Here is a 1,153,433-nt window from a genome sequence, read left to right on the forward strand (position 1 = left end):
GGGTCTTCCCTGGGGGTCTTGCGTGTGGAGATGCTTCTCATAACAGCCAGCATGCCTGGGTCCACCAGTCTCTAAAATCCGTTGCCGGCTCACAGAACCCCTCCGGTGGTGGTATGGAGGCCCATGGTGCCAGTGAGCAGAGCTGCCCAGTAAAACTCAAGGGAGGATTAAAGGTGCTGCCTCCCTCCTTTTATTCTAGTGAAACACTATTCACAACTGATGAGTGCAGGCATGCCGGCTTTTCGTGACCAGGAATACTCACTATATTGTGAGGGCTAACAGAAGGAGTGGCTCCCTTCAAGTCTGAGCCCGCCTGACAATCTTAGAAAATCTTCTCACTAGCAGTTTCGGGAGCCCTGGAACCTATCAACAATCAACTCCTGTTACTAGTGGCCAGACTCCCAGAACCCTTAACCCCTTCACTGCCAGACATTCTGATGCCTCCCCACCCCTGCCCCTACCATGCTTTTTTTGAGCTATTTAGGGTAGTTCCTGCTTAGGCCCCCATAACGTTTTGACTACATAAGATATCCATGTAAAATTTCTGTCCTTTTCTTTCAACATCCTGAGGATTCTAAGGGTACCCATGGTTTGTGGATTCCCGTGGAGGGCACCGAGAAATTAGCCAAATTACAGCTAACTTTCGTTGTTTTGCAGAAAAATGGGGGAAAGTGCTGCAGAAGACAGCGTCTATGTTTTTCCCTGCGAATGGTATCATTGGAGGTTTTATGGTGCTAAAATTACCATCTTCCCAGCTTTCAGGAACAGGCAGCCTTTTGTCAGAAAACTAAAATTTACTGCACAGTTTTGACATTTTACTGGGGCATTGCCTACTTTTGCTATTTTTTGTGCTTTCAACCTCCTTCCAGTTAATGGTACAAATGGGTATATAACAAATAATGGATCCCGGAAAGCTATAGATTTCTGAGAAGAAGACAGAATGCTGAATTCTACATGGGGTAATTTGTAGAGATCCTGCAAGGTTTTCCTATAGAAAATAACAATTGAAACAAATAAATTGAAATGGAGTTTAAAAAAAACCCAGCCATTTGTACCTTCATTTTCACCTGTACCTTCTTCGAACTATGCTAGATTTTTTTAAGCAATATACCCTCACATCTGCGGGACCTTTCTGGTTGCAGAGATATATCAGGCTTGTAGGTTCACCAAGATCCCAAGGTATCCAGAGCCAATAACTGCGCTGCATCTTGCAAAGGCTTTTCATTGTGTTCCGGGTATACAGCAATGTATTTGCTAAATATAAAGAGTGAAAAAAAAGTATCAATGAAACCTATGTATTTCCAAAATGGGAACAAGATATGGAGTTTAGAAGCAGTGGTTTGCACATCTCTGAATATGTGGATACCCATACCAGCATGTGACTTAGCGGGCATTTTTCAAAATGACTTATTTTTTACACACTGTCTTACATTTGGAAGGCAAACATGCATAGAAAAACAGCTGGTGAGAACACTTGTTCTAATATTCTGTGTTCCCCCGAGTCTCCCGATAAAAACGGTACCTCACTTGTGCTAGTGTCCACCGCAGAAAACGGCCCAAATCGCAACGTGGACCCACCACATTTTTACAGTGAAAATACCCTTATTTCTGCAAAGTGCCTAGCTGTGGATTTTGAACCCTAGCTCTGCCGGCACCTAGGGAAACTTAGCTAACCTGTACATTTGTGAAAACTAGACGCCCAGGGGAATCCAGGGTGGGGTGACTTGTATCGCTCTCACCAGGTTCTGTTATCCAGAATCCCTTGCAAACCTCAAACCTTATTCTTTTTTAAACACATTTTCCTCACATTTCTGTGATGGAAAGTTCTGGAATCTGTGGGGAGCCACAAACATCCACCCATCCAGCATTGTCCCAAGGACTCTCGAAAAAAGTGGTACCTCACTTGTGTGGATAGGCCCAGTGCCCATAACAGGAAATTGCCCAAAGACTGTGGAGACTCGAAAATTATCGATCACAAAAAGACCTGGTCTTGAGAGGGAGTTACCTGTGTTTTTGGTCCTGGGCTTGGCGGCCATGTAGGGAAACCTACCAAACCCAGATATTTCTAAAAACTAGACACCCGGGGGAGTCCAAGGGCGTGTGGTTTGCGTAGATTCCCCTCACATTTTCTTACCCACATTTTCTTACCCAGAATCTCCTGAAAACCTTAAATTGTTGGGCTTCCCTAGGTGGTTTGGCACGATTGTGAGTGAGGGTTCAGAGCATCAAATTATATTAATAAGAGATTTCGCAGAAAGGAAATGCCCTATGCCGAAGCATGACATCCTCCTGGGGATGTGTGAGGGAAACATGAGACAGTCTTGCTGACTGCCCCCGTGTTCTTGCTCCAGTCTCATATAACCCGCCTGTATATTCTCTCCCTCTCCAGGAATAGTAGCCCTTATTTTTTTGTGTGATCTTTCAATCTAGCCACATCCTCCACCACTGCTTCTCTAGGAACTTCTGCCTGTTCCACATTAACACAAGGTTGTCTATCAGAGACTGCTGAAACTGAACAAATGTCATCTTAGACTCTGGAGGACAATCCTTAAATACAACAAAGGCATTGTAGCTTGCTAAATAGATAGCCAACTTCTTGTACCAAACGTACGCCTTCCAAAAGCAGTGTAAGGTTCCAACCGCTGATCTTCTCAAACTACACCACCCATGTGCTCATTTAAGTCTAAAATGCACACAGGTTTGCGCACTTCAGCAACCCGACCCCAAACAGTCACAGTTGAAAGACTTTCATCATGGATGGCAGTCAGCATATAGACATCTCTCCTGTCTAGAAGTTCATCACTACGCAAGGCACTGTATTGTCCCTTCTCAAGTCGGTTTTAAAAACCGGCTCTTTTGGGTATCCTTTACGGTTAGGGCGGATTGTGCCACAAGTAACAGTGTCCACTTTGAACCATTCCCTAAACAATGGTACAAAAGTATTAACGTCATCTACATATAAATGTTGACCTTTGTTAAAAAGTCCTCTACCAAGTTCTCACACAATTTTATCTGTAACTCCAAAAGTGGACGGACAACCAGGGGGGTCAATAGTGGAATCCCTACCAGTGTAGACCCGGAAATTATAGACATATCCCGTACTACTCTCAGACAGCATATGTAGGAAAGTAGGATCTGCTTCTATGGTCACCCCCACTTTTTGCCGGGTGCTAAGTTGTATTTTGACTAGTCTGACTGGGATCCTGCTAATCATGACCCCATTCTATCTGCTTTCTTCCCTAAATAATTGTGTTGAGTACTTAGGTACCCTCCAGATTGGATACTGGGGTACCCTGATCAGTCCCTAGTATATGGTACTAAGGTAACCAGGGCATAGGTACCGCAGACGTCTCCCATGGGCTGAAGCATGCTTTATGCCACCCGGGGAGACCATTCAAAATGGAACTACAGGCCTGCTTAGATATAGTTATACTATATCTACGGGTCACTACACTTAAAACCTATATGTCACCCCTATAGCAGGCCTTTACAATCCTGAGGGCAGGGTGCCTGGTTCTAATGGAGAGGGTGCCACTGCATGAGCAGGACACCCCTGCAGCCTACGGAGTCCATTCTCCTGGGTTGTCATTGAAGCAGCCATATACTATATAGAGGGGCACTGTATAATTATGCGATGACCATCTCGAAAACGGCTGCAACGAATCCTATCATGTTTGGTATCAAACATGTTGGAATCATACCCCCATACCGTAAACAATGTGGGAGGTATGATTCCAAGCACTGGAAGAGCCCTCCGTCAGGCTCTCAGCGTTTCCGGTACCAGTCTTCTAGACCCAGACAGCACATAATGGTTGCTGCCGACCAGAGACAAATTTCTGCCCTCCTGCTGCAGGAAGGTGGAACAATAGACATCCTGTCACAGGGAGGTGTGACCACCTCCCAGACAGGATTTAGTGTATTGGGACTGGGTGGCTGCGCTTGCCAGCGCCAGAAAGTCTGCATGAGTGGCACACTTTTGCCCCTGTGCATAGTCCTGTTCAAACCAGTTCTGGGAGCCATTGGCCCCTGCTCTGACGCGAAACTGGACAAAGGACATGGGAGTAACCTCCCCCCTGTCCAGACCCTCCCCTGGGAGGGTCTCCTGAATCTTCACAACCCTTTCCCTAGGGTACTTAAGGGCTTACCTGGGTGTAGGTCCCTAGATTCATCATGGGATAAGATTCAGATCAGACACCACTGCACTTCTACCGTCTGGGCACTCTGGACTTCGCTGGACTTCGTTTGGGCCTGACTTCATCTCCCTTCCAGTCTGCTGCATCGGCTGTGCCTGTGCATCATACAGGAACCTTCCAAGGCCTGTGAAGACACCTATAGAAATCTCCCTTGGAGTGAAGGAGTCACTCCCCTGCATTTGCAGGCACTGCAACTAAGTCGACCAGTCTGCAGATCATAAACTCTTCCAGACTCCATGGGCTCAAGAACACAGGTGGTGGTTTTCCAGAGGTTGCAATAGCCAAACCTCTTTGCACCGCATCCAACTTGCAGTTGTAAAGGCGTGTTGGCTTCTTTACAAGAAGATCTTTGGGCTCCAAGTAGCCCCAACCTCAAGCACCTTCAGTGACCAGAATCTTCAGCTACTCCGCATCGTGTGCATCGTGGCCTGCATCTTGTGGTGAGCTGCTTGAGGTCCTCTTGCAACTCCAGTGCATCCGGCCTTTAGGTCTACTTGAGGGTCACACTTGTTATAGAGTTGTGCGGAGCACGCGGTCGTGTTTCCACACTGCACACACTCTCCGTGGGGTCCCTATCTACTCACCTTGTATAGTTGCTTGGGGTCCCAGCACTTCAACATCTGCTCAACACTTTCTTGACTCGAGTTGTGGTTCTTATACCACTTTCTTAGTATATGGTTTGGTCCCCCCTGGCGCCACTGTGTATTTCTTGCTATTTACTATGCTTCTAATGGATAGCCACGCTTGACCTGAAGGACATCTACCTAACTGCTCCCATCTTCTAGCTACACAGGAGATTTCTTCAATTCTGGTGGAGGGGCCAGGTGTACCTATTTCAAGCACTGCCGTTCCAACTATCCTAAGCCCCCCGGTGCTTTACCATGCTGCTACGCCCTGTAGTGCAGTACTTGCAGACAAGAGGCATCAGACTGATCATATACCTGGAGGACCTCTATCTGATGGACGAATGGTGACAGCAACTGTCATCCAGTCTGAACATTATGATTGCTTTGTTGCAGGCCCTGGAGTTCACCATAAACAGAGAGAAATCGAAACTGTTCCTGGGGTCATCATAAATTCAGTGACTACCACCCGTGATCTACTGAAGAAGATGATTAAAGCAATAAGGAAGGAATTTTAAGGCATCATTTGAAGGGGCAGGGTGTCGCTTAGATAACTGGCCAGAATCTTAGGTCTATTGTTAAGGTCCATTCAGGGCATCTTCGGCCACAGTTACTACAGAGCTCTTCAGAGGATGAAGGTGAACTGCCTCCGTAGAGATGTACATTTCTTGCAGCTCATATAGCTATCCTCAGAAACCAGAATGGAGATCCAGTAATGGATGGACCATGTGGAATGGGAGAGTGATCTTCGGGGCCTTCCCGGACATGGCTGTAGATTCGGATGCCAGCCGATGGGGCTGTGGAGCCAGGTGTGGAGACATCTCCATGGACGGAAGATGGATGGAAGAGGAACTGAAATTCCACATAATTTGTCTTTCATTTCTGGTGGGCTTGTTCACTATCAAATCCATCACGAAGAACAAAGTGTCTTGTTGCGTACTCCTGACAATGGACAACGTCAGCATTGAGATACATCAACCAGCTAGGGGCACAAAATCTAAAAACCTGGCATCATTTGAGAAATACTTCTGCCGCTTTTACCTGGAAAGACAAAGGTCAGTGGCTGCGGAATACTTACTGGAAAAGCAAAACAAAGAGGTGGACAGGAATTTGAGATTCAGATGGCAATCTAGTGATAGAAACTGAAACACCAAGTCTTAGAGTGCTTACGGCCGGAGCATCATTGCAAGAACAGACCTTTTTGCATACAGGATCAACAATCAACTTCGGATTACTTCACCTTGAAGGCAGATTCAGAGGCGACAGCGGTGGACACCTTTCTGCAAGGCTGGTTTGGCAACCGGAATTATGAAATTACACCTTTTGCCATGATTGTCAGGGTCTCAGCTCAATTGAGATGACAGACAGCAGTTCTGATTCTGGTGGTTCCAATTTGTAGATCACAAGCATGGTTCCCAAGTCTACAAGAACTATCTTGGGAGTCCCCAGTAGTACTACTAAACATCCCGGCAAGTCTGCCGGATTGCATGGGGTCAACCTCACCCTCTAGTGGCACAGGGCAATCTCAATTGATGATGGGAGGGATTTCAGGAGACACTGGATTGACCAAGGAATTTCAGAAGCTGCTGCAGACTTTATACACAAGATCTGATGATGGGACTAAGGCGGTCTAAAGATAAGGTTTCTTAATAATGTGTTAGCCGGACAAGAGGAAAATTTCTTTTATAGAAAAGAGTTATCAGCAAAATGTGCTATGCTATTATGCCTAGTGTTGTGGCTATGGTGTCTGACATCAGAGCACTAGACATTTCAAGGTGTACGTTTATATTTGATGGGGTCATCTTCACTGTCGCTAGTTGTACTAAGACTTGCACCGAAGCCATATCATACCCAGCCTTTGTAGACAAACTGAAGCTGTGTGTGTGGTACGCTGTGTGAATGCTTACGCAAATTTGACAGGGGACCTCAGGCGGCTTGAAGAGACAACTTCTGATTGCACAATTGAGGCCCTTTAAAGCAGTTGCATCTCCATTCATCGCCAGGTGGGTAAGGTGGATTATGCAAGAAGCAGGTATAGATGTGGCCCGTTTATGAGAACAGAGGCTGTGGCCTCCAAAGCTGTCACGGTGTGAGGAGAATTGGAGGATATTATGAATGTGACAGGCTGGTCTTCGGAGCTGACCTTTAAGAAGTTCTACTTCAAGTCTATTTGGTGGTTAAGTAGGCTTTGAATATTCATGTTCCCCGCTTCTAGTCTTGATATAGAATGTCAAATTTCTTAGCTATCTAGAAGCAAAGTTTCAATTCTTTCAAGGACATCGAAGCAAGGATTATCCCACCTACAAATCTTCAGGGAAAGATTCTCCTTTCCTGTGAGTTTCTTTCTTAAGAGTAAGTAAAATGATTTCAATTTACTGATGGTATTGCTGCAATGTAACATATGTCCATGAATAAAGTGATGTTGCTTTAGGCTGTTAAATGTCACTTAGAGCAAAAGCTAGTTTGGGATACGTATGAGGTGATGGCTCTGGATGAGTTAAACTGGAAATGTACTGGTTATTTGATTCATGAAAGATTTGGATAATGGTTTTGCATTATCTTCCAGGGAGTGGAACAGAAGAACATAGACTTAAAAGAGGTTGTAATTCTGCACAAAAAAAGAAGAATTGGACATGGGACGCTATGATGGACGGATATTGGTGGGTGATGCTGCAGCGGGAAATGTAGTTCTTTGGATATTAAAGAAATGCTATTTATAACAACTGCTGTTTTATGCATTTTTATAGTGTCAGCATTATCCCAAAAGGGCTAGAGTGCTTTCAAGAAGACATATGCTGTTACTTGGAAATTACAGAGAGTTCAAAATTACTAGATATTATAAAAAATTGTTAGATACAGGCGAGAATTACAAAATGGGAAATCATTACTGAAAAACAAAGTGTACATGAAGTATATACAGCAGTAAAAAGTTTGTAAGTGCCTAATGAAATGGAGGTAGTGTAGATGCCTGTGCCAAGATTAGCTGCTGTGTCTTAGCTAAAATACCGTTCATTGAAGGAGGAGGGGCTTTGGATCAGTTTTGAAAGTTGCCAGAGAGGTGGTTGTGTGTAGGTTTGAAGAGACATGCATAATCCTCGCCTCCCGTGTTCTGAATAGAATTGAAACATTCCTTCTTGATTGCATCAGAGATATGGATGGTGTTTGCACCACGCATAGTTGGCAAAAACTCAAATCTCTGCTATATCCAATGAGATGTACATTTATCGCAAACTGGAGCTAAAATCATAAATTCTGCAATTTATCACTGACAGTGAAGCAGAATTTACCCCACAAGAATGACAGTGAAAAGTACCTCCAAACCATAAAGGTTTATCAACAAATAAGTAAGGTTACAATCTCTAATCAAAAATCAATAATCACCTGAATACAGCTTGAATGACTATAGTACACGCAAGTCAAGGGAGAGAAAGTGATGCCCACCTGCAAGTATGAACAGAGACAAGTCTGACTAACTGAAGACACATCCACACAGGTAAGACATGAAATGTCATCTAATTGATACATTGCACAAGTTTTTGCCAAATAAGAACCTATCAACATTTAACACCCATGGTAAGTTCAGTATTGGCTTCTTCACATGGATAGTCCAAGCCAGATTCATATATCATCGCGGCTTTCACAATATCTCACAAAGATGTATTCACCCCCACTGCCTCCCACACCATGCAGGTGCTGAGAAGCATCATCAAACCAATGGTTTGCACCAGCATGCCCTACACACAGCAGACATTGAAAAAGAATGGCATTTAATGAGAACACACTGACTCTGAGGCCTGGCAGGGAAAGAGAGGTATGCACAGCATGCAGAAAGGCAATGTTTTACCTTCAATATGAAATCCTGTGTAGCCTCATGTCAATTTTAAGATGGTCATATCCTAGCTATAGTTAATCGAAAACATATAAACCACTCATTTTACAAAATTTAAAATAACGTGCACACATATACGAATAACGGTTATGCATGTTTCAGGTTAATGTCTCATTAGGTGTAAATAAATGATAGTGACAGCGCGCCTCCATTCTTGATAGCTAGGACATTTGACATAATATCTACTTCTTTTCAGGCCCCTTCTTCAGTAGATCGCACTCATTGATGTTTGGCTAGTTGTGCCTGAACTCATAGCCAGATTTTCAGTGCGCTCTCTAGCCCAAAGCCAACCAAAAAGTAGCCCAAATATAGACCAATGGCTTTACTCCCAAGAACGGCTTGGGCACTGTCATGCAGGCAGTTCATAAAGGTTTATAGCTGGACCATCCTACAGAGATGGTGTGCACTGAATATCTGACCCTGCTAACTTTCTTCTTGTGTCTCTAGTGAGTGCTTATAACAGGCCTGTCAATGTTCCCATGTTCATGCGTGATGTGGTGCTCCTGTCAACGTTTTTTCATTGAATTCTGAGACATGTAGTTTTTAGTCCATGATCAAATATGACTACTAGTCCCAGAATTCACAGAAAAAACCTGGACTGGAGCAGCACATCACACATGGGATTGGGTAACGTGGCAGCAAAATTCTAGAGAGGGCCAGGTACAATGGAGCACTACCCAGTAGCATACGTAGGATCCATAGGCCATGGTATAAGCAAGGAAAAGGCCATCGTATAAGTAAGGATAATTACCCCTTTCACTATTGGGGTAGTACAATACAGCAATTATCAGGCATCAATGGGCCCTACAGGGCTGTGGGTTCTGGTGTCACAGCACCTACTCCACCAATCTTACTAAGTCCTTGCAGCACTTCCTTTCTTATATGCACAGGCTTAGTCACGATCAGGTGGGCAACAGGCCATCCCCCATTCCTAGAAATAGCTCTTCACCTTCAGTTTTAATATTCGCCAGAAGTGTGAGTAGACTTGCATTTGGAGGCACTGGTTATGGCACATAAATTGGCTGCTTGAGAAATGCCTGACTAACCACATGTTTAGGTAGCTTGGAGAGAGACTCCAAATTTCTAATCTCAGTAAGGCAGATTATGTCAATATATGTATTTTAAGCAAACTGGACAAACACCATTTGAAATGGAACAAGCTGATATTAATTTACATGGGCTCGGTCTTGTGCACTCTACTCTCACCTGTGAAATTTTCTAACAAAGGGAATGACGCACAGCCCGGTGAGCAAGCGACACAAGTCATGGGTTCCAGTGCTCTTTACCAACTGGGGGTGAGAGTCTGAAAAGTTTCAGCGCTCCGTCCATCATCTCCTTGTGTTTGCTTTGTTGGCCCAGACGTGGGTCCCGTGCTCACTTTGCCACGGGATTCAAGCTAGCCAGGCTGATGAGGGGTTTTAACCTGAAACCGGTCCCAGGATGATTGGTTCCGGTCCAGGGAAGACCTGGCTTGGCAGTTCGGGCTGGACTGTTCCAATGACGCACAGGGTCAAGACTGATTTGCATATAGCTGGAGCTCAACTGGCGTGGCAGAGTGAGCTAAAGAACTGTTCCAGCGCAGACCCAAAATTTTGACAGGGACGAACATTCAATTATTTCATTTACTTTGGCCCATACACATACACCCAAAGTCCCTGTTACGCTGGTGTCAAGTTTGCGAATTAAATAGCAGTTCATGCTCAGTTGTTTAATAATTAGACACTTCACAATTTTCTCAATAAACCCTTTCATTCAAATTTCCATCTTCTTGGTCGATGGACTAATTAGTTGAAAAATTGAAGGCAACAGTTACTCAAAACATTGACAGACTAAAATAACTACAGAAACTTTGTTTGCAAATTGCTAAATTTTATCTAACTCAAATGCATTAATGAAAAGAAATACCTCATGAGAGAAAATACACCCTAAACCATCAGCAAATAATCCATCTCAAGAAACATATGTTGCCTGGAGGGGCTAGATAAAGAGACATCAGACATGTGCATAAATCAATTCTCAATTCGGAAGGATAGATGAAGAGACAAAAAAACAAGGATAATAACTTCTAGTCATCAAAGATACCAACCCGGGGGTGTGGCAGGCTGCTGAACGTAATGGCCGCCGTCTTCTAGAGCTCCGAGCCCTCAGGGGGGGGAAAAACAACGTCAATCCGCCACATTGATCCGCACCTACCTCAAAAATGATCTGCTGAGGTGCCGGAACTTTGCCAGCACCTGGACAACACCTCGCCTGACTCCTGATGTCGTCGCTGCAGCCTGTGACCGCTTGAAACCCCTTGCGGCCTGCACTCACAAACAGACCGGGGACTACCGCTGGGACGTAACCGGACGTAGCTGTGTGGCAGAAGAGGATCCGACGAAACTTCGCCGACACCCAGGGAGCGCGCTGTGTGGATCCTGGCGCTTTAATTGCAGTGTGCGGTGGTGCGGGACCCCCTTGAGGCCCGACATCGTGTGGCGAGCAGAGGACGGCGCGAGGGAGAAGTCCAGCGCCACCGGGGGCAGTGGTGGACCCGCTGACGCTCCCAGTTGCAGCGCACACATAACTTTTCTCCGGCATAGCCGGTTCTCAGCTGGGGCCTGCCGTAGACACAGCCATATATCCAGACCCCCGTGGTGTGGAGGACGGGGAGGAAACATCGGCAGCTAGTCTCCTGCTGGAGTGAAGACTGCCCCAGCTCCGCACTTTATTTCAGGTACTGCCTGTACCGGCCCGGTGGGTCGTTCGGCCGGGTCCTGGGGCTAAGTTTGAAGAAAGTGGTTGGTTTGTCAGAAAACACCAGAAACAGTTAGAGGGTTGGTTAAAGAAGGGCTGCTTCTTTTGTTTTATTTCTTTGCCTTTCTCAGGTGCTGGGTAAAAGTACACAGGTGGTTTGTAAAGGGGAAGAAGGGTAGAACACCAGGAGGTAGTCGTCCCGTGTGGGGGCCAGAGTCTTCTTCTGTTCTTGTGAAGTCCGTCGGCTGTTTTCTGTCTCGCCTCTCGGGGAGGGTTCCGGACCTCAGCGACATGCAAAACAACAAAGGCACGAGGTTACTGAATTGCTCCTACGCTAGGAAGTTTGTGTGCAACCGTCACCAGGGATTTGTGTTTTTTTTCTCGTGCGTTTTAACGTGACTATCAAGGGGAACTGGTTTGGGTGGGACGGGGTGCTGTTAGGTCAAGAAAAGGTCAGTGGCGACACAGGCTTCACTTCCAACACTCTTGTGCCCCTTCTCACAGCCCCATGCAGCCCTGCCCAGCCCACCACCACAGCGAACCCCGGGTTGTCACTTGCCTGGAGCCACGACCCAGAAACTGGGCCGCGGCACTGGGACCTTGAGCGTCCTCGGCCGTATCTTTGCTCCCGGACCCTCCGGTCTTCGGTTCTCCCGTCTTCTTCTTCTCTGGGTCACCGCTGGGCTCCTCTCGCTCTGGTGTCTCGGCGGATTCTCGGTTCCTTCCGGACTCGTTCTCTTTTTCTCTCTCGTCGTTCTCCTTCTCGCTGGTAGTCTCTTCCAGTCGGCAGACAACGCTTCCTTCATTCCCCGCCTCTTTTCTTTCCTGGACTTCCCCTGTCTCCGCCTTCTTTTGGTCGTTGCACCAATCCCCTGTCCACGATGCTGGTGACGCAGGGAGGTGTGTCTGAAGTGTTTGGGCCACTAGACCACTCCGTGCTCCCGGAGGTGAGTCGTCGTCCCCCTCGCCTGAGTTCCGGGTTCCTGACTCATCGGAGCCCTCACACTGCCATTCCTCTATACCGCTTTAGCGCCATAACAGACACTGCCTGCATGCCGCATTAGGCTCCACGCGGGGATTATCCCTCGCCGCTGGTGTGAAGACTGAGAGCCCAACTCAGGACTTATTTCCTGGATGCACCTGCACTGTTGCTCCTACGAATATCGCACAGTGCTTCAAAACTGAGACCTTCATAGTTCCTCCATCCTCTATTGTTGTTGATTGTAGGAGGCAGAGATCCTGTGCTGAGATTCAACAGGGCCCTGGCCTACTTGCTTTACCCTGAACTCTCCGAGCCACTGCCGTCTAAACGCAAACCGTATGCTGGTCTAGACCTAGACATCTGGTGTACGAACTTGCGGATCATACCAGAAGTGCCATACATTGCACCCAGTGCCTGCCCACATCCCCGTTTTGTGTCTCGTCTCCACTCCTGACCCTATACTTCATCACACCAAACAGCAGGAAAGTCGACAGGCCGCGTGCACCATTGGGTGGCACAGTCAGGCGGTGGCGATAACTGCCCTCAGTCAATTGGTACCTGTGAAGGTGGCCGCAGAAGCGGGGCCAGATGGGTGGCCGGGGCCAGCGAGTGACTCAACAGAACAAGATGAAAAAATACGCCTACACCAAGTCTGACAAAGAGGTACACGACCGAACCGAGACTGGCGCACCACCTGTCAACGAGGCCACTCCGGAGAAAGAAATCACATTGCATGGTATCATGTCCACTCTGAATAAAGTTCACACCTCTTTAGAATCTCGGATTGACACAGTCGCCACTGAACTCACACTTATCCGAGCGGAATTTCGGAAATTGAGTAACAGAAGTTGAGTCCATAACAGCGAATGTAAATGCAGACACAACCGCATTGAAAAGGCAAATGCAACGCTTGGAACTTGACAACAAAACCATGGCAGTGAAACTGGAAGATCATGACGGCCGCTCCCTCCGCAATAACATGCGCCTTGATGGGGGTGCCGGAGGACGCAGGGGGCCCGGCACTGGACCTATTCGTAGAAGATATCGTACAAAATCATCTGCAGCCCAGAGGTCTCTCCAATTACTTCTCGGTCGAGCGGGCCCATCGGGCCTCCGGGGGTAAACCACGACCTGGGGTGCCCCCGCGACCTATACTCGCTCAGATTTTTAATTTTCGCGACCGGGACGTTATCCTCCAGGCAGCAAGAGCGGGCCCGCCACTTCGATTCCAGCAGAGTACAATTTCCTTTTTTCCGGATTATACTGCATTAGTCGCCAAACAACGGCGGAATTTCCTGGCAGTAAAGCAAGAACTCAGAAGCCTTGAAATTAAATACTCGATGCTTTTTCCAGCAAAGTTGAGGGTGGAGGCAGATGGGAAGGCTTGGTTCTTCACTACCCCAGAAGAGGCACAGGAATGGCTTGAGGGCTGGCGCCCGGTCCAGCATCTGGGGTGACCAGGTTGGAACAATGAGCAGAATCATTCCACGCAGCACTCCATGACTCAGATGACCGATTCTCTGGCTGCTGAACGATGGTCAGAGGAGAACTGACTCACTCCTGTTAAGCTCTCACACTAGGGCGGGTTCTACATAACTCCCTATCTGTGATGGATATTCGCTGTCGACAACATTTAAGGCCACAAGAGCATGAAAAGGGAACATTGTCGCTAGCAACAAACACCGATCCATCGCCTTGGTGAGCCGCCGATGAAGGACATTAAAGATGGGCAAGTGACGGCTGATCTTCTGTTAAGACTTTCTGTATGCTATAGAATAATGTCCTCTATATATTTACTTGCATGCTAGTTGTAAAGATCACTAATCCAGTGTTTGACCCCCTCCCACAGGGAAGCGCGAAGGGCTCTATCCCCCCTTACATAGGAAATTGGTTATGGGTCTTAGGCACTCTGCAAAGTTGGGGTGGCGGGAAATTCAACAACTGTCTTGCAGGGAAGCAGGGTGGGGGGAGGGTTTTGAGATATTTTGGGACAGTTCATTTTTCTTTATTGTTTTTGTTTCTATATGTTCTTGGGCACATGACCCGACTATGTTTAATACTCCGACAATGTCTGAACGCAATCAGCCAACACCTGTACATGCGACACAAAGACCTCATGCCGCAGTCATGTGAACCTATACTCCCCATGACATCCTCCAGACAGTATTTACTGCTCATCTCCTGGAATGTTAAGGGTCTCCAGGATAAACTAAAGAGGGGGCTAGTCCTACAATATTTGAAACGTAAGGCGCCTGCAATAACCCTACTCCAAGACACCCACTTGACGGGGACAGTATGTAAGGCCTTAGACAGATGGGGTTTTAAGCTAGCTGTCCATTCAGAATTCACATCTGGTTCACGGGGGGTAGGAAGTCTCCTGAAGAAGCAATACCCCATCATCATTAAGCACACATACAAGGATGACCAAGGCCGATTTGCGGCAATCTCGTGTCAATGGGAAGGTCGTATAATCAATGTGGTCTCGGTCTACACTCCGGCAGCGCTCCACTCCTCAGCTTTTGCAGCACTCAGTGATTTCCTCCTACGCCTCCCACGTGGCTCTTTAATAACAGGTGGTGATTTCAATGTCACTTTGAATGACATTTTAGATCGTACACCCCCATGACAGCAATACCGCTCACACTCGGCACTGACAGATTTCCTGGACGCAATGGGGATGATGGATGTTTGGCGTGCCCTGTTCCCCTCCCTGAAACAATATACTTATCACTCGGGGGCCCACAATAGCCTCTATAGAATCTACTATTTAGTGGCACCTGCAACCGACTTGGGGAATTTTCACACAGTAACTCACTTAGCAAGAGGTATCTCTGACCATTCCCCGATTAGTACTCTCTATACTTGGTACTCTACAGCACAGAGATGCATATTCCCTATATATCCCAGGTATTTTAAGTCTCCGGCAATAGGGAAGGGGCTAGCTCACACCACTAAGCACTATTTCACTGAAAATGTATCCTCCGTTTCTACCCCAGCCATCCTCTGGGAAGCCTACAAAACAGTGCTCCGTGGGCAGGCCACTTCACTAATCACACATCACAGAAGGGAAAAAGCAAAAACTATAGAAACATTAGAAAAGGAAGTAGAGGAGTTGGAAAGCTCCCACAGTCGGGACCCATCAGACTCTATTGCCCATCTCCTCCAGTTAAAGAAACAAGAGTACAGGGAATTTCTCTGGGAAGCAGCGAAAGCGCGTCTCACCAAAACCCAACATACCAGATACGAGGCTGGGGAGAAGGCCGGAAAACTCCTGGCCTGGCTCGACAAAAAAGAAAAGGCAGACAGATGGGTGGGTGGCGGAACTCCGGCTCCCCAGGGTTGGTTTGACTCAAGATCGCGAGTGTATAGTGGACCTATTAGCGGACCATTTCGAACAGGTTTATGCCTCCACAATCACAGATACGCAAGCTGACGCGGAGGAGTTCCTCCAAGATATCAAACTTCCTCAACTGGAAGACGTAGAGGACCAGACCCTGGAAGGTGAACTCTCCGCTGACGAACTTGCGCAGGCAATCAACGACTTACATTTAGACCAAAGGGTATCCCCATCGAGTGGTACAAGCGTCATGAGACAACACTCACACCATACATGGCGGCAATGTACAAAGACTGTTTCGAAAAAGGGGAGCCAGCCCGTGATCAGAGAACTGCGACAATAGTGGCCATCCATAAGCCCGGAAAACCAGCAGAGGACTGTTCCTCCTACAGGCCTATATCCCTGATCAACGCTGAGGCCTTAGATCACGGTTACTCATAGTATGGCCTTCCTTGGCAGCCCGCGGACCTTGCACACATCCTACCTGTGTTTTAAAAAAAAAAAGAAATTAAATAGTGTTAGCAAACACTGCCGGGTGCAGCAGCCCGGACTCTGAGACTCTGCTCTGTGGGGGCGGCGGATTCCAGTGATTGTCAAAGTGGAGATGCAGGGGCCTAAGAGGTGAAATACAAAGCTTTATTAACATGTAAACTCGGGTGCGGCTGTGCGCGCGCTGGGAAGCTGTCTCAGTGCGGCTGTGTGTGGGCGCTGGGAAGCTGTCTCAGCCCGGGCTGAGGGCTGACACACACATGGGGTGAGAAGACAGAGGGTGACGGAGGGAGGGAGTGGGAGACAGAGGGAGAGGGAGGGAGACAGAGGGTGACAGAGAGAGGGAGACAGAGAGGAGCAGTCTGGGGGAGACAGAGGGAGGGAGACAGAGGGAGAGGGAGGGAGGCAGAGGGAGGGAGAATAAGGGAGACAGAGAGAGACAGAGAGAGGGAGGCAGAGAGGCAGACAGAGGGAGGGAGACGGAGGGAGGGAGACGGAGGGTGACAGAGGGAGGGAGGGAGTGAGAGGGAGACAGAGAAAGAGAGACAGAGGGAGCGAGACAGAGGGAGGGAGCGAGACAGGGAGCGAGACAGGGAAAGAGACAGGGAGAGAGACAGGGAGAGAGACAGAGGGAGGGAGACAGAGGGAGGGAGACAGAGGGAGGGAGACAGAGGGAGGGAGAGAGACAGGGAGAGAGATAGGGAGAGAGATAGGGAGAGACGGAGGGAGAGAGACGGAGGGAGGGAGACAGAGGGAGACGGAGGGAGACAGAGGGAGGGAGGGAGATGGAGAGAGACGGAGGGAGAGAGACAGAGGGAGAGGGAGGGTGACAGAGGGAGGGAGAGGGAGGGAGAGAGACAGAGGGAGAGGGAGAGGGAGGGAGAGAGACAGGGAGAGATAGACGGAGGGAGACAGAGGGAGACAGAGGGAGAGGGAGGGAGAGGGAGGGAGAGAGACAGAGGGAGAGGGAGGGAGAGGGAGGGAGAGGGTGGGGTAGGGTGGGAGAGGGAGGGAGATGGAAGGGAGAGGGAGGGAGAGAGACAGGGAGAGAAATAGGGAGAGAGATAGGGAGAGACGGAGGGAGGGAGACAGAGGGAGGGAGGGAGACGGAGGGAGACAGAGGGAGGGAGGGAGATGGAGAGAGACGGAGGGAGAGAGACAGGGGGAGAGGGAGGGTGACAGAGGGAGGGTGGGAGGGAGAGAGACAGAGGAGGAGGGAGGGAGAGAGACAGGGAGAGATAGAGGGAGGGAGACAGAGAGAGACGGAGGGAGGGAGATGGAGGGAGAGGGAGGGAGAGGGAGGGAGAGAGACAGAGGGAGGGAGAGGGAGGGAGAGAGACAGAGGGAGAGGGAGGGAGAGGGAGGGAGAGAGACAGAGGGAGAGGGAGGGAGACCGAGGGAGACAGGGAGGGAGACAGAGGGAGGGAGACAGAGGGAGGGACACAGAGGGAGGAAGACAGAGGGAGACAGAGGGAGACGGAGGGAGAGGGAGGGAGAAGGAGGGAGAGGGAGGGAGGGAGAGGGAGGGAGAGAGACAGAGGGAGAGGGAGGGAGAGGAAGGGAGAGAGACAGAGGGAGAGGGAGGGAGAGAGACGGAGGGAAAGGGAGGGAGACGGAGGGAGAGGGAGACAGGGAGGGAGACAGAGGGAGGGAGACAGAGGGAGGGAGACAGAGGGAGAGGGAGGGAGACAGAGAGACAGGGAGAGAGACAGGGAGAGATAGGGGGAGGGTGACAGAGGGAGGGAGACAGGGAGGGAGAAAGAGGGAGGGAGACAGAGGGAGGGAGACAGAGGGAGGGAGAGGGAGGGAGGGAGACGGAGGGAGGGAGAGGGAGGGAGACAGAGGGAGGGAGGGAGACGGAGGGAGGGAGACGGAGGGAGGGAGACAGAGGGAGGGAGACAGAGGGAGGGAGACAGAGGGAGGAAGACAAAGAGGGTGACAGGGCGACAGAGGGAGGAGGGCGGCAGAGGGAGGGCGACAGAGAGAGGGCGACAGAGGGGGAGACAGAGAGGGAGGAGGGAGACAGAGGGAGGAGGGAGACAGAGGGAGGAGGGAGACGGAGGGAGGATGGCGACGGAGGGAGGATGGCGACGGAGGGAGGAGGGCGACGGAGGGAGGGTGACGGAGGGAGGGTGATGGAGGGAGGGTGACGGAGGGAGAGAGACAGGGAGAGAGAGACAGGGGGAGAGAGACAGGGGGAGAAAGACAGGGGGAGAGAGACAGGGGGAGAGAGACAGGGAGAGAGAGACGGGGAGAGACAGGGGGGAGAGACAGGGGGGAGAGACAGGGGGAGAGAGAGTGGGAGGGAGGGAGGGGGAGGGAGGGAGTGAGGGAGGGGGGGAGGGGGAGAGAGGGAGAGGGAGGGAGAGGGAGGGAGGGAGAGGGAGAGGGAGAGAGGGAGAGAGAGAGATGTGTGTATGCCGGGTCTGGTGGCTCAGTGGACAAAGACGTCTGCTGCAGGGACCTGTGTTCAACCTCATGGTCACAATTGTTTTTTGCTTTAGGCCCGCCCCTCCCCCTCTGACCCCGCCCCCACCGGTGCGGCCCTTGGCCACAAACCACACTGTAAATTTGGCTCCTGAGATAAAGTTTGTGAGTACCCATGCCATAGATATTGGCTGAAGCCTTGATTTGATTTGATTTATGATCTTGTATTGCGCTGAATCACCCTGAGGGGTATCTCTGCGCTTGTAACGGCCCTACTGCATCGGTGCGCTGACGAGAAGAGGTAGGTTTTAAGGAGTTTTCTGAAATGAGAGATGGTCATACAATCACGGAGATGTTGTGGTAATAGACTCACGCCACACCTAGCAAACTTGATACATCCAGATCAATCCGGGTTTATGCACAGCAGAAATACAGCATTAAACCTTCGACGCCTACATAATGTGCTTGGACGTAGTCATATTATTCAGGAAGAGGGCGTGGTGCTATCTCTAGATGCCCGCATGGCCTTCGATACAGTCAAGTGGCCATTCCTCTTTGCTGTCCTCCGGAACCTGGGCTTCGGACCGAAATTCTGCTCCTGGGTCCGCTTACTATACACTGACCCTGTGGCCCAAATAGTAGCCAATGGGCGTAGGTCGAGAGAGATTTCGTTGCACTGCGGCACGTGACAGGGGTGCCCACTATCACCTCTTCTCTTTGCTTTAGTTCTAGAGCCTCTGGCGACCTGGGTTCGTCAAGACCTAGTTATCCCGGGACTTAAATGGACTGAAGACCTGGAAGACCGCATTTCATTAAATGCGGATGATATCCTCTTGTATATGGCCTTCCCGTGACGTTCACTATCTTGTCTTCTAGATATTTGTAGCTCTTACGGCCGCTACTCAGGGTATACGTTCAACTGGGCAAAATCGGTCCTGTACGTCCTGAAGGGACCTCCCCCACTTCAGCCACTTGGCTGCGCAGTAAAAGTAGTAGACGATACTTTCAAGTACCTAGGGATCCACATCACTCGAGATCCGGAATTATTTATGACCTTGAATCTCCAAGCTCCTCTAAAACACCTTCAAAAAGACACTAAACATTGGCAATCACTACCATTGTCACTGCTAGGGAAAGCGGCCCTCTTTAAAATGATGGCTAACCCCCGGGTTCTTTACGCCCTCCAAAACACGCCCTTACCAGTCCCGCAAACATACTTCCGGGCCATCGAGGCAGAAGTAACTAAACTCTTATGGGACCACAAGCCAGCCCGCATAGCTATGGTCAAACTGTATCACTCCTGGTATGATGGTGGCATCGCACTCCCTAATATACAATGTTACAATTGGGCCTCCCAATTAACAGTCGTGAACCAATGGATTCATGTCCCTTACACGGACCCTGCCTATGCCCTTCACAGACTACAGCTAGGACCGACTGGACTGCACCGAGAACTCTATAATAAGACCCGTCCACTGCTAGGTCCGACGCACCACACACTCCAAACATGGAAATTAGTGCATAAAAAACTAGGGTGGCACGAAACGCTCACACAAGCGACGCCCCTATGGGTTACAGACAAGCAGTGGAGACAAGAAAAAAAGCAAAGTCTTTCACAACTGGGCCCTCATTGGGATATCGAGGGTTGGAGATCTCTGGGTGAAGGGAAAAATGACCACGTTCACACAGCTCCAAACAAGATACAAGCTGGCACCAACCAAATATTTTCACTATAGACAGATTAAACATGCCCTTGAGGCAATACTCCCCCCAAACACCACCCTGCCAGAAGCGTCCCCATTAGAGGACAGATTATTGACAGATTACTTAGATAAATGAGCAATCTCCTTAACATACAAAAAAATTATTAATAATATGTCAGACCCGGTGGAAAAGCTCAGAAATAAGTGACAGGAGGAAGTGGGCGAAATGGATGACACAGAATGGCAGGAGGCGCTCTCTACCCCCAGAGAGGTAGCGATTACCTCTAAACTACGACTAATACAATTTAAAATTCTTCATAGAATTTACTATACTAGAACTACCCTCTGCAAAATTGGTAAAATCGAAAGCCCGTTATGTCTGCGAGGTTGTGGGGAGATTGGCACATTCTTCCATACAATCTGGGATTGCCCCGTGGTGATGGGGTACTGGGAGGCAGTCATGTCACTGATCAGAAGGGTGAGTGGATATTCAGTACCAAGGGAGCCCAAATGTTGTTTATTTAATATTTGGGACGCAACAGACCTAAACTTAATACAATAGACATGGGCTACTCTGGTTATCATGAAAGCAAAAAGCAACATTGCCCGCAACTGGGGTGGGGCGGCTTACCCTACTCCAGCAATTTGGTGTAAAGACATGGACACAGTGGTGGTCGCGGAAAACAATGGTGTACATACACAGAGGATGCCTCAAAAAATGGATCATAAAATGGGGAAAGTAGAATACCTATAGGGGAGGTATTGGCGAATTACCATCAATTATTCGGGAAGAATACTCAATGGAGGGAGGCAATAATGGTGAAGGTAATGATGTCTAATATACACATTGAACAAACTGATTGTATGTACTGTGTATATAAGATTGCAAACGTTACATGTACGTAAATGGAATGGATCATGAGAATATAACAAGTACAGTGATAATTTGATTGTGCCCTTTATTTCTTTAAATAAAAAAATAAAAAAAATAAAAAATACCAATCCAAGGAATACGAACAAGGAAAACCACCACCCAGGCCTAGGTAGCGGCAGGGGACCCCCAGACAAAGAGTCAGGAGTCAAAGACTCTAAGATCAGGACAAGTATAAGACTGGAACAGCTAGGCCTCTCTGCAACCCAACAATCAGCAGCGCACCCTCTCTCTCCTCACGCCTAATACAGCAGCCGCATCTGCCGCCCTCACTTCTCTGACCCCACACCTAAATCACCTATTCTTTATACCCTCCCCATACATGTCCATCCCACTAATGTTGCTAAAATCACTCATTCTAGCTGCAGGATTGGTTAAAACGAGGGGTGGATGGTCACCCTATCATTAAGTCATACTTCTTTGACTACCTCATTGTTAGGCTTTCGTTCCCATTTATTCAGTATACATCCCTGTTCTCTCCTGAGGTGAAAGTAACAAATTAAGGACAAATATTTATACATTCAACATTTTGTGATTTTTTTCACACAGAGTCACTGGAGTTGGCTGCACGTCAAGCATCATATCCTTCACCGTGCCATGCTCTTTCAGCTTGTTCAGCATTCCAGCCACAAAATGGAGACTCGTCCATTTACTAAAAGAACAGAAAGCAGACATTTATTAATAATGTGGTAATTATATTTTCCACTGTTAACATTGGCTAGAGAAAAGGTGGGTGGTTAACAGTTAGCCTAGCATAGCAAAAGCAGGAAAACTGCATTAATTATTATGACAAAACAACACGTCATGCTTTTTACTACATATACATGCAATGTGCCATGCAAAACATTCTTTAGTGGGCAAAAGAACGATGGATTTAACCCAGATCTCTTGACTGGGGGAGAATGTCTGCATTGTCAGCATTCCGTCCATCATTTGTTTGTTGTAACGCTTTTCGCCCTAAGTGGGATGGGTATTCCCAGACGTGGGACCCGTGCTCACGGCGCCACTGGAGTCAAGCTATCCTGGCTGATGACGGCTGATAGCCAGAAACCGGTCCTAGGATGCTTGATTCTGGTCCAGGGAAGACATGGCTTGGCAGTTCGGGCTGGACTGTTCCCATGAGGCACAGGGTCAAGACTGATTTGCATATGGCCATGTCTAAACTGGGGTGGTGTAGTGGGCAAAAGAACGATGGATTTAACCCAGATCTCTTGACTGGGGGAGAATGTCTGCATTGTCAGCATTCCGTCCATCAATTGTTTGTTGTAACGCTTTTCGCCCTAAGTGGGATGGGTATTCCCAGACGAGGGACCCGTGCTCACTACGCCACTGGAGTCAAGCTATCCTGGCTGATGACGGCTGATAGCCAGAAACCGGTCCTAGGATGCTTGATTCCAGTCCAGGGAAGACATGGCTTGGCAGTTCGGGCTGGACTGTTCCCATGAGGCACAGGGTCAAGACTGATTTGCATATGGCCATGTCTAAACTGGGGTGGTGTAGTGGGCAAAAGAACGATGGATTTAACCCAGATCTCTTGACTGGGGGAGAATGTCTGCATTGTCAGCATTCCATCCATCATTTGTTTGTTGTAACGCTTTTCGCCCTAAGTGGGATGGGTATTCCCAGACGTGGGACCCGTGCTCACTACGCCACTGGAGTCAAGCTATCCTGGCTGATGACGGCTGATAGCCAGAAACCGGTCCTAGGATGCTTGATTCCAGTCCAGGGAAGACATGGCTTGGCAGTTCGGGCTGGACTGTTCCCATGAGGCACAGGGTCAAGACTGATTTGCATATGGCCATGTCTAAACTGGGGTGGTGTAGTGGGCAAAAGAACGATGGATTTAGCCCAGATCTCTTGACTGGGGGAGAATGTCTGCATTGTCAGCATTCCGTCCATCATTTGTTTGTTGTAATGCAAAACATTCATAACACGTTCTACACACATTATTATTACACATTTGGTTATTTACGTATTGTTATGATTAACTCCATGCATATTGCAAAACAAATTCCCCATGTGTGGTGTGTAATTGCATGTTAATACTATTTACTACTTAAAATTAGTACGTATTACAGGGGTTCTCAATACAAGCGGGTTTCTTTTTGCGAATCCCTGCTCCGTCAATTCCCCCCTCTGATGGCATTTGAAGCCATCATAAATACTCACCATACCGAGTGCCACCTATTATTTTATGTAGAGTTTAGTATCTTTCTCTCCTTTCGTTGCACTCGTATTTAGTCTTTTCATCATATCAAAATACTCTTCATTTATCTATTAAAGTTTTATTTCATCTCTTTTTCTCTTTACTCCTCTCTTTTTATTCTTTTTATCTGATAGAATTTTTCTTCCTTTCATGCACTTACAACATTTAAACGCTGTTATTACTAAAATTGTTATTGCTATCTTTCCCAAAAGACTTTTCCAAAATGTTCAAAACCAATTTCTGACAGCTGTAATACTCTTACTAACTCTCTCCCAAACACCGTCAACCTCCAGTTGAGTTAAATCTTTATGCAATTTGGTAATATTTCTAATGTATCCTTCTATCCCATTACTTTTATTAGGGATATAGGTACAACAGTGTTGAATTTTTAACGTTCCACAGACTCCACCCTCGTTTGCCAAAATAATGTCAAGGGCAAGTCTATTTTGCAAAACCATTGATCTAATTGCCACCATTTCGGTATCAATCATTAAAACTCCACCAGCAGTATCTGTTGATAAACGATCAACCACTGTAGACAGTTTTAGAATTTTATGTGAATTTAGGACTACCCCAACTGAGGGTATTAGTGCAGAAAATAAATCACCTACTATTTCAGAAAAACTTGCTCCCTTTCTACGTGTTAATCCTTGCTTTATTTCATTGACACTATGATCTCTTTGGCCTATATGATAGACTTTTGGAAAGACAATCACAAAGTAACAACTCCCATACCAGTGGGCAAGTAACCTGTAATAGGCTTTCCTACCACACACATAATATATCCCAGGGAAAACAGGATCAGTTCCACCATTTAATCCCCAACCTCCAGTAATTTGGAAAGTATGCTCACATTCACTAGTGCCAATAAAATAATTGTTTTAGTAAGTCTTTGCACTCAACAAACATGACTTTCTTTCTGTGACCAGTCCAGGGACATTGCAGCATAAGTTTCACTCTTTTCATATTTGCCCTCTCTAAATGCCCAAGCTGGTTCTTGTGTTTTTTGCTTAGCAGCTTTCTTCAGGAAACTTTCTCTTCCATGTTCTACCATGTCCAAAAACAGTCTTTCTTCATATTGCAATCCACAAGTCAAATTATTATTATAAGCATATTATAGATCTAATAGTTTAGTAATATGGAAAAATTCACCCATATAACATGCATGTATTACACTTTCTACCTTGTTTAGTTTTCTTATAATTGGGACTTTACAAAATACTAAGTCAACATCTGTTTATTGATACTGCAACTTACCTTCCTGGTAGAATAGACTACTAAAGACACTTCATGAAACAGCATATTTTAAAGCCAGATGATGGTAGGTTATACCTTCATAGACAGATGATAGTAATTTCATGCAGACATAGCAATCGCTCACATTCATGGTGTTAGTATACTCATTCAACAGTTTGGTAAACACATTTAAAGAAGAGTCATTAGTTGATTCATCATGATGAAAAATACTTCCATCTAATTGTTTTCTATTAGTTTTCGTTAGCTGTTTAGCAACATCTTTCATTCTTTCCTAGAGACATCATTAGTGTTATTTCCGTTGTTATTTACATTACAAATTGGCACGACAACAATTAATAGAATACACAAAAATGTTATAGAAAACATTACATAGGCGACATTTGACACATCTACATTTTAGTGTAGATTTTGGTTGTCCAGTCACTTCATTTTCTGCCATTTTAGTGCTCTACAAAAATAGAAAATTCTAACAATTACTGTATGTTAGGGCCTAAGCAAAATTTAAATGAACTCTTATCTACTAAAAATATATATACATATATACATACATACATATATATATACATTTTTTTTTTTCAAAAAGTTGCTCAGAGCTGGAGCCGCACTCCGTGTTCAGGTAGGTAACAACCTTTATTTAAAGAAACAAACTGCTTCCCATTCCGTAATTGTCCCTTGGCCTTACGCGTTTCAGGGAAAACATTCCCTTTCCTCAGAGGCCAAACACGAGCAGCTTCATTATGTGCGCCTGCACTGTTCCCTGCATGTTGCTTCAGTGATGATTATTGGCCTCCGGTGTGCCACTTGATTTATTCACTCTCCCGCTGCATGCCGGAACCTGCAGTTCAAATCAGCACTTTGCTTCCCTCCAGTGGGTTAGTTGCTCATGTTTCAATGAAGGGACCGGTAGTGCAGCTCCATGTTGAGCCTCCGAATGAGACTCAGTTTGTTTAAAATGAATTTCCTGTCCACGGAATGGGAAGCAGTTTGTTTCTTTAAATAAAGGTTGTTACCTACCTGAACACGGAGTGCGCCTCCATCTCTGAGCAACTTTTTGAAAAAATGGACACACGGCGGCTCCAGGCCGTGGGAGCGACGCACCGCCCTCGGATTAATCTTGGTTTACCTGGGGGATAAGATTTCCCTTACGATCGGCGTGGACAGGAAATTCATTTCAAACAAACTGAGTCTCATTCGGAGGCTCAACATGGAGCTGCACTACCGGTCCCTTCATTGAAACATGAGCAACTAACCCACTGGAGGGAAGGAAAGTGCTGATTTGAACTGCAGGTTCCGGCATGCAGCGGGAGAGTGAATAAATCAAGTGGCACACCGGAGGCCAATAATCATCACTGAAGCAACATGCAGGGAACAGTGCAGGCGCACATAATGAAGCTGCTCGTGTTTGGCCTCTGAGGAAAGGGAATGTTTTCCCTGAAACGCGTAAGGCCAAGGGACAATTACGGAATGGGAAGCAGTTTGTTTCTTTAAATAAAGGTTGTTACCTACCTGAACACGGAGTGCGGCTCCATCTCTGAGCAACTTTTTGAAAAAAAAAAAAAAATATATATATATATATATTCACTTAAAAAACCATAGGTTTCACACATGTTATAGTTAGCTGGACATTTCACTCGTGAAAAACCATTGAAATTCCCCCGTTATAGTTAGTGCAGGCAACTATAACTCACGCGACCGCAATCCTCTGCTGATGACGTCAGATATTACACCACTGTATTTAGACACTTATTTACCCATGTCTTCTTCCATTAATTTTTAGCTATACATATATTACAAATATTTTTTTTTCAGAAAGACACATATGTCATCAGTGATGTAATATCTGACGTCATCACCAGAGGATTGTGGTCGCGTGAGTTATAGTTGCCTGCACTAACTATAACTGGGGAATTTCAATGGTTTTTCACAAGTGAAATGTCCAGCTAACTATAACATGTGTGAAACCTATGGTTTTTTAAGTGAATTTGCAAGGTTTTTTAAATGCTAATTCCTAACTATAACGTGTGTGAAACCTATGGTTTTTTCAGTGAATTTGTACGGTTTTTTAAATGCTGTTATGTATTTTTTATTTTTTTTAAGGTTTTTCACCGTGCGCGCTCCGTGCACGCACGGTGCGCTTCGCACATCGTGCGCGCGCTGTGGGCGCTCCGTGCGCTTCACACACCGAGCGCCCACGTAACGCAACTCGCGGAATTTTTCCGTTTATACCGTACGCGCACGCTACGCGTACTCCGCGATTTTTCGTAAAAAAATTAAAATACATTTTGGCCCTTAGGGGTCATTCTGGGACCCCCTGACAAAGGCTAGGGGGTCAGGAACTGTCCACCCTGCCCCCTTTTCACGTTCTCCACCTTTGCTTTTTATCCCCTCACACTGCGAGAGACAAAATGGCGGCCGACACTTCCTGGTTTCGACCGATTCGAATGTTTACTAAGATCTAACAACCAATCAGAATCGCGCTCACGCACGGCAGCGTGCGCGTACGGTAAGTTTTACCGTACGCACACGGAGCGCGCCTATAGATATATATATGCTTTTAAATGCTATTTTCTCAGGAAATACCGAACAGATTTACACCAGACCTGCAAAAGGCACATCCCTGACCTGAGGACTACCTCTCTGCCAAATGTGAAGAAATTCTGTTCAGCCGTTCGGGCTGTAGCTTGGACTAAAGGTCCTATGGAAAAATGCATCGGGAAAACGCGTTTTGGGACCCCCCCTTTTTCTCAGCCACCGCTTGACGAATCACCCCGAGACTTTCAGGGAAGGAGCGGAGCGCCCCACCTATTTTGAAAATTTCGCGAGGATTCGTCAATCAGCGCCAAAGTTATTCCAAATAGAATGTTGCGGATTTCCTATGGAAACACGGTCCTAACTATAACTATCTACTGGCGACCGCCGGTAGATAATATATTATATATATATATATATATATATATATATATATATATATATATATGCGACAACCCAAGTTGCAGGCACTACGCGTCACTCCTGACCGAGAGGGCGTCCCGCTACACCAGCAACCTGCACGCTGGTACAACATCAAGCCAATACTCCCTCTCACTAAGAAAGGGTGCGGGACAGCTCCGGAGTGCAGAAAAAGTGGCTTTATTTGTTAAAAAGCGCTGGCATTGCGAGTCCATGAAACGCTGGCAGACGCGTTTCAGCCTTCAATAGCTTTCCTCAGTGCCCGTTTCCATGTTCTCCTTCCATCTCTGGGGGTCAGCTACTACGATCTTTAAATGGCGACCACATCCAGTCAGCTGATCACTTGCCCCTCCTTCCGCCTCTATGACACGGCGGCACCACGCGCAGCTCTTCCCAGTCTACTGCATGCTGGTAGGTGGAGTCCTCAGAGCAATCCCATACAGTGATGGGGTATTGCACAACACCATGTGATGTCCCACTGTGTGGCTGCTGACCCTCACTCCACCGCAGTTGTCCGGAAAGCTCAAGCCATTCTTGGCACCCCTTATCAGGCGGATCAATCTCGCCTCCTCTCTCCCCAGGTAACGATAACGTCCAATTGGAAATCCACCATACCAGGGGGGGTGGCGCGTTGCAGTTTCATGCGACAACCCAAGTTGCAGGCACTACGCGTCACTCCTGACCGAGAGGGCGTCCCGCTACACCAGCAACCTGCACGCTGGTACAACATCAAGCCAATACTCCCTCTCACTAAGAAAGAGTGCGGGACAGCTCCGGAGTGCAGAAAAAGTGGCTTTATTTGTTAAAAAGCGCTGGCATTGCGAGTCCATGAAACGCTGGCAGACGCGTTTCAGCCTTCAATAGCTTTCCTCAGTGCCCGTTTCCATGTTCTCCTTCCATCTCTGGGGGTCAGCTACTACGATCTTTAAATGGCGACCACATCCAGTCAGCTGATCACTTGCCCCTCCTTCCGCCTCTATGACACGGCGGCACCACGCGCAGCTCTTCCCAGTCTACTGCATGCTGGTAGGTGGAGTCCTCAGAGCAATCCCATACAGTGATGGGGTATTGCACAACACCATGTGATGTCCCACTGTGTGGCTGCTGACCCTCACTCCACCGCAGTTGTCCGGAAAGCTCAAGCCATTCTTGGCACCCCTTATCAGGCGGATCAATCTCGCCTCCTCTCTCCCCAGGTAACGATAACGTCCAATTGGAAATCCACCATACCAGGGGGGGTGGCGCGTTGCAGTTTCATTCGACAACCCAAGTTGCAGGCACTACGCGTCACTCCTGACCGAGAGGGCGTCCCGCTACACCAGCAACCTGCACGCTGGTACAACATCAAGCCAATACTCCCTCTCACTAAGAAAGAGTGCGGGACAGCTCCGGAGTGCAGAAAAAGTGGCTTTATTTGTTAAAAAGCGCTGGCATTGCGAGTCCATGAAACGCTGGCAGACGCGTTTCAGCCTTCAATAGCTTTCCTCAGTGCCCGTTTCCATGTTCTCCTTCCATCTCTGGGGGTCAGCTACTACGATCTTTAAATGGCGACCACATCCAGTCAGCTGATCACTTGCCCCTCCTTCCGCCTCTATGACACGGCGGCACCACGCGCAGCTCTTCCCAGTCTACTGCATGCTGGTAGGTGGAGTCCTCAGAGCAATCCCATACAGTGATGGGGTATTGCACAACACCATGTGATGTCCCACTGTGTGGCTGCTGACCCTCACTCCACCGCAGTTGTCCGGAAAGCTCAAGCCATTCTTGGCACCCCTTACCGATCGGTCAGGAGTGACGCGTAGTGCCTGCAACTTGGGTTGTCGCATGAAACTGCAACGCGCCACCCCCCTGGTATGGTGGATTTCCAATTGGACGTTATCGTTACCTGGGGAGAGAGGAGGCGAGATTGATCCGCCTGATAAGGGGTGCCAAGAATGGCTTGAGCTTTCCGGACAACTGCGGTGGAGTGAGAGTCAGCAGCCACACAGTGGGACATCACATGGTGTTGTGCAATACCCCATCACTGTATGGGATTGCTCTGAGGACTCCACCTACCAGCATGCAGTAGACTGGGAAGAGCTGCGCGTGGTGCCGCCGTGTCATAGAGGCGGAAGGAGGGGCAAGTGATCAGCTGACTGGATGTGGTCGCCATTTAAAGATCGTAGTAGCTGACCCCCAGAGATGGAAGGAGAACATGGAAACGGGCACTGAGGAAAGCTATTGAAGGCTGAAACGCGTCTGCCAGCGTTTCATGGACTCGCAATGCCAGCGCTTTTTAACAAATAAAGCCACTTTTTCTGCACTCCGGAGCTGTCCCGCACTCTTTCTTAGTGAGAGGGAGTATTGGCTTGATGTTGTACCAGCGTGCAGGTTGCTGGTGTAGCGGGACGCCCTCTCGGTCAGGAGTGACGCGTAGTGCCTGCAACTTGGGTTGTCGCATGAAACTGCAACGCGCCACCCCCCCTGGTATGGTGGATTTCCAATTGGACGTTATCGTTACCTGGGGAGAGAGGAGGCGAGATTGATCCGCCTGATAAGGGGTGCCAAGAATGGCTTGAGCTTTCCGGACAACTGCGGTGGAGTGAGGGTCAGCAGCCACACAGTGGGACATCACATGGTGTTGTGCAATACCCCATCACTGTATGGGATTGCTCTGAGGACTCCACCTACCAGCATGCAGTAGACTGGGAAGAGCTGCGCGTGGTGCCGCCGTGTCATAGAGGCGGAAGGAGGGGCAAGTGATCAGCTGACTGGATGTGGTCGCCATTTAAAGATCGTAGTAGCTGACCCCCAGAGATGGAAGGAGAACATGGAAACGGGCACTGAGGAAAGCTATTGAAGGCTGAAACGCGTCTGCCAGCGTTTCATGGACTCGCAATGCCAGCGCTTTTTAACAAATAAAGCCACTTTTTCTGCACTCCGGAGCTGTCCCGCACTCTTTCTTAGTGAGAGGGAGTATTGGCTTGATATATATATATATATATACATATACACACATATATATATATATATATATATATATATATATATATATATATATATATATATATACACACATATATATTCACTGAAAAAACCATAGGTTTCACACATGTTATAGTTAGCTGGACATTTCACTCGTAAAAAAACATTGAAATTCCCCCGTTATAGTTAGTTCAGGTAACTATAACTCGCGCGACCGCAATCCACTGCTGATGACGTCACATATTACATCACTGTATTCACTAAGATACTGTTAATAAGTCAGTTATACAATTAATTTTACAAAAAAACCATCCATTTAGACACTTATTTACCCGTTTTTTCTTCCATTAACCTTCAGATATACATATATAAAAAATATTTATTTTACAGAAAGACACATAGTCACTGGATGATGTCATCAGTGATGTAATATGTGACGTCATCAGCAGGCAGCATTTTGAAAAAGTTTTTTAATAAAACGAAACGCGTCATGCACTAATGCCGGAATAAATGGATTTTAGCAGCTTCTCTTGAGTCCCGGGGTGTTCTTCTTGAAACCTTGAGGAGATTGGTGCTTATGTTTATGGGTGCTGCCACGAACGCCCCTTGGAACAACCACCCCACAAGGAGTCCTGCGCGCTTTGGTGGCAATCTTTGGAGACACTGCAGAACTCTGCGGTAACGTCAGGACACGCCGCTTGCCCGTAATTTTGCCTGGCCACGATTGGTGGACTACGACTACGTGGGAGAGGTGCTGTTAACTTTGGCAACACACTTGGGCTTTATTTGCGAGTTCTGGCGGCGGAGTGAGGGATACGCTAAGTTGCTTAACCGCCCTACCGTAAGAACTTGGTGAGCATTGAATTGACAGAAGCAGGCACCGCCCACTTGGGAAAGTACTTACGTTCAGGTGTGCCTGCTCCGCGAGAATCCACTTTTGGTTTTTTGCTTCCCCAATGCTGTAGTCACCTGTGCTGCCTTGTCCAATCATGGCAAGGTACCTGCCTTTAAAAGGAGAGAGGGAGAACTATTGGTGTTCGAATCCAGGCAGCATTTGAAAATGTTTTTTAATAAAACGAAACTCGTCATGCACTAATGCCGGAATAAATGGATTTTAGCAGCTTCTCTGGAGTCCCGTGGTGTTCTTCTCCTTGAAACCTTGAGGAGATTGTTCCCATAGGAAATCTGAAAATTCTATTTTGAATAACTTTGGCGCCGGTTGACTTATCTTCGTGAAATTTTCAAAACTAATGGGGCGCTCTGCTCAGCTCCTACCCTGAAAGTCTCGGGGTGATTCGTCAAGCAGGGGCTGAGAAAAAAGGGGGGTCCCAAAACACATTTTCCCCATGCATTTTCCCATAGGACCTTTAGTCGAAGGTACAGCCCAAACGGCTGAACAGAATTACTTGAAATTTGGCAAAGAGGTAGTCCTCAGGTCAGGCATGTGCCTTTTGGATATATGGTGTCAATCTGTTCAGTAGCTCCTGAGAAAATCAAAAGTAAAATCACATACATATCTGGGCGGAGCCTAACTACACATCTCATCGTGAGATCTGATTGGCTGTCAGCACTTCATCCAAGAAGTGTTGGTGGTGCAGATCGGAGCTTCCGAATCCCCTCTACTTCCACGGACGGAGTGATTTCACAGTTACACGCACACACACACACACACATCACACGCTGGTGGGGCCCATAACACCAACATTCATCCTACCACTCTATCCGTGCCGTGTATAAAGGGAAACACTTTTCAATATCTAACCAATCTGCATGTACCCTGAGGTCAATGGCATCAACTAGTTGCTATAGATTTGGTGAAACATCTTATTTCTCTAAATATTCAATAAACATGACAATTAAATAACCACCCGACACAATAATTCAAACAGAATATTGTTTTATCTAAAATTGTAAGAAAAGCCAATTAAATGCAAGATCATTTCTCTCATATTTACCTATTCTGGCTAAAAGTCGTTTTCTAAGTCAGAACTGGTCCTCAGCAAATAGTCAAAGTTTCTAGCCGTCATGTAGAGTCACCGTCCTCTCCGTCAGCATCGGGACCTCTGATCATTGGTTCGGGAAGAAGTGGCACTAGACCTCTCTAGTCTACTAATATTTATACCAAAATTTACATTTCTAAATGTTGCAAACATAACTTTCAAACATCCGTTTGGCAGAAAAGATGTCGTCTTGATACATTAAGAAATTTTCCCATGTATTGATAATTTCAAATTCTGAATAGAAATTGGAAGTCCATAGCTAATTCGTTACTTCGACGGATGTCTCCTCAGGATAAAATGTATCTCATCTATGGGACCATTATAAGTTCATCAGGTCGAATTATAGAATTGCAACTTTTCTTCACTTTCAGGGGCATCTCGCATCACTCCCAGATTTGTCGTCATGTACATGGCTTTTTGGTTCATTCAGAGGACAGGGTCGCAGTCAGCGCAATAACTCTTTTCATATTTTCATCTACTCGAATGCAGGCTGCGGGTGGTAGCCATTTTATAGCAGGCCACAATGGTCAACTTAAGTAAAGGAAACACAAAACATAATTACCACATAGAAATGATTGTACAGTGTTATTCCCCCGCTAATACCCTTATGTGTATGTATTTATCTAGCCATTTGTGACATCAAAAGCCATTAATGCATATTAATTATAAGCGCAAAACATAATAACATCACATAAGCAACATCTTTACTGTCAATTCGCTCACCAACTTAGTTCACTTAATTATTTTAGCCATGCAATTGCATTCCCACATGTAATTCTTCTGTTAATAAGGTTGGTTAGACAAGACTCGACAAATCTTTAGTAATTACTAATTAATCAGTAGTATTTTTAATAATGACATACAGGTATTTGGGTTTATATTGAAAACCCTGCTCCATCATTGGCAGCCATCTTGGGACCAATATACATGATAGCACCTCATTAAAAAGCATTACAGTTAATAGAATGTTTTAAGACTTTAGTTACATTATAAATCATTTGTTGATGGTACCATACTCATTTTAGGTATTGTGGTGTGTTCTAAGGTAATTTTACCATGTGAAAAAGCCTTCTGCTGTGATATCATGAATCATGTTTGAGAGAAAACTATTTTCTCATGCTTTTCCCACAGAGGTTTGGAAGGTGATCTATAAGCTAAACTGAGAACATATTTTCTGTAAATTCACATTATCTTTCTCAGTCACGTGAGAATGAAGTCTGATATTCTCAATAAAACATGTACATCCAACAAGGGCAGAGACTGTCATTTGATTCCTTTGTATTCTACTGCAGCATCCCAGAGTGTTCTAAAGAACAACTAGAGCGCTAACAGTTCTACTTATGACAAACGTATGGCACAACTGAAGCCATCTTGGTTGGAATAAAGTGGTAACTCTTAAAACATTTAATTAAAAAAAAAACGAACAAAATGAGGGGGTTCATTTTGCCATAGAAAGTATGATTAGTGCTGCAGAAAGAAAAATGAGGGCACATTTTGAGTGACTTCTCAAATCCTCTTCTATTTCATTAAAAAATTCTGACATGCAGACTGAGACATGCACTTTCATTACCAGTAGCAGACTTCCCTAGTGAGCAGTAGCTTTACTACAGTGATCTAATAAGCAACTAGTGTGCTAACATTCTGAATTTATGGCAAATGTGTGACACATCTGAATGCCTTCTTAATGGAATCAAAGAAAAAAAATGAAAGTTTTTCCTACTGAGGAGACTGTAGTAAATGAGGAAATTAGGAAACATCATAACAAATAAGTCTCCCAAAATGGCCACCAGAGACAAAAGAGCCCAAATGTAGCCCAAATATCACCAAGATGTAGCCCAAGTATAGCCCAATGACAGAATATCCCAGAGTGTTCTAACGAACAACTAGAGCGCTAACAGTCCTACTTATGACAAAAGTATGGCACACCTGAAGCCATCTTGATTGGAATAAAGTGGTAACACTTAAAACATTTAATTTACAAAGGAACAAAATGAGGGGGTTCATTTTGCCATAGAAATTATGATTAGTGCTGCAGAAAGAAAAATTAGGGCACATTTTGACTTCTCAAATCCTCTTCTATTTCATAAAAAAATTCTGACATGCAGACTGAAACATTCACTTTGAATACCAGCAGCAGACTTCCCTGGTGAGCAGTAGCTTTACTACAGTGATCTAATGAGCAACTAGAGTGCTAACATTCAGAATTTATGGCAAATGTGTGACACATCTGAATGCCTTCTTGATGGAACCAAAGTAAAAAACTGAAAGTATTTCCTACTGAGGAGACTGCAGTAAATGAGGAAATTAGGAAACTTCATAACAAATAAATCTCCCAAGATGGCCACCAGAGACAAAAGAGCCCAAATGTAGCTCAAATATCACCCAGATGTAGCCCAAGTATAGTCCAATGACAGAATGTCCCAGAGTGTTCTAACGAACAACTAGAGTGCTAACAGTCTTACTTATGACAAAAGTATGGAGCACCTGAAGCCATCTTGATTGTAATAAAGTGGTAACACTTAAAACTTCATAACAAAGAAATCTCCCAAGATGGCCACCAGAGACAAAAGAGCCCAAATGCAGCACAAATATCACCCAGATGTAGCCCACATGTAGCCCAATGACAGAAGTGTGCAAAACACTTATTTTTTGTGTATTTGCAGTTTTATATAGTGCAGACTTGTCAGGTATTTGGAGTGCTTTACATGAGCATTGGTTACATCACACAAGATCAAATTCATTTTGGTTGTAGACATGGGGAGATCAAGTGATTTGACCAGAATCACAGAATGTTGAGCTGAAGCAGAAACTCCAACCTGGTTCCCCAGTTGCAAAGTCTGCAGCTCTGGAAGTAACACCACATCCTCTCCCCTAGGTGCAACATTTAATCAAGTGGTCAACTGGATAAAAAAACATAAAGATTACAAATAATTTTAAAGTTCTTTGTCGCTATTTGAAAAATCAGAAAATATGTCCTCATTTTAGTTTTTTAGAGCACTAATCATAATTTTGATGCAAATAAGACCCTCTCATATATGTAATTTCTAAAGGAAATACTCTAGGTATTACAGTTTTGATTACATCAAGATGACGTCAGGCGTTCCACACTTTTGTAATAAATATAGAATGTTAGCAATCTAGTTGTTCATTGGGATACTGTTGAGAGGCAGAGGCCAGGGGCACGGACTCTGAAAATTGAAGGCAGGTAGGAGAGTGCAGAGGCAACAATTTTACCACACTGGGCAGGCAGGAAGGGCAGTGGCAGCACAACAGACTATGGAGGGCAGTGGAAAGGGGGGAAGGGGCAACAAACCAACAATACAGGACTGGCAAGAGAGGCTGTGGCAATATAATAGACCATTGTGGGCAGAAGGAAGAGGCAGTGGTAGCACAACCATACATGCCAACAGACCCGTTTCAGCCAGGAAACGTCCAATGTTTTTAAGCTCAAATAGGCTTTATTTAATCTGTCTCCTGTCTACAATCTCCTCTTTTTCAATGTAACTCAAAGGAGAAAATCATTACCCGTTTTTTTCAAAATCTCCCTCTTACCAAGTTCAAAATGTTCACAAGTATGGTACATTGGATCATGGTAGGCAGGAGGAGTTGGGGTAGGGACATGGACTCGGATAACAGAGGACAGGAGGGACATGGAGAGGTGCACCAAACTGACCCTACAGGGCAGGCATCAGGGTTTGCAGCAGCACAATACACCACACAGCGCATGCGGGACGGGAGTGCAGCACAACAATCCATAGAAAGCAATAGGGAGGGGACAGGACCATGCACATGGACAACAGAGAACAGAGGGGAAAGAGGCAATGGTAGCTAGCTGACCATAATGGACAGACAGGAGAGAAAGCTGCAGCATAACAGACCATAAATGGCGGAGGGACGGATCAGGGGCATTACAATGGAACTGACAAGCCAGGAGGGAGGGAATAGGGGTCTGCACATGGAAACAGAGGGCTGGGGGCAAGGGGGCAGGGCAGGAGCAGCAAGATGACCATGGAGGTCAGGCAGGATGGGCACTAGAACCAAGACACAACATGGAGAGCAACAATGAGACTATGATGGCATACACACAGACCATGGAGGGAAGGTGGGAGGGGGTCAGGGGCAGCTAGCTGACCACACAGGGAAGGTGGGAGGGGCCATGGCAGCACAGAAGACCATGCATGGCAAGCGGGAGGGTTAGTGGCAGCACAATGGTTATGATGGGCAGGAAGGAGGGTGCAGGGGCATGCACAAAGGACCATGGAGGATAGAAGGGAGGGTCAGGACCTGTCACAGACAAGAGAGTTCAGGGGAAGGGGCTTCTCAACAGACCGCGCAGGGCAGGCAGGAGGAGCAGTTGCAGCACAACAGACCAGGGAGGGCAGTAGGGTGTGGCAGTAAAATGGACCTTGGAGGACAGGAGGAAGGGGATAGGGGCATGGCATGTGGACAGGCAGGGTGGAGGTGGCAGGGACAAGTTACAGTCATCTGACAATGCTAGGCAGGTGGGAGGGGAGTGGCAGCTCAACAAAACACTCAGAGTAGATAGGAGTGGCAGGTCCATGGTACATGGTGGGCAAAAAGGATGGAGCAGGGGCATGCACAAAGACATCGGAGGGCAGGGGGAAGGACAATAGGGGCGGCAAGCTATGCACAGAGGCTAAGCAGGAGGTCAATGATGGGCCATAGAATTGGGCAATGGAGGGCAGGTGGAGTGGACTGGTACATCATGCTAAATGGAGGGCAGTGGCAGCACATCAGACCATGCATGGCAGGAGGGAGGAGGCTAGTCCATGGATTCAGACAACAGAGGATAGGGAGGAGGTGGATGGGGCAGCAAGCTAACTGTTCAGAGAAGGTGGGTATTAGGAACTTTGTTTTTAAAATGTGTGTCTGTGCGAACTACTTAAAATATGAACAAGTATGCAGCATAATCTCACTTTTATTCAGGAAGAAGAGGACGTTTGTGACTGTGACTCTGGGCTCACTTGGCAGAAACACACCCTGACCCTCCACCCCCCATCGCAAAATGTAATGCCCGTGAAAAGGGTAGGTGGACGCAGTGTTATATAGAACATAGTCCTGAGAGCATGATTGAAAATGAAAACTAGATATAGTGTATGGTATAAACTATGCACCAAAAAGTGTGATATAAGGTGAACCAGGGCTTGAAATATAATATGCAATACATTGTGCGCAATGCCAGATTCATTGGAGAGCGCGAGATAGCACAGGCACTAGCGTGTGCTATGCAATATGCGCCTTGGAGTGTAATATGCACAGGGCAGTGTTGTGTAACCTAACTAGTCTCTAAAGTTGTAATATAAAATATGTGCTGGGGAGTGTAATGTTGCATATGCACTGTGACAAAGATATGGATCCCAGATTGTAATATGTATGGCATAGCGCTGTGCGTTATAACATAGGCATCGAGGAAGGCACGTTAGATGGGGCAATATAACCTGTGCGAAGGCAAGTGTGGCATGACATATTCATGGGGTGGTGTTACAGTGCACATGGGCTAGAGAGTGTCATAGCATACGCACTAGCTGGTGGAATACAACACAGAGGTGTGAGGCACACGGCCGGCACTGGTGGGTGTAACACAGCATTGGGCTCAGCCCGGAGCATGCTGTGACTCTCAAGTGAGATTCATCTCCTTTCCAGAGAGTAAAATAAAAAGTATTACACATCCGGTAGTGAATGTGTATTTTATTAACCGTGAGGGGGGGTTACTTGCAAAGTTTGGTCGAATTTTTGTTGAATCCCCTTTGAATGGCTTGGTGTGCGTGTATATTAAATGTGCCCGTCAATAGCTATCCATGTTTGTATAAATAAACGACAAGGGTGTCTACTTGGAGAGTACCCACTGGCGGGGTCGCCGGGATTAGGCACGGTGGGTCGTCAGACACGTCAGAGCTTCTCTAGCGGTGTAAATACATTCCACGTGGATTCATTCTATGCATAGTCGCCTTTTAATGAATATCACGCAAATCGTCCTGGTGATAAGTACATACGGTTTGACCAGCATGTCCTAGGTGTTTCTATAAATATATATTTTTTTTAAATAATAAAAAACAAAGGCCGGCCCCGGGGGATGGGGTCTCCGGGGCCATAAGTGGCTTGAGGAGGGGGGGCCACGCAGCCCCCTCCTAAGGAATAATAAAAAAAAAAAAAGGGCGTGACCCGGGGTTTGGGGTCCCCCGGGCCGATTAAGACCTTGGGAGGGCCAAAGAAATTTTTTTCAACAAAAAATATTAGGGTGTAGACCCTGGGGGATGGGGTCCCCAGGGCCAGTAAATTAGAAAAAGAAGGGGGGCCACACAGCCCTCCTTCTTAAAAAATAAAATAAATAAAAGACCGGCATCGCGCCGGAGGCCACGCCCCCTCCTTGCAGCACTCTGCAAACACGCCCCCTGGCCAGTTGTAAGTTGGGGAATTAATTCCCCTTCAATACTGAGGGTCCCTGAGGGCCAACTAGCCCAACAGGTATCTCCAGTATGCGCCAGGGAGCTGCGTTGCAGACAGGTGTTCTGAGACCACGCCCCTTTTTACACCTCTATGCAACGCAGCTCTGTGGCGCTTACTGGAGGTACCTAGTGGTCTAGTTGGACCCTAGGGACCCTCAGGATTCAAGGGGACTTAATCTCCCAACTTAAAACAGCCACCGGGCGTGTTTACACAGTGGGGAAGTGAGGGGACGGGCCTGAGGTGACGTGTGCAAACACGCCCTGTGGTGCATTTTAAAAGGTAGTTTTAATCCCCTGCCCTATTATATACTCGGGCTTACAGAGGAGGTCATGCTGATCACACGGTGATCCCAACGCATAGTGTTCCGTAGTGTATGTAGGTGGTTTCACTGTATTCGGAGTGTCTTTTAACATAGCACTGGCTCTAGGACTGGTTAGTCAGACTCAGTTACCACCAGTATCCGTCTGAAAAAGTTGAGGGTACAGGATGATTTTGCAACAAGGCTTCTTTCTGCTCTTCTGTTTGTTCTTTCTGCACGTTATCCTTCTTCCTGCACTTTTCTTCGTCTTTGAGGACTTCTGTTGCTTCTTTCTGCATTAATTTTTTTTCTTTCTGTGCATTTTTTCTTCTTTCTTAAAAAACCTTAGAAATTCACTGAAAGCACCAGAGGTTTCAGGGGCGTTATAGTTAGCTGGACTTTTCACTCGTACAAAACCATTGAAATTCACCCTTTATAGTTAGTTCAGCTAACTATAACTCGCGCGCCCGCAATGCACTGCTGATGACGTCACATATTACATCACTCATGACATGGTCAGTGACATCACTCATGACATCACTGGTGACATCTCAAATGACATCACTGATGACATCATCCAGTGAATGTGTGTTTTTCTGAAAATTACATATGTTTTATATATGTATATCTCAAGGTCGATGGAAGAATAAATGGGTATATAAGTGTCTAAATGGATGATTTGTTTTTGAAAAATTGATTGTATAACTGACTGATTAAGTGTAGCTTAGTGAATACATGGCTTAGTGAGTAATGTTTAAATATGTAACTATCTGTATCAGTCTCTCACTTTGTGTATAAGTGGCTGCATGGGTTGGTGAGTAGCTACATGAGTGTCTATATTAGTTGGTTTTTTGAGTATCAGTATGAGTGTCTGAGTGTCTGTATGGTTCGGTGGGGGGTATTACGTAGTGCATAGGTGTATGAATGAGTGACTCACTGTTTTTATGTGTTGAAGACAGCATGTGTGCAGGACTGTATGGGTGGATGAGTGTGTGCATGGGTGTGTTAGTGAGTGAATGACTGTCTCAATAGTGTCTTTATGAGTAACTACATATGTTTTAAACTAGTATATGTGACTATTGGTGTATATAAGTGAGTATATGTGAGAGTGAGAGATTGAAAGAGTTCCTGTATGAATAAGTATGTGTTTCTATAAGTGATTGTTTAAAAGACTAAGTATGTGTAAGTTTCTGTAGAAGTAAGTGTGGTGGTGTGTGTATAACTGTATATGCAAGTAAATGGATGTTTGATTCTTTATTAGCATGAGTGACTATGTGTGTGAGTAACTTTATGGATGAGTGGTGTTGTGTAACAGGATGTATAGGTGTATGAGTACATATGATGAGTGAGTACATGTAAGAGTGACTTATAGGACTGTTGGTGAATGAGTGGATGTGTATGTGGATCTTAGAATTACTGAATAGGTTGTTGTAACTGATATTGGTATGTCAATTGTTTTGAAAATTTTTGTTTCTATTTTTGAATGTGTGTATCAAAGGTTATATTAGGGGGAGAGGAGGTCTGCCACACTATCACAAGGATGATGTCATCAGTGATGTCATTTGAGATGTCATGAGTGATGTCATGAGTGATGTCACTGACCATGTCATGAGTGATGTAATATGTGACGTCATCAGCAGTGCATTGCGGGCGCGCGAGTTATAGTTAGCTGAACTAACTATAACGGGGGAATTTCAATGGTTTTGTACGAGTGAAAAGTCCAGCTAACTATAACGCCCCTGAAACCTATGGTTTTTTCAGTGAATTTCTACCTTGCAAATTCACTTAAAAAACCATAGGTTTCACACATGTTATAGTTAGCTGGACATTTCCCTCGTACAAAACCAATGAAATTCCCCCGTTATAGTTAGTGCAGGCAACTATAACTCACGCGACCGCAATCCTCTGCTGATGACGTCCGGCCCCTCCCACTGTGGTCTCTCTGGGCCGCCGAGGGACTGGTTAGAGAATACCAACCCCTCGGACCCCCAGCCGCGCGCGCCGGACACTTACCGGCCTCCCTCCGACTCTTTTTAGAGAGCAGTCGTTTGTGGGACGGGCCGTGGTTCATTCCTTGATTAACATCTCGTTGGAATCAAGCACGGTACCCGCCAGCTGGAAGCGGGCAGTGGTTTCTCCCATATTGAAGAAGCCGTCCCTGGATCCAGATAAACCTGAAAACTACCGGCCCATCTCCTTACTTCCGTGGCCGACCAAAGTGTTGGAGGCCCATGTCAACAAAGTTCTTTCTGCTCACCTTATCCATGCTAACATCTTGGATCCCACCCAGAATGGCTTCCGTGCTGGACACAGCACGGAGACCGCCCTCCTCTCCATGGCTGAACATCTTCGCACGGTGATGGATGCGGGACAGACAGCAGCGCTCGTCTTATTGGACTTGAGCGCCGCGTTTGATACTGTTTCGCATTCCATCCTGTTGCATCGCCTGGAGGAGATTGGGCTGGGTGGACCTGCCCTCCAGTGGTTCCGGTCTTTTCTAGACGATCGTTTCTTTAGCGTCGCAGTCCCACCGTTCCAGTCCCAATTCCATCCTTTGAAACAGGGGGTGCCGCAAGGATCCTCGCTGAGTCCCACGTTGTTTAATCTCTACGTGAGACCGCTGGCTGAGGTCGTCAAGCAATGGGGCATGTCTATGGTCTCATATGCTGACGACACTCAGCTAGCGGTTACGATCAGCGGGGATGCGGACCGGGATGCCCCCAGGTTTCAGAGCGGACTTAGGGCGGTGGCGAGCTGGATGAAGAACAACTGTCTCCAGCTCAACGCCAAGAAAACAGAGATCATGATCGTAGGCAAGAGATCGGAGCTATGGGGGGACAGGTGGTGGCCTATGGAGCTGGGGCCGGCCCCCCTTCCGGTCACGGAATTAAAGAACTTAGGAGTATGGATGGATCCCTCCCTCAGCTACGTTGGCCACACGAAGAAAATCGCGGCCTGTTGCTTTGGTGTGTTACGGTCGCTTCGCCCTGTTTTGAAGTTCTTTGACCATCGCACCAGGCAGCTGATAGTCCAGGCTACAGTGTTATCTCGCCTGGACTATGCCAGCTCTCTTCTGGTAGGGTCCAATGTGGCTGAGGTTACCCGCCTCCAACGTGTTCAGAACGCTGCGGCGAGAGCTATTGTTGGCCTACCCCGTACTTGTTCTGCCTCCAGCACATTGAGATCACTGCACTGGCTGCCTATCAGGGCCAGAATTCAGTTTAAAGTGCTGTGTATGGCGTTCAAGATCCTGAGGGGGGTAGGTCCCTCTATTCTTACGGACCTTTTGTCCTGGTATGTGCCTACTCGGCCCCTGAGATCCATGGGTCAGGCACTTACCGTGATTCCCCGATACAGGCTGTGTCGGGTCGGGGGCCGTTCTTTCCGGGTCAGAGCAGCCGAGCTCTGGAACTCCCTTCCTGTAGAGTTGCGTCTGCTAGATGACCTTTTAGTCTTTCGTAAAGCCTTGAAAACTTTTCTGTTTTAATACTTTTATTTTCCTCCTTCTGTTGTGTTTCCTGTGGTGTTGCATTTTTTACCTGCCATGCGCCTGGACGCCCCTTAGCTGGGGCAGCAGTGCGCATTACAAATGTATGTAACATAACATAACATAACATGACGTCAGATATTACATCACTGTATTTAGACACCTATTTACCCATGTCTTCTTCCATTACTCTTTAGCTATACATATATTACAAATATTTATTTTTCAGAAAGACACATATGTAATCAGTGATGTAATATCTGACGTCATCAGCAGAGGATTGCGGTCGCGTGAGTTATAGTTGCCTGCACTAACTATAACGGGGGAATTTCATTGGTTTTTTACGAGGGAAATGTCCAGCTAACTATAACATGTGTGAAACCTATGGTTTTTTAAGTGAATTTGCAAGGTTTTTTAAATGCTAATTCCTAACTATAACGTGTGTGAAACCTATGGTTTTTTTAAGTGAATTTGTACGGTTTTTTAAATGCTAAGATATGTATTTATTAAATTTTTTTTTTTTCAGGTTTTTCACCGTGCGCGCACCATGCTTACCGTACGGGCACGGTGCGCGCTTATAGATATATATGTACTTTTAACTGAAATATTCTCTGGAACTACTGAACAGATTGACTCCAGATATGCAAAAGGCACATCCCTGAACGGAGGACTACCTCTTTGCCAAATTTAAAGTAATTCTGTTCAGCCGTTTGGGCTGTACCTTGGAATAAAGGTCCCTATGGAAAAATGCATGGGAAAAACGCGTTTTGGGACCCCCCTTTTTTCTCAGCCCCCGCTTGACGAATCCCCCTGACACTTTCAGGGTAGGAGCGGAGCGGAGCGCCCCACCTATTTTGAAAAATTCGCGAGGATTCGTCAACCGGCGCCAAAGTTATTCAAAATAGAATTTTCAGATTTCCTATGGAAACACGGTCCTAACTATAACTATCTACTGGCGACCGCCAGTAGATATATATATATATATATATATATATAGTAATCCTACACCCAATGACGTTCGTCATCACCTTCCTTGGTAATTTCCGATTCAATAGATGACTTGATCTGACAAAATGTCCTCCACTTTTAATTTGTATCAGTTCTTATTAAGGTGGTCTTAATTTGTTCTCATCTTCTTTTTCAGTATCACTACTCTTGTGTTCCTCACTTAGGCCTAAAGTTTCAAACTCCTCGAGGATCACGTAGGTCCATTCAGGGGCTTTGTATTCTCTACAGGGAATTCTTGTTCTTTTCGATCTTCTTCTTTTGTTTTCCTCTGAATCTGCCTGTTCTACCTGACTTGAAATCTTGCTGCTTTGTTCTGGTCTTCTTTTCATTCTTCTTCTTACTATTCTGTATTTCAATCTTCTTATCCCACTTGGCCAACAGTCTCCCTTTCTAGGTTTCTTTGCCTGAACTATCTTATCACCTTCTGTGTTCTGTTCACCATTTCTCTTATTCTGTCTTACTTCTATCTGTTTTTCTTGTCTTTCTTGGTTTTCAGTCTCTGTAGGTTCAGTGCTTGATTCTCTCTCACTAGCTATTTCTCCCTCTCCTAATTCTTTTGAGAGCTAATTTTCTTCTGGAATGGTCTTTGGAACCTCAGCTGTTTCTTCTTCTGTCTCAACAACTGTTTCACCTTTTCCTGGTTTAATAGCAGCCTCAGCTTCTTCTGACTCAACAGCGGTCTCTTCTGTCCCAGTATCCGGTGCCCATTCTACTCGACTTGTGCTTGGTTGATCATTGTCAAAATGTTCATCAGAATCTGTCACTCCAGACTCTTCAGCTTCACACACTTCAGCTACTGGTTGTAGATTTCTGTTTCTCAGTTGCTGCTCTTCAAGTCTTTCGATTGGACTTGGGAATAGACGGGTATGGCTTGCATGTATCCAATTTGGCAAACTAAAACACTTCACTGCTGTGGTCGTCACCAATATGATCTAGTAAGGGCCGCTCCAACGGGGTTCTAGACACGTCTTCCTCATGTGCTTCTTCACTTCGGACCCACCCTCCAGGATTCAGATAGTGTGCTTGGTCTCGCTGAGTCAGTGTGGCATCTCCTCCAACCTGGCGAGACACTAAATGTACCAGGTCAGCCATTCCTCTACAATAGTCCAGCACACGATCATCAGATAGGTTCATCAATTTATTTGCAGGTATGTATGCTTGTCTCATTGCTCTTCCCATCAGCACCTCGTGGGGACTTAATCCAGTCTTTGTCAGGTACACTTCTGAGACTCATCAATACCAGGGGCAAAGCATCAGGCCATTTTAGTGTTGTGGATGCACACACCTTCCCTAATCTGGACTTTATCGTGCCATTAATTTGTTCCACAATACCAGATGCCTCTGGTCTGTAGGCACAATGCAATTTCTATTCAATTTGTGAAGCAGCACAGATAATTCGAATTATTTCATTATTAAAATGCAATTCTCTATCTGATTCCAAAGTGACTGGAAAACCAAATCTTGGGATCAATTCTCTCGACAATTTTGCTACAGTAAGACTGTAATTCCTTCTCGTTGACTTCCACCCAGCGAGAAAACAAACAAACAAAGACATACTTAAGTCCATTACATGGTGTTAGTTCGATAAAATCAATTTGCAGTCGGGTGAAAGGTCCTCCTGCTCTCCCAATTACACCTCAACTAACAACTGTCTATTTTCCTTGGTTTTGTTTCTGGCAAGTAACACACCTATGGCACAGACTTTCAGCGATCAACCTAAACTTGGGATTGTACCAGGACTGCTTGAACATTGTTACTATAGTGTCTCGTTCAATGGGCGCATGTCCATGGTACATCCTGGCCATGTGAGAAAGCAATGAATCTGGCAATACTGGTCTTTCATCATAGTATACCCATATCTCTTCATCATTTGTCCTGCAACCTTCTCTCTTCCATTCTTCCTTCTCTTTGTCACTAACTTCTTCCTGCATTTGTCTCACCTCGTCCCAAGTCTCAAATGTGGTGGTGAACATAAGGTGGCATTCGGTATTTCCTCTTTCTATTGATCTATTTATTGCCAGGGTATTTTGAGTATAGTAACGCTCTAATTGATCCACGTATCTATTACCCATTGTTACATTATCATCTCCTGATTGATGTGCAGCACATTTTACAACTGCAATTCTTTTAGGTAACTGCAAAGCTTCCAATAATTCCTTTATAGTTTTCCCATTCCGAATCGGAGAGCCAGAGGAAGTCATAAATCCTCTTTGCATCCATAACTGACCAAAGTCATGTACGACTCCAAATTCGTACTGACTGTCGGTAAAATTCGTTACTTTTAGACCTTTTGCCAATTTACAAGCTCTGGTAAGAGCGACCAGTTCTACAACTTGGGCAGAATTTATGCCTTTTAGACATGATGCTTCCAGGGCTCCAGTTAATGTACAGACAGCATAACCAGCACACAATTCACCTTTTGCTTTCCTCATACATGATCCAATTCACAATCAGATTCTTCCAACGGTTCATCTGCAATGTCTGGGCGGGGTTTGGTGCAAAGCTCTGTCACTTCCAAACAATCATGTTCTGCTTCTTCTCTTACTTCTAAACATCTTGGATTTGGTAGTAATGTGGCAGGGTTCACAGTAGTGCATCTTACCACTGTCAAATTTTCAGCACCTAGGAAATCTCTCTCGTACTTAGTCAGCCGACTATTTGTCATATGTTTAGCCTGTGTACCAGGTAAAAGTATCTCAACAGAGTGAGGCACATAGACCTTCACTGGGTAACCCATCACAATTGATTCACTCTGTTCCAAGCTCACACAAGTGGCAGCTACTGCTTCTAAGCAACTAGGTAATGCGGCAACTACAGAGTCCAAAGTAGCGGAAAAATAAGCTACTGGACGTCATGCCATTCCATGTTTCTGAGTTAAGAACGCAAGCGCACATCCATCTCTCTCACAACAGTACAATGCAAATTCTTTAGAATAATCTGGCATTCCCAAAGCAGGTGCTTGACAAAGACTGTTTCGCAATCGATTGAACGACTCCATACTTTCTTCATCCAGTACAATCGGATCCTTCACATCTTTCATGTCAACCTTTGCAGAGGTTTTGCAATCAACGAGAAGCCACATAGCCACTGTCTGCATTAACCAACCATTCCCAAAAACATCCTCACTTCCTTCTGATTTCAGGGTGGATACATTTTCTTGATTATACTGATTCTCTCCGGGGTCACTTTCCTTAATCCCTGTTCAATCTTATGACCTAAGTACTGAACTTCTTGTCTACAGTGCTGTAACTTTGATGGTGAAACCTTGTGTCCTCCTTAAGCTAAATGGTTTAGTAAAGCAATGGAGTCTGTTACACATGTCAAGCCCAGCTTCGCAGGATCCGGTTGCAGCAGAAAATGGTCCACCTCCAGATATGACCCACACCCAACCACTAAAGGGAACTGGGTGTGCGAAAGATCAGGCGGGGGAAAGGAAAGGAAGGGACAGCAGTGGATAAAAGGATCTGAAACAACAAAACAGACAGGGATAACATACAATACCACACTACTCTCAATAAGGTCTCACTAGGAAAGGAGGTATACCTGTCTTAACACAAAGTCTCCACACCTTATACCAGCCGGCTCTCATAACGCCCTCTTGGGACCTGAATAGTTCGAGCGTATGGGTGACCCTCCTGATATGCCTCTCAGGGCTCACCACTTGTCCTGCTCAAAAGTCACAAACATAAGATCCACTGGAGATGAATAAGCTCTCCCTCGCTGCACCCCCCTATTGTCTTTCCCTGATTCTTATTTCCCCAGGTCGGCCCTTTTCCAGCCTGGACCTGTGTCTCCAAACGTTCCACCCTAGGCGCCCTGTTCCCCGTAGGCCAATGTCTCGTACCTGGTCTATGACAGACGGATTGCAAAGCACACTCGGTTAACTCACCCAGGCTGCAATCCTATATGGTTCTAGCGCCGGCTTTCTGGGTAAGAGGGCACCCAACCGCGGTTTCTCTCTCACCTGGCGGCCGATGCCGTTGCCTCTGCCGAGACGCTGTCTCTCCCTAGTGCGTGCCTCTCAAGGAGACGCCCTCGACCAGTTAGGGCATGCCTCCGGGGCTGCTCGCACCAACGGTCTGCTCTGTTCAATGGCGGTTCACGTCTTCCGCTAGCGCCCTCCTCATAGGCTTCGTCCTGCTCCGCGCCGTGACTCCAACGGCGATCCGCGTTCTCCCTCCTCCGCTCGCCGCCGAGGAAGAGAACAATCCCGAGTCCCAAAATTACGCGCAACTTCCTGTGCGCCCGCGCTTCCTATATCCTGTGAGCCCCCGAGGCTCATGGGTATTGTAGTTCTTGGGTGGCGCGGCACGGTCGGATCCTGACAACACATGCCTCTCGTGTTTTTGATGCCAACAGTAGGTCATCGATGTATTGGACCAAGACAGAGTTTCCAGGCAGTTTTAGAGTTTCCAAATATTTTTTAAAGATCTTATTAAAGATTGATGGACTTTGAATATACCCTTGAGGAACTCAGCACCATACCAAAACATGATTTCCATACCGGAAAGCAAATAAATATTGGCTATCCGATGCAAGGGAATGGAAAAGAATGCCTGACACAAATCAATAACTGTATACCATTCAGCATCTCATAGAATCTGGTATAAAATTACAGCAGTGTTTGGTACTACTGGGCAACATGGCACAACAATTTTATCCACCTTTCTCAAATCCTGTACTATTCTATATTTTCCGTTAAGCTTTTTGATACCAATAATGGGCGAATTACATGGACTGCTCAATATTTCTTTTAAAATTCCTTGTTCAATCATCTGATCAATCACAGGTGTGACTCCAGCAATTACTTCTGGACTCATTTTATACTGTGGAGTACTGGGATACACTGCTCCATCCTTCACTATCACCTGAATGGGGTCCACATTTCGCATTAATCCACTCTCTTCGTGTGAAATCACATACATCTGTTCTCACTGTACTTTTTAACTCTTCTGACAAATCTTCTTCTGTCAGTAGAGAATACAATTCACTTACTTCTGACTCATCATTATTTTGTATTCAACATCCCCATCCGGTGTCATTATTGCAACACCATCTGGTGTACAATAAATAGTGCTATTCATTTTGCACAACAAATCTCTGCCCAAGAGATTTACTGGACTGGTATCACATACCACAAACCGATGAATGTCTTCAAAATTTCCAATGTAAACTTCTATTGGGGTTGTGACAGGAGTTCGAACGTGTTTGTTTGCAACGCCTACAACTTGGATAGTTTCTCCCGAGAGTGATAGGTTTGGGATTTCCGCTGCTCTCACAGTGGAACTGGTAGCACCAGTGTCCAATAAAAAGGTGATGTATTTTCCTTCTACTTTTCCATCAATAAATGGACCTGACTGATCTACTGCTAAAGATGCTCCAAGTACGCATTCTTCCACCCCCCTCAGGCACCGTGACTGTGTCGTATCCAACTCACGCTCACTACAACGCACCACATACTGCGTAACTAATGGATTCTTACCAAACTGCTCTTCTCCTTGAAATCCCGAACTTGTACTGTACATCTGTATGTGAGCATTCACGGTGGGAGGTATAGGCGGTTGTGGCACTTGTAACTGGGGCGTAACTACCTGTTGCTGCTGCTGCCTATTCATATCATTCTGCACCTGTGGATTCAAATTTTATTTTACTCCGTTACCCTTTTGTACAGATCTACACTCGTCCTTCCAATGTCCCAACTTCCTGCAAACAGGACAAGGATATTTCTTCTTTACCTCTTCCTTACTCATCTTAAAGTTCCCTCGAATTTCACTGTTTGCCTGTCCATCCTGACTCTGTTTTTGTGTAACATAATTAGTTTCCTGTTGCTGTTCTGCCAATTTCACTTGTGCCATATCATTTTCTCTTTTAACTTTTTAAGACGAGATTCAATGTCGTCGCTACAATATTTGGCATATCTTAGAATCTCGTCGATTGATTTACTTTGCCAGCACAGCATATGCTGCTGTATCATGGCACTAATTTCGGGTCTTAATCCATATACAAATCGACAGAAGACATGTCCCATATCCTTATCTCCAATATTCTCAAATCCACTATACTGTTTAATCACCTGTAACAGCCTCTCATACTAGGCATGAACCGACTCTTTAGGCTCTTGGGTTGTTCTGTCAATTTTAACCCAATCTGTTTCCTTTGGACTGATTTTTCCCTTTAAAAAGGTAATGACTTGATGATACATTTTCATCACCTCCTCTGATTTTTTTTTAAACAATTTTTATTAGTTTTTCCCAACGTAGAACAACATGAAGTCCACATTACATTCAGTATTCCTGTGAAGGATAACCAGGCCATTGGGAACAATATCAAAGACAATAAGCTCGCAACAAAACCAGTCTAAACCCCCCACCCCACTCCCTCTCTACCCCCACCCCCCCTTGCCAGTGTGCCCGCCACGGGTTCTCCATCCAGTGGGGTGTAAGGTACCCCAAGCAACTAGGGAGCTAAACGCGGAATCAGAGGGCGAACCCCACCCACGTTTCCAAAAGTACCAAAGGCTGTACTCTACCCCTCACATGCATACCACCCCGAAGCCGGACCACCGTGCACAACATGATAAATTTGCACAAATAGCGATAGCCCCCGTGGAATATTCAGGCAGTCCCCTCCTGGGCAGTCTCCCCGGGAGTCCCAGCAGGTCCCTCCACACTCCTCCCAGGCCGGGCCGCGCCCGCCTGGCCCTCACCCCCCTCCTCTCGGTCCCCCAGGCGGCGAAGCTCCTCCACCAGCGCCCCCCACGCCCCGGCAGCCTCTTGCGCTTTGTCATTGGAAGTACGTCTAGCCAGCTGTAGGCGAAGCGTCCCTTCAGTCCCCGCCCAGGCCAGGAAGCTCACCCTCCACCTCCGAACACTCGGCCCCGTTCTTGCCTTCCAGTGCATGGTAAGCTCCCTCTTCGCCATTATCAGCCCCAGATCGATAAATTTGCTCGTGATTTTTGTACAGGGGGTATGTGGGAACCAAAGCAGAAGGCAAGTTCCCATGTCCACTGTCAACACTCGGTCAGTCACGCGATTCAGGCACGCCACCACATCCGTCCAGTAAGAGCCCAACCCCGGGCAGGACCAGAACATATGGCCGAAATCAGCCCCCTCCGCGTGGCACCGGGGGCAGCCCGACGAGGAGCCCCCAAAATATTGCAGAATCTTCACCGGGGTTAAGTAGGCCCTGTGAAGAGTATAGAATTGAACCAATTGAAATCTAGCGTTGCGCGTGCCCTTCCAAGGTCGTTGCAGCAACTGCGACCACGTCGTCTCCGAGATAGGCCTGGCAAGGTCTCCCTCCCACCGCTCCCGCAGGGTCGTCAGGGGCGCGAGCCTATCACCTCCTCTGATGGGGCACCTGTTTTTGCATCCGTAGAATATTTATCCTTTGGCTAATCAACAGTAATCTTACATTCTGTCCACAAATCAGCAGGAACCACTATCTCAAAAAGGCCATCTAAATCTTTCAGCAATACCTTTGAATCTTTTACAAATCGGTCCACTTGCTTATACCACTCAACTGGTTTCTCTCGTAATCTGGGAAAATCATTGGTAAATGACAATATATCTGGTTTAGTACACGGTACATGGACGCATCCTCCACCTGGAATTTCTCTCATGGGACAAACTCTTTCCACGTGCCCCGTTTCCTTTAATGGAAACATGGATGTTCCCTTTCCATTGGCTTCCACCTTCTTTTTCATCCATTTACTACTCCATTTTTCTATTGTTCCCCATTTTTTCACGATATTAATCAATTCTTTTATCTGCAATCTCCTCCCTGGCGTATTTAAACTCTCCAAATCTTTGTCAGTAAAAGCCATGCGGTACATCTTCTGTAACACCTTTGATTTTTCAATAACGAAACCAAATTCACTAGCCACTTCTGACAGTTTCTCATGGAAGTTTTTTGCTCTCCAAGTAATACTCTTGCACAAAAACAATAACTCTTTGTCATTATAAGTCCCCAATCCATCTGGACTTTTCGTTCCAATAATCATTTCTTCTAAATCTACTTTTAAGTGACTCACATTCACAATTTTAGGCTGTACATCACTTTTAGTTAACTCTTTTACCCAATTACTGAGCTCTTCTGGGGAGGGATCCGTCGAACTCCCAGCTATTGGGGTGATTATTTGACCTAATTTCCTTGGCTCTGATTGAGTATTTCTCCTTGGGGTTTCAGTAATTAGATCCAACAAGGTATTATTTTGTCCACCTTGACTCTCATTATTCACTATGTTACTCCTCACATTACTTCTTGGGACTGCTAAGGTAGGTATTTTCTGTAAATTTAAATTCTCCACAAATAGTGGGATCACAGGACCAATGGTCACTGGTACTGTCAGGGCTTCTGCATTCAAGTTTAATTGATTTAATTTCTGTACTTGTTCCATTCTAGCCTTATTTAACAGACTTACTTCATTCTTTTGTTTCGCTAAGTCAGTGACTTGTGGAGTTAATGGGGTTACGTTTACTGTTTGCGGAGCACTTGGAAGCAACCCCCTTGAAATTTCTTCATAAGGCGGAGGTCTTTTTATCATCATTTCTTCTAATAATTCATCATCACTTTCATCCAAACCCTCTCTAGACGCTTCCCGATTTTTTAATTTTTTCCCATACATTTAGCTCCTGTTTGACTATCTACTGTCAAAACTGGGTAGCACCCTGCAGCAGTTACTACAGCTTTTCTCCATCTCTTCATTTGATCCTCTCGCCTGTCAAATGGGTAACCTGCGAAAAATCTTCTACTCCTTCTTCCGCCTTGATCCTTCTCTCTCTCAGAATCTTCTGCTTCCCACTGTTCTAATGCTTCATATTGAGTGAGTCTAGGATTTGTCTCCAAGGAATCGAAATTTGCCTAGCATAGTAACGGTAAGTTTCAATTCTATTAAGGATACGGAGGCGAGGATTATGCTAATTCCTTCTTCGCTTTATTAACATATTTTCTCCACAGCAGCCAAAAATAGAAACCAACAATATTTCTATCCTCAACAAGGAAAACGAACTGGAGAGAGTCACCATGAGCACCACCAAAGTTCGCAAGACTACAGTTCCCATCAGTCTCAGTCTCATTCCACTGTAGTCCTTCCTTAGTGTTAGCTTCCAGAAGAAGGTCTGCCACATCCGTTGTCCCTCCTCTTTCTTCGCGCGAACGCCTCCACGTTATTGGTCTTGTTTGGAACCATCATTCCCTAAAGGCAAAGCACAAGGCGTAAGAACCTGAAACCGCATAATGTAGCACCACAGCATCGTGAAACAATGAGCAAACATGACATCATCCTGAAGAGTAACAAAACATCTTACTTACTGCCATACGGGAGGGTTCGCACAGATTGTGCTAAGGGAGGGATAATCCTCGCCTCCGTGTCCATAATAGAATTGAAACTTACCGTTACTATGCTAGGCAAATTTTGATTCTATGGCAGGACCGGAGGCTCCGATTATGCTAGTTTAAAGCTTACTTACCACCAAATGTGCTAAATCCACCACCGGTTTAAAATAAAACCGTTTAAAAGTCGAATACGAAGACCAGTCCGCAGCACGCATTAAATCCTCCAAGCGAGCCCCCAGGGTGAATGCTTTCGACGCCATTGCTCCTCTGGCAGAATGAGCTCCAAACTGCTTTGTGTCTATCCCCGCTTCTTGCATGACCCACCGCACCCACCGAGCAATGGTGGGTGAGGAGACTGCCTTGTGCGGTTTTCGTAATGCAATGAGAAGTTGTCTTTCGCCCGGAGGGCGTAACTCAGAGGTTGCATCCTCATAAGCTTTCAAACAGTTCACGACACAAAGTTTGGGCATTTCCGGAAAGGCCGGATACGATATTGACCTTGAAGCCGACTTCGTTCGGCGACCAATGGTAAAAGTCACGCCATCCGGAGAGAACACTCGCGCCGAAATGTCCAGCGCACGCACATCCGAGACTCTACGACAAGAGACTAGACACAGTAGCATGGCTAGCTTCGCCGAGATCTCCTTCAAGGAAAGGTACCGATTCGACTGCCAAGATAAGAACAAGTTAAGAACCACATTGACATCCCATAAGACGGAATAACGAGGTTCCGGGGGCAAAGACAAACGAATTCCCCTCAAAAGACGACAAACAAAAGGGTGTTCCCCCCCGGCACACCCTCTACAAGACAATGGGCCGCTGAGATAGCCGAGCGCATTGCGTTAATGGTTCGATATGCCAGGCCGTCCGACGCCATTTCAGCTAAGAAATTCAGGATGGGAACAATGCCCGCGACCACGGGATCCAAACCCCGTCGAAGACACCAACGAAACCACTTCGTCCAGGCGGACCGATAGCGCTTGGAGGTACTTGCGGCCCAGGCCTGTGACAAGAGGGTCTCAGCCGATCCCGAAAGGCCTGGGAGCGACCAGCGTCGCCGGAAAGCCGCCATGCCATCAGGAGGAGAGAACCCTGAGCGATCAGGTGGTGTTGTTCCCAGTTCGGATTCAGAAGAAGATGAGGAAACAGGGGGAGTGGGATTGGAAAATCCCAAGAAAGTTCCAGAAGAACTGGAAACCAAACTTGGTACCTCCAAAAAGGCGTTATCACGACCATCTCCGCTGTCTGCCGGCGAGCCCGTGCCGCCAACCGCACAATCATGGAGAACGGAGGAAACTCATAACTCTGTTCCTGGCTCCAGTCCTGCAGAAAAGCATCTGTTGCCTGCGCCAGAGGGTCCGGCCTCCAACTGAAAAACCTCGGAAGCTGGTGGTCCAGACGGGACGCAAACAGATCCACCGAGAACGGGCCCCAAAGGGTGGCTAACCACTGAAAAACCTGAACGTTCAGCTTCCATTGACTGGAATCCCGTAAATGCCGGGAATGCCAGTCTGCCACCTGATTGGCCCGACCCGGAAGGTACTCCGCCGTCACAGATATGTGATGATCCAGACAAAATCCCCAAAAGTCTTTCGCTAGGTTTGCCAGAGCCTGTGACCGAGGGCCCCCCAGGCGGTTGATGTAACGAACCGCTGAGATATTGTCCATTCTCAAGAGGACGCAGGAGCGAACCCTGTCTCTGGTCCAACACTGGATCGCGAACGACCCCGCCAGAAGCTCCAGACGATTGATATGGAGCCCCTGCTCGTCTAATGACCAAGCGCCGCCAGTAGAGAAGTCGCCGCAGCGAGCTCCCCACCCCGACCTGCTGGCGTCGGACTCTATCACCATGTCGGGAGCGGCTCCGAAAATGGCTCTGCCATTCCAGGCATCCATGTGGGCGAGCCACCAGGACATTTCGTCTTTGACCTCCTCTGACAGGGTCACCCTCTGGTCGTACGACACGCCCCTCCGAAGATGATGTGCTTTCAGGCGCTGCAGTGCACGATAGTGCAGGGGACCCGGAAAGATTGCCTGGATGGATGAGGAGAGCAGACCCACCACCCGGGCAATCTGACGGAGGGAGGTGTGGGACTTGGAGATAGTCTGTCGTAACAGGTGCCGAATCTTGGCCAACTTCCTCTGGGGAAGGCTCAAAGACGCGTGAACCGAATCTATCACGAACCCCAGAAAGACTATAGTCTGAGTCGGGTGTAAAATCGACTTGTACCCATTGATGATGAAGCCCAAGCTTTGCAAGAGCGACACCGCCAGACGCAGATGAGAAAGTAACCGCTGCGGGCATTGCGCCATGAGAAGGATGTCGTCCAGATATACGATTATCCGCACCCCTTGGCTTCGCAGAAATTCAACCACCGGATGGAGTACCTTCGTGAAGCACCAGGGTGCCGAGGACAGCCCGAACGGAAGGACGGTAAACTTGTACACGTGCTGTCTCCACTGAAACTGCAGAAAACGGCGATGAGGAGGGTGGATCGGAACAACCAGATACGCGTCTTTCAAATCCAAGTGTGCCATCCATTCCCCCTGAAGGAGCACATCCCGAAGGAGGTGGATCCCCTCCATCTTGAAATGGCGATATATCAGCCAGCCATTGAACTCCTTCAGATTGATGACTGGTCTGCGCCCCCCATCCGTCTTCTCCACAAGGAAGATATTGCTCAAGAAGCCCTGGGGATGCAGAGTCGAACGACAGATTGCCCCTTTGCGGAGCAGCGCGGAGACTTCCTCGTCTATCAGACTGGCATCGTCCGCGGAAAAACTTATAGGCTGCGGAAAACCTGCCTGGCGGGGTGAATCGTAAAACTCTATGTGGAACCCTCGAATGGTCTGCAGAACCCAAGCATCGCTCGTAATGGCCCCCCAGTGCTCCCTGAAGTGCGCCAGCCAGCCCCCAATTTGAACTTGGGAAGGGGAAATGAGACTTACCGCCACCTGCGGGTCCTCCAGTGGTGTTCTTGTAGCCTCCACGACCCCGGAATTTCTGCCCTCTGGTCGGGTAGAAATTGGTAAAGTTGGCGGAGGTGTTATACTGACCTCGTCCGGAGCCTTGTCCCCTACCAGGGTTCTGCTGAGCGCCACGGCCGGTCGCGCGGCCCCTGCCACGACCGGCCCCGCCGGAAAAACGAGACTGAAAGACCCGTTTAATATCAGACTGGGCCTTGTTCAAACTCGTGAAGGTGGCCACAAACTTGCCCAATTCCTTCACAAAGGGCTCGCCAAAAAGCCTACCTTCTGCGACCGCCCCTGCCTCGGACGAAGCCAAGTCGCCTAGCTTGGGGTCCAATTTAATCAGGAACGAACGCCGACGTTCCGTCGAAAGGGCACAATTGGCGTTGCCCAGAAAGACCACCGCCCGCTGCGCCCAGTTCGAAAGAACTTCGGGAGAGATGGAGGAACCTGTTGCCTTGGCTTCCTCGGCCATATCCAAAATCTTCGTCAAAGGCCCTATCACGTCGAGGAGCTTATCCTGACAGGAGCGCCAGGAACGGTCTATGCCCTTACGGGGATCCTTCATACACTTGGCCAAGAAAGTAGCCATCTTGGAATCCAATTCCGGCGTAAGGGTCACCTTCCCGTCCAAGGACGGCCTAGGGCACTCCGCCCGTAGACAACCTCTAGCTTCTTTCTCTAAGGGCTTCCGGAGACGACTCGCCACAAACTTTGCCACCTTGTCACCGGGTGCCCAGGCCGCCGACCGCGGATGAATGATGTCATCCGGGTTCAGCATACCTGAGGCATCCTGCGGCAACTCCGCGACAGAGCCAGTAGGGCGCCAAGACCGCGAAGACCCTTCCTCCTCGTCCGAATCCGCCGGCGAACCTGCGTCCGGGGACGTGGAATCCGGAACTACGGACGCTGTAGGAGTTGGGACCGGGGATGGCGCCGGGGGCGACAGGGGCGCCTTTGCTAGAAACGCACGCTTTAGACGGTCAAACGCGTCCCTGTCTACCCCCCGCGGCTCCCCGGAGCCTCCCTCCGAGCGACCCTTTTTAGGTACAGGCGGCCCCTCCCCCGGGGAAGGGGTAGAAGCGGAACCCTGGGAAAAAGCCAATTTTGCGCACTCCGCAATAATTCGGTTAGAGAGGCGCTCTTCCATAGGCCCCAGCACATCATTTACACATCTATAAATGGAGTCATCTACAGCCTCAAAAAACTGGTCGTCTAGGGGCAAGTATTGCACCTGCTCCTCCTCCACAAACTCCGAGTGGCTCATTGTAGCTAGGCAGCACCACTTCGCAGACACCAATAGCGCCAAGCGCTCACCAACCTGGCGGCAATCCCCTCACGGGAAAACAGGGCCAAGCCTCCCCTTGGAATATCAAGGGGGTCAAATAATGGGGCAGGAACCCCTCAGTGGTATATGTGCAGCTGGGATAAACTGCAAAAAGATGTGGGCAGTGTAAAACACCGCAATAGAGGCCGCACCCGCCTCACGCGCGCAGCCCCCACTTAGTGACGGGGCCCAACCGCCACCCAGCGCGCCAAAAGCTCTGACGAGCGAAGTGCGAATGAGGTAAATGCCCGCAGGCAATCAGCGCGGCACTGCCGCTGTACAGACCCCCGCCGGGGCGTCACAGTATGTATGCGGGAAAATACGGACCCCCACCGGGGCGTTCAGGTGTGGCGGCGCGGGGGACAAGGCTCATCGGACCGCCGGTCTCGCTTCGCGCTCCGACAATCAAGGAGACGCGGAGCGGGACCAACGAGACGCGCGAGCCCCCCCTGGTGGCGGTAATTATTAACTGCAGAGTTGGAGAGTCCGCGAAAGGAGCGAAAGCGCTCCCGCGGCACTGGGGAATCTGGAAAAATGCACAGAAGAAACCCCAACAAGGAGCCTGTTAACCGCTTAGAAAAAACGGCCCCGAAAATACCCAGCAAACATATGAAATACACCAAAACAAGGCGAGAACAGGAAAGTGACTTATCTGTTGCTGCGGAGCAGCGAAGAAAGAGAGGAGGGACAACGGATGTGGCAGACCTTCTTCTGGAGGCTAACACTAAGGAAGGACTACGGTGGAATGAGACTGAGACTGATGGGAACTGTAGTCTTGCGAACTTTGGTGGTGCTCATGGTGACTCTCTCCAGTTCGTTTTCCTTGTTGAGGATAGAAATATTGTTGGTTTCTATTTTTGGCTGCTGTGGAGAAAATATGTTAATAAAGCGAAGAAGGAATTAGCATAATCGGAGCCTCCGGTCCTGCCATAGAATTCATTTTGTCTCTCAAATTTTGTAGGATCCTTACGTTAAATGTACCAAACTCAGGAAAGGCTAACGCTCCATCATCCTTTGTATATTTCATCCAGTTTTCTAACCATACTCCAGTATGATACCCTCGCTCCATCATCATATAGGATGCAGGCGTTTTCGGGGGCGGAATAGGAATTCCCTCCCTTGTTACAATCGGCCTGTCCTTATTAAAAATATTCTTTAGTTTCTTCCACAAACCCATCTTCAGACTATTCTATTAGCAACTTTCTACCCGATCAAAACACCAAAACCTGTCCGTATTTTCCTTTTCCGAGTCGTCAACTTTTATCCTATCCCAGTGCGTCTACACCAACTATCCAATCTCAATAAACTACGTTTTTTCAGTCTTATCCAATGTCATCACGTCTCATACTAGTCACCCAATCATCACTCCGCTCACCTCCGCTGCCTGACCAATGCCAGCGCGGCTCTTTGTGACGTCAGTATCTCTCCTGCTACTGACCCTCCCTTTACAATCTGCTTTTTGATACACACCCTCTGTATTCTCCAATACCAGCGTGGCACCTTGTGATGTCAGTATCACTCCTGCTACTGACCCTTCCTGTACAAAGGTTTACGGCAATATTTTTCTGAATCAAAATTCTGTTAGTAACTACATAGAATGACAATGCTACTTTTTCTGTTCCACTAAATAAAGTGATAGTCTTCACTCTTCAAAAGATATTTTCATACACTGCAAGCAATAATAATGACCAGCGTTATCTTACTTCTCTGTCAAGCTCCGGCATAACCTATCTACTCCTCTCAAGATCGCACAAGGTATCACAAGAGGGCCTCTTGACGTACAAAGAGGGTTGTCCTGTTACTGTTCTCTGCTTCCCTTACCGGAGTTTCAAAAACGGTGACCCTTCACTATTACAAACTTTCCTCTTTCACAGGGACATTTCCCAAAACATAATACCGACAGCCCTACCTAGCTTTTCAGTATTATCACAGCAGACAAAGTACTTCTGCAGTGTGATTTCTTTACCACACTCTTTCAATTCCTTCCCTGGATTCCTCAGGCACCTCTTGTACCTGTACTTCTGGACAACATATAAACCAAAACACTAACTCTTTAGGTATATACATATAGTGAATATTCAATAACCATTATCCAATTAATCAATAATTAAACCAAAACTCTGCTACCAAGAAACTGATACAGCGCAGACCCAATAATTTTGACAGGGACGAACATTCAATTATTGCATTTACTTTGGCCCATACACATACACCCAAAGTCCCTGTTACGCTTGTGTCAAGTTTGCTAATTTAATACCAGTTCATGCTCAGTTGTTTAATAATTAGACAGTTCTCAATTTTCTCAATAAACCCTTTCATTCAAATTTCCATCTTCTTGGTTGATGGACCTATTTAAGGCAACAGTTACTCAAAACATTGACAGACTAAAATAACCACAGAAACTTTTTTGCAAATTGTTACATTTTATCTCACTCAAATGCATTAATGAAAAGAAATACCTCATGAGAGAAAATACACTCTAAACCATCAGCAAATAATACATCTCAAGAAACATATGTTACATGGATGGGATAGATAAATAGACATCAGATATGTGCATAAATCAATTCGGAAGGACAGATGAAGAGACAAAAGAACAAGGATAATAACTTTGAGTTATCAAAGATACCAACCCAAGGAATAACAACGAGGAAAACCCTCACCCACCCAGGCCTAGGTAACGGCAGGGGAAACCCAGACAGAGAGTCAGGAGTCAAAGACTCTAAGATCAGGACAAGGATAAGACTGGAACAGCTAGGCCTCTCTGCAACCCGACAATTAGCAGCGCACCCTCTCTCTCCTCACGCCTAAAACAGCAGCCTCATCTACCGCCCTCACTTCTCTGACCCCACACCTAAATCTGTGAATGAATTTATTAACTGTACAATTAATTAAAATCATTACAGTATAAGCAATCGACCTATTAAAAGCTAAAACAGTGATAAAAACTTAAATTTATGGTAACATTTTGATAAATAAAATTTACCGACCCTCCCCAGTTCCAACATGATGAGCCTTCCCCATTGTTTCTAATCTTGGATGTGTAGCCTTATTCACAATCCAGAGTCCCACATGTTCCATGAGAATGGGTTGCATTACAAAGCTGTGACACGTTCCCCTTAACCTCTAGTTAGTCATCCTATAGGGCACGATCCTAGAGGGGGTACTGGAAGTGCGAGATGGCGTCAGTGCTCAATGAAGCCCCCCTCAGCTATCTTCCACTGGAGTTACAGTGCTCTTCACCGGAGTTTTATTACATTCATTAGTAGCTTTTAAGGCAGTCCTGATGTAATGGATAAATTTCCCCAGTCTTGCTAGGGTTGTCGTGTTAGAAGTAGAAAATCACATGGCTGACGCTTCACTGCAGGATTTTATTCCGTTGGTAGTACAAATCTGGCGCAGTAGTCGCCGACGTTCGTTCAGATTGGGGCAATAGCATAGGAGGTGCAGCCACGATTCCCTCTAATAGGGGCAGTTTGTGGCTTCTCCCCTTCGGGCCCATGCAGGGTTGAAATCCGCAATTCCTAGAGTGATTAATCTCATAGACAGAATTTTACTTCGGGCCAATGGAGTGAGTGCCTCGCTTAGGTATGGCTGAGCTTTACCTGCTGTATAAAAGCTGTTCAGCAGATCTAAATGTGAACTTGAGCGGAGGGATTTGCGGTCGAGATCGAATGAGGTTTCAAATACTTGTTTGTTTGTTTATGGCTCTTTTCCAAGCATTCAGGGGGATTTCCGGCTGCGGTATGCTCTCTTCCACAATCTTCAGTGTTTTATCGCTTTTTCTAGGCTGGTGTGCCAGGTCGTACGTGGCTCTTAAAAAATGGATCTCAGTTGGTGATTTGGTGTGTTAGCTGGGGCCCTTAATATCCTAGGATAGAGCTTTATGAAATCCCCCTGGCACGTCAAGTCCAGCCTCACCACGCCTAGTTCCAGCCTTAGCCATGCTTTCCTTGCTGACCTCGGAATATGGAGCACTGTTTTGTATGCTTTAGTTTGGGCTGAGTTGAGGAAGGCGTGCTGTGACCAGTGGAAGGCCAGGTGGTCATAGCTTATTGCTGGTAGAAGATTCGCTTTTAACACTTTCAGTATTGGGCCCGCAGTTGGACTGATCAGGTGGTGGCTTAATTGCTTTAGTAGGTGTGTGACCTTATTGGCCTTGGTGCTCTGATGTTTCAAGTGGGCATTCGCTTTAGCCAGTTCCATCAGCCAAACCCCTAGGATTGTATAAAGCCGCCGTCTTAATTTGCAAATTGCCCATTTGCCATTGTGCTTTCTTTTTTCGGGTGGTAAGTCCAGAAAATAACGACCTAAGTCTTTCCTTGATGTACTGTCAAATTGTTGATGTTATGGAAGCGATTTAGTGCATTTAGGGCTCTTTGTAGGCCCTCATTCGTGTGGTCCATTATGGCTGTATCATCGGCGTATTGTAGCACCGGCAGCCTCATGCTTCCTAGTCTTGGTGCTACTAGACAGGCTCCTTTAAGGGCATCCCCCAGATCTGCCGTGTATAGGTTAAAAAGTATGGGTGCGAGCACACATCCTTGCTTCAGACCATTCTTATTTTAGGGAACACTATGAGGGCGCTGGTTTTAACCCGTACCCAAGTGTCTTCATATAGCGATCTAATTGCCTTCAGTAGATTTGGTGGAATACCCCAGTTTTCTAACTTCCACCATAGTCTTCTACGAACAACTTTATCGAAGGGTGTGCTATAATCCACGAAGCAGCAGCAAAGTGGAGGGTGGTTCTTCAGGTTTCCCTGGCTACATTGTCCATGGACGATGACTGTGACCTGAAGCCAGTCTAGTAGAAAGGTATGATGCTGTTCTCTTCCATCCACATCTCCAAGTCCTTTAGTAGCATGCGGGCATAGGCCTTGGCTTCGAGGTCAAGTAGAGCGATGAGCCTGTAATTTGATGGCTTTGAACGGTCTCCTTGTGTGAAAATAGGGACCAAGACGGAACCCCTCCAAGAATCGGGGGTTATGGCTGTCAGGAAAGTGTGGTTGTATAGTGGAGTTAGCATTGCTGCCCAGAAGTCGGTGGCCTTTTTGAAGACCGGTGCTGGAATCCCATTGGGCCCAAGGGCCCCATCGTTCTTCATGTTCTTGACGGTATTGATGATAATTTGGGGGTTTATCTGGGCTGGTGGTATACAGTATGTTTCCGCCAGAGTTGTTACCCATGGGCAGGTTGCCTTGGCTAGCGATCGTATCTCCTGGCTTTGTGTTTGATTGCCACTCTCGGCCCACCCCACCACTGGTCCCTTCTGTGCTATCTTTGTATGGGGGGGCAATTGCGTAGAGCTGCTTGACATGGATCAGCCAATCTTTTTCTGCTACTCCGTTTTCTCTAAAGAGTCCTCTGCTGCTCAGCTGGTTGATATGTCTCCACATCTGCGTTGGGTTTTTCTGCTTAATCAGGGAGAAGACTTTGAGCCATTCCCTTTCCATGGTGGCATTTTTATGTTCCCATATTTGCTTCCTAAGGGCTGCCCTCAACGATGCAACCGACGGTCCCTCTGATGGTCCGCCCCATTCTCTTCTTTTTTGCGAGGGCCTTACGCAGGAGCCGTTTGCATTCTTCTATGTCTTTGTTTGGTCCTGTACTGCCACCTCTTAGTTGCCCTTTGGACCTCGATGGTTGTAGCTGGGAATTCCTGAGCTTTACTTGTAGATCCTCCACAGTATCTTCCCAGTCCTTTATGGGTGAGAGCGACGAAGAAAGACTGCCTTCTTGTTTCTGATCTAGCCAAGTTTGGAGCGTGTTGCCTATCTTGTCTGACCATTTGATCCTCCTCAAGAGACTATGTTTTTCATCCCCTCTTGACACACCGATGGTTTGATGGCAGATGGCTGACGGAACTATCAACTGAAAGCTCTTAGTGGCCTGTGATCACTTGCCGTCCTATCTTCAACTTCAAAGTCATCCAATCTGTCCGCCATCGCTTCGCTGGCCATGATGTAGTCAATTCTTGAGATGTCCCTGAAGACAGGGAGAGGATGCCATGAGTTCGAGTTGGCTTTTTTCAGTACGTGAGTTGAGATCAGTTTATGGTTGTAAAGGAAGTTGGAAAAGAGTGCTATCCTGTGTGAGAAGGTGGCCTGATATATGCTTTCCACTAGTTCTAGTGGGCACCTTGTATCAGTCCAAACAACCCCCTTTGGTGATAGGTTAAAGATAACCTTTATTGAAAGCTATCCTAGTGGTAGCTATGGAGAGCAGCCTTAAGGCTAAGTCTTGAAGGAATGTAAAGCAGCTTGTTTTACCAGTCTATAATCTCTTGAATGATCAAATGAAAAGACAACCACACCAGGTATATATTCGAAATATATGTATTTAAGATAAAACACACCCCTCTAGTCTCTTTATGAGACTGGAGTTCAAAGTACTTAGTTTACTAGTCAGCAATTATCAGTAATATCACAAATACACGTTTGGGCCCTAGTGGCGTACCAAACCATATACCAAAAAAGTGGTATAAGAACCACGACTGGAATAGACACTAGGCCTATAGCATCGCTGGGACCCCAAGGAACCACCCAAGGTAGTGACACAGGGGACCCACGGGGACTGTATGCAGTTTGTAAACACAACCACGGGTTCCCGTTATCTTCTATGGGCAATGTCGCGGTTGGAAATTTAAAGATTAGGGACACTTCTAATTGAGTCAGGACCAAACCCTTTTGGACTTAAGAAGTTCTAGGGCTAGCACCCACGGGAGCACCGGAGTACTCGAGTTACCTCACCCAGGGAAGCCGGGTGCATAGGTGTCTTTTGGTGTTGGGTCGCGTCGTCGATTTCAGTGGGAGCCTGCAAAGAACTGCTGCTGCCGTGAAGAGGAGAAGTGTCTGGAGAGATCCAAGCCTGGATCTAGGATATAAGGAACCTGAAAGCAGAGGGGACAGAGTCTGGGTCACTAGCCAGTGACCAAGGGCAGGATGGACCAATGCCCACAGATGTCGGGTGCTTCAGGGGAGTGGATGGGCGTCTTGACTCTTCAGCCATGAGGTCCAGGAGGCGTCGACGAAGTCCACGACCCGGATTCGAGCTGTCCCACGAAGTCTGTCCAGTGCTGCGATGTCGGCGACCAGAATGGAACCAACAAGCCTTGCCAACGGCAAGTCACTGGAATTAAGAGAAAGGACTGCGGTGCAGACCAGCAAGGTCTGAGGGACTCACCCAGCGAGGGTAAGTAGGGGCACGTCTGGAGCAACCAGGAAAGCCCAAACAGAAAAGGAGTTGCCTCCTGCTAGGCAACGGGCTGGTGATCGCGTAGGAGCCTCGGGCGGTCGCACTTGGAGCTGGCCCACGGGTCACTCGTGGAGTGGAGGCCAACAATCTTCGGTGCAGGAGGTGCTCAAGGCTGGGGCTACTCGGAGCCCAAAGCACAACTTCGAGGAGGACCAGGAAGATAGTGTTGCTGCAAAAGTTCACGGTGTCCAGGAGTCACGGTTCCACGTCACCCACGATAGCCACAGGCCTCAGCTTTGCCGTGGACTCAGGGTAGCCTCGAGAAAGTCTGGAAATCCACCTCTGGTGATGCAAAGACTTCGGCGTCCGGCGGGAGCTTCAGCGATGCAGACCGGTCAGTTGCTTCTTTGGTGCCTGCCAAGCAGGGGAGTCACTCCTTGACCCCAAGGGAGATTTCTTCAGTCTTGTAGTTAAAGTAGAACGTCGAAGGTCCAGGATATATGTTGCAGAGTTTCGTCCAGGGTAATCTAAAGTCGTAGGGACTGGATTCCTATACTTATAGTAAGTTTAGGGGATGGACTAACTCTAAGGCCCCACCTATGGGTGGGCTTGGAAAGAGGAGTGGTTACACCCATTTCCTTTGTCCAGTTTCTCGCTAGAGCAGGGGCAGGTAACCCCTGCAACCGGTTTGGACTGGGCTATGCACAGGGACAGCAAACGTGCCCCCAGTGCAGGACTTCAAAGCACCAGAGAGTGCTCCCGCCCAGCCCCAATACACATCTGCCTGTCTGGGGAGGTGGTCACACCTCCCTTCGACAAGAAACCTAGTGTCCAGGCCTCCCCAATCCAGAGTTTCGGTCAGCGGCAGGAGGCCAGACCCGTGTCTGTGGCAGATGCATCCATTTTGTGATGCCAGGGCTCAGGAAAGTCCTACCGGGTTTAGCCAGTGTGAACATGTCTATCCCTCAAGAAGGGTGGAATGCTACCCCCGCCGCCAGAACTGGCGGGGGGGTAGTATTCCAAAGCGTTTGACACCAAACACGACATGTTTTGATGCAGCCATTCTAAAGTTAGCATTTACCGCAAGGTTATAATGCACTTAGAGTATATGATATGGCTGTATCACAGTACAGCCATAAGGAAGTATTTCCGAAAGATGCAGAGGGGCTCAGCTCATGCTTGGGCACCATCTCACATAAAACCAAGCACTCTGCCTTCAGGATTGTCAAGGCCTGCCATAGGAGTGGCTTATAGGTTTATATGTGTCTGTATATATGTGTGGATATAGGTAGCCTATACCACAGTAAGGGATGAAAGCACACCCTTACCCAGGCTGCAGTAGCAGACCTGTGGTGCCTTTTTGGAGTGCTTCCCAGGGGTGGCATAATACATGCTGCAGCCCCTGGTAGGCCTCTGAGGTACCTATGCCCTAGGTACATAGTATATCATATACTAGGGGCTTATAAGGCACTCCAGAATCCATTTAGATATGTACCTAATGTACATGGAAACCATTTTAGAGAGGAAGCAGCTAGGCTGTGGTCCTGATTAGCAGGGCCACAGCCAGACAAAGGTTGAAAAACAGTGAAACACCAGCAAAAAGTGGGAGTACCCATGTGAAGCAGATCCTACTCTCCTACACCCTGCCTGATCCCAGGGGAGGGGGTTTAGTTGTAGAGAGATCCTTCAGGTTAAAATCCCCAGCTAGGATAACCTGGTGAGATTTGTATTTGCATAAGAGGTCTTCTAGTTTCCCTAACAGCCCCTCCAGCTTCTCTTTCATGGTGAACTGCGCCAGATTGATGTAAAAGTTAATTATTAGAAGGAGCATTGGATGTGAGTTAAAGTTCAGGCCTCTGATGTGTAAAGCTTGCAATCCGGGTTAGTTTAAATTGATATCTATAGCTTCGAGGGCACTTTCGTGTTTTATAAAGACTGATAGACCGCCGGCCGGTCGGCCAAATAGGCTCTTTTTTGTAGCTGAAATAAAGTGTTCGTAGTACCCTGCCAGTAGACTGCTGGCCAAGGCCAGGGTCTCTTAGAGAAAAGTATGTCGCCAGTTTCCAGAAACTGCTACATGTTTTCATTTCCACTGATTTTACTAATCCCTGCTATATTCCTGGAAATTAATTGCTGTTTGTGTAATACTGTTCGCCTGGCTGCTCCCCTGGCAGGCTAGGTTTCGCCGCAGTTAGGAATACTGGTGCCCCCCATTTGAGATTCTGGATGAGTTCGAAGCAAAGAGGCCTGCACAAATGTCCCGATGGTTATTTTGGCATGAGATCCTGATGCCCATTGGGACCCTGGAGACTATCCGAGTTCTGCCCAGGAAGCCCAAACTGTTTGTCCCATGCAGGATCGACCAAGGGGCCTTTCCCCTGTTATCCGGTATCAAAACATGTGGGTATTTTGGATGTGGCAGCATCTGGACGTCAATGCCCCACGCGGCAAATTGTGTAGAGTTGTTCACAATGGCTTGTTGTATTTTTATATGATTCAGGCCCATCACTTTTGAGTCGCCGTGTGTGTCCCCCTTCATGCTCAGGAATTTGACCCATTCTATGTCACCCGTTAGTATCTGTTCTATGGTGGCCAGATGTTTAAAGAGGCAGCGTATGTTACTCCTGTTCAAGATCTCGTGCTGTCTCGGAAGGAGATACCTTGGGGTGAAGATTACCTCCTGGACCACTGTTGATGAGCCCGGGGTTTGGGCCGCTTTGCCCCTATGTGGGGCGGGCACTGCCAAGATTGATCCTGAGCTTTGGCTTCCTTGTTTAGTTGTAGAGTATCCTGCTTGGGGCCGCTTATTGTGGCCTTGGGTGCCCCCAGCAGCAGACTGTTGTCCAGGTTCTGGTTTTAGTGGGGCTAGATCCATCGGTTGCAGCGCTATTGTAGACGCCGCTGATTGGGGGCTTGGTTCACGAGATGCCAAGCATATTCCGGCTATTGAAACATTGCCAATAGGCTGGTCTGGCCTTGCTGAAGGGTTTTGGTCCTTCGCGGATGAGGTGCTCGGTGAAATTGTTTGTATTTGCTCTTCGGCCGGAGACAGCGCAGCCGGGGGGGTGATTGGAGGGGGGGGTGGCCCTTTTGCCCCAGTTTCTCGCAATGAAGATTGGGTAGGGCTGAGATGGGTTGGTGGATGGTTGCTCTTTATCATCTGCAATTGTCTCCCTCTTGTCTTTTTTTTTTTTTCAATAGTTTCTTCAACTTCTTTTTTGCTCGCTTTGAGAGAGCAGGGTTTTGTGCGGCCATTGTGCTGAGGGTATGTTCTTGCAAGTCTGGTGCCGTCCCCCGCTGCACCCATAGTTTATGCTAGGTGAGCCTTGAGCTGTTTTAGAGCTGCACTGTTCGGCTGAAATCTTCGGTTCCGATCCCAGTCGTGGTCTTATTGGCTGTCTTGCCTCCTGGCGATGGCGGTTAGGTAACGCCCTGCCATCTGTCAGGTTCGTGATAGGGTTACGTGATCTGCCCTCTTTGCACGGAAGCGCACAGGGGCAAGAAAACTACATTTCCCGGCATGCCGCGCGGTTCACGTCACACAGACGTTGTAGCCGGATAGAATAAAGACGGCAGCCACCTGAAGACGCTGCCGATTATTCTTCCGGTGTAGCGGTATTCAGACTCCTTTGGATGTTCCTGGGATCACCAAGTATTAACCCCTTCAGCGCGGCGCGGATTTCCGCGCCACGCTGAAGGTTCTGAGTGCGGGCGGGGCCATGACGGAACGGTTCCGTCATAAGCACAGCCCAACCGACGTGCATGACGGAACCGTTCCGTCATGCGCATTGAAGGGGTTAAGGGTGCTCCTGAGGTCCTCGTTGTTTCTTTTGTTCTGGAACAACGCGGTGACAAGCTCACCGTGTTTCCCTCCGTGCCCTCCCCTGTTGGTTGAGACGCGCAGGACTTGCGGTCTCGTGCAGTGGAGCTTTAGTGAGCGCTCTCACTCCGATCAGCCTCTCAACACCTACAGCAACAACTCGGCAGTGAGTACACCGCCCTCTTCGCCGGACTCCCCTGTTGGAGGAAACACACGGAACTGTTGTTTCTTGCAGGGGAGTGTAGGTGCCTTAAATGGCGCTTGGGTTGCTTTTTCCCTTGTTGGAGAGACCACACAGCTTCCTCGGTCTCATGCAGGGGAAGAAAACGCACCCGCGAAATACTTCCGCTAGCACCCCACCAACGTGGAAGTAAGTGACGCCTTTGTATATATTTAAGTGGATTTTTCCATATATTCGGACTTCATGCAGGACATAAACAAGGTTTGATTGTTTGGTGTTCGAACTTTCTTTAATGAACATTATATGTGGAAACATTATCTTTATGCCGTATTGATCCTGTGGTGCAGAATAACACCTTGATTTTGTTGCTGTTTGGTTATTCTTTCTTTAGCGTCCTTTAGAAGAGAGATTCTTCGGTGAGGGTTAATCTTGGCAAATCAAGAACCCAGACAGAAAACCTGGGTAGGTGTAGGGTCTGGCACTTTATTTAAAGGTTCATAAGAACGATACAAAGAGGGGAGGGGAAGCAGAACACGATGGCATCCCTAAATGTTGTATTCTCTGTTGTCTTCTCATTTGCCTAGAAGGTGTTCTGAACTTGCCATCGCCCTCTGCTCTCTACTGACGCTACCACCCCTTTTATACTTTATTTCAGATAGGAGGTGTTATAGGGAAGAAACAGGCTGTGTAGATAGGTTGTTGGGATGTACTGAGCTAGGAGGTCTGATGCTGTTTTCTTGTCTCCTTCGCAGGTCTCCCTCCCCGCAGTTCCTACCCTATCCTTCCCCCACTCAATTACCTCAATAGTGTGTGTGAACATTGCTTGTCCAGACTTGGGGTAATTCAGAGGTGGGCCCCCTTTGAGCATCAGCACGACCCCGAGGAACCTTCTGTGTTGTTTGTACTCAATGCCTCCCTGCGTCCTTTGGCTATCTCTACTATGTCCGTTAGGAGCTCGGGGAGAGAGGCCCATTACTCCATGATGATTGAGCAGCAACAAGATCAGTCCCCCAGGTTGGAGACAAAGTACTGAGAGAACCTGTTGTCTAATTCTTCCACCCTGGAGCTTATGTTGACTAGGCGGGCTGCAATGGCTTGTGAGAGGTCTATTTGAACTTCCATTTTAGATGATTGCCACAAAAGAGCTTTATTATTAGTGCAGTTTGTCTCGGTCGGGGGAGTTTTCTCCAAATCCGCATCTGTACTGACATTGTAGAGTTGGTGGTCTACTTTTAAATTGGTTCCCCATGGGGGTGTTGATGGCAGCAACAGATTTGGGGTTGATTCTAAAGTTATTTCAATCTTTTGGCCAAGATTATGGAGGAATGAAGCTGTGAGGTCCCCTCCCGCAGGGGATTCCAGTCCCTCGGTAACTTTTGGGTTTTTCTTCGATCTCCGTGCTCTGAGTGTCTGAACCGTGGGCTTTAAAATGATGAATTTACGCCTTTGTCACTGTGGTTGAAACATCCTTGGTCAAAGCCGTTTCGTGGGTCTTGGTGGTTGTGGCGTCCCGTCCCATGTCTAAGATTTGATGAGGGGTTTGACACATGGCTGGACCATTAAGCTGCATTGGGTAGGGTTGTCCATGGACTGCCACGGACTGCCCCCGCTATTTCCGTCTGTTTCCGGGACTCCTCGCAAGGGGGTAGACCCTCCCTGCATATACGGGTGTGCTCGGGGGGGGAAGTATGCCAAGCCCTTTGGGACTGCTGCCCTGGGTTGTCCCATGGTCGATGTTGGGGGGTATCATTTTTCCTAAAAAAGTGTCTCATCGAGCCCCTTTGTACGGCGTCTTGCGAAGTTTCCTTTGGGCAGTCTGTGAGTGATTTGCTCCTTGTAATCCTTGTGATCCCTTTGTTGGGGGGAGTGACTTTTGAGAGTTTCCTCCGGGGTCGTGTGCGCTCTGCCTTTTCTTTGGTGCCCATTTGCTAGGTAAAACAGTGAGGGTGCTCCTCCTGCTGCTTGCTCCAAGTAGTTCACTTGCAGCTCTTACCGCTCTGTGCTACTAAGAATGCTGCGGGGCAAATGTTCCTTTCGTTGATGCTGGAGTGTTGGATGAGCGGGGTCTTTAGAAGTGCCTTAACATGGCTGTGGTTATGCGCAATGATCCCCCAGTAAGTCGCTGTCCTCTCCCAGGTGTTGTGCGGGCAGGGAGCAGATGGAGCAGTGGGGCAGCGGGTCTAATGGAAGGCAAGCAGTGCTCGCAGGATGGGCCACAACTGCACATGACTCCGTGGGCCACCGGGGTACCCTTCATTGTGGCCTTGTGGCGACCTCACTCACCTGTACCTTGCCAAGCACCCTGCCAAACACTACCGCTGGTATGGTTGAGATTAGTGCGACACGATTTTCAGAGACTCAGCTGCTCATTTACCCATGACTGGGCCGGCGCTGTGTGGGACCGCCCTTCTGTGAGGTGGGGGGGGGGGGGGGGGGGGGGTCGACCGGGGAGCGAATCCAAGTTGCTGGGCCAGAGTCTTGGAGGACGGGCGAAGAGCTGAGGAAAGTTCATCGATTGGGCGTCCTTCTCCCTCGCTGTCTGCGAACAACTGCTGGCAGCGTCAGCGTGAAACTGCGGCCTGGATCTGGGTTACGCCTCCACTAAATCACCTATTCTTTATACCCTCATCATACATATCCATCCCATTAAAGTTGCTAAAATCACTCATTCTTGCTACAGGATTGGTTAAAACGAGGGGAGGATGGTCACCCTATCATTAAGTCATACTTCTTTGACAACCCCATTGTTAGGCTTTAGTTCCCACATATTCAGTATACATAACTGTTCTCTCATGAGGTGAAAGTAACAAATTAAGGAAAAATGTTTATACATTTAACATTTTGTGATTTTTTCACACGGAGTCACTGGAGTTGGCTGCACGTCAAGCGTCATGTCCTTCACCGTGCCATGCTTGTTCAGCATTCCAGCCACTCAGTTACATGGGTTGTACGTGCTGCAAGTTTAATTCATTACAGTTCGGCTAACTTAAGCAAAATGGAGACTGTCCATTTGCTAAAAGAACAGAAAGCAGACATTTATTAATAATGTGGTAATGATATATTCCACTGTTAACCACCATCCTTTTCTCTAGCCAGTGTTAACAGTTAGCCTAGCAAAGCAAAAGCATGAAAACGGCATTAATTATTATGACAAAGCAACACGTCATGCTTCTACATACATTATTATTACACATTTGGTTATTTACGTATTGTTAGGATTAACTACATGCATGTTGCAAAGCAAATTCCCCATGTGTGGTGCGTAATTGCATGTTAATAATATTTACTACTTAAAATTAGTACGTAATACAGGGGTTCTCAATACAAGTGGAATTCTTTTTGTGAATCCCCGCTCCAATAGAAGGATGATGGATTCAACCCAGATCTGTGACAGGGGTGTGAGTGTCTGAAAAGTTTCAGTGCTCTGTCCATCATCTCCTTGTGTTTGCTTTGTTCGCCCTAAGTTGGCAGGGTATGCCTAGACGTGTGTCCCTTGCTCACTTTGCCACGGGATTCAAGCTAGCCTGACTGATGAGGGGTATTACCCGTAACCGGTCTCAGAATGCTTGTTTCTGGTTCAGGAAAGACCTGGTTTGGCAGTTCGGACTGGACTGTTCCCATGAGGCACAGGGTCTCGACTGATTTGCATATGGATGGGTCTGAACTGGGGTGGCGAAGTGAGCTAAAGAATGATGATGGATTCAACCCAGGTCTGTGACTGGGGGTGAGTGTCTGAAAAGTTTCAGCGTTCCGTCCATTGTCTCCTTGTGTTTGCTTTGTTCGCCCTAAGTTGGCAGGGTATGCCCAGACGTTGGTCCCTTGCTCACTTTGCCACTAAATTTATGCCAGCCTGGCTGATGAGGGCTGTTAGCCTTAAACCGTTCCCAGGATGCTTGTTTCTGGTCCAGGAAAGACATGGCTTGGCAGTTCGGGCTGGACGGTTCCCATGAGGTACAGGGTCAAGACTGATTTGCATATAACTGTGTCTGAACTGAGGTGGCGAAGTGAGCTAAAAGAACAGTGATGGATACAACCCAGATCTGTGACTGGGGTTGAGTGTCTGAAAGGTTTCATGACTCCCTCCATCATCTCCTGGTGTTTGCTTTACCAAAAGTTTAACACAATTATATTTGTAATACTCATAAAAGCCTCTGGAAATGCAGATGAACAAGGGAGGAGGGTTAATTGAGCAGTGTCTGCTGAAGGTGCCTGACAAAATTGCTGCTGTAAGAGCTTCAGTCACACTTCTTGGAGGGCCGCTCCCAGCTCTTGGCCTGCGCACAGAGCTGCAGAAAAGACGGAGACTCTTACCAACACAAATGTCTAGCCCAGTATGCTAAAAACAGACAAAGTTCACTTTTAAAATAGCTCAGTATTTTAGCAACCCGCACAAATCGATATGTACTCGTTCAACCTGGAAAACGTGAGCCCAGTTGTGCGCGATCTCGCACCATCCGACAACTCTTGGCACCAGGCAGAGAGCTCGGGTTCGATGCTCTCGGTATCTTGTGTTCGAAGTGCGAACCGGTCGTTCGGCGTTCGTCTTTATAGGTCTCGCTCGATGCTTTCTGCGCTCTCCGTGGAACCTTGTAGGCCCCGCTTCCTGGTTTGCGCACGCGTACTTGGCTTCTCAGGAGCGGCCATGTTAGTGTCAGGCAACGCCTATGTGACGGGAATAACCCTGTCCCCTGTCTTGAAAGAGAAGCAGCCGAAGAAGCGCCTGGCCTTAACTTGGTGCCGTTTTAGGCGCATGCGCAGAGCCAGCAGCTCGCGAAGCCTGCGATTTCAGCCGTTCCTCGGCGCTCCCTCGATGCTGTCGGCGCTCCAATCGATGCTATCGGTGCTCCGGGGCTCACGGGTCCAGGAAAGAGGCGGCCATAGAGTGCTCGCAGCAGCCCCACCCCCCAGAGCGGGAGAGGCGTAGGTAAGACCCCCCCAGACTCCCAAGAACACTCTCAGCCCTGGGTACCTGCGGAGCCCCCTGCAGTCCAAGCCCCTTCCCCAGAACAAGCGAAGCTCTGTGCCCCCGACTAGCGCCCCTTCTCGCTTGGTGTGTAGGTGTCTGCCCCCTGCCTGTTGACCCCCCGCCCTCCCCCAGCTTCGAGGACCTGCGCCCTCACCTGCCCTTCGAGGCCTGCAGTGTCAGCAGACAAGCCTGCTCCCCGGTCAGATGTCTGCTGGCCAGTGGCAGGAGCCATGGCCAGCAAGAGGGGCCAGCAAGAGGGGCCAGCACAGACATGTGCTATGCCTGGGGAGCAGCCAGAGCTACACCCCATGCCCCCCAGCAAGCAGCATATGCTCTCTCCATAGGCAGAGGCATGGACCCTGCTCTCTGGGGGGATTGTGCCCTCCACGCCAAGCAGAGGCCTGACAACCCCAGCAAGTAAGCCCTCCCTTCTTGACTGGCATGCAAGAGCCAGGGTCCTTTCCAGCCACCAAGAAGGGACATGGTGTCTCCCCAGCATTCACAGAGAGATGGGCCTGTCCCTCTTACACGCCAGCCAGATGTCTACGTCCACATCTGGAACCAAAAACATGAGCCATAGCCAGCAAGAGAGGCCAGTGCCCTCCACAGCAAACACAGATGCGTGGCATCCCTGGGGAGCAGCCAGAGTCACAGTCCCAGCATATGCTCTCTACATAGGCAGAGGCCTGGACCCTGCACTCTGGCGGGTATTGTGCCTCCCCAGCAAGCAGAGGATCTTCAAACCCCATCAAGTAAGCCCTCTTTGTTATCAGGCACGGGTCCTATCCAGCAACCAAGTAAGGACATAGTGTCTCCTCAGCATTCAGAGAGAGGTTTGCCCCTCCCACTCAGAACCAGATGTCTTGTGTCTACACCAAGCATCAGTCGCACAAAGTACTACCCTGCAAGCAGAGCCCGTGACCTTCCCCAGTGTGCCAAGCCTGTGCTCTCCACCGCAAGCAGCTAGAGGCCAGTGCGTTCTGGTGCAAACAGTGCCACGGGCCCTCTTCAGTAAACAAATTGGGGTAATTGGGGTTTGCATCAGCAGGCAAGCTGTTGCTTGTACCCTTCACCAAGCAGAGTTTTGTCTTCACCCTAGCTATCATGATGTTGCCCCCTCCGACAACTAACGACTTTTTCATCCATGACTGGCTTCTTTTATATATTGTATTAAATCTATTATGACATGGTCTGAAACTAAATGCCAAGTCATGTTTATCGTCATTTGTAAAGCACATTGCTTCCAGTTGTGTGATCCTGTGTTGCATTGAGTAGTCTATATTTCAGTGGCGTACGAGCTTTTCAAAACTGAGGACTCACGGAAAATCACCCAGGATTAATAAAAATTAGTCCCTGAACAATATAGTATTGAAATCCGTTTTACACTAGTAGCCAACCCATTCAGGACATCAGTAACACATTTAATTTCCCAAAGATTAATTTATTCTCAAAGAAACATAATTTTTGCATTGAAAATACCCATTTTCATGTGTAGTAAATAAACAGTCCCCGTTTATCAGCTTGTCACTTTCATCAATTACTCAGTTGCACAAATGCCTCACACATGGGTAGATTCTGCTTCAATTGCCAAGGTATTAAAGTCACATCACATGGATAATCATCCTGATGCCAAATAAGCATATATGTAAATAATGCCCACCACTATACTACACTATTTTGCCAAGCATGTGTAGCGTAATGGGCAAGATTCCCACAATATGTCACTCATGGCCAATATGAAGCAAATGCAGCCACTGTTATGTGAGGGATGGCCAAAATTAGGTCAGTCATGGTCACACTATGATAAGGATTGCTAGACAAAGAATGCCCAAAATACATCAGAGATTATCAATATTGTATCAGGATGATTAAAGTGTTTCCTTCGATGAACCCGGTATGATGATGAGCAACATATCCCTTTGTTGGTACTTGACACCATGCATAGTTTTTAGGGAGAAACAATTTAAGGTAGAAAGACCATGTAAGACAAATGGTCACGTATAAATGTATACATCTACGTACACACAGGTTAAGCAAATACATGTACATGCTACAACCATCTCTCTCAAATTAGTGAGGCTCCTAATTGTCCTTGGGTCTGGATTGAGCTTTTGATCTTCTCAGCTATTTGGGTGATTGTGTGCCCAACTCACACTCTTTCTCTCAGACTCCTGCAGCCCCTCGCTGCAGTGACTCATCGTTGAATCCTGCTCTGGCCACTGCTGACACTTTTCTTTCCTGTGCCACTTTTGACACGCACAGTGGTAGGCAGAGCTGTCTGATATCCTTGTGACTTTTGCTAGATCTGGAAGTGGGGGCAGATGGTCATGTTCAGACCCTGTATTTCAAGACCGTGTGTGTTTGTTAGCATGAGGCCCTGTCATTGGTTTAAATGGCTGTCACTTAGGGTTTAAGTGGAGTAATGGTGTTGTCTTTAATGAGCACAGACACTCTGACTGATGTACTGGCTTAACTTCGCCTCTGAGAATACTTCTAGGGTATGGAGCTAGTCATTGGAAACCTCTGACTGATTTGAGAAATAAATATTTGTTCAATGGATTGTTTCAAACATGTCTTAGCAGTGGATGTAGCAACGCTGTATGTGTGAAGCGTTGCTCAAGAGATGTGAGAAATAGTTTTGTAGGCAATGTTTACAGTCGTGTGTCATTTGATGTCATGTGTCATTTTTGGAGAGCCCAGGTCTTTTTCGCTGATCTGAATGCTGGCGCTGTCGCACCCCTAATTCTATATGGGTGTGTTCCCAAGTTTGCATGACGTTGCCCAAAGGGCTGTGGTTGAAGTCCAACCTGTGGAGGCACTCTTGAATCACCAGTAACCACTACATGATGTTTACCAGAAGAAATAGGAGACCCAATCCATGCAATGGCAGGTTTGCTAAACCACAAGTAAGCCCATTAGGAGGCAGTGACTATGGAGGCCCTGTTAAATTGCCAGTGATCCACTGTATCATGTCCACCCTGGAACACTAGAAACCTAACCTCCGGGGGCACAGTTAGACCACCACTAACCACTTTGTGGCATCCACCCAGGCGTGATAGAAGCCCGTCCACTGGAGGCACAGTTGGACCACAAGTTATTATAGAGTCTACCCAGAAGCAGTTTCTATAGAGTTTTCCTTCATCGCTCTAAGGACACATTGCACTCTCCATCTGGTGGAGTTAGTGGTTACATATTCTCCCAGTGAAAGGATGAGATGCGGTAAGTTTCGCATTGTCAGAGGCAGAGAGTAATTTTCGTTTCCCCTTGTTGCTCTTTTCTAGAGAAAGAGCTAATGTTCCTCAATGAGAAACCGATAAAAGCATTATAACGCCAGATGTAAACTTTTCAATCCAGAAGCTCTGTTAAATATTGCATAATTTGTATAAAACGGTTAAAGAAAAGATTGAAGATAAAGCTGGCTGTAGCTATGGTTATTAGGACTTTGTAGCTGACTTGCTAATGGTTCGTACTTCTGTAACGTATACATCTTCATTTTACATATATAGTACACAAAATGTAAAACATTCATCTTTTTTGTTGTGTTTTGTTTAAAACATATAGTACGTTAGGCGTTAAAGCCTAGTACATCTGAAACAACAGCAGGTCCAGCAATTAGTATGATTAACTAAGTTGTAACTTTCCCTAGTTATTACTTCCTGATTTGTAGCCGCAGTTACTTTAAGATGACAACCCCAGCCAGAGGTTCAGCTACTGACTGCAGATCAGATTCAATACATTGGAATTTTTTTTACGGATAAGCTTCCTGGTGCTGTTCCCTCAGAACACAGTTTCTGCATTCCAAGGTCTCATCCACGCTCTGTTTGTGCTTGCATATTCCAGCAGTGTGTGATGCCTTGACCCACTCTTCGTCACCAAAGGATATGAATGTTTCCAATATAGACCATAAAAGATGCCTCAGTCAGTTTGGTTCAAGAAGGCCTCCATGTTGAGTAATGTGTTCAGTAGCAAGAAGACTTGCACACCTATCAAGACAGATTGCTGAGTGTGCGCTTTCTCTTGTTATACTTTGATTTCTTAGCTCCTGAGAAGTAAATGTTAGAGTGAGGTCTCCTTCACCTGCAATGCAATTAGGTTGATTGAGAGTGAGGTTAGTGTTCTGAACTTAACAAATGATTTATCCTCCCAGGGCAGCGTCGGCTGCCCAGTTCTGTAGTATACAAATCGAGTACACTTTTGGCTCTGAATCTTATGGCTTTTGCTCCTGGGGATTCAGCTTGGGAGTGCACTGTAAGGTTAAAATATAGTTTGTGGTCTCCTGTCACAAGTAGTCTGAGGTGAAGACCAGCATGGTAATATTTGCACAATAAGTGTGGAAAGTGCTGTTGGGTATAGTGTTACCCTAGGACAAAAGGCTGTATTACCCTTAGATATCAAACGCCAAATGGTTGATTCATTTGTTTTGCCTGCAATAATCAGCTCAGTCCAAACGTTACATTCCCAGTTCTTTCTAGCCTGAATTAGTAGCCTCTTGTAACAGATCCCTTTTTCCCTTAGGGTTGCTATAGCTTTGACCTTTGTTGCCTTGATCAAATCTTTTTTTGCATCACAGCATTCTTTTTTATACCATGGGTTCTCTAATGTGGCTATATCAGAAATTCCTTTTTTGGATTTCTTAGGAGCCTTACTTAGTATTGGTCCTAATTCTTCCATCAGTCGGTCATGCATCTCCATAATTGGAATCTCTGCTATTGGTAAGTTTACATATGGGGAAACTATTTCTACATAAATATCATAGATCTTTTTAATAGTAATTTCAATTCTCATTACCAAGGGCCATCTAAGTGGTCTACGATTATTCGTTAATATTGGCTCAATTGGACTAGAAATGAAATCACTTTTCTTTGGAGAGCTCAGCTGAAAGAGGGAGGCTTCAAGTGTCAGACATAATGGATAGTGATCGCTCTCTATTCTAGCTTCAATTACTAGGTCACATCCCATGGGCCAGAAGGGGATAGATACCAATATGTAGTCTATACAGCTTTTAAAGCTACCCCGTATGAATGTGGGTAAATTTGGGCTGTCAGAAGGCAATCGCCCATTACAGGCACGTAGACCGTGGCCTAAGACCAGCCTTAACAACTGCGCAACTGCACATGTGCACGATACTACTGGGCTACTGTCCAGTTGTGGGATGTTATTGGCCGAGTCCTCATCCTCAAAAATATTTTCAAATCCAACCACAGGTTCAAATTTGCGGTTGAAATCACCCCCCACAATTATCAAAGCACTCTGGTTAACCGTGGTTAAATGTTGATCCAGGTGTTCAATAACTTCATATTCCCTGCTTGCTACATTCGGTCTACTATATATGTTAAAAATATAGACTTCCCTTTTATCAGGTGCTAAAAACTTTATTCCCAAAATATCTTGGCAAGGGGAGTCAATTTGCTTAATATCAACACCTAGAGTAGTTTTTATCCAAATAACAAGACCTCCCGAGGGCCTTCCTCTTCTTGAGGGAATAGTAGCTATACTAAAGGTTTTATAACCTACCTTGTGAGGGCTTTCCAAGTTTCTTGGAATAGGACTATTTCACTGTGTCCAATATAGTCCTGCCATATTGCATCTCCTAGGTTTCTCCTAATCCCTGCAGTGTTCCATGATATCTGTTTTATCTCGGTTTTACATTCTTCCATATTTTGATCACAGTTTATTCCCTCAGCTTCATTTTCTGGTCTTGGGACTTCCTCGCAGTCATTAACAAAGTTACAAATAAAGTTACCATTTATGACATCCTCCTCGCTACACTGAGCTATTAGGTCTGTCTCAGCATGCACAATATTTGTATCTGCCATGCATTTTAATTTTCCTTCAGGGTTCCTACACTCTGTGTCATTCGGACTATTATTAAGGTTGCTTATCTGATCCCTTTGGCAGATATTCATGCTTTGTTTTTCTGGCTCTCTCTTAAGAATACTAGTGAGAGTTCCTACAGCCGCCTTGTCAGTAATTATAGGTCCCAGAACACTAGGGGCAGTTACAATACTGGTGTGAGTTCCTACAGCTACCTTATCAGTAACTGTGGGTCCCAAATCTTTGGGGACAGTTAACAGTATCCTTCCCTGCTGGACTTTATGTAATTGTCTGTCCTGGAAATCCAAATCTGACAATGCTTGAAACCTATTAGATGCCGTGATCAGTGGAAATCTAAGAACTTTGTCGCCATCTTGCGGTTTATAAAAATATCCTAGAGGGAGTACGTTGATCCCAATGTTAGGGGAAGAAGTTCCATCACGGTGATGTAAAAAATAATGAACCATCTTTGGCCTACGGAAGTTAACCACAATGCAATCACCCCTTATGCTCTTAGTAGATTGCCCTATCCACCGTACCCTACGAACCATTAAAATCTCATCAATGTCCGAAGGATGAAAGTTCTTATGTTTCGTCAGCCAGTCTACAGTTTTATTCCTTAAGTCATTCCAATTCTCTTTCTGCCCAACCCTTAGTGTGGGAACCCCAGCCAAAATCAAAACATAAGGACACGAAGCCGTAGACGTAGTATCTCCATATAAGGAACCGAGGAGCCGCTGGGTTCCTCGTCTCTCAGGCTCCCAACAGGGGCACTCACACCTTCTCCCCCGACTTGAGATGTTACACTTCCACTTTGAGGACCCTGCAAACCTGACGCATTCAATCCTTCAGATGATACCCCCATTTAAAAACAAACAAAAAAATTCCCCCCATTATTAAAAATGGGGTTATTCACATAATTTTTTGTCAATTTTCCCATCATGCATAAGCGATGGGCAACTACCCACCATTAACCTTGTATCGTCCCTTTCCAATCTAGGCAGTTGGAAACCCACATTAGTGGAGCTCAAGGTTTTTATTGCAGACTCCAGAAGGCAAATTTTTTCCAAAAGTAAAGCAACATTTTTTCCAACCAAGTCACAAAAACAAGCTAGAGCTGCTCCCAGCCCGGAGTCATTTAGCCCTGCATATAACTCGGTCATGACTCTCTTGGTATTAATATCGCTCGCTGCTAGTAAGGGCAGGATCATCTCAGTTTGTGTACCAACTGAAGTGGTTTTCACAGGGGAAGGAGTACCATTATGGTTACAATTAGCGCAGGCATTACCTTGATCGACCTTACCACCATTACAACCCTTCCCCTAAGTTTTTCTTATCCCAACCCCCCGCTTTCCTTTATCTAACAGTGCCTCGGTTTTTCCAGTCCCCACATTTTTTGAGGCCGTAGTAGCTCTGCTCGATACTGCCGGATAGTTTAAGGCCGCTTCCAAGGAAGGTGGCGAGGAGGTAAATGGAACACTTGTAACAGTGTTGGACACACTCTCTTGGCCAGTAGCCCCCAGTACAGGTGAAGGAGTACTGATTATTATATGTCTCTGCAATGTAGACGGGTCCAAGGAAAGACGTCGCTCAGTCATTTGAATTTCATGGGTTAGAAGTGACTCTGCCCTAACCAAGAAAGCGTCTAAAGTACCAGCAACCCCCTTACGTTTTTCCATTCTAACACTACATAATAAATTTACCAAACCAGGTTTTCTCTATATGTGTTCTCTATATGTTAGCACAGTACCTTGGGTCTTCAATACGTTGCAGAGTTTTGCGAAGACGTAAAATAGGATCCACGCTTTTCAGGGGGATGGCCCAACCCAGACTCTTCCTGTCTCTTGACGGGTTTGGACGGGCCCTATGCCCCTTTTGAGCACCTCCTGGCGCACTTGTAACAATACACGGCGTGGAGGTTTGCTGGGAAATTTATTTTCCAGCCTCTGGCAGCCCGTACAGCAACAGGCTTCCCCGGCTCCTCCAGGTCTTTCGCGGTGACAGTGGTAGCAGGCAGGCAGGCAGGTTGGAGATACAAAGATACTGGGCTCCCATGTGGAAAATGGAATCTCAGCAGCATCAGAATCTCCCCAGGCGAGTGACAGATCAGGCAGGGGCAGGCACGTTGCAGAAGGGGATGACCCAGTGGCGCAACCGCCCCCTGCACCCAAGGAGTCATCGTCACTCAGGCAGACCACAGCGCGACGCGATCGCTCACCTCGAGGGCCGGTCTCCGGCAGCAATCCGGGCAGAGGCGGGCTGTATAGATGCGAGGCAGTTCCAGGTGCCGGCCTCGGCGCACGGGCTGATGTCTTCACCACGATATTCCCATGCTGCGTTGGCCTCGATGCGGTCCGGACCCCGCTGCGCTCAGTACACTCAAGGGCCAACCCTATTGTACCAAGAACATCAGGAAATAAAACTGCAACAACACCGCTCCTGTACCTAGCGGTGCCACAGGGACATTCAGCCGTTACCTGTTAGCCCCTCCAGCAACAGTGACAAGAAATAATAAAATGCGTCACAGCCTGAGGTCCTTCAGTCCACGGCCTCACAGGAGGCGTCCAAGTGTAAAGCGCGCCTCCCACTGGCACACGGATCTTACCGCCGTATTTATGCAGGCCTCGAGCAGCAGGCCAACTCCGGGGATCCACTAAGCCGCTGGTCACCGCCCAGGCTCTGGATGCCGGCAGACGTTGCAGGACCTCGCGTAGACCCTCCGATAATCACTCCTCACTGCAGGACCCGATTGCTGCACTCCCCATGGGGTTCCTCACCAAGTTGAATCGCCGTCCCTCCGTGAATCTCAGAGGTGAAACCGGGTGGGCTGCAGGTGATGCTAATGAGGTTACACTACTACCTGTAAGGCTGTATTGTTATGTACCATGTCTGGTAATCACTTTTATTTCTTTTGTAGGAATTGCTGCATAAAAAACTCTGTTCTTATATCTTGAGATGTTTGTGATTCTGTAGTTCGCAGAGTCTTTGGCATGCCTATAAACCCACGCCTAATATTGTAACCTTTTGTCTTAAATTATCTGGAGTTTCTAATTCTTAGCAATGTATCTGTGAAAACATGCACTTATCAAATGTCTGTTCATATCGAGGATTTACATTTGTTTATATTAATAACACCTCAAATTTCAAATTCACATATTTGTGATTTTCATTCTTTTATTTTTTGACCATTTAGTGTTCTTATTTAAGGCCTTCAGCGGTCACAAGTTCGCTTTGTCCGCTGTTGTCTCCTTCAGTCTGGCGGGCTGCTATATCTAAGATTGTGTGTTCTGTAGCTGGGTAGTGTGTATAGTGGTCTCTCTTCGGGGGCCCACATAGGTCTAGAGAGTCTCACAAGTCACTGTATTCTTTTAGTCTCTACTGATAGCATTGACATGGTAGTGCTTTGCAAACGATGGGCCCCACGGGGCTATATAGTAACTGGTGTCTTCATGTAGGCGAATAGCTCCTTTTTTTTGAATGACCATATTCATATCATTCTCGAACATCATATTTCATGTAGCCCCTACGTTTTGGTGTTGGCAGGGTATATGCGTTGCCCGTATGGGTACCTAGATTGTCTAATTGGAGGTGTAAAGCTCCATGCTTGTGCTGTAGTTCCATGATATTAGGGTTTAAGAGCATCCAATTCCAAATAGTACTGAGTTCTAGCACCTAATGTGGTATGATTTATTTCTAGCTTTTTATGACCTTAATGTTCACCACCATTTGCGGTAGCGCTACAATACGCATGGTCCGGCTGCGTTGATTTGGCTGAACATTTGTTCCCAAACTCTTTGTAGAATATTTTTTCTTATTTCCTAAATCATAATTAAAATATTTTACATTAAAGAAAAAAGCTCTTGCTGGTCTGTACAGAGCTGTTTGTACTGTTTTCCTTAGTTCACGAAGCACTGAGCTAACCCACCCTGCTGCAGGTAGGCAGCATTACTTATAATTTCATTGAAAACTGGACCAGTTACTTAATGGATTACATTTGCTGTACTTGGGCATTTTTTAAACCATCCAGCTTGTCCCATCACTGGACTGTCCTTGGTTCTGTATCAAACATTGAAAGCATTAGCAAAATCAAGGTGTGCTCCTACATTTCTGTGGCTGCCCAGCCATCCCTCTCTGTGCTTTGGTTGGCTCTAGCTTGTTTTTCCTTCAGACAGCAAGGGTAGCCTCTGTGCCTTTGACAATTTCATCTGAACTGTGGAAATGGTAGATACTTTGGAATTGTGGTTACAATGTAAGATGTCTGCCGAGGGTGCAAATTACTTTAGTATATGAGTTGTGACATTGACTCTCTGCTGCCAGCGGAAATTCAAGGCATGCAATGCCTCGTACTGCATTGAGACCTCTTATCCACCCGTAGTTCCTCTAAGATGCCAAGTTCTGCTGTCGTGTGCGTGCCATGGGCCGTCTTTGAATGTGTTCCCTTCCAATCGCAATGAAACCTGTGCATAACAATTTTAATTAGTTTTTCCACATTCATCTTAATACAAACTAAGTGAAAACTTTAGCAAATAGTGTAAAAGCGTTGTTTACAAAATCAGAGCAGTGTCTGACGACAAATAAAAGCAGGTTATTAGTAAGTTAAAAAACTTGTGTGAGTTCTAGGAGTGGCTGGAAGTGTTCTCTTATAAGCGGTCTTGGGTTGAGTTGATAGCAACAGTGTTACTAAATAAGCCTCATCCTCTCACATGAGTACACCGGATCATGGAATCAAACTGATGTTGTCCGTCCCGGACATCCCTATCCAGGTCACTGCAGCCTTCTTCTTAGCTAATAAGATTGTTGGAGCGGGGTATATGCGGATCGGGCTATATGTCTCCTTCACACATAAATAAGCAGGGATGAGGCTAGCCTCTGACCAATCACGACGGCCATCTTCCACAAACGTTGCCTTCTAGTAGGACAGCATATAGGCCAGACTCAGAGTGGCAGCTTCTCTAGCATGGTGTACAGGTTTAAGCCAAAGGCTTCATGATATCATTTAGCCTGTTAGCACAATTCGATAGAGTTGGGAAACTAAATGGTAATAATCTGGTGAGCCTACTAAGGGAATAGGAGTGACACCCAGCAATGAAGCCAAGTACCTTTAAATAGAGAAAATGTAATAAGCCAAAGCATTACCACGCATCTTGAATTGGGCCAGCAATAGAAATTGCCTGTCAGAAAAGCTGTCGCTCGTATACACCAACCACAGCTCGCCAGCTGTTAAGAGGCTTACTATTAAAAGGAAAGCAACATCCCAAACGCCATTGTGGTGGTATTCACATTCAGATTGACCAGTGTCCTATGTCAGTGGGAACATTTCTGATCATGTCAAATTAATCTGAAGCCCAGACACTAGTCTGAATCGAATAATCTTGCAGAGAGTGGGTGACAAGTTGTCGTGGAGTTCTTTGGTAAACAAAAGGATGTCACCTTGTAGAGTGTCAACAGAAATTGCCAACCTCGAATCTTTACCTCCCTAAACAACTGACACTGCTGTAGTGTGTAGGCCAGCGTCCTAAGATCTTTCACAAAGATTAATGCAGCGAGGACAGCTCTAGTGGGCACTATGAGAAACTATAATTGGGCTGGAAACGGAGCTATAGATTGTGTGTGGGCACAGAATATAATAGTGATTCTATCTGAAGAAGCCCCTCCCCCCAACCTAGCCTTACCCACTGTAACTAACCAATCAAGAAGTACCAGTCCGTCAAGGCAAAGACTTCTTCTGTATCAAGGCAAGCTTTGGCTGTGCTAAGATTCTGGTGCAATTAATGCGGTATTAGAAATGTGTGTGAGTTGAATGACGATTGAGCAGGGACAGATCCCTCCAGGTCCAATCGAACTTAGCAAGACAGAAAAGTAAACAGATGATTAGCCATTATTTTGACAATAATTTTATTATTCGAGAGAACAGTCTATCCGATGCACTATTAGAGGTTCTTTTATCTGGCTTAAGTTGAGTAACAATTATTGCCTCATTGAGCCTTGGGCATAGCATTTTTGAAGCTAGTGCTTCATACATGAAAAGTGACGACGTACCAGCAAGTTAGCATATGTTGTATAGTCTTCCTATCCAGGGACCCCTAGACACACTGCAAATAACCAGTTTTACCTCTGCCACGGATACAAGCTAAGCCAGTGTGCCCAAAGCTACATTTTCAAATTAGAGTGTGGCCTCATCAGTTAACCCATGATATCTGTATCTGATCCCCAGGAGCGCGATGCGTACAACTCTGGATAGAAGTTGGTACCCTAATCCTACTATATCTTACCGCATCTCTCCCTCCCTGTCCTGTTCTCTCCCTCCCTGTCTGCTAAGAAAGCCGAGAATGTAGCTCATGGAGTATGGCCTATTGGGATCTTGCTTCAGTCTCCCATGGGTAGAGCCTGTAAGGATAGACCTTTGCCTGGCTGCCTCATCTGGTGCAGAGGCTATTCTAGTGCGTGTAAAACCTGCAGCTCTGTATTTCTTTTTTCGTTGGTCTTTGTCCTCCGTTTGCTGTCTCCAGTGCATAATGGCCTTGATGATCCGCAATGTCTTCTCCAACTTCAATGCCAGATGCCCTTTGGGAGTACTGTACGCAGCAAACACCTTCTGAAGGAGGATACAGGACACTGGTTGTTCAATCCAGGCTTCCTAATAAAGGATATCAAATGGAATCATTGATGGCTGTGTAGTCTTTGTGGTTATAAAGAATTTCCTTTTTTATCTCTCCGGGATATAATTTATTTGCTGCGTGTTCCTCTTCTAGTCGTTCCTGCTCTTTGGGTGCTTTCCTTGCACACAGTGAACTCCTCCAATTCATTTCCTTGTGCTAAACTGACCATAAGACTGCACGGCGTGTTTTGCAGCGTTGGCAGACCACCTTTACTCTACCCTTCTCTCCCGAGTTGGCAGCAAAGCCTAGCAGATCGTGACAGGGTCACACAAGTAAACCGCACACCGAGCCCTCTTCACTGCAAACTCTTAAGGTTGCAGAATAAAAAACATTGCTTGGACAGGGCTGTAGAAATCTATAAAATATCAACTTGTAAAAGCAACAGTTTGCTTTAGAAATCTACTTGTCTTGTAAACAAATCCACTTGTCCCGTTGGTGGCGCATGGTCATTATATAGGAGCTCGGATAATAGCCTCTCTGATGATGCCACAGCTCATACCATAGTAGGGTTTGAATACCAGCAGGTCACTTATTTGGCCACCTTTTCGCAGACCTACATACCGAGTCTGGAAGTAACGGTAAGCATTAGTTCCAGGGTTGGAATGCCCTTTTGAGTCTATGCAAACATACTAATTTGCGTTTTAATGGGGTTTTCACCCCTGTTCTCTAATCTTTTTCCATACTGATAATTGGAGGATAAGTGAACGTGTAAACACTTAGCAGGTTTTCGAATGAACAAATCTACACATGTATATTTGCTTGTGCTAAAATGCAGTACTCCAATATTTCTTAGGAGTACCATTTCATAGCTCACTTCTGTAAATTCATGAAAGCCATAATTCTGCACTAATGCTAGGACATTTTCAATTGGGTGTACTTTCGTGATTATCTTTAAGAATTGGGCCTCTAATTAGGTCTAGAGTTAACCAAGACCTTTTTTTGAAAATTAAAATTCTATCTCTCTCTTTCTATAGATCGCCTGACCTCAGTTCAGTGTAAGTGACAGCATTCTGTTCTTTCACAAGGCTATCGGCACACAAAGTAGTTTTGTTTTGTGCAGGCGACTACAGTGGCAATGTGTGCTTTTAGAGACCAGAAAATATTTTTGCTTTTTGACAATATTTTTTGTAATGGTGAGGGCCTGGCAGCACCCAAAACAACAAAGTTTCACAAAAACCATGTCAAAACAAGAAACACATTAACAAAACTGAAATGCTGTCCAACAATGGTAGAACTGTTGGCCTTACTAATGCTTATTTGTTTTCATGTTTCCCATAATCCTTTTTTAAACCAGTTACACCGATTTTGAATATTTTTGGAAATATTAGCATGCATTAACACATCATACTAAATAATGCTTCAAAGAAATGGTACCCAAAATGTCACAGTAGTTCAGCAAACGTTTTTTCCTAGTTGCATTTTTCTGCGAACATTTTATTTTGAAAATAATCATCAATCTTGTTTTCAAGCTTCTGCAAATATTGGCATCGAATCAGAGAGCATTCTGGGAGCTTTATACATAGCCTCATATTGTCAAACTTTGCAAACATGTGTACACATTTTTATACTGGAACCACTGTCCGCAGTGCAGTCTGAGCTTGCAACCTTCCATAGAGCGCTCACACTAATAATAAAGGCTACGCATTAATGAACCATAAATACAAGTTAGAAACGCATTAACTTATGGACACCTATATTACCTTAACTGCAGACATTGCCCTCCCCGATTCATGATGTGGTTCTGTAAACTGGCAGCCAAAGGGGGTTCGGCTTACTTATCCCAAAGACAAAATGCACATGAAAACTTGTCCTTGACTCCAAACAATATGTCTTGGGCATAGGGCTGCTTGCATGAGCTTCAGGGTGGCCTCACCAGGTGGTAGGAGGGGATATTGAACTGGTAGCCCCTTGCGTGGCTTGGCAGCAGCGTGAACCAATAGGTGCCCAAGCTTGTTAGTAAGTGGTGGATCTTTAGGGTACTTAGGCAGTGAGCTTTGGCACTAGCTCTGCTGCATTCAGCTTGCAGAAGGCAGTGCTAGAACTACTGTGCCATTCACATTGTACTCTGGTCTTCAGACCGCTGAATGTACTGGGATTGTAGTATAGCGACCTGATTTAGTTGTGCAGTGCTGGCGTGCGGCTCCAGAGTTACTGCTGGAGTTTGTTTATTCTTTACAGGACACCAAATCCTAACAGTTGTTCCCAGTCGGAATTTAATTTCCTCCCAGAAAACAGGGTGTCTTGAAGACCCTGAAGTGCTCTCGGCTTCATTTCAGGTCCTCTCCAACAGCCTTTAGTTCCAACTTTTTTAGGGGTCTTTGAACAAAACATTGTACTTGTTATCAGCTCCTCACACTGCCACTGTCAAACAAAAGCTTACACCCGTTGTCCTAGGGATTCCTGCTTTAGCGAAGTTGTACTTACTGTACGTTTTCAATCACTGTCATGCCAATCTGACGTCCCGCAGATGATTTAAAACATCTTTTTCTTTCCAAACGAGGGTGCCAATCTCCCTGCTGTGACAAATGCTTTCCAGGTGAGGTTTCTTGAAAAAGAAGTCTGTTTAGCATTCCAAAACATATCCCCAATGAACTTATCCTCAGTGGCAATTTGCAAAGTGACTCATCCCTTGCTCCTATCCTAGTGAGAAAGAGTTTTCTGAGAGGCGCTGTGAACATGCGTGTTAAGTAGGGAGTGTTCTTGGAGATGACGGTGGATTAAAGAAGCTGTAGAGATGTTTAGAAGGTTCAGTATCTAGCGGTTGGGTTTTCCCTTCGAACTACATAAGTCTTTATAACTGCCTCTACAAGTGTGATGTGAGAGGACTCTTGTTGTAGTCGTCAGCATTATATTGGATTCATCTCTTGGTGACAGCGAGAAGCCTTCTCTCACCTGATACAGGCTGACTTTCATTGCAGTCTATGACAACAATCACAACCTTGTTGCAGACGAGTAACCTTTCAAAGGTCAGTGCTGGCTTGTTGTCCTCTCGAACACCAATGCCCTGCATTGATAAACATACGCTGGTGACTGGGTCAAGAAACTTCCTAATTCTGAACTTTTTATGATTAAAATCGTAATGGATGTCTTCGTGGCAGGTGCTTCCCAATGTCTATAGAAGGATCAGCTGTGACAGTGATTGTCTTGCTCACTCTTTGTTTTTTCCCTGGGTTAGGTGTAAATGTTGACAACATCTCAAGGCCTGGATGTGACCAATAGGCTCTGGCCTGCAGCTGTCCTCTTGCTGGATCGTGAGGTTGAGGTGGTACCAGAGCCATGAAGATTGTTCGTGAGAAGAACGCCGTCCGGATCCTGTCTGGGAGGGAGCGTGGGATCCAGGCCATGGGAGCTCAGAGACTTCTACAAGCCCTGGTAGAGGACAAAACCCGCTGGATGAAATGGGAGGGCAAGGTAAAGTGGTCTGCCTCCATTCTCGACCCAGATGAGTTTTTTTTAATGAATCATTCAATTTCATGTAAACAATGAGTATTGATCTCCTTACGAGGCTATATAATAGTTTGAGCAGTTTCCAGAATTTATCAAGTATCAACATGATAAATAATGAAAATCAATCCTTGTTAGTCATATGAATAGGACATTCCCGCTTTAATAAACAGTTTACATCAGCCAATTGTAGAGACTTAGTGCATATTGTAGAATTTTTTTTATTTCACTGTTATAATGGCGAGGTTTGTTGGGTGCTGTAGATATGGTGCTCAAAGGAAACATCATGTAATAATCACAGGGGTCTCTACCATGTTAGGACTGTCTGTACAGTGCCATTTATTGTGTCTGAAATCAGAGTTGCTTCCATAGAATAGTGGTGCAAAGTTTGCAACAGCTGTTGTCCTGCTGTCCCTCATGCCTTGCAACATCTGATGTTTTGATACCTGCTGTTTCCCTCTCTAGCAATTGTGATTCCTGTGAAGCAATGGTGGGTATTTATAGGCAAAGCCAGTCCATCAAGTCCATTGCTTGAAGTGCCATATCTACATCCTTAAACTTGACCTCTCACCGAGACATTAACCCCAACAGGCACATCTTCGACTGCTAATTGATCTGCCATGACTTTCCAGAATATTAGAGTTGTGGACATGCCTGAACAGTATGAAGTAACATGGCTTCTACAGCCCTACATGTGTGACAAGTATGTTTGACACTAGGGACTATCTTGTGGAGTGCAGGCATCTCGGAGTTAGGAAAGTTTCATGTATGTTGTTAAGTTGTATAAGCTGAAAACTAGCGTTTTTAGATCTCGCCTTGCATAGGCTGCGCACATGCGCAGTCTCGCTGGCGAGATTTAATGATTTTGGGTATTTTGTGTAAAGGGCATTAATCCCCGCCCCTCTTTTCCATTGGCTGGCGTCACTGTTTATGCTAAACGGTGGCCAGCCATTGGAAAAGAGTTGGTAGTGACGTTTTTGTTCGGCTTTTAGAGCCGTCCCATTTGGACGGGCTCGTCTGCCTTCCTTGCGTCGTAAAAGTTTTCTTATCTTTATGGGGCCATGTGTTTCAACCGCCTGGCCCCATAAAGACAAGACATCGTTTTGCGACGCGGACCGTGCTTGTTCTCCAGGGCCACCGCGCGAACAGACGTGATACAGAACGATAGAGGACAGAGACGCTTACTGGAAGTCAGCGTTTGAGACCCGTGGTTTCGGAATTGGTTTTGAAAGTGTACAAAATGGGCGTATTGCGGCCATTCAGCTTACTGAAGCATGTCTCTGTTTTTCTTGAGTAACATATTTTTAATTATATGTATATTGGTCGTTTCCCATTCCATCATGGCCGTCTTGTCAGGCTTAATTAGTCTCCGTCTTTACGGTAGGCGGAATACGAAACTGAAGCTGTCTGCGCAAGTATCACCTACTTTAGCGCATGCGCTTAGATTTTATTTGTCAGAACCTGTACACAAGGGAATGTTCCTGATAATTGGCGCTGCGAGCTGTTCTGTATCCGGCTGACAACGAACGGGGTTACCAGGGGCTCCCTAGACGAAGATGTGAGTCTTCTGAGTTCAGGATTACTTTTTAGCAAGTGGTCTCTTTTGTGGCAAGAGATCACCGTCGGGAGCTTCATCGGGTCGGCGAGTCTACGGGACGTTGGGGTCGTCGTCTTTTGCAAGCAGCAGTCATCGTGTAGGAGCCTCGCAGCAATACTGGGCAGCGGAGATGCTGAACAGCTGGAGTGCAGGGATTTAGCTGTGGTGTACTTGCGGAAGTCGTGGTGCACGGAGGTAAAGGGGGGGCTTTGGTTGTGGCACTGGGCAATGGTGGGGGAGGCTTTGCAAGTGTTTTTGTAGTTAAATGGGGGGGGGGAGGGCTGGATCAGGTGACTCCTCTAGCCGCTGGTTCCTGCGGCTGCCCGGTGCGCATAATTAAAGACGTGCGTGGTGTCCCTGTTTTTGCTGGGAAATGGCGTACTTCATTGCCATAGTGTGTACACAGAAAGTACTACTGTTCCTGCCATCCAAAGTACTTCCCCTCAGCGCCACAAGAGAGAGTCTGTTAACACTTAAATTGGGAGTCAGTCCCAGAAATAAACCCCTGAGTCACACCTGCTACCCAAAAGTCCAATTTCAAACGAAACAATTTCTATCATGCTTGCGTGGCCGCTGTACTTCTGTGTTTCCCTAAATACTGCCTCTTTTGGTCCTGGCACTATACAACCCCTTGTGCCACAGTGCAGCCGTTATCACCACTGTCCTGCCCCCTCCTACTGCCATAAACAATGCCTACTCGGGTACCCTTTCACTTTCTTTTCCGGCAGCCGGCCGGGCTGTGAGAACCTTCTCCCAATCACTCCACCCAACTTGTTACCTGGCACATCCCGCCACCAATCAGAGCTTTGACCTCCTACTAATTGTTGGCTGAGCTGGGATAATCGTCACCAATAGCCACACTGCCTGCAACACGTTCCACCAATAAACCTTCGACAGAGAAACGAGGCGTGGCGCAATTTTCATAGAGAACTTCGGAGAGACAAGCGAAGGTAGCGGGGACCTACAGAAGAGGTAGTCCTAAATATCTTTTTGGAGTGGTTTTAGGTAGGGTGCGCGTTGGAAAAGGACTATGGAAAGCTTTTCCTTCGAGGGGGAGCAGTGAAGGAAGGGGACCTGTGAAAGGTGAAACAAGTTCATCTTCTTAAAGAGACAGCACCCTGATTTCAGTGAGTGGGATTACACAAGAGACCAGGCCACAGGCGTAGGCCACGTGTCATATGTGCATAATTGGCCAGTCGTGGAGGTTGATGGCCCTTGCCCTGTAAAGTTTATGTGATTGTGTATGTCAAAATTGTTTTGTTTATCAAACTGTCGACATCCCCAAATCCATTCTTAGACCAGTGTGGTTTTAACCTCCAAACTATTGTGTGCTAGCTATAATTGTTTTACAGTGCCTAGACCTTGCTGTTGCATCCTACCGCTATGGTGAATTGCCTCTCACAATATTTCGTATATAACAACTTTAAATCAACAAAGACCTGACGAGTTTTTTTTCTTATCTCACTGTTCTTTCGTTAAAAAACTTCCCTACTCAGTCTTTAACTGAGTTTGTACCAAAGTTAGCTAGCAAATTGAAAGGAGGGGTAACTATTTGTCATTGGAAGATTCTGGATGAAAAAAATGTATCTGCCGTACCCATATAAATATTTTTGAACCGAACCGGCAAGTAAAACTTTGTTCGGGCATGCTGTACAAAAGCACACGGAAGTGGTACATGGGACAAAGCAGGTTGGGTGATAGGCTTGCTGTTACAGAAAAGATAACCGCATGGACAAACATAGCTCTTGCTACAAAACAAGCTAGGCATGCAACACGTGTATGGCTTCATTTCCATATTCACATATTTACTCTGCTTGATTAGCTAATTATTCGCCACCAGCTTCCTGTGGCCCAGATCCTTGTCCCTGATCAATTTTCATGTCCGATAACATAAGAAAGATCTCGAGCATTTTAAAGGTGCATGTATCTGTAGGAGACTAAGAAACCAAGCTCATGGAGCCCGCCGCAGCCCCAGTTTCCATCATCTTCACTTGATGGCAATATTAACAAAGGAAGTAAAACTGGGTCCTGGTCATGTGGGCAGTGGCGTTTCTTTGTGTCTAGGTAATCTCAGATACCCTTGAGGTCTGTTTACCCTCTAGCTGTCTATTTTGTGTTGTTATAACAATCTTTGGTTTGGTAGACCAGCCCAAAGTGATTGCACCATATGAAGTACATGAAAAGCGTGCAGCAGTAGATGCACCCTCACCTTTCCTCCTAGATTTCTAGGTCCTATTGCTTGGTACTGAGCAGATTGTTTTGGTCTGCTGAACGCCTGTCATCTGTGCTGATAAGGAACTCTTATTGATTAAATACATAAAAGATGCAATGAAAACTTAAATAAAAGTAAACCTAAATGAAAAATAAATAATTTCAATACATCAGTTATAAACCCAACATTAGTAGTATTCATAGCCGCTATTTATTAAACAATTTACAAATCAGTTACTGGGATTCGTATACGTACAGCAAGAACAGAGATCAAAGGAGAACCTTAACCTTAGTAAGACCCGCAACACAATTGAAATGTTGCTACAGTGGGCACCGGATAACTGAATTGAGGCGAAGGGTCAGGAGCATCTTACATCAATAATATACTAGACAACATTATGTATAGAAGTATATTAGGCACAGGGTGATGATAATTTTCGAGAATCAAACCATTTTTGTGGGGCAAAAGGTGAAGTTCCGGTCATAACCCCAGTGTCTAGATTGCAAAGTCCGGTTTTTAGGCATTAAATTAAATTTTTCCCCAATGTGCAATAATTTACCATGGAGAAGTTGGGCTGTGCCCCCATACAGAAGGGAACGGTCTCTAAAAAATCTCAACTGCATTTCTTAATATTTGTTCCATGTATTTTATTTTTATAAAGTTATCAGAACATCTTTTGTTTAAGAACAACTCATCTAAACAATGTCCACTGTTTACAATTGTTTTACATCTCAAAATCAATTTCTTAAAACGCAATGCAGTTAAGTCTCTGCATCTCAATTTTTATACAGGGACAGTCTATTAATTATTCAGAATCAATTATTACACATTGATGGTACTGTTAGGAATAGTCAATCCTTTTCATTCCAGGGTTCTACCATTTTTTCTGGGCCCTACAGTTCCACAAGTGTGTATATCTTCATATAACATGATTGTCATATATATATATAATATATATATATATATATATATGGAATTCTCACTTGACTTTCAGAAATATAAGATTGCTATCTATGTGACTGGAATAGCCTTTATATGCTGTTGTAGCAACAGATTAGTTATGTATGGATATTTTGATGCATTTCTAAATTACTTTGTTTTGGACCCTGGCCCATTTCTGCTACCTATTTAAATAGTAAAACGTCTCAAGTCTGTGTAGTAACTTCAGTGCAGTGTAAGCGTAGGTGGAGGAATGAGGGAGAAGGGGATTTAAAGTTAACCTAGTTGATTATATAGCTCAAAACTGGAGCTAAACGTTTGGTCTGTCTCTGCCTGCTGAGTTTCTGTAGTTCCTTTCAGTTGAGCTCAGAGCTGTGTGGAATGGTGTCATTTTTCCAAATTAAGCTGGGCCTTTGTAATGTGCTTTAGTACTGTCTTCCTCGAACAGACGAAGAATCTGAATGAGGAATATAGTCATAGAAAATTACCCTTTTCTGGACAGCGATTTGGGGCATCGTCACTCTAACTGTCCTCAAAAACTACCCTTAGCATCCCTCCTTAAGGATTTATCTTTAATGCTCATTTGTTTAAAAACTCGAGTTTTCTAGTTTTGGGTGTACTCGCTGAGAGTTGGCCTAGTTAAACAAGCATTAAAAATGCAATAGGTCTCGCCTTTTATTAAGTCATTTGCTTTGCTATACAATACCATTAGCAAAGCAAATGGCTTTAACTTAACCAAAGGCGCTACCTGTTGCATTTTCAATGCTTGTTTAAAACTTTAACTGTGTAGCCCAGCACTGCCAACCATTCCTGTTTGATAACTCCTCATCTAGATCCGTGCCCATTTCACCTGTAGCCTCTTAAGTGGTGTCTAGTTGTTTCCCTTATGTCTCAGTTTGTGTGTAACCCGTTTCTTGGTACCTCCAGGGACAAACAATGTAGTACCCAATAGTTGATGGGTTCGGTCATCTCACATCCCTCCACTTGATTTAGCCACCTTTTTTAAGGATGCATATGTGAGAATCGGGGCAGTGCTTAATTTGTGCTGGTGGTGCCCAACAATACTTATTTTTGTAGGAACTGGAACATTTTATTATTATAGGGTGGGTGCCGTTGCTTATTTTCACAATTAAATTAGTATTGGCAAAGCCAATAGGGGCCCACTTTGAATCCGATCTGCCTTGCCAGTGCCTTTTAAACTTGCTATACAGCATAGTCAAAAGTCAAAGTAGCTTAAAAGCCCTTTTAAGACATGTAGGCTAGCTGAAATGTGCTGCCTAGTCCTCAGCATAAAAGAAAATAAAGGGCTGGAGGTTGCAGCACTCGAGGGAGCTGCACACGAGCAAGAAAGCAATGTAGAGGAGAAAAGCACACGAGTGTGAGCTCAAAGCGTAGAATGCAGGCTAGAAGTAAATAGGCGAGTGTTGAGTGAGGTGGCGGCGAAGAGAAAAGTACAGAAGGAATTCAGCTGTAAAACGCATGCAATCTCATGGAGTATCTAACCAAAAAAAAGAAGAGCCTGAAAAGTAAGCTAAGAAATAAAAAGCATGCAGGTGAGAGTGACCATGAAGCCAATAAATGGTAAGCAATGAGTGGGCTCTAAGCCTGAGAGTGACAATGAAGCCAACCAATGGTAAGCAATGAGTGGGCTCTAAGCCGACGGAAAGCCTTTTTACAAACAAGACCGTAACAAGACCTAAAATAGGACAACGCCCTGTTGTGGATTTCAGGGGAGTGGCAAAGATGACGATTCCCCCCTTTGCACCAGCTTTCTCCGCCTTTCTTCTCATATCCCTTCATCTGCCCACATTGCCCGCCTGTGAACATTGTTGTAAAACAAAACCATTGCCATCGACTGGTGTGGCTCATAACGGAGAGTCTGTTCTGTTGCTCTCGAGTGTAGCCAGAGCGCTCTCCTCATCTGATAGTGAAGGTCGAATGAGTACACAAAGGCGGCGTAGCCTGGCGAGCATCTTCACAGGGCCTACACACTGCAATTTAAGTTGTTCCCTTGATTAGTAAGGGTTCTTCTGGAGCACAGTATGCCTATAGGCAAGTCCCGACTCAGGCTGATTCCGAGACAGAGTTGTTATATCCAGGGTAAAATTGTTCTTTGTAAGTGTAATATATTTATTTACTTACCTATTTTACACAATAAGCACTGCCACTGGAATTCCAATTTATTCACTAATGTCAGTGAAATCCCTAAATATACCGGAACCCTCATCAGTTCACTTTAGTCATTCCGCAGAGCAGGTCATTGTGTTTGTGAAACAACTATCTGTTGAAATGTAGTGAGGCACCTTAGTGGCAACTGAGGAATATTAGCCCCTGCAAGACCTATAGAAGCTGTGCAACAAGGTAATGAGTCTCAAAATCAATGTACTGAGCCCAGGCGTATCTATTGGCAGTGGCAGCTTGTTCAGCGCACTTTACACTTGCCCCCCTCCTTCCTAAAAACCGGTCAGCTTGCACCATGCCAAATTATTTGAAGACCTGATGACGAGTGCACCTTCTGGAGGGATCTGTGTTTGGTACTATGGTGTTGGGTTCAAATCTGGGCTTTCATGTTCTAATACCTGGATACCCTCTCAGGTGTTAAGCTGCGCCATATAAATCTACGCAACATAGCACAACAATTTAAGGAGAATTGTGGAGTTGGGTAACAATAAATATCTGTTATGCAGCATCAAGAAAGCCTCAGATGAATATAAAAAGAACTGTTGATGGACAGAATGCAGAACAATGTCATACATTCACCCCAGTACAGAGATCTGGGCCTAAATCCATCATTTTTTTTGCTCACCATGCCATTCCAGTTTGGACCCAGCCATATGCAAATCAGTCTTGACCCTGTGCCCCATGGGAACAGTCCAGCCCGAACTGCCAGGTCCTCCCTGGACTGGAAACCAGCATCCTAGGAGCGGTTTCGGGGTTTCACCCCTCTTCAGCCAGGATAGCTTGATTCCAGTGGCATGGATAGCACGGGACTCACGTCTGAGCATACCCGTCCCACTCGGGGTGACAAATGCAAAAAGAACTGGCACAGGGTCAAGACTGATTTGCATATGGCCATGTCTGAACTGGGGTGGCGTGGTGAGCAAAATAACGATGGATTAAACCCAGATCTGTGACTGGGGGTGAATGTTTTGCCAATGTGCAACATTCCGTCCATCATCTTGTGTGTTTTGATGTTCGCCCTATGTGGGAAGGGTATGCCCAGACGTGTGTCCCGTGCTCACTACGCCACTGGAGTCAAACTATCCTGGCTGAAGAGGGGTGAAACCCCGAAACCGGTCCTAGGATGCTTGTTTCCGGTCCAGGGAAGGCATGGCTTGGCAGTTCGTGCTGGACTGTTCCCATGAGGCACAGGGTCAAGACTGATTTGCATATGGCCATGTCTGAACTGGGGTGGTGTGGTGAGAAAAATAACAATGGATTAAACCCACATCCGTCACTGGGGGTGAATGTTTTGCCAATGTGCAACATTTTGTCCATCATCCTGTGTGTACAGATGAATATAGACATATTATGAACAGAGAAACATGATCTGGCATGGGAGGGAGCAGGTGTTGGTGCATAATTCCTCAGGCATGCCATTTCATTGAGCCGTGCGAAGAGGGTAGGAGCACGTGGGCGGGATGCCAAGAGTTTGGGTCTAAATGTGGAGATAGTGGCTGAGCATTGGGATGGAGGTGGAATAAGAAAGTGGACAGTATGCACAGAGTAAGATTGCTAGGAAGGAAATGTGGTCGTAGAGACTTTAAAGATCAGTGAATGAAGATTTGGCTAATATAGCTGTAAGACAGTTTTTTTCTGGAGTGAGAGGGTGAATGATGTGTAGGAAAAGATTTGTGTATTGTCACAGTGAAGACGATGGGCGGGGACGGTAATCTCACAGGCAGAGCAGGGTGACAGGGACTGGTAGGTGAGGAGTTTGAAGATGAATAGGAGACAGACATAGGCGGCTTGTGATAGGAAGATTACCAATCTAGTGATGTGGTAGTGATACCTAGGGAAGTGGACCTATCTTCTGTTTACGAAACCCTGTTGCAATAAAACCTTCAACCATTAACTGAATAATAGCCCTGCAGTGCTCAATATTTTTATTGCCTCAACATGATCTTTCATATGATCCCGCTGAACACACCAAGCACATCTCTGTGCACAGCCCCTTGCCTGGATCCTGTCGTTTTTCCTTCATCGTACCTGCTGGTATTGAAGATCGACTAACACAGTTATCCGTGAGTTTGGGAATCTCTGTCTGGCTAGGCTTATTAGGGATTATAGGAAGCTGTTTATGAGGGCAATAGCCCAGCTCAGTTCCTTGGTTGAACAGTGGGGTTAAAGCAGGTAGATATGTAACAGCTGAAGCCATGCTGGCCGTAGCACAGTAAGGATTCGTGTCTAGCTTGAAGCACCTATTTAAGGGAGCGCTCTGTAGAAATATGCAAGTGTGTCTACAGCACAGAGCCTGCTCTTTATTACAAACACTGTCTACATATGCTGACCCTCTGAGATTATCTGCAGAGCAGGTAAGGATGGCACTACACTGCTTGAATTGTCTTTGTTTAAATAAGATGGTATTAACATTGATGGTCAGCACTCTTGACAGGGGAAATGTTTGAGGTAGTGGAATAGGTTATCCCATCTCCTCTTGTGGAGCTTCTCTTGTTCACTGGGACAGGTCATGTTGGCGTCTCCATAATATTATAAGAGTAATATGAGTATATGCTGTGCCACTGGACTTGGTTGTGGTGTTCTTTGTCAAAGCTGTTGTGGTGGGATCGAAATAAAACTAGACTCCAACATGTGCTTTTTTTCTTAACTTTATATTTTACAGAAGGTGGAGCTTCCCGACAGTCCGCGGTCCACATTCCTCCTGGCCTTCAGCCCCGACAGGTAAAACGCTACTGCGATGCTCGATGTGCATGTGCTCTAATGTGTAGTAGAAAACATCTTACTTTTTTTTCTTCTTTTATGGTAGCCTTGTTTTCATATTCTAATCTTTCTTAGTCTTCCGCTTGGCCTGTCAGGCTTTCATATTCTCTTTATTTCCTATCAGATTGATAGTTTTTTTGAGCTTTCTTTTTGACTCGTCTGTTTTATGAGTCTTTCATGTTCGTCCGTAATTTGCTTCTTTGACTCCTTCATGAGTCTCGTTTGTTATATTTACATCCAGGCAGGTGTCAAACCTCTTCGGAGGATGGCAAGTATCCACTTTATATTCTCCATCTCACACAGGAAGAATATAGAATCCATCCAAACCTCATGAAGCAATACATTGATCAGTGTTATCAGTTGGCTGAGCTCAAATGAGTCAAAGATTTCCTACTCCTGTCATCCACCTACATGGTCTGAAGCATTAGATCACTTTACCAACAGATGCTTAATGTTGAAAACCTTGGAAATGTGCTTGAGATGGGAATGGTCCTGGTAATCCATTGTGATTGGACCAAGGTTTGCGGTGAGTCTGCCCTGTGCAGTTGAATTGATTGGGCACTGTTGGACCCGGCCTCGTGGCGTGGTCCCGAAACCTCTTACCAGACCTAACGGGGGCAACCCCAACCCTTCGGGGCCCCCCGAGCTTGTATCCCGCTCCCCGCACCAGCCTTCGCGACGCGGCCCGCCCGGGCCTCGGTCCCTGCGAAGCCCCAACATCAAGGCGCCAAGACCCGACCCAAGGGGGTCGAGTGGCCACTCAACAGATCCCGGAGGAGGGGAGTTTCGATGGGGCCTCCCGCCGGCCCCCGACACCTGGGCCCGAACGCCCTCCGGCCTCCCTGGGCGATGGCTCCACCCCCCGCTGGGTGTCTGGACGCTCTCATCCCGGCCCCTCCGGCCCCCCAGGCGCGAGGGTCCGGACATCAAAGGGCTCCAGCCATATATCTGGGGCAGCCCACAACCAGGACGGTAGTTGTATCCTGGAGTCCAGAGCCCTGCTGATCGGATCGCGGCTGACCCTACGGAGAAAGACTCATTGCCTGGAACTGAGAACTCCAGCCCTGCTGACTGCGTCGCGGCTCCCTCTTGCTGAGAAGAAGACCCTCACGGAACATCGGAGCCCTGCTGACCTCGTCGCGGCTCGACCTCGCTGAAGCAACCACCGGAGCCCTGCTGACCTCGTCGCGGCTCGACCTCACCGAAGCGACCCCTCGAACCCTGCGGACTACGTCCCGGGCTGACACTGAGACTGTCCCGCTACCCCCGTTCCTAACCAAACCCTGAGACTCTTTTGGATCCCTTGATCTACCTGTAAATATTGCCTACGGAGACCGATTCTTAATTCTGATAAACGACTTGTGAGCATCGATAACCTGGTTGTGTCCCTTTGTGGTGGGAGGGGATTACTTGGCTGTACAATCCTAGGAGAAGGCCCTCGCCAGGAGGCCTCTCAGCGGCGCTCGGCTGCATCCTTACGGAACGGTGCCTCCCGGGGCGGTCAGTCCGACACCATCTGACGCTCCGGAGGTCGCCATTCTAACAGGCACTAATTGTCAAAGTGGTGATTAATTCCAAATAGTGGGACTGCAGATAAATAGTTTCATAAGCTCAAATATTCTTGCATATTTCGGAGAAAACATGTCCGAACTCGCAAAGGTTGCATTAATTTTGCTAGTCTCCACTGATTGGAAAGCCATGTACCTCCAAGCCGCTGGTATTTGCTAGGGCAGAAACCTGCTGGTGAGAAGTTGTCCTTTCTTCATTTTGCAAAGTCGCCTGTTGACTCCTTCCGTACTCTCAAGCTGCTGTTGTGTTTAGGGTATTGACCAAAACCTCCTTGCTCTGAACTTTGTCATCATGATGTACAGTATTGATGTACAGTATTCAGTACATATAAACTATACCTGGGTTTAGTGAAATGTTTCAGAAACTTACGCTTACTTGTCCCTTGTAACTGAAAAATCAACAAGCCATTCTCAGTTGGCTAATTGTATGACTCTGACTCTCTATATACTGAGAGCGTACAGCGAGTCTCAGATTGGTAGACAGAGGCAAAAGTCGATAATACTAATGCTCTATTTTGTGGCAGCGTGGAAGAGCAGTCAGGCACATCAGAGGGCAGTGCTAAGCATTTGTGGTACTCACAGAGGCAATAAATGAGACACACAATTTTCAAAGTTCGCTAAATGAATTATTTTTGCGTGCAATTACTCGCCATTGAAACCAATGGGAGAAAATGGAAAAATGCATATAAAATCACACAGTTGGATCTCAAGGTTTACCTTCAGGGTTTAAGTAACTAGCAATGCCAGGACCAAAGTTCCACCAGAAGATTCTCAGGAGCGTCCCGGATTCGGCCGAGAGCAGGGTGCTGAGGTCGTTGGTAGCTGTTGCGCTAGGAAGAAGGGGGCCACTTCAAAACACACTGCAAAGAGGGACTTAAAGGTAAGTTCAAGAGGTCCCACTTGAGGGAGCAGGTCACAAGGGGCTCAGTACCACAGAAGCACAGCTGAATCATCATTACCAAGACCAGTTGGGCCGGGTGCAGAGCTGATAGGTCAGCCGGGCAGCGTACCTTGAGTTGTCCTCACAGTCCGGAGCAGACAGTTTGGAGAGGCGATTCCGGGACAGCTGGGCCTCTCACAACGTGGGCCTCAGGGGTCTCTACGTACCTTGATGCATGCTTGCGTCCTGGGCAGTTGGAGTCCAGACTGGACTCTTCGTCTTGGTGAATGCTGAAGGGGGTCCCGTACCCCAGGTGTTGGTGAGGCACGGCTCCGGTAGATTCTGGTGTCTCCAAACTTGGTGGCGAGACAGATTTGATCCTCAGGAGCTGGTGTACCACTTAAGGTTAGGGTGCTGTGTTGGAGTCACTGGGGAGCAGCAAGTCGACAACCCAAACTTTGCGGATTCGGTGCTTGCGGTCTGCAGGGGATTAGTACCTCTACTCCAAGGGAGTTCTTTGGTGATTTGTAGAAGGCTGGAGGAGCTACGGGGATCCAGGAGATCTCACAGATGCAGGACGAGACAGCACACTACGGTTGTGGAGTCCTTAAGGTAGCATGCAAGGTTTGGCACCAGGTTTGTGTAGCGGGATTTCAGTCTTCGGGTCTGCAGCTTTTCTTTGTCCTTTTCTTCTCTGTGTTCTTTGAATCTAAGTTCAGGGTCCAGGGATGCCACCTAAATACTAAATTTAGGGACTTTACAGGGGGAGATGGTTATTAGCCAATGGGCTATCTACCTTTAGGGTGTCTACACCCTCTAACTGACCAGTTCCTCTGGCAAGGGGCTTTACCCTGATCCTAATTTGCTATTTCCCTCACAAACCAAGATGGAGAGAAATAAATAGTGGGGTCCACGCCGCCTGTCCCACATTATGGGTGGTGTTGGCTAGCTGGAGACCCACCTCCTAATTTAACTAATTTTCTTGCCTCTCCTCCTGCCAGATGTGGAACAGGAAAGGGGGAGTTGGCATCCTCCACTATCTGGAATTGCCTGGATCGCATTTCAAGAGTCATCACCTTTCAAGCTCCCCGCCCTCGAAGGCAATCCTGGTCTGAAGGAGGTGTGAAGCACTTCTACCAGAGCAGGTTTTGTTCCTGGCCTCTGAGAGCGCTGTCCCTCACCCCATGAGGTCAGAAACATGTCTGGTGGTGGCAGGCTAAGACTAGTCCGAGACCACACCAGTGCTTGGTAGGTTTTCAGGGGACTCTGTAAAGGGTCTCCTGTGTGCATTTATTAATTAATGCAACACTGGCATCAGTGAGGATTTATTTAGATGAAATGTTTGGTACCAAACATCTTGGGGTACAGTGAAGCCACCACAGAGCTAGGAAACTTGAAATGACAGGTGTTCAGCCCATGTACTCTATGGGTTCCCTGTGCACTTACAATATCTAAGAATGGACTTGATATGACCCTGCAAAATCTGCTCATGCAGATATGTCCACACATGGAATATAGTGCACCCTGTCATAAGGCTATAAGGCCTTCAGTAGGGGTGACTTACCTAAGCCTCATGCAATGTCTATGGGGCATGTCACACAGGGCTGTGTGCCATGTCGACTCTTCAGTTTTCTCTGCACCAAGACACACAGCCTGCAATGGCAGTGTGTGCATGGTGATCGGTCTGTGGTTTGCCACAATTTGTGCTGCAGCCCTAGAGGACACCCTTGAGTACCAGTGCCCTAGGGCCCAAGGGTACCATTTGCTAGGGACTTATAGGGGTTGCTGAAGTTGTGCCAATCGTGGTACAGTTTTAGGAAAGTGATCTGACACTGGAAAACCTGGTTGATAGGGGCCCAGTGCACTTTCAATTCGAAATCAAATCATACATCAGGCAAAAAGTGGTGGCTAACCATGTCAAAAGAGGCCCTGTCCTACACTAATGGAACACGTGAGTGGTTCATCTTACATACCGGGCTGCCTAGTAACGATGAAAGGTCCTAACTCTTTCAGTGCCCTGGGAAATGGCCATGGTTCAGTCATGTGAATGATATAATTCTATACGTTTCCCTGCATTGCTTTTCATGTGCACTCAGATTTATCCTTGCGCTCTTCGTACACCGGTCCCTTCTTTCTTCTCCTGCAGTGCTTTCATGGTACTGATGGATTAACCACTAGTAATAAGGGGGTACCCCTAGATTGATTGAGCTAGAGCAAAAGGGGAAAGAAAACCAATAAGACAAGAAGGTGCTCCACTTATCTGAGTTCTATAAACGCTAATAAGTCGTTAAGTCAAAGAAATCCTTCAGGCTAGATCAAATATGCAAAAAGAAGCAAATGGGCTAACAAATTATGACATTTTTTTTTTTTTGTTGATATTCATAACAAAAAATGATTTGGTGTCAGAATTCCTAATTATTATATAATAAAATATGTACAACAAAAATGGCCCCAACAAGTTAACAATTTAAATGGACAGCCGAACAACCCTCATTCATACAACTCAAACATTCAAAGTCCCATTCGCAGCCTGATTTAATACTCCGCACTTATCGCTAAAACATTCAATCTGTATCAAAAGAAATATTCCGACCAAAAGATGATATGGATCATTTGGGTCAGTTCAGAGAACAAAGAACAAGAAAAACACGCCAATGCGTGATTCGGTGCTGTCACCCTTTCTCATGGGTGTCACCATCAGGGCATGAACAGTGTACGTTTCAGGGGTCTAGGGGGCCTGTAGGGTGATAAAAAAGATGTCCAAAATATACATATTGTTTGTTGATTAGAACTAAGTAAGCAATCTATTAACAGATACATATGTGGCAGTAATATTAATTAACCGCCACACGAAACATAAATGGCCTGGCCTGAGGACAACAACATTCAATGCATGATAAACTAGCCCAAATTGGAGACTTCACAAAATCAATTGACTGCACACAAAAACAACTAATATTCAAAAGGTATAAATAGGGTAAGACAAGAGAAAAGCTGAATAAATGAAAATATGATAAAAACACCAAACATTCAAGAGAATACAAAAAAGGAGGAAAAAGGATTTTATTTCTTGAAAAAAGATGAGAAGACAAAGGAAAACAAAACAGACAAAGACAGCAAAATAAGGTAGGTGAAAAATAGGGAAAAAAGGGGAAGTCAGGACAGTGTAGACTAGAAACAGGATTCAAAAGATAATTCTTTATGGTTGCTCGACAGGAAGGGATTGGACCGAGAAAGGTTTTGACGTTAATGAAAAACTCACCTAAGCGTGAGAGAATTGTAGAGGAAGTAAAAGTAATCCCAATGAAAGTATTGAGTGATGAATCTGATGTATCTGTAAAATAAATATAATATAGAAAAAATGTAGAAAAAATATCGCAGGGCTCGATATGAAAAGACCGTAAACGACATACCAATAAAGGATACCTAACATAGAAGAGCAACAAATAAACTTGCCTGAGAGTTCGATGAAGTAAAGGCCACGGTATTGGCAAAAATTCATGGAAACACGCTGAAAATAGAAAGGGTTTCACACAATGGGTTTGTTCGCTCTGGACTGTCGTCTATCTAAAAGAAACAGAGGAAACGATACAAACGATTACCAGGACACATTACATTGTATCGATTGCAGGATACTAGTGTAAATATTTAAAAAAAGTTAATTTAGAAAACAAAAACCGGTCACACAGGGTAATAATGCAGATGAAAATAACCCTACAGATCGCCGCTGACTCTAAAAGGACTGGCGATCTAGTGCAATGGTAGAAGTTGGGATAAGTAAGACAGTGCTCAGTTATGCAAAAAGAGCAGTGTAGATGTTTGCGGATCTACAGATAGAGCAGATTAGCGCATAAAACATATGGACCTAGTGAGATAATAATCACGTTAGGACAGACACGCTGCAATATAAGCAGCAGATAACTGTGGTGTAAATCGATTATACTCTAAACGGTAAATTAGGGTTTAACATGAGGGTGGTAACGGTACTGAGAATTAAACCACTACACACTAGAAAGCCGTGGGCTGAGATTTAAAAAACTATCGTTTTTTAAAAAGTGCAAATAAGGATATAGGTGGAAGTTTGTAAAGATAACCCATATTGGGATTGAAATCGCAATAGGAACACATATTATAATATATGTATACAAAAAGATAGACATATCATGAAAAACATGTATACATAGCGAGGAAAGTATCCTAAATCATAATCACCCCGTAGAGGGTACCTTTAATCTGCCGAGCAGTCGCGTGTAGATGAAATAAACACGCTTGTTCCGAAAGATTCTATCCGCTGAATGGAAGTGATTTTAGTAATCCATTTTCAACTCCTAAAATGATAATAAACAGGAGCTAAGAAAAAACATAAAAGATTAAAGGCTAACTAGAGCGGAATATAAAATAAATGAGAATAATCGAATTAGGAGATCTCACCTGACAAGTAACTGCTTGAAGATAAAAGGAGATGGCCACTCGATAATGTCATGGAAGCAACACTCTGCCGATAACAGTTGTAAAACACTCGGGAAAACGCGCGGGATTTAAATAATGCCGAGGGGACGGACTGATTCAAAAAAGCCCGGAAGAAGAACCTCGGAAACACGTGATAGTGGCCAGAATTTAAACAGACAGGAACCCAAAAACAGAATACTATTGTAAAACATGGACAGATGATTTCAAAATATACATGCAAAACGATCCATATGAGGAATTGAAAAACAAAGGGATCCCTATAGGACAAGCGGTCTATAAATGCCATAAGGAACAAACCAAAATAATATCAATAAGGAAACAAAGTAACAAAATAAGTGGCAGACAAGTTCGAAAAGTTAAATAATCAATAATAAAAAATCAAGATACAAAAAATTTAGAAAGATCCTGCCCATAGGTCATCGTAATGGAAAACAGTTATTCTGAAGCAGGAATTTACAGGATAACAGAGGCCCGAGAATGTTTAACGGAGAATAAACGGGGATTGAGGACGCATAATCAGGGCCGTTTCTACCATTAGGCAAGACTAGGCGGCTGCCTAGGGCGGCAAAACGGGGAAGGCGGTAAAAAACATGAGTCTGGGAATATCAAATGCATCAATTCTTCTGGCCTGGATGACAGGGGGAGAGAGTGATTGTAGTAAAAGGGAGGGTGCTGCATTTTTCAATTCTCGCCTAGGGCGGCAAAACACCTAGAAACGGCCCTGCGCTTAATAAAATGTACTACTGGTTAGAATGAAAACCAGGAAAAGTCTGAATTGAAAGAATAATTAACTGCTATTTATATAATAGGATTTTCCCATTTAGGCCGTTATTTTTGGCGACCAGAAGAAAAATCCAGAATACCTCCCGTTTTTTCCGAATATTTTTACCATCATTGCCTTTGTGGCAAAGTATTTTTTCCAAGATGGTATAGCGTAGGTCATTTTCATTGTGTTTGGCCTCTTTCCAATGAGACACCACAGGGGCTAAAAGGTTCACACGTCTAATATTAGACTTGTGTTCTCCTATGCAAACTTTACATTCCCTGGCTGTTTCTCCAACATAGGGAAGTTCACAAGGGCACAGGAAAACATAGACGCAATTGGAAGTTCTACAGTTGGTCATTTCACGTAGCTTGATAGTGGGGGTGCGGATTTTGATTTTGTCGTTTACAATAGCATTGGGACATGCATGGCATGTTCCACACCTATGATGACCTTGGATAGATGACAATAGCGCCAGGACACCTTCGGGTAGCAGTGCGCTCTATAAATGTCATTAACATTAACATCAGCCCTATGTAGGCAGCAACCATAAAATTACATAACATTATTTGACCTTACAAGCGATGGAGAGTGGGAAAGATGAATTTAAAGAGCAGTACTTGGTGTGATGAAGGTGATAAAGATACTTTATGGGTTCCGTAGTAACGTGCTACTCGCCCAAAAAAAAAGAGCTTCAACACCCCATCAGGGGTAACAAGTTCTATATAAATGCAAAACTTGTTCCCACTTCTATCCCTCTGCTATCCTTCTGAATCCAAATAACTGACTAACCCAGTGGTTACCAGACTTCTTCGACTTGCGGCTCCCTTGATCTATTGCCCATTGGCCACTGCTCCCCATTATCTCCCTTTCTTTTGGCGGGTGGGAGGATGCAAGCCAAGCCTCTGTAGTACTTCCATTTCTCTCCCTGAAAATAATTGGGATGAAGCCGATGAAGGTATAATAATATTCATAGACGTGGGACTCCTTCCTGGGACCCAAATGGAGGGGGAGATGGGCAGGCGTCAAAATAAATAATTATCATTGGCATCTTTCTCAAGATCTCTAGGTGTAAGAGTGCAGCTATTGTGTGTTTAAAAATTTGTGGCGGTAAAGCACAATTGATATGTGTAGAATGAAGAGACACATGGCTGCACTTTACCAAACAAGGGGCACTCGGATCATGCAGAGGGCAGGGCAAAGCAACCCTTATGTTCGAGGCATATGAGTTGCAGATCACACACTAGCATAGTAGATCGCCATCTGGTGTTAAGCTCGGATGCTTGCACGTTGTTGTTGTCTTGGAAGAAGTCTTTGTGGTCACGAGATAGGTTACTCCTCCCTTGGACGACAGTGCACATGGGCATCAACTCCATAGTTAGATAGTTTTTTCCGCCATTGGGTTCAGATGCAACTTTCCGATCCGGTTGGAATTCTCAATTCCAAGCTTCTCGAAGCGCAAAAATGACAGAAAAACCATCGACTCCCCCTCATCTTTGACATCAATTTCTTCGGCTCGATTCCGGACGTCGACGCGGGCCGCTGGGCCTATCCACTACGTAAGGCCTACGGCTCATGGAAAGGACGCCTTTCAAGAAATGCCCCCAGTGTGGAGCAAAATTTCCACACAGTGACCATCACAAGGTCTGCAACCTGTGCCTATTACCTGAAAACGATGAGTCCAGCTGTCCAGCCTGTGCATCCTTTCGCTCCAAAAAGACCATTCGAGATCGAAGAGCTAGAAGACACATCATGGCACAGAGACCAGCTCCGGAACCAGAGGACATCTTTGATGAAGGCCCCGATGTCCCAGAAGAAGATTCCGAGGATCTCGAAATCATCTCCGAGGCAGAGGACTCAGACGACCTTATCACTCTTGGGCAACGTGTGAGTACTACTGCCACTGGCCCAACCCCTCCAAAACCAAAGGCAGTGGTCAAGACTTCGCCTGTTGGCCCTAGTCGAGACCGAAAACATCCTTCAGAAGCCCCGCCTCCGGGCTCGGCTCCGAAGAAACGCAAGCCTTCCGGTAGTTCAGGACCGAAGCCAAAAGAACACTCTGCGCCGAAATCGGCTCCGACGCCTTCCACCTCCAAATCGGCCCCGAAAACGCCAAGGCCAATAGATAGGCTGGTGTCGAAGGTTCCCAAGCCTAAAGATCCATCTTCGGCTCCGAAACTAACATCGTCGGCACCGAAACAAATGGCTAAGGACTCTGATACACCTCCTAAAGCCAAAACATACACGGATCAACCACAACCTCGATCGGAACCGAAAAAATCGGCACTGAAAACCGTTTCCGAGGAACAAGAAATTTTTCACCCAGATCCCATCGATCCAAGGCAGAAAAAGATTTATATTAACCCAAAAACTGGACATGTCACGGCTGTGCCATGTAAGAAACGAAAAGTGGACGCACCATCTGCTCCAGTTCCTATACACAAGAAGGACTCTGCAACATCGCCTATGCCCCCTTCTTCTCCTATACTGCCTTCTAACCCAGCACCTCTGCCTACACCACCCTTACCTGTAACTTCTCCACCACATACACCACATACACCACCTCCCAGATGATGATGATGATGATGACCTAGGGGGTGGGGGTGATCCTAATGACCCGTTCACAGATCCAGATACCTCACCACTTGATGACTGGGCATTCCCTATCCCAACAGACCTGCCAGACCCACAGCCATATCCCTCAAAACCATCTCCCCCAGATGATCACCTGGGGTTTGGCCAAGTAATAAATAGAGCGGCACTTTACCATGGCGTTACAATGCACTCCGACGCAACAGAGGAAGATTTCCTTTTAGATACTTTTGAACAATCTCAAAAGTCAGTTCAAATGCTACCTATGATCAAAGGAGTCGTTAAGCATACCCCTGAAGTATTTAAAGACCCCGTCCGTGCCAGGGTTCTTTTTTTTTTTTTTTTTTTTGAAAAACCTTTATTAGCATTTCAACCAATAACAAGTATGGGCCTACAACCCCCCGGGGCCGGCCGCTAAGCAGTCAAAGCAACAGAGATCCAATGTTGACACAGGCAGAACCTCGGGGAGCAGAATCTCCGTGCTAATATATTCTCGGCCAGTGAATGGCGCAAGTAGGACACCAGGATTAAGAAGGCTTTCATTTTATAATAGGGAAAGACGAAAGGATTAGGTGCCAAACAATTTCCCAGCAGCGAAAAATGGCAGGCAGAATAACAAACGTAAACAATAAACGGCAATCTATCGAGTCAATGGCGCTAAACAGGAAGTGCAGGATGTAGAGAAGTATCATGACCAGTTGCGCCTGCAGTCCCATGCCCTAAAGCCCAGAAAACACCCCGGAAATTGTGGCACACATGAAAAAGCAGTGATTCACAACCAAGCAGTTGTACCACGCTGATCCCAGAAAAGAAAAACAAAGAAGAATCAGAGAAGAAAAAGGAGGCCATGGAAAAAAAGGGTAAAGACTAAAGAATCCCCTTCCCCTTCCCCAACCCCCCACCCTGCACCTCTGCAGATGAGTACGGCCCCCCCCCCCCAGCAGTGTGCCTGTCGCCCTGGAACCAGACCCGAAATATAGAAGAACAGAGAAAAGGGAGTAAGAAAAGAACCCCACCAGACGGGGGGGTAGAGAGAGTATTAATAAACTGGAGGAGGGCCTTCAAAACATGCCCCCGGCTTCTCCCTCCCGCACGGTAAGTTTTCCCCAAGGCAAACAGTAAGCAGCACAAAATCGACCATGTCAAAGAAAGATGGGGAGCATTATGCACCAATTATACTAATAGCTATGCCATGAGAGCACGCAACCCCTGAGCCCGCCCGTCTACTAGATGACCACCCCTGAAGGATCAGCCTTATCCTTGACCACTCTTTGCAAATCTGCCCATGCATACCCCTCGACCCAGCGCCATGTCCAATGTTACAAGGTAAAGGAGTGTCCAAAAACGACCGGGAAGCGACGCACACAGGTGGGGTGGAAGTCTCTGAGTACCAACACAGTCCGCATCATGGAGGGACGTCTTTCCCAGTGTTGCCCCAGGATCTGCACTGCACACAAGGTCCAGGAAGGCGGAATCAGCCAAAGTAGACAACTGTTGCTTGAATTTTCCCTGGGTCGCCGGAGGCCGTGCACGGGACGAGGCCACCACCTCCCACTCAGGTCCAATACCTCCGGAACAGATCAGACCCACAGCCAGCCGATCACACGGAAGCATACTGTCCGGAGTTTCCAGCTGTTCACTAATCTCAGGGGTGGCCGCGACATTATCCTCCTGTGTGCAGTGTGGGAAGTCCCTGTGTACCTGAGGACAGGCAGGCCGCAACTGTCCCGACGCTGATGCCACACCATCGAGCTTACTCCCCAAGACCCCGATGCCATGAACCAAGGTGGAATGAAGGGCACCGAGAGCCTCGAGGAGGTCGCCGTACCCCAGCACAGCTCTCTGCGATCGCTCCGCCACACTCCCAAAAGTCACACACTCCCAATCCTGCTGTGACCCGGTGGACAGGATGGTAGGCTTCATCATACCAAGATGGCCGCCGGGTAGGCCCGACCCGTATTGGGACCGGGACCCAGGGACAAGCGCCTCAAGGTCCACGTCGCTGGAAACAGGGTTCCGGGGGCAGGCAAAAATTATCCGTTGTGTGGTCACGGGCAACAGTCGTCCCCACCACGGACCAGCGCCCGCGAAAATCCGGGAGCAGCCCGCAAGAATCAGGGCGAGTTACGGGCAGCGTCCGGGCAGCTCACCGTCAAAGGCAGGGGCAATCACCGGAGAATCTCAGAATTGCCACCCCGGGCATGCACTCGGTCCGCTACGCTTAGCGGTAGGAACGGCCGCGGCGAAATGTAGGCCTAGGTGTGCACCGCTCCGGTGGTCCGACTCCACCCAGTCACCACAGGCCGCTGTTGTTGAACTGCCACCCGGCCAAGGCGTCCACTCGAGGTCCTGGCTCCAGGGCTGCACGGGCCGCAAATTTCAAAGGCACATTTCTCCGGCGGTACCGCCGCCAGAAACTTCGGAGGCACACGGTCGGTTGCCACTCTCATTCACAAATACGAGCGCGTAGCGCAGGCTGAGGATCTCATGCAGGATATCCGTGCGGGATGCGGAGGTTCACGGAGCTGGGAGTCTACGCTGCCGTCCCGGTCGCCATCTTGGCTCCTCCCCCCCCGTGCCAGGGTTCTTAACCCTAGAATAGAAAAGAAATATAGGCCTGCCCCTGAAGATCCTACTTACATCAAAGGACAGTTGCCTTTGGATTCTCTGGTTGTTTCCAATGCTAGGAAACACGCCAACTCCGAGACCTCTGGAGATGCGCCACCCCCGGACAAAGAATCCAAATTGCTAGAAGCATCTGGCAAAAGAGTAGCAACACATGCCGCTAATCACTGGCGTATTGCCAACACCCAAGCACTACTGGCACGTTATGACAGGGCACACTACGACCAGTAAGAAAATCTCTTACATCTGCCTGACCAGTATAAAACCCAGGCAAATGACCTTATCCAAGAGGGCAAGCTCATTTCAAATGCGTCAATTAAATGTGCACTTGACGCAGCAGACACTGCCTCTAGAGCAATTAACACCAGTGTGCTCCTTAGACGACATGCCTGGCTACGCATTTCAGGCTTTAAGCCAGAGGTACAAACTACCATACTCAGTCAGCCATTCAACCAAGAACAGCTATTTGGGCGGGCTGTAGACACTGCCCTTGAAAAAATGAAAAAGGACACAGAGACTGCTAAGTCCATGGGAGCATTAAAGTCTCCACAAACACGTGGCTCTTTTCGGCGCTCCTTCTATAGAGGAGCCTCCAAAAATATGGACGCAGACACCTCATCTACACTCAAAGCCACTACACAAACATCCACCAGTAGAGGATATTTTAGAGGAGGATACAGAGGGAACAACAACAAGGGACGAGGTCGAGGTAGTAACAACACTCACACCTCCCCTGCCACAAAATAGTGACTTTCCTCCGCTCCCCCCAGACCATTCCACTCCAGTTGGGGCAGACTAACACAGTTCCTACCTGTCTGGAACTCCATAACAACAGACAAGTGGGTAAGACAAATTATCCAGTATGGTTACTGCCTGGAACTTACAGCTACCCCCCACTCATACCACCCAAACAGCGTCCAATGTCCCCAGACCATCTTACGCTCCTCAAACAAGAGGTTCTCTCACTGCTTCAAAAGCACGCAATAGAGCCAGTTCCCTTACAGCATCAAGGAACAGGGGTCTACTCGCTGTACTTCCTAATACCCAAAAAGGACGGGACTCTGAGACCAATACTCGACCTCAGACCCCTAAATCTGTATATACACTCAGATCATTTCCATATGATAATTCTTCAATAAGTGCTCCCACTGCTGCAACAAGGCGATTTCCTTGCCACACTAGAAATCAAGGACACCTACTTCCACATTCCAATACATCCTGCTCACAGGAAGTACCTAAGGTTTGTGGTGGACGGACAACACTACCAGTTCACAGTCCTTCTGTTAGACCTCTCAGCCCTAGGGTGGTCTTTCCCTCTGTTTTTGCCCTTGCCTCATTTTTTCCACCCTCTTTTTCATTGACCTTAGGTCTCCGAGCGCCTTTCCATTGCTAATCAGTGTTAAGGTGCAGGTGCTCTCTTCCCCCAATATGGCTGCCACAAGCCCCTGCTACTGCGGAGTGTCCTTTTTAGTAGCACCCTAGTTGCCAGGAGCTGGCTGGGACCCTACAACATTGTTGCGACACCAGCCCGCCTTTTTGTCCTATAGCTAGAGTGGGGAAGCTCCTGGAACTTGCTGGAACCTTCTAGAAGAAGGGTGGGCTTTACTTTTGCCGCCTTAGAGGGTGGTCACCTGACCTAGGGATACTTAAGGAAAGGAGGGAACATTTTTAGTCAGTTGGGGCGCAGGAGTTTTAGGCGGTAGGGCCTAGTCAGGGACCTATGCCACTGAAAGTGACAGGGCTGAGGTGCTGCCTTTTAAGTTGAGTGAGGGATCCTGAACTAGCCCACTGATCTGGCCCAGCGTGAGGGGAACCCAGGGACAACCTACCAAGCCTGACTGAGAACTCCCTTCAGTCACCAACTCAACCTACCCCCTCCCCCCAAGGAACCAAACTACTAAGGGCGCCAGATCCAACCAGCGCCAAGAAACTTACCAAAGAACTTACCAAAGAAACTTACCACAGAACTTACCAACTGAACTTACCACAGAAACTTACCACAGAACTGCTGGGGGATCGACCAGGTACCTGCGCTGTGCCACTCCTGCGCTCCATGACTTAACCTGGACCCCTTCCCTAGCTGGTTCTGCCACTGGCGTGTGGCCTGCCACCTCCCAGCCTACCTGCCCTGAGCTGGGGCGTCTCTGGGGGGAAAACGGGGCGCTGGGCGCCAAACCCATCGCCACCCCCCAAGCTGCAGGCCACCTCTTAATTTCTCCCACCCCCGTCGGGGATCATGAAAAGGGAACACTCACCGCTGAGGCCAGGGCGACGATCCCCGTTATCTCCGGGACCCGCGGGGAAGACCGGGGCCCCGTCGCTGTTGTCGCCGACCTTGCGACGCGGCCCTCCGCAAGGAGAGGGCCGCTAGAATCCCCTGGAAGGCCTCGTGAGGCCGAGCCATCCGATCGAGGCCGCGTAGGCCTGAAGCCGAGGCCTGCATCACCTGACGGGGGCGGACTGCCAAACGCCGCCCCCGCCGCTGTGCTATTCGTCGAGTGGGCCGCGCCCCCGCAAGCCGCGCTGTCATTGGCGGCTGCGGGCCTCTGAAGCCTTCAGGGAAATCCCCGAGTCCCCCGGAACCAGAGGAGGACCCGGAGCCGTCTCCGATCACCACGGAGCTCCCCGGCCACGTCTGGAACGGCCGGGAGCCCCGCGCCATCCCCCTCGGCCCGGACATTGCCTGGAGATCTACGCGGCTGGCGGGAGGGGCTCCGTGGAGAGTGAGCCCCCGCCCGTCCGCGGAGTTGCAAGGCTGAAGCTTCAAGTAAACCCCGGGGAGGAGGGCGGGAGGCCCTAGAGAGGCCCGGAGCACACCCCTCCCCCGGGGAATTCGACCGTTGGGCCCGCTTGGCCCCCCAACTACCCCGGAGTGGGGAATAGGTCGGCCCATGGCCCCCTTGACTCGTGCCCGGTGAAGGGCTAAGTGTTGGCCCAAGAAACAGGATATTGTGGAGACTGGCCAACCCTACCGGATAGGAGGTTCTACTCCTGCTGGACTGTGTATCGCTGTAGTGGTAGGCCATGTTTAAGGCTCTGCAGATACTCCATGTTTAGGGCTATACCTAAATGCCATGTTTTGAAGCGCTATTGAATGGCTATGTGCAGCGCTATGTTTATATGCCATGTTTGAAGCGCTGATGAATTGCTATGTGCAGCGCTAGGTTTATATGCCATGTTTGAAGCGCTAGTGAATGGCTATGTGCAGCGCTATGTTTATATGCCATGTTTGAAGCGCTAGTGAATTGCTATGTGCAGCGCTAGGTTTATATGCCATGTTTGAAGCGCTAATGAGTTGCTATGTGCAGCGCTATGTTTATATGCCATGTTTTGAAGCGCTAGTGAGTTGCTATGTGCAGCGCTATCCTTGAATGCCATGTTTGAATCGCTGATGAATTGCCCTGTGCCGCGTTCTGCATAGAGGCTGTGTTTGACGCTTTCCAGGATCGCCAGGTGCCGCGCTTTGATTCCATGCCAGGTTGATGTGTTAATGAACTGCCCAATCTATTCCTGGTGAAATGCTTTTGATCCCAATGTTGATCTAAATAAAACTGATTGGTTTTATTCTACCTACTGTTGTGGTGTCAATTATTGCGTGCGTTTCCTGTCTCAGTGGATGGGTGTGCTGTATGGTCACTTTACGCGTAAGCCTTTGGATGCCTACCTGCTCGCGCCACGCTACCCCCATAGGGCCTGGTGACCCCCGGTCCTACACCTTCCATTCGGGGTAACAACCACGCCCAGAGTATTCACAAAATGTGTTGGAGTAGTAGCAGCACATCTCAGAAGACAACAAATTAATGTCTTCCCGTATCTAGACGACTGGCTAATAAAAGCTAACTCCTTAGAACAATGTGTTCTACACACTCCCCAAACCATCCAACTATTACACAACTTGGGGTTCACTATCAACTACCCCAAGTCTCATCTCCAACCCTCTCATATACACCAATATCTAGGAGCTACCATATACACCTCCACAGCCCTAGCATATCCCAGTCCAGCCAGGATAGCCAGTATACAAGCTCTTATCACAAAATTTCCAAAACCCAACACACTCTTCCAGCCAGAGTGCTCATGCAGCTCATAGGCATGATGGCATCTTGCATCTTCATTGTGCCTTATGCAAGACTTCAAATGCGTCCCTTACAGGAATGTCTAGCACGTCAGTGGAACCAGGCTCACGGACAACTCACAGATCTGGTGTTGGTGGACAGACGCTCACATCGCTCTCTACCGTGGTGGAACATAACAAACTTGTCCAAAGGGCGGCCGTTCCTAGAGCCTCTTCCACAAATAGTGCTGACAACAGACGCATCACTCACAGGATGGGGAGCCCATCTCCTCGGACATACCACTCAGGGCAAATGGACCACTCAACAGAAAGTGCTCCATATCAATTACCTAGAACTACTAGCAGTATTCCTAGCACTAAAATCCTTCCAACTACATGTATAGAACAAGGCTGTCCTCATCCGGACGGACATGACAGCCATGTATTACAAACAAAAACAAGGAGGCACACATTCTCTGCAGCTGTCCCAGCTTGCACAGAACATTTGGAGATGGGCCATTCCTCATAACATATACCTACTTGCAGAACACCTTCCAGGGGTTCACAATCAGATTGCCGACCTGTTAAGTCGGCAGACACAACAGATCCACGAATGGGAACTACATCCCCAAGTTCTACAGCCCTTTTTCCAAAAATGGGGCCAACCAGACATAGATCTGTTCGCCACACACGAAAACGCAAAATGCCCAACCTTCGCCGCCAGGTTTCCCCACCCGGAGTCGAAGGGCAATGCGATATGGATGAACTGGTCAGGCAGATTTGCATATGCTTTTCCGCCTCTCCCACTCATTCCACTAGTAGTACGCAAGCTCAGGCAGCAGTCTCTCAAACTGATCCTAGTAGCTCCCACATGGCACACCAGCCCTGGTTCACAACACTACTGGAACTCTCTCTAGTTCCACACCAAAAACTGCATCTCTCCCCGTCCTTAATAACCCAGAACTATGGGGAGATCAGACATCCAGATCCAGGTCAACTGAATCTGGCGATCTGGCTTCTGAAGTCCTAGAGTTCGGTTACCTTAACCTGCCACCAGACTGCATGAACATTATAAAAGAAGCCAGAAGAGCTACCACTAGAGCTTGCTATGCTGCAAAATGGAAAAGGTTTGCCATTTACTGCACTAACAATAATATACACCCACTGGATGCATCCATCCAGAACATTGTTTGCTACTTACTACACTTGCAAAGATGTTATTTAGCATACTCATCCATACGTCTCCACCTAGCAGCATTAGCAGCCTACTTACAAAATCGACAGCACTTGTCACTCTTTAGAGTCCCTGCGATCAAAGCCTTCATGGAAGGACTTAAAAGAATTATTCCTCCCAGATTACCACCCTCTCCAGTGTGGAATCTAAACATTGTTCTTACTAGGCTCATGGGACCCCCATTTGAAGCTCTGCATAAATGCAAACTACAGTTCCTCACATGGAAAGTAGCTTTCCTTATCGCAATCACATCCCTCAGAAGGGCAAGTGAAATCCAGGCTTTAACCATTCAAGAACCATTCTTACAGTTACACCGTAACGAAGTGGTTCTTAGGACAAATCCAAAATTCCTGCCAAAAGTCATATCTCCTTTTCATCTTAACTAATCAGTAGAGTTACCAGTGTTCTTTCCAAACCCAGACTCTGTAGAGGAAAGAGCTCTTCATACCGTGGATGTTAAAAGAGCCCTTCTTTACTACATTGACAGAACCTAATCATTCCGCAAAACAATTGTTTGTGGCTTTCTCTCCACCACATAAGGGCAACCCATCTCCAAATCTGGGATTGCTAGGTGGATAGTTAAATGTATCCAAATATGCTACCAGAAAGCTAAACGCACACTAACAGTTCCCCCTAGACCGCATTCCACACGCAAAATAGGGGCTTCCATGGCATTCTTAGGGAACACTCCCTTAGAAGACATTTGTAAGGCAGCCACATGGTCTACAACACACACCTTCACTAAACACTATTGTGTTGACGTGCAAGCAAAGCAACAAGCTTCTGTGGGCCAAGCTGTCCTTAAAACTTTATTTCAAACTGCTGCAACCGATACAGGTGACCACCGCTAGGGGAGATACTGCTATATACTCTATGCTAGTGTGTGATCTGCAGCTCATATGCCTCGAACGGAATATGCTACATACCAGTATGCATCTGTTCTTGGCGTGTGGAGCTGCAGATCCACACACGCCCACCCACCTCCCCGGGACCTGTATCTGTTCCAGCATTATCTTACTTAGATATCACACATGGACATCTCTCTCTCGTCTACTAACTCCATCATGGCAAAAAACAATCTAACGATGGAGTTGATGCCCATGCGCACTATCGTCCAAGGCAGGAGTCGCCGATCTCGTGACCACAAAGACTTCTTCCAAGACAACAACAAAGTGCAAGCATCCGCGCCCAACACCAGATGGCGATCTACTATGCTAGTGTGTGGATCTGCAGCTCTACATGCCAAGAACAGATGCATACTGGTAAGTAGCATATTCCATTCCTTGGATGATCTGGAAGAACTGAAATGCACACAAAGGGCTCTTTGGCATGCATTGGCTCTGATAGTACTATGATTGGCACTGCCATCCCAGAAATGTATACTGGAAGCCCTGTGAAATGTATTGGTAGATCTGGAATGTGCATTAGCAGCATTGTGGTGTGGAATCTAGAGCAGGCTTCTCCCTGCTGCCATAGTACTTAAAGTTTTGCTGTTCTGATTATTACGGCGATCCTGTCCTGCTATCAGTGTCCCACCATGCCCTGTTTGCTACACTACACAATAAGCATTGCTAAATCATTTCCACTGAGAATACAGAGCAGGCAGCTTAAGAGACTCGAAGATCGACTTGGAAATTCATGTGAGCACAGTGCTGCCTGCATCAAGGCCAACTCAGGACCAACAGCTGCATGATTGGAGAGGCTGATTTCAATGCTGCAAACTATCTTATGATTCAATAAGTAAACTGCACTGTATTAATTAATGTACATTTCAATTTACGATGCTTCAGCAGTCCATTTGTTGTGCATCAATCTAGACCGGGGCACACACAAAACCTGGCTTGTTCAAACAGGACATTCAAAGCAGTGACATATTTAACAAAAACATATCCATGGACTATTGGGGTGACACTGTGCAAACTCTAACAAGAGGTTTGGTTCAAATCAATCTGTGGCGCACATCAGGAGGGAAGTGCTGGATGTGTCGGAGTGCCCAGGACCAGATAGAAGACTGAAAAGCAATCCCTGTGCTTGCACAGCCCCGTTGTGTTTAAAATTTGTCAAATAGAAAATTAGGAAGAATAAGACAAAGTTCAGCAGTCACGGGCATGTCCGGAAATGGAGATCAGTGAGTGGGTGGTGGGGCCTATACCCAGAGGGGAGCACACACTACTTGGTCTGTGCAAGGAGGACATGAATAAAACAAATAGCAAATGTCATGTTAATGACTAATAGCAGCAGACATAGGCAAGTATTGCGCTTAAACCATAAATTAGGGAAGCAAATGTACACCATTTTCATTTTAATCCAGGGTTAGTCTTTCCAAAATCTCTCTAACCCACAGGTTTTACAAAGCTCTTAGCAGCAGGTACGTTAACCTACTGAGATATTTTCCCATAATATGTGTAATTTGAAGAACGCGCGGCTATTAGCCATGAGTTTTCACCTGTCCACTTGTGCCAGCAGCGCTGAACCAGAGGTGGCTCCCAGGCTCTATAAATCATTATCAAGGGGCCACTGTGTGTAAAATCAGGCTGTCTGCAAATGTTTACTTTTACTTTCATTGCTGCAGGATGTTTTATTTCCTTTTCAGTATCTCTTCCGAGTCTCATTCCAGGCATACTGACCTAAATCCCCGCAGCCCCGTCTACCTGCCTGCTTATCTTGTGTTTCCCACTCAGTTCCCCGTCCTCCTCCCCAGAACGGCACTGGCTGAACTGCTAATGAAGGTGCTGCAGTGCTTGCCCTTTTCCGGCATCTGGAATTCCAGCTTTTGAACTGAAAGAATAAAGCTGCCACTGATTAGAAATCCCTGTCTGCAGCATGATGCCCTCCACCCCTTGGTATTTTATTATTGTGTATCAGTCAGTAGTTTCCAAACTCTGTGCTTGGGGCACATCTTTTCGTGGCGCCATTACTACTTTTATTGGCGCACTGGGGTGCCGTGGCGCACGGATTGGGAACCACTGGACTAACCTTTCCACCACTCGAATTACTTTCATACTTCACTATACCAATTCAAAACTAATACTCTTTCGCCGAAAAAAGCGCTTCGACGCCTCGTCAGGGGTAGTAAGCGCTATATAAATGCAATTACAATACAATAAAGATGGGGGATGTTTTTGACATAAGTAGAGGGCCAGCGGAGTAAAGAAACAAGCTATTGAAGCGAGCCACAAGGAGAAATCTGAATGAGAAGAAATGGGAGGAATCAGGGAGCCTTTGACTGACCTAGAAAACTGGTTGACGGACTGGGAAGTGCCTGACTGCTGGAGGCTGGGGGTTGGGAGAGGAAAACCATGAGAACAAGAGATCAATTCTGAGGTGGATGACCGAAGAGAAGTCTTTCCAGTCACGAGGTAGGTGACTCCTCCTTTTGGTGATGCGCATGGGCATCGACTCCACTGTTGGATTGTGTTTTTTCTGCCATCGGGTTCGGACGTGAATTGCGGCGCTCCAGTCTGACAACGTTTCTCGGGTTCCCCTCAGTGCGCAATCCACTACCCTCGACGGTATTGTTATTCTATTGCGTTTCCCATTCTCTGCGTATCATATTGACTCAGAACACTTTGATCAGAAACTTCGTGGAAGGCTGTTGGGCCTAGCCGCGTCAGGTCAGCTTGGAGTAGATGGAACGGACTCCATTTAAATTCTGTCCTAGGTGCTGTGCCAAGTATCCGCGCACCGACTTGCTCGGTGTGCAACTTGTCTGTCCCGGAACACAACAAACAGGATTGCGACGTGTGCTGATCTTTTCGATTCAAGAAGACGCTCTGTGACTGTCAGGCTGGGCGTCACGAAATGCACCAGCAATATAGCGGCTCCACCTCTAGATCTCTTTGGAGAAGATTCTGGCCACAAAGTCTTTGACCCACTAAGACCGGTATCCGGTATTGCACGGTGGATATTTAAATGTATTCAAACATGCTATGCAAAAGCAGTTCCCCCTAGAGCGCATTCTACCCGCAAACTAGGGGCTTCTATGGCATTCTTTTAAACATCCCTATAGCTGACATCGGTAAAGCTGCAACATTGTCTACACCACACTCATTTACAAAACACTATTGTGTAGATGTGTTAGCCAGACAACAAGCTAATGTAGGCCAGGCAGTTCTCCATACACTTTTTCAAACAACTGCAACAGCTACAGATTACTGCTGTATAGTCTATGCAAAGCATGTGATATCCAGCTCACATGGCTCGAACGAAGATACTACTTACCCAGTAAGCATCTGTTCTTGGCATGTTAGAGCTCTAGATTCACATGCGCCCTCCCACCTCCCCGGGTACCTGTACCTGGTCCAGTAATATATTACTTAGATACATACACATGGACATCTCTATTCTACTCTTACTAACTCCATTCTCAACCTCTTTGGGAAAACAATTTAACAATGGAATCGATGCCCATGCTCACCATCACCGAAAGGAGGAGTCACCTGCCTCGTGACTGGAAAAGACTTCTTCGAAGAAAAACAACTTGCAAACATCCAGACCCAACACTAGATGGCAGGATTATGCAAAGCATGCGAATCTACAGCTCTACATGCCAAGAACAGATGCTTACTGGGTAAGTAGCATTTTCCTTCAAGGGTGTGTGAGAGTAATTACTCATTGCTGTAATAAGATATATTCCTAATACTAAAGACGCTGTGTGGCATTTCAGTCCCAAGATGTGCAGTCTCTTTCAGTTGCACCAATCAGAATCTGCTTATGTTGAGCTGCAAAATATTTGCCAAAAATATTGTGATCTCTGAATCTCAATGGTGCGCAAAGTCTGTAAGCCTGTACTTATGTGGTTCTTTATATTTCTCTTGACGTATGCCATTGTGGACAATGTGACTCCATAAACTTCATTACCTTTATTCTTGACATACCTTAAGTTGAACATGTTGTGTGCTATAATAGCCATCTGTGTGCATCCAGTGTTGGACAAGTGGATTCCACATCATACTGTTAGTCTCTGAGCGATCTGGTCACTAAAGCCTCTCCCTCTTTTTCACACTGTTCACAGTAGCTTCCCGTAATGTAAACATACATTTTCTGACCAATGTAAGCTACTTGGTAGGGAAAAGGTTTGATTATTCATTTGACTATGAAGTAGTGGAATTGCGGTCTTACCAGAGCGCTCACCACATCTGTAACCTAATCCCACATCATCTTCTTGTCTGTCCATTAATGTCCATTGTTTTCCTCTTTCCCTCCTCAGGACACTGATGGCTTCCACTCATGTCAACCACAACATTTACATCACAGAGGTGAAGACTGGCAGGTGCATTCATTCCCTTGTCGGGCACAGACGAACACCATGGTGTGTGACCTTTCACCCCACAATCCCAGGTCTCATTGCCTCCGGGTGTTTGGATGGCGAAGTGCGCATCTGGGATTTGCATGTGAGTTTCTTGGACATCATTCCTTTGCTTATATTGTGATGCTTAGTGTGAGTTTCATGTTTCAGTGCAGTTTGATTGTTTGATGGCTGTGGTACCGGCTCTGTGTGTTGGTGCCTCATTCACACAGTAAAATTAGACCTAGGACTTGCTCAGGTAATCCCTAGGAGCTTGTACAAGCAATAGAAACACAGTGGCATTAGCTCGCTGGGAACAATCTGGATGATTTCATTGGAAGCACTGGTAGAAAATGTGACCGGAGTGGCGCATGCATGCTTGGAAGACAATTGGTGAGTTTATGGTCATCCCCATGCTTGGTATGATGTTTAGTATGTGTAGCTTTTCTGTTCTCTGCTGTCCTGAAGGGACCTTCCTGAAACACCAGGGATGTTGCTTTTGAGGCATGAGCATCTCTGTATCAGTTTATGTATTTAAGGATGCCTGTCATCTACTGTTCCTAGGGTGGTAGTGAGAGCTGGTTTACTGACAGTAACAATGCCATTGCTTCCCTGGCATTCCACCCTACGGCTCAACTTCTGCTGATCGCCACTGCCAACGAAATCCACTTCTGGGATTGGAGCCGCCGGGAGCCATTTGCTGTGGTAAAGACTTCCAGCGAGATGGAACGTGTCCGGTAAGTTCAATCTTTTGTCAGTCTAATATAGAAGCAATGGGCATAGGAATGTTTCCTCTTGTGACGATCTTGATAACTCCTGCTTAAATGGGGAACTTGTAAAGAGTGCAGTTCTATGGCAGTGATCATTTCTCACTTCTGCTTTGCTGCTAAAGAGATGGCATGCCTTTTTATTTTCTCATAGTATGTTTTATAGTTTTAAGCAACTAGTACAGCATGCAAGGACTCAACAGTAGGATACTGTGTCTCAGCTTTCATATTGATGCTTGTGATTCTGCTATGCATTCACTGTATTCCTACTTAGCAAATGAGCAGTTTAAACAAAACTAGACAAGCTAAGATGGAAGGCCTTCTTGAATTGCATTACTTCCCATTTAAATTCTCACTAAAAGCATTTCAGTTTGGAAGCCTATACCCTCGCGTACCAGTGAAGAAGAGGAACTGATGTTGCTGCAACGTTTTCACTTATTGTGGCCAGGCAACCAATTTCAGACAGGTCCTTTGCATTTCAGATAAGTATTTTTTCATAACAAGTTTGGCACAGGGCCCCTGGTTGTTATGTTCTATTAGCCAGATTTGTAGAGTGTACTACCACCCGAGAGAGTGTCTCCTGGCGCTGAGTGGGTGTGAGGCTAGAACACCTACAGCCTAGTGGCACTCCTCAGAAAGCCAAGGCTTCAGCTTCTCGCTGAATTCAGCATAGGAGGACGAGGCTCTTGTATGTAGGGGATGTCTTTGCCATGCTTCAGGAGTGATGTAGGAGAATCCCTAACCACCAGATCTGGTTTTCCGCATGCATGAGATTTGTGCAAGTAGGAGTCCGGACGAGCAGAGGCTATGCTAGGCCAGTATTATGTAATGCCTTGAAAGTGTGGGTGAGGAGTTTGAATTATGCTTGTTTGTGACAGGGGAACCAGTACTGCTCCTTGAGGTGTGGTGTCATGGGAGTGTGGTGTGGGAGGTTGTGAGAAATTTTGGCCGCCGAGTTCTGAATGGTCTGCAGCCTTCTGATGAGTTTATTTGTCCCAACATAGAGGGTGTTAGTGTAGTTCAGCTTGCTTGTGGCCAGGGCGTGCGTGGTGGTTTTCCAGGTGCTGATTGGAGCCATTTGAAAAGCTATGTCCACACAGACTTCAAACCAACCAGATCGCAGTCGCAAGAATCTCCCTCGACCTCCTGTACTGTGCCCACATCACACCGCACCTCAAGGAACGTCACTGGCTCCCTATCCACAGGCACAGCCAATTCAAACTCCTCACACACACACATACAAAGCCCTACGCAACACTGGATCGGCATACCTAAACAGCCACATATACTTTCACCAGCCTGTCCGACATCTACCTTCTGCCTCACTCTCGCACACATTCCTTGCTTCTTCAAAAACAGAACAGGAGGCTGCTCATTCCCGTACATCGACCAGAAGCATGGAACCACCTACCTCGTCACATTAAAGCCTCTTCATCACTTCTTGAGTTCTGGAAGAGGCTGAAGACCGGTCTCTTCGAGTGACCCCACAGGGACCTCACGCTTGCAGACTTGCTCAGGCGTCTGGATAACCTCTCAGGAAACTAGTACGCTATACAAATCGTCATGAGATAACTTCTCTAATAATTCGCTCATCATCCTCAAATATAAGAAAGTTCGTGACAGCATGGCATCCAGGTTGCCACCATGTGTGAACTCAGTGAAAGACTGGATAACTGCTATTCACCATAAGCTGAGGTTGGATAAAGCTGTAATCCTTAGATATGGAAACTGACCACAACAAAAAGAGACCACAGCCTTGATACATTTCTAGATTTTTCTAGAAATTCAGAGGTCTGTTTTGTAAACCCCTGACACCAAGGACTTAGTCAGGTTGCTAGCCCGAATCGGAAAACCAGTTATACTGCAACAATTCCACAACCCACTGAGCAATATTTCAATGAGATGCGTTTCAGTTAACCATCGATACCATGAGACATCGCAGGGGATGGTTAGTGGAATCTTAAACCCCTTTTCATTAAAGAATTACATACTTAAGAACACTAGAAGCCGAGAAATGCAATTTTAAATATTTATTTAAAATCATAAATCCAAGTCTAGTGCACATGATATGAATTGTAACCACAATAAAGACAAATAAAACGGTAATAGCGTTGTTCACCAAAAGCAGAAAAAAGAGGAAGCATTCACATTGTTGTGTTGGGAGCAGCATCTCAAGAGGGATCATAGGCTCAAGGATGTTTGAGGTAAGCTGAGGGCACCAGACCCAGGTTACACATTTTTCTTCATATGCCCATAAGAAATTTGAAAGATTGGATTATATTCTGATTTCAGCTGGGTTAATTTGTGAAGCCTGCATCGAGAGGCGTCCAATGGTATTTTAAGATCATAATCCCCTGTTTTTTGCGCTTTAAAGGTAGTTGGGGCTGCAGAACAGACTTAAATAACGTTTTCCTGGCAAAGGCGGCAGGGAAACATCAAATTTGCAGGGAGGAGAGCTACTAATATAGCAAAAGCGAAGGCAGGCATCAGGCATTTCACGTGCGGCAGAAGGAGGCACACAGTAGCATCCATACAATAAAGAATAAGGGAGGGTAAGAGGTTAGCTCCCTGGAATCCATTTTGAATGCATTCAAGGAGTTCTACAAAGACCTGTCTCGGGCAGAGGAGCCAGCCACTCCAGTAGACATCGAACAGTATCTATATTTAGTCTAGGTGGAGGACTTAGTGCGCCGGAGAGGGTCACTCACCATGCCCCAATCATGGTGAAGTAAATCAAATTTGCACTTATCTTTTTAGCACTGGGAAAGGCCCCAAGACTACATAGGGTACCATTGGAATTTTACAGACCCTCGCTATATTGGAGAGTGTTGGAAATGGCCCTTTTTGCAGGATTATCCCCAAACATTTTGCTTCTTCCTCCTATTTTTTTCCTGACCTGTTTGTGTTGGTTTTAGGGCGCTGGGCACTTCTGCTATTCAGTGTTAAAGTGCATATGCTCTCTGTGTAAATTGTGTTATGGATTGGTGTTTCCATGATTGGCATATTTGATTTACTTGTCAGTCCCTAGTAAAGTGCACTGAGTGGCCAGGGCCTATAAAACAAATGCTACTTACTAGTGGGCTTGCAGCACTGGTTGTGCCATCCACAGAAGTAGCCCTGAAATGTAACTCTGGCCTGCCATTGCAGAACCTGTGTGCAGTCTGGGACTGCCATGTCGACTAGGCAAGTGCACCCACTTGCCAGGCCCTAACCATCCTTTTTTAGGTCTCGTACCTAGCGTTGCAGTGCATAGCACTGCTCGAGCAGCGAGAGACCTCTTGTGGAGGATTTTAAAACGGACCTAGGAATCGCACATGCTCGTGCGTGTGCTTTTACTTTTGGCCCACGCTATTGCCCTTTGCGTGTGTCTTTTTATAAAAGACAGCACGTAATTGGCCTAAGGCGGGCGCATTGCTCCGGCCATGGCCTATTGGTGTCTATTATGCGCACCGCTGCCATGTGGTTTCAATTATCGCGCCCAGACACAGGCGCGATAAATGAAACCACATGGCTCGCTGTGGAGCGCGTGCGCGCGCACCACTCGCAAGCTTCTTCTTTTTTGGATCCATTTCACAGGGAAGCAACTAAGTGAAAGAAGGAAAGAGAGGTGGGCTGCTAGCGCGCACCACTCGTTTCCTTCGGCTGTTGCTAGTTATATGTATATTGTCTATGCACTTTTGTACTGCAATTTTTATGAGACAATGCGTACATTGTATGCAATGGCAATGAATTGAGTGACGCCTGATTACTCGACTTCCCCTGCGTTCCGGCACGCTTCTGACCTCGCGGCGCTTCGACGCTTCCATAGAAACGACCATCCATTGCATTTTTTTCGCCCTTTGAAGCGCCAGAATCTACTTTAACTTAATATCATTTCGTTTCCTTCTGCCATCGCCCCTGTTCTCTCTCATCTAAGTAATTGTATTGTTACCAATGTATTTGTTATCAGAAAACCGAACAAGGTAATACGGGTGTACACCGGATATGTAACTTGAATGACTATATAAGTAGAGGTAATGAATTGGAAAATACAATTAAAGTCGACTAATTGCACCCCCCCGCGCTTCGATTTGCCTATAGTTGTGAGTAAGTGCTATGCCAGCAGCGTGAAACACCACACACCCTTCCCTCTTAATCCCCCTACCCCCCATTAGCACTTTGAAACAGCCTTATAATAGCACAGGCAATAAACAAGTGATCACTTGCAATAAGACATTCTGGACCAGGTAGCTCCGCCCTCTTTTCCATCATTGAGCCTAGTGAGTGCGTAGGAGGGGCCGACGTGCAGTTCACCAGGAGTAAGCTGGTTCTCTCTGTCTTGACAGATAACATTTACGCAGACGTGATTGATTACCCCCGGCAGCTTGTGCGACATGGAAACAGCACGGCACACAGACCATGCCAGTACCCAAAAATATTTTTGGCTGGTAGTGTTTATCTAGAGGCGTGGTTTATGAAACATGAGTGCTGTTTTGTAAACCCGCTGCTAATCAGAAGAGGCAGTTCCCGCAAACTCTCCTTCCTTATAGAAGCGAAGGCCCTCTTTCGAATGCCCGCATTAACGTGATTTCTGCAGTTGTGTAGTATTCTTACAAAGTAGCGCGTATTCCTGCATCTCGGTGGTGGTGTGCAAACCTGTTCACAAAGCGTCTTATTTATTTGGTTTTGTAACGTTGCGCCGCCTGGGTGATAATTTCCTTTGCCATCTCTCGCAGAGAAGCGCAAACATTACGTTTGATAGCACATAGCGACCACCGCTCCTCTCTGTCATGCCTGGGTTTTCACTCTGCCTACAATGTCTCCAGCACTGCTTCACCCACTCTTGTTATTCCGGTTTTTGTGTAGATTATGACTTTATTTTTTCCGGCATGGAGGTTGTTTCACGGGTTAATTTATCAGCGCAAATAAATAGTTAAGCTATTACACTTGTAATAAACAGCTGTTTCGTGTGGGAGGTAGTAGTGTGAAAAGTTTTGAGCTTCTGGTGCAGTGTGTTTATGGTGCTGTGTTCCGCCAAGTATGTGATTATGTTTGGGTACTCTCGGAGCGAGTTGTTGGGCAACGGGTGGGATTTGTAGTCTGATGTTTGGATGAGAACTTTAGGCTCGTTTTATTTATGCACGGACATAAGGCTTCTCCAGGAGTCTTCCCTCAGATCCCGGTACCTGACAACAATCTCCACAGCTAATGAAAAAGCAGTGACGACAGACTGGAGATCTGAAGGAAGTATGGAGGCGGTTTCTATTTCTCCCAACTAGTCTCTAAACTGCCTTCCCAGAAAATTGTGTGACTTGTGGTTCACAAGCAACAACACGTTATACAGGAGCTTTGAGTGCGAATTACAATCCCCAGGATGCAAAATGGCTCACTAGCTATAGCGTTTCTGCAGGTGCTGCCACAATGTGCAAGGGGCGGGTCTAAAACCATTTCTATTGCAGGTTTAGGTGGGCGGCTGCGAATTGGATGATCTTTGTACAGTGAAATCATGAACGGTAAATGTCTCCCCAGTGTTTTAAAAACGGGATTATAACGTTTGTTTTCTTGCCATGAGAAGACAGCGGCAGAGTGGCACCACACTGTTTTGGAGATTACTTAGAAGAATCATTGTTTGGTGTGCTTTGCCCTGAAGGGTCGCTGTGGAGGCGTAGGTCATTTCTTTAATTACCTGACAAAGGACAAAAGGACTTAAGAAGAGGTTGTGATAGAAACATGTTTTTACCCTTTTTGAGCATTCAGATATCAGATCTGTCTTCTCGCATTGGGCTTATAACACAGATGGAAACTCCTGTGTCTTCGGTTCGGATTCCCGATCGTTCCGAACTGCACCACCACTACCCATTCAGCAAGAGAGGCACCAGCAGTAGAAGTAGGGGCTAAAACAATATTATTCACCCCTTGTGTTTGTTTCAATGTTTTCGCAATATAGAATGTATTTTAAACCTAGGGCGTCGTTTGACGTTTGGAATCACGTCCTTCACAAGTACAGCTGCGCACGCCCACACAAATACAACATGCCAACTCTGGATGTGTAAGGGACAGTATCGGCTCCAGGCATTTTATAGATTTGCTGTCCTCAACTTGCGCTGTATTTGCTGCTGTCGCTCATCCCGAGAGAAAGGGATTACTTTTGATATGTTCCAATCACAAGCATTGCTCTTTTCTGTGACTTTCCTAATGTCAGCAGATTGAATTATGTCCAGCTGGATGCAAATGCTGACATTTGAATAAATGCACATATATCTCTCAATTATAGTGTGTTCAGACCTGTGTTGTAACAGGGACTTGAAGCATGACATTTAAACTGGCATTGCTTGTGAAGCAATTCTAAACTAAGTAATTGAGATATAGAGTAACATGTTACACCCAGTACCCTATCCAATAACCACAGATCACAGAACAGCTCAAACATAATATACTAGACCCTTAAAGTGAGGTCTTCTTAAATGTATTTTTGTATCCCAAAAGTTACTTTACATCTGACACGTAAAACGTATTACACTTCAGTGCAAGTTGATATCCAATCAACCTACGGCACAGTACAAATAATATACATCCACTATACACCATACACATCCACTACACTACAAACAAACTCAGACATAAAACATATTGTCATTTACAGCGTTAATAGCTCTTACTTTAAGAAATGCTAGACCTATTGCATTGAAACTGCTTGTCTTACATGTTAGGCACCCCTAAGGTAGGCCCAAGGTACCCCTGTGGGCAGGGTGCAGTGTATATGAAAAGTAGGCCATGCCCTGGTGTGTGGGCATGTTCTGATAGTGAATTAGTGCCAATTTCGTTTTTCATTATTGCAAGGCTATCTGTCCCCCATAGGACAGAATGGGGAGTTGGTTTATAACATCTTATAAACATAACTGACCCTGGGATCTAGGTAGGAAAATAAAGTTTATTATGCCTGAACTCAGAATCTAAAGATGCATCTTTTAGTGAAGGTGATTTTTACATCCTGGGTTTGAAAATACCACTTTTAGAAAGTAGGTATTTTTTGCCTCTGCTGGGTTTGTGGATTGACTGTCTGGGTTTTGGATGACTGAGGCTGGGGAGCAGCAGTTGCTCCGGATAGTCTAGGTGGGTCAGGAAAGGGCTGAATAGACCTGGGCTGCATTTAGAATAGGGGGAGGAGATTTCCTTCCACCTGAATGGGCCTGGTCTGCCTCTGACAATGCCGTCTCCACTTCCTGCCAGGAAGCCACATCATAGAAGGCAGAACTGGTTCTGGCTGGGCCCAGACACTCTGTCTGAGAGGACGAAGGATTTTGGGCTATAAAAAATGGAGCCCAAACCCCTGAACTTTAGAACTCTTTTGGACCAAGAACACTGCCAGGAAGAAGAGCTGGAGAAGCTGTGAGGAGGAACTACCACTTTGCTGTGTGCTTTGCTATGTTGGCCTGCAGTGGCTGCTTCTGTCTTGAGCAGTGAAAGGACTAGACTTTTGCAAGTTATTCTTTTGAGTTTCTCCAAGGGCTTGAGGTAGAGTTTACCCCCTGTTCAAGAAGTCTCAGGAACAGCAAACACTTCAAGTTCTTCTGCCCTCAGCACTGGGGACTGTGTTTTGTGCTGCAACAGAAGAAAAAGCAACCCGATGCCGTCTACGACGCCGCTACCGACTCAGTGTCCTTAAGGCACTGCAGTGGGCATCGCCGCACCGCAACCATGGTCTCACCGACGACTCCTGCTGACGCCACCACAGAGCTGCGCCTCGCACCGCGACCTGTGGGCACCGCACTCTGCATCGCCTTGCTTCACAAAGCCGCCTTGGTATCTCCAACGACACTGCTCCACACCGAAATAGACGGCGCTGCATGCACCGTGGTACAAGGGTACCGCTCGTAAAGTTACACAACGCACCGCCCTCATCCTGCACCGCAGCCTTGGCTTACCGACTCCAGTTCGTCCGCCAACGACAGCGCCACAGCAAATACGCCGCCGCCACTGCATGCACAGTGACCTGCCAGCACTGCGACAAGCACAGCATCACTGGTCTCACCGACTACGCCATCTGACGCTGCCACTAATTTCTGCCAAAGTTTTATTAGCTGTTAAGTAATGTTGCAGACACTACTGCTAGGAATGCACATTGTCGGGGTATGCCAGTTGAATGCAATTTGGGGTCCGACACGTGCTTTTGTATAAATGGTGGGGGGTGGTGGGGGGTGGTGGGGGGGTGGGGGGTGTGGTGTGGGGGGGAGGTGGGGGTGGGGGGGTGTGGGGGGGTGGTGTGGTGTGGTGGGTGGTGGGTGGTGGGTGGTGTGGTGGGTGGTTGGTGGTGTGGTGGTGTGGTGGTGTGGTGGGTGGTGTGGTGGGTGGTGTGGTGGGTGGTGCTAGTCAGCAGCCACCAACCAAGGCGCCCCTGCCTCCCATAGGATAACATTGGGCCTAACTCACTCTGCACCCGGCTGCCCCTGTGCCGCTGAGGGTGTAACAACTGTACCTATCTGACCCTGGGAGACCCCGGAGTCTGTGCCCAGAACCTTAACTCTGCCAGTCGAGTACTTACCCAAAAGCCGATAACCCAATTGTCCTCCATAGGGTAACATTGACTGGTTTCTTCTGAAATCTCTTCTAAGTGTGGAGTTTCTAAAACTTCAAATATTCCACAAAAATCAACCGAGTAACGGAAACGAAAATACTCACCTGCTATTAGGAGAGATCTCAGTGCTGGATCATGGTGCCCAGCACTGACCCTGAAAAATATTCACAACCGTACTTACCAGTAACCCAATTTTCTTCCATAGGAAATCATTGACTGTTTTCTGTGAAATTTCTTCTAAGTGTCGATTTTTGCAAACTTCAAATATTCTTTAAAAATCGTATCAATAGTGAAAACGTAATTACTTACCTGTTTTAGATAGAGGTCCCAGTACTGAGTCTAGGAGCCCAGTACTGGATTACAAAAGTAACGATAAAATACTATAACTGCAACTTGAATTTTCTCCCATAGGGAATCATTGACTGTTTTCTATGAAATTTATTCTGTCAAATATTGCCTAAAAATCACAACAGTAACTAAGTCGACTTTTCTCACTTGTTTCTAAGAACTGTCCCAGGACTGAATCTAGGATCCAGTCCTGGAGGTACAAAAGTAATCCTGAAAGTAATCTTTTGCAAATAACTTAAAACTTCCATTGAGCTCAATGAATTATTATGTTTGAAATTGCGTTGCCTATTGCAACGACCTGTAACCAGTATTTACAAAAGTCAATTGCATATTGCAAAAGTATTTACCTAAAGCATCTCATTCGGAGAAAGTATATTTTAATACCTATTGTTGGTTCTAAAATAAAACACATATTTTTTTATATAAATCATTGGCCTAGAGTTCAGTTTTTGAGTGTGTTAGACCATTTGCTGACTGATTGTGTACGAGAAATGCTTTACACTGCCCTCTGATACTGCCTTACTGCTCGAACCAGCTACCGCTTTAGAGAGTAAGGTTATATCTAACTTTAGCCTCTGCCAAACCTCTGGGGACTGTGAACTCTGTACACACTATACCTATTCGGGAACAGTATATACAGAGCCACGTTCTCACAAAATGTACCTGTAAATGGCTCTTAGTGTTGGGCAGCTCAGGTAGTACTATACGTTTACAATGAATTTAGAAGTGTTGGAGGTATATTTATAAGCCTTATCAATGAATGTATAATTTATCTAATGATATGATTGTTCTAAATGATTGTTGTTTGATGCGCCCAAAGAAAAAGAAAGGGAAAAAAATAAAATAGAACCAACTCTTGAGTTTTACAAATGGTACCCGCATTACAAACCTGCATGCCTGTTTGAACTATAGATCTTATGTTCAGTTTAGTCACAAGATCTGCTATTCTTGTTTCACAAAGCCAGTTGCACTGATAAGTCCGTAAGCAAAGGATAAGGGACTTATGTCCCTGTAAACGTCAGTTGGCACCAGGGATCTGATTCTATACTGCCTGTTGCGCTCTCACCTGGTGTTCAGATTCTGTTCTTTCTCCTACTCTATGTGCTTCACTTATATAACATTTGCAGCTAGTTTTTTTTAAGGCCACTACTGCCCCAAGGTGTCTGTCTTTGGACTGATTTAGTCTGATCCAATGTCACCTAGGATATCACATGTTGGCATCAATGGAGGAAAGACCACTGAGGGCACCTGAGGGAATGCGTTCCTGGTGTAGTGTATATCTAATCAGTCATGACCTCCCTATGGCCATGTCCCATCGAAGGGATGTGGACCTCACCCTTTCCGACCAGCAACCCAGTGTCAGGTCCTCGGCTCGGTGTGCTATAATGATGCATGAGTGGTTGCAGCAATAGGTATACTGACTGCTCCATTCTGCAGCCTCCACTGTCATTGCAAGAGAGACTGAATTCAAGCATATGAAGTTCTTGTAATCGAATATCGTCAGCACTGAACCTCAAGCTCCAGGACTGTGCATGGAAACCTCAGTTACTTTGACTGAGCTCCATTTTGTGAAACTCCACCCTCAATCATAATGCAGCTTTTTGGGTCTTGAATCGGCAACCAGGAGGATACTTGTGTTTTATTTGTGTTGTGAAGGAACATGGACTGAATAATATGTTATTTTAATTTATTCAGCGCACAGCTACTCGGAAGTGTCCCGGCGCTATAGACCGCTGGGGAACCCGTCCTGGCTATCCCTGTGAGATGGTCCCTTTCTGGGTATCTCCAAGGTGAAACCAGGCATCCCCGGCGTCTGTGGGGGGCCGTTGTAGAGATGAGGCAAGCTTAATGCCCAGAGTTGCCGAGTGTGTTCCTGGTTAGAGTAGGTACCGAGGCGAGAATTATCGAGTCCGTTTTGACCCTGGTCCACGACCCTGCCGCGTCGGGAATTGAACCCTGGTCCCTGGCCGATTCTCTGCTTACGGATAATAATTGGTTGGAGCTCTTGCACTGAACCTTAATGCCGGTGTCTTACAATCAGAACCTCTTGTTTTGTAGTGTTTCGTTTTTAAGCTGGTCTTGTCCATCATGTTTCTGTGTTCTTTGTGCACAATTAGAGGTTTCCTGGCTTGATTTACAACTGAACTTCAATATTCTCTCTTCATGTGTGTTTAGTGGGGGCAGTTGAACCTCACTGAGTGATGATACATATCAGAATTGGATCTAAGGTGACTACTGCGAGCAGTGGGGCTCGACTTGAAAGTGGTTAACTGGGAAATACTCCTTTGTTAATAGCTGTCCATGCTTGGAGTGTGGACTGTTCAGTGGTGTCCAAGGCAGCAGAGGGACCTTGTAGTATCTGCACCCATCTGCTCTGGCATCCGCTTCATGTCTCAGCTCTTGGAGTCTAACAGTCTGGATTGTGAACCTACAGTCTGCCTGTACATAGTCTAACAAGTGCTTGTTCTACCTGTACGATTGCACTGGGATATCGGCTTTATCCATAAATGTAGGCTGCTTAATATTTTAGACTCTGATTATAGTTCTTCAGCCTGTAAAATCTGTGCAGTCACGTAAAGAGGTATTGAATGCTACCTCAATGCATTTGGAGGTATGGAAGCCAATGTTGTAGTATTGGAGGGGCATAGGTGTTGCATGGTGAATAGTAGCATTTACTTAAATATTTTAATTATCACCTGATCGAACAGAATGAGGCAAAGCAGGCTTAGGTTGCTTGGGTCCGCTGCAGGTATTAATGAAGTTATTCTCTCTATTGCTACAAGAATTGGCTTAATTTGTGCTCCGAGTGAAATATTTCTCTTTTTTCAGAAAACTGTGTCTTGGTTTTTAGGGCTCACCCCTAGCGATGCAGTGCGCTGCATTTCTCGCGCAGGCGAGAGCCCTTTTGTGGAGGGTTCCAAAACGGACCCTGTAATCGCACACGCTCGTGCGTGTGCGATTCCTTTTGGTCCACGGTATTGGCATTTGCGGTCGTCTTTATTAGACAGACAGCACGCAATAGGCCAAAGGCGGTCGCGTCACTCGGCCCATTGGTGTCTGTTACCCGCACGCCGACATCTTATTTCAATTATCGTGCCATACACAGGCACGATAATTGAAAACAGATCGCTTGCTGTGGTGTGCGCACACCACTCGTGGGACCAAAGGGGATGATAGACGGAGCGTTTGAGCAAATCAAACACTCGCCCCCAGTCAACTGTTCTGGGTTTAATCCATCATCATTCTTTAGCTCACTCCACCACCCCAGTTCAGAAATGGCCATTTGCAAATCAGTCTGACCTTGTGCCTCATGGGAACAGTCCAGCCCGAAATGCCAAGCCATGTCTTTCCTGGACCGGAAACCAGCATCCTGGGACCGGTTTCGGGTTCATAACCCTCATCAGCCAGGCTATCTTGAATCCAGTGGCAAAGTGAGCAAGGGACCCACGTCTGGGCATACCCTGCCAACTTAGGGCGAACAAAGAGCCAGCCAGAGTGGTTGCTTGTTTTATCTGAATACATCACTTAAAAAATAATTCTCCCACTTCAATATGTTGTTCTGGGATTCTTCTAGTTGTTCTGGGATTATATCTAGACGACGGCCGCTAGGCAATGGGGTGTTACTTGTAGGGTACTTCGTTTCCGTTTTAGATCTGACAATCACTACTTCCGCCACGAGCGATAGAGAGATTTTTAAAGATTACACAACTTAACTCATTTGGCGGGAAACATTTGAGTTTAGGTTTCTAAGTCTCGATCACACATTAGACCGTCCTAGAATGAAACAATGCGAAACATAAAGTGAGGATGTGGTCTTACGGCCAGAGCCTAATAAACACTGAAATTGGGGAACCAGGTTTGGGCCTTAGCATCGACACATCATTCTGTGATTACTTACAAATCACGTAATCACCCGGGCATAGCAATTATGAACGTGATCTTATATAATGTAACTGGTACTAACTCTTGTAACGCGCTAGTTTTTTCAATTCCAGTTCGCACTGTATAAAAACAAACAAAGTAGAAGTCCTCCTTACCTTGTACTCCCCGGTACTTTCCTCCACGGGCACAACGGTGTGCGCCCGGTTTTCCCAGGACTCTCGGCACACCAGGCAGAGGGCCCGCTAGTCCTGTTGGCAGTGGAGCCGCAGCGGTTCGTGGTGCTGTGAGCAGCGGCCAGCCTGCACCTGCACCAGCTGCTCTACAAGCTCGGACATGTTAGCGAGGTGTCAGTTAGGCCGCAGTTTCTTCCAGCGGGACACCCTGCGGCACTTACGGGAAGTTGCACTGCAGGCCCCGCCAGGTCTGGTTGATGCAGGACTGGCAGAAGCTGTGGCCGCACTCCACCGACACCGGGTCCCCGAAGGGGTCCAGGCAGACTGGGCAAGAAGCCTCCTCCTGCAGGCTGAGCAAGGGGTCCGGAGTGGCGGCGGCAGCCATGGCAAACAGAGCTCCTCCTCTGTCAGCTCAAAAGAAACTGTGAGCCAGGCTCACTCGAGTGTAAACAAGAACACGAGCGAGAACCTCAGCTGCAGCACGCAGACCGCCCACTAATCCACAACCAACGTGGTGGCCATCTTAGAATTCCTAAAGTGAATGTTTATAGAAAAGGAATCTGAAGAACACCTCCGCTATGAGCCTGCTACCTTTGTAGTACAGAAAAGAAAGAGAATAATCTATGGCATGTAAATAAGAAGCGATTCAGTTAAAATATGCATCGTGAATATTGTTACATACACGTCTGGTCTGAAGTAATTACTATGAGAAAAGTATTACAATGAGAAAACACTAGTAGAATTTAGAAAACATTTAATTATTTTTCGATCAGTAAAACAACAAGCATTTGCAATGCAATAGGTCTCGCAATTTCGAGATATTGAGCTATTGGCATTGTAAATGACACTGCCTTTCATTTATGTTTAAAAAACCTGCAGTAATAAAAGGCATTGTCGTTTACAATACCAATAGGTTAAAGTTTCGAAAATGCGAGACCTATTGCATTGCAAATGCTTGTTTCATAGTAGCCGTGTTTCTTCAAGAACTGGGGCTTCTTAAATTGTTTAAGACCAACACTTTTAGTTCTGTGTATTAAGGTTTCCCTTATCCATTCCATGCACGGTTATCCATCCCCCCGCTCCAGTATCTACTTGTACACATTTAACTAATCTATTGATTCACACACACTAACTCACCCGTCTGCTATTTACACACTTAATCATGTATCTATCCACCCAGTGAGTTGTTGACATGAACCCATCCACTCATTTACCCAACCATTCACCCTCATCCATTTAAACATGTTTTCTTTCGCTTTTTCTTGCTCTCATTTCTTCCAAACCGTTTACTCTCTCTCTCTCTCTCATCTCCACACTCTTCTTTCTTGTTTTCTCTTTCTTTAATTTTTCTTTCTACTTCTGTTTCCGTTCACATTTATTTCTTGTTACTTCCTTTATTGCCTGTTCTCAAGCTCTTTATTATTTGCTGTCTCATTTTCATGTTTCGATCATTGTTTCCCACTTTTCTCACCCTTTTTTCTTTCAATCGCTTGCCCTTTTTCACTCTCCCTTTTTTGTTCCCTAATTGTTTGCCTTGTTTTTATCATGCTCTCCTTTACTTCTCACTTTCTTTCATTTTTCTTTTTCCCTTTACTCATCTCCCTCTTGAGTTTCCCTTCTTTTAGCACTCTTGTTCTCTTCTGTTGCTTTTTTACCTCTTTTTTTCTTTTCTTCTAATTCGTCATTCTCTGCCCATTTCTCCTTCTGTCTGTTTTCTTTGCTGACCCGTCCCCATGAATAAACCAAGTTTCCTACAACCCTGCTGCTTCTCATACTGGCGTTACATAGGGGAGGGGGAGATGCTGTACCACGTATTCAGACATAATCCATTCATACCTCAGTACCAAGCCAATAACTGCAGTTGCAATAGTTCATTTTTCAGTTCCTAACCAAGAAGCAGAAGGTTGAGAAGCACAGAAACCTTCCAATGACACATATTTTAGCAGACGTTTACAGGGTAATAATATGGGCTGTTCTGCATATATTTTGCTAGCATTGCTTACTGGAAGCTTAATCCTGGGCCTCCTTCACAACAGAATAAATAGCCAGCCAGCCAGCCCTTCAGTGCATACATTGAGACGGCTACTCGTGGAGCTCTACAAAAATGTTAGTGACTGCGTTCTTGTACAGCCAGAGAAGTGTTTCTGGACCTGACTGTGCAAGGCGGACAGCTCCTGAGCAGCTGTGCAGGAGGAAGAGCCAGCGTTAGTCGCTTTAAAATCTCCAGAAAGCTAATATTATCTTCTTCAGAGGTCCCAGATCTGAACCCTGTGCATTCTTCTTCTATTAAAATGAACTGTGGAATAGTGCGCTCTTGTCTACGCTGACCTAGAGTGGCCCTGGATCTCTGCTTTGCATTAATAACAGATGGCAAATTACTAATTTGTGCTTCCAGCATCCCAGGGTAATCCCCCTCGTTGGAGCTCTTCTGTGCAGTAAAAACAGATGGCTGAGTACCACTTTCTTACTCAATGTCCTTGTGTGAACTTCCTCTTCTGTGCTGAGTCTCCAGTGCTTTGCTCAGCTAGTGTTAAGCCAACAGCTACTAGCGAAATGAATACTTAAGTCCCTGCAGTGCTATGAAATAATTCAAATTGCAGCTAATCTAGCTGTTAGGTGGAAAATAAAGTGGACAGGTGCTGATGGTTGCATGAAACGGCAGGTGGAGTGAGAGCGCCATGCCATTGACTGCCCCAGAATAACCTGCCTTCAAGCAGTCTTACAGTTCCGGGATTGTCTATGGAAGTATTTCACGTCTATAACTATCTATTTCTTGCAGATCTTGTCCATCTCAATATGTGGGTGGAATATGAATCATAAATGTGCACATCAGTAAAAGCTCCTTGCTTCTGTTTGGATTCTATTCTCTAGATGCCATTGGTCCTGCAGTAAGTCTGATTCTCCGATAACACACCTCAACCGCACCAACAAACACAGAGGCGGTATTGCCATCATCCACAAGTAAATATTCACTGCACCATTGCAGCAGACCACACCACCCTGATCATGGAACACCTCAACTTCTAACTACACACTGACTGCATAACCACCATTAGAGACAACCTCACCTACAGACCCCGGACCTTGCCCCAGCTTCTGCGAAGCCGTACCTTATTTCATCGCCCCGCTTGTCATTGACTCCAAACACTAATCTGCCTCAGAAACCTCAACTTCCACCTCAATGACCTGATGACATAAACACCGCCAACCTCCTTGACAGCAGGAACACCCTTTGCCTTGCACAACTAGTCACCAACCCCACTCACATCGCAGGAAACACACTTGATCCAATCTTCACGACCAGCGACAGAATCAAGTACAGCCATGTCACTAAGCTCATCTGGACAGACCACTCCATCCTCCACTTCACCATTTGAAGTTTCCCCTGCATCGCCACCAAACTGCCCTGACCGACGCTAGAACAAAGTATCATAGAGCCAATGGACTAATACCCTCAACCCCTCCGACTCAGACACCTCAACTAACCTAGAAGAGACTGTTGAGAACCTCTCCACCTGGATCACTGACAGTGCCTATAGTTGCCCCCATCAAACTTAAGAGACTCTCCGAACAGGCCAGCTGGTACACCACAGAACTCAGAGCAACAAATGCAACTGCAAACAACACAAAAGACCCCATGTGGCAGCAAGAATGCTGAACCATCTCACCACAGCAGATCATCACTTCCCAACTCCCGCATTCCAGAACCACATACACCACATTCCACCAAAGCACGCGATCATGGGAGGAAAAGTGGAAGATAATGTAATGTGACCTAACAAATGCCACAGACCTAACCTCTTCCAAAACGTCGCTCAGCCAATACCACCAACTCCTGAAAATTACTAAAAAGAGCACGCTTTCCAACTGCATCGAAGCAAGTTCCAGCTGCAGTAAAGAACTATTCAGCATCGTCAGATAGTTCTCCCACCCCTCCACCTCCAAAAACATCATCACCCCCTCCCAGGAACTCTGCAACACCCTGGATGATGGCTCCCACAACAACATCTCCACCATGTACTAAAACTTTGAACCCCAACCCACCGCCGACACCCTCAGCCTCATTGCGCCCACAGTTGCAAACCCTGACCATCTGCTTACCACCTTAAACCAGCTTAATTGATGAATGAGAAGCACCCTGAAGTAAGAACTTCAGTCTCATCTCTCTGCACCCCTTTCCTGCCACGGTCCTAGAGAAAGCCATTAACCGGCAACTCAGGGAACATCTGGAGAACAACCTTCTGGACATCTCCTAAGTCAGGATTCTGCATCTAACCACATCATGAAACCGACCTCATTGCCACTGCCAGTGACCTCAGAGCCCTTCTTGACCGAGGAAAGACAGCTGCCCTGATCATCCTCAAACTCTCAGTGGCATTTGACACCATATCCCACCACACCCTGATCAAGAGGCTTCACCACATCGGCTTCTTTACTTGTTTGTCTTGTGACATGCCAGGTATTGCATTGTAGCAGAGTAGAGAGCTGGTGGTCTGTGCCATGTATATGAGACAGATGTTTGGGGGTGATGTGGGCCTGGATTTTTAGGTCTCGCCTAGCGCTGCAGCGCTAAGCGCTGCTCGCTATCGGCGAGATCTATTGTTGCAGACTTGGCTTCGATGCGAGTCAGGACCTGTGCACGTGTACGGCAATGCCCGTACAGGAGAAGTGCACACGTATGGTGCGAGCAGGAGTTGTAATAACGCCGCAAGCCATACGTGTGCACATCAACTGTCTGTGCCGAAGCTTAACAGACAGGAGATGTGCACGCATACGGGTCGCTGCGTTATCACAACTCCTACTCGCACCATACGCGTGCATATCTCCTGTTCAGGCACGGCATGCTTACCACATTCAGCATGCCTCACCCCACTCACCGGCTCTTGTGGGGACTCTGCGCTGCTCCCCGGCTGGTCTCGCGTCTTCAGCCGGTCACTGCAGCAACACACGGGGCTCTGTCTTGCTCACAGGAGCCCCGTCTGAAATCTTGCTTTGGCCGCACTATGTTGCATTCACGAAGGCGGGGTGGGCTCCCGCCGGACTTCCTGTACTGCTTGTTCTTCCTTTCCTCGAGCCTCTCGGACACTCCTTTCTTCAGACTCCCCCAGTCCCTTATGTCCCCCCAAAGCCGTCTGTCCTCTGCTCCCTCCACCACCTAAGTGTCTCCACTAAATCTGCGAGACCACAATCCCATCGCCCATCCTATCCCCCGGCTCACGCAGACCCCAATCCCACCCTATCCCTGGCTCGCGCGCAGCCCCTCTGGCTGCTGCTGTCTCCCCCCGCGGGTGCGCCCCCAAGTCATGTGACGGTCATGTGACGGTTTCCTCCCGTGAATGGGAACCAGTAGTTCCTGTTAGTGGAGGCAGGAAAGAGGCTGTGCCGGGGTCCGTCGCAGGAGAAGGGGCTCTTCCTCCATCAGGGCCAGCCACGGACAAACTCGCTCTGCCCCTGAGGCTGCCATGGCGAAGCACGGCACCTCCTCCTTCGCAGGTAAGACGGAGTTTACTGCGGGCACGCACTGGCCCTTTAAGGACGCATTGTGGGCCATGGAGTGTTTCAGTCTGAGGCAGGAGGTTTTGTTTGCACTTTGCTGTTGATGAGGCTTAACTGTCAGCTGATAATAGACCGTGAGAGTTGCGTTTACACAGCCCCATTTATATAGTCCGCTGCACAGTTAATGCGGCTGCGGGAACGTGCAGTTCTGCGTTCTCCGAACTCCTGTGTTCTGTCATGCAATGTGATATTGTTTAAAAAAGAGATGACCCTCGTGCCGTTCTTTAGAGGCGTGGGTTGCCCCTGAATAGTTTTTACTGGCACCCTTTGGTGTTCTCGGAGCATGTGCACGTTGTAAGAGCAGTGAAACGGAGAGAACAGTGCAGGCTGTTGGCATTCTTCTTGTTCAGTGACTATTTACATAACACTTGTACGGCCCGTGTTAGGAGTGAGATTATCACCTCGCCTTCGCTTTTCATTTGAAATCTGGTACATGTAGTGCATATTCATTCACAGGTGTTGAACTGCAAGTACCAGAATGCAATGCACCTATGAGCTATTTGGGGCTGCATCATTTTTTGCCAGCTACGCCACCAAGGAAAGGGTTTCACACACCAGACCAGGAACATCTTCAGATCACTTCTGTAACCAGTAAGTCATAGTAAACACTAGAGGCAATAGAGGCAGCGCTTGTGCATTTCTGACTGTACAACATTGCTAGAACCCCAATGTTAAACTCATTTTATGTTATTGGAAATGTGGTACCAATTGGAGATCCGAGTTGTTATGAATCCGGTGTTGATGCCACACCACATTTTGGTATGAACTTTTCAGTAATTGTCGTTTGGCTTTTCCCCAGTAAGAATGATTAAAAAGAACAACACACTTTGGCTAAGCCAAAACATTTGTCTTGCATTTCTAGTCCTGACTAAAAGTGAAACAAATGCATGCTGTACAAATGCATCTATGATATAAATAATGTAATATATGATGATTCAGGATACTTTTGAGGTTTAAAATGTTCTTCCATGCATTGCAACAAAAGCATCTCATAGGAGGTGCCATGGTGCACCAAACAGTCACTGGCAGGAGGTGGGAAAGAAATGCTCCTCTGGGTGACAAGACTGGCCCGGTTACTTACTGGTGATGATCCGATCACTTCCTGGTAATGTTTATTGCTTCAACTCTTGGTTGTCCCAGTTATAACCACTAGAAGTAATTCTTACCTCAGGAGACAGGAAAAACCAGGAATGATAAAAGAAACCCTGTACACCACGAGTAGGTGCTACATAAACATAACATTCCGTAGCACTCCCGAATCAGGGAGGGCGGGTACATTGTAATGACTGGAATGAGGAGGAATTGGACTAGGAGTAATGAAGATTACTGATAAGCAATCGATTAATTCCCTCTGCATCTCTCGTCATACCCATTAGAGTCTATGAAAGCTCCACAGAGCCTTGGCCTGACACTTTATGTGATCAGTAAATGCAATCCCTGTGCATATTAATTGCATAAAAAGAAATCAGCAAAAAACTACTGAATATAAAGCAGCTGCACCAAAAGTTCCCTCTTCATGAAGCACATGCTATAAACAATGATAACCTATAAATGAATGATCTGAAGTCCAAGTCCTAGCTCTGCAAATTTCGCGCAGAGGGACACCTTGAACTTCTGACCAGCAAGCGGATAAACCTCCAGTTGGATGTGTTCTGGCACAGTTTTTTCACTCTCCGTATAAAAAAGCAGAATCATTTCTTCTATCCAGCTACTTAAAATAATCTTTGACGCTTTCTTACGTTTAAGGGAAAACCCAATGGTAACAAATCAACTGTTAGACTTCCTGTAGTCCCTGGATCTGTTGAGGTCAAGGGATATTGCACGTTTAACATACAGTGAGTGCAAACATTCTTCTTCTTCAGACTTGGGAGAAGGAAAGAAAAAAGGAAGAATAAGTTGCTGAGATACATGAAAAACACAGTTCACCAAAGGAACAAAAGCAGAGTCAGGCCTAATGCTACTGTTAAAAATTGGGTTGTTGGTTGACTGGGGTGTGAGCCTTTGTTCAACCAATAGCCACAATCCCTTGCAGGATGAACCACAAAAGTCACTCAATTAACCTGTGCTTAACCCTGGGGAGTTTGGCACAAAAAGCAGTTAGGCTTAACTTGGAGACAATGTGTAAGGTATTTCTGCAGCTCATAAAACAGTAATAACGTGAAAAATAACTCAAGAAAAATACCAAACCAATTTAGAACAAGCGTTTGCAATGCAAAAGGTCTCGCATTTACGCAATTTTGAGCTATTGACATTGCAAATAACAATGCCTTTTATATTGGTTTTAGTTTTTTTTAAAACCTAAATTAAAGGCATTGTCATTTACAATGCCAATAGCTTTAACTCGTATAACTGCGAGACCTATTAAATTGCAAATGCTTTTTTATTTTGTAGTTAAAGAAGGCTTTTCCTGCATATGACGTTAAAGTAGCTTATTTCTTCATTGACATAAGCTCATATGTAGTGAGGCCAGGCACAGTCAACAGCTGAACTGACCGATTCAAATTCACTGATTACATTAATGCCATAATCAGGGCGGCTGCTGATTTTGAAAGTGGTGGGGTGTACATTTTCAGCCCAAGTATAAAATGATTCAACACAGCGAGCAAGCTCGACCAGAGAAAGGGTGGTTCTGGGGGTTGGGGGTCACTGGGCACACTCCTAGATTTTATTTTCACCAGTTACATGACATAAGGTCACATTTATTTTGTAGGCATTGCCAGTTTGCTCAGAATTGGAGGCTGTTCAGCCGACGCTGAGACTCGGAGCTTGGTTCCTCAGTTCCAAACTTGGCAGCTCTGGTTGTAATGCCGCATCCTCTCCCCAAGAACAGACCTCAGTGCCTTGGATACCTAACGTCCTTGTAACTGCTCTTGCACATTGCAGGTTGCTTAATGTGGAGGGAAGCTGGGACATGCCTTTCAGCCTACTAATAGAATTGTCATCACGACAGGGCAGGAATGTTTCTCAGTCCACTTTAAAAAAAAAAACCTCTCACTTTGAATAATCCAATGCACTAAGGTGACAGCATCTGAGTGTTCAGGGAATATACTGATTTTCATTTCCAAGTCACCAAATCTGGAATCAATCCTGGCATCCCAGTCTGACCAAGTTGTGTGGTCCTAGACAAATACTGTATTTCATCAGGCCTCCTCTTACTGCAAAGATGAGGCTGGCAGGGCTAATGTGCAGTCAGTCACATATCAGGCACCCTTATGACTGATTCTGCCAAAACATCACCAGCCTGACTACTGAATGGTATGGATGAAATGTGGCTCAAAAAAGCCTACATTGAGTCAGAACAAACCCTGTCTCTCCCGAGACCCAGAAGCAGCTTCATCAGAATAGCATAATTGGATTACTGCAGCAATACAAGCCACTGTTGCCCAGAGAGCAGGGAAACTTATCAGGACAGCACCCACCGAACCATGGTTCTCAGAGGAACTAAGGCTATCAAGGAGACTTTGTCGCAGACAAGAAAAGTGCTGGTGACAACATTATGATCCTATGGAGAAAGAAATATACAAGACAAAATTGGCACAATACAAAGAACTAATTCAGAAAACTAAAATCAGTTAATTTTCAGAAAAATAGGAGCAAAGAATAATTCCAAAGAGCTATTTGCGACGGTGCTGAAACTTAGCCATTTGCCGGAGACTAAACAAAATACAATAGACCAAGCTTTTTGTAATAGTCTAGCTTCTTCCTTTTGCAATAAAGTTTCTACTATCTACAATACCTTTGTCTTACGCTCGGTAAACAGAGTTCACAGGCTCCTTTGGTAGACGCTGTAAATTCATCTTCAGCAATGCCCAACGTATACCTAGAACCCGATCCGTCCCAATTTCTAAATTTTACAACGGTTTCTTATGAACAAACCTCAAAACTTCTTTTAGTCACTAAATCAGGATCTCCGCTGGATCCATGCCCTCCCAGAGGAATTCATATGATAGTGGAGACAGTTGCTCGCCCACTTATGGAGGTACTTAATAATGCTATTGAAATGGGGATTTTTCCCAAGATGTGGAAAAAAACATCTATTTTACCTGTGTTAAAAAAGTCAAACTTAGATAAAACAGACCCAGAGAACTATCGCCCTATCTCCCGTTTACCTTTTTTTTTTTTAAATGTATTTATTGACTGCAAACAAGGAACAGTAATATACATATCCGAGTGCCATCAACCTGAGGTCCGCCATCTTGTCTCATCTCGCAATCAATTATATCGGCTATCCCACATCCCGGAGGCCGGGCATCACCGTGCTAAACTGAGTAAATACCTAATACTTCCCAAGTGTCCCTCCAGTTCAGCGCTTGTGTGCGGGGCAGACCCCCTGTCTGCGGTCAGGCTCTAACGCGCTCCTTCCCCCAAAGCTTAGGGGACAGTCACTCTTTTTATAGCCATAAACTCCAAACCCCCTCCCTCCCCTCACGCTTCCCCCAACTCCCCTAACCCACCCTCCCCAACCAAACCATTGAGGTCCTAAGTCAGTCGCAATATCGCGCGCATCCCGCACTCAGCCGCCACTCATCTTCACCTAGCGTCACCCGCACGAACACCTCCTACGGGAGCTTCCTCTTCTGCAACCTCCGTGTCAGGGCCCCCATCCGGGCTCCCCGCTGCGGCCCCCCTCCCGCTCAGGTAGTCCTCATACAATTCCCAGAAGTTTTTAGGCCTGCTACGCGGCGGCAGCAACTCGCTGAACCTCTCCGCTTGGGTGCAGCAGTACAGCACATCGCGCTTCCATTGCTCCACCGTGGGCACGGGACCACGCATCCAGCTCATCGCCACTCGTCGTTTCGCCACTAGCATCCCCATATCCACCAGGCGTCTGGCCGCCTTCGGTACACCTCTTGAATGCCCCAATAGCGCCACCGCCGGGTCCGGAGCCAACTCCACCCCCGTCACCCCCACTATCTGGCGGTAGACCGCCACCCAATAGTCGTATATGCCCGGGCATTGCCACGCTAGGTGAAGGAAGCCAGCCGTCGGGTGCCTGCAACGTTCGCATACGGAGTCTTCACGCAGCCCATATCTATGTAAGCGCTCCGGCGTGTAGTAGTACCTGTTGAGGAATTTGAAATGGACAAGCCGGTGTCTGCCATGCAGAGAGATGCGTCTAATCCCCGTGCAGCAGTACGCCCACATAGCATCGTCAATGGTAATCCCTAAGTCTCTTTGCCAGTCCAGTCTGCATTTTGCGAACTCGTGCACCCTATGAGATTGCGCCATTCTGTACAGCTTAGAAATCAACCCGCGGGGGTTGTCATTCTTAATTATGTATGTCAGTTCCTGAACCTCCGCCGGCTCCTCCATTTCACACCCCAACAACTGCCTCCAGGCCTGCCTGACTCTGTAATACTGAAAACGCTGCAATTGTGTGCCCTCCACGCCCGAGGCTGCCACCGCCTCCCACGTCTTGACTCGACCGTCAGCAAACATGTCACCCATGGTGTGTACTCCCATCTCCTTAAGCGCTCGCCGCACTCCCTCCTCCTTGCAGGGGGCCAGCCACACCGCCCAGGCAGTGGGCATTGCCGGCGAATACAGCTGCGCCCCAGAGTCGCGCTGTAGTATACAGTTCCAGGCATGCCTAGTGGAGTTCAAGGAATCAAGAAATCCCGTGCGGCGGTCCGGATGCTCAAAAATGACCGCTGGGAGCGGCAACGGCGCCGCAAACAATGTCTCCAGTCTGAGATACGGGACAGCCTCGCCCCCGTGTATCCAACTATGCGCCTGAGCCCCCTGTGCCACCCGATAGTACAGCTCCATGTCGGGTGCCCCAAGGCCACCCATCTGGTAAGGTAGCGTCAGTACTCTCCAGCTGGTCCGCGCCTGCTTGCCAGCCCACGCCAGCCTTAGCATTGACGCCTGTAGCCGCGCGAAGAAAGCACGCGAGAGCACCATGGGGATGTTCGTAAATCTCCCGTTTACCTTTGCCATCAAAAATCTTGGAGAAACATATGAACCAAGAATTAGCTAACTTTATTGAGAATAACCACGTTTTGGACTTCACCCAGTATGGCTTCAGAATTAAGAACAGTACTGAACTGGCCTTAAACACCGCAACAGAGTAAATCAGACATGCGGTTGATAATGGAGGCTCGGCAGCTCTGATATTGCTAGATGTGTCAGCTGCCTTCGATAAGGTAGATCAAAGTATTCTAATAAATTGGCTTAAAAAAGTAGGGATAGCAGGCAAAGCCCTTGCACTCCTCAGATCTTTTCTGTTAAATTGTGAACAATTTGTTGAAGTAGAAGGCTTTAAATCACAGTGCTTCAAGCTTCCATGTGGGGTGCCACAGGGCTCATCTCTGAGCCCTACCCTATTTAATATATATGTTACACCTCTGGCCCGTCTGATTAAAGCCCACGGCTTTGAGTTCTTATCATATGCAGATGATACTCAGATTATTGTATCTATCTCGAGCAAAAATCACAACACAGCCCACAACTTTAGGAGTGCATGAGATGTGTAAGCGACTGGATTGCTGAGAATTGCCTCAAACTGAACTCAAATAAAACAGAAGTTCTACGCTTTGGTAGAGACACATTGTTCTGTTCCTCAGAATGGTGACCAGCAGAGTTGGGGACTCTTCCCACCCCAGTCACCAAGGCCAAAAATCTTGGAGTCATTATTGACACCACTCTATCTTTCTCCCATCATGTAAAGATGTTTACTGCATCAATTTACTTTACCTTGAAAATTCTGAGGAAAATCCTACCATTTATACCAGCAGAACTACAGAAAACAGTGTTGGCAGCTCTAGATCTGTCTAAACTCGATTATTGTAACAGGCTTCTGGTTGGAGTAAACAAAACAGTGGTGGCAAAATTGCAGGTACTCCCAAAATTCTACAGCTAGATTGCTCTTTGGCCTAGCCTAATATTCATAAGCCAAACATGCCCTCAACACCCTACATTGGCTACCTGTAGAGAAGCAAATCAATTTTAAGGCATTATGCATCGCCTTTAAGGCGCTACACAACCTAGGCCCCGCCTACTTGTCAGATCGCTTCTAGAACGTACACTTCGGTCGGTCTCTTTGAAGTTGATGAAAGAACCAAATTTCCGACTTCATCGATGGGGTGGAAAAAGCTTCACAAGTATCACAACCATATGGTGGAATAAGTTACCAATAAAATTAAACAAGCATTTGCAATGCAATAGGACTCGCATTTACAGAGGTTTGAACTATTGACATTGTAAATGACAATGCCTTTTACTTTTGTTTTCGTTTTTAAAACATAAATAAAAAGGCATTGTCATTTGCAATGCCAATAGCTTATACTCGCGTAGATGCGAGACCTATTGCATTGCAAATGCTTTTTATTTTAACCCGCCCGCTTCCATCCGCCTGGAATTGTCCTCACTTAAGTACAAGTTAATGCAGAAAATACAATCCCATGATTTATTTTTGCAAATATCCCTCTTCCCCCTTTCAAAGGTTGGCATGCAGGACCCCCTCATCCCCTACTCGGAGCACGTCTGAGCTGCGCCCTTGCTAAGTGTGTCAGAGGTCTGTGCCTAGCTAGGACGGGATGCATACTGCTAATGCAAATGTCAGGCAGATCAGAGACAGAAACCCCCAAAACCAGCTATAGATAAGAATGCCGATGTAGCCTGCAGCGCCCCCCAGTGGGGGATATTGCAATAAGTTGCCCCTCTCGTCTCCACTTTGCAGTTTGGGTGTATTCGCGGCGCGAAAGGCAAACAACCCTCCCCGTCCCCTCCACATCTTGTGGCGGCCTCGTTGGTCCCAGAAATCTACTGGTGCTCCTGCTAATCGTCCAGCACTCAAAGGCACCAGCACTGAAAGAGTCTCACTAGCCTGGTACGCTAGCCAGGCTGTTATTTTGGCATTCAAAACCAGGGGCATGCTGGCCCCGCCCACATCCGTCCAACCTCACTTCCTTCTCCAGTTAAAAAAAAAAATCCGCGGCTCGGCCGCGAGGCATAGGAATGCTCTTTCATAGAAGTTGCAGAAGCTGCAGGAGTCGGGCTGCCGTTTGTGCTGTTGTTGCCATGAAGCTGCACGGGGCTGCCCTGTCCTCTCTTTGCCTGCTGCAGACCTTTACACTGTTCCTCCTGCCCTGCATGCACCCTGCAGCCGCCTCCTCCAGCAGAGAGTCGCTCGGGAGGGTTAAGCAAGGCTTTTTACTTGTGTATTTGTTTACCGTCCGCGCGCATGCTAAAATGCACGGCTGCCAGCATGGTGTCACGCAAATGAAGGCAATTGTGGAGGAATTGTTAAATGTATTCAGCATCATTTCCCAAGTACAGTTTAGTCAGAATAATATAATGTTAAGGGGGTATCAAGAAATGTCATCATATAGAAGTAGGTTTCGTAGGAGGCCGAGTCTACTGCCTCTTGAACTTGCAGGGTGCCCAATGGCAGTGTCTTCAGAGGAGCGCGTCGTGAGGGACACAGCAAGGCCACTCGGGGCTGAGCTAAGCACTTCAGCAGTCCAGACCCAGGGAGCCGCCGGCTGTGGGGGAGGGTGCGGAAGGAAGGAGTGGGCCGGCGGGAAGGGGTGGGCCGGCAGGAAGCACGTGCTTGTGTTAAGCAGTCATTTGTAAAATGAAAGCGAAAGTAGGTTTCGTAGGAGGCCGGGTCTACTGCCCTTGAACTTGCAGGGTTCCCAATGGCAGTGTCTGTAGAGGAGCGCATCGTGATGGACACTGCAAGGCCACTCGGGGCTGAGCTAAGCACTGCAGCAGTCCAGAGCCAGGGAGCCCTCGACTGATCGGGGGGGGGGGTTGCGAGGCAGAAGGTGGGTGCGGTAGGAAGCATGCCCTTGTGTTATGCAGTCACTTGTAAAATGAAAGCTAGGAATGCAGCTGCAGCGGGACGCGAGTGGTGTGCGCTCGCACTAGTGTGAAATCTGACTCAAAACAGATGGCACACTGCGCGACGCTGCTCGTAACCGTAAGCTGTAGGCCGGAAGTCCAGAGCGATTCCAAGAGGTCGTTTACCTAGAGCAGCGCATGTGCGCTGCGCTAGGCTCGACTTAAAAACTCTCCAGATCTACTTTCCTTTAGGAAAGGACTCAAAACCTGCCTATATACCTTGTAACCTCTCTTCAAGTACTAGAGACAAAACATCTCTCTGTTGCTCTGTGTGTTGGGCTGCAAGTGCCTAGACACCTTCGGGTAGTAGTGCGCTATATAAATAATGATAATAATAATAACAACTGTGGCAGAGGGGCGTCAAAGGCTGTTGGAGCATAATCAGTAGTGGCCGCTCTACTTGCGCCCTTCTCCCCAGAACTCGTCTGTGTCCAGGCCCCCCGCTAAACTCGGAAGATAACATCTATGCTAGCACAACCGCACACAGACTTGCTGACTCTTCCGACCTGGCAGATTCAACTGCTTCCAACTGTTTTCTTCACACGGGCACTCCCGAGTCTGGCTTTTTTTTTTTGCATTTTGACATAGCGCAAACTCAACCTAAAGGTATTGAAGCGCTTTACATGAGCACCGGTTACATTAGATCAGAGGTCTTCTAACTGCGGGGCGTGCCCCCTGGGGGTCCGTGGCGGCAGTCCCGGGGAGGGGGGTGCGCAAATGCCTCTTTAAGTATTTAAGAATGAAGATGGCTTGGAAGAGCAACTTTGTTTGTTTTTCGCGTTTACAGGCTGTCTTCATTTACATGACAGTTGAAGTGTCAAGAAAAGTAAGGCAGCTGTGATCCTGAACCTTTGGGGTCGCAAAGACCATTATCTGAAATTACATTCTTAGGAATTCCCTCCCGACGAAATAAATCTTTTAATAAGTCAATTACAGCTAAAGTGGAGGGTTGGGGAAGAAATTTGCACTCTACCCATTTTGAAAAATAATCGACAACAACTAAAGCATATCTTAAATTGGAATCAATATTGTACATGGGACCAATGAAATCAATGCCTTACTTTTCCCATGGACCATCCGGGAAGTCAACAGGGTGAAGAGGTGTGTTCCGTACTTTTAAGGACTTGTCAGACATAGAACAACTATTACAATGACCAACAAAATTTTCTACCTCCACATCCATCTCAGGCCACCAATAAAATAGTCTTAAACGTTTTTTGGTACCTGTCATACCCAGATGACCCTGGTGAGCAAAATTGATTAACCTGAGTCTTAATTTAGCAGGAGGAACTAGAAGATTCCCTCTCAAAACAATATCACCTTCTATGGTGAGATCCTCTCTGATTTTAGGAAAATGTCTTAAACCTTCACATAACATTCTTTCCTGTGGCCAACCATTCACAATGAATTTCTTAATTAAACACTGCAAATTGTCTGAAACGGAGCATTGGATCCATTCAGAATGAGTAATGGCCCCTTCCAATACCACTAACCCATCAATTAAGCGTACTACACACTCATTTTCATCAATCAAATTGAATGAAGATTCCTCAGACCAAGGACACCTAGAGAGGAAATCAGCACGTGTATTTTTCCCTCCAGGAATGTGCTTAATTAAAAAATTGAATTCAAACATTTTTGAGAGTAATTTGAATTTGAATTTTGAATTTTTAAAAACTTCTAAAGCGCACGTTCACAACGCAGTTTCATGGCGCTAGAGGAGTTCCTGGGCATGAGAGCGAAGAGGGCTATAGAGTGAAGGCCTGCTTGAACAAGAAAGTCTTGAGGACCTTACGAAACTCCAGATAGGAGGAAGAAAGTCTAATATGGAGAGGGAGGGTATTCCAGAAAGTGGGCGCAAGCACCGCAAATTTCAGGCCTCCAGATCTTTGTTTCTTAAAGCGAGGGATGACTAATTGAGATTTGGCGGATGAACGAAGGACTCTGGAAGGGCAGTAATTGGTAATAGCAGAATTTATGAAGGCAGGGGCGGTGCCCGTCCGGGCTTGAAAGGTGAGGCAACCAAGCTTAAAAAGGGCCACTACCCATTCAGCAAGAGAGGCACCAGCAGTAGAAGTAGGGGCTAAAACAATATTATTCACCCCTTGTGTTTGTTTCAATGTTTTCGCAATATAGAATGTATTTTAAACCTAGGGCGTCGTTTGACGTTTGGAATCACGTCCTTCACAAGTACAGCTGCGCACGCCCACACAAATACAACATGCCAACTCTGGATGTGTAAGGGACAGTATCGGCTCCAGGCATTTTATAGATTTGCTGTCCTCAACTTGCGCTGTATTTGCTGCTGTCGCTCATCCCGAGAGAAAGGGATTACTTTTGATATGTTCCAATCACAAGCATTGCTCTTTTCTGTGACTTTCCTAATGTCAGCAGATTGAATTATGTCCAGCTGGATGCAAATGCTGACATTTGAATAAATGCACATATATCTCTCAATTATAGTGTGTTCAGACCTGTGTTGTAACAGGGACTTGAAGCATGACATTTAAACTGGCATTGCTTGTGAAGCAATTCTAAACTAAGTAATTGAGATATAGAGTAACATGTTACACCCAGTACCCTATCCAATAACCACAGATCACAGAACAGCTCAAACATAATATACTAGACCCTTAAAGTGAGGTCTTCTTAAATGTATTTTTGTATCCCAAAAGTTACTTTACATCTGACACGTAAAACGTATTACACTTCAGTGCAAGTTGATATCCAATCAACCTACGGCACAGTACAAATAATATACATCCACTATACACCATACACATCCACTACACTACAAACAAACTCAGACATAAAACATATTGTCATTTACAGCGTTAATAGCTCTTACTTTAAGAAATGCTAGACCTATTGCATTGAAACTGCTTGTCTTACATGTTAGGCACCCCTAAGGTAGGCCCAAGGTACCCCTGTGGGCAGGGTGCAGTGTATATGAAAAGTAGGCCATGCCCTGGTGTGTGGGCATGTTCTGATAGTGAATTAGTGCCAATTTCGTTTTTCATTATTGCAAGGCTATCTGTCCCCCATAGGACAGAATGGGGAGTTGGTTTATAACATCTTATAAACATAACTGACCCTGGGATCTAGGTAGGAAAATAAAGTTTATTATGCCTGAACTCAGAATCTAAAGATGCATCTTTTAGTGAAGGTGATTTTTACATCCTGGGTTTGAAAATACCACTTTTAGAAAGTAGGTATTTTTTGCCTCTGCTGGGTTTGTGGATTGACTGTCTGGGTTTTGGATGACTGAGGCTGGGGAGCAGCAGTTGCTCCGGATAGTCTAGGTGGGTCAGGAAAGGGCTGAATAGACCTGGGCTGCATTTAGAATAGGGGGAGGAGATTTCCTTCCACCTGAATGGGCCTGGTCTGCCTCTGACAATGCCGTCTCCACTTCCTGCCAGGAAGCCACATCATAGAAGGCAGAACTGGTTCTGGCTGGGCCCAGACACTCTGTCTGAGAGGACGAAGGATTTTGGGCTATAAAAAATGGAGCCCAAACCCCTGAACTTTAGAACTCTTTTGGACCAAGAACACTGCCAGGAAGAAGAGCTGGAGAAGCTGTGAGGAGGAACTACCACTTTGCTGTGTGCTTTGCTATGTTGGCCTGCAGTGGCTGCTTCTGTCTTGAGCAGTGAAAGGACTAGACTTTTGCAAGTTATTCTTTTGAGTTTCTCCAAGGGCTTGAGGTAGAGTTTACCCCCTGTTCAAGAAGTCTCAGGAACAGCAAACACTTCAAGTTCTTCTGCCCTCAGCACTGGGGACTGTGTTTTGTGCTGCAACAGAAGAAAAAGCAACCCGATGCCGTCTACGACGCCGCTACCGACTCAGTGTCCTTAAGGCACTGCAGTGGGCATCGCCGCACCGCAACCATGGTCTCACCGACGACTCCTGCTGACGCCACCACAGAGCTGCGCCTCGCACCGCGACCTGTGGGCACCGCACTCTGCATCGCCTTGCTTCACAAAGCCGCCTTGGTATCTCCAACGACACTGCTCCACACCGAAATAGACGGCGCTGCATGCACCGTGGTACAAGGGTACCGCTCGTAAAGTTACACAACGCACCGCCCTCATCCTGCACCGCAGCCTTGGCTTACCGACTCCAGTTCGTCCGCCAACGACAGCGCCACAGCAAATACGCCGCCGCCACTGCATGCACAGTGACCTGCCAGCACTGCGACAAGCACAGCATCACTGGTCTCACCGACTACGCCATCTGACGCTGCCACTAATTTCTGCCAAAGTTTTATTAGCTGTTAAGTAATGTTGCAGACACTACTGCTAGGAATGCACATTGTCGGGGTATGCCAGTTGAATGCAATTTGGGGTCCGACACGTGCTTTTGTATAAATGGTGGGGGGTGGTGGGGGGTGGTGGGGGGGTGGGGGGTGTGGTGTGGGGGGGAGGTGGGGGTGGGGGGGTGTGGGGGGGTGGTGTGGTGTGGTGGGTGGTGGGTGGTGGGTGGTGTGGTGGGTGGTTGGTGGTGTGGTGGTGTGGTGGTGTGGTGGGTGGTGTGGTGGGTGGTGTGGTGGGTGGTGCTAGTCAGCAGCCACCAACCAAGGCGCCCCTGCCTCCCATAGGATAACATTGGGCCTAACTCACTCTGCACCCGGCTGCCCCTGTGCCGCTGAGGGTGTAACAACTGTACCTATCTGACCCTGGGAGACCCCGGAGTCTGTGCCCAGAACCTTAACTCTGCCAGTCGAGTACTTACCCAAAAGCCGATAACCCAATTGTCCTCCATAGGGTAACATTGACTGGTTTCTTCTGAAATCTCTTCTAAGTGTGGAGTTTCTAAAACTTCAAATATTCCACAAAAATCAACCGAGTAACGGAAACGAAAATACTCACCTGCTATTAGGAGAGATCTCAGTGCTGGATCATGGTGCCCAGCACTGACCCTGAAAAATATTCACAACCGTACTTACCAGTAACCCAATTTTCTTCCATAGGAAATCATTGACTGTTTTCTGTGAAATTTCTTCTAAGTGTCGATTTTTGCAAACTTCAAATATTCTTTAAAAATCGTATCAATAGTGAAAACGTAATTACTTACCTGTTTTAGATAGAGGTCCCAGTACTGAGTCTAGGAGCCCAGTACTGGATTACAAAAGTAACGATAAAATACTATAACTGCAACTTGAATTTTCTCCCATAGGGAATCATTGACTGTTTTCTATGAAATTTATTCTGTCAAATATTGCCTAAAAATCACAACAGTAACTAAGTCGACTTTTCTCACTTGTTTCTAAGAACTGTCCCAGGACTGAATCTAGGATCCAGTCCTGGAGGTACAAAAGTAATCCTGAAAGTAATCTTTTGCAAATAACTTAAAACTTCCATTGAGCTCAATGAATTATTATGTTTGAAATTGCGTTGCCTATTGCAACGACCTGTAACCAGTATTTACAAAAGTCAATTGCATATTGCAAAAGTATTTACCTAAAGCATCTCATTCGGAGAAAGTATATTTTAATACCTATTGTTGGTTCTAAAATAAAACACATATTTTTTTATATAAATCATTGGCCTAGAGTTCAGTTTTTGAGTGTGTTAGACCATTTGCTGACTGATTGTGTACGAGAAATGCTTTACACTGCCCTCTGATACTGCCTTACTGCTCGAACCAGCTACCGCTTTAGAGAGTAAGGTTATATCTAACTTTAGCCTCTGCCAAACCTCTGGGGACTGTGAACTCTGTACACACTATACCTATTCGGGAACAGTATATACAGAGCCACGTTCTCACAAAATGTACCTGTAAATGGCTCTTAGTGTTGGGCAGCTCAGGTAGTACTATACGTTTACAATGAATTTAGAAGTGTTGGAGGTATATTTATAAGCCTTATCAATGAATGTATAATTTATCTAATGATATGATTGTTCTAAATGATTGTTGTTTGATGCGCCCAAAGAAAAAGAAAGGGAAAAAAATAAAATAGAACCAACTCTTGAGTTTTACAAATGGTACCCGCATTACAAACCTGCATGCCTGTTTGAACTATAGATCTTATGTTCAGTTTAGTCACAAGATCTGCTATTCTTGTTTCACAAAGCCAGTTGCACTGATAAGTCCGTAAGCAAAGGATAAGGGACTTATGTCCCTGTAAACGTCAGTTGGCACCAGGGATCTGATTCTATACTGCCTGTTGCGCTCTCACCTGGTGTTCAGATTCTGTTCTTTCTCCTACTCTATGTGCTTCACTTATATAACATTTGCAGCTAGTTTTTTTTAAGGCCACTACTGCCCCAAGGTGTCTGTCTTTGGACTGATTTAGTCTGATCCAATGTCACCTAGGATATCACATGTTGGCATCAATGGAGGAAAGACCACTGAGGGCACCTGAGGGAATGCGTTCCTGGTGTAGTGTATATCTAATCAGTCATGACCTCCCTATGGCCATGTCCCATCGAAGGGATGTGGACCTCACCCTTTCCGACCAGCAACCCAGTGTCAGGTCCTCGGCTCGGTGTGCTATAATGATGCATGAGTGGTTGCAGCAATAGGTATACTGACTGCTCCATTCTGCAGCCTCCACTGTCATTGCAAGAGAGACTGAATTCAAGCATATGAAGTTCTTGTAATCGAATATCGTCAGCACTGAACCTCAAGCTCCAGGACTGTGCATGGAAACCTCAGTTACTTTGACTGAGCTCCATTTTGTGAAACTCCACCCTCAATCATAATGCAGCTTTTTGGGTCTTGAATCGGCAACCAGGAGGATACTTGTGTTTTATTTGTGTTGTGAAGGAACATGGACTGAATAATATGTTATTTTAATTTATTCAGCGCACAGCTACTCGGAAGTGTCCCGGCGCTATAGACCGCTGGGGAACCCGTCCTGGCTATCCCTGTGAGATGGTCCCTTTCTGGGTATCTCCAAGGTGAAACCAGGCATCCCCGGCGTCTGTGGGGGGCCGTTGTAGAGATGAGGCAAGCTTAATGCCCAGAGTTGCCGAGTGTGTTCCTGGTTAGAGTAGGTACCGAGGCGAGAATTATCGAGTCCGTTTTGACCCTGGTCCACGACCCTGCCGCGTCGGGAATTGAACCCTGGTCCCTGGCCGATTCTCTGCTTACGGATAATAATTGGTTGGAGCTCTTGCACTGAACCTTAATGCCGGTGTCTTACAATCAGAACCTCTTGTTTTGTAGTGTTTCGTTTTTAAGCTGGTCTTGTCCATCATGTTTCTGTGTTCTTTGTGCACAATTAGAGGTTTCCTGGCTTGATTTACAACTGAACTTCAATATTCTCTCTTCATGTGTGTTTAGTGGGGGCAGTTGAACCTCACTGAGTGATGATACATATCAGAATTGGATCTAAGGTGACTACTGCGAGCAGTGGGGCTCGACTTGAAAGTGGTTAACTGGGAAATACTCCTTTGTTAATAGCTGTCCATGCTTGGAGTGTGGACTGTTCAGTGGTGTCCAAGGCAGCAGAGGGACCTTGTAGTATCTGCACCCATCTGCTCTGGCATCCGCTTCATGTCTCAGCTCTTGGAGTCTAACAGTCTGGATTGTGAACCTACAGTCTGCCTGTACATAGTCTAACAAGTGCTTGTTCTACCTGTACGATTGCACTGGGATATCGGCTTTATCCATAAATGTAGGCTGCTTAATATTTTAGACTCTGATTATAGTTCTTCAGCCTGTAAAATCTGTGCAGTCACGTAAAGAGGTATTGAATGCTACCTCAATGCATTTGGAGGTATGGAAGCCAATGTTGTAGTATTGGAGGGGCATAGGTGTTGCATGGTGAATAGTAGCATTTACTTAAATATTTTAATTATCACCTGATCGAACAGAATGAGGCAAAGCAGGCTTAGGTTGCTTGGGTCCGCTGCAGGTATTAATGAAGTTATTCTCTCTATTGCTACAAGAATTGGCTTAATTTGTGCTCCGAGTGAAATATTTCTCTTTTTTCAGAAAACTGTGTCTTGGTTTTTAGGGCTCACCCCTAGCGATGCAGTGCGCTGCATTTCTCGCGCAGGCGAGAGCCCTTTTGTGGAGGGTTCCAAAACGGACCCTGTAATCGCACACGCTCGTGCGTGTGCGATTCCTTTTGGTCCACGGTATTGGCATTTGCGGTCGTCTTTATTAGACAGACAGCACGCAATAGGCCAAAGGCGGTCGCGTCACTCGGCCCATTGGTGTCTGTTACCCGCACGCCGACATCTTATTTCAATTATCGTGCCATACACAGGCACGATAATTGAAAACAGATCGCTTGCTGTGGTGTGCGCACACCACTCGTGGGACCAAAGGGGATGATAGACGGAGCGTTTGAGCAAATCAAACACTCGCCCCCAGTCAACTGTTCTGGGTTTAATCCATCATCATTCTTTAGCTCACTCCACCACCCCAGTTCAGAAATGGCCATTTGCAAATCAGTCTGACCTTGTGCCTCATGGGAACAGTCCAGCCCGAAATGCCAAGCCATGTCTTTCCTGGACCGGAAACCAGCATCCTGGGACCGGTTTCGGGTTCATAACCCTCATCAGCCAGGCTATCTTGAATCCAGTGGCAAAGTGAGCAAGGGACCCACGTCTGGGCATACCCTGCCAACTTAGGGCGAACAAAGAGCCAGCCAGAGTGGTTGCTTGTTTTATCTGAATACATCACTTAAAAAATAATTCTCCCACTTCAATATGTTGTTCTGGGATTCTTCTAGTTGTTCTGGGATTATATCTAGACGACGGCCGCTAGGCAATGGGGTGTTACTTGTAGGGTACTTCGTTTCCGTTTTAGATCTGACAATCACTACTTCCGCCACGAGCGATAGAGAGATTTTTAAAGATTACACAACTTAACTCATTTGGCGGGAAACATTTGAGTTTAGGTTTCTAAGTCTCGATCACACATTAGACCGTCCTAGAATGAAACAATGCGAAACATAAAGTGAGGATGTGGTCTTACGGCCAGAGCCTAATAAACACTGAAATTGGGGAACCAGGTTTGGGCCTTAGCATCGACACATCATTCTGTGATTACTTACAAATCACGTAATCACCCGGGCATAGCAATTATGAACGTGATCTTATATAATGTAACTGGTACTAACTCTTGTAACGCGCTAGTTTTTTCAATTCCAGTTCGCACTGTATAAAAACAAACAAAGTAGAAGTCCTCCTTACCTTGTACTCCCCGGTACTTTCCTCCACGGGCACAACGGTGTGCGCCCGGTTTTCCCAGGACTCTCGGCACACCAGGCAGAGGGCCCGCTAGTCCTGTTGGCAGTGGAGCCGCAGCGGTTCGTGGTGCTGTGAGCAGCGGCCAGCCTGCACCTGCACCAGCTGCTCTACAAGCTCGGACATGTTAGCGAGGTGTCAGTTAGGCCGCAGTTTCTTCCAGCGGGACACCCTGCGGCACTTACGGGAAGTTGCACTGCAGGCCCCGCCAGGTCTGGTTGATGCAGGACTGGCAGAAGCTGTGGCCGCACTCCACCGACACCGGGTCCCCGAAGGGGTCCAGGCAGACTGGGCAAGAAGCCTCCTCCTGCAGGCTGAGCAAGGGGTCCGGAGTGGCGGCGGCAGCCATGGCAAACAGAGCTCCTCCTCTGTCAGCTCAAAAGAAACTGTGAGCCAGGCTCACTCGAGTGTAAACAAGAACACGAGCGAGAACCTCAGCTGCAGCACGCAGACCGCCCACTAATCCACAACCAACGTGGTGGCCATCTTAGAATTCCTAAAGTGAATGTTTATAGAAAAGGAATCTGAAGAACACCTCCGCTATGAGCCTGCTACCTTTGTAGTACAGAAAAGAAAGAGAATAATCTATGGCATGTAAATAAGAAGCGATTCAGTTAAAATATGCATCGTGAATATTGTTACATACACGTCTGGTCTGAAGTAATTACTATGAGAAAAGTATTACAATGAGAAAACACTAGTAGAATTTAGAAAACATTTAATTATTTTTCGATCAGTAAAACAACAAGCATTTGCAATGCAATAGGTCTCGCAATTTCGAGATATTGAGCTATTGGCATTGTAAATGACACTGCCTTTCATTTATGTTTAAAAAACCTGCAGTAATAAAAGGCATTGTCGTTTACAATACCAATAGGTTAAAGTTTCGAAAATGCGAGACCTATTGCATTGCAAATGCTTGTTTCATAGTAGCCGTGTTTCTTCAAGAACTGGGGCTTCTTAAATTGTTTAAGACCAACACTTTTAGTTCTGTGTATTAAGGTTTCCCTTATCCATTCCATGCACGGTTATCCATCCCCCCGCTCCAGTATCTACTTGTACACATTTAACTAATCTATTGATTCACACACACTAACTCACCCGTCTGCTATTTACACACTTAATCATGTATCTATCCACCCAGTGAGTTGTTGACATGAACCCATCCACTCATTTACCCAACCATTCACCCTCATCCATTTAAACATGTTTTCTTTCGCTTTTTCTTGCTCTCATTTCTTCCAAACCGTTTACTCTCTCTCTCTCTCTCATCTCCACACTCTTCTTTCTTGTTTTCTCTTTCTTTAATTTTTCTTTCTACTTCTGTTTCCGTTCACATTTATTTCTTGTTACTTCCTTTATTGCCTGTTCTCAAGCTCTTTATTATTTGCTGTCTCATTTTCATGTTTCGATCATTGTTTCCCACTTTTCTCACCCTTTTTTCTTTCAATCGCTTGCTCTTTTTCACTCTCCCTTTTTTGTTCCCTAATTGTTTGCCTTGTTTTTATCATGCTCTCCTTTACTTCTCACTTTCTTTCATTTTTCTTTTTCCCTTTACTCATCTCCCTCTTGAGTTTCCCTTCTTTTAGCACTCTTGTTCTCTTCTGTTGCTTTTTTACCTCTTTTTTTCTTTTCTTCTAATTCGTCATTCTCTGCCCATTTCTCCTTCTGTCTGTTTTCTTTGCTGACCCGTCCCCATGAATAAACCAAGTTTCCTACAACCCTGCTGCTTCTCATACTGGCGTTACATAGGGGAGGGGGAGATGCTGTACCACGTATTCAGACATAATCCATTCATACCTCAGTACCAAGCCAATAACTGCAGTTGCAATAGTTCATTTTTCAGTTCCTAACCAAGAAGCAGAAGGTTGAGAAGCACAGAAACCTTCCAATGACACATATTTTAGCAGACGTTTACAGGGTAATAATATGGGCTGTTCTGCATATATTTTGCTAGCATTGCTTACTGGAAGCTTAATCCTGGGCCTCCTTCACAACAGAATAAATAGCCAGCCAGCCAGCCCTTCAGTGCATACATTGAGACGGCTACTCGTGGAGCTCTACAAAAATGTTAGTGACTGCGTTCTTGTACAGCCAGAGAAGTGTTTCTGGACCTGACTGTGCAAGGCGGACAGCTCCTGAGCAGCTGTGCAGGAGGAAGAGCCAGCGTTAGTCGCTTTAAAATCTCCAGAAAGCTAATATTATCTTCTTCAGAGGTCCCAGATCTGAACCCTGTGCATTCTTCTTCTATTAAAATGAACTGTGGAATAGTGCGCTCTTGTCTACGCTGACCTAGAGTGGCCCTGGATCTCTGCTTTGCATTAATAACAGATGGCAAATTACTAATTTGTGCTTCCAGCATCCCAGGGTAATCCCCCTCGTTGGAGCTCTTCTGTGCAGTAAAAACAGATGGCTGAGTACCACTTTCTTACTCAATGTCCTTGTGTGAACTTCCTCTTCTGTGCTGAGTCTCCAGTGCTTTGCTCAGCTAGTGTTAAGCCAACAGCTACTAGCGAAATGAATACTTAAGTCCCTGCAGTGCTATGAAATAATTCAAATTGCAGCTAATCTAGCTGTTAGGTGGAAAATAAAGTGGACAGGTGCTGATGGTTGCATGAAACGGCAGGTGGAGTGAGAGCGCCATGCCATTGACTGCCCCAGAATAACCTGCCTTCAAGCAGTCTTACAGTTCCGGGATTGTCTATGGAAGTATTTCACGTCTATAACTATCTATTTCTTGCAGATCTTGTCCATCTCAATATGTGGGTGGAATATGAATCATAAATGTGCACATCAGTAAAAGCTCCTTGCTTCTGTTTGGATTCTATTCTCTAGATGCCATTGGTCCTGCAGTAAGTCTGATTCTCCGATAACACACCTCAACCGCACCAACAAACACAGAGGCGGTATTGCCATCATCCACAAGTAAATATTCACTGCACCATTGCAGCAGACCACACCACCCTGATCATGGAACACCTCAACTTCTAACTACACACTGACTGCATAACCACCATTAGAGACAACCTCACCTACAGACCCCGGACCTTGCCCCAGCTTCTGCGAAGCCGTACCTTATTTCATCGCCCCGCTTGTCATTGACTCCAAACACTAATCTGCCTCAGAAACCTCAACTTCCACCTCAATGACCTGATGACATAAACACCGCCAACCTCCTTGACAGCAGGAACACCCTTTGCCTTGCACAACTAGTCACCAACCCCACTCACATCGCAGGAAACACACTTGATCCAATCTTCACGACCAGCGACAGAATCAAGTACAGCCATGTCACTAAGCTCATCTGGACAGACCACTCCATCCTCCACTTCACCATTTGAAGTTTCCCCTGCATCGCCACCAAACTGCCCTGACCGACGCTAGAACAAAGTATCATAGAGCCAATGGACTAATACCCTCAACCCCTCCGACTCAGACACCTCAACTAACCTAGAAGAGACTGTTGAGAACCTCTCCACCTGGATCACTGACAGTGCCTATAGTTGCCCCCATCAAACTTAAGAGACTCTCCGAACAGGCCAGCTGGTACACCACAGAACTCAGAGCAACAAATGCAACTGCAAACAACACAAAAGACCCCATGTGGCAGCAAGAATGCTGAACCATCTCACCACAGCAGATCATCACTTCCCAACTCCCGCATTCCAGAACCACATACACCACATTCCACCAAAGCACGCGATCATGGGAGGAAAAGTGGAAGATAATGTAATGTGACCTAACAAATGCCACAGACCTAACCTCTTCCAAAACGTCGCTCAGCCAATACCACCAACTCCTGAAAATTACTAAAAAGAGCACGCTTTCCAACTGCATCGAAGCAAGTTCCAGCTGCAGTAAAGAACTATTCAGCATCGTCAGATAGTTCTCCCACCCCTCCACCTCCAAAAACATCATCACCCCCTCCCAGGAACTCTGCAACACCCTGGATGATGGCTCCCACAACAACATCTCCACCATGTACTAAAACTTTGAACCCCAACCCACCGCCGACACCCTCAGCCTCATTGCGCCCACAGTTGCAAACCCTGACCATCTGCTTACCACCTTAAACCAGCTTAATTGATGAATGAGAAGCACCCTGAAGTAAGAACTTCAGTCTCATCTCTCTGCACCCCTTTCCTGCCACGGTCCTAGAGAAAGCCATTAACCGGCAACTCAGGGAACATCTGGAGAACAACCTTCTGGACATCTCCTAAGTCAGGATTCTGCATCTAACCACATCATGAAACCGACCTCATTGCCACTGCCAGTGACCTCAGAGCCCTTCTTGACCGAGGAAAGACAGCTGCCCTGATCATCCTCAAACTCTCAGTGGCATTTGACACCATATCCCACCACACCCTGATCAAGAGGCTTCACCACATCGGCTTCTTTACTTGTTTGTCTTGTGACATGCCAGGTATTGCATTGTAGCAGAGTAGAGAGCTGGTGGTCTGTGCCATGTATATGAGACAGATGTTTGGGGGTGATGTGGGCCTGGATTTTTAGGTCTCGCCTAGCGCTGCAGCGCTAAGCGCTGCTCGCTATCGGCGAGATCTATTGTTGCAGACTTGGCTTCGATGCGAGTCAGGACCTGTGCACGTGTACGGCAATGCCCGTACAGGAGAAGTGCACACGTATGGTGCGAGCAGGAGTTGTAATAACGCCGCAAGCCATACGTGTGCACATCAACTGTCTGTGCCGAAGCTTAACAGACAGGAGATGTGCACGCATACGGGTCGCTGCGTTATCACAACTCCTACTCGCACCATACGCGTGCATATCTCCTGTTCAGGCGCGGCATGCTTACCACATTCAGCATGCCTCACCCCACTCACCGGCTCTTGTGGGGACTCTGCGCTGCTCCCCGGCTGGTCTCGCGTCTTCAGCCGGTCACTGCAGCAACACACGGGGCTCTGTCTTGCTCACAGGAGCCCCGTCTGAAATCTTGCTTTGGCCGCACTATGTTGCATTCACGAAGGCGGGGTGGGCTCCCGCCGGACTTCCTGTACTGCTTGTTCTTCCTTTCCTCGAGCCTCTCGGACACTCCTTTCTTCAGACTCCCCCAGTCCCTTATGTCCCCCCAAAGCCGTCTGTCCTCTGCTCCCTCCACCACCTAAGTGTCTCCACTAAATCTGCGAGACCACAATCCCATCGCCCATCCTATCCCCCGGCTCACGCAGACCCCAATCCCACCCTATCCCTGGCTCGCGCGCAGCCCCTCTGGCTGCTGCTGTCTCCCCCCGCGGGTGCGCCCCCAAGTCATGTGACGGTCATGTGACGGTTTCCTCCCGTGAATGGGAACCAGTAGTTCCTGTTAGTGGAGGCAGGAAAGAGGCTGTGCCGGGGTCCGTCGCAGGAGAAGGGGCTCTTCCTCCATCAGGGCCAGCCACGGACAAACTCGCTCTGCCCCTGAGGCTGCCATGGCGAAGCACGGCACCTCCTCCTTCGCAGGTAAGACGGAGTTTACTGCGGGCACGCACTGGCCCTTTAAGGACGCATTGTGGGCCATGGAGTGTTTCAGTCTGAGGCAGGAGGTTTTGTTTGCACTTTGCTGTTGATGAGGCTTAACTGTCAGCTGATAATAGACCGTGAGAGTTGCGTTTACACAGCCCCATTTATATAGTCCGCTGCACAGTTAATGCGGCTGCGGGAACGTGCAGTTCTGCGTTCTCCGAACTCCTGTGTTCTGTCATGCAATGTGATATTGTTTAAAAAAGAGATGACCCTCGTGCCGTTCTTTAGAGGCGTGGGTTGCCCCTGAATAGTTTTTACTGGCACCCTTTGGTGTTCTCGGAGCATGTGCACGTTGTAAGAGCAGTGAAACGGAGAGAACAGTGCAGGCTGTTGGCATTCTTCTTGTTCAGTGACTATTTACATAACACTTGTACGGCCCGTGTTAGGAGTGAGATTATCACCTCGCCTTCGCTTTTCATTTGAAATCTGGTACATGTAGTGCATATTCATTCACAGGTGTTGAACTGCAAGTACCAGAATGCAATGCACCTATGAGCTATTTGGGGCTGCATCATTTTTTGCCAGCTACGCCACCAAGGAAAGGGTTTCACACACCAGACCAGGAACATCTTCAGATCACTTCTGTAACCAGTAAGTCATAGTAAACACTAGAGGCAATAGAGGCAGCGCTTGTGCATTTCTGACTGTACAACATTGCTAGAACCCCAATGTTAAACTCATTTTATGTTATTGGAAATGTGGTACCAATTGGAGATCCGAGTTGTTATGAATCCGGTGTTGATGCCACACCACATTTTGGTATGAACTTTTCAGTAATTGTCGTTTGGCTTTTCCCCAGTAAGAATGATTAAAAAGAACAACACACTTTGGCTAAGCCAAAACATTTGTCTTGCATTTCTAGTCCTGACTAAAAGTGAAACAAATGCATGCTGTACAAATGCATCTATGATATAAATAATGTAATATATGATGATTCAGGATACTTTTGAGGTTTAAAATGTTCTTCCATGCATTGCAACAAAAGCATCTCATAGGAGGTGCCATGGTGCACCAAACAGTCACTGGCAGGAGGTGGGAAAGAAATGCTCCTCTGGGTGACAAGACTGGCCCGGTTACTTACTGGTGATGATCCGATCACTTCCTGGTAATGTTTATTGCTTCAACTCTTGGTTGTCCCAGTTATAACCACTAGAAGTAATTCTTACCTCAGGAGACAGGAAAAACCAGGAATGATAAAAGAAACCCTGTACACCACGAGTAGGTGCTACATAAACATAACATTCCGTAGCACTCCCGAATCAGGGAGGGCGGGTACATTGTAATGACTGGAATGAGGAGGAATTGGACTAGGAGTAATGAAGATTACTGATAAGCAATCGATTAATTCCCTCTGCATCTCTCGTCATACCCATTAGAGTCTATGAAAGCTCCACAGAGCCTTGGCCTGACACTTTATGTGATCAGTAAATGCAATCCCTGTGCATATTAATTGCATAAAAAGAAATCAGCAAAAAACTACTGAATATAAAGCAGCTGCACCAAAAGTTCCCTCTTCATGAAGCACATGCTATAAACAATGATAACCTATAAATGAATGATCTGAAGTCCAAGTCCTAGCTCTGCAAATTTCGCGCAGAGGGACACCTTGAACTTCTGACCAGCAAGCGGATAAACCTCCAGTTGGATGTGTTCTGGCACAGTTTTTTCACTCTCCGTATAAAAAAGCAGAATCATTTCTTCTATCCAGCTACTTAAAATAATCTTTGACGCTTTCTTACGTTTAAGGGAAAACCCAATGGTAACAAATCAACTGTTAGACTTCCTGTAGTCCCTGGATCTGTTGAGGTCAAGGGATATTGCACGTTTAACATACAGTGAGTGCAAACATTCTTCTTCTTCAGACTTGGGAGAAGGAAAGAAAAAAGGAAGAATAAGTTGCTGAGATACATGAAAAACACAGTTCACCAAAGGAACAAAAGCAGAGTCAGGCCTAATGCTACTGTTAAAAATTGGGTTGTTGGTTGACTGGGGTGTGAGCCTTTGTTCAACCAATAGCCACAATCCCTTGCAGGATGAACCACAAAAGTCACTCAATTAACCTGTGCTTAACCCTGGGGAGTTTGGCACAAAAAGCAGTTAGGCTTAACTTGGAGACAATGTGTAAGGTATTTCTGCAGCTCATAAAACAGTAATAACGTGAAAAATAACTCAAGAAAAATACCAAACCAATTTAGAACAAGCGTTTGCAATGCAAAAGGTCTCGCATTTACGCAATTTTGAGCTATTGACATTGCAAATAACAATGCCTTTTATATTGGTTTTAGTTTTTTTTAAAACATAAATTAAAGGCATTGTCATTTACAATGCCAATAGCTTTAACTCGTATAACTGCGAGACCTATTAAATTGCAAATGCTTTTTTATTTTGTAGTTAAAGAAGGCTTTTCCTGCATATGACGTTAAAGTAGCTTATTTCTTCATTGACATAAGCTCATATGTAGTGAGGCCAGGCACAGTCAACAGCTGAACTGACCGATTCAAATTCACTGATTACATTAATGCCATAATCAGGGCGGCTGCTGATTTTGAAAGTGGTGGGGTGTACATTTTCAGCCCAAGTATAAAATGATTCAACACAGCGAGCAAGCTCGACCAGAGAAAGGGTGGTTCTGGGGGTTGGGGGTCACTGGGCACACTCCTAGATTTTATTTTCACCAGTTACATGACATAAGGTCACATTTATTTTGTAGGCATTGCCAGTTTGCTCAGAATTGGAGGCTGTTCAGCCGACGCTGAGACTCGGAGCTTGGTTCCTCAGTTCCAAACTTGGCAGCTCTGGTTGTAATGCCGCATCCTCTCCCCAAGAACAGACCTCAGTGCCTTGGATACCTAACGTCCTTGTAACTGCTCTTGCACATTGCAGGTTGCTTAATGTGGAGGGAAGCTGGGACATGCCTTTCAGCCTACTAATAGAATTGTCATCACGACAGGGCAGGAATGTTTCTCAGTCCACTTTAAAAAAAAAAACCTCTCACTTTGAATAATCCAATGCACTAAGGTGACAGCATCTGAGTGTTCAGGGAATATACTGATTTTCATTTCCAAGTCACCAAATCTGGAATCAATCCTGGCATCCCAGTCTGACCAAGTTGTGTGGTCCTAGACAAATACTGTATTTCATCAGGCCTCCTCTTACTGCAAAGATGAGGCTGGCAGGGCTAATGTGCAGTCAGTCACATATCAGGCACCCTTATGACTGATTCTGCCAAAACATCACCAGCCTGACTACTGAATGGTATGGATGAAATGTGGCTCAAAAAAGCCTACATTGAGTCAGAACAAACCCTGTCTCTCCCGAGACCCAGAAGCAGCTTCATCAGAATAGCATAATTGGATTACTGCAGCAATACAAGCCACTGTTGCCCAGAGAGCAGGGAAACTTATCAGGACAGCACCCACCGAACCATGGTTCTCAGAGGAACTAAGGCTATCAAGGAGACTTTGTCGCAGACAAGAAAAGTGCTGGTGACAACATTGTGATCCTATGGAGAAAGAAATATACAAGACAAAATTGGCACAATACAAAGAACTAATTCAGAAAACTAAAATCAGTTAATTTTCAGAAAAATAGGAGCAAAGAATAATTCCAAAGAGCTATTTGCGACGGTGCTGAAACTTAGCCATTTGCCGGAGACTAAACAAAATACAATAGACCAAGCTTTTTGTAATAGTCTAGCTTCTTCCTTTTGCAATAAAGTTTCTACTATCTACAATACCTTTGTCTTACGCTCGGTAAACAGAGTTCACAGGCTCCTTTGGTAGACGCTGTAAATTCATCTTCAGCAATGCCCAACGTATACCTAGAACCCGATCCGTCCCAATTTCTAAATTTTACAACGGTTTCTTATGAACAAACCTCAAAACTTCTTTTAGTCACTAAATCAGGATCTCCGCTGGATCCATGCCCTCCCAGAGGAATTCATATGATAGTGGAGACAGTTGCTCGCCCACTTATGGAGGTACTTAATAATGCTATTGAAATGGGGATTTTTCCCAAGATGTGGAAAAAAACATCTATTTTACCTGTGTTAAAAAAGTCAAACTTAGATAAAACAGACCCAGAGAACTATCGCCCTATCTCCCGTTTACCTTTTTTTTTTTTAAATGTATTTATTGACTGCAAACAAGGAACAGTAATATACATATCCGAGTGCCATCAACCTGAGGTCCGCCATCTTGTCTCATCTCGCAATCAATTATATCGGCTATCCCACATCCCGGAGGCCGGGCATCACCGTGCTAAACTGAGTAAATACCTAATACTTCCCAAGTGTCCCTCCAGTTCAGCGCTTGTGTGCGGGGCAGACCCCCTGTCTGCGGTCAGGCTCTAACGCGCTCCTTCCCCCAAAGCTTAGGGGACAGTCACTCTTTTTATAGCCATAAACTCCAAACCCCCTCCCTCCCCTCACGCTTCCCCCAACTCCCCTAACCCACCCTCCCCAACCAAACCATTGAGGTCCTAAGTCAGTCGCAATATCGCGCGCATCCCGCACTCAGCCGCCACTCATCTTCACCTAGCGTCACCCGCACGAACACCTCCTACGGGAGCTTCCTCTTCTGCAACCTCCGTGTCAGGGCCCCCATCCGGGCTCCCCGCTGCGGCCCCCCTCCCGCTCAGGTAGTCCTCATACAATTCCCAGAAGTTTTTAGGCCTGCTACGCGGCGGCAGCAACTCGCTGAACCTCTCCGCTTGGGTGCAGCAGTACAGCACATCGCGCTTCCATTGCTCCACCGTGGGCACGGGACCACGCATCCAGCTCATCGCCACTCGTCGTTTCGCCACTAGCATCCCCATATCCACCAGGCGTCTGGCCGCCTTCGGTACACCTCTTGAATGCCCCAATAGCGCCACCGCCGGGTCCGGAGCCAACTCCACCCCCGTCACCCCCACTATCTGGCGGTAGACCGCCACCCAATAGTCGTATATGCCCGGGCATTGCCACGCTAGGTGAAGGAAGCCAGCCGTCGGGTGCCTGCAACGTTCGCATACGGAGTCTTCACGCAGCCCATATCTATGTAAGCGCTCCGGCGTGTAGTAGTACCTGTTGAGGAATTTGAAATGGACAAGCCGGTGTCTGCCATGCAGAGAGATGCGTCTAATCCCCGTGCAGCAGTACGCCCACATAGCATCGTCAATGGTAATCCCTAAGTCTCTTTGCCAGTCCAGTCTGCATTTTGCGAACTCGTGCACCCTATGAGATTGCGCCATTCTGTACAGCTTAGAAATCAACCCGCGGGGGTTGTCATTCTTAATTATGTATGTCAGTTCCTGAACCTCCGCCGGCTCCTCCATTTCACACCCCAACAACTGCCTCCAGGCCTGCCTGACTCTGTAATACTGAAAACGCTGCAATTGTGTGCCCTCCACTCCCGAGGCTGCCACCGCCTCCCACGTCTTGACTCGACCGTCAGCAAACATGTCACCCATGGTGTGTACTCCCATCTCCTTAAGCGCTCGCCGCACTCCCTCCTCCTTGCAGGGGGCCAGCCACACCGCCCAGGCAGTGGGCATTGCCGGCGAATACAGCTGCGCCCCAGAGTCGCGCTGTAGTATACAGTTCCAGGCATGCCTAGTGGAGTTCAAGGAATCAAGAAATCCCGTGCGGCGGTCCGGATGCTCAAAAATGACCGCTGGGAGCGGCAACGGCGCCGCAAACAATGTCTCCAGTCTGAGATACGGGACAGCCTCGCCCCCGTGTATCCAACTATGCGCCTGAGCCCCCTGTGCCACCCGATAGTACAGCTCCATGTCGGGTGCCCCAAGGCCACCCATCTGGTAAGGTAGCGTCAGTACTCTCCAGCTGGTCCGCGCCTGCTTGCCAGCCCACGCCAGCCTTAGCATTGACGCCTGTAGCCGCGCGAAGAAAGCACGCGAGAGCACCATGGGGATGTTCGTAAATCTCCCGTTTACCTTTGCCATCAAAAATCTTGGAGAAACATATGAACCAAGAATTAGCTAACTTTATTGAGAATAACCACGTTTTGGACTTCACCCAGTATGGCTTCAGAATTAAGAACAGTACTGAACTGGCCTTAAACACCGCAACAGAGTAAATCAGACATGCGGTTGATAATGGAGGCTCGGCAGCTCTGATATTGCTAGATGTGTCAGCTGCCTTCGATAAGGTAGATCAAAGTATTCTAATAAATTGGCTTAAAAAAGTAGGGATAGCAGGCAAAGCCCTTGCACTCCTCAGATCTTTTCTGTTAAATTGTGAACAATTTGTTGAAGTAGAAGGCTTTAAATCACAGTGCTTCAAGCTTCCATGTGGGGTGCCACAGGGCTCATCTCTGAGCCCTACCCTATTTAATATATATGTTACACCTCTGGCCCGTCTGATTAAAGCCCACGGCTTTGAGTTCTTATCATATGCAGATGATACTCAGATTATTGTATCTATCTCGAGCAAAAATCACAACACAGCCCACAACTTTAGGAGTGCATGAGATGTGTAAGCGACTGGATTGCTGAGAATTGCCTCAAACTGAACTCAAATAAAACAGAAGTTCTACGCTTTGGTAGAGACACATTGTTCTGTTCCTCAGAATGGTGACCAGCAGAGTTGGGGACTCTTCCCACCCCAGTCACCAAGGCCAAAAATCTTGGAGTCATTATTGACACCACTCTATCTTTCTCCCATCATGTAAAGATGTTTACTGCATCAATTTACTTTACCTTGAAAATTCTGAGGAAAATCCTACCATTTATACCAGCAGAACTACAGAAAACAGTGTTGGCAGCTCTAGATCTGTCTAAACTCGATTATTGTAACAGGCTTCTGGTTGGAGTAAACAAAACAGTGGTGGCAAAATTGCAGGTACTCCCAAAATTCTACAGCTAGATTGCTCTTTGGCCTAGCCTAATATTCATAAGCCAAACATGCCCTCAACACCCTACATTGGCTACCTGTAGAGAAGCAAATCAATTTTAAGGCATTATGCATCGCCTTTAAGGCGCTACACAACCTAGGCCCTGCCTACTTGTCAGATCGCTTCTAGAACGTACACTTCGGTCGGTCTCTTTGAAGTTGATGAAAGAACCAAATTTCCGACTTCATCGATGGGGTGGAAAAAGCTTCACAAGTATCACAACCATATGGTGGAATAAGTTACCAATAAAATTAAACAAGCATTTGCAATGCAATAGGACTCGCATTTACAGAGGTTTGAACTATTGACATTGTAAATGACAATGCCTTTTACTTTTGTTTTCGTTTTTAAAACATAAATAAAAAGGCATTGTCATTTGCAATGCCAATAGCTTATACTCGCGTAGATGCGAGACCTATTGCATTGCAAATGCTTTTTATTTTAACCCGCCCGCTTCCATCCGCCTGGAATTGTCCTCACTTAAGTACAAGTTAATGCAGAAAATACAATCCCATGATTTATTTTTGCAAATATCCCTCTTCCCCCTTTCAAAGGTTGGCATGCAGGACCCCCTCATCCCCTACTCGGAGCACGTCTGAGCTGCGCCCTTGCTAAGTGTGTCAGAGGTCTGTGCCTAGCTAGGACGGGATGCATACTGCTAATGCAAATGTCAGGCAGATCAGAGACAGAAACCCCCAAAACCAGCTATAGATAAGAATGCCGATGTAGCCTGCAGCGCCCCCCAGTGGGGGATATTGCAATAAGTTGCCCCTCTCGTCTCCACTTTGCAGTTTGGGTGTATTCGCGGCGCGAAAGGCAAACAACCCTCCCCGTCCCCTCCACATCTTGTGGCGGCCTCGTTGGTCCCAGAAATCTACTGGTGCTCCTGCTAATCGTCCAGCACTCAAAGGCACCAGCACTGAAAGAGTCTCACTAGCCTGGTACGCTAGCCAGGCTGTTATTTTGGCATTCAAAACCAGGGGCATGCTGGCCCCGCCCACATCCGTCCAACCTCACTTCCTTCTCCAGTTAAAAAAAAAAATCCGCGGCTCGGCCGCGAGGCATAGGAATGCTCTTTCATAGAAGTTGCAGAAGCTGCAGGAGTCGGGCTGCCGTTTGTGCTGTTGTTGCCATGAAGCTGCACGGGGCTGCCCTGTCCTCTCTTTGCCTGCTGCAGACCTTTACACTGTTCCTCCTGCCCTGCATGCACCCTGCAGCCGCCTCCTCCAGCAGAGAGTCGCTCGGGAGGGTTAAGCAAGGCTTTTTACTTGTGTATTTGTTTACCGTCCGCGCGCATGCTAAAATGCACGGCTGCCAGCATGGTGTCACGCAAATGAAGGCAATTGTGGAGGAATTGTTAAATGTATTCAGCATCATTTCCCAAGTACAGTTTAGTCAGAATAATATAATGTTAAGGGGGTATCAAGAAATGTCATCATATAGAAGTAGGTTTCGTAGGAGGCCGAGTCTACTGCCTCTTGAACTTGCAGGGTGCCCAATGGCAGTGTCTTCAGAGGAGCGCGTCGTGAGGGACACAGCAAGGCCACTCGGGGCTGAGCTAAGCACTTCAGCAGTCCAGACCCAGGGAGCCGCCGGCTGTGGGGGAGGGTGCGGAAGGAAGGAGTGGGCCGGCGGGAAGGGGTGGGCCGGCAGGAAGCACGTGCTTGTGTTAAGCAGTCATTTGTAAAATGAAAGCGAAAGTAGGTTTCGTAGGAGGCCGGGTCTACTGCCCTTGAACTTGCAGGGTTCCCAATGGCAGTGTCTGTAGAGGAGCGCATCGTGATGGACACTGCAAGGCCACTCGGGGCTGAGCTAAGCACTGCAGCAGTCCAGAGCCAGGGAGCCCTCGACTGATCGGGGGGGGGGGTTGCGAGGCAGAAGGTGGGTGCGGTAGGAAGCATGCCCTTGTGTTATGCAGTCACTTGTAAAATGAAAGCTAGGAATGCAGCTGCAGCGGGACGCGAGTGGTGTGCGCTCGCACTAGTGTGAAATCTGACTCAAAACAGATGGCACACTGCGCGACGCTGCTCGTAACCGTAAGCTGTAGGCCGGAAGTCCAGAGCGATTCCAAGAGGTCGTTTACCTAGAGCAGCGCATGTGCGCTGCGCTAGGCTCGACTTAAAAACTCTCCAGATCTACTTTCCTTTAGGAAAGGACTCAAAACCTGCCTATATACCTTGTAACCTCTCTTCAAGTACTAGAGACAAAACATCTCTCTGTTGCTCTGTGTGTTGGGCTGCAAGTGCCTAGACACCTTCGGGTAGTAGTGCGCTATATAAATAATGATAATAATAATAACAACTGTGGCAGAGGGGCGTCAAAGGCTGTTGGAGCATAATCAGTAGTGGCCGCTCTACTTGCGCCCTTCTCCCCAGAACTCGTCTGTGTCCAGGCCCCCCGCTAAACTCGGAAGATAACATCTATGCTAGCACAACCGCACACAGACTTGCTGACTCTTCCGACCTGGCAGATTCAACTGCTTCCAACTGTTTTCTTCACACGGGCACTCCCGAGTCTGGCTTTTTTTTTTTGCATTTTGACATAGCGCAAACTCAACCTAAAGGTATTGAAGCGCTTTACATGAGCACCGGTTACATTAGATCAGAGGTCTTCTAACTGCGGGGCGTGCCCCCTGGGGGTCCGTGGCGGCAGTCCCGGGGAGGGGGGTGCGCAAATGCCTCTTTAAGTATTTAAGAATGAAGATGGCTTGGAAGAGCAACTTTGTTTGTTTTTCGCGTTTACAGGCTGTCTTCATTTACATGACAGTTGAAGTGTCAAGAAAAGTAAGGCAGCTGTGATCCTGAACCTTTGGGGTCGCAAAGACCATTATCTGAAATTACATTCTTAGGAATTCCCTCCCGACGAAATAAATCTTTTAATAAGTCAATTACAGCTAAAGTGGAGGGTTGGGGAAGAAATTTGCACTCTACCCATTTTGAAAAATAATCGACAACAACTAAAGCATATCTTAAATTGGAATCAATATTGTACATGGGACCAATGAAATCAATGCCTTACTTTTCCCATGGACCATCCGGGAAGTCAACAGGGTGAAGAGGTGTGTTCCGTACTTTTAAGGACTTGTCAGACATAGAACAACTATTACAATGACCAACAAAATTTTCTACCTCCACATCCATCTCAGGCCACCAATAAAATAGTCTTAAACGTTTTTTGGTACCTGTCATACCCAGATGACCCTGGTGAGCAAAATTGATTAACCTGAGTCTTAATTTAGCAGGAGGAACTAGAAGATTCCCTCTCAAAACAATATCACCTTCTATGGTGAGATCCTCTCTGATTTTAGGAAAATGTCTTAAACCTTCACATAACATTCTTTCCTGTGGCCAACCATTCACAATGAATTTCTTAATTAAACACTGCAAATTGTCTGAAACGGAGCATTGGATCCATTCAGAATGAGTAATGGCCCCTTCCAATACCACTAACCCATCAATTAAGCGTACTACACACTCATTTTCATCAATCAAATTGAATGAAGATTCCTCAGACCAAGGACACCTAGAGAGGAAATCAGCACGTGTATTTTTCCCTCCAGGAATGTGCTTAATTAAAAAATTGAATTCAAACATTTTTGAGAGTAATTTGAATTTGAATTTTGAATTTTTAAAAACTTCTAAAGCGCACGTTCACAACGCAGTTTCATGGCGCTAGAGGAGTTCCTGGGCATGAGAGCGAAGAGGGCTATAGAGTGAAGGCCTGCTTGAACAAGAAAGTCTTGAGGACCTTACGAAACTCCAGATAGGAGGAAGAAAGTCTAATATGGAGAGGGAGGGTATTCCAGAAAGTGGGCGCAAGCACCGCAAATTTCAGGCCTCCAGATCTTTGTTTCTTAAAGCGAGGGATGACTAATTGAGATTTGGCGGATGAACGAAGGACTCTGGAAGGGCAGTAATTGGTAATAGCAGAATTTATGAAGGCAGGGGCGGTGCCCGTCCGGGCTTGAAAGGTGAGGCAACCAAGCTTAAAAAGGGCCCGTTGCTTAGTGGGGAGCCAATGAAGAGCAATGAGAAGAGGTGATGAATGATGAAATTTAGGTAAACCATATACCAGACGAGCTGCCTGGTTCTGCACCATCTGAAGGCGTTGGAGTGCATGACCAGGGGCACCATTATAAATGATGGTTCCGTAGTCAATCTTAGATAAAACCATGGCCATTACAATCAGCTTATGTGCAGAGAGAGAAAAGAAGCGAGAAACTTTCCTAATGGTGCGCAAAGTAAAGAAACAAGAAGAAACAACCGAACTAATGTGGGAGTGAAGGGTCAAATGATGGTTACGTGTGATACCAAGGGTCTTAACTGAATAAGAGGGCGTAGGAGGGGAGCCGAGGGGAGAGGGCCAAAAGGAAGGGGACCAAGGGTTGCCACTGCCACCTGTCAAAATCAGCTCAGTTTTATCCGGGTTAAGTTTGAGGTGGTTCGCATTTATCCATTCCCGGATAAACAGCATGACAGACTGGAAGGCAGTGGCGGCTGGAGAGGGAGAGGAAAAATTGAAAATGAGTTGTAGGTCATCAGCATAGTTATAGACTGTGACCTCAATTTGTTGTAGTGCAAAGATAAGAGGGACGATGTAAAGATTAAATAGTAAGGGGGAAAGAGAGGAGCCCTGAGGGACACCGCATTGGACCCTGCGAGGAGGGGCGGAGAACTCTGCCAAATGAACGGCCTGAGTGCGGTCGGCCAGAAATGAGCCTATCCAGGCCAGTGCATGTCCTCCTATGCCCGCCGCCTCGACACGGGACAAGAGAATGGAATGGAAAGTAATCTAACCAACCTGGGACTAAGTTTATCATGATCACTTTTAGACAAAAGAAAAACCACAGGTTTATGATCAGTGATCAAAAGGAACCTCCTCCCCCAAAGAAATGTTTCAAAATGTCTGACAGCCCACACGCAAGCTAACGTTTCTGTCTCAATAGCACTGTAGTTGCGTTCAGATTGAGAAAGATCTTGAAGCGAAACCTATCGTATATTCCACGCCCTCCACCAATTGAGTGAGCACAGCACTCAAACCAACACCACTTGCATCCACTGTGAGAATGGATTGAATGTCATCCCTAAAAGAATGAAGAGCTGGGGCTTTCACAATTAGTTTTTTTAAGTTGGAAAAAGCCACAGCCTGGGTTTCATTCCAAATGAATTCTACATCTTTCTTGAGTAATCTCCTTAAAGGCTCAGTTTGCAAAGAAAAACTGTCTATAAAACGCGAATAATATTCGCAGAGTCCAAGAAAGGATCGAAGCTGATCCTTATTAATTGGAGTGGGACTATCCATGACTGCTTTAACTAAATCAGATTTAGATTGGATACCTATGTCTGAGATATGGTGACCTAAATAATCAATGTTGTTAAGAAGAAACCTACACTTTTCTTTTTTTACTGTAAACCCATTACTTTCAAGAGTGCACAAAACATCACTCAAAATTTCAATATGCTTGTCAATAGTTTTGGAGAAGATGAGAATATCATCTTGATATGCCAACACATTCTTTGAGTCCCCAAATAGATTGAACATCAATTTTTGAAAAACCGAAGCAAGGCCGAAAGGCATTCTCAAAAATTGAAAAGCCCCAAATGGGGTGTTAAAAGCAGTAAGGGAACGTGATTCCATTGCAAGTTCAACTTGATGGTATGCTGATCTAAGATCTATGCAAGAAAAGAAGTTAGCATCACCCAAACGAGCTAACATTTCGTGGATCTTTGGCAGAGGAAAACAATCAACTAAAATATTCTTATTTAATGATCTCAAATCAATGCAGAGTCTGATGTCATTGGTATCCTTTTTCTTGGCCACGACAATCGGAGAAATCCACTCCGAAGAATCTATTGGTTCAATAACTTTCTCCGAGACTAGCTTTTCCAGGTGTAGTTTAAGTTGATCTCGAGAGGGGCACATTTCGTACTTTGTGAATTACAGGTATTGCATTCTTCTTCAATACAATTTTGTGTTCAAAGTTATGGACCGAACCCAGTCTATCTTGAAAAAGGGATTTATGAAGAGACAGAAGCTGTTGAAGATCGTTGTCCGGATTAGGAATGTCAACCAATGAAATAGGGCAGGAAGTGCCTGGTCTGAGAACCATCCCAAATTTCCCTTGATCTCTCCAACCTAGTATATTATATCCTTTCTTTGCCACGTAGATTTTAGTGAAAATAGATCTGTCTTTGAATTTGATATTGTCAGAGAAGAACCCTAACATATCAATATTATGTCCCCCAAAAGCAATGGTGTGAATATCTGGAGGATTTAGATGTAAATGACTCCAATGTTTGAAGAAAAGAACATCTGTAATGAAGGTAACCGGCGAACCAGAATCCACAGTCACCTGTAAATCAACATTATTTATGGAAATGTCGCATGACGGACCACCTTCAGAAGGCTCAGCATCAACTGCTAAAACAATTTTCTTCGTACATTTGATGGAACAAAATTTAGAATCAGGTACTCTTACTACATTTTCAACAGTTTCAATAGTAGCAACCTTACGTGGTACTTTACACATTTTTGAAAAGTGTCGAACTTTGTTGCAATTGACACAAAGTTTACCCAAAGCTGGACAATTTTTAGCATTGGCCCAATGAGAAGAAGAGCCACATCTATAACAAACATTTTGTTTTTTTGGATCTTGAATTTTATTAAAATTATGACCTTTGGATTTGGCACCAATAGCCATCACAGGTTCAATAGGGGTTTCATTTTTATTTAACTCTTTCTGTGCAACTACTGATCTCTCAATCCCTCTAGCTAATTCTAAAGTTTCTTCTAACGAGGGATTCCTGCAGCAGAGGAGTCTTTCTTGTACCTTTTTATTAAAGCAGTTGACCACTAATTGATCTCGCAAATAAGAATCAATACTACCATCAAACTCGCATGTGGCTATTAAGACTCTTAGTTCAGTTAAGAAAGTGTCAATAGTCTCAAATTCAAGTTGGCGTCTAGTATAAAACTTATGCCTTTCAACTATAACACTAGTTTCATCTTTAAAATGATTAGAGAGTCTGCATACTGCCTCTTTATAAACATCCCAATCACTCTCACTAGTTTGAGTGATAACAGGTAAGTGATCAAATATGCGTTTGCCTTCAGAACCTAAATTATTATATAATAGAGCCAACTTCCTGACAGGATCGAATTTTGTGCCATCTGAAGCTATTATATAGCTAGCAAAACCCTTGAACCACTGTTTCCATTTTATTTTGATTAAACCAGGTTCCGCTAAAAATGAGGAGGACAAGAAATATTTTGCATTGTGGCCATCTGTAGACCTATAAATACCTGACATGAAAATTATAGTTTTTTAAGTAACAAATACTTTTAGAATGAGAAACAAACTTGAAATATACACCAAGTTCTAGTTAAAATTTTATCTGTAAATTTTCAGGTGTGCGCATCACCGAAGGTGCAGAATCTTCAATGCGCTGCTTATAAGTCTTTAAATAAGAGGTGTGCGCGTCACCGTGCTGATTGTTGCTTAAATTAACCTCGTTTACAGTGCGCTCCACTGCGATAGGACCCAGCGTGAATAATTGCTCAAAAATGGAGGCACGTAAGGTTACGTACGTGACCTCCCCGATGACGCTGACGTCGGATTAGCAGAGTTCGAGAGTAGAGCGTGTGAAAGGAGCGCACGTATGAATGTGCTCGCGCTAACGCTCGAGAGAGGGCAGTTGCTGATCAAAGTAACGTGCAGCCACAAAATAGAGAGAAAAATACGACCTGTCACCAGGATCAAGGTATCTTCCGGTCGTTTTTCCTCTTGTTTCAATTTCAATTGTTCCTAAATTTCAAATACTTGTGTCCACCAAAACGTAGACTGGATGCTGCACGGGTGGTTAACGAAATCCCGATCGTCGCCAAATGTTAAATCCAATCTGTCCATGTAAATCACCACGAGGAGATCATGGATGGGTAGGATGAGTGGGTCTTTATTCGCCAATCACGCAGCCTCAGGAAACCGTGGTGATCAGGTCCGGAGATCCCAGTGCAACTGTCGACCTCCGAACCCGAACACCAGAACCTGGAGCACAGAACGCCAGAGTATTCTGACAGAGAATACAACAACGGGAGCAGGCTCTGAAGGGACGGGAGCAGGCTCTGAAGGGACGGGAGCAGGCTCTGAAGGGACGGGAGCAGGCTCTGAAGGGACGGGAGCAGGCTCTGAAGGGACGGGAGCAGGCTCTGAAGGGACGGGAGCAGGCTCTGAAGGGACGGGAGCAGGCTCTGAAGGGACGGGAGCAGGCTCTGAAGGGACGGGAGCAGGCTCTGAAGGGACGGGAGCAGGCTCTGAAGGGACGGGAGCAGGCTCTGAAGGAACAGGAGCAGGCACTGAAGGAGCTGGCTCTGAAGGGACGGGAGCAGGCTCTGAAGGGACAGGCTCTGAAGGGACGGGAGCAGGCTCTAGAGGAGCAGGCTCTGAAGGGACGGGAGCAGGCTCTAGAGGAGCAGGCTCTGAAGGAGCAGGCTCTGAAGGGACGGGAGCAGGCTCTGAAGGGACGGGAGCAGGCTCTGAAGGGACGGGAGCAGGCTCTGAAGGGACGGGAGCAGGCTCTGAAGGGACGGGAGCAGGCTCTGAAGGGACGGGAGCAGGCTCTGAAGGGACGGGAGCAGGCTCTGAAGGGACGGGAGCAGGCTCTGAAGGGACGGGAGCAGGCTCTGAAGGGACGAGAGCAGGCTCTGAAGGGACGAGAGCAGGCTCTGAAGGGACAGGCTCTGAAGGGACAGGGAGCAGGCTCTGAAGGGACAGAGGGAGCAGGCTCTGAAGGAGCAGGCTCGAGCAGGCTCTGAAGGGACGGGAGCAGGCTCTGAAGGGACGGGAGCAGGCTCTGAAGGGACGGGAGCAGGCTCTGAAGGGACGGGAGCAGGCTCTGAAGGGACGGGAGCAGGCTCTGAAGGGACGGGAGCAGGCTCTGAAGGGACGGGAGCAGGCTCTGAAGGGACGGGCTCTGAAGAGACAAGAGCAGGCGCTGAAGGATCAGGCTCTGAAGGAGCAGGAGCAGGCTCTGAAGGGACAGGAGCAGGCTCTGAAGGGACGGGAGCAGGCTCTGAAGGGACAGGCTCTGAAGGGACAAGAGCAGGCTCTGAAGGAGCAGGCTCTGAAGGAGCAGGAGCAGACTCTGAAGGAGCAGGAGCAGACTCTGAAGGAGCAGGAGCAGACTCTGAAGGAGCAGGAGCAGACTCTGAAGGGACGGGAGCAGGCTCTGAAGGGACGGGAGCAGGCTCTGAAGGGACGGGAGCAGGCTCTGAAGGAAGCAGGCTCTGAAGGGACGGGAGCAGGCTCTGAAGGGACGGGAGCAGGCTCTGAAGGGACGGGAGCAGGCTCTGAAGGGACGGGAGCAGGCTCTGAAGGGACGGGAGCAGGCTCTGAAGGGACGGGAGCAGGCTCTGAAGGGACGGGAGCAGGCTCTGAAGGGACGGGAGCAGGCTCTGAAGGGACGGGAGCAGGCTCTGAAGGGACGGGAGCAGGCTCTGAAGGGACGGGAGCAGGCTCTGAAGGGACGGGAGCAGGCTCTGAAGGGACGGGAGCAGGCTCTGAAGGGACGGGAGCAGGCTCTGAAGGGACGGGAGCAGGCTCTGAAGGGACGGGAGCAGGCTCTGAAGGGACGGGAGCAGGCTCTGAAGGGACGGGAGCAGGCTCTGAAGGGACGGGAGCAGGCTCTGAAGGGACGGGAGCAGGCTCTGAAGGAGCAGGCTCTGAAGGAGCGGGAGCAGGCTCTGAAGGGGCGGGAGCAGGCTCTGAAGGGACGGGAGCAGGCTCTGAAGGGACGGGAGCAGGCTCTGAAGGGACGGGAGCAGGCTCTGAAGGGACGGGAGCAGGCTCTGAAGGGACGGGAGCAGGCTCTGAAGGGACGGGAGCAGGCTCTGAAGGGACGGGAGCAGGCTCTGAAGGGACGGGAGCAGGCTCTGAAGGGACAGGCTCTGAAGGGACAAGAGCAGGCTCTGAAGGAGCAGGCTCTGAAGGAGCGGGAGCAGGCTCTGAAGGGACGGGAGCAGGCTCTGAAGGGACGGGAGCAGGCTCTGAAGGGACGGGAGCAGGCTCTGAAGGGACGGGAGCAGGCTCTGAAGGGACGGGAGCAGGCTCTGAAGGGACGGGAGCAGGCTCTGAAGGGACAGGAGCAGGCTCTGAAGGGACAGGAGCAGGCTCTGAAGGGACAGGAGCAGGCTCTGAAGGGACAGGAGCAGGCTCTGAAGGAACAGGAGCAGGAACAGGAGCAGGCTCTGAAGGAACGGGAGCAGGCTCTGTAGGGACGGGAGCAGGCTCTGTAGGGACGGGAGCAGGCTCTGAAGGGACGGGAGCAGGCTCTGAAGGGACGGGAGCAGGCTCTGAAGGGACGGGAGCAGGCTCTGAAGGGACGGGAGCAGGCTCTGAAGGGACGGGAGCAGGCTCTGAAGGGACGGGAGCAGGCTCTGAAGGGACGGGAGCAGGCTCTGAAGGGACGGGAGCAGGCTCTGAAGGGACGGGAGCAGGCTCTGAAGGGACGGGAGCAGGCTCTGAAGGGGCAGGCTCTGAAGGGACGGGAGCAGGCTCTGAAGGGACGGGAGCAGGCTCTGAAGGGACGGGAGCAGGCTCTGAAGGGACGGGAGCAGGCTCTGAAGGGACGGGAGCAGGCTCTGAAGGGACGGGAGCAGGCTCTGAAGGGACAGGCTCTGAAGAGACAAGAGCAGGCGCTGAAGGAGCAGGCGCTGAAGGAGCAGGCTCTGAAGAAACAACCTCGGGCTCAGCTCCATAATGTTTTACTTTCAAAGTGAAACCAAATGCAGTACTGAACGTGCTACTGCAAGGAGAGGAGCCCCCTGCACCCCCCTGCCTCTCTGTGATGATCAACAAATTATTGCCACCCACTACCACCTTGTCCTCATGGGCCTGCCCCACCCACTGCTATTGAAGTGAATGAAGTTTTGCTAACTCCCCTCAGGGCCACTGTATCTGCGCCCCAAAAGCACCCGGATCAATTGCATTCTAATTCAACACTGCTTCTCTTATAATGTCACTGGTGTAGCTTGTGCCTGCAGGTCGAGACAACCTCGCCCGGCTGGCACGTGCGCAGTAGGACATCTGCAAAGTTCATTACAATTCACCCAAGAGAATCAGAGCAGTCATTTCTTTTGCGCTGCTCCGTGTGTGTTTTACCCTGTACCTGCCTCTCCCCGTAGGTGGCAGCGGAACTCCCCTTGCGCCCATTAACATTAGTTGCCCCTGGTCTTCCTAGAAAGTTGCTATGTCATGAGAACAATCACAGCCTCCGCACAGCCAATGCTGCTTAAGTACAATATAACAGTCGCTAGTGCAGGTCCTTCAGGACAACGCGTAGTTGTACATCTTAGGATTTTGTGTCAAGTGTGCTTGTGCAAGTCACCGGTCTGCAGAGAAAGAACAAAGGAAAAGATAGGAGCATGGACATCTTTTTTAACTTAGTTTGATGCTAAGATTTGCCCATAACTGTGTACAGCACTCCGCGGCCTTTGGATAGGTTTGCGCTATAGGAATGCCCAATATATAAATGCTTGCATTCTGAGGAGTATGAACTATTCTGTATCGTAAGAAGACCTGGTATCAACTTAGAATTTTTATGGCAGCATGAGACTCGCATCTAAGACATATTATTGACTTGCTGGACCGCTTTCAGCAGCGTGAAGTGCAATTGATAAAGTGATGATCTTGCAGCGTTGGAGCTTGAAGCCCTACTCCCTCGAACGGAAGAGCCTGTCCGTATCCGGGCTTGTCTGTCACGTGTACAGGCACGTTGAGGTCTGCTCAGTTTCTGTGGTGAATGTTCTTGATTGTAAACCACACTCAGACAAAAGTGATTTTCCTAGTAAAAGTGATAAACAAATCAAGACTCTGTTAAAGACACAGAGGGGAGCATTATAAGCATTTTCCTAGTATTGGCTCTCATTTAGCAGCAAAGCAAATTATCCTGAGATATTCAGAAACAATTATGATGTTATGTAGTAAAATTCTTATGAAGCACGTTGTCACCCGAAGGGTCTCCTAGAACTAGGTAGGGATTACAAAATCCTGCACCAGGCCTATAGGTCATGTCGAAGTTGAAAAGAATTTATATAGCGCTCTATCACCAAACGGTTTCTTGGCGCTGTAGACAGGAGACTAAAACCTGAGAGAGAAGAGGGGAAGAGAGAGATTAGGAGGGGTAAGCTAGGGAGAACAAATGAGTTTTAAGTTTGGCTCGAAAATCTAAGTAAGAAGGGGTGGAACGGATCACAAGAGGAAGTGAGTTCCAAAAGAGAGGGGCAAGGGTAGAAAATCTGGTGCCACCAAATTTCTTCTTACGGAAACGGGGCACCTCAAGAAGGGACAGAGTGGAAGAACGAAGATCTCTGCAGGGGACATATGCAGTTATTTTAGATCTAACAAACGCAGGAGCAGTACCAGTAAGAGACATGAAAGTCAAACAGCCTATCTTGAAAAGTGAGCGTTCCCTGATGGGAAGCCAGTGATGAATACAGGCCCCAGCTAGGCCCGCAAGGCACAAGGGTTCGCTCTCCTGTAACGGAATCTATAAGGAAGTTGGCACGGAAACTGCAAAGTACAAAAACAACGTTTATTAACCCTTAAGGGTGGTCCTACAATCCACACAACACTCTTCAGTATTGCATGGAGTAGCACAAAGAACATTCGTACACAGTCCCCTTTTATACACAACAGAGGGGCTCATGAGTGGGTGGATACAACATGAGGTCGAAGAACATTACCATTTATGGTCATTCTCAATACTGAATCAATACATGGGCGGAGCCAACACACTCCTTGAGCCCGCGAAAGGACATGGTCAAGCAAGGCTAATTATAACAGATGTGGTCAAGTCTGAGCATGCGCCAGATGGACAAGAGAGAGCTATTTATAAACTGTTGCTAGGCAGATTACAAGAGCAACTAACACAGAGGTCGGACTCTCCTCGTGGTGAACACATGGCAGCATGCCAATACAAAATGGAGTCCGGACTTCGGTCAACATAACGAAGAAAACATGATCGCAAGGGAAAGCATTAATGTTTTCAGTAAATGCTTAATCACATTCTGCCTTAATTTACAACAGACGACCCTTTCAGCATTTACTGAAGACATCCGGCTTCCAAGAATAATCATCATATATGTCAATTATCATCATTCCTTTAACCTCTTTAGCTAGACCCTTTTGGTGAGCAACATCGGCAACAGCTTTCTTATCTGGAATGCAGAATGAAATGCATACAGAACAGCACAATGGTCCACATTGAATACACATACAGAAAAGGAACAGAATTGCTATAATAATACAGAGACCAGTTAAGACCTTCCATCCCCAGGCAGTAACCAACGCCCAAAACCATCCAGAAAAGGACCAAGTGCCGTTTTCTGTGTGGATTTCAGCTGCTATTTTATGCAGCTTGTTAATGGCGTTATAAACGGATGGCGTATGATCAGGGATGAACACACAGCAGCTACTTCCAATAATTTTACAGGCTCCACCTCGATCAGCTAGCATTACATCTAATACCATACGATTCTGCAATGCAACAATCCTAGTTATTTGTAACTCTTCCGTAAGATTCCCAAGAGCAGCAGCAGTCTGATTGGTCACAGCTTCTACCACTCTTGTTAATCTTCGGATCTTCCTACTATTCAAAGCGGCTCCAACAAAGAAAAACAGTCCTAAGTTGAAATCAATATACTGTTGCAAGCTGGTATCGGTCTGATCCACATCATCAATTGATAGAGTACGTTTATACCTATTTACAGTCACATTATTCAAAAGTTTCAAATCCTTATGATATGACGCGGGTGCTAGGAATACAGGAGGTAATAGGAATGATACATAGCATACCCCAGACCACCCAGCCGGCAAACGGTAATAACCTTTATTTCCACACACAAAGTAGGTATTATGGGACGCTAGGAAGGTACTGTTATTCAACCCGTCAATGTTCAATACGGTTATGCAATCACTGACACCAACAGGGATAAAACCCACACTCTGGACACACAAGTCCGCTTGAGCTTGTGCTACTTGGATTACGAATTTGTCCTTCCCCACAGTGTCTCTGGTGTTCGTGAAGATATAGGGAATGGATTCATTGTCCGGTCGGTACTCTTCCCATTCCCAAATGGTCCCATTCGCTTGTGGATACCCATTCTTGTCCTGATGGCATTCTTTATTAAGTCTAAAAAGCAATCGTCCCACTGTCGGTTTCCGAGTGGCAAAAAGCAAAGTGTACCATGCTCTACAAGAGCCATTATGAGAGAAAGGAAGTGGTATGAATGGCGTACCACCTTTCTTCTGATGGGCCGGCATCATCCCACATATCCAACAGTTCGTAGCGTTCGTAGCAACGTGGGTATGATGCAGCATCTGGATGAAAGTGTTGTTCAAGTAAGATTGTCGATGCTTCAACTCTTGATACGGTAATGTATAAAAGTAGTGCTCCTCAGGCACCGGAGTTGTCAACACAAGTGTTTTCCGAGCAGGAGTTACCTCCTCCACAAACCATGTGGTTATCCCAACAATAGCTACTGTTAGCATGAACCCCAACGCACAAAGGATTTTCTTCTTCTCCATGTCAAAAGAAACAATACCCTGGTATCTTCCTGAAACTAAAAAGTCTGTCAGAACTCTTCCCCTTGGGCAGTGGTTGATTTCTTCACCAGCGGGCCAAGACGGGTGTCGCTACACTAATGCAGGGCTGATCCCCCCCCCCCTTGCCTCATCGGCTCTCCGTTTCACTAACCCAAGGGCCGTTCTGACAGTATGTCCCGGTACTGGAAACCTTACTTCCTTGGTCGAAGATGATATCGCCTTCCTCCAGAAGTCGTGTGGTCCGGAAAGAGCTCCTCAGTGTCTCGTGGCTCAGCAGCACGGCCTGTCTCTGCTGCTAGGATTTCTCGTTGATCGGTCAGCACGGCAGACTCCACCAATCCGGGCGGTACCTTTCGACAGTGCAAGGAATGGATCCAATTCTTTCGGTTCGAGACTCGCACAGCCGTCCTCGTTGCAAGGAGGACTTGTTCAGGTCCTACCCATCTCGGCTCCAAACTGTTCGTTCTGTCGAAGACCTTCACCATAACATGATCTCCAGGCCGGAGACCATGTCCTTCGCCGGTAGACCGATCAGGGAGCGCCTCTCGGACCTGTTGATGAATAGAAACCAAGTTATCCGTTAACTGTGCCAGATAATCGCTCATCATTACACAAGGTACATCATACACAGCCTTAGGCCTTGGTGGACCCCAAATGTTCATTGGGCGTCCGAATACTATTTCGTATGGCGTAAGGCCGGTTCGAGAGTGTGGCACTGACCTAATTGACAATAACGCCAGTGGCAGGGCGTCTGGCCAAGTCAAAGACGTTGAAGCTTGGATTTTGGCGATCTTAAGCTTCAGTGTACCATTATATTTCTCGACTAGTCCTGCAGACTGAGGGTGGAACACGGCGTGGAACTTCTGGGTGATGCCTAGGCCCTTCAAGACATACTTTATAACATCCGCTACAAAGTGAGGGCCATTATCACTCCACAGAAGTCTACAGACGCCGTATCGAGGGAAAAACTCTTTTAGCAGTAGCTTCGCCGTGGTCATTGCAGTATTGTCTTTCGTAGGGTACGCCTCAACCCATTTGCTGAAAGCGCAAACCACTACTAGAACATACTTCAAATTGTTACAGCGCTCAAGCTGGATGTAATCCATCTGCAGAACCTCAAAGGGTGCAGTGGGTGTCGCAAATCCTCCTGCTGGAGTTCGAGTGCCTTTCCCTGGATTATACTTCAGACAGATCATACAGGTCTGCACCACCCTCTTTGCCGTGCTAGCAATCTCTGGATGCTCCCAGACTTGGGTAAGCAATTTCACAATTGCGGAAGCTCCAACATGTGCTAGCCCATGTGCCATCTGAACCATAGGTTGTACGAAAGCCGTGGGTAACTTCCATCTATCCATCTGTTTATTTCTCCAACAACCCTCGTCATCCAGTTCTCCTTCGCTAGCCCATTTCTCCCGCTCTTCATCAGAAGCGGTCCGTTGCATTTCTCGCACTTCCTCCTTCGCATCACGCCATCTCTCCACCTGTGATTTTACTACATACATGGCAGTAGCGCCGGGCTGCATCGCAGTCTCTCGTGCTACTCGGTCTGCTAACGCATTCCCTTTCCCAACTTTATCAACTATTTTCCTATGGGCGCTACACTTAACAATGGCAATTTTCTTTGGGTATGTCAATGCAGTTAAAAGATTATGAACTAACTCTCCATGCATTATCTGTACTCCATGTGACGTTAAAAACCCTCTCTCCTTCCAGAGTAGGCCGAAGTCATGCGCTACTCCGAAGGCATAGCGGCTATCTGTATAAACATTCACACATAATCCTGTACTGAGCTCACATGCTCGTGTTAATGCTATCAGTTCCGCTGCTTGAGCTGATTTCTGTGGTATGCGTGCTGTCTCCACTATCGTGTGTAATGTGGTAATTGCATACGCTGCTGAAGTCGTACCATCTGGTAGCTTCAGGCATGATCCGTCTACCCACAACTCTCCATCTACATCTGAAAAGGGCGTATCCTGGAGATCAATACGACCCTTTGTTTGTTCCTCAGTCACAAGAATACAATCATGCGCTTTCTGCGCCTCAGGCTGGGTCTCGGGGTATGGCAACAATGTGGCCGGGTTTAATGTCACGCACCTTTTCAACGTAATATGAGGAGCCAAAAGCGTCAGCTCATATCCCGTTAAGCGGGCGCTGGTCAAATGCTGCGTCTTTGTTTGATTAAGCAGGGCATCCACAGCATGGGGAACTAACACCAACAATTTATGGGACAACACAATTCCTTCACTTTGGCGTATTGACACAGCTGTCGCCGCTACCGAGCGAAAACACCCTGGTAATGCTCGGGCGACAGGATCAAGCACAGCCGAAAAGTATGCACAAGGGCGCTGCTTGTCGCCGTGCATCTGCACTAAAACTGACAATGCACATCCATCTTTCTCATGCACATACAACGAAAAGGGTTTTGCATAATCAGGGGTCCCTAACACTGGTGCTGAACAAAGGGCCTGTCGCAGTTGCTGAAAAGCAGCATCACACTCATCTGACCAAGGGATTGGGATAGGCGTGTCTTTTGTCAAAAGGGCTAACAATGGCTTAGCTATGTGTGAAAACCCCAATATCCACTGTCTACAAAAAGAAACAAGGCCCCAAAATGCACGCACATCCTTCTGCGTGGATGGTCTCGGTGTGTCCAAAATTACTTGGATACGATCTGGTGTGAGTGCACGCCCCTCCTTAGACAAAAGGTGACCTAAATAAGTCACCTTTGGTCTACAGAATTGCAATTTCTTCCTAGATACTTTATGATTGTGGGATGCTAAAAAGGAAAGTAGGGATAACGTGCTCTTTTCACACAACTCCAGGGTGTCAGCCGCCAACAAGATGTCGTCGACATATTGAATGAGGGCGACCCCCTCGAGTAAAACAAAGGAATCCAACTGTCGTTTCAAAGCCTGACTGTAAATACTAGGGCTTTCTGTATAGCCTTGGGGAATTCTACAAAAACGATAAGATCTATTGTTTAATGTGAACCCAAAAAGAAATCGGCTATCAGGGTGAATGGGAATGGAAAAGAAGGCATTCTTCAAATCAATCACTGAAAACATGGTCGCCGTAGGCGGGACCAAGGTAAGCAACGTCGTGATATCGGAAACCACCGGGTACTGAGGTATCACGATCTTGTTTACCTCCCTCAAATCAATTATGAACCGATAGACCTTTGCATCCGTGTCCTTTTTCAAAATTGGGAGAATCGGACTGTTACAGATATTATAGGGAACTTCTTCCACTACCCCTACTGCGATCAAGTCTTGCACAATCTGTATGAGAGCCTCCTCGCCCTCCTGGGAAATACGATACTGCGGGAGGCGTGGTAACACCGCCCCCTCCTGGACGCTAATGTGGACCGGAGGAATCACCATTTGTCCCACATCTGTGTCCGAAGTCGCCCATAAAGCTCGGGGGAGGGTAGCCAACAACGCATCCTCTGATATCGTACACATCCGCCCAGACCGGGGGTAGTTGTCATTTAATATCACCCTCACACCCTCAGGGGAGCAGCGGATTGTAGCCCTAAAATACTTTAACATATCAAGGCCCATAATGTTATCCGGTGTATACGGAGCAAGCAGAAACGGACAGGGCGCAGAAAAAGAATCAACCTTAAATGTAAGGGGCTGTGAAAGAGGGCTTCGGGAGAGTGTACCGTCAAACCCTACCGATGTAACCACTGAGCCGGATGGGGGAGCCCCCGGAACCAAGTACCTAGACAATGCACTACGTGTCGCTCCTGTATCTACTAGGAACTGATCAGTAGAACCTAAAACCTCAGCCGATACATAAGGACCCGTCTGATCGACCGGCACCTCAACTGATTCGGACCCCCATCCAACGCATTCCTATGCATGCTGAGAATCGTGATATCCCGATCGATCGATGTCCGATACATGATACTGGTGCTGGCGATCGAAAACATTTGAGCTATCTCGGTGCTGCCCAGCAGTATCGAAACGGGCATTGTCATTAGAATTCCCTCTAAAGTTCGAGGAACCCCCTCTACCTCTCGGGCCACCCGGAGTATGCCCCTGACGTGAAGCACGCAACACTGGGCAATCCCTGGCCCAATGGCCCAATTGCTTGCAATACGCACACTGGTTCCTATTCAAATCAGATCGGCCCGAAGGGGGACCATAAGGTCCGCCCCTTCCTCTATTATTACCCCGTCGGGGCGGGCCATATACTTGTGCTAACATCACCTTAGTCTTGAGGTCTTTCGATTTCTTCTCTTCCTGGCCCTTCGCCTCGTGCTCCTGACGCTCATAATACTGAGCGATAGTCAGAAGGGCCGTCGGCGTCGCGGAGGACCAGGAACTCTCGCTCGCTTTTAACCGGGCTGCAACTGCCGGTAGCAGATTAGCCACATATTTGTCCGCGAAAAGGTGGCGGCCCGTGTCGTCAGTAAGCGACTGGCCACTAAAATCATGAAACGTCTCCTCAAAGCGCGTAAAGAAGTCCGCAACTGACTCGTCAACTTTCTGCTTACATGCAGCTAACATATTCCAGTCAATCTTTTTAGGGGGGATAATCGTCTTCAACTTAGTCACAATAGCAGCGGGGAGATCTAAAATATTCTGGGGTGGTTTCTGTGCAGGCTTCCGTTCCCTATCCTCATCCTCAAGGTCAGACCACCGGGCCTTGAAGGCAACCGCATCATCTACCTTTCGGACAGAGCGCCACGTATCCGGCGGTAGGATAAGGCCAAAGAACAGGTCTATATCCGCTAAGGTCATAATGCAAGAATTCAAGGCCCCCTCGACTTCTTCATAGAAGGCCGCTGGATTCTTGCGGGGGTCAGGCAACGCATTCTTTAGTGCCATAACATCGGCCCTATGCCATGGAGTGTAAACCCAATTATATACAAAATATCCCCTTGCATCGGCGGAGTTAATATCCGAGCTAGTCCCTGCTCCCTTAGGAGGAACATACAAAGGCGCCGCCTCTCGCATTGGTTTAGCATGCACTATGTCATCCTTATCTGACTGGGAGGCGGATGGGTGGCCCCCTGCTGCAGACGAATCCGACTGCTTCTCCTCCTCCGTTTGTTGGCGTGCTTTCTCTCTAAGGGCCAGCACCTCGTCCCGTAAAGCGAACAGCCGCCGAGCCGCCTCAGGAGCCTTAGGGGGAGAAAAAACACCATTACGTAATGCTCCGGCATCCGAAGACACTTCGTCAGGCTCAAGGACACTAGAATATTTTCGGAAAGCAGCAATTACTTCATCTGCGAAATGAGACAGAAAATACACCCTCTCTCTATCTTGCCACGACCCCCAAGTATGGAACAACTCCTCCTTAGACATCTTGCCCTTAAGTGCACGGAGGGAAAGTTTCCGAAGCTCAGCCATATGCTCGGCCGATAACATGGACCGTGTGTCGACCTTACCCGGAGCCGGGCCAGAATCTTGCGGCCGCGGAGCAGATGCGCCAACATAAGGGGGCGGAGAGCGATCTAGTAAATAAAAATCATCATCAGGATTATTAAGGACAGGATAAAGTGGCTGACGAACAACATATTGACCCGAGACCTGTAGCCTACGCTCTTTCTCTTGTCTGTCCGTTTGCTCTTTGTCCTCCCGACGCTTCGCTTCCTGCGCTCGCACATGATCATTCTTTCGTTGCTCCTTATCAAACAGCGCTTTCTCACGTTTCTCTCGCTCACGCACTTCCTTCACCCATAATCGCACACACTCAAACATATCCTGACGAGCACGTCGCTTACACATACACTGTTCCACATACTCAATCTTACGTATATCAAACGATCCATACAAAGGCCATCGCAACTCAGGATCCTTCTTCGTGTATTTCCTCCATAGCGTGCTGTACATTATGGAAGAAAGACCATGCTTCACATACATATCCCTACTAGGAGTCCCCTCTGGGGGAGCTGGAGCAGATTCCTCGAGGTTCAACCGGTTACCAAAACAACAGCACCACTTACGGAGTGCGCTAAAAGCAGGCATGCTCGGAATAATGCAAAATATGCAATATTATAAGGAAAAATGGCACTTAATCGTTGCGCCGTTCAAAGTTTACACAGCTCCGGAGAAATCTCTCCACATTACCTGCCTATATGTGTTGCAACGCATATATTTTCACAAAGACAAATTCAAAATATGACTAGTCATCATCAATCAAACTCAAATAGCCAACCCAGGCTTCAAAACTCGGAGCAAGTACCGTACAACGGTTCTTACCAATCAAGAGTCCAGGTTCCAACTGCCAAGCTCCACAATCGCCCAAACGGCTCTCACGGCAGGACCGACAGAAGAGGTCTCAGTCGATGACCGGCGCCACCCAGACGGTCAGCTCGGAAGGGAAGGAAGAAAAACCTCGGGATGCCAGGGCTAAGACGCCGCTGGCAGTGATCACGTCCCCGGCCAAACTCCTCACCTTCGTCGCGACCAGTCCTTCGAGCATCCGAGTCGCCGATGAGCCCCACGTGACGGGCGCCAATTTGATGAATACAGGCCCCAGCTAGGCCCGCAAGGCACAAGGGTTCGCTCTCCTGTAACGGAATCTATAAGGAAGTTGGCACGGAAACTGCAAAGTACAAAAACAACGTTTATTAACCCTTAAGGGTGGTCCTACAATCCACACAACACTCTTCAGTATTGCATGGAGTAGCACAAAGAACATTCGTACACAGTCCCCTTTTATACACAACAGAGGGGCTCATGAGTGGGTGGATACAACATGAGGTCGAAGAACATTACCATTTATGGTCATTCTCAATACTGAATCAATACATGGGCGGAGCCAACACACTCCTTGAGCCCGCGAAAGGACATGGTCAAGCAAGGCTAATTATAACAGATGTGGTCAAGTCTGAGCATGCGCCAGATGGACAAGAGAGAGCTATTTATAAACTGTTGCTAGGCAGATTACAAGAGCAACTAACACAGAGGTCGGACTCTCCTCGTGGTGAACACATGGCAGCATGCCAATACAAAATGGAGTCCGGACTTCGGTCAACATAACGAAGAAAACATGATCGCAAGGGAAAGCATTAATGTTTTCAGTAAATGCTTAATCACATTCTGCCTTAATTTACAACAGCCAGTGCAGAGTCCGTAAAACAGGAGTAATGTGACTAGATTTAGGAAGCCTGTAGATAAGGCGAGCAGCTTGATTCTGGATGAGCTGTAGGCGGCGACATTCATAAGCGGGAATGCCGACGTAAAGGGCATTGCCGTAATCCAGGCGAGACGAGATAAGTGCTAAAATGATGAGTTTAAGAGCTTCAACTGAAAAATATCGTGAAATTTTACGAATGGTTCTGAGGGCCAAGAAACATGAGGAAACTATGGAGCTAATCTGAGGGCGCATGGAGAGGTCATGACTAACTTTAATGCCCAAAGTTTTCACGGAGGCTGAAGGTAAAGGAGGGGAGCCAAGGGTGGGGGGCCAAAAAGCAGAAGACCAGGGGTTAGAGGGGCCCCCGAAGAGAACCAACTCGGTCTTATCAGGGTTCAAATTCAATTGATTGGAATTCATCCAGTTGAAAATAAACGTGAGCGTGGAATGCATCTTGAGAATGGAATCAGGGGAGTGAGAGAGATTGAAGATGAGCTGGAGGTCATCGGCGTAATTAAACGCCGTGACCTCCATATCCTGTAAAGCAGCAATAAGGGGGTGAATGTAAAGATTAAACAGAAGGGGAGATAGTAAAGAGCCCTGGGGTACTCCACAGGTGACGGGGTTGAAAGGAGCAAGAAAGCCCTCCAGGCGAACAGCCTGAGTGCGGCCGGTTAAAAAGGAGGTGAGCCAGGCCAGGGCCGAACCCCGCAGGCCGGCGCCTCCGACACGGTCGAGAAGAATGGAATGATCGACCGCGTCGAAGGCGGCAGAGAGATCGAGAAGGACTAGGGCCTGGGGGGAGTTGGTATCGGCGCTGCGCCTGAGCTCATCTACTACAGAGAGGACAACGGATTCCGTTGAATGAGCCGGCCGGAAGCCGGCCTGATTGGTTGCTAGAAGGTGATGAGTTTCAATGTGGTTGGAGAGTGAAGTGGTGATATGACTCCAAAATTTTGCTTAAGAGTGGCAACAATGAGATGAGTTTTAAGGAACGGCGGGATCGGCACCGGGCTTTTTGAGGATGTGTATAATAGTGGCAGATTTGAAGGAGTCAGGTACAGAACTGAGGGTAATGGAGGTGTTAAGAAGGGTGATAGGGGGGGCTGGACAACGGAAGAAAATATCTCTTAAGATGTGTGCCGGGCAAAGATCAGCAGGGGAACCCGAAGTGACTTTTCCCAGGAGGGTGCGAAAGGAATCTTCGGAGATCAAAGGAAATTGATCAATGATGAAGGATGGCAAGGGTCGTGGGGGACAAGTAAAAGAGGCAGGGGCCAAGGGGATGTTCTGTTTTATGATGGCAATCTTCTCAGCGAAGAAATTATTGAGGGCATTACACAGAGTTTGAGAAGGGATGGGCCTAGAAGTGGCTCTATCAGAGGCAGAAAGTTTGTGCACAATTATAAAGATCTCCTTAGGTTTATTAATTGCCAGATGAATTTTCTGAGAGAAATATTCCTGCTTGGCGGAGAGAATGGACTTTTTGTACGCCTGCAACAGAGTCAAATAGTGAAGCTTGGAGTCGGGACAGTATTTGCGGCGCCAGTGGCGCTCCGCCTGACGGAGTGTGAGTTTCTGAGATTTAAGGGTATTCGAGAACCATCTATTGGCATCGTGAGGGCGACGAATTCTGACACGTCTGAGAGGAGCAATCTGATTGCAGGCTTAAGAGAGCCAGGTATTGATAAGGGCTACCTGCTTATTTAGAGGGGAATCAGTCACAGTAGGAGCTGAAGAGGCTAATGAAAGACCTAGAGTGACCATATCTACTTTATTCCAGTTTCGAGCATAGATGTTTTTTGGGCAAGGGGGTAGGTTAACCTCTGCCAGAGGAGCAGAGAAAGTGATCAAAAAATATTCAGACCAGACACAAGGGGATATGTTAGGTATGGAGATGGGAAGATTAACAGTCCAGACTTGGTCAAGAGTGTGACCGTGGATGTGAGTGGGAGCAAGAATGTGAGGGATAAAATTAATACTATGGAGGGTGTCAGAAAAATCTTTAGACATAGTGTCTTCACGTGGGTCCCCTGGCCAAAAATTAAAATCACCCAATAACAGGAGAGAGGAGTTGTTGACGACCAGGATAGCTAGAAGATCCTGTATGGCTGGGATAAAGTGGGACATGGATTGAGTGGGACGATAGAGCAACACAACAGTGAGAGGGATCACGAGATTGGTAGAACGTACCACCAAAAGATCAACCGATGGAATAGAGGGGTAAGGAAGATGTTGAAATAAGAGGTTAGAACGAACAATCATAGCCACACCACCACCCGACTTACCCTCTGAGCGATCAGTGCGGAGGATATAGTAGGAGTCTGGGAGAGAAGTGAGAACGTCAGGTAGGGAATCAGCTGTGTACCAGGTTTCAGTTAGACACAGAATCTCAGGACTGGAAGTGTTAAAGTCAAAAAGCTCCTGTTGGTGCTTGACAGCAGAACGAGTATTGAGAAGGGAAACAGAGGCTGAATGAGGAGGGCAAACCGATGATTTAGAAAAGGAAGAGGTAAGACATGAGAGCATGGCATGGGGCGTAGGTATGGGGTTGGAGGGATCCATATTGGCAGGACGTGCAATATCTAATAAATTGATCTTAGCCAGGGTGGATGGACTAATGGGCCAGGCATCGTTACAGGCCAATAGTTGAATAGATGAATATGTAAGGGGACAGCCAGAGTGCAGGGCCCAAGGGCCCGGCCTGGCGCGGACGGGCGCAGACGGGCTTGCCTTTAGTGCGCCTTCGGCACGCTGGCGGCGCGTCCGCTGAGCGACCGGGACAGGCACATCGATGAAATAGGGCCGGAGGGGGTGTGGCCTAGCGATAGTGGGCGTGTCCTCGGCCCAGGGATTCCCCCACAATGGCGGCGATCCCAACTCGAGTCCCGCGGCAGCGCCTAGATCGGCTGCGCGGTCCAGGAGGCAGGCACTGAGTGAGCGCAGAGTAAAAGTTACACAGGTAAGGCAAAAAAACAACTTTTAAAAAAAACAATGACTAACGCTCCCGGCTTCCGCCTCAGGAGTTAGTTCCAGGCTAATACGAAGCGTTCCTTCGTGAGGTTGTGCATATGGAGAATGACTGACCTCCACATTTTCGTTTCCAAAAATATGGAACCTTTAAAAGCAGCTTATTGGAAGAACAATGTTGTCTTAAAGATATTTATCTTTTCAATGAGGCTAAAATAAATGTTACATATATAAACCGATGGATAATAAATAGAAGCCAGGAAGAAGTTTGTGTGAGATGCATCAACCAGGTTGTCCTGCTCAAAGGTTTTACCTTCTGACTTAAGTCCTTTGAGTCCCAACCCATCACTAGAGTACACTCCTTAAGTGTGCCAGGCTCACAGGGAAGTCACTTAGAGACTCAACAGGGTGTCAGGCAGAGGCCAACAGCACGGTCCCGTCCAGGTACAATTGCCACTGGTCAGCTGGGCAGTTGCAGGAAAAGACCTCTTGTAGCTTGTTGTGTCCCTGTAGCTTTAACACTTTTGGAGTCTACTACTTTGTCCCGGGTACAAGAGGGAGAGGGTTCAGTCCTTCAGTGCTGCTCTCAGGTCATAGGTTGCAGGTCCAGTCCTCCTCCATTATTCCTCAGGTCCAGAAGTGTTCTCAGTTGGGTGCCTGGAGATGCCCCATGTATAAAAGAAACAATTAATGGATGGAATGCTGGACAATGCAAACATTCACCTCCAGTCAAAAATCTTGGTTTCATCCATCATTATTTTGCTCACCACACCACCCCAGTTTGGACCCAGCCATATGCAAATCAGTGTTGACCCTTTACCTCATGGGAACAGTTCAGCCCGAACTGCCAAGCCATGTCCTCCCTGGACCAGAAACCATCATCCTGGGACCGGTTAAGGGGCATCACCCCTCATCAGCCAGACTAGCTTGAATCCAGTGACGCAGTAAGCACGGGACCCACTTCTGGGCATACCTTCCCACTTAAGGCGACAAATGCAAAAAGAATAATTGATGGACCGAATGTTGAACTATGCCATACATTCACTCCAGTACAGAGAACTGGGCCTAAATCCCTTGTTTTGTTTTCTCCCCATGACATTCCAGTTTAAACCCAGCCATACACAAATTAGTCTTGACCCTCTTCCTCATGGGAACAGACCAGCCCGAACTGCCAGGCCAGGTCCTCCATGGACCAGAAACAAGCATCCTTAGACCGGTTTCTGGACATCACCCCATATCAGCCAAGCTGGCTTGAATCCAGACCAATTTATGCCTGTCATGAGCTAGTGGGTAAAGGGTCCCTGGGCCAATCCTATCCATTTTGGGCATTTTCAAGATGGTGAAAGTCTACGCCCATACTAAACTTTATCATTAGCTCTAAGTGGATCCACATCCAGTCCCTTCAGTTCCAAAAATATCTGGAACTCCTGTCAATCGCTGCGTTCGAGGGACCTGGAGAGAAGCTGCGCTCGGCAAATGTTGTGGATTGTCCAGAAGTGGTATAAATTATTCTCTACCATCACTGAGCTTGTAGATGTAATACACCACACTCAAGAGAACTGAACAGCGAGCTGTTAGAAATGGGGGTCTCTAGTTGGCAATGGCTGGCGCCAATGTCCAAATAGGGACCCTTCTTCCTAAGTCAGGGCAAGTGGGCTACCCCCTTGGACAACCCCTGCTCAACCCTGTGGTATCGTAGCACGAGCAGTTAGGTCTATCTCAGAGGCAGTGTATGAAGCATTTATGACCATGCACAATAAGGCAGTAACAACACCACAAATGGACACAACTCAAGTAGGTATAGAAAAAGAATATCTTTATCTAAGGTTTAACTCAAGACTCTCAAAGTGTTTTAACAAGCTACAATGCGCGTAAACCAGTAGGGACTCAAAAAGGCAATAACCTATTCACCAGGATGTGACACTGACTGAGTTCAAGGCCGGGGCCTACGCGACCCGTTGTACACCAGATACCTGCTGTTGAAAGGGGACACAGCACGCAGCTTCTCGAAGAAGCGGAGACTGTGACAGGTGGACTCCCAGCGACCACAAGTCTTGGCTGTAGGGTTCCGCAGCGTGCACCCACAATGATTCGGGCACTCGGGGACAGGCGGGCTCTCAGCGGCAGCAGCGGCCCGGGCTGGTGGTGGCGATGACTCTCGTCTTGCAGCTCCGTGGTGGGCTCACAGCGGCAGCTGCTCTCTTAGCTGTGGCGGCCCACGAGACGATCGCGACAATCCTCGACAATGGTATACAAGATGCGGGCACACAGCGGCGGCAGCTCTCCCTTAGCTGCGATGGCCCACAGGACAAATCACGATGAGGCAACGTTGGCAAAGGTACGGATGCTCCGCGGCAGCACCTCTCTTAGCTGCGGTGGCCCACAGGACAGATCCCAATGATGCAAAGGTGGCAAAAGTGTGGGCACTCAGCGGCAGCAGCTCTCTTAGCTGCGGCGGCCCACAGGACGAAGGATGGTCACGACCAGGCTGGCACAATGGTGGGCACTCAGCGGCCACAGCTCTCTCTTAGCTGCAGCGCCCCACACAGATTCAGCGAAGGTTCCGGAGGTCCAAAATCAGGCGGGCTCTCAGCGGCGACAGCTCTCTTAGCTGCAGCAGCCCACACAGATTCAGCGAAGGTTCCGGAGGTTCAAATTCAGGCGGGCTCTCAGCGGCGACAGCTCTCTTAGCTTTGGCGGACAACACAGATTCAGCGAAGGTTCCCCGTTCGCTTTCCTCACAGTAGAACTAGAGGCTCCGGATTACTCGACAGAGGCCTCCCCTGCAAGCAGAATTCCTCGCACAGGAATTCCGACGGCTGACAGGGTGAAGTCTAATGTCCCTGAGACTTCGGCAAGAGGCACTCTCGATTCAGGCCCTCGGGTTGTTTCTTCAGCAAGCTTGGTGAAAGTTTCAAAAGTCCTTTCCTATGTTCACTCGGACAGTTTCATCTTGACATCCAGAAGGAACACACCCGGACAAGGTTCCAGCGCAGTGTTTTATACCTAAAAAGTCTTTGTTCTCTAAAACCACAAATCACTAAATCCAGTCAGAACCAGTTTGGTGGGATCGGGGAGCACTTGGTTTACGAGGTGACATCCTGCCCTTTCAGAATGCGGGGGTCTGCTAACTGACGCCCAGTGGGGGGGGCGGAGCCATCATTCACCTTGCCAGGCATGGCCTGGCTGAGATCAAAGAGTCACCCCTCCCCATACCCTGAATACCGATCTCTCTCTCCAGCCAGGTCTGACCCAGCTGGCCCTGCTGCTCCAAAACCAGACGGCCGATACACATACTAGCAAAGCCTACAGGAAACTCAGGCAAGCAAATACCGCGTTTCCAGTAGAGGCATTTTCGAACATGGGATATATAAATGGTTCTTACTAAAAGGTGTATCTCAATGTCCTGAGCATAAACATATCGAACTCGAAGTTCCCATCAGGTTCTGGGGGTCAGATAGAATTATGGAAGGTAATCCTCAAACCTGCCCCTTCTGGCCTATGAGAACAGATAGCTTCACAATAGTAACAGTGAAATGGAGGGTAACTCGCTATTACAACATGCTACACAGACCTAGGCATTATGGTTATCCTAATTCATACAGTTATCTTTACACGGGGAGCATTTGCGCTGTGGCACTGATTAGCAGTGGCACAGCTCCCAGAGCGTCTAAATCCAGCCAACATAAAAGATAGGAAGCGAAGAGAGGAAGGGAGACCCACGCCAATTATGCCAGGTTTAACACGAGCCAAGCTCCTTGTCCGATTCTTCATGGTAAAGGAGATTTCTAGATGTTGCAGTCCTTTGTACTAGGACCTCTCTGTTGTCAACTCCCTGCTGGATGGCAACCAATAACTTCTTTCTCCCAAATCTATTGGCTTGTGTGGAACTCCAACATAGAGTGTCGAAGGTTGTCATATTGTTTCACCATTGTAGGTCTTTGCATTTTTTAAGAAGATTCTTCCCGGAGTTGAAGTCGAAGGATATTTTTAGTAATGAGGCCCTGGGAACGGGGGGTAGAAGAGGAGAGGATGTCAAACGATTAGTTATATTTGCAAGGCAAACTATGACTAAACTAGGGGTTGTCCTGCATTCTCTTGCAAATTCTCTAAATTGCACACAATTTGGTTTGCTGGTTTCTTGATTGAAAGTAACAATTTGCTGAAATACCTCACCTAACAGTCAATCAAGATACTGTGTTAGCAGAAAATTAAATGTCTTACTAGAGGTGCATTTTTTGCACTAACTATTTTTTGGCATCCAAAAATTCTTTTTGGAAATTTGGAAACTTCTTTTTAATGCGAAATGTGTGAATTTTATTGCATAATTTCTGCCTGGTCCTGGGGTAATCCTGACACTTCAATGGGCGTGGAATTGGTCTTCCCTATGTTGTCTTTTCTTAGAGAAAGAGCTATTGAGATTTGATAATGTTAAATGCCATAAAATCCAACTTAAGCAGGGGTATTAATACCGGCTTTTCAGAGTTAATTGCAAAAAGGAACTTTGCAGGAGATGCTTTCACTTCTAGCCCTTCAAGACCCTAATGGGAATGTGGTTTAAATGGAGGATCAGACACATTTTCTCTGTCCTCAAGAAAACAGCCTGTGCCTCCGAATATTGGGACTGGTAGGAAACTGATTGAGAATATTACATTGGTGTTGTGTTCAGAGAAGCACATGCTCTAGAAAAATGTTGGTTTATCAGCAGCTTTACAGGAAAAATACAGGGAGAAATGAGGCTACTCTGCTGCACCGTGTGTCATTTGAACAGTGTGTGTGGACAACTTTCTTTTAATAAAGTAATTTGTGTGCTTGCCAAGAGTTCAGCACCATGCAGCGTGGCCTAAAGCAAACGATTGGCAGCTGCTTGTGTAATTAGAAGGAACTTTGCTCAGGACTAGAAAGTTTCTACCAATATTCAATTAGGAATATCCCTTTTTAATTTCCTTTTTACACAAACGTCACTGGAAAATGAAATATCCACGGTAATCCACCGTGTCGTATTAATTGCCCAGTGTAGTACGGATAGTCCTTGCAGAGTACTTCTGTGCCAAGCTGCTTTACACGGTTTTGGCCCCGGAATAATAAGTATTGATGTTCTTTATGCTCAGAAGCTGCCTTTCACCTCTCTTCTTTTAAAGTTAGCAGCTATTCTTCGATTTAGCACTCTATAATGTTTTTTATAACATTTTTTCGCTCAATTAGTATAATTTCTGCATGCAAGAAGCAAATCTCTTATTGATTTTACGTAGACTTTCTGCAGATAATGATCCTATTAGCAGCTTTTATCAATTCTCTGTGATTTAAGTTCCCTTCAATAACAGGGCTGTGTCCCAATGGGCTTGGAGAAGAAGCTAAAAAAAAAGTAACGAAGAATTAGAGCCCAAAACATTTCTGTGTGCAACCTGACATGTGGCTTCTGCTCACAACCTAAATAGGATATTAACTCAGCATTTGTCTGTTTATTTTAAATAGAGAACTTGTAACCCTACATTATTGTGTACCTGGTAAGGCAGATGAGTCACACAAAGATAACATTTTCTGAAACATATGGTGCTCACAAAAACTATGCTCGTACCCCTTGTCTTCAACCAAATAAGATACCATCCTCTGCCATTGTTTCCCTCGCCCCCTAGTAAATGCACCTGCTTTTCCATCCCCCCGTTCTGGAATGAGAATGTCTGTCTTCTGCTTTTACCTGCTATTTCTCCTTGTTGGTCCCATCCTTGAAGGACCATACTTTGACTTGTATATAAAAGTCAAATTTTTGCTGTGGGTAACTTTTTGCCCTCACTGTGAAGCTTGAATTTGTAATTACAAGTGTGTCATCCTGACAACTTTGAAGTATGCCTCTTCGGCTCTTGGCCACTGGCCCAAAGCTCAGGGGAATGTCTAGCCTATTGTCTTTGTGAAATGTGACGTAATGTGTGGTCAACCTCTCTTGTAGAAGTCCTCCATTGCAGCCTTGAAAATCTTTTCGTACAGTGATGACAGTGGGTTCAAGGCAGCCAGCTCTATGGGTTGACTGCTCATGTGGCATCTTCTTTCACTGCGGTATGTCTTTGGTCATCAAGACCATCCCCAAACTGTCCTCCTGACCTGTCAGCTTTGTGTCCATCTGAGAAGGTCTCTGTCCGGCTAACAGTCCACTGCACTCATGGGTTAACTAAGCGAAGCAGACACTTGTGCACTCACATTGGAATCTAGGGTTATTCACCTCCTCCAGTGCCTCATTCCTTGAGGTCCAAGGGACCTTTTGTTGTAGGCTCCTAGGGGTCGAAAAATCTTCTTTGATGGTGGAATCTACTTTTTCTTCCAATCCAAAAGCAGGCAGGCAAAGTAGACTTTGTGAAGTGAAGAAACATGCGTCATAGAAAATTGAGACTTAATTGGCTTAATTGAAAGTGGTGAAAGACATTAAGACTTTATGTTGCATAGAAAAATCTGTATTTTTCACTAATAAATGACACAGTGCTTACTGGCCACTGGGAGCAAGAGGCCGGCTGTTTGTAAAGAGACATTTTGAAATGGGAGAATATTAAAATGAAGAGTTGACTTATGATTAAGGTAACTTCTCATTTTCATTTTCTCACGTTTAAAAGTAATCTGAAGCATCATTTTGTTCTCGCGCGCCAATGTTGATTTAACAAGTAGTTTTATATATATATATATATATAGTTAAATACCTCAGTGCGCCAATTCTTATTGGGCCCTGTTATCTGCAGCCTGATGACAATGATGCAAAATAAACACAGCCATCCCTCAACTTTAAAAGGAAAATGTGAACTTGTGCTTATTTAAACATGAACTCAAGGCTGCAAGCTACTCTGAAGGTGTCAGAGAGCTACTGTTAGCTTTCGAAACACACATAGATGAGGAATTGAGGATCGTGCATTTTTACTGTCCTCTATATACTTATCTTCACAACACTTTTGTAACTTTAATTTAGATCATCATATTTTGGTATATTATCTTTGTAGCACGTGTGGCTGTAGAGAAATATGCTCTGCATACTTCAGCTATCTAGTGTTAGGCTCAGGCATTGCAATTATTTTATTTTTATTTGAAGAAGTCTTTAGGAGTCACAAGGTACCGTGTTACTTCTCCCTTGGTTGGTAATGTGCATGGGCACCGACTCCATTTTAAGATGTTTTTCTCCGCTATCAGCATTGGACGTGTATCAATGGAGTTGCCGGATTATATGCTTTTGAGTCCGTGCTTCGGGTCCTCATAGTTGTTCCTTCCATTCCCACCTCCCAGAAAGACAATCAACATATCTGTTCGGATATTGGTTTCCTCTACTCTACTGAACCTTGGAGTCCATCGCATATCATCTGAAAGAGACAGTTCTAGATTCCTTGCCTACGAACTACCCACTGGAAAATAAAATCTCTGCATAACCCCTGCGCGTCGGTAGGTGGTGTCGGTCGACTCTGCGTCTGTTGTCGGTGTCGTGGTCACCGGGATGATGTTGCAATGCCTACTTTGACGCGCCTCTGCGCGCTGACGTCAGCTCTTTCTTTTTCTGCTCCAGCCTTACGTAGAGCTACTCATAGTCACTTTTTAACTAACTTTTTCAACGTTTCGTCGACTACTTTTTGAGGCTGTCAACTCCTCATGCACGAGCGATGTCCCAACGCCAGACCCGGTTCAAGCCTTTTGGCGCCTGCCACAAACCGATGTCTGTGGCGGATCTGCACCTCGTGTGCCTTTGGTGTCAGGAGCATGACTTACCCGAAGTCATGCTCCGACTGCCAGGCCATGAATCCAAAGTCTTTGCGGGAGCGGTCCCGAAAGCTATTGGAGGCTCAGCGGTCGGCTCCTTGTCGTTCCTGTTCCTGGTCTAGTTCGAGAGGAAGATTTTGAGACCGCTTGCGGAGCCACCACACCCCGTTGCACTCAGTCTTCGAGGCCTTCGGGTAAGTCGAAGAAGAAGAAGGCGAAGAAGCATTGGTGCTCTTCTCATTCCCCAGTCAGTTGGCTGATGCGATGCGGGACAAGGAGCGTTGTTGCTCTAACGCTCCGTCTCCGGTGCCTGATTCAGGGACGACTACGCACCTCCCCCAGTTTCTGGGAGCCAGAACATCCCCAGCCCAGCTTTGTACATTTTACGAAGCCCTCCATCGTATTTTTGGCCAGCTCTACTCCGCCGGCGCGCCTTCGGGTCCCGTGGAGTCAGTCGGTGATCCCGGGCCTTTGATGCCGGCGCCTTGGCCCTGGCGCCGGAGGCCCCCTGTGGATCTTATTCAAATTTCCATGGTGCCGATCCCGATGTCTATGCTCCCGCCGCTGGCCGTGCCAGCGATTGGCGCCATCCCCGTCCTCACCCCTGAGATGAACCCATAACCGAACCGACGTCGGATCGGATGCTGAAGGCTACTTTAGTTCCCCTGTTCATCTCTGGTGTTCCCTATCATCCAGATGGTGGTGATGAGGACTGGAAGGGGTCGCTGGACCCTTTAGCAGACCAGCTTGAAGAGCCAGACTGGAGAGAGGACCTGGATGACGCCAGTGGTCTGGACGTTTCTCCAGACCTTGGCATGCTTCCCTCCCACCTACCGTGGCTACGGAGGAGAGAGCATCCGATGCTGTGGTGGTGCGAAGGGCAGTTGAGGCCTTGGAGCTTCCTTCAGTGGCGGTCAGGACTAATCTCCTGACAGAGGTGCTTTAGCCTGCGGCAACCTCCTCTGGACACAACAAAGCACTCCTTGACATCCTTCTGGGCATCTGGTTTAAGCCCAGCACAACGGAATGGACGATTGCCCGCCGCCAGCTCCAGGCTACCCAGTTTTCCTTACCAAACACCTTTCTCCCGAGAGCTTGGTGGTCCATGCCTCTTCATCCAAGGGCGCAGTCCTTTCTTCTCCCCCAGACAGGGAATCCAAGAAGCTGGATCATCTTGAGAAGCACGTTTTCTTCCTCCAGCTTGGCATTGCGGTCCGTGAATACAGTGTGCCTCTTGGGCCGATACTCCTATACTGTCTGGGATATGGTCGCGCAAGTGCTGACTTAGTGCCCGGAGGAGGCCCAGGCCGTTTTTTCCCCAAGCAGTGGAAGATGGGAGAGAGACAGCAAAATTCACAATTCGATGTGGACTGGATACCACCGACTCACTAGGAAGAACGATTGCCACATCAGTAGCCCATAGGCGCTACACCTAGGTGAGGACGTCTGGCTTTTTGGGAGGTGTCCAGTCAACTTTGCTGAAAATTTCCTTCGATGGCTGTCGCCTTTTTGATGACAAAGCACACTCTGCGCTGAAGCACTTTAAGGATTTTCGGGCTACGGCCAGATCCTTGGGCCTCGCTGTGTGTTCCCGGCCACCTTAGTCTGCTTTTCGCCCCTTACGTATCTATAGAAGGGGCCACCCACCACGTCCGGCCCTGTCTAGCCACCGGTTCATGCAAACTGCCCAGCCTCTGCGTTGCTGCAGATATGGGAGCCAGCGACCACGCAGGTCTGGGAGCCTGTGGCAGTCTCCAAACCCTCCTAATCCTAATCTTCAGGGCCATAAGTGGCCAGTGGGTGGCAGGATTCTCCATCACCTCCCCCACTGGCATCCAAATTGTCTCAAGGGGCTACTCCCTCCCCTTAGAGGTACCCCTCCCACATGCCACTGTCTTTTGATCGCATGTCGGAGGATTATTTGGCGCTTCTCTGCCAAGAAGTTTACACTCTCTTGGCCAGGGAAGCTATCAAAAGTGTCCCTGTGCCAGAAGTAGGTTGTGGTTGCTATTCCCGCTACTTTCTGGTGCCCAAAAAGGACAAAGGCCTGCGTTCTATTTTAGACCTCAAGGCCCTCAACCGCTTCCTCCCGAAGAAGTTCAAAATGCTCACGTTGGCTCAGGTCCTGTCTGCCCTCGACCCAGGAGACTGGATGGTGGTGTTGAACTTGCAGGACTCCTATTTCCATATTGCCGTCCTTCCAGCCCACAGGAGCTATCTACGGTTCACGGTAGGCCACAATCATTTTGGGTGTTCACGAAGTCCAGACTCCGTTGGACCTCAAGGCGATCCGCCTGGCACTGAAGGCATTCCTTGCCTCCCTCAAGGGGAAAGTTGTGCGGTGTTCACAGACCACACCACCGCCATGTGGTACTGCAACAAACAGGGTGGGGTGGGGTCGTGGACCCTATGTCAAGAGGCTCTTCACCTTTTGGACATGGCTGGAACATAAGGGCATGACCCTGATGGTTCAACACCCGGCAGGTTCTGTGGACGCCAGGGCGGGCGAACTCAGCCGTCGGTACCTGGTAGATCACGAGTGGCGTCTTCACTCAGAGGTGGTGCAGGGCCTCTTTGAGCTGTGGGGTGAGCCTTGGTTAGATCTGTTCGCCACAGAAGAGAATCCGCAATGTCAGCAGTTTTACACATCGGAATTTGCAAGGCGGCACTAGCTCGGCGACGCTTTTCGTTGTGAGTGGAACTGCAGCCTCCTGTACGTCTTTACGCCTGTACCACTTCTGCCCCAAGTGCTGAAGAAGATAAAGCGCGACCAGGCCCAACCCATTCTTGTGGCTCCGGGCAGAGCACGAAGAGTCTGGTACCCCGAGCACCTGAGCATGGCCATCAGTCCGTCGATCAGGCTGCCCCTTCGGGAGGATCTTCTGTCGCAGCAACAGGGGACGGTGCTCCACCTGAACCTGTCAAGCCTTCACCTCCTTGCTTGGAGACTGAGTGGCGACAGTTGACAGCTTTTGGCCTTCCTCCCGAAGTCTGTAACGTCATCTTGGCAGCCAGGTGTCCCTACACTAAAGCGCCATACGTCTATCAATGGAATACACTTGTAGCATGGTGCACCCCAAAGGATGTGGATCCCCTCTTTCTGAGGTTCTCTTTTTCATCCTTTCTTTGGTCCAGCAGGGCTCTGCTCTTGGTACTCTAAAAGGCTATCTTGCAGCTATTCTGCTTTCCTTCGGCTAACGGATCAGCCCTCCTTATTCAAGTCCCCTATTGTAAACAGATTATTTAAGGGCCTTATTCATCTTTTTCCTCCATCTCTTGTCATAATGCCCAGTGGGACTTGAATCTTGTTGTAACTTATCTTATGTGCGCTCCATGCAAGCCTCTTCACAACTGTCCTCTCAGGCTCCTCACCTTGAAAACTGCTTTTCTTGTTGTCCTCACCTCTGCTCGCAGGGTTAGCTTCAGGCTCTATCCTCTAAGCCCTCTTCTCTGTGCATCCGAACAAAGTCGTGCTTAGGACGAGACCCTTGTTCCTTCCTAAAGTGGTTACACCATTACATAGGACATACTATCACTTTGCCCACCTCCACACTTTTCCAATGAGGAGGAGAGACTCCACTGTCTGGACCCAAAACGTACACTGTCCTCCTACCTTGAGCGCACAAAAGATTTCCGGGTGGATGATCAACTCTTTGTTGGCTATGTGGGTGCCAAGAAAGGTCGGGCTGTCCAAAAGCACACCATCTCCTGATAGTTTGTCCTTTGTATTAAAATCTGTAACGCTTTAGCGAAAAAGGATCCTCCAGTGGGGCTGCGTGCTCATTCCACTTGGGCTTCGGCAGCAATTACTGGATTGTCACGTAGAGTCCCACTTCTTGACATCTGCCAGGCGGCAACGTGGGCATCTATACACAAGTTCACCGGACATTACAGCCTGGACAGCCAAGTCCAAAGGGACGACTATTTTGCCCGTTCTGTCATTCAGGATTTTCTGATGTGAACTGAGTTCGCAGACCCTCCTCCGGGGTTGGTATTGCTGGGTTATCTATTCTAAGGTAAGGAATCTATAACTGTCTCATTCAAATGAACAAGTTACTTAGCTTCGGTAACCATGAATCTGTAAGACACAAGGGTTAGTTATAGATTCCTTACCGCCCAGCCATCCTCCTCGCTATGACAACTGACTTCTAGGGATAGGGACTCGGTTACAAGGCCCTGGTTGTGGCACACCAGTGGTAAGTGTCTTTCATGGCTCTGCGCTTCTGGCATGGAAAGTCGTGTCAGAACTGACAGCACGCAGGGACGGTGTCTAGGTAGGTACCGCAATGTCATCCCGGAGACCGCGACCCCGACGACGGACGTGGAGTAGACCAACACCACCTACCGACACGCAGGGGTACTGCTGAGAAAACATTCTCAGGATCCAGTCTGACGCCTGGGGGTAATTTTAAGGTAAGGAATCTATAACTAACCTTTGTCTCTTACAGGTCCATCACTACCGAAGGTAAGTAACTTGTTCTTCTGTCCCAGCCCTCTTTGGAGCCCCATGCTGTCAAACTACAGTCTTCAACAACAGAGAATACCCACACGTGATAGGTGATCGAACAAATCCTTTTTTCGTAAATGTCCTTGTTGCCACGCTAAATACCCTTGGGCGACCTCCATAGCGCTTTTACCTGTGCCTCTCCCCACAGGATAGTTATGCTGAGTGTCCGTCCTGTCTTTTATGTTTCAGTGCAAAAAGACCCTTGGCTACCACTGATACAGATGTTTGGCCCATATTAGAATGCAGAGCCAAGTGGCCAAAGAAGCTCCCGGCATCTTCTGGGGAGCAGACTCTCTTCCGTCGTGGAGGAAGAAGATCTTGAAATATCTGCTATTAACACTCATTTACCGAGCCCTTGACTCCAATGTGAGTGATATCGAGCAAGACGAAGGCCAGGCAACCCTATCCACTTATGTGGCATTAAGGTCGACAGTTAAAACCATGACCAGGACAGCGAGTGCTGTCAAAGCCCAAAAACACCAAAGTCTCACAAGAGGCAACACTCTTTGCCGGAGCACTACTTAAAAGGGAGTCTGGCTTTTGGCCTCATGAATAAGAAAAAGCCACTCCATACCCTCCACAGCCCTGGGGCTCAACTCGCTACACAGAGAAGGCATCTGAGTCGAGACCGAATCCCCCAAAACCCATTGATCCTCCTCAGCCTTCAAATTAGCAGACACTCATCAGTGCCGAAAAACATTTACACCAGTTGAAGGCAAAGCCATCGGCTACCCCTGCACTTGCTTTGGTGTTAAAAACATTGCCTGCATCAAGAACCCAGCTGTTTTCCATGAAATCGAGGCCAATTCATGAGAAACTCCAAGAACACCTTGATTTAAAAAAAAAAAAAAAAAAACTGTTAATTCAGCCTCAAAGAGGTAAGATTATGCCGAAGCTCCCCCACCAGAGACTGTGGGCACCTTAGCAAGCTAAAGAAGACTAGGCTTTGAGAAATACTTCCTTCGGAGACCCTACAAGCTCCAGAGAGGTTCAATGACATGACAACGAGCCCGTCTTTTTTTTCTTCCCCACCACCTCCTTTCGCCACCCACTTTTCCTCTTATTTCACCTCTGTTACTGCCTTCACCACCTCCTCCCCCTTCATATCCACTACGTATGCTTTGGGGCCACCACACTCGCTTTGAGAGTCCGTAAAACTTTTTGCAGGATTAGGAGGACACATTTCACCCTCTCCCGAGGAATAACCTAGGGGAGGATTAAGACGTTGACTGGCGGATCCAGAATTGGAACATGTCCCTATTAAGGTTTCTTCCCCTGACGATACTATCCCATTTCATGGGCCTGTACAGCAAGCAGTTGCCTATCATAAGGTTAGCATGCACACACTCGTCGTAAACAGGCCTCTGAGCAAGACGGAGATTACTCTTCACCACTAGTCGATTCCCAGCTCCGCCAGCCTCCATGCACGATACAACAGGTTCAGCGAAATGAGGTGGCGGAGCTCATCCAACATCTTCTAGAACAGATTAGAAAGAGTGAACTGGAACTTGTGAGGGAAGGGAAAACTATTTCCAACACCACGATCTGTTGCGCACTTGATTCTGCGGACACTGCTGCAAGGGACGTAAACACCTAAATAATACTATGTTGCCGCTCTTAGCTTCTCATATCTGACTGGAAACCAGAAGTCCATCAGCATATTATCAACTTGCCATTCGGCCAGCGGCAGCAGCACACCTACATTCAACAAGGGGGTATGACCTATCTGCAAGGGTCCATCAGGGTCAATAATTCCACCAAGGGCAAGGGTAGGAGAAGCCTCACTAAGGGAGCGTTTACATCCAAGCACGGAATTGCCCCGCATCTCCTCCCCCGTAACACATCTCCTGTCGGGGAGAGGGGGAGAAAATCTCCCCAGACAGATAGGTCCTTGCAGTAGTAGAACACGGGTTTTGCCTGGCGCTCATCTCAACACCCACCACGTCCATGCACCCTAACTCTTGGAATACCTCCACCTTCTTCACAGTGGGTGTCAAGAACTCCTCAGAAGAGCCATACAGGTAGTGCCTCTACAATACTGAGGCACAGTGGTATACTTCCTGTTCTGTTTTCTTCCCAGGAAGGACGGCTCACTCAGGCAATCCTCAATCTCGGCCCCAGAACAGGTACATCCTGATAGAGCAATTCCATATGACGACCCTCCAGAATGTTATCTTGCTTCTGTGGCAAGCCGACTTCATGACCACTCATGATCTGAGGGACGCCTGCTTCCACCTCCTAGTTCACCCAGCTCATCGGTGATACCTCCACTTTCTGTTAAGTGGGCAACACTACCAATTCAAGGTACCATGTTTTGAGGTTCCTTGCCTCAGGAGTATTCAGGGAATATCTAGTGGTCATGGCTGCCCACCTCAAAAGGGGAGGCATAATGTCTTCCCCTAGCTAGACAATTTCCTCATAAAGAGCTGAAGCAGAGAACAGTGCCTCGCACACACTCTGACTGCCATCTCCTTACTTCACAGCTCGGGGTTTGCGATGACCTCCACCAAGTCTCCCTACAGGCCAAACAAAGTCAACCTTTGCTATTATGATTCTCAGTTCCATCACAGGCAGGGCATATCCCAACCTACAGAGGGTGCAGGTTTTTCAGCAGCTTTTGCCACTTTTTCGGCTAGATTGTCATTTTCCAGAGAGAACATTTGTGCATCTTTTAGTGGTGGTGGCCTTGTGCAGTGCTATAGTTCTCTATGCCTTACTCCATATGTGCCTACAACAGAAGTATCTTTCAGCAAGCAGAGGTTCATCTTCAAGATCTATAGTTGGCGAGGCCCTGCACTCATCGCGCTCTGCTGTGGTGGAACAGCAGCACCTGTTGCAGGGCAGGCCCTTCATGTCTCCATTCTGCAGGTACCCCTCACCCTGGTCTGGACTCATCCCTGGTGGCTGGGTGGCGCATCTACATAACAAGGCAGTCCAGGGACTTTAGTAATCTAAGAAGTAGGATTGCCACATCAACTATCCGAAACTCCTTGCCATTCATGTAGCCCTAAAGGCCTTTCTTTCTGAACATCAGGGCAAGGTGTTATTATAAAAGCAGACAACATGACCGTCATGTACTCTCCAGAAACAAGACTGCACCCTATTGCAGAAATTATCAGCACTAACGCAGCAGATTTGGGGTTGGGCGGTTCATCATAAGATACACTTCTTACCCGGATTGGACAACTTTTTCGGACAGATCAGCAGGGGCCATTAGCAAGTCCATGAGTGGGAACTCCATCCTTAAGTCCTACTTCCAACATTGGCGGTTTGCACAAGTAGACCCCTTCCTCACTAATGAAAAAACAAAATGCCCAAACTTTACCTCCACGTTCCCACACCCTCAGTCCAGGGGCAGTGCTCTATGGATGAACTGGTCAGAGATATTTGCCTACACTTTTTCTCCTCTCCCACTTCTTCAATATGTGGTGAGCAAACTGCAACAAGCTTCACTCACTGTTATCCTAGTGGCTCCCGCATGGGCCAGACAGCCATGTTCTTCCACGTTCCTCAAAATATCTTTTGCTCCTCATCTGTCCGGACCTTTTCATGCAGGAACGCAGGAAATGTTTGCTGCTCTTTAGGAGAGGCTCCTCAACTGGCCGGACCTTCTCAAGCAGCAATGCAGGAAACGTTTGCTGCTCTTTAGAAAAGGCTCCCCAACAGGTCGTATCTTCTCGTGCAGTAACACCGCAGAATCAAACACCCAGACCCCAGGTAACTCAACCTAGCAGTTTGGCACCGGAAGTCTTAGAATTCGGTTGCATAAGACTTGCACAAGAGTGTATGGACCTTCTTTATGAAGCTTGCAAACACACTACCAGAGCTTGCTATGCTGCGAAGTGGAAAAGATTTGTCCACTACTGCATTTCTAAGTACCTTGACCCCCTTACACCAGCGGTTCAAGATATTGTGTTATTTACTTCACCTACAAAAATCAAGGTTAGCATATATTACCTTACATTTACAGCTTGCGGTTATCGCCACATGCATGAAAACTAGGAAACATTCATCTCTGGGAAGGCCTTAAAGGGTTACTTCACCAAGAGTCCACCTGCCCCGCTTTGGAGTCTTAATATAGTACTCACAAGACGCATAAGTCCTCCATTTAAACCAATGAATTCTTCGACCATCCAGTTTCTCTCCAGGAAAGTATCTTTCCTCATAGCTACTACCTCACTGAGGCGTATAGGTGAGCTACAGTACCTCGCTTTACTAGAACCTTTTGTGCAAGTTTATGCAGACCCTCCCTAAATTTCTCACAAATACCAAACTATCGAGTTGCCAGTCTTTTTCCCTCACTCAGACTCAGTCGCAGAAAGGGCCCTTGGTGCACTAGATGTCAAAAGGGCTCTAATTTACTTTATTGATGGAACTATATTTTCTAGCAAAACCAGCAACTTTTTATCTCTTTTGCAAAACCTCTCGTAAGGCACCCAATATCAAAAGCCGGCATATCTAGATGGATAGTAAAGTGTGTCCAAATATGCTACCTTAAAGCTAAACTGGTTCTCCTTAGACATCACACTACTAGGAAGAAAAGAGCAACCATAGCTTTCTTGGGTATAATCATTGTAGCTGACACTTGTAAAGCAGCTACGTGGTCAACCCCATACACATTTACTAAACACTATTATGAGGATATTCTTGCCCGTCAACAGGCTAGAGTAGGCCAATATTATTGATAACTTTGCTTCAGACATCTGCAACATTTGCGGACTAGGCACTGCTTAGGGGAGCACGGATTTACAGTCTGTGTAGAGCAGTATCTACTGCCATGCATGCTACGAACCGCATAGTTTGCTTACACTGTAAACATCTGTTCATAGCTTATAGTGCTGTAGATTCACGTGTGCCTGCCCGACTCGAATGGTTGCTCTTCTCTAAGATTACCAGTTGTTAGCATTATATACTATTTGCATGGCCACCAGGTTTCTCACTAATACTCCACACTTATGCTCACCGGCTATGCGAAAAACAATCTTAACAATGACGATGATGCACATTTCCAACTAAGGGAGGAGGCACTATACCGTGTGACTTGAAAAGACGCATTCAGACAAAAACAACCCACAACGTGTGTGCCCAACGCAAAATGGCATGTAGAGGATATAAATCTACAGAACCTCAAGATACAAGAAGATATTGTAAAGCTAAGTAAAACATTACTTTTCCCCCTCATAGTGTCGACATACATCCTTTTTGGATGTCGAGCCAGTTTGTTAAAACGTCAGTGCAATTGAAATATTCTTTGTTTCATGCTGGTCTGTCTGTCTGCATCTAAAATTCTTCCCCAGTTCCTCATCCTTTATAATTTTCTGTACTCAAAATCTCCTTGGTAAGAGTATTGTTATTTACTCTTTTGGCCGCAAACATTATCACTGTCTATTTTTTGTTCTATTCCTGCTCATTGTCCCCTAACTTTTGTTGCCCTTTGGCAGTTTCATTCTCGCTGTTGTCCTCCTAATCTTCAGCGTTACCATGCTGTGCCTGTGGCCAGCTATGTTGCTGCTGCACTCCTCATCCACTTCCAACAGCATTCTGTTGTTGGTCTGTTCTTACTTTTTTCTTTATTTTTACTGATGTCTTTCTATATTTTATGCCATTGTTTAATCAACTGAAGTTAGTGGAACCGCCTTTGTGAATTTAATTAAATAATTTATTCTAGATGAAACATTGCAGCTGGATTGCAGAGCTCTGAAATATTCCAGGTCCGTGTTTTAATCTCTCACCCGGAAGACGATTTTGCTCTTCATTCTTGAACTTGTAGTTCTTTTTTTTATTCCACTATAGAATAGATTAATTCCCAGAATGCAGAGCAAAAAACATGGAGTAGGTGACTTATGCATGGATCTATAAAACTTTAGAGCTTTCTTGCACACATTTAAGGCTCAGCAGACATCCCCGTTTATAGCTCTTGAGAATAAAGGCCGCTAAATATCTCAACGGGGTTAGGGAGAGGGTGGTTATCATTTGTGGCTGGAGTGCTTTTTTCCTTATATGGTGTTTTTAGTTATGGAGTGTGCCGATGTAACGATTTGTCTACTTTCTTTGCAGGCTGGTGAGATTCGATCCCCTTGGACACTCGCTGCTCACTGCCATTGTTAACCCTTCAAACCAGCAGGTACAGTGATTTACAGGCCTACGAGTGGTTCATGTTTTGTGACAACAGGCAATATTGTAATCCCTCATCAGTGACTAATTGTTCGAACAACCAGAGAGGCTAGGCCCAGGGGTTGTCTTCAGCCAGTTCATAAAGTTGTAGGCATTTAATGTGTTACTTGTTTAGTACTGTGTGTACTGTCTATCATACTGCCTGATTCTATTGCGTAGATTCTGAACTCATTACCTTACAGTGAGTGCCTTTTAGCTGCAGTTGTATCAAGGAACAAGAGCCGAGCCATAGTTGGATGCTCCCGTGTATTGAACCAATGAAAGCAGCCCCAAACTGCAACAGGTGTTCCTTCCCTCTAGGTTTTCCTTCCTTTTGATGATCGTCCACAGGTGCTAGATTTATATAATGTATGTAGGGCAAGGGTGTGGAATTTTATTAAACTCCTACTACCCAAGTGACTAGATGTTTCAAACATCATCATGCCCCTTAAAAAAAATATGCTTGGCCTATTTGCGCCATGTAATACAGTGACATATTTGTGAGTATGCCTAGGCTCTGATTATGATGGGCTTTGTTTAGGCAGGCTTTGTGATCATGGACGGGCTACGAAAATGCCAGGACGTTAATTATGATGCACTTGCGATTCGAGCAGATTTCAGGAATTATCAGTTTTTCACTTTGTTACTTTAGCTTCTGAGAGACCATATTGTAAATTGCTCTAGCAAATTTGTTCTCGATCATTAACTCAATTTCACAAAATGTTACTGTAAATAAACATGGATGCTGCTTGTGGCACGAGGCCTTGGTTGCCTCCCGACGATCAAGGAGCTTGCCTCCAGTTCAACATACTTCATTTCACTCCATTGTGTAATTGTTGGTCAGATCTCTTCATTTAGTTTTGCCACAGTTCTTCTTTGCCCGCTTTGGAGCCATAATATAGTGCTCACAAGTCGTCCATTTGAACCATTGCATTCCTGCCCCTTCCAGTTCCTCCTGGAGAGTATCTTTCCTCATAGCAATTTGCTCACTGTGGCGTATAAGTGACCTACAGTCCCTCACTTTACAAGAATCTTTCATGCAAGTTCATGCAGATAGAATTGTACTCCAGACTGACCTAAATTTCTCCTGAAAGTGTTTCACTCTTTTACCTAAATCAAACAATTGAGTTACCAGTCTTTTTCCACTACACAGAATTAGTTGCATACTAAGTGCTTGGATGTTTACATTTCACTGCTAGATAAACTCTGTAGAGCCTTGTTACAGTTAAAATTTTATGGGATATCTACGCATGTGTTTCTGGCTTTCATTCGCAGTAATTGATTTTTCATTCTAAATTATCCATTAAAGTTTTCATGTGAGCAGATCTACTCACAGGGGCTTGAAGTAGACTGGGAGGGGCCATTTCAGGGCTGGGATTCCTTGTCAGTTTGTGGACAGTTTAAAATTTGCAAGTTTAAAGGTAGTTTTGCAGTGTGAATCTTTCTGGATTCACTATGCTGTACATTATCCCGCCATCTAGTGTTTGGGTCCGGAATCGTAGTATTTTTTTTCTTTTTTTCTCCCTTCTTTTTTTTTTCGTGGCCGTCGACATCCCACCATTTAGTGTCCTTCGTGACGTTGATAAGCTTCTGGCGGAAGCTCCCACCTTTAGTCGCCATCTTCAGATTCTTTTTTCCGCCGTTGGGTCTGGATTGTCACAAAAGAGTTCCAGAAACTTTTGAAGAAGGAATCAACGAAAACCGCCAAAAACAAGGGAAAATTGGTGAATTCAGCACCGACTGCAGGCCGGACAACCGGGGCGACGAAGAAGAGAGGAAAAAAACCAAGAACTTCGACGTCCATGGACATAATTCCATTTAAATTCTGCGACAATTGCCACCACAAGTACGTGTAGAAGGACCAGCATCCGATTTGCAACCTCTGCCTGCTGCTCGACCATTGAAGCGAAGACTGCAACGCCTGCTCAGCGTTCACACCGAAGACCATCAGAGTTTAGGAGAGGCAGCAAAGGGCGAACTACAACATGCAGGGGCAAGGCTAACAAAGAATGAATGTATGTTCTAATGTAACGTAACTGGTGCTATGTAAAGCGCTCTGATACCTGATTGGATTCGGGTCAAGTTCGCGCTATATAAAACTCTGCAAAAAAAAAAAAAAGGACCTCCCCCATTGCTCCAAGACTTCGACCTCTCCAGTGAGGAACAACATCGCGGAGGGACCAGAAGACTGCACGGTCGTCGACCGATAAGATATTGGCGAAGGAGGTAAGAGTCTCGTCGACCCAAAGACCCCCGCCCGACGCTCGAAAGAGTGATACAAAGTCCTCGAAAGGGGCGCTGCCGTTGAAACCCTCGACACCTGCAGCTGCACCCAAAGACAAACAGCCCTGAGGATCCTTCGAAAAGGACTCCAGCCGGCGAAAACTCTGGAGAAACCTAGGTCGTCGAAGCCCAGTCTTGAAAAGGACTGCGCGGCGCAGAGGGAAAAAGAGTTAAAGGCGACTTCTAGGCCGACGGCCACAAAGCGAAGCGCCGGAGCTCTCGACGCCGAACAGGCGGCTGAGATGGAGAAAAAGAGGAGAAGGCTCGAGGCCGGAATGGCAAACATCCTCCAGTGAAAGAAGGTTTTTGACGACCGGATGAGCCAATACACCATCCCTTAGAGGCCCGCAGTCGAAGCAGAGCTCGAAGAGGGAGTCGAGGACCCATAGCCGCCGAAATCGCTGGAATCTGCCGAAGAACAGGACGAAGAGAGCCTAGGTTACTATGAGGCAGAAGGTGAAGAGGATCAACAGACCTACCAGGACTCGGACATCCTCTGAGGCGCAAGACCTGGAGTGGCATGATCTCGATGCCAAAAACCCAGAAGAGGGTGTAGAGTCATATCCGCCGAGGCCTTCGCCGCCGGACGACATTGGCATATACAATATGGTCATAAAGAATGCTCCAGCCACTTATGGAGTGAAACTAGAGGAGGAAAAGCCCAAAGCTTGTTTTCTCCTGGAAACTCTGCTCCCTACACAGACCAGGAGCCAATTTCTACCCATGCTCCCAAGTGTGCTGGACCAGGGCAGGGAGGCCTTCAAGGAACCAGCGATATGTAAGTCAGTGACTCCCAAGGACAGAGAAGAAATATAAACATTCCTCACAAGACCCAGTATATATTCAGGGATCAGTACCTGCTGACTCGATAATAGCATCAAAAGCTAGGAAGAGGGCCAACGTGCCCACAAACTCTGGACCACCTCCAGACAAGGAGAGCAGGAGGATGGACCTTACAGGAAGGAAGACGGAGGAGTGCGGCGATTCAATGGCTTATCGCCAACTCAAATGCCTTGATTAACAGACATGCCTACCAGCATTGGGAGGAAGTCTACCAACTGCTCATACATCTCCCGGAGCAGTGTCAACAGAGGGCACACCACCTCGTGGAAGAGGGCAAGAACATGGCCAACACATGCCTAAAATCAGCCCTGGACGCAGCATACACATCCAGTAGGCAGATGATGATTGGGGTTACGGAGAGAAAACATACCTGGCTGAGGATCTCTGGGTTCAAACCTGAGGTCCAAAATAACAATCTGAACACACTCTTCAACGGAGAACAACTATTCGGCACTCCGGTTGACGAAAAACGTACACAGCTAAAAAAGGACAATGAAACCGCAAGGTACATGGGAGCGCTGCAGTTCAGGGGGATGAGAAGGGGCACCGCCTCACTGAGACCGGCAGGCAGAAGAAACAGCCAGTCTGGAACATCACACCAAGCCTTCCAACAGGGTTGCCAAGGCGGCAACCAGACACAGCAACTGGGACAGCAACGGCTAAGCTTGCAGTACCAGCCACGGGCCAATCCTTTCGAGGGCGCTCGAACGGACGAGGTCAGACCATAAGAGGAGGGCAGCAACCCACCTCAAAGTAACTCAACTGTAAGAAGGACGTCCACACACAATACACCTCGAGGGGGGCGACAATATAGGGAAAAAGACAAACTATTAGTACCACAAGACAAACAGTTCCTCGAGCACAGAACACCTGTAGGAGGCAGAATCAGACACTTCTTCCAGCAGTTGAAGACGGTCACAACCGACAAGTGGATACTGAACATAATACAACACAGCTACTGCATAGAACTATAAAAGCCACCTACAAACAGGAAGCCAAACTACAAGGCACACTCTCCAGCATAACTATCACTCTTGCTGCTAGAGGCACAGGAGCTCCTAAAGAAGGAGTCAATAGAGACAGTGCAGCACAACGAAAGAAACAAGGGTGTCTACTCCAACTACTTCCTCGTACCAAAGGTAGACAAAACGTTAAGACCTATCCTGGACCTATGGTTCTTAAACAAATTCGTAAAGACTCAGAGTTTCAAGATGACATCTCTGCAAGAAGTAATACCCCAGATACAGGAAGGGGATTACATGGCAACTATAGACCTAAAGGATGCTTACCTACACATCCCCGTGAACAAAAGAGACAAACGCTTACTAAGATTTGTGATCAAGGAAACACACTACCAGTTCACAGTCCTAGCATTTGGCCTAACATCCGCACCACGAGTGTTCACCAAATGCATAGCTGCGGTAGCAGCACATCTACGGAGGCAGGGGATACACGTATACCCATACCTCGACGACTGGCTGGTAAAGGCAAACTCATACAGCCAATGCAAACAACACATTCAGCAAGTTACCCAAACGCTAATGCAACTGGGGTTCTCAATACATTGGGGAAAGTCCTCAATAGAACCAGAACAAATAAAGATATTCCTAGGGGCAGAGATCGACACCTTACAGGGAACGGTGTTCCCTAGCACGAGGAGAACACAGGCACTACTGAAGGAGACACTTCGCTACCACAAGGGGCAAGCTCGGACGGTGAGCCAGCTCATGGGAATGATGGCGTCATGCATACACCTAGTGCCACATATTCGACTCCACATGAGACCATTCCAGGAATTGCTCCAACAGCAATGGTCACAGGCAACAGGGAGTTGGAAAGATCTAGTGGTTGTCACGCACGCAGTGTAGCAGGAAATAGCATGGTAGAACAAGGAAAACATAGCACAGGGGAAACCATTCACACCACCAACTCCAACGGTGACCATCACAACAGATGCCTCCCACCTGGGGTGGGGAGCGCACATGAACCAACTCAAAGTGAGGAGGTTATGGACACAGAAGGAAGCGGTGAAACACATCAACTGCCTAGAGCTGAAGACAGTGTTCCTAGCCTTAAAAACATTTCAGAGGGAGCTGTACGGGAACAGGGTGTTGATCCAAACAGACAACACCACGACCATGTTCTACATCAACAAGCAAGGGGGAACACACTCAGTTGCGCTATCAAAGCTAGCACAGGAGATATGGACATGGGCCATTCCACTGAGAATAGATCTACTAGCAATACACCTACCAGGGAAGGACAATGTGGAAGCAGACCGACTCAGCTGACAGACGTCAGCATCCCACAAATGGGAAATCAAGCAGCAGGAATTGGAGAAAATCTTCCAAAGGTGGGCAACACCGCAAATAAACCTATTTGCCACACACCAGAATGCAAAATGCCAACACTTCGCATCCAGACAACCAAACCACCGGTCTCCAGGGAATGCACTATGGATAAGTTGATCAAAGACATTTGCATACGCTTTTCCCCCCCGATACCACTGATACACAGGGTACTCAACAAATGCAGGATCAGCAGCATGACGCTAATTCTGATAGCACCTCCGTGGACCAGACAGTCCTGGTTCTCACAGATAGTAGAAATAGCACAAGAACCACCACACAGGTTCCCAAGAAGAAGAGACCTGTTAACAATGCAGAACGGGAGAGTACTGCACCCAGAGCCAGAGAGCCTCAGCCTAGCAGCAGGGCTCCTGAAGACCTAGAACAGAGAGGCCCAGCCTAGCAGCAGGGCTCCTGAAGACCTAGAACAGAGAGGCCCAGCCTAGCAGCAGGGCTCCTGAAGACCTAGAACAGAGAGGCCCAGCCTAGCAGCAGGGCTCCTGAAGACCTAGAACAGAGAGGCCCAGCCTAGCAGCAGTGCTCCTGAAGACCTAGAACAGAGAGGCCCAGCCTAGCAGCAGGGCTCCTGAAGACCTAGAATTTGCACACCTCAAACTACCAGAAAGTACCATGGCAGTACTCAGAGAAGCGAGGAGACCGACAACAAGGAAGTGCTACATAGCAAAATGGAAAAGGTTCCCCCCAAGGTGCATCAAGGAGAAACTACAACGGAAAATCACAAGGGAATCCACAGTACTAAAATACTTAATGCACCTGCTGCAAAGCAAGCTAAGCTACACATCCCTGAGGGTGCACTTAGCGGCAATAGTGGCTTACACGAGGGGAGAAACAGGGATGAGTTTCTTCACCTCCCAAGTTATGAAGAGATTTCTGGCAGGAGCTAAAAGAATCGTACCCCCCAAAAGTATGCCAGCACCAACATGGAACCTCAACGTAGTGCTAACTCAATTGATGAAGGCACCTATTCACAAGGCAACACCGCACATGCTCACACTTAAGACAGCCTTCTTAGTGGCTATCACGTCGCTATGAAGAGTGAGTGAATTGCAAGCGCTAACACTCCAAGAGCCCTACCTACAAATACACAGCGACCGGATTGTAATGAGAACGGACCCACACTTCATGCCAAAGGTGGTGTCTCGGTTCCACATTAACCAAACAATCCAGATACCTAGTTTTTCCAAAAAACCTACTAAAAGCACAGAAAGGGCTCTGCACCCACTGGACGCCAGAAGGGCTGTCATGCACTATATAGAAAGGACAAAAGAGTGCAGGAAAACAAAACAATTTTTTGTATCCTTTGCCATCAGTTTTTTTGGGACGGCCAGTCACCAAAAACACCATTGCATGATGGATTGCACAGGCATTCCAAATTCCAAATCAGCCACAAGCGGACAGGACAAGAGTTACAAGGAGGAGCTCAAGCTCACTCTACTAGGAAGAAGGGAGCAACAATTGCGTTTCTAGAAAACACACCTATCCAAGACATTTGCCAAGCTGCAACATGTTTTTCAGTGCACACGTTCACTAAGCACTACTGCGTAGATATCCAAATGAACAAGGAAGAGCAAGTGGGACAGAAGGTCTTACAACACATTTTCAGTAACCAGTGCTCATATTCACCCCAACAACCACAATAAGGACAAACCGCTACTAAGTCAGCATAGTGAATCCAGAAAGATTCACGCTGCACAACGGATAGTCTCTTACCTGTCGGTGTAGTTTTGCAGCTTGAAGACTTTCTGGATTCACTAGCGATCCCACCCTCCTCCACCAGAAAGATGAGACAGGAGGAAAGGAGAATTAAATTGCAATCATAACTAAAGGCATCATCAAAGGAAGATAAGAAAAAACAAAGAAAAAAGAATCCGAAGATGGCGACCAAAGGTGAGAGCTTCTGCCGGAAGCGTGTCGACGTCACGAAAGACACCAAATAGTGGGATGTCGACGCCCACCTGGGCCACGAAAAAAAACAAGCATTTGCAATGCAATAGGTCTCGCAGTTACGCAAGTTTAAGCTATTGCCATTGTAAATGACAATACCTTTTATTTATGTTTTCAAAACGAAAACAAATATAAAAGGCATTATTATTTGCAATGTCAATAGCTCAAACTCGCGTAACATGCGAGACCTATTGCATTGCAAATGCTTGTTACTTTTGCTTTCAACATTTTGAGGGAGTGGATGTTTCTTCTTGCCCCTCCCCCCCTCATATCATATCACCCCATGCTCTCTCTGTGTTGCTTTCCATTTTCTTCTTTTTTGCTGATGCTGTTCAGCATTGCCACAATGCATTGGTAAAGCCAAAAGGTTGACTAGCGTCATTCTAAGTGGAGACTTATTGGCTTTGCCAATAGTTGCTTGTTTTTCAAAGCCGTTCATTAAACAATTCAGAAAAAAGTACAATATTCACAGCAAAAAATGTAATACGTGGGTGTAGGAGAGTAGGATCTGCTTCTTATAGGTACCCCCACTTTTTGCTGGTGTTTCACTGTTTTTCGACCTTAGTCTGGCTGTGACCCTGCTAATCAGGACCCCAACCTAGCTGCTTCCTCTCAAATGGTTTCCATGTACATTAGGTACATCTCTAATTGGATTCTGGAGTGCCTTATAAGCCCCTAGTATATGGTATACTATGTACCTAGGGCATAGGTACCTCAGAGGCCTACCAGGGGCTGAAGCATGTATTCTGCCACCCCTGGGAAGCCTTCCAAAATGACACCACAGGACTGCTACTGCTGCCTGGATAAGGTGGTGCATGCACCCCTTACTGTGGCATGGGCTACCTATATCACTACCATTGCACACACATATAAAACCTATAAGTCACTCCTATGGCAGGCCTTGACAATCCTGAAGGCCGAGTGCTTGGTTTTTACGTGAGAGGGTGCCCCTGCATGAGCAGAGCCCCACTGCAGCGTTCGGAGTACCTCCTCTGATGCTGTTTGTGGTGCAGCCTGACCATATATTCTTAAGTGCATTAGAACCTCACGGTAAATACTAACTTTGGGATGGCTGCACGGAAACATGTCATGATTGGTGTAACGCTTTGGAATGCTACTTCCCCTGCTAGTTCTGGCAGCGGGGGTAGCATTCCACCCTTCTAGAGGGAGAGACATGTTCACACTGGTCTACCCGGTAAAGACTTTCTAAAGCCCTGGCATCACAAAATCGATGCCACAGGCACGGGTCTGGCCTCCTGCTGCTGACCGAAACTCTGGCAGGGGAGGCCTGGACAATAGGTTTCCTGTCCCAGGGAGGTGTAACCACCTCCCCAGACAGGCAGATGTGTATTGGGGCTGGGCGTGAGCACTCTCTGGTGCTTTGAAGTCCTGCACTGGGGGCACACTTGGTGTCCCTGTGCATAGTCCAGTTCAAACCGGTTGCAGGGGCTACCTGCTCTGGCGCGAAACTGTACAAAGGAAAAGGGTGGGTCCCTAGAGTATGTCCAACCCCCAAACTTAGTATAAGTATGTGAACCCAGTCCTTGAGACTTTAGATTACCCTGGACGAAACTCTGCAACATATATCCTGGACCTTCGACTTTATATTTTCGCTAGAAGACTGAAGAAATCTCTCCTGAGGTCAAGGAGTGACTCCCCTGCTTGGCAGGCACCAAAGAAGCAACTGTCCAGTCTGCAACTCTGAAGCTCCCGCCGGACGCCGAAATCTTTGCATCACCAGAGGTGGATTTCCAGACTTCCCCGAGGCTACCCTGAGTACACAGCGAAGCTGAGGCCCGTGGCTATCGTGGGTGACGTGGAACTGTGACCCCTGGACACCGTGATCTTTTGCCGATCCATCATCTTCCTGGTCTTCCTAGAAGTTGTGCTTTGGGCTCCGAGTAGCCCCAGCCTTGAGCACCTCCTGCACCGAAGATCTCTGGCCTCCACGAGTGACCCGTGGGCCACTTTCAAGTGCAACCGCTCGAGGCTGCTTCACGATCGCTAGCCCATTGGCTAGTGGGTCCCCACGAAGGCAACTCCTTTTCTGCTTGGGCTTTCTTGGTTGCCTCAGACGTGCCCTGAGTTAGCCTCGCTGGGTGAGTCCCCCAGACCTTGCTGGTCTGCATCGTCTTTCTTCTCTTTCCACTTGACTTGCCGTTGCCAAGGCTTGTTGGGTCCATTCTGTTCGCCGACACCGCAGCACTCGACAGACATCGTGGGACAGCTCGAAACCAGCTCCTGGTTGTCGTCGACGCCTCCTGGACATCGTGGCTGAAGAGTCAAGACACCCGTCAACTCACCTGAAACACCCGACATCGGTGGGCATTGGACAATCGTGCCCCTAGTCACTGGTAAGTGACCCAGACTCTGTCCCCTCTGCTTTCAGGTTCCTTCCATCATTGATCCAGGCTTGGATCTCTTCTGACACTTCTCCTCTTCACAGCAGCAGCACTTCTTTGCTAGCTTCCATTGAAAACGACGCTGCCACCTGACACCATTTGACACCTATGCCCCCGGCTTCCCTGGGTGAGGTAACTCGAGTACTCCAGTGCTCCCGTGGATGTTGGCCCTAGACACCTTTAAGTCCAAAAGGGTTTGCTTGTAGTTGTCCTCTAAGTGTCCTTAAACTCTTAATTTTCAACCGCGACTTTCCCCATAGAAGTTAACGGCGAGTCGCGGCTGTGTTCTCACACTGCACGCGGCCCCCGTGGGTCCCCTGTGTCACTGTCTTGGGTGGTTCCCTGTGGTCCAAGCACTTCTACAGGCTCTAGGCCTTGTGTCTAGTTCATTCGTGGTTCTTATACCACTTTATTGGTATATGGTTTGGTATGCCCCCAGGGCCCAAACGTGTATTTGTGCTTTTACTGTTGAATACTGACTTGTAACTTAAGTACTTCGAACTCTAGCCTAATAAAGAGACTAGAGGGGTGTGTTTTATCTTAAATACATATGTTTTAAATATATACCGGGTGTGGTTGTCCGTTCATTTGGTCATTCCTTCAAGACTTAGCCTGAAGGCTGCTTTCCATAGCTACCTCTAGGATAGCTTTCAATAAAGGTTGTCTTTAACCTATAACCATATGGGGTTGTTTGGACTGATTCAGGGTGCCCACTATAACTAGTGGACTGCATATATGAGGCCAACTTTTTACAGTGGGTATCAGAAAGAGCTTTTAAAGAAACAATGAGAACAGGTGCTCCGAGGTGACGCCTTTGGACAGCACCATGTTTAATGAGACCTGGGGGTGGGGTGGTCTGCTTCTCAGCAGGACAGCGCCCTCTCTCTTTGGCTTCTGAGTTATTCCGCAGGATTTAAATTCCACACGCGCCTCTGTCAGAGCAGTACTTACAGCCTCTTTTAAAGTAAAAAGCGCCATGATGCAGAGAATGTGAAATAATAACTGAAGGAACATGTGGAGACTCAAGTGTGAAACCGGAGGGAGAAACGGCTCCGAGGACAGAGAGGCGGCCAGGGGCGGCACACAAGATGAACCACATTGAACTTGTCCTGTCAGTGAGTTTTCAGTTAATGCAGATAAAAACTGCCCAGTAAAACCTTATCTTTTCGACTTTTCCTGCACTCAAACTGTGTGCCCAGCCGGAGGCAGATAGAATCTAGGCTGAATTTCAGTTTATCCCGAGCCCACGAGTGTCATGTCAGTTAAAAACACTCACAACTGATTAAAATCTGCCAGCCTCCTTTCACACTCCAATGCAAAACTAACGAACAAGAATGGCCAGTATATTGGGCTCAAGTTGTTTTCACTAATAAAAGGTGCCTGTTTATTGATTGCCTGAGTGGTTGCCTTTGGTGGGTGGTTGTGACACGAATGGGAGCAGATGTGGCCAAAGTTGCCGACTTTGAAACTGTGGAACCAAGTTCGAGTCAAGCCATCAGCGCAACATCCAGTGGGCACATTACTTAACTCCACTATGCCTAAAAATTAATGTGCTGCTCCCTGCGCCTAAAAAACATGCATGTGACCTTGCGCAATGCACCTGATGATCATGTAAAGCGCTCAGTAACTTCAGCTCAAGTTAGCTTTATATAAAACTGCACACACAAAAAACAAGAATAAAAACAGAACTATTAGTTCAGAGATTTGTGTAGTGAAAATGTTTTTTCTCTTTACACACAGCAGTAACAAGCTCACAAAACCCAAAATATGAGCATGCATTACAGGAACAACATCATTGTATTGCAATAGATGAAAATGTAAATAACATCACATTCTTAAAAGACCGGATGATATGTGCGGACTTAGAAGTGTGCACTATGCTGTGGAGTTTACATTGCACAGCAGTGCCGTTGTTACCAGGAAGATTCCAGGCCAACTGTGGGATGAGCCAATTATGTTAACACCAGCCTGTTGATGTACAGCTTGTCAAGCGCGCGGTGGGAGCGTGTAAGGGCTCCTATCACTACAAAGGAGATGCCAGAGAGGATACGCCATGCGCGTGCACATCGCCTGCAGATACCCTCAACAGGGGGAAGGGGGAATGCCCTGTCCATGCGATGGTCAGGGATTTGTGCTTACGCTTTTCCCCCGATATCTCTAATCCCGAGAGTCCTACGCAAGATGAAGGTGGAGGGCTGCTGTCTCATCCTGATTGCATCCAGATGGCCACGCCAGTACTGGTTTCAAGAGCTTCTGTTATTATCCCAGGACTAGCCGATCCGTCGTCTTCCGACACCCACAATGCTGTCTAGGAACATAGGTCAGGTGCTCCACCCGGACCCTCAGTCTCTACATTTACACGCATGGCTCTTGATTTCTTAGAATTCAGAGACCTGGACATCCCTCAGGACTGTCGGGATCATATTGACAAAATCACAAGCTCACAGCACGATTAAAACTTACCGTCTAAAATGGAGACGTTTTTGCTGTTGGTGCGAAGCTAACCACGTTCACCCGATGGAAGCTCCTGCGGAACAGATCCTTCCTTATTTGTTGCATCTGGCAAGATCTGGACTCTCTTTTTCTTCAGTCAAAGTCCATTTAGCTGCACTTTCCAGATTCAGAAAGGGTGCTCATCTTCCTTCTCTGTGTTCGTCCTCTTTAATCAAGCAATTCATGAAAGGACTTTTCCGGGAGTTTCCTCCGATCAGGCTTCCTCCACCGGAGTGGGAACTCAACACTGTCTTAATGCAATTAATGAAACATCCATTTGAGCCTATCCACAAGGCTGAACTCAAATTCCTCACCTGGAAGGTTGCCGTACTTCTGGCTCTAACGTCCGCTAGAAGAGTGAGTGAAATTCAGGCCTTCACTATAAAGGAACCATTTCTACACTTCACTCAAGACTACGTGCACCTCCGAACTAATCCGACATTCATACCTAAAGTACCGTCACAGTTTCATCTCAATGAACCTGTAAAATTAAGGACTTTCTTTCCAAATCCATCTACTCCAGTGGAACGAGCCTTACATTCTCTTGATATATAAGAGATGTTTAAAATTCTATCTTCAAAAAACAAAGAGCCTTAGAAAGTCTGACCAGTTGTTTGTGGCTTATGGCCAAACTACTCTGGGGAATGCAGTTACAAAAACCACTATTGCCAGATAGATAGCATCAACAATCCATTTCTGCCATGACAAAGCTCACAGGCCATTGTTAAGGAAAGCCAATGCCCATTCAACAAGAACAGTAGCAGCGTCTACAGCATTGTTTGCTGGGGTGACTCTTGAAAATATCTGTCTTGCTGCGACATGGAAGAATGTCCACATGTTCACGAGACATTACTGCCTTCAATCTACGCATCAAGACGATGCAGCAGTCGGACAAGCTGTCCTACGACATCTTTTTCTTTGAGACCCATTTCAGGTACCTTTCCTGTTTTTCAAATGCTATATGTGTATATATATTTTCTCTTGACAATGACGTTTCTACGATAATGACATGTTTGACTTAGAATGTTGTTACACTGCATGTTGCATTTCCCTGTGTATGTTGCATGTTTTGAATTTTAAGGTTGGTTTTTCTTATACCTCTTGTTAACAAGTTGTGGATGCAATTGGGAGTGTATCAGCACTAGTCTCCCACCATCCGCAAATGACTTTATACTTGGTATACTGCTTGCTACTCCGATTCAGGCATGTGAATCTATGAAAGATACCCCAATACTGGATAAGAAAACAAGTTACTTACCTGTAACTACAGTTATCCAGTATTGGTATCTTTCATAGATTCACATGCACCCACCCTCCTCCCCGTAGAGTCAGTTCTCTATGTTTTGCGACATTTACTTCCCACTTGTGCTCGGAAAATCTGAGGAGAACTGGCTCTGCTGAGAGGGTTCTAGAAGGGTGCTGATGGCTGATTGGTTGGTACCAATTCTTTTGTTCTTTTTGCATAATGATGTAGATAGGCTGCTAAGATCTAGGCCTTAGGCCTTTTCTTTGGGGCCTACTACTACTACCACCACTTTTGGCACTACTTTTTTATTTACCGTGGGACTCCCGCCTCGGCGACGGGGAATAATTCAGCCATGTGAATCTATGAAAGATACCAATACTGGATAACTGTAGTTACAGGTAAGTAACTTGTTTTCTTCCCCTGCCTGAATCAATGTAAGTATATGTTTTTAGGTCACAGCCTATGCTAAAGACATTGTGAACATTCTGAATGTTGACCTAGGAATGCATTCTGCCCGTTGCTTACCATTGACTTTGTGGTTTGTATCTCACATTTTCTGGCTTTGTTTGCTGGCTTTATTTGTTTTCGGCTGTCCAGCTCAAGTTCGTCCCTCCCGTTAACCAAACCTGATGCACTGTATACTTCTACAAACTCGCTTTCTGTAATCCGGCCTATAAATCTTCTTATCGTGTCACATTTGCTGTGCATTGAAAGACCGGGTCAAATGCAAGGCTGTGTCTTCCTGCTTGGGGTTCATTTTGCTATCATGCTGGCGGTGGGGGTCTCCTTGAGGAAGGCTGTACACAGCTAAGTTTAAATGTCTGTAAACGAACTGTGCTGACGATCAAATCAATACAGTGGGTATTGACATTTCCACACGTTATTGTTTGTGCACTGTATACTTTTATCAGTAAAACTGTATGTGAGTGCAAGTGTAATGGCCATTTCAATTCAAGATGTGTTGTTTGTTATGGCAGTTTGCTACCATACCCTGCATACTTCACGTTACCCCACTCTGTATCACTCCACACCACTGAACTCTACTCTGCTTCACAGGGCATCACGGCACTCGTCTCTGCACCACTCCATGCCTCTCTACTCTACACTACTCCATGCCTCTCTACCCTATACCACTCCATGCCTCTCTACTCTACACTACTCCATGCCTCTCTACCCTATACCACTCCATGCCTCTCTACTCTACACTACTCCATGCCTCTCTACCCTATACCACTCCATGCCTCTCTACTCTACACTACTCCATGCCTCTCTACCCTATACCACTCCACGCCTCTCTACTCCACACCACTACACTCTGCTAATGCACCTTTTCCCACACTTCTCTACTATGCACCACTGCACTCTTCACCACTTGGTGCCAATCCACTCTGCCACTCCACCACCCTACTCTGCAACACTGCACTCTATTCCACCTCACTCTATGCCAATGCACTCTACGCCACTCTACTCTACCCCAATCTGTTCTCCTCTGCTTCACTGCACTCTACGCCAATCTGTTCTACTCTGCACCACGGATATCTACACCATTCTACTGTGCCCCACTGCACTCCTCTGCTTCACTACACTCAACCCCATTCTGTTCTACTCTGCACCACTGCTCTCTATGCTACTGCTTTCTACACCACTCTACTCATAACCAATGCACTCTACACCTCTATACTCTATGCCACTGCACTCTGCTCCAATCTGTTCTACTCTGCTTCACTGCACTCCATGCCACTCTATTCTACTCTGCACCACTTCCCACCACACCACTCTACTCTGCACCACTGCTCTCTATGCCGCTGCTCTCTACACCACTCTAATGTGCACCACTGTCCTCTACTCTGCTCCACTGCACTCTACTATACCCCTTTCCACGACAGTATACTCTGCAGCACTGCATTCTCTGTCACTGTACTTTACGCCACTCTAGGCCAGTAAACTTTAAGCCTCTGAACTCTACGCCAATCTACTCTAAGCAAATGTATTCTACTCTGTACTCTACGACACTCTACCACTGCATTCTACGACACTTCTCTCTACTCTGAAATAATCTTCTCTGCCTCTGCAGTCTACGCTACTCTATTGCCCTCTATGCCACTTTGCTCTGCACCACTGTACGCCACTGCACTTTACACCAATGCAGGACTGCGCTCTGCACCACAGCAACTCTGCTCCACTCTACCATGTCACTGCATTCTACGCCACTTCATGCCTACTATGCATCACTGTACTGTATGCCAGTGCACTCTGCTATGTGCAACTGCACTCTTCGCCACTGCACTCCATACCACTCAACCCGGCATGACTCCACTCTACACCACTTCACTTTACTCTGAACAATCTTCTCTGCGGCACTGCACTCTGCACTGCTGCGCTCTACGCTCCTGCCCTCTGCGCCGCTGCCCTCTGCGCCGCTGCCCTCTGCGCCGCTGCCCTCTGCGCCGCTGCCCTCTGCGCCGCTGCCCTCTGCGCCGCTGCCCTCTGCGCCGCTGCCCTCTGCGCCGCTGCCCTCTGCGCCGCTGCCCTCTGCGCCGCTGCCCTCTGTGCCGCTGCCCTCTGTGCCGCTGCCCTCTGTGCCGCTGCCCTCTGTGTCGCTGCCCTCTGTGTCGCTGCCCTCTGTGCCGCTGCCCTCTGTGCCGCTGCCCTCTGTGCCGCTGCCCTCTGTGCCGCTGCCCTCTGTGCCGCTGCCCTCTGTGCCGCTGCCCTCTGTGCCGCTGCCCTCTGTGCCGCTCCCCTTTGCGCCGCTCCCCTTTGCGCCGCTCCCCTTTGCGCCGCTCCCCTCTGCGCCGCTCCCCTCTGTGCCGCTCCCCTCTGTGCCGCTCCCCTCTGCGCCGCTCCCCTCTGCGCCGCTCCCCTCTGCGCCGCTCCCCTCTGCGCCGCTCCCCTCTGCGCCGCTCCCCTCTGCGCCGCTCCCCTCTGGGCCGCTCCCCATCTGGGCCGCTGCACTCTGGGCCGCTCCCCGCTGCACTCTGGGCCGCTCCCCGCTGCACTCTGGGCCGCTCCCCGCTGCCCTCTGGGCCGCTCCCCGCTGCCCTCTGGGCCGCTCCCCGCTGCCCTCTGGGCCGCTCCCCGCTGCCCTCTGGGCCGCTCCCCGCTGCCCTCTGGGCCGCTCCCCGCTGCCCTCTGGGCCGCTCCCCGCTGCCCTCTGGGCCGCTCCCCGCTGCCCTCTGGGCCGCTCCCCGCTGGGCCGCTCCACTCTGGGCCGCTCCACTCTGGGCCGCTCCACTCTGGGCCGCTCCACTCTGGGCCGCTCCACTCTGGGCCGCTCCACTCTGGGCCGCTCCCCGCTGGGCTGCTCCACTCTGGGCCGCTCCCCGCTCCACTCTGGGCCGCTCCCCGCTCCACTCTGGGCCGCTCCCCGCTCCACTCTGGGCCGCTCCACTCCAATCAGTGTTGTCAATCCACTGTACACAACTCTACGCCACTGCTTTCTTCCCTTCACCAATATACTCTTCCCTGCATGCACCACTCCACTCTACAGTAAAACAATCTACTGTATGCCACTGCCCTCTACGCCACTGCAGTCTCCCCCCTCCACCACTTGGTCCAACTTCCACAGCTTCACAACGAGTATCGCCGACTGGATGAACACCAACTGCCTGAAGCTCAACACGGACAAGACGGAAATGCTGAATTTTGGGAACACCTCCTCGCCGTGCAACGACATGTGGTGTCCTTCCGATCACCGACCCACACTGAAGGACCACACCCACAAACTTGGCAACATCCTGGGGAGCCAACTCACCGTGAAGTGCCAGATCAACACAGTCTCCTCCCCTGCTTCCACACACACTGCATGCTCCGAAAGATCTTCAGATGGCTTCCTGTCAACACCAGAAAAAACACGTCATTCAAGCCCTAGTCACTAACCGGCTGGACCACGGCAATGCCCTCTATGCAGGAATCACCACCCAAATCCTGAAGAGTCTCTAGGCGATACAAAATTCATCTGAAAGATTCATCCTCGATCTCCCTAAACGGACCCACATCACCCCCACCTCAGGAACCTCTACTGGCTTCCCGTCCAGAAAGATGCCATTCACACCTTCAAGGCCCTCCAGGACTTAGGACCCAGCATACATCAATCAACGACTGAGCTTCCACCAACCCTCCAGACACCTGTGCTCCTCCTCCTCTCTCGCACACACTTCCCGCATCTGCCGAAGACACAGTGTTCCTACTCTTACCTCGAAGCCAAGTCCTGGATTGACCTTACTCGTCACCTCTGAGCACCATCCTCGCTCCTGGAATTCAGAAAGGGACTCAAGATCTGGCTTTTTCGACTGATCCCAGCAAGAACCTAGTGCCTGGATACCCTCGCGGTTGATTAGCCGCGCTCTACGAATCCAAATTATTTGATTGAGTAAACGCTATGCCACTGTCGCACTCTATACCGGCACTTTATTCGAACCCAATGCACCCTAAGCTACTGCACCTACACCAACCACTGTACTTGACGCCGCTATATTCTACACCATCCTACGCCACTGCATGCTACATCACTCTACACCGTTGTATTCTTCACTGTGCTCTACGCCACTCTATTCTACTCTGCACCACTGTACTCTACGTCACTGCACTACTTGCTCTGCTCCACTCTACGACCCTGCACTCTGCTATGCGTGACTGCACTCAATACCACTGCACTCTACTCTGCACCACTATGCTTTACTGCATTCTACCCTGCGCCACGCTGCTCCATTGTCATCTAAGCCACTGCAATCTACTCTGCAGCGCTCTACTCTCTGCCACTGCACTCTACATAACCCTCCATCACTACACTCTTCGCCAATTCACACTACACCACTTTACTCAGAACCATGGCACTCTACAGCGCTGCAGTCTGTACCAGTCTACTCTGCACCACTGTACTTTAGGCCACTTCACTCTACGATACTCTGACACTCCACTCTACTCTATGATGCTCTACGACACTTCTCTCTACTCTGATGCTCTATGACACTCTACTCTAGAATACTCTACGACACTCCACTTCACTCTAGAATACTCTACAACACTCCACTTCACTCTAGAATACTCTACGACACTCCACTTCACTCTAGGATACTCTACGACACTCCACTTCACTCTAGAATACTCTACGACACTCCACTTCACTCTAGGATACTCTACGACACTCCACTTCACTCTGGGGATACTCTACGACACTCCACTTCACTCTAGAATACTCTACGACACTCCACTTCACTGTAGGATACCCTACGACACTCCACTTCACTCTAGAATACTCTACGACACTCCACTTCACTCTAGAATACTCTACGACACTCCACTTCACTCTAGGATACTCTACGACACTCCACTTCACTCTAGAATACTCTGCTCCATTAGACTCTGCCCCACTGACAATCTACTCCACTCTCTGCCATTCCACAGCACTCTACTCCATTCTATGACACTACTCCACTCCGACAACCTACACCGCTGAACACCACTCTACTTTACAACACTACACCACGACAATGTGCCACTACACTGATTCACTACTCAATGTGCTAAACTCTATGCAACTCAACCCTACAATACTCTACTCCCTGTAAGACGCGCTAGAACAATAAACGCTACTCCATGACACTCCACTTCATTCCTTTCTCTGCCACGCCACTCAACTCTACTGTGAGCGACTCCAGAACACTCAACTCTACTCCACATAACACTCGACTACTCTCCACGCCACTCAACTTTATTGTAGATCACTCCAGTCTACGCCACACCAAAACTCACCTCTCCACTTTGGCACCTCACTCTCCTTTACCCTTCTAACTTTTAGCCATGCTGAACAGCTGCCACTCTGGCGTACAACATTGCTAAAGCATATTGGCATTGTCAATCGCTCTTACATAGGTGAGACCTATTGGCTTTGCCAATGCATGCTAACATAGTCCCAAGTGTCCCACACATAAGCATATCAAATGCTCCTAAGTTAATTTACCTATCCCACGCAGTTTACGTAATTCATCTCTGGCCGCCACAGACCACGTCTCCCATTAATATATCAATGTGATGAATAGACAGTATCTGGATTGATTTATTTGTTATTTAGTTATAGATTTATACATATGCCATTAAGCCCTCAATTACGAGTAAATTATAAGCAATCTTCTGAAAAAGTCCTCCTTAAACCTACGTAGACTGATTCTAGAATGCACTAATCTTTGAACATTACCTAGGTCATCTGTGCCTCTGACCACACCACTGTTGTTCTGCGTTGTACATTCACAGTTACATCAGCAAAGATCCTCTTGCCATGAATGTACTTAACAACAAGTCCATTTGTTTGCAGAGATTCTAACTAATTCAAGCGTTATAACGGACTGCGGAGTGTTGCGTCTAATACCAAAGGAATGATTACAAATTACTTAGATCGTAATTAATTATACTTGTCAATACATTTTAAGATGTAAAATGGTGTTTAAGTGGCCTTGTAAGTGCTTTTCAACTTTTAAATCTGTTATTTTCTAAAGGTTTTTTATTTTGGAATCCTAGGCTAGTGCAGATTCAATATCTACTCCATGGTAATTGCTCTCCTTTGCCAATTCCATTCTATGGCCATCAACAAACCAAATAACATAAATGTTGTTGTATTGATAATTATGTGTAAATTATTCAACTTCATATTTACTTTGTATGTTCCACCAAGGAATTCTGCAAGACTATAGGCGGGCTGTATGTTAGCACAAGATCATCTTCTGAAGCTAATTAGAGAACCTGCCTAACTTAGGTGGAAAGACTTCACTGAGGTACAAATGATGATAATACAGAAATATACAAGTTTAGGGAATATATAAGCCATGGGGGGAGTGGGGAATAGGTGACTGAAGGAGGTTAGGGAAGCTTGCAGTGTGGGGGCAGGAGAAGGAAGCTTTCAATGTGGGGCAGGTTAGGTAGGGTTGCAGTGTGGGGGCAGGTTAAGGAGGCTTGCAGTGTGGGGCAGGTTAAGGAGGCTTGCAGTGTGGGGGCAGGTTAAGGAGGCTTGCAGTGTGGGGGCAGGTTAAGGAGGCTTGCAGTGTGGGGGCAGGTTAAGGAGGCTTGCAGTTTGGGGGCAGGTTTAGGAGGCTTGCAGTGTTGGTGCAGGTTTAGGAGGCTTGCAGTGTTGGTGCAGGTTTAGGAGGCTTGCAGTGTGGGGGTAGGTTAAGGAGGCTTGCAGAATGGGGACAGGTTAAGGAGGCTTGCTGTGTGGGGGCGGGGGCAGGTTAAGGAGGTTTGCAATGTGGTATGGGGCAGGTAAAGGTGTCCTGCGGTGGGGACAGGCTAAAGAACCAGAACTATAAAAAGACAGGCCTATAGTGAATGCAGTTTAGGGTGGCCTGCAGTAGTGGTAGGTTATGGAGGCATGCAGCAAGAGGAAGATAGGAAAGGCCTGCAGTAGGGGGCAGGTTATCAAGGCATGCAGTTTGAAGGCAGGGCAGGTTAGGAGGACGGCTGCAACAGTGGCAGGTTAGGAGGACGGCTGCAGCAGTGGCAGGTTAGGAGGACGGCTGCAGCAGTGACAGGTTAGAGGGAAGCCTGCATGAGGGTCACCTCGGGGGCCTTGCAGTGTAGCAGATTACTGGGGCCTATATTGCGTGACATTATGGGGACTGCAGCAGGGTTGGAGTTTAGAGGTTCTACAGCGCGAAAAAGAGTGTGAGCTTACTGAGGCTGCAATTTATGGAATGATTTATGTCAGATAGTGAAGGAGACTTCAGTCACATGAGATCTTCTCAGCAGCCGTCAGTGTGTTACGAAACCGTATATGGTGTTGCTTTCTTTTTGCAGCGTTCACTGTTCTGTGGATCTGGGACTTGTTTTAAAAGCACTGGCTGTGTTCGGTTACTTTTTCATTCTCCTTTCTTCTTTCTCATTTTAGAGCGATGAAGAATCTGAGGCCCCTCTGGACAGCACAGAGATTCCCCATTACCGCCACAGATCCATGCTGCAATCCCAGCCCGTACGCCGCACTCCACTCCTACACAATTTCCTGCACATGTTGTCCTCTCGGTCCTCAAGCACCCAGGCTGGGGAACAAAGTCAAGTCCAGCACACTGCCACACCCCCCCCACCGCCGCCGCCTCCTCCCCCTCCTCCACCACCACCACCACCACCACCACCACCACCACCACCACCACCACCACCACCTCCTCCTCCTCCTCCCTCCCAGTCTGCAACAAGTGAGAGCAATCCACGACTGGTGTACAGCCGTATCCGAGACCGCTCCAGTTATCCTCTGCCCTGCTGCCAGCCTTTGGGCCTGCTGTGTCTTTGCAGCCGATGCTCTGGCAGCGGAATGCCATCTGCTCTCTTTCCTCACCCGGAGGGAACACCTTCTACTTCCTCAGGAGCAACACCCACGTCCTTCTCTTCAGTGCAGACGGAGCCCCCGCATCAGACCTCTACCCCACCGGACCCAATGCTCCTAACTCGCCCCTCTGCCTTCAGTACAGTTGGCAGCACTGCCGGCAACTCTCTTCGCTATGTCAACTTGGGGCCCACTCGCAGGTCACTTTCCACCCATTCACCCCGGTATCCGCAATCTGAGGACTTGACAGGGTCAGAGTGGACTAGGACTGTGCTGCACTTAGGGTCCCGGTCAGAACTGGAGGCAATGCCCCCACCCAGAACTAGCGCATCATCTGTGAGTTTACTATCCGTACTCAGGCAGCGGGAAGGTGGCTCCCAGTCATCTGTGTACACTTCTGCCACAGAAGGTCGTAGTTTTCCGGGCCTAGGGCTAGGCCTTGAGCAGGAAAATGGAAGCAACAGTGATGGCAGTGGCCAGAGCATCCCTTCCATCAGGAATGAGTTGCAGTGTGACCTCAGGAGGTTTTTTCTGGAATATGACCGTCTGCAGGAGCTAGGCCGGGGCATGCGCACTGGGGCTAGCCAATCGCAGCAGGCCCAGGAGCTACTCAACAACAACATGGAGCCTGAGCGTCCCGGCCCGTCACACCAACCACCGCCTCACAGCAGTGAGAACAACTCCAACCTGTCCCGCGGACACCTGAACCGCTGCCGGGCTTGCCACAACCTGCTAACTTTCAACAATGATACATTACGCTGGGAGCGCACACCACCTGCCTACCCTGTGGCAGAAAGCCAAGAGGGGCCCTCCTGGCAGCTTCCCAACACCTTTGACGGGCTCCCTCCTGTTAGTGAACCGCTGCCCCCTCCTGCTGATAGACCAGAGGACAATACAGCAGTCCCAGGCAGCTCTGGCACCCAGGAGGAAAGGACCGTGGGAGTAGTGTTTAACCAAGAAACAGGGCACTGGGAGCGAGTCTACAGCCAGCCCACTGCAGGAAGACCAGGGAATGTATCACAGGAGGCCTTAAACCAGGATATGCCTGATGAGAACGCCGAGGAGGACTCTTTGAGAAGGTAGGAGACGAGGACCATCATATATGTTTTATGTATTAATTAAGAGTGCTTGGTGGTGACAATAATCTGCTTAGAATACTTTCAGGAGGCAAAGGTTACACTTCAGAATGCTTCTGTATATTTGGAACAGTTGAAGGAGCATGAGGTGAGGTACATATTTGGCTGCTTGCATCAGTGAAACGTTTGACTTGACTGGCCCTCAGAGTATTGGACTTTGCACTGGGTTCATGTGGAAGCTATACCACCTCAGTGAAGCAGACTCCAGCACAGCGTGTACAGGTATTGGCTGTAATGCTCCATTATTTTTCGATGGAGGATACCTTTTCAAAATGGTTTCCTCTCTTTTTCAAGCAGTTTGTAGACAAGCTTGGTCAACTATTCTTTTTTGTTGTTGATTGATATGTGCATTCTTGTACTTGGTGACACTTCTGTAGTTGTATCAAAACTGTCATCTCTGGGTTTGATGACATGATGGATTTCCTGTCTGCCAAACTCATGTCCGCTCGGTTTAGTGTTGGGAGAACTGCCTATTTCTGACAATGGAATCTACGCTAGCTTCGTTTACGCTAGCAATTGATCAACAACCTGTTTTAAATTGGGTCGTGTGTAGTAGTACCTCAGGTACTGCTCTACTTGGGGTGGACGTAACAACAAAGATGGGCCTGTTCGGGACTGCAGGAAAATGACCACTACATGCTCGGAGAAAGCATCTTATGATCAGTTCTTTTTTGTTTTTGAATTACAAAATCCATCTTTGAAAATGAAAAGCTTTCCTATGCGGGCGTAGTCTGCTCAGAGAAGGTTTTGTGCTTTTGTTGCAGCGCGGAAACCTGGGTAACGGGAATCAGAACATAACCCCGTACCAAATCCTCCCTTCGTCACAGACCAAATACCACACTTACACATTCACTCATACATTCATTGGTGGGGCCCATAACACCAACACTCACGCTTCACTTCTCACTGGTCTGCACTTACAGGAGAGATGAATGTTCCAAGCGCTGACATGAAAGGAATACCTTATAACCTATAAAGAGAAAAGTATTTACATATCTACACACTAATATCCTTATCTCTACACATCTTAAACTTAAACATTAAGATACTCCTCCCACGTGATCAATGGATCATTTAGTTGGATTGGAATGATGATTTAGTCCCACTATAACGCACTCACAGATCCTGATCTATCCCCTCTCAATAAACCACCAAACACATTTTCTGTTGCTTATCTATTTAATGCAAGAATTTAATTCCATCTAGTAAATTTATTAATCATTACGCAAAACACCATATTTACCTAATCTGGCTATCGGTCGTCCTCCAAGTCATCAAATGTAGTCGTCAATCAGTCAGAATTCGAAAGTTCTTCATGCAGCACGCTACAGTCCCAAAGATGGGGTCAAGGACCAGAGACGTGCAAGCATCGATCAGTGCCCATACATTTTAGGAAGTCCTTAGTTCATCAAAAAATTGGGCAGCATTCAGTCTGTCAAGGATTCAGGAACGCAGCAATCGCGTAGCGTCTCCGTCAGCGAAGAAATACGCAATCTAGTAGCAGCTTTTTTCCCCTCTCTATTCTACCGTCTTTTATAATAAAAGTAAGGTCTAAAAGATACATTTTAAAAGATTTGGGCATCGTTCATTGGTCGGTTAAGATCATCCGGTGAGGTTTCCGACAGTTCAGGAGGTTATGTCATTAGACATGATCCATCTGGTTCCTTGCATTAGTCCTTTGTTAGAGTACTTGAGTTTCCACTGACGCTTTGTTTAATCTGTGGGCGGATCACAGAAGAAATCGTCTCCGTTGCAGAAAGAATACTTTAATGAACTCAGAGTGCAAACGAAGTCGTTAACGGTTGCTCGGACTCGTCGAACAAAAGAAAGAGACGCACCCACAGATTAAACAAAGCATCAGTGGAAACTCAGCCCACCAAAGGTGTCCTTACGATACGATACGCACAGTGAGGAGGGTTCAAGCAAGATAATAAACACAACCACAATTTAACCACGAGACGACACACATAAAGTCCAAAGACTTCTCTGGACGTTCTGTTCCCCTTTGAATAAAGCTTTTAGGTCCTGATGAAATCCCAAGAATAGACGGGGCTTGAAACGCGTCGACCATAGCTCATTGGCCATAAGATTTTCTAATAATTTCTTAAAAACCTGTATCTGTGTATTATCCTGGTAAAAAATGATTCTATGGCCTTGCTGAAAATATTTCTTGATTGAAAATATTTCTTGATTGAATTGAAAATAGTTTCTGATTGAATTGATCTTTTGATGTGATTTGATGTGCGGTAATATGTTTGTTTGGATCTGCGCAGTATGGTATGCGAATGAATGTAAGATATGAAAGATTTGTGATAAATCGCGTGTGTCAGGAATGAAAAAGTTTTAGGTGTTCACAGCTACATTTTCTGTGATATGTGTTTGAAATTCATTTTCTGGAGTCACTAAAAATTAAAGTGCTTTATGAAATAATTGATGAAACAAATTGATTAAATAGACGGAAAAAGTGGTCTTGAGGTTCATGTTTCTATTCAATATGGTCCCCCGCTAAATAACGCGGATAGTAAATTGAGGCTCAGTATTGGTAATTTTGGTGTTATTTATATTCTTTTCGGTATGTATCGTGGCACTCACTATTCCCTACAAAGTAATTATCATATGCATTTTGATTCCTTCTAATACACAATTTTCCCTTCTGAGGCCAATCTAAAGCCATAGTTGGACTAGCTTCTCCTTTCAAGTGTTTTTCCATTTCTACATCCCAGACTGTCTTTTCCACCTTTCCTTCAGATGCCTTCCTTTGCATTTTCAATCTCCTTTCTTCAACCATATCTAAAAATGTATTTTCTTCTTTCTTTAACCCCTTGTGTGCCCCGCCCTTTCCCCGCCCTGTGCCGGGCATTGAATTAGCGGGCGGGGTTCATGACGAGATAGTCTCGTCATGGGCACAGCGCAACCGCGGCCCATGACGAGACCATCTCGTCATGGGCACTCAAGGGGTTAAACTGCAAGTCAAATTATTTCTAAAAATATATTCTAATGTTAGTTCTTTAGTCTCCAAGAAAAATTCACCTAATACTTTAGCAGGTTTTACCTTATTCAGCTTGTTAATTGATGGTACTTGTGAAAATATGTTATCTACATCTGAAAAATAATTCTCTTAAATTCCCTGTTTGGTAAAATAAACTAGCTATTACACTACATGTTATTCCATAAGTTACTGGAAGGTGGTAATAGGTCACTCCCTCCGATACAGATGCAGGTAACTGCATACAAACGTAGCAGTCCCTTACGTCCTTTGTCTTTACATATTCATACAATAATTTCGAAAATACTTTGTTAGAAAAATCAGTTAAAGACCTGTCTTTATGCAAATAATTTCTATCTATTTTAGTTGGAACTACCTTTTGAATCTTTTCTATGTTAGTTTTGTTTTCACTATGTCCTTCTATTGTATCTATAGTAACTTTAAATGAGATCATCAGAGCAAGTATTCTCCATAGAAGCATTAGTAATCCTGTACAACAACAACACATTTTACACCATCTCTTCAAAAGTATACATCTACTTTTTCTACTATCTGTGTTTGCCATTTTTGTAAAAAATGAACAGTGTCTTTTGACTTAGCCTCTTCTACTACACAACTAGTTTGTCTAATCCAAGGCTCTAAGCACCTACTTGGTTCTACCAGTTTTTGTCTTTTTCTCGTATTTTATTGTCTTTCCATTAGCAGCTTCCTTGTCTCATTCAGTTTGGCATTTCATCATCCTTCACCTTTCCTCCGTGATCTGAAAGCAGAATGTCCTGAACATCCGCTTCTTGTCCAATATCAACAAGATAACTCTCAGGATTTCCGATTCTCCAGTATTTGGGGTGTCTTTCATAGATTCACATGCTTGAATATTCCCCGTCGTCGAAGTGGGAGTCCCACGGTATATATAAAAAGCAATAAGTATCATGTATATATACATATACACATACCTAACCACATAAGAGTATATACATACCCAAATAAACATATATATATAGTTCAAATAACCTATCAAGTTAAAAATACCATAGGATAGCATTGAGACATAGGAAAGCATAGAGAAAAAGAATCACTTTGCTAACATATCACTGTCACTTTATAGTCCAAACTCCAGCCAATCAGGCGCTAGCACCCTCTAGAACCTTCTCCTCAGAGGCTCAGGCCCTCAGATTTTCTACCGCACGTCGTGTGAAGGGAGTCTCCCTGAGCTCTGCTCAGTTCTTCATCTGGTTTGAGGTTTTTTATCTCTCATCATGTCTGCAAGTAAGAAATCTCTTTTCCGTCCTTGTTCATCTTGCGGAAAGTCAAGACTTTTCTCTGAGGATCCCCATGAGAAATGTATTTATTGTCTGTATCCTGATCATAAGGTGGCTAATTGTAAGATCTGCAGAACTTTCTCTCACAAAACTTTGAAAGATAGAGAAGGTCGCCTTTTTATATGGCTTCAAAAACTAAAGGACACAGACAACCCACTTTCTGAGGTGGAAAGTGTAGCCTCTGTCAAAACAGGAGTCTCCTCAAAGCGTGGAAGTGTCCAGGACTTGCCATCTCCTTTTCTGAAAAAGAAGAGACTTCACCTTGAGGAAGTGTCTACAGGCAAAGTCTCTGTCTCCACGTCTGCGCCCCCGAGACGTAGCTCTCAGGCGTCTGTGACTCCATCAGCACATGTTTCCAGTCAGAAACTTTCAAAACAGTCGACTGGCCCGTCGACGGCCCCTCCGTCGACGAGATCGGCTACTTCATCAGCCTCGTCGACGACGGTATCGAGTAGATATCCTTCGTCGACGACACTGACTTCGTCGACGTCTTCTCCGTCGACGATAGTATGTGTGTCTCTTAGAACTGTCTCGTCAACGATATCACTCACTTCTTCGTCGACGACTGGGAAGCTGGCGCTTCCGTCGACGTCCACAACTCCGTCGACGATGGGTAAAAAGAAGAAGAGGAAATCTTCCTCGTCGACGACAGCCTCGTCGACGACAGCCACACCGTCGACGACAGCCATTCCGTCGACGGCAGCCACCCCGTCGACGGCAGCCACCCCGTCGACGGCAGCCACCCCGTCGACGGCAGCCACCCCGTCGACGACAGTCCCGTCGACGGCAACAACCTCGTCGACGGCAGCTCCGTCGACGATTGCTTCGTCGACGGCCGCCTCGACGACGGTAGGGTCAAATTTTGCGACAATGCCATTGGTGCCAATGTCAACACCAGCACCGGGGTCTGTGGACAGCTCCTTAATGCTTCGTCGTAAGGCCATGCTAGACCCAGTCATGTTACCACCTGGACCACGGCCACCTCGTCAACTATTTCCCTCAGGGGATGAGGACGATTCGGATGAAGGCGATCAGTCTCTTTTTCGGGATGCTCATAGTCCTTCGGAGCTCCATATAAAATGCCAAGAGTCTGAGGAGGATGAATTTTATGAACAGGAAGAAGAGCAAAATACCTCTGCTCCGGTTCCTATGATGCAGCTTCCTGTGCAGCTTGTTTCCAACCTCCAGTATATGTTGGAAGACTATAATCGTCGTTTTCCAGCATCCCCTCAAAATACTCCACGTGAAGCGCCATCTGAGGTTCCACCTCCTATATTGCCAACGATACCCACGCCCTCCACACCTGCACTGCCTTTCAATGCAGAGGATGATAATATGGACAATCCGGATACGGAAGAGGGCGAGCTCCCAGAGGACGACACTATGGCGGACTGGGATGATTACCAAATCAATTCGCCCGCATCACCGCCAAGGTCACCAGTCAACTCGCCACCTGTCGACATAACAGGGTTCCATCAGCTGATGGAGAGAGCAGCACAACGCTTTCACCTTCCCATGGTGGTTAGGGAAGAGGACTGTTTCTTATATGACTTCAAGTCCCAGCCTCAGAAACAAGTACGAGCTGTGCCAATCATAGACTTCATATGGAATGAAGGCCTAAAATTAATGAAGACACCTAATTCTATTCCGGCGGTGCTCCCACGCCTGGAGAAAAAATATAAAGCTCCGGATTCTTCCCCAGCCTGCTTGGTGTCTCAACCTAAGCCGGACTCAGTGATCACACAAGCGGCACAGCGCCGCTCCAAGAATCCATCATCTCCAATGTCGGCGCCTCCGGACCGCGACGGCCGTCGCCTGGATGCTATAGGCAAGAAGTTTTCAACCATGGCGTCAACAACGGTCCGGGCTGCGAATTCCTTGGCTATCCTCGGCCGTTATGATAGACAGATGTGGTCGGACATGGCTGCATTGGTCAAACTTATACCGGAGGATTCAAGAGCGGAAGCTCAGAAAATCCTGCAAGAGGGAGAAAGGGCGTCATCCGAGATCATTGACTGCTCTGTTGACATCGCATCCACCGGTTTTCGCCATTTGGCGGGAGCAGCCGTCCTAAGAAGACAGGGCTGGCTTCGGTCAACCTCTTTTCGGCAAGAGGTCCAGGCTAAGATTTTGGACATGCCATATGACGGGGAGTCATTATTCGGCCAGCATGTAGAAGATGCCTTGCAAACCATTAAAAAGGATACGGATACGGCTCGTTCCCTCGGCACTCTACAGTTTAAGAAGCAGCCCTTTCGAGGTGCGCGCGGCCGCGGCACCTCCTCATCATCATCCTTTCGTGGCTCCTCGTCCCAATACCGCTCGTACAATCAGGGGCAACAGCGGTACTATTCACAACCGCAGCAGTCCTACAGACAGCAAACTAGCAAGTCATACAGAGGAAAGTCGAATTACAGAGGAAATTCAACCAAGAAGCAGTGACTCTGTACGGAAAGAACTTCCTTTTCCCAGTTGTCCTCTAGTTCTTGTTGGAGGAAAAATCTCCCAGTTCTTTTCAACCTGGTCCTTAATCACTTCGGACCGCTGGGTCCTGGATATAATTTCAAGGGGCCACGCCCTAGAGTTTGTGAAGGTTCCTCCACGCACACCCCCATCCGGGCCACCACCCGCCCATCTCAGAGAACTTTTCAAACAAATCCAAATAATGTTAAACAAGGGTGCCATCGAAGTGGTTCCGAAATATCAAAGAGGGTTGGGTTTCTATTCCCGTTTTTTCCTCATACTAAAGAAATCAGGGGAATGGCGTCCGATCCTCGATCTCAGATTGCTCAACAAATTTCTCAAGACTCAGTCCTTTCGGATGCTCACATTGAAGGACATCCTCCAATTCTTTTCTCAGGAGGATTACATGACAACGATCGATCTGCAGGACGCATATTTCCATGTGCCCATTCTACCGCGCCACAGGAAATACCTACGGTTTCGAGTGGGCCACAGGGACTACCAATTCAAAGTCCTACCCTTCGGACTCTGCTCAGCTCCGCGGGTCTTTACAAAATTCCTAGCCCCGGTGGTGGCTCACTTACGACAAGAGGGTATTCAGATATACCCCTACCTGGACGATTGCCTCATCAAAGCTCAATCCTCTCACCAGGCGGCCCTCGATACCCAGCGCTGTCTCGATCTGTTTCAGTCCCTGGGGTTGTCGATCAATGTACAAAAATCTCAACTCACGCCGACTACGTGCAAGACTTTTTTTCTCGGCGCTTGTATCAATACGAGCACAACCATGGCCTTCGCTTCAGCAGAACGTCAGGAACGGATTCAACAGCTTGCGAGCTCCATCGCAGCAAAGCAGTCAGTTTCAGTCCGCATATTAAAATCCTTTCTGGGAATGGCGTCCTCATGCATCGCTTTGATCCCTCTCTGCAGACTAAAAAGTCGCATCATCCAAGAGGAGTTAGACAAGCAGTGGCGCCAGGTTTCCGGTTCCTTCAACGATCAGGTCGTGGTGTCACCCCGCATGGCTCAAGCGCTGCATTGGTGGACTTGTCCTGCCAACATCGCAGCAGGAACATCCTTTCTGTCGTCAACCCCAGAACTCGTCCTTACCACGGACGCATCCATGGAGGGTTGGGGCGCACATTTTCAAGATCTATCCGTCAAGGGCCTATGGTCAGCGGCTCAGCGTTGCTGGCACATCAACAGACTGGAACTGATGGCCATTTTCTTGGCGTTGAAATCCTTCCGCCTGCAATTCCAAGGGAAGTCAGTCCTCATTCAGACGGACAACACCACGTGCATGCACTACCTGAACAAACAGGGCGGGACAAGATCTCCACTGCTCTCCCGTCTGGCGCAGAGGATTTGGAGTTGGGCCATACTCCATCAGATGACGTTACAAGCAATTCATCTGCCCGGCATTTCCAATACTCTGGCGGATGCACTCAGTCGGTCAGCATCATCAACCCACGAGTGGGAGTTACATCAACCGACGCTGGAATTCGTCTTCAACCTTTGGGGTCACCCGACAATCGACCTCTTCGCAACCCCGCAGAATGCAAAATGCCAGTCCTACGCAAGCTGGTTTCCCCACGAAGGGTCGTGCGGAAATGCCCTTTCGATCAATTGGTACGGGATATTTGCGTACGCTTTTCCGCCGATTCCGTTGATTCCACGAGTGCTGCGGAAGATGAGACAACAACCGTGCCATGTACTTCTAATAGCTCCACGGTGGCCTCGGCAGGCATGGTTTTCGGAGTTGCTTCTCCTATCCCAACGCGAGCCCATCCTTCTCCACCTGAAGCCGGATCTGCTCACAATGAACGATGGTCGGATATGCCATCCGAATCCCAGATCTCTCAGCTTGTCGGCTTGGAACCTGAGCACCTTGAATTTGCTCATTTGAACATTCCTCCAGCCTGCAGGGAAGTGTTAGCTAAGGCAAGCGCTCCATCCACAGTGAAAACGTATAAGCTCAAATGGAAGCGATTTTGTCATTGGTGTGCTTCTGCCCACATTCATCCTGTGCACGCTCCTCCAGAACACATTCTGCCGTTCTTCCTACAACTAGCGCAGTCTGGATTATCGCACTCTACCTTAAAGGTCTTTCTAGCGGCAATATTTCGCTTCCGACAAGATGGCTCGTCCTCTCTCTATTCATCCAGAGTCATACAACAATTTTTCAAGGGTCTCTTCCGCATGTTCCCGCCCATTCGGCGTCCTCCACCCACGTGGCGCCTGAACATCGTGCTGGCTCAGCTTATGAAGGCGCCCTTCGAACCTATCCACTCAGCGGATGTCAAATTTTTAACTTGGAAAGTGGCCCTCCTCCTTGCTCTGACCTCTTCCCGCAGAGTCAGTGACATTCACGCTTTTACAATAAAGCCTCCGTTCCTTCAATTCAGATCGGATTGTGTCATCCTCCGCACTAATCCGGTTTTTATACCTAAAGTGCCATCCGATTTCCATCTTAACGAACCAGTGCTTTTAAAGACTTTTTTCCCGCATCCACAAACCCCGGCGGAGCAAAGCTTACACTCTCTGGACTTGAAGAGATGTCTAAAATTCTACATTAGCAGGACTCAATCCTTTCGCAAATCTGACCAGTTGTTTGTGGCCTACGGGCGTGCTTGCAAAGGACAATCTGTCACCAAACCTACTATTGCCCGTTGGGTTTCATCAGCAATCTCTTTTTGCCATCAAAAGGCTGGTAAGCCTCTGTCTTCGGGAGTGAGAGCCCATTCAACGAGGGCTATGTCATCTTCCACTGCCCTGTTCGCTGGTGTGCCCATCCATCAAATATGCCGGGCAGCTACGTGGTCCAGCAGGCACACGTTTACGAAGCACTACTGTCTGGAATCCATTAACGAAGCAGACACGGCTGTGGGACAGGCAGTTCTACGAAATCTGTTTAAATAAGGTGAGCCTCTGCTACTTCCCTCCTCCTGGGGTATTATTATTATTATTATTGCGCTTTAAATACATTGTTTGTATTACATGCAATATCAATACGGCTTGGTCAGCCGAATACTGTTTACTGCTTACTATTCTATTCAAGCATGTGAATCTATGAAAGACACCCCAAATACTGGAGAAGAACAAATGTTACTTACCTGTAAACTGTGGTTCTCCAGTATTGGTGTCTTTCATAGATTCACATGCGACCCACCCTCCTCCCCTCAGAGGCTCTCTTCTCCTCTTTCGGCTCTATGGTCACTCTCGTGCTCGAAAATCTGAGGGCCTGAGCCTCTGAGGAGAAGGTTCTAGAGGGTGCTAGCGCCTGATTGGCTGCAGTTTGGACTATAAAGTGACAGTGATATGTTAGCAAAGTGATTCTTTTTCTCTATGCTTTCCTATGTCTCAATGCTATCCTATGGTATTTTTAACTTGATAGGTTATTTGAACTATATATATATGTTTATTTGGGTATGTATATACTCTTATGTGGTTAGGTATGTGTATATGTATATATACATGATACTTATTGCTTTTTATATATACCGTGGGACTCCCACTTCGACGACGGGGAATATTCAAGCATGTGAATCTATGAAAGACACCAATACTGGAGAACCACAGTTTACAGGTAAGTAACATTTGTTCTTCCTCGTCTTCCTCAACCACTTCTGGTACAGTCACCTCTGGGTTTCCTTGGCTATCCGCCTCTTCTTTTATTTCAGGTAGGGCCACATATGTCCATTCCGACGACTTATACTTCTGGTTAGGTTTCCTAGTTCTTTTGCTTTCTCCAAGTATAACTATTTCTTCGTCTTTTGATTTCGCTTGACTTGTTACTTCATTCACCTGTTCAGCTCTTGGTGAATTTACTCGTGTCAGTCGATATCTCAGCCTTTTTATTTTATTAAACTTCGCCTTTTGCTGCTCTTTTCAGTTTACTTCTTTTATCATTCTTTTCAGTTCTCCAAGCTCTCTTTCTTAGAACTCGACCTTCTGGTACTTTGTCTTCGCTTTCCTCGGACTCTGTTTCAACTTACTTTTTACTTTCAACAGCCTTTCTTTCCATCACTTCTTTTGATTTCCCTACTTCTGTCCCTCCTCGAATCTCCGGCACGCAATCTTCCTGCTGACTACTTGTCCCTTCTCCTAACTGGATGTTGGAGTTCCCTACACCTCCTCGGGGGTCTTCCGCAGAAATCTTTCCCTCTCTCTCTCTGTATCTGGCACCTGTTCATCTAAATTTGTTATTGCAGGTGGAATTTCTCTCAATTTTTCATTTGGAACTTCTCTCTCAGCAATTTCTTTGATTGTCTTTTCACTGTCTTTTCCTTTTCTCGAACGTAGAGTTCCTTGTTCAGTCTCTGAATCTGAGCTGGTATCAGAAATCTGTAGCTTTCTCCTCAAGGAAATACTTCTGGGAACAGAATTTAGATTCGACTCGGATTCCCCCCTTTCAGGGTTTTCTTTTGTTGTCGTCTCCTCATCATCTGATTCAGTACTAGATTCTGATTCATCAAAATATTCTTTTTCTGTGCTATCCCCTGGATTTGGAATTCTCAATGTGTGGCTTGCATGTATCCAGTTCTTCAGTCCAGCACACTTCACAGCTGTTGTCGTGGTCAAAATCACTTGTCGTGGTTTTTCCCACCTTGGAACCAAACAGTTTCTTCTTCTGTGTACTTTGATTCTTACTCAGTCCCCTGGCTTCAGATCATGAACTTGCTTTTTTTCAAGGGTGGTGGCATCCGCTCCAACCTGATGAAACATAGAATGAACTGAGTCAGCCAGGCTTTTACAGTAATTCAACACCATGTCATCCGTTATAGGCAACAGCTTGTTGACTGGTATGAACACGACGCATTGCTTTACCCATGAGAATTTCATGGGGGCTCAACCCTGTAGTTCTGTCGGGAATTGATCTAATAGTCATGAGTACCAGAGGCAAGACATCAGGCCATTTCATACCTGTGGCTAAACACATTTTTCCTATCCTGTTTTTGATAGTACCATTCATTTGCTCCACCACACCAGAAGCCTCTGGGCGATAGGCACAATGTAGTTTTTGTCGTACATTTAATGCTTCACAAATCAATTTTATGATCTCATTATGAAAATGTCTTCCTCGATCTGATTCAATTGTTACTGGGAACCCGAATCTGGGAATGAATTCCCTCAAAAGCAATTTTGCCACTGTGATTCCATAATTTCTCCTTGTTGGGTATGCCTCTACCCATCTTGAAAACAAACAGACCATAACTAGAACATATCTCAACCTGTTACAAGGAGGCATTTCAATGAAATCTACTTGCATTCTGGTAAAAGGCCCTCCTTCTCGACCTATTGTTCCTAGACTCACCACTGTCTTTCTTCCACGGTTGTATTGCTGACATATAAGGCATCTCTGACAAAGACTCTCTGCTACAAGCCTAAATTTTGCATTGAACCAGGTCTGCTTAAATGACCTGATCATGGCATCTTTCCCTATGTGTCCCTGACCATGATACATCTGTGCCATGGCAGACATTATGCTATCCGGCATAACTGGTCTTCCATCCCGATAGACCCACACGTGATCCTTTTCCCTTGGTGCACATCCTGCTTTTACCCACTGCTTCATTTCCTCATCTCCTGTTTCTTCCTGCAATTGCCTCACTTCCTCCCAGGTACCCACAATGTTAGTAAACATTAAGGTGCAAGAAGTCACTTCCTTCTCCTTCGCTCTATTGATTGCATTCTGGTTTTGTGCACAATATTGGGCCATATCATTGGCATATTTGTTGCCGATGGCGATGTAATCGTCAGACTGACTGTGTGCAGCACACTTCACCACGGCCAATTGCCTAGGCAGCTGTATCGCCTCAAGCAATTTTCCAACCACTTCAGCATTCCTAATGGGAGTTCCACTTGATGTCAAAAATTCTCTGTGTTGCCATATTTGGCCGAAATCCGTACTGTCTGTTAGTTATCACAGTCACCCTCACACTCTTCCCAATCTTACATGCTCTAGTTAAAGCAACACGTTCAGCTACTTGGGCTGATTTTACTCCTTTCAGGTAGGATGCTTCCATTACTGCTGCAACCGTGCATACTGCATATGCTGCACTCAGCATTTCATCATCTGTTCTTAAGCATGACCCATCTACGTGTTAGCGTGTCACGCGCGGCTTGCCATCACTGGGCGTTCTGGGCACACTCCAGCATTTTTCAAAGTGAGGGAGCTGTGCTCGAGTCACCTTCTTGTGATGGCACTTTACAGGCATTCTTCTCCTCTTCACTGTCCACGTCAATACGTGCACATGCGCCACAGACGCTCACAACGTCACAACACAAGCATTCATTGGCTGCTATTGTTCGGCCATTTTGGATTGGGCTATCAACGTGATTCGACGCACAAGTTCCCTTTAACATTGAGGTCATATTTAATTGTGAATCATCGTATTTTACCTCAGTGACCTGTTTTCTGCTGTCATCGGCCACAATGACAATAATTTCGGGTATCAATTTGGCTACCGAAGAGAAATGGGAACATTCTTGGGTACTTTTAATTCTCACTTTAATTTAATCGCAGAACAGCTCTAAAGGTAGTTCAAGTTTCTATTCAATTTGAACAGTTATGGGCATACTATGTTTGTCATCTTAATCATGTGGTGCACATTTCATCAAGAGCACTGATTTTAACCTGATCATTTTTATAGAGCATATTTATATTCAACCTGATAATTTTAATCGTAATGTCCATATTTCATGGAGTGCACGGATTGTAACACTTCGTCGTTTAACCTTGTGATTTTAAGTTTATTCAAGTACCTAATAGATACAACGTTTTGCTACACTACACGTTCATTTTCTGATGGATTGCTGAAATGCAAAATGTTAGTACTCCACTGTTCTTTCTGTCTTCTGCAGGTGAACCCACTTTACTGTGGGCCAAATGAAAGAAGGCTTTTACTCACTATTTAAGAGTTTGTGGCAATCCATTAAGTGCTGAGAGGAAAAACCCGGCTTTTAATGCATTGTTGAGGACTGGAAAGACGAGCTTTTGGAGCACTTAGCAGAATTGTCCAATAAAGACCTCATGGCTTGATCAAATTTAGATTTGCATTAAAAAAAATAGACATTTGGTATCTTCCCAAAGTGAGTACCGTTTCTGAATGATACCATTTTGTGAAGAGAATGTAAAGGCTAAAGGAATCAATTGAGGAGTATATAACTTGCGTAACCTTGCATCTACATGCAACTATGGGGCATCTTCTGAAGTGTCTTTGTGATCGGTTTATGCTTGGTTGTTCCATTATGAAAGTTAAAGAATATATGTGGAAAAAAGATAATGCTTCTCTAAAATAATTTCTAAGTATAGCTAAAGCTTGAGTGTACTCTAGCTTGTGTAGAAACAATTCAAAAGGATAAATTGGTCACGGAGAGGGGTGATGGTGACAAAAATTGCCCTGTCAAAGCTGGGAGTTTGAAGAAGTGTGATTATAAGACTCCAAAGAAATGAACAATACAATGCTTTCATTGTGGCAGCACTGACCGTATAGCAAATTTTAAAGAATGTCTTGGATGGAAATCTTGGTGAAAGAAATGTGAAAGAAGGGAATTCCCAATTTGTTGTAAATCAACTAAAGTTAAGCAGAACGTAAAAGCAATAGAAATACTGTCTGAAGATGAGTGTGAGGAAGTAGTGTTACAAATCAACATAAATCAAATCAAATCAAACAAATTTATAAAGCGCATGGCTGCCCTAGCTAGTGCGTCCCAGCGCTGCGACAAGGACAAGAACCCGGAAATAGACAGCGAGGAAAGAAAACAGCACAGGGATAGAGAGGTCAAACAGAGTAGTCAGATGGGAAGAGCCACGTTTTGAGCTTTTTCCGGAAAGCAAACTCTGACGATTCCAACCGGAGCTCTGTAGGAAGCATATTCCAGTGGGTGGCTGCTAGAAAGCGAAAAGACTGTCCGACCATCCTGGCTCTCCTAATTCTTGGGATGCTGACCAGACCCATCCCACTGGATCTTAGGTCCTGTGTGGGAGCATATGGAATAAGGAGGTCATGCAGATAGGAGGGTCCCTTCTTCTGTATAATACGATGGCTAATACACATGGCTTTGAACAAAACCCGCTCCCTCACCGGGAGCCAATGCAGGGAGGCCAGGGCCATGCTAGATGATGCTCTTCTTGGGAGCATTAGTACGAGGCGTGCAGCCGCATTCTGGATGTGCTGGAGTCTCTGAACACATTTAATGTTAGCACCCAAGTACAGAACATTACCGTAATCAAGACGGGATGTCACAAGGGCGTGAACCATCGTTTTTCTGGCTGACACGGGAAGTATATCCAATGTCTTCCGAAGGGTGCGCAGGACCCCAACACACATTCCTGTCACTCGCCTGGTGTGAGTCTCAAAGGACAATGTGGTATCCAGCCACATCCCCAGGTTCTTTACCTGATCCTTGGGAGATGGAGTCGGGCGCAAGGTTTGGGGCCACCAGGCAGAGGACCAGATCGAGGGGGCCCTACCCACCACTAAAACCTCAGTTTTGCTGCAATTCAATTTAAAGCAATTTAAGGCCATCTTTTAGGGACAACTCCTGATGAGAAAGAGAGCTCAAGAAGATGTCTAACGTAGGGCTCTATAACATCTAAACTCTCACAGAGAAACTTAGGGGAGGCTGGATCACTAGGTGAGCCGGACTTAATACCGTGGATTATTTAGTTAAGTATTTCCCTACTGGGGACTCCAAGGTCACAGAGGCAGTCCGCCTCAGGAACCCGGCAGACCCCGTTACTGTTTATACCACCCTGTTGAGCAGAAACTGGGATGGCAGCATAAATCTTTCCCACCTTCTCTGCAAAAAAATCCGCTATCCTATCACAGAAGTCAGCAGAAGTGACATCAGGAGCAGTTACTCTTGCTAAAGATGTGATCTCTTTGAAAATAGTAGAGAGCTCTTTTGAGGAGTTTGCGGCTGTCTCAATCCTCATACTATAATAGGTGGCCCGCGCTTTTTTAATCATGGCATGGTATTTTTGTAGGCTAAATTTATAATCCGTTTTAGCAGATTCATCATAGTTTCTCCTACAGGCGCTTACAAGCTGATTTAGCAGTTCTGAGTTCATTGCTAAACCAGGGAGTGGTTTTACGCTGCCTACCTGGTGCTTTCAGTGACCAAGGAGTCGTGCTATCCAGTGCCATCAGGATGCGTTTATCAAGTGCCTCACATGCAGATTCAACATTAGTACCCCCAGGTGGCCCACCCCTTGATAGGGCCGTATTGAAGCCGGGTGTAGAGAATTTAGCCCAATTCCTCACCAGTTTGGGGGGACCCTTATTATTCAACACAATGGATTGTGGCAACATGACTCCCAAAAGGGACCAAAAAGTGGTCAGACCATGTAACTGGGATCGGGTTTTGAATTTGCAAGGCATCCCAGTTGGCGAAGATCGGATCCAATAAGTGGCCAAGTTGGTGAGTGGGAAGATTGGATCCGAGTGTCAAATGGAGGTCAGCCAGTGCCTGGCAGACCTCCTGCGCACCATTGTTAGATGGGTCATCAAAATGCAGATTCAAATCCCCCACCAGTAGCAACTTGGCATATCGTAGAGCAGGCTGCATTATTTGCTCCTTCAGGCTGGGCGCAAAGCATGTGTACGGCCCAGGAGGGCGATATATCAGGAACCCCTTAATACAACAATTTAAGGGTACCGTGATAGAAAAGTGCCCAGCTTCACACTCCTCTATCTCTGTTCGCTCCGGGGTGTATTGGATAGCTAGCCTATAAATAATGGCGATTCCTCCACCTCTATTGGGCATGCGATCAATTCTAGTAATGCCATAATCCTGAGGGAGGGCTTCCAGTATATCAGGAGCCGAGTCCTCATTTAACCAGGTTTCCGTAAGGAATAATACGTCTGGCTGGGCATCTCTCAAATAATCACATATGTCATGTTTGTGTTTCCATAGGGACCTACAATTGATCAAAGAGCAGTTAAGAGCTTGGTTGCTATCTCTGGTTCTGAGGCTAGTCGCAGACATAAAGGGGCAATAGCTGCACTTATGCCATTTGTTCCCAGCCGGGATACTATGTTTACACTGCTCCAAGATGGGGAGGCGTAAGGCCATAAGTTGCTCAGAGGTATACCTACAGGTGGCTCTCAGACGGGCAGGGGTTCTGGCCCCGGCTCCCGGCCGGGCGCAGACGGGCTTGCCTCTGGCGCGCCCGCTGCGCGCGTCCGCCTAGGCATGCGCAATATATATCTCTGTAACCAAGCCCCCCCGGAAGTGGAAGTGCTGCTCAAGCCTAACCCGCCCTCCGCGCAACGGCACTAATTGCCACGTCGGACCGGGGCGGGAAGGCAGAGACGACAGAGCAAGCACCCGCAGGTAAGAGCAGCAAAGAATGGTGACCCACAATGTTAAAAACATATAAAAGATTAAAAGCAATAAAAATCAGAGGCAAATGAAAGAAGTGCCGTGCTAGGAGTAAGGTACAAAACGAGAGTGACCGCCTCTCTCACAGGCCGTCCTTGTCATAACATAAATTAATGTGATGGTCTGTATGATGAAGTCTTGGTTCAAGATAAACTGGTGAAATAAATATATATATATATATATATCACCATTTTTAAAAATTTTTTTTTTTAATTAATTCTTTTAAAAATTAAAAAATATTATGTTCGAGGCATATGAGCTGCAGATTGTACACTTAGCATAGATCGCCATCTGGTGTTGGGCCCGGATGTTTGCAGTTTGTTTTTCTTCTTGGACAGTCTTTGGAAGTCACGAGTTTGGTGACTCCTCCTTCGGTCCGTACTGCGCATGGGCTTCGGCTCCATCCTCAGATTGTTTTTTTCCGCCATCGGGCTCGGATGTGATACTTCGTGCTCCGGCTTCGAACTTCTACGGTTCCAGCCTCGACGGAAAATCCTCGTATCTTCGAGTTTCTTCATCATCATCTTCATCTCTCGAAGCGGCACTTTTCTCCATCCCGTACATCGGCACCGGCCTTCGGGCCCTCCTCGACTCCGGTCCCGGCCGATGGAAAGGACTCCGTTCAAAAAGTGCCCAAAATGTGGGTCTAAATTTCCCCACACCGACCTCCATCAGGTGTGTAATCTTTGCCTCTCTCCAGAACACGAGGCCAGAGACTGCCCCGCCTGTAAGTCTTTTCGATCGAAGAAAACCATCCGGGATCGAAAAGCTCGACGCACCATGGCGCACTCATCGTCTGCAGCTCCACCGGACATCTTCGGAGACGGCGCCGAAGCTTCGGGGCAAACACACACCGAGCAGGAAGAAGACGTCGTCAGCGCTTCCGAAGCCGACGACTCCGACGTGGAGGACATCACACCGGCGCAGCGGGCCGTGAGTACTGTGCCCCCTCCCACCCCCGCGCCCAAAACCAAAGAGACTCAGGTTACTCCCTCGCCTGCCGGCCTGGGCAAAACCAAGACCAAAGCTTCGATCACCCCACCTTCGGGCTCGGTGTCGAAGCATCCAAAGTCTCACGGCAGCTCGGGATCGAGCCAGCCGACGCCCGGTGCCGAAAAACAGCATCCGGCACCGAAGAAAGCAATATCCAGTTCGACTCCGAAGCCACCGGTGCCGAAGCCTGGGCTCTCGGTGCCGACCAAACACAAACATAAATCCGTCGGCACCGACGCTCCGACGCCGAAAACTCCTTCGACGCCGAAAAAACAGGAGGCCCCAAAAAAGCATGGCGCACACAAACCTTCGAAGCCCTCGGCTCCGAAATCACCGGTGCCGACGGACGATTCGACGCCACTGGCTCTGTTTACACCAGACCCTCTACAAAAGACTCTGTCCAAAGATCCAAAGACTGGACTATTGACTTTAATTATCAAGAAAAGACGCCTTGATACTCCGGCTCCTCCTCCACCACCCAAAAGGAAGGACTCTGCTACTTCACCCCTCAGAGTGCCCTCCCCACTACCGCCTCCACTACCTCCTCCACCACCTCCACCCCCTCCCCCTCCCAGGTCTCCGCCACCTCCACCTCACTACGATCCGGCCCCATCCCCAGATCCGGATGACGGGGACCCGGACAATTACCCGGCGGACGCCCCAATGGATCCCACTCCACCAGGGACCCCAGACCCATGGGAGGATTACAATAACCCTGATATACCAGATATACCTCAGGACGACCTATACCCATCCAGGCCCTCTCCTCCAGAGGACTCCTTAGGGTTTCATCATTTAGTGCAGAGAGCAGCACACTACCATGGGGTGGACATGCACAGTGAACCAGTGGAAGAAGACTTCCTACTGGATACATTTGACATACAAGACAAATCCACTTCTATTTTACCCATGCTTAAGGGTGTCACCAAGCACGCTACAGAGGTGTCCAAAGACCCTGTCAGGGCCAGAGTACTGAACCCTAGAATAGAGAAGAAGTACAAAGCGGCACCCACAGACCCTGCATACATTAAGGGCCCTGCTCCCCTAGATTCCCTAGTTGTCTCCACAGCTAGAAAGCGGGCTAACTCCCAATCCTCAGGAGAAGCCCCACCGCCAGACAAGGAATCTAAACTTCTGGACGCGTCTGGTAAACGCACCGCCTCCCAAGCTGCAAACATGTGGCGCATTGCAAACACACAAGCACTGCTTGCGCGATATGACAGAGCACACTATGACGAACTAGAGGCTCTTATGCAGCACCTTCCAGAAAAACACAAGCGCAAGGCTCATGACCTAATGCAGGAGGGTAAACTAATTACAAACCCCTCCATTAAGTGTGCCCTCGATGCAGCCGACACTGCTTCTAGAGCCATAAATACAAGTGTCCTGCTTCGTCGCCATGCCTGGCTCAGGATCTCAGGGTTCAAGCCTGAAGTCCAGGCGTCCATACTCAATCACCCCTTTGACCAGCAAACTCTCTTTGGGCCAAAGGTAGACGAAGCGTTGGAAAAGATGAAAAAGGACACAGACACAGCAAAGTCTATGGGGGCACTCCAAACACAAGCCTCTAAACGTTCCTTTCGACGCTCGTCCTTTCGTGGCACAGGCAGAGGCTCCTCCACCGATAACGCCTCTACCTCCTACAAGTCCCCTCCTCAAAATACCTTTTCAAAGGGCAATCAAAGGGGCGGTTACAGAGGCAACAACAATAAGTGCAGGGGCAAAACCAACAACACCCGTTCTGCCACCCCACCCGCACAATGACTCCCCTCCGCTCCCCCCAGACCATCCCACTCCGGTCGGGGGCAGACTACAAGACTTTATCCACACATGGGAGTCCATAACATCGGACAAATGGGTGACCCAAATCATTCGGTCAGGGTACTGTCTCGAACTAACATCTACCCCACCCAATATCCCACCAAGGCACCGTCCAATGTCTCAAGAACATTCCACACTGCTCAAACAAGAGGTACTCTCACTCCTCCAAAAACACGCTATAGAGCAGGTCCCCGTCAATCAACAAAATCTAGGGGTCTACTCCCTATATTTCTTAATACCAAAGAAAGACGGGACCCTCAGACCCATTCTCGACCTCCGGCCTCTAAATGCCTACATACATTCAGACCATTTTCACATGGTCACCCTACAGCAAGTCCTCCCACTCCTCTGCCAGGGAGACTTCCTCACAACCTTGGATCTGAAAGACGCATACTTTCACATTCCAATACACCCCTCTCACAGGAAATACCTCAGGTTCGTGGTGGACGGGCAACATTACCAATTCACGGTTCTCCCCTTCGGGGTCACCACCGCACCACGGGTGTTTACCAAATGCCTAGCAGTAGTAGCAGCACACCTCAGACGTCAACATATTCACGTCTTCCCTTACCTAGACGACTGGCTGATAAAAGCCGCGTCCTACGACCAATGTGTGCAACATACAAACAGCACCATCCAACTGCTCCACCAGCTAGGCTTCACGGTGAACTACCAAAAGTCCCACCTCATACCATCTCACACAAAGCAATATCTCGGGGCCACTATAGACACCTCCAAAGGTATTGCCTATCCAAACTCAGCCAGAATCACAAGCATTCAAGCCTTACGCAAAACATTCCTTCCTCAACACTCTCTTCCAGCAAGAGTGTTTATGAAGCTCATAGGGATGATGGCCTCTTGCATCTTCATAGTGCCCCATGCAAGACTCCACATGCGTCCACTTCAAGAGTGCCTAGCACAACAGTGGAACCAGGCCCAGGGGCAGCTGACGGATCTGGTGTTGGTGGACGGCCGCACACATCACTCTCTGCAGTGGTGGAACACCACAAACCTTTCCAAAGGGCGGCCGTTCCTGGACCCGGTTCCTCAGGTGACTCTAACAGCGGACGCATCGCTCTCTGGCTGGGGAGCGCACCTTCTACACCTCACCATGCAAGGTCTATGGACGCCACAGCAAAAATCGCTCCACATCAACCATCTGGAGCTCTTGGCGATCTTTCTAGCCCTAAAATCTTTCCAAAAACAGATTTCGGGCAAAGCAGTCCTCATTCGCACAGACAATATGACTGCAATGTATTATATCCAAAAACAGGGGGGGACACACTCTCCCCAGCTCTCCCGCTTAGCCCAGAGCATATGGAGATGGGCAATTCCTCAAAACATCTTTCTCCTGACACAGCACGTTCCAGGCGTACAAAACACCATGGCAGATCTGCTCAGCAGACAAACGCAACAACTACACGAATGGGAACTGCATCCACAAGTTCTTCACCCATTCTTCCAACAGTGGGGGCATCCTCAGATAGACCTCTTCGCCACCCACGAAAACAAAAAATGCCCAAGCTTCGCCGCCAGATACCCACACCCATTGTCCAAGGGCAATGCGATATGGATGAACTGGTCAGGCAGATTTGCATACGCCTTTCCACCTCTCCCACTAATTCCATTAGTGGTCAGGAAGCTACAACAGCACTCCCTCACACTCATTCTGGTAGCTCCGACGTGGGCCAGGCAGCCGTGGTACACCACGCTACTACAACTGTCAGTGGTACCACATCAAAAACTGCATCTATCCCCATGCCTCCTAACCCAGAACCATGGAGAAATCAGGCACCCGGACCCAGCTCAGCTCAACCTGGCGATCTGGCTCCTGAAATCCTAGAATTCGGATACCTTAACCTTCCCCCTGATTGCATGAACATCATCATGGAAGCCAGACGTCCTACCACTAGAGCATGCTATGCCGCAAAGTGGAAAAGATTTGTAATTTACTGCCGTAACAATACAATCAACCCTCTAGATGCATCCATACAGCACATCATATGCTATCTGCTCCATCTTCACAGGTGTAACCTGGCATATTCATCCATACGCCTACACCTAGCAGCGATCGCTGCTTATCTACAAAACAGACAGCATTTATCACCCTTCAGAGTGCCCGCTATTAAAGCCTTCATGGAAGGCCTTAAACACGTAATTCCTCCCAGGGCACCACCTTCCCCTGTATGGAATCTAAATTTAGTTCTTACACGACTAATGGGTCCGCCCTTCGAACCAATGCACAAATGTGAGCTACAGTTTCTCACCTGGAAAACAGCTTTCCTTGTAGCTATCACTTCCCTTAGAAGGGTTGGTGAAATACAAGCGTTCACCATACAGGAACCCTACATACAAATGCATCACAGCAAGGTCATACTTCGCACAAATCCGAAGTTTCTGCCCAAAGTCATTTCCCCCTTCCACCTCAATCAATCAGTGGAATTACCTGTCTTCTTTTCGCAACCCCAATCTGTTGCAGAAAGGGCCTTACACACACACTTGATGTGAAAAGGGCGTTGCTATACTACATACAAAGAACGCAACCCTTCAGGAAGACTAAACAATTGTTCGTTTCCTTCTCTCCACCACATAAAGGCAACCCCATTTCTAAATCGGGGATAGCTAGGTGGATTGTAAAATGCATACAAATTTGCTATCAAAAGGCAAAGAGAACATTATCTGTTCCTCCTAAAGCCCACTCTACAAGAAAGTTAGGGGCTTCTATGGCTTTTCTAGGGAATATACCCTTAGATGACATCTGCAAAGCAGCCACATGGTCTACACCGCACACCTTCACAAAACACTACTGTGTAGATGTGCATTCCAAGCAGCAAGCTAGGGTGGGCCAGGCTGTACTAAAGACACTTTTTCAAACAGCTGCAACGGATACCGGTGGTCGCCGCTAAGGTTGGGTACTGCTATATAATCTATGCTAAGTGTACAATCTGCAGCTCATATGCCTCGAACGGAATATGCTACTTACCAGTATGCATCTGTTCTTGGCATGTAGAGCTGCAGAGTTGTACACGCCCACCCGCCTCCCCGGCTACCTGTATCCGTTCCAGTACATCTTATTTAGATACAACACATGGGTTTCTCACTGTTATTACTACGCTCCATCATTTCCCTGTTGGCGAAAAACAATCTGAGGATGGAGCCGAAGCCCATGCGCAGTACGGACCGAAGGAGGAGTCACCAAACTCGTGACTTCCAAAGACTGTCCAAGAAGAAAAACAAACTGCAAACATCCGGGCCCAACACCAGATGGCGATCTATGCTAAGTGTACAACTCTGCAGCTCTACATGCCAAGAACAGATGCATACTGGTAAGTAGCATATTCCTTGTTTTTATTGGGGTTTTCAAACATATTTTTTTATATTTTTAAAAATATTTCTTTAACTATATGTTCAAAACGTTATTTTATATATTTTTTTCCCATGTTTTTGGATCTGCGCACCCTATGCGCACCGTTCTCGATCCCTACGCGTTAGCATCCGCGCATGGTATGCGTTGGGTACGTGTTTAGTGCGCGATCGCAATGCGACAGGTACGCGACTCCCAGCCTATACGCGACACGTTCGATGTACGTAACGCGACGTTTACGCGCTTCCGCGATGCGTCATCTGCGTCTGACGCGGTAGGTGCGCGGATCCCGCAAAAGATTTAACATTTCAAAAACCATATATATATGTATTTCATGTGAATATTAATTGAAGCCAAACTCTAAACTAGTCTTAAAACTAATATATTTTTACATCTAATCCTATAATTTTTTTTATTCAATTTCGCGGATGCGCGCTGGGTGCGTGCTGCGTAAGCGCAGGGTGCGTGGATCCCATGTGACCTGCAAAAAAAGATATTTGATTGGTTCATTACACTTCCTCTTCTAACTATTGAAAGACCCCACCCAATTCAATCATTCTTCTTTGACCTTCTTTGGAGGAGCATCTCTTTGCAGAGAAGAAGATTTTTTTAGACTAAGTTTACACTTAGCTCTAACTTTTTTCAACTAAAAATGGCTTCAGGGCAGCAGGCTTCACCTGCATCTCCTCATACATCTGAGGATGAATTTTTGAAGGAGGCACCACGCAAAGAACGTTTTTCTTCAGTGGTGTGGACATTTTTTACTTTTCCCGAGGGGCAGAATAAGACCAATGCCACCTTGGTCACATGCAAGATTTGCAAAAGAGTCCTGTCGCGAGGGGATCCTAACAAGGAAAACTCGTGCGGCACGGCTAGTATGATGAAGCACTTAAGGACCCTTCATCCAAACAATCTTGTACGATGTAAGTGCAAACGGATGAGAAACGCTCCTGCGCCTTCCACCTCATCGCAGCCGAGCACTTCAAGAGTGCATCCATCAGCCCAAAATTTGGACATCTGTCCACAATTTCAATTTTTAAAAGTGCTCTGCACTAAGTGCAATGCGGCTTTGTGCTATGGTGAGCAGTCGATCGAACTGATCTGCAGCCGGCAAGAAAGTCACATTTGCTAGTTTTTTTTTTTTTTTTTTTTATTGTTCTCTAAAGTTAATTGTTAAGTTCCTCCTGTATTTTTTTTTTTTTTTTTTTGCAGAAAGCCCCCTAAAAATTAAAAATTGTTCAGAAACCCCCCCCCCCAAAAAAAAACAAAAAAGAAAAAAAAAAGTTCTTGTAAGTACTAACTTTCCTGGTTTAAAAAAAGAGCTAAATTTCTTTGTTAGTGTGTGAAAGTTTAGATGAATGTATGTGTAGTATGTAATTGACTGAATTGATGCATTAGTAGCGTATGGTGAATGTATAAGTGCAGAACATTGAGGAAGTGCTGCAGCATCAGTAACCTCTTTAACTGCAGTGTGCTGTAGTACTTCCGAAGCACAGGGATGGAACATATGTACATAAAAATGTTGCAAATCTATGCTTCTCTCTACATGGCTGCTTAAACTGCAGCCATGTGGTGACACAGGCACCCTTGCACCATAGTGCAAGGATATCTGTGTCATGTGCGGTTTGTTTTTGTGCAGGAAGACACACCTTCCTGCACAAAAACAATACAATCAGTAAAGGCATTTTTCTCTTTCAATGTATGCTGAGCATTGTGAAATGAAAACAATTCTCCTTGTTGTGCTTTCCTACACCAATTTTAGAATGGTGCAGTATCGAGATTTATGATTTCTGATAAATCTAGACATGTGTCTTGTTCTAGGAGTATTCAGTGCAATCATGCACAACAACACTTATAGAACACCCTTTCAACGCAAACTGGTGTGCATAATGAGGTTGTATTTACATGGAGTATAAAAAGTGCACAGAGTGCCTTTTCCTCTCTTTGTAAATATGAAAGAGTGTCTTGCACAATAACTATGTTACAAAAAGTTACATATTTCCGGTTTTAAAATTCCTTGCGAATGATAGAAGGTAAGCACAGAGTTTTGTCTGCAAAGATGTTCAAAGAAGAATGATTGAAATGATTGTGGTCCTTCAATAGGTACAATGGGAAATATTATGAACCCCTCAAATCTCTTTTTTTGCAGGTCACATGATATCTGATTATGGTCAGATTTCAAAACTACATAGGTATAAACAGAGTGTTTTTAGAAACGTGTTTTAACTTTGTAGCTTCTTGCAGACCTCCTCATTCTGCATATTGAGACTTAGTTAAACTTACCTTCACAGTAATAGGAATAAAAAATTGTATACATTTTTTTCAGATTTTCATTGCAATCTAAATTCATATAAATTGCTTATTTTAAAATTTGGATCTGTGAAAGAAAAGGAAAAAAAAATTATAACATGTAATAATACATTTTTTACAACACAGCATAATTTCCACAAAGTAATTTGTTTGCCTTTTTTGCTGTTCTCAGAATATATTGAATTTCACTAAAAATAGTGATTTCAATCGTACTCATCACTTAACAGCGGGCAAAACAAAAACAATCAGAAAGATTGTTAAAAAAAAACCAACATGCTATTCTCAGCAAAATACCACAAGATACAAATCACAGATATATAAAATGCTTACGGCTAACAACATTTTATAAGTTTAACTTACAAAAACTATAAATGTTGCCGCTTTAAAATATTCACCGAATCTGAGGATACATTTTTGGAGAAGGCACCATGCCCACAATGTTTTTCTTCAGTGGTGTGGACATTTTTTACTTTTCCAGAGGGGCAAACAGAGACCAATGCCACCTTGGTCACGTGCAAGATTTGCAAAAGAGTTCTGTCGAGAGGGGATCCTAATAAATACTCGTACGGCCCGGCAAGTATGATGAAACACCTAAGGACCCTTAATCCAAACAATCTTGCACGAGAAGAGTGCAAACGGATGAGAAACACTCCTGCTCCTGCACCTTTCTGAGTTTCTTTTCTTTTTCTTTTTTTTCTGAAATGATTTCTCTATTTTTACGTTGAAAAACAGTATCTGTAAAAAAGAAAAACAAATAAATGTATATTAATAACTTTCAAATGTATACTATTCCATTACTGTACAAACACATGTTATATAAAAACTGACTAAGAAACTATAGCCCTGAACCACAAGTGTGACGATGTTTAAAACACTACATGCATAGTGCATACTACTTTGAAGCAGTTCATGCCCTAAAGCCTACCTCATTAAAAGACTACATGCTAACTGACTAAATGATTACAGTACTATAAGGAGACACACTGGGTGAGTGACAGGGTGTTTGCTAGAAGTGTATAAATACTGATTGGGGGATTGAAGGTGTGAAAGACAACTGTGTAGGTGATTAGAGGACTGCATCCATAGTGAATAGGCATTTGAAGCAGTCTATGTGCTAAGTCTTGGCTCACTGCATGAGTACTCGGGTACTGAAGGGATGATTACAGCAAGGAGAGTGCCTGGGTGAATTTATAAGTGTTTGGCTTTTGACACAGTGAATGGCTCACTAGAGGAGTGCAAAGGGAGTGACAGGATGTTTGCTGGACTGTATGGATACTGACTAGGGAATTGAAGGTGTGAAAGACAAGTGTTTAGTATGTTAGAAGACTGCATAGACATTTGAAGCAGTCTATGTGGTAATGTATGGTTTACAACATGAGTACTTGGAAACTGACTAAATCATCAGACTACTTCTAGGACAGTGCCTGGGTAAAACTTTTAAATTTTCAGTTCTGTCACAGTGAAGAGAATAGTACATGGTACTGCACTTTAGTGTCAAACCCTGACTCATTTTATCAATGCATAAGCAAAGAATAGCTTCTAAAGCTACTAAAACTTGACAACATGACCGGTTTTAAAACAGTTATCTGTCAGCAAATACACAATGTTACCAAATGCTTCTATCACAATCCTTACCCAAATGCACACAGACTCACAGTGTGATTTTAGACAAGCAACACTATCCTAGGAGTTTACCAAAACTCATTCACTAGTCTAGAAGAGGTAAGGGTACTGCACACAATCTACATATTTAAGTACAGCACATTAGTGTCAAAGCATGACTCATTTAATCAACGCATAAGCAAAGACTGGCTTCTAATGCTACTAAAACTTGACAACATGACAGGTTTTAAAAGAGTTATCTGCCAGAAAATACACGATGTTACCAAATGCTTCTCTCACAGTGGTTCCCCAATGCACACAGACTCACAGTGTGATTCTAGACAACAACCACTATACCTAGGAGTTTACCAAAAATCATTCACTACTGTGGAAGTGGTAAGGGAACTACACACAATCTACATATTTCAGGACTGCACTTTTGTGTCAAAGCCTGACTCATTTAATCAAAGCATAAACAAAAACTGCCTTCTAATGCTACTAAAACTTGACAACAAGACAGGTTTTAAAACGGTTATCTGTCAGCAAATACACAATGTTACAAAATACTTCTCTCACGGTGGTTCCCAAATGCACACAGACTCAGTGTGATTCTAGACAAGCAACACTATCCCTAGCAGCTTACAAAAACTCATTCACTACTGTGCAAGGGGTAAGGAGACTACACACAATCTACATATTAAAGTACAGCACATTAGTGTCAAAGCATGACTTATTTTATCAATGCATAAGCAAAGACTGGCTTCTAATGCTACTAAAACTTGACAACATGACCGGTTATAAAACAGTTATCTGTCAGCAAATACACGATGTTGCCAAATGCTTCTCTCACAGTGGTTCCCAAATGCACATATACTCACTGTGTGATTCTAGACAAACAACAATAAGCCGTGCACTATACCAAAACACATTTCTTCATCTAGAAGGAGTACTACATTTTAGTATAGAAACATAACTAATTTCACAAATTCATAAACAATGACTGGTTTCCAATTCTACCAAAATATAAAAACCGCACAGTTATCTGTCTGCAAACACTTGAAAAACACAAATGCTTATCACAGAATGGTTTCTACATGCACACACACGGTCAATAAGATTGTATAGAAAAAAAGTACTCCCTACACTTTAGCAGGAGAAATACATTAGTCTGATTAAAATCAAAATAGTCTACATACATCCCCTCACAATTAAAAAACTCACCTTTCAAGTTGTTTTGTAGATTAAGAAGTATATCAGTCACACACCAGATATCAGTCACACACCAGATTTTCTTATACAGAATCTCTGCACTGTGCACCTCTCAGCAAAAACAAAGAATGGCAAAGTTTCCCTTTCATTTTCCACACATATACATGTAAACATCAAATGACAATCCTTGACACATAAATTCAAAAGCAAACACACATTTCTATTGGTTAAACATTTAAACCCTTTCCAAATGAAATACATTTCAACCCTTCCCCCAATCTGCCTTCTGCCTGTTATCATAGAAACGGGTCATGGAACACTGCACTGAGCACACAGGTCACAAGTTCAGCACACAATGTTGCTAAACAAGACAGCAAGTGTGCTTGACTTTTCAACATATCAGCTTATCATATATAATGTTCCTTACAATCAGTTTTTGTTAACCAATAAGAATCATGCATTTAAAAAACAGAAATATACACCCTACCTTTCAGTGTAGAAAGTTGTCATACAACCAAAGATTTCTTGTCTTTTTTCAAAAATATTTCCCTTGGATCCGCGCACCCAACGCGAGAGGATCCGTGCACCAAACGCTATAGGATGCGCGCACCCTGCGCACATTTCGCTGTTTTTTTAAAAAAAAATAAAGGGGGCCCTGCACCTCTAGAGGGTGAGAGTATTTCCACTCTGCCCCCTTTATATGTTTTACACACTTATTCCCCTTGCTTATTCAGCCTCGCTTCTACCGAGGCAGAAAATGGCCTCCAACAGTTCCTGGTTTTGAATGTAGACAGACACTTGACAGCCAATTAGCATTCAGCGCGCGATCGGGAGGGTACGCGCTCGATTCGGGGAGGGTGCGCTTATGGTGCTGGTAGGGTCCGCTGATCTTCCCTGGCCATAGATATCACTAACATATTTACCCTAATTTTCTCAGGAACTAATGAACAGATTCACACCATTTATGCAAAAGGCACGAGTCTGAACTGAGGACTACCTCTTTGCCAACTTTGGTGTCATTCCGTTCAGCGGTTCGGGCTGTAGCTGCGACAACAGATCCTATGTGAAATTACAGGGGGAAAACGCGTTATGGGACCCCCCTTTTTTCTCGGCCTCCAGCTTGACGGATCACCGCGAAACTTTCAGGGTCGGAGCGGAGCTGGGCAAAAGCTTGGAAAATTTCGCGAGGATTCATCAACCGGCGCCAGACTTATTGGGAATAGAATGTTGCGGATTTCCTATGGAAAATAGGTCCTATCTATAACTATCTACTGGCGACCGCCAGTAGATGATATATATATTATCTACTGGCGGTCGCCAGTAGATAGTTATAGTTAGGACCATGTTTCCATAGGAAATCCGCAACATTCTATTTGGAATAACTTTGGCGCCGGTCGACGAATCCTCGCGAAATTTTCAAAACTAATGGGGCGCTACGCTCCGCTCCTTCCCATGCATTTTTCCATAGGACCTTTAGACACAGCTACAGCCCGAACGGCTGAACAGAGTTACTTGAAATTTGGCAGAGAGGTAGTCTACAGGTCAAGGAAGTGCCTTTTGTAGGTCTGGTGTAAATCTGTTCAGTAGTTCCTGAGAAAATAGCATTTAAATCAATATATATATCTGTGGCAGCGCTCCGTGCGCTTACCGTGCGCGAGCGCGATTCTGATTGGCTGTTAGATCTTAGTAAACATTCGAATCGGTCGAAACCAGGAAGTGTCGGCCGCCATTTTCTCTCTCGCACTCTGAGGGGGGGGAGGAAAAACAAAGTCTGATAACATGAAAAGGGGCAGGCTAGACAGCTCCTAACCACCTAGCCTTGGTTAGGGTGTCCCAAAAGAACCCCCAAGGCCAAAAATGCAATTTTTTTTTTTTTATTAAAAAACGCCGAATGCGTACGGTCAAAAAAAAAAAAAAAAAAAATATCCACATTCCCCCCCCGCGTGCAAAAGGTGCCCGTAATGTACCTTTTGTGCATGGCATATCATAGTATTGAACATTTAATAGATAACGTTTCACAACGATGCGCATAATATGTCCTCCGTGTGCGGACGGTGCGCGAAGCGCATCGTGCGTACATGGCCCATCCAGCGTAACGTGGGCACACAGTGCGCGTAGCGCACCGCGTGCCCACCGTGCGTGCACGGCACTAACTGCGTAAAGTGGGCGCGTGGTGCGCAAAGCGCACTGCGTGCTCATTGTGCGCGCACCGTGCGCGCTCGGAACGAACTGCATGAAGTGGGTGCGCACGCCACGAACGGCGTAAAGTAACTTAGCATTTAAAAAACCGTACAAATTCACTGAAAAAACCATAGGTTTCACACACGTTATAGTTAGGAATTAGCATTTAAAAAATCTTGCAAATTCACTGAAAAAACCATAGGTTTCACACATGTTATAGTTAGCTGGACATTTCACTCGTGAAAAACCATTGAAATTCCCCCGTTATAGTTAGTGCAGGCAACTATAACTCACGCGACCGCAATCCTCTGCTGATGACATATGTGTCTTTATGAAAAAAAAATATTTGTAATATATGTATAGCTAAAATTTAATGGAAGAAGACATGGGCAAATAAGTGTCTAAATACAGTATTAGCATCAGCAGAGGATTGCGGTCGCGTGAGTTATAGTTGCCTGCACTAACTATAACGGGGGAATTTCAATGGTTTTTCACGAGTGAAATGTCCAGCTAACTATAACGTGTGAAACCTATGGTTTTTTCAGTGAATTTGCAAGGTTTTTTAAATGCTAATTCCTAACTATAACGTGTGTGAAACCTATGGTTTTTTCAGTGAATATATATATATATATATATATATATATATATCTCTATATATATATCCCCACCCAAAGGGTATGGTGGGTATCTCATAAAACTATTGGGATATTTTAATGGCTTTCTAAAACTTGCTGGCACATTTCCTGTAGGTAAGATCTGTCTTTATCAAAGGACATTCCATAATCAGTTGGAATACATCAAAGAGATCTGATGGTTTACTTGGATCCAAATGAATCTCATTCTGTGAGATTGAAAGACGTCATAAATGAAACCAATTAAATTGTATGCATGAGAAGCAATCAGTCATCTGCTGAAAAATACGCCAACATCTTCCCGAGTGTTTTACGCAGAGATCTTGGGTGTTTGAAAAATTATGTACATCTAATAAGACTGAAACCCAATTCAATTTGTAAAGTATGTAAAGCCAGAAATGTACCTTTGATGCCTTAAAAATGAAATGGCAAAGGAAATTGAAAAATGGAAAGGTAATTGCATAATCAAAGAGGTTAAGGCATCTGAATGGCTAGCTCCAGTAGTGATGACTGATAAAGCAAAAGGAGTGGCCAGATTATTTGTTGACTTCAGGGAATTAAATACATTTTTACTGTAGGTCGTTATCCACTACTTAATATAAATGAAATTTGTTCTATAGATCAGGCAAAATATTTCTCCTCACTCAATCCTACCATGGCATACCATCAAATCAAACTACATCCCTTATGCAAGGATTGAACATCATTCATTACTCCCTTTGAGACTTTTAAATATGTAAAAGTGCCATTTGGATTGATTTTGGCTTCTGCTTTTCAAAGGGCAATGGAGGAAGTATTGAAAGGAATGCGGGGTATATAAATTTACCAGGACAATGTTTTGAAATATGGGGCCACTCCTGAGGAACATGATGAAAGTGTGTGTGAAGTCTTAAGAAGGGTTGAATCTAATGACTTGACACTTAAACTTTAAAGATGTAAATTTAGTGTTCCCAGCATTGAGTATTTGGGTCACATTATCTTGGCTAAGGGCATACAACCCAAGCCCAATCTATTGTAAACTATGAATGACCTACCAAGTCCTGGCAACAAAGAAGAACTCCTGAAATCTCTCAGCATGGCCGAGTATTATAGCAAATTTATTTTAGACTTTGCTGAATAGAGTAAAGGGTGGAGAGATTATTAAAGAAAGGCAGAGAATTTGTGTGGGACAAAGAAATCCAGGAATAATTTGTTAGTTTGAAAGTTGGTTTGAAAGAAGCTCTATGTCTTAGTAGTTCAAACTTGGTCAAATGACCATTATAAAGAGTAATGCTAGCTCCAGGGCACTTGGGGCAGTGCTTCTACAGGAACTGGAAGGCCAAGAGAAATCAGTATTCTTTGTCTCTAGAGCTCTGAGAGGGGCGGAGTTGCTCAGCAAATTGAGAAAGATGCGCTAGCTATACTTTGGGCAGTGAAGAAAGTTCTTGTGGAGAATAAGACTGACCACAAGCCTCTTAAATACATTTTACCACACAAGGTATTGATTGTGTCTCTACCAGGACTTGTAAGTGGGTTGTGACTTATCAAGAGTTTGATTTTAAAATGGTGTATGTTCCAGGTATTAAAAATTCCATTGCGGACTGTTTCTCAACTATATAATGATGAAATGAAAAACAATGAGGTAGATATTTCTGACAACGAAGTTGATGAGTGTATATAGAAAGTTTGTTAAGTTACAAGTTCCATTGTTCAGGAAGAGGATTGGTTCACAATCTGATCATACATTGCATTATGTAACACCCATGGTATGAAAGGAATGGTGCGCCAAAGGTGAATATGATCTTGATGTAAAGTCATTTTGGGATCTTTAGAATGATGTTTGATACAAGGATGGCTTGCTATTATGAGGTAGTAGGTTAATTCCTCTCACAACGTTGAGGGAAAATCATCAATTAGGCACATGAAAGTCACATAGGAATTTCCAAGACCAAAAAACGAATCTGTGAAGGCATTGAAGTGCGTTCCTGTATGCCACTCCGCTCAGTGCCACTCCACATATTCACTGCACACCTCACAATGCCACTGCAAGCCACACTATGCCACTCCACGCCACCCAGTGCCACTGCGCGCACACTGCCACTTCACGCGACACAGTGTCACTCCACGTCAAAGTGCCCCCAAGGCAAAATGTACCACACCAAAAATTGAATGTCCTGGTAATTACCAGGCCTTTTCCCTCTGGTAAATTCCACCAGGCTTAACCTACTGAAATGAATTGGAAGACTTCGAACGCCATGAAATTAGCTGATGGAATAAAACCCTACAGCGTGGAATCCCGACCAAGTCATAACAGGCCCCCTGTTGTATTAAAAGCAAGGCTTGGCAGTTCTAGCTCAGCAGTCGTAGTGCACACAGCAACCCACCACCCACCTGGCTTACTCTTACATCTTAAAAGCATAGTACTGGAAGTGCATTACAACACAACCCCTTCTGTACATTAGAAACATGTGTCTGCTTGCAGTACATAGATCCAATTGGAGTGAAATCTATTGAAATGGAAAGAGCTGTGGCCTCTTTCTTTGCATGGAGTCTGTTCAAGTTGCTGTGAGTGGCTTCACTGCAGTCTCTGAGGCTGTGTAGATACCAATGAAACACATGGTATCCTTTGGGAAACACTGCTGCTCTAAGTCAGCGAATGCAGGATTTCAACCTAAGCAGACGTACTACTCTTACGTCACACTTACTCTGCTCATGTTAACCTTAAGATCAAAAACCTCTACGACAACTTCAACAACCATGCACCTGACTCCTCAACCACCCCTTCATCCGGCAACACCAGCCAGCCCACCATCTCCCCCTGGACACCGTTCTCTAACGAAGACACCGCCTCGACCATGAAAGGCGTCCACTCGGGGGACGCAACAGATCCCTGCTACCACACATCTACCACAGAGCCGCCACCGCCATAGCACCAGAATTACGGTGCACCATCAACGCCACCTTCAAGACCGGCACTTTCCCTAACGACTGGAACTGCCCAGATGTTTGGCCCCTACTCAGGAAGCCCTCAGCTTATCCAACAGACCTCAAAAAGTGCTGGCCCATCTTGCTCCTCCCCTTTGCTGCGAAAGTCGCGGAGAAGACCGTCAACACAGAACTGACAAAGTTAATCAAGGACAAAGCCATCCTCGACCGTCCCAATTCGGATTCCTCAGCAACCACAGGACCGAGACCGTTCTACTCGCCGTCACAGACGACATCCGCACCCTCCTGGACTAAGGCCACACCGCAGCCCTGATCCTACTCGACCTATCAGCAGCTTTCAATACTGTCTCCAGACTACACAACGCCAGCATATAAGGTACCGTCCTCAACTGGATCTGATCGTTCCTCACCGGCATAAGCCAAAGGATCAGACTGCCACCTTTTCTCATCAAACCCACAGAAAACAACTGTGGAGTGCCCCAGGGATCATCGCTCAGCCCAACCTCCTTCAACATCTACATGGCTCCCCTTGCCTCCGTCGTCCGACAGCATGGCCTCAACATAGTATCCCACGACGACGACACCCAGCTCATCCTCTCCCACCACCACCAGATTCAACTTCCAGGAAGTAATGCATGAGGTAGCAACCTAGATGAGCAACAGCTGTCTGAAACTCAACTCTGAGAAGATAGAAGTCCTCGTCCTTGGAAGCATCCCATCGGCATGGAACAACACCTGGTGGCCCACTTCCCTCGGCACCTCCCCCGACCCCACGGATTACTCCAGAAACCTTGACTCGTCCCTCCATGAACCGACAGGTCAACACCGTCGCCTCCAGCTGCTTCAACACCCTCCGCATCCTCCGTAAGACTTTCAAATGGATCTCCCACAAGTCAAGTAAGACAGTCACCCACGCTTAACCAGCAGACTGGACTACGGAAATGCCCTGTACGCCGGCATAAACAAGTCCCTACTCCCCAAGCTCCAGACGATTCGGAACACCGCCGCCAGACTCGTCCTTGCCATCCCTCGACACGAACATATCAGCCAACATCTATGGAATCTCCACTGGCTCCCTATCGAAGAGTCAATTTTTCAAGATACTCACCCACGCCTACAAATGCTTACACAACACCGGACCCCAATACCGCAACCACAGAATCACCTTCCACGCACCAAAAAGGAACCTCCGATCTGCCTACCTTGCCGAAACACCATGCATCCGCAGAGTCAAAACAGGGGAAAGAGGCTTCTCCTATATCGTGGCCAAGACCTGGAACGAGATCCCGATCGACATCAGATGCGCCCCCTCCCTGAACACCTTCAGGAAGGCTCTCAAGACCTGGCTTTTTCGACTGAACGGAACTGCTGACGGCCCTCCCCCGCGCCTTGAGACCCTCACAGGTGAGTAGCGCGCTTACAATTCCCCTGATTGAATGATTGAACCTCCGTCGTGCTGTGTACACCTACATATGCAGTTAAATCCACAAGATCATTCCCTCTTGTCTCCCACCTTCTATGCTTCCCTCTGTCCCAACGAGCGCCATCCTAAACTTACACCACAGATCCTTAGTTCAGCCGTACGGTCTGACTCCACCTTGGGCTTGTACCCCACATCCATCTTTTTATACTTGCTCTGCTTATCTCATGCTTCGTGTTTCTGCTCTACACTCTCACACACCACCTCGTTGTCTGCAGTCACCCCTCACGTATCACCCACCCACGCACCACTTTGTTGTCTACAGTCACCTTGCGCATCACCCATGCACCACCTCGTTGTATGCAGACACCCCCCATAAATCACCCACACACCACCTCATTGTCTACAGTCACCCTGTGACTTGTTGCCAATGCATGGATTTTACACCATGTGAGAATCCTCGACCCTTTCATCGGGCTCTTCATTTCTTCTCCACACACCTGCACTCTGTCGTTGGACCCCCCTGTCCAGCAGTCTGTTGAGCCTTCTTCATGATCCCTTCACTCCCAGACAATCTCCAGTGGGGGCTTGCGCTCATCTTGGGGTTTCCTCTGGTTTTTATTGCCCTTTTCTTTTTCCATCACACTGCCATATAGCTTCTCTTAAGCCTTGGCATTCACACACATACATGACCGGTGGTATGTCGCCATGAGTGGAAGTTTCATACGGAGCCGCTCAAGAGGACCACAGTGTAGCAGCTACACGTTGTGAGCCTGAGGGTGTGGGTGTTGGGTGTTGGGTGTTGCGTGCATGCTGACGTGGGCACACGCATGATTGCCTTGTGCATAGGACCCTAATGATTGGCAAATTCGCTGCCCTCTACATCAGGGGAGTAGGCAGGTCATTGAGTGAATCACTCTTTATTGTTCAGTTAATTAAAACTTACAATTAAAACGCAAATTGAAACGGAAGACACAAAAATCCTGTTCTTTGAATTTTACAATTCAAGTCTGGCAGAAGACACGTGTCTCCGAAATCTTGATATGCTAAATAAAAGTGCTTAATAGAATTGAAAACGCAAGTTAAAGACACAGAAAACGTTGTTGTTTGAAATTGGTGTAAGAGACCAGCTCCAACAATTGCGGTCATTGGGTTTAGGAAAACAAATGTCAAAAACTGCTAGACGAATGTGGAATCCTCGCTCTTGCGGGATATGCGGTGAATTCCGAGTCTTAGTGGTTGCAGGTTAAAATAAATAAATCATTATTTATATATTTCTTGGTGGCAGTTGCACTAAGCAGATTTGGTCACCTGATTTTTGGAGTTGCTCGTTGACTTATTTGTACTTCCTAAATAATTCTGCAGTAGCGATGAAGACGACGGCAGAACTGCCCTTTATGTAACCAGCTTTTCTGAATCGGTGAAATAATTGTGTCTAGTCCCTTGCTTTTCCCCTCCTCGTGTCAGAATCATTTTTAGGTCTCGGGACCATCCGGTCGGCAGACCGGAAGTCCGGAGATTTAATGTCTTTGAGAAGAGGGGCTTGCACCCGCCCCTCTTCTTCCCTGTTCTCCATTGGCTGGCCTAGTAAATGCTGGCCAGCCATTGGAGAAGAGGTCCCGTCACTCCAATCATGCCCCGTCCTTTTCGGATCGGGGGGCGTGTTTTTTAAAGAAAGTCTCATTCTCTCCTCCAGCCAATGGCTGGAGGAGAGAAAAGACAAACACGCCCCCCCGAATCCGAAAAGGACGCTGTTTCTCCGAGGCATTTTTGCTCTGCCTCGGAGAAAGGCGGCGGTGTTCCTGGCGTCCTCTCCCCCTGCTGTATACACAAAAACAAAAATAGTAATGAAAGTAAACATATTTAGTTTGCATCGTGAAAACAGCAGCTCGACAGCTAAGTGCGCGTGGAATGTCCGCCTTTTACAAGACAAAGCAGCTCTGGGCTTCAGCAAGATCTAGTTGGCAGGCGGACAGTGCCAAGACACGATGACGTTATTAAATTAGTATTCCAAGCTTGTGACATAAATGATATTCGCTGGGTAGAAAAAATACACAAACAACATACAGACAGCACGTGACGGCACACGTAGGATCCGCATTTCCTCTCTAGGATGTAAACGGGCGTCCACGTTAGGATCAGGCAAGCACAGCGGTAAAACAAAGCTGCGGCACGAAATGGAAAGGAAGGGGGAAGGAAATGTGTGGCAGCTGATGCGACGTATTGAGTCATTTGAAAAAGAAAAAGTATGCGGTTCCTCAGAAAAGAGAAGTGAAGGGAAAGGAGAGACCGTGAGAAAGAGGAATTCCTCTATTCGGAACTAGGGTCCTCACACACCCAGCAAGCTAGGTGTCATGCTTCATCATATGGACCTGCTCCTCGTCGGGCCGGCGCTGCAATGCCCGACGGGCACCCTAAAAAGGGGCTCTTTGGCGGAGATCTTCAGTTCCTGGCCGTATGATGCAGTGTGTGTGAGAGGGACCTAGCAGTGTAGATGTGAGTGCAGGGAAGTGAATTAAAACAAGTTAGAGGGTCCAAAAATTTTTTTTATTGGGAGTGGCTCTCTACCTGAATAAAAATGTGAAAACAGAATGGCAGCTAGCTGATGTTATGATTCAGCTTGGCTAGGCTCATCTGTGCTGGTCGACATGTTTCTTGCCAAGTGGTCCTAGTGATCCGTGGCAATTCCTCAGGACCTAAAAAAGCTGTCAAGAATCTACACCAGGCAGTACGTACAATAGTTACTTACTACCTGTTCAATGGGAACGGTCTCACCATATGCCTAGGGAAACCCAAGATGGTGTAGTACCATGCTCCTATCCGTGGCCGTGGCGCCACCTGGACACCAAGATTCTAGTGTTTCGGAGGTTGTTGCCAGTAGGGGGTATAAACCTACCCATGCGCCGCTCGACCCGGGAATACTTGTTTTAATTCACTTCCCTACACCATCTTGGGTTTCCCTAGGCATATGGTGAGACCGTTCCCATTGAACAGGTAGTAAGTAACTATTGTACGTACTGCCTGGTGTAGATTCTTGACAGCTTTTTTAGGTCCTGAGGAATTGCCACGGATCACTAGGACCACTTGGCAAGAAACATGTCGACCAGCACAGATGAGCCTAGCCAAGCTGAATCATAACATCAGCTAGCTGCCATTCTGTTTTCACATTTTTATTCAGGTAGAGAGCCACTCCCAATAAAATTATTTTTTGGACCCTCTAACTTGTTTTAATTCACTTCCCTGCACTCACATCTACACTGCTAGGTCCCTCTCACACACACTGCATCATACGGCCAGGAACTGAAGATCTCCGCCAAAGAGCCCCTTTTTAGGGTGCCCGTCGGGCATTGCAGCGCCGGCCCGACGAGGAGCAGGTCCATATGATGAAGCATGACACCTAGCTTGCTGGGTGTGTGAGGACCCTAGTTCCGAATAGAGGAATTCCTCTTTCTCACGGTCTCTCCTTTCCCTTCACTTCTCTTTTCTGAGGAACCGCATACTTTTTCTTTTTCAAATGACTGACTGGGCATGTATGCTGGACCTCCTTGAATAAAAGCCCTCTTGTCCCCCCTTTGTCTATATAGCGACGTATTGAGTCACATGCGCAGCATCAGACCTTGGATTTTAGGCGTCCAGTGCCTCGGTTACAGGGAGGGTGACTTCATTGAGCTACCAATGAGCTTCGTCGCTTTTCTCCGACCCTTCTTGTCTCCTGTTTCGCTGTGGATGATTAAAAAACAGAACCGTGGAGACAGAGCGGGAGAGGGACGGCTCTCCGGCTCAGAGATAAGTGGGAAGACAAAATGATCCAAGCCACACAAGCCCTGCCTCGTTCTATCTCTCCCCCCGTCTTTCCTATTTAACCCTCTCCTTTTCTCGACCCACCTCTTTCTGTGTGTTCTCTTTCTCGCCGCATCTATAGGCCGCTCTCGCCCTGTTTCCAAGCTTTTAGCTAGCTTTCTTTCCCTTCTATATATCTCTTCCGCTCATCTGGTTCCTTTTCTTTCTCATTCCTTATCTCATTCACTCTCCCTCTGCCTTCCAGTCACATTTACTTCCCCATCCCTCTGTCTCAATGTCTTTCCCACCACTGTGGTTGACAATTTATCTCTCTCGCCTCTGTGCCTGTTTTTTCTCTCTGCATACCCAGTCGCTCGTTTCCTAAACCTACCTACCTACCTACCTACCTATTAGCTATTTCGTGCTCTCTCTGCCTTGGCCTTTCTCTCCTCTCTCCTCTCTCTCTCCGAACCTTCGCTTCCCATGCGGGCCATTTGCTTCGTTCATTCTTTTTATCCTTCCTTTTCACATAACCTCAGCTCCCCCCCCCCCCCCCCCCCCCTCACTCTGGAAGGTTGCCCAAAAATCAGGAAGTGGCCATATCGATTATGCACTGAATACTGTCTTGGGAAAACAGAACTCGTCGTCTCCTCCACGTATACTTCAAGGCAATCTTTATATAGACATACATACAGGTTTCTGTGTATTCAGGTGCATTGACATATAGCTATATAATGTATATGTAAATGCGTGCATATATACTGTATTTACAAAGGCTTCCTACACACATTCAAGAAAACACTGACGCGCCTGCAGCACGCGCATAATATGTGCCGATCTATCAATATTTAGCGTCTATAAACATTCACAAGTCGGTGGATCATTAGGCACCACTGCAAATCTCTCACAAAGGAACCTTTTATATATTTACAAATCTTTAAAAATTAAGCTTTGCATGTTATTGTTGCTAACAAGCCCTCTAGGTGAAGTTTTCATCCTTCCTTGAAGGATTTCGCTGTTGTAAAGTAAAATGTAGTGGAAGTGCGAAATTAGCATACTTTGTTTTTGCATAATTTCAGGCAAAATATTCTGTGTGATTACTGAAACACAAACCCTGCGTAGCATAAAACGCGACATCGCATCCGTTTTAGACGTGACAAGGATATTTCGCGCGCAAAAATAAATACAAAATAAATACAACTGCTCCAAACAGCAGGCGCGTGCATTCTGATTGTCCACGTTGTTCCTGTGCAATCTCGCTAAATATGCGATGTGGCATATAGAGTAATTTCGAGGATGTTACATAACAAGCGTAACACAGAATTACGCAGCAAACAGGAAATGTCACTTGGGCCTCGTAAAATGATAGTGTATGCCTATACTATATACCGCCTGCTGCACTACTAAAGTCCAGTTCTGGGTGGAAAGATGGAAAATATTCTGTTTTTAATTAATATCTCATTCCAGGTAAGTTATTTACTCAGAAGAGCTGATTCGTGTGAAAACTGGTTACCAACTCATGTGGACGCTGACTGGGTATTCTTAGCCATGCATTTTGTTGTTCTTATTGCACAGGCTTAGTTGTTTCTTTTTTCCATCAGTTCCCCCGGTAGGCCACCTACAGTCTGCCTGATCCCCTAGCTGCCAACATGCCTCCCTACCCGTCTACCTGCCTCTGTGTACATATCCATCTACCTGACTGCCCACTTGCAGACCTCCCTGCCTGTCTCCCCATAGAATCCTGCAGGCATCACTATCTGCCTACGTATACACCTACCTCTACCTACCTAGTGCCCTGCCTGCCAGCCTCCCCCTTTCTATCTACCCACCTGCCTGCCCGCCCGCACTAGCTGTTTATGTCTTCACCTACCTACCTTCCCATCAGTATGTGCCTCCCTACCAGCCACCCTGCCTACCCATCTACCCACCTACCGGCCTGACTGCCTTTCTGACCAAGTCTCATCTACCTTCCTGTCGTCATCTCTAGCTACCAGCCTGCATATCTGCCCACTTACCTTCAGAGTAGTGTACAATGCATATATGTATACTTATTGTATACAATCTAACGCCTACAGACACAGACACGTAGCTTTACGTCAGCGTGTGTGAGCACGCACACACACACAGCAGCAATATAATCATGTCCACGCGCGCGGACATGCAGGGTATGGACGCACGCATACCTGCACTTACAAATGCATATATTTATGTGTGCGTTCATTTATTTTATTCCACACTCTGGAGCTAAGACCTGAGCCTGCATCTCAGAGCTGGTGTCAGGCTTCCCAAGTGTGGGATTTACTTCTCTGCTGATGTTGGGGGACGGAGGGGAGGGTGTAGAGGAGGGGTGGGGGGAGAGGGATGCGGGAGGGAGGCAGGGGGAGGGCTGTGTGCGTGTGTGAGCCAGGATTCCGCTCGGCTTTCCCCTCTCTGCAAACTCACCGGATCCGTCAGCTGGAGGAACAAGCATTTACAATGCAATGGTCTCGGCATTGGTAAAATTAGAGCTATTGGCATTGCTCATGACATTATTTTTGTTTATGTTTTTGAGTTTAAAACATTTAAAGAAACGGCATTGTCATGAGCAATGCCAATAGCTCTAACTTTAACAATGCCGAGACCGTTGCATTGTAAATGCTTGTTATGGTCTGGCATGACAGCAACGCTGTCGCCAGGCAATTAAGAGAACCAGCGGGACAGGGGCTCCCCCAAGCTAGTGCAGCCCAGCCCTCTCGCTGGTAGACTTCATAAAGAGACTCCAGGCCTGGCTCTTCCACGGAGGCATAGCGCTCAGATACCCCTGGAGGGACAGCGTTGCGCCTACAAATGCAGCTTGATAGACTGATTCCTATGTGCCCATAAGTCCATCCTTCTGAGACAGCAGGTCGGGCCGCGTTTCCTTGTTTGCATCTCTTGCAGTTCCTGTCTCTGCCTGCAGGTGTCTTCCTTGCTACACAGAAGTGCTCTCTGCTCTGTTCCTGAGACTCCAGCTCTGGAAACATGCTTTTCTCAGTGCACGATACAAATGCTCTGTGGTTCCTCGTGTTCTTGCAATGTAGTCTGTGCGCCACCAGAGGACACCAGTGCACGAGTATGTAGGATAAGTTATATTTTGATAACCACAAATCTTATTTCAAGGAACGTACCCTAGAACATACCACGAGGTTCACTGTCGTGCGCATAACTTCCAGAGCCCCAGAACAATTCACACGAGCCACCCCCTCCACCCCTGATTTAAACCAGCATTGGCATAGCCAATAGGTCTCTCCTTCGACACCTTATAAGTGGTTTGCCAGAGCTATTGGCTTTGTTAATGTGTTAAAGCTATGTTGTAGAGCACTTGTGACTGCCTGTTTAGTAGTAAAAGATTGCAATAGTCGGTGGTTAGAGGGGCTCCTAGAGCTTTGGGTCCCAGTGTCACTACACCTGCTGCATCATCTAAATAAAGCATCTTTCATCTGTCAGGTAACTGCAATTTGACTGCCCGTTTAGTAGTAAAATATAGCAATATTAGGTGTTTAGCGGAGTTCTGACAACTTTTTGACCCGGTGCCATTGCACCTGCTGCACCATTCAAATGTATATAAAAACAAGTGTGATTATTACCCTGTTTAACAGTGCACAATTTATTAACCTGAGAAAGATGAAAGGTGGAGATGGCCCACCAGATTTTAAACTTGCTTTCTGAATGAGTAAGAGGGAGAAAGAGGAAGGGACATGCCATTGAAAGAGAGGTAGAGTAAAACTGAAGTATGCTTCACTAGAGAATTCTAGAATTTACATGAATTAGTAATAATCAGCAGAGGCAAAAGACAACAAAATAAGATTCTGAAGTACAAACTTGATCTTGACAATCACTCAACTTTTCATTGCTCAGGATCCCTTTCAGGGCCTATGAATACATGATTGCTGAAAACATATTTGAATCAAGGATGCCCCGCATTTCTATACTTATGTGGAGGATCGCATTACGCTCACAATGATTTAGCAGTCACTGTAGGCGCACCGGAGGAATTGCAAACTTGGCGCTGAGTGATTACAGTCCGCAACACACTGTGCTTAGCAGTCTACGCAGAACTCGTCTGATTTTAGCCGCGTGTGGTCAATTGCAAACGCTTTGTTTTTCTTCTACAAAACGAGTAAGGGCTGCTGCGGCAGCCGACACAAAGAATGCTCGCACAGCAGGCAAAGATGTCTGGATGATATTACATTGATGGGTGTAGACAGGACTTTGGACTGCACTGGCTTGTATTTTATTTTGTCCTTTGTCGTCCAAATTCCCTCTTATGAGCATAATAAAAGTGGCAGCCGGTAATGTGCCACCGCACTAGTGTAACCTACCTCCTTTACAACTCGTCGTATCGCCGAGGCTTGGTAAAGGTTTGCACAACACGCAAAGACAAATAACATACTGCAACGGAGCTTGAAGTGGAGCGACTGAAAGAAACAAGCATGGCACGAAAGTGAATGCGACCGCAAAACAGACAAATGTAAACAAGCACGGCCACGCTAATAAGAGACAGATGACCCCTGCGCGCCGCTGCTCGCTCCCACAAGGTGGATGCCGTGGGAGTCAACATTTTGAGAAAAAGATTGGACATGTGCCAGCTCTAGGCCAATTGCGTGCTTTCTTTTCTGAAAGACAAACGCTAAGGCCAATACAATTACTGCAAAAAAAGAAAAAAGCCACATGCACGAGTTTCAGAAAAGTGCAGACCGATTCCAAGAGGTCATCTCCTAGAGCATCTCCTAGAGCAGTGCATGCGTGCTGCGCTAGGCTCGACCTAAAGAAGCCTTGTGTGTCATGAACATCGGGGCCTGCTGCTCTGTAAGCGATGCATAACTTCCTCAGGAGGGATGCCTTTTAAAGCGCTGAGAAGCAGCGCAGCGCTTGGCAGATTACATGTGTTACAGAATGCGGCAGTCTAGAAGCCAGAGAGACTGGACGTGCATGTCGGGTTAAGCAAGCGGTGATGACGCGCTGCAGACGTGGAACAGGACCTTACAAAGGTGGGACGCACTTTATCATCCGTCTCACCTGCACGAAGCGACAGGGTGAACTTCGGATCGTGTGTGTCACGAAGGAGACAAGTTAGGAGACTCTGCCCCAAGGGAGATTCCTCTGAAGAGTTTTCTGCATTTGATGCTGTAGGTCACGCGTCTTGATTTAAGATGCTTCGTGTCCCCTCGCTGCCAGCCTCAGGACCTTTGTATGCTCTGTGCAGCCACTGGTAGGATCAGCCCTTGTGGGCGCTGTCCAACCTACACTTCAATCTCTAGAATTTGTTTGGGACCAAGAACTGCCTATTTGCTGAAATCTACTTTTCTTTTGTGCCTTTGAAGGTTCAGCCTTTACCTCCCATGGGTTTCATGCTAAAGCTAAACTACTTCCGGGTCAGAACTGGACGTCTGCGTTCGTTTTCGAGCTCTGCTGGCTTGACATTGACTCCTTATTCGGAAGAGTACTTTTTTAAGTGTGTGTTTAGTTCATAAATCCTACTGTGGCTGACAGCTCACAGGAGTCCTAGACCTCTACATGTGGTACCTTTTGTTTTCATTTACCTCTCTCCCTCGCAGTGGGTGATGTTATGCAGATGTGTGAAGTGCACGGTCACCTGAGCAGGTGTGAGTCTAGGCACACCTAGGGCCTAGTGAGGCTGCTTGGAAAGCCAGGTCTGAAGCGCCTTGTGAAATTCAAGAAGTGAGAAGGAGGCTCTTATGTGTAGCGGCAGGTCCTCCCCTACCCCCGGAGGAGCGATGTAGGAGAAAGCCCAACCTCTGGATCTGGGATGTGTACAAGTAAGAGCCCTGAGAAGCAGAGGTGTCTGGAAAGTTTGTAAAAGCAGACATGATTTGTGAGGTATGCAGGGCAAGTGTTATGCAGTGCCGTGAAAGTTGGGTGAGGAGTTTGAATTGTGCTGGTTTGCACTCGGCGAGCCAGTGGAGCTCCTTCAGGTGTGGTGTGATGTGAGTGTGGTGTGGGAGGTGGAGAGTGAATGGGGAGCCAGTGGAGCTCCTTCAGGTGTGGTGTGATGTGAGTGTGGTGTGGGAGGTGGAGAGAGTGAATGGCAAGCCAGTGGAGCTCCTTCAGGTGTGGTGTGATGTGAGTGCGGTGTGGGAGGTGGAGAGAGTGAATGGGGAGCCAGTGGAGCTCCTTCAGGTGTGGTGTGGTGTGATGCGAGTGTGGTGTGGGAGGTTGAGAGTGTGAATGTGGAGGCAGTGGAGCTCCTTCAGGTGTGGTGTGATGCGATTGCAGTGTGGGAGGCGGAGAGTGTGAATGTGGAGCCAGTGGAGCTCCTTCAGGTGTGGTGTGATGCGAGTGCGGTTTGTGGGAGGTGGAGAGTGTGAATGAGGAGCCAGTGGAGCTCCTTCAGGTGTGGTGCGATGTGAGTGCGGTGTGGGAGGTTGAGAGTTAGCCTGGCCGCCAAGTTCTGAATGGGCAGCAACCTTCTGGTGAGTTCTTTTGCTTACCCCGGCATAGAGGGCCAACATCTTAATCTTCAGGGTCTGGAAGCCTGAGGCTCTGCCGGCGTTGACTTGGGCAGTGATGTCTGGCGTGAGTGGCCGGTGTCAGTCCCTTTCTTGGCCACCAGCTGGAGTCCCACAGCATAGCACTCCTACCGAAGATATTTATTTCAGTCTTGAGGGTTGCAGGTGCCTCCCTTAGCTCATGGTACAGCTGCAGCATATAGAAATAATCCAACGTTCAGGGAAACCCTGGCACTATTTGTCCTGCAAATGTTTCTTTAGATTGCACTCTTGCTCACCGTTTCTGGAAGGCCTTCAGCACCAAGAACCAACTTTTTGCTCAACACAGAAGTTAATAAATATCAAATTCAATCATGGTTTCAAAAGATGATCAGCAAAAGCCACACACTCTGTTGGTTAAACCTCTGAGATGGCAGAACAAGTTCTACATCTAAGATATGTTACTCTACGACGCATTTTGCCATGCCCGTTACTTTCTGGGCTTCAGACTTTACTCATAATATGGCCTCACTATGATCCAGGCCTGGTGCCCTTTTGTGGTGTATGCATAAAATCTTGCGAATATTTGCAATAAGTGCGCCTCCCAAGGTCCTCTGGCACAGTGAGACCACCTCCTCCATTGTGCGTGCTGGCACAGTGAGACCACCTCCTCCCTACTTTATACACCCAGGTTATGTCAACAAAGCATTACTGTCACTGTCGGGCGTAAACTCCTGAGGCTTGAGCCGGGAGACAGTCGCTGCAGCGTTATCGAGTATTGCGTGAGGTTGGAGGGACACGAAGAGTGGTTTTTAATCAGGTAGCTTTTAAACCTGTTTTAAACCTGATTTTATTCTTGTGACCTGTGTTTTAAAAAAAGCATTCTTTAATTATTGTCACGGTCTTTTACCGGCACTCACCTCCTGTGCAGCCTTAGCTCCTCGCTCCCCAGTACTTTGTCACCCGCCCGGCCGCCATCTTAGTAGTAGCGTAGGGAGCAGTCTAGTGTCTGCTCCCCTCACGCTACAAAAGAGGGGCATGGTGCGAGCGCGCAGCGGACGCGCGCAGCGGGAACGCCGGCGGCGCGCCAAAGGCAAGCCCGTCTGTGCACGTCCGCGGCCGACCGGGGCACGGGGCCAGGAACCCTGCTCCTTTTTCTTCCACTATACGGAGGTATAGCTCCCAGGCCCTCTTCTCACTTAGGGGGAAGGTCTCTCCTCTGTGTGCTCCCTTCTGCAATCCCATAGATCAAGGAGTGACCTGCTCCCACTGTGGTTTTCAACTCCCTGGGGTTCCTACGGGCCAAACTATTCCAGTCCGTATGTACCTACTGAATTGCAGATCTCTCCCAAAACATAGTACTGAGATCTCATTGCTCCTAGAGGAAATCGAACCGGATGCCTTATTTCTGACGGAAACCTGGCTCCACTCTGAATCTGACCCTGATATTATTAATGCCCTTCCTAAGGGCTATTTGATTTTATGGGTAGATCGCCCCACTAGGAGAGGAGGTGGTTTGGCCATTATCTATAAGGAAGGATACAATTGTCGGAGCTCATTCAACTCCATACCTGATTGTGAAAGCCTATCCTTCGCTTTAGACTTCTCTGCCACCTACACCTTCTCTGGGACACTTATTTATCGTGCACCGGGACCTATGGGGCAATTTCTCCATGGCCTCCCTCCCCTACTAGCCGACTCAGTGTGTAGCTCGGCCAACTACTCTCTGTTAGGAGATTTCAACATTCACTTTGACAACTCCGATCACCATAATGCCTTTGATCTGTCCGAAAACCTTGCTGCATTACAACTGCTACAGTTAGTCACTAAACCCACTCACTGTAAGGGTCATTTGTTAGATCCTATCTTTAGCAATTGCTCTGACCTTCTGGTGGAAAACCCTGTTCCACTTCCCTGGACAGATCACCTTCTGATCCCGTTCAAGCTGCTTATTGTACACAGCCCCGCTCCTCCGCCTACTGCTATTCGGGCAGAGCGGAACTGGTCTAAACTTTCCCGAGCGGACTGGACCTTGGCCCTCGAATCATCAAGACCACCCCCTATATCGGACCCTACCCTGGCCAACCTTAATTTCAACAACTGGATTCTGAACTCTCTAGATGTAATACTTCCTTTACAAAGTAGTAAACCTAAACGTGCCACAAAAACTGCCCCTTGGTATTCCCAAGACTTGCGAGAAAGCAAGCGATACTGTAAAAAACTAGAGAGGAAATGGCGGCTAGATTTCTCACCCTCTAGGAAAAGGGCCTATAGAGCTGCTATAAAAACCTATAAGCAAAAAATCATAACAGCACAAGCTGCTTTCTACGAAACAAAAATTAATGCAGCTGCCTCTAAGCCTAAAGAGATCTACAACATCGCCAAAACTCTTCTCAAACTCCCAGAAAAAACTCCCAACTCTTCGGACGCCCAACGTCGTAACGATTTGGCAGAGTTCTTTCATAGTAAGATCCAAGCGATCTACTCCACCTTCCCAAATACCCAGCCTTCTTTAACATCGACTAAAGATGCCGGGTCGGAGGGACTGTCCCGGGCCACTCTGGAAAAGCTTCCTCTATTGAATCTGGCCACCCTACAGGCTTTGATGTCCCAGGTTAAGTCTGGCTCGCCTAATGACCCCGCGCCCCCACGCTCTTTGATCTCGGTCAGCCCGCTCATTATGCCGATTATCAGGGATCTGCTTAATGCTTCTCTGACCACCGGCATAGTCCCGCTACCTTGGAAACATGCTATGGTAAAGGCTCTTTTGAAAAAACCTAACTTAGATAGTAACAACCCGTGTAACTATCGTCCAATCTCTCTTACCTTGGTTGAGCAAGATTCTCTAGAAACATGTCAACAAGGCATTGACGGAGTTTCTCGAAACCAACCATTTGTTAGATCCCTCCCAAACCGGGTTCCGGCCCCTGCATGGCACTGAGACCGCCTTGGTTGCAGTGACGGAAGAGGCTAGGAAGATTATTGATCAAGGAGGGATGTGGCCATCCTCCTCCTTGATCTAAGTGCTGCATTTGATACTGTTAATCACAGCATCCTTCTTCAGAGACTCTCTAACCTGGGAGTCTCCACCCAGGTTCTCCACTGGTTTAAGTCCTTTCTGTCCAACCGCTCTTTTCAGGTCTTCGAGAATGAGGCTATCTCCCCTCGAAAACCCCTAGGGAGTGGAGTACCGCAGGGCTCTTCTTTACGTCCAACACTTTTTAATATCTATATGACCCCGCTAGCTGCAATCGTCCGTCCTTTTGGGATAAAAATTGTAACCTATGCAGACGACACGCAGCTAGTAGTTGCTCTTGATCAAACCCTGACACAGACTACTAGTAACCTGAGGGACTGCCTAGAAGCAGTCGCTTCTTGGATGAACTCCTCTTGTCTTAAATTAAATGGAGATAAGACAGAGATGATGCTCTTGGGCAACCCCTCAAACGTCATCAATAACTTCCGCTGGCCATCTTGCCTTGGCCCCACTCCTAGTCCCAAGGATTCAATTAAGAGCTTAGGATTCTGGTTGGATAAGACCCTTAACTTCTCTCACCAGGCGGCTAAGCTTTCAGCCACCTGTGTCGGTATGCTCAGGCTTATCAAAAAAATTCTCTCCAGACTCCCCTTTAAAGCCAGACAGATCATGACACAAGGACTGGTACTTTCTCGTCTGGATTATGGCAATGCCCTCTATCTAGGGGCACCCCAGTCCACCATCAATAAACTGCAGGTCATCCAAAACTGTGCAGCACGAATGCTCCTGCAAGCCCCCCGTCTTGTCTCTATAAAACCTGGCCTAAGGAAATTGCACTGGCTCCCAATTAGGGAAAGAATTGCTTTTAAAAGCTTATGTATCGCCCATCGCGCCTTCTGGAAGACTGGCGCCACCATTAACCATCCTCTGATCTCTCCTTATCTCCCAACCAGGCATCTTAGGTCGGCGTCTTTGTTTTTGACCTTAGTGCCAAAAATTAAGAGATCTAGAGCGGGCGGACGATTGTTTTCCTATAATTCCTCAAGACTCTGGAACTCCCTCCCTCTCCATCTGCGTTCAGAGCCCAACCATCTCTCCTTCCGCAAGGGGTTAAAAACGCTGCTGTTTATCACCACTGACTAGGTCCCTCCTCCCACTCATGTATACTCAGTTCGCTAGCGCTGGGACGCCTCAGGGTAGCCATCGCGCTTTATAAAAACTCCTTTCATTCATTTCATTTCATTCATTCTGTTCGTGGGTATCACTTGATAATGAGGGGGTCACCTCATCGGGGAAAGCTCTATGGATACTTCCGGATCTGATGTTTGCGTGAAACCTGTTATCGAGCCACAAGCAGACTACTGGGGGTGATAAACCTTTGTCATTTCGGTCGCTTCGTCATTCAAGGTGATAGGACATCCTGATCACCCGGCCCATGGATAGAAGACCCCTGCTTCTTATCAGTACTCCCCAGGCCCCCTTGTGGGCATTTCACCTTAAGCCTCTCTAACTCTTTCCGCAAGGGAGCCCCATTTTTCAGAAGACCGACCTATATGTTTAGGTCTCCTGTTCAGTTCCTCTGGAGCTGGTTTCAGCTCAGCTTTCCCAGGCGCCTGCAGCCTCTGCTGCATTGTTTTTTGCGCCTTGAAGGTGTGACCCACATCTGGGGTCGTCCACCAAAACACGCGTCGGCACTGGTGCCCACTGATCGACATGTCTCCTTCAATATTATCATCTTTTTGTCTCTCCCTAAGGTTTACATGAAGCTTCAAAGAATATGTAATATTTATTCATTTGATACACTTCTAAACTGTGGCCATTCGGCATGGTGGAATAATTATGAAGCAACCTGTGTTTAATCTTATGTATAATACCTTCAACTATCACCTGTGGAGATGATTGAGTCTTATCCAGAGGATCGCCATTGAGCAATGTGTTGTGTGAATGAGTAAGTATGCTTCTGTTGATAGTACGTGTTGGTAAGTTGTATGTTTGTCACGCTTGGGCAACACGAATATGTGTTGATGTTGTATTATATTTAGTGGAGTATTTATTAAATGTTTATTATATGTATATTTGATATTTTGATATACCGAGAATGGGTAAAATACATTTTAGATATCTGCCCTAAAACAATGTTTTCATGACGTTAGCTGTTTAGCGTCTTACCGACTTTACTGTTGCACACTGATTTTTGCCTCTTGGGGACTGGATTATGTAGTTCTCTTTTTCTTTATCCTTGACGTGCAGCTTTTTTTTATAAATTACTTACAGGCAGTGGGTTTGTTCTTTTTTTTTTTTTTTTTTTTTTTTTTAAAAAAACCTTTATTTGTGCATATTAAAAGAACAAATACGGGCCTACAACCATCAGGCCGGCCACAAAACGGTTAAGCACTGAGACAAACATTACATCCCCTGTGCATCAATGGTCAAGATTAGCAACGATTCAGGAGTTATACACTGGAGAGATCCTTGACACCAGGGGAAGGAGAAGTAAAGGTTAATTTTAAGGTTTTCAAAATAATTTTATCGAGGAAAAAAGTCAGTAGAGGATAGAACCAAGGAGATTCGAGTCCGCTAGATGGCTTCATCACACAGGAGAGCAGCAGCATCATTAGAAACAGCCATAGAAAATCTCAGACAGTGAGGCGTTGCAGTTATATAGCAGGATAGTCACATGAGTAAATACGCACCCCTCCAAAGCCGCCCCCACTCAATCCACCCCACACCCGGACCCCGAATCGGAAACAAGGATAGCGCAGAGACATAGAAGAAAAAGGCCCATAGAACTAAAAAGAAACAGTTAATTACCCCCCCACCCTACACCAATGCGGAGGCTACGGCCTGCCCCCCCCCCAGCATAGTGCCTGTCGCCCAATGAACCCGAAATATAGACAAGAGCGAAAGTAGGAATAAAGGAAAGAAAATAAGAAAACAAAGAAGAAAGCGGGGAGGAGCCCACGTAACCTCGGAGCGCCCGAAACCACCGGCCAACTACGTCTCCACACACTGAGAACCCACTACACCCAAAGGCGGTCGTGTGAAGATAACGTGTCACAACAATATAAGGAAGGCAGACAAATCGCGACGAGTGCGCACAACCTATGCAGACAGTTCCAGTCCCAGTCCAGCCCATCCGTGAAACCATGGTGATAGAAAGCAATCTAGCCCTGGCCCGATCGCGGGCGTAAGATTAGACTGGCCCCCACATGAAGGCCCCGCAGCCCGTGCAAACAAAGACAATATGGCCGCTTGGGAGAAGATGGAGAAGTAGAGTCACAAAATGGCCGCCGATCATCTATTGAGGTCCCCTTGTGCACCATATAAAATCCAGACCTGGCCTGTAAAGTACAGGAGTTCCACATAAAAGAAGCCGTAGGCCACCGTGAACAGTTCCTCGAGGACGTCAGGTGTCGCTCAGCTGGATACTCTTGCGGGCGCGGTGAGGCAGGCAACAACAAAGCAGGCAGCAATGAACGGGGAAACAAAGTGTCCACAATTGAGCAGGAGATCGATTGATCCTGGGTGCCGGGAAAGCCAGATGCAGACACCAGTGCAGCACGGTTATACCCAGTCGTTGCGTCCCCGCAAGAGGACAGAAGCACTGGCAGACCCGCGTCTTGTTGAGAACAAACGGGGCGCTCACGACCCGCAGCCGACAGTATGGAGTCGAACCGCTCACTCAGCGTTTGCAAGCCAACACACAATTGCAGACGAAAGTCCCGCAGGGCAGCCAGAACGGAGCCGCATGTCAGCGGAAGCTGCGCCCCCACATCGGCAGCAATCCGGGACGGCACTGTGGAGCTGGAGTCTGGTAGAGGGAGGGCGAAGCAGGCAGCGGGCGAGACCGGAGCATCACCCCCCAGCAGCGAGCAGGCAATCAACGCCATGTTTTACCGCAGAACGGTACAGTGGCCAGGGGGGGGGGTCGTAACAAGGAGGCAATTCCCCGCAGGTCTGCGCCGCAACAGGTGAAAGCCAACAGTCGCTTCCCCTCTCTCGGACTCTCTTTGCAGCCGACTAGGCAATAGAAGAAGGGGGTCTGCAGCCTTCCACAGCGCGGGCCACAGAGCGGGGCAGGAGACCCGCCACACCGGGGCTTACCCTATAGCTCCAGCCCGTCAGGTGAAAGGTGAAGGAGGTGTCCGGGCGTCTCTCCCCCGGCTCGTCTGGCGACAGTCCGTGGTGTGAGGCGGGATCGGGGCCGCGGGGCTCTGATTTGCGCCGGGGGTCCAGTGACTGCGGAGCTTCCAGGGGGCCGACCAAGGCCACAATGGAGCAGGGGTCCAGCGCGGAGAACAAAGGCACCAAGAGCTCCGGCATCCGGGCGGGCTCAGACTCCGGGAAAGCGGCGGCGCGGTCAGCGCGTCGTCGCGCACGTTGCACCTCGAAAATCGGCGAGGATAGGAATCAGGATGATAGTCCGAGGCCAAGGGCCGGCGGAGCCGGGCGCTCAAGCGTCTGCTCCGGTCGCCATCTTGGCTCCTCCCCTTGAGTGGGTTTGTTCTTGGTTGATAATGAGGGTGTCTTCTTCTCTCTGCCTGTAGGTCTCACCCTTGGGCCCTAGATGTGCAAACGCTTGCGAGCTACATGCAGGGTCTCAGTGCTCTCTGTTTAGAGCGCAGTCCTGTGCCAGAATGCTCTGTTCTGGCAAGTGCAGTCTCTTGAGTTCCATCCCGGGGAGAATGCATTACAGTGCCTACACCAGAGGTGCACCTCAGGTGGTTGTGGAGTGCAGAACACCCCCCAATATTTATGATCGGACAGATGATGTCCCAGGTAACTGATAGGTTGGGTCTCCCACTTTCTAATCTGTTCCTCCGGCAGGCTGCGGAGTATGACATTGTGAGTCCCCTGCCACAATCACCCCAGTGAAACCATGCAATGCAGCTCAAGCAGCAATCGTCAGTCACTCGCAAGTCATCCATCCGTGTGTGGTCAGGGCTGCTCGCTCGGTCACTTCTCCCTCTTCTGCACGCAGCCGGCATCCTTGGACCATGGGGATTCAGCCTCTTGACAGAAGCCTCTTGCAAGGAGAATGAATCCCTCTACTTGCAGTGGGCTGCTCCACCTGCAGCTGCCATCCTTGGATCATAGGTGTGCACTCACAGTTCGAATGGGGACTCATACTTGTACTGAACTTCCCTTCCTCTGCCCGGCAGTGAGCAGACTCTGGTGACCAGCAGATCGGAGGCCAAATGCTCCTCTCGCTCCGCCTGAATCCTCCTGCATTACCTTCGTAATCCTGCAGGTGTCCTGAGATCACAGTCTTGGGTAAGCAGCAGCTTGGAGCCTGAGCCTTGTGCAGTACCCTCTTCTGCCTGCAGGTGTCCGCCTAAGACAACAGACGCACATCCTCGGGTGAGCAGCAGCTTGGAGACAGGATGCTCATCTCTGCCTGAGCCGCCTGCAGTACCTTCGTCTGCCTGCAGGTGTCCTCCTGAGACCATAGCAAGAGGGTGGTGACAAATAGTTCACGGAAGCAGGGTGAGGGCTGGAGGTGGCCGACAGGCTGTGTTGATCTGGGAACGTGGTTCATGTCAGATAGTCCTCCGTACACAGTATGTATGTGCATCACACAAGCATGGTGTCTGAGCCACAGTCTCCAGTCTCTAATACGGACAAGGGAGATAGCTGTAGAGACCTCGTCTGCCTGCAGTATCTCCAACATGGAAGCGCAGAGTGGTGGCTGAGTGAGGGTCTGCTGTCTAGAACATGCTCAAGAGGGGCACACTGTGTCCCCAAGCATCAGCAAGGAGTGATGTGTGAGCCTAGGTCTAAGGTCTCTTCTCCAGAACGCGCACAAGAGGAACACACCCCATCATGGATCCCCAATCACCAGCGAAGAGTGATGCATGAGCCAGGGTCTCCTGTCTAGAATACACACCAGAGAGGGACACACCCCATCATGGATCCCCAATCATCCGCAAAGAGTGATGGGTGAGCCAGGGCCGCCTGTCTAGAATACACACCAGAGAGGGATACACCCCATCATGGATCCCCAATCCTCAGCGAAGAGTGATGGGTGAGCCAGGGCCTCCTGTCTAGAATACACACCAGAGAGGGACACACCCCAGCATGGATCCCCAATCATCAGCAAAGAGTGATGCGTGAGCCAGGGTCTCCTTTCTGGAATACACACCAGAGAGGGAGACACCCCAGCATGGATCCCCAATCATCAGCGAAGAGTGATGTGTGAGCCAGGGTCTCCTGTCTGGAATACACACCAGAGAGGGAGACACCCCAGCCTGGATCCCCAATCATCAGCGAAGAGTGATGCGTGAGCCAGGGTCTCCTGTCTGGAATACACACCAGAGAGGGATACAACCTAGCATGGATCACCAATCATCAGCGAAGAGTGATGCGTGAGCCAGGGTCTCCTGTCTGGAATACACACCAGAGAGGGAGACACCCCAGCATGGATCCCCAATCATCAGCGAAGAGTGATAGGTGAGCCAGGGCCTCCTGTCTAGAATACACACGAGGGACACACCCCAGTATGGCTCCCCAAACATGAAAACGAGAAGTGATGTGTGATCCAGGGTCTCCTCTCTAGAATACACACAAGAGGGACATGCCCCAGAATGAGTCTCCAAGCATTAAAGTGAGGAGTGTTTTATGAGCCCGGGTCTAGGTTTCCTGTCTAGAACACGCACAAGAGGGACACACCCCAGCAAGGGTCCCCAAACATCAGTGAGGAGTGATGTGTGAGCCAGGGTCTCCTATCTAGAACACGCACAAGAGGGACACACCCCAGCATGGGTCCCCAAGCAGCAGTGAGGAGTGATGTGTGAGCCAGGGTCTAGGGTCTCCTGTCTAGAACACGCACGAGAGGGACACACCCATAGACTGCATCCACAAGCAGCAGCGAGGAGTGATGTATGAGCCAGGGTCTCCTGTCTAGAACACGCACAAGAGGGACATATCTCAGTATGGGTCCCCAAGCAGCAGCAAGGAGTGATGTGTGAGCCAGGGTCTCCTGTCTAGAATACACACAAGGGACACACACCCCAGGATAGGTCTCCAGGCACCAGTGAGGAGCGGTGTGTGAGCCAAGGTCTAGGATCTCCTGTCTAGAATACGCACAAGGGGGACACACCCCAGCCTAGGTCCCCAAGCAGCAGCGAGGAGTGATGTGTGAGCCAGCGTTTATGGTCTCCTGTCTAGAACACGCACAAGAGGGACACACATCAGCATCAATCAATCAATCAGGGGTTGTAAAGCGCGCTACTCACCCGTGAGGGTCTCAAGGTGCTTGGGGAGGGTGGGGGATCAGTCAAAGAGCCAGGTCTTGAGGTCCTTCCTGAACGTGTGTAGGGTCGGGGAGCGTCTGATGTTTACAGGGAGCTCGTTCCAGGTGTTGGCTGCGAGGTAGGAGAAGGATCTCCCACCGGTTCTGTTTCTGCGGATGCGGGGGACCTCTGCAAGGGCAAGGGCGAGGTCGGCGAGGCGAAAGTTCCTCTTGGGTACTTGTAAGGATACTCTGTCGTTGAGGTATTTGGGTCCGATGTTGTTGAGGGATTTGTAGGCGTGGGTGAAGAGTTTGAAGGTGATCCTCTTCTCGACGGAGAGCCAGTGGAGGCCTCGTGGGTGTTTGGTCATGTGCTTGTGACGCGGTGTCCCAAGGACGAGTCTGGCTGCGGCGTTCTGGATGATTTGGAGTTTGTGTAGAAGAGTTCAGTTGATTCCGCCGTTGAGGGCGTTGCTGTAATCGTCTGCTGGTTGTAAGTGCGTCGGTAACAGTCTTTATGCATTAAGGGGGGGGGGGATCCATTTGAAGGTCTTAAGGAGGATGCGAAGGTAGTTGAAACTGGTGGAGGTGACAGCATTGATCTGGCAGTTCATGGAGAGGGAGGAGTCTAGGATGGTTCCGAGCGTGGTCTGTCGGGGATGGTGGGCTGCAGAGGGCCACCAGGTGTTGTCCCAGGCGGAGGTGCAGGGTCCGAGGATGAGGACCTCTTGTCTTCTCTGAGTTGAGCTTCAAGCAGCTGTCCTTCATCCAGGCTGCCACGTTCTTCATTCCTTCCTGGAAGGAGAGTCTGGTGTCTTCGGGTTTCTTCGTGAGTGAGAGGATGAGCTGGGAGTCGTCTGCGTAGGATACGATGCTGAGCCCATGCTGTCTGACGATGGTAGCGAGGGGAGCCATGTAGATGTTGAAGAGCGTCGGGCTGAGCGATGATCCTTGGGGTACTCCGTAGTTGATGTCAGTGGGTTCGGAGAGGAAGGGAGGGAGTCTGATCCTCTGGGTTCTGCCGGAGAGGAAGGATTGGATCCAGTCGAGGGCCGCTTCTGACTCTCCAAGCATGAAAGCGAGGAGTGTTGTGTGAGCCAGGGTCTAGGGTCTCCCATCTAGAGCACGCACAAGGGAGGGGGGTCACACCCCAGCATGGGTTCCCAAGCATCAGCGAGGAGTGATGTGTGAGCCAGGGTCTAGGGTCTCCTGTCTAGAATACACACAAGAGGGACACACCCCTGCATGAGTCTCCAAGCACAAGTGCGGAGTGGTGTGTGAGCCTGGTCCCACAGTCCCCTATCTAGAGAGTTTTACAGTTGGGCTGCAGGGTCCAGCTGAATTCTCCTTTTTAACGTTGTATCTCCCTTAATATTAAGTAATAACCGTTAATTGACAATATAGCGCACAGTGGGGCCTCTTTCCAGAATTATAGTGCCATGTGTACCGGGTGCTGCTCTATAGTGCTTAGTATGCATGAAGAGGTGCTGAGTTCATTGGTGGACAGGTGGGAGCGTGATCTGAGAGAGTGATGTGGATCAAAGAGCATATCTGGAAGTATTTTTATGTTAACCTTACTAGCAAGGAGTGGGAGACGGTGCGCTTTAGTATTCCAAGTCCTTGTACGACTGGCGAGTGCAGTGTGGTTCGTGGTAAGTATGCCAAGACTGTGGAAGCACATTGGTGCCCAATGCTGTGCCCGCTGCCTCCGTGTGTGGGTGAGCACCTACCACACTTAAAACCCCATAGAATGAAGGGAGGTAGCAGACCTTGGGGGCAGTCATCCATCGACTGGTGTGTACTGCAGATTCAAACCCAGGCACGGTAGGAAGCAACCATCATGCCATTTATTTTATTTATTGTATTAGCCTCTGAAGTATGAAGGGCAGAGTCTGCCTGCAGAGGGCTTTGGACCGTTGACCTGCAAGTTGCAGTATGCCCTTAACTCCCTGAGCTAACTCATCAGCTGTAAACACTATGCGGTGTGATTCAGCAGCCTGTACTACTGACTACCGCCACCTTCCTACACCTGCTGGCACAGTGAGAACGCCTCCTTCCTATTCCTGCTGGCACAGTGAGACCGCTTCCCCACTAATCCTGCTGGCACAGTAAGACCGCCTCTCCACTAATCCTGCTGGCACAGTGAGACCGCCTCCCCACTAATCCTGCTGGCACAGTGAGACTGCCTCTTCCCTATGCCTGCTGGCACGGTGAGTCCACTGCTTCCCAACGTCTGCTAACATAGTGAGACCACCTCGTCCCTGTGACAGCTTGCACAATGAAACAACCACATCCCTATTCCTGCTGGCACAGTGAGACCACCTCCTCCCTACGCTTGCTGGCACAGTGAGACCATCTCCTCCCTGTAGCAGCTAGCACAGTGAAACCACCTTCTCCCTACGCCTGCTGGCACAGTGAGACCACCTCCTCCCTACCCCTACTGGCACAGTGAAACCACCTCCTCCCTACGCCTGCTGTCACAGTGAAACCACCTTCTCCCTGCGTCTGATGGCTCAGTGAGACCACCCCCTCCCTGCGTCTGATGGCTCAGTGAGATCACCTCCGCCCTGTACCTGCTGGCTCAGTAAAACTCTTCTCTGTACTGCTCTTTAATGCATAAACTACTTAATGGGCAGTAGTTCCCAAATGTTGCTGTGCACATGTGTGTTAAAAAACAGATATGATGTGCGATGGGGCATGTCAGATCACCCAAAGCAAATGGGAAGCAAGGATGAACTGTGGCTGTGATCATCTGTTGTCGACTCTGCCTGTATGCTTCCCTCAGTGCATCTCCCTGTGCTGTGTATTCTGTCTTTCATGTCTTCCTCCACTGTTGCTGTCGTCTGCTCCGCCTGTTGCCACTTCTACAGTCATTTGCTTGAAGCCATCTGATCTGCCTGTTGCTGTGTGTTCTGCCTACTGCCATCTGCCTTCTTACACTTACTTTTGCCAGCTGCTCTGCCGCTTTGCTGCAGGTCGATATGCCCATATGTGGCGTGTCTTGTCTGACCTGTTTGTACTACATGCTGTTGTCTGCCTTGCTCCCTGTTGTGCCAGCGCTGAGTGATGCTGCCTGCCTTTGATGTTTGCTGCCATTTTTTCACCCTTGGATCACCTGCTGTTGTCTGCCTTGCTGCCTGTTGTCAGTGCTGAGTGATGCTGCTGTGTTACTGCCTTTTCTGCCAGTGCTGAGTCACAGGCATATTGGGTGAGTGCTTCCATATAAATCTCTGGATTTCACCCCTAGCCTAGTGGCTCCGTTCAACACCACTGCAGCTGCCTACCCTACCAGGCTTCACCCCCTGTCTTCATGAAGGGTGGTTTGGTAACCAATGAAGTTCCTGATTGTAATCGAATGCCAGTCTTGAAGATTGCACATTTGCTTAAAGTCATCTTTTCGGTTCCCCCCTCAATTCGCAAATGATTCTCGAGGTCCAGCATTTGGTGAGTAAGATCTGGGTTAGTCCTCATGGCTGTAGGGCCCTTACTGTCTCCAAAGATTCACCCCATTGTGGAAGGACCTTTCTCTGGCGTGAATTGAGGCGAGTTCTAGGTAGACAGTTCGTACTCACCAGTCCAGCCTCTAGTTTATCTGGTGGGCCTCTCATGGGTGACTGGAGAGCTGTATTGGTCAGTACTTTGAAGGCATATCCTGCTTGGGTCTAAGCCTAGGTCGGGTCTTCCCTTTAGGGACTTGTTCCCCTCATGGCCTTCCAGCCGAGTTACTGCTCCAATGTGGTAGTTGCGTCATCACATGTAAGCTGGGTTATCTAGAGGTTTTCTATTGATGGATCACCCGTGTTCATTGGCTTTTCATTAATGGACAGCGAGGTATTGAAGTAGCTTTGGCTCCGTCATCTAAGAGAGAGCCTCAAGCATGTTGGTTTCCAGGCTAATAGTCCTGCTCAAAGACTCTAAGGTGCTTTCCTACCATAGACCGAGACTCCCCTTAGTTGTAGCTGACGAAGGTGGATCTACCAATTATCCCTTTTCTTCCTCCAATGTTTTACTATAAACTGGCTTGCAGCTGCCTGTGCTTTTCTGTCTGCTTGTCTTTCACAGAACTGAAGACTGTATAGATGATCCATGCTATTAAAATGAAGTCAATCCAAATTCATGAATAAATGCCATTTATTGCAGCACAGTGAGAGATGGTCATATACATGCAAGCTCCAGGTATAAACTGAGCCCAACAGTGGAATACAGCATTTCTCAAACAGTTAGAACAATGGAACACTATTGAAAGAAAACATGTCGCATGCAGGAGCATGCGACCAAATGACATATGAATTTAAAGTGAACATACGCATAATAAGAAACATAGAATGTAACATATCTCCCTTTTTAACAAAAGAAGACGGGGACAAAGAAAATGAAAATATTTACATGAAATCATTATATCTTTTTTGAACTTGTATAATAAGTCTTGAATTTTTGACCCTGCGAGCAACAGAATCATTATTGTCAAGATTGACATCTGCATCAGAATTTCCTTTAAATGAAGAATTAAAACTAAGACATTTAGCCAACATTTTGACATTCCAAATTTTGCCATCTTGTGTCATTGCACTATTAGTGAAGATTTGTTTTAACTGGCTGGCTTTGCCAAACTTATTGGCACCTTTGTTTACAAAACCATTTAACCAATCTCCTATTTGGAAAGAGTGTGACTTTGTCCTCCATTTGTTATCATACCAACTCTTGGTTTTTAATTGTTAAATTTCCACTCGTTTGGCAACATCACTTATACACTCTTTTCCAAAACTAAAATTATGTGATTTCTCTCTTAACCACCACGGAAAAATTTTGGATGCAGGATTCCTGCCTTTGAAAAGTTTAAATGGACTCACCTCAGTGGTGGTGTTAGGTGTGATGCGGTATATCTATAACGTTCTCTCAGAGCACTCCCCCCAATTTGACCCTAATTTAAGAGAATCCACAACAAAACTTTTGAGTACGCGGTTAAAACGTTCCACCTGACCATTTTCATTTGGTTTATAGTGTGACGTGAACGTGTGAATATTACACTCTTTGAGGAATTCTGCCATCTCAGAAGAAGTTCATTGAACACCATTATCTGTAATCAACACAGATGGACAACCTTCTCGAGTGAAAATTTCTTTTAAAAAATTGATCACTGCACATGTGGTAGTCTTAGCAACAAATTTGACTTCCTGCCACTTTGAGTGATAATCAATAATTACTAAAGCATATCGTGAAGACTCTGCGTTCTTTCACTTGAAACATAATCAGAACATTCTCTAACTACCCTATCAATAAATGTGTCCATACCGGGCCACCAAAAATAGCTTCTGACTAAACGTTTCATCGAAGATGATACCTGAATGGGTTTTGTGTGCAATTTGTAATATAACTTCATACATACCTTCTGGAGGAATGCCTTTGCCGACTTAAAGATGAAATCACCTTCTATTTCTAACTCTTCCGAAACATTGAAGAAGGGCAAAAGATCAGACCTTAACACATTCTTTTTAGGCCAACCATGCATGATGCATTCTTTTAACTCACACCCTTTACCATCTTTTTGTTCACATTCACGCCAAAATTCTTCAGTTATATCTTGAAATCTATCTTGAAGTAGGTCTTCAATGGTCAGCACAAACTCATGCTCTTTAACAACATTGACTTTGTATTGATCACACGGTAAGCGTGATAGGAAATCAGCTGTTACCTTTTTTTTCTTCAGGAACGTATACTGTATTAAAATTATATTCCTGTAATTTCGAAGTCAATCTGGCAATTCTGGCTGTGGAATTCCAACCCCCTCCAGCTGACAAGATGTTGATAAGTGGCTCATGGTCTGTTCTAAGAGTAAATTTTGTACCCCACACATACAATCTATAGTGTTCTATAGCCCAAACACAGGCTAGAAGTTCCCTTTCTATTAATGCATACTTGTGTTCACACTCATTTAGCGTTCTGGAAGCAAAAGCCACATTCCACTCTTCCTTTCCCTCTTTCTGTGAGATAACATGTCACATGCAGGAGCATGCGACCAAATGAGACATGAATTTAAAGTGAACATACACATAATAAGAAACATAGAATGTAACACATGCCAGTTCCAGTGACCCCAGCGTGCTGTGGCCGCAGCCAGTACAAGTGCCCTGGACTATATATGAGTAGACATCCACACTACACATGACCCAGCTTGTGTTCCCACATGGCACCAGCTGGCACTTTAACAAGGCATCCCTTTCGAGTTTTGGTCCTCCCTTCTTTTCAGCAACAATGAAGTTTGACTCTGCATTCTGGCCCCTTCATGGGCCCTAGATGCCTCCAAGATTTCGCCTCCTTCACTTCACATCTGTCTCCTCCCACTAGTCTACCTGCATATCAACCCTCAAAATACATGAAGTTAAATATACGACACCCACCTTCGCAGGACATTGCATCAAAGCTGCATAATGAGCAAGGGTTCCCCAACATTGGTGTCACTGAAGTGAAGCAATGGACATCTACACCCCGTAAAACAAATAGTTTTGGTTAAATAAATATAGAATTATACACGTTCCAGCTTAATTTTTTCACAAAAACCCAAATAATTATGGCTAAATACAGATATTAGCAAAACATAAATATGGATAAATGCAGAAGGAAATGTAAAAAACAAAAAAAAATAATAATAAATTACCATAAACCCAGAGCCCTTAATCTAATACATACTTACATTGTGGTGCTGAGTCAGCTCTCTATCCATTGGTCTGTTCAATTGTCCTTCACATTTTGCTTCTGCCTACCACTGCATACAACTATGGCAATTATTTTTCCTTTCCATTTTTAATCTTCAGTTTTTTAAATCATCCTTCTGTTAAACTATGTTTTCAGATTACAGTAATTGATGGCAGATAGTACCATTGCCTGTGATGAGCATTACAACTGAAAAGAGTTTCTATTTATGTTCTCTATACACCTACCTGCTAGGAAGCCCTCATCCAATTCTTTTAAAATGATATGCCACTGTTGTTTTTTTATTTAAAGACACTGTTAACGAAAATGGCTTGGAGCCTGTCTGTTGCTTACCATTTTTTGGCTTGCGTGGCACTCTTCTTTACAGCCTCGTAATTTGTCAAGGCAGACCTAACATCATTTCTGTTCCTCTCTGTGGAGCAGGGACCAAGCACTGATTCATCCAACTTAATCTGTGCCCTTCCCGCAGCTCCTGGTCATTGGGGTACTATTTTGTGCTGTTTAACTCTTAGTGCCCTGCAAACAGAAAGTGACTGGCAATAACGTGCCTAGCAGGACAAACAAAGTTGCAAACATTTATTTTTGATACTTTACTTTCTTTTATTTTGCCAAGTCTTTTTTTTCACTTTGTACTTGTGTTTTCTTTAGTTTTTGGCCGTGGGCGCTGTTCTCAAAAGATGAGGACTTCTTATTGTAAAGCAACATTTTTTTTTTGTGTGTAATTTTTAAAATAATGCTTTAACACATGATTGTGCAGAACACCCCGATCCACATCATTATAATACGCCCCACACCAGTCCACCCCAATTCGCCCCATCTCACCCCACACCAGTCTACCCCACTCCATGCACTCCACTCAATCCACTCCAGACCAATACATCCACCCCACCGCACTTCAATCCAAATCACTCACCACATTCCAATCCGCTCGAATCCACCACACTCCAATCCTCCCAACCCACCCACTCCAATCTGCCCCACACCTATTAACATTATCACACTATAGGGATTCTTTTTAGGAGGAATTGTTACCATCCACAGTACCACTCCACAAAACTAGACTCGCAAAGAAGGTAACCGGATGGTCTATCTACTAAACTCACAGCAATGTGTTATATATGTAGGGGAACTGACAACTGTGTTAGCTAAGACGAGAACCCTCACTCACCCTAACGTGACATGCTTCATCATTGGGTTCCCTCTTACACACTGCGTCCACAGGGCTACAACTCTCCCTCAGGAGAGGAGCGCGAGGTGTTTTACGTCATCTAATGTAGTTAAAAGTGAGGGGCAGAGTGCAAAATATATTCAAACAGTGAGTTAAAACTATCTCCTGGATAGCCAAAGATAACTTTTAATAGTGTCCCCAGTGGATAGATCTAAAATCAACGAAGTGAAAAATAGGGATATGGATGTTCCCTATTAAACTGAGATCAACATGTTTCTGCCTGTTAGACCATCTGGTTCTTGGCATTTTTCAGGACCAAACTAGTAGTCACTGCTATTATCGTAAAAAAATATATATACAAAAAATACCATACTTCAATTATATGGCAATGACTCATGGTACCAGCTGCAGTTCGGTCCACTGTCAATATAGGGCTACTTGTCTACCTCCTCCTTCATGGAAATCCTTTAATAGCAGATTTCTGCATCTAATTTTGTGTATCCTGCCTCTTTCATAAAGGCCAATTAACCAAACTCCAATTCAAATCAACCTGCCCGACCCCAATCCCATACAATCTGCCCGACTCCAATCCCATACAATCTGCCCGACTCCACAACAGTCTGCCCCACGCCAGCCCAAAACAATCCTCCCCACTCCAATTTTTCCCACTCCAATCCAAAACAATCTGTCCTACTCAAATCCAAAACAGCTTGCCCCACTCCAAAAGAGTCTGCCCATCTCCAGTCCAAAGCAATCTGCCTCACTCCATTGCAAAACAATCTGCCCCACTCCAGCCCAAAACAATCCACCCCACTCCAATCTGCCCCACGCCAATACAAAAAAAACTGCCCCATTCCAATACAAAACAACCTGCACCACTCCAATCTAAAACAATCTGCCCAACTCCAAAACAGTCTCTGCCCCACGCCAGCCCAAAAACTCTGACTTTGTAAAATAATGTGAGGATGGTTCTATCTTCTACAGATTTACACTGCAGGTTTTACTAGTTGAGTCTTTACGGAAAGGTGACCTGAGCATGCTTTGGAGCACTGGGGACTTGGAACCGCCTAAGCCTTTTTAGCTGCTGTAGCTGAAGTGAGCTTGTCCCATCTGACTGGTGGGTTTGGTGAGCCTACTGTTATGGTTGGTTTAATGAAATCAACACTTTGTTTTGCCTTGTAATATTTGTGTGTTGGGCTCCTAGAGTTCACAGTTAAAGCTTCTTGGCACTCAAATTGATCTTCAGTTTCTATGTTGAATAGCTTCTTCGCTTAGTGCTTGGAGAATATATGTGGAAGTGAATTTCATCCCATTTTGTGATGCCCCCTGTCTCAGATCGTGGCTTGTGAATGAGTGAAACATTCGGATAATCCAGAGCTAGAAGGTAGGGAAGCATGGTCTACCGTGGGATTCACTTGGGTTCGAAGAAGTGGTCTTGTTGATTGCATGGATATGATGCCTTTATCTGGGGGTGTTTTCTCACTTAGCTTCACTCCTGATAAAGAGTTTGTAATTTTAGTGTGCTGGCAGCTCCTGAAATCGTTAATTCATTCCAGACTAACGTCTGTTGGTCTTGCAGCCAGGTCACATCCTCCACATATGAGGAAATTCATCTTGCTCTCATCTGTTCCTGACTTATTTGTCCCTCCTTCTCCTGTTTCGTTGATTTATAGAGGCAGGCTGGTGAAAACTGGGGCAGTGACTGCTGGGAGGTCACTTGTCTGTCCTATAATTCACAGGAAGTGGGGCAGGTGAGAGCGGGAAAGGAGGTGCTTCCAGGCAGGGGAGACGAGCTCTAGGGAGAGGTGCACTTCAGGGAGTCCAATATTGTGAAACATGTGCATGGCTATTTCATGTCCTCCACGGAGTAGTCTTTCCATATTCACTTTGACCCATCTCAGTCATCCGCTATCTACTCTGTAAGAATGTCTCACGGCGGGGAGCGGCCAAAGAATCATCCGTTTTCTTGAGAGAAACAGAGCAGGATTGTTAGTTACTATGGAGACAGTTCACCACACCAGCCCATTTTTCTCCCAGAGGGATGTCGTTTATGTACTGTTGCTGGCTGAAGTGTACAGTCTGGTCTCTCATATACCCACTGTTGAAATAGTGCATTCACACAGTTACCCATCATACCCTGATGGAGAGACCACGTTCAAACGTCTCATTTCCCCCAGGGATATTGTACGTTCACAGGGGCTGTCTCAGGAGCATGTTCCAGGAATTAAACCTGTGTCCTGCACGAAGTAACAATTTCACCACAATAGAAGCATCTTTGAGAGCACAGACGGCAATGCTTGTCAGGTGCCTCTCATGCATGAAGGTGAACCCCTCTGACTTTAACTGGTCCCAAGATGGGTCCCCCTTTCTGCGCTCTTTTCTTCCCATTATGACCCATCGGGGTTGGAAGAGCCTATTCTCTCAGCAGATTTTACTTCAGGGGTTTATTGTCTGGCAGGGCCTCCCTCTGGCATCCTTCCACAGCTATGTTGTGTTGTAGCCGTCCTCCACACAGTGTCGAGACTTTTGCTCATCGATGGTCAGCTGTGACCAAAGAGGCACCCACCCCCCACCAAAATGACGTAAGGAACTGCCTCGTCGATCATTGTCAGCAGGACATGCTTGACAAAGAAGGTATCTTATTTTTCGACAAGGCCTTTAGTAGAGACTGCACCTCTCTCTTGGCCTTGGACCAGGGTCTTGGAAGCTAGGAAGATAATTGAGCCTGTAAATTAAGAAGAATGGCTTCGGGTTAAGACTAGCGATTGATGGACTCATGGAGGGGATAGTGGAACCTCATAAAAAAGGTTCGGTCCATCACATGCCAGGAAAAAATTGAATTACAGCCTGCTCTGGCAACCTCTCTAGTACCGCATACATCTCGTAATACCTTGTGATGAAGAGGAAGAATGAGCCAGTGCTGACAGTAAGGCGTACACTTTTATAACTGCCCTGAATCCTCAGGATGAAGAGACGGATCATGGCAATGTGTACAGGGAGTCAGACGTTTCTGTAATAGATGTGAAAGAATATGGCAATGTTTACAGTGAGGCATCGGAGAGACCCTAGATTCTCGGGTTGATGAGGAGGAGGAGTATGGCAATGTGTACAGTGAGGAAACGGAGAGACTCTAGATTCTCAGGATGAGAAGTATGGTAATTGTACAGTGAGGCATCGGAGAGACTCTAGATTCTCAGGATGAGGAGGAGGAGTATGGCAATGTGTACAGTGAGGCATCGGCGAGACTAGATTCTCAGGATGATGAGGAGGAGGAGTATGGCAATGTGTACAGTGAGGCATCGGCGAGACTAGATTCTCAGGATGATGAGGAGGAGGAGTATGGCAATGTGTACAGTAAGGCATCGGAGAGACTCTAGATTCTCAGGATGAGGAGGACGAGTATGGCAATGTGTACAGTGAGGCATCGGAGAGACTCTAGATTCTCAGGATGAGGAAGAGGAGTATGGCAATGTGTACAGTGAGGCATCGGAGAGACTCTAGATTCTCAGGATGAGAAGGAGGAGTATGGCAATGTGTATAGTGAGGCATCGGAGAGACTCTAGATTCTCAGGATGATGAGGAGGAGGATGGCAATGTGTACAGTGAGGCATCGGAGAGACTCTAGATTCTCAGGATGAGGAGGAGGAGTATGGCAATGTTTTTCAGTGAGGCAGATGCTTCTATAATGGAAGTACCCTATATCCTTAGGAGGAGGCGAAAGAACATGGCAATGCTTACAGTGAGGCAGACGTATTTAGCGTAGAGACCGTAGATTCCGGGATGATGAGAAAGACCATGGCAATGTGTAAATGAGGTGGACGCTTGTATAGTGGACAAATCCTAGATCCTCAGGAGGAGAAGGAGGAGCATGGCAATGTGCACAGTGAAGAGGGCGCTTATATAGTGGAGGGACCCTAGATTCGCTGGATGAGGAACTTGAGCAGGGCACTGTGCACAGTGAGGTAAACACAGCCACATCGGGCATGTCTAGTGTACCTTCTCATAAGATTACCTTCTTAGAATCTTGACGTTGGTGAAGATCTTAGCAAAGTTTTTCCCATATCATTTTGTAAAAACAAAAAGGCCAATGCTTTTATCGTGGAAGTGAAAATAAATGTAATCAGCAGCGTTCAGTATGCTTTGTTTGTGAGTGTGTATCTGCGGAAAATGCCACAAGAGATGTGTCAAAGTCCCTATGGCCCCATACCCTCTCCAGCGTGCTGGAGCTCTCCACCACTTCAACTGTGCAGTGCATTCAGGAATATAGTACCAGCAATGTACCAGGTGAAGCAGTGCCTCCCCTACCAACAACACTAGTTGTGGAGGGCTGTTTTTGCAAGCTGCTCTGCCGGTGGGGTTTTTGGTGGCACGCCATCGTTTCTCCAGTTGGTGGAAGTTGTGCTTGGTGGTCCTGAGTTCTGGGGTGTACATGCTGGCATGTTTGGGGCTTTTGTTGGTTTTTGTGGATTTCAGCGGGGTAACTGTCAATGCAGTCGATGATCCAGGTGGCGAAAGTCTGGACAGGCTGGTCGAGCTCTGTTGAGGCCTCGGCCTCCTGGTCAAACATTCAAGAAGGTATACATGACCCACAGACACACTCCATCCATCATCCCCTTTGGTTTTGCTTTGTTTGCCCTAAGTTGGCAGGGTATGCCCAGACGTGGGTCCCTTGCTCACTTTGCCACTGGATTCAAGCTAGCCTGACTGATGACGGCTGATTAGCCAGAAACCGGTCCCAGGATGCTTGTTTCCGGTCCAGGGAAGACATGGCTTGGCAGTTCGGGCTTGACTGTTCCCATGAGGCACAGGGTCAGACTGATTTGCATATGGCCTTGTCTGAACTGGGGTGGGGGAGTGAGCTAAAGAATGATGATGGATTAAACCCAGAACAGTTGAGTGGGGGTGAGTGCTCGCAATGTTCAACACTCCGTCCATCATCCCCTATGGTTTTGCTTTGACCCACAGACACTCACTCACTCACACTACACTCACGCTCACTTTCTCTCTCTCTCCCATTCTCATGGTTGCACGCACAAGAAGGTATAGATGACCCACAGACACTGGCAGTCTGTCACACATACAAATACAATATTACTTGCTGTAGTTGCTTAGATTCTCCGTGACCTTCGTTTGGATGGCTTATCTACTGGTCCTTGACTGTTGATGAAATGATATGCTGTCTTGCATCGGACTCTGGTGTTGGAAAGTTCGTGATTTTCTGATGATTGTTTTGGGTCCAAGGGAATTGTGGTTATTTTTGGACCCGATTGGTGGTGTTTCTTTTTCTTCATCGTTCTAGTTATGGGTGTGGTTGAGTTGTCCTTGTTTGACTGCTGCATTGGGATTTGGCTGAGTTAGGATTGTTCCTTCCCTGTTGCTATGTTGTGGATTCAGTTATCTGTGGTTGTTAACAAGTAAAATGTAGGTGCAGGGAAGCCCCCTATATGGCTTGCTGTAGTGTGGCCCGTTCCCTAACTTCCCTTCCCGGTTAGTCTGTGTATTTTTAGGTCGAGGACTACCGGTCTGCCGAAGGCAGAACCGGAAGTCGGAAGATTTAATGTTTTCTAGAGTGGCTATTTAGCCCGCCTCTCTTTTAGCTTCTCCTCCATTGGCTGGCTTCCTAAACGGAGGCCAGCTATTGGAGGAGAGAGCCGTCCCTCCAAATAGGCTCCGTCTTTTTCAGATTCGGGGGCGTGTTCCTTGCTGTTCTTTCCACTTTTTAGCCACGCCCTTTTGAACAGCAGGAACACGCCCCCGAATCCGAAAAAGTTTCGAAGCTTCCATCCGCCATTTTTTTTTCTTAGCAGTACTGTGCAAGATCCCACGTCTTAGTTCTGTGCTAGACCCCCGTAACTTTACCTCGTTGCAAGTCTCCTCAATCCTGCGCTGGATCACCCTTCTCAATCCTGTGTTCTGTGCTAGACCCCCGTAACTTTACCTCGTTGCAAGTCTCCTCAATCCTGCGCTGGATCACCCTTCTCAATCCTGTGCTGGATCCGGATTCCAATATTGTTGCAAGTTTCCAGCGGACAAGACCTAATCAGTCCTATCAAATGTATGTGCCAGAAGAAAAGGAAATTCTCCTTTGTCGGGAATTCTGCTCCTTAAAATAGGTCGTGTCAGGTTCATTACAGCTTCGGATACATTTGTATTATGATCAAATAATGAGTCGTTCTGCTCAGAGAAGTTATCTTTTACATCTGCATCCCATTCGTCTCTGCATTTCATCTATTTCTAGCCCCTCTGTAAACCCATAGGCGCCGGAGCGCTTGTTTTAGGTTTCATTTATATTCCGTATTGTGTGACATAATCTATTTATTATAGCGCTTGAATGTCCAGTTCCAGTAGGGACACCCGAACCCGCAGCAGTTCCTCCGATGAAGCGGGACGTCAGCAGAAACGCTCGGTGCAAACACAGCATTTTTGCAGCCTGCACATCATCTGCTATTTATTCTCTTTGTTGTAGCTTCCAAGCCTATTAGGTAATATATGTTTGCACGCTATCGATTTGCTGTTACCGAATTCCAGAAGCATTTAGTGTTGTAGTGTACATGTTCCACAGACAAATGCATTGGTAAGTGCAGCTTTTCTTTCATTTTCAAAGCTTGCTGTTTTTAATGGGTGGCCGGGGCTCTGCTCTCATTCAGAGGTTTGGCAGTTCATAAGTGGTTGTTCATTTCGCACCCACCAATCACGTGATCCTTATACAAACAAATTAGACTAGTCTTTCCTCCCCATATGCGGAAATCAGCAACATACTCTAGGCACATATCCGAAACGTTGGCTCTGAATTCTAGGCCAGGACAGATAAGATCATGTAGGCCGTAGTAGACGGACACCCACAGAAACCAACGTAAACACGTGCGACAGGGTTTTTACCAAATACGTGTTGGCAAGGCAAGCACGGCGAAATAACCAGGGTGAAAGCCTAGTAAAAGATGGCAGTAACCTCGGGCTGCAGGCATCCGAGGAGCTGGCCCACAATAGAACCAGTGAACACAGAATGGAACACTGATGATTAAAAGAGGTCAGCGATGAAAAACATTTAAATAATTTTAAAAAGTGAAGGGAGAGTGGTTCGCCTTCTACTAAGTTAACTGCAACCCTACTGGTTAAACTAGCAAGTCTATGTAAGAGTTGCTTAGCTCCGGAAACGTTTTTTTCTTATAAAAACTTGATATTCCTGCAGATTCCCAATTTTCAAAATCTCCAAAAGTATTTCATTGTTTCTGAAAAAAGTAGTGGTAAATATGACTAGAGAGACCCTACAACCATGTACCACAAATGACCTTCTTAAAAGTGCATACATGGCTGCCTTTCCTTGCTAGTAAACGACCCAATGCCTACAGGTAGTTTCTTCTTTGCCAGCTCATAACAGAGCTTTATGCACAGGACTCCCCATCTAGAAACTGTTTTTTCACAGCTTCCCCTTGTTTGACCCAAAGAAACCAGAGAAAAGAAGCTTATTTGTTCGATACTACGGAGGTAATTGTGCTAAATTTGTACGGAGGGCAGAAGATATGTGCCAGGCGCTGTAAAGGATGACATAAAAATCTGTTACAGACATGTGGAGAAATCATTCAGAAAAGAGGTATGTTGTTATTGAATTGCTAGCGAGTGAGAGCTTGTCAGCCCTGTGTGGATAGGGAGTGAATTCCACACTTTAGCCGAGAGGTAGCTAAGGGAGCCTCCGGCAATAATTGCGGACAGGCAACATACAGAAGGTTGGGGTGTGGAAGATCTGAGCGCCTTTCCTTATTACTGAGCGAGATGCAGCCAAAGTCAACTGAAAACTCAGACAACCCTAGGTATGGGCACACCCTCCCTAGCGCCTTCACTGAAAGGGAAGCTTTACATAGTTAAATAGACTAAAGCGTCTGCAACTGCCCATGATTTGGCTGTGGATACTGACCCCCAAAAAAGGACTGTTTCCAAGACAAATACTTCAAAGACCATAAAGGTAAAAACTCATAAGTCAACATTAATTTAAAGAAAATACCTGCCAGGGAAATATAAGCGATCCCAAGCTTGTGATTATTCATCCTAAAAGAGGTGATCGTATGCAACTGGGGCCTTCTCAATTTCAGTTCACCCTTTAAATAAAATCTATTTTTAGGTCGAAGGCAGAACCGGAAGTCGGAGATTTAATGTTTTCTAGAGTGGCTATTTAGCCCGCCTCTCTTTTAGCTTCTCCTCCATTGGCTGGCTTCCTAAACGGAGGCCTGCCGTTGGAGGAGAGAGCCGTCCCTCCAAATAGGCTCCGTCTTTTTCAGATTCGGGGGCGTGTTCCTTGCTGTTCTTTCCACTTTTTAGCCACGCCCTTTTGAACAGCAGGAACACGCCCCCGAATCCGAAAAAGTTTCGAAGCTTCCATCCGCCATTTTTTTTTCTTAGCAGTACTGTGCAAGATCCCACGTCTTAGTTCTGTGCTAGACCCCCGTAACTTTACCTCGTTGCAAGTCTCCTCAATCCTGCGCTGGATCACCCTTCTCAATCCTGTGTTCTGTGCTAGACCCCCGTAACTTTACCTCGTTGCAAGTCTCCTCAATCCTGCACTGGATCACCCTTCTCAATCCTGTGCTGGATCCGGATTCCAATATCGTTGCAAGTCTCCTCAATCCTGCGCTGGATCACCCTTCTCAATCCCGTGCGAGATCCGGCTTCCAATATACCAATAACGGAAAACTTGATTCGACTTGAGTGATCCAGATTATTGTTTAGGTTTGATGTGGTTTTGTGGGTGTGGTCTTATTTGATTTTTTAAAACACTAGATGTGCTCTTTGACATGTGTTGGAGCTTCCTTTCAGCAAATTATGGCAACAGTAAACAGTGCGTGTTCAAGCCATCAACGTTTTAAATGTAAACTTCTCCTGGTGGTTCCGGATACGCATGCGCCTTGCCGTTGGCTGACGAGGGTAGAGTTTTCGGTAGATGTACACCAATCAGGGCGCCCCGTGTCGATGTGTTTACGGTGATATTCCGGAAACACGTAAAAGCTGTCGGGATATTTATTGCGCTATTTTATATTCTCTTAACTCCACAGCTGTCGGGGTACAGTCGTTGACCGTCTGTGGATCCGAGATCATGGCGGAGGGAGATAACCGTAGCAGCAACCTGCTGGTAAGCAAGGAATGGGAGGGCATTCGTTCACTGATCCTATACGTAGATTGCCATAAGGGCTCAGCAACTGTAAGGGTGAGTAAGTTGTTTTCTGGGCTGGTACTTTAGGTACTTACCGTGCCACGATAGCGGAGACGGGGCTTCGTGATAGGAGACTAAGGACTCATGGCCGGGGTTCTTTGAAGAAAGGGGCGTGTTTGACTGCGAGGGTTGGCTCGCTACGTATATGCAACCTGTTCTCAAGTATGCAAAGTAACCGACAAAAAATTGTCACTGTGCATACTTACGAGCAGGGCTCAGTATCAAACGATTGAATTGGTTTGCTTCAAGCACAATGTAGGGGGCGGACAGTCACGTGGTTTTTTTTTGTTGCTGGTTATGTTGCACTCAAAACTCCGAATTGTTAACAAGCAGATGTTGAATTGATTGTATCTCTGGGGTTAAACACCTTTTGTAAGTAGTGCCCGAAAGCGATTTAGAGAATGTGTGCTTTCTTTGGAAAGTTTGTTTGCCCACAGATGGCCACGAGGGGGTTGCATCGGCAGCCGGGTGATGGGCCCGTATAGTGTGGTTTCCTTTTGTGCAGAGTTGTTGTACAGCGCACAGTGGTCAGGCCTGAGGAAGCTTCTGCCTCCCATCTCCGTTACCTCAAGGCCCGTGGGTCTCCAGCCCCTGTTTATTTGAAGATGCCCGCTGCCTTCAAGTACAACATGCAAGCATGCAAGTCCAGAACTAAAACCCAGCCAGTTTCGATGTTTTATTAAACTTTATATAGCCCAGTTGGAAAATAATTGATCGGTCCCCCAATAAAGCCATGGCATGTAAATTGGCTGTGGCTCTTATTTTAAAGCCCAGATTGCCCGTTTACAACATTTGCCTTTGTTCTGCAACAGGGGGGAAGCTTTGATCTTAAGTATTTCCAGGCTCGCAGTAGATGGAGGGGGCGGTGCTCTCAGCAAGGTCTGGCCCGCGAGCGCAGAGCGCGCCCCTGCTGTAGGTCAGAGGTCACGCTATGAGCTCGCACTTGTAAACAGTTGATGGATTGCACCAGCAGAAACACTTCCATCGTTGGCGCAACTTTTCTTTTTTTCTCATCTCCTATGCTCTGCGCTCTCCTTATCAGTTCCTCTCTGCCCCTCCAGTCCTGCTGTGTCACTTCCTCCCTCTGTGTCACTCCCTCCCTCCTTCCTTGTGACCCCTCACTTACTCCTGCTGTCCTTCACCTCACACGTTTCTCTTCCACCACCCAGCTATCTCCTCTTTCTTCCTTTGGGTCACTTTTTCCCTCAAACTCCCTCCTATCTTTCACGTGCGCTTCCTCTTCTTTCGTGCCTGCCCCCCCTCCCGCCCCCAGCAGTTAGACTTCCCTCACCAATCTCTCTCTTTATCTTACTTTCTCTTATCCTCTCTTCTCATACCCTTTCCTCGCACCCCGCCTCCGTCTCCCTTTCTGCGTCTCGTTCTCTCCCTGCTCTTATCTCGTTTTACCACCCTCTGCCCCCTCCACTACCGCTCCTCTTTCTCTCTCGGGACCCACTCTTTTAACTTCCAGCGGTGTCGGCTCTCCCCCGCCTTCCCCACCCCCACAGAGAAGGTATGTATCACTACCTCACAACATCCCTCTCCCTCACTCTCTCTATCTCACTACCTCTATCTCACTACCTCTATCTCACTACCTCTATCTCACTACCTCACTCTCTATCTACCTCACTCTCTCTCACTACCTCACTCTCTCTCACTACCTCACTCTCTCTCACTACCTCACTCTATCTCACTACCTCACTCTCTCTCACTACCTCACTCTCTCTCACTACCTCACTCTCTCTCACTACCTCACTCTCTCTGTATCTCACTACCTCACTCTCTCTCTGCTAATGCAATAGGTGTCACATATGCAAAAAAAAAAGCGAATGCCAATAGAAATGACAATGCCATTTTGTTTACGGATACAAAAATAATAAAAAAATAATGAGCAATACCAATAGCTCTACCTATAATATTGCCGAGACCATTGCATTGTAAATGCTTGTTTATTTTTCTCCACCGTGTAATCACCTAGGGCCTGTAGCGAGATGGATTGAGTCCTAGAGTGCGTGTCTGTCGCCTAGAAGGTCAACGCTCTATGCTCCCCTCTGGCAGTGACTACTGTCCTCACATTGGAATGAGAAGAGCTTTGATTGGTGCCAGCAAAAGCTTGTAGCATTAAGAACAGGCCCTTTTGTCTGTTCCCTTCTGTGGGAGAGTTGTTTTGAGGGGGCAGGTCTTGCTCTGCTGGTTCTTTTTAAGCTCCCAGCTTTGATTCACTTGTCGCCTGCTCTTCTCACTGGCTCGGGTGACAGAAAATGAATTTCTGCAACATGAGCTCTTGTTGTTAATGGAATTAAGTGACTGCTAAGCAGTGAAGTGACTTGCTGAGGTGGCAGCAGCTTCTTCATGCAGATAGGTTTTGTAAATCCGATAAATGTATATATATATCCATTGCATAAGGGTTTGCTGTCTCGTGCCTTTCCTTCATTTTTAGGTCTCGGCCTGATGTAGGCAGCGCATGCGCTCATGCGCTGCCTCGTCATACGAGGCTTTTTGGAATCAATACGATTTCAAAAGCCTCGTCCCAGCTCCGCCTTACGTTTTCATTCGTGCGCCTCGTTGTGCGTCACTAATAATGCCAAAGCCAGTGCAATGATTGCACTGTAGGCATGCCACTCGCTGCTTGTTGCCACCCTGTCTACTTTTTATCCACACCCTGCGGGATTGGATCTCTTACCGGCGGCAGTACACACAGTCCTTCATTAGGCGGTGGGCACTTTTTTCATCACTTTTTTGCGCTAACAAGCCCCGGAGCACTGAAGCAGCTTTGTCCCCAAGCATCGTGCCTTACTATTTTCAAGTTTCTTTATTGAGTGCTTCAGGAACCACCGACATACAGACCCCCCCAACCGCTCCCCTTAGCTTTGCCGGCGGCCAGCGCTCCCAGATAAGGCGGCGGAGGAAGCTGTGGGGGAACACAGGCTCCTCGCTCTCTTCTGTTCCTGAGGAATTCCACCAGCATTTCATGCGTGTGTGCAGGCGCTAGTTGAAGTATGGTGTCCTGTTGAGGATGTACGGTGCGCTTGCTCTACAAGTTTCTTTACCGAGTGCTTCAGGAACCACCTACCTACAGACCCCCCCTCCCACCCCTTCAGCTTTGCCGGCGGCCAGCGCTCCCAGATAAGGCAGCGGAGGAAGCTGTGGGGGAACACAGGCTCCTCGCTCTCTTCTGTGCCCGAGAAATTCCGGCAGCATTTCATGCGTGTGTGCAGGCGCTAGTTGAAGTATGGTGTCCTGTTGAGGATGTACGGTACGCTTGCTCTTCACCGGGCTAACTCCGTGGTGTAGCATGGCTGTTGACCTTTATTGTATTTTTGTGTAATTGGTGTGTGTTATTCTGTTGTGCGATGCTGATTACTTCTTCTGCCCGTTTCTCATCTCTTCCATCTACGTAATCAGGGGCTCTGAGTTCTGCAGCTACCATAAACCGAATATTTGCATAATACTACGTATGGGTTCTGAAAGTCTTTCTTTTATTGTCGGCTACTTTCTTCTCTGGTTTTCTTTTCACATTAGTACTCTGGTGTTTACCTCCGGCCTTCTCTCACAAACCCCTTCTTAACGGTCTTTAGGGGAGGGACTGCCTGAATGAACTCTGCCTCCCTTGTAAACACTCGCTGCCTTTTAAACGCCGTCCCTGCCAGCCCGGAGGCTGCTGTTTGCGCACAGCACCGGGGGAGGCGGGCCCGCTTGTAGTCACTCCCACATCTAGGGGAAAATAATTGGCCACAGGTGTTGTTACCGTGACAGGCTGAGGGCTGCAGCGAGCCCTTTAACCATGGGATTCAATGCGTAACTAACCTAGGCCCTGCAACAATCCAAGGCGAGCACCCGCGGTGTGTGACTGGAAGAAAAACGGACTTAGCAGGACACTCTAAGCACATGCCCTCACGAGATCACCTAATATATACAGACGGATACCAGCTAACTTCATGCCACCTGGACCGCCCTTGGGGTTTCCATCTACAAAGAACTGTAACGGCGAACTTCGGTGCAGTTTGATTAATTGAAGTGCATTAGGACTACAACCCCAGAAGTCACTAGGTTGTTGATGCAAGGTCTGCTTTGTGGTATCTCAGTGAGATGGATGGAGCAAATGAAAATCTATTATACCATAGAACTAACAACTATTTCTGTGCCAGTCTTAGACACACATTCACCTCATGCCCGCCATCCATTGCAGAACCCAGCTGCTTGCACAGCAGCAAACCTTCAATCCTGGGACTGCTTGATGCCTGCATAAGATCATTCCTCCAACTTCTGATCAAATCTCGGTCTCACACTTACTGAACAAACACATAGCTAACCAGGCACCGAATCACCTAATCATTGCTACCTCTCCCCTGTGGCACCCAATATGTTAGGTATATATAACGGACAAGGGCACCCAAAGGAAATCGGTCAGGGACCTTGGGAACTAATTTGTTACAAGAGACAGGGGTCCCTGAAAAATTAGAGAGTATTAATGCAATCAATATAGCCTCAATCAGTGCTATATTTATGCCAATATCCAGCCAGACAAAGTCACATTTAATATATACATTATTTCAACAATGGTACATAAAATGCAAGTCAAATGACAGTGGGATACAAGCCTGTATCCGAGGACTTACATATCATACAAACAGTGAAGTACAAAAGGCTCAGGCAGTTTCGTGGTTGTTTCAGTCAGTAAATATTTAAATGGTGAAACAACTAATGTGCAAGAGGTCACCTTCACACTAAATTATGTACAATAAATACTGTGTGTAAGGCTGACAACCGTGTCGACGGTGTTTCGATCCTTATCAAGAGGATATCGGATCATCATCAGGACTAACATGTAAAAATGCCCGTGAACAATTGCCTAAGATTACAGTATATAGAGTGCAACATAGATGCAAAAGGGAAATAAGGAGGGGGGAGAGAAGAAAGCCATAATTATGGAATTAGTTGATGAGTAAGAAATATAAAGGAACAGTACAATGTGACTGATTGAATTGAAACACAAATAGGCGTCAGATACGCGTGTACTAAAACGGAACGACAAAATGTAAAAATTACAGGTGATATAAAAAGCTGGATGTTGATGAAAACTTTGCACGAAGGTCATGCATTATTAAATCAATGGCTGTCCTTAAGGACTATGTGAAGGTAAAGGCAGGGTAATAGTAAAAATAGCGAGAGGCAGACTTAGAGTGAACACGAAAGTCGTGCAAGGATATTCCGTGATTGTGCGGGAAGATCAGGCATCCGAACTTAGGGTGGATGTGGAGATGTAAACGGGGTGAGCGGGGGGCAAGAGCAAACAAAGTAGTCACCTTGGATGGCGCGATGTTCGTGTACTTAACGGGAAAGCTCACAATGACGGAAGGGGGGGCGTTTAACCTGGGGAGGAAGGATCAAAGAAATGCTAGATTAGTTGAAAGCGGGAGGGAGAGAAACTTGCTGAAGCTTACCCAATGGATTGATCTCCCTCTCTGCGGGCGGTTGCAGCCCAATTCCACGGTAATCTGCCCATCGTTTCCAGATCTTAAAGTGTTTGCGTGGGCTCCCCCTGGCCTCGAAAACGGGCCGCTCCAGCCCCATACAGAAGTCCAGGCCGTTCTTCCATCTCAACATGGAGGGTGCTCGCGCCGCCTTCCACTCCCTTGCAATATCCCGCTTGGCCAGAGTGAGTCCCAGCAACAAGAGATGACGTTTGTATATATTACCCCCTATATCCTCCATGACATGGAGTAGAGCCAGCCGCGGCGAGCGGGGGAGCTCCCACCAAACCCAACATTTTTTTTACACGGTTTTAGCATTTTTCTGGGACATAGCCTATTTTTGCTATTTTTTGTGCCTTTGACCTCCTTCCAGTTAATGGTAGAAATGGGTACAAAAGTAATAATGGATCCTGGAAAGCTATACATTTTAGAGAAGTAGACAAAATTCTGAATTCAGCAAGGGGTCATTTGTGTAGATCCATCAAGGTTTCTTTATAGAAACTAACAGTTAAATATAGGATAAATTGAAAATTAGTTGAAAAAATAGCCTTTTGTGTCAACGTTTTCACCTGTAACTTCTAATTATGACTGTTCTTTGAAAGCAATATACCATTACATCCGCTGGACATTACTGGTTGTGGGGATATATAGGACTTGTAGGTTCACCAAAAACCCGACGAACCCAGAGCCAAAAACTGAGCAGCAACTTGCAATGGTTTTTTATTATGTACCGGGTATATAGTAATTATTCTGTAAAAATGTGTACATGGAAAAATCGGTATGAAAGACACCTATGTATTTCTGAAATGGGAACAAAATATAGAGTTTAGAAACAGTAGATATTTGCACATTTCTGAAATTGGGAATACTCATACTAGCATGAGAATTATCAGTCATTTTTTAGAATGACTTCTTTTTTACACAATATCTTTCATTTTGAAGGCAGAAATGCATCGAAAGTCAAAAGATAATAACAGTTCCTTTACAAATCTGAATTACCCTAAGTCTCCCGATAAAAATGGTACCTCACTTGTGTGGGTAGGCATAGTGCCCGCGACAGGAAACGGCGCAAAACCCAACGTGGTCACAACTCAATATCGCAGTGAAAAATTACCCTTTTTTGGCAACGTGGTTACATCTCAATTTCGCAGTGAAAAATGACCCTTTTTTGGCAAAATGTCTAGCTGTAGTTTTTGAACCCTAGCTCTGCGGGCACCTTGGGAAACTTAGCAAACCTATACATTTCTGAAAACTAGACACCCAGGGGAATCCAGGATGGGGTGACTTGACTGCCTCCCACCAGGGTCTGTTACCCAGAATCCCTTGCAAACCTAAAAAATTGTCAAAAAAACCACATTTTCGCCACATTTCTGTGGTGGAAAGTTCCGGAATCTGCGTGGAACCACAAATTTCCACCCACCCCGCGTTCCCCAAAGTCTTACGAGAAAAACGGTACCTCACTTGTGTGGGTCGGCCTAGTGCCCCCGACAGGAAATGGCGCAAACGCAACGTGGTCACACCTCAATTTAGCAGTGAAAAATGACCCTTTTTTGGCAAAATGTCTAGCTGTAGTTTTTGAACCCTAGCTCTGCGGGCACCTTGGGAAACCTAGCAAAGCCATACATTTCTGAAAACTAGACACTCAAGGGCTTCCAGGGAGGTATGGCTTGCGTGGATCCCCCAACGTTTCCTTACCCAGAATCCCCTGCAGACCTCAATTTTAGCTGAAAAAAATCATATTTTTCACACATTTTTGTGTGGGAAAGTTGTGGCATCACCGGGCTCACTCAAATTTCCCACCACCCAGCGTTCCCCCGGTGAAAATGGTGCCTCACTTGTGTGGGAGGCCCAAGTACCCGCGACAGGCAAGGGCCCAAAACGCAGTGAGGCGACATCAAAATTGCCTATCTCAAAACCACCTGGTTTTGCAAGGGGGGTCACTTGGGTTTTTGGCCCGGTGCTCGGCGGCCATCTAGGGAAACCTACCAAACCCATACATTTCTGAAAACTAGACACCCAGGGGCTTCCAGGGAGGTATGGCTTGCGTGGATCCCCCAACGTTTCCTTACCCAGAATCCCCTCCAAACCTCAATTTTAGCTGAATAAATCACATTTTTCACTCATTTTTGTGTGGGAAAGTTGTGGCATCACTGGGCTCACTCAAATTTCCCACCACCCAGCGTTTCCCCGGGTCTCCGGTAAAAATGGTGCCTCACTTGTGTGGGAGGCCGAAGTACCCGCGACAAGCAAGGGCCCAAAACGCAGTGAGGCGACATCAAAATAGCCTATCCAAAAAATGTTTGGGGCCCTTGCCTGTCGCGGCAAGGGCCCCAAACCAGGACCAGCAGCAAGTCACTACTCACACACAGGCAGCCGAGCGCCAGTCCACGCACACCGCTAGCCGAGCGCCAGTCCACGCACACCGCTAGCCAAACACCAGTCCACGCATATCGCCAGCCAATCGCCAGTCCAGGCACACCGCCAGCCAATCGCCAGTCCAGGCACACCGCCAGCCAATCGCCAGTCCAGGCACACCGGCAGCCAATCGCCAATCCACGCACATCGCCAGCCAAGCGCCAGTCCACGCACACCACCAGCCAAGCGCCAGTCCACGCACACCGCCAGTCCACGCACACCGCCAGCCAAGTACCAGTCCACGCACACCGCCAGCCAAGCACCATTCCACGCACACCGCCAACCAAGTGCCAGTCCACACACACCGCCAACACATTTAGGATTTTTTTAGACAAAAATAAAAACACAAATAAATCGCAAATAGATACAAATCTACAAACACAAAATCAGAAACTAAATACATTGCACTAACGCCATCCTTGAAACAGAATCAAATTTTTCAAAGAATACAGACCAGGCAGTTCACTTTACCACTCATGAATGCTCCCAAAAATTATTTTGCGTGTGGTAAGCTCTAAAACGAGCAGGAACACACAGCCCAGGTTTAGAAGGACAGTCGGGGCAGTACATACGAATCTCGTTCCGCGTACCTCTTCGCCAACAGACTCTGCATCGCCTAGTGGGAAAAACTTTTAACGGTGTGGGAGGGATGAAATCAGGAAAGTGGCGATCTTTCAATCGAACCACATCCTCCACCACTCCAAATCTAGGAACACTTGCCTGTTCCACAACAACAAGGCTAGCTATCACAGAGTGCTGAAACTGAAGAAATGTCAACTTTGACGCAGGAGAACACTCCTTGAACACAATAAAAGCATTGAAAATTGCTAATTCGAAGAAATGGATGGCCAACTGCTTATACCAAACATAAACCTTCCGAATAGCAGAGTAAGGTTCCAACCTCTGATCTACTCTGTCAACACCACCCATGTGCTTATTGTAGTCTAGAATGCACACAGGTTTGCGCACTTCAGCAACCTGACCCCAAACAGCCACAGGTGAAGTACTCTCATCATGAATGGTAGTCAACATGTACACATCCCTCCTGTCCACAAATTTTACAGCTAGTAGTTCATCACTACGCAAGGAACTGCACTGCCCCCTCTGACGTTTTTTGCAAACAAGCTCTTTCGGATAACCTTTACGGTTAGAGCGGATTGTGCCACATGCAAAAGTGTCCACATTATACAATTCCTTAAATAATTGCACAGCAGTATAGAAGTTATCAAGGTACAAATGGTGGCCTCTGTTAAACAGTCTTCTAGCAAGATCCCACACAATTTTCTCTGAAACTCCAAAAGTGGACGGACAACCTTGGGGGTCAATAGTAGAATCGCTACCAGTGTACACACGAAAATTAAAAACATATACTGTCCTACTCTCAGACAACATATACAGCTTAATTCCATAGCGTGCCCTCTTGCTAGGGATGTACTGCCTAAAAACCAAACGGCCCTTGAACAAGACCAAAGACTCATCAATAGATATTTCTTTCCCTGGAGTATAGATCTCAGAAAATCGATCTAGAAAGTGATCAAGAACGGGCCGAATCTTAAAAAGACGGTCACAGTCAGGGTGATCTCGTGGCAACGCCATAGAATTATCAACAAAATGCAGCATACGTAGCAAAAGTAAATACCGATTACGAGTCATAACTGCAGGAAATATGGCAGTTGCCAACAAGGGGCTAGTAGACCAATATGAAGCCAAGGTTGGCTTCCTTACCACACCCATCAATAAAGTCAAACTCAAAAACTTCTTAATCTCTTCCAGATATGTGGGAGTCCACCGGGTAGCTCTAGACTGGGGCCTAAGTTTGTCACTGTTGTCCCTCAAAAACTGTTCAGCATAAAAATTCGTCTGCTCAACAATCTCACCCAAAAATACATCATCCATAAACAACTGAAAAAACTGTATAGGCAAAAAGGGTTCACAATCCACTCTACACCCTGCATCACCGCTAAAGGCAGGCAACACCGGCTGCGCCATGTTTGGATCAACCCAAAGTCCAGCACTTCCAGTAGAAAGCCTAGCAGCCTCAGACTGCAATCCAGATGCCTCTTGCACCATCGGCACAGCAGTTTCCTCCTCTAAGACAGGCACTTCATCCGCACTGAGAGTTGCTTCATCCACACCAAGAGTACCTTCATCTGCACTGAGAGTACCTTCATCATCCGATGATTCCATGTGGAGAGAAAACTCACTGCCAGAATCTTCACCTCCCTCCTCTCCCTCAGACGCACTGTCAGTCTCATAATCATGCTCAGAGGAAGATTCAAGAAGCATACCAACCACCTGCTGAGCAGTCATTCTACGGCTAGCCATACTGCTTACTAATAACAGTAACTTGTCAAATAAGTCAACAACAACAAACACTTTGTAAAATAAGTAATAAACAAAAAGCACCTTTATCAAAAACACATATATACTCCAAAACAATACCACTCACTTGCCAGAGGCAGCTAAACTACTCACCACCACCTACTCTGCACAGACACAGTATGGATCAACAATATTCCACTAAAAGAGAAAAGAAATTACACATAAGACTATGCAAAACACATCGCAAAGAATTTCATGCTCAAACTACTAACTAAATATGCTGCCATTATGACATCACTTACAAAAAAATCATTAAAATATTACAATATTACTCATTTGGAGTAAATACAACAACCAAAAAATTCTTACCAAAACAATGCAACTGCACAAAACTGCAGAACAACCACTGTCGAAACCGGAAACAGGAATCAAAAGCTTTAGACTAGAATAAAAAGGAGAAAAAAACATTAATGTCACATATGCATATAATGCTCTAGACCATCACGTACTGCGGAAAATGTATTGCTTGAACCTCCCACTTTCAAGAAGGAAAGATCAATGCTACCTTTCCAGGAGTCAACCCTTCCACTAGACAAAACTCCATATCTCTCTAGGAAGAACATTAATCAGCAAAGTTATCATGACATTTTTATTGTTTCTGAAAATTGCTGGAGGCCAGGAAGGAGGCAGCAAGTTTTTTTCAAACCATAATATACTTGCAAACACTACGCACCCACCCAAAATAGGTACCCAGTGAGGTCACACAGTTCGCATCACCCTAATCTGCTCAAGGTTCATGTGACCTCAGTGACAGAGTCACAGCGACTGGATCACTGTTGCTCTAGGGTGTGCTGCTTCGTAGGCCTGCCCGCAAGACTGGAGATGGATTGTGGTGGACAGGCCTTCAAGGTTAACCCACAATAGACACCACTAGGGTACACCTCCTTGTGCTAAGACATCAAGCCTTCTAAGGTCTAGTGGGGCCTTCTACGGTCTAGCATGGGAATGTGCTCCCTCAGTAGAGTGGTCTGGTGGACTGGTCATGAAGGCTGTACCCGGTTCCCCAGTTCCAAATTTGACAGCTCTGGCCATAGTGCCACATCCTATCCCCCACTGAACACCATACTTTCCCACTGAGAGAAACTCGCACTGCCTTCAGCTACAACCTAATTGTGCCCGCTATAATCACTTGGGTGTGGCTCAAAACAAATTATGCTCTTGATAAGAGTAATATGCTGCCTAAAAAAAAGTAAAGGCAAACACTCATAGGGAATGCTAGATTAAGTAAAGCATGTGAAATGTAAGCAGAAACAACATGGTTACCTTAACGATCTCTCACTCACTATTCAGAAATCAGCGAGTGGTTTTACCTGAAAAGTTATGGACATGACTAGAGGGCCCTGAAGGGAACCGTTTCAATGTCCATTGCTTATATCCTTACAAAAAAGTAAGCAGTATGGTATAAAAAGACCACATCCATAAACACAGAGCCATGGTACACATTGTGTTTTCCAATCCACCCATCAACCACCTGGGAACAACAATGCTGTTCAAAGAAAGACGAGAAACGAAAGTAGCGCTTCACTGGCAAACTGTAACGTGATGCTGATGTATTTGGATGTAAATAAAAAACAATCTGGCCACTTTTCAACCCCTCTGTCTTGCTTTATTTAGTTATGTATTTATTTACCTTCTATTTCTCTCCATCCTGCTGCACTTTGGCATTTATATAAGGTGCACAGTCAAAGAGTGCACACGAATGTGTAATGTAAATACGGTGCTATGTAAAGCGCTCCAATACCTTAGGGTCGAGTTCGCGCTATATAAACATGCAACCAAAAATACATTCACAGCTATTGCATTCCGAGTCCCCGGGCTTAGTTACTGGGACTGTCCAAGGTATTGAAAGCAGTGAATAGTTCATTTGGGCTGCGGCAGGTATGTGATCATATCTCCGGCAGTGAAGGGGTTATAGACTTCCACATTTTTCAAGTAAGGAAATGTTTACTGAAAGCAGGAAGGTGAAGGACAGTGAAATATGCCAACTTTAAGTCAGAAGGTGTAGTTTTAGAAAGATTTGTAAAGCATGCTTTGTCTGCACCCCTGATTTTGAAAGGTGCTCTAGGCACACTGTGTTTGTGTATTGTCTTTAGACTTGTGACCCAGTGACGTCATAGGTAGATCACTCACGCACTTCAGTCTGTGAAAAGTGAACCTTGATTTGCGTTCAAGAAGGTAACAGCAAAGCACCCCATTGACGCATTGCGATGCCAGCTAAATATTGGCCTGGAATGTTAGATTTCATCCATTTCAGTTTAGCATTTCTTTTGGAGAGATTTGTTGTGCTTTATAAAAGTTTACTAAATACACAAATGATGCAGTTTTATCTTGTGTGTATTTGGCTGCATCTTGTACAACAGATACGTGCACAGGGTAATGAATCCTTTGTGCTAACTGCAGGTCAGGAACCAGAAGTTCATATCAAGCAGGTGACTAACCGTAGGTAATAAGACTTACTACTACTTCAAGAGACATTTGAGGGGTGCGCTATATTCACTACAACTATATCACCTGCGTGAAAATGATTAACACTAAATAAAAAAAGTCCAAAGAGAATGGTCAAAGTGGGGCAGAACACACGCACGCCTGCAACCACGCGCCAGGTTGGTCTAAAAATAAGAAGTGTTCTGCAGCCCACGAGCGAGACTAATGGCTGTGCCAGTGCCTGGTAATCAATATCTAAATAAATGCAGATTGTAAAAGAGGAGATTGTGTATTGGATGTGCAAGCCGAGGCCATAACGAGAGACTCGTCGCCATTTATAGTGGAAGCAATAATAATAATTTTTAAAAAAGTACTGAAATAAAAAGAAAAGCTTGGCAACATCAAATAAATGCACCTCTTTAACCCCTTCGCCGCGGCAGGAATTCTGCCGCGGCGCTGGGGGGGGTTTGGGGGCAGCGCGGTGGCGCGGTGCTCGCGACGGAACCGCTCTGTCACGAGCCACGGTTGAGCTGTGCTCATGACGGAGTGGTTCCGTCTCGTCTCCGCCCACTGCGCTAATCGCCCGCACAGGCGGGGAATTAGCGCCGCGTGGGCAGAGCGGCCGCCAACGGCCGTAGCATGACGGAACCACTTCGTCATGAGCACAGCGCAACCGTGGCTCATGACGGAGTGGTTCCGTCATGAGCGGGGAAGGGGTTAAACTGTTTTGCACAGTCTCAACTGTAGAAGGAAAATTAGAGAAATTGTATCACCATTGGACGAGTGATGGGCAAATGAGAGAAAATATAGTGGCAGGTTTAATAAACTGTTGCAGACAAATGCCTAACCATGCACGCAACTAATTGATTGACACTGTTTTGGGGTGAGGTGGAAAATAAGTCACATGCTATAGTAAAATATTTCAATTAAAACGCAAAAAAACCCTCCCCAGCCCCAAAACTCACCTTTCTTCTCCGTGGCGCAGGAAGCAAATGGCTTCCTGCGCCACGGAGAACAAAGGGGAAACCTCCATGACGTCAGCGCGGCTTGCGCGTTGACGTCATTGATGACGCGGGGGTGGGGGGGGGGGGGAGGCAGGGGAAGGTCTTCCCCTGCCTTCCCAGTAAAAAAAAAAAGATCGACCACTCACGGGGGGAGCGCCAGCGCTTCCCCCGTGGGTGGGTGTCATGACGAGCTGGACTCGTCATGGGCACAGCTCGACTGTGCTCCATGACGAGTCCAGCTCTTCATGGGCACAGAAGGGGTTAAGTATTTACTGAATGAAACAACCACGAAACTGCCTCTGCCTTTTGTACTTCACTGTTTGTATGATATGTAAGTCCTCGGATACAGGCTTGTATCCCACTGTCATTTGACTTGCATTTTATGTACCATTGTTGAAATAAAGTATATATTAAATGTGCCTTTGTCCGGCTGGATATTGGCATAAATATAGCACTGATTGAGGCTATATTCATTGCATTAATACTCTCTAATTTTTCAGGGACCCCTGTCTCTTGTAACAAACCCAATATGTTAGGAGCGCAATGATTGGGTGTAGGTGACCAGTAAATATGGCATGTCCCGCTACTACACCTAGTAATCCATTGAATATTACTGGTAGATCTGGAGAATGTTTAAAACCTCTTCAAAAGTGTCTGCGGCGGGGCAACCTTTACTAGGAAGAAAGTGCATCGCTTCTGAGGGTGCACTTTAAAAGCAAGTGGACAGGGAATCCGTCAGATATTCATATTAGGAGGCCTGTGGGCCAGATAGGTGAGGGAATAACAGGAAAGTTCACAATATTTATATATTGAAAAGACGAGTCCTTTAATACCCTCATTTCAATATGAAATTGGAGCATGCAGTGGCAGAAGCATAATGTACAAAGGTTTTAATCCAGGCAAAGCAGCTAAAAACAGCAATATATATCGAACACTTTTAATACAGTGTTATTTTAGTGGTGCACTATTCTCTAAAGAAAGAGATACATTTAGTTTTCAGTTTCTAATATAACCAATTTTGTACGTTAGGGACTTAACAAGCCCCGGAGCACTGAAGTAGCTCTGTCCCCAAGCATCGTGCCTTACTTTTTCCAAGTTTGTTTTCCGAGCGCTTCAGGAACCACCGACCTACAGACCCCCACCCACCCCCTACCCTTAGCTTTGCCGGCGGCCAGCGCTCCCAGATAAGGCGGCGGAGGAAGCTGCGGGGGAACGCAGGCTCCTCGCCGTCTTCTGTGCCCGAGGAATTCCACTTTTAAACGACACTCGCTGGTGTGCCTGAGAACCCGGGGAAGCCACCAACCACCCCTAGAAATGTAAACACAACATAGTCAGAAGTTGTAAAAAGGCCAGATACTTCAGGTTGTGAATTTAGATAGAGCATATGTTATAGCTAAGTAACAAACTGCACACAATATGAAGATATGATGTAGACAACATTTGTCCTGAGTATTAAAGCCAATATATAAATATATATTTCAATAAAACTATGTATGTATATATATATATATATATATATATATATATATATATATATATGTATATATAGAGCCATAGTTATATAAATAAATATATATGGACAATTTTTGATGCAAATAAATATATATATGTATACAATATATGCATATAAACATAAACACGTGCATGTACACAAATATATATATATGTATCTATATGTATAGATTTATGTTTAAACATAGGCATATGTATGGATTTATACATGCGTATGTATACATTTATTTATAACTACATTTATGTAAATATGCTAATGTGTGTATATATATATAGATTTATATATATATATATACATATAAATATATACATACACAAATATGCGTATATAAATAATGCATGCATACATATACATATATTTATACATATGCATATTATATACAGGAAAGTTTGCAAAAAACAGTAATAAAAGCTCAACTACAAACCCACCAAATTACAAACAATATTGCTTTAACTTTGACGAGGACGAGACCTATTGCATTTTCAATGCTTGTTTTTTTTGTAAACAGATTTGTATTGGTTTTTCAAGGTGACATCAGAAAAACAGCCCAGAGGGCACAACAGATGATCAAACGGTGCAATTAAAGTCCAGTGCAGTTAGCCCTCCCGCCCATTGTCATAAGGTCCGCCTTCCCCTTTCAGTATCAATCCTCCCATCAGGTAGACAACAGGTACGCCCCCCGCCAGTCCACTTCCCCTCCCCATGCATAGCTTTATGTAAATATCACAGAGCACCTCCTCATAATGGACATCCCAGCAGGATTCCTCATGTGAATGCCACCCTCCGCCCCGCCTCCTCCCCTCTCCCACAACTCCCTAAGAAACTCCCGTACCCTCAGGCATGCCGCTGTCTCATTAAAATGTCAGTTCGTAGCCACCTAACGCATCCACCGCGTTCCATGTCCCCTACATCCCGAACCCCAGGGGTCAATATCGTGGAGAGAGTGGAAGGAAGCCCTCAACTAGTCCTTCCCAGGCCCCGCACTGGCCTTGAACCTGCGAGGAACCTCTGGATTCAGTCGCCCGGTGCTGCGCCCACCTCCCCCAGTATGCCACCCATGCATGCACCATTGCCATCGGCTTTTCCCAGTGAGCGTAGCCATTCGCAGTCTGTAGGTCCCCTCACTCTCCGCCCATTTCACTAGTTCCATATTCCATCTCAGCAGGTTGGGGGCATTCTTTGACTTCCAGTGAATAGCAAGCTCCCTCTTTGCCAATACGAACCCCAAGTCGATGAATTTACTAGTAACTTTTGTCTTAGCAGTATGCGGGAATCAATGCAGCAGGCAACAACCAGGCGTCAGTGCTGCCTCCCTCTCCGTCACTGTGGCCAGTCCAGCCGTCACCCCTCTGCATTAGTCTCCCAAGTGTGGGCATTCCCAAAACATGTACAGGAACCCTGCCCCCTCCAGGTTGCACCTTGGACAGGTGGACGACACCCCAAATTACTCGTTAGTTTTCCCCGGTGTTAGGTAGGCCCTATGCAATACATAGAAGTCAATTAATTGAAAGCCCACGTTCCTAGTGCCCTTCCAAGCTCGTTCTAGGATCTCTCCCCATGGTTTCTTCCCGATGACCTCCCCCAAGTCCTCTTCCCATTTAAGACGTAAGCTACCAGAGGCTGTCTCAAGTCATGCGTGATCCACTTATAGAGACATGTAACCGCCTTAAAAGTCCCCGCTGCACGTACTGACATGCCAGGAACGTCTTGGGTTCCTCCAACCCCTCTTGACAGTGCTTTCTAATGGCAGCTGCCAAAGCCGCATGGAGGAGAAAGTCCCCGCGTGGGAGATTATGGCGCTCCGAGAGGTCATCGAAGGGGAGGAGGTTACCATCCTCAAACAAGTCTCCAATAGTGATGACCCCTGCGTCTTCCCACTGGAGTAACTTGCTCCAATCGCCCCCATGAGGCAGTGCTTCACACACCCGTAGCGGAATTTCAGGTGCGTATGGGATTTGTATCCACACCCTTCTAGCCAGGCAATTCCAACACTGTCTCACTGTTCGCAAATCAGGGGGAATCAGTCTATCTCTCACAGGCAACCGTAACAGCACCCGAGAAAGCTGGGTCAAACTTGGGTCCTGGCCCCCTAAATCCTCAGCATCCCGGATTCTCCTTGCCGCCCACTTCGTAAACCATTGAAGCTGCGCTGCGTGATAGTAGGCCTCAAGGTGTCCGGTAGAGCAAAACCCCCCTTCGCCCTGGGCGCTGCAAGTGATAAGTGCCACTCTCCGCCTCCCGCTGCCCCACAAAAACCCAGTGATCAAGATGTTGAGCTGCACAAAGATCATATGCGGGATCCAGATGGGGAGCGTCCCGAAGAGATAAAGAAGCCTGGGTAAGGTAACCATCTTCACAAGTGCGGCCCTACCTGCCACAGACAGCGGGAGTGTTCCCCAGAATTCGAAGCAGCTCTTAACGCTGCGCACTGCCCTCCCTATATTACCCTCCAGGAGCTCCGCAGGGTCGTGGTAGATCCGAGTCCCCAGATACGGCAAGCAGCTGACCCACCATGGAAACCTCTCCACACACTGCATACTGACTCTGCCAGAGAACAGGCACGATTTAGTCCAGTTGACGCGGAGCCCCGCAATCCTCCCCAATGTGCCTAACAATTCCTTAGCTCCTCGAAGCGCGTCACCCGAGTTGGCTAGAAACAAAAGTAGGTCGTCTACATAAAGCGCTATATGCTGCACCTGTCCTTCCACTAGTAGCCCCTGATAGTGTCTACCCGTCCTGGCATGGACGGCCATGGGTTCCATTGCAGGGCAAGTAACAGAGGGGACAGCGGACACCCTTGTCTTGTTCCCCTGCCCACTTTACAGGTAGCAGAAATCAGTCCTCCCGTCCTGACCCTTGCAGTGGAGTTATTGTACAAGATCGCCGTCCACTCCACAAATCAGTGCCCCATTCAGAACACCCTCAGAACATTAAAAAGGTATGGCCATTCTAGGCTATCAAAAGCCTTCTCAATGTCGACCGAGAAAATACAGGCATCCTCCCTGCAATAAGTATCTGCCCCTAGAATGTGCAGGAGTTTCCGAATGTTCATCGCTGTGTTCCGAGACGGAATAAATCCAGCTTGGTCCACGGGAATTAGGGTCGGCATATGAGTCAGCAATCTACTAGCCAACACACGACTCCATATCTTGTAGTCCAAGTTAAGCATGGCCAGGGGCCCATAGGAGGTCCGATCCCAGGCCGGTTTCAGAAGGGGGACAATTATTGCCTCTCGCGTAGAGGCCAGGAGGGAATCCTCCTGTCTCGCGCTATTATACAGGGCTACCAAGCGCGGGCCAGGGCGTCTACGTATGCAGAATAAAATTCCACTGGAAGCCCATCTGTCCCCGGCGTCTTGTTCCTAGCCATGTGCTTGATGACTCTACGCACTCCCCCACCTCAATATCCCTGCCAAGTTGGCACACTGAGTATACACTATGTCACCACCTTGGTCCCTCAACTCCAATATCGACATCCCCCTCCTCGCTGGATTGGCTAGCCATGCCAGTAGTGCTCCAGATTTGTCCTGGTCGGCATGCGCCCGAGCAGTGTAGATCTTATAGTCAAAGCATCGCAATCGTTCTGTTTGTACCGCCAGGGCTTTTGCGAGCCGCAAGGAGATCGTCCTGCTTATTAAGTCGTTCCACTCTCTTTCTTTACATCCCTAAGGTTATGCTCAGCGTGTTGGACATCCTGCAACAGCACCCTCCACACTCCCACCACTTCCCCTATGCAGTGCCCCCTGACCACCGCCTTAAAGGCGTCCCATTCCATGAGTGGACTCGCCGCTGACCCAGTATTGTCCTGGAAATAATCTTCTATCTCTGTGCCTATTGTGTCCTGGAACACTGGATCTTCCAATGCTTCTGGCCTTAGCCTCCAAGTGGGAATAGTGGGGCGACCCCGCAACCAATTCAGCGATACCAACAGCGGATTGTGATCCAATATCGTTCTAGCTAAGTATTCACTGTTGACGATCCCCCCATGTAGTCTGGCGAGCAGAGGATCGAATCCAGGCGCACATGTAAGTCATGCAATGAAGAGAAATAAGAGTAGTCCCTATCCCCTGGATGAGAAGCTCTCCAAGTGTCCGTCAGTCCCCACTGCTGCTTCCATGCCCGTCTCACCACGGCCAGCCTGGTTGCTAGGGCATCCGCAAGAGGAGGATGCGAACGGTCCAGGTCAACGTCGTGCCTTTCCTTCATGACATGCTTTATGGAGCAGACCCGCTGATCACCCTATTTCACGAGTGCATTGGGTGGTGGTCCCTGCTCTGACCCTCACCGCCTCTCGTGTGGAGATTATGTGAGACATTACAGTGTGTTAAGGGGGCAGTCCCTGCTCTGACCCTCACAGCCTCCCTCGTGGAGATCTTGTTAGATATTACACAGTGTGTTAAGGGGCTGTCCCTGCTCTGACCTGCACAGCCTATCTCGTGGAGATGATGTCAGACATTACACAGTGTGTTAAGGGGGCGGTCCCTGCTCTAACCCTCACCGCCTCACTTGTGGAGATCTTGTTAGATATTACACAGTGCATTAGGTCATGGTCCGTGGTCTGACCCTCAAGGCCTCTCTCGTGGAGATGATGTGAGACAGTACACAGTGTGTTAAGGGGGAGGTCCCTGCTCTGACCTGCACAGCCTCTCTCGTGGTGATGTGAGACATTACACAGTGCATTGGGTGGTGGTCCCTGCTCTGACCTGCACAGCCTCTCTCATGGCGATGATGTGAGACAGTACACAGTGTGTTAAGGGGGAGGTCCCTGCTCTGACCTGCACAGCCTCTCTCGTGGAGATGTGAGACATTACACTGTGCATTGGGTGGTGGTCCCTGCTCTGACCTGCACAGCTTCTGTCGTGGAGATGATGTGAGACATTACACGGTGTTTTAAGGGGGTGGTCCCTGTTCTGACCTGCACAGCCTCTCCCGTGGTTGTGAGACATTACACAGTGTGTTAAGGGGGCGGTCCCTGCTCTGACCCTCACCGCCTCTCGCTTGGAGATGATGTGAGACATTACCCAGTGAGTTAAGGGGGTGGTCCCTGCTCTGACCCTCACAGCCTCTCGTGTGGAGATCTTGTTAGATATTACACAGTGTGTTATGGGGCGGTCCCTGCTCTGACCCTCACAGCCTCTCTCATGGAGATCTTGTTAGATATTACAAAGTGTGTTAAGGGGTGGTCCCTGCTCTGGACCCTCACAGCCTCTCTCGTGGAGATGATGAGACATTACACAGTGTGTTAAGGGGGCGGTCCCTGCTCTGACCCTCACAGCTTCTTTTGGAGATTATGTGAGACATTACTGAGTGCATTGGCTGGTGGTCCCTACTCTGACCTGCACAGCCTCTCTTTTGGAAATGTTATGTTACAGAATGAGTTTGTCGAGGTGATGGAAATTGTGCAGATTAGGGTTGGTGTGCTCGCTTGTATCGGTCTAGTGACATATACCTAATTGCAGGGATTGTCAAACAAGCATCACCAAAGTAGTGTGATGTTTCTGTAGGCAGCGGTCTTCGTAAGCGGCAATAGCCACACAGGACAGGTAAGGAAGTAGCTGGCAGCACTGCAAGCTTCCCTCACACATGGAATGAGGTCAATGTGGCTGGGAGACGAGCTTCTCTTACATACAGTTGTGGAAGCACAGTCTCTCTCCTCCTTGTCAGCTTTCAGTGAGAGGCTTCTTTACATTGGACAGGCATAGATCCAGCAGCACTGGTGTGTGCCTTGCAGCATCCCCTCTCATACGGAAGTCGTCTCCTTTCCCTGGGACCCCCCTTTTCCTTGGACCCCCCTTTCCCTGGACGCCCCCCCTTTCCCTGGACGCCCCCCCTTTCCCTGGACGCCCCCCCTTTCCCTGGACGCCCCCCCTTTCCCTGGACGCCCCCCCTTTCCCTGGACGCCCCCCCTTTCCCTGGACGCCCCCCCTTTCCCTGGACGCCCCCCCTTTCCCTGGACGCCCCCCCTTTCCCTGGACGCCCCCCCCTTTCCCTGGACATCCCCCATGTTACCTTGGGCGCCCCCCTTTTCCCTTGGACGCCCCCCTTTTCCCTTGGACGCCCCCCTTTTCCCTTGGACGCCCCCCCTTTTCCCTTGGACGCCCCCCCTTTTCCCTTGGACGCCCCCCCTTTTCCCTTGGACGCCCCCCCCCTTTTCTCTTGGAGGACCCCTCCTCTTCCTTGGCGCCTCTACCCTCCTGCTGCCTCCACCCCCCTCTCCGGTAGCTTTACCCCCCGGTACTTCCAAACCCCTCCCCCAGGTACTTTCACCCTCCCCTGGTACCTCCACCCCTCTGAAACCCTCCCTCCCCTGGTGCCCCCCCTCCCCTGTTACCCTCACTCCTCCATTCGGGCTACATTTATCCCCTGTATTCTGAGACCCTAAACTAGATGCTCGCTGCACTCTATTGGAAGGACCAAGCGTGCCCCCAACTTTCAACACCCTTTTTTTAACGTTGAAGAGTCGCTGAAAGCGTTAGTACTAGCCGTGTATCCTCATCAGTTACTGGGGACTGGGGTCCAAGGCCCCGGCACCACAGTTCATATGGTGCCAACCTGTGCATTAAAACACTGCTTTACAGCTCCACACTTTGTTTTTTCAAAGTAATGTTTATAAATGGTGCATGAAGTAGCAGCTTTATGTGGTTTTTTAAATCTAGTTGCTTGTCGAGAAGCATGGTAGAATGGCCACCAAGCAGGGCTTTTTCGGCCAAGTCCCTGCAAGCCAATGAGTGGTGACACACCACAGCTCTTACTACTCAGCGGGGCACCACAGGTCCCGGTATGAGAGGACCTTATCATATGTAGGATCCTGCTGCAGGAGTCTACGAAGGCGGGATCAACTGAGCACAGCCACAGGAGGAAGAGCTGCTCAGTGTCTGATCTTAAGTGGTGTCAGTTTGAATCTAGCTTACCCAGAGGCTGTCATAGATTGTAGGGGGGGAGAATTGCAGGAGGGTGTTCTCCCCTCCTCTGCTAGGTGCTGTAACTGTAGTGTTAAAATGACAAATGGATTGGAACAGGCAGCCTGTTGCTGGATTAACCGTCTCGGAAACACACAGACCCTCTGAAGTTGGATGGGGATTGTGTGTGGCTGGATAACTACTGAGATCAGACTGGAACACAACTGGTAGTATTTAAAAAAAAAAAAAGATTTTATTTTGGTTTTCAAACAAACAAATGGCGCACAGCATGCGGAGATAACACCATATGCAATCCTGAGAAATCCTCAGAAAACATTTTGCCAGTACAACACCTCCATCTCTGACACTGGGCATTCCAATACCCAGTCTGTTACAAGGGATCTTATACCAGCTAGAGTGAAATAGATATGAATCATTCCTGTGGGGACCCATTTCCTCCATCTGTCATAACCACTTAATAGTATGTGCTCCAGGCACCCCTGATTTTGGTGTATTTCCTTGGGCAACCTCTGACTTTATTCGTAACCTTTTCTCTTTTCACATAGAGGTCCATTCCCCTCCTCCATTCCCCCAGGGTAGGCTGCTCCAGTGCCCCCCAGTGTTTGGCAATGCCCCTTTTTGTCACCTCCGAATTGTATTAACCTTAATCGTGACTTGATCGCCACCTCCTGTGGATGCAGTAGAGCTGCCTCCCAATCCATAGTTTACGTTTTTCCCTGATCTCTTTCCCATTTCTCTTAGTCTTTTTAGATTGCCTGGTATATTATTGTGTATTGCCTTAAATGTGCAGGTGATAGCCTTCTCTCAAATCTCCCCTTGGAGCAGACTCTTTTCTGGGACTTCTGTCACGTGTATTCTCTCAGCTTGCCATGCATGTGTCAGTTAAATATATTTATAGTACTGTGTGGCGTTAAGCTAATAGTTACGCTGGAGGGAGTCATAAGGGACTAAGTCCTCATTTTCTAGACGGTCCCCCCGTCTTGAAATCCCAATAAGGTCCTAAGTCTTAAAGCCTTATTTCTTCCCTTTTTCCCTTAGTCTCTTCCCTATCCATGAAGGTGTTTCTGTTGAGCATTTCTTCACCCCTCCCAGGCATCTCTGAGTCTGGTGCCACTCTTTGATGGTCAGTTGTGTCGTCGGTTGCAGCCCACAGCGGGAAGTTTAAGGAGACAGACCCATGGAAGTTTGCATGGTGGAAGACTTGGAAGTGGACCATGTCTGCTTCTAAGGTGGGTGGGGGTGTGACACACCCCGATCAATAGTTGTGTGTTTTATTCTACAACAGGTTCAGTGCCAAGACTGATCCCCTGGTTGGCTCAATGGGATGATCATTAAGGAGCACACATGGACTCCTCTTTTGAAGTAGACCAATTGTAACTGGTCTTGCACTGGACTTGGTGAAGATTTCTTTTTGGAACTGGGAAGTGTGAGACAAAGCTACTTTGCGCTTATTGAGGACTGGTAAAAAGAGGACTCTCCAGAGGACCTCGCAATCAACACTAATGACTGAGCTGAGGAGGCAATACTGTCTACTTCTGGCTTCGACAGACTGGGAAAGACCAGAGAAAGTCACATGCCAGAGACACCGCTGAAGCTGCGAACTGTCTTCCTTCATAAAGTGACTGACGCTCTTCCATCCTTTGAAGGTAGGATGCAGTCTGCAGCTGGGAGTCACACAAAGTGACTGGAGGTAAAAGAAGCCGCCAGTGACCACTTGCACAGACACCTTCATGGACTGTCCATGCAGACTAGAGGAGCCATGTGCAATAGAACTGTCACTTTAGCAAGCTATAGCTTCCCAGCGACTGATACAATTTTGTGGTTGTGGCCTTATTTTAATCATTAATAACTTTTTTGCTTTCACTAATATGGTCTAGGATCCTCACTGAGTGGTTTCTTGATGCAAGTACTGTGATGATACTGTAAACCCTTAACACGCATTTTCAGAAGTTGCCTTCCGTCCCAGTTCTACGCTGATAAGGGGGTAGATGAGGCTGACTTGCAGAAACAGTTTTTGCCTAATTAAGACCTAGTTTTGCACAGTGGTGGTAGCATTTGGCTCCCTCTTCATCCCATCAAAACCTTTGCATAAAAAGCACTTCATTCATCAACCATCAGTGCAGCATCACAGTCTCCATCTCAACTTAACCCTCTGCGTAAATCCAACTTCATTCAGCAGTCTCCGTCCCATCTAACCCTTTACCTAAAGCCAGCTTCATTTATTATCCGTCAGTGCACCATCGCGGTCTTCATCCCATCCAAATCTTTATCTAATGCCAGGTTCATTTAGTATCAGTCAGTGCACCGTCCCGGTCTTCATCCCATCTAACCCTTAATGTAAACCCAGGTTCATTTAGTATCAGTCAGTGCACCATCGCAGTCTTCATCCCATCTAACCCTTTATGTAAAACCAACTTTATTTAGTAGTAGCCGTCAGTGCATCATCGCACTCTTCATCCCATCTAACCCTTTATGTAAAACCAACTTCATTTAGTATCCATCAGTGCACCAACGCAGTCTTCATCCCATCTAACCCTTTACCTAAAGCCAGCTTCATTTATTATCCGTCAGTGCACCATCGCGGTCTTCATCCCATCCAAATCTTTATCTAATGCCAGGTTAATTTAGTATCAGTCAGTGCACCGTCCCGGTCTTCATCCCATCTAACCCTTTATGTAAACCCAGGTTCATTTAGTATCCATCAGTGCACCAACGCAGTCTTCATCCCATCTAACCCTTTATGTAAACCCAGGTTCATTTAGTATCCGTCAGTGCACCATCGCAGTCTTCATCCCATCTAACCCTTTATGTAAAACCAACTTCATTTAGTATCCGTCAGTGCACCAACGCAGTCTTCATCCCATCTAACCCTTTATGTAAACCCAGGTTCATTTAGTATCCGTCAGTGCACCATCGCAGTCTTCATCCCATCTAACCCTTTATGTAAAACCAACTTCATTTAGTATCAGTCAGTGCACCATCGCGGTCTTCATCCCATCTAACCCTTTATGTAAACCCAGGTTCATTTAGTATCAGTCAGTGCACCATCGCGGTCTTCATCCCATCCAAATCTTTATCTAATGCCAGGTTAATTTAGTATCAGTCAGTGCACCTTCCCGGTCTTCATCCCATCTAACCCTTTATGTAAACCCAGGTTCATTTAGTATCAGTCAGTGCACCATCGCGGTCTTCATCCCATCTAACCCTTTATGTAAAACCAACTTTATTTAGTAGCCGTCAGTGCATCATCGCACTCTTCATCCCATCTAACCCTTTATGTAAAACCAACTTCATTTAGTATCCATCAGTGCACCAACGCAGTCTTCATCCCATCTAACCCTTTATGTAAACCCAGGTTCATTTAGTATCAGTCAGTGCACCATCGCGGTCTTCATCCCATCTAACCCATTATGTAAACCCAAGTTCATTTAGTATCAGTCAGTACGCCATCGCGGTCTTCATCCCATCTAACCCTTTATGTAAACCCAGGTTCATTTAGTATCAGTCAGTGCACCATCGCGGTCTTCATCCCATCTAACCCTTTATGTAAAACCAACTTCATTTAGTATCCGTCAGTGCACCAACGCAGTCTTCATCCCATCTAACCCTTTATGTAATCCCAGGTTCATTTAGTATCCGTCAGTGCACCATCGCAGTCTTCATCCCATCTAACCCTTTATGTAAAACCAACTTCATTTAGTATCCGTCAGTGCACCAACGCAGTCTTCATCCCATCTAACCCTTTATGTAAACCCAGGTTCATTTAGTATCAGTCAGTGCACCATCGCGGTCTTCATCCCATCTAACCCTTTATGTAAACCCAGGTTCATTTAGTATCAGTCAGTGCACCATCGCGATCTTCATCCCATCTAACCCTTTATGTAAAGCCCACTTCATTTAGTATCCGTCAGTGCACCAACGCAGTCTTCATCCCATCTAACCCTTTATGTAAACCCAGGTTCATTTAGTATCAGTCAGTGCGCCATCGCCGTCTTCATCCCATCTAACCCTTTATGTAAACCCAGTTTCATTTAGTATCAGTCAGTGCACCATCGCGGTCTTCATCCCATCTAACCCTTTATGTAAAACCAACTTCATTTATAGTATCCGTCAGTGCACCATCGCGGTCTTCATCCCATCTAACCCTTTATGTAAACCCAGGTTCATTTAGTATCAGTCAGTGCACCATCGCGGTCTTCATCCCATCTAACCCTTTATGTAAACCCAGGTTCATTTAGTATCAGTCAGTGCACCATCGCGGTCTTCATCCCATCTAACCCTTTATGTAAGCCCAGGTTCATTTAGTATGTCAGTGCACCATCGCGGTCTTCATCCCATCTAACCCTTTATGTAAACCCAGGTTCATTTAGTATCAGTCAGTGCACCATCGCGGTCTTCATCCCATCTAACCCTTTATGTAAACCCAGGTTCATTTAGTATCAGTCAGTGCACTATCGCGGTCTTCATCCCATCTAACCCTTTATGTAAACCCAGGTTCATTTAGTATCAGTCAGTGCACTATCGCGGTCTTCATCCCATCTAACCCTTCATGTAAACCCAGGTTCATTTAGTATCAGTCAGTGCACCATCGCGGTCTTCATCCCATCTAACCCTTTATGTAAAGCCAACTTCATTTAGTATCCGTCAGTGGACTGTCGCAGTTCTCATCTCATCTAACCCTTTATGTAAACCCAGGTTCATTTAGTATCCATCAGTGCATCATCGCAGTCTTCCTCCCTCTAACCCTTTACGTAAACCCAGCTTCATTTAGTATCCGTCAGTTGATCATCACAGTTTGTGCCCACTTAAGTCTTTCAATAAAGCTAGCTCTATTCAGTATCTATCAGTGTATCATCACAGTCCCCATCCCATTTAACACATGGCGTAAAGCCGGCTCCACTCAGCATCCGTCAGCAGACCATCAGTCTCCTTCCCATCTAGCTTTTTGCATAAAGCCAGCTTTGTTCGGCATACATCAGTGCACCATTACAGTCTCCATCCCAATACAACCCTTTGCCACAAGCCACCTTTGTTCAGTATGCACCAGTGCACCATTGCAGTGTCTGTCCTGTCTAACCCTTTATGTAAAGCTAGCTTCATTTAGAATCAGTCAGTGGACCATCATAGTTTCCGCCCATCTAACCCTTTGCAACAAGTCACCTTCGTTCAACATGCATCAGTGCACAATTGCATTGTCCATCTTATCTTGCTGTTTGCATAAAGCCAGCCTGGGTCAGTGCACCATTGCAGTCTCCGTCCCATCTAACCGTTTATGAAAGCTAACTTCATTTAGTATCGTGTCAGTGGACTATCACAGTTTTTGTCCATCTAAGCATTTGCATAAGACCTGCTTCGTTCAGCGTGCGTCAGTGCACCATTACAGTCTTCTTCCCATCTAGCTGTTTGCAACAAGCCGCCTCCTTAAAACATGAGTCAGTGCACCATCACAGTCTCCATCCAATCTGGCGCTGTGTGCAAAGTTGGCTCCATTTAGCATCCGTCATTGCGCCATCTCAGTCTTGTTCCCGTTTAACCCTTTACATAAAGCCAGCTTTATTCAGCCCAGGTCAGTGAACTATCGCAGTCTCCACCCAATCTAACCCTCTGCAACAAGCTACCTTCGTTCAGTATGCGTCAGTGCACCATCGCAGTCTTTGTCCCGTTTAACCCTTTATATTAAGCCAGCTTTATTCAGCACAGGTCTGTGCACTATTTCAGTCTCCACCCCATGTAACTCTTTGGGTAAAGCCAGCTCCATTCAGCTATCCTCAGTGGACCATCTCACCCTCTTGCCTATCTATCCCATTGCATAAAGCCCTCCGTGCGAAGGATGCCTGCCTTCATATATCCTCGTAGGATGTTCACACATTTGTTGCAGAAAGTTGTAGGTTGGCCAGGGTGCAATAATATTGGAAAGAGCTAGATCTACCCTTCGTCTTGTGGATGGCCCCCTTTCCTCAACAAAGCCAGGGTGGTGGTGGTGGCAACTTATCTCAGTTGAGGCTGTCTGCGCCTCTGGCCTTCTGGTTGATGAGTTGCAGTGAGCGCTGTGCATCAGATTTCCAATTGTACAGTGAGGTCCTCTGGGCTCCAATCAGTGACCTTCATTGGGATTATGGAACATCTGGGAGGCTGTGAGTTCCTGTTGTAAGCTAGAAAGCCCCATGATTTATGATGACTCCAGATACTGTGAAGTTTTCAGGATTATAATCTTTGTTTTTCATTAGACTGAGACCTTCATACCATTGTTGTACGGTTGAAAGACTTTCGCCTCTCTGTGCATGAACAAGCAAGGATTGTACAAACCCATCAGTTTACAGGGGTCTCGAAGACAAACTAGACCCTTTCCAAAAGCTTTTGGTTGTTGGACACTCATGTGGTTGGAATTCAGAATATTTATAATGACTGTCACGTTAGACTCGCCTGCAGCTTAAACAAGTGAGAAGGACATTAGAAATTCACATCTCTTCTCTTGAATAACTGCTCTTCTCTCACGCCCATAACTTTTGCCAAGTGCATATTATCATTTTCCTTTTTTTAGGGGTAAGTCCTCTGGGTCCCTGAGGGACCTAATCGTGATTACCTGGGAATTAGAGGGAAGCATTCTCAATTCTATTTCTGTTAACCCTTGGATGGCTGTGGGCACTTAATTAAATTCAAAAAGACTATTCTTTTTTCCGAGTGAAGTAGTTGGGTGTCACTTTGACGGGCTCCTGAACCTATTTCCTACTATGCTGAAAGGGGGTGATCCTCAGCACATCGTGGTCCAGGGTAGTCCCATGCGCCTGAAGGCCATGGGCTGTCCCCTGCAGTACTGTATCTGAAAGAAACATGTTAGTTATAGATTCCTTACCTTAAAATTACCCCTAGGCGTCAGACTGGATCCGGAAAGTTTTTTCGTCATCAGTTTCGAAAGGTGGCACCGGTCGGCTACGCGTCCGTCGTTGGTGTCGTGGTCGGCGGGATGAGCTTGCGGCAGCTACTAAGAGTCTGCCCTCATGCGCTGACGTCAGTTCTTTTTCCGCGCCAGCCAGCGCAGGTCCGGAGAGAGTGGTACCTCCAGTCACTTTTTGACTGAACTTTTTGAGCGACTTTTGTCCGGCTTCAAGGTTTGCGGTTCCTGTAGCCGAATGATGTCGGTTACAGATCCGCACTGCGTGTGCCGTTTTTGCCTGGAGTGCGACCACGACCCCAAGTCGTGCTCGGACTGCCGGTCCATGGCTCAGAAGGTTTTGCTGGAGCGGTCCCGAAAGCTTCTTGAGCGCCGACAGTCGCTTCTGCGCCGTCCGAAGTCCAGGTCAGGAGGGAGGTCGAGGGACCGGTCTTAGAGCCATCATCACTCTTCTGAGTCTTCGCACTCTGGGTCAGGTAAGTCGAAGCACAAGAAGTAGTCGAAGAAGCATCGTCGCTCTTCGTCTTCTCCCTGTCGGTCGGCTGACGCGACGAGGGATGCGGGCGGTGCCCCTCCCGCGGCTTAGCCAAGTCCAGAGAGACAGCTTCTTTGGCCGTTCTGTTCTCCAGGACTTTCTGGTGTGATCTTGGTTCTCAGACCCACTTTCCGGGGTTGGTATTGCTGGGGTATCTATTCTAAGGTAAGGAATCGATAACTAACATGTTTCTTTCAGATGAACAAGTTACTTACCTTCGGTAACGATATATCTGTAAGAATCATAGGTTAGTTATAGATTCCTTAATGCCCCACTCATCCTCCCTGTTCTGCGAACTGATTTCTGGGGTTAAGGGCATCCTTTCAGGGCCCTAGTTTTGTGCACCAGTGGTCAGTGTCTTGCATGGCTCTGCGTTTCTGGTGCGGAAAGTCGAGTACAGAACTGACGTCCGCGCGCAAGGGTGGCGTCTAAGTAGCTGCCGCGACCACGACACCAACGACGGACGCGGAGCCGACCGACGCCATCTTTCGTCACGCAGAGGTACTGCTGACAAAGACTTTCCAGGTCCAGTCTGACGCCTGGGGGTAATTCGAAGGTATGGAGTCTATATCGAACCTATGTTTCTTACAGATATATCGTTACCGAAGGTAAGTAACTTGTTCCTCTCTTCTGTTTTTGGACGCAGAATCGTGCTCTGAAGTAGATAAACCATCTACTTCTCCCGATCTTGGAGAATTGTGCAGGCCAACCATGGGGCAAGCGTTGCATTGATGATGCTGCTTCCAAATCAGATCGACATTGACCCAATCTGGGGCCTACAAATCCTGGTCTCTGCATAATAATACTCAAAGGTTCTTAGCCACTAGCCTTCTATGGCTTACAATTGTTTTGGATCATCCCAATTAATAAGGTCTCCTAACCTGAGACAGTTGTCATGCTATCTGACTTGGTGAACTGGTCTTTCGGTTTCTCGCTTCAGCATTCCTAGGACAGAGTGGGTGTCACTGACACTTAATTGGGATTCATATTTACATTTCCTGCAGCAATTAATTTTTTCTCATTAGCTTCTCTTGTCAGCTCTCTGCAAATGACTCCTATAGCACACGTCGGTCGGGCTATCTGGTGTCGTAGTCAGATTCAAGAATCTTGCAGGAGTGTGACATATCCCTTGCTCGGTGTGCCCCAGTCATGGAACGAGAAATTACACTAGCAAGGACACATCACAGTTCTGCTGTCTTTGAATGGCATACTATATGCCAGTCAGCCTCTTTGGTTCCGAATTCCGATATGAAATTGGTTTGTGGCTCTTAGTGTTCGTAGGACTGTAGATGTTTTGTGAGACATTAAATATTCCACCATCTCAAATGGTTCTGGGAGATGTCAGTGCACTTCCATTGTCATGCTGTACCTAGTTATATGAATTACTAAGCAATTCATGACTGCTGAGAGCCTTCAAATTGTGTTAAACACAACTTTTCCAGACTCTAGACATATTTGTCAGGTAGATAGATGGCTTACTTTTCCAGTCTACCCTTGAAGAATATGAACAGAGACAATACCCATGCCCTCTCACTACTTATGAGTGCTTAACCACCTGGTGTTTTACCTTTTGCACAACCATTTCAGAAAATATGTGCGAAAGAGTCTGTGTGTGACAGGGTGACTCTCCCAAGCACAGATTGTTGTTACGGGCTGACACAAAGGTGTCCTTGTGAACCAGCAAGGGACCTGGCCAGCTATCAGTTTAATTGCTCTGTTTGTATATACCTTAAAGGTTTGCCAGAGCCGTTGAAATATTGCAAGGAGACTGGCTTAAGCATTTCATCTAAATGATAGGGTGACTACCTTCCCCAAGGCCATTGTAGACACTTATTCCAGTCCTGGACTTTTGTGTGATATCGGATTACATTCTCGGCTAACTAACTAGACCAACATACTGGAAAAGAGTGATCTATAGGAGAAAAAGTGGTGCTGTAGGCAGTGTCTTTAGTGGCCTGAAGTGAGGTGTTCACCCAGTCTGGATAGTAAAATGTTTAATTTATGGATGGTAGTTTGTCCAGTACAACATTTCATAAACAGCTTATGTAAATATTACATATCTAAACCAACATTTATAAATTGTAAAGATGACCCCTGCTGCCAGATATCGACTCCCATACGGTTAGTTTTACAGTATATCACTGATAAGCTTCTTTTTCTAGGGAACTTCACTGAATCTCACAGCAGCTTCTGCAATCAAGCTGTTACTGTACCCGAGATCACCTTCACCTTATGCTAGTTTCACATTATTGTAGCCAAGCTTAATTTTTCACAGTATTACACAACAGCTTCTTATTATTTGATTGTATCAGATATGCTTTAATCCTTTTTTAGACCAGCTTCTGTTAGTCTTTTGCATTCGATAAATCCCCTTTAATTGTATATTGGACCATCTTCAGTTACTCTGTTCCATTAAATATATGTGATGTATTTCAGAATTGGGTTATTTTCACTTAATCTGTAACATTACATAAAGTTCCTGTAATCCTAGTTTGGGCCATCTTCAACCTGTTCCATTATTAATCCCCAATGCATATCTTCAGTTAGTGTGCTCTGTTTGACTTTATGAAATAAATCTATGGTCTGGGAGGTGCCGATGTCCCAGGGGGTCCGCACTCTCAAACTGCGACAGCCGCCTGCACCCGTCCATCAGTGACCATGCCTGAGACCAACTCTTTGGATTACAGTTCTTAAGATTTCTTGGCCGTATGTATTTTATACACACAAACAACTGTTCTTGGGCATTAAAATTTGCACAGTAGCCACATTCTTTACATATTGCTTGCAAGTGACAACCTAAGCTTGACGTCGACTTTAGTACGTGGGATTCACCTAATCATAATTCGTCTGTTCCTTTGCAACCAACAACATAGCTGTTCCTGATTGCGATAATGGCTGATTCCATGACCCTTCCTCTTAAACCCCATCTAAAGGACGGGACCCTCCTTATGGGACCTCCCGTCTCCGGTATCCGGCTCTTGTTCAGGGGGTCCGTCTGGCCTTAGGATACCTACCTCAGGCACCCCCTGCACCCAAGTTCTTCAACCCCAAAGGGCCTTGCTGGTTTGCGCCACTGCAATCTCATTTCTACTTGCTGCCAGCACCCGTTTGAGGGTCCAGTGATGCTGATGTTTATTGGTGTAAAAGCATGGCGTAAAGGGACTCAGTGTCCATACCAATCATAGACCTCACCTGCTTCAGGCCAGTATAATATAGTATCCCCTACTATCTGCACCCCCTCCCCAATACTGTGCGTGTTGGCCAAGCCATGCCAGCAATTTCTCCATAAACTTTGAATTCCCTTCCTTTGATAAGTGGACACCATGCTGTAAGGAAAACGCCCCCACCTTGATGCACCTGTGAGGTATAGATGATAAACTGTGCTCAATAACTTACCAACCATTCCTAGTCAAATGTTTAACCAACTCATGGCGCCCTGACTGACTCACCACCTCTCCACTTCAACCTCAGAATAGTGTTGGGCCTTGCTATTATGGCCTTCGGGAATTTCTTAGTGAGCCAACACATTTCAGAGACAATCAGTTCAAATAAGACTTCTCACCCGAGCTTGGCCAAGTCATTGCCTCCAAAATGTATGATTACCACCCTTGGAAGCGGAAGCGTCCAGGGTAGCTTTCTGTCCAATGGAGTTCTCAAGGTAACAAATCGCAGCCCTCCTTGACCTCAAAGTTAGCTGATATCCGGCCTTCCTTGCCCGTGTAGTCAGCTGCAGAATAAAAGATCTTGGCACTTCTTACGTAAGAATGGCCCAACATCAGCACACCTATAACACCTCTTGCTCCCTGGTTGACAGGAGAATGATGTATCCAGCAGTCACATCACCTTATCATGCCCTCCACCTGAGTTGACAGAATACCGTAAAGGATGGGAAATATTAATGGCAGAACTTTAGAACATGTTCAATCTGACATAGCGCTTGTAGCAGTCAGACTTCCACCTGCCTATCCTTTGAGCTGCTTGTCCTGCCAGTCTCATGCCTGCCATCATGGTGGCAGCGCCAATCTGAAATGAATGCAAATTAGACTCTGTAGGATCCAACCTTGCTGACACCAGGGTCCTACTGAGCACCATGGTAAATTGGAACTTTGTGTGCTCCTTCCCATCTTCGTGAACAAACCGGGGACCCACAGCCCCTTGTGCCTGGTGAGCCATAAAAACCTCCACATTTCCTAACAGACGACACTCATTCCCCGGGTCCCTGTGCAGCAGTATATGGTTCCTCCTTACCTCTTTGGTTGTTCTTAGAGCAGGGAATGGTGACTGCCAAGGAACCATTTGGCCATTGAATACCCTGTAGCTGCAAACCACCACTTCTGTCCTTCTTGCTCTCTGTCATTAGTGCCCCATAGAATGCCGAACCTGCGCTGATGACCTGCACACCATCTCAAGGCTGGCCATGATCCTAGCCAGTTTCAGAATCCCTCCTCCATCCATCCAATCTGTGCCAGCACTTCAGTGCCCTTCATACCACGAAATATTTTGTCCTATCTGTGCGCCCTTGCATCTTTGCAAAGAAGGAACCTGCTGCAGTGTGCCACCGAATGACACCAGTCGCTCTTCCCCCCTCTAGGCTTCAAGAAATGCAATCACCGACTTGGGCGAAAACAGTTTTCCAACCCTCTTGCTTCCCTGAAATTTGCGCTACATGCAAAAAGCCCCCTCATAGGCATGCCACGTCCTGGGCGCTAAGCCGGCAGCCTCGAGGTCTGGTAGGCTGGGGCAGCAAGTTGCCATAGTGGGTCCAGGAACAGTGAAGGGAACTCCGCTGCTTCTGGGTGGTGGTACCTGAAGGCCTGCATCTTAAAAAGAGAAACAGCATCTGCAGCATTGTTCAATACACCAGGTAGATGCTTGGATTTAAAACTGACTGTACTTCTCCGGTTTGTTTCACAAAATCTCAATAAAAAGAATTTTAAAAAATGACATTGAGCCTCCGACATAGCAGTATGATTTCCGTTAATGGCCTCAAGATCATACTACACTTGGCCGCTTGTTGGTTGATGCATTCCACCACAGTCATGCTGTCTGACCAGAATCCCACGGATTGATTGCGAAATTCCTCTGGACAGATTGTGAGGGCAACAGGATGGGGAAAATCTTTAAGAAACCAATGTTTGCCTCCAGCCCACCCTCTACCCAGTCTCTTGGCCACCGTTAGGCACACCAAGTTGCACCAAAGATGGTGCCAAAACCTAAGCTGCCTGTAGAATCTGTAAACAAACCTAACTCCTTATTAGTCTTAGTGGGGCTTGGCCATACCACTTACCAGTTGAAATCCTTCAAAAGTGCCTCCCAGATTCTCATGTCCTGGCGGACTTCACTTGACAACCTAGTATGAAGGTGTCTCAACTTCAGGCCAGACATGGCCTACACAATTGACCTGGATAATAGGCATCCCATGGGTGCTATATGTAGAACAAAAATCAACTGCCCCATCACCACTTGGTAATGATAAAGTATCACTTACTTGGTCCCCAAGCATTCCTCCAATGCCCTTGTAAACGCATTGACTTTCTCCTGAGAAAACCTAGACACGCCTGCCTTGGAATCAAATTCTATCCCAAAGGAATTCAATGGTTTTAGCAGGTCCACACATCTTTGCCTGCACTAACAGAACCCCAAACATTCCTGAAAAGCTTCTAAAACCTTCCCATATTCCGCTGTGCCTGGGAAACCCAGAAAGAGGAAATTATCTAGATAATATACTACCCACTGGTGACCCTATCTCTGCCAGAATACCCACTTCAATAAAGTGCTAAACCTCTCGAAGTAATCATAGAAGACTGAGCAGCCCATGAGCATACATTTGCCAAAATAGGAAGCACCTTCAAATTGGGAACACAGTAAGTGGAAATCATCAAGGTGCACCGGTAGCAGCCTAAAGGCGGACTCTATATCTGCCTTTGCTAACAATGTCCCAGGTCCCAGCTCCTGGAACATTGCAATTGCCTGATCTAGGGAGATGTACTTGACTGAGTATAGTGCCTCTTCAGTAGCTTCATTGACTGGCTGACCTCTAGGTGCTGATAAGTTATGGATTAGACGGCACTCCTCTGGATCTTCTTCCAGGACCACCCCTGAGGGGGAACACACAACATTTCTCCAGTGGGATGGAATCGAATGAGCCTGCCACCCTCCCCAGATTCATTTAGTTCCAGATCTTATTCCTGGCAATGCTCGCATTGGCCCGCAGCGACTGCTGGTGTTTTCAATAGGTTACCCCCACACAGCCTTCATCCAGGATCCTAAAACCTTTTTTTCACAGGAGAGAGTGAGAGAAGCAGCACAGTTGCAATCTCCCAAGTACTGAACTATCACTTGAGGCAACTGTTGTCTACTGTTTTCCCTTACGGGTATACAGTTTTCGAGACTTAGTTTCTTATCGGGTGATCCTTTAACAATTGGTGTGTCCTATAACCACTTAGTATGGTGGGATATCCAAAGATATTGGAGAAGACGCCTCACTCACTAATAGTGAAATGCTTCATCATAGGCGTCTTTCCACATCCAGGTAAGATGGTACTACCTGGGCGGACTCAACCAAAGATGTTCTGGGAGTTCTTATATAAAATAACAACTGGTCAAGCAAGGAACCAGATAGGTGATATATTAAAAATACCTACAGGTATACCCAAAATCTATGTTTTATTCCTAGGGTACCTGTGGTATATATTAAAATCGTGAAATGGGTTTTTTTTAATGCACTTTTTTCAAATGTACCCTTTCTATAATGCCAACATGTTTCGGCCCTCGATACTAGCCCTACCGGGTCTGCGGCCTTCTTCAGGGCTAAGATATCTACTCTGTAATGTCCCTGACTTACGTTAAGCAATTATTTCATGCACAACATTGAGGCCTATTGCACTCACCTAACATTTTATATTCATCCAGTAGTTTTTCTAGTGTATGGTGCTACTAAGCACCATGCTAGTCTTGTGTGTTAAGGTGTTGTCTTGTAGTCACACATTCGTCAAAGATCGAACACCATTAGGCTACCTATTTACGCACACTGCGGCGGCCGGCGGTGTGCGTAAATAGAATGTGAGCACACCTTACACTGTTTTCTCTGCTCCAGCTCTGGCCTATCTAACATTAATTTGCACATATCCACATAACTGCCCTTCCAGATGTTCTCCTTTTCCCTTAGCCGGCACGTGCCTCTCCACAGATCATACTGTGAACGCACAACCACCAAACCAATGCCCGCCAATGGTGCAATTGTAACCGCTGGTGTAGAATACAGAGGAAGGGGTGCTGCCCCGGTACTGCATGTGCCACACTACTTGTGTCTAGAATGCAGCAACCACTGACCCCTGCGCTACCTGAGTGGCCATTGCTAACTTCCGAGCCTCTGCTGCAGGCGAGCGATTTGCTATCCCCTGCATTTGCATACCTTGCAAACCTGATTCACCTAAATGGGCCACCAGTCCTGTGGCCTTTTCGATATTGTCACCATCTGCTACTCCTACCACCCTACCCAGTGCTACTCCTACCAACCCACCCACCTCCAAAAGTAGTGCAGTTAACATCCCTACCTTTGATAACCATGGCAGCACACAAGCTAAGTTTGTGACAAACTCTGATTGGCCCAGACCACCTGCTGCTGTGACCCTAATCGCCACACAAATATTGCCATTATGAACAATGCTGTTTGCCGTAGGCACTAACACAACAGGCAAACTAGTCTTTCCATCACCACCATCTACCCTGCCCACTGGCACAACCTCAGGGGTAACACGTGCGCCTTGCCCCCCTTTACTAGGTGCTTCTTGCTCCCAACACGTTTCTTAACTGGCGAAAATGCAGCCTGGGGGGGGGGGGGGGAGGATAACTCCTGGCCTCTTAGACTTTCCACCGGAGCTGGGGCCTCCAGTGGTGCCTTTTGGCGCAAAAGATCCTATATCTCGTCCAGAGCATCCATCCTGCGCATCAATGCCTCCATATTCACACCAGCTACTCCCAAAACCGTATGACAAGCCTTGCCCTACAGCGACCCTGCCGCTACACCTGCAGTGATCCACCCAGGCAGAACTGACATGCTACACAACAATGCCGGCCCCCCTGCCATTCTGTCAGCCCTCTTGAGTTGTAAGTGTTTTTATTTAATTTATTTATGCTAAAAGTTTACAACTCATAACAGATTTTGACAGCAAATCTATAATAGAAAACCCAGCGTGTTGTAAAAATAAAAGAAATGATCATTTTGTTTGACAGCACACACAAAACGCAACAACATCACACAAGGGGAAATAAAAAAACAACCTGTGCGAGGTCCACTACACATATGGAACAATTATTTTCGAACAATATGCATTAGATCGATCAAAGAGTCATACATGTCTTGGTACATCCAACACCATATCAAAATAGTCACCAGGGAGCCATCAATCAGGGTGTAGTTTCTATAAATAGGATCTCAGAGGGTTCCAAAATCCAGTGGACGAGCAGACCGCGTAGAGTAGCAGCATAAATCCTTAACATTCCTCACATGATGAGATATCCATGAGCCAATCTTGAAATTTCGGGACTCCCCTGCCACCGCACTTCATACCCACCCTAAGCTTACCCAGGATCAAACCCGTTGAATTTAAGACATTTCCTCGGTACCTCCCTTACAACCCAATAAGACCATCATAGGAGATAGTTGGAAAACATTGGCTGTCATATCTAATAACGTAGCCTAGCTGTTGCTAAAATACAACCACTACTGGGCAGGACCAGGTCAAGTGGAAAAAATCCGCCCCCTGCACCCCACATTCCCTACATTGTGTATCAGTGTTGTAGTATTGTGCAAGATCAGTCGGAGAGAGATATGTCCTCCATAAAAAGGTGTAGTATAGAAGTTGATATCAACCATTGGGGGATACCTCCTTGGTTTGTTGACCGCAAAATGTCCACTGTTCGTCAGTCATACAATAGCCCAGGTTTCCCTCCCAAATCTTAGGGGCCAGTAGGGCCTCTGTAGGCATACACTCCATTACTGCACTATATAACTTGGTGATTAGCTATATATAGAAGTCCGTTAGAACACAATATTGTGAAAACAGGCCATATCTGGGCTCCTCCCGGAACCCAGTGAACAAACAGCAAAGTTAATTAGAGAGTTTACCATAAATATATCCATCAATGTAACCTGGGATTCACCTAGGTATTCCGCATACGTTTTAAACTTTCGTGCGGTGAACAGATCACCCAATGTCACAACAGCTGCAGTGAGCGATCACGCCACAGCATGTTATAATATTTGATGGGCAACTGCGGTGAATATGGAATGGAGATATTGCACAGTGATGGAGGCCTATTCCAGGCCCAAATAGTACAGCGGACAGTGTGGATCTCCCGGGACGGTCCAGATAGGGCCATAAATGGCGCAGCAGGCAGAGGGGCAGGCAAATTAACCCCCCCTCTTAACAACTTTATGTGGAGCCTTTTGGCTGTTATGAAACCAATGATAATTGAATCGTACCTCTGCCACCAGATAGTGCACCTCAAAATTCGGAGCAGCAAAGCCCCCTTTATGATATGGAAGTTGCAACGTATGCATCCCAATCTGCGATTGTCGGCGCGCCAATGCTGGTCTAATAAGAGACCGCAGTTGAGTAAAGAGGGCTTTGTTGAAAGGGATGGTAAGGTGAAGCAGCTCAGGCAGAGCACCCATTTTCATCAAGGCCACTCTACCCGCTAAGGAGAGAGGCAGAGTGTCCATATATCACAGTGGGGATGTCTATATGATACAGGATACCAAAATATCGAATAGTCATCTCTTGCCATTGCAGTGGATATGGTATGTCCGGTCTAGTAGCAACACTGGTTAGGGGGCTATGGTGGATTTATCCCAGTTAATACGCAAGACTGACCAGTGGCAAACTCCATAATCTCCTCAATAACGGGGGTCAAATTAACCGCTGGGTCTGAACAATTACCATCGCATTGTCAGCATACATGGACAGTAATGTGTACTGAAATCCTACATTCACCCTCCCCGGCAGTGACGAAACTCGCGTGGAGCGCATGCAATGGGTTCCACCGTTAGAGTGAAAAGAAGAGACGATAAGGGCCACTCCAGTCACGTCCCACTACCAAATGTAAACAGTACCGAAAGCCCATTATTTACGTGGGGTCTAGCCGAGGGGGCAGTGTACAAAATCGGGACCCACTTCACAAATGCCCCACCGAGGTCCAATCTGGACAACACCGTAAGTAAGGGGCCATTCAACTGTGTCAAATGCCTTTGCGGCACCCAAAAACCCGGCATCAGTCAGAATATCTGGGCTCAGCTGGTGTCTGTGCAAAATGTAGGTGCAAATTATCTGCTGTGTATTGACCAGAAATGAAGCTGGACTGGTCTGGTAGGATCAGTCTTGGCATCAATGGAAGTAGTCGATTAACCAAGATTTTTGCAAGAATCTTGCCATCATTGTTGCTAAGCGAGAGGGGACGTTATGATTCACACTTAGTCGGGGTTTCTCAGGTTTAAGTGTGAATATAATAGATTCACACATTGTCAGCAGTAGAAGATTCGACTGACAAGTATCTTCATAGACCGATAAAAGGAAAGGCGATCGATCCTCAACGTAGGCTTTATACTCTACCTGACAACCGTCGCTCCCTGGCGCTTTCCCAATTTCCCAATTGTGCAATTGCACGTTTAACCTTCATTATGGTCAGAGGCTAAAAAGGAGTCCTCGCTCCTCTTGGTCCAGCCATGCAAAGGTCAATCTATTTAAGTAAGCAGACCGGTCAGAGGGGCAAACTGTGATTGGGACGTGTAAAGGCATTGGTAAAAAGTAACAAATGTCTGTAAAATATCTACCAGGCCAGACACTGATTGACCATCCTGCTTTTCCAGGCTGTATACTTAATTGGCAGACCATTTAGGCTTAAGTTACTTTGCCAGTGTGTGCCCTGGTCTATCACCCTCTCTATACCTTCTGTCCTGAGAATATTTACCCAAAAATGTAACTTCCCGCTCAGCCTCCTCCTGAAATTCAAGAAGGAGAGAGCGCATGGGACCCAAGATCTCGCTGTTCTTAGTTTCATCGTAGCGTAGTTCCATAGAGCGAATTTCATGTTCTAGTTTCGCAAGTCTACTCCTGATAGATTTGAGGATACCATGCCCTTTGTTCATGCACTCCCCCTGGATAACAACCTTCAAGGCCTCCCAAAAGGTGGGACAGAATCCACAGTACCGTTGTTTATAGAAAAATACTCATTAATGGCAGCCCTAATCTCGATTGACATTTCCAGCTATTTGGCTAAGCAATTTGTAATATAACTGAGGAGTGACTGGGTAGAGGACGGGGTAGATGCCGGATGTCTGCCTCCCAACCCAGGACATCCCGCTACCCCACCCAGAAGTCAATCCGGGAGGAGGTGTCATGGACAGAGGAATTAAAAGTATATTTATGGGATCCTCTATGTAGAGATTGCCAGATATCAGCCATGTTTAACTGTACCAATACATCAAGAAAAGCTGTGCGAGCCTTAGTAAGACGTCACTAATGATGATCGAAGCAGTCTAAGGCAATATCTAGGACAAGGTTATGATCGCCACCCCATATGATTAAACGTGCCTTTAACATTAACATTAAAACATGTTTAAATATGGACAGAAAAAAGTCATGACAGTACACAATAGGTCCCAATGTGTTCACTAATGTAATGTGCGTGCGCCAACCATGCCCTGTATGACGTCATATTGATCTTTAGGGTCGCCAGTGGACTGAAGGGGCTGCAAGGGCACATGTTTGCATATGAGAATAGCAACCCCCTTCGAGTAGGAGTAGTAGTATGCAAAATATCAGAAGGGGCCTCATGCCATGAATAACCGTGATTCCCTCCCAGGCAGCAAGTGTGTCTCATATAAAAAAAAGAAATTACAAAAACGACATCCACCTGACAGTGGTTGAAATAGTCCAAGACCTGATGACATTTGCGAGGATTGATAACGCCTCGGACATTCCAGGTAGCAAATTTAATAAGATCACTGTGCTTACGTGTGTGCACTGTAAAAACTTAAAATAGCAAAACCTGCAGATTTGCATGTGCCTGCTATCAATCCACCATCAGACAATGAAAGAAACTTACGGTTCTGCCGAACAAGCCTAATGCCCACCACCCAACCCACCCACGCCAGGACCCAAACTCCCAGTGAAGCCCCCAAACATACACGCATTGGCATAGCCAATAGGTCTCGCTTTTGGGACCTTATAAGTATTTAGTTATGCAGCACAATATCCTTGGTGCGATAACATCAACTGTTGCATGGCTGATAACTTATAAGTTCCCAAAGGCGAGACCTATTGACTATGCCAATGGTTGTTCTTAAAGGCCTGGCATGCAGTTTTAAATGTAGGCTAGTAAGAAAGATGCCAACCCGAGGGGCAAGGTCTAGAGAGACATAAGATAGGAAGAGAGGTGAGTTATGAGATAGCACAAATACAAAGGTGAAGCACAGAATGACAGGTCAGGTAAACAAAGTAGAGAGGCAGGTAGAACCGGTGGGATGAAAAATAGAAAGATATGAAAAGTAGAGAGAAAAGAGGTGCAGATGAGGTAGAGAGATGTGACTAAGGGAGAGGGAGAAGTAGAGAATGGTGAAATAGGGAGAGAGACAGAGTTAAGACAGATATATTAAACGAGCGAGACATTGGAAGCAGAGACAGTGAACGGAAACAGTGAAGGAGATAGAAAGAGAGATGAAAGTAAAGGGAGTGATATATGGAGTGGAAGAGGTAGAGAGAGCATTGCCGAGAGAAAGAAATAAAATAATGGGAAAGCTGAGGGAAAGAGGACATCAATAAAAAGAGAGATGTAGAAGGCCTATAGGTGAGATAAATTGAGAGGCTAGATAGTGTATGAGAGTTGGGGAACAGAGATGAGTCAGTGAGTTGTGAGGCAGAGAAAGAAATGAAAGAGAATGGTGGGGTAGAAGAAGGCATGCGTCTGGTAGAGAAATGTAAGGTATAGATGGCAAAAATGATAGAAAGGCTCGATTAACTCAGCTGAGCACACTGCGTGGAGAACACTTATCGTCCGTGGTGCTATCAATGGGATAACACTGCCTTAGTGATTATACAGAAGAACCGTTATTGAGTATATGAGTTCCTCTGACACTGAATATGTGTCATACCAACACTCTAAATCTCCCATTATACCTGGAGTAGTACTGCCTCTTATCTTTGGAGGATAGAAAAGAACCTAAGTTTGGATACAATTGTCATCCATCTCATCTTTATACATACTGGATCCTACATGGACAACTGTATGTTTTAAACCGCCCCTAGAATTACAGTCCTGATGAGACCCGGTATTTCAAAGTGGGTCGAAACGCCGTCGACAACAAAATAAGAGACAGCCTAGACTGAATCACTGTATATTGTATATAAACTGTCCTTATATATGTTTTTTCCAATAACCTTTCACCAATCTTTTTTGTTCTGTCACATTGTATAAGGTTATGGTTTGTTTCACTGGGGCTCACCATTCACTGTAAATATAAGAGAGATTCTGTGTATATATAAAATGTGGTTTTATTTGTGATATAAAAAAGTGGTTAATAAATAAAGACCTCGGCTGAGGCTTAGTAGATTTCAGTAGTGTAAAAAGGTTTTTGTGCAGACTTACTGTGTTGATTAATGATTTGTTCTCTTTTGAAATAATTGAGTTTTTTCATTTCTTGACTTCTTGGTTTGAGATTAATTTCAAGGCAATCATTGACATTGTATATTATTGAAAAAATTGGTAAATGAGTTCCTTGTGAACATTGTCTTACAGTACATTGTACTTACCCGGTTCGCAGGGACACAAGGGTCGCTCTTGTAAACTCCAAATAGTGAGTTGTGAGGCAGAGAAAGAAATGAAAGAGAATGGTGGGGTAGAAGAAGGCATGCGTCTGGTAGAGAAATGTAAGGTATAGATGGCAAAAATGATAGAAAGGGTAAGATAAAGAGAGATAAAATTAAGAGGGAGGTGAAGTAAATGGAAGAGAAATGAAGGGGGATGAGATGCAAACAGAGCAGCAAGATGCAGAAAGAAGAGAAAGTAGAGCGAGAGAGAGAGGCACTTGAAGGGCAGAGAGCCGACCGAAATCTAGAGGTAGGATCGGAGAGAGGTGGCAAGTTGAGGTCATGAGCAGTAAGTGCTGTGGGGCACTGAGGTTTATTGAAAGAGAGGTGTGACGTACAGAGAGAGTTTAAAGGTAGAGCAATAGTGTGGTAGGTACGTAGCCATGTATAAATAGACAGGTAAAAAAGGAGTGTTTAGGTAAAGGAATGAGACGTGGGACAGAGAGGTGGTATAGAGAAGTGACAGGTAGTCAAGTAAGTAGAGGGAAGGGCAGGGATTTAGTCTCTGGTCAGGTAAAGAGAGTTGACTTACAGCAAGAGAGGAAGAGAGAGAGATGGAGGGAAATGTGAGTAGAGGTAGGAGGTAGAGAGGCAAAACAAACAGGAGCTAAGAGTAATTTAACGGGAGGCAGACAGAAAGTAGAGAGGTAAAGAAGGGTTAGCAAGACAGGGAAATGGATGATAGGGTAAGATGTAGGTGTGGTAGAGAAAGAGGTGGATAGAGAGGTTGAGAATTTTGGGATAGGTAGAGAAAGGACGAGTCAGAGGAGGTAAGGGGAAGATAACACAGAAAGAGAGAGAACAAGAAAGAGCGAGAGATAGTCTTCTGTATGATCACTTTAACAGGGTGGGCCTTAAAAGATGGGGGCCTTTTGCAATTGGCCAAGAAGCCCACCCATGCCTTAAAGCAGGCTTAAAGGTCATTACCTCTAAAGGGGAATTTTAACAGCACCAATATATTTTGGGAAAAAGCCATATGTTTTTATTTCCTTTAAGTTTTCCCAACATTGAATAAAATCAAGTCACTGGCTTATATGACATTTCACATAGGAGAAAGATATACCTACATAGTGAAAAGACACTCCCACCCCCCCCGCCCTCCACTCACGGATTGCAAAATACGTCAGTAACAATAAACAGAGAGAATAAATGTGTGCATAGCTGAGAACGACCTGTCTCCTCCATCTGTGTCCAAATACATGTCTTACGACTCAGAATCCTCTCAGATTTATGCATCTGCCTATTCCTATTATCAAAGGGCCAAGTGTCCTGGGACAAGCCAAGGCTAGTGATCCCTCCTTTAAATGTATAAGTAGAGATTTCCACAGTGTGTCAGATTTACTATCCCGACAACTGAAACGGAAGCTCAGAGAGACAAGCGCGCGCACCTCGCGCTGAAAGTTTAAAAAAAAAATCAAAGGCATGCAGGCTGCAGCGTGAGAGAGGCGGCGGGGTGCACCTGTGAGTGGTGCCCGCGCGCTGGTGAGAGCTCTTTTTCAAAGCACATACTCGTGCTTGTGGCGCGCCGCTGCGCACTCCCGCAAGCGGTATGCCTCCACAAGCACGAGTATGTGCTTTGAAAAAGAGCTGTACGACAGCTAAAGGTCTCCTATGCAGCGCATGCGTGCTGCGTAGGCGAGACCTAAAAAATAACGAATTCTAGAACAATAATCGATACTAATGAGACTCCTATTCCAATTTACATAACTCTGCTCATAACTGGGGGCGGCAGGAGCACCAATGATAACATAAAATACAGGCAGCCAACTATTGAAGAGGCATATGATCTGAGTTGCAATACTCAGCAGAAGCCCAATGAAGGCAGACGGAGCGACCCAGTTAATGCATCATCATCCTAAAGCCCCCTGTGCCAACATTATATCATCATTCAAGCGAACCATCAAATGTTAGCAACTAGCACAAAGAACATCATTAGGTCATGAATTATAACAAGAACAAGTATCAACAAATGTAAAGAGTTATTTCACTGCATCAAGTGAGGAACTGACATCACAAATTGCATGAGGCGGGGAAGTCACCCGGCGACAAAGGGTGTTGCTGCAGAAAAGTCAGTGCTATGGCTGATTGTGTGAAGATCTTCTTTTTGCCTTTCCAGTAGAAATGCAATCTGGCTGGATATAGCATGGCATAGGGGAGGCCTCTCTTCTGTAGTTTCTTCTTCACAGAAGTGAACTTCTTGCGAGCATCTTGTACTGATTGCGCAAAGTCTGGAAAAAAGGTAAGATGCATACCTTCATGTTGCACCTCCCCAGCTTCACGTGCCAGATGAATCACCCGGGGAACGGAGGCAACCGCTCGATCACAAAGGACTGAGAAAAATGTTGCACCAAACGAAGTGATGAGGAGTTTCTCCACGTGATCTTCTGCGCACCCCATGGCTGTTGATTCAGGAATACCAAGAATACGGAAGTTGTTTCTTCTAGACCTGGCTTCCAAATCTTCATTCTTAAGTTGCACTCTCTGCAGCTCTGCCCTCAGTGCTTCCAAAGCCTTACTTTGCTGTGCATACCCATCCTCGACAGCAGAAATACGCTGCTCCGCACTAGACAATCTCATGTGTTGCTTATCCCTGCGACTTTTAGGTCATCCATTCGCCTGGTGAGGGTGTCTAATTTATGATCTATAGCAGTGACATTTAATGTCCTTGGCGGTGAGGGAGAATTACCACCTCCGGCTCTCCCTTCTTCTATGGGTAGACTATTTGAGTTTTAATGTCCTCCTTAGTGGAGGAATCACCTCCTCCAGCTCCCCCTTCTTCAATAGGCGGTCTATTTGAGTTTTAATGTTCTCCTCGGGGGTTGGAAGGGGGTTCACCTCCTCCAGCTCCCCCTTCTTGAATAGGCGCACTATTTGAGTTTCAATGTTCGCCTCAGATGGTGGGGCGGGGGAGGATCACTTCCTCCAGCTCCTAGTTCTTCGATAGGCAGACTATTTGTTGTCTCAGACTGCTGCACCGCCCGCCTTGCCACAAAAGTCCAGCTTTGTTGCTTAGCATCCGTTTTGCCCATTATGCAACTAAAAGAAGGAACTAGTCTGGGAAGTTATCAGCTTGATAGATATACTCTCAGAGGGAAGGGGAATAACAGGATGATCAGGCCGGGCGTCAATAAATCTGGTCCTCCCCTTAATTAACAGAGCGCGGTATTAGCAAAGGACATGTCCAAGCTGTAGCCACCTAGTGTTGTGGGGTCCCAGTGGTATGTTGAAGAGCTCAGTGGTCCACACTTCAGGTTCAACCCACCAGGACTGTGTAGATCAGAAGTGACAAGTTATATAGCGTGCAATACACTAAATGACCAGTGCAGGCACCATTCAATTCCAACATCTCATGCTGGCTCCATTGCAGGCAGGATTAGCATGGCAGCTTGTGCCTGTGCAAATCCAGTGATGAGTAGGCCTCAGGAAGGTTGTTGGTGCACCCTGACAACAGGCACCGACGGGCATCCCTGGCACGTCCAGCACCCTGCCACCACGATCCAGCCACCTCAGTCCAACCTGATATGGCGCACCGCTCCCAAAGAGCCGGGAGTCTCAAGCGGTGGCCCAGCGGACGCAGTACCGGCCCAGGTGGGCCTCCTCCGGCACTTGCCCGCTAGGCATGTCAGCTGGCCCCAGCCATATCTGCTTGCCTCAGGATTGTTGATGGATCACCTACATACCGATGCGGACAGAAAAACAAACTGTGGCATGGGATAAACCGAAGGGTAGCTGCTCAAGCCAGCGGAGCCAGATCTAAACACCGCCATCTTGGTGTGGTGCTAAGCCACGCCTATTGGGAGAGTCTCTTTGATTGGATAATTTTCAGTTAGCAATCTTCAGACTGTTCCATTGTGAAACTTCCTGCAATCCTGGATTAGACTATTGTTATTTGCCTGGTCCATTAGATATATTTTCTGTATTGCACCATCTTCTGTTAGTCTGCTCCTTTAGATAAATTCTTTGGAGTGATGGTTTGACTACAGTCTTAAAATCTAGGCCTTGTTAGTAGTATGAGGTAAGTGGTTTGATATTGATATTTGTTCTCCGTAGTGGACACGCTTTCTAAATTGACCCTTTTTTGTTCAGACCTTGTGGGTTTAAGCATTTTATCCAACAAGATTTGTCTCATTGTTGGTTTGTTTGTTTTACCAAATGAGCTTTATACAATCCTAGGCTGAACCCGTCAGCTGGAAGCCCTTTCTGTCATCTTTTGTTTGTTGTTCTGCCGGACAAGCCTCCTTTAATCTTTTAACAGTTCTTAATCAAGCTTTGTATAATCCTCATTTTTTATTTTCCGCCAGATATACTTCCCATTACTTTGCCTGCTTCCTTTAAGCATGCTTTGTATGACCTAACTTGTTATTCCTCAATTTTGATTTCATATAATCTTTAACCAGGGTTGTCGATGATACTAGTGCAGCAGTGGTGCTGGTACAATGGTTGAAAAGCATGAGTGGTCCAATGTAGATAACAGGTGTTTTTTTACATACGAACCTGACAATGGTGCTTGCTTTAGGGTCGATTGTGTCCTTGCTAGGTCACTACTTATTTTCTGTGAAGCCGTAGCAGCTAAATTTTTAGGTTGAGCTTAGCGGCAGCACGCGTGCGCTGCTTGCTCTGCAAAACTGCTGTAGTAGAGTATGGAAGAGAAGCCGCGCCCACTCTCCTTCCATATTTGTCATTGGCCTGTGCCATTGTCTTTCGTACATGCTGCCTTCGGATTTGTTAATAGACTTGTTAGACCCTCCTTAGTACGGCCTTGTCTTCGTTTGTACCCTCCCTTGGCGCCTGGCCCTTTTACTTCGGTTGTTACATGCGACATGTTATTTAGTCTGTAAGCACTATTTACTTTAATGGGTTTCTCTTACTGCAGGCCGGACATGCGCTGCTTCAGTTGAAACCGCTTGTGTTTTTTTAAGAAGCACAACTGCCCCCGTAACATGGGCGCCTGCTTTCAGTCACTTTAACCCGGCATTATCTCGTGTCTGTTTCAACATTCCTCCCGGCCCCAAGTAAAATTGATTAGGAAATGATTAGAGAAAGTCATATGAATTCAAAGTAGCACATAATCCGGTGCTAATGGGCTGAAGCTGACAACAGCACATCTGTGTTACTTGTCATCTGTGCTGAAGCCACCTGACCGGTTGTTTTCAAAAGCCTGTTTTATTAACACCACCACCATCAATACCAACACCACCACCACAAATACCGCCACCACCTCAACTAATGCTACCAACGCCAATACCGCCACCAGTACCTCCACCACCTCCGCCAATACTACCACCACCACCAATACCACTGCCACCACCAATACCACTGCCACCACCAATACCACTGCCACCACCAATACCACAGCCACCACTAATACCACCGCCAATACCGCTACCACCACCACCACTACCACCGCCAATACCACCACCCAATACCACCACCGCTACCAATACCACCACCAATACCACCACCACCAATGCCACCACTACCACCACCACCAAGAACACCAGCACCACCACCACCACCACCCATACAGCATCACCACCAATACCACCACTACTACCAGTACCAATACCACCACCTTCACCACAACCACCACCAATACCAACACGTCCAATTCTACCAATACCACCAAAACCAGCAAGTTCGATACCACCACCACCTCCAATACCACCACCACCAATACCACCACCACCACCAATATCACTGATACCCCCACCACTACCACCATCAATACCACCACCTCCAATACCACCAATCCCCCTACCACCACCAGTCCAACCACTACCACCACCACCACCACAACTACCACCACCAATACCACTACCACCACCAATACCACTACCACCACCTCCACTAATACCACCACTGCCAATACCGCCACCAGTACCAACACCGTCAATACTACTATCACCACTACCACCACCACTACCACCACCACTGCCACAACACCACCGCCAATACCACCACCATCATCAATACCATTACCACCACCACCACCAATCCCACTACCACCACCAGTACCACCACCACCACCACTTCCATCACAACTACCAATACCACCTCTACCAATACTACTACTGACACCACCAACACCACCACCAATACCACCACCAATAATACCACCACCACCAACACCACCACTACCCAGACCACCACCAATATCACCAACACCACCACCATCACCAATACCAACACCACCAATACCAATACCACCAGCACCACCAATACCACCACCACCACCAATAATACCACCACCAATACCACCACCCATACCGCACCACCACCAATACCACCACCAAAACCAGTACCGCCACCACCAATACCACCACCAATACCGACACATCCAATTCCACCAATACCACCAACACCAATACAAGCAAAGTCCAATATCACCAGTACCGATACCACCACCTCCAATCCCACCACTACCAATACCACCACCAATCTCACCAATACTATCACCATCACCAATATCACCACCACTACCACCACCAATACCACCAGCTCCAATACCACAAATACAAATCACCCCCCACCACCAATCCCACTACCACCACTACCGATACCACCACCACTAGCAATTCCACCTCTACTGATACCACCACCAATACCACCACCACCTCTACCAATACCACCACCACCAATATCACCAACACCACCACCACCACCAATACTACCACCACCACAACCAATACCACCACCACCACAATACCACTACCACCACCACTAATACCACCACCCCCAATAATACCACCACCACCCCCATCACCACGAACACCACCACCATCAATACCACGAATACCACCATCGATACCACCCCCAATACCACCACCCATACTGCACCAACACCACCACCAATACCACTACCAACACCACTACCACCACCAGTTCCACTAATACCAGTACCACCATCACCACCAATACCACAAATATAAGTACCACCAATACCAATCCCACCAATACCAGTACCACCACCACCAATACCACCCCGCCACCAATAGCACCACCGTGCCTCTTGCTCGCTAGTAATAGCAGGGGCACTGTACGAGGCTGGAACGGCAGCCAAGACCATCGCTCCCTCCCTCCATGGCTGCCATTAAGCACAGCCTGCCCTGCACCAGGAGGTGAAGCCAGGGCCCTACTACAGCTGGAGTGTTTTTTAATAACCAAAGATAGCAATGTAATTACGCAAGGCTACACTGCACAGTCAAATCACAGAAAGGCTAAGAACTAGTCCTCCCGCTCTTCCTCCTGAGCCGCGACAGTGTACTCACAGAGTGAAAGATGTTGGAGCACTTTGTTAATGTCTACACATCTTCTTCACTGCACTATGTATCTCTACTTTGAAGACGTCGCAGGCCGAGGTTGAGAAGGCCCCTTATTGCAATGCAGTAGGTCTCGCATTTGCGATAGTTTAAGCTATTAGTATTGTAAATGACAATGCCTTTTATTTATGTTTTAAAACCCAAAACATAAATAAAAGGCATTGTCATTTACCATGCCAATAGCTCAAACTTGCATGAATGCGAGACCTATTGCATTGCAATTGCTTGTTAATCATCTTGTCGATAATGCAAAGATAATAAGCTTCATGTTACGTGGTCTCCTGAGCGATGAAGCCAGCTTCTCTGTTAAGTTAGAGCTCATTTGTATCAGAGACTAGCTCTTTGACGGTCTATACTCCACGGTATTCAGTATGTCTCTCAAGGGAGGAGGAATGGACAGCTGGAGATGTTTTGTGTGGGTCATGAGACAGACTGCTGGTTTTGCTTGCTTCCTCCCTGACCTGCCTCCTGTCAGCCAGCTATTTCTAGGTTGGAGAATGACACTGGGTTATGCTGGTGAATTGCCACCCTGTCAAAAGGTGCTGCCACTGTTTGACCAGCCTTCTGCTCTGTGATTGGCTGCACCTGTCTCCAGGCTTCTTCTGCTGCATCTAGCAACCAGTCTGCCCACAGCTGAGCAGGGATCTTTATTTTTACCCTTTTATGGAAGTCGGAGAAAACCTAATATAAGTAACAATCTGGTAATGATCATGGTTGGGTGTCAAGCAGGTTCGTTGTCAATACAACGTGAATTGAAAGTGCAGGATGCTTACGGTCTGCGCTATCCTCCCAGTGGGGACAGGAAGAGCGTAGACACCTCACATTTGCCATTAATTGGGCTTTAGGTGTCACAAGTGACATGAGTTTGTCGTCTAGAAGCAAAGCATGTCGAGCAATTGTTCCAGGGACACCCTCTTACTCGGTCCATGATTGGCTGACTAGTGTGGGAATAGTCTCCGCTTAAGAATTATTGAAGACCGCTGCACAGCAGGAGACCTCCCAACTTTTCACCCCATAGCCTCCATCCTATAGACTCCACTTGTCCTACTGTCCTGTATTATGTAACCAGTCTGCCCTCAAAACACAGGAGAACGACCCAACAGCCAGTGTTCTTTCTGCCCTATGATAGGGGATCGAGGAGAGATGTACGTGTTCAACAGAGAACAAGGTATTCCACTGGCCTAATCATTACAGAAATGTACAACTTGCGCATGCTGAGAAGTGAAGGTAGCGCTGTGTGTGTGTATATATATCTATATATATATGTATGTATGTATGTATGCATGTGTGTGTGTGTGTGGGTGTGTGTGTATATGTGTCCTGTAAAAAATAAATTCAATGGTGGTGGAGGGGGGGAGGGATAGGAATACCCTGACCCTCTAGGCCTGGTGGTGGGGGACAAAAACATGTTGTTTAAACTGTTTACCCATGGTAGCATAAAGAAAAGAGATGCCTCCAGGCCTTTAAAATCTAGAACCCACACACACACACACCTCTCCCGGGCTGGGTCAGGGACCCCGGGCAAGTTTTATTTTGGGGAAGGAGGTGTGTGCCCCTGATCCATTTTAAGGTCCCAGGGACCCCACAACCCTGGGTCTCTTTCATTTTAATGAGGAGGAGGGCGTGCAGCACCCTCCCGAGCCATAGTAGGGGCTCGGGGGACCTAATTCTCCAGGGCCAAAGCAATTTGTAATTGGGTAGGGGAGCATGGGACCCCATCCTCGAGCCGTCCTATTGACCTACCAACCTTTCCTCTAGGACCTGAAGAGAGGCAGGGTCCTGGGTCTTCATTCCACAAGAGATTGCTACTCTCTACCTTTGAGAGTGTGGGGAGCATATACAAATGAGGGTAAGGTAACACTTTATTGTACAGTTAGTTAAAACCATTACAAACCATCATCAATAAAACCATATACAAATGAAATTCTCTGACTGCACTTTACCGGGCAGGGAACCCAGCTCTGCTCCTGCCTCCCTGGAGCAGATAAAGAAGCTGCTCCAACCTGGGCAGTAACAAAGCAACAGATCTGCCTCTGCTGGCACCCAGGGTGGATGCTGGCAGGGGCGGCGGGCTCTTGGGGACCTTGGGACTTCTCCCCGCAGCCCTCAATGTTTACCAAAGTTGTGGATACCCCTAGTTGCATAGGGGCACTCTTGGTATAATAATTGCCATTACCCTCTGGCACCCGCATGTGTGCTTGCCAGAGAGCCTGGCAGGATCCCTCTTGTGACCCTAAAGTGAACATAAAATGCCAGTGTCGCCGGTGGGACAAGGACACCCAAAAAAGTCAGAAGCACAAAAAAGGTATACTAAATGATGAGCAGGAGCTGCTAATTTATTATTCACTTCTGCAGGTAAGGAGAGCCATATCCCTGCAAGAGCTTTTCTTTATTTCATTGTATCCTGGTATGGTCCCTAGAAGGGCAGGGGCATCACCAAGCTTTCTTTTAATGTTGTGGAAGGCTGCAGCGAGCGAAGCAGCCCCCAGGACATTACAAAACCCCACCCTCAGTCAGTCTCATGGGTTATTTTTAAAGCACTCCGAGCTGGAGCTCTAGACTCAGAGGGAGCGCTGGGCCCCTTCTCTTGTGGTTGCTTCAAAGGCTTCTTTTTCTGGCCTGAGAACTGTGAGAAAGACTCAGTCATCTTTAGAATTGTTTAAACAATGCTTTATTTAAAATATTTTGTGACAATAAGGCTTATTAAACATTGCAATGTGTACATTTATAGAATATACCTTTAATTATAATTATTGATGACTTTTACATAAAGTCAAAAGATTTAATTTATATATGTTGATATGCTCACCTCCTTATAAAGCCAATAGGCCTGCTCCTTATATTCACATTTTTAAAAAGTGCAGGGCGTTGGGTGATCCCATGATGATGAGAGACATCTTTATGGGGGGAAAAAATAGAAATTCACTGAACAAACTAAAGGTTAAAGTGAAGTTATAGTTACGAATTGAAATATTATCTTGCTTTATAATAAATAAAAATCCTTGAAAATTCACTGTAAAGGGATGTTGGAGTTATATGAAGTTCTGATGCCCTATCTGGTCACTGTACTTCTTGAGCAAACTTTTACAGTGTTGCGGACCCAGCGAGATTCTGCGGATATCAGACCAGCTCCGACGTTCTGCGGGTTGGGAGTTCCAGTGGGGACTTTTTGACTCATGGTGGCATACTCACCGGAAGGCCAGGGGACGACCTCTTTTCGGGTTTACATGAGCTGCTCGTCTGTCTCTACATGTTCCTTTGTTCTTCTGGGGGGGGGGGGAGAAGGGGTGTGTGTGTGTGTGTGTCGGTGTGTGTCGGTGTGTGTCGGTGTGTGTCGGTGTGTGTCGGTGTGTGTCGGTGTGTGTCGGTGTGCGTCGGTGTGTGTCGGTGTGTGTCGGTGTGCGTCGGTGTGCGTCGGTGTGTGTCGGTGTGTGTCGGTGTGTGTGTGTGTGTCGGTGTGTGTGTGTCGGTGTGTGTGTGTGTGTATGTCGGTGTGTGTGTGTGTGTGTATGTCGGTGTGTGTGTCGGTGTGTGTGTGTGGCTCGGTGTGTGTGTGTGTCGGTGCAGGATGTTGAGTAATTGCCTGATAACAATCCATATTTTCCTCCCTTAATTGGGAGATGGCATGCCCCCACATCTCTGCTCAGCATTTAAAGGTTAAGGAGTTGATTGGGGAGGGTATCAGACAGTACTTGGAGATTAATGAAGCTACAGTGCTTATGCTGCAGGTTGAGTGGGCGCCTTTATAGTGATGATCTGTATTGCAGAGGCAGTGTGGCGAAGGTTGCTACATGAAGTGGAGGTACTCAGTAGGCGGTACTGCATGATGTGCAGAGGGAGAGGCCAGGGAACCCTGCTTTGCAGCAGACACTATTAGAGGGCAGGCAAACTGATGGGCCATGCTGAGAAGCACAGGTGTTTCCACCACTAGAAGTATATGTTCTGATCACATGCTGAGAGAGATCAATCTGGGTCCCTACTGAGTGTTGCTGGCCAACCCTACCTAGAGAGGCTTTACGATATGGAGCTTTATATGGCACAGGAGAAGAAGGTTTATGGACAGGACGACGACAACAACGGTTTTTCAGGCGTATTATACATCTCTCTATGCGAGTGCTCTTGACCAAACGATGCAGGGGATTGATGCTTTTCTGGCCCGCTAACTCTCCCGATACTCACTTGGGTGGTAGCTACGGTGTTCGGCAGGGACATTATGCTTTTAGAGGTCAAGGCTGCGTTAAAGAATACGGCCCGTGGAAAGGTGCCGGGAACGGATGGGCTCCCGGTCTAGTTTTATGCCATGTATATCGATGTACTCACAGCCACACTGGCGGAGGTTTATAGAGTAGTGCGAGCCCTTGGCTGCTTGCCAGCCTATGTGCAAGGAGTTGGTGATTCCATTATTGAAACCTGGCCGCCCTTCCCAGGATATGAGAGCTTATAGGCCTTTATTAGTGCTTAATGTTGATCATAAAATTCTGAGCTGGCTCCTTGCTACGCAGTGGTTGCCCTACATGTCTTGGCTGGTGTTCGAGTACCAGGCAGAATTCATTTCGGGACTCAATACTGCGCTCAATATCCGTAGGCTTTTGGCACTGATGGGAAATGATAAATGTAAGTGTCAGCTTTGGTTATGGCGGTATATATTGAGAAAGCCTTCAGTAGTCTAAAGTGGTTGTTCCTCTATAGAGTGCTGGAGTGGTTGGGTCATGGATTTGTGAGTTGTGGTAGGCTTCTATACTCCAGCCCCACAGCCCGTGTGAAAACTGGCAGTGTGATATTAGAGGCTTATGTGGTGCGACGGTGGGCCCGGTAGGGATGCTCGTTTACCCCTGTCGCTCTTTGCACTCGCCAGAGGTGCGAGATCCGAGGTCTCTTCAGGGGCTTTGAGGTCACATCACAATGTTTTATATGTGGATGATATGCTATTGTTTTTGCATGATACTGCCACAGAAATGGCAGGAGAAGTTGGATTACTTGATTACTGTGGGGCAGCATCGGGCCTGTGTTTGAATTGGCAGATATGTAGCTTGTCCCCTTTGGGTGTCGGACCACTGTTGCCCCCGGCCAAGAGGGGATTGGTGTGGGAGCCCACCTGCTTGCATTATCTGGGGGTCAAAATGTACCATGACACACCGGAGCTCTTAGAGGGTAATGTGGTTGTGGCTATCCGGGCCATTCGGTCTAGCAAGGAGTTTTTGCCGGTTTCGGTGGCCGGCCATATAGCTATTGTCAAGATAGTAGCACTTCCTTGGCTGCTTTACTTCACAATTCTGCCACTCCTGGTCTCTCTCGTGCTATGTTTTGGGAGATTGGGTAGCTAATGATTGCTTCCATATGGGTTTCGGGCTGGCGTAGAAATCCGATGGCTAAACTACAGCATCCAGTGGCAGAGGTTAGTCTGACGGCCATGGATTTTGAAGCTTATTACTAGGCAGCACAGAAGCAGTGGTTAACCCAGTGGGTGGATTGTCAACAGCCGCCTACAAGAGACGTGGTACCGTTCATTCCCAAACACTAGGACTTATTTCGACTTCTTAGGAATCCCCAACAGTTGTCCCGGGAGGGTCCTGGTGAACTCATGGTTATGATGCAATGTTGGATGTGTTTGCAGAAAACAGGTGTGTGGCTCCCATACTCTTTTGCAGCAGCTGGTGGTGCTTCCCCATGGTGGTGATTGGCGGGTGCTGACAGAATGGATGACCTCTGGCATCACCTGGGTGGGCGACCAGTTTCGTGTAGGTGTGCTGCTTTCATTTGAGGACCTGCAGCTGGAGTTTAAGCTCCTGAGGGGCAATTCTTGTTGCACAGGGCTGTGGTGGCAGCCATATAGAAGCACTGAGGGGGGGGGGGGGGGGCTGGGATGGATGAATGTCTGACTGATTAGAGCTTTCATCTTATCTGCACTAATAAAGCAGCTATGTGCTTTTATCGAGATATCAGGGTGGATATTATTGCTTATCTGACTGGGCTCCAGGAGAAATGGGAGGAAGAGATGGGGGCCCGATCCTGGAAGCAGACTGAACAAAGGTGTCCGAATGCCTGGTTTGGATTAATTAATTACTATTTCCTTGACATGCCCTAGATGTGGCGTAGTGGGAGCTGACATGTACCATATAATATGGGCCTGTCCTTCCTTCTTGGGATTCCGGGAGGGGGTATTGGAATACATCAAATATGTAACTCAACGTAATGTCCCCTACTCCCTGGGCTTGTGCTTACTGGGTTGGTACCCACTCCCAGCCAAATGTAAGGTTACTAACAGATTCGTTGATTTGGCCGTAGTCCATACAGAAAGTGAGATCACCCTGAACTGGAAGGCCAATCAGGGATCCACGTGGATAAATGGTGCGGAGAGCTTATAAAGTGGACAAGATTTGAAAGTGGTGTTGTGGTAAGGGAGGTGAAGCATGGACATGGATCCCTTGATGTGGCATGTGCATGGGAGAACCTTGTAAATTGCCTGAACGAGCCAGCCCCGCCATCACTAGTGACCTCCCTTGGTTTGCTGAGGCTCTGTAGGGGGACGGAGCTTGAGAGGTGTGTTACTTGCTGATGAGCTTTGGGTTGGGTGAATGCCTTCTTCGCCAAAGTGATTGGTGGGGTGTTAGCTGAAGAAGTCTCTTAACGCCAGGCCTTAACACTGGATGATATGTTCGGTTTGGTTTATTTGGGGGTGGGAGGGGTTCAGCTTCTTTGGGCCTACTATGTGTTGATTGTTGGAGATAGGATTTGGCTGAGAACTGTTTCGGGTCTCGGTAACTGGACTTATCATTAGATCAGGTTGCAGAATGGGTGGAAATCTGTAGACCTCCACTGTAGGATGTCTTACCTTCATTGTTGAAAACTAATTAACATTTTGTTAAAATAATTTTTTTTTGTAGATAGGTGAAACTGTCAGAAAAACACTGGATTTCACCAGTTACAGTTATCTCAAGTAACTAACTCGTGCTCTGAAGTAACTATAACACCCACCGTCGCCATGTGCCCGTTATTACCTCGCATATTACATCACAAGTGGCATGTTCTATGACATCATTGATAACTTCACTGCAACATCTGAAATGACATTTTTGATGTCAACACTGCATGGCGGAGGCGGGATACGAGTTATAGTAACCTGAGACAATTATACCTGGTACATTTCAGTGGCTTTGTTATTCAAACATGGCATTTTTTCTTAAATTTCCACCTAAATATAGCATCTCTTTCACCTTTGGTTTTTTCAGTCATATTACTTATAGTTACATTATTATATGGTTTTAACATGTATATGTGATTGCATAAATAAGTAAATCTTTTATCACAACTATCTACAATTGCTTCACTATTGAATTACAAAAAATAAAAAGAAATATATTAATTTTATGTACAACACTTGAAAGCCGGAGTTTATTAACTGCATCTTTAATCTACATATATTATCTTCCATGTACTTATGTATCAATATATTTATTACTTTTCTTCTAATTCATCATATCCAATGCACTACCCTATTTCTCACCCTATACTGCTCTCAATATATCCTCTACCTCAACTGTCTGACTCATCTCATAGCTCATTCTACTACTCTTTCCAATGCACTACACTATTTCACCCCTATACCTCTATCAATATATCCTCTACCTCCACTCTCTCATTCATTCCATACCACTACTATGATCCCCAAAAAAACCATTTCTAGACTCTTCCCTCCTCTACCCCTCCTTGCATCATCTCATACCTCTTTTACTATTCAGATCTCCCAAACCAGCTTTTCTAAACACTTCCCTCTGACTCTTCCCCTCCACCTCCCTTTTACTCATCCCAAACCCCATCCTACTTCTATGAACTCCAAAAAAAAGAATTCTCTACCTTTCTCTCTTTTATCCCTCCTTCCGTCTGTTGTACCGCCACTATTCCTTTTCAATCCAAATTACAGCCTAACATATCCACCACTCTCATAAATTTCATATTTTCCTATACTAACTCCCCTTCACCTCCCCTTTACTCGTTCCAAACCCCCTCCTATGGCTATACACTCACAAAAAGACAAATGTTTTCTAGACCTTTCCTCCTTTTATCTCTCCACCTTTTCCTTTTCAATCCAAATAACACACTAACACGTCCACCACTCAAATTAATTGCATATTTCCCTATCCGAATTCCCATTAATCCTGTTTGGGTTCCGGAGTAGTGTGCTACTCTCCGAAAAATGCTTCAACACCTCATATGGGGTAGCTAGCACTATATAAATGCAAACCTTTTCTCTCTTCTATCCCTCCACTATCCTTCTCAATCCAAATAACTGACTAACATATCGACCACTCAAATTGCTTTCATATTTCACTATACTAATTCACCACTAATGCAAGACCACTGACTCATTGTCAGTGAAATTGCTCTCCCACCCTTGTAGCTCCACCACTAAGTGAGGCCTTCCCCTGCACTCTCGAGTGTTGGTTCGAGGCCCTCCTCCACCTGCAGGTTTCCCTGCTCCTCATCCGTGGTGGTCCAGTGGACCTCTGTCTCCTTCCTCTCGCTCCACTTTTACTAATTTTCACTTGTTTTTTCTCTACCCTCTTCTTTCACCTTTCTGCATTTCTCTGCATTTCTGCTGTTTTCTGCATGTTTTTCTACTTTATTTCTCCCTTCTTACTTTCCCTTTTCCCTTTCTTCCTTTCCTCTATTGCTCCCTTTCCTGCCCGCTACCACGCCACTGCTGCCCCCGTGGCCCCTCATGCCAAGCACGACCAGCGCGACCAATCCAGCTCCCCTCCTGGCTCCCGCCTCCCAGCTGTCCAGCCCTCTCCTACCTCTACTTAATGGCGGCCGCTGGCGTGCCGAAGGCACACCAAATGCAAGCCCGTCCCCGACCGCGACCAACGCCAGGAACCCTGGACCTCCGCCCTGCTAACGCTACGACCCAGCGGCACTCCACACACTCAACCCAGGCCGCAACAACAACTGCAAGCTAGCTTCGCCGGCCGACACCCACAGACCCTTCAGCTGTCACCGCTGCCATCGAACCTCCAGCACAGCCAGCAACACGGACCCAGCACAACCCGACCGCAAGAACACATCCAAACCGAAGACCCTGCAATGCATCCTCCCCTCCACAAACACGCCACAGAAATCTGGGACCTCCTCAACCGCACCACCCCAAACGTAGCGTTCTTCACCGAAACCTGGACCAACACCACATCGGGACCGGACATTGCCATCCCCCAAGGATGCAAACATCCCCGCCTGGGAGGAGGAATCGCCATCGTCCATAAAACCACCCTCCGCCTGAGCACACTCCCTGACAAGCCCACAGACATGATGAAGCACCTACACTTCAAGATACAGACCAACCGTACCACCAGCCTCCGAGGAATCCTCATCTACAGACCCCCTGGACCCCGCGGACTGTTCACCAACTCCAACCCGTACATCATCTCCCCGCATGCCATCACCTCCACCAACTACACCCTGCTGGGAGACCTCAACTACCACTTCGACAACCAACTGGACCCCAACACCACATCCCTCCTGGACAACCTCCACAAAGTTGGACTCCGCCAGATCGTGATCGAACCCACGCACTCAGCAGGACACACCCTCGACCCACTCTTCACAACAGGAAACTCCATCACCTTGAGCCACACCACCGAACTCCCATGGACCGACCAACCGATGCATACACTTCACCTTCAGAACACCCACCGACACCAACACCTGCTCCCACGAAGAAACTGGACCAGAATCACAGACGACCAGCTTACCTCCTCACTGCAAATCCACCCCAACCATCGTGGAAAACGACGACCCCAACACAGCAGCCCGAACACTGCACAGATGGATCTCCGACAGCGCCAACACCAAAGCCCCCCTCAAGAAAAACACCAGCACCCACGCCAAGGAAGCCAGAAGGTTCACCATTGAACTCAGAGAGTCCAGACGCACCTGCTGCCGCCTCAAAAAGGCCGGGAGGAACACCAAATCGACAGAATCTCACAACAACTTCACAGCCGCTACCAACGCCCTCCACCATCTCATCCGAAAAACGAGCAAAAAAGCGATTGAAGACAGAATCTCCACACACGCACACAACAGCAAAGAACTCTTCAACATCATCAAGGAGTTCACTCAACCCACCAGCGAGTCGACTGACATCACTCCCTCACAAGACCTCTGCGACAAACTAGCACCTTTTCCCACCACAAGATCAAGAGCATCTACGACAACTTCAACAAAGTCAAGCAACACACGGAATCCTCACCAACAACCCCCGACACCCTGAAGCCAACAATTGACAGCTGGAAATCCCTCACCACCGAAGACACACTGAAGACTATGAAGTCAATCCTCTCCGGGGCCCCCACGGGCCCCTGCCCCCACCACATCTTCAACAGAGCCGCTGACACCATCGCACCCATGCTCCGCCACTCCATCAACCGCTCCCTGGCGATCGCCCCGTTCCCCGACGACTGGAAACACACCAAGGTTAACCCCCTCCTTAAGAAACCCTCGGCGGACCCCACCTACCTCAAAAACTACAGAACCATCTCCCTGCTCCCGTTCCCTGCGAAAGTCATTGAGAAAGCCATCAACAACCAACTCACCACATTCATCGCTGAGCACAACATCCTTGACTACTCCCAATCCTGCTTCAGGAAAAACCACAGTACGGAAACCGCCCACCTCGCCGCAACAGACATCCGCACCCTACTGGACAAAGGCGAAACAGTAGCCCTCATCCTCCTCGACCTCTCAGCGGCATTAAACACAGTTTCCCACCGCACCCTAATACGCAGACTTCACGACGCAGGGATCCAGGACAAGGCCCTCGACTGGATCAGCTCCTTCCTCTCTGACAGAACACAGCGGGTCAGACTCCCACCTTTCCTCTTGAACCCTACACCGACCACCTGCAGAGTCCCTCAGGGGTCCTCCCTCAGCCCGACGCTCTTCAACGTCTTCATGGATCCGCTCGCCCCCATCATCAATACCTACGGACTCAACATTGTGTCATATGCAGATGACACCTAACTCATCCTCTCCCTATCCAACTAACACAACACCGCCAGACAAAACTTTGGAGAAGGCATGGAAGCTGTTGCCAAATGGATGAAAAACAGCTGCCTACAACTAAATACCAACAAGACGGAAGTACTCATCATGGGCCCAAACCCTGATGCCGGGAACGGCGCCTGGTGGCCCCCCGCCCTCGGAAACCTACCCACGCGTGCAACCTGGGAATCATACTGGACTCCAACCTCAAATTGGACCGCCAGATCAACTCCGTCTCGTCCTCCTGCTTCCACACCCTCCGCCTCCTATGTAAGACCTTGAAATGGATCCCCCTTCAACACAGAAAGACTGTCACTCACGTCCTGGTCACCAGCAGACCCGACTACGACAATGCACTCTACGCCGGAATAAACAAAAACCTCACCCGCAAGCTGCAGAACATCCAGTATGCCGCCGCAAGACTGGTCCTCAACCTGCCAAAACACTGCCACATCTCCCAGCACCTGCGCACACTCCACTGGCTCCTCATCGAGGCAAGAGTCACCTTCAAGATGCTCACCCACGCCCACAAGGCCCTCCACGACACCAGACCAGTATACCTGGACAGCCGACTCAATTTTCACGCACCCCAAAGGACCCTAAGATCAGCCCAGCTCTCCTACGCCGTGGTCCCACGCACCAGAAAAACAAGATCAGGAGGCCGCTCCTTCTCCTTCCTCGTGGCCAAGGCCTGGAACGCCCTTTCGCTCCACCTCAGACAGACATCACTTCCCATCTTCGTAAGAGACCTCAAGACCTGGCTCTTCGACGGACCCCCTCCTTGATCGACTGGATCCTGCACCCCACCCCCAACGCCTTGAGACCCTTACGGGTGAGTAGTCTCGCTTAACAAACACCTGATTGATTGAGTTCCGGAGTTGAGTGCTACTCGCTGAAAAGATATATGTGTGTATATATATATATATATATATATATATATATATATATCTCTCTCTATATATATATTCACTAAAAAAAACATAGGTTTCAGGGGCGTTATAGTTAGCTGGACATTTCCCTCGTACAAAACCCTAGAAATTCCCCCGTTATAGTTAGTTCAGCTAACTCGCGCCTCCGCAATGCACTGCTGATGACGTCACATATTACATCACTCATGACATGGTCAGTGACATCACTGATGACATCTCAAATGACATCACTGATGACATCACTGATGATGTCATCCATGTGATAAATTAGTGCATCTTCTCACACCCTAATATAACCTTTGATACACCGACTCAAAATTTCAGATGTCCATTTTGAAAACCATAGATACTCCAATACCAATAACTACATACCCACTCATTGACTCTTAGGTCTACATACATCTCCACTCACTCACCTGTACAGTCACTCCGTACAAGACTATCATATGCATTTATACACCGTGCGCGCGCTGTGGGCCCACCAAGCGCCCACTATGCGTTGTTCGTGCCGTGCGCGTACCCCGCGATTTTTCGCAAAAAAAAAATATTTATTTTTTTACCCTTCGGGGTCCTTCAATGACCCCCTGACAAAGGCTAGGGGGTCAGGACCTGTCCATCCTGCCCCCTTCTCACGTTTTCCCCCTTTGTTTTTCATTGCCTCAGACTGCGAGAGACAAAATGGCGGCCGACACTTCCTGATTTCGACCGATTCGAATGTTTACTGACATCTAACAACCAATCAGAATTGCGCTCGCGCACGTCACCGTGCGCGTACGGTTTGCTTACCGTACGCGCACGGTGCGCGCTTGTAGATATATATATGCTTTTAACTGCAATTTTCTCAGGAACTAATGAACAGATTTACACCAGACCTGCAAAAGGCACATCCCTGAACGGAGGACTACCTCTCTGCCAAATTTCAATTAATTCTGTTCAGCCGTTCGGGCTGTAGCTTGGACTAAAGGTCCTATGGAAAAATGCATGGGGAAAACGTGTTTTGGGACCCCCCCTTTTTCTCAGCCCCCGCTTGACGAATCCCCCCGAGACTTTCAGGGATGGAGCGGAGCGGAGCGCCCCACCTATTTTGAAAATTTCGCGAGGATTCGTCAATCGGCGCCAAAGTTATTCCAAATAGAATGTTGCGGATTTCCTATGGAAACACGGTCCTAACTATAACTATCTACTGGCGACCGCCAGTAGATAATATATATATATATCCCCCTCTGACGTGGCGGTCCTGGATCGGGCCCGGCTGCCTGTACAAATCCACTTGTTAATTTTTCAAATTTTAAAGAATAATCCAAGACACCCAAGGTTGCTGCCATTCAACTTTAATGGCGAGGTTCTCTCGTACACCAACGCGTTGCGGCTTGTTCACGGTGTGGTGGTTCCATACCAGTTTTACATACACAATTTCATAACAAAATTAAGGAAGGACAACTCTATAGCAGTACTTCAATCATGCTCCTGTGAGCGTCATGGTTGAATATTCAAATTACACAATCGGGCTCAACTCACCCACTGTTGCTCTTTTTACACAATATACATTTCCAGAATTCCAGAGGATGGGCTTTGCGTCTTTCAACACTATGGCCTCTACAAGGGGGAGGGGGAGACCTGCTGGTGGTTTAACCATCTGGGTGGGTATACATCTCTGCGTTAAAGCCGAGCAGATGTCCTCTCCCTCCAACGACATCCAATGTGTCCTGCTGACACTCTCCACAAAGTTAAAAATAGTTTTAATTAACGTATACTCTAGACCTGTGAACAATACAGGAATCGGGTGTCATAGAACAGTTGGGACACTTTATATTGACCCTGGATCCATCGATTTTACTGATCGTAGGAGGCGACTTTAATTGTCAATTTGAGCCACTTACTGATCTAAATCTAGGTGAGCCCAATGAAGATCAGCACTGGTCGATACCTGTCCCACAGATCACACCGATTAAAGTTTGGTCACCACTGGCTATGCAACTTCACTCGCTCACTTTGGCCCTCTCATTGAGGGCATGCAATGGGAGGGCCAAACTGATCAGCCGGGCCAGTTGACGTTCAACAGAGAAGGGCAGGCCTCCTTGCTTGACTACATCCTGGTGGAAACTAGATTCTGGGGCAAGGTCCTAGATTTCTATGTCCACCAGAGACAGGACATTGACCACAACGCCCTGATAGTGACTTTGAAAATAGGGAACATGAGCATGTCTAATCCGCCACCCCCTCCTACTATGGAGACCAATGCATTAACGCTAGCTAATAATAGACGGCTGGTTAGATGGAGTCATATCCAGCAATCTCCATCCAAGTTGGCTAATACTTATCAGCTGGCATTACCATTGTTAGCTGAAATGTGGGAGATGGGTTGGGCTGAGGTTTATACAGGGACTCAAGATAGGGCATGTAAAATTCATGAGCAGCTAACGGCAAAACTGTTCGACGTATTCTACCCAGTGATAAATCCTAGGGAAAATCATCGCCCTAAATGCTCTTGGTTTAACGCAAGCTGTCGCATAGCTAAACAGGAGCTACTAGATGCAGTGAAGGCTAAGGACAGGCCACAAATTAGGCAGCTAAGGGCCAGGTACAAAAGGACTATCCAAATGGAAAAGAAAAACTGGGAAGCGGATAATTGGGAAGCCCTTAGGACTGCCCTGAACGACGATTTGAAATCATTCTGGGCAATAGTAAGTTCAGGGGACAGGGAAGGGTGACCCGCCCTAGAGCCCAACATAGCGCCTGAAGTCTGAGAGACACACTTTGGGGCACTGTACGATGAGAAGGACGTAGCATGTGTTACCACTGGCTCTCCGAGACCATCCCAGGAGTTTCATCAAGAGGGGCTGTGGGAGATTACCATGGCCGAGGTGGGGAATGCTATCAACAAACTGCAGTGTAACAAAGCGCCAGGTTTAGACAAACTACCCGGGGATCTCTTCGGGATGGAACCCAAAATTTGGGATCCTTACCGGCGTGCCCTATTTAACGCCATCTTGAGGGGCATGGATCCCCCCGGACACCTGGCGCGGGGCAGAGATAGTCCCCATACATAAAAAAGGTTGCCTTCTCCTACCCTCAAACTATAGACCCATCAGTTTAATTGACATCACCCAAAAACTGATGGGACAGGTCCTTTTGGAACGAATACAGGGTTGGATAGAGGAGGAGGAGATCCTAAGCCCATATCTAGCCGGCTTCAGAACAAATACATCAACCATTGACCAGATATTCAGATTACAACTACTTTTCTGGAAAACGGTGACCATAGAGGGTGGCAGCCTCTATCTTATATTCGTCGATCTGAAGTCTGCCTTTGATTTGGTTCCAAGAAAGAAACTCTGAGAAACTCTGGAAAGTACTACACGAAGTCTGGATTCCACCATACCTTCTTTAAAGTACTAGTGAAGTTACACGCAGGGAACTATGCACAAGTAAGATGTGGAAAATATGGGGAACTCTCTGCACGCTTCCCGGTCAAAAAGGGGGTACGTCAGGGGTGTGTGCTTGTCCCCACTCTATTCTGTCTTTATATTAATGGGCTCATTGACCATCTCAATAACATCTAAGATAATGACGCCCCAAGGCTAGTCTCGGGGAAGGTTCCCGCGTTGTAGTTTGCGGACGACAATTTGTTGTTGTCCACACCACCAACGGGTATACAACGTACCCTAGACGGATTTGCGGAGTTCTGTATTATGAGGGGCTTGGAGATCAATTTAACTAAGACCAAATATATGGTTTTCAATCCCCCCCAAATCCATCCGCCCATATCCCTCCCTAAATGGTACACCTTTAGATAGGGTGAGGATATTTGAGTACTTGGGCATCACATTATCAGAATATTTTGAGTGGGATTCCCAACTGGCCAAGGCAAGACTCAAGTTAACACAGACGGTGGGGGGGATTATGAAAATGTACAGAACTTCCACGTTTAATCCAGCTGCCCCCGTTGTTGAAATATATAAACCCCAAGCAAGGGGGGGGGGGCACCTTATACGGGGCTGAATTGTGGGGGCACTGTTCTTCCTCCAATCTCATGAAAACAGAGAACAACTTCATGAGACAGTTACTGGGCCTTCCCTGCTGCACCCCCCTAGTTCCCCTTCGTATGGACCTGGGCATGAGGCCCATTGATGAAGAGATTGCCCTTGGGCCCATTACATTCTGGCGTAGGGTATGGGTGACACCAGAACTATCCTGCTATAGAGCCGAGCTCAGGGAGATCCTCTCCATTTCAACTAACAAGAAAATACCGTGGCTTTCCCACATAAGGGATCTCTCTGTTAGGCTAGGAAGGCAGGACCTCTGGAAAACGCCCGAGTCATCGTACCTATCAATATCCAGGCTAGATTTAGTGCAGCACTTCAGGCAATTAAATCTATCATCCCTTCAAGAAAGTACCACCAGTGGTCGGATGACAGAGTTCCTCCAAGTAAAGGCTGTATATAAGAAAGAATCCTTCCTGGATGTGATTGACCCTGCCTTGGCCAGGAAATTGTATATGCAATTTAGACTGGGGAACCTTCCACTGATGAGTTTTACCAGCAGATGGACCGCAGAAAACAAGGAAGATTGTCCTGCGTGCAATTACAGGGTAGAGTCAGAAATCCACGTATTGTTTTTCTGCCCTGCATACCACCTGCCGCGTAAATGTTGGTTAATTCAAACATGCAGAAATCTAGGGTTTAGGCGTTGCGTAGAGGCCTATCGAATACTGAAATATGATATTCATCCACCAATTGTATTTGCTGTATTGCGCTTTCTAAACAGCATGTGGCACAGGCGGAGGGGCTTTTTAAAGTGATATTGTGGGTTGTATCCGGGAATGTTATTTTAATAGGCAATAAGTGGGTTTAGCAAATAGGGATTTTTACCCCAGTTTTCCACTCCATTTACTACTTTTTACATTTGAGAATTTTAGCTTGGAATTAACTTGATGAGGATTTTAATTGATTTTAAGAAATGGAATGATACTGTAATGATTGTAGATACATGTTCGTGAGTGCATTTGCCTTTTATTTTTCTTAAGGCGGCTGTGACATTTTTTTGTAATGATGTACTTTTATGGTCCTAGCGGCCGAAATAAAGTGATTGACTGGCATTTCATACAGGATCATAATAATAAATACATCAGTTGGCTAACTTATCGGCTAAAGTCCATACTGTCCATATGCATATGCAGGATAAAGACCAATCTAGTTTTCTTACCAAATTTATAAATCACATGCAGTCCCAAATTTATTTGTAGCATGTCTAATAATGTTAATTGATAAACGTTCCACTAACGCAAATATAGCAAGGCAACACAAGGAAGAATTTAATTCATAACCCCCCCCCCATACAAATTCATTTATTCTGCTGCATAAATAACATTCTCCTTCGAAAGCCAAAAAGCTAGAAAGTTCAAGACATTATCTTGCCCAAGTGTGCTGCTTAGCCTCCTGTTATGAGCCTTTACAGTTGAATGCCTTTGTAGCAACACTGGTACTCGCCCTTTCCAATGACAATTCTTGCCTGTGGTAATTCAAAAGAAGAACAACATTGCTATAATTACCTTCTTATACTACTGGCAACTCTCTTAACAAAAACAAGCTAATCTTAAGCATCCTCTTCTCAGTTCTGTACAAATCATCATACAAATACAAAATTACACAATTACAGATGCACCACCATTTCTTCATTGGAATTTAATCCTGTCGGAGCTAAGGTTTCAAAATCTATAATATATCTAGATTCCTTCATCCTCAATTGACTCTACCTCCCCCACGATCCTGTCGTGCAATGGAGTCTAAAACTATTAAGGACAGCAGTTTATCGTTTCTCATTAAAATGCCTAGCAACTGGATATTGTATGTTATTATTCCGGATTGCTCGTTTTTGTTCTAAAATCCTTTTCCGAGCCCTATGGATAGAACTTCCAAAATACAATTTGCCACATGGGCAAATCAAGCAATAAATACAATAATCAGTCTCGCAACCATAGTTTACCTTGATTGTGAATGTTCTTTTGCTATTTGGTACCTTAATATCAACACAATTAATGCTGTTCGCACATGCTTTGCATTGCTTGCAGCATCTAAAACCTGCAGCCACAGATTTTCTACCCTCTTCCTCGGAAGTGTGAATAGCATTCTTACTCAGTTTGTTTTTCAGAGACCTTCCCTTTCTGAATGTGATTTGAGGATTCTCATTAACATATTTAGTGATGGTTTTGTCTGTTTTTAGGATGTGCCAATTGCTTGTGAGTATCTTTCTGATTTTAAAAGATTTATTAGAAAAGGTCGTGATAAACCTTACCCTTTCCACTTCACCCTCACTTTGTGGTCTGGGATGCAATAATTGAGGTCTTTCCGCCATTTAAATAGTTTTCTTACTGTATCCCCTGTCAACAAATCTTTTGATCATCCGTTCCTTTTCTGCAATGTATTCTACCTCTGTACTGCAATTGCGCTTAGCCCTGATCATCCCCCCATATGGAATACTGTGTATTAAATTCTAGGGTTGGGCACACGTGGCAGTTAGGAGGCTGTTTCCAGCTGTCTCCTTCCGGTGTAACTTAGTCACTTGTGTTGCTAATATTGGACGTAAACTGCAAATTCACTTCATTGTTGTTTAAAGATGACACAAAGGTCTCAGCCGATTCTCCGTACCCTTTCCAAATAAAAAAAAATGTAATCTATGAAACGAGTCCATAAAATATTATTTTCACCAAATGTCAACCAGCTCTCGGACACCTGCTCCTCTCATCAGCCCATGAATAAATTCGCATAGCTGGGGGCGAAGCAGGTGCCCATCGCTGTACCCTGTTCCTGTTTGAAAACTTTTTCATCAAAAAGAAAGAAATTATTAGTCAGACAATAATAAACCATATTGATCACCATTTCTGTATGTAACAACAGAGAGATAGATCTTGCTCTCAAAAAATGTCGTATTGCTTGGGTACCTAGATCGTGTTTAATACAAGTATATAAACTTGTCACATCCAATGTTATTAACAGATAGTCACTTTCCCATAGTATGGTATCAATTACTGTTAAAAATGTGTTGTATCTTTTAGATATGCAGGTAAAGCTATAACAAAAGGTTGAAAGAAAAAGTCAATGAACTTTGATGTCATTTCAAGTTGAGATCCTAATGAGGATACAATTGGTCTACTGGGTGGGTGTATGGCATCTTAATACAATTTCGGCAGTAGATACATTACTGGAATGCGGAGATGTTTACAATATAAGCTGAAAAACTCATCCTACTCTAGTAACCCCTAATCTCTCCAGTTTACCAACATCTCATTGAATTTGGAATAAGAAGCTAATACATCATTCATAGTACTCTGAATGTAGCATAATGGGTCATCGAGTTGTCGTTGGCCTTCAGATAAATAATCTTATTTGGCCCACACGACAACATTTCCCCCCTTGTCCGATTGCCGAATTACAATGGAAGTGTCTGATTTTAGGGTTTTCACAGCTTTCAACTGTTCCAGATTCAGATTATGTCTCCCTTTCCCATCTGTTTAGTATCTTATTTTCTTCAACTCCTGAATGACCCTCCTTTCGAATACATCCTAGGCATCACAGTGAATATTGGGATAACATTTTGAGTTAGTTTAAAATTACTGGACCTAGCTAAATCAGTTGTTATCCCCATAGAATCCAGATTCAATATATCCAGATCTTCATCCTCCACCATATCACTGTTCAATTGAGCCACTGTATGTAATAAATCAATATCCGAAATACATAATGTCTCTTCTCTAGATTCTATGTTCAAATTTCTGACCTTTGGTACATGCATATCAAACCATTTTTTTAATTTTAATTTCCTCAAAAAACAAAAAATTTCAATTCTGGTTTGCACATAGTTCAAATGGTTGGAAGGACAGAATGGTAGTCCCAATGACAATACTTCAATATCAAGCAATGACAACTCGCGGTTTGAGAGGTTCACCACTGTCATTTCATCCCCCTCTTTGCTCTTGTGGTCATTGAACCGGGCTTGTTTGATTCTTCTTTTTCTCCTTGCCTTGTGATTCTTGTTCCTCTGGTTCCGCATCCTCTGCCACGATGAAAATCCTGGTCTTCCTCCTGCTGTTTATATTGATTCTGTTTTGCTCTTGTTATCATTTGAAATTGACATATATATATATATATATATATATATATATATATATCTCAATTACCTACTGGCGGTGGCAAGTAGGTAGTAATAGTTAGGATCTTGTTTGTATTCAAAAAGCATTTTTTCTTTTGCCAATATCTTTGGCGCCGTTTGATGCATCTTCGCGAAATTTTCAAAACTAATGGCACACCCACATCAGCTGCTGTGTTGAAAGTTTTGGGGTGATTTCTCAAGCGGGGCCTGAGAAAAAGGGGGGTTGCAAAACATGTTTTCTCCATGTTAATTTCCATAGGAAACTTTAGACACAGCTACAGCCCGAACTGCTCAACGGAATTGCACCAAATTTGGCACAAAGGTAGCTCTTGGTTCAGAAAGCACTCTTTTTGTTAAATGGTGTGAATCCGTTCAGTAGTTCCTGAGAAATTGAAGCATTTCTCAGATATACAAATATGGCCGCGGAGGATCCGCGAACCGTCCCGATCTCAAGCCTACGAACTGATTGGCTGCCAACAGTTCCAACCAGGAAGTGTTGGCAGCCATCTTGTGACTCGGTTGAACCGAGTCACAAGCAAAAAGGTTCTAATACATAAATAAAATAAAGAAAAGGGGGCAGGGTAGAAACACCCTGACCCCCTAGGCCACAAGTAGCATTTTTTAAAATAACAAATAAGCAGAATTTGTGCTTGGATTGCTGAGAGGTAGTTGGAGGTGTTGAATTCAATCTCTTCACGGGTAGGCTTTCAAAAATGAATTTATTATAGCAGCACAGCTAAACAACCAGACCACATGATCCTCCAGTGCAACTGAACTTCCTCAGCTTCCCAACCCCTCAGTTCCAGGACAGAATTAGAACCAACACTAAACATATACAAGGTTGCATGGCACCAGAGGTAATGCTGCAATGCTGTTGCGTGCCGTGGAGCATGCAAGGATGTTGCACACCTCCCTTATATAAAAAAAAAATAAGAGAGGAACAATATGCAATAAAAGTATATGGAGGGGTGAGGAAACTAGAAGAAATAAAGAAATACAACTTAACTTAAAAAAATCAAACAACCTTCTGGGAGGTTGTCTAATGTGGCATGACCCTTTAACTCTTGAAGCAACAGTACACTCACTTTCATTGATCGCTTCTGTGCGGGTACCATGGTCACACCTGCGAACAGGATTACTCACTCTTACCATTGAGTTTCCTGTTGTCTCATCAATATAAGGCATGCAGGTTCCATTAGTACTTCTTGCCACATGCTTAACATTCCACAATCTACCATATGGAAGGATGACACTGTTGCAGAAAACTATAGTGATTTTCATGCCCTTACCATACCTTCCTGAACATTTATTGAGCAAACCTGGCTTTTGGACTCTTACCCAGTCTCCCACCTTAAACACGTGTTTTGGTTTTCCACTTGTTATCATACCACTCCTTGGTCTTGTTTTGCTTTGTTTTGACTTTCTCTACAGCACTTTCCACCCGACACTCATTCCATCTTCCCCTTCTGCTCTTCTCCTTGACCCACCATGGACACAATTTGGATGCAGGATCTCTCCCTTTAGTAGTCTAAAGGTACTAACTTCAGTCATTATGTGCGGTGTAATGCGATACAACCTTTCCCTTTGCAATTTTTTCCAATCTCCCTCCAATTTGACAACGTCAGAAACATATCCCTTCAATACCCGGTTGAACCTCCCAACCTGACCATTTTCATGTGGTTCATACAAAGAGGTGGTAACATGTTTAATATCATAGAACTTAAGAAATTCTTCCATCTCCGTAGATGTGAGCTGCACACCATTATCTGTGACCATCGTGGAGGGACACCCTTCTCTTGCGAACACCTCCTCGAGAAAGTCTATTACTACACTGGTGGTGGTTTTTGACACAAATTTAACCTCCGGCCACTTGGAGTGGTAATCCACAAGTACCAACACATACCTTGAGTCATAAAGCAAACACAAGAAAGGACCTGAGATGTCAAAAGCTAACTTTTTCTATGGTTTGTCAGACCACTCCACATTCCTTTATGGAGGCATGTTAACTCTTAACATCTTCTCACTTGAAGCACATACTAAACATTCTCGAACATTGTGATCAACCATGCGGTCCATGCCCAGCCACCAGAAAACATTTCTCATCAAATGTTTCATTGCGGACATACCTGGATGGGCTTTATGTGCCAGTTTCAAAATCAACTCTTGCACCGCTCATAGCGGTACACACTTTCCTCCTTTGTACATTAGGTCCCTTCCTAGCTCCAATTCATCCGCAACCTTTAATATGGCATGGCTTCAGAACATAATTCCATTTTCCTTGGCCACCCATTCATTATGTATTGTTTTATGGTTTGCCAAAATTGATCTTCCTCCTCGCACACACTCCACCTTTCTTCTGAGATATTTCCAAAATCATCAGAAACTACATCACGAATACTAGTCACAAAATCAGATTCATCCAATATCCCCAACTAAATTTGTTGACATGGATGACGTGACAGAAAATTAGCTGTCACATTATTTTTCCCTGGCACAAACTCTGTTTTAAAACAATATTACGGCAGTTTAGATGTAAGTCTTGCAATGCGTGCAGTCGAATTGCATCCACCACCTTGAGATCGAATGTTCACAAGTGGTTTGTGATCCGTTCTAATAATACATTTTCTGACCCACTCATAGTTTCGGTAATGTTCCATTGTCCACACGCAAGCCAGTAATTCTTTTTTTTTTTTTTCCCATCGAATAAGCACCACACATTTTATTAAATGGCAAGCATTAATTAGATTCTCATTTTTCATGGTTTGGGACAATGATTTTAAAACGTACACAAATTACAACTGGATGGTCGCCGGAAACGTTTTCCTATGCTTTTGATTGCTAAAGGACAACTTTTTTTGGTTGCGAAGACACAGAGAGATCGGATCCAAATCTCAAAATAGCATTTCTTTTTACGTGACTTAAAAGTCCCTGTACACTTGTAATGTCGTGCATAAAAAATAAATGCCTAATCCGTACAATGAGGTAATTATTAAAACGTTTTGTTAAGATGTGTTGTACTTTTTTTTTTAACATCTTTCTTTATTAACATTGCTCAAGATCATATGCATGACAAAGCAGTGATCAAAAGGCACATAAACCAACAGTGGTACATTACAGAGTTGAGGATCGGGAGAGTTACCCAAAGGTCCCGTTACAGCTGGCCCCCCGCCTCTGAAGGTTCGGAATCTTCACCATGGGCCCCACACCCTCCTCCATTTCTTCACACAGCCCCTGGATTTATAGACCGTTTCCTCCGCCTTCGTGACACCAGTCCAGGTCCCTGAGCCACTGGTCCCATTGTGGAGGCGCAACCGCCCCCCAGGCGCTCGCAATGTTCCGTTTTGCCACCCCAGCCGCTGTAGGCAGCCAGATCTCGTGATACCTGGACCAGTCCGTGTCTCCCTTGATCAGCAGTAGCAGCCACCTGGGCTCCAGTGGGACTGGCACACCCACCACCTTCGCCATAGTGTCCGTCACCCTGGTCCAAAAAGGTACTATGTTCGGACATTCCCACAAGATGTGGAAGAACGTGCCCTCCTCCCGGCAGCCCCTCACACACAGAGGCGACAGCGCCCTGCCCCATGAAAATAGGTTGGTCCGTGGATAGTAAACCCTATGAAGGATTTTGAATTGGATGAGGCGAAACCGCATCCGGATGGCAATTTCGCGAGGGCCCTGCAGGGCCTCCTGCCAGTCCTCGTCATCCATGCTGCCGATATCTCCCTCCCACTTAGCCCGCTAGGAGACGAGGGGGTCAGGCATGTTATTGATGAGCTTACGGTAAATGGTGGCCGTTAGCTTCCCCGGTATGGGGTCAAGCAAGAGCCTATCCTCTAGGGGAGAATACTCAGGGAGCGAGGAGCCTCGTCGCAGGTAGGAACCCAGGGCATGCATGAGGCGCAGGTAATGGAAGTGTTGAGCACTGTGCATGCGATACTCCTTCTGGAAATAATCAAAGGATCTGGGGGCGCCCCTCTTCCATACATCTCCCAGGTAATCTATCCCGATCAATCGCCATCCTTTGAAACCGGTCAGTCTCGTGACCTCTGGTAGTTGGTCCCCCCGTCCGACCCGTGAGGGTGCCTGCCCACCCAAGAAACTGATGGGTCTCCCGCCAGCACTGTATGACCACCCCGGTATGCGATGGGAGGTCCCTACATCTCCTCCTCGAATACAACAGCTGCTCACAGTTTCCTCCTGGCATAACATGCCTGTCAACCCTATACGCCGGCTCCGACCCCGTTGCGTACACCCACTCAATAACCACTTGTAGTTGGGAGGCCCAGTAATAGAGACGGACATCCGGGAGGGCCAGCCCCCCGTCGTATACCCCTCTTGTAAGCTTACACAACGCTATTCTAGGGCTCCCTCCGTCCCAAAGCAGGGTCCGCACCATCTGTGAAATACGCCGGAACACCCCCCCCCCCGGGATCGGGTACGGTGAGTTCTGTAGGATATAGAGGAGGCGCGGTAAAGCCAGCATCTTGAAGAGCCCCGCGCGCCCCATCAGAGACAGAGGCAAGGATCGCCAATGAGAAACATCCGCTGCTAGGCGCGCCAGAAGTGGTTCCAGGTTTCTTTGAAAGAACACCCCTTTATCTCTAGTCACATACACCCCAAGGTACTGAAAACCCTCTGACACCACCCGGGCCGAGCACCCGGTTGGAATCCGCGGGGTAGGGCCAGAGAGGGGGAAAATCACTGACTTGGACCAATTGATCCTATAACCGGAGTAGCTGCCAAACAAGGCAAAGAGGTGGAGCGCCTGCGCCATTGAATGGTACGGTCTGGCCATGTACAGCACAATATCATCCGCGTAGAGGGAGATACGCTCCTCCCACCCATGGCACATTGCCAACCCCCAAAACGCCTGGTCCCTCCGTACCCAGTGGGCCAACGGCTCAAGCGCCAGTGCGAAAAGAATGGGAGACAGTGGGCACCCCTGCCTAGTTCCTCGACGCAGTGGAAACGCACGGGATAGCGCACCATTCACTCTTACCCTGGCGACCGGCTGTGCATACAGCAGGCGCACCCAACTACAAAAGACCGGTCCAAAGCCCAGACGCTGTAGGACCATGAATAAGTACGGCCACTCGATGCTATCAAAGGCCATAGAGGCGTCCAGCGCCATCAACGCTGTCTGGGAGTCGTCCTCTCCCTCTGTCATGTACAGAGCCCCGTACAGCTGCCGAAGATTAAGTCGAGTGCTTCTGTGCGGCATGAAGCCAGATTGGTCAGCATGCACCAGGTCGGGCAGGACCGCCAACAGACGCGTCGCCAAAGCCTTAGCCAGGACCTTGGCCTCTACATTAAGGAGCGAGATAGGTCGATAGGATGAGCACTGGTCAGCCGGCTTGCCAGGCTTGTGGATGACCACGATCGTAGCTTCCCGTTGATCCGGTGGCAGCACACCCCCAGCTCGTGCCTCGAGGAACATCTCCCTCATTGGATCTATGACTATGCTCGCCTGTCTCTTGTAGATTCCCACAGGTAGCCCATTGGGCCCCTGCGCCTTTCCCGCCTTGAGGGAGTTAAGCGCCTCACTCAGCTCCGCCCCGGACAGTTCCGTCTCGAGGCTGTCAGCTTGTTCCCTTGAAAGAGCAGGCAAGTCAAAGTCCCGCAGGAACTCCGCGCAGTCCGACTCCGTTCTAGTGCACACCGGAGTGTATACCTTCACATAGTAGGACGCGAAAGCCTCAGCTATTTCCGTGCCAGTAGTGGCCAAGGACCCTGCTTCATCCCTAACTGCCGCAACCCAGGAACGCTCCCGGTCCCTGCGTTCGAGCCAGGCCATCAGTTTCATAGATTTGTCACCCGCATCGTATATCCGATGCTGTGTGGCCAAGGAGTACGCGCGTGCCTCACCCTCCGCCAGAGACCGCAGCTCCCTCTGTTTAAGAACAAGTTCATGTCGCTGCTGCGTGGAGGGAACCCCGCCGGCCTCCCTCTCCAGAGATGTAATTTCGCCCTCGAGCTGACGGATCTGGAGCGTTTCCTCCTTTTTCCGCCCGCCAATCAGCGCCTGAGCCTGACCCCGCAGCACCACCTTATATGCTTCCCATAAGACCAACGACGTATCCACCGAGCCAGAGTTCTCTGCAAAGTAGAGTTTGGAACCATCCCTCAACTTGCCCAGAATGGACTCGTCCCTGAGGCGCCACGGGTCAATCCTGGGAAAAGCCGACCGGTCGAGTGTCTGCCACTGGAGAGAGACCCCAACCGGCGAGTGATCCGAGATGCCCCTGGCCATGGTACAAAGATCCACGAAGTTCGCCAACTGATCACCCGGCACGAAAAGATGGTCTAGCCTGGAGAAAGACCCATGCCTGGCTGAGTAGAAGGTGTACTGCCTGAGGGAGGGGTTGTGGATGCGCCACACGTCCCGAAGCCCCAACGATGCGACGAAGCCCCGCAAGCCCAGCTCCCCTCTATTGCCCTGCCTCTCCCCAGAGCGGTCCAGATCCGCATCCATGACTGCATTCGTGTCCCCCCCTAGCACCAAAATACCCCGGGGAAGATCAGCGATGTGGGACCCCAAGTTTGAGTTTGAGTTTAAAGTATTTGTATAGCGCACTTTCACCGGCGGTTTCATGGCGCTGCAACAGACAGATTCTCAGAGTAGGAGAAGGAAAGCAGAACAGAAAGGAGAGAACAATAACTGGTCTAGTTAAAACATTTGGCAAAAAAATGGGCCTTGAGTTTCTTCCGAAATTGAGGGTACAGAGTTAGAGATCTGAGCTCAAAAGGAAGGGAATTCCACAGGAGTGGGGCATGGGTTGCGAACTTTGATCCTCCCCATTTCTTTCTCCGAAAACGGGGGGCTGACAGCAGGGATTGCGTGGAGGAGCGCAGTTCCCTGGTAGGAACATAGGGAACAATCTCAGATGTAATAAAGGCCGGAGCTGCGCCCTGTCGTGCTTGAAAGGTGATAGAGGCAAGCTTAAACTGGACGCGTTCACAGATAGGAAGCCAGTGTAGGGATTTGAGGAGGGGAGTTACGTGGTGGAATTTCGGAATATTGAATATCAGCCGTGCCGCCTGGTTCTGGATCAGCTGCAAACGCCGTAGACTATATGCAGGAATACCCACATATAGGGCGTTGCCATAATCCAGGCGGGAGATGACCATCGCCAAAATGATCATTTTCAAGGCATCGAAGGTAAAAAAGCGGGATACCCTGCGGATGGTGCGTAGTGACAGGAAGGAGGAGGACACCACAGAACTAACCTGGGAGTGAAGAGTGAGCTGAGAGTTAAGTTTGATACCTAGAGTTTTAACTGAGGTAGAGGGGACCGGGGATGAGCCTAGTGGGGGGGGGGGCCAGAAAAGTGAAGACCAGGGACTGGTGCTACCACCTGTCAACACCAGCTCGGTCTTATCTGGGTTAAGTTTCAGGTGGTTGCAGTTCATCCAGTCCTGGATGAAAGTCATGATAGACTGGAAGTTAGAGATGGAAGCAGGGGAAGAAGACAGATTGAAAACAAGTTGAAGGTCGTCCGCATAATTGTATATGCTGACATCCATTTGCTGTAGTGAGAAAATAAGAGGGGCAATATAAAGGTTAAACAGGAGGGGTGAAAGGGAGGAGCCTTGGGAACCCCGCACTGAACTTTCCGGAAGTCCGCAGAAAAGACACCCAGGCGAACAGCCTGGGTGCGGTCCCTCAGGAAGGAGGATAGCCATACCAGAGCGGTACCTCCGATCCCCGCCGCCCTGACACGGGAGAGTAAGATGGTATGGTCAACCGTGTCAAAGGCGGCTGAGAGATCGAGTAGAACCAAGGCCTGGGCCTGGTTGGTATCCATTCCCTCCCTGAGGTTGTCTAGGACCGAGAGAACTACGGACTCCGTAGAGTGTGCGGGGCGGAAGCCAGCCTGGCGGGGAGCCAGAATCCCATACTCCTCCACAAAGGTGCTCAGGGACCTGGTGACATGTCGTTCGAGCACCTTAGCCAGAAATGGTAGGAGGGAGATAGGGCGGTAGTTGGCGGGGATTGAAGGGTCTGCGCCAGGTTTTTTTAGAATGGGGACAATGACAGCGGCTTTCAGTGGAGTGGCAACAACCCCTTGGGAAAGGGAACTGTTAAGGAAGTGAAGGGGGGGGGTCTGGACAGGTTGTATAAATGTGGCGAAGGATATGCGCAGGGCAAATGTCCAATGGGGATCCAGATTTGACAAGAGGAATTATTGAAGTCAAGGAATCTTTAGTCAGGGGAGGAAAGGTGTCAAGTTTACCATTAGGTGGAGGACGCTGAGGGTCAACAAAAGTCGGGGGGGGGGGGCGAGGGGATGTTGGCTTTAATAGTAGCAATCTTTTCGATAAAGAAATTATTTAAAGATTGACAGAGGTCCTGGGACGGGAAAGGCTTGAGAGATGTCCTGTCGGAAAATGCCAGATTGTGGACAATCGAGAAGATTTCCCTCGGTTGATTCTCAGCTGCAAGAATCTTAGATGAGAAATAAGCCGTTTTTGCAACCAACATGGCCTTCTTATATTGAGCTAGAAGAGTGGTAAACTCAGCTCTGAGTGAGGGAGAATAGTTCCTCCTCCAGGCACGCTCGGCACGGCGTACTGCGAGTTTGGTGGTTTTAGGATTCTCGTTAAACCACAAGTTGGCGTCTTTCTCCCGTTTAGAGGTCACCCGCTTCAGCGGGGCGATGGAATCACAGCTAGAGGAGAGCCAGTGTTCAATGGCAACGGCCTGGGAATGAGTGGAAAGGCCTTGTAAGGTAGGGTAGGAGGAGGCTAATAATGTAGATAGATTCTCCGGGTCCACTCGGCTCCATGAGCGGACCCAAACATTCTTTGGAAGCGGGGGCCTGATAGTGGGATTGAGGGGAAGGGTAAACGAGATCAGATGATGGTCGGACCAGGTGCATGGCAAGATGGACAGAGAGTCTACCGGACAGTTCAAGGACCAAATCTGATCTAGGATGTGTCCTTTGACGTGAGTAGGAGAATGAACATGTGATACGAAATTGAGGGTTTGGAGTGTATCTGAAAATTCTCTGGAGGACGGACATTCCGCTGGGTCTGAAGGCCAAAAGTTAAAATCTCCCAGTAATAGGATGGAAAAGTTATTGACCGTCAGTGTGGAAAGTACCTCCTGAAAGTCAGGCAGAAAAGATAAGGGTGATTGAGGGGGGCGGTAAGTGAGAACACAAGTGAGAGGGGGAGTGGTAGAAGTAGTGCGAATGGCGAGGTACTCTATTGTAGCAATATCTGGCAGAGGTAGACATTGGAAGGGAAGTCGGTCCGGGCGATGACCGCTACGCCGCCCCCATTCCTACCATTGGAACGGTCTGCTCGAAGTGCATAGTATGGAGCGGGAAGAGTGGCTAGTAAGGTAGGGAGAGAGTCCTCGCTGAACCAAGTCTCTTTTAGGAAGAGGAGATCAGGTGCGTGGAGGTCTAGCAGTACCGACAGTTCGTGTGAGTGGGCCACTGCTGACCGGGTGTTGAGATAATAGGCAACTTGGCATACGTCTGAGTGTGCAACCCCGGCGGGATGTAACAGGAGCTCAACACTATTGTGCGCCCCTCCCATTTAAACGCCACCGCTGCCAGACAGCCCGAGTCCTCCACCCAGGTGCCCGTAGTTACCAGCGGAAGGGCCTTGCGAACGAGGATACCCACCCCTCTGGACCCGGACGTAAACCCCGAATGCGCCACCATCTGATACCCGAACCGGTCTAGCGCCCTACATTTATTTCCCCGCAGATGGGTCTCCTGGAGGAGCACCACATCCGGTGAATGCCGCTTCAAGTGCTGTAGGACAAGCGTACGTTTAATCTGTGTACCCAGCACATTGACGTTCCACGTCCAGATCCGTATCCTAGCTCTGTCACCCATTCCGAATCGGAATCCGCCCCATACTCCCTCCATCGAACACCCACTGCCTGCCATTGCCACATAACCTCTGTACTTGGAACTGAAAAACATCCTGAGCTAAACTTAAACTATGCCCCAACACTCCCCCCCCCCCCCCCCACCCCCTCCACTACCCCCCTCCCTGCCTCCCTGCTACGTGGGCCCCCAACCACCCACCTGTAAAACCTGCAGAGTGCCTGTCGCCCCATCTCCCCCGACTTAACACAACAAGGGAACCTGACTCTGCAACCGCAGAAGAAGACATACATATTGTTCGGATCACCCACCCCATTAACGGAGCATAGGCAACATACCCCCCCCCGCCCTCCCAGTCGGCCCTCCTCCCCCGGCTTCGCGCCAGAGACATGAAAAGACCCTCCAAGGCCCTGCGTCCACCACTGACTCAAAGCCCCAGAGGCAGTCCAAGTCATGAACCACAGACCTCCTCCAATACCATTCCTCCAGAGGCCAGGATCCCTGCGCCTAACTCTGCCCCCATACACAGTGCTAAACGACCATCAGCCGGCTCTCCAACCCCTTCACTCAGGGGCAGTCTGCTCAGGCGGCCGCGGCTCCCGCGTTGGGGAAAAACAACTCCTAGAAGACTGGCTCGCGCTGTGTTGTGCTGGTCTGCGCAGCCCGCCCGGGCAGCCCACTGTGCGCCAACCCTCCATCCAGTCATTCGCTTCCATCGGTGAATCGAAAAAGTACGCTTTTTCTCCATCAATAACCTTGAGACGCGCTGGGTACAACATCATGTATTTAAGTCCTTGGTCCCTCAGGGCCCTCTTGACTTCTTCGAACGACCTCGGCTGACGCTGTACCTGGAGTGTAAAATCTGGAAAGAAACGAATTGTGGCCCCTTCCAACCTCAGATCGCCAGACACCCGCGACGCTTGGAGCACAGCGTCGTGGTCTCTGTAGTTCAGGAGGCGGGCGATAATGGTGCGTGGCGGAGCCCCCGGCTTGGGCCTCCCCCCCCCCCCCAACGCCCGATGAGCCCTTTCCACCGAAAAGAAGTTTGAGAGGCGTTTCGGCTTGAGATGCTTAAGGATAAGGTCCTCCACGAAGCAGTCAGTGGACTGCCCCTCCATGTCCTCCGGAACCCCCACAATGCGGAGATTATTGCGGCGCGCCCTCCCTTCCTGATCGTCCAGGCGGGCGGCGATGTCCGCTTGGTTCTTCGTCAGCGTGGCCACCTGCTCCTCAAGCCTCTTCGTCTTAGACTGAAGGCTGCCTATGCCACTCTCCGCTTCCGCCACCTTCTCTGACATCTTGCAAAAGTCCACGCGGAGCAGGTTGACCTCCTCCGTCACTGAATCCAGCTTAGGCTCCAAGGTACCGGGCATCTCCTTAATGGCCCCCCGCATCTCCTTTATGGCAAGCATAATGGTCCGGGCGACGGGTCGGACCCATCTCCAGTGGCCCCACTCCGCTGACTCCCATCAACCGGGTCGTCTTCCCGACCCATGCTGACCGTGTATTTGTCTATGTGGTTCGATTGGCCTGGTGTCATCTGTTTGTTGCGGCCCATGGTCTCGAAAGGGCCTGAGCCGCGACCCCACGACAGCCGCTCCCCTATATGGTCCAGTCCAGGCCACGCCACCAGGGCTCAATCTGCCTCCTCAGTCACACTTGATGCCCGCCGGCTCCCCCTGCGCCGCGCGGGGGACCGTTAGTCGCTATCCCCAACACTGGCCCTGGCGTTCCACCACTCACCGCAGTCTCAACTCTTCCGGTGACCCGCTCCAACGCACCCAGGCGAGATCGCTGCAGTGCCTCTGACGGTCCGGAATGCTACCTCAATGCTCCGAGGCAGACCGCCCGAGACGTATGATCTGCGGGTGCCCCTCCTTATCAGCCCACGTGTTCACCTCCGGCGCCGTCGTGCACCACCACTGGGGTTCCCGCCACACCGGAGCATTCGTTCACTCCTCAGTCAGCCACCATTTAGGCCCGTCAGGCACCCGGTTCAGACCAGACGTCCAGAGATCACCAGATGCCGGCACCAGCACACCTCCTCCTGACGCTGGAAGCCGGCTCCCGCTGCCCCCTCGCTTTCCACTGCAGCAGTCCCCCGCATCCAGGGCTCGAAGATTCGGGACGCCTCCAGCTCGGCCGGCACAGCGCCGGCGCTAGGACCCCGCGGGCACTGTCAGAGGGCCGCCGCCCGCTCCGTCAATCTGCCGTGGCGGGCCCCGGGATTCCTCCCTCAATCGGCCGCGGCCCCCACTGGCATCAGCGGCAGCCGCCACAAGAGTCTCGCACCACTCCTGCTGCCCAACGGGTGCCCCCGCTCCGCTCGCCACCTCAGTAGTGGAGCGCCATGATGACGGGCGCCACCGTCCAGGCCGCAGACGCTCCGGCCGTTCACTCCGTCAGCCGCCCGGGAGGTGCAGCAAGCAGGTCACCGCCGCTGGTATCACCGCTGCACTGGACGGTAGGTCGCTGCCCAAGGGATCGGATAATTCCGGATTACGGGTGATTTATGCGGATCTGCTACCGCAGTTCACCTAGTGTGCGGCCATCTTCATTGGCTGCAGGCCACGCCCCTCAGTAATTCTTTTTTGATAACCGCATACCTGCGCTCAGATTCATTTCAAGTGCCGGAAGAAAATGCCACATTCCATTCCACATCTGTGACAAAACACCACCAATACCATACAAGCTTGCATCTACCGTGTTTACACACACTTTTTTCATGCAGAAAGTTTTTTAAGTAGGTGCTTTTACAATTTCATCTTTGATTGACACACATGCCTTCTGCTGTTCATCCTGCCACTCAAACATTGTGTTATGTCTCAACAATTTCCTTAAAGGTTCCATTTTGGTTGCAAAATTACTGACAAACTTACTGTAATATTCACACATGCCGGCAAATAATAATTGTTCCTTATTTGTGGGAGCAGGAGCATTCAATAACCTCTACATTAGATTGCTTCGAACTACTCCATCCCCCGACAAGGTGTGTCCTAAATATTCAACTGATTCCTTAAACCTCTTCAACCCATTCTTCTCCAATCTGTCGCACACCTCCACTAAGTGCTTCATGTGTTCTTCCTCACTGGGTGAAAAGATCAAATGTCATCCTGGAAACACTTAACAAATTTGTCAACATCCCTGAAAATATGAAACATCACCATTTGGAATACTGAAGCAGCAGATGCTAACCCAAATGTCATTCTGGTGTATTGGTACAAACCCTGGTGGTAAGCCGACCTCAGATCGAGTATGGAGAATATCTCATCACCCTCCAACATAGACACCACCCCGTTAATATTTGGCAACGGGTGACAATCCACGACAATACCAGCATTGAACCACTCTAAGGTCCACTCATACTCTCAACTTTTGGTCAGGTTTATGAACCAAAACAATGGGTGAAACTCATTCAGCCGATTCAATGGCTTCTATAATGCCATCACTAACTAACTCATTGAGCATATCTCCAAGTTCTTCCCGGACATTGATGAGTACTCCTCGTAATTTCTGCTTGAATGGAATGGTGTTATTTTTTAGCTTGATTTTGTGAGTGTAGTTCTTTAACTTGCCAAGTTTCTCTGTAAAAACTCCCTTAAACTGTTTTTAATGTAATTCTCCCTGTCCCCATTCCCTATGACTGCCACCTGATTGAACCAGTCACCCTCATCTAATAAAACAGGTTCCTTGGAACGGGGACAGGGATTTAAAATGATTCCCAATTTCCATTGGTCTCTCCATCCCAGTACATTCATTCCCACATCAGTATATAGTTTGATTTGTGCAACTCTGCCCTTAAGATGTAACAAAACCTTTAAGTACCCATCCATATTAATCTTAAAACCGTCAAAACTTTCAGCCACAAATCAGGTGGTATTTGTTCATGTTTACATGCACCACTTAACTTGTCTCTAAAGTATTTCCTGGAAATTATGGTCCATGGAGATTCTGAATCTGCCATGAGCTCCAACTCAACACCAGCCACTTCCACCATGCACAAGGACACTTTTCTGACCAACTCACCTTCTGTCACCTGAATTTCTAACACTGTGTACAATGGATACCACAATACCTTTGTTGCTCTCACCCAAGGTACCACACTCACACATGCTTGCTGTCGCACCTCTTGGCGGTGCAAGATACTTTCCCACATGCTTGAATCAACCATTTTCTTTGGTCTTTGCACACACTGGCAAAATGTCCTATTCTGCCACACTTCCTACATTCCCTATTAGTCGCTGGACAACCTCCATATGACGCCATGTGTGCTCTACTACCACATCTATAACATGTGGCAAATTTATTAGACCTGTTAAATCTCTTTAGACTCCCATTGTTACTCATACGAGACATATTAGACGCTGAATTCAAATGTTCAGTGCATTGTTCCTTTGTCCGTCTAACTGCGCATACTTCCTTCACATTTTCTGTCTTATTGTTCACGTTCCTCACAGTGTGCATCCACTTCTTGGATTGTTCCAAACCTTTCGCAGTAGATATACCTTCCGATAGTTTGGGATCTCCCATTACCCAAAGTTGCTCTTGGGTTTTCTTGCTTCTGACATGTACTATAATTTGATCTCTAATCATCTCATCCGACATTGTCCTAAATTTACAGTGCATGCTTAAAGACCTTAAAATAGTTAAAAAGTCATCAAAGCATTAATTTTCATTTTGTGCCGTGCTATAAAACTTGAATCTATTGAGTGCAATGTATGTAGTGGGCTTGAATCTTTGTTCCATCCTTAATAAGGCCCTCTTATAGACATTGGTATCCACATCACCTTCTGTAGCTACAATTTGTAGTAAAGCTCTGAACCCGACCTGACCTTCTGACCCCAAACAATGTAAAAAAATGCATTTCCTTCTCTCCGCCCCCATGCGCTCTCCTTCAATAGCCCTCATGTATGTAAGAAACTCTTCTTTCCACCTTGTCCATGGGATCGAGGGTTCTCCTTTATTTCGAATTTTTTTTGCAGGAGGGTCAATCTGCATATTGTTTACTGACGCCACACCAAGACACAGACCATAAATATTTTTTACCTATATAAGGCAACCAATACACTACGACGAGTAAGAAGATACTGATGAATGATGTTTAACACAATGTCCCAATACGTTGTCATCCAACAAAATATTTCCCAAATAATGTATTAACTTACTTGTAGATAAATTAGTTGCCACCAACATCCGTTGTAGAGTTCATCAGCGGCTGTAGACTTATGTGGCTTCCGATTATGCTGTACCGCCGTTGCTATGGTGGCAATACGGAAGTGTTTTGTAAACCAAAATGGCTGCCACGGCGCATCAAACGTCAGCAAACTGCGTGATGGACTTGCAAAGCAATTTGCGTGGCTGCGGAGACACATAGAGAACACCAGGAGCAGAAGCATTCTGTGATCCATCGAACTCCGGCTTAGAGGTATTTTTTTTAAAGTCTGCTCTCTTGCCGTTGGCCCTTCCAATTCAAGGCTGTCCAAATGTCAACAAATCAAAATTTACCATCTGATTTCACCAAAACCAGGTCCATGCGATGTGCGCAATCCACCGGGCAGGTTCTTCATACAGCATACAATATTTCACAGCTTCCTTGACATATGTCTTAATATAAAATAATTTTGCTTCGCTGGGTACAGGAAACACCCTGCTCTGTGCTGCTCATTGCGGTTTGCAGGAATGTTTCCTCGCTCGTCGCCAATTGTTGAATTCAATCTCTTCACGAGTAGGCTTTCAAAAACAAATTTATTATAGCAGTACAGCAACACAACCGGACCACAGGATCGTCCAGTGCAACTGAACTTCCTCAGCTTCCCAACCCCAAACTTCCAGGATAGAATTGGAATCAACACTAAACATATACAATGTTGCGTGGCACCAGAGGGAATGCTGAAATGCTGTTGCATGCCCTGGAGCATGCAAGGATGTTACAGGAGGCCACGCCCCTTTTTACCCCACTCTGCAAATGCGCCTCTTGATGCACTGTTGGTGGGGTGTTGAGGACCCCTTGTGTCCTGAGCACCTCAGGACTAAAGTGGACTTTATCCCCCAAACAGAAGTGCGCGAGGAGGTGCGTTTGCAGAGTGGTGTAGAAAGGGGGTGTGGCCTGCGACCACCTCTTAGCAATCCCACTGTGTGGGGCCTACTGGAAGTAACAGAAGGGCTAGTTGGCCCCCAGGGATCCTCCAGAGACAAGGGGACTTAATGCCCCAACCAGGAGCGTGCCAGGAGGCGTGTTTCTAAAGTGGTGGATTAAGGGGGTGTGGCCTGCCACCACCTCTCAGAAGTCCCACTGTGTGGGGCTTACTGGAGGTAACAGGTAGGCTAGTTGGCCCCTAAGATCCCCCAGCAGCAAAGGGGACTTCATCCCCCAACCAAGAGAGCACCAGGAAGTGTGTTTGCCGAATGGTGGACAAAGGGGGCGTGGCTTGGTATGAGAACTCAGCAATCCCACTGTGGGGAATTTACTGGAGGTAATAGTAGGAGTAGTTGGCCCCCAAGGACATCCTTTGGACCAACTACCCCACCTGTTACCTCCAGTAAGTTCCACACAGTGGGATTGCTAAGAGATTTTTGGAGGCCGCGCCCCTTTTCTCCACCACTCTGCAAATGCACCTCCTGAAGCCCCACTGGGTGGTGGATTAAGTCCACTTTACTCCAGAGGGACATTGGGGGCCAAGAAGCCCTCCTGGTACCGCCTGGAAGTACTACGCAGTGGAATTCCTGAGCGGTGGTTGGAGGCCCAGCCCTATTTCTCCACCAGTCTGCAAATGCGGCTGCTAGTTGAAACACCATAGAAATTCACTGCAAAAAAACACAGGTTTCAGGGATGTTCTAGTTGGAAATTAGCATTTAAAAAACCTTTGAAATTCACTGAAAAAAATAAAGGTTACTGGGAAGTTATAGTTAGGTTGACATTCCACATGTACAAAACCAGAGAAATTGAGCCATTATAGTTAGCTGAGCTAATTATAACTTGCACCCCCACAATGCACTGCTTATGACCTTTCATATTACATTACTCATGACATGCTCAGTGACATAACTGATGACATCAGTCTACCTCGACTTAGAGACAATACTAGCCTCTCCTACCAAATTACCGGTCAAACTCATCTACAAATCTTGCATCAAATTGAGACGCAGCTTCCTGGGACCTCCATCTAGTCGTGCTCGACTGCCTGAGATGGCTCTCGATTACAGAGTGGAATCGGTTGCTTTCAGGGGAGCGCCCTGCCTAGCAAGTCATCGGCTGCTAAAGCACAATCCTCACACACGCATCTTCAGCACAAGTTATTAGTAGAGGTGTGCTCCCAAAGAAAGCTTGGTTTCTTTACTTTTGATGCAACTCTGCTACTGCTGGAAATTGATTCCAGATCCCCAGCACTTGCCCCACATAGTGTATACAATGGCAGACAAGGAAACTAAAGCAATCTTCAGATGCCCTAATGCGGACCCTCCTAGCCGTGATTCACCCATCAAGTGCAAAATTGAGATCAACATACCCATGGATATAATCTTAAAGAAATTAACGGAGGTTCATGATTTAGCCTAATCCATCAATGCTAACACAGATATGGACATGATGCAGAACAAATTACCAGCGGTTAGGCTAGACGTTAAATCGATCACCAGCAAAGTTGCGGAAGATAGAATCCGCTCTCTTGAAGACTCCAAAGCAGTCTCAAAATGGGATATTGCAGAACTAAAGTCCAAGACAGTGATTCTTCAGAGAAACCTTTCCAATTTAAAGGACTGCACCAGGAGAGGGAACCTCTATATATTTAGTCTATCAGATGACTCGACTTGCTCTGTTCCACTTATCCAGAAACATGGTGTACGAATATGACTGGGATTCATTTTTACTAAAGATGTAGAATAAGAAAGAGCCCCTCTTTTCCATGCTTTCAAGTCTCCTCAATGGGGTCATCCAAGACCCATAGTCTCCAAATCCTTACGCTATCCTGGACTATATAAGAAAAAACAAACATATTACCTGGAATGGCAATAGAATTATCATCTCTCAAGTCTATTTGAAACCCACGGTTGAACTCAGAAAGGGCTTCTTAGCTGTACACCCTAGACTGAAAAAAAAAAAACATACAATTTTCCTTTGCCAGCTAGTTTTTAATCAATGTGGAAGGATCTACCTATATTTTCAAGGAACACAAAGACTCTTGGCTCCATGCAATATACACTCCTGCCATATTGTGTTGGGTTCAGACTCTACTACTTGATTTTCAAGAAAAGTCTTCTTTTGCTGACGTGATGTCGAGTCTCCTCTTCGAGAGAATGCGCATTTTCAGCGGCTCCATTGTTTGATTTTTTTTTTTCTGCCATCTGGTTCGGAAGGATTTTGCCGGATCTCTGTGCATATTTGCCGCCTTCGCGGCCTGTGGGAGCACAATGGACTCATGGAGGCTTCTACTCGAAGAATCCAACTCTGTCTTATCCTCTTTAGCCGTTGGAATCAAGTTTCAGCGATATTCCGTTGCAGCATTTGGGTCGGCTTCAACATGAGAGCTCCTTTTCTAGTTCCACCGAGAATGTTTGGCCCCGGGTGATGGAAGGTAAAAAAAAAAAAAGACTTTTCCGAAGATCTTTAGGTGTCAAATTTTACCCCACCTATTACCATTTTGACAAAGTGGTCATAGGTAGGGAAAATATTTATAAGTTTCTATATATATTTTTTTTTCTAAATGTACGTACTATCGTGGTACCAAAAATAAATGGAAACAAAATAAATATGTTGAAAAATTTTAAATACATGGTAGTACCCTTTATTTTCGAAATAAAGTGTGCTGCAGTGTTTTTTCCATTTTTTAAGATATTTAATCCTTAAGTAAAAATCTGTAGTTCATAATATGCATACTCTGACCAGCTCAATGTCTGCAACCTCTGGCTGTCGCGGAGAGCAACGAGCAGGACTGCACTGGTTTTGGCCTGTTCTAGAATAAGAAAACATTTTGCGCTAGACGCAACCAACGCGTAGGTCACACCATGGAGATGGCAGCAGGGACTGAATTCTCTGCAGATGAAGGGCAGCAGCTAGAGATTGGGGAGGAGGAGGAAGGCGACGGTTCTGTAGAAGAGGCGCCATATTGTGCAGTCCACACTGTCGCTTCCGATGACTCCAGCCAACATGGGGAAAAAGATCACAAGTCGACTATCTCGGCTGTGGAACTTGCGGAAGGATAAACTGCATTGGGATCGGGGCGAAGGGGGCAGCCAACGTGTATGGGTTTGGCCCTGCATCTAACCCTCAGGTGGCTGCCAGCCAATCACAACGCGTTGAGTCCGTGTTTCCATCGCAATGTAAAATATACAATTTGTTTTAGCTATAACTGCTCAAAAACTACTGAACGAAATCACACCAAATCATAAAAAGCACCTGTCTGGACCAAGATATAGCTTTTTGCCAAATTTGGTGTAAATCCATTCAGCAGTATGGGATGTAGCTGTGTCTAAAGATCCTGTAGAAAAATAAATGGGGAAAGCGCGTTTCTGTACCCCTCCTTTTTCTAGATCCCCACTTGATGCATTACCTTGAAACTTTCTGTGCACAAACTAGGCAAGAAGTAGCTTTTTTTAAATAGTTTTGTGAAAATTTGTCAAATAGCGCCAAAGTTCTGAGCAATACAAAAAGGCATTTTCTATGAAATGTGATCTTAACTATAACTTTTCAGTGGGGGCCGCCACTAGGTAAGAAAAAAAGAGAAAATATATTTACTGAAAGGACAAAGGTTAAAGTGACATAATTGGGTGAAAATATCAGTGACAACATAACCTTTTGAACTAAAAAGCACATAAATTCACCGGTTACTTGCGCCCCTGCCAGGCACTGCTTGTGACCTCACAAATGTCATCACTTACAACATGTCCTTTGAAGTGATTTATGGGATCACTGGTGACCTCACTGCTGATATCGTCCAATGACAGTGTTGGTTTGTTTAACAGTGTACATAGTGTGGGAAAAGCGGGTAAGTACAACATTACTACTTTACCTAATGTTATACAGCCTGTGTCCAGCTAATGTGCACTCATAATGCTTCATAGTGTGTAGAGGTATTGAACATGTAATAAATCTTTGTATTTAGGATTAACTCTGTGTGAAGGCGACAGTCACACCCCTAAGGGAGCTCATTGGCCCAAAGAAAAAAAAGCTCCAATAAGAAGACAATTCTATTTTTAATTGGGTTTGAGGGACGCTTGTGAGAGTCTCTCTAACTCAACTGTCTAGATATAGAAATATGTTTTAGACTTAATATCTCAAAAGCGTTACACCAAATCACAAAAAGCATGCTTTCTGGATCATGCTCTCGCTTCCGGACGACTGTGGTGTAGTTATGTTCAATAGTTTTTGCCGCAGTGCTTCTTAAAGTCTATGGAAAATGCATGGAGCTTTTGTGTTTTGGGCCCCCCTTTTTTCACAGTCCCTCTTGTCGGATCACCCTGAACCTTTCCTGGAAGCGGCTGATGAGGTGGATGAAATTCATACTGCCCCTGAGTTATTAGCAAACCAAAAAGTACTCCGTCTATGGAATAGCAGACATATCTATAACTACCCAGTGGTGACCTCCATATTGGGATATATGTATATATATTTATTTATTTACCACCTTTAAATGAATAGAACTTATTCTTTATTTGCAAACAAAAGCTAAAGTACAAAAATCTTTTAATTTTGAAATTGATACCTTTCATTTATAATTTATGCTACGCCTTCAAATTATTCTAACCCGCGCACGTCCATACACAGTGTATTCAACTCTATAGCATCACACACATTAAGTATAACTCATCACTTTATATTGCTCTGTGTTCTCACAAAAGATTTGATTTGCGGTTACATAACTATTATAAAACTGTATAAGCAGCGAATCGAAAAGGCGCTAGTTATAGTTAATGTAGTGTGGCTGCCACCTTGAATACACTGTGTATGGAGGTGCGTGATTTATAGTAATTTGAAGGTGTTACATAAATTATAAATAAGAGATACAAGTATATTTTTATTTAGAATTTTGAGTACTTTTGTTTGTAGATGCAAAATAAACAGTTATATTAATTTAAATGTGGTGCATTCATTATAACTGTGGTAACTGAAGAATTTCTAATGTTTGAGTATTTTGTATAGTAAGAGTAAAGTTCTCCTAAATATAACCACGGTTTAACCTTTATGTCTACCTAATGACCTGAAGTGCTATAGACTGGACTAGAGTAGAGTAGCATAGAGTGCACTGGTGTTCAGCGGAGTGGCTTACTATGGAATAAATAGTTTATTTGAAAGTCATACAGTGGAGGGGCATAGAGTCTAATAGCGTACAGTGGAGTGTCGTAAAGTGGCATAGTGTAGAGTGGATTGGCGGACAGTGTAGTGGTGTAGAGTGCACTGGCATACAGTGGAGTGGCATACAGTGAAATAGCGTAGAGTTGAGTGATTTACAGTGTAGTGATATGTAATGCAGTTTTCTAGAGTGACTGTCATATATTGGAGTGAGGGACAGTGGTATGGCGTAGAGTGTCATAGCATACACTGGAGTGGGGTAGAGTGGAGTGGCGTAGAGTGAAGTGAGGTATAGTGTAGTGCCGTACAGTGGAATAGTGTACTTTTCAGTGTAGTGTTGAATACCATAGAGTGCAGTCTTGTAGAGTGAAGCGGTGTAGAGTGTAGTTGGGTAGACTGAAGTGGCGTGCAGTTTAACAGCATACTGTGGAGTGAAGTAAAATGGAATGGCTTGGAGTGGAAAAACATTGTGTCAACTGGTGCAGTGTGGTGACGTACAATGGCGTCACATATAGAGGAATATCGTACACTAAAATGTCAGTGTAGTGCGGTAGAGTGGATGGTTATGGAGTGGAATAACAGAGTGGAGTGTTGTTGATTGGAGCAAGGTGGAGTGTAGTGGGTAGAGTGGACTGGCATACAGTATAATAACGTACTTTGGAGTGGCTTACAGTGGAATATTCTAGAGGGAAGTGGCATAGAGTAGGGTGGTGGAGAGTGGAATAACAGAATATTGCTGGTATACAGTGTAGTGACATGTAGAATAGTGTACACGAGCGACGTAGAATCGAGTCATAGGGTGGAGTGGCGTACAGTGGAGAGACGTACACTGGAGTGGCTTAGAATGGACTAATCTACAATGTAAGAGTACAGTAGATTGTTATGAGTAGTAAAAGTTTCCGGCTCTACACCCATCTCTCCCAATAGGTCCAACATCTTGTCAGACTTCACGAGGTCAAATGCAGTTGATAGATTGCTAAAAGCTAAGTGCATAGCTTCATTTTTGGCCTTTGTGTACTTCCTCATGATTAAGTATGGTATTAAACATTGTCCCATTGCCCCTAAGCCTGATCTAAAACCAAATTGGGCCTCAGAACAATATTTGCGGAGGCCCATTCGTCTAAGCGGGACAATAAAACTCGAACCCAAATGTTTACGCTGGACTCAGTGAGTCAAAGAGTGTTTGGGCTAGGACCAAGGGGTTGGCATTGCCCTGCCTCTTTCTGTCGCTGATGGGCTCAGTACGGGCCCGCCCTTGTCCTGGACGTTGACTGGCACATCCCATGCAGCGGGACTCCCTCTTGCTTTTGTAGCGCTGATTAGCAACAGGTGAAAGCCCAGCAAGGGCTTGTGGGACTTGTCAACCCCAGTGGTCGCGGTTTGCGACGGCTTCGACCTGGGGTTGCAGCAGAGAAAGAACAGGGCACCAGTAAAAGCACCCTTCAGCTGCAAATGTTCAAGGCAGATGGGGGTAGTAACCTCAACGATGTAGCAGCACACAGCTAACATATATTGTGTTCCCTGCAGTAGTCAAATGGCTCATCTGTGCATCATAATGTCTGATACTGCTTCATGGAAATCCGTTCAACCGTTTTCGTGTTACGCAGGATACAAGAGTCCTTGGAAAATGCATTGTTGACAACTTGTTTTGGGCCCCCCCTTTAATCTTTGTAGCACCTTGATCAATCACCGCAAAACTCTGCTTCATCCGCCTATGTAGAATAAGTCTGCCAAGTTTCGTGGAGATTCGTCAAACGGACGCCAAGTTATTAATGGGGAATAATTCTTCAGATTTAGTTGTTTTGCCCAGTGTCCTTATTGGAAAGGACTTTATTGTACGTTGTTTTGGTGATAGTTAAGTGCAGAAGTTGTATTGGTGCATAATTGCAGTGACTGTGATGTTGAGAAGAACTGCTCTCATTACTTACTTGGGCATGCTTGGATTCTATGAGGTTCTACTTGAATCTAATAAGAGAACCCAGAATCAAGTGAGAAAGTGTATGATCAGAGCTGCCCTGAGGAGAGCAGAAGACCTTGCTCACTACCACGTTTATTGGTTTGGTAAGTTAGTCAAGCTGTGGCTTTTGTCTTGTTTTAAGGTGAGCAGGCCACCCTATACCGCCTTATCGGGACCCTGGTCTACTCGTGAGTCCCACACCAGTAGCTCACTGTTGCGAAGGCGAACTGTGGGTAAGTCCTGAGATCGGTCTCCCTATTTGGATCTTTTACGGTGTGAGTTTGTAGCCTACCTCTAGAGGTGCAATTGCTTGACATTTATTTTAATGGCTATGTGGAGGAAAAGGTGCAGAATTAGGGACTGCACATGGCCTTGTCCATACAGTGGCAGTACCAGCAGCTGCAAGCGTGGAGGTGGTATGGGAGGATGAAGATGGTTGACATGGAGGGGCCGGATGACGAAAGAGCTGATGACTCAAAGGCTCCATCGTCTGTTGGATCTGGGATGTCTGGGCGGATCTGGCACGCGCAGTCCATAGAATATGATTCGGGGCTTGGTTTTCGGAGGCTTCCTCCTCGAGGACTTATGCATCATTGAAGAGTAATGCTTCTGCTGTCAGGAGTCTTGCAGTCTTCCAGGCTCTGAAGATCAGAGGTTCATTAATGTGCTCCGAGTTGTGGTTTGATGTGAAGACAGTGCTTAGTGAGACAAAGACAGAGCAGATATCTAGGCACCCATGCTGGTTACGCCGCCATCCTTCTAGGTGGCTTTGCAGACATCATTGTTGTCGGAAGCATGAGAATTGTCATTCGGCAGGGAACAGTTGAGGCACGCCCCTTTTGATCCAAAGGTTTTTAAAAACGACCCCCGCCCCCTTCCTCACTTTAGTCGGGAGGGTGATCTGCTGTGTGACTAGATCACGTCAGATCATGTTTACATACAAGTGACAGTGGAGAAGATTGAACTAGGGGGCGGGGGCGTTCTCTGCTAATTCTGCATGGAACCTCCTACACATTCAGGGCTAACATTCTGTCCATTTGCATTTTAAATGTCATTCTTCTCTCCAAGCTGTCTTCATCATGGCTTTTTGTTTAGTTACCAATAGTTCTGTTCTGCCTTGCCTTGAAATCTCAGTGATTCTGGTGCTATTTAAGTTTAGAAAGGTGCGATGGTCCTCTCCATCCTATAGTATTACCTGCGACAACTGAAGTTGGCAGACATGTGGTTGGTACAAGGGCTAGCAGAGTTACAGTGGGGGCTGTCCTGGGGTGCCTGGATACAAGGGCACCTCTCACCCTCTTTGCCCTTATCTTTCCATTTCATTTCCTGGTTCTTCATTGCCTTTTCTAATTGTCCATTCCTGTCTCTTTCGTTGTCTATACCATGTCCTTTTCCATTATCCCCTCTCCACCACACTCTTCATTATTGTCCCCACTTTGTATTCTCTGATTTCATACCTACCTACATGTAATCCCTTCCTCTTAACCCCCTAGCTGCCTGAACTTTTCTACATCCTTATGGCCTGCAACCCCCCTTCTGCCTCATTCTCTGCCCTCCCCTGTGATTGTCTGCCCTCCCCTGTGATTGTCTGCCCTCCCCTGTGATTGTCTGCCCCTCTCCCCAGTGGTGACTTAACAGGTGCTCTTGTTTTCTTCCTCTCTTCCTTGTTTAGGAGACTGATGGAGACCTCCCTCATTTCGTTATCTCGCATTGAAGGAGTCGGGTCGCGGGAGCACCCCATCTACCCAGACCCAGCGAGGTAAGGACCTCATCCCCCTGCTCTGCACCCCAAGAAAGGCAGTATTACCATTCAGCTTTATTACACTATGTCACAGCTCCTACTTCATGACCCTACCAACGGGTTCTGCTCTGTCTCCTGCAGCCTTTCAACTATGACCTTATTCTTGCCCATTTAATGTCCTGCTGGGGTATCTTCACCTCCTCCTCTTTTGGCCTCTCTTCAGCCCTGCCTCCTCCAGTGGCCTCTCTTCAGCCTGCCTCCTCCCTTGGCCTTTCTTCAGCCTGCCTCCTCCCTTGGCCTCTCTTCAGCCCTGCCTTCTCCCTTGGCCTCTCTTCAGCCCTGCCTTCTCCCTTGGCCTCTCTTCAGCCCTGCCTTCTCCCTTGGCCTCTCTTCAGCTCTGTCTTCTCCCTTGGCCTCTCTTCAGCCCTGCCTCCTCCTTTGGTCTCTCTTCAGCCGTGCCTCCTCCCTTGGCCTCTCTTCAGCCGTGCCTCCTCCCTTGGCCTCTCTTCAGACCTGCCTCCACCAGTGGCCTCTCTTCAGCCCTGCCTCCTCCCTTGGCCTCTCTTCAGCCCTGCCTCCTCCCTTGGCCTCTCTTCAGCCCTGCCTCCCCCCTTGGCCTCCGTTCAGCACTGCCTCCTCCCTTGGCCTCCGTTCAGCACTGCCTCCTCCCTTGGCCTTTCTTCAGCTCTGCCTCCTCCAGTGGCTTCTTATCAGCCCTGCCTCCTCCCTTGGACTTTGTTCAGACCTGCCTCCTCCATTAGCCTTTCTTCAGCCCTGCTGCCTCTTTTGGCCTCTCTTCAGCCCTGCCGCCTCCAGTGGCCTCTCTTCAGCCATGCCTCCTCCAGTGCCCTCTCTTCAGCCCTGCCTCTTCCAGTGACCTCTCTTGAGGCCTGCCTCCTCCAGTGGCCGCTCTTCATCCCTTCCTCCTCCAGTGGCCTCTCTTCATCCCTGCCTCCTCCAGTGGCCTCTCTTCATCCCTGCCTCCTCCAGTGGCCTCTCTTCATCCCTGCCTCCTCCAGTGGCCTCTCTTCATCCCTGCCTCCTCCAGTGGCCTCTCTTCATCCCTGCCTCCTCCAGTGGCCTCTCTTTAGCCCTGCCTCCTCCATCAGCCCTGCCTCCTGCCTTGGTCTCTCTTCTAAACCTGCCTCCTCCTTTGGCCTCTTTTGAGCCCTGCCTCCTCCCTTGGCCTCTTTTGAGCCCTGCCTCCTCCCTTGGCCTCTCTTCAGCCCTGCCTCCTCCCTTGGCCTCTCTTCAGCCCTGCCTCCTCCCTTGGCCTCTCTTCAGCCCTGCCTCCTCCCTTGGCCTCTCTTCAGCCCTGCCTCCTCCCTTGGCCTCTCTTCAGCCCTGCCTCCTCCCTTGGCCTCTCTTCAGCCCTGCCTCCTCCCTTGGCCTCTCTTCAGCCCTGCCTCCTCCCTTGGCCTCTCTTCAGCCCTGCCTCCTCCCTTGGCCTCTCTTCAGCCCTGCCTCCTCTCTTCAGCCCTGCCTCCTCCCTTGGCCGCTCTTCAGCCCTGCCTCCTCCCTTGGCCTCTCTTCAGCCCTGCCTCCTCCCTTGGCCTCTCTTCAGCCCTGCCTCCTCCCTTGGCCTCTCTTTAGCCCTGCCTGCTCCCTTGGCCTCTCTTCATCCCTGCCTGCTCCCTTGGCCTCTCTTCATCCCTGCCTGCTCCCTTGGCCTCTCTTCATCCCTGCCTGCTCCCTTGGCCTCTCTTCATCCCTGCCTGCTCCCTTGGCCTCTCTTCAGCCTGCCTCCTCCCTTGGCCTCTCTTCAGCCTGCCTCCTCCCTTGGCCTCTCTTCAGCCTGTCTCCTCCCTTGGCCTCTTACCTCCTCCAGTGGCCTCTCTTCAGCCCTGCCTCCTCCAGTGGCCTCTCTTCAGCCCTGCCTCCTCCCTTGGCCTCTTTTCAGCCCTGCCTCCTCCCTTGGCCTCTTTTCAGCCCTGCCTCCTCCCTTGGCCTCTTTTCAGCCCTGCCTCCTCCAGTGGCCTCTTTTCAGCCCTACCTCCTCCAGTGGCCTCTCTTCAGCTCTGCCACATTCAGTGACTTCTCTTCAGCCCTTCTCCCTCCAATGGCCTCTCTTCAGCCCTGCCTCCTTCAGTGACCTCCCCTAAGCCCTGCCTCCTCCAGTGGCCTCTCTTCAGCCCTTAACTCTCCAGTAGCCTCTCTTCAGCCCTGCCTCCTCCCTTGGCCTCTCTTCAGACCTGCCTCCTCCCTTGGCCTCTCTTCAGCCCTGCCTCCTCCCTTGGCCTCTCTTCAGCCCTGCCTCCTCCCTTGGCCTCTCTTCAGCCCTGCCTCCTCCCTTGGCCTCTCTTCAGCCCTGCCTCCTCCCTTGGCCTCTCTTCAGCCCTGCCTCCTCCCTTGGCCTCTCTTCAGCCCTGCCTCCTCCCTCGGCCTCTCTTCAGCCTGCCTCCTCCCTTGGCCTCTCTTCAGCCCTGCCTTCTCCCTTGGCCTCTCTTCAGCCCTGCCTTCTCCCTTGGCCTCTCTTCAGCCCTGCCTTCTCCCTTGGCCTCTCTTCAGCCCTGCCTTCTCCCTTGGCCTCTCTTCAGCCCTGCCTTCTCCCTTGGCCTCTCTTCAGCCCTGCCTCCTCCTTTGGTCTCTCTTTAGCCCTGCCTCCTCCCTTGGCCTCTCTTCAGCCGTGCCTCCTCCCTTGGCCTCTCTTCAGACCTGCCTCCACCAGTGGCCTCTCTTCAGCCCAGCCTCCTCCCTTGGCCTCTCTTCAGCCCTGCCTCCTCCCTTGGCCTCTCTTCAGCCCTGCCTCCCCCCTCGGCCTCCGTTTAGCACTGCCTCCTCCCTTGGCCTTTCTTCAGCTCTGCCTCCTCCAGTGGCTTCTTATCAGCCCTGCCTCCTCCCTTGGACTTTGTTCAGACCTGCCTCCTCCATTAGCCTTTCTTCAGCCCTGCTTCCTCTTTTGGCCTCTCTTCAGCCCTGCCTCCTCTTTTGGCCTCTCTTCAGCCCTGCCTCCTCCAGTGGCCTCTCCTCAGCCATGCCTCCTCCAGTGCCCTCTCTTCAGCCCTGCCTCTTCCAGTGACCTCTCTTGAGGCCTGCCTCCTCCAGTGGCCGCTCTTCAGGCCTGCCTCCTCCAGTGGCCGCTCTTCATCCCTTCCTCCTCCAGTGGCCTCTCTTCATCCCTGCCTCCTCCAGTGGCCTCTCTTCATCCCTGCCTCCTCCAGTGGCCTCTCTTCATCCCTGCCTCCTCCAGTGGCCTCTCTTCATCCCTGCCTCCTCCAGTGGCCTCTCTTCATCCCTGCCTCCTCCAGTGGCCTCTCTTTAGCCCTGCCTCCTCCATCAGCCCTGCCTCCTGCCTTGGTCTCTCTTCTAAACCTGCCTCCTCCTTTGGCCTCTTTTGAGCCCTGCCTCCTCCCTTGGCCTCTCTTCAGCCCTGCCTCCTCCCTTGGCCTCTCTTCAGCCCTGCCTCCTCCCTTGGCCTCTCTTCAGCCCTGCCTCCTCCCTTGGCCTTTCTTCAGCCCTGCCTCCTCCCTTGGCCTTTCTTCAGCCCTGCCTCCTCCCTTGGCCTCTCTTCAGCCCTGCCTCCTCCCTTGGCCTCTCTTCAGCCCTGCCTCCTCCAGTGGCCTCTCTTCAGCCCTGCCTCCTCCCTTGGCCTCTCTTCAGCCCAGCCTCCTCCCTTGGCCTCTCTTCAGCCCAGCCTCCTCCCTTGGCCTCTCTTCAGCCCTGCCTCCCCCTTGCCCTCTCTTCAGCCCTGCCTCCGCCCTTGGCCTCTCTTCAGCCCTGCCTCCTCCAGTGGCCTCTCTTTAGCCCTGCCTCCTCCAGTGGCCTCTCTTCAGCCCTGCCTCATCCAGTGGCCTCTCTTCAGGTCTGCCTCCTTCAGTGGCCTCCTCTCAGCCCTGCCTCCTCCCTTGGCCTCTCTTCAGCCCTGCCTCCTCCCTTGGCCTCTCTTCAGCCCTGCCTCCTCCCTTGGCCTCTCTTCAGCCCTGCCTCCTCCCTTGGCCTCTCTTCAGCCCTGCCTCCTCCCTTGGCCTCTCTTCAGCCCTGCCTCCTCCCTTGGCCTCTCTTCAGCCTGTCTCCTCCCTTGGCCTCTCTTCAGCCTGTCTCCTCCCTTGGCCTCTCTTCAGACCTGCCTCCTCCCTTGGCCTCTCTTCAGACCTGCCTCCTCCCTTGGCCTCCGTTCAGACCTGCCTCCTCCCTTGGCCTCTCTTCAGCCCTGCCTCCTCCCTTGGCCTCTCTTCAGCCCTGCCTCCTCCCTTGGCTTCTCTTCAGCCCTGCCTCCTCCCTTGGCTTCTCTTCAGCCCTGCCTCCTCCCTTGGCTTCTCTTCAGCCCTGCCTCCTCCAGTGGCCTCTCTTCAGCACTGCCTCCTCCAGTGGCCTCTCTTCAGCCCTGCCTCCTCCAGTGGCCTCTCTTCAGTCCTGCATTCTCCAGTGACTTCCCGTCAGCCCTGCCTCCTCCAGTGGCCTCTCTTCAGCCCTTCTCTCTCCAGTGGCCTCTCTTCATCCCTGCCTGCTCCCTTGGCCTCTCTTCATCCCTGCCTGCTCCCTTGGCCTCTCTTCATCCCTGCCTGCTCCCTTGGCCTCTCTTCAGCCCTGCCTGCTCCAGTGGCCTCTCTTCAGCCCTGCCTCCTCCAGTGGCCTCTCTTCAGCCCTGCCTCCTCCAGTGGCCTCTCTTCAGCCCTGCCTCCTTCAGTGGCCTCCTCTCAGCCCTGCCTCCTCCAGTGGCCTCTCTTCAGCCCTGCCTCCTCCAGTGGCCTCTCTTCAGCCCTGCCTCCTCCAGTGGCCACTCTTCAGGTCTGCCTCCTTCAGTGGCCTCCTCTCAGCCCTGCCTCCTCCAGTGACCTCTCTTCAGCCCTGCCTGCTCCAGTGGCCTCTCTTCAGCCCTGCCTCCTCCAGTGGCCTCTCTTCAGCCCTGCCTCCTCCAGTGGCCTCTCTTCAGCCCTGCCTCCTCCAGTGGCCTCTCTTCAGCCCTGCCTCCTCCAGTGGCCTCTCTTCAGGTCTGCCTCCTTCAGTGGCCTCCTCTCAGCCCTGCCTCCTCCAGTGGCATCTCTTCAGCCCTGCCTCCTCCAGTGGCCTCTCTTCAGCCCTGCCTCCTCCAGTGGCCTCTCTTCAGGTCTGCCTCCTTCAGTGGCCTCCTCTCAGCCCTGCCTCCTCCAGTGACCTCTCTTCAGCCCTGCCTCCTCCCTTGGCCCCTCTTCAGCCCTGTCTCCTCCCTTGGCCTCTCTTCAGCCCTGCCTCATCTCTTGGCCTCTCTTCAGCCCTGCCTCATCCCTTGGCCTCTCTTCAGCCCTGCCTCCTCCCTTGGCCTCTCTTCAGCCCTGTCTCCTCCAGTGGCCTCTCTTCAGCCCTGCCTCCTCCAGTGACCTCTCTTCAGCCCTGCCTCCTCCAGTGGCCTCTCTTCAGCCCTGCCTCCTCCCTTGGCCTCTCTTCAGCCCTGCCTCCTCCCTTGGCCTCTCTTCAGCCCTGCCTCCTCCAGTGACTTCTCTTTAGCCCTTCTCCCTCCAGTGGCCTCTCTTCAGCCCTTCTCTCTCCAGTAGCCTCTCTTCAGCCCTTCTCTCTCCAGTAGCCTCTCTTCTGCCATTCTCCCTCCAGTAGCCTCTCTTCAACCCTGCCTCCTCCAGTGGCCTCTCTTCAGCCCTGCCTCCTCTCTTGGCCTCTCGTCCTCTCTTCAGCCCTTCCTCCTCCCTTGGCCTCTCTTCAGCCCTTCCTCCTCCCTTGGCCTCTCTTCAGCCCTTCCTCCTCCCTTGGCCTCTCTTCAGCCCTGCCTCCTCCCTTGGCCTCTCTTCAGCCCTGCCTCCTCCCTTGGCCTCTCTTCAGCCCTGCCTCCTCCAGTGGCCTCTTTTCAGCCCTGCCTCATTCAGTGACTTCTCTTCAGCCCTTCTCCCTCCAATGGCCTCTCTTCAGCCCTGTCTCCTTCAGTGACCTCCCCTCAGCCCTGCCTTCTCCAGTGGCCTCTCTTCAGCCCTTCTCTCTCCAGTAGCCTCTCTTCTGCCGTTCTCCCTCCAGTCGCCTCTCTTCAGCCCTGCCTCCTCCAGTGGCCTCTCTTCAGCCCTGCCTCCTCCAGTGGCCTCTCTTCAGCCCTGCCTCCTCCAGTGGCCTCTTCAGCCCTGCCTCCTCCAGTGGCCTCTCTTCAGCCCTTCCTCCTCCAGTGGCCTCTCTTCAGCCCTTCTCCCTCCAGTAGCCCGTCTTCAGTTCCTCTTTAGCTGTCTCCTCTCTTCAGCCCTGCCTCTGCTGTTGCCTCTCTTCAGCCCTGCCTCTGCAGTTGCCTCTCTTCAGCCCTGCCTCTGCTGTTGCCTCTCTTCAGCCATGCCTCTGCTGTTGCCTCTCTTCAGCCATGCCTCTGCTGTTGCCTCTCTTCAGCCATGCCTCCTCCAGTGGCCTCTCTTCAGCCATGCCTCCTCCAGTGGCCTCTCTTCAGCCCTGCCTCCTCCAGTTGCCTCTCTTCAGCCCTTCTCCCTCCATTAGCCCATCTTCAGTCCCTCCCCAGCTGTCTCTTCTCTTCCGCCCTGCCTCTGCTGTTGCCTCTCTTCAGCCCATGTCTCTGCTTTTGCCTCTCTTAAGCCCATGTCTCTGCTTTTGCCTCTCTTAAGCCCATCTCTCCGCTGTGATCATGTCATGCAATATGCCATTTCTGGTTTAGCCTCGCTCATCAATTCTAGCTTCCTGTCCCTTATGTAACTTTGATGTATGTTGGATTGGCCCGTCACTGGTGCTGCCACCCACCCACCCAGCCTACTCTGTATTGAAAACAGTGTCTCTACTCATGTTGCCTGGACAGTGCTCATCAGTGTTTAACATTGTCTTTCCACATAAGGTCCTTGTTTTGAAGGTGAGTTCCCATCAGTGGTCCCTGTTGTATTGTTTTGGAGCTGTAGACCGTGTTTTCTCTGATTTGTGTTGGCTGTGTATTTATTCCCACAAAATACGTACATTTCAAACCATACGTAATGTACTAATTTACCGTCACCCTTGTAAAAACGTATGGGTAGGATATAAAAGGTGTCAGCCAGCGTGCCTCCTGCCATTTCCCCCTCACTTTTGCAGCTGGCCAGACGTGAGCCCTACGTTCCTTGCGAATCGGTAAGTTGTATCGAAAAAGAAACAGCAAAGTTGGGAGCTTCCTTTAATAATAAGAATCGTTTTTTCGCCAAATGTACCCTCTTTGCAACATTAATCAATTGTGTAATGTATATTTGTCGGTGTGTTTATGCAGTTCTGGGCTGAAAGTTAATAGCTCACTATTCTATATTAGGACTTTAAGTTATAAATTGCAAGTCACCAACGGATGTCTCTTTTGAAAGCATTAATCTGCAGCTCTATTTCCATCTGCGGTATAAAGGCTGCGGACCCGCGATGTTAAACCCGCGTTGCGATGGCAGCGCGTGAATCTGAATTCGTTGTAATGGGTGTTTCCCCCATGAAGCGGTGGTAGCGCAGCGCGCCTGCTTGCGATACGCTTTTTAGACGTCCTCATCTGAGGCGCCGAGGCGGGCCAGGCCTAGGCTTTTGTACTAATTAATCTACCCACGCACGGTTGCGAAAAATATAAATAAAAGAAAATCGCAGCACCTCCGTCACAATATCACACAATTCAAGCGGGCAAAACTGCTTATTTTACCTGAATGCTTATTGCAAGCCTCGTGGCGGCCACGGACTACTGCTTGCAGAGGCTGAGTGACGTTTCACTCCCCCAGCCAATCACTGGCTAGAGCCCAGTCATGGGCTGCTAGCCAATCAGATGCCGCCAAAGGCTCTCTGCAAGCTTCGGATTGGCTGTGAGCCCCAGAGTGCCCACAGCTTGTTGTTTTAACGTGATTAAAACGTGATTAATGTCTACATGTCCGTCGGACATAAATAGACAATAAATCTTCTTGCCCGTCAATATAAACAACATGGTTCGGGCGTCGGGCGATATGATTCCCCCACCCCTGATATCACACCAGTTCATGTGTATGTCTCTTTGCTCTAGCTGAATTATGCTAGCACAGTGATAAGCCTTTTATTACCCTCTGAGCTATGTACAGATAGGCCATTGAATATCTTTCTTGGCACAGACATACTTGCGTGGCTGAACATGGCCTTTGCGCTGTTCCTCCTTATTGGTGACTTGTGCTCCATGTATCCTCACTAACGACTTGGGTGCCATTGGCTCGTGCTGTCGGCCTGTGCACCCCTGCTCCTCGCTGGCAGCTTGTGCGCCCCTACTCCTAACTGGCGGCCTGCGCACCCTTGCTCCTCGCTGGCTGTCTGTGCGCCCCTGCTCCTTGCTGGCGGCCTGTGCGCCCCTGCTCCTTGCTGGCGGCCTGTGCGCCCCTGCTCCTTGCTGGCGGCCTGTGCGCCCCTGCTCCTTGCTGGCGGCCTGTGCACCCCTGCTCCTTGCTGGCGGCCTGGGTGCCCCTGCTCCTCGCTGACTAGCTGTGCGCGCCCCTGCTCCTCGGCGGCTTGTGCGCCCCTGCTCCTTGCTGGTGGCCTATGCGCCCCTGCTCCTTGCTGGCGGCCTATGCGCTCCTGCTCCTTGCTGGCGGCCTATGCGCCCCCTGCTCCTTGCTGGCGGCCTGGGTGCCCCTGCTCCTCGCTGACTAGCTGTGCGCGCCCCTGCTCCTCGGCGGCTTGTGCGCCCCTGCTCCTTGCTGGTGGCCTATGCGCCCCTGCTCCTTGCTGGCGGCCTATGCGCTCCTGCTCCTTGCTGGCGGCCTATGCGCCCCCTGCTCCTTGCTGGCGGCCTGTGCGCCCCTGCTCCTTGCTGGCGGCCTGTGCGCCCCTGCTCCTTGCTGGCGGCCTGTGCGCCCTTGCTCCTTGCTGGCGGCCTGTGCGCCCTTGCTCCTTGCTGGCGGCCTGTGCGCCCTTGCTCCTTGCTGGTGGCCTGTGCGCCCCTGCTCCTTGCTGGCGGCCTGTGCGCCCCTGCTCCTTGCTGGCGGCCTGTGCGCCCCTGCTCCTTGCTGGCGGCCCGTGCGCCCCTGCTCCTTGCTGGCGGCCTGTGCGCCCCTGCTCCTTGCTGGCGGCCTGTGCGCCCCTGCTCCTTGCTGGCGGCCTGGGTGCCCCTGCTCCTCGCTGACTAGCTGTGCGCGCCCCTGCTCCTCGGCGGCTTGTGCGCCCGTGCTCCTCGCTGGCGGCCTTTATGATAAGTTGGCCTGGTATATGCTGTCCACTAATTAAAGTGGGCACCTTGTACCAGTCCAAACAACCCTTATGGTGATTAGGTTAAAGATAACCTTTATAAAAGCTATCCTAGTGGTGGCTATGGAGAGCAGCCTTCAGGCTTAATCTTGAAGGAATGTAAAGCAGCTTGTTTTACCAGATCAGAACCTCCTGAGTAACCAAATGAAAGGAGAACCACACAAGTGTTATATAAAATATATGTATTTATTACTAAACACTCTACTAACCTCTTTACGAGATTAGAGCACAAGGCACAAAATACTTAATCAATAGAACGACAGTAAATAGCACAATGCACAGCGGGCTCCAGGGGAAGACCGAACCATATACTAAACAAATGGTATAACAACGACTTCACTAGACACAGTGCATAGAGCACCTAGAATCGCTGGGTCTCCGAGAAACCACCCAAAGGAGTGACATAGGGAGCCCACGGAGGACGGGTGCAGCGAGCTCCGTACAATTCTAGGGGAACGTCACGGTTGGAAAATTACAATTTAAGGACACTTTGGAGAGGATTTCAAGCAAACCCTTTCAAACATAGAAGGTTCTAAGGCCAGCACCCTTGTGAGTACCGAGGTACCCGTGTTACCTATCCCAGAGGAGCCAGGTGCATAGGGGTCAGGTGGTGTTGAAAACCCTTGTCGTTTTCAATGGCGTGATGCGAATAAGTGCTGCTGCTGGCAAGATGAAAAGTGTCCAGTGGAATCCAAGCCTGGATCCGACGTGAGAAGAACCTGAAAGCAGAGGGGACAGAGTCTGGGTCACTTCAGGGTGACCAGGGGCTTGGTAGGCGAATGCCCACCGAAGTCAGGTGCTGTAGGTGTGAAGGTAGGATGCTTGACTCTGCAGCCACGGCGACCAAGAGACGTCGACGACAACCAAAGTCCGGAGGTGTGCTGTCCCACGAAGGATGTCGAGTGCTGAGGGGTCAGTGTCCGGATTAAACACCAGCAAGCCGTGGCAAATGCAACCCAAGCGGGCAGAGGAAACAAGTTACGGTGAGGACCAGCAAGGTCCAGGAGACTCTCCAAGCTCTGGGGAGTCCGGGCACGTCTGGAGCAACCTGCCTGTGCGTCCCTGCTCCCCCCTGGCGGCCTGTTTGCCTGTCCTCTGCGCTGGCGGCCAGTGCACCTCTGCTCCTCGTTGGCGGCCTGTGCACCCATTTTTTTTTTTTTAAACATTTTTTATTGTTTTCGTAACAACAACTCAACACAGCTCTCCACTGCCCCCCCCCTTCCAACGGAGACTGTTACATGTAGCATTGCTACCAAGTATGCAAAAGATCATTCACCCTTCCCACGTGGAGCCCCCCCTCCCTCTCCCTCCCACCACCCACGTCAGTGTGCCCCCCTCTGCCTCTCCCCCTCCTGATGTGCCCCCACCTTACAATGAATCATGTACGGGTGCTCAACCTTCCCTAGGCAACTCGGGCTTGTCCCCCATGTCAACCCACACTTTATGCATCCAGCTCTCACCACTGCTCCCCTCCTACTCCCCGCTCGCCACTTCCTCTTGTCGGTCAGAAGTGCTCCCCTCGCCCCCTGCATCAGACATCAGCCCCTGAAGCTCCACCACCAACGCCTCCCATGCTCGGACCGTCGCCAGTGCCTTTTCGTCATCCCTCCGAAGGGCTAATTGCAACCGGAGTGTACCCTCTGCGCCTGCCCATCTCACAAACGCCGTCCTCCACCTCAAAAAGCTAGGCCCCGCCCGTGATTTCCAGTGCATAGTCAGTTGCCTCTTAGCCATGATCAACCCTAAGTCGTAGAACTTGCTGGTAACCTTCGTTCGGCGGGTATGGGGAAACCAGAGCAACAAGCAGGCCCCCATTTCCGGGGCAATAGAGCGGTCTGTCACCGGATTCAGGCACTCCATAACAGCTTCCCAGTAGTCACCCAACTGCGCGCAGGACCAAAACATATGGCGAAAATCAGCCCCATCTCCCCCATACCGCGGGCACTGAGAATGGGCGCCCCCGAAATATTGCAATATCTTAACCGGCGTCAGATAAGCCCTGTGTAGCGTAAAAAACTGAACCAGCTGAAACCGGGCATTACGCGTTCCCTTCCAGGCCCGCCGCACCAGCGTGGACCATGTCGTCTCGGGGATCGACTTCTCGAGTTCCGCTTCCCACTTATCCCTCAACGCATCAAGAGGCCGTAGGCATTCCGTCGACAGTCTGCGGTAGAGGCATGTAATGGCCTTGGTCGTCCCTGCCGCCATTACTACAAATTGGCAGCCCGCGGTGATCGGTGGCTCCGAGAGCCCCATATTCCAATGCCTCTGGATGCTCGCTACTAGTGCTGCATGAAGTAAATAATCCCCCCGCGGGAGCCCACAAGAGTCCTGCAAGTCCTGGAAGGGCAGCAGCACCCCTTCTCTGAATAAATCACCCACTACTTGAACGCCCAGCTCCTCCCAAGCGGCTAGCCCCGACCAATCGCCCCCATGCGGGAGCGCCGTGCACATACCCAGGGGGATCTCCGGGGCATAGGGGTGAGTTATGGCGGCCCTCCTCTGGCACCGGTTCCAGCACAACCTGAGGGTGCGTTCCTCTAGAGTAAGCTGGGTAAGGTCCAGCCGCTGCTGAAGGATTATGAATGCGAGCACATGGCACGGAATCACCCTACCCTGTGGGCCCTCCGGGCCTCTATACTCCCTAGCCACCGCCTGCGTGAGCCATTGGAGCTGTGCCGAAGAACGACGCAGGTATCCATATGGGCAGGCTGCGAAAAAAGTATAGGAGGCGGGGTAACACCACCATCTTCAGCAGCGCTACCCTCCCAGCGCACGAAAGTGGGAGCGTACTCCAGAAACCCATGCTACCGCGCAAGCCTCGGATAGCCCTGCCAACATTCCCCTCCAGCAAATCAGGCTGGGAGGCCTGTGCACTCATGCTCCTCACAGGCGGCCTGTGCGCCCGTGCTCCTCGCTGGTAGTTTGTGCGCCCATTGCTCCTCGCTGATGGCCTTTGCGCCCCTGCTCCTCCCTGATGGCCTTTGCGCCCCTGCTCCTCGCTGATGGCCTTTGCGCCCCTGCTCCTCGCTGATGGCCTTTGCGCCCCTGCTCCTCGCTGATGGCCTTTGCGCCCCTGCTCCTCGCGGACGGCCTTTGCACCCCTGCTCCTTGCTGGCGGCCTCTGCGTGCCCCTGCTCCTCGCTGGTGGCCTGTGCTCCCTGCTTCTTGCTGGCAGCCTATTCGCCTTTGCTCCCCACCGGCTGCCTGTGGGCCTTGGCTCCCCACCAGCGGCCTGTGTGCTGTTGCGCCTCGCTGGTGGCTTGTGCGCTGTGTTCCTTGTTGGTGGCGTGTGCTCTCCCTGCTCCTCGCTGGCAGCCGGTAAGCCCATGCTTATCGCCGACTGCTTTGAAGCCTCTGCTCCTCACCGGCGGCCTTTGCGTCTTAGCTCCTCGCTGGCGGCCAGTGCACCTCTGTTCCTCATTGGCGGCCAGTGCTCCTCTGCTCCTCGTTGGCGGCCAGTGCACCTCTGCTCCTCATTGGCAGCAAGTGCACCTCTGCTCCTCGTTGGCGGCCAGTGCATCTCTGCTCCTCGTTGGCGGCCTGTGCGCCAGTGCTCCTCGTTGGCGACCTGTGCGCCCAGTGCTCCTCGCTGGCAGCCTGTGCGCCCAGTGCTCCTCACTGGCGGCCTGTGCACCCGTTGCTCCTCGCTGGGTGCTTGTGCGCCTTTGCTCCTCACTGGCGGCTAGTGCTCACCTGCTCCTCGCTGGCGGCCTGTGCTCCCCTGCTCCTCGCTGGCGGCCTGTGCTCCCCTGCTCCTTGCTGGCGGCCTGTGCTCCCCTGCTCCTCGCTGGCAATTTGTGCTCCACTGCTCCTCTCTGGCAGGCTCTCCGCCCCTGCTTCTCGCTGGAGGGCTGTCCGTCCCTGCTCCTCGCTGGTGGGCTGTCCGCCCCTGCTCCTCGCCGGCAGGCTGTCCGCCCCTGCTCCTCGCCGGCACCTGAGCGCCTTTGCTCCCTGCTGGCTGCTTGGGCGCCTGTGCTCCCCGCTGGCAGCCTATATGTGGTTGCTCCTCGCTGGTGGCCTGTGCTCCCCTGCTCTCCTGCTCCTCGCTTGTGCTCCCCTGTTCCTCGCTGGTGGCTTGTGCTCCCCCTGATCTACGCTGGTGGGCTGTCTGTACCTGCTCCTTGCTGACGGCCTGTGCGCCATTGCTCCTCCGCTGCGGCCTGTGCGCCATTGCTCCTCGCTGGCGCCCTGTGCACCATTGCCCCTGCTGGCAGCCTGTGCGCCTGTGCTCCTCGCTGGCGCCCAGTGTGTCCCTGCTCCACGCTGACCGCCAGTGCACCTCTGCTGCTTGCTCGCAGCCTGTGCGCCCGTGCTCCTCGCTGGCAGCCTATGCACTCATGCTCCCAGCTGGCAGCCAGTGCGCCCCTGCTCCTCGCTGCTTGCCTCTGCGTCTGTGCTCCTCGCTGGCGGCCTGTGCTCCTTGCTGGTGGCTGTGCGCCTGTGCTTCTTGCTGGCGGCTGTGCCCCTGTGCTCCTTGCTGGCGGCTGTGCGCCTGTGCTCCTCGTTGGCAGCCTGTGAGCCCGAGATCTTCGCTGGCACCCCTACTGCTCATTGACGGCCTGTTTGCCTTTGCTCCTCGCTGGTGGGCTGTGCGCCTTTGCTCCTCGCTGGTGGCCTGTGCTGTAGGAGAGTAGGAGGATCTGCTTCACATGGGTACCCCCACTTTTTGCTGGTGTTTCACTATTTTTCAACTTTATTCTGGCTGTGGCCCTGCTAATCAGGACCCCAGCCTAGCTGCTTCCTCTCTAAAATGGTTTCCATGTACATTAGGTACATATCTAATTGGATTCTGGAGTGCCTTATAAGCCCCTAGTATATGGTATACTATGTACCTAGGGCATATGTACCTCAGAAGCCTACCAGGGGCTGCAGCATGTGTTATGCCACCTCTGGGAAGCACTCCAAAATGACACCACTGGTCTCCTACTGCAACCTGGGTAAGGGTGTGCGCGCACCCCTTACTGTGGTATAGGCTACCTATATCACTACCTTATACAGACACATATAAACCTATAAGCCACTCCTATGGCAGGCCTTGACAATCCTGAAGGCAGAGTGCTTGGTTTTGTGTGAGAGGGTGCCCAAGTATGAGCTGAGCCCCTCTGCAGCATTCGGATATACTTTCTTATGGCTGTTCTGTGATACAGCCATACCATATACTCTTAAGTGCATTATAACCTCGCGGTTGGAATGGCTGCATCAAAACATGTAGTGTTTGGTGTCAAACGCTTTGGCATACTACCCACCCCCCGCCAGTTCTGGCGGCGGGGGTAGCATTCCACCCTTCTAGAGGGAGAGACATGTTCACACTGGCTAAACACGGTTAAATCCTTTCAAAGCCCAGGCATCACAAAATGGATGCCACTGCCACAGACACGGGTCTGGCCTCCTGCTGCTGGGGGAAACTCCGGCAGGGGAGGGCTGAACAATAGGTTTCCTGTCAGGCAGATGTGTATTGGGGCAGGGTTGGTGCATTCACAGAATGCTTTTGAGACACTGCCTGGGGCACACAAGGTGTCCCTGTGCATAGCCCGGTTCAATTGCAGGGGCACTCAGCCCCTGCTCTGGCGTGAAACTGGACAAAGGGGAAGGGGAGTAACCACCCCCACCCCATGCCCACCCATAGGTGGAGCCTTAGAGGTAGTCCATCCCCTAAACTTAGTATAAGTATAGGAACCCCGTCCCTAGGACTTTAGATTACCCTGGACGAACCTCTGAAACATATATCCTGGACCTTCGACTTTCTATCTCGACTAGAACATGGAAGAAATCTCCCTTGGGGTCAAGGAGTGACTCCCCTGCTTGGCAGGCACCAAAGAAGCAACTGACCGGTCTGCATTGCTGAAGCTCCCGTCGGATGCCGAAGTCTCTGCATCACCAGAGGTGGATTTCCAGACTTCCCCGAGACTACCCTGAGTCCACAGCAAAGCTGAGGCCCGGGGCTATCGTGGGTAACGTGGAACCGTGACACCTTGACATTGTGAACTTTTGCAGCAACAACACCTTTCTGGTCATCCTTGAAGTTGTGCTTTGGGCTCCGAGTAGCCCCAGCCTTGAGCACCTCCTGCACCGAAGATTGTTGGCCTCCACCCCACGAGTGACCCGTGGGCCAGCTCCAAGTGCGACCACTCGAGGCTCCTTCGCGATCACTAGCCCGTTAGCTAGCAGGTCCCCACGAAGGCAACTCCACTTCTAACTGTGCTTTTCTGGTTGCTCCAGACTTGCTCTTACTTACCCTCACTGGGTGAGTCCATCAGACCTTGCTGGTCTGCACCGCAGTACTTTCTCTGATTTCCTGAGACTTGCCGTTGCCAAGGCTTGTTGGGTCCTTCCTGGTCGCCGACACCGCAGCACTCGACAGACTTCGTGGGACAGCTCGAATCCGACTTGTGGACTTCGTCGACGGCTCCTGGACCTTGTGGCTGAAGTGTCAAGACACTCGACAACTCACCTGAAGCACCCGACATCTGTGGGCATTGGTCCATCCTGCCCTAGGTCATTGGCAGGTAACCCAGACTCTGTCCCCACTGCTTTCAGGTTCCTTACATCCCAGCTCCAGGCTTCTCTCCGGACTCTTCTCCTCTTCTCGGCAGCAGCAGTTCTTTGCAGGCTTCCATTGGAATCGACGACGCGACCCGACACCAAAAGGTACCTATGCACCCGGCTTTCCTGGGTGAGGTAACTCAAGTACTCCGGTACTCTCGAGGGTGCTATCCCTAGAACTCTCTTAGTCCAAAAGGGTTTGGTCCTAGTTCGATTTGAAGTGTCCCTAATCTTTAAAATTCCAACCGCGACATTCCCCATAGAAAGTAATAGGAACCCGCGGTTGTGTTTCCACACTGCATACGGCTCCTGTGGGTCCCCGACGTCCCTTCCTTGGGTGGTTCCCTGGGGTCCCAGCGATTCTAGAGGTGATAGGCACCTTGCCTATTTCAGTCGTGATTCTTATACCACTTTCTTAGTATATGGTTTGGTACGCCCCTAGGGCCCAAACGTGTATTTGTGCTTTTACTGATGTTTAAACACTTGTAACTGAAGTACTTCAAACTCCAGTCTCATAAAGAAACTAGAGGGGTTTGATTTATCTTAAATACATATATTTTGAATATATACCTGGTGTGGTTCTCTTTTCATTTGATCATTCAAGAGGTTATAGACTGGTAAAACATGCTGCTTTACATTCCTTTAAGACTTAGCCTGAAGGCTGCTCTCCATAGCTACCACTAGGATAGCTTTCACATAAGGTTGTCTTTAACCTATCACCATAAGGGGTTGTTTGGACTGATACAAGGTGCCCACTAGAACTAGTGGACAGCATATATCAGGCCACCTTCTCTCATGTGCGCCTTTGCTCTTCGCTGGTGGCCTGTGCGCCATTGCTCCGCGCTGGCGGCCTGTGCGTCCGTGCTCCGCGCTGGCCGCCTGTGTGCCCGTGCTCCTCGCTGGTGGCCTGGGCGCCCGTGCTCCACGCTGGCGGCATGCGCGCCCGTGCTACTCGCTGGTGGCTGTGCGCCTGTGCTCCTTGTTGGCAGCCTGTACGCCCGGGATCCTCCCTGGCGGCCTGTGCACCTTTGCTCCTCGCTTGCGGTCTGTGCGCCTTTGCTCCTCGCTGGCAGCCTGTGCGTCCGTGCTCCTCGCTGGCGGCCTGTGCTCCCGTGCTCCTCGCTGGTGGCCTGTGCGCCCATGCTCCTCACTGGTGGCCTGTGCACCAGTGCTCCTCGCTGGCAGCCTGTGCGCCCTTGCTCCACGCTGACAGCCTGTGCGCCCTTGCTCCACACTGGCGGCCTGTGCGCCCGTGCTCCACGCTGGCGGCCTATGCGCCCGAGCTCCACGCTGGCGGCCTGTGCGCCCGTGCTCCTCCCTGGTGGCTTGTGCTCCCCACTGGCGGCCTGTGCATCTGTTCTCCTCGCTGGCGGCCTGTGCGCCAGTGCTCCTCGCTGGTGGCCTGTGCGCCAGTGCTCCTCGCTGGTGGTCTGTGCGCCCTTGCTCCACACTGGCGGCCTGTGCGCCTGTGCTCCACGCTGGCGGCCTGTGTGCCCATGCTCCACGCTGGCGGCCTGTGCGCCCGTGCTCCTCGCTGGTGGCTTGTGCTCCCCACTGGCGGCCTGTGCATCTCTGCTCCTCGCTGGCGGCCTGTACGCCAGTGCTCCTCGCTGGCGGCCTGTACGCCAGTGCTCCTCGCTGGCGGCCTGTGCGCCAGTGCTCCTCGCTGGCGGCCTGTGCGCCAGTGCTCCTCGCTGGTGGCCTGTGCGCCCGTGCTCGCTTGCGGCCTGTGCGCCCGTGCTCCTCGCTGGCGGCCTGTGCGCCCATGCTCCTCACTGGCGGCCTGTGCACCAGTGCTCCTCGCTGGCGGCCTGTGCGCCCTTGCTCCACGCTGGCGGCCTGTGCGCCCTTGCTCCACACTGGCGGCCTGTGCGCCAGTGCTCCTCGCTGGTGGCCTGTGCGCCAGTGCTCCTCGCTGGTGGCCTGTGCGCCAGTGCTCCTCGCTGGTGGCCTGTGCGCCAGTGCTCCTCGCTGGTGGCCTGTGCGCCCGTGCTCCTCGCTGGCGGCCTGTGCGCCCGTGCTCCACGCTGGCGGCCTGTGCGCCCGGGATCCTCACGGCGGCCTGTGCTCCGCACTGGCAGCTAGTGTACCGTTGGCCCACATTGGCTGGTGTGAGCTGCTACTCGCTACCTGCCTGTGCAGTACTCTGTCTATGTGTAGTTTCATTTCACTGCGTTGCTGTTGGTGCTACTCCTCTTCTCAAATGTCATGTGTGCTGCTTCTCTTTACACGCTGCCTCCGTGGTATTTGTCTCTGTTTTATGCCTTCTCTTTTGTGATACATATGAGCCCCTCCACCCAAAACTGACACACAAGAAACCACTGAAATCTAGGTCCTTCACAGCCCGCTGTGATCAATGTAGGCCTTGAACTAAAGTTTTACCTTGCTTGACGTCCTGATGACACATGTTCTGGTTATCGGTCACCAGAGCAAACCCGGGATTGCTTCTCCACCCAACCAGCAAACAAGAAGTCGCCACGGGTCCGCCATCAACCCTCATGAATCCGATCACTCAACCCTTCAAGCAATGCACGAGAGATCAATACAACTTGATACTGACGAATATCTGTAAACCTTGCAACATTGCAGTTGTTGTTAATGGGTCATTTTAATATAGCCACCCCCTGCTGTGTGCTCTGCTTTTAGCAGACTTGGGATTGGACACTCTCAAGCATTATAAGCAATGCCTTGCATTACAGTAGCTGACGTCAGGGTTGACTTGAATCCAGAGCGTCGCCTGGATCTGTGGTGTCCCCACTCCCTCAGCTGTCCCTCCACGACTGTCCTGAACTCTTGTCTGCATCTCTGTATCCAGCACAACATCTAGGGTCATGGTTCAGCATTCACCGGTAATCCCACATGGACCTGGAGAATAGTACAGAGCAACCTGACCAATGCCAGCTGCGCACGCGCACTCGGTCCCCCACGCTGTCGAGCGCTGCAACCTCGTGCAGCATAAGAGCAGCACTCTGGTCACTCATGCACCCCCAGACCTCGTTGCAGTCAGCACTCTTGCAGCCCAGCATGCTGCTCACCTGACCATACTCCTGCCCACCACCAGGGGTAGGACACACTGGACGAATTCACTTACAAAGATCCATGCCCTGTTCTGTCTCACTGCTGCATCTGTGCGGCAGCTCCTTGTAGGAGATTTTGGTGCAGTAGCTCCTTGCAGTCCACCTGTGTGCATCAGCTTCCTGCAGGCCACCTTGCATCCGCCTGTGTGCTGCAGCCACCTTGCATCCGCCCGTATGCTGCAGCCACCTTGTATCCGCCCGTGTGCTGCAGCCACCTTGTATCCGCCCATGTGCTGCAGCCACCTTGCATCCGCCTGCGTGCTGCAGCCACCTTGCAGGCCGCCCGCAGGCTGCAGCCACCTTGCAGGCCGCCCGCGTGCTGCAGCCACCTTGCAGGCCGCCCGCGTGCTGCAGCCACCTTGCAGGCCGCCCGCGCGCTGCAGCTTCTTGCAGGCCGCCCGCGCGCTGCAGCTTCTTGCAGGCCGCCCGCGCGCTGCAGGTTCTTGCAGGCCGCCCGCGCGCTGCAGCTTCTTGCAGGCCGCCCGCGCGCTGCAGCTTCTTGCAGGCCGCCCGCGCGCTGCAGGTTCTTGCAGGCCGCCCGCGCGCTGCAGGTTCTTGCAGGCCGCCCGCGCGCTGCAGCTGCTTGCAGGCCGCCCGCGCGCTGCAGCTGCTTGCAGGCCGCCCGCGCGCTGCAGCTGCTTGCAGGCCGCCCGCGCGCTGCAGCTGCTTGCAGGCCGCCGGTGCGCTTCAGCTGCTTGCAGGCCGCCGGCGCGCTGCAGCTGCTTGCAGGCCGCCCGCGCGCTGCAGCTTCTTGCAGGCCGCCCGCGCGCTGCAGCTTCTTGCAGGCCGCCCGCGCGCTGCAGCTTCTTGCAGGCCGCCCGCGCGCTGCAGCTTCTTGCAGGCCGCCCGCGCGCTGCAGCTTCTTGCAGGCCGCCCGCGCGCTGCAGCTTCTTGCAGGCCGCCCGCGCGCTGCAGCTTCTTGCAGGCCGCCCGCGCGCTGCAGCTTCTTGCAGGCCGCCCGCGCGCTGCAGCTTCTTGCAGGCCGCCCGCGCGCTGCAGCTTCTTGCAGGCCGCCCGCGCGCTGCAGGTTCTTGCAGGCCGCCCGCGCGCTGCAGGTTCTTGCAGGCCGCCCGCGCGCTGCAGCTGCTTGCAGGCCGCCCGCGCGCTGCAGCTGCTTGCAGGCCGCCCGCGCGCTGCAGCTGCTTGCAGGCCGCCCGCGCGCTGCAGCTGCTTGCAGGCCGCCCGCGCGCTGCAGCTGCTTGCAGGCCGCCGGTGCGCTTCAGCTGCTTGCAGGCCGCCGGCGCGCTGCAGCTGCTTGCAGGCCGCCCGCGCGCTGCAGCTTCTTGCAGGCCGCCCGCGCGCTGCAGCTTCTTGCAGGCCGCCCGCGCGCTGCAGCTTCTTGCAGGCCGCCCGCGCGCTGCAGCTTCTTGCAGGCCGCCCGCGCGCTGCAGCTTCTTGCAGGCCGCCCGCGCGCTGCAGGTTCTTGCAGGCCGCCCGCGCGCTGCAGGTTCTTGCAGGCCGCCCGCGCGCTGCAGCTGCTTGCAGGCCGCCGGCGCGCTGCAGCTGCTTGCAGGCCGCCGGCGCGCTGCAGCTGCTTGCAGGCCGCCCGCGCACTGCAGCTGCTTGCAGGCCGCCCGCGCACTGCAGCTGCTTGCAGGCCGCCCGCGCACTGCAGCTGCTTGCAGGCCGCCTGTGTTGAAAAGAAGAATCCCCTAAATCTGAAAGTACATTCCAATCGCATGCTTTTATCGTGTAGTTTTGACCACGGTTTCAAAGGGGCAGGTGCATTTCATAATGCCAATGAATCATCACATGGGTCAAGCACATGAAGTCCCATGAAATGCACCCGCAGTGGTGCTCCTTGTGTGGGTCAATGTTACATTCAGTTACATTTCTAAGTACATTCAAGTACCGGTTCTTTGCCCCTCTAGCCTTGCTGCGGTGTGCAGGCTCATGAACAATTCAGTTTGATATGGAAGTCAATACTTTAATGCAGTTAAGTGTTCCAATGCCCTTTGCTCTTTCACAGGGGTTACTGTATAGTAAGATAAATAAAACCTACGTTAGGGCAAGATATGTATACAAGATAGTTATAGATCGTAGGCACCTTTGGTGTTCTGACGGCCATGTGGGGCCCTGATATGGACTTGTCGGACGGCCATGTGGAGCCCTGATATGGACCTTGTCTGACGGCCATGTGGGGTCCTGATATGGACTTGTCTGATGGCTGGGTGAGGTCCTGATATGGACTTGTCTGATGGCCGGGTGGGGTCCTGATATGGACTTGTCTGATGGCCGGGTGGGGTCCTGATATGGTCTCGTCTAATGGCCGGGTGGGGTCCTGATATGGACTTGTCTGATGGCCGGGTGGGGCCCTGATATGGACTTGTCTGATGGCGGGTGGGGTCCTGATATGGACTTGTCTGAGGGCCGGTTGGGTTCTGAAATCGTATGGACCTGTGGTCTTCTGATGGTCATTTGTGGTCTTGATAGGGACCTATTGTTTTACAGCCTAGTGGGCTGAGCTTAAAGGGGCCTGTAGACTTATGATCATCATTTGGGATTTTGATAGGGACCTGTTTTCTGATGTCCTAGTGGGCTACGAGATCTTGGGGGCCTGTGGTCTTCTAATGGCTATGTGGGGTCTTGAGTTGATAGACCTGTTATCTTTTGGCTGAGAGGAGTCTGACATCATATGGACCTGTGGTGTTCTGTTAACCATATGGGGTCCTAATTAGGACCTGTTGTCTTATAACACGTGAGCTAAGATGGGGACCTCTGTTCTTTTGATGGCCTTATGGTGTACGTAGTTGATAGGCCGAGTGCCTGAGCACTAAGAGTCTTGTGGCCTTCTGAATGCCATGTGGGTGTGAGTTTTTCTGATGATCATATGAGATTTGATATGATAGGTTCTTGTGGTCTTCTAATGGCCGTGTGGGTTTGAGGTAGGGTAGGGGCTAGTTTGATAACTGGTTGAGCGCTGAGCTCAGAGGGTGTTGTTGTCTTCTGGCCATGTGGGCTTGAGGTGGGATAGGGGCTTGTGTGTTTGGTAGCCGAGTGGGCGCTGTGCTCAAAGTGTGTTGTGAACTTCTGATCATGTGGGGTTGAGGTAGGATAGAGGCCTGTTGTCTGACAGCTGAATGGAGACTGAGCTCAAAGGGTATTGTGATCTTCTGATGGCCATGTGGAGTTGAGGTGCGATAGGGGCTAGTCTGATGGCAGAGTGGGTCCTGAGCTGATATTATCTTGTGGTCCTTTGACCTCTCTTTGAGCTCAGAGCCCAAAGCTTGCATGTCTTTTCTCCATCCTCTCATATTCCCTCTCTCCTCCTTCTCCCAGGATGTCCTTTCTCCATCCTCTCATCTTGCCTCTCTTCTCCTTCCAGGTTGTCCTTTCTCCATCCTCTCATCTTGCCTCTCTTCTCCCAGGATGTCCTTCCTCCATCCTCTCATCTTAACCGCTCTTCTCCCAGGATGTCCTTTCTCCATTCTCTCATCTTGCCTCTCTTCTCCCAGGATGTCCTTCCTCCATCCTCTCATCTTGCCTCTCTTCTCCCAGGATGTCCTTCCTCCATCCTCTCATCTTGCCTCTCTTCTCCCAGTTGTCCTTTCTGCATTCTCTCATCTTGCCTCTCGTCTCCCAGTTGTCCTTTCTCCATCCTCTCATCTTGCCTCTCTTCTCCCAGGTTGTCCTTTCTCCATCCTCTCATCTTGCCTCTCTTCTCCTTCTTCCAGGATGTCCTTTTTCCATCCTCTCATCTTGTCTCTCTTCTCCCAGGATGTCCTTCCTCCATCCTCTCATCTTGCCTCTCTCCTCCTTCTTCCAGGTTGTCCTTTCGCCATCCTCTCATCTTAACCTCTCTTCTCCCAGGATGTCCTTCCTCCATCCTCTCATCTTGCCTCTCTTCTCCCAGGATGTCCTTCCTCCATCCTCTCATCTTGCCTCTCTTCTCCTTCTCCCAGTTGTCCTTTCTCCATTCTCTCATCTTGCCTCTCTTCTCCCAGGATGTCCTTCCTCCATCCTCTCATCTTGCCTCTCTTCTCCTTCTCCCAGTTGTCCTTTCTCCATCCTCTCATCTTGCCTCTCTTCTCCTTCTCCAGTTGTCCATTCTCCATTCTCTCATCTTGTCTCTCTTCTCCCAGGATGTCCTTCCTCCATCCTCTCATCTTGCCTCTCTTCTCCTTCTCCCAGTTGTCCTTTCTCCATCCTCTCATCTTGCCTATCTTCTCCTTCTCCCAGTTGTCCTTTCTCCATCCTCTCATCTTGCCTCTCTTCTCCAAGTTGTCCTTTCTCCATTCTCTCATCTTGCCTCTCTTCTCCCAGGATGTCCTTCCTCCATCCTCTCATCTTGCCTGTCTTCTCCCAGATGTCCTTCCTCCATCCTCACATCTTGCCTCTCTTCTCCTTCTCCCAGTTGTCCTTTCTCCATTCTCTCATCTTGCCTCTCTTCTCCCAGTTGTCCTTTCTCCATTCTCTCATCTTGCCTCTCTTCTCCCAGGATGCCCTTCCTTCATTCTCTCATCTTGCCTCTCTTCTCCCAGGATGTCCTTCCTCCATCCTCTCATCTTGCCTATCTTCTCCTTCTCCCAGTTGTCCTTTCTCCATTCTCTCATCTTGCCTCTCTTCTCCCAGTTGTCCTTTCTCCATTCTCTCATCTTGCCTCTCTTCTCCCAGGATGTCCTTCCTCCATCCTCTCATCTTGCCTCTCTTCTCCTTCTCCCAGTTGTCCTTTCTCCATTCTCTCATCTTGCCTCTCTACTCCCAGTTGTCCTTTCTCCATTCTCTCATCTTGCCTCTCTTCTCCCAGGATGTCCTTCCTTCATTCTCTCATCTTGCCTCTCTTCTCCCAGGATGTCCTTCCTCCATCCTCTCATCTTGCCTCTCTTCTCCTTCTCCCAGTTGTCCTTTCTCCATTCTCTCATCTTAACCGCTCTTCTCCCAGGATGTCCTTCCTCCATCCTCTCATCTTGCCTGTCTTCTCCCAGATGTCCTTCCTCCATCCTCACATCTTGCCTCTCTTCTCCTTCTCCCAGTTGTCCTTTCTCCATTCTCTCATCCTGCCTCTCCTCTCCCAGGATGTCCTTCCTCCATCCTCTCATCTTGCCTCTCTTCTCCTTCTCCCAGTTGTCCTTTCTCCATTCTCTCATCTTGCCTCTCTTCTCCCAGTTGTCCTTTATCCATTCTCTCATCTTGCCTCTCTTCTCCCAGGATGTCCTTCCTTCATTCTCTCATCTTGCCTCTCTTCTCCCAGGATGTCCTTCCTCCATCCTCTCATCTTGCCTCTCTTCTCCCAGTTGTCCTTTCTCCATTCTCTCATCTTGCCTCTCTTCTCCCAGGATGCCCTTCCTTCATTCTCTCATCTTGCCTCTCTTCTCCCAGGATGTCCTTCCTCCATCCTCTCATCTTGCCTATCTTCTCCTTCTCCCAGTTGTCCTTTCTCCATTCTCTCATCTTGCCTCTCTTCTCCCAGTTGTCCTTTCTCCATTCTCTCATCTTGCCTCTCTTCTCCCAGGATGTCCTTCCTCCATCCTCTCATCTTGCCTCTCTTCTCCTTCTCCCAGTTGTCCTTTCTCCATTCTCTCATCTTGCCTCTCTACTCCCAGTTGTCCTTTCTCCATTCTCTCATCTTGCCTCTCTTCTCCCAGGATGTCCTTCCTTCATTCTCTCATCTTGCCTCTCTTCTCCCAGGATGTCCTTCCTCCATCCTCTCATCTTGCCTCTCTTCTCCTTCTCCCAGTTGTCCTTTCTCCATTCTCTCATCTTAACCGCTCTTCTCCCAGGATGTCCTTTCTCCATTCTCTCATCTTGCCTCTCTTCTCCCAGGATGTCCTTCCTCCATCCTCTCATCTTGCCTCTCTTCTCCTTTTCCCAGTTGTCCTTTCTGCATTCTCTCATCTTGCCTCTCTTCTCCCAGGATGTCCTTTCTCCATCCTCTCATCTTGCCTCTCTTCTCCCAGGATGTCCTTCCTCCATCCTCTCATCTTGCCTCTCTTCTCCTTCTCCCAGTTGTCCTTTCTCCATCCTCTCATCTTGCCTCTCTTCTCCTTCTCCAGTTGTCCATTCTCCATTCTCTCATCTTGCCTCTCTTCTCCCAGGATGCCCTTCCTTCATTCTCTCATCTTGCCTCTCTTCTCCCAGGATGTCCTTCCTCCATCCTCTCATCTTGCCTCGTTTCTCCTTCTCCCAGTTGTCCTTTCTCCATCCTCTCATCTTGCCTATCTTCTCCTTCTCCCAGTTGTCCTTTCTCCATCCTCTCATCTTGCCTCTCTTCTCCAAGTTGTCCTTTCTCCATTCTCTCATCTTGCCTCTCTTCTCCCAGGATGCCCTTCCTTCATTCTCTCATCTTGCCTCTCTTCTCCCAGGATGTCCTTCCTCCATCCTCTCATCTTGCCTGTCTTCTCCCAGATGTCCTTCCTCCATCCTCACATCTTGCCTCTCTTCTCCCTCTCCCAGTTGTCCTTTCTCCATTCTCTCATCCTGCCTCTCCTCTCCCAGGATGTCCTTCCTCCATCCTCTCATCTTGCCTCTCTTCTCCTTCTCCCAGTTGTCCTTTCTCCATTCTCTCATCTTGCCTCTCTTCTCCCAGTTGTCCTTTCTCCATTCTCTCATCTTGCCTCTCTTCTCCCAGGATGTCCTTCCTTCATTCTCTCATATTGCCTCTCTTCTCCCAGGATGTCCTTCCTCCATCCTCTCATCTTGCCTCTCTTCTCCCAGTTGTCCTTTCTCCATTCTCTCATCTTGCCTCTCTTCTCCCAGGATGCCCTTCCTTCATTCTCTCATCTTGCCTCTCTTCTCCCAGGATGTCCTTCCTCCATCCTCTCATCTTGCCTTTCTTCTCCTTCTCCCAGTTGTCCTTTCTCCATTCTCTCATCTTGCCTCTCTTCTCCCAGTTGTCCTTTCTCCATTCTCTCATCTTGCCTCTCTTCTCCCAGGATGTCCTTCCTCCATCCTCTCATCTTGCCTCTCTTCTCCTTCTCCCAGTTGTCCTTTCTCCATTCTCTCATCTTGCCTCTCTACTCCCAGTTGTCCTTTCTGCATTCTCTCATCTTGCCTCTCTTCTCCCAGGATGTCCTTTCTCCATCCTCTCATCTTGCCTCTCTTCTCCCAGGATGTCCTTCCTCCATCCTCTCATCTTGCCTCTCTTCTCCTTCTCCCAGTTGTCCTTTCTCCATCCTCTCATCTTGCCTCTCTTCTCCTTCTCCAGTTGTCCATTCTCCATTCTCTCATCTTGTCTCTCTTCTCCCAGGATGTCCTTCCTCCATCCTCTCATCTTGCCTATCTTCTCCTTCTCCCAGTTGTCCTTTCTCCATCCTCTCATCTTGCCTCTCTTCTCCAAGTTGTCCTTTCTCCATTCTCTCATCTTGCCTCTCTTCTCCCAGGATGCCCTTCCTTCATTCTCTCATCTTGCCTCTCTTCTCCCAGGATGTCCTTCCTCCATCCTCTCATCTTGCCCGTCTTCTCCCAGATGTCCTTCCTCCATCCTCACATCTTGCCTCTCTTCTCCTTCTCCCAGTTGTCCTTTCTCCATTCTCTCATCTTGCCTCTCTTCTCCCAGTTGTCCTTTCTCCATTCTCTCATCTTGCCTCTCTTCTCCCAGGATGTCCTTCCTTCATTCTCTCATCTTGCCTCTCTTCTCCCAGGATGTCCTTCCTCCATCCTCTCATCTTGCCTCTCTTCTCCCAGTTGTCCTTTCTCCATTCTCTCATCTTGCCTCTCTTCTCCCAGGATGTCCTTCCTCCATCCTCTCATCTTGCCCGTCTTCTCCCAGATGTCCATCCTCCATCCTAACGTCTTGCCTCTCTTCTCCTTCTCCCAGTTGTCCTTTCTCCATTCTCTCATCTTGCCTCTCTTCTCCCAGTTGTCCTTTCTCCATTCTCTCATCTTGCGTCTCTTCTCCCAGGATGTCCTTCCTTCATTCTCTCATCTTGCCTCTCTTCTCCCAGGATGTCCTTCCTCCATCCTCTCATCTTGCCTCTCTTCTCCCAGGATGTCCTTCCTCCATCCTCTCATCTTGCCTTTCTTCTCCTTCTCCCAGTTGTCCTTTCTCCATTCTCTCATCTTGCCTCTCTTCTCCCAGTTGTCCTTTCTCCATTCTCTCATCTTGCCTCTCTTCTCCCAGGATGTCCTTCCTCCATCCTCTCATCTTGCCTCTCTTCTCCCAGGATGTCCTTCCTCCATCCTCTCATCTTGCCTCTCTTCTCCTTCTCCCAGTTGTCCTTTCTCCATTCTCTCATCTTGCCTCTCTTCTCCCAGGATGTCCTTCCTCCATCCTCTCATCCTGCCTCTCCTCTCCCAGGATGTCCTTCCTCCATCCTCTCATCTTGCCTCTCTTCTCCTTCTCCCAGTTGTCCTTTCTCCATTCTCTCATCTTGCCTCTCTTCTCCCAGGATGTCCTTCCTTCATTCTCTCATCTTGCCTCTCTTCTCCCAGGATGTCCTTCCTCCATCCTCTCATCTTGCCTCTCTTCTCCCAGGATGTCCTTCCTCCATCCTCTCATCTTGCCTTTCTTCTCCTTCTCCCAGTTGTCCTTTCTCCATTATCTCATCTTGCCTCTCTTCTCCCAGTTGTCCTTTCTCCATTCTCTCATCTTGCCTCTCTTCTCCTTCTCCCAGTTGTCCTTTCTCCATTCTCTCATCTTGCCTCTCTTCTCCTTCTCCCAGTTGTCCTTTCTCCATTCTCTCATCTTGCCTCTCTTCTCCCAGTTGTCCTTTCTCCATTCTCTCATCTTGCCTCTCTTCTCCCAGGATGTCCTTCCTTCATTCTCTCATCTTGCCTCTCTTCTCCCAGGATGTCCTTCCTCCATCCTCTCATCTTTCCTCTCTTCTCCCAGTTGTCCTTTCTCCATTCTCTCATCTTGCTTCTCTTCTCCCAGGATGCCCTTCCTTCATTCTCTCATCTTGCCTCTCTTCTCCCAGGATGTCCTTCCTCCATCCTCTCATCTTGCCTCTCTTCTCCTTCTCCCAGTTGTCCTTTCTCCATTCTCTCATCTTGCCTCTCTTCTCCCAGTTGTCCTTTCTCCATTCTCTCATCTTGCCTCTCTTCTCCCAGGATGTCCTTCCTCCATCCTCTCATCTTGCCTCTCTTCTCCTTCTCCCAGTTGTCCTTCCTCCATCCTCTCATCTTGCCACTCTTCTCCCAGTTGTCCTTTCTCCATTCTCTCATCTTGCCTCTCTTCTCCCAGGATGTCCTTCCTCCATCCTCTCATCTTGCCTCTCTTCTCCTTCTCCCGTTGTCCTTTCTCCATTCTCTCATCTTGCCTCTCTACTCCCAGTTGTCCTTTCTCCATTCTCTCATCTTGCCTCTCTTCTCCCAGGATGTCCTTCCTTCATCCTCTCATCTTGCCTCTCTTCTCCCAGGATGTCCTTCCTCCATCCTCTCATCTTGCCTCTCTTCTCCTTCTCCCAGTTGTCCTTTCTCCATTCTCTCATCTTAACCGCTCTTCTCCCAGGATGTCCTTCCTCCATCCTCTCATCTTGCCTCTCTTCTCCTTCTCCCAGTTGTCCTTTCTCCGTTGTCCTTTCTCCATTCTCTCATCTTGCCTCTCTTCTCCCAGTTGTCCTTTCTCCATTCTCTCATCTTGCCTCTCTTCTCCCAGGATGTCCTTCCTTCATTCTCTCATCTTGCCTCTCTTCTCCCAGGATGTCCTTCCTCCATCCTCTCATCTTGCCTCTCTTCTCCCAGTTGTCCTTTCTCCATTCTCTCATCTTGCCTCTCTTCTCCCAGGATGCCCTTCCTTCATTCTCTCATCTTGCCTCTCTTCTCCCAGGATGTCCTTCCTCCATCCTCTCATCTTGCCTCTCTTCTCCTTCTCCCAGTTGTCCTTTCTCCATTCTCTCATCGTGCCTCTCTTCTCCCAGTTGTCCTTTCTCCATTCTCTCATCTTGCCTCTCTTCTCCCAGGATGTCCTTCCTCCATCCTCTCATCTTGCCTCTCTTCTCCTTCTCCCAGTTGTCCTTTCTCCATTCTCTCATCTTGCCTCTCTACTCCCAGTTGTCCTTTCTCCATTCTCTCATCTTGCCTCTCTTCTCCCAGGATGTCCTTCCTTCATCCTCTCATCTTGCCTCTCTTCTCCCAGGATGTCCTTCCTCCATCCTCTCATCTTGCCTCTCTTCTCCTTTTCCCAGTTGTCCTTTCTGCATTCTCTCATCTTGCCTCTCTTCTCCCAGGATGTCCTTTCTCCATCCTCTCATCTTGCCTCTCTTCTCCCAGGATGTCCTTCCTCCATCCTCTCATCTTGCCTCTCTTCTCCTTCTCCCAGTTGTCCTTTCTCCATCCTCTCATCTTGCCTCTCTTCTCCTTCTCCAGTTGTCCATTCTCCATTCTCTCATCCTGCCTCTCCTCTCCCAGGATGTCCTTCCTCCGTCCTCTCATCTTGCCTCTCTTCTCCTTCTCCCAGTTGTCCTTTCTCCATTCTCTCATCTTGCCTCTCTTCTCCCAGTTGTCCTTTCTCCATTCTCTCATCTTGCCTCTCTTCTCCCAGGATGTCCTTCCTCCATCCTCTCATCTTGCCTCTCTTCTCCTTCTCCCAGTTGTCCTTCCTCCATCCTCTCATCTTGCCACTCTTCTCCCAGTTGTCCTTTCTCCATTCTCTCATCTTGCCTCTCTTCTCCCAGGATGTCCTTCCTCCATCCTCTCATCTTGCCTCTCTTCTCCTTCTCCCAGTTGTCCTTTCTCCATTCTCTCATCTTGCCTCTCTTCTCCCAGGATGTCCTTCCTTCATCCTCTCATCTTGCCTCTCTTCTCCCAGGATGTCCTTCCTCCATCCTCTCATCTTGCCTCTCTTCTCCTTCTCCCAGTTGTCCTTTCTCCATTCTCTCATCTTAACCGCTCTTCTCCCAGGATGTCCTTTCTCCATCCTCTCATCTTGCCTCTCTTCTCCTTCTCCCAGTTGTCCTTTCTCCGTTGTCCTTTCTCCATTCTCTCATCTTGCCTCTCTTCTCCCAGTTGTCCTTTCTCCATTCTCTCATCTTGCCTCTCTTCTCCCAGGATGTCCTTCCTTCATTCTCTCATCTTGCCTCTCTTCTCCCAGGATGTCCTTCCTCCATCCTCTCATCTTGCCTCTCTTCTCCCAGTTGTCCTTTCTCCATTCTCTCATCTTGCCTCTCTTCTCCCAGGATGCCCTTCCTTCATTCTCTCATCTTGCCTCTCTTCTCCCAGGATGTCCTTCCTCCATCCTCTCATCTTGCCTCTCTTCTCCTTCTCCTAGTTGTCCTTTCTCCATTCTCTCATCTTGCCTCTCTACTCCCAGTTGTCCTTTCTCCATTCTCTCATCTTGCCTCTCTTCTCCCAGGATGTCCTTCCTTCATCCTCTCATCTTGCCTCTCTTCTCCCAGGATGTCCTTCCTCCATCCTCTCATCTTGCCTCTCTTCTCCTTTTCCCAGTTGTCCTTTCTGCATTCTCTCATCTTGCCTCTCTTCTCCCAGGATGTCCTTTCTCCATCCTCTCATCTTGCCTCTCTTCTCCCAGGATGTCCTTCCTCCATCCTCTCATCTTGCCTCTCTTCTCCTTCTCCCAGTTGTCCTTTCTCCATCCTCTCATCTTGCCTCTCTTCTCCTTCTCCAGTTGTCCATTCTCCATTCTCTCATCTTGTCTCTCTTCTCCCAGGATGTCCTTCCTCCATCCTCTCATCTTGCCTCTCTTCTCCTTCTCCCAGTTGTCCTTTCTCCAGTCTCTCATCTTGCCTCTCTTCTCCCAGTTGTCCTTTCTCAATCCTCTCATCTTGCCTATCTTCTCCTTCTCCCAGTTGTCCTTTCTCCATCCTCTCATCTTGCCTCTCTTCTCCAAGTTGTCCTTTCTCCATTCTCTCATCTTGCCTCTCTTCTCCCAGGATGCCCTTCCTTCATTCTCTCATCTTGCCTCTCTTCTCCCAGGATGTCCTTCCTCCATCCTCTCATCTTGCCTGTCTTCTCCCAGATGTCCTTCCTCCATCCTCACATCTTGCCTCTCTTCTCCTTCTCCCAGTTGTCCTTTCTCCATTCTCTCATCCTGCCTCTCCTCTCCCAGGATGTCCTTCCTCCATCCTCTCATCTTGCCTCTCTTCTCCTTCTCCCAGTTGTCCTTTCTCCATTCTCTCATCTTGCCTCTCTTCTCCCAGGATGTCCTTCCTTCATTCTCTCATCTTGCCTCTCTTCTCCCAGGATGTCCTTCCTCCATACTCTCATCTTGCCTCTCTTCTCCTTCTCCCAGTTGTCCTTTCTCCATCCTCTCATCTTGCCTCTCTTCTCCCAGGATGTCCTTCCTGCATTCTCTCATCTTGCCTCTCTTCTCCCAGGATGTCCTTTCTGCATTCTCTCATCTTGCCTCTCTTCTCCCAGGATGTCCTTTCTCCAGCCTCTCATCTTGCCTCTCTTCTCCCAGGATGCCCTTCCTTCATTCTCTCATCTTGCCTCTCTTCTCCCAGGATGTCCTTCCTCCATCCTCTCATCGTGCCTCTCTTCTCCTTCTCCCAGTTGTCCTTTCTCCATTCTCTCATCTTGCCTCTCTTCTCCCAGTTGTCCTTTCTCCATTCTCTCATCTTGCCTCTCTTCTCCCAGGATGTCCTTCCTCCATCCTCTCATCTTGCCTCTCTTCTCCTTCTCCCAGTTGTCCTTTCTCCATTCTCTCATCTTGCCTCTCTACTCCCAGTTGTCCTTTCTCCATTCTCTCATCTTGCCTCTCTTCTCCCAGGATGTCCTTCCTTCATCCTCTCATCTTGCCTCTCTTCTCCCAGGATGTCCTTCCTCCATCCTCTCATCTTGCCTCTCTTCTCCTTTTCCCAGTTGTCCTTTCTGCATTCTCTCATCTTGCCTCTCTTCTCCCAGGATGTCCTTTCTCCATCCTCTCATCTTGCCTCTCTTCTCCCAGGATGTCCTTCCTCCATCCTGCCTCTCTTCTCCTTCTCCCAGTTGTCCTTTCTCCATCCTCTCATCTTGCCTTTCTTCTCCTTCTCCAGTTGTCCATTCTCCATTCTCTCATCTTGTCTCTCTTCTCCCAGGATGTCCTTCCTCCATCCTCTCATCTTGCCTCTCTTCTCCTTCTCCCAGTTGTCCTTTCTCCATCCTCTCATCTTGCCTATCTTCTCCTTCTCCCAGTTGTCCTTTCTCCATCCTCTCATCTTGCCTCTCTTCTCCAAATTGTCCTTTCTCCATTCTCTCATCTTGCCTCTCTTCTCCCAGGATGCCCTTCCTTCATTCTCTCATCTTGCCTCTCTTCTCCCAGGATGTCCTTCCTCCATCCTCTCATCTTGCCTGTCTTCTCCCAGATGTCCTTCCTCCATCCTCACATCTTGCCTCTCTTCTTCTTCTCCCAGTTGTCCTTTCTCCATTCTCTCATCTTAACCGCTCTTCTCCCAGGATGTCCTTTCTCCATTCTCTCATCTTGCCTCTCTTCTCCCAGGATGTCCTTCCTCCATCCTCTCATCTTGCCTCTCTTCTCCTTCTCCCAGTTGTCCTTTCTCCATTCTCTCATCCTGCCTCGCCTCTCCCAGGATGTCCTTCCTCCGTCCTCTCATCTTGCCTCTCTTCTCCTTCTCCCAGTTGTCCTTTCTCCATTCTCTCATCTCGCCTCTCTTCTCCCAGTTGTCCTTTCTCCATTCTCTCATCTTGCCTCTCTTCTCCCAGGATGTCCTTCCTTCATTCTCTCATCTTGCCTCTCTTCTCCCAGGATGTCCTTCCTCCATCCTCTCATCTTGCCTCTCTTCTCCCAGTTGTCCTTTCTCCATTCTCTCATCTTGCCTCTCTTCTCCCAGGATGCCCTTCTTTCATTCTCTCATCTTGCCTCTTTTCTCCCAGGATGTCCTTCCTCCATCCTCTCATCTTGCCTCTCTTCTCCTTCTCCCAGTTGTCCTTTCTCCATTCTCTCATCTTGCCTCTCTTCTCCCAGTTGTCCTTTCTCCATTCTCTCCTCTTGCCTCTCTTCTCCTTCTCCCAGTTGTCCTTTCTCCATTCTCTCATCTTGCCTCTCTACTCCCAGTTGTCCTTTCTCCATTCTCTCATCTTGCCTCTCTTCTCCCAGGATGTCCTTCCTTCATCCTCTCATCTTGCCTCCCTTCTCCCAGGATGTCCTTCCTCCATCCTCTCATCTTGCCTCTCTTCTCCTTTTCCCAGTTGTCCTTTCTGCATTCTCTCATCTTGCCTCTCTTCTCCCAGGATGTCCTTTCTCCATCCTCTCATCTTGCCTCTCTTCTCCCAGGATGTCCTTCCTCCATCCTCTCATCTTGCCTCTCTTCTCCTTCTTCAGTTGTCCATTCTCCATTCTCTCATCTTGTCTCTCTTCTCCCAGGATGTCCTTCCTCCATCCTCTCATCTTGCCTCTCTTCTCCTTCTCCCAGTTGTCCTTTCTCCATTCTCTCATCCTGCCTCTCCTCTCCCAGGATGTCCTTCCTCCATCCTCTCATCTTGCCTCTCTTCTCCTTCTCCCAGTTGTCCTTCCTTCATTCTCTCATCTTGCCTCTCTTCTCCCAGGATGTCCTGTCTCCAGCCTCTCATCTTGCCTCTTCTCCCAGGATGCCCTTCCTTCATTCTCTCATCTTGCCTCTCTTCTCCCAGGATGTCCTTCCTCCATCCTCTCATCTTGCCTCTCTTCTCCTTCTCCCAGTTGTCCTTTCTCCATCCTCTCATCTTGCCTCTCTTCTCCCAGGATGTCCTTCCTTCATTCTCTCATCTTGCCTCTCTTCTCCCAGGATGTCCTTTCTGCATTCTCTCATCTTGCCTCTCTTCTCCCAGGATGTCCTTTCTCCAGCCTCTCATCTTGCCTCTTCTCCCAGGATGCCCTTCCTTCATTCTCTCATCTTGCCTCTCTTCTCCCAGGATGTCCTTCCTCCATCCTCTCATCTTGCCTCTCTTCTCCTTCTCCCAGTTGTCCTTTCTGCATTCTCTCATCTTGCCTCTCTTCTCCCAGGATGTCCTTTCTCCATCCTCTCATCTTGCCTCTCTTCTCCCAGTTGTCCTTTCTCCATCCTCTCATCTTGCCTCTCTTCTCCCAGGATGTCCTGCCTCCATCCTCTCATCTTGCCTCTCTTCTCCCAGGATGTCCTGCCTCCATTCTCTCATCTTGCCTCTCTTCTCCCAGGATGTCCTGCCTCCATCCTCTCATCTTGCCTCTCTTCTCCCAGGATGTCCTTCCTCCATCCTCTCATCTTGCCTCTCTTCTCCTTCTCCCAGTTGTCCTTTCTCCATCCTCTCATCTTGCCTCTCTTCTCCCAGGATGTCCTTCCTTCATTCTCTCATCTTGCCTCTCTTCTCCCAGGATGTCCTTCCTTCATTCTCTCATCTTGCCTCTCTTCTCCCAGGATGTCCTTCCTCCATCCTCTCATCTTGCCTCTCTTCTCCCAGGATGTCCTTCCTCCATCCTCTCATCTTGCCTCTCTTCTCCTTCTCCCAGTTGTCCTTTCTCCATCCTCTCATCTTGCCTCTCTTCTCCCAGGATGTCCTTCCTTCATTCTCTCATCTTGCCTCTCTTCAACAGGATGTCCTTTCTCCATTCTCTCATCTTGCCTCTCTTCTCCCAGGATGTCCTTTCTGCATTCTCTCATCTTGCCTCTCTTCTCCCAGGATGTCCTTTCTCCAGCCTCTCATCTTGCCTCTCTTCTCCCAGGATGCCCTTCCTTCATTCTCTCATCTTGCCTCTCTTCTCCCAGGATGTCCTTCCTCCATCCTCTCATCGTGCCTCTCTTCTCCTTCTCCCAGTTGTCCTTTCTCCATTCTCTCATCTTGCCTCTCTTCTCCCAGTTGTCCTTTCTCCATTCTCTCATCTTGCCTCTCTTCTCCCAGGATGTCCTTCCTCCATCCTCTCATCTTGCCTCTCTTCTCCTTCTCCCAGTTGTCCTTTCTCCATTCTCTCATCTTGCCTCTCTACTCCCAGTTGTCCTTTCTCCATTCTCTCATCTTGCCTCTCTTCTCCCAGGATGTCCTTCCTTCATCCTCTCATCTTGCCTCTCTTCTCCCAGGATGTCCTTCCTCCATCCTCTCATCTTGCCTCTCTTCTCCTTTTCCCAGTTGTCCTTTCTGCATTCTCTCATCTTGCCTCTCTTCTCCCAGGATGTCCTTTCTCCATCCTCTCATCTTGCCTCTCTTCTCCCAGGATGTCCTTCCTCCATCCTGCCTCTCTTCTCCTTCTCCCAGTTGTCCTTTGTCCATCCTCTCATCTTGCCTTTCTTCTCCTTCTCCAGTTGTCCATTCTCCATTCTCTCATCTTGTCTCTCTTCTCCCAGGATGTCCTTCCTCCATCCTCTCATCTTGCCTCTCTTCTCCTTCTCCCAGTTGTCCTTTCTGCATTCTCTCATCTTGCCTCTCTTCTCCCAGGATGTCCTTTCTCCATCTTCTCATCTTGCCTCTCTTCTCCCAGTTGTCCTTTCTCCATCCTCTCATCTTGCCTCTCTTCTCCCAGGATGTCCTGCCTCCATCCTCTCATCTTGCCTCTCTTCTCCCAGGATGTCCTGCCTCCATTCTCTCATCTTGCCTCTCTTCTCCCAGGATGTCCTGCCTCCATCCTCTCATCTTGCCTCTCTTCTCCCAGGATGTCCTTCCTCCATCCTCTCATCTTGCCTCTCTTCTCCTTCTCCCAGTTGTCCTTTCTCCATCCTCTCATCTTGCCTCTCTTCTCCCAGGATGTCCTTCCTTCATTCTCTCATCTTGCCTCTCTTCTCCCAGGATGTCCTTCCTTCATTCTCTCATCTTGCCTCTCTTCTCCCAGGATGTCCTTCCTCCATCCTCTCATCTTGCCTCTCTTCTCCCAGGATGTCCTTCCTCCATCCTCTCATCTTGCCTCTCTTCTCCTTCTCCCAGTTGTCCTTTCTCCATCCTCTCATCTTGCCTCTCTTCTCCCAGGATGTCCTTCCTTCATTCTCTCATCTTGCCTCTCTTCTCCCAGGATGTCCTTTCTCCATCCTCTCATCTTGCCTCTCTTCTCCTTCTCCCAGGTTGTCTCCAGCCGCATACTACGCCCAAAGGATGATCCAGTACCTGTCCCGCAGAGACAGCATCCGGCAGCGGTCCATGCGGTACCAGCAGAACCGCCTCCGCACCAGCTCCTCCTCGCCGGCCTCCGTGTCCGAGAACCAGGGCTCGTCGGTGGAGGGCGCCGACCTGGACTTCGAGGACTTCGAGTGAGTGTTCGTGCGTGCCTGGGCTCGAGGGGTGGCGGCAGGGACAGCATTGGTGAAAGGCGTGGGCTCATGTGGCTTCCAGTGCGTGGTCACAGATGCTGACCACTGTGGGAGGGTTGTATCCAAAGTCAGGAGCTGTTGGTAGCCTGGAGCTGCGAGGGTCGCTCTGTGGCTTGTCTGGGGGGGGGGGGGGGGGACACGGCAGACGTGCCTGTGGGCGCGCATCCTCTGATGAAAGGCGCTCCTGGGCGCAGGAGTGCTCGCCTGCTGATAGTATTCAGACATGGCTCCTCCGCCCCAGACTGCGCACAAAAGGCCTCGCTCTGCCTCCTTTCCGTGTGTAAGAGCTCCCCGGGCCGATCTCCTCCTGAAGGTGAATGCATGGGTGCTGCGGTGCGATAAGGCGCAGCGCCCCGCTCCATTCAGCGGGTCTTCGCAGCGGCCCTTTGTGCCTCGTTTCCGGAGCGGGTTCGTGTTTTCAGCGCTCTCTTATTCACGCGGACCTACCTCTTTGTCTCCTTTCAGTGCTGTGTGCCTTTTCTCATCTCCTTTCACTGTGCTCCCTTCACCTTTACTGCTCCTATCTCTCCTCTCTCGAGGCCTCTACGCCCTGTTCATCCCTTTCACCTGCGGTTTTAGGTCTGGCTTGAACGCACAGCTGTGGCTGGAGTATTGTTACCAGTTCTTTCAAATGTGCAGGGATCGCCTGCAGCTCCACCCCGGCCAGCTGTGTGCTGTATTCTTCCGCCTCCCATGAAGCGCTTCTATTGGAATACACCAGGGACTATTTTACGCCAGTTGGCCAGGCTTTAACGTGGTACACATTAGTTATAATTACACATGTTGGCACGTTGAGGCTAGACATCTTGTTTTGTCAGTGCTTGCTCTCAGTGTTAACAGTTGCTATTTCTTTCACATCATGTGCCCCGCACTTAGTCCGTCAAGAAACCCAGTTACTACTCCCCGGCCATCATCTGGCCGTGAAATTATGAGTAGACCCTTTAGAGGAGACCCATAGAACCTCAGAGTCCCTCCTAATTCAGTGATATCAACTCCTCCTTAATGAGCTATAATTCTGCCCATTTTGGGTTCACCTGCTGCTACAATCCGTGACGGAGTATCTTCACTACTGCCATGTGTCCCCTCCCCTGCTGCCATGTGTCCCCTCCCCTGCTGCCATGTGTCCCCTCCCCTGCTGCCATGTGTCCCATCCCCTGCTGCCATGTGTCCCCTCCCCTGCTGCCATGTGTCCCCTCCCCTGCTGCCATGTGTCCCCTCCCCTGCTGCCATGTGTCCCCTCCCCTGCTGCCATGTGTCCCCTCCCCTGCTGCCATGTGTCCCCTCCACTGTTTCCATGTGTCCCCTCCACTGTTTCCATGTGTCCCCTCCACTGTTTCCATGTGTCCCCTCCACTGTTTCCATGTGTCCCCTCCACTGTTGCCATGTGTCCCCTTCACTGTTGCCATGTGTCCCCTTCACTGTTGCCGTGTCCCCTTCACTGTTGCCATGTGTCCCCTTCACTGTTGCCATGTGTCCCCTTCACTGTTGCCATGTGTCCCCTTCACTGTTGCCATGTGTCCCCTTCACTGTTGCCATGTGTCCCCTTCACTGTTGCCATGTGTCCCCTTCACTGTTGCCATGTGTCCCCTTCACTGTTGCCATGTGTCCCCTTCACTGTTGCCATGTGTCCTTTTCACTGTTGCCATGTGTCCCCTCCACTGTTGCCATGTCCTCTTCACTGTTGCCATGTGTCCCCTTCACTGTTGCCATGTGTCCCCTTCACTGTTGCCATGTGTCCCCTTCACTGTTGCCATGTGTCCCCTTCACTGTTGCCATGTGTCCCCTTCACTGTTGCTATGTGTCCCCTTCACTGCTGCCATGTGTCCCCTTCACTGCTGCCATCACTGCTGCTATCACTGCTGCTATCACTGCTGCCGCGTGTCCCATTCACTGCTGCCGCGTGTCCCATTCACTGCTGCCGCGTGTCCCATTCACTGCTGCCGCGTGTCCCATTCACTGCTGCCGCGTGTCCCATTCACTGCTGCCGCGTGTCCCATTCACTGCTGCCGCGTGTCCCCTCCACTGCTGCCGCGTGTCCCCTCCACTGCTGCCGCGTGTCCCCTCCACTGCTGCCGCGTGTCCCCTCCACTGCTGCCGCGTGTCCCCTCCACTGCTGCCGCGTGTCCCCTCCACTGCTGCCGCGTGTCCCCTCCATTGCTGCCGCGTGTCCCCTCCACTGCTGCCGCGTGTCCCCTCCACTGTTGCCGCGTGTCCCCTCCACTGTTGCCGCGTGTCCCCTCCACTGTTGCCGCGTGTCCCCTCCACTGTTGCCGCGTGTCCCCTCCACTGTGCCAGGCCAGCATCCTCGGGCTAGCTCTGCATGCCAGGCCAGCATCCTCGGGCTAGCTCTGCATGCCAGGCCAGCATCCTCGGGCTAGCTCTGCTTGCTAGGCCAGCATCCTCGGGCTAGCTCTGCATACCAGGCCAGCATCCTCGGATTAGGTCTGCATGCCAGGCCAGCATCCTCAGGCTAGCTCTGCATGCCAGTCCAACATCCTCGGGTTAACTCTGCATGCCAGGCCTCCTAGATGTGCTGCCTGGTCTTTGAGTGTACCAGAGCACCCCTCCCATGCTTGCAAGTGGACCCCGAGTGGATCAGAGCACCCCACACATGCTACCGAGTGGACCCAGAGTGTACCAGAACACCCCTCTCATGCTTCTGAGTGGACGCAGAGTGTATCAGAGCACTCCATACATGCTCCAGAGTGTACCAGAGCACCCCAAACATGCTTCTGAGTGGACCATGACTGTACCAGAGCACAACCACACACGCTTCCGAGAGGGCCTTGTGTGTACCAGAGCACTCCCTCCCATGCTTTCGAGTGGACCCAAGTGTACCAGAGCACCCCTCCTATGCTTCCGAGTGGACCCCGAGTGGACCAGACCACCCCACACATGCTTCTGAGGGGAACCCGAGTGTACCAGAGCACCCCCCCCCTGCTTCTGAGTGGACCCAGAGTGTACAAGAGCACCCCCCCCATGCTTCTGAGTGGACCCCGAGTGCACAAGAGCACCCCACACATTCTTCTGAGTGGACCCCGAGTGTACCAGAGCACCCCACACATTTTTCTAAGTGGAACTTGGGTGTACCAGAGCACCCCATGCATGCTCCCGAGTGGACCCCGAGTGTACCAGAGCACCCCACCATGCTTCCGAGTGGACCCCGAGTCTACCAGAGCACCCTTCCCATGCTTCCGAGTGGACCTTAGGTGTACCAGAGCACACCACACATGCTTCCGAATGTACCTGCGTAACTCGTCCATGCTTCCGAGTGGACCCCGAGTGTACCAGAACACCCCTCTCATGCTTCTGAGTGGACCCCGAGTGTACCAGAACACCCCTCTCATGCTTCTGAGTGGACCCCGAGTGTACCAGAACACCCCTCTCATGCTTCTGAGTGGACCTTGAGTGTACCAGAGCACCCCACTCATGCTTCTGAGTGGACCCCCGAGTGTTCCAGAGCACCCCTGCCATGCTTCCGAGTGTACCTTAAGTGTACCAGAGCCCCCCAAACATGCTTCCGAGTGGTCCCTGAGTTTAGCAGAACACCCCTTCCATGCTTCCGAGTGGACCTCTAATGTACCAGAGTACTCAGCCAGTGCTGCTTCGGAATGGATCCAGTGTGTACCAGAGTACCCCCACCCATACTTCTGATTGTACTGCAAGTCTACCAGAGCACCCTGGTAGTGCTTCTGAGTGGACTCCGAGTGTACCAGAGAAACCCACCCATGCTTCTGACTGGACCAAAAGTGTGAACAAGCATATGGATACTAATGTGCCAGAGTATACCCAAATGCTTCTGAGTTGACCTCGAGTGCCAGAGCACCACACCCATGCTTCTCAGTGTATTTTTTGTGCCAGAGCACCACACCCATGCTTATCAGTGGATTTCATTTGTCAGAGCGCTGCACCTATGCTTCTCAGAGAAATTCGAGTGTTCCTGAGCATCGTACATAGGAATCTCAGTGGATTTAGTGTATACCAGAGCACTGCACCCATGCTTCTCAGTGGATTTTGTGTGCCAGAGCACCGCATCCATGCTTCTCAGTAGATTTCATTTGCCAGAGTACCGTTCCCATGCTCCTATGTGGATTTTATGTGCCAGAGCACCACTTCCAGGCTTCTCAGTGGATTTTATGTGCCTGAGCACCGTTCCCATGCTTCTCAGTGGATTTCAAGTTCTCTTTCTTTGCTCCTATGAGACAACTGCACTCTACGTCTCAACTCCTAGCCCAGGTTCCCCGCTTCAAACGACAAAGGTTGGGCGGCTGCTTCTTGCCCTGAAAGCGGCCGTGACCTGGAATGCATTGCAATTTGCTTTACGCAAAACTCGAGACCCCACGGCTTTTAAGAAAAACCTGAAAACATTCCTCTTTGTTTAGTGCTACCCTTCCTGCCCCTCGTGGCTCGCACCGGGACACTCCTTGGAGTATCTGTGCACGCTATAACATAACATGTGCCAGAGCACCGTTCCCATGCTTCTCAGTGGATTTCGTGTGCCAGAGCACCGCACACATGCTTCTCAGTGGATTTCGTGTGCCAGAGCACTGCACCCATGCTTCTCAGTGGAATTTGTGTGCCAGAGCACTGCACACATGCTTCTCAGTGGATTTTATGTGCCAGAGCACCATTCCCATGCTTCTTAGTGGATTCCAGGTGCCAAAGCACTGCACCCATGCTTCATAGTGGATTCCGGGTGCCATGCTTGTCAGTGGATTTCATGTGCCAGAGCACCACATCCATGCTTCTCAGTGTATTTCATGTGCCAGAGCACCGCACCCATGCTTCTCAGTGGATCTTGTGTGCCAGAGCACCACACCCATGCTTCTCAGTGGATCTTGTGTGCCAGAGCAGCGTTCCCATGCTTCTCAGTGGATTTCATGTGCCAGAGCACCGCACCCATACTTCTCAGTGGATTTCATGTGCCAGAGCAGCGTTCCCATGCTTCTCAGTGGATTTCATGTGCCAGAGCACTGTTCCCATGCTTCTCAGTGGATTTCATGTGCCAGAGCACTGTTCCCATGCTTCTCAGTGGATTTCATGTGCCAGAGCTGCCAGAGCACCGTTCCCATGCTTCTCAGTGGATTTCATGTGCCAGAGCTCCGTTCCCATGCTTCTCAATGGATCTGTGTGCCAGAGCACCACACCAATGCTTCTCAGTGGATTTCATGTGCCAGAGCACCACACCAATGCTTCTCAGTGGATTTCATGTGCCAGAGCACCACTCCCATGCTTCTCAGTGGATCTTGTATGCTGGAGCCCCGCACCCATGCTTCTCAGTGGATTAAATGTGCCAGAGCACCGCACCCATGCTTCTCAGTGGCTTTCCTGTGCCAGAGCACCGCACCCATGCTTCTCAGTGGCTTTCCTGTGCCAGAGCACCGCACCCGTGCTTCTCAGTGGATTTCATGTGCCAGAGCACCGCACCCATGCTTCTCAGTGGATCTCATGTGCCAGAGCACCACACCCATGCTTCTCAGTAGATCTTGTGTGCCAGAGCACCACACCCATGCTTCTCAGTGGAATTCATGTGCCAGAGCACCACATCCATGGTTCTCAGTGGATTTCATGTGCCAGAGCACCGTTCCCATGCTTCGCAGTGGATCTTGTATACCAGAGCACCCCCTCATGCTCCGAGTGGACCCCGAGTGTTCCAGAGCACCCCACTCATGCTTTCGAGTGTACCCAGAGTGTACCAGAGTACCCATCCCATGCATCCGAGTGGACCCAGAGTGTACCAGAGCACCCCACACATGCTTCTGAGGGGAACCCGAGTGTACCAGAGCACCCCCCCATGCTTCTGAGTGGACCCAGAGTGTACAAGAGCACCCCCCCAATGCTTCTGAGTGGACCCCGAGTGGACCAGAGCACCCCACACATTCTTCTGAGTGGACCAGAGCACCCACACATGCTTCTGAGTGGAACTTGGGTGTACCAGAGCACCCCACTCATGCTCCCGAGTGGACCAGAGCACCCACACATGCTTCTGAGTGGACCTTGGGTGTACCAGAGTGGACCTTGGGAAAACCAGAGCACCCCACACATGCTTCCGAGTGGACCCCGAGTGTTCCAGAGCACCCCACTCATGCTTCCAAGTGGACCCCGAGTGTACCAGAGCACCCCACACATGCTTCTGAGGGGAACCCGAGTGTACCAGAGCACCCCCCCATGCTTCTGAGTGGACCCCGAGTGGACCAGAGCACCCCACACATTCTTCTGAGTGGACCCCGAGTGTACCAGAGCACCCCACACATTTTTCTGAGGGGAACCCGAGTGTACCAGAGCACCCCATGCATGCTCCCGAGTGGACCCCGAGTGTACCAGAGCACCCCTCCCATGCTTCCAAGTGGACCCCGAGTGTACCAGAGCATCCCTCCCATGCTCCCGAGTGGACCCCGAGTGGACCAGACCACCCCACACATGCTTCTGAGGGGAACCCGAGTGTACCAGAGCACCCCCCCATGCTTCTGAGTGGACCCAGAGTGTACAAGAGCACCCCCCCAATGCTTCTGAGTGGACCCCGAGTGTACCAGAGTACCCTTCCCATGCTTCCGAGTGGACCTTGGGTGTACCAGAGCACACCACACATGCTTCCAAATGTACCTGCGTAACTCGTCCATGCTTCCGAGTGGACCCCGAGTGTACCAGAACACCCCTCTCATGCTTCTGAGTGGACCCAGAGTGTACCAGAGCACCCCACTCATGCTTCTGAGTGGACCCAGAGTGTACCAGAGCACCCCTGCCATGCTTCCGAGTGTGCCTTAAGTGTACCAGAGCCCCCCAAACATGCTTCCGAGTGGTCCCTGAGTTTAGCAGAACACCCCTTCCATGCTTCCGAGTGGACCTCTAATGTACCAGAGTACTCAGCCAGTGCTGCTTCGGAATGGATCCAGTGTGTACCAGAGTACCCCCACCCATACTTCTGATTGTACTGCAAGTATACCAGAGCACCCTGGTAGTGCTTCTGAGTGGACTCCGAGTGTGCCAGAGAAACCCACCCATGCTTCTGACTGGACCAAAAGTGTGAACAAGCATATGGATCTTAAGGGGACTAGAGCACCCGATCCATGCTTCCGAGTGGACAGTGTCCGATCACCCCCACCCATGCTTCATAGTGGACCTTAAGTGTGTCAGAGCAGCTATCTCATTGTTGATTGAACCTCAAGTGTGAGAGAGCAAACCCCTCATGCTTTACAGTGCACCCCACACATGCTTCATCTGAGTGGCAGAGAGCACAGGCCTTGCCTGCAGCAGCATCCCACTCATCCCACTTCTGAGAGGACCACAAGTGTGAATGAGCACCCTACGCAAAACTCGAGAACCCACGGCTTTTAAGAAAAACCTGAAAACATTCCTCTTTGTTTAGTGCTACCCTTCCTGCCCCTCATGGCTCGCACCGGGACACTCCTAGGAGTATGTGTGCACGCTATAACATAACATGTGCCAGAGCACCGTTCCCATGCTTCTCAGCGGATTTCGTGTGCCAGAGCACCGCACACATGCTTCTCAGTGGATTTCGTGTGCCAGAGCACTGCACCCATGCTTCTCAGTGGAATTCGTGTGCCAGAGCACTGCACCCATGCTTCTCAATGGATTTCATGTGCCAGAGCACCACACTAATGCTTCTCAGTGGTTTTCATGTGCCAGAGCATCGCACTAATGCTTCTCGGTGAATTTTGTGTGCCAGAGCACCTTTTCCATTCTTCTCAGTGGATTTCATGTGCCAGAGCACCGCACCCATGCTTCTCAGTGGATTCCAGGTGCCAAAGCACTGCACCCATGCTTCATAGTGGATTCCAGGTGCCATGCTTGTCACTGGATTTCATGTGCTAGAGCACTGCTCCCATGCTTCTCAGTGGATTTCATGTGCCAGAGCACCGCACCCATGCCTCTCAGTGGATTTCATGTGCCAGAGCACCGCACCCATGCTTCTCAGTGGATTTCATGTGCCAGAGCACCGCACCCATGCTTCTCAGTGGATTTCATGTGCCAGAGCTCCGTTCCCATGCTTCTCAATGGATCTGTGTGCCAGAGCACCACACCAATGCTTCTGAGTGGATTTCATGTGCCAGAGCACCACTCCCATGCTTCTCAGTGGATCTTGTATGCCGGAGCACTGCACCCATGCTTCTCAGTGGATTAAATGTGCCAGAGCACCGCACCCATGCTTCTCAGTGGCTTTCCTGTGCCAGAGCACCGCACCCGTGCTTCTCAGTGGATTTCATGTGCCAGAGCACCGCACCCATGCTTCTCAGTAGATCTTGTGTGCCAGAGCACCACACCCATGTTTCTCAGTGGATCTCCTGTGCCAGAGCACCACACCCATGCTTCTCAGTGGATTTCATGTGCCAGAGCACCACTCCCATGCTTCTCAGTGAATTTCATGTGCCAGAGCACCGTTCCCATGCTTCGCAGTGGATCTTGTATACCAGAGCACAGCTCCCATGCTTCTCAGTGGATGTTGTATGCCAGAGCATCTCACCCATGCTTCTCAGTGGATTAAATGTGCCAGAGCACTGCACCCATGCTTCTCAGTGGATTTCATGTGCCAGAGCACCGTTCCTATGCATCTCAGTGGATTTCATGTAACAGAGCACCACTCCTATGCTTCTCAGTGGATTTCATGTGCCAGAGCACCGCACCCATGCTTCTCAGTGGATTTCATGTGCCAGAGCACCGCACCCTTGCTTCTCAGTGGATTTCATGTGCCAGAGTACCGTTCCCATGCTTCTCAGCGGATTTAATATGCCAAAGCACCGTTCCCATGCTTCTCAGTGGACTGCGTGTGTTTTCCTGAGAACCACACCCATGCTCTTGAGTACACCAAGAGTGCTAAACTGCTAAAGTAAACATTTTAGTTTTAATGGGGATGTTGGGGCTTTAAAAATTGGGTTTTATTTCTAAAACTTGATGCAATATGCTAGACTTTAGCACCGCAGCTTTTTTACTCCAAGTGCATACTCTTAGTCGTGCTTACCCGTGCTGCTTCAACTGAGGCCACTATTCATCCATTCTAGCTTCCGTTTGCCGAACTTGTGCTATTCCAGCGAATCACGTTATAAGATTACCAACTCCATTTTTAGCTTTCAGTTTCAAATTCTTTGCATTTGCATAGTGTTTTAAAACTTTCAATTTACATATTGCTTTTGTGTGTGTGTGGGTGTGTGTGTGTGTGTGTGTTTCTCAAGTTTAGGTGGAAAGCAGCTCCAGTATAGAGCACTCTCAACACCAGCGACACTCTAAATTTGCTCACCTCAAATGTCTGCTTTTTAGGTCTCGGCTAGCGAAGGCTGCGCTTGCGCAGTCTCGCTCGCGAGATTTAATGACTTGGAGAAGAGGGGCTTGAACCCGCCCCTCTTCTCCATTGGCTGGCCTCTTGAATGCTGGCCAGCCATTGGAGAAGAGGTCAGTCATTCCGATCAGGCCCCGTCCTTTTCGGATCGGGGGGGCGTGTTTTTTGCAAGAAGTCTAATTATCTCCTCCAGCCAATGGCTGGAGGAGAGAAAAGACAAATACGCCCCCGAACCCGAAAATGCCGCTGCCTTTCTCCGAGGCATTTCTCCTTCGCCTCGGAGAAAGGCAATGGTGTGCTCGAGACCAGTGTTTCTGTTGTTCGATCGACCCAGCCTCAGGTAGATGTGCTCTAGCCTGAGCTCCAGCAGTAGTAGGCCGCAGCAGGGTGGCATGTTCCGGGCCCGCAGCAGCGTCACGGGGCAGCGGCAGCTCTCCTCCAACCACTCCGAATGCCGCCGCTCGCCAGTCAGCAGAGCAAGTAGCAGCAGGTAAGGGGGTCTCGTGTAGAACCAGTCAGCGGTCGAACGCCCAGGCAGCCACCCCACCCCGCATCCACCGATGTCGCTTGTTCCACTCCCCACAGACAGTGTCAATCTCGGGGTTCCGCCATCTTGTCCCGGCCTCTGTACTCCCAGCGGCTCAGCGTGTTCTTGTCTGTCAGCGCTCGTGCCAGAGTCTTTTAAGTTGGATCGCTGCCACTATCTACCCCTCACTGATGTTTTGGAGCAGCAGCAGTAGTTGGCCGCAGCAGGGTGGCATGTTCCGGGCCCGCAGCAGCGTCACGGGGCAGAGGCAGCTCTCCTCCAACCACTCCGAATGCCGCCGCTCGCTAGTCAGCAGAGCAAGTAGCAGCAGGTAAGGGGGTCTCGTGTAGAACCCGTCAGCGGTCGAACGCCCGGGCAGCCACCCCACCCCGCATCCACCGATGTCGCTTGTTCCACTCCCCACCGACAGTGTCAATCTCGGGGTTCCGCCATCTTGTCCCGGCCTCTGTACTCCCAGTGGCTCAGCGTGTTATTGTCTGTCCGCGCTCGTGCCAGAGTCTTTTAAGTTGGATCGCTGCCACTATCTACCCCTCACTGATGTTTTGAAGCAGCTAGGGTCGACCCCGAAGTAGGATTAGGCAGGATTTAGGCCCCAGGCTTCTGGCTAGTTTCTAAACCAGGAAAGAGAAACCCGAAAGTAATGTCTTGTTATTCCTTTCTAATCTATTCTACTATGATCTGTGGAACAGTTGTCACACTTAAAAGTGGGATCTTGTCTACTCAGCTCTAGAAAACTAGAAAAGACCCTACCACAGTCGTTCTCATTATCTCTTTCCAAACTAGCATTTGCCCTTCACAGAAGCAGCATTGAAAACCTTGAAAACCCTTGGGGATCTTGAATGAAACATGTGAATCTTGCACATTTGTCAATCTTAAAAATGTTTGCAACATTTTTAAGAACTATCCATCCCTGGAAGTCATATAATCTACATTAATCCTGTATACCTTACTTAATGTTGTACCCACCCCTTCTATGCTTTTATTAATGTTCACCCTTGCCTCTGTAATTTTAAATGGGGTAACACTTAACCCTGATCTCTGTAAAGCACTTTATTACCTTCGCACTTAATAAATGCTCCATTTTCGACAGCTAGGTAATCGGTTTCTTGTGGCTCCTAGGTTTCTCAATTCAGCAAGCTGAGCTCCAGACGGGCATTCAGTCATTTGGGCCTTGTGTGTCTTCCGCTCAGTCGGGGGCCTGCTCCTTTCTTTGCTAGGCAGTTCTACTCTCCCTTCTTTCTTTCTGATAATAGTAATAACATTTCTCTGGGGTTCATCACCAGCTGGTAAAGAAGACAGCCTCCGGTAGTATTATGGGTCTGAATGTCCTCTCAGCACCGACATGTAGAATCTGCACAGGCTCAAATAAAAGTCTTAAATTCTTGATTTAACATGAAACACCTTTCTAGGTCTCGGCTCGAAGGCTGCGCTTGCGCAGTCTCGATCCGAGATTTAACAAGCATTTACAATGCAACGGTCTCGGCATTGTTAAAGTTAGAGCTATTGGCATTGCTCATGACAATGCCGTTTCTTTAAATGTTTTAAAAACAAAAAACATAAGCAAAAATAATGTCATGAGCAATGCCAATAGCTCTAACTTTACCAATGCCGAGACCATTGCATTGTAAATGCTTGTTTATCAAAGTCTTTAAGTGTAGTATTAGCACAGTGTCATTCACGCCGAGATAGAACGGGGACAAAGTCTTTTGCCATACCTACAGTAAAGTCTTGAAGCCTAGGATTAGCACAGTGCTATCCATGCCGAGCTGTAAAATGACCAAAGCCTTTTACCACTCCAGGCACAGTATTACAGCTTTGGATTGGTAAAATACCATCCAAGCCAACCTGAAATGAATAAAAGCAACTCCTGACACGTGTTTCGCTCTCATTAGAGCTCATCAGAGAGGTCCAGACACAAGGAAGCACCTAATAGAAGTCAAACCAAATCACTGTAAGGCATAGAGTGAGGCATATATATATATATTTTTATTAAACTGCAAATATTTAGTTTTGTACATAGTTGTGGACGTCCTAGGTAATGTCGCAGAACCCTAAGGGGTATTCGGACCACAGGTTAAGATCCTCGGTACTAGAGCACACCGCTCATGCTTATGAGTAGACCACGAGTGTGCTAGAGCACACCACTTATGCTTCTGTGAAGACCACAAGTGTGCTGAAGCATACCACTTATGCTTCTTAGTGGAGTGCAAGTGTGCTCGCGCATATCACTTATGCTTCTGAGTGGAGGGCGAGTGTGCTCGCTCACACCACTTATACTTCTGAGTGGAGGGCGAGTGTGCTCGAGCACACCACTCATACTTCTGAGTTGAGTCTGCTAGAGCACACCTCTCATGCTTCTGTGTAGACCGCAAGTGTGCTGGAGCACACCACTCATGTTTGTGAGTGGAGTGCTAGTGTGCTGGAGCACACCACTCATGCTTCTGAGTGGAGTGTGAGTGTGCTCGAGCACACCACTCATGCTTCTGAGTGGAGTGTGAGTGTGCTCGAGCACACCAGTCATGCTTCTCAGTGGAGTGTGTGTGTGCTCGAGCACACCACTCATACTTCTGAGTGGAGTGCGAGTGTGCTCGAGGACACCACTCATGCTTATGTGTAGACCGCCAGTGTGCTCGAGGACACCACTCATGCTTCTGTGTGGCCCACGAGTGTGCTAGAGCACACCACTTATGCTTCTGTGTAGACCACAAGTGTGCTGAAGCATACCAATTATGCTTCTGAGTGGAGTGCAAGTGTGCTTGCGCACACCACTTATGCTTCTGAGTGGAGTGCAAGTGTGCTCGCGCACACCACTTATGCTTCTAAGTGGAGGGCGAGTGTGCTCGCACACACCACTTATGCTTCTGAGTGGAGGGCGAGTGTGCTTGCGCACACCACTTATGCTTCTGAGTGGAGTGTGAGCTTGCTCGCTCACACCACTCATGCTTCTGTGTAGACCACAAGTGTGCTCGAGCACAGCACTTATGCTTCTCAGTGGAATAAGATTGTGCTGTAGCACACCACTTATGCTTCTGATTGGAGTGCGCTCACACACACCACTTATGCTTCTGAGTGAAGGGCGAGTGTGCTCGAGCACACCACTCATACTTCTGAGTGGAGTGCAAGTGTGGTAGAACCCACCACTTATGCTTCTGTGTGGACTGGGTTTGTGCTAGAGCTGCAAGGGGAGGTCACCAGAGTCAATGCCGCCTCTAAATATGGTACTATATTATTTAAACCTCGTCAAGTTAACTTGTAGTCAACTACTACAAGACTTAAAATTGGAACACTAGCAACGGAATAAAAATCTGCACAGTATGTTAAAAAAAACAACAACCTGGATGTGTCAAAATAGGTGGTTAATGTGTTGACATGCCACATCTTAAATGGTGGAGGATCTTGGGAATTTGTGGCTGTCCTTTCCAGATCTTCTTTTTGTAGTAATATTGGGACAACACAGTGCTCGTTGGTGATTATTGTCACTATTTTAGTGCTCCCAGCTTCTTTTTAGGTCGCAGTCTATTGGACAGCATATGCGCGGCCTGTTGTGAGACAAATATTTGGCTCATCAAGAACATTAAGGACTTGGGGTCTGCCCATTGCTTACCATTGGTTGACTTTCCTTGTCACTTTCATTTGCCTGCTTCTTATTTGTGCCCCAGCTTGTCAGTGTTGTGCTTGTCCCTCCCATGGAGCATTGCCTCTTTCCACCTCTTTTGACTGGTTGCCATTGCTGCTTCCACTGCTTATTCTTCATGACCATATGTTTTCCTATGTGCTGAGTGTGAGCTTCCTCCCTGTGCTTCTCTCCCCTGCACCAGGTATTGCTCTGTCGCGTACATGCTTCCTCCTGCCCCCTCCATGTTGCTCGTGCCCAGTTTTTCTTCTCCTCCCCACATTCCTTCTCTCTCCATTTGTTACTTTCCCCCACTGACGCCCACCTTGCTGCTTCCCACAATCCCTGTGTTACTTCTGCCCCACCTCCTGCACACCGATGTTTTCTCTCCCCCATTGTGTCTGCTGTGGCTACCCCCCCCCCCCCCCCCCACACCAACTCCCCACTGCCTGCACTCCTCCCAGCAGCATTAGAAAAAAAACCTTCTTCGACATGTTTAATTTTTCAGTATTGATCCAGCTCAAACCGGTCACTAGAGAGTAATGTGCCCATGTAGTTTTGTAGGTGTGCGCATGCATGCTGTGGCCACTCACGATGTCACTGGTGCCCGCATTAAAGGCTTCTTGTATTTGTTCATCTTTAGCCAGGCTAACAGCATTGGAGATGCCATGCAGAGCAGCATGGCTACAATCTCTTTCCACAGCCGGTACTTCTCAAAGGCGAGCCCTCCTGGCTTCTCCAACTCTTGCTTTCTATTTAACTTGTCCCTGATTAAGGATCTTCAGTTTTGCAGGGTGAATCCTTTTCGGGATTCACATTCTGTGCATCATTCCGCCATCTAGTGGTTGGGTCCGGAATTTATTTTTCTTCTTCTCTTGTTTTGGTCGCTGCCGACCACCGTTTGGTACCAGGTACGTCCCCTGTGTGACGTCAGACTTTATCCTGGAGGTCGACGTGTGTGGTGGCAATCTTCAGATTCTTTTTTTCCGCAGTTGGGTCTGGAACCAAGATGGGAAGCTCTGAAAAAAGTTTGCGTTTTCCTGAAAAAACTTCAAGAAAAAGATCGTCATCGAAAGATCAACGAAGAGATATCGAGCAATGACGCGTAGTCATTGACAGAAGCAGAGCGGCCTTTTTCAACACCAGAGGACCTCTCCGGGCCACAAATGGTGAGGGAGGGGCCATGGAGAAGGCCCCTTTCAAATTCTGCCCAAAGTGCCACCACAAGTACGCACAACGAGATCCACACACCGTGTGCAACCTCTACCTGCTCAAGGATCACCAGGACAAAGATTGTGCGGCCTGTGCAGCATTCCTGCCGAAGACTCTCAGGACGCGTCATAACCAGAGACAGGCCCACTACACCACAATGTCGTAGTCGACAAAAAAACCTTCCATGAGGTACATATCTAGCGACGAAGAGGATCATGCAGCTCTAGCAGAATCAACACTTTAAGGATCAGACGTCAAAATTCTAGAAAAAGACGCCAAAAACGAGGCGAAGGAGTCGAAAAAGAAGACGGAGAAGGTAAGACTTGATGATCCGTCAGAACCGAAGGGCCACGAACCAAAAACGACAAAGGCAGCTCGACGCCGAACAAAATGGCGATCGAAGGTCAGCCGCGATCAAAAGAAACCCACGGCACCCATCCAAAGGTTACCGAAGAGGGGAGATTGCACAAGGCTCCAAAGCCAAGGGTTGACTATGACAAACCTGCAAAAAAGGGCACGACGCCAAAAACTAACGTCGACGCTGAAAAGAAAAGAAGTCCCCAGCCTCCCGACGCCGTAAGGGCCCTCAAAGTCGAAAAGAAAAAGAGAAGACTCGAGGAAGAAATGGCTGCGCTATTACAGAGAAAAAAGGAATTCGACGAATCATTAAAAGATTTTCTAATCCTTAAAGCACCGGAAGTGGAACCAGAAAACGTTGACGCCGAAGAGGCTGAAGACGCCGAAGGAGAGAAAGAAGGTATCCTCGAATCCCCACAGACGCTGGAACCTCGAGGCGAAGAACCCGAGATTACGGAAACGTACCGGAGGAGAAGGAAAACGAAGAAATCTTTGAAGACGAATGGAACAATCTCGACACCGAGAGTCCAGAGGAGGAAATCTGCAACTATCCTTCAAAAATATCACCCCCAGATGACATTGCTTTCTACAACAAAATCGTTAACAGGGCAGCAAACCAGTTTGGGGTGCCCCTAGAGGAAGAAAAGGGGGGATACATGATTCCTGTTGGAAACCCTGGCACCTGCAACAAAGGGGACACAATGTCTACCCATGTTGCCAAGTATCCTGGACCAAGGCAAGGAAGCCTTCAAGGAGCCAGCTTCTAACAGAGGGGTAACTCCTAGAGGGGAGAAAAAATATAGGCTCTCTTCAAAAGACACGAAATATATACAGGGAAATGTTATACCTGATTCTATCATCGTAACAACTGCCAGGAGGGGAACAAATGCAGTCTCCAACACAGGACCTTCACCAGAAAAGGAGAGCAAAAGGATGGACTTGGTGGGTAGAAGGATGGAGAAAGAAGCAGCAACGCAGTTGCGCATTGCCAACTCAAATGCCCTGCTGAACAGATATGGCCACCAACAGTGGGATGAAATTGAGGAGTTCATAAACTCCAAGAGGAGCATAAGAAAAGAGCAAGAGCGGTGGTCCAAGAGGGAAAAAATGTGGCTAATACCTGCCTAAAATCTGCACTAGGTTTAGCAGATACCGCAAGCAGACAAATGTGCACGGAGACCATGCTCCGAAGGCATGCCTGGCTCAGGATTTCAGGATTCAAACAAGAAGTTCAGCCATCAATCATTAACGGGCCCTTTAACAAGCAAGATCTATTTGGCAAAGAAGTGGATGAATCCCTTCAACAGATAAAGAAGGACAATGAAACAGCAAGGGCAATGGGGGCCCTGCAGCAAAGAGGATCTTTCAAAAGAGGAGGTTTCTCTAACAGAAAAACCACAGGGAGAGACAGCTTCAGCTAAAGCCAGCAAATGCTGCAACAGTCTCAGGGACTGAACCAAAACCAACAGATGGGTCAACAGTCGGGTTACCAGGGCTGGCAACAACAGAAGCAGCCCTTTCGAGGGCGAGGTAATGGCAGAGGAAGAGGCCAAACCCCCAGAGGGAGAGGTAATGACTCAAACTGACTTCGACACAAAAAAGTACCCACACAGAACACCAGTGGGGGAAAGAATATCCTTTTTCCACAGCCAATGGGAAAGGATCTCAACGGACAAATGGATATTACATTTGGTACAACATGGATATTGCATAGAGCTAACAAAAAAACGACCTGCAAATCCACTGTAGATAAGAAAATTATCCAAATCGGAACAAATACTGCTAAACGCAGAGATCAAAGAACTGTATCTAAAACAGGCAATAGAAATAGTACCAAAACAGGAATGGCTCACAGGAAACTACTAACCATACTTCCTTGTACTAAAACAAGATCTAACTCTAAGGACAATTATGGAATTACGATGATTCATAACAGGTTTATGCTTACACAACACTTCAAAACGTGTACCCTTCAAGAAATAATCCCACAAATCCAAAAGGGAGATTTTCTAGCAACAATATACCTCAAAGACGCCTATTTGCATATCCCAATGAACAAAAGACACAGAAAGTACCCAAGATTACTACACAATGGAACACACTACCAATTCAAGGTACTCCCGTTCGGAATAAAATCAGCTCCACGGGTGTTCACAAAGTTCCTGGCCGCAGTGGCGGCACACCTGAGAGGAGAAACGATCTACGTATACCCCTACCTGGACGATTGGCTAATAAGGGGATGCACAAAACAAATATGCCACAATCATGTTCAAAAAACAATTCAAATGCTAAAAAGCCTGGGTCTTTCTATAAACCACAAAATATTGTCAGCAACCCCACAAAAAGAAAAGACAAGGCCTTCCTGGGAGCAAGACTGAATACAAAAGACGCAATGGCTTATCCTGCATGGAACCGGATACAAGCTATCCTCAACAAAACTGCCCTCTACCAGAGGGGACAGTCTCTGACAGTGAGGAAGGTAATGAAACTCATGGGCATGATGGCATCATGCATCCCACTCATCCCTCACGCTCGCCTACACATGCGCCCAATACAGGAATGGCTCACCAACAGCTGGTCACAAGCCCCAGGGAGTTGGTAAGATCTAGTGGTTACTACACAAAAGGTGCAAGCAGGGACATACTGGTGGGCATCCAACAACATAGCACAGGGGAGACCTTTCTGGAACACAACTCGATCTATGACAATCACCACGGATACATCCCTCAACGGTTGGGGAGCACATCTCAACCAGCTAAGGGTTCATAGTCAGTGGAGCGAACAAGACTCCATGAAGCACATCAATTTCTTAGAAATGAAAACTGTTCTACTGGCACTCAAAGCATTCCAGAAAAAGGTTCACGGGAAAACCATTCTAACACAAACAGACAACACAACTACAATGTTCTACCTGAACAAACAGGGTGGAACGAATTTCTTTCTCCTGAGCAAACTTGCGCAGGAAATCTGGCAATGGGCGATACCACAACAAATCAATCTGCAGACAGTACATCTACCAGGGGTAGACAACATCACAGCAGACCAGCTAAGTAGACAAAACAGTTGTTCACACGAATGGGAGATAAAGCAAACAGTACAATACCTATTCAACATCTGGGGAACGCCGGTGTTGGACCTCTTTGCAACAATGCAGAACAAGAAATGCTGAAACTTTACGTCCAGGTTTCCACATCACCTGTCAAAGGGAAATGCACTTTACCTCAACTGGTCACAGACATTTGTCTACACCTTTCCACCAGTTCCCCTGATGCAAAGGGTACTACAAAAAGCAAAAGAACAAGGAACAAATATGATCCTCATAGCCCCTTGTTCGCCAAGACAAACATGGTACTCAACTCTCCTAGAACTCTCCAAAGGAGAGATGATCCGGATCAAAGCAGAGAGAGAACTGCTGACAATGCAACAGGGCCAAATATTTTACCCAGAACCAGCGACACTACAACTAGCAGCCTGGCGCCTAAATACATAGAATTTGGACACCTCAATCCGCCGTCCAGAACCATGAAAATTCTAAAAGGGTCAACAAGGAAATGCTATACAGCAAACTGGAAGCGATATACCACATGGTGCACCGCTAATAACAAAACTACACAGGAAACAGTAGTCACATACCTTAGCTACCTCTTAGACCGCAACATCAATTTTTCCAACCTAAAAGTGCACCTTGCTGCAATAGTGGCATACAGAAGAGGAAAAACATGTAAAAGTTTTTTTACAAGACCAGTCATAAAAAGGTTTTTAGAAGGAGCAAAAAGAATAGCTCCACCAAGAGCTGCTTCTGTACCAACATGGAGTTTAAATACGGTGCTGTCTCAACTAATGGCTAAACCTTTTGAGCCCATGCTTACAGCTGACCTCAAACACATTACTCTCAAAACAGCCTTTCTCATTGCTTTAACATCACTGAGGAGAGTGAGTGAACTACTAGCATTAACTATACACGAACCCTATTTGCAAATCCACAAGGATAAGGTAATCTTAAAGACTAATTTGCAGTTCTTACCAAAGGTGGTAACAAAATATCACCTAAATCAAAACATCATCTTGCCAGTTTTCTTCAAAAATCCTAAGACTAAAGCAGAAAGAAGCCTTATACCTGGGATGTAAGGAGAGCACTACTGTACTACCTGCAAAAACAGAACCAACCAGGAAAGCAAAGCAGTCGTTTGTTGCGCATTCATATCAGCTGTCACTAAAGGAACTATTGCAAGATGCATAGTACAAGCTATCCAATTAAGCTATACCAAGGCCAAAAAAGAAACAACAATACAACCAACAGCTCACTCCACTAGGAAGAAAGGAGCAACGCTACCCTTTATGGCCAATGTGCCCATCGATGACATCTGCGCAGCAGCAACATGGGCATCACCACACACCTTTACAAAGCATTATTGTGTGGATATACAAATGAAAAAGGAAGCTCATATTGGACAGAGGGTGATTCAATACCTGTTTGCTAAATCTTCCGTCCACCACAGCCTCCCAAACACGGGAGAAACCGCTAGATAATCTGATGCAAAGCACATCAGTATTTTAAAACAGGACCATCACAAGGATGAAAGGACATATAAACAGAAAAAAAAAATCCAAAGATGGCTACCATGCACGTCGACCTCCAGGAGACCCTCTGACGTCACACAGGGGACGTACCGGGCACCAAAGCGACCAAAACAAGAGGGGAAGAAAAGACCATTCCGGACACAACCACTAGATGGCGGAATGATGCACAGCATTTGAATCTAGAAAACTCTTCAAGCTGCAAAACTACTCCTACTGGTAAGTAACCATGTGGTTCTCCTTCAAGTCCTGGTGCCGTTTGATGGCCTTCTGTAAAACCCGCCCACTGAGGGGGACTCTCACAGCTGGGGCCGAATGCTGCTTCTCTTAAATCTCAAAGCTCTCTTCAGCCTCGGCGTTAAGTAGCCGCAAATTCTCATGCTACACAAATACTTTCCCACATTTCCAGTATCTTAGTGAACCCTTTGTCCAGCCTGTGAGCTTTTTTCTACTTGCAGGTATTTTAGCTAATAGAATTGATAGAATTCTATGTATTTTGTCAGCTTTCCTTCCTCGTAAGGCTTTCTTACACACCTCACTGGTTTGCAGAAATTTCTACTGAAGTTCAAGAGACCTGTTTTCCCAATAGTGGCAATACGTTCTATATTTTTTAAGAAGAGAAAGACCATCACTGTCTGAAAAATGTGGATATTTTTAACCTAAAATGCTTCCTAAATGGCAGGAAAGCTATAAAGCCAAACTTAATACATCCTGCATTTTATTTAAAATTGACTAAGTCTGTAGTATGAATTGTTTGTTTCGTGAATCGATAATTGCAAATAAACTGCTTTTTGTAAACATTAAAGGCATTTTCACAGAATGCAAATAATTATTTGCCCCTTTTGTGCCATTCTGAAGTCTGTCTGAATAGACCTCGTATACCGAGTAACCTTATGATGATGCAGAATAAATAGCGACATCGTGATCACAGACCTGTGGTTGCATCTTTAAAGCACACTCAGTCTTGTGAATGTCCATAGTCATGTGCTTCAGAGTGGCAAAGGTTGGGTAATACAAGAGGGAAAGGCCCTGGCACTCTGGAGTTTGCCATGTAGCAAAGGGCCTCTAAAGAGCGGGCCGATGCGATATTATGGCTTCCACAGGCGTAGGTCATTGCAGGGTTCGCACTTATCGGCCACACAAGCTGGGCTCTGACAAATGCAGGATAAGTGAGGACATTGGCATTACCATAACATTCCTGCCAGTTCTTCCATATTTTCTCTCTGCTTCCCACCCAGAGATGTCAGCTGCATGTGAAGCTGAAACGTCTGCTGGTGGAGGGAGGTGCACAATGGAGTGTGGTACCCCCTCACTGGTAATCCCAAAGCAGCCTTTAATCCAGTGACTGACCGAGTGAGGATGACCAGCCACGTACAAGAGGGTTTATGGAGAAGAGCTCGTAGGCAGATAGACACCTCATGCAGGAGGGTTCCCCATCTCAGTCTTTGGGCATTAATGAATGATCACTCTCTCTGCACTCACTCAGCAGGTCTCCACTGTGGTGGAGCGAGGATGCAACGAAGCTGCTGAGCCGCTTCCAAAAAGATTCTACCTCCACTCCATTCATTCATTCAGACCAGCAGTTGGAAGGTTCAGTTTATAAAGGATTCGTTTTCTTTTCTGATGTGAATCCTTTCCAAATCTCCACTGTGGTGTTATTACATCTGTTCTAGAGCACCTCATCGCTCGTCATTTTCCTTATATTATTTTTCTCTTTAGTATGGGCTACCAAAGTGCACAATCATGGCCGATTTCAAATTGTAAATGATATTACAAAGCATGTTTTTTGACCTAGAAGAGATGGCACGTTTACATAATTAAGCCTTGAAGTCTTTTCCCTGCTGTTCTGCTGCCGCGTCCTTCCTTTTCTATCCTGGTTTTCCATCTCTCTCCTGCCTTCCCTTCTGTTTCTTCACCCCTATCGTGTATTTCCGGTCCTATTTCTGCCACTCCTTTACCTCTCCTGTTTTTCTTTCCCTCCTTTCTCTGCTCCTTTTTTTAAGTTTGTCCAGTCTCTCTCATTTGTCTCTTAACCCCTCTCCTGTCAGTCCTTTTTGTCTTTTCCGTTTCTCAGCCTTGTTGGCTCACTTTATTTTTATATCTTTGATTCGCCATCCCTTTCTCTCCCCTCTTTCCATTTTTCTCCTGCCTTTCCTCCGGCGCAAATACCTATTGTGTGTTTATGGTGGGTTTAGAACCGTTGCTTCATGTTGGTTTGTTTTATTGTCACTCTTGTTTGTTTGCTTGCTTTTTAGTTCGCTAGTGTGAGCTTTCCTTCTTTTTCTTGTGTTTGTCGCTCCCCTGGAGTATGCCCTCATTACTTGTGTCCTTCCAGTGCTGTCTTTTAGACTCTGTTTTTCTTTTAAGCACTCCCTGAGAGTGCATGTGTTTTCCAGCTATCTCTCTCATGTACTTCTCTCCCCCCCTGCCCACGCTCTTTGTTGCTCTCTCACACATGCTTCCCTTTCCCCAATAGTATATGTTACCATCCATGTTGCTTCCCCCATTGTGCCCTCTCTGTTGCTTTGCCCCACACTCGTCCTCTGTGTTGCTACCCCCACCAATGGACTCCATGATGCTCCCCCCACTCGCTCTCCATGTGACTGTTTCTTCCCCCATGCAAATAAGCAAAGGTTTTTGTGCTACTATTTAGGTCTTGCCTAGCGCGGCAGCGCATGCGCTGATCGCTCGGCGAGATTTATTGTTGAGAACGACTTTCAGGAGAGGGCTTGAAGCACCGCCCTTCATTTCCATTGGCTGGCGTCACCGTTTATGCTAAACGGTGGCCTGCCATTGGAAATGAGTTTTGGGTTCACACCCTTTCGCTTCCGATTCGGACTCAGTGGCCTGCTTTGCTGCTGTCGCAAAGCACTTTCTTATCTTGATGGGGCCATGTGTTTCTAATTAGAAACACATGGCCCCATAAAGACAAGAGATCAGTGCCACTCGTCACTGCTTTTGAGGTAACTTCAAGGAGACTTGTTATAGTTCTTTCAGTCTCATCATTTCAGAATGGAAGCATTTTCAATGTTGTATACAAGGAAGCCGTAGTTGTTGCTGATTGATCTTACACAAACAACAACCATTGGCAAAGCCAATAGCCCTGGCTTGTTGTAGGTGTAATGTTACTTGCTTTATCAGTATTGCATATCTGTATGCAATGACGGAAGCAGCAAAATACAAGTTGTCGTACACGACCACCAGCAAGGCTCCGTTTAATGGCGCTGTGCGTCTTAATCTCCATGTCTGTCCAGCTGCAGGGTTGACTGTGGCGTTACAACCAGAACTGCAGAATTTCGAATTTGAGAACCATGATTGAATCTCAGCGTACTCAAAATCCTGTCATTCTGGGCACATCACTTCTCCCCGTGCCTCAAAACATGAATGTGATCTTGTGTAATTTAACCGGTGCTCATGCACAGTAATCCAATATCTTTGTGTGGAGTACGCGCTATATAAAACTGCAATAATCGCTGCTCCATCATGGTTTTACGTTTGTTTTTATCGTGTTACTTAGAGGAGTCGAGCGAAATGCTGCGCATGGGCGGCCTGTTATGCCACTTCTTTTCAATCTCCTAGTACTTGGGCCGGCTCCTCAGGCGTCTCTCCTGGCCCCAGCTGCACGAAAAACCTCTTGTGCCTGCGCAAGTAGCCGCTCTTCCTCACACTTTTCAGGTTACTGCTGCTGCACCTTGACTCCAGAGAGCACTTCAGCTGCATGCCGCAGATCCTCGCTGCCCCCCCCCGCTACCCCACTGCCGGGGTCTTTAATGGTGCACTTGTGTGTGCCCCCGACTGAGGCTAACAGAGGACACCTTGGCCCCAGCACTGCAGCGGTTCGTGTTTCTCGAAAGCGTTTGCCTAGAGTTTAATTGCAAACGTGAAGCACTCTTCAAAATTTCACCACGCAGCAATCTGTTTATTTGCAGTCTGCACCCATTATTGTGTGCCACTGTGCTTGTGCAAATTAACAAAGCATTGCTTTCTTATAGCTACATAAATAAAAACATTCCGATTTTGAAACGCAATGGTCACTTTATTTTCAGGCGCCATTTACGGTTGCTATTTGTTGTACATGTTTTGTGTTTAACGTACTATTCATTTATTTATAGCCTGTAAGATTTATTGCTCAATTTTTCTAATTTTTGTGCTGGAATGAGGGGAAAATGACTTGATTGGCATTAGTTCAACCCCGATGCGCAGCGGCAGGGCTGTTTCAGAGGTCTCCCTTCTGTAGCTCTTCCCCCCCACATCTGTGCTTTTATGGCTCTCTCGCCAGTATGCCTCTCTGCTCTGTGCACTTCCCCCACATGACGGACCTGGCATGCTGTCCTGCTCCTCTGTATTCTTTCTGCTCTGCCACACTTTTCACACACAACAGCTATTTATTTTCTCACATGAGCACCTGCCGAGCTGGGCCTCTTTGCATCACTAGGTGGCTCTTTTCCATAAATGAGCTCCCTGCTCAGATTTATGGCTGCGTCTGCTACTCCACCCTCCTACAGTGAGCCATTAGACTTCACATGTAATGTCACCAGGGCAGTTTCATAAACCCAGCACACTAGCAGATCAAGACTTTGTATTTAGATTACTGTGCACTTTGTATGTCTGAGTTCTAATCCTATTTCAGGAAACATGTTTAGAGTTTGCATTTTTAAACATTTGAAGGCTGCTGAAGCTTTATTCATTAAATCTGCATTCGCCACCTAAATTATGTTTAAAAAGTTATTTCTTTTCCAAGTCATGGGCAAGGGATGGTTTAAAGTGCTGCATCCACATTGTAATATCACCTGAAACCCTTCATTTAAGTACTCTTTCTGGCAGCATCTCCAGGATCTGTGTTTATTTATTTTTTGGAAATGTTGCGGCGGTTTCTGTCTGGTAACTTTGCATCCAACAACTTACTAAGGCTAAAACAGGCCCTGCAAACACAATTTTAACAGTCCTCCTGCAGCTGTTTTTACCGTTATTCATAAAGGATAATAAAGTACATTCAATATAGCCTTTGCACATATGTGCACGTTAATCATTGCCACCTAATTACACATTTCTAAATACCAGATAAATACAGCCCACATAAAACCACTATGCCACATAGCAACCATCCATACAAATACACTCCATACCATGCCAAATAGTTCCCATCAGCATAATTTCACTCAAAATGCCACACAGTTCCACGCAATTAAGCTCCACACATTTCCATTCTGCACCACATAATTCAACAACAAACCACATTATTGAAATCAACACACTTAGACAACAAATGCATCCAATCCACACCTCAAAATTCAACATCATGTCACACAATTCAACAGCTCACCACATAATTAAATTCCACTACATACCACGCCACAAGACAACATGCCAATACAATATTTACACTCCTTAACACTCAATCCCCTTCTACATAATTCGAGCTAATTTAATACCACATAATTACTATCCAAATAATTCCACTACACAAATACACACACACTACTCCACCCCACACAATTCCACAACTAACAAGTTCAATCCAATCCATATAATTAAACTCCACACTACATACATCCACTCCATAAACAAAAGACATTGTCATTTACACCATTAACTCCAATTTTCACTAATGGGAGACCAATTGCATTGCAAATGCTTGTGTTATTGTACTTTGTGGCAGATCTGCTCCACTGTATCTCTTGCGGCTCTACAAACAAATTTGGTGATGAAGAGTAAATTGTATTTTTCTTAACAACTTTCTGATTAAAAAGTTCTTTTTAATTTCCTGTAATTCCCATAGTTGAAAAAAAAGCATTTGCAATGCAATAGGTGTCGCATTTCGTGGGTTTGAGCTATTAGCAAGTGGGCTGCTGGATGCTGTTGGCGTAGGAGTGGTTGATCATAAGAACATGCAGGAGACACATGTGAACTCTCATTCATCGTTGTATGGTGCAGTGGGGCAGCAGTGCGGTCAGCGGCAGCCAGGCCTGAAAGCACAGAGGAGTGCAGCACTGTAGCGGGGCTTGGGACAGAACCAGGGTCCCTGGTGCTGGACACGGTGCAGGTGCAGATAGGCGCAGCTGTGCCTGCTGCACGCATCCTTTCATCCATTTTGCAGCCGCCATTACGTAGTTCGTGGAAAAGAGGAGTGCAGGGTGCCGCGGGCGGGAAACGGAAACCAGTTATGTCACTTCCTGTACGATGGATGATCGGAAATCCAGTGACGTCCCTTTCTGTGCAGATGGATGATAGGAAATTAAGTTCTCTTTGTAGGTTTCTTCTACTGCCTAGATACAAGCCCTCATTTATTTCCCATGCTTGCAGTGCGATACAGCAGGTTAAACATTCACACTACACATATAGTCAGCGCACCTTTGTGCATGATGGCGTTTACATGCATGAGCACATTGAAGCTTGGTACAATCAGACTACAGCATTAGTTCTGTATTGAAGAGATAAAAGTTGGAGAGATTGCGGCTCTTCTCGAGAGTACATATGGAAAGATAAACTGTTTTCAAAGCCTGCGTTCTGTACGTTTTATCTTGAGTAACACAGATGCAGGCCATGGAACTGCTAAGCTCGGCATTTCATTATTGCAAAATATTCAAGATAAGGATTGACTGAAAACTGGTAAATATAAAACTTTGCAATTAACACGAAGGTGTGTTATTACCATGAGTGCTTGGCGCTGTACCTGTGTGCGTTCCATCAGTGCTTGGGGCTGCACTGTAATGGCATTCCTGTAAAAAAAACATCTCTGGGGTAAAAATCTTTCACAACAGGGCACATAATTTGACAGATTATTTTCCCCTTCTTACTACCATACTCCCGTCGGTGCACTGTAGTCACCAGCAAGCCACTTTCGTCCTCATGAGAAGGAATGACGACAGTCGTTTCACCAACTCTCTGAGGAATACGGCTGGGTTTGGCAGGTACCATGCATGCAGTCGGAACAACTCGCAAAAAAAATAAAAAAGCATTACAAATGGAATAGGTCTCGCCTTTCATTAAGTTAAAGCCATTTGCTTTGCTACACAATACCATTAGCAAAGCAAATGGCTTTAACTTAATCAAAGGCAAGACCTGTTGCATTTACAAAGCTTGTTTTTTAATCAATCCAACTTTGGTTGGTGAATGAAATGAAAGACCTAGGAACCGTGTCATAGGCGTCTTTTCTACTCCTTACCTTGCTGCACACACTGGGATGGCGTGCAGCAGCGCTAATGCATTGTCAAAGCCAATAGGTCCCATGCGTGAGACCGATTAGCTTTGCCAATGCCTCTTCTGAAGCTGTCCTCTTTTCTTCATCTCCTGTCTCCCTCTCCTGCTTTCTTTTCTTTCTCCTTTCCTGCTTCTCCGCCTCCTTCTTCTTCATGTATGTTTTTCTGTGTAACTGATCCTGTATATCTTGTCTGTTTCTCTTTATCACCATTCTCCTTTTATGTTTTTGTTCCTGCAGTTCTTTTTAACAAACTTCTCATCTTTTTCCTCCTGTTTTATAATTTCTTTTTAGTATCAATCCTTGATATTTTTTTAACTCTTATTAGGTCTCGCCTACGCAGCGCGCATGCGCTGCATAGGAGTGGACCTTTTGGAATCGATCAGCATTTTGGCCAAAAACGTGCATGTTTTGCATTGCTTTTTATTGCAACACGTGCACGTTTTGCATTGCTTTTTATTGCAACACGTGCACGTTTGGCGTTTCCCTTGCGGGAGCGAGCTTTGGCACCATCTGTTTGTAATTATGTTGAAAACAGATGGTGCCCCTGCTCGCTCCCGCAAGGGAAATGCTGTGTGTGTCTGGGATGCCTATTTCAGGAAACATGTTTAGAGTTTGCATTTTTAAACATTTGAATGCTGCTGAAGCTTTATTCATTAAATCTGCATTCGCCACCTAAATTATGTTTAAAAAGTTATTTCTTTTCCAAGTCATGGGCAAGGGATGGTTTAAAGTGCTGCATCCACATTGTAATATCACCTGAAACCCTTCATTTAAGTACTCTTTCTGGCAGCATCTCCAGGATCTGTGTTTATTTATTTTTTGGAAATGTTGCGGCGGTTTCTGTCTGGTAACTTTGCATCCAACAACTTACTAAGGCTAAAACAGGCCCTGCAAACACAATTTTAACAGTCCTCCTGCAGCTGTTTTTACCGTTATTCATAAAGGATAATAAAGTACATTCAATATAGCCTTTGCACATATGTGCACGTTAATCATTGCCACCTAATTACACATTTCTAAATACCAGATAAATACAGCCCACATAAAACCACTATGCCACATAGCAACCATCCATACAAATACACTCCATACCATGCCAAATAGTTCCCATCAGCATAATTTCACTCAAAATGCCACACAGTTCCACGCAATTAAGCTCCACACATTTCCATTCTGCACCACATAATTCAACAACAAACCACATTATTGAAATCAACACACTTAGACAACAAATGCATCCAATCCACACCTCAAAATTCAACATCATGTCACACAATTCAACAGCTCACCACATAATTAAATTCCACTACATACCACGCCACAAGACAACATGCCAATACAATATTTACACTCCTTAACACTCAATCCCCTTCTACATAATTCGAGCTAATTTAATACCACATAATTACTATCCAAATAATTCCACTACACAAATACACACACACTACTCCACCCCACACAATTCCACAACTAACAAGTTCAATCCAATCCATATAATTAAACTCCACACTACATACATCCACTCCATAAACAAAAGACATTGTCATTTACACCATTAACTCCAACTTTCACTAATGGGAGACCAATTGCATTGCAAATGCTTGTGTTATTGTACTTTGTGGCAGATCTGCTCCACTGTATCTCTTGCGGCTCTACAAACAAATTTGGTGATGAAGAGTAAATTGTATTTTTCTTAACAACTTTCTAATTAAAAAGTTCTTTTTAATTTCCTGTAATTCCCATAGTTGAAAAAAAAGCATTTGCAATGCAATAGGTGTCGCATTTCGTGGGTTTGAGCTATTAGCAAGTGGGCTGCTGGATGCTGTTGGCGTAGGAGTGGTTGATCATAAGAACATGCAGGAGACACATGTGAACTCTCATTCATCGTTGTATGGTGCAGTGGGGCAGCAGTGCGGTCAGCGGCAGCCAGGCCTGAAAGCACAGAGGAGTGCAGCACTGTAGCGGGGCTTGGGACAGAACCAGGGTCCCTGGTGCTGGACACGGTGCAGGTGCAGATAGGCGCAGCTGTGCCTGCTGCACGCATCCTTTCATCCATTTTGCAGCCGCCATTACGTAGTTCGTGGAAAAGAGGAGTGCAGGGTGCCGCGGGCGGGAAACGGAAACCAGTTATGTCACTTCCTGTACGATGGATGATCGGAAATCCAGTGACGTCCCTTTCTGTGCAGATGGATGATAGGAAATTAAGTTCTCTTTGTAGGTTTCTTCTACTGCCTAGATACAAGCCCTCATTTATTTCCCATGCTTGCAGTGCGATACAGCAGGTTAAACATTCACACTACACATATAGTCAGCGCACCTTTGTGCATGATGGCGTTTACATGCATGAGCACATTGAAGCTTGGTACAATCAGACTACAGCATTAGTTCTGTATTGAAGAGATAAAAGTTGGAGAGATTGCGGCTCTTCTCGAGAGTACATATGGAAAGATAAACTGTTTTCAAAGCCTGCGTTCTGTACGTTTTATCTTGAGTAACACAGATGCAGGCCATGGAACTGCTAAGCTCGGCATTTCATTATTGCAAAATATTCAAGATAAGGATTGACTGAAAACTGGTAAATATAAAACTTTGCAATTAACACGAAGGTGTGTTATTACCATGAGTGCTTGGCGCTGTACCTGTGTGCGTTCCATCAGTGCTTGGGGCTGCACTGTAATGGCATTCCTGTAAAAAAAACATCTCTGGGGTAAAAATCTTTCACAACAGGGCACATAATTTGACAGATTATTTTCCCCTTCTTACTACCATACTCCCGTCGGTGCACTGTAGTCACCAGCAAGCCACTTTCGTCCTCATGAGAAGGAATGACGACAGTCGTTTCACCAACTCTCTGAGGAATACGGCTGGGTTTGGCAGGTACCATGCATGCAGTCGGAACAACTCGCAAAAAAAATAAAAAAGCATTACAAATGGAATAGGTCTCGCCTTTCATTAAGTTAAAGCCATTTGCTTTGCTACACAATACCATTAGCAAAGCAAATGGCTTTAACTTAATCAAAGGCAAGACCTGTTGCATTTACAAAGCTTGTTTTTTAATCAATCCAACTTTGGTTGGTGAATGAAATGAAAGACCTAGGAACCGTGTCATAGGCGTCTTTTCTACTCCTTACCTTGCTGCACACACTGGGATGGCGTGCAGCAGCGCTAATGCATTGTCAAAGCCAATAGGTCCCATGCGTGAGACCGATTAGCTTTGCCAATGCCTCTTCTGAAGCTGTCCTCTTTTCTTCATCTCCTGTCTCCCTCTCCTGCTTTCTTTTCTTTCTCCTTTCCTGCTTCTCCGCCTCCTTCTTCTTCATGTATGTTTTTCTGTGTAACTGATCCTGTATATCTTGTCTGTTTCTCTTTATCACCATTCTCCTTTTATGTTTTTGTTCCTGCAGTTCTTTTTAACAAACTTCTCATCTTTTTCCTCCTGTTTTATAATTTCTTTTTAGTATCAATCCTTGATATTTTTTTAACTCTTATTAGGTCTCGCCTACGCAGCGCGCATGCGCTGCATAGGAGTGGACCTTTTGGAATCGATCAGCATTTTGGCCAAAAACGTGCATGTTTTGCATTGCTTTTTATTGCAACACGTGCACGTTTGGCGTTTCCCTTGCGGGAGCGAGCTTTGGCACCATCTGTTTGTAATTATGTTGAAAAAAGATGGTGCCCCTGCTCGCTCCCGCAAGGGAAATGCTGTGTGTGTCTGGGATGCCATCGAATTGAAAGGCAACTGGCACGCAGTTGCCTTTCAATTCGATGGCACGCCTCATGCCGCACCTCTACCCCCTTCTGCAGATTTGGTCTTTGCCCCTCCCGTGCTGCGATTGGCTCTGTCTATTTTTAATGTTTTGTTTTGTGCTCTTCCGCACTATATTAACTTATATTTTCAGCTGGCTAAAAGACCTATTGCTAAATGGCGGAGGTTACCCTTTCCTCGTCTGATAGCTCCCTGGAAGCAGTAATACGATACAAAATCCAAAGCATTATATTTTATAGTGCATGGACACGCTTGACTAGGATGAATGAGTATATAAGCCTGCAAACAGAAATTAATTTCAGTGTTTGAAGGGCGATTACGTTTCTTTTCTCAGCAAGAATCAAATGACTTTAGAAACCAATACTTTGAATACATATGTTGGAACTGAGAACCCGGATAATATTTGGCCCCTTTCTGCTCTCCCATGTGCCCCCTTCGAGATCCTCCTCTCCTTCCGCATTCTGGCAGCACCCTCCTACCAAATAGTCGTCCACCACCAAGTCCACCACCACCACCACCACCACCACGTCCACCACCACCACCACCACTTCCACCACCTCCACATCCACCACATCCAGCTCCACGTCCACCACCACCACCACGTCCACCACCACGTCCACCACCATGTCCACGACCACCATGTCCACCACCACCATGTCCACGACCACCATGTCCACCACCTCCAACATCCACCATGTCCACATCCACCATGTCCACCACCACCATGTCCACCACCACCATGTCCACCACCACCATGTCCACCACCACCATGTCCACCACCACCATGTCCACCACCACCACGTCCACCACCACCACGTCCACCACCACCACGTCCACCACCACATCCACCACCACCACGTCCATCACCATGTCCGCCACCATGTCCTCCACCATGTCCACCACCATGTCCACCACCACGTCCACCACCACCACATCCTCCACCACCACGACGTCCTCCACGTCCTCCACATCCTCCACCACGTCCACCACCACCACGTCCACCAGCACCACGTCCACCACCACCACCTCCACCACCACCACCACCTCCACCACCACCAACACCTCCACCACCACCAACACCTCCACCACCACCAACACCTCCACCACCACCAACACCTCCACCAACACCTCCACCACGACCAACACCTCCACCACCACCAACACCTCCACCACCACCAACACCTCCACCACCACCACCTCCACCACCACCACCAACACGTCCACCACCACCAACACGTCCACCACCACCAACACGTCCACCACCACCAACACGTCCACCACCACCAACACGTCCACCACCACCAACACGTCCACCACCAACACGTCCACCACCAACACGTCCACCACCAACACGTCCACCACCAACACGTCCACCACCAACACGTCCACCACCAACACGTCCACCACCAACACGTCCACCACCAACACGTCCACCACCAACACGTCCACCACCAACACGTCCACCACCAACACGTCCACCACCAACACGTCCACCACCAACACGTCCACCACCAACATGTCCACCACCAACATGTCCACCACCAACATGTCCACCACCTCGTCCACCACCACGTCCACCACCACGTCCACCACCACCACCATGTCCACCACCACCATGTCCACCACCACCATGTCCACCACCACCATGTCCACCACCACCATGTCCACCACCACCATGTCCACCACCACCACGTCCACCACCACGTCCACCACCACGTCCACCACCACCTCCACCACCACCTCCAACATCCACCAAGTCCATGTCCACCATCACCACGTCCAATACCACTATGTCCACCACCACCACATCCACCACGTCAACCACCACCACGCCCTCCACCACGTCCACCACTACATCCATCACCATGTCCACCACCTCCACCTCGTCCTCCACCACGTCTGCCACTACGTCGTCCACCACATCCACCACCACCACCACGTCCACCACCACCACGTCCACCACCACCACGTCCACCACCACCACGTCCTCCACCACCACGTCCACCACCACGTCCACCACCACCACGTCCTCCACCACATCCACGTCCACCACGTCAACCACCACCACGCCCTCCACCACGTCCATCACCATGTCCTCCACCTCATCCACCACCTCCACCACATCCACCACCACCACCACCACGTCCACCACCACCACATCCTCCACCACCACGTCCTCCACCACCACCACGTCCACCACCACCACCATGTCCTCCACCACCACCACGTCCTCCACCACCACCACGTCCTCCACCACCACCACGTCCTCCACCACCACCACGTCCTCCACCACCACCACGTCCTCCACCACCACCACGTCCTCCACCACCACCACGTCCTCCACCACCACCACGTCCTCCACCACCACCACGTCCTCTACCACCACCACGTCCTCCACCAGGTCCTCCACCACCACCACGTCCTCCACCACCACCACGTCCTCCACCACCACCACCACGTCCTCCACCACTACCACGTCCTCCACCACCACCACGTCCTCCACCACCACCACGTCCACCACCACGTCCACCACCACCACGTCCTCCACCACCACCACGTCCTCCACCACCACCACGTCCTCCACCACGTCCTCCACCACCACCACGTCCTCCACCACCACCACGTCCTCCACCACCGAGTCCACCACCAAGTCCACCACCAAGTCCACCACCACCACCAAGTCCACCACCACCACGTGCACCACCACCACCACGTGCACCACCACCACTACGTGCACCACGTCCACCACCACCAGGTCCACCACCACCACGTTCTCCATCACCACCACCATGTCCTCCTCCACCACGTTCTCCATCACCACCACCACGTCCTCCTCCACCACGTCTTCCATCACCACCACCACGTCCTCCTCCACCACGTCCTCCATCACCACCACCACGTCCTCCTCCACCACGTCCTCCATCACCTCCACCACGTCCTCCATCACCTCCAACACGTCCTCCATCACCTCCACCACGTCCTCCATCACCTCCACCACGTCCTCCATCACCTCAACGTCCTCCTCCACCACCACCACGTCCTTCATCACCACCACCACGTCCTTCATCACCACCACCACGTCCTCCATCACCTCCACCACGTCCTCCATCACCTCCACCACGTCCTCCTCCACCACCACGTCCTTCACCACCAGCACGTCCTCCACCACCACCAACACGTCCACCATCAACACGTCCACCATCAACACGTCCACCATCAACACGTCCAGCACCAACACGTCCAGCACCAATACGTCCACCACGTCCTCCTCCAGCACCACGTCCTCCACCACCACTACGTCCACCACCACCTCCACCACGTCCACCACCACAACGTCCACCACGTCCTCCTCCAGCACCACGTCCTCCATCACCTCCACCACATCCTCCATCACCTCCAGCACGTCCTCCATCACCTCCAGCACGTCCTCCATCACCTCCACCACGTCCTCCAGCACGTCCTCCATCACCTCCACCACGTCCTCCTCCACCACCACCACGTCCTCCTCCACCACGTCCTCCTCCACCACTACCACGTCCTCCTCCACCACCACCACGTCCTCCTCCACCACCACCACGTCCTCCTCCACCACCACGTCCTCCTCCACCACCATGTCCTCCACCACCACGTCCTCCTCCACCACCACGTCCTCCTCCACCACCACGTCCTCCTCCACCACCACGTCCTCCTCCACCACCACGTCCTCCTCCACCACCACGTCCTCCTCCACCACCACGTCCTCCACCAACACGTCCACCACCAACACGTCCACCACCAACACGTCCACCACCAACACGTCCACCACCAACACGTCCACCACCAACACGTCCACCACCAACACGTCCTCCTCCAGCACCACGTCCTCCATCACCTCCACCACGTCCTCCATCACCTCCACCACATCCTCCATCATCTCCACCACGTCCTCCATCACCTCCACCACGTCCTCCATCACCTCCACCACGTCCTCCATCACCACCACCACGTCCTCCTCCACCACCACGTCCTCCTCCACCACGTCCTCCTCCACCACCACCACGTCCTCCTCCACCACCACCACGTCCTCCTCCACCACCACGTCCTCCTCCACCACGTCCTCCTCCACCACCACGTCCTCCTCCACCACCACGTCCTCCTCCACCACCACGTCCTCCTCCACCACCAACACGTCCACCACCAACACGTCCACCACCAACACGTCCACCACCAACACGTCCACCACCAACACGTCCACCACCAACAGTCCACCACCAACACGTCCACCACCAACACGTCCACCACCAACACGTCCACCACCAACACGTCCACCACCAACACGTCCACCACCACCACGTCCACCACCACATCCACCACCTCCACCACCACCTCCACCTCCACCTCCACCACATCCACCACCTCCACCACCACCACATCCACCACGTCCACCACGTCCACCACCACCACGTCCACCACCACCACGTCCACCACCACCACGTCCACCACCACCACGTCCACCACCACCACGTCCACCGCCACGTCCACCGCCACGTCCACCACCACCGCCACGTCCACCACCACCACGTCCACCACCACCACGTCCACCACCACCACGTCCACAACCACTTCCTCAACCACATCTACCACCACCACCATGTCCACCACCACCACTACGTCCACCACTACGTCCACCACCACATCCACCACCACGTCCACCACGTTCTCCACCACCACGCCCTTCACCACCACCACGCCCTCCACCACCACCACGCCCTCCACCACCACCACGCCCTCCACCACCACCACGCCCTCCACCACGTCCTCCATCACCACCACGTCCTCCATCACCACCACGTCCTCCATCACCACCACGTCCTCCATCACCACCACGTCCTCCATCACCACTACATCCTCCACCACCACGTCCTCCACCACGTCCTCCACCACGTCCTCCACCACGTCCTCCACCACGTCCACCACCTCCACGTCCTCCACCACGTCCACCACCACGTCCACCACCACCACGTACATCACCACGTCCATCACCATGTCCACCACCTCCACCACCTCCACCACGTCCACCACCACGTCCTCCACCACATCCACCATCACCACCACATCCACCACCACCACCTCGTCCACCACCTCGTCCACCACCACGTCCACCACCACGTCCACCACCACGTCCACCACCACATCCACCACCACCACCCGTGACCGGTAAAGTGTCACTGGAGGGCAGGGGTAATAGGAGTGCCAACCCCGGCTGTACATGGGATGTTTAAGGATGCATTGGGTGCGAGAAGACGGGAATAGTGGCTAGAAGTATTACACCAGACCCAAGATACATTTTGAAGAGGCGCAGTGTCACAGGGGCTCCTGTAAAAGCACTCTCAGCATCTCTACCTCACAGTGGCACAAGCCACTCACTCAAAAGAAGCATTGGCATAGCCCATAGGTCTCACCCTTGGGACCTTATAAATGTTTAGCCATGCAACACTTGATGTTGTTGCACCAAGGGTATTGTGCTGGATAACTAAACACTTATAGGGTCCCAAAGGCGAGACCTATTGGCTATGCCAGTGCTTTTTTAATCTTATTTGTTTACCCAAACTATTCTTACCCCATGCCTCTTTTTCCTTCTTTTTCCCTTTCTTTTTTTTTTTACTGTTTCTTTCTTGTCCCTTCTGTTTCATTTTTCCTCATCATTTTCACCCCTTCTTCCTCTTCCACTAGTTTTCTGGTTTTCAGGGACAGCTGTTTGTGGTTGCCCTCTGTCTCTGAAGTTACTCATTTAAGTGGAATCAAGTAGAAGCGTCTCTTCCTACTGTCTGACCAGGTATTTTTTAATCTTTTAGGGACAATGGAGACCGGTCACGCCACCGAATCCCCAGGAATGCCCGGATGTCTGCACCCTCGCTTGGTCGTTTTGTGCCTAGGTAGGACAAGCTGTCACCAACAGCAGAACCTCTGTGCTTTGTCTTTTAGGATGGCGCTATTCATATTACCCGTATGGTGACCTTGTCTCCCAGCCGTTGCAGACGTGTTCCATCGATCACTCGGTTTCCTCCAGGGTTGCTTCTCCTGTTACCCATCTGCTGCCCACCTTCTGCACCATCCCCTGAACTGGTGGTGTTACTGTCACACCTCAGCTGCCCATCCTGCACTATCCCCTCTTGAGTTGTTCATCCTGTCACACCTCTGGTGCCCCCTTTCTGCGCCATCCCTGCTATAGATGTATTTCTGCACCATCCCCTGTGTAGATGTATTTCTGCACCATCCCCTGTGTAGATATTGTTCTCCAACACTAGATCTTTCATGTTTGCACATGCTTAGTCATTCCCTCTTGTATCAATCAATCAAGGGTTTATAAAGCGCGGCATATCACCAAAGAGGGTCTCGAAGCGCTGGAGTAACTCACTGCTCTGTTCATTCTTACAGCCAGGTCTTGAGTCCTTTCTTGAATTGCCTTAGCGAAGAGACGATCCAGAGTTACATGGGAAGGTCATCTCCAGCTTTGGCCACCAGGTGTGAGAATGAACGTCCTCTGTTGTGAGGCGGGCAATCCCCATTAATTTTGAAAAGCAGCAAATAATGTTTAAATGGCTTTAGGACTCCACAGCATTGCTTGTTTAGTAGCACATCCCCCTCATTTGAAACAATGCAATCTTCAGCCAATGAAATTAAAGTGCTGAGCTCTTCTGCTTCCTTAGACCCTGTTCTATTACTTTTTCTGATCTACCCTGTAGTTGAACCAGCGCTGCCTTCAGCTTCCAAAGTACTATACGTTGTGTACAGGGCACATTTTCTGGATAACCTCCATTTTCTGGGACAGTGAGATCTCTCCCATCAACTGCCATCATGAGTGAAAGAAAGAAAAAATCTTTTCAAATCCTGCCCTAACTATGGTCCGAAGAATCTATGCTAATGATATACAGGAACAATGTATGTATTGCCTTTATCCTGTGCACAATGCTTTTCTCTGAAGGACGGGGAGAGGAGGTTGGCACTGTATCTAGTGCATAAAAATAAACAACTTCCATCTAAGGGCGATGCCCCCTCCTCTGGGGATGATTCTGCAAAAAGCACTCAACCAAGCACTTCCAACAAGGGCGAGAAGCGTGAAAAGGGAAACGAGTAAGTCTTGCAGCCGAAAGCACCTGCAGCCACCTCTTCGAAGGAAAAAAAATAAAGTTTTCTTTCAAGATGCTCCAGGAAGGACAAATGCTAAGCTAGCCTATGATTCTAGTCTACTCGGATATTCCCATTTTCACCTGTGGGACCATCCTTGTCAAGGACTGTCACATCGACCATCAGACCTTCGCCGACTATGATGCCCCATAACCAGAAAGACCATTGTTTGAGGCATATGAGCTGCAGATTACACACTGTGCATAGATCGCCATCTGGTGTTGTGCCCGGATGTTGCAGTTGTTTTTCTCTTGGAAAGTCTTTGGAAGTCACGAGGTATGTGACTCCTCCTTTGGATCATACTGCGAATGGGTTTCGGCTCCATCCTCAGATTGTTTTTTTCCGCCATCGGGCTTGGATGTGATCTTCGCGCTCTGGTTCCGAACAGCTTCCAGCTCTTCTATCGACGCGCAATCCTCTCCCCCCTCTAGGGCAATTAACACCAGTGTCCTCCTCCGTCGGCATGCCTGGCTACGAATTTCAGGTTTCAAACCAGAGGTGCAAGCTTCCATCCTGAACCACCCCTTGGACCAGGAACCCCTGTTCGGCCCAAAAGTTGATGAGGCTCTAGAAAAAATGAAGACAGACACAGATACGGCGAAGTCTATGGGAGCCTTACAATCGCACCCTCCAGGCGCTCCTTTCGCCGCTCTTCCTTTCGAAGCACCTCCAGAGGCTACTCCTCGGACACAGCTTCTACCTCCTATAAAGCCCCTACCCAATCCACCTTTACAAGGGGTTACCAAAGCGGCGGCTACAGGGGCAACAATAATAAAGGCAGAGGCAAGACAAACACCTCCCACTCTGCCTCCATCCCTAACCAATGACTTCCCTCCACTCCCCCCAGACCATCACACTCCAGTTGGGGGCAGACTCCACAATTTCCTTCCTGTCTGGACTACCATCACCACAGACAAATGGGTAATGCAAATAAGTCGGTCAGGCTACTGCCTCGAACTAACATCTACCCCCCCCCCCCCCAACATTCCACCCAAACAACGCCCAATGTCACAGGAACATTTGCCATTACTAAAGCAGGAGGTAATCTCCCTCCTACAAAAGGGTGCAATAGAACTAGTTCCTACCAACCAAAAAAAGGGACGACACTCTACGGTCCATCCTAGACCACAGACCTCTAAATCACTATATACACTCAGACCATTTCCACATTGTCACACCCCAGCAGGTACTTCCACTGCTCTCCCAAAACGACTTCCTGGCCACCTTAGACCTCAAGGACGCCTATTTCCACAATCCTGTTCACAAAGCTCACAGGAAGTTTCTCAGATTTGTAGTGGACTGTCAACACTATCAATTCAAGGTGCTCCCCTTCGGAGTCACCACAGCTCCACGGGTGTTTACTATGTGCCTATCGGTAGTGGCAGCACACCTGCGAAGACAACATTCATGTCTTCCCATACCTAGACGACTGGCTCATAAAAACCAACTCATCCAACCAGTGTGTACAACACACTCACGCCACTATCCAACTACTTCACGACCTGGGCTTCACAATAAATCACACGAAGTCCCATCTGCAACCATCCCATGTAAAACAATACCTCGGTGCCACCATAGACACCGCAAAAGCGCAAGCCTACCCCAGTCCTGCCAGAATAGCAAGCATTCAGGCTCTCCGCGCCAAATTTCAGCCACAACACTCTCTTCCAGCTCGAGTGTTCATGCAACTTATAGGAATGATGGCCTCTTGCATCTTCATAGTACCTCACGCAAGACTCCAGATGCGTCCTCTCAAGAGTGCTTAGCGCGCCAATGGAACCAGGCTCAGGGTCAATTATCAGATCTGGTGTTGGTAGACGGTCGTGCCCATCGCTCTCTGCAGTGGTGGACCACCACAAACCTTTCCAAAGAGCTACAGTTCCTGGAACCGGTTCCTCAAATAGTACTGACAACGGACGCATGACTCTCCGGCTGGGGAGCGCACATACTACATCACACCATGCAGGGCAGGTGGACACCTCAACAAAAGTTGCTTCACATCAACCATCTAGAGTTACTAGCCATATTCTTAGCCCTAAAGGCCTTTCAAACACAGGTCTCAGGCAAGGCCGTCTTAGTCCGCACCGACAACATGACAGCCTGGCGGCACACACTCTCCGCAGCTCTCTCACCTAGCACAGAGCATATGGAGATGGGCCATACCCCAAAAAATCTTTCTCCTAGCCCAACATGTCCCAGGAGTCCAAAACACTATGGCGGATCTGCTGAGCAGACAAACACAACAGATCCACGAATGGGAACTCCATCCACAAGTTCTTCACCCATACTTTCAAATGTGGGGGCATCCACAGATAGACCTCTTCGCCACCCACGAAAACACCAAATACCCAAGCTTCGCCGCCAGATATCCACACCCATTGTCCAAAGGCAATGCGATATGGATGAACTGGTCAGGCAGATTTGCGTACGCTTTTCCGCCTCTCCCACTCATTCCATTAGTGGTGCGCAAACTACAACACCACTCCCTCACTCTCATCCTAGTAGCTCCAACTTGGACCAGGCAACCGTGGTACACCACACTACTGGAACTATCTGTAGTACCGCACCAAAAATTACACCTCTCTCCATGCCTCTTAACCCAGAACCATGGAGAGATCAGACACCCGGACCCAGCTCAGCTCAACCTTGCGATCTGGCTCCTGAAATCTTAGAATTCGGTTATTTAAATCTTCCCCCTGACTGTATGAACGTCATTAAAGAAGCTAGACGACCTACCACTAGAGCTTGCTACGCTGCCAACTGGAAACTGGAAACGTTTTGTGATCTATTGCCACAACAATAACTTCAATCCCCTAGATGTGTCCATTCAACACATCATAGGCTATTTACTATGTAGGAAGGTGGATATCTGACTATGGTTACCCCCAACTTTTTGCCTAGTGTCTAGCTGGTTTTTCGACTCAGTTGGCCTGAGATCCTGCCATTCGGGGTCTCAGGCTGTCTGCTCTCTCTTTAAAATGGACTCCATGTACCCTAGGTACATATCCAATTGGTAAGTTTCACCTTATTGGACCCTGTACAGTGTACTCTAGGTACCCAGGGCATAGGTGTACCCTAGGCCTCCCAGGGGCTGCAGCATGTATTATGCCACCCCTGGTCTGGCCTTCCAATCAGACACAACTGGCTGATCAGTCAGCTGGGGCAAGGTCGTGTAATCACCCCTTGCTTAGATATAGTATACCTATATCTACCCTTAGATATAGACACATGTGTACCTATCAGCCACTCCTATGGCAGGCCTTAACAATCCTGGAGGCAGAGTGCTTGGTAACATGTGAGATAGTGCTCTAGCATGAGCTGAGCCTGTCTGCAGCTTTCGGAACCATGTCCTTATAGCTGTTCTATGATATAGCCTACCATATACTCTTAAAGTGCCTTATAATCTTAAACGGTTATGGTAACTATGGTTTGGCTTTATCAAAACATGTCGTGTAAGGTGTCTAACACTTTGGAATAATACCCCCATCCCGTTTCTGGTGATGAGGATATTATCCCTCCCTTCTAGAGGGAGAAGACATGTTGAAACCTACTTACCTGGTTAAAGTTAACCAGAGCCCCAGCATCACAAAATGGATGCTGCTGCCATGACACAAGTCTGACCTCCTGCTGCTGGGAGTGATCCCGGCACGGGAGGCTTGGACAATAGGTTTCCTGCCTTGGGAGGTGCGAGCACCACCCCAGACAGGCCTTAGTGTATTGGGGCAGGGAGGGATGAAAGAAACGAGACACTGCCTGGGGCACACAAGGTGTCCCATGCATAGTCCAGTTCAAACCGGTGCTGGGGCTCTCCAGCCCCAGTCCTGGTGCGAAACTGGACAAAGGGAAGTGGGTGTAACCACCCCCCTCCCAGGTCCCACCCATAAGGCGTGACCTAGCAGCCAACCCAGCCCCCCAGATTAGTATAAGTGTGGTAGCTGGGCCCCAGGAAATTAGATTATCCTGAACCTGCACCTTGAACAGAAACTCTGGACCTTCGACATTCGACGAAAGAAGAAGACTGAAGAATCTCCCTTGTGGCCAAGGAGTGGTCACCCTGTGCGAACAGGCACCATCAAGAGACTTACCCTTTGCTTTGCTGAAGTCCTACGAGGGACCGACTGCAGAGCCTGACCAGAGCCTTGACTTCCAGACTTCTCCGACCCTGATCCACATCCACAGCCGAGCTGAGATCCGTGGAGGCGACGAGAGACGTGGGACCGGCTACCTGGGAAAAGTGGTGAGTATCTTCCAGCACAGCTTCTGAGGCACCCTCGAAGTTGTGCACCGGGGATTGAGAAGCCCCAACCACCATCTGCACCGAAGATCAGCCCCCCACACTCCACGAGTCCTGCGTGGGGCCCTTCTGCATTTTCCTGCTTGCCGCGTCTGTCCGGTTGCTTGCCCGTTGGCTAGTAACCTTTGCGACGACACACCTTTGATTTTCCACTGCTGGTTTGGCTCCTCCTGACTGGCTCCTGCTCCTCTGCAAAAGAGAAGCACCCCAGACCTTCCTGGTCTGCACCAGAAGAAAGTCCTCCATTCTTTGTGGGTTCCGCTTGCCAAGGCTTGGTGAGTCCTAGTTCGACTTCGACGCCGCCGACAGCAAGAGCCTTCGTGGGACAGCTTGCCTCCTGGTCCTGGTCGTCCTCGACATCTCCTGGTACCCGTGGCTGCTGCGACAAGCTTCACCTCTTCACCTGCAATCTCCCGACATCGCCTGGTTCCTTCCTGGTTCCACGTGGTCACTGGCTAGTGACCCAGACTCTGTCCCTTCTGCTTGCAGGTATCCTTCCTTCTTGATCCCGGCCTTGGGATCCACCGGACACTCTTCACTGACTGCCTGTCAGCAACTTTCCTTCAGGCATCCATAGAAGTCCACGACGAAACCCGACGCAAGTTCACACCTATGCACCCGCAGCCCGTGGGCTAGGTAACTTGGGTACTTCGGTGCTCACAAGGGTATTGACTATCCTAGGGTCTAGTTTCCGAGTCTCGACTTTCTAGCTATACCAGAAGTGTCCTAAAACTGCTTATTTCTGAACTGTACTATTTCTATCGATTATACGCATTACGCGTGAGTGTTTCCACTCTGCACCTGAATCCTGTGGGCCTCCCACTTCCTAACCTTTGGTAGTATAGTGTAGCCCCAGCGATTCCCTAGGCCTATCCTATTTCCGTGACAGTGGTCCTTATACCACTTCCTTAGTATATGGTTTGCGTGGCCCCTAGGGCCTAACTGTATTACTTACCTGTGTGACTTAATGTATGCTTGAATAAGACTGTGTTGTACTTACCTCGAATCTCATAAAGAGTGCTGAGGGTTTGACTAGAATAAATACACTTTATTTTATATGTTCGAGGCATGTGGGCTGCTGAATTCATATCTGTGCATAGATCGCCGCCTAGTGTTGGGTCCGGATGATTGCACATTATTGTCCTGGAAGAGTCTTCGAAGTATCACGAGATAGGTGGCTCCTCCCCTGGACTACAGTGCGCATGGGCATCCTCTCCATCCTTAGATTATTTTTTTCCGCCATTGGGTTCGGATGCAACTATCTTAGCTCAACTTCGGAATACTTAGTTTTAGGCCAAAAGGCCTATAGTTTTCGTCGGTACAGTTACCGTTCGGTGTCGACTACTAGCTTAGTGCTCCACACCCTCTTCCGACTTTCGTACCGAATTGGTACAAACTTCGAAGCTCGATCGACGATGGAATCGAGGACTCCGTTCAAGAGGTGTCCGTTGTGCCACGCCAAGTACCCTCATATCGACGTCCTCCCAGTCTGTAATAAATGTCTCTCGCCGGATCACGACGAATCGAAATGCATGGCCTGTGCACGGTTCCGATCCAAGAAGACTCTGCGGAACCGACGGGCAGCGAGGCTCGAGGCGCAGCAAGCGGCGCCCGCACCCACCAATATATTCAGCACCGAGGACGAGGAGGCCGAGAGCGTGGAAGAAATAGTCTCTAGCCCCGCTTCAGAACATGATTCCCAATCGGACAACGATGACGAAGTGATCTTTCGACGTGAAGAAACCGTCGACGAGGTAGGGGACTTCGACGAAGCCTATGGGGCCGAAGAAGACAGCTCTCCTGAAGAGCTAGGCCAATCCGTCGAAACGGAGGCCGAAACTGGACGTCGTCATCAGGCTCCGGTCGAGGGATCGCCTTCGGGCCTTACCCAAGATCTAATACATGGTTCCTCGGCCCCGCCTTCCGGTCCGGCCTCGAACACTCTGCAAGAGCCACTATTACCAAAGACGACCGGGTTATTAAACCCAAACACATCCATCGCTCCAGTCCCTTTAAAATCGAAAGTGAAACTGGTGGTGGTCGGATCGAAGGCGTCGAAACAATCCACTGCCCCGGCGCCGAAAAAAGTCGTCGGCTCCGACCGCGTCCAAAGAGACTTCGGCGCCGAGCTCACCGCAACAGATGCGGTCGACACACAGAAGAAGCGCGCCCTCGGGCACCACAAGGCACCGAGACCTTCGGCGCCGACACCGAACGCCGTAACCTCCGCAGTCAAGATGGCCGCCCCGGCTACGTCGACGCCTAAAGCACCAATGCCGAATAAGTCCTCGACTACGTCGACTGTCGATGCATCCCTTCAGACCAGTGACCCCCTTCCGACAAAAAAGTCGGGGTCGGCCTCGACGTCTACTACCAAGGTGCCCACAAAACCACCATCTGAGTTTGCTGTGCAGCAGGTCTCTGCATCTCTACAACGCATCCGTGACCGGGTAGCCCTCCACTCTACCTCGGGTCCCGACACTACCTTACCCTGTAGAGTGCACTCAGAGCCCACCAACATTACATTTGGGCTGCCACCAACATCGGCACCGAAACTATTTCAAATTCGGACACGTGTCCTCCACACACAGTCCACCACCACTGGCCTAACAGAACAAGATTATTCGGGGCCACAATTTATCGACGCCGACACTGGCAGGTTAATGCTCCACAAGCGCAAAATAACGCCAATCAGGGAAGAGGTGCCATACAAAATTCCTCTTAAACGCAAGCTGCCGGCGGAGCAGGAACCAGTGCTACAAGAACACCTCCATCCCCTCCACCTAGATCCGCAGTCCTTTTCTCCTACCCCTTCCGAATCGGACCCAATGCAGGAATATGGCGGGGAGGATACCATCTACCCCGGGGACGTAGATCACGATGAACCACTACAAGACCCTGATCAGGCGTGGGATGACCCCACAGACCAAAGTGTCGCGCCACATACTCAAGATGCGCAACTCTACAACGTAAAAACGTCTCCTACAGAGGACACAGCCGCATTTAATGCCCTCATCGAACGGGCTGCTGCTCATCATGGGGTGGAGCTACATTCTGATGCCATTGAGGAAGACTTCCTGCTTGACACTTTCGCATCCTCAGAAAGGACTGTCAAAACTCTGGCCATGCTAAAAGGGGTTCTGAAACCTGCCAAAGACATTTTCAAGGACACCACAAGAGCCCGGGTGTTAAACCCCAGGATTGAAAAGAAATATAAGCCTGCACCCAGTGACCCTAAATACATTAGGGGTCAGTTGCCATTAGACTCTATGGTGGTTGCCAACGCTCGCAAAAGAGCCCACTCACAGACAACTGGTGATGCTCCTCCCCCAGACAAAGAGTCAAAAGTACTTGGAACATCGGGCAAACGCATTGCAGCGCAAGCAGCGAATATCCTGTGCATTGCCAATACACAGGCACTCCTGGCACGTTATGACAGGTCACATTATGACACGCTGGAGTCACTGCTCCAACATCTACCAGAGGAGTATAAAGAGTCAGCGGAACTCCTCATTAGAGAAGGACAACTCCTCACTAATGCATCCATAAAATGCGCCCTAGACGCAGCTGACACAGCGGCCAGGGCAATAAACACAAGTGTCATGCTGCGACGCCATGCCTGGTTACGCATCTCAGGCTTCAAACCCGAGATCCAAAACAATATCCTGAACTTACCAGTGAACACAGAATTCTTATTTGGCCCAGACGTTGACACTACCCTAGAGAAAATAAAGAAAGACACGGACACTGCGAAATCTATGGGGGCTCTACAAACGCAACAATTTCGTAGTGGCTCCTTTCGTCGCACCGGAAATAGGGGAACGTCAAGGGGTCAGGGGTCACAACAACAGTATACTAAAGGTGGCACACAAAGCACCTACGACAAAAACAACAGGGGTGGATATCGTGGATCCAGCACCAAGGGCAGGGGATGTGGCTATGGCAACACCAGGTCCTCCCCAAAGAACAAACAGTGACGCCCTCTCCTTACCCCCCGACCACTTAACACCTGTCGGGGGACGACTCCAGCTGTTCCTGTCCGCATGGAAGAACATCACCACGGACAGGTGGGTCAGGGACATCATCCAGCACGGGTACTGTCTAGAATGAACTTCCACTCCACCCAACATACCACCAAAGCATCGTCCTATGTCAGCCGAGCACTTAGGTTTACTCCAGCAGGAAGTGATCGCTATGCTCGCAAAAGGGGCAATAGAAGTAGTGCCCATCGACCAGCAGGGCGCAGGGGTGTACTCTCTGTACTTCTTAATCCCCAAAAAGGACGGCTCGCTCAGACCTATTCTAGACCTGCGACCCCTAAACCTATATATTCTGTCGGAGCATTTCCATATGCTCACCCTCCAGCAGGTTCTCCCACTACTCGGTCAGGGAGATTTCCTAGCTACGCTAGACCTAAAGGATGCATACTTCCACATACCCATACACCCGTCACACAGGAAATACCTCAGATTCACGATTCAAGGGAATCACTATCAGTTCAAAGTTCTCCCCTTCGGAGTAACAACAGCACCCAGGGTCTTTACCAAGTGCCTGGCAACAGTGGCCGCGCACCTGCGAAGACAAAACATTCACGTTTTCCCTTATCTGGACGACTGGCTAGTTCAGGCCAAGTCAGCACAACAATGTGCCACCCACATGTCCCACACCATTCACCTTCTTCACGATCTGGGATTCTCACTAAATTACCCAAAATCAAGTCTCCAACCTGCGCACGTACAACAGTACTTGGGCGCGACAATCAACACTCTGGCTGCCACAGCTCAGCCAACTTTAGTGAGAATCAACAGCATGCAACTGCTGATCTCGAAATTCAAACCTCAACACTCCCTTCCGGCGCGAGTGTTCATGCAGTTGATAGGCATGGTGGCCTCCTGCATTTTCATAGTCCCACACGCTAGACTACATATGCGCCCGCTTCAGGAGTGCTTAGCACGTCAATGGAATCAGGCTCACGGGCAACTAAAAGACCTAGTGTTGGTGAGCGGTCAGGCATACAACTCTCTGCATTGGTGGAACCCACAAAACCTTTGCAAAGGTCGACCGTTCCAAGAGCCTGTTCCACAAATAATACTGACAGCGGACGCGTCTCTCCAAGGATGGGGAGCTCATGTACTCAATTACACAGTGCAGGGACTATGGACAACACAACAAAAGAAGATGCACATCAACCTTCTGGAACTGATGGCAATCTTCCTAGCCATGAAGGCATTCAAAGTACACCTGTGCAACAAGGTCGTGTTGATCCGGACGGACAACATGACTGCCATGTACTACATACAGAAGCAGGGAGGAACACACTCTCCACAGTTGTCTCATCTGGCTCAGAGCATGTGGAAGTGGGCCATTCAGAGGAACATGTTCCTCATGGCGGAACACCTCCCAGGCAAGGACAACCAGATGGCGGATCTGCTCAGCAGACACAGCCACCAGATGCACGAGTGGGAGCTACACCCATCAGTACTCCAACCGTACTTCCAGCAGTGGGGTCATCCAGAGATAGACATATTCGCCACAAAAGAAAACGCAAAATGCCAAAGCTTTGCCGCCAGGTTCCCACATCCACAGTCGCAGGGCAATGCGATATGGATGAACTGGTCCGGCAGATTTGCGTACGCTTTTCCCCCAGCGCCGTTAATACCGCTGGTGGCACGCAAACTGCGACAGCACTCACTGACACTCATCCTGGTTCCTCCGAAGTGGGCGCGCCAGCCATGGTACACCACCTTTCTGGAACTTTCCGTGGTGCCGCATCAAAGGCTGCGGATCAAACCCGCGCTTTTGACGCAGAACCATGGAGAAATTCAGCACCCAGATCCGCAACAGCTGAACCTGGCAATCTGGCTGCTGAAGTCTTAGAGTTTGGCTACCTAAACCTGCCACCTGACTGTATGGAGATCATCAAGGAGGCCAGGAGACCCACTACCAGAGCTTGCTATGCAGCTAAATGGAAGAGGTTTGTCATTTACTGCAACAACAATGACATTAACCCGCTAGACGCATCCATTCAAAACATAATCTGCTATCTCTTACACCTATACCGATGCAATCTGGCATACACCTCAGTACGTATCCATTTAACCGCAATAGCAGCCTATCTCCAAAACAGGCAGCACCTCTCTTTATTCAGAGTGCCTGCCATCAAAGCCTTCTTGGAAGGACTTAAACGAGTGATTCCCCCAAGGCACCCCCCAGCACCGGTGTGGAACCTCAACTTGGTCCTCACCAGACTGATGGGTCCGCCCTTTGAACCTCTCCATTCATGTGAGATTCAATTCCTCACCTGGAAAGTGGCTTTCCTGGTTGCCATCACTTCCTTAAGGAGAGTTAGTGAACTCCAGGCACTAACCATTCAAGAGCCATTCATACAGGTTCACGCAAACCGGGTTGTACTACGTACCAACCCCAAATTCATGCCTAAAGTAATATCGCAGTTCCACATGAACCAAACCATTGAACTGCCTGTTTTCTTTCAAAATCCACAAAATGTCGCTGAGAGAATGCTCCACACACTAGATGTAAAGAGGGCCCTCATGTACTATATTGACAGAACTAAAAACTTTAGGAAGACAAAACAACTCTTCGTTGCCTTCTCTCCACAACACAAGGGCAACGCCATTTCCAAAGCAGGTATAGCCAGATGGATCGTTAAATGTATCCAAATTTGTTATCAAAAAGCTAAACGCACATTGACGATTCCCCCACGAGCCCACTCAACACGAAGGTTAGGGGCGTCCATGGCTTTCCTGGGAAACATTCCTTTACAGGAAATATGTAGAGCAGCCACATGGTCCACTATACATACATTTACCAAACACTACTGTGTAGATGTACACTCAAAACAGCAGGCAGCTGTAGGACAGGCTGTTCTCAAAACTCTTTTTCAGACTGCAGCAGCTGGCACTGGTAGCCGCCGCTAATAGGAGGTACTGCTATGTATTCTATGCACAGATATGAATTCAGCAGCCCACATGCCTCGAACTGAATATGCTACTTACCAGTATGCATCTGTTCTTGGCATGTAGGGCTGCTGACATTCATATCGCCCACCCTCCTCCCCGGCGCCTGTAGCGGCTGCAGCAATCAGAATTACTGTATAGCATGGTCATCCCTTACTGTATCTACTCCATCACTGCCACAATGGCGAAAAACAATCTAAGGATGGAGAGGATGCCCATGCGCACTGTAGTCCAGGGGAGGAGCCACCTATCCCAGGATACCTCGAAGACTCTTCCAGGACAACAACGTGCAAACATCCGGACCCAACACTAGGCGGCGATCAATGCACAGATATGAATGTCAGCAGCCCTACATGCCAAGAACAGATGCATACTGGTAAGTAGCATATTCAATATATCAGTTGTGGTGTCCTTTCATTTGGTATTCAAGGGATTACATATGGTATAACAGCTGGCTTCACATGCCATTCAGAGTTTAGCCTAAGACTGCTCTTGTCCATGCTACCACTAGGATAGCTGGTCTATAAGGTTGACTTTACAACCAATCACCATAAGGGTTGTTTGGACTGATACAAGGTGTACACTAGAATTAGTGACATCATATATCAGGCCAACTTCTCACATACTACACCTACAAAGATGCAATCTAGCCTACACTTCTATCAGACTGCACCTTGCAGCCATAGCAGCTTATCAACAAAACAGGCAACATCTATCTCTCTTTAGAGTACCTGCCATAAAAGCCTTCATGGAAGGCCTCAAAAGAATAATTTCCCCAAGAGTGCCACCCTCACCGATGTGGAACCTAAACATCGTTCTCACCAGACTAATGGGGCCTCCCTTTGAACCTCCACACAAATGTGAGCTACAATTCCTAACATGGAAAACTGCTTTTTTTTTAGCCATCACTTCTCTCAGAAGTGTCAGCGAGATACAAGCACTCCCCATTCAAGAACCTTTTCTGCAAATGCACCATAACAAGGTGGTTCTCCGTACTAATCCAAAATTCCTTCCTAAAGTCATTTATCCCTTTCACCTAAACCAATCTGTGGAACTACCCGTATTCTTCCCGCAACCACAAACCGTTACAGCAAGAGCTCTACACACATTAGATGTCAAAAGAGCCTTACTCTACTACATCGAGAGAACACAACCATTTCGTAAAACAACACAACTGTTCGTTTCCTTCTCACCACCACATAAAGGCAACCCCATCTCCAAATCTGGGATAGCCAGGTGGATTGTCAAATGCATTCAGATTTGCTACCACAAGGCAAAACGAGCATTATTTGTTCCCCCTAAAGCCCACTCTACACGTAAGATGGGGGCTTCCATGGCATTCTTAGGGAACATTCCCTCAGATGATATCTGCAGAGCAGCTACATGGTCAACACCGCACACTTTCACTAAACAATATTGTGTAGATGTGCAGGCTAAGCAACAAGCTAGTGTGAGCCAGGCTGTACTCAAAACATTGTTTCAAACCACTGCAACAGCTACCGGTGGTCGCCGCTAGGAGCGAGTACTGCTATATAATCTATGCACAGTGTGTAATCTGCAGCTCATATGCCTCAAACGGCAAATGCTACTTACCAGTATGTATCAGTTCTTGGCATGTAGAGCTGCAGATCTACACACGCCCACCCGCCTCCCCGGCTACCTTTATCTGTTCCACTTTTTCTTATTTAGATACAACACACATGGGCCTCTTCACTGGTATTACTACGCTCCATCTTTCCCTGCTGGCGAAAAACAATCTGAGGATGGAGCTGAAGCCCATGCGCAATACGATCCAAAGGAGGAGTCACCGACCTCGTGACTTCCAAAGACTTTCCAAGAGGAAAAACAAACTGCAAACATCCGGGCCCAACACCAGATGGCGATCTATGCACAAGTGTGTAGATCTGTAGCTCTACATGCCAAGTAGCATTTGCCTTCCGCGATGACAAAGTTGATGACCACCCCAAAGATGTCTCTTCTTTGGCCATTGACAACAAACCCAGGAGTGAGGCCTATCAGCTCAACTATGACACACTTTACAAACTGAGTTTTCTACACCAGTTACTTTTTCACACATCAAGATGAGAAAAGAGTGAAGGGGCCCGGAGTTGGGATCCCATGCCCCTGGGTGGCCTTTTCTCGAGCCTGTTCCACAGACTGTGCTAACAGCAGACACATTGCTCACTGGTTGGGGCACTCACCTACAAAGTCCCACAATCCAAGGATTATGGACTCTAAAATACAAAAGCCTCCATATAACTCACCTAGAGCTACTAGCAATGTTTCTAGTGCTCAAAGCCTTTCAAACTCACCTCATAGGCGAAACTGTCTTAGTCTGCACAGACAACATGATAGCTATGTACTATATACAAATACAGGGTCGGACACAGACGCTATCCACTGTCACGCCTAGCACAAACCATTGGGAAATGGGCTATACACCACAAGATTTATCTCCTAGCAGAACATCTTCCAGGAGTAAACAATCAAATTGTTGACCTTCTCAGACAGAGACTGCATATCCACAAGTGGGAATTTCATCCCCAGATTCTTCTTCCCTACTTTCAGGAATGGGGATTTCCTCACATAGACCTGTTCACCACAGCACAAACGTAAAACCACCCTTCTAAAGCTCTCAGTAGTTCCACACCAAAAGCTGCATCTCAACTCCAGTCTCCTCACTCAGAGCCATGGAGAAATAAGACATCCAGATCCCAGGGAACTTAACCTAGCGATTTGTCTCCTGAAGTCGTAGAGTTTGTTTATTTGCAGTTACCACCAATCTGTATGAATATCCCAAAGGAGGCTAGGAGCCCTACTACTAGGGCGTGTTATGCAGCAAAGTGGAAACGATTTGTTATATACTGTAACAATAACAATATCGATCCCCTTGATGCTTCAGTGCAAAACATCATCTGTTATCTCTTACACTTACAGCAATCTGGATTAGGATAAACATCCGTTCGATTACATTTAACATCTGTAGCTGCATACTTACAAAACAGATAACACTTCCCTCTATTCAGAGTACCAGTGAAAAAAGCCTTTATGGAAGGACTAAAAAGAGTAATACCACCAAGAGCTCCACCTGCACCAGTTTGGAACTTGAACATAGTCCTTACGAGGCTAATGGGTCCACCTTTTGAAGCAATGCACAAGTGTCAACTACAACATCTCTCATGGAAGGTTGCTTTTCTTATTGCAATCACTTCCTTAAGAAGAGTTGGTGAGCTCCAGGCACTAACTATACGAGAGCCTTTCTTTCAACTTCACAAAGACAAAGCGGTTCTTCAAACCAATCCCAAATTTCTTCCTAAAGTGGTTTCTGTTTTTCACATCAATCGGTTGAGTTACCCGTGTTCTTTCCTCAACCTGATTCTGTAGCAGAACAAGAGCTACACACTAGATGTTAGAAGAGCTCTACTATATTATGTAGAAAGAACAAAAGATTTTCGCAAGACAAAACAGCTTTGTTGCTTTTCGTCACCACACAAATGCAATCCCATTTCTAAATCGGGCATTGCAAGATGGATCGTGAAATGTATCCAAACATGATCATGTGAAAGCGAAAAGAACATTGACAATACACCCTAGGGTGGATTCCACCCGCAAAATCGAGGCTACTGTGGCTTTCTTAGGGAATATTCCCCTAGCTGACATCTGTAAGGCAGCAACATGTTCTACACCACACGCATTCACCAAGCACTATTGTATAGTCTATGCAAAGCACGTGATCTACAGCTCACATGGCATAAACGGATAATGTTACATACCCAGTAGGCATCTGTTCTTGGCATGTAGAGCTGTAGATTCACATTTGCCCTCCTGCCTCCCCGGGTACCAGTTGCAGTTTTCTTACTTTACATACATACGCATGGACATCTCTATTCTACCTTTACTAACTCCATTCCCGCCCTCTGCGGGTAAACAATCTAACAATGGAGTCGATGCCCATGCGCACTATCACCGAAAGGAGGAGTCACCTACCTATTGACTGGAAAGATTTCTTCGAAGAAAAACAACTTGCAAACATCCGTACACAACACTAGATGGCAGGAGTATGCAAAGCATGCAAATCTACAGCTGTACATGCCAAGAACAGATGCTTACTGGGTAAGTAACATTATTCTTCAGCCCTGGGCTTCATTGAGTGTCATACGACCACACCCCACTGTGATTGGTTGACCTGGGTGGGTAAATATGAGATACTATTTTCACCCCTGCGACCCTTGTTTTCGATATTACCAGGTGACGCTGGTTCCAGTTTGGGTGTAAGGGTCTGTCCTTGTTGTACATATCCTGTTCTGATTCAAGCATGTGAATACATGAAAGATCCACTTCTGGAGTAGAAAGGAGTTACTTACCAGTTCCAGCTCTCCAGCCTTCGTGTCTTTCATATATTCACATTCCCCGGTCAGAGGCTCATTTATTTTGCCCTTTACTCACAATTTGGGACTTGGAATCTGAGCAGTGGTGATGGCTAGGGTGGTAGGAGAGCTTATGACTTCCACCTCATTGGCTGAAGTTCGGATTGTTAGGTGGATGTGTTATTAATCAAACACCATTGTTGAGGCACATGGTCATTTTATGCTGTTTGCTGCTATTTAAAAGTACCAGATTCTCAGCATGATGGGAAACGGTTCAAGCATGTGAATATATGAAGCATGCCAAGTTTGGAGAACTGCAGTTACAGGTAAGTAACTTGTTTTTCCCTGAGCCGCCTCTAGTGTCCTTCTGCGTTGCCATCCTTTAGAATGGATGGTTTCCTAAAACAGTACTTCCCGTTACCCTTTCTGGACCACGTGCAGCATTCGCTATCGTAGAGCAGAGTGCTTGTCAGCCCTATGGTGAGGTAGCGTAGCATTCTTGGGGCACTAAGTATGTATCATTTATGTTGCAAAGGACCTCTTCTGCCCTTCCTTCTGCAGTGCCAGCACGCTTTGAAGCAAATGTATCCGGTCAACAGTTGTCAATATTCACTTTCAACTTGTGAAGCTCTTTGCCGCCAGCTTCCCTCTGATGACTGAGCTTATTCCCTGTTTTTTTTAGAAAAAGCAACTGATGCTCCTTTGGTTTGAGTTTACCTTTTTGTTTGCAGTTTTTCATCTCCTCTTCTATCTGCTTCTCTGTTTTCTCCACCAAAGGTCCATAGTCCATGAGTGCTTCCTAAATACTACCAGTTCCTATTACTGGAATGGTGCCCATCTGCAGTGGTCACTCTTCCATGCCAGGCTGGTTTGTCTCGCCTGGCTCACGGTGGTGCCCCCCTTCTGTTCCTCTCTCCTAGTCCACACTGGTGCAGACTCTACACATCAAGGCCTCACTAGAGTGGATTCTGTGCACTGTGGCTCCATTGCAGAGTCGTGGCTGTCTAAGGTGTGGGTTCTTTTTGTCGTATTTGATTGTTCTACAGAGTTTTGCTGTGGAGAGTTGGAATAGATTTCACAAGCTGGCTAAATGCTTCAATATGGGGTGGTCTGGGTCACGGATGTAGGCTCTCTATGTGGAGTAGTAGCTATGCGTGTGTGCAAGACTAGAAGATGAAATCCACGTCATTAGTTGATTATCACTTGCTTGTTTATTAGTGTAATTTTCTTTTTGTAGGAGGTTCCTTTTGCCAGAGTACTTGCCGTATGCTGGGATATTCCATGAACGAGGCCAGCCTGGACTTGCCACCCACTCCTCTGTCAACAGAGTCCTGGCAGGTATGTCCATGTCCTGTGCATGCAGAGACAGACTGCACTACAACAAGTAGTGAGCGTGGATGGCTTGTTGATTGAATGGAACACTCCTTGGGGTTTTGCTGCTGTTACTGTCTCTACCTTGAAACCTCCATAAATGTCTGGGGTAGAAGTGCTCAGCACTTTGTCTCTAGTAGACATTCCTCTTTCTTCATTGTAAAGTTACCCACTGTCTCGGCTTCTTATAGTGCATTGTGAAAGGCTTTTTAGGTCTTGCCTAGCGACGCAGCACTTGCGCTGCTCGCTATCGGCAAGATCTATTGTTGTCGACTTGGATTGGAAGGGGAACAGGAGATGTGCACGCGTAGAAAGGACAGCAGCCGTGCACGCGTATGGCGCCATCAGCAGAACTTGGAGGACAGGAGATGTGCACGCGTATGGCTCGCGGCACGTTAACACGCCTCCTTCTTGCTTGCTCCCACGCGTACAGCGGCGCTAGCATAACTTGCAGCACACCAGAAGTAAACGCGTGTTGTAATACGTCTTCTAATAAGTCCTGCTCGCTATCTTGGTGCCGCTCCTTTTACTCGCTCCCTCCCTCTTTTTATGGCACGTTGTGCTTTAATTACATTGCGCGCTCCTTCCTTTCCTCATGCCATCAGCCCCCTAAGTAGTTTTTTAAAAATTAAACACCGTGCCATTGCCACACAATGCCTACTACCACCAAACTGCTACTTGCACCCACGCGTACAGCGGCGTTAGCATAAGTCAGTGGACAGGAGATGTGCGCGCGTCTTGACCTACGTCCTGCTCGCTCGCTATCTCCCTGCCGCTCCTTTTACTCGCTCCCTCCCTCCCTCTTTTTAAGGCACGTTCTGCTTTAACTACATTGCGCGCTCCTTCCTTTACTCATACCATCAAGCCCCTGCGTAGTTTTTTTAAATTATACACCGTCCCATTTCTTCACAATAACGCCTTACTATCACCAAACTGATACTTGCTCGTTTCCTCCCTCCATGTCTCTCTACCTCCCTTTTGCTTTTATCGCATGCCGCTGTTATTTACTTTCAGTCTTACGCAATACATGTTTCCTGTGTCCATCAGGCCTTGTTTGCTTTTATTATATATTGCACTTTTCATCCTTATTTGCTCATACCCCGTAATCGCACATCGCCTACTGTTTTTATAATATTGCCGCCCCTTCTGCATTCTAATATCTCCATAAACATGCCTTTTTACACTTGTTTTATTGTTGCCCGCATCATTTTACCGGCATTACCACAAAATACCGCTTTACCATAACGCACCTTCTGCTTGCTTCCTCCCTCCTCTCTAAAGCCCATTCTACTTTCAATCCCTACCTTCTCCTTACTCTCAGTCCCTGGCACAGCCATTATCAAGCTGTCCCATGCCGCAAGTGTTAAAACAATAAAGCAAAATCACCGTTCCTTCTCATTTTTAGCTCACATTTGCGATCTACTGTCAAAGCTAGAGACTATGTTCAGCCTATGAAGATGCGCCCTTAGTAGATGATGAGTCGTCTATCAGTTGTCGGTGAATGTTCCTGGTTGGGAGTGAGACCAGAGTGCTGTCCCATAGCCTGCTCATCTTTGAGAACTTCTTACTTGGTAATAAACCATCATATACCTCAAGTGCAATAGGATAATGGCATTAACCTTGAGGTTGGGAGTGTTTTCAGTTGTATTTTAGAGCAAGCTGATAGTGCTATGGATAGCTGTGAGAATGCTCTCACACTTGTGAGAGGACGTGGCTGTTGGTGACTCACACTTCAGATCATTTATAGTAAAGAAAATCCCGTTGTTTTGTGCCCAGTTTATTACTGATGATCAAGGACTAGTTCTAGTGGGCTTCCATTCCCAAATATTCAGCTTTCTAGAAGGCCGAGGAGAGGGAATCTCCTTTTAGTAATGTTTCAGCAGTTGAGGGAGTGGGCCACCACCCAATTACTATCCATTGCAATGTGGGAAACCTTTGTTTATTTAAAAATGATAGACTGGTTTGAACAAGTGGAATGTGCATGTCTGGTTTAATACCGCTGTTATTTAGACTCAAATGCTAAAGACAGGTCCTCAGTGTATGTTCTAAGCAAGATTAATTTATCTGTTCATAATGTCCTGCACTAGGGCAGTAAGGCCTGACTTGTAAACCCCATCAAACTTAAGAGCAGGAAAGGAATCACTTTCTGGTTTATCTATTCTCTTCCATCAGCAGTGATACAACCAGAGACAGTCTTTATTCTTCAATATATCTCACAAATACCAGCAGTGATGCAACGCTGAAACAGTATGTTCGAGGCATATGAGCTGCAGATCTCACACTTCGCATTAGATCGCCATCTGGTGTTGGGCTTGGATGCTTGCACCTTGTTGTTGTCTTGGAAGAAGTCTTTGTAGTCACGAGACAGGGGACTCCTCCCTTGGACGATAGTGCGCATTGGCATCGACTCCATCCTCAGATTGTTTTTTTCTGCCATTGGGTTTGGTCGCAACTTTTGCGCACCGGTTCGAAACTTTAGTTTCAAACTTTTTGACGCGCAAAACTTTCATAAACTTTTCCGATTGACTAGACACATCGAAATTTCGACGTGCCTTTCATCGGTTCGATTCCAGTTGTCGACGCGGGCCGCTGGGCCTATCAACGCCGTAAGGCCTACGGCTCATGGAAAGGACGCCTTTCAAAAAATGCCCCCAGTGTGGAGCAAACTTTCCACACAGTGACCATCACAAGTTCTATAACCTGTGCCTCACGACGAGTCCAGCTGCCCAGCCTGCGCCTCCTTTCGATCAAAGAAGACCATTAGATATCGTCGAGCTCAACGACACGTCATGGCGCAGAGATCAGCTCAGGAACCGGTGGACATCTTCGACGAAGGCCCAGATGTCCCAGAAGAAGATTCCGAAGATCTCCAAATCATGTCAGAGGCAGAAGACTCAGACGACTTCATCACTCCTGGGCAACGAGTGAGTACTACTGCCCCTACCCCAACCCACAAACCAAAGCAGAAGGTGGATAAGCTGGCGTCTAACACCTCTAAATCTAAGAATCACGCCACGGCTCCTAAACTAAAGCCTTCAGAACCGAAAACCAAGCCTAAGGATTCCACCACGCCTCGTAAGGCCAAAGAGCATAAGACTCAGCAACCGCTCCGCTCGGAACTGAAAAAATCGGCGCTGAAAGCGGTTATCAAGGAGGAGGAACTTTTTCATCCGGATCCTGCTGATCCTAAACAGAAAAAGATCTATATCAACCCTAGTACAGGACATGTCACAGCTGTGCCATGCAAGAAGATGAAATTGGACACAGCACAAACCCCTCCAGTGCCTGTGAAGGACTGTGCCACATCACCTATGCCTCCTTCTCCTGTCCTTCCATCTAACACCCCTCCTCTCCCCAAACCTGTTACACCGCCTCAGCCTGTAACTTCTCCACCACATACACCACCTCCAGACGATGATGATGATGACCTAGGGGTGGGTGGTGACCCTAATGACCCGTTCACAGATCCAGATGACCCACCACAAGATGATTGGGATTACAATGATCCAATAGATCCCCCAGACCTCCCAAGCCCCCAACCATACCCAACAAAACCATCTCCTCCAGATGATAATATTGGGTTTGGACAACTCATCAATAGGGCTGCTGTATTTCATGGGGTGCACATGCACTCAGACACACCAGAGGAGGATTTTCTTCTAGACACATTTGAACAGTCCAAGAAAATTGTACAAATGATTAAAGGGGTCATTAGGCATGCTCCTGACACATTTAAAGATCCTGTATGGGCCAGGATACTTAATCCTAGGATCGATAAGAAATATAGACCTGCACCTGACGATCCTGCGTACATCAAATGTCAGCTCCCTCTAGATTCATTAGTAGTGCCCAATGCTAGAAAGCGAGCTAATTCACAAACCTCAGGGGACGCACCGCCCCCTGATAAAGAATCTAAATTATTAGACGCATCTGGCAAGAGGGCAGGCGGCCAATTACTAGCGCATAGCCAACACTGAAGCACTGCTGGCTAGATATGATGGGGCCCATTATGACCAGCTGGAAACCCTATTACAACATGTGCCTGACCAGTATAAAACTCAAGCAAATGACCTAATCCAAGAGGGCAAACTAATCACCAACGCATCAATTAAATGTGCCCTTGATGCAGCAGACACTGCCGCTAGGTCTATTAATACTAGTATACTGCTCAGAAGACATGCCTGGCTGCGCATTTCAGGCTCCAAGTAGGAGGTCCAAACAACCATTCTAAATCAGCCGTTCAATCAAAACCAACTTTTTGGGCCGGCTGTGGACACTGCTCTTGAAAAAATGAAAAAGATACAGAGACCGCTAAGTCCATGGGAGCATGGCAGTCTCCGCAAATGCGTGGCTCCTTTCGTCGCTCATTTTATAGAGGACCATCCAAGAACGTGAGCACAGATAGCTAATCTTCCTCTAAAAACACCACCCAAACATCCCCCAGTAGAGGATATTTTAGAGGAGGTTACAGAGGGAACAACAATTAAGGGAGAGGCCGAGGTAGCAACAACACTCGTACCTCCCCTGTTGCTAAACAGTGACTTCCCTCCACTCCCCCCAGAGCATTCCACTCCGCTCGGGGGAAGATCAACACAGTTCCTACCTGTCTGGAACTCCATCACAACAGACAGGTGGGTAAGACAAATTATCCAATATGGTTACTGCCTGGAATTTACAGCTACCCCCCCAAACATACCACCCAGACAGCGTCCAATGTCCGCAGACCATCTTACACTTTTGAAACAAGAGGTTCTCTCACTGCTTCAAAAGCACGACATAGAGCCAGTCTCCTTACCACATCAGGGAACTGGGGTTTATTCGCTGTATTTCCTAACCCCCAAAAAGGACGGGACCCTACGGCCAATTCTCTACCTCAGACCCCTCAATCAGTATATACACTGGGATCATTTTCACATGATCACTCTCCAACAGGTGCTTCCACTACTACAACAAGGAGACTTCCCTGCCACACTAGATCTCCAAGACGCCTACTTCCACATTCCCATACATCCCACTCACAGGAAGTATCTAAGGTTCGTACTGGACGGACAACACTATCAGTTCAAAGTCCTTCCATTCGGGGTCACCACTGCTCGAAGAGTGTTTACCAAGTGCCTTGCAGTAGTAGCAGCACACCTACGAAGACAACAGATCCATGTCTTCCCGTATCTGGCTAATAAAAGTCAGATCATTCAACCAGTGTATCCAACACACTCATCAAACCATCCAAACACTACACAACTTGGGGTTCACAATCAACTATACACACCTTCAGCCCTCTCATGTACATCAATATCTGGGGTCCCACAATAAATACTTCCACAGCTCTAGCGTATCCCAGCCCAGACAGGATAGCCAGTATACAAGTTCTCATCACCAAATTTCAAATCCAACACTCTCTCCCAGCCCGAGTGTTCATGCAACTCATAGGCATGATGGCATCTTGCATATTTATTGTACCTTATGCAAGACTTCAAATGCGTCCCTTACAGGAATGTCTGGCACATCAGTGGAATCAGGCTCAAGGACAACTTACAGATCTGGTGTTGGTGGACAGCCACACACATCGCTCTCTAGTGGTGGAACAGAAGAAACTTGTCCAAAGGGCGGCCATTCCTCGAGCCTGTTCCACAGATCGTACTAACATCAGACTCATCACTCACAGGGTGGGGAGCCCATCTCTTAGCTCACACAACGCAGGGAATATGGACCACTCAACAAAAAGGGCTCCACATCAGTTATCTGGAACTACTAGCAATATTCCTAGCTCTGAAATCAACTCCATGTACAAAACAAAGCCGTCCTGATCCGGAAAGACAACATGACGGCCATGTATTGCATACAAAAACAGGGAGGAACACATTCTTTACAGCTATCCCAAAATGCCCAACCTTCGCCGCCAGGTTTCCACACCCACTGTTCTAGGGCAATGCGATAGGGATGAACTGGTCAGGCAGATTTGCGTATGCTTTTCTGCCACTCCCACGGATTCCACTAGTGGGACGCAAGCTCTGATAAGTGTCTCAAAATGATCCTAGTAGCTCCCACATGGGCACGCCAACCGTGGTTCGCAACACTACTGGAACGCTCACTCGTCCCACACCAAAAACTACACCTCTCTCCATCACTACTAACGCTGAACCATGGAGAGATAAGGCACCCCGATCCAACTCAACTGAATCTCGCGATCTGGCTCCTGAAGTCCTAGAGTTCGGTTACCTTAACCTTCCACCGGACTGTATGAACCTCATTAAAGAGGCCAGACGCCCTACCACCAGAGCTTGCTATGCAGCAAAGTGGAAAAGATTAGCCATTTACTGCACTAATAATCATATCAATCCACTGGATGCGTCCATCCAAAACATCATTCGCTACTTACTACATTTGCAAAGATGTAATTTGGCATACTCATCCATACGTCTACATCTAGCAGCACTTGCTGCTTACTTACAAAACAGACAACACTTGTCACTTTTTAGGGTCCCAGCAATTAAAGCCTTTATGGAAGGCCTTAAACGAATCATACCTCCCAGATTACCACCCTCTCCAGTGTGGAATATCAACATTGTGCTTACTAGACTCATGAGACCCCCATTTGAACCTCTCCATAAATGTGAACTTCAGTTCCTCACATGGAAAGTAGCTTTCCTTATTGCAGTCACTTCGCTCAGGAGGGTAAGTGAGATCCAGGCTTTAACCATACAAGAGCCATTTTTACAAATACATCGTAACAAAGTGGTTCTCAGAACAAACCCAAAATTCCTGCCTAAAGTCATTTCTGCATTTCATCTTAATCAATCTGTGGAGCTGCCGGTGTTTTTTTAAAACCCGGACTCCGTAGCAGAGAGAGCTCTTCACACCCTAAATGTCAAAAGAGCTCTACTATATTACATTGACAGGACTAAATCCTTTCGCAAAACAAAACAATTGTTTGTATCTTTCTCTCCACCGCATACGGGTAATCCCATCTCAAAAGCTGAGATTGCAAGATGGATTGTTAAATGTATCCAAATATGCTACCAAAAAGCCAAGCACACATTAACAATTCCCCCTAGAGCGCACTCAACACGCAAACTAGGGGCTTCCATGGCATTCTTAGGGAACATTCCCCTAGAAGACATTTGTAAGGCAGCGACATGGTCTACAACACACACCTTCACTAAACACTATTGTGTTGACGTGAAAGCCAAGCAACAAGCTTCTGTAGGCCAATCTGTTCTTAAAACTACTGCAACAGATACAGGTGACCACCGCTAGGGGAGATACTGCTGTACCGTCTATGCTAAGGTTGAGATCTGCAGCTCATATGCCTCGAACGGAAAATGCTACTTACCAGTATGCATCTGTTCTTGGCGTGTAGAGTTGCATATCCTCACACGCCCACCCACCTCCCCGGGACCTGTATATGGTACAGTACTATCTTACTTAGATATACACACATGGACATCTCTTTCTTTTCTACTAACTCCATCATTTCCCATCATGGCGAAAAACAATCTGAGGATGGAGTCGATGCCCATGCGCACTATCGTCCAAGGGAGGAGTCACCTATCTCGTGACTACAAAGACTTCTTCCAAGACAACAAGAAGGTGCAAGCATCCGAGCCCAACACCAGATGGCGATCTATTGCTGTGAGGATCTGCAATTCTACATGCCAAGAACAGATGCAGTGTGGTAAGTAGCATTTTCTTTTTCCTTGATCTAGCCACGGCTTAGTAAGCTGAACCTATATCTGGGAAAAACTAGAAGGGATTGCGTTTGGTGCTTAATATATAAAGCAAAGACGGACGGAAGGCAGAACAAATCAAAACATTCACCCCAGTCAAGTGATCTAGGTTAACCCTTTCACCGCGGCGGGAATTCCGCCGCGGTGCTGGGGGGTGCGGTGGGGCAGCGCGGTGGCGCTGTGCTCATGACGGAGCCGCTCCGTCATGAGCCACGGTTGGGCTGTGCTCATGACGGAACGGTTACGTCATGACTCCGCCCATTTCCGTTGTCCCCCCGCACAGGCGGGGAAACAGCGCCGCGCAGGCGGAGGGGCCGCCAACGGGCATGTCATGACGGAACCGTTCCGTCATGAGCACACGGCAACCGTGGCTCATGACGGAACGGTTCCGTCATGAGCAGGGAAGGGGTTAAATCCATCATTCTTTTGCTCACCATGCCACCCCAGGCCATATGCAAATCAGTATTGACCCTGTGTCTCATGGGAACAGTCCAGCCTGAACTGCCAAGCCAGGTCCTTCCTGGACCGGAAACAAGCATCCTGGGATCGGGTTTCGGGGTTTCACCCCTCTTCAGCCAGGATAGCTTGACTCCAGTGGCACAGTGAGGCCAGGACCAACGTCTGGGCATACCTGTCGCACTTAGGGCGAGAAAGCAAAAGACACAGAATTGATGGACGGAAGGCAGAACAAATCAAAACATTCACCCCCAGTCAAGCGATCTGGGTTAAATCCATCATTCTTTTGCTCACCATGCCACCCCAGTTTAGACCTGGCCATATGTAAATCAGTCTTGACCCTGTGCCTCATGGGAACAGTCCAGCCCAAACTGCCAAGCCAGGTCCTTCCTGGACCGGAAACAAGCATCCTAGGACCGGTTTCGGGGTTTCACCCCTCATCAGCCAGGATGGCTTGAATTGAGTGTCATAGTGAGCACGGGACACACGTCTGGGCATACCTGGTGTACTTAGGACCAGAATATCTGAAGGAGGCATTTTTTCATATTAAATATTATAAGTAGTTAAGGATCACTTAATTAAAGCAGAGCAGTACAGCATGACAGTTCCCATTATATTGGTAGATTGGTAGGGCCTGGACACATTGCACCAGACATCAGAGGGCGCATCTCAGTAGAACAACAGAGATCGTATATACTATGGTGCTCAATCCGTTTCTTTGTGCTCATCTGACTCGGCAGCCTGCAGTAAATAACAGAGGTATGGGCCCATATATCTCCTGGACGTGAAGATTCAGGGAGGACTGCATTATACATTTCAAACAGATCACTGCAGTGTGTGACCTCCATCATCCGGGACTCACCCCTGTCCCCAGTGTCTCACCACCAGTCACTTGACCAGCAGCAAGGCAATGGATACAAACTCGTGGTGAGAATGTGGAATCCTCTGCACCCAACTAAGTAGTCCCGTTAACCCCTTCGCTGCTAGCCCCCCCCCCTCCCCCCCCTCCCCTGTGCTAAGCCTTTTTTGGCTAGTTTGGGTAGTTAGCGCTTAGGCCCCCGTAACCTTTTGACCACATAAGGTATCCACGCTAAATTTGCGTCCTTTTTTCCCAACATCATGGGGATTCTAAAGGCACCCAGGGTTTGTTGATTCCCCTGGAGGGGACCCAGAAATTAGCCAAAATACAGCTACATGTTTGTTTGTTGGGGAAAAATGGGAAAAAAGGGCTACAGTTAAAAGCGTCTGGTTTTTCCCTGCAAATGGTATCAACAAAAGGGGTTGTGGTGCTGAAATCACCATCTTCCCAGCTTTCAGGGACAAGCAGACTTTTGTCAGAAAACCAAAATAGTTTTAGGTATAGCTCATTTTGAAGTCGCCGCAGTACGATTTGGGCCATTTCCGGTTGCAGCCACTATGCCTACCCACACAAGTGAGGTACGATTTTTATCGGGAGACCTGGGGGAATGCTGGGTATGAGGAAATTTGTGATTTTTTTTCGGCGAAATTTGAGGTTTGCAGAGGATTCTGGGTAGGAGAATGTTGGGGAACCCACGCAAGCCATACCTCGCTGGACTCCCCTGGGTGTCTAGTTTCCAGAAATGTGTGGGTTTGGTAGGTTTCCCTAGATGGCCACCGAGTCCTGGGCCAAAAACTCATAGGACCACCCTTGCAGAACCAGGAAGGTTTGTGATAGGTAATTTTGATGTCTCCTCAATAGGTTTTGGGCCCTTGCCTGTCGTGGGTTCTTGACCCACCCACGTGAGTGAGGTACCATTTTTATCGGGAGACCTGGGGGAACGCTGGGTGGGAGGAAATTTGTGGATCCACGCAGATTCCAGAACTTTCCCACACAGAAATTTGAGAAAAAAGCGTTGTTTTTCAGTGAAATTTGAGATTGCAGGGGATTCTGGGTAGGAGAATGTTGGTGGACCCACGCAAGCCATACCTCGGTGGACTTCCCCGGGTGTCTAGTTTTCAGAAATGAGTGGGTGTGGTAAGTTTCTCTACATGATCGCCGAGCCCCGGGCCAAAAACTCATGGGACGCCCCTTGGAAAACCATGTTGGTTTGTGATAGGTAATTTTGATGTCGCCTCAATAGGTTTTGGTCCCTTCCCTGCCACGGGTTCTTGGCCCACCCACACAAGTGAGGTACCATTTCTATTGGGATACTTGGAGAAATGCTGGGGGGCTGGAAATTTGTTGTTACTTTCTGCAGCGTGAAAATTTGGGCACAATAATGCTAGGAAAATGTGACCGTCACATTTTGAGGTTTGCAGGACATTGTGGGTAAGATAACTTGTTGGGATGCACAAGAGAGACATCACCATGTACTCCCATGGGTGTTTAGTTTATGACAATATCTACAGTTGGTAGGTTTTTCTTAGATAAATGTACACCTTGGCAAAGAGACAGAAAAGACAAAGATTTCTGCACAACCACCTATTCCTCAAGCACACAGACATACTGGTTGGATTTGGCACAAGGGTGAGTGATGGTTCAGTATATACAATTGTATTAAACAGAGATTTCACAAAAATGAAATGCACTGTTAATAATTGAAAGGACGAGAAACTGAACCATTGACTCACAGCTAGTGAGCTGTAAAGACACAACAAGGCACCAACCTCTTTACAGGCCATTCATACACCTTTCATACGTGTGACACATACAAAACCATTCATGCCGCCAGCCGCGGGCCCAGCACATTACAACACTCACAACAGCAGACAGCGCCATTCAAGGGCCCATCACTTTCACACGTCCACATTCCTGACACAGCATCCACACCAGCTCACGGATTGCGTGGAGTGGCGTTTAGCTTGCAGTGTGTGTAGTGACCAGCAGCAAGTCACTACTCACACACCGCCAGCCAAGCACCAATCCACCCACACCGCCAGCTAAGCGCCAGTCCACCCACACCGCCAGCTAAGCGCCAGTCCACGCACACCGCATGCCAAGCACCAGTCCCGGCACACCGCCAGCAAAGCGCCAGACTAGGCACACCACCTGCCAAGCGCCAGTCCATGCACAGCACCAGCCAAGTGCCAGCCTACACACACACGGCCATTACATTTAGTATCTTTTTATACAAAAAAGAAAACACAAACAAATTGCAAATAGATACAAATCTACTAACACAAAATCTGAAACTAAATACATCTCACAAATGCCAACCTTGAAACTGAACAAAAAAAATAAAACAATAGAGACCAGGCAGTTCACTTTACCACTCATGGATGCTCCCAAAAATTATTTTGCGTGTGGTACATTCTAAAACAAGCAGGCACACACAGTGCAGGGTTAGAAGGACACTCGGGTCAGTAGATACGAGTCTCCTTCCGCGTACCTCTTCGCCAACAGACTCTACATCTCCTACTGGGAAAGTCTTTGGAATGTGTGGGAGGAATGTGATCAGGTAAGTGGCGATATTTCAATATAGCCACATCCTCCACTACTCCAACTCTAGGAACACTTGCCTGTTCCACTACAACAAGGCTGCCTATTACAGACTCCTGAAACTTAGCAAAAGCCATCTCTGACTCAGAACAAGAATCCTTGAATACAACAGAAGCATTAAAGATTGACAAGTGGAAAAGCCAACTTCTTATACCAAATGTAAGCTTTACGAGCAGTGTAAGGTTCCAACCTCTGATCTACTCTATCAACACTACCCATGGGCCTATTATAGTCTAAAATGCACGCAGGTTTGCGCGCTTCAGCAACCTCACCCCAAACAGTCACAGGTGAAGTGCTTTCATCATGGATGATAAAAAGTCCTACACCAAGTTCCCACACAATTTTCTCAGTCATTCCAAAAGTGGACAGACAACTAGGTGGGTTAATCCTGGATTCCCTACCGGTGTACACACTGAAATTAGAGACATATCCAGCCCTACTGTCACACAGCATATACAGCTTTATTCCATAGCGTGCCCTCTCACTAGGAATGTATTGCCTAAAAACCAAGCGGCCCTTGAACAACACCAAAGACTCATCCACTGCTATTTCTTTCCCTGGAGCATAGATCTCAGAAAATCGATCAACAAAGTGATCAATGACAGGACAAATCTTAAAAAGACGGTCACAATCGGGGTGATCTCGTGCCAACGCTAAACCATTATCGACAAAAGGCAGCATCCAAAGCAGAAGCAAATACCTATCATGACTCATGACTGCCGGAAATGTAGCCGTTGCCATCAAGGGACTAGTAGACCAATATGAAGACATTGATTGCTTCCTTAGCAAGCCCATCAAAAAGTTAAACCAAAGAACTTCTTCATCTCTTCCAGATTTGTGGGAGTCCACCGGGTAGCTCTAGAGTGGGGCCTAAGACTGGCACTGTTGTCCCTCAAAAACTGCTCAGCATACAAATTAGTCCGCTCAACAATCTCTTCCAAAAATACATCGTCCATAAAAAACTGACAAAAATGTATTGGGAAAATATTTTCTGTATTCACTCTACACCCTGGAACACCAGTAAACTCTGGCAATGCCGGCTGCACCATGCCAGGGGCCATCCAAAGGTCAGCACTTTCAACGGGAAGCCTTTCAGCCCCAGGCTGCAGTCCAGATGCCTCTTGCCGCACTACACCAACGGGAAGCCTTGCAGCCCCAGGCTGCAGTCCAGATGCCTCTTGCCGCACTATACCAACGGGAAGCCTTGCAGCCCCAGGCTGCAGCCCAGATGCCTCTTGCTGCACTATCGGCACATCAATGTCCTCCTGTAAAACAGACACTTTATCCGCACTAAGAGTAGCTTCATCATCCGATGATTCCATGTGGAGAGAAAACTCACTGCCTGAATCTTCCCCTCCCTCCTCTGCCTCAGATGCAGAGTCCGTCTCTGAACCATGGTCAGAGGAACACTCAAAAAGCATACCAACAACCTGCTGAGCAGTAATCCTGCGGCTAGCCATTATCCTTCCTAAGAAAGGAGACTGCACAAACAAGTCAACATCAACCAACACTGCAAAATAAGTAAAAAATAATGTGTGCCTTTATCACAAAGATCTATATACTCAAAAACTATACTATTCACTTGCAAGAGACCGCTACACTCACCAGCACCTACTCTGCAGAGAGACAGCAAAAACCAACGATTTCCCACTAGAAAGAAAAAAACACCAATTACTCACAAGACAACAAAGTACACATCGAGCACAAATGCAAAAAGTTTTTGACACTCAAAAAACAGAAGCCAAACATTCTGCTTTTATTACACCATGTGCAAAAAACACATTCATGCAGAGAAATGAAAAACATTTACATTGTACAAAAAAAAGTATCTTACCAAACACATGCAACAGCGCAAACAGCAGAACCACCAGTAACAAAACCGCAACCTGGAACAGTCTAAAGAGCAAAAGCCTTGAACTAAAACAAAAAGGGCGAAAAAGCATTACAATTGCAATTCACAAGGAATAAAACAATTAACATTATAACACGCTATGTCACTACCCAAATGGTCACTCTGCCAGATGGGCCTTCAAATAGGGCTGAGAAAAATGGGGGGTGATCTTGTCCAAGGGATCGGGTGAGGTCTGCCAGGCTGGGCAGAAAACAGCAGACCGAAATGTGCCCCCCTTGCTAAAGAATAAATCCCTGATGCCTAGTAGGGTTTTCTGCCTCCCACCTCCCACCTAGGGCAGAAAGGCAAAAAAAGGGGCAGATCTGCCCCCAGGAGGGGCAGAAAAAGCATTAACCAAACCGCGGGGGGGGGGGGGCAGAATACACACATTAAAAAACATCTGCCCCCTGAAAGTGACTCTTGCCCAAGGGGTCGCTTCCAATTTATTTTTAAATCCCTGGCTCCAGTGAGCTTTTCTGCCCCCCCCCAGGGCCAGAAACGCCAAAAAATGCAGGCGATCCGTCCCGGGGGGAGGGGAGGGGGCAGAAATGTGTTAATAAATAAGGCCCATAAGGAAGCGACCTTTGCCCAAGGGGTCTCTTCCATTTAAAATGTAAAACACTCCCTGGTGTCTAGTGGGCTTTTCTGTCCCCCCTTTCCCTGGAGCCAGAAACGCCAAAATAAATTGGGCGATCTGTCCCCGGGGGTGAGGGGGGGCAGACAAGTCTTTAAAATGATTATCCCCCTTAAGGAGAGACCCTTGCTACCCTTACAGCCCGCGATTGCTTTCACTTTTACACACCACTCGCGTCCACTTCTTGCTCGCGCTTCTTGCTTAACTTTATGCGAGAGGCGCGCACTTGTGTTTAACTTTTATTTTTTTTAACCTAGCTTTTGGCACTGCTGTCCGCATTCAAGCTCATTCGGCATTGTTTTCAGCTTGAGTATTCATGTTTTATATCGGTTTAATATATGCATTGGGACGTGTGTATTAGAATACGCTATCATTTACATTGCAGTGAGGACTCATACGGTGTGTGCTGTTTTGGTGCACCGGTGAGTTACATGTTTTTGTGACCATATAGCACCTTCCTGTATGTGCATTGTGGCGCATAACGCATTGATATTTCCCGAACACTTTCTGACCCCTTCCAGCTGCTCCTTGCGCAGTATTGCAGTACCCTGGTGATTTACATATGCTCGTTACCGTACCGTACATGTGTGTAAAGCATGCTTGGTGTACTTTACACCTACACCGAGACGCAGGCACTGTATTGTGCATGGAGTCATGCGTTGGGGATTCAGTCCTTCTTGGCCAACCATAGAGGGTACTTGTATAATGCACACAATCCCACATTAAATGAGTAATGAAGGCTTTTGGAGTGTGTAATATCCCATGTATGGTATTTAAACTGTTTCTCATGGTCCCAAATGTTTTTAATGTCCTAATGTTTAAACTATATATGCATTTGCGTTTATGCAGCCCATGACCTCACGTTCATTCGTACTTTACACCTGCTTTCCTAATAAAACAAACCATTGTGCAATGAATGTATTGTGTAAATTACACATGCATTAGGGCTTATGCGGCGCAAACTTCCAAGCTTTTTCAACTGGAAGACTTGTCTTACTCTGGCTCAAGTGGGATGTAATTAAAGAACAATTATTCATGAACGTTCCTCGTGAATCAGCTATGAACATTCAGGAGTAAATCTCTCGTAACATAGGAGTAATCCACAAATAGTCATAGAAAACAATTTATGAATAAGAGCAAAACTGTGGAGTATTTTATTAATGTTACTGTCTGCTTTTCCTCCTAAAATAGTTTTCACATACTTTGCACGTTCTAGCACTTTTACACCAGATCCATATTGGTGCAAGGGAGTTGTGCTAAGTGTCAAAGATTATAAACTGAATACCTGTGATTGCTCAAAATGTTACTTTTGTGTGAGGGTAAATCTAAACAGCACTGGACGTGTCCTTGCCCTCGCAGAGCTGCCCACCTTTACAAACACACCCTCATTTTACATCAGTGCTATGTAAGCTCGCGTTGAACACATTTCACACACGTAGAATGTGTAGGTTGTGTGCCTGCGAATGACTATGAGCGACGTGTGCTTCACGCAGGACAGACTTCCAGGTGGACTGGTGAATAGAAGGGTTTACCCCAACACATTCTGAAAGTGTCTGAGCTTCGAGAAGCTAAGGAATGCCATCACACCCACACACCTCCCAGCCACTATGCTGCCCTCTTACAGCCGATCACCCACCAGAACCAATTAATTTCTCCGAGTGAAACGAAGCAAATAATACATCTCATGATGTGATGAACATAAATAGGAAATATCCGCCAAATACAGACTGCAGGAGCATGAACACACCTTCGTGCTGTCTGCTATCAAAACAATCGCCCCAAAATGGAGGGACAGACATAAGTGGCATGAAAGTTTTCAGAAAACACCCATTTTCTTGCCTGAGATTCCAAAAAGTTTGTGAACGACGCACATAGTTGCAGCGCTGTTTCTTTTTAAGGATGCCCCACTCTGCACTGTTTTTCACCGTATTAAGTATTCATGAGGGGGGCGCTCTTTTCCCCCCTGTATCATTCTATGTTGAGCACATTTTGGCAGCAGCAAAACTCGGTGCTTAGAACGCGTTTTGATTTATGCTCCTTTCTTAGAAATAAAGCCAGATAGCGCTTCACCTACAAATCTGCAATCTAGTGCTGAAAAGTCCTTTGGGGAGAATAGCAAAGGTCGCATACAGCAGCGCCCGCGCCAGTGCATCTGACAGCCCGGGTTCTGCGGTAGGACGGTGGGGGAGCGCTGGTCCGGGTTCTCCCTTCTAGAGCCCGCTGAGCAGGGCCCGCACCCCCACCGGGTCACTCCCGGGCGTCGGCCGCCCCCGCCCTCTGTTGCCACAGCAGGCAGGGTTCGCTCTCGTCACTCCCCCCTACGCCCAGTACGTGGCAGTGAGCGCGGTGGCCTCGATCCGGGGTGAACGTGGCGGCGGCTTCCTCTCTCTTGCTGCCGAGCAAAGGCCGAGAAAAGCAAACGAGCGGCGATTCCGAGGCTTCATGATCCGGGTGAAGCGGGGCGCGGGATGGCTGTTTAGTAAGGGACGGATCAAATACATTGTCACTAATCGGGATTTGAGCAACATTCTGCCTCAGTACCAGGATAGTGGTGCATAAGAGGTCAGCAGAAAGGTGCGTAGTCTGAAATAATGGTGCAGAAGAGGTCTGCAGAGAGGTGCAATGTGTGTGAGATAGTGGGGCATAAGAGGTCAGCAGAGAGGTGCATTGTGTGTGAGATAGTGGGGCACAAGAGGTCAGCAGAGAGGTGCATTGTGCGTGTGATAGTGGTGCAGAAGAGGTCAGCAGAGAGGTGCATAGTCTGAGATAGCAGTGCATGAGAGGTCAGCTAAGAAGTGCATTGTGCATGAGATAGTGGTGCAGAAGAGGTCATCAGAGGTGCATTGTGCGTGAGATAGTGGTGCAGAAGAGGTCAGCAGAGAGGTGCATAGTCTGAGATAGCAGTGCATGAGAGGTCAGCTAAGATGTGCATTGTGCATGAGATAGTGGTGCAGAAGAGGTGAGCAGAGAAGTACATAGTCTGAGATGGTGCATAAGAGGTCAGCAGAGAGGTGCATAGTCTGTGAGATAGCAGTGCATGAGAGGTCAGCAGAGAGGTGCATTGTGCGTGAGATGGTAGTGCATAAGAGGTCAGCAGAGACCTGCATAGTCTGTGAGATTGTGGGGTATAAGAGGTCAGCAGAGAGGGGCATTGTGTGTGAGATACTGGTGCCTAAGAGGTCAGCAGAGAGGTGCATTGTGAGTGAGATAGTGGTGTACACGTGGTCAACAGAGACGTGCATAGTCTGTGAGATAGCAGTGCTTGAGAGGTCAGCAGAGAGGTGCATTGTGTGTGAGATGGTGGTGCATAAGAGGTCAGCAGAGACGTGCATAGTCTGAGATAGTGGTGCAGAAAATGCCAGCAGAGAGGTGCATTTTGTGTGAGATATTGGTGCATGAGAGGTCAGCATAGAGGTGCATTGTGCGTGAGATAGCGGTGCAGAAGAGGTCAGCAAAGAGGTGCATAGTCTGCGAGATAGTGGTGCACAAGAGGTCAGCAGAGAGGTGCATAATCTGCGAGAAAGTGGTACATAAGAGGTAGCAAAGAGGTACATTGTGCGTGAGATGGTGGTGTATAAGAGGTCAGCAGAGAGGTGCATAGTCTGTGAGATGGTGCATAAGAGGTCAGCAGAGAGGTGCAATGTCTGTGTGATGGTGCATGAGAGGTCAGCATAGAGGTGCATTGTGAATGAGAGAGAGGTGCATATGTAAATTGATACTTGTATAGCGCACTACTCACCCGCAAGGGTCTCAAGGAGCTTGTACGAATACCGCTGTGGAACCCATCCTGGCTTTCCCTGTGAGGCGTCCACTCCTGGGCACCCCCAAGGTGGAGGCCAGGCGTCCTTAGCGTTGTGGGGGCCGTTGTGGAGATTAAGCAAGCTATTGCCCAGAGTTGCAGAGTGGGACTCCATGATTGGAATGGCACCGAGGCGAGAATTGTCAGGTCCATGGAATTTTTGAGCCCAAGACCCGCCGAGGCGGGGAATTGAACCCTTGTCCCGGGCTAGACCTCTGCATCAGGGTCTGCCGCTCTAATCATTGAGCCACACTTCTCCACGCATAAGAGACCAGCATTGAGGTGCATTGTGCGAAAGATAGTGGTGCATAAGAGGCCAGCATAGAGGTGCATAGTTTGAGATAGTGGTGCATGAGAGGTCAGCATAGAGGTGCATTTGTGCGTGAGATAGCGACGCATGATAGGTCAGCATAGAGGGGCATTATGCGTGAGATAGCGACGCATGAGGGGTCAGCATAGAGGTGCATTGTGCGTGAGATAGCGACGCATGAGAGGTCAGCATAGAGGGGCATTGTGCGTGAGATAGCGACGCATGAGGTTAGCATAGAGGTGCATTGTGCGTGAGATAGTTGTGCATGAGAGGTCAGCATAGAGGGGCATTGTGCATGAGATTGCGACGCATGAGAGTTCAGCATAGAGGTGCATTGTGTGTGAGATAGCGACGCATGAGAGGTCAGCATAGAGGTGCATTGTGTGTGAGATAGCGACGCATGAGAGGTCAGCATAGAGGTGCATTGTGTGTGAGATAGCGACACGAGAGGTCAGCATAGAGGTGCATTGTGCGTGAGATAGCGACGCATGAGAGGTCAGCATAGAGATGCATTGTGCGTGAGATAGTGCATGAGAGGTCAGCATAGAGGTGCATTGTGCGTGAGATAGCGGCGCATGAGAGGTCAGCATAGAGGTGCATTGTGCGTGGGATAGCGACGCATGAGGTCAGCATAGAGGTGCATTGTGCGTGAGATAGCGACGCATGAGAGGTCAGCATAGAGGGGCATTGTGTGTGAGATAGCGACGCATGAGAGGTCAGCATAGAGGTTCATTGTGCGTGAGATAGCGACGCATGAGAGGTCAGCATAGAGGGGCATTGTGCGTGAGATAGCGACGCATGAGAGGTCAGCATAGAGGGGCATTGTGCGTGAGATAGCGACGCATGAGAGGTCAGCATAGAGGTACATTGTGCGTGAGATAGCAACGCATGAGAGGTCAGCATAGAGGTGCATTGTGCGTGAGATAGCAGTGCATGAGAGGTCAGCATAGAGGTGCATTGTGTGTGAGATAGCAGTGCATGAGATGTCAGCATAGAGGTGCATTGTGCGTGAGATAGCGACGCATGAGAGGTCAGCATAGTATTGCATTGTGCGTGAGATAGCGACGCATGAGAGGTCAGCATAGAGGTGCATTGTGCATGAGAGGTCAGCATAGAGGTGCCTTGTGTGTGAGATAGCAGTGCATGAGAGGTCAGCATAGAGGTGCATTGTGCGTGAGATAGCGACGCATGAGAGGTCAGCATAGAGGGGCATTGTGCGTGAGATAGCGACACATGAGAGGTCAGCATAGAGGTGCATTGTGTGTGAGATAGCGACGCATGAGAGGTCAGCATAGAGGTGCATTGTGTGTGAGATAGCGACGCATTAGAGCTCAGCATAGAGGTGCATTGTGTGTGAGATAGCGACGCATGAGAGCTCAGCATAGAGGGGCATTGTGTGTGAGATAGCGACGCATGAGAGGTCAGCATAGAGGTGCATTGTGCGTGAGATAGCGACGCATGAGAGGTCAGCATAGAGGTGCATTGTGCGTGAGAGCAGTGCATGAGAGGTCAGCATAGAGGTGTATTGTGTGTGAGATAGCAATGCATAAGAGGTCAGCATAGAAGTGCATTGTGCGTGAGATAGCAACGCATGAGAGGTCAGTATAGAGGTGCATTGTGCGTGAGATAGCGACGCATGAGAGGTCAGCATAGAGGTGCATTGTGTGTGAGATAGCGACGCATGAGAGGTCAGCATAGAGGTGCATTGTGCGTGAGATAGCAGTGCATGAGAGGTCAGCATAGAGGTGAATTGTGCATGAGATAGCAGTGCATGAGAGGTCAGCATAGAGGTGCATTGTGTGAGAGATAGCAGTGCATGAGAGGTCAGCATAGAGGTGCGTTGTGTGTGAGATAGCGACGTTTGATAGGTCAGCATAGAGGTGCATTGTGTGTGAGATAGTGACGCATGAGAGGTCAGCATAGAGGTGCATTGTGTGTGAGATAGCAGTGCATGAGAGGTCAGCATAGAGGTGCGTTGTGTGTGAGATAGCGACGCATGAGAGGTCAGCATAGAGGTGCATTGTGTGTGAGATAGTGACGCATGAGAGGTCAGCATAGAGGTGCATTGTGTGTGAGATAGCAGTGCATGAGAGGTCAGCATAGAGGTGCATTGTGCGTGAGATAGCGACACATGAGAGGGCAACATAGAGGTGCATTGTGTGTGAGATAGCGACGCATGAGGTCAGCATAGAGGTGCATTGTGCGTGAGATAGCGACGCATGAGATGTCAGCATAGAGGTGCATTGTGTGTGAGATAGCGCCGCATGAGAGGTCAGCATAGAGGGGCATTGTGTGTGAGATAGCGACGCATGAGAGGTCAGCATAGAGGTGCATTGTGTGTGAGATAGCGATGCATGAGAGGTCAGCATAGAGGTGCATTGTGTGTGAGAGCAGTGCATGAGAGGTCAGCATAGAGGTGCATTGTGCGTGAGATAGCAGTGCATGAGAGGTCAACATAGAGGTGCATTGTGTGTGAGATAGCAGTGCATGAGAGGTCAGCATAGAGGTGCATTGTGCGTGAGATAGCGACGCATGAGAGGGCCACATAGAGGTGCATTGTGTGTGAGATGGCGACGCATGAGGGGTCAGCATAGAGGTGCATTGTGCGTGAGATAGCGACGCATGAGAGGTCAGCATAGAGGTGCATTGTGTGTGAGATAGCGACGCATGAGAGGTCAGCATAGAGGGGCATTGTGTGTGAGATAGCGATGCATGAGAGGTCAGCATAGAGGTGCATTGTGTGTGAGATAGCGACGCATGAGAGGTCAGCATAGAGGTGCATTGTGTGTGAGATAGCGACGCATGAGAGGTCAGCATAGAGGGGCATTGTGTGTGAGATAGCGACGCATGAGAGGTCAGCATAGAGGGGCATTGTGTGTGAGATAGCGACGCATGTGAGGTCAGCATAGAGGTGCATTGTGCGTGAGATAGCGGCGCATGAGAGGTCAGCATAGAGGTGCATTGTGCGTGGGATAGCGACGCATGAGGTCAGCATAGAGGTGCATTGTGCGTGAGATAGCGACGCATGAGAGGTCAGCATAGAGGGGCATTGTGTGTGAGATAGCGACGCATGAGAGGTCAGCATAGAGGTTCATTGTGCGTGAGATAGCGACGCATGAGAGGTCAGCATAGAGGGGCATTGTGCGTGAGATAGCGACGCATGAGAGGTCAGCATAGAGGGGCATTGTGCGTGAGATAGCGACGCATGAGAGGTCAGCATAGAGGTACATTGTGCGTGAGATAGCAACGCATGAGAGGTCAGCATAGAGGTGCATTGTGCGTGAGATAGCAGTGCATGAGAGGTCAGCATAGAGGTGCATTGTGTGTGAGATAGCAGTGCATGAGATGTCAGCATAGAGGTGCATTGTGCGTGAGATAGCGACGCATGAGAGGTCAGCATAGTATTGCATTGTGCGTGAGATAGCGACGCATGAGAGGTGTTGGACAGGCCACACAGAGGGCTTGCTCCCTCCCCGCACGACAGGGCCCGAGCTCCGGCCCACCAGGCATACCCCCGTGACAAGCCCCTGTACTCCGTCTCCCGACGGACCTTCTGCCCTCGGACCCCTACTCATCACGGGGTCCAGCACCACCGGCTTCCCCGGCCGGGTCAAGCCGCCATCTTGGGCCCTGCACCACGCGGCCGCGTGGCCTCTCATCGACCCTAACCCCGGGCCTGGCCGGCCCCGACATCCCGGCACCACCATCCACCCAGGAGGTGAGCGGACCACTTGGCAGGTCAATGGGAGAACGAAGTGTCAAGAGCTCTTCCCCCGCCAGGTGCCGATCGCCTCCAGCTCCCCCAGGCGCTGGCTCCACCCCCTGCTGGGTGTCTGGACACCTTCATCCCGGACCCTCCGACCTCCAAGTGCGAGGGTCCGGACATCAAAGGGCACCAGCCCTATAACTGAGGCAGCTCCGGAGCAGGAAGGCAGTTGTATCCTGGAGTCGAGAGACACCGAGTGAACTCAACCCTGACGGTCTACTGGCGCTGCCGTAGCCCGCTCTTGTGAACCATCGTCCTGCCTGCTGGCGCTGCCGCGGCCTTCTGCAACCTTCTTCTTCCTGGGACCTGCTGGCGCCGCCGCGGCCCGTTGTAATGACCATCCTCACCGGGACCTGCTGGCGCTGCCGCGGACCGTCATCTTCCTGGGGCCTGCTGGCGCTGCCGCGGCCCGTTGTAACGACCATCCTCACCGGGACCTGCTGGCGCTGCCGCGGACCGTACATCTTCCGGGGACCTGCTGCCGCGGCCCGTTGTATCGACCATCCTTACCGGGACCTGCTGGCGCTGCCGCGGACCGTACCACCTAACCACCAAGCTCGAGGATTGTGAGCTCATCATCATCTCATCCGAACTGCCTGATTGGTAAATAGACTGACCCGCTACCCCCTTCCCTACCTTACGAGACTCTAATCGAGGGGACCCCTGCGTCCAGACCTCCTTGTACCATTCTACCGTATCTTAAATAAGTGCCTATAAAGAACACTGAACCTTATCCGTGTGTGATATCTGTCTGTGGGGGGGAAGTTACTTGTCTGTACGATCGCTGGAGACGGCTCTCCCCGGAGACCTCTCCCCCTGACCCCGGCCGGCCCTCCCGGTCCGTCTACCTTTTCTAACATTGGTGGCCAGCGGCGCGATCCGAATCAACGCGTAATCGTACAGAAAGTAGCTCACCCCACGACATAAGCACGATGTCGACCAAAGATAGCAGCTCCACCGAGAAATTCCAAATGGAGAAGTTAGAAGAATACAACCACCGCGAACTGAGACAATTTTGCATAGAACTTGGCATTGCTACCACCGGCCTGAGTACCAAGGATGACCTAAAGCGCGCTCTGGAGTCATGGACAGAAACGGGGGTCACAGGACCCTCCGACCAAACCAGCATCACACCAGAGGGGAACGCCACGGCTCCCGAGGAGCGGGGAACGGGCCTCCCGCAAGAGGAGATCCGAGAAAGAGACAGAGTCAGATTACACGAGTTGGAGATGGCACGACTCAAGATGGATGGGGAACTCAAGTTAGCTGAACAGAAACTCAACCTCGAGCATATGCGGCTTCGAGAGGAACGAGAAGAAAAGCAGAGACAGAGAGAGCTGGAAGAGAAAAAAATAACGCTCGAGCACGAGCGCCGGCTAGCGGAAATAGAACTGCGCAAACAGAATAAGGAACTGGGGGTGCCTGAGCGACCACACACCCCGGGGCCAAGTGAGAAAAAAGTTCACATCCCCAAGGATGTTGTCCGCGAATATGTCCGAGAAGACGACATACAACAGTGGTTTAAAGCCTATGAGATCGCAATGACCTCCCACCGGATCGACCGGAGTGATTGGGGAGCCGGACTTTGGGGGAGATTTATCAACGAGGGTCGCGATGCCCTGCTGCAGCTCCCCGATCACCAAATGTCGTCCTACGACCACATGAAGGCTGCCCTCCTCACCCGCTACGGCCTCACGCCCGAGATGTACCGCCAGAGGTTCAGAGATTGCACCAGGATCCCAGGTACAACTTGGGTAGAATACGTGAACTATTTCAGCCGGGCATTCGAAGGTTGGATCAAGGGAAGTCAGGTCACCACTTACGAACAACTCTTCAACCTTATGGTATGGGAGCACCTGTCAAACAACTGTTTCGTCGAGCTCAGGCAGCACCTACTCGACAGTAAGCTGACCGACCCCCGGCAGCTCGCCGCCGAAGCTGACCGGTGGGAAAGCACCCGAGTGGGCCGGAGAGGGCCCCACGACCAGAACAGAGGCAACCAAGGCCAGCACCGTCCTCGGGGAGGAGGAGGGGGCCAGGGGCGAGGGAGAGACGCCTTACCAGCAACACCCGTGGCCAGCACCCCGCCTCCGGCCGGCCGGGGCAACCCCCCGTTGCGGCCTGGGTACCGAGCCAACGTCACATGCCACCGGTGCCAGCGACTAGGCCACTACGCCAATGACCCGAACTGCCCGCTAAATCAAACACCCAAGCCCCGCCAGGTAGCGGCCGTTGCCCTAGGGGAAGAGCAATCATCGGAGGGACCCGAAGAGTACGAGCCGGCCCAGCAAGGGTGGGAACCGGCCGCCATGGTCCTGGCATGCCTAGGGGGAAGAGACATGGTTCCGCGGGCTCCCCTACCCGCCAACACCAGAAAATACGGTCAGTGGGTGACCATTAATGGACAGAAAGCCGAGGCCTTGCGAGACACCGGCGCCAGCGTGACGGCCGTCCGCTGTCATCTGGTGAAGCCCGAGCAGATCCTGCCGAACATTCTCTGCCCCGTCCGCTCGGCAGATAACTCTGAGAGTATGTGTAAGATGGCCTGCGTCCCGTTTGAATGGGGAGGGGCTCCGGCCTACTGAAAGTGACGGTCCGGGACGATGCCCCCGTGGACTGCCTCCTGGGGAATGACCTCGAGAGTTCCCCGTGGGCCACCGTCGAGAAAAGAGAGCACCTGGGGATGCTGGGCCTCCCGGACTGGGCCTGCATAACCACCCGATCCATGGCCGCCCGTGCCACCCCCCGATCAGAAGAAACCGAATGGCCAGCACCTCCGCCCCCGGTTGCCCCCGTCGAGGACAACGGCGAGTCCGACCTCCCGGACCCGACTATCGAAGCAGACGCACAACACCAGGACCTCCCGGATCTGGCTCAGTGGCGTCAAGAGGGGGGGCCCACCCAGGAACAGTTCCGCCAGGAACAAAAGACCTGTCCCTCCCTCGAGGGACTCCGCCAACAAGCCGATACCCAAAACGCAGGGGACACCACCGGAACCCACTGGGTCTACTGGGACAACGACCTGCTCTACAGCGAGTAAAGAATCGCCGAGCTGGGGGCCGGTCGAGTTCTGGTGGTACCGCTCCGCTTCCGAGACTTTCTGCTCAACCTGGCCCACGATGTCCCCCTGGCTGGACACCTGGGCCAAGACAAAACATACAGTCGCCTGGTGACCCACTTTTTCTGGCCAAAAATGAGGAATGACGTCCTGAACCACTGCCGATCTTGCCCCACGTGCCAAGCCAGCGGGAAGAGTGGTCGGAAGCTGAAGGCCCCTCTGCAACCCTTCCCTGTGGTCACCACCCCGTTCGAGAGGGTGGGGATAGACATTGTGGGGCCTCTGGACCCCCGCACGGCACAAGGACACAGGTTCATCTTGGTACTCGTGGACCATGCCACCCGCTACCCCGAGGCGGTGCCCCTACGGACAGTGACAGCTCCGGTGGTTGGCCGGGCCCTGATGGGGATCTTCTCCAGGGTAGGTTTCCCCCGAGAAGTCGTCAGCGACCGAGGTACGAATTTCATATCTAAATACATGAAGTCCCTCTGGCAACAATGCGGGGTCACCTACAGATTCACGACCCCCTATCACCCCCAAGGGAACGGACTAGTGGAGCGTTTTAACCGCACTCTCAAGGGGATGATTGGGGGATTGGAAGAGCCTCTCCGTCGCCAGTGGGATGTGCTGCTCCCGTGCCTCCTCTTCGCCTACCGAGAAGTCCCCCAGAAGTCCCTCGGCTTTAGCCCTTTCGAACTCTTGTACGGGCACCCTGTGCGAGGGCCCCTCAGCCTAGTCAAGGAAGGTTGGGAGATGGCCCCCTTAACGACCCCTCCCGACGTCTTCAAATACATCCTGGCCCTACGAAACCAGACCCGGCGCTTCAGGGAGATGGCCAAGGCGAACCTCGAGGCCAGTCAGGAGGACATGAAGAGGTGGTATGATCACAATGCCTCCTCCGTTGAATTCGAGCCTGGGCAGCAAGTATGGGTGATGTCCCCCACCGAACCATGTGCCCTGCAAGACAAGTGGACGGGGCCCTTCAAAGTGGTCGAGCGTAAAAGCCCCGTCACTTACCTCATCGACATGGGGTCCACCCGGAACCCCCTGCGGGTCCTCCACACCAACCGGCTCAAACCACACTTTGTGCGCTCCGAACTAAGCCTCCTGATGGCGACAGACAGTGGTACAGAAGAAGACTCCGAGCCCCTCCCGGATCTCTTAAAGACTCAGGAGAAGGACGGTTCCGTGGATGGGGTCCGGCTCTCTGACGCCCTCACTTCGGAGCAACGCCAGGACTGCCGGGACCTCCTGCTGCAGTTCGCTGCCCTGTTCTCCCTCACCCCCGGGGTCACCCCTTGGTGTTTGCACGACGTAGACACCGGGGACAGTCCCCCTGTCCGGCACCGGGCCTACCGCGTACCAGATCGGGTACGGGCCTGCATACAGGAGGAAGTGGCCAAGATGCTCACGATCGGGGTCATCGAGCCCTCGGACAGTCCCTGGGCCAGTCCGGTTGTATTAGTTCCCAAGGCCGCTGCCCCCGGCACCGCCCCTGAACTGAGATTCTGCGTCGACTACCGGGGCTTGAACGCTGTCACCCGGACCGACGCTCATCCCATCCCCCGAGCAGACGAGCTGATCGACCGGCTGGGGGCCGCCCGCTACCTTAGTATCTTCGACCTAACGGCGGGCTACTGGCAGATCGGCCTCACACCCAGGGCTCAGGAACGGTCAGCCTTCTCCACCCCCGATGGCCACTATCAATTTAAGGTCATGCCCTTTGGCATGAAGAATGCCCCCGCCACATTCCAACGCCTTGTGAACCAGGTCTTGGCAGGGCTCGAAGAATTCAGCGCTGCCTACCTGGACGATATCGCTGTATACAGCCGCCACTGGTCCGACCACCTCCGTCACCTCCAAGAGGTCCTCCAAGCCCTCCAGCGGGCCGGCCTCACCATTAAGGCCGGCAAGTGCCAAATTGGCCAAGGGTCTGTGACCTACCTTGGGCACCAAGTGGGAAGCGGGCTGGTGGCCCCACTACAACTTAAGATTGCTGCCATCCAGTCCTGGCAGCCCCCCGTCACCCCGACCAAGGTCCGAGCCTTCTTGGGGCTCACCGGCTACTACCGACGGTTCGTGAAGGACTACGGCAGCATCGTGGGGCCCCTCACGGGACTCACATCCAAGAATCAACCGAAGCGGGTCCACTGGACTCCTGATTGTCAAGCGGCCTTCGAGGAGCTGAAGGCCGCCCTGTGCACCGCCCCGGTGCTCCAGGCCCCCGATTACAGTCGGGAATTTGTGGTGCAGACCGACGCCTCCGACCACGGCATCGGGGCCGTCCTCTCTCAGCTGAACCCCGAAGGTCATGACCAGCCGGTGGCCTTCATCAGTCGACGTCTCCTGGCCCGAGAACAGCGTTGGAGCACCATCGAGAGGGAGGCATTTGCAGTAGTGTGGGCCCTCAAAAAGCTCCGACCCTATCTCTTCGGTACCCACTTCCGGGTACAAACCGACCATCGACCCCTGCAATGGCTGATGCAGATGCGGGGGGAGAACCCAAAACTCTTGCGCTGGTCCATTTCCCTGCAGGGAATGGACTTCACTGTGGAGCACCGGCCAGGCCAAGACCACGCCAACGCGGATGGCCTGTCCCGCTTTTTCCGCCTCGACGAAGAGAGTCCCCAAGGAGATGGGTGACTCTCCCCGCCTTCAGCTGGGGGGGACGCATGTTGGACAGGCCACACAGAGGGCTTTCTCCCTCCCCGCACGACAGGGCCCGAGCTCCGGCCCACCAGGCATACCCCCGTGACAAGCCCCTGTACTCCGTCTCCCGACGGACCTTCTGCCCTCGGACCCCTACTCATCACGGGGTCCAGCACCACCGGCTTCCCCGGCCGGGTCAAGCCGCCATCTTGGGCCCTGCACCACGCGGCCGCGTGGCCTCTCCTCGACCCTAACCCCGGGCCTGGCCGGCCCCGACATCCCGGCACCACCATCCACCCAGGAGGTGAGCGGACCACTTGGCAGGTCAATGGGAGAACGAAGTGTCAAGAGCTCTTCCCCCGCCAGGTGCCGATCGCCTCCAGCTCCCCCAGGCGCTGGCTCCACCCCCTGCTGGGTGTCTGGACACCTTCATCCCGGACCCTCCGACCTCCAAGTGCGAGGGTCCGGACATCAAAGGGCACCAGCCCTATAACTGAGGCAGCTCCAGAGCAGGAAGGCAGTTGTATCCTGGAGTCGAGAGACACCGAGTGAACTCAACCCTGACGGTCTACTGGCGCTGCCGTAGCCCGCTCTTGTGAACCATCGTCCTGCCTGCTGGCGCTGCCGCGGCCTTCTGCAACCTTCTTCTTCCTGGGACCTGCTGGCGCCGCCGCGGCCCGTTGTAACGACCATCCTCACCGGGACCTGCTGGCGCTGCCGCGGACCGTCATCTTCCTGGGGCCTGCTGGCGCTGCCGCGGCCCGTTGTAACGACCATCCTCACCGGGACCTGCTGGCGCTGCCGCGGACCGTACATCTTCCGGGGACCTGCTGGCGCTGCCGCGGCCCGTTGTATCGACCATCCTTACCGGGACCTGCTGGCGCTGCCGCGGACCGTACCACCTAACCACCAAGCTCGAGGATTGTGAGCTCATCATCATCTCATCCGAACTGCCTGATTGGTAAATAGACTGACCCGCTACCCCCTTCCCTACCTTACGAGACTCTAATCGAGGGGACCCCTGCGTCCAGACCTCCTTGTACCATTCTACCGTATCTTAAATAAGTGCCTATAAAGAACACTGAACCTTATCCGTGTGTGATATCTGTCTGTGGGGGGGAAGTTACTTGTCTGTACGATCGCTGGAGACGGCTCTCCCCGGAGACCTCTCCCCCTGACCCCGGCCGGCCCTCCCGGTCCGTCTACCTTTTCTAACAAGAGGTCAGCATAGAGGTGCATTGTGCATGAGAGGTCAGCATAGAGGTGCCTTGTGTGTGAGATAGCAGTGCATGAGAGGTCAGCATAGAGGTGCATTGTGCGTGAGATAGCGACGCATGAGAGGTCAGAATAGAGGGGCATTGTGCGTGAGATAGCGACACATGAGAGGTCAGCATAGAGGTGCATTGTGTGTGAGATAGCGACGCATGAGAGGTCAGCATAGAGGTGCATTGTGTGTGAGATAGCGACGCATTAGAGCTCAGCATAGAGGTGCATTGTGTGTGAGATAGCGACGCATGAGAGCTCAGCATAGAGGGGCATTGTGTGTGAGATAGCGACGCATGAGAGGTCAGCATAGAGGTGCATTGTGCGTGAGATAGCGACGCATGAGAGGTCAGCATAGAGGTGCATTGTGCGTGAGAGCAGTGCATGAGAGGTCAGCATAGAGGTGTATTGTGTGTGAGATAGCAGTGCATAAGAGGTCAGCATAGAAGTGCCTTGTGCGTGAGATAGCAACGCATGAGAGGTCAGTATAGAGGTGCATTGTGCGTGAGATAGCGACGCATGAGAGGTCAGCATAGAGGTGCATTGTGTGTGAGATAGCGACGCATGAGAGGTCAGCATAGAGGTGCATTGTGCGTGAGATAGCAGTGCATGAGAGGTCAGCATAGAGGTGAATTGTGCATGAGATAGCAGTGCATGAGAGGTCAGCATAGAGGTGCATTGTGTGAGAGATAGCAGTGCATGAGAGGTCAGCATAGAGGTGCATTGTGCGTGAGATAGCGACGCATGAGAGGTCAGCATAGAGGTGCGTTGTGTGTGTGATAGCGACGTTTGATAGGTCAGCATAGAGGTGCATTGTGTGTGAGATAGTGACGCATGAGAGGTCAGCATAGAGGTGCATTGTGTGTGAGATAGCAGTGCATGAGAGGTCAGCATAGAGGTGCATTGTGTGTGAGATAGCGACGCATGAGAGGTCAGCATAGAGGTGCATTGTGTGTGAGATAGCGACGCATTAGAGCTCAGCATAGAGGTGCATTGTGTGTGAGATAGCGACGCATTAGAGCTCAGCATAGAGATGCATTGTGTGTGAGATAGCGACGCATGAGAGCTCAGCATAGAGGGGCATTGTGTGTGAGATAGCGACGCATGAGAGGTCAGCATAGAGGTGCATTGTGCGTGAGATAGCGACGCATGAGAGGTCAGCATAGAGGTGCATTGTGCGTGAGAGCAGTGCATGAGAGGTCAGCATAGAGGTGTATTGTGTGTGAGATAGCAGTGCATAAGAGGTCAGCATAGAAGTGCATTGTGCGTGAGATAGCAACGCATGAGAGGTCAGTATAGAGGTGCATTGTGCGTGAGATAGCGACGCATGAGAGGTCAGCATAGAGGTGCATTGTGTGAGATAGCGACGCATGAGAGGTCAGCATAGAGGTGCATTGTGCGTGAGATAGCAGTGCATGAGAGGTCAGCATAGAGGTGAATTGTGCATGAGATAGCAGTGCATGAGAGGTCAGCATAGAGGTGCATTGTGTGAGAGATAGCAGTGCATGAGAGGTCAGCATAGAGGTGCATTGTGCGTGAGATAGCGACGCATGAGAGGTCAGCATAGAGGTGCGTTGTGTGTGAGATAGCGACGCATGAGAGGTCAGCATAGAGGTGCATTGTGTGTGAGATAGTGACGCATGAGAGGTCAGCATAGAGGTGCATTGTGTGTGAGATAGCAGTGCATGAGAGGTCAGCATAGAGGTGAATTGTGCATGAGATAGCAGTGCATGAGAGGTCAGCATAGAGGTGCATTGTGTGAGAGATAGCAGTGCATGAGAGGTCAGCATAGAGGTGCATTGTGCGTGAGATAGCGACGCATGAGAGGTCAGCATAGAGGTGCGTTGTGTGTGAGATAGCGACGTTTGATAGGTCAGCATAGAGGTGCATTATGTGTGAGATAGTGACGCTTGAGAGGTCAGCATAGAGGTGCATTGTGTGTGAGATAGCAGTGCATGAGAGGTCAGCATAGAGGTGCATTGTGTGTGAGATAGCGACGCATGAGAGGTCAGCATAGAGGTGCATTGTGTGTGAGATAGCGACGCATTAGAGCTCAGCATAGAGGTGCATTGTGTGTGAGATAGCGACGCATTAGAGCTCAGCATAGAGATGCATTGTGTGTGAGATAGCGACGCATGAGAGCTCAGCATAGAGGGGCATTGTGTGTGAGATAGCGACGCATGAGAGGTCAGCATAGAGGTGCATTGTGCGTGAGATAGCGACGCATGAGAGGTCAGCATAGAGGTGCATTGTGCGTGAGAGCAGTGCATGAGAGGTCAGCATAGAGGTGTATTGTGTGTGAGATAGCAGTGCATAAGAGGTCAGCATAGAAGTGCATTGTGCGTGAGATAGCAACGCATGAGAGGTCAGTATAGAGGTGCATTGTGCGTGAGATAGCGACGCATGAGAGGTCAGCATAGAGGTGCATTGTGTGAGATAGCGACGCATGAGAGGTCAGCATAGAGGTGCATTGTGCGTGAGATAGCAGTGCATGAGAGGTCAGCATAGAGGTGAATTGTGCATGAGATAGCAGTGCATGAGAGGTCAGCATAGAGGTGCATTGTGTGAGAGATAGCAGTGCATGAGAGGTCAGCATAGAGGTGCATTGTGCGTGAGATAGCGACGCATGAGAGGTCAGCATAGAGGTGCGTTGTGTGTGAGATAGCAACGCATGAGAGGTCAGCATAGAGGTGCATTGTGTGTGAGATAGTGACGCATGAGAGGTCAGCATAGAGGTGCATTGTGTGTGAGATAGCAGTGCATGAGAGGTCAGCATAGAGGTGCATTGTGCGTGAGATAGCGACACATGAGAGGGCAACATAGAGGTGCATTGTGTGTGAGATAGCGACGCATGAGGTCAGCATAGAGGTGCATTGTGCGTGAGATAGCGACGCATGAGATGTCAGCATAGAGGTGCATTGTGTGTGAGATAGCGCCGCATGAGAGGTCAGCATAGAGGGGCATTGTGTGTGAGATAGCGACGCATGAGAGGTCAGCATAGAGGTGCATTGTGTGTGAGATAGCGATGCATGAGAGGTCAGCATAGAGGTGCATTGTGTGTGAGAGCAGTGCATGAGAGGTCAGCATAGAGGTGCATTGTGCGTGAGATAGCAGTGCATGAGAGGTCAACATAGAGGTGCATTGTGTGTGAGATAGCAGTGCATGAGAGGTCAGCATAGAGGTGCATTGTGCGTGAGATAGCGACGCATGAGAGGGCCACATAGAGGTGCATTGTGTGTGAGATAGCGACGCATGAGGGGTCAGCATAGAGGTGCATTGTGCGTGAGATAGCGACGCATGAGAGGTCAGCATAGAGGTGCATTGTGTGTGAGATAGCGACGCATGAGAGGTCAGCATAGAGGTGCATTGTGTGTGAGATAGCGACGCATGAGAGGTCAGCATAGAGGTGCATTGTGTGTGAGATAGCGACGCATGAGAGGTCAGCATAGAGGAGCATTGTGTGTGAGATAGCAGTGCATGAGAGGTCAGCATAGAGGTGCATTGTGTGTGAGATAGCGACGCATGAGAGGTCAGCATAGAGGTGCATTGTGTGTGAGATAGCGACGCATGAGAGGTCAGCATAGAGGAGCATTGTGTGTGAGATAGCGACGCATGAGAGGTCAGCATAGAGGGGCATTGTGTGTGAGATAGCGATGCATGAGAGGTCAGCATAGAGGTGCATTGTGTGTGAGATAGCGATGCATGAGAGGTCAGCATAGAGGTGCATTGTGTGTGAGATAGCGATGCATGAGAGGTCAGCATAGAGGTGCATTGTGTGTGAGATAGCGATGCATGAGAGGTCAGCATAGAGGGGCATTGTGTGTGAGATAGCGACGCATGTGAGGTCAGCATAGAGGGGCATTGTGTGTGAGATAGCGACGCATGAGAGGTCAGCATAGAGGTGCATTGTGTGTGAGATAGCGACGCATGAGAGGTCAGCATAGAGGGGCATTGTGTGTGAGATAGCGACGCATGTGAGGTCAGCATAGAGGTGCATTGTGTGTGAGATAGCGACGCATGAGAGGTCAGCATAGAGGTGCATTGTGTGTGAGATAGCGACGCATGAGAGGTCAGCATAGAGGGGCATTGTGTGTGAGATAGCGACGCATGTGAGGTCAGCATAGAGGGGCATTGTGTGTGAGATAGCGACGCATGTGAGGTCAGCATAGAGGTGCATTGTGTGTGAGATAGCGACGCATGAGAGGTCAGCATAGAGGGGCATTGTGTGTGAGATAGCGACGCATGAGAGCTCAGCATAGAGGTGCATTGTGTGTGAGATAGCGACGCATGAGAGGTCAGCATAGAGGGGCATTGTGTGTGAGATAGCGACGCATGTGAGGTCAGCATAGAGGGGCATTGTGTGTGAGATAGTGGTGCATGAGTTAGATTTGTAATCACGCAATAACAGTTTCTGATACAGCTCTTGCTGCTGCTGCATAGAGCTGTCCACAACTTTGTAACTAATCTAACGGCAAAGGATGAGCCGTCACACGTTTTAGACCCTGTGACCTGCTGTCATCGCTGCAGCAGGCGCATTAGCCCTGCCTGGAAATCAGTCCGTTTTTCAATAACGTAGGTATTTTTATAAATGTTCGCCAGTGTTTTTGGGGTTCACAGATAGTGTTCAGCCAAATAGTTTGTGCAGCCAGGTGTGTGCAGCATGTTTTGAGAAGAAACGTGTTTTGTCATGTTTTATGAAAGGGGTTCCTTAAGTGGGTGGGGTGGGGTGGGCTGGGTAGAAATGAGTCGAAATGTCTCTGTGTTGGAGAAACGTGTTTTTTCTTTTACCTGATCCCCCCCCCCCCTACCCCAGCACACTTGAATTGCTTCTACCACCCTCCTGCTGTCTGTTTGCCCCCTCCCCCCCTGCTCCCAACCCCCTCCTCCGGCTGTACATTGCTGCCGCCGGCCAGCCATTCATTTTACGCTTCTGTTGAGCCCCCTGCCCCGGCCCCCCCTCTTGATTCATCATGACGGCCTGGCTCACGTGTTCCTCCCATGGTGTCGGTGAGGCTCTTAGTTCAGCCCATGTGGGCACCTTCACTGGTGCAGGTCAGACACCCAAGGGAGGAGGCAGAAAAATCAAAGACCCTCACTTCGAACGATCCCGGAAATAGCTCGGAGTACGTCACGGTGGGGTTTTTCATCTTTAAGTTGGGTAACACTGAACATCTCTTCTTAAGCTTATGATATCCCAGGGGCGTACTTACCCTCTACAGACACACGGTATGTCTCTCTCCACATGTGCGATATTTGCTTCTCTGCACCCCGCCTCCGCCCTGGGCTCGGGGCAGTGAAGGCTGCCGCTCGTCAGCTCCTTCTGACAGCGGCATCGCTGCAGCCCGACCCGGCTTCTTGCTGGTACTCCTAGAAGAGCCCTCTTTTGTTTCTCTGCAGGAGTGTGAATGATGTTTGTGACAGCTGCCCTAGGCTCCAGGGAGGCACTAATGCGTCCTCCATTAGCTAATTGAGTTTCTATTAACCGCGCGCTCGGCCTCGGGCGGGACTTCCCAGCGCCCCGTGCTTGAGCCCGGCTCCTGCACAGCGATTTGTGCGGCCCTGGGCATCCTCTTTCAGATTATTCAGGGCATGAAAGGCGCGCCAAAGCTCTAATTGTGCGTGGCTAGAGACTGAAGGCCTGCCAGACGTCTCCCCAGGCGCTGCTGTGTCCTGGGCACTCACTTGCTGCCAGCTTGGCTTTACTCTGTTCCCTCGCGCCTCTATAGAGACTGCCCAGAGAGAGTGCATGCCCAGTACTGGAATCCACACATGGCTTCAACGGTGGCCTCGGTACTGACCTACCTGTCCAGTACTGGGTTCCACACTTGGCGCCACCCGCTGCCCCCTGTCAATCTGTCCCCTCGCATCTCTCCAGAGACTGTCTGCAGTGTGTGCATGCCCCATACTGGAATACACACAGATCGTCACCAGTGGCCTTTAAGTATTGGCCTACCTGTCCAGTACTGCGGTCCATGCATAGCATTACTAGTGGCCTCTTAGTTCTGACCTACCTGTCCAGTACATGGGTCCACTTTTGGCGTCACCAGTGGACTCTTAGTTCTGATATTCATTTCCAGTACTAGAATCCATGCTTAGCGTCACCAGTGGACCTCTTAGTTCTGTCCTACATTTCCAGTACTAGAATCCATGCTTAGCGTCACTAGTGGACCTCTTAGTTCTGTCCTACATTTCCAGTACTAGAATCCATGCTTAGCGTCACTAGTGGACCTCTTAGTTCTGTCCTACATTTCCAGTACTAGAATCCATGCTTAGCGTCACCAGTGGACCTCTTAGTTCTGATATTAATTTCCAGTACTAGAATCCATGCTTAGCGTCACCAGTGGACCTCTTAGTTCTGACCTACATTTCCAGTACTAGGATCCATGCTTAGCGTCACCAGTGGACCTCTTAGTTCTGATATTCATTTACAGTACTAGGATCCATGCTTAGCGTCACCAGTGGACCTCTTAGTTCTGTCCTACATTTCCAGTACTAGAATCCATGCTTAGCGTCACCAGTGGACCTCTTAGTTCTGTCCTACATTTCCAGTACTAGAATCCATGCTTAGCGTCACCAGTGGACCTCTTAGTTCTGTCCTACATTTCCAGTACTAGGATCCATGCTTAGCGTCACCAGTGGACCTCTTAGTTCTGATATTAATTTCCAGTACTAGAATCCATGCTTGGCGTCACCAGTGGACCTATTAGTTCTGATATTCATTTCCAGTACTAGGCTCCATGCTTAGCGTCACCAGTGGACCTCTTAGTTCTGATATTCATTTCCAGTACTAGGCTCCATGCTTGGCGTCACCAGTGGACCTCTTAGTTCTGATATTCATTTCCAGTACTAGGATCCATGCTTAGCGTCACCAGTGGACCTCTTAGTTCTGATATTCATTTCCAGTACTAGAATCCATGCTTAGCGTCACCAGTGAACCTCTTAGTTCTGATATTCATTTCCAGTACTAGGATCCATGCTTAGCGTCACCAGTGGACCTCTTAGTTCTGATATTCATTTCCAGTATTAGGATCCATGCTTAGCGTCACCAGTGGACCTCTTAGTTCTGACGTACATTTCCAGTACTAGGATCCATGCTTAGCGTCACCAGTGGACCTCTTAGTTCTGATGTTCATTTCCAGTTCTAGGATCCATGCTTAGCGTCACCAGTGGACCTTTTAGTTCTGATGTTCATTTCCAGTACTAGGATCCATGCTTAGCATCGCCAGTGGACCTCTTAGTTCTGATATTCATTTCCAGTACTAGAATCCATGCTTAGCGTCACCAGTGGACCTCTTAGTTCTGATGTTAATTTCCAGTACTAGAATCCATGCTTAGCGTCACCAGTGGACCTCTTAGTTCTGATGTTCATTTCCAGTTCTAGGATCCATGCTTAGCGTCACCAGTGGACCTCTTAGTTCTGATGTTCATTTCCAGTTCTAGGATCCATGCTTAGCGTCATCAGTGGACCTCTTAGTTCTGATGTTCATTTCCAGTTCTAGGATCCATGCTTAGCGTCACCAGTGGACCTCTTAGTTCTGATGTTCATTTCCAGTTCTAGGATCCATGCTTAGCGTCACCAGTGAACCTCTTAGTTCTGATATTCATTTCCAGTACTAGAATCCATGCTTAGCGTCACCAGTGGACCTCTTAGTTCTGATATTCATTTACAGTACTAGGAGCCATGCTTAGCGTCACCAGTGGACCTCTTAGTTCTGATATTAATTTCCAGTACTAGAATCCATGCTTAGCGTCACCAGTGGACCTCTTAGTTCTGATATTCATTTCCAGTACTAGAATCGATGCTTAGCGTCACCAGTGGACCTCTTAGTTCTGTCCTACATTTCCAGTACTAGGATCCATGCTTAGCGTCACCAGTGGACCTCTTAGTTCTGATATTAATTTCCAGTACTAGAATCCATGCTTAGCGTCACCAGTGGACCTCTTAGTTCTGATATTCATTTCCAGTACTAGGCTCCATGCTTAGCGTCACCAGTGGACCTCTTAGTTCTGATGTTCATTTCCAGTACTAGGATCCATGCTTAGCGTCACCAGTGGACCTCTTAGTTCTGATGTTCATTTCCAGTACTAGAATCCATGCTTAGCGTCACCAGTGGACCTCTTAGTTCTGATGTTCATTTCCAATACTAGGATCTATGCTGTAACCCTCCTCCCCTCCCGTGATCTCTTACCTACTGTCCCTCCTCCTCTTAACTCCCCTCTGTAACTCTGCTGTCCTCTGCTCTTTTCTCATCACACCCTCTCTCCCTCTGTCTTTCTCTCTCCTCCCTCTCGCCCCTCTCTTCACTACCCCTCTCCTCACACCATTTAGTGTGTCCTGGTTCATGCTGTGGTGCTCGAACAGTAATGCCCATTCTTTGTGGCATTGTCTTCTGTTCAGCTGGGACTGAGCAGTGGGTACCTTCTGATTGCACATTCTGCAGTGCCCACCCATCTGTGCCCATGTTTTGCACTGCCGTCCCCACTACTCGGCGTGGTATGACCCATTCTGTGGTGCCCATGTCTCATGGTGCCCGTAGTGTTGCGTTCATCGCCCTGGCGGTGCCAGTCGAGAAGCTGGGCACCAGCAGGAAGAGAAGCAGCTCACAAAGCCCAGCCTGCTCGCCGGTGTCTCTCTGCACATGTGCATGGTGCCAGTCAGTGCTGGCAGGAAGGGGACTTATCTGTCGAACCAGTGGACCTCTTAGTTCTGTCCTACATTTCCAGTACTAGAATCCATGCTTAGCGTCACCAGTGGACCTCTTAGTTCTGTCCTACATTTCCAGTACTAGGATCCATGCTTCGCGTCACCAGTGGACCTCTTAGTTCTGATATTCATTTCCAGTACTAGGCTCCATGCTTAGCGTCACCAGTGGACCTCTTAGTTCTGATATTCATTTCCAGTACTAGGCTCCATGCTTAGCGTCACCAGTGGACCTCTTAGTTCTGACGTACATTTCCAGTACTAGGATCCATGCTTAGCGTCACCAGTGGACCTCTTAGTTCTGATATTCATTTCCAGTACTAGAATCCATGCTTAGCGTCACCAGTGAACCTCTTAGTTCTGATATTAATTTCCAGTACTAGGATCCATGCTTAGCGTCACCAGTGGACCTCTTAGTTCTGATATTCATTTCCAGTATTAGGATCCATGCTTAGCGTCACCAGTGGACCTCTTAGTTCTGATATTCATTTCCAGTACTAGAATCCATGCTTAGCGTCACCAGTGGACCTCTTAGTTCTGACGTACATTTCCAGTACTAGGATCCATGCTTAGCGTCACCAGTGGACCTCTTAGTTCTGATATTAATTTCCAGTACTAGAATCCATGCTTAGCGTCACCAGTGGACCTCTTAGTTCTGATATTCATTATCAGTACTAGAATCCATGCTTAGCGTCACCAGTGGACCTCTTAGTTCTGATGTTCATTTCCAGTACTAGGATCCATGCTTAGCGTCACCAGTGGACCTCTTAGTTCTGATGTTCATTTCCAGTACTAGAATCCATGCTTAGCGTCACCAGTGGACCTCTTAGTTCTGATGTTCATTTCCAGTTCTAGGATCCATGCTTAGCGTCACCAGTGGACCTCTTAGTTCTGATGTTCATTTCCAGTACTAGGATCCATGCTTAGCGTCACCAGTGGACCTCTTAGTTCTGATGTTCATTTCCAGTTCTAGGATCCATGCTTAGCGTCACCAGTGGACCTCTTAGTTCTGATGTTCATTTCCAGTTCTAGGATCCATGCTTAGCGTCACCAGTGGACCTCTTAGTTCTGATGTTCATTTCCAGTACTAGAATCCATGCTTAGCATCACCAGTGGACCTCTTAGTTCTGATGTTCATTTCCAGTTCTAGGATCCATGCTTAGCGTCACCAGTGAACCTCTTAGTTCTGATATTCATTTCCAGTACTAGAATCCATGCTTAGCGTCACCAGTGGACCTCTTAGTTCTGATATTCATTTACAGTACTAGGAGCCATGCTTAGCGTCACCAGTGGACCTCTTAGTTCTGATATTAATTTCCAGTACTAGAATCCATGCTTAGCGTCACCAGTGGACCTCTTAGTTCTGATATTCATTTCCAGTACTAGAATCGATGCTTAGCGTCACCAGTGGACCTCTTAGTTCTGTCCTACATTTCCAGTACTAGGATCCATGCTTAGCGTCACCAGTGGACCTCTTAGTTCTGATATTAATTTCCAGTACTAGAATCCATGCTTAGCGTCACCAGTGGACCTCTTAGTTCTGATATTCATTTCCAGTACTAGGCTCTATGCTTAGCGTCACCAGTGGACCTCTTAGTTCTGATGTTCATTTCCAGTACTAGGATCCATGCTTAGCTTCACCAGTGGACCTCTTAGTTCTGATGTTCATTTCCAGTACTAGAATCCATGCTTAGCGTCACCAGTGGACCTCTTAGTTCTGATGTTCATTTCCAATACTAGGATCCATGCTGTAACCCTCCTCCCCTCCCGTGATCTCTTACCTACTGTCCCTCCTCCTCTTAACTCCCCTCTGTAACTCTGCTGTCCTCTGCTCTTTTCTCATCACACCCTCTCTCCCTCTGTCTTTCTCTCTCCTCCCTCTCGCCCCTCTCTTCACTACCCCTCTCCTCACACCATTTAGTGTGTCCTGGTTCATGCTGTGGTGCTCGAACAGTAATGTTGTGAAATTAAACACCTAGGCAGTCTAAGTACAAAACATTATAATATTCAATAAAAAGACATAAATGTTATTGAAGGAGACACAACATACAATATATTATAAAAAAATATATATGAAATTTATTATATCTAAATGGTACAATGATAAAGGTGAATTGATAATGAAAGACTATATAATTTGAAAATGTGATTCAGACAGAAAATAAAATAGACAGTGCATTATACAGCATGAAACCAATCACATCTATAGTCCATCAAATAACAGGGTATAAATACAGAAAAATATAAATAGAAGTGGCGAAGACCGAGATGTTCTCAGATCCACAATAATATGAAACAACAAACAAGCCCCACACAGACAAGCTGTGGGTAATTAATGTTCAAAAATAGGGACCCCCTGCAGGGACTGACAGTACTCCTAGGGCAGGGTAAATAACATTGTGAAATTAAACACCTAGGCAGTCTAAGTACAAAACATTATAATATTCAATAAAAAGACATAAATGTTATTGAAGGAGACACAACATACAATATATTATAAAAAAATATATATGAAATTTATTATATCTAAATGGTACAATGATAAAGGTGAATTGATAATGAAAGACTATATAATTTGAAAATGTGATTCAGACAGAAAATAAAATACAGTGCATTATACAGCATGAAACAAATCACATCTATAGTCAATCAAATAACAGGGTATAAATACAGAAAAATATAAATAGAAGTGGCGAAGACCGAGATGTTCTCAGATCCACAATAATATGAAACAACAAACAAGCCCCACACAGACAAGCTGTGGGTAATTAATGTTCAAAACAGTTCGAACAGTAATGCCCATTCTTTGTGGCATTGTCTTCTGTTCAGCTGGGACTGAGCAGTGGGTACCTTCTGATTGCACATTCTGCAGTGCCCACCCATCTGTGCCCATGTTTTGCACTGCCGTCCCCACTACTCGGCGTGGTATGACCCATTCTGTGGTGCCCATGTCTCATGGTGCTCGTAGTGTTGCGCTCATCGCCCTGGCGGTGCCAGTCGAGAAGCTGGGCACCAGCAGGAAGAGAAGCAGCTCACAAAGCCCAGCCTGCTCGCCGGTGTCTCTCTGCACATGTGCATGGTGCCAGCCAGTGCTGGCAGGAAGGGGAGTGTTATCTGTCGAAGCAGCATCCTTTTTGCTGGCATTGTGTGCTGCTCTCTGGTGTCTGCCAGTTCCAGGGTGAGAATGGCATTGCCTGGACAGTGAACTCTTGGCAGTGCCAGGCTGGAAGTGTAGACTCCTGCACCCACCTGGCACCAGGCTGCAAGCATAAGAGTGACCCTTCATGTCTGCTGAGGGTTGGAGTGACACCCTGTGTCTACAGGGGGGTGACCGTGACCCTGATGGGTACTTACGGTTGGATTAGGGGTGACCTCATGCCAGCTTGGGTTGTGAATTATCACTGACATATGGAGGGATGGAGGGGGCGTCAGGTGAGAGTCACAACTTGATGTCTATAAAGGGTGGGATTGACTGCTGATAAAAGCTAGATGTCTGCGTTCTTCTGCTGTTGGGAGTGACCCCTGATGTCTACCGGGGTGGGGCTGACACTATTCTCTGCTGGGGGTTGAACTGACACTGAGACGTCTGCTGCTGTGGGATTGACTCCACCGACATCTGCTGTGGGTGACATCTTGAAGTCTGCTGCTGTGGGAGTCACCCCCGATGTCTGGGGAGGTTGTAGGAGAGTTGGATCTGCTTCACATTGGTACCCCCACTTTTTGCTGGTGTTTCACTGTTTTTCGACCTTAGTCTGGCTGTGGCCCTGCTAATCAGGACCAGAGCCTAGCTGCTTCCTTTCTAAAATGGTTTCCATGTACATTAGGTACATATCTAATTGGATTCTGGATTGCCTTATAAGCCCCTAGTATATGGTATACTATGTACCTAGGGCATAGGTACCTCAGAGGCCTACCAGGGGCTGCAGCATGTATTATGCCACCCATTGGAAGCACTCCAAAATGGCACCACAGGTCTGCTACTGCAGCCTGGATAAGGGTGTGCTTGCACCCCTTACAGTGGTATAGGCTACCTATATCCACATATATATACAGACACATTTAAACCTATAAGCCACTCCTATGGCAGGCCTTGACAATCCTGAAAGCAGTGTGCTTGGTTTTGTGTGAGAGGGTGCCCAAGCATGAGCTGAGCCCCTCTGCCGCTTTCGGAAATACTTCCTTATGGCTGTTCTGTGATACAGCAATACCATATACTCTTAAGTGCATGATATCCTCACGGTAAATGCTAACCTTGGAAAGGCTGCATCAAAACATGTCGTGTTTGGTGTCAAACGCTTTGGAATACTACCCCCCGCCAGTTCTGGCAGCGGGGGTAGCATTCCACCCTTCTAGACTGAGAGGCATGTTCACACTGGTCAAACCCGGTAGGACTTTCCTGAGCCCTGGCATCACAAAATGGATGCCTCTGCCACAGACACGGGTCTGGCCTCCTGCTGCTGACTGAAACTTTGGCAGGGGAGGCCTGGACAATAGGTTTCCTGTCGAGGGGAGGTGTAACCACCTCCCCAGACATGCTGATGTGTATTGGGGCTGGGCGGGAGCACTCTCTGGTGCTTTGAAGTCCTGCACTGGAGGCACACTTGGTGTCCCTGTACATAGTCCAGTTCAAACCAGTTGCAGGGGCTACCTGCCCCTGCTCTGGCGCGAAACTGGACAAAGGAAATGGGTGTAACCACCCCTCTTTCCAAACCCACCCGTAGGTGGGGCCTTAGAGTTTGTCCAGCCCCTTAACTTAGTATAAGTATAGGACTCCAGTCCCTAGGACTTTAGATTACCCTGGACGAAACTCTGCAACATATATCCTGGACCTTCGACTTTCTATCACGGCTAGAAGACGGAAGAAATATCCCTTGGGGTCAAGGAGTGACTCCCCTGCTTGGCAGGCACCAAAGAAGCAACTGACCGGTCTGCATCGCTGAAGCTCCCGCCGGGCGCCGAAGTCTTTGCATCACCAGAGGTGGATTTCCAGACTTCCCCAAGGCTACCCTGAGTCTACAGCAAAGCTGAGGCCCGTGGCTATCGTGGGTGACGTGGAGCCGTGACCCCTGGACACCGTGAACTTTTACAGCAACACTATCTTCCTGGACCTCCTCAAAGTTGTGCTTTGGGCTCCAAGTAGCCCCAGCCTTGAGCACCTCCTGCACCGAAGATTGTTGGCCTCCACTCCACGAGTGACCCATGGGCCAGCTTCAAGTGCGACTGCTCGAGGCTCCTTCACAATCACTAGCCCGTTGGCTAGCAGGTCCCCACAAAGGCAACTCCTTTTCTAATTGGGCTTTCCTGGTTGCTCCAGACATGCCCTGACTTACCTTGCTGGATGAGTCCCACAGACCTTTCTGGTCTGCACCGCAGTCCTTTCTCTGAATTCCTGTGACTTGCCGTTGCCAAGGCTTGTTGGGTCCAATCTGGCCACCGACGCCGCAGCACTTGACCGACTTCGTGGGATAGCTTGAATCCGGCTCGTGGACTTCGTCGACGCCTCCTGGACCTCGTCGCTGAAGAGTCAAGACACCCATCAACTCACCTGAAGCACCAGACATCTGTGGGCATTGGTCCATCCTGCCCTTGGTCACTGGTTAGTGACCCAGACTCTGTCCCCTCTGCTTTCAGGTTCCTTCCATCCTAGATCCAGGTTTGGATCTCTTCGGACACTTCTCCTCTTCACTGCAGCAGCAGTTCTTTGCAGGCTCCCATTGAAATCAACCCAACACCAAAAGACACTTATGCACCCGGCTTCCCTGGGTGAGTTAACTTGAGTACTCCGGTGCTCCCGTGGGTGCTAGCCCTAGAACTTCTTAAGTCCAAAAGGATTTGGTCCTGACTCGATTCCAAGTGTCCCTAATCTTTAAATTTCCAACAGCGGCATTGCCTATAGAAGATAACGGGAACCCGCGATTGTGTTTACACACTGCATACAGTCCCCGTGGGCCCCCTGCGTCACTACCTTGGGTGGTTCCTTGGGATCCCAGCGATTCTACAGGCTCTAGGCCTTGTGTCTATCCCAGTCGTGGTTCTTGTACCACTTTTTTGGTATATGGTTTGGTACGCCCGTAGGGCCCAAACGTGTATTTGTGCTTTTACTGATGATTGCTAACTTGTAAACTAACTACTTCAAACTCCAGTCTCATAAAGAGACTAGAGGGGTGTGTTTTATCTTAAATACATATATTTTGAATATATACCTGGTGTGGTTGTCCTTTCATTTGATCATTCAAGAGATTACAGACTGGTAAAACAAGCTGCTTTACATTCCTTCAAGACTTAGCCTGAAGGCTGCTCTCCATAGCTACCACTAGGATAGCTTTCAATAAAGGTTGTCTTTAACCATTCACCATAAGGGGTTGTTTGGACGGATACAAGGTGCCCACTAGAACTAGTGGACAGCAGATATCAGGCCACCTTCTCACAGAGGTGGCACCCTGATTTCTGCTGTTTGTGGGAGTAATTTCTATTGTCTTCTGTTTGTGGAAGAGACTCTTGACACCTGCTGGTTGTGGGTGTGAGCCCTTGATGTCTGCTGTTGGTGGGAGTGACAGCCATGACATCTGCTGGTTGTGGGAGTGATACACATGACTGTCTGCTGGTTTTAGGAGTGACAGTGTTAGACTTGGCATCTTTTGCCGTGTTTCCCCTGCGTTTTTGCTTTCTGACCTCCTGGTTTTGACTCTGTTTTTGCTTGCGTAGTGTTTCTGTGTACTTTTCTCACTGCTGATCAGTGGTAAAGTGCAAGTGCTCCTCTGGTAAATTGTGTTATGGATTGGTGTTTCTTTGATTGGATATTTCATTTACTTAGTCCCTAGTAAAGTGCACTGAGTGCGCCAGGGCCTGTAAATCAAATGCTTCCAGCACTGATTGTGCCACCCATGTGAGTAGCCCGGAAAAGGTAATTCAGACCTGCCATTGCAGAGTCTGCGCGCAGTTTGTTACTGCCATGTCGACTTGGCCAGTGCACACACTTGCCAGTCCCTAACCTTCTCTTTTCTTATATGTCAGGCACCCCTAAAGTAGGCCCAAGGTACCCCTGTGGGCAGGGTGCAGTGTATGGGAAAGGTAGGACATGCCGCGATGTGTGTTGCATGTCTTGATAGTGAATTACGGCCAATTTTGTTTTTCACTATTGCAAGGCCACCTGTTACCCATAGGACAAAATTGGGAGTTTGTTTATAACCTCTTATAAACATAACTGGCCCGTGGAATTAGATAGGTAAATAAAGTTTAGTATGACTGGGGACTGTGTGTTTTGTGATGCGATAGAAGAAAAGCAACCCGACGACGTCTACGACACCCCTGACGACTCCGTGTCCTGAAGGCACCGCAGAGGGCACCGCCGCACCGCGACCCTGGTCTCACTGATGTCGCCACCACCGAGCCACTGCTCGCACTGCGACCTGTGGGCACCGCACTCCGCACTGCCTCGCTTCACAACGACACCTTGGTATCACCGCTCCACGCCGAAATCTACGCCGCTGCTTGCACCGTGGTTTGAGGGCACCGCTCATAAAGTTACACGACGCACCACCTTCATCCTTCACTGCAGCCTTGGTCTACTGACGCCGGCTCCATCGACTCCAGTTCGTCAGCCGATGAGAACGCTTCAGCCACGACGACGGCGCTGCTTGCACTGCGACCTGCCAGCACTGCGACGAGCACCGCCTTCACCTCGCACCGCGACACTGGTCTCACCGACGATGTCATCTGACGCCGCTACCGAACCGCCGCTCGCACCGCGACCTGAAGGCACTGCACGCTGCACTTTACACCGCAGCATCAGACGCCTGCTGACGCCAGGGCTCTTGACTCCAACAGAGAGATCATCGATCTGCAACGCTTGTGACTTTGAGGGCCCTGACGACTCCTGCACCGACCTCCGGAACCGATGCCTGCGGACGCTGTGCTTTCGGAAGCTCAACGAGAGGTTACAGACACCCTGCATTTCTAAAAGGTACTGTTAGGTCTTTCTGACACCGTAGCTGGCCCGTGACACCACGGTCAGCCAGAACTGTTTGGATTTGTTTGGTCACGACGCCTTGATAGACCCAGACGGAGCTATCGACATCAAGAAACTGTGTTTTAAGCATATTTTGATAACGAAGATTTTTAAGTACTGTATTGTGGATTTTTATCGTTTTTGGTCTTGTCTTAAGTATATAAAAATATTGGATATTTTTCTAAACTGGTGTGGTGTGCTTTTGTAGTGCTTACACTGTATTACTGTTAGTTATGTGCACATGCTTTACACACTTCCACTAAGATAAGCCTGACTGCTCCTGCCAAGCTACCAAGGGGGTGAGCAGGGGTTATTTTGGGAGTGTAACCCCCTTATCCTGACTAGAGTGATGGTTTCTGCCTGGCTTTGGCACATACCCTAGCCTACCAATAATCCCATTTCTTACAGACACACTAATATCTTCTGGTTGTAATAATGACACCCTGATGTCTGCTGGTTGTGGGAGTGGCACCCTGATGTCTGCTGGTTGTGGGAGTGGCACCCTGATGTCTGCTGGTTGTGGGAGTGGCACCCTGATGTCTGCTGGTTGTGGGAGTGGCACCCTGATGTCTGCTGGTTGTGGGAGTGGCACCCTGATGTCTGCTGGTTGTGGGAGTGGCACCCTGATGTCTGCTGGTTGTGGGAGTGGCACCCTGATGTCTGCTGGTTGTGGGAGTGGCACCCTGATGTCTGCTGGTTGTGGGAGTGGCACCCTGATGTCTGCTGGTTGTGGGAGTGGCACCCTGATGTCTGCTGGTTGTGGGAGTGGCACCCTGATGTCTGCTGGTTGTGGGAGTGGCACCCTGATGTCTGCTGGTTGTGGGAGTGGCACCCTGATGTCTGCTGGTTGTGGGAGTGGCACCCTGATGTCTGCTGGTAGTGGGAATAACACCCTGAAGTCATCTGGTCGTGTGAATGACACCATGATGCCTGCCGGTTGTCTGAGTGACACACTGATGTCTGTGAGGAATAGGTGCGACACCCTGTAGTCTTCCGGTTGGGGGAGTGACACCCTGGCCTCTGCCGGTTGTGGGAGTGATACCCGGATAAGTGTGACATCCTGGTGTTTGCTGGTTGTGGGACTGACTCCCTGATGTCTGCTGTTTGTGGGAGTTGACCCCTTAACATCTGCTGGTGATGGTAGAGACCCTTGACGTCTGCTCCTTGTGGGAGTGAAGCCGTGACCTATGCTTATTGTGGGAGTGTCATCCTGGCATCTGCTAGTGATCGGAGTATCGCCCTGATGTCTGCTGGTGGTGGCAGTGACAAATCTCCTGTTGGTGGGATAGGCCTATAATGTCTGCTGCATGTGGGAGTCGACACCCTGATGTCTACTGATTGTGGGTGGAACATTCTAATGTCTGCTGGTAGTGGGAGTGGCACGCTAATGTCTGCTGGTTGTTGGAGCGACCCCCTGACATCTGCTAGAGATAGGTGTGACCCCCCTTGATGTCTGCGGGTGGTCATAATGACAAGTCTCCAGATGCTTGAAGACCTTTGATCTCTGCGGTTGTGCGAGTTACACCCTGACTTCTGCTGGTTCTGAGAATGACACACTGACGTCTGCTGGGAATAGGTGTTACACCCTGACATCTGCTTGTTGTGTGAGTGACACTGACATCTGCTGTAGGTGGGAGAGACCCTTGACGTTTTCTCGTTATGGGATAAAACCCTGGCATCTGCTTGTTGTGATAGTGACCCCCTGATGTCTGGTAGTGAGTGTTGTGACCCCTGACATCTGCTTGCAGTGAGAGTAACACCCTTACTTCTGTTGGCAGTGACAAGACTCATGTTAGTGGGAGAGACCTATGATGGCTGCTGGTTATGGGAGGGACACCCTGACGTCTTCTGGGAATAGGTGGGACACCCTGACATCTGCTTGTTGTGGGAGTGACCCCCTGATGTCTACTAGGGAGTGTTGTGACCCCTGACATCTGCTGGCGGTGGGAGTAACACCCTGACATCTGTTGGCGGTGGCAGTGACAAGAATCCTGTTGGTGGGCGAGACCTCTAATGGCTGCTGGTTATGGGAGGGACACCCTGACGTCTTCTGGTTGTGAGAGTGACACCATTAAACCTGCTGGTTGTGGGAGTGATACCCTGACATCTGCTAGGAATATGCATGAAACGCTGAAGTCTGCCAGTTGTCGGAGTGACCCCCTGACATGTGCCAGTTGTGGGAGTGACATTCCAACGTCTGCTGGTGGTGGGAGTGACACCCTGACATCTGTTGGCGGTGGCAGTGACAAGAATCCTGTTGGTGGGCGAGACCTCTAATGGCTGCTGGTTATGGGAGGGACACCCTGACGTCTTCTGGTTGTGAGAGTGACACCATTAAACCTGCTGGTTGTGGGAGTGATACCCTGACATCTGCTAGGAATATGCATGAAACGCTGAAGTCTGCCAGTTGTCGGAGTGACCCCCTGACATGTGCCAGTTGTGGGAGTGACATTCCAACGTCTGCTGGTGGTCGGAGTGACACCCTGACTTCTGCTGGCGGTGGCAGTGGCACGTTTGCTGTTGGTGGGAAATACCTTTGATATCTGCTAGCTGTGGGAGTTACGTTATAGCATTTATTGAGCGCACTGTTACCCATAGGTGTCCTGGAGTGATGCCCTGACGTGTGCTATTCTTGGGAATCATACCCAAACCAGCGTCTTCCTAAAAGGGAACAGACGTCCCCACCTGGCACATCCTGGGATCAATCAGTAATTGCCAGTTTCTTCTAAATATATATGCAATGTTCACACCGTGTTTACTTTCCCGGATGGATTCTTTTTAGATGTGATTTTCTATTGGGAGGAATTATCCCCTGATGAATGGCAAGTCCCGAAATACATTGGGTCATGTCAAATAGGATATTTGAAGAATGTTCATGCCTTGTATTGTGTGACGATTAATAGTCTGGCATCAATGAAAGACACCAATGAAACAAAAATTGGATTAACTATTTGTTGAAAAATGTGTATATATTTAGAAGAAAATGACAAATTCCAAATTGAGTTTGAGTATGATTTACACAATGTTGGACTCCGGTACCAGAGTACTCGGAGGTTACTGCGCTCCAATCGCATCAACTGGAGTGTTCCCCACTGGTGTCCTGGGGCCTCAGGACTAGTGGACCCAAAACTGGATAACAAAGTACTCCTCTCCGGCACTTGACTCTCTCAGGGTAGCGAGACAGAGCAGTCCAAGGCTTACTCGAGGAATTGAGGTGGGGGTTAGACATTCAGAATACAGTGCACTCCGTACTACCAGCTGATACAATCAGTGTCCGGTCAGTGCTCTACTTTATATAAACGAAAAGGGCTTTAATACACACAAGAGAATTCTACTACACATAAATCTAGGATAAACAGTGAAAACCAGATGTCCCTACAACCCTCTGGACCAGAGTTCTGACCCCAAACAGTATTATAGCGCCTAGACGACAGTCACTATAAAACACAGTTAAAATGAAGACACACAACTGGCATTGCATCATTGCATATTTCAGACTGTTACACAGGGCTGCTCTCATTCCCTAGAGCCTTGATACCAATCTCTGGATTGAAAGTATATAGTTTCAGCATATGATGTGAAGGCAAAGGTTCTTGATCCGCCCCATAACCCCCACCCAAAGCAACAGAAGTGCCCCCCGTCCTGAGTGAGGACCCCCACCCAAAGCAACAGAAGGGTCCCCCGTCCTGAGTGAGGACCCCCATCCAAAGCAACAGAAGTGCCCTCCCGTCGTGAGTGAGGACCCCCATCCAAAGCAACAGAAGTGCCCCCCGTCCTGAACGAGGACCCCCATCCAAAGCAACAGAAGTGCCCTCCCGTCGTGAGTGAGGACCCCCACCCAAAGCAACAGAAGTGCCCTCCGTCCTGAGTGAGGACCCCCACCCAAAGCAACAGAAGTGCCCTCCGTCCTGAGTGAGGACCCCCACCCAAAGCAACAGAAGTGCCCTCCCGTCCTGAACGAGGACTCCTATCCAAAGCAACAGAAGTGCCCCCCCGTCCTGAGTGAGGACCCCCACCCAAAGCAACAGAAGTGCCCTCCCGTCCTGAACGAGGACCCCCATCCAAAGCAACAGAAGTCCCTCCCGTCGTGAGTGAGGACCCCCATCCAAAGCAACAGAAGTGCCTCCCGTCCTGAACGAGGACCCCCATCCAAAGCAACAGAAGTGCCCTCCGTCCTGAGTGAGGACCCCCACCCAAAGCAACAGAAGTGCCCTCCCGTCCTGAACGAGGACCCCCATCCAAAGCAACAGAAGTCCCACCCGTCGTGAGTGAGGACCCCCATCCAAAGCAACAGAAGTGCCCCCCGTCCTGAGTGAGGACCCCCATCCAAAGCAACAGAAGTGCCCCCGTCCTGAGTGAGGACTCCCACCCAAAGCAACAGAAGTGCCCTCCCGTCGTGAGTGAGGACACTGCTCTGGTGGCGTCAGGGGTCTGATCACAGGTGCCTGATGTCTTAGAACAGTTTACTGGAGTCCCACTAGTCCAGTAGCCACTGGCTAGCTGCAGGAGGGTTGTGGCTGGACAGAGTGCCAGTTCACCCTGATACCTCCAGAGATCACAAAAAGAAAGGTGGGGCCCTGTTTCACTGGCCTCTATTCCCAGCTACAGCTTGTACAGGTTCCTACAGCGCAGGGGAGGAATGGCCCGGGGGGGTGGGGGGGGGGGGGGAGTGATCTCCCCTTCAAGGACTGGATTCAAGCTTCCGCTTCTCTGGCTCCCTTGATGTGCCTCAAGCTTCCTTTCCACACCTTGGGCAGCTGTCTACAATTTCCTTGTTGAAACCGCCCGCTCCACAAGTCTCACAGAAACAGCTGGCCTTCTCCAATGCTGCAGATGCCCTGGATCCTCATCGAACTCCTGGCAGCAGACTCCATCCGTCATAGAGAAAACTTCCCCCATTTCCAGACACAGTGAGCAGTGTCTTATCTCTTGCCTTCCCACCGCGGGTCCCGGCTGGCTTCCTTTGGACGGGCCTGGTGTGAGCCGCCTCTTCAGTCATAGACCAGTCTTGAATAGCAGCTGACCACTCAGGCCAGACTTTTATAATCTCTGATTGATAAGCTGATCCAATCGGAGGGTCTGCTACTTTGGCATCCTGATTACACCTCCAATCACAAACTATTCATGGTGTTCAATGCATGACCAAAGCATGCCGTGCTATTCCCTAAAGAGGAATTTTAATTAACTCCAGACCAGGAGGCACTGACCAGGGGGGGTCCTCTTAGCAGAGTTAGTGCAGCTAAACCCAGATAAGAGCTAAGTGTCTACCCCAGCCCATCAGGCCTCTCCAAGGAAATGGGGAGGGGCACGGGGGGGGCTGGGATGTAGAGCAGAACAGCTCGCATTCCACACATTGGCTCAACTCACCTTTCTTCCCCAGTACACCCACGGGCTCTCAAACACACGCCAGGTAGGCAAAGGCAACAGGACCCCATGGAAGGGATAGACTGCACAGAATTGATGAGGGTGGCTAGTGACACCCCTCCTGACTATAGATTTATTGCTGCCACCACTGTGTCTACCACAGCCTGGATAGAGAGGGCCGTAGCCACTCTCTGAAAAATAGGGGTGCACTAGGCATTCCCCCTCGACCGCAGAGCCAAGCTCTAGGGTCTCACTCCAGGTAAACAGGGAGACCCTCAGTGGACATATATGATTGTCACACTCACTGAGGTAGGGATCTGGAAACCATACAGTAGCTTTTGAAGGACTTGCCTGGAGATCAGCATAAGGCAGGGGAAGCCCTCTCCAGAGACACGCAGGAGACCCGTGCCAACAGAAGATGATAACCACTGGCACCCCTTGAAACTGTTTAAAAAAAGTTACTAAACAGGTAATAACACGGAGTGCGCTTGTCATCATCCTTTTGCTTAGTTACTGTTTGTGGGAATGACATTCTGACATCTGCTGGAAATAGGTGTAACATGCTGAAAGCTGGTGGTTGTGCCAGTGACTCCTTACTGTCTGGTGGTTGAAAAATGGATACCTTGATGTTTTCTGGTTGAGAGAATGACACCCTTGCATCTTCTGTTTGAGGGAGTGGCCCCCTGATGTCTGCTGGGCATAGGTGTGCCACCCTAAAGCCTGTTGGTTGTGGGAGTGGCCCCCTGACGTCTGCTGTTTGTGGGAGTGGCCCCCTGACGTCTGCTGGTTGTGGGAGTGGCCCCCTGACGTCTGCTGGTTGTGGGAGTGGCCCCCTGACGTCTGCTGGTTGTGGGAGTGGCCCCCTGACGTCTGCTGGTTGTGGGAGTGGCCCCCTGACGTCTGCTGGTTGTGGGAGTGGCCCCCTGACGTCTGCTGGTTGTGGGAGTGGCCCCCTGACGTCTGCTGGTTGTGGGAGTGGCCCCCTGACGTCTGCTGGTTGTGGGAGTGGCCCCCTGACGTCTGCTGGTTGTGGGAGTGGCCCCCTGACGTCTGCTGGTTGTGGGAGTGGCCCCCTGACGTCTGCTGGTTGTGGGAGTGGCCCCCTGACGTCTGCTGGTTGTGGGAGTGGCCCCCTGACGTCTGCTGGTTGTGGGAGTGGCCCCCTGACGTCTGCTGGTTGTGGGAGTGGCCCCCTGACGTCTGCTGGTTGTGGGAGTGGCCCCCTGACGTCTGCTGGTTGTGGAAATGACACCCATATGTCTGCTGGTTGTGGGATTGAAACCCTGACGTCTGCTGGTTGTGGGATTGAAACCCTGACGTCTGCTGGTTTTGATAATGGCCCCCTGACATCTGCTGGTTTTGATAATGGCCCCCTGACATCTGCTGGTTTTGATAATGGCCCCCTGACATCTGCTGGTTTTGATAATGGCCCCCTGACATCTGCTGGTTTTGATAATGGCCCCCTGACATCTGCTGGTTTTGATAATGGCCCCCTGACATCTGCTGGTTGTGGGAATTTCTCCCTGACGTCTGCTCGTTGTGGGAGTGGCACCTTGACGTCTGCTGGTTGTGGGATTGAAACCCTGACGTCTGCTGGTTTTGATAATGGCCCCCTGACATCTGCTGGTGGTGGGATTTATGCCCTGAGTCTGCAGGATGTGGCAGTGGCACCCTGACGTCTGCTGGTGTTGGAGGTGGCCCCCTGACGTTTGCTGGTGTTGGGGGTGTCACCCTGACATCTGCTGGTGTTTGGAGCTGCCCCCTGACGTCAGCTGGTTTTTGGAGCTGCCCCTGACGTCTGCTGGTTTTTGGAGCTGCCCCCTGACGTTTGCTGGTGTTTGGAGCTGCCCCCTGACGTCTGCTGGTTTTTGGAGCTGCCCCCTGACGTCTGCTGGTGTTTGGAGCTGCCCCCTGACGTCTGCTGGTTTTTGGAGCTGCCCCCTGACGTCTGCTGGTGTTTGGAGCTGCCCCCTGACGTCTGCTGGTGTTTGGAGCTGCCCTCTGACGTCTGCTGGTGGTGGGAATGAAACCCTGACGTCTGCTGGTGGTGGGAATGAAACCCTGACGTCTGCTGGTGGTGGGAATGACACCCTGACGTCTGCTGGTGGTGGGAATGAAACCCTGACGTCTGCTGGTGGTGGGAATGACACCCTGGCGTCTGCTGGTGGTGGGAATGAAACCCTGACGTCTGGTGGTGGGAATGAAACCCTGACGTTTGCTGGTGATGGGAATGACACCCTGATATCTTGCATTTTTCTGTTTGAAGTGCTGTCTGCTCTTGACCTCTCCTGTGATTGAGAGGCCCCAGTACCACTAGTGTACACTAGTCTACTGATTAATAGCCGCTGATTCTGTCTTTTTACACCATTTGCAGGTGCTGTCATCGGAGACGGACAGTCGGCTGTTGCCAGTAACATCGCAAACACCACGTATCGGCTGCAGTGGTGGGACTTCACCAGGTTCGACCTGCCGGAGATCAGCAATGGTAAGAGGCTTGGCCCGCGCGCCTCGCTCGCGCGCAGTGAAGCCGAGACTTTGTGGCACTGAAACCTCTTGCCCATGACACTAAAATATCTGACACAACGCAGAAAGAGATAGATTCAGTTAGAGGTAGGCAGAGAGTAGAGAGGGTTAGGTAGAGGTAATAAATAAAGTTAACTTTCTCAGGGATGGGGGGTCTTGAACGGTGGGGGCCTGGGCAGTTGCCTTCTTTACCTTAAAACTTAACTGCCAGTAATTGCAATAAGGGATTTAGCACAGAGACAAGAGGGCCCCTCCTGTGGGTTGGGATTAGGATCAGTGTTGCAAAGAGAGGGTGGGATGTGCCCCATTCGACCATAAGGCAGAGACCTCAGTCCATGGTGACAGGGCCAGTGGAAGCACAGAGACAAGAGGGCCCCTCCGGGGGGTGGGATTAGGATCTGTGCTGCAAAGAGAGGGTGTGATGTGCCCCATTCGACCATGGGGTCATAAGGCAAGGACTTCACGCCATGGTGACAGGGCCAGTGGAAGCACAGAGGCAAGAAGAGCTCTACACTGTGCGGCTCTTAGGGTCAGTGCTGCAAAGAGAGGGTGGGATGTGCCCCATTCGACCATGGGGTCATAAGGCAAGGACCCCAGGCCATGGTGACAGGGGCCAGTGGTAGCACAGAGACAAGAGGGCCCCTCCTGTGGGTTGGGATTAGGGTCAGTGCTGCTGCAAAGAGAGGACAAGGTCCCCTTCCTCTGTGAAGTCATTTGGCAAGGACCTCGCACCACGTGACAAGGGCCAGTGGAAGCACAGAGACAAGAGGGTCCCTACACCGTGTGGGACACAAGCAGCGCATGGTGAGTGTGCTAGTCTTCGGTAGCTTAGAGCACCAGTTATAATTACTGGAGATACCTAGAACTGGCAAATTTCCGTGAAACTACTGAACGGAGTTACTACAAATCACAATCACTCTTTCTGGAACAAGATCTTGGTGTCTGCCAAATTTGGTGCCAATCCGTTCCGCCGTTTGGGCTCTAGCTGTGTCTTAAGTTCCTATGGAAAAATGATTGGGGAATATGCATTTTGGAACCCCTCCCCCTTTTTCTCACTTGCTTCTTGACAGATCAGCCTGAAACTTTCCAGGCAGGAGCTGAGGTGAAAACATTTTGTTTAGAAAGTGATGTGAAAATTTGTCAAACGGTGTTAAAGATATAGGCAGACCAAAAAGTGCATTTCCTATGGAAAAAAGATCCTAACTATGACTGCCCTGTGGGGAGTGCCACTGGGTTTATGGATATAGCAGGTTTATATCGCGCAAACACTGCCAAAGGACGTTGTAGCGCTTTACATGAGCACCAGATTACATTAGATGAGGTCCGACGTAATTTTATTTTAACCACAAGAGATTGTGATTTCCCCAAAGCCGGAACTTGAACCTGGGTCCACAGATCTAAGTTGGCGGCTCTGGCAGGTAGGCCACATCCATATTGCTCACTTTGTGTCAAGGGGAGGATTGTGTATGGTAAATTATAGTGAGCACCTTCTCTGTCTGTTGAAATGGCTTTGTGAAGTAAAAAACGGCAACAAAAATGACTGGAAGGTTCACCTGAAGTCTGCTTGGGAATAGTTGCAAGGCTTTGTTTTAAAACTGGACTTTGGGACATGGTTCAGCACCTTTGAAAATTTCAGGGTGGGGGAGCTGACATCATTGAAGCCATTGGGATTGTGAAAAGTCCTAGCTTCACCAAAGTCTAGTAAGTGTATTCAGCAGGAGAATGGTAAGGGGGTAGTATGTGTCTGATGGTGCATTTGGAGCATGCTGTCACAAATATATTCCTAAAGCATTGTGAGGTAGTGCACTGTCATTTACAGACATCACATTGTCCATTAAAATAGCCACACAATTTGCACAAATACAGTTTACAGATAAAACTACATAGCACACAAATACTAAGGTGTGGAAATAGGGTTTCAGTCAATATTTCTTTCCTGCATCCCCAAGTAAAGGTTTTGATCCAATTAAAATCAATGTTTCCATCACACTTTAAAAGTACAAACAAGTGCTTACATTTTGCTTTATCAGCTGCTGATAATTTCTGAAATATGTGCAGTTCATTTACAGGTATTTAAATTGTGTTTACAAAAAATGATATCCTGTAGCCTTTCCTTTCACACTCCATGTACCCCAGCAAGATGTTAAATAGTTCACTTTAAAAACCCCGGCTCCCATTTGCAGGCAGGTAAATAAAAGTAAACACCAATCTCCACTTTAAAAGAATAAGCAGTAATTCGTCACACGCCATAACCTGACATTTGACCCTTGTTTTTGAAGCACATCAAACCAGACAAGATAAACACAGAATGTAAAAGCATCTTTTTTTATCTTGCGCAACCCTACAGATATCAAAAAACAAACCACCAGTGAATCGTGACCCACAGTTTGGGAAACACTGCTCTAGGAATGTCCACGTGGGCGTTATCTATGTCCATAGGGTTCTGTGGTAGGTGGTGGTTACTGGGCAGTGCCCTGCATGGGTTGTTTTGTTCACTGCTTGTGACCCCGGATCATAATCCTGGTGCACTCCAGATCGGATGACAACGCTACTCCTTTCTCAGGGTAGTAAAACAAGCAGTCACTAATTCAGGCTCTGTAAAGTTAGTGCTTTAGCTTTGAAAAGTCGTCCTTTTAACGGTTTGTTAAATAGTGCAGTTAAAGATCGGACACACGCAATGTTAGCACCTTTGAGGACTGACAAATGACCACAGCTGGTTTTTCAACAGCTATGAACGAATCATTTGGTTTTGTTTAACATTGGCCCCATGACCAGTGTGATCATACGGGACTGTATTCTGCTTGACGTGAGGATCTTCAGATGCAGGAATTCAGATCTCCTAGTGCTACTGGTAAGTATTTGGTATCTCGCAGAACAGCTCAGTGAGCCGTAGTATTTGGTTCGAGGCATGTGGGCTGCTGAATTCATATCTGTGCATAGATCGCCGCCTAGTGTTGGGTCCGGATGTTTGCACGTTGTTGTCCTGGAAGAGTCTTCGAAGTATCCTGAGATAGGTGACTCCTCCCCTGGACCACAGTGCGCATGGGCATCCTCTCCATCCTCAGATTGTGTTTTTCTGCCATTGGGTTCGGATGTGCTTATCTTGACTCAAGTTAGGAAAATTTAGTTTCAGGCCAAAAGGACTTTAGTTTTCGTCGGTACTGTTCCCGATCGGTATCGACAGCTTACTTGCTAGTTTAGCAACCTCATCAACTTTTTTCGGATCCGTTTAATCCGACCATCGACCTTACATCGACGATGGAATCGAGGACCCCATTCAAACGGTGTCCTGTTTGCCATGCAAAATATCCACATATCGACGTCCACCCGGTGTGCAACAAATGCCTCTCTCCGGATCACGACGAATCGAAATGTATGGCCTGTGCCCGATTCAGATCCAAGAAGACTCTCCGGAATCGACGAGCAGCGAGATTAGAAGTGCAGCAATCGGCACCGGCCCCGACCAACATCTTCAGCACCGACGAAGATGTTGAAAGCGTGGAAAGCGTAAACTCCAGCCCCGCTTCCGAACACGATTCCCGATCGGAAGACGCAGATGAAGAGCTTTTTCACAGGGAAGAAGCCGACGATGAGGTAGGGGACTACGATGAGGCCTTCGGGGCCGAAGAAGATAGCTCTGGTGAAGAGCAGGGCCTACCCGTCCAAACGGAGGCTATTAAAGTGCGTCAGTCTACGGCTCCGGTCGAGGGATCGCCTTAGGGCCTTACCCGAGATCAATCCCGCAGTTCTTCGGCCCCGCCCTCCGGCCCGGCCTCGAACATCCAGCGAGAGCCATTATTACCGAAAAAGACTGGTTTCCCTTCAATGAAACCGAAACCAATCGTCGCACCGGTTCAACAGAAACCGAAAGTGAAACTGGTCGGCTCGAAGACCTCCACTCCTTCGACGCCAGCCAAAACCATCGGCTCCGAACGCACCAAAAGGGATTTCGGCGCCGAACTCGCTGCAGCGGACGTCGGCACCGATCCAAAAAGGAAGGCCATCGGTACCACCAAAGCGCCTCGGCCCCCGGCACCGAAGCAATCGGCCCCGACCACCAAGGTTAAAATGGCCGCTCCATCGGAATCCACTTCGAAGGCAGCGACTATGGTCCAGTCATCGACGCCGTCAACCGCTACTACCTCTCCTCGACTCGATGACCCTGTGGCTCCGAAGAAGTCCACACCTACCTCTACAGAACCACTCGGCACCAAAGAACCTTCGGCGTTCTCGGTGCGACAAGTTGCAGCGTCCTTGCAACGTATCAGAGAACAGGCAGCCCTCCAGTCCACGTCGGGCTCCGAGCCGAAAAAGGCTCCAAAGGCACCTTCGGCACCAACCAACATTACTTTTGGTTTGCCGCCGTCCACAGCGCCAAAACTATTCGAGATCCGAACACGTGTCACCCAGACAAGGTCCCCATCTACTGCACACTCTCCTACTGGGCCTTCACCGTCCCCATTCATCGACGCCGACACCGGCAGGCTCATGCTCCGAAAGCGGAAGGTCACTTCCGACCAGGCTTTGGACTCTTACAGAATCCCTCTAAAGCAAAAACTGCCAGCAGAATCGGAACCAGTTCTATATGAACGCCTCCACACCTCCTATCCAGATCCCCAGTCCTTTTCTCCGACGCCCTCCGACACGGACGCAATGGAGGATTACATGGGTGATGACACCACCTACCCCAGGGTATAGATCCTGAGGAGCAGCAGGACCCAGATCAAGCTTGGGATGACCCTGCAGACCCGGGTGCCGCTACAGATACCTAGGACACGCAGCTTTATGGCGCCAAAACATCTCCCACAGAGGACACTGCTGCCTTCAATGCCCTCATTGAACGTGCCACAGCCAATCATGGAGTGCAATTCCACTCGGACACAATTGAGGACGATTTCTTAGTGGACACTTTCGCCTCCTCAGAGAGGACTGTAAAGACTCTGCCCATGTTAAAAGGTGTCCTCAAGCCAGCAAAGGACATTTTCAAGGGAACAACCAGGGCACGGGTGATAAACCCCAGGATCGAGAAAAAATACAAGCCTGCGCCCGGGGACCCTATGTACATTAGAGGCCAGTTACCTCTGGACTCCATCGTGGTTGCTAACGCTCGCAAACGAGCGCACTCGCAGACAACTGGTGATGCTCCTCCCCCGGACAAGGAGTCCAAGGTGCTGGAGACCTCCGGCAAAAGGATTGCAGCCCAGGCAGCAAACATCTGGCGCATTGCCAATACACAGGCGCTCCTGGCTCGCTACGATCGCTCACACTATGACACGTTGGAGTCCCTACTCCAACATCTACCAGACGAGTACAAAGAGGCAGCGGAGCTCCTCATCAGAGAGGGACAACTTCTCACAAACGCATCCATTAAGTGTGCACTGGATGCCGCCGAAACAGCTGCGGGGGCAATAAACACCAGCGTCATGCTACGACGACACGCTTGGTTAAGAATCTCCGGATTCAAACCTGAGGTTCAAAATAACATCCTCAATCAGCCTGTCAACCCCGACTACTTATTCGGACCAGAAGTTGACACCACCCTAGAAAAGATCAAAAAGGACACAGACACTGCAAAGTCAATGGGGGCTCTGCAAACGCAGACATTTCGTAGTGGCTCCTTTCGTCGCCCCGGAAATAGGGGAGCGGCTAGAGGACAGGGGTCACAGCAAACATACAATAAAGGGGGCACACAGAGTACCTACGATAAAAACACCAGAGGTGGATATCGTGGCTCCAGCACCAAGGGCAGAGGACGCGGTTACGGCAACACCAGGTCCTCACCCAAGAACAAACAGTGACGCCCTCTCCCTTCCCCCCGACCACATAACACCTGTTGGGGGAGACTCCAGTGGTTCCTGTCCACGTGGAATACCATCACCACGGACAGGTGGGTCAGGGATGTTATCCAACACGGTTACTGTCTCGAATTAACCTCCACTCCACCCACAATACCGCCAAAGCACCGTCCTATGTCCTCAGAGCACTTAGCATTATTGCAGCAGGAAGTGATAAGTATGCTGCAAAAAGGTGCAATAGAGGTCGTGCCCGTCCACCAGCAAGGGACAGGGGTGTACTCTCTGTACTTCTTAATACCGAAGAAGGACGGGTCACTCAGACCTATACTAGACCTGAGACCCCTCAACCACTACATTCTCTCAGAGCATTTCCATATGCTCACCCTACAGCAGGTTCTCCCGCTGCTCAGACAGGGAGACTTCCTAGCCACACTAGACCTCAAAGATGCGTACTTCCACATACCCATACACCCGTCGCACAGAAAATATCTCAGGTTCACTATTCAGGGGCAGCACTACCAATTCAAAGTCCTCCCCTTCGGTGTGACAACAGCACCCAGAGTTTTCACCAAGTGCCTAGCTACAGTGGCTGCACATCTACGGAGACAACACATTCACGTCTACCCTTACCTGGACGACTGGCTTGTTCAGGCAAAGTCAGCCCAACAATGTGCCAGCCACATGTCCCTCACCATTCACCTTCTTCACAGTCTGGGATTCTCACTAAATTACCCAAAATCACATCTCCAACCCGCACACGTACAACAGTACCTAGGTGCGACCATAGACACTCTGGCAGCCACAGCTCAGCCAAATTTAGTGAGGATCAACAGCATGCAAATGCTGATCTCAAAGTTCAAACCTCAACACTCCCTTCCAGCGCGAGTGTTCATGCAGTTGATAGGCATGATGGCCTCCTGCATTTTCATAGTCCCGCACGCGAGACTACATATGCGCCCGCTTCAGGAGTGCTTGGCACGTCAATGGAATCAGGCTCACGGGCAATTAAAAGACCTAGTGTTGGTGAGCGGTCGGGCATACAACTCTCTGCATTGGTGGAATCCACAAAACCTTTGCAAGGGCCGACCGTTCCAAGAGCCTGTTCCACAAATAATACTGACGGCGGACGCGTCTCTCCAGGGATGGGGAGCTCATGTACTCAATTACACAGTGCAGGGACTATGGACAATACAACAAAAGAAGATGCACATCAACCTTCTAGAACTGATGGCAATCTTCCTGGCAATGAAAGCATTCAAGGTACACTTGTGCAACAAAGTCGTGTTGATCCGGACGGACAACATGACTGCCATGTACTACATACAGAAGCAGGGAGGAACACACTCTCCACAGTTGTCTCATCTGGCTCAGAGCATGTTGAAGTGGGCCATTCAGAGGAACATATTCCTCATGGCGGAACACCTCCCCGGCAAGGACAACCAGATGGCGGATCTGCTCAGCAGACACAGCCACCAGATGCACGAGTGGGAGCTACACCCGTCAGTACTCCAACCGTACTTCCAACAGTGGGGTCATCCAGAGATAGGCCTATTCGCCACAAACGAAAACGCAAAATGCCAAAGCTTTGCCGCCAGGTTCCCACATCCACCGTCGCAGGGCAATGCGATATGGATGAACTGGTCCGGCAGATTTGCGTACGCTTTTCCCCCAGCGCCATTAATACCGCTGGTGGCACGCAAACTGCGACAGCACTCACTGACACTCATCCTAGTTGCTCCCACATGGGCGCGCCAGCCATGGTACACCACCTTTCTAGAACTTTCAATGGTGCCGCATCAAAGGCTGCGGATCAAACCTGCACTCTTAACGCAGAACCATGGCGAAATTCAGCACCCAGATCCGCAACAGCTGAACCTGGCAATCTGGCTCCTGAAGTCTTAGAGTTTGGCTACCTAAACCTGCCACCTGAATGTATGGAGATCATTAAGGAGGCCAGGAGACCCACTACCAGAGCTTGCTATGCAGCTAAAGGGAAGAGGTTTGTCATTTACTGCACCAATAATGACATTAACCCGCTAGACGCATCCATTCAAAACATAATCTGTTACCTCTTACACCTATACCGATGCAATCTGGCATACACCTCAATCCGTATCCATTTAACCGCAATAGCAGCCTATCTCCAAAACAGGCAGCACCTCTCTTTATTCAGAGTGCCTGCCATCAAAGCCTTCTTGGAAGGACTTAAACGAGTGATTCCCCCAAGACACCCACCAGCACCGGTGTTGAACCTCAACTTGGTCCTCACTAGACTGACGGGTCCACCCTTCGAACCTCTCCACTCATGTGAGATTCAATTCCTCACCTGGAAAGCAGCTTTCCTAGTAGCAATCACCTCGTTAAGAAGAGTTAGTGAACTCCAGGCACTGACCATTCAAGAGCCATTCATACAGGTTCACGCAAACAGGGTCGTACTACGTACCAACCCCAAATTCATGCCTAAAGCAATATCGCAGTTCCACATGAATCAAACTATTGAACTGCCTGTTTTCTTTCAGAATCCACAAAATGTCGCTGAGAGAATGCTCCATACACTAGATGTAAAGAGGGCCCTCATGTACTATATAGACAGGACTAAAGACTTTAGGAAGACAAATCAACTTTTCGTTGCCTTTTCTCCACAACTCAAAGGCAACGCCATCTCCAAAGCAGGTATAGCCAGATGGATCGTTAAATGTATTCAAATTTGTTATCAAAAAGCTAAACGCACATTAACGATTCCACCACGAGCCCACTCAACACGTAAGTTAGGGGCATCCATGGCTTTCCTGGGAAACATTCCTTTACAGGATATATGTAGAGCAGCCACATGGTCCACTATACATACATTTACCAAACACTATTGTGTAGATGTACACTCAAGACAGCAGGCAGCTGTAGGACAGGCTGTTCTCAAAACTCTTTTTCAGACCGCTGCAGCTGGCACTGGTGGCCGCCGCTAATTGGAGGTACTGCTATGTATTCTATGCACAGATATGAATTCAGCAGCCCACATGCCTCGAACTGAATATGCTACTTACCAGTATGCATCTGTTCTTGGCATGTAGGGCTGCTGACATTCATATCGCCCACCCTCCTCCCCGGCGCCTGTAGCAGCTGCAGCTCTCAGAATTACTGTATAGCATGGTCATCACTTTCTGTATCTACTCCATCACTGCCACAATGGCGAAAAACAATCTAAGGATGGAGAGGATGCCCATGCGCACACTGGTCCAGGGGAGGAGTCACCTATCTCAGGATACTTCGAAGACTCTTCCAGGACAACAACGTGCAAACATCCGGACCCAACACTAGGCGGCGATCTATGCACAGATATGAATGTCAGCAGCCCTACATGCCAAGAACAGATGCATACTGGTAAGTAGCATATTCACTATTATGCACCGGATCCCTAAGATAATAAAGGGTATCCCACCAGTAATCTGCCATCAGTGATGCTCATCTAAAGATCCAGTGATAGTCACAGATTACCTGTGGTCCAGTGAGGAACACAGTACAAAGTCACTTGAGTTCCACAGCCACTTTAAGACATATCTGGTTGTATTTTAGTTAAATGAAACCGAATGTTCGAGGCATTTGTGCTGTAGATACACATGCTTTGCATACTCCTGCCATCTAGTGTTGGGTTCAGATGTTTGCAATGTGTTTTTCTTTGAAAAAGTATGTTCGAGGCATATGAGCTGCAGATTACACACTGTGCATAGATCGCCATCTGGTATTGGGTCCCGGATGTTTGCACTTGTTTTTGTCTTGGAAAGTCTTTGGAAGTCACAAGGTATGTGACTCCTCCTTTGGATCATAGTGCGCATGGGTTTCGGCTCCATCCTCCGATGTTTTTTCCCGCCATCGGGCTCAGATGTGTTCTCGCGTTCCAGCTTGGAACCGTTAAAGGTTTCTCTTCAACACGCAATCCTTCCCATCTCGACGGTATTGTTTTGATCGCGATCCAACCACACGAGCCCTTCCACTCGAAGTCTTCGATTCCGGTCATCGACGAAGGCCTTCGGGCCTACCAGGGCCTTATCTCCGGCTCATGGAAAGGGCGGCATTTAAAAAGTGTCCTCGATGTGGGTCGAAGTTTCCCCACACCGACCTACATGAGGTGTGCAACCTCTGCCTCTCACCGGAGCACGAGGCCAGGGACTGTCCAGCTTGTGCCTCCTTCCGCTCCAGAAAGACCATCCGTGACCGACGAGCTCCAAGAACAATGGCGCGCTCATCATCTTCGATCCCTGACGACATCTTTCAAGAGGGCGTCGATGTTCAGGAGCAGGGTCGAGTCGAGGAAGCCATTATCAGCGCCTCCGAAGTAGACGATTCAGACGTCGAAGACATCACTCCGGCTCAAAGGGCCGTGAGTACAGACGTCGACCCCGACCCACCCACCCCCTCCACACTGTCGAAAAAGGTTTCGGTACCACCTCCACCTTCGGGCCCGGGTGCACGCCGAGACACTGCTTCCCATGCCCCGCCATCGGGCCCGGTAAAGAAGCCTGCAAAGCCTTCAGGCGACTCGGGCTCGAGTCAGCCTACCCTCGGTACCGACAAGCCAACTCCGGCACCGAAGAAAAAGGCGGCTTCGACATCATCCACGCCGACCGCTGCTCCCACATCAAAGCACTCGGCGTCGAAGGTCAGCACCAGCTCTTCGGCACCGACAACACCCACGGAGCCGACTAAAAGCCGCCCACCGAAAGGCCCGATACTTCCAAACCGAAAACCTCAGAACCGAAAAAACAGCACCCGTTTCCAACTCCCAAAGACACTTCAAAACCACACGGTTCCAAGCCTAGAACCGCTACCGAGGCGACACCCAAAAAACCCTCGGCCCGACGGATCTGTCTCCCACAGATGAACTGTTTCGACCAGATCCAACACAAAAGACTCTAATGAAAGATCCTAAGACTGGTCATTTAATGCTCAGTATCAAAAAATGACCACTACACATGCCTGCGCCTGGTCCACCACCAAAGAAGAGAGACTTGGCCACCTCTCCATTAAGGATTCCTACTCCTCTTCCTCCTCCTCCTCTTCCTCCTCTCCCACCACACCGCTCTCCCACGCCATCACCTACCCCAATAGATGATGATAACACATCAGACGATGTGCAGATGATCAACCCCTTGGGGACCCTACCCCTACTGGCTCCCCTGACCCCTGGGATGATTATAGTGTCCCAGATGTCCCTTATACCCCACAAGATGATATATACTCAATCAACCTTTTGATGAGTAACACTTATTTGGGCCCAATGTAGACGTATCCCACGAAAAAATAAAAAAGGATACAGACACCACCAAATCTATGGGAGCCTTGCAATCTCAAGTTCCCAGATGATCCTTTCGTCACTCATCCTTCAGAACCACCCATTGAGGCTACTCCTCGGATAGCCCTTCCACCTCTTACAAAGCTCCCACACAATCCACCTTTGCTAGAGGTTAACAAAGGGGTGGTTACAGGGGCAATAACAGCAAAGGCAGAGGCAAAAATAACAACTCCCGCTCTGCCTCCACACCTACCCCATGACTTCCCTCCACTTCCCCCCGACTATTCCACTCCAGTCGGGGGAAGACTCCACCAATTTCTCCCTGCCTGGATAAACATCACTTCAGACAGGTGGGTCCACAAAATAATTCAATCAGGCTACTGTCTCGAACTAACATCTACCCCCACAAGCATCCCACCCAAACACCGTCCAATGTCAAAAGAACATCTGTCACTTTTAAAGCAGGAGGTAATCTCCCTCCTACAAAAGAGTGCAATAGAACCAGTTCCCCTGCACCAACAAAACAAGGGAGTTTACTCTCTCTATTTCCTCATACCAAAAAAGGACGGATCTCTAAGGCCTATTTTAGACCTCAGACCTCTAAACATATACATACATTCAGACCATTTCCACATGGTCATACTTCAGCAGGTCCTCCCTCTGCTTTCCCAGGGCAACTTCCTTACTACTCTAGACCTCAAGGACGCCTATTTCCACATTCCCATTCACAGCGCTCACAGAAAATATCTCAGACTCGTAGTGGACGGTCAGCACTATCAATTCAAGGTGCTCCCATTCGGAGTCACCACAGCACCAAGAGTGTTCACCAAGTGTCTAGCAGTAGTGGCAGCACATCTAAGAAAACAAAACATACATGTCTTCTCATACCTAGACGACTGGCTCATAAAAGCCAAATCGTACAATCAGTGTGTACAACACACACACACCACTATTCAACAACTTCACAATCTGGGATTCATAATAAATCGCGCCAATTCCCAGCTCCAACCGTCCCACACGCAACAATTCCCCAGTGCCACAATAGACACCTCAAGAGCGCTCGCCTATCCCAATCCCGCCAGGATAGCAAGCATCCAAGCTCTTCTCACCAAATTCCAACCGCAACACTCTCTTCCAGCTCAAGTGTTCATGCAACTCATAGGAATGATGGCCTCTTGCATATTCATAGTACCTCATGCAAGACTCCAGATGCGTCCTCTCCAAGAGTGCTTAGCGCGCCAATGGAACCAGGCTAAAGGTCAGCTAACAGATCTTGTGTTGGTAGACGGTTGTACCCATCGCTCTCTGCAGTGGTGGAACACCACAAACCTTTCCAAAGAGCGACTGTTCCTCGAGCCAGTTCCTCAAATAGTCATGAAAGCGGACCCATCGCTCTCCGGCTGGGGAGCTCACCTACTACATCCCACCATGCAGGGCAGGGGGACACCTCAACAAAAACTACTTCACATCAACCATTTGGAGTTACTAGCCATCTACCTAGCCCTAAAAGCATTTCAAAAACATATATCAGGCAAGACTGTCTTAGTCCGCACCGACAACATGACAGCCATGTATTACATCCAGAAACAAGGCGGGACACACTCTGCAGCTCTCTCAAATTGCACAGAGCATATGGAGGTGGGCTATACCTCAGAACATTTTTCTCCTAGCCCAACATGACCCAGGAGTCCAAAACACAATAGCAGACCTCTTGAGTCGTCAAACAGAACAAATCCACAAGTGGGAACTTCATCCACAAGTTCTTCAACCATTTTTTCAGACTTGGGGGCAATCGCAGATAGACCTCTTCGTCACCCAAGAAAATGCCAAATGCCCAAACTTCGCCACCAGGTATCCTCACCCATTGTCCAAAGGCAATGCAATATGGATGAACTGGTCAGGCAGATTTGCGTACGCTTTTCCGCCTCTCCCACTCATTCCACTAGTGGTGCGCAAACTGCAGCAACACTCATTAACGCTCATCCTAGTTGCTCCAACTTGGGCCAGACAGCCATGGTACACCAAACTGCTGGAACTCAGTAGTTCCGCACCAAAAACTACACCTCTCTCCACGCCTCTTAACCCAGAACCATGGAGAGATCCAACACCCAGCTGAACTCAACCTAGCGATCTGGTTCCTGAAATCCTAGAATTCGGTTACCTTAACCTTCCTCCTGACTGTATGAACGTCATCAAAGAAGCTAGACGGCCTACCACTAGAGCATGCTATGCAGCCAAATGGAAAAGATTCATGGTATACTGCCATAACAATAACACTAATCCCCTAGATGCGTCTATCCAACACATCATAGGCTACTTTTACTACACCTCCAAAGATGCAACCTAGCCTATACCTCCATCAGATTGCATCTGGCTGCCATAGCAGCATATCTACAAAATAGACAACACCTCTCACTTTTCAGAGTGCCTGCCATAAAGGCCTTTATGGAAGGGCTCAAAAGAATAAAAGAATAATTCCCCCCAGAGTACCACCTTCCCCTGTGTGGAATTTGAACATCGTTCTCACAAGACTAATGGGACCTCCATTTGAACCTCTACATAAATGTGAGCTACAATTCTTAACATGGAAAACTGCTTTCCTCGTAGCCATTACTTCCCTACGAAGACTTAGTGAACTACACGCACTAACCATTCAAGAACCCTTTCTCCTGATGCATCTTAATAAAGTTTTTCTCCGGACCAATCCTAAATTCCTCCCTAAAGTCATTTCTCCCTTCCACCTCAATCAATCTGTGGAGCTGCCTGTATTCTTCTTGCAGCCACAAACAGTCGCAGAAAGAGCTCTTCACACCGTAGATGTTAAAAGAGCACTACTATACTACATAGAGAGAACAAAACCTTTTTGTAAGACCAAACAATTATTTGTGACTTTCTCACCACCACACAAAGGCAACCCCATATCAAAATCTGGGATAGCTAGATGGATTGTCAAATGCATACAGATTTGTTACCACAAAGCAAAACATACATTATCTGTTCCTCCTAAATCCCACTCTACACGAAAGATAGGGGCTTCAATGGCATTTTTAGGGAACATTCCCTTAGACGATATCTGCAGAGCAGCTACATGGTCTACACCGCACACATTCACAAAACACTATTGTGTCTGTGCAAACTAAACAACAAGCTAGTGTGGGCCAGGCTGTACTCAAAGCACTATTTCAAACCACTGCAACAGATACCGGTGGTCGCCGCTGGGAGGGGATACTGCTGTACAGTCTATGCACAGTGTGTAATCTGCAGCTCATATGCCTCGAACGGAATATGCTACTTACCAGTATGCATCTGTTCTTGGCATGTAGAGCTGCAGATCTACACGCGCCCACCCGCTCACCTTTATCTGTTCCAGTATTATCTTACTTAGATACACCACACATGTGCTTCTTTCCTGTTTCTTACTAAGCTCCATCTTTCCCTGCTGGCGAAGAAACAATCTGAGGATGGAGCCGGAGCCCATGCGCAATACGAACCAAAGGAGGAGTCACCGACCTCGTGACTTTCAAAGACTTTCCAAGAGGAAAAACAAACTGCAAACATCCGGACCCAACACCAGATGGCGATCTATGCACAAGTGTGTAGATCTGCAGCTCTACATGGCAAGAACAGATGCATACTGGCAAGTAGCATATTCCTTCCAGTCACGAGCTAAGGTGACTTTCGGTGATAGTGCGCATGGGCATCGACTCCATTGTTAGATTGTTTTTTTCTGCCATCGGGGTCAGACGTGTATTGCTGCGCTTCGGTACGAACACCGTTATTGGGGTTTCCCTTGGTGCGCTATCCACTCTACTCTCAACTGTATTTTTTCCATGCGCGTTTTCCTGTTCTCCGCATATCAGATCGCTCCACAAACTCTCCATTTTCGATCGAAAACCTTGTGAGTGGCCATCGGGTCTTGCAGCATCGGGCTAGCCTTCTGCTGATGGAACGGACTCCATTCCAATTCGGTTCTGGGTGCCACGCCAAGTACCCTTGCACCGACCTACATCAAGTTTGTAACTTGTGCCTCTCTCCGGAACAAAACTGCAATGCTTGTAAGCCATTTCGGTCCAAGAAGACTCAACGCACTCCGGATATCTTCTGGTAAGAATCCGACCAAGAAGAGATGGAAGCGTCTGCTGCAGAAGAAGAGGCCCACTCAGTTCCAGAGTCTTGATTCCAAGCTTGAGATGGATCTAGAGTCAAGATGTGCCTCTGGGACTGGGTGCTGTGAGTACCGAAGACCCCTTGCCCACTAAGTCCGCTTCCAAAATTCATAAGGCTACGGCACCACCTCTGCCTCCTGGCCAATGTTGGCACCGAGTCACCCCGCCTCTTGGCTTGGCACCAAAACAAACCGTCAAGCCCTCCGGCTCGGGCCGAGTCGGATGAAATTACCTTTAGATCCGAAATCATCAGGCTCCATGGACAAATCTGGTTCGGAGCCGAAACCCTCTGCTTCGAAACACAAACATGCTTCGGAGCCAAAACCCTCCGCTTTGAAACACAAACATGCTTCAGCGCTGGAAATCCAAGGACAATGTCCTCAAGACTCCAGAACCAATGTTAGTCGTTCTTAAGGCCAAATTGGATTCCAAACAAAAGAAAATGTATATTAATCGTGATACTGGACATATTTTGGCTAAAAATCCAGCAAAACACAAGCTTCCTGCTGAGGACATTTCTGATAATGTTCCCTTAAAGAAAAAGAACATGGCTGCTAGCCCCATTTATCCTGCCCCACAACCCTCTCCACCTCCACCATTGTCTCCACAATTAATAATTGAAGATCTATTACACATAACACCTCAGGGATCTGCACATAGAGATCCAGATGTGGTTCATGGTGATGCTGATGCTCATTTGCCTGCAGACCCATGGAATGATTACACCAATGACCCTCCAGTAGACAAGAGCCAGAGCTTTACCCAGCAAAGCCATCACCGACAGATGAATGGCTCATCAACAGCTCATTGCCAGAGCTGCAGAGTATCATGGGGTGCCATCACATAAAGAAACATTAGAGGAGGACTTTCTATTTGAAACACCTGAGTCCACACACAGGTCAAGTCAAACACTCCCAATGCTTAAACCTCACCATCAGATCCTGTGTTTTTTAAGGAACAGTTACCTCTTGACTCCATAGTAGTGTCCAATGCTCGCAAAAGAGCTTACTTGCAAACATCTGGCGATACACATCTCCCCCAGACAAAGAATCAAAACTTAAAGATGGTTCGGGAAAACGAGTAGCTGTTCAAGCCGCTAACCACTTGCGCATATTTAACACACAGGGCCTGCTAGCTAGGTACGACAGGGCACACTGGGATGAGCTGGAGCAACTGCTCCAATATCTTCCAGAAGAACACAAAACTAAGGCACAGCAGTTAGTTGAAGAAGGGAAACTCGTCTCTAACTCTTCAATTAGATGTGCTTTAGACACAGCTGACACTGCAGCTAAAGAGATCAATACCAGCATTCTCCTCAGAAGGCATGCATGGCTTAGGATCTCGGGGTTTTAAATGCTTCTTCTTACAAAGGCAGCAACCAATCCTTTTCCTCTAGAGGTCTCTATAGAGGAGGATATAGAGGAAACCATTCCAAAGGCTGGGGTAAAGGTGCCACACCACGTAACACCCCTTCCCTAGTAAACGGTGACTTGCCCACACCTGCCCCAGAGGGGAAGACTTCAACAGTTTCTCCCCATTTGGCAATCTATAACAACCGACAAATGGGGGCTAGACCTTATCCAACATGGTTATTGCCTGGAGCTCACATCCAATCCAGCAAACATTCCACCTCGCGGTCACAAATTGTCGTCAGACCATTTGTAGTCACTCAAACAAGAGGTGCAATCTCTTACAAAAGGGAGCCATAGAATCAGTTCCATTTTAGTACTGTGTTTCAAGGGTTTAGTCTTTTCATTTTTTAATTCCCAAAAAGGACGGTTCCTTAAGACCAATTTTGGATCTCAGAGAATTAAACCACTACATATTGTCAAACATTTCCATATGGTAACGCTTCAACAGGTTCTTTCTCTTCTACAGTCAGGCGATTTTTTTGGGTCCACACTGTACTTAAAAGATGCATGTTTTCAAATTCCCATTCATCCAGCTCATCGCAAATATCTCAGATTTGTGATAGCAGGCAAACACTATCAGTTCCAAGTACTTCTATTCAGAGTAAATACTGCTCCCAGGGTATTTACAAAATGCCTAGCAGTGGTAGCAGAAATTAATGTCTCCCCCTACCTAGACGACTGGCTCATCAAAGCCAGCACACACCAAAAGTGTCTTGAAAACACTTATACCACGCTACACCTACTTCACCAACTGGGTTTCACAGTCAACATTCAAAAGTCTCACCCACAATCTTATCTAGGAGCTACTCTCAACACTCACACGGCTCTAGCCTCCCCCAATGCTGCCAGAATTTCCAATATCCAAACTCTGTTGCTGCAGTTCCAAGCCAACCTAACCTTGCCAGCTACGACTTTCATGTGCTTACTGGGAATGATGGCTTCATGTATTGCAATAGTACCTCATGCATGACTACACATGCGTCCATTACAAGTATGCTTAGCACGTCAGTGGAATCAGTCACAGGGTCAATTAACAGATATAGTTTTGGTAGACAGCCGCACCCATCGCTCTCTGTAGTGTTGGAACCCGCAAAACGTATCAAAAGGGCAGCCTTTTATCGACCCTGTTCCACAAGTCTTGCAAACAGCAGACGCATCTGTCACCAATCGGGATGCAAATCTCCATCATTACACAATCCGAGGTCTCTGGGATGACAAACACGGACGTCTACACATCAACTATCTAGAGCTTCTAGCAGTGTTTATAGCGCTGAAGGCTTTTCAGTCTCCTCTCCAGGCAAAGTTGTCTTAGTCCGCACAGACAACATTACAGCAATACTATGTTCACAAACAATGGGGTACAGACTCTTTCGAACTGTCACGCCTGTCTCAGACAATTTGGAAATGGGCAATCCATCACAATATTCACCTTTGGCAGAAAACCTCCCGGGAGTGAACAATCGAATTGCCGACTTCCTCTGCAGAAGGAGACCACAAATATACGAATGGGAACTTCAGCCCCAAGTTCTCCTCCCATACTTTCAACAATGGGGATACCCACAAATAGATCGGTTCGCCACAGTAGACAACGCACAATGCCAAAACTTCGTCCCCCGGGTTCCCACACCCTTTCTCCAAAAGCAATGCCCTGTGGGTCAATTGGTCTTGGATATTTTCCTACGCTTTTCCGCCTCTCCCACTCCTTCTGTTTCTGGTTCTGAAACTCAGGCAAATATCACTCACACTGATTTTGATAGCTCCCACGTGCGTGGTACACCACCCTGTTGTAGCTCTCAGTAGTTCAACATCAAAAGCTACATCTCACCTCCAGTCTCCTCACTCGGAACCATGGAGAAATCAAGCATCCAAATCCCAAGGAGCTCACCGTAGCGATTTGGCTCCTGAAGTCCTAGTTTGGGTATTTAAATTTACCTAAAAATTAGACTTGCGTGGCGTACACTGCTCGAACGCGGGCAAGGAGGCAACTCCTTTTTGTTAGTTAACCCTCACACACCCTATTGGTGTCATGCTTCATCATAGGGTTCATCCTGACTCCTAAAGGTCAGGGTGGGCTCGACCGTATTTCAGGGAGCGCTTAGAAGTTGTAGGCTAGGGGGGTCTAAAGATAAAAATCCTACTGCGTTCCCCATGTATCCCTTTATTTGCGAGGACGCAGCGGATATTACAATTAAATATATATACGGGGTTGTTTGGTGGTAATGGTCCTATAACCCTAGAGGTGTGCCTACATGTTTCAGCCCTTGTTTTATGGCCTGTAATGCTGGGAGACGCGAGAGCCTAATAGGTGATGTGTGGGGCAGAACCTTTGGAGTACGTTTTACTATAAGGCTACCCCCTTCCAATCCCAATGAGAATCGCTTTTTCCACCATAATCGGGCAGAAATGTTGCTTTCTTTCTGGATGGAGGGATAAGTATACACTCCATATACTTTTCACGAGGTTGCAGCTTTCTGCTCTGTCAAATAAAAATATATAGGAACATATATAGCAACATCCCCTATTTAATACCGGGGAGGGAATTTTGTTTTGCCCTGAAGAAAGCCCAGGAACCAGGCCATAAAACAGACCCCCTGGCCTACATCTTCTAAGCGCTCCCTCAAATACGGTCAAGCCCACCCTGACCTTTTGGAGTCAGGGTGAATCATATGATGAAGCATGACGCCAATAGGGTGTTTGAGGGTTAATTAACAAAAAGGAGTTGCCTCCTTTCCTGCGTTTGAGCGGGGTACGCCACGTAAGTATAATGTTGAGCTTAATGGTTCTGGATACTTTATGTTCACTGTAGTTAACTCGGGAGGGTGTATCCACTTCCTAGTAATACCTCTTACCCCTTAGTGTCGGTGGAGTACGCTCCTCCGTCACTTGTGGTTAGTAGTATTTAAATGTACCACCAGACTGTATGACTATTCTGAAAGAAGCAAGAAAACCTACTACCAGAGCTTGCTATACAGCAAAATGGAAACGATTCAGCATTTACTACAACAATAACATTCTACCTCTAGATGCTTCTGTTCAGAACATTGTCTGTTACCTTTTAAAGCTAGCCTACACATCTATTAGGTTGCACCTTGCAGCAGTAGCTGCATATTTGCAAAACAGACATTTCTCTTTGTTGAAAGTTCCTGTCGTGAAAGCATTTATGGAGGGCTTAAAAAGAGTTATACCACCAAGAATTCCACCTGCACCAGTGTGGAATCTTAATATTGTATTTAGAAGACTTATTGGTCCACACTTCGAACCACTACACAAGTGTCCTTTACAGTTTCTCTCTTGGAAGGATGGATTCCTCAATTCAATCACTTCATTAAGGAGAGTTGGTGAGCTACAGGCATTAACTTTAGAAGAACACTACTTTCAGCTCCATAAAGGTAGGGTAGTTCTACCCACCATTCTCAAATTCCTTCGCAAGGTGGTTTCTGCTTCCCACATTAACCAATCAGTTGAGTTACCAGTGTTATTTCCTCAACCTGATTCAGTCGCAGACCGAGCTCGTCACACTTGACGTCAAATGAGCTTTATTGTATTATATCGAAAGAACAAATGTTTTTCGTTAAACAAAGCAACTGTTTGTATCATTTACCCAGAATCTCAGGATGTTAAGCGTCCCTGTTGAAAATTGAAACCGGTTCCTCAGCTTCGAGGTCGACCACTCTAGCCCTTAGGCCACATCCTCTCTACTTAAATGACACATCAGAACCCTCAACACATGCTTATTCCTGTGGAGTTTCTGAGTTGTTCCTCGTGGTTGAGACTCACTTTTGAGTTTCACTGCACATAGAGAACTGAGCCTCTAACTTTTAATGGAAATGATGTGATGCAGATAAGGTGTCAACAATATGATGGCTGACCCATTGACTCCCATTCGTAAATGGTGTTCCAGAGTTCAGGTTAAGATCTGTGGAAGAGGCTTCTTCCACACCTGGTCGCCAGCATTGGAAGTCTGCTTACCACAAGCAGGCACCAAAGCAGAGTGCCAGATATAGCGGAACAGCCCTCCGCAGCACTGACAAAACCCACATCAACTCCAAATTTGCGACTTCCTTACTGTCCCTCTCCAGTTCAGTGCCTCAGTGACAGAAAACAGATTGCACCATCTCTAGGCATACAAGTATGTGCTGGATGGCATATGAAATTATGAGAAACTAGAATTTTGGGGCTCCCCTACCAACATTCACCCAGATTTTCAAAAACCTTTCTCCTGGACTACTTGTACAGTAGACTCTGCCTCTGATTCAGAAGAGGTGGTGGCGAAGGTGCTGACGGATCCGATAGATATGTCACTACTTTACAGAGCGAAAGAAAGATTCAGAACAGGAATGTAATCTAATATTGGTCCTCATGATAACAAAAGTAGTTGAAAAGAGAAAGATATTGCATGATTGCACTCCATCCAATCTGTCCCCATTTACCGACAAGGCCTGCATTTGTACTGTAGGTTTACAGGATACGAATATCCACATAAAGAGGTATTTGTAATTTAAGAGCAAACATCGCTATTGGTATGGGTTGTAGTCTGCCCCTACCATCCTTTCTAGGAGAATAGCATCATCAGTTTCCAGTGGTGCTAGAAACATTGATCTATCCCTGCTTGGATGATAGTTGAAACAAGGTATACTGTTGTCAGAAATGCTGTAAGGCGTACAGAGGGCAGTCAGCATCCGTTACTGTCTGAGGTTTCAAAGAGTTATAAGTCAGCAGCCCATGGGGGGTCCGGTCAACCAATTATTGAGGCTATTTGGACCTTCAGAGTTGCTAAAGAGTATCTTTCTGAGGGCAAAGTGCCTCATATACAGTGAAAAGGTCTTCGGCTCCAGGCAGTTTCTCAACCTGCAATCATTCATAGTCAGGGCTCCAGGGCACCATGTATTTTTATTATCCCTAGAGTGGTACTACACATGTGATCTTGACAAGACACCCTTGAAGACCAATGGCATCAGCAATCATTACATTGAAGGACCGCTTGACCTGATACCCCCTAATGCAGCCCGTCTGGCATTACCCAAGTAGTGACTGGGGATGAACGTTTTATGTGGATTCCATTTGATAAGTCACTTCTAGTTCAAGCAGTTAAGACCGACTCCTCCATGCATGGTAGGCGGCGCCATTTCCGGCCAGCTGACCACGAAGGAGAAGCGGCCGCCCGTGGGACAATTTTATTAAGTAAACATGCTGAAGTTGCATGCAGTTGCCATAGTGCTTACATTATTTGATAGCAATCCCACCAACTCAGCTTTCATTTAAACATTCTATACTGTGACATTGCGTGTTGCAAAAAGTGGAAGCAACAAAATAGTTATTACTCTCCGGCTTCGGGCATGTGAAATTAATTTCAATGTGGTACACACACTAGATCTTCAGTATAACCGAGACGACGTACTTAGGGAATAGTTGTCGGAATAACTAAAGTAATTCTGGAACGTAAATGTATGGGAAAATGGCAGCGTGATTGGTTTTGAATGCAAATAACCTCATCATAGTTGAAATTGACTTTTTTTAAATAAAGTGATTAGGAATATATGTTTTTATCTTTCCACCAATGGCTGTTTATCTGAAAATATTAGTTAAGCTCAAAATGAGCGGCAGGTAGACATTCTCATTGCTATATATTGGCTACACCAGGAGTGATGTCCAGACTTGCTCATGCAGAAAGGGCAAGACTGGAGACTTATGTGCATGCTGCACCACCTATCTGTGATATCTGAAAGAAACACGATAGTTATAGATTCCTTACCTTAGAATTACCCCCAGGCGTCAGACTGGATCCGGAAAGATTTTTCATCAGCAGTACCTCTGTGCGTTGGAAGGTGGCATCGGTCGGCTCAGCCTTCGTCGTCTTGGTCGTCGGGATGACATCCCGGCAGCTACTTAGACGCCACCCTCGCACGTTGACGTCAGTTCTTTCTTTTTCTGCTCCAGCCAGCGCAGATCCGGGAAGAGCGGTAACTCAGCCATTTTTTGACTTTTGTCGACGTCTTGTTTCAAGTCTCCGACTCCGAACAGGTGCACAAGGGATGCCCGGTTTTAAGGCCTGCAGTTCCTGTACCCGATTGATATCGGTGACGGATCTGCACCACGTGTGCCTCTTTTGCCTGGAGCGAGTCCACAACCCCAAGTCGTGCTCCAACTGTCAGTTGTTGTCGCCGAAGGCTTTGCAGGATCGATCCCGAAACCTGCTTGAACGACGGCAGTCTGCTCCGTGCCGTTGAGGTCCTGGTCGAGAGGGAGGTCAAGGGAACAGTCGCGGACCCACCATCATTCTGGCTCAAAGTCTCCGCACTCCGGGTCGGGTAAGTCACTCCGGGTCGGGTAAGTCGAAGCATAAGACGAAGTCGAAGAAGCATCGTCGCTCTTCGCCTTCTCCTCCTTGCCGGTCGGCTGACCTGACGAGGCGCGCGGGTGGTTCCACTCCTGAGGCACTGTGCGCGTTGCCTGAAGGGTCAACTCGAGCTTCCCTCCCTTTCCGGGACCCGGAGCGACTCCCGCCCAGCTTCATACGTTATACGAGGCAAAACATGCCATCTGTGGGCGTACTCACCCCGCCGGCGCACCTTTGGACCCCGTGGTATCGGTTGGGGGGGCCTAGGTCTTTGCTGCCAGTGGCCCTGGCGCCGCAGGCCCATCTTGGATCCAGGCCGGAATCCAGATCGGCGCAGGTTGACTTCATTACACCTCCACCGGCGCAGCTTCCAATGACACCATTACCGTGCTCAACGCCGGCTGGCCCCGAACCCAGCCTCCTTCCCGACGTGGACACGGGTTCGGACCAGCATCACCTGACGCCGGATCCGGCGCCGGGTGGGGTTTTCATGCCCCTGTTCACTCCTGGGGTCCCTTTCCAACAACAATGGCACCCAGAGGAAGACGAGGAGGAGTGGGTGGGGTCAGGTGACCCTCTTACTGACCAGCTAGATGCAGAGCAGGACTGGAGTGAGGAACTGGGGGAGGCCAGTGGTCTTGACACTTCACCCGACCTTGGCATGTTGTGTCCTCCTACCGTGGCTACGGAGGAGGGAGCGTCGCACGCTGTGGTGTTTCGTAGGGCGGCCAAGGCTCTCAACCTCGAGCTTCCTACGGTGGCAGTAAGGACTGAGCTCCTGACTGAGGTGCTTCAACCGGCGGCGAGCTCTTAAGAGCCCCTGCTTCCGTTTAGTGAGGCCCTCACCGACATCCTTTTGGGCACTTGGTACAGGCCCAACACGGGGGTTCCCGTGGACAGGATGATCGCCCGAGCCCGGCTCCGGGCAACCCCACTTTCCTCTCCCAACACCCCACCCTGGAGAGCTTGGTGGTCCAAGCCTCCACCTCCAAAAGCGCCTTCCCTACCGCTCCACAGGAAAGGGAATCCAAGAAGCTGGACCATCTTGGGAAGAAAATTTTCTCTTCCGCCAGTGTAGGACTGCGGTCCGTAAACATTGCATGTCTCTTGGGCTTTTATTCGCACTCCATGTGGGATACCGTGGCGCAAGTGCTGCCTCAGTGTCCGAAGGAGGCCCGGACAGTGCTCTCCCAGGCTGTCTCTGCTAGGAGAGATGCAGCCAAGTGTACGATCCGTTGTGGGCTGGACACCGCCGACTCTCTGGGCAGGACCATTTCAACGTCGGTAGCGCTTCGCCGCTACACCTGGATGAGGTCCACTGGCTTTTCAGGGGATGTTCATAACACCTTGATGGACATGCCCTTTGACGGCCGTTGCCTTTTTGGTGACAAAGCAGACAACGCCCTTGAGCCCTTCAAGGACTCAGGGGCTATGGCCAAGTCCTTGGGCCTCTCCTCCCGTCTGAGAGCAATCTGCTTTTCGCCCTTTTTGTGGCTACGGAAAGGGTGCCCCGCTAATGCCCCACCCAGGGCCACAGGCCGCAGCAAGTTACCCAACCTTTGCGTGGCTGGGGTCGCATTTGAAACTGGCCCACGGGTCACTTGTAGAGTGGAGGCCAGCAATCTTCGGTGCAGGAGGTGCTCATGACTGGGGCTACTCGGAGCCCAAAGCACAACTTCGAGGAAGTCCCAGAAGATAGTGTTGCTGCAAAAGTTCATGGTGTCCAGGGGTCACGGTTCCACGTCACCCACGATAGCCACGGGCCTTAGCTTTGCTGTGGACTCAGGGTAGCCTCGGGGAAATCTGGAAATCTACCTCTGTAAATGACGCATGGCCACTCTATATATCGTAACGGCTGATGTACTTGCAACCCGGGAGAATGTACTCCGAAGGTTGTAGGGGTGCCCTGCTCATGCAGGTGCACCCTCACCCTTAGAACCGAGCACCCTGCCTTCAGGATTGAAAGGCCTGCCTTAGGGATGACTTATTGTTTTTAAGGGTAGTGTCCTCATATATAGGGAAACCTATATCTGGCGTAATTGGTGCTAGCACCAGCTTACATAGGCTTCCATGGCAGGCCTGTAGTCACAATTTGAGTTGTCTCCCGTGGGTGGCATAATACATGCTTCAGTCCATGGGGGACCCCTGGTGTATTTATGCCCTGGGTACCTTGTTACCATACACTATGGACTTATAAGGGTACACCAGTGGCCAATCTGGGGTGTACCCAAGTACTCGCCTTATCCAATTTTGAGGAGAAAGCACAGAGACTGGGGTCCTGATTAGCAGGATCCCAGTCAGACTAGTCAGAAACAGAATAACACCAGGCCAAAAGTGGGTGTAACCATGCTGAAGGATCCTACCTTCCTACAATCCCCCTTGTTGGCAAGTGCTTGATCAGCGTCAATTCATAAGACAAAAAAGAATCCTACTGCCTCCATTTCTCCCTCACCTGCGAGTGGCTTTGGGTTATCATTAAGTCTGATGAAAAAGAAACTGTGGCGCAACGTCCTGAAACAGCCATGTTGCACAGCCTTGCCATCCACCACCTAAGGTACCAGCCATAAAGACAGTACCTCTAGGACAGCCTAGTCCAATACTTTCTAACACTTCAAAGTTTCAAGATATTTCTGGTGCAGCGCTTGTTTCGGTACATTTTCTAGATACAGATGAGTCCCCTTCAAGGTTACTTCGATCTCGTCATGGACACTACCAACACTGATGCAGTGAGATTCCTCGTCCAAGGCGGTTCAGAAGACAGCCATGACACACCATTCTAACTTGGATTCTGTTCCGTCTTCCCGAAAGATTGATGTGCTCTTTGACCAATGTCATTGGAGTCTGCTCCACTGAGACTTTCACCCACTGAGGATCTCATCTCTGTTCACGAACTGTCCTACAGTTGGGAGAAGAAACTATGCCCTGCGAAGAACACAGTTCCTAAAAGAGGTTCCTCTGCTAGATTCTGGTGGCTGTAGCTGCAAGGAAAAACATTTAATTTGTCATGTCACCACTTCATCCAGTCTTCTAGCAAGGAGGAGAGTAGGAAGGAAAGTGCTTCAGAGGCTGCTGAGATTGTCAGGGCCGACTCTACCTTATCAGTTGTTGCGGTCGATCCTTGTTGAATTCATTTAATCAGTTTGTGGAGCATCATCCAAGGGACGAGACGAGTCTTTCAGGAAATGATTAAAGAAGGAATGATCTCTTCAGAAAGCCTTACCGGTCTGGCAATGAATGAATCCCACTTTGTCATCGTTTGCATTTGCTGTCGGTATACATCTTTTGCTCTTCATGGTAAAGATTAATATCTCTGATCTCAGGTAAAGAAGATGCTAAAGCTTCCATTGAATGAATGTTTACATCTCGAGCTGATGGAAAATTCAAGCAAAATACAGCTTGAGTAAACGCCCTAATGTCAGTAGGGTTAGAAAAGAGTGAAGAATATGTGATGTTATGTTTCAAGGCTAGGACAAGCATAAGCAGCATTTATATACCCCCTGCTTGAGTGACAGCTGCAGCAGCAACAACTACAGGCTTTCAGCATAAAATGTCTTTCTCGCGGCAAAGGGAATGATCAGCAGCCTTCAGCTACCTGAGTGAACCTCCATCCGAATGTCTCGACCTTTTTTCACTAGAGTAGCTAGGAATATTTCCAACATCTCCTGGCACAGCAGAAGGTCACAAGGGATATGTGGGTTCTAGATACTGTGCAGCTTTGCTTCAAAGCCAGGTATTTTTCTCCTCAAATTCCACTGAGGGGAAAGGCTCCTGGAAAGCCACATCAGCGGATTCAAGAAACAAGACGCTTGTTGGAGAAGAATGCCATAGAACCAATGGAACCCAGGGGTTTACTCCCACTACTTTCTGATTAGGCAAAAAAACTAACAAACTGGAGTTTCGTCCGACTTTAGATCTAAAGAGGGAAACAAAGGAATGAAGGAAAAATTCTGACTATTAGTGTTTCAACGCATTTTCACACTTCTCCAATAAGGGTTCTTAGTGTGGTCGCGGGATCGACAAGACGCTTATTTTCATGTACAGATCTGCACCAAACTCTAGACTTTCGTACATTTCATAGGCCACAACAAGCATTAGCCAATACAAGGTGGTGTGTTCATTTCAGACTCAGTTTTTTTCCCAGAACGTTTTCAAAAGTCAAGGCAGTGGTACCCAGAGAAGCTCTCTTCATTTGTCCTTATCTGGACGATTGGTTGGTTAAAGCATAATCATGTCCGAGATCCTCTGCAAGCTTTAGTTTATGATAGACCTACGACCTCACGATCTGCGTCTTCATCGGCTTCAAGAAATCAGTGGTCAAAACAACTCAGTTGATCCAGTACTTGGGATCCGACCCAAACACAAGGTGAGTGAGATTCTGTTTCCCAAGAGAGGTTTTAGTCTTTGCATCGAAATCCTTCCATCAGTCCCTCTGGGGCTCTATGGCCACTTATTTCTGGGGTAGGGGAGGCGAGATTGCATATGAGACCTATTCAGGGTTATCTGGAAGATCACTAATGCCATAAGTTAGGACATTGGGACAATAAGGTGCAGATGTCTGCAAGAGACCTGCAATCCCTCAAGTGGTGCCAGAGAGAAAGCTTGCTGATGTTGTGTTTCACCGACTATGATGACAGATACATCTATGGAAAGTTGGGGCGTTTACATTGAAAGTGCAAAGTTTTTCTCAAGAAACTCAGATCATGTGACATTGGATGCTGGTGAGGGGCATTCTTCTAACTAAAATTCATCTTACAGTGGCATAACAGCAGGGCGGCCGAGATGTCTCTATTTGGCAGAATAGCATGGCTGGGTCTTGTTAAGATAACATCTTCTTAGACTGAAGAATGTTGGTGATCAATCTTTTTGCAACTGAATAAAAGGCAAAATGCCCTGTTTATTCCAACAGGTTTCTAGAACCCTGGTCTCCAGAAAATAAACTTGAAATCACTTATGCAAAAGGGTTTTTGTAGGCTTTTCAACATGTTCCTCTCCTTCCCAAGACAACTGCAACACGCAGACACAGCAACTCAGAGCAAGATTTTTTTGATAGTTACTGATTGGCTGCATCAGCGGTTGTAGCTGGACCTCTGTTACTTCATACTAACTCCACAAAAGAGACTCCAGTCAGCTCAGACTTGCTCTGGCAGGTGTCTCCACCTGAGCCTTAACTCGCAGACTTTTGACTGCTTGACTCCTAAGGTCTTTCAATATGGACACTTGAAGATACTCGATGGGTGTATGGCTATTTTGAGAGAGGTGACTCCCACTTCCACAGTATCTTCATGCTCGTTTAAATAGTAGGTTTTGCTAATGGTTCATCAGCAAGAAGCTGGACTTAACTTGCAAAGAAGAATTCTGGTTAACATTTTCCCACTGCCATCACTGCCTATTGTAAATCTCCTTTTCAAACAGGATCTCACCGTCAGGTGATTACTTTAGGACGCCGTCTCTTCCTCATGCATTTAATATTGATCTTTCGAAGTTAATGGGGCCTCCTTTGGAGCCAAAGCACAGGATAGATTTTTAGCATCTAGACAGAACCAAGGCTGTTCAGAAAATTAAACAGTGTATTTGTTTTGAGGCTATCAGGATACGTCTGACTACTAAGCCTAAATGGATTGTCCCCTGTATAGTTGTGTGTTATGGGAAGGGTATTAGACCTTAGCCCAGGAAGTCTGGAGCTCTCTGTACAAGGTAAAGGGCAGCTTTTGCTTCTCTAACGAGGCATGTCCCTATTCTTGACGTGTGTAAGGCTGCTACTTGGAGGTCACGTCATACCGTTGACTCTACGACTCTAGTGCAGATGCTCTTGTAGGTTAGGCTTCGCTTCCTAACGCGTTTACATAGTTTTTCATTCTGTGGCCCTGTTTGTGCTTGGGGTTAGATCCGCTTCCTGCTCTGTTCTGTATTTCATAACTAGCGGAAACAATCCTGCGCTGGAGAAGCCACCTCCTTCAGTTCTTATTTCTTCACCTTGGGAGTTCTGTCCTCCCCAAAGATTCGAGGCCACAGTTTTGAATGTTGGCTTCTTGTTACAATTTTATGTGGGCTTTAAAAAGAAACTGTTTTCCTGCTGGGATTATACAGCCTACTGGGATTCCAAAAGTGGCAGGTATATATTTTACAGTTCTGATTAGTTACCTACAAGGACATTATTTCCAGTGTTTAGTTGTTTTAAATAGGTAGTATTAAGCAGTAGTGTTTTCATCCAAATGTGATTTCATGCGTCAGGTTGGCTATCTCTGTACATACAAGATTGTAAATGTTGCCTAATTGTTTTTTTTCTTTCTGGAAAACTTAATTTGGTAAGATGTGGTCTAAACACTTGTGGAAATATTCTACCTTGAGAATTCAGAGAGAATACTCACTTTTCTCTCTCTAATTAAAGCCCCCCTCAACCCTATTCCCACTCCTTCCCACAAACCCTTTTTTGTTGTTGTTGTTTTGCTTGCTCACTATTTCTTTTGGGAGGTTGTTTTTGTTCTAGCTGCCCACCGTGCCTGTCCTTGCACACCTTCACTTGTTCCCTTAGCAGTTTAATTTCTGATCTCTTCTTCTCTTGGCTCAGTGTAGGGTCCTGTCACTGACTCCCCTCCAGAGGCTTGACTGAATAGGACTCCGCTATTGAGATCTGCCCCAGGCAGCCATCTGCAAACCGGAACTGCTTCCTGTTTAATTGGTTATGCGTGCAAATTGCACCAGTGAAAGGCCATGTGCCCGTCTATAATCACAGAGTCTGAGGTGCGAGGGGTACATCTGTGCATGCATACCGACCTAAGCTGCGTCAAATTAAAAATCAAATTTGTCCACAATGGATTAAAGGGCACGCCAGCAGGAGGTAGTGTGTGACAGACCAGCCTTATCTGTGGAAGGGTGACTTTATTACCATGTCTGTAGAATATCTACAGTTTCAGGTTGACTGCAGTATAACCGTTAGGTTGATATGGCCTTGCACAGCAGGTATTGTTTAAAGTTCCCTTTAAGGACTGAAGTTTTTCTTCTGCCCTCTGCCTGTCCACCTCTTGTAGTCCCATCTTCTTACCACCTCTCTGTATTCCCCTCTGCCTGCCCATCTCCCCTTGTTCCTCTTCATTTGACCACCTCTGTGTTCCCCTCTGCCTGACCACCTGTCAGTGGGCCCCTCTGCCCAGCTGCCTTTCTGTGTTCATCTCTGCCTGACCACCTCCCTGTGTTCCCTACGCCTACCCACTTCCCTGTGTTCTCCTCTGCCTGACCATCTCCCTGTGTTCTCCTCCACCCGACCCCCTTCCTGTGTTCTGCTCCGCCTGACCATCTCCCTGTGTTCCCCTGCCTGACCACCCCGTGTACCCCTCCACCTGCCCACCTCGCTTTGTTCCCCTCCATCTGCCCACCTCGCCTTGTTCTCCTCCACCTGCCCACCTCGCCTTGTTCCCCTCTACCTGCCCACCTCGCCTTGTTCCCCTCCACCTGCCCACCTCACCTTGTTCCCCTGCACCTGACCACCTCTGTGTTCCCCCATCTCCTGGCCACCTCTCCTTGGTCCCTTCTGCCTTACCACCTCCTTGGTCCCTTCCACCTGACCACCTCTCTGTGTTATCCTCTGCCTGATCACCTCTGTGTCCCCCTCCGTCTGACCACCTCTGTGTCCCCCTCCGCATCTCGACCACCTTTGTTCCCCTCTGCCTGCCCACCTCTGTGCACCCTCCCGCCTGACCACCTCTCTGTGTTCCCTCCCGCCTGACCATCTCTCTGTGTTCCCCTTTGCCTGACCACCTCTCTGTATTCCCCTTTGCCTGACCACCTCTGTGTTCCCCTTTGTCTGACCACCTCTCTGTGTTCCCCTTTGTCTGACCACCTCTCTGTGTTCCCCTTTGTCTGGCCACCTCTCTGTGTTCCTCTTCGCCTGTCCACCTCTTGTGAGAAAGTGCCCTCTTTCTTGCATGGTATGCCCCCACTTTTTGCTGAATTGCTGATGTGCTTTGACTGAGTTTGCCCTGGGCTCCTGCCAATCAAGAACCCAGGGCCTGTGTTCCTTCCCTAAAACTGCATTGAAGCCTATACCCAATTGGCATCTCTGGCCACATGTCAGCCCCTGGTAAATGGTACCATAGGGCACTGTGACCAGAGAAGGCCCCTAAGCACTGCAGCACTTATTGTCAAATACTTGGAGGCCCTTTACCCTGGCACACACACTCTGCCTTTGCAGGCTGAGTGTCTGGGTGCAGAACAAACCTGTCTCGACATGGCACATATCCCTGTGTGCCATGCCCACAAACCACTGCCCTGGCATACATCAGTCACCTCTCTAGCCAGGTGCCCTATGCCAGTGCTGAGGTTACAGGTGCATGAGCCCTGTACCCCTACAGTGCCCAGGTCTATTCCTGGGCCCTGTAAGTGCAGTGCTGCCATTAAGAGTATATGGTGCTGGGACGTTGTCATTACGAACTCCACAGCACCATAATGGCTACACTGAAGACTGCGAAGTTTGGTATCAAACTTCTCAGCACATTAAACCCACACTGATGCCAGTGTGGGATTTAATGTAAAATTCACCACAGAGGGCATCTTAGAGATGCCCCCTGAAAAACGACCAACTACCAGTGACCTTACTGAGTGGCTGCGCAGGCTGCCACCACCAGACATGTTTCTGGACCCCTGGGTCAATAGCCTGCTGCTCTCGGGGGCCTGAAAGACTGCACATCCTGGGATGAGGCGCCGAGCCTCCTCCCCTAGGATTAGCAGGGTTCACGAAGGATAAGCTTCAAAGGTATGCCGCCTTTTTGAGCCTCTCCAGGCCATTTGCTGCTTTCAGCAACTGTTCCCCACTGGTTCTACCCCCCACTTTGGGCGGGAGAAACGGCAGGAAAAACAAGTGTGGAAGAGAGGTGTGCTCACCTCTGCCAACTCCACCCCTAAGGTGGGGGAGGCGAGGTGAAGCACAACCTCGAGTCCCCTCCATCATGAGGCTTGGGGGACCCAGCCAACCAGGGACAGGCTCCTGCCCCCCTCCCACTGGAGAGTAGCAGAATAGGGGGTGTACTCACCCCAGGAAAGGGACCCATTGGTCCCTGCCCTTTACCTACCTGTAACGTCCCTAAATTTAGTATTTAGGGGCACCCCGAACCTTCCTTCCTCCGATCCAGCAATCACAAGAAAAGAAGTACAAAAAGCCATGCAGAGCTAACAAGAGGACGACGCCCACTGACTTGGCCCCAGCCCTACAGGCCTGTTTCCCCTCGAACCTGCTTCTGCAAAACCCTGGCGTGTCCAGCGGCCAGCAACCTCAAAATCCCTGGAGGACCTGCCTGCATTTACTTTCCAAGCTGCTTCTCCCGTGAACACCGGACGTGTTTGAACTGCAGCTTCTGGTGCCAACCAGAAACTGCGAATCCAGCCCACTCTGCACCCGCAGAGCCCGGCCCGAGCTTGAGTGGAAAAACACCACGAGGAGGTCCCCCCCGGCGATCCTGACCCAAGATCCGGCGACCCCTGACCTGCCTCAAGCCTCCAGACGACACCTGCAGCATCAATCCAGAGGACCCCTCCTACCGCGACCAGAGCCCCACGGCCTTGTGTGCCCAACCCAGCGGTGCCTAACCAACCCTCAACATCCCTACTTACCCCTCAAAGTGGTGGTCACTCCTGGAAGAGCCTCATCCCCAAGCCTGCAGTGTTTCTTTGTTCCGGAGAATCTCAATTGAAATCAACAAGGCACCCGACATCTAAACTGCACCCGGCTGCCCTAGCGCCGCTGAGGGTGCCCCTTTGGTGCTAACTTGGTCCCCAACGTACCCTGAGCTTAACCCTAGGAGCTTTGCTCCCACAATCCTGTGGCCTGCTTGCCAGCAGCCACCAACTGGAGACCCCCTATCCTCCATAGGATAACATTTGGCCTCAACACTCTGCACCCCGCTGCCCTAATGCCGCTTGGGGTGCAACAACAGTGCATCACTGACCCTAGGATACCCCTGAGTCTTGCCCCAGAACCCTAACTTCAAAGACTGAATACTTACCTGGAAACCGATAACCTGCTTTTCCTCATTGGATAACATTGACACTTTTTCTCCCAAAACGTATCTAAGTGTTGGCTTTTGAAAATTACAAATATTCTTCGAAAATCAGCCGAATAACCAACGCATTTTTTCAACTGTTTTCAGGAAATGTCCCAGTGCTGAATCCAGGATCCAGCACTGAGTAAGAAAAAGTATCATTAACCTAACTTTCCTGCTAAGTGAATTTCCTCCCATAGTATAACATTGGTGATTCTATGTGAAAAAGTTTTCAGTGTCAACTTTTAAAATGCAATAATATTCTTTAAAAACGCGTTTACTCACCTGTTTTCAGGAAAAGTCCCAGAGCTGAATCTATGATCCAACCCTGTGTTAGTAAAAGTAATCTGAAAAGTAATTAACTGCATTTTTCTTAAAAAGCCCATTCATTTGAATGTACTATACCTGCACTGTGTTGCAAACTGCTTTCTTAAACCTGTAATCAAAACCAGTACCAGTTCATACAAGTAATTTACTACTGCAAAGTATTTATATGCTTACCTGTACCAGGCTTGCTTGGTTCTAGAAATAAAACAGTATATGTTTATATATAAACCATTGGCCTAGAGTTCAGTTCTTGAGTGTGTGAGACCATTTGCTGGCTGAGTGTGTGCAACAAATACTTTACACTGTCCTCCGATACTGCCTTATGGCTCGACCAAGCTACCACTTTAGAGAGTATCTAACTTTAACCTCTGACAAACCTCTGGAGACTCTTGAACTCTATACACACTGTACCTCACTTTGGTTCAGTATATATAGAGCCAGTTTCTTACACCTCTGTGTTTTCTCCTTCGCCTGTCCACCTCTGTGTTCCCCTCCGCCTGTCCACCTCTGTGTTCCCCTCCGCCTGTCCACCTCTGTGTTCCCCTTCGCCCGTCCATCTCTGTGTTCCCCTTCACCTGTCCATCTCTGTGTTCCCCTTCACCTGTCCATCTGTGTTCCCCTTCACCTGTCCATCTGTGTTCCCCTCCACCTGTCCACCTCTGTGTTCCCCTCCACCTGTCCACCTCTGTGTTCCCCTCCGCCTGTCCACCTCTGTGTTCCCCTTCGCCCGTCCATCTCTGTGTTCTCCTTCACCTGTCCACCTCTGTGTTCCCCTCCGCCTGTCCACCTCTGTGTTCCCCTCCGCCTGCCCACCTCTGTGTTCCCCTCCGCCTGCCCTCCTCTGTGTGTTCCCCTCCACCTGTCCACCTCTGTGTTCCCCTCCACCTGTCCACCTCTGTGTTCCCCTCCACCTGTCCACCTCTGTGTTCCCCTCCGCCTGTCCACCTCTGTGTTCCCCTCCGCCTGCCCACCTCTGTGTTCCCCTCCGCCTGCCCTCCTCTGTGTGTTCCCCTCCGCCTGTCCACCTCTGTGTTATCCTCCGCCTGTCCACATCTGTGTTCCCCTCCGCCTGTGCACCTCTGTGTTCCCCTCCGACTGTGCACCTCTGTGTTCCCCTCCGCCTGTCCACCTCTGTGTTCTCCTCCGCCTGTCCACCTCTGTGTTCCCCTCCGCCTGTCCACCTCTGTGTTCCCCTCCGCCTGTCCACCTCTGTGTTCCCCTCCGCCTGCCCTCCTCTGTGTGTTCCCCTCCGCCTGCCCTCCTCTGTGTGTTCCCCTCCGCCTGCCCTCCTCTGTGTTCCCCTCCGCCTGCCCTCCTCTGTGTGTTCCCCTCCGCCTGCCCTCCTCTGTGTGTTCCCCTCCGCCTGCCCTCCTCTGTGTTCTCCTCCGCCTGTCCACATCTGTGTTCCCCTCCGCCTGTCCACCTCTGTGTTCCCCTCCGACTGTGCACCTCTGTGTTCCCCTCCGCCTGTCCACCTCTGTGTTCTCCTCCGCCTGTCCACCTCTGTGTTCCCCTCCGCCTGTCCACCTCTGTGTTCCCCTCCGCCTGCCCTCCTCTGTGTGTTCCCCTCCGCCTGCCCTCCTCTGTGTGTTCCCCTCCGCCTGTCCACATCTGTGTTCCCCTCCGCCTGTCCACCTCTGTGTTCCCCTCCGACTGTGCACCTCTGTGTTCCCCTCCGCCTGCCCTCCTCTGTGTTCCCCTCCGCCTGCCCTCCTCTGTGTGTTCCCCTCCGCCTGCCCTCCTCTGTGTGTTCCCCTCCGCCTGCCCTCCTCTGTGTGTTCCCCTCCGCCTGCCCTCCTCTGTGTTCCCCTCCGCCTGCCCTCCTCTGTGTTCCCCTCCGCCTGCCCTCTGTGTTCCCCTCCGCCTGCCCTCCTCTGTGTGTTCCCCTCCGCCTGCCCTCCTCTGTGTGTTCCCCTCCGCCTGCCCTCCTCTGTGTGTTCCCCTCCGCCTGCCCTCCTCTGTGTGTTCCCCTCCGCCTGCCCTCCTCTGTGTGTTCCCCTCCGCCTGCCCTCCTCTGTGTGTTCCCCTCCGCCTGCCCTCCTCTGTGTGTTCCCCTCCACCTGCCCTCCTCTGTGTGTTCCCCTCTTCCTGCCCTCCTCTGTGTGTTCCCCTGCACTTGACCACCTCTCTGTGTTCCCTCCTTTTGATCGCCTCTCTGTATGCCTCACAGACGGACCACCTCTCAGTGGGCCTCTGTCCAGCCGCCTCTCCCTGCCCCCCTGAGCATCTCCCCCCAGCAACTGACCACCTCCCCCCCACCCTTTTGCTGCCTTTTCTTGCCCGTCTGGCCAGCTTTCTCATCACCTGCACACCTACCGCTTCCTCCATCTGCCTCTCCCCTCCTCCGATGTACATTCTTGCTTGTAAAAATGCCTTCTTCATCTTATGTTCTGTGTGTTTCCCTTTATGACCGTCTCTTTTTCCTTATGACCCTGTTGCATGGTTTAAACTCTGATGTTTCTTTTCTGTCCTCTGCAGCATCTGTAAACGTCCTGGTGCCCAACTGCAAGATCTACAATGATGCTAGCTGCGACATCTCTGCGGATGGGCAGCTGCTGGCGGCCTTCATCCCCAGCAGTCAGCGGGGTTTCCCCGACGAGGGCATCCTAGCCGTCTACTCCTTGGCACCACACAACCTTGGGGAAATCCTCTATACCAAGCGTTTCGGTGAGATGGATGCTCTGGAAGCAGGGTCAAGATTTGGGTGTGAGATGCGTGAGGACTTTGGAGGTCCGAGCTCTTCAGGCTGACAGTGTTGAGGCCCTGGGAGTGAGACCTGTGAGGTCTGAGCCCTCCCTAGTCTGCAAACATGCATGCTCCGTTTAGAAGGAAGGTGGAGAAGAGTCACAGTTCTGCAGGCTGGATGGAACACTCAGGGTGAAGTTTGGAAAGGCCAGGTGGTGTGGAGTCTGCATGCTTGTTACATTCAGAAGGGCATTTGTGATACTGGGAGTGAGGCACTCTGCCGGCTGAGGGGGCCTGGAGACTGTTGCTTGGCAGTATGAGGGATGAAGAGGTCCGGGTCTGCACTCCTGTGAGACTGGGAATGAGATGTATGAGGGCGGACAGCTTCCAGAGTCAGCAGGATTGCAGTGTTCTGGGAGACTGAGGGCCAGGCTATCCGCTTCTGCAGGGATTCAGTGCGAGGCTGATCACACTTGGGATTCTTACTGAGAGGAAACTCAGACTGGGATGTGTTACTGGGAGGCAGCATACAGTGGGTGGAGTTACTTGGAGGAGCCTCACAAAGGGGGGTTCTATAGGAAGATGTGGATTATTGCATGCTGGAATAAAACATATACTTGAGCTTGTTACTGAGCAGGCATATAAGGCACTCAGGATGGTTACATGAAGTAAGCTGTCAATGGGCATTGTTAATACGAGGAAGCTTGCACTGGATTTGTTATGAGGTGAAGATCGCTCTGTTGATTGCTGCTTGCTAGAAGCTCACAGAAGGGATTGTTACTGGGAGGAAGTACACAATAGCTTTTATTGCACGCTGGAAGCTACCAGGGGGGATTGTTACTATGAGGAAGTTCACACTAGCTGTTGTTGCACGCGGGAAGCTCCCAGAAGGGATTGTTACTGGGAGGAAGTACACAATAGCTTTTATTGCACGCTGGAAGCTACCAGGGGGGATTGTTACTATGAGGAAGTTCACACTAGCTGTTATTGCAAGCGGGAAGGTCCCAGAGGGGATTGTCACTGGGAGGAAGTTCACACTAGCTGCAATTGCACGCGGGAAGCTCCCAGAGGGGATTGTCACTGGGAGGGAGTTCACACTAGCTGTTATTGCACTCAGGAAGCTACCAGGGGTGATTGTTACTAAGAGGAAGTTCACACTAGCTGTTATTGCACGCAGGAAGCTCCCTGAGGGTATTGTCACTGAGAGGAAGTTCCCACTAGCTGTTATTGCACGCGGGAAGCTACCAGGGGGGATTGTTACTGGGAGGAAATACACAATAGCTGTTATTGCACGCAGGAAGCTCCCAGAGGAGATTGTTACTGGGAAGAAGTTCACACTAGCTTTTTTTGCACACTGTAAGCTCCCAGAGGGGATTGTCACTGGGAGGAAGTTCACACTAGCTGTTATTGCACGCAGGAAGCTCCCAGAGGGGATTGTCACTGGGAGGAAGATCACACTAGCTGTTATTGCACGCGGGAAGCTCCCAGAAGGGATTGTTACTGAGAGGAAGTTCACACTTGTTATTGCACGCAGGAAGCTTCCAGAGGGGATTGTCACTGGGAGGAAGTTCCCACTAGCTGTAATTGCACGCAGGAAGCTCCCAGAGGACATTGTCACTGGGAGGAAGTTCACACTAGCTGTTATTGCACGCAGGAAGCTCCCAGAGGGGATTGTCACCGGGAGGAAGTTCACACTAGCTGTTATTGCACGCAGGAAGCTCCCAGAAGGGATTGTTACTGGGAGGAAGTACACAATAGCTTTTATTGCACGCTGGAAGCTACCAGGGGGGATTGTTACTATGAGGAAGTTCACACTAGCTGTTATTGCAAGCGGGAAGGTCCCAGAGGGGATTGTCACTAGGAGGAAGTTCACACTGGCTGCAATTGCACGTGGAAAGCTCCCAGAGGGGATTGTCACTGGGAGGGAGTTCACACTAGCTGTTATTGCACGCAGGAAGCTACCAGGGGTGATTGTTACTAAGAGGAAGTTCACACTAGCTGTTATTGCACACAGGAAGCTCCCTGAGGGTATTGTCACTGAGAGGAAGTTCCCACTAGCTGTTATTGCACGCGGGAAGCTACCAGGGGGGATTGTCACTGGGAGGAAGTTCACACTAGCTGTTATTGCACGCAGGAAGCTCCCTGAGGGTATTGTCACTGAGAGGAAGTTCACACTAGCTGTTATTGCACGCGGGAAGCTACCAGGGGGGATTGTTACTGGGAGGAAATACACAATAGCTGTTATTGCACGCAGGAAGCTCCCAGAGGAGATTGTTACTGGGAAGAAGTTCACACTAGCTTTTTTTGCACACTGTAAGCTCCCAGAGGGGATTGTCACTGGGAGGAAGTTCACACTAGCTGTTATTGCACGCAGGAAGCTCCCAGAGGGGATTGTCACTGGGAGGAAGATCACACTAGCTGTTATTGCACGCGGGAAGCTCCCAGAAGGGATTGTTACTAAGAGGAAGTTCACACTTGTTATTGCACGCAGGAAGCTTCCAGAGGGGATTGTCACTGGGAGGAAGTTCCCACTAGCTGTAATTGCACGCAGGAAGCTCCCAGAGGACATTGTCACTGGGAGGAAGTTCACACTAGCTGTTATTGCACGCAGGAAGCTCCCAGAGGGGATTGTCACTGGGAGGAGGTTCACACTAGCTTTTATTGCACGCGGGAAGCTCCCAGAGGGGATTGTCACTGGGAGGAAGTTCACACTAGCTGTTATTGAACGCAGGAAGCTCCCAGAGGGGATTGTCACCGGGAGGAAGTTCACACTAGCTGTAATTGCACGCAGGAAGCTCCCAGAGGGGATTGTCACCGGGAGGAAGTTCACACTAGCTTTTATTGCACGCGGGAAGCTCCCAGAGGGGATTGTCACCGGGAGGAAGTTCACACTAGCTGTAATTCCACGCAGGAAGCTCCCTGAGGGGATTGTCACTGAGGAGGAAGTTCACACTTGTTATTGCACGCAGGAAGGTCCCAGAGGAGGTTGTCACTATAAGGAGGAAGTTCACACTAGCTGTAATTGCATTCAGGAAGCTCCCAGAGGGGATTGCCACTGGGAGGATGACCACACTAGCTGTTATTGCACGCAGGAAGCTCCCAGAAAGGATTGTTACTGAGAGGAAGTTCACACTTGTTATTGCACGCAGGAAGCTTCCAGAGGGGATTGTCACTGAGAGGAAGTTCCCACTAGCTGTTATTGCACGCAGGAAGCTCCCAGAGGGGATTGTCACCGGGAGGAAGTTCACACTAGCTGTAATTGCACGCAGGAAGCTCCCTGAGGGGATTGTCACTATGAGGAGGAAGTTCACACTTGTTATTGCACGCAGGAAGCTCCCAGAAGGGATTGTTACTGAGAGGAAGTTCACACTTGTTATTGCACGCAGGAAGCTTCCAGAGGGGATTGTCACTGGGAGGAAGTTCCCACTAGCTGTAATTGCACGCAGGAAGCTCCCAGAGGACATTGTCACTGGGAGGAAGTTCACACTAGCTGTAATTGCACGCAGGAAGCTCCCAGAAAGGATTGTTACTGAGAGGAAGTTCACACTTGTTATTGCACGCAGGAAGCTTCCAGAGGGGATTGTCACTGAGAGGAAGTTCCCACTAGCTGTTATTGCACGCAGGAAGCTCCCAGAGGGGATTGTCACCGGGAGGAAGTTCACACTAGCTGTAATTGCACGCAGGAAGCTCCCTGAGGGGATTGTCACTATGAGGAGGAAGTTCACACTTGTTATTGCACGCAGGAAGCTCCCAGAAGGGATTGTTACTGAGAGGAAGTTCACACTTGTTATTGCACGCAGGAAGCTTCCAGAGGGGATTGTCACTGGGAGGAAGTTCCCACTAGCTGTAATTGCACGCAGGAAGCTCCCAGAGGACATTGTCACTGGGAGGAAGTTCACACTAGCTGTTATTGCACGCAGGAAGCTCCCAGAGGGGGTTGTCACCGGGAGGAAGTTCACACTAGCTTTTATTGCACGCGGAAAGCTCCCAGAGGGGATTGTCACCGGGAGGAAGTTCACACTAGCTGTAATTGCACGCAGGAAGCTCCCTGAGGGGATTGTCACTGAGGAGGAAGTTCACACTTGTTATTGCACGCAGGAAGGTCCCAGAGGAGGTTGTCACTATAAGGAGGAAGTTCACACTAGCTGTAATTGCATTCAGGAAGCTCCCAGAGGGGATTGCCACTGGGAGGATGACCACACTAGCTGTTATTTCACGCAGGAAGCTCCCAGAAAGGATTGTTACTGAGAGGAAGTTCCCACTAGCTGTTATTGCACGCAGGAAGCTCCCAGAGGGGATTGTCACCGGGAGGAAGTTCACACTAGCTGTAATTGCACGCAGGAAGCTCCCTGAGGGGATTGTCACTATGAGGAGGAAGTTCACACTTGTTATTGTACGCAGGAAGCTCCCAGAAGGGATTGTTACTGAGAGGAAGTTCACACTTGTTATTGCACGCAGGAAGCTTCCAGAGGGGATTGTCACTGGGAGGAAGTTCCCACTAGCTGTAATTGCACGCAGGAAGCTCCCAGAGGACATTGTCACTGGGAGGAAGTTCACACTAGCTGTTATTGCACGCAGGAAGCTCCCAGAGGGGATTGTCACCGGGAGGAAGTTCACACTAGCTTTTATTGCACGCGGGAAGCTCCCAGAGGGGATTGTCACTGGGAGGAAGTTCACACTAGCTGTTATTGAACGCAGGAAGCTCCCAGAGGGGATTGTCACCGGGAGGAAGTTCACACTAGCTGTAATTGCACGCAGGAAGCTCCCTGAGGAGGTTGTCACTATGAGGAGGAAGTTCACACTAGCTGTAGTTGCACGCAGGAAGCTCCCAGAGGGGATTGTCACCGGGAGGAAGTTCACCCTAGCTTTTATTGCACGCGGGAAGCTCCCAGAGGGGATTGTCACCGGGAGGAAGTTCACACTAGCTGTAATTGCACGCAGGAAGCTCCCTGCGGGGATTGTCACTGAGGAGGAAGTTCACACTTGTTATTGCACGCAGGAAGGTCCCAGAGGAGGTTGTCACTATAAGGAGGAAGTTCACACTAGCTGTAATTGCATTCAGGAAGCTCCCAGAGGGGATTGCCACTGGGAGGATGACCACACTAGCTGTTATTGCACGCGGGAAGCTCCCAGAAAGGATTGTTACTGAGAGGAAGTTCACACTTGTTATTGCACGCAGGAAGCTTCCAGAGGGGATTGTCACTGAGAGGAAGTTCCCACTAGCTGTTATTGCACGCAGGAAGCTCCCAGAGGTGTATGTCACCGGGAGGAAGTTCACACTAGCTGTAATTGCACGCAGGAAGCTCCCTGAGGGGATTGTCACTATGAGGAGGAAGTTCACACTTGTTATTGCACGCAGGAAGCTCCCAGAGGAGGTTGTCACTATGAGGAGGAAGTTCACACTAGCTGTAATTGCACGCAGGAAGCTTCCAGAGGGGATTGTCACTGGGAGGAAGTTCCCACTAGCTGTTATTACACACAGGAAGCTCCCAGAGGGGATTGTCACCGGGAGGAAGTTCCCACTAGCTGTTATTGCATTCAGGAAGCTCCCAGAGGGGATTGTTACTGAGAGGAAGTTCACACTAGCTGTTATTGCATTCAGGAAGCTCCCAGAGGGGATTGTCACTGAGAGGAAGTTCACACTAGCTGGTATTGCATTCAGGAAGCTCCCAGAGGGGATTGTCACTGAGAGGAAGTTCACACTAGCTGTTATTGCATTCAGGAAGCTCCCAGAGGGGATTGTCACTGAGAGGAAGTTCACACTAGCTGTTATTGCATTCAGGAAGCTCCCAGAGGGGATTGTCACTGGGAGGAAGTTCACACTAGCTTTTATTGCACGCGGGAAGCTCCCAGAGGGGATTGTCACCGGGAGGAAGTTCACACTAGCTGTAATTGCACGCAGGAAGCTCCCTGAGGGGATTGTCACTCTGAGGAGGAAGTTCACACTTGTTGCACGCAGGAAGCTCCCAGAGGAGGTTGTCACTATAAGGAGGAAGTTCACACTAGGTGTAATTGCACGCAGGAAGCTTCCAGAGGGGATTGTCACTGGGAGGAAGTTCACACTAGCTGTTATTGCACGCAGGAAGCTCCCAGAGGGGATTGTCACCGGGAGGAAGTTCACACTAGCTGTAATTGCACGCAGGAAGCTCCCTGAGGGGATTGTCACTATGAGGAGGAAGTTCACACTTGTTATTGCATGCAGGAAGCTCCCAGAGGAGGTTGTCACTATGAGGAGGAAGTTCACACTAGCTGTTATTGCACGCAGGAAGATCCCAGAGGGGGTTGTCACCGGGAGGAAGTTCACACTAGCTTTTATTGCACGCGGGAAGCTCCCAGAGGGGATTGTCACCAGGAGGAAGTTCACACTAGCTGTAATTGCACGCAGGAAACTCCCAGAGGAGATTGTCACTGGGAGGATGATCACACTAGCTGTTATTGCATTCAGGAAGCTTCCAGAGGGGATTGTCACTGGGAGGAAGTTCACACTAGCTGTTATTGCACGCGGGAAGCTTCCAGAGGGGATTGTCACTGAGAGGAAGTTCACACTAGCTGTTATTGCACGCGGGAAGCTCCCAGAGGGGATTGTTACTGAGAGGAAGTTCACACTTGTTATTGCATTCAGGAAGCTTCAAGAGGGGATTGTCACTGGGAGGAAGTTCACACTAGCTGTTATTGCATTCAGGAAGCTCCCAGAGGGGATTGTCACTGAGAGGAAGTTCACACTAGCTGTTATTGCATTCAGGAAGCTCCCAGAGGGGATTGTCACTGGGAGGAAGTTCACACTAGCTGTAATTGCACGCGGGAAGTTCCCAGAGGGGATTGTCACTGAGAGGAAGTTCACACTAGCTGTTATTGCATTCAGGAAGCTCCCAGAGGGGATTGTCACTGAGAGGAAGTTCACACTAGCTGTTATTGCACGGGGGAAGCTCCCAGAAGGGATTGTTACTGAGAGGAAGTTCACACTTGTTATTGCACGCAGGAAGCTCCCTGAGGGGATTGTCACTGGGAGGAAGTTCACACTAGCTGTTATTGCATTCAGGAAGCTCCCAGAGGGGATTGTCACTGAGAGGAAGTTCACACTAGCTGTTATTGTATTCAGGAAGCTCCCAGAGGGGATTGTCACTGAGAGGAAGTTCACACTAGCTGTTATTGCACGGGGGAAGCTCCCAGAGGGGATTGTCACTGGGAGGAAGTTCACACTAGCTATAATTGCACGCGGGAAGCTCCCAGAGGGGATTGTCACTGAGAGGAAGTTCACACTAGCTGTTATTGCATTCAGGAAGCTCCCAGAGGGGATTGTCACTGAGAGGAAGTTCACACTAGCTGTTATTGCACGGGGGAAGCTCCCAGAGGGGATTGTCACTGGGAGGAAGTTCACACTAGCTGTAATTGCACGCGGGAAGCTCCCAGAGGGGATTGTCACTGAGAGGAAGTTCACACTAGCTGTTATTGCATTCAGGAAGCTCCCAGAGGGGATTGTCACTGAGAGGAAGTTCACACTAGCTGTTATTGCACGGGGGAAGCTCCCAGAAGGGATTGTTACTGAGAGGAAGTTCACACTAGCTGTTATTGCACGGGGGAAGCTCCCAGAAGGGATTGTTACTGAGAGGAAGTTCACACTTGTTATTGCACGCAGGAAGCTCCCTGAGGGGATTGTCACTGGGAGGAAGTTCACACTAGCTGTTATTGCATTCAGGAAGCATCCAGTAAATTTGAGAGGAAAGGTCCCATTGGGATCTGATACGAAGAACAATAATTTCTTGATTTCTGCTTGCAGGAAAATCCCAGCGTTGATTGTTACTGGGACCAAAGTCGCTCTGGGTATTATTAGAAAGTTGAAACTGGTAATTATTACGTGAAGGATGTTTTTTACTATGAAAAAGCTCACATCGTGGGAGTTGTTTGGAGAAAGCTCACAGTGGGTATTTTCAGGAGGAAGCTCCCATTGTGGGAGCTCTTGGACGAGAACTCACACTGTTCATTGTTGTTAGTAGGATGCTCAAACTGGTAATTATTACTGAAAGAAGCTTTTATACTGAGAAGAAACTCAGGAGGTTGTTTTTTTTTTTTAGATGAAATCTCACAAGGGATGTTACTGCTCGGAGAAAGTTGCACTCTGGATTGTTATTTAGGGAAGTTTGCATGTGCGTTGTTACTGAGAGGAAGCTCGGGCACATGCTTGCTCCTGGGAGGAAGCCCCAGCGGAGCTTGGTTTTGAGAGGTAGCTCACACCTGGGAAAAGCTCACCTGGGGGTGCTGTTGCTGGAACAAATCTCACAACGGGTGTTGCTGGGAGGAAGCCTACACTTGGGTTATTAGAGGAAGAGCTTGGGGAGTGTGTTACTCAGGTGAAGTGCTTGTTATAGCTTACGGGTACCTCTGGCAGAATCATGATAAGCATTTCTCTTATGCCTCCAGGTCCAAATGCCATCTCGGTAAGCCTGTCGCCAATGGGTCGGTACGTGATGGTTGGCCTCGCCTCACGCCGGATCCTGCTCCATCCATCAACAGAGCATACTGTGGCGCAAGTGTTCCGGCTGCAGCAGCCTCATGGTGGGGAGACGTCAATGAGGGTGAGTCCGTGGGGCTCCTCACACTGGAAGAATGCCTGTCATGGATGAGGGGGGTGAAGGGTGTGTTCATCTGTCACTGAGAGAATTCACTCCTAACCCATTCAAAATCTGAATGCAGACTCTTGCGAGAAACCTATTCTTACGTCCTTGTGCTGACATACACAGCCCTGTGATACCTATAGAGGTTCCTTGTACTGGCATCCATAGCCTTTTGTAGAAGTCGTGATCTGTAGAGATGATACACACAGGTCTGTGCAATAGCAGTCACCTGCAGAGCTGTCTCCAGTTGGCTTACATAGCTCTGCAGGATCGAACACCTCTGTAGCTGCCTTCAGCTGGCACGTATAGCCCCTTCAGAAGCTTACAAGTGTCGAGATGTCATGAGTTATAATGCACCGACTTGTACAGGATCAGCCATCTGTGGGTGTACCTTGAGTTGGCATATATAGCCCCTTCAGAAGCATACAAGTGTCGAGATGTGAGTTATAATACACCGATCTGTACAGGATCAGCCACCTGTGGGTGTACCTTGAGCTGGCATATATAGCCCCTTCAGAAGCATACAAGTGTCGAGATGTCATGAGTTATAATGCACCGACTTGTACAGGATCAGCCATCTGTGGGTGTACCTTGAGTTGGCATATATAGCCCCTTCAGAAGCATACAAGTGTTGAAAAGTGAGTTATAATACACCGATCTGTACTGGATCAGCCACCTGTGGGTGTAGCTTGAGCTGGCATATATAGCCCCTTCAGAAGCATACAAGTGTCGAGATGCGAGTTATAATACACCGATCTGTACAGGATCAGCCACCTGTGGGTGTACCTTGAGCTGGCATATATAGCCCCTTCAGAAGCATACAAGTGTCGAGATGTCATGAGTTATAATGCACCGACTTGTACAGGATCAGCCATCTGTGGGTGTACCTTGAGTTGGCATATATAGCCCCTTCAGAAGCATACAAGTGTCGAGATGTGAGTTATAATACACCGATCTGTACAGGATCAGACACCTGCGGGTGTACCTTGAGCTGGCATATATAGCCCCTTCAGAAGCAGACAAGTGTCGAGATGTGAGTTATAATACACCGATCTGTACTGGATCAGCCACCTGTGGGTGTACCTTCAGCTGGCATGTATAGCCCCTTCAGAAGCAGACACGTGTCAAAATGTCATGAGTTATAATGCACCGACTCGTACAGGATCAGCCACCTGTGGGTGTACCTTGAACTGGCATATATAGCCCCTTCAGAAGCAGACAAGTGTCGAGATGTGAGTTATAATACACCGATCTGTACAGGATCAGCCACCTGTGGGTGTACCTTGAACTGGCATATATAGCCCCTTCAGAAGCAGACAAGTGTCGAGATGTGAGTTATAATACACCGATCTGTACTGGATCAGCCACCTGTGGGTGTAGCTTGAGCTGGTATATATAGCCCCTTCAGAAATAGACATGTGTCGAAATGTCATGAGTTATAATACACCAATCTGTACTGGATCAGCCATCTGTGGCTGTACCTTGAGCTGGCATATATAGCCCCTTCAGAAGCAGACAAGTGTCGAGATGTGAGTTATAATACACCGATCTGTACAGGATCAGCCACCTGTGGGTGTAGCTTGAGTTGGCATATATAGTCCCTTCAGAAGCATACAAGTGTCAAGATGTTCAGTTATAATACACCGATCTGTACAGGATCAGACACCTGCGGGTGTACCTTGAGCAGGCATATATAGCCCCTTTAGAAGCATACAAGTGTCGATGTTAAGTTATAATGCACCGACCTGTACTGGATCAGCCACCTGTGGGTGTACCTTGAGCTGGCATATATAGCCCCTTCAGAAACAGGCATGTGTCGATGTTGAGTTATAATGCACCGACCTGTACTGGATCAGCCACCTGTGGGTGTACCTTGAGCTGGCATATATAGCCCCTTCAGAAGCAGGCACGTGTCGATGTTGAGTTATAATGCACCGACTCGTACAGGATCAGCCACCTGTGGGTGTACCTTGAGCTGGCATATATAGGGTTCTACTGGATCCTGCTCCTGTGGAGCTGCCTTGCGTGATCACACACACGCATGACGAGACCTGTGCATTATCAGACACTTAGGGAGCTGCTTTAACATGGCACACTTAGTACAGTATTATTCAAGTGTAGGGCTGCATTTAGTAGACATACACATAGGTCCTAATAGTAGCTATGATGTGTAAAGCTGCTCCGATCCGGCACTCACAGGCCTCTGCTCTCGTGCTAGGGTTGAAGTCCCACTGATACTGCCACAGTATATTTAGTGCAGTCCTTCAGACGTCTGAGTAGTACATCAAAGTTTATAGCTCATTCAGCTCACTGTGATATGTTGAGATGACAGCTATGAATTTAAAATAAAATGGCTGCATGTTCTGCTATTGTGGGGGTGGGGGGATAGAAAACTGCCAATGGTCTCTCTGAGCCTCAGTGACCTGCCTTTAGAAGCCTGCGCGCCTCATTGCAGAGAACATTTTGTTGCTCTGTGGTGCAAAGATCTCTTATGATCTTCTATCTAGCAAGGCTCAGCGAATGTGTAACCCACCCAGAGGATGCTTTTTTGCGGCGGGCCCATCTCTTCAGTGGCTCAGATGAAGAGCCTCAGCTGGGCGGGTTTGCGCCTTCCTTCGTGCAGTGGCCTGTCTGCCTTTTGTAGGTGGCAGGGCAGGTCAGAACTCACCAAATGCCACAGTTTACATCTTTTCCTGAATTATTGTATGAGAGGCAAGATGTAGAAACAATTCTGGTAAGCGGATGATAAACCAATATACTGAGTGTACTGATAGCCAAAGATAAACCCCGAGTAACCAAGAAGTGTTTAGAATAGATCAGGTGTATCATTTACTCCCGTCGGCCAGTGGCAGGTCACTTGCATAAATGTTCGCCAGATATCGTATATGGACCTAGTTGACAGAAATAAAACGTATACGTTCAAGTTGCAATACTGATGGAAAATCTGTAGAATCTAGCCATGTATATGAAAGTCCAGGAATATAATGCTTCTCATTGGCCAGTGGTAGACTAGAGGCCCCAGTTATAGAAGAGGTACATTTGAGTTCACTTGTCCAGTGAGGGCCAAATGTATACTTGAGAGCTGGCGATCATTGACAGAGCAGAATGTACAGCCTTTATAAATTAGTTTTAAATCAGGAGTCATTGCATTTGTTGTGATTTCATTGCATGTAAAATTTATAATTCTGTGCTGGTGGCCTGCAACAAAGCGCGGTGTGCTACCTTCACAACAGAGGCTTTACATTCAAACCCATTACATCGCTTTCTTTACATCGCACTTAAGATTTATAATTCAACTCTGGTTGCCCTTGATAGATCAGATTTAAACTTGTTAGCTGGCAAGCAGTGCGGCCAGCTCTTGAACGTAGCGCTCATGAGGCTGTGATGGACCGAGGTGCAGTAGTTTTACTTTGGTAAACTTCGCTCTGCCTTGAAGACGCTAAAAGCACTCGTTCCAGGTGCACGATCAGAGCAGTAGCATGTCCAAGGAGTGGACCAAAGTTCTCAGGAGTCATTGGTGTTGAAGTTGGAATATGAAAGTGCACGCAGAATACTGCAGACCAGTGACAGATGATGGGGCAGAGGTCTTCGAGCAGCTGCTGCCGGCGTAGCTCTATGATTAGAAGAAACTGAAGGATCTAGCTAAGAAGATAGTGTAGAAGGCTTGGTGTTGGCTACATTGAACAGTTTTATTCATAAATCTACAATTAACTGACCAGTCATGGGAGCAGACCCTTTTCTGCTTTTTATGGAACTCTCAAACCTTTGACTTCGTTAATAGGGCCGGCCTTTGGAGCACTTGACAGCAAAGCCAGTTGCACGAAGGCTGCTTCCGTTTGGCTCCAATTAGAATCTGTAAATATAGTAAGATCTGACTGAGGAAGGAGGGTGAAATTACTTTCACCCGCCGGTTCAATGGAGTGTGCTAGGAATGTGCTATTGCGCTGTCCACAGGTAACCTCTATACTTAGGATTAGAATTGAAAATTCTAACCTTCAAGTTGGGGTCCAGTTTCAATGTAGGTTACTACAGTGTAGGAAACTGAACTCTTTTGACATGGTTACCCCCACTTTTTGCCTGGTATCTGGTGCAACTTTGAATGAAAGTGTTCTGGATTTCTGCTAACCAGGTACCTAGTACCAGTGTTCGTTGCCTAAACTGTACGACTGTGCTACAGTTTGCACCCCTTCAGGAGCCTTGCAAGTCCCTAGTAAGTAGTAGCCATATTACCTATGGCTTTGGAACGGAAGAGAGCCTCTAAGGGCTGCACCACAAATTGTGTCAGCCTAAGGGAGCCCTCGCAAAGCTCATGCAAACTACCATTGCAGCCTGTGTGTCTAGGTGCAGAAAAAACCAACAAGTCAACTTGGCACATACCTCGGTGTGTCATGCAAGCAAAAAGCTGCATGTGGTATAAGAAAGTCACCCCTACGGCAAGCCTTACAGCTAGGGTGCACTATGCCCATGTGTGTGCATATATTTTCCTGAGTGGATGTGTCCCCGTGATATCTAAGTTCACCCTAATATATTACAAGTGCACAGAGAAGCTATGACAAGCATATGGACTCAACACTTGTGATTACGTATTTTTACATAACGGAAGGTGCACTCAGAGTTAAGTCCCAATTAGTACATATATTCAAAACAATTTTTTCTTTCTTTATTTAAGAACCAGCAAACAGCCAACGCGTTTCGTTCCCTTTAACACAGGAACTTCTTCAGGGCGTATTACTTACTAGATGGATATAAACCATTCCATATGATTTTAACTGAGGCAAACTATTCACATTTCAGTTTGGCGTATGGAATATTTAGATTTGCGTCTTCAAATTCGACACCAAACAAAAAATCGGAGGTTTCCAAAAAGCACGGCACAGACAAGCCTAAGAAGCCGTCGGCCCCGAAAACGTCGGCGCAGACCGAACAACCAGTGTCGCAAGAACTTTTTACACCGGATCCTTTGCAAAAGACACTTACCAAGGATCCAAAAACTGGACATTTGGCACTGTCTTCTAAAAAGAAACATTTGGACAAACCAGCTCCACCTCCACCTCCAAAGAGGAAGGACTGTGCTACCTCCCCTTTCAGAGTGCCTTCCCCACCTCCTCCACCTCCTCCACCCTCTCCACCCCTGCCTCATCGCTCTCCGACCCCGTCTCCAGACCATGATGATCAGGGGGACCCATACTACGACCCAGCAGATGTGCCACAAGACCCCACCCCTACAGGATCCCCAGACCCCTGGGATGATTATAATAATCCAGACATTCCAGATGTCCCACAAGATGACCTCTATCCATCCAGGCCATCTCCACCAGAAGACTCACTAGGTTTGCATCACCTACTTCAGAGGGCGGCACATTATCAAGGGGTAGAGCTGCACACTGACCCAGTAGAGGAAGATTTCCTCCTAGACACCTTTGATACTGCGCATAGGTCTACTGCTATACTACCTATGCTCAAAGGGGTAATAAAACATGCACCAGAGGTTTTTAAAGACCCAGTCAGGGCTAGGGTCCTAAACCCACGCATAGAAAAAAAGTATAAAGCTGCCCCCACAGATCCTGCCTACATCAAAGGGCCAGCGCCACTGGATTCCCTAGTGGTATCCACCGCAAGAAAGAGATCAAATTCCCAGGCGTCAGGCGAAGCACCACCACCTGACAAAGAATCATAGCTCCTGGACGCGTCAGGAAAACGCACTGCGTCACAGGCAGCTAATATATGGCGTATCGCCAACACTCAAGCGCTATTGGCCAGATACGACAGAGCGCATCATGATGAACTAGAAACCATCATGCACCATCTCCCAGAAAAATATAAAAATTGGGCCAATGAATTAATCCAAGAGGGTAAGACCATAACTAATACCTCTATACACTGTGCCTTAGACGCAGCAAACACAGCCTCCAGGGCCATTAACACCAGTGTCCTACTCCGTCGACACGCTTGGCTGAGAGTTTCAGGCTTTAAACCCGAGGTACAAGCCTCCATATTAAACCATCCGTTCGATCAGGAACATCTATTCGGTCCAAAGATAGATGAGGCCCTCGAGAAGATGAAAAAAGACACAGATACGGCGAAATCTATGGGAGCCCTACAGTCACACCCTCCTAGACGCTCCTTTCGCCGCTCTTCCTTTCGGGGCACAGGCAGAGGCTACTCCTCAGACAGCGCGTCCACGTCCTACAAATCCCCTCCTCAGTCCACCTTCACAAAAGGTTATCAAAGAGGCGGCTATAGAGGAAATAACAATAAAGGCAGAGGCAAAACAAATACCGCCCGCTCTGCCACACCGCCTACCCAATGACTTTCCCCTGCTCCCCACAGACCAATCAATCAATCAATCAATCAATCAATCAAGAAATTTGTATAGCGCACTACTCACCCGGAAGGGTCTCAAGGAGCTTGGGGGAGGGGGGCTGCTACTGCTCGAACAGCCAGGTCTTGAGCTGCCTCCTGAAGGCGAGGTGGTCCCGGGTCGGTCGCAGGTGCACGGGCAGGGAGTTCCATGTCTTAGCCGCCAGGTAGGAGAAGGATCTTCCTCCGGCGGTGGTTCTCTGGATGCGAGGGACGACGGCGAGGTTCGCGGATCGTAGCTGGCGGGTGGGCGTGTAGAAGGTCAGTCGGTCGTTGAGGTATCTTGGGCCCAGGTCGTGGAGGGATTTGTGTGCGTGGGTGAGGAGTCTGAACGTGATCCTCTTGTTGACAGGGAGCCAGTGCAGGTCTCTTAGGTGGCTCGAGATGTGGCAGCGTCGGGGGACGTCCAGAATGAGTCCGGCAGAGGCGTTCTGGATACGTTGAAGTCGTTTCTGAAGCTTGGCTGTTGTACCGGCGTAGAGGGTGTTTCCGTAGTCTAGTCTGCTGGTGACGAGGGCCTGGGTGACCGTCTTCCTGGTCTCGATCGGGATCCATCGGAAGATCTTGCGGAGCATGCGAAGGTTGTGGCAGCAAGCTGAGGAGACGGCGTTGACTTGTCTGGTCATCGATAGGGAGGAGTCCAGGATGACGCCCAAGTTGCGTGCGTGGTCCGTTGGTTTGGGTGCGGTGCCTAGTGCCGGGGGCCACCAGGAGTCGTCCCATGCGGAGGGCGATGGTGCCAGGATGAGGACTTCTGTCTTGTCCGTGTTCAGCTTCAGGCGGCTGATGTTCATCCAATCGGCGACGTCTTTCATTCCTTCGTGTAGGCTGGCTCTGGCGGTGTCGGGGTCTCTGGTGAGGGAGAGAATCAGTTGGGTGTCGTCGGCGTAGGAAATGATGTTGAGGTTGTGTTGGCGTGCGATGGCAGCGAGGGGTTTCATGTAGACGTTGAAGAGGGTGGGGCTGAGCGATGATCCTTGCGGGACGCCGCAGATGACTTCGGTGGCTTCAGAGCGGAACGGAGGGAGGCGTACTCTCTGTGTTCTGCCGGAGAGGTAGGAGATGATCCATTCCAGGGCATTTCCTTGGATGCCAGTGTCGTTAAGGCGTTGGACTAGGGTGCGGTGGCAGACGGTGTCAAATGCTGCGGAGAGGTCTAGGAGGATGAGTGCCGCTGTTTCGCCGTTGTCGAGCAGGGCTCGGATGTCGTCGGTGGCTGCGATGAGGGCGGTCTCGGTGCTGTGGTTCGCTCTGAATCCGGACTGCGATGGGTCGAGGGATCCGTTCGTCTCGAGGAAGGCGGCTAGTTGCTTGTTGACGATCTTCTCGATGACCTTGGCGGGGAAGGGAAGGAGCGAGATGGGGCGGAAGTTCTTGAGGTCGGTCGGGTCCGCTGTTGGTTTCTTCAGCAGTGCGCTGAGCTCGGCGTGCTTCCAGCTCTCCGGGAAGGTGGCTGTGTCGAAGGAGGTGTTGATGATGTTTCGGAGGTAGGGTGCGATGGTAGCGGCGGCCTTGTTGAAGACATGGTGGGGGCACGGGTCGGTCGGCGATCCGGAGTGGATGGTGTTAATCATGCGTGCCGTGTCTTCGGGGGTCACCTTGGTCCATGTCTGGAGGGTGGCGGCAAGGTGTGTTGGTTCGACCGATGGGTGCGGGGGTGGAGCGCCGAAGCTGATGTGGATGTCGGCGATCTTGCGGTGGAAGTACGAGGCGAGGGAGTCGCAGAGGTGAGGCGAGGGAGTGATGTCGTTGTTGCCGGTGCTGGGGTTGGAGAACTCTTTGACGATGTTGAAGAGCTCCTTGCTGTCATGGGCGTTCTTGTCCAGTCGCTCCTTCAGGGATGTCTTCTTGGTGGTGCGGATGAGCTGGTGGTGTCTCCGGGTGGCGAGTTTGAGGGCGGTCATGTTGTCGGCTGTTTTGTCGAGGAGCCAGGCCTTCTCGAGGGTGCGGCAGGTCTTCTTAGAGTCCTTGAGTTCGTCGGTGAACCAGGGAGCCTTCTTGCTTCTGGGTCTGGTGGGTGGGTTCTTCATCGGGGCGAGGTCATCGGCACAGGAGGTCAGCCACGTTTTAGGCCTTCATGGAAGGCCTAAAACGAATAATTCCCCCCAGAGTGCCACCCTCACCTGTGTGGAACTTAAATATCGTGCTCACAAGGCTAATGGGTCCGCCTTTTGAACCCTTGCATAAATGCGAACTGCAATTCCTCACATGGAAAACAGCTTTCCTTGTAGCTATCACCTCCCTTAGAAGGGTCAGTGAAATGCAAGCACTTACTATACAAGAACCTTTTCTCCAACCCGAACAAGGTTGTCCTGCGTACCAACCCAAAATTCCTACCCAAAGTCATCTCACCCTTTCATCTAAACCAATCGGTAGAATAAACGGTCTTTTTCTCGCAACCTCAAGCGGTTGCAGAAAGGGCTCTACACATACTGGATGTTAAAAGGGCCTTGCTTTACTATATCCAGAGAACACAACCTTTCAGGAAGACAAAGCAACTGTTTGTCTCTTTCTCTCCACCTCATAAAGGCAACCCCATCTCTAAATCAGGGATAGCTAGGTGGATTGTAAAATGCATACAGATTTGCTACCACAAAGCAAAACGCACGCTATCTGTTCCCCCTAAAGCCCACTCTACAAGAAAGATAAGGGCTTCTATGGCTTTTCTAGGGAACATCCCATTAGATGATATCTGCAAGGCAGCTACATGGTCAACACCGCACACTTTCACTAAACATTACTGTGTAGATGTGCAAACCAAGCAACAAGCTAGTGTGGGCCAGGCTGTACTAAAAACACTATTTCAAACCACTGCAACAGATACCGGTGGTCGCCGCTAAGGTTGGGAACTGCTATATAGTCTATGCAAAAGTGTGTAATCTGCAGCTTATATGCCTCGAACGGAATATGCTACTTACCAGTATGCATCTGTTCTTGGCATGTAGAGTTGCAGATCTACACACGCCCACCCGCCTTCCCGGCTACCTGTATCTGTTCCAGTCTATCTTATTTAGATATAACACACATGGGTTTCTTCACTGTTATTACTACGCTCCATATTTCCCTGTTGGCGAAAAACAATCTGAGGATGGAGCCGAAGCCCATGCGCAATACGAACCAAGGGAGGAGTCACCGACCTCGTGACTTCCAAAGACTTTCCAAGAGGAAAAACAAACTGCAAACATCCGGGCCCAACACCAGATGGCGATCTATGCAAAAGTGTGTAGATCTGCAGCTCTACATGCCAAGAACAGATGCATACTGGTAAGTAGCATATTTCTTGTATACCTGGGTTTTCTAATTAGGCTCGCCAGCACCCTCCCAGGTCTCTCTCCCTCCTAGTAACTTCGGGCTTTCCAGTATTTCCCCCGGAAGTGCGTTTCCCTTTCCGCTGTGGCTATGTATTCCGTAAGCGTGTCTCGAAATCTCACCTGCGCCTCAGCGGACGCAGTTAGTGCCAATTCCGCTTCCATCAATTTCAGGTCCCCTTCCAGTTTTTGTAGTGACCTAATTATGTCTCTAAGCACCCCAAACCCCTTGGATAAGCAAAATCCATGAATTGTGACTTTAAAGGCCTCCCATATGGTTTCCACACTGTCTACTGAGCCTTTGTTGCGGATGAAGAAGTCTCGCACCTCCTCCCTCAATTCCTCTTGGAACAACGCCTCTAGCAGCATGGTAGCCTGCAATCGCCAGCCACCATGCGGTACCTGAAGGTCCGGTGACGACAATGCTAGCTTCACCGGCATGGTCCGAATACATTCTCGCTAGGTGTTGTACATGGGCTATCGCAGGTCCCAGACCCCTTGAAACCAGCCAATAATCGATTCTCGCCCAGGAATTTGCTCGCGCCGTGAAGTGCGTACCCTCTTGTGAAGTTTTGTGCATGTGTCTCCAGGCATCTATAAGCTGATATGTCTCAATGGTGTCTCTGACCAGACCAGCCGCCCTAGTATGGTGATGCGGGGCAGGGTGAGACCTATCACAACTCGGGTTATATGTAACATTAAAGTCTCCCCCCCCCCCCCCCCCCCCCCCCCAAATGATGTGCTGGGAACCCACTTCAAAAATCTTGTCCCATAATAAGGAGAAAAAAAACGGGGTCATCAACATTAGGCCCGTAACAACATGCCACTGAACCCAACCGTCCCCACATTAGACAAAAACGACCCTGTGGGTCCTCCATCTTCCCTCCAAGATGAAAAGGCACCTGCTGCTTTATAAGTATTGCCGTGCCACGTGCATATGAGGAATAGGAGGAGAAAACCCTGTGGTCCGACCAAGTGGTCGCGAACCTGCCGTTTCCCAGGGGAGAGAAGTGTGTTTCCTGTAGCATTGCGATATGTGTATGGTGCCTGTCTAAATAAGCTAACACTTGACGCCTTTTCCGCGCATCCCCTAGTCCTCTAACATTCCATGTGAGGATATTCAAATCGCTAGCTCCTCCCTCAGCCATACCCCTGAGTGCTACATGGGTCCAGGAGCATCTGCCAACCCCTGCGGACTAGACTAGACCCCCCTATACAGCCTCGCACCTTGGACACCTTGTCATGCTTCGCGTCTGATTTCTTTCTACGTGTTTCCCCTCCCATCCCCTCCTTATCTAGGAGGGAGTAAGACAAATATAAATCAACAGCCCCCTCAATAGGCCCCTCCCCCACCCACTGAAGCAACCCTAACTTGCCAGCGATATGTTCCCTCCCCATCCCTCCCAATTCCAACAACTTAACTAACGGTACCACAGCGCCCCTACAAGTTGCGTGAGCGCTTGACCTAGCGTAATACCCGCTGGGGGCCTTGTTAGGTGGCCACACAGATTCCTCTCACCCCACCAGGCTCCCCTGATAAGCAGTCAAAACCTAGGGGGGCCAGAGGCACCCGCAGGGGTCATATTATTTACTCAACCTTTTGATCTCAACCTGCAACATTAACTAGCCCCAGCTATATAACCCAGCGTGGTCAGTAGTAGTTTAGTCACCAGTCCGTGCAAACCCAGCCGGGCCCATTTGCAGCAGTTCATGTAACTTCTTCACTTCCTCCTTCTATCTCTGCATGCTGTGTCGACGTTCGTCCTCCACCATTACGCACCGCTTTTTTCACTTGTCTAAGGAAGTCTTCCACCTGGTTTGGAGCGGTGAAGAAATGCTGTTTACCTTGGTGTGTTACTCTTAGTCGCGCTGGGAATAGTAGTGCATAGTCAATTTGCGCTTTACGCAGTTTAGCCTTTGCCGTCCATAAACTTTCGCCTTTCCTCTTGCACCATGGGCATAAAGTCGGGATATATCGTAAAAGTATTACCTTCATATGTCATGGACTGCTTCCCTCTGGCGGCCTGTAGAGCCACATCTCAGTACCTGTAGTTCAGCAGTCTCGCAATGATGGGGCGCGGGCTCGCACCTGGCTTCGGCCTGGGCCCCAATGATCGATGGGCACGCTCCGCGATGAACTGGCTAGAGAACGCCTCCTCGCCTACGGCGGGCAGCAATAGCTTCTCTACATATAACTCCATCTTCCCCACATTGGTGGATTCCGGAATACCCAAAATGCGGACATTATTGCGCCGACTGCGCGCTTCCAAATCCTCATTCTTTGCAGCAATAACTCGCAAGAGGTTATCCATTCGAGCGAGCTGTGTGCTGTGCTTGGTGGTGGTATCCTCCGTTGTAGATATACGCTTTTCGGCTTCCTGGATCCTTCCCTCGTGCCCCTCGAATTTGTGGACTATAGTGTCCATTCTGGCCGACATATGTTCCACTTTTTCTACCACAGTGGCAAAGCCTTGCCTGATCTCTTGAAGAATGTTCTGAGTGTCCGCTACCGGCAGTATGACACCTTCATTCCCCTCTTTCTGTCCCTCTGGAGGCTGACTTGCCTGGTAAGATTGGCCTCCGCGTCTCGTCGTTTCGAAATTCAATTTCGTCTGTTTGGCGTCCGGTTTGCCCATTGTGTTGCTGTAGTGGTCTTGTGGGCCGAATATTAGATATATACCTCCACTCTACTGGCTTATGTGTCCTTTCTGCTCACACAACTCTGCCGCGTTATGTTGTACACGATTTTCCGGCGTCTCGTTACCCTCTTCGTCGCCGGCCCACGGCGTCTACTCCACTCCGTGAGGCTCTCCCGCGTACCCAGCCTATTTCAGGCAGCCGCTCTCACTCTTCCCTCCAGGCTGTTACTTTCACCGCAGCCCGGAATCGGGGCAGGCCATCATTCACTGCAATATCAATTTTCCCTGCTGACTTTCTCTATCCCCCCATACAAGATAATTCCTTCTTGTGTAACTGACAGGTTTGAGGCATGTAGGCTGTAGATCACATGCTTTGTATACTCCTACCATCTAGTGTTGGGTCTGGATGTTTACAAGTTGTTTTTCTTTGAAGAAGTCTTCCCAGTCACGAGGTAAGGTGGCTCCTATCGGCGATAGGGCGCATGGGCATCGATCCCATTGTTAGATTATTTTTTTTCCGCCATCAGGTTCGGATGTGTATTGCTGCGCTCCGCTTCGAAACCGTTCCTCAGGTTCCCCTCGGTGCGCAACCCACTTACCCTTGACGGTATTGTTTACGATCGCATATCCCATTCTTCGCGTATTGTATCAGTTTATAAAACTCTTTTCAATCGGGAAATTCGTGGAAGGCTGTCGGGCCTAGCCACGTCGGTCCACCTCGCAGTTGATGTATCGGACTCCATTTATATTCTGTCCCAGGTGCCACACAAAGTTACGTGCACCAACTCACACAAAGTGTGCAACTTGTGCTTATCCCCAGGGACACAACAAACAAAACTGCAACGCATCTAGATATTTCCGATTGAAGAAAACTCTCTGTGACCGTTCGGCTCAATGTCACGAAATGCAAAGTCAAAACATCACTTCCATTCCGGACCGCTTCGGAGAAGATTCCGAACAAGACACTTATGACCCACTGGGAGAAGAAGAACAGGAGGAGCTCGGTTCCATCTCAGAATCCAGCTCAGATATGGATGAAGAGATTCTGCAAGGTCAGCGTATTGTGAGTACAAGACCTCCTTTGCCCCAAAGTCCAATTCGGCCCAAGAAAAAGGCTGCGGTCCCCCCTCTGCCTTCGTGCCAAGGTCAGCACCTAAAAAATGTTTCCAACACCCCGCTTTCCGACTCTGCATCGAAACACACAAAAGCCTTCCGGCTCGGGATCGAGTTGGCCACCGTCTGGCACCAAGCCGAAACCTTGGGCCTTGAAAAGGGGACCAGTCACTGAGACGACTCTTTCAAAACCAAAATTGAAGGCTTCTTCGAATCTGAAAGCTTTGGCACCGACAACACCGCCACCGAAAATCTTGGCACCTAGACACAAAAATGCTCCTTTACCGCAACAGGAGCCCCGTTTCGACGTCCCGCCTTCGAATGCGGACTCAAAACAAAAAGAACTGTTCAATAACCCAAAAACAGGACATATTTCCACCAAATTGCCACTTAAACGCAAACCAGAGCCAGAGGACACTTAAAAAGAGGCATGTTGGTACTAACCCTTCTCCTCTATCACCTCCTAATACCAATGTTCTAGTAAGAAGACACGCCTGGTTATGAATTTCCAGATTTAAACCTATGTCCAAGCTTACATTCTGAACACACTGTTCAACAAACAACATATCTTTGGTCCCGTTATAGACACCTCCTTAGAGAAAATAAAAAAAAAACACAGATGTTGCAAAACCTATAGGAGCTGTGAGACCGGCCTCGTGGCGTGGGCCCTCCCGACCAGCAAAGTACACTACAACCACGCCGAACCTCGTGGACACGGCCTTCCGGCTCCCGTGGACCAACATCCCGAGGGCCGACCAGATCCCCAACACGCATGCCCGGCCGAGGGAGAACGAAACCCCCCCCCCCCCCCCCCCCCCAAACCAGACCGAGAGGCGCCGACTCTGTCACACCTCTGGTCTCTTTCCCGAGGGAGGTTTCGATCGGCCACCAGGCCCCCGGTGAGCGGGCGCCTCTCCTGCTGGGCGTCTGGGGTCCCTCCCGGACACATCTGAATAGATCAAGGGGCTGAGCGACAGGAAACCCCGACACATCGCCCCCCAGGCACGAGACCCCTCTCCGCGAGGACTCCGGACTTCAAAGAGGAGGGGGAGTATAACCAGGGGTGCTGAAGGGACGAGGGCAGAGAAGACCTGGACTGACGAGAGCCTGCGGACCTGGTCGCGGCTCGATCGCTCACCGAACAGAAGAAACGCTATCCGAACTCTGAAACCAACTGAGCCCTGCTGACGCCGTCGCGGCTCCTCGAATTCTGAACCATCTGAGCCCTGCTGACGCCGTCGCGGCTCCCCGAACGCTGAACCATCTGAGCCCTGCTGACGCCGTCGCGGCTCCTTGAATTCTGAACCATCTGAGCCCTGCTGACGCCGTCGCGGCTCCCCGAACGCTGAACCATCTGAGCCCTGCTGACGACGTCGCGGCTCCCTGAACTACGACCCTCCGGTGCCTGCTGAGTGACTCGCGGCCCGCTCCTCCAAGAGAATCGGCAGAGATTGCCGAGAGAAGCAACATCCCCTCAGCTCGAGGATTGAGAGCTGTGCGCCGGATACCTCGCAGAGACACTGATTGAAAGACTGTCCCGCTACCCCTTTTCCCATCATCACAAGATCGCTGCCGCTTGTGGCATTAATTCTGCACCTGCCTTCCGGATCATAAAGATCCCTGACAACTACCGATAAAAGCTTATTGACTTATAACGAACTACTGTGTGGTGTCCCTCTATCCGAAGAGAGAGTAAGCGCCGCGCGTGCGATCCTAGGTGCGAGACCCTTCCAGGAAGGGCCTCCCTGCTCTTGCTCGGCCTAATTCTGGGAAAGGTGGGCCTCAGGGTGGTCAGGAACCCATTCCGCAGCCTCCCCGGGGAACGCCTTCCAACAGGAGCCCTACAGTCAGTCCAATCGGGGTTCCGTTCGCCGCTCCTTCTATCGTGGAGGGTCAAAAAGTATCTTGTCAGACACTGCCTCTACACCATACAAGAGGTTTCTTTAGAGGAGGGTACAGAGGCAACAATGGGAAGTGTAGGGGTAAAGGTTCCACAACACGTACCTACCCCTCACCTTACAAACAGTGACTTACCTCCACTTCCCCACAATCATTCAACACCTGTCTGGCGACATCTTTCTCAATTCCTCCCTGTCTGGCAATCGATAACTACAGACAAAAGGGTTCAAGGAATTATCCAATCTGGTTATTGCCTGGAGCTTACCAACGATCCTCCAAACATTCCCCCACATTCACACAAAATGTCACAACAGCATCTACACCTCCTCAAAAAAGTTCAGTCTCTCCTACTAAAGGAAGGCACAGAGCACGTACCGCTACAATATCAAGGGTCGGGCATGTACGCCCTATATTTTCTAATACCCAGAAAGGACGGCTCTCTCAGACCCATACTAGACCTCAGAGAAATAAATCATTACATGCAATCAGATCATTTTCACATGGTGACACTTCAACAAGTTCTCCCACTGCTACAGCAAGGCGACTTTGTCTTATCTAGGACACACATTTTCATATTCCAATACATCCCGCTCATCGCAAATATCTCAGATTTGTGATAGCGGGGCAGTATTACCAGTTCAAAGGGCTTCCATTTGGAGCCACCACTGCTTTCACCAAATGCCTAGCAGTAGTCTCTGCTCATCTGCGAAGACAACACATTCATGTCTTCTCAGACTTGGACGACTGACTCATCAAAGCCAGCACTTACCCAAAGTGTCTCCAGCGCACTCCGATAGCACTCCAGTTAATGCATCGACTGGGGTTTACAGTAAATGTGTTAAAGTCTCATCTCCAACCTTCCAACACACAAACTTATCTGGGAGCCATTTTAGATACGCAAAAAGCTCTAGCTTGTCCCAATGCAGCATGAATTCGCAATATTCAGGCTTGAATCGCTCAGTTTCAGCCCAACCACTCACTACCCGCTCAAGTGTACATGCAACAGCTGGGAATGATGGTGTCATGTATCATGATTGTTCCTCATGCAAAGCTTTACATGCGCCCCCTTCAAGAATGCTTAACATGTCAGAGAAACCAGTCGCAGGGTCACTTAACCGATCTAGTGTTGGTAAACGGCCGCACCCATCGCTCTCTGCAGTGGTGGAACCCACAAATTCTGTCCAAAGGGCGCCCTTCATCGACTCTTTCCCACAGACAGTGCTAACAGCAGACACGTCGCTCACTGGTTGGGGGAGCTTATTTCCAAGATCACACAATTCAAGGCTTGTGGAGTCAAAAGCAAATACATCTCCACATAAATCACCTAGAGCTGCTAGCAGTGTTTCTAGCGCTCAAAGCCGTTCAAATTCACCTTGTAGGCAAAGCTGTCCTAGTCTGCACCGACAACATGACAGCCATGTACTATATACAAAAACGAACACACACACACACTGTCACTACTAGCACAAGCCATTTGGAAGTGGGCTATATACTACAGAATTTATATCCTAGCAGAACACCTTCTCAGCAGACAAAAGCAACAAATCCCTGAGTGGGAACTTAACCCTCAAGTTCTCCTCCCATATTTTCAGCGTTCTGGTTTTCCCCAAATAGATCTTTTCGCCACTCACTAAAACGCACAATACCCAAGCTTCGCCTCCAGGTATCCACACCCATTCTCCAATGGCAATGCACTTTGGATAAACTGGTCAGGGATATTTGCCTACGCTTTTCTGCCTCTCCCACTCATTCCACTAATGGTTCAGAAGCTCAGGCAAACATCCCTCACACTAATCCTAGTAGCTCCCACATGGGTCTGTCAACCTTGGTTCACAAACCTGTTGGAGCTATTAGTAGTTACACATCAAAAGCTGCATCTCACATCTAGTCTCCTCACTCAGAGCCATGGGGATATAAGACATCCAGATCCCAAAGAACTCCACTTTGCGATCTGGCTCCTGAAATCATAGAGTTTGGTTATCTGAATCTTCCACCAGACTGTATGAACATCATAAAAGAGGCCAGAGAGGCCTACTACAAGAGCTTGTTATGCAGCTAGATGGAAATGATTTGTTATATATTCTAATTATAACAATATCAATCCTTTGGATGCTTCCATACAAAATACAATCTATTTACTACACTTGCAGCAGCCAGGATTAGCGTACACATCCATCCGCTTACATGTCACTGCAATAGCTGCGTACCTACAAAATAGACAGCACTTGTCTCTGTTTAGAGTACCAGTTATCAAAGCCTTTATGGAAGGATTAAAAAAGGTAATGCCACCAAGACTACCTGACCCAGTGTGGAATCTTAACATAGTCCTTACACGATTAATGAGTCCACCTTTTGAACCCACGCATAAATGCGAACTTCAGTTTCTTTCATGGAAAGTCACTTTCCTCATTGCAATCACTTCCCCGAGGAGAGTGGGTGAGCGACAGGCACTAACCATAGAAGAACCTTTTTTCGGGCTCCACAAAGACAAAGTGGCTCTTTGTACTCACCCTAAATTTCTACCTAAAGTAGTATCTGCCTTTCACATCAATCAATCAGTTGAGTTACCTTTGTTTTTTCTTCAACCAGACTCAGTGGCAGAACGAGCTCTACACACCTTAGATGTTAGAAGAGCTTTGCTATATTACATAGAGAGAACAAAACCATTTCTCCACCACACAAAGGGAATCCTATAGCTGAATCGGGTATTGCTAGATGGATTGTCAAATGTATTCAGACATCTTATGCGAAAGCAAAAAGAACTTTACCAATACCCCCTAGAGCGCATTCAACTCACAAAATAGGGGCTTCTATTGCTTACTTAGGAAACATTCCCATAGCTGACATCTGTAAAGCTGCAGCATGGTCTATACCACACACATTCACCAAGCATTATTGTGTAGATGTGTAAGCGAGGCAGCAGCAAGCTAATGTAGGCCAGGCAGTACTTAAAACATTCTTTCAGACATCTCCAACAGCTACAGGATAGCCACCGCTTTGGGAGAATACTGCTGTATATAGTCTTTGCGAAGCATGTGATCTACAGCTCGCATGCCTCAAACGGAAAATGTTACTTACCCAGTAAGCATCTGTTCTTGGCATGTAGAGCTGTAGATTCACATGCGCCCACACGCCTCCCCTGGTACCAATACCTGTTGCAGTTTCTTACTCATATACATACGCATGGACATCTTTATTCTACACTTACTAACTCCATTCTCACCCTCTGCGGGAAAACAATCTAACAATTGAGTCAATGCCAATGCGCACTATGGAGGAGTCACTTTACCTCATGACTGGAAAGAATTCTTCGTAGAGAAACAAATACAAACATCCGGACCCAATACTAGATGGCATGCAAAGCATGTGAATCTACAGCTCTACATGCTAAGAACAGATGCTTACTGGGTAAGTAAAATTTTCCTTCCTCACACACATTCGTACATTTCTGCTATTCATGTTGTTATCAAGAGGTCGAGCATGTGTTCTCCAGGATTGATGCATAATGCCTTTGAGGATGAGCATATTCCTATCTGCAGTGGTAGCAGCACTTATTACTCCACGGACACAGCTGCAGCAGTGCTGGGTCCCACAATTAAGTTAACTTAGGCCTCAGCCATTTTAGAAGAGGTACCTTGACACTGTATGGGCACTCGAGAAAAGTAGTCTTCAGAGTTTTCATCATTCCCCGTACGATGCACAATAGTGTAGGCATACTCTTGCACTCGTAGCCTCCACCTCTCAATGCGAAGGCACATTTTGGCCATTAAATTACCAAAAATAATGAGCAGTGCTTTGGTGATCAGTAAGAAGCGTAAAATGTTTTACATACAGAAACACATGAACGTGTTCAGCCCACTTAAGCTTTCCTTCTCAAGTTGCTATTAAGCTTTTTCTGTGACAAATGTGGACTAGCATAAGCTATAATATTTTTTTGGCGTTTGCTTGTCCACTGTGTTGATCAAGAAACGCACTCAAACCCATTGGGTTGGCATCCACAACAGTCTCTGTATGCAATTGCAGATCAAAGTAAGCCATTTCAGTAGCATTTTCACTTGCATGCCTAATAGTCTTGAAACTGTGATCACACTCCTGTTATCACTGAAATGAAACATTCTGTTTTGTTAACTCTCTCAATGGGGCACTCACAGTGGCACAGTCGCGCATGTATCTGGAACAGTAACTGGCCATACCAAAGAAAAGAATGCAGCATATTTACATCTTGGGGAGTGGGGGTGGCTGATAAAGCCTGAACTCTGCCGGGATAAGGAGTCATCCCCCATCTGAGAAAATGTGTCAAAGAATTTCAGTTTTGTTTCGTGAAACTTGCACTTTTCAGCATTCAATGTCAAACCTGTGTAGATGGCACACTTGTATAAGGGCGCGATCATTTTCCCATGGGGTGGCGCCAAATACTTGTATATCATCACTGTAATTGAAAGCCTTAATGACAGGCTGTATAATGCGATTGATGACATCTTGGAAAAGACATTCCAAAACTCGATCTTTTGTATCTGAATTTGCGAACATTTTCTTCCAATTCGAGCTGTTATCCTTTTTTCAGATCAAGGCATGAGAAGACTTTTTCCCCATTCAACTCTTTAATAATATCGGCAATGTGTGGACCAGGATGTCGTTTTTCAGTCGCCCTGTTTGCTTGACGCATGTCAAAACAAATTCACACCGACCCTCCACTGTCCTTTTCAAGTACCACCATTATGGGCGGCACCCATGGCGTTGGACCAGTATAGCGCTCAATGATATCGTGCTGTAGCAAAGCCTCCATTTCTCTTTCTGCAGCCTCTTGGAGATTAAATGCAACTCGATGAGGTCGTTGTGCCACAGGATAAATGTCCTTATTAGTGTGAAGCTGCACTTTTATTGTAAGCTTTCCTAACCCATGGAACAACGATGGAAACGGATTCACTATATCATTGTGAGAATTGACGTCATTCACAGAAATGAGTCCAACGTCGGCAGCTGTGCTGAAGCAGAGGAAACATGAACCCGACGCAGTCCGCTGAAGGGCATGGATTGGGGCTCGTAACTTCGCATTTTTGTATTTCATGATCGCCGTCAATGAACCTTGACTTTGTAATGGCTTCGAGGTTGCTCAAATGTATATCTTGGTTTGAGATGGAGGGAGATGGGGCACTCGAGACAGTTCATTGTGTTTTTGATTGGCACCACTGTCTATTGCAAACAGTATATAGCAGCCATCAACTTTCAATCTTATTTTGGAACAGTGTCCAAATGAATATTGTGACTTTACTTGTTGATCCTTTTCCAGCGAGAAGCCAAGCCTACATATGCGCCCGTCTTCTTCACTGTCACTCGACAGTGACGTTGAAGAACTTCCCAGTGAAGAATTAAATGACAGTCGGTCTCTTCAGTTTCTGCTGGCCTCAGCTGATATTGCTGTTTATTTCGTGGGGAGTAACTGGACCGCTTCTGGAAATTTCAGGCGGCCATTTGTCTTCACGGCGTGAGATGGACTGGCAACCTTTATATTGTCTTTGACGTGATGCACTCCCTATTTCTCTCGCTTTGCAAACTTACCAAATGGCTCTCTTTCCCACAGCATATCTGTCCAACGGTGGGACATTTACCTTCATGCAGAAAGGAAACTCCACAACAATAACACTTCTTTTTTTTTTTTTGAGACAGTACTTTGTTTTCTTCCATCTTGTGTTTTTTCTTGCTTTTCATATTCAACACCAATTCACTCTGGGCTACTCCGGCCTCCATTTAAGCTGCTTGTTTGTCAGCACGTTCTTCAGCTCTGGCTGACATGAGCACATGCTCCAGACTGAGCGTTTCTCTCAGCATTCGGCTTCTGAAGGAATCAGACATGCAACCATCTATGACTTTTAAGTTGAATGGCTTCTTCGTCATTAAATTTGTTTAACGTCATGTTTGATGAGAATCTCAAGAATTCCAACAAACACATCCATCGTTTCACCATATCTGTCTCTCCTGATTGAAGATGTACCTTTCATAGTCCATGTTCAGCATGGGATTGAACCTGATGTTCCTTAAGATATTTGATGACCCTTTGTCATTGGTTATTTCTAGTGCATCAATGACATCATCAAAGCTTTAGATCCAGGCAGTCCATCTGGTTCCAAGACTATGATTTTTGGTGGTATCAAATGAAGACAGCAATTTTAAGAAAACAGCATCATACTTGGGGCTCTTTTCTGAAGCTGCTTCCTAGATTATGTTCTGTTCAGGCCACACCAGTGTCTTCTGGGTGGAGGTCACCGCCCGAGCTTCAGCTCCCTGACTAGTGCTCGAACCCTCATGCCCAAATGGAGGTGGTGAGGCACCATCTTCTTCATTGACGGTGAGTGGAGATTTTGTCTCTCGCTCTTTTCTTCACTTCTCTCAACCATCTGCATTGTATCTGGTTTTCACCACCTTTAGTGCTCCTTTCTGTTTCTCTGCTTTCCCTCACAGCATTGTCTTGCACTTGGCTGTTGCCGCTTATAGCACTTTCTGTACCTGGTGGTCACTTCCTTTAGCATTACTGTGCTGTATGAATTAAGGCTCTGTGTTAAGTTGTGGCGTCGTGCTTCTTATCTCGGTCGTATTAGCAATTTTCTGATTGACTCTAAATGCAACTCTCCTTGGAGCCTTCACTTTCTTTGAAGGTCTAATACTGGTTGGAGTTGCGCTTTGACTCCACATACGTCAACCGTCGATTCTTCACTTTGACTGAGGTGCATGTGGCACTCACGAAACAGCTTATTGGATCCGCATACTCTCTGGGAGAGTGCTCTCGACTCTTCAGGTTGTGGGGTTTACGTGTCCCCTATCTCGTGGCCAGTAGAGTGTAACCATTAACTGACGGGTATTGTCACCAATTTTATTAACCACACCCAGTCACTTGCGTCACTAGACTATGGGGTCCATTAGGGACCATAAGGGTCCAATGCTCTATAATACTGAAGACACTGCACATTAGAAATACAAAATATAGTGTTTGAGGCATATGAGCTGTAGATCCTATGCGTTAGCAAAGATCGCCATCTGGTGTTGGGCTTGGATGTTTGCACTTTGTTTTTCTTCGAAGAAGTCTTTGTAGTCACGAGGTAGGGGACTCCTCCTTTCGGTGATAGTGCGCATAGGCATCGACTCCATCCTTAGATTTTTTTTTCCGCCATGGGGTTCGGATGTGTATTGCTGCGCTCCATTTCAATATCGTTCTCAAACCCCTTTGACGCGCAATCCTCTACCCTCGACGGTATTGTGTTTGATCGCGCTTTCCCATTCGTCGCGTATCGTACAAACTGTGAAACCTTCGATCGAGAAACTTTGAGGTGGGCCGTCGGGCCTACCCATGCCGACAACGCTACCCGTCGATGGAACGGACTCCGTTCAAACTATGTTCCGGTTGTCGTGCTGAATACCCACGCCCGACCTGCACGAGGTCTGCAACCTGTGCCTGTTCCCGAAACATGAAGAATCCTCCTGCGAAGCGTGTCGATCATTCTGATCGAAAAAGACTATCTGTGATCGTCCGGCTTGACGTCACAAGATGCATCGCGGCAGCGGCTCCATTCCAGACATCTTCGGCGACGAAACACAACACAGTCCTGCCGAAGAAGAACATGTCTCCATTTCCGAAGCTGACGACGACATGGAAGAAGACCTCGGCATCACTCCGGTTCCAAGGACAGTGAGTACAGACCCCCAGTTGCACACCATACCACATAATTGCACTACACATAACTCCGCTCAACACCATACATTACCATGCCACTCAGTTCCTCAACAAATAATTCCAATCCAATTTACATAATTCCCCTCCATATCATCAACATCCACTCCACATGCCAAAAAACATTGTCATTGAAAATGTCAGTAGCTCTCGGGTTGAGACCTATTAGCTTTACCAATGCTTGTTTTTATGGATGACTCACAGGCCAAGAAGCAGCCCCCCTAATGTTCAAGAGCCCATTCCCCTATGGTAAAGGCTTTTACTGCGGCCCTGGCTTCAGTAGTGCTTGTCCTTCATATACGTCAGGCCGCATTGTGATCTGTTGACCAAGCACTACTGCCTTGATAGCCAAGTCCAGTGAAGGGCTCTGTGTCTGCAGCCAGGTCCAGGAAAGGGCTCTGTGTCTGCAGCCAGGTCCAGGGAAGTGCTCTGTCTCTGCAGCCAGGTCAGGGCTCCGTGTCTGCGGCCAGGTCCGGGGAAGGGCTCTGTGTCTGCAGCCAGGTCCGGGGAAGGGCTCTGTGTCTGCAGCCAGGTCCGGGGAAGGGCTCTGTGTCTGCAGCCAGGTCCGGGGAAGGGCTCTGTGTCTGCAGCCAGGTCAGGGGAAGGGCTCTGTGTCTGCAGCCAGGTCCAGGGAAGGGCTCTGTGTCTGCAGCCAGGTCCAGTGGAGGGCTCTTTGTCTGCAGTCAGGTCCAGGGAAGGGCTCTGTGTCTGCAGCCAGGTCCAGGGTAGGGCTCTTTGTCTGCAGCCAGGTCCAGGGAAGAGATCTTTGTCTGCAGCCAGGTCCGGGGAAGGGCTCTGTCTGCGGCCAGGTCCAGGGAAGGGCTCTTTGTCTGCAGCCAGGTCCAGGAAAGGGCTCTTTCTCTGCAGCCAGGTCCGGGGAAGGGCTCTGTGTCTGCAGTCAGGTCAGGGCTCTGTGTCTGCAGCCAGGTCCGGGGAAGGGCTCTGTGTCTGCAGCCAGGTCCAGGGAAGGGCTCTGTGTCTGCAGTCAGGTCAGGGCTCTTTGTCTGCTGTCAGGTCAGGGCTCTTTGTCTGCTGTCAGGTCAGGGCTCTTTGTCTTCAGCCATGTCCAGGGAAGGGCTCTGTGTCTGCAGCCAGGTCCAGGGAAGGGCTCTGTCTGCAGCCAGGTCCAGGGAAGGGTTCTGTGTCTGCAGCCGGGTCCAGGGAAGGGCTCTGTGTCTGCAGCCAGGTCCAGGGAAGGGCTCTGTGTCTGCAGCCAAGTCCAGGGAAGGGCTCTGTGTCTGCAGCCAGGTCCAGGGAAGGGCTCTGTCTGCAGCCAGGTCCAGGGAAGGGTTCTGTGTCTGCAGCCAGGTCCAGGGAAGGGCTCTGTGTCTGCAGCCAGGTCCAGGGAAGGGATCTGTGTCTGCAGCCAGGTCCAGGGAAGGGCTCTGTGTCTGCAGCCAGGTCCAGGGAAGGGCTCTGTGTCTGCAGCCAGGTCCAGGGAAGGGCTCTGTGTCTGCAGCCAGGTCAGGGCTCTGTGTCTGCAGCCAGGTCCAGGGAAGGGCTCTGTGTCTGCAGCCAGGTCCAGGGAAGGGCTCTGTGTCTGCAGTCAGGTCCAGGGAAGGGCTCTTTATCTGCAGTCAGGTCAGGGCTCTTTGTCTGCAGTCAGGTCAGGGCTCTTTGTCGGCAGTCAGGTCAGGGCTCTGTGTCTGCAGCCAGGTCCAGGGAAGGGCTCTGTGTCTGCAGTCAGGTCAGGGCTCTGTGTCTGCAGTCAGGTCAGGGCTCTGTGTCTGCAGCCAGGTCCGGGGAAGGGCTCTTTGTCTGCAGCGAGGTCCAGGAAAGGGCTCTGTGTCTGCAGCCAGGTCCAGGGAAGGGCTCTGTATCTGCAGTCAGGTCCAGGGAAGGGCTCTTTGTCCGCAGTCAGGGAAGGGCTCTGTGTCTGCAGTCAGGTCAGGGCTCTGTGTCTGCAGCCAGGTCCAGGGAAGGGCTCTGTGTCTGCAGCCAGGTCCAGGGCTTTGTGTCTGCAGCCGGGTCCAGGGAAGGGCTCTGTGTCTGCAGCCAGGTCCAGGGAAGGGCTCTGTGTCTGCAGCCAGGTCCAGGGAAGGGCTCTGTGTCTGCAGCCAGGTCCAGGGAAGGGCTCTGTCTGCAGCCAGGTCCAGGGAAGGGCTCTGTGTCTGCAGCCAGGTCCAGGGAAGGGCTCTGTGTCTGCAGTCAGGTCAGGGCTCTTTGTCTGCTGTCAGGTCAGGGCTCTTTGTCTGCTGTCAGGTCAGGGCTCTTTGTCTTCAGCCATGTCCAGGGAAGGGCTCTGTGTCTGCAGCCAGGTCCAGGGAAGGGCTCTGTCTGCAGCCAGGTCCAGGGAAGGGTTCTGTGTCTGCAGCCAGGTCCAGGGAAGGGCTCTGTGTCTGCAGTCAGGTCAGGGCTCTTTGTCTGCAGCCAGGTCAGGGCTCTTTCTCTGCAGCCAGGTCCAGGGCTCTGTCTGCAGCCGGGTCCAGGGAAGGGCTCTGTGTCTGCAGCCAGGTCCAGGGAAGGGCTCTGTGTCTGCAGTCAGGTCAGGGCTCTGTGTCTGCAGCCAGGTCCAGGGAAGGGCTCTGTGTCTGCAGCCAGGTCCAGGGAAGGGCTCTGTGTCTGCAGCCAGGTCCAGGGAAGGGCTCTTTGTCTGCAGTCAGGTCAGGGCTCTTTGTCTGCAGCCAGGTCCAGGGAAGGGCTCTTTGTCTGCAGTCAGGTCCAGGGAAGAGATCTTTGTCTGCAGCCAGGTCCGGGGAAGGGCTCTGTCTGCGGCCAGGTCCAGGGAAGGGCTCTTTGTCTGCAGCCAGGTCCAGGGAAGGGCTCTTTCTCTGCAGCCAGGTCCGGGGAAGGGCTCTGTGTCTGCAGTCAGGTCAGGGCTCTTTGTCTACAGTCAGGTCAGGGCTCTTTGTCTGCAGTCAGGTCAGGGCTCTGTGTCTGCAGTCAGGTCAGGGCTCTTTGTCTTCAGCCAGGTCCAGTGAAGAGCTCTGTGTCTGCAGCCAGGTCCAGGGAAGGGCTCTGTGTCTGCAGCCGGGTCCAGGGAAGGGCTGTGTGTCTGCAGTGAGGTCCAGGGAAGGGCTCTTTATCTGCAGTCAGGTCAGGGCTCTGTGTCTGCTGCCGGGTCCAGGGAAGGGCTCTGTGTCTGAAGCCGGGTCCAGGGAAGGGCTCTGTGTCTGCAGTCAGGTCAGGGCTCTTTGTCTGCAGCCAGGTCCAGGGAAGGGCTCTTTGTCTGCAGTCAGGTCAGGGCTCTTTGTCTGCAGCCAGGTCCAGGGAAGGGCTCTTTGTCTGCAGTCAGGTCAGGGCTCTTTGTCTTCAGCCAGGTCCAGGAAAGAGCTCTGTGTCTGCAGCCAGGTCCAGGGAAGGGCTCCTTGTCTGCAGCCAGGTCCAGGGAAGGGCTCTTTGTCTTCAGCCAGGTCCAGTAAAGGGCTCTGTGTCTGCAGCCAGGTCCAGTGAAGGGCTCTTTGTCTTCAGCCAGGTCAGGGAAGGGCTCTGTGTCTGCAGCCGGGTCCAGGGAAGGGCTCTGTGTCTGCAGTCAGGTCAGGGCTCTGTGTCTGCAGCCGGGTCCAGGGAAGGGCTCTTTGTCTGCAGTCAGGTCAGGGCTCTTTGTCTGCAGCCAGGTCCAGGGAAGGGCTCTTTGTTTGCAGTCAGGTCAGGGCTCTTTGTCTTCAGCCAGGTCCAGGAAAGAGCTCTGTGTCTGCAGCCAAGTCCAGGGAAGGGCTCCTTGTCTGCAGCCGGGTCAGGGAAGGGCTATGTGTCTGCAGCCGGGTCCAGGGAAGGGCTCTTTGTCTGGAGTCAGGTCAGGGCGCTTTGTCTGCAGTCAGGTCAGGGCTCTGTGTCTGCAGCCAGGTCCGGGGAAGGGCTCTGTGTCTGCAGTCAGGTCCAGGGAAGGGCTCTTTGTCTGCAGTCAATTCAGAGCTCTTTGTCTGCAGCCTGGTCCAGGGAAGGGCTCTGTGTCTGCAGCCGGGTCCAGGGAAAGGCTCTGTCTGCAGTCAGGTCAGGGCTCTGTCTGCAGCCAGGTCCAGGTCAGGGCTCTGTGTCTGCAGCCAGCTCCAGGGAAGGGCTCTGTGTCTGCAGCCGGGTCCAGGTAAGGGCTCTGAAGTGTTCTGTGTCTGCAGCCGGGTCCAGGGAAGGGCTCTGTGTCTGCAGCCAGGTCCAGGGAAGGGCTCTGTGTCTGCAGCCAGGTCAGGGCTCTGTCTGCAGCAGGGTCCAAGGAAAGGCTCTGTGTCTGCAGCCAGGTTAGGGCTCTGTCTGCAGCCGGGTCCAGGGAAGGGCTCTGTGTCTGCAGCTGGGTCCAGGGAAGGGCTCTGTGTCTGCAGCCGGGTCCAGGGAAGGGCTCCGTGTCTGCAGTCAGGTCAGGGCTCTTTGTCTGCAGCCAGGTCCAGGGAAGGGCTCTGTGTCTGCATCCAGCTCCAGGGAAGGGCTCTTTGTCTGCATCCAGGTCCAGGGAAGGGCTGTGTGTCTGCAGCCATGTCCAGGGAAGGGCTCTGTGTCTACTCTGTACTACAGGGCTTTTTTGTCTGAGGCCACTCCACACAACCTCCACTTTTTGGAAGGTACTGTTTTGGTATATATCCTAGGTTGAGCAACAGGTATGTGTCCAATGTGAAATACCCTTCACAGAGGCGAGGTGCAGTGTACAGTGTGACATACCATCCACGGAGTTCAGGTGCACCATCCATTGTGAAAAACCCCTACAGAGGTCAAGAGGTCAGGTGCAGTCCACAAAGTGACACCCTTCAGAACTCAGGTGGATTGTCCTGTGTGACTTACTCTCCACATTGGCCATGTGCAGTGCACAGTGTAACATATCCTCGAGAAGCTAAGAGCAGTGTCCAGCGTGAGATTTAATCGACAAAGGGCAAATGCAGTGTGCTTGGTAACCCACTCAAGACAAAGGTCAGGTGGAGAGTCCAGTGTAACATCATCGATAAGGTCAGGTGCAAGGTAGAGTGTGATGAACCCTCCTTGTAAGTCTGGTGCAGTGTGATATACCCTGCACAGAGGTCAGGTGCAGTGTACAGTGTGACATACCCTGCAGAGGTCAGGTGCAGTGTACAGTGTGACATACCCTCCAGACGTCAGGTGCACTCTCCAGTGTGACATACCATCCAGATGTCAAGTTCACTGTCCAGTGCAGTGAACAGCGGGACATACCCACCAAGGACGTTAGGTACAGTGTGACATACCCTGCACAGAGCTCAGGTGCAGTGGACAGTGTGTCATACCATCTACGGAGGTCAGGTGCAGTGTACAGTGTGTCATACCCTGCACGTGGTCAGGTGCCTTGTACAGTGCTGCCTGCCCCCCAAGGAGGTAGGGTGCAGTGTGATATACTCTCCAAGTAGGTCATTTGAAGTGTACAGTGTTACCTAACGTCCAGTCGTGTGTTGCAGTGGACAGTGTGACATACTCTACACAGAGGTCAGGTCCCGTGGGATATAATCTCCACAGCGGCCAGGTGCACTGGACGGTGTGACATATACTCCACAGACATCAGGTGCAGTCTGCATTCTACCTACCCTCCAAGGAGGTCAGGTGCAGTGTACAGTGTGACATTACCTCCACAGAGGTCTGATGCGGTGTACAGTGTGTCATATGCTGCACATAGGTCAGGTGCCCCTGTCCAGTGTGACATACCATCCAGATGTCAAGTTCACTGTCCAGTGCAGTGAACAGCGGGACATACCCACCAAGGAGGTTAGGTACAGTGTGACATACCCTGCACAGAGGTCAGGTGCAGTGTACAGTGTGACATACCCTCCACAGAGGTCCGGTCCACTGTACAGTGTGGTATACCGTGCTCAGAGGTCAGGTGCAGCGGGTTATAATCTCCACAGGGGTCAGGTGCAGTGTACAGTGTCATTCCCTGCACAGAGGTCAGGTGCAGTGTACAGTGTGACATACCCTCCACAGAGGTCAGGTGCAGTGTACAGTGTGTCATACCCTGTACGGAGGTCAGGTGCAGTGTACAGTGTCCTACCGTCCACAGAGGTCAGGTGCACTGTACAGTGTGTCATACCGTGCACTGTACAGTGTGTCATACCCTGCACAGAGATCCGGTGCAGTGTACAGTGTGACATACCCTCCACAGAGGTCAGGTGCACTGTACAGTGTGTCATACCCTGCACAGAGGTTGGGTGCAGTGGACAGTGTGATATACCCTCCATAGAGTTCAGGTGCAGTGTACAGTGTGACATACCCTGCACAGAGGTCAGGTGCAGTGTAGTGTGACATACTCTCCACAGAGGTCAGGTGCACTGTACAGTGTGTCATACCCTGCACAAAGGTCAGGTGCACTGTACAGTGTCATACCCTGCACAGAGGTCAGGTGCACTGTAGCGTGTGTCATACCATCCACGGAGGTCAGGTGCAGTGGACAGTGTGACATACCCTGCACAGAGGCCAAGTGCAGTGGACAGTGTGATATACCCTCCATAGAGTTCTGGTGCAGTGTACAGTGTGCCATACCCTGCATGTAATCTGGAGCCTTGTACAGTGCTTCCTGCCCCCCAAGTGTAGGGAGGTGGAATCTGACTATATGGTTGCCCCCACTTTTTTCCTGGTGTTTGAATGGTTTTTGACTAGTCTGGCTGGGATCCTGCTATCCAGGACCCCAGCCTATCTGCTTACTCCCTTAAATGATTGGTGTGCATATTAGATGCACTAGTGATTGGATACTGTGGTACCTTATGAGCCCCTAGTATATGGTACCTTAGGTACCTAGGGCATTGGTACTTCACAGGCCTACCAGGGGGTGCAGCATGTATTATGCCACCCCTGGGAAGCATTCACAATCTGACACCACAGGCCTGCTACTGCAGCCTGTGTGAGGTAGTGTTAGCACTCCTCACTGAGGTATAGGTTCCTATATCTCACCATACACACACACATAAACATATCAGTCACCCCTCTTGCAGGCCCTAACAATCCCAAAGGGCAGGGTACTTGGTTTACTATGTGAGGGGGTGCTTCTGCCTGAGCAGGATCCCTCTGCTGCTAGCAGAGTCTATTCTCTACTGCGGTTTGTGGATGCGGTTAAACCATATACTCTTAAGTGCATTATAACCTCGCGGTAAATGCTAACTTTGGAATGACTGCATCAAAACATGTCGTGTTTGGTGTCAAACAACTTGGAATCCTACCCCCACAACAGTAACTGGTGTGGGAGTAGGATCCCATCCTTCTAAAGGGGACATGTACCCACTGTACTACAAGGTAGAAATCTTTTAGAGCCCTGGCATCACAAAATGGATGCCACCAGCACAGACACCGGGCTGCCCTCCTGCTGCTGACCGAAACTCGCAGTGGAGGAAGTCCAACAAAGGGTATCCTGTCACAGGGAGGTGTTACCACCTCCCAGACAGGATTTAGTGTATTGGAGCTGGGTGGGTGCACTCTTAGAGTGCTTTGAAGTCCTGCACTGGGGGAGCAGTAGGCTCCTCTGTGCATATGCCAGCTCAAACCTGTTCAGGGGCTACCTGCCCCTGCTCTGGCGCGAAACTGGACAAAGGGAAGAGGGTGTAACCACCCACTACCCTGACCCTCCTAGAGGAGTGGTCATAGAGCTAGTCCCTCCCATCTTTTCACTATAAGATACCAAGCATTGCCAATGCAACTTAGATTACACCTGGACGACGCTCTACAAAGAAGAATCCTGGCCCTTCGACGTTCCACTATCTCTGGAAGACGGAAGAATCTCCCATGGAGTCAAGGAGTGACTCCCCTGCTTGGCAGGCACCAAAACTCTTAAACAACGGTTGCAAACTTTACCACTCCCGCCAGAGCCCGAAGTCTCTGCGTCCCCTAAAGCGGATTTCCTGACCTCTCGATGGCCATTTTGAGTCCCCAGCGAAGCTGTGGCATCTGGACCCCACGAGTGACGAGGAACAGCAATACCAGGGAACCGTGCACTGATTTCGAGTGCAAGTCCTAATCTACGTGCTACGAACTTGTACTTTGGACCATTTGTTGTCCAAGTCCCTAGCAGGTCTAGTACCAAAAATCAGCGGCCTACCCCGTCCCGAGTGTCCGTGGGCTGTTGTTAAACTTTTCCTGCAAAGGTGTCTTCGCGGTTGCTTGCCCGTTGGCTAGTAACTCACCTGAAGACTTCCACATCGACTTCAAGGGGTCGCCTGGTTGCTCTGGGCCTGCCCTCACTTACCCTCGCTGGGTAAGTCCATCAGACCTTGCTGGTCTGCACCATTGCCAACCTTCACTCTACACGAGACTTGCAATTGCCAAGGCTTGTTGGCTCCAATCCGGGTGCCGACACCGTCATCAGCTGCAGACGTCGTGGGAACCTCCGAATCCGGCTGCTGGTCATCGTCGATCTCGCCTGGACCTCGTGAGCGAAGAGACAAAACACCATCATCGACCTGAAGAGACGCGACAGCTGTGGTCATCCATCTTGCTGGCCACCGGTCACTGGCAAGTGACTCTGAACTCTGTCCCCTCAATTTCTAGGTCTTCTACAACTCCAATCCATCTTCGGATTCGAACGGACACCTCTCCAGTCGTCACAAGCAGCAAGTCTTCAGTGATCTTCATTGAAAACAGCATCGCGACCCAACACCAAAGGACACCTATGCACCCGGCTTCCCAGGGTGAGGTAACTCGTGCACTCCGGTGCCCAAGTGTGTGTTGGCCCTCGAAATACTTACCCTGTAAGTTGCTTGCTTGTTGACTTTTGCGAAGTGCCCTAAAACTGTAATTTACAAACCGCGACATTTGCCATTGAAACGTATAGGAAACCCGCGTGTGTGTTTAGACACTGCACGCGTCTCCTGTGGGCTGATTACCTACCTGCTAACACTGCAGCAGTGAAGCCCTAGCGATTCCCAAGGCCCTAGGCCTCTTCATTTTGCAAGTCGAGTTTGTTGCACCATTTTTTTAGTATATGGTCTGGTACGCCCCTAGGGCTACAGCCATATTTGTGCTTAATTTATTGAGAACTGTTGATCTTTTGAATGTTTACCTGGCTCTAATCTCATAAAGAGATTAGTAGAGTATATTTAGAAATAAATACATATATATTTGATATATATACCTGTGTGGTGTCTTTTCATTTGGTAATTCAAGAGATTATAAGGTAAAACAAGCTGCTTTACATTCCTCAGAGACTTAGCCTGAAGGCTGCTCTCCACAGCTACCACTAGGATAGCTTTCTTTAAAAGGTTGTCTTTAAACCTATCTACCAAGAGACGAATTGGACTGGTGCAAGGTGGCCACTATAACTAGTGACCAGCATATGCCAGGCCAACTTCTCACACCAAGGAGTTAGGGTGCAGTGTACAGTGTGATATACTTTCCAAGAAGGTCATTTGCAATGTACAGTGTGTCATACCCTGCACAGAGGTCAGGTGCACTGTCCAGTGTGACATACCATCCAAATGTCAAGTTGACTGTCCAGTTCAGTGAACAGTGTGACATACCCTCCAGAGAGGTCAGGTGCAGTGGGTTATAATCTCCACAGCGGTCAGGTGCAGTGTCACATACCCTGCACAGAGGTTGGATGCAGTGTACTGTGTGACATACCCAAAACTGTGAATAGATCTCTAATCTAACCCACTTCATTTCATTACTGGCTAGAAACTCTCATTAGAAGTTATTTCCCAAAGCGGAAAGTACATACCTACAAACTGCTTAATTCATACAAAGGTATTTTATTATTTATAAAAATACATATTTATTTTTTTTCTTTATCTTTTTTTATATAGATATGACTTTTTTTCACATATATTTTATCACAATTTTAATTAAACATCCATAAATTAACAATTTAAGTGTAAACATTGACTTATAAGACAATTTAAACAGTTGTTTGTGACCCCACAAAAACACCCATCAAACTGCATTCACACCTCTCATAAATACTACAGTCACGCTGCTATTCACACAACATGAACAATATCACATAGAAAGAAAAAAGAAATTTTAGAACATATATGGGATCCTATTTCCTTCTGACAGACAGTAGAATTGGTTCCTTTCTGCAATCGTGTTCCATCCAGTCGTTTTATGTCTCTGATAGGATTCACTTGTGTGTATAGAGGTCTACGCACGTTTCGGTGGAATACTAGTTAAAGCCACCTTCATCAGGACCAAAATGTGTATTCGGTCACAGTCAAATAGACGCGAAGACAGTGGGGTTATCTGTAATATTCAATGTACAAAAACAAAATTTACCTAGGGGAATGTCAAAATACAACACCTATAGGGGAAAAAAATAATTTGACAGTCATGTCCTCAAAACTAAAGATATTAGTGGATATGTCGCTTGCCTGTTCAGTCTTACATAAAAATAAAAAATAGAAATAGAAACACTTATAGTGTATCCTTGCCCAGCACAACCGTTACTCAGATATAATTAAAAAATAGAAGAGAAGTGAGACGTGATCGGTAAGATTACCCAGGAACCTTAAAGCCAAATTTAAAAAGAATAAGAGAAAAAGAAAGAAATCAACACCCAAAGGTAACCTAATCTATAGGCAGTGCACAGGTTCCAAAAAGAACTATTTAGGTCCCAAAGGTACAAAGTCAGTGATCATCAAAAAGAGTAAATTAGCGCTTTATCAAACATAGAGAGAATATGCACCTGAAATACTCTTAGTATGGTCTCTTTCAATGGTTGCAACTATATCACATATGGCAAACATTGCATATAGGACCATCTATCTAGAACGGCTTACACATCTAGGCCGGTTATCTGTTACTAGGAAAAGAAAAACAATAATGATGGCTAACAATCCCTAGATGTTATTGAGAGTTATATATGTGCAGTAAAGGGTAAGTTCTCTCACCAGATCAATTAGTTGAGAGTTTTGCCCCTGAGATGTCTGTCGTACTCGCGCCAAGTTGTTGTTCTCAATGACTCCATAGTCGGGCAGATTTATTCTGTGCCCCTGAGGCCATCTTGGATACGGTCCAGAAAGATTTTTTGTTTTACCTGCAATACAATACCCAGATGCTAAATTAATGCACGTCAAGATACAGACATTCCTATACTCCTTGAGATGTGGTTTCACACAATGTTAGAGGGTTCTCCTTGCAAACTATATCAAACCAGCGGCTTGACAGGGATTACTCTGGTCGTAGTTGCGCCAAAGTTACTTTGAGACAAAGCTCCTAAGACTCGTAAATCCAGAAATCTAGTGGGATATATCATACTGATAACATTTTTAGACGAAATTCATAAACCACAGAGGTCAGGTGCAGTGTACAGTGTGACATACCCTCCACAGAGGTCAGGTGCAGTGTACAGTGTGACATACCCTCCACAGAGGTCAGGTGCAGTGTACAGTGTGACATACCCTCCACAGAGGTCAGGTGCAGGGTAGTGTCATACCCTGCACAGAGGTCAGGTGCAGTGTACAGTGTGACATACCCTGCACATATGTAAGGTGCAGTGTGACATACCCTCCACAGAGGTCAGGTGCAGTGTACACTGTGACATACCCTCCACAGAGGTCAGGTGCACTGTACAGTGTGTCATACCCTGCACAGAGGTCGGGTGCAGTGTACAGTGTGACATACCCTCCACAGAGGTCAGGTGCAGTGTACAGTATGACATACCCTATATGGAGGTCAGGTGCAGTGTACAGTGCCATACCCTGTACGGAGGTCAGGTGCAGTGTACAGTGTGTCATACCCTGCACAGAGGTCAGGTGCAGTGTACAGTGTGACATGCCCTGCACCGAGGTCAGGTGCAGTGTCATACCCTGCACAGAGGTCGGGTGCACTGTACAGTGTGTCATACCATCCACGGAGGTCAAGTGCAGTGGACAGTGTGATATACCCTCCATAGAGTTCAGGTGCAGTGTGACATACCCTGCACAGAGGTCAGGTGCAGTGTAGTGTGACATACCCTCCACAGAGGTCAGGTGCACTGTACAGTGTGTCATACCCTGCACAAAGGTCAGGTGCACTGTACAGTGTCATACCCTGCACAGAGGTCAGGTGCACTGTACAGTGTGTCATACCATCCACGGAGGTCAGGTGCAGTGTACGGTGTGACATACCCTCCAGAGAAGTCAGGTGCAGTGTACAGTGTGACATATCCTCCACAGAGGTCAGGTGCAGTGTACAGTGTGACATACCCTATACGGAGGTCAGGTGCAGTGAACAGTGTCATACCCTCCACAGAGGTCAGGTGCACTGTACAGTGTGACATACCCTGCACAGAGGTCAGGTGCACTGTACAGTGACATACCCTGCACAGAGGTCAGGTGCACTGTACAGTGTGACATACCCTGAACAGAGGTCAGGTGCACTGTACAGTGTGACATACCCTGAACAGAGGTCAGGTGCAGTGTACAGTGTGACATACCCTGCACAGAGGTCAGGTGCACTGTACAGTGACATACCCTGCTCAGAGGTCAGGGGCACTGTACAGTGTGACATACCCTGAACAGAGGTCAGGTGCACTGTACAGTGTGACATACCCTGAACAGAGGTCAGGTGCACTGTACAGTGTGACATACCCTGCACCGAGGTCAGGTGCACTGTACAGTGTGACATACCCTGCACCGAGGTCAGGTGCACTGTACAGTGTGACATACCCTGAACAGAGGTCAGGTGCACTGTACAGTGTGACATACCCTGAACAGGGGTCAGGTGTAGTGTACAGTGTGACATACCCTGCACCGAGGTCAGGTGCAGTGGACAGTGTCACACCATTCACAGAGGTCAGGTGCACTGGACAGTGTGCCATACCATGAACAGAGGTCAGGTGCACTGTACAGTGTGACATACCCTGAATAGAGGTCAGGTGCAGTGTACAGTGTCATACCCTGCACAGAAGTCAGGTGCAGTGTACAGTGTGACATACCCTACACATACGTCAGGTGCAGTGTACAGTGTGACATACCCTCCACAGAGGTCAGGTGCACTGTACAGTGTCATACCCTGCACAGAGGTCAGGTGCACTGTACAGTGTCATACCCTGCACAGAGGTGTCATACCCTGCACAGAGGTCAGGTGCACTGTACAGTGTGTCATACCATCCATGGAGGTCAAGTGCACTGGACAGTGTGATATACCCTCCATAGGGTTCAGGTGCAGTGTACAGTGTGACATACCCTGCACAGAGGTCAGGTGCAGTGTACAGTGTGACATACCCTCCACAGAGGTCAGGTGCACTGTACAGTGTCATACCCTGCACAGAGGTCAGGTGCACTGTACAGTGTGCCATACCATGAACAGAGGTCAGGTGCACTGTACAGTGTGACATACCCTGAATAGAGGTCAGGTGCAGTGTACAGTGTCATACCCTGCACAGAGGTCAGGTGCAGTGTACAGTGTGACATACCCTGCACATATGTCAGGTGCAGTGTGACATACCTTCCACAGAGGTCAGGTGCAGTGTACAGTGTGACATACCCTGCACATATGTCAGGTGCAGTGTGACATACCTTCCACAGAGGTCAGGTGCAGTGTACAGTGTGACATACCCTCCACAGAGGTCAGGTGCAGTGTACAGTGTGACATACCCTCCACAGAGGTCAGGTGCACTGTACAGTGTGTCATACCCTGCACAGAGGTCAGGTGTAGTGTACAGTGTGACATACCCTCCACAGAGGTCAGGTGCAGTGTACAGTGTGACATACCCTATATGGAGGTCAGGTGCAGTGTACAGTGTCATACCCTGTACGGAGGTCAGGTGCAGTGTACAGTGTCATACCCTGACAGAGGTCAGGTGCAGTGTACAGTGTGACATACCCTCCACAGAGGTCAGGTGCACTGTACAGTGTGTCATACCCTGCACAGAGGTCAGGTGTAGTGTACAGTGTGACATACCCTCCACAGAGGTCAGGTGCAGTGTACAGTGTGACATACCCTTCACCGAGGTCAGGTGCAGTGTAGTGTCATACCCTGTACGGAGGTCAGGTGCAGTGTACAGTGTGACATACCCTCCACAGAGGTCAGGTGTACTGTACAGTGCCATACCCTGCACAGAGGTCAGGTGCACTGTACAGTGTGTCATACCATCCACGGAGGTCAAGTGCAGTGGACAGTGTGATATACCCGCCACAGACGTCAGGTGCACTGTACAGTGTGTCATACCCTGTACAGAGGTCAGGTGCACTGTACAGTGTGTCATACCCTGCACAGAGGTCAGGTGCACTGTACAGTGTGATATACCCTCCAGACGTCAGGTGCACTGTGGGAGCGGGGGGATCACTTGGTTTCTGACGTCATCCGTGCACATCGGCGAATTCGGCCAGAGTTCAGTTTCCATGCGTGTGCGGTTTGTCTTGCACCACACACATGCAGACAGCCCCGACTCTTTGCTGTGGCCCCCTCCAGCCCCCACACATTCCTCTCGGGCCCTGCGGCGCTGGGACCAGTGCTCGCCATATATCTTGTGCTTGCCTTGGTGTCCGATGCTGCGGTTGCCATGGCAGCCGTCCCAGGGATGCGAGTCTGACCCACGCCGGTTGCCCTGGCAGCGCCTTACTGTCCCCGACTTGAGGCTCGTGTGATATTAGAGGAATCCTCATTGGGGTGGGGGTTGAGCGGGCAAGGTGGGGCTGTGAGAGAAGGGCTGATGGAGGTCAAAAACAGGGGCTGGGGAAGTAAAAGGAAAGAGGAACGGATGGAAGAGGGAAAAGAACAGTACAGAGGGGCTGGGACGGTAAGGGACAGAGTGTCACTGACTGGGGTGGTGAGTCCAATAGACGAGCACGATAGGCTGGGGGGAGAGAGAGGCTTGGGCGCTCAATAACAGAACTCAGGGGGGCAGGCGATGGGGAAGAGAGCCAAAGGGAGTGGCAGGATGGAGGGCGGGAGGTGGATGGAGGAGACAGGGAAGGGCTAGAAGATGAAAAGCAGCTATTGAGGGAGGTGGGGTCAGAGAAGGAGGAGGGAAGGAGAGGGACTGTTGGAGGAGGGAGGGTCAGAGCAGCTAGAGCAGGAGGGGGAAGGAGAGGGACTGTTGGAGGAGGGAGGAAGGAGGGGGACTGTTGGAGGAGGCAGGGTCAGAGCAGCTAGAGCAGGAGGGGGAAAGAGAGGGACTGTTGGAGGAGGGAGGGTCAGACCAGCTAGAGCAGGAGGGGGAAGGAGAGGGACTGTAGGAGGAGGGAGGGTCAGAGCAGCTAGAGCAGGAGGGCGAAAGGAGAGGGACTGTTGGAGGAGGGAGGGTCAGAGCAGCTAGAGCAGGAGGGGGGAAGGAGAGGGACTGTTGGAGGAGGGAGGGTCAGAGCAGCTAGAGCAGGAGGGGGAAGGAGAGGGACTGTTGGAGGAGGCAGGGTCAGAGCAGCTAGAGCAGGAGGGGGAAGGAGCGGGACTGTTGGAGGAGGGAGGGTCAGAGCAGCTAGAGCAGGAGGGGGGAAGGAGAGGGACTGTTGGAGGAGGGAGGGTCAGAGCAGCTAGAGCAGGAGGGGGAAGGAGAGGGACTGTAGGAGGAGGGAGGGTCAGAGCAGCTAGAGCAGGAGGGGGGAAGGAGAGGGACTGTTGGAGGAGGGAGGGTCAGAGCAGCTAGAGCAGGAGGGGGGAAGGAGAGGGACTGTTGGAGGAGGGAGGGTCAGAGCAGCTAGAGCAGGAGGGGGGAAGGAGAGGGACTGTTGGAGGAGGGAGGGTCAGAGCAGCTAGAGCAGGAGGGGGGAAGGAGAGGGACTGTTGGAGGAGGGAGGGTCAGAGCAGCTAGAGCAGGAGGGGGAAGGAGAGGGACTGTTGGAGGAGGGAGGGTCAGAGCAGCTAGAGCAGGAGGGGGAAGGAGCGGGACTGTTGGAGGAGGGAGGGTCAGAGCAGCTAGAGAAGGACGGGGAAGGAGAGGGACTGTTGGAGGAGGGAGGGTCAGAGCAGCTAGAGCAGGAGGGGGGAAGGAGAGGGACTGTTGGAGGAGGGAGGGTCAGAGCAGCTAGAGCAGGAGGGGGAAGGAGAGGGACTGTTGGAGGAGGCGGGGTCAGAGCAGCTAGAGCAGGACGGGGGAAGGAGAGGGACTGTTGGAGGAGGGAGGGTCAGAGCAGCTAGAGCAGGAGGGTGGAAGGAGAGGGACTGTTGGAGGAGGGAGGGTCAGAGCAGCTAGAGCAGGAGGGTGAAAGGAGAGGGACTGTTGGAGGAGGCGGGGTCAGAGCAGCTAGAGCAGGACGGGGGAAGGAGAGGGACTGTTGGAGGAGGGAGGGTCAGAGCAGCTAGAGCAGGAGGGGGAAGGAGCGGGACTGTTGGAGGAGGGAGGGTCAGAGCAGCTAGAGGAGGACGGGGAAGGAGAGGGACTGTTGGAGGAGGGAGGGTCAGAGCAGCTAGAGCAGGAGGGGGGAAGGAGAGGGACTGTTGGAGGAGGGAGGGTCAGAGCAGCTAGAGGAGGACGGGGAAGGAGAGGGACTGTTGGAGGAGGTAGGAAGGAGAGGGACTGTTGGAGGAGGGAGGGTCAGAGCAGCTAGAGCAGGAGGGCGAAAGGAGAGGGACTGTTGGAGGAGGCAGGGTCAGAGCAGCTAGAGCAGGAGGGGGAAGGAGAGGGACTGTAGGAGGAGGGAGGGTCAGAGCAGCTAGAGCAGGAGGGCGAAAGGTGAGGGACTGTTGGAGGAGGCAGGGTCAGAGCAGCTAGAGCAGGAGGGGGGAAGGAGAGGGACTGTTGGAGGAGGGAGGGTCAGAGCAGCTAGAGCAGGAGGGGGAAGGAGAGGGACTGTTGGAGGAGGGAGGGTCAGAGCAGCTAGAGCAGGAGGGGGGAAGGAGAGGGACTGTTGGAGGAGGGAGGGTCAGAGCAGCTAGAGCAGGAGGGGGAAGGAGAGGGACTGTTGGAGGAGGCGGGGTCAGAGCAGCTAGAGCAGGACGGGGGAAGGAGAGGGACTGTTGGAGGAGGGAGGGTCAGAGCAGCTAGAGCAGGAGGGTGAAAGCAGAGGGACTGTTGGAGGAGGGAGGGTCAGAGCAGCTAGAGCAGGAGGGGGAAGGAGCGGGACTGTTGGAGGAGGGAGGGTCAGAGCAGCTAGAGCAGGAGGGGGGAAGGAGAGGGACTGTTGGAGGAGGGAGGGTCAGAGCAGCTAGAGCAGGAGGGGGGAAGGAGAGGGACTGTTGGAGGAGGGAGGGTCAGAGCAGCTAGAGCAGGAGGGGGGAAGGAGAGGGACTGTTGGAGGAGGGAGGGTCAGAGCAGCTAGAGCAGGAGGGGGGAAGGAGAGGGACTGTTGGAGGAGGGAGGGTCAGAGCAGCTAGAGCAGGAGGGGGAAGGAGAGGGACTGTTGGAGGAGGGAGGGTCAGAGCAGCTAGAGCAAGAGGGGGAAGGAGCGGGACTGTTGGAGGAGGGAGGGTCAGAGCAGCTAGAGAAGGACGGGGAAGGAGAGGGACTGTTGGAGGAGGGAGGGTCAGAGCAGCTAGAGCAGGAGGGGGGAAGGAGAGGGACTGTTGGAGGAGGGAGGGTCAGAGCAGCTAGAGCAGGAGGGGGAAGGAGAGGGACTGTTGGAGGAGGCGGGGTCAGAGCAGCTAGAGCAGGACGGGGGAAGGAGAGGGACTGTTGGAGGAGGGAGGGTCAGAGCAGCTAGAGCAGGAGGGTGGAAGGAGAGGGACTGTTGGAGGAGGGAGGGTCAGAGCAGCTAGAGCAGGAGGGTGAAAGGAGAGGGACTGTTGGAGGAGGCGGGGTCAGAGCAGCTAGAGCAGGACGGGGGAAGGAGAGGGACTGTTGGAGGAGGGAGGGTCAGAGCAGCTAGAGCAGGAGGGGGAAGGAGCGGGACTGTTGGAGGAGGGAGGGTCAGAGCAGCTAGAGGAGGACGGGGAAGGAGAGGGACTGTTGGAGGAGGGAGGGTCAGAGCAGCTAGAGCAGGAGGGGGAAGGAGAGGGACTGTTGGAGGAGGTAGGAAGGAGAGGGACTGTTGGAGGAGGGAGGGTCAGAGCAGCTAGAGCAGGAGGGCGAAAGGAGAGGGACTGTTGGAGGAGGCAGGGTCAGAGCAGCTAGAGCAGGAGGGGGAAGGAGAGGGACTGTAGGAGGAGGGAGGGTCAGAGCAGCTAGAGCAGGAGGGCGAAAGGAGAGGGACTGTTGGAGGAGGCAGGGTCAGAGCAGCTAGAGCAGGAGGGGGGAAGGAGAGGGACTGTTGGAGGAGGGAGGGTCAGAGCAGCTAGAGCAGGAGGGGGAAGGAGAGGGACTGTTGGAGGAGGGAGGGTCAGAGCAGCTAGAGCAGGAGGGGGGAAGGAGAGGGACTGTTGGAGGAGGGAGGGTCAGAGCAGCTAGAGCAGGAGGGGGAAGGAGAGGGACTGTTGGAGGAGGCGGGGTCAGAGCAGCTAGAGCAGGACGGGGGAAGGAGAGGGACTGTTGGAGGAGGGAGGGTCAGAGCAGCTAGAGCAGGAGGGTGAAAGCAGAGGGACTGTTGGAGGAGGCGGGGTCAGAGCAGCTAGAGCAGGAGGGGGGAAGGAGAGGGACTGTTGGAGGAGGGAGGGTCAGAGCAGCTAGAGCAGGAGGGGGGAAGGAGAGGGACTGTTGGAGGAGGCGGGATCAGAGCAGGTGGAGGTAAGGAGATGGACTGTTGGGGAGGTGGGGTCAGAGCAGGAGGAGGGAATGAGGGGCTAGTGGTGGCGGCTGGGTCGGAGTAGCCAGAGCAGGTGGGGGGGGGGGGAGGAGAGGGACTGGTAGAGGAGGCAGGATCAAAACAGGTGAGGGGAAGGAGAGGGACTATTGGAGGCGGGGTCAGAGCAGGTGGGGGGAAGGAGTGGGGCTATTGGTGGAGGCGGGGTCAGAGCAGGTGGGGGAAGGAGTGGGGCTATTGGTGGAGGCGGGGTCAGAGCAGGTGGGGGAAGGAGTGGGGCTATTGGTGGAGGCGGGTTCAGAGCAGGTGGGGGAAGGCGTGGGGCTATTGGTGGAGGCGGGGTCAGAGCAGGTGGGGGAAGGAGTGGGACTATTGGGAGAGGTGGGGTCAGAGCAGGAGGAGGAGGAGGTAAGGAGAGGGTCTATTGGTGGCGGCAGGGTCAGAGCAGGTGGGGGAAGGAGTGGGGCTATTGGTGGAGGCGGGGTCAGAGCAGGTGGGGGGAAGGCGTGGGGCTATTGGTGGAGGCGGGGTCAGAGCAGGTGGGGGAAGGAGTGGGGCTATTGGTGGAGGCGGGGTCAGAGCAGGTGGGGGGAAGGCGTGGGGCTATTGGTGGAGGCGGGGTCAGAGCAGGTGGGGGAAGGAGTGGGGCTGTTGGGAGAGGTGGGGTCAGAGCAGGAGGAGGAGGAGGTAAGGAGAGGGACTATTGGTGGCGGCAGGGTCAGAGCAGCCAGAGCAGGAGGGGGGGAAGGAGAGGGACTATTGGTGGAGGCGGAGTCAGAGCAGGAAGAGGTAAGCAGAGGGATTGTTGGTCAGAGCAGGATGAGGTAAGGAGAAGGACTATTGATGGAACCGGGGTCAGAGCAGGAGGAGGGTGATGAAGCCAAAGCTGGAAAGATTAGCGGGAAAGCCACTGTTTTTGAGACCGACGTATTAGGATGCTCCCAATCCAATAATTCCACTTTCCCTGCATTCTCCCCTCTCACACTAGACCAAGTAACAAACTGGTTCAAGCAAATTTAGTCCGGTTCACCTTTTGACCCATGTCTGCCCAGAGTCATGCAGCTAGCTTCTGCTGTAGTTCCTGAACATCAAATGCTTCAGTCTGGCTATTTCCCTAAAAAAATGGAAAATTGCATCAATCCTTCCTCTTTTAAAAAACCCAATCTGGATGCTGTTAATCCCAATAATTACAAGCCAATCTCTCGGCATCCTTTCCCGGCCAAACTAATAGAGAAAGTCATAAACACCGAGCTCACGCTATTTATCCAGGAGCACAATTTACTGGAGCCATGGTTTCAGAAGCCAACATAGCACTGAGACAACCCTGTTCACAGCTGCAGAATATGTCAGAACAACTTTAGACAATCGAGGGAATGCTGCCCTAATATTCTTAGACTTCTCGGCAGCATTCGACACTGTCAACCATCAACTCCTTATCAACCGGTTGTTCAAGATAGGAGTCAGAGGTACTGCCCTTAAACTCCTCAGCTCATTTCTCACTGACAGACTTCAGTACGTGGAATGTAACGGTCACAGATCTACATCTTTCACCCTTCCCTGTGGCGTACCACAAGGGTCGGCATTGAGTCCTACCCTTTTTAATCTGTACGTTACACCCCTGGCTTCACTAATCAAAGACCTGCACTTCTCGGTTGTCTCTTATGCTGACGACTCCCAAATTGTAGTGTCAGTCACAGAGAATGCAGATAACGCAGCAAAATGCTTTCACAACTGCATGGTACAGATTAGGAGGTGGATGTCCAATAATTGTCTGAAACTGAACTCAGGCAAAACTGAGGTACAACTCTTTGGCAAGCAACCCTTCTTCTGTCCTCCTCCTGGTGGCCTCAAGGGATGGGTTCCCTCCCCATTCCGGTGCCAAAGGTGAAAATCCTGGGAGTACTATTTGATGAAAAACTGTCTTTTATGGGTCATGCCAATGCCATTACTTCATCATGTTTTTTCATCTTTAAATCACACAGGAAGGTTCTTTGTTTTATCCCTCTGGACCTACGCAAGGAAGTGATCACAACACTGATCTTTTCGAAAATAGATTACTGTAACAGGCTCTTCCTCACCGCCCACAAGAAAGCCCTGGACAAACTACAGATGGTCCAAAATGTGGCCGCCAGGTTGCTTTTTGGAATTGCAAAGCATCAGTCGGTGTTCAAGTCCCTCCTCCTACTCCACTGGCTCCCGGTCAAGAGGAGGGTTATGTTCAAGGCCCGGTGCATATCCTTTAAGGCCCTCCACTTGGACGGTCCAGCCTCTATTAAGCACCTCTTCCATCTGTACACCGCTGCCAGAACCTTAAGATAGGCCTCCCAGGCTAACCTGGTTGTTCCCAAGTTTAAAAGAGCTACCTGGGGAGGCAAGAGCTTTTCAGTGGCCACTGCAAAACTTTGGAATACGATGCCAATAACACTAAAAACTAAAGGAAAGCTATTCACGTTCCGGAAAGCTCTTAAAACTTGATTATTCAACCACTAGTTTATCTTGCTCTTCCGCCTCTCTTGTGTTTCACTAGGCAGGTGTTATTTTCACTCAGACCCACCCCGTTTTGGCAGTCAGCGCCTAGACACCCACGGGTAGTAGTGCTCTTTAGAAATCATTATTTCATATCATTTCAAGAGGAGGGACTATTGGTTCAGGCAGGGTTAGAGCAGGAGGGAGGAAGGGGAGGGACTGTTGGAGGAGGTGGGGTCAGAGCATAAGGAAACGAGTGGGATTGATGGAGTCAGAGCAGCAGGAGGAGGGAAAGGGAGGGACTATTGGTGGAGGCAGGTCAGAGCAGGAGGAGGGAAGGGGAGGGACTATTGGTGGAGGCGGGGTCATAGCAGAAGGAGGAACGGAAAGGGCCTATTGGAGGCAGGGTCAGAGCAGAAGGAGTTTAGGAGAGGGGCTATTGGTGGAGGTGAGGGTCAGAGCAGGAGGAGGGAAGGGGAGGGACTATTGTTGGAGGCGCGGTTAGAGCAGGAGCAGGAGTAGGGAAGGAGAGGGACCATTGGTCGAGGTGGGGTCAGAGCAGGAGGAGGGATGGGGAGGGACTATTTGTGGAGGCAGTATTAGGGAAGGAGAGGGACTATTGGAGAAGGCGTGGGTCAGAGCAGGAGGGGGAAGGAGAGGGACTGTTGGAGAAGACGGGGTCAGAGGAGGAGAATGGATGGAAGGAAGGAGAGGGACTATTGGTGGCGGCAGGGTCAGAGCAGTAGGGGGGAGGAGAGGGACTGTTGGAGGAGGCAGGTCAGAGCAGGAGGAGGGAAGGGGAGGGACTATTGGTAGATGCGGGGTCAGAGCAGGAGGAGGGAAGTAGAGGTACTATTGGGTGAGGCGGAGTCAGAGCAGGAGGGGTGAAAGAGAGGGACTATTGGTGGAGGCGGGGGTCAGAGCAGGAGGAGGGAAGGAGAGGGACTGTTGGTGGCGGCAGGGTCAGAGCATCTTAGTCTTCAAGCAAGGTATCTAGACACAGTGAAAGTTAAAAACTCTGTACAGTCACTTTTCAAGATTTTTTTTTGATAATTAAATTGATTGATTTGATGAAAAGACCATAAAAAAACCTGAATACAAACAGCACAGTATATTCAGCAGTATAATTACATATGACATCAGGCGGATAAAACATTCTTATGTCGGCATACATTATCATATCTCCGTCCTCCAAATGATATATAGGACTGGCCCCAGAAAGGACGGAGAACTTGACTATCTCACCATTCCCAACCACTTGCCCTAAACTTTCCGATATTTGGCCGGGCATCCCCTGACCTCGTACAGTGGCAGTTCTTGTGTGGCGCACCAGTCTACTCCTTTGTGCCACTTAGCTATGGTAGGCGGGACCGTATTTTTCCTCGCCATTGCAATTTCTCGCTTGGCCACCACAAGGGCGGTGCCCAAGAATAACTTCTCTGCTCTAGACCCATCCAGCCCGTCTGTGAGTCCTAGTAGTATGTTCAAGGGGTTGTAAGATACCTCTCATCCCAGCACCTCCATAAGCTCAGTTTCCAGTGACTCCCAATAAAAAGCTATGCGCGGCCAAGACCATATCCTATGGAAATCATCTGCGGGCTAAGCTCCACTTCGTGCACAGGATGGGTGTGGCAGTAGGCCTGCCCTGTGTAAGCGGACAGGGGTGAGATGGGAGGCATGCAGGTACTATAGCTGGACCAAGCAGAGCCTGGCTGAGACGGTGATGGTCATGGGGACCATCAAGGCATCTCCTCAATCATCGTCCTCCAGAGCCCCTAACCAGGTCTTCCACCTAGTTCTCAGTGGGTCACGGGAGGTGGGACCATTGTTGGTTAAGGAGCGATAAATGCGTCATACCCCCCCAACTGCCCACCCCCTTCTGATTTGAGCTTCTAAGGGGCTGTACTCTGGTAGAGACGTGCCTGTTGCTATATTTGCGTTAAGGGCGTAGCAGAGCTGCAAGTACTTATAAAACTGTGACAGTGGAGTGAGTGGTCTGCAGGTCAGAGAAGGAGCGGATATGGTCACTGACTCAAACATCACCGAGCTGTGGGATACCAATAAGATCCCACCCTCTAAATCCCCCCAAGCCTCCCACCTCTCGCAGCCAAGTGCCTTGCCACAGGGGTGTTTGTTGGGTTAGTTTATTCCGCCATTGGGTGTGACGCAGGGAGGCACGTCGGGCTAGCAGGACTACGCAGGTTATTGTGGGCAAGTTCTTGGGGATGGGACCGCCGTCAGACCAGCCCCCATTGAACCAGTCGTGCAATGCTAGGCGACGGGTTGCTAGGTAGTATAATTACAAGGTTGTCAAACCCATGCCTCCATCGAAGGTTGGAATTTGGCAGTGAGAGAGAACCATGCGTAGCCTCGAACCATTCCAGAGGTACCTCTCGATCATTTTGTCCACCCACCTGAACCAGACCCGGGGAATATGCAATGGGGTATTTTGAATGATGAAGAGGGATCTGGGCAGAATCATCATTTAAAAAAGTGCTTCTCTACCTAGTGGGTTGAGTGGTAGAGTTTGCCACTTCTGCAGGTCCAAATTGGGTTTTGTGACAAGTGGGGTGATATTAAGCGCCCAGGCCAGCTCGGGGAGCAGGGCGACCCAAATACCCAAGTAGTTAAATGATTGTCGTCTGATGGGGATCAAAGCACTCTCTAGATAGGTGCAGGGGCACCAGGGTTGATTTTGCGGAGTTCAAGCGTAATCCAGAAGCTTGTTTGAAGGTATGTAGTATCTGCAGGCTTCTGGGGCCGAGCCGCTAGGAAGAGTAGGACATCGTCCGCATATAATGCGATTTCGTCCTCTTGAGAGCCTGTCTACTTCCAGCCCTGGACCCGATCATCAGAACAAATGAGGCTGGCCAGGGGTTCCATCGCAAAAGCAAAAAGGAGGGGCAAGGGGGGACATCCCTGTCTCGTCCCTCTCCTGTTTGTGAACATGTCTGAGAGTGCTCCATTGACAAGCACCCTTGCAGTCTGTTTGGAGTACAGGATATGAACCAGACTGAGAAAGTCAGGTCACATGTCCATAGTGGTCAGGACATCATCCAGGTATCCCCAGTCGAGCGAATCAAAAGCTTTCTCGAAGTCTACTAGGAGAAGTGCCAAATAGGGGGTTAGTGACTGTCGATTGGCCAAGGCCTTGTGGAGGCGTCTAAGACAGTGCCTGGTACTCCGTGCCGGCATGAAGCCACACTGGTTTGGGTGGACCAGCTTGTTGAGGTATGGCTTGAGACTTTGGGCCTGGACTGTGGTGTACATTTTGACTTCTGTATTAAGGTTATGGGGCGGAAATTAGTGCAGGCTGGTGAGGGCGGCTGCGTTTTGGGAATAATGACTACCGTGGCCATGTCGGTCTCTAGAGGGAAGGAGCCCCTTTCTACGGCTTCTGCATTGAGGGCTGCAAGGTGGGGGACAAGTATGTCACGGTAGGCGGAATAGTACTTCTGTGGGTAGCCGTCCGGGCCAGGAGTTTTTCTAGCTGCAACCCCCGAGAGGGCGTCTTGTATTTCTTTGTGTGTGACAGGGCCCTCCATTCCGGCCGATTCGACTGCAGTAAGTTTAGGAAGGTGGAGGTTGTGAGAAGTTGGCCTGGCATATGCTGTCCACTAGTTATAGTGGGCACCTTGCACCAGTCCAAACAACCCTTATTGATGATAGGTTTAAAGACAACCTTTATTGAAAGCTATCCTAGTGGTAGCTATGGAGAGCAGCCTTCAGGCTAAGTCTTGAAGGAGTGTAAAGCAGCTTGGTTTACCAGATTATAACCTCTTGAATCACTAAATGAAAGGAGAACCACACAAGGTATATATAAAATATATGTATTTATTTCTAAACACTCACTACTAATCTCTTTATGAGATTAGAGTCCAAGATACACAATAATACAGTTCTAAAATGACAGTAAATAGCACAATATACAATGGGCCCCAGGGGGGACCAACCCATATACTAAGAAAGTGGTATAAGAACCACGACTTGACTAGACACCGTGCCTAGAGCACGTAGAATCGCTGGGACCCCAAGGAACCACCCAAGGTAGTGACACAGGAGACTCATGGGGGACGTGTGCAGTGTGAGAACACAGGCGCGAGCCCCATACTATTCTATGGGAAAGTCGCGGTTGGAATTATAGAAGTTAAGGACACTTAGGAGAGGACTTTGAGCAAACCCCTTTAGACTTAGCGGGTTCTAGGGCCAACACCCACGTGAACACCAGACTACTCGAGTTACCTCACCCAGGGAAGCCGGGTGCATAGGTGTCAAATGGTGTCGGGAATCGTCGTTGATTTCAATGGCGATCTGCTGCAAAGTAATGCTGCCGGGAAGAAGAAAAGTGTCCGGTGTGATCCAAACCTGGATCGAAGATCAGAAGAACCTGAATGCAGAGGGGACAGAGTCTGGGTCACTTGCCAGTGACCAGGGGCACGATAGACGAATGCCCACCGATGTCGGGTGTTTAAGGTGCGAAAAGGTGAAGCTTGACTCTGCAGCCACGAGGACCAGGATGCGTCGACGACGACCAGGAGCTGGATTCGAGCTGTCCCACGAAGGATGTCGAGTACTGCAGTGTTGGTACTCGGATTGAACCCAACAAGCCTTGGCAACAGCAGCCCACGCAGGAAGAGAAAAGGTGCTTCGGTGCAGACCAGCAAGGTCCTGGGGACTCCCCAAGCGCTGGAGAGTCAGGGCACGTCTAGAGCACCCAGGTAACCCCAATTAAAGTTAGAGTTGCCATCACAGGGATCCACCAGTTGACGGACCAGGGATCGCGAAGGGACCTCGAGAGGAATCGCGCAATACCAGCCCACGGGACACTCGGTGAGTGTAGGCCAGTAATCTTCGGTGGAAACACTGCTCGGGGTGTGGACTACAAGTAGCCCAAAGCACAGCCTCATGGATCGAAGAGAAGCGTATGTATGCACTTGCAAATGTGCACGGTGTCCAGGGGTTCCAATTCTATGGTCCCCACGAGGGCTACGGATCTCAGCTTTGCTGGGAACTCTGGTCCGCCTCTGGGAAGTCTAGAAACCCACCTCCTGTCTTGCAAATTCTTTGGAGTTCGGCAGGAGCTTCGGACAGGGGTGTGGAAATTTTACAAAAATCTACTTGGCCAATGGACAAAATGTTACACAAATCTACTTGTCCTGGGAAAATATCTGCTTGCCCCACCTATTCCATAAATCAGTGAGGTGGGTCTGCACTGAGAGAACCTGCACGGGAATCAGTGCAATATACTGTGGAAAGTATACTTCAAATGCAAGTCCAATTGTGCAGTGCATGGTCATACACCCTTAAATTCAACTGTTGTACGGGTTGGATGTACAGCATGTGTGCAGATGTGTCATTGTGCACTGCACTCAATTAGTAACCAGTATGCATGTGACAAATTTTCAAATTTAGAGAAATAGTACCTAAAGGCAGAGTGCAGGCTGGTAATTGACTACATTTCTTGGAGCGTATTTGGCATAGAATGTGCCGGAATATGAACCTGTAGGGCAAAAGGGTGTTCTCAGTCCTAGGGCCAACTCATAGCTGTCCAGTTTCAAATCATGCTCTGATAAATGTGTGGATGGGAATAACCACTTCTCGGCAGAGTTTATGAACTGTTCATGGGGCAGCAAAAATCACATAGCAGAGGTGTTTAGTTCACTGAAGCAGTATCCACAAGTACGAATACACAAGAGAAAGTAATGGGCAGTTAAATCAATCTCTGCTTTTACACTCCTGGGCAGGTGTGGTGTGATTATATTTTTGTGCACTCACTGCTACATCTCCACATTCTTCAACCACACAAAGAGCACATGCAACACTGGCAGTAGCAGTACAGGGTTCTCTTGTGCACAGTACTGGTTAGTAATGGCACCAGCAGAGTAAGCTTTCCTAACATGAAGGAGTGTAGATCAGCAATAGATGTGCAAGTTTGTCTCACTGCGATTTGCAAAGTACTCAGTTTTTTCTTTAAAATCCAAGTTCTCTGCCACTGTCTCTCTCTTTCCAGTGTCCCCAGCTCCCCACTGCCCACCGAAATGTGTGCGTTATCTTCTGGGAAATCCTATAATTCTGTTGCAGGAAGCTGATACACGAGCATTGGGAAGCCTGGTGAAAGAAACGGTTTTAACGTTGCAGCAACTTGTGCAATCCGTTTCTTTATTTCAGAAGCTGAGCGTCATGAGGGTCCAAGGGATGATACTAACTTGGATATTTGAAAATGGGCACATGCATAAAGAAGTCACAAAGACGGGCACAAAGGAAAACGCCCACTGGCAAATCATGTAGGGAAAGAAAAACAAACCTTTATGTCTACATAGGACGAATATTCACACAGGCGGAAGAGCCACTTTTCCTTAGATCTGGTATGGGCTCGTTTTTACTGCTGACGTAACTGTGCAACAAAAATGCATCACTACAGCGGCTGCATAAAATTCTGAGGTTGGAACATGATTTATATAATTTATACAAATTTATATTTTGATAATTGCTGCTTTATATTGAGCGCGCTTCTGCAAGTTTTGCCATTTAATATCGTTGCAAATGAAATATGGTCCCCCACTGGTGACAGCTCCCGTGTGATTAATATATAAAGAGCCACTCTAATTATGACATTCTACAGCTGAGGAGTTTTCCTCATAATGTGCCATATAATTCAACACATGCTGCCTAAACTGCATATTTTAATAACAAAAAATGTTGATACTAGCTCAAACAGATCAAGTTACTAAAAAGGGGGTAACATGTCCTGCCACACAGTGAAAAGCCCATCAGAAGTAGTGACTGGTCTCTTTTACATTGCTATTGCTGTATTTGGGTCTTAATCTTAAAGTAATGAGGCAAAACATTTATACAGTGTTAAGGTGTACAGATGTCAAAATAATGAAGTAATACTATCAACGAAAATTTGCTGCATTATGCTACATAATTCTCATTTTTTGTGGCCACATAATTTAGTCAACCCTGCTGCGTAATTTAGACCTTCCCTGCCGCATAAATTAGGCCTTCCCTACTGCTTCATTACAATGGCTTTGCTAATTTAGCACAAACTGCTAGAGAACTGTGCATGGTGAGGGCTGTTTAGAGTAGGTACAGGAGACGAGAAATGCAACCAAATAAAGGTACAGGCTAACAGAAATGAGCCCTAAATGTGGAGAAAACCCCGTTTTTGGACAGGATTACGCCTATAAAAATTGACACGGACGTGAGGCATTTCCTCTGCAGCACTGGCAAGATTGAAAGATAAAGTGTGGGCACTAATTAAGCTAGAAGCCGTGGAGCCGAGGGGGAGGTAACGGAATAAGGAAAAAGCAAAAAAGACTATGGGGGAGGGTATTGGTAAAGGAGATCTCATCTTGGGCAAAAATGTGGACAGTGCAATGTTTCAGACGCCAAGAGAGGCCCACATCTCAGTTAACAGTGTGAAATACGCTGCACACATAGCATTGCCTAGATTACGAAGATACTTTCTGCCTTCTGCATTATGTGGCGTTTCCTTTATTCAACTTTAGCTTGATTTGTTTAACAGCAGGAAAACAATACAATTAAAAAAATGTTTCTATTAACAGCGCACGCAATAATCTTTAAAGGCTTCATTTTCTGTAAGCCTGCCAGGTGTTTAAAGTATTAGCGTTTGCTCCGTGCCCCCAAATGCGACCTCGCCCATAAAAGCAGAGACAAAGTAAATAAAGGTCAATGTCTCTCTATGTAAACTTCCTTTCATCGTGTTTTCACCCTATACTGGTTCCATTACTAGATTGCAAAAGGAGAGGTTCCCGCCTTATTGTAAATTGTTAACATGCCACACATTAAACCCTGCCCCCACGCTCACTGAATCCAGACCACTGCATGCAGAATCACAGTTAATATTATTTTCTTAAAACTCGGACCGCTGCAAAACCCATTATCAGACGGACTCACCTGCTGGGGAGGCATACAGTGAGACGCCGACTTGTTGCTCCTGACTCCAGGAAGTGCGCAGCAGCGCACCAAAGATCAGTGACCTGCCTTGGACGGATCCCACGGGACAGGGCGATCGAGCCACGCAGCAATCCACGGCAGAGAGACCACTCGGCCCACCGCGCTGTGACCTGTCTCAGGGCCTGCCCTTGCACGTTCGGCAGCTGGGTTCCTAGAGCAGGTGGGCGGCACCAGTGACGGAATCCGCGCCAGAACACTGACGTTTAGCGCAAGACTCCCCCGCCAATCACTGGCAAGATAGAGTTCAGTCATGTGCTTACAGCCAGTCAATGGCCTCCAAAAGCTTTCTGACTGCATTTCTAATTGGCTGTGAGCTCGGAGTGCCCACAGCTCAAATATCTTTAGTGATTTAATGTCTACTTGTCCGTCGGGCAAAATAGACAATAAATCTTCTTGCCCATTATAAAAATCTACTTGCTTCGGGCGTCGGGCGATACGATTTCCCCACCCCTGTTCGGAAATGCAAACCGGTCAGATGCATCCTAGGTGCCTGCCTTGCAGGGGAGTAACTCCTTTCCTTCAAGGGAGACTCTTCAGTCATCTAGCGCCTTGTAGATCGTCGAAGTTCCAGGATTATGCATCAGAGTTTCGTCCGGGTAAATCTAAAGTCCTGTAACCAGGAGTCCTTTCTTATACCCAAGGAAGGGGTGGGACAAACTCTAGGGACCCACCTAATGGAGGGTCAGGAAAGAGGGGTGGCTGCACCTATCTCCAGTTTCGTGCCAGAGCAGGGGCTGGTAGCCCCGGCAACCGGTTTGAGCTGGACTATGCACAGGGACACCAAATGTGCCCCCAGTGCAGACTTCAAAGCACTCTTTGAGTGCAACCACCCAGCCCCAATACACTAAAGCCTGTCTGGGAGATGGTGACACCTCCCTGTGACAGGAAACCTATTGTCCAGGCCTCCCCTGGCGCAGTTTCGTCCAGCAGCAGGAGGGCAGACTCGTGTCTGTGGCTGGCAGCATCAATTTTGTGATGCCAGGGTCTGTTAATCTGGTACTGGGTATACCGGTGCTGTCCTGTCTCTCCCTCTAGAAGGGTGGGATCATACTCCCACACCAGTTACTGGTGTGGGGGTATGATTCAAAGGGGTTTGACACCAAACACAACATGTTTCCATGCAGCCATTCCAAAGTTAGTCTTTACCGCGAGGTTATAATGCACTTGAGAGTATATGGTTTGGCTGCATCACAAACAACCCCGGAATAAAGGTTCCGAAAGCTGCAGAGGGGCTCTGCTCATGCATGGGCACCCTCTCACAAGAAACCCAGCACCCTGCCTTCAGGATTGTTAAGGCCTGCTATATGGGTGACTGATGGATTTACATGTGCAGTGATATGGAGAGATATAGGTAAGCTATATCTCAGTAAGGGGTGCATACACCACCTTACCCAGGCTGCAGTAGCAGACCTGTGGTGTTATTTTGGAAGGCTTCCCAGGGGTGGCACAATACCTGCTGCAGCCCCTGGTAGGACTCTGGGGTACCTATGCCCTGGATACATAGTATACCATATACTAGGGACTTATAAGAGGACCCCAGAATCCAATCTAGAGTGTACCTAAAGTACTGGTATCAATTTAAAGGGGAAAGGAGATAGGCTGGGGTCCTGAATATCAGGATCCCAGCCAAACTAGGTCGAAAACCAGCAAACCACCAGGAAAAAAAGTGGGGGCAACCATGCAGTCAGATTCCACCTTCCTGCAGAGGTTTTCTAGGGTAATGAGATTTGATAGCAAGAGTTCACACTTCAGGGGGGGAGGTGGGGAGAATAGATTGGAATTATAGTCAGCGAATGATTGAGCATCTCTTTGGGAGAACGGTGGGTAATCCCTTTCAAATCACAGCTTTCTGGGATTATCCTGTTCGCCCAGGGGTATGACACTAACCTATGTAATATTCTCCCATTTTAATTACTCCATCTATATACACGCGCAATGGAAGACCTCCAGAGGACCATAGCTGGGTCCAGTGAGATCTGTTTAATTTCATCTCTCACCAGTGTTAGTTGGCGCAACTAGGATTTGTTTGTTGCTCCGGACAAACTCCTTTCGAGTCGGGCTGCTTGGGCCTCATGGAGGGCGAGCCTGCTATCTCGAGCTGCTCGCTGGGCTTTAAGGTGGCCCTTTGCGAACCCGCGGATGGTGGCCTTACCCACCTCCCAGAGGGTACTCGGAGAAGATACGGAGTCTTGATTAGTGAGAAAGTACTGTTTAAGTTCCGCTCCCATTGCTTCTTTGAATTTCCTGTCTTGGAGACACAATGCATTCATCCTCTGCAGGGGGCGGAGTGTATCAAGGGGGTCACCCATGGCTAAGAGCAGAGGTGAGTGATCTGAGATTCCTTGGGGAAGGATACGTATTTCTCTGACTTTGCGACTTTCGGGGGCTGGCAAAAACATCATGTTGATGCGGGCCTGAGTGTGGTGTGCTACTGAGGTGTGGGTGTATTGGGTTTGTTGAGGGTTCCACGACATCCATACTTCATAGATACCCATGGTTTCGGTCCAGCTCACCAGTTATTTGGCATGTAGGATGCATGTGGTAGAGGGGGTCAAGCCTGTTTTGCATGACGGTGTTGAAGTTTCACCCACCACCGGGGAGCGGTGTGCCCGTTCCACCCCAAACAAGGCATATAATGAGCCCTTGCTCATCCTTGAGGTGATTCAGTGTTCGATAAAGGATTCCATTGGTCCCTGCTCTGAGCCTTCCGGAAATCCCACCAGGTGCAGATTGTTGCGTCTGGATCTGTTCTCGGCTTCTTCGTCCCTTTTGTGCAGTTCTTTGGCTTGGGTTTGCAGGCAAGTCATTTGTTCTTTCAAACTTAGGACGTCATCTTCAACAGAGCAAATGCGGGACTCAGTTTCAGTAATACGGGCTGTTGCATTACGAAGATCCAATCAACGACCCAAACCTCCCCGATCTTACTTTAGACCGAGGTCTGTGAGGCGCTGATGGCTTGTAGGACCGTGTTACGGTCGCATCCCGCCGGAGTCGGTTCCCTCGTGGTCCCGGACAGGGCCCCAGCATCGCTGACAGTGAATTGGTCGATTTTGGTCTGTGTCGCAGACGGTTTTGGACCACGATACTTTCCCATGATTGGTGGAGTCTAAGGATATTCAGTGGATGCCGGCGGCGCTGTTGGGTGCCAAGCGGCTTTATCGTGATTTCCATAGTCTGTTTCGCCCAGGCGTCATGCGGGTTCTCGTGGGTCTCTGCCAATCCTCCGGAGTGACGGGGGGAGTCCTGGTATCCTTCCGGTCAGGTTACTTGGTTGTGTCAAAGTAGGTCTCAGCTTCAGGCAGAGGAGGGCTCCCCTATTGATGTGTCAGTGCCACAATAGGGACGTGGGTAAGCAAGTCCCCAGGACACGGCCACTGTCACCCAAAGTTTGTTTGATTCCCCAATACGTCGTATGTAAGGCCGATCTGGTTAGTCGGGGAGCGGGGTCAAGGCAGGCGATCACCTCAATTCCATTTGCTTGGCGGTTGCCCGTGGGACGAGGGGATTGAGATCCCCCACCTGTGGGGCATAGAAAGGATGCACTCTGTCCCCTCCAGGCGTCCAGAGGCCGGCTGGGGTTTTTCAGTGGAGTAATAGGATGGGATAGTGAGTGCACCCGGCAGTTCAGCGAGGAGGCCCATGCACAGAGCCCGGGGGCCCAGCGGGGAAGGGAGGGGGGACAGGAGCCCCCGCTGCGCGAAACCACAGGCGCTCAGGTGCAGTCTCGCGATGTTGCGCAGGAGGATGGTGGATTGGTCTTCTCTTTCAGTGGAATCCAATCTTTGTTCTTTCCTTCCACGTCCCATCCGCCCTCCAATACTCGGGTGAGCTTCTTTGCAACAGGGGCACCCGCAGTCCAGGAAGCGGGGCCCCCACGAGTCTTCAATTCCCCCCCCCCCCCGGAGCAGGGGGAGCAGTAGGAGAGTCAGCAGTCATCGGTGGAGGGAGGGGGGCTGAAGCCTTAGTTGGCCCCTATGCCGCCCCGAGCTGCCATTTGGTCTGGAGTATACTCGGAAAGCCTAGGTTCGCTGGGTAGGCGAGGGGGAACTGAGGTCCACCGCTGAGCAAATATGCAGCTGACCTCCACTTCCCCACCCCCCTCCCCCATCCTCCACCCTGAGGTCGGTCGGGTGCCTCGTGGGTCGCAGTTTTGCTGTCAACAAGGCCGGGCTTTCTCTTTCAGCGGTGTTAGGGCTGCGGCTCCTCCCTCCGAGATCCGCTAGTCCTCCAGGTTGGCAGGCACCCCCGCACCAGAGGCTCCCGCGGTCCCAAGAAGGATCTCCCTTCGGGATCTGAGCCCCCCTTGTGCAAGAGGCGGCCGCAGAGGATCCCTGCGGAGACCCAGTAATCAGGTTGAGAGGGGAGGGTGGGGGGCGAGAAAACTCCTCCAGAGGCCCCTGCTGCGTGACTTCTGCGGCAGATCCCCGCCACCTGGGTCATAGCTGTCCTCCGGGCGGGACTAGCATATCTTTGGTCCTGCCCTCCTTCAGGGACCGCTTCGGTGTCCGGGTCAACACCTGGGGCACAGATGCTCGCCACTTCATGCAAATCCACAGCCACACTGGGCCCGAGCGGCTCTGTCCGAAGGGGGCCCCCCTCCAAGGTCTGTGGGGAGATGGTATGAGGTGGACCATGACGCCGGGTAAGTCCGGAGGCCAGGGTGCTGTTCCAGGGCTCACCGCTGCATCATCACATTTGCGGTCCGCCCCGGGTTTCAGTTTGCAAAGTTTCTCCCAGCGCAAGGACCTTAGGGATGCAGCGGGCTGCGTTAGATCATCGCCAGGCAGGGGGGCGATCACAGGCTCTTACGCTGCTCTACGGCGAGTGCGGGCTTCCATTTTGTCTCAGGTGTGATCGGGAGGCTCGGAGTGGATCTGACCCCTGCATTGTTTCCCTCATGGTCCGCTTCATGCCAATGTCCGCTCCTGGCTTCAGTGCTGGAGAGGAAGGATGGTTGCCGATGGTGGCGGATACTTAGAGCGGATGACGGAGGGGTCCAACAAATCAGTTCTTCTAATCTGTGTTTTCTTGGGACAAAAGAATTAAAAAAAAATCTTCAGTTTCATGTTCACTCTTAAATGCGCAAAAGGTGGGAGATATTGGCACCCTTCCAGTTACTACAAAAACGGTTAACTGGTAGGATGCCGTACCTGAATTTAGCTAACGGAGGTTCTATAGCATTCAGAAATTCTTCTTGGTGCATGTTATCTTAACTCAATAACCTACTGGTCAGCTCCCCCGCAGTTCTTTTGTTTAACCAAGTGTCCTTACATAAAAGAGTAGTGATTCTTTCATAGGTATTGGTGTGTTGTGTGACCAGATACGGATCCAGTAAGCAAGGGGCCTAAAAGCAGTCGCATGAGCAACATTCTTCAGGCCCAGGCGCCTCTGTGTGTGTGCTGAAATAATCCGCAGTATCCTGCACTCAGTGTGCTTTAATGATCCGCAGTACCCTGATAGCCTGCACTTGGTGTGCTTTAATAATCCGCAGTATCCTGCACTCAGTGTGCTTTAATAATCTGCAGTATCCTGATAGCCTGCGCTCAGTGGGCTGTAATGATCCGCAGTACCCTGATAGCCTGCACTTGGTGTGCTTTAATAATCCGCAGTACCCTGGTAGCCTGCACTCAGTGGGCTGTAATGATCCGCAGTACCCTGATAGCCTGCACTTGGTGTGCTTTAATAATCCGCAGTATCCTGCACTCAGTGGGCTTTAATAATCCGCAGTACCCTGATAGCCTGCACTTGGTGTGCTTTAATAATCAGCAGTACCCTGATAGCCTGCACTCAGTGTGCTTTAATAATCCGCAGTACCCTGATAGCCTGCACTTGGTGTGCTTTAATAATCAGCAGTACCCTGATAGCCTGCACTCAGTGGGCTGTAATGATTCGCAGTACCCTGATAGCATGCACTCAGTGGGCTGTAATGATCCGCAGTACCCTGATAGCCTGCGCTTGGTGTGCTTTAATAATCCGCAGTATCCTGCACTCAGTGTGCTTTAATAATCAGCAGTACCCTGATAGCCTGCGCTTGGTGTGCTTAAATAATCAGCAGTACCCTGATAGCCTGCACTTGGTGTGCTTTAATAATCAGCAGTATCCTGATAGCCTGCACTCAGTGGGCTGTAATGATCCGCAGTACCCTGATAGCCTGCGCTTGGTGTGCTTTAATAATCCGCAGTATCCTGCACTCAGTGTGCTTTAATAATCAGCAGTACCCTGATAGCCTGCGCTTGGTGTGCTTTAATAATCAGCAGTACCCTGATAGCCTGCACTTGGTGTGCTTTAATAATCAGCAGTATCCTGATAGCCTGCACTCAGTGGGCTGTAATGATCCGCAGTACCCTGATAGCCTGCGCTTGGTGTGCTTTAATAATCCGCAGTATCCTGCACTCAGTGTGCTTTAATAATCAGCAGTACCCTGATAGCCTGCGCTTGGTGTGCTTTAATAATCAGCAGTACCCTGATAGCCTGCGCTTGGTGTGCTTTAATAATCAGCAGTACCCTGATAGCCTGCACTTGGTGTGCTTTAATAATCAGCAGTATCCTGATAGCCTGCACTCAGTGGGCTGTAATGATCCGCAGTACCCTGATAGCCTGCACTCAGTGGGATGTAATGATCCGCAGTACCCTGATAGCCTGCGCTTGGTGTGCTTTAATAATCCGCAGTATCCTGCACTCAGTGGGCTGTAATAATCTGCAGTATCCTGATAGCCTGCACTCAGTGGGCTGTAATGATCCGCAGTACCCTGATAGCCTGCACTCAGTGTGCTTTAATAATCAGCAGTACCCTGATAGCCTGCACTCAGTGGGCTGTAATAATCTGCAGTACCCTGATAGCCTGCACTTGGTGTGCTTTAATAATCCGCAGTATCCTGAAAGCCTGCACTCAGTGGGCTGTAATAATCTGCAGTACCCTGATAGCCTGCACTTGGTGTGCTTTAATAATCCGCAGTATCCTGCACTCAGTGGGCTGTAATGATCCGCAGTACCGTGATAGCCTGCACTCAGTGGGCTGTAATAATCTGCAGTATCCTGATAGCCTGCACTCAGTGGGCTGTAATGATCCGCAGTATCCTGATAGCCTGCACTTGGTGTGCTTTAATAATCCGCAGTACCCTGATAGCCTGCACTTGGTGTGCTTTAATAATCCGCAGTACCCCGATAGCCTGCACTTGGTGTGCTTTAATAATCCGCAGTACCCTGATAGCCTGCTCTCAGTGGGCTGTAATGATCCGCAGTACCCTGATAGCCTGCACTTGGTGTGCTTTAATAATCCGCAGTATCCTGCACTCAGTGTGCTTTAATAATCCGCAGTACCCTGATAGCCTGCACTTGGTGTGCTTTAATAATCCGCAGTACCCTGATAGCCTGCACTCAGTGGGCTGTAACGATCCGCAGTATCCTGATAGCCTGCACTTGGTGTGCTTTAATAATCTGCAGTATCCTGGTAGCCTGCACTTGGTGTGCTTTAATAATCCGCAGTACCCTGGTAGCCTGCACTCAGTGGGCTGTAATGATCCGCAGTACCCTGATAGCCTGCGCTTGGTGTGCTTTAATAATCCGCAGTATCCTGCACTCAGTGTGCTTTAATAATCAGCAGTACCCTGATAGCCTGCGCTTGGTGTGCTTTAATAATCAGCAGTACCCTGATAGCCTGCGCTTGGTGTGCTTTAATAATCAGCAGTACCCTGATAGCCTGCACTTGGTGTGCTTTAATAATCAGCAGTATCCTGATAGCCTGCACTCAGTGGGCTGTAATGATCCGCAGTACCCTGATAGCCTGCACTCAGTGGGATGTAATGATCCGCAGTACCCTGATAGCCTGCGCTTGGTGTGCTTTAATAATCCGCAGTATCCTGCACTCAGTGGGCTGTAATAATCTGCAGTATCCTGATAGCCTGCACTTGGTGTGCTTTAATAATCTGCAGTATCCTGATAGTCTGCACTCAGTGGGATGTAATGATCCGCAGTACCCGGATAGCCTGCACTTGGTGTGCTTTAATAATCCGCAGTATCCTGATAGCCTGCACTTGGTGTGCTTTAATAATCCGCAGTATCCTGCACTCAGTGTGCTTTAATAATCAGCAGTACCCTGATAGCCTGCACTCAGTGGGCTGTAACGATCCGCAGTATCCTGATAGCCTGCACTTGGTGTGCTTTAATAATCTGCAGTATCCTGGTAGCCTGCACTTGGTGTGCTTTAATAATCCGCAGTAACCTGGTAGCCTGCACTCAGTGGGCTGTAATGATCCGCAGTACCCTGATAGCCTGCACTCAGTGGGCTGTAATGATCCGCAGTACCCTGATGGCCTGCACTTGGTGTGCTTTAATAATCTGCAGTATCCTGATAGTCTGCACTCAGTGGGATGTAATGATCCGCAGTACCCGGATAGCCTGCACTTGGTGTGCTTTAATAATCCGCAGTATCCTGATAGCCTGCACTTGGTGTGCTTTAATAATCCGCAGTATCCTGCACTCAGTGTGCTTTAATAATCAGCAGTACCCTGATAGCCTGCACTCAGTGGGCTGTAACGATCCGCAGTATCCTGATAGCCTGCACTTGGTGTGCTTTAATAATCTGCAGTATCCTGGTAGCCTGCACTTGGTGTGCTTTAATAATCCGCAGTAACCTGGTAGCCTGCACTCAGTGGGCTGTAATGATCCGCAGTACCCTGATAGCCTGCACTTGGTGTGCTTTAATAATCTGCAGTATCCTGATAGTCTGCGCTCAGTGGGCTGTAATGATCCGCAGTACCCTGATAGCCTGCACTTGGTGTGCTTTAATAATCTGCAGTATCCTGATAGTCTGCACTCAGTGGGATGTAATGATCCGCAGTACCCTGATAGCCTGCACTTGGTGTGCTTTAATAATCCGCAGTACCCTGATAGCCTGCACTCAGTGGGCTGTAATAAACAGCAGTACCCTGCGCCCTGTGTGCTGTTGTAATCTACCCTACCCCAGCAGTCTGTGATCCTTGTGCTGTAATGATCGACTCTACCTCTGCAGTCTGCACCTTATGTTCTGTAATAAACAATGGTACCCTGCGCCCTGTGTGCTGTAATAACCTACCCTACCAGTCTGCTATCATTGTGCTGTAATGATCAACCCTACCTGGTATCCTGCCCCCTGTTTGCTGTAACAAATAACCTCACCCTGGTAGCCTGCACCTTGTGTGCTGTAATAATCTACCCTACCCTGGCAGTCTTATCATTGTGCTGTAATAACCAACCCTACCTCTGTCACCTGCGCCCAGTGTGATGGAATAATTGACCCTTCCGCAGTGGCCTGCACCCTGTGTCTCTGCCTAGTGTGGATTAATAATCGACCCATAAAGCAGGAGCCTGTGCCCTCTGCCTAGTAGGCTGTAATTACCATGCCCCTGACGCCTGCGCACAGTGTGGTATAATAATCGCACAGCTCACACCCATCCCTTCTTAGCATTCCAAGGGCAGATGTGGGTTCCTTTGATTTCTTGTCATGTTTTATTCCTGTCACACAATGTCACTGGCAGAAGATGGCTACAAACAGCATTATTTCCCTCACATTGCAGGAATTATCCACTCTGATGATGCCTGTCAGATGGCCCTTCCATCCCGCACCTTCCCCCCACGCTCCACTGAGCTGACAATAATAAGGGTTTATGCAGATAGTAGCTGTCTGTCACAGCCCGGCCTGAAAGAGCCTGTCTCTAATAGAAGCTGTGTCAGAAGGTGTGTGCGTTAGGAACCTTTTTCCTGGGATCAGAGGCTCCATATGGGACACAGTACCCTTTCTCTAGCCTTGCATTCAGTCGCCTGTGGTTGGTATAGGTATACCTTGGCCATAGCCTGGCATAATCTGTCTCCTGAGAAGAGGCAATGTGTCAGGGGGTTTGTGTAGTTAAAGCTTTTATCCTGGGAGCAAACCGTGTGTGTGGGACACTGTTAGCTCTTCTAAATGCCAGCGGTCTGCCTCCTAATAGTGGCATAGGTTCACCCTGGCCATTTCCTGGTGGAGTCTGTCTCCTAAGAGAAGGCTGTCAGGAGGTTTCTGTAGTTAGAACCTGTATCCTGGGAGCAGACACCCTATGTTTGGGGGGGGCAGGTACACCTTCTCAAGACTGGAAGTCTGCATCCTACTACTGGCTTAGGTACACCCTAGCCATAGCATGGCAGAGATTGTGTCTGGGGATTTGTTTGTTAGGGTCTTTATACTGGGAGCAGAGGCCCTATGTATGGGGTACAGATGCCCCTTCCTAAGCCTGACAGTCTGTCACCAAAGAGTGCATTGGTACATCCTGGCCTTAGCCTGGCAGAATCTGTCCCCTTAGAGGCGGCAGTGTGTCAGGGGGTTTGTGTACTAAGAGCCTTTATCTGGGCAGCAGAGGCCCTGTGTGTGGGACACAGGCAGTCTGTCTCCAAATAGGGCATAGTCTGGTGGAGTCTGTTTCATAAGAGGAGGCTGTGTCAGGAGTAAGAACCTTTATTCTGGGAGCAGAGGCCCTATGTGTGGGACACAGATACCCCTTCCCAAGCCTGCCAGTCCGTCTCCTAAGAGTGCATAGGTACACCCTGGCCGTAGCTTCGCAGAATATGTCCCCTTAGAGGCGGCACTGTGTCAGGGAGTTTGTGTAGTTAGAACCTTTATTCTGGGAGCAGAGGCCCTATGTGTGGGACACAGATACCCCTTCCCAAGCCTGCCAGTCCGTCTCCTAAGAGTGCATAGGTACACCCTGGCCGTAGCTTCGCAGAATATGTCCCCTTAGAGGCGGCACTGTGTCAGGGAGTTTGTGTAGTTAGAACCTTTATCCTGGGAGCAGAGGCCCTATGTGCGGGACACAAGTACCCCTTCCCAAGGCTGGGAGTCTCTCTGCTAAGAGTGGCAAAGGTACACCCTGGCTATTGGACTTGACCCTCTCTACTGAGTCACCTCAACCTTTTTGCCTTCACCCCTCTTGTTTTCTGAAACTTGGTTTTGTTGTCTTGTTAGACTTTATGCATTTTACCTCTGCTAACCATTGCTAAAGTGCTTGTGCTCTCCCCTTAAAACATAGATATAATGAACAAATATTTTATGATATGTTCTCTGGATTTCTAACGATGAATTCTTTATGATATGCTCTTTTGATTTTTAATCATAAACTTTTGCTGCTATATCTTTTTTTTATGGAAATTGTAAAGGTTTTTATTAACCAAACAATAAATTACTTTCTCTCCTTGAAACATGGTACAATTGGCTTACACCAGATTATTACATGTAATTTACTTGTAAGAAGGTGACCATACGGACTTAGAGCGCCTGCGCGCGCTGCTTAGCCTGCTATAGGTTTTAATTCCCTATTTTTGTATTTCTGTTGTGCTTAATTTGCTTCGACCTTGTTCTTAACTACTGCTCTTAAATTGCAAGCGCCCCCCCCCCGGCCTACCTCTTGCACCATAATACCCCCCCTGGGGACCATTTGCACCGCCTTTGGCGGGTCCGGGACCACGGGCACCTGGGGTGATTGGGAGCGCCATCTTGGATTGGGGCCAGGGAACTCTCGCGTATTATCGCGAGAACTCGCCCGGAAAGTTTATTTTAGGCAGTGTGAGCTAGTGGTCAGCCTGGAAAAGGTGACCATACGGACTTAGAGCGCCTGCGCGCGCTGCTTAGCCTGCTATAGGTTTTAATTCCCTATTTTTGTATTTCTGTTGTGCTTAATTTGCTTCGACCTTGTTCTTAACTACTGCTCTTAAATTGCAAGCGCCCCCCCCCCGGCCTACCTCTTGCACCATAATACCCCCCCTGGGGACCATTTGCACCGCCTTTGGCGGGTCCGGGACCACGGGCACCTGGGGTGATTGGGAGCGCCATCTTGGATTGGGGCCAGGGAACTCTCGCGTATTATCGCGAGAACTCGCCCGGAAAGTCTATTTTAGGCAGTGTGAGCTAGTGGTCAGCCTGGAGAAGGTGACCATACGGACTTAGGGCGCCTGCGCGCGCTGCTTAGCCTGCTATAGGTTTTAATTCCCTATTTTTGTATTTCTGTTGTGCTTAATTTGCTTCGACCTTGTTCTTAACTACTGCTCTTAAATTGCAAGCGCCCCCCCCCCGGCCTACCTCTTGCACCATAATACCCCCCCCTGGGGACCATTTGCACCGCCTTTGGCGGGTCCGGGACCACGGGCACCTGGGGTGATTGGGAGCGCCATCTTGGATTGGGGCCAGGGAACTCTCGCGTATTATCGCGAGAACTCGCCCGGAAAAGTCTATTTTAGCCTACCGCCAAGCGCGCAGCGGTGACGCGCAGCGGGAGCGCCTTTCACTGCGCCTGAGTCGTGCCAGAGTCCTGCCCGTCTGCGCTCGTCAGCGCTAAGGCAGGGCTAGGGCAGGTTACTCTGGACAACTCAGGATGACTACCATCAGGGAAATACGCCAGCTGAGACAGACAGTGGTATGTTATCATCATCATGTCGTGGACCCTCTATGCGGTCCCTATCATTGTCCCAGCTGTGCATTCACCCTCCCCATCCCTAAGCCAATAAAATCTCTGTTGCGTAATGTTCACGCATTTAGGGCGAGAACAGTGGTCACTGACGGCACGAGCTGTGCTTCCCTCAAGGTCTTTCATTTAAATGTCAGATCGCTTGTCTGCCATTGTATGGAAGTATTTGCCCTGCTAGAAGACGAACAACCAGACGTCTTCTTCCTTACGGAGACATGGCTACACGACCAGGCTATGGCGTCCATTAATTTAGCTCTACCAAGTGGGTACACGATGTATACCCTACACCGAAATTCCAGAGGAGGTGGCATAGCAGCCGCCGTAAAATCCTGCTACCCGTGCATCTGGCAGAAAAGCTCAGTGGCAGCTTGTGAGAGTGCGCAATTCAGTATTACTTTATCTCCTCACTTCACGCTGTCTGGATTACTTATCTACAGACCTCCGGGTCCTGATGGAATTTTTCGCCTTAGTCTTCCTGAGGTAGTGGCATCTTTAGCACTGAAGACAGCCAACTTTACAATTATCGGCGACCTCAACCTCCATTTGGATCAACCACTTTCCAGTTCAGTTAGTACTTTACTAGCTGATCTTGAGGCTCTCAAAATTACCCAGCTGGTTGACCAAAGGACCCACAGTGGAGGGCATATACTCGACCCTTTTTTTACGAACATTCCGAATGTTCTACTTAGCGCCCCTACACCTATGGCCTGGACAGACCATTTCTTGGTACAAGGTCATATCACTTTATCGTCCCCTGTGTTCGAACCTTCTTCTCTAAGCGTTTTTAAACGCCCCTGGAAGAAGCTGCAATCAGAGGAATTTCAGCAGTTCCTCTCGACACACCGCGCTGCCTTTTCTACTGACATTACCTGTAGCTATGATAATTTTTGTGAATGGCTTACGTCAGCTCTTGACTCTTTCATACCTGCCAGGTGGACTAAAATTAGATCTAGTCCCTCGAGCCCCTGGTACACGGACTCACTTAGAATCCTCAAATCCGCCTGTAAAAAAGCGGAGCGTGCCTGGCGCAAAAGGTATGATGTTGAGCTCAAAAAAGCTTACAGATCTTGCACGAGGCATTACCATCAGGCTATTTGTAAAGCTAGAGCCGCCTACTATGCGACGGAAATTAAAAATAGCCCAAATCCGACGAAGATCATTTTTCAAATCTGTAAGGAGCTGACTAGTAAACAGATTGCGACTTCTGTCAAAGCTACATTGAACCAATGTGAAAAAATAGCCACCTTTTTTATAGATAAAGTTGAGACAATTTACAGATCTTTTTCCCAAAATTCTCGGGCTCTATGCCCGCCAAGTACCAAGCCTCCTACCGTCCCACAACTTCTCTCCATTCGTGGCCCCAACTTAGAGGAGTTTAAAGTACTAACTAGGAAAGTCAGGTCAGGTTCGCCTACGGACCCTTTGCGCCCAATACAATTTCAAGAGCTCGAGGAGTGCTGTTACCCGGCGATCCTTGATCTCATTAACCTATCCTTTGAAACAGGAAGTGTTCCGGTCAAATGGAAACAGGCAACCGTTGTACCTATTTTGAAAAAACCTTCCTTGGACCCCTCTCTTCCTGAGAGTTACCGTCCCATTTCTCTCCTCCCCTGGATCTCCAAGTTAGCGGAATCTCATGCCAACCATGTTTTGTCTTCCTATTTGTTGGAAGCTAACATCCTCGACCCCTCTCAAAACGGGTTTCGAGCACATCATAGCACTGAGACCGCTCTCCTTGCGGTAGTGGAACAAATTAGAAAGCTGCTTGACAGAGACCAAACGGTAGCGCTGATCCTATTAGATCTCAGCGCTGCCTTTGATACCGTCTCTCATGCCATCCTTCTTCAGCGGCTTTCTGAGGCGGGGGTCGGCTTGACTGCACTTGATTGGTTCCGGTCGTTTCTTACCGACCGATCCTTTCAGGTGTCTACACCGCCTTTTGTTTCCACCTCCCGTTCCATACTGCAAGGCGTCCCTCAGGGGTCGGCCCTCAGCCCGACTTTGTTTAATTTATACGTCCAACCACTGGCAGAGGTCGCCCAGAGACACGGTCTGACCATGGTGTCGTACGCCGACGACACCCAGTTAGTGGTGGCACTGAATGGTGAGTCCGCTTTGGACGCTGCTGCCTTTCAGGTCGCTCTGCGAGGGATCATGGAATGGATGTCTGATAACAAGTTGCAGCTAAATGCCTCAAAAACCGAGGTCTTAATCTTTGGAAAAAACACAGACCTCTGGGGCAACCAGTGGTGGCCTCCGGAGCTTGGCCCTGCCCCGACGCCCGCTGAGGAAGTCAGGAATCTTGGGGTGTGGTTTGACAATAAGTTGTCCTATATTCCCCACACCAAAAGACTGGCCGGGATCTGCTTTGGCACCTTACAGTGTCTCAGACCTATTTTTAAATTTTTTGACCCCATAACCAGGCAAATCATACTTCAGGCTATGGTTCTGAGTAGATTGGACTATGCTAGTTCACTTCTACTGGGACTGAACAAAGCTGACCTTCTCCGCCTTCAGCGTATCCAAAACGCGGCGGCCAGGATGCTGGTCGGCTTGCCGCGCTCCTGTTCCGCCCGTCAAACCATCCAAAATTTGCATTGGCTCCCGGTGGAACAGAGGATCAAATTTAAGGCACTTTGCATCTCTTTTAAAATCCTAAAGTTGTCTACTCCTCCTATTCTTGTCCAGACTATATCCCCTTATCTCCCTAACAGAGCTCTTCGCTCAGCAGGATCAAATCTGGCAGTTGTTCCCCGCTTCAAAAGAGCTAGAATGGGTGGACGCTCTTTTTCGGTGTTGGCTGCCTCACTCTGGAACACCCTCCCCCCTTCGCTTCGTTCTATCACCAACCTTCTTCCTTTCAGGAAATGTCTGAAAACTTTTCTGTTTGCCACGATTTAGTTCCTTCAGCGTATCCTGATTAGTATTCTTTCTCTGTTATGTTTTACCGTCTCCTTAGCGCCAGGACGCCACTTTGCTGCGGCATCTGTGCGCTATACAAAAAAATTATAACATAACATAACATAACATATAGTACCCCAGGTGGTACCCTGGGTCTATAAATTAAATGCTACCTACCAGTGGGCAGCTGCACTCATTGTGTCGCCCACTAAATGGACCTGTCTCTGGCATGCCATTGCAATCTGTGCGCAGTTTTAAACTGCCAATTATACTTGGCAAAATAAACTTTTGCCAGGCCTAAACCTCCTATTTTAGTACATATAAGTCACCCCTATTGTAGGCCCTAAATAGCCCATAGGGCAGGGTGCATTGTATTTGAAAGGTAGGCTGTGTGGTTTTAAGTTTTATATGTCCTGGTAGTGAAAAACCTAAAAATTCGTTTTTCACTACTGTGAGGCCTACCTCTCCCATAGGATAGTATTTGGTTTCCTTATTACATTTAATAATTGCTAACTTTTTGTTGGGAACAGGTTGAAATATTGTGTTTAGACTCAAATGAATTGTAATTGAAAATCCTCTTAAATGGTATAGTTGAATTTTAGATTACAGTTTTGAAATTTCTACTTTTAGAAAGTTGGCCCTTTCCTCCCTTAACTTTCCGAGCCCTAGGTGTTTCCAGCTGCCTGGGCCTGTTAACTGCTCCCCCCTCAGGAATGCATATTGGGCCTAGACCGTGAACTATAGGGCCTGGGTGTAATTGGGAGAAAGGCCATCCTTCCAGGATGGGAGAGACAGAACTATTCTCTCCAGCACTCTCACAAAGAACTTGACACAAGTTTACTGTTATCCCAGAGCCCTTGGATCGCGGGAAGGGAGTAAGGAGATTCTAGAAGCAACGGTGGTGGTGGTGGTGGAACGGACTTTAGAAGTTTCTTTCACTTCAAAACTGGCACCAGGTATAAAAAAAGGACCTTCACACACACTCTTCTGGAACTGTGGACATTACAGAAGTTGGGCTACCTTGTTTACCAGAGGACTGCCCTTCTTTTTGACACCTGCCATGTTCTTCAGAGGACTTCCCTGCTGCTTGAGGCCTGCCCTGCTCTCTGAGAAGGAAGACTAGACCTGCTCCCTTTTCCCAGGATTACCTGGAGGGCTGCCAGGGTCAGTTGGATTACCTCTTGTTCTGAGCTACAGAAAAACAACAAGTTTCAGAGTCCTCCCTGAATCTGCTCATCGGAACCTGCTGCAACTCGCCCTGCTTGGACCTGCAACTGGACCTGCCTGAGCCCTGCTGGCCTCTTCTGAAGTGAGTTCCTGAGAGGTGGCTCCCCAGTTCCGGACCCTTAGCTGGCATCAGTTGAACTAAATGCGTCCTCCAACAACTGACTCTGCACATGGATAGCATTCACCGGGTTTCAGAAAAGGCTATAGCTCCGAGGCCGCGATCCTTAACATCACAGACGACATCCACAAATCCCTCGATACCGACCAATGTTGCCTCCTCATTCTCCTAGACCTATCGGCAGCCTTTGACACGGTTGATCACCAACTCCTCATCAAGGCTTTACAAGAAAAAGTAGGTGCTGATGAGGTGGTCCTACGCTGGTTCTCCTCCTTCTTACACAGCCGTTCACAAAGGATAAAAATAAAAAACTTTTCCTCCGACCTACACCCCGTCAACGGACGTCCCCCAAAGCTCAGTACTCTCACCTCAACTGTTCAACATATACATGGAACCCCTCACCACCCTACTCAAAAATGCTAACATCCCTTTCCCCCTCTATGCAGATGACACCCAGATCTATCTAGAAACCTCCTCCATAGATGACATTCACAGACTAAATGTCACTCTAAAAGAAATCCAAAATTGGCTGTTGCGTAACCACTTCAAACTCAACCAAGATAAAACTGAAATCCTCCTCATCTCCGACAAAGATGAGAACCCTCAAATTTCGTAATGACTAAAAGCTTTGGATGCTCCCAACGGTAATCACACTCTGACCCACTCCGTAAAATCATTAGGAATCACCCTAGACTCAAACTCGACATGGCCAAACACAAGAACTCCGCAAAGAGTGCCATCATCAACCTGAAGCTACTCAACAAAATAAAACCATTCATCCCAACCAAAGACCTCAAACAAGCCACCCAATCACTGGTGCTATCCAGACTCGACTATGGGAATGCCACCCTCACTGGTACAACAAAATCTCACCTAACTCCCCTCAAAACTACCCTCAACGCAGCTTAGAATGGTCACTGGAATCAGGAAATACGATCACATCTCACCAGCACTCAGAGAACTAAAATGGCTCCCAATCAAACTGCGTGCCAGTTTCAGAACTGCTTGCCTCACACATAAAGCCCTGCACACAGGAAAACCTGAGTATTTGGCTGCTAAACTCAACAAGCATTTACAATGCAATGGTCTCGGCATTGGTAAAATTAGAGCTATTGGCATTGCTCATGACATTATTTTTGTTTATGTTTTTGAGTTTAAAACATTTAAAGAAACGGCATTGTCATGAGCAATGCCAATAGCTCTAACTTTAACAATGCCGAGACCGTTGCATTGTAAATGCTTGTTCTAACGTGCGCCCGAGGGTTTCTTGGTACAGTATGACAGATGTTTATTACACCTCAAACGTATTCATTTGATCAGCCTCAGGAGGATGAAAGCCCGAGCGGCCCCGCTGTGACAATGGGGTCACACACAGTCCCAGTGTCCGCTGAGCCCATCAGCCCCTTAGGCTGGGGAGGCCTCTCCAGATACTTGAATTAATATATATAATTTTTTTTTTTTTACTTTATCTCGCTTTGCTCAAGTTGTGATGAAATAAATGGGGTGCTGAGTAAAAAGCCGCGGCGCTTGGCTATACGACCCATCCTTGGGAGGGCCTTGGGGTGAAGAGCGCCTTTTGCATTACCTTTCCCTGGAAAGGGGGGGCATGCCCCGGCCTGTGGGCACACACCTCCCCCCATCTGTCATCCTGCCTCCCAGGGCCTCAGGAGCTAGGCCTCTTCACAGGACTTCAAGCTAATCCCGCGGCTCCTGCCTGTGACAGGTCATTGTTAAACACCCCTTCCCATTTCCACCCCCTCCCCATTGTCATGAAGATGTGAGTGCAAGGAAGCCCTCGCCCCTCCCCCTCTCAACGCTGCCAGCAGCAGCTCTTGGGAGCCACGTAGGATGTTTTCTGAGGTTTGGAAGAGTTGCCAACATGCCTTGAGACATCAGCGTTCATGTCACAAATCAGTGCATTCTGGGACTTGTAGTATTCGGTTACTTCACTAAAACCAGCTGGTCAAAATGATCTGTTAACAGTGATTTGTGAAACGAGAGCACATAGTTGCACATCCTGCGTGGGCCTTTGCTGAGTTTCTGGGGCTTGCAGGTGTGTTCTGCGGGTACTCAAACACATGGCAAGTAGGGATCGCTTGTGACCTTCCGTGCCTAGTGTGTAATGGCGGGGGTGTCCCTGGCGCTCATAAGAGCTCTCTTTATCAGATCGCAGACTCCAGGTTAACACCGCTGAGAAGAGCACAGGCTAGGGCCAACCACACAAACACGAGACCTGGACCCAAATCTCTACTGCCCCATCATACTGACCAAACTGTGTGCTCTTGGGCACCTCATCCCCGTTTCTTGTGTCAATTATCTGCCAAAGTCAGCAGCTCTTAGAAACAGAACACACACACACCCATCAATCAAAGAAGTGTCACATTCCCATTTATTAAGTGAAGGGGCGATAACTCCCGCCCTCGCGTCCTTGCATCTAGCGAGTGAGGAAACTCAGCGACGCGTTTATTCACTCTAGAGACCGGGCGTCGCGGATTTCAATTCTGGCAAGGCCAACTCAGGGTTTCAGTCTCCTGGGGCCGCTGCAACTAGCGCCGCTGAAAGGGGCATATGCAACAGCTTTTACTCACAGCGCCACACAATGATAGGGATACACAGCATATGCACATGTACAACTCTGGGACAGTGAGCGGCGAACATGCCCTTCACAGGTACGCAAGGCTGGGTCGGCGGGATTAAACGTTTTACCTCCTGGGGACAGACAGACACATACACACACCTCTATAGCCGGAGCGCAACCGACTGAGCTGCATACAACTCCACACGTGTCAATGGGAGAGCTTGACATTTGCAATGTTCAACCAAATGTAATTAAGACAGTGAGAAAAGAGTACAAGCCAGAAATGAAATATTTGCAATTTTGCTGTGGGCTCAGAGAAATCTGTCAGCGACTAGACAACAACAGGATTCACAAAGCGCTTGCTCTCGCCCCAATCATGAGAATGGCTCATGGTGACGAATAAACTCGCGTTCTGCCGGCTGCACCCTCGCGGGGTTCCTGGGCCGACACATTCTACACACCGCAGCCAGCTCCTGAGACTATCTGGAGTCTTTGCTTACTGGCTCGGATGGAGAGAAGACGCTCAACCAGCCCGAGCTTCGCTAACGCTGAATCTGCCGCAGAGCTACGTGCGATCAGGACTCCATTGCAGGGTGCGGGGCCTGGCAAACAGAGTTGGTGCCATAGACAGAGGACTGCACATTCCATTTCAACAAAGCAACTACTGTAAATTGTGAATTCACGTGTTAGGAGATCAGGTGAGGGAGCAACGCCGGGACACCACCGCCTTTCTCCGAGGCACAGCAGAAAATGCCTCGGAGAAAGGGAGTGTCCTTTTCGGATTTGGGGGCATGTTTTGCTGTTGTCTCCTCCCTGAGACTTCTCGCAAAAAACACGCCCCCCGATCCGAAAAGGACGGGGCTTCAACGGAGTGACTGGACCTCTTCTCCAGTGGCTGGCCAGCATTTAAGAGGCCAGCCAATGGAGAACAGGAGAGAAGAGGGGCGGGTGCAAGCCCCTCTTCTCAAAGTCACTCAAACTCATTAAATCTCGGAGCGAGACTGCGCAAGCGCAGCCTTTCGCAGCCGAGACCTAAAAAGGCTGGTCAGACAAGGAACCTCAGGAGCTCCAGCACCCTACTACTCATCCCTATGAAAACACGCAAACAAAAAACTGCTGCACGGTCCTTCACTGGAAACGCACCCAATATCTAGAACGCCATCCTAGTCGGTATCAGGACTTATCTCGTCCTTCACAAAATAAAAAAAAAACACCTAAAAGTCCTTTTCCTCAACCGTTCCCTCCCGAATGGATAGCCGCCATCTAAACGCAAATCCCTGCTCGTCGTCTCTCCCAGAAAATATAGCTCTAAGACTTACCTCCTCCCTGCTATTCAAACCCTAACTGCTCCTCTTCCTCCTCCCCCCCCCCCCGCTCCCTCAAGTGGTTCAACCCCAAGACAACGTGCACTCTGAGGTTATCTCAGGACTCGCGTACTACCTCAATGCTGCTCAGCACACTTGGACTTCCGAATCTATATGTAGAATACTGGTTTATTGTAGGAATCTTGCTCAAAAACTATTGTGAGGCGCTCCGATCAGGGTCAGGGTAGCGAAAACTCCTTAATAAATAAATAAATAAACTTCTCCTGTTAAATCCTGAAGTTTTGAACTTTGCATGCTGGACTGTGTGGCGATAACTTTTTCAGCAGGACTAACCTTGTCTGTTTTTGTCCAGCACTCCCTCGTGATTGGTCTGAATGCTTGCGACTTCGTCCCGGTTTAGTACGTCCAGATCCTCCCAGTTCGTATTTTCTGCTTCTTGGTGCTATTTTTACCTAAGCCTTTAAAACTGCAGATCTCCAGTTTTACTGTCAGAATTTTTCTAATTTTCATCTAATTTTATTTAATAAATTTCACTCTATTTTTCTAAATTGGCGTGGATTTTTCTTGTATTGTCTTATCACTTTATTACTGTTTTTGTGCTGCATAAATACCTAGTAAGGTGCCTGTAAGGTACGCCTGGCTGCTTTGGTGCTAAGCTACCAGAGGGTTAAGCACAGGTTAATTGAATGGATTTCGTGGTTCACCCTGATTAGGATTGTGGTCCTTTCTTGAGAAGGGTCTTCACCCCCCTCCACCAAAAACCTAATTCCTTTCACTGGCCCTGGCCCGTCGGAGCCTGTCTTATAGGAGGTTGTGTGTTGTCAGGGGTTTGTGTAGTTGGGGCCTGCATCAACAAGTCTCTACTCCGCAAGCTCCAGACGATACAGCACACCGCTGCCAGACTCAACCTCGGCATCCCCTGACACAGCAGTCTGTCAGTCTGTCTCCAAAGAGGACGCTGTGTGTGAGGAAGTGTGCATTTAGACGCAGAGGCGTACTTAGGCTCTGTGTGAGGAACAAAGCAGTCTGTCAGTCTGTCTCCAAAGAGGACGCTGTGTGTGAGGAAGTGTGCGTGTGGGCGCAGAGGCATACTTAGGCTGTGTGTGAGGATCAGAGGAGTCTGTCTCCAAAGAGGACGCTGTGAGTGAGGAAGTGTGCGTGTAGGCACAGAGGCGTACTTAGGCTCTGTGTGAGGAACACAGCAGTCTGTCAGTCTGTCTCTAAAGAGGACGCTGTGTGTGAGGAAGTGTGCGTGTGGGCGCAGAGGCATACTTAGGCTGTGTGTGAGGAACAGAGGAGTCTGTCTCCAAAGAGGACGCTGTGAGTGAGGAAGTGTGCGTGTAGGCACAGAGGCGTACTTAGGCTCTGTGTGAGGAACAAAGCAGTCTGTCAGTCTGTCTCTAAAGAGGACGCTGTGTGTGAGGAAGTGTGCATTTAGACGCAGAGGCGTACTTAGGCTTCCCCCCCCCCCCCACCCTCGCAGGCTGTCCCCACCTCTCATGCATGCACCATCGGTAGCCAGGGAGGCGCGCCACTGGCGGCCTCCGAGTCGGTAGGCCGTCCCTACGGTGAGGTCCAGATATAAGAGGGTCTGTAGTGCAGTGCCTTTAGTGGGGTCCCAGCCGGGGCCTGGCACTGTCACACACTACAGGCATTACCATCTCTAGTGGACCCGAGAGCCCCAACCCCTGTAGCCCGCTTGTCATAATCACGTCGGCTCCTAACACAGGTCGGGAGTGCTTCTGCTGGGTGTTCTGTGAGTGGGTGTGTAGTATGGTGCTGTACGCCTGTGAGGGGTGGTCTGTGGTCCGGGTGTGTGTGCAGGAGTCGGCAGGGTCGGAGACGGGATGATTGTGGCGCGCATCACGCTAGCGTCTGCGCTCTGGAGGTCACCGGACTTCGCCTTTTGAGGTTTGGGGAAGCCCGTGCTCTTGCGAGGGGCTGTGTGCCAGGCGTGCTCCGATGCATGGCGTGGGTGCAGGTGAGGACTGTCGTACGAGAAGTGTTGTGCCAGGGTTAAAAAGAATGTCTCGGGACACTTGGGGTGGGTCTGCTCGCCACCCCCCTTGCTGGCTGCGTCTGCTCTTGCACAAATCCCCCTGCGCATCTGGAGAGATCGCTGCTGTGTGCTCTCCGGGTCCAGAGGGCGCCCCGGTGCCCCCCGCCTCCCAGGCCCCCTCTGCCAGGCGCTGATGATGAATCTCTGCTCTTTCCAAGCTGCCATCAGCAGCTCCATCCAAACCTATTTTTGGAGAGTCATGTCTTTTTCGGGTTGATTTCCCAGCTGCATCCTGACGGGTGACACATTCATCAGATGGCAGATGCCCACCCTCTGCCCAGGACCACCCTCCACTGGAGCCCAGCTGCTGGTGAGAGCAGCCTCGCCGGAGCGCTCCGCCCCAGTACAACTAGGGAAGTCACTCGGCGCAGAGTCGGGATGCGCCTGTGGGGTGCCACGTCTAGCAGGCACCACGCTTCCACCCCCCCTCTTCCCATCCAAGTCTTTATCAGCCCAGGATTCCTGATCAAAAGCGGGAAGGTAGTCTCGGGATGAGAGGAGCTTTGATGCTTTCCAGGGTAGGCTTGGAGAGTGCGGGTTTGTTCTGCCTAATTGCGACCCCCCACCGAGCGCAGACCCCTCTGCTCCTGAGCTCTTGCCGCGGGGTAGAGTTCCACACTGCAGCACGCTGCCTAGAAACCTATGCCGTGTCAGAATGCCACGTCAGCATTGAGACTCCCTTGATGCTGGGGGCAGCCCCCCTCAGCTTGGTGCTGGGTGTGAATGGAACACAGGCCTCCATGGATCACACACACAGGCCACCTCCGTTTTATGATGAGAGTGGGGGAAGCACCGGTGGCCTTGTGCACAGCGCCCCTCCCCCGAGTTTAGAGGTGGGTGTTAATGGAGCACCGGCGTCCTTGTGCCACAACAGACCCCCTCAGTTTAGTGATGGTAGTGGGTGGAGCACTGGCGTCCTTGTGCCACATGCAGGCCCCCTCAGTTTAGTGATGGGAGTGGGTGGAGCACCGGTGTCCTTGTGCCACATGCAGGCCTCCTCAGTTTAGGGATGGGAGTGGGTGGGGCACCGGTGTCCTTGTGCCACATGCAGGCCTCCTCAGGTTAGGGATGGGAGCGGGTGGAGCACCGGTGTCCTTGTGCCACATGCAGGCCTCCTCAGGTTAGGGATGGGAGCGGGTGGAGCACCGGTGTCCTTGTGCCACATGCAGGCCCCCTCAGTTTAGTGATGGGAGTGGATGGGGCACTGGCGTCCTTGTGCCACATGCAGGCCCCCTCAGTTTAGGGATGGGAGTGGGTGGAGCACTGGTGTCATTGTGCCACATGCAGGCCCCCTTAGTTTAGTGATGGTAGTGGGTGGAGCACCGGTGTTCTTGTGCCACATGCAGGCCCCCTCAGTTTAGGGATGGGAGTGGGTGGGGCACCGGTGTCCTTGTGCCACATGCAGGCCCCCTCAGTTTAGGGATGGGAGTGGGTGGGGCACCGGTGTCCTTGTGCCACATGCACATCACCTCAGTTTAGGGATGGGCGTGGGTGAAGCACCGGTGTCCTTTTGCCACATGCAGGCCCCCTCAGTTAAGTGATGGGAGTGGGTGGGGCACCGGTGTCCTTATGCCACATGCAGGCCCCCTCAGTTTAGTAATGGGAGTGGGTGGAGCACCTGTGTCCTTGTGCCACATGCAGGCCACCTCAGTTTAGTGATGGGAGTGGGTGGAGCAACTGTGTCCTTGTGCCACATGCATGCCCCCTCAGTTTAGTGATGGGAGTGGGTGGAGCACCGGTGTCCTTGTGCCACATGCAGGCCCCCTCAGTTTAGGGATGGTAGTGGGTGGAGCACCGGTGTCCTTGTGCCACATGCAGGCCCCCTCAGGTTAGGGATGGGAGTGGGTGGGGCACCGGTGTCCTTGTGCCATATGCAGGCCTCCTCAGTTTAGTGATGGGAGTGGGTGGAGCACTGGTGTCCTTGTCCCACATGCAGGCCCCCTCAGTTTAGAGATGGGAGTGGGTGGGGCACCGGTGTCCTTGTGCCACATGCAGGCCCCCTCAGTTTCGAGATGGGAGTGAGTGGAGCACCGGTGTCCTTGTGCCACATGCAGGCCCCCTTAGTTTAGTGATGGTAGTGGGTGGAGCACTGGTGTCCTTGTGCCACATGCAGGCCCCCTCAGTTTAGGGATGGGAGTGGGTGGGGCACCGGTGTCCTTGTGCCACATGCAGGCCCCCTCAGTTTCGGGATGGGAGTGAGTGGAGCACCGGTGTCCTTGTGCCACATGCAGGCCCCCTCAGTATAGTGATGGAAGTGGGTGGGGCACCGGCGTCCTTGTCCCAGATGCAGGCCCCCTCAGTTAAGGGATGGGAGTGGATGGGGCACTGGCGTCCTTGTGCCACATGCAGGCCCCCTCAGTTTAGGGATGGGAGTGGGTGGGGCACCGGTGTCCTTGTGCCACATGCAGGCCCCCTCAGTTTAGGGATGGGAGTGGGTGGAGCACTGGTGTCCTTGTGCCACATGCAGGCCCCCTTAGTTTAGTGATGGTAGTGGGTGGAGCACCGGTGTTCTTGTGTCACGTGCAGGCCCCCTCAGTTTAGTGATGGTAGTGGGTGGAGCACCGGTGTCCTTGTGCCACATGCAGGCCCCTTCAGTTTAGGGATGGGAGTGGGTGGGGTACCGGTGTCCTTGTGCCACATGCAGGCCCCCTTAGTTTAGTGATGGTAGTGGGTGGAGCACCGGTGTTCTTGTGCCACATGCAGGCCCCTCAGTTTAGTGATGGTAGTGGGTGGAGCACCGGTATCCTTGTGCCACATGCAGGCACCCTTAGTTTAGTGATGGTAGTGGGTGGAGCACCGGTGTTCTTGTGCTACATGCAGGCCCCCTCAGTTTAGGGATGGGAGTGGGTGGAGCACCGGTGTCCTTGTGCCACATGCAGGCCCCCTCAGTTAAGTGATGGGAGTGGGTGGGGCACCGGTGTCCTTATGCCACATGCAGGCCCCCTCAGTTTAGTGATGGGAGTGGGTGGAGCACCGGTGTTCTTGTGCCACATGCAGGCCCCCTCAGTTTAGTGATGGGAGTGGGTGGGGCACCGGTGTCCTTGTGCCACGTGCAGGCCCCCTCAGTTTAGGGATGTGAGGGAGTGGGTGGAGCACCGGCGTCCTTGTGCCACATGCAGGCCCCCTCAGTTTAGGGATGTGAGTAAGTGGGTGGAGCACCGGTGTCCTTGTGACACATGCAGGCCCCCTCAGTTTAGGGATGTGAGTGAGTGGGTGGCGCACCGGTGTCCTTGTGACACATGCAGGCCACCTTAGTTTAGTGCTCATTTTTGCTCTGTATGAGGGAGCACTAGTCTCATTGGACCACACGCAGGCCACCTCAGTTAAGTAATAGGTTGCTCTGTGTGGTTGGAGAACTGCTGTCCTTGTGCCACATGCAGGACCCCTAAGTTTTGGGATGGCAGTGAGTTGAGCACTGGTGTCCTTGTTCCCCCTGCTGAAGAAGCTGTCCTTGAACCCGAAAGACCTCAAGAACATCAGGCCCATCTCCCTCCTCCCTTTCCCAGCCAAGGCCATCGAGAAGGCCATCAACACCCAACTGTCCGAGTTCATTGAAGTGAACCACGTCCTGGACACCTCCAAATCCGGCTTCCAAAGCAACCACATCATGGAGACTCGCCACCATTGACATCTGCCCCCTCCTCGACCAGGGTGAGACTGCAACCTTCATCCTACTTGATCTCTTGGCCACTTTTGACACCATCTCCCACCTCACCCTAATCACGAGACTCCACGAAGCCGGCATGTGGACTGGATCCACTCCTTTCTCACCTGCCAGACCGAGTGAGTCAGACTACCAGCGTTTCTCTCATAACCCACAGAGGTCAGCTGCAGAGTGCCACAGGGCTCGTCCATGAGCCCCATCCTCTTCAACATCTATGTGGGCCCCCTTGCAGCCATCATCAGAAGCCATGGACTCAACATCATCTCATACTCCGCCAACACGCAGCTGATCCTGTCCTTCACCAACAAACCCACAACCATCAGAACCAACTCCCACAGTGGAATGAAAGCCTTGCTTACTGGATGAAAGACAGCTGCTTCAAGTTCAACCCGGAAAAGACCGAAGTACTCCTCCTGGGACCCACCCCTTTAGCTTGGGACGACTCCTTGTGGCCAGCCGCTCTGGGACCTTCCCCCACCCCGACAGACTGTTCATGCAACCTCAATATTATATGGACTCGTCGCTCACCATGAGCTGCCAAATCAATGGAGTTTTCTCAGCCTGCTTCTACACGCTCCGCCTGCTTCGAAAGACATTCAGATGGATCCCCACAGAATCCAGAAAGATTGTCACCCATGAACACATCACCAGCAGACTCGACTACGGCAACACACTGTACTCAGGCATCACTCAGAAACAGCTAAAGAAACTACAGAACGTGCAGAGCGCCACAGCCAGACTGGTACTCGACATGCCCCGCGGCAGCCACATCACACAACACCTCTGACAACTCCACTGGCTCCCAGTCAACAAGAGAATCACTTTCAAGCTCCTCACTCACCCCTACAAAACTCTACACAACCCCAGACCAGCGTATCTGAACCAATGCCTCGCATTCCACATACCCGGCAGACAACTCCGTTCCGCCCAGCTCACCCTTGCCTCCGTCCCCAGGATTCACAAGACCAGAACCGGAGAAAGGTTGTTCTCTTACCTCGCCGCCAATACCTGGAACACACTGCCCCTCCACCTCAAGCAATCTGGGTTGCTGACCCAATTCAGAAAGGAGCTCAAGACCTGGCTCTATGAATGATCATCTACCCATTCTAACCAAAAGCCCTGCTCATCCAGTGCCTTAAGACCTTCACGGGTGAGTAGCCACGCCATACAAAACCCCGATTAATTGATTCATTGGTGTCCTTGTGCAGCTCTCTTGGCCACCTCAATTTAGTGGTGGTGTGGATGGAGCACTGGTGTCCTTGTTCCACATGCAGGCCACCTCAGTTTAGGGGTGGATGTGCTCTGTATGGGGGAGCACTGCCCTCCTTTGACCACACGCAGGCCACCTCAGTTAAGTAATGTGTGTGTGCTGTGTGGAAGGAGCACTGGTCTCCTTTTGCCACACACAGGTCCCCTCAGTTTAGTGATGGATGTCACAGCACGGAAAATCATCATAATTGTATTCTTTTGCTAGTCACTACAAGGCGAGTCACCAAGAGTTTATTCTGTGATTATTACCGCAAGGCGAGTCATCAAGAGATTAATTTGTGATCACGATTATAATACAGTAATCACTGCGTGGCGAGTTGTCATAAGTTTATTGTGTGATAATCCCCGTAAGGTTAGTCTTCGAGAGTTTATTTTGTGATCAATACTATAAGACAGTTGTTACTGCACAATCACTATTATAATTCAGTAATCCCAGCATGGAGAGTCATCATGAGTTTATTCTGTGATCACCATTAAAATACAGTAGTCATTGCACGGGTCAAGAATTTATCCTGTGATCACTATTATAATACAATAGTTATTGCGCTGCGAGACGTCAAGAGCTTATCCTGTGATCACTATTATAATACAACAGTCACTGCATGGCGTCAAGAGTTTATTCTGTGATCACTATTATATTACAATAATCTCAGAGGCAATTAGTTATAGATTCCTTACCTTGTGAATTACCCTAGGCATCAGACTGGTTTCAGAGAATTTTTCATCAGCAGTATCCCTGCGTGTCGAAAGGTGGCGTCGGTCGGTTCCGCGCTTGTCATCGGCGTTGTGGTCGCCAGGATGACGTCGGTGTAGCTACTTAGACGCCGCCCTCGTGCGCTGAAGTCAGTTCTTTCTTTTTCCGCACCAGCCAGCACAGATCTGGAGAGAGCGGTACCCCAGTCACTTTTTGACTGACTTTTTGTCGACGCCGTTTTTGAGTCTTCGACTCCTGGTGCACGTCAGGGATGCACGGTTTCAAGGCTTGCGATTCCTGCTGAAAACTGAGGTCGTTGAAGGATCCGCTCCACACCACGTGTGCCTGTGATGCCTGGAGAGCGACCACGATCTCAAGTTGTGTTCCGACTGCCGTACCATGAATCCGAAGTCTTTGCGGGAGCATCTACTAACTGCACCAATCCTAGAGCCTTAAGTCCAGATAAGAACTCAGAGGTTTCCTGACTACCCTTGTCATCAAAATGTAAATTCAAATCCCCAAGAATTAAAAAAGTCGGGTAGTGGATGGCATAAGTGGGTAACATCTCTGCCACCATCTTAATAAATGCTCTCGCCGGGCCCGGAGGCCTATAAATTAAATTTCCAGCCACCGACCAGTCACTATTTTAGGATATAGTAAAGAAAGCAGCTTCACAACCCACAGTTGGTAATTCAGTTAGTTTTACCTGGAAGTCTTTGTTCGAGGCATATGAGCTGCAGATTGTACACTTTTGCATAGATCGCCATCTGGTGTTGGGCCCGGATGTTTGCAGTTTGTTTTTGTTCTTGGACAGTCTTTGGAAGTCACGAGTTCGGTGACTCCTCCTTCGGTCCGTACTGCGCATGGGCTTCGGCTCCATCCTCAGATTGTTTTTTTCCGCCATCGGGCTCGGATGTGATGCTCCGGCTTCGAACTTTTCCAGTTCCAGCCTCGACGGAAAATCCTCGTCCATCGAGATTCTTCATCAATCATCTTCTTCATCTCTCTTAGAGGCACTTTCTCGATTCCACACATCGGCACCGGCCTTCGGGCCCTCCTCGACTCCGGTCCCGGCCGATGGTAAAGACTCCATTCAAAAAGTGCCCAAAATGTGGGTCTAAATTTCCCCACACCGACCTCCATCAGGTGTGTAACCTTTGCCTCTCTCCCGAACACGAGGCCCGAGACTGCCCCGCCTGCAAGTCTTTTCGGTCGAAAAAGACTATCCGGGATCGAAGAGCTCGACGCACCATGGCGCACTCATCGACCTCGGCTCCACCGGACATCTTCGGAGACGACACCGGAGCTTCGGGGCAACAACACACCGAGCAGGAGGAAGACATCGTCAGCGCTTCCGAGGCCGACGATTCCGACCTGGAGGACATCACACCGGCGCAGAGGGTCGTGAGTACTCTCCCCCTCCCACCCCCGCGCCCATGTCGAAAGAGACTCAGGTTACACCTTCGCCTCCGGGCCTAGGGAAAACCAAACATACAGCTTCTATCACCCCACCTTCGGGCCCGGTGTCGAAGCATCACAAGTCTCACGGCGGCTCGGGCTCGAGCCAGCCTACTCCTGGTGCCGACAAACACCGTTCGGCACCGAAGAAAGTGGCACCCAGTTCGGCTCCGAAGCCACCGGTGCCGAAGCCTGGACTCTCGGTGCCGACAAAACACAAGCATAAATCCCTCGGCACCGACGCTCCCGCGCCGAAGCCTGCCTCGACACCGAAAAAACCGGAGGTTCCAAAAAAGCATGGCGCAGTGAAACCATCCAAGTCCTCGGCTCCGAAAACATCGGCGCCAGCGGACGATTCGGCGCCATTGGACCTTTTTACACCAGATCCTTATCAAAAGACCTTATCTAAGGATCCAAAGACTGGGCTATTGACTTTGTCTATCAAGAAAAGACGGCTTGACAAACCAGCTCCTCCTCCACCGCCAAAACGGAAGGACTCTGCCACATCTCCTTTCAGAGTGCCCTCCCCACCACCTCCTCCATCTCCTCCACCTCCTCTGCCTCCCAGGTCTCCACCACCCTTGCCTCATCACTCCCCAACCCCGTCTCCAGAACCTGATTACGGGGATCCAGATTATGATCCAGCGGACGCTCCGCTGGACCCCACACCCCCAGGGACCCCAGACCCATGGGAGGATTACCAAAACCCTGACATACCAGATGTGCCTCAGGATGACATCTAACCATCCAGGCCATCTCCCCCGGAGGACTCACTAGGGTTTCACCACTTAGTGCAGCGGGCAGCACACTATCATGGGGTAGAACTACATAGCGAACCAGTTGAGGAAGATTTCTTACTGGATACGTTTGATATTCAGGATAAATCTACAGCCATCCTGCCCATGCTTAAGGGTGTTACCAAACATGCAGCAGAGGTGTTCAAGGACCCAGTCAGAGCCAGGGTCTTAAACCCCAGAATAGGTCAAAAGTACAAGGCAGCCCCCACAGATCCTGCGTACATTAAAGGACCTGCTCCTTTAGATTCACTAGTTGTGTCCACAGCTAGAAAGCGGTCTAACTCCCAGTCCTCAGGAGAGGCCCCACCGCCAGATAAGGAATCCAAACTCTTAGATGCGTCTGGTAAACGCACTGCCTCGCAAGCCGCAAACATATGGCGTATTGCAAATACACAAGCGCTGCTTGCGCGTTATGACAGAGCACCCTACGATGAGCTAGAGGCTCTTATGCAACACCTCCCAGAGAAACACAAACACAGAGCTCATGAACTAATACAGGAGGGTAAGCTCATTACTAACACCTCCATTAAATGTGCCCTCGACGCAGCGGACACTGCTTCTAGAGCTATAAATACTAGTGTTCTGCTTCGCCGTCATGCCTGGCTCAGGATCTCAGGGTTTAAGCCGGAAGTCCAGGCATCCATACTAAATCACCCCTTTGACCAACAACACCTATTTGGGCCAAAGGTGGACGAAGCATTAGAAAAAATGAAAAAGGACACAGACACAGCAAAGTCTATGGGGGCATTACAATCCCAAACCCCTAAACGCTCATTTCGACGTTCGTCCTTTCGTAGCACAGGCAGAGGTTACTCCACCGATAGTGCCTCTACCTCCTACAAGTCCCCTCCTCAAACTACCTTCTCAAAGGGCTACCAAAGAGGTGGATACAGGGGCAACAACAATAAGGGCAGGGGCAAGACCAACACCACCCGTTCTGCCACACCGCCCACACAATGACTTCCCCTCGCTCCCCCCAGACCATCCCACTCCAGTCGGGGGCAGACTACAAAACTTTGTTCACACCTGGGAGTCCATAACATCGGACAAATGGGTGACCCAAATTATTCGGTCAGGGTACTGCCTCGAACTAACATCTACCCCACCCAATATTCCACCAAGGCACCGTACAATGTCACAGGAACATACCACACTGCTCACACAGGAGGTGATCTCCCTCCTCCAAAAGCAAGCTATAGAGCAAGTCCCCGTCAATCAGCAAAATTTAGGGGTCTACTCTCTGTATTTTCTAATCCCAAAGAAAGACGAGACCCTGCAGCCCATTCTGGACCTCCGGCCTCTAAATGCATACATACATTCAGACCATTTCCACATGGTCACCCTACAACAAGTTCTCCCACTCCTCTGTCAGGAAGACTTTCTCACTACATTGGATATGAAAGACGCATACTTTCATATTCCAATACACCCTTCTCACAGGAAGTACCTCAGGTTTGTGGTGGACGGTCAGCATTACCAGTTCAAGGTTCTCCCCTTCGGGGTCACAACCGCACCACGGGTGTTTACCAAATGCATAGCGGTAGTAGCAGCACACCTCAGACGCCAACACATTCATGTCTTCCCTTACCTAGACGACTGGCTGATAAAAGCCGCGTCCTACAACCAATGTGTGCAACATACAAACAGCACCATCCAACTGCTCCACCAGCTAGGCTTCACGGTGAACTATCAAAAGTCCCACCTCATACCGTCTCACACAAAGCAATATCTCGGGGCCACTATAGACACCTCCAAGGGTATAGCCTATCCCAATTCAGCCAGGATCGCAAGCATACAAGCCTTGCGCCAAACATTCATTGTTCAGCACTCTCTCCCAGCAAGAGTATTCATGAAGCTAATAGGGATGATGGCATCTTGCATCTTCATAGTGCCCCATGCAAGACTCCACATGCGTCCACTCCAAGAGTGCCTAGCACGGCAGTGGAACCAGGCCCAGGGACAGCGGACGGATCTGGTGTTGGTGGACGGCCGCACCCATCACTTTCTGCAGTGGTGGAACACCACAAACCTTTCCAAAGGGCGGCCGTTCCTGGACCCGGTTCCTCAGGTGATTCTAACAGCGGACGCATCGCTCTCCGGCTGGGGAGCGCACCTCCTACACCTCACAATGCAAGGTCTATGGACGCCACAGCAAAAGTCGCTCCACATCAACCATCTGGAGCTATTGGCGATCTTTCTAGCCCTAAAATCCTTTCAAAAACAAATTTCAGCCAAAGCAGTCCTCATTCGCACAGACAATATGACTGCGATGTATTATATTCAAAAACAGGGGGGGACACACTCTCCCCAGCTCTCCCGCTTAGCACAGAGCATATGGAGATGGGCAATTCCACAAAAGATCTTTCTCCTGGCACAACGCGTCCCAGGCATACAAAACACCATGGCAGATCTGCTCAGCAGACAGACGCAACAAATACACGAATGGTAACTGCATCCACAAGTTCTTCGCCCATTCTTCCGCAAGTGTGGGCATCCTCAGATAGACCTCTTCGCCACCCACGAAAACAAAAAATGCCCAAGCTTCGCCGCCAGATACCCACACCCATTGTCCAAAGGCAATGCGATATGGATGAACTGGTCAGGCAAATTTGCATACGCCTTTCCACCTCTCCCGCTAATTCCATTAGTGGTCAGGAAGCTACAACAGCACTCCCTCACACTCATTCTGGTAGCCCCAACATGGGCCAGACAGCCGTGGTACACCACGCTATTACAGCTATCGGTGGTACCACATCAAAAACTGCACCTATCCCCATGCCTCCTAACTCAGAACCATGGAGAAATCAGGCAACCGGGTACCTTAACCTTCCCCCTGATTGCATGAACATTATCAAGGAAGCCAGACGTCCTACCACTCGAGCATGCTATGCCGCAAAGTGGAAGAGGTTTGTTGTTTACTGCCGTAACAATACAATCAACCCTCTAGATGCATCCATACAGCACATCATATGCTATCTACTCCATCTTCAAAGGTGTAACCTGGCATATTCTTCCATACGCCTACACCTAGCAGCGATTGCTGCTTACCTGCAAAACAGACAGCATTTATCACTGTTCAGAGTGCCCGCTATTAAAGCCTTTATGGAAGGCCGTACACGAGTAATTCCGCCCAGGGCACCACCTTCCCCTGTATGGAATCTAAATGTAGTTCTTACAAGGCTAATGGGTCCGCCTTTCGAACCAATGCATAAATGCTACAGTTCCTCACCTGGAAAACAGCTTTCCTCGTAGCTATCACTTCCCTTAGAAGGGTTAGTGAAATACAAGTGTTCACTATACAAGAACCCTTTTTACAGATACATCACAGCAAGGTGATACTTCGTACAAATCCAAAATTTCTGCCCAAGGTCATTTCCCCCTTCCATCTTAATCAATCGGTGGAATTACCGGTCTTTTTCTCGCAACCTCAATCTGTTGCAGAAAGGGCTCTACATACACTTGATGTTAAAAGGGCTTTACTGTACTACATACAAAGAACGCAACCTTTCAGGAAGACTAAACAATTGTTTGTCTCCTTCTCTCCACCGCATAAAGGCAACCCCATCTCTAAATCAGGGATAGCTAGGTGGATTGTAAAGTGCATACCAATTTGCTATCAAAAGGCAAAAAGAACATTATCTGTTCCACCTAAAGCCCACTCTACAAGAAAGATAGGGGCTTCTATGGCTTTTCTAGGGAACATACCCTTAGATGACATCTGCAAAGCAGCCACATGGTCAACTCCGCACACCTTCACAAAACATTACTGTGTAGACGTGCATTCCAAGCAACAAGCTAGTGTGGGCCAGGCTGTACTAAAGACACTATTTCAAACCGCTGCAACGGATACCGGTGGTCGCCGCTAGGGCTGGGTACTGCTATGTAATCTATGCAAAAGTGTACAATCTGCAGCTCATATGCCTCGAACGGAATATGCTACTTACCAGTATGCATCTGTTCTTGGCATGTAGAGCTGCAGATCTGTACATGCCCACCCGCCTCCCCGGCTACCTGTATCCGTTCCAGTCTATCTTATTTAGATACAACACACATGGGTTTCTTACTGTTATCACTACGCTCCATCTTTTCCCTGCTGGCGAAAAACAATCTGAGGATGGAGCCGAAGCCCATGCGCAGTACGGACCGAAGGAGGAGTCACCGAACTCGTGACTTCCAAAGACTGTCCAAGAACAAAAACAAACTGCAAACATCCGGGCCCAACACCAGATGGCAATCTATGCAAAAGTGTACAGATCTGCAGCTCTACATGACAAGAACAGATGCATACTGGTAAGTAGCATATTCCTTTTTAAAGATCACAGCCAGTCCCCCACCTCTCTGCGTCGATCTATCAATTCTAGAGATCACATAGCCCTCAGGTACCATCTCGGGATATCCGGAGCAGACTGCCCTGAAGCCAAGTTTCCACCAGCAGTAGTCCCACTGGCTCTTGCTTGGTTATAAGCTCAAGAATTTCATACTTGTGCTTACTCACGGACCTACAGTTTAACAACAAACATGATAAAGAGCTGGATCTTGGCTTTGTCCCCGTCATGCTTTTCTGTCCCTTAACTGAAATATCAAATGGCACCTACCACAGCCGTTATCTCCATCCCCAACATCTGTGAAGTGGAGGCAGTCCTAGTCCATGTCCGCTCTAAGGGATAGGATCTCTGAGGGGGGGTAGCGCACTGCAGCCCTAGTTAAACGAGCAGGGGTCCTGGCCCCTGGCGATGTCCAGGTGTGGACGGGTACAGACGGGCTTGCCTTGGGCGCACCAGCGCCCTTGAATTTGTAGCCCGCCTCTAGGGGTCTGGCTATGGTCCAACTCCGTAGACGGGAGCAGCCAGCTGTAGCGGCAAGTAGGCAAGAGGGAGTGGGATAAAACTGCAGAGTAGTACAAGTTGTAAAAATGAATAAATGTGAAGTAAATTAAAAACATGTGTCGTCTACCTCAGAGTGCAGGGGAGCCAGGCAGCGCCTAGTGCGCTTACAAGGAAACGAAAGGAAAAAGAAAAATAATAAAGGTAATGCAGGAGCCAGGCACCTCCCAGTGCCTGGTGCGCTTACGAGGAAACTAAAGGAAAAAGAAAAATAATAAACGTACTGCAGGAGCCAGGCACCTCCCAGCGCCTGGTGCACTTACGAGGAAACGAAAGGAAAAAGAAAAATAATAAAGGTAATTCAGGAGCCAGGCACCTCCCAGTGCCTGGTGCGCTTACGAGGAACAGTCTCTGCCTTCTTGCTTGGCAATTGAGTGGCAATAGATGATAGCTTTTGACTTTCCTCCCGAAATCTATAATGTTATCTTGGCAGCCAGGCGTCCCTCTACCAAGAAGGTGTACGCGTCCCATGGGAAGAAATTTGTGGCATGATGAGCAAAACAAATCTGTTGTTGTGCTTACTGTCTGTCATGGGCTATTTTTCTGCCATTTCTGCCTTCTTGAGGTTGCCTCATCAACCTTCTTTGTTCAAGTCTCCTATTGTACAGCAATTCCTTAAAGGTCTTACTCAGCTCTTCCCTCCTTCGTCACACATTATGCCTTAGGGATACCTTAATTTGATTTTGATTTTTTTTAATGTGTTCTCCTTTGCAGCCTCTATGCAGTTGTCCCCTCCTGCTTCTTAACTTTAAAACAGCCTTCCTTGTGGCCATTACCTCTGCTCGCAGAGGGAGTGAGCTGCAGGCCTTAGCATCTAAGCCCCCTGTCCTCTCAGCGCAACCTAACAAAGTGGTGCTTCACACAACGGCCTTCTTTCTGCCAAATGTGGTCACTCGTTTTCATGTTGGCCAATCAATCACCTTCCCTACCCTTTTCACTCCTTCACACACCTCTAAGGAAGCGTAGCTACTCCTCCCTCTGGACCCAAAAAGAGTGTTTTAGTTCTGGCTTGACCGCAGGGTGGACAACCAACTCTTTCCGGGTAGACAACCAACTCTTCATGGGGTATGTTGGTGCGAAGAAAGGTCTGACAGTGCAGAAGCGAACCATCTCCAGATGGGTTGTGCTCTCTATCAAAATCTGCTACGGGCTTGGCCAAGAAGCAATCTTCTGAAGGTTTGAGTGTTAATTCATCCGGGGCTAAAGCGGCGACCTCTGTGTTAGCCTGCAGAGTTCTGATCCTGGATATCTGCCAGGCAGCAACATGGGCTTCCCTGCACACATTCATCAAACATTACTGTCTGGACAGTCAGGGCCACAGGGATGGGCGCTTTGCTCGTTTGGTCCTACAGGGCTTTCTAGTTTGAAATTGGTTTGCATTGCTTGAGTAAGGAACCTGCGGATAGAAGTCTCTGTCAGATGAACAAGTTACTCACCTCTGGTGACACCTTGTGTGGTAGAGACTATATGTAGCCGCAGGTTCCATACCGACCCACCCACCCTTTCTGCTCTGCGAATGGATGTCTAGGGACAGGGATGACCCCTTTCAGGGCCCTAGTTTTTGCACATCAGTGGCCAGTGTTCTTCATGGCTTTGTACTTCTAGTGTGAAAAGTTGTGAAAAGAAGCTGATGCCAGCACGCCGGCGTGGCACCTATGTAGGTACAGTGACGTCACTTCCGGCGTGGATGATACCCACGATAGGCATGGAGCTGAATGTCGCCACCTGCTGTCGCCCAGGAGTGCTGCTCACTAAACAATCCTAGATGCAGTCTGAGGCCTACGGATGATTCTACGGTTGCGGCTGCATACAGTCTCTGCCAGATGAGGCGTTACTGAAGGTAAGTAACTTGTTAGTCAGCCTGTGCTGACCGCCTGTGTAGACTGACTGTCCGGTGCTGTGCGTCCCTCAGCGAGCTCTACTGAAGCCCTGACAAGAGGCTCTCAGCTGCTCTCGGGCCCTGCAGAGGGTCTGATGCTCCAGGCCTGATGCTCCAGCATTACCGCCTGTGGTCGGTGAGGCCAGGAGGGGGCTGTTAGCCTGCTCTCGGACCCTGCAGAGGGTCTGATACTGCAGATCTGATGCTCCAGCATTGCTGCCTGTAGTCGGTGAGACCAGGAGGGGGCTCTCAGCCTGCTCTCGGACCCTGCAGAGGGTCCGATGCTCCAGGTCGGATGCTGCAGGTCGGATGCTCCAGCGTTCCCACCTGGAATCGGTGAGGCCAGGACGGGGCTCTCAGCTGCTCTCTGACCCTGCAGAGGGTCTGATGCTCCAGGTTGGATGCTCTAGGTCGGATGCTCCAGCTCGGATGCTCCAGCGTTGCCGCCTGTGGTCGGTGAGGCCAGGAGAGGAGGCTGTTGGCCTGCTCTCGGACCCTGCAGAGGGTCTGATGCTCCAGGTCTGATGCTCCAGCGTTGCCGCCTGTTGTCGGTGAGGCCAGGAGGGGGCTCTCAGCCTACTCTCGGACCCTGCAGAGGGTCTGATGCTCCAGGTCGGATGCTCCAGCGTTGCCGCCTGTGAGGCCAGGAGGGGGCTGTCAGCCTGCTCTTGGACCCTGCAGAGGGTCTGATGCTCAGGTCTTATGCTCCAGCGTTCCCGCCTGTAGTCGGGAGGCCAGAAGGGGGCTGTCGGCCTGCTCTCGGACCCTGCAGAGGGTCTGATGCTCCAGGTCTGATGCTCCAGCGTTGCCGCCATTGGTCGGTGAGGCCAGGAGGGAGCTTTCAGTCTGCTCTCGGACCCTGCAGAGGGTCTGATGCTCCATGTCTGATGCTCCAGCGTTGCTGCCTGTTGTCGGTGAGGCCAGGAGGGGGCTCTCAGCCTGTTCTCGGACCCTGCAGAGGGTCTGATGCTCCCGGTCGAATGCTCCAGCGTTGCCGCCTGTGGTCGGTGAGGCCAGGAGGGGGCTGTCAGCCTGCTCTTGGACCCTGCAGAGGGTCTGATGCTCCAGGTAGGATGCTCAATCGTTGCCGCCTGGAGTCAGTGAGGCCAGGAGGGGGCTCTCAGTCTGCTCTCGGACCCTGCAGAGGGTCTGATGCTCCAGGTCTGATGCTCCAGCATTGCCGCCTGTGGTCGGTGCGGTCAGGAGGGGGCTCTCAGCCTGCTCCCGGACACTGCAGAGGGTCTGATGCTCCAGGTCTTATGCTCCAGCGTTCATGCCTGTAGTCGGGAGGCAAGGAGGGGGCTCTCGGCCTGCTCTCGGACCCTGCAGAGGGTCTGATGCTCCAGGTCGTAAGCTCCAGCGTTGCCGCCTGTGATCGGTGAGGCCAGGCCTCAGCGAGCTCCCCTGAAGCCCTGACAAGAGGCTCTCAGCCTGCTCTCGGACCATGCAGAGAGGGTCTGATGCTCCAGGTCGGATGCTCCGGCGTTGCCGCCTGTGGTCGGTGAGGCCAGGAGGGGGCTCTCAGCCTGCTCTCGGACCCTGCAGAGGGTCGGATGCTCCAGGTCGGATGCTCCAGCGTTGCCACCTGTGGTCGGTGAGGCCAGGAGGGGGCTCTCAGCCTTCTCTCGGACCCTGCAGAGGGTCGGATGCTCCAGGTCGGATGCTCCAGGTCGGATGCTCCAGCGTTGCCGCCTGTGGTAGGTGAGGCCAGGAGGGGGCTCTCAGCCTGCTCTCGGACCCTGCAGAGGGTCGGATGCTCCAGGTCGGATGCTCCAGGTCGGATGCTCCAGCGTTGCCGTCTGTGGTCGGTGAGGCCAGAAGGGGGCTGTCAGCCTGCTCTCGGACCCTGCAGAGGGTCTGATGATCCAGGTCAAATGCTCCATCGTTGCCGCCTGTGGTCAGTGAGGCCAGGATGGGGCTCTCAGCCTGCTCTCGGACCCTGCAGAGGGTATGATGCACCAGGTCTGATGCTCCAGCGTTGCTGCCAGGAGTTGGTGACGCCAGGAGGGGGCTCTTAGACCCTGCAGAGGGTCTGATACTCCTGGACTGATGCTCCAGCGTTGCCGCCTGTGGTTGGTGAGGCCAGGAGGGTGCTCTCAGCCTGCTCTCTGACCCTGCAGAGGGTCAAATGCTCAATCGTTGCTGCCTGTGGTCGGTGAGGCCAGGAGGGTGCTCTCAGCCTGCTCTCGGACCCTGCAGAGGGTCTGATGCTCCAGCGTTGCCGCCTGTGGTCGGTGAGGCCAGGAGGGGGCTCTCAGCCTGCTCTCGGACCCTGCAGAGGGTCTGATGCTCCAGCGTTGCTGCCTGTGAGGCCAGGAGGGGGCTCTCAGCCTGTTCTCGGACCCTGCAGAGGGTCTGATGCTCCAGGTCAGATGCACCAGCGTTGCCACCTTTGGTCGGTGAGGCCAGGCCTTAGCGAGCTCCCCTGAAGCCCTGACGAGGCTTGTAGGAGAGTAGGATCGGCTTCATATTTCCCCCCACTTTTTACTGGTGTTTCACTGTTTTTCGACCTTAGTCTGGCTGTGACCCTGCTAATCAGGACCCCAGCCTAGCTACTTCCTCTCTAAAATGGTTTCCAAGTACATTAGGTACATTTCTAATTGGATTCTGGAGTGCCTTATAAGCCCCTAGTATATGGTATATTATGTACCTAGGGCATAGGTACCTCAGAGGCCTACCAGGGGCCGAAGCATGTATTATGCCACCCCTGGGAAGCACTCCAAAATGGCACCACAGGTCTGCTACTGCAGCCTGGGTAAGGTGGTGCTTGCACCCCTTACTGTGGTATAGGCTACCTATATCACTACCATTGCACACACATATAAAACTTATAAGTCACTCCTATGGCAGGCCTTAACAATCCTGAAGGCAGAGCGCTTGGTTTTTATGTGAGAGGGTGCCCCTGCATGAGCAGAGCTCCTCTGTAGTGTTAGTAGTACCTCCTCTGATGCTGTTTGTGTTGCAGCCTGACCATATACTCTTAAGTGCATTATAACCTCGCGGTAAATGCTAACTTTGGGATGGCTGCACAGAAACATGTTGTGTTTGGTGTCAAATGTTTTGGAACACTACCCCTCCCCCTGCCAGTTCTGGCAGCGGGTGTAGCATTCCACCCTTCTAGAGGGAGAGACATGTTCACACTGGTCTAACACGGTAGGACTTTCTACAGCCCTGGCATCACAAAATGGATGCCTCTGCCACAGACACGGGTCTGGCCTCCTGCTGCTAACCGAAACTCCGGCAGGGGAGGCCTGGACAAAAGGTTTCCTGTCCCAGGGAGGTGTAACCACCTCCCCAGACGGGCAGATGTGTATTGGGGCTGGGCGGGAGCACTCTCTGGTGCTTTGAAGTCCTGCACTGGGGGCACACTTGGTGTCCCTGTGCATAGTCCAGTTCAAACCGTTTGCAGGGGCTACCTGCCCCTGCTCTGGCGCTAAACGGGACTAAGGAAATGGGTGTAACCACCCCTCTTTCCAAACCCTCCCATAGGTGGGTCCCTAGAGTATGTCCAACCCCTAAACTTTGTATAAGTATGGGACCCAGTCCTTGCGACTTTAGATTACCCTGGACGACACTCTGCAATGTATATCCTGGACTTTCGACGTTCTACTTTGCTTAGAAGACTGAAGAAATCTCCCTTGGGATCAAGGAGTGACTGCCCTGCTTGGCAGGCACCAAAGAAGCAACTGACTGGTCTGCATCGCTGAAGCTCCCGCCGGACGCCGAAGTCTTTGCATCACCAGAGGTGGATTTCCATTCTCCGCGAGGCTACCCTAAGTCCACAGCAAAGCTGAGGCCCGTGGCTATCGTGGGTGATGTGGAACCGTGACCCCTGGACACGTGAACTTTTGCAGCAACATAATCTTCCTGGTCTTCCTCGAAGTTGTGCTTTGGGCTCTGAGTAGCCCCAGCCTTGAGCATCTCCTGCACCAAAGATTTCTGGCTTCCACTCCACGAGTGACCCGTGGGACAGTTTCCAGTGCGACCACTCGAGGCTCCTTCACGATCGCTAGCCCGTTGGCTAGTAGGTCCCCACGAAGGCAACTCCTCTTCTGATTGGGCTTTCCCGGTTGCTCCAGACTTGCCCAGCATTACCCTCGCTGGGTGAGTTCCCCAGACCTTGCTGGTCTGAACCAAAGTCCCTTCTCTGATTCCAAGTGACTTGCCGTTGCTAAGGCTTGTAGGGTCCAATCTGGTCGCCGACACCACAGCACTTGACAGACTTCGTGGGACAGCTCGAATCCAGCTCCTGGTAGTCATCGGCGCCTCCTGGACCTCGTGGTTGAAGAGTCAAGACACCCGTCAACTCAACTGAAGCACCCGACATCTGTGGGCATTGGTCTATCATGCCCTTGGTCACTGGTAAGTGACCCAGACTCTGTCCCCTCTGCTTTCAGGTTACTTCCATCCTAGATCCAGGCTTGGATTGCTTCGGATACTTCTCTTCTTCACGGCAGCAGCACTTCTTCGCCAGCTTCCATTGAAATCGACGACGCGACCTGACACCAAAAGACACCTATGCACTCTGCTTCCCTGGGTGAGGTAACACGAGTACTCTGGTGCTCCCGTGAGTGCTAGTCCTAGAACTTCCTAGGTTCAAAAGTGTCCCTAATCTTTAGGTTTCCAACCGTGACATTGCCCATAGAAGCTAACGGGAACCCGCGGCTGTGTTCACACACTGCACACCGCCCCCTTGGGTCCCCTGTGTCACTACCTTGGGTGGTTCCTTGGGGTCCCAGCGATTCTACAGGCTCTAGGCCTTGTGTCTAGTTCAGTCGTGGTTCTTATACCACTTTATTGGTATATGGTTTGGTACGCCCCTAGGGCCCAAACGTGTATTTGTGCTATTACTGTTGAATACTGACTTGTAACTTAAGTACTTCGAACTCCAGTCTCATAAAGATACTAGAGGGGTGTGTTTTATCTTAAATACATATATTTTAAATATATACCTGGTGTGGTTGTCCTTTAATTTGGTCATTCAAGAGATCATAGACTGGTAAAACAAGCTGCTTTACATTCCTTCAAGACTTAGCCTGAAGGCTGCCCTCCATTGCTACCACTAGGATAGCTTTCAATAAAGGTTGTGTTAGAAATGGGGTCTCTGGTTGGCTAAGGCTTGCGCCAAAGCCAGGCAGAGACCTCCACACTAAGTCAGGGCTGGGGAGTTACACGCCAAAGATAACCCCTGCTCACCCCCTTGGTAGCTTGGCACGAGCAGTCAGGCTTATCCCGGAGGCAATGTTTAAAGCGTTTGCGCGCGCACACAGTAACAACACCCTAGGCCCACCACAAAAGAAACTCCACACAAGGTTATATATAAAAATAACCTTTGTATTATCATAAACACATTAGATGATCACATAATTTACACGGTGCCAACTGGCAGAATTTTACAGGGGACTATTTACACAAGACAGGACCACATGGACCACTGTCAGAATTAGCACAAATCACCAATTGTAAATGCAGAACATATACCAACTATAACACAAATTATAACTGTAGAGCACAACCAGTAACTACTGGCGCAATAATGACCTCAGCATTATCACAATAGTCAGGTATAAAACCTAGCCTGTATACATCACAGGGTCATAAACACATTATGCAATCTCTCACAAGTCTAACGCTTTAGACCCTACCTCCTAAGTATAATTACACAAGGGGCGTACATCACACAGGGAAGTATAATCTCCCTAAAATAAACCTAAACAGGTAAAACAACCTCCTATGCAGAAATCATATCTAGAGGTATAAAACACAGGGTGCGCAAAGCACACTACACACGGTACATTTCCTAACACCCAAAGCATTAGTATATAAATCACAATAGCACCTAAATCACATTAGGGTCCAGGTTGCGCCAGAACCTAAACGTAGCAGCTGCCCACTACTTGCTGGGCCGCTGGGAAAGTGTGGGGCCAAGGAGTGCATCTCGCTCCTGACTTCGCAAGACCCCAAAAGAACTGTGCGCCTAAACGGTGCAGCTGCCCACTACTTGCTGGGCAGCTGTGCAGATCAAATACGGGCCGGGGCTCTCACTGGGCCCTTGGGACATCTCGCCAAACGTTGCAGCTGTGAGTCATGGGAGTGGACCCTGGCACGGCTGTGCCCTTGGGGCCCCACAGGGGGGGGTGGCTGTAGAAATAGCCAGCATGTAGAAGCAAGGGCCCTTCTGACCCTTGGGACCCAGACTGGGGCCCTTAAAACAAATAGCCCCTCTTGAGGCGCACGGGAGCTTTAAACAAATCATGCACCCAATGGAGCGCGCTGGCGCTTGTGCCTCACACAGGCACACAGGGAGCCCCCTCACTTACCGGGACTCTGTACAGCGGACGAAGTCTCCTTTCTGTGGACTGCGGGCAGGACTCTGTCTCCGGGGCTCCCCTCACTCATGGGAGCCCGCCACACAATGTCTCGCTTCAGGATGAGGCGTAGCTTTACCTGGTCCCACTCACCAGGGTAGCTGAAAGACTCCGCTCTCTTCGCTGGGAAGGGTCCGGCGGCGCTTCCACTCGGGCAGAGCGGGCAGGCACTGACACTGTGCCTCGCGCCCACCTCCTCCTCCATCACCACAGGCTGCGGGCTCCGGACTTCCGCGTCGCCTTCTCTCGGCCGGGGGAAGGCGGAAATGGCATCGGCGAGGTCCCGCCCAGAGTCAGGCGGACGCGCCGGACTTGCTTTCGCCATCGGGCCAGCGGCGGTGATAATTTCTTGTGGCAAAGTGCGGGGTGGGCTCCCGCCACGGAAAGGAGGCATAAGCGGGGTTGGCACCCGCGAAGCAGGCCAAATGCGGGGTGGGCACTGGCCATAAACACCAAACGTATAAGCGGGGTGGGCACCCGCAATACACCAGACAGAGCGGGGGAATCCCTACGTCGGGATTCCCTCAACAAGGATCGCCGCCCAGCACTGTAAGGGAAAAACAAAGCGCTCTGTAGGAAAAGAAACCAATCTCTCACCCAGCGCTAGGGGTGAAATACAAAGTCCTTGGGGATAAAGAAAATAAAGCAACAGGTCCCAAAAGTCCTTTAGGCATCAAGGGACAATGCAGGGCCCAGGGGCCAGCACACAGGGCCCTCCAGCAGGGAGGCAGCCCCCATGGCGGTCCCTCCTGGGCCGCCCCACCAGCAGCAAGCCCCCCTCAGTCAGGACCCAAAGCAGAACATTTTCATGGGATGACAGCCCCTCTTTTATACACAAAATCCTTTGTCTCCAAAGGTGCAGGGAAGGGGCTAACCAGATGCAACTGGTTCCTGAGCACTTTGTTTTGCTCAACCCCTCTCCCTATTCACAGGACAGGCCAGGGACATCAGATGCACCACAGGGGGTGGAGCCAGCATTGTGGAGGGACAGCCCAGCCCTATTCAGGTTCCAGGTGTACTCCTCCCTGCCATCAACATGCAGATCTCTCCATTCACCACCGGGGCAGACCCATACTGACTCCTGGAGCCAGGCACACCAGCCAATTACAAGCCAGATAGTCACTTCACATTTATTACACAGACATGCCAGCTTCTAGAAGTCGCACTTCTACACTTGACACAGTAACGCCGCACACAACATCGCGCAGCATTCAATCTCACGAGTTTGCACATACCAAACTCGAGCCTGCACTCCTCTCACATCAGGACTTAACACGGTCACTCAGATCCCCCATGCATTCCTATGGGAGGGCAGGTCAGTCTCACTAAAACATACACAGAGTGCACGCACTTTCCACTGGGACACAGTAAAAAAGTGCCTAGAGGCCTAAAACCACTAATACAACATAGGAAAAAGGCTAGGATAAATGCAAAAAGTTCTAGGGGTGAACTTGCCAGAAGGGCCAAGTCCAACAGGTTGTCTTTCACCTATTCACCATAAGGGGTTGTTTGGACTGATACAAGGTGCCCGTTATGATTAGTGGACAGCATATATCAGGCCAACTTCTCACAAGTCGGATGCTCCACGTCTGATGCTCCAGCGTTGCCGCTGTGGTCGGTGAGGCCCGGAGAGGGCTCTCAGCCTGCTCTCGGACCCTGCAGAGGGTCGGATGCTCCACGTCTGATGCTCCAGCGTTGCCGCCTGTGGTCGGTGAGGCCAGGAGGAGGCTCTCAGCTGCTTCAATAAAAACAGATCTCCAAGCTCATGCCTTCTTTCATGCTCTTCTCCTGGCTTCCAGGCTGCAGCCCCCTGGGTAATGAGGCACCTGCGCTCCCGCCTCCCACAAAAGCATCCTTTTCCGCTGTTGTCTCCATGGGAACAGGTGAGATCTGCGCACGGTTTTTCTGTTGGATCAAAGGACAAAAGGCATCTTTGGGGTTTCACAGCAGTCAGAAGGCACAGTCGAAAAGGGGCTGGTTAGATGGCCCAATGGGATGAGGGGAGCTGAGGGGTTAAAGGTCACACCCAGGTAGATGATGGGAGGGGTGGCTTGGGCAGCAAGAAGGCGAGAGGGCCAGTGCTGTATGCCAACCTTAAGGGGCCTCAGAGGTCTGTGAATGGGGGATCAGCAGCAGCGAGCTCGCGGGACAAACGCTGCTTCTTAGACCGCATCTGATCCTAGTCCAAGCTCCTAGAGACGGCTGGTTCTCTATAGTGCGCTATGTGCGTTTGCACTGACTTACCAATGCCGGTGACCAGTATAGGAGCCTTAATGTCTCAGTTATGGACACCTCTTCAGAGGTGCAGAACCAGCACTCCGGACAAGATGAACCGTGCAGAGGAAGGGCCCAGGCCCCACCCTCACCCCTATAGTGTTTCCTAGAGACCCCAGAGTCCAGTCTCTCACATTCCAGCCTGAGCCTGTCCGCAGCGCTTGGGATTAGGGCTCTGTAAAACCTGTCATTTAATTTACCGTAACTATTTGAAATTGCCGCAAACGTCTCAAAATGCGCACCGCAATATCCCCTGGCGTTAGGTGTGTGTAGGGAGTAGGATCTGCTTCACATGGGTACCCCCACTTTTTGTTGGTGTTTCACTGTTTTTCGACCTTAGCCTGGCAGTGGCCCTGCTAATCAGGACCCCAGACTAGCTGCTTCCTCTCTAAAATGGTTTCCATGTACATTAGGTACATTTCTAATCGGATTCTGGAGTGCCTTATAAGCCCCTAGTATATGGTATACTATGTACCTAGGGCATAGGTACCTCAGAGGCCTACCAGGGGCTGAAGCATGTATTATGCCACCCCTGGGAAGCACACCAAAATGGCACCACAGGTCTGCTACTGCAGCCTGGGTAAGGTGGTGCCTGCACCTCTTACAGTGGTATAGGCTACCTATATCACTACCATTGCACACACATTTAAAACATATAAGTCACTCCTATGGCATGCCTTAACAATCATGAAGGCAGAGTGCTTGGTTTTTATGTGAGAGGGTGCCCCAGCATGAGCAGAGCCCCTCTGCAGCGTTCGGAGTACCTCCTCTGATGCTGTTTGTGATGCAGCCTGACCATATACTCTTAAGTGCATTATAACCTCACGGTAAATGCTAACTTTGGACTGGCTGCACGAAAACATGCCGTGTTTGTTGTCAAACGCTTTGGAATACTACCCCTCCCCCCGCCAGTTCTGGTGGCGGGGGTAGCATTCCACCCTTCTAGAGGGAGAGACATGTTCACACTGGTCTAACCCGGTAAAGACTAGCCCTGGCATCACAAAATGGATGCCACATACACGGGTCTGGCCTCTTGCTGCTGACCGAAACTCCGGCAGGGGAGGCCTGGACAATAGGTTTCCTGTTCCAGGGAAGTGTAACCACCTCCCCAGACAGGCAGATGTGTATTGTGGCTGGGCGGGAGCACTCTCTGGTGCTTTGAAGTCCTGCACTGGGGGCACACTTGGTGTCCCTGTGCATAGTCCAGTTCAAACCGGTGGCAGGGGCTACCTGCCCCTGCTCTGGCGTGAAACTGGACAAAGGAAATGGGTGTAACCACCCTTCTTTCCAAACCCTCCCATCGGTGGGTCCCTAGAGTATGTCCAACCCCCAATCTTTTGTATAAGTATGGGAACCCAGTCCTTGCGACTTTAGATTACCTTGGACGAAACTCTGCAACATATATCCTGGACCTTCGACGTTCTACTTTAAGTAGAAGTTTAAAGAAATCTCCCTTGGAGTCAAGGAGTGACTCCTCTGCTTGGCAAGCACCAAAGAAGCAACTGTCCGGTCTGCAATTCTGAAGCTCCCGCCGGACGCCGATGTCTCTGCATCCCCAGAGGTGGATTTCCAGACTTCCCCGAGTCTACCCTGAGTCCACCGCAAAGCTGAGGCCCGTGGCTATCGTGGGTGACGTGGAACCGTGACTCCTGGACACCGTGATCTTTTGCTGCTCCATCATCTTCCTGGTCTTCCTCGAGGTTGTGCTTTGGGCTCCGAGTAGCCCCAGCCTTGAGCACCTCCTGCACCGACGATTGCTGGCCTCCACTCCACGAGTGACCCGTGGGCCAGTTTCCAGTGCAACCGCTCAAGGCTCCTTCGCGATCGCTAGCCCGTTGGCTAGTAGGTCCCCACGAAGGCAACTCCTCTTCTGATTGGGCTTTCCTGGTTGCTCCAGATGTGCCCCGAATTACCCTCGCTGGGTGAGTCCCCCAGACATTGCTGGTCTGCACCAACGTCCTTTCTCTGTTTCCAAGTGACTTGCCATTGCAAAGGCTTGTTGGGTCCAATCTGGTCGCCAACACCGCAGCACTCGACAGACTTTGTGGGGCAGCTCGAATCCTGGTCGTCGTAGACTCCTCCTGGACCTTGTGTATGAAGAGTCAAGACACCCGTCAACTCACCTGAAGCACCCGACATCTGTGGGCATTGGACTATCGTGCCCTTGGTCACTGGTAAGTGACCCAGACTCTGTCCCCTCTACTTTCAGGTTCCTTCCATCCTAGATCCGGGCTTGGATCTCTCCGGACACCACTTCTCTTCACGGCAGCAGCACTTCCTGAGCAGCTTCCATTGAAAACAGCGATGTGACCCGACACCATTTGACACCTATGCACCCGGCTTCCGTGGGTGAGGTAACTCGAGTACTCCGGTGCTCCCGTGGGTGTTGGCCCTAGACACCTCTAAGTCCAAAAGGGTTCGCTCGTAGTCATCCCCTAAGTGTCCTTAAACTCTTAATTTCCAACCGCGACTTTCCCCATAGAAGTCAACAGCGATTTACGGCTGTGTTCTCACACTGCACGCGTCCCCCGTGGGTCCCCTGTGTCACTACCTTGGGTGGTTCCTTGTGGTCCAAACACTTCTGCAGGCTCTAGGCCTTGTGTCTAGTTCAGTCGTGGTTCTTATACCACTTTATTTGTATATGGTTTGGTACGCCCCTAGGGCCCAAACGTCTATTTGTGCTATTACTTTTGAATACAGACTTGTAACTTAAGTACTTTGAACTCCAGCCTCATAAAGAGACTAGAGGGGTGTGTTTTATCTTAAATACATATATTTTAAATATATACCTGGTGTGGTTGTCCTTTCATTTGGTCATTCAAGAGATTATAGACTGGTAAAACAAGCTGCTTTACATTCCTTCAAGACTTAGCCTGAAGGCTGCTCTCCATAGCTACCACTAGGATAGCTTTCAATAAAGGTTGTCTTTAACCTATCACCATAAGGGGTTGTTTGGACTGATACAAGGTGCCCACTGTAACTAGTGGACAGCATATATCAGGCCAACTTCTCAGTGTGCCTCGTCAGGCGCTCTCGGGAGTGCTCTGTCACCACTTGTGTAGCTGCATGCCTGAGGGATGCGGGAGCTCAGTACCGGAGGGCTGATTCGGTTATAATGAGCTGGTGAGTGTCGGTAGAGAGGGGTCTGATGTCAGATCTGTTCCTTCTGAAAAGGTAGGACCAAGGCAGGAGGCCTGGCTTTTTGCGAAGAGGGTGTTAGGTTCGCGCACCGCATCCTCTGGGTCTAATGCTGTCCTGTGTCAGGGGCCTTCTCTGCTTCTTCTGAAATGCCACAGCAGTAGTAGGCTTGTCGTATCTAGTGTGAAGAGTATGTGTAGAGCCAAGACGCCTACCAGGGGCACTGTCCTTACACTGTGTTGAAGGTTCCGGGTGGGTGTTAGTGACGGGGAACTCACAGGTTTGCAGTACTAGGCGAGGGTTTTGGAGTTTAAAACCCTCTTATGACAAACCCATGGCTAAAACAATGCATTGCGAGGATCCTTACCGGACCTCTTAGGAGGGGTTCTGTGTTTCTCCCCAAGTGTAGTCATGCACATATATGTACCTTTATGCATAATATTTAGCTGTGCGCGTATTGGCATCTTTTTCAATCTGACCTGGCCACTGTATGGGTCATCCAGGCGCTTGTCCCTAAACGTCCCTAAAAACTACATCCATGCATGTACATTCATAGAGGGGTTTGCACTCCTCCCCTTCAGCTATTGGCCTCTTCGAGTGTCTTTCAAATTCTATTTGCACCGTTTACAGTGTACACAATGGGGCAGTGGGTCAGCCCATATCAGTCATTGGCTCATCTGTCCTGTGAGTTCCTGATCACGTGTCCATCTGCCTGATCAATGCTCTTCAGTGCCACGGCCTCTGTATCAGTCCTTGTTTTCCATCTTTTCTCTGTATACATCAACTTTATTTACATTCATTTTTTTCTTTGAGTGCCATATTAAGCCCTGGATCGTGCTACAGTGAGCACAGTTCATGTGTAGCCCACTGCGTCCCATGCAGCCACTGGTTGTGAAGGTGGACTTGCAGAGTGTGGCTTCCCTCAAACCCACTGCATCTCATGCGACCATTGGTTCTAAAGGTACAAATTCCAGAAAGTGTGGCTCCCCTCGACCTTGCTGCATCCCATGCGACCACTGGTTCTAAAGGTGAACTTCCAGACAGTGTGTGTGTCCCCTCGACCCCACTGCATCCCATACGGCCACTAGTTCTAAAGGTAGACTTCCAGAGTGTGTGTAGCTCCCCTCGACCCCACTGCATCCCATGCGACCACTGGTTCTGAAGGTAGACTTCAGGAGATTGTATAGCTCCCCTCGACCCCACTTTATCCCAACTGGTTGTGAGTGTGGACTTCCAGGAAGTGTGTGCCTCTCTCGACCTCCCTGCATCCCATGCAACCACTGGTTCTAAAGGTACAATTTCCAGAGAGTGTGTGGCTCCCATCGACCCCACTGCATCCCATGCAACCACTGGTTCTACAGGTGGACTTCCAGTGTGTGTGGGGCTCGCCTCGACCCCACTGCATCCCATACGGACACTGGTTCAGGAAGTGTGTGCCTCCCCTCAACTTCACTGCATCCCATGCGACCACTGGTTCTGAAGGTAGACTTCAGGAGATTGTATAGCTCCCCTTGACCCCACTTTATCCCAACTGGTTGTGAATGTGGACTTCCAGGAAGTGTGTGCCTCCCCTCAACTTCACTGCATCCCATGCGACCACTGGTTCTGAAGGTAGACTTCAGGAGATTGTATAGCTCCCCTCGACCCCACTTTATCCCAACTGGTTGTGAATGTGGACTTCCAGCAAGTGTGTGCCTCCCCTCGACCTCACTGCATCCCATGCGACCACTGGTTCTAAAGGTACAACTTCCAGAGATTATATGGCTCCCATTGACCCCACTGCATCCCATGCGACCACTGGTTCTACAGGTGGACTTCCAGTGTGTGTGGGGCTCGCCTTGACCCCACTGCATCCCATACGGACACTGGTTGTGAAGGTAGACTTCCAGGGAGTGTGTGCCTTCCCTCAACCCTACTGCATACCAGGCGACCACTGGTTCTAAAGGTGGACTTCCTTCGAGTGTGTCTCCCCTTGACCCCACCGCATCCCTTGCGACCACTGGTTCTAAAGGTACAAATTCCAGAAAGTGTGGCTCCCCTCAACCCCACTGCATCCCATGCGGCCACAGGTTGTGAAGGTAGACTTCCAGAGAGTTTGTGGCTCTCCTCGACCCCACTAATCCTATGCAATCACTGATTCTAAAGGGGGGCTTCCAACAAGTGTGGGCTCCCCTTGACCCCACTGCATCCCATGCGTCCACTGTTTCTAAAGGTAGAAATTCCAGAGAGTGTGTGGCTTCCCTCAACCCCACTGCATCCCATCCGGCAACTGGTTCTAAAGGTAGAACTTCCACAGTGTCAGCTCCCCTCGACCCCACTGCATCCTTTGCGGCCACTAGTTCTACTGGTACAACTTCCAGACAGTGTGTGCCTCCCCTCGACCCCTCTGCATTCCATTCGGCCACTGGTTCTAAAGGTGACTTCCAGGGAGTGTGTGGCTCCCCTTGACCCCACTGCATCCTATGTGATCACTGATTCTAAAGGTGGGCTTCCACAGAGTGTAGGCTCCCCTCGACCTCACTGCATCCCATGTGGCCACTGGTTGTGACGGTGGACTTCTAGAGTGTGTGTGGCTCCCCTCTACCCTACTGCATCACATGCTGCCACTGGCCACTGCATCCAATGCGGCCACTGGTTCGAAAGGTAGAACGTCTAGAAAGTGTGTGGGGCCCCTTGACCCCACTGCATCCTATGCGTCCCCTGGTTCTAAAGGTGGATTTCCAGAGAGCATGTGGCTCAGTCGACAATGCTTCTGTTCATACCTCATGGTGACTGTTGTCTGTGAGTACCTTATCACCTTGGTCTTGGTGAAAGGCATCGAAAGCGAGTCAGATGGCATACATGGCCAGAAGATGGCCATGATGGCGCTACTCCATCACAGACCAAAGGCATTTGATCTCCACCTTGTCCAGGCGACTACTCTATCTAAGAGATAATGCATTTGACACTATTTTGACCTTTGAAGGGGATAAGCAGAATGGGCCTGCTGCACATCAGATTAGCATCTGCCATCTACCTAGGAAGTTCCTGAGTCGCATGTTGGACACACATGGATCCTGTACAAAAGGCCACTTCACCCATTACCCACTATAAATGCAGGTTCCATTGAAGGGCCTGCATGTGCCAATGAGTATAAGGCACCAAAAGATGCATGATGACAGAACCGAAAGTAACTGTTACCTGAAATGTCGGAATCATAGCCTAAAAGTCCCGGTTCACAGCAAAGGCTGAAAGCCCTTCAAGTAGAGCGTGTCAGACATAGCCTCAATGCAGGACAGTCCCTGACCAGGCTTAAGATGAGATTGGCTCGAATGGGAAACCCCCGGGGAGACAGAAACATTGTGTTTGGCAGGTGGTCCAAGACTAGTCATTAGTCAACTGCCAGTCATCGAGGTACAGAAATATGCTTATCCCTGACCTACGAAAATAGATCATACTTCTACCAGTACCATTATGAAGACCAGAGGTGCCGATATAAGACCATAAGGTAGTACAGTGAAGTTAATGTGATCTGGTTGATCTCCAAAACAAAGGTGTTCTCTGAGGAACTGCAGGAGTGGCACATGCAAGCATGTATCCTGCAGTTCCGGCACATGCAAGCATGTATCCTGCTTTTTCCGGCACATGCAAGCATGTGCCCTGCAGTTTCCGGCACATACAAGCATGTGCCCTGCAGATCCGGCAAGCATGTGCCCTGCAGTTTCCAGCACACGTAAGCATGTGCCCTGCAGTTCCGGCACACGTAAGCATGTGCCCTGCAGTTCCGGCACACGCAAGCATGTGCCCTGCAGTTTCCGGCACATGCAAGCATGTGTCCTGCAGTTCCAGCATGCGCAAGCATGTGCCCTGCAGTTCCCGGCACACTCAAGCATGTATCCTGCAGTCCCGGCACACGCAAGCATGTGCCCTGCAGTTTCTGGCACATGCAAGCATGTATCCGGCAGTTCCTGCACACACAAGCATGTGCCCTGCAGTTTCCGACACATGCAAGCATGTGTCCTGCAGTTCCGGCACATGGAAGCATGTGCCCTGCAGTTCTGGCACATGAAAGCATGTGCCCTGCAGTTTACGGCACATGCAAGCATGTGCCCTGCAGTTTACGGCACACGCAAGCATGTATCCTGCAGTTCCGGCAAACGCAAGCATGTATCCTGCAGTTCCGGCACACGCAAGCATGTGCCCTGTAGATTCCGGCACATGCAAGCATGTGCCTTGCAGTCCCGGCAAGCATGTGCCCTGCAGTTCCGGAAAACGCAAGCATGTGCCCTGCAGTTCCGGCACACGCAAGCATGTATCCTGCAGTTCCGGCAAACGCTAGCATGTATCCTGCAGTTCTGGCACACGCAAGCATGTGCCCTGCAGATTCCGGCACATGCAAGCATGTGCCCTGCAGTTCGGGCAAGCATGTGCCCTGCAGTTCCGGCACATGCAAGCATGTGCCCTGCAGTTCCGGCACACGCAAGCATGTGCCCTGCAGTTCCGGCACATACTGGCGTGATCGAATGACTCCTGAGAAAAGTGGGGGAATGTGGGTAGAGTTATCCATAAAGGCAACAAGATAACTAATTTGCTCAATCTGTAGTAACCATTGGTCCGAAGTGATTGCGTGCAAGTAAGGTAGGCAGTCTTGGATTCGAGCCACCACTGGACTTGGATGCCCACTCATGGGTAATCCAAGGGGATTAGTGAACATGGCCCTGGGAAGAGGAGACAGACTCTGCAGAGACTCCTGTGTCGCAGCCCTTTGGCAGCACCTTCACCTCTTGCCCACAAAGTCTATGTTGGCAGCTGAATGGACTAAGAGGGGTGCGGCAGGTTGTAGGTAAGACCTTTAGCGTAACCTCTGCGTTCACTAACTGCTGGTAGAATTGGCGGTGGAAGAATAATCCTAGTGAGAGAGCGGCAGTTCTGCTATTTCTTAAGTGATTTAAGGCCGCATCAACCATCTCACCAAAAGGTCTGGGCCCATCCAAGGGCGTAGAAAGAAGTCATGGCTGGACGTGCATCCAGGAGTGACCTCTAATAATGAAACTGCTGACCAGAGCCCAGCGCCTTGAGACCCTACGGGTATGTAGCGCGCTTTATAAGTGATTGATTGATTGATTGATTGATTGATTGATTGAAAGAAGAATCTATTGAACGGAGTACTTTTCGTCTTGGACACTACGCAGGACCTCGGGCTGTGCAGGCCATCGAGGGTGTGGCTGTAGAGTGCCCAAAGACAGCATTCAATGGGTGCAGCGCCAGGCTGCCCGATAGTCTATTGCATTGCATCAATTCTTTTTGATTCTGATCTGGTCGACTGGAACGAAAAGACTTGTCACTAGCTGTGCAAGTGGAAGCTGCGCTACAAAGCTCTCCTGGGTAGGATGTTGTCTCAGAAGCTTGGGCTCTCCAGGTGCTGGTCTATAGCACCGAGCCGTGGGGCGATTCACTGCGGAAGCACAACAAGACGCTAACCCCAGCAGCGAGCCGTGGGGCGATTCACTGCTGAAGCACAACTTGACGCTAACCCCAGCAGCAAGCCGTGGGGCGATTCAAAGCTGAAGCACAACATGACGCTAACCCCAGGAGCGAGCTGTGGGGCGATTCACTGCTGAAGCACAACATGACGCTAACCCCAGCATCGAGCCGTGGGGCGATTCACTGCTGAAGCACAACATGACACTAACCCCAGCATTGAGCCGTGGGCGATTCACTGCTGAAGCACAACATGATGCTAACCCCAGCAGCGAGCTGTGGGGCGATTCACTGCTGAAGCACAACATGACGCTAACCCCAGCAGCGAGCCGTCCGGTGATTCACTGCTGAAGCACAGTTGTTCGATCCTCAAGTGGTGACAAGTCCAGGGGGCTTCGTATTTAGAAGTGGAAAGGGAACAATGGAACATTGAGTTGGCAGAAATTACTGTTATGGTTAATAACGTGATCACAGCCTGGTGCCAGGGGCCAGCATTCCCATGACATGAACGAACAGGCCTCAATGAGGACAATGTGGTGCAGCACAGATTTCAGGAAACCTCAACCTAACAGGCGTGAACGTCTGGATGCTTTGACACAATAAGATATGTGGTGGTAGAGTAAATGAATCGAGCTGAGGGTCGTCCTGCGGAAGGCGCTGGCCCCAGGGGAGCTGCAGTCAGTGGAGGGTGTGGTGGTATGGGGACCATGTGTAGTGCAGTAATCCTCAGGCAAGCAAAGCCTCTGTTTACTGTATTGTAATGGCCTTAGTGACTGCGCAGCAGCCCAGCCCTACAGCAGCAGTATCTGGGTCTCAAGTTAGTGGGATGTGTGCGAGCATTCTCAAGGCAAGATGCACCCCGGTGGAGGAGCTGCACCCGGAACTAGAGAGATCTGCACAGAAGTGAAGCACCCTCCAACCCGTCCCTGGTTACCAAGGAATGGCTGATGGGACTGACTCTATGGAGACACTACCCCGAGAAGGTGAGAACTCATCCCTGATGCGGACTGTGAATGCATCAGCTGAAGCTCATCGAACCGTCTCAGTTTAGAAATCAGGGGCGATTCCCTGGAAGAGGAACCTGGAAGACCCTTTTCCATCCCCCCTAATGCCGCCCACCCCCTAGTATGATTTACTCCCAAAACCCTACTGTGTCGGGACTCTGGAGCTGCAGTGAGGCCATCACACAGTAGGCTGCGCCTAGGGTTTGACTGATTGGGTCACTGGGTTAGAACAAAAATTAATAAGACTACATACAGTCGTAGGGCCAGGTTACCATGTTAGCAACTTCAATGAGAACTTGCTTTTTGATCCTGCAAATGTTTTCTGCAGCAGCATCCTTCACGCCCATCCCTGAAAAGAAAACACTTGTAGGGAAAGTAGCATCACGTACCACACTGAAAGAGCCAATGGGTGCACACTACTTATAAATATCAGCTGAACTATTGCCAGCGCCTGTAGGACCTACTGAGAGTGAGAGTGCCTGTGACACCCATCCTTGTAGTCATCCATCCACCCACTGACTCATTCTTGCATTCATCCACTGACCCATCTACAATAAAACGCGCACACAAACAACAAGCATATGCAAGATAATTAAAAGTACCATCTGCAACAATGCTCAACATGCAGCGTTCCCCTCTCGGGTGCTGTGGGTGCAGTCATCAAGTGACATGTTCCAACTTCAATGGAGCTTCGGCCTGCTGTACACAACGCTGCCTCTGGGCCACCCGTGCGGTTGACGGCCAGGCATGTCAAATTCTGATAGCCCTGCATTGGTCCGGGGGGAGGGGGGTTGGTACACAGATCTCCTGACCTAGAAAATATGCCCGCCAGACCTGGCTGTGCCAGTGAACAGAACACTGCGAAGCAGCTAGCACCTCCAGCGCCTTGAGACACTCACGGGTCATTTGCCGCGCTTTATCAATCCTGATTGATTGACTCCCACCTCCTCTTCTGAAGGATCTGCTGTCCCAGCAGCAGGACAGAGATCTCATTCGGAGGCTGACACCCACCTCCTCTTCTGAAGGATCTGCTCTCCTAGGAGCAGGACAGAGATCTCATTCAGAGGCTGACTCCCACCTCCTCTTCTGAAGGATCTGCTCTCCCAGCAACAGGACAGAGATCTCATTCGGAGGCTGACTCCCACCTCCTCTTCTGAAGGATCTGCTCTCCCAGCAGCAGGACAGAGATCTCATTCGGAGGCTGACTCCTACCTCCTTTTCTGAAGGATCTGCTCTCCTAGCATCAGGACAGAGATCTTATTCGGAGGCTGACTCTCACCTCCTCTTCTGAAGGATCTGCTGTCCCAGCAGCAGGACAGATCTCATTCGGAGGCTGACTCCCACCTCCTCTTCTGAAGGATCTGATGTCCCAGTAGCAGAACAGAGATCTCATTCGAGACTCCACAATCTACATCTTCATCCATGGAGATTAAGCGGGGGCATCTGAGCGGCTTCAACCTTCTGTCGGTAGTGGGGTTTGTCGTCTGGCTTCACTGCCCCTTAATCCAACGAGCATATCAATTTAGGCCAGTGGACTACATTTGTTGGCTAGGAATGAAGGGATGTAGGTTGGTGTTTGTTTGTTTGTTTGTACTGTCTTTGCTCCAGTAACTCTGGGCAGCGTGAAGGCTGCTTCCCTTCTCTTGCATGGTCGGCAGTCGTTCAGCTGTTATGATGAAAGGAGTCCCTCGTGCACCCCTTGCTCCTGTCAGTATGCTGCGGTGGTACTTTAGTTTGGTCCTAACCTTTCTGATTTCTGCTTCATTGAGGCTTTCCACTACTGTGCTCTCTGGCTCTTGACCTTGAAGATGGTGATCCTCTTTGCCATCACGTCTTCTTGTCTTGTTAGTGAGATGCAGGACTTCTCATTCCAGACTCCATAAACTACATTTCTCCTTGCCAAGCTGGTCTTTTGGTCCTGTGCATCTTTTCTTCCAAAAGTGGCATCTCTTTTCCACGTGAGGCAGTCCATCGTGCTCCATTCCTTTGTTTCTCCACTGTCTCCATCTATAGAGGAGAGACCATTCCTGTCTAACCCATGGTCTGTCCTTAGTTTTGCATTGTTAGAACGAAGGTGTACTGTAGACGTAAACAGTGTTTTGGGTTCACCAATGTGAATGCGAAGGCAGTCCGGAAGGGGGCGTTGTTGCAATGGCACAACATCCACATAAAACTGTTCCACTTTAGCCACAAATGAGCCTCCAGGTGCCTTTGGACTCATTGCACCAGAGGAAAAGCTGCCTCCATGGCATGAACTAGATGTGCTGCGGATCTGGATATGTGCATCTGTCCATACGTTAACTGGGCATTACTATGGTGATCCCCGACCCTGCAGGTAGGGTCCCTGTCTTTGCCTGCTCAGTCCTGCAGCACTTCCTGGTCTGAGTCCACTCGGCAGACGCTGCTCCATGGAGGTGACTGTGCTTTGGTACTGGCGATCTGTGGTGAGGTTTACTGAAGGTAAGTTCCTTCTTTATCTCAGCCAAAAGTCTTCTTTGTGCTCCTTGTTTATTTAATGTTTGACCTTCCTTTGGTCACGTGTGATGAGCATATGATCTTTATTGCTGGAATGGGCTTACTTGTCAGTATTAGTGATGCACTGTCTCTTTTATATACATGTTTTTATCTGTTATTGTTTTAAGTATGTTTAACACTTTTAAACTTGGTTGAATCCAGAGATATCTGCAGTTTAAGAAATGACAAATCTAAGCTTTCAAGCAGTGCCGAAGGCTGTCGCCTCTGGGGGTCTCTCTCTCCAGAGGGAAGAAGACACTTCACACACTAGAGTTGTGTGGAGTGGGGGGTTGACTACTTAAGGCGCCTTCTGTTCAGGCACGCTTTGTTAGTCGTGAATCACCCAGTGATATTTTTTCTGTTTCTCCCATGGCAGAGAGTCTTCAACGTCCTTTATCCGATGCCCACTGACCAGAGGAGACACGTCAGCATCAACTCTGCCCGTTGGCTTCCAGAGCCAGGACTGGGCTTGGCCTATGGCACCAACAAGGGAGACCTGGTGATCTGCCGGCCCGAGTGAGTATGGGGCGCTTCCTGCTTAGAAGGACCCTGGCGTGTGAGTGCAAGTGAGGTGCAGGGGACCTTGAGCCCTGCTGACTAGGCCTTTGAAAGAGCACACATACCTAGCTGTGCTCCTGGGAATAGCCTTCTAATCTTAACACCAGGGCTTATACAGAGAAAGTGGGCACACGTAAAGGGAGGTTCATCCATTGGCTTCCTTGCAAGTAAACCTTGACATAGCAGGCATGCCAGGAAGAAGGGCCGATGTGCATCTGTTTGGGCTGGAAAAGTTAGGGGTTCCCAGGATTCAATTGGTCCCCACCCTGTCGACCCACCGGGGAAACATCCAGTGCCAGCTACAGCCAGTCCAGCCCTGCCTCACGCTTCCGGGCTTGTTTCTCTCACTTTTGTTTTCACTCTTTCTGGGACTTGTCTGTGCTGCTTCTCTTGTTCTTTTTGCCTCTGTACCATTTATCACTCTCCTTTTCTGACCTTTGCCATCTCTCCAGTTTCTCTGCACACCTCTACTGCCCTCTCTGCATCCCACCTACCTCCTCCATCCACTCCTTACCTGCTCTCTCCTTCACAGCTGCTGTGCTTGCAGACCCAACTCCAGCGCCTCAAGGCACCTCCCTTGCTCTTTCCCTCTTGCTTCCTCTCGCTCTCATCTTGGTCTCTCTTTCTCTGTGACTTTTGCGCCACTACTCGCACTCTTTCTGCTTTTTCTCTAACTTTTACTATGACTTTTTGTGCCTTCTCTCTCACTTAGTGCCTTCTCTCTGCTCTTTGTGCCTTCTCTCTGCTCTTTGTCCCTTCTCTCTGCTCTTTGTGCCTTCTCTGCTCTTTGTGCCTTCTCTCTGCTTTTTGTGCCTTCTCTCTGCTCTTTGTGCCTTCTCCCTCTCTCTTTGTGCCTTCTCCCTCTCTCTTTGTGCCTTCTCCCTCGCTCGTTGTGCCTTCTCCCTCGCTCTTTGTGCCTTGTCCCTCGCTCTTTGTGCCTTGTCCCTCGCTCTTTGTGCCTTGTCTCTCGCTCTTTGTGCCTTGTCTCTCGCTCTTTGTGCCTTGTCTCTCGCTCTTTGTGCCTTGTCTCTCGCTCTTTGTGCCTTGTCTCTCGCTCTTTGTGCCTTGTCTCTCGCTCTTTGTGCCTTCTGACTCGCTCTTTGTGCCTTCTGACTCGCTCTTTGTGCCTCTCTCGCTCTTTGTGCCTTCTCTCTCACTGTTTGTGCCTGCTCTCTCGCTCTTTGTGCCTTGTCTCTCGCTCTTTGTGCCTTGTCTCTCGCTCTTTGTGCCTTGTCTCTCGCTCTTTGTGCCTTGTCTCTCGCTCTTTGTGCCTTCTGACTCGCTCTTTGTGCCTTGTCTCTCGCTCTTTGTGCCTTGTCTCTCGCTCTTTGTGCCTTGTCTCTCGCTCTTTGTGCCTTCTGACTCGCTCTTTGTGCCTTCTGACTCGCTCTTTGTGCCTTCTGACTCGCTCTTTGTGCCTTCTCTCTCGCTCTTTGTGCCTTCTCTCTCGCTCTTTGTGCCTTCTCTCTCGCTCTTTGTGCCTTCTCTCTCACTCTTTGTGCCTTCTCTCTCACTCTTTGTGCCTGCTCTCTCGCTCTTTGTGCCTCTCTCGCTCACTCTTTGTGCCTGCTCTCTCGCTCTTTGTGCCTGCTCTCTCGCTTTGTGCCTTTTCTCTCATTCTTTGTACCTTTTCTCTCGTTCTTTGTGCCTTTTCTCTCGTTCTTTGTGCCTTTTCTCTCGTTCTTTGTGCCTTTTCTCTCGTTCTTTGTGCCTTTTCTCTCGTTCTTTGTGCCTTTTCTCTCGCTCTTTGTGCCTTCTCTTGCTCCTTGTGCCTTTCCTCTCACTCTTTCTATAATTTTTCGGTGCTGTTCCTCTCACTCTGTGCTCTTTCTGCAATTTCTCTCATTCTTTTCTCACTCTTTATGTGACTTTTCTGGACTGTTCACTTAAATATTGACCAACCCCGTTGAAGTCCCACAGGGATGAAACGCCCTGGCTGGGCTGTATGGACGGCGTCTGTGAAACTGAAAGTTGTTGAATGAAATTCGCAAGACTCCTAAACAACTACTATATACAGCATTTTGTTTTTTGTTTTAAATATCTGTGATTTATAGAATAGATAACCTTGTTTAGAAATTAACGCTCCTTTTCAGTTGTTGTTTTGACCGTGTGTTTGGGTGGCTTCTTGTAGTGGGGGGAGTCACAACAGTAAAGCGTTGAAGGACACAGATTTTGAATTAATTACACACCGGTGCGCCTTTTCAAGCCCACATTGCCAGTGTGCTGTTTTCGAGTATTAACCTTCCAGACACCTCTGCTTTGCTGGCCTCTCACTAGCATATGCTCCATGTATACACAAAAGCAGAGCAGGGGCTCACGCCTTCTCGTACCTGGCCACTGAATCCTGGAGCGACCTCCCACAACACACCAGAGCCGCCTCCTCTCTTCTTGACTTTTGTGAGAAGCTGAAGACTTGTTCTTCCAAGATGCGCTGAGATAATGCATTCGTTTTGTAAAAGCCCTCACCCACCAACCAACTGTTGCATGCTAGTCTGTTGGAAGTTGTGGTGTGGTGTCATGAAAGACCCTAATCTTTCACTATGCCAGCGTCAAACAGGAAAAGATCTGATTATAGTTTTTACCTGGTTCCCACCAATGGAATCTTGTTTGTTCGAGGCATATGAGCTGTAGATCACACAGTTATGCATAGATCGCCATCTGGTGTTGGGCCCGGATGTTTGCACCTTGTTGTTGTCCTGGAAAGTCTTTGGAAGTCACGGGATAGGTGGCTCCTCCTTTGGACAATAGTGTGCATGGGCATCGACTCCATCGTCAAATTGTTTTTTTCCGCCATCGGGCTTGGATCGCGCTCCTGTTCAGTGTCGTTACCGATCATCTTTTCTACGCGAAATCCTCACCCATACTTCGGTATTGTTTCGATCGCGTTTCCCTTCGACGTGCATCTCCACCAGACCTTCAAATCTTCAATTCCAGTCGTCGATGCAGGCCTTCAGGCCTACCTGCACCATTGGATCTTCGGCTCATGGAAAGGACTCCTTTTAAAAAGTGTCCCAAATGGGGATCCAAATTTCCACACACAGATCTTCATGAGGTGTGTAACCTCTGCCTTTCACCCGAGCACGAGGTCAAAGATTGTCCAGCTTGTGCCTCCTTCCACTCCAAGAAGACTATCCGGGATCGTCAAGCTCAAAGAACAGTGGCTCGATTGTCGACATCCATTCCCAACGACATCTTCCAGGAAGGCATCAATGTACCGGAGCAGGAGCAGATCCAACACGACACCGTCAGCTCCTCCGAAGCCGAAGACTCCGTCGGAGACCTCACTCCGGGGCAGCGGGTCGTAAGTACTGATGTCGACCCCTCCCCGCCACCCCTTCCCAAAAAGGCTTCGGTCACACCTTTGCCCTCGGGCCTAGGTGCACACCGGGACAAGACTTCTCACGCCCTGCCTTCGGGCTCGGCACAGAAGCCAGTACAAAAGCCTTCAGGCCACTCGGGATCGAGCCAGCCTGCAGTCGGTGCCGTAACTCCATCCCTGGCACCGAAAAAGAAACCAATGCCTTCCTCCGCGCCGAAGCCTACCTCCGCATCGACGCCTTCGGCGCCCAAACCCACTGGCACGGACGTCCCGGCTCCAAAAAAATCCTCCATACCGAGCAAGCACCCGGCTCCAAAAACCTCGGGCTCTCAGCCTTCGGAGCACAGGCCTACGGATCCAAAAAAGCCACCGGAACCGAAAAAACAGTCAGTACCGAAACCACTACCGGAATCGAAGAAGATTCCCGATTCCAGGCCTAAAGAACACAAAAAGCCTCCAAACACACAACCGGCACCCGAAAGAACACATGCCTGAAGACGAGCTAATTCGACCGGATCCTACCCAATAAAACACTTCAAAGAGACCCTAAACAGGGCAACTCATACTTGGCCCTTCAAAAAAACGGAAAATGGACAAAACTATACCAGCTCCACTTCCATCGAAAAAGAGAGACATTGCTACTGATCCAGTAAGGATTCCTTCTCCTCCTCCCCCTCCACACCACACCACTCTCCTCTCCCATATTCACCTCCCCCACCATTATCTCCACCTCCAGATGATGATGACACCTCTGACGACATGGGGGATGATCATCCTTTAGGGGAACCCAGTCCTCTTGGTCCCCCAAAGGATCCATGGGAAGATTACGACACACCAGATGTCCCAGATGCATCTCAGGACGACAACTACCCATCTAGGCTATCCCCTCCTGAGGACACTATAGGTTTCACTCAACTTATACACAGAGCAGCAGAATACCACGGGGTAAACCTACATACAGACTCTATAGATGAAGATTTCCACATGGACACTTTTGAACCATCCCAAAGGTCCAGTGCCGCTCTCCCCATGTTAAAAGGGGTAATCAAACATGCTCCTGAGGTGTTCAAGGATCCTGTAAGGGCCAGAGTCATTAACCACAGGGTAGAAAAGAAATACAAATCTCCCCCATCTGACCCTGTTTATATTAAAGGGCAAATACCCTTAGCTTCCTTAGTGGTCTCCAACGCCAGGAAAAGGGCCAATTCGCAAACCACAGGTGATGCCCCACCTCCTGATAAAGAATCAAAGCTGCTGGACGCGTCGGGTAAGAGAACGGCGTCCCAAGCAGCTAACTTATGGAGCATTGCCAACACACAGGCTTTACTCGCCAGATATGACAGGGCACACTATGACGAGCTAGAGACACTACTACAACACCTTCCAGACCAATACAAGACACAAGCTAATGATCTCATCCAGGAAGACAATGTCATAACAAAATCCTCCATTCGTTGTGCTCTCGATGCTGCAGACACAGCCTCCTGGGCTATTAACACCAGCGTCCTTTTATGCAGACATGCATGGCTACGCATTTCCGGCTTCAAGCCGGAGGTCCAAACCACTATAGTAAATCAGCCATTTGATCAGGAACACCTTTTTGGACCCAACGTAGACTCATCTTTAGAAAAAATGAAAAAGGACACAGACACTGCCAAATCTATGGGAGCCTTGCAATCTCAAGCTCCCAGAAGTTCTTTTCGTCGCTCTTCTTACAGAGGCGCCTCTAGAGGCTTTTCCACAGAAAACCTTTCCACATCGTACAAAAGTCCAATACAATAGGCTATTTCAGAGGCGGCTACAGGGGCAACAAAAATAAGGGTAGAGGCAAAACTACCAACACTCGTACCGCCTCCACCCCTAAACAATGACTTCCCTCCACTCCCCCCAGACCACTCTACTCCGGTCGGGGGAAGATTGCTACAGTTCCTACCTGTCTGCAACACCATTACCACAGACAGGTGGGTGAGACAAATGATGCATTCCGGTTATTGCCTGGGGCTCATGTCCACTCTTCCGCACATTCCCCCCAGACAGCATCCAATGTCCGCAGAACACTTGATGCTTCTAAAACAAGAGGTACTTTCCCTCCTACAAAAACCTGCAATGGAGCCAGTTCCCCTTCACCACCAGAACGCAGGGGATTACTCCCTGTATTTCCTCATTCCAAAGAAGGACGAAACCCTGAGACCCATCTTGAATCTCAGACCATTAAACCTCTACATACAATCAGACCATTTCCATATAGTCACTCTTCAGCAGGTTCTCCCATTACTCAAACAAGGCGACTTCCTTGCCACATTAGATCTCAAGGACGCCTACTCTCACATTCCCATTCACCCTGCTCACAGGAAATACCTTCGGTTTGTGGTAGACGGCCAGCATTACCAGTCCAAGGTCCTCCTGTTTGGAGTCACCACGGCACCCAGGGTCTTCACAAAATGTCTAGCAGTGGTAGCAGCCCACTTAAGAAGACAACAGATTCACGTCTTCCCATATTTAGACGACTGGCTCATAAAAGCAAAGTCACATATCCAGTGTGTAAATCACACACACACACGCCACAATACAACTACTTCACGACTTGGAGTTTACCATAAACCTCCCAAAGTCTCACCTCCAACCATCCTACGTCCAACAATACCTGGGTGCAACAATAGACACCTCAAAAAGCCTGGCATATCCCAGTCCAGCCAGGATAGCAAGCATGCAAGCTCTTATAGCAAAATTCCAACCGCAACACTCACTTCCAGCTCGAGTGTTCATGCAACTAATAGGGATGATGGCCTCTTGCATATTCATAGTACCTCATGCAAGACTCCAGATGCGCCCTTTACAAGAAGGCTTAGCACATCAGTGGAACCAGGCTCAAGGTCAGCTAACAGATTTGGTGTTGGTGGACGGATGCACATATCACTCTGCAGTGGTGGAACACCCAAATCCTTTCCAAAGGGCGACCGTTCATAGAGCCAGTTCCACAGATCGTGCTAACAGCAGACGCATCGCTCACTGGCTGGGGTGCTCATCTACTTCATCACACCATACAGGGCACAGGGACACCTCAGCAAAGGCTACTCCTCATCAACCATTTGGAGTTACTAGCAATCTTTCTGGCATTAAAATCATTCCAGAAACAGATATTAGGCAAAGCTGTCATAGTCTGCACTGACAATTTGACAGCAATGTACTATTTACAAAAACAGGGGGGACGCACTCTCTCCAGCTCTCTCAACTAGCACAGAGCATATGGAGATGGGCCATTCCTCAGAACATTTTCCTATTAGCACATTATCTCCCAGTAATTCAAAATCACATGGCAGATCTGTTAAGTCGGCAGACACAACAGATTCATGAGTGGGAACTTCACCCACAAGTTCTCCAACCATTCTTCCAAATGTGGGGGCAGCCAGAGATAGATCTCTTTGCCACACATTTGAACACAAAAGGCCCAAGCTTCGCCGCCAGATACCCACACCCATTGTCCAAAGGCAATGCGATATGGATGAATTGGTCAGGCAGATTTGCATATGCTTTTCCGCCTCACCCACTCATTCCATTAGTGGTACGCAAGCTACAACAACAGTTGCTCACACTGATCCTAGTTGCTCCAACGTGGGCCAGACAACCCTGGTACACAACATTGCTGGAACTATCAGTAGTTCCGCACCAAAAAGTACATCTCTCCCCACAACGCTCAACACAGAACCATGGAGAGATCAGACACCCAGATCCAGCACAGCTCAACCTGCGATCTAGCTCCTGAAGTCCTAGAGTTTGGTTACCTCAATCTTTCCCCTGATTGCATGAACGTTATCAAGGAGGCTAGACGCCCCACCACTAGAGCCTGCTATGCAGCCAAGTGGAAAAGATTTCTTTTCTACTGTAACAACAACATCAACCCGCTAGATGCCTCCACTCAACACATCATATGTTATCTTGTGCATCTTCAGAAATGTAACCTAGCATACACATCAATTAGGTTACATCGCACTGCCATTGCAGCTTACTTACAAATTAGACAGCACCTATCACTGTTTAGGATGTCTGCCATTAAGGCTTTTATGGAAGGCCTCAAAACAATAATTCCTCCCAGGGTACCTCCTTCCCCAGTGTGGAACCTAATCATTGTCCTCACAAGACTAATGGGTCCTCCATTCGAACCTCTGCATAGATGCGAACTACAATTCCTCACATGGAAAGTCGCTTTCCTTGTGGCCATTACATCTCTTAGAAGAGTCAGTGAGCTACAGGCACTAACCATTCAAGAAAGATGAAAGCGTTATCTCCCGTGGGAGTAGCGTCTCTTATTCAGCACTCAGTTATTTTTACGACTTCAAATGATTGTACTGGAGCCGTTTGTATATTTGTAACTCTTTCTTTTATTATTCTTCTGTTTTGTTCATAAGATGTTCATACTATTTCACTCATAGTATTCCACAACCGTTTTATCATGTATCGTATTTCTGCCCAATGCATTTCGGGCGAACCCTTCATCAGGGGACTTATGTTCTGAAAGCATTAAACATGTTGGAATGAAACAATGGAACACTCGTTCACATATCTGATAATTGTTTCATACATTGAAGGAGCAAATACCAATAAATTTGTACGGGTGAAAAAAGTAATAACTGATTTTTCATTACTACGAGAAGGCAAATGGAAAGGGCGCCAAACTGCCAATCATACAATGCTATCAGCGACAAAATTGTGGTGAGCTCAGGTTTCTTAAAAGTGCTCATATATTCAACGTAGCTGTGTAAACGTGTTGAACAATCACGTGTTCTTGTGTAATGGTAATTCCACCGTGCGCAAATTTAAAGTGACCTAATCAATACGTGGTCGAAGTGACTAGGAGATTCATGCGGGATCTTAGTGACTGTAAAAGAAAATAACGGTGTGAAATAAACTGTAAAGTCTGACCTTCAAATACGTGTCACCAAGGTCCGGAATTGTCCATGACTTTATATCAAAGGAATGGCGGGACGTTGAAAGCTACACTTTCTGTAAGGAAGAAAGTGACCAAGTATAGGTACTGTTAAAATGGTTTCAAAATGAGCTGGTATTATAGCTTAAACAAAAACGAGTTTAGCGTGAAAATTTATCACAGTGATTTGAAACTAAGATATTACAAAATCGACGGTCGATGTGTCGTGAAGGCTTACCGCGGTGTGTGACTGCCGCTGAAAAGTTCAAATCCGCGTTCGTGTTCAAAAAAGTCAACTTCCCGTATACAGGAAATAGGACGGGGATTCGGTCACATGTTAATAAAAGTGGAAGACAGACTAGCTCCGATAGAGTTAAATGAAGGGAAACCAATAAGAAAATAGTAATAATCTAAGAAAAAGGTGATATGAAGAAAATTGATACTCAAAATGTGGTTCATGGTTATTTAAGAAAAATGAAAATAGGATGAACGGTTACGACAGGTAATCATGAAAACATAATAATGACTGTGGTACATAAATGAATGCGTCAACGAGCATAGTATTTGTGCGTAGCTGGGTATTACAGAAAGCAATTAAAGTCTAAACGTTCATTTAGTCCTTTTGGCTGAAGGGTATTGAGATGGGTGATCCAAAATATCTCTCTTCGTAGGAGATGTTGTGAGTTGTCTCTCCCTGGGAGAATAGGTACATTCTCTAATATGCAGAAACGAAGTTGACTAGGATTGTGATGCCGTTGATTGAAATGCATCGCCACTGTTGATTTCCTGTTTTTTAATCTGATGTTACTTTTGTGTTCAACAATCCGTGTCTTCATTTTTCTCTGAGTTTTTCCAACGTAAGCTTGACCGCATGGACATTTCAGCATATAGATCACATTACTGCTATCACATGTTCCTGTGACTCGTAACTTTATGACGGATCCTTTTGTGGGATGTAGAATTTGGTTGCCCTTAATTATGGCGTTGCAATTACTACAATTGTAACACGGTAAAGTACCACGATGTTTTGCTCTGGAAACATCTTCCTTCGGTTGCAATAGTTCCTTAAAATTGCGAGTACGTTCATAAACGAATCTTGGGGTGTTGGAAAAAATACCTTTGAAATCTTCTTCAAGCGCAAGTAATGGCCAATGTTTGAGAATGATTCTTTTTATGTTGTAGCTTCTTGTGGAAAATTTGGAGATAAAAACTGATCTGTGTGCTTCGTCTTTGTATTGCGGAACTAGTAGCTGTTTCCTTTCGAGTTTTTGGACCCTTTCCATGGCTTCATTGAGGGTGGCTTCGGGATATCCTCTCTGTTTGAATTTGTTCATGGTGATGGTTTTGGATTCGTTGTAGTAATCTTCTGTAGAAGAAATTATTTTGATACGAAGCAATTGAGAGAAAGGTAGGTGTTGTTTTAATGATGGTTGATGAAAACTGGTGAAATGTAGGAAATTATTTCTGTCGGTGGGTTTGGTGAATACTCTGGTATCAAGTTGATCCTCGTTGTTAATGACAAGTACATCCAAAAATGGTATTTCCTTTTTGCTGATGTTGAATGTGAAACCAATTCTATCATCACCCCCCTCCCCTGAATACACATTAGAAGATCTCTGGGTGTTTAGCAGCAGACTCCGTACCTCAGTCTATAGATGGAAGATCTACATCACAGGTGCTGTCACGCTCCCTTCTCTGCAAAAATCGCTCTCCAACTGTGTGTTGCCCACTTGTGTATATCTATATGGCTAAATTACATGCATCTGCGTGTTTTGTCTAGGTGCTAGGGCCTGGCCAGAACAGAAAAACAAGAAGCATTGTTCGACCTTGTCTGCAGTGTTCAGACTAAATCCCAGGAAAGAGCACAACGCAAAACAGTATGTTCTGTGTGAAAATTGCAGGGTGGCACAAAGCAAAAATATGTTTGTCTAGTAATGTGCGCGAAGCAGAGGACAGTCTGGCTTCGGCTCATGCTAACTTAGGAAAAATGGCAATGGCCTCCTGAACCACGTGACAGTGGTTGTGTGCCTGCGAGCTGTGGTTACTAGCCCACACCACCTCCCATGAGTACGCCTTTGACTGCTTTGCTTCCCTGAGAGTCAAGTGGTACAGTGGTGTACTTGGTTCCCAGTAAAGAGACGATTATGGACCTATTAGTGGTGGAGAACTCCTATCCTTTGTGATTATTAACCCAATTTCTTGACCGACTAACTCATCCCGCCCCTCCGGCCTGACTGAAGTCAGAAGACAGCCTGTAGCTGGGAGTTATGTTGTATGACTGAGTGGGGAAAGAAGCCTCCAGTGGACACTTGAGTGCTATGAAGGAACTTACATTGACCATCCATGCCGGATGGAGGAGGCATATTGAATGAACGTTTACTTTGAAGCACTGTATTTTCTCAGTGACTGTTACAATGCTTGTTGTGTGGCCTTAATGTGATCAAGAAAAACTATTTAATTTTAGTAAATTGTTCTGGGGGCTTGACTGGGTGGTTTCTTTGTTCTGTTATTGTGCTGGTTCTGCTGATCATAGACATTCTCTGGAGTAGCCTCTGCCTCCGATCTGTGCTCCTAGAGGAGACCAAGTTGGGAAAGTGTGTGCCTGACTAAAAACAAGGTTGGCATGGTGGTGGGAGAGTTTGCACCACCCAGGAATTTGGCTTCTTTTTGTCATTTTTCTGAGGTTAAGAAAATGTGTACAATTCATTTGGCTAATAATTGACTGGGTACAACCCTGAAGACGAGATGCAGCACCTCGCCAGCAGTCCGTGCCGTGGTAATGCTTTCCTGTGCATACATCTTGTTGACTTGTATGTAGGGAGTAGTTTGTTGGTCTCCTGTGTCGCTCCTGCATCAACTCTGCTGATGGTCACCAGCTCAGTGATCATGGAGAGAACTTTGCCTGCCTCGGCAATCTTGAGAGGAAAGAGTGTGCCCTTTTTCAACAGGCCCTGTTGGGGGCCAACAGTGCATCTAGACAGGCTCCTTCCAAGCAGACTTGGTATTGTTGAGCAGCTCTTAATGGAGCTCTTGCCCCCCATGATCAGCTGACCAGGGTTGGATGCCTCCCTGAACTGTACACTGGAATCTGTCTGCAGTGTTGGATTCGCAGTGACTGTGGGTAATGCTGTGTGTAAGGCGTGATGGAAAAGAGCACTTTGAAGACCAGCGGATGCTATGAACTGGCAGACTAACTAGATCCCACAGCTGACGTCCAACTCGGACAGCGACACTCCAGAACAACCATGCAGCTCTCAACCCTGACGCAGCATGGTCTTGGGTGCCCAGCTGACAAGAACCGGCTGCCTAGGCTGATAGTGGCACACCAGACTAACTACTGCTGCTGTGAAGTAAGTGGGGCTCCCACAGCCCCCACACCCTTTTCCTGTTGTGGAAATGCTAGTCTTGGCTGAGGTGGCAAAATGTTACTCTGGGTACTTTACAATAAACGAGCATTGGGAAAGCTAGTTGGTCTTGCCTTTAAATTGCCTGGTGAACCATTAGCTTTGCCAATGCTGGTTTGTTTGTGCATGAAAAGATAAAAGTCTAAAAAAGATGTGTGGTATGTATTAAGCGCACGCACCGGGGTACTTCCAGGAATGCTGCATTTTCTCAAAAGAAACACCATTCCAAGATGGCCACCTTGGTCCGCACTGGTATTTGGTATTTATTTATTTCTTGCATAAGTTAAATAAGACCATTGCGATACAGTAGTAAAGTTAAAAAAATAAAAACGTTGGTAACACCTGTTACATCATAAAATGCAGTAGCTGTAGTACAGAATCAGCCCAGGTGAAAGGGTCGAAGGATCTAGTAGAGTCCAAGTTACCAAATTCAATCCTTTTACTCTGAGCTTATTTTCGGTTTTAATTTAGACTTGCGCTCTGCGACCAGGCCCCGCCGCACAGCTGCCCCTCAAAGGATCTTATATTGCTGTCCTTCCGATCTCCCCTGCTTCCTCGGTGCTCCATCCATGAGCTGATGTCCCGGAAAAGGCCTGTGCCTTGCAATTTAGTTCACTTTGAAGGGGTCGGTTGATGAGTAAAATTTATTGGGGGGGTTCCAGTCTCTAATCATTCCTCCAAAGCGTGGACAGCAGCTTGTCGTTATACTGAGTGCTCCGACTTGAAAGGGAGCCAAGAGTGTTCCTTTGGTCTGGTCTAATTGAAGGATCATTCTGGCTTCCCTTTGAAATAATCCGGGATCACCTTTTGGGCTATCCAAAGACCAGGTCGGAGCTGGAGAGCATCCCTGATGCTTTGTATGAAACGCCCGCAGCGAGGCAGGATGTGTGGTTCTTTGTGTGTAAAACATGTGGCCGATGCCTCCAGGCAGGTACATGCTTTTTTGCTCAGACGTCATTCCCTAAATAGGATTCTTCTCACGTTGGCTACGGTTGGACAACAACACAGCAGATGCAGCCATGATTCACGTTTATAAGCACATAGATGGCATGCCCCCCATGTTTTAATGTGCGCCGACGCTGGGCTAAATTCTGCTATCGGCAGGGCCAGCAGTGGCATTTATAGAATCTCTCTTCGGGTTTTTGGGTTCAGCGCCGCTGAGAGATATGGCTGAGGTTTAGATACCAAGCATGATGCATTGAGCATGGCCAAGAAAGGAGATCCTTTTATTTTTTCCTGGTCTTGCTGGAATTAAACTGTTTGAACTTGCTTGTTTATGCACTTTTTCCAGGTGGTTTATTTGATACAAGGCAAGTGCTGTTTTATTTATTTCTGTGGTGGCTCGGGCTTTCACGAGCTGAGGGTCCCTTGGAGATCCGGCCTTCTCAAATATGTCTTTGAGGCAATTCTTTAGGGATTTTTTTTAGAGCTTTCAGGATCCGAATGCAATATTTTAAAAGGTCTGCATCAATAGCCAAAGATTGCTTGGTCAATCCGAGCTCCAGTCTGTCTCGTCCTGAGGAGATATTTTGGGAGTTGAAAGAACTTTTTGTAGCACACCCACTGAGCTCGTTACAGGATTTCCGAACAACCCCCAGAAAACGCATGATGACCATATAATAGAGCTGGTAGAAGGGACGCTTGCGTGAGTTTTCTTATGACCTCTGCTGACGGACTTTTTAGCTTAATGTTTAATCTGATTAGTGCATATGTAATTGCCGTCACTTTCTTCTTAAGGTCTTTTTTGTGCGCAGGCGGTTGAGAAGTTTCTGTAAACCAGACCCCAGGTATTTGTATTTTGGGGCTGAGATGATAGTCATAGCGCCTATACGGCAAAAGATTTGCTTTTTGTGTTTTTGTTTTCCAAGTACCAGAATCTTTGTTTTTTCTAAATTAATGATTTAATGGTTGGCGGTGTAGTACAAGTGCAGACTGGTCAGTACGCCTTGCAGTCCTACTTTCGTGTGGTCTATGATAAGAATGTCATCCGCGTATTGAAGGACGTGTAGGGAGCGATGGTCTAACCGTGGAGAGACCAGACGGCAGTTGTACAGGGCTGTGGCCAGATCTGCTGCGTATAGGTTATAAAGTAAAGGGGCAAGAACACATCCCTGCTTCAGTCTGCCAGACGTGCAGATTTTTGCAGACAGATTGGGGGCCTGTTTTCATCAGGTACCCAGGTGTCAGAGTACAGAGATATTATGGCCGTTAGGAGAAAGGATGGAATGCCCCAGTTTGCCAGTTTCCTCCAAAGGACTTGTCTATCCACTTTATCGAAGGCTGCTGTGAGATCGAGAAAGCAGCAGAAGAGGAAAGGTTGATTAATCTGTGAGGCTTGATGGCTGAGACCTGATGGGGCTATTATGTTGTCAGTAGTCGCTGCAACTCCTCGGAAGCCTGTTTGGAAAAAAGGTAGCAGCTCATTTTCTTCTGCCCAGGTTTCCAGCTTTTCCAGTAAGATTTGGGCATACGCTTTTGCCTCCAGGTCTAGCGAGGTGATTGGACGGTAGTTGTTTGGATTCAGGAGGTTGCCTTTTTTATGGATCAGGCATAGTACTGATCCTTCCCAGGATTTAAGTGTTTTGCGGAGCGTATATGCAGTATTAGACAGGGGGTTAGGAGCTTGGCCCAGCTGTCTGGGGCAGATTGGAAAATCCCAGCAAGGAGCCCCTTTGGGCCTGGTGCTCGACTCGCCTTCATGGATTTGATTAACTTTACTATTTCCATGGATGAAATTGGGGCTTGGTGGTCTACTTTTGCCCTGGCTGGTTCCAAGATGGCTGAGGGGTTGTGACCTAAGAACCAACACCTCACGTGGTTTCCCCCACACTGTTACTGAGACTGCATTTGCCCTCGGTGGCCCGGGCGCTTTTAGCTTATTTACGTGCTGCCAGATCCGGGCTAGGGATCCTTCTTTGAGCATCACAAATAAATTTTTCCACTCCTCCTCTAGGTTTGCACGTTTAACGGCCCAGATGTTTTTCCTGTGGGCTTTCCATGCCTCCTTTACTGCTGCTAAGTTTCCAGATGTAAAGTTGAATTTAAGCAGACGGATTCTCTTCCTCAAGTTCCTCCGCTTATGATTGATGCTCTGTTGCTGTTTGGGGTAATTGTGCTGATTAAGTTGTTGCCAATTTCGATTTTGGGGTCCTGTGTGGCCCTGGAGAGTTGCGACCACTGTTCTAGTCTTTGGGTCCCAAACTGATGATCCCTGGTTGGTCCATCGCCCAGAGTGTCCCAACCTCGAGCCGTTTGGCCACCTGAGGCAGTTCGTGAGGATGCCACTTGACTCTCCTAACTAAGTTGTGTAATTTGTCTCCTGTTGCGAAACCTAGCGCTTGCCAGTGTCAGCTTTCTGGCAGTTTAGGTTCAGGTTTATGACCAGAGGGTTGTGATCACTTTCTCCACTGGTTACTATGTCCAAGTTCTGGAGATTGTTTGTTCAGTAGTTTGACATGAAGATGTAATCAATTTTAGAAAAAAAAATTTGAACGAGTGGTGTGTCTCGTTCCCCATGTTCGGCTGTATCTTGTCTGCCGATGTTAACCTGAATGCGGGTAGTAGGTCGTTGAATTGGGTTTGTTCATTGGACTTTTGTGCTGCATGTTTATATTGGCCCAGGTGTTTGGTGTTAAAGTCCCCTGCTAGCACGATTTCGTGGGTTGGATAATTTTCAATAATTTCTTTTATGCTCGTGCGCAGTGACCCCATGGCACGTGCTTTGGAGGATTTGCGAGGATTCAAGTAACAATTGATGAGAAGCAAGGAGAGGGTATTCTGACCGCATTTTATGCCCTCTATTGATGGAGCTTGTAGGTCCCTGTGATTTTGCACGGTAATGGAAGTTGACACTAGGTCTCCTTGCGTTAGGAAGATCGAGAGGCCCCCCGAGGGCTGCCCAAAAATGCCTGTTTGCGTGGCTGGGTGGAAAATTTCATGAAATACATAATTTGCTGTGGGCTTCAGTGACCATGTCTCCTGGAGACGTAGATGTCGCTGGTATTTAAAAAGACCCGCCCCTGGTACGCTCTGCATCTTGATGTTGCGTGTATACTGACGCACTGGCAGCCATCTTGGAAAGCATCATCTTTGAGAAAACCACATTCAAAATGGCTGCTGTGGCATGTGCGCCAATCGGGACATCAAAACAAAGTCAGGCACACCAGCTCCTTTGAAATGGTGCATTCTCTAAAAAAGCAGATGCCAAGATGGCGAGGGGGCAGGTGTATGCGCAAATTATTTAAAGTTAGTTAACCATTCAAAACAGGCCAGCACCATTTTTTTAACAGTTAATTAAGTTATTTGAAAGAAAACATATCATCACCACAATAGAGGAGCAGCTGCCATGAGCATGCAAGAAAAAAACAACTGAGATTTACAAAATAATTATTGGCAAAGAGCAAGTGACCCGGCAGCAAAGGCTGTCGCCCAAAATAATAAATTGAGGGAAAGTAGAGCACCTTCGATGAGCCCTCCGCTCAGCTGCAATGTGCTGCTGTCTCCCTCACGAAAACTCTAGAGGAGGAAAGCAGGAAAGGGAGTAACAGGGATAGATTGGGTGTGTTGCTTACAAGGTCTAATTGAACAAATAAAAAAAATAAAGTGAGGAGAGCGTGATCACGGAGGAGGCCTGAGAAAGCTAAGTAGGATGCTGCCATGAAGTGCTAACAGAAAATAAAAAAAAGTCATTGATGTAAGCAATAGAGGGATAGAGAAGGATGGTAAGGCGGAGACCTTTGAGCATCCCCCCTACAGGCTGCCATCTGTTACATCACTTCCTGGTTTTTCCAAGCGGATCAAGTGCCCAGCTCCCATTGGAAGACTCCAAAATGAATTGCGGAGTGTGTGCCGGGAGAAGGCCTCGCCCCCCCCCCCCCCCTCCCCATCCATCCCGCCCCACCCCCCCCAAAACAACAGATTCACATTGTGCCCCCATGAGTGCAGGAAGCGGATGCCCGTTATGGACCCAGACAGCACAGACCTGTGGTGGTTGGCTTCAGTCATGGCGCGATAAGTTCCCTCATGACACCCGGGCAGCAGGAAGCGTAGGTTGATGAATGCTCATTATTAGGCCTGGGCGGTAAATTCCGTTCCACTCACGGAAATTGGGTAATTTTGCGTTCCGCGGAAAATGGGGAATTGCCAAAAGTTCCACGACCTCGCAGAATTTTTTGCTTGTTTGCACTTTCAGAATGCGTTTTTGAGAAATATTCCCCCCCCCCCCCCTCTCCCCCCGAGCACGCAACCAGCTTTCGCAAACAGGAAAAAAGCATCGCGCACGGGCGGAACAAGCAAATTTGCGTGTTCGCGGAACTTTTGCGTGCTCGCGGAGATTTTTTACCGTTTCGCTGAGCATTGCGTAGCGTGACTATGCAAATTCCGGCCACCCCTACTTATTATTAGCCCAAGAGGCCTCATTGAAACGGGTCCCGCACAGGTTTGGGGCCAGTCACCGCCACAAGGTTGATCCTACGCGAAGTTATGTAGGAAGTCAATTCACATTTGAAGTAAGTTGAAGTGCAAAACGCTGCATCGTTTCAAGAAAGACAAGCTAGACTCGTCCCCATCCCACCTCTTAAAGTCTGGCGAGCAGATACAGTGACGTCACTCGGGGTCTGGCATCTTCGGACTCCGAGCTGGTCCCGCATGCCCCTTATTCCCCGGCTGTCGCAGATCCGGCAGCACATAGTAGGCTTGGAGCAGCCTCCTGGACACACCAAACAAAGCACAGATGCTACCTGTCTCCTTTGGAGTGGCTTTGGACCACAGAGGCCCCAGTTGGACATCTGCTGGTGCACCCTCCCCCGATGCCAGCTGCTTTCTCAGGACCTGTTCCCCAGATGTTTTATTTTCTTCCTGGTACGGGCTCTCAAGCTTTCCTCTTAGCCGAATGCCTTTTGAGGGCTCTCTTTGCCATTTTTTGTGACACTATTCGCACTCTTTAACTGAGTGAGAGGCAGGAAGACAGACAACACACACAGTATGTGGGTCTGATGAAGACTTTCTTTGTCCACATGAAGGGCATTTCACGCAAAGTGAAGGCATTTTGTGAAAATATTCTCCCCTTTTTCATATAAAATTGGGTGAAGGATGTACACACCAGCTCAAAGACGTTGAATGAAACAAAAACCTAACTTTTTGTGTGGTTGTGTATCTTGTACCAGGAGTGTCCACATCTCTAGAGATGACTACACCAACAGAAGATCTTTCTTGTAGCCCACCACTAGTAGGGTCCCTGAACGCCAGAGCAGATGAGCTGAGCAGATACCGGTGTATGGATCACAAGGGGAGTCTTTGTCCCAAGGTGGCTCCGAACGTCCTTCGATCAGTGGGCTTGCCCTCAATAGTTCTGGTAGCCATGATCAATAACTGTGTTAAGCTTGCAGGCAGCTTCGGTCCAGCCGTCTTGCACAAAACATTTTTCCAGACAAACTGGTGTTGATAACTTAAGCTCACACATTCAAGGCACTACAACATAACTTAGGCCCCACCTACTCCAACAGCTACATCTTCTTCCAACTATTGCTCAGGCATCTCTTTCCTGTCAGACTCCTACTCGCACCATCTCCTGCATCCAGAGAAGAAGTCCAAAGATTGGGCCTTACCGTACATCGGCACTAAACTGTGGCCCGACCTCCACTACACATCGGAGCCTCCCACTCCCTTCTTGAGTGCTGCACGAAGATGGGTGGGGATCAGCTTTTTATCGGCTTCTCGGAAGCTTAGAGATGCAAGGCATCGCAGAGAAGAACCATATCTCGATGCATAGTGCTCTGCATTGAAACCTGCTCCTTACTAGCTAAGAAGCAGCCGCCTGAAGGATTAATGCTCAGTGCACGTAAGCCAAGGCTGCTGCTCCTGCACCAGCACGCGGAGTGCCTCGCCTGTGTTTCTGTCAGGTGGCTTCGTGGGACTCTGCTCTATCAGGATGGACATTGGTGCCGTTCTGTCCTGGAGGACATTTTGGCCTGAGCCATTCCACCAACCACCACCTGGAGAGACGCTTTGGTACAGGGCGTAAGACAGGCCGCGGCATCCCCTACAGTGCTGGAGGCCCGAAAGCTTCAGGTGGGCCCCCAAACCTTCAGGTGGGCTCCCCTTCAGCCGAAGGCCAATGAATATCACTGAGATATAGGAGACTCGGGGTGGGGGGGGCATCATTTTGTGTATGCGCTGCTTTAGTATCGATTCACGAGGTGAGGAATCTGTGGTTAGAAGCATCCATCAGAGCGGGACCTTACCTTTGGTGACGCTCTTTATGGTGGATCCTCCTGTTTAACGGCGGATTCTTCGCCGCCCTCTCGCTTCCCTGTTCTGTGCATCAACTGGTTTTCATCCACAAAGGTCCAGTGTAGAGATCTGCACTCTGATCAAGCCGAGTTGCCGATGGGCTCTGCATTTCAGAGCGCGGATAGGCTTTCTGCAGCAACTGCTGTTGGTTCCCGGTGCGGCGATTATATGTGGCCCTGCGTGTCGCCTTTGGAGCCTCACGGCTCCGCCTGGAAGCGCGCAGGAGCCCTGATTTTGAGTTTTCCAGATCCAGTCTGACAACTGGGGAAATGGTCGCAAGGGGAGCAGCCTACGGTTAGTGTGTGTGCGCACCAGGGCCGGGCACCGGGCATTTCCCCGGTAGGCCGCTAGGGTGGGGGCTGGTTTTGGACCTTACCATTGGTGACGCTCTTTATGGTGGATCCTCCTGTTTAACGGCGGATTCTTCGCCGCCCTCTCGCTTCCCTGTTCTGTGCATCAACTGGTTTTCATCCACAAAGGTCCAGTGTAGAGATCTGCACTCTGATCAAGCCGAGTTGCCGATGGGCTCTGCATTTCAGAGCGCGGATAGGCTTTCTGCAGCAGCTGCTGTCGGTGCCCGGTGCGGCGATTATATGTGGCCCTGCTTGTCGCCTTTGGAGCCTCACGTCTCCGCCTGGAAGCGCGCAGGAGCCCTGATTTTGAGTTTTCCAGATCCAGTCTGACAACTGGGGAAATGGTCGCAAGGGGAGCAGCCTACGGTTAGTGTGAGTGTGCCCTGGTAGGCCGCTAGGGTGGGGGCTGGTTTTGGACCCCTGGGGGGCCATTTTTGTTATCGATAATATCGGCACCCTGCAATAAAGTCGGCCGAAACCGGCCCTCGCAACCTGCTCCCCAGGGGGGTGGAGGCTGAGCAGTTTTCCAGGGCCGCCCCTGGTGTGCACCAGAGAGTGTTACCGAAGGGAAGTAACTTCCTCATCAAGAGCATTTTTTTTATTTTATTTTACAGAGTTTTATATAGCGCAAACTTGACCCGAATCGGGTATCGGAGCGCTTTACATAGCACCGGTTGCATTTCATGAGGACAATTTTTTTTTTCTTTTGAGGCACGGGGAGATTAGGTGATTTGCCCAGAATCACAGAATGTTCAGCGTCATTGCCGAGAAACGAACCCAGGTCTCCAGATTCAATGTCGACCGCCCTTGCCATTAGATTAGGCCAACTCCTCTCCTCCAATGACCGGAAAGCACGCTATCCGGTCACGAGGAAGAGACTGACCCGAAGCCCATTTGAAGTGTTATACTGAGTCCATGTCTGGAACAGTCGAGACCTGAAAATGAGGGCCTGCAGCATTTTTGTTGGCACCAGTTGTGCGGCGTAGTTCCCCCTCGGGCCGTATGTTCCCTACCTCGAGGCTCACATCACATGGCGTAAAATCCTCATAATTGCGTCCTTTGCAAAGGAGACAGGGCTTCATGCACAGCTGCACATGTTCCATGCAGCTTCCGCTCATGCATGTGCAGATGTCATTTTCTGAGAAACCCAGTGTGCTGCAAATCCCAGGACGGGGTCAGGCCTTGGAAAGCGCCTTCCAGCAGCTGCAGGTGTGTTCATCCGAGGCCTGATGCAGAGCCCTGTCCCCTGAGACATCCGCCCCTCCGTGACAAGGGCGCCCCAGCAAACCATGGAGGCTGGAACTAGTGTGCAGGACAAGTGCCTGGCACAGGGCGCATGGAAACGTCTCATAACATCGATGACAGATCACATTGGACTCACTGCACAGCATTCAGGGGACATGCGCAGACTAGCATTGGGCGCAGGGCGCAGGGTATGTGCACCGCCTTGCAGGGGGCCTGTCAACTCTCAAGGTGTATAGGGGGTGTGCACTACCTTGCATAAGGCACAGGGGCCTGTCAGCTTTCATGGTGTATAGGGGATGTAAACACCTTGCATGAGGCACAGGCGGCCAGTCAGCTTTCATTTTGTATAGGGGGTGTGCACTACCTTGCATAAGGCACAGGGGCCTGTCAGCTTTCATGGTGTATAGGGGGTGTGCACTACCTTGCATAAGGCACAGGGGCCTGTCAGCTTTCATGGTGTATAGGGGGTGTGCATTACCTTGCATGAGGCAGACAGGCCTGTCAGCTTTCGTGGTGTATAGGGGGTGTGCATTACCTTGCATAAGGCACAGGGGCCTGTCAGCTTTCATGGTGTATAGGGGATGTAAGCACCTTCCATGAGGCACACGGGCCTGTCAGCTTTCATGGTGTATAGGGGATGTAAGCACCTTGCATGAGGCACACGGGCCTGTCAGCTTTGATCGTGTATAGGGGATGTAAACACCTTGCATGAGGCACACGGGCCTGTCAGCTTTGATCGTGTATAGGGGATGTAAACACCTTGCATGAGGCACACGGGCCTGTCAGCTTTGATCGTGTATAGGGGATGTAAACACCTTGCATGAGGCACAGGCGGCCTGTCAGCTTTCATGGTGTATAGGGGGTGTGCACTACCTTGCATGAGGCACACGGACCTGTCAGCTTTTATGGTGTATAGGGGTGTGCACTACCTTGCATAAGGCACAGGGGCCTGTCAGCTTTCATGGTGTATATGGGGTGTGCCCTACCTTGCATGACGCACACAGGGGCGCTGTCCGCTTTCATGGTCTATAGAGGGTGTGCACTACCTTACATGAGGCACACAGACTTGTCAGCTTTCATGGTGTATAGGGAGTGTGCATTACCTTGCATAAGGCTCAGGGGGGCTGTCAGCTTTCATGGTGTATAGGGGGTGTGCACTACCTTGCATGAGGCACACAGGGGCCTGTCAGCTTTTATTCTGCATACGGGGTGTGCACAACCTTGCACGACTCAGATGCACAGGGGGCCGGTCAGCTTTCATGGTGTATAGGGGGTGTGCACTACCTTGCACGACTCAGATGCACAGGGGGCCGGTCAGCTTTCATGGTGTATAGGGAGTTTACACTACCTTGCAAAAGGCACATGGGGTCCGTCAGCTTTCATGGTGTATAGGGGATGTATGCACCTTGCATGAGGCATAGGGGCCGGTCAGCTTTCATGGTGTATAGGGGGTGTGCATTACCTTGCATGAGGCACACGGGCCTGTCAGCTTTTATGGTGTATAGGGGTGTGCACTACCTTGCATGAGGCACAGGGGGCCTGGCAGCTTTCATGGTGTATAGGGGTGTGCCCTACCTTGCATGAGGCACAAGGGGCGCTGTCAGCTTTCATGGTGTATACGGGGTGTGCACTACCTTGTATGAGGCACCTTTCATGGTGTATAGAGGGTGTGCTCTACCTTACATGAGGCACACAGACTTGTCAGCTTTCATGGTGTATAGGGAGTGTGCATTACCTTGCATAAGGCACAGGGAGGCTGTCAGCTTTCATGGTGTATAGGGAGTGTGCATTACCTTGCATAAGGCACAGGGAGGCTGTCAGCTTTCATGGTGTATAGGGGGTGTGCACTACCTTGCATGAGGCCCACAGGGGCCTGTCAGCTTTTATTCTGCATACGGGGTGTGCACAACCTTGGACGACTCAGATGCACAGGGGACCGGTCAGCTTTCATGGTGTATAGGGAGTGTACACTACCTTGCAAAAGGCATATGGGGTCAGTCAGCTTTCATGGTGTATAGGGGATGTATGCGCTTTGCATGAGGCATAGGGGCCGGTCAGCTTTCATGGTGTCTAGGGGGTGTGCACTACCTTGCACGACTCAGATGCACAGGGGGCCGGTCCGCTTTCATGGTGTATAGGGAGTGTACACTACCTTGCAAAAGGCACATGGGGTCCGTCAGCTTTCATGGTGTATAGGGGATGTATGCACCTTGCATGAGGCATAGGGGCCGGTCAGCTTTCATGGTGTATAGGGGGTGTGCACTACCTTGCATGAGGCACAGGCGGCTGGTCAACTTTCATGGTGTATAGGGTGTGTGCACTACCTTGCACGAGGCAGATGCACAGGGGGCTGGTCAGCTTTCATGGTGTATAGGGAGTGTACACTACCTTGCATAAGGCACATGGGGGCTGTCAGCTTCCATGGTGTATAGGGGGTGTGCACTACCTTGCATGAGGCACAGGCGGCCGGTCAGCTTTCATGGTGTATAGGGGGTGTGCACTACTTTGCATGAGGCACAGGGGCCTGTCAGCTTTCATGGTGTATAGGGGGTGTGCACTACCTTGCATTAGGCACAGGGGGCCTGACTCCTTCCATGGTGTATAAAGGGGTGTAAGCACCTTACAGGGGTGCACAGGGTGCCTCTCGTCTCTAATGTGGTATCAGGGAGGGGGTGGGGGGGGGCGGTGCCTGTGGCTTGCATTGTGTTTAGGAGGTGTGCGTCACTTTGCATTGGGCGCAAGGCATCTGTCGGCTCTCAAGGGGCGATAGGGGGTGTTTGCCACCTTACAGTTGGGCTCTGGGTGCCAGTTGGCTAGCACGGTATTTAGGGGGTGTGCGCCTCCTTGCGTGGGCCGCAGGGCACCTGTCAGCTCTCATGGGATATAGGGAGTCTGCGTCACCTTGCACAGGGTCACAGGGCGCCTGTCAACTCTTAGTGTCTAGGAGGTGTGCGCCATCTTGCATTGGGGTGCAGGACTCTGGTCGGCTCTCATGGTGTTATATAGGGGTGGAAGCCACCTTGCATTAGGGCACAGGGTGTGTTTCGGCTCTCATGGGGTATCGTGGGGGTGTGCCACCCTGAATTGGGGTGTAGGGTGCCTGTCGGCTCTCATGGGGTATTGTGGGGGTGTGCCGCCTTGCATTGGGGTACAGGGCCTGTGTCAGCTGTCATGGGGGTATAGGGGTGTGCGCCTCCTTGCATTGGGGTGCAGGGCCCATGTCTGCTATCATAGGGCTATATGGACGTGCGCCTCCTTGCATTGGGGAGCAGGACGCCCACCAGCTCTCATGGGTATATAAACTGGTGTTAGCCACCTAACTGGGGGACCAGGGCGCCAGTCAGCTCGCACGGCGTTTAGGCGGTGTGGGCTACCTTGAAGTGGAGCGCATGGCACCTGTTGACTCTCATGGGGATGTGAGCTACCTTGCATTGGGTTGCAGGGCTCCTGTCAACTCATGAGGTATAAGAGGTATGTCTCACCTTGCATGGGACTCGGGGAACCGGTTTAGGGTGCGTGTGGCAATTTCCATTGAAGCATAGGGTGCCCGTCGTCTCGCTCGGAGCGCAAGGCACCACTCCGAGAGTTTGTAGGGAGCCCTCGGTGCTGGTTCTGCGTCTCCAGGCAAGGTGTCAGCCCCGTTGCTGTCCGTGTTGGCCCTCTTAGACTCTGTAGCCTTCCCCTTGGTGAGTGTAGGCAGTAGAAAGGAGGTCTGTCAGGGGTCGCCTCTCAGCTCACGTCAGATGAATGCTCAGTGTAAGGGCGCTGTGTGAAGCCATGTGTAAAACCAAGCTGAATCCGTCTCCTCGTCTGTGCAGGAAGGCGGCGCAGAGATGCAGCGAAGAATGCTAAAAGCAGACTCTAGGAGCGCGTCCATCAAATCGCTTGTCCAGGTTCGAGGTGCAGGTTAACCGCTGCTATAGCTAGAAACACGCATTGATGGCGGACACATCATTGGAGCGCACCTTAGCACCCCCTGTTTACTCAAAACCCACAGCCAGTACAGCTGATGGGTGTCACTACAGCTCCGCCTGTTGTTTTCACCCCATGCCCACCCCATGCCTAGTAGGATCCCCCCAAAGAGCCTGCGTTGGTGTTGGTGCACTGGTGGGCACTGAGTGGAACCTACAGTGATGGGTAATTGGCACTAGTGAGCACTGTGGTGGCTCATCACTGTTGGGCAGATTTAGAGCATGAACTAGTGGGCAGAGTGTGTGGCTGACACTGATGGGCAGAGTGAGGAGCTGCCACTAGTGGGCATTGTGATACCTCACCACTGGTGGGCAGAGCGAGGGCCTGCACTAGTGGGCAGAGTGTGTGGCTGGCACTGATGGGCAAAGTGACGAGCCGTCAATAGTAAGCCCTGTGATGGCTCACCAATGGTGGGCAGAGTGAGGGCCTACACTAGTTTACTATTGTGTGTGGCTGACAGTGATGGGCAGAGTGAGGAGCTGGTACCAGAGGGCACTGTGATGGCTCACCACTGGTGGGCAGAGCGAGGGCTTGTACTTGTCTGCAGTGTGTATGGCTGACACTGATGGGCAGATTGAGTAGTTTGCGCTGGTGAGCACAGTGATGGCTCACCACTGCTGGGCAGAGCGAGGGCTTGCACTTGTGGGCAATGTGTGTAGCTGACGCTGAAAAGCAGAGTGTGGAGCTGAGACTAGTGGGCAGTGTGAGAGCCTGGTATTGTTGAGCAGTATGAAAAGTGGGCACTAGTGAGAGAAACATGTACTCTTGGCCAGTGTGAGGGCATTCTCTGCTGAGCAGTGGTGAGCTAAATTTATTTATCTGTTGTTTCCCTTTATCATACATTGGTTATGCTCCCAAAAAGCTGATTGGTTTCACATGTCGAGTGCCTTGTTAGAAACTTCTTAAGACTGCACCAGGAACGTGTAGAATAGTGTCTCTTCGGCATACGAGCCAAGATTTGTGTCCTGTGCTGGTACCTGGAGTCTTCTGCTCTCTTGGGCTGAAGTCTGTTGTGAGAGGTGCCAGCCATCTTTACTCCTTCCATGCAGCTTTCAATACTGTTGAGTTGCCTGCTCTGCTTGACCAACTTCATAGGGTGCATTGAGACGCTTGGCCACAGGTCCAGCTAGTTACTGGTGGCTCGTCCATCAGCAAGATCACTATTCCATGTAGACTCAAACAGGAGCAGACTCATGCACATTTGGAATTGTATTTATTCTTACCCGATCTCCTCAAAGCTTTAAAGGTAAGGCAGTGTCTTTTAGTTCAAAGCCTACCAGACAGCACAGCTATGTGCCAACCACTTCTTGAGGATATTTAGAAATCTTCCCTGGGAATGCGTACCGTCCATTGTTTACCATTGGCCTCGTGTTTTGTAACTCACATTTGCTTGCTGGCTTTATTTGTCTTAGGTTGTCCAGCTTGAGTTTATCCCTCCTCTGGAGCATAGCCTATTTACTGTATTCTTCCAAGAGTACTTGCTTTCTGTAAACAGGCTTTTAAATATTATTGTTCTTATCTTGTCACATATGCTGCGCATTTAAAGACTGAGTCCAAATGTAACGCTGTCTTTCGAGGGGGCTTGGTGTTTACTTTTCTTTTGCTGGCTTCAAAGTGGAAGGGTTTATGTGACAATCTTGCTGTGAAAGGAAAGGTTGTTCTAGCACACAACAAAATTTAAGTGTTTGTAAATGAACTGTGCAGATATTTCAGAATGCATCAGAAATAGCAAAGCACAAATGTAGCACATTTATTTGTAATTCTGAAGTGTGGTAGAAACATATATGTTCGAGGCATATTAGCTGCAGATTATACACTGTGCATAGATCGCCATCTGGTGTTGGGCCCGGATGTTTGCAGTTTGTTTTTCCTCTTGGAAAGTCTTTGGAAGTCACAAGGTCGATGACTCCTCCTTTGGTTCGTATTGCGCATGGGCTTCGGCTCCATCCTCAGATTGTTTTTTTCCGCCATTGGGCTTGGATGTAATACTTCGCGCTCCGGTTCCGAACTTTTCCAGTTCAACGATCGACGCAAAAATCCTCGCTCATCGAGCTCCTTCAGATAATAAATCATCTTAATCACCTTCTCTTCGGCACTTCTTCGATTCCGGACGTCGACGGCGGCCTTCGGGCCTATTCCGGCTCCGGTCTCGGCTGATGGAAAGAACTCCCTTCAAGAAGTGCTCTCGATGTGGGTCCAATTTTCCCCACACCGATCTTCATGAGGTGTGCAACCTCTGCCTCTCCCCTGAACATGAGGCCCGAGACTGTCCCGCCTGCAAGTCTTTTCGCTCTAAAAAGACTATTCGAGATCGACGGGCTTGACGCAACATGGCGCACTCCTCGACCTCCGCTCCAGTCGACATCTTCGGGGACGACGTCGAAGCTCCGGGACAGCAGAACATCGAAGTAGAGGACGACGACCTCGTCAGTGCTTCCGAGGCCGACGACTCAGATGTGGAGGACATCACCCCGGCGCAGAGGGTCGTGAGTACAATACCCCCTCCCACACCGATACCCAAAAAGGCTTCGGTCACACCTTCGCCTTCGGGCCTAGGCAAGACCAAGGATACTGCTTCTCACATCCCACCTTCGGGCCCGGTAAAGAAGCCTATTAAGCCTTCCGGCAGCTCGGGCTCGAGCCAGCAGTACCGAAAAACACCCTTCGGCACCGAAACCAGTACCAAAGCCTTCGGTGTCGAAACCTGCCCTTCCGGTGCCGACCAAACATCACAAGGCCCTCGGCACCGACACTCCCGTGCCAAAGCCTTCTTTGGCACAGACCAAAAAATCGGAGGTCCCAAAGAAGCACGGCTTAGACAAGACTAAAAAGCCGTCGGCCCCGAAAACTTCGGCGCCGACCGAACAACCAGTGTCGCAAGAACTTTTCACACCGGATCCTCTGCAAAAGACACTCACCAAGGATCCAAAAACTGGACATTTGACATTGTCTTAAAAAAAGAGACACTTGGACAAACCAGCTCCACCTCCACCTCCAAAGAGGAAAGACACTGCTACCTCCCCTTTCAGAGTGCCTTCCCCACCTCCTCCACCCTCCCCACCTCTACCCTCTCCACCCCTGCCTCATCGTTCCCCAACCTTGTCTCCTGTCCCAGACGATTTAGGAGACCCTTATTATGATCCAGCAGATGTGCCACAAGACCCCACCCCTACTGAATCTCCAGACCCATGGGACGACTATAACAATCCGGACATCCCAGATGTCCCACAGGATGACCTTTACCCATCTAGGCCATCCCCACCTGAAGATTCCTTAGGCTTTCAACACCTATTACAAAGGGCGGCACACTACCACGGGGTGGAGTTACATACTGACCCGGTGGAGGAAGATTTTCTCCTAGACACCTTCGACAATGCACATAGGTCTACTGCCATTCTACCTATGTTAAAGGGAGTAATTTAACATGCACCGGAGGTTTTTAAAGACCCAGTCAGGGCCCTAAACCCCCGTATAGAGAAAAAATACAAAGCCGCCCCCAGAGACCCTTCATACATTGATGTCCCTGCACCATTGGATTCCCTAGTGGTATCTACAGCTAGGAAGCGCTCAAATTCTCAGGCGTCAGGCGAAGCACCACCATCTGACAAAGAGTCCAAGCTCCTAGACACGTCAGGGAAGCGCACTGCGTCACAAGCCGCCAATATATGGCGTATCGCCAACACGCAAGCGCTATTGGCCAGATACGACAGGGCGCATTATGATGAGTTAGAGACCATCATGCACCATCTCCCTGAAAAATACAGGAATAGGGCTAATGAATTGATCCAAGAGGGAAGAACAATAACTTATACCTCTATACGCTGTGCCCTAGATGCAGCAGATACATCCTCCAGGGCCATAAACACCAGTATCCTTCTCCGTCGCCATGCGTGGCTCAGAGTTTTAGGTTTTAAACCTGAGGTACAAGCCTCTATATTGAACCACCCATTTGACCAAGATCATCTATTTGGCCCAAAAGTTGATGAAGCCCTCGAAAAGATGAAAAAAGATACTGACACTGCGAAATCCATGGGAGCCCTACAGTCACACACTCGTAGGCGCTCTTTTCGCCGCTCTTCCTTTCGGGGCACGGGCAGAGGCTACTCCTCGGATAGTGCATCCACGTCCTACAAATCCCCTCCTCAATCTACCTTCACAAAGGGTTATCAAAGAGGCGGATACAGAGGCAATAATAATAAGGGCAGAGGCAAGACAAATACCGCCCGCTCTGCCACACCTCCTACCCAATAACTTTCCCCCGCTCCCTCCACACCATTCCACTCCGGTCGGGGGCAGAATACAACATTTCCTTCACGTCTGGGAGACAATCACCTCAGACAGATGGGTGACCCAAATTATTCATTCAGGGTATTGCCTAGAATTAACATCTACCCCCCCAAACATTCCACCCAGGCAACGCCCTATGTCTCAAGAACATGCTACGTTACTAAAACAGGAGGTGATCTCCCTCCTGCAAAAACAAGCCATAGAGCAGGTCCCCATAAATCAACAAAATTTAGGGGTCTACTCCCTGTACTTTCTGATTCCAAAGAGAAACAAGACTCTACGACCTATCCTAGATCTCAGACCTCTAAATACTTACATACATTCAGACCACTTTAACATGGTCACCCTTCAACTTGTTCTTCCACTCCTCTCCCAGAACGATTTTCCCACCACTCTGGACTTGAAAGACGCATACTTTCACATCCCAGTACACCAGTCTCACAGAAAGTACCTCAGATTTGTGGTGGACGGGCAACACTACCAGTTCAAGGTGCTCCAGTTCGGGGTAACAGCACCAAGGGTATTAACCAAGTGCCTAGCAGTAGTAGCTGCACACCTCAGAAGACAGCACATTCACGTCTTCCCGTATCTGGACGACTGGCTAATAAAAGCCACGTCCTACGAACAATGTGTGCAACACACCGCCGCTACAATCCAACTACTTCACCAGCTAGGTTTCACGGTGAACCACCAAAAATCCCACCTGGTACCATCACACACAAAACAATACCTCGGTGCCACCATAGACACCTCAAAAGCCATAGCCTATCCCAATCCTGCCAGTATTGCAAATATACAGGCTCTGCGTCAAATATTCATATGTCAACACTCTCTCCCAGCAAGGGTGTTTATGCAACTGATAGGGATGATGGCCTCTTGCATCTTCATAGTGCCCCATGCAAGACTCCAGATGCGTCCACTCCAAGAGTGTTTAGCGCGCCAGTTGAACCAGGCCCAGGGGCAACTGACAGATCTGGTGTTGGTAGACGGTCGCACCCATCGCGCTCTGCAGTGGTGGAACACCACAAACCTTTCCAAAGGTCGACCGTTCCTGGACCCGGTCCCACAAATAATCCTAACAGACGCATCGCTCTCCGGCTGGGGAGCTCATATGTTACATCTCACAGTACAGGGCACATGGACGCCGCAACAGAAGTTACTCCACATCAACCATCTGGAGTTACTTCTTCCTCGCCCTAAATCCTTCCAGACGCAGATTTCAGGCAAGGCAGTCCTCATTCGCACAGACAACATGACTGCCATGTACTACATTCAAAAGCAGGGGGGCACACACTCTCCACAGCTCTCTCAATTAGCACAGAGCATATGGAGATGGGCAATTCCACAAAAAATCTTTCTCCTGGCCCAACACGTCCCAGGAGTCCAAAACACCGTGGCAGATCTGCTCAGCAGACAAACGCAGCAGATCCACGAGTGGGAACTTCACCCACAGGTTCTTCACCTGTTCTTTCAGATGTGGGGGCATCCACACATAGACCTCTTCGCCACCCACGAAAACAAAAAATGCCCAAGCTTCGCCGCCAGATACCCACACCCATTGTCCAAAGGCAATGCGATATGGATGAACTGGTCAAACAAATTTGCATACGCTTTTCCACCTCTCCCACTAATTCCATTAGTGGTGCGAAAGCTACAACAGCATTCCCTAACACTGATCCTGGTAGCTCCAACATGGGCCAGACAACTGTGGTACACCACACTGCTGGAACTCTCGGTACTACCACACCAAAAGCTGCACCTCTCACCATGCCTCCTAACCCAGAACCATGGAGAGATCAGACACCCGGACCCAGCTCAGCTCAACCTTGCGATCTGGCTCCTGAGGTCCTAGAATTCGGATACCTTAACCTTCCCCCTGATTGCATGAATATTATCAGGGAAGCTAGACGCCCTACTACTAGGGCATGCTATGCTGCAAAGTGGAAAAGATTTGTTGTTTACTGCCACAACAACACAATCAATCCTTTAAATGTGTCCATACAGCACATCATATGTTACTTGCTCCATCTACAAAGGTGTAACCTAGCATATACTTCCATTCGGTTACACCTCGCAACAATTGCTGCTTATTTACAGAACAGGCAGCACCTATCACTTTTCAGGGTGCCTGCCATCAAGGCCTTTATGGAAGGCCTCAAAAGAGTAATTCCACCCAGAGTACAACCCTCACCTGTCTGGAACTTGAATATAGTCCTCACACGGTTAATGGGACCCCCTTTCGAACCATTACATAAATGTGAGCTGCAATTTCTCACATGGAAAACAGCTTTTCTAGTGGCCATCACTTCCCTCAGAAGGGTTAGTGAGATACAAGCACTCACTATACAGGAACCTTTTCTCCAAATGCATCAGAACAAGGTTGTACTCCGCACCAACCCAAAATTTCTACCCAAAGTCATTTCTCCATTCCATCTAAACCAGTCGGTAGAATTACCAGTCTTTTTCTCACAACGTCAAACCGTTGCGGAAAGGGCTTTACACACACTGGATGTTAGAAGGGCCTTACTTTACTACATCCAAAGAACACAACCTTTCAGAAAAACCAAACAGCTATTTGTCTCTTTCTCTCCACCACATAAAGGCAACCCTATTTCTAAATCAGGGATAGCTAGGTGGATTGTAAAATGCATACAGATTTACTACCACAAAGCAAAACGAACGCTATCTGTTCCCCCTAAAGCCCACTCTACAAGGAAGATAGGGGCTATTATGGCTTTTCTAGGAAACATACCACTAGATGACATCTGCAAAGCAGCGACATGGTCAACACCGCACACTTTCACAAAACATTACTGTGTAGATGTGCCAACCAAGAAACAAGCTAGTGTGGGCCAGGCTGTACTAAAAACACTGTTCCAAACAACTGCAACGGATGCCGGTGGTCGCCGCTAGGGTTGGGTACTGCTATATAATCTATGCACAGTGTATAATCTGCAGCTCATATGCCTCGAACGGAATATGCTACTTACCAGTGTGCATCTGTTCTTGGCATGTAGAGCTGCAGATCTATACACTCCCACCCGCCTCCCCGGCTACCTATATCCGTTCCAGTTTATCTTATTTAGATACAACACACATGGGTTTCTTTACTGTTACTACTACGCTCCATCTTTCCCTGCTGGCGAAAAACAATCTGAGGATGGAGCCGAAGCCCATGCGCAATACGGACCAAAGGAGGAGTCACCGACCTCGGGACTTCCAAAGACTTTCCAAGAGGAAAAACAAACTGCAAACATCCGGGCCCAACACCAGATGGCGATCTATGCACAGTGTATAGATCTGCAGCTCTACATGCCAAGAACAGATGCACACTGGTAAGTAGCATATTCCTTTTATACCATCAAAGCAAATCAATACACTAGGTAATGACATTTCCACACATTTTCGTTTAAGTGTTATATACACTATCAGTAAAACGATGTATGTGCATATATAATGATCATTTCAATTGAAAATGTGTTGTCTGTAATGACAGAGTGCTACAACACCATTTGTACTCCACACTACTCCACTCTACGGCATGCCACGATACAACCCTCCACGAGACAATACACTTTTCTATGACATGCCACTCCACACCGTGCCATTCCATGCCGAGCCACTCTACTCTTCAACTTCCACATCCCACTTCACTCTTAGGCAGGTCGCTCCCCACGCCGCACAGCACCACCAGTGTGTTGGGCCCTAGAGCCCTGTTGCCGCTCTGTCGTGAGATCGAGGCCCACCTCCACCCGCAGGCTACCACCTGCGCCTCATCCCTGGTGACCAGTGGTAGGCCGCAGGTTTGCTTGCTTGCTTGGTTTGTTGCCCGCATTGTATTGTAATTGTGCCCGTATTGTTTTGCATTGTATTCTGTACTCGTTTTTGCCCTTTTATTTCCCCTATCTCTGTTGTGCCCCTCTTTTTCCTTCTGTACCCTCTGCCGATCCCGCTTTCCCGCCGCTGCATCTCCTGCTGTCCAGTCCCCCCGCTCCCATTCGTCTGTTGCCTCGCGCCTCCCAGCTGCTTATGGCAACTGCTGCACGGCTGCGCAGCGGACGCGCCGAAGGCAAGCCTGTCTGTACCCGTACGAACCTGGACCGCGCCCAGCACTAGAACCTCTTGCCCCCGCGAACGCCACGACTCCTGTCTCCGCTACGACTCCAGCACCCTCCACGCACTCCACGCCGGCCGATCACACACCTGCTGCCTGACCGCCCGAAGCGCACCCAAGGACCCTTCTCCTGCCGAAACTGCAGCTTCAGCAGCATCTGACCCGCCAACCCACCGACCAGGAAAGAACCCAACTACCTCAGCTGCATCCTTCTCAACACCCGCTCTGCCCGCAAACACGCCGTTGAAATCTGGGACCTACAAGACTCAACCTCCTCAGACGTCGCCTTCCTGACGGAGACCTGGCTGAACCCCTCCTTGGCACCCGACATCGCCATAGCCATCCCGGAGGGCTACAAGATCACCCGCAGGGACCGCACCAGCGGAGTAGGAGGAGGAATCGCCTTCGTCCACAGGAACACCCTCAGAGTCTCGACCAACACCGACGACGCCCTCAGCACCGCCGAACACCTGCACTTCCAGATCCACACCGACCCCAACACCACCCTCAGAGGAACCCTCGTCTACAGACCCCCCGGACCCTGACCACAGTTCAGCGACTCCATCGCTGACTTCATCAGCACACACACCCTCTCCTCCACAGACAACATCCTCCTCGGGGACCTGAACTTCCACCTCAAGAACAACAACGACACCAACTCCACCACCCTGATCGACAACCTAGCCAACCTCGGACTCCATCTCGTCACAGCACCCACCCATTCCGCCGGCCATACGCTTGACCCCATCTTCTCCTCCAGCCCCCACATCTCCTTCAACAACACCACCGAACTCCACTGGACCGACCACCACTGCATCCACTTCACCTTCAAGAAGCCCACCGCGCACCACCGCACCCAAAAGATGCCTCGCCGCTGCTGGAGCAAAGTTACCGAAGACCAGCAAACCACCACCCTCATCCGGAGCCCACCACCCGACACCGCCGCCCGCAACCTCAGACTTTGGATCGACGACTGCGCCAACACCCTCGCCCCGTTCAAGAAACCCCCCAATAGTCACACAAGCAAGAAAGCCAGCTGGTTCACAGAAGGCTTCCAGGCCTCCAAGCAAACCTGCCGAAAACTGGAGAAGAACTGGCTCCGCGAACGAACACCGGACACCCACGCTGCGCACAATAACGCCACCCACAGACACCATCACCTCATCAGATCCGCCAAAAGGGCCTCCTTCAAAGACCGCCTAGACAACAACGCACACAACAGCAAAGAGCTCTTCAACATCGTGAAGGTACTCTCCAACCCCAACTCCAACGACATCCCACCTACGCAAGACCTGTGCGACTCACTGGCCACCTTCTTTCACCGCAAGATCGCAGACATCCACGACAGCTTCAACGCCTCGACCGCCCCAACAACCACTAAGATCTCTTCCCCCCACGACCACCACCCGCACCAACTGCATACTCTCCTGGACCAACATCAACGACGACAACACCATCAAGATCATGAACACCATCCAATCCGGATCTCCGTCAGAGCCATGCCCACACCACATCTTCAACAAAGCAAGCACAGCCATCGCACCCCATCTCCGGAAAGTCATTAACATCTCCTTTGAGACAGCAACCTTCCCGGAGAGCTGGAAGCACGCCGAGATCAACGCCCTACTCAAGAAACCTAAGGCGGACCCCAAGGACCTCAAGAACTTCCGGCCAATCTCCCTGCTCCCGTTCCCGGTGAAGGTAATCGAGAAGACAGTCAACAAACAACTGACCCGCTACCTAGACGAGAACAGCATCCTGGACCCTTCCCAGTCCGGGTTCCGCAACAACCAGAGCACCAAAACTGCCCTCATCGCCGCCACAGATGACATCAGGGCCCTGCTGGACAACGGAAAAACAGTAGCCCTCATCCTCCTGGACCTGTCAGCCGCCTTCGACACGGTCTGCCACCGCACACTAAGAACACGACTCCGGGATCCAAGAGAAGGCCCTGGACTGGACCACCTCCTTCCTCTCCGGCAGAACACAGAGCGTCTGCCTCCCCCCCTTCCTCTCCGAAGCCACCGAGATCATCTGCGGCGTACCCCAGGGCTCATCCCTCAGCCCTACGCTGTTTAACATCTACATGGCACCGCTTGCCCACGTCGCCCCACTGCACGACCTCAACATCATCTCCTACGCCGATGACTCCCAACTGATCCTCCCCCTCACCAAAGACCCCCACACCGCCAAAACCAACTTCCACGAAGGAACAAAAGCAGTCGACGAATGGATGAGGAACAGCCGACTGAAGCTGAACTCGGACGAGACGGTGGTCCTCATCCTCGGATCCACCCCTTCGGCCTGGGACGACTCCTGGTGGCTGACCGCACTGGGAACTGATCCAACACCCACCGACCACGCACGCAACCTTGGGGTCATCCTCGACTCCACCCTCTCCATGATTAAGCAGGTCAACGCCGTCTCTTCCTCCTGCTTCAACACCCTCAGCATGCTCCGCAGGATCTACAAGTGGATCCCCACCGAAATGAGAAGAACGGTCACCCAGGCCCTCGTCAGCAGCAGGCTGGGCTACGGAAACGCCCTCTATGTAGGAGCCTCGGCCATACTACTGAGACGGCTTCAGTGCATCCAGAACGCCTCGGCACGCCTGATCCTCGACATCCCTCGCCGCAGCCACATCACACCCCACCTGAGAGACCTGCACTGGCTCCCCGTCAACAAGAGGATAACCTTCAAGCTCCTCACCCACGCCCACAAGGCACTCCACAACTCCGGACCAGCGTACCTCAACACACGACTCAGCATCTGCACCCCCACCCTCCAGCTCCGCTCCGCCGACCTCGCCCCAGTCTCCCGCATCCGAAGAACGACCTCCGGCAGCGGATGGTTCTCCCACCTCGCCGCCAAGACCTGGAATACCCTCCACATCCACCTACGGCAGACCCAACACCTGCTGACCTTCTGAAGACTCCTCAAGACCTGGCTTTTCGAGCAGTAGCAGAACCCCCCACCACCCAGCACCTTGAGACCCTCACGGGTATGCAGCGCGCTTTATGAATGACATGATTGATTGATCGCTCTATGCCCCTCCACTCTAAGACACTTAACACAACACTCTAAAAACAAGGCTCTCCACTGTCAGTCACTCCTCTCCACTCTATGCCCCCCACTCTGTGCCCCTGTTAGAATCGGGGGTCTCTGGTTGGCGCAGGTTGCACTTGTGACAAGCAGGAACCCTTTCCTCTAAGTCAGGGCAAAGGATTACTCTTGAAAAATAACCCCTGCTCACCCTCTAGGTAACGTGGCGCGAGCAGTCAGGCTAGATTCCAGAGGGCATGAGGTTAAGCATTTAGGGTGTCCCACAACAACCACCAACCCACCACACAGAGACACAAGACTGTATTTGACAAAATAAAGCTCTTTATATAGGTTTTTTCAAGTAGGCTTCAAATACAGTATTTAACTTTTAAATAGGGTTCCAGTCACTTGTATTTCAGAGTTCAGGATGCCACAGTTCTTTAAAAAGCAAAGTTTGGTGCAAATTTCACTTCTTTTGGGGCCCGTGCGCGCCGTAGCGCTGTCCGTACGTGCCGTACCGGCTTTGATACGCGTCGTACGGTGTTGGTACGATCCCTCCTACGCCTCACGCTTCCCGCGTGAGCAGGCGTACGGAGATTTACACAGTACAGGCCGTACAGAGGTTGGTACGCTTCGTACAGGGGCGAACGTTCGGAGCGCACAGTACCTTAATTCTTTAAGGGGAGTTTGAGGCGGCCTCAGCAGTCATCAGAGGGGCGTCCCGCTTCGCGTTGCAGTCCCGCTTGGTCAGAGGACGGCGATGTTTGGTGGGGCGCCTCAGGACTTCCACGGCTCACTCGAGGTGCGAGGAAGGAGGGGCGGCTCGTGGGTGAATTCAGCGCGAGGCGCTGCAACTTCGTCCAGCGATGGCGAACCTTAGCGGCATCAGTCCTTGCGATGGGCTCCACGGCTCGGGGGCCACAGAGCCTCGGTGCTCAGAGGGAGACAAGCCTGTCTTACGATGCGAGCTCCGGCTCGTAGGGGCAGCAGTTTACATTGATCAGGCCAGTCAGAACAGGCCGTCACAGTGCTCTCACAGCAGCACAGTCGTGCAGGGGTCGCGGTGCTCGGCAGGCTGGGGCACACAGGTTCTCTGGAGTCAGGAGGCAATTCACCATCAGCAGCTTCCTTTTCGTTTTGGGAGGGGTAGCGCCCGCTGTTCCTGGGGCACAGTTCAGGGGGCAAGTTCACAAGCAAGCCCTTGGAGATTGTTCACAAGCACAAGTGGAATATAAAGTCTTTCTCAGTCTTTACCTCTCCTTCTTGCAGCAAGGCACCCACCACAGGCCAGTCTCTCAGGCTTAGAGACAGTACTCCTCCATGCAGCTTTCCCAGGTCCTTCTCTTCGGGCAGAGGTTCTTCTTGGCGTAAACAGTATCTGATTTCTTAGGAGCAGGGCTCCTTCATTTATACACAGTTTCTTTTGTTCTTTGTGGCCAGGGGGCCTGTACCTGGCTCAGTCCGGTTTTGGAGCACTTTGTTGTGGCGACTCTGCTCTTTCCTTTCAGTGCACAGGGCAGAGACATCAGCCGCTCCACAGGGGGCGGAGCCAGCATTGTGGTGGCAGAGCACAGCCCTATTCAGAGTCAAGGTGTACTCCTCCCACCCATCCTGGTGTAATCTCTCTATTCACCACCTGGCAGCCAGCCTGTCTCCTGGAATTCCCCAGCCCTGCTCCCCACTGAAACTAGGCAGCACACACACACACAGCAGAGGCGGACTGAAATGGCTAGGCAAGTAAATACTAACTTTCTAAAAGTAGTATTTACAAACACAGGATATTAAAATAAACTTTACTAAAAGAAGTATTTTATTATTCTGAGTTCAGGCATACTAAACTTGACTTTCTACCATGCTCTCTGAGTCCGCTGGGATTATAGAGTGTAATAATTCCAGCAGCCCATTCTGACCTATGGAGAGCAGGTAGCCTTTCAATAGTGAAAAACGAAAATGGCTGTAATTCGCTATTAGGGCATGCCGCACACATCAGGGCATGTCCTACCTTATGCCTACAATGCACCCTGCCCTTGGGCCCACCATAGGGGGGACTAATATGTAGTTAAGGAAAGGTTTAGGGACTGGCAAATAGGCGCACTTGCGCAGTCAGCATGACAGTACCAAACTGCACGCAGGTTCTGCAATGGCAGACCTTAGACACATTTTACTAGGCCGCTTCTGTGGGTGGCACAACCAGTGCTGCAAGCCCATCAGCAGCATTTGTATTTACAAGCCCTGGCACTCCTGGTGCACTTTACTAGGGGCTGATAGTAAACCAAATAAGCCAAACATGGACACCAATCAATGTATACGCTTTTCATAGGGAGCACTTGCACTGTGGCACTGATTAGCACTGGCACAGTGCCCTGAGCAGCTAACACCAACAAAACACATGAGGCACATCAGCAAAAAAGTGGAAGGGAAACTCACGCCAAGGTGCCAGGTCTAACAGCCCCCACTCTGTGCCCCCCACTCTGTGCCCCCCACTCTGTGCCCCCCACTCTGTGCCCCCCACTCTGTGCCCCCCACTCTGTGCCCCCCACTCTGTGCCCCCCACTCTGTGCCCCCCACTTTCTGTGCCCCCCCACTCTGTGCCCCCCCACTCTGTGCCCCCCCACTCTATGCCCCCCCACTCTATGCCCCCCCACTCTATGCCCCCCCACTCTATGCCCCCCCACTCTATGCCCCCCCACTCTATGCCCCCCCACTCTATGCCCCCCCACTCTATGCCCCCCACTCTATGCCCCCCCACTCTATGCCCCCCACTCTACACCCTCTCCACTCTACGCCCCCCCCCACTCATTACTCCCCCCCCCCCCCACTCGTTACTCCCCCACACGCTATTCCCTACATTCTACAGTCCCACTCTAGGCTCTACCACTCTACACCCCCACTCTACAACCTACCACCACTGTGACACTTTACTCTATGATTCAATACTCCAGTCTACTCTATGCAACCCTACCCCATCTCTCTGACATTCTATCCCACTCTACGCAACTGCCTCTATGCCAATCCATGCCACTTTACTCCACTCTGTCATCTATACAACTCCACTCTGACACTTTATGCCATTCCATGCCACTCTACTCTACAACACTCTACGACACTTCATGACCCTACTCCATTTTACTATACAAGACTCCACTCGAAAACACTCCACTACACACTACTCTACGACACTCCACTCTAAATTACTTTCTACGACACTCCACAACACGCAACTCTGTGCCAAATCACTCCACTCTATGCTACTCCAGTCTTTGACAATCTACTCTACTCTATATACATATGCCATTTCGAGGTCGAGACCAGGGAGGAAGTCAACGGTGTCCAGGCCCCCAAGGGGTGCAAGCTAATCAAATCCCAGACCCTCTCCCCTCACCTGCTGCAAAAACCACTTTAATTTGTCCTTGATGATACACGAATGAGCAGTAGGAGGTCGCATTTCCTTTTACCTCCCCTGCTGGAGGAGCATTACTTTCAGTCAATGGGTGCTCCACAAAGAACAAAATGGATTCTTCCTACCCTTTGTGCCCCTCTACCTGAAGAAGCCACCCTCACCACATCCCCTCCTGGAGGTCTACTTGTCCATACTCCGTGGAGAAGGTCAAGCTCTCTTGGCCAAGCGAGCACTAGAGAGGGTTCCAGCACCAGAGATCGGGACTGGTTGCTTCTCTTGTTACTTTCTGGTGCAGAAGCTCGATGGCCTTCGCCACATCCTGGACCTTCGCTCTCTGAACTCTTTCCTTTGGAAGGTCAAGGTACTAACCCTAGCCCAGTTCTTTGTCTTCCCTGGATCCAAAAGACTGGATGGCAGTACCGGGCTTGCAAAGCTCATATTTTGACATTCCTGTCCTGCAGTTTCTGGTCGCCCAAGAGCACTATCAGTTCTCTGTATTTCTCTTTGACCTTACCTGTGCTTCTCAGGTGTTCAGAAAGATGGTGGTGGTGGTCGCAGCTCCTCTGCAGTGGTTGGGAATACCGGTCCTCCCATACCTCAAAGACTGGCTACGGAAGGCAGGTTCACTTCAAACAGTCGTAAACTACCTCCAGACAACGGTCAACCTGTTGACATTATTCATCAGCGTGCCAAAGTCACACCTGACTTCTTCATAACAACTCCCCTTCATTGGAACTATCCAAGTTATGGTGTTCTTTCAAGCCACCCCTGCCTCAACAAGTCAAGGACAGTCTGGATATGATCTCCCAATCTTTCAACCTCTGACGTGGATCTCAGTGAGCGCATCTCTGAGACTTCTGGGCCTCATCCATCTTGCTGATGGACCACACAAGATGGGCTCTGTAGTGGGAGCTGAATTCTCAGTGGGCTCAGCTCCAAGGGAACATGTCAGACTTTAACTTTGTGTCCAAGGAGAGACTATGCAGTACAAAAGCGGGTGGTGATGGACGGAGCATCAGAACCAATCAAACACTCACACCCAGTCAACAGAACTGGGTTTGATCCATCACCGTTCTTTAGCCCACTCTGCCACCCCAGTTCAGACATGGTGATATGCAAATCAGTCGGACCCTGTGCCTCATGGGAACAGTCCAGCCCGAACTGCCAAGCCATGCCTTCCCTGGACCGGAAACAAGCTTCCTAGGATCGGTTTCTGGCATTTCAGCCGTCTTCAGCCAGGCTTGCTTGAATCCAGTGGCAAAGTGAGCAAGGGACTCACGTCTGAGCATACCCTGCCAACCTATGGCGAACAAAGCAGTACAAAAGGGGGTGGTGATGGATGGAGCATCAGAACCAATCAAACACTCACACCCAGTCAACAGATCTGGGTTTGATCCATCACCGTTCTTTAGCCCACTCTGCCACCCCAGTTCAGACTCACTTGCCACTGGATTCAAGCAAGCCTGGCTGAAGACGGACTGTTCCCATGAGGCACAGGGTCAGACTGATTTGCATATGGCCATGTCTGAACTGGGGTGGCAGAGTGGGCTAAAGAACGGTGATGGATCAAACCCAGATCTGTCGACTGGGTGTGAGTGTTTGATTGGTTCTGATGCTCCGTCCATCAGCACCCCCTTTTGTACCGCTTTGTTCGCCATAAGTTGGCAGGGTATGCTCAGACGTGAGTCCCTTGCTCACTTTACCATTGGATTCAAGCAAGCCTGGCTGAAGACGGCTGAAATGCCAGAAACCGGTCCTAGGAAGCTTGTTTCCGGTCCAGGGAAGGCATGGCTTGGCAGTTCGGGCTGGACTGTTCCCATGAGGCACAGGGTCAGACTGATTTGCATATGGCCATGTCTGAACTGAGGTGGCAGAGTGGGCTAAAGAACGGTGATGGATCAAACCCAGATCTGTTGACTGGGTGTGAGTGTTTGATTGGTTCTGATGCTCCGTCCATCACCACCCCCTTTTGTACCGCAGGGAGAGACTATAGCAGACCTCCAGTGGTGGCTGCTCGACCGCAATGGGACCAACAGCAGACCCCTCTCCTTACCCCACCCACAGGTAACGATCATGACGGATGCATTGTTGCTGGGTTGGGGAGATTATCTGGGAGAGGTGAAGGTCAGAAGACTCTGGTCTCCTATGGAAGATCACCTCCACATACATATTGGAAATGCTAGTGGTTTGGCATTGAAAGCCTTCCTTCTAACCATCAAGACAGAATGGGAACAGGTTTTCCCGGACAACACATCTGCCTTGTAATATTACAGCAAACACTGCAGTGTTGGGTTGTGTTCCTGTGCCAGGAGAATCTGTACTTCTGATATGGCTGAACTCTCAGGGCATCTCCCAGGGATCCATAAACGCCAGGGTGGATGAACTCAGATGACGGTGGCATGGGGATCACGAGTGGCAGTTCCACTTTCCAGCAATGGGAAGAACCCTGGCTCAATCAGTTGGCCACTGCAGAGAACGCACGGTGTTCAAACAATTGGGCGTAGGAGTTCCAAAAGCAGTCATCCCTTAGAGACACCTTCCACCAGCATTAGATATCTGGACTCCTGTATGCCTTTCCGCTCCTCCCTATCCTGCCAGCGTGCTGTAAAAGATCAGAAAGGCCAGGCCCACGTTATCCTATTGGTGCTGGGCTAGGTAAAGGAAGTATAGTGCCCAGAACTTCTGACTATGAATATTCGGCATGAAGATTTGGCGACCCCTTTAGGTGGAAATCCTGCCGCAGCGCAGGGCCGAGTTCTGCACCTGAGCCGGCACAACCTACACCTCCACACATTTAGATTGCGCAGTGATAATTGATGGCTGTCTCTCTTCATCCTGAAGTTGTTGGTGTCAAATTGGCAGCTGGACTTCCATCAACCAAGTCTGCTTCCCCCGTATGCTGGGAGAAGTTTGTTGTCTGGTGTCCTTCACGGACCATCCAACTCCTAAATGCACAATTATCAGACATTCGCTTCTCCTTGCAGTGTCAATAGTTACAGGTTACCTTTCGGTCCTTCTGGCATTTTTATGTTTACCTGATCAGCCATCCCTCTTCAAATCACCTGTTGTGAAGGGGCTGAGCCGCATGTTTCCACCTGCACAGTTTGTGGTTGCGCAGTGGGACATTAATTTAGTACTCACTTACCTAATGTGCATTCCCTCTTAACCGATGCACGGTTGTCCTCTTCACCTACTTACCATCAAGGTAACATTCTTCGTCAGCATAACATGGGCAAGATGAGCGAGTGACCTCTAGGCATTGTGTGTGGCTCTACTGTCTGCATCTTTCTTGCTGGAGAAATGAGTCCTCCGAACAAAAGGAGCATTCCTGCCGATAATAGTCACTCCATTCCACATAGGGCAACCCATCACCTGCTGACTTTCTATGAAATGCCTTATCCCTCCAAGTAGGAAGAATGGCTTCAGCGCCTGGACCCCAAAAGGCCACTTGACTTTTATGTAGATCGCATCAGGTACGACCGACAGGGTGACAAACATTTTGTCAGATTCTCTGGGTCCAGGATAGGTAAAGCGGTGCAAAAGCGTATCTCCTTGCAGTGTATTGCAGTGTGCTTCAAGATCTGCTATGGCCTGACCAAGAAACAGCCAGCGAATGGCATCCACTCTCATTCCACCAGAGCGAAGGCTGCTACCACCGCACTGCTATGCATTGCACCCATTATGGACATTTACCCGATCTGCCTTGGTGTCTATTCACAAGATGAGGATTCTGCGGTTTGAAGTTTCTATTTGAAGAATACGTTATTTGCATTAATTAATGTCTTTCCTGATAGAGACTCTGACTGCTCCCCTTTCTGTGAAAGGGCCTTTTATAGTTTATTAAGATCCCCATCGGAAGTCTGCACACTGCCTTATTCTGATTTCAACGTCGGCATGGACGTAGATCATAAAGAAACTGACCCCAAAGCGCAGAGTTGGCACAGGTATAAAGCCCAACATCATATACGGGGTGGGAGGGACTCGACACGAAACCACGTGATTCTGCCTGTTGATGCAACAGCTCTGAGAGTTTCCGGACCCAATTTGATGCCCGGGGAAATCCACATGGTGAGAAATCTGCGTTAGATAGTCGCTACCATAAAAGGCATTACCGATGTTAAGTAACTTTTTCACCATGTAAATGTTTTCGTTTACGCGGACTATTTGTTTCTCTAGGCCCTTTCTTGTCTAGGCCTTCAGAGGCAGCTCAGCACTTTTGCCATGTGTCTCTATGTATTACCCAGCCAGCACTTAGTAAATGCACAAAAGGCCTCGGTTCTGGCCATCTGCATGAAATCAGTTTCTGGCCCTTGGAGCTTGAGAAGGAGCCGATGATGGTGGCCCTGAGGGCGGTGACCGGAGAAAGGATTCAACTTACAGCGTCAAGCAGCTGCTTCAGCTCTAGGGGACGTGATCCATAAGCCAAGCCTCCCCTTCTCTGTCAGGTTCACCCAGGAGCTTCTGATTTCTGAAGATTGGCTTTAAACCCTGGCGCGCTCCAAAGACTGATAGGTCTCTAATCAAAGGCCTCAGAGAGTGAGTTGGGTCTGTAAGGGAGGCTATGACGTCATCGGCGTAGACGGTCACCTCAAGTTCATCCCGCTCTAGTTTCACTCCTCTGATGTCCTCGGCATTGCAGAACCCGTTCACCAGTGGTTCCAGGGAAGACCCAAAGACACTGGTTCCCAAACTTTCCAACCTGCGGCTCCATTGACCCATTGGCCATTGCCTTTGGCTCCCCACTCTTTTTGGGAGGGTGGGGTGGTGTAAGCCCGGCCTCGGAAGTACTTGCATTTTTCTCCCTGAAAATGATTGGGATGAATCTGATGAAGGTATTATAATCATATACTCAGGGTGTTTCGTATTACTAAGGCGGCGCCGCGCACCAAGCCCATGCCTTTTTTACAGTATCCTCTCAAACTTTTTTTTATCCCACTTACAGTGCTAGATAGCACCCCTATGCACGTAGGCCCCATTGCCAAAGTGTTTCTGCGCTTGAAGAATATTTGCATACACTTTTATTTCTACTCATGTCATACGTGCCAACACACCTGTCTCAGCAAGGTGACTCACGATTTTGTAAACCACATACAGCTTTATTTTTGCTGTCTCCTCCTTAAAATTGTCTCCAAATCAATGCAAGTAAAATAAATTCCTCTTTTGTTTTTTTTAACTTAACTCTTTCTTCCTTCCAAATGTTGGCATTATGCCACATATGGTGTTCTACTTCCCTGTGCTCCAGGAGAGAGCAGGCCTGTCTTGAAATGTGTGTGTGCTGAAAGAAATGTGTACTGGAAGTACCTATGATTCAAGTACAAATGTCAGTAGTTAAAAATACTTAGTGTGTTTAATTGTATTTTCCTGATAACTTGCATTTGTGTCAAATGCATTTGGAAAAAAACAAAACTATTAACGAGTGTAACAAAATTAATCAGGCATCTTCCGCTTACTTTGGGAGTGTTTGAACGTGGGGATCCAGTGAAATATGGAGGTCATCTCCCTCAACATGCCATCAATTAGGCACTACGTTTACAGCTTTATGCATGTCACACACAAATCATCAACATCATACGTTTAAGTCCAATTAGTGTAACTAAAGCCAGCAGACCCTTCAGCATTAAATGCATTGAAGCGCTTGGTGCGCGGCTCTCCTGGCTAGGATTGACGGCTCCCCAGGGAGCCACGGCACACAGTTTGGGAACCACTGCCCAAAGAGGAGGGGAGTCCGGGGTCAGGCCTTCCTCGCTGCACCTCCAACCTTAACCCTCTGGGAGTCCCTGCGTTCACATGCATCTTTGTATATGGGCCTGAGGAGCCTTCCAGTGCCGTCTTGAGATAACGGGCCGAAGACATCAGGCCAGCAGGCTGTTGATTATGTGCAAGTCCACTCTATCAAACGTCTTCTCAGAATTTAGGGACAGGAAAAATGGCACTTTGATTGACGACACCATCTATCAGGTGCACTACTGTTTGGTGTTCTCACCCATGCACCTATGTGTTTGATCTGGGTGTATCAACTGAGACCCATGAGTCCCTCATTGAGGGAGTGACCTCCCCGGAACCAGCAAACGAATGAAACAAATTAACCATGAGGCCAATCTGCAGAGTCTGAGGTGATTTACAGAAGACCAGACCTCAGCAGTCCAAGCCGGGAGCTCTGCGAGATCTGAGGCCTTGTTCACGTGAACTTCCTCAGGGGTCATCAGGCTTTCTGGTTGCTGCCTTTGCCCCGCCTTCATTTTTTACAACCCCTCCATCCCCCCCTCCCTAAACACATATACAGACACCCACCCACCAGATATAATTTGCTGCCTCTCCCGTGGTCTGTAGGCTCTGAAAAGACTGCTGAAAGGCCCAGAGTCTGTCTTGGGCTCAGGATACTTTAGCCTAGTCTGTTCTCTTGACAGTCACTATGAAGGATTGGGGGTGTCTTGCCAGTATACACACTGCTCTTTTTCCCTGTTCAATGCATTTCTTGTTCATTTTCATCTGTGAATACACAGCTTTATTCATGTTCCATATACAACATGCAAATGTGGAATCCCTTTGCTTCTGTGCCCATGTCATGTTATGGAGACGGGTGCAGAGACAAACAGGCCCTTACAAGGTGCGTTAACAGTGTTGACATGCCTCTTGAGGGCAGCCCTTTGGAGGGGGCATAGGGTCCCATACACCTCTCACTCACTGCACCTGCCTGCAAAGGGGCCTTTCTCCTCTCTTAAAGTGCGTGCCGGATGCACCTGCATTGGGACATTCTAACTGCTTTGTAAAGGGTCACTCTGTATTTCGCTGAATGCACTGCTCTTAGGGCAGTGCAGGTTCGCAGATGCTCCGGCTGCAGTGCATTATTTTTAATAGGGTTCTCTGTTCTTGTTTACACCTAGTAACAGGGCCTGTAGTTTTAATAAAGTTTTTTTTCCACATAGTGCGTCATGTTAGGCTTCCTGTCCCTGGTTTGGTGCATGGATTGATGCCAGAGAGATATCCCTCCCATCTAACCTCATCTTCAGGAACTGGAGTTCCCTCTCATCCAAGAAAGAGTCCCACAAATCTAAGCCCCATCGCCTCACATGATTAGTCGCTGTCCTCATGTGGTGGAGCACTGCTGACGCCATCTTCTTTCTTGTTCTCTTGAGAGGATTTCTAAAGTTCATCAAGGACGTCAGTATTTTTCACCTTGCGTAGCATTTCCCATCCGTGCCTTTTAAGTCTTCACCATCGCTGGAACCGCTCAGCCTCCAGAACTCCCCATCTCGAGACTCTACACCCACCTGCAACTCAGTAAGTCATTTGTTGAACTCCTTGACATCCAGCTGTAGTTTCTTCTGTAGGCTCACCATGAATAGCTTGGTCACTGGTGCTTCCCGTCCAGAGCCTCCATTACTGCCTCTTTCATCTTCAACTTGTGAGCCATAGTGGTGGGTGGGAGATTCATTTGTAGGGTATTTCTGAACTAAGGCCTGGTGGGACTGCCTCAGCATTCAGTCACATCTGTCCCCGGAGTGCTTTTTTATTATTTTTTTTGTTTTACTTCTGATGCCCAGTCCCCCATCTTCAACCCAGGGAAATAAAACGTTCTACCGTGGCCTTCCTATTCTACTTCACTTGGTGATCATCTCAACCTTGGCGCAACCTGCAGCAGAGGTATCAACTAGTGTTTCGCCATGATTCCTTGCCTCTTGTGCCTTACAACGGGGATTGGCACAGCTTATTGGAGTGGAGCGCCATCACGGCTAACTTGTCTTCCATCTTGGCCACGCCTTTGTGATGAGGGAGTTTGATGGCTTTCTTCGTTTGTCTCTGCCCATGGGAGAGTCGGCTCCTCGGCAGGATCTAAATCTGGCCTTATATCTTCTAATGCTTCGGTCTTCATATGATGTAGACGTGCAGCCTTTCTGCTTGTGATTATATCTTCCTTAAGAAGCAGGGAGCTCTCAGGTTTCTGTTGAAATCATTCATGCACAGTCTTCATGAAAACAGGAGCTTCTTCGTAGTGTCCCTTCATTCATCCCAGAAGTATTATTGGAGTGCCTTCTAAAGCGAGAACTGAGTTTCCATTGTAATAGCCTTGACCACTTGCTTTCTCAGTTCAAGAAATGCTTGAGATCTGTAGGCTTTCAGAGACTTGGAATTCTAGTTGTACAGAAGAGAGTCCTTCAGAGTTTACGACCATTTGTTTATCCTGTTTGCTGGCCGTATCCTGGGAAACAAAGCATTGACAGTTACATTGCAAGGTGGAGTCTCCTGCTGTCGCATTATTGAGACTTCATGCTGTCTCCACCAGAACAGAGCAGACGTTCCTACTACACGTGCGTGGCAGCCTCCTGGTTTGCGATTCATGCCCTTTGTAAGCATTACTTTCAAGAGCTTTCGGAGTCCTCAAGAGCGGTGGGCCTGCATTGTCCCTGGGTATTCCCATCCTATCCCCTCCTTCGAGGGAAACCTGCATCTACTAGTTTCCTGAACCAGAAGGAACATTGAAATTTTTCATCTTCACCTCGGGCGTGGGATACTGCCTCATTGGCTGAAGCAGCTTCTTATGGTTCTCAATATATTGTGCTTGAAGTGGTGGTTGGATCCAGATTTTAAAGTCCAGTCCAACTGGTCAACCAGTGTGGGGCCTAGTGTACTCCCGTGTCTCCTGCTGCCAACTGACAATCTCACACACTACCGAGCCAGTAAGATTGAAGTCCACTAGGCTTTTCTGGGCAACGTAAGATCGCTCCCAAAACACGCCATAGAGATTTGGGATATATTAAACACTGACTCACCCGATGTGGGTTTCCTGACGGAGACTTGGCTGATGCCCACCAGTGGCCCCGCTATCACGATCGCCATCCCAGAAGGCTATAAGTTTTTGCGACTTGACAGGCAGCTGAAAACAGGGGGGGGGGGGTTGCCATTATTCATAAGGAGCGCGCAAAAGTCACGATTTTAGATCAACGTACCAACGCCCAAATTGAAATTATGATTTTCAAGATGGAAATGGCCCCACACGATTTTTGGAGAGGGGCAATGGTCTACCATCCCCCTGGTCCTTTAAAGGACTTCTCCTCTCAATTAATGGAAATAATAGCCCCACATGTGATTGCCTCCAATAACTTTTTATTGTTAGGAGATTTTAATATTCATAGCGAAAATTCCTCGCTCCCTGATATATCATCTTTTTTCGCTGACCTATCTACACTGCACCTTACTAAAAAGAATGAAGGTCCTACGCACACAGGTGGTCACACCATTGATATTATTTTTACTAATACCGACCGGCTCACTTGCAAAGCCCCCCGCCCTCTGTGCTGGACGGACCATGCACTTATTAATTTTCAAGTGCAATGTCTTTATACACCCACCCTAACGGCAGCACATACCCAATTCTCCTACAGACAATGGCACAAAATTAGCCCTGAGTCTTTTCCCTCTATTTTTACACCACCTAGGTACCCCTTGATCAATAACACTGAAGAAAATCTTATTCTCTTCAATAGTACCGTCCTAGCGACTATTAACGCCATTGCCCCTCTAAAGATCTGTACTAAAGCTCCCAGGAACACTCTAGCTATCTGGTTCACTCCTGAATTACGTACGACAAAAAGCCGCTGTAAAAATTTGGCGCACCCACCAAGATACTGATAAAGTGAAATATAGAGTTGCCCTTACTCTATATCACAATGAAATCAAACAAGCCGGCAGATCTTATATAGCTCAGCAACTAAGGCAGGCAGGCAATACCCCTAAAATTCTCCATCAAATTTTGCGAGATTTCATCTGTCCCAAAGCCTGCGATTTAGATGATAACTTTTCCCAGCCTCTTTGTAATAACATCAGCTCCTATTTTATACAAAAAATTGATACTATTTATGACAAATTTTCAAAACCCTGCCACACACCTTTGTCTGATGCCTCTAAATCTCTTAATGCTCACCTGACTACTCTGCTGTCCTTCCCACCCCTTCACGGGAGGAGACTATTGCACTTATGCGTAAGGTTAAATCTGGCTCCCCCTTGGATGTTTTCCCTGCAAAAATCTCGTCATCTCTCGCTCATGTGCTTGCAGATTCTGTCAGTCCTCTTCTTAACTCTTCTCTAGAAAAGGGTCTGGTCCCCTCCATCTGGAAAGCAGCCCAGGTCATTCCGTTGCGAAAAAATAGCAAACTTCCAATGGATGACCTCTCCAACCTCCGTCCTATCTCCCTTACCTGAGCAAGGTCCTTGAAAAACATGTTAACAAACATCTTTCGTACCATATCAAAGCGACTGGATGCCTGGACCCGTCCCAATCAGGCTTTCGCGCAAACTACAGCACAGAGACCGCCTTGGTGGCTGTCACCGACTACATCAGACTCACTCTTGATAAAGGACAGTCCGCCATCCTGGTCCTTTTAGATCTTTCCGCCACTTTCGAATCGGTTGACCATCTGACCTTGCTCGAGAGACTTAGGAACACTGGACTAGGGGGGGGAACCGCGCTGAACGGGATAACCAGTTTCCTTTCCAACCGCACACAAACACTTAATTTAGGTCCATTCCGTTCCCCCACTGAAAATCTGACCAAGGGTGTGCCACAGGGCTCATGTTTGAGCCCTACGCTGTTAAACATCTATGTGGCCCCCCTTGCTCCTCTTCTAAGATCTCTTGGGTTCATCCCCGTATCTTATGCGGATGATACCCAACTTATCTTCCCATTTGACAAATCCTCCACAACAGCTCAAGCATCCTTCTCCCTAGGTATGCTGACTATCTCGCAGTGGATGAGCGGCAATTTTCTTTAGCTGAATGCCAGCAAAACGGAGATTATTCTCTACGGAGATGCCCCTATTATGTGGTCACCTTCTTGGTGGCCAGATGAACTGGGCCCCGCACCCCCTCCCAAATTGACAGTAAAAAACCTTGGTGTACGATTTGACCAGGCTCTGTCTATGAAAGATCACGTCTCCCATACAGTTAGTGCTTGTTTTTTCACTCTGAGTCTTTTGAGGAAAGCCCTTCCTTATCTCCCGGACTCTCTTCGCAAGACACTTGTTCAAGCTCTTGTACTGAATAAATTGGACTATTGCAATGCCCTTATGGTCGCCGCTAATGAATCTGCCCTTAGTCGTCTGCAAGTGGTGCAAAACACTGCTGCTCGATTAGTCACCAATGCTCTATACAGATCAGCCTCACTTCCTTTGCTTCGTCAACTCCATTGGTTGCCAGTGCGGAAACGGGTCAAGTTCAAGCTTTGCTGCTTGACACACAAAGCACTGTGGGGCCCAGGTCCTTCCTATCTGGCCGAGAGGCTCCACCATTATACCCCCAGCCGCGACCTGAGATCCCGCTCTAAATCCCTGCTACTTATCCCTAGGACAAAGAGAACACGGTTGGGAGGTAAATCTTTCTCCTATCAAGCACCGTCCACCTGGAACCGGCTTGCCCTTCCTTTAAGACAATGTTCTGACTACCTCAAGTTCAGAAAGATTCTGAAAACTACCCTCTTCTCAGAATAACATCTCTCCATCCCCCCTGCACAGCTCTGCAAGCGCTGAGAGACCCCCTCGGGGGTGATTCACGCGCTATATAAACTATGTAACATAACAGCAAACATAACAAACCTAAACTTTCCCTTGATTTTTGGATAGTTTCAAATCTTGCCATTAAAATACTCATAAATCAACCAGTAAAATCCACTAAGCCAGCATTGTTTGCTTTAAAACACCATATGCCTCTACCTACTCAGATGTCTCTGTTGTCATGCATTTTATTGCCAAATCTGGTTATATAAATACAATACTCTCTTAACTGTGTAATTCTCTTGCTAATATCTTCCTAATGAGGAATGCTTCTAATGTTTTCCCTCTCCCGTTGAATGGCCTGTATCCCCTACCCCCATTATCCTATACTCTTCCAGCCCTCTTGCTGACTTACTCCTTATCAGCTCTAATTTAAAAGTTCCGCTAGTTACAGTTAAATCTGCACTCGGTATATTGTTCCTTCTTATTTTTAGGTCGAGCCTACAGGCAGCGCGCATGCGCTGCTGTGCGAGGCATTTTGTATTTAGTTAGGGATTTGATGCTCTGCCCATGTTTTTCATTGGCTTGTGTTGTTCGTAAATGCTGGCTTCTGATTCCTTAATGGCTTTATTCCTCCTTAGTACCACCATGTCTTTATTTGAAACCTCCCATGACGACTGGCCTGTTTACTTCTGTTGCAACACGGTATGTTTTGCAACGTGAATCTTTCTGGATTCACTATGCTGTGCATTATTCCGCCATCTAGTGGTTGGGTCCGGAATTGTTGTATTTCTTCTCTTTTTTTTTGCGTGGCCCCAGGTGGGCGTCAACATACCACCATTTGGTGCCTCTTCATGACGTTGACGCTCTTCCTCTGGAAGCTCCCACCTTTGGTCGCCATCTTCAGATTCTTTTTTTCCGCCGTTGGGTCTGGATCGTCAGTAAAGGGGCTCCAGAACTTTGGAGAGAATAATCCATGAAAAACAGCAGGAAAACAATGAAAATCACCTTGCAACATACCCGACAACGAGTCAGGTAAAAGAAAGAGGAGGAAAACATTGAGAACTTCGACATTCTATGGAGAATTCGCACACAGGATGCTCCCTGGGCGCGGTGATGGATAAAACACCCTTTAAATTCTGTGCCAACTGCCACCACAAGCACGAGCAGAAGGACCAACACCCAGTTTGCAATCTCTGCCTGCCGCCCGACCATCGAAGCGAGGACTGCAAAGCCTGCGCGGCATTCACACTGAAGACCTTCAGAGTAAGAGAGAGGCAAAGAAGGGAAAATTACAGCATACAGGGGCAGGGGACACCTCCATCGCTCTGAGATTTGGACCTGTCCAGTGGAGAAGAGGACAATATTGCCGAAGGATCGGGTGACGCCTTAGTCGTCGAGGTCAAAAAGAAAACGCCGAAGGAGGTAGGAGAGTCGTCGAACCCCAGGCACTCCACTGATACTCGAAAGAGTGATTCCAAGTCCTCCAAAGGAGCATTGCAGTCTAAACACTCTACGTCCGCAACTGCTCCAAGAACAAACAGCCCGTCGGTTCCTTTGACAAGGACTCCCAGACGGCGAAAACCCAAGATAAGGCAAAGACGTCGAAGAGCGGTCACGAAAGGGACTCCTCGATGTCAAAAAATGAAGGGTTTCACGCGGCTACAACTTCGATGTCCACAACCGCAAAGAGAAAGGCCGAAACTCTCGACACCGACCACGTGTCCGAGATCGAGAAGAAGAAGAAAAGGCCAGAGGCCGAAATGGCGAGCATCTTGCAACGCAAGAGGGACTTCGATGAGAAGATAAGGCAGTTCACTATTCCACCGAAGCCCACGGCCGAAGCCCAAAGGTGCGTCGAAGACCTTCAACCACTGACGACACCAGAACCAGTCAAGGAACAGGAGGAGGAAGACCTATATTACGGCGATGCCAAAGACTAACAAACTTACCAAGGCTCGACATCCTTGGAGGTGCAAGACTGGCAGTGGCAGGATCTTGACGCCGAATCTCCGAAAGAGGGAGTAGAATCCTGTCCTTCGAGGCCTTCGCCACCCGAAGACATAGGAATCTATAACCAGGTCATAAAGAATGCTGCAGACACGTATGGAGTGCAGCTAAAGGAGGAGAAACCTCAATCTTGCTTCCATTTGGAGACATTGTTACCATCCCAGAGAAGAAGCCAGTTCCTACCCATGCTCCCAATTGTGCTGGACCAGGGGAAGGAGGCCTTCAAGGAACCTGCTATGTGTAAAGCAGTAACTTCAAAGACTGAAAAGAAATACAAGCACTCATCTAAGGACCCTATGTATGCTAGGGGATCAGTACCAGCGGATGCAATCATAACATCTACGGCTAGGAAAAGCGCCAATATACCCACAAATACACGCCACCTCCAGACAAGGAGAGCAGGAGAATGGACCTAATGGGGAGGAAGATGGAAAGGAGTGCCGCGATCCAATGGCGCATCGCCAATTCTAATGCACTCATCAACAGGCACGCATACCAGCACTGGGAGGAAGTGGGAGAACTCCTAAAACATCTGCCAGAGCAATACCAAACAAGGGCGAGCCACCTGGTAGAGGAAGGAAAGAACATGGCTAATGCATGTCTGAAGTCGGCCCTGGATGCAGCGGAGACATCCATCAGGCAGATGATGTTGGGGGTAACAGAGAGAAGGCATGCCTGGCTAAGAATTTCAGGCTTCAAGACAGAAGTGCAAAACAACATCCTTAGCACACCCTTCAACGGGGAACAGCTTTTCGGTGCTCCAGTTGACGACAAACTCAATCAGCTCAAGAAGGACAATGAGACAGCTAGGTCCATGGGGGCACTACAGTTCAGAGGAATGAGAAGAGGAACACCTTCAAGAAGACCAGCAGGTAGGGGGAGCCACCAACCTGTGGCACCACACCAAACCTTCCAACATGGTTATCAAGGAGGTAACCAGAGCCAACCGCAGGGACAGCAGCAGCCAAACTGTCAGTACCAGCCCAGAGGACAATCCTTTCAAGGGCGCACACGAGGAAGAGGAAACGGACAGAGAGGGGGTCAACAACCCACATCCAAGTGACTTCACGGTTAGACCAACTCACACCCAGTCAACATATCTAGGGGTGCAGCAAAGGATACGACAAAAACAAAAGCGAATTTAAAACGAACAACAGTTCCTCCAGCATATAACACTAGTAGAAGGCAGAATAAAACACTTCTTCCAGGATTGGAGGAAGATTACATCAGACAAATGGATACTAAACTTCATACAATACGGTTACTGTATAGAGCAAGAAACACAACCTCCAAACAGACCGAACAGCAGAGTACACTCAGCAAAGGAGCATTCTCATTTGCTACAAGATCACAGGAACTTCTAAACAAAAGGGCCATAGAAATAGTACCATACAAGGAACGGAACAAGGGGTCTCCACCTACTTCCTCATACCAAAGGTAGACGAAAGCTTACGACCAATTCTGGATCTAAGGTTCTTAAACAAGTTCATAAAAGCTCAAAGATTCAAAATGACATCACTTCAAGAAGTAATACCCCAGTTACAGGAAGAGAATTATGTGGCAACTATTGTCTTAAAAGACGCTTACTTACACATCCCCATCAACAACAAACACAAACATCTACTAAGATTATGATCAACAAGACTCACTACCAGTTCACAGTGCTGGCATTCAGACTCAAATCCGCACCAAGGGTTTTCACAAAATGCCTGGCAGCAGTAGCAGCACACTTAAGGAGGCAAGGGATATTTGTATACCCATAGCTCGATGACTGGCTGGTAAAAGCAAGCTCATACAACCAATGCAAGCGGCACATGCAAGAGGTCAAACAAACACTAGTCCAACTAGGGTTTTCAATCCATTGGGGAAAATCATCAATAGAACCAGAACAGGTGAAGATATTCTTGGGGGTGGAGATCAACACCATACAGGGCAAGGTGTTTACGAGCACGAAAAGAGAACTTTGGCAATATTGAAGGAGACACGTCTTTACCACAAGGGGCAAGCTCTGACAGTGAGGACAGTGGGTAAAATGATGGGAATGATGGCGTCGTGCATACATTTGGTCCTACATATCCACCTCCACATGAGACTGTTCCAAGAATGGATCCAACAACAGTGGTCACAGGCAACAGGGAGTTGGGAGGATCTAGTGGTTGTCACGCAAGCAGTACAGCAAGGAATAGCAGGGTGGAACAAGAGGAACATAATACAAGGTAAACCATTCACACAACCAACTCCTACAGAGACCATCACAACAGATGCCTCCCAGATGGGGTGGGAGCGCACACAAACACCCTCAAGGTAAGGGGATTGTGGTCACAACAGGATGCGATAAAACACATCAACTACCTAGAGCTGAAGACAGTGTTCCTAGCCTTAAAAGCCTTTCAGAAACAACTGTACAGACACAGGGTACGAATCCAAACAGACAATACAACCCCCATGTCCTACATCAACAAACAAGGAGGAACGCAATCGGTGACACTATCCGTGCTAGCACAGGAGATATGGAGATGGGCAATTCCAAGGCAAATAGACTTGCTAGCAATACATCTACCAGGAAAGGACAATGTGGAAGCAGACAGGCTCAGCAGACAGATGTCAGCATCCCACGAATGGGAAATCCGTCAACAAGAAATCCAGGAGATATTCGACAAATGGGAAACTCCGCAAATAGACCTATTTGCAACACACCAAAATGCGAAATACCTATACAGACAACCGTGAAAACGGTCCCAAGGGAATGCGCTATGGATAAGCTGGTCAGGGACATTTGCCAACGCTTTTCCACCAATACCACTGCTACACAGGGTACTAAACAAATGCAGAATAAGCAACATGATGCTAATACGGATAGCACCTCAGTGGGCCAGACAAACCTGGTTCTCACAGATAATGGAGATGGCACAAGCGCCTGCACACAGGTTCCCCACAAGAAAGGACCTGTTAATGATGCAAAACGGAAGGGTGCTACAACCAGAGCCAGAGAGCCTCAGCCTCGCAGCATGACTCCTGAAGACCTAGGGTTTGCACACCTCAAAGTACCTGCAAGCACAATGGCGGTGCTAAGAGAGGCAAGGAGGCCTACCACAAGGAAGTGCTTAGTAGCAAAGTGGAAAAGATTCTCCGAATGGTGCATTAAGGAGAAACTACAGAGAAGGATTACCAAGGAATCAACAGTACTGAAGTACTTTACAAATCTACTACAAAATAAACTAAGCTACACATCACTAAGAGTGCACTTAGCGGCAATAGTGGCTTACACAAGAGGAGAAACATGGAAGAGTTTCTTCACTTCCCAAGTAGTAAAGAGGTTTCTAGAAGGAGCAAAAAGCATCGCACCGCCAAACAGAATGCCACCTCCAGCATGGAACCTCAATGTAGTGCTGACTCAATTGATGAAGACACCATTTGAGCCTATTCATAAAGTAACACTGCATATGCTCACGCTAAAGACAGCCTTCCTAGTGGCTATCACATCACTACGAAGAGTAAGCAAATTACAAGCGCTAACACTGCAAGAGCCCTACCTACAAATACACAATGACAGGATCGTAATGAGAACTGACCCACATTTCATGCCAAAGGGGGTGTCAAGGTTCCACATAAACCAGACAATACAAATACCAAGTTTTATCCAAAAACCAACCACAAGCACAGAAAAGGCGTTACAATCACTGGACGCCAGGAGGGCAGTTATGCACTATATAAAAAGAACAAAAGAATGCAGGAAAACAAAGCAATTCTTTGTGTCTTTTGCCAGCAGTTTTCTGGGACGACTAGTTACCAAAAATACCATTGCACGATGGATTGCACAAACCAAACAATTCTGCCACAAACAGGCAGCTCAGCCATTACAAGGAGCAGCTCAAGCTCACTCAACAAGGAAGAAGGGAGCAACAATTGCGTTTCTGGCAAACACACCTATTCAAGACATTTGCCGAGCAGCAACATGGTCCTCAGTGCACACGTTCACTAAGCACTACTGCGTGGATATTCAGATGAAAAAAGAAGCGCAAGTGGGACAGAAGGTCTTACAACACATATTCAGTAACCAACGCTCCTCTTCCACCCAGCCACCACAAGCCTAGCAAACCGCTTCAAAGTCTATGCACAGCATAATGAATCCAGAAAGATTCACGATGCAAAACATATAGTTTCTTACCTGTCGGTGTAGTTTTGCAGCTTGAAGACTTTCTGGATTCACTAGCGATTCCACCCTCCTTTGCCAGAAAGATGAGACAGGAGGAAGACCATTAAAGGACAAGAAGCATTGAAGAAAAAAAAAAAAAGAATCTGAAGATGGCGCCCAGAGGTGGGAGCTTCCGGAGGAAGCATGTCAACGTCACGAATAGGCACCAAATGGTGGTATGTCGACGTCCACCTGGGCCACGAAAAAAAAAAAGAAGAAATACGACAATTTCGGACCCAACCACTAGATGGCAGAATAATGCACAGCATAGTGAATCCAGAAAGTCTTCAAGCTGCAAAACTACACCGGCAGGTAAGAAACTATACGTTTTATTTAGTCTGTAAGCACTATCTCTTTAAAGGTTTTTGCCCTACTGCAGGCACGACATGCTTTTATTGCATACAGTGCGCCATGCACACTTTCACTTTCCCAAAAATATGTGACAGTTGTTCAGGTGACATATGTTGACCCCCTAAAGAGCTGCATTATTTTTTGACATCTTAATAAAATACTTGTCTTTTTTAAACGTCATAGCTCTGCCTAGACATTGAGTATGTGTATAATTTCTGTTGTCAATCAGTATGTGTGCTCCAAACCCTCTTGCACCTCCTGAAGTAAGCCTTGACAGATTGACCGTGCTACCCCTGGAGAGTTGTGTGTGTGGTTGTCTTGTTGGATCCAATAGTATTGTTAGTCTTGAGATACCACGAGCAAGCTGTAGACCCCTCAATTGATGTCAGTAATCCTCACTGCTAAAGGCCCCATAGAGGAGGCCTCTCCCCACCTGTTCCTGATGCCATCTACACTAGGAAGTGTGGTTCTGAAAACCCTGCATGGATGTGGTGTTACCATTCATAGTTGGTTGGGCAGGGGTGGTACTGATGGAGCTGGCGGGCTTGTGATGATAACTGTTTGCTAGGTCCCTGTAGTGGTATCTCCAGGTTCTGCATTTTAAAAATGCTGACAAATCACAAGGCAAAAGATTTGATACAAAGGTATATTGTGCAGTAGTACCTGTGTAGAAGTGTACATTTGAGTCTCTCGACCATCCCCCATTTTTTTTTTTGTACTTGATTTTACATGTATGGCTTCAGTCTCACAAACATCATGGGTTCTGTCCTAGGACTTCTGCACTTGTCCTGTGCTGCCAGTTTGTGTTTTGGTTCCATGACTTCAATGGCAGCCCGTGGCTTTCTGTTTAATGCTGAGTTAAAACTCATTGTTTGTAGCCTGTTATACTTTTAAGGCTCTTGGAGTAAGTTAAGACCCTACATTTGAAGCCTGCAGGCCTGTGCAGAAGGTAACTTTGTCCATGTCCACTTTCCAGGGCTTTGCACTCAGGTGCTGAATATTATTGGGACCAGCTGAACGAAGCAGTCTTTACTGTCCATTCCAGCGGAAGCACTAGCAGCAGTCGAACGAGCGAGAGGCTGGGGTAAGAACATGTGGTTTGCAAATTGGAACATAGGAGTTTTACACGATGAGTTAATGACGAGCCATCCAACGCTTCAGTTCTCACTGACCACCTCTCAGGGCTGCATCCACAATTGGTATTTTCAGCTTAATTGACTTTGTTGATTTTTTATGAGGTAACAACATACAGAAAAAGATGAAACAGGGTTCCATATTACTTAATTTGGCATCCTTAGCTAAACATTTTGCTATAGTTCTTAATATTGCACTTTATATTGTGGGAGGGTGAGCGTGTTAGATGTCCTTGTATATTAAGCATGTAAGCAGGGAAGTAATTTTAGCATCTGATCGAGACATCTAGCCGCAGATTTCTTAACTTCTGAATTCTCTCCAGGCGTCAGCCTGGATCCAGAAATTTTTCAGCAGCACCTCTGCACACGGAGTGGCAGCATCATATGACTCCGTGATGACTTTGACTCAGGTTGTGATGTCAGCAGAGTCCTGTAAGTCCTCTCTTGTGCGCCCACATCTGAAAGAGACAGTTATAGACTCCTTACCTTTCGAATAACCCCCAGGCGTCCGACTGAATCTGAAGAATTTTTTCGCGTTGAAAGGTGACATCGGTCAGCTCCGCGTTCGTCGTTGGCATCGTGGTTGCCGTTACGACGTCGCGGTAGCTAATTAGCCGCTGCCCTCGTGCGCTGACGCCAGTTCTTTCTTTTTCCGCGCCAACCAATGCAGATCCAGAGAGAACGGTACCTCCAGTCACTTTTCGATTGATCTTTTGCCTGGTTTCAAGTCTTGCAGGTCCTGCCGAAAGCTGATGTCGGTGACGGATCCGCATTGCATCTGCCTGTGGGCCTCGCGTATGACCACGACCCCAAGTCGTGCTCCGACTGCTGGACCATGAATTTGAAGTCTTTGCAGGAGTGGTCCCGAAAGCTTCTCAAGGCCGGGCAGTCCGCTCCGTGCTGTTCAAGGTACCGGTCGCGCAGGAGGTTGAGGGACTGGTCACGGCGTCACCACCACTCGTCCTCTAAGTCTTCGCACTTCTCAGGTAAGTCGAAGCACAAGAAGAAGTCGAAGAAGCATCGTTGCTCTTCGACTTCTCCCCGTCCGTCGGCTGATGCGACGAGGGATGCGGGTTGTGCCCGTCCCGTGGCTCTGCATGCAGAGCCCGAAGGGTTGGCTCAGAGTTTCACCCGTAATGACCCCTGCCCAGCTTTGAAGCTTTTACGAAGTAATGCATGCCATCTTTGGGCAGTCCGACTCGGCTGGTGCGCATTTAGGCCTGTCGACTCGGCTGGGGGCCCGGGCCTTCGACGCTGGGGGCTTCCGCCTCGGCACTGCAGGATCCCCTTGGATCCAGGCCTGGATCCGGATGGGCGCCGGTCGACCTGATAACACCTCCCCCGGCGCTGATTTTACACGCCACCACATCCGCAGCCGACGTCTTTTGTGACCTTAACCAGCGTCCATTCCGGCCTCCACCCTGACTTGGACACGTAGCTGGATCGACCTCGACCGACGCCAGATACGGCGCTGATGGGTACTTTTGTACACCTGTTTTACCCCGGTATTCCTCCCACACCAGATTGGCATCCAGAGGAGGGTGAGGAGGACAGGAAGGGGCTCGGAGACCCAACTGACCAGTTGGAAGATACGGACTGGAGAGAGGAGTTGGGGGAAGCCAGTGGTCTGGATACCTCCCCAGACCTTGGTATGTTGTCTCCTCCTACCATGGCTAAGGAGGAGGGAGCTTCTTTAGCAGTTGTGTTGCGTAGGGAGGCCGAGGCTCTCAACCTCGAGCTACCTACGATGACACTCAGGACTGACCTCCTGACGGAGGTGCTCCACCCGTCAGCGAGCTCTTCGGAGCTCCTGCTGCTGTACAATAAAGCCCTAACTGACATCCTTTTGGGCACCTGGTCCAGGCCCAACACAAGGGCTCCTGTGGATAGGCTGATTGCCCCACGCCACCGCCTGGCTCCGGGCGACCCCACTTTCCTCTCCCAACATCCTACCCCTGAGAGCTTGGTGGTCCAAGCCTCGACGTCCAAAGGCCCATTCCCTAACGCTCTACCTGATGGGGAATCCAAAAAGCTGGACCATCTTGGGAAGAAAATGTTTTCTTCCTCCAGCTTGGGATTGCGGTCGGTAAACACTGCATGTCTGTCTGGCCGGTACACCCACTTCATGTGGGATACGGTAGCGCAGGTGCTGCCCGGGCCATGCTCTCCTGTGCAGTCGCCGAGGGAAAAGACTCGGCCAAGTTTACCACACGATGTGGACTGGACACTGCCAACTCACTAGGCAGAATGATTTCCACGTCGGTAGCCCTTCGACACTACACCTGCCTGAGGTCGACTGGCTTTTCCAGGGATGTCCAGGCTACCCTGATGGACATGCCCTTTGATGGCCGTCCCCACTTCGATGACAAAGCAGACAAATGCGCTAGAGCGTTACAAGGACTCTCGGGCTACGGCCAAGTCCGTGGGCCTCTCCACCATCCGCCCTGTGCAGTCTGCTTTTGGCCCCTTTCGTGGCTACGGAAGGGGTGCCCCACCACGTTCCACCCAGAGCCACAGGCCGGCGCAAGCTGTTCAGCTCCTGCGTGGCCGGAGACGTGGGACCCAGCGTCGTTGGTCTGGGGGCTGGCGAACGTTCAGTCCACCAGTGCCCCCTCTGCAGCAGCCTCCAAATCCTCCGAGTCTAACCTTTCAGGGCCACTGATCGCCACTGGGCGGCAGGAGTCACCATCACCTCCCCCACTGATGCACCATCACATCGGACAGGTGGGTTTTGCAGATAGTCCGGAAGGGCTACTCCCTCCCCTTCAAGACTAACCCCTCAGCCATGCCACCTCAGTACCATTGCATGTCGGAGGATCATCTGGCCCTTCTCCAACAGGAAGTTACGGCTCTCTTGGCCAAGGGAGCAATTAAGCAAGTTCCTGCCCCAGAAGTAGTTTGTGGTTGCTATTCCCACTACTTTCTGGTACCCAAGAAGGACAAGGGCATGCGTCCCATCTTGGATCTCAGGAACGTCAACTGCTTCCTCTGGAATGAGAAGTTCAAAATGTTGGTGCTAGCTCAGGTCCTGTCTGCTCTCGACCCTGGAGACTGGATGGTAGCGTTGGACTTGCAGGACGGTTACTTTCACATTCCCGTCCTGCCGGCTCACTGGCGTTACCTGCTGTTCACGGTAGGCCTCGAACACATTTAGTTTACCGTGCTCCCCTTTGGCCTTACCAGCACCCCTCGGGTGTTCACAAAAGTGATGGCGGTGGTCGCAGCTCCAGATCAAGGGTTCCAGTTTTCCCCTTTCTCAACGACTGGCTGTTGAGCAATCTCACCCCGGGCAGTCGTCTCCCACCTCCAGACGCTGGCGGACCTCCATCATTCACTGGGGTTCACTATCAATGTGCCGAAGTCACATCCGACTCCCTCTCAGAACCTTCTTTTCATCGGATCGGTTCTGGACACAACGCAGTATTGGGTTTATCCTCCTGAGCAGCTAATCCGGGATATTCAGGCTATGATTCAGATCTTTCAGCCTCTATCCTGGGTTTCGGTCAGAATTACCCTGAGGCTGTTGGGCCTCATGGCCTCCTGCAACCTGCTGGTAGATCGTGCCAGGTGGCATATACGGGCTCTGCAGTGGGACCTGGAGTTCCAGTGGGCACAACACCAGGGGAATCTTTCCGATTGCGGTCAGATCTCGGAGGGCACTGCATGACAATTGCAGTTGTGGCTAACAAACCAGGATTTGGTCAACGGCATATCCGTCTGCCTTCCCCAACCAGAGTTCACACTGGTGACTGATGCATCACTTCTGGGGTGGGGCGGCCACATGGGAGGGGCAGATATCAGAAGCCTCTGGTCTCCGGAAGAGTCCGGGCTCCACATCAACCGTCTGGAGCTCTGGACGATCCATCATGCGCAGAAAGCATTCCTTCCCTCTGTCCGGGCATGCATGATGGATCACGAATGGCGTCTTCACTCGGAGGTGGTGCAAGGTCTCTTTCGGCAGTGGGTAGAGCCCTGGTTAGATCTATTCGCCACCGAACAGAACGCGCAATGTCAGCAATTCCGCCCGTTGGAGTTTCCAAGGCGGCACTCGCTAGGCGATGCTTTTCATCGCGAGTTAATTTGCAGTCTTCTATACGCCTTTCCGCCTATACCACTTCTGCCCAGAGTGCTGAAGAAGATCAAGCGCAACTGGGCTCAAGTCATTCTTGTAGCTCTGGATTGGGCATGAAGATTCTGGTATCCCGAGCTCTTACACATGGCTATCGATCCTCCGATCAGACTGCCTTTTTGGGAGGATCTTCTGTCGCAGCAGCAGGGGACGGTCCTCCATCCGAACTTGTCCAGCCTCCACCTCCTTGCCTGGAGATTGAGCGGCGACAGTTGACAGCTTTTGACTTTCCTCCCGAAGTCTGTGGTGATATCTTGGCAGCCAGGCGTCCCTCCACTAAGACGGTATACGTCTGCCGATGGAACAAGTTTGTGGCATGGTGCTCAGCAAAGGCTGTGGATCCCCTTTCTGCCCCTCTTTCTGTGGTCCTCTTGTTCCTTCTTTCTTTCTTTAGCCCAGCAGGGCTCTGCTCTGGGCACTCTCAAAGGCTATCTCTCAGCCATTTCAGCTTTTCTTAGGCTGCCTGACCAGCCTTCTCATTTCAAGTCCCCTATTGTAAATCATTTCCTTAAGGGCACTACTCACTTGTTTTCCCCAACTCCTTTTTGTGATGCCCCAGTGGGACTTGAACCTGGTTCTCACTTTTCTTATGTGCGCTCCCTTTGAACTGCTACATAACTGTCCTCTCTGACTCCTGACCCTTAAAACTGCCTTTCTGGTTCCCATCACCTCTGCTCGCAGGGTGAATGAGCTTCTAGTCCTTTCTTCTAAGCCTTCTTTTCTGGCTGTTCATCTGGACAAAGTTGTCCTCTGCACTAGGCCTTCTTTCCTTCCCAAAGTGGTTACCTCTTTCCATCTAGGTCAGACCATCACTTTGCCCACATTCTTTCCGCCTCCACATCCTTCCAAAGAGGAAGAGAGGCTCCACCGTCTCGATCCAAAATGTTTGCTTTCTTTCTATCTGGATCACACACAACAATCCCGGGTGGATGACCAGCTCTTTGTTGGTTACGTGGGCGCCAAGGAAGGTCGGGCCATGCAAAAATGAACCATCTCCCGGTGGGTCGTTCTTTGCTACAAAATCTGCTATTCCCTAGCGAAAAAGCAACCTCATGTAGGGTTGCGTGCGAATTCCACCAGGGCGATGGCAGCCACTACTGCTTTTGGACGTAGAGTCCCTCTTCTCCACTTCTGCCAGGCAGCTACTTGGGCTTCACTGCACACGTTTACCAAACACTACTGCCTGGTCAGCCAAGTCCAGAGAGATGGCTTCTTCGGCCGATCAGTTCTTCAGGACTTTCTGGTGTGAACTTGGTTCGCAGACCCACCATTGGGGTTGGTATTGCTGGGGTATCTATTCTAAGGTGAGGAATCCATAACTAATTGTCTTTCAGATGAACAAGTTATTTACCTTCGGTAACGATATATCTGTAAGAGACATAGATTAGTTATGGGTTCCTCACACCACACCCATCCTCTCCGTTCTGCGAACTGACTTCTAGGGTACGGGAGTCCCTTTCAGGGCCCTAGGTTTTTTGTGCACCTGTGTCAGTGTCTTGCATGGCTCTGTGCTTCTGGCGTGGAATGTTGTGTAAAGAACTGATATCCGCGCGCAAGGGTGGCGCCTAAGTAGATACTGCAATGTCATTCCGGTGACCATGACACACACACGACGAACGCGGAGTTGACCAACGCCACCTATCGACGCGCTGGGGTACTGCTGAGGAAAAAGTTCTCCGGATCCAGTCTAACGCCTGTGGGTAATTCTAGGGTGAGAAATCCATAACTAATCTGTCTCTTACAGATATATCATTACCTAAGGTAAGTAAGTTGTTCAATGTGGTGTTTCTGCGGTTAGCAGATATTATTCTTTCAAAACTATTTTTGACAGGTTGTGTTGTACAGGGATACCTATCGCATAGGTTTTTCCCTCTCCCCTTTTTTCCCTCTGATGATATGCTTAATGCGCAAGAGGTCGTGTGCTTGATTTATTTTCTTCGGTTAGGAAGTTTACTTATGTCACCTGCTCTTTTAGAAGCATTTTGGTATGCTGGTATGCATTACTTTTGACTTTCAGTATCTCTTATAGGGACATCTTGTTTAGGTATTTTGTGGGGCTTTTATACAATGAGTATGTATATCCTTTTCGGCTACTGTTTCCCCTTCAGTTGAGTTTTGGAGTCTTTTCTGTGTTTCTGGCCTGCCAAGGTTCCCTCTAGAACATTCTTTTTTTGATTGGTCTTTCATTAGGTTGTAGACATTTTCGCTTATTTTTGGCATGGTGCACTTTTTATTGGAATCTGATGGTGCACTGGCTGGTTTTGCATTAGGGGAATTTCCTAAAAGGTTCTGCTACTCTATGATGGGGTTATACCAGCTTTGCCATGCTGTGCGTTCCTTGCCTGTGCATCGGATTACTATTGGTCACCTCCATTTTTGGGTATTTGTGATGTTGCCTACTTAGGCTCTTTTGAACAAGTTTGCTCCATGAACACTGCTTGCAAGGTTATCTGGGATGCAGTGTCATAATATTTTAACCTTCAGGTGTTGGCTATTACGCCCCTGTTCTGTATTTGGGGGGGGTTCTTTCTTCTTTTAAGAGAACGCTCACTATGTTTCTTTCTCTCCTTAAGAAACATTCTGAGTGTTCCTTCCCATGTACTTTGCTATTCTTGATTTGTGGGCGCAGTCACACTTATCCTGTCTGGAGGCTGGATGTCCTTTTCCTCCTTAGGGACATATTCTTCCTCTAACCAGCAGTTGTTCTTCTTTGTGGCTTTCAGTCCTTTTAATGTTCAATGGTTTGAGCTTATTATAGTCTGTTGATCTTTGTGTTCTTCTGGAACTATATATGTATGTATGAATCCTCATCTATTTACAGTCCGATTTTTGTTCTGTCTGGTATACCTTGCGATTAAATTTACCAACTGGATACCTCTTTTTGAGATTTCCAGGGATTGGGTGGTTGTTCATCTTGACCTACTGGGCCATGTGTGGTCTCAAGTGTCTGCTGTTGGTGAGGGTTCATTTTCCTGTTGGTTTCTTTCAGGATTATGGTAGTAACAGCCTCTCTGGATACTTTTGCTCAACTAGCATTACCTTGATGCTAAGTCAACCATGTCGTTTATTGAGGGTGTGATCTCTCTCTCTCTCTCTCTCTCTTTCTCTCTTTCTCTCTTTCTCTCTTTCTCTCTTTCTCTCTCTCTCTCTCTCTCTTTCTCTCTCCCCCTCTCTCCCCCTCTCTTCTCTCCCTCTCTCTCCCTGCCTGCCTCCCTCTCTCTCTCTTTCTCCCCCTGCCTCCCTCTCCCCCTCTCTCTCCCTCCCTCTCTCCCTCCCTCTCTCTCACCCTCCCTCTCTCCCTCTCTCCCTCTGTCCCTCCCTCTCTCCCTCCCTCTCTCTCCCCCTCCACCTCCCCCTCTCTCTCTCTCTCTCTCTCTCTCCCTCTCCCTCTCCCTCTCCCTCTCCCTCTCCCTCTCCCTCCCCCTCTTCCTCCCTCCCTCCCTCTCCCCCCCCCCCTCTCCCTCTCTCCCTCTCCCCCTCTCTCTCTCTCTCTCCCTCTCTCCTGCTGTATAGGTATCATGGGCTGGTGTTCATCAGATCTATTATTTCTTTGTGTGTATATGGTATATGTTTATCTGTGTTTATGCATATTTAGATATAGCTTTGCTGTATAAGATAATGCAAGATATGGATTATATTTTTGCGAATCTTACTACGAGATGCAGTTTGCTTCTCTCTTCGTTGTATATTTTATGTATTGCGGTATGTAATACTTTGTAGGTATATGTGTATGTGAGTATTATGGGTATGGATCTATATGTATGAAGAGCGCGGGCTATATTGATTTGAGCATATTTGATCAATATAGCAGATTCATAACTGTATAATTGCCATTTTTCCATCTCTACGGGTTCTATGCATTGGGTGACCCTAGTAGTGGTTAATTTGTCTATTAATGTTTTTTTTCCAAGGATAGGATTTGATTTACATCAGTCCTTGTACTTGGGTTGTTCTTCCCGACTTTGCGAGGAATGTGCTCATTCATCGTTCAGATGCGGATGTGTCCTGGAAGCCCCATTTTCGGAATTACTCAGGACAGGTTACCCTTATATACGTCTTTGTTGGCATAGGGAACGGTAGTTTACATGGCATTCGCTATTGCCTCTGGTCCTCCTAGTCCCTAGGCTCACTTGAACCCTTGGCGTCATGTGCCACTGTCCTACTGTTGTCTTCTCTCACTGTATTTACTCGCTTCCCTTGGGGAATGGTTTTTCCGTGCCTGCAGGGTTGGTTTTACTTACAGTGCCTGTGGTCCTTGCCACAGTTTTTGTAAGGCATCTAATTCCTACGTACATTTGGTCTCTTGTTAATTTTGACCAGCTCATTCTCTCTGAGAACTTTTGTGGGATTCGTTCACCGACCCTCCCCTGAGTGGGAGATAGCTATGGAATTTAATTCAAAAGTTAAGGAATCTGCGATCATATGAACAGTCGTTTATAAATGTTCCTCTGATGAGGACAAGCCACCTAGATATCCAGCCACTACCCATAACAATCTCTTTACGCCGGCCTAAGATACCCCTGATCTGTTATGTTTTTTATTCTGTTATACTTAACCTCCATAATTTCCATGTATGAACACAGGTATTTTGATTGTGTTGTTGGGATGGGCTACAAAAGGACTTGCTACTTGCGGCGTGGCACTGTAATGTCACATTCTGCTACTTATCTAATGCCATGTCTTGCTACAAGAAGAACAAGTTACTTTCCTTTGGTATAGCATTATCTTGTAGAGACAGTGCCTGTGGTCCTGGCAGGTGCAGCAGTCTTCTACTTCCTCCTCCCCTTCTACAGTGTACCCCCAAACCACTTTAATTTGCCCTCTCAGACCCACAGCCAGCCAGTAGTGGACATAATCAGATATTTCCTTCCTGTCTGGAATTCCTTCACGTCTGTCTGACTGGTTTTACAAATTATTCAAAGGGACTTCATTTTGTTCCTTCCTACTATTCCTCCACCCACCTACCCCGTCAGGAAAGACTTTTGCAGACCTCCCTTCTGTTTTAATGCTGGATTAACCCCCACCTCATGAAGGGTGCCATTGAGTGTATACTTGCCCTTCCTCTTGCCTTTTTCTGCCATCTTAACTTACCTGGGGTTTTTTTTCCAGCAAAGAGCCGAAGTTCCACTTGAGTCCAACTCAGAGGATTCTCTTTTTAGTGACGTTCTTCTGCTGCGAGTGTGGAGCATTCAGAATATGATCTTGATGTTTTGAGTTCATTTTTGTGTCCCTCTGAAGATGGTTGTAAGACTTTTGTGGGCCCTACAGGGATGCCTCCGGTATCATTGGGCTCAGTGTTGGATAAACCTAGCTGTCTCAGTCCATCTCTCGCATGAGATCTAGATAGGAATCTGCATTAATGGCAGATTAGTCCAACCTGGCGTGTGGCAGGCCACTGTCCCTTCCTCATCCAGACTTCACAGTTGTGGCAGACATATCAGTCATGGCTTGGAGTGGGGCCCATGTGGAAGAGGTGGAGATCAGGCGTCTAGTCTGTGGCGGAGCGCCATCTCCATATCTGTCTGTCGGAGCTTCATGAAATCCAGTTGGCTCTGAAAGCCTTCCTGCTGATCGTTATGGGGAGGCTGGTGAATGCACAGCCAAGATGACTGCCATGGCCTGCTGTAACAAGGGGCGGAGTAGAGTGTTGGGTGTTCTGCCAGCAAACCTTGCACCTTTGGAGGTACCTGACCGTGCACCTTTGGAGGTACTTGGATCAGCAGTAGGTCTTAATGGTGATCGGCCACCTAGTGGCGTCCCTGAACACTAGTGCTGAAGAGCTGAGCAGGCAGACCATGAAGACCTTTTCCATCCCAAGATGATACAGCGCACCTTCGAACAATAGGTCATGCTTTAGTTTTTACCCTACTGTCTAGAATGAGCAGTGTCAAAAGTACTTTAGGTTGGAGTTTCCTCCAGGAAAGTCACTGGGAGATACATTACGATTGCAGTGAGACACAAGTCTCATGAATGCTTCCACTGTTACTTCTCCTACCTTGAGTTCTGAAGGAGGTCTGGAGAGACCATGCCCAAATCCTTCTCATGAGGCTTTGCCCTCCAATCAAGCTATCTCTTCAGGACGACATCTTGTCTGAAAAGTAGGGGAAGGTCCTGCACCTGAATCTCCTCAACCTACATCACCATGAGCGGAGATTGAGCAGCGACAGCAGAGCTCTTTCAAATTGCTGCCAGAAGTGGTGGATGTCATCCTTCCAGCGAGACATCGTTCAACTAAATCCATTTATACTGGAGAGTGGGAGGAGTTTGAGGTCTGGTAAGGGATCAAGCAACTTGATGTTCTGCAGACCACGTCTTCTGATGTGTTGTTTGTTATATAGTTGGCCGAGAAGGGCCTTGCAGTTGGCTCCGTTAAAGGTTACATTCGACCTTTTTGAGTTTGCTAGAACAACCTCCTCTTTTCAGATCAACAGTTGTGATGTTTCCTTAAACTCGTATCTACTGTTTGCTCTAAAACCCTTTGTCATGCCACAATCGTACTACAATTTGATCATCCTCACATTCTTTACGTGCACACAATTTGAGCCATTGCATAGTTAAACCTTATGATTTGCAGCAATCAAAACAGACCTTCGTATTGCAATCACTTCCTTGCACCCCTTCAGTTCACTTAACTACTCCTCTCTATTTTGGAACAAATTAGTGCTGAAGACTTGTTTGGTCTTCCTGCCAAAAATAGTATTGTCCTTTCATGTCAGATCCTCGATCACCCTACCAGCCTTTTTTGCTCCGCCACAACCCTTGAAATAGGAGGAGAGGCTTCATTGGCTGGACCCTGAAAGATCTTTGGGCATTTATGCTAGTCACATGAGGCCAGCTCTTCGTGGAGTTTGCTGGGACCGGAAAAGGTCAAGCGGTGGAAAAGAGGATGCTGTTAAGGGGGATCATGGTGTGCATATACGTTGGCCAGGATGCTTTTGATCCCGTTCCCCCAGGACCACGGCTGCAACATTGGTGCTCGCACAGGTAGTGCCTGTCCCGGACATCGGCCAAGCTGCAACGTAGGCATTGGTGCATACGTTCACCAAGCACTACTGCTATGACACCCATGTCCAGAGACTTGCCCACAGTTTGGTTTATGTTTACTCCTCACACCCTCCGCCTTTTGTATTTTAGTATCTATTCTTTAGGTGGGGAATCTGTGGTTAGAAATATCCATCTACAGAACAAGGAATGCTCGTTCAGGTGGATACTCTTGCAGCAAGTTCGGTACTGCCCTCCAGCCTCCCTGCTCTGTGCCCATTCCCGTTTCCATAAAAAGATCCCACGGTTCATATGCAAACACTGTCGCTGACAATTTGTTTGGACTGGTCCATTACTGAGGACCCTGAAAGGAAACTAATGAAGAAACTGACATCATTGCTTGGAGTGGTGCTTTTATGGGACACTGCGCTGTCGATTCCAGGGCAGTGTTAGGTCCCTGTGGAGCAACACAACACCACCTACCAGCACGTGGTGGTTATTGGGAGTATTCTCCAGGTCTAGTCTGGCATCTGGGGCACTCTTAGCTGAGTAATCTACTGTTGGAGCATCTACCGGAAAGAGCATTAGCGAAGGTCAACTACTTGTTCATTCCCTGCACTAAAACACAGTGGCACAAAGGCTTGGCTTCCAAACACTCTTGTAGAAGCCGTACCTTGTTTTCACTACAGTTTTACATGAATGGCTTTGAAGAAAGAGAACACTTTATTCCAGAGTTCTTTATCTTGCCATTACCTGCAGGATCAACAATGTGAACAAACAGTAAAGAGTTACTGTTGGAAGACCTCTGAACTGGCAATGGTCTTTGAGAGAAGGTCCAAGGATGTTTACCAACTAGTGGAAGTCCCAGCTGGTAAATGCTCGCATTGTCACCTATCCTATCCTGTCCTCACACCTGCCAGAGTCTTACTGACACTTTCAGATCCCATCCACTAGATTGCAAACTGGATGTGAATATAGAAGAGTCTTGAGCTCCAGGACCATTCCTCCTAACATGCCTTCACACCTACATGTCCAAGCTTCAAGGCGAGTTCTCAAGGGCCGTCCGGGTCCTTGCTCTCCTAGGCTCAGAAGGATAGTGTGAGATTTCCTCCTCAATAGCATCCAAAGGCGGAAGTAACTTGTGTTGACTGGCATGGAAGTTTGGGCAAGTGATCCTTACATAAAGAAGATCTGATCAGGATGTAGGGTGAGACTTTGAAATATAATTTTATTCAAATTCTCACCGTATTACAACCTCGAATGGAGGCAGAACCAGCTCTTAGAGGGAAACATGACCTACATTAAAGACATCAAGGGTAATGAGTCTAAACTGGACAATCAGGGCCTAGAACAGCAGTTTAAATAGTATTCTGTGTCTCAGAAGCGTTTAGAGGCATGACTGTGATGCCGCTGGAATAAGATGGCACAGTACTGCTAACTATACCCAGCGGGATTTGCCACTAAGACCTCTTGTATTTGCATAATGATGTTGCAATGGCCCTAGCTCTGGAGGTACTGGGAGTGCTGGAGTTTCTGCTCATGGTGGCCTATCTAGTCCTGAAAGATCCATTAAGCCATAGTCTAACTTCTTCACAGTCGCAGCATAAAAAAGTTTGATGCTCTTCCATTGAGCCATAGTCTAACTTCATCACGTCGTAGCAGAACACTTGACTCTCTTCCATTGAGCTATAGTCTAACTTCATCACAGTCGCAGCAGAATGCTTGACTCTCTTCCATTAAGCCATAGTCTAACTTCATCACAGTCGCAGCAGAATGCTTGACTCTCTTCCATTGAGCCGTAGTCTAACTTCATCATAGTTGCAGCAGAATGCTTGACTCTCTTCCATTAAGCCGTAGTCTAACTTCATCACAGCCGCAGCAGAACGCTTGACGCTCTTCCATTAAGCCGTAGTCTATTTCATCACAGCTGCAGCAGAATGCTTGACTCTCTTCCATTAAGCCGTAGTCTAACTCCATCACAGTCGCAGCAGAATGCTTGACTCTCTTCCATTGAGCCGTAGTCTAACTTCATCATAGTTGCAGCAGAATGCTTGACTCTCTTCCATTAAGCCGTAGTCTAACTTCATCACAGCCGCAGCAGAACGCTTGACGCTCTTCCATTAAGCCGTAGTCTAACTTCATCACAGCTGCAGCAGAATGCTTGACTCTCTTCCATTAAGCCGTAGTCTAACTTCATCACAGTCGCAGCAGAATGCTTGACTCTCTTCCATTGAGCCGTAGTCTAACTTCATAATAGTTGCAGCAGAATGCTTGACTCTCTTCCATTAAGCCGTAGTCTAACTTCATCACAGTCGCAGCAGAATGCTTGACTCTCTTCCATTGAGCCGTAGTCTAACTTCATAATAGTTGCAGCAGAATGCTTGACTCTCTTCCATTAAGCCGTAGTCTAACTTCATCACAGCTGCAGCAGAATGCTTGACTCTCTTCCATTAAGCCGTAGTCTAACTTCATCACAGTCGCAGCAGAATGCTTGACTCTCTTCCATTGAGCCGTAGTCTAACTTCATCATAGTTGCAGCAGAATGCTTGACTCTCTTCCATTGAGCCGTAGTCTAACTTCATCAGTCGCAGCAGAACACTTGACTCTCTTCCATTAAGCCGTAGTTTAACTTCATCATAGTTGCAGCAGAACGCTTGACTCTCTTCCATTAAGCCGCAGTCTAACTTCATAATAGTTGCAGCAGAATGCTTGACTCTCTTCCATTAAGCCGTAGTCTAACTTCATCACAGCCGCAGCAGAATGCTTGACTCTCTTCCATTGAGCCGTAGTCTAACTTCATAATAGTTGCAGCAGAATGCTTGACTCTCTTCCATTGAGCCGTAGTCTAACTTCATCATAGTTACAGCAGAATGCTTGACTCTCTTCCATTGAGCCGTAGTCTAACTTCATCACAATCGTAGCAGAACACTTGACTCTCTTCCATTGAACCGTAGTCAAACTTCATCATAGTCGCAGCAGAACACTTGACTCTCTTCCATTAAGCCGTAGTCTAACTTCATCACAGTCGCAGCAGAACGCTTGACGCTCTTCCATTAAGCCGTAGTCTAAATTCATCACAGTTGCAGCAGAAAGCTTGTCTCACTTCCACTATCCACATAACTTGTCTCAGCCTTAGTCCTTCTCGTACATCTCAGTGGTGTCCCTGATCACACAAAAAGGTCCAACAAACTGTGGTGTTCCCTGGTCTCAAAACCACCTTTAGATCCCACACACTCAAATTATCTTTCCTTTCAACCCACCAGTTATATGATTTGGCAGGTTGTGGTTCTATGGGGCTTTTCGGATTGGAATTTTACCTAGGGTACATTGTTCATGCTGGTTTCGGCCCCCAGTCACTCCAGTGCAACTAGGCCGGTATTCCAGGCCTCATGTCGCAATAGCCACAATAGTAGGCCTACACAGTACGGCCTGGGAGTTATTCCCTGCCTCCAAAACCCTGAAAGGTCTATTTGCTCCATTTATGTTCACCTCTGCTGCCAGTTCCCCTTACAGATGGCCACAACACCAACAAATACCATGGGTGCAAAACGGGTTTTTAACTTTAATTGGTTCCAAAACTGAGAGATCTTTTCTGGTTCAGTCTTTAGCGGTCTACCACAGTGCTGGGCCGACAGAATTGGAGCTGCAGGTCAGTGGTTGTCTCTTTCCCTGTTCGTTTCTCAGTGGCCCTTTCTAAAGGAAAGGCTTTGCTTGTTTCAGTCAGACAGATTAAAGACTGCTTTGTCTTCCCTGCAGAGACCACGCTCTCCACCATACCTGCCAGAGGGCTGTCTTTAGATGAGCAGACCTGGCATGGTGAATTCAAAAGGCGCATGCGCACTACAGGGCTGTGTTCCATCAGGGCACTGTGCCCCGAGCGCTGGCTTGGCTATTGCTGTTCTTTCATGAAGTCTGCTCCTCAGAAGCCATCCAAAGATCTTATACTTCTTGGTGCCAAGTGTTAATGTGCCACACTCCAGAGCGGTCCTGCGAGACCGCAGAGAGTGAGTACTTCTGACTGGATATTGTCCCCCTGTTGATTGGGACCATTGAGCTGGGTAACAAACATCTGTTATTCAGCACCAAAATAACCTTGGGTGAACGTGCACTTCACAAATACACATGTTATGTTCATGATTGCATAACATTCAGGTATCTTTATTCCAAAGATCTCATGTAGGTCGTTGCTTGACATGTGCAGAGCGCCTGCGGAATTAGCGTGTGCTATTAGACTAGGTTCAAGAGAGCTCATCCTTAGTCTATTGGGCTCCAGCAGAGTGAGGACATCTGACTAGATAGTGTACCCATGTTTATGCGCACATCCTTCATGGGCTGTGCTCCTGGAGAGTTATCACATTCAACTTGTACTGTCCTCATGTTCATTAGGGCATAGACTAGAATGTGACTGCTCTAGCTCGTTGCTGTTGATGTGCTTGACCTGCTCAGTAACTTATTCTGATTCCCTTCCTGCTTCTAACCCTAGAACAAATCGATCCACCTGGAGAACAGACCGGGATATGGGCCTCATGAATGCCATTGGACTGCAGAGACGGAACCCCACTACGTCTGTGACCTCCCAGGGCACCCAGACCCCAGTGCCACAGCTCCAGAATGCCGAGACACAGACTGAGCGTGAGATGCCAGAGCCCAGTACAGCTTCTACCAGCAGCGAAGGTAGGACACTCCAGAGTGGGTAATGACCTAATACCTTTGTCTCTTAAGTAGATGCCTTTCCTGATGGATACTTTTAGCCACGGATTCCTCACCATCAGAATACATACCCAGGTGCAAGACTGGTCTGAAAGGTTTTTAAGGATAGCCCCTGCATTCCAGTAGGTTGCATAATGCAGCACCACATCGACTCAGTCCTACCCCAGGAGTGAAAGCTAGAGCGGCATAAAAGCGGCATCCAAGCTTTAACCAAGTGCACTGATGTCTGTTCCTTTCTCTCTACATCCTTGTATGTGGGTCCGGAGATAGCACCTAACCTTTTCTCATCCGTTGCCAAATTTTTTTCTCAAAATTCTTCTTCAGTGACAAAGGGAAGATGTCCCTCCTAAAATTACATGGTTTAAACCACGTAGGGACTGTTTCAAGTAGGCATCTGTGACAGACCTTCATGAGGTGTGACTGGTGTTTGGGTTCAGGACACGACTACAAGTCGTGTGAGCAGTGTGTCATTATGCCTCTAAAGACAATCTGGGATTGTGAACCCAAGTTGTACGTCGCCAAATACTGCAGGAAGTCGTGCAAGCCCTGCGCTGTTTGAAGCAGAGAGCACGACACATGAATTGAATGGGCCAGTGCCGATTCAGGAGCGAGGCATTCAAGGAAGCTATGTTGCGAATCTTTGGAACCATGCTGACTCCCTGGAGAGCTCCTTTGGGTCTGACGGTTCCCCAGAGATTGCTGCCAGTGGATCTGTCCTCGCCACTGTCTGTGCTTCCTTGTTCAGGTTCAGCTCTGACTCCGGAGCTGGCTCCACGTCCAGCACCACAATCCACATGGCTTCCCTCCACACCATTACTATCCCCGGCGCTGCAGATGCCGGAGTAGTATGCTGATATTATTGTTTTGTCGAACTCCAAACCAAATCAGTCTCAGCGGCGGTTGCGTCGTAGAATAGTTGGTGAATCCAGGTCCATTTCATTCTTACTCTGAAAGTGAAACCCGCCCTCCAGTGCTCCAGCAACCTTTTGGATCAGACTCTGGTCAAAGTCAACTAGCTGTTGGTGATGATGGAGGTGATGGGGAAGACTTTCTCCCACAATGTGATGATGACGACTCTTATTTGGATCTCCAAGAGGCCATTGGATTGGACACTTGCCCTGACATGGGCTTGGTTCCCTCCCTGGCCCGTCTATGAAAGAAAGATCCTCCTCTGCTGTACTCATCAGAGGAACAGCTGAAGTCCTCGACTAACAGTTAATGTCTGTTGAGGTGAAAACCAGTGCCCTCACTCCAGTTTCCCAGCCGTTTCTACCCTTCAATAAAGCCATGGCTGACACTCTCCTGAATAACTAGGCTAAACCTTGTTCCTGGCCATTTGTGAACTGGCAGGTAGCCCTACACCACAGACCTGCTCTGGGTGAACCTGCTCTCCTGACACAGCACCCTACTCCTGAGAGCCTGTTAGCCAGCAGGATAAATCCCAGCTCGCATGTTGATCACAGCTAGCCTCTCCTTTTGGTCCGTCAGCACTAGTCGCTTGCTCTGTAAGTACCATAACCCATTATGGGACATGGTCACAGAGATTTTGCTGTTGCCAAGGAGGACAACTTCCAAGCCCACGGGGACAATGAACATCTCAGTCCCCCACCCTTCTGGCAGCAGCTGCCACATCATCTTAGCTTGCCCTTGTCAGCACATGAAAACCCTGTGGAATGCAGAATAATTTTCTCCAGGGTTGGTTGGCCATGACATGCAACAGATAAGTCCTACAAATAGTGGAGAAGGGCTACACCCTGCCCAACTCACCACATCAGTCGCCCACATCAAAGCAGCTCTTTTGGAGGAGCACTTGCCTATTTTACTGCAGGATGTTCAAGCTCTTTTGGAGGAATAGAGCGAGTCCTGGACTTTGAAATGTGAACTAGATGTTCCTCCTGCTGTTTCCTGCTGCCAAAAATGTGTGAAGACCATCACTGTATTTTAGATCTCCAGTCTCTCAATTGTTTTCTGGCCCAAGGCAAGTTCAGAATGCTCATGCTGGCTAGGTAGCAGGAGATTGCATGCTAGCATTGGACCTGCAGGACATCTAATTCCATGTTCGCACCTGGCAAGTCCACAGCCATTACTTGTGGTTCAAAGTGGGCCTTGAGCATTTTCAGTTTGCCGAGCTCCCCTTTGGCCTTGAGTGTATGGTGATGTTAGAGGTCCGGCATACCTGTCTTGCCCTACCTCAATGACTGGCTGTTTAAAAAACAGGATCGCCATAGTCAGTTTTGGACCACTTCTAGATTACAGCAAACCTCCTGACATCATTGGGGTTCGCTTTCAACGTGCTGAACTCACATCTGACTGCTTCGCAGAGGTTCCCTTTTCTCACAGCCATCCTGGATACAGAGCGTTATCAGCCCTTCCCGCCACATAAGTGAGAGTTGGACATTCGGACTATGATACCAATGTTTTGGCCTCGGTCTCAGTGAGGGTGGCTCTAAGCCTTCTTATGCCAAAGGATATTTGTCGAACATGCAAGCGTGGGGCACTGTATTAAAACATGTGTAACTAAGCCATGTATACAAAACACTGTTCTAAAAGGAATCATTGAAGAGACAGTTCTGTTATTTTACAAGGGCTTCTTTTTCTTTGCCCTGCTACCACAATCATGTAACACAAATTAATGGAATTATTGGTTTACTTTTTTTCATCTATCTATTTAAACCTTGTCAGGATGGTTGGAATACAGCCGGATTTGTCATCTGCTTGTGCCTGGATACTACGGATTGTCCAGTAGGGCTACGGGAACCATTGTGGTGCTTTGACGCTTTGCTTGGATATGGTCCACTGGCTTCCCGGCAGACATCCAGCCTTTTTTCTGGAACATGCCTTTTGATGACTTCTGCCTTTTGGTGAGAAGGAAGATTTAGCCCGAGAGTGTTTTGAGAAGCACCAGGCCACAGCACGCTTATTGGGCCATTCAGTGTCAGTCTACCAATCCCCTCAACAATTTTTACCTTTTTAGATCTCGGCTAGCGAAGGCTGCGCTTGCGCAGTCTCGCTCGCGAGATTTAATGACTTTGAGAAGAGGGGCTTGCACCCGCCCCTCTTCTCTCCTGTTCTCCATTGGCTGGCCTCTTAAATGCTGGCCAGCCACTGGAGAAGAGGTCCAGTCACTCCGATTATGCCCCGTCCTTTTCGGATCGGGGGGCGTGTTTTTTGCGAGAAGTCTCAGGGAGGAGACGACAGCAAAACACGCCCCCCAATCCGAAAAGGACACTCCCTTTCTCCGAGGCATTTTCTGCTGTGCCTCGGAGAAAGGCAGTCATGTGCTCGTCCGCTCCCCCTTCGTCCGGTTGCTGCTCTGGTCTCCTCACCTCTCCATGGGTCCAGTTTGAACATGAAAAACACGTGTTGGCCTCTGACGGGAAACCCGGCGGGTTAAGAGTTAAAGCTCCGCTCCCTGGGGAGTAAGAGGAGCGCTTCCTGCCTGAAAGTCATGCATGACGCAGCGAGTCACGGCCTGGGCCCTCCCCCGAGCTCTCGGCTCAGTGACAGAGCTGCAGCCGCCTGGGAGTCCTGAAGGGAAGCTCAAGGCTACGGAGCGCGGCTCGAGCTCGCAGTTGCGATCCCCGAGAATGTGACGTCTGAGCAGCAGCATGCGTCCGAGACCTGCACACAACGTCAGCATGAGAGCGGCGGTCGTGCTGGGGCTCCTGGCACTGGGCTTCCCGACCCCCGGCGCCTGCGAAGAAGGTGAGCGCGTGTCTTTGCGCTGTATTTGTGCACTCAGTTTCTTCTTCAGGTGAGCTAATATTTGAAACTAGACCAAATTCTGGCCAAACAGCAATGGGAGCGCGAGGGCAGGATGCAAGAGGGCAAACACCAATCAAGCAACAAGCCAGCGCCACCCCTAGCTCTGTTGTGGCCCTCGGCACCAGACCCCTATAAGCAAGGATACTTTTTAGAGTTACCGGGTGACTCCGTGTCACCAGGGGCGTCGTGGTCTATCCCTGGTCGTGCACCCCTGGGAGTGGGTAACTGTTCATCTTAAATGAACCCACTGAACAGAGTGGTTTGTCGAACGGAAGTCTGGACTACAATTGGGAGTAATTTGGAATCGTTAATTCTGCTGATATCTGTCGCGAGTAATAATACACTTAAACGTTTCTGGGCAAGACGTTCGTTTCTCGTGTTATTTTATTCCGAGGTTGTATTCTTTGGCATTGATTAACTAATCGGTAAAGATTGCACTTCTGCATTTCTAGTCCTTAAAAAACAAACAAATATAATTGTTGGCGAGCGTTGAGTCACCCGAACAATTTATTCCGAAAGCTTTTACGGGATTCGCCCTTCAAACGGTTGTGCACATTCCATTAAATACTTTAGTAACTATCCTGGTTGATAAAGACAAACGAAACTGCTTTAAAACAGCCCTTGCATTTGAAAGGGACGACTGTTTGCCACAGTGTGATTCTAAGCATGGAGAAGTTAGAGGAGCCTTCCTCAAACCTAGTGCACGGATGTCTGGTCTCAGCAGCGTGCAGATTTCTCGGCAGTGCACAAATCCTGGTCTGAGCCAGTGTTTGGATATCATGTCTCAGCAGCATGCAGATCTCTCGCCGGTGCCCAGCAGTGCTCAGAGTGCGTGGCGCTGTGCAGTCCCCTCTGCGACTCACGGCATGTGACCACGGCATGCGAGCCACCGTCCACGACCAGTCCATTTAAATATGACTCCGAGGTCGCTTACTGGAACGGCATCTGCTTGCCACTTGCCGTCCCCGTAGAACCTGCTTTCCCATTTTCCCCACAGAGAACACTTCTCCCTGGATGGAGAGAAAGGAGGGGGTGAGGGAGAAGAATTTAGGGAGAAGTGAGCATGACAAGTTGGTGCACTCCTGCGTGCGCTTTAAGCCTGCTCCCGGTGTACTCCGGGTTCCCCAGCCGTCCTTCCCGTGAACAACCACACAGCATGCACTGTCCACCGATTTATTATTAATATGCAGTTTTGCTTTGGGCAACACGGAACGTGAGGGGCGGAAAGGGGGTGTGGAGAGGGAGTGTGTAAAGAAGACACATGATCAAAGTAAATTACAAAGACAGCTAGGGGGAGGGCTGCTGTAGATCCGGGTAGAGTTGGGAGCACCTTCTTTGTTCCGCTGACAGGCACTTTGTGCTCAGGGTCTCTGCGGGCCGCGGGGGCTTCTAGGCCTCAGGGGTGCAGGCGGGAAACACTTGTGGAAGGAGGCACCCTGGCGCAGATACACCCTCACTCTAGGGTTGAGCATGGAGCTGGAGGCTGCTGGAGGGGAGCCTGGGGCGATACGATCAGTGAGGTGAGTGTGAAAGCCCCCGCCTGCCAGCCAACAGGCCTGTACCCCCCACCCCCAGCAGTGCCGTGGTGACGGAGGGTAGGGGGATGGGCGCTGCCTCAACTCCACTTGCTTTAGTTTATCTCTCATCTATACTTTCAATCATCACGTGTCTTTCTTTTACTTTTATCGAGACATACTTTTAATAATTTCAATCTGTTCGTTGTTTCTTTACAGAGCTCTTAATCCCATGTTATCCTACTTGATTACTTTCCAATTGTTGTATTTCTTTCTTATTGTTTTCTGTCGCTGTTTTAATTGTTTTTATTGTTCATTACTCTCTTTCTCTATTGTTTCACTTTGATTTGGTTGAGACTTGACTTCTTAATTTTCCTATTTTTTTCACTTGTTTTATTTACTACCGAGCGTGGGGACACCACGCTCGGTTTGGCAGCCTCCCTATGTATATGTTAGCAGACCTGTTCCGCAAGAGGCCCATGAACAGTAGGGATGGCGCTCAGGAGGTCGGCACAACAGCGGCACAATCGGTACAGGCGAGGGGGTGGACCTCGTTAGGGAGAGGGGCGGCCGATGTTACCACCGGGCACTGGGTGCGTGGCTAGTGTCATAGGCGCTCAGGAGGCTCACAGTGAGTACAGGCGAGGGGGGGTCCTCTGGGGGGAGTACTGGGGCACACTTTTATGTGCCTCTCCTTCAGGGTTTGAGTTGAAGTACTTCCCTTATTCTGAGCACTCCTAACCCCTCCTCATCACAGTGGTGAATACAGAACACGACTATCTCCAGTCTTGAAACTTCCGACCACACGCAGCCTGCCAGGCCAGTATTACCCTGCCTTCCTGTCAGGGCTGTGTGTGGGTGTGGATGTGTGTGTGGGGGTGGCTGTGTGTGTGGGGGTGGCTGTGTGTGTGGGGGTGGCTGTGTGTGTGGGGGTGGCTCTGTGTGGCTCTGTGTGTGGGTGGCTTTTTTTTGGAGGTGGCTCTATGCGTGGTGGGTCTGTCTGTGTGTGGGTAACTGTGTGTGTGTAGGTGGCTCTGTGGGTGGCTCTATTTGTGTGTGGGTTGCTCAATGTGAGTGGCTTTGGGTGAGTGGCTCTGTGTGTGGGTGCAAATGCAATAGGTCTCGCGTTTGAGAGTGATTAAGCTATTGACATTGTAAATAACAATGCTGTTTCTTTAAATGTTTTAAAAACAAAAACATAAACAAAAATAATGTCATGAGCAATGCCAATAGCTCTAACTTTACCAATGCCGAGACCATTGCATTGTAAATGCTTGTTGGGATTTATCATGGGCTTGTTGTACCGGCACTGGCAGGCCCTTCTGCTCTCACAACAGGCTTCTCAGTCCTTTCAAGGTTGGAGTCGTGGCTCCAACAGACAATGACCTGACCATCAGGGGTAGCATTCAGCCCAATATTCCACCCCTCCAGCCACAACCTCCAGCCCCCTGAGTGTTTCCTTACCGGTGCCCAGCTACCCAGAAAGGAGGCAGCATCAGACACTTCCTGAAGGGGTGATTTTGGAAAGTGGATTGTTGGTAGGGGCAAATGTAGGTCTGCCACTGGCAATAAGGCCACTAAAACTGTATAGGGCTAAGAATAAGTCTTAGAAAATTATTCCTATGCTCAACCCTTGGTAACGTGGCTGCGAGCAGGCAGGCTTAACTTTAATGGCATTTAAAAACACCAATTCAGTAAATTATTAAGACACAACACAAAATAAAAATCCAACACTAATTTATAAAAATAGGAAAAAATGTTATCTTTTAAATGACACCAAAACGAAAAACATCCACTGTAGTGAATCAGAGATAGGATTTTTAAAGATTAGTTACTTTCTAGTGCTTAGAAACCAACAGTGCCCCTTTTAGTCATTTCGTTATCTCTGACAGGGACACACCTTTAGAAACTGTTCTGTAGAATCTCCCCAAATGTGTGGTGCGCCTTCTCCAGCAGGCGGGTCCAGTTAGAACTCTTTCCTGAAGTTCTTCTTGCGGGTCATAAAGTATCCAACACACAATCCAAGGTTCTGGAATCTCCAAGAGGGTCCTTGAAAGTGTGAAACTTCAATTCCCACAGTCCACTTGAACAAAACCCTTACAAATCCACTGGTAGTACTCCAGGCAGGGGATTCTTTATGGTGATGTCCAGGTGAGCTCTGTTAACCTGTAGCGTGCAGCGAGTCCACTCTTTAGTCCTTTTATAGCAAAGTAATCCGCATGCTCTAGTTGCAGATGGTGCAGTCCTTTGGAAATGCACAGCAAACTTCCAGCATGGCCCGTCTTGCTTTCTTAAGTTTCAAGCAGCAGACCTGAGAGGCGCCGCCCCTCTCAGATACTTATTCAGTGTTCTCTGGGGTCAAGCAGGAGGGCACTCCTGGCCAATAAGCTACAGGGTTCCACCCAAAGGTCTGACCACTTCCTGCAGAGTGTGGCAAAATGCTAACCCAGAAACCACTATTCTTCCAATATTCAATATGTCATAATTTTCAGCAGGGAGAGAAGACCTGGCTAGACACACGCCTAGGATGGCTATTCTACACAGCCACCCCTCCCCCCTTGCATCTGCTCATTCCTTCCTTAATCCTAGCATCTGGCTGAAGGTGAACAGGGGTCCTCCCCTTCGCTTGAAGTCCATGGTTTACGACTCCTCCCCTTGCTCTGGCATTCCTATGCCCAGCAACCTCCCCTCTCCTAGAGGCTTCCTAACCCCAGGGGTCATTTATCACCTCTTCAAAGCAGCCAGGCTCACCCACTTATCTCTGACCAATCAGGGCAGAGCAGTACATGGTTGAAATTTGGCTTACAGACAAAAAAAAGTCTTAACTTCTTTTTTGTGCATTTTACAATACATTAAACAATACTATATTGTTGGCTTTTCTTTCTCCATTTATTAACTAATAACCTTTTCCAATGTTAACCTAGGGCATGGGATTTGCAATGGGAAAAGTGACTTGGGACATTTTCCCAGCACCAGGGCTTATAAAAACATATTGTTCGAGGCATATGAGCTGCAGATTACACACTGTGCATAGATCGCCATCTGGTGTTGTGCCCGGATGTTGCAGTTGTTTTTCTCTTGGAAAGTCTTTGGAAGTCACGAGGTATGTGACTCCTCCTTTGGATCATATTGCGCATGGGCTTCGGCTGCATCCTCAGATAGTTTTTTTCCGCCATCGTGCTCGGATGTGTTCTTCGCGCTCCAGTTCGGAACCGTTCCAGATTTCCTGTTCGGCGCGCAATCCTTCCCCCTTCGACGGTATTGTCTTAATCGCGTTCTCCACACTCGACGCTATTCTCAGCAATCGTCGTCTTCGATTCCGGTCATCGATGAAGGCCTTCGGGCCTACCTGGGCTCCTGTCCTGGCTGATGGAAAGGACGCCATTTAAAAAGTGTCCTCTGTGGGTCGAAGTTTCCCCACACTGATTTGAATGAGGTGTGCAACCGCTGCCTCTCTCCGGAACGCGAGGCAAGGGGCTATCCAGCTTGCGCCTCCTTGCGATCGAAGAAGACGATCCAGGACTGACTAGCACGGAGAACTATGGCTCACTCGTCGACTTCGATCCCCGACGACATCTTTGAAGAAGGCGTCGATGTTCCGGAACCACAGCACACCGAAGAAGGCCTTGTCAGCGCCTCCGAAGTGGACGACTCCGACGTCGAGGACATCACTCCGGCACAGAGGGGCGTGAGTACAAACGTCGACCCTGACCCCAAACCCCCCTCCATGCCAGTAAAAAAGGCTTCGGTCACGCCTTCGGGCATAGGACACCAAGAGACTGCTTGCTTCCCATACCTCGCTTTCGGGAACAGGTTAAGAAGCCCATCAAGCCTTCCGGCAGCTCGGGCTCGAGCCAGCCTACCCTCGGTGCCGAAAAACTCCCATCGACACCGGCACTTTAGAAGAAAACCCCCCTTTCCTCGTCCGCACCGAGCTCGACACTGAAACTGACTCCGGCTCCTCGGTACCGATACCATCCTCGGAGCCCAGCAAGAAACCCAAAAGTCTCGACTCCCAAACCTCGAAGCCGAAACCCACCAAGGAACCGCGGAAGTCAGAAGACACTTCTAAACCCCACAGTTCCAAACCAAGAACCAGTGCCGAATCGACGCCTAAAAAACCCACGGCTCCGACACCTTCGGTACCGAAGAATCTGCCCCCTTTCAGAGGAACTGTTTCGACCTGATCCTTACCAAAAAACCCTCGTAAAGGATCCAAAGACTGAGGAGACATTGCCATCTCCCTTTTGAGGATTCCTTCACCATCTCCTCCACCACCTCCTCTTCCTCCTCCTTCACCTCCCCCACCCCATCATTCTCCCACACCATCTCCAGATGAGGATAATGATGATGACATTATCTACGACACAGGGGACGGGGCGGACAACCAACCAACAGGGGACCCTACTCCTACAGGCTCCCCAGACCCATGGGACGACTACAACATTCCAGACGTCTCCAACGTCCCGCAGGACGATCTTTAACCTTCCAGACCCTCCCCCTCCCAAAGACACAATGGGCTTTAACCAGCTACTCCATAAGGCTGCCCACTACCACGGGGTTGATCTCCACACAGACCCTGTGGAGGAGGATTTCCTCTTAGATACATTTGATACTGCCCAGAAGTCCACGTCAATTCTGCCCGTGCTTAAGGGGGTTATTAAGCACGCACTCAGAGGTCTTGAAAGACCCGGTTAGGGCCAGGGTCATCAACCCTCGCATTGAGAAAAAATATAAGGCTGCCCCAACAGATCCAACCTACATTAGAGGCCCCGCACCACTAGACTCCCTCGTAGTCTCCAATGCGAGGAAACGTGCCAATTCCCAGGCATCAGGCGAGGCTCCACCGCCAGGTAAGGAGTCTGAACTCCTGGATGCCTCTGGCAAGCGGACAGCGTCCTAAGCGGCCAACATATGGCGCATTGCTAACACACAAGCGCTCCTAGCCAGATATGACAGGGCACATTATGATGAGCTGGAGTCAATAATGCAACACCTCCCTGACAAATACAAACATAGGGCCAACAAACTAATTCAGGAGGATAAAACTATCACTAATACCTCCATCCGTTGTGCCCTCGATGCAGCTTACACTGCCTCCAGGGCAATAAATACTAGCGTCCTTCTGCATAGGCATGCCTGGCTACGCATTTCAGGGTTCAAACCTGAGGTTCAGAGTTCCATCCTCAACCACCCCTTTGATGAGAAACACCTGTTTGGCCATAATGTCGACGTAGCCCTCCAAAAAATGAAAAAGGACACAGACAATGCAAAATCCATGGGAGCCTTGCAGTCGCAAGCTCCCAGGCGCTCCTTTCGCCGTTCCTCCTTTAGAAGCACCACCAGAGGCTACTCCTTCGACAGCACCTCCACTTCCTACAAGGCCCCTACCCAATCCACCTTCACTAGGGGTTACCAAAGAGGCAGTTACAGGGGTAACAACAACAAAGGCAGAGGCAAAACTAACAACTCCCGCTCTGCCTCCACCCCCACCCAGTGACTTCCCTCCACTCCCCCCAGACTATTCCACTCCAGTCGGGGGCAGACTCCACAATTTCCTTCCTGTCTGGGCTACCATCACCTCAGACAAATGGGTGCAACAAATAATTCAATCAGGCTACTGTCTAGAACTAACATCTACCCCCCAAACATTCACCCAAACAGCGCCCAATGTCACAGGAACATTTGTCACTTCTAAAGCAGGAGGTCATCTCCCTCCTACAAAAGAATGCAATAGAACCAGTTCCTTACCACCAACAAAGCAAGGGAGTTTACTCCCTATATTTTCTCATACCAAAAAAGGACGGCTCTCTAAGACCCATCCTAGACCTCAGACCCCTAAACCAATACATACACTCAGACCACTTTCACATGGTCACACTCCAGCCGATACTTCCTCTGCTCTCCCAGAATGACTTCCTTCCCACCATAGACCTCAAGGACGCCTATTTCCACATTCCCGTTCACAACGCTCACAGGAAGTTTCTCAGATTCGTAGTGGATGGTCAGCACTACCAATTCAAAGTACTCCCATTCGGAGTCACCACAGCACCACAAGTGTTAACCAAGTGCTTAGCGGTAGTGGCAGCACACCTCAGAAGACAACACATCTACATCTTCCCATACCTAGACGACTTCCTCATAAAAGCCAGCTCATACAACCAGTGTGTACAACACACTCACGCCACTATCCAACTACTTCACGACCTGGGCTTCACAGTAAACTACGCCAAGTCCCATCTGCATCCGTCCCACGTACAACAATACCTCGGTGCCACCATAGACACTAGCGCTATCCTACCCCAGTCCCACCAGGATAGCAAGCATACAGGCTCTTTGCGCTAAATTTCAACCACAACACACACTTCCAACCCAAGTGTTTATGCAACTTATAGGGATGATGGCCTCTTGCATATTCATAGTACTTCATGCAAGACTCCAGATGCGTCCTCTCCAGGAGTGCTTAGCACGCCAATGGAACCAGGCTCAGGGTCAATTATCAGATCTGGTGTTGATAGACGGTCGTGCCCATTGCTCTCTGCAGTGGTGGACCACCAAAAACCTTTCCAAAGGGCAACAGTTCCTAGAGCCGGTTCCTCAAATAGTTCTAACGGCGGACGCATCGCTCTCCGGCTGGGGAGCTCACCTACTACATCACACCATGCAGGGCAGGTGGACACCTCAACAAAAGTAACTCCGCATCAACCATCTGGAGTTACTGGCCATATTCCTAGCCCTAAAAGCCTTTCAAACACACGTCTCAGGCAAGGCTGTCTTAGTCCGCACAGACAACATGACAGCCATGTACTACATCCAAAAACAGGGAGGCACACACTCTCTGCAGCTCTCTCAGCTAGCACAGAGCATATGGAGGTGGGCCATACCTCAAAACATTTTTCTCCTAGCCCACCATGTCCCAGGAGTCCAAAACACCATTGCAGATCTGTTGAGTCATCAAACACAACAGATCCATGAGTGGGAACTTCATCCACAAGTTCTTTAACCATTCTTTCAAAGGTGGGGGCAACCACAGATAGACCTCTTCGCCACCCATGAAAACGCCAAATGCCCAAGCTTCGCCGCCAGATATCCACACCCATTGTCCAAAGGCAATGCGATATGGATGAACTGGTCAGGCAGATTTGCGTACGCTTTTCCGCCTCTCCCACTCATTCCATTAGTGGTGCGCAAACTACAGCAACATTCCCTAACTCTCATCCTAGTTGCTCCGACTTGGGCCAGACAACCGTGGTACACCACATTGCTGGAACTCTGCATAGTTCCGCACCAAAAGTTACACCTTTCTCCATGCCTCTTAACCCAGAACCATGGAGAGATCAGACACCCGTACCCAGCACAGCTCAACCTTGCGATCTGGCTCCTGAAATCCTAGAATTTGGTTACCCTAATCTTCCCCCTGACTGTATGAACGTCATTAAAGAAGCTAGACGACCTACCACTAGAGCTTGCTATGCAACCAAGTAGAAACGTTTTGTGATTTATTGTCACAACAATAATGTCAATCCCTTAGATGTGTCTATCCAACACATCATAGGCTACTTACTACACCTACAAAGATGCAATCTAGCCTACACGTCTATTAGACCACACCTTGCTGCCATAGCAGCATATCTACAAAATAGACAGCATCTATCACTCTTCAGAGTACCTGCCATAAAAGCCTTCATGGAAGGCCTTAAGAGAATAATTCCCCCCAGAGTGCCACCCTCACCGGTGTGGAACCTAAACATCGTTCTCACAAGGCTAATGGGGCCTCCATTTGAACCTCTACATAAATGTGAGCTTTAATTTTTAACATGGAAAACGGCTTTCCTTGTAGCCATTACTTCCCTCAGAAGGGTCAGTGAGATACAAGCACTCACCATTCAAGAACCTTTTCTGCAAATGCATCATAATAAGGTTGCTCTCCGCACTAATCCAAAATTCCTTCCTAATGTCATTTCTCCCTTTCACCTCAATCAATCTGTTGAACTGCCCGTATTCTTCTCGCAGCCACAAACCATTGCAGAAAGAGCTCTACACACCCTAGACGTCAAAAGAGCTTTACTCTACTACATCGAGAGAACACAACCTTTTCGCAAGACCAAACAACTATTCGTGTTTTTCTCACCACCACACAAAGGCAACTCCATCTCCAAATCTGGGATAGCTAGGTGGATTATTAAATGAATCCAGATTTGCTACCACAAAGCAAAACAAACGTTATCTGTTCCCCCTAAAGCCCACTCTACACGTAAAATAGGGGCTTCCATGGCATTTTTAGGGAACATCCCCTTAGAAGATATCTGCAAAGCAGCTACATGGTCTACACCGCACACTTTCACTAAACACTATTGTGTAGATGTGCAAACTAAGCAACAGGCTAGTGTGGGCCAGGCTGTCCTCAAAACACTGTTTCAAACAACTGCAACAGATACTGGTGGTCGCCGCTAGGAGGGGGTACTGCTACACAATCTATGCACAGTGTGTAATCTGCAGCTCATATGCCTCGAATGGAATATGCTACTTACCAGTATGCATCTGTTCTGGGCATGTAGAGCTGCAGATCTACACACGCCCACCCGCCTACCTTTATCTGTTCCAGTTTTATCTTATTTAGATACAGCACACATGGGCATCTTTCCTGTTTCTTACAAAGCTCCATCATTTCCCCGCTGGCGAAAAACAATCTGAGGATGGAGCCGAAGCCCATGCGCAATCCGATCCAAGGGAGGAGTCACATACCTTGTGACTTCCAAAGACTTTCCAGGAGAAAAACAACTGCAACATCCGGGCCCAACACCAGATGGCGATCTATGCACAGTGTGTAGTTCTGCAGCTCTACATGCCAAGAACAGATGCATACTGGTAAGTAGCATATTCCTTATAAATACGCTACATATATCTACAGGACCCCCACCCCAGGACCACCTAGGTAAGAGACTTAATATGTAAAAAAAAAATTGCCGATCCTCCCTGCACAGTTCTCCTACCACCAAAGTCGATTTTGGGCAGCACTCTATCACAATGTGGGGAGTGAAATGTGCAATTTCACTTTACCCAGGGCATATAAAACCCATTATATAAGGGTCTACCTTTTAGATACCTGACCCCCACCCCCGGGAAACCTAGGCGAGACCCTTAGGGTACCTAATATGCCCAAACATTGTAGGTTAATCATTTTTAAGTGCCCCAAACACAAAAGTCGAGTTTGACCACAATTTACTTTTTAAAAGCAGTCCTGCCACCCAGGGCGACTTTTAAACTGACCTCAGGCTTCAGCAGTGCACACATGCAAGTGTAGAAAGGTCTGCTGGCCTCTAAACTGCCATGCCCTATTATTTACTAGGGGCTGAGAGGTAGTTTCAATCCCCCTGCCCTAATATGTACTAGGGCCCTATGGGGTAGGTCATACCAATCACAGGGGTACCCCACCCCTTAGTGTACCCTAGTGTATGTAGGTGTTTTCACTGTATTCTAAGTGTTTTCAGCATAGCACTGGCCCTGGGCAGGCAGAGCCCAGGGTCAGTCAGAGTCAGTTACCACCAGTACCAGTCAGCAAAAAGTTGGGGAGTACCCAGGGCACAGGATGACTTTGCAACAGGTGACCACAAATTACATCCGACAAATGGATCCTGCAGACCATCAACAGTGATAGGGCCTTCCGTTCCTTTTCAACTCAGTGCACCGGACACCTACTTCAGACCACTCATTGGAGACCACATCTAGGTTTTGTGCCCAAAAGTGCAGGGTTCTTTAGTCAAAGGAGCCCTAGAGCAGGAACTTTCCTGGGAAAAAGAGATTGGGTTTTATTCTTGCTACTACATGTGTTGAAGGACAGAGGCCTCAGTCCTGTCCTGTATTTTCACCCACTCAATAGCCTTTTACACAAGGACAAAGTCAAAATGCTCACAGTGGCCCATGTTATCTTTGCCCTGGATCTTAGAAACTGGATGGCCTTGGACCTGCAGGACTCTTATTTTCACATCCCCTTCCTGCAGGTCCCCAGAAGCTACCTACGGTTCACGCTGAGCCATGAGCACTTTGTTTGCCATGCTCCCTTTTGGCCTCACTTGTGACCCAGGGGTGCTGCCCATCTTCAGGAGTCGTGGGTACCAGTCTTCCCCTAGCTTGCAATTGTCTGCTGAAGGTGGGCATGCCATAGTTGGTTGTGTACCACCTTCAGCCTATGCAAGCTGCCTTACATCTATGGCTCTCTGTCAACTTCCTGAAGTCACCTATTACTTATTTGAGCAGTCTCCTCTAAAAGGGAGCCATCTTGGATACGAAGGGCTTCACATTCTTTTCTCCGGATCAACAAGTCTAGGACATTCAGGATATGAACCTGATGTTTCAGCCTCTGTTCTGAGTCTCAATGAGAATGACTATGAGCATTTTGCGTCTAGAAGCCTCCAGCACACCGTTCCCCACCTTGTCAGGTGGGACAAGCCAGCTATTCAGTAGGGCCTGAAGTGTCAGTGGGCTTAGCACCAAGGAAACATGCCAGATTCCTTCCAGGTGTCGGAGGAGACTGCAAAATAGCTGCAATGGTGGCTACATGATCTTGGTTGGACCAATGGTGGACTGCTCTCCTTGCCAGACCCAGAGTTGACGGTGGTGACTGATGAATTGCTACTAGGTTGGGGAGGTCATCTGGAAGAAATGGAGTTCTGAACACTCTGGGCTCTGGCAGACACCCTCCCTCGTATCAGATTACTGGAATTACTGATGAATCACTTGACATTGAAGATTTTCCGCCCCTCCATCAAGTGACAGCTGGTCCAGGTTCTCATGGACCACACCAATGCCATGTAGTACTGCAACAAACTGGACGGCAGGGAGTCCTGGATCTGTGCCAAGGGGCTGTCCGCCTTGGAAGGTGACTGAATCAGGGGCTCTCTCTGGGGGTATACCACTTGGGAGGGTATCTCTAAACTCCAGGGCAGACCAACTCAGCCAGCAGTGCCTAGCAGATTATGAATGGCAGTTACACCCGGAAGTGGCACAGGCATCTTCCATCAGTTGAGAGAACCCTGGCTCAATCTCTTCGCCACTGTGGAGAACCCACAATGTCTGCACTTCTGCGTGCTGGTATTACCAAGACGGCTCTCTCTCTCTTGAAGACTCTTTCCATCTATGCCTTTCTGCTGGTACCTCTCCTGCCCAGAGTTCTGAAGAAGATCAGGAACAAACAGGTCAATCTGATAGAGACTTCTAGTTGCATATTTCTTATCTTTGAATTTCACAGGCTTCAGGCTGGATCTGGATCCGGAAACTGTTGCTGAGCAGGACCCCTTGAGCGCGCCATCAGAGGACTCCATTCGGCTCCGCGTGATGGAGTCGTTGGCGTCAGTTATGACTTTGCGGTACCTATATATGCGCCACCCAAGTAAGCAGATGTCAGTACTTTTCTGCGCTAGTTAAGCACCTATCCAGGAAGAGCTACCCCTCTGTCACTTTTTAACAGTTTTTTTCTCGATGTTTTGTCAACCTCTGTGTTTTTTCATTGTGTGCGAGGGATGTCTTCGAGGAAGACTGTGTTTAAGCCCCGCACAATGTCGGTCACCGATCCCCTCCTCATATCGCTGTGGTGTCTCGAGCGCGACCATGATCCAAAGTCGTGCTCGGACTGTCAGGCCATGGCTCCTAAGATCTTGATGGAGCCTGCTTTGAAGCTCCTTGCGGCCCGACAGCCAACTCCACGGAGGTCCCGATCGAGGAAGAGGAGGTCGCGGAACCGCTCCCGGATCCCAAAGTCCTCTTCATCCCACTCCAGGTCGTCGGGACACTCGGGGAAGAGGAACAAGAAGAAGAAGTCGTCCAAGCGGATTCCGTCTTCACCTTGAATGTCGTCCATCGACGAAGCAGGTAAGGAGCACCGATGCTCTAGGCACGGTTCTGCAGAGCCGGAGCCAGGATCGACTTCAGGCCCAGCCCCTCCTTTTCGGTTGCCGGAGAGACCTAAAGAGTTTTGTGAGGCCTTGCGCCATGTATTTGAGCTGGCGGGTCCTGTCAGATTCAACGCCGTCGGCTCCGGCCACGGCACTGCTGGGGCCTCAGGGATCCGGGCCGACGTCTGTCGTGCCACTGCGACTTCCTCCGACGTCTGACCCAAAATCAGTGCCAGCCCCATCCTCATCCCTGACGACATGGAGCCGGAACAACGTCACTCAAAGCCAATTTCAACGTTAAGTGAACCCAGATGTTCGATGTTGTCCTCTGAGCTCTTGGTGGATGTGTTAGGCTCTGGAGAGGAATCGGAGGGGTCTATGGACCCTCTAGATAAACATGATGACTCTGCAGAGCAGTTGGTCTGGTATGGGGAACTTGGGGAGGCCAGTTGGCTGGACGGTTCTCCAGATACTGGCATGCTCTCTCCACCAACTGTGGCTATGGAGGATGGAAGAGGCATCTTATGCCATGGTGGTTAAGAGGGCAGCTGAGGTCCTTGGACTGGAGCAGCCCCCAGTTGTGGTCAATCTCCTGAACGAAGTGCTTCAGCCTGGGTTTTCCACCTCAGAACCCCTTTTGCCTTTTAATGAAGCACTTAGTGATGTCCTTCTAGGTATGTGGTCCAAGCCTAGCTCAGGGGTTCCTGTGAATAGGACAATCGCCCTCCGTCATCGCCCAGCTCCGGGGGTCCCACAGTTCCTCAGCCAACACCCACCCCAGAAAATTTGGTGGTGTAGGCCTCTACGTCCCAGGGCGCGTTTCCTTTCCAAGAGGCTGGATTCATTTGGGGAGGGAAATGTTTTCTTCTGTCAGCCTGGCATTGCGGTTGGTGAATACCACATGCTTATTGGGCCATTCCTTCCACACTCTTTGGGAGAAGGATGCGCAAGTGCTGCCACAAGTCCCGGAGGAGGCCCATGCTGTGCTCTCTCAAGCTGTTAAGGACGGGAGAGATGCAGCAAAATTCACCATCAGGTGTGGCCTTCATACGACGGATTCGCTGGGCAGATCGATTTCCACGACAGTGGCCTTGAGGCGCCACATCTGGCTTAGGACATCTGGCTTCTCGGGGGATGCCCAGGCAAATCTGATGGACATGCCCTTTAATGAGACTTGCTTTTTTGGGGAAAAGGCATATTCGGCCCTACTGAGGTTCAAGGACTCTCAAGCTACAGCGAGATCCTTGAGCCTTTCTACTACTCCTCATGGCCAGTCTACCTTTTGCGGCAATGGATTGGTTTTCCAGCCATGTCAACCCTATCCTAGCCACCGTCCTGTGCAGGCTTTCCAAGCTGTGCGGGGACGTGGACGCGGATCATTCCGGCCTAGCAATGGAAAGCAGAGGTCGACAGCCACTCTGCCCTCCGCAGCCTCCAAGCACTCCTGGTCTGACTCTGCAAGACCAGACCACTCCAGTTGGTGGGAGAATCAATCATTTCCTCCTCCAGTGGAGGTCCATAACATCAGACAAGTGGGTCTTGCAAATCATTCAGGAGGGTTATTCTGTTCCTTTCCTTTCCTCCTCCCATTCTACCAAATCAGGAACGGCTGACGGAGGATCATTTAAAATTGCTCCAGGAGGAAGTTACAGTTCTCTTGGCCAAGGGAGTTATAGAAAGGATCCCGGTTTCAGAAGTAGGCAGTGGCTGTTATTCCCCCTACTTTCTGATTCCGAAGAACAAGGGGCTACGGCCCATTTTAGGTCTTCGGTCTGTCGATCTCTTCCTCAAGAAGAAGAAATTCAATATGCTTGCTCCGGCTCAGGTCTTGTCTGCCCTAGACCAAGAAGACTGAATGGTAGCATTGCGGTACCGGGGCCCCGTGAGTGATTTCAGTGGCATTAAAGCATTGGGCACACCCGTTTTCCTCTGGAGTGGCATTTGACTGTAAAGTACAGCAGGAGCATAACAACCCTGGAAGCCCACCTTATTAAAAGACTTGTATACCTTTGCGAGTGACTTTCTATACGCCTGGATCTAAGACTACACTACTACTGGTGCTTTCTTTTCCCCTATCACAGACACTGTCAGCAAGTAGCCCAATTCGAGAACGCCCAATTGCTGTGGGATATGTTTATTGTTGATCTTGCCTGAAGTATTGATAGACTCCTTGAGCCTATACATTCTGGTTATGGTTACTCTGCACAAGGAAAGTCCAGATTATACGTGTATGTCTTTGACTGATTTTTCCTCGACTGTGAGTAGTTGGCCTGGTATATGCTGTTCACTAGTTAAAGTGACCACCTTGTACCATGCCAAGCAACCCTTATGGTGTGGTTGTAAGTCAACCTTTTCGGACTAGCTGCCCTAGTGGTAGCGTAGGCTAAGCAGTCTTTGAGGCTAAACTCGTTAAAGCGTGTTAAGCAAGCTGTTTTACCAAATGCAACCCCCTTTTATACCAATGAAAGGACACCACACAGATATATATTCAAAATATATGTATTTATCACTCAAAGTATCCCAGAGACTCTTTATGAGCACAGGAGCACAAATCGTTAAACAAGACAATGTTATAATATACAGAAGTTGCACTTTATATGGATGGGCCCTGGTGGCCACTCAAACCATATACTAAAATAGTGGTATAAGTACCACGAACAGGAAAGGGAAAAGGCCTAGGGCCTCTAGAACCGCTGGGCCTACAAGGAGCTAACTTCAGTTAGTGACCAGGAGGTCCACGGGTCGCGTGTGCAGTGAGGAAAGTTACACGCGTGCTCCCATAGGTTTTCAATGGGTGCGTAAAAGTTTAAAAGTTACTGCAGAAAGGGTCTTCTGGATGGACTACGATCTTAAGATTCAAAACACAGACACTAGAGATGTTTCTCTACACTTGGGCACCGGAGTGCCAGCTTTACCTCACCCACAGGAAGCGGGTGCATAGGTCTCGAAGTGCGTCGGGTTTCTTCTATCGATTCAATGGAGCCTGATGGCAAAGATGCTGCAGGCGGTCGGTCCAGAAGAGATGTGGTGGATCCAAGAGTGGATCGGAGTTGTAGAAGACCTGAAAGCAGAGGGGACAGTGTTCACAGTCACTAGCCAGTGACCGGCGTGGCACCAGGTAGGTACCAGGCGATGTCGGGTGCAAACAGGTGGTTAGGTGTAGCTTGTCTCTGCAGCCACGTGGTCCCTGAAGGTCGACGACGTCCAGGAGTCGAGTCACGAGCTGTCCCACACAGGCTCTCGCTGTCGGCGGTGTCGGCGACTCGAAAGAAGCAAACAAGCCTTGGCAAAGGCAGGAGTCGTGGAAAGAGAGGAAAGCTGATTGTTCTGGCCAGCAAGGTCGGAGGGGCTGCTCTTTTGGAGAGCAGCTAGGGCTAGTCCGGAGCAACCAGACCAGCGTCGTTGATTTCAAAATAGGTCGCCAAAATGGCCACTAGCCAACGGGCCAGAGACCTATCAGGTGCGTAGAGATGCAAAGTGCAGAGGGGCCCCACGCAGATCGTGTAGATGCTGGAGTGCTCACCTTTGGTGCAGATGCTGCTCGGTGGTTGGGCTTCTCAGGACCCGAAGCACAACTTGGAGGGAGCCTCTGTTGTCGCGCTTGCAGCTTGTCGTCGGTCTTTCAAGATGGCTGGCTCCACATGTCTCGGTGCCTCCACGGGTTCCTTCTTTTCAGGGACTGTGGATCGGGCGGTGAGAGGTCTGGAGGTCCAGGTCTTGTCGGGCTCTGGGCTCGGGCTCCGGCGGGAGGCGGCGGCAAAGCAGACGTCGAATAGCTGGTTGGTGCTTGCGTTAGCAAGATGGTCACTCCCTGACCATAGGGAAGATTTCCTTCAGTCCTCTGTGCAGCAGAGCGTCGAAGTTCCCGTCTTCTTCTTTATAGTAAGTTGATTCCAGGATGTCTGAAGTCTTAGAACACAGCTCCTACCTTTAAGCGGATTCTAGGGGCCGGACTACCTGCTACCTGATAAAGCCAAACCAAAGATAGCATTTAACCGCGAGGTTCATGATGCACTTAAGAGTATATGGTATGACGATATCTGGAAACGGTAGAAGGAAGTTGTTCCGACCACTGCAGACAGGCTCAGCTCATGCCAGAGCACCATCTCACATGGAACCAAGCACTCTGCCTTCAGGATTGTCAAGGCCTACCATAGGAGTGACTTATAGGTTAACATGTGTCCCATTTAAGGTTAGGTATAGGTATACTACACCTAAGTAAGAGGTGGTTACACCAACTTACCCCAGCTGAGTGATCAGCCAGTTGTGTCAAATTGCTAGGCCAGGCCAGGGGTGGCACAATACATGCTTCAGCCCCTGGTAGGCCTTAGATACACCAATGCCCTGGGTACCTAGTGTACACTGGTACAGGGGCTCTCAGGGTGATCCAATTCCAATTGGTTATGCACCTAGGGTGGACAGTGTCAATTTAGTAGAGAGAACAGCAGGCTGGGGGTCTGATTAGCAGGCCCACAGCCTCAATATGTCAAAAACCAGTGAAGCAAAAAGCAAAAATTTGGGGTGACCATAGGATAGCAGACCCTACTCTCCTACATGGACCTAAGATAAAGATAACTACCAGTTTTGCCTACAACTGAAGTAGTGTTTCCTTTGTGTGTGCTTTACTGTGTCAGGGTGGTTGCGTGCTGCACAATCACTTTACACATTGCCTCGTGTGTGCCTACCTGCCTCGCGCCAAGCTACCTTGTTGGAATCAGCGGTCCCTACTTGGGCTAGGGTGCAGACTCTGACCAACTGAAGACCCCGAGTCTAACAGCCTGGCATTCTTTTTTGCTGAAAAGTTTGACCCCATTCCATCTGGCTCAGTCTATCACATTGCCCACCTTCTTTGCTCCCCTGCATTCCTCTAAGAGGAGCATCTCCACCGACTGGACCCAAAAAGAGCGTTGTCGTTCTACCTTGAACGCACTAAATATTTCCGGGTTGACGACCAATTCTTTGTGGAGGTACGTGGGAGCCAAGAAGGGAAGAGCAGTGCAGAAAAGGACAATCTTACAGGGTTTTTCTCTGCATTAGGATCTGCTAAGAAAACAACCCCCTGAGGGATTAAGGACCCATTCCACCAGGGAAAAAGGCTGTGACTACGCCCTTGGCTCGGGGTGTCCCAGTCAGCTGTCAGGCAGCAATGTGGGCATCATTGCAGACGTTTGCGAAACATTACTGCCTGGACAATCAAGTCCACAGAGATGGGCATTTTGCCTGTTCAGTCCTGCAGGACTTCCTAGTTTGAGGTATTGGTCCGCAATCCACCGCTGGGATGGTATGGCTTGGGTATCTAATTCAAAGGTAAGGAATCTGCAGCTAGAAGTCTGTCAGATGAACAAGTTACTTAACCTTCGGTAATGCATTATCTGGTTGAGACTATCTAGCTGCAGTTCCGTACAGCCCCACCTATGCGTTCCCGCTTTGCAGACTAATTTTGTAGAGCTAGGGTTACTCCCCTGTTCAGGGCCCTATTTTTGCAGATGACTGTCAGTTACTTCGTGGCTCTGTGCTTCTGGCGTGGAAAAAAAACAAAAAGTCCTCAATACTTAATCATCCTTTTGATAAAGAGCATCTTTTCGGACCAGCTGTCGATACCTCACTGGAAAAGATGAAGGACACTGAGGTCGCAAAGTCTATGGAGGCTTTACAATTGCCTACTAATAGGGGTTCCTTTCGCCACTCCTTTTACAGGGGTGGTTCAAAAACAGTGTCGACCGAAAATCCCTCCTCCTCTTACAAGGGTAACAACCAATCCCCCTCTTCCAGAGGCTATTTTCGAGGAGGTTATAGAGGAAACATTAATAAGGGAGAGGCAGAGGTAACCCAACACGCACCTCCCCGCAAACAAACAGTGACTTCCTTCCGCTACCCCCCGATCATTCCGCCCCTGTCGGGGGACGTCTCTCACAAGTCCTTCCTGGCTGGAATTCAATCTCTTCAGACACGTGTGTACTACAAATGATCCAGTATGGTTACTTCCCAGGGCTTACAAGCACTCCCCCCCCCCCCCCCCCCCAACTATTCATCCAAGAGCACGTGCAATGTCATCAGAGCATCTCACCCTCTTAAAACAAGAGGTTCTCTCTCTCTTGGAAATATATGCTATAGAACCAGTCCCATTTCATCATCAGGGGAATGGAGTATACTCCCTGTATTTCTTTATTGCCAAGAAGGACGGCTCTCTCTGGCTTTTATTAGACTTCAGACAGCTAAATCTCTCCATTCAGTCACACCACTTCCACATGGTCACACATCAACAGGGGCTCCCACTGCTTCAGCAAGGCGATTTCCTATCCACTCTGGATTTAAAGGACGCCTATTTCCATATTCCCATTCACCCGGCTCACAGAAAATATCTCAGGTTCGTGGTGGACGGACAACATTGACAATTTAAAGTTCTCCCATTCGGAGTAACTACGGCACGCTTTAGTCTTCACAAAGAGTCTGGCAGTAGTCACAGCCCATTTAAGAAGACAGCACATTCACATCTTCCCTTATCTATACGACTGGCTAATAAAAGCCAGATCGCAACACAGCTGCCTACACCACACTCAGAAAACAGTTCAACTGCTTCACGACTTGGGGTTCCCTGTAAACCTCGTCAAGTCTCACCTCCAGCCATCCAACCCACAAGCGATTTCTTGGAGCCACTATAGATACTCGCAAAGCTCTAGCATTCCCCAATACACTCAGGATCCTCAACATGCAAAATCTAATATCCCAATTTCATCCTCAACACATACTACCAGCCCGAGTGTTCATGCAATTGATCGGAATGATTGCTTTTTGCATTTTAATTGTTCCTTATGCAAGACTCCAAATGCGTCCTCTACAGGATTGCTTAGCACGTCAGTGGAACCAGGCTCAAGGTCAGTTAACAGATCTAGTGTTGGTGGACGGCCGCACCCATCGCTCTCTGCAGTTGTGGAATATACAAAACCTTTCCAAGGGACGACCCTGTTCCACAGATAGTGCTAACAGCAGACGCATTGCTCACTGTTTGGGGAGCTCATCTCCAAAAACGTACCATTCAGGGCATGTGGACTGCACAACAAAAACAACTCCACATAAACCATTTAGAACTGCTAGCAGTTTTTCTAGTATTGAAAGCTTTTCAACTGCATCTAGTAGGCAAAGGTGTCCTAGTTCGCACAGACATGACAGCAATGTACTACATACAAAAACAGGGGGGGGACACTCTCTACAACTTTCACAACTAGCTCAAAGCATCTGGAGATGGGCCATACCTCAAAAAAGATATCTCCTTGCAGAACACCTCCCAGGAGTAAACAACTAGATTGCAGATCTGTTCAGTCGTCAGCGACAGCAGCTACACGAATGGGAACTACATCCTCAAGTCCTCCTCCCATTCTTCCAGATGTGGGGCTACCCAGAAATAGATCTGTCCGCCACACACCTCAACGCAAAAAGCCCAAGCTTCGCGTCCAGGTACCCACACCCATTGTCCAAAGGCAATGCGCTATGGATGAATTGGTCAGGGGGATTTGCTTATGCTTTTCCACCTCTCCCACTAATTCCGTTACTGGTTCTCAAATTCAAACAGCATTCTCTGACACTAATCCTGGTTGCTCCTATATGGGCCCATAAACCCTGGTTCACAACACTGTTGGAACTCTCGGAAGTTCCTCACCAAAAACTACACCTTTCCCCCGAACTTCTCACTCATTTCTCAATGGTTCTAAGACATCCAGATCCCAGTCATCTCAATCTTGCGATCTGGCACCTGAAATCCTAGATTTTGGCTACCTTAACCTTCAGCCAGACTGTATGAATGTCATCAAAGAGGCTAGACGCCCTACCACAAGAGCATGCTACGCAGCAAAGTGGAAGCAGTTTGTAATTTACTGTACCAACAATCAGATCAATCCACTAGATGCTTCAATCCAAAACATCATTTGCTATCCATTACACCTACAGCGATCTAATTTAGCATATATATCCATACGCTTATATCTTGCTGCAATAGCTGCTTACTTGCAAAACAGACAGCACTTGTCTCTGTTTAGAGTGCCCGCTATTAAAGCTTTTATGGAAGGACTCAAAAGAATAATTCCTCCTAGACTTCCACCTTCTCCAGTGTGGAATCTCAATATAGTTCTTACAAGACTCATGGGTCCACTATTTGAAACTCTACCCAAATGTGAACTACAGTTTCTCACCTGGAAGGTAGCTTTCCTTATAGCTATCATATCTCTCAGAAGAATGGGTGAGCTTCAGGCACTAACTATACAAGAACCATTTTTACACTAACAACCAAAACGAAGTGGTTTTTAGGACTAATCCCAAATTATTACCCAAAGTCGTTTCTGCCTTTCATACCAACCAGTCTGTTGAGTTGCCTGTGTTCTTCCCTCAACCAGATTTAGTGGCCGAGCGTGCTCTTCACACATTAGATGTCAAAAGAGCCTTACTATACTATATAGAAAGAACAAAACCTTTTAGAGAAACCAAACAACTTTTTGTTGCTTTTACACCGCCGCATAAAAGCAATCCCATATCAAAAGCAGGTATTGCACGGTGGATAGTTAAGTGCATTAAAATATGCTACATTAATGCTAAGCGCAAATTAACAATTCCCCCTAGAGCGCACTCTACATGCAAACTAGGAGCTTCTATAGCATTCTTAGGGAATATACCCCTAGATGACATCTGTAAGCCTGCAACATGGTCTACACCACACACATTCACAAAGCACTATTGTGCACATGTGTTAGCAAGACAGCAAGCTAGTGTGGGCCAGGCAGTTTTACGAACACTATTTCAAACCACTGCAACAGCTGCAAGTTAGCCACCGCTTGGGAGATGACTGCTGTATAGTCTATGCTAAAGCATATGATCTAGAGCTCATTTGCTTTGAACGGAAAATGCTACTTACCCAGTATGCATCTGTTCTTGGCATATGCGCCCACCCGCCTCCCCGGGTACCTTTTTCTGTTGCAGTATTAACTTACATAGATACATTATACATGGACATCTCTTTACTACTATTACTAACTCCATCATCACCCATCTGAAAGAAACACGTTAGTTATAGATTCCTTACCTTAGAATTGCCCCCAGGCGTCAGACTGGATCTGGAAAGTTTTTTTGTCAGCAGTACCTCTGCGCGTCGAAAGGTGGTGTTTGTCGTCTCCATGTCCTTCACCTGCGTCGTGGTCGCCGGGGTGATGCTGCGGCAGCTACTTAGGCGTCGCTCTTGTGCGCTGACGTCCGTTCTTTCTTTTTCGGCGCCAGCAAGCACAGATCTAGGAAGAGCGGTACCTCAATCAATTTTTGACTAACTTTTTCTCGACTTTTATCGACTTCATGTTTAGAGTCTCCGATTCCGAACAGGTGCACGAGGGATGCCCGGTTTCAAGGCCTGCGGTTCCTGTAACCGACTGATGTCTGTGACGGATCCGCACCGCGTGTGCCTCTTTTGCCTGGAGCACGACCACGACCCCAAGTTGTGCTCCGACTGTCGGTCGATGGCGCCGAAGGCTTCGTGGGAGCAGTTCCGAAAGCTGCTTGAACGCCGGCAGTCGGCTCTGCACCGTTCGAGCTCCCGGTCGAGAGGGAGGTTGAGGGACCGGTCGCGGAGCCACCACCATTCCGGTTCGAAATCATCAAAGTCTTCGCACTCTGGGTCGCGTAAGTCGAAGCATAAGAAGAAGCGGAAAAAGCATCGCCGCTCTTCGACTTCTCCTCGTCAGTCGACCGATCCAACGAGGCACGCGGGTGGTGCCGCTGCCGCGGCTCCGCCTGCGGAGCCCGAAGGGTCGACTCCGAGTTTCCCTCCCTTTCCGGGACCCGGAGCGAACCCCGCCCAGCTTCGTACGTTCTACTAGGCGATGAATGCCATCTTTGGGCAGACCGACCCCGCCGGCACGCCTTCGGGCCCTGCGGACTTGGTTGGGCGGCCTAGGTCTTCGCTGCCGGCGGCTCTGGCCCCGGCACCACAGGTTCCCCTTGGATCCAAGCCTGGATCCGGATCCACGCTTGACCTCGTTACACCTCCACAGGCGCCGCTCTTCACGGCACCAGAACCACGTTCGACGCCTGTCAGCTCCCTGGCCGGCATCGACCCCGGCCTCCATTGCGACATAGACACGGAGCCGGACCGGCGTCGTCTGACGCCGGGTGAGGTTTTTATGCCGCTGTTCACTCCCGGGGTCCCTTTTCAACAACAATGTCACCCGATGAGGAGGACTGGGAGGGGTCAGGTGACCCTTTAACTTACCAGTCAGACACTTAGCAGGACTGGAGAGAGGAACAAGGGGATGCCAGTGGTCTTGACACCTCTCTTGATCTTGGCATTTTGTCTCCTCCTAGCGTGGCTACGGAGGAGGGAGCGTCATACACAGTGGTGTTGCGTAGGGAGGCCGAGGCTCTCAACCTCGAGTTTCCTACGGTGGCGGTCAGGACTAACCTCCTGACAGAGGTGCTTCAACTGGCTGCGAGCTCTTCTGAGCCCTTGCTGCCGTTTAATGAGGCCCTCACAGATGTCCTTTTGAACACGTGGTCCAGGCCCAACACGGGGTCTCCCGTGGACAGGATGATTGCCCAACGCCACCGCCCGGCTCCGGGCGACCCTACTTTCCTTTCCCAACATCCCACCCCGGAAAGCTTAGTAGTTGAAGCTTCTACCTCCAAGATCGCCTTCCCTACCACTCCACCGGAAACGGAATCCAAGAGGCTGGACCACCTTGGCAAGAAAATGTTCTCTTACGCCAGCCTCGGACTGCGGTCTATAAACACTGCATGTCTCTTGGGCCGTTATTCGCACTCAATGTGGGATACGGTGGCGCAAGTGCTGCCTCAGTGTCTGGAGGAGGCCCGGGCAGTGCTCTCCCGGGCTGTTGCCGCCGGGAGGGATTGAGCAAAGTTTACAATCCGTTGTGGGCTGGACATCGCTGACTCTATGGGCAGGACCATTTCAACGTCTGTATTGCTTTGTCGTTGCGCCTGGATGAGGTCCACTGGCTTTTCAGGGGATGTTCAGAACACCTTGATGGACATGCCCTTTGATGGCCATCGCATTTTTTACGACAAAGCAGACAACGGCCTAGAGCGCTTCTAGGACTCATGGGCTATGGCCAAGTCCTTGGGCCTCTCCCCCGTCCGGTGCAGTCTGCTTTTCCCACCTACCTCCCACCCAGGGCCACAGGCCGCAGCAAGTTACCCAACCACGAAACAACTGGCGTGATTACGTGGGCCAGCCGGCGGGCCAGTCCACCAACTCCCCCTCTGCAGCAGCCTCCAAACCCTCCTAGTCTGACCTTTTAGGCCCATCGAACACCAGTGGGCGGCAGGATTCGCCATCACCTCCCGTACTGTCACACCATCAAGTCGGACAGGTGGGTTTTTCAAATAGTTCGAAGGGGCTACTCCCTTCCCTTTGAGACTACTCCTCCAGCCATGCCACCGCATGTCGGGGATCGTCTGCCCCTTCTCCAGCAGAAAGTTACAGCTCACTTGGCCAAGGGAGCCCTCGAGCGCGTTCCTGTCCCGGAAGTAGGTCGTGGTTGTTATTCCCACTACTTTCTGGTTCCCAAGAAGGAGAAGGGCCTGCGTCCTACCTTGGACCTCAGGGATGTTAATCGCTTCCTCAGGAAGGAGAAGTTCAAGATGTTGACGCTTGCTCAGGGCTTATCTGCCCTCGACTAGCAAGACTGGATAGTAGCGTTGGACTTGCAGGACGCTTATTTTCACATTCCCTTCCTGCCAGCCCACTGGCATTACCTACGGTTCACGGTAGGGCCACTAGCACTTTCCGTTTACCGTGCTCCCCTTTGGCCTTACCAGTGCCCCTCTGGTATTCACAAAAGTGATGGCAGTGATCGCAGCACATCTGCGCAGATCAGGGATTTCAGTCTTTCCCTATCTCGACGAATGGCTGTTGAAGGCAGGCTCCCCACAGACATTCGTCTCCCACTTCCAGACTATGGCCGATCTCCTGCATTTGCTGGGGTTTTCCATCAGTGTGCTGTAGTCGCACCTGATTCCCTTTCAGAAGCTCCTCTTCATCTGAGCGGTTCTGGACATAACGCGGTTTCAGGTCTATCCTCCCGAACAGCGAGTCCGAGATATTCGGGCTATGATTCCCATCTTTCAGCCTCAATCCCAGGTTTCGGTCAGGATGTCCCTTAGGCTGCTGGGCCTCATTGCTTCCTGCATCCTGCTGGTCGATCATGCCAGGTGGCATATAAGGGCTCTGCAGTGGGACCTGAAGTTCCAGTGGGCACAGCATCAGGGGAATCTTTCAGATTGTGTCCAAATCTCGGAGGGCACTGCTCAACAACTGCAGTGGTGGCTCATGAACGAGGATTGGGTCAATGGCAGATCCCTTTCCCTTCCCCAGCCAGACCACACTGTGGTGACGGATGCAGCCTTTCTGGGATGGGGCGGTCACATGGGAGAGGCGGAGATCAGAGGCCTCTGGTCTCCGGCGGAGTATGGGCTTCACATCAACCTTCTGGAGCTCCGGGCAATTCGTCTTGCACTGAAGGCATTCTTTCCCTCTGTCCGGGGAAGAGTAGTGCAGGTGTTTACGGACAACACCACCGCCATGTAGTACTGCAACAAACAGGGCGGGGTGGGGTCGTGGACCCAAGTCAAGAGACCCTCCACCACTGGACATGGCTGGAATATCAGGGCATTTCCTTAGTGGTTCAACACCTGGCTGGTTCTCTGAATGCCAGGGCGGACGAACTTAGCGGCAGGTGCATGATGGATCACGAATGGCATCTTCACTCGAAGGTGATGCAAGGTCTCTTTCAACAGTAGGGAGAGCCTTGGTGAGATCTATTCGCCACCGAAGAGAACGCGCAATGTCAGTATTCTGCACGTTGGAATTTCCAAGGCAGCACTCGCTCGGCGACGCTTTTTGCCACAAGTGGAGTTGCGGTCTGTTGTACGCCTTTCTGCCTATACCACTTCTGCCCAGAGTGCTGAAGAAGATCAGGTTCGACCGGGCCCAAATCATTCTTGTGGCTCCGGATTGGACACGAAGAGTCTGGTATCCCGAGCTGCTCAACATGGCCATCGATCCTCAGATCAGACTGCCCCTTTGGGAGGATCTTCTGTCGCAGCAGCAGGGGACAGTCCTCTACCTGAACCTGTCCAGTCTCCACCTCCTTGTGTGGAGATTAAGCGGTGGCAGTTGACTTCTTTCGACTTGCCTCCCGAAGTCTGAAACGTAATCTTGGCAGCCAGGCGTTCCTCTGCAAAGACACCTGCAGGTGGAACAAATTTGTGGCATGGGGCACAGCAAAGGCTGTGGATCCCCTTTCTGCCCCTCTTTCTGAAGTACTGTTGTTTCTTCTCTCTTAAGCCCAGCAGGGCTCTGCTCTGGGCACTATCAAGGGCTAGCTTTCAGCCATCTCTGCCTCCCTTTGGTTGCCAGATCAGCCTTCTCTTTTCAAGTCCCTGGTAGTTAACCGTTTCCTAAAAAGCTTAACGCATCTTTTTCCTCCAATCCCCTTTGTTATACCTCAGTGGGACTTGAATCTTGTGCTAACCTATTTAATTTGTACTCCCTTTGAGCCGCAGCTAGAAGGGTGAGTGAGCTCTAGGCTCTTTCTTTTAAACCTCCTTTCCTGTCTGTTCATCCGGATAAGGTGGTTCTTCGCACCCGTCCATCCTTCCTTCCTAAGGTGGTCACTGCCTTCCACATCGGGCAGACATTACTTTGCCCACCTTCTTTCCAACTCCGCATCCTTCAAAGGAGGAAGAAAGAATCCACCGTCTGGACCCAAAACGTGTGCTCTCCTTCTATCTGGATCGCAAAAAACAGTTCCGGGTGGATGATCAACTTTTTGTTTGTTACATGGGTGCAAACGTACCATTTCTCCACGGGTCCTGTTGTGTATCAAGACTTGTAACTCTCTGGCTAAAAAGGAGCCTCCAGTCGGGCTACGCACTCACTCCACCAGGGCGATGGCAGCCACTACTACTTTAGAAAGGGGAGTGCCTCTGAATGACATCTGTCAGGCAGCCACGTGGGCATCGCTGCACACTGTCACCAAACATTATTGCCTGGACAGCCAAGTCCGGAGAGGCGGCTTCTTTGGCCGGTCTGTTCTCCAGGACTTTCTGGTGTGATCTTGGTTCGCAGACCCACCACCGGGGTTGGTATTGCTGGGGTATCTATTCTGTGGTAAGGAATCTATAACTAATGTGTTTTTTTCAAATACACAAGTTACTTACTTTCGGTAACGATATATCTGTAAGAAACATTAGTTAGTTATAGATTCCTTACCACCCCACCCATCCTCCCTATTCTGCGAATTGATTTCTATGGTTAAGGACTTCCTTTCAGGGCCCTAGTTTTGAGCACCAATGGTCAGTGTCTTGCTGGGCTCTGCGTTTCTGGTGCGGAAAGTCGTGTACAGAATTGAATTCAGCGCCCGAGGGCGGCGTCTAAGTAGCTTCCGCGATGTCACCCCGGCGTCCACAACGCCAGATGCGGAGCCAACGGACACCACCTTCCGACGCGCAGAGGTACTGCTGACGAAAAAACTTTCCGGATCCAGTCTGACGCCTGGGGGTAAATCTAAGGTAAGGAATCTATAACTAAGTAAAGTTTCTTACAGATATATCGTTACCGAAGGTAAGTAACTTGTGCTTTACGGCAAAACAATCTAAGGATGGAGTTGATGCTCATCCACACTATCACCGAAAGGAGGAGTCACCTACCTTGTGACTGGAAAGACTTCTTCAAAGAAACACAAAGTGCAAACATCCGGACCCAACACTAGATGGCGATCTATGCGGAGGCATATGACTCTACAGCTCTATATGCCAAGAACAGATGCATACTGGGTAAGTAGCATTTTCCTTCCACATCCCAATTTATCCAGCACACCATCGCTACCTCAAGTTTTATGAAAGTGGCTAACACTATTGTTATGTTTCATAGGGTACCCCAATATAGGCTTGAGTAGTCCCCTAACCTTTCAACTACATTTACCATACCATTACACTACACAGTGGGTTTTGGTATTGACCTTTTACCTAGTTAAACACTGCATAAATGTTGTGTGGTTTTCCCTGAAAACTACCCTAATTAAATATCCATGAAGATTCTCAGAATCACAGCATGATTACCATTTTTTGGATGATAACTATGTATAAGGGTCATCCTTTCCGTCATCCTCGACCGACATGACACAGCAAGGTAGAATCCCCTGAGGGTTCCTTTTGGGTATATATCTTTGCTCGTGCCGGCAGAGGAGAAAGACTTCCATGCTGAAACACTGACGTAAGACTCTGAGGATCCTGCACGCGGACTCTCCAGCTTGCAGTGGTCTGACATCCCTCGCGGAGTGTCCATCTCAAGCCAAGACGGGGTCCCAAAGTCTCTCACTTCAGGTATCAGCCAAGGGGGTTCTTGGCTCTACACCTGCATACATGCTAGGTACACTTAGATACATCTAGTTAGGGTTGCATTGTAGGAGAATGCATTATTACGGTCATGTATTTTTATACCTGCCTGTTTTCATTGGTTTAGCACTATGGTAGGAATCTACCATCCATTTACTCTGTTGGTGCTTATCATTTATATCGGTTTCTATCTTTTGGTTGTTTCAGCACACCTATTTTGCACTAGAATGACTGGTTCAATCAATGTTTATTGAAAATGCCCCCACCGTTTCTTCTGTGTATATCTCCGAGACAAAGTGAGCATGAGTGATTGAGCGAAAAGTACTACACTGTTTCCACGATCCCTGATGGGACAGGGTTGTCATGTTCAATAATTGCCAAGAATTATTCTCTACTTGGCAAGAGGAGTCTATAGTGGCACTGTGAGCTAGCTGGTATACAGGCACACCTACCTGGTGGGGGTGTCTGCAATCAGTCTAGACACCCATCCCACAGTCTGTTGTGTAAACGTGCAGATCCTATATAGGTTTATAGGAACTACACGACATGGCGCTGCCAACGTTGGTTTGGTTACAAATTAATGGTCAAATCTGAGTAGTTCAGTCCTGCTTTCTCAGAGACCCCTACTCACATTTACCCAGAGACGTCTTGAGTCGGAAGGGAAAATCCGCCACAGAGGAGTATCCTATGTATTGACTGTAGGTTTATTCAAGCTTGTAGGACAAATAGCTCCTATTGTTCATAAAACCTTGTCTCCGTTTCCCTGAAACATTTTCAACAATGGCTGATGAAGACCTCGCTGCGCCAGCACTATGTGTGAATACGGTGGAGGAAGGAGAACAAGAATGCGAAATTAACGTTTCAGAAAATGTCATAACTGCCCTTACTTTAAAACTAGCAGACTACAGAGTCACAGATAGGGGTGGGACAGTAACATTCGTGATTTAGGCAAATTAATCATATAGAACCGAGGTATTCTTTCCATGGGTTAAATTCCCCCAAGCAGATGCACGCATAAGTACATTTCATTCTTACACTGAAGATGAAACACCAGAGGAATACTGTCCATATGAGGACATTGAAGTTCCGCTCACCTACCAGGAGCACATAAAAAGGCGCCCTCCCACACACAAAAGATAAAGTAAGACTCGGCAGAGACGGAGTGACTTGGCCTGTCCTAGCGGCTTACACACCACATCCAGACATTGACACAATGGCAGTAGCAGACTTACGTCTGCTACACAGAGAAATAATCAAACTTTACAGAAACCTGACATAGTTTATGATGAGAACTCTCACACTTCAGCCAACACGGGCAACACAAGTAGGACAAATTCCGGAGTCTGCAACTAAAATAACTCCACAAACGCTAAATGCAGTTATGGGTAAAATGCCCACCAAACGTGAGCAAATGCCATCCTGGATAGGTCAGAAAATAACAGAGGCAGTGTTTCCATACACAAGCCCTCAAGAAAAACACAGAATGCTAACAATCTGCTTGCCAATGGGGATATCTCCCCAGATAGAGGATTGTACCTCTTGGGGTACCGTGTCCGCTGCCATATATACCAGACCTCATGGTATACCTTCATTAGCAGTAATGCCAGATGTATTAAGACAGGTACAGAATGAGTATGGACCAGAACCTGCTCTGAACTTAGGGATGAAATTGTTAGGACATTTTGCCCAGATATCAAATACTATATAAGCAAACATAAAAGGGGAGTCCGCAGTAGTGGCAATATGCCAATGCAGGATGGATTTCACTCCTTTACAACAGGAGCGTGAATTACCTAGAATTATCGAAGATACATATGCCGAATTAGGGAGAGATAATTTGGAAGCTAGAGCAACAAAACCTCAACTCATGGGTGGTCCTAAAAAGGAGAACACCAAGCAAGCACCTGATTCTTCCAAGAAGAAATGGGATAATAAAAAGCAAAGGAATAGAGAGAATAGATCACAATCAAGGGGTTGGTCTCCTCAACAGCAGACCTCTGAAAGGAGATACAACCTTAAAAATCGTGATAACATAAAAAAAAACCTGACCGTTATCAGGATACTGATACATGTTCCTCTCGTTCCTTTCAGGGTTCATCAAAAAACTCTGAGAGGGGAGGACGGTCAGAACATAGACAAGAAGAACGGATAAAGTCCAGAGAGACACAGCGTACTTCGGACTATAATATCAAAAAAGAAGATAAACCAAAATCAAAACCTCAATTTAAAAAGAAGGACGCAGGTATTAAAGATAGACATGCCCAGAATTCTTAGGACTCAACTTTTAAATGGGCAATGGGTTCGGACGATGCTAGACAGCTCAGCACAAGTAACAATAGCTCGCCAGAACCAGATGGAATTCCTGCTGACAGCGGTGTTCAATGAACACATCACGGTTGAGACACTGGATACTAGGGTAAGTGTCCCACACCTGTCATATGAAAAAACACTCCAAATAGAGGGGGACAAACACAGAAAAATTAAAGATCTCTTTTGGGAGAACCTGACTTATGGATATGACATCTTTTTCCTGAAAAAGATGGGCCGTCTGAGATTGTTATGGAGTACCCAAGGAGAAACAGTAATTTTACATGCTTTTCTGACCTCATACATATGCTCAAGAGTGGGCGGTAGCACTTGCTTCAGCATTATATCACAACCATGTAGGGTGGGATGCTAGTCACCTCACAATGTAATCCCAGTAAAAACTACTCCATCTCCACAGAGACAGTACCCTAGAAGCGAAGAAATAGGTCAGGGAGATCTTAGTTCAACTTGAATACCAAGGTATAATAGAAGCTTGCACCTTTTCAATGAACAATTCTTTGTTTCCTACAATGAAATCAGGTAATTCATATCATCTAGTTGTAGACTAAAGACATCTGAACATATGCACAGACATTTGCAATACAGAAAGCACACAGTGCCGCATTGATGAATAACATTGGCGGAAAGAATACAAAGTAACGCTAGATATCTCAAATGGATTTTTCTGCCAAAATATAGCACCTGAAAGCAGATATTTGACCGCATTCTCAGCGCTCCGCGCTCAGCGTCAATGCTGTAGGCTGTCCCATGGGTATAAGAATAGCCCCGGGTTGTTCTCAGCTAGGGTAACTGAGTTACTTCAAAATTTGGATGAATAGGCATTGTCCTATGTAGATGATATTTATCTGACGGATAATGATTTAACGGATCGTTGGACCAGGGTGAGCAACATCATTTTGGGGTTTGCTTCTGAGAACTACAAATTCAACTTTAAAAAATCAAAAATAGCCCACCTCAGTGTTCTAATTTTGGGATATGAGTTATCAAGTGAAGTAAAAAAGCCTAACTGCTAACTTTTAAGAAAAGTGTGCGCTGCTCCAACCTCCAAAAACTCTGAAAAACGTACAATCCATATTGGTATTCCTACATTTTGGTAGAACATACATTTTGGATTATGCAGAAAAGTAAAACCTTTCTACGACTTAATCAGACCTGATTTTTCAATTAGACATTGGACACAGGAAAACACAGATATCCTACATGCTGAAATAATAGCTTCAAAACACCCGAACACCCGTGAAAATACCCCAAATTTGGTGATCCGTGTAATCGCGGGTCCATCTGGGTACACTTACCTAGATTTCAATGAAGGCAAAATAGTACCCATATCATACAAATCACACTTATACACAAATGCTGAAAAAATTCTGTCAGCAGTACAACTGCGCTAGTGAGAGAAAGAGCATTGGCTCAGGGGAAACGAATAAATGGCGTAACTCCGGTACGGGCCTTGGAGGCTGTTACAAAGTCAAGCGTTTTCCAATGCTAAAGCTTTACATCCAAGATGGATACAATGGGCTAATTGTCTCACTGCAACAGATGTAGACTACAAATTTTATCCTACACTAAAAACGAAGCATTCCTGCAATTCGAACAAGAATATCCTCTCCTTGAATGAAATAATGCCTCTAGATCAGTTTGAATACATCATTTACACTGATGGTTCTGCTCAGCCTGCCATAGGAAGTAAACAACAATTCAGCGCAGTCTCTAGGAGATTGCACGGCACAGCTGGCAGAATTAAAAGCCTGAATACTGGCACTAATACAGAAGGATCGGGAATTCCCCTCACTTATAGTGTGCGATTCATTTTACTGTGTCCAGTCTTACAATGAATATCTGCACTATTGGGTTAAAAATGGGTTTAAAGACTCAAAAGGTTGCACAAAATGCTGTGGGAACAGTGCGAAACTTACGTGATAGGTGCTCACGTTGAAAGGAATTAATTGGCTGATGAAGCCGCAAAAGGGCAGTACGCACTGCTGCCGTAGCTACAATCACTTGTTCTAGAACTAGAATAGACGGAAGCACCATGATAGCTGTCATTGCTTCACGCAAAAACAGCACAACATTGCCAAAAGGCTTTCCACTTAAGTACTCCTACAAGTTAGATGCAAAAAATATTCTGTATGCTCAAATTCCAGGACTGGGTGATAGAGTAATACCAAACATGGATCACAGGTTAGGTTTAATTCTAGCTGCACACGAGGGTCAGGGTCCTGCACATGCAGTGGTTACTGCGACTATTCCATAGTGAAAACAACGCTATTGGTGCCAGGTCTAACAAAACAGATGAACGTGTTTGTACTGAAGTGCGACAACTGTCAGCAGATGAAGGGTTTGACCATAGCACGCCAGCCACAAACACCATTACTGAGATCAGACAGGCAGTCTTGTGTCTGTTTGGACCATTGCGGCCCATTACAATCTTGGGGCTTACAAGTACTTCTTGGTGGCAGTGGATTCATGCTCTAGATTCCTGTGGGTGTGACCTGTGCTCGGCTGACGCTCGAATTGTTATAAAAGATCTGCGAGTCTTCATAGGGACATATGTAGTTGGCACATTACATTCTGACTGTGGCCCTGCATTTAGCTCTCGGGCTTGCAAGAAAGCCATGGGAAGTTTGGGTGTTGCATTGCGGTACTACTCTCCGTAGCATCCAGAGGGAAATTCGGGTGTGGATCGGAAAAACCGGGACTTAAGGCAATCTTTAACAGTAAGGGTATTAGTTTCGGGTGGTAGTTGGGTCAATCACCAATATGGGTTCCAGAGGGCACTAAATAATATGTCAATAAGTTCCCTAGAAGGTGTCACCCCTCACGAAATCCTATTTGGGACGAGAATGTGGGTACCTGATCTCAATTATGAAAGCACAGTGGTGGATGAAAACCTTTTTGTCATCGATAAACCTTTGGCTGTTTTACACGATCTTAATGAATTCCGGGCACTATAAAGCAACGTGCAAGTAAAACGCGCCGCCACTGGGGAAGTGAAATCAGTCATGGAAAGACCTGCCTGGATCCCAAAAGTCAGGGATCTGGTCAGAGAAGAGATTGTGGCCAAAACATTATTTGGGCCATCATGCAGAAAACCTGTACCTGGCCTGGCTGTCGAAGGAACAAGAACAGTACTACTTCTACCTCTTGCCGGCAACAAAGAAAAGAGATTTGTCTCAATTGATCTGATCAAACTACTCTAGGTGCCGCTCCCCTCTCACTACCATACAGGAAGTTCAGACAGAAAGACTGATAACATTCGAAGCATCTACAATTGAAAGTAGTGGAGTTACCAACAATGAAATGGAACTCGTTCCTATTGAAATTTAACAGCAAAATTCAAATAAAACACAGATATCAATTCCGCCTACCACGGACATCTACATCAATATGCTTCTACAAGAGACAACTGGCAGGTTCCTCAAAACCTGCTTAACTACCAAAGACAGATCGAACTGCATCTGGCTACTTCATCGATTTTAACACATTTTCCCTGGATCCATCGAACTTGAGTCCCCACCAGCTTCAGTTTCCCGCAAAAAAACAACTTAATGATTTTTGCATTTTTCTGAAAAAGACATACCTAGTTTCACCATGGCTACAGCTCTGGATAATTCCAGGAATACTGTTCCTAATATTTTGGATAGGTTTCGTGACGGTCTTTTCATTGATCGTGAATGGACACTATCTCCTAGAACGCTCTGCAGTATAAAAAGAGAACTTGGTGCTGGAACCTCATATGTCATCTCATTGTGAACAGAGAGACCTGTCCTATGTGAACATTACAGTGGTTCCAGTTCCTGACAGAATAGTTTGGGACAGAGTTACATATGATGTATTAGGTCCCACTGAACTTTAGAAAATACTACATGTATTCAAAATTTCTTCAAATTATATCATTACCTCCAGTACATACTGGTTGGGATTTTGAAACAGTTATTAATATGTTGTCTGATATAGAACTGTCTGCAGTATTTTCAACAAATGAAATGTTTGACTCTTATGATTTTAACACAGTGTACTGTTATCAACACTATGGTCATCACTTTTTGCAAAAAAGAGTGCACCACATAATGTTTTCACATACTACCACTGGGAACATTGCTCGACATCACCAAAAGGTAGTTCACAAACGTTTGCACAAAAGCTTGCTTATTTTTCTGGGTTTAATACATCAGATCCATGTTTATATTATTATAAGGTTGCACCTACATCTGCAAAGAAAAGTATACTCACTAACACAAAACAGATATACTCCTCATCCTTTGTTGCCCCACTGTCTGAACAGGGTTTCGGGTTATGGAAAGACACTATAGACATTAAATCAGTCTGGGGTACTAAAGAATGGCAGGTTGAGGGAACCCAGGCACTATTTAGAGCATGCCTCTTACCATAATAAATGATATCCCAGAACGACACTGTGCAACAGACTTCCTGTCTTGGGTTAGCCAACATTAAGGACCAGAACACACCTCGTATTCCCTCGCTTTCACACTTGGAGGGATGTCAAAACTATACAAAAAATGGTGAGGGTAGACTGAGTGACATCACGCATGGCGTGTCATACCACTTAACAGACCCCAATTAGAAGGGATGGTTAGTTTGGCCTATCGGCACAAATAGGTGTCAGTCAAGATTCAGTGGTACTACCGAAGGGTTTAGTATCCATAGGCCTGACTTAAGTATGTACAACGAGATCATCCGGGGGTGGTGACATTGTATTGTGTTGGGAAGTTATGCCTAGATTGGCTAAGAACCTCGACACTGTCACAGGTGAATCAACAATTGTCCCTACTGTCAGAATACATGGATCTCTGGTATTTTTTCCTAGGTCCCCGAAATCCACATCAGAAATGCTTCTTATACGCCGTTTATAATTATATTTGGAAAATCTCTCAACAGGAAGCTTTGGAGAGATTGCGTGAAACTGACAGCATTAACTTGGAAAAGGCTTTGGCTGTGGTTGACAATGGTATGACCACACTGACATCCAAAATGTATTCACTGGGCAACATTCTATCTTCTGCTATAGATATAATGGAACAGGATCTAAACATCTTACAACACAGACAATCACAGTTACGTTCTATTATGCTATTAAGTTGGACGCTACAGTCACTGCACTCTGGTTATGTGCCCTGGTGATATGTCAACAGTCCGTCTCTGTTCTCTGCATATAATTTGACTGAAAAGCAGATAACAATGGCACAAAGGGATGCGAAATATACAATACTGTGCATTGAAAAATTAGACCAATTACCTTTCACCGTGGCAGAGTCCCCGTCCACAGAATGAATAATTCATGGCCATATAACATTGCCAGTAACAACTTTCCAGTTTCAATATTGCCTAGAACACCACCAGGTGTGCAGGTATGAAGCAGGGGGTAGGGAATTCATCCATTTATCTTGGGAATTACCATATAGATTTTAGATGCAGGAACGGGGACACTGTTTCTCAGCGTTACAGACTGTGAGAATTCTTTCAGTGGGTCTCTCATTTGCCAGGACATTATGCTTCACGGGGCCTGTAATGGTTCAGTTGCTAACATATTCTGTCATTTGAAAGTTCCCCAGCTGCCGTGATTAATTCACTGTTCAGGCTGCTCTCTAATGGGAGTTACTTAATGCTGAATGATCAACGTTGCTGTGGGATGCTTCCAGGAATCACGTATCTTGTCACTGTAAGTTCCAGGGTTACTTGTTGTATGCAAGTATTGTTTCCACCGACACACATAGTCAGGGAGGCGCCGTTATGGCCTTCATTGAATGTTTCCTTTATACGGTTTGATACTCTGAGCCTTTTGATCTCCAGGATGCGAGGTCTTCAGCTGAGATACAGGCTCTAGTATGAACTAACTGCCCTTTCCAGTTCAGAGAAATGGTACAACGTATCTTTGCAAAACCAAAGGAAATGATGGACGGAGTGTTGAACATTGCAAGCACTCACCCCCAGTCAACTGATCTGGGTTTAATCCATCACCGTTCTTTAGCCCACTCTGCCACCCCAGCTCAGACATGGACATATGCAAATCAGTCTGACCCTGTGCCTCATGGGAACAGTCCAGCCCGAACTGCCAAGCCATGTCTTCCCTGGACCGGAAACAAGCTTCCTAGGACCGGTTTCTGGCATTTCAGCCGTCTTCAGCCAGGCTTGCTTGAATCCAGTGGCAAAGTGAGCAAGGGACTCACGTCTGAGCATACCCTGCCAACTTATGGCGAACAAAGCAAAACCAAAGGAAATGATGGACGGAGTGTTGAACATTGCAAGCACTCACCCCCCAGTCAACTGATCTGGGTTTAATCCATCACCGTTCTTTAGCCCACTCTGCCACCCCAGCTCAGACATGGACATATGCAAATCAGTCTGACCCTGTGCCTCATGGGAACAGTCCAGCCCGAACTGCCAAGCCATGTCTTCCCTGGACTGGAAACAAGCTTCCTAGGACCGGTTTCTGGCATTTCAGCCGTCTTCAGCAAGGCTTGCTTGAATCCAGTGGCAAAGTGAGCAAGGGACTCAGGTCTGAGCATACCCTGCCAACTTATGGCGAACAAAGCAAAACCAAAGGAAATGATGGACGGAGTGTTGAACATTGCAAGCACTCACCCCCAGTCAACTGATCTGGGTTTAATCCATCACCGTTCTTTAGCCCACTCTGCCACCCCAGCTCAGACATGGACATATGCAAATCAGTCTGACCCTGTGCCTCATGGGAACAGTCCAGCCCGAACTGCCAAGCAAGCCTGGCTGAAGGCGGCTGAAATGCCAGAAACCGGTCCTAGGAAGCTTGTTTCCGGTCCAGGGAAGACATGGCTTGGCAGTTCGGGCTGGACTGTTCCCACGAGGCACAGGGTCCGACTGATTTGCATATGGCCATGTCTGAACTGGGGTGGCAGAGTGGGCTAAAGAACGGTGATGGATTAAACCCAGATCAGTTGACTGGGGGTGAGTGCTTGCAATGTTCAACACTCCGTCCATCATTTCCTTTGGTTTTTACAACGTACCTTTAACATGTCCGATACGAAGGGTATAGTACACCTAATGAAGACCATAGGTTATGGACTGTAAAGCACCTTTCAGACAGTCTGCGGAGTGATTCCAGCCTTCATACACTCCGTATTCGGAAGCATTCTCGAAGGGCTTCCGCTAATCCTGCTACTGGTAGTGGGAATCCGGATTTTAATTTTACGCTGGTTCAATAAATACTTATTGAAAACGACCCCACCGTTTATTCTGTGCATATCTCCGAGACAAAGTGAGCACGAGAGACTGAGCGAAAAGAACTACACTGTTTCCATGATCCCTGATGGGACAGGGTTGTCATGTTCGATAGTTGCCAAGAACTATTCTCTCCTTGGTAAGAGGAGTCTATAGTGGCACTGTGAGCTAGCTGGTATACAGGCGGTGGGAGTGTCTGGAATCAGTCTGGACACCAATCCCACAGTCTGTTGTCTAAACGCACAGATCCTATATAGTTTTATAAGAACTACACAACACTATCAGCTCAAGGTGCTGCTGTTCGGGTAACCACCGCCCCCAGGGGGTTTACGAAGGGTTTTGCTGTGGTAGCGACACACACTCGGCAACAGGGCATCCATGTGTTCTCTTTCCTGGATGATTGGCTGATCAAGAGCACAACCCACCAGCAGTGACTCGCACACACTCGGGCCACTATTAACTTTTGCACGGAGCGAGGTATATCATCCATGCCACAAGGTCCCACCTCTGGCCTCTTCAGGTCCAATCCTATGTAGAGGAGGTTCTCAGCTCAATAGTGGGCAAGGCCTATCTTAGTCCTGCAAGCTGACAGTCCATCCAAGCATTGCTCCAGCAATTTTAACCACATCAACAGGTCACAGTCAGAACAGTTATGAGCCTCCTTGGCATGATAGCCTCTTGCATTTCCATAGTACCCTGCATCCATAACACATGCACCGGTTGCAGGAATGCTTAGTGCAACAATGGTCTCAAGCGGAGGGTCACTGAGAAATTCGAGTGTAGATCGGGAGCACCAAAAACTTGTTACAGGGGCAAACTTTTCTTGACCTGGTTCCATAGATTACCATTACAACAGACGCTTACCGCACTGGGTGGGGGGCACGTTTACAGGCTCTCACCATCAATGAGAGTGGGAACCCAGGCCCCAGAGTCACCACATCAATTACCTGGAGCTGTTAGCCGTCCGTCTAGCATTGAAGACCTTTCAGCGCCATATTGTGGGCAAAGTGATCCTCATTTGGACCGTCAACATGACTGCCACGTACTCTATACCTAAACAGTGTGGCACTTGCTCCCTCCAGCTGCCTGTGTTAGTCCAGGGCATTTGACAGTGGTCACTTTCCCAGATGGTCCATATGCTGGTGACGTACGTTCTGGGTGTGGACAAAGACTTTGCAGACCTCCCAAGCTAGATTCGGGAACAAGTCCACGAGTGAGAACTCCGCCCACAAGTCCTCTTCACATGCTTACATCGGGGGTGGTTTCCCAGCGTAGACCTCTTCCCCATCTCCGAAAACGCAACATGACCAAACCTCGCCTATGCTTTTTCGCCTCTCCCACTACTTCCGTTTGTGGTTCAGAAGCCTCCTCAATACAAAAAACAGAAGCACATTCCCCCCACTGGTACAATATATATAGGCAATAAGTCCATAGATAGAGATGTGCCCACAGACCAGAAGAAGTAATTAAATTATTTTTTCTTTCATTTTCATTTATTTATCTAAAATAGAAATATGCATTATAGTGCTGTAGTGTAATCACTACTAATTAGTTACATGTTAAACCAAACACATTGGAAATTCAATTTTAACAATAAGTGATTTAAAAAACACAATCATATGCCCAACACAAAAGGACTATAATATACAGTGCATATACCAAATTCATACATACACAGACAACAATGAACAAAAATTACACAGTACAATATAGCATATATAAGACACAATAAACCAGACAAAAAAAGCAGACAAAAAGGTATGAAGTGCAACCGCAAATGCTTGCGAATGCTGCTGCACGCACGTTTCCAGGCCAGCCTGAGATTTCATGCCAAAGAGCTTTAATCGTTTTGGATGGTAAAAAGAAGTGGGGATAGAATAGATCCCTGTGAGACACCCTGATTTATGCTCTTAACTTTGTAGCCTGTGTAGAAGTGAACCGCCCTGAATGCCCTCCCGCCCGGTGTTTAGCGGCCCGCCCGCGGGAGAATTGGAGTCGTACTTCTGAAGGCCATAAGCGCCCTTTATCGAAGCTTTAAATTGCAGCAAAAAGTGAAGCTCCAGGACTGGCTGTGCCCTCTGAGGGGCGAGGTGGGATACATTCTGGAGTCTAAACTCATAGACGAGGAACAGTATCACACAATGAGGCCCTTGGATGCCACGTCTTCATCTGCAGTCCAGTATACATTGATTTATTGCGCTTCCCTCCCAGCAAAGAATGCGTTTTCCGGCCTGAGTTTCCAGCTTTAATTGATGTACTAGGTGTTAAAGCTACGTGTACACCAGTGATTTACAAGTTCTGCCGGGATATTTCCCCTTTTTAAACCTTCCACGTGTTATGTGCCCGAAGCCCGACATGTAAATCAGTGTTCAGTCTCAAACAAGCCATTTGGTTATTTCTACTAAGACTGCTATGTCATTTGCGCCCTGAGGAAGGAGCTCATTGAAAATATTTTGGGATCTCCGAAACGCGCGTCGGCGCTTTTTTTGGCTGCTTTTTTTGTCTGTCAGTAATGTTTACACCAATAATGTTCAGTACCCTGATGCAGTCCTGAAACAGGCAGACCTTGGTGCTTACAAGGGGCTCCAATACAGTTTGCATGAGCAGCATTCAGCACCCTAATGTAGTCAACAGACAGGCAAGCTTTAGAGGTCGACGTGGGCCCTCCTGTAGGGGGGCAATAGCAACGTTTGGTGCCCTGCAGCAACCTTTTACAGAAGGGCTTTGGAGGGCATAGCAGCAACATTCAGCGCCCTGAAGCAGTCCTTTTACAAGTAGATCTCCTTTGTCACAGCGGCAGCATGTAGGGCCCTGAAGCGATCCTTTTACAGGCAGGCCTTGCTGGGCACTTCGCAAGAGTGCAGCTGTCTCTTCTGCATAAAGCTCCCTGAAGCAATCCTTGCTTCGTTGCTGGATGAGCCACATGCACTTGGCACTGTGGGAGCAGTAAGGATAGAGGTACGACTATGAGGGTTCATTGCTAGGTTAGAGATACCACATGTGAACACTGAGCGACATATGGGTGTCACAGGGCCGCCACAGATGCTAAAATGCCATTGATGAGACCTTATGAAACGGGTGCCGCCCTTTGAATGAGGCCTGGATAGCTGGATTTAGTACTCCAAATAATAATAATTGTTGGGGTGCTTCAGACTCGCCATGCCAGCTGTCCTGTTGCACGGGGTTTCCTGCTTTGTACCCTGCTGTGTTTTGTCACATAGCCTCTTCTGATGCACACGGTGTCCTGAATGTCCCCGACAAATATCTTGAGCTGCTCTGTACGATCATGTTCTGCTACCTAGGACCCCTGTTAGAGTTTGGAGGAATTATTTATATGTCAACGTATTTCAGAAATCATGTAGAACAGTAGTGGCAAATATGACCCTCACGGCGGCCAGAACACAAATAAGGAGCTTGTGTAATGTGCGAAAAGCTAAGAGGATAATAATTCGTATTTGTTTTCCTACGAAAGCCCTAGAACTAACTATTAGTTGAGACAAGTCTAGCATTCTGAGAGGTGGACTACAGAAGTTGCATATGTGAAGTCACCCTCATCTAATGCAGCCTACCCCCTGGTGCAGGCCTGGTTGGCCAGAAGTCCTTCGAGAGATGTTCCTTCTTAGCAACAGTAATTCTTTTAGTGGCGCCTTATATACAGTATTATCGTTCTATGGCCCTGGGATGCCTCGTCTGTTACGTGGTTTTATAAGGGTCATCTCCACATAAATGCCCATCTTATGTAAGGCTATGTTTGCTCATGTCTCTAGTGCCAACAGTGGTTTCTGTGAGTGGCATCTTTTTCATACAGTGATATCTCATTCTGGACTTTCAGGCTAGCCACCGCTCAAGGGAGGACTGCTTTACAGTCTATGCACAGCATGTGTATCTACAGCTGCACATGCCTCGAACGGCATGCTTAATGCTCAGTGCAGTGCTGTTTTTTGCAAGGGGCATCTCTCTGTACAGCAGTCCACTTTCAAGGCACTATTTGTCCATGTGCCAGAGCCATAAAGCTGTGATCGGCTATCTAACACCTCTTCCCACCAGTGAACTGCAAACACCAGTGCATCCCAGACAGCTTCCCAGATTCCATGCAGTGGAATCCCAACCTGAAAGCAGAAGCTACACATGCGCTTTGGCAAGTTTGTGACGAGGCAGGCCTTGCGTCTGGTGTTGTGAAAGGACGTGCAAGAATAGGAGCAGCGACCAAAGAGTTCTGGTGGGCCCACATGCCCTTCAAGCCTTCTACACTCATCGTTACACTTTCTTCTATCTTTGCACATCTGTACTTTACATGTTCCCTAATTTAGACTAAAAGCTCCCTGTAGATTCTATCCAATTTACAAATAGACTTTGTAAAGGATCCTTTTATTGACAAAATCTAGGTATCCGCAATCGATTAGTTGCTGAGTAACAGAGAGCTTGGGCAAACACATTAGACCTTTGCAAATCTCTCTGTAGTGCCAGGTGAGCTAACTAAACACAATGGAAGGTTTGTGCTTTGCAGTTTCAGAAATCTGTGCGAAATATCCTCTGCCCTTCTCAACAAACAAGCGTAAGGAGCACAAAAGACTGGATGAATATTACCCAAGAGCGCAAGTCGAGTAAATACTAGCTCCACAGTGATTGTAGTATCAGAGCATTAACCACAGAGCCCTGCTTCAGTATCCAAGACAGGCACATTCATGGACAGGCCTGTAAAACCTTGTGTGATGCAGAGCACACATAAAAGAAGAGGGCATGCAACCAAAAGATGGCGTCCACTCTTCCGGGCACCCAGGCAAAGCCATACTGATACAGACAAGACCTCCTCTGATGAGTGTGGCCTGTCATACGTGCTCCAGTTCTAGGCCACGCCTGTGGTCCTTATACATCACGTGCAGCCACCTGAAGCACAAAACAGAAATGTATAGTACTTGAAAATAATTGTGGAATCTAATCTGTTGAGAACTTATAAGGTATGTGTTTTCCAAAATGTAAATTAATGGTTCACTTTGGGTCTATATTTAGGTCTTAAAGTTATACTTAAGGTGCATGCTCTGTTTATAGGGTGAGGGCATAAAGGTACAGCTAGATTTAAAGTTGGTATTAAGCTTAAGGTCAAACTATGCTTAGGTGTAGGAGTTATGGTTAGACTTGAACTTACAGTTAATATTAGACTTAGGTTTAATGTCAGCATTAGGCTTGGTGTCAGGGCTTAGGGCCAGTGTACATTTTTAGACCAGGCACAGGGCTGTTGTTTAGTGTAGTGTTGGCATTAGTCTTGGAGTAGAGACTAGGTTTAGGCATAAGGTTAGTAAATGGTTTAGGCTCAGGACTAGTTTCAGAGATGAGGGTGCTCTTGAGGTTAGAGTACAGGGCTAGATTTCATTATCAGATCATCATTAATATTAGAGTGGAGGTAGAGTTTGGAATTGGGTAAGCATTAGGCTAGTGTTAAAGTTAGAGCTCGGGTTAATGCTTAGGCCCAGATTAGTGTTAGGGCTTGGGTTAGACATAGAGATTAGCATTGGCTTTTGGCTAAGGGCTTGAATTAGTTTTAAGATTAACATTAGCTGTACATTTGCAGTTTTCGGGCTAGGTTCGTGTTTGTGTTGGGGATTCAGCACAGAACTAGGATTTATTACAGGATTAGTTTCAGTGCTGGCGTTAGGCATAGTAGTAGCAAAATGCTTTTCCTTAGTGCCTGGGTTAGCCTTAAGCTTAATACGTTAGGTCGGACATTATGGTGAGCATTAACCTTCAGTGTAACATCCTGGTAGAAGGAGTGGGAGGAGGGTGTCTGTCACATGAGGTGGTAGCTCCCCACTCTGAAACGTTGGAGAGGACACAAAAACTTGAAGTAGCCCCTAAAATAGTCCATCCATCTGTTAGTGGAGAGCTCAGTGTGTGGTTCTGACTGCTGTCAATAGCCTCTGTGGGGTGCTGGCCTTTCTAGCAGCACTTTCCTTGGGATGCTAGTCAGACCCCCAGATAGGGTGTTAGGTGCCCCCCCCCCCCGACCCTGTTAGTCATGGTGGGATTACTCAGGCATTGGGAGACCTCTTTTTGTCATCTTTGTGTTATCCCTAGATATGGTAGGGATAGGTAAGGTAGGTACCTCAGTCACAGAGAGTGGATAGGAGGTTGGAAGATATACAGTCCTAGCCAATACCCAATTTAAGTTTGGGCCTGTCTTTGTGGAGGTAGGTTAGCTCTCCAGAGGGAATGACCTTGGCAGAAGGATGTGAGGCAGAGTAGGCCCTGCTATGATCAGCTAGGTTCTCTACATCCTGCCTCGCTGAATAGTCAAAGAGACTTATTAAAAGTCTGGTTGAGTACTCCTGGACGTATTAGCTTGGGGGTAGGGCGGGAACTTTGTGTAAGGAAACAGGCTTTTTGCAGGTTTACCCCCATTTTTTGCTTACTAGGTACTGGTGTAATGGCTCTGAGATGACCCGAGCCCTGCTAAACAGGACTCAGTGCATGTGTTCCAACCCTTAAAATGGTGTATGTTTAATTCACTTGTTCCCAAATGGCATAACCCCACTTACTTGTACGTCCCTAGTATTTTGTACCAGGGGTGCCTAGGGCCTGTACGTTAGGTTGTTCTCTCAGGGACTGCAGTACTTACTGTGCCACTGTCCGTGGTACAAGGTAAACATGGCTCCCAGTCTGCCAGTGCAGACCGGAAGGGCAGTTTGAAACTGCCAACTCGACTTTGCCAAGTAAGGCAATGGCAAACGCCAGTTCTCCCTTTTTAATGTATAGAACTCATTCCTAAGCTAACCCTGTCGAGCTCGAAGGCTCGGAGCATGCACCTTTGCATGTCCAGCAGTAAGAACCCTAAAGTGTCATTTTTACTGTGGAAAGGCTAGTAGCCCCATTGGCGCAAGTGCAGAGTTACAGACTGACATCTCAGCCCTGCTAACTTCTGAAATAGACAAGTAGAGTTGACACTGTGAGGTATCAAAATAATCAGTGCATTAAATCTGATTTAATGGCTAAATCGAATTTAATGCCACTGCTGGGTCTGGGTGAAGTGTAACTATAGAAGTTGCCACTTTAGTTGCCCAAGATTTCCAGTGCCCATTTGCAGTTGTGCATTGGGTCTGCCCTCTAGACCGCATTCTGCACTCCCAGGGAGATGTGCTAACGACTTCAAGGAAAGTAAACAATAGACGCCTGCATGGGAGAGAGGTGTTACCTCTCTCTCACAGGAAGCCACATGGGTGTTAACCCAAAAGGTGAACTTCAAGGGAGAAACCGCCTTTGGACGGCAAACGGCCTACACTTGGGAGAGGGACTGCGCTATTGTTTAGGCAGACAGGCTGGCTCTAGGAACAGGGAAGCCAGTTGTTAGTGTGTAGCCCCCTTGGTAGCCACACCTCTGGGTTGTGCCAGATATCTCTGGGCGGCGAGAGAGGGGTTCTGCCATGTTATGAGTATTCAGAATGGTGCATCTTGGGAAAGCCAGATGGCAGGCTTCCAAGGAAGTGGTCATCAGATGGGGGGGAACCTGGTATCTCATTTGCTGCTGATTGCGTCTACCCTGAAGGCACTTTCGGAGCATAAATAGAGCACCTCTGACACCCAGAACTCAGATCTTGACTGAACTGAAAGTAGGACCAAAGGAGGACTGCCGTCTGCTGTGTGGAACCACCTGTGTGGACGGTACCTGCTGAACCTGGTGGTTAGCACAGTCAAAGGACTGTGCCTGCTGTGGCCTGTTCATGGAGAAGTCACTTCCGTAGCCCAGCCAAAGCAAAGAGACTCCAAGGGTTAGTTGGCTGATCACCTGTTCACAGCACAGGGCCAAAACAGCTGAGAAGCCTTTTGGGCAAGTTGGTAGCCTGGAATCTTCAGGCTGCCCCAAACCACCACCTTGCAGCATCAGAGACTAGGACCCGACGCTCTAATTTGCACCCAAGTTTGCTGACCCCAGGAGAGTCGGAGTGCAGTTTGGTCACACAGAAGTAGAGTTAATGGCCAGGAAAGAATTTGACTGTGACCACGATACCAGTTGACTGGTAGACCAGTGGCGACTGGACTTCTACCAGCACTGTGAGGACTTTGAGGGACGTTGATCCTGTGACCAGGACTGCCTGACCCCCTGCTTGGACCAAGGAGTAGCCGAAGAATACCCCTATCAACCGCATCACATTCACAGCATCCTTGAGCATCTTCAGAATCCTTCATCTCTTGCATCAGGACCACTTCCAAAGGAATCCATTCAAAAGGGCTAAACTGGCTGCTTCAATTGTGATGGGAACTGATTATGAGTGTCTTGCTGGTCTCCCTGACTGTCTTCCTCCTAGAGTTGGTTGCATAAAGTGACTCTTAAGTGACCACAGTCCCACTAACCCAACTTTTTGATGAAAACGTTAATAACACAATGCAACTAGCCCAATTTTTGATGAAAATGTTTCTAGGTGTCAAATTTGTTGAATTGTCAATGCTTGTTCGTGGATGATTCAAATGCGTTGATTTACTATATCTTGAAAATTCTATATCTCCTGAACCCTCGGGTGAATCTTTTGTATTGTGTAAAATACATAAACTCTATCACTCTGTTTTTATAAATTGGTGTTGGACTTCTTCAGTGTCTTTTTGATTTCTTCTTCAGTAGTCGTGGTGCTTTGTAAATGTTTTACACTTTTTCTTTTGTGTAAACCTTGCTTCTCAGAGACAGCTACCACAGTTGAGGTGAAGTTTTGACAAACAAAACCTATAAGGGTTGGTAATTATTACTTGGTGAGGTCGCACAACCACACCATATAATACTCCCCATTTTTTCACAGGACCTCAATCTTGTCCTCACATATCTCATGTGTACTTCATTCAAACCACTCCACTGTTGTCCTTTATGCCTTCTCTCTATCAAAACTATGTTCCCAGATACCATCGCTTCAGGACCGTATGTGATCGAGCTTCAGGCCTTGTGTGTCCATCCTCCATACATCACCTTTTTCCCTGACAAGCTGATTCTGCGTACTAGGGCATCCTTTCTCTCAAAAGTTGCCGACGTTCTGTACTCCACCTTACCCCTCTAAAGAGGACAGGCTCCATTGCTTGGGCCCTAACAGAGTGCTCAGTTTCTAAATCGGTCGGACCAAAGACTACTGTTTGGACGATCATCTCTTTGTTGGGTTCACCAGAGCTAAAAACGTCAAGGCTGGTCAGAACCATACCATCTCATGCTGGATTGTGCTCTGCGTCAAGATCTGTAATGCACGGGTGAAGAAGCAGTCCCCTGGAAGCAGTGGCATATGCAAAAGAATGGGCTCCCTGCAGAATGTGATGAGGGGCCACGGAGTCTCCCACAGCTCGCAGAAATTCATTAATATTGGGCTCAGTGGGGGCCCCTTCAAGGGTTGGGAGCAAGCCTGCACCTCGGGCTTCAAGGGATCTGCATTACGCCCCTACAGGCCTGCGTTCCCATTCCACCAGGGCCAAAGCTGCTATCACTGCGTTGGCATACGGTGTTCGTGTCCTTGACATCTGTGGCTTTGTGGGTGACCCTCTAAGTAGCATTGTCTGGACGTCCACCTCCGCCGAGAAGGGCTCTCTGTCCTCTTGGTCCTGCAGAACTCTCTGGTTTGAGTCCCTCCAGAGCCCTCATCCCTCAGGTACTGCTTAGGTATCTATTCAAAAGGGGAGGAATCTGTGGCTAGAAGTCTCTATCAGAAGAACAAGTTGGTTGTCTTCAGTAATGCTGTTTCGGGTACCGACTGTTGAGCCGCAGATTCCTCACGACCCTCTCATCCTCTCCTCTGTGGCTTGACTCTATCCATTAATAAGATCCCAAGTCCAGGGATCTGCACACTGCTCTACCGATTTTCTTTTGGGGCTTCATGTCTTGAGACACGACCAGTCTTGAAATCAACTGACGTCAGCGTAAGGAAGTGGTGCTTTTATAACCTCCGTTTGTCATTTCTGGTGCGGAACAGCATCTGTGCGGAGCCGCACAGCGCCACCTTTTGGCGCACTGAGGTACTATGAAAAAGTTCCCAGATCCAGTCTCACGTCTGGAAAGTAATGAAGAGGTGAGAAATCTGTGGCTAGATAGTCTCCACCAGAAGGAACGTTGCCAAAGGTAAGAAAGACGTCTGATGCCACAGAGAGCTCAGACTTACCACCAAAGGATGGTTGCCGATGTTCCCAATGGAAAAAAGAGTTTCCAGAGCCAACCACTAAACAGCAGAATAATGCACATTTAAACCCCCCCGCCCCCCCAAATGATTATTTGGCAACAATCACACCATGTAGGGTGCAAACACTTTGTCGAGTTATGTCCCTGTGAATATTGTACTGCTGTTTTTTTAATAGTTAGCGGTGGAATGGCTGTATGTTTATCAGTCCACTGTGCATGTAAATGTAAGACTTGCATGTCTAATAGAGCATGGCATGTCTGTGTATGCGTGTCCTATTTATTAAGTGCAGAACTGCCACTGGTGGGGTAACAAGCAGACTTGATGTTTGAATCAGATTGTGTGATTTTACCACATCTTATTTCAGATTCTGACACTTGTCTGGTCTTGTCACAGCTAGCGTGTCTGCTGGGGTGTGTGGTCATTTTAGAGGAGGGAGAAGGAATTATTTTGGCTTCATGCAGCTTTTGTTTTAAGTTCCTAAGCAGTGACTTTTCGATCAGAGCTGTAAGGATAGCACATCTGGATTGCTTGGTAGACTTTAAGGGAAACACGTCTGCGAGGTTTATTTATTTTCCCAGACTATCGATAACCTGATGTAAGCGTCTGGACTGCTCTGGTTCCTGCTTCTTTATCTGAATGTTATCCCTAACCTGGTGTAAGCTTCTTGAACTGCCCTGGTCCGTGCCACTTTATCCAAATGTTGTTGTTAACTTCGTGTAAGCGAATGGGACTTCCTTTATCTGTGACCCTTTATCATAATGTTATCCGCAACCTGGTGTAATCGTCTATGCCCTCTTATCTAAATGTTATTCCTAACCTGGTGTGATTGTCTATGCCCTTTTATCTAAATGTTATCCCTAACCCGGTGTAAGTGTCTGGAACTGCTCTTGTCTCTGCCCCTTTCCCTGAAGTTTATCCCTAACCTGGTGTAAGTGTCTGGAACTGCTCTGGTCTCTGCCCCTTTCCCTGAAGGTTATCCCTAACCTGGTGTAAGTGTCTGGAACTGCTCTGGTCTCTGCCCCTTTCCCTGAAGGTTATCCCTAACCTGGTGTAAGTGTCTGGAACTGCTCTGGTCTCTGCCCCTTTACCTGAATGTTATCCCTAACCCGGTGTAAGTGTCTGGAACTGCTCTTGTCTCTGCCCCTTTCCCTGAAGGTTATCCCTAACCTGGTGTAAGTGTCTGGAACTGCTCTGGTCTCTGCCCCTTTCCCTGAAGGTTATCCCTAACCTGGTGTAAGTGTCTGGAACTGCTCTGGTCTCTGCCCCTTTCGTTGTAGGTTATCCCTGACCTGGTGTAAGCTTCTTGAACTGCCATGGTCTGTGCCACTTTATCCGAATGTTATTGTTAACCTGGTGTAAGCGAATGGGACTGCCCTTATCTGTGACCCTTTATCAGAATGTTATCCGTAACCTGGTGTGATAGTCTATGCCCTTTTATCTAAATGTTATCCCTAACCTGGTGTAAGTGTCTAGAACTGCTCTGGTCTCTGCCCCTTTCCCTGAATGTTATTCCTAACCTGATGTGATTCTCAGTGACTTCCCTAGTCTGTCTGCTCTGTTGTGAGGTGCACAGTTGAGCTGTTATGAAGCATAGACAACGAAGGCGGTTCATTGTGGTTTTATCACTGATGGTGCCAATTGTGCATCCATTAAAGCGAGGCCCTGCTACATTGTTTCCTAGTAGGGTAGAGGGAAGCAACAGTATATCTTGCCCGGTATGCCCCAAATACATCTGGTGACCCGGGTTCAACCTTTGTTGGTATTGGGTACGCAACGCTCTGATCTGTGGTCTACTTTACGATTGTGGTGTTCTAGAGCCTGTTTTTTGTGCACTTTTATACTGAAATGTCTGCTCTGTTTTTGTTTAGTGGAAGGTCACGATTATGCTGCATCTGGAGATGACGCCATCAGCCGGATCCAGCGTCTCATGGCAGAGGGCGGCATGACTGCTGTGGTCCAGCGGGAGCAGAGCACCACCATGGCCTCCATGGGTGGCTTTGGGAATAACATCATTGTGAGCCACCGCATCCACCGTGGCTCTCAGACGGGTGGGGAGGCCCTCAGCACCACCGCAGACCGGGGCTCACCCCAGCCCTCCACATCCATCGCCACAGCCACCGAGATGGAGAGGAGAATGCTGTACGAGGCTCTACAGGGCATGTCAGGCTCTCGGAATGAAGCCTCTGACAGACAGGACCACACCTCCAGTCATCCTGAGGGACCAATTGAACTTAGTGACTCATCCAGGGACAGAAACGACCCGCCCTATCGCCTTGAAAGTGAAAGCTTCTCTAGCACGGACTCCAGCACTGGGGAGTCCCAGAACAGGTAGAGGCTTGCCCCCTGTGTCAGTGCTTAGTTCATAGTGCTGTGAGGACAGCCGCCACCTGGCCACCAGCTTGGCCGTCTGGGCATCGGTTTACCTGCGGCGAATGAAGGATCGGGCTGAAGTGGTAGTGAGGGGCCACCAGCCAGGTATTAGGAGAAGTTTCACTGATTGCCTAGAAATGCTGCTTCCTGCCTTTTTTTTATTTTTAGGATTTTTGTGTGGAATTCATTTATGGACCTGAAGTGATGGCAAAGTGAAGAACTAAACCCTAGACACTTCATTTCAGAAGCGAGGTGCCATTCGATCCTGGTGGGGTCACACAGTGGGAGTCCTCTGCTGTAGCTTATTTAATGTTCATGTCTGTGTGCGGCATCATGGTTGGGCATTAGAATCAAGGGCGCGTGTCGATGAACAGGCATCCTGACGTCTAAATAATCAACAGTATGTTGGGTGTGGAGGTACCGTTGTTTCCCATCCAGGGTGCTAATTCTACACATAGTATGTATCTAGTATGTTCGGGGCCAGCGGAAGAGGAGTTCTACAGGGCGTATTCAGTTGGCTTGGAGCTGGTCTAACACCACTCTCTGAGCCAGGGCTTTCTGGACGTATGCTTGGCTGTCTAAGAACTCTGTACGTTGAATGATTATGCAAAGCTATCTGGATCGACTATTCTGGACCCTGAAAGAAAACTCCCGAGTTACAGAGCATCCTTTTACTGTGTACAGAGGATCGCTCTGCCATTGCTGCCAGAAACATTCCTCGTTGGTACACTGGACTTCCGCAGAGAAAGGAATAGCCACGCCTGGCATTGCGAGTATAGTCGTAGAAAACGTTTTGGAGAACCATAGCAGAACTTGTTCCTGTAAAGAGGGTCAGACGCTTCACTCACAGGGTCTTCTTATCCTTCCTGAGCATAAGCTGCTAATAGGAGTACATTGCTCACAGTTTTCCAATTGCTAATAGAAGATAGTCCGATCAGGGCCAGCAAGGGATCGATCACCTTCTACTGATCATTGAGCAAAGACCTCCCCTGCTGAGACAGACGACTCCAATCTTTCTACCCAAGGGCATTCATCTAATGCTATGGCATTGGTGACGTAACCCTCCCGCCCCCACCCTGCATCACTGGTGAGAAACATTGTACAATATTTTACTATGTCACTAACTGATTTCCATATTCTTTATATCTTCACTCCATATCAGACTTTTTGTGTTTGTACCTTCGTAGTAGGTGATAGCTGCAAATTTCCCCCTCCCTCCTCCTCCCCCTTCATTGTACAGGTTTTCACAGCTTTCCACAATATCCCTTTATTTGCCTGTATAGCGAAGTCTTTTGGGAGCGATTTCTCTCCTCTGATGGGCGTCACTTTTGCTTTAACAACAGTCGGTAGGTTAGAACATGGACAGCCATTCTCTGTACCTTCTTGGTGGATAGCCTTCCTCTACACCCTGGCACTCTCAAGTGCACAACTCATCTTGAAATGTGCAGTGTGTCGTAGAACCTTCCATGGTGTGGCTTGGAAGAGACGGGGTTGCTTCTTTTTTGGGTAGCTAAACACTCTCTTTCCAGCTTGTTAGCGTACTAGCTATTTTGCTCAAACTGTGTATCGCTAAATATTTGCTCTTAAAAGCTTTGTCTTTGCTGCTGGCACTTGTCCTGACCCTCCTTTCATGTGTATACCAAACCTGCCATGACAGCGGGTCTTCTCCTGCTCCTCTGGGGCTCCTATGAATTTTCTCTGTGGATGGAAATCTGTGTCCTGGCCCTTGAGAATGTCCTCTTTGCTAGTGTTCTGATCCCTTTGTCCCAGGGATGGCATACTTCCTTTCACCATATACTCTTCACTGGCACCTGTTGCTTGGATCCGTTTCCTGAGGGTTAGTCACCAAGTTTTCGGATAAACCCTAGCCTGGGTCACGTGATCTCATCTTAGCAGTATTAAAATGAAACTTGAATGTTACACTTGAACCCCAAGACCTCCGAGAAACCCTGTCGCTTCAACGGTGGGGAGTTTGATGAGGGTGGCTGCTGTGCACCTACCTGTGCACCAAGAAGGTGGTGCCCCCTGAACAGGACCCTGGCAGCAAGCTGTCGGGCACTGATGGAAGCCGTTGCATGGTTTTGGAACTGTTCATGTAGCTTCTCGCCAGAATAATCCAGTCGCTCTGATCACTTTCAGTTTTAGTATAAAATGTGATTTATTTCCATCCCTCTTTTATTGTTTTTTATTTTTATTTTAACTTCATCATAGAACGTTTTTGGTGGGGAGCTGTGGGGTGGGGGAAGGACATGGCTCAACTTCAAAAAGAGGGAAACACCAAAGATCAACGTCATAATGATTAAAATCTGACAAACATCCCCACTTTGCTGTGTTCTCATTATTTACCAGTGTTTGAGTGGATTCCGTGGCCTGCAAAGCAAAATCCAGAGGCGGGTTAGTCTGCCACAGCAGAAGTGCTCGTTGTGTGACTGTCACTTTAGGGTCAAAAATTTTGTATGTGAAGCCCCTCACAAGTGAAACTCTCCCCTCACCCCACCCACACCCACACCCCCAAGAGAGTATCCTGCTGAAATGTTTAACAGAGATCAGTGAATGCTGCCAGAGTATTGCATTAGAAATCTTGTTTGTTTGAGACTCTTATAAGATGCCAGAACAACATTTCCAGTGGCTTTCAGTGATAAGTGTCACCACTACCCCTTTCAGGTAAATAATATAAACCTACATTTCCATCGTCAGATCTTTCAAAGTTTCACAGGTGTGACTCGTTACCTGTCGTTTATCCCAGCTTGACAACTGGCAATAAATCAAGCATGTCAGCTTTGAATACTAGTGCAAGAGAACTTTAGTTTTGCAGCAGAATGCAGTCAGACCAAGCAAGACTCCTTTAAGAATCTTGGACTTTCGAGTGAAAAGGAGAGGCCTGAAATGTCAGAGGTGGCACAGGGGGCAGCTGAGCAGTTGCATGAACAGGCCTCTTACAGCTTGCTGTGCTCATGTAGCGTCAACAGGAGGTCTGCCTTATGACCCTTGGAGTTCACATCGTTGTGCTGGGTACAAGAGGGAGAGCAAGTCCAGTCTTCTACGTTTTTTTGATGCCTCAGACAGAGGTTTCATCCAGGGTCTGATCTTCCACAGGTTCAGTACTGTTCTGAAGTGGGTACCTATAGATGCCTCTATTCTGCCTGAAATAATCTAGTGGGTGGGAATGGCCCTTGGGGACACCTAGATCAATGGGGTAAAGGTTCCGGGGGTTAACCGTACCCTCTTTGGACATTTTCAAGATGGCCGAAGTCTTCACCCACACTAAACCTAGGCTCTGAAGTTAGGGGGTGCGTTTAGAGATGTACCATGGTAATCTTAGTGTCCTCCCACATCTTAAACACGAAAATCAATTTTTAGGACAGCCCTGTACCTCCAACAAACTTAGAGACAGATGTCCGGTAGGACAAATCTCAGCTTACAGCAACCAGACACTAGATATACGCACATTGTTTTGGCAACTGTGTCCCTGTTTTGAAGCGCGGCCTGATATCATTTGGGAACACCCCTGCACACCTGTCAAACAGGTCTTTACTCTCCAGCAGGATCTCACACTGTCATGTCAACAAGAGGGCCACTGTAGTGGAGGCCAGTCTGTCTGGAGGTGCAAAAGAAGGGTGCAGCCTGGTGTTAGCCACATCATCTTGTGACAGGGTAAGCCTCTTTAGAGTTAATCAAGTCCTTTGGCCCATCCCGAGGACATCCTGTCACAGACACAATGCCTCCCCACACCCAAGGCATTTTGTACCTGTTGTGGGAGCAGATTCAGCTTTCAGGGACTTCCAGCAGGGCAAACGTGACTTTTTAAAAGTTATCTTTCCAAAATATTTATTACAAATTTGACTTCACTAGTTAATTGGGCTTGTAATACATTTTTCAGAAAGCCCGCACATTAAATTTGTAGCTGTTTCCTAGCTGGAAATAATATTTATTAACCTTACTATTGTATCCTAATGCTTTTCTATGAACAGCCAACAGTTAAAAAAGCTTTGAGGTGCTAGTCACTGTAAGGGCTTGTTTATCATTAACCTTTGCATGTCCTACCTTTAACTATCATGCCCCTGCCTTAATGGGCAATTAGTCTTACTGAGGGGTGACTTACAAATATTTAGGAGGGTTTTGGGCCTGTCGAAAAGGGTTATTTTGACAGGCCATGTTTGCAGTTAAAACCTGCACATCCAGGTCCTACAGTCATGTTTACGTGTCACTGTTGTGGATGGCACAAGGGGTGCTGTAGTCCACTTGTGATATTTTACTTACAGGTCCAGCGTACTCCATGGTCCAAATTCTGTTCAGTATTGCCTGTGACCTGCCAAATTGCTGGGCAGCACGTTTGCTCCTGGGAACCCAAACTTACAGTCACAAATGCTCTGGAGAGTCATCGTTCAGACTTTGACCAGCAAGGTGAACCCTAAAGCTTAACCTACTGCTCGTCCTGATAGTGAATCCAAGAAGATTCACAATAAATGCAAAAGTGTTTTCCTCTGCCAGTTTGTCCCCATGTTAGTTGAACGCCGTTTGCCTCTTCCACTGTTATACGTAAGCACTTGGGGACACTGTGAGTGAGACGTTGCCCACTGTCCTTGAGGTCTTTTGGGTTTCATTTTCTCAAAGCTGTCCACAACGGGCAGGTCTGGATACTATGGACTGCCTGCCATGCCTTAGGCACTCGCTCTTGGGTGCATGGATGCTTGCCACCAGTTTCTCTGGAAATGATTTACGCGTCATTGGTAGGTATTGAATTTGACAGAGCTAGGGTCTTTGGAGGAAAAGTGGATTCTGCGCTAGTGCAATTTAAAAATTAACAGACTACGGCCTGCTCGCTGGGATTACTTTCCCAACTCTACAGTTCCACCAACAGTACCAGAAAATCTGAAGGTCCTTGAGGGAGCTTACCTACTGACACAGGTAACTGCAAAGCCTGTCCATCCTAGTGGCAGTGGCCTTGGCAACCAGCAGATTCAACAGTCCCTGCCGCCTTCCTCATCAGCAACAGAAACCACACAGCTGCTTTAGTTCCCTCACCGAGGGTCTGGTATAGAGCAGAATTCAATTGTGCCTGCCGAGTTGCTATTCAGCTGCTAAGAACCAGTGTGTGCTTCTAATAGTTCATTTTGATTACATCCCTCCCTTTTTCTCCCTACTTCCACCAGTTTGTGGCTAGACATCAGAGGGGCATGCAGCCATACTTGCCAGAACTGGTGTTGAAGGTCGAGAGGGACACAGAATACCACTTTCAGTACTTCTTAGTCCTAAAAGGATAGGAGTGTGAAGTTGATATTGGATGTCATGCGTCTGAACGCCATCTTGAGGAAGAACAAGTTCAAGATGCTGACATTTGCTCAGGTCCTATTGCCCTTCAATTCTGGAGACTGGTTGGTGGCAGTGTTAATGAAAGTGGTGTCAGTGATAGGAGCTTATATTCGCAGGTCCGAAATACACGTATTCTCATATCTCGACTGGCTGCTAAAGGTGACCTCACCTCAGTCATTCTCGAATTATTTTGAAACAACAGTTTCATTGCTGTCCACCATGGGTTTTTCTGTCAACAAACCAAAATCTTTCTTCAGCTAGTGCAGAGGATTCCCTTTGTAGGAGCCGTCCTGGACATGGTGACTATAAAGGCCTTTCTACCTCCTCAGCAAATCAGGCATGTGGCTCTGTTCCGTTTGTGAGAAGCTGGCCTGGTATATGCTGTCCACTAGTTATAGTGGGCACCTTGCACCAGTCCAAGCGACCCTTATTGATGATTAGGTTTAAGACAACCTTTATTGAAAGCTATCCTAGTGGTAGCTACGGAGAACAGCCTTCAGTCTAAGTCTTGAAGGAGTGTAAAGCAGCTTGGTTTACCAGATTATAACCTCCTGAATAACTAAATGAAAGGAGAACCACACAAGGTATATATATAAAATATATGTATTTATTTCTAAACACTCTCTACTAACCTCTTTATGAAGTTAGAGAGCAAGGCACACAATAATACAGTTATTAAACGACAGTAAATAGCAGAATATACAATGGGCCCCAGGGGGAGACCAAACCATGTATTAAGAAAGTGGTATAAGAACCATGACTTGACTAGACAGTGCCTAGAGCACATAGAATCGCTGGGACCCCAAGTAACCACCCAAGGCAGTGACACAGGGGTCCCATGGGGGATGTGTGTAGTGTGAGAACACAGCCAGGAGCCCCGTACAATTCAATGGATAAGTCGCGGTTGGAATTTTAAAGAATAAGGACACTTAGGAGAGGACTTTGAGCAAACCCTTTCAGACTTGGAGGGTTCTAGGGCCAGCGCTCACGGAAGTACTTGTGTTACCTCACCCAGGGAAGCCAGGTGCATGGAAGAACCTGAAAGCAGAGGGGACAGAGTCTGGGTCACTTGCCAGTGACCAGGGGCACGATAGACGAATGCCCACCGATGTCAGGTGTTTCAGGTGCGAAGAGGTGAAACTTGACTCCACTGCCACGGGGACCAGGAGGCGTCGACGACGACCACAGTCCGCAGGCGAGCTGTCCCACGAAGGTGTTGAGTGCTGGGGGGTCAGTTTCCGGATTGGAGACCAACAAGCCTTGGCAACGGCAACCCACACGGTGGGAGAAAAATGGCTTCGGTGTGGACCAGCAAGGTCCTGTGGACTCCCCAAGCAATGGAGAGTCAGGGCACGTCAGGAGCAACCAGGTAAGCCCATTGAAAGTCAAAGTACCCTACTCAGGGACCCACAAGTCGACGGACAAGGGATCGCAAAGGGACCTCGAGAGGAATCACTAGATACCAGCCCACAGGTCACTCGAGGAGCATAGGCCAGCAATCTTCAGTGGAATCACTGATCGGGGTCTGGACTACAAGTAACCTAAAGCACAGCCTCCGGGATCGCCAAGAAGCATATGCTGCTGCAAATGGTCGCGGTGTCCGGGGGTTCGGGTTGCACGGTCCCCACGAGGGCTTTGGATCTCAGGCTTGCTGAGAGCACGGATCGGACTCTGGGAAGCTTGGAAACCCACCTCCTGTGTTGCAAAATCGTCAGTGTCCTTCGGGAGCAACGTCGATGCAAACCGGACAGATGCGTCGTTGGTGCCCACCTTGCAGTAAAGGGGAGTAACTCCTTTACTTCAAGGGAGATCCTTTGGTCATCCAACATCGTGTAGATAGTACAAGTTCTGGTATTCTGTAGCAGAGTTTCGTCCAGGTAAATCTAAAGGCCTGTAGTCAGAGGTTTCTACTTTATACCCAAGGAAGGGGTGGGAAAATCTCTGGGGACCCACCTATGGGAGGGTCAGGACAGAGGGGAGTCTACACCCATGTCCTTTGCCCAGTTTCGTGCCAGAGCAGGGGCTGAGTGCCCCTGCAACCAGTTTTAGCTGGACTATGCACAGGGACACCAAATGTGCCCCCAGTGCAGACATCAATGCACTCTTGGAGTGCTCCCACCCAGCCCCAATACTCTAAAGTCTGTCTGGGAGGTAGTTACACCTCCCTGTGACAAGAAACTTATTGTCCAGGCCTCCCCACAGGGAGTTTCGTCCAGCAGCAGGAGGGCAGACTCGTGTATGTTGCTGGCAGGATCCATTTTGTGATGCCAGGGTCTGTGAAGCTGTGAAACTGTAGTCATGTTTCTCCCTCTAGTAGGGTGGAATCATACCTCCCACACCAGTTACTGGTGTGTGGGTACGATTCCAAGGTGTTTGACACCAAACACAACATGTTTCCATGCAGTCATTCCAAAGTTAGCATTTACCGCGAGGTTTTAATGCACTTGGCTGCATCACAAACAACCCCGGAATAAAGGTTCCGAAAGCTGCAGAGGGGCTCTGCTCATGCATGGGCACCCTCTCACATGAAACCCAGCACCCTGCCTTCAGGATTGTTAAGGCCTGCCATGGGGTAACTGATAGGTTTACATGTGCAGTGATATGGTGAGATATAGGTAACCTATATCTCAGTAAGGGGTGCATACACCACCTTACACAGGCTGCTGTAGAAGACCTGTTGTGTCATTTTGAATGGCTTCCCAGGGGTGGCGTAATACATGCTGCAGCCCCTGGGGTACCTACGCCCTGGATACATAGTATACCATATATTAGGGACTTAAAAGGGTACCCTAGAATCCAATCTGGAGTGTATCTAAAACACATGCAATCAATTTAGACAGGAAGCAGCTAAGCTGGGGCCCTGAATAGCAGGATCCCAGCCAGCAAAAAGTGGGGGTAAGCAGATCCCACTCTCTTACACAACCCCCCCCCCCCCCCAACATAAGGACATTAAACTAACCTTGACCAGTTGAGTCTTCATGTTCTAAGTAGAAATATCTGGAAAGTCCATCTGCATTGGCATGGTTACTCCCAGGTCTATGTTCCACTGTATAGTCCATCCCCTGTAGGGAAATGGACCACCTTAAAAGTTTGGGGTTTTCACCCTTCATCTGTTTTAGCCATAAGAGGGGCTTATGGTCTGTCTGAACAATGAAGTGAGTGCCAAACAAGTATGGCCTCAACTCCTTCAGAGCCCAAACCACAGCAAAGGCCTCCCTTTCAATAATGTTTCTCTCTGGGGGTCAGCCTTCTGCTAATAAAAGCTACTGGCTAATCCTGACCTTCATCATTCAATTGTGACAACACAGCACCTACCCCCAACTCAGATGCATCTGTTTGGACAATGAATTATTGGAGTAGTTAGGACTTTGCAGAATGGGAGCAGTGCACATGGCCTGCTTCAGGTCATCAAATGCCTTTTGACTGCTGACTGTCCACTGAACTTTCTTGGGCATTTTCTTAGAAGTCAAGTCATTCAAAAGAGTCACTATGGATCCAAAACCTTTGACAAATCTTCTATAGTACCCAGTCAGACCCAAGAAAGTTAGGCCTGCATTTTGCAGGGCCTCCAAAACATTTCTCAGGTGGACCAGGTGATCCTCCCAGGTGGAGCTAAAGACAGCAATATCATCTAGATATGCTGCGCTAGAGGCTTTCAGACCTGTAAGGACTTTGTTCACCAACCTTTGAAAAGTGACAGGTGCATTTTTCAAACCAAAGGGCATCACCACAAATTGGTAGTGCCCACAAGGGGTAGAAAATGCTGTCTTTGGCTATGCATCATCAGCTAGTCTGATCTGCCAGTAGCCAGCTGTCAGGTCAAATGGGCTAAACAACTTGGCTAAGGCCAAAGTGTCTATAAGCTCATCTGCCCTAGGGATTGGATGGGCATCAGTCCTAGAAACTGCACTGAGACCCCTGTAGTCTACCCAAAACCTTGTGCCATCTTTGGTGTGAGGTTTAAGCACTAATACTACTGGGCTAGTCTAAGGGCTATCTGAGGGTTCAATATCTTCCAATTCCAACATCTTCTGGGCATGGTCAGGTTGCCTGTAAAGCTTATTTTTAACAGGCAGACTGTCCCGTGTCCACTTCATGAGTGCACCAGATAGTCTGACTTGGAGTCAGTGAAAACGTATGTCTAAACTGGCTGAGAACTTTTCTGCAGTCAGTTCTTTTGCTGGACAGTGAGGCTGCCTTTCAGGGCCATACCATCTACAGATCCATCATCAGGGTTCTGAGAAAGCAGGTCAGGGAGTGGGTCACTCTTCCTCCTGTCCTTCATCAGTACCAATGAGCAAGCTCCTGGGAATTACAAGGTCCACAAAGTAGGTAACCTCTCCATTTTGCTCAATTATGGTATGGGCCCACTCCACTTATCTTGGAGGGCTGCTGGGGCCACAGGTTTCAACACCTATACTTCTGCCCTGGCTGGTAAACAGTCAGCACATCCTTTTGTTAATTTCTGGCTAGCCTCAAGTTTTTTAGTTGCCTTCTTCGTGTACTCAGCCATCCTGGAGCGGAGACCAAGTACATAGTCTACAATATCCTGTTTAGGGGGTTTGAGAGGTAACTCCCATCCCTCCTTTACTAGACATAATGGACCCCTCACTGGATGTCCAAACAGAAGCTCAAATGGGCTGTAACTAACCCCCTTCTGTGGAACCTCTCTGTAGGCAAAGAGTGGGCAGGGCAAAAGTATGTCCCATCTGCACCTAATCTTTTCTGGGAGACCTTTGATCATGCCCTTGAGGGTTTTGTTGAACCTTTCAACTATCCCATTGCATTGTGGGTGATAAGGGGTGTTGAATTTATAATTCACACCACACTCCTTCCACATAGCAGTCAAGTAACTAGACATGAAGTTTGTACCTCTGTCTGATACTACCTCCTTAGGGAAACCCACTCTGGAAATGATTACAAGTAGGGCCCTTGCCACCACAGGTGGTGTTGTGGTCCTAAGGGAAATAGCCTCTGGATACCTAGTGGCATGGTCCACCACCACCAGTATAAACCTGTGCCCAGATGCTGTTTGAGGATCCATGGGACCAACTATGTCAATCGCAACCCTCTCAAAGGGAACCCCCACCACAGGTAATGGTATCAGGGGGGACTTTGTTGTGCCACCTGCCTTACGACAGGCTTGACAGGTGACACAGGAGCGACAAAACTCCTTGGTGTCTTCAGACATGTGGGGCCGATGAAAGTGAGGGACAATTCTGTCCCAGGTCTTGTTTTGGCCCAGGTGACCTGCTAAGGGAATATCATGGGCTAGTTTTAATAGGAAGCCCCTGAACTTCAGAGGTATAACCAACCTCCTGGCGGCACCAGGCTTGGGGTCTCTACACTCTGAGTACAGGAGTCCATCATCCCAATATATTTTATGGGTTCCACTAGCATTCCCAGCATCCTTATCAGCAGCTTGCTTTCTGAGGGGTTCAAGAGAAGGGCAGCTCAGCTGCTCCTGGCTCAGATCTGCCCTGGAAGTGCCCCCTGTCCCCAGGAACTTAACCTGGTCAGGTTCAAGCTCCTCTGGGACAGTTCCTTCTTCAGGACTGAGCTCATCTCCCTCAAGAGACTGATCTGCCTTCTGAGTCAGGGGGAAGACACTGCCTTACCCCTACTGCTCCTTGTCTTGGGAGGCACCTGAAGAACCAGGCTGAATTAGGCCTGGCGGCGCAGGGTACGCCTGAAATCTTCTGATTTCGCCTGCTTAATTGTACAGAGACACGGAACACTCTGTTGGCATAGGAACTTCAATTTATTAGCTGCAGCTAGGTACAGTTGTCCTAGAAGTACATCAGCGGTAGGTTCTCAGGAGACTGCCACTTCAATCCGTGGCTCACAGTCTTTTATAGCGCTAGAATCCCCTAAAGCAACAACCCTCTCAATGTGCAATAAAAACAAACAAATCATCCACTAGCAAACATTCTTTTTACAAGATACAAGATAATAGGTAATAGAAATTCCTTCCCTAGGGTCGTGTTCTCTACCTGACCCTATAGGCCAGGTGGCATGAGCATTCCTAAGTAAAATTAATTTTTTGCAGTGTTGCAGGTGGTGATTCGTAAAACAATTGGAGAGGCAGAGAAGGATCACCAAGGGTCAATAGATGGTTATCACGGGAATTAGTTGCTTCGAGCCGGGTCTCAGAATGTGCTTTGCTCAGAGAGACAGGAAAAGGTTGTTTAACATGTTACAGTACAGAGTATGAAAGAAACGCTACGAAGGTCGTCGGTGCCTGAGTGAGGGCAACATCACAATGGTGTCAATACGCAAGATGTAGCCGTAATCAAATTTCCTCAGACCCTCCTTTTGCCATTACTCAGGCAAAAACACAGAGGCTGTTGTCAATCAGAATCGACTTCAATAGCCATGAAATCTACAAGCTGTTGTTGCAGCATTATCTTAGTGTTCTCTGCTTTCTGGGATACAGGAGTTGGAACACTCAGAGTGGCGCAGAGCCCGCATATAGCGGGACCACATTGTAGGCAAAGGCAACATGAGAAGAGAATAGCCAAAGTAGCTCCGACAAAGGTAAGAATCTTCCATCCCCATGTAGACAGCAGTCCCCCAAACCCTCCCATCAGAGACCAATTCCCTTCATCCAGGTGAACGGACTCAGCGATCTTATGTAGTTTAGAGATGGCTTGGTATACTGTAGGAGCGTTGTCTGGAATATAAATGCAACAGCTAGATCCGATCAATTTGCATACGCCCCCACGGTCAGCAAGAATTATATCTAATACCATCCTGTTCTGAAGCGTGACAAGGCGGTCGGCAACGAGTTCTGCAGTGAGATTACTCAAAGCTCCAGCTGTTTCATTGACAGTGGCTTCTACAACTCGAATTAGTTGTCTTATGTCTCTACTGTTGGCTATTGGACCCCAGAATGGAAGAAGTCCTTTCAAGACATCCCCGACTTCTTTTCCTGACGTATCCTGGTCAGACGCCGCCCTTCTTTTCTGTAAATGATGCTTGGCATCTGCTATATATGTAGGGGGCAACAACCAAGCAATATAACAAGTGCCTCTCCAATTACCAGGTAGAGAAGTGTAAGCCTTATTTCCACACACGAAGTATGTATTACGTGAGGGAACCATGCGAGGCCAATCTGTCCCATTCAAGGTCACAATATGTTGGCATTTGCTTGTACCTTTATATTCTAACCCTCCTTTCCTAATACAGAATGGTGCTTGTCCAGGAACCACTAGAAAAGTTTGTCCTTTCCGAGAGGTTTTATTTGAGGGCAGGAAATACAAATCCGTAGATCTGGTTTGGCGATCAGCATATTCTGACTTCTCACTATTCGTCCCATATATCCTTTTTCTGTCCCGCCAACATAAATGGTATAGATGTACTCCCAAGCTCCTTACGTCTCGGGTATCACCATCTCCAGAAAATACCCAACTGGCACTCAAATTCCCACCATGCACTACACGAACCATTAAATGAAAAAGGGAGGGTAATGTATGGTATTCCAGTATTCACTGAACTTGGCAGAAGACCACAAACCCAACAGTCGCATTAGTAGCCAATTGATGTTGGTGTAGCAGAGAAACAAATGTGTTACGGAATTCACTCCTTCTCGACTCAACATGAGGGGGTAGAGCGACATGTGTATGCATTTCAACGGTAACTTTGGGAATAGGCTGCGTAAAAATTACATGTAGTCCCCATCCTATGCAAGACAATATAATACCCATCAAAATCAATATTATTAAAGCCACTACAAAACGATTATGCAATAATTTACAATGATTCGTGCTCATTGTTTGTATTTTGTCCATTCCCTTTTGAACAGTCATTTCCATCTCTAAATGTTGCCCGTGACAGGAGGTTGCTTCACTCAGCTGTGATTGTCTGTAGTTCTTTTTACTTTCCTACAAGTCCCACAGGCCTAGAGCCACACCTTGGGTTACAATTCTGAGACTACGATCACGGCCCTGCAACATGTGGAAATCGGGATAAAGACTAAGTCAATGAGGCACTATTGAGGTATTTTGTTCAGTCTGGGCCTCAAATCGTACCTCTGGGAACCAGGTACAGTTTGTTCTTGGAAAAGGAGATGTGGTTCAGTAGTGTCCAATTTCAATGCCGGTGGTATAGCTGCTTGGAGGATCTCGTCGTCGTCTTTCTCTGATCTGGCAAAGTCTAGGTGTGCATCGCTAAACAGTCCAAATCTTGGTATTCTTTCGCTTTCAGAATCGCTAATTGGGTTACGAACCCACTGATCATAAGGCAAAGGTAGGGGCACTTTCTTGCAATGTACCCCATGTACCCAGTTCTTTTTGCCGACCACCTTCACTGCAGTACGCGTCGTTAGAAGCACTTGACGACGTTCTCTCCAGTGAGGTTCCAAGTTCTTCGACCTCTGGAAGTTTTTAATGCAGACCCAATCACTGGGCCGTATGGTATGACCAGGATCCGTTGAAGCCTGAGGCAAAGTATCTTGTACCTGTTGGTGAAGGACACGTAACTTAGTGGTGAGATCATGCAAATAGTCAATTAACAATGGATGCTCTATCTCGGAGTATTTCTTTGGCCTTGGGACTCCCCAAACATTTGCAGGGCGTCCAAACACAACCTCATAAGGACTAAGCCCCATACGGGAATGGGTGGTTGTTCTGGTGGATAAGAGAGCCAGGGCAAGGCATCAGGCCAAGCAAGACCCGTGCTGGCTTGTATTTTCGCGAGTTTAAGCTTAAGAGTGCCATTATAGCATTCCACCAAACCTGCTGACTGAGGATGGTTTGCTGCGTGGAACTTTTGTTTAATGCCAAGGCCTGTACATACTTTCTGCATGATCTGACCCACAAATTCACTTCCGTTGTCACTCCAAATAATTCTGGGTACCCCAAATCTCGGCAGAAACTCCTTCAAAAGGACTTTTGCCGTGGATAGAGCAGTATTATCTTTCAGGGGATAGGCCTCTATCCATCGGGAGAAGGCACATACCACAACAAGAACATACTTCAGATTCCATGTGAATGTAATCTATTTGCAAAACCTCAAAAGGGTACGTTGGGGGAGCAAAGTGGCCTGCTGGTGTTGGTGTTCCCTTCCCCGGGTTATGCATCAAGCATATAATACAATGCTTAACCAGATTGTCTGCGCATTTAGGGATCCCCACATTCTGCCATGCCGGAGCCAGAACTTTGCATATACCTTTAGCGCTAATGTGGGCTGGACCATGTGCCATGGTAACGACTGGGAGTACATAAGCATCTGGTAACAACCAGCGTTGATGTTCCGACAAGTCTGTCCAGCACCCTGTCACATCCAACCTTCCTATACTCTCTTTCCACGTACTCAATTCTTTCTCTGTGGCTTCTGCCTGGATCATTTTCACACTGTCCACAGTATTCTCACACATCCCACTTTGTGCAACCCATCTAGCAGAGCCCACAACATACATGCGGCTTGTAGTGTCTTTAGCTGTCTCTTTCGCTATCTGGTCTGCGAAAGCATTTCCTTGACCTACATCATCAGTAATTTTCTTATGTGTACTACACTTCACACTTGCTATCTGAGTGGGCAAGGTAAGCGATTCAAGAAGGTCATTTACCAATTGGCCATGCTGTATCTTAGTGCCATGGGATGTGAGAAACCCTCTTTCCTTCCACAGGCGGCCAAAACTATGGGCCAGTCCAAACGCATACTGACTATCAGTATACACATTCACCCTTTTTCCTTCAGCCAACACACAAGCTCTAGTCAGTGCTATCAATTCAGCTGCCTGGGCTGAATTATGTATAATACGCGCTGTTTCCACAACAGTGTACAAGGTAGTGACTGCATAGGCTGAGGTCGTTTCACCATTGGGAAGCTTAAAACAAGAACCGTCCACCCATAGGATCCCATCCGGGAGTGGAGTATCCTTTAAATCAACTCTGCCTCTTGTCTCTTCCTCCATGCGGAGGAAGCAATCATGCTGCTCCTTAGTACCATTTTCTACTGGAATTGGCAGCAATGTTGCCGGGTTCAGGGCATTACATCGCTTAATGTGTATGTGGCTAGCCAAGAGCGTCAATTCGTACCCCGAAAGGCGGGCACTCATTAGGTGTTGAGTTTTCGTTCTATTTAGGAGGGTGTCTACTGCATGCGGCACCATGACAATGAGGGTATAATTATCTAATACCAATCCAGCAGACTGGCGAATGGAAACTGACGCTGCTTCTGTAGCCCTCAAACAGCTAGGTAACGCCTTGGCCACTGGATCTAACGTGGCCGAAAAATAGGCACAGGGACGTTGCTTGTCCCCAAATCGTTGCGTTAAAACTGATAATGCGCAACCTTCTTTCTCATGAACATAGAGTGTGAAAGGCTTACTGTAATCAGGAGTTCCTAACACAGGAGCAGAGCACAAGGCAGTACGTAAATCAGTGAAACTTTTCTGACATTCCGCAGTCCATGGGAGAGGGTGTGGTGTATCTTTAAGAGTAAGTGCCAACAAGGGTTTCGCCAGGAGGGAAAAATTGGGGATCCATTTTCTACAATAAGAGGTAATACCTAAAAAGGCACGTACCTCTTTTTGCGTACATGGAATAGGCATTTGGGCAATTGCTTGGCTACGTTCTGGGGTCAATCGCCGTCCCTCCTTTGACAAGAGATGACCTAGATAGGTAACCTCTTGGCAGCAATATTGCAATTTAGATGGTGAAACCTTGTGGTGGTGGTCAGATAAGTGGCATAACAGTGAAATGGTAGCCTTTTTACAAGTGTCCTCAGAATCTGCTGCAACCAACAGGTCATCCACATATTGAATGAGAGTGGCCCCTGGTGGTAAAGACATAGTATCGAGCTGTGATTTTAATGCTTGACTATAAATGGAGGGGCTCTCGCAATAACCTTGAGGAGCCCGCTTGAACCGGAAGCTTCGGCCTGCTAAGGAGAAGCCAAAAATATCCCTACTTTCCTCAGCAATGGGAATGCTGAAGAAAGCATTTTTGAGGTCAGTGACAGAAAACCAGGAAGCTGAGGCGGGTATCATTGTCAATAGGGCATTAATATCCGGGACAACAGGGAATTGAGGTACTACAATCTTGTTGACCTCTCTGAGATCGATCACAAAACGATAGACAGGTGGCTGAGAGGGGTCGGTTCGTTTAAAAACAGGCAGAACAGGGCTTTGCATACATTTCCCCTTGTCTCTTCAACCACACCATTTTGTACCAAATCATGAACTATAGTCAAAAGAGCTTTTTCGCTGTCACTGGAAATTTTATACTGTGGAATGCGAGGAAATTTAATATTAGGCTTGAGGGTTACAATGTAGGGCAGGATCCGCAGGAGGCCCACATCATTGGGGCCGGTGGCCCAGAGGGTGGCGGGAAGAGATTGTAATTCAGGGGGGAGCTGGTCTTTAGACAAGTACATCGGTGAGGTCAATTTCTTACCTAAGGTAAGACGTACACCAGAAGGGGAACAGTGTAATGTTGCATACAATCTCTTCAATAAATCCAAGCCCAACAAATTTTCACCACAACCAGTTGTTAAAAGGAGCGGGGCCTCCAATTTGTAAGGACCTATTGAAATGGGCAAAGAGCGTGAAACTGGGTTTTGAACTGGGGTGCCAGAAAAACTACAGAAACATTCGTACAGCCAGACAAAGGTGCCCCAGGGAGTTTAGAGTGAATCATAGAGCTCTTCGTCGCACCAGTGTCTAATCGGAATGGCTCTGTAACACCTAGTGCTACCACATCAAAATAAGGCCCGCTTTGATCCACTGGAACTGATACTACTTCCTTACTTTGTCCATGGCTGTCCTAGCTAGATTGGGAATTCTGGCTCTCATCCTCGGTATAATAATCATCATTGTAATAGTTGGTAGACTGAACATTTTGCTGATCAAAATAATTCTTGGAGTTTCCAGGGGGCATGGAACGTTGGTTATTAGGCGGCATACCCCGTCCTCTACCTCTGGGTGCTGACTGATAACCACCCCGGCCTTGTGACCCGGGAATGCCGCCCGTACGCTGTACCAAAACCGGGCAATTATACTTTAAATGGCCTTCTTCTTTACAGTAGGCGCATTGATTCTGGCCCAGTGGGAGTCGGGGAACAAAAGGCCCAGGCCTCTGCAACTGTCTCTGAAATTGTGTTGGCGGCTGATATTCACGTTGGTCAGGGCGAGGAGGATAAGCTTGTTGCAAAATAACTTTTGTTTTCAGCTCTTTAGTCTTTTTATCAAGTTTCTCTCTTTCCTCTTTATCCCTATTTTCATAATACTGAGCAGTAGCCAATATCTGGGCCGAAGAGGAGACCGCCCACGCACTTTTGGAATTCTTCAATTTATTAGATATTTCCGGAACCAAATTTGACACAAATTTATCTACAAACAGTCGTTGGCCACCTTCCGTGCTCATATCCTGACCGCTAGGATCGATTAACGTCTCCTCAAAACGAGTGAAGAAATCAGAGACGTTTTCATCCGCTTTCTGCTTACAAGCTGCTAACTTATCCCAATTAACTCGCAGAGGGGGCATCATAGTTTTCAGTAAGGCAATGATCCTAGCTGGGAGTTCTGTAATAAAAGCCTCAGGTTTGGCACCACCCACTTGGAGTCTATCCACGGCAAGCATCACCCCCCAATTCCCCGGGATGGTCCTCCTTTCGAATCCTAGCCCATCATGGTTGTGGGACCACATTACCCAGAAACATGTCTATATCGGCCAATTTCATAATACATGCATCAACAGTTTGGGACAACTCTTTGTAGTACCCAGCAGGATTTTTACGGGGGTCCGGTAAGGACTGTTTAAGGGCCAATACCTCAGATCGTTTCCAAGGGACGTGCACCCACACACATTGAAAGTGAGCAGGTATAAGAGGATTACCACCCTGAGCTGCAACCTCCTCTCTCCACACTGGGGGAACCTCTCTCATATGATAGTGTTTTAATTTTCGTCTAACAGAGGAATCGCGTTTTGGCAAAGACCGGCAAGCAAACATCATTCTAAATGTGACAAGCGTCCCTACCGCATCCTCAACCTCTGCGCCCACAATCAGCCCTTAATCAAACTCGGCCTGAACATCTAGCAGGCCCTGACGGGCTGGTCCCAATCCCATATCCTCCCACTCTTGACCTAAAATGTTACACATAGTATCAAAAACATATCTCTGCGTTGGTGCCTCCCATTGCTGAAAGGTGACCATAATGTCTTGCACACTATACTGGGGGCCATTCGTGATCCACCTTCGGGCAAGGAGATCTAACACTTCCCGTTCATCTGGACCTGGGAGCTGACTACGAGTTTGTCTCCGAGGAGGAACAGGGGTCATTTGAAGTGTCCCAAAGAGAGGGGACAAAAGGCCAGAAACGGTATCAACCATTCGCCTCCGAACGGAGGGAGAATTCGTCATTAGGACAGGAGACAGAATATTAGGCGGGCAGAAGAGGGAGTAATAGGTACAAAGGGAGACGAAGGTAGGGGAGAGCTCGGTAATACCGGAAGAGGCTGTGATGGGGGTGCAGGAACCGATTGAGGAGCGACGGGTGGAATAACAGGTGGAACAGGTGGGGCAGGTGCTAATAATAAAGGTGCATTCGCTCCCGGGGCAGGCGGTCGTGCAAAAGGTACATTAGCCCCCTGCGCATAGGGCGGAGGTAATCTCAACAGATGGGGCATTAAAGGATCCTTCTCAGGGTCCACATTTTTTTCTGTAGGGGAAATTGGCAACGCTGGATAACATTTATCTACCGCCATACGATGTTGCCTATCTGAAACCTCAATCGCATGATCGGTCTCATTATTTTTGAACTGTTGGGCAGCTTGTATAATAGACATATCCCTCCTATCTCTTTTAGCTTGTTTTATTTCTTTCTGTTTGGCCTCCTTACGCCATAAGCGAAAAGAGTCAAACATAGCCGGCCGGGCTTTTCGTTTAAACAAAGTGTCCTCCAAATTATCTAAGATATTGAGCTCAAAACTGCCATTCTGCGGCCACCGTAAAACACCATCTTTCCTAGTATAGCGAACCCACGCCTCTTTAAAGGCTATGGGGCCAATACCATGTTTAGAATATACTTCATAAGTGGGAGTCCCGGCCGGAGGAATTGGACAAGAGTCCTCCAGTCGGGAATCCCTATCGCAACAACAACAAAACCATCTTCCAAACTTACTGAAACCAGGCATCGCTATCACACTAGTTTCTTTACAAACTTCAAGGGGTTAATTAGTCACTTTATAGTACAAAAACTGCACTCACCCCTCGGTTTCGGCTTTTGCAAAAGTCGAACAAAGACAAAACAAAGACAAAGGAGTGGCCACTATACTTAACTTAACCAGATGTTTTCTTACGCCAACAGAGGTCCGTCTAATGTCTCGCAATACCAATCACCAAGGTAGCCAAAGCGTGGCGGCAGTTAGGGCAGCAGATCTTCGCAGCCGTTGGAAAGGAGAAGCCACACTGTAAAAACCTTCGGTCCACTTACGACATGCAGGGGTCGATCACGTGGTGCGCGTCCTCCGGAATTTCCTTGCGGGGCTCCTCACGATCCTCGGGCTGGACCCACGACCTCTGAAGCCGCCTCACAGAGGGCACCATTTGAAGAACCAGGCTGAATTAGGCCTGGCGGGGCAGGGTACGCCTGAAATCTTGTGAGTTCGCCTGCTTAATTGTACAGAGACACGGAACACTCTGTTGACATAGGAACTTCAATTTATTAGCTGCAGCTAGGTACAGTTGTCCTAGAAATACATCAGCGGTAGGTTCTCAGGAGACTGCCACTTCAATCCGTGGATCACAGTCTTTTATAGCGCTAGAATCCCCTAAAGCAACAACCCCCTCAATGTGCAATAAAAACAAACAAATCATCCACTAGCAAACATTCTTTGTACAAGATACAGGATAATAGGTAATAGAAATTCCTTCCCTACGGTCGTGTTCTCTACCTGACCCTATAGGCCAGGTGGCATGAGCATTCCTAAGTTAAATTAATTTACAACAGGCCGTGTTTGCGTGTTGCAGGTGGTGATTCGTAAAACAATTGGAGAGGCAAAGAAGGATCACCAAGGGTCAATAGATGGTTATCACGGGAATTAGTTGCTTCGAGCCGGGTCTCAGAATGTACTTTGCTCAGAGAGACAGGAAAAGGTCGTTTAACATGTTACAGTACAGAGTATGAAAGAAACGCTACGAAGGTCGTCGGTGCCTGAGTGAGGGCAACATCACAATGGTGTCAATACGCAAGATGTAGCCGTAATCAAATTTCCTCACACCTGGTCCATTCTTCCAGAATCCAGGGCCTGTTCAGCTTTTGACATTTTTGCCTGTGACCTGGTCATAGCAAACACGTGTAGGAATTCCCAACATTTATTCATGGGTCCTAAGCTCCACTTCTGCCCAAGCTGAAGTTTACAAATCATTTCCAAGCAAGCGTTCAACAGGGAGGTCTGCACTTCCCACAACCACCTTAAGGCTAGTTACCCCTCCCCAGGAGAAATTAAAAGCTGCCAAGGAATGGTCTTTCCTGACATTGCTAACATTGGTCACTTGGTACTTTTCCCCAAGTATGATCTGCTCAGGAGCCACAAGATCTTTTGTCACCGTTGTGACACTTGCTCTTTTGTCCCTGAATGCCAAAGCCTCTTTTCCATTTATCAAAGGCTACTGCCTGTATTTGCCCAGATTACTGGGACTGACAAATAAGTAGGCCATATCCATGCTTCCATCACAGATCAGTACAGTCTGAGTAGGAATTCTGACTAGGTCAGAGTCCATCTCAGATACCAGGGTTAACCCTACTACACCCTTATTCTGAGTACCACAACTTGGAGCTGAACTAGGGGGAACAATTGCCTTAGGGGCAATGGTGGCTGGAGTTGAGTCTTTGGACTTGGTACAATCACTAGTCCAATGGGTTCTCTGTTTACAGATTTTACACCATGGTTTCTTTTGGCCTTTTCCTTTGTTAGATTGGGACTCCCCACCAGATGCAGATTTTTGGGGCCCTTGAGAAGATCTTTGGTCTTTACCCTTTTCCCCACCCTTATCAGAGTTCTTAGAATCCTGCTTCTTGGAGTCACCACCTTGGTTCTTAACCTTCTGCCTCACCCTGGTTCTGACCCATTTGTCTGCCTTCTGACCCAATTCTTGTGGAGAGGTCAGATCAGAGTCCACCAGGTACTGATGCAACAGCTGATTTTAACAATTAATAAGGATCTGCTCCCTCATAATCAAATTGTACAATCCTTTAAAATCACACACTTTACTGCCAAGGAACCAGCCTTCCAGAGCCGTAGTAGGACGATCTACAATCTACAGTCTTGAGTCTGTGCCTTTTGGGTGTCTCTGAACTTTAACCTGTATTGTTCAGTGGTTAGGCCAAACCCATCAATCAGTGCACTCTTCAAGACTTTGTAATTGTCAGCATCCTCTTCTCTAACAGTGAGGAGCTTGTCTCTACCTTTGTCTGCAAAGGAGAGCCACGAGATTGCTGCCCACTGCTCCTGAGGGACCCTCTGTACTTTACAGGCCCTCAAGTGCAATTATCGATTTGTGAATGTCATCCCCACTCTGGTAGGGAGGGACAATCTTGTTCAGGTTCCTATGGTCACGAGTATAATCTCTATCTCTAGGGACACTGTTGCTGCCACCATGGGGCTCTTGCCCCAAACTTTTTGAAGCTCTCTGGAGCTCCAGGGATTCCCTGTCTAGGGCCCGCTGCTCCTCCTTGATTCTGAGCTTTGCTCTCTCAAAGTCAAGCAGTCTGCACTTCCTGTCATAAGAGGACTCCCTCCTATGAGAGGTAGTGGTCCTATTTGAAACAGAGGTCCCTACAGATGTACCAGAATAATTAGATTCCTGAGAAGGAGATCTAGACCTTCTTGGTAAACTGTTAACACTTCCAGGTAGGGTAAAGAGAGGGCCATTAATGCCTTCTTCCTCACCTCCACCTTCAGGAAGGATTGGATTGTCCAGGTTAGAATCCTCTTAATCCTCCTGGTCAGGTCCTGAATGTTTTCACTGCCAGTCCTGTCATCTTCTGCTGCCTCACCCAATTTGCCTGCCTCATCAGACCCTGGGGTCTTTCGGAAGTCATCTAAAAGCAAGGCCTCTATGAGGCGTTGAGTCCTAGGGTTCTTCCCTGTCTTCAATTTTCTAGATGCACACATGTTCCTCAATTCCTGAAATGAGAGGTGGTCATACCTTGTCAGCAAGGAGCCACTGGCTTCTGCTCTTGAAGACATACTAGTGTAGTGAGGTGTTGCGCCTACCTAACCTAGTGGGAACTACTAAAATGTCTTAAGTTGTAGAAAGGGTGTGCTGAGCCCTTGACACACAACTCGAAGTTCAGTAGAACTTACTGTATTTTAAACCTGATTATATCTACCTATGTACCTATAGTGGTTTTCAGTTAGTCACTCAATGAGATTATCTGGTAAAGCAATAGCAAGCTTGAATCCAACCGCTGCACACCAATGTGAGAAGTTGGCCTGGTATATTCTGTCGACTAGTTATAGTCCAAACAACCCTTAATGATGATTAGTTTTAAGGCAACCTTTATTGAAAGCTATCCTAATGGTAGCTATGGAGAGCAGCCTTCAGGCTAAGTTTTTAAGGAGTGTAAAGCAGCTTGGTTTACCAGATTATAACCTCCTGAATAACTAAATGAAAGGAGAACCACACAAGGTGTATATATATATATAAAATATATGCATTTATTTCTAAACACTCTCTACTAACCTCTTTATGAAGTTAGCGAGCAAGGCACGCAATAATACAGTTATTAAGCAACAGTAAATAGAACATTCTGATGGATACTTCTGCCTGTGGATTCCTCACCTTATGAATACCCCCTGCGCCAGCATTCCGCGGCGAGGACGAGGACGTCACAATAGCACAGCTCTGCTCACGACACCGTATGACGTCATCGGAGCCATAAGAGGACCTCGTCGGGGTGCTGACGTCAGTTCCCTTTTTTCCGCGTCATCGACGCTTAACGGTTTTTCTTAGGGCTCTCCATTTTCTTCAAGATAAACTTTGTATCTCTTGTTGGTTGCTGATGGCTACTTCCAGGAAGACTGGATTTAAACCCTGCAGAGAGTGTGGTGGGCTCTGGTGTTTATTTTCGGATCATGACGTCGAGGAGTGTCGAAGCTGCAGGAAGATGAATCCGAAGGCCATTAAGGAGCATGAAGCTAAGTTGTTTATAGTCCAAGCCAAAAAGGAGAAGAGAGGTTGTAAGAGGGCGAAGTCTTCCTCGTCCTATACATCGAGGTCAAAGAAACATAAGAAGTCCAAGAGGAGGCATGGCTCTCGACACCGTTCTTTGAAGACCAGGGCCTCGAGGTTGAGGTCGCAGACTCCGGCTGAACAGCCTCGAAGAAAGGGCTTAGTTTCTCCATCGCCTTCTCCTCAGGTGACGCCGGTTCCATCTCCGGATCCGGTATCGCCAGCTTCGAAAGGCTCTTCGCAGCATGAAGACTCACCGACTCCAGCGATGTCTCTGGTGCCTAGGGAGTCGACTCCAGGCCGGGTGACTTCTCCTGTGCGGGCGCCGTCCCCGGCTCTGCAGCCTCCAGCTCGACCTCAGGAAGGTATGGATCCATATCCTGCTTTTCCTGCTCCTGGGCCAGACTCTTCACATTTTCTTAATGCGATGTTTGGCATGTTTGCCAGGGCCTCTGCTCCATCCGGTGCGCCATCGGTCCCCGTGGGTCCTTTGGCCTTTAACTTGGGTGTTCCTCAATTTTATCCTCGGGCACCCTTTATGCCTTTCTTGCCTTCGACTCCGGCTTGGCATTGGCTCCACGGACTCTTTCGGCTGTTGGCTCGGCTCCGCCTCGACTTCGATCGGCGTCGAGGTTCGAAGCCGATGCTCCTCCGTCGACGTCGTTGATGGCTTCACCGACGTCGTATGTGGCGCCGCCGACGCCGATTCCTAAACAACGCTCTAGGAGAGAGGCACAGAGGATCCTTGAAGAGGAAGAATGCACAGAATCAGGAGGAAGGGGAGATCATTGATTCTATGGATGAGTTTGAGGGCCTCCGCGAGGCTAGTGGCTTGATACTTCACCTGGCAGCTGATTTGCTTGGTTTACAGCTTCCCTCGGCTGAGGTGAAATCTAATATTCTTACGGAAGTTCTTAATACTTCTTCTTCTACTACTGAACTGTTGCTTCCCTTTACGGATGCCTTGACAGAACCAATAATGGAGGTGTGGCAGAAGCTTTTGTCTGCTCCTGCTGTTTCTCGCTCCATCGCTAGAAGGTACAGGCCTGCTCCTGGTGATCCGGCTTTTTTATCCTCTCATCCTACGCCGGAAAGTCTAGTTGTCCAGGCTTCTTGTTCGAAGCAATCTTCTGGTTCTTTTCCTACCATTCTTGGTGATAGGGATTCTAAAAAGATGGAGCAGGCGGCAAAGAAGGTGTTCTCTTCTTCAAGTATGGCTCTTAAATCCACTAATGCTACTTGTTTTCTTGGAAGTTATATCCATGCTTAAATAGACTCCGTCATGCAGCTACTACCTAAGTTGCCTGAGGAGGATCGGGCTAATTTCATGCAAGTCCTTTCTGATTCGCAGGCTGCGGCACGTCAGGTGATTCAATCAGGCCTGGACACTACTGACGCTGTAGCTCGTGTGATGGGATCTTCTGTGGCTGCAAGGAGGCAGGCTTGGCTTTGTTAGTCTGGTTTCTTACCTGATGTTCAGGTGACTTTGCTGTATTTGCCCTTTGATGGGTCAAAACTCTTTGGTTCAAAGGCGGACTCAGCCTTAGAGCGTTTTTAGGACAGCAGGGCTACTGCAAGGTCTCCAGGCCCCCAGGTGCAGTCCAGAGGATATGGCTACAAGCGGTATCGTGGATTTGGGAGATCGGCTTCCTTTCGTGGCCGTCAGCAATCTCAAAAGGGCCAGCAACTGCAGAATCCTTTATACAAGTCATACAGAGTGAGGAATAAAAGAGGCCTCAGGGGTGCAGCTTGGCAACAGTCCTCCTCCTCTTCCTCTACTTCCCCTCCCGCCACTGTTGGTCCATCAGGAAAGCAGTTCTAGATCCCCCATCTTGGAACATGTTGGTCCAGTTGGAGGTCGGGTGTCCCATATTCTACAAGAGTGGAGACTGATCACGTCAGATCGTTGGGTCTGGAATCTTGTAGAGAATGGGTATTCCCTCCCTTTTTTGGAGTTTCCTCCTCCTTACCCTCCTTGCCAGGGTTGGTGCTCAGAGGATCACTTACTGCTTTTACAGCAGGAAGTTCTTACCTTGCTACAAAAAGGTGCGATAGAGGTGGTTCTGTAGCAGGAAAGGGGTCAGGGTTGCTACTCCCGGTATTTATTGATCCCCAAAAAGGACGGTCGCTTAAGGCCTATCCTGGACCTCAGGATTTTGAACCTTTACCTCAGACAGGAGAAGTTCAAAATGTTGACCTTGGCTCAGGTTCTTCTTGCACTGCAACAGGAAGACTGGATGGTGTCCATCGATCTACAGGATGCGTGTTTTCATCTTCCTATCCTGAGGTCGCATCGGAAGTACCTCCGGTTCACGGTAGGGTCGCAACATTATCAGTTTGCGGTTCTTCCGTTCGGTCTAACTTCCGCACCTTGAGTCTTTACAAAGGTGATGACAGTGGAAGCGGCTCAACTCAGAAGGTCAGGTGTTCCTGTTTTCCCCTACCTGGACGACTGGCTGTTGAAAGCGGAGTCTCCAGAGTTGGTTTCACGCCACTTGCAGGTAACAGCTCATCTGTTATTCAATTTGGGTTTTTCGATAAATGTACCAAAATCACAACTGGTGCCTCCTCAGCGCAGCCTGTTCATAGGGGCAATACTGGACACTTCTGTGTGTCAAGCTTACCCTCCTCCGCAGAGGATTCTCGACATTCTGGAGAGGACTCCCTTATTTCACGATGGAGCGGTTCTTCCAGTCCTGAAGGTTCTTCGCCTGCTTGGTCTGTTCGCTTCTTGCATTCTGTTGGTCAACCATGCACTCCAGTGGTGCCTCCGCAGGCAGTGGTATCAGCACAATAGAGACCTCTGGGAGAAGATAAAAATTTCCAGAGAAGCTGCAGCAGAGTTGATTTGGTGGAGTGTGCAGGGCAACCTGTCTCAAGGAAAGCCCTTTCAGCCTCCTCCACCAGTGGCCACGGTGATTACGGATGCCTCCACTCTAGGGTGGGGTGTTCATCTGAGGGATCTGGAGGTCAAAGGTATTTGGTCTCCAGAGGAAAGGTTGCTTCACATCAACCTTCTGGAATTGCGGGCGATACGTTTGGCACTAAAGGCCTTCCTCCCTCCCCTTCGCGGTCAGGCGGTTCAGGTCTTGACGGACAACACTACCGCAATGTGGTATATCAATAAACAGGGAGGTGTAGGGTCGTTTTGTCTCTGTCGAGAGGCTCTGCGGCTCTTGTCCTGGGCTCAGAACAATCGGATTTGTGTGTTTGCAATCATCTGGCCAGTGTGCTGAATGTTCATGCGGACAGTCTCAGTTGGCGTTATTCGGACGATCACGAGTCGCGGCTTCATCCAGGGGTGGTCTATCGCATCTTTCAGATGTGGGGGTCTCCTCGATTGGACCTGTTTGTCACTCACGAGAACGCGCATTGCCAGTCGTTCTGCAGTCTTCAGTATCCAATGCGGGGAGCGCTGGTGGACGCGTTCCAGTTGGATTGGAGCTCGCAACTCCTTTACGCGTTTCCTCCCATACCCTTGATTCCTTGGGTTCTGAGGAAGATTCGCCAAGACCGGGCCCAAGTTATATTGATTACCCCGGATTGGCCAAGAAGGATGTGGTACACAGAACTACTTCACCTCTCATCGCACGCTCCGTCTCCCTCTCAGGGCAGACCCCCGTCACGCAGTCGCAGGGGCAGGTTCCACACCCCCACCTCCAGAGCCTGCACCTTCATGCCTGGAGATTGAACGGGGCAACCTGAGTTCCTTCTCTCTCCCACCGGATATAGTGGATGTTATTTTATCGTCCAGGCGACACTTCACTAAGTCTGTTCACTCTTCTAGATGGTCCAGATTTGTTAGGTGGTGTGGAGAGAGAGACATTGATCCTTTGAAGGCCTGTTTGTCTAATATTCTGGAGTTTTCACTTTCTTTGGCACAGCAAGGTTATACTGTAGCCATTGTTAAGGGCTATTTGTCGGACTTGTCAGCTTTTCTATGTTTGCCGGACCAGCCATCTTTATTTAAGTCCCCCATTGTCATGAGGCTCATTAAAGGTCTTACAAATAAGTTCCCTCCCACACCTTTCATTATGCCTCAGTGAGACTTGAATCTCGTTCTTACCTTTTTAATGGGTTCTCCGTTTGAGCCTCTTCATACTTGTACGTTGAGGCTTCTTTCTTTTCAAACGGTTTTCGGGATTGCCATTACCTTAGCTAGGAGGGTAAGTGAGCTTCAGGCTCTTAGTTCGAAACCTCCTTTCTTGACCATTCATGCGGATAAGTTGGTCTTAAGGACCAGGACTGCTTTCCTTCCAAAGGTGGTTACTCCTTTTCATTTGGCACAATCCATTACTTTACCTACCTTCTATCCTCCCCCTCACCCTTCCAAGGAAGAGGAGAGACTGCATTGTTTGAACCCTAAGAGAGCTGTCAGCTTTTACTTGGATCGGGCAAGTGATCTGAGACTGGACGATCAGCTCTTCGTGGGCTGTGTTGGGAAGATAAAAGGCAAGGCTGTGCACAAGAGGACTCTCTCCAGGTGGATTATCTTGTGCATCAAGATGTGCTACGCCTTGGCCAAGAAGGACCCTCCTGACGGTATCAGAGCTCATTCCACCAGAGCTAAGTCTACTTCTTCTGCTTTGGCTAGAGGTGTTCTTGTTGATGACATTTGTAAGGCAGCAACTTGGGCCTTCCTCCACACCTTTGCGAAGCATTACTGCTTGGACTCCGAGGTTAGGAGGGATGGACATTTTGCTCGTTCTGTTTTACAAGATTTTTTGGTCTAGTCAGGTGGACACCCTCCTCCAGAAGAGGTACGGCTTTGGGAATCTATTCATAAGGTGAGGAATCCACTGGCAGATGTATCCATCAGAAGAACAAGTTACTTACCTTCGGTAACGCTTTTTCTGGTGGATACAGTATCTGCCTGTGGATTCCTCACTGTCCCGCCCGCCTCCCCGTTGTCCACCTGTTTCTATCAAAAAATGTTTTATTGGGGGGTGTGGCTTGCTGCCGACGGGAATGGCCGCTCAGTAGCGAGGCTCTGAAGCGCCACTCCCGTTCTATCCTGATCCTTCCTGCCCGCTGCTCCCGGCTCATGCTTTGAGGGGTCCCTGGAGGTCCTGAGGCTCCAGCCGACCCAGCGCTGAAGTTTGGGCCCGTTTTGTGCAGGTACGGCGACGGAGCTCCGGTCCCCGAGACCTGGCCGCCGGCCGAGCTGAGGGAGGCGCGTCCGGCCTGGGTGTGGAGAGGACGCGAGATCGCGGCTGCGGCCTGTCTTTCGCGGCGGCGTGAGGTGCGGCGCCTCTGATGACGAGGGGGTGCAGCCCTGTGGATCATCCTGACGCCTGAGGGACCTGGACAGCCCGCCAGACGGCTCCGTGCGCCGCATTGAAGCGCCGGCCACGCGTGTGAGCAATACTGCGCCTGCAGCTGGAGATGAGATGAGGTGCGGTGCGGTGTGGCCGTGGATGGTGCCGGCGCCCTCCGGTGGCAGTGGCTGGTGCTGGGAGTGTGGCTGGAGACTGTGAGGGCCATCCCCATCGGGCGAGGACTGTCGTCGGTGCCGGCTGTGGCTGGGGCCCGGCCTGGAGAGCGGATCCCTACGCTGCTGTGGTGGGGCCCAGGTGCTGGGCGGCCGGGTTCCTCCCCTGTGACTGCCAGTCCTGCTGACGAGTGGGGGATCGTACGTCTGGAGACGCCCGGAGCATCAGCCCTGGATGGCTGGGGGTTGTTCCTACTTCTGATTCGACGTACAGGCGGGCGAAGGGTGCAGTGACCTGAGGCGCATTGGCGGACCCCGGTGGTGTGCGGCTCTCCTGGGCCCGGCCTGGCTCTTCGTGGCAGACGGATCGGCGGATCGCCTGGGGAAGTGGCGCCTGACTCCCTGGACTAGTGACACGACGGGAGTGCCGTGAGCCTGGTGTGGTGGCCGTGCCGGGCGGGGGAGTGAGGACCTTCCCCCCCGTCGTGGTCCCGCTGCGGAGAATTTGGACCCGGGAGAAGGGTCCGTGTGGCTGAAGCGCAGCCTGTGAAAACCGACAGGCCAAGTGGCGGTGGCCACGGCAGGCGGCGGGGAGTAGCGGCTGCGCCTGGAGGTGGAAGAGTGTCGACGGCGGCGGGACTATGGCTTCCGGGCGGAGTGGCAAGTCAGCTGCGCAGACGAAACTGGAGAAGTTCGCTTGGAAGCAGCAGCGGAGCGGAGAGGGACCTGTTGGCCCGGACGCAGATGGCAAGGGGGAGCCGACTAACAAGGACCTCATGGAGGTACTCCCGGCAATCAAGGCGTCGTTGGAGACACGCATAGACATGGTGGCCACGGAGGTGGGACTGATCCGAGAGGACGTTAGGAAGATCGCCGACCGGGTGGGTGCAGTGGAGACCATCACCAAGGAGCTCAATAGCGACACAGTCACTCTAAAGCGAGAGGTGGCTGACCTACGGGCGTCCCACGATCTACTCGCTCGGCAGCTGGACGATTATGAAGGCAGGATGCGGCGCAACAACGTCTGCATTATTGGTGTCCCGGAGCGCGCGGAGGGGCCGGCGGCGGACCTCTTTGTCGAGGAGCTGGTCCTCAAGCACCTACAGCCCCGTGGACTCTCCAAATGTTTCTCGATCGAGAGGGCCCATCGAGTGCCGGGTGGCCGCCCGCGACCGGGGGTGCCGCCGCGGCCACTGCTTGCCCGGGTGTTTAACTTCCGCGACCGGGATGCCATTCTCCAAACCGCAAGGACTGCCCCACCTCTTGAACTTGAGAACAGCACCATCACGTTCTTTCCTGATTACACACAGAGTCCAGAAACTGAGACGCAGCTTCCTGGAGGTTAAAAAGGCTCTCCATGATCGAGAGCTCAAATATTCCCGGCCAAGCTACGTGTGGAGGCAGAAGGAAAGTCGTGGTACTTCGCACGCCCGGAGGAGGCTTGGGACTGGCTGGAGGGCTGGCGTACTGTGGACAAGGGGGCAAAAAAGGGACCGTCGGCGGCGGACAAGGCTCACAACTACGTAATTTTACTGACGCCGTGGGACTGGTGGATGTTTGGAGGTGGTCGCATCCCCGGGAGACGTTCTATTCTTTCCAGTCCGGGGTTCATGGCAGTCAGTCATGGCTGGACTACCTGTTCACCCAGGCACAACACATCCAACACTTCACTGAGGCGGGGTATTTAGCGCGGGGCATATCCGACCACTCCCCGGTTACGGCTACATATGGAGCCCATAGAGCAAGGCAGCCGGGCCCCATTAGGATCCAGCCTTGGTTATTGAAGATCCCTCATATAAGGGACTCCCTGAGGCAGGATACTGACAATTATTTTGCAGAAAACACTGGGTCGGTGGCGTCGGCGATCACACTTTGGGGCGCTTACGGGGCAGTCATTAAGGGACGGGCGCTCTCCGCGATGGTGGGCCACAGGGCTGAACGCAGGCGTAGGGTTGGTGAGCTTGAGACTGACATACTTCGCCTTGAGCACGAAGTTTCGCATAACATGTCCCCCGAGACTCGACACACGCTAACTGTCAAGCGGCTAGATTATAGGCAGCTGCTCCTCGAAGAGGCTACTCAGCGCGCCCTGGCTACCAGACATAGGATTTATGAGTTAGGGGAACGTACGGGGAAACTGTTGTCATGGCTGGAGCGCAAGGAGGCGGCGGCGAGATGGGTTGGTGCGATTAAGGGGCCGGACGGTGTACTGATCACTGATCCTCGAAACATCGCCGAGACCTTCGCTGCGTATTATGAACAGATCTACGCCCCGCCGCAGCACTCGCAAGCAAGGTGGGTACCAGATCTCCTGGCTACTATTGAAGTCCAGGGTGTCTCGCAGCAGGATAGTGAGGTGTTGGAGGCGGAACTCTCGCTCGAGGAGATACAAAAGGCCATACGCGACACCCGGTCCGGAAAGGCAATGGGCCCTAATGGTCTACCGATAGAACTCCTGAAATCAATGGCAGTGAGGGTGGCACCCCATTTATTGAACTTGTATAATGAGTGTTACGAGACTGGCACCCTCCCAACAGAGATTCGCACTGCCACAATAGTGGTTATCCGTAAGCCGGGTAAACCAGCGGACGAGTGCGCGTCGTACTGGCCTATCTCCTTAATTACCGTGGAGGCCAAGGTGTTGGCCAAAGTGCTGGCCAATCGATTACTTCCGTATCTGCCCGCCCTGATCCACCCAGATCAATCAGGATTCATGCCCGGCCATAACACGGCGCGAAATCTTTGTCGGGTGCATGGAGCGCTGGGACGGGCCGCCACTCTCCAGGAAGAGGCGCTTCTACTAGCGCTCGACGCTAAGATGGCATTCGATACAGTGGCTTGGGAGTATCTCTTCGCGGTCCTGGCCTGGATTGGATTAGGGCCCCGGATGATCGGCTGGATCCGACTCTTATATCGGCGACTGTTGGCCCATGTCTCTGTTAACAATCACCGTTCGGGCACATTCTCCTTATACCGGGGCACGAGGCAGGGTTGTCCGCTGTCGCCGCTCCTCTTTGCTTTGGCCTTGGAGCCCCTCGCGGTCTGGATCAGGGGTGATCTGGAAATTAGAGGCTTCCAGTGGACGCCGGATCACGAAGATCGTATATCCTTATACGCAGATGATATCTTGCTGTATTTTGCCTCCCCGGCCCGCTCTATTCGCCGGGTTCTCCACATCTTCCATGTCTTTGGGGCCCACTCCGGTTACCAGATTAACTGGTCCAAATCCCAGATGTACCCGCTATGGGGCGACCCTCCCATTAGTCCCAGAGGATACACCATACCGGTGGCGCCGCAGGGTTTCCTATACCTCGGTATCCATGTTACACTAGACCCCACATTGTTCTATGACCGCAATCTGCTGGGCCCGCTCCGGCGATTCAAAGCGAATGTGGTCCACTGGAAAACGCTGCCCCTCACACTATTGGGCCGGGCATCGCTATTTAAGATGCTGGCCCTTCCACGTTTTCTCTACGCATTACAAAACGCGCCTCACCCGATTCCAGAGTCGTATTTTTTACAGACCGACGCTGCCCTTAGAGACTTGTTGTGTGACGGGGGACAGCCTCGGATAGCAACGCAAAAATTGACAATGGGGTGGTATGATGGCGGCATAGTATTGTCAGACCTGCGGCTCTACTACCAGGCATCGCAATTGATAGCAATTAACCAGTGGTTGTTCGGGTCCCACGATGACCCCAATTTCCGCACCGATCGATGGCTCCTGGGGACGGTGGGGGGATACAATAGGGCTTTGTATTCCAACTACAAAAAACTCAATCTCACTGGTCCAACTGCCCGGATGGTGGAGATATGGCACAGACTCCAGCGACGAATGGGGTGGCATGGGCGGTTGACTAAGGCCACCCCCCTCTGGGAACCTGATTCTCTGGGAAGGTTGAGTACCTGCCCAGGGTTCGACAAGTGGGACTTAATCGGTATCGCGACTGTGGGAGATATGTGGATCAAGGGCAGGAAGGCGACGTTTGCGGAGCTCCACCTCAAGTACCAACTTGCCCCGTCGAAGTACTTTCGCTACCTTCAAATAAGTCACGCTATTGACGGCGCCCTTCCTGCTGACGCCCCTCTCCCGGCTTACTCTCCTCTAGAGGACCGACTGCTGTTGGACCCAATGGACCGCAAGGCTATCTCCCTGACATACAAAAAGTTGATCAATAATAGGACTGATCCGTTGCAGAAAGTTAGGGCTCGCTGGGAGACGGACCTGGGGGACTTGGCGGACGACTGGACGGAGGTGTTGGCTTCCCCTAGGGAGGTAGCTATGCCAATGCGACTCCGCCTGGTGCAGATTAAAATCTTACACCGTGTATTTTGACGCTGAATTGCTTTGTAAATTAGGAAAGAGAGCGGATGCGCGTTGCTTGCGGCAATGTCACCAGATAGGGACATTTCTACATATTCTATGGGCATGCCCCCACGTCCGGCGCTATTGGGAGGCCGTCACCCGTCAGATGGCGCGGGCCATTGGCAAGCCCCTGACCCTCTCTCCCCAGCTCTGCCTCCTCAATATCTGGGACCCAGCCAGAGCAGGAATGGACAGCCATGGGGTGGGCCATCGCAAAGAGGAACATTGCCTAGAAGTGGGGGGTGGACACGGTGCCGCAGCTGCGCACTTGGGCCACGGACATGGATCAGGCCATGGTGGCGGAGAAAACAGTCTATAAGGGTCGAGGGTGCCCCAGGAAATGGGATCTTAAGTGGGGACGCTGGAACAAATATCGGGGAGACATTTGTATTTCTCCCACTGTTGAACTGAGGAGGGAAAGACTGGCGGCTTTGAACGCAGCTGGGGCAACCGAGGTGACCTGAGGCCCCTGAGACACAAGGTATATGCTGTAGTGAATGGGTTCCCCGATCCCGGTGTATGCGTGAGTCCGTCTATGGGTTGCTGTGCTACTGGATTTGACAGGAGGTGGGCGGCCCTGCGGGCGGGGTCTGTACTCCCCAGTGTCCGTTTGTATACTATGCCGGGGATAGGATTACCTAATGTGACATTACTATTGCTCTGCTGTGAGTTTGGTTTTACTTTCAATAAAAATTGTTTAAAAAAAATAAATAAATGTTTTATTTAATATGTCTTAATCATGTTGATATTTTAATAATGAGAAATGCTTATTCAGTTGCTATTTCTTTGTCTTTATTGATTATGCATATGTGTATATATTTGGTATGCTATGTTTACATTTTAAAATGTGTCGGTCCGCTCGTTTGCCTCGGTGGCATGGAAAAAATGAGTGGAACTGACGTCAGCACGCCGACTAGGTCCTCTTATGACTCCAATGACGTCATACGGTGTTGCGAGCGGAGCCGTACTATTGTGACATCCTCGTCGACGTGGGAGAGCTAGGAAAGAATTTCCCGCGGAATGCTGGCGCAGGGGGTATTCATAAGGTGAGGAATCCACAGGCAGCTACTGTATCCACCAGAAAAAGCATTACCGAAGGTAAGTAACTTGTTTATATAGAATAGACACAGTGCCTAGAGCACATAGAATTGCTGGCACCCCAAGGAACCACCCAAGGCAGTGACACAGGGGACCCACGGGGAACGTGTGCAGTGTGAAAACACGGCTGCGAGCCCCGTACAATTCAATGGGAAAGTCGTAGTTGGAATTTTAAAGAGTAAGGACACTTACAAGAGTAATTTGAACAAACCCTTTCAGACTTAGAGGGTTCTAGGGCCAGCAAACACGGAGCACCGGAGTACTCGTGTTACCTCGCCCACGGAAGCCGGGTGCATAGGTGTCAAATGGTGTCGGGAATCATCGTTGATTTCAATAGCGATGTGCTGCAAAGTGCTGCTGCTGTGGAGAGAAGTGTCTGGTGTGATCCAAGCCTGGATCGAAGATGTGAAGAACCTGAAAGCAGAGGGGACAGAGTCTGGGTCACTTGCCAGTGACCAGGAGCACGATAGACAAATGCCCAACGATGTCGGGTGTTTCGGGTGTGAAGAGGTAAAGCTTTACTCCACTACCACGGGGACCAGGCGGCGTCGACGATGACCACAGTATGCAGGCGAGCTGTCCCACGAAGGATGTCGAGTGCTGGGAGGTCAATCTTCGGTGTAATCACTGCTCTGGGTCTGGACTACAAGCAGCCCAAAGCACAGCCGCCGGGATCGCCAAGAAGCATATGCTGCTGCAAATGGTCGCGGTGTCCAGTGGTTTGTGTTGCACGGTCCCCACGAGGGCTTTGGATCTCAGGTTTGCTGAGAGCATGGATCAGACTCGGGGAAGCTTGGAAACCCACCTCCTGTGTTGAGCAGCGTTGATGCAAACTGGACAGATGCGTCTTTGGTGCCTGCGTTGCAGGGGAGTAACTCCTTTACTCCAAGGGAGATCCTTCGGACAACCACCGTCGTGTAGATAGTTGAAGTTCTGGGATTCTGTAGCAGAGTTTCATCCAGGTAAATCTAAAGTCCTGTAGTCAGGGGTTCCAACTATATACCCAAGGAAGGGGTGGGACAAACTCTGGGGACCCACCTATGGGAGGGTCAGGACAGAGGGGTGGCTACACCCATGTCCTTTGTCCGGTTTTGCGCCAGAGCAGGGGCTGAGTGCCCCTGCAACCGGTTTGAGCTGGACTATGCACAGGGACACCAAATGTGCCCCCAGTGCAGACATCAAAGCACTCTTGGAGTGCACCCACCCAGCCACAATACACTAAAGCCTGTCTGGGAGGTGGTTACACCTCCCTTTGACAGGAAACCTATTGTCCAGGCATCCCCTCGGGGAGTCTCGTCCAGCAGCAGGAGGGCAGACTCATGTCTGTGGCTGGCAGCATCCATTATGTGATGCCAGGGTCTGTGAAGCTGGTACCGGGTGTACCGGTGCTGTCATGTTTCTCCCTCTAGTAGGGTGGAATCATACCTCCCACACCAGTTACTGGTGTGGGAGGTATGATTCCAAGGTGTTTGACACCAAACACGACATGTTTCCATGCAGCCATTCCAAAGTTAGCATTTACCGCGAGGTTATAATGCACTTAAGAGTATATGGTTTGGCTGCATCACAAACAACCCCGGAATAAAGGTTCCAAAAGCTGCAGAGAGGCTCTGCTCATGCATGGGCACCCTCTCTCATGAAACCCAGCACCCTGCCTTCAGGATTGTTAACGCCTTCCCTAGGGGTGACTGATAGGTTTACATGTGCAGTGATATGGAGAGGTATAGGTAACCTATATCTCAGTAAGGGGTGCATACACCACCTTACACAGGCTGCTGTAGCAGACCTGTTGTTTCATTTTGAATGGCTTCTCAGGGGTGGCATAATACATGCTGCAGCCCCTGGTAGGCCCCTGGGGTACCTATGCCCTAGGTACATAGTATACCATATACTAGGGACTTATGAGGGCACCCCAGAATCCAATCTGGGGTGTACCTAAAGTACATGCAATCAGTTTAGAGAGGAAGCAGCTAGACTGGCGCCCTGAATAGCAGGGTCCCAGCCAGACTAAAGTCGAAAAACTGTGAAACATCAGGACAAAGTGGGGGGTAACCATAAGAATCAGATCCTACTCTCCTACACCGTTCACATCTGATGGTTCTTTGTCTCAACGTCCCATGTATCCTGCTTGTGCATTGTGCCCATTGGCATATGCACGCTCTGCAGTCAAACCTTTGCTTTTAGTGGCACCAGCACTGGGGATTCCTTCCCGACAATGTCTCCATGTTAGACAGAAGTGGCTGTCAAAGACCTTCAGTAGATAATGGATGGCAACCTGACATGCGCAAGACTGGTCTGCCAGCCTTACCAAGACAGAGCTCTCAGTAAGAACAGACACTAATGTATTGACTTTTGCTGGTGTAAAATCCTGTTGTCAAACCCACCACCTTTCAGAGGGTACTTCTTTGGTATTGACGTGAGTTGAGGAGAGCATGGTTAGAAATATACTTCAGCAGAAAAAGTTTTCTTTCAAGGGATCTCCACTGATAGTCATAGACACTCAATAGTTCCACCCACTTGCGGGGATACTATAGCATGTTTCATAATTTGTCTTCTTAAGTGTAGATTTTCACCTTTTTCAGGAAGGTCCCTAGAATCACTTGCTGCATGAACATTGTGCAGCCTATAAGAAAGGCTATAATGGCCAATTTCTTCAGATTGCAGTTAAAAAAGGGTAATGAATACATATGTATATATACATTTAAGGCCAAATAATTGGTTAAAAGTTATTTGATTACTTAAATCTCTTTCACAAACCCTTTTTAAAAGGAGAAGGAGGTTAGGAAAATAGAACAGTGTAGCACTGTAGGCTGCCATTAGGTGAATGTGAAAATAGCGCCTGTGCCTTTAAGGGCCCAGAGACCACCAGCATCCCATCATGTCCAGCAGGTTGCAGTTACTTTAGTACTTTTTACCAGCTCCTGGTGACAGGATGTTGGTGCACTAAGCTCTGCCTCTTGGCCTTTTTTCACGAGGAATTTTTTATCAACCATTTCATCTGTCCCAGTGCTATTCTGTCTTTTTCTGCCAAAGTGTTTTCCATTGGTAAAATAAAATGCCATCTTTATTTGACAAGTGTCCTGCCTGTGGAAGAAAGAAGGCCTAGTCAGACCCTCATCTGCCTTCCTGGGAGCCATGTTTCTGACTGATGTCCACACTGCACGAAGTTTTCCAGGCGCAATCTGAGGGTAAGGTAAAAAATTTGCCTCCATGTAACAGTGGAGCAACGCACGCAGCAGGCGCAATCAGAGAGTGGGACATCCAGAGAGCGAGACGACGGTCAGTCCTCTACCAGGATTCTTTCATCTTCTGCTGAGGACTCCAGGTGTGGGAGATCCCAAAAGAGAAGCCCACCTTGAAAGCGATATGGTTCCAGGTCGACGCCGAGAGCATCGACGTCAACACAAAGTACGATACCTGGATGTTCACTATGGAGGACTGGGTCGACGTCTAAGAGAAGATGACGTCGGGACATAGAAGGTGGAAGGAGACTACAATGTTGATGGGCATAGACATAGAAGAATATCGACGCCAAGGAGTCTGTAGACGCCGAGACCATCTAGACTTGTGAAATGGTAATAAAAAAAATCACGGTAAAGACGTCCAGACTCTTGTGTACTCCAGGGTATATTCTTCTTCATCATCTATATCGCTGCCAAACTGTCCTACTCCTCCTCCTCTGTCTCCCCCTCCTCCAGCACCTCCTCCACCTACTCCGGCGCCTCTTCCCACTTCAGCTCCAGCACCTCTTCCACAACCTGTGATAGCTAAAGCCTCTACCTTCTCAGGAAACATCACCTTCCAGATCGCCACAGATCTTCGCTTTCCTCATCACGACCATCCTCCAGACGCATACATCTGAAAGAAACACGTTAGTTAGATTCCTTACCTTAGAATATCCCCAGGTGTCAGGCTGGATCCGGAAAGATTTTTCGTCAGCAATACCCTTGCGCGTCGCTAGGCGTCATCTGCGGCTCCGTGTCCGTCGTCGGCGTCGTGCTTGACAGGATAACGTCGTCGGAGTACTTAGACGCCACCCTCCCGCGCTGACGTCAGTTCTTCTTTTTTCTGCGCCAGTATGCGCAGATCCGGGAAGAGCATACCCCTTAGTCACTTTTTGACTAAACGTTTTGGGCACTTTTTGTTCATCTTTCGAGTCGACCTCGACTCCTGGTGCCGGTAGGGATGCCCGGTTTCAAGCTGTGCGACGCCTGTAACCGACTGATGTCGGTTACGGATCACCACCGTCGGTGTCTCTAATGCCTTGGGGCCGACCATGATGCCGAGTCGTGCCCCGACTTGACCTCGAAGGCTAGGCGGGAGCGGTCCCGCAAGCTCCTCGAGATCCGGCAGTCGGCTCCGTGCCGCTCGAGGTCACGGTCGAGGAGGTGGTCGAGGGACCGGTCGTGGAGCCGAAGCCATCACCGCTCGTCGGGTTCGAAGTCCTCGCATTCAGGTAAGTCGAGGCACAGTAAGAAGAAGTCGAAGAGGCGACATTGCTCTTCTGACTCCCTCCGCTGGTCGTGCGACTCGGCTGAGGGTTCGGGTGGCACCCGCGTGGCCCCGTCGGAGCTGCAGGAGTCACGTTTGGCCCCATACCCTCCGGTCCCTGGGCCTAACGCGACTCCGGACGAGGTTCGAGACTTCCTCGTGGCCATGAGGAGTCCCGCTCTGCCGTTGCCGCCTGTCGGTACGCCTTCGGGCCCCACGGGTCCACTTGGGAGGCCTAGCGAGCCGGCGGCTCCGGCGCCGTTGTCGACTTCGGTCCCGATGCCGCAGGCCCCCATGAGATTCAGGCCTGGGTCCCGGTCGACGCCGGTTGACCTTACAACCCCTCCGCCGGCGCCGACCCCTATGGTGCCGCCCCCGGCTCCATCTTCGGACGACGTCGTCCCCAGTTTTAGCCCCGTTCCGGTGTCGGAGCGGCGCTGATGGATGAGCAATTAATCTACCTCCCGGCTCCGTCCTTTCAATCTGTCTACCAGGAGTCGGATGACGGGGACGACTGCGAGGGGTCTGAGGACCCTCTGGCACAGGAGTGCCAGTTTAATCAGGACTGGGCAGAAGAGCTGGGGGATGCCAGTGGTCTTGATACTTCCCCTGACACTGGCTTCATCCATCCTCTCTCAGTGGCTACGGAGGAGGGTGCAACCTATATTGTGGTGCTGCGCAGGGCTGCCGTGAGGACTAACCTCCTCACTGAAGTGCTTCAACTGCCAGTAAGCTCTTCGGAGCCTCTACTGCAGTTCAATGAAGCACTGACTGACGTTCTGATGGGCACCTGGTCCAAGCCCTCCAAAGTCACTCCTGTGGACCGGAACGTGGCCCGGCGCCACCGCCCTGCTCCGGGCGACCCCAGCTTTGTCGGTGCACCCCACCCCTGAGAGCCTGGTTATCCAGGCCTCTACGCCCCAGACCACCTTCCCGTCCGCTCCTCCGGATCGGGAATCCAGAAGGTTGGAACAGTTTGGGAAGAAGCTGTTTTCCTCCCTCAGTTTGGGGTTGCGGTCCATTAATACCGCGTGCCTTTTGGACCATTTGTGAGAAAGTGGCTCTGTATATACTGTTCCCAAATGGGTACAGGGTGTACAGAGTCCACAGTCCCCAGAGGCTTGGCAGAGGCTAAAGTTAGATATAACCTTACTCTCTAAAGTGGTAGTGTGGTCGAACAGTAAGGCAGTATCAGAGGACAGTGTAAAGCATTTGTTGTACACACTCAGTCAGCACATGGTCTCACACACTCAATAACTGAACTCTAGGCCAATGGTTTATATATAAAAAATATATGCTTGGTTTATTTTAGAACCAACAATTGGAATTAAAATATACTTTCTCAGAATGAGATGCTTTATATAAATACTTTTGCAATATGCAATTGGCTTTTGTAGAAACTTACAAGTAGTTGCAATAGGCAACACAGTTTTAAACACAATAATGCATTGAGTTCAATGGAAGTTTCAAGTTATTTGCAATAGATTACTTTTTGGATTACTTTTGGAATTCCAGGACTGGATCCTAGATTCAGTCCTGGGACAGTACTTAGAAACAAGTGATAAAAGTCGACTTAATTACTGTGATGATTTTTAGACAATATTTTGCTATTTTAAAAGTTGACAGAAAATATTTCATAGAAAACAGTCAATCATTCCCTATGGCAGAAAATTCAAGTTGCAGGTATAGTATGTTCTCGTTACTTTTGTAATCCAGTACTGGGTGCCTAGACTCAGTACTGGGACCTTTATCCAAAACAGGTAAGTAATTACGTTTTCAGATATTATACGATTTTTAAAGAATATTTAAAGATTGCAGAAATTGACACTTAGAAGAAATTTCACAGAAAAACAGTCAAAGGTTTCCTATGGAAGAAAATTGGGTTACTGGTAAGTACAGTTGTAAGTAGTTTTCAGAGTCAGTGCTGGGCACCAAGATCCAGCACTGGGGACTCACCTAAGAGCAGGTGAGTATTTTCGTTTTCGTTACTCGGCTGATATTTGGTGAATTTTTTAAGTTTTCAAAAGTCCACACTTAGAAGAAATTTCAGAAAAAGCCAGTCAATGTTACCCTATGGCGAACATTGAGTAATCGGTTTAAAGGTAAGTACTCGGCTGGCAGAGTTAGGGTTCTGAGCATAGACTCAGGGGTTTCCCAGGGTCAGGTAGGTACAGTTTGTTCACCCCCAGCGGCCCAAGGGCGACCGGGTGCAGAGAGAGTTAGGCCCAATGTTATCCTATGAGAGTTAGGGGGGCCTTGGTTGGTGGCTGCTGACTAGCGGGCCACGCGGCTGTGGGAGCTGGGCTCCTGGTCACTTACTCAGGGCAAGTGGGGAAGTAGATAGGTGTAGAGGTTGCACTGCCAGGGCCACTCGGGCGGCTGGGTGCAGGGTGCTTTTGAGCCTTAGGGCGCTCAATTGATTTCAATGGGAAATCTCCAGTTTAGAAAAAGACTGCAAGCTCGGGGACGAGGATTCTTCAGGTCCCACCACCACTTCGAGAGGTAAGTTGGGTAGTTGGAGGATAGGTAGGTACCCCGGGATTGGGCACAGGGGGCCGCCGGGTGCAGGGGTGCCTTTTGGTGTCGGGAAATCTTACCCTCTGTTGATCGCGGTTGGGGGGCACCTTGTTCTGAGGCTGCAGGAGTGTTGAGGGAGGTCCTTGGGTGCCGGACTCGGGGTCACAGTCGCCGTGGGGGTTGTCCTTGTGGTCTTTGTTCACTCCGGCACAGGCCAGGCTTGGCTGGTGCAGAGTTTGGTGGGTTCGCGGTTCCGGGCTGCTGCTAGGGATTAGAAGTAGATTTTGAGTAGAGCCTCTACTCATGGGAGTCCCAGGGGCTTAGAGTCAAAAGGTAGCCAGGTCCTCCGGGGTTTGTGAGGTTGCTGGCCACAAGAGATGCCGGGTTGGAGCAGGAGCAGGTTCGAGGGTCGACAGGCTGGTAGGGCTGGGGCCAAAGCAATTTGTGTCTTCCTCTTCTTAGCAGCTGCAGGGCAGGTCTTCTTTCTTCTAGCTCTTCTTCGGATTTTGGAATCTGGGGAAGGAAGGTGCAGGGTGCCCCTAAATACTAGATTTAGGAGCGTTGCAGGTAGGTAAAGGGCAGGGACCAATGGGTCCCTGTCCTAGGGTAGGTACACCCCCTATTCTGCCACTCTCCTGTGGGAGGGGCGCAGTAGCCTAGTCCTGATTGGGTAGGGCCGGGCCTCCCATCTTCAAGATGGCGAGTGCCCAGAGATGTGCTTCATCTCGCCTCCCCCACCTGAGGGGTGGGGTTGGCAGGCTGGCACATCCCCTGTCCTTATTTGGGGTTTCCGGCCAAGCTTCCCGCCAGAGTGGGGTGTTGCAGTGGCCTGGGGAAGCTCACAGAGGCAGCATGCCTATGATGCTTCCCCCTGCCCATCCTGGGGGAGGAGATTTAGCACCTCGCCCAGGATGTGCATTGTTGCAGGCCCAGGAGAGCAGGGGCTTTACTACTCAGGGGTCCAGCAACATGTCTGCTGTGTGGCAGCCTAGGCAGCCTCAGAACAGACGTGGATTGTAGGTTAGGTTTTAGGGGGCATCTCTAAGATGCCCTCTGGGGTGCTTGGTACATTAAATCCCACACTGATACCAAACTTCTCAGTCTTCAGTGTTGCCATTATGGTGCTGTGGAGTTCTTAAATGGCAGCACTGCACTTACAGTGCCCAGGAATGGACCTTGGTACTGTAGGGGCACAGGGCTCCTGCTCAGGTGCCCACACCATTGCCATAGGGCACCCAGCTAGAGGGGTGGCTGATATATGCCATGGCAGTGTAGGTGGTGGGCATGGCACACAGGGATGTGTGCCATGTCGACTCTTTGTTCTGTCTTGCACCCAGACACCCAGCCTGCAAGGGCAGTGTGTGTGTGTGTGTGTGTGTGTGTGTGTGTGTGTGTGTGTGTGTGTGTGTGTGTGTGTGTGTGTGTAAGGGTACGGGGCCTCTAAGGGTGGCACAATGAGTGCTGCAGCCCTTAGAGGCCTTCCCTGGTCACAAGGCCCTGGGTACCTAGGGTACCATTTACCAGGGGCTGACATGTGGCCAGGGTTTGCCAATTTGTGTTTTGTGTTTTTAGGGAAGGAACATAGGCCCTGGGCACCTGATTGGCAGGAGTCCAGGGCACACTCAGTCAAAGTACATTCAGCAATTCAGCAAAACGTGAGGGCATACCATGCAAGAAAGATGGCACTTTCTCAAACTGTTACACCCACTCCTTGTGGGATACGGTGGCGGATGTGCTGGCCTGGTGTCCGGAGGCGGCCGGGACACGGCTCGCCCAGGCTCTGGCTGAGGGGCGGGATGCAGCACGGTACTCGATTCGATGTGGGCTTGACACCACGGACTCGCTAGGTAGGGCGATTGCGACAACGGTGGCGATTCGTCGCCATGCCTGGCTGAGATCCACAAATTTCTCCGGGAATGTCCAGAGCACTCTCATGGACATGCCCTTCGATGGCCGTCGCCTTTTTGGCGACAAAGCGGATAGTGCGCTGGAGCGCTTACTCCAGGGCTACGGCCAAGTCCTTGGGCCTCTTGGCCCCGCGCCCGCAAACTTCCGCTTTTCGCCCCTTTCGTGGCCAAGGAAGGGGTGCCCGCACGTCCTTCTAGCCACAGGCCGCAGAACCAGCCTCAACGCGGTCGTGGACGTGGATTCCGCCGAGGCGGAGCAGGGGGACAGAGAGCCGGTCAGCCCACATCTGCCCCCGCAGCATCTGCCTCAAAGCCTTTCTAGTCCGACCTTTCAGGCCCATTCCACGCCAGTGGGAGGCAGAGTTCGCCGTCACCTGCTCCACTGGCGTACCATCACGTCGGACAGGTGGGTGCTGCAAATCGTCCGAAGGGGCTACTCCCTCCCCTTCGAGGCGACCCCTCCAGCCATGCCACCACAGTACCACCGCGTGTCGGGGATCACTTGCAACTTCTGCAGGAGGAAGTTACGGCCCTCTTGGCCAAGGGGACCATCGAGCGCGTTCCTGGCCCAGAAGTAGGTCGGGGTTGTTACTCCCACTACTTTCTGGTTCCCAAGAAGGGCAAAGGGGTCCTGCGCCTTATCTTGGACCTCAGGAGCATCAACGCCTTCCTCCGGAAGGAGAAGTTCAAAATGCTCACCTTAGCTCAGGTTCTGGCTGCCCTAGACCCTGGAGACTCGATGGTAACGTTGGTCTTGCAGGATGCGTATTTCCACATCCCTGTCCTGCCGTCCCACCGGCGTTGCCTGCGGTTCACGGTAGGCCACGAGCACTTTCAGTTTACCGTGCTCCCCTTCGGCCTCACCAGTGCCCCTCGGGTGTTCACGAAAGTGATGGCGGTGGTCGCAGCTCATCTGCGCAGATTAGGGGTTCCAGTCTTCCGCTATCTCGACGACTGGTTGTTGAAGGCGGGCTCGCCCCAGGTAGTCGTCTCCCACCCCCAGACTACGGCCTACCTCCTGCATTTGCTGGGGTTCTCCATCAACGTGCCGAAGTCGCACCTGATTCCCTCTCAGAAGCTCATCTTCATCGGAGCGGTTCTGGATTCGGCGCAGTTTCGAGTTTATCCTACCGAGCAGCGATATTCAGGCTATGATTCTGGTATTTCAGCCTTTATCCCGGGTTTCGGTCAGGATGACCCTCCGGCTACTGAGCCTGATGGCCTCCTGCATCCTGTTGGTAGATCATGCCAGATGGCATATGTGGGCTCTGCAGTGGGACCTCGAGTTCCAGTGGGCACAGCATTAGGGCAACCTGTCCTATCACGTCCAGATCTCGAAGGGCACTGCACAACAATTGCAGTGGTGGCTCAGGAATCGCAATTGGGTCATTTGCAGATCCCTCTCCCTTCCCCAACTGGAACACACAGTGGTGACGGACACGTCCCTTCTGGGTTGAAGCGGCCACATGGGAGAGGCGGAGACCAGAGTCCTCTACTCTGGTCTCCGGCTGAGTCCCAGCTCCATATCAACCTTCTGGAGCTTCGGGCGATCCGACTTGCACTGAAAGCATTCCTTCCCTCTGTCAAGAGGAGAGTAGTGCAGGTGTTCACGGACAACACCACCGCCATGTGGTACTGCAACAGGGTGGGGTGGGGTCGTGGACTCTAAGTCGGGAGGCTCTGCGTCTCTGGACTTGGCTGGAACATCAGGGTATTTTCCTGGTGGTTCAACACCTGGCAGGTTCTCTGAACGCCAGGGTGGACAAACTCTGCCGCCGGTGTATGATGGATCACAAATGGCGTCTGCACTCGGACGTGGCGCAAGGTCTCTTTCAGCAGTGGGGAGAGCTTTGGTGGGATCTATTCGCCACAGAAGAGAAGGCGCAATGTCATCAGTTCTGCGCGTTGGAATTTCCAAGGAGGCACTTGCTCGGCGACGCATTTCGTCACGAGTGGAGTTGCGGTCTACTATATGCCTTTCGGCCTATACCACTTCTACCCAGAGGGCTGAAGAAGATCAAGCGCGACCGGTCCAAAGTAATTCTTGTGGCTCCGGACTGGGTTCGAAGAGTATAGTATCCCGAGCTACTCAGCATGGCTATTGATCCCCCGATCCGACTGCCTCTTCGGGAGGATCTTCTGTCGCAGCAACAGGGGACGGTCCTCTACCCGAACCTGTCCAGTCTCCACCTCCTTGCGTGGATATTGAGCGGCGGCAGTTGACGTCTTTTGACCTGCCTCCCGAAGTTTGTGATGTAATCTTGGCAGCCAGGCGTCCCTCCACTAAGACGGTATACACCTACCGGTGCAAAGGCTGTGGATCCCCTTTCTGCCTCTCTTTCAGAGGTCCTTTTATTCCTCCTTTCTTTGGCCCAGCAGGGCTCTGCTCTGGGCACTATCAAGGACTATCTCTCAGCCATTTCAGCCTTTTTACGGCTTCCAGATCAGCCTTCCCTTTTCAAGTCCCTAGTTGTAAATAGATTCTTAAATGGCATTACTCATCTTTTCCCTCCTGTACCTTTCATAAAGCCTCAGTGGGACTTGAACCTGTTTCTGACATATCTGATGTGTGCTCCCTTTGAGCCACTTCACAACTGTCCTCTTCGTCTTCTCACTTTAAAGACCGGTTTCCTGGTGGCCATCACCTCTGCCAGAAGAGTGAGTGAGCTCCAGGCTCTTTCTTCTAAACCTCCTTTTCTCTCTGTCCATCCGGACAAAGTGGTTCTAAGGACTCGTCCATCTTTTCTGCGAAAGGTTGTCACCGCCTTTCATATCGGGGAGACCATCACTTTGCCCACCTTCTTTCTGCCTCCGCATCCCTCAAAAGAGGAAGAGAGACTCCACCGTCTGGACCCAAAACGTGCGCTCTCATTCTACCTGAACCGCACACAACAGTTCCGGGTGAATGACCAGCTCTTTGTTGGCTACGTGGGCGCCAAGAAAGGTCGGGCCATGCACATGCAGACCATCTCTCGGTGGGTCGTTCGGTGCTTAAAGGCTTGTTATTCTTTGGCTAAAAGGAGCCTCCGGAGGGGTTGCGCGCCCATTCTACTAGGGCGACGGCAGCTACTACTGCTTTGGGACGGGGAGTTCCCTTGCATGACATCTATCAGGCAGCTACGTGGGCCTCGCTGCACACGTTTACCAAGCATTATTGCCTGGAAGCCAAGTTCGGAGACACGGCTTCTTTGGCCGTTCTGTTCTCCAGGATTTTCTGGTGTGATCTTGGTTCGCAGACCCACCACCGGGGTTGGTATTGCTGGGGTATATATTCTGAGGTAAGGAATCTATCACTACCTGTTTCTTTCAGATGCACAAGTTACTTACCTTCGGTAACGATATATCTGTAAGAAACATTAGTAGTGATAGATTCCTTACCGCCCCACCCATCCTCCCCGTTCTGCGAACTGATTTCTAGGGTTAAGGTTATCCCTTTCAGGGCCCTAGATTCATGGCACCAGTGGTCAGTTTCTTGCATGGCTCTGCGTTCCTGGCGCGGAAAGTCGTGTACAGAACTGACGTGAGCGCATCTATGTAGCTCCAGCGACGTCATCTCGATGCCAACGACGCACGCAGAGCCGCAGGACGACGCCTACCGATGCGCAGGGGTACTGCTGACAAAAACTTTTCGGATCCAGTCTGACGCCTGGAAGTAATTCTAAGGTAAGGAATCTATCACTACTAATGTTTCTTACAGATATATCGTTACTGAAGGTAAGTAACTTGTGCATTATTGGGTGTAAGCACGACTGTACTCTCAAAATCATCTCCATAAAGAATGGCGAAGTTGCGAGCAAAATGGACTTCTAGCGGAACCCCCTTCTTTTGTTCGACAATAAAATCATTTGGAACTCTTGTAGGTAGCGGTCTTCTATCTAGCAATTTTTTATTAATAGCAATACTGTCTTGTTGTGGAATATTGGTATAGAGAGATTCTATATCCATACCCACCAAGAGGTCCATGTTTGGATCAAAATCCATGTCTTTGGTTATACATATAGTAATACATATAAGGCCAATATGGATGTTTTGTTGTCGAACTTCACGAACTAGCACTCAAACAAACCTTGTATAAAGATACTTTCTACCTACAAAATGGTAGCCTGTTTCTCTCCCAACTTCGCCGTTCTTTGCGCATTACGTTCACCTGTCCAGTGGCGTTTTATGGCGTGCTCTAGTATTTTTTTCAGCTGTGACATGCGCTTCACTTTGCACATATTGCTTTTTTCTATCGTCTCTCCCCTTTTCTAACTCTTAGTTGTTGTACCAGAGATTTAGACACAAATCCTTCGTGCCCCATTGTGTGGCGCTGCTTTTGGATGCAAGATTCATTCCCCACCAGTTATCTTGTTTGTCTTTTTGCCTCAGAATTTGTCCTTTTGGGCTTGTGCTACCTTGTTTTTTTATTTTTATTTCTTTCTATTAACAATAGGAATCAACAACACAAGGCATAGTACATTATTATTATAGTGTCTTATCTTTACATGGTTCTCAGACAGTTGTAAGTACACAATACGCAGTTAGCTGGTGATTCGTGTCATGTTGTGCTACCTTGTTAACTTGGCTCACTTTAGCCCTTTGTCTCCATTCAAGCACAACGCCTTGTTATTATCCCGTGTGAAAATAAACAGTTCTTCCTTTAGGGAGCTACTATGACTCTCGTTAACATTAAATGATCAAACATTACTTATATTCATTGATAGTTACTTATTAAGGTATGCCTACATAAGCCATACTTCTCTAATCCCTCCACATTTAGACTGTGCCCTTTTTTCAATGTCTCTTCGCTGTTCTATTTTGTAGGAGTATTTTGATTACAAGCTCTATTCGTAACTTAAAAAAAAAGAAAAATGTCTCCTTTCTCTTTAGTTAACCACTGGTTGGGACTCCTGGTACTCAACCCCCTTTTTTGACCAAAATGGGCAGTATTTTACAATTTTTTTACTGTTCAGTAGCTATCTTGTAGGTACATTTAATATGGCCTTTTGCTATTTTCACCATATTTTTATGTGGAATAATGCTTTACTTTTATAATTCCTTTTTATGCAGCTATATATTTTTTGCTGTTCCTCTAAAATTTTTGCCCTGATGATGACCTGATGAAATATGAAAGGTTGAAACGCCATAGACATTTCGGCTGAAAATGATCAGGAATACTGTTTATATACATGAGCCATGGAGTCCTCGTGAATTGTTTACGTTTTCATGCACATCAGTGAATTGTTACTTCTTTTTGTTGTTTCTGTCCCTTTTTATTGATCAATCAGTGCCGCCTTCACATTTCTGAGCACTTCATGCACATTATACACTTTGGGCACCATTCAATTTATCTGTTTCTTTGATGCTGCTGAGCATCAATTGTCATATCTAATTGAAAACAGTTATTTTTTGGACAAATCCTGGCCATATCCGGTTTTCCTTTGGTCGATTTGTGGCTACATACATTTTTATAGTATTGTACAAAATCTGTTATTGGATTTATGAATGATACCTTTAGGACATTGTTGTTGATATCAGTTATACCCTGGTCCTTTTTAGATTTTTGGGTTATTCCTGTTGTGTATATTGGTTGAGGATGGTCTGCACTTGGCGGGAGCGTGAGGCAGTAGGAGTGGGTAGGTCAGGTGTCATTCAAAGAGAAGAGTTTTGAGTTCTTTTTAGAAGGTGGAAAGACGTGGCCAGGTTAATGATATGCAGCTCAGCTCCATATCAGCCTTCTGGAGCGGCGTTGAAGGCCTTCCTTCCATCCATTAAGGGGAGGCTGGTACAGGTGCCCATGGACAACACCATCGCTATGTGGTACTGCAACAAAAAGGGAGAGGTGGGGTCACAGACCCTGTGCCAGGAGGCCCTCACATATGGAAATGGGTGGGCCACCAAGGAATTTTTCCTGGTGGTGAACCTCCTGGAAGAATCATTGAATGCCAGGGTGGACGAGCTCATCTGTCTACGCCTAGAAGATCACAAGTGGCAGTTACACCCTGAAATAGCACAAGGTGTATTTTGTGAATGGGGAGAATGTTGGCTCGATTTGTTAGCAACTGCCCACAATGCACATTGTCAGTACTTCTGCGTGCTGACGTTTCCAAGGCTCCCCTAACTCGGAGGCATATTTTGCCTCGAGTGGCGCTTGGGACTGCTATACACCTTTCTGCCGATACCTCACCTGCCCAGAGTTCTTAAGAAGATCAGTACTGACAGTGCTCGAATCATCATATTGGCTCCGGATTGGGGATGGAGGGTATGATATCCAGAACTCCGGGGCATGAGCATCTGTCCACCCCTCTTGGTGGTTCTACACCTGGGCCATCGCAATTTCCACCTTCGTGCTAAGCGATTGAGCGACAACAGCTGAACACCTTCCTCTGGAAGTGGTTGATGTAATTTTGGCAGCCAGGCCTGTTATTGGGACGAATTTGCAGCTTGGTACAGTACTTGGCAGATAGATCTCCAAGTGAAGTTATTTGACAGTTTTGTTTGCACAGTTAAAGGGTACTTTTCAAATTTTTTACGGGTGCCGGACTAGCCCTCTTTACATTTCCTGTTATGCACTTTTTGAAAGGTTTACTACATCTGTTCTCTCCCCCACTCTGTGATGCTACAGTGGAACCTTAACTTGGTCCTCACATGTCTGATTTGCACATCATTTGAGCCGCTTCACTATTGTCACTTGTGGCTTCTCACCCTCAAGACAGTGTTCCTTGTGGCCATAACATTGGGGCAGTTGTACACCACCTTCTTCCCAGACAAGCTGGCTTTCCGGACACTGGAATCATTCTTGCCTAAAATTGTGACACTGTTCCCCGTCGGTCAAAACATCACCTTGCTAGTGTTCTATGCTCCTCCTCACTCCTCTAAGGAACCAGAGAGACCCCATTGTTTGGACCCCGTACTGCTCGATTTTTCCGGTCTTATTGTGTTGAAGGGTGATTTAGGTGACTTCAGTCTCTTTCCATTCAAGTCTAAGGGTTAGAGTAGTGTATAGAGCCTATTTATTAGGCACTCCGACATGATCCTGTGTTCTTCCCCATAGATCAGGGTTTGCATACATATCCTAGGGGATAGATTCGTTAGCATTAGGGGTAATCTGTTCTGTAGTGAGGGTATTTCATGGAGCCGTGCTGAATTCAGGCCTGGTAGGCCTTAAACGGGAGAGACTCCATCTTTCCTCCTGCTCTGGCAGCTTGGGATGTTTCTAGGTCATAGGCAGTGTTTTAGTTAGGAGGTGTTATTCGCTTGGAGAGAACCGGTTCAGGCCGGCCCTTATCGAAGGATTGTATTTTTCTTCATGCCGAAGACACTACATCAGGCCGGCCGGCTGGGAACGTGTCCTTGGCACGGGGAGGTACAAGAATTTGGTGGGCGGCAGGTTACGGGCTGGAATTTTCCATGAGGAAATGCACATCTATATTAGTGAAAGTTTGAGGCAGATACTGGCACTTGCTTCTAGTCCATAGGCGGCACCTGGCCGTTAGCAGTAAAGCTGCTACTTATTCCAGGGAAGACAGATGACAAACTTGGAGGTGGAGAAAAACCGAGAAATAGATATTCCAAAGAGAAGAGAGTAGCCGATGAGGAAGAGGTCCCAGTGACTCGGAGAGGGAGACGGGAGTAAACCCGTGATTGCGGAGGTGTGACTTCCAGGCGAAGCCGAGGCGCAGACGAGAAGGGAACCTAGATGACCATTGAGTGCAGGCTACATACGACCAAGGTGATGTCAACCCCTTACTATTAGAGTGTACAACTTAATCTTTCACTTTTCTTTGCAGGTTATGTGATATGTATTATGTTCCGTGAGTGTGCATGTAATAACTAAATAAAGTATTCAGTTTGTAGTAAAGCAATATGTGCTACGTGTTCTTGTGTAAGAGGGTAACCTATTCTTCTAGTCAGCTGTGACTTGACATGAACAGATGTTAATCCTGATCAGGTAGGTGGTAACTGAATAAGGGAGAAAGGAGCCCCTCAAACTGGGGAACAGGTTGTGCTCAACTAGCCGTCTTTGTGTGATCTGATACATAGTAACACTGATTCCCTTGTTGTTAATTCCCTTGTTGTATGTCGGGGTAATGATAGGATGAACTCGTGCTAAGGCTGCCGTCTGGGCAGGAAGTCCTGGGTCCGTTTGGGACCGCGAGGCTGTGGCTGCCGTCTGGGCAGGAAGTCCTGGGTCCGTTTGGGACCGCGAGGCTGTGGCTGCCGTCTGGGCAGGAAGTCCTGGGTCCGTTTGGGACCGCGAGGCTGTGGCTGCCGTCTGGGCAGGAAGTCCTGGGTCCGTTTGGGACCGCGAGGCTGTGGCTGCCGTCTGGGCAGGAAGTCCTGGGTCCGTTTGGGACCGCGAGGCTGTGGCTGCCGTCTGGGCAGGAAGTCCTGGGTCCGTTTGGGACCGCGAGGCTGTGACTGCCGTCTGGGCAGGAAGTCCTGGGTCCGTTTGGGACCGCGAGGCTGTGGCTGCCGTCTGGGCAGGAAGTCCTGGGTCCGTTTGGGACCGCGAGGCTGTGACTTGTAGGTCTTGGTATATATAGTAGGAATTCCCTGTCCTTAGGTGGTACATATATGTGGTTATTTAGGTGTAAATAGGCCCTAGGGAGGGGGTAACGTTCTGGTTTGGGTTAGAGAGGCTCTGTTGAGCGGGTTCCGAAAACCCAAGCAGAACATTTGGCGTCACGAACCGTTTACGAAACCTGTGTGCGTTGTGGTTGTCTTGTGTTTGCTTTCGGCGCGTGCGTGGTTTTGTTTGCATTTTATTTTTCTATATTTGTGTGTATAGTTTTTATTTTTCTTCCTTCTTTTCTTTTTCTTCTTTTCTTCTTTTTCCTTTTTCACGATGTTTTCTAGAAGGTCTAAATCTACTTTTAAGTTGCCCGTTGATATTCCCGGATGGGATGCAACGCCTTATGAAGCCTTGGCCCGTGAGTGGGCTGATTCTACTGGTTTGAGTGAGAATTGGAATTCTTCTTTGGAGCTGGCAGAGCCGGCTAATGTGATTGCTTGTTTGCAGAAGGCACCTGTATCGAAGGGTGAGGAGATTCCCATTTTGGGGCGCAGAGGTTGGATTCTTTTGTCTGCGTACAGGATTCTGCATGAGAGATTGTTGAAGTTACAGATATCTCTTAAAGATGTGGAAGCGCACTTTGTTGAGATTCAGAATTCTCATACTTTGTTGCGGTGTCAAAATAAGTTGCTTGCTGATAAACTTGAGACTTACCAAACTATTGCCGAACGGGCGGCTGTGCGAATTGCTCGTTATAAATACAAGAACAGGCGCGGTCGGGTTTCGACGCGAAAGGTGCGTCTGGTCGTGGCGACAGCCGGGCTGGATTGGAATCCTGATGAATGGGATGGTAATATCTGGAACTCGACTGATTCTTGTTCCTCGGGTGAGGAGTCTGCCAAGCGCGAGTCTTCTCGCTCCCGCCATGATTGTAAGTCTGCTTCTCGCACCTTTGATGGTGCACCCCGTGATTACGCTCGTTCTTCGAGTGGGATCAATGCCTCTTCCACTGATTGTCCCTCTACGAGTACTGATCGGGCTCCTTGTGATGCTCGTCCCGCGGTTTCTGGGCATCCAGTTTTCCGTCGGAAGTTGCAGCAGTCTCCCAATGCTCCGCAGGGTATCTCTTTGGACTGTTTAGAAGACTTTACTCAACAGGAAATTAGTGATATTTTACAGCGATTTCGGCAGCGAGCTGGTGAGTCCTTGCTCACATGGATGGTGCGCCTTTATGAACTGGGCGCTGCTGGTATTATGTTGGATACTGGCGATTGTTTAAAGTTCTGTTCCTTGAGTTTGGATTCTACTGTGCAGGATCATTTTCGTAACTATAATGGTGGTGGTCAGATTTCTTTACTCCAATTGGCGACTGAGGGTTGTAATCAAAAATATCCTACTGAATCTGACTGGCCTGTGAATGACAAGCCGTGGTATACTTTGCGTGATGCTGCTCAACGTCTCAAAGAGGAGGTGATGAAAACGGCAATTTTTCTGGGTACTGCTGACAGATTGCTTGATGGTTCGTTGACATCTTCTGTGCGGAACCGTATCATTCGATCTTCCCCTGTTGCCTATAAGCAGGTCATGATGACTTTATTGATTAATCAGACTGGTAACGTGTTATCTACGGTTTTGGAATCGGTGCGCCAACTCGGTGAGTTGGGTGAGTGGTTTAAACCTGAACGTCAGTCCCGGACTGACACTCGTACTCCTGGTGAAAATAAACTTACTAGACGTGATATTTTTTCTGGTCTTCTGGCTGATGGTGTGCGGAGGGAGGACATTGATGGTGAGACTACCGCTCGTTTGTGGGAGTTGTTTCGCAAACGTGGCTTGGACCGAAAGGAGGGTGCCCGGCGTGTTCGGACCACTGAGTGTGATCGTGGTGGTTCTGACGGTAGCGGTGATGACGACCGCCGTGGGTGCTCTGTTCGTCGTGATGATCGACGTTCTGCACATGATGTGTCCCCCCGTCGAGAGAGAGAGGGGGAAAGAGAAAGGGGGAGAACTGACTATGTTTACAGCAGACGTAGAGATGATAGGGATCAATCCCCTGAGTTGAGGAGGAGAGAGGATCGTCACAGTTTGGTCGATCGTAACCCGCAGTACAATGCAGAAGATACGAATCCGTTCCGTACTGGGAATGGATATGAACAGGAGGTACCGATACCTAAGAAGCGTGAGAGTCTTTATCCTGATTTATCCTGGTATACAGAATGCAGTAAGAATGATTAGGAAATAGGTCAAGCTCCGGTACACAGATGGGCTCACAGAGATAATAGACCCTATGTAGATATTGACATTTATTGGAGACATCGTAATATCCAAAGGCCCCGAGCATTGGTAGATACAGGAGCGGAGGCCACTCTTATTCATGGAAAATCGAAGAAGTTTACAGGTCAGCCTTTTACTATTACCGGATTAGGTGGAAAAGAAACCCCTGCAGTTCAAACTTTGCTTGAAATGAGAATAGGTAGAATTCCTAGAAAAGAGTATTCTGTACTAGTAGTGCCACTTCTAGAATTCATAATTGGGATTGATATTTTGAGAGGAATGACTTTGCATCTAGATGACGGATGTTACCAATTTGGAACAACGCATTATATATCGTCCAGACCTGTACGGGTTGGTCGTTTAAGAATGCCCCCCATACAAGTTCCCCATGCGACAAAAGTGGTTTGTCAGAAGCAGTATCGTATTCCAGGTGGTCATGAGGAGATTAGTACCACTATTCAGGAGTTGGTGGATGCAGGAGTCATAACCCCAGTTACTTCTGCTTGGAATAATCCTGTTTGGCCGGTGCGTAAGAGTGATAACTCTTGGCGCATGACCGTTGATTATCGAGAATTGAACAGGCACACACCCTCTTTGACTGTTGCAGTACCGGATGTTATTACACTAATTGAGAGAATCCAAAAGCATCCAGGTACATGGTATGCGTCCATTGATATTGCTAATGCTTTCTTTTCGATTCCGATTGCCCCTGAGTGTCAGGAACAATTCAGTTTTACGTGGAACGGGCGTCAGATGACGTTTAGAAGTCTTCCCCAGGGCTATGTGCATAGTCCTACGATATGTCACCGGCTGGTGGCAGAGCATTTGGCTGAGGTACCGGTTCATCCCCAAATTCAGATATGTCATTATATTGATGATGTTTTGATCCAAGGCGAAACACAAGAGGAAGTTCAGACCCAATTAGACAGAGTCATTGAGTGCCTGCGTGAGAAAGGTTGGGAAATCAACCCAGATAAATTGCAAGGTCCGTCCCAGGCTGTAAAATTTTTGGGTATTAATTGGCATGAAGGGCACCGTGAAGTGATCCCTCAGGTTAAACAGAAGATTCTTGATTTTGCAGTTCCTAGAAATAGGAAAGAAGCCCAGAGCTTCATTGGTCTGTTTGGCTTTTGGCGCCAGCATATTCCTCATTTGAGTCAAATATTGGCCCCCTTGTACCGGGTCACGCGTAAAAAGAATTCATTTGAATGGGATAAACCACAGCAAGATGCGTTTAGTCTGGCAAAAGAGGCAATTCAACATGCTCTGGATTTATGGCCTGTATGTGATGGTGACGTGGATTTGAATGTGTCTGTACAGGGCCTTTATGCAAATTGGAGTTTGTGGCAGAAACAAGGCAGGAGTAAAGTACCGTTAGGTTTTTGGACCAAAAAGTTACCTGATGCTGGTGAGCGTTACACACCCTTTGAGAAACAGTTACTTGCTTGTTATTGGGCTCTGGTGGATACCGAGCAATTGACTTTGGAACATGATATAGTTCTGCGTCCGGAAATTCCTATCATGCAGTGGGTTCTGAGTTCGCCGAAAACTCACCGAATTGGACACGCTCAAGAGGCGAGTGTGATTAAATGGAAATGGTACATACAAGACAGGGCACGTGTGGGCCCGAAAGGAGTTGCTTCTTTACATGAGCAGGTGGCGCGAGCGCCATCGACTGAGACTGAGAGTGAATGTTCCGTACCTTTAGCACAGGAGTCTCCTGTCAAGTGGGGTAAGCCTTTTGATGATTTGTCTGCAGCGGAAAGAAACCATGTTTGGTTCACTGATGGTTCAGCGAGATTTATAGGGATGACACGGCACTGGAAGGCGGTGTCCTATAATCCGATCACACAGAAATTGTTGAGCACAACTGGTGAAGGTAAAAGCAGCCAATTTGCCGAGCTTTACGCTGTTTACCAAGTTTTGAAACAAGAGTTACCTGGTACATGTCATATTTTCACTGATTCTTGGTCTACTGCCAATGGACTGGCTGTTTGGTTGCCAACTTGGCATTCCCATAATTGGAAGCTACATTCCAAAGAATTATGGGGAAAAGAGTTATGGCAAGAAATTTGGGAGATGCTCCCACAGAGTACTGTTACAATCTTCCATGTGGACGCTCACACCCCGATAGATTCTCTTGACAAATTTTTTCATAACATTGCAGATGAGAAGTCTAAAATTGCTGAGGCAGTGGTGGACAGGCAAGATTCTGATATTGCGGGATTGGCGAAATGGGCACACCAGAAGGCAGGACATTTTGGAGAGAAGGCCACTAGCAGGTGGGCTGCTGATCGAGGAATTTATATTCCCTTAGATTTAATCAAAAATGTTATTTTACACTGCCCCGTTTGTCAGCATATCAGACGGCGTAAGGTGCCCCAAATTGTTAAAGGTCATTTACATCGCGGCAAACTGCCCGCTCAAATTTGGCAGATTGATTACATTGGTCCACTTCCCATGAGTAGGAATTGTCAATATGTTTGCACTATTGTTGATACATACAGTGGCCTGCTGGTAGCCCTTCCCTGTAAGCAAGCTACCCAATTGAATACCATTAAAACATTAGAATTGATTATGATGTACTATGGTGTGCCATTCCAAATTCAATCTGATAATGCATCCCATTTTCGTGGAAGATTGGTACAGGAATTCTGTGCGGAAAACAATATTGAATGGATATTCCATATACCCTACTACCCACAGGCCTCGGGCCTGGTGGAGAGATTGAATGGCCTGCTAAAGGACCAGCTGCGTAAGTTAACGGATGACAAGTATAAAAATTGGCGAGACTTTTTGCCCCAAGCACTATTGATTTTGAATAATCGTCCTTTTTTAAATGCTGAATCTCCACTTATGCGTTTGTTTCCCCCGAATGTTGAGGCTATGCCTAATGAAATCAGAGAAACTGTGATGTATTGGGAAATTACTCCCGGAGCTTTGGCTCCATGTAGAGCGACCCCAGGGTCGGCAGGTTTAGACTTGCATGCTATGGATGACATTGTTATAAAAAGTAGAGATCGAGTCATCATAGAGACAGGTGTTGGTGTTCAGATACCACCTGGAAATTTCGGATTGATCGCCCCTAGATCGGGGCTGGCTGTAAAAGGCATTCAGGTGCTTGGAGGAATTATCGACAGTGATTATCAGGGAGAGATTAAGGTGCTCCTGCTGAATAGCAGTGAGGTTGACTTACTGATACATCGCACTGACCGAGTGGCTCAATTACTCATAATGCCTGTTTTCAGTGGTGTATTAATGAAAGGCACTGCTCCAACGTTGCTAACTGTACGTGGCCAGAAAGGTTTTGGCTCCACGGATAATCCTGGGGCCAGAGTTTGGGTGCAGTCGCCTAAGAATCCCCCTGAACAAGCAGAGGTCATTGCCACCGGTCAGGACAATACCATTTTGGTTATGAGGCCAGGGAAAGATAGCTGGGAAGCGGTCCCGGCTGATAAATGTTATTTACGAGAATGATTAATGCCTGTATTTGGTTCTCTTTCAGATCATTCTTTGGATTGTTGCTGCAGGATGTGTCGGAGCCGGACTGTTTTCGGACTGGTACGACGAGAAAGGAGGGATCCTATCAACCCGGGATGAACTGGGAACCCGAGTGTTGCGTTCCTTCGCTGCATGGGATTCATCATCGAACTTTTGGACCGCACTAGCGAAGAGGGTGACTGACGCCCCTCACTTCTGTTTGACACCGATGAGATCTGTACATGACATTCTGGCGACCTGTCTGGTTGCTGTCCCCGCCTCATTGGAAACTTTAAATCATATTTTTAATGTCTCGAAGGCCCGTCCCAATATTCTCCTGGGTGATTTTGCTACCCATGTATATTGCCCCCTATGTATTGAATTGCCGAACGAGCAAACCCCCATCCAGTCCCAAATACTTACTTATAATATCACACAAGGTGATTTGTGCTTCTTTCTTACGTGTAATCCTAGTGCGATCTCTGAATGTCTGCACCTAAAACTAAAAGGCGCCACTTCGTTTACAGCTCACGAACGGACTTTGTGCTTTCAAAGGACACCGACCACATGTGTTTCAGTTCAGAACAATATGACTTGTAATAGTTTGGTAGTTACCCCCAGTCACTATCGCACGATGTTACTACCTGCCGGATGGCTTTTCTCATGTGGTAATACTTCCTGGCCATTTGTCCCTGCAAACATTTCTGGAGGCCCTTGTGCCATTACGAGACTCAGTTTGTTGATGTTCGCATCAAATCCGAATGCCAACTCTCGTGTGCTTCGAGATACTGTAATGTTACAGGAGGATTGTGACCCATCTTTGCATTTATATTCCAAGTCTGAATACCTTAGCTTAGCTGTTTCAATTATTGGTGTTCCTGCTTTGGCAGTTTATAATGCCAAATCTATTGGGAAAATGGCCTGCTGGATGGTGAAATCTATTAATCATATTTCTACAGTTTTGTCTGACATGCTATTAGACGCCCAGGGTGAACGTAGGGCCATTTTGCAAAATAGAGCAGCCATTGATTATCTTTTGCTTAAACATGGACATGATTGCTCGGACTTCGAAGGTCTCTGTTGTTTTAACTTGTCTGACCATACACAATCCATTCGTGCTCACATCGACAAGTTGCGTGACTTAACAGAAGAAGTTAGAAAACACATTGACCAGGGCTGGTTTGACTGGCTCTTTAATTGGTTACCTGATATACACATGCTACGCCAAATATTAGGTGGTATTTTGATTGCTGTTGCTGTTTTGATTTCTATCTGTTGCTTTATTCAGTGTATTCCTTCATTACTTCAATTCTGCACACTTGGTACTAGACATAGATCAGTTAGCTTTGTTTCATATTATTGTTCCACAGATGTTAGCTCCATTTAATGAATGTATAATAGACTGAAGTCAAGGGTGAAATGTACTGCTCGATTTTTCCGGTCTTATTGTGTTGAAGGGTGATTTAGGTGACTTCAGTCTCTTTCCATTCAAGTCTAAGGGTTAGAGTAGTGTATAGAGCCTATTTATTAGGCACTCCGACATGATCCTGTGTTCTTCCCCATAGATCAGGGTTTGCATACATATCCTAGGGGATAGATTCGTTAGCATTAGGGGTAATCTGTTCTGTAGTGAGGGTATTTCATGGAGCCGTGCTGAATTCAGGCCTGGTAGGCCTTAAACGGGAGAGACTCCATCTTTCCTCCTGCTCTGGCAGCTTGGGATGTTTCTAGGTCATAGGCAGTGTTTTAGTTAGGAGGTGTTATTCGCTTGGAGAGAACCGGTTCAGGCCGGCCCTTATCGAAGGATTGTATTTTTCTTCATGCCGAAGACACTACATCAGGCCGGCCGGCTGGGAACGTGTCCTTGGCACGGGGAGGTACAAGAATTTGGTGGGCGGCAGGTTACGGGCTGGAGTTTTCCATGAGGAAATGCACATCTATATTAGTGAAAGTTTGAGGCAGATACTGGCACTTGCTTCTAGTCCATAGGCGGCACCTGGCCGTTAGCAGTAAAGCTGCTACTTATTCCAGGGAAGACAGATGACAAACTTGGAGGTGGAGAAAAACCGAGAAATAGATATTCCAAAGAGAAGAGAATAGCCGATGAGGAAGAGGTCCCAGTGACTCGGAGAGGGAGACGGGAGTAAACCCGTGATTGCGGAGGTGTGACTTCCAGGCGAAGCCGAGGCGCAGACGAGAAGGGAACCTAGATGACCATTGAGTGCAGGCTACATACGACCAAGGTGATGTCAACCCCTTACTATTAGAGTGTACAACTTAATCTTTCACTTTTCTTTGCAGGTTATGTGATATGTATTATGTTCCGTGAGTGTGCATGTAATAACAACTAAATAAAGTATTCAGTTTGTAGTAAAGCAATATGTGCTACGTGTTCTTGTGTAAGAGGGTAACCTATTCTTCTAGTCAGCTGTGACTTGACATGAACAGATGTTAATCCTGATCAGGTAGATACTCTATTAGATTATTCATCAGGACACCCTCGGAACCTCAGGGACAATTTGCCCTATGGGCAGTTCCTGAGGGTACGACGGAATTGTACAGATAAAAACGATTACTTCAGGAATGCCAAAAATTTACAAGACAAATTGGTAAAAAGAGGTTATCCTAAGCGATTGGTGAAAGGAGCACTTAAACGTGCGTGGTACACACCCCGTGAAAATCTCCTTATACCTAAAACTAAAAAGGAATCCGAACAACTGGTTTGTGTACTGACCTTCAGCCCTAAAGCTAATAAGGTCAAACAGATTATTCTGAGAAATGTGAGGCTATTGGACCATTTAAACATTCCGAAGCCCTTGTTTGCCTTTAGGCGTGGCAGGAATTTGAGAAACCATCTTGTTAAAGCTACTCGGCAAACATCTATACCCACTGACACTAGAGGTCTATTAGGGTTACCTAAAGTTGTAGGACACTTTAAGTGCAACAATTGTGTGGTATGTGTTCATACCAAGGATTCGAAAACAGCCATGATTCACGGAAAAATACACAAACAGTTAGTTTTTTCAAACTGTAATACGAAAAACGTTGTGTATTGCGTGACATGTCCGTGTGGATGTTCATATATAGGCCAAACCACACAAGCTGTTAAAATGCGGATTATCCAGCATAAATCCCGCATCCGATGCAAGACCTTGGGGGCTCCCATGGTCCAACATTTTTTGGAAAATGGACATAGTGAAAACGAGCTGGAGTGGACTGTTTTAGCAACAGTGAAGGCCTCAACAAAAACATTACTAGAGACAAAACTCAATAGCCTTGAAGCCCGCCTGATAGAAAGATATCAGACCTCCACTAGGGGGCTCAATGACCGTGATGAGGTTTGGTCACTGATTGGAAATTAATATCGCCATATCAAGACCTCATTTGGGTGCTCTCTAGACAAATACTGCACCATTTGTAGGGTGCAACCGTTTATGTCAGCCTACTTTGTCCATGTTACATAGATACTGTTGTATGCCTAAGATGTATTACCTGGGTGAGTCATCTGTAGGGCTCTCCTCCATATTTTGGCTTTGAAAAGATATATTTGATGTATGTAGAAATGTCAAATGTAGATTTGTATATATTGTATAGACTTTGTGTGTAGAAGGGAGGTGTGGGTTCCCCTGGTGAGTGGACCTTGCCGTGCTCACAATGCTTACTTTAAAAAATTTTTCGCCCCTTCCTGTTCTCAATAGGGACCGATTCAGTTATTAGACTGGTTGAGCTGTTTGTTTGCGGTTCGCTAGTATTATTTGTGGCTTGATTTCACTTGCGTGCGGATTTTTACAACTATTAAACTCCTGTGTTGGATACAGCCTGTCACCTTTTAATTCACTTTGGAATTTGCTACGATCAGACATCCAGAAGAGCTACGGGTGATGAATAGTCCTCTGTCTATGTTCTTGCAGGTAGAGGGAGGGCCTTAGGCAGAGCGCTAGTTGTTATATCCGGGTGTGACGCGTCACGTCCCGTTGCTTCGTTTCCATTTGTGGTGCGGACTGGCGTTTGAATTTTGAAACCCGTGTAGAGACTGACCTTCTTTTACAGAGTAAGTGTTATTTAATTCACAGTCGAGACCATCCATGACGGGCTAAGAATTGCAGAGCAGATTAGGCAGTTCCAATTTACATTTAGTTTTCCTTTCCCATTTGTTGTAGATATTGTGTGGAGAAACGGTGGTTTGATCTCTAGGGAAGGACCTGAATAGAAGCGCGAGTAGCGTTCTATAAGGTATGTGAACACCTAAGTGTTTGATGAATGCAATTTCTTTACGCAGTGCATATTGATTGGTTAACCTGGCAGCCCCAGTGATACTCTGTTTCCCTGTCGTTGGCAGAACACTTCCTCGATACCGAGCGAGTAGATTCGGAAGTGCTATATGTAGAAGATACATGTAAGTGTATCGAGACAGTAGGTGTTGGGATATAAGGTGCCCAGTCCCGCTCTTGGCTTTTGGCACATGTATTATGTGCATCAGGACGGTGGTCCATTCATATACATACTTAGATTTGGTCACCTTTGTATACAATTAGGTAGTAGGTACACCTTGGTGAAGGATGATACTAGACTCTTTCTGCCACCCTGTGTTGTGTGGCCCCTCTCCTTCCCTCTTATCTACCTTTCCTTTATAAGTCACTTTGGGATGTAAGGTTTTTCAGGTCCCGTTGTGAGCATTTTGATTTGTGTGCACGGCTTGGTCTCCACCCCTAGTCCTGGGTTTTTGTAGATATGATTAATGCTATTCCCCTCCCCTTTTATTGTTTTAGTTGTTCTTTAACCCCTGTCCTGAAGAGGCCTCAAGCGTGCTTTGGCTGAAACGTGGTCACGTCGACAGATATTGGATGGAGGAGTCACCTGAACTCCAGTGATTCACAGACTGTCGTTGGGACACCTGAAATAACATTTGGGTCATAGTTGCCCCCATTGCTTGTGTTCCCCCCCTCTTTTTTAGCTTGACTACCTCCGAGTGGTCCGCCTGATACTTAGAAGGGGACACTGTTGAAAATTGCTTGTTTTTGGGTTAATTGGTGTTTGTTTGATATTTAATTGATGTTGTGCGATATATGTGTTTGTATCTTCCTTTGTATAAACGCCTGTTTTCTTGTGATATATTGTAAATGATGCCAGATATATTCCATATGATTATTTGATATTTTTGAAGGGGTAATTAAATGTGCCTTTTTCATGAACAATTGTGAGATATATTGTTTCCGTGATACTCTTTTTCATACATATATATTGTGGCTGCCGTCTGGGCAGGAAGTCCTGGGTCCGTTTGGGACCGCGAGGCTGTGGCTGCCGTCTGGGCAGGAAGTCCTGGGTCCGTTTGGGACCGCGAGGCTGTGACTGCCGTCTGGGCAGGAAGTCCTGGGTCCGTTTGGGACCGCGAGGCTGTGGCTGCCGTCTGGGCAGGAAGTCCTGGGTCCGTTTGGGACCGCGAGGCTGTGACTTGTAGGTCTTGGTATATATAGTAGGAATTCCCTGTCCTTAGGTGGTACATATATGTGGTTATTTAGGTGTAAATAGGCCCTAGGGAGGGGGTAACGTTCTGGTTTGGGTTAGAGAGGCTCTGTTGAGCGGGTTCCGAAAACCCAAGCAGAACAGACCCCAAGAGAGCTCTAAATTTATATATTGATCGTACCTAAGAACACCTAGTGGCTGACCAGGTTTTTGGGGGTTCTCAAGAGTAAAAAAATACAAGACTGTGCAAAAGAGAACCATCTCCCACTGGATAGTGCTGTGCATTAAGATCTGCTACACATTGGCTAAAAATAAGCTTACAGCAGGGCAGTGTGCTCCTCCTCCCAGGGCCGCAGCTGTTTCTACTCTATCAGCACGTGGAGGGCCTGTCCTGGACTTTTGCCAGACAGCGGCATGGGAGCCCCCCCCTGACACGTTCATGAAACACTATTGTCTGGACAGGGAGGTTTGCAAAGAGGGGCATTTTGCCCACTCGGTCCTGCAGGAGGCTTCAGGTTTTAGCTCACTCACAGGCTGCTTTGGTATCCATTCTAAAGGTGTGGAATGGGCTAGAAGTCTCTATCGGAAGAACAATTTATGTACTTTTAGTATCACTCTTTCTTGTAGACTCTATCTGGCTGCAGATTCCTTATCGACCCTCCCATGCTTCCTGTTCTGTGATTAGACTCTAGTAATAAGATACCAAGTGTAGGAATCTGTCCACTGGCCTCAACAAATTTGCTATTGGGGCACTGTTTCTCCAGGCATAGAAATCCTCAAAAGCATATGACGCAGCATGTGGGCCTGTATCATCCCTGCACCTCATTTCCGGAGGCAACAGCGTCTGCATGGTTCCGAGTGTTGGCGCGTAGAGGTACTGCTGCATGGTTTCCGAATCCAGGCTGACGCCTGGGGAATATTCAAAAGGCGAGGAATCTGCAGTAAAAAAGAGTCTCTACCAGAAAGAGCATCACCAAAGGTAAGTACCTTGTTCTTCAGGCCACTCCAAGGGGTTTTCCTTTTGCCAATGACAAGGCCCCTAGCCATAACACAGCCTAACTAATTCCTCATCCAGTATAGGGAAAGGGAAGGGGAAAGGCAGACCGGCCCTGCAGGCTTCCTGTGCACCTGAACACCACTTTTGTTCCTCCTTAAGAGAAACCATGCAGCTGGATGGAGGAAGAATGTCCTCCTTTTTGCAGTGCTGTAATGCCGTTTCAATGAACCAGTGTAACCTACAGATTATAGAAAGGGGGTACGCTGTTCACTTTCAACAGACTCCCCCAAGGTTCTCGACACCCTAGTACTTCCATTCAGAAATCCATTCCTGACTTCTACACTAGGAAGTGGCAGCCCTACTTCAGAAGGTAGCAGTGGAGTTGGTCCCGAGAAAATTGGAAAGTAGTGTTACTCGCAGTATTTCCTGGTTCCCAAAAAGGACGGTGGTCTCCGTCCATTCCTGGACCTCAGAGTCTTTTACCGGTGCAAGGAGAATTTCAAGATGCAGTTTCTAGCGCAGTTGTTTCTGGCATCTGAATCAGAAGACCTCATCGTACCCCTTCACTTGCAGGATGCTTATTTTCACACCTATTCTGCAGTCGCACAAGGGTAGATGCAATTCGTGTTAGGTTTCACCAACTAATAATTCACAGTCCTCCTGTTTGGTCTAACATCAGCACACAGGGTCTTCACCGAGGTGATAGTGGTGGTTGTGGCACATCTGCACATTCAGGGATCTCTGAATTCTCCTACCGGGGCGATTCCCTGCTCAGGGCGGTCTTGACACCTCTGTTGTTTGACATGCCTTCTATTCAGCTTAGAATTTTCCATCAACCTACCCAAGTTGCACCCAGAGCTCTCTCAGCACCTCCTGTTCATAGGGGCAGTCCTGGTCTCATCTTTAGGTGCACTCCCACTCTTCTCCAAAGGACCTCAGATATTTTGGATATGGTTCTGATGTTTTGGGAGGGACCTCACGGTCTAGTTCTGATGGTTCTTCACCTGCTAAGTCTGCTAGCTTCCTCCAACCTAATGGTCATGCATGCACACGCTGGCATATTAAGAGGGCTCCACAATACTGACACCGGCAATCTGGCACTCAGTGGATTTCCCTTGGTGGTCTGTAGAGGAGAACCTGATACATGGGAAGTCCCTTTATCCCCTCCACTTGCAGTGATCCCATTGACATCACATGCTCTGCATTAAGATTGGGAAGGGATGGCCATTTCACTTGGTCCGTTAAGTATTTCCTAGTCAGACACTTCTTGAGACTTATCACCTAGGAGGGGGCGCGGATGTGGCATCTAGTCAGAAGGTAAGGGATCTGCAGGTAGAAGTATCCATCGGCTGAAAAAGTTACTTACTTTGTGACACAATCTTTCTGGTGGACATTCTACAAATCTACAATCTTCTCACCTGTGCCACCCACCTCCCAGTTCTGAAGGATGCTCCTAGACCTCTGATGTCAATAGGTTCCACTTCAGTTTTGTTGCACAACATGACATGGGCCCAGAAATGATGAATGAGAAAGTGACGTCAGGGTCCTGAGTGGTTCTATGAGGCTCCGGTGACACCACATCGATGCTGCAACCATTGTTGAGATAATGCCAGCGCCTCCAACAGGTGCAGGAGAGCTATTGCAGATTTGCCAGGTCCACTCTAGCTTTTGAGAATATGTATACAGTGAGGATTCTGCAGGTAGACAGAGTATCCACCAGAAAGATTGTTGCCACAGGTAAGCAGCTTTTCCATTTGCAACCATCACATTGCAAAAGACGAAACCTTCACATCTAACAATTCACACTACAGTCCCAGATGAATAGACTCTTAATAAACTGGTGCAGGGAATTTAACTAGGATTTTCCCCCAATACCAATGTTACTCATGCTCATCAATAAGTGCGGAACACCACACATGAAGATGATTCTTATAGCATCAGTGCGGATGAGAAAAATATGGTACTTGCAAATAATGACTGTGTAGTGCTCAGGTTAAAAACACAAACAAAAAGAAACCCTCTCAATTCTCAAAACCCCTCGCAGTGGAGGGGGAAACATATCTCACCCAGAACCATTGTGCATGGCTCCAGTGTCGCCCAGAACCAGTGTGCATGGCTCCAGTGTCGCCCAGAACCAGTGGTGCATGGCTCATGTGTCACCTAGACCTAGTGGTGCATGGCTTCTGTGTCACCCAGAACCAGTGTCACATGGCTCATGTGTCACCTAGACCTAGTGGCGCATGGCTTCTGTGTCACCCATAACCAGTGTTGCATGGCTCCAGTGTCACCCTGAACCAGTGGCGTATGGCCCCTGTGTCACCTAGACTCAGTGGTGCATAGCTCCTGTGTCACCAAACTAACGGTGCATGGCTGCTTTTGTTGGAATAGTGGCTTGACCCCATGTGTAACTGTAGTAGTAGCGGTTGGAATCCCATATGTAGCTGTAGTAGTAGCATTAGGAACCCCATGTGTAGCTATTGTAGAGGCTGGAACCCTATGTCTATCTGTTGTAGTATTGGCTGGAACTCCATGTTTAGCTGTTGTAGTGCCGGTAGCTGTTCTAGTAATGGTTGAAACCCCATATGTAGCTGTTGTATTAGTGGATGGAACCTCATATGTAGATGTTGTGGTAGTGGCTGAAACCCCATGTGTGGCTGTTGTAGTAGTGGCTGGAGCTCGATGTGTAGCTGTGGAGTAGTGGCCGGAACCCCATGTGTAGCTGTTGTAGTAGTGGTTGAAACCCCAGTAGTAGCTGTTACAACCCCATATGCTGCTGTTGTAGTAGCAGTCGGAACCCCGTATGTAGCTCTAGTAGCAGTTGGAACCGCATCTGTACCTGTAGTAGTAGCGGTTGGAACCCAGTATGTAGCTGTTGTAGTAGCGGTTGGAACCCCATATATAGCTGCAGTATTAGTGTTTGGAACCCCATGTGTAGCTGTTGTAGTAGAGGTGTGAACCCGTATGTAGCTGCAGTTGTAGCGGTTGGAACCTCATATGTAGCTGTAGTAGTAGAGTTTGGAATCCCGTATCTAGCAGTTTGAACTCCATATGTAGCTGTAGTAGGAGCGGTTGGATCCCCCTGCCTAGAGGTTGTAGTAGCCGTTGAAGCCCCGTATGTAGCTATTGTAGTAGCGGTTGGACCCCCGAATGTAGCTGTAGTAGTAGTGTTTGGAACCCCATGTGTAGTAGCTGTAGTATCGGCTGGAACCTCCTATTAAGCTGTTGTAGTAGCTTCTGGGTATGTAGCTGTTGTAGAGTGGTTGGAACCCATGTGTAGTAGTTGTAGTACCGACTAGAACCCCATGTGTAGCTGTTCTAGTAGTGGTTGCACCCCATATGAAGCTGTTGGAGTAGCGGCTGGAATGCGCATGTAGCTTTTGGAGTAGCGGCCAAAGCCCGTATGCCGCTGTTGTAGTAGTGGTTGGAATCCCATATATAGCTGTAGTAGTAGCGGTTGGAACCACATATGTAGCTGTAGTAGTAGCGGTTGGACCTACATATGTAGCTTTAGTAGTAGCGGTTGGAACCGTATGTGCTTCGCTTGTACTAGAGGCTGGAACCCATGTGAGGCTGTAGTAATAGGGGTTAGAATCTCGTATGTAGCTGTAGTAGTAGCGGTTGGAAGCCCATATGAAGCTGTTGTAGTAGCGGCTGGAACGCCATGTGTAGCTGTTGAAGTAGCAGTTGGAACCCAATATGTATGTTGATTATGTATGATCCTCAAAGGCATGCAAGGAAGTGAAATGCAAGCTGTGTCTTGCTGCTAAAACCTCTCATTTTAACCAAGCTGACGAGGCAGAAGGGATGGTATACAACAAAGACACTCTATTCTATGTAAGGCCAGAACGGCTTGTTTAAGGTATGACTTAGGGGAACGTTAAGAGGCACATTATAACCAGGATGAGATGCTGTTTTGGAAATAAGTTGCAGGCGCAATGATAGGATTCATATAGCTCAGACCCTTGGATTTATTATATCTGTAGATTGCTGCTTACTCATTTTAACAATTTGTACAGTATGGTGGGAGGGATACAAATGAGGGTCCTTAACCATCTGTGTTAACTTCTCGGCACCTCTTATGAGGTTGTGAAAGCCATTAAAGCCGTCTCCGGTGGCGTACCTATGCCACTTGTAAGGCTAATGAGGCTGTGATCACAAGAGTTCTCAACATCATAGGTGTCAGCTTTAACTTTCAAAAGACTTGGGGGGTGGCCATCAAGTTTCCCATCTTCAAGCAGGATGAGTGACCAGACCCCATATGTATTCGACCCATTTCCCTCTTTGATTATACTGTTAAGAATTTAGATAGTAATACATTACACAGGTTTTGGAATTAGGGAAACTGATTTCAGTATTCTGTCAAAAGTCGAATAGGGCTTCCAAAATGGATTGTCACAGTGGAGCAGAGCCTGAATTTTTCTTTGTCTAAATAGTCTTTATTACTTACTACTGAGGGAGAGAAGAGAAAAAACACATGCAGGTACAAACCCTAGCTGTTAATGACAAACACAAGTACCCGATGAACAATGGTTGTAGAGTTGTAGCCCATGCTGGACAGTGTGAGGAGGAACCCTATGATGAATCATGCCACCAGATTAGTGGGTAAGGGTGAAGATACTTAATACAAACACTTCTTTAAGAAACGTTTACAATTTTACATTAATCCAACCGCTCATGACTGCCATTGTTCATTGAGCACTTGTGTTTAGGTCAATTAAATATTTTTGATACCACAGAGCCCCACTTAAGCTTGCGTTTACAGACTTATCCTCCGTCTTAAATCCGGTGGACGGGTGCGAACAGTGGGCATCTCTTTTCTTAATAGTTATGAATGGAGGCTTAGTAACCCTTCAAGATGCTTTGCATAGCAGTCTTACTGCCTCTGTTAGATATAGCCAGGGAAGGGAGTGCATTTCACACATCAGCTCGAATAAAGGTATCCAGCAAGGGTGTGTTTTAGCTCCCTTCCTGTTTGCTTAATGTATTTAAATGCAGACATCTAAGCTGATGAGTGAAGTCGCAGAACCTCCCATGGTGGCAGGAAATGGCTGCCCCTCTTGTTTGCAGACAGTGCAGTTCATCTGTCGCAGACTCCAAATGGCGTACAAAATTGGTGTTCAGGTACATTTCTTTCATGAGTAGGCTTGGACCGGACACCAATTAAAAAAATAATCCAAGATTATGATCATTAAGGCTCTGTCAACTAAATGTGCGCTCATGGTTATTAATAAGTGGTCACCCCTGATGATTTGCTTGGTTGGCAAGATAAAGAGGGCTCCTACAATCAGGAAGAAACTGAAAACTTACCTCTTTGAGTAGCACTGCCTCATATAGGCACCCCTTCTTCCTTCCCTCTCTGTCTCTTCCGACAATGTATCCCCACTGGGACTTGCCCCCTGTATAGCATTCCATTGAGAGCCAACTAGGTTTGCAATGTAGAAATAACAATAAAAAAGACTGACTGGGGCTATATTTTCTTTCTAAAGGATCTATCAACCTGCAGATGCCTCACCTTTTGAACATTCGAGGGGCCAGACTGGATCTGGAAACTTTTCCCTAATAGTTCTCCCACGGCAGTAGAAGGCACTGGCTCCAAGCTGGCTTCACACGCGACACCGCTTCATGTCACTAGAGCCATAAAGCACCCTCTTCGATGGACTGATGTCATTTCCCTTTTTCCACGCCATTGACCAACTCTGGACTAACTCACCTTTGAGAAAAAGGGAATCATTTTTTTCCAACAAGACAAGGATCGAGATGAGCTGACGTCGACCGATACGGTGCGGAACGGTCTGACCCAACAGCTCGGATACCCTGATTACCCGACTCGGGGAAGGATCCGTCAGTCTTTCTGAATGCTATTTTCAGTATGTTTAATAGGGCCTCAAGCCCTATATGCAAGCCCATAGGCCCCATGGTTCCTCTGACCTATAACGTTGGAGGAATGCCTACACCATTTCAACTGACTCTGTTTACTTCTTTCTACACTATGGGCAAATGCTCTCCCGGCGTTAGCATCTGCAGGATCGGTGCCGAGAAGAACGCCACCGTCTCTCTCACTCCAGTCTACACCACTCCACCGTATGCCACTGTACTGTACTCTACTACATTATGCACTGTTACACTCTTCACTACTACACTGTACAACACTTCACTCCACGCCACTCCATACTATTACACTGTACACAACTCCACCCTATGCCAGTTCGCTCTCCACTATTACACTATACGCAACTCCACTCTACGCCACTCCACTGTATGCCACTCTGCTATACGCTACTCCAGTATATACTATTCCACTGTATGCCACTCCACACTATGCTATTCCACTGTACAATACTCCACTGTATGCTATTTCAATGTATTCCCTACAGTGTATGCTACTTCACTCTGCACCTCTCCATTCTATGCAATTTAATTTGAAGCTACTCCATTATATGCTATTCCACTCTCACCCCCTCCACTGTCCGCCACTCCAGTTTACACCACTTCATTGTACGCCACTTCACTTGATGTTACTTCACTATCCCTATCAGCGGCCGCCATCCTGAAGAACCGACCTCGTAAGAGTAACAGCAGTATCTGGATTAATTTGAGATTATCGTATTTTAAACACACAGCCATTCTTACCTTGTCATGGACCCGGGAATCGACGACGATCGTGATGCCACCCGAGGAGGGGCTGTTCTGGCCGTCGCTGTGAGCAGGAGAAGACGGAGCCTTGTTGGGAGCATCCCTGGCCATCGCCACCCTCTCGAGTTTGAGCTGGGATTACTTCGGAAGGGCGACAAGACCAGATCGCTGGGAGCAGACGTCTGCTGCTCCGTGGACTCTCCGGACAACCCGCGGAGCGAAGCAGCAGGACCTTTTTTCGACTGCTGAAGGTGAGGAGCCCCCGTTTCCAACTGGGGAGCTCTTCATGCCGGCCCCCGTTGTCCCGCAGGTCGACCCCTGTCTCCAGGAGACTACCGCGGGACGCGATCTCCTAGTTCCCTGTGTTGGCACCCAAGACCTGCGAAGCCTCGGCCCGCAGAGGCAGGATCTCCACCTGGGCGGCAGCAGCGAGTCTACGAGGACCCGGAGAGGAGGCGGAGGCAGTGCGAGTGTTTTTTCCAGCACTGTGGTGGCTGGCCCCCGGAGCCCCCCTTGAACGAAGCGGCTAGACGGCAGGACCGCGTTCCACTAATCCATCGGTCACACAGAAGGCTGGGCGGTGGCGGCCCCTGGGATGCCCCAGAGGGAGGACTCAGGCAGATTCCCAAGCCTCAGGTCAAAACCATTTCTCTGCCCCGCCCCCTATGAAGCAACAGTCTCAACAGCACAAAATAACGCTGATAGTGCGTTCATTGCTTCGGGTGTTTTCTCATTGACGGATGTTGGAGACACAATTGGAACGAATGGTTAATATACATTGCGGCCACAACACCCCCTCCAATGAAAGAGGACCTGGATGAAGCCAGTTGCTCATTCTGATTATACCTAAACAAACATAACGACGGCAGCGTAGTCATCTCATTAAGGTAAAGTTACCTTTGGGGCATTTTATTTTATTATCTCGTGTTGTGCACGTTTATGTCCATCGCTATACTTTTTAGGATGGCAGCGGCCATAGGTCCTTCTTTCCTAAAATGGCAGAGACCATAAATATCTTTGTCAATTGACCTACTCCAAGCATCGGCCACCACTACTTCTGTCTACGCTAACCTCCTCTAACCCCAATCAGTCACCACTGAAACAGGACTATCTTGCTATTTTCAGTCCCCTGGTCAGTGAAACTAGACCACACTGGTTTTCCCCCAGAGCCCCTAATGGACAGTGAAATGGGACTACACGTTTGCTCCCACAGTAACTGGAAACAGACAATGGACCACATAGTTGGTCAATAGGATCGCTCCCAATGATGAGGCCATCTTAGACTGTCCCCACCCTGTACCTCTGATTAGACTGACTTCTACACCTTCTCACCGCAAATCAGAATATTTGTAAATCCCTCACGTGACATATTACAAGCTACTCTACTCTTAAGCCCTGGTTCTTTTCCTTTACCTTCCTCTCTTGTCCCTCTCATCCTACTCTGCACCCTGGGCAGACATCAAGTTACCGGAGTGCTGACCCCCGCTTCCCATTCAGCCCACTTTTACATAGCCACCTTCTCAGTTGCTACTCTTCTCCCCCCCTTACCCACTCCCCCCAAGCACGCCTCACCACTTACTGTGCTATTCTCAGGTACACACACCTACAGCATCACTTATCCCCCCAACCTCACAAAAAAATCAGCCAAACGATTCAAGCACAACTTTATAAAACTTCACCCCAAAACTCTCTTCGCAGATCCTTATTTCTCACCACACAGCGGGATTACTACCACTGATATCATTTTCCACACGAAACGAAGAGTCCAATGGAGAAAAACCTTCCTTGCTTCTCTCTCGATCTCTTTCACAAGGAAAACCGCTCATGGTACAGCTTTCGGTATTTCCCCCTCCCAGCTCTTTCATGCGACAGCTACTATCACCATATACAATAACGGAACTATCCTCATCCAAGCCACAGACTGTAATTTAAATCTCTTGGACAACATCTTCCCCATCATTAAAAATCTGGTGTCTAAACCATAATTGGCTACTCAATCCGCTCTCTTCGCTAGCACAGAATTGGTAACATCGCTCACCCTGGCAATCAGTCTCGACCCTCTACCACCCTGTCCACTACTGTCCCCCACCCAACTTACCCTCCCTCCTACACACCGCACATCACCTCATCCATACCACCCTGCACGCCTAACAACCTCGCCCTTCGTCCGCCACGGCCACCGCTGGCATCGGTTTCTTAAGGCACTCCCTCCCTGAACACCCCTCCCATCAACACACCCCACAACACTTCACCTAACCCACACACACTGCCGCCCAGCATGACTGAGACAGCATACGCTCCTCCCTTAGATTTGGAACCACCTCTTCTTAAGCCCATTGCTCCCCTCCCCCCTAACATCTTATCCCCCATAGACACCATCTCTACCGTTACTTCATTCATGCCCCAAATTGCTTCTTCTTACATATATTCCCCACAGCACAAACACCCCCCCCCCGTCGACTGCTGGCACATAACATGACACCCCATCATCTATCTGAAACCACGCTACCCTCAGAGCAAGCCACACGCCCAACTACCGTTCCTACTATTCCCACACCCACACAACAGCCAGCCACCCCCACAACGCACCCATCTACACTCACGACCCACCCACACACACACACGACAATGCCTCCACCACTATGCATACCTGCTCCCGCTCACACACCCAACCTGACCTGACCTCAGCGCAGCCATCCACATGCATAACACAGCCACCAACCTCACTCATAACCGCACCAGACGCAAGACTAGACGAAATTATGACCGCACCTCACCAAATTAAAACGGAGCTCCATTCTTTTAAGGAGGTGATGTCGAGACAATCATGGCGTTCTATTCCCTCAAAAACCTCTAAATCAAACGAGAGCATGTACCACCTTACATCCACCTCTAAAATTACTACACCCAGTTGGAAAACAGTTCCGTCCCACAATACACTAACACGCCCAATGCGTAGCATCAATCCGCTCTCGGAGAGCGATCTTCTCTCTCTCCTGCACTCTTAAGAACCTTCTCTCTCTCGAACTCCTTTACGTCCTCTCAGATGACCATCCCGACTATCCCCCTCAACCCCTTCAGATCCGTTACCCACAACAATAGAGGAGTCAGCAATAACAACCTAAGAAGAGTCCCTCTCACTCAGGACCCCTCCTCTTCCCTCATCTCACCCCGTCTTAAATGCACACTTCTAAACTGTAGATCGGCCTCTAGACACGCAGCTGATATAGCTGACCTCATCATTTCACAGGAGTTGGACCTGATAAAGTTAACTGAAACCTGGCTAAAAGAATCCTCCACCCCACTCATCGACATTCTAGTGCCACCTGACTACGACATCATTAGATTGGACAGAACGGACAAGATAGGGGGAGGTATAGCCTGTATACATCGTAGCAACATCACTGTAAACAGAGCCATATTGGCTATATTCACCTTGTGCGAATACTTATGCCTGGACATTAGCTGCAATGGCAAACCAGTATGCTCACTCTACATCATCTATCATCCTCCCGGAGACAACCTCCTCTTCACTGAACACCTCATGGATTTGATTTCAACTAACAACGGGCGGCAAAATACCCAAATATTCCTTGGCGACTTCAATCTCCATTGGAATGACAACAACGACGCAGTGGTCAATAGCCTCAAAAACTTCCTGGATGATCTAGCCCTCACCCAAACCTGCAACAGCCCGACACACAATAAAGGCTCAACCCTTGATCTAATAATCTCCAAAATTGACGTCATTCAGTTGGAGTCGACCCAACCCTGTGACTGGTCGGACCATCATATTATCTCCTTCTTTATCAAGGAAACAATACAACTCAACTCTGCTCAATCCACAAAACCAAAGATCTGGAAAAGAGACTTGAAAAAATTCAACCCCAACACATTACCCTCTTCCAGCTCCAACCTGCTTCGGCCCCCTGTAGGCACCTCTAACGTCCATGATCTCACCAACCACTACCTCAACTCCATGACCGTGATAATCAATGAGGTAGCCCCCCTGCAACTAAAGAGAGTTTCCTCTAAAGACTCTAAGCCCTGGTACAACGGTCTTCTTAACGAGGATAGACGGGCCCTCAGAACCTTGGAACGCAACTGGAGATCAGTCCCATCTGCTAATCACCTCAAGGTGTTAAGGAAAAAGAGAAATGCCTACTACAAAAAGATCAAGCGCACTAAAGCAGACTTCTTCAGCCACCAATTAGACCAAGCTGGAAATTGTCCCGAAAAACTTTTCGACTTAATCAAAACTCAATCCAAGGACGCACCTCAACAGCTACAAGACTTAGCTCGCCCACAACCCAACTGTGAATAATTCTCTACCTTCTTTAATCAGAAGACCGCCACATTAAGAAGGATCTCCTCAATGACCGATAACTACACACCGCTCCTCATACGAAAACCCCCACCTTACTGCCAACCGCGCCATTCCAAATCCCCTCTAAGTTTGTCCCAAAAAATGATGCAGCCTGGTCTTCCTTTGACACTTAGACTGAAGAGGCTTTAGGCAAGATTCTCAACGCCCTGAAACCGGCCAATCACCTCACCGACCCTCTTCCTGCAAACGCTGTTAAAGACCTTACACCATGGTTTCTTCCACTCTGGACCAAAATCATTAACAGTTCACTTCAACATGGCTGCATCCCGGACTCCCTCAAAGTAGGACAGGTTCACCCATTCTAAAGAAACCTACAGCTGACCCCACGGACCTTAACAACTATCGTCCTATATCCAATATTCCCACCTTGGCCAAACTACTTGAAAAATGTGTACACCACCAATTGACTAAACATATTGATCACTTTGACCTCCTAAATAAACACCAATCAGGTTTCAGAGCAGGCCACAGCACTGAATCAGCCATGACACACATTATTGACGATGCGCTATAAATCCTTGACCAGAACGGTTTTTGCCTACTCATCCTACTAGACCTATCCTCAGCCTTTGATACGATCAAACACGAGAATCTAATAGAGCTCCTGGACCATAGACTGGGTTTATCAGGGACAGTGTTAAAGTGGTTTACCTCTTTCCTCCATAACCGTACACAAAAATTCAAGGTCAACCACACGCTCTCCAATTCCTTACCAGTAACGTTGGGAGTTCCGCAAGGGTCTTCACTATCTCAGACATTGTTTAACCTTTTCATGGAACCTCTCACCGAAATTCTTCATGCGTCTAACGTACAATTTCATATGTACGCTGACGATACACAACTCTATCTTAAGATCAACACCCTAGATGACATTAAGTTGCTTAACTCCACACTCAGCAACACCCAGTCCTGGCTAGCAGAAAACCATCACAAATTGAATGCTCTAAAAACAGAATTCCTCCTTATAGCTCCACCTGCCAAAGTCCCTTTAATGCAAGACTTGATCAAACATCTTACCGCACTCAACATTCAACCAACCATTGTGGACTCAGCAAAATCTTTGGGAATTACTCTTGACAGCAACCTCACTATGCAAAAACACATTAGCAACGCTACAAAGGGAGCAAACTTCCAGATAAACACACTGAGGAAGCTGAAACCCTTCCTGCCAGTCGATGACTTCAAGCTGGCAGTACAAGCTCTAGTTATCCCTCGAGTGGAGTATGGAAGTTTCTCTTTATGTGGCCTCCCAAAAGCTACAACAGCGCCCCTTAGAGCCTCAATAAACGCTGCAGCAAGACTCATCATTGGCTTGAAAAGAAGTTCACACATTTCCCCAGACTTAAAAGCCTTGAACTGGCTACCACTTGAAGCCAGAATTCACCTAAAAATAGCGTGCATGACGCATAAAGCCTTACATCATAATACACCCAGCTACCTCGCACAGAAACTGATAATCTCTGGTGGTTTAAGATCCTCAAGGAGTGCTGAAAACCTACTACTGAAACCTCAAAGGTTCAACAAGAAGAAAACCTATAAACGATCCTTCTCGGGGATGGCGCCCAGAATATGGAACACGCTTCCCCCTGAAACCAGACTGAATGCATCTACCTCATCTTTCAAAAAGGAAGTTAAAGCGATTCTCATGGCAAAATTCACCTGAACACAGACTAAATAGACACCGAGTTCTACAGCTCCCTTACTGGTATGCCGTACTATGTTAAGGCTCCAACTAAACACCCTACTCACTTTTTTTGCCCTTGACTTGACTCAATGGGGATGTTTCCTGTTATGTACCCTACTGCTGTTTGCACGAAATGTTTTATATACGAGTGTTACCTGCATATATTTGTTTGTATAACTAACAGTTGTTTAATGTAAAGCGCTCTGATATCCGCAAGGATCTTCTTCGCGCTCTATAAAACTCTCAAAATAAATAAATAAAAATAAATAAAATAAATATATGCTATTGCTTTCTACGCCACTCCAGTCTGACTTTCCACTCACTGTATGCCACTCCACTGTATGCTATTCCTCTCTATGCCATTCCACCCTATGCCATTCTACTCTGCTATTCCACCTTGCCACTCCACTCTACTCCACTACAGTGCACTCTCCACTCTATATAACTGTTCTACAAAACACTACTACACTCTATGCCACAAATACTAGACTCTATTCCATGCAATACCCATACACTCTACTCAACACTCCACTCTACTGTATGAGACATCACTCCAATTTATAAGTTTCCTCGACTCTACGCATTGCCACTTCAATGTACACCACCCCACTCTATGCTAATCCCTTGTGCCCTACTCCACACCACTCCACTCTATTACACTCAATGCCACTCCTCTTTATACACTCCATTGTACAGTATTTTACTGTACGCTACTCCACTGTGCAATAAGCTACTCTACGCCACTGCAGTGTACACCACTCTTCTCAATGCCGCTACACTGTACAACCAACTTTGTGGCACTCTATGACATTCTACTCCACTCTAATTCTGTACACTCCACTGTCCAGCTCTCTACTCTGTGCCCGTGCATCCATTGTACAACACTGTATTCCACTATACAACACGTTTCTGTATGACACAGCACTCCACTCTACAGTATGAGACCCCACTCCAATTTATAACAGTTTACTGCCTATGCTATGCCACTTCACTCCATCCCACTCTACGAAACACCTATATATTTTTTTGTGTTTTACTCTACACTACGTTATGCCACTGCCACTCCACTCTACAAAACTTTACCTTTCTCTATGCTTCTATACAACAATCGACTCTACGCAGCATCACTGTTTGACACATTACTTTACTCTATGCAACTCCACTCTACAACACTGTGTGCCACTCTGACACTTTACTCCTGCCTATATCACTACACACCACTGTACAACACTGTATGCCATCTGTACTACTCTCAGCTCTACTCTATGCCTCTCTGTGATACGCTAGTCTACTATACAATACTGTATGCAACTCTTTGTATGCCACTGCACCCCACTGTACTCCACTTTACGACACAGTACTTCACTCTGCTCCACTCTCCATTGTATACCACTTTACAATAGTGTATGACATGCCATCACACTCTACTGTATAACACAGGACTCCAGTTACTGCACTCCGTCACTACAGTCTATAACATGCCTCTCCACTGTGACACTTTACTCCTGTCTACACTACCCCACTCTAGTGTACTCCACTCCACTTTACCCCACTCTATGCCACTGTACCATACTCTTCTCTATGCCGCTCCACTGTCCGACACTCTACTCCACTGTATGCAACTCCACTCTACAACAGTGTAACACACTCTATGCCCATCTACTCTGTGCCACTGTACTACATTGTATGACATGCCACTTAACTTCTCTCTATGATACGCATCTTCACTATGACACAGCACTTCATTCTACGACATATTCGTCTACTGTATACTCCACTTGATGACTCTATTTCATCCTATTCTACTCTTAACTCTGTACTTCACTTTGTCAGTTTACGACACCCTACTCTACTGTTTGACACGCCATTCCACTAACATTTTACTACACTGTACAATATGCAACTACACTCTATTCCAATCTACAATGCTGCACTCTACATTTTAAAACACATTTTTATTTAATTTTATTTTTATTAAACATTGACATTTAATGAAATAAACATAAGTTAAAGCTTATAGTTAGGAAAACTTATTTTCCCTATACAGACCAAGTTTAAGCTACACAAACTTTACAACACTGTCCTCCGCTGTACTATGCAAAACTCCACATAACTCCACTTGCAAAACTCGACTCCACATTTTAAAACACATTTTTATTTAATTGTCTTTTTAAAACATTGAAATTCAATGAAATAAACATAGGTTAAATCTTATAGTTGAGAAAACTTTTTTCCCTATACAAACCAGGTTTAAGCTACACAAACTTTAAAAATTGTAGTTATAGTTATAACATACATTTACAATTTATTCACCACCTCCAAATTATTGTAACTCTTTTCAGCTCGCTGACCAGACAACACTAACTTTAGCGCGCCACTCTGCCATACACTGTGTTCTCACAAATAATGATACTCTACTCTACAAAACTACACAGTATGATACTCTCTGCCACTCTGCTGTATGACACTACACTCAACACTGAACTATACAACTCTCTACTACATTCTGTACAACACTCTGCCACTCGGCGACACTCAACTCAATGACACAGTATTCCACCACATTCCATTTCATGACACTCCAGTCAATGAAACTCCACTTAACAACACTCAGCTCTACTGTTCTACTCTCCACAACACTGAACAACACACCGCTCCACTCTATGATATTCCTACTACATGATACGGCACACCACTCCTCTGTACAACACTATGCTCCACTGCATGCTGCAACAATGCATTACTATCTACCATACTCCACTCTGACACTATACTCTGCACAACTTTTTCGCTGTACTGCACTCCACTTAACGGCACTCCAAGGAACGACACTCCACAGTGCGATTTGTAACACATTTTTATTACAAAAATAAAAACCATTAACATACAATGGAAGAACAATGGTTAAGGATAATTTATAGTTAGACATCCCTTATGTATTCTTTCCATACAAACCCAACTTAAATTACACAAACATTACAAATTATAAAGTTATAATTATAACTACAATTTATAATTTATGTACCACCTTCAAATTACTTTGTCGCATACCTCTGAACACAGTCTTGTCACCTTCCTCGCCACACTATATTAACTATAACTCATGCCTTTTCATGCACTGGTTGTACCCTTGTACTCTACATAATTTACAGCATGTAAAACATAGCATTTATAACAAGTTAAAGTTAGTGTTGTCTGGTCAGCGAGTTGATAATGTGTAACGAGGTCCCCTACTTATAATAATTTGAAGGTGGTGGATAAATTGTAAAGTTATAACTGCAACTTTAGAATTTTTAAAGTTTGTATAGTTTAAGCTTATAGTTTAAGCTTGGTTTGTACAGGGAAAAAATGTATCCTAAATATAAATAAACTTTAAGCTTTTGTTTTCTCATTGAAAATATATATATTCTAAATTTGGCTTTTTGAAGACGATTCTAGGCCATCTGTTTCTCCTGAGAAGACTGGCTTACAATATATCTGGGTTAAGGTAAGTGAGTGCCAGTCTCACTATGGCTTACGGTCTGGACTAACCCACATGAACCCTTAACAAAGGAAATTGTTTGGGATACTGTGATGCCCTCAAAGGCTAAAAATATTCCCTTGTTGATTTGTATAAGTAATTTTACAACCCACATGGGCTGTGAATATATTGTTGACGCTGTCCCTTCAATTGATGCAAAGGACATTATACTGATCATGCAATGATTTAGGGGTCAGGTACCTCAGCAAAGGGAAAAGTTCAAGTTTCTGTAATGATCAGCCACAACTATGTTCTTACCAAGTCCTGCTTGGTTATTGAGCCGTATATGGACTGGGTCTTGATCGCACCTGTATTTCTTTTGCACTCTTTTTCTAAAAAAGGTTTTATACATTTTTATTAGCATTTTGTAACTGTTGGTGATCAGCACATTACAATAAAGTTTAAAGATACGTACACTGTGTTTTAAAAATGTATACATTAGTTGTGTACCTTCCATGCTATTCAACAAATTTTCTGTCTTGCTCATTAACAACATAGCTACAGTGAGTGATATTATACATCGCATTATCTTTATTCTCGGTCCTTTATTCACTAACACCTGACATCGATTCCTCCTTGGGGGGTTCACAAATGTTGCCCTGAAAAGCATTCAATTTGCCCCATATCCGAGTCCATTTCTTGGGGCACCCCCTGTGGATATAGACTGACTTCTCTGTTATCATTGCGTTGTCCATGTCTCAACACCATTGGCGATGGGTTGGAGTCAGTCGCGATCCCCAGTGTTGAACTATATTTTGCTTCGCTAATACCATACCCAGCGTCGCCCAGTCTTGAGCCATATGATTGAGGTCTGTAGGCTCCCAAACATTAAGGAGACATGTCTTAGGTTCTGGCGGAACCGTGTCTCCACTAACCTGCAATATTGTGCGCATTACCGCCTCCCAGTAAGGTATGATGTCCGGGCAGTCCCAGAGTGTGTGATAAAATGTGCTTGGCGCTCCACACTGTCTCAGGCAGAGTGGTGTGTGGGTCTGACCTAATCTGTGCATGAGTATTCGCGTGAAATAGGTGCGATGGAGGATTTTAAATTGTACTAGTATTAGTTTGGAGGATATTGCAACCTCTCTTTGGGATGCGATTGCCTCTTGCCACTCTGTCTCATCCAGTTCACCCACATTAGCCTGCTAACGTTCCTTAAGGGCCGTCGTGGGTTCCGGCTGATTGTTTATTATTTTTCGGTAGGTCTAGGAAATTACTTTTTTGCTTAGGAGAGCCGTAAGAAGTCTGTCCTCCAACGGTGAGTCCTCTGGCAATTGCGTTCCTGGTGGAATAACCCCCATGAGTGCGTGCCTGATCTGCATGTATCGGAAAGTTTCCGTCTGTGCCAGCCCATAAGTGTTTTGAAGTTGAGTGTATGCAATAACCTCGCCCTTTTTCCACAGATCCCCCACTTTTAAGATACCGATCAGGTCCCACTGTCTGAACCCTTTAGTATTCAGTAGTTTACCTAATCGTCGGATTTCCCATAGTGGTGTGGCCTGCGTTATGACCCCGTGCCAGCCCAGCGCTCGTTGTGCAGCAAACCAGACTTGGACGGTGTGTGCTGTTGGACCTGTGAGAGTATTCTCCCTTAATTTATTGTATAATACCCCCATAACTCTCTGGGCCTCCAGGAGATGCCTATCCATGCGGAACGCTGGTTCCTCCTGGGAGGCTTGAAGCCACTGATTTATTACAGTAAGCTGTGAAGCCCAATAGTACACTTTTTCTTTTGCACTCTTGTTGCAATATAGGATTGGTTTCTGAGGGAATGAGTTTCCTGAGAACCAGAGACCTGGTAGTGTGTGCTCCACCTTGCCTATATGACTCAACCTCTAGGCCATCTTGCATTCATTTCTTGTTCTTTTTTTTTTTTTTTGCATCCAGTGTTGTTGAAAGGGGGGATTTTGAGAGTGGAGACCTGTGTTGGTCAATTTACTTGTTATCTGCTTGTTTACTTTGGATTTTCTAAGTTCCTCACACATGCGATGCAAAGGATAGCCTATATTTAAACTAATTGATATTTGTATTTTTATTCTTTTTTTTATTGGTTTTATTGATTTTTATATTTTTTTTACTTTGATCGAAATAAACCTATTGATGATAAAGACTTGCTATGCATTCTGGCAATTTTCAGAGGTGCCAGCTGAGATTTGAGGATGCCTGTGAGCTGAGCAAATTCCTAATCAAAGTCTTCGTTGGTAATGTGCAGATTTGGCTACATTTTTTATGTGGTCTTGCATAGAGTTTACTGTCCAGGATGAAGCTTGGCAATTTGCATGATTTAAGATATTCTGTCTAGTTCCATGAGGATTTAAGTCCGGGATCAACATCAATGGTTCAGTTGTTACTAGGAGTCAAGAAGACGATGGATTCAACCCAGATCAGTGACTGGGGGTGAGTGTCTGAAATGTTTCAGGGCTCCGTCCATCATCTCCTGGTGTTTGCTTTGTTCACCCTAAGTTGGCAAGGGTATGCCCAGACGTGGGTTCCTTGTTCACTTTGCCACTGGATTCAAGCTAGCCTGGCTGAAAAGGGGTATTACAGTGAAAGCGGTCCCAGGATGCTTGTTTCCGGTCCAGGAAAGACATGGCTTGGCAGTTCGGGCTGGACTATTCCCATGAGGCACAGGGCCCAAGACTGATTTGCATATGGCCATGTCTGAACTGGGGGTGGCGAAGTGAGCTAAAGAATGATGATGGATTCAACCCAGACCTGTGACTGGGGGTGAGTGTCTGAAACGTTTCAGCGCTCCGTCCAACATCTCCTTGTGTTTGCTGTGTTAGCAACAACCAGAAGCATGGAACCATATCTGCTCACTATTCCGAGTTCCCATCGTTATTGCATTGTCCGATTCCGCCTTGGCCTGTCACATCTATTAGTTGCCTATCCATCTACAGCTAGATGTGAACAGGATCTCATAGTCTGTCCCTGTGACTCAGTCTCTGTTCAATCGCAGTTGCATTTTTTCTTATTTTGTGGGCTATACAAAAGCATTAGGAAGGGTTTGCTCGTCCTCTTGCTGAGGTCTCTGAAGATAAAGCGATGCAGACCGGTTCTGCTATATCTACAGTTGTTACAAACAGACCTGGTCTGCTTTACTGTTTACAAGTATATTTCATCGTCTGTCAGAGTACGGAAGCTGGTGGGAAAATAATTGCCAGTTATCATCCCATATTGGTCTACCAGGGCCACCCCGTGTAACAGGTTCTCCTCATAGTTTATGGAACCCATTGAATGCACAGGCTTTAAGATTGCACCTCAACCTGGGAGCAAGCGTTTCTCTAGCTCACATGATCAAGGTACGAGCGTCAAGCACAATACAAGGCTTCACATTTTGCATAGCAATCGCACTTTATTATACATTTCATTATATCATGTATAGCATCCGACCTACGTTGGAATATTAGTACATAGTTGTTTTATTCATGTTAATGATTTGCTACTCTTTGGAGAACTGTATGGACTATACATACGTATACCAGAGCTAGTGAGTGCTGAAAACAATCCATATTGTAGCAGTGTATTGGCATTTTATCGTGTACACCAATATACTAAGCATCTGCACTCATTGTGTTGAACAAACTTCTCATATTTATCGTGAAGAATTCCGTTGCTTTCTCATTTTCTTTTTTTATAGGTATTTTAAACATGTTTTTATGATGTCATTTTGTATTCCGTGCTTTTAAGATTTTTAATGTTTAATAAGCTTTATTAAGTAAATAGTAATAACATAAGAATTGGTCATGAAACAATAAATATATTATAATAGAAAAAGTGTACAGACAAGAATTACAGAGTAGAAAGCCGGTTACATTTTAGTAATAAAAAGGGAGAGAGGGGAGGGAGAAAACGAAGAGAAATACTACAGTTCTAAAGTTGAAGATCATGAGAATGAATTATAAGCATATTAAAAACTAAGCAAATAAATAAATATATTATATGACTTGAACCCCGGTTATCATAACTTATCTTATCGTATCTTATCTTATCCAAGAGGCAGGTAGAAAAATTCTAGAGCATGAGAAATTTAAACAGTAATCAAGGGGGAAAAAACTGTAGGGAGAAGAGATAATGAACAAAATATCTAAGGAGGATAAAAATTCTTAGTACGTTTACGTGAAACCTAAAGTGAACAATTAGACAAGTAATTGGTTAAAGATATCCAAAATAAGTCCCTATTTACATGAGGTTTAACAGAAGAAGCAAATGCAATGTCCAACCTGTGACAGTGACAAAAATTGTTCTACCACACCTTCATTGATAGTTTAGAAGAGCATTTCCAAGTAAGTGAGATTTGCTGGAAAGCTAAAGCCAACATCAAATCAAATAAACCCTTATCCTGTAAGGACAACCCCAATGAATATGATAGACTGCTTATAAAAAGAGTGATGTTTGATAATGGAATGTGCAAATTGAAAATAGTAGAGAGGTATTTCCAAACAACCCTTCCAAAAGGAAACAGCGGGGCAAAAGAAAAGAAGGTGCATCAGATCAGCCAAGGGGGATTGGCATGACCAACAAGCATCATCATCAGTGTGTGTAAATTTATCTATAGATGAAGGGGTATAGTATAGTCTATGATAAAGAAACAGTAAAGATTGAGTAGTGGAAGCAGATCTAGAGATCTTCAAAGACCTACCCCAGAGTTTGTTCCAAAAATCTATGCTCCAAACACAACCCAGATCCACCACCCAAGCAGCTTCGATCTTAGACTTAGGGCGAGCGGGGTCAGGGGAAAGAAGAAATTTATAAAAACAAAGAAGCCTTGGAACAAGCATGCAATAGTGTGAGTAGAGGATCAGCTAAGGGAGAGGGTGAATTGGAAGGTAGCGAATAAAAAAACATCCATGATGATTGCAATAAGGAAAGAAAATTTGTGCCAGATCTAATGAGGGCAATTGAAAGTGACTTGAAACTGAGGAAAGGAACATAGGGAAAAATCATCAAACAGGTCCTGAACCCATATAATTCCTTTATCCCTTCAGGATTTCCAAAAAATGGGTCTGTTATTAAGGGTAATAAGATGGTTATACCAAAGAGGAGATTGAAGAGAAGAAGTTCTAGAAATAATCTCAAGTTGTAAGTGTGGTTTTAATAATGAACAAGTGTGCTTAAATAACAGAAGTGAAGTAATACTAACTTTGGTCGAAAAAGAGAGGATTTCCTTGAAAGAGAAGGGTGCGAGTAAGGAACGTTCAATTGAAACCCATAACGGTGTAAAGGTGGAAATTTCGGAAAGGAGCCATTTAGAAGCTTGTCAAAGACAGAAGGCCTTATGGCAGATGCGAAAATCAGGAAAATGTACTCCTCCCAGAGATTTGGAATTACGAAGGTATGATAAGGAGAGTCTAGGTTTTTTATTGTTCCATAAAAACTTGGAGAGAAGGGAGTCAATGTTCTTAAGATATATATTAGCAATGTGAATAGGAATCATAGAAAGAGTATATAGTAAAATAGGGGTAATCATCATTTTAATCGGCTCAAGCCTTCCCCACCAGGAAAGAAAGAGAGGATTACAAGAGAATAAGAGTTTAGAGATACGATCAATCACCTCCTTCATATTAATTCTAACTGAATCTAATATAGAGTTATTAAACCAAATGCCTGGGTATTTGATTTTGGAACTATTCCAATGAGAGCCAGTAGCGTCAAAATGTTGCTTAAAAAACAAAATTTGGTGATGGGAAGGATTTCTGTCTTGTCGGAGTTTATCTTATAGCCAGAAACAAGAGAAAAGTCTAACATTTCTTGCAAAAGAGGGGTAATAGAAGATTCGGGGTGCGAAATGAAAAGTAAAATATCATCCGTATAAGCTGATAGTTTTAAATGTTGGTCACCATACTCAAAGCCAGAAATAGATGTATTCTGACAAATATGTGATGAGAAGGGTTCAAGTGCTAAAATAAAAAGAAGGGGCGAGAGAGGGCAGCCTTGACGTACACCGTGATGTAAATTGCAAGAAATAGGGATGAGTCCATTTACTACTACGGAAGTTTTAGGGGCCAAATATAATAAAGATATTAGGGAGATAAATTTAGGACCAAAACCGTGACAATGGAGGGCTTTAAATAAAAAAAGACCAATTATCTCAATCAATAGCTTTTCTCTGCCTCAATGGAAACAGTAGCAAGGGGGTAGGAAATAGAAGAGGCTTTAATAAAAACATTAAAAAATAGACGGGAATTACCAGAAGTTAATCTACCCTTAACGAAACCGCATTGCTCTAAACCAATAAACTTTGGTCAAAAAAAGTTCAAGACGTAACGCGAGCAATTTAGCAAAAATCTTATTTTCAACGTTTACTAGGGAAATAGGACAGTAATTTTTACATTGTTTGGGATCCCGGCCGTCCTTGTGGATTAAACATACTGAAGCATCTAAAAAAGAGCCCTGTGCACTACCAATAGAATGAAAAAATTGAATAAGCTGTAAAAGTTTGGGGAAAAGAATATGGGAGAAATGTAGAAGAAATTCCACCGTAAACCCGTCATGACCTGGAGTTTTATTTTTACTGAGCAAATTTAAGGATTGGGAAATCTTTCGGATAGACAAATCGGATTCTAACAAGCTGAAATCAAGATCATCATGGGAGGAAGGTGAAACCTTATTAAGATATGTATCAATAGAAGAAGGGAGTGGATTGGATTCTGGGGTATGCACAATTTTGTAGAATTCCATAAATTCATTTAGAATATCTTGATCTTTAGAAAGGAATCTCCCATCAGATGATTGAATGGAATCTATCAAAACACGTTCCTGCCGAGATTTAAGATAGTTTGCCAAGAGTTTGCCAGAATTGTTGCGACCACCATTATATCGAGCAGTTGAACAGAGAAGAAACGAAGAAGCATTATCAGTAGATATTTTATTAAAATCAAGTTTGACACGAACAAGATCCTGTAGGGAAGAGTCTGAAGAGGACCTGTAGAAAAGATGTTCAAGTCGTTTAATATTGGCTAACAAGGCTTTCCCTTGATTAAGTAAATGTTTCTTTTTTTTGGAAACATAATCTATAATAAAACTTCGAGCTGACGCTTTAAAAGTGCCCAAAAGTAGAGAAGGAGAAGTGTCAGGAGAGGAGTTTAAAATGAAAAATTCTTCTGCAAAGGAAATGAAGGAGGAAGAGAAAATTGAGTACTGCAAAAGGGAATTATTAAACCGCCATCTAGACGATCTGGGATGCGATAGGAGCAAATCAAAATCAGCAACAACTGGGGCATGGTCAGAGATGACAATGGGTTCAATTGAAGAGGAAATAAGAGTCTGTGATCTAAACGTGTTAGAGTGCCATGTGGGGGAGAGAAAAAGGAAAATTCAGAACTTTCAGGATTGCAGAGTCTCCATGCGTCAATCAGATGGGTCTGAGCTATTGTATTTTGAAATTGTTTATGGGGTTTATGTGGTGTAAAGCGAACTTGGGATTGTCGATCAATGAAAGGGTCCATAACTTGGTTGCAATCACAAGCCAAAATAAAAAAATCATCTTTATGTTGGATGCATTTTTTTGTGATATTAGGCCAAAAGGAGGAGTCTGGTTGAGTAGGACATTGAAAACAGTGAGACAAATATTATCCATGATCAACTTGACTGATAACCATCTACCATACAAATCAGTTTCCTTTGAAATAACAGAACATTTCAAAAGTTTATAAACTAAAATAATTACCCCATTTTTGTTTGTAGTAGTAGGAGATGCTAAAACTAGACCCACCCATTGCTTTTTAAGTTTCAAGCCTTCTGATTCTGACAGGTGAGTCTTTTGCAATAAAACTAAATCAGGATTATAAGTAAGGCTCCCGGTTTTCCGTTTAAACGAATTTTTACATATAAATACAGATGGAAAAATATTTTTCCTTTGTCTGCATTTATATGTAAAAACGGAAATATGCCAATAAATACGTTTAACTTTGTTGTAGTCTTCGAGGAGAAGACTAGTCTGTCCGAGTGCAGGCGGGGGAGAGGGCTTATCGGATTTCAGCCGAGTCAATACAAAGGTCAATGTTGAGGGGCCATTAGGTTTCCTTTTGTTTAAGTATCCTGGCTTGGAGCAGAGGTGCGGCGGGATGCATTCTGTGTGACCTCCTCTATAACTTATCGGGGAGGCCACACAGAGTTACCTTGAAGTGCTAAAAATGGGGCACCTGTTGCGCTTTCAGTCCGTTGATTACATGGCCCCAGGAGATAAAGGATGAAAGGGGCAGGGAAGATTACCTACTAAGTCTCATCTTTCAGTAAGAAGGGCTTGGTGTAAGATACGGCTATCGCAAGTGCACGTAGGAGTAAAATAGGGAGAAGTGATTCTCAGTAGCACGCCTGTAAGTTTGCTACCTGCAAAAATATGACAACATAATACTCATGTTCTGTTATCCTTGAGTTTTAGAACAACTATTGGAGACCTGAATTATTAGTTCAGCACGAATGACAAAAAGAAGTTCGGTAGCACTGGAGAGCTACTTTAAACGTACATGTATGTAAACAGTAAAAGGGTTTTAACAGGATAAAATGTTTTTCAAACGGTGTAATGTCTGGAAAATCATTTTCAGTACTCTTTTACTTGTTACAGCCTGATTTAATAATATTATTTGCTATTGCGATAGAAAAGATTGTCAGCTCTCTGGGTCACAAGTTAGTGTGACACACCAAGTGTGTTGTGCACCGTTTAACTAATGTTTGTTTTACTCGAGTTCCCCCTTGCTATGTTCGATATGTAGTGCTCCACCGATCTCTGTTTGTTAACAAGTGTTTCTCTAATTCAGTTTCATTCTGCAGTGTCACCTTCTCTCGCCCCTGTTTCTCTATGGGGGTCTCAGACCAACATATCCTTCAGTGACACTGAAACAGAGGCGCAACTAGAGTGACATTTCGTTGGGGGGGCTAATTCTCCCAGCAATTGAATCGGCAGAGTGAAGATGCAGGGGCTCTAAGGGGTGAAGTAACAACAAAGCCTCCTGAGCAAGTAAATGGTCTTTTAAAGACCTGTGAAATACTCAGGTGCTGCTGTGCGTGTGCCAGGGAAACTGTCTCAGCCTGGACTGACAAACACGATGGGGAGGGAGGGGAGGGAGGAGGGTGTGTAAATCAATGCATAGGATGCGTTACATAAGACAGCGAGGCTTACAAGGCCCTCCATAGCTCACTGTCTTATATTAGAAGGTTTTCAATTTATTAACAGCAAGTAACAAAAGGATCTTTTTGTTAAAAGCAGCTACCCATCTGCATAAAACTATCTAAATCTATAAAAACCAAGAACGCATTGCCTTTTTAAATAAATGTGAATAAATACTAGCTACAGCGTCTTTTTTTTGCTTGCGACAAAATAAATTTGGATAAATACAGAAAAAATGACCCAAAAATAAATATGGATAAATACAGGCGGAAATGTTAAAAAAAAAAAAATACCATAAAACTGGGAGCCCTAATTATAAGTAGCTAAATGGGATAATATTCTCTGCCTCTTTATGGGGTTAATAAAACCTTTTACATTCCAAGAAATAACTTTGATTGTAAATAGATTGAGTCAAAGATAGAATCACATGATCCACAATGATGCAAGGAAAAGAGAAGAAAAAGGGAAACACAAAGATATAGAAGGAAGATGATGAGGATAAAGAAGAGGAGAAAGGAAGAAAAAGGAAGAATGAGATAGTAAGAGAAGACAGTACATGTCAACCATTAGAGAAGAGAAAAACATATGATGACACAAATATGAAGAAAAAAGGGGATTAACGACTGTAATACGTACCTTTTAGGAAGGGAACAAGATGAGATATTGGAGTGGAGAGACACAAATGAAGACGGCATACCCAAACAGTAGGAACGGACCACAACAGGGAGGTATATAAAATGAGCAGGAAACGGAAGCATAAGGAAATGTCAAAGACAATTCTGTGAGAAGAAAAGAAGAGAGACATAAGAATGGAATGCTTTAAAACAAGTGACAACGGTCAAACTTGACAATCGGTAAATAACCTGTAAGGAAAAAATCAATAAGTAGAATTACGAAGACTAACCATTTTACAGTGAGAAGAGTAAAATCAAGGTAACAAAGTTGTAGAAGAGGAATGACCAGCAATTTCCATTGACGTTGTGGAGTGGGAATGAATACATTTCCTTAAGTCTACTGGATCCTCGAAGGTGGTGGTTTTGTTCTGAAAAGTAACTTTGAATAAGCATTGGTGAAATAACCCATATCTTGCGCCCATAGTGCGCAAAGCAGGACGTAGATCAAGAAAATCTTTCCAACATTTGGCAGTTGCTGAAGAGACATCTTGTGAGAGAGCTTAGAGCCAGACCAAGAAAGTTGTTTTTTGGCTTTAGCAGCATTTAAAACTTGTAGGAGGTCCGTAAACTTCAAGAAGGGGAAAATCACTCCCCTTGGTTTCGAGGGAGCTGACGAAGGTAAGCGGAGACCTAGCCTGTGAGCATGTTGGATGCTAAGATTTGTAGATGAAGGAAGGTCCAGAAGCTTTGGGAGAAAGGTGGAGAAGAGGTTCAAAGGATTATCACCCTCCAAACCCTCCCGCAGACCATATAAACGAAGATTGTTGCGTCTGTTCCGGTTCTCAAGATCTTCAGCCGATTTCTTTAACTTCTCTAATGAAGTAACCCTGATAGACATTTTGTGTACGTCTCCAACCTGTTGTTCCACCGTAGAGATGCAAGATTCCATAGAATTCCATTTAATGTCTAAGACTTGCAGGCGAGAATTTGTTTCCACAATAAATTGACGTAGGGCATGTATTTCATCGAGCACAATGTCCAAGAAAACAGGAGAGATTGGCTTCGGAGGAGAAGGAGGGTCTTGCTTAACCCCTTCGCCGTGGCGCGAATTCCGCCGCGGCGCTGGGGGGGTTTTTGGTGAGCGCGGCGCCGCTGTGCTCATGACGGAACCACGCCGTCATGAGTCAAGGGCGAGCTGTGCTCATGACGGAGTGGTTCCGTCACGGCGCCGCCCACTTACGTTACACGCCCGCACAGGCGGGGAAAAGGCGCCGCGTGGGCGGAGCGGCCGCCAACGGCCGCAGCATGACGGAACCACTCCGTCATGAGCACAGCGCGACCGTGGCTCATGACGGAGTGGTTCCGTCATGAGCAGGGAAGGGGTTAAGACGCTTGTTGGCAGAGGATGGTGTTTGCAATTTAATTGAAGAAGTAGGCGAAGCCACTTGTCTGGAGGAGTTAGATTGCGCCATCTTGCCAATGTTTTGTATTGAGGAACTAGCATGAAGAGAACAGGAACCATACGGATAAGCTGTATCCTTTTTATTAAGTAATTTCTCACTCCTTCCCATAAATGACTGACAGAAGAGAAGTTAGAAAAAACTGTGGTGTAGGAGTAGAAAGTATCAATAACGGAGATTTATTGAGATAGTGTGCTAAAATAATGAAGCTAGCAAAGAAAAATTTTGAAAAACGCTGCTCACATAAGAATTGTCCAAATTAGGCTGCAACTGGACAAAGCAAGAAAAAATGCAAGATAACCATGTTGTATAGATGAGAAAACATGGAAAACATAGAGAGCAGAATTATAATAAAATCTTCCACAAGCGCCATGTGACTGAAGAGAAGGAAAAAACAGCATTGCAGGAGACAAAATGTCGGCCGGGATGTGAGGAAAACAGTGTCCTTATAAAAACTCAGTGGAAAAGCAGAAAAATTCATAATAATACCGAAACTTGTGCAGGGGGGTCTTCCAATCTAGGAGGATCACCGTTTCACTCCGCAATGAGGGCAGGAGCCGCAGAAATCACCGCAGCATCTCCCGTCGCGGACCGGAGGTCTGTCCTAGGCGGCCATCTTGTTTTGCGCCACGCGCTGCTCCTTAAGATTTATTTTTAAAATAAATAAAGCTTGTTTGATGACGATGATGATGATGATTCAGGTATTTGTAGAGCACACAACTCACCCAGGAGGCCATCCAGGCGCTAAAAAGCATGAGCGGTGTTGGCTGACCCAGGGCAGAGACTAGATGAAAAGCCATGTTGACTTTATTTTTTTTATTTTTTTTTTAAAACACTGAGGAGGTGGCTCTGATGTATGGAGGCAGGTTATTCCAAGCTTTGGGAGCAAGGTAGGTGAAGGCTCGGCCACAGGAATCTGGTTCTGCGTATGGAGAGGATGTATGTGAGTATGCGAGTAGAAGTTTTGCTGAGAAGTGTCATGCAAGTTTGTGGAAGTTAATGCAATTTTTTATGCAGAGGGGTCTAAAATTGTGCAAGGCTTTCTGTTTATGCATGAGGAGTTTGAAGAGTGGCTGTTTGTGGATGGGGAGCCGGTGGAGATCTTTGAGATGTGAGGTCATGTAGGTGCAGGGGGAAGTCTGAGTGTGAGTCTGGCAACTCAGTTCTGTGTGATCTGGAGTGTTCCGGTCAGTTGTGTGCTGGTTCTTACATAGCTCACATTGCCATATCCCAACTTCCTGGTAATAATAGCTTGGATAATGGTTTTGAAGGGTGGTGATGGGAAGACGCTTGAAAATCTTCTTGAGCATCTTGACTGTGTGGAAGCAGGAGATGGAGACTTGGCCTGTCGTAGCGAGCTGGTTGTTTCAAGGTTCTTGGCATGAGTGGTTGCGTGTAGGTCAGAGACCGGGAGGCCACTAGGTGGAGCCTTATAGTGAGGTGTCTTTACCAAAGATGACAACTTTCGTCTTGTCTTTATTGAGCTTGAGGCAGTTGGTTTTCATAATTTTGCCGATTTCAGCCATGCAGGCTAAGAAGTTACATGAACTTAGTGTAGTCTGCGTCGGACATAGCGATTCCGTGGGTGTTAATGATGCTGGCAAGTGGGGCCGTGTAGGCGTTAAACAGCATGGTACTGAGAGAGGATCAGCGATGGAGGGGAAGGCTGTCAGGTTGACTGATTGGGGAGGCTTGTAAAGAAAGAGCAGATCTAACGTAGTTCCTGTCCCTGAATGCCGGCATTGTGCAGGCATTGATAATGGATGGGGTGAGAGACTGTATCAGTGGCGGCGGATAGATCCAGGAGAGTAAGGGCAGCGGTATTTTACTTCTGGTTCATATCGACCTCCAGATAGCCCCTGATGTTGAATGTGTCTGTACGTTCACTACTCTGGGCCTCTATGGCTTTGTTTCAGCACAATTGATACGCTATTGTGTTGGAACTCTTAAAGGCCATTGCTCAATAGGGCTGTATTCAGCTGGTTTATTCTGCTCCTACCTGAATATGCTCTTCTGTATGATCATATAGCACCTCCCCTTTCATGTTAATGCCTAGATGACCAACTTGTAGTGTCCTCCAGAGGTTTCCCTACTCATGTAGTCTATGTTGAGCCTCTGGCTAACCTCGCCATATCCACTGTGCTTCCTTTCCTGCCTGTCCACTAATGAAGTCCATGTGCTCTTTCAGCTGGCTGAGTTTCCTGAGATGCCAGCTTGCAAGAAGTGCAGTGCATGCTTGGTGCCTAGGATCGGTTGGGATCCCACAGGCTCAAGCTTCCTGCTGATGAAACTGACAATTCGTACCAATTTGAGTGATCTCTTCTTTCTGCTAAGTTTGTGAAAATACTGGGATTCTTTATGGACCGAGATCTCTTGCCTAAATCTAAAATTACTCCTAGCTCATGACATGCCTTTGTCATTTTGGAATTCTGTGTAAGATCCTTCTCTATCTGACACGGTCGGCCTGTGTGTCAGCCCTGTGGCCATGGCTGGTTTTTGTCTTGACTATGTTGAATGTCTGCACCAGATGGCTGCTGCAATGTCTCCTTGATTGTTTGCAGGTGATTTGTGTGTAGAACTCCTTTATTGCTCTATCCGTACTAGTTACCAATTCCTGCACATTCCTAACCTTACGGAGCCTTGTTTGCAATAGTGGTGAGGAGGGCAGCCGAGGTCCTGGACCATCCGTTTCCCTCCGTGGCTGTCAAGACGAACATCTATCCGCAGATGCTTCAGCCGAAAGTCACTTCTTCCAAGCTGCTTTTGCCTTTTAATGAAGCCCTCGCGGATGTCCTAATTGAGGCCTGGGCCAAGCCCTGCACAGAGGCTCCTGTGAAAAGGACTATTTCCTGCGTCTTTTGCCCCACCCAAGGGGACTCCTGCTTTCTCAGCCAAAAACCCATCAAGGAGAGCTTGGGGTCCAAGCCTCCACTTTCAAAATAAAGAGGATGGGACTGAAGATGTTTTCTTCCGCCAGCCTGGCACTGCGGTCGGTGAACATTGTGAACCTTTTGGGCTGAAAATCCTTCTCTGGGAGTTGGTTGCACAGGTGCTGCCAGTGGTCTTGGAGGAGGCCTGAGCCATACGTTCCCAAGAGACTGCGGAAGGGAGGGATGCAGCTAAGTTCGTCATACGCTATGGGCTGTAAATGACCGACACACTAGGCAGAGCAGTCTCATCATTGGTGGCCCCCCGGCGCCACGCCTGGATGAGAAGCACAGGCTTTTCAGGGTATGTCCAGGCCTCACTCATGGACATGCCCTTTGATGGCTCTCGTCGCTTTGGAGACAAGGTGAACTCAGTGCTAGAACATCTGAATCTAGCTTGTAGTGGTTGCAGTGTAATGGCTGCAGGGCCTCCTGACCCAACTTGCGTGCTTCTGCCTGCCTCTGACTCTTGCTTGCTGCAGCTGCTGCAGGACATCTTTGCCTATTTCTGTTGCTAGTTTGTAGTGGTTGCAGGAGCTCTCGACCTCGCCGGTCCAGCTCTGCCTGTCTCTGAATCTAGCTTGTAGTGGCTTCAGGGTCTCCCAACCTCACCCGTGCAGGTCTGCCTGTCTCTGAATCTAGCTTGTAGTGCCTTCAGGGTCTCCCGACCTCACGGGTGCAGCTCTGCCTATCTCTGATTCTAGCTTGTAGTGGCTTCAGGGTCTCCCAACCTCACCCGTGCAGCTCTGCCGGTCTCTGAATCTAGCTTGTAGTGGCTTCAGGGCCTCCCGACCTCGCCGGTGCAGCTCTGCCTGTCTCTGGATCTAGCCAGTAATAGCGGCTGCAGGCAGCAGGGCCTCCTGAACTCACCAGTGTTTCTCTGATGTCTCTGAATCTAACTTGTGGTATTGGTTTTAGGAACTCCCTACCTCACAAGCGTGGCTCTATCTGTATCTTAATCTGTATCTTATTTTAGCTTGTAGTGGCTGCAGGACCTCTCACCTGTGCGGCTGCGCATATCCCTGAATCTAACTTGTTGTAGGGACAACAGGGAATTCTGACCTCACCAGTGCAGCTATGCCCGTCTCTTAATCCAGTTTTTTGCAACGGGTGCAGGCCTCCTGACCTTGCCGGTGCAGCTCTCCCTCTCTATAAATCGATCTTGCCCCAGTAGCTGCAGGGCCTTGCTGGCAAGGTTCTGCCTCTCTCTGAATCTGGCTTGTTGCAGCAGCTGCAGGGCCTCCCGACCTCAAGGTGTGGCTCAGCCTGTCTCTGAATCTAGCTTCTAGCGGCTGGAGGGCCTTCCAACTTCACCGGTGCATCCTTGCCTGTCACAGAATCTACCTAGTAGCGGTTGCAGGGTCTCCCTGAATCTAGTTTGTTGCGGTGACTGAAGGGCCTCCTGACCTCACTGGTGCTACTCTGCCTGTCTCTGAATCTATCTTGTTGCAGCGGCTGCAGGACCTCCTGACATCACCACTGTGGCTTTGCCTCTATTTGAATCTAGCTTGTTGCAGCGACTGCCGGGCATTCCGACCTCGGCGGAGCGGCTCTGCCTGCCTCTGAATCTAGCCGGGCCTCCTGATCTCTCCTTAGCTTGCAGCTACAGCAGCCAGGTTTCCTGACCTCACTGGTGTGGCTCTGCCTTTCTCTGGACCTAGCTTGCCACAGAGGCTGAAGGACCTCTCAAACTTGCCTGTGCGGCTCTGCCTGTCTCTGAATCTAGCTTGTTGCAGCAGCTGCAGGGCTTCCGATCTCACTAGCTCACTCTGCCTGTCTCTGAATCTAGCTTGTTGCAGCAGCTGCAGGGCTTCCGATCTCACTAGCTCACTCTGCCTGTCTCTGAATCTAGCTTGTTGCAGCAGCTGCAGGGCTTCCGATCTCACTAGCTCACTTTGCCTGTCTCTGAATCTAGCTTGTTGCAGCAGCTGCAGGGCTTCCGATCTCACTAGCTCACTCTGCCTGTCTCTGAATCTAGCTTGTTGCAGCAGCTGCAGGGCTTCCGATCTCACTAGCTCACTCTGCCTGTCTCTGAATCTAGCTTGTTGCAGCAGCTGCAGGGCTTCCGATCTCACTAGCTCACTCTGCCTGTCTCTGAATCTAGCTTGTTGCAGCAGCTGCAGGGCTTCCGATCTCACTAGCTCACTCTGCCTGTCTCTGAATCTAGCTTGTTGCAGCAGCTGCAGGGCTTCCGATCTCACTAGCTCACTCTGCCTGTCTCTGAATCTAGCTTGTTGCAGCAGCTGCAGGGCTTCCGATCTCACTAGCTCACTCTGCCTGTCTCTGAATCTAGCTTGTTGCAGCAGCTGCAGGGCTTCCGATCTCACTAGCTCACTCTGCCTGTCTCTGAATCTAGCTTGTTGCAGCAGCTGCAGGGCTTCCGATCTCACTAGCTCACTCTGCCTGTCTCTGAATCTAGCTTGTTGCAGCAGCTGCAGGGCTTCCGATCTCACTAGCTCACTCTGCCTGTCTCTGAATCTAGCTTGTTGCAGCAGCTGCAGGGCTTCCGATCTCACTAGCTCACTCTGCCTGTCTCTGAATCTAGCTTGTTGCAGCAGCTGCAGGGCTTCCGATCTCACTAGCTCACTCTGCCTGTCTCTGAATCTAGCTTGTTGCAGCAGCTGCAGGGCCTCCGATCTCACTAGCTCACTCTGCCTGTCTCTGAATCTAGCTTGTTGCAGCAGCTGCAGGGCCTCCGATCTCACTAGCTCACTCTGCCTGTCTCTGAATCTAGCTTGTTGCAGCAGCTGCAGGGCTTCCGATCTCACTAGCTCACTCTGCCTGTCTCTGAATCTAGCTTGCTGCAGCAGCTGCAGGGCTTCCGATCTCACTAGCTCACTCTGCCTGTCTCTGAATCTAGCTTGTTGCAGCAGGTTCTTACAAATGTTGCGATGCAACATCCTTTCCTGCTCGTTTCGCTTGGTGATTCAATGAACATTTAGAATTTTTTATGTTGCTTTATTTTGCAAGTTATATTATAAATATTGTTAGACTAGGGAGGGTCTAAGGCCACTTCTTCCCAAACCTGCATTGGTGAGGATCGATGCTGTGAGGACGGCGACTCGTGAGACTTTACTGAGAGACCTGTCCTGACCCATACATGACATTTAGCTAGTATAGGTAATTATGAGAATAATGATTTTGCTATTGACTGATTTCCATTTGAACTAATTTTGGATAAAATATCATTTATGAATTACAGTGTTGGTGGTTATTTTTTGTTGTTTATTGAGTACTCTAATGTGATTATTGCTGTTTAAATCATGACTCAGGACAGTAACAATCTGATCACGTCGACCTTACTGTAGATACAGGGTGTTCAGGAGTTTCCTCTCCCTATGTTTAGTGCTGATAGAGTAATCGAGCGTATGTGAATGGGCCCAAGTGTGTGATGAGTGCATGTGCGTGTAACTGTGAAATTACTCTATCCGTGGAAGTAGGGAGAATTTGTATGCCCTGATCTGCAGCATAGCACCTGCGGGACCTCCCGTCCTCACCGGTGTGGCTCTGCCTGTCTCTGAATCTAGCTTGTAGTAGCGCCTGCGGGACCTCCCGCCCCCACCAGTGAGGCTCTGCCTGTCTCTGAATCTGGCTTGTAGTAGCACCTGCGGGACTTCCCGCCTCACCGGTGCGTATCTGCCTGTCTCTGAATCTAGTTTGAAGTAGCGCCTGCGGGACCACCCGCTCCCGCCGGTGCGTCTCTACCTGTCTCTAACTTGTAGTAGCACAGGGCCTCTTGGCCTCGCCGGTGCGGCTCTGCCTGTCTCTGAATCTAGCTTGTAGTAGTGCCTGCGGGACCTCCCGCCCTGCCGGTGTGGCTCTGCATGTCTCTGAATCTAGCTCATAGTAGTGCTTGCGGGAAGTCCCGCCGGTGCGGCTCTGCCTGTCTCTAGCTTGTAGTAGCACCTGAGGGACCTCCCACCCTCGCCGGTGCGACTCGGCCTGTATTGTATTGTATTGTATGAGTATTTATATAGCCTCTTGGCCTCGCCGGTGCGGCCCTGTCTGACTCTGAATCTAGCCTGTAGCACCAGTGGGACCTCCCACCCTTGCCGGTGCGGCTCTGCCTGTCTCTGAATCTAGCCTGTAGCAGTGGCTGCAGGGCCTCTTGGCCTCACAGGTGCAGCTCTGTTTGTCTCTGAATCTAGCCTGTAGCACCAGTGGGACCTCCCACCCTCGCCGATGCGGCTCTGCCTGTCTCTGACTGTAGCCTGTAGCAGTGGCTGCAGGGCCTCTTGGCCTCGCCGGTGCGGCTCTTCCTGTCTCTGAATCTTGCCTGTAGCAGCAGCTGCAGGGCCTCTTGGCCCAGCCAGTGCGGCTGTGCCTGTCTCTGAATCTAGCCTATAGCACCAGTGGGACCTCCCGCTCTCGCCGGTGCGACTCTGCCTGTCTCTGAATCTAGCCTGTAGCAGCGGCTGCAGGGCCTCTTGGCCCAGCCAGTGCGGCTGTGCCTGTTTCTGAATCTAGCCTGTAGCACCTGTGGGACCTCCCGCCCTCGCCGGTGCGGCTCTGCCTGTCTCTGAATCTAGCCTGTAGTAGTGGCTGCAGGGCCTCTTGGCCTCGCCGGTGCGGCTCTGCCTGTCTCTGAATCTAGCCTGTAGCACCAGTGGGACCTCCCGCCCTCGCCGGTGCGGCTCTGCCTGTCTCTGACTCTAGCCTGTAGCAGTGGCTGCAGGGCCTCTTGGCCTCGCCGGTGCGGCTCTTCCTGTCTCTGAATCTTGCCTGTAGCAGCAGCTGCAGGGCCTCTTGGCCCAGCCAGTGCGGCTGTGCCTGTCTCTGAATCTAGCCTGTAGCACCAGTGGGACCTCCCGCCCTCGCCGGTGCGACTCTGCCTGTCTCTGAATCTAGCCTGTAGCAGCGGCTGCAGGGCCTCTTGGCCCAGCCAGTGCGGCTGTGCCTGTTTTTGAATCTAGCCTGTGGCACCTGTGGGACCTCCCGCCCTCGCCGGTGCGGCTCTGCCTGCCTCTGAATCTAGCCTGTAGTAGTGGCTGCAGGGCCTCTTGGCCTCGCCGGTGCGGCTCTGCCTGTCTCTGAATCTAGCCTGTAGCACCAGTGGGACCTCCCGCCCTCGCCGGTGCGGCTGTGCCTGTCTCTGACTCTAGCCTGTAGCAGTGGCTGCAGGGCCTCTTGGCCTCGCCGGTGCGGCTTTTCCTGTCTCTGAATCTTGCCTGTAGCAGCAGCTGCAGGGCCTCTTGGCCCAGCCAGTGCGGCTGTGCCTGTCTCTGAATCTAGCCTGTAGCACCAGTGGGACCTCCCGCCCTCGCCGGTGCGACTCTGCCTGTCTCTGAATCTAGTCTGTAGCAGCAGCTGCAGGGCCTCTTGGCCCAGCCAGTGCGGCTGTGCCTGTTTCTGAATCTAGCCTGTAGCACCTGTGGGACCTCCCGCCCTCGCCGGTGCGGCTCTGCCTGTCTCTGAATCTAGCCTGTAGTAGTGGCTGCAGGGCCTCTTGGCCTCGCCGGTGCGGCTCTGCCTGTCTCTCAATCTAGCCTGTAGCACCAGTGGGACCTCCCGCCCTCGCCGGTGCGGCTCTGCCTGTCTCTCAATCTAGCCTGTAGTAGTGGCTGCAGGGCCTCTTGGCCTCGCCGGTGCGGCTCTGCCTGTCTCTGAATCTAGCCTGTAGCACCAGTGGGACCTCCCGCCCTCGCCGGTGCGGCTCTGCCTGTCTCTGAATCTGGCCTGTAGCAGCGGCTGCATGGCCTCTTGGCCTCGCCGGCGCGGCCCTGTCTGTCTCTGCAGTGGTTAGAACAGACTTTCTCCCCTAGTGAGGGTTTAACATAGTTAAATATTTCAAAAAAGCCTGGAGGCGCCACGCACGTGTGTCCTGCGGGGATGTATGACGTTACAACGCACACTTTTACAACGCATGCACTTACAACGCATTTTTTACAACGCATAATCCATTACAACGCATGACATTACAACGCAGGACACTACAACGCATTTTTAAAAAATACCTTTACAACGCATTACCATTACAACGCATACTACCTTTACAACGCATACCATTACAACGCATAATATTAAATTACATTTAAGGTAAGTATTAGATAGTATAGGGGTAAAAATTACTATTCTAACTCCAGGGGGTGCATCAGTAGGGTAAGTGTTGGATAGTGTAGGGGTAAAAATTACTATTCTAACTCCAGGGGGTGCAACAGTAGGGTAAGTGTTGGATAGTGTAGGGGTAAAAATTACTATTCTAACTCCAGGGGGTGCATCAGTAGGGTAAGTGTTGGATAGTATAGGGGTAAAAATTACTATTCTAACTCCAGGGGGTGCATCAGTAGGGTAAGTGTTGGATAGTATAGGGGTAAAAATTACTATTCTAACTCCAGGGGGTGCATCAGTAGGGTAAGTGTTGGATAGTATAGGGGTAAAAATTACTATTCTAACTCCAGGGGGTGCATCAGTAGGGTAAGTGTTGGATAGTATAGGGGTAAAAATTACTATTCTAACTCCAGGGGGTGCATCAGTAGGGTAAGTGTTGGATAGTATAGGGGTAAAAATTACTATTCTAACTCCAGGGGGTGCATCAGTAGGGTAAGTGTTGGATAGTATAGGGGTAAAAATTACTATTCTAACTCCAGGGGGTGCAACAGTAGGGTAAGTGTTGGATAGTGTAGGGGTAAAAATTACTATTCTAACTCCAGGGGGTGCAACAGTAGGGTAAGTGTTGGATAGTGTAGGGGTAAAAATTACTATTCTAACTCCAGGGGTTGCATCAGTAGGGTAAGTGTTGGATAGTATAGTGTAATATTATGCGTTGTAATGGTATGCGTTGTAATGGTAGTATGCGTTGTAATGGAATGCGTTGTAAAGGTAGTTTTTAAAAATGCGTTGTAGTGTCATGCGTTGTAATGTCATGCGTTGTAATGGATTATGCGTTGTAAAAAATGCGTTGTAATGGTAGTGCGTTGTAAAAGTTGCGTTGTAAAGGTTGTTCCCCGTCCTGCGGGGATGCTCAGTCAGCCGTCAGTGCAGCCAGACCGTGGCCCCGTTAAGCGCCTTCCCCTGGTAGTTGAGGCCTCGCGCGCTTTTCAAAGGTGAGCGCGATTCTTTTCATGTGGAGCCCTCTTTACATTTTTCATCCCCAGTTTATATTTTTTAGGCGGATTGCGTCTCCTAATAGCGGAACGGCCCCGTCGCTCAAGGTCCGAGTCCAGCATTCATGGCTGCTGACCACCCCAAGCCTGGCCGGCAGTGTGCCCCGCCCCACGGAGCCTTGAAGGGCGCAGGCTAGCTCCGGGGGTCTCGCACCTGCTGCTGCAGTGAAGCTAGGGCACGGGTTCCATCGCGGGCTGCTTGTGAAACCTTTTTAAAAGAACGCCCTGCGGCCTGCAGGCTTCCATTTACGACTGCCCATTGTGTACCCTGCCCAGTACTTAGGCTAAAAACCAGTCTGTTCCCTGGCACCCACACTGGCATTTAAAGATACACGTTTGAGTACTCGAGCCTGGTGAGGGTGTGTAAAAGTATTCCTCTTTGATCGTCATGTCATAAGCTGCTCGGTCATTGTCGGGGCTGTGAGTGAGGCAGAGTCAAGGGTGTGGGGGGGGGGGGGTCAAGCTTGGCTTGGGGGGAGCTTTGCTTGACTCTAGGGGTAAGGCCACTCGCATTAACTAACATCCCTTTTCCTGTTGTTTATCGAGCCCCATGCAGAGGTCACGGCGTGGAGGGGGCCGCCTAAAGGCAGTTTGTTCAGAGTGAGGAGCTGTGAACACTACACACTGGAGAACACGACATAGAACGAGATCATGGGATGTGATAGTCATGGATTCTCTCTTAAAGCGTCTCCTCTATGCAGTGCTATGGGTGATGTGACATTGCATAATGTCTTCCATGTGCTATACACAGAGGAAATCTATGCTCGTGTAAAAGAACAAAAAGAAACCCCCAGATACACTAGAAAGGTTTCTGGACCCCTAGGCAGAGAGCCTCCGCTCCCTGGGTCCAGAAACAAAGCCCACCCTGGGCAGAGGTGCCACGCCTCCTCCCCCAGGAGGGGCAGGGTCCATGAAGGCAAGACTGCAGAGGCCTGCCGCCTTTGGAAGCTGTCCCGGCCTTTTGCTGCCCCCAACAACTGGCTTCCACCGGTTCTGTCCCCCACTTTAGGCGGGCCACCAAAGCACAGGAGATGTGCTTTACATGTCGGAGTACTCTGGGAGCAGAATCTGTTGCAGTGTTTTCATAGCTGTTAAAGGTGCTCCGTGGTAGAGTCTATTGGCGTAATCGAGTTTAGACAGAAAAAGAGAGACGGTAGGCTGGACCTTGTGTGGAAATTCCAGATGGGGTAAGATTCGCCGCAGAGTTTTTATAGTAACAACGCTTGACCTTGCTAGTCTGTCCACTTGGGCATTCATCGATAGCTTAACGTCCATGGTAATTCTGAGGTTTCTTACTCCCTTTGATACTGCGGTGTTCCCAGATTGTCAGGCCAGGCAGCGAATGGGTAATAATTTTTCAATCACCACACATTTGTGTTTTGAATTAGAGGCACCGAATTTGAGATGGCTGCATGTCAACAACAGATCCACGGTTCTGAGGCAAATGATAATGTGTGATTTTCCAATGTCTTTGAGGCTTTCCAGTTGGAGTATTTTCGTGTCATCTGCATAGTTCTAGCAAGTGAAGTGAAATTGATTGATCAGTGCCCGTAATGACTTCATATAAATGTTGAAACGCATGAATGAGTTGATCGAGCCTTGATGGACCCCTGCTTTTCAGAAGTACTGTTTGGACGAGAAAGGGGGGAATGGATGACATTAGTTCTGTTTTGAAGGTAGGATGTGATCCAGTCTAAAGCACTCCCCTCTATGCCGGCTTCGTAGAGTCTTTGTATTAGAGTATCATGGTCAACCGTGCCAAAGGCAGCCGAGAGGACCAAGAGAAGTCGAACAGCAATCCCGTTGCAGACAACTGTGTTCTTCAGGTCATCCCAGAAGGCAAGGAGGGCAGAATCTGTGCCTCTTCCTGGAAGGAATCCTGTTTAGAAGTCGGAAAGTAGGGCATTATCTTCAATGAACTGTGACATCTGGGCGAACGCTGCTCTTTCGATCAGTTTCCCCAGGAAAGGTCCATTTACAATATGTCTGTAGTTGTCGAGGTTACGTGGGTCTAGATTTGTTTTCTTTAGTAATGAGCATATGTATGACTTTTTTCGACCTGGGAAATATTCCAGTATTGAAGGAATTGTCGATGATTCTTCTCACTGGTGTTGCAGCAGATGTATGTAGAATAATTTTGTTGATGGTTTGTGGTGGACACAGGTCAGAAGGGCTGCCGGCAGGCCTGCTTGCTTTAACAAGGTTCATAAATTCATTGTGTGATATTTGTTGGAAGGAACGGAGAGGCTGGGTTAGCTTACTCTTAGAGTGTTTTTTGGGAAAAGGGCCGGTGCTGGTTGTTTTTTTTTGTTTTAAATAGGAGTCCAATGTGTCTGCTTTGGTCGTGTAATGATTTGCAAGTTTATCTGTGAATTCTTGAGTAATGGGAGGAGCTCCTTCTAGGCAATGTGGTTTATGAAATTCGGTGAGAATTTTATAGAATTCTTTGCACATTTTGTATTTTGAATTCCATCTGAATAGTATTTTTTCTTACCTTTTTTGATTGCTGACTTGTATAATCTGTTAGGTTACTGTAGGTGAAGTTTGTCTTGATTGCTATTTGTTTTGAAGAAGGTGCGTTATAGCTTTTTAATTTGCTGTTTTTTCTCTTTTAGCTCTGGATTTCTTCAAGGTGCTGATTTTCTTTTGTTCTGTTGTTATTAGTGGCATTAATATATCAAAAGCTTCCTGTATCCACTCATTTAGTTTTTTAACGGAATGTATTGAGTCTAGATGTGTACTGGATGTTAGTTGTGTTTCTAAGCATTCAAAATTTAGTTTGTCCCACTGTAGATAGGTGGATGCACGTTAGGTGGTTTTAGGTGTGTTGATGTCTGTTTTTTATGTTGGAAAGAAAGCAAATGGTAGTCTAACCATGTGACTGGAGTCGTTATTTGAAAGGTAACTTGCTCTGTGTTTTCAAAAATGACATCTAAGAGATGTCTAGCGATGTGTGTGTGTTTGAGGACGATCTGATGTAGGTTTAGTGATGATTGCTTTTGGATGGGGCATATTAGGTTTGTCAAACCAAATGTTAAGGTCACCAAGAATGTATAGGTTGGAGTGTAGTTTTATCAGGTTTGAAACTGGGTCTTGAAGTGTGTCTGAGAATGTTCCATCTCTAACTGGAGGTCTGTAAAGGAGCAGAAAGTTACAGGAGGAAGATGGTGTAGGGTTGCATCTGGTGAAGAGTGCCTCACAACCTTGTATTGAGTTGTCGTCAGCTTTGGGTGCTATTTAATGTTTGCTTGAATACAACAGCGAGGCCATCTCCACTTTTGCCTATATGAGTTAGTGTGATCGTTTGCTAGCCTAGAGCAACGGCTTCATACTGTACTGAAGCCATGCCATCTCCCAACCATGATTCAGTTATGGAGAGTAAGTCAGGTTTTGCGTCAGTGAGAAGGTCGTGGATGTGATGGTTGTTTTTAGAGAGTGATCGAGCATTTATTAGTGGACAGTTTAGAGAACATGCTTTGGTGATGGTGTGACTTTGTTTTGTAGAAGAGTGAGCAGTGTTCTGTGGGCGTGTAGACTTTGTGTCCTTAGCACTGGTATTAGCTGTATGAGGATAGCAGTAATGTAGCTGGTCTGTATCGTGTTCCTCTTCCAGCAGGGTTTGAAGGCATTTTGATGGGTCTGAGTGAGTAGACGCCACCGAAATCTGGGACCTCCTCGACAGCACCACCCCGGCCATCACATTCTTCACTGAAACCTGGACCAACACCACCTCAAGACCTGACATCGCCATTGCCATTGCCATTCCCCAAGGATACAAGATCTCCTAGAAGGACCTACCCATCCGCCTGGGGGGGGGCTGATCGCCATCATCCACAAATCCACCATCCGACTGAGCACACTTTCCAACGAACCCACAGACCTGATGGAACACCTTCACTTCAAGATACAGGCCAGCTCTACCACCACCCTCCGGGGAATCCTCATCTACCGACCCCCCCCCCCCCGGACCCTTTGGAACATTCACCAACTCCATCACGGACATCATCACCCCACAGGCCATCGTGTCCACCAACTACACCCTACTGGGAGACCTCAACTTCCACCTTGACAACTAACTGGACCCCAGCACAACAACCCTCCTGGACAACCTCCACAACATTGGACTCTGCCAGATCGTGACTGAGCCCACGCACTCAGCAAGACACACTCTCCATCTTCACCACAGGAAACTCCATCCCTTTCAGCCACACCACCGAACTCTCGTGCACAGACCATTGCTGCATCCTTTTCACCTTCAGAACACCCACCATCCACAGAACCCAGCACCTGCTCCCACGCAGAAATTGGACTAAAATCACTGACGACCAGCTCACCACCTCACTCGCCAACTCCACCCCAACCATCGTGTACAATGATGACCCCAACACCGCAGCCTGAACCTTGCACAGATGGATCTACGACTGCGCCAACACCATAGCCCACCTCAAGAAAAACAACAACACGCACAGATGACCCTACCTGAGGTGGAAGAGCTTGGGTAATAAACCCCCTGGACCAGATAGTCTACCCATCGATCTTATTAAACACAAGTCAGACTTTTGGGCGCCCTTACTTTTAAATGTATTTAACAACCTAATGCACGCTTCATTACCCAGCTCCTGGTCCACATGCATTATAGTTCCGATTTTTGAAAAAAACCCAATTGTTATAGGCCCATCTTCCTAATTGACAATACTTTAAAAAAAATAGGTAGAGTCCTATACAATAAGATCTTAGAGTGGTCTGAGGACAATGGAATTTTAGATCCTTGTCAACTGAGCTTCCGTAGTAAGGTGGGCACTAACGAACAATGCTTCAATCTTAATTTAATCATGGGCAAATACACCATTGCACAGGCCTCTCCAGTCTACCTGGCCTTTATGGATTCGACGTCCACTTTTGACCTTGTTAATAGGTCAAAGCTTTCTTCTATTCTGTTGACATCTAGATTGGATGAGCCCCTGGTGTATTTCTTAGCACACCTGCACAAAGATCTTAAAGCCCGGGTGAGGATTGGTTGCGGGGTGGAGGTTCCCGAAGCCATTGATGTGGATAGGGGAGTCAGACAGGGTTGTGTTCTGGCCCCCCTTCTTTTCCTTATCTACATCAATGGATTGAATAAAACTTTAAAATCATTAACCCAAGATGTCCCAAAAATTAATGGGAAACCACTCTCCGAATTACTTTATGCGGATGATGCGGTCCTTATGGGCCGCACTCCGAATTCCTTACGTATGCTAGTGTAGTGTTTTGTTAATCATATGGACAGCCAGGATCTACGGACTAATTTTAAAAAGGCTTTTATAATGTTGTGTGGTCCAAGAAACGTTTACTTAGTTCCATATCTGTGGGCAACCAGAAGCTGATGAGTACCAGCACCTTTCCTTTTCTTGGGGTGGTCTTTGCTGCGGACGGCTCCTGGACTGAGCATATGGTTCACTCCAGGAGCAAGTCCTCAAAGGCCTCCACCTCGATCCTCGGCCTCCCACGCCCAAAGAGAACAGGTGCCATTTTAGCCATTTTAAAAATGTTTAAGTCTCAATGCGTGCCAACAGCTATGTATAGTGCTGAGGTTTGGGGCTTCGCCAATAGTACCTGCATCCAAAAGGAAGAGAATAGATTTTGCAGGAAATTACTCGGTGTCCTAATCTCTACACCCCAATAAATCTGCCACCCACAATGAACTCAACCTACATTTTATTGAAAATTTTATTAGGGCTCGCCCTGCCCTCTTCTGGTTATCGGTCTGGAAAAACCCAGGTGCATCCTTAACAAGAGAGATCATTAGTGACTGTATAGGATGTGCAAAAGGGAAAGACATACCATGGCTGTCAGGGGTGTGTCAGAGCCTCTGTAGCACTAACAAGGGAAGTATTTATACAGATCCTAGCACAGCAACGGCCGCAAATAAAAGTGAGCTTAGGAGTGCGCTCTATTCATTATATAGAGCAGAAAAGTTCAAAAAGGAGTCTAAAAAATCCCTTGTTTATAGCTATATGGCCATTGGAAATTCTGCACACCCGTTGGCTAATTACAGTACCCTGCCAAGGAGTCACTGGGAGAGGAGCCTTTTGTTTTGTTTAAGGGATGGCACTATTAAATGTGTTTTATGTTTTCCCCTTGACGACCACTCTGACCTTGGTTGTATTCCCTGCCCGTGTGATGGACAGAGTGGCCAATCTATTCAGCATTTTTGTTTTTCTATAAATACTATTTAAAGTATATTAAGTGGCTTTTAACTCCGTATTTTAAAAAGTACATGCCCATCAGCTTGGAACACGCTTATTTAAGATTACTTACCCTGGATGATGAAGAGTTGGTCTTTCGCACAAGCACTTCTTTGAGAATTGCAGCCCAAGCACGTCAAATGATGTTCAATCCCTGAGCTTTTACAATCTCCATTAATGAATTCTTGATTGCTGTATATTGTATGCTGCTATGGTTTTATCATGACTGTTGGACTTGGCCCTTTTTGCAGGGTCATCCCTGAAATTTTTAACTTCCTCCTGTATTTTTTCTGACCGGTTGTTGGCTGTTCTATGACTCTGGGCACTTTACCACTGCTTATCAGTGCTAAAGTGCATATGCTCTCCCTATTGTAAAATGTATATGTTGGTTGAATTCCATGATTGGCTTATTTGGTTTACTGTCAGACCCCAGTAAAGTGCACCAGGAGTGCTCAGGGCTTGTAAATACAAATGCTGCTGGTGGACTTGCAGCACTGGTTGTGCCACCCACAGAAGCGGCCTAGTAAAATGTGTCTAAGGTCTGCCATTGCAGGACCTGCGTGCAGTCTGGTACTGTCATGCTGACTGGGCAAGTGCACCTACTTGCCAGTCCCTAAACCTTCCCTTAACTTCATATTAGTCACCCCTATGGTAGGCCCAAGGGCAGGGTGCATTGTAAGCATAAGGTAGGACAAGCCCTGATGTGTGTGGCATGTCCTAATAGTGAATTACAGCCATTTTCGTTTTTCGCTATTGTAAGGCTACCTGTTCTCCATAGGCCATAATGGGCTGTTAGAATTGTTACATCCTATGATCCTAACAGACCCAGGGAACATGGCAGAAATTCAAGTTTAGTATGCCTGAACTCAGAATAATAAAATACATCTTTTGGTAAAGTTTATTTTAATATTCTGTGTTTGCAAATACCACTTTTAGAAAGCTGGTATTTGCTTGCCTAGCCATTTCAGCCCACCTCTGCGCTGATGTGTATCTGCTGTCTGGTTTGTGTGAGTGACAGGGCTGGGGAATCCTAGAGGGGCAGGGCTAGGTAGCCTGGTGGTGAATAGAGAGATTGACATATAGATGGGTGGGAGGAGTACACCTGGACTCTGAATAGGGCTGTGCTCTGCCTCCACAATGCTGGCTCCACCCCGTGTGGAGCGTCTGATGACTCTGCCCTGCACACTGAAAGAAGAAGCCTGCGTCATGTCAACAAAGTGCTCAGGAACTGGTTTGGACTGGGCAAAGACCCCTCTACCCCAGAGGAACAAAGGAATTAGGGGTATAAGTATTGGGCCCCTTCTCCCAAGAAATTAGATCCTGCTTGACAAGAAGAACCTCTGCCTGAGGAGAAGGAACTGGGAAAGCTGTAAGGAGGAGTACTGTCCCTGACCTGGGGAATTGGCCTGCATTGGTTGCCTTGCTGCTGAAGGAGAGGAGAAAGACTACAAAGACTTTATTTCAACTTGTGCTTCAAAAGATCTCCAAGGGCCTGAGTAGAGCTGGCCTCCTGTTAAGAAGTCCCAGGAACAAAAGGACTTCACCCCCAGCTTTCCCCTGAACTCTGCTGTGTGAGTTCTGCCCCTCCTAGAGTGCTGGAACCAGTTCTGGGGCCTCTGGGAGCTTTGCCAGCTGTTTGGAAGCTGGCTAAGAAGAAAGAAACCAAAGATCTCCACTTTTTCACGCACAGCCGGCTTAGCGAGAACATTTCCGTTGCACCGCTCGTTAGCGTGCAGAATTTTATCGCTGAGGACATCGTCGCACAGCCTGCTGCCGCTGAGCCAGATCAGTGCTGGAAAAATCATCGCACCGCTCGTCAGCGGACCGAATTTGATTGCTACCAGACATGATCCACGCTTCGCCTGTTAGCGGGAAGAATTCTATCGCTGCGAACTTCGTCGCAGAGCCTTCCGCTGCTGTGTGGAATCGTCGCAGAACAAGCCAAGATCATCGCACCGCTCGTTAGCGTGAGTAATTTTATCGCTGCGAAAATCGTCGTAGACTCAACCAATATAACCGCTGGTGAAATTGTCGCCCCGCTCGTTAGCGGGCCGAATTTTATCGCATTGTGCCTTAGCGAGTTAATTTCTACCGGATAAGCTACACCTTGATTTTCAACGCTGGAGTGCCGTTAGGAACTTTTTATCGCATCATAAGGTACTGTGGGTTAAAACGGACGCTAAGGTGAATGATTTTGTCGCTAACCTAAGAACTCTTTCTGAAAGCATATTCTTGAACTGTGTATGTCCTTTTTGTCGTTATTTGGTCTTGTGCTAAGCCTTTATATAAAAGATCACTATTTTTGATATAAATCTAGTGTGGTGTCCATTTGTGGTGTTGTCACTGATTTACTGTATATGGTCACAAATGCTTAACCTATAACGCTCTGAGATAAGGCTTGTCTGCTCGCCCAAGCTACCTAGAGCGTGAGCAGGGGTTATCTTAGGAGTGTAACCCCTTACCCTGACTAGAGGAGAGGGTCCCTGCTTGTCACAAGTACCTACCTGTGCCAACCAGAGATCCCCAATTCTAACAATGACTTTTTAATTTGCACATTTTTTGACCTGTTTGTTGTTGTGTTTTGTGCTTTTATGGATACAGTGTTATCCGAATAAAGTGTCTTTGAACCTTGAACAACAACGCGCACGCCAGGAAAGCCAGCTGGTTAATCACCGAACTTCGAGAGTCCAGAAGCACATGCCCCGCCTCGAAAAGGCCTGGAGGTACTCCAAATCTACAGAAGCCCACAACAACTTCAGAGCCGCCACCAACGTCCACCATCAACTCATCAGAAATACAAGAAAGAAAGCGATCAAAGACAGAATCTCCATGCATGCGCACAACAGCAAAGAACTCTTCAGTATCATCAAGGAGTTCGCCCAACCCATCTGCAAGTCTACAGACATCCCTCCCTCACAAGACCTCTGCAACAAACTCAGCTTCTTCTTCCACCACAAAATCAAGAACATCTGCGACAACTTTGACGAAGACAACCAACACACTGAAACCCCACCAGCCACCCCGACACCTTGACGCCAATGATTGACAGCTGGACAGTCCTCACCACCGAAGACACACTGAAGACAATAAAGTCGATCCACTCCGGGGCCCCATGGACCCCTGCCCCCACACATCTGCAACAGAGCCGCCGACACCATAGCGCCATGCTTTGCCACACCATCAACCGCTCCCTCGCGAACACCTCCTTCCCCTATGACTGGAAGCACGTTGAGATCAACCCCTCTCCTGAAGGAATCCTCAGCGGACCCCACCGACCTTAAGAACAGACCCATCTCCCTGCTCCCTTTTCCAGCGAAAGTCATTGAGAAAGCCTCCAACTCACCACCTTCATCGAAGAGCACAACATCCTTGACTCCTCCTTATCCGGCTTCAGAAAGAACCACAGCATGAAAACCACCCTTCTCACCGCAACAGACGTTTCAGCGGCCTTCGACACAGTCTCTCACCGCATGCTAACATGCAGACTTCATGACGCAGGTATCCGGGACAAGGCCCTCGACTGGATCCGCTCATTCCTCTCCGGCAGAACGCAGCAGGTCAGACTCCCACCCTTCCTCTCGGACCCCACACCGACCACCTGCGGAATCCCCCAAGGATCCTCCCTCAGCCCCACGTTGTTCAACATCTACATGGCTCCGCTCGTCCCCATCGTCGGCATCCACGGACTCAACATTGTTTCATATGCAGACGACACCCAAATCATCCTCTCCCTATCCAACGAACCCAACGCAGCCAAACACAACTTTCAAGAAGGTATGGAAGCAGTCGCCAAATGGATGAAGAGCAGATGTCTACAACTCAACCCGGACAAAACAGAAGTACACAGCATGGGACCACACCCCGGCACCTGGAACGACACCTGGTGGCCTCCCGCCCTCAGAAGCCCGCCCACCCCCACGGAATACGCGAAACATCCTGGACTCTGAACTCAAAATGGACCGCCAGATCAACTCCGTCGCATCTTCCTGCTTCCACACCCTCCACCTCCTACGCAAGACATTCAAATGGATCCCCCTCGATCACAGAAAGACTGTAACACATGCCCTCGTCATCAGCAGACTTGGCTACGGCAATGCACTCTATGCCGGAATCAACAAAAACTCACCTGCAAACTTCGAAACATCCAGAACGCCGTCGCCAGACTAATCCTCAACCTGCCACGACACTGCAACATCACCCAACACCTGCGCACACTCCACTGGCTCCCCATCGAGGCAAGAATCACTTTCAAGATTCTCACCCACGCACCCAAAGCCCTCCACAACACTGGACCATCATACCTGAACAGCCGACTCACATTCCACGCACCCCAAAGGACCCTACGATCAGCCCAGCTCTCCCACACCTTGGTCCCTTGCACCAGGAAGTCCAGATCGGGAGGCCGCTCCTTCTTCTTTGCGACCAGAGCCTGGAACACCCTCCCGCTCCACCTCAGACAGAGGACATCACTCCCCAACTTCATTAGGAACCTCAAAACATGTCTCTACGATAGACCTCCTCCTTGATGGACAGGACCCTGCGCCTCCGTCCCTCCCCACCCAGCACCTGAGACCCTTACGGGTGAGTAGTCGCGCTCAACAAACCCATGATTAATTGATTAGGTGGTAGAGAAAGTGATTGAGGGTGATTTGGTGAGCCGTGTTGTTCCTGTAGAGTTGCCTTGTACGGTAGACGAGATGCAAAGTTGTGAAGAGTGACATTTTGCTTATTTTGTTTGTGTCTGTTTAGGGTGGAAGGTGTATGAGTTAGGGAAGGTGGTGTAGAATGGGTGTTAGAAGGCGACCTCAGGGGAGCCCGGAGGGGGCCCTGACTGTCCTGAGACCCACCCGCAGGGGAGGAATCTCGTACCTAGGATCGTACACTTGGCACCACACGACAAAGAGACACCACACCGAGGGTTCTTAGGATTCAAGCTTTATCAAATCGAAGTGGTAGGATCTTTATGATCAGCAAGGCAGATATTTACAAGCAGAGCGTGGGCTCACAGAGTCTTGGCGGGGGTAGGAGGTAGCGGGACAGTCTTTGGGGGGGATCGGATCAAATGCAGGGGCGTACCCGGCGCACAGCTCACAATCCTCGAGCTGGGGGATACGCTTGTCGTCGTGGGGTCCGGCGGGACCAAAGAGAGTCAGGGGGAGCCGCGAGTCACTCAGCAGGCTCAAGCACAAGTTTGGAGGTCTTACGATCTTCAGGGAGCCGCGAGTCACTCAGCAGGGCTCAAGCACAAGTTCGGAGGTCTTACGTTCTTCGGGGAGCCGCGAGTCACTCAGCAGGGCTCAAGCACAAGTTCGGAGGTCTTACGATCTTCAGGGAGCCGCGAGTCACTCAGCAGGGCTCAAGCACAAGTTCGGAGGTCTTACGATGGGAGCCGCGAGTCACTCAGCAGGGCTCAGATGTTCCAAGGCGAATCTGCCGGACGGTCCCAGAGCACCCCTTGTTATAGGTCGACCCCTCTTTGATGTCCGGAGTCTGTGCAGGCAGGGGTCTTGTCACCTGGGGGTCGCTTGTCGAGGTTTCCTGCTATTGTCTTTTGATCCTTTCAGGGCCGGGTCGGGAGGAGTCCCAGACACCCAGCAGGCGTGGAGCCAGCCCTCAGGGAGGCCGGAGGGCCGATCGAAACCCATCGTCCCAGGGGAGTTCAGAGGTGCGATAGAAACTGCTCCTCCCTCTCTCATCCCCTGGAAGCGTGATGTCCTCCAGCCGGAGTGGCGCCTCTAGGCCCGGGTTGTGCTGGGGCCGGGCGGCCATCTTGGTGCACGAAGTGGGCACGCGTGCCCGGGGTGGCCGAAAGGAGAGAGGCCATGGACGGGGAGGCCCGGGCTGCGTGTGTGTGTTCTGGTGGGAAGGATCGGCTGGGCCGTGTGCTTGGGGTCCCTGGTACCAGGTTAGGTAGTGCGAGGACAGGAAGAGCCATGCTACGAGGCCGGGTCTAACAATGGGGGTCATGTTGTCAGGTTCTAAATTATCCAATGGATGAGTCAGTTAAAAGAGAGCTGGTGTGTGGCTGTATATGTGTTAGGAGTGGGGGAAGAGAGTAAGCTTGGGGGTGGAGTTGCTTCAGGGTGTGAAAGGAGGTGATGATGCATTTGTTTTCTGAGAAGACTTTGTAAGTATTGTTGGCGAGAGGAAGCTGCAAGGTAAGGGGGGCGCTGATGTGCCTTGGAAGAGAGTGTCCTTGGTGTGTGAGGGTTGATGACCAAGAGGTAGGAGTGTTTGTGTTAGATGTGATTGCTAACAGAGGTAATATGTGTGGTGCATCAGAGTGTAAGATTTGTGTAGTTGTGTTATTGTGGTAGAAAGAAGTCAAAACGTCTGACATTAGTAAGATAAGCAACCTGCCCTGTGGAAGAGCCCTCAGTATGGCGGACTTTAACTGCGCAACCAGAGGCGCGATGTACAAAACTTATGAGGTCACAAACAGCCCGTCGGCTCAACACCCTGTGATTCTGGGCAAACAATTTAATGACCCCGTGCGTAAAAAAAACTGGTGCTCATGTAAAGCGACCTAATACCTTTCGGTTGAGTTTGCGCTTTATAAAACTGGAAAAAAGAAATAAATAAAGTGTTAGTAAAACTACCACTGACCCCGTTTCCAAACAGTATTTTACTGAGTGTAGCGGGGGCCCCTTGAAAGGATTCTGCGCACTTCCCTGACTCGGGGACACGGATATTAGGGGTGCCCCAGATTTACGTGATTAAAGCGAATGATAACTTTATTTGATCTGCCTGCCTGTGGCGTCCGCAGGGAAATCAGCAGATTTTTCCTGGGGTTGAAAGATGTACCTCCCCATGCAGGCAGTTTTACATATTCAGTGCCAGCCCTGAGGCTGGTGATGACATTGGTAATTTACTACTGGCCTCATTCACAAAACTATTTGTGCATGCAAGTGTGACATACACCAAAGTGCCTTTTTTAATGACTGCAAAAAACATAGCATGCAGACACATGCTTGCCCTCTGTCCCAGGATGAAGACACATGGTGCAGCTCTGTCCCAGGGTGCAAACACATGGTTCCCCTCTGCTACAGGTTGTAGACACATGGTTCCTCTCTGTCCCAGGGTGCAGACACATGGTTCCCTTCTGTACCAGGGTGCAGACACATGGTTCCCTTCTGTACCAGGGTGCTGACACTTGGTGCAGCTCTGTCCCATGATGCAGACACATGGTTCCCCTCTGCTACAGGTTGTAGACACATGGTTGCCCTCTGTCCTAGGGTGCAGACACATGGTTCCTCTCTGTCCCAGGATACAGACACATGGTTCCCCTCTGCTACAGGTTGCAGGCACATGATTGCCCTCTGTCCTAGGGTGCAGACACATGGTTCCTCTCTGTCCCAGGATGCAGACACATGGTTCCCCTCTGCTACAGGTTGCAGGCATATGGTTCCTCTCTGTCCCAGGGTGCAGACACATGGTTCCTCTTTGTCCCAGGGTGCAGACACATGGTTCCTTTCTGTCCCAGGATGCAGACACATGGTTCCCCTCTGCTACAGGTTGTAGACACATGGTTGCCCTCTGTCCTAGGGTGCAGACACATGGTTCCTCTCTGTCCCAGGATACAGACACATGGTTCCCCTCTGCTACAGGTTGCAGGCACATGATTGCCCTCTGTCCTAGGGTGCAGACACATGGTTCCTCTCTGTCCCAGGATGCAGACACATGGTTCCCCTCTGCTACAGGTTGCAGGCATATGGTTCCTCTCTGTCCCAGGGTGCAGACACATGGTTCCTCTTTGTCCCAGGGTGCAGACACATGGTTCCTTTCTGTCCCAGGATGCAGACACATGGTGCCCCTCTGCTACAGGTTGTAGACACATGGTTGCCCTCTGTCCTAGGGTGCAGACACATGGTGCAGCTCTGTTCTAGGGTGCAGACACATGGTTCCCCTCTGCTACAGGTTGTAGACGCATGGTTCCTCTCTGTCCCAGGGTGCAGACACATGGTTCCTCTCTGTCCCAGGGTGCAGACACATGGTTCCTCTCTGTCCCAGGGTGCAGACACATGGTTCCCCTCTGCTACAGGTTGTAGACACATGGTTCCTCTCTGTCCCAGGTTGCAGACACATGGTTCCTCTCTGTCCCAGGGTGCAGACACATGGTTCCTTTCTGTCCCAGGATGCAGACACATGGTTCCCCTCTGCTACAGGTTGTAGACACATGGTTGCCCTCTGTCCTAGGGTGCAGACACATGGTGCATCTCTGTCCCAGGGTGCAGACACATGGTTCCCCTTGCTACAGGTTGTAGACACATGGTTCCCCTCTGCTCCAGGGTGCAGACGCACAGTTCCTTTCTGTCCCAGGGTGCTGACACTTGGTGCAGCTCTGTCCCAGGGTGCAGACACATGGTTCCTCTCTGTCCCAGGGTGCAGGCACATGGTTCCCTTCTGCTACAGGTTGTAGACACATGGTTCCCCTCTGCTTCTGGGTGCAGACACACGGTTTCCTTCTGTCCCAGGGTGCTGACACTTGGTGCAGCTCTGTCCCAGGGTGCAAACACATGGTCCCCCTCTGCTACAGGTTGTAGACACATGGTTGCCCTCTGTCCCAGGGTGCAGACACATGGTTCCCCTCTGCTACAGGTTGTAGACACATGGTTGCCCTCTGTCCCAGGGTGCAGACACATGGTGCAGCTCTGTTCCAGGGTGCAAACACATGGTTCCCCTCTGCTACAGGTTGTAGACACATGGTTGCCCTCTGTCCCAGGGTGCAGACACATGGTGCAGCTCTGTTCCAGGGTGCAAACACATGGTTCCCCTCTGCTATAAGTTGTAGACACATGGTTGCCCTCTGTCCCAGGGTGCAGACACATGGTTCCTCTCTGTCCCAGGGTGCAGACACATGGTTCTCCTCTGCTACAGGTTGTAGACACATGGCTCCCCTCTGCTCCAGGGTGCAGACACACGGTTCCCTTCTCTCCCAGGGTGCTGACACTTGGTGCAGCTCTGTCCCAGGGTGCAAACAAATGGTTCCCCTCTGCTACAGGTTGTAGACACATGGTTGCCCTCTGTCCCAGGGTGCAGACACTTGGTGCAGCTCTGTCCCAGGGTGCAAACAAATGGTTCCCCTTTGCTACAGGTTGTAGACACATGGTTGCCCTCTGTCCCAGGGTGCAGACACATAGTTTCCCTCTGCTACAGGTTGTAGACACATAGTTGCCCTCTGTCCCAGGGTGCAGACACATGGTGCAACTCTGTTCCAGGGTGCAGACACATGGTTCCCCTCTGCCACAGATTGTAGACACATGGTTGCCGTCTGTCCCAGGGTGCAGACAAATGGTTCCCCTCTGCTCCAGGGTGCAGACACATGGTGCAACTCTGGTCCAGGGTGCAGACACATGGTGCAGCTCTGTCCCAGGGTGCAGACACATGGTGCAGCTCTATCCCAGGGTGCAGACACATGGTTCCTCTCTGTCCCAGGGTGCAGACACATGGTTCCTCTCTGTCCCAGGGTGCAGACACATGGTTCCTCTCTGTCCCAGGGTGCAGACACATGGTTCCCCTCTGCTACAGGTTGTAGACACATGGTTCCTCTCTGTCCCAGGTTGCAGACACATGGTTGCCCTCTGTCCCAGGGTGCAGACACATGGTTCCCCTCTGCTACAGGTTGTAGACACATGGTTGCCCTCTGTCCCAGGGTGCAGACACATGGTGCAGCTCTGTTCCAGGGTGCAAACACATGGTTCCCCTCTGCTACAGGTTGTAGACACATGGTTGCCCTCTGTCCCAGGGTGCAGACACATGGTGCAGCTCTGTTCCAGGGTGCAAACACATGGTTCCCCTCTGCTACAGGTTGTAGACACATGGTTGCCCTCTGTCCCAGGGTGCAGACACATGGTGCAGCTCTGTCCCAGGGTGCAGACACATGGTTCCTCTCTGTCCCAGGGTGCAGACACATGGTTCCCCTCTGCTACAGGTTGTAGACACATGGTTCCTCTCTGTCCCAGGTTGCAGACACATGGTTGCCCTCTGTCCCAGGGTGCAGACACATGGTTCCCCTCTGCTACAGGTTGTAGACACATGGTTGCCCTCTGTCCCAGGGTGCAGACACATGGTGCAGCTCTGTTCCAGGGTGCAAACACATGGTTCCCCTCTGCTACAGGTTGTAGACACATGGTTGCCCTCTGTCCCAGGGTGCAGACACATGGTGCAGCTCTGTTCCAGGGTGCAAACACATGGTTCCCCTCTGCTACAAGTTGTAGACACATGGTTGCCCTCTGTCCCAGGGTGAAGACACATGGTTCCTCTCTGTCCCAGGCTGCAGACACATGGTTCTCCTCTGCTACAGGTTGTAGACACATAGTTGCCCTCTGTCCCAGGGTGCAGACACATGGTGCAACTCTGTTCCAGGGTGCAGACACATGGTTCCCCTCTGCTACAGATTGTAGACACATGGTTGCCGCCTGTCCCAGGGTGCAGACAAATGGTTCCCCTCTGCTCCAGGGTGCAGACACATGGTGCAACTCTGGTCCAGGGTGCAGACACATGGTGCAGCTCTGTCCCAGGGTGCAGACACATGGTGCAGCTCTGTCCCAGGGTGCAGACACATGGTGCAGCTCTATCCCAGGGTGCAGACACATGGTGCAGCTCTGTTCCAGGGAGCAGACACACGGTGCAGCTCTGTTCCAGGGAGCAGACACATGGTTCCCTTCTGCTACAGGTTGTAGACACATGGTTCCTCTCTGTCCAAGGGTGTTGACACATGGTGTAGCTTTGTCCCAGGGTGCAGACAAATGGTTGCGGCGTTCGCGCCGTGCCGGTGATGGGTAACTTGAAGATCACGCTGCGGGGCACAAAGACTCGTACGCTCCTCACAGGGGAGACTCACGGGATCACCACACGCGCCGTGGCTTTCCCCAAGGCAGAGGGAAGGCGCGTACGCAGGCAATGTGGTTCGTTAGGGGGGTGAAGCCGTACGGTCACAGTCCTTCCATTACGGTGCGAGTTGCGACTCGTGGGGGCCAATAGTCACGGTGCTCAGGCTGGGTGAGACCCTCCTTTGCGGTGCGAGCTACGGCTCGTAGAGGGGCCACAATCACGTTGTTCGGGCCGGACAGTGGGTGCAAGCTTCAGGGAAAGTACGCTTCGTTCGGGAAGCGCATGCAGCAGCTCTCTTCCAGATTCCAGGGAAAACGGTCCGTTTTCCTGCTCTCTCACACGGCGGTGAAGTCCACTTCGTTCAGGGGGCAAGCTCAGCACAAGCCCTTGGAGATCTTACACGGCACAAGTTGAAGCAAAGTTTATCAACAATCTTTCTCCTCTCCTTCAGTAGCAGGGCAACCACTGCAGGCCAATCCCCCAGGTCAGGGACAGTATTCCTCCCACAGCTTTCCCGTTTCCTTCTCCTCGGGCAGAGGTTCGTCTTGTAGCAGGATCTGATTTCTTAGGAGTAGGGCTCCTACATTTATACTACATTTCTTTTGTTCTCCCAGGCCAGGGGGGCCCTTGCCTAGTTCAGTCCAGTTCTGGAGCACTTTGTTTACGCGATGCAGGCTTCTTCATTCAAGGTGCAGGGCAGAGTCACCAGACGCTCCACAGGGGGCGGAGCCGGCATTGTGGTGGTAAGCACAGTTCCATTCAGAGCTCAGGTGCACTCCTCCCACCCATCTACCTGTCAATCGTCCTATTGATTACGGGCCTACCTAGCCCCGTCCATCTGGGTGCTTCCAGCCCTGTCACTCACGCAGCCAGACAGCAGATACACATCGCGCAGAGGCGGCTGAAATGGTTAGGCAAGCAAAGGCCAGCTTTCTAAAAGCGGCATTTGCAAACGCAGAATATTAAAATAAACCTTACTAAAAGATGTACCTTATTATACTGAGTTCAGGCATACTAAACTCGCTCTCCTACCATGTTCACTGGGCCTGTTAGGATCATAGGATGTAACAATCTTAACAGCCCATTCTGGCCTATGAGAACAGGGTAGCCTTACAATAGTGAAAAACGAAAATGGCTGTAATTCACTATTAGGACATGCCACACGCATCAGGGCTTGTCCTACCTTATGCTTACAATGCACCCTGCCCTGGGGCCTACCATAGGGGTGACTAATATGAAGTTAAGGGAAGGTTTTAGGGACTGGCAAGTGTGTGCACTTGCCCAGTCAGCATGTCAGTACCAGACTGCACTCAGGCTCTGCAATGGCAGACCTTAGATACATTTTACCAGGCCGCTTCTGTGGGTGGCACAACCAGTGATGCGAGCCCACCAGCGGTATTTGTATTTACACGCCCTGGCACTCCTGGTGCACTTTACTGGGGTCTGATAGTAAACCAAATAAGCCAATCATGGAATCCAACCAACATATACATTTTAAATAGGGAGCACTTGCACTGTGGCACTGGTTGGCAGTGGCACAGTGCGCTGAGCGGCCAACACCATTAAAACACATGAGGCACAGCGACAAAAAGTGGAAGGGAGACTCACGCCAATGTGCCAGGTCTAACAGTGAGCTTATCACCCAAACTCACAACATACGAGCCCTTTCCTTCAAACTTAGCCTCACCGACTGTTTCTTCACACAGCGCGTTAACGCGTTTATTGGTCGCATTAATGCTCTCACACGTCCGCGCATAGTGGCCTCTTTTATTTTATTTTTACACTTCATGCACGTGACACTGTGCTGGCCAGGACTTATCATTGGCCCAATGATTATTGCCACCAGATCTTACTCAGCAACTTTTATCGGATGCTTTAAACTTCCACTTCTCACTAGAGTTTACTTTTCCTGTTTTCGTTTTAGATTTAACACTGTTTCCTTGGTGGTGTTTGATCTCCTTTCGTTTTCTATTGTCCATGACATCCATGTTAGCTTCGCTCTCATTCCTTATTTTCACACTCTTGCCATATCCAGAGCTTCCAATAACGCGGATTCAGAAGCCCCCACCGTTTCTTTGAATGGACACAGGAGATGGACGCATCATCCTTCGGCCCCGGATGTACACGTCATGATTGATTTCAAATGCACAATCCCCTAACACGGCCCTAAGACCTGCAATGCCAGCATCGGTGGCCTCATCCTCAGCCCGGACTCTTCAAAAGAACTTGGATCGTTTCAAAATGACATTTGTTTTTTTCCCAAAATATAAATATAATAATTTTATTGTTTTGCGTACAACGTCATAATATCCCTCCCTTTCACAAAGTGTGTATCCGGAAGTGTGCGATACCTTCTGAATCCTTCTTCTCCCAGTGAGTGCAATGATATTGATGGCCTCAGCATTCCTTTCGCTCCCCAAGGCAAGAGCAGGTATTTGAAATGCACCCACCCAATCTCACCAAGGAGTTTCAGATCCCCCTGGAAAGGCAAAAAGCTAGGTGGAGAGCTCAAGTGATCCAACCTGGCGGTGGGGTTTGTAGGTAGATTACAACCTTAATACGAAAGAAATACATTAAAATAAGAAATGTAGCCACCGTTGTCATGCCACAACAATTAAAATAACAAAATAAGTTCAACCAGTAAATGGAGTCACTGTTGTCATGGTGTGAGCTATGCATAAGGCACTGCTGCCTTGGTTTGAATTCCAAAGTCCAACACCTATGCAACAGATTTCATCAATTTCCAGTGAAAAGGAGTTTTGTTGGTAATGTCCAAGTCGATGTGTACCTAGCTACACTAACCTTTGGAAAAGCAAGTAAGGTCACAGCCGCGGAGGGGTCATCGCCACCATGGGATTCATTCTGATGCAGACAGAAGAAAGCCAGGATTGCCGTGTAGATGAGACAGGAAGGATCATGTGTATCCCATAAACTGCCCAAGGCAGCCAGCCAGGGGTAGGCAGCGTCCTACTGCCGCGACCAATCAATGTATCACAACATCTAGCAGACAGCATGGTGACATCACAACATCCAATAAATGAGATGGTGACGTCCTAACATTCACCAGACGACATGGTGACATCACAACATCCAGCTGATGGAATGGTGACATCACAACATCCAGCTGATGGAATGGTGACATCACAACATTCAGCAGATGACATGGTGACATCGCAACATCCAGCACACGACATGGTGACATCACAACATCCAGCAGACGACATGGGGACATCGCAACATTCAGCAGATGGCATGGGGACATCGCAACATTCAGCAGATGACACGGTGCCATCACAAAATCAAGCAGACGACATGGTGACAACGCAACATCCAGCAGATGGCATGGTGACATCACAACATTCAGCAGATGACATGGTGCCATCACAAAATCCAGCACACGACATGGTGACATCACAACATCCAGCAGATGACATTGTTACATCACAACATTCAGCAGATGACATGGTGACATCACAACATTCAGCAGACTTAATGCTAACATCACAACATCCAGCACACAACATGGTGACATCACAACATCCAGCTGATGACATAGTGACATCCTAACATTCAGCAGATGACATGGTGACATCACCACATCCAGCAGATGTCATGGTAACATTCCAACATCCAGCAGACTTAATGCTAACATCACAACATCCAGCAGACAACATGGTGACATCACAACATTCAATAGGTGACATTTCAATATCCAGCAGATGACGTGGTGACATTCCAATGTTGACATGTGCAACATCCTATGTATTGAATACGCATACTACAGAACCCTCTCCGGAGTCCGTCACAGCTTCTTGCCTCCCCCCAGTTGATCTATCTGGGCCCTAACGTAACCCAACAGGACCTCCCTGTCCTTGTTCTTGGAGCCCCCATCCTAGACTCATAGACCCCCTCAGCGCACCTAGGGACTGTGGGCCTGGGTAAGAGTCTGGCAGACTGGTTACGCCATCACGATGTGATAGCTATCCCGTATGCCTTAGTATAAGGGCCTTTGATTATAAAGCACTTGTAATGAAGCGGCGAGATATCTGTCACATTGGGACGAGTAACCTGTCCTCCAAACACTAAATCAAATCCAGGTGTCAACGTCTCTCCCACCATCCTGGCATCGGACATGCTGATGTGTGGTTTTGAGGGTGCGCAAGTTGCACTTATTACTCTCTTGTTAAGATCTGAATCTGGTTCAGCTGGATCTGGCGCTCTTGCTGCCGATTGTCGGACCTTTTGGGGGAGGGCTGCACTGGGCAAGCATGGGCTACATGGCCTCAGCCATGGGGGCGAAGTCCTTTGCCTCTGACGCCCTGGGGTTCCATTCTACTATAGGCTATGCTCCCGGGCCAAGCACAGCCCATTCTGCACTTGACTCTCAGTGGTAGCGATGGCGAGCAGGCACCAGCTTCTCAGGGAGGCAGTGTGTTGGTGGAGCTCAGAACACAACAAGCACACGGCAGCGGGATAACACATAGTCCAGCCCACAGCCTGTCTTTGTTAAAAGACAGTGTTTTAATACACACAGAACAGTCAATACTACACACTACAGGTCAGAGGTACGAAGGCTTCACTGGTGTAACTGGACTTGGGGCTAGTAATCCCCATTTCCTCCTCCCCAAACCCTCTCCCCACCTGTTTGAGTTCTGTCTTGCGTAGGTAACAGACACAGGTGCAGTGCTATCTCTCTAGTGAGTGTGTGTGATCAGTTACTCTCTATCAGTCCCTGTTTTTCTCCTATGACTGCTACGTAGTTGTGCCTGCTCCTTGGCTGAGCTAGGGGCCATAAGCACCTCTAGTTCAAAGTCACAGTGGACCACTCCACGGGGGCACAGCATCACAATGTCCAGTCCACTTGGGCACAACATCACGATATCCAGTCCACTTGGGTACAGCATCCCGATGGCCAGTCCATTTGGGTACAGCATCACGATGTCCAGTCCACTTGGGCACAGCATCACGATGTCCAGTCCACTTGGGCACAGCATCATGATGTCGCAGTGGCCCAGTCCACTTGGGCACAGCATCACGATGGCCAGTCCACTTGGGTATAGCATCAAGATGGCCAATCCACTTGGGTACAGCCTCACGATGTCCAGTCAACTTGGGCACAGCATCACGACGTCCAGTCCACTGGGGCACAACATCACGAAATCCAGTCCACTTGGGCACAACATCATGATATCCAGTCCACTTGGGTACAGCATCACGATGGCCAGTCCATTTGGGCACAGCATCATGATGTCCAGTCCATTTGGGCACAGCATCATGATGGCCAGTCCACTTGGGTACAACATCACGATGTCCAGTCCACTTGGGTACAGCATCACGATGGCCAGTCCATTTGGGTATAGCATCACGATGTCCAGTCCACTTGGGCACAGCATCACGATGTCCAGTCCACTTGGGCACAACATCACGATGTCGCAGTGGCCCAGTCCACTTCGGCACAGCATCACGATGTCCAGTCCACTTCAGCACAGCATCACAATGTCCAGTCCACTTGGGCACAGCATCACGATGTCCAGTTCACTGGGGCACAGCATCACGATGTCCAGTCCACTTGGGCACAGCATCACGATGGCCTGTCCACTTGGGTAGAGCATCACGATGTCCAGTCCACTTGGGCACAGCATCACGATGTCCAGTGCCCGATCCACTTGGGTACAGCATCACGATGTTCTGTCCACTTGGGCACTGCATCACGATGTCCAGTATTCCTGGGCACAGCATCAAGATGTCGCAGTGGCCCAGTCCACTTTGGTACAGCATCACGATTTCCAGTCCACTTGGGTACAGCATCACAATGTCCAGTACCCAGTCCACTAGGACACAGCATCATGATGACCAATGCCCAGCCTACTGGGGCACAGCATCATGATGTCGCAGTGGCCCAGTCCACGTGGGCACAGCATCACTATGTCCAGTTCACTTGGGCACAGCATCACAATGTCCAGTGCCCGGTCCACAGGGGCACAGTATCACGATGTTGCAGTGGCCCAGTACACTTGGGCACAGCATCACGATGGCCAGTCCACTTGGGTACAGCATCACGATGTCCAGTCCACTTGGGCACAGCATCACAATGTCCTGTCCACTTGGGCACTGCATTACGATGTCCTGTCCTCTTGGGCACAGCATCAAGATGTCGCAGTGGCCCAGTCCACTTGGGTACAGCATCACGATGTCCAGATCACTTGGGTACAGCATCACAATGTCCAGTGCCCGGCCCACAGGGGCACAGCATCACGATGTTGCAGTGGCCCAGTACACTTGTGCACAGCATCACGATGGCCAGTCCACTTGGGTACAGCATCACGATGTCCAGTCCACTTGGGCACAGCATCACGATGTCCTGTCCACTTGGGCACTGCATTACGATGTCCTGTCCTCTTGGGCACAGCATCAAGATGTCGCAGTGGCCCAGTCCACTTGGGTACAGCATCACGATGTCCAGACCACTTGGGTACAGCATCACAATGTCCAGTGCCCAGTCCACTAGGACACAGCATCATGATGAGCAGTGCCCAGCCTACTGGGGCATAGCATCACGATGTCGCAGGGGCCCAGTCCACGTGGGCACAGCATCACGATGTCCAGTCCACTGGTGCACAACATCACGATGTCACAGGGGCCCAGTCCACTTGGTTACAGTATCACAATGTCCAGTCCACTTGGGCACAGCATCACGATGTTCAGTCCACTTGGGCACAGCATCACAATGTCCAGTGCCCAGTCCACTAAGGCACAGCATCACGATGTCCAGTGCCCAATCCACTGGGGCACAGCATCACGATGTCCAGTCCACTTGGGCACAGCATCTTGATGTCCAGTCCACTTGGGCACAGCATCACGATGTCCAGTACCCAGTCCACTAGGGCACAGCATTACGATGTTCAGTGCCCAGTCCACTTGGGCACAGAATCACTATGTCTCTGTGGCCCAGTCCACTGGGGCACAGTATCGAGATGTCCAGTGGCCCAGTCCACTGGGGCACAGCTTCACGATGTCCAGCACCCAGCCCACTTGGCAACAGCATCACGTTGTTCAGTGGCCAAGTCCACTTGGGCACAGCATCACGATGTCACAGTGGCCCAGTCCACCTGGGCACAGCATCACGATGTCCAGAGGCCCAGTCCACTTGGCACTGCATCACGATGTCACAGTGGCCGAGTCCACTTGGGCACAGCATCACAATGTCCAATGGCCCAGTCCACTGGGGCACATCATCACGAAAAAACGGGCTCTGACACAAACGATCTGAACAACTACAGGCCCGTCTCCAACCTCCCTCTCCTAGCGAAAATTCTGGAAAGATATGTTCTCCTCCAACTTACTCAACAACTGGACAGCACCAACCTTCTAGACCCCCACCAATCGGGTTTCAGAAAAGGTTGCAGCACAGAGACAGCGATCCTAAATGTAATTGATGATATGCACAAATCTCTTGATACGGGCCATTGTTGCCTACTCATACTCCTAGACCTATCGTCAGCCTTCGACACGGTTAACCACAAACTACTCATTAAGGCACTTCAAGAAAGGGTTGGAGCGGAATAGGTGGTCCTACAGTGGTTCACCTCTTTTCCACAGAACCGCACACAAAGAATAAAAATCAAAGACTTCACGTCGGACTTACTCCCCGTTAGCAGGGGTGCCCCCAAGGATCAGTACTCTCGACGCAACTCTTTAACATTTATATGGCACCCCTAACCACCATACCAAAAAAAACAAATCCCTTCCACCTCTATGCAGACGACACCTGGACCTGTCTAGAAACCTCCTCAATGGAAGACATTCAGAGACTGAACGACACTCTAAGAGAAGTCTAACACTGGTTATCACGCAACCACCTGAAACAAAAACAAGACAAGTCAGAATTCCTCCTCATCTCCAACAAGGAGAAGAACCCCCAAATCACAGAGTGGCAAAAAGCTATTGATGCTCTCAACTACAACCCCACCCGATTCTGTAAAAATGCTGGGAAACACTCTGGACCCTAAATTAGACTTGAGAAAACACATCAAGAACACCGCAAAGAGCGCCTTCCTCAACCTTAAACTACTCAACAAAATAAAACCCTTCATCCCTCCGAACGACCTCAAGCAAGCCACTTAATCCCTGGTGCTGTCCAGACTGGACTACGGGAATGCAACCCTCACAGGATCAGCAAAATCCCACCTAGCTCCGCTCTGAACAACTCTGAACGCAGAAGTCAGAATGGACACCGGATTAACGAAATATGTACACATCTCGCCTGCACTCAGAGATGGCTCCCAATCGAAATGCGTGCCAACTTCAGAACTGCCTGCCTCACACACACAGCACTACACACAGGGAAACCTGCATACCTGGCCTTCATACTCCAGAAGGCTGGTCAGACTGTGGAAATGTGGATTTTCCTGGTCAGTTATGTCCCCTATCTTGGACCCCAACGGTTCTATATGCATGTTACAAGTACATGTATGTTCCCTCCAGTTCCAGTTTCGAAGACGCAAACACATGTGCGTCCACCGTTAACATGTCCTCTGTCAGATCCGCCATGAATGGGCTGGATATTCGATTCCTAAGTATGAAAGGCCACCGACTTTTTATGGCTAAGTTACTCCATTTTTACAGTTCAGGCAAGTAGGCCCGATTCTGTCCTCAAAGCCTTTCCCTGCTCTCTGCCTCTGACAGCTTCAGCTTGAGCTCGCATCTGTGACCATGAACTCTGTCTCATTCTCTGCGCGGCCCACGAAGCCTGACATCAGCCTATTCTCTGCCAAGAGCTGTATTTCACCTTCGAATTATCTGCTTCCCCCTCAGCCGATGCATTCCTGCCTAGTAGCTTAAGTAAACATTCCTCCAGTTACCAAGCAAAAGGCCCGGTTTCTCTGCCCTCATGCAAGTAATTCATAGCCCTGTCACCATGGAATATTCCCATCCCCTCGCATTCAGTGTAGACACTTAGACGCTTGTACACGCACACACAGTCAGTATAGAATAGATTCTGTCCGAGAGCCCTTCCCTTGTGGATAACACAGTTCTTTAAACATAGGATATTAGATATGATTTGGGATTAGGTTGACATAACCCCAGACTTTTGTCTCCACATGTAGAGCTAAATGTCAAGTCCCCTTCACCCCCTAGTTGCACGTCAATTACACGTCATGCTGCTGAGCGCGCATCTCTGCCAAGTATTTCTGCTGACATTGCGAAATCATCTCCAGGTATCCACCCACACATGACAATTTACCCCTTATCATCAAGTGGACGCCCACATGGACGCCCACCTTCACGCCTACTTACACGCCCACATGCTCTTATCTCATTCTCTCTTGCTCTTTTGCTTACGTACAATTGAGAAATGTATATATACTGTACTCTGTGAATAATGTTTTGAGAATATTGAGAATACTTTTCAGCCCCGTCCAGATCCTTTTTGGTGATGGAGATATTCTCCCTTTGACTCGAGTTATTGGAATAAAGCCCTTTATGAATCTGATACCACAGACTCAGCCTCTTGCTTTATGCATGATCTTATTGATAATATTTAAAAGTCTGAGAGCGTGATATTTTATTTACCACAGAATGGCGCCCGAACAGTTTAATCTCTTTCCCCACACGCCGGAGATGAAGGTCCTGTTTTGCCCCCTTCCATAGCCGTGATGGACTTCAAGCGTGCACGTCGCGGGTTTTTCCCGCCAACTCCCTCAGGCCACCGAAGGGGACAGACTGCGACAAGGCATCCATACGAGGCGGTGAGGAACACAGATTGTCTACCCAGAGCCCACCTGCGAGAGAGCTGCGTCCGAGGTATACAGAGGCCCACCAGGTTTTCAAAGTCCCGATGTCCAGAGGGTCCGATGTCCGCAGTCGTCGAGTCCAGTCCATTCTCTGAGGCCTTCCGTTTCAAGGAGCTACTCGGTGAGTACCATCGCCGGGGAGGCGTGTTGACGCGCACATAGGTTGTGCCGGTCAAGACGGATTTGGGTACACAAATCCGGTCTGCACTGTTTAGCAGTGTATATGTACTGTTTAGCAGTATATCAAGTATTCCGAAGTATTCAGTTATTGTCAAGAATTCAGCGTGGTGATTAGTTAGGCAGACTGTCATCATTGTCGGTCGTTGTTAAAATGTTTAATGTTTAATGTTTAAAGTGTTCAAATATTGTGGTATGAATGATTGTTCATTGTTCATTGTTCATTGTTCATTGTTCATTTTTGTGCTTTTTGTATTAAGTGTGTTCCAGATTAAGTATCAGATCAGTTGTCAATATGCCGCTCTTTTCGAAGTTAAGACAGATTATTACTAGAAAAGGGGTGCTTGAAGAAGCAGTTCCTATTCCTCCTAGGGACACTCCAGGGCAAATAATGTATCACAAGCATGGCTTAGACGCCATATTATTCCTTGATCTATGGGTGGACTACACCAAAGAGTTACCAGAAAGTCAGAGATGGCCCGTAGCTGGGACCTGGGATGCCGAATGTATCATGAAAGTCGAAGAAGAGTTGTGGAAGAGGAAAGCTAGACAGTCACAGAAAGACGCTGTTGAATTATGGCGTAAAGAATAGCATAGACGCACAGAGTAAGCGCTCAGAAAAGAAGAGAAAAGTATGGAGGATTCAGACAAAGCCCGAGAAAACGTGTTAGTTGAGGAAGGTATCTGAGTAAAAGCAGAACAAGTAGATGGACAACGAAACACTCTTATGAAAGAGAAAATGTAGACCAGCTTGGAAGGATGCCATTGAGTTTTTGGCGCAAGGCGTCACATAGAAGGTCAGAGTAAGTGTTTCACGAAGCAGAGAGGAGTGGACTGGAGTCTGGAAAAGCCAAGGATGAGATGTTACAGGAGGAATTTGAGCTGGTAAAATGAGCGCAGGCTGACAGAAAAAGAAATACTGACGTTGCTGGTATTTATCCCGTCCTTTCAGAGGACCTAGCAAGAGTGGCCCCAGTAAAAAGACCAGTTATAATACATATATTAATTACATAGTAGCCCAAAGGTTCTTGAGCCCCCCACCAAATGAACAGCGCATAGCTGGTGTTTACATGGTCCAACATTTGACTACATTGTCAATAGGAAATTGAGAGGGGTGCAGCTAGAGAAGGAGCAACTCCTGTGATTTGATGACACCCCTAATGTACAAAGTGTTAACGAAAAATAATTAGTGACAAGTTTAGCTTGGAAAAAGAATTGTGGGTATTTCGAATTTGCAAATTTTTCATGAATACAGGTTTGTGTTCTTGATGGTCCAGTGAGCCAATGTGCTGGGTCAAGTCGGTAAGATTATGACCCCCTGAGTGCAAATTGTATGTAAAAATAATTTTTCAATTGAGCGAATTATTGCAGTTTTTATGGAATTGAGTAGTCTTTTTGTCTTTGACAGCTTCAGAGTGAGGAGAAGGTGGGGGCCGTGTAGAGCAGAATGTGATACAGAAATCGGAGACAGATTCTGACCTTGTAGCCAGTGTAGGTGGGGGCCGATGAGAGGAGCAGAACAGGGCACTGCTTAGAAGGCTTCTCTGACATCGCATCTGTGTAATGCCTGCAGCTGGAGAGCCTTGGGGCCAGGAGTAGGAAAAACAAACAAAAGATGGCTGGCAGCCCAGGCTCAGGCCGCGCTGAGGGGCTATTTTTAACTTCTCTGATAAGACAGGGCAGCTGAGAAATGTAAGTCGAGAAAGATTCCCTTGTTCTATTCTGTGCAAAACAAGTGCCCCGAGGAAATGTCTATGGAGAAGATTTGTTTTATTTTTTAGCAATTGTTATATTGCTTCTGGTCAGAAAGTAAAATGTTGCTCTTGCTTGGAATTTTAAGGGCTATGTGCCTATATAAAAACGATTTTCAAATTCAGACATTTTTGAATTGTGGCCACAAGCTGCCACCAGTTGCATTGGATAAATGATCCAGTGGTTACGGGTCTGTGAGGAAAGATGTGAGATGCATCTTCGACTAGGACATGAGGGTACATTGTGTACAAAGAAGCATAGCACATTTTTATAAAAAAAAAAAAAAAAAAAGAGACAGGTTCGTGTGTTCGTCATTTTTTGATTATTGTTGCTGATCCTGTGTGTCAGACTTGACGCGGTCATCATTGGGATGACCCACTGCCAGATGGGGTTGTATAGGGCAGGTAAATAAGTTATTGATTATAAGCCTGACAAATTAAGCAGGCCAGAATGTTCGCATCTGAGCTGTAGGTACTGTAATTGCGCATCGCTGCTCATTTATATATGTTAGTGTAATTATCTATGCTTTCTGTGCCCGGTATACTGATGGCTTGGCACAATTACTAAATTTCACAGACATGATATTACCATTATCATGCTGTCAAAATAGCAGACAACACGTTATCAGTGTATGTCTAATTGGTGTTGGAGATGAATGAAACAAAAGAAAATGGCTATGCAAGATTAAAATATTTTTCACATAACTGTCTTTCTCTTATAGACAGACAGCCTCGGTCATATGTTTCCAGATTGGACATTAAGGAACAATTATGATCTGTGCACTCGCATTTTAACTCTTGAAAGGCCTGTTTTAAATAGGGACTGCCACCACAGAGGGACATATGAGGCCCGGTATTTAGGGTAATGAGAAAATATCTGACAGGATTTCCTTTTTAAAGGTTGCTTTAGTAAGCTCATTCTTGTGAGTGGTGGCCCCAAAAGTTGACTTGTTTTTGAATTAGGCTATTTATTGTATAGGTGGAAATTATTGCACATTGACTGATTTCTTTAGCAGATAAATTATTAATTATCAACATTAACAACTGTTCTTAAACTTGGTTTTCCGAATATTTAGGTAATTTAGCATTCCTATTAGGGCCTCCTAGCATTAATATTGACTTCAGGTTGGTGTAGGTTCATGTAATAGGGACATTTGCATATGAGATGTCATTTGGCTAGCTTATGAGCTAACACAATGAGGTTTGTACATTAATTTGAAGGATTTCTCGCCGTTTCACATACGCTGTGTATCTCCTATAATTTTGCTTACGCCCAGTAGCTACACACAGGGATTAATAGTATTGTCAAGACACAGGGTGGCCCCTGAGGAGGTTCGCTTCCCGCTAGCCCCTTAAGAAATTAAGCCCCTTAGAAATTAGCCCCCTTAGAAATTAAGCCAAGGAAATAGGTATGGTGTTTTCCCCTTTTTCTCATGTTTTATTGTGATCTTTCAGGGGAATTAGTCCAAGCCCCTAATACAGCTTCTACTAAAGTCCTCCCTTGGACACAAGAACACACTGTGGCATTTGAAGAATTAAAGAGAGCTTTATGTCAAGCACCAGTTTTAGCAAACCCTGATTACAACAAATCGTTTATGTTTTTGTGACAGAGCGGGATGGAACAGCACTATCTGTCCTAACACAAGATCATGCAGGAAAACACGAGCCCTGTGCTTATTTTTCTAGTACATTAGACCCAGTAGCACAGGCTGTGCCTGCGTGCCAAAAATCAGTTGCAGCAATGGCCTTAGCCATAAGACAAAGTGACTCGATAGTGCTGGGCCACCCTCTGACAGTACAAGTACCACACGCAGTAGAGGTTCTCTTGAACCGGACACAAACACAACACCTGACTGTAGCTAGACTGACGGATTATGAGCTGACGTTATTTCAACCACACATAGAGATCAGACGATGCAACATACTGAATCCTGCTACCCTTTTGCCCTCCAGTACAGAAAGCGTTTCACCACACAACTGTGTTGAAGTAATACATACCGTGACTAAACCAAGACAAGACTTGACAGATGTTGCACTCCCAGACCCCGAGCTAACACTATATGTTGACGGCTCATGCATGAGGACAGGGGCGGGAGAATTAGTGGCAGCATATGCAGTGACTGCTGATACTGTAATAATAGAGACTAAAAGAATAGACATATTGTCAGCACAAGCAGCAGAGCTCATCGCCCTGACACAAGCGTGCATAAGAGCTAAGCACCTGAGAGTAAACATTTACACCGATTTTCTGGCGAGAAAGAGGTTTCTTGACCTCTCATGGGGCCAAGATACAGCATGGCCCCCTTATTCAAGCCCTACTGGAAGCAATACATTTACCAACAGCCATAGCTATCCTAAAATGTAAAGCACATACTAGAGCCACAGATACCATTTCCCAAGGCAATGATCTGGCAGACCGAACTGCTAAACAGACAGCTCAGACCCCACTAGACATGACAAAATCACAGATACTATCACTGTCCAAAGCCATGACAGTTAGGGATCCTTCCAGGGATGTACAAGACATTCAGACACATGCTACTGTAGACGAATTAAAGAAATGATCGGAACAAGGAGGGGTACTGACTGATCAAGGTTGGATGACAAAGGGCAAATCCACATGGTTTCTTCCTGATACCATGGTACAAGTGATTATAAATACCGCACATAGTCCTGCACACTTAGGAGAGAAAGCAATGATAGATAGCTTACAGAATATATGGTTCAACAAGCACCTGCGTGCAGCAGCGAAACAAAAGGTCAGAACATGTATGATCTGTTGCCAATTCAATGCAGGTAAAGGCATTCCGATGGAACAAGGTGGATTCCATCCACCTGACCACCCTTTTGAAGTGCTCCAAATGGATTATATCCAAATAAACAGATGTAGAGGTTACAAATATGTCCTGGTACTAATGAAGCAGGTGTCCCTTCTGTTAGGGTATACCTGGAAATTCCATTGTGTGCGACATCCTGAAGCAGCAGGCCTTGTAGAAAGACATAATCAGACATTAAAAATTTGCGCAGACAAAGGTATAGACTGGATGGTAACCCTGCCGGTTGCCCTCTTTTACATGCGAATTGTAGCTCATTCTAGAACAGGCTTATCTCCCTATGAAGTGGTCTTTGGTAGACCACCAAAATATGTGGGCACTACAATGCCTAAAAGATTACTTATGTTGACAGTAACATGCTGACAGATTACCTGGCTTCCTTGATGTCTGCACTACTCTCTTGTTGTTCGCAGGTTGCTGCCGCCTTCCCTGACAACACCCAGGTCAAAGAATACTCCATCGCTCCTGGATGACAGGCGCCGAAGTCAGTGCTCTGGACCACGGGGACGGCCGTTAAAGTCAAAGTGCACCTTCACCACTCTTTTACAAAGGAAAAAACTTTGAACTTGGATTTTGAACAACATTTTCTAGAGGAGAATGCCCAGAAGTTTCCACAAAGCTAAACCTTGATTCAAAAAGTCAGAACCCGTTTGATCAATTAAGTCCACTAGGTGGTGAAGCGGTTGAACATGTATTCTGGCTCGCATAAGATCTTGGACAATAACATAAAGCAAAAATAAGAGAGTTAGATAAGAAGCAAATAGATGTATAGTGACTGTAATTTTTCAATATCTTAAGAGCATCACGATAATATGTATCAGCTTAATACTACATGCTATTTTTCCTCCTATTGCCTCACTTTTACACTCCTCCACTAATGATACCATAAAGCACACATTTAGTGATCTGCCATCCTATGAGCTATCATATCGACTTGCCTTACGCAACAATACCTTTATTCAGATGCTGCACCATTCACATCAGACTAGCAATGCTACAGACTGCTGGGTCTGTGGCCGACTCCCCCCTATCAGAACTATAAGGGAGTTTTGCCCCTTTTTCTCTATCCGTTCACACACAATGGCTCCTGTGGAGCATGGTTTAGTTTGATTAATTCCCTAGATTCGAATTCCGCAGTTTATCAAGACAACTGGGTATGGGGAAACCTGAATTTAGTTTTTGCTTAAAGTCTGCTACCCTAACAAGGAGGGACTTCCCAAAAGAACAGGAACTGATCTAAGAAATGAAGTATATGGATTAGGTAATTTTACACTTAACCTCATGATCCTGAACGTTGAATCTGAAGCTACACCAATCTTGCCCGCCATGTCCGTATTCCCAGTAAAAGAGGAATTATGTATAAGAAAGAATGGCTCCATACACATGGGCCATAGTAAATGCACCACTGTAATAAAATTCAGTGATCAAGGCAAGTCTACATTTAGAGCTTCTCGTCATTCCTACTTTATATGTGGCCAGACCGCATATATACGCTTACCTCTAGATTGGGATGGTACCTGTTACATAGCATTCCTCCTAGCACCTGTTTTCCTAGCTCCTCCTGATTCTCATAGAAATACTCATTTAGTACACAATAGACAGCAGAGAGATCTCCCAATTGTCAATTACACTGAAACAGCATGGGAAAAATACACAGATTTCAATAAAGGTTTCTTTCCCTATATAGGTACAGTTACCAATAGTAAGCTGATACGTAGATTAACCAGAACCCTTGAAGCAGTAGTGAACGAAACTATTTCCGCCTTAGGCAATTTAACAGAAGAGCAGTCTGCTATGCGGATTGTTGTGCTTCAAAATAGTCTTGTCCTTGACGTTATCCTGGCCGATAGGGGCGGAGCTTGTAGGGTCATCGGATCAAGCTATTGCATTTTTCATACCAGAAAATTCGCCATCTGTATATAAAGCCATAACTCGCCTTCATAAGATTGTAAGCCAGATACACCAGAATCCAGGCACCTGGACTTGGTCCGGTTGGTTTTGGAGTGTATTATCTACCTTTGGATGGAGGGTCCTATCCTTCCTAGGTATTGGCCTTCTCATACTATTCAGTTGCTGTCTATGTCTACAATGTGGACCAGCGATCTGTGGTCTGTGTGCCACATCGTGTATTCCACCACCAAGATTTCATTCAAGATCACGGAAGAAGAAAGAAGAACAAATGATGCTATATGAACAGATCAATGGATTGATGAAGATTGATATCTCTTGAAGGGCAAGTAGGGGACAAGGAGGGAATGTGGAAATGTGGATTTTCCTGGTCAGTTATGTCCCCTATCTTGGACCCCAACGGTTCTATATGCATGTTACAAGTACATGTATGTTCCCTCCAGTTCCAGTTTCGAAGACGCAAACACATGTGCGTCCACCGTTAACATGTCCTCTGTCAGATCCGCCATGAATGGGCTGGATATTCGATTCCTAAGTATGAAAGGCCACCGACTTTTTATGGCTAAGTTACTCCATTTTTACAGTTCAGGCAAGTAGGCCCGATTCTGTCCTCAAAGCCTTTCCCTGCTCTCTGCCTCTGACAGCTTCAGCTTGAGCTCGCATCTGTGACCATGAACTCTGTCTCATTCTCTGCGCGGCCCACGAAGCCTGACATCAGCCTATTCTCTGCCAAGAGCTGTATTTCACCTTCGAATTATCTGCTTCCCCCTCAGCCGATGCATTCCTGCCTAGTAGCTTAAGTAAACATTCCTCCAGTTACCAAGCAAAAGGCCCGGTTTCTCTGCCCTCATGCAAGTAATTCATAGCCCTGTCACCATGGAATATTCCCATCCCCTCGCATTCAGTGTAGACACTTAGACGCTTGTACACGCACACACAGTCAGTATAGAATAGATTCTGTCCGAGAGCCCTTCCCTTGTGGATAACACAGTTCTTTAAACATAGGATATTAGATATGATTTGGGATTAGGTTGACATAACCCCAGACTTTTGTCTCCACATGTAGAGCTAAATGTCAAGTCCCCTTCACCCCCTAGTTGCACGTCAATTACACGTCATGCTGCTGAGCGCGCATCTCTGCCAAGTATTTCTGCTGACATTGCGAAATCATCTCCAGGTATCCACCCACACATGACAATTTACCCCTTATCATCAAGTGGACGCCCACATGGACGCCCACCTTCACGCCTACTTACACGCCCACATGCTCTTATCTCATTCTCTCTTGCTCTTTTGCTTACGTACAATTGAGAAATGTATATATACTGTACTCTGTGAATAATGTTTTGAGAATATTGAGAATACTTTTCAGCCCCGTCCAGATCCTTTTTGGTGATGGAGATATTCTCCCTTTGACTCGAGTTATTGGAATAAAGCCCTTTATGAATCTGATACCACAGACTCAGCCTCTTGCTTTATGCATGATCTTATTGATAATATTTAAAAGTCTGAGAGCGTGATATTTTATTTACCACAAGACAAGAAGCCTAAGGAGTACCAACACTCTACTCCTTATCCCTCCCAAAACTCGCAAACAAAAAAACGCATCTCGTTCATTTACAGGCAATGCGCCCAAAATCTGGAACTCCATACCAGTCCATATTAGGGCTAACCCCTCCTACTTAAATTTCAAAGGCAGCTCAAAGACCTTCTCCTCAATTGACCTCTCCCGAATGGATAGTTACAGCTTAGTCGCCGAAACCTGCCCACAGCAGCACACAGACAGTTTGACATTAAGACCTCTACCTCACTCACCTCATGACTACCTCCTCTATCCCCCCTCCCTGATCCAATCTCATCACGAGTCACTGTGCTTTTGCGATGATACTACGTGAAGCGACATGAGACACTGTACAGACTACTGTGATAACATATCTTAAGAATGACATTGTGCTCCCTACGACAAGGCTATACGATGTGTCATGAGCCACTGTACATATTACTGTCTTAATGTATCATACGAGTGATAAGGCTGTAAAGCGCTCCGATACCTTCGGGTCTGGCTAGTGCTATATAAAACGCTCAAATAAATAAATAATCACGATGTCCCAGCGGCGAAGTCCACTGGGGCACAGCATCATGATGTCCACTGGCCCAGTCCACTTGGGCACAGCCTCCCGATGTCCAGTGGCTGAGTCCACTTGGACACAGCATCACGCTATCCAGTGGCCGAGTCCACTCGGGCACAGCATCACGATGTTGCAGTGGCCCAGTCCATCTTGGCACAGCATCACGATGCCCAGCGCTCAGCCCACTTGGGCACAACATCACGATATCCAGTGGCCTAGTCCACTTGGGCGCAGCATCACGATGTCCCAGTGGCCCATTCCACCTGGGCACAGTATCACGATGTCCAGCGCCCAGCCCACTGGGGCACATCATCATGATGTCCAGTGGCCCAGGCCACTTGGGCACAGCATCACAATGTCACAGTGGCCCATTCCACTTGGGCATAGCATCACGATGTCTAGTGACCCAGTCCACTTTGGCACAGTATCACGATGCCCAGTGGCCCAGTCCACCTGGACACAGCATCACGATATCCAGTGGCCTGGTCCACTTGGGCACTGCATCACAATGTCTCATTGGCCCAGTCCACTTGGGCACAGCATCATGATGTCCAGTGCCCAGCCTACTTGGGCACAGCATCACGATGCCCAGTGCCCAGCCCACTTGTGCATATCTTCACGATGTCCAGTGCCCAGTCTACTTAAGTATAGCATCACGATGTCTCAGTGGCCCAGTCCACTGGGGCACAGCACGATGTCTCAGTGGCCCAGTCCACTTGAACACGACCTCATATGGGGACAGTCCTGTCCTAGTTTGAGTCGTAGCTCTGGTTGACAGAAGAGTTAACGGTAAAGCATCTGGCCACTTCAATCCTGTGATTCCTTAATTTTTGCCAGTTTCAGTTTGAGAGTACCATTGTACTTCTCAACCAAACCTGCTGACTGGGGGTGATGTGCAGCATGGAACTTCTGCCTGATGTGTAGCCCATCACACACCAGCTGAATGACTTTTGAATTGAATTGACTGCCATTGTCACTTCAGATCAAACGGGGTAAACCGAAGCGAGGGAAAAACTCCTTCAGGTGGGCATTCGCCGTCGCCACGGCTGTATTCTCCTTAGTGGGGTATGCCTCAACCCATTTACTGAATGCGCAAACAAACACTAACACATATTTCAAATTGTTGACCCGTTCCATCTCATGAAGGACTTCAAAAGGGTAGGAAGGGGGTGAAAAATTGCCAGGGGGTGTAGGTGTGCCTTTTCCAGGATTGTACATCATGCATACCATACAATATTTAACCAAGTGAGCAGCTGTTTTGGGGATGTTATCATTCTGCCACACAGGGTCTAGTATTTTGCATATACCCTTGGCGCTAATGTGAGCTGGCCCGTGTGCCATGGTGACTACAGGGAGGACATAGGCGTCCGTCAGCATCCACCTTTGCTTTCCTGACTATGGAGGACATAGGCGTCCGTCAGCATCCACCTTTGCTTTCCTGACTTATCCGTCCAGCACCCATCCGCATCTAAACATGCTGTGCTTTCCTGCCATATTGCTAACTCCTCAATTGTTGCCTCACTCTGTATCTCTTTCACGCTGTACAGTGTATCCTTAAACATCGTAACTTCGGGTACCCATCTAGCAGGACCTGCCACAAACATCTTTTTCATTTTTATTCGAGCCATCTCCTTAGCTATTTGGTCTGCAAATGCATTTCCCCTCCCAAATCATCAGTAATTGCCTTGTGGGCGCTGCACTTCACTATTGCTAACTTTTTGGGGAGTGTCGGAGCCAACAAAAGCCTGTGTATCAATGGGCCATTCAGGATCTTTAACCTGTGTGCTGTCAGGAATCCTCTCTCCGCCCAGAGCCGCCCAAAATTGTGGGCAACCCCAAAGGCGTACTGGCTGTCAGTATAAATATTGACAGTCAATCCCTCACTTAACTCACAAGCTCGAAGAAGGGCAACTAACACTGCGGCTTGGGCTGATTGATAGGGAACTCGGGATGTCTTGACTACTGTGTGTAGGGTAGTTATAGCATATGCCGCAGTTGTTGTGCCATTCGGTAATTTGAAACAAGAGCCATCGACATATAGGTCCCCTTGGGGTTCAGATAGGGGAACATCAGTCAGGTCTACCCGTCCCTTCATCTCTTCTTTCAGTCTGAAAAATGCAATCATGTATGTCTATTTCCTCACTTTCAGAAGGGAGGGGTAGTAACGTGGCTGGGTTCAGGGTGGCACATCTTTTTATCGTGACGTGTGGTGCAAAGAGGGTCAGTTCATAACCAGTCAGAAATGCACTGGTGAGGTGCTGCATCTTCATTCTGTTCGAGTGTATCCACAACATGAGGTACCATAACTGAGAGATCAGTATCAAGACGAGCCCAGCCAATTGTCGGATAGAGACAGCCACGGCCGCGACTGCTCTTAGACAGCTCGCGAGGGCTCTCGCATTGTTGTCAAACAGAGCAGAAAATAAGCACACTGCCTCTGCTTACCTCCAAAGGCTAGTGTTAAGACAGAAAGTGAGTAACCAGCTGTCTTGTGTACATACAACACGAACAGCTTAGCATAATCTGGTGTGCCAAGCACAGGTGCAGAGCAAAGTGCAACCTTTAATTGCTCAAAAGCTTGTTGACATTCAGACGTCCAGGGCATGGGTTCATTCACATCTTTAGTTGTTAGCTGCAGCAGCGGCTTTGTTAGTAAGGAAAAGTTAGGACGCCAGTGCTGACAATACAAAGTAATGCCTATGAAAGCTCGCACATCCTGCTGAGTCTTAGGGATGGGCATTTTAACAATAGCATTAATGCGTTCAGGTGTTAGTCTCCTTCCCTCCTTTGACAGTAGGTGACCTGGGTAGGTTACTTCCTGTCGACAATATTGGAATTTTGAAAGGGGCACTTTATGTCCGTGATGAGCCAAATGCAGCAACAATTTAACCGTTGCATCTTTGCAACCTTCCTCAGTGTCACAAGCAATCAAGAGAATGTCCACATACTGCAGTAATACATTACCTGGGGGAAGTGTAAGAGAATCCAATTGGCCTTTTAAAGCTTGCCTATAAATGCTAGGACTTTCAGTATAGCCCTTAGGAGCCCAACGGAATCTAAAGCTCCTGCCGGCCAGGGTGAATCCAAATAGGGGCCTGCTATCTGGATGAATGGGAATGCTAAAGAGTGCATTTTTCAAATCGATAACAGAAAATAATTTGGCAGGAATCATTGTCAGAAGGGCAGTGATGTCGGGGACCACTGGGAACTGAGGGACCACGATCTTATTAGCCTCACGCAGATCAATCAAAAAACGATAGACATCAGGATGGTCATCAGAGGCATCCGAGGGTGCCCTCTTAAGAATGGGAAGGATAGGGCTATTACACACATTAGCAGTTGTCTCTTCAACAACCCCTGACTTAATCAAGTCCTATATAATCTGCAATAGAGCCCGCTCCCCTGCTTGTGGTATTTTGTACTGAGGAATACGAGGCAAAACAGCATTGTCTTTGACTTAGATAGAAACTGGAGGGATCTGCAACAACCCTACGTCCGTATCACCTGTCGCCCATAAAGTGGGCGGCACATCCTTGAATTCAGCAGGGAGTGGTGCATCTTTGGGCAAACACTGCTTGGTACTAACCACATTAGGATCCATCGTCATATAGACACCTGCCGGGGAACAATAAATTGTAGCATACAACTTCTTCAACAAGTCCAATCCCATCAAATTCTCACCGCCATTGGGCGTCAGCAAAAATGGTGAATCAACAGTAAAGGGACCAACGGTCAGGGCAAGGGGTTTGGATATGGGGCTCACAACCGGTACACCAGAAAAGCCTACCGAAACATTATGGCCAGCCAAGTCTGCCCTGGGGACCAGTAAATGTGAAACAGAGCTGTTCATTGCGCCTGTATCCCCCAAGAATTGCTTAGCTGAGCCCTGCAAGTCAGCAGAAACATAAGGTCCACTCTGATCTACAGGTAATTGGACTGGTCCCTCATCCTGTCCCTGGCTGTCCTAACCATGGGACACCCCAGTCACTTTGTCCAAATCATAGTCATCATGATAGTAATTTCCCCCTCGATGGGCATCAAAATAGTTCTGATCACAGCGACCCTGTGGTGCCTCATTTTCCTGACCTCCGTCATGACTACCTGCTCCACGACCCCGTCCACAAGAACCCCGTCCTATAGGGTCGCAACCTTCTGCAACAAAGTCGGGCACTCACTGCGCCAGTGTCCCTCCTCCTTACAATATGCACACTGATTCGGCCCCACAGTCACGGCATTTCTGCTAGTGCGGGGCAGCTGTTGGGTCAGACCAATGCCTCACCCTCCTCCATTCCCCCTAGATGCCTGCTACATCAATCATTTTTAACTCCTTATTTTTCTTCTCTACCTTCTCCTTCTATTCGTTCTCTCTATACTCATAATACTGTGCCATACTCAATATCACTGATGGGGAGGAGGTAGTCCAAGTGCTAGCCGAAGCCTGTAACCGAGTCGCGATCTCGGGAAGCAAGTCCGTAGCAAATCTATTAACGAACAATCGTACACCTCCTTCCATTGACAAATCCTGTCCACTGAAGTCCAAAACACCCCTTCAAACCTAGTAAAAAAATCAGATACATTTTCATTTTTCTTCTGATGACATGCTGCTAACTTGTCCGAATCTGCTCTTCTAGGTGGAATAAGAGAGTGCATATAGGTAATAATACGACCTGGCAAAGCTAGTATCTCAGCCTTAGGCTTCTCACCAGGCTTCCTTTCCTTGTCCCATGCTCTGATCTCGTCCCAAGTGCCACCCAACTCCACTACATGGTCCTGTGTATGCACCTATTGCCAAATATCGATGGGCACTTGGGAACAAAAAAACATCTCAATGTCTGCCAACGTCATCACCGTCGACGACGCAGCCTCTGTCAATTCTTTTTAATATGCCGTTGGGTTTTTCCTAGAGTCCGGTTACTGAGTCTTGAGAGACAAAACCTCACTCCTTTTCTGTGGAGTGTAAACCCATTGTTCTTGGAAATGGGCCTCTACTTGCTGTCTGACAACAGCATCATGCTGATCACGTTGCTCCGGTATCTCAGGGTGAAAAATAGGATGTACTTCCCTCATCGGAAACTGGGACCCTGTTGTCGGGCTCTTCGGATGCAACCTGCCTCGATAACCAATCAGCGTTGCAACATTACTGAAATCGTCGTTAGGGGCCATGTCAGCAGCATACACACGGTCTCTGATGTCATAAATAATCTGAGGTGCGATACCGTTGAAACACTGTTCCCACAACCCAATCAGCGTAGCTGACATATGCTTGAGGGCATGCTGCTGTACAAACGTTTCATACTCTTTCAACACACTCCACACATCCTCCACACTATAAATCGGATTCCAGGCCCACTGGGCAGCCTGGTTAGATACCATCTTTCTCTCTGCATCTCCCACATCGGATCGAATCAGCACCCGCCTAATTCGCTCCTGTGCAGTCGCCCAGTCCGTCTCGTCCAGTCCACGCACCGGCGTCCCAATACTCAGCGAAATTGGAGAAGGGAGATGTGGGGAGGACATAATAGCTGAAGGGGCAGGCACCAGAGTTATTAATGACTGTGTTGAGGGAGTGAGGGATGGAGAGAGAGAGAGAGAGTAATCTGAAACAAAAGGCGTAGCAGGGAGACGTGCAGCCGCCGCAGCCACGGCATGTGAAGCCAGAGAAAGAGCGGGAGGTGCTGTAGCCAAAGCAGCCAGGTCAAGAGCAGAAGAACCAGAGGTGGAGGCAGGAGGGGCGGAAGACTGGGGCGGCGGGGCAGCAGGGTATATTTTCTGCGGGGCATACGGAGGTGGAGGTCGGGTGTGTAACAGTTCCTCCACAAACGTGTCACCTTCCTCTTGGGCAACATATGATTTGTCACATTACAATCGAAAATTCCTATCAGCACACACTATACCTTTTTCTATTTTTTCTCTATCATATGCTACTGCTTTCTGAGTCACTGTCTGCATCTTTCCTCTTCGGGCCTCTTTTTCTACTTTAATTTGTCTTTGCCTAGCTTCCTTTTGCCATACCTGAAGATAATCAAACATCGACTGCCTACTTCGTTTGGCAAACAATTTATCCTGCAAGAAATTCAGTTTTTGTTCATCAAGGGTACCTGTTAGCGACCACTGCAGCTTGGCATTGTCCCTCGTATATTTGTGCCATAATGTACTAAACATAATAGGGCCAAGGCTGTGCTTAACATACATATCAAAGTACAGGGTGCTTTCCAGAGGCGCAGGTTGCCTTTCCTACAATCAGCGGAACAACAGCGGCACCCCAAACAACACAACTTACCCAAGCAGGACATCTTAAGAGGGGGACAGGTTCATTGTTCATGCCAGATTAATAATTAGCAAAGATCTTACAAAAGTTCGGTCCTCAGACCATATCAAACAAAGAAAACCAAAAGTCAGTCCTCCGACTGCACCAAAGAGACAAATCAACACCACCAAACCAAAAGCCTGACAGATCCCAGGCATTTTCAAAAGTAAGCCAAATCCATTATGTTGCAAAATGCCCGCAGACAATGTGTATCCAAATCGGTCCGCAGACCTACCAAGTAAAAAATCAAATGGTCCTCAGACCATACCAAATATTATTCAAAATGGCGCCATATTCACAAAGAACCAAGACAAACTCACCTGGTGCACACAGGTCGAACAAATGTATTGCCGACTCTTCGGACCAAACGGCTAGATCCAAGAATTCCGCCTTTCAGCATCCCAGCCGGGGTGACCACTGGGTGAGGCACCGCCAAATCAGACAGGCGGGGCAGCTGCGAGCACCAGGCTTTATCGTGCAGGGATCCCAGATCCGCCCATCCGACCCAACGTGGCCCTGTCCTCCTCACCCGTCCGCAGGCGAGGATGGGTCAGCCCGATGGAGTTCCTCTTTGGGCGCCAACTGAAGGAAATGACCCGATTAGGGCCACCCGGATCACTCGCAACCACCTCTCAGCCATCCAAACAAATGAAGAGTCGGTCAAACAGTAGAGAATACAAACCAAGTTATTTATTAGTATTCGCTCGAGCGGAGTCCAGTCTGACTAGCCTCTTAAGATGCTACCTAGGGGACTGTCCCTCACCAACATCACATCAGTTGTTATACATTTCCAATGCCCAGCAAGACCCGCCCAAAACTGTAAAATCCCAGTTGGAGCAGGTTAACAAAGGAGACACAGAAGATGAGTTATGCTCCTGGGATCGAGGACATGTTATCTCTACCTCAAGGTCACTCTGTCCGTGCCCGCTACTGTAAGCATGAGAACGGGCCTATCTAACAAGGAAGGTATGCAAAGGCACATTCATGTATTAATTAAGACAGTGAAGTTCAACCTTGAAGAAATACAAAAAAAAATTATCAGAGCTGTTTTCTGCTTAGACAGACAGAATGAGACAGAAGTTAGTTTCGATCATTACACAAAATGGCGGCTAAGGGCAAAATGGTGCCGCAAACGCTAACTTAAGCACAATGCCAATAGAGAGAGTCGATTGGAAGTATTTTTCTAGTCCAACAGCTCCGATCATAATCTGTTCCTTTGAGCGCTGACGTATGACTGACTCTGCTACAGTACACAAGGCCTATCGGTGCACCTCGACTGTGACTGACTGCTCCAAACATATAATGCTGCCCTGAGTGCTGATGTGTGATTGACTCCCATGAGCGCTGACTTGTGACTGACTGTGCTGAAGTACACAAGGCCTCTTGGTGGCCTGTGACTGACTGCTTCCATCATATAATGCTCCCCTAGGTGCTGACGTGTAACTGACTGTGCTGCAGTACAAAAGGTCCCTCAGTGCACTCTGGCTTGTAACTGACTGCTGCGATCAAATAATGCTTTCCTGAGTGCTGACGTGTGACTGAATACCCTGCGTGCTGACATGTGACTGACTCCACTGCAGGACACAAGCGTTGATGATGAAGTGCTGGTGCTGAGCACGGGAACCACCGGCTCAAATTAAACACTGGACACAAGGCCTCTCGGTGCACTCTGGCTTGTGACTTACAGCACTAGTCTTACAGGACGCCCCGGAGTGCTGCCCCTTTACTGGCCCTACAGCAGCTCATCTCTGACCATAGAGCGCGTTCCGCTCCCTCCTCCTCCGCAACACTGCATTTACGGTCGAGTGGAACCCCTGAAGCGGGCACAGATGCACCTGGGGGGAGCTGGCACGGGCACACTCGGCCAGTTTTAGCAGCTAGTTAGCACAGGAGCAAGCACCCTGCGGTAATCATTGGCACAGCCAAACCCACCCCCACCCCGCGGTAACCATTGGCACAGCCCCACCCACCTTGCGGTGACCATTGGTACACCCACACCCACTCTGCAGTAACCATTAGCACAGCGGCACCCACCGTAGAGTAACGTGGGCACAGCCACACCCACCCCGCGGTAACCATTGGCACAACCTCACCCACCTTCTGGTGACCATTGGCACAGCAGCACCCAGCCTACAGTAACGTGTACATAGCAGTGCCTACCCAGTGATTGCCATTGGCACAGCTACGCCCAACCTGGAATACCATTGACACAGTTGCACCACCCTGTGGTAACATTGGCACAAGAGCACACAGCCTCCTGTTTTAATTGGAACATTAGCGCCCACCCTGCTGTTGGCACTGGCAAAGAACCACCCACCCGGGGTTACCATTGGCATAGCAGCGCCCACCCTATGGCAGCTATCATTGGCACAGCAGCACCCACCCTGTGGCTGTTTCCATTGGCACAGCAGCGCCTACGCTAGGGCTGTTACTATTGGCACAGCAGCACCCACCCTAGGAGTGTTATCATTGGCACGGCAGCGCTCACTATGTGGTGATAAAGGCACAGCAGTGCCCACCCATTGCCACAATAGCACCCACCCTGTGGGGGGATACCCTTGGCACAGCAGCGCCCACCCTATGGCGGTTAACGTTTGCACAGCAGCGCCCACCCTGTGGGGAGTTACCGTTGGCACAGCAGCGCCCACCCAATGGCGGTTACCGTTGGCACAGCAGCGCCCACCCTATGGGGGCTACCATTGGCACAGCAGCGTCCACCCTATGGGGACTATCATTGGCACAGCAGCACCCACCCTATTATGGCTATCATTGGCATAGCAGCACCTACACTGCGGGGGCTATCATTGGCACAGCAGCGCCCACCCTATGGCGGCTATCGGTGCCATAGCAGAGCCCACCCTTTAGGGGCTATCATTGGCAATGCAGCGTTCACCCTATGGGGGCTAGCATTGCCATAGCAGCACCCACCCTATGGCGACTATCATTGGCACAGTCCCGCCCACCCTAGGTTGGGTTGCCATTGGCACAGCAGCGTCCACCCTAGGGGACTATCATTAGCACAGGAGCACCCACCCTGTGGGGGCTATCATTGGCACAGCCATGCCAACCCTATGGGGGCTATCATTGGCACGGCAGCGCCCACCCTATGGGGACTATCATTGGCACAGCAGCGCCCACTCTATGGGGACTATCATTGGCACAGCCACGCCAACCCTATGGGGGCTATCATTGGCACAGCAGCGTCCACCCTATGGGGGGGGGGGTTACCATTGGCACAGCAGTGTCCACCCAATGGGGCTATCATTAGCACAGGAGCACCCACCCTATGGGGGCTATCATTGGCACAGCCACGCCAACCCTATGGGGGCTATCATTGGCACAGCAGCGCCCACCCTATGGGGGCTATCATTGGCACAGCAGCGCACAGCCTATGGGGGGGTTACCATTGGCACAGCAGCGCGCACCCTATGGGGGGTTACCATTGGCAAAGCAGCGCCCACCCTATAGGGGTTACCATTGGCAAAGCAGCGCCCACCCTGTGGGGGGTTACCACTGGCACAGCAGCGCCCACCCTGTGCCGGGTTACCATTCGCATAGCTGCTTCCACCTTAAGGCAGATATCATTGGCATAGCAGCGCTCACCCTATGGCGGTTACCATTGCCACAGCAACGCCCACCCTATGGGTCTATCATTGGCACAGCAGCGTCCACCCTATGGGGCTATCATTGGCACAGCAGCACCCACCCTATTATGGCTATCATTGGCACAGCAGCGCCCACCCTATGGCGGCTATCAGTGCCATAGCAGAGCCCACCCTATGGGGGTATCATTGGCAAAGCAGCGCTCACCCTATGGGGGCTATCAGTGCCATAGCAGAGCCCACCCTATGGGGGTATCATTGCCACAGCAGCACCCACCCTATGGCGGCTATCATTGGCACAGCAGCACCCACCCTCTGGGGGCTATCATTGGCACAGCCACGCCAACCCTATGGGGGCTATCATTGGCACGGCAGCGCCCACCCTATGGGGACTATCATTGGCACAGCAGCGCCCACCCTATGGGGACTATCATTGGCACAGCCACGCCAACCCTATGGGGGCTACCATTGGCACAGCAGTGTCCACCCTATGGGGCTATCATTAGCACAGGAGCACCCACCCTATGGGGGCTATCATTAGCACAGCCACGCCAACCCTATGGGGGCTATCATTGGCACAGCAGCACCCACCCTATGGGGGCTATCATTGGCACAGCAGCGCACAGCCTATGGGGGTTACCATTGGCACAGCTGCGCACAGCCTATGGGGGGGTTACCATTGGCACAGCAGTGCGGCTCCTATGGGGGCTTACTATTGGCAAAGCAGCGCCCACCCTATGGGGGTTACCATTGGCAAAGCAGCGCCTGCCCTGTGGGTGGTTACCACTGGCACAGCAGCGCCCACCCTGTGCGGGGTTACCATTGGCACAGCTGCTTCCACCTTATGGCAGCTATCATTGGCACAGCAGCGCCCACCCTGTGGGGGGATAGCATTGGCACAGCAGTGCGCACCCTATGGGGGGGCTAGCATTGGCACAGCTGCGTCCACCCTATGGGGCTATCATTAGCACAGGAGCGCCCACCCTATTGGGACTATCATTGGCACAGCCACGCCCACCCTATGGGGGCTATCATTGGCACAGCAGCGCTCACCCTACGGGGGCTATCATTGGCTCAGCAGCGCACAACCTATGGGGAGGTTACCATTGACACAGCAGTGTCCACCCTATGGGGCTATCATTCGCACAGCAGCGCGCACCCTATAGGGGGTTACCATTGGCACAGCAGCGCCCAACCTATGGCGGCTATCATTGGCACAGCATCGTCCACCCTATGGGGGTTACCATTGGCACAGCAGCGCCCACCCTGTGGGGGGCTATCATTGGCACAGCAGCGCCCTCCCTGTGGGGGGTTACCACTGGCACAGCAGTGCCCACCCTATGGTGGTTACCATTGGCAAGCAGGGCCCACCCTGTGGGGGGTTACCACTGGCACAGCAGCGCCCACCCTGTGCGGGGTTACCATTGGCACAGCTGCTTCCACCTTATGGCGGTTACCTTTGGCACAGCAGCGCGCACCCTGTGGGGGCTATCATTGGCACAGCAGCGCCCACCCTATGGCGGTTACCATTGGCACAGCAGCGCCCACCCTATGGGGCTATCATTGGCACAGCAGTGCCCACCCTATGGGAGGGGGTTACCATTGGCACAGCCACACCCACCCTATGGGGACTATCATTGGCACAGCCACGACCACCCTACGGGGCTATCATTGGCACAGCAGTGCCCACCCTATGGGGGCTATCATTGGCACAGCGGTGTCCACCCTATGGGGCTATCATTGGCACAGCAGCACCCACCCTGGATGGGCTATCATTGGCACAGTCACACCCACCCTATGGGGACTATCATTGGCACAGCCACGCCCACCCTATGGGGGCTATCATTGGCACAGCAGGGGCTATCATTGGCACAGCAGCGCTCACCCTATGGGGGCTATCATTGGCACAGCAGCGCACAGCCTAAGGGGTGTTACCATTGGCACAGCAGCGCTCACCCTATGGGGGCTATCATTGCCACAGCAGCACCCACCCTATGGCGGCTATCATTGGCACAGCAGCACCCACCCTGTGGGGGCTATCATTGGCACAGCCCCGCCCACCCTAGGTTGGGTTGCCATTGGCACAGCAGCGTCCACCCTATGGGACTATCATTAGCACAGGAGCACCCACCCTGTGGGGGCTATCATTGGCACAGCCACGCCAACCCTATGGTGGCTATCATTGGCACGGCAGCGCCCACCCTATGGGGCTATCATTAGCACAGGAGCGCCCACCCTATTGGGACTATCATTGGCACAGCCATGCCAACCCTATGGGGTCTATGATTGGCACAGCCACACCCACCCTATGGGGGCTATCATTGGCACCGCAGCGCCCACCCTGTGGGGGCTATCATTGGCACAGCAGCGCTCACCCTATGGGGGCAATCATTGGCACAGCAGCGCACAGCCTATGGGGGGGGCTACCATTGGCACAGCAGCGTCCACCCTATGGGGCTTTCATTGGCTCAGCAGCGCACAACCTATGGGGAGGTTACTATTGGCACAGCAGTGTCCACCCTATGGGGCTATCATTCGCACAGCAGCGCGCACCCTATAGGGGGTTACCATTGGCACAGCAGCGCCCACCCTATGGTGGCTATCATTAGCACAGCATTGTCCACCCTATGGCGGTTACCATTGGCACAGCAGCGCCCACCCTATGGGGCTATCATTGGCACAGCAGTGCCCGCCCTATGGGGGGCTTACCATTGGCACAGCAGCGTCCACCCTATGGGGCTATCATTAGCACAGGAGCACCCATCCTGTGGGGGCTATCATTGGCACAGCCACACCCACCCTATGGGGACTATCATTGGCACAGCCACGACCACCCTATGGGGCTATCATTGGCACAGCAGTGCCCACCCTATGGGGGCTATCATTGGCACAGCAGTGTCCACCCTATGGGGCTATCATTGGCACAGCAGCACCCACCCTGTGGGAGCTATCATTGGCACAGCCACATCCACCCTATAGGGACTATCATTGGCACAGCCACGCCCACCCTATGGGGGGCTATCATTGGCACAGCCACGCCAACCCTATGGGGGCTATCATTGGAACGGCAGCGCCCACCCTATGTGGACTATCATTGGCACAGCAGCGCCCACCCTATGGGGGGTTACCATTGGCAAAGCAGCACCCACCCTATAGGGGTTATCATTGGCAAAGCAGCGCCCACCCTGTGGGGGGTTACCACTGGCACAGCAGCGCCCACCCTGTGCGGGGTTACCATTGGCACAGCTGCTTCCACCTTATGGCAGCTATCATTGGCACAGCAGCGCCCACCCTATGGCGGTTACCATTGCCACAGCAACGCCCACCCTATGGGGCTATCATTGGCACAGCAGCGCCCACCCTGTAGGGGATAGCATTGGCACAGCAGCACGCACCCTTTGGGGGGCTAGCATTGGCACAGCTGCGTCCACCCTATGGGGCTATCATTAGCACAGGAGCGCCCACCCTGTTGGGACTATCATTGGCACAGCCACGCCAACCCTATGGGGTCTATGATTGGCACAGCCACGCCCACCCTATGGGGGCTATCATTGGCACAGCAGCGCCCACCCTGTGGGGGCTATCATTAGCTCAGCAGCGCTCACCCTATGGGGGCAATCATTGGCACAGCAGCGCACAGCCTATGGGGGGGGATACCATTGGCACAGCAGCGTCCACCCTATGGGGCTATCATTGGCACAGCAGCGCACAACCTATGGGGAGGTTACTATTGGCACAGCAGTGTCCACCCTGTGGGGGGCTATCATTGGCACAGCAGTGCCCTCCCTGTGGGGGATTACCACTGGCACAGCAGTGCCCACCCTATGGTGGTTACCATTGGCAAGCAGGGCCCACCCTGTGGGGGGTTACCACTGGCACAGCAGCGCCCACCCTGTGCAGGGTTACCATTGGCACAGCTGCTTCCACCTTATGGCGGTTACCTTTGGCACAGCAACGCGCACCCTGTGGGGGCTATCATTGGCACAGCAGCGCCCACCCTATGGCGGTTACCATTGGCACAGCAGCGCCCACCCTATGGGGCTATCATTGGCACAGCAGTGCCCACCCTATGGGAGGGGGTTACCATTGGCCCAGCCACACCCACCCTATGGGGACTATCATTGGCACAGCCACGACCACCCTATGGGGCTATCATCGGCACAGCAGTGCCCACCCTATGGGGGCTATCATTGGCACAGCGGTGTCCACCCTATGGGGCTATCATTGGCACAGCAGCACCCACCCTGTGGGGGCTATCATTGGCACAGCCACACCCACCCTATGGGGACTATCATTGGCACAGCCACGCCCACCCTATGGGGGCTATCATTGGCACAGCAGCGCTCACCCTATGGGGGCTATCATTGGCACAGCAGCGCACAGCCTAAGGGGTGTTACCATCGGCACAGCAGCGCTCACCCTATGGGGGCAATCATTGGCACAGCAGCACCCACCCTGTGGCGGCTATCATTGGCACAGCAGCACCCACCCTGTGGGGGCTATCATTGGCCCAGCCCCGCCCACCCTAGGTTGGGTTGCCATTGGCACAGCAGCGTCCACCCTATGGGACTATCATTAGCACAGGAGCACCCACCCTGTGGGGGCTATCCTTGGCACAGCCACGCCAACCCTATGGGGGCTATCATTGGCACGGCAGCGCCCACCCTATGGGGCTATCATTAGCACAGGAGCGCCCACCCTATTGGGACTATCATTGGCACAGCCATGCCAACCCTATGGGGTCTATGATTGGCACAGCAGCGCCCACCCTGTGGGGGCTATCATTGGCACAGCAGCGCTCACCCTATGGGGGCAATCATTGGCACAGCAGCGCACAGCCTATGGGGGGGGCTACCATTGGCACAGCAGCGTCCACCCTATGGGGCTATCATTGGCTCAGCAGCGCACAACCTATAGGGAGGTTACCATTGGCACAGCAGTGTCCACCCTATGGGGCTATCATTCGCACAGCAGCGCGCACCCTATAGGGGGTTACCATTGGCACAGCAGCGCCCACCCTATGGTGACTATCATTAGCACAGCATTGTCCACCCTATGGCGGTTACCACTGGCACAGCAGCGCCCACCCTATGGGGCTATCATTGGCACAGCAGTGCCCGCCCTATGGGGGGGCTTACCATTGGCACAGCAGCGTCCACCCTATGGGGCTATCATTAGCACAGGAGCACCCATCCTGTGGGGGCTATCATTGGCACAGCCACACCCACCCTATGGGGACTATCATTGGCACAGTCACGACCACCCTATGGGGGCTATCATTGGCACAGCAGTGTCCACCCTATGGGGCTATCATTGGCACAGCAGCACCCACCCTGTGGGAGCTATCATTGGCACAGCCACATCCACCCTATAGGGACTATCATTGGCACAGCCACGCCCACCCTATGGGGGCTATCATTGGCACAGCAGGGGCTATCATTGGCACAGCAGCGCTCACCCTATGGGGGCTATCATTGGCACAGCCACGCCAACCCTATGGGGGCTATCATTGGAACGGCAGCGCCCACCCTATGTGGACTATCATTGGCACAGCAGCGCCCACCCTATGGGGGGTTACCATTGGCAAAGCAGCACCCACCCTATAGGGGTTATCATTGGCAAAGCAGCGCCCACCCTGTGGGGGGTTACCACTGGCACAGCAGCGCCCACCCTGTGCGGGGTTACCATTGGCACAGCTGCTTCCACCATATGGCAGCTATCATTGGCACAGCAGCGCCCACCCTATGGCGGTTACCATTGCCACAGCAACGCCCACCCTATGGGGCTATCATTGGCACAGCAGCGCCCACCCTATGGGGCTATCATTAGCACAGGAGCGCCCACCCTGTTGGGACTATCATTGGCACAGCCACGCCAACCCTATGGGGTCTATGATTGGCACAGCCACGCCCACCCTATGGGGGCTATCATTGGCACAGCAGCGCCCACCCTGTGGGGGCTATCATTAGCACAGCAGCGCTCACCCTATGGGGGCAATCATTGGCACAGCAGCGCACAGCCTATGGGGGGGTTACCATTGGCACAGCAGCGTCCACCCTATGGGGCTATCATTGGCACAGCAGCGCACAACCTATGGGGAGGTTACTATTGGCACAGCAGTGTCCACCCTATGGGGCTATCATTCGCACAGCAGCGCGCACCCGATAGGGGGGGTTACCATTGGCACAGCAGCGCCCACCCTATGGCGGCTATCATTGGCACAGCAGCGCCCACCCTATGGCGGTTACCATTGGCACAGCAGCGCCCACCCTATGGGGCTATCATTGGCACAGCAGTGCCCGCCCTATGGGGGGGGTTACCATTGGCAAAGCAGCGCCCACCCTGTGGGGGGTTACCACTGGCACAGCAGCGCCCACCCTGTGCAGGGTTACCATTGGCACAGCTGCTTCCACCTTATGACAGCTATCATTGGCACAGCAGCGCCCACCCTATAGCGGTTACCATTGCCACAGCAACGCCCACCCTATGGGTCTATCATTGGCACAGCAGCGCCCACCCTGTGGGGGGTTAGCATTGGCACAGCAGCGCTCACCCTATGGGGGCTATCATTGGCACAGCAGCACCCACCGCTCACAAGCGCCATGGCGCCGTGCCCCCTGCTCACCAGGACCACAGAGGCGCGCAGGGGGCGCAGACCCCGCTCCTTAATTGGGAGTCGTCGTGTAGTGAAATGTCAGTCCTTGGCAGAAGTGGCTTGGGGAGACAGGAGGCGGGCGGGGAGGGGGGCGTGGGGCTGCTCCTGCCAGAGGAAGCAATTAGCGCGTCCATCGTGGTCTGGGGGGAGCGCACGGCGCCCAGGGCTGTCAGCGGCCTCGGCGGCGCCTGGAGATGGGCCGGTAATTAGCGCTGCCCGGCTGCTCCGTGCCACCAGCAGCCACCAGCAGCAGCCCCCATCCCTGCCGCTAATTATGGGCGCGTCGGAGCCCCCGGGGGCCTCGTGGAGTGAGCTCAGTCCCACGGTGTCCCTGTGGATCATTGGTGCCTGTGTGAGGCGGAGCTCGGGGCCCACCGAGGCGCCCCTTTCTCACCCCCGCCTTCCCTCGATCACTGAGAGGATACTTTGAGGAATTCCAGGGTGTAATGTCACAGTCACACACGTCAGACGCCATGGAGGTCTCCCCCCATCCTGGGTGCCTGTGTCAGGCGGAGCTCGGCCCACCCCCTCCAGGCGCCCCTGAGAGGATACTTTGAGGAATGCCTGGGTGTAATGTCACAGTCACACGGGTCAGACGCCATGGAGGTCTCCCCCCATCCTGGGTGCCTGTGTGAGGCGGAGTTCGGGGTCCACTCAGGCGCCCCCAGGCTTTTCACCCCCTGCCTTCCTTCGAGGCACGGAGAGCATACGAACTGCGCCTGCACGTGCCCTGGGAGCAGTGTGATGTCACATACAGTCAGGGCTTTAAGTGTGGTGAACAAACTGCGGGGTCTCTCAAAGGGGCGTGGTCAATGTAATTAAGGGCGTGGCTTAAAATAGGTAAGCGAAAAATCAGTTCTTACTTAGCACAGTGTGCCACCGGAGCGGTATTTTGCTGTTTCTGTCATTGCATCCAGATATGATACAAGCAACATCATACCTACAACTAGTCAGGACTATTGACTCTGTCAATGGTTGTTAGTTGCACAAGATAAACAAGCAGCAACTATGGCTTGTTGTATATATTATTGAAAATGCTTCCACTTAAAGCCCTGGTGATAGGGTGACCGAATTTTAAAGCAAAATACCGGGACATTTCACAAAAATAGAAGAAGGACTATAATTTTACATCAAGCGAGCGCACAGAATGACAGCGCTCCTCAGCAGAGAATTACAAAGCAGGCAGTAAGAACATACATAAGATGCTATTTTTAAATCCAGTAGCTTGCCTGTGAATTAAATTGCTTTCATGGAACAACTGCTAACTATCCCCACTTTGTAAAACATTAAAAAACACCTCCCCCCGTTTTTAGTCAACCCTCTCCAAAATCCGCGACATGAGATACATTTCTCGAAATCTGCCTGGATGGCTGGTGAAAAACGGGACCGTCCTGGCAAATCGGGGACGCCTGGTCACCCTACCTGGTGACACCAGGATAATGTTGTTGCTCCTAAGTTTCAAAAAGAGAAGGGAAATCCAGAGAGAACAGGACTATCTTTAAAGGATATCCCTTCTCCTACCTACAGCGCTCACCTGGCATCACGTCATGCCGTAACTTCTCCCCTAGTGAGAAGCGAGCAGTGTGAGCACGCGCACATCAATCTGCCTACTGTCACTGCAGTCCGTAAAAAACACGGACCACCTGTGCCAGGGCACAAAACAGAGCCCGATAGAGACCCGTTTCGAGGCCCCCTTTAAAAAACTGCCATTGCTCTGCACCGGTGAGACCCGGCCCACTTAAAGCCCTGCATACAGTAGTCTTTGCCAGGCCCTCGGCTCTGCTCCACGGAGGTCTCTCTCCATCATGGGTGCCTGTGTGAGTGAAGGGGGGCTCTGCTCTGTGATATCCTTTCAGACCCAAAACTGACCACAAAGAGCCACTGTTCAGCTCTCGCCTCTCACAGTAGTGAGGGCGAGTGCTCCAAGTATGCCTCAGGGAAGTCTTATAGAACAAGCATTGGCATAGCCAATAGGTCCCACTGTTGGGACCGTATAAGTGTTTAGCCATGCAACAGTTGATGTTGTTGCACCAGGGATATTGTGCTGGATAACTAAACACTTATAAGGTCCCAAAAGCGAGAGCTATTGGCCATGGACGAGTCATGGATCATACACAGTAAGCAGCGTTCTACTATACGTTGTTGTTTTGAATAGTTTCAACGTTAGTTGGTAAAGAGAAGCCTCTAAGTGCATAGCTGCCAAGGTTTTATATTGCCATGTGTGATATTTTCATAATTTTATTGTAATTATGAGTCCGCTGCCACCGGCGTTGCCCCACTGTTAAAGTCTTTTAATTCTTCTGCTGAAATAGGTGTAATCATCAATATGTATATGTTTCCCTCATCTTCATTGCTTGAGTTTTGATCGCAAAAAAAGTGTCCCTTATAGTCGTTGAAATATCACTTATAGTTACACTTTAATTATGAGAATGTCACACACAACAAGGTGAAACCTTGGCAGCTATGGGTATCACAATCAAACGTTCCCAGCGCGTATATCAGGCTGGGGTACAAATGCCTGTAGCAAGGTTAGAATGGCAAGCAAGGAGTACACAGAAGGCACTAACCGGCTCTGTTGCATCTGCAATATCTCTGGACGTTGCATTTTTGAGGAGGACGAGTTTAACTTAAAAAGTGAAAATACTTTTCTCTCCTTTTTATACCCCAAACCAGGGAGCCCCAAAGTGCGTCGGGCGTAAACATAAGGCATTTTTCATATCACCGACTCGCAGACGGTAGAAGGGATTGCATAAAATCCATTTAGAGCACATTTGTTTCCATCTACCCGCAAATGCGCTAACTGGTCGAGGCCGACTGGCTCTGCATATGAAATAAATAACTGTTCCTTGATTCCTGAGTGCGACGTACATTGTTTTACAAATAGTTTACCGAGGCCGCGGGCCTGGCCTAACGAAGGAGACGCGGGAACACATCCCGGTGAGGAATCTCCTGACCGGGTGAGTGAAACGCCTGAGACGCAGCGTGTGGCAGACAGTAAAGCGACTTGGGTGCGACAGCTCATAGGAATGGTTATGCGTTAGTACAAAAACAGCACAAATCCCCCTACGAGCTCGCCGCATTAGTTAAGTAGGAATCTTGAACTGCAAACCTTTTTTTAAGTGTTAACAGAAAGAAGCAATTGAGAGCCAGTGTAACCGTACCTTACAATAAAACTTGCGAGCAGAAATGAAGGACAAATAGCTGCCGCTCGGACCGTCTTGGAGGCACGCAAGGTAAAACAAGCACATGAGTGGTGTGCGCGCGCCACATCGAAACATCTATTTTGAATTATCGTGTACGCGTCTGGGCACGATAATTCAAAACAGATGATGCCTGTGCGGGTAACCACAAGCAATAGGCCGCGGGCGGAGCAAAAGTGGGACATGCACCCGCCTTTGCCCAATTGCGTGCTGTCTTTCTTAGAAAGACGCACGCAAAGCCCAATAGCCTGTGCGAAAAACAAAAACACACACACGAGCGTGTGGTGAGCTTTCTGAAGCCCCTTACTAAAAGTCTCGCAAGCAGCGCATGCGCGCTGCTCTAGGCTCAACCAAAAAAGGAAGGTGCACCAAGAACAAAGTCCAATTTCTCCAAGTATTTCCAAAAAGTCTCTTTATTGTAGTCAATCGTAAAAATTGGACATCAGCCAACACGTTTTGTTCCACTGAGGGAACTTCATCAGGGTCAAATGGCAATTTTAGAGGAATAATGAGTCCACGTTCAAAGTCACAGAGATTTCTCAATATGAATAAATAAACTTCGTCCACATTACTGAGATAAAAGTCACGAAAGGATTTCTATTTTTCAAGTAGCATCCTTTCTAGAAGACACCCCACAATAAGGGTAAAGGATATACCATTCAGTATCCTTGCTAAGATATGTCCACGAGTAATCAACAGAGTGTCCCGAACAATGCCTCAGGGAAGTGGTGTGGGCTGCATGCACCACTGCAACAAAAAGCAAGAACAACAACTCCGTGCCCAGATAGTCACTGGGCTTAAGAAGATGTTCTTTCTTCCACCATCACAACTAAATGGTGACAGGAAATTGGAGCGAGGAACTGTAAGCTTTTCAGTAATATCATCCAGGCTTTCGTGTTATGGACCTGGCCCATGGGCTTTGTCATGGGCTCTACTGGCACACAGGTCACAACTGTGCAACAGCTTCTCCTCCCACAGTGGCTCCTACTGAGGCTTCCATGTGAAGGAAGCTGCCCTGGTCTCCAGGTGGGATGGTAGTGCTGCCTACAGCAGATGCCCTAGTCTCGGCCTCCATCAGCTGCCCTGGTCTTGGCTTCCATCAGCTGCCCGGGTCTCGGCCTCCATCAGCTGCCCTGGTCTCGGCCTCCATCGGCTGCCCTGGTCTTGGCCTCCATCAGCTGCCCTGATCTCTTTGCCCTGATCTCATCCCTCAGCAGCTGCCCTGGTCTCTTTGCCCTAATCTCGTCCCTCAGCAGCTGCCCTGGTCTCATCCCTCTGCAGCTGCCCTGGTCTCTTTGCCCTGGTCTCTTCCCTCAGCACCTGCCCTGGTCTCTTTGCCCTGGTCTTGTCTGTCACTAGCTGCCCCGGTCTCTTTGCCCTGGTCTCGTCCCACAGCAGCAGCCCTGGTCTCTTTGCCCTGGCCTTGTCCCCCCCAGCAGCTGCCCTTGTCTCGTCCCTCAGCAGCCACACTGTCTCACCCCTCAGCAGCCACACTGTCTCGTCCCTCAGCAGCTGCACAGGTCTCGTCCCTCAGCAGCTGCACTGGTCTTGTCCCTCAGCAGCTGCCCTGGTCCCTTTGCCCTGGTCTCAGCCCTCAGCAGCTGCACTGGTCTTGTCCCTCAGCAGCTGCCCTGGTCTCTTTGCCCTGGTCTCATCCCTCAGCAGCTGCCCTGGTTTTGTCCCTCAGAAGCTTCCCTGCTCTCTTTGCCCTAGTCTCGGCCTTCAGAAGCTGCCCTGGTACCATCCCTCGCGGTACAATAGGGGGTGGTGATGGACGGAGCATCAGAACCAATCACACACTCACACCCAGTCAACAGATCTGGGTTTGATCCATCACTGTTCTTTAGCCCACTCTGCCACCCCAGTTCAGACATGGCCATATGCAAATCAGTCTGACCCTGTGCCTCATGGGAACAGTCCAGCCCGAACTGCCAAACCATGCCTTCCCTGGACCGGAAACAAGCTTCCTAGGACCGGTTTCTGGCATTTCAGCCGTCTTCAGCCAGGCTTGCTTGAATCCAGTGGCAAAGTGAGCAAGGGACTCACGTCTGAGCATACCCTGCCAACTTATGGCGATCAAAGCGGTACAAAAGGGGGTGGTGATGGACGGAGCATCAGAACCAATCAAACACTCACACCCAGTCAACAGATCTGGGTTTGATCCATCACCGTTCTTTAGCCCACTCTGCCACCCCAGTTCAGACATGGCCATATGCAAATCAGTCTGACCCTGTGCCTCATGGGAACAGTCCAGCCCGAACTGCCAAGCCATGCCTTCCCTGGACCGGAAACAAGCTTCCTAGGACCGGTTTCTGGCATTTCAGCCGTCTTCAGCCAGGCTTGCTTGAATCCAGTGGCAAAGTGAGCAAGGGACTCACGTCTGAGCATACCCTGCCAACTTATGGCGAACAAAGCGGTACAAAAGGGGGTGGTGATGGACGGAGCATCAGAACCAATCCAACACTCACACCCAGTCAACAGATCTGGGTTTCATCCATCACCGTTCTTTAGCCCACTCTGCCACCCCAGTTCAACATGGCCATATGCAAATCAGTCTGACCCTGTGCCTCATGGGAACAGTCCAGCCCGAACTGCCAAGCCATGCCTTCCCTGGACCGGAAACAAGCTTCCTAGGACCGGTTTCTGGCATTTCAGCCGTCTTCAGCCAGGCTTGCTTGAATCCAGTGGCAAAGTGAGCAAGGGACTCACGTCTGAGCATACCCTGCCAACTTATGGCGAACAAAGCGGTACAAAAGGGGGTGGTGATGGACGGAGCATCAGAACCAATCAAACACTCACACCCAGTCAACAGATCTGGGTTTGATCCATCACCGTTCTTTAGCCCACTCTGCCACCCCAGTTCAGACATGGCCATATGCAAATCAGTCCGACCCTGTGCCTCATGGGAATAGTCCAGCCCGAACTGCCAAGCCATGCCTTCCCTGGACCGGAAACAAGCTTCCTAGGACCGGTTTCTGGCATTTCAGCCGTCTCCAGCCAGGCTTGCTTGAATCCAGTGGCAAAGTGAGCAAGGGACTCACGTCTGAGCATACCCTGCCAACTTATGGCGAACAAAGCGGTACAAAAGGGGGTGGTGATGGACGGAGCATCAGAACCAATCAAACACTCACACCCAGTCAACAGATCTGGGTTTGATCCATCACCATTCTTTAGCCCACTCTGCCACCCCAGTTCAGACATGGCCATATGCAAATCAGTCTGACCCTGTGCCTCATGGGAACAGTCCAGCCCCAACTGCCAAGCCATGCCTTCCCTGGACCGGAAACAAGCTTCCTAGGACCAGTTTCTGGCATTTCAGCCGTCTTCAGCCAGGCTTGCTTGAATCCAGTGGCAAAGTGAGCAAGGGACTCACGTTTGAGCATACCCTGCCAACTTATGGCGAACAAAGCGGTACAAAAGGGGGTGGTGATGGACGGAGCATCAGAACCAATCAAACACTCACACCCAGTCAACAGACCTGGGTTTGATCCATCACCGTTCTTTAGCCCACTCTGCCACCCCAGTTCAGACATTGCCATATGCAAATCAGTGTGACCCTGTGCCTCATGGGAACAGTCCAGCCCGAACTGCCAAGCCATGCCTTCCCTGGACCGGAAACAAGCTTCCTAGGACGGGTTTCTGGCATTTCAGCCGTCTTCAGCCAGGCTTGCTTGAATCCAGTGGCAAAGTGAGCAAGGGACTCACGTCTGAGCATACCCTGCCAACTTATGGCGAACAAAGCGATACCAAAGGGGGTGGTGATGGACGGAGCATCAGAACCAATCAAACACTCACACCCAGTCAACAGATCTGGGTTTGATCCATCACCGTTCTTTAGCCCACTCTGCCACCCCAGTTCAGACATGGCCATATGCAAATCAGTGTGACCCTGTGCCTCATGGGAACAGTCCAGCCCGAACTGCCAAGCCATGCCTTCCCTGGACCGGAAACAAGCTTCCTAGGACGGGTTTCTGGCATTTCAGCCGTCTTCAGCCAGGCTTGCTTTAATCCAGTGGCAAAGTGAGCAAGGGACTCACGTCTGAGCATACCCTGCCAACTGGTACCATCCCTCAGCAGCTGCCCTCCTCTCTTTGCCCTTTTCTCATCCTTCAGCAGCTGCCCTGGTCTCTTTGCCCTGGTCTCGTCCCTCAGCAGCTGCCTTGGTCTCTTTGCCCTGGTCTCACCCCTCAGCAGCTGCCCTGGTTTCTATGCCGTGGTCTCGTCCCTCAGCAGCTGCTCTGGGCTCATCCCTCAGCAGCTGCCCTGGTCTCCTTGCCCTGGTTTCATCCTTCAGCTGCTACCCTGGTCTCTTTGCCTTTGTCTCGTCCCTCAGCAGATGCCCTGGTCTCATCCCTCAGCAGCTGCCCTGGTCTCTTTGCCCGGGTCTCGTCCCTCAGCAGCTGCCCTGGTCTCTTTACCCTGGTCTCGTCCCTCAGCAGCTGCTCTGGGCTCATCCCTCAGAAGCTGCCCTGGTCTCTTTACCCTGGTCTCGTCCCTCAGCAGGTGCCCTGGTCTCATCCCTCAGCAGCTGCCCTGGTCTCGTCAGTCAGTAGCTGCCCTGGTCTCTTTGCCCTGGTCTCAATCCACAGCAGCAGCCCTGGTCTCTTTGCCCTGGTCTTGTCCCCCCAGCAGCTGCCCTGGTTTCTATGCCGTGGTCTCGTCCCTCAGCAGCTGCTCTGGGCTCATCCCTCAGCAGCTGCCCTGGTCTCCTTGCCCTGGTTTCATCCTTCAGCTGCCACCCTGATCTCTTTGCCTTTGTCTCGTCCCTCAGCAGATGCCCTGGTCTCATCCCTCAGCAGCTGCCCTGGTCTCTTTGCCCGGGTCTCGTCCCTCAGCAGCTGCCCTGGTCTCTTTACCCTGGTCTCGTCCCTCAGCAGCTGCTCTGGGCTCATCCCTCAGAAGCTGCCCTGGTCTCTTTACCCTGGTCTCGTCCCTCAGCAGGTGCCCTGGTCTCATCCCTCAGCAGCTGCCCTGGTCTCGTCAGTCAGTAGCCGCCCTGGTCTCTTTGCCCTGGTCTCAATCCACAGCAGCAGCCCTGGTCTCTTTGCCCTGGTCTTGTCCCCCCAGCAGCTGCACTGTCTCGTCCCTCAGCAGCTGCACTGGTCTCGTCCCTCAGCAGCTGCACTGGTCTCGTCCCTCAGCAGCTGCACTGGTCTCGTCCCTCAGCAGCTGCACTGGTCTCTTCCCTCAGCAGCTGCCCTGGTTTTGTCCATCAGCAGCTTCCCTGCTCTCTTTGCCCTAGTCTCGGCCTTCAGAAGCTGCCCTGGTACCATCCCTCAGCAGCTGCCCTCATCTCTGTGCCCTTTTCTCATCCCTCAGCAGCTGCCCTGGTCTCTTTGCACTGGTCTCGTCCCTCAGCAGCTGCCCTGGTCTCTTCCCCCTGGTCTTGTCCCCCAGCAGCTGCCCTGGTCTTGTCCCCTAGCAGCTGCCCTGATCTCATCCCTCAGCAGCTGCCCTGATCTCTTTGCCCTGGTCTCATCCCTCAGCAGCTGCCCTGGTCTCTATGCCCTGGTCTCGTCCCTCAACAGCTGCTCTGGGTTCATCCCTCAGCAGCTGCCCAGGTCTCCTTGCCCTGGTTTCATCCTTCAGCTGCCACCCTGGTCTCTTTGCCTTGGTCTCGTCCCTCAGCAGGTGCCCTGGTCTCATTCCTCAGCAGCTGCCCTGGTCTCTTTGCCCGGGTCTCATCCCTCAGCAGCTGCCCTGGTCTCTTTACCCTGGTCTCGTCCCTCAGCAGGTGCCCATGTCACATTCCTCAGCAGCTGCCCTGGTCTCTATGCCCTGGTATCGTCCCTCAGCAGCTGCTCTGGGCTCATCCCTCAGCAGCTGCCCTGGTCTCTTTACCCTGGTCTCGTCCCTCAGCAGGTGCCCTGGTCTCATCCCTCAGCAGCTGCCCTGGTCTCGTCAGTCAGTAGCTGCCCTGGTCTCTTTGCCCTGATCTTGATCCACAGCAGCAGCCCTGGTCTCTTTGCCCTGGTCTCGTCCCTCAGCAGCTGCACTGGTCTCGTCCCTCAGCAGCCGCTCTGTCTCGTCCCTCAGCAGCTGCACTGGTCTCGTCCCTCAGCAGCTGCACTGGTCTCTTCCCCCAGCAGCTGCCCTGGTTTTGTCCCTCAGCAGCTTCCCTGCTCTCTTTGCCCTAGTCTCGGCCTTCAGAAGCTGCCCTGTTTCCATCCCTCAGCAGCTGCCCTCATCTCTTTGCCCTTTTCTCATCCCACAGCAACTGCCCTGGTCTCTTCACCCTGGTCTTGTCCCCTAGCAGCTGCCCTGGTCTTGTCCCCTAACAGCTGCCCTGATCTCATCCCTCAGCAGCTGCCCTGATCTCTTTGCCCTGGTCTCATCCCACAACAGCTGCACTGGTCTCTATGCTCTGGTCTCGTCCCTCAGCAGCTGCTCTGGGCTCATCCTTCAGCAGCTGCCCTGGTCTCTTTGCCCTGGTTTTGTCTCTCAGCAGGTGCCCTGGTCTCATCCCTCAGCAGCTGCCCTGGTCTCTATGCCTGGGTCTCGTCCCTCAGCAGCTGCTCTGGGCTCATCCCTCAGCAGCTGCCCTGGTCTCTTTACCCTGGTCTCGTCCCTCAGCAGGTGTCCTGGTCTCATCCCTGAGCAGCTGCCCTGGTCTCTATGCCCTGGTCTCGTCCCTCAGCAGCTGCTCTGGGCTCATCCCTCAGCAGCTGCCCAGGTCTCTTTACCCTGGTCTCGTCCCTCAGCAGGTGCCCTGGTCTCATCCCTCAGCAGCTGCCCTTTTCTCTATGCCCTGGTCTCGTTCCTCAGCAGGTGCCCTGGTCTCATCCCTCTGCAGCTGCCCTGATCTCTTTGCCCTGGTCTCATCCCTCAGCACCTGCCCTGGTCTCTTTGCCCTGGTCTTGTCCGTCACTAGCTGCCCTGGTCTCTTTGCCCTGGTCTCGTCCCACAGCAGCAGCCCTGGTCTCTTTGCCCTTGTCTTGTCCCCCCAGCAGCTGCCCTTATCTCGTCCCTCAGCAGCCGCACTGTCTTGTCCCCCAGCAGCTGCACTGGTCTCGTCGTTCAGCAGCTGCACTGGTCTCGTCCCTCAGCAGCTGCATTGGTCTTGTCCCTCAGCAGCTGCCCTGGTCCCTTTGCCCTGGTCTCGTCCCTCAGCAGCTGCACTGGTCTTGTCCCTCAGCAGCTGCCCTGGTCTCTTTGCCCTGGTCTCATCCCTCAGCAGCTGCCCTGGTTTTGTCCCTCAGCAGCTTCCCTGCTCTCTTTGCCCTGGTCTCGGCCTTCAGAAGCTGCCCTGGTACCATCCCTCAGCAGCTGCCCTCCTCTCTTTGCCCTTTTCTCATCCCTCAGCAGCTGCCCTGGTCTCTTTGCCCTGGTCTCGTCCCTCAGCAGCTGCCCTGGTCTCTATGCCCTGGTTTCGTCCCTCAGCAGCTGCTCTGGGCTCATCCCTCAGCAGCTGCCCTGGTCTCCTTGCCCTGGTTTCATCCTTCAGCTGCCACCCTGGTCTCTTTGCCTTGGTCTCGTCCCTCAGCAGGTGCCCTGGTCTCATCCCTCAGCAGCTGCCCTGGTCTCTTTGCCCGGGTCTCGTCCCTCAGCAGCTGCCCTGGTCTCTTTACCTTGGTCTCGTCCCTCAGCAGGTGCCCTGGTCTCATTCCTCAGCAGCTGCCCTGGTCTCTATGCCCTGGTATCGTCCCTCAGCAGGTGCCCTGGTCTCATCCCTCAGCAGCTGCCCTGGTCTCGTCAGTCAGTAGCTGCCCTGGTCTCTTTGCCCTGGTCTCGATCAACAGCAGCAGCCCTGGTCTCTTTGCCCTGGTCTTGTCCCCCCAGCAGCTGCACTGACTCGTCCCTCAGCAGCTGCACTGGTCTCGTCCCTCAGCAGCTGCTCTGTCTCGTCCCTCAGCAGCTGCACTGGTCTCGTCCCTCAGCAGCTGCACTGGTCTCTTCCCTCAGCAGCTGTCCTGGTTTTGTCCCTCAGCAGCTTCCCTGCTCTCTTTGCCCTAGTCTCGGCCTTCAGAAGCTGCCCTGGTACCATCCCTCAGCAGCTGCCCTCATCTCTTTGTCTTTTTCTCATCCCTCAGCAGCTGCACTGGTCTCTTTGTACTGGTCTCGTCCCTCAGCAGCTGCCCTGGTCTCTTCACCCTGGTCTTGTCCCCCAGCAGCTGCCCTGGTCTTGTCCCCTAGTAGCTATCCTGATCTCATCCCTCAGCAGCTGCCCTGATCTCTTTGCCCTGGTCTCATCCCTCAACAGCTGCACTGGTCTCTATGCCCTGGTCTCGTCCCTCAGCAGCTGCTCTGGGCTCATCCTTCAGCAGCTGCCCTGATCTCTTTGCCCTGGTTTTGTCCCTCAGCTGCCATCCTGGTCTCTTTGCCTTGGTCTCGTCTCTCAGCAGGTGCCCTGGTCTCATCCCTCAGCAGCTGCCCTTTTCTCTATGCCCGGGTCTCATCCCTCAGCAGCTGCTCTGGGCTCATCCCTCAGCAGCTGCCCTGGTCTCTTTACCCTGGTCTCGTCCCTCAGCAGGTGCCCTGGTCTCATCCCTCAGCAGCTGCCCTGGTCTCTATGCCCTGGTCTCGTCCCTCAGCAGCTGCTCTGGGCTCATCCCTCAGCAGCTGCCTAGGTCTCTTTACCCTGGTCTCGTCCCTCAGTAGGTGCCCTGGTCTCTATGCCCTGGTCTCATCCCTCAGCAGCTGCCCTGGTCTCTTTATCCTGGTCTCGTCCCTCAGAAGCTGCCCTGGTCTTGTCCCTCAGCAGCTGCCATCATCTCTTTGCCCTTTTCTCATCCCTCAGCAGCTGCCCTGGTCTGTTTGCCCTGGTCTCGTCCCTCAGCAACAGCCCTGGTCTTGCCTCCAGCAGCTGCCCTGGTATTGTCCCTCAGCAGCTGCCCTGATCTCTTTACCCTGGTCTCATCCCTCAGCAGCTGCCCTGGTCTTGTCCCTCAGCAGCTGCCACCATCTCTTTGCCCTCTTCTCATCCCTCAGCAGCTGCCCTGGTCTGTTTGCCCTGGACTCGTCCCTCAGCAACTGCCCTGGTCTTGTCCCCCAGCAGCTGCCCTGGTATTGTCCCTCAGCAGCTGCCCTGATCTCTTTACCCTGGTCTCATCCCTCAGCAGCTGCCCTGGTCTCTATGCCCTGGTCCCGTCCCTCAGCAGCTGCTGTGGGCTCATCCCTCAGCAGCTGCTCTGGGCTCATCCCTCAGCAGCTGCCCTGGTCTATTTGCCCTGTTCTTGTCCCCCAGCAGCTGCCCTGGTCTTGTCCCCCAGCATCTGCTCTGGTCTTGTCCCTCAGCAGCTGCCCACGTCTCTTTGCCGTGGTCGCATCCCTCAGCAGTTGCCCTGGTCTCTTTTCCCTAGTCTCAGCCTTCAGCAGCTGCCGTGGTCTTGTCCCTCAGCAGCTGCTCTGGTCTCTTTGCCCTTTTCTCATCCCTCAGCAGCTGCCCTGGTCCCTTTACCCTGGTCTCGTCCCTCAGCAGCTGCCCTGATCTCTTTGCCCTTGTCTTGTTCCCCAGCAGCTGCCCTGGCCTTGTCCCCCAGCAGCTGCCCTGGTCTTGTCCCTCAGCAGCTGCCCCAGGTCTCTTTGCTCTGGTCTCGTCCCTCAGTAGCTGCCCTAGTCTCTTTGCTCTGGTCTCATCCCTTAGCAGCTGCCCTGGTCTCTTTGCCCTGGTCTTGTCCCCCAGCAGCTGCCCTGGTCTTGTCCCCCAGCAGCTGCCCTGTTCTTGTCGCTCAGCAGCTGCCCTGGTCTCTTTGCCCTGGTCTCATCCCTCAGCAGCTGCCCTGGTCTCTTTTCCCTAGTCTCAGCCTTCAGCAGCTGCCCTGGGCTTGTCCCTCAGCAGCTGCCCTGGTCTCCTTGTCCTTTTCTCATCCCTCAGCAGCTGCCCTGGTCCCTTTACCCTGGTCTCGTCCCTCAGCAGCTGCCCTGGTCTCTTCGCCCTGGTCTTGTTCCCCAGCAGCTACCCTGGCCTTGTCCCCCAGCAGCTGCCCTGGTCTTGTTCCTCACCAGTTGCCCTAGTCTCTTTGCCCTGGTCTCATCCCTCCGCAGCTGCCCTGGTTTTCTCCCTCAGCAACTTCCCTGCTCTCTTTGCCCTAGTCTTGGCCTTCAGAAGCTGCCCTGCTACCATCCCTCAGCAGCTGCCCTCAACTCTTTGCCCTTTTCTCATTCCTCAGCAGCTGCCCTGGTCTCTTTGCCCTGGCCTCGTCCTTCAGCAGCTGCCCTGGTCTCTTTACCCTGGTCATGTCCCCCAGCAGCTGCCCTGGTCTTGTTCCCCAGCAGCTGCCCTGGTCTTGTCCCTCAGCAGCTGCCCTGGTCTCTTTGACCTGGTCTTGACCTTCAGCAGCTGCCCTGATCTCTTTGCCCAGGTCTTCTCCCTCAGCAGCCACCCTGGTCTCTTTGCCCTGGTCTTGTCCCTCAGCAGCTGCCCTGGTCTCGTCCCTCAGCAGCTTCCCTGGTCTCTTTGCCCTTGTCTCGTCCCTCAGCAGCTGCCCTGAGCTCTTTGCCCTGGTCTCGTCCCTCAGCAGCTGCCCTGGTTTCGTTCCTCAGCAGCTGCCCTGGTATCTTTGCCCTGTTCGTGATCTTCAGCAGCTGCCCTGGTCTCTTTGCCGTGGTTTCGTCCCTCAGCTGCCACCCTGGCCTCTTTGCCTTAGTCTCGTCCCTCAGCAGGTGCCCTGGTCTCATCCCTCAGCAGCTGCCCTGGTCTCTTTGCCCTGGTCTTGTCCCTCAGCAGCTGCCCTGGTCTCGTCTCTGAGCAGCTGCCCTGGTCTCTTTGCCCTGGTCTCGTCCCTCCGCAGCTGCCCTGGTTTCGTCCCTCAGCAGCTGCCCTGGTTTGTTGGCCCTGGTCATGACCTTCAGCACCTGCCCTGGTCTCTTTGCCCTGGTTTAATCCATCTGATGCCGCCCTGGTCATTTTGCCCTGGTCCCGTCTGTAGGAAAGTAGGATCTGCTGCACATGGGTACCCCCACTTTTTGCTGGTGTTTCACTGTTTTTCGACCTTAGTCTGGCTGTGGCCCTGCTAATCAGGACCACAGCCTAGCTGCTTCCTCTCTAAAATGGTTTCCATGTACATTAGGTACATATCTAATTGGATTCTGGAGTGCCTTATAAGCCCCTAGTATATGATATACTATGTACCTAGGGCATAGGTACCTCAGAGGCCTTCCAGGGGCTGCAGCATATATTATGCCACCCCTGGGAAGCACTCCAAAATGACAGCACAGGTCTGCTACTGCAGCCTGGGTAAGGGTGTGCTTGCACCCCTTACTGTGGTATAGGCTACCTATATCACTGCCCTATACAGACACATATAAACCTATAAGCCACTCCTATGGCAGGCCTTGACAATCCTGAAGGCAGAGTGCTTGGTTTTATGTGAGAGGGTGCCCAAGCATGAGCTGAGCCCCTCTGCAGCTTTCGGAAATACTTCCTTATGGCTGTTCTGTGATACAGCCATACCATATACTCTTAAGTGCATTATAACCTCGCGGTAAATGCTAACTTTGGGATGGGTGCATCAAAACATGTCGTGTTTGGTGTCAAACGCTTTGGAATACTATCCCCCGCCAGTTCTGGTGGCGGGGGTAGCATTCCACCCTTCTAGAGGGAGAGACATGTTCACACTGGCTAAACCTGGTAGGACTTTCCTGAGCCCTGGCATCACAAAATGGATGCCTCTGCCACAGACACGGGTCTGGCCTCCTGCTGCTGACCGAAACTCCGTCAGCGGAGGCCTGGACAATAGGTTTCCTGTCGAGGGGAGGTGTCCGCACCTCCCCCGACAGGCTGATATGTATTGGTGCTGGGCGGGAGCACTCTCGGTGCTTTGAAGTCCTGCACTGGGGGCACACTTGGTGTCCCTGTGCATACTCCAGTTCAAACCGGTTGCAGGAGACACCTGCCCCTGCTCTGGCGCGAAACTGGACAAAGGAAATGGGTGTAACCACCCCTCTTTCCTGGCCCACCCATAGGTGGGGCCTTAGAGTTAGTCCATCCCCTAAACTTAGTATAAGTATAGGTATCCAGTCCCTAGGACTTTAGATTACCCTGGACGAAACTCTGCAACGTACATCCTGGACCTTCGACGTTGTATTCTGACTAGAAGACTGAAGAGATCTCCCTCGGGGTCAAGGAGTGACTCCCCTGCTTGGCAGGCACCAAAGAAGCAACTGATCGGTCTGCAATTCTGAAGCTCCCACCAGACGCCGAAGTCTCTGCATCCCCAGAAGTGGATTTCCAGACTTCCCCGAGGCTTCCCTGAGTCCACAGCTAAGCTGAGACGCTTGGCTATCGTGGGTGACGTGGAACCATGACCCCTGGACACCGTGAACTTTTGCAGCAACACTATCTTCCTGGTCCTCCTCGAAGTTGTGCTTTGGGCTCCGAGTAGCCCCAGCCTTGAGCACCTCCTGCACCGAAGATTGTTGGCCTCCACTCCACGAGTGACCCGTGGACCAGCGTCAAGTGCGATCGCTAAAGGTTCCTTCACGATCCCCAGCCCGTTGGCTAGCAGGTCTCCACGCAGGCAACTCCTTTTCTGATTGGGCGTTCCTGGTTGCTCCAGACGTGCCCTGACTTACCCTTGCTGGGTGAGTCCCTCAGACCTTGCTGGTCTGCACCGCAGTCCTTTCTCTGTTTTTCTGTGACTTGCTGTTGCCAAGGCTTGTTGGGTTTGTTCTGGTCGCCGACACCGCAGCACTTGACAGACTTCATGGGACAGCTCGAATCCGGCTCGTGTACTTCGTCGACACCTCCTGGACCTCGTGGCTGAAGAGTCAAGACACCCATCAACTCACCTGAAGCACCCAACATCTGTGGGCATTGGTCCATCCGGCCCTAGGTCACTGGCAAGTGACCCAGACTCTGTCCCCTCTGCTTTCAGGTTCCTTACATCCTAGATCCAGGTTTGGATCTCTTCGAACAATTCTCCTCTTCACGGCAGCAGCTGTTCTTTGCAGGCTTCCTTTGGAATCGACGACGCAACCCGACACCAAAAGGCACCTATGTACCCGGCTTCCCTGGGTGAGGTAACTCAAGTACTCTGGTGCTCTCGTGGGTGCTAGCCCTATATCTTCTTAAGTCCAAAAGGGTTTGGTCCTGACCCGATTAGAAGTGTCCCTAATCTTTAAAATTCCAACCGCGACATTGCCCATAGAAGATAATAGGAACCCCCGGTTGTGTTTTCACACTGCATACAGCTCCCGTAGGTCCCCTGTGTCACTACCTTTGGTGGTTCCTTGGGGTCCCAGCATTTCTAGAGGCAACAGGCCTAGTGCCTATTCCAGTCGTGGTTCTTATACCACTTTATTGGTATATGGTTTGGTACGCCCCTAGGGCCCAAACGTGTATTTGTGCTTTTACTGATGCTTGCTCACATGTAAACAAAGTACTTTGAACTCTAGTCTCATAAAGAGAGTAGAGGGGTGTGTTCTACCTTAAATACATATATTTTGAATATATACCTGGTGTGGTTGATTTTTCATTTGATCATTCAAGAGATTATAGGCTGGTAAAACAAGCTGCTTTACATTCCTTCAAGACTTAGCCTGAAGGCTGCTCTCCATAGCTACCACTAGGATAGCTTTCACATAAGGTTGTCTTTAACCATTCACCATAAGGGGTTGTTTGGACTGATACAAGGTGCCCACTAGAACTAGTGGACAGCATATATCAGGCCAACTTCTCACAGCCTGGTGACTTTGCCCTGGTCTCATCGCTCAGCAGCTGCCCTGCTCTCTTTGCCCTAGTCTCATCCCTCAGTAGCTGCCCTGGTCTCTTTGCCCTGGTCTTGTCCCTCAGCAGCTGCCCTGGCCTCTTTGCCCTGGTTTTGTCCCCCTAGCAGCTGCCCTGGTCTTGTCCCTCAGCAGCTGCCCTGGTCCTTTGGCATGGTCTCGTACCTCAGCAGCCGCCCTGATCTCTTTGCCCTGGTCTTGTCCCTCAGCAGCCTCCCTGGTCTCTTTGCCCTGGTCTAGACCTTCAGCAGCTGCCCTGGTCTCTTTGCCGTGGTCTTGTCCCTCAGCAGCCGCCCTGGTCTCGTCCCACAGCAGCTGCCCTGGTATCTTGGCCCTGGTCTTGTCCCTCAGCATCTGCCCTGGTATCTTAGCCCTGGTCTTGACCTTCAGCAGCTGCCCTGATCTCTTTGCCCTGGTTTCGTCCCTCAGCTGCCACCCTGGTCTCTTTGCCTGGGTCTCGTCCCAAAGCAGGTGCCCTGGTCTCATCCTTCATCAGCCGCCCTGGTCTCTTTGCCCTGGTCTTGTCCCTCAGCAGCCACCCTGGTCTCTTTGCCCTGGTCTTGTCCCTCAGAAGCTGCCCTGGTCATTTCACGCTGGTCTCGTCCCTCAGCAGCCACCCTGGTCTCTTTGCCCTGGTCTTGTACCTCAGCAGCCACCCTGGTCTCTTTGCCCTGGTCTTGTACCTCAGCAGCTGCCCTGGTCTCAGCCTTCAGCAGCTGCCCTGGTCTGGTCCCTCAGCAGCTGCTCTAGTCTCTTTGTCCTGGTCTCGTCCCTCATCAGCCGCCCTGGTCTCTTTGCCCTGGCCTTATCCCTCACCAGCCGCCCTGGTCTCTTTGCCCTGGTCTTGTCCATCAGCAGCCACCCTGGTCTCTTTGCCCTGGCCTTGTCCCTCAGCAGCTGCCCTGGTCTTGGCCCTCAGCAGCTGCCCTGGTCTCTTTGGCCAGGTCTCGTCCCTCAGAAGCTGCCCTGGTCATTTCACACTGGTCTCGTCCCTCAGCAGCCACCCTGGTCTCTTTGCCCTGGTCTTGTACCTCAGCAGCCGCCCTGGTCTCTTTGCCCTGGTCTTGTCCCTCAGCAGCTGCCCTGGTCTCGGCCTTCAGCAGCTGCCCTGCTCTGGTCCTTCAGCAGCTGCCTTAGTCTCTTTGTCCTGGTCTCGTCCCTCATCAGCCGCCCTGGTCTGTTTGCCCTGGTGTTGTCCCTCAGCAGCTGCCCTGGTCTCTTTGCCCTGGTCTTGACCTTCAGCAGCTGCCCTGATCTCTTTGCCCTGGTCTTCTCCCTCAGCAGCCACTCTGGTCTCTTTGCCCTGGTCTTGTACCTCGGTAGCTGCCCTGGTCTCGGCCCTCAGCAGCTGCCCTGGTCTCTTTGTCCTGGTCTCGTCCCTCATCAGCCACCCTGGTCTCTTTGCCTTGGTCTCGTCCATCAGCAGGTGCCCTGGTCTTGTCCCTCAGCAGGTGCCCTGGTATATTGGCCCTGGTCTGGTCACTCAGCAGCTGCCCTGGTCTCTTTGCCCTGGTCTCGTCCCTCAGCAGCCGCCCTGGTATCTTTGCCCTGGTCTCGTCCCTCAGCAGCTGCCCTGGTTTCGTCCCTCAGCAGCTGCCCTGGTATCTTGGCCCTGGTCGTGACCTTCAGCAGCGGCCGTGGTCTCTTTGCCCTGGTTTCATCCCTCAGCTGCCACCCTGGTGTCTTTGCCCTGGTCTCTTCCCTCAGCTGCCGCCCTGGTCTCTTTGCCCTGGTCTTGTCCTTCAGCAGCTGCCCTGGTCTCGTCCCTCAGCAACTGCCCTGGTCTCTTTGGCCTGGTCTCATCCCTCAGCAGCTGCCCTGATCTCTTTGCCCTGGTCTCATCCCTCAGCAGCTGCCCTGCTCTCTCTGCCCCGGTCTCATCCCTCAGTAGCTGGCCTGGTCTCTTTGCCCTGGTCTTGTCCCTCAGCAGCTGCCCTGGCCTCTTTGCCCTGGTCTTGTCCCCCCAGCAGCTGCCCTGGTCTTGTCCCTCAGCAGCTGCCCTGGTCTCTTTGGCATGGTCTCGTCCCTCAGAAGCTTCCCTGGTATCGGCCCTCAGCAGGTGCCCTGGCTTTGTCCCTCAGCAGGTGCCCTGGTATCTTGGCCCTGGTCTCGTCCCTCAGCAGGTGCCCTGGTCTTGTCCCTCAGCAGGAGCCCTGGTATCTTGGCCCTCGTCTCGTCCCTCAGCAGCTGCCCTGGTCTCTTTGTCCTGGTCTCGTCCCTCAGCAGCCGCACTGGTCTCTTTGCCCTGGTCTGATCCCTCAGCAGCTGCCCTGGTTTCGTCCCTCAGCAGCTGCCCTGGTATCTTTGCCCTGGTTTCATCCCTCAGCTGCCACCCTGGTCTCTTTGCCTTGGTCCCGTCCCTCAGCGCTGCCCTGGTTTGGTCCCTCAGCAGCTGCCCTAGCATCTTGACCCTGGTCGTGACCTTCAGCAGCTGCCCTGGTATCTTTGCCCTGGTTTCATCCCTCAGCTGCCACCCTGGTCTCTTTGCCTTGGTCTCGTCCCTCAGCAGCTGCCCTGGTCGTGTCTCTCAGCAGCTGCCCTTGTCTCTTTGCCCTGGTCTCATCCCGCAGCAGCTGCCCTGATCTCTTTGCCCTGGTCTCATCCCTCAGTAGCTGCCCTGGTCTCTTTGCCCTGGTCTTGTCCCTCAGCAGCTGCCCTGGCCTCTTTGCCCTGGTGTTGTCCCCCCAGCAGATGCCCTGGTCTTCTCCCTCAGCAGCTGCCCTGGTCTCTTTGGCATGGTCTCGTCCCTCAGAAGCTGCCCTGGTCATTTTGCCCTGGTCTCGTACCTCAGCAGCCGACCTGGTCTCTTTGCCCTGATCTAGTCCCTCAGCAGCCACCCTGGTATCTTTGCCCTGGTCTTGTCCCTCAGCAGATGCCCTGGTCTCAGCCCTCAAGCTGCCCTGGTCTCTTTGCCCTGGTTTTGACTTTCAGCAGCTGCCCTGGTCTCTTTGCTGTGGTCTTGTCTCTCAGCAGCTACCCTGCTCTCGTCCCACAGCAGCTGCCCTGGTATCATGGCCCTGGTCTTGACCTTCAGCAGCTGCCCTGGTCTCTTTGCCCTGGTTTCGTCCCTCAGCTGCCACCCTGGTCTCTTTGCCTTGGTCTCGTCCCTCAGCAGGTGTCCTGGTCTCGTCCCTCAGTAGCTGCCCTGGTATCTTGGCCCTGATCTTGACCTCCAGCAGCTGCCCTGGTCTCTTTGACCTGGTTTCATTCCTCAGCTGCCACCCTGGTCTCTTTTCCTTGGACTCTCCCTCAACAGGTGCCCTGGTTTCGTCCCTCAGTTGCCACCCTGGTCTCTTTGCCCTGGTCTTGTCCCTCAGCAGCTGCCCTGGTATCTTGGCTCTGGTCTTGACCTTCAGCAGCTGCCCTGGTCTCTTTGCCCTGGTTTCGTTCCTCAGCTGCCACCCTGGTCTTTTTGCCTTGGACTCTCCCTCAACAGGTGCCCTGGTCTCGTCCCTCAGCAGCTGCCCTGGTATCTTGGCACTGATCTTGACCTTCAGTGGCTGGCCTGGTCTCTTTGCCCTGGTCTCGTACCTCAGCTGCTGCCCTGGTCTCTTTGCCTTGATCTTGTCCCTCAGCAGCTGCCCTGGTCTCTTTGGTCTGGTCTCAGCCCTCAGAAACTGCCCTGGTCATTTTGCCCTGGTCTCGTCCCTCAGCAGCTGCCCTGGTGTCCTTGCCCTGGTCTTGTCCCTCAGCAGCCACCCTGGTATCTTTGCCCTGGTCTTGTCCCTCAGCAGCTTCCCTGGTCTCGGCCCTCGATAGCTGCCCTGGTCTCTTTGGCCTGGTCTCGTCCCTCAGACGCTGCCCTGGTCATTTCACGCTGGTCTCGTCCCTCAGCAGCCGCCCTGGTCTCTTTGCCCTGGTCTTGTCCCTCAGCAACTGACCTGGTCTTGGCCTTTAGCAGCTGCCCTGGTCTGGTCCCTCAGCAGCTGCTCAACTCTCTTTGTCCTGGTCTTGTCCCTCATCAGCCGCCCTGGTCTCTTTGCCCTGATCTTGTCCCTCAGCAGCTGCCCTGGTATCTTGGCCCTGGTCGTGACCTTCAGCAGCTGCCCTGGTCTCGCCCTTCAGCAGCTGCCCTGGTCTGGTCCCTCAGCAGCTGCCCTAGTCTCTTTCTCCTGGTCTCGTCCCTCATCAGCCACCCTGGTCTCTTTGCCCTGGTCTTGTCCCTCAGCAGCCACCCTGGTCTCCTTGCCCTGGTCTTGTCCCTCAGCAGCTGCCCTGGTCTCGGCCCTTAGCAGCTGCCCTGGTCTCTTTGGCCTGGTCTCGTCGCTCAGAAGCTGCCCTGGTTATTTCACTCTGGTCTTGTCCCTCAGCAGCCGCCCTGGTCTCTTTGCCCTGGTCTTGTCCCTCAGCAACTGACCTGGTCTTGGCCTTTAGCAGCTGCCCTGGTCTGGTCCCTCAGCAGCTGCTCAACTCTCTTTGTCCTGGTCTTGTCCCTCATCAGCCGCCCTGGTCTCTTTGCCCTGATCTTGTCCCTCAGCAGCTGCCCTGGTATCTTGGCCCTGGTCGTGACCTTCAGCAGCTGCCCTGGTCTCTTTGCCCTGGTTTCATCCCTCAGCTGCCGCCCTGGTCTCTTTGCCTTTGTCCCGTCCTTCAGCAGCTGCCCTGGTCTCGTCCCTCAGCAGCTGCCTTAGTATATTGGCCCTGATTTTGACATTCAGCAGCTGCCCTGGTGTCTTTGCCCTGATCTCTTCCCTCAGCCGCCGCCCTGGTCTCTTTGCCCTGTTCTTGTCCCTCAGCAGCTGCCCTGGTCTTGTCCCTCAGCAGCTGCCCTTGTCTCTTTGCCCTGGTCTCATCCCTCAGCAGCTGCCCTGACCTCTTTGCCCTGGTCTCATCCCTCAGCAGTTGCCCTGCTCTCTTTGCCCTTGTCTCATTCTTCAGTAGCTGCCCTGGTCTCTTTGCCCTGGTCTTGTCCCTCAGCAGCTGCCCTGGCCTCTTTGCCCTGGTCTTGTCCCCCCAGCAGCTGCCCTGGTCTCTTTGGCATGGTCTCGTCCCTCAGAAGCTGCCCTGGTTATTTTGCCCTGGTCTCGTACCTCAGCAGCCGCCCTGGTCTCTTTGCCTTCGTCTCGTCCCTCAGCCGGTGCCCTGGTCTCATCCCTCAGCAGCTGCCCTGGTCTCTTTGCCCTGGTCTTGTCCCTCAGCAGCTGCCCTGGTCTCGTCCTTCAGCAGCTGCCCTAGTCTCTTTGCCCTGGTCTCGTCCCTCAGCAGCCGCCCTGGTCTCTTTACCCTGGTCTCGTCCCTCAGCAGCTGCCCTAGTATCTTAGCCCTGGTCATGAGCTTCAGCAGCTGCCCTGTTCTCTTTACCCTGTTTTCATCCCTCAGTTGCCACCCTGGTCTCTTTGCCTTGGTCCCGTCCCCCAGTAGCTGCCCCGGTCTCGTCCCTCAGCAGCTGCCTTAGTATATTGGCCCTGATCTTGACCTTCAGCAGCTGCCCTGGTGTCTTTGCCCTGGTCTCATCCCTCAGCTGGCGCCCTGGTCTCTTTGCCCTGGTCTTGTCCCTCAGCAGCTGCCCTGGTCTCGTCCCACAGCAGCTGTCCTGGTCTTGTCCCTCAGCAGCTGCCCTGGTCTCTTTGCCCTGGTCTCATCCCTCAGCAGCTGCCCTGATCTCTTTGCCCTGGTCTCATCCCTCAGCAGCTGCCCTGCTCTCTTTGCCCTGGTCTCATCCCTCAGTAGCTGCCCTGGTCTCTTTGCCCTGGTCTTGTCCCTCAGCAGCTTCCCTGGCCTCTTTGTGCTGGTCTTGTCCCCCCAGCAGCTGCCCTCTTCTTGTCCCTCAGCAGCTGCCCTGGTTTCTTTGGCATGGTCTCGTCCCTCAGAAGCTACCCTGGTCATTTTGCCCTGGTCTCGTACCTCAGCAGCCAACCTGGTCTCTTTGTCCTGGTCTCGTCCCTCATCAGCCACCCTTGTCTCTTTGCCCTGGTCTTGACCTTCAGCAGCTGCCCTGGTCTCTTTGCCGTAGTGTTGTCCCTCAGCAGCCGCCCTGGTCTCGTCCCACAGCAGCTGCCCTGGTATCTTGGCCATGGTCTTGACCTTCAGTAGCTGCCCTGGTCTCTTTGCCTTGGTTTCGTCCCTCAGCAGCTGCCTTAGTATATTGGCCCTGATTTTGACCTTCAGCAGCTGCCCTGGTGTCTTTGCCCTGATCTCTTCCCTCAGCCGCCGCCCTGGTCTCTTTGCCCTGTTCTTGTCCCTCAGCAGCTGCCCTGGTTTTGTCCCTCAGCAGCTGCCCTTGTCTCTTTGCCCTGGTCTCATCCCTCAGCAGCTGCCCTGACCTCTTTGCACTGGTCTCATCCCTCAGCAGTTGCCCTGCTCTCTTTGCCCTTGTCTCATTCTTCAGTAGCTGCCCTGGTCTCTTTGCCCTGGTCTTGTCCCTCAGCAGCTGCCCTGGCCTCTTTGCCCTGGTCTTGTCCCCCCAGCAGCTGCCCTGGTCTCTTTGGCATGGTCTCGTCCCTCAGAAGCTGCCCTGGTTATTTTGCCCTGGTCTCGTACCTCAGCAGCCGCCCTGGTCTCTTTGCCTTCGTCTCGTCCCTCAGCCGGTGCCCTGGTCTCATCCCTCAGCAGCTGCCCTGGTCTTGTCCCTCAGCAGCTGCCCTGGTCTCGTCCTTGAGCAGCTGCCCTGGTCTCTTTGCCCTGGTCTCGTCCCTCAGCAGCCGCCCTGGTCTCTTTGCCCTGGTCTCGTCCCTCAGCAGCTGCCCTGGTTTCGTCCCTCAGCAGCTGCCCTAGTATCTTAGCCCTGGTCATGAGCTTCAGCAGCTGCCCTGGTCTCTTTACCCTGGTTTCATCCCTCAGTTGCCACCCTGGTCTCTTTGCCTTGGTCCCGTCCCCCAGTAGCTGCCCCGGTCTCGTCCCTCAGCAGCTGCCTTAGTATATTGGCCCTGATCTTGACCTTCAGCAGCTGCCCTGGTGTCTTTGCCCTGGTCTCATCCCTCAGCTGGCGCCCTGGTCTCTTTGCCCTGGTCTTGTCCCTCAGCAGCTGCCCTGGTCTCGTCCCACAGCAGCTGTCCTGGTCTTGTCCCTCAGCAGCTGCCCTGGTCTCTTTGCCCTGGTCTCATCCCTCAGCAGCTGCCCTGATCTCTTTGCCCTGGTCTCATCCCTCAGCAGCTGCCCTGCTCTCTTTGCCCTGGTCTCATCCCTCAGTAGCTGCCCTGGTCTTTTTGCCCTGGTCTTGTCCCTCAGCAGCTTCCCTGGCCTCTTTGTGCTGGTCTTGTCCCCCCAGCAGCTGCCCTCTTCCTGTCCCTCAGCAGCTGCCCTGGTTTCTTTGGCATGGTCTCGTCCCTCAGAAGCTACCCTGGTCATTTTGCCCTGGTCTCGTACCTCAGCAGCCGACCTGGTCTCTTTGTCCTGGTCTCGTCCCTCATCAGCCACCCTTGTCTCTTTGCCCTGGTCTTGACCTTCAGCAGCTGCCCTGGTCTCTTTGCCGTGGTCTTGTCCCTCAGCAGCCGCCCTGGTCTCGTCCCACAGCAGCTGCCCTGGTATCTTGGCCATGGTCTTGACCTTCAGCAGCTGCCCTGGTCTCTTTGCCTTGGTTTCGTCCCTCAGCTGCCACCCACGTCTCTTTGCCTTGGTCTCGTCCCTCAGCACGTGCCCTGGTCTCGTCCCTCAGCAGCGACCCTGGTATCTTGGCCCTGATCTTGACCTTCAGCAGCCGCCCTGGTCTCGTCCCACAGCAGCTGCCCTGGTATCTTGGCCATGGTCTTGACCTTCAGCAGCTGCCCTGGTCTCTTTGACCTGGTCTCGTACCTCAGCTGCCACCCTGGTCTCTTTGCCCTGGTATTGTCCCTCAGCAGCTGCCCTGGTATCTTGGCCCTGTTCTTGACCTTCAGCATCTGCCCTGGTCTCTTTGCCCTGGTTTCGTCCCTCAGATGCCGCCCTGGTATCTTTGCCTTGGTCTCGTCCCTCAGCACGTGCCCTGGTCTCGTCCCTCAGCAGCTACCCTGGTGTCTTGGCCCTGATCTTGACCTTCAGCAGCTGCCCTGGTCTCTTTGCCCTGGTTTCGTCCCTCAGTTGCCACCCTGGTCTCTTTGCCCTGGTCTCGTCCCTCAGCAGCTGCCATGGTATCTTGGCCCTGGTCTTGACCTTCAGCAGCTGCCCTGGTCTCTTTGACCTGGTCTCGTCCCTCAGCAACTGCCCTGGTCTCTTTGCCCTGGGTTCGTCCCTCAGCTGCCGCCCTGGTCTCTTTGCCCTGGTCTCGTCTCTCAGCAGCTGCCCTGGTATCTTGGCCCTGGTCTTGACCTTCAGCAGCTGCCCTGGTCTCTTTGACCTGGTCTCGTCCCTCAGCAACTGCCCTGGTCTCTTTGCCCTGGTCTCGTCCCTCAGCAGCTGCCCTGGTATCTTGGCCCTGGTCTTGTCCCTCAGCAGCTGTCCTGGTCTTGTCCCTCAGCAGCTACCCTGGTCTCGTCCCTCAGCAGCTACCCAGGTCTCTTTGCCCTGGTCTTGACCTTCAGCTGGTGCCTTGGTCTCTTTTCCTAGGTCTCATCCCTCAGCAGCTGCCCTGATCTCTTTGCCCTGGTCTCATCCCTCAGCAGCTGCCCTGCTCTCTTTGCCCTGGTCTCATCCCTCAGTAGCTGCCCTGGTCTCTTTGCCCTGGTCTTGTCCCTCAGCAGCTTCCCTGGCCTCTTTGTGCTGGTCTTGTCCCCCCAGCAGCTGCCCTCTTCCTGTCCCTCAGCAGCTGCCCTGGTTTCTTTGGCATGGTCTCGTCCCTCAGAAGCTACCCTGGTCATTTTGCCCTGGTCTCGTACCTCAGCAGCCGACCTGGTGTCTTTGTCCTGGTCTCGTCCCTCATCAGCCACCCTTGTCTCTTTGCCCTGGTCTTGACCTTCAGCAGCTGCCCTGGTCTCTTTGCCGTGGTCTTGTCCCTCAGCAGCCGCCCTGGTCTCGTCCCACAGCAGCTGCCCTGGTATCTTGGCCATGGTCTTGACCTTCAGCAGCTGCCCTGGTCTCTTTGCCTTGGTTTCGTCCCTCAGCTGCCACCCACGTCTCTTTGCCTTGGTCTCGTCCCTCAGCACGTGCCCTGGTCTCGTCCCTCAGCAGCTACCCTGGTATCTTGGCCCTGATCTTGACCTTCAGCAGCCGCCCTGGTCTCGTCCCACAGCAGCTGCCCTGGTATCTTGGCCATGGTCTTGACCTTCAGCAGCTGCCCTGGTCTCTTTGACCTGGTCTCGTACCTCAGCTGCCACCCTGGTCTCTTTGCCCTGGTATTGTCCCTCAGCAGCTGCCCTGGTATCTTGGCCCTGTTCTTGACCTTCAGCATCTGCCCTGGTCTCTTTGCCCTGGTTTCGTCCCTCAGATGCCGCCCTGGTATCTTTGCCTTGGTCTCGTCCCTCAGCACGTGCCCTGGTCTCGTCCCTCAGTAGCTACCCTGGTGTCTTGGCCCTGATCTTGACCTTCAGCAGCTGCCCTGGTCTCTTTGCCCTGGTTTCGTCCCTCAGTTGCCACCCTGGTCTCTTTGCCCTGGTCTCGTCCCTCAGCAGCTGCCATGGTATCTTGGCCCTGGTCTTGACCTTCAGCAGCTGCCCTGGTCTCTTTGACCTGGTCTCGTCCCTCAGCAACTGCCCTGGTCTCTTTGCCCTGGGTTCGTCCCTCAGCTGCCGCCCTGGTCTCTTTGCCCTGGTCTCGTCTCTCAGCAGCTGCCCTGGTATCTTGGCCCTGGTCTTGACCTTCAGCAGCTGCCCTGGTCTCTTTGACCTGGTCTCGTCCCTCAGCAACTGCCCTGGTCTCTTTGCCCTTGTCTCGTCCCTCAGCAGCTGCCCTGGTATCTTGGCCCTGGTCTTGTCCCTCAGCAGCTGCCCTGGTCTTGTCCCTCAGCAGCTACCCTGGTCTCGTCCCTCAGCAGCTACCCAGGTCTCTTTGCCCTGGTCTTGACCTTCAGCTGGTGCCTTGGTCTCTTTTCCTAGGTCTCGTCCCTCAGCAGCTGCCCTGGTATCTTGGCCCTGGTCTTGACCTTCAGCAGCTGACCTGGTATCGTCCCTCAGTAGCTGCCCTGGTCTCTTTGCCCTGGTTGTGTCCCTCAGCTGCCGCCCTTGTCTCTTTGCCCTGGTCTGATCCCTTAGCAGCTCCCCTGTATCTTGGCCCTGGTCTTGACCTTCAGCAGCTGCCCTGGTCTCTTTGACCTGGTCTCGTCCCTCAGCTGCCGCCCTGGTCTCTTTGCCCTGGTCTTGTCCCTCAGCAGTGTAGGAGAGTAGGATCTGCTTCACATGGGTACCCCCACTTTTTGCTGGTGTTTCACTGTTTTTTTTACCTTAGTCTGGCTGTGGCCCTGCTAATCAGGACCACAGCCTAGCTGCCTTCTGTAGGAGAGTAGGATCTGCTTCACAAGGGTACCACCACTTTTTGTTGGTGTTTCACTGTTTTTCGACCTTAGTCTGGCTGTGGCCCTGCTTATCAGGACCACAGCCTAGCTGCTTCCTCTCTAAAATGGTTTCCATGTACATTAGGTACATATCTAATTGGATTCTGGAGTGCCTTATAAGCCCCTAGTACTGTGGTTCCCAAACTGTGCGCCGCAGCACCCTGATGCGCCGCAAAAACCATCCAGGGCCGCCACGGTCACAGTTGCTGAGCAGAGTGCATCATGAATTACACCGGGGTCTAGAGTGCAGGCCCAGTGCGTTCTGTCTAGTGACCACTAGGTGGTGAACTTGCTGCCTTTTGACATCGCACCGGAGAGCAGGAAACATTAAAGCAGGCAATCTTCTCTTCTGCTAAAGCCTCCAAGTGGCGCTAGGACCTCCGGAGTGACGCAGAGCCAGTGTTACAAGTGACCGTAGAGCTTTCAACAACAGCAACCAAAAGGGGCAGAGAGGAAGAGGAACTCCTGACATTTAAAGAGCTGTGTGTGGTTCATTTAAATTCATAGGAGGGCAAGTGCGAGCAGTTGTTACAGATATTTAGCTTAACAAAAGTGAGCAGATGTTTTGATTCCCGGAGTAGAGTACTACGAAGTGGGTATTTCGAGAGTTCATTTTGAAGCCTGCAGTGACCCCTGCAAGAGAAATTGGTGATGTTTAGCTGATGAAGAACCGGGGGTTAAAGGGATAGTCTTTGAAGTGTAAACATACGTATTTTTAAATATTTTTTCCAGCTTGCCTTTCCGTGTCAATTCTTGCTTGCAGGAAACTGGTTTGGACGAGAAATATTTTGCAGGAACTGAGAATCTAAGAGAAGTGGGCAGTTATCACAGCATGGAGTTTCTCCTTTCTGCAGGGGTCATCCAGTGAGGTCCAGGATCAGCCAGGAGATAGAGCTGACATGGTATCTCAAAGCTGGCTCTCTTGTTTTTAAAAGAAAAAACCCCCGACATTTCTCCGGAAAGAGCAACTCACCCCTGTACATGAGCCTAGAATGAAACTTTACCCATGTGAATACCGGCACACCCATTTACAGTACACTGATTTCACACACGATAAGTACATGACTAATTCATCTTAAAAATCTAGATCTTTTATTACAAATAAAACAAAGAACAGAGATGACAAGCGTTTAGTTGTTAGCCTACATGGCAGATTTCTTTTGGTACATGAACCAATCAGTTGTTTAACAATGTATGTTCCTCCCGTATTACTGGTACGGATGGCATTTTTGCCCTAATGATACCCGATTTTTCTTTTACATTGTTTGAAAATATATCTATGAAGATGCGTACAAAGTTATTTTTTGATAGGCTACTTATTGACCAAGTGTCCTCCTTACTCGAGTGGTTCACAAGATGTATACAAAATACGATCACATTACATACTGTGTTGCACGTGTCTGGCCAGTATTGACAGCGCATTGCGCCCTGTGTAGTTTTTTCTGATTGTTTTATTAGGGAGTTTTTGTCTGTTTGAAGATAAATACAAACATACAATTTTTTACAAATGGGTTCTATGTTGTATAACGTTTAGGCTAAGAATGTTTCAGAGTGAGACTGATGTTAAGCTTTAAATCATAGAAACATTATTTTCCTTGGCACTTTTTTTTAGAACAAAAAAGAAAATGTTTTGAATGAATGATTCCTGAGGAATCGACTTCATATGCCTCTTTGTTCTACCTAGAGGCCTTAGGTTTGAGGTCAAGTCACGGATTGCATTACGTTCTTTCTACCAGCTCTGAAGCAGTCAGTTTAATTCTGCTGCTGAGCCAACCTTCTCAAGTTCATCAAGCATTCCCAGAATTGGTTCACCCTCATCAGCAAGTATAATACTACAGCCCTGTTCTCTATTTGTAAAACAAAATGGCTTCAGATTATTAACACTTCCATGGAGGCTCCATGGTCAACTCATTCCCTGACCAAACTGTCTTTTTAAGGACAATTTAGAGGCAACAGCATTTGTCTTCCAGTCCAAGGATTAAACAGCCTTAAAATAAGGCCAGCTTAACTACACACTTCAGTCATACCACTCCTTCAGTATTCTTTGCCGACCCCAAGGTTGCCCATTACATGTGGATAAACTATTTCATCTTCCTCCTGAGGCCCAATACACAGTGCAACACACAACGAGAACCTGGGATTTCCGTTTCAACCCTCCTTCAGCAAAGTGAGAGAATCACAGTTTACCAAGGAAATGCATTCTTTAGCGACATGATTTTTAATGCAGATGTTGGTGAGGTACAGGGTTATCACTTAAAGACTATTGTTCCTAAGAATTGAAGAAGATGAGTCAAAGTACTGTAGGGGCGACTAAAGCAAAAGTGAAAAAGAGAGTTTACAGTTCAGTGAGTACATAAATGCTAATTAGTAGAGCCTTTTGAGGAACTGTAAGAGGGAGAGGGTTGATATGAGTGGGAATACAAAGGGACAAAAAAGGCATAGGAAGACTAGGGAAAGTGGAACCAGTGGACATGTTCATCTGAAATGGTGGATAAACATGTACAGCAGTGGTTCCTAAAATGTGCGCTGCGGCACCCCGGTGTCCCTGGCTGGTTTTGGCTGGGATTAAAATGGAAGGACTATAGAGACCAGGCTTACATCCCTCCGCCAAAAAATAGTAATGTAATGGGGAGCCGCGCCTGAAGGCCAATTGGTCAAGGGAGCCGCAGGTCAAAAAAGTTTGGGAACCACTGCCCTAGTATATCGTATACTATGTACCTAGGGCATAGGTACCTCAGAGTCCTACCAGGGGCTGCAGCATATATTATGCCATCCCTGGGAAGCACTCCAAAATGACAGCACAGGTCTGCTACTGCAGCCTGGGTAAGGGTGTGCTTGCACCCCTTACTGTGGTATAGGCTACCTATATCACTGCCCTATACAGACACATATAAACCTATAAGCCACTCCTATGGCAGGCCTTGACAATCCTGAAGGCAGAGTGCTTGGTTTTATGTGAGAGGGTGCCCAAGCATGAGCTGAGCCCCTCTGCAGCTTTCGGAAATACTTCCTTATGGCTGTTCTGTGATACAGCCATACCATATACTCTTAAGTGCATTATAACCTCGCGGTAAATGCTAACTTTGGGATGCCGGCATCAAAACATGTCGTGTTTGGTGTCAAATGCTTTGGAATACTACCCTCCCACCAGTTCTGGCGGTGGGGGTAGCATTCCACCCTTCTAGAGGGAGAGACATGTTCACACTGGCTAAACCCGGTAGGACTTTCCTGAGTCCTGGCATCACAAAATGGATGACTCTACCACAGACACGGGTCTGGCCTCCTGCTACTGACCGAAACTTCGGCAGGGGAGGCCTGGACAATAGGTTTCCTGTCCAAGGGAGGTATGACCACCTCCCCAGACAGGCTGATGTGTATTGGGGCAGGGCGGGAGCACTCTCTGGTGCTTTGACGTCCTGCACTGGGGGGCACGTTTGCTGTCCCTGTGCATAGCCCAGTTCAAGCCGGTTGCAGGGGCTACCTGCCCCTGCTCTGGCACGAAACTGGACAAAGGAAATGGGTGTAACCACCCCTCTTTCCAGGCCCACCCATAGGTGGGGTCTTAGAGTTAGTCCATCCCCTAAACTTACTATAAGTATAGGAATGTTGTTATGTTATGTTAGTTACATTTTAATGCGCACAGCTGCTCCAGCGAAGGAGCGTCCTGGCGCAGGGAAAGGAAAACACCACATAACACAGGATCCGTGGACACGGAACAGAAAATAAAGACAGGAAATAATTAAAACAAAAGGGTTTTCAAAGCTCTGCGGAAGGACAAAAGGTCGTTCGAGAGCCGAATTTCCAAGGGGAGAGCGTTCCAGAGGGTTGCGGCTTTCACACGGAAGGAGCGACCCCCCATCCGACTAAGTCTGAAACGGGGGACGACCACCAAGGACTGTCCAAGGGAACGTAGTGAACGAGTGGGAACGTAAGAAGAGATCAATGAATTAAGTATTCCAGGTGCCAACTCTCTCAGAATTTTAAAAACCAGGCAAAGAGCCTTGAATTGGATTCGCTTACATATCGGGAGCCAGTGCAGGGAACGCAGGGTGTTAGAAGTGGGGCAGGATCGAGGCAGACCAACCACCGCCCTAGCTGCCGCATTCTGGACCCAGTCCCGCGAATCCAGTCCCTTGGAATTTATATTACCCTGGATGAAACTCTGCTACAGATATCCTGGACCTTCGACGTTCTATCCTGACTAGAAAACTGAAGAAATCTCCCTTGGGGTCGAGGAGTGACTCCCCTGCTTGGCAGGCACCAAAGAAGCAACTGACCGATCTGCATCGCTGAAGCTCCCCCCGGACGCCGAAGTCTTTGCATCACCAGAGGTGGATTTCCAGACTTCCCCAAGGCTACCCTGAGTCCACAGCAAAGCTGAGGCCCGTGGCTATTGTGGGTGATGTGGAACCGTGACCCCTGGACACTGTGAACTTTTGCAGCAACACTATCTTCCTGGTCCTCCTCGAAGTTGTGCTTTGGGCTCCGAGTAGCACCAGCCTTGAGCACCTCCTGCACCGAAGATTGTTGGCCTCCACTCCACGAGTGACCCGTGGGCCAGCTCCAAGTGTGACTGCTCGAGACTCCTTCGCGATCACTATCCCGTTGGCTAGCAGGTCCCCACGAAGGCAACTCCTTTTCTGATTGGGCGTTCCTGGTTGCTCCAGACGTGCCCTGACTTAACCTCTCTGGGTAAGTCCCTCATACCTTGCTGGTCTGCACCGCAGTCCTTTCTCTATATTCCAGTGACTTGCCGTTGCCAAGGCTTGTTGGGTCCATTCTGGTCACCGACACCGCAGCATTCGACAGACTTCGTGGGACAGCTCGAATCCGTTGACGCCTCCTGGACCTCGTGGCTGAAGAGTCAAGACACCCATCAACTCACCTGAAGCACCCGACATCTGTGGGCATTGGTCCATCCTGCCCTAGGTCACTGGCCAGTGACCCAGACTCTGTCCCCTCTGCTTTCAGGTTCCTTCCATCCCAGATCCAGGCTTGGATCTCTACGGACACTTCTCCTCTTCACGGCAGCAGCAGTTCTTTGCAGGCTCCCATTGAAATCGACGACGTGACCCGACATCAAAAGACACCTATGCACCCGGCTTCCCTGGGTGAGGTAACTCGAGTAGTCCGGTGCTCTCGTGGGTGCTAGCCCTAGAACTTCTTAAGTCCAAAAGGGTTGGGTCCTGACTCGACTAGAAGTGTCCCTATTCTTTAAATTTCCAACCGTGACATTGCTCGTAGAAGATGACGGGAACCCGCGGTTGTGTTTACACACTGCATACAGTCCCCGTGGGTCCCCTGTGTCACTACCTTGGGTGGTTCCTTGGGGTCCCAGCGATTCTAGAGGCTATAGGCCTAGTGTCTATCCCAGTCGTGGTTCTTATACCACTTTTTTGGTATATGGTTTGGTATGCCCCTAGGGCCCAAACGTGAATTTGTGCTATTACTGATGATTGCTATCTTGTAACTTAAGTACTTCGAACTCCAGTCTCATAAAATGACTAGAGGGGTGTGTGTTAATCTAAATACATATATTTTAAATATATACCTGGTGTGGTCGTCTTTTCATTTGATCATTCAAGAGATTATAGACTGGTAAAACAAGCTGCTTTACATTCCTTCAAGATTTAGCCTGAAGGCTGCTCTCCATAGCTACCGCTAGGATAGCTTTCAGTAAAGGTTGTCTTTAAACTATCACCATAAGGGGGTGTTTGGACTGATACAAGGTGCCCACTAGAACTAGTGGACAGCATATATCAGGCCACCTTCTCACAGTGTTGTGCATCGTGTGGGATTCCAGCTTGCTATTGTTTTACCAGATAATCTCAATTGAATTGATCAACTGAAAACCACTAATGGTACCTGAGGTACATATAATATCAAGTTTAGCTACAGTAAGTTCTACTGAACTTAGAGTTGTGTATTAAGGGATAGCACACCCTTTCTACAACTCAAGAGAGTTTAGTAGGCCACACTAGTGTAGGTAGTGCAATACACCACACCACATTAGTAATGTCTAACCAGCCAGGAACCAGTGGGTCCCTACCAGGAACCAGTGAGCTCCTTCCCTATAAATATGAGGATCTCACCTTTGCTCAGCTTAGGGCCTTATGCTCCATTAGGAAGCTAAAGACAGGCAAAAGTCCATCCACCCAGCATCTCATAAAGATACTGAAACTGGATGATATCACAGGGCCTAGTGGGCCTGATAATGTAGACAGTGTGGGTGGGGCAGCACCTGAGGGTGGGTCTAGGGGTGGAAACTCCCCTGACCCTTACTCTAATGCTGACCAGACTGGTGACAATGACCAGACTCTGGTGAACACAGACCACCAGGATGAGGATGAGGAGGATTACAATAATGCCACTTCCTTTATTCCTCCTGGTAGGCCTGACAACAGGGCTAGAAGGGATAGATCTCTGTCAAGGGGATCTATCCAGTCTAACTCCTCTATAGGAACCTCTGTTTCTTCTCACAGAGGGAGGGACACCTCCCAAGAGAGGAGAGAGAGACTGCTGAAGTATGAGCAAGACAAGTTCAACCTCAGAAAGCAGCAGATGGCCTTAGATAGGGAAGTCCTGGAGCTCAACAGAGCTAGTAAAAAGGAGGGACTAGAGTCCCTTAGTGGCAGCAATTTCCCTAGAGATAGGGAGAGGTCTTATGACCATAGAAACCTAAGTAACATTGTCCCTCCCTACCAGAGTGGGGATGGCCTCCACAAATGGATAACTGCCTTGGAGAGGGCCTGTAAAGTACAGAAGGTCCCTCAAGGTCAGTGAAAAAGGCAAACAAACACCTTGAGGCTAGCCAGGAACTGCAAAAAGCCTGGCATGACCAAAAGGCTGTACTGACTGTTCATCAGCCAGGACAGAAAGTGTAGGTGTCGGAGCCTGTGGCCCCAGCAGCTCTCCAGGACAAGTGGAGTGATTCCACACTATTGTTGAACAGAAGGGAGAGGTTACTTATTTAGTACACCTATGAACTCCTAGGAGTCCCCATAAGGTTCTCCTGTAGTGAAGGCGGCGTTATAGATACATACATTGCTATGTTAGCATAAGCGCCTTAGATGTAGAAACGCCATCTTGCCACTTTTGCTGCTTTTGCACACGACACTGCAGAGACATGTTATTATTTGAAAACTGCTTGCTTGCCCTTTCTTCACATGAGAACTGTCTGTTGTTCACATCCCTAGATGTGCACTGCGACCTTGGTATGAACATTGCGTGCAGAAACAGTCTGAGCCACCAAACAATGTATGTTTTTGAGTTCAGGTTGATCGGCCCACGCTCTAGCCATAACACGCACACACCTGCAAATATCTGAAAGTCGAGAGCCTTTTATATTGCAGTTTGCATGCCTTGGACACACATTCTGGAGAAGAACTTTTCCAGGCGCAGAGCAAAGCTGATCCTGTGATGTGATTCACCTAAGCTGATCTTTACGGTATGGGGTTCCCCATTCAAACCTAGAGACCTTCTATTAGTATGATAATACTAGCTCACTAGTGAAGGGAGAGTGGTTGTTTTCCACTGTCATTTGTAATATGATTTCTCCCTTCATTTTCTATGGTATTGTAACAATGCTGATGGTTTTAATTTTTATAATTTTTCTGCTTATGTTAGCCAAAGTACTGCATCTTATGACACGTAGTTTATAAAATAAACATTTTAAACTTTACAGTGTCTCTGATTACTCTTGTTGTGGACTGATATGAGAATAATAACGAACAGGTATTTCTGATTCCCACCATTCCTGAGAGTACTCTAAGTCTCTTGTTCTGGGTTGTCTATACATTGGGAACTCCAAGAGGATACGGAGGACGAATGGGACACTGATGCTAGTCGGATTGGGGTTCTGGGTTCTGAGGTGAGTTTTTGGTACACCGCAATTCACTGAGGTCCTGGTTTCCTGCGCATAGTTCTGTGCAGGAGCAGAATCCCTGCAACATGGCGCACCTAACGTTTGGTCTTCTGATTTGAAACGCCTTAGTAGTGCTTATATTAGTCCACGACACCCTCACTCTTGTTTCCGGATAGCAGGAGTGACAGTTTTAACCTACCTGTTTGTATGATAGGTTCCCTCAAGCTTGTTAATTAAAAAGGTTTTTATATTTCTGAACCCTTGTGCTACAGTAATATCCGATTGTTGTTCTACTCTGTGTCTTTATGGCGGTCGATATTGCAGCGCATAGCCGTACACCTCTGCGGCGTCATTTGACGCAGTTTGGGGTGCCAGACGATGGGATGGCCGTTATTTTTGTGGTGAGTGCCGATCCGTCCAACCCCTATGAGTTGTTTTACTCTTGGGTGACTATTCCAGCGGTGAATGCGGATGATGATACATTTCACTCCTATACTCCCACGCGGTTTCCAGCAAACTATACGCCATATAGGACGCAGGAAATTCCTATTTCGGCTTGGCAGCATCGCATTTGGTTTAACGGCGCCCTTCCCCATGCGGTTACACCGGTTAGAATGGGCCCTTTTTCAATTCCAGGGGCCACTTGGCCGGTGCTGGACAGATTTACGCCTCATCCTCGATATTTGAATGTTGCGGTGGATGAGTTGCGTGTCCTCCATACAGCCCTGATTACTGTGTATAGAGCTTTAGTGCAATACGTCTCTCGCAACGTGCAGGTGGGGGCACCTGCTGTTGCGGGACAGCCAGATGGTTAGGCCGGGGTTGTTATTAGTCCCGTCATGGTTAATTCGGTTATGGGCAAGCGCCCCCAAAATAAGGATGATTTGCCTTATTGGCTTGCTGAGAAATTTGACCAGCTGGAAGCAGTATTACCACACTCTACTCCTGTGGAGAAACACAGGATCCTCACCATTAGTTTGCAGAAAGACTTAGTCCCGGAGGTGTCCGATTGTGACAACTGGGGTAAGGTTTTTGCAGCGGTCTACTCGAAGTGCTTCGGCACCCCATCTATGGCCGTGCTTCCCTCCGTCATCAAACGTGTTCAAGATCAACACGGTCCGGAGGCGGCAGTCGAGTTGGGAATGCGGCTTGTCGGTGTGTTCGACATAGTTGCCACTCTCGTCCTTGGTAATCTCAAGGGAGATGCGGTACAATTTCAAGTGGCTAATGGCTTAGCCCGCGTCGATGAGCTCGATAAGCCCCGAGAGTTGCCTAAAATTATTGCGGAAGCTTATAGAACTATTGGCCGCAGTAGTTTAGGGATTAAGCCAACTATTGTTATTCCAGACTTAATACAGCAAACTAAGGTGAGTTCGTCTGTCAAAGACGATCGTCCAACTTTTCCTAAACAAAATTGGCGAACAAAGAAACAGGGAAAGCAGCAACAGAAACAGGGGTCTCGTTCTGCGTCTCCAGTACAGGCAACTGGTGAACGCACATGCGATTTGCGCGATCACACTAGTATTAGGTCACCGGATAGATTTCAGGTTACTGAACAACGTTCTCCTCGTTCTTCACAGGAAACATCGGTCTCACAGTCCGGTGGCAGAGAACGTGGCAAAGGTCGGGGTGCCCAACAAGGACGTGAGCAACCCTGTCAGCCTGACGGTAAGGGCAAGCAGGACGAGTTTGCACGTCAACGTCACCCGTTTCAGAAGAAGAAGGTTTCTGCGCTAACAGCGAGGTATGCCACAGATAGTGAGAACGCAGCTTCGGAACCTGACATGGGCATTAACGCTGCTCGACAGCGCAGCGGAGGTTACAGTAGTGCGGCAAGCACTGCGTCCATATCTGGAGGTGACAGCAACTGACACGTTCATTACTATAGAAACTGCTGACACTAGAGTGGCTCCCCCTGATAGACTATATGACATAGTCCTCTAAATTGAAGGTGACATACAACGTACAATACAAGGGATTTTTTGGGATAATCTAACCTCTTCATATGATATACTCTTGGTGGAGGCGGACTGGCCCCCGGCTTTCATTTTGGATGCTCCTAGAGGGGAGGAAGTAATCCACCCGTCCTTTGCGCACACAGTGCCAAAGGAGCACGCTGAAAGGTTTGCCGGAGAGTGGGCTCAGGTGCTTGCTCCGGCATTGTACCGTACTCAGGTTGGGTGGGATAAATTGTCTCCAAGCCATGAGATTCCTTTACGCTCTATGCCCCAGCCGCAGCCCCAATATCCCATGTGCCGTGAAGCTAGATCGCAGAAATCCTTGAGCAATTGGAATATCAGGGTGTTATTGAAACATGTGTGTCACCAATGAAAAATCCTTTATTCACTGTAACGAAGCCTGATGGGTCGTACTGCCTAGTTTTGGATTACCGGCATTTGAACTCTCATTGTCAGACATGTGCTGTACAAAATACCCACAGTTCTGCCCTTGTTGATAGTCTCATGAGAAAAAGGTTTCAGACCACAATTGACATATCCAATGGCTTTTATAGCCATAACCTGTCCTCTATTAGTAGTCAGTGGACAGCGTTTACTTCTGGCGGCAAACAAAAACAGTTTAGAAGATTAGCCATGGGTTATAAAAACAGCCCTGGCGTCTTTGGCGCACGTGTAGTCTCTCTGTTAGAAGCATTAACCCTGATGCGTACTCGTATGTGGATGATATCTATCTCACAGATGACGAGTTGTGGCCACAACTGTGTCGCGTTGATCGAATCATTGTTATGTTTGCAGACTTCGGTTACAAATTCAACTTTGCAAAGTCTCACATTGCAGAGTATACAGTGTTGTTTTTGGGCTAAGAGCTCCACAATGAGGGTCGAGGGTTAGCTCCTCACTTTCTAAAGAAGTGCGCATGCTTGCGTGCTCCTACAACACTGAAATAATTACAGTCTTTGATGGGCTTTCTGAATTTCGGTCGTACTTACATTCCCGATTATGCCCAGCGTATCAAGCCTTGGTACAACCTACTTTTTCCAAATCGAGCTGGCTGCCAGAGCATTCGGCTATTTTGCAGTCCTTGCAAGCTGATCTTCTTGCTTCGAAATACTTACTGACACTTGATAACCACACTAACCTGGTGATAAGAATTGTGCCGGGCGCAGTGGGTTTCACGTACTTAACGTTCAATGAGGGCGACACCGTCCCCGTTGCCTACAAATCACACCTGTACACTTCGGCTGAACTTCACTTTTCCACAGTCGAAAAAGTTTTGACTGCAGTGCAGATGGCGATTCTTAAAGAATGAGCGCTGTCGCAAGGAAAACGCATGTTGGTGGTTACACCATATCCTGCTCTAGAGGCAGTGACGAAAGCCAGTGTACCTAATTCTATAGCTTTGCATCCGCGTTGGATACAATGTGCCACTTCTTTGACATAGCCAGATGTCACCTTTAACTTTGATGCCTCATTGCAGACTCAGGCGTACTTGCAGTATGAATTTGTTCATCCGGCTCCTCTGTCTTTGCGCCCGCTTGAAGATTACCATTGTGTCATTTACACTGACGGTTCGGTGCAACCGGCGACGGGATCGAAGCATGCCTATTCAGCAGCCTGCGCAATTGTGGCGGGTACTTTCGTGAATGGAGAATTCAAATCTGATGTCGTGCATACGCAGTCATTGGGTGATTGTACTGCACAGTTGGCAGAGCTCTGTGCTCTGGTACTTGCACTGGAGTTTGCTGATCCTCGGATTACTACTCTTATAGTGAGTGACTCGTTTTACTGTGTTCAGTCTTTTAACGACAATCTATTCTTTTGGTCTCAGAATGAATATCGTGATGCCAAAGGTAGCACAATTAAGCATAAAATGCTTTGGGTTCGAGTGGCGGAACTTAAACAGCATCTGCCTCTCGTGAATGTAATTCACACTCTTGGTCACCAGCGAGTTGGTGTCCACGCTGTCAGCAACAGCTTAGCTGACGAAGCAGCGAAAACAGCAGTGGCGACATATCTAGTAGCAGCAGTTACAAGATCCAAAAGTAAGATCGATGATGACATCTTGGCAGCTATTGCTGCTACAGAGAAGGGAAGTAATTACCCGAGAGGTTTTTTCTTCTCTGTACCATTATCACTTAAGTCCTGATAACGTCACGTATGTGAGAATTAACGACGTTGGTGACAGATTGATTCCCAACGCGGACTGCAGACCATCCTTGATAACAGCGGCTCACGAGGGTATGGCCTCTGCCCATGCCCGCGTGTCAGCTACTGTTACTCAATTACAACAGCGTTACTGGTGGCGCGGATTGTATAAACAAACTCGCACTTATGTTCTTGATTGTGACATTTGCCAGCAGATTAAACCATCGACTGCTGCGCGCCCTCCACCAACTCAGTTGTACATATCTAATAAACCACTTGGGTGTGTTTATTTAGATCACTGCGGTCCTTTCTCCTCTGATACTGCGTACAAGTACATCTTAGTTGCAGTGGATTCGTGCACACGTTTTCTCTGGGTGTGGCCTCAAAGGAGTGCTGATGCTCGTACTGTCATAAGGGATTTGCGTGTCTTTGTGGGAATTTTTGCGTGTGGTACCTTTCATTCTGATCAGGGCCCTGCGTTCGCCTCTAAGGTGTACAAAGAAGCCATGAAATCTTTGGGGGTCCAAGTCAAATTTTCGTCTCCATACCAACCTGAGGGTAACAGTGTAGTGGAGCGAATGAACCGTGACTTAAAGCAATCCTTGACAGCCAGGGTTTTAGGCACTGGCCGGAACTGGTTAGCCCATTTGTATAACGTTCAACGTGCTCTTAATAATCTCCCTAGAAGGTCTCTGGGTGGGCGGACCCCATACATGATGCTCTTTGGCATAAAAATGTTTGTCCCGGACCTTGATGGTCTAGACATGGCGGCGTCAGCCGCACCCTTTGACGTAGATGATCACTGTGCTGTATTGCAGAATCTACAAGAGACCAGAGACAGTCTCGCAAAAGAACACTTGCCCTCCACATCTGATGCTGCACTTCAGATTCCGGTAGTCGGCTGGCTACCTCGAGTTGGAGGCCTGGTCCGTGAGAAGGTGGAGAACAAGAAGGAGTTCGGCCCCTCTTAGCGTGCCCCGGTTCCAGTGCTTGGTGTGCAGGGTACAAGAACAGTCATTTTACCTCCACTTCCTGGTCGCAAGGATAACAGGTACATCTCCATTGACAATGTCAAACTACAGCGAGTGGCCGATTCTTCTTAGTATGACTCCAGCGGTTTCTTGCCCTGCAATGCTGAGAAATTCTGTTTTGGCTCCGGCATCTACCACCTTGCCTGATGTTGCCATCGAGATGCATACAGTTACTAATCCTTTGTTGCCACCACCGGCTGGTGGTCCACCTGAAGATATTGAGTATGTTTATCCCGCAGAAGTATCATTGCCTGTTTTACGATCAACCGCAGTTAACCAGTCACGTTTCTCCTTTGACACTAACTCTATGACTTACAGTACTCCATCAAAAATTTCTATTTTTGCTGTTTTGTTTAAAAGACATTTTTTAATTCCCCCTTGAACTTACATTTGGCTGGTGCTCATAGGCATTTTTTTGTTTATGTCCATTGGATTCCTGGTGGTATTTTTTCGTCTTGTCAATGGACACTACCTAAAGGAAAGATCTACCATTAGACTAATTGATGGAACTTTGGCCCCCCACTCCTCATCACACATCATGAAGAGGGACCAGACTTTTGTGAATATCACTGCCTGGCCTGTGTTAGATGGGATTGTGTGGGATGCTGTTAAATTTCAAATTCATGGACCCACTGAGGTTATTAATGTTCCGAATGTTCTTCGTGTTTCTATGGGTGATGTTGTAAAACAAAACATCTACTCTGATGATTGGGATGTTCAGGCCATAGAGGCATTATTTTCTGATTTGAAATATTATGCCGCATTTGATGCTGAAGATTTGTATTTAGACACTGCTAATTATGGGGAACTGTTTTGCTATCAACATTATGGCAATCATTTCCTACATAAGGCCAATACATTTCGAAATTTTGTAAATTATACGCAATGGGAACATTGTCCGACGCCAATGCAAGGCAGCTCCAACACACTGGTGAACAAATTTGCATAGTTTACTGATTTCAGTGTTTCAAAACCTGCCGCTTTTTATTTTAAAGTAGCAGCAGAGTCTGCCTCAAAGGTTAGACTGACACACACTAAATTATTGTATTCCAAATCCTTTATGGATGATTTGGCGGTCAGGGGTTATGATCTGTGGAAAGCTACTATTGATCTTAAATCTGTTTGGGGTTCTAAAACATGGCAGGTACAAGGAACAGAAGCTTTGCATCGTGCCTGCCTCATCCCAACCCACATTTTATTTTTGAATTCAACCATTTTTCAGACCACCTGCTTTGGATTAGCTACCTCTAAAAAATTGAATTCTCCCTCTATTCCGGATCTGGGTGCTTATTCAAATTGGGATAATCATACAGATCTGTCCCTTGATGCGTTGCAGTCATACATCACTAATTCATCCTTCAATATTTCCAAATTAGATCCAGAAGGATGGTTAACGGGGCAGACAAGCTCAGATTCCTGTCAGCATCGTTTTCTGGGTCTGCAACTGGGGTGTACGAAGGTTCGCATAGACCCCCGCTTTGAATCTTCCCACTCAGTTACTACCTACTCGGTAGGTAAGTTATACCAATCTTGGCTGCAACATTCCACCTTGGCATCTGTTAAACTTCATTTATCTAAATTAAATGACAAAATAGATTTGAATGATTTTGTTAAGGGTCCTGTGGGTGGCAGGTCCAAAAGATGGGTATATGCTATTTATAACGAAGTTTGGAAATTATCTCAAATTGAAGCTGCTTCCGGATTGAGAGCCATTGATCAAGCCAATTTGGAAAAAGTACTAGCTGTTATCGATAATAGCATTACCACCCTTTGTTCCAGGATTTACACATTAGATAATATTGTTTCATCTGTTGTTGATATTGTGCAGGATGATATGTCTGTTTTGTATCATGGTCAAAATCAATTACGTTCTATAATGCAGTTTGCATGGACTTTCCAAACATTAATGGCTGGGAAAGTCCCTTGGGACTACATGAATACTTCATCTTTATTCCTTCCCTTTAATCTAACTGCGAAACAACAATTCATGTCCATGAAAGATGCAACATACTCATTAATACATATTGAAAAGTTAGAACCTTTGCCTTTCTCTGTGGCCGAATTGAACTCCGCTGTGTGGCTTATCCACGGGTTAATCACGTTACCATTTCCTTAGTTTAAATTCAGTTTGTGCATGAAACATGCCCTAGGCAGATATGAACCGTTGGGTACTGCTTTCCTGCATGAAGTTTGGTCACTCCCATTTACATATAGGTGCATGCGAGAAGGTAAAGAAGTTTATTTGAAGGGTGAGGAATGCACTTCCACACCTGATCACTCTGTAGTCTGTAGGCACATCCAATTACATGGCGCGTGCAATGTCCAGGCACCTAATTTAGCATGCGTCCTGAAAGGGATTCCAGTACCAGCTATTACGCCCTCTTTCACGTTGCGAGCTAACAGTAGTTTAAATAACGAGGCTTGCTGCGGGATGCTAGTGGGAATTCCCTACATTGTGACTGTATCACAGAGAGTAGTCTGCTATAAAAATGTCCTTTTTCCACCCCCCGCATGGGCGGCTGGATGTATCCATCTGGCCTTCCATTCCAACCTTGAAAGCAGAGTTCAACAAGATGAGCAGAATAAGGGCTCTATTGTCTCAAAAAGTCGCTCTGACTTCATCCCGTGAAACATTTGTCCTTCACGTAGCAAACACCCGCACAGATCTCCCACTGCATTTCGGTGCCCTGATTCAAACTATATTTGATGCCTCGTCCACAACTGGCTTGGCGGATTTTTTCAAAATTGTGGGCTCCGGTCTCGTGACCTCCTTCCAAACTATTTTTGGTGTGATACCGGCATTTTTTCATTCTATGTTTTCCAGCGTCTTTGGCGGGCTCCCGTTGATTCTTGCCCTCACGGCTGCTGTGCTGTTGTTGGTCTGCATACTGCGCAATGGCTGCACAATTCATGTCACATGACAGCCTGTCCAGGCTGCTCCATCTTCGTAACCGGATGCTTGCCTATGGATTGTCCTTCCGGTTTTCCTACTTTTCTTGCGTGCAACCTGTTTTTCATTGCCTAGATTGTCCTTTCGAATGGGCTCTGGATTTGTGCTTGTCAAACTCGGTGTCTCCTGTTCCGGATTATGATCGACTGATGAGTCCCTTAGTGGCTCATGAGTTGGACTGTTCTGGTGTTAGGATTATGGCCTGTGGAGCGGCACATGGAGTCCTAGGGAATTGGGACATCTGTACGGCAGCGTATGACTTCTTGGCAAGAAGTTATCTTGAAGAACACGGCAGTTGTCCTCTGATTGTGCTAGAGGCCCCAGTTGTCGAGGAACATGTATGTTAGTTTACCTTGTAAGACTGGATGGCGGAAACTTTTACAGAACATTCCAATGATTTCCTCTTGGAAGCTGTCGCTACTTACTGTGCTTACACGTTGATGGATTGACTTGGATGTCGTCCAACTTTCCTTGTACGACCCACACATTTTTTTTTTTTTGATTCGACATTTCAGCTCGCTGAGCCTTTGCAAGATGTTACGATTTTCCATTTCCTTTTTTTCCCCTTCATTTTGTTTTTTCCATCTAAGGCGCTTATGCTAACATAGCAATGTATGTATCTAAAACGCTGCTTTCACTACACTCCTTTTCAACAGGCTAAAGCCATATGTAGACAGGGCTGACATGGGCTTGCTCATGGCAACTGATGAGGGTCAGGAGGAAGAGAGTGACCCACTCCCTGACCTCCTCTCACAGAACCCTGATGATGGGTCAGTTGATGGTGTAGCCTTGGCAGGCAGCCTCACTGCCCAGCAGCAAACTGATTGCAGACATGTTCTCAATCAGTACAGACACATGTTCTCACTGACTCCAAGTCAGACTACCTGGTGCACTCATGAAGTGGACACTGGGGACAGTCTGACTATTAAAAATAAGATTTATAGGGAACCTGATCCTGCCAGGGACTGTATCAGGACAGAAGTCCAGAAGTCCAGGTGTTATTGAACCCTCAGATAGCCCTTGGGCTACTCCAGTGGTCCTTGTGCCAAAACCTCACACCAGTGGTGGAAAAAGAGAGATTAGGTTTTGTGTGGACTACAGGGGTCTCAGTGCAGTCACTAGGACTGATGCCCATCCAATACCAAGGGCAGATGAGCTTATAGATACTTTGGCCTCAGCCAAGTACCTTAGCACATTTGACTTGACAGCTGGCTACTGGCAGATCAGGCTAGCTGATGATGCAAAGCCAAAGACAGCATTTTCTACCCCTAGTGGGCACTATCAATTTGTGGTAATGCCCTTTGGTTTGAAGACTGCACCTGCCACTTTCCAAAGGATGGTGAATACAGTTCTCACAGGCCTGGAAGACTTTAGTGCAGCATATCTAGATGATATTGCTGTCTTTAGCTCCACCTGAGAGGATCACCTGGTACACCTAAGGAATGGTTTGGAGGCCCTGCACAAAGCAGGCCTAACTATCAAGGCTACTAAGTGCCAGATAGGGCAGAGTCAGGTTGTGTACCTGGGCCACCTTGTAGGTGGAGGCCAGGTTCAACCATTGCAGAGCAAAATCCAAACCATAATGGACTGGACTGCTCCAACTACCCAGACTCAGGTGAGAGCCTTCTTAGGTACTATAGGAGATTTGTCAAAGGGTATGGCTCAATAGTGACACCCTTGAATGACTTAACTTCTAAGAAAATGCCCACAAAGGTTCAGTGGACAGCTAGCTGTCAAAAGGCATTTGATGACCTGAAGCAGGCCATGTGCACTGCTCCCATTCTGCAGAGTCCTGACTACTCCAAGAAGTTCATTGTTCAAACTGATGCATCTGAATTGGGGGAAGGGGCTGTACTGTCACAATTGAATGATGAAGGTCAGGATCAGCCAGTAGCTTTCATAAGCAGAAGGCTGACCCCTAGAGAGAAACGTTGGTCAGCCATTGAGAGGGAGGCCTTTGCTGTGGTTTGGGCTCTGAAGAAGTTGAGGCCATACTTGTTTGGTACTCACTTCCTAGTTCAGACAGACCATAAGCTCCTCCTATGGCTGAAACAAATGAAGGGTGAAAACCCCAAACATCAAGCATCAAAACATGTCGTGTTTGGTGTCAAACGCTTTGGAATACTACCCCCCCCCCCGCCAGTTCTGGTGGCGGGGGTAGCATTATACCCTTCTAGAGGGAGAGACATGTTCACACTGGTCTAACCCGGTAGGACTTTCCTGAGCCCTGGCATCACAAAATGGATGCCTCTGCCACAGACACGGGTCTGGCCTCCTGGTGCTGACCGAAACTCCAGCAGGGGAGGCCTGGACAATAGGTTTCCTGTCGAGGGGAGGTGTCCCCACCTCCCCAGACAGGCAGATGTGTATTGGGGCTGGGCGGGAGCACTCTCTGGTGCTTTGAAGTCCTGCACTTGGGACACGTTTGCTGTCCCTGTGCATAGCCCAGTTCAAACCGGTTGCAGGAGCTACCTGCCCCTGCTCTGGTGCGAAACTGGACAAAGGAAATGGGTGTAACCACGCCTCTTTCCAGGCCCACCCCTAGGTGGGGCCTTAGAGTTAGTCCATCCCCTAAACTTACTATAAGTATAGGAATCCAGTCCCTTGGACTTTAGATGACCCTGGACGAAACTCTGCTACAGATATCCTGGACCTTCAACGTTCTATCCTGACTAGAAGACTCCAAAGGCACCAAAGAAGCAACTGACCTGTCTGCATCGCTGAAGCTCCCGCCGGACGCCGAAGTCTTTGCATCACCAGAGGTGGATTTCCAGACTTCCCCGAGGCTACCCTGAGTCCACAGCAAAGCTGAGGCCCGTGGCTATCGTGGGTGACGTGGAACCGTGACCCCTGGACACCGTGAACTTTTGCAGCAACACTATCTTCCTGGTCCTCCTCGAAGTTGTGCTTTGGGCTCCGAGTAGCCCCAGCCTTGAGCACCTCCTGCACTGAAGATTGTAGGCCTCCACTCCACGAGTGACCCATGGGCCAGCTCCAAGTGCGACCGCTCGAGGCTCCTTTGCGATCACTAGCCCGTTGGTTAGCAGCTCCCCACGAAGGCAACTCCTTTTCTGATTGGGCGTTCCTGGTTGCTCCAGAAGTGCCCCGACTTACCCTTGCTGGGTGAGTCCCTCAGACCTTGCTGGTCTGCAACGCAGTCCTTTCTCTAAATTTCAGTGACTTGCCGTTGCCAAGGCTTGTTGGTCCATTCTGGTCGCCGACACCGCAGCACTCGACAGACTTCGTGGGACAGCTCGAATCCGGCTCGTGGACTTCGTCGACACCTCCTGGACCTCGTAGCTGAAGATTCAAGACACCCATCAACTCACCTGAAGCACCCGACATCTGTGGGCATTGGTCCATCCTACCCTAGGTCACTGGCCAGTGACCCAGACTCTGTCCCCTCTGCATTCAGGTTCCTTCCATCCCAGATCCAGGCTTGGATTTCTATGGACACTTCTCCTCTTCATGACAGCAGCAGTTCTTTGCAGGCTCCCATTGAAATCGACGACGCGACCCGACACCAAAAGACACCTATGCACCCGGCTTCCCTGGGTGAGGTAACTCGAATACTCCGGTGCTCTCGTGGGTGCTAACCCTAGAACTACCTAAGTCCAAGAGGGTTTGGTCCTGACTCGATTAGAAGTGCCCCTATTCTTTAAATTTCCAACCGCGACATTGCCCATAGAAGATAACGGGAACCCGCGGTTGTGTTTACACACTGCATACAGTCCCCGTGGGACCCCTGTGTCACTACCTTGGGTGGTTCCTTGGGGTCCCAGCGATTCTAGAGGCTATAGGCCTAGTGTCTATCCCAGTCGTGGTTCTTATACCACTTTTTTGGTTTATGGTTTGGTACGCCCCTAGGGCCCAAACGTGTATTTGTGCTATTACTGATAATTGCTGACTTGTAAACTAAGTACTTCGAACTCCAGTCTCATAAAGAGACTAGAGGGGTGTGTTTTATACTAAATACATATATTATAAATATATACCTGGTGTGGTTGTCTTTTCATTTGATCATTCAAGAGATTATAGACTGGTAAAACAAGCTGCTTTACATTCCTTCAAGACTTAGCCTGAAGGCTGCTCTCCGTAGCTACCACTAGGATAGCTTTCAATAAAGGTTGTCTTTAACCTATCACCATAAGGGGTTGTTTGGACTGATACAAGGTGCCCACTAGAACTAGTGGACAGCATATATCAGGCCAACTTCTCACAAGCAGCTGCCCTGGTCTCGTCCCTCAGCAGCTACCCTGGTCTCGTCCCTCAGCAGCTGCGCTGGTCTCTTTGCCCTGGTCTTGACCTTCAGCTGCTGCCCTGGTCTCTTTGCCCTGGTCTAGTCCCTAAGCAGCTGCCCTGGTCTCTTTGCCCTGGACTTGTCCCTCAGCAGCTGCCCTGGTCTCTTTGCCCTGGTTTCATCCCTCAGTTGCCGCCCTGGTCTCTTTGCCCTGGTCTTGTCCCTCAGTAGCTGCCCTGGTATCTTGGCTCTGGTCTTGTCCCTCAGTAGCTGCCCTGGTATCTTGGCTCTGGTCTCGTCCCTCAGCAGCTGCCCTGGTCTCTTTGCCCTGGTTGTGTCCCTCAGCTGCCACCCTTGTCTCTTTGCCCTGGTCTGATCCCTTAGCAGCTCCCCTGTATCTTGGCCCTGGTCTTGACCTTCAGGCGCTGCCCTGGTCTCTTTGGCCTGATCTCGTCCCTCAGCAGCTGCCCTGGTCTCTTTGCCCTGGTCTCGTCCATCCGCAGCTGCCCTGGTCTCGTCCCTCAGCAGCTACCCTGGTCTCTTTACCCTGTTCTCGGCCTTCAGCAGCTACCATGGTCTCTTTGCCCTGGTCTTGTCCCTCAGTAGCTGCCCTGGTCTCTTTGCCCTGTTCTCGGCCTTCAGCAGCTGCCCTGGTCTCTTTGCCCTGGTCTCTTTGCCCTGGTCTCGTCCCTCCGCAGCTGCCCTGGTCTCTTTGCCCTGGTCTCGTCCCTCCGCACCTGCCCCGGTCTCGTACCTCAGCAGCTGCCCCGGTCTCGAGGTGGGGTCGCAGTGCCGCCTTCAGCAGCTGCTGGGGCCTGATTCCTGTCCATGCTTTTAATCCACTCTCGATAGAAGATAGTACTCTGACTTTAGGAAGTTAGCCGTGGCTCTGCTCCAGTAAGAACAGTGCGTCCAGCTGCCAGGAGAGGTCCCATCCAGGCAGACCGAACTCCCCATCTCTCCCCCCCAACCACGAATGTTTTCAGTCTACTCAGGCCTGGTCTCGGATGGACAGCCTGAGCCCTGTAGCACAGTGAACGTCGAGCCCTGTGTCGCACTGAACCGGGTACTCACGTCCAAGTGGCCTCTGTGGCACAGTGAACGGGTACCCACGTCCAAGTGAGCTCTGTGGCACAGTGAACGGGTACCCACGTCCAAGTGAGCTCTGTGGCACAGTGAACGGGTACCCACGTCCAAGTGAGCTCTGTGGCACAGTGAACGGAGTACCCACGTCCAAGTGAGCTCTGTGGCACAGTGAACGGAGTACCCACGTCCAAGTGGCCTCTGTGGCACAGTGAACGGGTACCCACGTCCAAGTGAGCCCTGTGGCACAGTGAACGGGTACCCACGTCCAAGTGAGCTCTGTGGCACAGTGAACGGGTACCCACGTCCAAGTGAGCTCTGTGGCACAGTGAACGGGTACCCACGTCCAAGTGAGCTCTGTGGCACAGTGAACGGGTACCCACGTCCAAGTGAGCTCTGTGGCACAGTGAATGGAGTACCCACGTCCAAGTGAGCTCTGTGGCACAGTGAATGGGTACCCACGTCCAAGTGAGCTCTGTGGCACAGTGAACGGGTACCCACGTCCAAGTGAGCTCTGTGGCACAGTGAATGGAGTACCCACGTCCAAGTGGCCTCTGTGGCACAGTGAACGGGTACCCACGTCCAAGTGAGCCCTGTGGCACAGTGGACGGGGTACCCATGTCCAACTGAGCTCTGTGGTACAATGAGCGGGGTACCCACGTCCAAGTGAGCCCTGTGGCACAGTGAACGGGTGCCCACATTCAAGTGAGCTGTGTGGCACAGTGAACAGGGTACCCACGTCCAAGTGAGCTCTGTGGCACAGTGAACGGGGTACCCACGTCCAAGTGAGCGCTGTGGCACAGTGAATGGAGTACCCACGTCCGAAGTGAGCCCTGTGGCACAGTGAACGAGGTACCCACGTTCAAGTGAGCTCTGTGGCACAGTGAACGAGGTACCCACGTGAGCCCTGTGGCACAGTGAATGGGTACCCATGTCCACGTGAGCTCTGTTGCACAGTGAACGGGTACCCACGTCCAAGTGAGCTCTGTGGCACAGTGAACAGCGTACCCACGTCCAAGTGGCCCTGTGGCACAGTGAACGGGTACCCACGTCCAAGTGGCCCTGTGGCACAGTGAACGGGTACCCACGTCCAAGTGAGCTCTGTGGCACAGTGAACAGCGTACCCACGTCCAAGTGGCCCTGTGGCACAGTGAACGGGTACCCACGTCCAAGTGGCCCTGTGGCACAGTGAACGGGTACCCACGTCCAAGTGAGCTCTGTGGCACAGTGAACAGCGTACCCACGTCCAAGTGGCCCTGTGGCACAGTGAACGGAGTACCCACGTCCAAGTGGCCATGTGACACGGTGAACGGGTACCCACGTCCAAGTGGCGCTGTGGTAGGGTGACCAGACGTCCCCGTTTTCCCAGGACGGTCCCCGTTTTTGGGGAAGTGTCCCCGTGTCCCGACACTTTTCTCCAAGTGACTCAAATGTCCCTGTTTTCAAACAGTGTCCCAGTTAAACACAGAAATGTCCCCGTTTTTCATTGTTCCGGTTGAGCATGCGCGCGCATGCTCTCTTTGCACTGTTTACAGCATGTGTTGTCACTGTAGCAAGAAGGGAAATCCTTTGAAGAGAGACATTTTACACGCAGTGCCACCTACGTCATTGTGCCAGCCAAAGTTTCTACTTTAGATAAAACAATATTTCTTCGTCCTGTAGTTTGTATTCATAGCCATACAAACTTTTCAGTAGCCCTTATGCATACCGTGCAAGGATTAATGCATTGCTCATTGCATGTTTTATTCCTAACCAATTGATGCATGCTCTGTGTTCTCCATATCAAAGCTATGACTTGACCTTTTGACTGACCTTTCAGGTCACGGCAAACTGTTTAGCTGGAAAGGACTTAAAGGAGCAGGGTTAATGCCTGTGGGAGAGGCGGGCAGCGCGGCTCGAGCTTTTTGCTCAGGTCTTCACACTATTGCACTATGAGATGATACCAATGGCTAGAGTGCACTATACATACCCCAGTAAGGTAACATGACATCCCAGCAGTGACCACTCAAATGTGGGAGGACTGTGTGGTCGGCCAGCCTTTGCCACCCTTAAGACCCTAAGGCAGTAATACCTGGAGAGAAGTGTTTTTCTTACATTGGTCCATGGCTGCCATTTGGCAATTTAGCATTCTGCAGTTTACCTCCCATGCTTTTCTGTCATGCGCAACTAAGCAACATTGTTGAGTTGTACTTTATGTGGTGCTGACGCTCAGCTATCGAAACGAGCATTGATAAAGCTAGTAAATCTGGCGTTTGCTAGCCTGTGATGTTTTATTGATTTTTGGCAAATATATGCTATAGTCCTTAAAAGTGTAAATGTAATAAAAAGTACTAATGCTGCTGTGTGAAGGAGAGGGGTGCCAATAAAAGACCGCGGATTTGCTGTCTGTAATGCTTCATCTCGGTCTGTGGAGGGAGCTGTCATTGTAGTCCCTTTTCTATGTCTATGACAGCTGTCAAATAGTCCTACTTTTATGTCGAGGGATACTGCAAACCATAGTCCTACTTCTATGTCTATGACCTGTCCCCGTTTTTTGTTTTGAGAATCTGGTCACCCTACCCTGTGGCACAGTGAACGGGTACCCACGTCCAAGTGGCCCTGTGGCACAGTGAACGGGTACCCACGTCCAAGTGAGCTCTGTGGCACAGTGAGCCGGTTATCCATGTCCAATCAGACCCCCTTACATTTAGGGGGAGCGTCTACTGCAACGAACCAAGCGACATCAGAAATGCTTGAATTAATCTGACCACCTGTGATCTCATGGTGCCGGACCAAGTCTACTTTGCATATGGCTGGACTCTGTGTGCAGAGGCATAGGAGACAAAAACAATGGAGTGGAATGCGCCCCCGAGCAGTCACCAGTGTCCTAGTCAAACCTTCTCACTGTGTTCTGATTACCCAGGCAGCAGAATCCTGTAATGACCCCTCCTAGGGGAAAGCGTCGCTCAATTTCGCCTAATAAGCTGCGAGCATGGCTAATTAGGGCGAAAATTAACGCTAGGCTTCACCACAGCAATGCTGACCGTATGGCACTGCCCAGGAGGGCACAGAGGCCAAGCGTGCGCAGAATGTGCCAGCATTAATTATAGACGGATGCAAAGATGCTATTCAGCCAGGCCTAAGGATCCTGTGCAGGCAGGGGTTATGTGCTCAGACCGGCGGAGAGCGCAGCGCTACCCTAGCGCTTGAGCAGATACGCAGCGCTACAGCAGCGCTTGGGTAACAGCGCGGAGCCCTAGCTATACAGCGCTACAGCAGCGCTTGGGTAACAGCGCGGAGCCCTAGCTATACAGCGCTACAGCAGCGCTTGGGTAACAGCGTGGAGCCCTAGCTATGCAGCGCTACAGCAGCGCTTGGGTAACAGCGCGGAGCCCTAGCTATGCAGCGCTACAGCAGCGCATGGGTAACAGCGCGGAGCCCTAGCTATGCAGCGCTACAGCAGCGCTTGCGTAACAGCGCGGAGTCCTAGCTATGCAGCGCTACAGCAGCGCTTGGGTAACAGCGCGGAGCCCTAGCTATGCAGCGCTACAGCAGCGCTTGGGTAACAGCGCGGAGTCCTAGCTATGCAGCGCTACAGCAGCGCTAGAGTAGTAGTGGTTATGGGAAGGGAGGGGCTTCAGCGTGTGGTCAGTAGTGTAGGGTGATCGGGCGCCGCGGATTGGCCCTGACAGTCTGGGTTTTTCGAGGACTGCCAGGCGTGCTTTGAAGGCTCACGTGCGGCCCTCTCATCACAGCAGGAAGGTGGTTCATTTCACTGTTTAAAAGCGTCATCTTGTGCGCTGCGTGACCTAATTCTCATAAATGCAACATTTAGAAACTGGGAGGAGGGAGAATCGTCACAAATATCCGGGGATGTGTCCCATCGTCTTGCGTTGACGCGCCGTCAATTTCAGGCGGGAGACAGCGACAAAACACCGTGTATTGCATTAAAAACCGGGCGTGGCCCGCCGGAACCGGGTCCGTTGCCATTTATGCATCCAGGCAGCAGAGCAGGGTTTAATAAGGGGTGAATCCATTCACTTCTGCAGAGTCCATAACCCAGGGCTGGGATCACACACCGGGCCTTGGACAGCACCCGAGCACGGCAGAGGCGATAGATGTCTGTCTCTAGAAGAGGCCGGCAGACATCTAGCAGACATCAGTTGCTACCAGATCTCCAGCCACGAAGAGGTGGGCACCAGCAGCAAAGAGCCCCGGGAACCATCCAGTGATTATAGAGCTCAAGGCCTTCTAAGCAGAGATGAAACCACTGTTCTAGGCACAGTCACCCGTATTGCCGACCTTATACTTCCTCCCCAAGGTACACAAGAACACTGCCCCATCCCAGGCCGCCCCATCATCTCTTCAAGAAGCATGTGCGAGAACGTATGTAAACACGTGGACTTTTCCCTCCAGGACCTGGTCTCAAGGCAGCCTTCATATTTAAAGGAGGCCAGAGACTTCTCTAAGACATCCCTGGGCACAATGATTATCTAGTAATATCACGTGACGTGACGTCTCTTTACACGAGCATTCGCCGCAGTGACGGGCTAGCGCCTGCAAGCACTTTCCTGATAAGAGACTATACAATGTCACAAACACAACGAAATACTTCTTTGTCTTATCGATTGGTGCTTAACACAGAATTTGTTCATGTTTAACAAATCTGTATACCAACAACTCAGGGGAGTAGCTATGGGGGCCTGTTTCTCCCCCAGCTACGCAGGTCTCCATGTAAGCGGGTGGGAGGAGCAGGTCCTCCGGGGTAAGCATTCCACCGCATGGAGGGCACCATTATTACTTGGCTCGGGTACACAGATGATGCGTTTTTAATCTGGAAAGACAACACGGACAGTGCCAGGGCATTCATCACTGAGGTCAACACCAACCACCCACCTTTGGAATTTAATGCCAACATTAGTAACACATCCATCGAGTTCCTTGACGTCACGCTCTACATTTCCAATGGCACAATGCACTCAAAACTACACAGGAAACCCGCTGCAGGTAACTCGGTCCTACACGCTTCAAGTTTTCACCCGAGACCCTTCATAGCTAGCAGCCCCTACGGGGAAATGCTCCGATTGCGTAGCATCTGTAGATCCACTGAAGACCTGACTGAGTGTCAGGGGGAGGCATCCAACAGATTTAGAACACGTGGGTACTCCAAAGCCAATATCAACAAAGCCATTGAGAGAGCTAATGCCATACCCCGTGATGATCCGCTCAAAGGAACTCGCACCCTAGAGCCCGACACCACCAGAAACCCTACAACTGAACCAACACAAACAGTCACCACCAGACGGATCATTACACACAATACCGAAGAAAGAGCTGTCAGAGCCGTCATCGATCGACACTGGGGGATCATCAGATCGATCCAACGTTGGACCCCCCGTTGCTGCTTACCCTGATACCACATACAAACGCGCTTGCTCCATGCATGACGCGCTAGTAAAAATGCTGATTACCCTGATATCACATACAAAGGCGCTTGCTCCATGCATGACGCGCTAGTAAAAATGCTGCTTACCCTTATATCACATACAAACGCGCTTGCTCCATGCATGACGCGCTAGTAAAAATGCTGATTACCCTGATATCACATACAAACGCGCTTGCTCCATGCATGACGCGCTAGTAAAAATGCTGATTACCCTGATATCACATACAAACGCGCTTGCTCCACGCATGACGCGCTAGTAAAAATGCTGCTTACCCTGATATCACATACAAACGCGCTTGCTCCACGCATGACGCGCTAGTAAAAATGCTGATTACCCTGATATCACATACAAACGCGCTTGCTCCATGCATGACGCGCTAGTAAAAATGCTGATTACCCTGATATCACATACAAACGCGCTTGCTCCATGCATGACGCGCTAGTAAAAATGCTGATTACCCTGATATCACATACAAACGCGCTTGCTCCATGCATGACGCGCTAGTAAAAATGCTGATTACCCTGATATCACATACAAACGCGCTTGCTCCACGCATTACGCGCTAGTAAAAATGCTGCTTACCCTGATATCACATACAAAGGCGCTTGCTCCATGCATGACGCGCTAGTAAAGAGCAGCCCAGAAATAATCAAGACAGTCAACTGGTCAACTGATAGGAAAGGGTTCTTCACATGCAACAGTTGCAGAGCCTGTTAATTCGGCAAGAACATTACACAGCTAGACTCCACCTTCAGGTGAGCCCCACTAGTCATCCAACACAGCCTGACATGCAGAGCAGAATTTGCCATTTACATTCTTGAATGTGAATGCGGTCTTCGTTATATCGGAAGTACGAAACTGCCAGTCCACATGCGCATCTTACAACACCTTAGAGCCATTGTTAACAGTGACCCCACCTACCCTGTAGCTAGGCATTTCAAGGAGGTACATCACAACAACCTGGAACACCTCAAATACGCGGTGATTGACTGCATACCCACACTGAGAAGGGGTGGGAACCGAGAAAAACTGTTACGCCAAATGCAAAGCGAATACATTCTTCAATTTAATACCAAGACACCGTCCGGCCTCGATACGAGTGACGACCTACGCCATTTTCTATAAACTTCAATTACAGTGTGCCTAGCTGTCCCTTGTCCTTCTAACATGTTAGGTATGACAATACGCCACTTTAGCAGCATTACACTAGTTAGAACACATTGTTCTCTCTTTTCCACGGACCATCACGTGGAGCAGAATATATGTTTTCCTTTTTTGGCATTTGTGCACTTTGAATATGTTGTAAATAATGAGATTTGTCTGTTCCTACACAGGTCTGTAACATAATTATATGTTGTGTAATTTTGAGTGAACTGCCTCGGCAGTCATCACACATCACACAGATATGGGGTACAATCATCATTTTGATAGTATCTAAACTACCCCACCAGGAGAGATAAAGGGGAGTCCAATTAAGAAGGAGTGATTGAATTTGAAGGATTAGTGCATTGAACATATATCTAATTGTGGTAGACAAAGAAGCAGAGAATCAAATACCAAGGTATTTAATTTTCGTGGGGCACCATGTAAAATTAGTATCATTAAACATATATTGATAACATAAAGTGTTCAGAGGTAAAACTTCTGTTTTAGAGAGTTTTAACTTATATCCAGAAATACTGGAATACAATCAAACCTCATCCAAAAATGGAGGAAGGGAAGTGTGAGGATTGGACATATATATTAATATATCATCAGCATATGCTGATATTTTGGTTTCTATGGAATTATGCTTGAAGCCAGAAATATGTGTATTAACACGGATGCGTTCAAAGAAGGGTTCATGGCATAAAACAAATAACAGGGGAGAAAGGGGACATCCCTGACGTGTACCTCTAGATAAAGAAAAAAATCAGGAGAAATGATTATTTACAAAAATACTGGCGCGAGGGCAGAAATATAACAATTTAATATGGGAAATGAAAGTAGGACCAAAACCAAACCATTGGAGAGTTCTAAACATATATTGCCAATTAATACAATCAAAAGCCTTTTCGGAATCCAGTGACAGCGCTGCAAGAGGGGATTTGAATTTTTTCCCACAGGAAATAACATTTGCAAACATTCGAGCATTATCTGCAGCCAACCTGCCCTTAACAAATCCAACTTGATCAGTCTTAACCAATAATGGAATAATACTTTCAAGACGAGAAGCAAGAATTTTAGCAAAAATTTTACAATCATAGTTAATTAATGATATAGGGCGGTAGTTTTCACAAAGGGAGTGGTCTATATCAGGTTTAGGAATGAGAATTATTAAGGCGTCCATAAAGGAACCGGAGGCTTTAGCATCATCAATAAAGGAATTAAAAAAGCCAAAAGTTTAGGAACAAAAATGGATGAAAAAGTAGAATAACATTCAACAGAGAGGCCATCAGGCCCTGGTGCTTTTGATTTTTTTAAAAGATTTAATGGCATTAGTTATCTCGTGGACAGTAACATCTCCCTCTAATGAGTCAAATTCATCGGGCATGGAAGGAGGGGTGGGAAGGCCCGTGAAGAAAGTATCTAGATTTTGATTAGAGGGATTCGTGTCATCAGAATAGAGTGATTGATAATATTCATGAAATATATATCTTTATCTGAGGATGCTGGATTAATTTAAGATGGGTCCAATATTTTTATTTTCAGATTTGATTTTCAAGTAATTGGCTAACATCTTACCAGCTTTATTTTGGCCTCCATGGTATTTAGATTTAATTTTAAGGAGGATATTGCAAGCTTCGACTGTAGCAAGTTTGTTAAGTTCAGATTTGACCTTGATCAGCTCATGAAGAGCCGAAGACGATTTGGAAGTGAAATAATTATGTTCCAATAATTTAAGCTGTTGTAGTAGAGCTGCATACTTATTTCGAGTAATTTTCGTTTTTTTTGCAACATATGAAATAGTAAAGGCACGGAAAGAGGCCTTAAAGGCATCCCAATTATTGGAAATAGAGGTGTTTGAGGGATTATTGAACTTGAAAACTTCATTAATAAAAGCAGTGGCTTCTGTAATAAAAATAGTATCCGATAATAAAAAGTTATTAAGCTTCCAGCGGCTGAATTTTGGGTAGCTTAAGGAAAGGTCCAAAACAGTAAGGACTGGTCGGAGATGAAAATAGACCCAATCTCTGATGATTGAATAGATGTCACCTATTAAAATGAGCGTCAATTTACCTCCGTGTAGCTTCACTTCGAATGGGTTTTCCTGTTGTTGTGGATTTAAAGGCGGCCCTTACCCGGTCGCGAAGAGGAGCCCACCGTTGTTAGCGGGTCTTTGGCGGCACCACGCTGACGCTGCCATACTTGGAACGAAGGGAACTGGAGCCCTTACAGGGAGGGAGCCAGTTCAAAGGCTCTGGTTGTCAGCCACAAGGCGGGGCAGGTCCCACCTCGGACATTTGCTTTTCATTTTTCAGTTGTAACTACGAGACTGTGACATTGCACCCACTAGGGTAAAACCAAGAGCACTACATCACCCAGAAGGCCACGAGGAAGGTCACGCCCACTGAGGCAGGTGCTGTAATTTAAACGGTGCTCTCAGCTGCACTTCCAGTCGCTGTGCAACAAACGCCACTGAAGAAAGGTTTACCCCTGAAACGCGTCTGGCGTACATGTATTGAATCCTGTTGTCCTTGGATGTTTCCTGCTGGCAGGCTGTCTACCTATTAAAATGAGCGTCAATTTACCTCCGTGTGGCTTCACTTCGAATGGGTTTTCCTGTTGTTGTGGATTTAAAAGCGGCCCTTACCCGGTCGCGAAGAGGAGCCCACCGCTGTTAGCGGGTCTTTGGCGGCACCACGCTGGCGCTGCCATACTTGGAACGAAGGGAACTGGAGCCCTTACAGGGAGGGAGCCAGTTCGAAGGCTCTGGTTGTCAGCCACAAGGCGGGGCAGGTCCCACCTCGGACATGTGCATTTCATTTTTCAGTTGTAACTACGAGACTGTGACATTGCACCCACTAGGGTAAAACCAAGAGCACTACATCACCCAGAAGGCCACGAGGAAGGTCACGCCCACTGAGGCAGGTGCTGTAATTTCAACGGTGCTCTCAGCTGCACTTCCAGTCGCTGTGCAACAAACGCCACTGAAGAAAGGTTTACACCTGAAACGCGTCTGGCGTACATGTATTGAATCCTGTTGTCCTTGGATGTTTCCTGCTGGCAGGCTGTCTACCTATTAAAATGAGCGTCAATTTACCTCCGTGTGGCTTCACTTCGAATGGGTTTTCCTGTTGTTGTGGATTTAAAGGCGGCCCTTACCCGGTCGCGAAGAGGAGCCCACCGCTGTTAGCGGGTCTTTGGCGGCACCACGCTGGCGCTGCCATACTTGGAACGAAGGGAACTGGAGCCCTTACAGGGAGGGAGCCAGTTCGAAGGCTCTGGTTGTCAGCCACAAGGCGGGGCAGGTCCCACCTCGGACATTTGCATTTAATTTTTCAGTTGTAACTACGAGACTGTGACATTGCACCCACTAGGGTAAAACCAAGAGCACTACATCACCCAGAAGGCCACGAGGAAGGTCACGCCCACTGAGGCAGGTGCTGTAATTTAAACGGTGCTCTCAGCTGCACTTCCAGTCGCTGTGCAACAAACGCCACTGAAGAAAGGTTTACCCCTGAAACGTGTCTGGCATACATGTATTGAATCCTGTTGTCCTTGGATGTTTCCTGCTGGCAGGCTGTCTACCTATTAAAATGAGCGTCAATTTACCTCCGTGTGGCTTCACTTCGAATGGGTTTTCCTGTTGTTGTGGATATATCTATATATATATATATATTATATATATATATATATATATCGATGGATGGATATATATTACCTACTGGCGGTCGCCAGTAGGTAGTTATAGTTAGGACCACGTTTCCATAGGAAAACCTCAACATTCTATTTTGAATAACTTTGGCGCCGGTCGACGAATCCTCGCGAATTTCTCAATATATATATATATATATATATATATATATATATATATCCATCCATCCATCCAATCACCCCTCCTACTGGCGGTACCAGTAGGTAGTTATAGTTAGGAGATAGGAAAAGCGTTTTTTGTTTTGCCAATAACTTTGGCGCCGTTTGACGTATATCCACAACATTTTCACAACGCCACCTTTTTATTTCAGCTGCTGTGTTGAAAGTTTTGGGGTGATCCATCAAGTGGGGGGGGAGGAAAAAGTGGGGTCCCAAAATGCGTTTTCCCCATGTTAAGTTTATGGAGATTTTTCAGTTTTTGTACACGACTACAGCCGAACTGCTGAACAGAATTACACCAAATTTGTCAAAAAGCTAGATGTTGGGCCAGAAAGCGTGCTTTTTGTGATTTGGTGTAAATCCATTTGGTCGTTTTTCAGATATCTAACTTTAAATACTATAGATATCTGGGGAAGCAAATCCTTGCAGCGGACTCGTGGATCCTACTAAAATTTGATTGGCTGCCAACTCTTCAACCAGGAAGCGTTGGCAGCCATCTTGGGACTTGGCTTGAAGCGGAGTCCCAAAAACAAAGTAAAAAATAAAGAAATGGGGGCAGGATATGAATACCCTGACCCTTCAGATATGATGGGGGCGTCAAAAGCATTTTTGTTTTACATTTTGTCATGGACTTGCGGGTAGAACCGCAAATCCGCGCAAAAAAAAAGTTACACAGGCTCCTGCGCGTCTTATTTATGAAGATCCTGAGTGGGCCATATCCCAGGGGCATGTAGGAGAGGGCCTCATGGAGCCCCCTTTCAGGCTTATAAAAAGCCCCGGGGACTGCCAACTCCCCAGGGCTATAAACAATAAAAATACGGGAGGCCCGCTCGGCTCCCACAGCCCCGAGCATCACCATATCCCCGTGGCTATTAGTATTTTAAATGCGGGGGAGGCCCTAAGACAATGCAGTCTGCTATAGCTTAGCTATGGCTTAGCGGAAGCAATGCTCACACAAAGCCATAGCAAACAAGCAAACGAGCTCTGCTTTAAAAAAGCAAGATCATTATGCTCTCACTTGCTGAAAGCAGAGCAAGTGTCTGTTTTCCTGCCCACTGTGTAGTGAGCAGGGAAACAGACACTTTACTTTGGGATCCAGGGAACAGCTCCCTGGGTCCTAAAGCAATGCCTGCTCCCACAAGAGGCGGAGGGCCGGCATGGACTGTGTGGGCCTACAGATTTCCCCCACGGTCACCAACAAAGTGGCCTAGCCTCAAGCAATGCAGTCCCTGGGGGCGACAATGTCCCAAGAGGGAGGCCGCTCGGCTCTCCTCCCTTTAAAGAAAATATATTTTAAAAAAAGAAAAAAAATAGAAAAGGCCTGGCCCCAGGGGATGGGGTCTTAAGAGCCGAAATCAGCCTGTGGTGATGGGCCATGTGCCCCCTTCCCCTTAGCTCAAAAAATATATACAGGCCCAGGTCCCGGGGCCGAAATCGGCCTCAGGAGGGTGCCCATGCAGTCTCCCTCTCATGCAACAAAGAAAAATAAAGAAATGAAGGGCAGGCCCTGGGGAATGGGGTCGCCAGGGACCAACATTTTTAAATAAAAAAAATTAAGAAGATGGGGACCCAGGGGCTGAATTTTACCTGGGAGACGTGGCCGTGCCACCCCCCCCCCCCTTTTTATCATCTAATTTGTTTTTTTTTAAAAGGGACAGGCCCTTGGGGATGGGGTCTCCGGGGCACCGAACAGAACAGGGAAGGGAGGCCAAGCGCCACCCTTCCTAAAAATTCCAAAAAAAAGCAGTTCACTCGCCAGAGGACCTGCCCCCTTTCTCCACCACTCTGCAAACGTGCCTCCTGGATCATTGGTTGTTGGTGGGGTGAAGTCCCCTTAGCTGCTGAGCGTCCTTAGGGGCCAACAAGGTCTCCTGTTATCTCCAGTAAGCCCAACACAGTAGAATTGCTGAGAAGTGGTCGGAGGCCACGCCCCCATTCTCCACCACTTTGCAAACGCGCCTCTCGGCCCACTGACAGTGGGGGGATGAGGTCCCCTTGCCTCAGGACCAGAGTGGACTTCATTCCCCAAGCAGCAGTGCGCCAGAAGGCGCATTTGTAGAGTGGTGGAGAAAGGGGGTGTGGCCTCTTATGATCCTTCAGCAATCCAGCTGTGTGGGTCTTACTGGAAGTATTAGGAGGCCTAGTTGGCCCATCAAGAGCCAAGGGGACTTCATCCCCCAAATAAAAGTGGGCCAGGAGGCACGTTTGCAGAGGGTGGAGAAAGGGGGCGTGGCCACCTAAAACCTCTCAGCAAACCCACTATATGGGACTTGATGGAGGTAACAAGAGGGGCAGTTGGCTCCCAAAGACCCTCAACAGCCAAGGGGACCTCATCCCCCTACTAGTAGTGTACCAGGAGGCACGTTTGCAAAGTTGTGGAGGACAGGGGCGTTGCCTCCTATCAGGTCTCAGCAATTTTGCTGTGTGAGACTTACTGGAGGTAGCAGGAGGGGTAGGTTTTTTAAATTCTATTATTAACTATAACGTCCCTGTAACCTTTGTTTTTTTCCAGTGAATATATATATATATATATTACTAGTTATAGTTAGAGCCTAGTTTCCATAGGAAAAGCATTTTTTGTTTTGCCAATAACTTTGGCGCCGTTTGACAATCTTCACAAAATGTTCAAAACTAATTGTTCACTCAGGTCAGCACCTTTCTTGAAAGTTTCGGGGTGATTCGTCAAGGGGTGGCCGATAAAAAGGGGGGTCCCAAAACCTGTTTTCTCCATGTTAATTTCCATAGGAAACTTTAGATACGGCTACAGCCTGAACTGCTGAACAGAATTACACCAAATTTGGCACAGAGATAGGTCCATAAGCATACTTTTTTAAAATGGTGTAATTCAGTTTAGTAGTTATTGAGATATTTAAAGATTTACAGATGTCGATATTTGAGAATTGTGAGATCTGATTGGCTGAGCACAAGCTTGCCTCTGATTGGCTGCCAACACTTCAAACCAGGAAGTGTTGGCAGCCATCTTGTGCCTTGGACTGAGGGAGAGGGAAAAAGGTAAGAGAAACTTAAAAAAACAAAAAAAGGGGGCAGGGTAGGAACACCCTGACCCCCCAGGCCTGCTCCTGTCCCAAAAAAAGCATTTTTTTAAAAACATTTTCTTCCGGGTCGTGCTGGGTGCGCGAACCCGGTTGAAAAAAAAAACGAACCGCGGGCTCCTGCTCTCCGTTTTTTAAAGCCCCCGGGTGGGCCATGTCCCGGGGGCATTTCTTAATTGTGTCGGGGGGGGGGACCCCGCAGCTCTGGAGACCGCCACTTCCCCGGGGCTTTATAATATATGCGTGGGGGGCACGCGGCTCCCCCGCAGCCCTGGGGACCACCACCTACCTGGGACTTTATTATTACAGGTTGGGGGGGCCTTGCGGGCCCCCCAAGCCCTTGGCACCGCCACCTCCCCGGGGCTTTAGCAGTATAGGGTGGAGGGGCCTCACAGACCTCCCAAGCCCCAGGGACCGCCACCTCCCCGGGGCTTCATGTAAATAATAAAAGTGTGGGGGGCTCCTGCACCCCAAACACTGCCCCAAGGACTACCACCTCCCGGGGCACTAATGAATTGAATGCAGGGGTCCGTTGTGGACTTCCGGTCCCCGGGGACCACTACCTTCCCAGGGCTTTCAAAATGTAGGGAGGGGTGGCCACACGGCCCCCCTCCTGGAGCCCGTGATGGCCCTGGGGTCCGCCACCCCCTAGGGCCGGCTCCTTTGCCATTTGAAATGACAGGGTGGGAGGAGTGCGGCTCCCGCCCTCTCATTGCAAACTCTTTTTTTTTATTTGTAATATCTTTTTATTAGTTTAATACAAACAGTAGCATCATCAGCAGTGTCACATAGTATACACATTGCACCGGCATGATATCTATATTTACATTTTGATCATAATCGCCGAAGAAATATACATCATCCATTCATAGCATTGAGTCAGTGAAAACATCAAAGGCCAGCTAGAGTGCATGCTACGTCAAGAGACTACCCTGTTGCACACATCATCAGTGGGAGCAGCCCATTACTGTCTCCTAGTACTCTATGAGCTACACATTTGATTTACCTGTCAACATTGGGCAGCAGAAGAGATCAGTAGCACAACAGTATCCCATCTATGCAATATAAGTAAGCCTCCATCCCAATCTCCGCAGCCCCATTCCTCTAGTGTGTGATCCCCACTGCTTCAGGTTCAAATGCCTCCAGCGGATGTTCAATCAAATAGCAGGTCAAGGGGGCCATATGTTTTGTGGCCTAGAGGCACTGGGTAATAGTTCCGAATACGCAGCAAGCTGCTCCTGACATGTCACCAGGTCAGCAATCCAGTCCTTGAATTTCGGGGCTCGCCCCCTACCTCACCGACAGGCCACCCTCTGCTTAGCCATTAAGAGCACCAGTGCAACATATTTCCGATGTGTCGCCTGTATCGGTCTGACATACCCAAGCAATGCCGTCAGTGGCGTGGGTTCAATATGCGTATGTGTCATATGAGTCAGACCTCGAAGACCTGCCACCAGTATTCATTCACCCCAGGGCACGCCCATGCCAGATGCAAAAAATCTGCTCCAGGAGCTCCACATCTGGCACAGCGATCTGTATCTCTCAGCTGAAATCTATACATCTTAACCGGTGTATAGTATAATCTATGCAGGTATTTATAATGTATCATGCGGAGTCTGCTGCTGGCCGCCACTCTCTCAGTCTGTAGGCAACAATATTCCCACTGCTCACCCGAAAGCGTCATGACAAGCTCTTCATCCCATCGCGCACGGGAGAGCGGGTCAACCATTCCCCTCTGTGTGTGCACTGTTCTATAAATTAATGAGACAAGCCGTGTGGCTGTCTTGCATTTAAGCATTACGTGCAGTGGGGCTAACGCCTGCGGTTCATTTGGGAAGTTCAGAGTAAGGTTTCGGATCCCCTGTCGCATTCTGACATACAAAAAAATATCAAGTGGGGTCTGCTGCAGACCCTGTAACATCTGCTCTGCGGAGCGGAACTTCCCTTCATGATATAGATCCCCCCATGTCTGAATATGCGTTCGCTCCCTGAATTTGTGAAACAGCTTCTCCTGCAGCAGAGGCATATTCAGGTGATACGTAAGAGGTAAGGAGGCCGCATACTGCATGGGAGCATTTAAAATGTGCCCAATCCAGTGCCAAGCATTGATCGTACAGGTGACTGTAGTTGGCCCCTTATCCCTAGGCGCAACCGGATTAAATAGAACTCCATCAATGGGTATCAGGTGCGCAAGCCAATGCTCCGCCGCTACTTGCGGCATATACCTGGGCTGTGCCACCCAGTACCAAGCATAATGGGCCTGCGCGCTGAGGTAATATAACTCAGAATTAGGTACCCCAAACCCTCCCTGCAAGTATGGCCTAGTGAGTATGTCCAATTGCAACCGCGGCTGCCTGCCCCCCCAGACCAGTCGTGTCAGCTCTGACCTGAGTGTCGCAAAGAAATGTCTCCCCGGATAAAATGGAATGTTTAGCAATAAGTAGAGTAATTAAGGAAGGATCACCATTTTAATCAAGGAGACCCGGCCCTGGACAGGGGCAGAGCGATCCATCGGGTTACACAATCCGCTGTTTGTGTTATTGCAGTACCATAGTTCAAACGTATAAGTTCGTCTCTGTCTCTCGTCACCCGTATTCCCAAATAGCGCAGCTCCTCATCCCACCACTCTAGGGGGTAATCCAGTGGAAATCTATGTGTTGCCAACGTCAGTGGGAATATACAACATTTGCCCCAATTAATGTGTATCCCCGACAGTTTCCCAAAACTATAAACTCTCGCAGTATCGGATTCAAGTTATCTTGTGGATTCCGGATATATAGTGTAATATCATCCGCGTACAGGGATATCAGGATCTGCCGCAGATTGCACCGCAATGCTCTATCTTTATGGTGTTGCCACAGTTTCGCTGCCAGAGGTTCCACTGCTATGGCAAAGAGCAGAGGGGAAAGTGGGCACCCCTGACAGGTACCTCTCGTAATGGACAGTGGTGGAGACGTATGTCCATTTATGAGTATCTTAGCTACGGGCAAGTTATACAGGAGCCTGATCCATGACAAAAAAGGGGCGGGAAGCCCATTCGCAGCATTACTCCGAAGATATAATCCCACTCTACTGAGTCAAACGCCTTAGTGGCGTCTAAAAAAACTGCTGCTAGCGGTAAATCAGGCAAGACATTGTTAAGAACGGCAAAAAGTGTCCGCAAGTTATGGGATGTGGCCCTTCCAGGCACAAAGCCCGACTGGTCCGGGAGTATCAAATTTTCAAGCAGCAGACTCAGGCGAGTGGCGATCAACTTGGTCAGTATTTTGGCATCACAGTTTAGGAGAGAGAGTGGCCTATAGGAATCACATTGCCGGGGCGATTTTCCTGGCTTCAGCAATGAGATTATAAGAGCTTCCCTCATGGACGCAGGAAGGCAACCGACCTCCAGCGATTCCTCATATACTTCTCGCAGAACGGGGGTCATAATATCTATATATGTTTTAGAGAATTCTATTGGGATACCGTCCGTCCCCGTGGCCTTCCCCGAATGCATACTCATAATAGCCTCCCGAACCTCATCTAATTCAAATGAAGCACATAAAAACTCTTGTTGCACATCACTGAGCCATCCCAGCGCTACATCCCCCAAAAAGCCCTCCAGGTCCAAATCATCCGTTCTGTTGGTGGTGTACAAGTGCCCATAATGTCTCGTAAATGCACTAAGAATATTAGCCGTGTCCCGATAAACCGCCCCTTCAAGTTCTTCAATTTACAAAATATAGTTTGTATAGCGAGGTTTCCAAACTGAATTCGCCAACGCCCTCCCCGGCCTTTCACCCTCTCCATAGCAGTGGGCCCTCCAGTATTTACCCCAAAAGCGTATCTCCCTCTCAGCTGTAGCCATGTACTCCGTAAGCGTGTCCCTGAACCGCACCTGGACCATGGCGGAAGGAGTTAGAGCCATCTCCACCTCCATCAATTTCAGCTCCCCTTCCAGTTTATGCAGTGATTAGTTATATCTTTAAGCACCCCGAACCCCTTGGCCATGCAGAACCCCCGAATTGTTACTTTGAAGGCTTCCCAAATGATTTCTACACTGTCCACTGAACCTTTATTGCAGGTGAAAAACTCCCGCACCTCCTCCTGCAGCTCCTCCTGGAAGACCGCATCAAGCAACATGGTAGCCCGCAACTGCCAGCTGCCACGCGGCACGCCAAGGTCTGATGAGGACAATGGTAGCCGAACCGGGGCATGGTCAGAGTATGTTCTGGCTAGATGTTGCATCTGGGAGATCGCGGGACCTAGTCCCCTGGACACCAACCAATAATCTAGCCTCGCCCAGGAAGCTGCCTGCGCTGTGTAGTGTGTGCCCTCTTGCGAGCACGGGTGCACGTGCCTCCAAGCATCTATTAAATGATATGTATCAATAGTGTCTCTGAGAATCCCAGCTGCCCTGGTGTAGTGATGCGGGGCCGGATGTGATCTATCGCAACTCGGATTATATGTAACGTTAAAGTCCCCACCCCAAATGATGTGTTGGGAGCCCACGTCAGAGATCTTGGCCCACAGCATGGAAAAGAATGTCGGATCGTCGACATTTGGCCCATAGCAACAGGCCAATGTAACAGACACCGAGCCCAACCGCCCCCACGCTAGGCAATAATGGCCCTGTAAGTCCCCTGCTGATCTTGTGAGATCAGCAGGGGACTGACTAAACGCACATTTACTGAGCAGCTGAGCGGCCGTTTCAGGGGCTGCTGACGCTGAATTGTTTTTAATATCTTGTAGTGTCATTTGTTTTTGCTGCTGGAATCTGGGCACTGGAGCATTTCTGTTACCAGACCCGGTTTATGTTTTTATTGTGTTTGTATTACGCTAGGTGGTCAGGTTGTTTTGTCCCCAGCCCCACCAATCCTCAAACTTGCACGTAAAATCTTCTTGCACTCACCTGCTGCTTGAGCAGGATCCTCTCCCAAGTCCTCGTTGCATAGGAGCCATCTTAGGACAGGCGTGGAGGCGCGGGGCAGGTGCCATATTGGGAGGGGCGACTACTTTACGGGGGGATCGCCTATAAAAATGAACTGTACGCAAGCGCGCAGCCTACTCTGACTAAACGCACATTTACTGAGCAGCTGAGTGGCTGTTTAAGGGGCTGCAGCTGCTGGCGCTGAATTGTTTTTAATATCTTGTACTGTCATTTGTTTTTGCTGCTGGAATCTGGGCACTGGTGCATTTCTGTTACCAGACCCGGTTTATGTTTTTATTGTGTTTGTATTGCGCTAGGTGGTCAGGTTGTTTTGTCTCCAGCCCTACCAATCCTCATACTTGCACATAAAATCTTCTTGCACTCACCTGATGCTTGAGCAGGATCCTCTCCCGAGTCCTCGTTGCATAGGAGCCATCATAGGACGGGCGTGGAGGCGCGGGGCAGGCGCCATATTGGGAGGGGCGACTACTTTACGGGGGGGATCGCCTATAAAAATGAACTGTACGCAAGCGTGCAGTGCGCGCGCGCTGCACGCGCGCCAGAGGCAAGCCCGTCTGCGCCCGTCCACGCCTCGGACGCACTCTGGACGCCTCATGGCTCTGTTACTGGCGGTAAGATATGCCGCAGGTACTCGAGGTCTCAGCTCTTAGAGATAGGGGGCAGGATGGACAATACTGCACCCATTCAGACTAAGTCTACTACGCAATTCTCTAATCTGGGGACGAGGGCAGGTATCAGACGCCCGAATGAGCCAAGTATCATGAACTGCGAGTTGCTGAATTGTAGATCCCTAGTCAAGCATCACACAGAAATTGCACTACTAATAGAAGACCTGTCGCTGGATGCGCTTTTCCTTACAGAAACCTGGGCAAGGGAAGACGCTACAGTGGAGGTCGGCTTCGCCTGCCCAGAGGGTTTTAAGTTTTTAGATAAGCCCAGGCAGGGGGGCAAGGGGTGGGACTAATTTACAGGGAGGAATTTCGTCCTATCCTGCTACAAATAGATGAGTTGGTGGGAGTCGAGGCAATGGCCTTCTCACTACATGACGGCCAAGGGAATTTATTCACAGGCTTGCTCTGTTATCGCCCCCCAGGGCAGCATACCCCATTGCAACCCTTCTATTATTATTAATCTGGCACTCACACATTCCAAAATGACCGTTCTTGGTGATTTCAACTGGTGGGAAAACGCTAGTACAAAGAGCCAACTGCGGGACCTGACATCTACCTTCAACGGCCTTGGACTTCATCAATTAGTTACCTCTCCCACTCATCAAAGAGGTCATATATTGGATCTTTTGTTTGCCAATAAGGCAGAGGCGGAACTTACAAATGTTCTGCCATTAATCTGGACAGATCATTATTGTATTCAGTTTAATCTACTGTTAAAAGTCACTCGCACCCAAGCAAAAGCCACGGTAGTGTTTAGAGAAGGTAGAAACTGGATCAAACTGGCCAAAACGGGCTCTTTACTTACCCTGCCCATAGCTAGCCTTTTTCAGGCCTCTAGGTCCGTGGAGGCAAATTACAACGCCTACCACAAGTTCATTACTAAAGAGTTGGACCTCCTAATTCCAAACAAAAAGATAAGAGTCAGGAGTAGGCCATCTGCACCCTGGTATGATGATGATTTGCGACTGCTAAGACAGCACTGCAGGCAGGCCGAAAGAAAATGGAGAAAGGGTTTCCTCGCCAGGGACAAGATGGCGTTGAGATCTGCACAGAGCAGGTATAAGCAGCTCATTAGGGAACGTAAAGCCAGCTTTTACGCTAGCTCCATAGTGCACGCCCCAAATGGGGAAAGGGAACTGTTTAAAATCATGAAATCTTTATCGGCCCCTAGTTGCCTCGAAAATAAAGTCGTACCATCAAAGAGGCTGTGCGACGAGATTGCCACCTATTTTAAGGACAAGGTGACTAAGATTACTGATCTCTTCAGGGGTACAGACAGAGTGGTTGAGGACCCTGGTAATGAGATGGCTTTTGAGAGACCGGGCAGGACCTGTTCTTTGACCTCTTTTTCATCCTTTTCGGAAGCGTCGTTTGTTACAACAGCAAACAGCATTTCATCCGGTTCTCCCCTTGATCCTTTGCCTCAGAGGGCGTGGAAGTTATTTGGCCATCCGACCTTCCCGTGATTGTGTCAAATTTGTAATCAATCGCTGGAAGAGGGCGTGGTTCTGGATAGCTGGAAACAGGCCGTTGTCTCCCCCCTTATCAAAAAACCAACTCTGGATCCTACTGTTCCTGCCAGTTTTCGTCCTATCTCTCTCCTCCCGTTCCCTATTAAAATTCTAGAGAAGGCGGTGAGTAGGTCCCTCTCGAACTATCTAGAGGTCAATTCTTTGCTGGACAAAGACCAGTTTGGTTTCCGCCCCTGCCACGGAACCGAGTCAGCACTAGTCACCATGCTGGACTCAATGCATGTACGGGCCGACACCGGGAGCACCTCGGTTCTGGTGCTCCTGGACTTGTCGGCTGCGTTCGATACCGTGAGTCACAAAATCCTGCTGGGACGGCTGATGGAGTTTGGAGTGGGCGGTCAGGCCCTACAGTGGCTTCGCTCCTATCTAGCGGGGAGACATCAAAGGGTGACCATGGGTCCCTTTTCCTCAGAAAATACCCCCGTGGACTTTGGAGTTCCACAGGGCTCCAGCATCAGCCCCATCCTGTTTAATATATATCTGCAACCGTTATTTTCCATCATCAAGGCGTTCGGGGTGGAGCTGATTAACTATGCAGATGACACACAACTGGCCTTCTCCCTGGAAGGTAAACAGGCGGTCTCTCTGGAGCAGTTCCAAAGCTGCATGAGGCAGACTACGGACTGGCTACAGAGAAACTGCCTGCAATTCAATGGAGACAAAACCGAGTTGCTGTACTTTGCGCCAATAAGACGGACTCAACATCTTCCAGTGGATTTTAGGCTCGCTCCGGACACGGCCCCACTGGTCCCAGCTGGCACAGTACGGAATCTCGGGGTGCTATTCGATGATAACCTCCAGCTGGACTCACAGGCAAACAAAACATCTAGCACCTGTTTTGGACTGCTGCGGCTTTCACGCCGGATTCTTCAATTGCTGCCTGCCGAATCTCGTAGCACGGTCGTTAGGAGCACAATACTTAGCAGAATGGACTACTGTAACTCGCTGTATCTTGGAGCCCCCCAATACATTCTGCAGGGGCTAAAGAGAGTACAGTCAGCCGCTGCTAAGCTGGCACTTGGCCGTAGGTTTGACTCTTCCTCTACTCAGGCACTTAGGGACCTTCACTGGCTGCCTGTTAGAGAGAGGGTCCTCTTTAAGTCCCTCTGCCTGGTTCATAAGGCAATTCATGGAACAGGCCCGGTCCCAATCCAGGAGAGATTCTTAAGGTACTCACCTGCAAGGCAGCTGCGGTCATCCACTGCCAGTCTGCTGGCCCAACCCAGGTTCAAACGGGCAAGACTGGGGGGGAGGGCCTTTAGCGTGGTCGGAGCCCGAAGCTGGAACGAGCTCCCACCAGAACTCAGACAGACGCAATCACTGATGGAATTCAGAAGGTGCCTTAAGACCTGGCTCTTTCCAGTAGCATGATGCCCCCGACTCTGCCCCCCTCAGTACTAAAACATCTTGCTTGGTCAGGAGCGCCTGGATACCCACTGGGTCACAGTCTCCTCCCAACCGCGCTATATAAATAATTATACAATACAATACTTGCTCTAAGAGAACGCTTTGATGATTAATTGCCCATGTGATTTTTAAGGTCCTCGGACTGTCCGAGATAATATTTTAAAAACTCCCTGTTTGCCATTTCATTTGCTTTTTTCTTTCTATTTCCCCTGGTTTTTAGGGCTGCTCGCACTCCGGCACTCATCCCTGCTTACCTGCACCATAATCTGTTCGACCACCGCGTTTTGCGGGTCCTTTGCCCCGACTCGTGTTTGGCGGCCATTTTGGAACGGGGAACTACGTTTAGTGCTCGTTGTGGGGTAGGTGTGGCACTGGGTCACAAGGGCCTAGACCACTATAAAACAGCAGGCAAACTGTGTATTCTCCCTTGCTCTAAGAGAACGCTTTGATGATTAATTGCCCATGTGATTTTTAAGGTCCTCGGACTGTCCGAGATAATATTTTAAAAACTCCCTGTTTGCCATTTCATTTGCTTTTTTCTTTCTATTTCCCCTGGTTTTTAGGGCTGCTCGCACTCCGGCACTCATCCCTGCTTACCTGCACCATAATCTGTTCGACCACCGCGTTTTGCGGGTCCTTTGCCCCGACTCGTGTTTGGCGGCCATTTTGGAACGGGGAACTACGTTTAGTGCTCGTTGTGGGGTAGGTGTGGCACTGGGTCACAAGGGCCTAGACCACTATAAAACAGCAGGCAAACTGTGTATTCTCCCTTGCTCTAAGAGAACGCTTTGATGATTAATTGCCCATGTGATTTTTAAGGTCCTCGGACTGTCCGAGATAATATTTTAAAAACTCCCTGTTTGCCATTTCATTTGCTTTTTTCTTTCTATTTCCCCTGGTTTTTAGGGCTGCTCGCACTCCGGCACTCATCCCTGCTTACCTGCACCATAATCTGTTCGACCACCGCGTTTTGCGGGTCCTTTGCCCCGACTCGTGTTTGGCGGCCATTTTGGAACGGGGAACTACGTTTAGTGCTCGTTGTGGGGTAGGTGTGGCACTGGGTCACAAGGGCCTAGACCACTATGAAATAACAGCCACACTTCGCGCAGCGGATACGCGCTGCGGGGCGCCGGATTTCCGCCGGAGTTTACGCCAGAGTTAGCCCGTCTGCGCCCGTCCGCGTCCCGGAGGCGACAGACGCGTTGCGGCTTTTCGGCTCGAGTCAGCTGGCCTATTCAACATCATGCTTCACTACTCGGGCTCTGAACTCTGGTCTTTGCGGTACACAAATGGCTTCTGCCGGCCGGTTTTCCCTGCTCGCCACAAGGGTAAGCATTGCTGCCCTGAGTGTGGCTGGCGCCCGCAGAAATATTTGGGCGATGCGCCACTGAAGGCGGCGTTTTGCACTAAACATCTGGGCCTACTGCTCAACACTCGATCGTTGGGCCGGCACGCTCTGGATGTTTTTGATCTGCTGGAGTCAGAAAAACCCCTGTTTCTAATGCTCACCGAGACGTGGCTCGGCGCGGCGTCTAACCCTGATATTGCCACTGCTATCCCGCCCGAGTATAACATTTTCAGGCAGGATAGGCCGAAGGGGCGGGGAGGTGGTGTGGCTTTAATAGTCAACAAAATGGTCTCTTGCACCATTATTCCATCGGAGGTGATCAAGGATTGTGAATCCCTTGCCTTTGCCCTTGTCCTTTCTCCTCACCAATCGATTAAGGGTCTTCTAGTCTATCGGCCGCCGGGGCCCTTGGGCTCTTTTCTCGAAGAGTTCCAGTCGGTGACCTCTTCTTTGCTCTTTTCATCAGAACATTGCATTGTCGCCGGGGACTTCAACGTCCATATGGACGTTGAAACGGATCCCGATGCTTTGAAAATGTTGGAGGTCACAGCCCCTATGGGCCTTGTTCCTTACCATGTTGGGCCGACCCATGAGAAGGGACATACCCTGGATTTGACATTCTCTACGATCCCTATAGAGATGTTGGCCCCCACCCAGGTGCTTTGGTCTGACCACAGGCTGGTGAGATTTTATCTCTCAGAGTCTGGGAAGCCGGCCAGTGTCCCCCGGCAGTCTTTAGTGGGATTTAGGCCACTCCACCGGATTACTCCTGAACTGTTGGCACAGTCCTGTGCCGATCACCCCTGTGCCTTATCCGGGAATTTAGAGGAGGATGTGGAGCGTTTGCAGGTCTGGCTCTCAGAGAGGCTCAATGAGCTTGCGCCTCTGAGACCCCCCCGCAAACCCGGAAAAGGTGCTTCTGCCCCCTGGTTCACGGAAGCATTGGCGGCCTCGCGTCGGCAATGCAAGGTAGCGGAAAGAGCCTGGCGCGTGAAATACGACGCGACGGCGAAACTCACTTACAGGTCTCTGGCGAAAGCGTACCATCGGAATATCCTCGCGGAGAAGAAGGCTTACTTTGCTAGAAGAATTGAAGCCGCGTCCAACTCCTGTAAGGAGCTTTTCGCCATTGTGCGAGAGTTTACAGCCTCTCGCACAGCGCCTGCCCAGACCCCCCCTCCTGCGCCTTGGGTCAGGGCGATTGCGGACTTTTTCACCTCTAAGATCCAGCGGATTCAGGATTCCTTCAGTGTGTTGGATCCTGAGGCACCAGGTCGGGTGGAGAACGCCGCTGCTACCCGACTGAGTGCCGGTGTGACTTTGGCGGCTTTCCCCCCTCTTTCGCTGTCAGCTTCTCTTGACCTGATGGGAGGACTAAAGTCCGGTTCCCCTCGGGATGCTTGCCCCGCAAAATTTCTGGCTAAAATGGCAGCTGTCATGAATCCTCTTGTGAACCCCCTGTTGAACTGTTCTCTTGCACAGGGTGTGGTTCCCCAGTCCTGGAAGCAGGCTATGATTATTCCCCTGCTTAAAAAGCCTGGTCTGGATGTAGAGGTTTTAGCGAATTATAGACCTATTTCGCTCCTGCCGGCTCTGGCGAAAGTCATTGAAAAGCACGTGCATAGGGCGCTTGCCGATTACTTGGAGGCCCACCATCTATTGCACCCTACCCAGTCGGGTTTTCGCGCCAATCTGAGCACCGAAACAGCCCTCTTGGAAGTCTCGGAGGCGGTAAAGGAGGTGTTGGATTCGGGTGGGAGAGCGATGCTGGTGTTGTTAGACTTGTCGGCGGCCTTTGACACCGTCCCCCACGAGGGTCTGCTTGCTAGACTCTCAGAGATTGGTCTGTGTGGGACGGTGCTCCAGTGGTTTCGATCTTTTCTGGCTGGTCGTCGACAATCGGTCTGGGCTTCTGATTGCGCCGCCGATATGTCGCCTTTGGGTGTCGGAGTTCCTCAGGGCTCCGTCCTGAGCCCGACTCTTTTTAATATCTTTATGACCCCTCTGGCGGCCTTGGCGGAGTCTTTCGGGGCCCAGATCGTCTCTTATGCTGATGACACCCAGCTCCTCTTCACCTGTGAGAGGGGTGCGGACTTCGATGGAGGTAGGATCCAGGGTTGCCTTGAGGCTGTATTTCAGTGGTTCCATCAACACAGCCTCAAGTGCAACTCGGATAAATCTGAGGTCCTCTTCTTTGGGTGCAGCTCGGACCCGGACTGGAAAGTGTGGTGGCCTGAGAACATGTTTCCACCAGCTAGTTCCTCCCAGGTAGCAAAAAACCTTGGGATTAAGATCGATAATGGCCTCACACTACGTTCGCAGGTAATCGGCCTCACAGGGACCTGCTTTGGCGTACTCCGGATGCTTCGCAAGTTCCTCCCTCTGCTATCGGAGGAACATAGGAAGATCACGGTGCAGGCGATGATAGGCTCGAGAATAGATTATGCCAATGTTCTCTATCTCGGCCTGCCTGAATACCTGCTTCAACGACTACAGGTCGTTCAGAATTCAGCTGCACGTGCTATTTTTGGACTACCTCGTTGTGCCAGAGCTTCGGGCCTTTTGGAATCTCTCCATTGGCTTCCTGTCCGGAAGCGGATAGTTTTTAAATCTCTCACCCTGGCACACAAAGCCTTGTACAGATCTGGAGCAAAATATCTCCAGGACAGGTTGTCTTTTTACCGTCCGGCCAGATCGCTCAGGTCGGAAGCCTTGTTTTTTGCTGTAGTCCCCCGCGCGAAGAGAGCTCGCATTGGCGGCCGCTCCTTCAAATGTTTAGCGCCTCAGCTGTGGAACAAATTGCCTGTGGCCCTGCGTAGCACTCCAAACTTGCTGGCTTTCAGGAAGGGGCTTAAAACCTGGCTTTTTACTTCTTAGTTTCAGGTTCTATTAGGTTTCCTCTTCTTTATTTTCTTTTTGTTTATTTCCGTTGTTGTGTTCCATGATTAGTATGCATTCTAAAGCGTCGGGACACTCCTTGGAGTAGCTGTACGCTATACAAAAACCTGCATAACATAACATAACAATACAATACAAGATGGAAGGGCACCTGCCTCTTAATAAGTATTGCCGTCCTGCGTGCATAAGAGGAGTAGGAGGAGAAGACCCTGTGCTCCGCCCATTTGATCGCAAACCTGCTGGATTTCTGGGGAGTAAAATGCGTTTCTTGCAGCATAGCGATGTGTGTGCGATGTCTGTCTAGATAGGCTAGCAATTGTCGCCTCTTCCGCGCATCACCCAGCCCTCGAACATTCCACGTGACGATATTCAAGTTGCCAACTTCACAATCAGCCATAGTCCTGACTACCAGCCATGACCCGGTGCATTACCCAAGTGCTGCAATTTAGCCAATACTCTGCAATACAGCATAGTACAATAGACAGTCTGAGATGCTCAACTTCTAACTTGGTCCACCTCATCCCTAAACCATTCCCATTAGCATCCTGCTGGGAGGTAGACACATATAAACCAATAAACATCCCGGTAGTCTCCACCCCCTCCCACTGAAGCAGCCCCAACTTGGCAGCGATGTACTCCCTCCCTGCCCCCCCCATCCCAACATATCCAGTATAGGTACTACAACACCCAACTAGGGTGTGCAGCGAACCGTCCCGGGGTGATACCCGCTGGGGCCCTATTCTAGGCAGCCACACAGACACCTCTCGCCCCAAAAGCCTCCCCTAAATGAAACAGCGAGGCTCCAGGGGCCAGAGGGTGCCCGGTGAGCAAGATCATTTGCTCAAATTAGGTCATCAGTCAGCAACAGTACTTAACCTCAGCCTCATCTCCTGCCTTGGAAGAAGTATCATGTTTCAGGTCCCTAGAAAACCCAACAGGGCCCCCAGGTAGTAGCTCACGGCGAGTCCTCTTCGGCTCCCTCCGACACTGATTGCTGCGAAGCCGGCCCTCCTCCACCATTACGATTCGCTTTCTTCACTTGTTTAAGGAATTCTTCCACTTGATTCGGTGCAGTGAAGAAACGATGCTTACCCTGATGTGTTATTCTGAGTCGCGCTGGGTATAACAACGCATAATCTATTTGCGCCATTCACAGTTTAGCCTTGACATCCATAAATTTACGCCTCTCCTCTTGCACCATAGGCGTAAAGTCTGGGTATGATTGAGAAGGTATTCCCGTCATACACCAAGGACTGTTTCCCTCTGGCGGCACGTAAAGCCACGTCGCGGTCTCTGTAGTTTAATAGTCTCGCAATGATTGGACGCGGATTACTTCCAGGCAGCGGCCGTGGTCCAAGAGATCTGTGGGCGCGCTCCACGATGAACTGGCTGGAGAAGGCTTCCGCACCTACAGAGGATAATAGCAGTTTCTCTACATACTCCTCCATCCTCCCAACATTGGTGGATTCCGGAATTCCCAGTATGCGAATATTATTGCGCCTACTGCGCGCTTCCAAGTCCTCATTCTTTGCAGCAATGACCCGCAGCAGATTATCCATCCGGGCAAGTTGCGTGTTATGTCTGGAAGTCATATCTTCCGCGTCTGATATGCGCCTTTCTGCTTCTTTTAGTCGCTCCTCATGCCCCTCTAGCTTGTGGACTATAGCATCCATTCTGGTCGACATGTGGTCTACTTTCTCAACTACAGTGGCAAAGCCCTGCCCGATCTCCTGTAGAATGCTCTGAACATCTGTATCCGGCGCCACGGCGCCATCATGGGCCGCGTTCCGCCCCTCCTGAGGCTGACCCACCTGTGGGGTCTGAGCCCCGCGCCTCGCTGCTTCGAAATGCAATTTCGGCTGCCTGGTGTCTGGCTTGCCCATAATGACGCTATAGTATTCTTGCAGGTCAAGCGTTATGTAATCCCCTCCTCGCTGTCAGCCAGTTCTCTCCCACTTCTCCTGGGCCGCGGACGCTCTTCGCCGCATGTGGTGCTCTCCAGTCCCGACCACACTCCTTCACTTGCGTCGCCAATGTCAAGTTATCCCACAAGTCCTCCTCACTAGCCGCTCCCCTAGGGCCTCTCACCAAGCCAACCTCAAGATACCACCACAGATCTCCAACCAGGTCAGCCGACCCTGCGACACCTGGGCAGCGGAGCGAGCCAACAGCCACCGCGATGAGGATGTCGCCCAGCGACCAAGCTGCGCCGCCCTCCCGAAGTCCCTGCCACAGAGAATGGGGAAGTCCAAATCATATAATGCCATGCTTAATGTTGCCTTTCTCCTTCTCAGCTGCCAGCAGCTCTCCTCCCCATACAAATTCCAGCCAGGCTGTCTCCCCAGCAGTCCATACTCCACCAATCAGAAAGTCTCCTTCCCCAGGCACTGTGAAAGAGCTTATGGCCCTGGCCGGGGCCTCAGCAGGTAAGCAATCCAGCCTCTACAGCAGCACCCCTTTTCAAGGCACCACTCGCGTCCAGGCCACCACCGGAGCTCAGCGCGATTCCTCTCCCTCACTCCGTAGCGCAGCAGGGGGGCCAATACACCTGTTCCTTCGCCCCACACGCCCCTCAATCACCGCACCCCGGCAGCAGCACAGTGGAGATTGCTAGGCGGGTCTCCCGCCGGTCTTCACTCACTGCCGTATTGAAAAGGCCCGCAGCGCCGCTAGTGCTCAGTTTGTCCAGTATATCGGCCACAGCTTGGACACCGGCAGGCCATCCCCTCCGCTCCAGTCACGGCTATCGACTCCTCCGCACCCGATGCCAAAGCCGCGCCGCGCGGCCTACCGCCTCAGGTGTGTCCGCTTGCCGCCTCAGCGCAACCCAGCGCTCCACCGCAGTGTTCCGGTCAAACCTCACGGCCGTATAATGTCGGATCCCTTGGCGCGATTCTCACAAAACTTTCAGCGAGGCTGCATATAGGTGCTATGAAGCCTTTGGTGCAGGTATAGACTGCCTCCGCTATGTTTGAGCAGGATTACTGTAGGATTATGTCACCGGGCTGCGGGAGCCCCACTACAGTGCGCCCATTCCGTGTGTGCACCACCTAGCGCCCCTCATTGCAAACTCTGCTTTGCTTCATTGAAGCGAGAGCAGGAAAACCTGCTCTCACTTCAACGAAGAAAAGCAGGATTGCTTTTTAGCAAGGGGAGCTGCATGTCAGCAGCTCCCCTTGCTCAAAAGCAAACCTGGCTCCTGCAAGAGGCGGGGAGCCGGCGGGACTGTGGGGGCATTGGGGCTCCCCCCACGGTCCCCAACGGAGAGGCCAGTCCCTGGGGATGGGGTCCCCGGGCCCAGAAGTGGCCCAGGGGGGATGCCATGCGGTCCCCCTCCCCAATAATAAAAAAAAAAAAAAAAATGCCGGCCCCGGGGAATGGTGTACCTGGGGCCATAATTGGCCTGAGGAGGGGGGCCGCACGACCCCCCTCCCAAAAATAAAAATAAGAAGGCTGGCCAGGCCCTGGGGGATGGGGTCCTCGGACCATAATTGGCCTCTGGAGGGGGGGCCATGCAGCACCCCACCCCCAAATTTGTTTTTCTTTTTAAAACAAGGCTGCAAGGCCCCGGGGGATGGGGTCCCTGGGGCCAAAAGTTGCCCAGGGGAGGGGGTCCACGCAGCCCCCCTACCATAAAAGAAAAAAAAGAAAAAAGTAGCCGGCAACTCGCCAGGGGCCCCTCCCTCTCCCTGCACCCCTCTGCCAATGCGCCCCCTGGCACATTAAAAGTTGGGGAATTAATTCCAGTTGAATACTTAGGGTCCCTGGGGACCAACTAGCCCACCAGGTACCTCTAGTAAGCGCCACAGAGCTTCAGCTTCAGAGAGGTGGTCCGAAGCCACGCCCCTTTATACACTACTCTGCAAACGCGGTGTTATGTTTCATATTGGTACTTTAATATAGGTCCAGGGAACATCGTACACTTTCCCCTACATCATCTTCCCTACATTTCACATGAACGAGCCTTTTAGGGGCCCATCACCTAATAAGGACAGAACGCCTTATAAGGATTGAACTTCTTTTATGGACTAAACCTTTCACCTGGGTCCATGCAGAGGGAGGGTTTTTCCCAATCAGTACTGCTAAGACGTCATACTTAGCACATATGAATAATTTATAAGGACACTACCCAGGGGGTATACTTCACCTCTCATATCTAGGCACAAGATTTAATCCCAGATGTCATCCTCATACTAAACAATGGCTAACACACGCACAAGGACAGTAGAAATACAGCACCTCTTGCTATCAGTAGTTGGAGGGAACCGAGACTTCAAGGCCGACCCCTTGCTATCAGCAGTTGGAGGGAACCGAGACTTCAAGGCCGACCCCTGCCCCCACACATCTACCACAGAGCCGCGGACACCATCGCACCCCAACTGCAACACACCATCAACACCACCTTCAAAACAGGTACATTCCCAGACGACTGGAAGGGCGCCAAAGTCAGGCCAATGCTCAAGAAACCACGGCGGACCCCACTGACCTAAAAAACTACCGGCACATCTTGCTTCTCCCCTTTGCAGCCAAAGTAGCAGAAAAAGCAATCAACAGGGAACTGACACGATTCATCGAAGAACACACCGTCCTCGACCCGCCCCCGTCCAGATTCCGAGCCAACCACAGCACCGAGACCACCCAACTCACCGCCACAGACGACATCCGCACCCTGCTGGACTAGGGCCACTCCGCAGCCCTCATCCTCCTCGACCTGTCTGCAGCCTTCGACACCGTCTCTCATCGCACACTAATCACCAGACTATGTGAGGCCGGCATACAAGGAACTACCCTAGACTGGATTCGCTCATTCCTTATCGGAAGAAGCCAAAAGATCAGACTACCACCCTTCCTCTCCGCCCACACCGACATCACCTGAGGAGTACCACAGGGATCATCGCTGAGCCCGACCCTCTTCAACATCTACATGGCCCCCCTCGCAGACATCATCCGACCACGCGGCCTCAACATTGCACCCTACGCCGACGACACCCAGCTCATCCTCTACCTCACGAAAGACCCCACCACCTCAAAACTCAACTTCCAGAGAGGAATGCAAGAAGTGGCAGTCTGGATGACCAACAGCTGTCTACAACTTAACGCCAAGAAAACAGAAGCCCTCGTCCTTGTAACCACTCCTTCAGCATGGGACAACACCTGGTGGCCCACCGCCCTTGGAAGCCCACCTACCCCCTCAGACCACGCCAAGAACCTCAGCATCGTACTCGACTCATCACTCACCATGAACCGACAGGTCAGCGCCGTCACCTACAGCTGTTTCAACACCCTCCACATCCTCCGAAAGACTCTCAAATGAATCCCCCTGAATCGAGGAAAACAGTCACCCATGTACTCATCACCAGCAAACTCGACTATGGCAACACACTCGACGCTGGCATCAACAAGTCCCTACTCCGCAAACTGCAAACAATACAGAACACCGCGGCTAGACTTGTCCTCGGCATCCTCAGGCGGGAACACATAAGCCAACACCTGCAGCGACTCCACTGGCTTCCCATGGAGAAGAGAGTCACCTTCAAAATCCTCACTCACGCCTACAAATGCCGGCACAACAACGAACCCAAATACCTCAATGACAGAATAAACTTCCACGTACCCAATAGAAACCTGCGATCATCCAACCTCGCACTGGCTGAAACCCCACGGATCCACAGAGCCAGATCAGGCGGAAGATCGTTCTCTCACATCGCAGCCAAGACCTGGAACGAGCTACCGGCAGACATCAGACACGCCCCCTCCCTGAACACCTTCAGGAAGACCCCCAAGACCTGGCTCTTTGTCTGATTGGAGAGGCATACCCCCCCCCCCAGCGCCTTGAGACCCTCACCGGTGAGTAGCGCGCTTACAATTCCCTGATTGATTGATTGATTGATTGAAGGCCGACACACTGACCAGAGACGCAGAGGCTCCTGCATGCAGTCGCACCAGCTAACAGTGGTCTCAACATCCCTTGCGGGGTGTCCAACTCGAGACCAGGACGAAGTCCCACACTCTCATTATTCAGGTAATGGGGTTCGACTAAATCCTAGCGGGATTCTTGGCTCTTAGGCTTATTAGCGCTTTCACACCTACTCACATGTTAGGTACACTTAGGTACATCTAAACAGGCATGGTAGGAGTATGTGCTTTATTTTATAAATGCATTTTAAATTCATGTATATGTTCATGACTATTGCAAAATGGTAGAACTGTACTATTCCTTTTTATTCACTGTACTGCTGATCCTATATCTCTGCTACTGTGTAACAGTTGTAGCGGTACATATATTTTACACGAGAAGAACAACAGTGCAATAAATTCTTATTGTAAACACGCTCAACTGTTTCTTCTGTGTATCTCTCTGAGACCAAATGAGCAAGCACGAGTGACTGGGTGAAAAGTAGTACATTGTTTCCACGAGTCTGAGGAATCAGGGTTTGTTGTGTTCTGAGGTTGCCAAAAAATAATCCCTCTGATAAAAGGAGATCCTAGTGGCACTGTGAGCTAGCTAATGCAAACAAGGCTAACATATGCAGTGGGGGTGCTCAGAGTCAGTCTGCATCAGGCCCACAGTGTATGTTATCCAAAAGCGCAGATCCAGCAGGGGTAATATAGGAACTACACTACATGGCACCACCAGCGTTTGGTTTGGTACTTATTCAACAGTAGAATCTGAGTAGCTCAGTCGTGCTTATTCTCAGAGACCCCTACTCACAAAAACCAGAGATGTCTGGAGTGGGTGGGCACAAAAACTCCGCCACAGCTGAGTAGGCGAAATATCCTATTTATTGGTTTTTGGTTAATCAAGCTTGAAGGACATCTTTCCCAAAATTGTGCAAAACACCTTATCTTAATTTCCTTGGACAGTTATTCAGTGTCTTAAACACAATGACTACCGAAACAGGAGATTTAGACCAGGCACTTAATCAGTCAGGAGACGAGGAAGATGCCATTGCAATACAGATTGCACCCAATGTAAGAACCAAATTGACAGTTAAACTCGTCAAACATGGGTTAGCACCCAGAGGAGGTGTAGTAATATTCGTGATAGTGCTGGAGCAGGATTTTCTAAATTAAATCTATAGGGTTTTGAAGCTCTGGTTTGTCTATTTGTTATGATTAAAATTAATAATCATTAATTAATAATTATTTGTTTTGTGTAAGTGTGTGTTTAAACTTACCAACATACTAATGATAAGAAAACCGACACGTGGGAACGCTTTTGTATTGCTATTAATAAATGTGCATGTTTTATTAAATAAACGTTGCTGAGTGCTGTTTATTTTAAGCACGAAACGCTTTTGAATTAATGCTTTTTTGTGTTGCTAAAGCTAGATAATTACATACACATAAGGGTATTAGTGGGGTTAACACTGTTCAATCACTATGCTGTGGTAACGTTGTTTTGTCTCTTTTAATTAAGATGGTCTATTGTGGCCTATTGTGGCCTAATCAAAGATGGCTGACTTTTGAAGCCAGGTTTCGAGTGAGAATTTGTGATGGAAAAGGCCTTGCTGAATATGGATGCGAGTCATCTGTCCACAGTCCTTGCCTGGTTAAAACTTTCCGTGAGGACAGCAGCAGATCTGGGCAAGTCTCCAGATGCATTGGGACAGCCTTGGCAGCCTTGGAAAACAAAGGAGCTTTAAAGAAAGACTCTAAACTCTGAGCTCACCAGAGGAAATGTGTGGAAGTTGAGAAGATACATTTAATATTTAGTTCCTGTTCTGTCTTTTTATTTTTGTGACTTTTTCTGAGCGGAGATTTTTCCAAATGTAGCGATGCTACATCCTTTCCTTCTCGCTTTGCTCGGAGGTTCAGCGGACGCAATGAATATTTTTTTTGTTTCTTTTCTTTGTTCGAAATGCTATAAAAATTGTTAGTCTAGAGAGGGTTTTTGCCACTTTGCCATTTTTCTTCCCAAACCTGCGTTGGTGAGGATCGATGCTGTGAAGACGGTGACTTGGGAGATTTCTACTGAGAGACTTGTCCTGATGACCCATTCTGACATTTAGCTAGAATAGGTAATTATGAGAAAATGATTTATTCTGATTAATTTCTTTTGACTAATTTTAGATAAAGAATCATAATTTTAATACGGTGTTGGTGATTATTCCTTGTCAATTATTGAGTACTCTATTTGATTATTAATGTATAGATTGTTTAGATTATGACAATTGCAATAGCTAGGTCTTATCGACCTCGGTGTAGGTGTGGGGTTTAGGAGTTTATGAAGGTTTCTTTCCACAGGTTCAATGCTGGTAGAGTATTAGAGTGTATGTTAGTGAAATGGGCCCTAGTGTATGGTGAGTGTATGTGCGTGTAACTGTGAAATTACTCTATCCGTGGAAGTAGGGAGATTTTGTACACCCCAATCTGCATCAAGTTCCTGGTAGCAGAGTGATGATGGTTATTGATGATTGTTTTGATCTGATTAGATTGCTTGTACATTAAGCTTATTGATTATTGATTATTGATTGATGTTGGTATATGTACTAATACTATATGTTGGAGTCGTCATGTTGAGTTATATGTAGTGCTTCTGGAATTTGGGAACTAGTAGCAGTTCCGTAGTAGGGCAGAGGGAAGTATATGCTGCTCTCGGGAAAGACGGGATTGTTGGTCCTGTATGTATGCAGGAAAATTCACATTGTCTGGGTTTGGAATCAGTGACATTGTTATGTTACTATTAGAGATATTTCTGGTATATAAGGAGTGCGTATGGTAGTGAAGGTTATCTGTGAAACTCTGGTTTTAAGTCCCAGGGATCCGTAAGGTTCGCCGTTAAAGCTTATCGCGGGAGAAGTAATAGGTATTCTCTGAGCTTGTTTGAGAAACTGGGTAGAAGTAAGCTGCTTGGTTGATGTGTGTTATAATTCTGTAGTGGAGCAGATTGTTCGCTGTTCTCGGGAAAAGCAGGATTCTGTGTGTATGTACTATATTTTCTTGTATGAATGTGCGTGAATGTTCGTATATTTAGTTGATTGTAAGACTCTTTGGACAAGTCCTAGAGGAAACAGTTAATGAATGTATGTTAGAAGGGCAGAGTAGAGGGATGTGCTACTGTGTCAACAAGAGGTTTCTTGTGAAATAGATTTTCTTTATTATTCTTTGGTTAGCGAAGCAGACAATGGAGACGTTTATATGTTGTAACTAATAGATTTTGTAGAAATTCGACACAAAGTCTACTGAGAAATTTTGTAAAGGAGGGGTAGACGACTGACAGGAGACAGGAGCGAGAAACTGCAGCGACTGCTGACGTCAAACAGACCGCGCTCTGATTGGATATTAGATCAGGATAGTGCTCGCGCTGAGATTGGTGCGTTGGTGTGAGCCGCGCAAGGATTGGTGGAGCTATTCTAGTGACGTAACGTTCCAGGATTGGTGCGTTAGTGTGAGTCGCGCTGTTATTGGTTGAAAATCATATTGTGTAGTTGTATTACGGAAGGGATTAGAAAGTTTTGGTAAGCGTTATAATGTATTACCAAGAGGAGAAAAAGAAAAAATCTTTGTTCAGAAAGATTAAAAATTGGTTCGACAAGGATAAGGATGTTAAAGCGAGAGAGGGTGAATTGTTACCTCCATCGAAAACGCCTGCATCCTTCATGGCTGCAAGATATGGGTATCATACCTGTATATGGTTGGAGAATTGGGTTAGGTATACCAAAGAAGATGGAGTTTTAGCATTTCCAGAGCATGGTTCATTTAATCTGGCCGTGTTGAAAAATTTACGGGAAAAGATGTTATGTCTTGACCCAAGACCAAGGCCGACACAGTTCGAGGCTTTAGTGGAATGGGAAGAGGAAGTACATGAGCGAGAGAAACAGAGGTCTGGAGGCAACTATAGGTATATGTTTGGGAGGAGACATGGTCGTGAAACTCATCATGATCGAATGATGAGATGGCGAGATGCTAGTATGTCAGAGGGATTATATCCTGTGAGAACAGTTGAAGAGGGAGCAGAAAGAGTTCCTGAGGCAGAAGTGAGAAGATATGGAGTTAATGAATATGAGGATGAGGTTTTAAATGACATGATTTACAAAAGACCACCTCCATATAGACCGGAACCAGAAGAGAGTACACCAGTTGTTTCTCCGATAAGAGATACGCATCGTATCATTGAGACAGAAAATGTGACACCTGAGTTAAGAAGTGGTAATCCTTTCAGGGAGAGAGAGAATAGAAGCAGTGGCGAAAATACGAGAGAATTAGCCAGAACTACATCGGAGTTGACTGAAAAGATCAAGGAGCTGACAAAAAATCTAGATGCTGTTACGGTACCCGTAACCATAGGTCCGGTTATGCCTGTTTTTGATAAGCAGAGGAAGGGTGAGAATGGTTTGGTTATTCCATATGTTGGGAATAGATTGACAAGTTTGGCTGGTCCTTCAGGAGATTCAGGAAAAAGTGCAGGAAAACTCAGACATGACACCTGTAATGAAGGATTAGAGGAGTCTAATTCAGGACTGGATGCTGGTGAAGCTAGTTGTTCAGGGATGCCAATTTTAGAACCGCAGAAGAAAGTGGTTCCAGTGAGAAAATCTACTGAAATAACAGCTGAGGATCTGAATGAATGGATGAAAGTTCTTCAAAAGAGGGATAAAGATTCACAAGCAATTGATGTTGCTAGGTTACGTGTAGAATTAGAAGAGCTTGTTGCAGGGACAGTTCCAACCGAAATTCTAAAAAATCATCATGATGGTGAATTATTGTTTATGTGTAAGAATATCACCTGGAGAGCGAGAAATACACATGACAGATTAAGAGCGATAGCAAATGACTATGGAGTTGACATTGATAAAGTGAAAGTTTTGCAGAAGTCTTACAGGATGGATTTCACAGACAAAGACATAGAGAATTTGAATGGTACTGGTAGAACAGGACAGATTAAAGAGATGATCGCTTTATTGCGAAAATGGGGTGATGTTGAGAAGTGGAAGGATAGATGGTACAAAAAGAGAGAAGTATCAGGGGATAGGATTTATTCAGCATTTCCTGTGAGAGAAAAGGAAAAACCAGTGGATACTTATCCTATGAGAGAAATACCTGGAGGAGGATATGTACATGTTCCATGGACCAGACAGGATATTTTATCATTTACAAATGATTTCCCTCGATTGAGAGAAAAGCCCGTCGAGTGGTACAGGCAGGTAGACAGGTTTGTGAAATTGTCAAAAGTGCTGTGGATTGACCTGAATAGTCTGTTTGATATAATTGTTCCAGCAGACTTGTGGGCTGAGTGTAAAATAGTTGTGAGTTGGCCTACTGAGGAATATCCAAGGGATCAGAGAACAGGAGCACCAGATCCAGAAGTAATGAGAAAATATGAGCAGGTGATTGTATACCTGAAAAATAAAGTACCTCCAAAAGAAACAGACTGGGTTAAAATAGATCAAACACATCAGGAAGCAAAAGAATCAGTTCATGCTTTTTACGAGAGGCTGATACTGGCATTTAAACAATTCAGTGGAGATGAACACCTGGGTGACAAGGATTTGAGTCATTTTGTATACAGATTTGTATATGGCCTGAGACCTGAGATTAGTGAAAGAATTCGTGAGCATACTGTGGATTGGCAGAGTAAGAAAATAGATGAGATTCTGAGACATGCAAAATACTTCAGTGATGAGATTGAAGCAAAACAGAGAAAGCTGAAAGAGAAAGCAATGTGGGCACAGGTGAAAGTTGCGGAAAGACAGGAAGCACAGTTGGTGGAACAGGCGAATAATCCAGGAAATAATGCAGGGAATATACCTAGGTATGCAGGGAAAGGAAAGGGGAATCTTGAGGAAGCTAAGAAAAAGTTCCCATGTCACAACTGTGGCCAACTGGGACATTGGAGATCAGAATGTACCAATCCACCATTAGTGAATAATGAGGGAAACTCCTTGAATCAACAGGTGCAGAACGAGGGGAAAAATCAACAGCAGCAACAGCAGAAAGTTGTGAGACAGCAGAGTCAAGAGCCAAAACCGCCCTTGCCGCAGAATAGAGGAGCACAAAATTATAATCCGGATTCGGGATTCTACAATGATGAGCAGGTAAACAAACCAAGGTGTTCTAACCAGGTACAACAGTACTTGTTAAAGAATGAAGGGAGTGAGTCTGAGGGTGATTATTGACGGTGCCGAAGAGAGGAGGAAGAGTGCATACTTGGTGCAACTCTAGAAATAGACCAGGCAGGACCATTTGTGGATGGAAAAATAAATGAAGAAGGTGTTACTTTTTTAGTAGACACAGGTGCGACAAGATCAACTGTCAGGTCAACAGATATTAGAAATCTTCCTCTCTCGGATGAAGCAATCCAAGTAGTTGGTGTAGCCAATACACAAATCAGAACACGTCTTACTGAACCAGTAAGAGTACAAATAGGGAAATTTTCAGATATGCACAGATTTATCGTCTGTGACACAAGTCCAGTGAACCTGTTAGGTAGGGATCTACTCTGTAAAATGAACTGTACAATTTTTTGTACACCAGATGGAATAGCTTTTGAAACACCAGATGAGGATGTTTTGTACCGAATGACTCTAGAAAATAGAGAAAGTGAGTTAATTGGTGCATATGCTGTGTTTGATCCAGAGGATTTGCCTCAAGAGCTGAGAGACACAGTGAAAAGGACAGTTTGGGATTTTACTGGAGAGGATGTGGGATTGATGAATAATGTAGATCCTGTGAAAATTTCAGTGAAAGAGGGAATTACTTATCCTAACATTCCTCAGTACAAAATGACACCAGAAATAATTGAGGGAATAACTCCTATAATTGAGAAAATGATTCAGCAGGGAGTTCTGAGAGAACTACTGAGTAGTCCGTGTAATTCACCGATAATGGGGCTAAAGAAGCCTAATGGGAAATTCAGGATCGTACAGGATTTGAGAAAAGTTAATCAAATTGTGGTGGCATGTTGTCCTATTGTGCCAAATCCATCAGTGATTTTGTATCAGATTCCACATGATACTGAGTGGTATACAGTGATTGATTTGTGTCATGCTTTCTTTTCAATTCCATTGCATCATGACAGCCAGCCGATTTTTGCATTTAGATTTGGCCAGCGTATCTTAGCATGGTGTCGTATCCCACAGGGGTATACAGAGAGTCCTTCAATATTCAATCAGTTATTGAAAAAGTCATTGGAGAGTTTGATTATGCCTGAAAACTCAGTATTAGTGCAGTATATTGATGACCTACTTGTGGCATCAAAGACACGTGAAGCTTGTGAAGTAGATACTATAGCTTTACTGAATCATCTGGCAGATGGAGGGTTAAAAGTATCTCCAGCTAAATTACAATTCTGCAAGAAAGAGGTGCATTATCTTGGACACAATATTGAGAAAGGTCTGAGAAAAGTGACTGATGACAGGATCAAAATTATCAGGGAAATGAAAGCCCCAAAGACCCAGAGGGAAGTGAGAATGTTCCTGGGAATGGTGGGTTATTGTCGTCAGTGGATAATTAATTTTTCGCTGATAGCAAAGCCACTGATTAAGCTGACTAAAAGTGAGATGACAGACCCATTGGAACTAGATGGAGAACAAATGGCAGCATTCGAAGAGCTGAAAAGCAGAATGTGTGAAGCCCCAGCTTTGGGTATGCCAGATTATGAAAAAGAATTTGAATTGTACTGCAGTGAGAGAAATGGATGTGCACTTTCAGTGTTAATTCAGAAGCATGGATTACTGAGAAGGCCTATTGCGTACGACACTTGACCCTGTGGCTGTGGGTTTACCAGGTTGTCTGAAATCTGTGGCTGCAACATGCAGAAGCCTAGAACAGAGTGAGGGAATCATAATGGGATATCCTGTAAGGGTATTCGTACCTCATAATGTGGCAATTCTTTTGACGAGAAGCAGAACTCAGTACATGTCACATAGTCGGTTGACTAAATATGAGAAAGTCATTCTGGGAGCATCAAATGTGACTCTTGAGAGATGTGTGAATGTGAATCCAGCGACATTGTTGCCGGATATTGAAAATGTAGGTGTGAAAACAGAAGATGATCACAATTGTTTGGATGTGCTTGATTACTGTACAAAACCGAGACCAGACATAAGGGATCTTCCCTTGCATGAGAGTGATCATGTGTTTTTTGTGGATGGATCATGCCTGAGGAATGATGAGGGTGTGCTATGTGCAGCAGATGCGGTGTGTAAGGTTTCAGAAGTAATGGAAGCATCATCATTGAAAGGAGTGAAATCTGCGCAAGTTGCTGAATTAATTGCATTGACAAAAGCTTCTGAAATTGGGAAAGATTTGAGAACGACTGTGATGACTGATAGTCAGTATGGATTTGGAGTTGTGCATGACTTTGGCCAACTTTGGCTACAAAGAGGTTTCTTGACGTCGAGTGGGACTCCAATAAAGAATGCTGAAGTGATTGGGAAATTGCTTGAGGCGATACAGCTGCCTAAAGAATTAGCAGTTGTGAAATGTGCTGCTCATGGACAAGGAGATGATGTTGTGACAGTTGGCAATAGATATGCTAACGACATTGCACAATATTGTGCCAAAAATAACCAATCTATTAATCGGGAACGAGAGGGTGAAATGTCTTTTTGTTCTGTGATGTTTACTAATGTCTTAGAGACATGGGATGAAGTGAAACAGTTGCAGGATGAGGCAGAGGAGGAAGAAAAGAAAGATTGGATTAAGGCAGGTTGTGCCCCGAGAGAGACAGACCATGTTTGGGTCTATAGAGATGGCAGACCAGTAATGCCGAAGGATGTATCATGGCGAGGGACATTTGGGAAGGGATTCAATGATTAGGTCTTTTAAGCAGACCTGGTACAATGCAAAGTTCAGGACAATTGCAGAAAGTATCTGTCAAAGATGTTTGATTTGCCAGCAATTTAACACTGGGAAGAAGACAGTGGTGAGTCCGGGAACAATAGGCAGAGAAGGAGGTCCTTTTACAAGAATGCAGATTGATTTCATTGAAATGCCCCAAGTGAACAGACTGAGATATGTACTAGTGGTAGTCTGTTTGTTTTCAAGATGGGTTGAGGCCTATCCGACTAGGAGAAATGATGGAGTAACAGTGGCAAAGTTACTGTTAAGAGAATTGATTCCTAGATACGGATTTCCGGTAACGATTGAGTCTGATAGAGGTGGACACTTCTATAATGAACTCATGAGTTTGATTTGTGAAGCATTAAGCATACAGCAGAAGCTACATTGTGCATACAGACCAGAGGCTTCTGGTGTGGTTGAGCAGATAAATGGCACAATCAAGAACAGGATTGGTAAGATGTGCTTAGCCACTGGCATGAAATGGCCAGATGTCTTGCCTCTAGTGCTAATGACTATTAGATCTACTCCAGATAGAACTACTGGTTTAAGTCCGCATGAAATCATAATGGGACGTGCAATGCGACATGCATATGTACCTGTCAATAAGTTGATGACAATAACTGATGACATGATTTTGGATTACTGTAAAGGCCTGGCTGACGCAGTTCATTCTGTGTTTCACCAGATTGGAGAAGAAGCTACTACGCTTGAGAAGAAGCAAGCTCATGATCTGAGTCCAGGAGACTGGGTGAGGATTAAAGTTCACAGAAGAAGAAATTGCTTGGTTCCAAGGTGGGGAAGACCAAGACAAGTCATTCTAACTATGACGACTGCAGTGAAGTGTGCTGGTGTGAAAAACTGGGTGCATGCGAGTCATACTTTGAGAGTTCCAAACCCAAAGGATGGGACTGGTAGAGAGTATTTTGAAGAGTCAGATTCCAGTGATGATGAAGACCCAGAACCAGTGAGAAAGAATCAAAGTTCAGGAAAAGAAGCAGAAAAGGCTTCAAGTTCAAGAGAACCATTGAGAATCTCAGAAAGAAAATCAGATTCTGAAAGAGAGCCTGAAGTTCCAAAAAGCAGTGGAGGGAAAAGAAAAGAAAAGAGCAGTTCCACAGAAATTACTCCTGAATCAGAAGAGGAGGAGATTGAAGAACCACTTGAGATTATATCTGAAGAAGTAGGGTCAGAAGAAGATAGAGAGGGACAGATTGCGGAAGACCCCCGAGGAGGTGTAGGGAACACTTCTAATAAGCTAGGTGAAGGGACAAGTAGACAGCAAGAAGATTGCGTGTCGGAGACCCGAGGAGGTAAAGAAGTAGGGAAGTCTCAAATAGTGGTGAAAAAGATTGTGGAGCGAAAGAAAACTGCTGAAGAACAAGAGCGAAAGAAAACTGCTGAAGAACAAGAGGCATTTGAAACAGAATCGGATCAAAGTGAAAGTGGAAAATCAGAGGGTCGAGTTCTGAGAAAGAGAACTTGGATTGGAGAAAGAAATCATACAGAAATAAGACCGAAAAAGGTCGTAAGAGGAGATTTTTGGCCTAACAACAGAGTAAAGAGGCTGAGATACAGACTGATAAGAGGGAATACATCGAAAGCTGAACAAGTGAATGAAGTATCGAGTCAAAACGAAGTAAAAAGGAAGGAGCAAAAGGAGTCAAGAGAACCTGAGGAAAAAAAGAGAATTAGAAGACCCAACCAAAAGTACAGATCACCGGAATGGTCTTATGTGGCACTGTCTGAAGAAGGAGAAGAAGAAACAGTGACTCGAGATAATCCGGAGGGGATCTTGAGAAAAGTGGTTGAGGAAAAGGAAGAATCTGTTGGAATCTTAAAAGTTATTCTGACTGACATTGGAGAAGAGTCAGATGCATAGGATGTTGTTGATGATCTGATACAGTTTGATGTTGCTGAAGAAGAAGGAGTGAAAAGTGATGAATATCCAAATTGAGTGAACTGAAGAAATCACTTGGAGAAAGTGAAAAGGAGAAAGTCTGAAACTCAGCTGTCTGAAGTAATCCAAAGTTTGAGAAATTACAGTAGTGGAGTATTAGAGGCTAAGTCAAAAGACAAGGTCAAAGTAGTAAAATGGCTAACATAGAGAATAATCAAAGTAGATGTGCCTTCTTAAGGAGATGGTGTAGAATGTGCTGCTGCTGTACTGGATTATTAATGCTACTATGGGGTATTTTAGCTTTATTAGTTACATTTAGAGTTTCAATAGGTACATTTGAAATACATACTGAGAATGAGACAAATGTAGAGAAGAATTCGCAAAAAGTAGTTCCAACTAGAATTAGTAATACTTACATGCATAAAGATAGGTCAATTAATGATTTTTCTAGTAATGTTTTTTCAAAGTTGTTATACGAATATGTGAAAACAATGGAAGTAAGGGATTGCTACGTTTGTATGCAATTACCTGCATCCGTTTCAGAGGGTGTTACTTATCACCATTTACCAGCTACGTATGGAATTTCTTGTAGTGTATTAAGTAGTGTTTTTTATTTGTTGGGGAAAATAGATTATAAAATGTCTAACAAAGATAGTATTTTTGGGCACTTGCCAATGAACAAAGAGCTGAATCCAGCTAAAGAAGCTAACATTTTTGGTGAGATTTTTATTGAGAAAGAAGAATTAACATTAGATTACATTTTTAAGAATAATTTAACTTGTAGTTTGGAAGAAGAGGAGAAAGCTTTCCTGAACATGGTGGAGGAAAGGAGATTGAGTATGCATGAAAAGGCAGGGAAATATAAAGTGAGTGAGACAATTTGGGACATTGAGATGGAAAAAGAATTGAGAAATGGAGCTAGTCCAACTTTAGCTTTAGATGCACCACAGAAGGGTAAGCTGTGCATTACAAGAGGGAAATCCCAATATGATACATATTTTGTTGGGACTAGTGAATGTCATGATACATACTTCATTGCAACAGGATGGGGTTTCAGAGGTGGAGAAGATACAATTTTTCCAGGAGTGTATTATGTTTGTGGGAACAAGGCTTATTACAAGTTGCCTGACCATTGGTATGGCACGTGTTATGTGGGCCTGGTTTTTCCAAAGATTTTTCATATAGATAGAATAGAAGATGTAGAACATATTAATTTACTAATGCGCTTCAAGAGGGAAACTTGGTTTGAAATTGTGGGTGACATTTTTGGAGCTTTAATTCCAGCAGTGGGAATTTCTTTAAATGCTAATGGGATTCGGAAACTGTCAACAGTGGTGGATCGCTTATCGACAAATACCGCTGGAGGGTTTCTTTTGGTGAATACGGAATTAATTGCCGTGCATGCTATGTCTATGCAAAATAGACTTGCTCTTGATATTTTATTGGCTAAGGAGGGTGGAGTTTGTGGAATGCTGAAAGTTCAACATTGTTGCACTTACATTCCAGATGAAAGCAAAGACCTGAAGGTCTATATCAAAAATATTACTGATTTGCATGAAAAATTAGTACCACTTGAAGCTGAAAGTATCTGGACTAAAATAGCTAATAAGGTGATAGCTGTTAAGAGTTTTATTGCAAAAATAGGTAGTACTATTATAGGTAAGATATTGTTTCCTTTAACTTGTATAATTGTTGCTTTATTGATATTGAGATTAGTGTGTTTGTGTTGTAAAAACAGGGGAGGGAAAAAGAAATTAATTAAAAGAAATAATGAAAAGAGAAATAAAAGGTTGAAAAGAGAATCACAAGAAATTGAATCAGAAGAATTAAGGGAGAGTGTCTACTTAGAAACAAAGAGGGATGATGAAAGAGTGTCTGGTGTGTAGTGTTGTGTAAGGAGGAAAAAGACATTTCAAATTTCTCCTAAAATGGGACTAAATTTCACTAAATTTTTTTTTTTGGATTATTTGGTGATAAAATCACCAAAGGGGGGATTGCTGGAGCAGGATTTTCTAAATGAAATCTATAGGGTTTTGAAGCTCTGGTTTGTCTATTTGTTATGATTAAAATTAATAATCATTAATTAATAATTATTTGTTTTGTGTAAGTGTGTGTTTAAACTTACCAACATACTAATGATAAGAAAACCGACACGTGGGAACGCTTTTGTATTGCTATTAATAAATGTGCATGTTTGTTAGACCTGTCAGCCCTTTGGGTGGTCCCTCCTCATCATTATTTATTTTGTCCCACTTTTGCCTCAAACCCTGTTAGTATTTTTCCTTTTTGGGAACCACCAGACTTTTTAGTGTTGCTGCAGATTCAGGGAGCCATTTTAGCTACCCCTGGAACTTCTGTCTGAGGGCCTGGAGCACAAAATGGTGGCCACCTGTGACATCACCAGCACCCACTGGAACCTACTAGCACCTTCCAGAACATTCCAGAACCCTGTGACAGTTGGAGGCGGTTTAGAATGTTGGGAAGCTAAGACAGAGAGTTGGCAGTTGGAGCTGGCAGTTGGCACCTGACTGGTGAGGAGTGAGCAGCAGAAACCTGAAGGAGGAAGGAGTGAGGCAGCAGGGGTGGAAACTTGTGCCTGGAGTGGGGTCCATAAACCCACCCTTGATACTAGTCCCTACTGACTGAGCCCAGCCTGGAGCCCTGTGTGGGAAGAAGCAAGAAAAACCATCTTAAGGACCTGGACAGCAGGAACAGGCCTTAGAATCCAAGAACAGCAAGATCCTGACCTGGATACTGGTTTCCCTGGAGTCCGACGTCGAGAAGCCTGAGACCTGGAGCCCGAGGTGGAGAAGCGGCGCTGACTGGAAAAGCAGACGTCGTACCCGGAGCCGCCAGAGGTCGAGAGAGGGCGCCGACGGAGGTCGTGGAGAGTACCAGAGGTCGAGGAGGAAGTCACCCGAGGTCGAGTGAGCGGCGTCGACAGGGAGTGAAGTCCGCCCTCCGGAGTCGCCGGAGACCGAGGTGAAGCGTGCCGGAGGTCGGGAGTGGAGATCGCACTCCGGAGTCGCCGGAACCTGAGAGAATCGTGCCGGAGGTCGGGAGTGGAGGTCGCACTCCGGAGTCGCCGGAACCTGAGGAGAGGAGCACCGGAGGTCGGGAGTGGGGATCGCACTCCGGAGCCGCCGGAAGTCGACATCGAGCCAAGGCCGGCCGACGTCATCGAACCAGAGGTCCCCATCGGACCGGAGCCGCCCGAAGTCGACATCGAGCCAAGACTGCCCGACGTCATCGAATCGGAGGTCGAGATCGAGCCGAGGCTGCCGACATCGATCCGGAACCGCCTGCCGGCGTCGTCAAGAACTGACATTGTGCCGAGGCCGCCGACATCGAACCGGAACCGCCTCACGGCGTCGACACGACTCCAGCGGCGTCGGAGCTTCAGAAAAAGGGCAGTAAGTGGAATAGAGGGCGCCTAAGGCCCTGTGGAATCCTAAGAGACTACTCTAGGGGTTAGAGAGGTGCTGGAACCAGCTGGACTGTGCCAGGGGTGAGCTGAGACTAATTCAGAGGGGTTGTGTAGAGTGAGAGAGCCAGGTCTCTAGTATTCCCCCCTTGATCTACCTCAGTTTAGGCCTCAGCCTTGTTCAAGCCAGGGAGTAGACACCCTCAAGCCATCCCCATAACCACAAGCTGTGCCTGGGCCAAATCAGCCCATAGTAATCTCAAATGTGATCGGATTCTATAAGTGTCACTGTCAGCTTTTAATTATTTATTGAGAGCACTGTATTTATTGTATTTAACTTATTTATTGCTTCACTGTATTTATTGTTCCACGGTATTTATTGTCGCACAATATTTATTGGTTTGCAGTATTTATTGCCTCAGAATATTTAATTGCCTGTATGTTTTGCACTTATATTTATGCCTTAATTATTTATGATCACCCCTATTTATTGAATCATTAAGACAGTATTTATTTGACCTGCACTATTTAAAAAGCCTTGTATATTGTGATTGTGTTATTATTTATTTAATCAGCAACTAAGAGAAAAAGAAGATAAACAGAGATATTTTCATAATTTTTACGGTGTAGAGTCGTTTTTGGAACGGATGCACGCATGGTTATTGTATGGGTATGACGTATGCTTAGCACGGTGCCTGATTCCTGACCACTCGAGCCAAGCTACCACTGTATGTCCTGGAAAGACCCCGTTACCACCACCCTTTCCGGTGTGGGAGTGGAGTATTTCCAACATTAATTGGTGTTCAGTGGTGGGATAGAGCTGTGCCTACGTATACTCAACAATAACTGTGGGTAGTCCATAGGCCTACACCGGGAGTTTTCTCAAAGCGGCCTTCCTAATTGTGGGTTTTTGTTTTTTCCAAATTTACTCTGGTGGTGGGAGGAGGTATTATATAAGGTACCCCCCTGCATAGTTACTGCAAATAACTGTCCTCTGACCTGAGTGGGCAAGATGGAGTTTGTACTGGAGAATTTAGAAACGTACACGGTGGCCCAACTCAGGGAGTTTTGTCAGCGAGAGGGGGTGTATTGTCCCCCAGGAGCAAAGAAGGGTGCACTCCAAACCAGCTTAAGGGCTTGGGGGGAGGCACGACGAGAAAGCAAGGCTGAGGAGGAGGACAGGGATAGAGAGCCCGACAGTGAGGGAGCTGGTTTGTACCAACCTGAGGTGGGGAACCTGTCAGCGGGGCCCGGGACACTTTCCAGGAAGGGCAGCAGTGCCTCTAGCGGTGGCTTGTCTGAAGTGGAGTTAACAGACCGGAGGGAGAAAAGACAGCTCACATGGGACTTAGCAAGGCTGGAGAAGGAGAAGGAGGAACAGAGGATGGCTCATGAGATAAGGCTGAAAGAGATAGATCTTCAGATCCTGAGAATCGGGGCACACCCTGTACCTAACGGTGGCAGCGAAGAACGAGAGTACACCAGGGAACCCAAACCCTACCTGCCAAAGGACATAGTAGCTAGCTATGGGGTGGGTGACGATATCGCCAAGTGGCTAGCGGCCTATGAGGTCTCGTTAAGGGCCCATGGGGTTCCAGAGAAGTACTGGGGAGGGGGATTGTACAAGTACATGCCTCCAGCTGGTAGGGATGCATTATTGGCCCTCGAGGAGGATGAGCAGACCCACTACCCCACCATGAAGCTGGCGCTCATAAGAAAGTTTGGACTAACACCCGAAAAGTACAGACAGAAGTTCAGGGGTAGTCACAAACTGGGCACACAGAATTGGGTGGACTTCCTGGACTATGCAAAGAAGGCACTAGAGGGTTGGATTCAGGGCAGTGAAGTGAGGAACTACGAGGGGTTGTTTGATCTAGTACTGAAGGAACACCTGCTCGAGAAATGTTTCCCTGAACTGCGTCAACACCTGGTGGATAGCAAGCTGACCAGTCCCCGGAAGCTTGCTGAGGAGGCGGACATTTGGGCTAGTACCCGGGTGTCCACAAGGGGGACTGGAGGGGATACTCAAAAGGCCGGACAGGGCGCCCCCCAGAAGAAAGAGGGAGGGGAAAAGAAAAAGGAGTTCTCCAAAGGCCCCCAAAATAACTTCCAAGGAAAGGGAACAGGATTCACCCCTAGGGCTAACCCACCCAGAAACCCTAATCCTGGCCAGAGTCAGCAGCCAAGGGTTGTCCATTGCTACGAGTGCGGTGGCGTTGGACACTATAAAGGAGATCCGAAGTGCCTGAAACGACCACCCCCTCCCACTGGAGGAAAGACCCCCGGAGTAGCTAGTGAAGTGCTCGGGGAGGAGATGCCCCTAACTAAGGGAAGGGAGTGGGCGGGTGTCACTTTAGTGTCCCTGGGAGAACGGGAGATGGTTCCTAAGATCCAGGTGCCCGCAAATACCGTAAAGTATGGGCAGTGGGTCACCATCAACGGCCAAAGAGGGGAGGCTCTGAGAGACACAGGAGCCAGTATGACTATGGTACGTAGTCAACTGGTGTCTCCAGAGCAGGTAATTCCCGATGTACTCCACCCAGCCGCGATGGCTGACGGCAGAACAGGCCACTATCCAGTGGCCGAGGTTCCCTTTGAATGGGGGGGGGTTGCAGGTTCACTTCGAGTTGCCGTAAGCCCTGCCGTGCCAGTCGATTGTCTACTGGGGAATGACATGGAGCACAACGCTTGGAAGGAGGTGGAATACCGGACTCACACTGAGATGCTGGGTACACCTGACTGGGCCTGTGTGAGCACAGGGTCCGCGACTACCCGGAGAGGGAGTTCGTTTCGGCTGGAGCCTGGAACAAAGGCCCAGCCAGCTGCCAGTCAAGGGAAGAACCGAGGACAGGAGGAGCCTGCCTCGGCGTCCACACCCCGTAGGACGGATAGGCCACCGGAGGTGGTGGACCAGGAGTCTGCGGTGGGGGACGTTACCAAACTGGAGGACCTACCCATCCCGGCCGAGTGGCACGTGGAGGGAGGCCCGTCCAGGGAGGAATTCTGCCAGGGCCAGAGGGAGTGCCCTACCCTTGAGGGGCTAAGGCGTCAGGCCCAAGCCCAGGCAGCAGGGAACGTTGAAGGGAACTACAGTGTTTACTGGGAGGATGGCCTCCTCTACAGTGAACCCAAGGCACCCCTACATGGATCGTCACGAGCCTTGGTAGTCCCTCAACGTTATTGAGCCTTCCTTCTGGAGTTGGCTCACGAGATCCCATTGGCAGGACACCTGGGGCAAGACAAGACCTTCGCCCGTCTTGTCCCACACTTTTATTGGCCTCAGATGAAAGTGTCGTCCGATACCTACTGCCGGACATGTGTGTCTTGCCAAGCCAGTGGGAAAACAGGGGTGAAGCTGAAAGCTCCCCTGGAACCACTTCCTGTCGTTAGCACCCCCTTTGAAAGGGTGGGCATCGACATTGTGGGTCCGTTAGATCCGCCAACGTCAGCTGGTCACCGGTTTATCCTGGTCCTGGTGGATCATGCCACACGGTACCCAGAGGCAATACCTCTGAGGACCATAACAGCACCTGTTGTGGCTAGGGCCCTAATGGGAATCTTTACCCGAGTGGGTTTTCCCAAGGAAGTTGTGTCCGACAGGGGGACCAACTTCATGTCAGCGTACATGCGGGCGATGTGGAAGGAGTGTGGAGTGACCTACCGGTTCACAACTCCTTACCACCCCCAGACCAATGGTCTGGTGGAAAGGTTTAACAAAACCTTGAAGGGCATGATCAGAAGTCTGCCTGAAAGCCTGCGGAGGAAATGGGACGTCCTCCTACCCTGTCTACTCTTTTCTTACAGGGAAGTGCCACAGAAGGGAGTGGGCTTCAGCCCCTTCGAGCTTCTGTATGGGCACCCTGTACGTGGACCTCTCAACCTGGTGAGAGACGGATGGGAAAGAACTCCCAGAAAGCTTCCCCAGGATGTGGTGAGCTACATGCTGGCCTTCCGGAGCCAAATGGCTAAGTTGTGGAAGCAAGCTTCTGACAACTTGGAAGCCAGCCAAGCAGTGATGAAGGCGTGGTATGACCACAACGCTCACCCGGTGGAGTTGGAGCCTGGCCAGAAGGTGTGGGTGATCGAACCAGGAGAGCTTAGCGCCCTCCAGGATCGCTGGTCAGGACCCTTTGAGGTGTTGGAGAAGAAGGGTAAGGCTACCTACTTGGTGGACCTGAAGACCCCTCGTCAGCCCCTACGGGTGCTGCACGCCAACCGCCTCAAACCCCACCACGAGAGGCCCGAAGTCATCTTGATGATGGTGACTGACGGAGGAGAGGACGTGGAAAGCGAGCCTCTCCCCGATTTGTTTGCGTCTCAAGAAAAGGATGGGTCGGTGGAGGGAGTGATTCTCTCCCCATCTCTAACTCCTGAACAGCAGGAGGACTGCCGCCAGGTCCTGGGGCAGTACTCTTCGTTGTTCTCCCTTGTCCCGGGTAGGACTCACCTGTGCGTCCATGACGTGGACACAGGAGACAGCCCACCTGTGAAGTCCAAGATCTACCGGATGTCAGACAAGGTGAAGGCCAGCATTCACAGTGAAGTCACTAAGATGCTGGAGCTAGGAGTGATCGAACCTTCTAGCAGCCCCTGGTCCAGTCCGGTGGTACTAGTACCAAAAGCTGCACCACCGGGTGCCCAACCGGAACTGAGGTTCTGTGTGGACTATCGGGGACTGAATTCAGTGACCAAAACTGATGCTCATCCGATCCCTAGGGCGGATGAATTGATTGACCGGCTGGGAGCTGCCCAATATCTAAGTACCTTTGACCTTACTTCTGGGTACTGGCAGATCTCTTTGACTGATGGAGCAAGGGAAAGGTCAGCCTTCTCCACGCCCAATGGCCACTACCAGTTCTGTGTGATGCCCTTTGGGCTCAAGAACGCACCTGCCACGTTTCAGTGCCTGGTAAACCAGATCCTCACCGGAATGGAGAGTTTCTCTGCTGCTTATCTGGATGACATAGCCGTCTTCAGTAACAGCTGGGAGGATCACTTGCGTCACCTGCAAGCTGTTCTCCAGGCCCTGAGACAAGCTGGATTGACGATCAAGGCCAGCAAGTGCCAGATCGGGCAGGGGTCCGTAGTGTACCTTGGACACTTGGTGGGTAGGGGAGCGGTGCAACCCCTCCAGGCGAAGATCGAGGCTATCATGGCCTGGGAACCCCCCAAGACACAGACTGAGGTCCGAGCTTTTCTGGGCCTCACGGGATACTACCACCGCTTCGTGAAGGGATACGGTACCATCGTAGCCCCCCTCACGGAGCTCACGTCCAAGAAACAACCTCGACGGGTAGTCTGGACGGAGGCTTGTCAGCAGGCCTTTGTGAGACTGAAGAAAGCCATGTGCGAGGCCCCGGTCTTAAGGGCCCCAGACTTTTCCAAGGAGTTCATTGTCCAGACAGATGCATCAGAACATGGCATTGGGGCAGTGTTATCGCAACTCAATGAAGAGGGTCTGGATCAACCCGTGGTCTTCCTATCCCGGAGACTACTTCCCAGGGAACAGAAGTGGAGTGCAATAGAGCGTGAAGCCTTTGCAGTGGTATGGGCTCTGAAGAAGTTGCGGCCATACCTGTTTGGCTCGCACTTCCTGGTTCAGACCGACCACAGACCCCTTCGTTGGCTGATGCAGATGAAGGGGGAGAATCCCAAGTTGTTGAGGTGGTCTATTTCCCTACAGGGAATGGACTTTCAGGTGGAACATCGGCCTGGAGTGGACCACGCCAATGCAGACGGTCTCTCAAGGTATTTCCGCCTTAGTGATGAGAACTCCCAAGGGGTTGGGTAGCTCTCCCCACTTTCAGCTGGGGGGGACGCGTGTTAGACCTGTCAGCCCTTTGGCTGGTCCCTCCTCATCATTATTTATTTTGTCCCACTTTTGCCTCAAACCCTGTTAGTATTTTTCCTTTTTGGGAACCACCAGACTTTTTAGTGTTGCTGCAGATTCAGGGAGCCATTTTAGCTACCCCTGGAACTTCTGTCTGAGGGCCTGGAGCACAAAATGGTGGCCACCTGTGACATCACCAGCACCCACTGGAACCTACTAGCACCTTCCAGAACATTCCAGAACCCTGTGACAGTTGGAGGCGGTTTAGAATGTTGGGAAGCTAAGACAGAGAGTTGGCAGTTGGAGCTGGCAGTTGGCACCTGACTGGTGAGGAGTGAGCAGCAGAAACCTGAAGGAGGAAGGAGTGAGGCAGCAGGGGTGGAAACTTTTGCCTGGAGTGGGGTCCATAAACCCACCCTTGATACTAGTCCCTACTGACTGAGCCCAGCCTGGAGCCCTGTGTGGGGAAGAAGCAAGAAAAACCATCTTAAGGACCTGGACAGCAGGAACAGGCCTTAGAATCCAAGAACAGCAAGATCCTGACCTGGATACTGGTTTCCCTGGAGTCCGACGTCGAGAAGCCTGAGACCTGGAGCCCGAGGTGGAGAAGCGGCGCTGACTGGAAAAGCAGACGTCGTACCCGGAGCCGCCAGAGGTCGAGAGAGGGCGCCGACGGAGGTCGTGGAGAGTACCAGAGGTCGAGGAGGAAGTCACCCGAGGTCGAGTGAGCGGCGTCGACGGGGGAGTGAAGTCCGCCCTCCGGAGTCGCCGGAGACCGAGGTGAAGCGTGCCGGAGGTCGGGAGTGGAGATCGCACTCCGGAGTCGCCGGAACCTGAGAGAATCGTGCCGGAGGTCGGGAGTGGAGGTCGCACTCCGGAGTCGCCGGAACCTGAGGAGAGGAGCACCGGAGGTCGGGAGTGGGGATCGCACTCCGGAGCCGCCGGAAGTCGACATCGAGCCAAGGCCGGCCGACGTCATCGAACCAGAGGTCGCCATCGGACCGGAGCCGCCCGAAGTCGACATCGAGCCAAGACTGCCCGACGTCATCGAATCGGAGGTCGAGATCGAGCCGAGGCCGCCGACATCGATCCGGAACCGCCTGCCGGCGTCGTCAAGAACTGACAGTGTGCCGAGGCCGCCGACATCGAACCGGAACCGCCTCACGGCGTCGACACGACTCCAGCGGCGTCGGAGCTTCAGAAAAAGGGCAGTAAGTGGAATAGAGGGCGCCTAAGGCCCTGTGGAATCCTAAGAGACTACTCTAGGGGTTAGAGAGGTGCTGGAACCAGCTGGACTGTGCCAGGGGTGAGCTGAGACTAATTCAGAGGGGTTGTGTAGAGTGAGAGAGCCAGGTCTCTAGTATTCCCCCCTTGATCTACCTCAGTTTAGGCCTCAGCCTGTCCAAGCCAGGGAGTAGACACCCTCAAGCCATCCCCATAACCACAAGCTGTGCCTGGGCCAAATCAGCCCATAGTAATCTCAAATGTGATCTGATTCTATAAGTGTCACTGTCAGCTTTTAATTATTTATTGAGAGCACTGTATTTATTGTATTTAACTTATTTATTGCTTCACTGTATTTATTGTTCCACAGTATTTATTGTCGCACAATATTTATTGGTTTGCAGTATTTATTGCCTCAGAATATTTAATTGCCTGTATGTTTTGCACTTATATTTATGCCTTAAATATTTATGATCACCCCTATTTATTGAATCATTAAGACAGTATTTATTTGACCTGCACTATTTAAAAAGCCTTGTATATTGTGATTGTGTTATTATTTATTTAATCAGCAACTAAGAGAAAAAGAAGATAAACAGAGATATTTTCATAATTTTTACGGTGTAGAGTCGTTTTTGGAACGGATGTACGCATGGTTATTGTATGGGTATGACGTATGCTTAGCACGGTGCCTGATTCCTGACCACTCGAGCCAAGCTACCACTGTATGTCCTGGAAAGACCCCATTACCACCAACCCTTTCCGGTGTGGGAGTGGAGTATTTCCAACAATGTTTTATTAAATAAACGTTGCTGAGTGCTGTTTATTTTAAGCACGAAACGCTTTTGAATTAATGCTTTTTTGTGTTGCTAAAGCTAGATAATTACCTACACATAAGGGTATTAGTGGGGTTAACACTGTTCAATCACTATGCTGTGGTAACGTTGTTTTGTCTCTTTTAATTAAGATGGTCTATTGTGGCCTATTGTGGCCTAATCAAAGATGGCTGACTTTTGAAGCCAGGTTTCGAGTGAGAATTTGTGATGGAAAAGGCCTTGCTGAATATGGATGCGAGTCATCTGTCCACAGTCCTTGCCTGGTTAAAACTTTCCGTGAGGACAGCAGCAGATCTGGGCAAGTCTCCAGATGCATAGGGACAGCCTTGGCAGCCTTGGAAAACAAAGGAGCTTTAAAGAAAGACTCTAAACTCTGAGCTCACCAGAGGAAATGTGTGGAAGTTGAGAAGATACATTTAATATTTAGTTCCTGTTCTGTCTTTTTATTTTTGTGACTTTTTCTGAGCGGAGATTTTTCCAAATGTAGCGATGCTACATCCTTTCCTTCTCGCTTTGCTCGGAGGTTCAGCGGACGCAATGAATATTTTTTTTGTTTCTTTTCTTTGTTCGAAATGCTATAAAAATTGTTAGTCTAGAGAGGGTTTTTGCCACTTTGCCATTTTTCTTCCCAAACCTGCGTTGGTGAGGATCGATGCTGTGAAGACGGTGACTTGGGAGATTTCTACTGAGAGACTTGTCCTGATGACCCATTCTGACATTTAGCTAGAATAGGTAATTATGAGAAAATGATTTATTCTGATTAATTTCTTTTGACTAATTTTAGATAAAGAATCATAATTTTAATACGGTGTTGGTGATTATTCCTTGTCAATTATTGAGTACTCTATTTGATTATTAATGTATAGATTGTTTAGATTATGACAATTGCAATAGCTAGGTCTTATCGACCTCGGTGTAGGTGTGGGGTTTAGGAGTTTATGAAGGTTTCTTTCCACAGGTTCAATGCTGGTAGAGTATTAGAGTGTATGTTAGTGAAATGGGCCCTAGTGTATGGTGAGTGTATGTGCGTGTAACTGTGAAATTACTCTATCCATGGAAGTAGGGAGATTTTGTACACCCCAATCTGCATCAATAGAGGCACAAGAATATTTCCAAACAGAGGTATTCTATTCCTAGGGTTACATTCCCAGCAGCAAATGCTGTAGCAAACTCTTTTCATTATTACACACATGAAGAGATCCCAGCGGTCTACACTCCGTTTGAGGAGACTGAAATTCCGCTTACCTACCAGGAACATATTTTCTGGTTTAATGGCGCCCTACCCCACACAAGAACAAGACTTCGTCCTTTAGGAAGACCAGGAGCAACATGGCCGATATCAGAGACCTATGCACCACAGCCTGACATTGACACAATGCCACGTGATGAATTGCTTGTTTAACACAAAGAGTTGATAAAACTTTACAGAAACATGACACAATTCGTCATGAGGACACTTGCGGTCCAACCAACAGTAATTACACCAAATGCAGCTCCTACAAAGAGCGCAGCTACTAAAATTACTCCACAAACATTACACGCGGTAATGGGCAAAGCGCCCACAAAATGTGAACAAATTCCTTGGTAGCTCAGAAAATAACCCAGTTAGAGGCAGTGTTCCCAAATACAACACCATTTGAAAAACGCAGAATGTTAACAATCTGCTTGCCCATGGGGATTACACCACAGTTAGAGGGTTGTACCTCTTGAGGTACAGTCTTTGCTGCCATATATACCAGAACTCATGGTATTCCTTCATTAGCAGTAATACTAGATGAATTAAGACAAATACAAAATGAGTATGGAGCAGAGCCTGCTCTAAACTTAGGGATGACATCATTAAATAACTACGACCATGTATTAGCCATAATACTAGCTAACATTAAAGGGGAAGCAGCTTCAGCGGCTATCCGCCAATGCCTACGGGAGTTCAGTCCGTTAGAACAACAACACGAACTACCGAAAATAATCGAAACTGCGTATGCAGAATTAGGCAGGGATAGTTTGGGGGCGAAGCTTTAAAACCTCAACTGATGGGCAGTCCCGAAAAGGACACTTCTAAGCAGAGACCTACTTCTTCTAAAAAGAAGTGGGATGCTAAAAAACAAAACTTTAAAGACAAGAGATCTCAGTCCCGAGGTAGGTCTCCTCCACAGGAGCCCTCTGAAAAGAGGTAGAACCTTAGGAATAGGGATAATATTAGGAAACCTGACAGGTATCAGGATACTGATACACGTTCCTCTTGTTCCTTTCAGGGCTTGAAAAAAAGCTCCAAAAAAGAAGGACGGTCAGAACACAGAGAGGACTGCACACAGTCCAGAGACAAGCAGTGTGCTCAAGCCTTTACTTCTAAAAAAGAAGATAAGCAAAACTCAAAACCTCAATTTAAGAAAAAGAAAGTTGCTGGTCTGAAAATAAAAACACACAAGATGATGGACGGAATGTTGCACATTGGCAAAACATTCACCCCCAGTCACAGATCTGGGTTTAATCCATTGTTATTTTGCTCACCACGCCACCCCAGTTCAGACATGGCCATATGCAAATCAGTCTTGACCCTGTGCCTCATGGGAACAGTCCAGCCCCAACTCGAAAACGATGGATTTAGGTCCAGATCTCTGTACTGGGGTGAATGTATGACATTGTTCGGCATTCTGTCCATCAACAGTTCTTTTTGCATTTGTCACCCCGAGTGGGACGGGTATGCTCAGATGTGAGTCCCGTGCTCTCCATGCCACAGGAATGAAACTATCCTGGCTGAAGAGGTGTGAAACCCCGAAACCGGTCCTAGGATGCTTGTTTCCAGTCCAGGGAGGACCTGGCCTGGCAGTTCAGGCTGGACTGTACCCATGAGGCACAGGGTCAAGACTGATTTGCATATGGCTGGGTCCAAACTGGAATGGCATGGTGAGTAAAAAAACGATGGATTTAGGCCCAGATCTCTGTACTGGGGTGAATGTATGACATTGTTCTGCATTCTGTCCATCAATAGTTCTTTTTGCATTTGTCACCCCGAGTTGGACAGGTATGCTCAGACGTGAGTCCCGTGCTCTCCATGCCACTGGAATCAAGCTATCCTGGCTGAAGAGGGGTGAAACCCCGAAACCGGTCCTAGGATGCTTGTTTCCAGTCCAGGGAGGACCTGGCTTGGAAGTTCGGGCTGGACTGTTCCCATGAGGCACAGGGTCAAGACTGATTTGCATATGGCTGGGTCCAAACTGGAATGGCATGGTGAGGAAAAAAAACGATGGATTTAGACCCAGATCTCTGTACTGGGGTGAATGTATGACATTGTTCTGCATTCTGTCCATCAAGAGTTCTTTTTGCATTGGTCTGAAAATCAGACATGCCCAGAATTCTGAGGACACAACTTCTGAACCGGGAATGGGCTCTGACGAGCTAGACAGTGCGGCAGAAGTAACAATAGCTCTCCAGAACCTGAAGGAATTTCTGGTGACAGTGGACTTGAATGATTACATCACGGTAGAAACACCAGACACCAGGGTGAGTGTCCCACATAAGTGACATGAGATAACACTCCGGATGGAAGGGGACAAGCCCAGGAAAGTAAAAGCTCTCTTTTGGAAGAACTTATCATCTGGTTATGACATCCTGTTAGCAGAACAAGATTGGCCGCCAGCATTCGTAATGGAGTGCCCCAGGGGAGAAATTATAATTTTTCCTGCATTTTCCAACCACGTTCTCGTTCACCTTAAACATACATATGCAAAGGAGTGGGCAGTAGCCCAAGCCCCTGCATTGTACAAAACTCACGCTGGGTGGGATTAGAACTCAACCTGTTAAAAGTTTCACCTACTGCTCAGAGGCAATATCCAATAAAGCAAGAAGCTAAAAAACAGGTCATGGAGATCTTATATCAACTTGAATACCCGGGGGTCATTGAAAAATGTACCTCTCCAATGAACAATCCTTTGGTTCCCGTCTCTAAACCTGACAATACATATTGTCTAGTTTTACATTACAGACATTTAAACTCATGCACAAAGACATTTGCTGTCCAAAATGCTGCATTAATGAATAACATTGTGCGCAAAAAATACAAAACAACACTTGATATTTCAAATGGATTTTTATGCCAAAATATAGCGCATGAAAGCAGGTCTCTGACCGCATTCAGTGCGTTAGGGTCCCAGCGAGAATTTTGTCGACTAGCCCAAGGGTATAAGAATAGCCCCGGGGTATTTTCAGCAAGAGTAACAGAGTTACTTCAAAAAATTTATGAAGAAGCATTGTCCTATGTGGATGATATTTTTCTAACGGACGATGACTTAGAGAGGCACTTGATTAGGGTAAGCACCATTATTATGGGATTTGCCACTGAGGGCTACAAATGTAACTTTAAAAAATCAAAAATTGCCCACCTCAATGTCCTATTTTTGGGATATGAGCTGTCAAGTGAAGAGAAAAGATTTGAAGCAAACTTTTTAGAAAAGTGTGCGCTGCTCCAGCCTCCAAAATAATACAAAAATGTACACTCAATACTAGGATTTCCTAATTTTGGAAGAACATACATTTTAGATTACGCACAAAGGGTAAATCCTTTCTACGACTTAACAAAAACCTGACTTTTCAGCCAGAAATTGGACACAAGAACATACTAATATTCTTCGTTCACTCCAGGAAGACATGATGACTTCCAAACACGCATAAACGTACGCCACTTGGTGATCCATATAATTGGGGGTAAATTCAGGTACACTTTATTAACTTTAATGAAGGAGAAACAGTACCAATAGCACACAAATCACACCTGTACACAAATGCGGAAATTCGTTTCACTTCAACAGAAAAGATACTGACAGAAGTTCAGACTGCTGTAGCAAGAGAAAGAGCACGGGCTCAGGGGAAACGCATTATTGTCGTAACCCTGGTACCGGCTTTAGAAACTGTTACAAAGACCAGCATTCCAAATGCGAAAGCCTTACATCCGAGATGGATACAATGGGCTAATTCTCTTACTGCATCGGACGTTGAATACAGATTTGATCCAAGTTTAAAAACACAAGCATTCCTGCAATACGAACAAGAATATCCTCCACCAAATTAAATCTTGCCTCTAGATCAGTATAAATATATTATTTACACTGACAGATCTGCTCAACCGGCCATAGGAAGTAAGCGGCAATACAGTTTGGCGTGTGCTATCGTTAAAGGTCACATGCGTGATGTTAAGTTCCATCCTAGTTGCACAAAAACGCAATCTCTAGGAGACTGCACGCTCAGTTGGCAGAATTCAAAGCACTGATACTGGCACTTGTAAATACGGATCACGAATTTACCACACTAATCGAGTGTGATTCCTTTTACTGTGTACAGTCGTACAATGAGTACTTACATCATTGGGAATAAAACGGGTTTAAGGAGGCGAAAGGTGGCACAATTAAGCATAAAATGTTATGGGAATAGGTAGCAGAGTTGAAAACCGAGCTATCAAGGACTCACATGATCCATACACTGAGTCATCAACGTGATGGCGTTCACGTTGCAGAGAATTCATTGGCTGATGAAGCCGCAAAGGGGCCTGTTCGTACGGCTCCGTAGCTGCACTCACTCATTCAAAAACAAGATAGACAGAGATATTATAGTAGCTGTCATCGCAACACTCATAGGCAGCACAGCAGTACCTAAAAAATTTCCACCCAAATACTCCTACAAGTTAGCTGCACAAAACATTCCATATGCTCAGTTTCCTGGAGTGGGGGATAGAGTAATACCAAATATGGATCGTAGGCAATGTTTAATACTAGCTGCACACGAGGGTTTGGGCTCTGTGCACACAGGCGTTACAGCGACTATTTCTTTACTGAAACAGCGCTATTGGTGGGCAGGGTTAACTAAGCAAACTAAAGACTATGTTTTGAATTGCGACATCTGCCAGCAGATGAAAGGTTCCACAGTAGCAAAATCAGCACTGACGCCATTATTAAAATCAGGCAAACCTCTTGCATGTGTGTACTTGGACCACTGCGGCCCCTTACAAACGGACAGGGCTTACAAGTATATTATGGTTGCAGTGGATTCCCCCTCGAGATTCTTATGGGTATGTCCTCAGCGCTCGGCTGACGCTGAAACTGTTGTCAAAGATTTGCAAGTCTTTATCGGCACATAGGCAGTTAGCACTTTACATTCTGACCGTGGCCCTGCGTTTAGCTCTCAGGCTTACAAAGAGGCCATGGAAGAAATGGGCGTAGCATTGTGGTACTCCTCTCCGTACCATCCTGAGGGAAATTCGGTTGTGGAAAGGAAAAACTGGGACTTAAAGCAATCTTTAACAGCTAGGGTATTAGGCAAGGTAGTTGGGTCACACACCTTTATGGGGTACAGCGGGCGTTAAACAACCAGCCAAGAAACTCTCTAGGGGGTGTCACTCCATATGAAAAACTCTTTGGGACATGAATGTGGGCACCTGATCTTGATTGTGAAGGCTCAGTGGCGGATGAAAAACCATTTGATATCCATGATCGTTTGGCTGTTTTACAGAATCTAAATGAATCCAGGACAAAACAAAGTAATGTCCATCTAAAGCAGACTGCCACTGAGGAAGTCAAGGTAGTCACGGCAAGACCTGTCTGGATCCCAAAAGTCAGGGATCTGGTCAGAGAGAAAATTGCGGATAAAAAGGAATTTGGACCTTCATACAGAAAACCTGTACCAGTCCTTTCAGTACACGGAACAAGAACGGTGCTGCTCCCGCCTCTTGCCGGAAAAAGGAGAAAAGATTTGTCTCAAAGACTTAATCAAACCACACTATGTGGTCGATACTAAACAGTAGGCCTCGTGGACTCCGCTGTAGAAGACACCCTCCATTTCTGATGATTGGGACATTGAAACAATCAATAATATGTTGTCTGATTTAAAGAAAACTGCTGCATTTTCTAATAATGAAATGTTAGAGGGTTCTTCAGATTATGACACATTGTACTGTTACCAACATTATGGTCATCATGTCCTCAACAAATCCATTTCAGCTAGGAATGTTTTTGAGTACCATCAGTGGGAACATTGCCCAACGCCACAAAAAAGTAGTTCACTAGCGTTTGCACAGATTTTTTCATACTTTTTCAGGGTTTAACACAACAGATCCAGCCTCATATTACTATAAGGTTGCACCAACATCAGCACTGAAAATTATGTTGACAAACACTAAACAGATTTACGCTGCTTCCTTTTTGGCCCAATTGTCTAAACAGGGTTTCGACCTATGAAAAGAAAAAAATTGACTCAAAATCAATTTGGGGTTCGAGGGACTGGCAAGTACCGGGTACAGAGGCACTATTTAGAGCATGCCTCATTCCACAGCAGATGACTAGCCAAGAACAAGGACCTGAACACTCCTAGGTTTCCAACACCAACACAGGGGTGGCAGGATTCAACTACAAAAGAAGGGGCAACAGTAGATGACATAATAAAGTACAATAGAACAGACCCAAATTGGAAGTAGTGGGTGATTTGGCCCTTAGACATGAACATAGGTCATAAAAGATTCATCCAGGGGTAGTGACATCCTATAGTGTTGGGAAGTTGTGCCTAGATTGGCTAGAAACCTCAACACTTGCAGAGGTGAAATAACACTTATCTTTACTCTCACATGACATGGATCTTAGGGACTTTTTACAAGGACCCAGGCAGATATGAAAAATTGGGTAAAGAATACATTTAGAAATCCTGGGATTTCCCATATAGATTTTGATGCCGGAGTGGGGATCGAGAAGTGTTTCTTAGTGGTACAAACTGCAAGAACACTTTAAGCGGTTCTCTCATGTGCCAAGATATTGTTTTGCATGGAGCATGTAATGGTTCAATAGCGAATCTGTCTTGCCACATGAGAGGAACTCCAGCAGCCGTGATTAAATCAGTGTTCGAGTTGCTCTCGAATGGGAGTTACTGTTGCTGATGCTGAATGATCAAGGTTGCTGTGGTATGCTTCCGGGCATCGCCTCTCTGGTCACTGTGAACACCAGGGTTATTTGCGGTATGCAAGTATTGTTTCCTCCGACAAATACAGTCAGGGAGGCACCGCTACAGCATTCACTGAATGTTTATTTTATACAGTTTGTTGCTTTGAGCAGAATGAAAGCCATGCTTTTACAGCAGACCATACCCTTAACCTCTGCTCGAGAAACCTTTGAACTTCAAATCCCAAGGACCTCGACTGAGATACAGGCGCTTATTCGTACAAACTGCCCCCTACATTTCGTAGAAATGGTGGGTCGTATCTTTAATATGTCAGATACGAGTGGTATTGTACATCTATTTAAGACCAAAGGGTCAGGATTCCTTAGCATCTTTCAAACAATCCTCAGAGTTATTCCTAACTTTATACACTCCATATTTGGAAGCATTTTCGGAGGTCTTCCTTTGATCCTGCTCACAATAGCTGGAATCCTGATTGTCGTTTACCTGCTACGTAATGGACGGACCTACCACCAGCGAGATGGCAAAAGATCTCCTGGAGAGATAATACCATGAGCGCATGGTACAACATCTGGGTGCACCTTGCCTCCGGGAACTAAGTGCTTCTTGGTTCCTATAGTTCAGACCAGTCTTTGAGGACTGCATCGTACCTGTTTTCCGATGCCTGTTTTGTGGAGGAGAATGCGAGTTGGACATCTGTCTGACACCTCTAATGGAGAAGCCAGCAGACTTAGACTCCAGGCTGGAACCACTGCAGTCCCATGCTTGACTATGTCCTCAGCATATTCCCATCTTGACAAATGCATTCCTCGAGGATCCGCAGGTGCCTTTTACAACTGAGTTGAACTTTAGCTCCACCGTTAGCACCGAGGTATCGACTACAGCACCGGCTGCCTCTTCACTAGATGTTTGTCCCCTGCATCAGCAGGCAGCGATAATGTTGTGTCTCACAGCCACGGCATTTAATCTAAATCTGTCTCATCGTGTGCTGGAAAAGAATTCGGATTTTTCCCCTCTCATTTCAACAAATCGCTTAAATTGACACAGTCAAAAACAAAGCATGGCCTTCTGAGTGCCCTTGTAGTAGTTCAACGTGTACTCATGAACTCATTTAGGACCGTGATTTGCCGAACTTTAAAACAAAAATCATATCTCAACAGAACATTTCTCACTCCTCGTTTTTAACTGTTTTTTTTTTATGTTTTTAACATTTTTATAAACATTTTAAATGTGTATCTAAATTGTGTATTATTATTGGTGAGTATTAGGAGGAGTGGGTGTTTTTGTTGTGTTTCACTTTAGATACTCGTATATAGGTCTATTGCATCATGTCCGTATATAGGCACAATTCGACTTGCCCTTATTTAGGCATAATATTCCAGTCCTTATTTAGACATTGGCATGCAGATCCAAATACAGGCATGGTCACCTACATCCATCCATTCCATGTCACGATGAGTTCTTAGAAACCAGACCCTCAAGCCGTTGGGATTTTCCCTGCTGGGAATATTGATTTCTCCAAGAACTCATCTATTATGCATGAACTACTATTCCTTAGGGGTTCATTCATGACGTCTTCCTCTGCCCGACTTTACGTCAATGCTAGCATTCTCAGGCACCTTCCAGGTATATATATATACCTTCACTTGCCCTAGCAATTCACGGCACGGCACAGCTCAGCTATACGGCTCGCCACGGCAAGTCCTGAAGGAGTTCGAGTCCCCGCCTGACACACTGAACAGACTCTGTCTTCCCTGCACGCAGAGATTCCAGCTTCCAGTGTTCCAACTCCCCTTGCGGGGTGTTAGAGTTCGCGATCTGGAAAGAGATTCCCACCTCTCTCATTCTAAGGTATGGAGCGGACTAGAACCTAAGGAAATTCTTGGCATCTCATATAATATACTAACTTAAGCTCAGACCAACTATAGCTTAAATCAGCACCTACTTCCTACCTCGCACTACATTCAAGTACACTGGGGTAGAATTGTTTAGAAGCACCAGATGAGTATCCACTTTTAGCCTGTGTATTTATGTGTATGTATATGGATATAGGTCATAGTTAAAGACAATGCTGTTGCAGTTTTACTTCTTCTTACTGTTGACGCTGTGCATATTATATCTTGCTTACTGTCTAATGATCATGACAGCTCATATCTCTTACACGAGAACTAAGACTGTTCAATAAATCCTTTTTTATTGAAAACGCCCGTCTTCCTATTTTCTGTGTAACTCTGAAGAAACTAAGCATGCACGATTGACTGAGTGAAACTGTTATCTATTGTTTCCACGATTCTAAGACGCATTCCGATTCTGAAAGGAAACAAAGTTGTCATGTTTATGCGGTTGTCAGAAACGAATCCCTTCTTGTTCATTCGAGAAGTTTCTAGTGACCTCTGAGTTAGCTGGCACACAAGTAATTAAGTTTAATATACTCGATAGGAGCATACTGACCTCAGTCCTATGCACAGAACTATAGTGTATATTATTCCAATGCGCAGAGCCTATAAGGGAAAAAGGAACTACACTACATTATGATTCATATTGGTACTCTAATATAGGTCCAGGGAACATCGTACCCTTTTCCCTACATCATCTACCCTACATTTCACATGAATGAGCCTTTTAGGGACACATCACCTAATAAGGACAGAACGTCTTATAAGGATTGAACGCCTTTTATGAACCAAACCTTTCACCTAGTTCCATGCAGAGGGAGGGTTTTTCTCAATCTAAACGGCTAAGACGTCATCCTTAGCACATATGAATAATTTATGAGGACACTACCCAGGGGGTATACTTCACTTCTAATATCCAGGCACAAGGTTTAATCCCAGATGTCATCCTCATACTAAACAATGGCTAACACACGCACCAGGACTTTATAAATACAGCACCTCTTGATTTCAGTAGTTGGAGGGAACCCAGGGCCCGATTCACAGAACTAACTTAAGACAAAATCCTAAACTTACTACCATTTTGGTATTCACAGAAGGCACTTACTCATTTTGGTATTCACAGAAGGCATTTACTCATTTCGGTATTCACAGAAGTTAGGAGTCCTAACTTTAAGACTCCTAAATGCCTTTTGTGAATACCCAAAGTCTTAAAATTAGGATTTTTCTCAATTTAGTAGTAGTATAGTTAGGACTCCTAACTTTAGGACTCCTAAATGCCTTCTGTGAATACCGAAAGCCTTAAAATTAGGATTTTTCTCAGTTTAGTAGAAGTATAGTTAGGACTCCTAACATTAGGACTCCTAAATGCCTTCTGTGAATACCGAAAGCCTTAAAATTAGGATTTTTCTCAGTTTAGTAGTAGTAAAGTTAGGAGTCCTAACTTTAGGACTCCTAAAGTGAGAAAAATCCTAATTTTAAGACTTTCGGTATTCACAGAAGGCATTTAGGAGTCCTAAAGTTAGGACTCCTAACTTCTGTGAATACCGAAATGAGTAAGTGTCTTCTGTGAATACCAAAATGAGTAAGTGCCTTCTGTGAATATGAAAATGGTAGTAAGTTTAGGATTTTGTCTTAAGTTAGTTCTGTGAATCGGGCCCCCAGACTTCAAGGTCGACACACTGACCAGAGACGCTGAGGCTCCTGCATGCAGTCGCTCCAGCTAACAGTGGTCTCAACATCCCTTGGCGGGGTGTCCAACTCGAAACCAGGACAAAGTCCCACACTCTCATTATTCAGGTATTGGGGTTCGACTAAATCCTAGCGGGATTCTTGGCTCTTAGGCTTATTAGCTCTTTCACACCTACTCACATGTTAGGTACACTTAGGTACATCTAGACAGGCATCGTAGGAGCATGTGCTTTATTTTATAAATGCATTTTATATTCATGTATATGTTCATGACTATTGAAAAATGGTAGAAAAACTGTACTATTCCTTTTTTTTCACTGTACTGCTGATCCTATATCTCTGCTACTGTGTAACAGTTGTAGCGCACATATATTTTACACGAGAAGAACAACAGTACAATAAATTCTTATTGTAAACACTCTCAACTGTTTCTTCTGTGTATCTCTCTGAGACCAAATGAGCAAGCACGAGTGACTGGGTGAAAAGTAGTACATTGTTTCCACGAGTCTGAGGAATCAGGGTTTGTTGTGTTCTGAGGTTGCCAAAAAATAATCCCTCTTATAAAAGGAGATCCTAGTGGCACTGTGAGCTAGCTAATGCAAACAAAGCTAACATACATGGTGGGGGTGTTCAGAGTCAGTCTACCACCCGACCCACAGTGTATGTTATCCAAGAGCGCAGGTCCTGCAGGGGTACTATAGGAACTACACTACAGCGGGTCATGGCGCACTGCTGCTTGGAGGATGATGTTCAGTTGTGTCCTGAGGTCCTCACTTACTGGAGGTAATAGGAGGGCTAGTTGGCCCCCAAGGTTGTTGTTGGGGGCTAACTACCCCTACTGTTACCTCCAGTAAATCCTACACAGTGGGATTGCTAAGCGGTGTTCGGAGGCCACGCTCACCTTTCTCCACCACTCTGCAAACGTGACTGCTATGTTATAGTTAGAAATTAGCATTTAAAAAACCTTAGAAATTCACTGAAAAAACATAGGTTTCAGGGACGTTATAGTTAGAAATTAGCATTTAAAAAACCTTAGAAATTCACTGAAAAAACCATAGGTTTCAGGGACGTTATAGTTAGTAATTAGCATTTAAAAAACCTTAAAAATTCACTGAAAAAACCATAGGTTGCAGGGACGTGATAGTTGGACATTTCACTTGTACAAAACCATTAAAATTTGGCTGTTATAGTTTGTAGAGATAACTATAACATGCACCCCTGCAATGCACTGCTGATGACATGCTCAGTGACATCACTGATGACATCTCAAATGACATCACTGATGACATTACTGATGACATCATCCATGTGATCATCTGATGCACCTCCTCCCACCTTAATAAAACTTTTCATACACCCACTCTAAAATACAAACTACCAATATTGAAACCATAGACACACCAATAGCAGTTAGTACATACCCGCTCAGTGATTCATTTGTCTACACACACATCTACCCACTAACCCATACAGTCACTCATACACGCAGTCATTCATCAATAGAGCCACTGATATATCCACTCATACACCCAAATAGACACTCACACACTGCCACTCACCCAAAGAATTAATTGCACTTCCATTCACTTACCTATACAGTTATACACACACCACGTCACTTATTCATACAGATACGTACTATCTTCAACAATTACTGACATAAGCACACACTTATCCATGCAGCCACTGTCACAATCACTCACTGTCACATATACTCACTTATATACTCCACCACTCACAAATACTGCCTTTCACATATGTAGTTACTTACACATATATCACTAACACATCCAGTCACCCACTAACACAGCTATACGTATACTCAATCACCCATACACTCCCTAACACACGCACTCATAAACGTATTATGCAGGAAGCCCTGCTGCATGAAGTTAAGCAGAACCACAGCGCTTAGGACCAAGTGCGCTAAAGGTACGATGTGGTTATTGACAAGGACATAAACAGAGGCAATGTGTTCAGTGCATTTGAGTAAGCTCCACTATGGATTTAAACAGCGATTTTTGTGTAAAATGACAGCGCACAATGGGTGTTTATACAAGATGAACTCTTTCATCCAGAATGCAATGTTGCATACGCCCATCGGGGTGGGATATTTAAAGCCACACAGATGTGTGGTAAAACATTGCTGTCGGTTCACAATGCCAAGCAAGTCAGTGAACAGGGGCGAGAAGAGCCCGGAACGCGTGTGACGAGAAATGATGAAAAGATTTGAACTCTAAAGGCAAGGAACTAATGCTGATTTACTTACCGAATGTTGCTGAATTCTCTGCAAGTTCGTCAATAAATGAATTAAAAGCACGTCGTGTGGGCGCCTCATGCGTTAGGCACAACTGGTCTGAGATATATATATATATATATATATGTATGTATATATACATACATACATACATACATACATACATACATACATATATATATATATACTCCAAGTTGCCCCCTAGGCAAAGACGCACTCTTTATGTGCTCATGCTGACATGCCCCCACTTAATAGAAAAATTGGCGCCCTCCAATGGGCTTGCTCAAATGAGCACGCGTTGATTTGTGGGTCCTGTAGTGCAAGTCAGCCCATACTTCTCCCAAATGGCTGCATGTAATGTTTGCTGATATTAAAGTTCAAAGCCCTCAAATGGGCCTCAGCAGACAGGTCGGTTTGTCGATCCTTTGCAAATGCCTCACAATCCAGCTCTGTCGAATACTGAGCTTCGTGGGCCCCACGGTTCATTGGGCGGTGCATCTTTCGCGGCTGGGCTGCCGCATGAAAAATAAATGCTCCAGGTTGCCCCTTAGGCAAAACGCATTCAGACATCTGTAGCTCAAGGCTTTAATTGGTAAAAACAGAACCTGCATGCTGATACAATTGCAGCCTTCGTGTCATCTGCCTTAAATGTTTCAGTGCCACCGCACTTTCATCAGAGGCTAGACAGTTTATGTGCTCATGCTGACACGCCCCCACTAAATAGAAAAATTTAATTCTATTTTGTAACTATAACGTTCCTGTAACCTTTGTTTTTTCAGTGAATTTCAACGTATTTTTAATTCTATTACCTAGCTATAATGTCCCTGTACCCTTTGGTGTTTTCAGTGAATTTTGACTGTTTTAAAAAAAGTTTATTTCCTTAGGGTAACCTTTGAGAGTGGGTGTGTGAGTGGCTGAGTGAGTGGGTGCATAAATATCTGAGTGGGTCTGTGAGTGGTTGTGTGAGTCTGAGTGGGGCTGTAATTGTCTGAGTAGATCTGTGAGTGGGTGCATGAGTCTCTGAGTGGGTCTCTGAATGGTAATTAGGCCTGGGCATAACGTTTTCTCTGCTTGCAGTTTGCTGAATTCGGTAACACTGCATTCCATGGAGAATGCGGAGTTACCGAAAAACTCCATACTCCACAACAAAGTGGATTTTTTTTGCCATTGGTGAGAGAGATCGAGTGCAAGCGACTGCAGCTGCAACCTGTAGAGCACCAGGAGGGACGGGCCCTTTGCAGGGTGGTCGAGAAATGGGGTGAGGCCTCGGATGACCTCAGTAATCTGGGTGTGGGGGACTTACTTGTGGCAATAATAGGGGCTCTTGGCCCCCAACGACCCTCAGCAGCCAAGGGGATGTCAAACCAGTAGTGCGCCAGGAGGCCCCTTTGCAGAGCTGTTGAGAAGGAGGGGCTTTAGACCACATCTCTACAATCTCGCTGTGGTGGACTTCTCGCAACAATAGGGCTTCTTGGCCCCCCACAACCCTCAGCAGCCAAGGGGATTTCATTCCCCAACCAGTAGTATGCCAAGAAGCCCCTCTGCAGAGTGGTTGAGAAAGAGGGTGGGGCCTCCAATGACGTCTCAGCAATCCAGCTCTGGGGGACTTACTTGTGGCAATAATAGGGGTTCTTGGCCCCTGATGACCCTTAGCAGCCAAGGGGACTTCATCCCCCAACCAGTAGTGCACCAGGAGGCTCCCTTTGAAGAGTTGATGAGAAAGCTGGCGGGGCCTCCAACAAGGTCTCAGTAAGCTCATTTCTGACCTTTATTCTTGCTCTTTGTGCTCGTTTCTGACCTTTATTGTGCCTCGTTCTGCTAGTTTATGACCTTTATTTTGCCTCTGTGTGCTTGTTCCTGACCTTTAATTTGGCTCTTTCTGCTCTTTCTAAACTTTTTTTTGCCTCTTTATGCTCTTCCCTGGACTGCAGAGGAAGCCTCAAGGACCCGCAGTCCCAGCCAACTCTCCGCCTCGTGCTGGAACCGGCATTGCTTTCACACACAGGGAGCTGCAAAACATGCAGCAATGTTCATGACAGCGGGCAGGGAAACAGACGAATGCTCCACTTCCAGCAAGCGAGAGCTATTCTCCGCTCTCGCTTGCTGTAAGCGGGGTGTTTGCTGTGGCATGGCGGGAGCTGTTAAAGCTCCCACCAAGCCAGAGCAAACAGCTTTGTCCCAGGCGTAGACACCTCACGGACATAGCAGGAGCCGCCCCATGGGGGTGGTGGCCCCAGGGCCATTATTGGCTCCATGAGGGGGGCGGCACAGCCCCTCCTTTGATTCAGGAGGGCCATCCCTGGGGAGTTGGTGGTCCTGGGGTTGAGAGCGGCTCGGGAGGGGGGCCCAAGTAGCCCCCTCCTATTTTCTTAAAACAAATTGGCCCCAAAGGTGGTTGTGGTTCTTGGGGTCCGGTACGTCCATGAGGTCCCCCTGTATCAAAGTCAATAGCCACGGGAGGTGGTTGTCCCTGCGGCACGGGGTCTGTGAAAGTCCCCATTTATTTTGAATAAGCCCAGGGTAGGTGGCACTCCTCGGGTTCCGGGGGGATCCGCGCAGCCCTCCTGCAATACCGGTCCCCACAGTTCGAGGAGGGTGCCCTGTGTGCCCCCCTCCTTTCAATTTCATCAAAGCCTGCATGCCCCCAGGAACTGACCTACCTGGGAGCTAAATAATAGAGAAGTGTGGGAGTCAGTGCTTCTTTTTGATTGCCCTGGCAGGATCCCTCTGGGACCACCACCCCAAGACGCCTAGGAGGTCAGGGTATTCCTACCCTGCCCCCTTCTCTTTTTTAAAACATATTGTGTGAGACTTGGCTCAAGTCGAGTCACAATATGGCTGCCAACACTTCCTGGTTTGAAGTGTTGGCAGCCAATTAGATCTCAGCTTGAGATTGGGAGGGGTCACGGGGTCGTTACATTCCTATATATACAAATTTGAATTTATTTTATCTGAAAGAAACAGTTACTTATAGATTCCTTACCTTAGAATATCCCCCAGGCGTCAGACTAGATCCGGAAAGTTTTTCGTCAGCAGTAACCCTGCGTGTCGGTAGGAGGTGTCGGCCCACTCCGTGTCAATCGTCGGCGTCATGGTTGCTGGGATGACGTCGAGGAAGTTACTTAGATGCCGCCCTCACGCGCTGACATCAGTTATTTCTTTTTCCGCGCCAGCAAGCGCAGATCCAGAGAGAGCGGTACCCCCAGTCATTTTTTGACTGGCTTTTTGCAACTTTTTGGCGACTTCTTTTCAAGTCTTTCATCGACTCCTGGTGCACGAGGGATGCCCGGTTTCAAGGCCTACGGTTCCTGTTCTCGACTGATGTCGTTGACGGATCCGCACCGCGTGTGCCTCTACTGCCTGGAGTGTGACCACGACCCCAATTCGTGCACCGACTGCCAGACCATGGCCCGAAGTATTTGCGGGAGCAGTTCCAAAAGCTCCTCGAGGCCCGGCAGTCAGCTGCATGTCGTTCGAGGTCCCGGTCGTGTGGGAGGACGCGGGACCGATCGCGGAGCCATCCTCACTCCTTGTCGAAGTCTTCGCACTCGGGGTCAGGTAAGTCGAAGAAGTCGAAGAAGCATCGTTGCTCTTTGACTTCCCCTCATCCGTTGGCCGACGCGAGGTAGGGTGCAGGTGGTGCCACTCCCACGGCTCTGCGTGCAGAGCCTACAGGGTCGAATCCGGCCTGACTTTCCTTCCCGGGACCGGGAGAGACCCTTGCCCAGCTTTGTCAATTTTACGAAGCGATGCATGCCATCTTTGGGCAGCCCGACTCCGCCAGTGTGCCTTCGGGCCCCCTGGACTTAGCTGGGGGCCCTAGGCCTTCGACGCTGGTGGCTCCGGCGGGCCCCCTTGGATCCAGGCCTGGATCCGGATAGGCGCCGGTCGACCTCGTAACACCTCCACAGGTGCCGATTCCACCGGCACCATGTCCGCAGCCGGCACCGGCTGGACCTCCAGCCGGCATTGACCCCGGCTTCCACCTCGATGTGGATACCGAGCCGGACCGGCATCGACCGACGGCAGATCCGGCGCCGATGGGTGCTTTTGTGCCTGCATTCCACCCTGGCCATTTTCAGCCAGTTTGGCAGCCAAAGGAGGGTGAGGAAGACTGAGAGGGGTCTGAGGACCCTCTTACTGCCCAGCTTGAATACGATCCGGACTGGAGAGAGCAACTGGGGGATGCCAGTGGTCTGGACACCTCACCAGACCTTGGTATGTTGTCTCCTCCTACTGTGGCTATGGAGGAGGGAGCGTTTTACACAGTGGTGTTGCGTAGGGTGGCCAAGGCCCTAAACCTTGAGCTACCTACTGTGGCAGTCAAGACTAACCTCCTGACAGAGGTGCTTTAGCTGGCAGCGAGCTCTTCTGAGCCCCTGCTGCCGTTTAATGTAGCCCTTACGGACATCCTTTTGGGCACCGGGTGCAGGCCCACCACAGGGGCTCCTGTGGATAGGATGGTTGCCAGCCGCCACTGCCTGGCCCCGGCTAACACCACTTTCCTCTCCCAACACCCCTCCCCTGAGAGCTTGGTGGTCCAGGCCTCAGCATCCAAAAGTGCATTCCCTACCGCACCACCGGACAGGGAATCCAAGAAGCTGGATCAGTTTGGGAAGAAGTTGTTTTCTTCCTCCAGCTTAGGGCTGCAGTCGGTGAACACTCATGCCTCTTGGGCCGTTATTCCCACTCTGTGTAGGATACGGTGGCGCAATTGCTGCCTCAGTGTCTGGAGGTGGCCCGGGCCATGCTCTCCCGTCCTGTTGCCGAGGGGAGAGACGCAGCACAGTTGGCCATCCGCTGTGGACTGGACACCGCCGACTCACTGGGTAGGACCATTTCAAATTCAGTGGTGCTTCGCTGTCACGCCTGGTTGAGGACGACTGGTGGATGTCCAGAACACCTTGTTGGACATGCCCTTCAATGTCCGTTGCCTTTTCTGTGACAAAGCAGACAATGCGCTAGAGCACTTCAAGGACTCTCGAGCTACGGCCAAGTCCTTGGGCCTCTCCACCATGTTTCCTGCTCAGTCTGCTTTTTGCCCCTTTCTTGGCCACCGAAGGGGTGCCCCAACATGTTCCTTTCAGAGCCACAGGCCAGCGCAAGCTGTTCAACCTCAGTGCGGCCGAGGAAATGGGAACCACCGACGTGGTTCAGGGAACCAGCGGGCGGGCCAGTCCACCCCCCCGTAACAGCCTCCAAACACTCCTAGTCCGACCTTTCAGGCCCATCAATTGCCGGTGGGCGGCAGAATTCGCCATCACCACCCCCACCTCCCCCACTGGTGCACCATCACGTCAGACAGGTGGGCTTTGCAGAAAGTCCAAAGGTGCTATTCCCTCCCCTTCTAGACTATCCCTCCAGCCATGCCACCCCAGTACCATCGCATGTCGGGGGATCATCTGGTCCTTCTCCAACAGGAAGTTACGGCTCTCTTGGCAAAAGGAGCCATCGAGTGCATTCCTGCCCCAGAAGTAGGTCATGGTTGCTGCTCCCACTACTTTCTGGTACCCAGGAAGGACAAGGGCCTGCGTCCTATCTTCGATCTCAGGGCCGTCAACCGCTTCCTCCGGAAGGAGACGTTCAAAATGTTGACCCTGGCTCAGGTCTTGTCTGCCCTCGACCCTGGAGACTGGATGGTGGCGTTGGACTTGCAGGACGTGTATTTTTATTTTCATATTCCTGTCCTGCTGGCCCACCTGTGTTTCCTGCGGTTCACGGTAGGCCACGAGCATTTTCAGTTTACCGCGCTCCCGTTTGGCCTTACCAGCACCCCTTAGGTGTTCACAAAAGTGATGGCGGTGGTCGCAGCTCATCTGCCCAGATGTGAGAAGTTGGCCTGATATATGCTGTCCACTAGTTATAGTGGGCACCTTGTGTCAGTCCAAACAACCCCTTATAGTGATAGGTTAAAGGCAACCTTTATTGAAAGCTATCCTAGTGGTAGATATGGAGAGCAGCCTTCAGGCTAAGTCTTGAAGGAATGTAAAGCAGCTTGTTTTACCAGTCTATAATCTCTTGAATGACCAAATGAAAGGACAACCACCCCAGGTATATATATAAAATATATGTATTTAAGATAAAACACATCCCTCTAGTCTCTTTATGAGGCTGGAGTTCGAAGTACTTAAGTTACAAGTCAGTATTCAACAGTAAAAGCACAAATACACGTTTGGGCCCTAGGGGGGTACCAAACCATATACCAATAAAATGGTATAAGAACCACGACTGCACTAGACACAAGGCCTAGAGCCTGTAGAAGTGCTTGGACCACAAGGAACCACCCAAGGTAGTGACAGAGGGGACCCACGGGACACGCGTGCAGTGTGAGAACACAGCCGTGAATCGCCGTTAACTTCTATGGGGAAAGTCGTGGTTGACTTGGAGAACCCTGTGGGGACTCCTGGGAGTTCCTAGGTCTACTAAATAAGTAACCTCTCCCTTCTGTTCAACAATAGTGTGGGGCCCACTCCATTTGTCTTGGAGAGCTGCTGGGGCCACAGGCTCCAACACCCACACGTTCTGTCCTGGCTGGTAAACAGTCAGTACAGCCTTTTGGTCATGCCAGGCTTTTTGCAGTTCCTGGCTAGCCTCAAGGTTTTTAGTTGCCATTTTCATGTACTCCTCCATCCTGGAGTGGAGACCAAGTACATAGTCCACTATGTCTTGCTTTGTTGCTTTGGGGGGTTGAGAGGTAACTCCCATCCTTCCTTCACCAAACACAATGGACCCATGACAGGGTGACCAAACAAAAGTTCAAAGGGGCTGTAGCCAACCCCCTTTTGTGGCACCTCCCTCTATGCAAACAAAAGGCAGGGGAAGAGAATGTCCCATCTTCACCTAAGCTTCTCTGGGAGCCCTTTAATCATGCCCTTTAAGGTTTTGTTGAACCTTTCAACTAAAACATTGCATTGTGGGTGATAGGGTGTGGTGAACTTGGAAGTCACTCCACACTCCTTCCACATTGCCCTTAAGTATCCAGACATGAAGTTGGTACCTCTGTCTGATACCACCTTCTTAGGAAAACCCACTCTTGAGAAACCCCCAACAGGGCCCTTGCCACCACAGGTGCTGTAGTGGTCCTAAGTGGTATAGCCTCTGGGTACCTGGTAGCATGATCCACTACTACCAGGATAAACCTGTGCCCATATGCTGTTTGGGGATCCATGGGACCAACAATGTCAATCTCTACCCTTTCAAAGGGTACCCCCACCACAGGTAGTGGTATCAGGGGGGTCTTTGTAGTGCCACCTGCTTTGCCACTGGCTTGGCAAGTTACACAGGAGCGACAAAACTCCTTTGTGTCTTCAGACATGTGGGGCCAGTGAAAGTGAGGGCCAGTCTGTCCCAAGTCTTGTTCTGGCCCAGGTGACCTGCTAAAGGGATATCATGGGCTAGGGTCAATAGGAAGCCCCTGAACTTCAGAGGTATAGCCAACCTCCTGGTCGCACCAGGCTTGGGGTCTCTACACTCTGAGTACAGGAGTCCATTATCCCAGTACACCTTGTGGGTACCACTAGCACTCCCAGCAGCCTCAGCAGCAGCTTGCTGTCTGAGGGGTTCAAGAGAGGGGCAGCTCTGCTGCTCCTGGCTCAGATCTGCCCTGGGAGGTACCCCTGTCCCCAAGAACTCAAACTGATCAGGTTCAAGCTCCTCTGAGACAGTTCCTTCTTCAGGACTGTGATCATCTCCCTCAAGAGACTGATCCTCCTTCTGAGTCTGGGGGGAAGGTTCTGCCTTAAACCTTCTGCTCCTCCTCTTGGATGGCCCTTGGTCCATTATTCCAGAATCCAAGGACTGTTCAGTTCCAGACATTTTGGCCTGTGACCTGGTCACAGCAAACACATCTGCAGGGATGCCCAGCATTTCTGCATGAGTCCTCAGCTCTACTTCTGCCCAAGCTAAAGTCTCTAGATCATTGCCAAGCAAGCATTTGACTGGTAGGTCTGCACTCACCACAACCTTCTTAAGGCCAGTTACCCGTCCCCAGGAGAAGTTAACAACTGCCATAGAATGGTCTGTTCTGACATTGCTAGCATTGGTCACTTGGTACATTTCACCAAGTATGATCTGCCCAGGATCCACAAGATCTTTTGTCACCATAGTGACACTTGCTCCTGTGTCCATGAATGCCAAAGCCTGTACTCCATTGATTAAAGGCTGTTGCCTGTACTTGCCCAAGTTACTGGGACTCACAGAGGGGGTCATATCCATGCCCTCATCACAGGCAAGAGCAGACTGAGTGGTTTCTCTGACTAGGCCAGAGCCCAACTCAGTACCCAGGGTCAACCCTACTAAACCCTCTGGCTGTGTATTCCCACCACCAATTGTAACTGCACTAGGGGGAGCAGGTGTCTTAGGGGCATTGGTGGGGGCTGGAGTATTCTCTTTGGACTTGGTACCATCACTGGCCCAGTGTGTCTTTTGCTGCTTACAAACTTTGCACCATGGTTTATTTTGGCCTTTCCCTTTGTTAGCCTATGAATCCCCACCTGAAGAAGATTTTTGGGACCCTTGAGAAGACTTCTGGTCTTTTCCTTTGTCCCCACCCTTGTCAGAGTTCTTAGAATCTTGCTTCTTTGGGTCACCACCTTGGTTCTGTACCTTCTGCCTCACCTGGGTTCTGACCCATTTGTCTGCCTTCTTTCCCAATTCTTGGGGAGAGGTCGATCAGAGTCTACCAGGTACTGGTGCAACAGCTGATTTTGACAGTTATTAAGAATCTGCTCCCTCATTATCAGATTGTACAATCCTATGAAGTCACAGACTTTACTGCCCAATAACCAACCTTCCAGAGCCTTAGCAGCACAGTCAACAAAGTCTACCCAGTCTTGATTGTGTGCCTTTTGGGTATCCCTGAACTTTAACCTGTATTGTTCAGTGGTTAGGCCAAACCCATCTATCGGTGCACTTCTCAAGACCTGGTAATCTTCAGCATCCTCTTCTCTTACAGCGAGGAGCTTACCTTTACCTTTGCCTGCAAAGTAGAGCCATAAGATTGCTGCCCACTGCCCTTGGGGACCTTCTGTACTTTACAGGCCCTCTCCAAGGCAGTTATCCATTTGTGGATGTCATCCCCACTCTGGTAGGGAGGGACAATCTTACTTAGGTTTCTATGGTCATAAGACCTCTCCCTAGCTCTAGGGAAATGCTGCCACCAAGGGACTCTAGTCCCTCCTTTTTACTAGCTCTGTAGAGCTCTAGGGCTTCCCTATCTAGGGCCATCTGCTGCTTTCTGAGGTTGAACTTATCTTGCTCATACTTCAGCAGTCTCTCTCTCCTCTCCTGGGAGGTTTCCCTCCCTCTGTGAGAAGAAACAGAGGTCCCTACTGATGAGGTAGACTGGATAGACTACCTTGAGAGAGATCTATCCCTTCTAACCCTGTTTTCAACTCTTCCTGGAGGGACAAAGAGGGGAGCATTGTTGTCATCCTACTCATCCTCATCCAGGGGAGCTGGGTTCACCAGATCCTGATCATTGTCATCAGTCTGGTCAGCAATAGAGGTGGAGTCAGGGGAGTTTCCACCCCTAGGCCCACCCTCAACTGCTGCCCCACCCACCACTCTGCCTACCCCTTCAGGCACACTAGGCCCTGGGAGATCATCCAGCCTGAGTATCTTTAAGAGATGCTGGGTGGTTGGGCTTTTGCCTGTCTTCAGCTTCCTAATGGAACTTAAAACCCTAAGCTGTGCAAAGGAGAGATCCTCATATTTATAGGGTAGAACCCACTGGCTTCTGGCAGGGACCCACTGGTTCCTGGCTGAGTAGACATTACTAGTGTGGTGTGGTGTATTGCACTATCTACACTAGAGTGGCCTACTAAACTCTCATAAGTTGTAGAAAGGATGTGCTATCCCTTAACACACAACTCTAAGTTCAGTAGAACTTACTGTATACTAAACTTGATATCATATGTACCTTAGGTACCTTTAGTGGTTTTCAGTTGATCAATTCAATTGAGATTATCTGGTAAAACAATAGCAAGCTGGAATCCCACACGCTGCACACCAATGTGAGAAGTTGGCCGGATATATGCTGTCCACTAGTTATAGTGGGCACCTTGTATCGGTCCAAACAACCCCTTATGGTGATAGGTTAAAGACAACCTTTATTGAAAGCTATCCTAGTGGTAGCTATGGAGAGCAGCCTTCAGGCTAAGACTTGAAGGAATGTAAAGCAGCTTGCTTTACCAGTCTATAATCTCTTGAATGACCAAATGAAAGGACAACCACACCAGGTATATATTTAAAATATATGTATTTAAGATAAAACACACCCCTCTAGTCTCTTTATGAGGCTGGAGCTCAAAGTACTTAAGTTACAAGTCAGTATTCAACAGTAAAAGCACAAATACACGTTTGGGCCCTAGGTGCGTACCAAACCATATACCAATAAAGTGGTATAAGAACCACAACTGAACTAGACACAAGGCCTAGAGCCTGTAGAAGTGCTTGACCACAAGGAACCACCCAAGGTAGTGACACAGGGGACCCACGGGGGACGCGTGCAGTGTGAGAACACAGCGGCGAATCGCCGTTAACTTCTATGGGGAAAGTCGCGGTTAGAAATTAAGAGTTAACTCCCATCCTTCCTTCACCAAACACAATGGACCGCTGACAGGGTGACCAAACAAAAGTTCAAATGGGCTGTAGCCAACCCCTTTTGAGGCACCTCCCGGTATGCAAATAGAAGGCAGGGCAAGAGCAGGTCCCATTTTCGCCTACGTTTCTCTGGGAGTCCTACGATCATGCCCTTTAAGGTTTTGTTGAATCTCTCAACTAAACCATTGCATTGTGGTGATAGGGTGTGGTGAACTTGGAAGTCACTCCACACTCCTTCCACATAGCAGTCAAGTAACTAGACATGAAGTGTGCATCCCTGTCAGATACTACCTCCTTAGGAAAGCCTACTCTTGAGAACACACTCAAGAGAGCTCTTGCCACCACAGGTGCTGTAGTGGTCCTGAGGGGAATTGCTTCTGGGTACCTGGTGGCATGATCCACCACCACCAGTATAAATCTGTGCTCAGGTGCTGTCTGAGGATCCATGGAACCTACAATTTCAATCCCAACCCTCTCAAAGGGAACCCCCACCACAAGTAGTGGTACCTGCTTTGCCACTGGCTTGTGAGGCACCTGGTCCATTATTCCAGAATCCAGGGCCTGTCTAGTTTTAGACATCTTTGCCTGTGACCTGGTCACAGCAAATACATGTGCAGGGATCCCTAACATTTCTGCATGTGTCCTGAGCGCCACTTCAGCCCAAGCTGAAGTCTCTAGATCATTACCAAGCAATCACTGTACTGGTAGGTATGCACTTACCACAACCTTCTTAAGGCCTGTTACCCCTCCCCAGGAGAAGTTAACAACTGCCAGAGAATGGTCTGTTCTGACATTGCTAGCATTGGTCACTTGGTACATTTCACCAAGTATAATCTGCCCAGGATCCACAAGATCCTTTGTCACCATTGTGACACTTGCTCCTGTGTCCCTGAATGCCCAAGCTTCTACTCCATTTGCTAAAGGCTGCTGTCTGTATTTGTCCAGGTTACTGGGGCTCACAAAGGGGGACATATCCAAGCCCCCATCACTGACAAACACAGCCTGAGTTGGTACTCTGACTAGGCCAGAGTCCATCTCAGGACCCAGGGTCAACCCTACTACACCCTTATTCTGGACATTGCCACCACCTATTGTAGCTGTACTAGGGGGAACAGTTGCCTTAGGGGCAATGGTGGCTGCAGTAGATTCTTTGGACTTGGTGCAGTCACTGGTCCAGTGAGTTTTCTGTTTACAGATTTTTCACCAAGGTTTCTTTTGGCCTTTTCCCTTGTTTGACTGTGACCCCCCATTAGAAGAAGATTTTTGGGGCCCTTGAGAAGACTTCTGGTCTTTACCCTTGTCCCCACTCTTGTCAGAGTTTTTGGAATCTTGCTTCTTTGGGTCACCACCTTGGTTCTGTACCTTCTGCCTCACCCTGGTTCTGACCAATTTGTCTGCCTTCTTTGCCAATTCTTGGGGAGAGGTCAGATCAGAGGCTACCAGGTACTGGTACAACAGCTGATTTTGACAGTTATTAAGAATCTGCTCCTTCATTATCAGATTGTACAATCCTTTGAAGTCACACACTTTACTGCCTAATAACCACCCTTCCAGAGCCTTTGCAGCACAGTCAACAAAGTCAACCCAGTCCTGATTTTGTGTGTTTTGGGTGTCTCTCAACTGTAACCTGTATTGTTCAGTGGTTAGGCCAAACCCATCTATTAGTGCACTTTTCAAGACCTGGTAATCATCAGCACCCTCTTCTCTTACAGTGAGGAGCTTATCTCTACCTTTTTCTGCAAAGGAGAGCCATAAGATTGCTGCCCACTGACCTTGAGGGACCTTTTGTACCTTACAGGCCCTCTCCAAGGCAGTTATCCATTTGTGGATGTTTTCCCCACTCTGGTAGGGAGGGACAATCTTACTTAGGTTTCTATGGTCATAAGACCTCTCCCTATCTCTAGGGAAATTGCTGCCCCCAAGGGACTCTAGTCACTCCTTTTTACTAGCTCTGTAGGGCTTCCCTATCTAAGGCCATCTGCTGCTTTCTGAGGTTGAACTTGTCTTGCTCATACTTCAGTAGCCTCTCTCTCCTCTCCTGGGAGGTTTGCCTCCCTCTGTGAGAAGAAACAGAGGTCCCTATAGAGGAGTTAGACTGGATAGATCCCCTTGACAGAGATCTATCCCTTCTAGCCCTGTTGTCAGGTCTACTTGGAGGTATAAAGGAAGGAGCATTGTTGTCATCCTCCTCATCCTCATCCAGGAGAGCTGTGTTCACCAGATCTTGATCATTGTCATCAGTCTGGTCAGCATTAGAGGTAGTGTCAGGGGAATTGTTACCCCTAGGCCCACCCTCACCTGCTGCCCCACCCACACTGTCTACCTCACCAGGCCCACTAGGCCCTGTGATATCATCCAGCTTAAGTATCTTTATGAGATGCTGGGTGGATGGACTTTTGCCTGTCTTCAGCTCCCTAATGGAACATAAGGCCCTAAGCTGAGCAAAGGAGAGATCCTCATATTTATAGGGAAGGAGCTCACTGGTTCCTGGTAGGGACCCACTGGTTCCTGGCTGGTTTGACATTACTAATGTGGTGTGGTGTATTGCACTACCTACACTAGCGTGGCCTACTAAACTCTCTTGCATTGTAGAAAGTGTGTGCTATCCCTTGACACACAACTCTAAGTTCAGTAGAACTTACTTTAGCTAAACTTGATATTATATTTACCTCAGGTACCTTTAGTGGTTTTCAGTTGATCAATTCAATTGAGATTATCTTGTAAAACAATAGCAAGCTGGAATCCCACATGCTGCACACCAATGTGAGAAGGTGGCCTGATATATGCTGTCCACTAGTTCTAGTGGGCACCTTGTATCAGTCCAAACAACCCCTTATGGTGATAGGTTAAAGACAACCTTTATTGAAAGCTATCCTAGTGGTAGCTATGGAGAGCCGCCTTCAGACTAAGTCTTGAAGGAATGTAAAGCAGCTTGTTTTACCAGTCTATAATCTCTTGAATGATCAAATGAAAGGACAACCACACCAGGTATATATTGAAAATATATGTATTTAGGTTAACACACACCCCTCTAGTCTCTTTATGAGGCTGGAGTTCGAAGTACTTAATTTACAAGTGAGCAAGCATCAGTAATAGCACAAATACACGTTTTGGCCCTAGGGGCATACCAAACCATATACCAAAAAAATGGTATAAGAACCACGACTAAACTAGACACAAGGCCTAGAGCCTGTAGAATCGCTGGGACCCCAAGGAACCACCCAAGATAGTGACACAGGGGACCAGGTGACCCACGGGTACTGTATGCAGTATGTAAACACAACCGCGGGTTCCCGTTATCTTCTATGGGAAATGTCGCGGTTGGAAATTTAAAGATTAGGGACACTTCTAATCGAGTCAGGACCAAACCCTCCACGGGAGCACCGGAGTACTCGAGTTACCGCACCCAGGGAAGCCGGGTGCATAGGTGTCTTTTGGTGTCGGGTCGCGTCGTCGATTTCAATGGAAGCCTGCAAAGAACTGCTGCTGCAGTGAAGAGGAGAAGTGTCCGAAGAGATCCAAGCCTGGATCTAGGATGGAAGGAACCTGAAAGCAGAGGGGACAGAGTCTGGGTCACTAGCCAGTGACCGAGGGCAGGATGGACCAATGCCCACAGATGTCGGGTGCTTCAGGTGAGTTGGCGGGTGTCTTAACTCTTCAGCCACGAGGTCTAGGAGGCGTCGACGAAGTCCACGAGCCGGATTCGAGCTGTAGAAGCCATCTTTCTTGTATGATACCAAATGCTGTAAGCTTTTAGGCCCTGCTAAGTTGACATGAAAAGTAGTGCACAAAATGCTTGTACTTTTCCATTTGCTTCAGAGACACAGCTTTTGTAACACAAGGTTCGATCAAGAATAATACGTGACAGGGAAGATGCTCACGTAGACACAGACAATTCAGCATAGCACATTTTGCAATATGTCTGGTCCTTTCTATTATGTTGCAATAATTAACTGGGAAGGTACCAACGTTGATAGATTACATTACAGTGGAAAGTCCCCATAGCTGCCCACTTGGGACACGTGGTTAGCAACAGTATATTTCGGACCTTAAAAGATATAGCACAATCTAGGCCTTTCCTAATTGGTCAAATGGATAGGGCTTAATTTGTGCTACGTATGTGATGATGCCGTATCCTTTGTGGTTTTGGCCTATAAAAGCTGTCACCAACGTCACATCTTTGGGCATTCAGTATCTATATTGTCTGCCTCCGTGCTGCACGTACTTTTGCAGTATTTGTTGTTCCCCAATAAATCTTGCTAACAGTTGTGCTGATAGAGACTTGTGTTATTTGTATTATTCCTTATTATTTCTATTTCAGCTTCTACAGAGCTGTCCCACAAAGTCTGTCGAGTGCTGCAGTGTCGGCGACCAGAATGGACCCAACAAGCCTAGGCAACGGCAAGTCACTGGAATTCAGAGAAAGGACTGCGGTGCAGACCAACAAGGTCTGAGAGACTCACCCAGCGAGGGTAAGTCAGGGCACGTCTGGAGCAACCAGGAAAGCCCAAGCAGAAGAGGAGTTGCCTTCGTGGGGACCTGCTAGCCAATGGGCTAGTGATCACGAAGGAGCCTCGAGCGATCGCACTTGAAACTGGCCCACGGGTCTCTCGTGGAGTGGAGGCCAGCAATCTTCTGTGCAGGAGGGGCTCAAGGCTGGGGCTACTCGGAGTCCAAAGCACATCTTCTAGGAGGACCAGGAAGATGATGTTGCTGCAAAAGATCACGGTGTCCAGGGGTCACGGTTCCACGTCACCCACGATAGCCACGGGCCTCAGCTTTGCTGTGGACTCAGGGTAGCCTCGGGGAAGTCTGGAAATCCACCTCTGGTGATGCAAAGACTTCTGCGTCCGGCGGGAGCTTCAGCGATGCAGACCGGTAAGTTGCTTCTTTGGTGCCTGCCAAGCAGGGGAGTCACTCCTTGACCCCAAGGGAGATTTCTTCAGTCTTCTAGTCAGGATAGAATGTCGAAGGTCCAGGATGTATGTTGCAGAGTTTCATCCAGGGTAATCTGAAGTCCTAGGGACTGGATTCCTATACTTATAGTAAGTTTAGGGGATGGACTAACTCTAAGGCCCCACCTATGGGTGGGCCTGGAAAGAGGGATGGTAACACCCATTTCCTCTGTCCAGTTTCACGCCAGAGCAGGGGCAGGTAGTCCCTGCAACCGGTGTGAACTGGACTATGCACAGGGACACCAAGTGTGCCCCCAGTGCAGGACTTCAAAGCACCAGAGAGTGCTACCGCCCAGCCCCAATACACATCTGCCTGTCTGGGGAGGTGGTTACACCCTCCTTCGACAGGAAACCTATTGTCCAGGCCTCACCTGCCGGAGTTTCGGTCAGCAGCAGGAGGCCAGACCCGTGTCTGTGGCATCCATTTTGTGATGCCAGGGCTCAGGAAAGTCCTACCTGGTTTGAGCAGTGTGAACATGTCTCTCCCTCTAGAAGGGTGGAATGCTACCCCCGCCGCCAGAACTGGCGGGGGGGGGGGGGTAGTATTCCAAAGCGTTTGACACCAAACACAACATGTTTTGATGCAGCCATTCCAAAGTTAGCATTTACCGCGAGGTTATAATGCACTTAAGAGTATATGGCATGCCTGTATCTCAGAACAGCCATAAGGAAGTATTTCTGGAAGCTGCAGAGAGGCTCAGCTCATGCTTGAGCACCCTCTCACACAAAACCAAGCACTCTGCCTCCAGGATTGTCAAGGCCTGCCATAGAAGTGACTTATAGGTTTATATGTGTCTGTATATATGTGTGGATATAGGTGGCCTATACCACTGTAAGGGGTGCAAGCACACCCTTACCCAGGCTGCAGTAGCAGACCTGTGGTGCCATTTTGGAGTGCTTCCCAGGGGTGGCATAATACATGCTTCAGCCCCTGGTAGGCCTCTGAGGTACCTATGCCCTAGGTACATAGTATACCATATACTAGGAGATTATAAGGTACTCCAGAATCCAATTAGATATGTACCTAATGTACATGGAAACCATTTTAGAGAGGAAGCAGCTAGGCTGTGGTCCTGATTAGCAGGGCCACAGCCAGACTAAGGCCGAAAAACAGTGAAACACCAGCAAAAAGTGGGGGTACCCATGTGAAGCAGATCCTACTCTCCTAAAGTCTCTTTCAACAATGGGGAGAGCCTTGGTTAGATCTATTCGCCACCAAAGAGAACGCGCAATGTCAGCAATTCTGCGCGTTGCAATTTCCAAGGCGGCACTCGCTAGGCGATGCTTTTTGTCATGAGTGGAGTTGCGGTGTTCTATATGCCTTTCCGCGTATACCACTTCTACCCAGAGTGCTGAAGAAGATCAAGCGCGACCCGGCCCAAGTAATTCTTGTGGCTCCGGACTGGGCATTAAGAGTCTGGTATCCAACGCTTCTCAACATGGCCATCGATCCCCCGATCCGACTGCCTCTTAAGCAGGATCTTCTGTCACAGCAGCAGGGGACGGTCCTCCACCTGAACCTGTCCAGCCTCCACCTCCTTGCGTGGAGATTGAGCGGCAGCAGTTGACGTCATTTGTCCTGTCTTCCGAAATCTGTGATGTAATCTTGGCAAAACCAAAGGGGATGATGGACGGAGCGTTAGAGCAAATCAAACACTCACCCCCAGTCAACTGATTTGGGTTTAATCCTTCATCATTCTTTAGCTCACTCCACCACCCCAGTTTCGACATGGCCATATGCAAATCAGTCTGACCCTGTGCCTCATGGGAACAGTCCAGCCCGAACTGCAAAGCCATGTCTTCCCTGGACCCGAAGCAAGCATCCTGGGACCGGTTTCGGGTTCATAACCCTCATCAGCCAGGCTATCTTGAATCCAGTGGCAAAGTGAGCAAGAGACCCACGTTTGGGCATACCCTGCCAACTTAGGGCGAACAAAGCGATACCAAAGGGGATGATGGACGGAGCGCTTGAGCATATCAAACACTGACCCCCCAGTCATCTGATCTGGGTTTAATCCATCATCATTCTTTAGCTCACTCCACCACCCCAGTTCAGACATGGCCATATGCAAATCAGTCTGACCCTGTGTCTCATGGGAACAGTCGAGCCCGAACTACCAAGCCATGTCTTCTCTGTACCGGAAACTAGCATCCTGGGACCGGTTTCGGGTTCATAACCCTCACCAGCCAAGCTATCTTGAATCCAGTGGCAAAGTGAGCAAGGGACCCACGTCTGGGCATACCGTGCCAACTTAGGGCAAACAAAGCGATAACAAAGGGGATGATGGACGGAGCGCTTGAGCAAATCAAACACTCACCCCCAGTCAACTGATCTGGGTTTAATCCAACATCATTCTTTAGCTCACTCCACCACCCCAGTTCAGACATGGTCATATGCAAATCAGTCTGGCCCTGTGCCTCATGGGAACAGTCCAGCCCGAACTGCAAAGCCATGTCTTCCCTGGACCCGAAGCAAGCATCCTGGGACCGGTTTCGGGTTCATAACCCTCATCAGCCAAGCTATCTTGAATCCAGTGGCAAAGTGAGCAAGAGACCCACGTTTGGGCATACCCTGCCAACTTAGGGCGAACAAAGCGATACCAAAGGGGATGATGGACGGAGCGCTTGAGCAAATCAAACACAAACCCCCAGTCAACTGATCTGGGTTTAATCCATCATCATTCTTTAGCTCACTCCACCACCCCAGTTCAGACATGGCCATATGCAAATCAGTCTGACCCTGTGCCTCATGGGAACAGTCGAGCCCGAACTACCAAGCCATGTCTTCTCTGTACCGGAAACTAGCATCCTGGGACCGGTTTCGGGTTCATAACCCTCACCAGCCAGGCTATCTTGAATCCAGTGGCAAAGTGAGCAAGGGACCCACGTCTGGGCATACCGTGCCAACTTAGGGCAAACAAAGCGATAACAAAGGGGATGATGGACGGAGCGCTTGAGCAAATCAAACACTCACCCCCAGTCAACTGATCTGGGTTTAATCCAACATCATTCTTTAGCTCACTCCACCACCCCAGTTCAGACATGGTCATATGCAAATCAGTCTGGCCCTGTGCCTCATGGGAACAGTCCAGCTCGAACTGCCAAGCCATGTCTTCCCTGGACCGGAAACAAGCATCCTGGGACCGGTTTCGGGTTCATAACCCTCATCAGCCAGGCTATCTTGAATCCAGTGGCAAAGTGAGCAAGGGACCCACGACTGAGCATACCCTGCCAACTTAGGGCGAACAAAGCGATACCAAAGGGGATGATGGACGGAGCGCTTGAGCAAATCAAGCACTCACCCCCAGTCAACTGATCTGGGTTTAATCCATCATCATTCTTTAGCTCACTCCACCACCCCAGTTCAGACATGGCCATATGCAAATCAGTCTGACCCTGTGCCTCATGGGAACAGTCCAGCCCGAACTGCCAAGCCATGTCTTCCCTGGACCGGAAACAAGCATCCTGGGACCGGTTTCGGGTTCATAACCCTCATCAGCCAGGCTATCTTGAATCCAGTGGCAAAGTGAGCAAGGGACCCACGTCTGTGCATACCCTGCCAACTTAGGGCGAACAAAGCGATACCAAAGGGGATGATGGACGGAGCGCTTGAGCAAATCAAACACAAACCCCCAGTCAACTGATCTGGGTTTAATCCATCATCATTCTTTAGCTCACTCCACCACCCCAGTTCAGACATGGCCATATGCAAATCAGTCTGACCCTGTGCCTCATGGGAACAGTCCAGCCCGAACTGCCAAGCCATGTCTTCCCTGGACCGGAAACAAGCATCCTGGGACCGGTTTCGGGTTCATAACCCTCATCAGCCAGGCTATCTTGAATCCAGTGGCAAAGTGAGCAAGGGACCCACGTCTGTGCATACCCTGCCAACTTAGGGCGAACAAAGCGATACCAAAGGGGATGATGGACGGAGCGCTTGAGCAAATCAAACACAAACCCCCAGTCAACTGATCTGGGTTTAATCCATCATCATTCTTTAGCTCACTCCACCACCCCAGTTCAGACATGGCCATATGCAAATCAGTCTGACCCTGTGCCTCATGGGAACAGTCGAGCCCGAACTACCAAGCCATGTCTTCTCTGTACCGGAAACTAGCATCCTGGGACCGGTTTCGGGTTCATAACCCTCACCAGCCAGGCTATCTTGAATCCAGTGGCAAAGTGAGCAAGGGACCCACGTCTGGGCATACCGTGCCAACTTAGGGCAAACAAAGCGATAACAAAGGGGATGATGGACGGAGCGCTTGAGCAAATCAAACACTCACCTCCAGTCAACTGATCTGGGTTTAATCCAACATCATTCTTTAGCTCACTCCACCACCCCAGTTCAGACATGGTCATATGCAAATCAGTCTGGCCCTGTGCCTCATGGGAACAGTCCAGCTCGAACTGCCAAGCCATGTCTTCCCTGGACCGGAAACAAGCATCCTGGGACCGGTTTCGGGTTCATAACCCTCATCAGCCAGGCTATCTTGAATCCAGTGGCAAAGTGAGCAAGGGACCCACGACTGAGCATACCCTGCCAACTTAGGGCGAACAAAGCGATACCAAAGGGGATGATGGACGGAGCGCTTGAGCAAATCAAGCACTCACCCCCAGTCAACTGATCTGGGTTTAATCCATCATCATTCTTTAGCTCACTCCACCACCCCAGTTCAGACATGGCCATATGCAAATCAGTCTGACCCTGTGCCTCATGGGAACAGTCCAGCCCGAACTGCCAAGCCATGTCTTCCCTGGACCGGAAACAAGCATCCTGGGACCGGTTTTGGGTTCATAACCCTCATCAGCCAGGCTATCTTGAATCCAGTGGCAAAGTGAGCAAGGGACCCACGTCTGTGCATACCCTGCCAACTTAGGGCGAACAAAGCGATACCAAAGGGGATGATGGACGGAGCGCTTGGGCAAATCAAACACAAACCCCCAGTCAACTGATCTGGGTTTAATCCATCATCATTCTTTAGCTCACTCCACCACCCCAGTTCAGACATGGCCATATGCAAATCAGTCTGACCCTGTGCCTCATGGGAACAGTCGAGCCCGAACTACCAAGCCATGTCTTCTCTGTACCGGAAACTAGCATCCTGGGACCGGTCTCGGGTTCATAACCCTCACCAGCCAGGCTATCTTGAATCCAGTGGCAAAGTGAGCAAGGGACACATGTCTGGGCATTCCGTGCCAACTTAGGGCAAACAAAGCGATAACAAAGGGGATGATGGACGGAGCGCTTGAGCAAATCAAACACTCACCCCCAGGCAACTGATCTGGGTTTAATCCATCATCATTCTTTAGATCACTCTACCACCCCAGTTCAGACATGGCCATATGCAAATCTGTCAGACCCTTTGCCTCATGGGAACAGTCGAGACCGAACTGCCAAGCCATATTTTCCCTGGACTGGAAACAAGCATCCTGGACCGGTTTCGAGTTCATAACCCTCAGCAGCCAGTCTATCTTGAATCCAGTGACAAAGTGAGCATGGGACCCACGTGTGGACTTACCATGCCAACTTAGGGCGAAGAAAGCGATACCAAAGGGCATGATGGACGGAGCGCTCGAGCAAATCAAACACTCACCCTCAGTCAATTGATCTGGGTTTAATCCATCATCATTCTTTAGCTCACTCCACCTCCCCAGTTCAGACATGGCCATATGCAAATCAGTCTGACTCTGTGCCTCATGGGAACAGTCCAGCCCGAACTGCCAAGCCATGTCTTCCCTGGACCGGAAACAAGCATCCTGGGACCGGTTTCGGGTTCATAACCCTCATCAGCCAGGCTATCTAGAATCCAGTGGCAAAGTGAGCAAGGGACCCACGTCTGGGCATACTTTTGTTTTTGCATTTGTCACCCCGAGTGGGAAGAGTATGCCCAGACGTGGGTCCTGTGCTCTCCATGCCACTGGAATCAAGCTATCCTGGCTGAAGAGGGGTGAAACCCCGAAACCGGTCCTAGGATGCTTGTTTCCAGTCCAGGGAGGACCTGGCTTGGCAGTTCGGGCTGGACTGTTCCCATGAGAACAGGGTCAAGACTGATTTGCATATGGCTGAGTTCAAACTGGAACGGCATGGTGAGCAAATAAATGATGGATTTAGGCCCAGATTTCTGTACTGGGGTGAATGAATGACATTGTTCTGCATTCTGTCCATCAACTATTGTTTTTGCAACTCTCATAATCTTAAACTGAGCTTCTTCATACTGGAGCAGTCTCTCCCTCCTCTCCTGAGTGGATTTCCTTCCTATGAGAGGAGACAGAGGTCCCTATGGAGGTGTCAGAATGGTTAGACTCCTGAGAAGGAGATCTGGACCTTCTAGGCACACTCCCAACCCTTCTTGGTGGAGTAAAGAGAGGACCATCATGGCCATCTTCATCATCCTCAGGAGGAGTTGCAGTTTCCAGGTTAGGATCATTGTCATCCTCCTGGCCAGCTCCAGAGGTCAGGTCAGGGGTGTCTGTACCCCTAGGCCCTTCCTCATCATCTGCCCCACCCACTCTGCCTACCCCTTCAGACCCTGTAGGTCTTCTGAGATCATCCAACAGAAGTACCTCTATGAGGCGTTGGGTGTTTGCACTTTTGCCTTCTTTTCATATTGGCCAAACCATCACTTTGCCCACCTTCTTTCCGCCTCCTCATCCTTCAAAAGAGGAAGAGAGGCTCCACCGTCTGGATCCAAAACGTGCATTTATTTGGATCGCACCAAACAATTCCGGGTGGACAACCAGCTCTTTGTTGGTTTCGTGGGCGCAAGGAAAGGTCGGGCCGTGCACAAATGGACCATCTCCAGGTGGGTCGATCTGTGCATCAAAGTCTGCTATTCTTTGGCTAAGAAGGAGTCTCCAGTGGGGCTGCATGCCCATTCTACCACGGCAACGGCAGCTACTACTGCTTTGGGACGGGGAGTCCCCCTAAATGACATCTGTCAGGAAGCTACGTGGGCATCGCTGCACATGTTTATGAGCCACCACTGCCTGGACAGCCAAGTCCGTCGAGACGGTTTCTTCGGCCGTTCTGTTCTCCAGGCCTTTCTGGTGTGATCTTGGTTCGCAGACCCACCTGTTGGTTTTGCTGGGGTATTATCTATTCTAAGGTAAGGAATCTATAACTAACTGTTTCAGATGAACACGTTTCTTACCTTTGGTAACGATATATCTGTAAGAAACATAGGTTAGTTATAGATTCCTTTCCGCCCCACCCATCCTCCCTGTTCTGCAAACTGATTTCTAGGGCCCTAGTTTTGTGCACCAGTGGTCAGTGTCTTGCATGGCTCTGCGTTCCTGGCGCGGAAAGACGTGTACAGAACTGACGTCCACGCACGAGGGCGTCATCTAAGTAACTTCCGCAACGTCATCCCGGCGACCACAACGCCGATGACGGATGCGGAGTTGACCGACGCCACCTACGGGCGCGCAGAGGTACTGCTGACGAAAAACTTTACGGATCCAGTCTGACGCCTGGGGGATATTCTAGGGTAAGAAATCAATAACTAACCTATGTTTCTTACAGATGTATTGTTACCGAAGATAAGTAACTTGTTCAATAACTTTGCAACTACTGAATGGATTTACACCAAATTAGAAAAAGGCTCTTCTCTGGTGTAATTCCGTTCAACGGTACGGGCTGTAGCTGTGTATAAAGCTCCCCTGGGAATTAATATGGGAAAAACGTGTTTTAGGACCCCCCCCCCATTTTTTCTCTGGTCCGCTTGGTGGATCACCCCAAAACTTTCAAGACAGCAGCTGAAGTGAACGTTATACTAGTTTTGAAAATTTGCGAGGATTTGTCAAATGGCGCTAAAGTTATTGGCAAACAAAAAACGCTCTTCCTATGGAGACTAAGATATATATATATATATTGACGACATCTGTTGTATTTGGAACAGAACCCAAGAGAAGGCCCAGGAATTTGTGGCCATCCTCAACGATAATTCATTAAATCTATCATTCAGTGACCACACAGACAGCAAGTCTGTTGAGTTTCTAGATCACAGGCTCACTGTTGAAAAAGACAAAATTAGTGAGCAACCTGTTTAGAAAAACTACAGTAGGTAATAGCCTTCTGAGAGCGGATAGCTGTCACCCCACTTCACTAGTTCAAAGTATTCCATATGGCGAACTAATGCGCGCCAGAAGGAATTGTAGTACTGACGATGGATTCAGTAAAGAATCCAAAATTATGGTACAGAGATTTAAAGAACGAGGTTATAGCAATAAGAACATTCAAAAGGCTGTGGACCAAGTTGGAAACTGGACCGAAGTAACTTATTGTTTCCAAAGCCCAAAGATACAGATATGTATATGATTGCATCAGTGAAGCATCAAAAATGATGAATTATGTCTTTGCATTGCCCACTGGGGCTTTATGTTTTAACCCTGTGGTTATGTACTTGAATTCACATAACTTGGCTAACAAACAGCGCTATGGGAAGGTTTGCTTTTTGCTCCTCCTGTGATATGGCGGCTCTAATCAGGGCTTTGCCTGCATTATCCTTGGATTTCTACTTGAAACGTATGCTTTGTGAAAAGTTAATCATTAATTGAAACCGCAGAGAGATTACGATGTCATTTTTCAAATGGGTCATACATGGTGCACTGCTAATTTATTTACTTCTAACATAATAGCTGATGTGAATGAGGAAGCTGATATATATATTGCCATTTCGATATTGTCTTTATTGGGAGATACGTAAACAAACAATGTGAAGTATTTTGTTTATTTTTATTATTGTGAAAATGCACAAACTGTTTCTTTAAATAGAACAGGAAATGGTGCATACACCTAACCCGTGACCAAGGAGCGAGGAAACTCGCGTTGGGTTGTTTTTTGTTGCCAAGTGTGGAATAAAAATACGCTGGATAATGACTTTGAGTGACTGCTCTGTGAATTTAGAGCTCGGATATGTTCTGGACAGAATCACAGGTTCTTTGATGGATATTCGAGGTGCGATACCTCGCCGCGCACTCCTCGCACAGAGTTGGCAGGAACACAAGCGATCGATCGTGCTTGGATGGATATATATACATACAAGAGTTACGCCAAGTGGATTGGCACTCCCAGGCATCAGAAATCAAAGCCGGGATACACAGGCTGCGTTGCTTTGTTTCCTGTGATTTCATGAATACTGTCCATGAGGAAGGGCGGAGCCCAAAACCCATCGGATAACCTGAAAACAGTGGGACAATTTGTCGGTGGCAGAGGCTTTCCTTTTAGAGCTTCAAACCTACCTGGGGGTGCCATTCCATTTGGGGTAACTCTTGTTTGCTTGTATTAATGTGGCTAAACCGGCCACAGAGCTGCCCCAGGCGGGACCTGAGCGGGTCCACCTCTGTTCGTTAGGGCAGGAACTGGCGGAACAGGAGGCGCTTTGTGAAAACTGAAAGCAGCTATACATGACATTGTTGTTACCCCATGAACTTTGTTTTAACTGATCTCACAGCATGCAACCCACTTGGGGAATACTTCGTTCACTACCTGTCCCATAATGCATCATCAGCTCACATGAGCATCGTATCCGGAATATAAGCGGGGATGTACATGCTGTGTTGCTTTGTTTGCTGTGATTTCATGAATGCTGTCCATGAGGAAGGCTGGAGCCCAAAACGCGTCGGATAAGCTGAAAACAGTGGGACAGTTTGTCGGTGGCAGCGGCTTTCCTTTTAGAGCTTCAAACCTACCTGGGAGTGCCATTCCATTTGGGGTAATATAAATATATATATATATATATATATTCACTGAAAAAAACATAGGTCTCAGGGACGTTATAGTTAGAAATTAGCATTTACAAAATCTTTGATATTCACTATAAAAAACAGAGGTTTCAGGGACATTAGAGTTAGAAATTAGCATTTAAAAAACCTTAGAAATTCACTGAAAAACCCACAGGTTTCTGGGACGTTATAATTAGTTGGACATTTCACTCATACAAAACCAGAGAAATTCAGCCCTTATAGTTAGTTGAGCTAACTATACCTCCTGCCCTCGCAATGGACTGCTGATGATGTCACATATTACATCATTCATGACATGGTCAGTGACATTACTGATGACATCACTGATGATATCTCAAATGACATGATAGACATGGCAGATGACGCGTTTCACCCAACAAGCGGGCTTGATCACATGACCAGATTACACTCTTTTTTCATTTTTAAAGCACCCTCACCATGCAAGTGTCATGTGACTTAGTGAAAATAGAAAACATACTCCGCTACCAAGCATGTTTAAAACGAACTAGTTAATAATTTACATGATAGGGGGTGGCTTCGGAGCCTCGGGAGATGGCCGCTGTTCCCGGGAGCTCCGTCGGGACGTGAGGTAGCGCGACCTCTACAGGCAACAACTCTTCTCCACGAACTTCGGAACCGCATGATTTAGCGGTCGGAACTTGGGCTCGTCAGAATGCTGCCACTATTTTGCGCACAGGGTGAGACCAGCGGGCATATTTTTATAATTATTTCACGGCCGCCATTTTGTTTTTTCAGCGCTCCTATGCTTCCCGCCTGACGCTGTGAGACGCTGCTGGTTAGCAGCTGAATGCCCGTTTTCACTATTGCACCCTACTTCTTTCTTTTTTGGTCAGCGTTTATGTTATTTGATCCCTGGTGATGTTAGCATTGATACCTCTTCAACTAATGTGGTTTCTGTTGCTTTTGGCCACCATTTAGTTCACTTCACTCCTGGATTTTTAGGCTGATACCTCCTGGACTAGTGTACTATAACTTTCTTTTCATTTCTTCCCCAGTTTGGCTCTGTTTCCTTTTGTGGGACTCTGAGTGACTCCATTATTACAATTTTTTCTTCGTTGTATATAAAGTGTTTCTCCTCACACTGCCACATATAGCAATGCCTCGCACTGATCGTAGTGGCGCTTTTCCTTCTAATGAGGCGGGTTTAGAGGTCTACAATCCTTTTGACGTCCAACAGGATCACATCGATGATAATCTCAAAGACTCTGTTGGTTCCAAGACTTCTACTCCACTGACTCCTCGTCTAAGCGCTAAACAAGGCTCCAAAATACCTTCTGCATCAGCGTCTACTTCAGGTAAACGAGTGAAAGCTAATCCAACTTCTCCTACTAATTCGTCATCCTTAACATCCATGGAGCTCCTTCTTGACGAAATTCGTGCTCTCAAACCACATATGGAGGAAACCAACACCCGACTTCAGAATCTGGAAGCCAATTGGTCCCAATAGAGTTGGGGACCTCGAAAAGCGTGTTGATTCTGTTCAAGGACTTACAAATCAAGTTCCTCTCATCTCTAAAGAGATAGAACAACTTAAACAACAGATTGAAAATTTAGAAAACCGCAATAGGCGTAATAACCTACGCATTTACGGATTAGTTGAAGGACTTGAAGGCTCTAATCCAATTTCCTTTTTTCAGTCTTTTTTGCCAACTCTTCTGGGTCTTCCTGAAACCCCTTCATTGAATATCCAACGAGCGCATAGTCTAGGTCAGATTGCTCGTTCTTCATCATCATCTATTAAGCCGAGAGGAGTTATTTTGTATTTTTTGGAGTACACAGACTTACTCAGAGTCCTCCACGCTGCCAAACAACGCGGTAAAATTTCTTGGAATGGTTCTAATCTCTTTTTTGCTCAGGACTATGCCAAGACAACTGCTGAACATCGGAAAAGATTCTTGGAGTTGAGACCTGCGTTAAGTAGCCTAAATGCTCGTTATGGTTTGTTCCACCCATGTCTCTTCAAAGTGACTTATAACAATAAAACAACTAGTTATGAAGATCCTGCGCTCCTCCAACAATTTTTGAACAGTTGCAGAGCGGAGTCCATAGAGGTGCCTCAGCCATGACGGACTTATTTATTTCAGTAGTATCTGTTTGTTTTGTCCTTAGTGATGATTAATTTCCTTCCTAATGTATTATGTGGCACTCTGTTGTATTAATATGTTCCTTTTTTCTTCCTTTCATCAGGTTGTGGTCTTGTGGTTCCTCGTCGTTTCTTGTTCTCTTCAGCTTGCCTGGAAGATGTGCCCTCCTTACCGTCTCGTCCTGAGATCTTCCGTTCAGTGTCTTACCTCCCTTATGTGGCTTCACCAACCCTGTTCTTCTTGTTTTCTTGTGGTATGCCTTTTTGTTACCATATTTTTTCATCAAATGTTTGTTTCGCTTTGTCCCTTTGTTTTTTGTTATGTTCGTACCTTTTTACCTTTCCTTTCTATTATTTTTTCCTTTCACTTCCATTTCTGGTCCTTTTTCTATCTCTGGTATTTCTCTCATTGCTCACCTCTAATTCTCTATTTTACTATCTCATACTTTTCTGCTTTCAATCTCCTTATTTCATTACTCTTTCCTATTTCATATTTTTCTGCTTTGTTCTGTCAATATTCCTCTATTTGCAACTTCAATCTCCCAAATTATTATATGATGTTTTATTTTTTACTCATGTACATAATTGGCTTTCTCGCAGCTTTTTGTTATAGTTTATATTTTTAGATGTCGTTAAATATACTTTCTTGGAATGTTAAAGGTTTGGGTTCCCCCATTAAGCGACAACGAGTTTTATCTCATTTAGCAACTTTAAAAGGAGACATTGTGTTATTACAAGAAATTCATATAAAAGATGTTGAAATTACTAAACTACGCCGTAATTGGGTGGGCCATATTTTTGCGTCTCCTGGATCAGGGAAACGTAATGGTGTTGCTATTCTCTGCCATAAGCGGTTAAATATCAAACTTATAAACCAAGACAATGATTCTGATGGTAGATGGGTTGCTGTATCTTTGTTGATTGATAAAATCCCTTTAACTATTTTTAATTTGTATGCTCCCAATATACAAGACAAATTGTTTTGGCCCCAGATTCTTGCCTCACTGATGCAATATACTGATGATTATCTCATTTTAGGGGGTGATTGTAACATGATTATGGATCCTATTTTAGATAGAAGGTCCAATTCCCATTTCTCATCCTCTCTCATGCACACTCAATTTACCTCTACTATATCTCAAAGATTTCTTGTTGACTCCTGGAGACTCTGCCACCCTACACTACAAGAGTACACCTACTACTCACCTGCTCACTCTTCCCAATCCCGGATTGACTATCCTTTTATTTCCAAAGCATTGACCCAACACATTACCCATTCTGATATAGGCTCTATTTTAATCTCTGATCATGCTCCAGTTTCCTTACGCCTAGACTTACTCCCCTTCATAAAAGGTACTAGGAGATGGAGGTTTAATAATTCTCTCCTATTGGATCCCAAATTTACTCCAGCCTTCCTTGATTTTGCATCCCTATTTTTTACAGACAATGAATCTCCTCTGATATCCCCTCAATTGTTATGGGACACTTTTAAGGCTGCTTCTAGAGATTTCATTATTGCATTTGTCTCCCATAAAAGACGCACAGCCTCTTATTCCTTGCAATCACTTAATACGCTAATTAAACAATTGGAACATTCTTATTACTTAACTAAATCTCAATCAGACTTGGATAAACTTCTTAAGGCCAAATTCTCTTTCAATAAACTTTCCACGGGATCTGCAAATTTATACTGACTTAAATCTAGTGCAAAATATTATAGCGCACAAAATAAAGCTGGCAACCTTCTTGCCAATTATCTTAAAGTTAAAAGAGAGCACACAAAAATTGAATCTATTGTCACCTCATCTAATATCACACTTCATAAAGATGAAGATATACTGTCGGAGTTCACTAACTTTTATCAACATCTTTATACTCCGGAATCTCCTCCCTTATTATCTGCTACGATCGTTATTTGTCCTCTATTCCCTCTCCTTCATGTCCAGAAATAGATTTTACCTCCTTAGAAGCGGATATATTCCCTAAAGATATTCTGGAATCCATTCAGGTGCTTAAAAAAGGCAAAGCTCCTGGTCCAGATATCTTCACGATAGAATTTTATTTACATTTTTCCAATCTGCTTGTTCCTAAACTTCACCAATTCTTTTCATTTTTTATATTGTCCAAAAAATCTGAAGGCTCCTTTCAGGAGGCCTTAATCTGTCTTCTTCCCAAAGATAATAAGGATCATACTTTATGTAAAAATTATAGACCTATTTCTTTAATCAACCTGGATTACAAGATATTTGCAAAAATTCTTGCGCAGCGTTTCGACAAAATTTTACCTAAATTAATTGGTAAAGAACAATGTGGTTTCATCAAGGGTCATCACCTTTCTGACAATACCCGCCTCTTTTTCAATGTTCTTAGTAAGTCCCATTCCTATCAACATTCATTAGCTGCTGTTGCATTAGATGCTGAAAAAGCATTTGACAGGGTAAATTGGCAATTTATATTCTCAACTCTTGTTTGGTTTGGTTTTGGCCCGAAATTTCTTTCTTATATCTCATTATTATATTCCTTTCCTAGATCTTTTATCTTAGCTAACAGCCTTGTTTCTAATTCGTTTCCTCTCTTCAGAGGTGTCAGGCAAGGATTTCCTTTTTCTCCTCTTATTTTTATTTTGGCATTAGAACCTTTTTTAATAAAAATTCGAATGAATAAATATATTACCGGCTTCCCTTATGGTGATAAACATCTGAAGATTTATGCAGACGATATTCTTTTATTCATTTCTAACCCCCAAACCTCTATTCCATCCTTTTTATCAGAAGTTTCTGATTTTGCGACAGTATCAGGTTACAAACTTAATGTGGATAAATGTGAAATTCTCCCTTTAAATAAATTTTGTTTCCATGCAGATTTTTGGGCTTCTTCTTTTCACTGGAGTCCGATTAAGATCAAATACTTAGGTTTATGGTTTAAACCCTCCATTAAAGACACTGTAACACTAAATATAAAAAATCTACAAACGATTCTAAACGACTCTACAACTCGTTGGCATCCCTTGTTCTTATCCTGGTGGGGTAGACTAGACTCTATTAAAATGATGTTAGTTCCAATAATTTTATTTTACCTCTCTAATCTTCCAGTTAATATTCCTAAATCCTGCTATAAAAATATTTACTCTACATTATCAAAATTCTTATGGCAAAACAAGAAACCTAGGATGTCATTTGCTAAACTTAAATGTCCTAAACATTTGGGTGGAGTTAATTTTCCAGATTTCTCCTCATATCACACTTCATTTTTTCTTAATCATTCTGTTCCCTTATTATCTGACCATATGTCTGATCTCACCTCTTGCCTGTGGTCCACATCCGCCGATACAGCTGATCCGTATCTCATTCAATGGTTAACGTTTTGATATATCAAGATATCCCTTTGCTTGCTATGAAGCCGCTAGCTCTGCCTTGCTTCCGTTGTGTTGCATTCGAAATTTTCCCTACTGCTTGAATTCTTACATCATCATATATATCCGTTGGAATTGCATTGCAGGACCCATTGTGAATTTTATTGCCTGTATTGGACTACTTGGCATTCCTTCCTTTACTTCTCTGACTACCACGGCTCATTATACATGAAGTACTTCTTATGCTTGTAAGCCTTGTTTGGACCTTACTCATCTATTTATCGCATTGCAGGATTATTAAGATTAAAGATATTGTGGCTCTCCTGATGAAGACGCTTTGCAAGCGTCGAAACGCGCGTTGAGAACATCTCGGCCTCAGCCACTTCTGTTTGCTTTTTTGTATCTGTATCCTGTTACTTTTTGTATTATATGGTTGATCCGGCTCATTATTTGTATTGTCTATTTTGTTTGACATCTTTTGAACTGTATCCCTAAATATTGAATTGCCCATTATCAATTTATTATCATTATTGTGCAATTTATACATAATAAATTTCATATATGTTTTTATTAATATCATGTACATTGTGTCTCCTTCTACAATATTAGTGTTTTCTCATTGTACAATTTAGTTGCTTAAATTTAGACTGCCTAGGCGTTTGAATTCATAATGATCTCACCTCTCAACCATTGTGGGTAGAGGTTGAATCCTCCTTCTTTCATCCTTTCACTTTTGAAGAATTTGTGCCTTTATCCCATATTCCCAAGAAATTCTCTCTCCCTATTCTTAAAAGTTCTTGAATAATATTTTCTCCTTTCTTCCTGGATGATCTAGACGATCGCTCACGCTTCTTACAATCCCCTATTTGGTATAATCCCCTCATCAAAGTTAGAAATAAGACACTTTTTTTTGGAAAGAATGGAACGATCTAGGTCTTAATTGGACTCACCAACTTTTTCATGAAGGTACTTTTATTCCCTTCTCTATACTTCAATCCCGCTTTTCTTTACCATCATTCTTTGAATTCAAACATAGTTTATTGTGTACAGTTGCTCAAATTAGTTATGATGCCCTTTCTGGTTCCGTCACGCATATCAACTCTTCTCCTCTTACTCTCCCTTATTTACTTTCTTCATCCTCTGCTTCTCAAATCTATAAAAAGCTACGAGATACCTCTAGCACTCGAGATAAATCTAAAGTAGAAAAAGATTGGGAATCAGATTTAGAGGAATCGTTTTCTGTTTTAACATGGCAAAAAATTTGGTCCAAGATAAGGAAATCATCTAGAGCAGCAAACACAACTCAAACATTATTTTTTATATATAATAGACTTTTGATCACTCCTGCCAAATTACATATAATTGATCCCTCTATTCCCTCTACCTGCTGGTCTTGCTCAGCTGCAATAGCAGATCTTAAACATATGTTATTTACTTGTCCGGCGATCTATAAGTTTTGGACAAGTGTGTGGAAGCAAATTAATAATATTTTCTCTACCCAGTTCCCCTTTACTTTTTCACATATTTTTTTAGGAAGTCTTTCAGAGATATGGTCTTCCTCCATTACTAACACGTCTATTATTGACTTACTTATAGCCGTAGCGTTTCAACAAATCACTAAATCTTGGCAGAATGCCTCGAATGTTTCTTTCCAAGCCTGGTGGTATGGGATTTGTTATAATCACAGATTAGACAGGGCCTATGTTTATCCCATTACGCTCGCTATTAAACAAGACTTATTATGGCTACCCATCACACATTTTTTAAACATATCTGCTCAATCCTTAGCTTTGCATACCCCTTGCACAGAAAAAGTTCCCAAACCTCCGTGAAATTATTCCTGATGGTTTCATATATATTATATCTTGTGTTTATTTTATACATATTTTTTAGAGGATTTTTTGTATACCAATTGTTACATTTTCAATGCATACATTTTGTTCTATCAATTGATATTTTCTTCCCTTCTCCCTTCTATCCCTTCCCCCTCTTTCTCTATTTCTTCCCCTCGTTTATGCCATTTTTTGCATTTCTACTATATTTAGATACTTTGTTCTATTGTTATTCTGTTGTAATTGATAATCAATAAACTTTCTTTAAAACTTAAAAAAAATAATTTACATGAGAAATAAATATAGCAGCATGGGGCGAACAATTCATAAATAGTAATTGAATAGTTTTTACTTAACATTCCTGGTTAAATCCTTTGGTAACTTTTCAATGACATGATTACCAAATGACAGTATGCATATAACATATATAAAATCATTCAATTGAAATGTTAATTGGGCATCCTTTTCATTTAGACCAAACGGTTGATTATCTTCACAATTAATTAAGTCATCCCCAATAAGAATTGCTGTTCCCTAATCTAGTTCCGTGCGGAGCATAAAACAAGTAAACAAGTGCATTAGGTTACAAACTTAATGTGGATAAATGTGAAATTCTCCCTTTAAATAAATTTTGTTTCCATGCAGATTTTTGGGCTTCTTCTTTTCACTGGAGTCCGATTAAGATCAAATACTTAGGTTTATGGTTTAAACCCTCCATTAAAGACACTGTAACACTAAATATAAAAAATCTACAAACGATTCTAAACGACTCTACAACTCGTTGGCATCCCTTGTTCTTATCCTGGTGGGGTAGACTAGACTCTATTAAAATGATGTTAGTTCCAATAATTTTATTTTACCTCTCTAATCTTCCAGTTAATATTCCTAAATCCTGCGATAAAAATATTTACTCTACATTATCAAAATTCTTATGGCAAAACAAGAAACCTAGGATGTCATTTGCTAAACTTAAATGTCCTAAACATTTGGGTGGAGTTAATTTTCCAGATTTCTCCTCATATCACACTTCATTTTTTCTTAATCATTCTGTTCCCTTATTATCTGACCATATGTCTGATCTCACCTCTTGCCTGTGGTCCACATCCGCCGATACAGCTGATCCGTATCTCATTCAATGGTTAACGTTTTGATATATCAAGATATCCCTTTGCTTGCTATGAAGCCGCTAGCTCTGCCTTGCTTCCGTTGTGTTGCATTCGAAATTTTCCCTACTGCTTGAATTCTTACATCATCATATATATCCGTTGGAATTGCATTGCAGGACCCATTGTGAATTTTATTGCCTGTATTGGACTACTTGGCATTCCTTCCTTTACTTCTCTGACTACCACGGCTCATTATACATGAAGTACTTCTTATGCTTGTAAGCCTTGTTTGGACCTTACTCATCTATTTATCGCATTGCAGGATTATTAAGATTAAAGATATTGTGGCTCTCCTGATGAAGACGCTTTGCAAGCGTCGAAACGCGCGTTGAGAACATCTCAGCCTCAGCCACTTCTGTTTGCTTTTTTGTATCTGTATCCTGTTACTTTTTGTATTATATGGTTGATCCGGCTCATTATTTGTATTGTCTATTTTGTTTGACATCTTTTGAACTGTATCCCTAAATATTGAATTGCCCATTATCAATTTATTATCATTATTGTGCAATTTATACATAATAAATTTCATATATGTTTTTATTAATATCATGTACATTGTGTCTCCTTCTACAATATTAGTGTTTTCTCATTGTACAATTTAGTTGCTTAAATTTAGACTGCCTAGGCGTTTGAATTCATAATGATCTCACCTCTCAACCATTGTGGGTAGAGGTTGAATCCTCCTTCTTTCATCCTTTCACTTTTGAAGAATTTGTGCCATTATCCCATATTCCCAAGAAATTCTCTCTCCCTATTCTTAAAAGTTCTTGAATAATATTTTCTCCTTTCTTCCTGGATGATCTAGACGATCGCTCACGCTTCTTACAATCCCCTATTTGGTATAATCCCCTCATCAAAGTTAGAAATAAGACACTTTTTTTGGAAAGAATGGAACGATCTAGGTCTTAATTGGACTCACCAACTTTTTCATGAAGGTACTTTTATTCCCTTCTCTATACTTCAATCCCGCTTTTCTTTACCATCATTCTTTGAATTCAAACATAGTTTATTGTGTACAGTTGCTCAAATTAGTTATGATGCCCTTTCTGGTTCCGTCACGCATATCAACTCTTCTCCTCTTACTCTCCCTTATTTACTTTCTTCATCCTCTGCTTCTCAAATCTATAAAAAGCTACGAGATACCTCTAGCACTCGAGATAAATCTAAAGTAGAAAAAGATTGGGAATCAGATTTAGAGGAATCGTTTTCTGTTTTAACATGGCAAAAAATTTGGTCCAAGATAAGGAAATCATCTAGAGCAGCAAACACAACTCAAACATTATTTTTTTATATATAATAGACTTTTGATCACTCCTGCCAAATTACATATAATTGATCCCTCTATTCCCTCTACCTGCTGGTCTTGCTCAGCTGCAATAGCAGATCTTAAACATATGTTATTTACTTGTCCGGCGATCTATAAGTTTTGGACAAGTGTGTGGAAGCAAATTAATAATATTTTCTCTACCCAGTTCCCCTTTACTTTTTCACATATTTTTTTAGGAAGTCTTTCAGAGATATGGTCTTCCTCCATTACTAACACGTCTATTATTGACTTACTTATAGCCGTAGCGTTTCAACAAATCACTAAATCTTGGCAGAATGCCTCGAATGTTTCTTTCCAAGCCTGGTGGTATGGGATTTGTTATAATCACAGATTAGACAGGGCCTATGTTTATCCCATTACGCTCGCTATTAAACAAGACTTATTATGGCTACCCATCACACATTTTTTAAACATATCTGCTCAATCCTTAGCTTTGCATACCCCTTGCACAGAAAAAGTTCCCAAACCTCCGTGAAATTATTCCTGATGGTTTCATATATATTATATCTTGTGTTTATTTTATACATATTTTTTAGAGGATTTTTTGTATACCAATTGTTACATTTTCAATGCATACATTTTGTTCTATTAATTGATATTTTCTTCCCTTCTCCCTTCTATCCCTTCCCCCTCTTTCTCTATTTCTTCCCCTCGTTTATGCCATTTTTTGCATTTCTACTATATTTAGATACTTTGTTCTATTGTTATTCTGTTGTAATTGATAATCAATAAACTTTCTTTAAAACTTAAAAAAAATAATTTACATGAGAAATAAATAAATATAGCAGCATGGGGCGAACAATTCATAAATAGTAATTGAATAGTTTTTACTTAACATTCCTGGTTAAATCCTTTGGTAACTTTTCAATGACATGATTACCAAATGACAGTATGCATATAACATATATAAAATCATTCAATTGAAATGTTAATTGGGCATCCTTTTCATTTAGACCAAACGGTTGATTATCTTCACAATTAATTAAGTCATCCCCAATAAGAATTGCTGTTCCCTAATCTAGTTCCGTGCGGAGCATAAAACAAGTAAACAAGTGCATTAAAGTGACTATGCCATAAAAACCAATTTTTTATAAAAAATCATAAATGATTCGAAACCGGGCGGTTGTAACATTATGATTTCATCTTTTTTTCTTTACCTTTCATTTCTTATCTCTTTGTTTGATTAATCATTCCATAATCAGGATTGCTTGCATTGGACCACATATAATTACTTGAATTTGATATTCATCTAAGATGTCAGCTGAGAGATATGTTAATTTATGTATGACCACTCAAAAACTAAAACTGAAACCCGCTTGAATTATGATAAAACTAGTTAAATAGTAAAAACCAGTTAATAGTAATTCATTATAAAAATAATTTCATGTTTACAATAAATTAAGACTAAAAGACCCTGATAAATAGAAAACCTTAAATAATTATTAATATCAAAAAATAATTATAAAATGTTATATAATTCCTCCCCATTATTCAATCCATTTGGGGTGCAGGTATCTAATTCAAGTGTGATGAACCTGGCCTCCAATTGTGTCAAAACCCTTTCCCTGTTTCCTCCCCTTCTCATTGGTGGTACTGCAGCTATAACAAAATATCTCAGATCCTCCAGCTTGTTATGATGAATAGCCTTAAAATGCATAGCCACCGGATAAGTCCTATCCGAATTGACTATGGCTCTGAGATGTTGCAGAATACGTACGTGCACCTGCAGTTTAGTGCTACCCACGTATTGAAGCCTGCAGGTACAGCTCAACACATAGACTGCATATTCGGTGCAACACGTATATCTGGCCTTGAGCTTACTGGTGGTGGGGCCATACATGGTAGTGTATTGTGATGTATTAACCCCAAACTTGCAAGCCCTGCATATGTTACATTTAATAAAGCCATTGCGGGAAGCTAGCCACATATTTATGCATAGACTTGGGTTTCCTGAAGGTCAAGGTAGGGGGGGTTGGAATCATTTGGTTTAAGACCATGTAAGTTTGTATAATGGGCCAGTGTTTGTTAATTATGGTCCTGATTTTCTTGTGCTGACAGCTATAGGTGGTTACAAATCTCATTTCTTGATCTCTCTCTTCCAGCTTGTGGGGAGTTGCTTTATCGGTAACTGCAGAGGTCACATTAGATTTTAGTAGTTCATCTCTGGACTTCATTTTAACTTTGCCAGGGCTAGTTTAAATCTGAGACTGCTCTCTTTGATGCATTTCTCAAAACTCACTTCAGAACTACATAGTCTGCGTATCCTTAGGAACTCCCCGTAGGGGATGCTCCTAATTAAATGAGCTGGATAGAAACTCGACGCATGTAGCGTAGAGTTCCCAGCCGTACTTTTTCTGTGTAAAGTGGTTTCTATAGAATTGTTGTCAATGTACATCTAAAAAATCAATAGCAGTCTCATCAATTGAGGCTGTAAATTGAAGATTGAGTTTGTTGTCATTTAGAGATTTAATAAAATCACAGGCCATCTCCTTCGTACCTTTACACATCAAAAAAATATCATCGATGAAGCGCATCCAACTAACGCTGCGTTCATCCCAGAGTTTCTTACATGTGACCTTGAGAACCTGCTCCTCCCACCAGCCCACGTGTAAACACGCATAGGTGGGGGAGAAGCAGGCTCCCATAGCGACTCCTCTAATCTGATGGTATATGTCTTTGTTGAACATGAAATAATTATTATAGAGGCAAAAGGCAATCATATCAACAATCATCTTTCTATGTTGATATAATTCTGTAGATCTATTTTTCAGAAAATATTGTAACACTTCCATACCATCAGTATGGTTAATACTGGCATACAAAGCACATATGTCCATGGTAATCAACAAGTAATCATCTTTCCAAGGAATATATCGAATCCTCTCCAGGAAATGGTTGGTATCTTTAATGTAAGACGGAAGGGCGATTACCAAGTCCTGCAAATAAAAATCTACATAAACAGATATTTTTTCTAACAGCCCTCCTTTAGCATTAATGATGGGTCTTCCTGGAACTGGAGTGATCATCTGATGTATTTTAGGTATAAAATACATATGGGGATGACTGGGAATTCAGTTCATAAATAGTTAAATTCATCATTGGTAAGTTGCTTTTCGCATTTCCATTTGTTCAGGTTTCTGAGACATAAAGCATTCAGTTTCAAAAGTTGTTGAAAATCAGACTTTTTGTAACAGTTCTCATCAGTTAGATGTTTAGTCGCTTCAATTATATAGTCCTGTCTTGGCCATAGGACTATAATCCCCCCTTTATCCGATTGTTTGATGATTATTTCGCTGTGTTCTTGTAGCTTTTTAATCAAATCTTTATATTTTTTGCACTCAAATTTTGCGCCTCCTCTCCGGCTTTTGACCGTTAGTCGAAGTTTCTTGACCTCCTCAATGATAACATCTTGATAGATATAAATGGCATCCTGACACATGATTGGCAAAAAAGTCGACTTGGATTTAAAGGGGGATTTAGAAACTGTGGAAGAACTGACACCCATTTCTCGGATCAATTCCTGTGTTGGTATAATACTATCCCTGACCTGGGGGATTGGCCTACAGTGGTTGCCTTGCTGCTGAAGAAGAGGAAGAAAAGACTCAAGGAACTTTTATTTGATTTGTGCTGAAGATCTCCAAGGGCTTGTGAGTGAGCTTACCCCCTGAACGAAGTCCCAGGACCAGTGGACTTCACCGCCGTGAGATCGCCTCGGGAAATGGACCGTTTTCCCCGCATCTTCGACTCGAACTGCTCCGTACGTCTCGCTGATCGCAGTGTACCCCCTGAAAGTTGGTATCCCGCTGTCCGGCCCGAACAACGTGACTAAGGCCCCTCTACGAGCCGTAGCTCGCACCACAGAGGAAGGTATCGTCCAGCCTGAGCAACGCGACTAACAGGCCCTTACGAGCCGTAGCTCGCACCGTAACGGAAGGACTGCAAACCGTACTTGCTACTATCCCCTACGCACCGTACTGCCGTCGTACGCTCCTTTCCCCTGCTTTGGAAAGGCTGCAGTGCGTACGGTAGTTGCGTACGTCTCCCCTGTGCGGAGCGTACTGTTCGCTTATATTCAGCGCTTCAAATCAAGATTGGCGATCTCATGGTACGGCACGAAAGCCGCGACGAACTTTGAACGCACCGTACCTACGTACCGTCCCCTGAAGCCCTGCACGCCCAAGGTCTAACGTACCGTAGTACGCATCGCACCAGGAGGATAACGCACCGTACATCGCGCTTGATGTCAGCGCAGCATCCGTGACGAACTCCCAAGTAAAGGTACTGTGCCTGTTCGCACCGTAGGATGTACGCTTCATCCCGAAGCACCTACAGTGCGTGTGAGACCCGTTCCCAAGCAGTTTTTACCACGTACGAAGCGTACGGACAGGAACAAAGCGCACAGAACTTTAAAACTACGCTAAAACCAAGAACTCTTTGTTTAATAAGTATTGTGGGCCATTTAAACGTTATCTGGTCTTGTGCTAAGCCTAAACTACATATATAAAGAATTATTTTTATATATCCCAGTGTGGAGTCCATTTGTGGGGTTGTCACTGAGTTACTCTGTGTGTTTTCACAAATGCTTAACCTGAACGCTCTGAGATAGGCCTTGTCTGCTCGCGCCAAGCTACCTAGAGGGTGAGCAGGGGTTATTGTTGGAGTGTATCCCCTTACCCTGACTAGAGGAACAGTTCCCTGCTTGACACAAGTACATACCTGTGTCAACCAGAGAACCCGGATTCTAACATTGGTGGTCAGCGGTGAGGATTACGAATTTGCATTTGTGATACATATACAGTGACTGGTGAACGCCACATAGTGAAGGCAGACCAATAGCGCAACCACTTACTTTTAATTTGCATTTTTGTGGAAATCGCCAGTTGCTAAAGGAATCATGCCTGGTTCAAGTGTTGTGGAAAGGGCAGCATCCCTCATCTCTGAAACTGAAGACGTGGAATGGGAAGAAGAGAGATTAGAGAGCTACACCAAGGCCCAGCTGAAAGGCTTCTGCAGAAAATTCCCCACGGTTGGATGTAAGCTCAAAGTAGATCTTTACAAGTCGCTGAGGGCCTGGATGGAGTCAAGAAAAGACTCTGATGAGGTGGAGGAAATTGAGCGGGCAGAGAGCATCGCTAGCTTGGGCAGAGGCCTGTTGCCAGAGGAGTTGGCCGACAGGAAGGAAACCAGAGCTCATGAGATAGAGATGGCGAAACTAAATGGGCAACTGGAGCTGGAAAGCAAAAAGCTGGCTCTGGAAGAAAAGAAAATGCAAATGGAGCATGACTTGATAATGAGGAAGCTTAACTTAGAGATCGAGAGGCTTGAGACCATGAGTGTCTCAGTCCAGCAACAAGAAATGTGTGTAGCTCAGAGATTGAGCTTTGCAGAGTGGGAGGAGGAATCCAGCTCAGATGGTGCCAGCAATATTGAATTTTCTAGTGCTGAGAGAGTAGTACACACACCCAGAGACATGGCACCTGACTTGAAGGAGGGGGTTAACATACACCAGGAGGTTCAAGGACATGAGGTAGCTCCAGTAGTGCGCAGTGTCCCTGAGAGGAATAGGGTAACTGGCGCAGGGGTTCATGGTCCTAGTGGTGGGAGGGACACTCTACTGACTCTAGATGAGAGGTGCAGGGAGAGGGGTTCCCCCAAAATTGAAGTCCTGGTATGTGAGTGTTAAGACCGCCCAGAAGAGTGTGGCGTGTGTGACAGAGACAGTCAGATACTGTCTTGCCAGTCTCAGGAGAGTGGTGTGGAGTACGTGTGTGAGGCACTGGATGGTGAGGTGAAGGATAGTGTGGTTAACCCTGCTAGGGGGGTGTGTGATCCAATTGTGGGAGAGCATATTGTAAGTCCCTGTTTTCCAGAGCTATGCCAACACATGTGGGAGAGTGAGTTCTCTGACCGCAGGGAGCTCACATTGGAGGCAGACCTTTTGGTGGAGTCCAGAGGGTCTGGAAAGGCATTGGGGAGTGAACCCAAGAGGAGTGGTTCAGGTATCTTCAAACCCAGTGTGGTGGAAGTGGCTCAGAGTAGCCCAACTAGGTCCTGTAGTAGTGAGAGGGGTGTAGGGCCTCACGTCCTGTCTTTAAGGGGAAGGAGTGAGAACGGGTTATGCCCCGGTAGTGCCCAACCTCAGTCTCAGAGCTTGGATAGTTCTTTAAGGGAACACCAGGTGGGGAGCCTAGTCTGTCCTGAGGGGCTGCCCGTTGTGCGGGATCCCCTAGTGTCTGGTGAACGGGGAGTGTCTGTAAGCAGGCCTCCCTCATTTCTGGTGTCTGGCAGTACCGCTCCAGTTGGGAGGGTGCAGAAGTCCAGATTGAGGGGTGAGAGGGGGAAAGAGTCCCCAGTGGAAGAACCAGTGGGCCAGGGGCCAGCCAGAAGGGCTGTGTCACCAGTGAATGACCATGGTGACACCACTTCTGTTCTGGGGGATCTTCGTGCACTGTCAGATGGACAGGGGTCGGGAGATCTGCGCCAGGCAGACTGTCACACGACACATGAGTTATGTGTCACCCTCAGGGGGGGCATGTGTGCTCCCCAGGAAGTCCTGGTGTGCCAGGCAAGCGTTCAACCACATGGGTTGGTCCCAGGGTTGGGAAGCCAGGTTCAGGCATTATCTGACCTGGAGGGTGGGACAACTGTAATCTGTGTCCTGACCCATGTTGCTTCTATGGTTACCACTCCAGGTGGGAGGGTACAGCCATCTGGAAGGGGGTGCAGAGGGAGGGAGTCCTCGCCTCTCACCCCGGCTCAACTGAAGGGTTTAGACCCTAGGTTGGAGGGCCAGTTCCGGGTGTCCCCCCTGACCTGGACGCCCAGTTGCAGGATAGAACCCCTGAACTGGTGGACGAATTGCGCAGGACACCTGCCCCAGGTGCCCTGGCGATTCTGGAAGGGGGTACCATTCCAAGTGGGAGGGTACAGAGCTCCAAGGAGGAGGACCGGGTGTGGGAGAGGCCACCCCAGTCTTTGGTCCAGCCGCCGGGTACAGGCCTGGGGCTGGTGGGTCAGTGCCGGGATGTCATACCTGACCTGACAGGAGGGAGAATGTACAAGGGTTGCCAAGCACCTGGGGCTACTGCCCCCGCTCCCTGGCGCCACAGAGGTTTGAGAGCCCTGAGAGGCATAAGGCCTGGGTCTCATCCCGGACTACTGTCAGTAGCCACTGTGGCATTTTGCTGTGTGTCTGTTGGGACGCACCTGTTAGGCAGTTAAGGCTAGGTGCTGCACAGGTGGTGTCCACAGGTGAGGAGAAGGGTTCCCCATGGATTGGCTTGGTGGGCCCTGAGAGTATGGACAGAGGGATTCCATTAGGTTCAGATTGGCGTAGAACTGGAGTCTGCCCCTGCAGTTGCGGGCCAGGTCCTTGTTCTATCGCCCCAAGCAGGCAAGACCATCACAGTGGTGATTGGTCTGCCCTGCGTTTTGGCTGGAAGGGGGTAGTGTTGGACTTGGCCCTTTTTGCAGGGTCATCCCTAAACTTTTTGCCTTCCTCCTGCTTTTTTTCTGACCTGTTGTTGGCTGTTTTATGACTCTGGGCACTTTACCACTGCTGATCAGTGCTAAAGTGCATATGCTCTCCCCATTGTAAATGTATATGTTGGTTGGATTCCATGATTGGCTTATTTGGTTTACTATCAGCCCCTAGTAAAGTGCACCAGGAGTGCTGGGGTGTGTAAATACAAATGCCGCTGGTGGGCTCGCAGCACTGGTTGTGCCACCCACAGAAGCGGCCTGGTAAAGTATGTCTAAGGTCTGCCATTGCAGAACCTGCGTGCAGTCTGGTACTGATATGCTGACTGGGCAAGTGCACATACTTGCCAGTCCCTAAACCTTCCCTTAACTTCATGTTAGTCACCCCTATGGTAGGCCCAAGGGCAGGGTGTATTGTAAGCATAAGGTAGGACAAGCCCTGATGTGTGTGGCATGTCCTAATAGTGAATTACAGCCATTTTCGTTTTTCACTATTGTAAGGCTACCTGTTCTCATAGGCCAGAATGGGCTGTTAAGATTGTTACATCCTATGATCCTAACAGGCCCAGGGAACATGGTATAAGATCGAGTTTAGTATGCCTGAACTCTGAATAATAAGGTACATCTTTTAGTAAGGTTTATTTTAATATTCTGCATTTGCAAATCGAACTTTTAGAAAGTTGGTCTTTGCTTGCCTAACCATTTCAGCCCGCCTCTGCGTGATGTGTATCTGCTGTCTGGTTTCTGTGAGTGACAGGGCTGGGGAAACCCAGATGGGCAGGGCTAGGTAGCCTGGTGGTGAATAGAAAGATTGACCTGTAGATGGGTGGGAGGAGTACACCTGGACTCTGAATAGGGCTGTGCTCTGCCACCACAATGCTGGCTCCGCCCCCTGTGGAGCGTCTGATGGCTCTGCCCTGCACCATGAAAGAAGAAGCCTGCATCGCATCAACAAGGTGCTCCAGAAGTGGACTGAACTAGGCAAGGGCCCTCCTGGCCTGAGAGAACAAAGGATTTGTGGTATAAATGTAGGAGCCCTGCTCCTAAGAAACTAGATCCTGTCCTGCCAAGAAGAAACCTCTGTCCGATCTGAAGGAACTGGAAAAGCTGCATGGAGGAGTTCTGTCCCTGACCTGGGGGATTGGCCTGCAGTGGTTGCCTTGCTGCTGAAGAAGAGGAAGAAAAGACTCAAGAAACTTTTATTTGACTTGTACTGAGAGATCTCCAAGGGCTTGTGAGTGAGCTTGCCCCCTGAACGAAGTCCCAGGACCAGTGGACTTCACCGCCGTGAGATCGCCTTGGAAAATGGACCGTTTTCCCCGCATCTTCGACTCGAACTGCTGCGTACATCTCGCTGATCGCAGTGTACCCCCTGAAAGTTGGTATCCCGCTGTCCAGCCCGAACAACGTGACTAAGGCCCCTCTACGAGCCGTAGCTCGCACCACAAAGGAAGGTATCGTCCAGCCTGAGCAACGCGACTAACAGGCCCTTACGAGCCGTAGCTCGCACCGTAACGGAAGGACTGCAAACCGTACTTGCTACTGTCCCCTACGAACCATACTGCCGGCGTACGCTCCTTTCCCCTGCTTTGGAAAGGCTGCGGTGCGTACGGTAGTTGCGTACATCTCCCCTGTGCGGAGCGTACTGTTCGCTTGTATCCAGCGCTTCGAATCAAGATTGCCGATCTCATGGTACGGCACAAATGCCGCGACGAACTTTGAACACACCGTACCTACGCACCGTCCCCTGAAGCCCTGCACGCCCAAGGTCTAACGTACCGTAGTACGCATTGCACCAGGAGGACAACGCACCGTACATCGCGCTTGATGTCAGCGCAGCATCCGTGATGAACTCCCAAGTAAAGGTACTGTGCCTGTTCGCACCGTAGGGTGTACGCTTCATCCCGAAGCGCCTACAGTGCGTGTGAGACCCGTTCCCAAGCAGTTTTTACCGCGTATGAAGCGTACAGACAGGAACAAAGCGCACAGAACTTTAAAACTACGCTGAAAACAAGAACTCTTTGTTTAATAAGTATTGTGGGCCGTTTAAACGTTATCTGGTCTTGTGCTAAGCCTAAACTACATATATGAAGTATTATTTTTATATATCCCAGTGTGGAGTCCATTTGTGGGGTTGTCACTGAGTTACTGTGTGTGTGTTCACAAATGCTTAACCTGAAATCTCTGAGATAGGCCTTGTCTGCTCGCGCCAAGCTACCTCGAGGGTGAGCAGGGGTTATTGTTGGAGTGTATCCCCCTACCCTGACTAGAGGAACGGTTCCCTGCTTGACACAAGTACCTACCTGTGTCAACCAGAGAACCCGGATTCTAACAGTATGCGACGGCTGCGCGGTACCAATACGCGCGTTACATCATCTACGTACAGGGGCGCACCGACCGCGCGTTCCGTATGCGACGAGTGCACGCTGCCAGGCCCTGTGTTACGTCATAGACGTATGGTATCGCGCCGGGCACGTCATTCCCTCATTAATTTTATTTATGTCTCAAAACTATATCTAAATAAGTTTAAAGTGTATATGAGAGCAAGCGATAATCTAAAATATTTTCCACATTTATATATTTCTAACTGTAATAAACTTATATTATGGTGAATATATTTTCTCAAAATCGCGTTGGGTGCGGCCTCCTTGGGCGCTCGGTGTGCGCTTGCCATGAGACCTTAAAAAAAAGCTTTTGATTGGTTCATAACATTTCCCATTGTAACAGTTGGAGGACCCCACCCATTTTAGTCATTCTCTCTACACCGTTTGATGAGAGACACCTCTTCTGCTTACAGAGATTTTTTGAAAACTTTTTTGCTGTGTACACATATCTTATAGTACACACAACATGCAACGATCATCTTGATCAATAATCATGCTCTGTACAGTAGGCGGCCACGTGTGATACCCAAGCCTCTGAAACATTACATCAAAAAACAAATGTGTGATACACGATGCCCCTGGTGTGTGTGTGCACGCATTATTGTGCTGCCTTTCGGCCTGGGTATTGGTGGCTCGAGGGGGTATCATCAGCCACAGGCAGAGTGCACATCCTAGATCACATGTGACAAACAGTAAAGAGTAATGTGTAGATTTGTGTTGCAGTATGCTCTGTTGTCAGGCTTTACCAGTATAGTAGTGTGTCATATGTGAGACTTTCAGATTTACGTTTGACATGCATTGCTTAACTGTAATGAGCCGTTATCACTGTGTATGACGTAGCCTCACTGCTGATCCTCCCTCCATCCGAGCACATTCACATGTGTGCGCTTCGCGATAGCACCACTTTCAATAACACCGCACACCATTGACATGCGTGTCTGCGCATATCCACAAGCTTGACAACGACATGTGATGTTGTCCATTCATTGTTTTCGGACAGCATCTCATTAGTGATAGTTGCCGCCCTCCCGGTACATGCTACATTAATGTAAATTGAGGATTGTACGATGTCAAAACTGCAACAGGGGCACACACATAAGTACACTTCCTGCCCAGGCAGGAAATGAACAACACCCAGGTCCCCGGAATAATTATACACACCCCTCCACTGGCCTGGCGTACGCAAGCCCAGCCCACTTAGCGTACGAATAAATAGGATAACGACGACGCCACATGTCCCAGTTCTTCCACACTGCTTCAGGTGATATGGCCGCATCCACCCCGCATATCACAATGCGCAATAAAAAAAATGGATCCATGAGGTGTACATCATCCTGGCAATCAAAACTCCATCTGAATTGTGAACCCTGCTGGACGTCGTGTTTGGACACAAACTAATGACAGCAGGTGAGCAGTGCGGCCTGCGTGCACAGGGGCTGCAATTGAGCATGGTGTGGCGGAAGGGATGGGTTGCATCAGCCTGGGTGCACAGGTGCAAATAAGCGATGTTGCCGTATGTAATGATGTGATCTCTGACCTCATTCAGTCACATCTCTCTCTCATTTTAAGGACCTGCTGCACCGTACTGTAGGCCTGAGCCAGCGGGCAGTGCTGCCCTACAGACACGTGGGGTTGGCTTTTGGGGCACTGTAGTGAGCTGATTACTAAGTGTACATACACACAGGCTTGCGCCACTGCATTACATGCGCACATTATGCTTCTAGCATGCGCTCTGTTCCTTTGTACGTGAACGTTGGCATAACATATTATTATTTACCCTTGTGTATTCTCGTGCACTCCAACTCCTCTTTGATCCATGGAAACCGCTAACAGTTGGTAGATCGTACTTCAAGAAGGAAGGATGCACTCAACTGGGGTTCTCTCTTAAGCTTGAAATAAACCTTCATTTACCTTAAGACGTTTCCACCATTATATTATTTCTCCCTTTTCAGACACTGAGTTAGTGGCACCATAATCGGCGGAGCAGATGCTCAGGACGTGATGAGGCACTGGGCATTCTGACACCTTCCATCATGGTATCAAGACACCGTCCCTGACCGGAGACCTGTTGTGCCACCCTAAGAGCGGCACCCCGGAGTTGGAGCTTGCACCGGCACGTCGTTGGACACACCAGTTGTGGCAGGTGAGCAGTGAAGCCTCGGTGCGCAGGAGCTGCAATTGAGCACACTGCGGGGGAAGGGGCTGGTGTGCAGCAGCCTGGGTGCACAGGTGCAGAGAAGCGATGTTGCCGTAGATAATAATATAATCTCTAGCCTCATTCATATCTCTGTTTCATTTGAAAGACTTGCTGGACCGCACTCTTTCTCGCTGACCCCAGCGTCCCAGACACACGGGTGACGAGAGTTGAACAGTGAGGGCTGGGTGCAGTAGGCCGACGCTCTGTCTCCTCCTCCCTCTGTTCTTTTGACTCTCCCTCCCCTTCTTCCTTCCACCCACTCGCTCTCTGTCCCATTCTCACTTTCTTCCTTTCATTCTGACTACCTTTCTTTTTAGGTCTCGCCTACGCAGTGCGCATGCATTGCATAG

At 48.7% G+C, this 1,153,433-nt stretch overlaps 2 protein-coding genes across 3 annotated transcripts; both read left to right on the forward strand.

Annotated features, from left to right (window-relative positions):
- Nucleotides 1-73,565: 73,565 nt before the first annotated feature.
- On the forward strand, nt 73,566-838,061 carry AMBRA1 (autophagy and beclin 1 regulator 1). 2 transcript variants are annotated; one of them, XM_085646678.1, is made up of 18 exons: nt 73,566-73,701; nt 89,392-89,627; nt 99,252-99,310; nt 122,745-122,928; nt 123,387-123,559; nt 215,513-215,579; nt 237,065-238,572; nt 407,394-407,480; nt 443,035-443,220; nt 479,681-479,761; nt 497,889-497,989; nt 551,483-551,593; nt 587,465-587,653; nt 596,090-596,244; nt 706,611-706,750; nt 765,161-765,268; nt 780,911-781,101; nt 835,242-838,061. In XM_085646678.1, exons 2-18 carry the CDS (start codon nt 89,493-89,495, stop codon nt 835,703-835,705), a joined length of 3,939 nt encoding a protein of 1,312 aa, XP_085502804.1. In that variant the 5' UTR covers nt 73,566-73,701; nt 89,392-89,492; the 3' UTR covers nt 835,706-838,061. The 2 variants fall into 2 exon arrangements, with proteins under 2 accessions (XP_085502804.1, XP_085502806.1); XM_085646680.1 differs by lacking the exon at nt 443,035-443,220.
- On the forward strand, nt 475,607-479,634 carry LOC146859635 (uncharacterized). The gene is made up of 2 exons (XM_085646408.1): nt 475,607-476,496; nt 479,559-479,634. Exons 1-2 carry the CDS (start codon nt 475,607-475,609, stop codon nt 479,632-479,634), a joined length of 966 nt encoding a protein of 321 aa, XP_085502534.1.
- Nucleotides 838,062-1,153,433: the final 315,372 nt, after the last annotated feature.

The sequence above is a fragment of the Triturus cristatus genome, chromosome 3_1, assembly GCF_964204655.1.
Source record: "Triturus cristatus chromosome 3_1, aTriCri1.1, whole genome shotgun sequence".
In the NCBI taxonomy this organism is placed as follows: domain Eukaryota; kingdom Metazoa; phylum Chordata; class Amphibia; order Caudata; family Salamandridae; genus Triturus; species Triturus cristatus.

Bases quoted from the DNA above. Each gene is read 5' to 3' on its own strand.
- AMBRA1 (XM_085646678.1), top strand. From the start codon at position 89,493: ATGAAGATTGTTCGTGAGAAGAACGCCGTCCGGATCCTGTCTGGGAGG. The intron at 215,580-237,064 runs GTACAGTGATTT...TTCTCATTTTAG, and splicing joins TTAACCCTTCAAACCAGCAG to AGCGATGAAGAATCTGAGGC. The intron at 781,102-835,241 runs GTAGGACACTCC...GTTTTTGTTTAG, and splicing joins AGCTTCTACCAGCAGCGAAG to TGGAAGGTCACGATTATGCT.
- LOC146859635 (XM_085646408.1), top strand. From the start codon at position 475,607: ATGTCCACCATCACCACGTCCAATACCACTATGTCCACCACCACCACA. The intron at 476,497-479,558 runs GTCCACCACCAA...CTCTTCCACTAG, and splicing joins ACCACCGAGTCCACCACCAA to TTTTCTGGTTTTCAGGGACA.